The sequence below is a fragment of the Camponotus vicinus genome, unplaced genomic scaffold (assembly GCF_025532165.1).
Source record: "Camponotus vicinus isolate PSW18456_S1 unplaced genomic scaffold, iyCamVici1.0 SCAF_5, whole genome shotgun sequence".
In the NCBI taxonomy this organism is placed as follows: Eukaryota; Metazoa; Arthropoda; class Insecta; order Hymenoptera; family Formicidae; genus Camponotus; species Camponotus vicinus.
Window position 1 is genome coordinate 9,745,173 of NW_028141977.1, and position 1,047,293 is coordinate 10,792,465.

The 1,047,293-nt window shown below is 32.7% G+C and overlaps 33 protein-coding genes, 12 long non-coding RNA genes and 4 pseudogenes across 96 annotated transcripts; 27 read left to right on the forward strand and 22 right to left on the reverse strand.

The window, feature by feature from the left end:
• Positions 1-4,469: 4,469 nt before the first annotated feature.
• LOC145971407 (uncharacterized) lies at positions 4,470-30,549 on the reverse strand. Of its 2 annotated transcripts, none has more exons than XR_014438869.1 (4): positions 30,332-30,549; positions 28,159-28,338; positions 25,484-25,710; positions 4,470-4,897 (listed from the first exon to the last, which is right to left on the reverse strand). It is a non-coding gene; the product is annotated as an uncharacterized LOC145971407 (long non-coding RNA). The 2 variants fall into 2 exon arrangements; XR_014438868.1 differs by lacking the exon at positions 4,470-4,897 and adding an exon at positions 11,264-11,458.
• Cysu (peroxidase homolog) lies at positions 8,361-34,626 on the forward strand. 6 transcript variants are annotated; one of them, XM_083099020.1, is made up of 18 exons: positions 8,376-8,399; positions 8,569-8,779; positions 15,149-15,337; positions 19,670-19,749; positions 19,950-20,043; positions 20,176-20,367; positions 20,442-20,638; positions 22,011-22,263; positions 23,357-23,502; positions 25,450-25,691; positions 25,929-26,061; positions 26,232-26,359; positions 26,430-26,539; positions 27,032-27,124; positions 27,296-27,465; positions 27,591-27,699; positions 28,182-28,275; positions 30,395-31,529. In XM_083099020.1, the coding sequence occupies exons 2-18, from the start codon at positions 8,769-8,771 to the stop codon at positions 30,539-30,541; spliced, it is 2,388 nt and encodes a 795-aa protein (XP_082955146.1). In that variant the 5' UTR covers positions 8,376-8,399; positions 8,569-8,768; the 3' UTR covers positions 30,542-31,529. The 6 variants fall into 6 exon arrangements, 5 of the variants coding, with proteins under 5 accessions (XP_082955145.1, XP_082955146.1, XP_082955147.1 ...); XR_014438867.1 differs by lacking the exons at positions 8,376-8,399; positions 8,569-8,779 and adding exons at positions 13,892-14,181; positions 28,343-30,238 and having other exon boundaries at positions 30,395-30,478; XM_083099019.1 differs by lacking the exon at positions 8,569-8,779 and having other exon boundaries at positions 8,361-8,399.
• Positions 34,627-35,718: 1,092 nt separating this feature from the next.
• Eh (Eclosion hormone) lies at positions 35,719-38,578 on the forward strand. The gene is made up of 3 exons (XM_083099022.1): positions 35,719-35,761; positions 37,897-38,001; positions 38,101-38,578. The coding sequence occupies exons 2-3, from the start codon at positions 37,899-37,901 to the stop codon at positions 38,265-38,267; spliced, it is 270 nt and encodes an 89-aa protein (XP_082955148.1). The 5' UTR covers positions 35,719-35,761; positions 37,897-37,898; the 3' UTR covers positions 38,268-38,578.
• Positions 38,579-40,498: 1,920 nt separating this feature from the next.
• On the reverse strand, positions 40,499-50,452 carry Cep290 (Centrosomal protein 290kDa). Its single transcript, XM_083099015.1, has 23 exons — positions 50,088-50,452; positions 49,865-49,949; positions 49,668-49,714; positions 49,490-49,576; positions 49,272-49,407; positions 48,971-49,107; positions 48,619-48,860; positions 48,404-48,536; positions 47,740-47,930; positions 47,519-47,660; positions 47,035-47,275; positions 46,594-46,759; positions 45,138-46,478; positions 44,763-45,060; positions 43,311-44,485; positions 42,969-43,167; positions 42,677-42,888; positions 42,417-42,564; positions 41,950-42,342; positions 41,715-41,881; positions 41,421-41,625; positions 41,078-41,335; positions 40,499-41,008 (listed from the first exon to the last, which is right to left on the reverse strand). The coding sequence occupies exons 1-23, from the start codon at positions 50,265-50,267 to the stop codon at positions 40,934-40,936; spliced, it is 6,258 nt and encodes a 2,085-aa protein (XP_082955141.1). The 5' UTR covers positions 50,268-50,452; the 3' UTR covers positions 40,499-40,933.
• Positions 50,453-52,097: 1,645 nt separating this feature from the next.
• LOC145971906 (uncharacterized) lies at positions 52,098-54,758 on the forward strand. The gene is made up of 6 exons (XM_083100003.1): positions 52,098-52,417; positions 52,550-52,629; positions 53,403-53,521; positions 53,599-53,720; positions 53,818-53,996; positions 54,115-54,758. Exons 2-6 carry the CDS (start codon positions 52,588-52,590, stop codon positions 54,217-54,219), a joined length of 567 nt encoding a protein of 188 aa, XP_082956129.1. The 5' UTR covers positions 52,098-52,417; positions 52,550-52,587; the 3' UTR covers positions 54,220-54,758.
• On the reverse strand, positions 54,210-57,040 carry LOC145971905 (multiple inositol polyphosphate phosphatase 1). The gene is made up of 8 exons (XM_083100002.1): positions 56,583-57,040; positions 56,183-56,493; positions 55,990-56,115; positions 55,752-55,896; positions 55,525-55,625; positions 55,325-55,434; positions 55,010-55,207; positions 54,210-54,933 (listed from the first exon to the last, which is right to left on the reverse strand). Exons 1-8 carry the CDS (start codon positions 56,749-56,751, stop codon positions 54,768-54,770), a joined length of 1,326 nt encoding a protein of 441 aa, XP_082956128.1. The 5' UTR covers positions 56,752-57,040; the 3' UTR covers positions 54,210-54,767.
• Positions 57,041-80,206: 23,166 nt separating this feature from the next.
• Mip40 (Myb-interacting protein 40) lies at positions 80,207-83,003 on the forward strand. Its single transcript, XM_083099605.1, has 8 exons — positions 80,207-80,509; positions 80,592-80,664; positions 80,949-81,024; positions 81,134-81,272; positions 81,347-81,550; positions 81,983-82,166; positions 82,344-82,492; positions 82,670-83,003. Exons 3-8 carry the CDS (start codon positions 80,949-80,951, stop codon positions 82,689-82,691), a joined length of 774 nt encoding a protein of 257 aa, XP_082955731.1. The 5' UTR covers positions 80,207-80,509; positions 80,592-80,664; the 3' UTR covers positions 82,692-83,003.
• On the reverse strand, positions 82,948-89,363 carry LOC145971680 (ankyrin repeat domain-containing protein 13D). Of its 2 annotated transcripts, XM_083099603.1 has the most exons (14): positions 89,133-89,363; positions 87,682-87,817; positions 87,448-87,572; positions 87,179-87,224; positions 86,869-87,012; positions 86,643-86,714; positions 86,117-86,297; positions 85,807-86,032; positions 85,499-85,627; positions 85,150-85,300; positions 84,880-85,041; positions 84,688-84,788; positions 84,483-84,571; positions 82,948-84,172 (listed from the first exon to the last, which is right to left on the reverse strand). In XM_083099603.1, exons 1-14 carry the CDS (start codon positions 89,229-89,231, stop codon positions 83,938-83,940), a joined length of 1,896 nt encoding a protein of 631 aa, XP_082955729.1. In that variant the 5' UTR covers positions 89,232-89,363; the 3' UTR covers positions 82,948-83,937. The 2 variants fall into 2 exon arrangements, with proteins under 2 accessions (XP_082955729.1, XP_082955730.1); XM_083099604.1 differs by lacking the exon at positions 86,643-86,714.
• An 879-nt stretch (positions 89,364-90,242) lies between these two features.
• Positions 90,243-96,027, forward strand: Ksr (kinase suppressor of ras). Of its 2 annotated transcripts, XM_083099099.1 has the most exons (16): positions 90,244-90,650; positions 91,367-91,498; positions 91,646-91,793; positions 91,879-92,139; positions 92,475-92,643; positions 92,790-92,989; positions 93,061-93,330; positions 93,477-93,601; positions 93,820-93,943; positions 94,010-94,221; positions 94,315-94,491; positions 94,573-94,758; positions 94,995-95,128; positions 95,231-95,368; positions 95,533-95,662; positions 95,765-96,027. In XM_083099099.1, the coding sequence occupies exons 1-16, from the start codon at positions 90,507-90,509 to the stop codon at positions 95,915-95,917; spliced, it is 2,703 nt and encodes a 900-aa protein (XP_082955225.1). In that variant the 5' UTR covers positions 90,244-90,506; the 3' UTR covers positions 95,918-96,027. The 2 variants fall into 2 exon arrangements, with proteins under 2 accessions (XP_082955224.1, XP_082955225.1); XM_083099098.1 differs by having other exon boundaries at positions 90,243-90,650; positions 93,820-94,221.
• Positions 95,522-100,040, reverse strand: LOC145971448 (lys-63-specific deubiquitinase BRCC36). 3 transcript variants are annotated; one of them, XM_083099105.1, is made up of 7 exons: positions 99,123-100,040; positions 98,604-98,739; positions 98,308-98,512; positions 98,120-98,208; positions 97,755-97,859; positions 97,569-97,671; positions 95,522-95,906 (listed from the first exon to the last, which is right to left on the reverse strand). In XM_083099105.1, exons 2-7 carry the CDS (start codon positions 98,715-98,717, stop codon positions 95,875-95,877), a joined length of 648 nt encoding a protein of 215 aa, XP_082955231.1. In that variant the 5' UTR covers positions 98,718-98,739; positions 99,123-100,040; the 3' UTR covers positions 95,522-95,874. The 3 variants fall into 3 exon arrangements, with proteins under 3 accessions (XP_082955231.1, XP_082955230.1, XP_082955229.1); XM_083099104.1 differs by lacking the exons at positions 95,522-95,906; positions 99,123-100,040 and adding exons at positions 96,611-97,325; positions 98,910-98,928; XM_083099103.1 differs by lacking the exon at positions 95,522-95,906 and adding an exon at positions 96,616-97,325 and having other exon boundaries at positions 99,123-100,033.
• Spin (lysolipid transporter protein spinster) lies at positions 99,195-107,091 on the forward strand. 3 transcript variants are annotated; one of them, XM_083099101.1, is made up of 12 exons: positions 99,195-99,791; positions 99,894-100,132; positions 100,240-100,436; positions 100,628-100,779; positions 100,852-101,055; positions 101,304-101,438; positions 101,550-101,811; positions 102,020-102,118; positions 102,189-102,399; positions 102,969-103,026; positions 104,608-104,700; positions 106,632-107,091. In XM_083099101.1, the coding sequence occupies exons 2-11, from the start codon at positions 99,928-99,930 to the stop codon at positions 104,624-104,626; spliced, it is 1,542 nt and encodes a 513-aa protein (XP_082955227.1). In that variant the 5' UTR covers positions 99,195-99,791; positions 99,894-99,927; the 3' UTR covers positions 104,627-104,700; positions 106,632-107,091. The 3 variants fall into 3 exon arrangements, with proteins under 3 accessions (XP_082955227.1, XP_082955228.1, XP_082955226.1); XM_083099102.1 differs by lacking the exon at positions 102,969-103,026 and having other exon boundaries at positions 99,198-99,791; XM_083099100.1 differs by lacking the exons at positions 102,969-103,026; positions 104,608-104,700 and having other exon boundaries at positions 99,202-99,791.
• A 9,172-nt stretch (positions 107,092-116,263) lies between these two features.
• LOC145972019 (uncharacterized) lies at positions 116,264-122,535 on the forward strand. The gene is made up of 3 exons (XR_014439022.1): positions 116,264-116,361; positions 120,596-120,916; positions 122,317-122,535. It is a non-coding gene; the product is annotated as an uncharacterized LOC145972019 (long non-coding RNA).
• Positions 122,536-145,754: 23,219 nt separating this feature from the next.
• Mesr6 (misexpression suppressor of ras 6) lies at positions 145,755-728,526 on the reverse strand. 2 transcript variants are annotated; one of them, XM_083100613.1, is made up of 8 exons: positions 728,306-728,517; positions 727,239-727,384; positions 726,368-726,517; positions 402,698-402,824; positions 359,364-359,558; positions 261,032-261,147; positions 148,481-148,699; positions 145,755-146,193 (listed from the first exon to the last, which is right to left on the reverse strand). In XM_083100613.1, exons 1-8 carry the CDS (start codon positions 728,366-728,368, stop codon positions 146,058-146,060), a joined length of 1,152 nt encoding a protein of 383 aa, XP_082956739.1. In that variant the 5' UTR covers positions 728,369-728,517; the 3' UTR covers positions 145,755-146,057. The 2 variants fall into 2 exon arrangements, with proteins under 2 accessions (XP_082956739.1, XP_082956737.1); XM_083100611.1 differs by lacking the exons at positions 145,755-146,193; positions 148,481-148,699 and adding an exon at positions 241,746-242,327 and having other exon boundaries at positions 728,306-728,526.
• Positions 161,614-170,504, forward strand: LOC145972206 (uncharacterized). The gene is made up of 3 exons (XR_014439093.1): positions 161,614-162,180; positions 166,668-166,796; positions 170,080-170,504. It is a non-coding gene; the product is annotated as an uncharacterized LOC145972206 (long non-coding RNA).
• Positions 298,532-309,652, forward strand: LOC145972205 (uncharacterized). The gene is made up of 2 exons (XR_014439092.1): positions 298,532-301,097; positions 309,514-309,652. It is a non-coding gene; the product is annotated as an uncharacterized LOC145972205 (long non-coding RNA).
• On the forward strand, positions 407,213-514,968 carry LOC145972204 (uncharacterized). Of its 8 annotated transcripts, none has more exons than XR_014439086.1 (4): positions 407,213-407,300; positions 408,555-408,666; positions 442,108-442,268; positions 445,932-446,416. It is a non-coding gene; the product is annotated as an uncharacterized LOC145972204 (long non-coding RNA). The 8 variants fall into 8 exon arrangements; XR_014439084.1 differs by lacking the exon at positions 445,932-446,416 and adding an exon at positions 443,394-443,521; XR_014439088.1 differs by lacking the exons at positions 442,108-442,268; positions 445,932-446,416 and adding exons at positions 422,783-422,923; positions 439,341-439,961.
• On the reverse strand, positions 547,136-614,576 carry LOC145972207 (uncharacterized). Its single transcript, XR_014439094.1, has 3 exons — positions 614,355-614,576; positions 579,370-579,455; positions 547,136-547,152 (listed from the first exon to the last, which is right to left on the reverse strand). It is a non-coding gene; the product is annotated as an uncharacterized LOC145972207 (long non-coding RNA).
• Positions 688,148-738,528, forward strand: LOC145972200 (uncharacterized). 2 transcript variants are annotated; one of them, XM_083100605.1, is made up of 9 exons: positions 688,148-688,282; positions 720,393-720,727; positions 735,817-735,921; positions 736,037-736,162; positions 736,244-736,341; positions 736,450-736,621; positions 736,742-736,995; positions 737,077-737,617; positions 737,783-738,528. In XM_083100605.1, exons 3-9 carry the CDS (start codon positions 735,858-735,860, stop codon positions 738,223-738,225), a joined length of 1,698 nt encoding a protein of 565 aa, XP_082956731.1. In that variant the 5' UTR covers positions 688,148-688,282; positions 720,393-720,727; positions 735,817-735,857; the 3' UTR covers positions 738,226-738,528. The 2 variants fall into 2 exon arrangements, with proteins under 2 accessions (XP_082956731.1, XP_082956730.1); XM_083100604.1 differs by lacking the exons at positions 688,148-688,282; positions 720,393-720,727 and adding an exon at positions 735,552-735,680.
• LOC145972199 (uncharacterized) lies at positions 728,960-735,510 on the reverse strand. 2 transcript variants are annotated; one of them, XM_083100603.1, is made up of 8 exons: positions 735,378-735,510; positions 734,348-734,557; positions 734,045-734,218; positions 733,748-733,946; positions 733,247-733,442; positions 733,075-733,160; positions 729,773-732,980; positions 728,960-729,682 (listed from the first exon to the last, which is right to left on the reverse strand). In XM_083100603.1, the coding sequence occupies exons 2-7, from the start codon at positions 734,532-734,534 to the stop codon at positions 729,803-729,805; spliced, it is 4,020 nt and encodes a 1,339-aa protein (XP_082956729.1). In that variant the 5' UTR covers positions 734,535-734,557; positions 735,378-735,510; the 3' UTR covers positions 728,960-729,682; positions 729,773-729,802. The 2 variants fall into 2 exon arrangements, with proteins under 2 accessions (XP_082956729.1, XP_082956728.1); XM_083100602.1 differs by lacking the exon at positions 735,378-735,510 and adding an exon at positions 734,994-735,099.
• A 625-nt stretch (positions 738,529-739,153) lies between the features above and the next one.
• Positions 739,154-747,310, forward strand: LOC145972201 (double-stranded RNA-specific editase 1). Of its 5 annotated transcripts, none has more exons than XM_083100609.1 (7): positions 739,154-739,441; positions 740,092-740,138; positions 742,441-743,675; positions 744,144-744,313; positions 744,511-745,048; positions 745,130-745,230; positions 746,795-747,310. In XM_083100609.1, exons 3-7 carry the CDS (start codon positions 743,243-743,245, stop codon positions 746,819-746,821), a joined length of 1,269 nt encoding a protein of 422 aa, XP_082956735.1. In that variant the 5' UTR covers positions 739,154-739,441; positions 740,092-740,138; positions 742,441-743,242; the 3' UTR covers positions 746,822-747,310. The 5 variants fall into 5 exon arrangements, with proteins under 5 accessions (XP_082956735.1, XP_082956733.1, XP_082956732.1 ...); XM_083100607.1 differs by having other exon boundaries at positions 743,063-743,675; positions 745,130-745,245; XM_083100606.1 differs by having other exon boundaries at positions 743,063-743,675.
• A 355-nt stretch (positions 747,311-747,665) lies between these two features.
• LOC145972210 (intraflagellar transport protein 22 homolog) lies at positions 747,666-748,811 on the forward strand. Its single transcript, XM_083100615.1, has 4 exons — positions 747,666-747,791; positions 747,921-748,090; positions 748,176-748,375; positions 748,536-748,811. Exons 1-4 carry the CDS (start codon positions 747,753-747,755, stop codon positions 748,697-748,699), a joined length of 573 nt encoding a protein of 190 aa, XP_082956741.1. The 5' UTR covers positions 747,666-747,752; the 3' UTR covers positions 748,700-748,811.
• On the reverse strand, positions 748,536-752,076 carry Ppat-dpck (Bifunctional Phosphopantetheine adenylyltransferase - Dephospho-CoA kinase). Its single transcript, XM_083100614.1, has 7 exons — positions 751,819-752,076; positions 751,336-751,639; positions 750,548-751,236; positions 750,070-750,413; positions 749,693-749,947; positions 749,293-749,475; positions 748,536-749,121 (listed from the first exon to the last, which is right to left on the reverse strand). Exons 3-7 carry the CDS (start codon positions 751,137-751,139, stop codon positions 748,921-748,923), a joined length of 1,575 nt encoding a protein of 524 aa, XP_082956740.1. The 5' UTR covers positions 751,140-751,236; positions 751,336-751,639; positions 751,819-752,076; the 3' UTR covers positions 748,536-748,920.
• Positions 752,077-765,181: 13,105 nt separating this feature from the next.
• On the forward strand, positions 765,182-768,366 carry LOC145972216 ((3R)-3-hydroxyacyl-CoA dehydrogenase-like). The gene is made up of 4 exons (XM_083100630.1): positions 765,182-765,307; positions 765,479-765,595; positions 766,549-766,924; positions 767,003-768,366. Exons 1-4 carry the CDS (start codon positions 765,268-765,270, stop codon positions 767,217-767,219), a joined length of 750 nt encoding a protein of 249 aa, XP_082956756.1. The 5' UTR covers positions 765,182-765,267; the 3' UTR covers positions 767,220-768,366.
• Positions 768,367-768,799: 433 nt separating this feature from the next.
• LOC145972212 (WD repeat-containing protein 36) lies at positions 768,800-772,390 on the forward strand. 2 transcript variants are annotated; one of them, XM_083100619.1, is made up of 4 exons: positions 768,800-768,897; positions 768,988-770,578; positions 770,650-770,927; positions 771,216-772,390. In XM_083100619.1, exons 2-4 carry the CDS (start codon positions 769,045-769,047, stop codon positions 772,062-772,064), a joined length of 2,661 nt encoding a protein of 886 aa, XP_082956745.1. In that variant the 5' UTR covers positions 768,800-768,897; positions 768,988-769,044; the 3' UTR covers positions 772,065-772,390. The 2 variants fall into 2 exon arrangements, with proteins under 2 accessions (XP_082956745.1, XP_082956743.1); XM_083100617.1 differs by having other exon boundaries at positions 768,803-768,897; positions 768,972-770,578.
• Positions 772,101-774,600, reverse strand: Ndc1 (Nuclear division cycle 1). Its single transcript, XM_083100626.1, has one exon. The coding sequence runs from the start codon at positions 774,377-774,379 to the stop codon at positions 772,643-772,645; it is 1,737 nt and encodes a 578-aa protein (XP_082956752.1). The 5' UTR covers positions 774,380-774,600; the 3' UTR covers positions 772,101-772,642.
• A 320-nt stretch (positions 774,601-774,920) lies between these two features.
• Positions 774,921-778,535, forward strand: LOC145972215 (trafficking protein particle complex subunit 12). Of its 2 annotated transcripts, none has more exons than XM_083100628.1 (2): positions 774,921-775,145; positions 775,276-778,535. In XM_083100628.1, exon 2 carries the CDS (start codon positions 775,287-775,289, stop codon positions 776,874-776,876), a length of 1,590 nt encoding a protein of 529 aa, XP_082956754.1. In that variant the 5' UTR covers positions 774,921-775,145; positions 775,276-775,286; the 3' UTR covers positions 776,877-778,535. The 2 variants fall into 2 exon arrangements, with proteins under 2 accessions (XP_082956754.1, XP_082956753.1); XM_083100627.1 differs by having other exon boundaries at positions 774,922-775,145; positions 775,212-778,535.
• On the reverse strand, positions 777,527-804,591 carry Zfh1 (Zn finger homeodomain 1). 5 transcript variants are annotated; one of them, XM_083100622.1, is made up of 10 exons: positions 794,364-794,648; positions 793,773-793,845; positions 789,160-789,473; positions 787,493-787,633; positions 786,891-787,191; positions 785,965-786,323; positions 785,335-785,688; positions 784,288-784,611; positions 784,057-784,219; positions 777,527-783,485 (listed from the first exon to the last, which is right to left on the reverse strand). In XM_083100622.1, exons 2-10 carry the CDS (start codon positions 793,774-793,776, stop codon positions 783,292-783,294), a joined length of 2,154 nt encoding a protein of 717 aa, XP_082956748.1. In that variant the 5' UTR covers positions 793,777-793,845; positions 794,364-794,648; the 3' UTR covers positions 777,527-783,291. The 5 variants fall into 5 exon arrangements, with proteins under 5 accessions (XP_082956748.1, XP_082956746.1, XP_082956747.1 ...); XM_083100620.1 differs by lacking the exons at positions 793,773-793,845; positions 794,364-794,648 and adding an exon at positions 802,880-804,591; XM_083100621.1 differs by lacking the exons at positions 793,773-793,845; positions 794,364-794,648 and adding an exon at positions 790,751-791,073.
• A 4,589-nt stretch (positions 804,592-809,180) lies between these two features.
• LOC145972218 (uncharacterized) lies at positions 809,181-824,035 on the reverse strand. 3 transcript variants are annotated; one of them, XR_014439097.1, is made up of 4 exons: positions 823,848-824,035; positions 822,995-823,422; positions 821,850-822,093; positions 809,181-810,750 (listed from the first exon to the last, which is right to left on the reverse strand). It is a non-coding gene; the product is annotated as an uncharacterized LOC145972218 (long non-coding RNA). The 3 variants fall into 3 exon arrangements; XR_014439098.1 differs by lacking the exon at positions 809,181-810,750 and adding an exon at positions 820,495-820,983; XR_014439096.1 differs by lacking the exon at positions 809,181-810,750 and having other exon boundaries at positions 821,462-822,093.
• On the forward strand, positions 815,159-822,197 carry LOC145972217 (uncharacterized). The gene is made up of 2 exons (XR_014439095.1): positions 815,159-815,790; positions 821,703-822,197. It is a non-coding gene; the product is annotated as an uncharacterized LOC145972217 (long non-coding RNA).
• A 136-nt stretch (positions 824,036-824,171) lies between the features above and the next one.
• Smc1 (structural maintenance of chromosomes 1) lies at positions 824,172-830,424 on the forward strand. Its single transcript, XM_083100616.1, has 20 exons — positions 824,172-824,399; positions 824,656-824,776; positions 824,901-825,000; positions 825,070-825,248; positions 825,322-825,460; positions 825,589-826,053; positions 826,373-826,801; positions 826,878-827,089; positions 827,234-827,402; positions 827,493-827,615; positions 827,679-827,810; positions 827,926-827,991; positions 828,093-828,250; positions 828,331-828,428; positions 828,571-828,875; positions 829,005-829,280; positions 829,403-829,582; positions 829,673-829,851; positions 829,940-830,117; positions 830,200-830,424. Exons 1-20 carry the CDS (start codon positions 824,288-824,290, stop codon positions 830,266-830,268), a joined length of 3,690 nt encoding a protein of 1,229 aa, XP_082956742.1. The 5' UTR covers positions 824,172-824,287; the 3' UTR covers positions 830,269-830,424.
• Positions 830,425-830,791: 367 nt separating this feature from the next.
• Positions 830,792-840,254, forward strand: LOC145972220 (structural maintenance of chromosomes protein 1A-like). 2 transcript variants are annotated; one of them, XM_083100632.1, is made up of 20 exons: positions 830,792-831,449; positions 831,739-831,859; positions 831,933-832,029; positions 832,121-832,302; positions 832,396-832,534; positions 832,636-833,079; positions 833,216-833,623; positions 833,702-833,913; positions 833,976-834,138; positions 834,211-834,327; positions 834,393-834,524; positions 834,655-834,720; positions 834,809-834,963; positions 835,028-835,137; positions 835,231-835,535; positions 835,635-835,877; positions 835,962-836,141; positions 836,250-836,428; positions 836,550-836,724; positions 836,782-837,407. In XM_083100632.1, exons 1-20 carry the CDS (start codon positions 831,338-831,340, stop codon positions 836,827-836,829), a joined length of 3,588 nt encoding a protein of 1,195 aa, XP_082956758.1. In that variant the 5' UTR covers positions 830,792-831,337; the 3' UTR covers positions 836,830-837,407. The 2 variants fall into 2 exon arrangements, with proteins under 2 accessions (XP_082956758.1, XP_082956759.1); XM_083100633.1 differs by lacking the exons at positions 830,792-831,449; positions 831,739-831,859; positions 836,782-837,407 and adding an exon at positions 839,838-840,254 and having other exon boundaries at positions 832,005-832,302.
• A 325-nt stretch (positions 840,255-840,579) lies between these two features.
• Positions 840,580-852,950, forward strand: LOC145972219 (uncharacterized). The gene is made up of 29 exons (XM_083100631.1): positions 840,580-840,666; positions 841,233-841,716; positions 842,760-842,816; positions 842,917-843,027; positions 843,501-843,541; positions 843,627-843,695; positions 843,785-843,898; positions 844,081-844,225; positions 844,423-844,547; positions 844,618-844,824; positions 845,073-845,171; positions 845,357-845,465; positions 845,601-845,788; positions 845,871-846,087; positions 846,530-846,618; positions 846,691-846,852; positions 847,065-847,226; positions 847,322-847,519; positions 847,817-847,961; positions 848,075-848,335; positions 848,536-848,669; positions 848,819-849,088; positions 849,256-849,471; positions 849,579-849,668; positions 849,935-850,316; positions 850,616-850,831; positions 851,333-851,505; positions 851,617-851,838; positions 852,187-852,950. Exons 2-29 carry the CDS (start codon positions 841,524-841,526, stop codon positions 852,331-852,333), a joined length of 4,542 nt encoding a protein of 1,513 aa, XP_082956757.1. The 5' UTR covers positions 840,580-840,666; positions 841,233-841,523; the 3' UTR covers positions 852,334-852,950.
• LOC145972225 (uncharacterized) lies at positions 849,823-851,643 on the reverse strand. The gene is made up of 3 exons (XR_014439099.1): positions 851,455-851,643; positions 850,595-850,684; positions 849,823-850,330 (listed from the first exon to the last, which is right to left on the reverse strand). It is a non-coding gene; the product is annotated as an uncharacterized LOC145972225 (long non-coding RNA).
• Positions 852,951-853,879: 929 nt separating the features above from the next.
• LOC145972224 (sialin) lies at positions 853,880-864,833 on the forward strand. Of its 2 annotated transcripts, XM_083100641.1 has the most exons (11): positions 853,880-854,213; positions 856,273-856,632; positions 860,722-860,909; positions 860,994-861,124; positions 861,200-861,305; positions 861,592-861,676; positions 861,752-861,972; positions 862,057-862,203; positions 862,305-862,437; positions 862,568-862,809; positions 862,885-864,833. In XM_083100641.1, exons 2-11 carry the CDS (start codon positions 856,608-856,610, stop codon positions 863,095-863,097), a joined length of 1,491 nt encoding a protein of 496 aa, XP_082956767.1. In that variant the 5' UTR covers positions 853,880-854,213; positions 856,273-856,607; the 3' UTR covers positions 863,098-864,833. The 2 variants fall into 2 exon arrangements, with proteins under 2 accessions (XP_082956767.1, XP_082956766.1); XM_083100640.1 differs by lacking the exons at positions 853,880-854,213; positions 856,273-856,632 and adding an exon at positions 859,636-859,738.
• On the reverse strand, positions 863,911-868,702 carry LOC145972223 (uncharacterized). 3 transcript variants are annotated; one of them, XM_083100637.1, is made up of 6 exons: positions 868,495-868,702; positions 867,871-868,285; positions 866,567-867,346; positions 865,914-866,381; positions 865,608-865,670; positions 863,911-865,472 (listed from the first exon to the last, which is right to left on the reverse strand). In XM_083100637.1, the coding sequence occupies exons 2-6, from the start codon at positions 868,265-868,267 to the stop codon at positions 865,093-865,095; spliced, it is 2,088 nt and encodes a 695-aa protein (XP_082956763.1). In that variant the 5' UTR covers positions 868,268-868,285; positions 868,495-868,702; the 3' UTR covers positions 863,911-865,092. The 3 variants fall into 3 exon arrangements, with proteins under 3 accessions (XP_082956763.1, XP_082956762.1, XP_082956764.1); XM_083100636.1 differs by having other exon boundaries at positions 867,871-868,267; positions 868,495-868,701; XM_083100638.1 differs by lacking the exon at positions 868,495-868,702 and having other exon boundaries at positions 866,567-867,330; positions 867,871-867,962.
• Positions 868,703-868,911: 209 nt separating this feature from the next.
• On the reverse strand, positions 868,912-878,466 carry Lmanii (Lysosomal alpha-mannosidase II). Of its 2 annotated transcripts, none has more exons than XM_083100635.1 (17): positions 878,302-878,466; positions 877,036-877,138; positions 876,846-876,927; positions 876,412-876,597; positions 875,819-876,024; positions 875,361-875,497; positions 874,300-874,433; positions 873,285-873,498; positions 872,993-873,189; positions 872,602-872,807; positions 871,901-872,100; positions 871,192-871,405; positions 870,984-871,101; positions 870,375-870,651; positions 869,818-870,063; positions 869,454-869,603; positions 868,912-869,221 (listed from the first exon to the last, which is right to left on the reverse strand). In XM_083100635.1, the coding sequence occupies exons 1-17, from the start codon at positions 878,416-878,418 to the stop codon at positions 868,991-868,993; spliced, it is 3,018 nt and encodes a 1,005-aa protein (XP_082956761.1). In that variant the 5' UTR covers positions 878,419-878,466; the 3' UTR covers positions 868,912-868,990. The 2 variants fall into 2 exon arrangements, with proteins under 2 accessions (XP_082956761.1, XP_082956760.1); XM_083100634.1 differs by lacking the exon at positions 874,300-874,433 and adding an exon at positions 874,641-874,774 and having other exon boundaries at positions 878,302-878,465.
• A 2,710-nt stretch (positions 878,467-881,176) lies between these two features.
• Positions 881,177-890,956, reverse strand: LOC145971502 (uncharacterized). 6 transcript variants are annotated; one of them, XM_083099230.1, is made up of 12 exons: positions 890,794-890,956; positions 888,313-888,559; positions 887,616-887,700; positions 887,200-887,379; positions 886,649-886,689; positions 886,385-886,544; positions 885,925-886,043; positions 885,581-885,716; positions 883,573-884,161; positions 882,646-883,238; positions 881,852-882,059; positions 881,177-881,452 (listed from the first exon to the last, which is right to left on the reverse strand). In XM_083099230.1, exons 2-11 carry the CDS (start codon positions 888,313-888,315, stop codon positions 881,896-881,898), a joined length of 2,070 nt encoding a protein of 689 aa, XP_082955356.1. In that variant the 5' UTR covers positions 888,316-888,559; positions 890,794-890,956; the 3' UTR covers positions 881,177-881,452; positions 881,852-881,895. The 6 variants fall into 6 exon arrangements, with proteins under 6 accessions (XP_082955356.1, XP_082955352.1, XP_082955350.1 ...); XM_083099226.1 differs by having other exon boundaries at positions 890,712-890,956; XM_083099224.1 differs by having other exon boundaries at positions 888,313-888,614; positions 890,712-890,956.
• A 118-nt stretch (positions 890,957-891,074) lies between these two features.
• Noc2 (Nucleolar complex protein 2) lies at positions 891,075-895,560 on the reverse strand. Of its 2 annotated transcripts, none has more exons than XM_083099232.1 (12): positions 895,542-895,560; positions 895,027-895,245; positions 894,721-894,947; positions 894,542-894,648; positions 894,369-894,475; positions 894,132-894,286; positions 893,812-894,036; positions 893,540-893,728; positions 893,347-893,466; positions 893,121-893,252; positions 892,819-893,034; positions 891,075-892,728 (listed from the first exon to the last, which is right to left on the reverse strand). In XM_083099232.1, the coding sequence occupies exons 2-12, from the start codon at positions 895,208-895,210 to the stop codon at positions 892,225-892,227; spliced, it is 2,166 nt and encodes a 721-aa protein (XP_082955358.1). In that variant the 5' UTR covers positions 895,211-895,245; positions 895,542-895,560; the 3' UTR covers positions 891,075-892,224. The 2 variants fall into 2 exon arrangements, with proteins under 2 accessions (XP_082955358.1, XP_082955357.1); XM_083099231.1 differs by having other exon boundaries at positions 891,739-892,728; positions 895,530-895,548.
• Positions 895,561-898,236: 2,676 nt separating this feature from the next.
• On the forward strand, positions 898,237-906,328 carry LOC145971687 (uncharacterized). Its single transcript, XR_014438926.1, has 3 exons — positions 898,237-898,363; positions 905,476-905,615; positions 905,759-906,328. It is a non-coding gene; the product is annotated as an uncharacterized LOC145971687 (long non-coding RNA).
• Positions 905,189-908,471, reverse strand: LOC145971686 (uncharacterized). Of its 2 annotated transcripts, XR_014438925.1 has the most exons (8): positions 908,285-908,471; positions 907,663-908,150; positions 907,351-907,481; positions 906,721-907,216; positions 906,416-906,540; positions 906,170-906,277; positions 905,795-905,938; positions 905,189-905,613 (listed from the first exon to the last, which is right to left on the reverse strand). It is a non-coding gene; the product is annotated as an uncharacterized LOC145971686 (long non-coding RNA). The 2 variants fall into 2 exon arrangements; XR_014438924.1 differs by having other exon boundaries at positions 905,795-906,277.
• A 4,275-nt stretch (positions 908,472-912,746) lies between these two features.
• LOC145971685 (uncharacterized) lies at positions 912,747-926,971 on the reverse strand. The gene is made up of 30 exons (XR_014438923.1): positions 926,592-926,971; positions 926,263-926,393; positions 925,634-926,128; positions 925,322-925,452; positions 924,693-925,187; positions 924,381-924,511; positions 923,752-924,246; positions 923,441-923,571; positions 922,819-923,306; positions 922,507-922,637; positions 921,878-922,372; positions 921,567-921,697; positions 920,945-921,432; positions 920,633-920,763; positions 920,004-920,498; positions 919,693-919,823; positions 919,071-919,558; positions 918,759-918,889; positions 918,130-918,624; positions 917,819-917,949; positions 917,197-917,684; positions 916,885-917,015; positions 916,256-916,750; positions 915,945-916,075; positions 915,316-915,810; positions 915,005-915,135; positions 914,376-914,870; positions 914,064-914,194; positions 913,282-913,940; positions 912,747-913,110 (listed from the first exon to the last, which is right to left on the reverse strand). It is a non-coding gene; the product is annotated as an uncharacterized LOC145971685 (long non-coding RNA).
• A 5,614-nt stretch (positions 926,972-932,585) lies between these two features.
• Positions 932,586-934,179, reverse strand: LOC145972390 (uncharacterized; annotated as a pseudogene). Its single transcript, XR_014439145.1, has 3 exons — positions 933,988-934,179; positions 933,632-933,807; positions 932,586-933,276 (listed from the first exon to the last, which is right to left on the reverse strand). The product of XR_014439145.1 is annotated as an uncharacterized LOC145972390 (transcript).
• A 6,260-nt stretch (positions 934,180-940,439) lies between these two features.
• On the reverse strand, positions 940,440-944,597 carry LOC145972391 (uncharacterized; annotated as a pseudogene).
• Positions 944,598-949,021: 4,424 nt separating this feature from the next.
• LOC145972392 (cytochrome P450 4c3-like) lies at positions 949,022-953,040 on the forward strand. Its single transcript, XM_083100953.1, has 3 exons — positions 949,022-949,135; positions 952,255-952,411; positions 952,706-953,040. Exons 1-3 carry the CDS (start codon positions 949,022-949,024, stop codon positions 953,038-953,040), a joined length of 606 nt encoding a protein of 201 aa, XP_082957079.1.
• Positions 953,041-953,429: 389 nt separating this feature from the next.
• LOC145972393 (cytochrome P450 4c3-like) lies at positions 953,430-955,597 on the reverse strand (annotated as a pseudogene).
• Positions 955,598-991,441: 35,844 nt separating this feature from the next.
• LOC145971537 (cytochrome P450 4c3-like) lies at positions 991,442-1,007,938 on the forward strand. Its single transcript, XM_083099286.1, has 8 exons — positions 991,442-992,126; positions 1,002,271-1,002,468; positions 1,002,721-1,002,903; positions 1,005,927-1,005,996; positions 1,006,122-1,006,248; positions 1,006,673-1,006,912; positions 1,007,031-1,007,193; positions 1,007,495-1,007,938. Exons 1-8 carry the CDS (start codon positions 991,943-991,945, stop codon positions 1,007,827-1,007,829), a joined length of 1,500 nt encoding a protein of 499 aa, XP_082955412.1. The 5' UTR covers positions 991,442-991,942; the 3' UTR covers positions 1,007,830-1,007,938.
• Positions 1,007,939-1,009,237: 1,299 nt separating this feature from the next.
• LOC145971703 (superkiller complex protein 2-like) lies at positions 1,009,238-1,014,735 on the forward strand (annotated as a pseudogene). The gene is made up of 6 exons (XR_014438929.1): positions 1,009,238-1,010,032; positions 1,010,119-1,010,705; positions 1,010,777-1,011,133; positions 1,011,293-1,011,295; positions 1,013,689-1,013,866; positions 1,013,979-1,014,735. The product of XR_014438929.1 is annotated as a superkiller complex protein 2-like (transcript).
• LOC145971799 (nucleolar protein 6-like) lies at positions 1,011,519-1,013,653 on the forward strand. The gene is made up of 4 exons (XM_083099857.1): positions 1,011,519-1,011,796; positions 1,012,344-1,012,593; positions 1,012,991-1,013,305; positions 1,013,480-1,013,653. Exons 3-4 carry the CDS (start codon positions 1,013,039-1,013,041, stop codon positions 1,013,651-1,013,653), a joined length of 441 nt encoding a protein of 146 aa, XP_082955983.1. The 5' UTR covers positions 1,011,519-1,011,796; positions 1,012,344-1,012,593; positions 1,012,991-1,013,038.
• A 3,952-nt stretch (positions 1,014,736-1,018,687) lies between the features above and the next one.
• LOC145971955 (uncharacterized) lies at positions 1,018,688-1,022,426 on the forward strand. Of its 4 annotated transcripts, none has more exons than XM_083100075.1 (3): positions 1,018,688-1,019,658; positions 1,019,935-1,020,268; positions 1,020,369-1,022,426. In XM_083100075.1, the coding sequence occupies exons 2-3, from the start codon at positions 1,020,102-1,020,104 to the stop codon at positions 1,020,616-1,020,618; spliced, it is 417 nt and encodes a 138-aa protein (XP_082956201.1). In that variant the 5' UTR covers positions 1,018,688-1,019,658; positions 1,019,935-1,020,101; the 3' UTR covers positions 1,020,619-1,022,426. The 4 variants fall into 4 exon arrangements, with proteins under 4 accessions (XP_082956201.1, XP_082956202.1, XP_082956204.1 ...); XM_083100076.1 differs by having other exon boundaries at positions 1,018,688-1,018,835; XM_083100078.1 differs by lacking the exon at positions 1,018,688-1,019,658 and adding an exon at positions 1,019,676-1,019,721.
• The last annotated feature ends 24,867 nt before the right edge of the window (positions 1,022,427-1,047,293 follow it).

Sequence of the window (1,047,293 nt, forward strand, 5' to 3'; positions counted from 1 at the left end):
TTTATTTTAATTTGTCTCACCAGCGAGTAAAAATATTTTCAAACTAATTTCCATTAGCCTCAAGTGTGCGATATTTTGATATCGCCTTTGTTATTTGCCGATCTACTTCGATTATTGTGTTATATCATTGTCCTGGATTCAAGTATTCTCACCAACAAACATGTTATCATTTACGTATGTAACGATAATGCCTATACCGGTCAAACCTGTTTAAAAAAAATCTCTGGGAAGAATTTCCGGCGCCGCCTTGACTGGGGTATCAAGGATATACATTTCACCCGTAAGTTGGCCCACTGTCGAATGATACGTGATTAACTTCGACAGGTTTGAGAAAAAGATGATGCGATGTATCATGATCGGACACGTAATTCTTAAAATAAGTACAAATATACTTAAGCATAAACCAAAATATTAAAAAGAGAAAAACATTTTAAAATATATCTCTTACATTGAAATAATTTGTTAATAAATTATTTTTTTCTTCGTAATAATATTCATGAGAAGTTAAGCAATAATTATAATAAATTATTATGACATATCATAAAAACTTAATTTCAAAATTATGTCGTAAATATTCGTTAAAACATTTAAATTTAGAGTTCTTATATATTCTTTTTTCTTTATTTTTTTAAGGTTTAATTAATTTACATTTAATTATACAATATTATACTAAAAAACAATTTCTGACTCTAATATCGGCGATGTTATATAGTCTATAATATTCGAGAAAAATTAATATTAAAATTTGTGAAAAATATCTAGATTTACATTAGCTATATTAAAATAATCAATTATAAAATTAGTATGAGAATAAATAAAAAACCAATAATTTTTTATATATCGATTGCAAAATCGAATACTTATTTTGCACAATTCTTGTTCTTTAAGCTAAATTTTAATCTTATATAATCTTTCATCAAAATATTTTATGTTTAAATATTTAGTTAAGAGAGAGAGAGATAGAGAGAGAGAGAGAGGGATTGAGAGAAAGAGATAGAAATCAACAAAAATCCGATGCAAGGACAGCGTGATGTTTTTTTCTTATAGTACGACTACATATAGTATATATGTTTTTTCATATAGTACGACTCACACACATAGAAGGACCTAGTTTTGCAATCTAAATTTTGATAGATACAAATTAATGTGGTGTATTAACTTTAGTAAAATTTTCAAAAGTTTAGAATTTTTTTTCAAAAAAAGACTTTTTATCTAGAAGATTTTCAATAATTTGATTATTAATTTATATATATAAGTCTCTCTCTCTCTCTCTCTCTCTCTCTCTCTCTCTCATAACAGAGTAAACTTCGTGTATTCAGACTATGCATATGTATATATATGTATGTGAAACTTTCGATTCTTTTCGAAGTAATTGATCAAAATCAAATCGGTGAAATATCGCCTCAGGCGGCAATAATGTTACTCAACGATGAATAATGTATCGTTCTATGATCCTCTTTGACGCGAAAATAGGATAAAGTTAGTACCGTTTATAAGAGTCTTCTTTGTCACACAAATTTTGTTGTTTTTTGTTCTATTACACATCTGTATAAATATTATATAAATATAATAATATATAAATATAATCAATTATAAATAATTATTTCAATACAGCTTCTTATCATTTAATATTCACAGATATTTTCAGATAATCTTTATAGTGATATAGTCAATAATTTAAAGAATTTATAATATCAATGATATACCTATATCATATTTCTATGCAGCCATGTCTAGATATTTGAAACAGAGTTTTTTTATATATTTATTTTTCATTACATATATAGATTTATTTTTATTTATTCTCAATGTATACATCAATCAATTGTTCAAATGCGCATAAATCTAATAAAAATCTAATAATTTGTATATTTTCGTGTAATTATGCATATTTTAAATATTTATATTATAAACATTTTTAGTTATGTTTTTTTAATCTGTGTTATTTGATTTTATTAAGTCGTTCAGATAGGAGCAAAAATCTTACATATGCTTTTTAATTTTTTATAATAATCTTTAATTCAATGATTAAATGATAAGCAATTTTTGTACTATTAAAAAATTACGAAAATATGTCCTTGTCATTCAATTTATTTTTCTATAAAAATGTATGTTTAAAAAAATAAACATTTAATTTAAAAAATTGTAATGAAAACCTATTTAAAAAATTTCTAAGATTTGTCATATCATTACATAAAACATTATAAATTTAATAAACTATTTTTTCAAATATGTAGCAATGTATTCAAATAATAAAGACAACAAGGTGTAATAACCTAAAGCACGTTATGAAATGATGAGTGACGTTGAGTGCACTGAAGGCAGACTGCGTTGTCTTATTCATGTGTCATCAGTATTTGTAACGTTTTCTTATTGCCCGCAGATAAAACTGTAAAAATGAAGGCCAGAAAATTGCTCATACGGGCCAAGAGAACACCTGACGTGCCAAGTATCTCAAGTTGCTTGGTAACATGACTGAGAATTGTATGAAGTGTTTAAAGCAATTTTGTTTCGCCTTTATGAGAGCACGAATGAGATGTTTCGTGATCAATGTAGAAATAAATGCGATTAAATGCAGTGATAATAATAAAACTTGACACAATTTTTAAAGATATTATAATACTGATATAATATATACAATGTATTTGTTTTTTACGAAATAATTAAATAAAAAATACCTTTACATGCAACCTTTACATACACCTTTACAAGCAACGATTTTGAAGCAAGATTAAATTAGTTGAAATTTATAATATGTGTACATTTATATAAAATATTATTGATACTTAGAATAATTTGTCATTAAATGTGTGCCAAAGAAGAAAATTTATTGCATTTTCTGTAGTTTTCAATTATAAATTATTATTAATTTATATAATTAGAGTTATATGACTAGAATTCTTTCTTAAAGATATTGTATTTATTATATATTAATTATGCGAAATGTGTGTGTGGTGTGTGTAGAGTGTTAGTTCATAGTACGTAGATTGTCTATTCCTCGCGATGATCTTGTGACATATGAAACCATTTGTTTACTTTCCAGTGTGACAGAGAAAGTATGCTTTTTTAATCGCTGTCAGATGGTAGTAATGACAGTTATATTCCAAGTAAAAAATATTTTAGTGATACTGTTGCGTGTGTTTTTGTAAAACTCCCCATCTAGTTTTCTTGCTATGTATATAAGAAAAAATCTTGCATGCGTATATAAACAGTTACTAGTTCTGAAAACGCAACCATAAAACTATTTTTATTTTGCCAGCAAATTATATATATATATATATATATATATATATATATATATATATTCTTTTATATATTCTTCGTACATTTTAATAAAGTTTTAAAATTCATCGACGTGTGAGCGATGTGTAATTTGCTGGCAAAATAAAAATAGTTTTATGGTTGCTTTTTCAGAACTAGTAACTGTGCATGCAAGATTTTTTCTTATAAGATTTCTTATAAGATTTTTTCTTATATAAAGAAATTTTCTAACAATATCAATATTATATATTCATACTATCTGCAATCTATTCGTTACATTATTCCTTTAATTTCTTCACACACAATTATGTTTTTTAATATGAAAATCTTTTAAAGAAAAACAATCGCATTTAATATTAAATCTATATCGCGCAAATATAAATTCAATTATTTTAAAATAATCTTTAATTCTTAACGTAATTCAAAGCATGATGACATTATTAACAGCTAATGCATTTTATATATATATGTGTGTGTGTGTGTGTGTGTGTGTGTGTGTGTATTAAAGTTCGAAAGTGAAAACCGAGATCTATATAAAATATTGATTGTGTGAAGAGAGGGTAAGACCACTCGAAAGTAACTCGTCACCCTGTGATCATGCAAATTTTTGTACACGCGTCCGCGCATTAAGCGTATAATAAAGTTTTCTGTCATTTAAATTACAGACCACACACATGTCTCAATCCGAAATACATGTGTATAAGTGTTTAAATTTCTGCCATGGTGATGCGGTTAACCTTGTTTTCGTAAAATAAAACATAGCAAAATAAGAAGGATTAAATATATTACTAATAATACAAAAGTACGAAAAAGAAATTACTCGTTATAAAAGACGCGACATTAATTATAATGGCTGATATACACAGATTGCAATAAGAACTTTAATATGTTTCATTTGTATTATCTCTTTATTACAATATTTAAAATAATAAAATCAAATTTATAAAAAAAATATATAAAATAATAAAATGTAGAATAAAATAAAGAAGAAATTTTAGAAGAATTAAATTAAATATTTTAATGTTTAATTTTTAGTATTTATTTATATACATATATTATTTATATATATTATTATCTATAGATATATTTGATTATTATAGTATATCTCAAATATATATTATAACCGAAAGAGATTTGATGCAATATATTTATGTAAAAAGAACGTACAGACTATTATTACATGGAAAACAGTGCAACTTGCTCGTATCCTTGAACTATAAGTGTGATTTTGTCACAAACTTTTCTTGTTCTATTTTTTGATATAAGAGCTCTTAAGCTCACCAGCAAATCTGACATTTTCGCCATGCTTCGACGCATATCGAAATATTGCCAACAATATTACGTAAAAACAAGTTTGTCGAATTAAAGGTAGCACGTTAAACTTTACACCCCGTTCCACATCCATACATTATTCATGCGCGCGAGGGAAGTCAACGCACCGTGTAAATTCTCTCGCGAAGGTGTGCGGCTCTCACTTATTAGCCACGAGAATGCTAGTTGCGTCAATCGTTTAATTGTTTTCTCTGCCTTGTTATAGAAGAATATGAATCTGACATTATGATTTCGTCGCGCGAATAGGCTTGTTCGTTTAGGTACGCATGTTCCTTTTTCTATCAGCAAGCTATTAACTTTGCACCTAGAACATAGCAATTATAGATTAAGTTTTTATATAAATTGAGTTAAGTAATCATGTAAATTTATAATTTATTATTAATGGAAAAATATCATTTATCGTAATCTTGATATAAACACATGAATGTATTTGCGTGCATTAAGTAATTCACATGTATATATAAAATGATTCGTGTGTGTGTGAATAAATTAAAAGAGTGATATTTTTTATTAAATTTGGGGATATATTTTTCTTTTAATTAATATGAGATTGAATTATATAGTAAATAAAAATAAATTGAGGCTTAATTATATAATAAAGATTGGAAATTAAAGATTCTTTAGTCAAATTTAATATAAAATTTAAGAAAAATTTTCAATTAAATTTAAATAAAGTTTTAATTAAACTAAAAGTAATTCCAATTAAGTTTTATAACTGAAACATGTTACATTTTTTTATCAGAATTTACTACATAAAGAGAAAAAAAGGTTATATAATGGTTACATTCTAGTTTTATCTCACAAAATACAATGAACAATTTTTAGGACATTACTCTCTATGAGTAATGTTATATTCGATTTCTTGTTTATTATCATAGATTCATGTGTACATATATGTATGATTGAAAGATCGTTAAGATTTTCATCCAATTATTTATTCGCGGACGAGGTCGCGGAGAAACAAGATATTAAATCGGAAAAAGGAAACTGCAGTTCTCTATACATAATTTTCTCGTGTACCATTAAGATAATTCAATTTCATATCAATTCAGGACTCAATTATATACAATTGGTTCCTTTCCACAATGTACAATTTATCATATAAGTTTAATTAATTAAGCGTTAGAATATAGCATTCATTTCAAAATAAATCGCTTTTATTGTATTATTAGTAAATTGCATAACGTATGTGTGTAATGCATATCTTAAAAATTGATGAATAAAATAGTAATCTATAAATGTAAATTATTTCATTAACTGTAGCTCATGAAAAATTTGAAAGTGAACTTGTCATAACTATATTATGACAATGAATTGTTGTGACAACGAATTGTATGAACTTGTTATAACTATGAATTTTTTTACATTTGCTTATATCGAATTAATTAAATTATAGTATCCATATGCCAAATTATTAATTTTTACATATGTTTATCGTTTTGTTTAGCAAAGCATTGTAAAAATTCAATTAGTATTAAATTCTTTATTTTTATATTTAATTCTCACCTCTTTATTATTACTTTATATTCATATTTATTAAATATTTTTACTTTAAAGTGAATAATACTATTTAAAAATGTTTTCTAACTTTCTTTTTATATCTGCAAATATTAAGATTTGGTGTGCTCTAATATTGATAATAACAGAAAAGTCATGTTTGATAATAATTTTAATCGCAACTGAGAAAAACATAATCCCAAAACTTGTTTGTAATTTTAAATTCTGAAAAATAAAGATTTCATAATCTATATATAAAGTATCATGAACTTCTCGCATCATATATCAAATCGATTTTTTAGCGATGAACGGTGTATCTATAGCAATACATGACGTCTCTTTATTATAGAATGAAGATAGATATGTCGCCTCGGGCAATACGTTCTAAACATCTCTCTTTCGTAAGTCGTTGACTATCGTCCCGGAATGTGCTCTATATACATGATGGCAAAACTTTTGGAAAGAAAAGTGAAAGGCGAAATAAAAATAAAATGGATGAAAAAAATAAATGTATTATTAAATTTTATATTTTATAAGCATTTCATAAAGGAAAAAGAAGGTATTATAAGTTTTGAATTATATTTTGTATTGATTATATTATAAAAAAGGTATTATAAGTTTTGAATTATTTTATATTGATTATATATTTTTATATTACTTATAATTTAACTATTAAAGTACTCATTAATTAAAAATCTTATAATAGATTATTTGTTATTAAGTATAATAATTTAAAAATATAATTATTTAATTAATTAGAGTTGAATATTGTTAAAAATATTTTTATTTATTTAGAATTAATAGACAAATATCTGATAAAAAGCAAAAATTAGCGATTGTTAATAAAAAATAAAATTTGTTTATAATGATGTAACTATTAGAAAAGATTTAATATTTTGTGTAAAAATTCAATACTCATAGAGATAGTACATTTTAATTACTTTTACTCGTAATTAACATTTATATAAGTGCATTTTACAACATTAATTGATTTTATTATCTCTTACTTTTGATTTATTAACAATAAAATGCAATTAAATAACTGCAAGTGGCGTAAATTTTTATCATCAGAGTTATTATCACAATTTTTTGCGATATTTTAATTTCCGCGATTAATCATCGCAAAGTATAATTGATGTCAGGCCAGACGAAATGTGCAATGCACTTTTTCACTGTTGCGTTACCATAGTCTGCTGGTTAACAACCAAATATTATCGACCATCACAATCAGGAATTTATAAAAAATAAACAACCGCAACGAACTAATTACTGCATGATGTCGAATGAATGAAATTGCGAATTATTGATTTCTCGTTCGTGCTCTGTCAATATCGGTCAAGTATGTGTACAACACAAATCAATTATGCAATCAATTATAGTATCTAACAGATTATATCTAGTATGACTTTCGTAACTTGTATAATAGGTCTAAATGCTATGAATAATTTGCGTAATAAATATAAAATGTCTCTCTGATTGAATCTTTCAAGATTTTACACTACGCATCTTGTGTTTACGATTTTGTAAAAGAAATATAGCATAAAGAATGCTGCAGTGCGTATTCATGCGAGCGCTGTAGTACTTGAATTATCTTACTCAAAAAGTTACGCAAGTTGATTTATATAGCTGATAGACAAATTATAGTTTAAGCATAAGAAAACTTTTTTTCTTATTATCGAAATGAGATAATAATATTATATGACTTTTTTTCTCAGCACTGAATGAATTTACAATTTGCTTGTCTTTCGTATCCTACAAATGTCAGTTCTGTACAAAAAGATCTCCGATCGCGTGCTGGAATGGTTTGGTCACGGCGTCGTTCTCTCCGAAAGTGTAAGCGAAAGGTGGAGAAGAGAAAAAAGCATTCATTGTCGGATTTGCCGAGCGGCGAATTTTCGGCGCGTATTTCGGAGACCGGTGGGACACAATCGATGTCTCGAATCGAGGGCAACAAGCGTGCGGCTCGTTTAGAGAAAGGAAAGTAAGACATGGACGCGGGAGCTACGCCTCCTCCTTCTTTGCGTCCGCTGCTAACTCTTCGCGGTTCTCGCTCACCTGGCGAGCATATAACATAAGATAAAATAACTTTCCTCCACTTCTCTCTCTTTCTCTCTCCCTCTCTCTCTCTCTCTTTTTCCTCTCCTCTCCTCTTCTTCCAACTCTCCCTCTCCCAACTCCCTCCCTTTCTCATTTCCTTTCCACAAGTCAGCACGCTTTTAGGGAGCTTTCCACCACCAGGATGATGCACATTCTGCACTTCGATAAGGAACTGTGCGGCACGAAGGCAGGATACGATCACAAGTATCACGGTAGGTTGACGTAGTCGATCAGTGTGAGTCGCTTTAAAACAACCACCCGGGAACTAGTAGTGGCCGACCGCTGCAAGCTGGTCCTATCCAGCAAGTAGAAGTAGCTGATTATATATGTACAAATACGATCGAGGGAATCGTCACGCGCGGTGATTATTTTTCTTTTTAGCGATATCGAAAATCCGCTTGCAACGTTATACAATTTCCGATTATTCCTTCTTTATTTATTATTCCTTATTTGTTGCGTGTCATGAAAAAGTGTATTCCAAGAATTGTGTAAATCAACTTCAATCCAGACGACAATTTCGCCGCCGCTCTTGGTCGCAAATCATTGTGAAACTTCAGCAACGTGGAACGCGTGGCAATAGAATGCACGACGAGTAAGTATAATTTAACGGAATCGCGGATTAAGGAATTCTATACGTATCGTGGGAAGTATCATGGGATTGTTGCCAAGATGCATCGTCCGGAAGAATTTTAAGATTCTCGTTTACATTTTCTTCTCAATTTTATAGTTCATGATAAGAGAAAATTGCAGATGGCAATCCATTGACATCAATCTTGTATATAATTGTGATATTTTGTATAATTGTATTGAAAAAGTATTAAAAATATAATTAAAAAATATAAATATTAAAAATATTAAAAATATTAAAAATATAATTAAAAATATAATTTTGAAATGTGTGAACTCTTGAACGTTTTAATAATGATGTAGAAGCGTAGATAAACTGTATAGATGTATAGATATAAAATATGTAGATAAACTTTTCAATCGTTTCTGTATATCTTTTACAGAAATACAATTATCTATGCATATTTGCATAGATGCAATTCTTACATAATGATACACGATATTCAAGGATGTATCAATTTCTTCGTTGCTATTCGCTTTATATTATTAGCTTATAGATATAGATATTATTTCCTCCCGATATTATGTTCTTATCTCAATTTATTCACATATATAGTATCTTAGTAAATTAATAGCTTTAAAATTAACTGAAATCTAGAGTAAGATTTATCTATATCCATTTATCATACTTCGCTAATAAAAGTTGATTTGTGTCAGAAATATACAGATAGATACTAGATCTCATACTACTCGAGTTAAATAAGGAAACGTCACTTTCCGAATAATAAGGTTTACCGCGTGCAAAACCAAATATATATTTTAATTATATATATATATATATATATATATATATATATATATATATAAATAAGAGATTACACATTATTATATTTGATATTATATATGCATATATATATATAAAATGTACAATGCTTATATCTAATTAGTTTACCATGTTACATAAAAATTATGAAACATATTTTAATTCTATATAGACATGCACATACATGTATTCTACTTTTTTCTCTTAAGATAAGTGGGCCAAGGATATATCGCGACAGTTTCAATATCACGAAAATTATATTACCAAAGTTAAGAATGACTAATTTCTTTTCTTTATCGTATGGAATTAATAATGCGATAAAATATAATGTTTAATGAAATTAATTTTGATTTTTTAAAATTCTAATAGAAGATCTATTTCAACATGTGTATTACGTGATTAAAAGAATACAATCTTGTAATATGTTAACAAATATTTCTGACACTACATCTTTATAGCTTCCCGAGATCAAAAAAGACGTGTTCGCAACGTTAAATCTCTCCAATCATTTTCTATCAGATTTTCCGATCTCTCGAGTCTCTTGAACGTGAGAAAGAAGAGTTTCTTGAGAAAAACCTCAAAAAAATGATCGTGAGTAATTATGAGAACTGGGTCGGAGTGCAAAATAGGTCGATGTCTCGCAGAAGTTGCACGTGATTCTCTTCATGTCTATCATCATCGAGCGGGTTCGTCGCGAATGCTACGAATAGTGAAAGGAGAATCCGCGTGACATGAATCGAGAAAGCAATCCATGCTTTACTTTAATCGACTTAACAGATTTGATCTCATCACGCACGAGATGACACGCGCGATATCGGATAAAACTTTGAACTGCACGATATGAAGATCAGATGAATGTTTCGTAATTCAAAATTGTTCTTCTCGCGCTATACTTTTACTCGCTTTCGAATCCTTTCACCAAGCTAATAAATCATTTGGTTTTTAATTGTCAAATAAAATACCGGTCTGTGTGCGGTGATTCGCAGACATTCGGAACGGTCGATCACTGTCCGCCTACTTAATGGCAATTATTGTACCTAATCGAGATGCTACAGCACGATGTAAAATCGGCGCAATGATGGCAGTCGATTAGCGAAGCGTATCGCGAAAGCTCTCATTATAACCTTTCAATAATTCCAATTTGTTAAGTTAGAGCTAATTGCACAATATACACTATTGTATTATTTGTACAACATAAGAGAGATATCGCTCTTTTTCATTCAAAATTTTATATTCAATCTTAAATTATATTATTTTAGAAAAATTTTAATAAAGTATTTTTTTATAATTTCAATTTTATTTCATTTGCTTTTAAATAAGTTATATTTTTATTTAAAAATGAAGTAATGGTAAAATACCTAAATATATACGGAAATAATAATTAATATATTTTATTCTCTCCATATATTTCTATATTTCCTATATATCCCTATATTTTCTATTCTATAATAATAAACTAATTTAATTCATTTTAATGTGTTGCCATATATAAAACAAATAAAAGTACTGACTTATAATATTGAATAATTTCAAAATACATTTAATTAATCGCGATGACTATAATTTCATTATATATATATATATATATATATAATGAAATTATAGTCATCGCGAATATATATATATATATATATATATATATATATATATATATATTGTATATTGTATTATAATTTATCAGTGTAGAAACAAAGAAGTATTGCACAACAATAGGAAACAACTTTCTCGCAACATTTTATGGTAAATTTTTTGGTGAATTTTCACTTTTCGTGCGCTTCCTGACCACTGTTCCGCACGTTCTCCGATCAGATTTCACGCGATTACGTAGGCGGAATATCAATCCAAATTGATGCAATTCATCCAAGTAAGATCGAACTTTTTCTAAAAAACCAATCAACAATAAATAAATATTTAATCAACGAACCATGATCTATTGAAGGATTACAAAAAAGTAATTTCTTCAATCTTTTGCTTTCATAAGATATTTACTTAGCATCGTAAAATATGAGTAGATTGTTAATTTATATTGAATAACATATGTAAGAATGAAAAATAAATATTTGTTCGTAAAATCTCAGAATGTAACGAGAGTATATAAGCATATGTGAATTTTTTTAGAGAAATAATTCAAAAGAAAATATTTTGCATCTAAATTAAGGCTTTAAATTAAATATTCATTCTATATGTAATTAAGAATTAGAATATCTTTATACATACTTATTTTAAAGTAATATTGGTAATAAATAGATAAATATTTATAGAGACAAAATATCCTTTTATCATATAAATTAGCAAGTCTGTAACAAGTAGACTATTTTACAAGCATTCTATTTTAAATGTATAAATTATATTAATATAATTATACATAACATAAGAAATAATTATGTCGAAAAGTTGTATAAAAAATATTGCCTTTAAAACTGCAATTAATTTCCATTAAAATCGAAATTAGTTCTTACGCTTTTAAAATCGCAATTAATTCCCATTAAAATCGAAATTAGCTGTTACGATTAAGATTACCGAATATATGAGGACCGGTTTCAAGTTGCGTTGCCCACATGAGTGGCATACGAGATGTATCGAAATAATCAGAAAGAATAAAAGAATTCAGATTGTTTTAAATCGTTTCGATGCGATTCTTTATGAGTTTACTCATTATGTGGAACGAAAGGTACTTTCATAGCCATCAAGTCACAAAGCAAACGCGAATATGCGTCAATCATTTCTAACATGTTCAATGTAAACCGCACATTAATGTAACTTTACGACAACCAACGATGAATGGAGCACGGATATACAGACACAGTTATTAATCTTTTATAAAATACACTTTATTAAAAAGTTCAAGGTGGAACCCCATGTGCAAGCCCATATTTTTTTAACCATATACTTATAATATTATATTCTATTATATCTTTTTTACACATGAACATATTTATTAAAAAATTTCGAGAAATACATGTAATTTTGCATAGTATATTTTAGATCAGTGCAAATCATATGCAAGTAAATACTCAATGGCAATTAATATTCAAAATCTAATTTGAAAATCAGCAAAAAATTTTTCTTTGTAAAACTTAGAAAGTAAGGATTACGTTCATCATGATAAAAATATTCATACGAAGTAGTGTTTATAACGATAATTATCAACAACATAACATTTATATTACATACACGAAATATGTATTTATTATCACGCAATTGTATCAAGTGCATGCTTACATATTATGTAAATGTATCGCAGAGCGTGAAATTACAAAATGTAAGACTTTTTATGGGAGGAGTCTGCGATACTTTTCCGTGTTGAAAGAAATAGCGATTATGGAAAAATTTCGATGTTTGTATTCCAGTTTCTCTGCTGCTCAGAATGTACTGAATGCAATATGCTCAAATAAGAACGCACGTACCGTGCAAGAGATATTATCAAGCTATTATGCCAGAGAACGTCCAAAGAGAATTCATCGTCATGAACTACTGAAACATTTTACGTGACTTCACGTATAGACCGATCCTACATTGAGGAAAGAAATTCTTTTATTCTTCTTATTATTGTTGTCAATAACTTTTGTTTACTATATAAAATTATTAAACTTTTTTGATATATTATCAATAAATAATTGTAACAGGGTGTAGTTCCGAAAAGTACTCACTCCAGATTTTTTCGAAACTCAGTATTCCTACGTATTTTGACGCGCTAATTACGAATATCATAGTGAAAATTGGCGACTATTTGATTTTCATGGTGAAAACTATGAAAAACGCATAAAAATTATAGTTTTTTACGTTTATCTCAGTAAATATGGAAAATCATGATAAATGTTTTAGATAAAAGTTTTAGATCTTATAGAGATAAATATTTTAGGTTCTATACATTTTTATCGTACGAATAATAGTTTTCGAGGAAATCGAGTATAAAGACAGTAACAGCGTTGACACTTAAAAAAATAATTCATCCCTTTTGCGGGAATCATGAAAGCGGAAAGCGGAAGAATTAGGGCCCTCATACACGAAATTGTATAGCTGCATATGCATAGCATAAGACCATATGGACCAATGAACATCGAGTATTAAGTCGCCATATTGACTTACATAACATAATACTCGATGCTCATTGGTCCATGTGGTCTTATGTTATGCATATGCAGCTATGCAATTTCGTGTGTGATGGCCCTTATGTGCTATTTCATGCAGGACTGATTTTGTTTCTTTTATTATACAATAAAATAGGACATGCTTTATCCATCCGCAAGCGAGGTTCACGCACCCTACCGGCGGGATGGGTGGGGGAAGGGAGGGCCTTCGGCCCCCTTTGCACCCTTCCCGCGCGTGTGTGTGTACTGATCCATTTCTCGTTCTGCGACATCTTATCAAGCATTTTTACTTTTGCGTAGTTTCTACGTTACTACGTATTACTACGCATGCTTGATCAGCTGCATTGCTGCTATACACTGTCGGCATGACAGTTATTCTAACCCCGAAACTGTCATATTTTAACGTTTTATAAGTTTTGTACTATTGCAGAGCGATGATTTTAACTTTTAGATTCGTTTAGTGTTTTACGGGCCAAAATACACTATTTTGTGAAGTTTCATGAAAAACAGTGAGTAAGAGACTTTCCTTCAGTATTACTCTGTCTTTATACTTGATTTACTCGAAAACTATTATTCGTACGGTGAAAATGTATAGAACCTAAAATATTTATCTCTGTAAGATCTAAAACTTTTGTCTAAAACATTTATCATGATTTTTTGTATTTACTGAGATAAACGTAAAAAAATATAATTTTTATGGGTTTTTCATGGTTTTCATAATGAAAATCAAGTAGTCGCCAATTTTCACTATGATATTCGTAATCAGCGCGTCAAAATACGTAGGAATACTGAATTTCGAAAAAATTGGGGGTGAGTATTTTTCGGAACTTTATCCAGACAACCCAATCAACTGTTTAAGAATCTAAATGCATACATAGTCAAATCATTATTTTAATGAATATCAAGCCCAATCGCTTGCTTATATTGGTACTAATTAATAACATATTTCTAATATTTTTAAAGAGTGTAATTTTTATTTCTACTGTTTTTTTATCTTCTTTCTTTATTAATTTCTATTAAAATATGAAAGAGAATTGCACCTCTATTATAATATACATTTCGTATATATCGCATACTTTAAGGGAATTTATTTTAAAGGAAATGTGAAGAAAAACTATCGCTTAATATGTAATTAATTGCTTCAATTAATGTTTGCATTCAATAAAATATAACTTTGTTCGCCAATTTTATAACTTTGCCTATTATTATGACAATGTTTATAATTTTTTTATATATTATATGTGTTATTTTTTTATATGTTATGCGCAAAATAAAAAAGAAATAAAAAATTATACGTCAAAAAGCATTTCATTATCTCGATATAATAGTGCTGTCACTTTTCAAACAGATGTCAGATTAACAAGATGCAATATCGTATATAAATGATTGTCATGATTTAAGACAACATCGAGGCTAGAGGCCTTTTGCACGATACTCTTTGACGTGAGAGAGATAATTGTTTGTGCGGAAAATGTTGCAGATTCGCGATAACGCGGATGCGATCCGCGATAATCGGATCGCTGCTGCTGTTGGTAACGGCATATTGCAACGGGCTGCAATATCAACCTTTTGACTCTTATGCAAACGGAGAGGAGTGCGCTTTGATCCTGGATGCTCGCAGTAGAACCAGCGTTTACGACTACACCTATAATTTACTTCGCGGGTCGTTGTAAGTATTCCCATTAAAATCGAATATATGAATCTCGATAGCGATCTTAATTTAGCAAAAGCCAATTCGAAGGTAGACGTGTTTCTTCGAAATAACTGGAGTGAACGTTCGTAAAGTAAAATTGCGTTATCTGTGAATTTTCGCGCTCCATTAATATAAGTAAATCATATTTTTATGTTATTCATGGCCGACTAGCAAGCTTTATTTGATGTTTATTTTATAACAAGAAGTCCCGATTTAGTTACGACAGCCTGCATATATTTTTCATTCAATTAACATATATTTAATTATTGTGTATTGTCAAAATTGTACGTGTAATTATTAATCGCTGATTATCGCTTAAGCGCAATATTACTTTCTATTGTGCTGCCGATTACAAAAGTATTATAGAAGTATCACGTCCTATCAGTTAGATCTATCCTAGGATACATTGTAAAAATTAGAAAATATACAATTATTGTCTCATTATAAGTGTTCGTCAACTACATTGAAACTTATTATATAATGGAGTCCTCATCCGACATTCTAAACTTTAAAATTTAAAGGATTAGAGAAAGCAGGAACTTTAACCGTGCAACCAGGACTTTCACCATCATCCTGTTCCCACAGGAGTGATGATTTCTAATGCGTTCTTACCGGTTTTCTATACATACAATTGCACATATGTATATAATATATTTTACGCGGATGTATTCGAGTCGAAGATTATTATTCGCGTATTTATAATATAAGATATAACTAGATAAAGATCGTGCGCTTTTTAGAGTCGAAATTCACTTTATTTTTAATCTATATTTTTTCATGCTTATGAATTCGAAAGGATTTTAATTTATATAAGAAATATTAATAAGAAATATTAAATATTAAATTTGATTTATATAAGAATTATATTGCACTGAGAATTTTTATTTTGTACCTCAAACAGGCAATAAATACAAACTTTCCCTTTTAAAAAAACTTTCGGTAAGACTATTAATTAAATAATTTTAAAATAAAGTGATTTGACTACTGAAAATATCAAATAAATGTTAAAGTGAATATTAAGATCAAAAGTAACAAAAAAATTTCAATTCGATTTACGATCACCGTAAAATACGCTTTCCTTATCGAACTTTTAAAAGCGGTCATTGCCAGGCAGGATCGCGTTTATGATATTGAGTCATAAACGCATCATGTAACAAAAGTGACAGTTACGTGTCGCGGTAAAGCCCGCTCTGTCCCATTCATTGCCCGTGTAGAGAATTGTATTTACCACATCGTATCACAGTAATCTTCGCGTCCAGACGCCTCGTGCAAAGCAATATGAAACCTGTGATTATCTACCGTTTTTCGCGCTCAACAACTGACGAGACGGCCGTATTTATCGTTCCTCTCATGAAATCTTCATAAGAATCGAATTCGACTAAGATACTCATTATGAAGGTTACAGTTGCGGTTATTTGGGCAGTGAAAATTGAAAAAAGGAAAGTTTTTTTAGCGATAATCAAAATCAACTTAACTTGCACTCATCATCTCTTATTCTTCTGAGAAGAAGTCGCGCAAAAACTCACAAAGAAAAAGGATATGATAACTGTTTAAATAAAACTCGTTAACATTCTTTTTCTTTAATAATATATAACTCAATATAATATTCATTATCGTTATCGTAATTATAATTGTAATCGTTCAAGAAATCACTTGTTAATCCCTCGTTCGTGCAACGACGTGCAATGACGTCTCGTGCTTCCTTCCATTCCTTTGCGCCAATTCCTTACATTCTATTTACAGTATACATTCTACAGTACAAATGTATTTATGTATACAGTATATTTGTACTGTAGAAAAATACATTTCGATAAAAAAATGTATCTCTAATTGGCGCATAATTAGTTACAATGTGGCTTTTATAATAACTGCGTTGAGACTCGACACCTTTACATGTACCGGTTTAGATACGCGGATCCGCACAAGTACAAACGGCGGCGATTATCTTATCTATTCATGCATACGATTAAGCTTATATGCACGAGAATCTTACTGCCGTTAATTGAGCTTTCTCAAGACTCGCCACTAATGAAATACAAGAGGTATTATGATAAAATCGCTTTAAACTGAATTGCCAAAGATCGTGATAACCAAAATAACGCGATAACAGCCTTACTACGAAGAAAGACTCGATTAAGATCATATGTCAATGTTTTTAATTATATTATCATTGTTCTTTTAATTCCACGCGTCTTTGTATTTAAATAGTTTGCATAAACTAAATTTATTTTAAAGTTGTAGAACGTGTTTTCATTTGAATATATTGTCTTTTAAATATTATTATTCATAAAAACATTAAAAATAATTAACATTAATTACTATATGCTCCATGTAAAATTATACCTACAGCGAAATATAAGTAGTTTATAATTCTGAACTCTAATTTATCGAAATCTTTAAAGAGATACCCAACTTTTCTGCAGAAAAAAAAGTGATTTTCAATTTTAATTTATTCCTTGAAAGATTTGATAAAAACCGATGCAACTGCTTTTGCTTATCTGACGATAAATACATGAAAATATAGAATTAATAGAATTAATTTTTAATTTTTAAATTTATTTATTTATTTATTTTATTTATATATATATACATATATGATTTCTTTAAAAAAAAAAATATATATATATATATATTGTTACACTGCATAAATATTCAGAAATAGAATTTAATATATGCAGAAAAGACAAAAAATCATGCATTGCAATCATACAACGAATAAATTAATAGCTTGCCAAATAGTTACTCAATAAAATCAGAAGTAAATATAGTCAGGCATTCGCATATGCAAGTCGCGTGATCTGTGTCGACCGTTTAGGTAGCCGATACGACATTGTAACGCCGTCCGATTAGCGATGTCACGCACCTACTTGGTTGAAAGCGCTCGGAATGTCAAACAGGTGCCCGGGGACACGATATAACGAGAGACGCAATTGCACCGCGAAACGATACCGACGATCTAGAGATCGAAATTGCGCGCGCTGTCGGCTGTGAAAGCGAGTCTTGATAATGTTTCGAAAGAATTGCACTAAAGAGTGCAAAAAGGAGAAACAGATTCGATGTGCGAAATGATGCCTTGTAACCGTCAATCTCTGCTCGAGACTGACTTGAGAATATGATCCGCGAAACGATCGCGTGGCGGCAAGAAAGGCGGATTATTCTCGATAGCCGTGGATACCTTCGCATTGCTCGCGACAACGTGATTATTAAACGCATATTAAAGTACAAATGCCGTGAGCTGTAAAATGTAATTTATATATATCGAGAGAAAGAAAAAGGTATCCCTCCCCGGCTTGGCGTAATTCGCATTTATCATCGGACGGGAATGGGTCTACAGCAGTTGCTCGGACCAATTATGGTAAGTGCATCGATGCACGGCATCGTTATAAAATGTTTTCGTTATTATTATCGTCAGTTGCAGCATAATGGCCAAAGCACTCGATCGCAATTAGACGCAGGAAACTGTCTCTCTCTTTCATCTTCTTTCGCTTTTGCATCTTAATTATTTTATGATTGATAATCCGCGTGATTTGAATTAGATTTTTAGAACCTTTCTGTCGATCTTAAAATAAATATTGATGTATTGAGGTTATAAATAAATAAAAAAGTCGAGTTCCCGTTATGCTAAATATGGTGATCGGTGAACGGAATTTAATTGTACGGTTACGTGCCGATATTTCAAAGTACCGTATCAATCATATATGATGTCAAGCATGTGCGATACACGATAAAAATAATACACGCTAATTATTTATTTTACAATCGTTTAATTTCGAATATTTTAAAAAATTTTTAAATTTATGGTAGAGATAAATTTGCATCTTAATATTAATATATAGAATTTTAAATCGGGACTAAAGAGAGATATATATACATATATTGAGATACGACTGCATTAAGCCGGAAGAGTTAAAGATGAGTATATGATGGGGAGAAACGCGTAAAATCGTTTCAATCAACCTTCGTCTGCAACGTGCCACGAATGGCATGTCAATGTCAGTATATTTCGCGTCAGTATATTTGCAAACAGGATATGAAAGTTAATTTAGCCGCACTCATAACAGAGCACGTTTAGAATAGTGTTTCGGGTTACCTTGATATGAAATATTTGCACTTATAAAAACTCTCGTCTGTCTCGAGCAAATCTCGCGCAAGGCTTTCGAGAGTGCCGACTTCTCAAAAGTAGGCTACAAATGTTAAGTAATTAACCCGATGGTGCAAAGGAAAGCAGAAAGAGGGGACGGGCTGCAAATAATACCCGCACTGAAAAAGATCGAGCGTGCGTCAACTTTCATCCTTGTTCTTTCGCAGCCCCACCACGGGAGGAGTTCAAACCTGTATCACGTACGACGCCGTAAATCATGCTTACGTCGAGGCGAGGAAGCGCATTAGTGAGTGTATTAAGTTTCATTTAAAAAATTAATTGCGCACTGTGTCCACATATAATTTATCGTCGATAATGATCAATGTTAAGTTTCGTTCGTATAACCAGTCCGATATATAAATTCATTACGATCGATCGCTATACATCGATCTCTTATATTCAGTCCCTCATCTCGACATGTCATTCATGTGTAATCGTTGCTCGTAGACGTCGCGAGACCAAAGTCGGAGATATGGCGACCGGAGGATCTGGCGACAGTCGGCGAACTGCTTCTCGACATTAGCACGAATCTCGCGCAAACGTAAGTCTCCCTCAAGATAAGTCTATGTAATGCTCACGACAGGATTTCTCCCTCTTCCTCTCCTTTTATACCACGCTATTTTCTTTCTCTTTTTCTCTTATTTCTCTTTGATACTAGTTTTTAATCATCTAGATATGGACTGACCTACGAGGAGATAGAAAAAAGTCTACCACTGATCGACACCTCGAAGACATTGATCCGTGAAGTTTGTCCTGCTTTTTTGAGCAATGTGGAATGCAGGCCGGGCAAGTATCGGCGATACGATGGTCTTTGCACAAATTTGCAGAATCCCACATGGGGATCTACCTTGTCGCCTTTCGCGAGGTAATTATGATCTTTTCGATTTTTTCAATATGAGAAATAAAACGCTACGTCTCTTTTGCTTCTTATTCTTACAGATTGATGAATCCGCAATTCGCGGATGGCTTATCAGCGCCAAGAATATCCGTAACGGGTAACAATCTACCATTGTCTCGAGTTGTATCGCGCACCATGCATCCAGATGATGGTTATCATGATCATGCTGGTACAGTTATGGTTATCGCGTGGGGACAGTTCATGGATCACGATTACACTTTAACTGGCACGCCTCTAGGTACTTTTCATTCATTATTTTCTATATCACAGTTGCTGATTTTAATGCCCGCACTGAAATTATTACACTTCCGTTAGAAGCCTTTCTCCGAGATTGATTTGATTATTAATGAGATACGGAGAACTACATTTAAATAAACAAATAAATAAATGAAAATTCATAATTTCCTGATATTTGATTTGCAATAAAGTGAGGAAAATTAATTAAAATAATTTGATTAATTAATTAATTAAAAAGCCAAGTTTTTTAGATAATGGCATAAATAGATATATCTTTAAAAACAAGAGTTAATGTATTAAAAAAATTAATTTGAAGTTGTGTATATATATATATATGTATATATAAATTAAATAATATATTAATTATTAATTTATTTATACAGTTATGCTCTGAAGAAATAGATAAATGATAAATCATAAAACATTCAGTCACTAATACCACAAAAGTTTTTCAATGAAAGAGAAATTCTAATGTAAAACATTAATACACGAAACTTTAATTTAATACAAAATCGGCAAAATGATTAGATAGAATCGTAGCTTACGTTTCAATGAGTACTATTATTTATTGACTACGAATAAAAAAAAGAATTTATTGAATATGAATAAGAAAATGATTCTTCAATGTATATAACATCATTCGACCGTAATATACATATAACGAATCTTAAAGAAAGCAATAACGAAAAGTTGAAGCGATATTTTCGTTAGCCCACATTCTACAATGATTGAAGTCTGTCGATTTAATCATGCAACTAGAATAGAAATTAGAAAGCGACTCTCAGCGGACTGATTGCTCATATTGCGTCGAAGCAACTGTATCGAGATATTTGATATATGCTCTCGCTCACTCTCGTAGGAGCCCTTCCACATTTACCTTATATCGAAAGGAGGGTAACTACGAGAGAAAGCGAACAATCATTGCTTGGATAAACCAATCACTAACCATTAAGTCTGTCGATGACGATTTCCGAACAACGGTCATCGATTTGAGATTACAACGTTGCAAATCTGTCAATCAGAGTGACAAACCGCTGACTTGTCATCGTTACTGAGAAACAAATGCAATAATTTACGTTAATTATTGAATTGTTCTCGAAAAAGAGAATAATTTGAAATGTAATACTCAATATTATATCACTCCTCAGGGCGATTCTACGCATGTATGCGTTTTCTATAGGAAGATAATTAATCGACAATGTCGATTTTCCCTTCGTTTAATAATAAAACACGTTTGAGATTACGACAGTCGAGGGAGAAATAGTCGACGTAATCCATTCAATCGCAAAAACTCTCAATATATATGAAGCGTGCGTAATAGAAACGCGCTATCGCTCGCTGCTATCATTATGTATTGATCACCGGATTTGCAGATCCCTTGAACCGAAACGACCCGGAAGAATGCTGCGGCCGGCCGCCACACCTGAAGAATCCTTATTGCAATGAGATCCTCATACCAGAAGATGACTATTTCTACAGACTGTTCAACGTGCAATGCATGAACTTCGTTCGCGCTTTTCCCGCCGTTCGACCTGGTTGCCGTCTCGGTTCCCGAGTGCCTTTCAATCTTCTTACAGGTGTGCTGGATGGTAATACTATTTACGGCATCACGGAAGCTTTCGCTAGGTAAATCGCAATGATTTGTTTTCAATTTAAATACTAATAGAAAATTATTCCAAGTATTTATGCAATGAGAAACGCGCACTGTTGATCAAATTTACATAGTTTAAGATAAATATGAAAATTATAATTATGTGAACTTTTAAACAACATATATTTAATTAGATTCGGTTAATTTAAGATTCGATTTTTGCCTTATTAAAAATTTGATCCTTCAAATAAACATTTTAATTCGTCAATTATAATATTATAATATTCACTAAATTTTTTCAATTCATAAATTATAAGTATATATTAGAAGAAAAAGAATAAACATGGAATAGCCGGTATATAAATGCGTTTAAATAATTATAGCAAAAAAAGATTTGAGGAATACATTATACGTATAATACTTTATAATGATATAAAAATGCATGAGAAAATTTATCAATCACTAATTATTCTCTAGAATAAATCAAATATGAATTTTTGCGTATACATATGTTTGGTGAACCGGACTTTATTTTATCTTTAAATATATATATGTAAATCTGTTACGTCATCGAAAATAAATCAGCATTGCGTTGCTTTTTTCCAACACAGACGTGCCTTCAGTTCTTCGCACTTTCTAGTATGTAACGCGGAATGCGATCTACAAATCTCTAGTTGCTCAATCTTTGCTACCCTCACGATCCTTCGTGACATCATAACATGCATACAGACATATACACACATGTATATGATCTGCTATGTATATTTCCTCTTTCTAATAAGTAATATATATCTTTCTTTCTAAATTCATATAAATATAATATTACATTCAAATGCAAAATAAATTTAAGAACGCGCTCGTTAAATTTCTGTAATAATTTCTATAAAAGGTTCTTGTTCTAATCTTTCAAAATATTTCGAAGAAAAAGGGAAATGTTTTAGAAATGTTGAATTGTAATAACTTTTGTGTGACAAACCTTTTAAATTTAAGAATCGTATATACATAATATTCTAAGAAGAGAAAAAGATATATTTGTGTGAAAATAAATTTAAGAATTGCAATACACAATATTCTAAGAAAGAAAAAAATATAATTATGCGATATGTATATTTTTATTTTATTTTTCAGAAAACTCCGAACGGGCTATGGTGGATTATTGCGAATGAATCCAGTTTTTTCAGAATATGGCCTTAAAGATCTATTACCACTAAAGTTAGATATACCGGATGAAGGATGCACTCGACCAAACCGATCGATGTATTGTTTCGAAGCTGGTAACTCACATTTTTTATGAATTAAAATATGCAAAAGTAGAGTAAGAATATTGCAGCGATTAGAATATATTTTTTACCATTAATGTGTGTATTAAAAAAGAGATTTAAAAAATCGAAACTTGAATATTAACACATCTTAAAATTTTATAAAACGTTGAAAATTAAAATGAATGACAATTAATATAATATTTAAAAAAAAGAGAAATATATAACTTGAAACTTATTATTATTAATCACATTAGAGAAATGTTTTTATTATTAAAATTTATCTTCTAAGGAAAAATTACTTTCAAAAATTCTATGATTATTTTTTAAAATCTGTGATGAAAAAAAATATTTAATTGTAGAATATCTTGTCTGTAATATTCTTAGTAATATTTTCTAATATTTTTTTCCGTATCATGTAACACTTATTGCATGTACTTGATATATTATAGATGGTGATCGTGACAAATCAATTGCTTCGTTATTACTTTAGACTGACACTTTCATAAAGCAGTAAGCATAGCTTTAAACTGCAGCATACAAGCGCGCGAGCGCGGACTATTAGGTCAATTGTACTCATTTGAATTTACAATGAGCGATACATGAGTCACCATGAGTCGAGTGCTAATGTAATCGTGCTAGTGTAACTATTCCAATTTCTGCCGATTTTTACGTGTCCGATGATACAGACAATGGAGTAGTAAGTCACGCTCGTTATTGCCTTCTTGCGCGGCGCCGCTTACTACCTATGCTTTCTCGAGATGGCCGTGATCGACGGCCTAGATCGCCCTATAATTTTGCCCAGCACCCACGTCTTTCTCTTTCTCTTTCACTTACTCGCCCAGAAATTATTTTCCCACGTCAATCCGTCAATTATCCGGGAAACCTTACGGCGACATACACTGAATCCGATTGGATATTTGGTGAGACAAGACAATTCGATGGTGGCGATAATTGTATGCACTTATCACGCGTTCATAAATCCTATAAATCATAGGTACCTGAATCCGGAATATAGACAGAAGCAGGCTGAGCTATAAATCTCTCTCGAGTCAATCGTATGCATTCGTGTGGGCATCTCACTCATACCCTGTATTTACATTAATCGCGTGTTACGGAAAAATCAATCGCTGCAAAATTGGCTGTTATTATTTCAGTTTTTGTTTTTTTCGGGCAGTATATGTAATTGAGTTAATGCTCGTTTTAACTATCAACGGTAGGCATCATACCTATATCGTATGATTTACGTCGAACGATACGACGTGGGTGAGAAAGGAAACGGTTGCAATACAAGGACATCAACTTCCATAAAATTGAGAATACTAAGACAAAAAATCGGATAGTCTGCGATATTTCTTATTCTATTTGTTGATATGCAAGGATTTATAATTTATACAACCATACTGTTGTACAATAATTTAAATTCTTATATTTGTTTATATAAATTAAATTTAGTTTATTGCTTGTATATTCCAATTATTATCAAAGTTTATTACCAAAAAAAAATTTAAATTAATTTTTTTCGCTCAATTTAGTTTAATTTTCGTTCGCCACACGGAAAAGATGCATGAAATCAGTAATTTATTATTTCCATCTTTACTATTAACACAAAAATACGACGATGGCTTTGTGATAGCAAAGTTATTATGCTTGGAAACTTTATTATCCAGATATCTCTTCAATTAGATCTGAACTAATTAAAGTTACTCGGCATAATAGTTAATAGATTAGTAAATTGATATGTTATCGGAGCATGTCCGACAGAAATCATAATTTATGTGTTCCTTACAGTATAGAATAGACTGCCGTCACAGTGCAAAATACATTATGCAACAGAACTAAAGAATTACCTGGTTTGTGAAAGTATCGCGAGTTTATTATCTTCGATCGTATGTGAGAATTAATCACCTTTTTAAAATTCCAAACAAGCTTAATATCAGTCATCTCTGTCCTTACTTTCAGGTGAGATTCGTGTGAATGAGCAATTGGTACTTACCTGCATGCACACTTTAATGGCACGGGAACATAACCGGCTCGTCAAAGCGTTGGCCATTGTGAATCCGCATTGGGACGATGAAATTCTCTTCCAGGAAGCCAGACGCATCGTCATCGCGGAAATTCAACATGTCACTTATAACGAGTTCCTCCCGATATTACTCGGCAAAGATGTCATGGAGAAATTTGGACTTCTCCTCGAGAAAGAGGTGAGTGGGATTGACGATCCTGAAATAAACAGAAATACATGCATTTTAGTTATAATAATTATCATAGTTATATATTGTAAAAATAATTTCACTTAGACTAAATAAACATTCATATAATTATTATACAAATAAAAATTTGTAATAATTGATTGAAATGTAACAATATATGTTTATTTTCAAACAGCCATAAATAATTAATAACAGACGCGTTGACATTAAAGTTTTATTTTTTTGCAGAATTACTGGGACGGATACGATCCGAATATAAATCCAGGTGTAATAGACGCTTTCGCTGCTGCTGCTTTTAGATTCGGTCACTCGCTACTGCCCACGGCTGTAGAACGATGGAGTAAAGCTCACAAATTTATTGGTAAACGATATTACACAACAGAATTATATTGCATACAAAATGAATCAAAAATTGTTTTCAGTTCGTAAATATATTATCGATAAAAATGAATAAACAAAATTTAATTTTACAAGAATTTTCTAATTATTTAGAATTTTTCATCAAATCTAATTACAAATATTTATTTTTAGCTTCAAAAAGATTGTCAGATTTGATAAGACGACCTTATGATTTGTATCGCGCTGGTGTGCTCGATGAATATTTCATGGGATTGATGAATCAAGTTGCTCAGGCTATGGATGATTCCATCACGCAAGAAGTAAGATAGACAATGCTAAGTATTAATAAAATATGCAATTATGTTATATTATACAACTTATTTTTTACAGGTAACGAATCATCTATTCAAAAAAGCAGGGGCAAAATTCGGATTGGATCTGGTGTCTTTTAACATGCAACGTGGTCGTGAGTTTGGTATTCCAAGTTATATGGAGTTCAGGTGAGCAAAACTATTACAGATTAACTTTTATTTATACCGATCATCTTGTTTAAATACTAACTGTAATTGCACATCTATGTTTCAATTATAATCTTTTATACTTAAATAAATATAGTAAATATATAATAAATATATAATAAATACAAAGGATAAATGTAACTGAAATATAAGGTGAATGTTAAAATTTACTAAGAGTGCTGGAGAACGTTATAAAATTAATTGCTTCTTAATTGGTAAAAATTAGTACAGCAGTCAAATATATTATTGAAATATATTATTGAACAGTTTTGAAATGTAACTTAGAAAAAAAGAAAAATGTAATAAAATACGCTAGCGCTAATAAATAACATTAGAGAATTAATTTTAAACAAAAATCGATCATAGATTATACTTAATCATAAACAGATTATTCAAGTGCAAATAAATAAGAGATTATTTATTGCACTTGAATAATATATGTACTTTTTTATATATGTGATTTTATAATTCCAGAAAATACTGCGGCCTTCCTGAAGCGAACACTTTCGAGGAATTATTCGGTTCCATGCCGAATGAAACCGTCAGACGGTACAGCACTATCTTCGAGTGAGTATAACATGTCTGCAAAGAGCGCCAGCGGCGAAAACCTTCGGAAAGATCGATCGATCAAGTTTTGCATCTCATTACTCACAATCAGTTAGTGGACCGATCGCGCGGCGATTCTAAATATAGCGTATTCAAAAGTAACGGCTTTATCTCGACCGCGCTCCTTTTCAGACATCCCGCAGACGTCGATTTATGGTCAGGCGGCGTATCCGAAAGACCACTTCCGGGTAGTATGCTCGGGCCAACCTTCGCCTGCCTGATTGCCACGCAGTTCGGCCATTCGCGTCGTGGTGACAGATTTTGGTACGAGTTGCCGAACCAGCCATCGTCCTTCACTCTCGGTGAGAAAGAACCCTTTCGAATCCGTGGGAGTCGCGCGATTCAAGGACTTAATCGATAATCGATCGGAATATAACGAAGCGAGATTGTAAACCTTCTAAAACCGCGCTCGCTTTCACTTTTCTAGAGCAACTGAACGAGATTCGAAAGACAAAGCTGGCCAGATTGATTTGCGATAATACAGATCTTATCGATACGATACAAATCTATCCGATGGTCCTTCCCGATCATGAAATGTAAGTGAATATGATTTATACTGTAATGTGTAATAGAACGATGAGTCAACATAAACTTGTCAAACATGAAATATCGTGAAATTATAAAAAATAAGAAATAATGAAAAATATTCTAATTTATAAATATAAAAAATGTGAATAGAAAATGAAAAAGATATTTCAAATCACGTTAAAAACATTGCAGCTCTACTACATTCACTACAAAAATGAAATTTATAAAAGAATATTATTGTTTATTCTTGTTCATGTATCGCGTTATATTATTGTTATTATTTTTCATTTATATTATATTTTATTTCTATTATTTATTTTATTTTTTTTATTTTTTATTTTATTATTCTATTAACAAATTAAAATCTATTTATTGCATTTATTGTATATTTTGTTTAGTAGCATGACTAATTTTTTTGCTCTAATTTGCTTGATTATAAGAATTGATTTTTAAAAATAATTAAAAACCTTTTACAATTTTGTTGCAACAGAAATCCTCGAGTCCCGTGTCGAAGTGGTATTCTACCCAGCATCGACTTATCGAAATGGGCTGATTTCCCGGCGACGAGTCACGCCGCACAATACGTGAGTAATCTAGCAGGCCAGTACGGGCAGTTGGGGAAATAAAAATGGGTCTGTTCCACCACTCTAGAAATAAACAGAGTGCCTTTAAGCGAACACCACCATGTAATCAACTGAGTCACGAGCCAAGAAGCCCAACCCTTAGGCACTCTAACCCGAGACCATCCCGTAGGCATGCACGTGTTGAAGTAGAGCAAATAATTAAATATATTAAAAGTTCACTTTTAAATCAAAAGAATCAATTAAATCATCTAGAATAATGAAGAAGCAGAGTTGGCCAGTGTCGATCATATTTGATCCACCGTTTCGTAATTTTGATTCATAAATGATTTATGATACTTGATAATAACTCATAAATGCCGATGCAATTGTGTCATTAAGATAGCAAGCTTCGATTTAAATTATATGATACAGGTTGATTAAGTAAAAGTAACGCGTTACATCGTTGTCGACCCTGGACAAATGAAAAAGAATCATTTTAGATTTTTCACAGTAATCCCTTTAAAACAAAATGTACATATTCTTTTCCTCATAGAAACTCATTATATTTCATCTACAAGCCGTACAAGAAACAACAAAAATATCACATATACTCGTATATCAGAAATTTACTTCAGTTCTCAAATCAAATGCTATTTATACGTTATTTTACTTCTTTTTTTATATACGAAAATTTTGTGTGACTATTTAATACTATAGTTTTATTACAGTTTAAATGATACATATAATTACACAGATTTTAATATTATAAAAAATTAGACTTTTTCTTTTGTAATTTTTATATAAAATTTTTCATTATATTATTTTATTTTACTTCAGTGTTATATTTATAATAAATACTTAGTAATTTTTAGCTATGCCAAGATATCTGCAAATATTGCATTTTACTTGTATTGCACTTGGCAGATTACACTTAAATATTTAAATATTTATCATGAAACTTGATCATAGTTTATACACTGTTAAGTCACGTACATTGATCATTGGATTGCGTTTAATTTAGCTTATTATCGAAATTTTTATTAAAATCAACAGGTTTTTAAAATGATATATTTGAACTTTTTTTTTACTCGCCATATAATTCTTTTATTTTTATTAATAATATATCATGTTTGATAATACTGTATAACTACACAATATACATTCTGTATATAGTAAATTACAATCAAATCGAATTATTTTTTGCACATAATTTTTTGCCTATTATATCCTCTTAGCGTCGCGGATCACTGTAATATTTAGCTGTGCTTAATATCTAGTCTCTTCAATATCATTGTGGGATAAATGCATCTTGATTTTTCAATCGAAACAAATTGAAAAAAATAATCTTTTTCATATTTTATAATTTTTTAAATGAATGAAAAATATTTTTTGTGTTTAATATAAAGATTTTCTAAAAAGAACTGGAACTCTTGTTTTTTGAGTTTAATACAAAGCGCGATCATTTGACTATGTACTCGATTACAATTGCGAATAATTTGTGTTGCGAAGTATTTGTGTAAGAAATCTTTTTTAAACTCTTCTTATCCAAAATATATTGCACAATTTATTATATGCAAAATTTGTAAGTGCCATTTTCCTAAATATAATACTTTAAACAATAAAACTTTTCATTATCATTTTATTTTATTTTATATTTGCGTATATGTTTTTTATGTTTTCACATTATCGATTAGGAAGCAACTCGACATATTATATACAGATATTATAATTTGTTAAAAATGCAATTCGATGTGAAGGAATGCAAAAACATTCAATTTTTTAGAAATATTTTTTTCATTCTTCTTAGTGCTATTAAAATGATTTTTTTTATTAATAGATAGTACCTCACGTCCAATTTTCTTTCTCTGTCGCATAAAATTAATATGTCGAATTTAGTTTAGCTTGTTCACGATTATTTTTTTGTTTTTTATTTTACACAACCTGTGCACGTGCACTCGCCCTCAATATCCAACATCGAGACCAGGTAAAGTATATCATATGCGCGGATATATTTTTAAAGATAATCGCATTTGTTCTAAAAAATATGTGACTGTATAGTATGATTCTAATACCACACCCTATTTCCCCGTCAACTGCCACACATGCACATTAGTATCTACAATTGCCTATTGTACTATAGCCATGGGTGAAGGAGCAATTGCTTGACACGTCGGGAGATTCGGTGAAACCAGCGATACGGGAATACTACGACAGAGAGCAAGCTTATCGAATCTTCTTTGAGAATATTAACGGCATTGCTTCGTATCTGGGCTTCACGAGAAAGTAACCGCAGAACACCGCAAGAGATAAACGACTGATCGTAAAATATTCATCGTCTTCATACTTCATTAGCTCTAAGGTGCTATCTAAAGTGCATCACACGAACATGAAAATGCAGTTGATCCGGCATCCATATACACATGTGTATGTATGACAAGATGTATACTGTATAGCAGTAGATATTTACGAAATATCTTTTTTAAGGCATTGAGGAGCTCGATAATAAGAATTTAGATATTTTTTTATTTTTTTATCCGCCTAACAAAAATATAAAGATATAAAAATATAATAAAATATTTATATATTTATAATGTTAACTATAATAATTGAAATAAAATTATCTATATAATAATTCGCGGAATATCTATTGCTTTAATAACAAAGATTGAAGTTGAGTCAATTATCAAACAATAAATTATTATTTCTTATATTATTGCTTTATAATTATATACATATAGTAGTAATATTTTATATTTAATAGTAATAATTTCCACGCACATAATTTATATATACAAAGAGCTCTCTCTCTCTTTCTATTTTTTTCTGTCTTAAACGACAGCTTTCTTTTCATGCAATATTATAAATTATGACCGATAAATTATTACTGCATACACATATGTATTTACTTCATCAATATATCAAAGTGATATAAAATCTAATTTTTATTTGTCAATGATAAGTCTGCGAACAAATAAAAATATGTTAATAAAAAATGTAGAATATTTTATACGATGCTTAATTATTGTTTCAAGCATTATTGTGATGAGCAAGATGTAAATACACGCAGTGACTCGAAATTTGCACAATGTTGATATTTCTTGCTCCATACGTTTAGACGAATTTATGATTGAATCGTGTATTTTCTATGCCACTGTAATGACACACACGTTATCAATTGTATTAGTTATTATTTGTATTTTATACATAATTATAATTAAATAATAAAATCATCTTAATAAGAGTGCCATTTATAAAAATGTATCTATTTTTCTGCATTACCTTTGATCTGTGAAATAGAAATTATATATAAGTTGATAGAATTAAAGTTGATAAAGCACATAAAGCTATTATATGCTTAATGATCAATTAAAATCAATAGCCATAATTGTAATAATGGAATAATATACATAAGCTTGTAATAATATAATTTTATTTTACCTTTAACAAAATTATATAATAAAATGTATAATTAATATTATAAAAATATATTATAAAATAAATAAGAAAAGAAGAAAAATTGATATTTATAGTAAGTTTAAATAGAAATTATTTAAGCGCATTTTTGGTATTTCATTTGATAATATAATGGTTTAGGCAAATAATAATTATTTATACATTTTATTATTTATTATTTAAATATATATTGTATAAAATATGTAACATATAATTAAACTGCACAAATAGTAAACGTAGTATTATTTTTTATTTAAAAAATTTATTATTATATTTTGCTTTTTTACTCGTAACTTATAATGTTAGAGGAGTATATTTATTTATTGCTAATAATTATAACTCGATTATTTTCAGGATGCCATATTAAAAAATTCTGCAAAAACTGCATCAGAAATTAAACCCGTATTACAACAAATATATATTAATAAATTTAATCATAAATCAAAAGATTCCGTCATGAAAAAATATACAGCAAACAACTTAAAAAAGAAACCGAACAAACTTTGGTGGGCATATCCACATAATGCTAAATCAAAAATATTTCAACAAAGTTTAGAAATGCCTCAAAAAATGTTGCGAGTGCAAGAAAAATCTTTAAATGAACAAATTATATTACCCTTCCCTATAAATGATCAAAATAAAAATATAAATCTCTCGCCTGATATGGAGATTATAAAAATTACAACGATTGTTGAGGCTATTCGGCAAAAGAGGAAAAGAGATGCGCAAATATCAGAAACAATACAAAATATACATGAAATAATTGGAAAGAAACGTTTGAAACGTTCGCCTCGCGAATCGGGATATAAATCGATGACTACGAATTCACGGCATGATCAAGAAAAGAAAACTTTCACTTTGAACAAGCGAGCTCGTTATCCAAAATCTCATCGGGATCAACAAAAGGAGTCTTTGCCAACGAGAAAACGTGCAGTTGATCTTAAAGTAGCGAGCAACATTGCGATACCAAGTACTGTATTTTATAAACGAATTTGGGAATACATTAATGGTACTCGTCCTCATTCCGATATTATCAACGACTACAGTTTCTTGATGAATAATTCAGAAAAAAATAATTCAACATGCACTGACAAAGATCAGATTACGGTTTCACAATCGCAAAAGCATAAGTTACAAGTGATAAGTCCTAATATTAAACCGGAACAAGATTTTTATAAACGCATCTGGGATATAATCAATGCAACTCAGTCGACATATGAAAGCACAAAACCTCGTTCTAAACGAAATGCCAATATTCCGAAAAGTAATACTTCATCTCAATTATGCTTACAAGAAAGAAAAGCCAATTATTATCCAGAGGACACGCAGCCGCAAACAATAAACGATGAAGTAACACTTGATATCGCAAAGACGATTAATCCGCGAGAAATATCTGATCCTTACGTATCAGACTTCTGGAACTTTAATCAAACTCAACAGCAACCTAAGACTGCAATTCCCATAGTGAACATGATAAAATCAAATAATGATTTGATCTCGTCGTCCATAAATGCTGCAACCGCTTCCGAAGTGGCCGACTTGAATAAATTTCCTGATAATATCGAAGCTAACATCGATCATTTGTCTTCTGATAATTCAACGGAATATGAAAAACATAACAGATCACAAAAAATCATCACTAAGCCAAGACCATTGTATTCTTCCCAAGAACAAGAAAATTCTACCATTTCGTCATCTTCGCCTATCAAACAAACGATAGATAATACTCCGGAAAAGGAAGATCAAACGAAATATACAAAAGATTATTCAGCCAACACGACTCCGATTTATGATCCTTCAAATATACCTTATGTAGAGGTACCAGATTATACCGATCAACAAGAAGATAGTTTAGATAAAGGTAATCAGAACTTAACTGCAGAAAAGTATAAAGAATATGATAGTGATTATGTTAATTTTGAAACACATGACAATCCTGATGAATTCTCGTCGAAGTCTCCAAGCGGTAAGATTAAAGTATTACAGAATATTCAAACCGAAAATAACGAGCCGGAGATTTCATTGAATAATGCAGATATCTCGGATTCACGTTGCACAGAAGATTCTATTGAATGTACTGATAAGTATGATGTTAAAGATACTAAATTACGCAATAATAATGCCAGTGACGATACTCAACATTCTATAGAAGAATCAGATTTAGAATCTAATAAACATGAAAATTCTACCACAGATTTCGTTGACTTTGATATAAATGAATATAGAAAACCGTTTAATTTGGATGATTTTATTGAAGACGATCCAATATTTGAAACTATACAGACTAATCATAGCAAAGAAAACACGAAATATAATGGTAAGGAAAATCCCGCAGATCGTAACGAAGAATCTGAAGAGTTTGAAATATACGCTACAGTTCCAAAAGAAGAATCAGACAATTATTTCAGAAAGAACGAAGATTACGACGATGGAATCACTTATGATGACAGAGATGAAGCGAAAAAGAATACCCATTCTTCCGCGGAAGAGAAAGCGGAAGACAGTGATGTAATCAGCGAAGATCATTATCATTACGACGATAAAGATTTTCTTAGCCATATTTTCAGAGAGAATAACGATAAAGAACCATCCGAATCAGTTAATAATGAGGACAAATTTTTGTCTCACTACTTCACAAAGGATGTTTTAGATAAATTACGAGAAAACTCAACAGCCGAAGAAGAGAGACAAAGAGAAGAATCGAGGAATAGAGAGGAAATACATAAAACATTGTCAAAAATTTTGGACAAGAAAGATCGTTTCTCTAGATTAGATGAGAATCTCGACAAAATGATTGAAGAAGGTGAAACGATTCCGATCAAATATAATAATTTCTGGAGCTTAGAATATGAATCGCCTCGTAAGAAAAATGAGGAAACAGAAGAAACAGAAACAGAAACTTAAAAAATATAAATTATATTATTTCATATTATCATGTTATATTATGTTAAACTTATATGCTTGTTATTAAATGTTTATGTTTTTCAGAATTAGATTAAATAAGCAATTAATTGTAATTATTAAATCATTATTATGTAATTGGATCAAGTAATATCTATTTTGTTATTATAATAATAAATATTGGTTATAATACATGATGTTATTAGAAATTAAATATGAATAATAATATTCTTGATTAGTATTCATTTCAATTGCCCGATTTACTATAAATTAAATAAATATAATGTATTACAAATATAGAAACAAATATCCTTTTGTAGCAAGTGTATCCTTAAAAACAGTAATAGAAAATATATGAAGACATAATGTCTATTTATATGAAAACTGTGTACGTATATTTAAAAAGTTATAAAATATATATTTTTATATATATTTTAAGTAAAATATACCTATAATATATAATATTATATTCGAAAAAAATTTTACAATACAAATTACATATTTCCCTAGTATTCGTTTTAAAATTGGAATATAACGATATTAAAATATTATAAAACACTTATGCATTGCTTTATTGTTTTTTAATATTATAATTATGCATTTGTTTATGCAACAAAACATTTGAATAATTACAATACTATTTTCTAAAATACAATACATATATAATATTAAATAAAAATATTGTGATTTTTTCTATAAATATGATTCATGATTACAAAAATTATATTGAAATTTTTACTATAATATTTTCTCTGTGAAACCAAATGTTATGTTACCAGTTGTGTCAAAATTTTATATTAAAGTAATAGATTTTATATAAGCTTTAAAAAAATATATAAAAATATAAAATATAAGAAAATATAAAAAAGTTACACATAGAATATCATATTCAATTAGACCAATTACTTTAAAGCTAGACATAATGCATAACTGTTATATAAAAGCGATAGAATAAATAAAATACTTCGATGCATTGAGTGCAGGAAATTAAAGAAATCAAATTAAAGGAAGAAGCAGCGGGGGTTTCCCTAGCGCGAGGGTTGAATCCGGCGTTTGCGGATATATAAGACCGTCGAGTAAGTCTGTTCAGTGTCATTCGTTGGCATTTAACAATTCCAACAGTTTCGCCTTCTCAAGCTGCCGTATCAATCAGGTAAATGTATAAAGAATAGTATTTTCAAAATGTTCATTTCGAGATGACTAAACGTTTTTCTTTCCGCTCCGCGAAAACGCGTGTTTTTCTATCGAAAAATTCATCGATTTGTTTTTTCACTGTGGCTAAAAAGATTCATTCAAGCGTTGATCAATCGATCGCATTAATCGATCAACGTCATTATTTGTGCAACATGCGTTAATGTCGGTATCGAATGCTGTCTGAGCGATCCTTGGTCTTGAATCTTTAAGTGCTTCCTGGACGGCGAGAAAGAGAAGGAGACGGAGAGGGAGAAAGAGAGAGGGAGACAGTAACGACAGCACGGAAGATCAAGATACCTTCCATCCATATTTATTATGTTTATATGTTCACAATGTGGACGAATGCGGAAGCGCGATTAAAAGAGACAGATTCTGGTTATAAACGACCATATTTATATAAAAAAGTAGCAACAAGACGCACCTTTTTTCGGATACGAGGCATGAGGAAAACTCGGCGGAGAACATTCGGCTACGAATCGCGGCAGAAACAGCACGATTACATATCATTTTAATCAAATAAATTGCATTACATATTCGGCATTAGGCTCTCTTCTTCTTCTTTTTCTCTTTTGAATATTTATGTTGTTAGAATGCGGTTTTTTTTATTTAACAATAAGCCAATGACGTGCGGTTTCACAATTACGAATGTGCGAATACGCGTGCTTTTAATGGACATTTTTTATCAATTTTTTAAATCATTTTTTAATATTCTTAATATTTTTTTTATTTTTTTTAATCAAATAAATTGCATTACATATTCGGCATTAGGCTCTTTTCTTCTTCTTTTTCTCTTTTGAATATTCATGTTGTCAGAATGCGGTTTTTTTATTTAACAATAAGCCAATGACGTGCGGTTTCACGATTACGAATGTACGAATACGCGTGCTTTTAATGGACATTTTTTATCAATTTTTTTAATCATTTTTTAATATTCTTAATATTTTTTTTATTTTTTTTCGTAAAGAGAGATACTTTTAACATCCGAGTTATCCCTGAAAGTGCATCGACTGCGTCTTCCTCTCTGTCCTTTCTCTTGAGCGTTAATTGCAAACCGGAAATGCAAACCGGCGCGTGTGTATGGCGGAAAGAACATTTTTCGCGTTACCTTTCTTTTTGAAGTATTTTTTTATAATATGGATATCAGCTTTATAAATTGAGATTGCTATACATGATTAGAAAACTTTTTAACTTTTGTGAAAGGCTCGGTTATAAATCTTTTTTTCTCGATACTTGCAAATAATAAACTTGAATCTTATTGTTAATTATGTATTGTAATATTTCGAAAAAAAAAAATTAATAAAAGACAGATAAATACGTGAAATATTAAAATAAATCATAATCTCTTTAAGAATTATCTTTTTAAAAAATTAGAAATATTTCTCTCGTGTGTCTAACATATGTGTTTACTAACTTTAGTGTCTATCTTTTTTACTATTAGAAACAACAAATATGAATACTATGCGATCCAGTAATACATGATCTAAATCATTAACTAAAGATTTATTTAGATTATATATTAACATTCGGACGATATAAGAATAGCTTGAATAGAATTTAGAATAGTTCTAATTTCACATCGTATAGTGTTACAAGACATCACTTATATATGTTCAGACTATCACTTTCTATTCCATCATCCGTGTGCATGTGTATGTGTGCATGTGTGTGTGCGTAACATATTAGAATTTTTTATATTTTCATAAAACCTATATAATATTTATATTATATATAAACATTAGATAAACTTTGATTACAATTTATATTCAAAATATGAACAATGTACAACAATCTTGTGTAAATTTTTTATAATTTTTATTATAGAGATAGTTTTATAAATAAAACTATATCTCTATAATAAAAATTGTTTTTAAAAAACTTTAATAAGAGATCTTTAATTCTCTTTAGCTGTGATATGTAAAAAATGCCTTCTTGATATAAGCAAAAAAATAGAAATATATCTCATTATGTCTATATTGTCTGGAGATTTTTATTTCTATATTAATCGGTATAAAATTTTATTTGCTTTTACTGTAAAAATTTTTGCCTTTATTGAATATTCATGCCTAAAAAATTATATATTTATTTTTGTTTTAGTTATGAATTCATCAAATCGAATCACAACAATAGTATTGTTCATCGTTGTTTTCGCCGTTTTTTGTTTCACAACACCATCTATGGCAGATGCTGAACGGAATATCGGTAAGTAAATCTCTATAAATTTATACGTTATCAGTTACAAATACTAGTCGACCAAAATATATTTCTATATAAACCGGCTTTGTACATGGTCTTTGGCAGGTGTCTGCATACGGAACTGTGCACAATGTAGAAAAATGTTCGGCTCATTTTTTATCGGACAAAAATGCGCTGACTTTTGCATCAAGTACAAAGGGAAACTTATCCCGGACTGTGAGGACGAGTTTTCGATTCGGCCTTTTCTTCAAGTGCCTGAGAATGATTATTAATCGATCAAAAAGTTCTTCGACTCTCTCATCTTTGCGTAACATTAAAATATGTAATTGCGTTTCGCAGAAAAATGCAAATTTCGATAAAATTTTTGCTATGCATTGCAATTTATTATAACCAATAATATATATGCAAATTTTCATTGTTATTTCGCAAGAAACATATCTTTTGAAAGACGCATTATTGTGAGCATAATTTAAAAATCTGAAAAGATTTTGAGATAAGACCTTTCAACTCTCTCTATCACATCACAAACTATTTGAAAATTGCTTGTAATGATAAAGGAGAATTATATGAAAATATCGGTAAACTAATTTTTTATAAATTTTAATCAATTAATCTTAAATTGTTTGTACTATATTGATAGTTAATATTGTTGTGTACTTTTATGATAATATTATTTATTTATATATATACTAGACATTTATCAATATATATTATATGCAAATATACTTTTTCTCAGAGAGATATATTAAATATCAAAGATATTAACTTAATAAATACGCGACATTTTTTAATATTATCTGAACGAAAGGCTTACTGATTTATAAAACAGGAAAAGCATAAGTTTGTTTAACAAGTTTCAACAATGCCAGTTTTCTACAATGCCAAACAAAATATATAGTTTTTATTTTAAAGAGAAAGAAAAAATAATTATGAATCTGTTGATATTAATATCATCTCTCTGTTCGTCTAACTAGTCAAAGATATTTTCCCTGTGTATACGTTAGATTCTTAAAATTAATGTAAATATATATATATATATCATTTCTAAGTGATTATTTAAGAAAAATGTTTAATTACTTAGAAAGAAAAAATTAACCGCTCGTCTAAAAAATTTCATGCAATACAAAAAAATATATAACTACGATTAATTATGATATTTTTATCTCAAGCAAGCTAGGTATAATTGGAAAATATCTATATATGGACTGGTCATCGTTAACATCGCAGTACTCAGTAATATCGTTTGCATTGGTTCAGATTTATTTTATATATATAAATATATATTAATTGGAATACTCACATGATATATATTATTTCGCGCAATGGCAGTATATTAAAAATAAATAACAAATATTATAATTTGAGAAAGTATTAAAGCTACTTTTAGATAAAGATAAAAAGATAACTGTTCCAGATATAGCAATGCATATATATAAAAGATTTGTACTGCTTGTAAAATTAAATATATATGTATGTGTGTGTAAAAAAAATGGCGATTCAAAAATATTATTTTTAATTCTTTGCATTTTCGTATACTGTCTGCTTTCACTGTCAATTGGCTAAATTGCCATTAGGTTCAAATTATTACGAATGCAAAGGCTTAATAATAAAAATGCAAAAAATATAATAAAACGATATCATAATTTATCGTTAAACAATGCATACGTCACATACCTGGCAATGATTATCAGCAAGTAATCTTTCACTGCAGTTTGGTGGGAAAATAACAGCGCGGGAAATACGAGATTTCTCTTCTATACGATTCTGTCTACTTCAATACACACACACATACACACGCGAATCATGAACCGAACCGAATCATTAACCGAAATCGCGATAGCAGTATAATAAGGATACTTTAGGTAACGATCCGACACTTTATGCGAGATATTCGTAATAGTTTTTCGTGCAATTTGGCGAAAAAATAACAGCGTGAAGTAAATATGAGAAAAGTTTTACCTAATCTAGACACACATACACATACACGTACACAGCGGACCGAATTTTCTCGACTGAAATCGCGCGATAGCGATATAATAACGATTATACGCGATGCTTAATACTTTAGACAAATGTTCGACACTTCATAAAAGATATTCGTAATAGTTTTTCGTGTACAAGGTTCTTTCAAACAGTAAAAATCGTGCGAAAAATACGAAGCGATTGGAATGTGACTTCGCGACCATCACGATACGTTCCGTTTGAAGTTTGCAGAAATTACAATTTATCGAAGGCGATATCGCAAGTGTCAAGTATCGAAAAATAACCTATGGCAGCTATGGCTATGCGGAATAATTATTAAACTAGAAATAAAACTCGAATTTTTTATATGTATTTAAAATAATAAATTAATTGTACTAATTCATTTAATATATAAGGTCTAATATTTTATTCATTTAATATGTAACGTCTAATATTTTAGATAGAATCGAAATGTGCAAAAGAAAATGAAGATGCGGATAGTATAATTTTTGTTTAAATATAGAAGATTGTGAGATCTCTTTAGTTGTATATAATATCGTTTTTGTTAAGGAAATTAAATTCATATTTATCAACGAGATAAAATCTTCGTAATATCTCTTTGTTATATGCGATACGTGCGTAAAATATATCAATCAAAGTATCGGTAAGAAAAGTTTGATTATGAATTATTTTAATTTCTATAAATAAGAAAATGACAATGTTCTTAGAACAATATGTTACACTGATAATTGTGACAAACATTGTGCACCTGCACGTACAAAAATTGATAATATGAGAGCAATTCTATCATAAAACTATTATCTGAAAGAAGTACTGAATGAATACAGAAACAACGCTTTACATAGTTCACAAATTCTTAATTGAAGGACGTATATAAAATAAATGCATATATTTGTCTCAATAAAAGTATTTTTTTTACCATAAACCCATAAATAATTTACTCCCAAGTCGTCCATTATTCTGGTGTAGGTGGAGTCACGTAACATTCTGGAATTGTCGATAGGGTTTGCTTTGATTCTAGTTGTTGCACCTAATAAAATTATATAGATAAGGATTTCTTAATTTTATGTTTTAAATTATATATTGTTTAAATTCTTACACGTTGCCGCAATGTTTTTTCATTGATAGCTGCTCGTGTCAATAACTGTTTCACTTTTTCTAAAAGTTCGGATTTATGTATTAATTGTTGCTTCAAGATACGAAAATCCCCATTATCATCTTCCTTTTGAGCTTTTTCTAACATAATTAATCTCTGTTCAGCTAGTCGTAAATCTGACTCCAAACTTATCACACGTTTCTGAGATTCCTCATATTGTCTTTGAAGTAAAATATTTCCATCGATAGTATTTGTCTTTCCCTGTATTTAAAATATAATAATGTATGTATATAAAAAAAGTAAACATATATATCGTTTATATATATATGTTTAAAAATTAATTTACTTGGCTTATTAAAAAATGATTTTTTTTAGAATTAAATTTCAGCCTTTTATTCTCTGCTTGAAGTTTTTCGATGATTCGCTTCAGTGTAAAGATTGTTTTCTCCATTTCAAAGATAGATTTTTTGTTGTCTGATTCTGGCAATTCTTTATCTGATGATCTAGGAGTAGAATCGGAAGATTTTTCTACTTTTAATAATTTGATGTATCTGTAAAAATAAAAATACGATAATATTAATAATTTGTTTTTATCTATATTTTCACAATAGAGGATAATATGTATTATAACTAAACATACTTTTCTAAATGTTCGACCTTTTCTCGCAATCTCGGAGTATCTGAATTCGTCTTTTCTAATTCAAGTCGTAATTCGAAATTTTCGCTTTCTAATTTGAGATTCATCTTTTCAAGAATATCTTTAGTCGTTTCTAATTTCTCCAATTGACTAATTACACATGTATTACCCTGTAAGATAACATTTAATAACAATAAAAAAGTCACATGTTTATTATAAATCTGCAAAGCATACTAACTTGAGAAACTGCTTCCAGAGCCGCATTATGCCGTTTTAATTCTGCTATCTCTAGTATCAAATGTTCATTACTTTCTTTCTCTAAACGATCAGTTAATTCCTTAACACGTTCTCTTAATATTCGACATTCTTTTTCTAATTCTTTTTCTATTGTATTAAGCTGGATAGTTGAAACGGGTCTTATCGATGAATTACCGGTATCACTCTCAAGTTTGAGTTTGCTTCTCAAATGCCATTTTTCTCTTTCCATACACGAAACAACAGATCGAAGTTTCTCATAATTTGTAAGTAATTTTTCATATTCATTAGTCTTCTCTTTAAGTTTTTCTTTTAACTTTTCTGCTGTTTGCTGCCACTTTTTTTGTTTTTCCCATAATGAAAGTTCTTCTGCAGTCTATTCAAAGAAAAATCAAACAGTATATATTATTTATTAAAATAATGTTTTGTTTTGGCTTATTCTTTTTATACCTTAGCTTTTTTAATTTCCTGTGCCAGATATTCTCGATCTAACTGTGTCTTTGTTTTATGCAATTCTTCTTCTAAAGATGTTACTTTACGCTCGAGTTGCGCTTCACGTTGCGACATTTTTTTCTCCTGAGATTTTGTCGCCATATATCTAAAATAAATCAAATATTTGATTTAATTTACATCTTTGTTGTAATTAATTAAAATCAAATTAAAAAGAAATCAATTTAAAAATTAATTATGCTTATAAATTAGCAATTTACCTGCGACTGAGTTGCTGCTTTAAATCGGTTATTTCAGACTTGTACGTTTTTTCCTTTTCTATTAGAGATTGAAGTTGTCGACGTAAAACATCTATTTGATTTTGTTGTTGCATCTGATCCCGATGACTATGATGTGGCGTTTCATTTACTTTTGTATCTCGTGCTATCATTTGCTGAGATCGATTTACAGATTCTATTAATTCAACTTCATTCTGTACAATAAAAATATATTTTTAAGAAATTAAACAATTATGTACATTATTTGATAATAAATTTAACAAAATTGTGGCACCTGTAATTGTTGACATGCAAGAGTTAGTTCATATATTTTATCATCTTTTTCTTGTAGTTCTTTCATGAGGGAAATATTTCCTTTTGTAAGTAACATACGATTTTCAGACAATTGTTGTCTAAGTGTGTCGGCTTCAGACTGCCATTTATTTGATTCGCTACGATAACTTTCCAATTCATTTTTATGTTGTTGCTCCTGTCTATAAGAATATAAATTATTTTGTAATATATTATACAATCATTTTCTATTCTCTTTTATTTTACAAAATACCATTTATTTTCAATAGTGAGAAATTGATTAAATTTATGACTGAATAACATCTTATATTATTGTAAAACAAACTTTTCTCTCATACGATCCATGTGCTTCAATCTTTCTTCCGCTAATCGATGCCAACGTTCGCTCAGTTCTTTGCTGATATTTAATTCTGCTTCGAGGGTAGACACTTTCTCACGTAGCCTTGCAATTTCTTCTTCTTGCGCGGCACTGTTTCTCGGTACTTTTGCTACAGTTTCATCGGCTGTTGATGTATTCTCAAAAATATTTTTCATACTTATAACAGGTCCTCCATTTTTTTTAATTTCACTTTGCATAGTCAAAATACGATCGTGCAAATTTTTAATCTCATTCTGAAAACAACTCGCTGCCCGACTATGTTCGTCTCTATCTTCTTTCAATAAATTTTGATATCTCAAAATAGTCTCTTCCTTTTGATTAATTAATTTCTGCAAACTGTTTATCGTCGATTTCAGAGCCAATTTGTCAGTACAATCTGTATTCGTAATATGCGATTGGCTTATTAACTCATCGAGTACACTTTGTTTTTGGGCAAGATGCGAATCCTTTTCCTCAATCGCTTTGTTCAGAGAGTCCATTTTTATTTGATATTGTAAATCTTTTTCCTCAATCGCTTTGTTCAGAATGTCCATTTTTGTTTGATACTCTAAATCTTTCTCCTCAATCGCTTTGTTCAGAGTATCCACTATTGCTTGATATTGCGAATCTTTTTCCATTATTGCTTTATTTAAAGCGTCCACTTTCGCTTTATACTCCGCTAATTGTGATTCATATTTGACAAGCATCACGGAGCGTTCCGATGCGAGTTTTAGCGCTTGATCCAACTGCTCATTAAGGATTACCGAACTGCCGTTTTCTTCTGTTTTATTTCCCGCTTCTTTATTATTTTTTATAGTTTCACTCGATTTAATAGATTTTTGAATATCTCTAAACATTACAATTTCTCCAGTTACATCTTGTTCTTTCTTATTTAAACAGCAAGTGTAGGTATCTGTTTGAACACTAACTACTTTAGTTTCTGTTATTGCTTGAATAGATTTTGTTTCAACATTTGGTGCATTAATTAGAAGCTGATTATCTTGTTGCGGATACCAAGCTCTTTGAATATTTAACATATCCTGTTCCATGCTTGTTATTACAGATTCATATTCGTTGAATTTACTATTAGCAATTTGCAGTTCATGCTCTAAATGAGCTATTTTCCGTTTATACTTGAAGTCCTAGTTAAAAAAAATATAAAAACATGTATAATAAAAACTTTTTATAATATAGGAAGAATTCAATTTGAAAGCAATATTAAAAAAGCATTATTAAAATATAAATGTTTAAATAAAATTATAAGATTTATCAATAATTAGAATACATTAAAAGCTGTACAATAAAAAATAAATATATTTTAAGCATGTGCATGTTATAATAATTTAATATTGTTTTGCTAAATTTCATTATTATAATAACAAATTTTTTTATACTTATTTATCATATATAGAAATTTACACTTAGAGTCTGTTGTGATGATTCGGCAAAACGTTCCATTATAATTTGAACGCTGCCAGTACCGATTTGTTGCTCTAATATATCTTTCAAACGTTCGATAATTTCAAGGCGAGCAGATAAGAGTTGCTGTTCGTATTTAACATCTTCATGACATTTTTTAGTTTTTTGCATTTCTATATCGATATTTTGACGATCTATTTTCAATTTTGTAGCAAGTGTAATTACTTTTTCGAAAGTACTTATGGAAGTTGATCCTGCATATTGACATTGTAGAAAATATATAATATCTGCGTAATACCTGTAATACATATATACATACAATGTAATATAATTTCTATATGCAAAATAATATTTAAATATAATTTTTAATCTTACTTGCAACGATTGTCACATTGTTTCCGATAATCTTCTACATAACTGCGCATCTCTTCATATTTTTTTCTTGAACTATCAAGTTCTTGTTGCATACTAGATAGCTCGTTTTGCAAACGCGTTTTCTGTGTAATTAATTCCATTTCTAACATCTTCTTACTTGTAAGTTCGAAATCAAGTTTCGAAATAATGGCTTTATCTTCACTTACAGCCTGTAAATCTAATATTTGGTGCCTAAGACTATCCAACTCTAATGTTTGTAATGAATTCAGCGAATATTGCAAACGAGCCTCGTCTTCAGAAATTTGTAACATTTTTTTCAGACTTTCAATCTCTATAACAAGCTGCATTTTCTCATTTTGCAATTCTTGTACATGATTATCACCTATTTGTGTAACTTCTTGCAATATTACCTCCTTAAATAATTTTTGATGTATCTGAATCATTTTCTCTTGATTTTCTGAATTGACAGTAGAGAGTTGTTTAACATTATCTTCGCACTTTGTTAATTGCATTTGTGATACCTCGTATAATCTAGCCATCCGGTCAGCTCGTTGTCTTTCGATCAATTCTCTGGCCTCTATTTCTTTTAATTTTTGTTGCAAATTGTCATTGTTCTTGCAGTTATCCGTCTTTCGCAAATCTTCTACGAGTTGATATTTTTCTTGTCTTATCATTTCTATTTCAGCTTTCAGGGATGATATTTCATTGGAATCACGACATACCATTGCATTTTCTAACAAAGCGTGATGACGTATATTCAATTCTTCATATTTCTCTTTCAATTCATTGTGCACAGTTATGCTTACAGAATTGCTTAAATTACTCTGCAAGAGTGAAATTTCTGATAGCAACATTTTATTGTATTTATTTGCATCGGTAAGAGATCTATTAAGATCATTCTCCTTTTTAATTACATCTTTTTGGTACTCATATAATCTGCTAGTTTCTTTATTAAGCAATTGTCGAAGACTTGTATTTTTCCTATTCATAATTATTATTTCATTAGCAGCGTCCGCATATTCTCTCGTTTGTATTGCAAATTCTTTTCGAATTTCATCGTCTCCATTTTCTATAATTTGCCAATTTTTCTTATAAACTTCCAATTGCTTTTTTAAACCATCTATTTCATCTTTTAATTCATTACTTTCCTGAATCAACAAATCTTTCTGCTTTTCCCATTCTTCTGCCTCGTTTTTATATGCCGTTTGCAAAGCTTTCATTTCTGCGAGATACGTCATTATTGCTTCATCCTCACTATGTCTCTCAAACAAACTTTCTAAATCTATATTTTTAATTGTTGCTAAGTCTTGTAATATATTATCCTTCTTTTGCAATTCTTTCCTATAAATTATATATTAAAGTATAATTTATTAATTATAAAAATAACAGCAAATAATTGTTTAATTGCCTAATATGTGCTGTATTCATGTAACATTCAATAAATTTTATAAAATACCTCAATAATCTAAGCTGTGACCTTAATTCAGTATTACTGCCTTGAACAACATTAAGATGCTCTTGTAATCTCATAGCTGGATGGTACCAGCCAGCTAAATGTCTAACGTCCAAAGCTTCTAACAATCGCTCCAATGTACTGGATTGTATTTCTACCTCGCTTTTACCTAAGATACACAAAAATATCATTTGGTTATTTTTAAAACAATTATTAATATAATAAAATTAGGAAAAAAAATATAACAATGTTCATTGGTTGCGATAAATAAAAAACAAATAGAAAATGAGAAATTAAGTAGATTTATATAGTACAGAATACTTTTACTAATTTTTATATATTATAGAAAGGAAATAAAAGCAATAAAAGAAAAACCTAGGGTGTCATAGAAATGGAAATGTGTGCAATACTAAAGTACCATTAAAGTTAGCGAAAACCATTCACCATCTTGATTGCGTATACTGTCCATGATTTCATGCATGCCTTTTCTAAGTGCCTCATTTTCTTCTATAATTATCTGAATATTTTGATTAACTTCGAAGATATCATTACTAGAAGATACTTGCATATTTTCTGGTTCCATCAATTTAGTTGAATGTAAAAACTGATTACTAAAATCACCTAAATTATTTGAAATATCTAATATCTTTTCAGACTTGCTCAATTTATACTTCAACATCCTTATCTACAAAAATAAAAATTGTAAAAAACAAAGTAAAAATTTGCAATAAATGTTCCCTTAATATGTATTGCAATATATCTTAAATAAGAAAGATATACAGTTATGTGTGTGATATATATGTATTATATGTATTATGTTCTGTGCGTATTCGTGTGTGTGCATGTGCGCGCGTGTTATGTGTATATACATTATATATGTGTATGTACATATATATTTTATAAATTAATTTTCCATAAATTATCTTACATCTGATTTCAATTCTAAATTTTCTTCTATGAGGCTTTTATTTTGTTGAATAAGCTGTTCCAATTTTCTTGATTCCTCTTTACGTTTTGCCATAACACTTTTAATTGATATTGATTCATCCTCTGGAATCCCTAACTTTTCTCTATTATAATATAAAAAAATAATTATATTTGCTTTCTCATTTCACATATCTTATAAATAAATAATATCAAAAATTTTACCTAAGAGTTAAGATCTCCATTTCTTGATATGAATTTAACATCTCCAATTTATTAACAACATTGACTAAATCTTCGATATGTTCATTCTTGTGATTTATTTTAATTTTTAATTCTTTAATTTCATTTAATGCTTTGGTTAAAGTTTGATTTCCATCTTCATAATTTTTTAAGGTAGATAATACTTCACACAACTATGTAAAAAAATATTGAAAAAAATAAATTTAATATTTTTAACATATAATTCAAAATAAATACAAAATATTTCAGAATTATTACCACTTTTCATTTGCAGATTTATTTTTACATAATTTGTAATTAAATTTCTGAACAGAACTATTGTTATTTTAAAACTATAAAAAATTGATAATTAAAAACATTTCTATCCATTAAATTTTCAAAGAATAGTGTAAATTTACAATTACACTTATTTATCGAATAATGTATAAAATATTCGACATAAAAATAAAATCGAATTACAAAACCAAAATATTTTCAATATTTTATATTATATTTAACAAATTTTTTTCATATTTTTTTTTATCTTAATGAAAAATTAACTCTATAAATTTATAAAATTTGTGATTAAAATTATAAGTGGCAATAGCTCTGCAGTAATCCATATAGAGTTTTTTATAAACCAGATATGAAAATATGAATGTCTAACTTTACTACTTTGTGATTTGGCATCATCCTGTGCTTGGGATAATGCATTTTCCAAATTAGAGATCTTTTCATTGGCAATTTGTATTTTTTTCAGTAAACTTTTTTGCTCTTTCCGTTTATCGCTTTTTACAGACCTATGAAATAAATCAACTTGAAAACGAACAACTAGAAATGATGTATAAAATTACAAATATGTATATAGAAAAGATTACTTACTCTTGGGTTTCCTGTGCCTTTAATTTTTCTATAAGTGCAGCACTCTCATTTATTTCTACAATTGCATCAGAGAGTTTTGTTTGCAATTCGACTATAATCGCATCCCGACGAGTTATTTCATCATTTAAATGAATAATCTGTGATTTATTTTCTTCTTTGACTGATGTAACAGATTGCATTAAAGATTGCGATACACTTTGTTTTAAATGTGCAATTTCCATATCTTTTTCATCTAATATGCCCTTATAACATAAATAACGCAAATATATAAAAATATGTTTTATTTTCTAATAAATATTAATATAAATAAATATATATAATATAAATATTTTATTGAATTTTTATATAATACCTTCCATTCAGATATTCTAGTATCAATAGCTAGTCCAAATTCATCTAACATTTTGTCTCTATCTATTTGTTGTGTGGTTATCTCTTCAATTTGAATAACCAAAGCTTTATTTTCTTGTTCTAATTTCTGAATCTTATCTGTAATGGGATAATGTTTATGTTTATTTATAAAGAAAACAATTATAAAAATTATATGTATATATATATATAATTTTTATAATTGTTTATATTATATATATATATATATATATATATATATATATATATATACATACATAAACATATACTATTCAGGTAAGTACCTTTATATTCTGTAACTTTTATTTGAGTTGAATGAAGTTCTTGTGTCATCTCATTCATTTTTTCTGTTGCATCCTCCATTTCATCTTTCAATGTCATTAATCGTCTTTTAAGAATTTCATTCTCCTTGTCTAAACCCTGGAAAATGAGAAGCGATAATAAAGAAACTCTAATTTTTTATTAAATAATAAAAAAAATTTTAAATTTTTTATTATGTTACCTTTAATTCAACCATAAGTGTCTTAACTTTTTCATTTGTATCTGTATATCTAGTTTGTGTATCTGGATAAGTAGCATATTCTGTATCCTTTAAAATAATTATAAAATAATTATTAATTGTAATATAAAATTAAACAATATTTCACTAATATGGTACAAATAATGAAAAAAAAACTTACTTTAATAAAATCATCACTTTCTTGTTTTATTGCAGATATATCTTGATCTATGAAGAAAATTATATAATATAAATACATGTAGAATAAAAATTCTAGAAATTATCAAAATAACTTTAGATCATACAAATTATAAATTTTATTTGAAAAATAATTTCAAATGAAGACATATAAACACACACATAAATTTTAACAACTACCTTTGATCTTTCGTTTAGCAACCTCTGGACGTAAAGAAGCTATTGTTTCTTTCAATTCACCGCACTCAAGAAGTAAGGCCTCGACCTAACATCAATAAATTTATTTTATATGCAATATATATTATATAACAGAAAAAAGCTTATTATATAAATTTTTTTATTTTTAATAAAAATAAGAAATATTAGAATATTAAATATACATAATAGCTAATAATTTCTTTACTTGATTATCTTTATAAGTCAACATTTCTTGCGATAATCTCATGAGTGTCCGTAAATTATATACATCGGTAATCTCGTTTACATCACATCGAATCACTGTTGGAAAGAGATCCTCGATTTCTTCGTCTGTTAAAGATGAAACATTTACAGATAGTATTCGGTCCCAATCGGTGCGAACCATTTTTCGCAATAATAATTAAACCGTGAGACAGAAAAAAGTGAGCAATATAATTTTTATTTTGCTATAGTTGTATATTACTCCAGATTCCAGATAATTCTTTTGACATCTCCAACGATTTACAAACATCACTGACGAACACATATATAAGAGACCTCATACATGAAAATGCATAGCTACAAGCTCCATAAGCAGTGTGTAAACCACAGCTTCTATGGACTTGTTCTTTTTAGCTACACTGCTGCACTAGTGCAATTAGTTAGAGTGAAAGAAAGTATGTTTGTCTCTTTCTAACTTATTGCACTAGTGTAGCAGTGCAGCTAAAAAGAACAGACCATATAATACACTTATGGGAGATTCACACGGCGTCCGATGTACGACGTCGATATCCAATAACAGAGTTTGTTTTCTAGGAATTCTAGCTAGAGGTATTTTATCGTAGCTTTGTCATTGGATATCGGACGCAGTGTGAATCTCCCATTATAGAAGTCTGTGGTGTAAACAATACAGCTGGATAAGCAGTGTGTAAGCAATACATTAGATAGGCAAAAGGTAGAAATTGGCCGCATTCTCAGCGGACTCAACTAGCTGTGATTGGCCGCATTCAGCGGACTCAACAGTTGGGCAACATTACTAGATTTTCCGATGTAATTCGACGCTGATTGGTCGGACCTGAAAGTAGAAACCAATCATGTTCGATTGCTACTTAGCGGTTGAGTCGGCTGAATGCGGCCATTAGTCAATGGCTGCGTTCAGCAGGAAAAGCTGCTTTGCAACTGTTGTAAAATTCGTGAATCTGATTGGTGTATGCTCTTAGATTCAGTCAAAATTAAGAGCATACACCAATCAGGCTCACGAATTTTACAACAGTTGCAAAGCAGCTTTTTCTGCTGAACGCAGCCATTGAGTGCATCTAGAAGCACAACCGCTCACTCAGCGGCTAAGTAGCAATGGCTGCGTTCAGCAGAAAAAGCTGCTTTGCAACTGTTGTAAAATTCGTGAGTCTGATTGGCGTATGCTCTTAATTTTGACTGAATCTAAGAGCATACACCAATCAGATTCACGAATTTTACAACAGTTGCAAAGCAGCTTTTCCTGCTGAACGCAGCCAATTGAATGTGATTGGTTTCTATCTTCGAATTCACCAATCACATTCGATTGCTACTTAGCCGCTCAGTGAGCGGTTGTGCTTCTGGATGCACCCAATGGCCGCATTCAACAGATCAACCGCTAAATAGCAATCGAACGTGATTGGTTTCTACTTTCAGATCCGGCCAATCAGCGTCGACTTACATCGGAAAATTTAGTAATGTTACCCAACTGTTGAGTCTGCCGGGCTGCGTTCGGAAACATCACCCGAGTGTACCCGGGTATCATTGGCCGCATTCAGCGGACTCAACTGCTAAGTAGCAATCGAACACGATTGGTTTCTACTTTCAGATCCGACCAATCAGCGTCGAATTACATTGGAAAATCTAGTAATGCTACCCAACTGTTGAGTCCGCTGAATGCGGCCATTTTATCCTTGTTTAACATTCGGTGAACAACAAGGATAAAATGATACCCGGGGGCACTCGGGTGATATTTCCGAACGCAGCTCTGAATGCGGCCATTAACATCTAGTAAACTACCCTAGAGCGATAAACCCGACCACTCGAAAATGCCATAGGTTTTCCGATGTGATTTGATGCTGATTGGTCGGATCTGAAAGTAGAAACCAATCATATTCGATATCTTAAGCCCGTAAAGATCGTTACACAAGATAGAGAGCCAATATTCATTGCCAGTACTGAACATCTATAGTTTACGTCACGTATATTATAGATTTTCAGTACTGGCAGTTTATAGTTTATATCTGAACGCAGCCTCAGTGCTCAGTCTTCTCTTTGCTACCGGCACCCGGCATCTTCCTATTTCCCACGATTCTATACATTTCCCGTTATTAACTAATGCATTAGCAGAGAGAAAGCTTCTCTCTGGCATTAGATGCTACCGAACAGCTGATTGTAGTACAACGTACAACGTACAACGTACAACGTACAACATACAACGTACAACGTACAACGTACAACGTACATTTTGAACTCAGATTAGGAGTCACGATATCTTAAGAAATATTTATGAAATAAGAGAAGAGAAAGAATTATACGCACGTATGTAAATTAATTAGAAATTAAGTTGGTTTTATCTAAGTACAGTATTCATTTAATTGTGATGTATTATTGTGAATAGTATAATGCACGGATAAGTTTTTCACGAACTAATTAAAATGTATCTTGTTTCAGATCTTTCCTTTCTATTAGATTATTTTTTAATCTGTAAGATGAAGACGAATACTAGCAGCGAAACGATCATCGCTTTTGAGGTTAGTATCTTTTCTATTTATTTTTTTTCACGCCTAAAATTCTTAAAAAATGCGATGTTAATATAGTTAAAATTATCTCTTTCTGTTCAATTGACAAGAAAAAATTATTTTGTATACATATATTTTCTCTTTTTTCTTCTCAATATGTAAAAGGTAAATATAATTTGAAGGTCATTTTATGTTCAATTTTTTATTGTGAGAAACGATTTTTATAAATATTTATAAGAAGTGAGAGATTATATTTATCAGAAAAAGGGAGAATTCAAAATTTAAATTTCATATATAATCTTGAAAATAAAATTGAAACTAGTCATTTATATATAAAGATGCAATTGTTTTGCTATTATTATTAATTATAAATATCAATTTAACAATTTATAATTCATAATTGATAATTATTAATATAGAAAATTATTTTTTATGTTGTATTATTTCACAAGAATATATTTATATTTAAATATATATATATATATATATATATATATATATATATATATAAACTATATCTATTTAATTATTAATCTCTGTTATACTTTTATACATAAATGTATATACTTTTATATGTAATCTAAATTTTGGTACATCTGTCATATATTGAATAATAATTTATAAATCTATTAAAAATAGTGTGTATGTATATATATATATATGTATTGTTGTGCATAAATAGAAAATGATAGTAAAAATATATTTTAAAAAAATTAAAAGAGTAATATTAATGTAATATCTCTGTAAAAAATAAATGAGTAATTTTTCTCCTTTTATTGGAACAGGATAAAAGTAGGAAATCTTTACATGAATTGCAACCATCAGCTATTGACAAAGAAACTTTAGTTGGTGCTGATAGGATGGTCAATTCTACTGAACAATCGAAAAAAGTAAAACCAAAAAGGTAAAATATTTCAAAAAGTATATTATGAAAATATTGTAATAAGGTTGAGATAAATTTTTATATGTTGTATGCTTTAGGACTATATCTCATGCAACAAAAAATAGTTCTAAACACAAGAATATAAAAACCAAAGACAAGGCTGTCCAAACTGTACAAGAGGAAAAAGTACAGATTGAGGCTGAGGATTTAATATCTACAGGTACATTTAAAAAAATATTTTTTTATATTCTTTGTATTTTTTAAATTAAAATATATGTAAAGAAATTTAATTTTCTCTAAAATTTTCTTTTCAACAGATGCAGCTGGCCCAAGCAAAAACTATTGGCAAGTTATAGCTGAAAAACGACGAGTAGCCCTTAAAAATGCTTTAGAGGAAAATGAGGAACTTGTACAATGTATTGAAAAGTTAGAAGAAGAAAAGCGTATCTATAAAGAGATGTTAGATGAGACAAGAACATATGTTGAAGTGCTGCAGGTAATATTGTTATTTTATGAATAGGTATTATATATTTAACATTGACAAAATTACTATTCTATAACTATCTATTTAACTATCTATATTCTATTACTATTCTATAACTATCTTATTGCAGGAGATGATTGGAAATGATAAAAATGGCATTAATAATTCATTAGAAGATAGTATTGGAGATGATAGAAATGGCATAAATAATTCACTAGAAGATAGTATTCTTTAATATATATTATATAAATGTTTTTTTATAAGAAAATAAAAAAAAGAATAATATAAAAAATTAGTAAACTTTTTGCACACAAATATGTTTTCATAGAACTTCAATTTTCATTTAAATAGTTGCATATGTGAGACTACCTCCTTTGTGAAATAAATATAATTTTAAATATTTATAATATTATTTAGTAATAGAAATAGTTAAAATTTTTTATATTATTCTTTTCTTATGACCTTATTGCTAATGAAATCAGTATCATCTAGCATGTATATATTGCATTATATTATAAAAATCATTAAAAAATATTTTTCAAAACTTGTATCATACACATGATTTATCAAGAAGGCATATAAAAGTTTCAATTAAAATTGTTATTCATGCACGCACATATATATATTTATCGCTTTCGAACAATTGTATCGACAAACACGTAAAAATCAGGGACAAATTAATATAAGTGTACATTGAAGTATAAAAAATAAATATTTACTCCTCAAAATAAATAAGAATGCTTATATGATTTACTATAAAAATATTGCATTTTATCAATTATTTTATGTTGTTATATGACACATAACGTCAAATTGACATTCTTCATCGCGATCTGGATATGCCGCTTTCATAATAGATATCGGACATGGCATATCATTTGGACAACCTAACAAATATATTGGTCGTTCCTGAAGCATAAACAGGATACTAGGACCTTGAGATGCGCAACTAGAAAGAATATAATCAAGGAATTATACTTATGAAAATATATACAATTTTATATAATTTTAAAATAGAAACATACTCATATAAAATAAATGCTATGTTAGATGCAAATGTATCAATAATACTGCTTCTCCAAAGTCTTTTTTCTTCTTGGTGCAGTCTGAAAGAATCATGCATCAAAGGATGTGTATCTTTGGCTACTCCAAGTAAAGCTAATAATTTCAAAATTGTTCCAGAATGTGTAAAATAAGCTGTTGTTGTTGCTTCTTCTTTAGATCTGTAAAATAAATAATGCTCTTCTAATATATTACTTCAATACACATACACAATTAATTTAAAAATATAATTTTAAATTAGATTTATTTTATATTACAGTACGTATAGATTTGCATACCCAAAAAAACTAAACATATCTTTTAAGGCAGGGCATGCTTGTTTATAAGTCAATGGATAACCATATCCATCAATCCAATAGAATTCTAGATCTTCTGCATATTCAAAGATCTACAAAATAGATTTAGAATTTGATATAGGAGTAAATTTTCTTTTATTAGATAATTTAGATAATTAAATAATTTTAATCAAAGATTTTACCCTGAAATCATTTAATGAAAATATTTTACACCAAGGAGATACTGTACTCTGATTCCAAGCAGTTTCAAAAGCACACATAGTATGCATTAAATGTGCAGTTTCTGGAAACAATAGTTCATATTTAATATAGTAAAAATCCATCATATAATAAAAATACAGTGAAATCTTGACAGTATAACATTGAATTTACATGCAATAATAACTAACCGTATTTAATAATAACTAACCATAATCAATATTGTAGCCAATACGTTTTTTAATATTATTTAACATATTTTTAACAATTTTACTATTCAAAAATTTCGTTTTTTCTGATCTTGCATTTGAATTCTTATCAACTTCTTGGCGCCAGCGAGGACAAGCCTTGTAAAACTAAAAAAATATGTCAAAATAATCACTTAAAAAGAGAAAAATAGGGGAGAAGACAAATCATCTAAGAATTGAAAAATAATAAAGTAAAATTACTCTTATAACTGGATCTTGATATATTGGTGCTGGAAACCAAATATTTTTACTATTATGCCAGCCAAATAAACCAACAGCAAAGTGTTTTGCACTCTCCTCTGTACGTTGAGTGGATGTATATCTGAACTAAAATTCACAGTTGATGTTTAAAGACCATGAGAACATGTATAAAATAATCAAATACTTCATATACTTTATAAGTCTGATTGTTGAAAGTTTCTGGCATCAGGGATGGAAATCTTGCTTGATATCTTTCTCCAAGATCAATCATTTCATTTTCCCCTTCTGTTGCCAATTTCATCATGTCTCTTTGAGTAAGTGACAGTTTCCATTTCTTAAACAAAGCTGCATCACCAGCTGACAGATTTGTTGTATTATTCTCATAATTTTTTAATATTATATGTTGCAACTGTGGCAATTCATTTATCATACAAGGTATATACTTCTTGCCTGGATAACGAGTTCCATGACGCAGAATTAACCAAATCTTTTTTTCTATGCAATCTATAAGTTAAATATCAATAAACACATATATCAATACAACTTCAATCATATTAAACATATAAAAAGTAACTGACAATATTATAGGATACCTGCATATTTCAATGATGAATCATCATAATTAGCTACACATCTGTAAGGAGTTTTTGACCCTAATTTACATTCATAAGTGTCATTATGCTTGGAATCGTTAAAAGCATAAGAAAGATCTATAATAATTATACAAAAGATAACAATTTCAATAAATAACTTCCAAAGCATTTTGTGTATCTTATAATCTTGTAACTTTCTATAATCAAAGATATATATAGGAATATATTTGCTTCTCGCGCATAGACATCTCGCGCATATATATACATGTATTAAAATATAAATAAATTTTTATAATGAGGATTTGTTTTCCACATTTTTCACCACAATATTATTGTTCATGTCGAATGTGACATGAACTACAAAGCCAGGTCCATGAATATTCTCAGAGGGTAATATATAATGTGCACAATTTCTGGTTTTGTTCCGTGCTATGTGCACGAAATGCCGGTAGCACCAGTGCTGTACAACAAGATACTTATGTATGTAAATTGATAGTAAATAAATTATTCAATCGCAAAAGATATTGTAATATTCAAAGATGAAATAAATATTTTTCTATACCCAGGTAGAACATGAAACTCATAATGACATCATTATGACGTCACCTAAAAGTCATTTTAGAAAAATCATAATGATCTCATTTGATATACTTTTGGCAATGTTTGGTGACTTATTTATATATATATAAATAAGTATATTACGCAATTACTTGTTTATTTAATTATTCATGTATATTTTAATTATATTAAGCAACAAAATCTTTTTAAAATTATATAATGCGATTATTGAACTTAAAAATTTATGATTCTTTTTTGTCATCATTGTTTAGGTAACTTTTAAGTGATAAATAAAATCATGATGACGTCATAATGATGTCATTATGAGTTTCATGTTCGGGTTTTGTTATGCTAATGATTTGAATTTATTCGATTGTTTTACCGCGCTTTTCCGAAGTCAAATTTTATAATATTTAGTTTTGCATTTTAAAAGACTGACTTAGAGCGAGCTAAATATAAATAAATAAATAAATAAATAAATGATGTTGAAAGAAGAAAAAGAAGACACATAAATAAATAAATAAATAATAGCGTGAAAAGAAAAAACATACTAATATTTTTATATAATAAATTATTATTAAATAAATTATTTATATTTTTATTTATATTATTTATATTATCAGAGAGACATATATGTTACCCTCTGAGAAAATTCGTGGACATTGGCTTTGTAGTTCATGTCCACGTTTTTAATGTCCACAGAGGGAGTATCACTTCCAGGGATCACCTAAAAGCGGGCCATGACATCTCTCAGTCTTCTATCTGATAGAAGTCTGTACAGACCAGAGAGAAGCCTGAGAGCGGCCATGCCCCTGATTTAGGTGGAACCCGTATTTGAAGCGCCTCTATGTCCATAAAACGTGGACATTGAACTACATAGCCATGTCCATGAAACTTTTCAAAGGGTAACATGCTATGTCCACGATTTGTGGTTCTGTTCCGTGCTATATGCACAAAGTGCCGGCAATATGACTGCAAAAATATGAATGCAAGACAAGTTATGTATACATCTTTAATGTAAATAAGATTTGTGGTCTCTCTTTCTCCATATATATATATATATATATATATATATATATATATATATATATATCGAGATTTATACTAAAAATAGCTATATACAAATATATAGAAATTTATTATATATATATATATATATATATATATATATATATGTATATATATATACACACGCGCGCGCGCGCGCGTGTGTGTGTGTGTGTGTGGTATATACGTATGTATGTACGTATGTATGTACGTATGTATGTATAAAAGCAATGCGAAAGTTACGTGAGGAAGCGAGAAGGACAAGTAAAATAACAATAAGAGCGAACGAGATAGAAATAGCACGAGCAACGAGACTCGAGCTCGAGAATCGGATTTTTCTTGCGCGCTATTATTTTCCTCTCGCTCGCACCTATTACTGTCTCGCTCGCTCCTATTACTGTCTCGCTCGCTCCTATTATTGTCTCGCTCGTTCTTGTTACTGTTTCGCTCGCTCTCGATTCTTGGGTCCGCTTATCTTTCCGAGCTATCTATCACGATTGTCAAGTGTGACAAAGAAAGTAAGACCATGAGTAGAGAGCGAGCGAGATGACCTATCATCAAAGAGTTCCGAAGTCTCTTACAATCGGTTTCTTCGCTTCCTCTATCCATTCGCAATTCACGAAAATGTAAACATCTTATAAAATAAAAATTGAAACTTTTATTTTTAATTTTATCGGTTTGAAAGTAATTTTAATGAATTAATGAGATTTTGGCGATTAAAATGATATCAAACATGACGTAAATCGGGTAATTTTTAATTAATCTGATAATAAATATTTCATTATAATTATATATTTAATTAAATTTATGCGATTTATATCGTGTTTGGTATTATTTTAATCGCAAAATTCTCATTATTCTATTAAAATTACTTTCAAATGAATAAAAAATGCATTTTATTTTTTGACATATATTCGTGAATATTATAAATGAAGTCTCGTGTAAGAAATTTCGGAATCTGCGGCATCGGGAATTTTTTCGTTATTTATAATAATATATGACTTTAAATTGCCATAAAATAAAAACTAAAGCTTTTATATTTTGTTTGATCTTTTTTGATTAAAAGGGATTAATGAAATTCTTGCGTTTAAAATGACATCGAACACAATATAATTCGGATAACTTTTACTTATTGTTATATAAGTAAAAGAATGTTTCTAATTGAAAATTATTTGAATAAAAAATGTTGGGTTTAATGTGATTTTACAATTAGTCGTAAAAATCATATTAATTCTAAAATTATGTTCAGTAAGATAAATTAAGTAATATAAAAATTTTAGTTTCTAATACATTTTCAATGTTATCAATTGTGGTGTTCACATGACGTCTCCTGGTCTAAATATGTTCAATATAATTAATATTAAATGGTCTATATATTGTGCAGTGAAACAATTTATTTTAATTTATTATATATATATATGTATATACAGGGTGTCGCAGATCACCCGTTTCAGCCGAATATCTCAAAAACTGAGCGCGGCAGACAAAAATATTTCAAACAAAAGTTGTAAGGTTTCAAGTAACGCATTACATGGTGATATCAGTATGACCTTGAAGAGTGTTGTCAAGATCAGGGCAAAATCACTTTGGATTTTTTAAATGGAACTCGCTATTTTTATTACATATTCTTGTAGCTCATCTCAAGAGCTTTCCAAAATACTATAATTAAGTTAGTTTTAATTAAGTACTTTCCGAGTTATGAGGCTTGAAATCATTTCTTAATTTTACATAAACCGTAAAATATCTTGTAAAATATTCATTTTTCGATTATCTTACCTTAATACTTTTATGTACAAAATAATGAGAGGAATCAATTGGTGTAAAGAAAACATAGTTGTTTCGAAGAAAAAATATGTAATTGTTAATTGCAAATTAAAAGAACAGTTAGAAGGAGACAAAGAGTGAGTTAAGCTAAGATTAAAGTTAAACGACGTTGGTAGAAACAGGCATAAGTCAACGATTAAATTATAAGATAAATCGCGATTTAAAATTCCCGAGAAAATGCGACGAATAAATAAATCGATAATATTCGGAATATCCGATTGTGATATGTACCTTTTATAATATAATAATCGAAGCGTCTCAATAGACATTATAATCGCGCGCGATATAATTATCACATAAATGCGAAGATATTTGGACAGACAATTTGATGTCTGTAATATTTACGAATACAGTACTCATTGTCTGAGTCAATTGCGAATCTTTATAAGATAAATCGCGACTCGAATTCACGGGAAAACGCGACGAATAAATAAGTCCATAATATGCGGAATATTTGATCGCGATACGTAATTTTTATAATATAATAATCGAAGCTCTCAATAGACACGAGCGCGATATAATTGCTATCACGTAAGTATAGAAAATCAAAAATATTTCGACAATCATTTGAGGTCTGTAATGTTTGCGAATATACAATTCACCGACCGATTTACTTGCGAATTTTTATAAGATAAATCGCGATTTAAAATTCGCGATAAAACGCGACGAATAAATAAATCGATAATATTCAAAATATTCAATTGCAGATACGCGAATGATATATCAGTAATATCCGATAAAAAGAGGAGCGATCTTAAAAATGGAGAACGATTAACATCTTGTGTCTACATTAGATTTCGCAACATCAATCTGCGAAGAAAAGTTAAGTAATCCATTGAATGTCGGGAACTTCACTGTAGGAGGGAACGAATCCTGGATCTTCCGGACTATTCCCGATAGCAATGATTTCAGTAATAAATCAACCACAATTATCCCTCGTCATTATCTCCAATTCACGAAATTGATATGCACATTAGAAAACATGTTCTTCCATTATTAAGAAATATATTTCTTTATTGAAAATTAAATGGATATAACGACCTTTTTTATTGAAATGTGATTACGAACGATTATATTTATAAATAATAAAATACATGCATTATTGGAGTTTGTGTTAAATGTGCGAACACATAATTTGGGGTACGGTTCGCGCGCGCGAGACGAATCGAACCCGATATCAGCAAGATTTAAAAAATTTCAATTCGAACAGTGTGCAAAATAAAATAAATCAAATAATTTTAAACAATTAATTCTAGATTAATTCTCTAGATTCTTATTCTTATAACGTTTAAATTAATAATTTCTTTTCTTTTAATCAATATCTTACTGATATAAGTACCCATTCGATTTGTCTCGAAATTTTTAAGTATTCGCACATTTTATATAATATACATGTATAATTTCGCGTATATATAATATATAACATTATTAAAAATTATAAAAATATTTTGGATACGTAAATTTGTGCATATATTTTATTATACATATATATAAAATGGTATATATCTAAAAACTAATATTTCAAAATGCCGATGGATGTCCAATACCTGCAAATAGTTTCTTAAAAGAAACTAAAAATTAATGTTAATATCCCCAGCACCTAAAAATAATTTTTCAAAAGAGACAAATTATATTAATTAAAAATATATTCGTTCGTAATTATTTTTATCAAAAAATTTATACAAATTAATTACAATATGAAATTACTTGAAAACCTAAAATTTATACACAACGCTATATCCATATTTAATCTACTATTAAATCTTTCTAGCATTATATATATAGACAATAATAATACCAATCCTAATAATGATAGAACATTTTTAACGAAGGAAAGAAAAGATACATTTCTCTCATCTAAATATATATTATTTAAATTAATTCGACGTTAAAGAAGCGTATCATCGTTGAATTACTACCGAAATCATTGCTTTCGGAAATTGCCAGGAAAACCTGAGATTAGTTCCTTCAATCTTACAATAAAAATTCCCAATTTTTAACAGGGCACCGAACTAGACGTCGCGAATGGATCTCACAAGAACCGATGAAAAATAATTCTCCATGATGAAAATCGTTTTGACTCCTTGGCGGTACGAGCCACGCAACTTTCATTAAAGTTTATTTAACGGAAGGAACAATGGTAACTCTTTTATTAAAACGACAATCTCGTCTAAGAACGCGAAAAAGAATGCGAAAAAGGACGCGAAAAGAACACGGTGTTTTCGCAACGGTAATTTATTAATTTATTTATGAATATTTTCCGATATGAAAAAAAAAATTCGTAAATACAAATATAACCAAAAAAAATAAATTATTAAATTCATAATAATTAACTCGCGATTCTATAATATCGAAGGTGATCGTTAAATTTTGTGAAGTTAATATTTAATCGTTGACTTATCACAAATCTTATCGAATCTTCACTCTCTTATTCGACATTTCTTTATATTTAATTAGCAATATTTAGGAATATTATCTGACGAGAGGGACAGCGATAAAATTCTTCTGTTAAAATGATAATCTTGTATAAGAACGCGAAGAGAACGCGGAAAGAACACGGTATTTTCGCAATCATAATTTAATAATTTATTTTAAGAATATTCAGTTCCTCTTTGACATGAAAATACAAACAGTTACTCTTTTATGAATATTCCAAAAATATATACTACAGAAACAAATACTTTAATTTAATGAATTACTATTATATGTTAATTACTATTATGTAATCATTATACGTATACTTTCGATAATTTTTCGTGTAATTTACATAAGAATTTACAATCATAAATACAATTTCATATAATATAATTATAGTCATAATTGTATTGTATTTTACAATTAAAATATCAATGTTAGATATTATAATTAAAATACAATTATAACTATTTATAATTTACAATTTACAATTTACAAATTTATGATGCTATCAATATCAAATAATAATTCCATTTATTCAAATATTTAATAACATTGATATAATAATTTGATATTGATAGCATTAACATTTGGATTTAATATTATATTCGATTTAATACACATACATTTTTAAGTTTTAAAATAAAATATAACATGTTAAGATTTCTTAAACGTTAATAATTATGCAATTTCTTTAATATTTCTGAAGATAATTTTGATAATTTAAATTTCCCTTTTAAAACATTTTTATTTTTAAAACATGTTATATTCATTTTTACGTTTTTAAAAATAAATTCAACTTAATTAAAATAATTTTAATTTACCCCTAGGATTATTGGAATATTAAAAGAAAGAATGAATCTTACTTAATAGCCCTAACAACCCTACTATTAAAGGATTCTAATAATTTTAATAGCTCCAACAATCCTACTATAACAGAATTCTAATGATCTTAAGAGCCCTAACAACCCTAATATTAATAGAAGAATTCTAATGATTTTACTTAATAGCCTTAACAACCCTACTTCCTGATTAACTAAAATTATTCGAGATTTGAGGAACCTATCTCTAATCATCACCTCACCTAATCATGTATATATTTTAGTCACGTGCCCTAACCGCGTACCCTAACCGTACTCTTCAGGCCAGTTGAACCTACCTTTCGTTGATCCTGGCCACTTTCTTTCTCGATCTCTAATCAGAGATCGAAGAAGGAGATAATTACTCCTTCTTTTGCCGGATAATTACCGGCAAAAGAGCGTGAAATATTTACGCTCATTTAGTAACGATCGTTCGATTTCACGATCGTTCGTTAAATATTGAATATAACTTTATTTTAACTGAAATAAAGCCAAATTACTACAAATTTCTATAAATTATATTTTATAGTAAAATATAAAATTAATATGTGTATTTATCATATTACAAATTATTTAATTAATTAATCATTTGGCTTTATATTAAGTTAAAGTAAAGTTTAAAAACAATATCTACAAACAAATTCTACGATGGATGAGCTATGAGCAATTAGAAGATAAGTGCGTATTATAAGAATAAATTAGCATCAAAAATTGATAAAATTGGTAATTGTTAATGCGTGTCCTTTATTTAATAAATTAGACAAAATCTTTACAAAAAAATCTTTTCTTAATCTCTTCTTTTTTTAATTAATATTTCAATATATTTTCGCAATAGATGCAAAGCATAAGTTCGAAAGAACTTATTAAAATTATTTAATTTAATTGAATTAATTTAATTTAATTATTTAATTTAATTTATTTAATTTAATCCATCCTAGCTCATCCATTTTAAGGCAACGGATTTATCTACAATCTACAATCTACATCTACATCTACATCTACATCTACATCTGCAATCTCTACGAATCTGTTACCTTAAAGTTAAATAAAAGTTTTTTTCACTCACCGGCACTGATGCGCAACAGCGGAGTTGTTGTTATCGAAGCTAGTTGTCTGTAACATACAAATATAAAATTCATTTATAATAATGCTCACAAAATGCAATTAATATTTAAAAAAATTTTTATCGCGCGGAATTTTATATCCCATGTGTAAAATAATAAGCAGATAAACACGTATGGAAAAATTTTATAAATTTTTGAAACCGTTTTTTAAATAGAAAATTTTATATGACTTTTATAAAAATCTTTCTCTTTAATTCATTTAAATAATAAGATCGAATTATTGTTCGTTTATAACAAGTTAACGATTTATAACAATTAACATATAAATAATAGATATTCACCATCAGGTTGCTCCGCCGATGTAAGATGCCTCTCCCAGGCCTCCTCCTCCTCTCATGTTGTTGGCGCGCGATAACGACACTCCCGCACTCGCGAGCGATATTTTTATATCGCTATTTCCGCTATTTTACGCGCGATACTTAACGGTGTCCGCACTATTTCGGTACAATAAAAAATTTTCTATTTGATCGCGCGATGTATATACTTAATATGTATATACTTTGAACGGCACTCCCGGTTTCGGTACGAGCGAAAATCCCATTTCACTTACGAGAATCAGCTTCGAGTCAACAGGTCGGGAATGCAACGATACAACGAGCAAGGACTAAGCCCAAACCGGAAAGAAGACGAAGCGATTAACGGAAATAGAGGAAAATGAAGTTCACCAACTCTTTTTCGCGCATAATTATCCTATCTCGTATCGAACCTGGACCCGCTAAGCACGATTTCAGGTGCTCCGCCCGGACATATTATGCCTCCCGCGGTTGCTATATGCTACACCAGGCTAGTAGACGGCAAAAGAAGAGGATACCCACATTTTTTAAATGCTAACATTCAGCAATTTAGAAAATGGGGAGGCAACCCCTTTTACCGAGCGAAAATCGTGCCTAGGGGAATCCACTCGACTCCTCGACAGGGTTAACACACGCAGTGCGTATGGCTGTAGACGAGCAAAGAGAAGGGACCCATTGACGACCATTCCGAGCAATCGATCAAGTTCTAACTAATTCGGGCCGAATCACTTGACGAAGCACGAAGCACGAAGCGCGAGTGTACGTTGTATAGTAACGTGTGCAAACTCGAAACATCCCAGTTAGTTGGCATCGGAAGTAGAGACTCGTGACAATAAATGAAATTGGGATTTTATATGAAAAAGTCCAAAAGTTCCGCGAAAACGCGACAACGCGAGAATACTGCAACGCGAAAACGCGGTAACGAAGCGCTTGCCGTCCGCGGCACGTTGACGGCACCGACGACGCGAAAGGGTACTTAGCTTCCCATTCAGGCACCTTAAAATTTATCATAAATAGAAAAATTTAAGATAAACCTCAAGGCACCATCCAAGTACTAAGCCCTCCCACCGCGACAAGGTGTACCCCATGGGAGGGTTATATTATATATAATTTTATATATAATATAATACATAATTTGAAATTTATTTTGTAATATAGTACATAAATTTAAATTCGCAAATATAAATAATAAATAAAAATATAAAAGATAAAAGAAAATCTATTATATAAAGCAATGTTCAAAATAATTGATTTTAAAACTAATTATTTTTAAAACTAATTATTATATTTTAATATTATAAATTTCGTAATTACAAAATAATTTATATTTCTTAGATATAAACTTTTAGAAATATGATAAATAAAAAAATTTCTATTTTTTTTATACATGAAATATTTAAATAAATATATTAATATGAAATGTTTTATAAAATATAAGAAGTAACTGAAAATATTAATTAATAAAAAATTTTATAAATGTTTTATAAATATTTTAAAATAAAATGGAATATTTTTTTCGGCATACGCTGACGTTCGTGCACTCGTAAATAATAACGCGATTTAAGGTGCACAAGAATTTTAATAAACCGCGAGTAACATACAAGAATTCAGAATAATCGTAAAATGGATCACAAATAGACGCGCGTCCGCACAGCTTGACAGCTGGGCTCAGATTCTTTGACAGTCGTTGTTTATAACAATATCTTGACATCGCGCGCGGAAACGACCTTCTTCGAAAGAATTCAACGGGTGACGAATACAGCGGGACGGGACGCGGGGACGCAACAATATAACAAATAATGAATGTGATAAATAATTTATATTAATGACTTACATCATATTTCATTGATCCATCCATTTCCAAAATCTCCTTTTTTTTTGCTTTCTTCGCTTTTTCCTCGTGGCACTTCAATCCTCGTTGCACTCATTTGAATTCCTCGTTGCACTTACATTCATTCACGAAAAGTTCCTCGTTGCACTTGCAATTGTGTTCAGAGAAAGAATTTGATAATATATGATACGTCTCACATCACTACTCAAGATATTCACTGCTCAAGAGCCACTGAGCGAATGATCGTAAGTCAGAAACATTACCGCGGTACTGTTTATATCGCCAAGGTTGACTATGTAAAGAAAGAATTTGATAATATGTGAAACGTCTCTCACGTCACTACTCAAGATCACTGTGCGAATGATAATAAAGCCGTGTAACATATTAACAATAGCGCGATACTGTTTATCAAGGTCGAACACGGTGTTATTGATAATTCTCTCGTTGCCGAAATATTTTCTGTAATATAAAATATTCGTGCGCGGAATATTAAATTATAGAAGCATTTTAATTTATTGATTAAGATTAATTGATTATTTATTAAACTATTCATCATGAAGTCTTTCGTTATACTAATTATTTGCATCTATAATTCGATTGTTTTACTTCGTGTTCTTTCACAATCCCCCCCCAAATTATATTTAGATTGTCAAGTAAAATGATAAAGTAACACGGATGGAATATATTTGTGACTCTAAGTATTAAAATAATAATTATTGTCCGTAAAGATTGCAAACATCGATGTGATTATTTAATATGTTGGATTCCTATCACATTAAATCGATTCTCGATTAAATTGTATATTAATATACAATTTAATCGAGAATCGATAAAATGATAGGAATACAAAATATTAAATAATCACTTCGATCATTGTGATCTTTACGGGCAACAATTATTATTTTAATACTTAGAGTCACAAATATATTCCATCCGTGTTACTTTATCACTCTACTTGACAATCTAAATATAATTTGGGGGGGGGGAGGGATTCTGAGAAAACACGAAGTAAAACAATCGAATTACAGATGCAAATAATTAACGTAACGAAATGCTCCGTGATAAATTGTTTAATTAATAATCAATAAATTAAAGTATTTCTGTTATTTAATATATTTCGCGTTAGTGTATATTTTATAATATATAAAATATTTCAACGAATTGTCGATAACACGGTGTTCGACTTTGGCAATATAAAATATAAACAGTAGCACACTATACGTTACGGCTTTGTCATCATTCGCGCGGTGACTCTCGAGTAGTAAGGTAGTGGTGAGAAACGCTTCGTATATTGTAATTTTTCTACTAAATACGATTACGATTAGTATCGAAACATAATTTGCTATAAATATTAATAATTAAAAATTAATTAACTTTTGATAAACGACATAAAACTGTATCGCAACGATAAATATTTATCGAATCGTAATCAATCATTACTGCGAATAAAAATTGAAATAGGGGATACATGAAAGATGACAAGAGAATTAAATATATTATGATCTTTTGATCATCGATGCTTATTATAATATTTCTTTAACAATATTAGAATTAAATATATTTCTTGTTTAATTAACCAGGATTGAGAAAATTTAAAGCATTGGTCGAAATATATTTAATTCTAATATTGTTAAAGAAATATTATAATAAGCATTGATGATCAAAAGATCATAATATATTTAATTCTCTTGTCCCCTTTCATGTATTCCCTGTTTCAATTTTTATTCGCAGTAATGAATGATTACGATTCGATAAATATTTATCGTTGCGATACAGTTTCATGTTTATCAAAAGTTAATTAATTTTTAATTATTAATATTTATAGCAAATTATGTTTCGATACTAATCATAATCGTGTTTAGTACAAAAATTACAATATACGAAGCGTTTCTCATCACTACTTTATTACTCGAGAGTCACCGTGCGAATGATGACAAAGCCGTGATATGTATAGCGCGCTTGCTATACGTCGCCAAGGCCAAACATGATATTATTGATAATTCTCTGCCGAAATATTTTACGTACTACATAAACACGCGGAATTTTAAATTATAGAGGTATTTTATTTTAAATTAATTATTAAACGATTGATATATCACGGAACCTTTTGTTATGCTAATGATTTGAATTTATTCGATTGTTTTACCGCGTTTTTCCGAAGTCAAATTTTATAATATTTAGTTTTGCATTTTAAAAGACTGACTTAGAGCGAACTAAATAAATAAATAAATGATGTTGAGAAAAAGAAAAAGAAGACACATAAATAAATAAATAAATAATAGCGTGAAAAGAGAGAACATACTAATATTGTTATATAATAAATTATTATTAATTAAATTATTTATATTTTTATTTATATTATTTATATTATCAGAGGGACATATGTGTTACCCTCTGAGAACATTCGTGGACATTGGTTTTGTAGTTCATGTCCACGTTTTTAGTGTCCACAGAGGGAGTATCGCTTCCAGGGATCATCTAAAAACGGGTCATGACATCTCTAGCTATAGATTTTCTGCCAGAGAGAAGACTGAGAGATGTCATGACCCGTTTTTAGATGATCCCTGGAAGCGATACTCCCTCTGTGGACACTAAAAACGTGGACATGAACTACAAAACCAATGTCCACGAATGTTCTCAGAGGGTAACACATATGTCCCTCTGATAATATAAATAATATAAATAAAAATATAAATAATTTAATTAATAATAATTTATTATATAACAATATTAGTATGTTCTCTCTTTTCACGCTATTATTTATTTATTTATTTATGTGTCTTCTTTTTCTTTTTCTCAACATCATTTATTTATTTATTTAGTTCGCTCTAAGTCAGTCTTTTAAAATGCAAAACTAAATATTATAAAATTTGACTTCGGAAAAACGCGGTAAAACAATCGAATAAATTCAAATCATTAGCATAACAAAAGGTTCCGTGATATATCAATCGTTTAATAATTAATTTAAAATAAAATACCTCTATAATTTAAAATTCCGCGTGTTTATGTAGTACGTAAAATATTTCGGCAGAGAATTATCAATAATATCATGTTTGGCCTTGGCGACGTATAGCAAGCGCGCTATACATATCACGGCTTTGTCATCATTCGCACGGTGACTCTCGAGTAATAAAGTAGTGATGAGAAACGCTTCGTATATTGTAATTTTTGTACTAAACACGATTATGATTAGTATCGAAACATAATTTGCTATAAATATTAATAATTAAAAATTAATTAACTTTTGATAAACATGAAACTGTATCGCAACGATAAATATTTATCGAATCGTAATCATTCATTACTGCGAATAAAAATTGAAACAGGGAATACATGAAAGGGGACAAGAGAATTAAATATATTATGATCTTTTGATCATCAATGCTTATTATAATATTTCTTTAACAATATTAGAATTAAATATATTTCGACCAATGCTTTAAATTTTCTCAATCCTGGTTAATTAAACAAGAAATATATTTAATTCTAATATTGTTAAAGAAATATTATAATAAGCATCGATGATCAAAAGATCATAATATATTTAATTCTCTTGTCATCTTTCATGTATCCCCTATTTCAATTTTTATTCGCAGTAATGATTGATTACGATTCGATAAATATTTATCGTTGCGATACAGTTTTATGTCGTTTATCAAAAGTTAATTAATTTTTAATTATTAATATTTATAGCAAATTATGTTTCGATACTAATCGTAATCGTATTTAGTAGAAAAATTACAATATACGAAGCGTTTCTCACCACTACCTTACTACTCGAGAGTCACCGCGCGAATGATGACAAAGCCGTAACGTATAGTGTGCTACTGTTTATATTTTATATTGCCAAAGTCGAACACCGTGTTATCGACAATTCGTTGAAATATTTTATATATTATAAAATATACACTAACGCGAAATATATTAAATAACAGAAATACTTTAATTTATTGATTATTAATTAAACAATTTATCACGGAGCATTTCGTTACGTTAATTATTTGCATCTGTAATTCGATTGTTTTACTTCGTGTTTTCTCAGAATCCCTCCCCCCCCCCAAATTATATTTAGATTGTCAAGTAGAGTGATAAAGTAACACGGATGGAATATATTTGTGACTCTAAGTATTAAAATAATAATTGTTGCCCGTAAAGATCACAATGATCGAAGTGATTATTTAATATTTTGTATTCCTATCATTTTATCGATTCTCGATTAAATTGTATATTAATATACAATTTAATCGAGAATCGATTTAATGTGATAGGAATCCAACATATTAAATAATCACATCGATGTTTGCAATCTTTACGGACAATAATTATTATTTTAATACTTAGAGTCACAAATATATTCCATCCGTGTTACTTTATCATTTTACTTGACAATCTAAATATAATTTGGGGGGGGATTGTGAAAGAACACGAAGTAAAACAATCGAATTATAGATGCAAATAATTAGTATAACGAAAGACTTCATGATGAATAGTTTAATAAATAATCAATTAATCTTAATCAATAAATTAAAATGCTTCTATAATTTAATATTCCGCGCACGAATATTTTATATTACAGAAAATATTTCGGCAACGAGAGAATTATCAATAACACCGTGTTCGACCTTGATAAACAGTATCGCGCTATTGTTAATATGTTACACGGCTTTATTATCATTCGCACAGTGATCTTGAGTAGTGACGTGAGAGACGTTTCACATATTATCAAATTCTTTCTTTACATAGTCAACCTTGGCGATATAAACAGTACCGCGGTAATGTTTCTGACTTACGATCATTCGCTCAGTGGCTCTTGAGCAGTGAATATCTTGAGTAGTGATGTGAGACGTATCATATATTATCAAATTCTTTCTCTGAACACAATTGCAAGTGCAACGAGGAACTTTTCGTGAATGAATGTAAGTGCAACGAGGAATTCAAATGAGTGCAACGAGGATTGAAGTGCCACGAGGAAAAAGCGAAGAAAGCAAAAAAAAAGGAGATTTTGGAAATGGATGGATCAATGAAATATGATGTAAGTCATTAATATAAATTATTTATCACATTCATTATTTGTTATATTGTTGCGTCCCCGCGTCCCGTCCCGCTGTATTCGTCACCCGTTGAATTCTTTCGAAGAAGGTCGTTTCCGCGCGCGATGTCAAGATATTGTTATAAACAACGACTGTCAAAGAATCTGAGCCCAGCTGTCAAGCTGTGCGGACGCGCGTCTATTTGTGATCCATTTTACGATTATTCTGAATTCTTGTATGTTACTCGCGGTTTATTAAAATTCTTGTGCACCTTAAATCGCGTTATTATTTACGAGTGCACGAACGTCAGCGTATGCCGAAAAAAATATTCCATTTTATTTTAAAATATTTATAAAACATTTATAAAATTTTTTATTAATTAATATTTTCAGTTACTTCTTATATTTTATAAAACATTTCATATTAATATATTTATTTAAATATTTCATGTATAAAAAAAATAGAAATTTTTTTATTTATCATATTTCTAAAAGTTTATATCTAAGAAATATAAATTATTTTGTAATTACGAAATTTATAATATTAAAATATAATAATTAGTTTTAAAAATAATTAGTTTTAAAATCAATTATTTTGAACATTGCTTTATATAATAGATTTTCTTTTATCTTTTATATTTTTATTTATTATTTATATTTGCGAATTTAAATTTATGTACTATATTACAAAATAAATTTCAAATTATGTATTATATTATATATAAAATTATATATAATATAACCCTCCCATGGGGTACACCTTGTCGCGGTGGGAGGGCTTAGTACTTGGATGGTGCCTTGAGGTTTATCTTAAATTTTTCTATTTATGATAAATTTTAAGGTGCCTGAATGGGAAGCTAAGTACCCTTTCGCGTCGTCGGTGCCGTCAACGTGCCGCGGACGGCAAGCGCTTCGTTACCGCGTTTTCGCGTTGCAGTATTCTCGCGTTGTCGCGTTTTCGCGGAACTTTTGGACTTTTTCATATAAAATCCCAATTTCATTTATTGTCACGAGTCTCTACTTCCGATGCCAACTAACTGGGATGTTTCGAGTTTGCACACGTTACTATACAACGTACACTCGCGCTTCGTGCTTCGTGCTTCGTCAAGTGATTCGGCCCGAATTAGTTAGAACTTGATCGATTGCTCGGAATGGTCGTCAATGGGTCCCTTCTCTTTGCTCGTCTACAGCCATACGCACTGCGTGTGTTAACCCTGTCGAGGAGTCGAGTGGATTCCCCTAGGCACGATTTTCGCTCGGTAAAAGGGGTTGCCTCCCCATTTTCTAAATTGCTGAATGTTAGCATTTAAAAAATGTGGGTATCCTCTTCTTTTGCCGTCTACTAGCCTGGTGTAGCATATAGCAACCGCGGGAGGCATAATATGTCCGGGCGGAGCACCTGAAATCGTGCTTAGCGGGTCCAGGTTCGATACGAGATAGGATAATTATGCGCGAAAAAGAGTTGGTGAACTTCATTTTCCTCTATTTCCGTTAATCGCTTCGTCTTCTTTCCGGTTTGGGCTTAGTCCTTGCTCGTTGTATCGTTGCATTCCCGACCTGTTGACTCGAAGCTGATTCTCGTAAGTGAAATGGGATTTTCGCTCGTACCGAAACCGGGAGTGCCGTTCAAAGTATATACATATTAAGTATATACATCGCGCGATCAAATAGAAAATTTTTTATTGTACCGAAATAGTGCGGACACCGTTAAGTATCGCGCGTAAAATAGCGGAAATAGCGATATAAAAATATCGCTCGCGAGTGCGGGAGTGTCGTTATCGCGCGCCAACAACATGAGAGGAGGAGGAGGCCTGGGAGAGGCATCTTACATCGGCGGAGCAACCTGATGGTGAATATCTATTATTTATATGTTAATTGTTATAAATCGTTAACTTGTTATAAACGAACAATAATTCGATCTTATTATTTAAATGAATTAAAGAGAAAGATTTTTATAAAAGTCATATAAAATTTTCTATTTAAAAAACGGTTTCAAAAATTTATAAAATTTTTCCATACGTGTTTATCTGCTTATTATTTTACACATGGGATATAAAATTCCGCGCGATAAAAATTTTTTTAAATATTAATTGCATTTTGTGAGCATTATTATAAATGAATTTTATATTTGTATGTTACAGACAACTAGCTTCGATAACAACAACTCCGCTGTTGCGCATCAGTGCCGGTGAGTGAAAAAAACTTTTATTTAACTTTAAGGTAACAGATTCGTAGAGATTGCAGATGTAGATGTAGATGTAGATGTAGATGTAGATTGTAGATTGTAGATAAATCCGTTGCCTTAAAATGGATGAGCTAGGATGGATTAAATTAAATAAATTAAATTAAATAATTAAATTAAATTAATTCAATTAAATTAAATAATTTTAATAAGTTCTTTCGAACTTATGCTTTGCATCTATTGCGAAAATATATTGAAATATTAATTAAAAAAAGAAGAGATTAAGAAAAGATTTTTTTGTAAAGATTTTGTCTAATTTATTAAATAAAGGACACGCATTAACAATTACCAATTTTATCAATTTTTGATGCTAATTTATTCTTATAATACGCACTTATCTTCTAATTGCTCATAGCTCATCCATCGTAGAATTTGTTTGTAGATATTGTTTTTAAACTTTACTTTAACTTAATATAAAGCCAAATGATTAATTAATTAAATAATTTGTAATATGATAAATACACATATTAATTTTATATTTTACTATAAAATATAATTTATAGAAATTTGTAGTAATTTGGCTTTATTTCAGTTAAAATAAAGTTATATTCAATATTTAACGAACGATCGTGAAATCGAACGATCGTTACTAAATGAGCGTAAATATTTCACGCTCTTTTGCCGGTAATTATCCGGCAAAAGAAGGAGTAATTATCTCCTTCTTCGATCTCTGATTAGAGATCGAGAAAGAAAGTGGCCAGGATCAACGAAAGGTAGGTTCAACTGGCCTGAAGAGTACGGTTAGGGTACGCGGTTAGGGCACGTGACTAAAATATATACATGATTAGGTGAGGTGATGATTAGAGATAGGTTCCTCAAATCTCGAATAATTTTAGTTAATCAGGAAGTAGGGTTGTTAAGGCTATTAAGTAAAATCATTAGAATTCTTCTATTAATATTAGGGTTGTTAGGGCTCTTAAGATCATTAGAATTCTGTTATAGTAGGATTGTTGGAGCTATTAAAATTATTAGAATCCTTTAATAGTAGGGTTGTTAGGGCTATTAAGTAAGATTCATTCTTTCTTTTAATATTCCAATAATCCTAGGGGTAAATTAAAATTATTTTAATTAAGTTGAATTTATTTTTAAAAACGTAAAAATGAATATAACATGTTTTAAAAATAAAAATGTTTTAAAAGGGAAATTTAAATTATCAAAATTATCTTCAGAAATATTAAAGAAATTGCATAATTATTAACGTTTAAGAAATCTTAACATGTTATATTTTATTTTAAAACTTAAAAATGTATGTGTATTAAATCGAATATAATATTAAATCCAAATGTTAATGCTATCAATATCAAATTATTATATCAATGTTATTAAATATTTGAATAAATGGAATTATTATTTGATATTGATAGCATCATAAATTTGTAAATTGTAAATTGTAAATTATAAATAGTTATAATTGTATTTTAATTATAATATCTAACATTGATATTTTAATTGTAAAATACAATACAATTATGACTATAATTATATTATATGAAATTGTATTTATGATTGTAAATTCTTATGTAAATTACACGAAAAATTATCGAAAGTATACGTATAATGATTACATAATAGTAATTAACATATAATAGTAATTCATTAAATTAAAGTATTTGTTTCTGTAGTATATATTTTTGGAATATTCATAAAAGAGTAACTGTTTGTATTTTCATGTCAAAGAGGAACTGAATATTCTTAAAATAAATTATTAAATTATGATTGCGAAAATACCGTGTTCTTTCCGCGTTCTCTTCGCGTTCTTATACAAGATTATCATTTTAACAGAAGAATTTTATCGCTGTCCCTCTCGTCAGATAATATTCCTAAATATTGCTAATTAAATATAAAGAAATGTCGAATAAGAGAGTGAAGATTCGATAAGATTTGTGATAAGTCAACGATTAAATATTAACTTCACAAAATTTAACGATCACCTTCGATATTATAGAATCGCGAGTTAATTATTATGAATTTAATAATTTATTTTTTTTGGTTATATTTGTATTTACGAATTTTTTTTTTCATATCGGAAAATATTCATAAATAAATTAATAAATTACCGTTGCGAAAACACCGTGTTCTTTTCGCGTCCTTTTTCGCATTCTTTTTCGCGTTCTTAGACGAGATTGTCGTTTTAATAACCATTGTTAGTGGTTAGAGTTACCATTGTTCCTTCCGTTAAATAAACTTTAATGAAAGTTGCGTGGCTCGTACCGCCAAGGAGTCAAAACGATTTTCATCATGGAGAATTATTTTTCATCGGTTCTTGTGAGATCCATTCGCGACGTCTAGTTCGGTGCCCTGTTAAAAATTGGGAATTTTTATTGTAAGATTGAAGGAACTAATCTCAGGTTTTCCTGGCAATTTCCGAAAGCAATGATTTCGGTAGTAATTCAACGATGATACGCTTCTTTAACGTCGAATTAATTTAAATAATATATATTTAGATGAGAGAAATGTATCTTTTCTTTCCTTCGTTAAAAATGTTCTATCATTATTAGGATTGGTATTATTATTGTCTATATATATAATGCTAGAAAGATTTAATAGTAGATTAAATATGGATATAGCGTTGTGTATAAATTTTAGGTTTTCAAGTAATTTCATATTGTAATTAATTTGTATAAATTTTTTGATAAAAATAATTACGAACGAATATATTTTTAATTAATATAATTTGTCTCTTTTGAAAAATTATTTTTAGGTGCTGGGGATATTAACATTAATTTTTAGTTTCTTTTAAGAAACTATTTGCAGGTATTGGACATCCATCGGCATTTTGAAATATTAGTTTTTAGATATATACCATTTTATATATATGTATAATAAAATATATGCACAAATTTACGTATCCAAAATATTTTTATAATTTTTAATAATGTTATATATTATATATACGCGAAATTATACATGTATATTATATAAAATGTGCGAATACTTAAAAATTTCGAGACAAATCGAATGGGTACTTATATCAGTAAGATATTGATTAAAAGAAAAGAAATTATTAATTTAAACGTTATAAGAATAAGAATCTAGAGAATTAATCTAGAATTAATTGTTTAAAATTATTTGATTTATTTTATTTTGCACACTGTTCGAATTGAAATTTTTTAAATCTTGCTGATATCGGGTTCGATTCGTCTCGCGCGCGCGAACCGTACCCCAAATTATGTGTTCGCACATTTAACACAAACTCCAATAATGCATGTATTTTATTATTTATAAATATAATCGTTCGTAATCACATTTCAATAAAAAAGGTCGTTATATCCATTTAATTTTCAATAAAGAAATATATTTCTTAATAATGGAAGAACATGTTTTCTAATGTGCATATCAATTTCGTGAATTGGAGATAATGACGAGGGATAATTGTGGTTGATTTATTACTGAAATCATTGCTATCGGGAATAGTCCGGAAGATCCAGGATTCGTTCCCTCCTACAGTGAAGTTCCCGACATTCAATGGATTACTTAACTTTTCTTCGCAGATTGATGTTGCGAAATCTAATGTAGACACAAGATGTTAATCGTTCTCCATTTTTAAGATCGCTCCTCTTTTTATCGGATATTACTGATATATCATTCGCGTATCTGCAATTGAATATTTTGAATATTATCGATTTATTTATTCGTCGCGTTTTATCGCGAATTTTAAATCGCGATTTATCTTATAAAAATTCGCAAGTAAATCGGTCGGTGAATTGTATATTCGCAAACATTACAGACCTCAAATGATTGTCGAAATATTTTTGATTTTCTATACTTACGTGATAGCAATTATATCGCGCTCGTGTCTATTGAGAGCTTCGATTATTATATTATAAAAATTACGTATCGCGATCAAATATTCCGCATATTATGGACTTATTTATTCGTCGCGTTTTCCCGTGAATTCGAGTCGCGATTTATCTTATAAAGATTCGCAATTGACTCAGACAATGAGTACTGTATTCGTAAATATTACAGACATCAAATTGTCTGTCCAAATATCTTCGCATTTATGTGATAATTATATCGCGCGCGATTATAATGTCTATTGAGACGCTTCGATTATTATATTATAAAAGGTACATATCACAATCGGATATTCCGAATATTATCGATTTATTTATTCGTCGCATTTTCTCGGGAATTTTAAATCGCGATTTATCTTATAATTTAATCGTTGACTTATGCCTGTTTCTACCAACGTCGTTTAACTTTAATCTTAGCTTAACTCACTCTTTGTCTCCTTCTAACTGTTCTTTTAATTTGCAATTAACAATTACATATTTTTTCTTCGAAACAACTATGTTTTCTTTACACCAATTGATTCCTCTCATTATTTTGTACATAAAAGTATTAAGGTAAGATAATCGAAAAATGAATATTTTACAAGATATTTTACGGTTTATGTAAAATTAAGAAATGATTTCAAGCCTCATAACTCGGAAAGTACTTAATTAAAACTAACTTAATTATAGTATTTTGGAAAGCTCTTGAGATGAGCTACAAGAATATGTAATAAAAATAGCGAGTTCCATTTAAAAAATCCAAAGTGATTTTGCCCTGATCTTGACAACACTCTTCAAGGTCATACTGATATCACCATGTAATGCGTTACTTGAAACCTTACAACTTTTGTTTGAAATATTTTTGTCTGCCGCGCTCAGTTTTTGAGATATTCGGCTGAAACGGGTGATCTGCGACACCCTGTATATACATATATATATATAATAAATTAAAATAAATTGTTTCACTGCACAATATATAGACCATTTAATATTAATTATATTGAACATATTTAGACCAGGAGACGTCATGTGAACACCACAATTGATAACATTGAAAATGTATTAGAAACTAAAATTTTTATATTACTTAATTTATCTTACTGAACATAATTTTAGAATTAATATGATTTTTACGACTAATTGTAAAATCACATTAAACCCAACATTTTTTATTCAAATAATTTTCAATTAGAAACATTCTTTTACTTATATAACAATAAGTAAAAGTTATCCGAATTATATTGTGTTCGATGTCATTTTAAACGCAAGAATTTCATTAATCCCTTTTAATCAAAAAAGATCAAACAAAATATAAAAGCTTTAGTTTTTATTTTATGGCAATTTAAAGTCATATATTATTATAAATAACGAAAAAATTCCCGATGCCGCAGATTCCGAAATTTCTTACACGAGACTTCATTTATAATATTCACGAATATATGTCAAAAAATAAAATGCATTTTTTATTCATTTGAAAGTAATTTTAATAGAATAATGAGAATTTTGCGATTAAAATAATACCAAACACGATATAAATCGCATAAATTTAATTAAATATATAATTATAATGAAATATTTATTATCAGATTAATTAAAAATTACCCGATTTACGTCATGTTTGATATCATTTTAATCGCCAAAATCTCATTAATTCATTAAAATTACTTTCAAACCGATAAAATTAAAAATAAAAGTTTCAATTTTTATTTTATAAGATGTTTACATTTTCGTGAATTGCGAATGGATAGAGGAAGCGAAGAAACCGATTGTAAGAGACTTCGGAACTCTTTGATGATAGGTCATCTCGCTCGCTCTCTACTCATGGTCTTACTTTCTTTGTCACACTTGACAATCGTGATAGATAGCTCGGAAAGATAAGCGGACCCAAGAATCGAGAGCGAGCGAAACAGTAACAAGAACGAGCGAGACAATAATAGGAGCGAGCGAGACAGTAATAGGAGCGAGCGAGACAGTAATAGGTGCGAGCGAGAGGAAAATAATAGCGCGCAAGAAAAATCCGATTCTCGAGCTCGAGTCTCGTTGCTCGTGCTATTTCTATCTCGTTCGCTCTTATTGTTATTTTACTTGTCCTTCTCGCTTCCTCACGTAACTTTCGCATTGCTTTTATACATACATACGTACATACATACGTACATACATACGTATATACCACACACACACACACACACGCGCGCGCGCGCGCGTGTGTATATATATATACATATATATATATATATATATATATATATATATATATATATATATATATATATATATATATATATATATATATATACATCTTTATTATTTAGAACTTTTATTCTTAAGAAATGTGTAGGATCTATATTGAAAATAATATCAAACTTTCTCTCTCTTTAAATATATAAATTATTTATTAATAGTCTGGTAAAAAATATCTTATTTTCAAGTATAGTCATATTATGAATAAATTTCTATATATTGTATATAGCTATTTTTAGTATAAATCTCGATATATATATATATATATATATATATATATATATATATATATATATATATGGAGAAAGAGAGACCACAAATCTTATTTACATTAAAGATGTATACATAACTTGTCTTGCATTCATATTTTTGCAGTCATATTGCCGGCACTTTGTGCATATAGCACGGAACAGAACCACAAATCGTGGACATAGCATGTTACCCTTTGAAAAGTTTCATGGACATGGCTATGTAGTTCAATGTCCACGTTTTATGGACATAGAGGCGCTTCAAATACGGGTTCCACCTAAATCAGGGGCATGGCCGCTCTCAGGCTTCTCTCTGGTACAGACCTAGAATGCATATCTAGATACACTCCAATCATAGGCAGACTTACCATGAATAAACACAATAGTTAGGAACAGGTTGGAGATATTCCAAAAAAAGAAAAAGAGAAAGAAAAAACAGGTAAGGATCAAAAATTAAATTTAGTGCTCTCTTTTTATTTTATATATGTTATTTTAATGATATCTAATATAATTTGTTATAGGTGTATATATGAAAGAAAAATGTATCTCAATATCCGGATGTCTGATTCAAAAAGCTGATTAATTTAATATAATGTATGTATAGTTTAACTGTTTTTAAATAATTAATCTAGTCTATACTTTTTGAATACCTTACAGAGCTTTTTTCTGTTTATAATATGTATATGATATAAATTTTTTACTACATATCTCATGATTAAACTTACTATTGATTAATTAATTGTTAGACTAAATCAATAGTTATACTAGAAATTATTTTAATAGCTCGTATTGCATTATTGTATATTGCATTATATTTAAATAAACTTGTATTAATATTAATATGATAACTTCAAACTTTGATAACATGTGATAATCAGATGGGGAAGAAAAGAAATATTCAACCTCCGCCAATAATGCCAGGGCGGATAAAAGTGGAAATAAAAGATGAAATAGGTAATAATGCTTGAAATGGTAATAACTTTGAAAAAAGTACAAGCTATTAAAAGTGAATAATTGTTTGTGTTATTGAGTTGTAAATATAGCTTGGATTATGTCTATATAGGAGATAGTGATATCTTAGTAGCGAGGGATCGTTTGAAAGGTGCTCTTCGAGAATTATTACAACATAGTGATACAGGTTCATCAGCGGACTCAGGCGAAGAAAGTTCTGCTCAGGATTATAAACATTCAATAAAAAAAATGTAAAGTTTAAAATATTTTATATAAAGTTATCTCTATCCAAAATCATTAATTTTTTGATAATTACAATATGCAGGACAAAATCCATTAATTCTCAACAACCACGAAAAGTCCGACGTCGCCGACAAGTACAAACTGATACAGCATTTCATCATACATATGTAATGAAACTATTTGATCGCAGTGTTGATTTAGCTCAATTTCAAGAAGACACACCACTTTATCCCATATGTCGTGCTTGGATGGCCAATCAACCAAGGAATCCTAATTTGGTCCCTAAGTAAGTAAAATTATATAGATTTATGTTTATGTATTATTTATATTCAGATTTGCTTATATTATATTTAAGTTTTTAGTACTATATTATTTAGGATGTTATTATATGAATTCTCATATATTATGGCAGTTGAATATTATTATATTTTCTTATTATTACAGTATTTTTTTATATATATAATATATGTAATCTCTTATAAAATTCCATATGTATATCTTAGAATTCAAAAAATTATATGTATATAACAAAAATAATATACATTATATACATATAATGTTTGTATACGTGTGTATGTGTAAATATAAAATGTGAATACATGTAATAATGATTTAGTTAAATTATCACAGAGGTATTCTTAGTTTCTCTCTCTTTCTCTATATACACAGTTCTATATTTCTATACAGAACTAAAATAAATATATTAATTTATGTAAAGAATACGTAGCCCAAGTCCAGAAATAGTTAATGAAGTCAATATAACGAATAATTTAATTGATGCTAATGGAGAGCTAAATGATGTCCATTATTTACCAACTCCTTTACCTCGTGAGGAGGCCATACCAAGAAATCGCATTCCATCTCCTATACTCGCAGAAAAGGACGAATTGAACTTAGATTACGTGAGTAAACAATTTTGACAAATATTTCAAGTTTAAATTTATTAATTTTAAAACAGTATATATAAATAAATTGTATTAAACTTTTAAAAATAAGAAAAGTGAATATATGTATATTGTTCATATTTTCTGTTATTTATATATTTTAACAAATAAAAATTGCATGTAACATAATTACAGGAAGGCCAAACTCTTAAATCGCGGGAGCAATTAATGAAGGAGCATACTACACGGTGGAATGCTATTCGCAAAAAATGGCATCAGCAAGCACATAAAAATGAACGACGTTATATACAGAGTGCTACTATACTTAGCACCATTTTTACAAAGTTTGTATACAAATTTGTCTATTAATATAAGAGAAAAATGATTTTTCTTCGATAAAAATTATAGTGATAGAAACTAATCTTATACTATTTACTATAATTATGAGATGTTATATATATAATTTTATTCTATGTATGTATATATATATATATATATATATAAAACTTTAATTGTTTTAGGGCGCAAGCAGAGTTTGAATAGCAGAAATATGGCAGTCCAATGACTGCCAATTCTTGCATAACTGATAATTCCGTTTGTGATAATTTTTATTACGTCATCAAGGAATAATTTCTTATTTGTCTCGTTTTTCAACATAACTTCATTGGTAAGTGAATGCATAAAATGGGGCTATATTTATACACGTCTTATATGAATAAAGTTTTTATTTATAATGCCCATAAGAAAGTTGTAATCATATTTTAACAACATTACAAAATATTGAATTCTGACTTTAATATAAAAGAACATTATAATACTTGTAACTTTATTCTCTTTTAATAAAAGTACACAATATATAATAATTTTTTTCATTGAAACACCATATTTTACTACGAGCTTATGCATACATACACAATCCTCTAATATAGTGTATCAATCAAATAACATGTAAAAATAAAATTTACTTATCTTAAATATAAATATCGTTAATCTGTGCTTATATAAAATTTTGTATGCTCAATTTATTTTTTCGCATTAAACTTTGGAAGGGGATGAACACATATTGATAAATACTTATATGTAATTCCTAATAATTCATTACATATGTCATTGTATTGAAATATTACATACAATTGTTATTGTAGATATGAAAAGGGAGATCTTTGTAAAAATGTTTGATTTAAAATTATGATTATTTTTCTGTATTCTAATTGTAATTATTATTGTGCACTATATAAATGCATAGAAGTAGAGATTAAAACTGAGGACAAAGGACCAGACGAATAATTCTTGAAGGCTTGAGAATTACATGCCTTTTATTGTGGATATTAACAGTCATAACTTACATTATTTACTTTCAGTTAATAGGATTTACACAAACGCTATTTGATTATTTGTCAATTGTGACTGTACTTTTTTCTTAAAGAGCAATTGTAATTTTCAAGACTTCCCTATGTACTTATTAAAATGTCTAGGTTTCATTTCGTTTTATATAAAAATGTAGCTAAGAGAGAGAGAGAAAGAAATAAATAACATAATTTAAATTATTAACTTGATTAACTATTACTATATTATTTTCATTTTTTGACTTGTATCAACTATTATTCTCCAATAACAAATGTTCATTGTAAGCAACATTATTATTCCTTAATGTACTTTGCAATCTATAAATTGTATAGGAAATGATTTTTTCTCATACAGCCTCAAGACGAGACTGGAAGATTTTTTATGTTTTTGGAAGTATACTGTAATCAATTTTTTATCACTATTGCACACACACTTTGGAAGTTTATTTGTCTGTCAAAGATAGTTCTAGCACTTGGCGAAAAGTTTCTTCTTCTAACAATCGTCGTTGCTCCTCTTCTATTTGTTGTTGCTCGGAAAGTTTTAATGCTAATCTCAACTGTTCTGCTGTGCCTTCTAAAGAGTCACTATCTTCATTTTCATTTATGCTCGCTGAATTTGTAGTACCTTCGGCAGATCCAGTTGTTTCTTGATATAACACCAAGCTAGCCTGAATCGCTCTGTATAATAAAAAATTAAATTATTTATACATAATTCCAATTTGATGCAATTTTTTTCAGATTTTTAAAATATATTATAATTTAAAGTCTAATCAATGTAGTTTATATATTTAGGAATAAATTTCCTAAATTTGCTAATAATTTACCTGGAATTAATATTTTTACAATAAAATCACCCACCTGTCTGAACATTAATTGTAGCACAAAAATACATGCACAAAATTAATAATAAAATATATTTTCTCAATGACAACATTTACTAAAAACATAACACATGAATAACATTCTTTTTAATGTGTTTATTGTATACCTCTGAAGTTGCCTTTCTTCTTCAGTAGTCATATTAGGTGTAGTTGGTCTAGATGGCTTTTGCGCTTTTAATGCTTCCCATATATCAACCTATGTAAAATATTTTCCATGTATAAAAATAGAGAGAATCATATCTTATATATCTTATATATATTATAAATGCAAGAAAACTTTGATAATTGTATAAACACACAAAAAAAAGATACCTCATCACGTTCACTGCCAGCTTCTAGAAGACTTTGCTGAATAGCAAACTGCAACAAATCATCCTCCTCTTCAATACTGAATTGTGTTCTGACTTCTGCACCTATGTTCAAAAGTAATGTTCATTAAATACCATTTCGTATTACAATTGATATATGTAAAACATATGCATAAATATTAAACAAAAATTTTACCCAATTTCGTATATCCACTAGGTGCTTCAAAACAAATATCATCGACTAAGCAAGTTATACGATTAGTTTCTTGTAAATGGCCCACATGTGGTACTTCTTGATCCAAACCAAATATATTTCCAAATGTTATCCTTGCATTGAGAATATGAAATAAGGGAATTTCTAGAAAAAGATTATTAATATATTATATATGTGATTGTATTACATGATATCCATCACCTATAAATTAAGATCAACCAATTTTAAAAGATAATATAAATAAGATCTTACCAATTTTAACGGGAAAACCAGCTGGAAGTTGCATTTGAATAAAATCTTTCAATTTTGCAAAATGTGAACTAGATATAGCCATTAAATCTACAATTGGCATAATTTGTTCTTGAAGACTCAATGGATAATCTTCACTTAACCATAAAGTTGCCTAAAAATAAAAAAAAAGTTTAAATTAGTAACAATTATAATAATAACAATATTAATACACATAAATTTACTGAACTAAATTAAATAGTAACTCATTAAATTATAATGTATAATTATAATATATGTATGTCTCTTTATATATATATATATATATATATATATATAATGTATAACAGATTTTTATATCAATTTGTAGTACCTTAAATTTTTGAATTTTTGTATTAATTTCTTTTGGTCGACCTATATCTCTCCCATTTAGATCAACGGTTGGATCAAAGTATTCTTCAATAGTAATGTTAGAGGGATTACCTATGTTATTAAATTCTTCCTAAAATATATAATTTGACTATAATATATTTGTTTATATTTATGTGTATATGTGTGTGCGCGCGCGCGCATACGTGTTCCTGAGTGTGTGTGTGTGTGTGTGTGTGTGCGCGCGCGCGCGCGTGCGTATGTGTATAAAATTACTCTGTGATTAAATATTATTATTGAGAAAAAAATTACACTGGTAGTTATAGCGCTGCAACTCTCCTGTTGTTGCTCTGCAATACCAAGAAATGATTGTAAAGGTGTTCTCGGTGCCCGAGCTCTTGCTTTATCTGCTTCGGATAAGTGCTCCAATCGGGTTTTAGTTATTAATTCCACATTACTCGCGCTAAAAACTTTACATTCGTGACCATTTATTACTTCGCTTTTATCGGAACGCCATCCCCATAGACCTGCTTTATTGCTAATTTAACATATTAATAATATTTAATTAATAAAATAACTAAAATAGAAATATTGTGTCATGAACTATTATAATGATAAATACCGTTCAAAACTAATTTTATCTGTATCTATATACGTCGTAACTATAGGATTAGTAAGTCGAGCTATCACGCCTTCTTCAGATGGTTCCATTAATTGTATATTATCATCTCCTATAAGTTTCATATGTTCAACATAAACTTTCCTTGTTTCATGGTCTACTTCCATCATCGTTGCCCCATCATCTATAAAAATATCATATAAATGTTGTAGATTATATTTATATTGCATATTATATGAATAATTCATATAAATATTGAGTTTTAAGAAAAGAAAAATTCCCCATTTTAATATTGTATTATGTGTGTTACACCAACGTGTTTCATACAAAATGTCGTCTTATATTATTTAATTACTAATTTATTAGATTATAATCAATATAAATGAAATAAAATTAGAAAAAAACGAGAAAGATGAGAAAAATTATATAATGTTTATATAAAAAAAAAGCATCCTCTGTTGATCCATATTAACATCTTTACTAAAATTCTAATATATAATGCCTATATTAAATGTTAGAATCATATCACCTGTATTATGACCACCCACACTGAACACATAACTGCGTTCACATCTAATTGCCAAAGGTGGATTTGATGCAGCTTGCGTTATACACATAGAATTTAGTAACAAACAAATAAAATTGTGGCATTTCCGAAATATAATAATCAATCAATTTAAAAAAAATAAAGTTATAAAACAACCATGCACAGTTAGTAATATTACAGTGTTTATTAAAAATATTTATATGCTTACTCTGTCCTTTGAAGACATAGCTACGATTGCCGCGTTGCCAATTTGTATGATCAAAGCCTAACAAAGTAGTATCTATCCTCACATTACTACCTTGTTTGTAAACTTTATAGGTATCGCTTGGACACATCCGAGATGCAAGAGGAACTGGTCAACAAAAATAATGGCAGTTAATCATATGTGTTATAAAAAAGAATGAAAATATATGTTAAAGTATTAAATTCAAATTATGGATTAGTTAAATTAACTAACAATATAGCAGGTTTTAAAAATTACAGATAAAAATCAATATTATTAAATCATTTATTCTTACCCCAACTTGTAAATTCCCATTTCATTTCTACATAAAAATCAGGTGCCTGAAAAAGATTTTTGTTGTTAGGATTATCAAATTAATAATTAAGAATAAAAGGAAGTCAATATCATCATTTCTTATATAATAATCCACACAAAAAATATAAATTAATTTAATCTTAACAAGTAATTTTTCAATCATCAAAAAAAAGTAAATATTCTTCAGAAATAGCTATATTGAATTTTAATAATATATGTATATTTTATTTAGTTAAATTGATGACTGACCTGTTTAAGTTTGTGAAGTAACTCTGGTATACCAGCAATTCGATTACAATATCTCTGATAATCTCTCCTAGCAAGCACTAATTGTAGCAATTCAGGATTCCCTGTACCCACTGCTTCTTGGACCACTGTTTTAAAGCAAATTAAACTGATTATTTATATATATCCTTTGATGTGGCAGTAAACATAAATTTGTCCAAAATATAAATGTCTTATAAATAGATAAAAGCAAATTACCACTCCATCCCTGAGTATTCTCTGTATTAACATTAGCTTCATGTTGTAATAGAACTACAGCAGAATCTGCGTGACCTAAAGTTACTGCTAACATTAATGGTGTCCTTCCTCGATTGTCATGTTTTTCTATATCGTGCTAGAAAACATTTAAATATTTGTATATAATTAATATTTCATGTTACATCAATATAGTCAACAAAAAGAACAAATTTTGACATGTATCTTAAATATCTTTACCATACTACCTAAAATAATTATTATAGTGATATTATATCTTTATTTTTTGTCAATATTATAAGAAGTAAAAATGATATATTAAGTATTAAAAATATACCATGTTAAAATATAACAAATTGCCTGACTGTATCTCAGTAATACAATATCAAGAGTCACATATGCAAATCTTTACATACGTAAGGTTTCTCTCTTTTTATAAGAGGCTTCAGACACTTCTTTTAACATAAGATACTATAAAAACTTGGACCAATGTGTACGCATGAATTAGAAAAATATAATTATAAATTTAGAATTGTTTAAAGACATGATAATATATTGTTCAAAATATGATACAATACTTTGTCATATATATTGTGTTTATAACTGATAAAGCTATCTCTATAAGTTATTATAAATATTAATGTAACTGTTCCTATCTACCTTATCAATGTATAAATTAATCTTATCCATATCTTATCAATGTATAATTTATCTCAAAGAAAGTATATAGCCACAGTTAATAGAAATTTTTATTTTTATTATCTTTTGATGATACCTTTGTAACATGTAGTCATTATAATATTTAATTTGCATATTTGTCATTCAAACAGAACTATTTTTATTTTGAGAGAGAGAGAGAGAGAGAGAGAGAGAGAGAGAGAGAGTTTATATATATAAAATAAAAATGTTAATTTTGTTAATATATGAAAAAATAAGATGTATAATTATTATACATAAACAAAGTATCACAAACACAGTAAAAAAAAATATCTGCGATAGCCTGACATTTATATTGTATACTTCATAAAGAGCTATAATTATCGTGATCAGCTGATAGATTCACATAGAATCGTTATTTTTAAAGTATTGTAACATCAATCTGGATAAGTAATATATGAAAAGAGCACACTAAATAAAGTACTTTGAAGTGACAAATACATCATTTTAACTGCTAATAGCCGAATATGTATAATAAAATTTATCACTATCGATTTACATCTAACAATTACGCAATTATCTTATTGTAAGATATTAATTACACTGAGACAAACTTATTTTCATTGATAACTAAATTGTTAGTATGGAATACATATAAAGATATAAATCACAATCGGTAAATACGAATTAAACCGCAAATTTCGTATTAATTACGTTTCGTGCAGTCTCATATGGTTCGTGGGGACTCTAATGTCAAATGAAACGAGTTGCAATTAAATGGAAAGTCTGATGCAAACCTGATTTGTGGATAGTTCCTTGTCGAGTTCTACATAGCTGTTATGCCAAACGAGCCAATGTAGTGGATAATTCTTTCGTATAGTATCTATATTCACCATTTCTACGAGATATGATTAACATTAACATGCAATAACGTTTATTGTAACAAATACCACGAGTCGAGCGCGCGATACGAAATTTTGACAGCGGAATACATGACATTAGGCGAAAAAAGTATGGGTCATTGAATACGTGGTGTTTGAAAGAGACACGTCATATGTAAAGATACTGAATTACAATAGTTTTGAGTTGTGTTCAAGAATCTACTTATCAGATAGAATGGCGTTCGACTGACCTATCAGGATAAAGGATTCTTCCTCCTTTTTGATTTGATTCGTCATTTCGATACTACTCTACTCCTATGAATAGATTTTCGAACACAACGCAATAATCGAAGGATGAGCGGGAAAATTTAAATTTAATTTAAAAATTTTTAAATATCATTTAAAAAAAATAATTTAATCGTATAAAGAACCAAAATAATGTTCCCCTATTTTTAATTATTTTACATAATATATAAAATTGATAGCACTATTTCTCAATTGCAACAATTTTTCCTTTTTTTTTATTCGTAATAAATACATATTATGGGTATGTATCTTATAGAAAGACTCGATTTATAAAACGCTAGTTTACATTTAATTACATCTTCCTGTGAAAAAAAAATTGATTTGACAAAATGCATGCATCATATCACAATACATCCATGTATCCGAAATTATTGCGATGAATTTACAAGGAAAATTTGTATAATATTTATATAAATTTGTTTAAAAAAGTAGGATATATTTATGTATTCACGTATGTACATTATTTTGAACTTTTACTTTATTTTAGGGAATACGAAATCATACGTAATTACACAATAATCGTGAGATTAATATATAAAATTAAGTATCACACCGTGTGTGCGGCTATATTTACAGGCACGTGTTACAATGAGAAAAAATATTTTTGCCCTCCTAGACGGGGGAGGATGGCGCGAGAAGGGGGGAGGAGAAGGAGAAGGAGGAGGAGGAGAAGGACGGCAATTTACAACACGAACTGGAAAAGATCGCCTTTACGAACACTTACGAGTGAAGTTACACGAATGAACGCGCCGAGCTCCCGGATCGCCGGGCAGCACCGATTGACGTCACCGATAGAGGCGGCCAAGATGGTTGTCAATGTTGATAAGTGGTTTGGTTACGCGGAGGAGCTGCAGTGACTAACATCGCGTCCTGACTGCGGAGTCGGGCCTGGCGGCCGGCCAGTTATGCCCGTGAAATAAGAGGGTCCCCGTCCTCCCCGGTGAGGATCCGCGCGGTTTTCGGGTCGAGCGTTGCGCGCGAGGAATGGCGGACGGCGAGGAGGAGATACGACGTGCCCTGAAGGACGTGCAGTCTATGATCGACGTCTGCGCCGAACGACTCGAGGGCCTGCGGACCCAATGCTCCACCAGCGCGGAGCTCACCCAGCAGGAGATAAGGACGCTCGAGGTAACGGAGTCTCGATGACAATCGGGCCCCCATTGCCACCTGATGACCCTCGATAAGCGGTTCCTCTCCCGGCGCTCTCTGTTGATGTATCGCGATGTGTTGATTGTCAACAAATTGTCAACAACTTGTACTGTCGTGTCTGTATCGCCGTTTGTATCCGGCGAATTGTTGGATGATGATCTCGACGAGGAGTTCGCGAAAATTTAATTTCACCTCGTTGCGCTCTGGTCATATGCAGTACCTTGATTTTTGAGGATGTTTGCTTCTTATTTCCGTAATCTACGATTGAAAAATTTGATATGATTTCATTGCGATACCATGCCCTTATCATAATTTCTTTTTATGGAAAGGTAGATATTGAGAGATCATCTATAATTTTTCTGGGTTCATAATATGAGATTTATGATATATATAGTTTGGAAGCATAGACTATGAAATTTAATTTACATTGTACCGCATATAGTATAGCACTTTGTTTGAGTATGCTTATCTTGAAGTATCATAATTAACTGATAATTGTAAAAAAAACTAACAAAACTTGGATTTAAAAGAAATAAATATATATATATATATATATATATATATATATATATATATATATAAATAAGTAATATATACTTATAATTTTCTCTGTGAATCAGTAATATTTATATTTTGTATTACAATAATTGCAACGCAAAAAGTAAGATCTATCTATATTTAAATATTATTTGTAGGGGAAATTGATAAAATTATACTCTAAACAACTTGTGACAAAGGCCAAATTAACCGATTTAGCAGAGATGAGACAATATCCGTCGTTACAACAATGGCTACGGGTAGTAGGTCTCACCCAGGAATCGATTCAGGTAATAATGTACAGAAATATGAGCAGATTCTTTACAATTCATTTTTTATACAATTTAGTGTATGTGTGCAAAATTTCACTCCATATCTCAATTTAAAAATTAATTTATAATTTCTCTTCATAATATTTTATTGTATAATAATTTTAGATGGTCTGTAACAAAGCTAGTTCCCTTGAGGCCCTGAAAGAAAAGTCTGAGCATGAATTGAGCAGCATGCTAGGTGAAAATAATGTGCGCCGTGAGGAGGAACATCGTAGGCTCTGCAGAGCATTACATAATTTACGGCGATATACAGGTGAATAAAATCTGTCTTAGGAAAAAAGAATATATTTTTTTTGTCTAAAAAATAATATTATATATTTTGTTCCATGCTTTCTCAGATGTTCTTATAAAAGGAGATATGGAAAATAGTGACATGAATTTATATTGGGATTCTTGGGATAGACATCATTTACGCACGGGAGCCTCTCCTAGGCCCATTCGATCTCGCACTACACGAAGTTCTGTTCCATCAGAAGATAGCATTCCATATCATAATAACAATAATCTCAATAGCGATATCTTGGCACAAGCTTCTTCTGTAATATCTTTGATGTCAACTAGTCCTCCTTGTACCCCTCTATTGCAAAGGCAAAAATATGGTAAATATGAAATTTATTTTATAACTTTTTAGAATTATCTTTTTAATTATTTTTTGTGCTCCACTATGTTTTAAAAATTATATTAGTCAATTTTTAATATAACACTAAAGTGTCACTGAAAATATATATTTGGTATATACTTAGGTATAAAATGTCTATTTCCTATATAAAATTAAGCATTTGGAAATTATATTTGAATCATCCATATATTTTATTTTCAAATATATCTAATTTCTATTAAATGTGAAAAGCATTCCTGAAATCTAGTGTTTTAGCATCTAATTTAGGCAACTTATATTCACTATATGTATACAATAAATTTTTCTTAATTACAGGAACTAAATTTCCAACAACTCCTCCTCCGTGCAAGAAACATCAGATTGGTGTGCAAAGTAGCACATCACAACCTGAAGTGTTTCCTTTAACTAAGTCAAAATCTCATGAATCACAATTAGCAAATCGTCTTGAAAATATACAACTTGATAATGATGATACTTCATCTAGGTAATTTATTATATAATCTTTTAGATATATATCAATTTAATATTATATATTATTCTCATTTTATGATAAATATTACTTTTACAAATCTAGTTTAATATAAAATATTTGTAAATTAAATATTCTAATGTATTATTCTATATTTTTAGTTCTGGAAATGACTCTTCTGTGGGAAGAAAAAGTGATTCCACTATAAAAAGAAGAAATCGTCTACCAACAGAACCAAGTTCATGCTGTAGTACGACAGACTTTATGAAAGCAGAGAGTCTCTTGCCAAACAGTAATAGTCCTATTAAATCCCCACCTTACACTAATCCAGAAAGTGATGATAACTGTTTTAAGGGAACAGGTACATGAAAGAAAAACTATTTTAACATTATCAATAACTTAATGTAATATTTTCTTTTATTTTATTTTTAGTAACAAGTCTCCAAGTGCCAAAATCTCCACGTACTCCGACTATGACTCGGACCATGGGTCATATAATTGCTCATCGCTTTACCAAAACTTTTAACATGATGGCAACTAGATGTGACTACTGTGAAAAGCCGATGTGGGGATGGGGCACTATTTTAAAATGCAAGGAGTGTAAATATAAGTGCCACCGGGAATGTGAATCCAAAGTACCTCCCTCGTGTGGCCTACCTCAGGAACTCTTTAATGAGTTTAAACGAACTCTACAAGGTGATGGTATGTATAAACTTTGCAATTTTAATAGTACTCATAAAAGCGCCTGATTTCTTCTTTCATGTTGCTTTTAAATTTCATTACAATGAGATTTTAAAATAATATGATATAAGATATACATTAAATTGATGAAAAATAAATTTTTTTAGGTATAAATGCTTCCCCAATATTAAGCAAGCCTGGCATAACATCTCCGAATCATCATAATCCAAATTTATTAAAAAAAGACCGAAGACGGTCACATGCACATGCTTCTATGAATATACCTTTTCAGGTATATTATAATCTACAACTATAATATTTCTTTTTATTTTTTTTATTTTTTTTTAATAAACTTTGACAAAGATATAAGCAAATTTTTATATATAATGGTATAAATCTTGACATTTCATATTAGTGGATTATTTTTCATGATTTTCTAAATATAAACGAAATAATAGAGAAAGATTCCAGATATTTTTATATATTTAATAATTATTTATATTTTATTAGAATGCAGATTCTAGTTCAAATACCTCGAGCTGTAACAGCTCAACGCCTTCTAGTCCAGCATTGCTACCTGCCAATACTACCCAGACTCCACAGGCGCCTGTCAAACAACAATTCTATTTTCCAGGTAAAGAAAAAAAGCATTTTTATAGTTGTTTTATCGAACTGAACGCGTTATTTATTTTATTTACAGATGTACAGAATGAAAAGGGAGTGACACATGAAACGCACAGATTTGAAGGTACAACCATGTCAAGTGATAGTGACAGAACAGTAAGTGTTTCTGGATCTGGTAGTGTCAGTACAGATTCAGAAAGGACACCGGTGAGAGTTGATTCTCAAGATTCTCAAGTTTCTGATAGTGAAATACCTGGGGATATAAGTCGTTGGCCTCGACAAAATAGCGTATGTGTTACATTTCATTAAAAAGAGAATCTTGATACAAATGTGAAATGTCTAATAAGAATAAATTTTATGTCTTGTTTTTTTTAATCACAGTTGTCGATGCGAGAATGGGACATTCCATACGATGAATTAAAGATTGGAGAACCAATCGGAACGGGAAGATTTGGTACAGTATATAGAGGCAATTGGCATGGAGATGTTGCAATTAAAGTCATAAATATGGATTATTATTTAGACAATGATAAGATATTAGAAGCATTCAAATTAGAGGTAAAAATATACATATTTACTAGTTAAAATTAAATTCGGAATTTAATAATAATGAGAAATATTTTATCTTGATTATTATAGGTAGGCACATTCCGAAAAACACGACATGAAAATTTAGTTTTATTTATGGGTGCTTGTATGAAACCTCCTCGATTAGCTATAGTGACTAGTATGAGTAAAGGCATGACACTTTATACTCATATTCATTTACGAAAGGACAAATTTAATACGAATAAGACTACTATTATAGCTCAACAGATTTCTCAGGCATGTATGATTTGCATAAATATTTTTCAAGTTATTATATATATTTATATGCATATAATTATACTAGCATTTGAATAAATATCATATTAAAAAGGATATTAAAAATATGTATATATAACATAAATTGTAACATAAGTATAAAAAATGTTATTTATATGTAAAAGCATGCTATAATAATTCTTTCACTGTTATGTAATATGTATTCATGTATTTCAAGTAATAATTTTATCTTATAGGGTATGGGATATCTCCATGCTCGTGGCATAGTACACAAGGATCTTAAAAGCAAAAATATATTTTTAGAAAATGGAAAAGTTGTAATAACAGACTTTGGTCTATTCAGTGTTACAAAGTTGTGCTATGGAAATAGGTAAATTTATATCTTGTAGAATAAAATTTATTCTCATTAGATAAGTTATACTTTTATGTTACTCTATTAAGATACAAACTTACCTCACATATATGTATTTAGGAAAGGAAATGGACTGAATATACCACCTGGTTGGTTATGTTATTTGGCACCTGAGATTGTTCGACGATTGAGACCGCAACAAAATCGAGATCAGGAAGAGTTACCATTTACAGCTGCTTCTGATGTTTATGCATTTGGGTTAGTATATTATCTTTTACAAGATTCACACTTTGAAAATTATATATATTTAAATATTTCTAGTGTTTTATCAAGAAAAATATAATAAATATAGTATAATAAATGCGCGCGTGTAAACACAAAGCAATAAAGATGAGATTGTTTAAAAAGATACTTTTTGATAGGACTGTCTGGTATGAGTTATTATGTGGTGAATGGCCATTTAAAGGTCAACCTCCCGAAGCAATTATTTGGCAAGTTGGAAAAGGAATGAAACAACCTTTAGCAAATTTGCAAGCTTCTCGTGATGTAAAGGTATATACATGTTTAAAATGTGTATATAATTAAGCATCATTATTTTATAAATTCCGTGCACTATTTATAAAAGTTGTAGAAACTTTATAATTTTTTTTTTAGGACATTTTGATGCATTGTTGGTCATACCATGCAGACAAACGTCCTGATTTTACAAAGCTGTTAACTACACTTGAAAAGCTGCCTCGCAAAAGGTTAGCACGTAGTCCTTCTCATCCTATACATCTTTCTCGTTCTGCGGAATCTGTGTTTTGAACATTTAAGTCTATTTAAATACGCTGTTGTTCTTGTAGTGTAAATATAGAACTGTGCAATTATTGCCAGATCTTTGTTCGTGAAGAGTAAAATAAAAGTCACTGAAAGGGTTTGCTCTCGTTTGTATTATTAATTTATTAAAATGTGCAATGAAAGAATATTGATGTTAATAATTGAAATTGTTAATAAATTGTTTCAAATTAAATATGTATCTTTTATTGTGAATAGAGTCATGAGTGAAAAAAAAGGTCTAGGAGTATGCACACTTATATATAATTTATATTTAGATATGTGTAAATCTATACTTCTCTGAAATTTACAAAAAAACTGCAGACTCTTAAACAAATACATAATTGTCAACAAATTTTTTTTATGTATATATTCTATAAATCTGAAATAGTTCTTCAGTGCACGTTTTAAGAAATATAGGTTCAACTCTATTTTTTTTCTCAGGTAATATTGTAAATTATATTTTATCAAGAAAGTGTAGGCAATTGATAATTTATTTTAAATAAATTCTATGTTATAAATATAAAGGAGAGAATTCTCATACAAAAAGACAGGTAAATACCTTTAAATTTAGTAATAATTTTTTTTCAAATATATAAAAAAACAATATATAATTTTGCAAGTTTATATTATTTAAAACATAATACATCGAGATTATTTGTCCCAAATATTTCTTTCACATATTCGATGCATTTCACAAAAATCTCTCTGTAAAAATCTTGGATATATATGTTTTTACAAATTAATCATTAGATATAAAAAAACATCTAAATATTTCTTAAATATTTTATTTGAAATCTTATTATTTGTGTGTATGAATAATTGTGACAAAAATATATTTCTAAATTTTTTCTTATTCTCTGAAAAAAGGCTATCAGTTAGAAGAACTGTTTTACAAAATATACAGATATTTATAGATAGTTTTATTTATGTTACATCAATGTTCTTCATGTAGTATTATATTTTATAAATACTGTTAATAAGATAATTTTTTATTTGATATTTAAAATGAATGAAAAAATAGAAACAACAGAAAGCATATACATCATATATAACAAAATACTTATTGATATGTTATACTGTTTTCAATGAATTATTCAAATAACTATGAGGTTCAATTTATTTAAATATTTATCTTTATTTGAAATCTTATTTTTATTACTCAACATAGTTTCGATGAACAGATTATTCATGCTCACAAATAAATTTTAATTTATATTATGATATAACTATATTTTCTCTTAAAAAAAAATTTATCCATTACACATTTTCTGTAACTCCTGTAATTGTCTTTGAAGATGCATAGCACGCAATTTATTCAATGCTATTCTCTTTTCAAATGTTTGTACCAAAGGCTTTGTAATAATATCTGTTATATGAATCAACGCCCGTGTTCTGACTGAAAGGAAAATTATTTATATTCCTTGAGATTTGTTACTTTGACTTACTTTCGTATTATCAAAAATATTATGTATATATATATATATATATATAAAATTGTTATATTATTTAAAACAGTATGTAGTTATATAAGTTGTTATATTATTTATAAGTTGTTAAATTATTTTATTAATCTAAACACACATTATATTCTTTTTACTATAATAATATTTTAATATAAAATAAACAGAATGATACATACCAGCATTATTATGAATACTGGCAAGGACATCTGGATGATCTTTACAAGCTTCAGCCATATCTTCTTCTTCCTGTACCAAAATTTTTGATAGGTCTGTCATTGTCTGTAACAGTATTTATTTTCAGGTAAAAGACACAATTTTTTTAGCACTAAATTTCCCTATTACAAATAATTTTAAAATCTTACTCTCAAACATCTATCTGAAATATCTGGAGTATGTACTATTTCCAATGGTATTTCTGTAGCTTCACCATTATCTGATTGAAAGCAATTTAAAAAGATTTCATGTTCCTATAAAACAAAAAATCATTATTATATCACTTATCATTATAATTTATCTATGTCAATAACTTAATATTTTATAGACTCATCATTTGTCTCACACACACACACACACACATATATAAATTAAAAAATTCTATAATATTGCTTAATTATTTATAACAACAATTGATTTAATAAAATCAAACAAATTTCCAGCGATATGGGCCATTTCCATGTATTTTATGAATGTTGATGCAAATATTAAGATTAGAAGAGTATATATATACCTTTGATTCTTTTCCCTCTGAAAATACTGAAAATATCAAGCCTACAAAACTGTGATCCATTGTTTGATAAGTAGCCTGAGTTCTGACATCTACATAAAATAAAATAAAAATAATGAATGTAACAAGAATTGTTTATATGGAATTTATATTACTTAAACATTTTGAAAAGAAATAATTTTAATACATACCAACATGTGATGGGCAAACTGTAATATGTGGATGTGAATGATACCAGCCGAGAACACGCATAGGTCGATTTAATTCCACCGTTAATCGTTCGGCTTCAGCAGCAGCTTTCAATAATTGCTCAGAAGAAATTTCTACCCTATCTTTCTTTTTGTCTAAACGCCGTAAAATGATAACAGCTGATATTTTAGCAATTCCACAAGCAAACTAAAACACGAGTGATTAATATTCTACTTGTTTCATTAATTAAAAAAGTATGAGAAAAAAACATTAAAAATGTTAAAATGATCCAACATACATTGCCAATTAATAAACCCATCACTTCAAAGTTTTCGGTTGATAAGGCATGTTGCAAACATACCATATAGACATCTGTTTGCAGCTCTACTTTTTGCAACGGGGAATCATCCATTGTTTATATAAAGATATTAAACCTGTAAAATAACAGATGTAAATTATGGATTTATATCTACAAAATGTAACTATTTTGCATCTGATATATATACATATTGCAAAAATATTTTTTATATTACAGACAGTTTGTTAAGTTCATGAAGCAAAACAAGAATATAATTTTAAAACAACGACGAATTAATAATTCCACCTGAATTCTAAAAATTATTCTTTTTTTACGACAGAAAAAATGTAACAGTACATATTAGTATTACATGTACACACAATTAATTTATTAAGGGAACATAACCTCTCCTTTAAATTAATATTTCCCATACTTTGATATTATTGAATATATATATTTTTTGAGTTATTCTTTTATTTTACTTCTAATTAATATTATTAAAGATACACTAGTACGTACTTTACTACTGTGTAATCAAATGTAAAAATCTTTTCGTCGGTTCAATAAATTTTTAAATCCTTCGTTTTGATCTGACGCTCGTCAAAAATGTCTCATCTGACATTTATTATTGTTGTTATTATTACTTAGCGCAACAGCGTTGGATCACAATTAATCAGCAATTCATAACAAATTGACGAATGAGATAACTCCCTTTCATTGCTCGCTAAAAGCAAACAGCATATTCGAAGAGGAGCGGATCCAAAGGTGAATTCTTCTCCCACGAAGACGAAGAAACTGTGACTTGTTGTTTTATATCTGTCGTCTGGGATAGAGAATGAATAAAAACTTGTTGACAAATCGGCACTTATTGATTTCGATTGACACCGATTTATCTGCCGTTCGTATCTCTATATAACATAATACTTATACGCCGTCGCAATTTGCCGCAGCGACGTGTCCGATGTATGTATATTTTATTACGCACGGAAACACACACGGAGCGAAGGATTATTTAGCTCACGTCTAGCGCGTAGTGTAGTGTATGTACAGGTGCGCACACATATGTGTATATTTATATATGTGTATTTCTGATTGCTTTCCCACTTTGGAGTTCAATTAGAGGTGGTGTGATGCGCGTGGTGTGATGCTCGAAAGATGCCTGCGATCAGTTTTTTGTCTTATAACGAGGTAACGTCAATAAGCCACGCGAGGTTATGTCCCAGGGACAGTCGGCTATCGTTAGAGATAATTTGTTAATTTGCAAACTACATATTATTATTTCCAATGCAGATAAGAACGGGAATGTCAAGCATTTCGTCGCGTCATGGTAGACGATAAAGCATCAATTACGGAAACCAGGTATCGTATGGTAAATGTGGCTCGGGACGACGATTCGAGGGAAACGCAACAACGTGTAAAAACAACAATGCCTTCGGAACTGAGGTCGATCAGCGCGAGCGACTGGATTACAGTCGCCGTTCTCTGTTTCGTAAATCTTATAAATTATATGGACCGTTTTACGATCGCCGGTGAGTCTCGAACACACTGGGATTAAAGACAACATATTTTATAAACATGAATATAACTTTTACTTCTCCAACATACATTTGCGAGCAAAGTTAATTTTCTGCTCTAGGGGTACTGACTGATATTAAAAAGGATTTTAGTATCCGTAATGATATGTCTGGACTACTACAAACTGCATTTATCTTGAGTTATATGATATTCGCACCATTATTTGGATACCTAGGAGATCGCTATAGTAGGAAATTGATTATGAGCGGTGGTGTATTTTTATGGTGCTTAACAACATTTATTGGTTCTTATATGAAGGTAAGTAACTTCTTCTATATAGACAAGTGAATCTAGTATAGAAAGAATAAATCTATGATCAAGAAATAACCAATAATACAAAAATTTTATATTAGAAGTATTGAATGCTCAACAGATTTAATTATATATTACTATGGATAATAATATCATATAAAGCTTATATATAATATAATAGTTTTAATTTATTTTAGAGCTTTGGATGGTTCTTATTCTTTAGAGCACTTGTTGGTATAGGAGAAGCCAGTTACTCCACAATTGCACCAACAATAATTAGTGATTTATTTGTAAAAGATGTACGTTCTAAAATGCTTGCCCTATTTTACTTCGCTATCCCAGTTGGAAGGTATATTGATTATATGCAATTAGAATACATACATTATATAATTATGATGTATACATAATTTTTTTATTCTAGTGGTCTGGGATATATCATAGGAGGTGAAACAGCTCGTATTGCTGGTAACTGGCAATGGGGGTTACGCATTACTCCTATATTAGGTATTATAGCGATTATATTGTTAATCACTGTGGTCAGAGATCCTATCAGAGGTGAGGTAGAAGGTGGCGTTCATTTGACAACTACTACATGGTCATATGATATCAAGCAATTATTGAAAAAGTAATTAGCTGTATACATTTTCATCATTAGAGAAAATAATATATAATTAATTATTATTGGTCTTTTTGTACTAATTCTTTTTTATTAAAAAGCAATTATTTATATTGCATCAGTTGCTTTATCTATTGCTTTATATATTTCTATCATTTGTTGTTCTAATAAAATCTAATAAAATAGAATTAATTTATCATAATTTATAGTAAATAATTAATAAATTTATTATATTTATATTTAATATATATTTTCAGTCCAAGCTTTATGCTGTCTACTGCAGGATTTACTTGTGTGGCATTTGTCACTGGTGCTCTAGCATGGTGGGCGCCAACATATCTACAATACGGTTTTAAATTACTTCCTTATGGAGTAGCTGTCGATCCAGACGAGTACGTTTTTTTAAAATTCGTTATAATAATGCATCTATAAAAGATTGATATGTAACAAGAGAATATCTATATATTTGAAAAATATTATATAAATGCATCTTAATGTTTCAGTGTCGCATATAAGTTTGGATTAATTGGTATGGCATCTGGTCTAATAGGTGTACCATTAGGTTCTACTATAGCACAAAAATTACGAGTCTATTGGCAACAAGCTGATCCTCTAATATGCGCCATAGGTCTTCTAATAAGCGCTCCTTTATTATTCTTTGCTATGATTACTGCCAATACAAATTCTACTCTCTGTTATATATTAATATTCTTTGGTCAATTATCATTAAATTTGAATTGGTCTATTGTAGCAGATATGTTATTGGTAAGAAAAAGAACTTAACTGAAAAAAGATAATTATTTAAAAAATTTTTCTAGGATTATTTATATTTTAATATATAATTTAATAATTCTCTTATTATTTATATTTTAATATATAATTTAATAATTCTCTTATTATTTATATTTTAATATATAATTCATTATTTATATTTTAATATATAATTTAATAATTCTCTTATTATATATTGCAGTATGTAGTAATTCCTACAAGGAGATCTACAGCAGAGGCATTCCAAATACTTATCGCACATGCTCTTGGAGATGCAGGCAGTCCTTATCTTATTGGACTGGTATGTAGACATAATTTCATTACTAATTAAACAATTAGATTTATTAATAATTAATATAATTTAATTTTAGATATCGGAAGGATTAAAGTCCAGTCTCTTACCAGATTTAGCTGTAGGAGGACAATCTGCTGTTCATGACGATCAAAACATCATCGAATTTCGTAGCCTACAATATGCAATGTTTCTTACAATGTTTGTAGAAGTACTTGGTGCTCTCTTTTTCTTCCTGACAGCACTACACATACAAAAAGATAAAGCATTGGTCGATCTTGCTATTGCAGGTAAGTAAAAGACTGTGACTCAACACTAGTTAGAACAAAATTTCTATTTAAATAACGCACTTTGTTTTGCACGTTCACATTGAAATCATTACTAATATAGCTTGATATATGTTTGATGATGTTTCATACACACACATTGTTAAGAATAATGTAAATGTCACTCTAAAACTGTTCTTTATATGCAAAACACACTAGCACAAGTGTAATTTTTCCAAGATTTAATCATTTTTTTTAAATATTTAATACTAACCTGTAAACACATAATCACTATTATTAAATAAAGTATTGGAACAGTATTCACGCATACGATTCACAATATAATTCAGTAAGTGCAATATTCACAGATATATATGTAATTGAAATATCGAAATCGAAAAATTTTTTTTAAGAAGATGTATTACTTGTTGACGTCATTATCACATATAATGATGCTGTATTAATAAATTAACATGTTCACATACATATATAATAAATACATATACATAATGTATATTACCCCTATAGTATATTCTGGTTGGAATGTGAAATAAAAATTTGCAATTCTACTAAAACATTCTATTTTTATACAGTACATGAATTGTTCTCAACTTTGGACTTACAAGCACAAGTTTTGGGATCAAAAAGAAGGTAGTATGCAAATTGTGATATCATTTAACACGTTAAGCGCCAAAAATTCTTATTATATATTAAAATTGTGCAATATATATATATATATAATAAAAAATATAAAATTAGATTTTGAAAAAATACATTTCGAAAATATTTATATATATATAAAAATTAAATATATTTTATATATAAAATATATACAAAGTATATGTATATATGTGAAGTAATTTATAAAATTACAAAGATAATTAAAAGAATATTTTTATTCATTCATATATTTTATTTTCATTTTATTATATTTATATTTATTAATTAACAGAATTAACAAATATTGAGTTACTTAATATTATTAGAAAAACTTTAAATGTATTTATATTAAATGTTATAGATATTTTTGTATTAGGTTTAATTTTTCTAGAAACAATAAGAAACTTTTGAACATGACTCTTTGCATTTTATCATTCTTTTTTTAATTTTCTATAAATTTGATCGTGGCGCTTAACTTGTTAAAATTTAAGATTTCTCACATTAATTTTTTTACTATTATGATCAATTGTATTTTACAAGCAATATTTTATTATCAATTTTGAGATTATCTATTACATACAATTTTATTCTTCTAAATTTAAATCTTTATTTTATATTCCACCAACATTTTTAAACTGGAGTAACACATTTATATATTCATATATTTTAAATTCATTTTAATATTAAAAATATGTAATATTTATCAAGATGATTTGATCATTTTATCATGAATATTTGTCATAAATACTTATTTATATTTGCGATATTGTCCTATTAAAAAATGGTGCTTAACGTGTTAAGGAATGCAAATTAAAAATATTAATATTAATAATAATCTTAGCAAATAATATAATAGCAAATAATTAAATTTGTATGTGTGCGCGCATATGACATTTTGCTGATATTGTTTATAATCCTTTCCATATTTTCTATCATTATTTTCACATACATTTTTTAATATATGGTTCTATACATAAATCATTGCACTTAATCATATCTATAATAAAAATTATTATATTACAATTGTTTTATTACAGAACTAGTAATTATATTTTTTTATTATTTTGGATTTATTTTTATAATTTTTATATAAATTTATATTTATGTGAATAATTAAGATATTCCACATACATTTTTTATAAAGTCTTAAAGTCTTTTATCTATCAATTTTTTTTTAATTTAAAATATACAAGAATATATCTAATATTTACAAAAATAAATTTTATTACATTTATAAAAATACAATTTATATAAAATTTTTTATTCGAAATTTGAAAGTATATATGTTGAATTTTTTAATTTTTATATTATATTTTTCACAATATAAGTTGCAATTTATATTTTAATATTTTAGTAAGTTTAATAATTATTAGATATATAGCGAATAATTGATGAAAAAAGAAAGATTTACCATTTTCGTTGATTTATATATGTCGTTATTCTATACATTTTGTTATTAAATCAATGAAATATTTTTCAGAAATGGGCTTTATTTAATGTAGGCAGTACATGGTCTAGTATGGAATGTGCATGTAATTATTTTTATATAACATACAAACATCTTTCTTGCAGACAAATTTCTAGATACTAAGAATAATGGGCAAGCTGAATCAACGCATTTATAGATCATCACTGGGCCTCACCTGATAGTGTGCTGTGTATCTGGTATATAATTTATTTTCATGATTTCATTATTCTTTTTTCATTATTCTTTTTTAATTTGGTAATCAATTTAATCGAATCTGGCTCTCTGTATAAATGAAATAATTTCTAAAATAACTTTCTATATCTAATTTTATTATATTTGTATACGTATAAATATTTATTTAAACATTTCAAAGGACTTGACATTTAAAAAAAGAATGCTTATATTTTTTATTAAATCATAAATTTATATTCTATAAAGAGATACCGTCACAGTACATGAAAAGTGATGCTTAATATATATGATATAATACACATATAAGTATTTTATCATATGCGATTAATAATATATACATATATATGTATGTATGTGTATGTGTGTGTATATATATATATATATTCAATTGTTGAATCTTCACGAACGTGAAGAGAATTTAATTTATTTTAAAAAAACATTGATTTTATAATAAAATTTGCAATTTATTTAATTAAATAATTAAATTGATTATCAATTATATCACTTCATTATTTTTATTGGTTTACATTTTACAATAGAGTTTATAAATCTTATTTTTAGTTTAATTCTTTCGATATTATTTTTTCATGAATAATATAAAATTGAAGGAATTATTTCTAAAAAATATATTTTCTTCTTTTGTGATTTATTTCACAAGGTAAGGATGCATGAGGATGGTTTTAAATTTAGAAATATAAAGCTTTTTTCTCTACTTACAATATTCTAGTTTTATATTTTGCCCATGGATGTCATAAATGGGGAAAATAATACATTAAGCAATTTTAAAATTGGCTATATTTAAACACTTTCAAGAATTGCAAGAAAAATAATTATATAATAAAGATTATATTATTTTTCAATAAGAAATTTTATAATAAAATAGAGAATATAGGCTTGATATTCCTATCAGACTTGATATTTTTCTATTATTCAGATTGATATTAACATCAAGATTAACATTAAAGTTGGTTCACTTTTACAAATATATATTATGAGTGAAAAAATTAAATATTAAAACAATTGTGACTAAATTTAATATATTGAAGTGATATGGTATCATCCTTTGAACTGATGAAGCTTGCCTACAGATTTCTGTATGTAACATGACTAGGCTTTATGTTGTGAATGTATGTGTGGATACGGTATAATAATGCATGTATATTTTTAAACAATTAGATATATTGCGATCAACATAAAAAACATACAATGGTGAGTGCAATATAATTAGATGATTTGTTCTCTTATATAAATAGTTATATATAATTTTATCTATATATTTGTATTTTTGTATGGTTCTGCTTTAGAAAAGTAACAGTAAATAAATACACCTATATTGATAAAAAAATTGAGTAAATGGAATTTCAAAATACATTCTACATAATTTCTATTTAATGTTGTATAAGATTATTGTCACTAATATTTTTATCACAACAAATAAATTTTAACATTCTTAAAATTGTAATAAATATTTTGAAAAACTTCTAGGGTACTGCTTATATATGTCTTTTTATTAATGAATATATATTTGTTGCATGTGTGTGTTTTATTTTATAATATATTCTATGAAATTTTATACATGTATGCTTGCAGAAACAAAAATTTGTTCCATGTTCAATGTTAAATGTTGTATGTTTAATGTGCTTTTTGAATGTTACTTGTTGATTGAGGAATGTTATAATTGGAATATTGTAATTGGGATAATGTACTCCATATAGAAATCAATTAATTAAGATATTATAGGACAAATTTTTCTAACAATAACGAGATTTTAACAATACTATATGTAGTTAAACATTTGTAAATATATTTATTATATAATATTTATGTATTTATATATACATTAATATACTATTTACACCTGTCGAGATTCTGTATGACTCGATTTATATAATAATGTATAAAAGATATTAAAATAGCTTTTTTATATTATTTTCAGGTGGAAGTATTTCAGACTCAGTGTGTATTTGCAACGATGCAGTTGATAGTGAATTACAAAATGATAGAAATACAATATTAGAATATAATAGGCATTATGAGGAACCCGCGTCACATATATAGATATTATATAGAACTTTAATACTTTAGATAAGTTATAATTATTACGAGTGTACAGTATAGTTCTATCAAACATCAGATTGATTTGATTTTATAAAATAAGATGTGTCATATATTGACATAAAATATATGTTCTGTATACAGAACGTATTTATGAAGAAAATTTGCATATAATCATAAGAGAGAGTATCCTCAGAGAGGTATTTGTAAGTTACCACTGTTAATAGTGTACAAACATCCGATTCATAATGAAATTCTTAGGATGTAGATGGAACACCGCCTTTATAAATTGTACAATATTTTTAAATATTATATTTTTATAATAACTCATTGCAAATTCACATATGTAGTATATTATTGAAATCATCACATAATAAATGCAAATTATAGGAACAATAACACAATGAATAATAAAACTGTATTAGTAAATAATTTGCGTATAAGATGCACAAGTATTTTCAGACTAAATTATCAGTAACATTAACACTGCGTTGGTATTAAATTATGAAAGTAATAATTGCGTGGTTGTTTATAAAAAAAAAACATTATAATGAACTATGCTCTATAAAATTATATATATATATATTACTATTAAGTTTATCAATTTAACTAAGCTAGAGATAAATGTAGATAGATTTCGATAATTATAAATATGAATATGACTGTATTTTAAGTATGAATTTGACTGTATTTTTTCTGGAAACGTTACGATATTTTTTAACTTTCTTTTTGGAAACAATACATCATAATTGCATAACATGCAATGAATTAAATTTAAAAAGTTATTCATAATTGCTGTTATAGATTATCTCAGAATTAATGTTCTCTTCTTCTTTCCAATGACATAAAAACATTAAATAGATATAGATTTTGCATAATAGATTCTTTTACAATATTTATCATTATATACATTAATTTTCTTGCTTTTAATATTTATAATATATATTTTTTTCTCTGTATAGTGTTTACTCGAAATATTTATAACTCAAACAAAAATTTAATATTCTGTTATATGACATGTACTTTATAGAAAAATATTAAAAATTGAATAGATCTCTACCTATAAAATATATCTCTTTTGTATTTCTTTATATAATTAAATCTTTATATTTGTACACTTATATAGAAAATAAATCAACAAAATTATTAACAAAATTGACCAATCAGCGAGTTATTAACTAAATTGATTAGTTTCAAAATAAAAAATTATAAAATCCTTTATCACAAAATAAATGCAGCTAAGAAACTACAATTATATTGTATGAACTTTTATTTAAATCTGTATTTGACAACATTCAGTTAAGTAAAATGCACGAACAACATAACAAATGTATTTGCCCAATGCATTAGCACAATTTGTATAAAAAATAGTATAGTACTTATATGTATAAAATGATAAGTAGAAATTACAGATTATAAAATTACATTTAATTGTTTAATTATAAGAAAGTTTAATTATAATTATAAGTTTAATTATAAGAAAGAAATTTCATTATATTATGTAAATTACATTATGCAAATAAATCTGTTTGTACATAATGACCCACAGTAATATGTTTCTTTTATTTAGAGATGATCTCTTTTTATTGCAGTCATCTTTTTTGTTAAAATCATGATTTTATAGGATAAAAATTTTCTAGTAAATTTCCTTTAATTTAATTTTTTGCAGATTTTTTCATAAAAACATTTTCCATGTTTATTTGCGAATGTTTATTGGCCACATGAATATTTTTATCTTAATTCTGAATATTATATTAAATATTTTCCTTAGATCTCTATCAAATCTCGTTTCCTTAAATCACTTTGTATGTGCACAAAATATGCCACAGCATATAAAACACACAAAATATAACACACATATACAGATCGCGATGCGTCACAAACGGAAACTGGTATTTTTAATGGGCAGTCGAAGACAGGTTGAATAGAATGAGTTATCGGAGAGGGAAGCGACACTCGGTTTCTTTGATCAATAATGAAACTTCTCTTTGCTTTCCTCTCACTGTCTCTCCCCGTTTTCCTCCTCTCTTTCTTTCTCACATTGTGCCTTTTTTTCCACGGGGGTCTGTCGCTTGATCCCCCTGCGCGCTCTTACGCGGTCTCTTGTTCACCCCTTTCCATCTCCATCTTGCCGCTCTGTCTTATCTTATACATTTTTAACCCTTACTTCAGCCCCCGCATAGACGAGGAGAAAAGCTCAAAGCGAGAGCCAAGTTTTAACAACCCTTAAGGTGTACCCCCAAGGCTGGTCCTCTTTCTTCTAGATAATCCACTCGGCGATCCGTTCGCGCGTGAGCTTCTATGCAAAAAGACTTTGGTATCCTTCAAAGAACAGCTTCGAATCCACGAGAAATTTGGATCTTCCGTAAGAGAGTTCCGTGGAAGTCAATAAGATTTCATTTGATGCGAGATACATCGAATGTATCGAAAAGGAGAATAAATTAAATTAGAATGAATTTGATCGAAGGAATGTTATTTGACATTTGTATATATAAAGTCATTCATATTTCATATTAAAAAGCATGATTTTATTTTTTATTAATTTATTTAATTGAAATGTAATCTCTTAAAACTCTCTTCATCTTTTTACATCTCCGTTGTATCTTTGTAATTTCATTAAGAAAAAATTGATTTCAAATTGGTTAAATAAATAAAAAACCCATTAATAAAAAAACCATTTTAATTTTAAAATTTAATGAGATAAAAATAGAAAACACTATATGTATAGGTGTTTAAAAGTTACTTTTATAAGTTTTGATATTTCTTTTGATGTTCTCTTGTCGCAAAAATTTCTATTTATAAGTACTGTAATTTTCTTATTTATAAGTATAATCAATTATAGAATTTTTGCAAACAGTTTTATGTTATATGTACTAACACTTAAATTTAATGGAATATTGACAGATTTATCAATTAATATTTTCTTCAAAAGATAGTGACGAAAGAAAGCGCTAATACAATGATAAATTAATAGAGATATATTAAATAAAATCAATAATAAAATCTCATAAATATATTTATATAGAAAATAAAATAGTTATAAATATAATAACTATTTTATTTTCTATATAAATATATTTATGAGATTTTATTATTGATTATCATGACTATCATAAGTACATTAATATAAAAAATAAAGTATCAATATATATAGATATTTGTAATTATATAATTACAAACATATTGATATTTTATTTTTTACACTGATATACTTATGATATATTTTTATTTTAATATACATTAATTTTATTTATCTCTATTAATTTATAACTTATAATTTATAATAAGGAACGATAAAAAGTTTATCTTGTTTGATGACTTCTCTTGTCATGAACATTTAAGAAATGGAGAATAAAAAAAATTATATATATATATATATAATTTTTTTTATTCTCCATTTCTTAAATGTTCATGACAAGAGAAGTCATCAAACAAGATAAACTTTTTATCGTTCCTTATTATAAATTATAAGTTATAAATTAATAGAGATAAATAAAATTAATGTATATTAAAATAAAAATATATCATAAGTATATCAGTGTAAAAAATAAAATATCAATATGTTTGTAATTATATAATTACAAATATCTATATATATTGATACTTTATTTTTTATATTAATGTACTTATGATATATTTCCATCTCTAATATGTATTAAAGTTTTATTTTATCTATCTCTTATAAATAAAAATAAATAAATAAATATATATATATATTTTTTTTTACTACTCTATTCAAAGGCTTATGACGAGCGAGGTTATCGAACAGGATCGACTTTTCGTCGTCCTTTCGCAGTATTTCCGAACATCCCTGTGTCCAATAACGGGGACAGCGGAATATAAAGCAACGTTGAGAGGAAGCACATCGGGGTGAAGCTGGTACAAAGAAAAGCGCGGAGCGTGGGATGAGGAGAGACCGTCGCGGTGTGGGATAATGCTTAACAAGCCGACTTGAAAGGACGTCCGCCATTTTGAGTCAATACTTGAAAGTCTTTGCTCATTAAGAATATTTTACGTCTACCTTCTGCGCGCTACGCGAACGACGTTGCCGCTGCCCCCCTATAACTCGACGCCATCTCCACTCTTTCTTCCCACCCCCGCGTTCGGACTTTTTTTTCCTCTCGTTCTATCTTACCCCCTTGGCTTCAAGAGTTGTTCCTTGCTTCTCTTCCTCCTCATCCTCCTTCTTTTTCTCATCTTCCTCCTTCGTTTCCACAGAAGCGGGTGCACCCTCGAAGATGGAAGTTATTTACGCGGCACTCGGAGCACGCTCCACCGTCGCGACCCCGTAGCCAACCCTCACCCCCGGCGTTTCGATCTGGTCTCCCCTTTGCCACGCTAACACGGTGCCCCCGCCTCATCGCCCTCGTCCTCGCCCTCATCGGGTACGCAGCATTTACTGGGAGGGTGGCCAACGCCAACCCCGCGTCCTCGTTCTCTCGATGAGGGATGGAGAAATCTCCGACTTTGCCATGGGGCCCACCTTCATGCGCCCTTCCAGCGGCGACGAGTAAACAGCGTCCCATCTCGCGGCGTTTTTCCTAATTCCTACCCAATTTCGCTTTTAGCATTTCAATTTCTATCTCCTCCGCTCACCCCTTCCTCCGATTTTCTCCTGCTCATCGCGTCGGGATGACGGATTATCGTTGGACGAGTGAGAAAAGAATTCCGTGGGTGAAATAGATGAACGAGAATGATAGATAGGTGTATGCGATGGATTTATCACGAAAAAAATAGGTCTATCACTATCTATCAATAAGCCTCTTAGGTCATATGTGATAACAATATTACTTGTTTTGTTGAAAATATAATGTGTATTCTTGGATATGTAATATTCTTGGATGTACAATGCTATTTCTTGTAGAATTGTTGAAAAAATTGTGAAATAATCATGAAAATACGAATAAACGTAAAGTAGATAAATTCTTTTACAGAGTACAAATGTAGCACAAAGGTCTCTTGTAAATTGCTTATAATGTAAGGAATGCATCAAGTAATACTTTGTGCATAGAACAAATCAGTGAGAAAATCTGATAAACACATGTATACATAAGATAGGATCTGTTATTTAACACAAATTTAGAACAAATGATTTAAAATTCATATACAAAAATTATATTATTAACGATCAGTATCCCCATAATATGTATTATGTCGGCTGTCAATGTGTTAATATTTTATAGATATATTATAAATTACAAATTAATTATGGAAATATATATATATGCGCTGGAAAAATAAATATTTATATAGATAAAAAAATATATTACAATATGTAAATTATGCTGCAGATATAATATTTATATATATCTGCAGCATAATTTATATATAAATAAATAAATAAATAAATAAATATATATATATATATATATATATATATATAAATTATATTTTAATAATATTTTAACTTTATTTATATTATATATAAATAAATTAATATTTTAATAATATTTTAACTTGTATAATAGATCATTATTTTATCAAGATCGCCATTGCAATAGTATTAAAATTTATTTATTCTTGAGATATATATATATATATATGTGTGTGTGTGTGTGTGTGTGTGTGTGTGTGTGTGTGTGTCTATATATATAATAAAAAATCATCATACTATTACACATATATACCTCATTGTATTCCATATTCATACGTGTCACCTAATTCACCATGTCCAGGATGAAATAATTTTCCCATCACAAAACGCTTCCGCGCTAGTTACGGGCAATGATTCATATTATGAATCCGTGCCTTGCATTTTTAAATCGTCACGAGGTTTTTTTCGATTTCGTTTCCCCGCGCCGGAAAAACAATGGACCGCGATGTTCCCGCGCGTGAAGACGGGGTTAGAGCGGAGAAACGGGGCGGGCGGAGGCAAAGGGGTGACTGCAAAAATAAATCAGGCGCGTACCGACGCGGCGACGTTTCTCGTTCAATTGTATCAACTTTAACCCCTTCATTGTCTCATTTTTTTCTCGGCTATCGTTCTGCTGCTCTCGCGCCGTTTGACCGGATCCATTCGACCCTCTTCGCTTCTTTCTCCGCAACGCTCGCAGCGAATCGGGTTCGAAGTCTAGCCCGTGCGAACAATCGGCGTGCACAAATGAAACGCTCGAAAGCGCATATAATAAGCCATAAAGAGACAGAGCGAGAGAGGGAGAGAGAAGCAAAGAGGAAGGCAGAATGAAACAAAAACTGGTCTCGCTGTATAAAACAATAGGGGGTTCCTCCGACGGGGATGTGAGAACGAACGGAAGATCGGGAGATCGGGAGAGAGTGACAGGGAAAGGGAATATGCAAGCAACGAGAGCGCAGAGAGGAGCCAGAGCAACCCTATCGCGCGCATTTCGACGTGTGTGAAATTCAAGAACCTGTAACACCACAAGAAGAACAAAACACATCGAGGTACCAGCTGTGCGATGCATACGTTATTAATGTGCATACGCTATGTCCTTTTTAGATTGAGCTGCACTGGCAGTTCGAGTTTACTAACTTTGAGTTGGAGCAACTGGTTGTGTTTTGATAAATATATTCACAATCTTGATTTCCATATTCCTCTTTCCTACGACCACGAATGCAGGCTATCAGTGAGGGAGTAAGTCAAACAACAAGTCACTTGCTCACCCTTTCATTACATTTGATTGATGAAGGTAAATAAGTAATTTGTTACTTGAGACGCTTACTCGCCTACACTAGAGCTTCGTGTAAACTTGACGTAAGGAATGATGAACTATCTCCTTGAAAAATTTCGAAAAATATTGTTAAAAAATACAGATTTAATCAATGATATTATTAAAATTTTCGAGACTGAAAAATGAGCATAATTTTAACGATGAGATTTTTTTATAAATTAAGAAATACAAAGTAATTAAAATTTACACAAATCTTAACGTGAAATTATATTTTAGTTGTATAAGTAAATAATAAAAAATACAAATTTATTTATAAGTTTAGTGTTCAACATAGTTCGTGCTAATCAGTGCCGACATTCGAATCTTTACATACATTGCTTAAGTAATACGTAGTGAGTATAATATACATACACATTGAAAGATCATCATAACCGGTGAGATCTTTGCATATATGAGGTACCAAGCAGAGAAAGAAAAAAAAAGGTCCTTTTTCTCAGCTTTGCATTTTCTCCACCGATGGCTTCTTCCCCTTGTCCCTACCCTCCTGCCTGTCGCTCCGCGAAACAGGTTCCTCTTTATTCGGGCCGCTTGTTATGTAACTTATTGTTTTCATTCGAACGCGAGTGAACTGCCAAAAGTGGTCCTTCGGCAAGAAGAGAGAAACGAGTCCGCGAATGCGTTCTCATAGACGACGTCGTCGCGATTATCATACGGACGTCGGTCTTATTGTGCGTCCGTTTCTTTCGCAGTTTCGTCGCGATGACGAGGATCTCTCCGACGACGTTCTTTCTCCGACGAGAAACGAATTAAACCCTTCATCTCGCGACAGCGTGCGAGAGTTCGCTGATTAGGCTCTTTTTACAGAAAGATAGATACGCGATACCGACAAGTTTTGTCATTATTTTTCATTATTAAGCATTGTAGTTTTTATATTTATGACACGCTTATGATAATCGTGGGTTTTTTGTACATATTTTTAGAGAAAGGTTTTGATTTATTTTTTTTAATATTGCTATTTAATATCTTGTTAATTAATTATTGTTTAATTAATTAATTTTGTTAAATATTTTGTTAATAAATTTTAAATCAAGACTAAAGAATAATTTTGAATTTCTAAATCCACAATAAAATAGGCTTTATTATATTTGACTTTATTTATATTTGTATTTTCCAGAAATTGAACCTAACATCTTTTACTTTCAATCTTTATCTAGAAATTAATGATATATTAATTAAAGAATTAAAATTATCTATTAAAATTCTAATCTTTACAATGCAATATGTCACAAAGCAACATTAAAATCGAGTAGTCTTTTATCGAGTTTAACAAATCCGAACTATACTTTATACATAACTACGTATACGTTACATATCGGAAAGTGATCCATCATCTTCCTGTTTGCGATACGATGGCCATCGATGGCAGATGTCCAAACGCAACGAGAAAGGATTGTTTTTTTACGCAACTTTCCCTGGGCGCCGCCCAGGTGTCCATTGTGGGTCCGAGCAACAATTCTCAACCCTTAATCCTTAACCCTTTGGCCGCGCGTATCCGCCGTTATAAGCGCCCATTTACCGATTCTGAAACAATGGTGACCGGACCGCACCCCGGATGCGCACGTTTATTAAGTAATGTCCCCCTCTGATTTGGCGCCCGGCAGCTGCCCGTGCAAAAAAGCCACTGTAGCTATTGTCTATCGTCTCTCTCCTGGATCGTTTTGTCTGGAAGGTTTCGTAACGACGACTTTGAACAATCATCACCTAGAAAGAACGAAGAGCTTAGGGCGACCTGTCCTTACAGGTACTCTGGAAAGTTACTGTTGTCAAGCATCTAATTCTTTATAGATTTCTAATTTTAAATTGCATACAAGCAACGAAATTGAAAGCTTTCTTTTCCTGTCCTTTAACTGATATAATAGAAGAAGAGAAATTATGAATCTAATAGGAAGGGATTGGGATATTTTTTGGATTTATAGAAATAAAAAACTGAAAAAATACACATTAGCTACAACTTGAGTAATATAAAAATATCTATAAGTCTAAATTATGGATCTTCGTAAATAATCACATAAATTCAATTATGTAAAATGTTATCATATTAATTAAAACTCAATCTTTATTTAATTTTCTAATATTAAATTAATTATGTGATAACTAATATTTTCTTAAATTGCCAGACAAATTTTCACTTTATTAATTTGTAGAGAAATAGTAGAGTAAAATTAATTCATACAAATATTATATCACAAAATTCAATTTCAGTTAACATTTCAAACATCAATTTTTTCTTTACAATATTTATCAATATCCAATGATTAAAAAAACTATTTAAATTCCAAATATTATATATGATTGAAATTGAGATCGAAGATAAACAAACTGTCCACCAATATACATTCTAGTGTTAATTCTATAACATATTTTCATAATAAAAAGAATACTGTCAAGATAATTCTGTTTTTTTATATATAAAATTTTAGAAATATTAACTTCTTTTAATTAAAATTTTATTTTACTCTACACTTACCAAATTATATGTCACGCTATAAAAGAATATAGTTCTTATATGTGCTTTATATAAATTATATTACATATATAACTTTTTTAAAATAAGATAAAAATTTGTCGCACATTAGGCAATCGAAGTAAAAATTAAATAACTCACTGGTGTAATATCCGTTGGCTGAATGACATGAACTGAGTCCAGAAAATATTTGAAAGTCCAGTTCTTCTGTGACGTCCAGGGGGAGTCCCAGTGGTGTTCTTAAGGGATCACGTGAAATGCGAGCAAGTCCACCCCACTACATGGTCGACGAAAGGGTGGCCCTTGGAACGGGTCCTCCATTCACGCAATATGCAAGAGGCCAGTTTGAAAACGGCCGGCCATCAAATCTCCACGTTGCCTACTGCGTCTGAATTATTTTGATAATCGTGCGACTAGTGCGGCAAAATGCAGCAGAAGGAAACACATTGCTATAATCGGTAAGATCGAGAAGAAGATCGATTTTTACAGATAAATCAATCAATTAAACTGTGTCACTTTTTATTTGGCATAACTAAATTAATTAATAAATCTCATTTTCTCTCTTTATGATTTAATCACTAAGAATTCAGTAGTTTGTTATAATGCATGTTGAATTCCTACATATTTTAATTGATTTTATATTAATATTGTGACAATGATAATCGCCAAACGTAATGCATGATTAATTTTAATTATTTTGACAAATATTTTAATAAAGATTGAATTTAAATAATTTAATAAATTCCAAATGAGATCTTCCCAAATGATTTCTGTACATACATAATTGAATATGTGCAGTATTGATATTTAATACATATCTTCGATATTAATATGTTAGACTTGCGCGCGCGCGTTATTATTATATGAAAATGTATATTAATATAAATTAAAAATAATTTATTGAACTTTAAGTACTTTTTTATATTTAAACGCGGATGTTTAATAATTCATTATTAATGAAGAAAATATTTTAATTATTTCTGTATCATAACGACATATAATTGGCTAAATATTAATTATATATATATATATATATATATATATATATATGTGTGTGTTTAAAGATGTAAATATATAAAATATTAATTAAATACAATTTCAATTTTCCTAAATATATATTATCAAATATATAAGGAAAGTTGTTTATTTTTAAATTCTGCAACTATACACATATATATATACATTTAGTTTCAATGTGCAAATATGCTATAGATCATATTCATTAGAAAGATGTGATAAAACAATATTCTTTTATCTAGGTGATAACAATTATTTGAACAAGTTACATATTTTTACAAGAATTCAATTTATTGTCACTTTATTCAGCGCTTTATTCTACTCGATTGAATTAGCTGTAATTTCCAGCAGTCGTTCGTCTGGAAATGATGTCATTAACCTCAGAAAAATCAATCAATTACCAGTTAATTTTTACCAAATATGTCTTTAATGATTTCCGCATCGATTGTTCGTGAAATTATTACGCATAACTCAACTATTGACTTATAATGATCAAGCAGATTTTATAGTATTCGATTTTTATAAAATCGCATTAAAGTTGCATCTGGTTACGTGCAATTAATAAAAAATTTAATAAAAAATTGAAAGTCCCAAGTAATATGAGCTCCTATTAAGGATTTTTCTTCGAAAGAGAGAGAAGAAAGAAGAAGAAAGAAAAAAAAAGAAAAAGAGAAAGGGATTAAAACAATTTTTTTTCAGTTTTTCGAAAATATTATAAAAATGTTACTTAAGAATTATATAATTTATATAATTTAAAAAATACAACATTATATCAATATTTGATATATTATTTATTAACACATTTATATGGAATTGTTTATTGCTGATATAAATATAAAATAAATTATGATTTATTAATATAATTAAAAAATTAATTAAGGTAATTATTTGAAAATAAATTATAATATTTTTAACGGAATTAAAGTTGACCAAAGCGCTTATAATTAAAAATGCCCTAAAAAATTATTCGAATTCTTTTCATGCTACCATCACGAAAATGAAATAAATATCGAAATTTAGTACGTATACAAATGAAAAATTATGTTTATGTGACTATTGTCGCTTACTTATTTTATCGTTACTTAATTTTTCTATTTTATGATTCATCATTTCATAGATCAAATGAAATTTTAAAAATTAATTCTGTTTTGCATTATATAAATTTACATAATTATATATTTCATCGAAATGTTTATACTTGAAATAAAAAATTAATAAAAATTATTAAGTAAAATAAAAAAATAAAAAAATTTTGAAACTTAATACTTTTAAAAGAGTATAAGAAGCAAAGTAAATTATAAGGATAAAAAATTTTAATTACAAAATAATTAATATATTTCATGCAGGATTTCTCCTAGAAACCCTGTTTCGAGTGAATTGTGCCACTCGCAGACAGAATGACTTTGCTCGAAGCTAACATCCCTTAAGATTTAAGAAGAAGGTCGAAATCCCTCGAAATCGCAAGACTTACTATAGAAATAAAAGAGACGTTCAAGAAGGGAATTAATTGGTAACGACAATGTGGTTGCTTAAAATGTCGGCCGCGGAATTTTCCCCGTCCATAGCTCCCATCCACCCTTTTCCCCGATGCACAAACCCGGGGGTCCGATGTGGAAGGAGATAGATCCCACCCACCCACCCCGGTTCGTACGTCGAAGGTACGGAGCCATTGATTTTGAATATGTAATCCGAGGCATTTTATTATTCCATCGTACTTGGCAGGGAGAGGTGGAGGAGGACGGGGAAGAGAAAGCAGTGGAACGGGGCGGTTCGACCTCCACCGCCATCGACCTTCGTCCCCATCGTCGGCAAGGGGGATGGCGGTCGTGAGGGGGCGATTCGATTCTCTTTCTCTCTTTTTCTCCTCTACTACCACCACCGTCATCGGCCAGGTTCTTGACGCGTGATTGAATATTTTTTCGCTATGTGCGATTGGTTCGTCGTAACCGTGGCAGGCAGAATGGACGAGTTTGAAGGAAGTGGGGAGAGTAGAGAGGGTGGCCGGCGGCGGCGGCGGTAGTGGTGGTTGCAGCCACCTGTCAAGCAAAAGAATCGCCATGGTAACCAGGCTCCGCCGCCATCGGCCGAAGGGGCTCGTTTGCCGGGGGTGGCGACCCGGACTCGTAGGGATGCCCGCAAGGCTCATATTGAATTTTAAGAAAGTTTCCATCAGTGGCGGAGAGACGAGAGGCTACACCCGGACACAAAACGAGAAAAGGGGCGCGGAGGTTGCGCTAGCAAGCTTCCCGAGATCCTTGCAGTACGCTTGGCGAAAAAAATTTACTACTTGCGATGAAACATTGAATATAATGTTGGCGATATCTCTTGTACAGCCATAGTGTTATTTTCTAAGCGGTTCTTCTTCTATCGATAGATCCTTTTTAATTCTGGAATGTCACAGAAAAAGAAACAGATTTATCTTGTTTAAATCAGATAAACTATAAAAGATGCGAAAAAATAATTGCAAATTTCTTAAGAAATCTTGGCAGTACGCTAAACAAAAAATATGAAGAATTTATTACTTCTCTCGAAACGTGCTTTACAAAATAATTATTTAAAAGTGCTTCCACTTTACGAAAACGCAGAAATCCAGGAACACTGTTTGTGTATACACATTATAAAAGCATGACGTTGCTTAAATATATTTACGAGATTTCCTTTTTTTCCAAGATATAATTTTTCAAATTATTTCAAAAACATTTTCAAACTTTCTTCGGATACTTACTTTTAAGACTTAGAGATATATAACAATTTAAATAATGATAAATAATGATAAGTATTTAAATAATGATAAGTATTAGCCACATTACAAAATTTATACAAAGTCATTTGAAGAGAAGATGTTATTTTCTCACGATGATTTGCGAAACTGCAAGTTCACCAAAATGTGTTTGTAAGAACAACCAAGTCATGATGCGGCTACAATGATCCGCATTAGTCTGCATAATGAAGGAAATGAATAGGGGTAACTGCGGTCCGCCGTCTAACTTTCTCTCCTCTAGAAATTTTTCAAGAGGTTGAATCAGAGGGATTTACTCATTCAAGAGTGAAAAAACGATAAAACTTATACGCTTTCAAAACTATTTTATTTATTTTTTTTTATCCGCGTTAATGCTACCTTTAATAATGTGTGCATATTGATAATTTTAATCCATTAGGTAATTTGAAATCTTAATAAGTGTCTTTTTCATGATATTCGTGTGTATATGTATTTAAGTATATAGTGCTTCTTTCAATTATTTATTTCGATATTTTAATTTCTATATGAGATGTGAAATCTTTGCAAAGATATTTTTTCATTATTTATGAGTGAATATAAAAGACAAAGCTAATAAGTTCGTTTGGAAACATTAGTTTAATTCTCAAAATATGAATAATTTGATTGGAAATTTTGTGACGCGGATCTGAACATCATAAAATAATTGTACTCCATCAATCAAGAATGGTTGATTAAAACTCAACTGTATGATACATTTTATTTGACATATTTTTGATAAGCATGCTAATATTTTTTGAAACAAAAATTGAACGAGAACATATATCTTTCTTTTTATTCTCTAACTGTATTTGTAATCATATATATTTTTTTATCTGCATAATTTTATATATTTTCTGTCAATTATTTTTATTCTCATTTTTTTCGTTCTCATATCATTATGTAATTTTGTTTTCCAGCAAAGAAATTTATGCATATAAGACAAGTCCGAAAGAAAGTCTATCGAACACGTTACATGAGGAACGATGTCGCAAAACTAATGGAGACAACAAGATAACCAGTCGACTTTCTCCATCTGCGGACTCTTCGCGGGGCTGAAAAACACGACGTCTGAATTCGCCGGGGCAAACCACGCGCGTGGGAAGAGGCTACAACCCCCGAAGAACCGAGAGCAAGCGAACGAGCGACAGTGAGGAGAACGAACCTCGGCCCTCGCAGAGGGCCAGAGGATGGAGAATAGCGGGAGGGATCGGAGGCCCTGTAATGATCTTACGGCCACGGTAACTTTTTTAATCAGCGCCCGGTTTAATTATACGGTCGATGAGGAGGTACTCGCGCACTCACCTTCCCGCCCCTCATCGGCCGCTCTTCTCGGTGCTTCAATCTCCCCGTCCGTCGACTCGTTTCGAGGTTCACCCTCTCTTGTTCCTCTCGCCGAGCCCATCTCCGCGCGTCGAACCCTCGACACGGCAGACCCGGTCAGTCGTCCTAACTAGGTACCGACTCGCAAACAAGATTTGACTTATTGCGCCCGAGCGATTTCTCCGACGTTATCTCCCCGTCGCCGTTCCTCGCAGACAAGGAACGCTGCGAGAGAAATATTTCCCGAGACGAGCCGCCTCGGGAAATTTCGAAATTGCCCTTAATTGGAAGGTCGCGGCTGCAAACCGATATCGCGATGATCGGAGTGCAGGATGGACAGAACCGCGCCTCTCCATGGAATTTTGTGAAGAAAAAATGCATTATCATTAATTAGCGGACGCATCCGAGAGTTCGATTTTTCTTTCTCTTCTTTCTCGTTAAGACATACCTATATTATCAGAATTCATTCTCGATAATCATCCTATTTTATTGCTTTCGATGAGAACATTTATTATTTCTTAATAAAAATTCTGAATTCTCATTTACATAATGATACACATCATGGATCAAGTACATGAATTAATCACATAGAATCTTGAATGAGTAAAATGATTAGTCATTTTTATCATGTATAGTACTACCGACACCAAATATAGTGAATACGTTAGATTAAAAGCAAAAAAAAAATAAATAATTATTTCGATACTTTCTACTCATACAGAATTTTATGATACTTCTTAAGATATAATCAAATACGTTTATTATTATTCTATTAAATAATTATTCAAAATTGATAAGAATTGAATTAAATATTTCTTATATAAATTTTTTTCATTTTTTTCTTTTATTATTGAATGATACACTTTATTTGTGATATGTGATAAAGTTATATAGTCTCACGCTAAGATTTTATGTCTACATAAGAAATAATTCAATCGCGATGAACAATCAAGTTTATAATATTATTTAACGAAACTAAAATCATTTTGTATGTGTTTTTATATTAAACATAATGAATAGAAGATATCTCTAGAGAAAATATAATTAATTTTTTGGGTGGAAAGATAATTGCTCTATTTTCAACACATACACATATTTTAGTAGCTATAGATATTATTTTCAATATATTATTTTGTAAATAATATAATTCTTTCTATCAAACTTTTTTATAAAGAAAGATTTTTTATTTTTTTTTCAAATTAAAAAAAATAAATTCAGAAAAATATATAAATGCAATAATTCTATTGCTAAAATATATCATCCATAAATTTTTGCTGACCTTGAAATAATAAAACATGCATTGTATGACTTGTTATAGATTGACTGAGAGCGGTAAGGGTGGAGTTTAAAAGATGGTTCTTCGATCAGAAATACAATTCGCATCTCCCGTTCGTGCAATGGCGTCTTTTGTATCTCTTTACATTGCTTCTATGCTCGTATTAAATATTTTTACAATTGTTAGAATTTTTATCAGTAGATGTTTAAATTTATAAATGATCGATAATTAAATAAAATCTGAAAAATAATTAGAGATATAATAAATTTTGAAAATACAGTTATGTATAAGTCTCTCTAAAATTTTGTTTCTCGTCTTCATTTATTTCAATATGATGTGTATAACATCACATATTTTGCTTTGACATACATAAAAATGTTTTATATTAAAATTGATTTTATTATCACTTCCATAAAAACTGAAGCATGTGATAAATGATAAGATAAAATTACTAAAAAGATATCGTAATAAAATCATTTTTTTACAATATTAAAATCGCAATTATATTATTTCAAGCAATATTCTTTAAAGACCTACAATTCTTTAGAGGCCTTTTTAAGGCCTAAGAACCGTCTAAAGTTACTGATTGTTGACATTTCAAGTGTAGCACTACAATCACGGTAATCGATGTCTACCTGCAGTGATTTTTACCTGAGCGCGTGTCACGTACCTGCCACGTGAGGGTCAGGTCCAATCGAATCGATGGCGCGAGGATAATAGGGTATCAATACCTGTTGCTGAAAATGCTTTCAGTTACCTGTTTCGGTTGGTCTATTTCATATACCGCAAGGATTGAAAACCCCAAAAGTCACTGCTGACATTTAATTTGGCATTTTAGCTTAAATCCGTATACAATAGCACTTCCAAATAATTAAACATTAATTTTGCTTCCAGAAATGTTTTACATAAATAAGCTATCGTTTTATTAACTACCAATCTTTCCAGTTATAATAAATCAATTTTTTCTAATAACTGATTAAATAGATAAATTAAATTTTATATATGTTGCAGATTTTTTGTAAAATTGATATAAAATCATTTTACGAAAAAGTGTTTAATCTTTAAAGTATATATGTATATGTATATGTATACACACACACACACACACACACACACACACACACACACACACATACACACACACATATATGTTTAGACTTCTATAAAATACTGGCTTTTAGCACTTTAAAAAGGTTAAACTTTTTCGTAAAACGATTTTATATCAATTTTACAGAAAATCTGCAACTTATATAAAATCTAATTTATCTATTTAATTATATATATATATATATATATATATATATATATATATATAAATATTCTCTCTTTATAATATTGGAGATTTTTAAGATATTTTTTTTTAATGAAAGCTTTATATAATTTTTAAGAAAACTACAAATTTAAAATTTATTAAAATAATATCTCTTATTTGTAAAATAAATAAAGAACAAAATTTTATTTGATTTAACATAACATTAACATGTGACATATTTTTACGAAATTAATCATAATAACAAAAAGTTTTCTTTCAGAAATCTGATATCAATTTTCTCTTCGCAAGAACTTTCGACATTTTTAAGTTTCAATCTAAAATCTTAAAAAATAAATTCTTGAGTTTAAGTTTAGCAATGAGTTTTTTTATTATACGCTATAAGAACTTCATTTTCGGAGTTCCTCATTTTCAACAATTCTAAAACAAAGATAAAATAAATATTTTAAATTTAGTGAAAAGATTTATGAGTCAGGCTACACGTTGATAAATTTGTCGAAATTGTTATACATCAAAAACTGATGTGGCCCGCTTATCGGGATCGTTAAAAGTACAGGCGAGTAACAGGCATGAAATTAAGTTTTAATGGCGTCGGGTTGGAACCAGCAACGTCGTATTTTGTTGCGTCTTTTTTGAGGGGATGCAGGGTTGGATGTAGGAGGGTCGATAAACGCCATCATCACTTTTTATTCCACATCGATGGCGGCAATTCGGGTTCGCGGGAGATTCTGCTTTAAGAAAGTAAATCGTGCTCCATCGGCTTTCCATTACTTAGCCTCGCATCTGATGACACCGAGACAAGGACGATGAGAGTTAATTACTCCGTAATTAACGTGTAAGATAATCTGGGACTTGTGTTTCACTCGAACAAGAGAACAAGAACATAATTAGCATCCCATCTGAATATCTTATATCTTTGAGCGTGTCAAAAATATTTAATCAACAATCTCAAAACTAGTTTCAAAAATATATATAAAAGTATATCTTTTTTTATTAATTTATGTCAATTTAATATTGTCTTCAGTGCAGCATTAATTTCTAGTAGTTAAATGTAATGTTAATATAATTTAAAAAATACCTTTAAATTAATGCATAATACAAATAATATTTACAGTAATATTTACAATATTTTATAGTAACTACTCTTTCATAGTAATTACTTTTATAGTAACTATTTTTTGTAATTTCTTTATATATATATATATATATATATATATATATATATATTTTATAGATATGATATATTATTATACAATTAATATCATGAAAAATAAATTTTAAAAATAGAAAGAGAGAGTTCTATAATTTTACATAATTTAATAAATAAAACTTAAAAAAGGAGTAAATGAAAGAAAGAGAAATGAATGAGATTTAATAAACTAATCTTAGATTTAATAAGAGATCCAATTATTTGTAACTTTTAAAACAAAAAATTGCTACAATTAATTATAAATATATGTATAAATCGTAAGAAGTTATACTTTTTAATTGAATTTAGTTTAACCTCGCACGTAAATCTTTCATATGTATAAAACTATAGAAATTATTTGTTTTTCATTTACTTTCTTACATTTGTCTATACTTTTATAAGATTCAAGTAAGATATTTGATTTAATTATATCAAGATTAAAGTTTGTATTTTTCTCGAATTATTTTCAATATAAAAATAAGCTGGTGTATAAATAGTATCCAATATTTTCGTTACACCCTATATATTCTACATATAAGTATTACCGACTACAAAAAATAAATAGGTTTCAAGCACCCCTTAATAGAGGGTACGCACATCGTTCCTCCATGGACTGAATTCTGCAGACAACCCTTAAGTTTACAGCTACCCCTATTATCGACTACAAGGGGGTAATACAGATATCTGTTTTGCCAAACTCAGTGATTCTCAAAGCTAACATAATGTTCACATTAGAAAGTATCTCACGTTCTCGATTACGGTGCGTTAAGCCGCTTCTAAGAGATTTATAAACGCGATAAAATAAGTTTCCGTGTCAATATGTGGTGGTAATGATCAAATTGCTCAGATAAATTAGAATTTAGTATTATGCTGAGCTAATTGCTTTCATATATTTTCCGTGAAAGGCGTTCAGGATATATAAACGGTCTCACTAGCTAGCTAATTGTAAAATACTTAAACATGATTGCAGTTTTAATATAAATTTTCTTTTACGGCTTATCAGATATTAATATAAAATAATTGAAAAATTTATATTATTTATATTTAATATAATTTATATTTAGTACAAGTTAATATAATTTAGTATAATTTATATTTAATATTTAATATTTTTTTATATTATTTCTTTTCCTCTGGCTCTTAGTCACAAGACAATTTGTTTCTTTTCAGATGTAGCATATTACATTCGAAATATTTATTAAAAATATTACATATACTATATGTTTATGCAATTTGAAATAAAAATAATTTTGGTCTCCCACAAAATAACTATAAAATTTTATTCTGATACTGATAAATAATTTGCATATTATAATTACTGTTTCGTCTGTTTGGAGAAAAATAATTATAGGATTTCCATCAATCATTGCGAAACGAGTTCACTTTAGCATAGGACCACAAAGGGTTAACGAACTTTTGACCTCGTCAAAAGTGTTCTCGCAGAGAGCGTACTCGAAACTTGCCGATCGACCTTGCTAGGAGGAGCCGACTCTGACGCCCGGCAATGTATTCTCTCTGCTGTAAAAACAGTTATTATTTTTCCGACGATTGTTCGATGCCGGCAGATGTATAGTGAAAGAATCTCTCCTCTCTCGTTTTTGCCCGGCTCGTTTCGGCCGTCTTTCTTTCTCTCGTATCAACGCGATCCGATTTGCATACGCGGGAACGAATCGGTCCGGGTACGGAAGAACGGCAGGTAGGAGACGACGGCGCGATGCATTCGTCCTGACGCCGCGCCGTGCACCGGCATGCCATAGGCCGTGGGGTGAAAATGAAGTGGCCCCGGCGCATTAATAACTACACAAAGGGGCCTCGAAGATCGAGGTGGGGCGCTCACGCTCGGGCCGCGATGCATAAATTAAGTCAAAACGAGTTTCGCGGGCCAACGGCTTCTCTCTCTCCGTGACGACCGGACACGCCAAACAGCTTGTGCCGTTTTGTTCTCTTCTACGATGACTCCCGCCGTGGAAACTTTTCTTCTGAAGACGTCGAGTCGGTCGCAGATTAGGGTAATGTATATGTGTGTGTGTGTGTGTTTCGATCTAAATATTTATTATAAAAAACTTTTAGCATTTTCTTTGCGTCGAATCGAAACACAATTTGGATTCTTTTAATGTTGATATTTATAAATATATATATATATATATATATATATATATATATATTTTTATAATATTAAAAGTACCTTAATATATTGTTATATTTTAATTTTACAATAAATTGTAAAGGGGAATGTATTTTTAATTAAAATTTGTACTGTAAACTATATATTTTTTCATGTATGATTAATAAATAATAATTCCTTAGAGAATATATAATAAGAAAAATTGATTTATATATTTACCATATTTGCAGAATACATCGACAACCTGTTTTTTAACGATCATGAAATATTATATAATGATAAATATTATATGTTTAAGTAAAATGGTCAGTATTTTTGATTGTTAAACATTTATTAAATTTGGTTAAATGTTTGAATCTTTATAAAAAGTTTACTAAAATGTTGATGAATATGCGAATTAGTCGATAATAATTAGGTGAATGATAATAATTGGTCGATAAATTAGGCGAAGTTATTAATTGATATTTGCGATAATTCATGAATTTTACTTATATTTAATTTTATTTTAGTTACTTTGCTATTTAATCTACTAGTCATAAATAAACATATATTGTATGTTATTTATGACTAGTTTATGACTATTGTATATTATGATAAAAAAAATTAAAATTAAATAAATTAAAAAAATAGTTCTTTGTAAATAAACTCTGTTCTCTGTATTTCTCTTTCTCTCTTTCTCTCTCTCTTTAGATAATTTATAGTTTAATAAGTATTTATGTGTGGAATATTTTAGGATCCAATAATTATAATGTACAGTTTCGAAAAAGAGCATCCTGTTTTTTTGTTCGACGAACAGAGTAACGCTATTGAATTCTTGAGACATCGCGATAGCTCATCTTGTGCTTTTCAGTCGACCTGCCTGCGCCACTCCAGACAGTTTTGTTCCTTTCTGCAGTACAGAAAGCAATTGTTTCATGTTAGCAGTCTGCGAGAGAAAAAGAACGAAGGACGAAGAATGGCCGTGGGGTGGATTGGGGACAGAAATTATAAATGCGCGACTGCCGGCGACACCCCATTACTCGGTTAGGGCCCTTCTTCCTTTCGACGCCATTGCATCTAGAATGCTCGTACGAAAAAATAAAAGGTAACTGTTTTGTGCGAGAAATTTTATTCAGCTGTATGCTGTCATAAATATGTCATATTATAAACGTTGCTTAAATTAATAAACTTTGCAAATATTAATTATATCTCTCTTATTTTAATCAAGTTCTATTAAAAGTGAAATAAGTCCAGCGATATTTACATAAATTTTTATTTTTATTCACATAACTTCTAGTTAGTTTTTTAAATAGAATTATAATAGTCATTAGAACCTGTACGAGAAAATTTTGAAAAAAGAAGAAAAAAAAGAACAGAAAAAATAGAAGAAACAAAACTTTTTTAATTTTACTCCCTTTTTTTTTATTATATTTTTCTATTAGGAAAAATTACTTTTCTTGCAAACAATATTGAAAATTTCTTTAAAACATTCAAAAATATTAATATGTAATTTAAAATTGAATGTTGTTGTATGACTCATAAATTGTTACAAAATATATACATACGCATACAATACGATTTTTATATTTATCTTCTCATATAATAAAATTATTACCCATATTTTACCGGACTGTCTTTAATTTGATTTCTTGTATAGTTATTTAATATGCTTATAAACGGAGCAGTGTTGGATAATAGTAAATGGCGAAATTTTTTCATACAAATTACTTATTCCTTTCATAATATTCACGAGCGAAAAATGTTATTTTGGTAGCGCATGTAAAAGAGAGAACCTGGGGTTTTTCCAGAGTTAATATGGTTCTGTTGAATTTATGCGCGTAGCTGGACATTGGCGTGTTCGCGCATACAAGTTTATAGGGCGAAACTCGTATCCTTTTTTTTGTACTGTGTTCTCGTTTTTTCCACTCAATTCAGCCCCGTAAATCCGGGTCCATGTTGGTCTGGAGTTGAGCGCGCACTCCGATCGATCCAAGGCGTCGCGACGCCTACCTCTCTTTTCGGATTCTCGGCATATGTTTCTCTTCGAATCCGTCGACCAAGCCTACCTATCAATTATCTTTCAAATCGAGAGATATGAACACACATAGTTTCAGGTATAGAAAAATCATAGATAAAATTGAAGAATATATATATGATTATAACATGTGTGAAATTAATTGTGTACGATAAATTTCAATGCAAAACTTGATAATTATTCTGATTACTTAAAAATACTAATTTCTAAAAATAAATTTGTTTCTTTGTAAACAAAAATATGTACTTTTTATGCAGATGCAATATATAATAAATGACATATTGCAAGATATAAAGAATTCTATAAATAAAAAAATAGTATCCTTTTTAATATCTTTTCAAAAAGTAATCCTTTATATTAATAATTTAACTTGCGCTTCAGGGAGGACAAATACGATTTATATTTAACCCTATAAAAGTGTTATTTCCAGAAACAATTTTGCGTAATTTTCGAAAGTGGCACTCTCTTCTCCCCTTATTTGACGGTTCTCCCTACATTTCCCATATCGCGTTTCAAGACGTACGAAGGTGGAGAAGGCTCGCGGAAAAGATATTATTGATGACAGCGTTAATAATGGATCGGGTTCTCAGCCGATAGATATCATTAACGATCATCTGCCTGAGCTACAGCGGCTTCGATCAATCATACGAAATGCCGACGTCGTCGGCAGACACTTCTCCCGTTCTCTTCGGCTTCCATGCACCCCCGACCGCTCGTGTTGTCGTTTCTTCTTTCGGCCCAACCCCCTCACCCCCTGCAACGTCATCGTCTTCGAGTAATTCCTGCATGGGCTGGGATATCTTTTTTCCACCCGCCATCCTGGAGATTCGCCAAGATTCATTCATCACCGGCATCCGAGGGCGCGAACAGAACGCCGCAAAAACCAGCTCTCAGGAAAAGAAAAGAACTCGCGAGAAAGTGAGCTGAAGCGAACCAAGGTAGAGGATGATCGTTATCGCTATAGACATGTGGCGCGAATAATATTTGGAATTATTATAAATATTATGTATAAGAATTTAAGGAAAATGGTACAAGTAAAAACTGAAATTGATTGAAAATATGACAAAATTGCTATCATTTTTTTACTATGATATTATAATTTAGATAATGTAGCGATATCACATATCAGTAATATAAATAATTGACGAGAGATAATGTGATTAAACCAATAAAGCGCAAATTGCAATTTTGTAGGAGAAATTATACGTTAATTGTAGGAACTGGAAAACATTGAATTGCATAAATACGCATAACTATGCATGTGTGCAAAGTAAAAATGCGATTTACATTTTGCGCAAGCTTTCGTCGGCAGAGGGCAAGCGTATAAAAGCTCGAAAGCTGGAAAAAGCTTTCGGTTCGGTGATGCCGGTAGGATAAAAGTTCCCGCTATAGTTCCTTGTCCTCGCTTCTCCTCCATTCGTGTTGATTTTTCCCCCCTTTCGGATTTCCCCCCCCCCTTCTTCACGTACGTCTCGCCCTTTTACTCTTTCGCTTTCTGCTTACGATTGCACGATGATAGGCAAAGACAAAGAATTTCGTTATTCTAATTTTATCCGTATGTATTTTAGTGTTTTTTGTTTACTTTTATGCATAACGCAAACGTTACGTATGCAAAAGTCCAAATACTCCTTACGATGCAGTAAAGAATATATTTTTAAACAATTTATTTTGTTTTATATTTTTTGAAAAAGACCTCTTCTAGAATTCTGTGATATAAAAATATAATTTGTGATATGTTAAGATACGTATATTGAAAACATAGAAACTTCCATTTATTTTTTGTAACTTTTTTCTAGGAAAGAAACAAAAACATGCATACATAATTTAACTATTTATTAAATAATGCACAAATTAATTAACAAATAAATAATGGAAATTGTGAGAAATAATGATATCCAATTAAATTTTGATAGTGACGGGACTTTCAATTATGTAAAACAATTATTCTGTCCGCGCGCATCCAATGTCGTAAATCTTGCGCGTGCAATTATTGTTTTCGTGTCAAAATTAATTTGATATCTTACTTGCGAAATTAGCCATCGGTAAAATCATTACGGTATTTCCAATTTCTGACATAAACATAGTCATATATGCGCGCATACACACATACACACATACGCGCGCGCGTATCTGTATACCTTCTCTTTGGATACAATGTGTGCGCATCAAGAATACACACTATTGATCGTGGGTGGATGTGAGAGAAAGAGAAGAAGGGGAAGGGAAAAAAGAGGGAGAGAAAGGACGTGGAAATGGGGAAGGGAGGGAAAGAGACGAGAGAGAGAGCGCCAAGAAATACAAGGAACCAGACTGAGAATTTTTTTCTTTGTCATATTTTTCATGTAGAGAATTGTATGATATTTTGTAATAAAGTTTGGCTTTGCATCTTATCTTTCTCGCAAATTGAACAAATAATCCTAATTGTGTGAAAGTTAATGACATAATAATATTCATAATAATATTCACACATTATTTTACTCTGACTTAAATTGTTCATAAATGTTTGATTCATAAAATCTTAAAATTTATAATTATTTTTTGTCAATTAATTTAGCAGTTTATAATTTAACAGCAGTTTTTAACATTTATAATTTAAAACGCGAGAAGATACTGACAATGAAACAATACGCTGGCAGAAAAGTTAAAAGCAGAAATGTGCAAAGAGAAATATTTGAATTCTGAAATAGTATGATAAACATTAATTATATACGCTAATTAATACGGAAAGATTTCATTTATATTTTTAAATTTTATATATTTATATTTTTTATATAAATTAACATAAAAATCTATAAGTGAAATTATCTATAAGTGAAATCTATAAGTGAAATTATAATAATAAAGCGTTTGAAAATAATGAATTAATGATATTAGAAGTAAAAAATAATTCCTAAATTAAATATATAAATTAATATATTATATATATTAATAAAGTGTTTTTAGCCACAATTAAAACAATTTTTATTTTAACTTATTTCATCGTTTAAATTTAGGGATTAAATTTAAGGAAGTAAGTGGACGACATCCGGCTATTAGGTAATTTCGTTTAGACTTTATATAAGGTCACTACATGATTATCGCGGTTTTTTCGCATTTCAATGTCATTTTTATTATTATCTTTATGTTATGTTCCATTTGTATATTATTTCTATATTATTTCATTTAATACAATATAATATAAAGTGCACTACATTTAATATAAAATATACTAAATGATAAATTAAATAAAGCACGTCTATTCGCTTGTCTTGATGATTTTATTTTGCGATTATAGTACAATTCTCCCCCTTCCTCGACATATGTGATTATAAAACTATTAAGCTGTAGTGTATAAATGTCGGCGGGATCTGGTTTGTTTACCGATCCTGGACATTGACAAAGTATCAATGATCTATAAATTTGCCTAAAAATCGAGTGCTTTCGCGAGAAGGGGTTGCTATTATTATTATACCGGTGTCCCTTACCGCACACGTCCCCATTGTACGAATATTAATGGCCATCGATACGTGTCACCGTCCGCATCGTTAAACACCTGCCCTACCTTGACGCGGGTAAGGTAGACTTTTCACGTCGATACCGAACGTGGGAAAGCCTCGGGCACCGCGTTTTCTTCGGATGCCCCTTTCGTTTGCGCGCGCGAGGAAGACCGCATAAATCTGCATATATGCATTCGCCGAAGTAAAAACTTTGACGCCCCGCATGCAGACACAAAGGCTGTTTTTCCTTGGGGAACTTTTCGAGAAGCATCGTCGGGGTTGAGACGGGAAGGAGCCGACGACATCCGGCGGCTAGGTAACTTTGTTTAGATTTTATATCGGGGTCACTATAGGATTATCGCGGTTTTTCCACATTTCAACGTCATTCTTATTATCTCTTTACGTTATATTCCATTTATATATTATTTCTACATATTATTCTATTTAGTATAAAATGTATTAGATGATGAATTAAATAAAGTATGTCTACGAATTCGTTTGTGTGTCTTTGTGGCATTGTTTCGGATTGTAGTTATCAATTCGTGACTATAAATGTTGAGAAAAGCGACGATATCTTAATTAGAATTCTAATATTTTCCAAATGTGGATTGAATGTGGTCCAGAGTATCGAATCTCGTTTTCTGTCACGGAAGCTTCTTTTAGGAGAAGGAGAGAGCAACAGAGAAAGCGAGAGCGAGAGCGATAGCGAGAATGAGAGCGAGAGAGAAAGAGAAAGAGAGGACGAGCAACGGGGCAAAGGGAGGAGATTAAAGACGCCTACACCCACCTGTTGAGACGTTCTCATAATTAATTTCATTTCACACCGCCACGCGCTCGCCTTTCTCGGACAACGATGGAAAGAATGAGAGACTGGAGTGGGAAGTAAGGACAGTGAAATTAAAAGAGTGCATATTCTTTCCATGAAATTTCTCTTGAAGAATCGTAATGCTATTATTAGTGTATTAATTTCAAGAAATTTTCTATAATATTTAAATATTTAACTATTGTGTAAATAATAGTTGTTTAGAGAAATATAATTTCAAAATGTATATCACCGCGTTATAAACTTTTATATTAATATTTTTTATCATAATGCATGGAAATATATTATTATGTAGTTTGTATGAAATACTGCATCAAGTCAATATCTAAATAATTTAAAAAAATTTCTCCACTTTGCTTAACAGAAAATTTGGTTACTTTGCTAGTGTTCAATTTGTTGCAAGCAATTGTAAGGAAAGTAACATCAAGAAATAGTCTTATTCTAATTAACATTAACTAATCGATAAAACTGATAGTTCTCCCAAAGTTTCTCAGCCAAAAGAGCGGCTCTGTATTCTTTACATTTATACATGGTCTTTACCTTAAAAACGTATCATCCCAAACTTCGTACGGAAAGCTTTCAGAAATTCTGGAATCGGTACCCCTCCGGTTCGGCCGGCGCATAGTTCGGCAATGCAGGGGAAAGAGAGGTCGCATAGTAAAACTTTCCTTCGCATCCATTCGGTCGCGTTTTAATCTTTCGCCGGGTTCGGAAACCCGCGGGGCCGTCTGTTCCTTCGGGTAGTTCCATTTCAATTTCATCCACTCCCTTCCTCCCCCTCCTCTCAATTCGCCCGCAGACCGTATTCTGGAGCCACCCGCCCTCCGGAACCTCGAAACTCTCGGAAGAAGCAAGGAGTTGGTATCTACATTATGCTGATACGAACCAACTACGTTTCATCCGCCTCCCAATGTGAGGCACCCTCTAGCTCCCCCCTCCCCCTCGCTCACCCCCGAGCCCCCTCCTCGCGTCCAACCCTTCTCGCCACCTTCCGCCACCGTCTTCTCAATGTTCGTGCGTTTCTCCCTCTTGACTTTTCATCCCTCGCATTCGCGTCGCGCTCCATTCTCCTGTTCTTCCCTCTCACTTATGACGTCATGCATTGATGCAGGAGAGACGTGCGAGATAATGGAAGAGATTCTCGCGGAGAACGCGTCGTTGCGAAGAAACGAACACAGTTCGCCGCGGTAAATATTCCCTGGCTTCGCTGTTGCGAACCAAGCGGGAGCTTCCTTTTATGCAGAATATGTTTGTAAAATATTCTCTCTAGAAATGGATGGTTCATACAGAAGATTAATTTTTTTATTGTATATGGAAGATGTCGCGAATGTATGTAAAACCACGAGCGGCCATAGAAATTAGCATGTCGAATGGTAATGAAAAAAGTATATTTATTTTAATAAATAAAACACACATGAGCTCTACCACAAAAATAAAAATACATCTATAATCATCTGGAGTAATAAAATAATAAAATAAAATAAAAATAATATAAATAATAAATTGTGTCTTTAAAATATTGCAGCAAAACATTCATATATATGTTACAAATACTTAATTGTCAGACGTGATACATATAACTGACAATCAATAGATGAATGATGAAAAAATAAATCGAATTATACATGGAAAATTTGTTTACCAACTTACTTTCACGTATTTGAACTTATATTTAGCATTCAAATATTCGAAAATAATACTAACTCGAAAATAATTATCCTCACCTAATTACAATATTTATTTTAACGATATATTGTTAAATAAATTGATTCAATCTAGTCTTCAGATCAAAGGAGATGATCAAAGGAGAGTGATTTGACAATTCGAGTTTTCCGAAAGGTTGTTGTCATATCTTGTTCTTTGCATTTTAATAAGCACCTGAATTTGAAATTATGAAGAAAGGGAGTTATATAGAATAAATAGAATAAATATGTAACAACAAGTACATATCTAACACAATAACATATTAATGTGATGTCCTTATCATTAAATAAAATATAAGTATATATTATAATTTAATATATATAAATATTTGATTTATATAATGAAAACCCGCACTACGGAAGGAACTGAATCACGCAGAAAATTGATACAACGGAAGCCATTGCATGAGGATACCGTCCTTTTTCCACGAGAATTCACACAAAATATCGATTCGCCGTTTCGGCATGAAGCGCATAAATAAACGCGCGTTTTATTGCTTACATTGCTTCTACCTCGCCTCGGCGACACGATTTCACAATTTATGCCACGCTCTTGTAACACGCGGATTTATTCGAGAATGTAATTTACGCAAGCTCTTCTGTAAAACACAACATACGAGAACGAATCAGAGAGTAAACACGCGTATATCTCTCTTTTCTATATTTTTATAAATTAAATATGGTAAGAATGCTTATTTTGTTTTGAAATGTATTCTTTGTTATGTAAAAAATCGTAAATTCTTTATAAGCAATTGCAAGAAATGTTTAAGTTTCTAAAAATTACTATTTTTTTATTTCTTGTATATATGATATATTAATAATATGTGTAATTTGTCTGACAAACACTGTTTATCGAATTAAGATTTTTTTAAAAGATGATTTAAAGTTTGCACATAAAAAATGTAATAATTTTTCTACGTGTTTTATCTAACTCTAAATTAAAATATTAATCAAAATCAAATTCCATATGAGAAATATTTAATATAACGACGTAGGCGCAACATGTCCCTATAAATCATGAAAGATATTTAAGATCCTAATTTCTACCCCAATGGAATTAATGTATGTATGATGATTCGCATTGAGATAATCGAACTAATTCAAACGCAAAAACTTTCTGCATCGTTAAGTGCAACAAAAATTGCAAAGTGTGGCCGTCAACGTTGCCGGGAAAACGCGAAAAAGGGATTCTCCCGATTTTCTCCACCCCCTCGTACGCTCCGCACGTCGGGAGAATTCACGCGATATCGATTCGCCGTGGCAGCATGGAGCATATAAATAAGAAGAGTTTTCCTGCGTGCACACGCGTCACTGCCCACGCCACGTCTTTGCAGCCCCTCCAGCCCATTTTTCTGGCGTTAACGTCACGAGAGGCAGGGCGGAGCGGGGGTTATACGCGGCCGAGCGTACGCGAGGGATGGCGAAGAGGGGTGGACGAGAGCGAACACGAGCGAGTTTCGCGAAGAGAGAGGGGTCGATGCGAGAGAAAGGGAGAGAGAAAGAGAAAGGAAGAGAAAGAGAGAGAGAGAGAGAGAGAAAGAGAGGAGCTAGAGGGATGGAGATTATCCTGCGGGAGTATCTCGCTGGTGGGGGAAAACCTACTGCCAACGAACGAAACATCTCCCTCAAAAAGCGCCCCCTCCCCCTCTTCATCTTCTATCCTCCGTGCACCATCGGCTTGGTCGGGACCCCGTACATCCACCTCTCGTATCGATTCACTCGCGATCTTACCACGAACGGCGCGGATGTGCTCTTTTTTTCCGCGGAAAACGAGGAATTCTAGTAGTAACCGTAGGTGAAGCTACAGTTAAATGTCTCCTTGGTTTACCCGAAATCACTTGTCTTTGAATTCGCGTTTGCCGTGGTGAGTTTAAATAGCAGGAATGTAATTCATTAGAGATTCTCTTGGAGATAATCTCGAGGATCAGTAGAGAGACTCCTTTAAATCACGAAGAATTACAAGAATATTTTGCGATGAGATAATAACTCGCTCGGAATAGCAAAAATACAGTAAACTTTAATAAAAAACTTGTTTTATTGCGTAATTAATACTAAAATAATAAGAAATAAATATGAGATTATATTATCGACTTTTTTAAATGAATATTATTTATATATTAAGCAGTTATGCTTCTTAATAGTTATTTTATTTTAGTTGTTTTTCATACACTTTTATAAAAAACAGAATAAGAATGATATTTTTAATACATCTAATATATCTTTGCACTAGTCAATGATAATAATTTGCAGATAATTTGTAAGCCGCGTTTTTAAACTCCATTTAAAAAGAAGCCCAGATAATTGAAATAATCATCAAATAAATTTCACAGAAAAACCTCCTCGCTCCTTATCGTTTATCAGGAGTAATTACGATCACCCTGTTGAATATTTTATTCTTTAGTAGTTTGATATCCCACTGTTTACTACTCTGATAGCTGCATTATATTGCACTTATGCTACGAAAGTTAAGCACATCTTCGCATTCCAGAATAAGATAACATTGCACCATTAAATTTTTATGTAATAGAAAAAAAAGAACCTGTTTATTAAAAAATAGAAAAAGAAAGATCTCTCACATTTTATGCTTCTAATATTTATATTGCCGTTGATGCTTATGCTATATTAGTAATGATAAATTAATATCAACAATATTATAGCAAATAATATTACTGACTTAATTTTATAAAAATGTGAGAATTATAATAATTTACATACACAAAATTAGCAATCGATATATTTGTTCGCTCGTTGTATAGTTGAAAGAATAATCACCGACAAAAAATGAGCGAGTTTGAAGTTTATTTTACGATTTGATTCGATGATGTAAGAAAAAGGAAACGGAAAGGGAAGAGAGGTATTTGCGTGGCCGAGCAGAAGTTTGCCAGCGGAGGCATAATGTTCCCAATTAATCGGCAAACTCGAATTAAAACTTCGAGATTGCCGACGGTCACCAAATGCGACACTCGATTTCGTAACAATGCAAAGTTCGGCTCGTTCGACGTACTCCATTCGCAAAGAGAGTTCCGAGTAGTCTCGAAGAAATTATCAACTGTTTCCCTCACGGTGGTAAGTCGTGTAGTGTCGATGTTTGCAGGAGAAAGAAGGAGAGATATCGTCTATTTCTACTCCAATTCAAGAACTTTTCGTTTCATCAATTACGTCGGTCGTTAGAATCCAAAAGATTTAATCGAGCGAGATGTATACACATATATATGTATTTTTTTTATTCTGTCTATTCAAAATACGTACATGTTATTCTTATTATTTTAACATAAGAATTTTGTATTTTTTTTTAATATATATAAAACTTTTTAAAACTTTTACACATATATATATTGTCGATATTAATAAAAAATTATAGAATTAAATTATTTATATAAACATATTTGAAAATAACTTTGTGTAAGTGGTAAAACTTTATGATGAATTGATCATTTTGCGTACATCATTTTCCATATATAAAAAAAAAGATATACAAATAATATAACATGCAACTATTATAATAGTTTCTTTTAATGCGAGTTAAGATGCAACAAGACGAGATGCTGTTAGTCAACCCTAGCCAGCTGTACTTAAAAAAAAAGGTAAACGATTACCTTTTAGCGGCAAATCCGCGGTCCGAGTTTGTGTGTAATTTTCCGCAGGAAATTTACCGCGGTACATCATTACCTGCCGCAGTCCCTTCGTCGGTGTCTCCTCTATCACGTGGCGCGGGGCACGAGGGGGATCGCGCGCGCCCGGCTTCTGCCTTTCTCTCTTCCCATTTTTTCCTCCCATTCTCCTGCCACCCCCGTCACCCCTTCCGCACCCTCTTCCTCCTCTCGAGAAGCGAAAGAACGTCGTTAGTTCGCGTACCGTTGCCGGTTCTTGCCATCCTCCATCCCTCTATAGACGACGCGAAAGCTAAAGGAGAAAGGGGTGGCTGACGGTGGGGGTTGGTTGCCGAGGGTCGTCGTCGACCTTCTCTCTCTCTCTTCATCCTCCCTCTCAACTCCTCCGCTCACCCCTCTCGTCCTTCCACCGCCGTTGCTTTCTCCCTTCCTCCCTCGTCCCCTCGCTGTCGCCTCTGCCCTCGCCGCTAATATATGGGTGGATGAGGAAGGGGATGAGAGGCTGAAACGCGAGCGAGAGGGTGGGATTGTATGTTTGAGATAAACCACCCTCCCCGTCGCCGACGCGCTGCCACGTGTGCGCCGACCATTTTGCTGAAACATAATGTAACTCGGAACGATGTTAAAATATGGCGCGGCCTTGGAATTACACGCGCCCCCGCGTGTATTAGAGGCGCGGATCGCTCTCTTTTTTACCCCCGCCTCTCTCCCCTCTCCTTGCCTCCGCGTCTCCTCTTATCGAGAATGAATTCTGGCAGTTTCGCCGGGCACGATTGAATACCACGAGCGGCGTGACGGTTGAAATAAAGAATAAAAAAAAAAAAAGAAAGAAACGACGCGATGGCAGTTCACGACTTTTTTTTTCGCGCTTCGTTGCGCGACACGCGGCGGGATTCGCCAGTGTTTCCGACTTTGTGTCATCGTAAAATGAGCTATACATGCGAGATTCGCGTCTCAACGACAGGCCATGATAAAGCGAACGATTGTGCGCGCGGCATTTTCCCCCTCTCCTCATTCTTGCACACTGTCTTTCTTGTCACATGTTATCCAACAAACACACAAACAGCTTATGAAAAGACATATTGTGTTGACGATCCCAAAGTATAAAAATTATTTTGAATAGATAAGAAACAATATTATCAAATTGATAAAAAAATGGAAAACGTATTAATTCTCGCGTGACATAATATTAAGATATTAAATTTGCATAACAGTTAAAACAAACTTTGAAATTTGATTGGATTATTTCACTTAGGCTAAATTATGATAAAAAGTATAGTATTATGATGATATTATATAAATATAAATTTATAGTAATAATTTAACATAATTTAACATAATTTTATTTGTTAAAAATTACTAACAAATGTTTTTCGTCTTCGGTATATTTCTCTTTTTTTTCAAATATTTTCTTAGCTTTGATTTTCTCTTATTTTGCTATATATATAAAGTAACACACAAGCTCTTTTTCTTATATCTTTAAAAATTTAAATTATTATTAAATTCATTCAATCAACATACACTCAAGAAATTGAGATTATTATCCTTTTTGCTTCAGGTAGCACCATCGCTGGAAAATGCATATTTACAATTGAATATTTATAACAGACCGCGTTATATTCGTCATATCGAATCCCTTAGCCAGGAAACTCGTTGCGGGAAAACTCTATTATAACATCGTCTTTATTTATGTGTTATTAAAACTTATGGCATAACTTCCGCTTCCTTTCTTAATCTGTGTCCACGAAGAGACTGTCACGACGCATTGTTCTGCGCACATCTTGAGAGAGTATCTTCTGCTACAAAAATTAATTTACATACGTATTTGCGTTGTCGTGTTCCTCGGAAAATTTGTAAAACAATATGCAATTTAATCTGCTTACTCCTTATTCTAAAAATATTTGTTTGTATATTTCTTTTATGTTTAATATTCAATTAAAATTTACAAAATTTATTGTTTTAATACATGAAAACAATATAAATTGTAGTATTTGTATTCTTACAACTGACATCTTTTATATTATATAAACATCTATCCCCTTTATTACATACACATTATATGTATGTATGCATATATAGTATATAATAATATATGGTTATCATTATATATATGTTATTATGTATATTTTTAAATTTACTGGGATGAAAAAACTTTTCACAGCATTTCACTTAATTTTTAAATATCAATAAACACGAGACACTTAAATATTTCACATGTTACTTGAGAGATTAAACCCATTGTCCTAATACAATATAATCATATCACATAGTGTCAAATTAATTAATTTTTCCTTGATATCACCGATGTTATATGTTTGACTTTGAATCTATATCATGACACTTCGTTTGCAACTCACGCGTAGACCGATTATTTTCACATCTGTACATTCAAAAGGTCCATCTGTCACTGATGAATTTTTACCCGAGAAACATTTCGAGCAAAATGCAATTAAAAAAGTTTATGATGCGACGCGAGAGCTTACTTTTTTTTTCCTCGCGCGCCACTTTCACACCAGAACACGACGAGAGATGCACGAAGCGGTCACTCGGTTTGCGAGCTACTGACCACTCGCAGTTGCATCCGCTGCACGAGATGCATTCACACACACACGCATCACACATCGGACCATCTCTTTCGCACACTACACCAACGAGCACGCGAAGTTTCCCCACCGACGGGACGAACGCATTTTCGCAATTGGATGTTCGAATCCGGTCGGCCCACCTTCGACCACATGTGAAGTTCGCTCTTGAAACTTCCTCTCGATTGAACGTTATAAAAATTATAGAATATACGGTGCAATTGTACAGTAGAAATGAATTTAAAATGTTATAAAGACGCAAACAAATTCAAAATTTTCGATATAAGATCGAGTCATTAAAACTTGTTCTATTATTGATGTTGGAGAAAGATTATATCGATTGAAAATGTTGCTTTTAACATAAACAATAGTATTATATATACTATTTATTGCTGTTTTACTTTTATACGATTAATCGCTGTTTTACTTTTATCATATTTGCAATTATGTTGCAACAACTTGCGATAATTATAACTTAGTTCTTTGCAAAACAAGTACTTTTTAACTTGGTCTCTACTTGTACTTTTATAACTTCGTGTCACGATGCTTTTTTATATAATGTTTCAAGAAATGTCGCCCGCAATTATCGCTCTTTTTTTTGCACGAAGCTTTGATCTGTCAATTTTTTAAAAGAACTCGTGTGTAAAAATTATATGATAGCCTACATTATTCAGATCATGCAGTGGAAAAATATACGAATATCAAATCACATAATACTACATAAAACTATAGAAAGAAAGAAATAATTTGCTACTTGGTTAGAGTATTGTTCTTCTAGTTTTATATATTTTTCTTCTAGTTCGCGGAATAAATCTATTAATGATACAGACCGAAACTTGCTGCCTCTTCGCGCCGAGTATTTTTTTTCTCAACCGAAACGTAGAATAGTTCCGTAACGACTAGTGGACCTCTCTCACCCTTTGCCTTGTTCTCCGAATAAATTCTCTCATCTCTCTCTCTCGCCCCACCTTCCGCCCCATGAATCTCTCAAGGCTCGAACAAAGGACCCAAATAAATACAAATAGCGCTTTCGAACAATGGCCACCGATGCAGGCCTCCGCCTATGGCGTTGTCTATGCGGCCCTCTTCTCTCGTTCCTTCTCTCATCTCGTTCGCCGTTCACGTTTGTGTCGCAATTGTGTCGAGAGAAACGGAGAAAGAGCGATATTTTTCGGGGACAAGCTATGTGCAAAACGGAGTACCTCTCTCGGGCACGATGGGTCTCCGCGCCATAATTGGCTTTGCCACGGCGAATCGGCCTCGCATTATACCGCCATGCATTAGCATACTCGCTTCAAGATCTCTTTCGTCACGCGCATAATCGCGTAGGTATGTTGAAGGGACGATCGCGCTGCTACTTCTTCAACTTCGCGGGAAAAATCGGATGTCGCCGAGATTTTCTAATCGACATCCGACTGTTGAATATGAGCAGCTTGTTTCATTTCTTGCGGCAAGTAATAATAATGAAATCCTATGATAAGAGGCGCAATTGTAGATTATTTACGTCAATTAAAAGTAATGTGTCAAATGTATAAAATATTTAGAAAATTTCAAATTTCGTTATGAACTTTGGATTTTTTTTGACAATTTAAAAAAACTAACTTTTCATCAATTTCATACTTTTTAAATAATTTAATAAAAAATGCACACATATATGTCATATATGTGTGTGTAGTTTCATTTTATATTATTTTATATTTTACAAAAAGTCTATCAAACAAATTTCATCGCGCTTTTGTTTTTTCCCGCGCAGTGTTTTTTTTTTACTCTTTTATGCAGATCAGATACGGGTATGGGATTACAGTTCCAGGGACGGCTGCACTTTTGCCAGTCAGGGCTGGTTTTGAATAATTCCCTTAGAACCCACTGACACGGTGTCACCTGGATGAATGAAATGCGAACGACCGTGAGAGAGAAAAGAAAATTGCGAATTATAAAGAGTCTGCGCGCTAAAAAACAATATTTACATTTGCGGCACTGTAATTCGGATGACAAAAATATTAATAAAAATTTCAAAAAATTAATTTTCCATTATTCAATTATCACGAGCTTAAAATTTTAACCGTTTGGCAATTAAATTTTGCAATCTACATAAAATATTTAGTCATAATGACTTCTACAATGTTACCATTTAAAACTGTATAATATATATATTCTTTTGTATGTATTCTTTGTATTTTATTTTTCTCATAAATATGCTTAATATAAAGATCTAGATCTTAATTTTCAATACTTGATACGTTCTAAGTAATGTAAGTAATATAAGTGTTATAAAGTGTTATTTAGTTTTTGTTGCTGAAAGATATATCATCTTTTTATATATGTATTATATATTGCATATTGTTATTTTGTATTTTAGTTTATTGTTCTATTTGTATATTGTTATATTGTATTTTATTCATAATAAATTCATTTAATAATTACTGTGCACTTGAGGCAGATTTCCGTTTATTAAATAAAGATTAAATAAATTCACGTATTTATCTCTATATTCTCTTCTCTAAAGAATATATCTTGAGTTTCTCAATCAAGTAAGCATAGTATGATATATATATAACAGAAATTCGTATCCCTTGAAGGGACACATTTCTTAAAGTAGCACATTTGTAAAAGTAACAATTAGCGCCTTTATACCGTATCTTTTCTTCGTAAGATCTACCGTCCGAGATGATCATATGTCGGCGAGAAAAAGTGCAAGATGCAAGAGTAAATAAGTGGAGGTGTTACATTACGAGGAGTCCCGTTGTAAAATTTCCGAGCGAGGCGGATGGTTGCACCCGGTTTTTAATTCGAGGTCAATGGCGCTCGAGGGAGACTTAAAACTCGGGCTAACGACGGGTCTGTTGACCCCCAAGATTTTTTTTGCCTTGGCCGTAGGATGAAATCGGACCACCCTGTCATTAGCATACAAAAGTCTCGACTGCGGGCCGAGTGAGGCCGCACGACGCAGCGGTTAACGACAATCATTACTCGGGAGGTTAGTGACTCGTAAACTCTCTCTTTCTCCTCTCTTCTTGTGGTTATCCCTTAACGTTCGCCCCTTAGTCGCGCGACCACACTTCCGCATTCGCCTTCCTCGTTTATTCCGGCGTTACCGTTCGTCGTGTCGGACAAAAACCGAAAGCTGTCTAAATATGAAGCGTTCGAAATGTTTACAAATTTTTCGTATTGTCGTATCAAAAAAAAAGAATTTTTAATCATCGTTAAGGAAAAAGAACAAAAGGATTTGTACGAATAAATTATAGTCCCTGTAGCTTAACATCTCTATAATTCAAAATCTTTATAATTTAAAGTACCTGAAAAGTTTTTTTCCAGAGTACGTACACAAGCAATTAATTCTATTATTCTAAGACATATTGTATAAAGTCACGGGATATACATATATATGCATTTGGCCGCACAAAATGGGATGCTGCGAATGCTAATAAAATTTCCGCCAATTTGTGGACTGAGACTTTTGTCTAATTTACGACAAAAAGTAATAAAGCAGAACGAATATTAATCGAGAAGTTATTCTAATTTTTTTGTATTAATATTTCTCGATTAATATCTTGATGTGTATCTATGTTATTCTTCATATATGACTATTATAAAAGAAATTAAATAATAAAATAAGAATAGAAAATAAGATAAAATATATCATGCAAAAATAAAAAAATTAACGTTATATTGCATTTTTTATTATATTCGTTATGTTGTATTATTTTTATTTTGCGGAAGGTTTCCATTATTGATTCATTCAAAGAAAAAAATTTTTTTTTATATCTCCATATTTTCTTGAAAAATTATTAAGAATCTTTCCAAAGTTCAACGCATGTTATCAACTTTGTCACTGGTTAAAAAGTTACATATATAGAAAATTATATGATTCTAATGATATTCATTAATACATTTTAAAATCATATGTTTAATAAGGATCCAGATCTGGGGGAGCGAGATATACGTGCTTATGTCTTCCGCTTCCGTCAATCACTTCAAACTGGCGTATACGCAAAAAAAAAAAAAAAAACATCTATTCCGAATTCGTTGTGTCGTGTCCACAATAGACAGGTCTTGCGAGCCGTCTCGCCAGGAAACGTCATCGTCGTGGGAGAAGGAAGATGTTGAGGTTTTTTTGGAGGTACTCCCGCGTTTTTGTCTTCGTCGGCAGTTGAAAGGGTTGCGCGGAAACGTCGAAGAGGTAGGCAGGGACGAGAAGGAGAGCGAGAGATGCAAAGTGAGAGAGGAGGGATCGAGACGAGACGGAAGCTGTTGAGACGTGTGGGAAACTGGCCCAAGGTATGCAAATCCGAGACTGGTGGTACGAGGATCGACAACAAGGGGGTAGGGGGCACTTTCGTTGCAAAAAAGAAGCGACAAGCTTCGCATATCGGTATTGTATTCGCGTTCCACCAGTGGACCAGTGGCACCGATCCTATGTAAATCGCCGCCGCGCGATCAAAGACTCGCCACGTCCCTTCTTCTCGTGTCTGCCTTACGATCTCTTCAGATCTCCGAGAGATTCACGCGACGCGCTTCGAATAATACGAGCCGTCTGAGATGTCGTAGTTACTACGAGGGACATCGAGAATGTGCGATCGCGCGAGAAAAATATAGAATAGTGTCTAAAGAGAAACAGCTATGCTTATTTGATTTTTAGAAATAAGATTTAAGATATCTTCATGTAATAGTATGCTATTATATATTCTGAAGTGATATCTTTATTGTAACTTTTCCTTTTCATACATTCTTTTCATACAACTTTTCTTTTGTATTAAATATAGTATTATATCTTGGAATTTTTTTACTCATTGAATAATGAGCGACAACATCTACCTATCGATTTTTTATTTATAATTAATTGATATAATATTATTATTCCTGTATGCAAAGTGACATACGCTTACATAATTATAATTGTATAAAATGTCCATATTGGTATGAATATACTTTTGTTTGACAAATTATAATTTTAAGATAATAGTATACGAGATACATTCCTTTTTAAGACTTACTGTTGTTCCTCATTTTCTTGATAAATCAATTTAACATCTATTTCCGGTCCCAGTCGTTCGCGAAGTTGATCGAGAACGTCAACTTGAATTTGATCGACGTTTTCGAGAGGAGTATAATCATCCTCGCTAGATCTGTAAGACAAGAAATATTATCAAGTTATTTAAGGCTATATAGCTAAGAAATATAGCTAAGAAAGAAAGAGAGAGAGATAGAGAAAGGAAGAAAGAGGAGAGAGAGAGAGAGAAAAACATCTATACTAATAAATATAGCTCTCTCTCTTTCTTTCTAGAAATAAGATTTAAGATATCTACTCATGTTAATAATATGTCATTATATTCCAAATCACTTTATTTAACTTCTCCTTTTCATACATTTTTCATCAAATTACAATTTTCTTTTATATTAAATATAATAAACTTCGATTTATTGAAAAAAAGAGCTAAAGAAATAAAGGATTTGTATAATAATGTTAAGCAATTAATTGCCAGTGCAGTCAGGATAAAAAAAGGAAAAAAAAAAGAAAAATGTTAATCATAATAAAGTGAGTAGTTAAAAGAATCGCACTCTCATTTATTCTTGGTCTTATTTTTCTTTCCACGACCATTAATTTTTCTACTTTCATCAGTTTCACTTTCCTAGCGATTCAATGTTTCTTTTGTTTTCCATTTCGCCCTCGTCAATTTTTGTCTCTGATCGCTTAATCGCCGTTTGGCAAACTACGAGAGAAACTGCAAACTGTCCAGAGGCGATATCCGGCGGCGTTACCGCGTCTCCCCCGGAAACTAATGTGCTGAAATGAGAGTTGGGGACAGCAAGGGGTGGCAATACGTCGAATGGGGTAGAATCGATTTTTTTAAGTCTCCGCCGGAAGTTTGAGCAGAATCTCCGGACATTTATCACGAGATGGCGCCAAGTTACCACTCACAACATTATTTCAAAAGTTTGTTGCTTCTTTTATATACATATGTAGGATTAATTATGTATGTTGAAATAAAAATATATATTTTTCAAGAAAAATGGAAGATATACAATAACATGATGTAAAGAAGTAATATTTAGTAAAATATATACACATTTTTCTCATTTTTCTCTTGTTGCTGGTCTGAATTTTTTACGATAAATTATTTTTAGCATTTATTTTATTTTAAGAGTAAGATATTTTCGTTAAATTTTATGGAATTCTTAAAAAGCAGTTCAATAAATTTATAAGTACTTATGTTTGTGCTTCTTAATTTATCCAAATGTACAATTTTACGTCAATGTTTACATTTTTGTCGTATGTTGAGACAGTTCTCTCATCATCTATTTATATTTATATATTATCATATAATTACATAATAAATTCATATGTACCTCAACGAATTTTAGTCACAATTTTCTACATGTTTTTTAAATAATACTTGCACATATCAAGGCCTTCATAAACATCAAGAAAATCATTATATTATTATTCTACAAATAAGTTCGCGTTCAGGGATTCTGTTTACAACAAAATTACACGAGATGTTATATTCATTTACTCAATTATTTTGAAATCTCGAGAGAAATATCGTCGTGCTATTCGCTTTAATGTTTAGAAAAGGACGAAATAAAGCTGAGATAGGAAGAAACATGCAACATCTATTTCGGAAATCGGAAGCAGGGACATCTAGCTATGATATGCGAAAGTTGGATGGTTTGATTTTGTGCACCCCTATGTGAAACCCATCTGGAGGGTGGGGCTTAACGGTATATCCACGATCCTAAACCCACCCCTTGGACAGCCCCGCCGTGTCGCTTCTGTAAGCCACCCTTCTTCTCTATTTCGTGTGCCCTCCCAGCATCTTCTTCTACGCCATCTGCGGTATTGCGGGCTTCGGTTTCGCGCGTGTAAAAACGAGACAATATAATTTCAGCCGTTGAAACCGTACATTAAAATCAATTTGTACGAGCCAAGCATTTAATCAGTATATGCATGAAGCCTACTGCGATTGTTAATTTAAACCTTTCACCCCTTTAAGATACCTATACAAACCTTTTACCACAATTTTTACGAGCAATTATATTTAACTCGTATTATTCATACGATATCATTTTACAGTTTTACAGTGTAATATGATGTAACAATTCAAATATTAACACGATTTTATTAATTATAATAATTTCTTAATATAATTAAAAAAGTTATATAATATTGCTCTCAAGAAATATAAAATTTGTTTCACATTTATAAATATATTTATAATTTCAGAATCACGTCATTGTAAATCAATCTATACTTAATCAATAAAGAAGATTATAAAGATTATAAAGATTTATTAAAGAATACATATTATTATCGCGTTCTATATTTTCTTTGGTACATCATATACATTGTTTCATTGGAAAAATAAAAAATAATTTATTTAATACATTTAGTTTTTTGATGAAATGACTTACCTAGCTATGGTGACAATTGTTGGAGGTGTGGGAAGAGCCGTCAGAAACAGTCTAAATGTCCCATTAATCAAGCGATCGAGATCATTGGGCTCTGTCACGTGCTCGGGTAGAATCGTATCATCTATAGTGCAGCCTGCATTGTATACTAGCATCCAATCGATCTCCGAGTCTCTATAGACGCTCGTTACTTCTTGAAAAAGACGATTTACAGCTTCGTACCTGAAATTGCAATGTATTTACATGACTAAGAGTAGAACTATAAGTTATCGCAATTAAATCTTACAAGTAGAAAAAACATGATGTGAAAAGTCTACTTTTTTAAGCAGAATTTAATTAAATAAATACGTGTAATATATATAAAAAAACGTATTAGAAATATTATATTCAATTTTTACACAATATTGCAAATTCAATAAAAATATATTTCTTCAAAAACAATGATATTAAATTTGCATTAAATAACGAGTAAAATTATTCACATATTATTAATTACTTCAATATTGGAATCGTCAAATTGCATATTAATTTTTGTTCAATGACGTATCCTCATTGATATAAAATCACGCATAGTGCATATTGAGATAATCAATCTGCATTGCAAAAAAGAAGCAATAATAAATTTCGATACGTACATTTACAAGATATGTATGTATGTACGTGTGTATATATATGTATAAATTTATCAATCCAATTATAATATTTTTATTAAATATTGATCATATAATAATGCGAGAGCAATTATTGCAGCTAAAATCACTCAAATAAGCTTAATGTTGTGGAATATTAAGCACCTACAAAAAAGAGAAAAAAAATTTCCTCAATGATAAAAAACGTCTTTGAAAAAAGTGATTACACAGATAATTTATAAACTTCATCATAAACGCGCGCGCAAGGAAGGGCTAAGGTAGACGGAGGACAAAGGTGAACGATGGAAAGTTTATAATGCCCCAACGATAGCACGTGGCTGCAAAAGTTGAGGTATTTCCTGAAGGCACGCGACGAAAGTTAACACGGCCACAAGAACGGTTCCGGGTGCTCGTAATTTGTACTTCTCCGTTCCTCTCCACGAGCGCTCTTTATCTCCCTCCCTCCGTGACTCCCTTATACCGCCCTCTGCTTTTACTCTTATCTGATCACAAGTTTTCCTCGTTTTCTGCAGCTGCAATTCCTGGTGCGGCACGATCGAACGATACCTCCGTTGACAAGCAGCGGCCGATCATCTGTTTTTTTTTTGTTTTTTTTATTTAGATTACCGATAATGATATCATTGAGGATGACGATGCGGGAATCGCGATGGCAAGTCACAAACTTGTCCCGTAGTGGGACAGTTTTGATCATACCGCAAAACCTGCGTAGATTATAATTATTATAGTATTTCGTGGACCGGGAATCCTAAATATCGCGATAAATTAAGTTAAAAAAATAGATTATAATAAAATTTCGTGTTTCTTTCAATTTAAAAAAATTTTAACTCAATATTCAAATATTATAGTCTTTAATATTCAATTATTATTGAATACTAGAAATTCAAAAATGTTGTATGAAATATGTATGTAAAATAATGTATATTAAAAATTTTTTTTATGACTATTTATTCTACAAAATTAGCAAAAAAAGGAGAAATTTTCATCGATACTGAATGGAGAAATTAGTAAACGTTTTCGTAAATATAGTCACGTTTATCGATGCAGACTTTGATAAGAGCAGATCGATGTTCTTTACACAAAGTACTATATAAAGCGCTCCGCCATAAATTAGTCGATGCACCAGAAGGCGAGGGGACATCTCCGGTATTAATAACGGAAACGCATGCAGGTCCTCCACGCCGTATCATTTCACCACTGATGCACAGCCGAGCGCATAATTTTCAAATTAAGTTAAGCGGTCTCAGGTTAGGTGATCACGGTAACCGAACGTCCGTCCATAATGGGCGTAATTGCTCTGAGAGAGAAGATGTGTTCTTGCCTTTTTAGTTTCTCTTTATACGAGCCAGTAGAACCAGGTGCGTGGCTAGCAAGCGGCGCGTTTCAGTCGCTAACGCGTCAACTGTTTATAAGAGAAGGCCATCGTCGGCCTTTCTCGCCCACTTTTTCCTCGCTGAATATTAATTATTCTCCTGAAAGTCGCACCTGCCCTAGCCGCCTCCAGGTCAGGCACACGTGAGCCCGCTTCTTCGTATCTATCTATCACAGCTCGTGATTCCCATCGCAGATTATCCTGACAGTTGGGTAATAATACTGGTAACGATCGATCTCGAAAAAGCATGGACGGTCTTGCGTCTTTGCGCGAACAACTATGTAAATAACGTTGCAAATAATACAGTTACAGAGAAGTAACTGTATCTTCTGGCGCCACAAAGTTATTTATTATTAGCATAGTTTGATTATAGCAAACACAGTAGTTAGAAATATGGATATTGTATTAAGAATAATAAAATGTCATTATATGTTATTTCACTATATTTGAAAAATACAATATACATTTTTATAATTATAATAAATTATAATTAATGTATCATATATCTATGTTCATATAGTAATCCAAGAAAAAAGAATCTACAGAAAAAATATATTCTCTAAGTCTAGAGAATTATAAACAGAATGTCATTTTGTTTATTTAATATATTTTCTCGAGAATTGAAAAGATATTCTTTTCTTTTTGTTTTCTTTTTATGTAGTGAATTCAAATGCATTCAATATTTTGAGACAAAGATAAAATCTATTAAAATATAATTTAAAAAATATAATTCACTTAAAGATATATAAATAAAACGTAAAATGGAACCATTGCTTATTATTATGAAATGTAAATGACATATGAAATTGAGTATATTATTGATCATCTTTGTGTTACACATTGTGTTACACAATAGTTTTAGCAAAACATTTTATTAAAACCTTGGGAAAGAGATGAAATATGATTGATAATGTTTAAGCATCGTTGATAGATGTAATTACCAATGATTTATTACACTCATCACAGGAATATATTAAAACGACACAACGAATGTTCGTAAACATTCAATCTCGAAAAGCGATTTTTCAAATCATATCGTTAGTGCAATCCATTAAGGATCTCGAGTTTGAAAGAAATTACTAGGTTCACATATAGACCTATGATTCCCTTCGCGTAATTCAAATTTAATGCCCGTCATTTATATAAGATACTTGAAAGCTGCAGATAATCGTGAATTTTTGATTTTTAAAATGCCAGGTGTATTACATCAGAAGACCTGTTAACATCGATGATTAATTATAAGGTTTATGTAATTATTTATTGTTAGTTTTAGACTATATTTTTATACAACAGTTATCATACTGGTAAATATATTTGTAGTTAATTTTAATGAAGCTCTTTGCACACATATTTATGTAAAAAAATTATTAATAAATTTTTCTTAACACACCAAGAAAATTTTGAAAGAAATCTAATTAAAGTTATTTTATGTAAGAATTTATAATAAATAATCTTTGATAATCGATAGACGACTTATTTTTTACTTAGAGAATTTCAATTAAATTTTATTATAATACAAATTTATTTTAAATTTGTTTTTATCGAAACATTTAACATTAAAACTAAAAAATTATGATAAATAATAACTATAACATTTTAAAGAAATATCTACATTAAATGTAATAATTTATGGTTCATCGAATTTTTGCGTGTTATTATTATATATTTTTTAAGATTTTGCTGAGAATAAAAGCAAAAATAAAAAAATTCGAATGATAGATCATAATTTACTACATGTAGGAAATATTTTTTCTTGCGTCTTTTATTACTAATGATTATTTCTAGACGAAACAATCAAGCGGCAGGATATTATTTGCGTGCTGTCACGGCTACAATTATATACGGCTGCAAAAACGATCGCGAGAACTCTTTGTAGACTCTTTTTTTATACCTATTTCAGGAAGCAGATGTCACGAGAGACTAGCGCCAACGCGTCTGCCTCTATCTCTACGATTCATATTTTTCGACATGTGACCGACCAGTTTTGTTATTTTCCACCACTCCTCCCTTTTTTTTACACAACCTACGTCCTCGTACAATGAGAGCAAAAGGAATACGAGCAAGAAAAAGAGGGAGAAAGGGAGAGACAGAAAGGAGAAGAGAGACAAGAGTAACGAGGAAGAGGAAGTGAGATACTACTGGTCCACACTGTCCCGACGAATGAGTTAACGGACAATGGCGGTCCACGTTGAAAAAATAAAGGAAAGAGGGACGTCGAGAATGAAGGGAAGGGGCCCTCATTACGAAGGGCGCCCCCGGTGTGTTTGTCGATAAGGGGGCCTATATGCAAATGGCCGTCCGTCACCGGGCGCGGCGGGAAGAAAAAGTTTCCCTCTCTCGCCTGCTGCCTCTCTCTCTCTCTTTATCTCTATCTGTCCCGATACTACTTTTCTCGGTGCAGGAATAATGCCCTCCGACAGTACGCTGAAGCAGGAACGAAGTAGGGAGGGTATAATGTATCGTAATCAGATGATCAATTATTAAGAGCGCGGCAAAAAAACAACGAGGGTTGACGTACGAGCGACAGGATAGGAACGTATCCGGATGCAAGGGGCCTTCGTCCTTTTCTGCTTCTGCGATCCATCTCGGGATCTCCCCGAGGCGACTGATACTCGATACGCGTTTTAAGGTTTCATTAAAATACTGCGAGACGCGGGTTCACATGTCGTCTTATCGCGAGATGTGCGTTGTCAGAGTTTAATATGCGCATACGTTATTAAGAGTGTTTTTTAATGTCTGTTTTAAGTGGCCGTTCAATTCACACATATATCTTATGTAACAAATTGAATAAGGTACTTAGTTAATCGTAAAAAACAAATTGTCTTATCCTGCGGCTAATATAATTTTTAAATGAATTCAAATTATTGTTATTTTTAAAAATTAGAGATTTATATTTATATATATTTAAAAAAAGCTGTGTTTTTAAATATATGTTATTTCAGAGATATCGATCAATTGCACTGATTGATTTAAAATATTAATTAACTGTAGCAATTAAAATATTGATTAAATATTGATTATCTATAATTTATCACATATATATGTCTTATTTATACACTATTATATGAGTAAAATAAATTACCAAAAAAAAGTAATATGCTTAAAATTGATCCTCCGTAATAAACGTATCGCTTTCTTCGAGGTCGATCTTTCCTCTGACCTGATGTAACCCAACTTGTTTTACACGAATGTTTGCCGAGCGTTAGGAAAATACATCGATATCGAGTTACCGATCTATAATGGATATAGACCCAGCTGCGTTCACGCGTGTGATCGAAGGTAAACGTTCATTATGCGTGACCCAAAAAATTTCCGTTATCTATTACCATATGCTCTAAGATGATAATGAAGTGAAAAGTGCTTGCAGTTGCGTATTATATATCAGTAATCTATATCATTTTCCCTTTGCCGGAAATAATATTCTGACATATATGTGATAAATTATAGATATCACATTCAATAAATAATTGTTACAGTTAATCAATATTTTAAATTAATCGAGTGCAATTATCTCTGAAATAAGAAAATTTTAAATTAATCGATATCTCTGAAATAAGAAAATTTAAAAACACAACTCTTTTTAAATATATAAATATAAATCTAATTTAACAATAACAATAATAATTTGAATTCATTTAAAAATAATATTAGGTACACGGTAAGACAATTTGATTCTTATTTATTTAATTATACTTAATGGAAATGTATGCATATTTTATTTAATTACATATTAAGATATAATATTGTATTAAATAAATCAAACATAAAAATATTTGTATGTTAAATATTACTTAAATTTTTCAATATATTTTATATAATATTATAGAATATAGAAAAAAATAGAGAGAAATTATATAGTATACCATAATAAAAATATTGCGCGAAAAGTATCTGTTATTAATTTAATAAATTATAAAAATATATATAGATGTATACAATAATGTATTTTGTAAATTAAAAAAAAAAAAGAAAAATAATTTTTCAATTGAAAAACATAGAATATAATATGTAAGTATAAGAAAGTAATCATAATATATAGTTTTAAATTGTTCTCAAGAAAATCAAAATCGAAAGTTATACAAATTGCTAGTCTGCAATTAACAGTACAATTACTGATACTGAAAGCTTTCATCGTGCTGGTGTCAGGATACCTGTCATGTGACACGTGCCATTCGGAACACGATAATTTGGCGCATACTCGCAGGTAGAATGGGATGTGCTTGGAGCCGCAGCAGGTACACATCTACATCGAGAAGCGATCCTAAGGGGCCGTCCCATACCACCAATCAATAGATATTCATCCCCATCGAACGGTTCGGATGTATTGTCGATACTGGATGCATTCAACTGCACTGTGGGATAGGCAGGTTGCACTGTTGCCACCAATGTACCGCGGCAGAAGTTGAAAAGACCATTGACATTGTGTCAAGCACAGGTCAATCTTTTTTACTACGATTTGTCTTGCACGGAATTCATTCGAAAATGTACTCATTTTTTACGGAAAGAGGAAGAGAGAAATATATCTTCTGATAGAGAGCTATACTATATTTTATAAAATAAAAAAAAGATCTCTTTTTATTTACTGAAAAATTAAGGAAACTTTCGAACATGTTTTGTATGATTGTTGATAAATTTTTTGCAATGTAAAAAAAACATGATTTATCTACAAAATATTATTAAGTCATATTTTATATTCTAAATAAAAAAAAAATTAGAAAAAATTGCATAAATATCCATGATTCATAATGCGTTAGTGATTGTATTATATATTTTTTTATGAATCATTGTCCAATTAATTTGTAGATAAATATATAAAAATATCTATATATTCCATGTATATGTATGCATTCAATTCAACTTAAATAACTGTTTCCATCGAAAGATCGCGCACAAAATCTCGAAAGGGTTGGGCTATATAGAAGCTTAATTCCTCCGTGAATTATTGACTCGTTTGTGCGAACGTCCGGGTCTTGTAACGGTATTCCAACCGAACCCCTTCTCCGCAGAGACTTCTAATTAATTAACGGTCGAATTCGCGTACAATTGCGAATGCATACGAAGCCAAAGTCGACGGTATTGTAACACGTTGAGGCAGCGCAACAGTAGAAAGAAGAGAAAGGGAATAAGACGATGGGGGTCGGTTTCAGCGCGCGGCGCGTCACGCTGCGCAAAAAATTTGCATACGCGTTCCGGACTTAATTAGGTTATGCGTCGAAACCGGGTTGAAGTTCACACACTTCATTAGAAATTCCGGTAGTCCGTTTTGTTCTGATGTATCCTATCCGCCGCTTTATTTCCCAGGTTACGCCCTTCTTTCCCTATGTTTTTCTCGTCGTCATATATTTTTCTTCGTACCTATTTTGTATTTTTATTTAGTTTTGCAATTTTCTCTAATCGGTTAAAATAATCATTATTCTCTACATAATATCAATATATAGCTATTAATCATGAAAAAAGTTATTTAATATTTATATTATTTTATATTTTTGCATTTAATTATTATATGAGTGTAATAATTATCATTGTATGAAACTTGCTGATATTGTTAAAAAAAAGAATATTATTGAAAAGAGAAGAGAAAATCAAGGTTGCTAATAGAGAAAAAAAAATGTAAAAAGATTCTTTAATTGCTCTAATTCTTAAATTGTACTTTGTCATCATTGCGAAGAGACCAAATTATTATACATTAATTATTACATAATTACCGATCGCATCTAAATATTCGTGTAGAATACAAACCGAAAAAACATGATATCCCGGATGAAACATCCACGAGACATATTTCAGCTACCATTACAGATTTACATGAAAACAGCCCCTTCTAATTATAAAGCTTGCGTATTACTCGGGCAAGGGGAACGATGTTGCTCTCGGAAAGGTAAAATGATCAAGTTAGTTCACTCTATACGAGACCTTATGCAAATTAAACCCTGCTACTGTATCAGCATCAGCTGTCTTAAAAGAAACTTGCGATGTCGGCTGGAACAGGAAGTCGAAGGTCTCACGCTGTCTGATTAATTCACTTTCGTTAATATTAGAAATATTTATTACTCATCCATGTTTTTCTTGTTGGATTTATAAGTTTCTTGCATTTTAAATCTGTATTATTTTACACAACAAATATATGATTTTTTTTTATTAATAAGTTAACGCATATTTTAATCTCTTTTTTGACTTTTGTATTCGAGTTAATTTTTTTTATCAGAAACGAGAGAGAGAGAGAGAATTTTTCCTATATTATTAATAATTATTCAATAAAAATTATTGAAAACAAATTAAAATTTTTCCATAATTTTTCTCTTTTGTTTAATAGAGAAAAAAGAGATTTAATACTAAAAATTAAAATCAAAGTTGCAGCAATGAGAGCTTTCGAAATAGTTTAAAAGAAGATCAATTTCAAATTACCTTGAAAGAATTAATCATTAAAATCAAGATTGAATAATACTAAAGCATATATGTATATATGATTACTTCATATTTTGCATTATTCAACAAGCTTCAGGGAAATATCCAATTTTTTCAATATCACGAAACGACTAAATAGACAAAAGTTTTAATTGGTCTATCGGGGAGTAAAAGTCTTCATCTCCAAATTAACGATTAGCGCGACGGCGTAGGCTCTTCGATCAGCGGCTCGCCTCGTAATTGCGTACAATCAGCGATTTCTAGAGGAACGAACGGCTTAATGAACCTCTCCTTTGTCGCTCTGCGCGCGGTCGATTCAAGAGTCAGACAGGCTGTAATAACAGTTTTAAAAAACTCTTGAATATTACTCGCCATATCGGCATAAACCTCTACCTACCGGCCGTGATTCGTGCAAATCGCGATTTAATAGTGTCAAGGAGCGACGGTGCGCGGCGGGAGGTCGGGGCGTTTTGCTCCTCCAGGAATTTTATCGGGAACCGTAATCCCACGGGGTAGTGGTACGGGGTGGCAGAGTCCTTTAATAACGTAATTAGCCCGGAGGATCTAGAATTTCTGTGGCGGATCGGGAATAAATTAATGCAATTATCCTTGTGCTTTGCAATGGTCGTGACTTGACGGAAGGGGTGGAAATTTCTTCACTCTTTCGCCTCTTTTCTTTCGCGATACGGTTTTGTCTTCAATCGTCCTGGATATTTATATTCATTCTTATACTCGTCCGTTCTCTTTTCTCAGATCTTTTATGTCCCGTTAAGTATTCGAACTCATGATTATATATTTTTTTATTTATTCTAAACTAAAACGACAATAAAAATTAAAGTTATTTCTTCTATCTATATTCTACATCGTTCCTACGAGTGTGCCTCATCAAATATATTTGAAACAAGAAAGTTAAATTTGTTACTGTTTTTAAAGCAAATCGTACAACTAACAAAGATTTCTTCCTCATGTTTTGAAATCTCGCCCCAGGTGAGCAGTTCCACGGCATTCGATTCTCCGCGGGTGGCTGTTTTAATATGCTAAATATTCTGTCGTTCCCTTCCCTTTCAAGGTAAACGAAGGTTCGCAAATATACGATGAGCAATTACTCATCTTCGGTTCTTATTAAAGGAAATTAATGTCGTGCACGTTAGATCCCATGCGTGGATCATCACAGAGATCGAAAGCTTTATGTCTACCAGCGAATGTCGGTTCGGTGGCGACGTGACTTCGCACGAATTACCGAGCCCGTATATCAAGAAAGAATTCTCGGGCGTGTGTGCATACGTGTCACAGAAAAAAGAAATAAGGAGAGCGACCGGAGGGACCCGGACATTGTCGCTCAAAGGGTCTCATCTTCCATCGTGCTTTCGTAAAAGTATACCGTTTGAATTCTCGGGCACGACCGCGAGTAAGTATGCAAATGAAATAAGAAGCGAACCAGAATCGTAACCGAACTACATCGGAGCCTCCGTATATATGTATATTGCGCTCAATTTTTTTGTATTCTTACTTTATCTATATTTATTAATTATAATAAATATTATAATTATACTTACATATATTTGTTAATAAAATTATAATATAAAAAAATTCCAATATAAAAACTGTATTTTGCACATTTATTATATTTGAAATATTATTAAAATTAATATTGTTACTAGTAATATATATGTAATATGAATGTATAATAAAAAATATTAATTTATCAAAAATATATCATAATTAATATAAAATAGCAACTCTTTCGGTCACAATTTTTTAATACTTCAAAAAATTTTTTAATGATAAATCTCAAAAATAATTTTGTTCTAATAATACTACTACTCACACTGCATGCGATAACGAACATAACATACCGTATAAGTGAATAAGAAATTTTCAGACACATTATCATCTACCCTGTAATCACGGTCCTGAAGGAGACGCGTCCCGATGGTAGTCGTACAAGGGGCCCATTACGTGAGCCAGCCCCGGAACAAGAAAAAACGACACATTGTGATGTGATGTATGCGCGAGGGGTCGCGCCGTAGGATTAGAACAAAGCATCGCGATAAAAACTGGGCATGAATCCAGGCCCTGGGAAGGAGGTAGCAAAGGGGAAGAAGCGGGCCAGTGGGGGCCTCATGCTTTCGAACCTGCTGTACTTTCAGTTTGACACGCGTATTCGAACCGCGTTTCCGCTCGTTCTTTCGCTCTGCTCTTGTACATTAGTCTGCAGATTTTACGATAGTTATTACGATATTCCTTACAAACAGTATTCACAGAAAAACGAGTTATCAAGTGTTAAAGTGTCAAAAATATCAAGATATTTATTTATGTGTGTTATGTGATATTACCTGATAAAAAAAAGATATAAGACATAAGATCCTATAATTTACCGAATAATATCGATAATCCTAAATAACTGTAAAAATTATAAATATAATAACTGTATAAAAATATCTTTAGAAATTTTTTATGATTGATTACACTTAATCGCTTTATTTTAATAATATACATATTGACATTTTTTTTTGTTATTAATATTAAAATAATTTTTTAAATGTGCATTAAGCACACACATTTAAATTTTTTATGATTGATTACTTAATCGCTTTATTTTAATAATATAATATACATATTGACATTTCTTTTTTTTTGTTAATATTAAAATAATTTTTTTAAATGTGCATTAAGCACACATATTTAGAATTCAACATTCTTAATGATATTGCTTAATATTTGATTTATTACAGTTAATAATATTATACATCAATATTATACTAATGACTGTACAATAGCAAATATATAAAATAAAATCTTCTTTGCTACTTCTTCCTTTATTAATAAGGATACATTAATATTAATGTATCCTTATTAATAAAGAAAGAAGTAGCAAAGAAGATTTATAGAATAGATAGATTTTCCAAAATGAATATGCAATATACAATAGAAAAAAACGATTATTTTTATTGAACGCATATTGCGATTAAAAAATATTTCTAAAATAATTATGAAAACATATCTATTACTTTAATATATAAATTTTCTATTATATTCAAATGATGTTGTAATATATATATTCAATTAATCTTTTCTTGAACTTATAAAAATGGACAATAATATGTTATTTATGTGTAGAATTGAAAAAGTAGAAAAAAATTTTAAGATTAACAATTTTGAAAAATATAAAACTAATCATTTTTAAATAAATGTTTTAGAAAATATAAAATACATACAACGTGTTATATTCAAATTTTCGACATGTGAAACTATCCACATTTTGTGAATCTGCATAAACGTGGAAATACTCGTGCATTTTCTTCGCGAAATTATTTCTACGTCTTGTTCACGTTGGATATCGAGCGAACACACAGACTCGTGCGTATGGCGTATCCACCTGGATACGGAAAGAAGAAGGAAATCTCTTACGAGACGGAGGAATGAGACGAGGGTGGTGGTCGCGTATGGATTCGCTCTGGGCTGTTCCGAGGGCGAAGTTAGGACGGTTTGGAAATGATGAAAAAGCTTCTTGCGTCACTGTCAGCCGCCGCCGGTCCGTATTACCTCCCTATCTCCTTCCCCCGTCCCTCACAGCCTCGACTTTCCCCTACGTCGCCGTGTACCGAAGAACTTAGAGCCCCGTTCTCTCTCTCTATCCATCTTAATATTATTATTTCATTCCGCGCGAGCTCGGTTTTTAGGGCATCCTCATCTTGCTTTTCCCTTTTTCTCTCTCGCTCTCTTGCTTCTCGACGACCTAATCGTGCGATCCGCGCACAAGAGTTCGATCTCCCTGTTTCCCCCCTTGTGAAAACCATCTTCCGCCCTTCCCCGCCCCCAGGACCGATCCACCCGCCTCCGTCACTGGCACCCTCCACCTTCCGGAGCACCATCACTTACGGATCAATAGGGTATGGAAGATAAACGCACCTAGAGGGGATCTATGGGGTGGAGAGGACGCGTCAGCGCGGGTGGGACAACGGAAAGGGGAAAAAGAAGGGCAAAATGGTACGCACGCGAAGGTCCCGGTGTCCCATGTCAACGAGATACAGGGAATTTTTTGCCGCGGGTGAGATTCCTTACTTGAAAGCGACGTTGCTTTCGAGAAACCGCTCGATAATAGATGAGATAATGACCAATCAACGGGATTTGTGAAAGAATATAATTATGTAAATACATATAGAATATGCAAAAATTGATAACCTTAGCAACATGTAATACAATTTAATTTTGAAGCAACAATAAAATATAGAATGAGAAGAAGGGTTTTTAGTATTTTTAAAATTGAATATTAGTGTTGATAGAAAAAAAACACGAAAATATATTTGACATCTAAATATATTTTTAAAAAGACTCGAGACACATATAATTTACGAATATCGTAACGTTTCATATTTGTTTAATTATTATTTAGGAAACCAAATACGAGTACATATTTCGATAAATAATGCAATAGAATTTGCAAAACAAATTACATGAAATAATCAAGTATAATAAAATGATACGATATCCTGTAATTTAAAATTTTATTTTTACAGAAATTACGGAATATAGTTAAAGAGAGAACAATTTATATAAATCATAGAATTTAAATCATCCAGAATTCGGCGAGCATAAGCCTGTAAGTAATAACCTGTCGTGTTGCAAATCTTGCAATCTGCCGTGGCATTATTGAAAGTATCTCGCACGGTAACGAAGAGGAGGCGTTATTCAACGTCATTTCTTTTATCGATAAACGAGATGAAGCCCGAGTTCTCTTTTCGAAGGAGGAAATCGTTAGGAGAGCGACATGCAAATTCGTTCGAAACTTTCGCCCACCTCCGGCTCTAGTACCCTCTAGGCAAGAAAAGCGGGACACGGAAGAGGAGGGGGGAATGCAGACGCGACTCTCGAAGAAGACGAAGAACCGGTGGAGAAAGAGGAACAAGAGGTGGAAGAAGGCGGGTGTTTTCTGTTCCTGGCTCGTGGCGATTTATGCGCCCGAAATCGCGCGCCCCCGCTGGAAATGAAACGTCGCGAGGAAAAAGGGTAGAAGGGCGGACGGGGTGGATAGTGGAGCGAGGGGGATACGACGGTCGGATGGGGAGGCACGTGAAGGTGAGCGAGCGGTGGATTTTCTACGTGAGGTGCTTTCGCATGACCTCGTTGTCGCGAGAAAAATCGAGAATACGGCTGAAATCTCCGAGAGAAGGCTGGAATACCGTTCTGGAGAGTTTGGATGAATGCCGTAGCGAAGATCGGAACAAAGATCGTTTTACGGAGCAGGTTCTGAATTCTTTAATCAGGCATAAGCCACAGTATGTATAACATTAATTCGCATATCTTTTCTTTTCATATTGCATGGATATATAAAAAAATGATAATTTTCATGTTAAAAAAATTAGAGATTTATTTATATATATATTTTTAAATTTTGATCAATTTTTTTATCGTCTTTATAATTTCAAATGAGATCATATATAAAAATATTTACAATATATTCTCGAATTTTATATATATATATATATATATTTTTTTTTTACAATTTATATATGATAAAATATATAAAATATTTTATATATGAATAAAAAATATAAAATATAAATTAAAATAAATTAAAAATATAAATTGTCATATTCGTCTCTTATTACTCTTTAATTTCATTAGTTTTGATGAGTTTATTACAAAGACATCACTTAGATCTTATTATATATGTTTCCAATATTCTCTCGGTACACGTGTAACGGCGAATTACGTATAAAGTGTAGCCGCGCCTTTCATTACCTTATCTTCGGGAGGTTATCTCGAAACCGACAAAGGCGAACCCCACGGACCTTTCCATAAACGCGCCAATAACTTCGCTACAATTTCGCCGATAAATGTATCGGGGTGCCGCGTTGCGGTTTCGATCTTCCGATGTGGTGGCTGGCGCGGGTCATTTTTCAAGCCCCATGAATTTTTATCGCGTCGCGACGCATCCGGCCGCACGCCATATTTACCCGGCCACCCGATAGATTCTAAACCGGCGCCAAGAAATATTGTCGTAGAAAAAGAGGCGAAATAAAATTAAAGCGAGGCACGCAACACCGGTTCGCCTGTTTCCCGATCGCCGCGATCGCTATACATCGCGCTACACCTATTGTCTCTCTTCGTATCAACTTCTCTCCTTCTCGTCCTCCTCGCCACCTCCCTTTAATCGGCCGCGTGCCGCTAGCGGAGGGGCGGTATGGCAATATGCGAAGCGAGCCAAGCCCGTTTAATATCGCAGATCGAGGCACAAATGAATATTCATTAAACACATTTTTCCGATTTTAATTACATCCCCTAAGCGGATCTGGCCCAAGCTTACGCAGCACTTCTCTCGTTCTCCTCCGCTAGCTCGCTCTCTCTCTCTTTCTCTTTTTCACTCTCTCTCCTCCTTTCCACCTTTCTCCTGTCACTTTCTCTTTTCCTCACTGTGAGCTCGCTTCGCTGCCCTTCTCCGCAAAACCTTTACCATTCCTTCTCTCTTTCACTCTCCAAGATCCGCACGCTTTTTAATGAAATCCCCACGGTACAGGAGCAACGAATGCCATTATTAATATCACCGGTCTATCTTTGAGCACAATAAAGAATTACTTTGTTATTATTAATTCTAATGTCCGGTCCCCTCGGCCTCTTTTCCACCGCAATATTCGCATCGCTGTCGCACCGTCGCATAAAATTGGCGTATGATGATGTATATCGTGTTGAGATATTCTTGTTTAACTACGACGAGATTCGTTCGATGATACGACGCTGTTAAAATTTAATTTAGGTACACGACGACGTTTTTCCACTCGCGATGTCGCGCACGCGCTCGCATTCGCCGTTTGAAGTTTAATTTCGCTTCAGTTTTAATGCACCATTGTTGGGTGATAAGAATGATATGCGTCAATGTTTGTAATGTTAGTATATACACAGTGTGTAGATTAAAAAATTTGAGATTATTCGCAGCCAAAAAAATATTAAAGTAAAATAATAAAGTATCTATGCAAATAAAATTTATCATTAAATGATGATTTTATTCTGAGATAATATATTATATGTACAAATTTTAAATAAATTTGTATTATATACAAATTATATACAAATTTTAAATAATTCATAAACTTTGGTTTAATCATGTATATGTGTGCATGTATAAAATTAAGATTAGCTTACAATAATACGTAAAATATAAATTTCATTAAAAAAAAGAAAAAAAACAAAGTGATTCTCACATGTAAAAGATTCAAGAGAAACTCAAAACTTAAACTGTTATCAAGCAACTCGCGTCAGTTTTATTTAACAACTACATGTAATACTTAAATCCTCTTTAACATAAAGTCAAATTTTTCGTTTATACATTGTAGCTTTTAAATAAAAGTAAATTTTTTATATATAAATTTATATATGTATGTATATAACTTTATATATTTGTAAGAAAATGAATATCTATACTTACAATTTTATTAAGTGAATTTATGCTTGTTATACGAGTTATATATTTAATTAACTGCAAATTATATTAACTGAAAAATTATCAATATACCTTTTGCATGGTATTTTTTTATTCTTTCAATGTATTTTAATTTTTATTAATTTAATTTCAAATAGGAAAAGAAATTTCTCAGAAATCAGTAAAAAGTTACATAAATTACAAATGTGGTTTTCCAACTATTTCAACTTTAAGCTATATATTAACGGATCAATTATGATAGTCAATTTATTTATTACGATTTGAATTGGAACGTCAGATGCCGGTAAAAAAAATCTGTATTCTTCCAGTTTTTAAAAAGACATTTAAAATTTTCATTTAAAATCATCTAAAAATGTAAATCATAGATATAATGTGTTTATAATTAAAAGGATTCTAATGAGATAACAGAGAGAATTCGTAATTAATTAAAATGTGCGCAATTCGCGACATACATTCTTAAATCTTAACTCTCGCTTTAAGCGAGAGCAGAGTACGGTTCAAAGCGTCTCGTTAAACAGCCATACAGACCTCTTTCATCCCCCGCATGGTTTTTTCGCTCTCTTTTTCTTTCTCTTTCCAGCCCCAGACACCCCCGAATTTTTCTTTGTACCTTGCCTTCCCCCCCGTGTGTCCTCACCCTCGCCGCGAATCGCGCACACATGACGCGATGGCGAACGGCGAACGAACGACGCATGCGTCCATGATATTTTTTTCTTCTTTCATGGCATCCCCACCTCATTCCGCCTCTTGTAAGGCGAGGGGTGGCTTGGTGGTCGAGAGTACGGGTCGGCGAAGTAAGGGTGTTGCTATGGGCAACGCTAACGAGCTCCATGAGCGTCGTCAGATAGAGCAACACACCACCATGGTATTCTCGTGCCACCCCTCGCTTACCCCCGTACGCCCCCGTTGACTCCTATGACGCTACGACAAACCTCATAGAAAGTTGGTTATGCATAAATACGGTCGCTTATGTGATTGTCGACGGTTGTACGATCAGAAATGAGATGTTGAAGATTAATCAAGTACGTATTTTTCTGAAATTTCAAGATTGTTTTCTATCGATATATTTCTGAATTATCAATTTTCCATTTTAATTTCAATAAATTCTTATTAAACTAAAAATTTTCTTATATATATATATATATATATATACTAATTTAGTAATTCTTAAACAATAAATGATATAATCAAAAGTGATATATATGTTTTATTGTAAATTTTTGAAGCATTTATTGCTAACATCAAATTAAAATGATCGAGTAAAACTCTCGATTGTTTATAAATCACTTTATTCCCATTATGTCACCTATTTATAAATAATAAAAATGAAATTAGAATATCTTAATCACACATGTAGATCTTTTCAACAATCTTAAAATTTACACAAGTATTTTTTTGTCTGGATATTCGAAATGTCTCTATTAATTAATATACTTTAATAAAGCTTATTTTTCATAAATTTATAACGTGACATTAAATATAAATTTGTCTAAATTAGATATATTTAAATATATTTATAAATATTGTATATATCGCATATATTGTATACGTATTATTAAAGTAGATATCCGTAGTGTAAAAAAATTAATAAAAATTTTTTATTAAAGATAATAAAAATTTATAGCTATCCCATTTAATTGTTAAGCTGAACATTATAAAATAATAAATGTTTTTTTTTAATTTGTTATTCAATAAGAATATATATAAAAGTTAATTTTAAACATGAAAAACATTTATAAAACATTTTCATAAAGGATTAGGGGAAAATTCTATGCTATTTAAATATATTTTCACTTTTTGTAATGTTCATAAGATAAAGAGGATAAAATTAGAATTGTAAAGATATAAGATAATTCTTCGGAAGATTAATTTGATATTAAGGAAATGACGAATTTTATTTTCGGGAGGATTGTTAGGACGAGGATCACGCGGTTAGGGATGAATCAGTGAGGGTTTGTCGACCACGACGGACCGCGGGAGGGTTGCTGTCAGGGTGGGAAGGCAATTACGTAATCAAGTAATTAGTCCCTGACCTGAGATAACAGGTTTCCTCGTAGTATTCAACCGTCCTGATTTTCTCTATAACCTTCTTCGAGTTCCTTCACCTTTCTATGTACTAATTTATTTAATTCAATCTCAATAAAAAGTATATATTTTTATTTAGCAATTATTTTACAACTTATTTAGTCATTGTAAAATATATTTTAAGTGTATCCTTGAAAGTATTTATATAAAAAATAAAAATTATATTTACACTATCATGTCAATAAATTACTATTATTAAAATGACAATGGAATCTTTTGAAATTTTTGGCATGTTTTCAGGATATATTTTTTTCGTGACATATGCAGGCAACATCGAGGATGTTTTTCGCGCACTGAAAATTTACGAGGGTGAGGGTAGCATTATGAGTGGCGAACCGACATCGATGGAAGGCAGTTAAAGGAGACCGAGTAAATCTTACTTATTGCTATATTTTAATATAACGATGGTATAAGAACGCTCCACCTCCTGCCGTTAACATTTATTTCGAGCCATCCTCTCTCGTTCATCTCCGTAATCCCTTTGCGGTTTCGCATTAATATTCCACGCGCAATGTACAAGCCGCCATATGTATTAGTGCACGCTTGTGATATACGAAACATCTGCGACGAGATTAATTTTATTCGAAGTTTTCTTAAAAATCATTAAACATAGATGAAAAGATCGTATTATTGTTTATTTCATGTGACTTGGATAGGCGACTTTCTCTAGATGTATATTTAATGTATAAATTATTATATAATTTGATGTTATTAAAGTATAAGTCTACTCTACTATATATATGTATATGATGATCTATAATTATAAAAGTGTAAAAAGAGCAAAAGTTACGTGAAATATAAATTAATTAATAAAAACAGAACATTTTTTATAAAGAATATTAACGTTTATATTCATTATTAGATATTAAAGGCTTTTTCTAATGTCATTGTTTCCTATAAAACATATCCGTTCGCGACACAAGAGTCCAAGAGTAAAATCAGAATTTATAAGAACGCGAAGTCGCGAAGAATGATCAACGAAACGTGAAACGAGTCACAGGCATCGAGTTGTTCTTTCACAATTATTGTTCATAGCACAAAGGACGTTCTTTTTTATTTCTTTCTGCTTCTTGCTTTTCTTTCTCTTTTCTATATCAGTCAGTTGCTCTCACCACCTTCATCTTGATAGATAATACCAGCTTGGATATAATGATGACCTCGCGCAAGAAGTACAATGCGATATTTTCTTTTGCTAAATTATCAGCCCGCTACTTTCTCCAGCTTCTGCGCTTCGCTCCACTTAAGAAACTAGTGACTATGTCTCTTTATTTCTTTCCTGCGGCTGTTGTGTCTTTCCTTGCATTTATTGTACAATTTTGTTAAATGTCTGTAATACAGATATTGTTATACATTCTAATCAGCACGGTTAGATTAAATTTATTGAGAAATACTTCAAAATAGTTGAAGCGAGAAAAAGAGAGAGAGATGGATAATTATGTGCTAAACTATTTTATACATCTTTATTTAAGAGACCAAAAATATTTCTCAGCAAATTTATAATCTTTTTACTTTTTCGTATTTTTTTAATATAACTACATACATGGTTTCGCGTAAAAATAAAATATTTGCAAGAAAATATTCGCAAAATTCCGAGCATAAGAAAACGTCTTCACAGAATGTTCAGTAGCGTTCACGATCATGATAGGATCAATGACGGGAATTCTGATGACCGAACGCTAACGCAGTTCGGGATGATAAGAAAATTCCCATCGCCGTAATATTCACCAGATCTCGGTTTATTTTCGCAGGCGGGTGACGGTTGAAGCAATTCGCGCGGAAGCTGGAGACACAAACAATCTGGCGTGCTCGCGGATGATAAATGTTTTCGTTTCGCGGCATCTCACCGAAGTGTAGTGCTTTTAAATCCAATTCCCATAATGCTTACCGTTTCTGTCCCTTCGTCCGAGCTATCCCGATGCTCGTCACACCTTGTCTAACCAATGAGGTGGACTGGGAGGGAGGTGGCTGGGAAGAGGGATGCTGGAGGGCGCGAGGGAGGATGCGAGATTCGCCGCAAGCGCGTCCAAACAAACCCAAACCAAGGGATTTGAGTGCCTCACGTTCTGAGGGATTTCGTAAGCGCGCCCACGACTCGCCGTTGTCTCATTTCCCTAGCGCGCAAAGTCCTTTTCCCGAAAAAAAGACGCTGAGATTGCACGCGTATGCAAAACGAGGGCCCTCTTTCAGTCGCGTCGCCGGCGATTGAAACGCGCCGGAATACTCTTCCGATCTTGCAAAAGCATCGGAGTGATATTGGGGTTCTTCACCTCCAAATGGATGAGTCGTTTTATTATTAAACGAGAGGATCAAAAAGAGGGATATTTACATTTTATATGAGTATTCGATGAATACTTTAAAAGTGCACGTAATTATTTTTAATTTTATATTTTATTAAATAATTAATTAATATTTGACTTTTCTCTAATATAATATCATATTAAATAATATCTATATTTGATTCTTCCCAAGTTTTTGTGTATAGTAAAATTAAATTCTTTATACTCTATAATATATTAATCTATCTTTTACATTCCAAAAAAAAACAAAATATTATAAGGTTTATAAAAATTTTTATTAGTAATTATTATATTTATTGCAATAACATTTTTACTGAATATCCATTGTTTTAGCTGGTTATTATATTACTCTTGTTTTTCGATAGGATTCACAGGATTTTGTTTATACATTAATATAAATCTCTAGTCTGTATATGTACGCATTCGCGAGAGAACGCGCGCGCATATACAAAAAGAGTCATGCCGCGAAATAATCCCCTATGCCGGCTTATTGATCAGATCACAAGTCGTTGGAACACGCTATCCAATTCCGACCACCACACCCACCGCCCTTCAGGAACGAGGCATTTTTATTCGTGCAGTCTCACCCTCATCGCTCCTTCCATCTCGCCTCACCTCGTCGCACCACCCTCCCCCTCGAGGGGACATCAGGGTAGCAAAGTCGCGAAAGCGCCATTTTTTATTTCACTTACGTCGAGGAATAGTAGCATGTGGAGAATCATTAATAACCACGTTGATTCTTACGAGGATTAAAGAGAAAGGGAAAGAGAGAGGAGCATGTTCATTTTATGACGCTGCAGTCATTTTCCTAATAAATGTCAGAAGAAATAAAGATGTATATAAATATATAATCTTTGAAAGAGATTATATATAGTGATCACACGTGGCGATGCGATAAATTTGATAGAAATTAGTTATGTTATGATTAGATTTGTATATTGCTCGATTTTGTCTATTATTAAAATAAAGCCAAGATGAATTTGAGAAAAGACAGTGATACTTAAATATATAATAAAATAAATATAAATTTGGCGTGTTAATATTATATATGTTTAATTCTTTTTTAGTTAGTTTTTTTGTATAATTATATTTCTATACATAAATATATGTGTGCGAAACTTTACATATATAAAAATGTAATTTTCACATTTATTAATATTCTTAAAACATGAAATTTACTAATGGAAAAAATAGTAGAATAATTCTATATTTTTATATTTAATAATTATGTGTTAAGATTTCGCAAATGATGATTTTTATTGCGAGATAAATTGCGAAAATATTTGACATTTTGTTATGTATAGTTACAATATATACATCTTTTTCATGCTTTTCTCTCCTTCCATTTATTCAAGCAGGTCTCGGGTCCCCGCTCGAGGATGGATTCCGCCGCTGCTGCATCGAAGAAAGAGGATTTTCGATGTTTCGTTGAAAGGAGGAGGCTGAAATGAGGAACGAAGGAGGACGGAGAGTGGCTAGTAGGGGCTGGTTAAATAAGGAACAGAAATAAATAGGAAGGGAAGAAAAGAGCTCGTTAGGGGGTCTCCGCGAGTTTCCGAGTACCCAACTACCTAACCAAACCACCCTCCTGTTTTCCGTTCCGCTCTCCTCTTCTCTAGTTCCTTCTTCTGATTCGTCTCTATTCGTTTCATGCACGTATAACGCCATGCTTCTGCATCGCGACTTTCCGATATATCTTACAACATGTCTGCTTGCTCGCGGCAGAATTGATTAAAGCAGTCGCGGAATATGATGATGGATTAATCTCTGCTCTTTCATTATGTAGAATAAATTAGAAGCTGTATTTCTTTAAATTATAGACATAGAGTATAAGCCAATCGTTAACATTGAGACTTTAATATTATAATTATTAGAAACAGAAGAGTTACATTTCTAATATTATATTAGAAATGTAAATAGATAACAAAAATTTTTATTTTTTGATTTACTGATAATAAAATAAAATAATTTAATAAAATTTTATAATTCAAAATTTTTTAGCTGTTATTAATTTAATTATTTAATTTAATTTTGTTATTTTTTGAAAAGTATTACTGTTTTAAAAAAAATTATTACATTTTGAATTACATTTTTTATAACTCTGCGTTATAATATTTAAATAATAATCAAAAAAAAAAAAAGGAAGCTTATAGTGATACAGCTAGTTCGTTTATAAATGTCAATAATGTTTATATTATCATCGACATTGCGTTAAAAATGCAAGTAGACCGCTATTGGGAACAAGATCTCTTTCGTAGTGTCCTTTCTTTTCATAAACTGCCGAAATCACGACACGATGATCACGTACTGACTGTATCAAATATTAACGGGTTAATTTCTCGCAAGATAGTCAGTCCATTTCTGTGGGCGGCCAACCCTTTCATCAAGAAAGGAAGGAAGGAAGGAAGGAAGGAAGGAAGCAAGATCGTCGCTCTCGATGAAGGGTCGACTAGATTCCGTTGAGGGCTTTCGCTGGCGAGTTTAACGGGGTTTTGTTGGTCGCGTTGGTCTCCGGGTTCGGGCCAAGCAGATGGAAGAGGGTGAAGACTGGGGGGGAGGAAGAGGAGGCGTTTTAGCGAGTTACGAGCAATTGCCCACCGCCATTCTGCGCCATCGCTTCGTTCTTTAACCGGCCCTCTCTATGCCCATCACTGGAACCCCTTTCTACCTCCTTGCACGAAGGGTAAAAGCTTGATAGGAACCAGGAAAATTGCGTGATTAACCGAAACCGTCTCCCAAGCTCATCAACACGCTTCTGCGACCGCGAGGATCGGCCTATCTCCGAACTATGTGGCTACCGTTTTAAAAGATCGCGGTAGATCTCTTTTGATATATCTCTCTTTCTTTCCATGCCCCTCGTCCGAAAAGTTGAAGCTTATCTGCTTGATAAGTTCGTAAAATCGTGCAATCGTCGTCGACGGACCGAACATCATGTTCTTAATTTTATTGTCCGTGATATAATTTACAGATAGACCATTAAAGATTGTAGAATTAAGGAATTGATAGATTATTGTAATAATATAAAATGTGAAAGAGAGAGATCAAGAGAGAGAGAGAGAGAGAGAGAGAGAGAGAGAGAGAGAGAGAGAGAGAGAGAGAGAGAGAGAGAGAGAGAGAGAGAGAGAGAGAGAGAGAGAGCGTATAAATAATACATTTTGAATTCATGATTAAATGTATAAAATATTTTAAATACCTTACATATTTTTTCATGATTACATAAAGTTTTTAATGTTTAAAATCCATATTTGAAAAATAAGATTATTCCAATAAATTTATTTGTCACATATAAGGTCTATCCGTTTTTTAAATTGTTTATATGATTCAATAAATATTAGTGCATCAATAATAAAATAAACAGTATAGTTTTTATGATTTTGATATCATTATAAAATGAGATATTTAAAAAAATTATTACGAAAAAAAATTACTACTAAAAACTATTACTAATTAAAAATTATTACTAATACTAAATATCACTAGAAAGATTCATTAGAACTTCCTGCAATTGCATATATATATCGATATATGCGAAGAGAAAAGTGATATATTTTATTGTTTGAATAAAAGATACTTTCTTGTAAAAAACAAAATACATTTTGTTTAAAATTTTGCTTTAATCCCGCAATGATTATCTAAAGACAAAAGTATCGATTGCATTCTTTTTTTGCTTTCTTTCCTCTTTCTGCTTGAGTCTGATGGAGATCGAATTATCTGGCAGTCGAGAAATTACGCGAGCAGAATCAGCGTAAACAGCAAAACGATGGATGAGGCTTAATATGGATAATCCGCGGTTGATTGGGTCAATTAAAGGCGTTCAGGTAAATCTAGACGAATCGAGAACTAATTCTTGCTTCTTTGTTTAAAGAAATGAAAAATTAAAAAAAAGTATATTGTATTGTTTATAGTGCACATATTTTTTTATATTTTTATATTTTGTAATTTTATATTTTTATATTTTCTATGCGTATTTCTATTCTTAAATAAATATAATTACGGAAATAAATGATTGAAATACTAAAATGATAAACGAAAATGGATGTTATAAGACAGTATAATTAATTGTCAGCGAAATAAAGTTATCCATTTTATATGCAGATGTGTCTACAGTATATATCTACATACGTCTATGTATTCAACATTTTTACGAGATTTAATAAAAGTTGATGCAGAATCTCTAATCAAATCTGTTTTACATTTTTAGCGACTGTGAAATGAAAAAATTTTTAGAGAAATGTTATTGTAAAAAATATTCAATAAATAACGAGTATCTTTTATTCAAAATAAGAGGAAAAAATCTAGTAGACTTTGAAAGCTGTTAAAGTGATGAGTAAGCGTGTGTCTCATATAAATAATTATATAAATAATTATATATATAATTATATACATGAGTAGATGTGTGTCTCATATAAATAATTATATATATTATGTATTGCGTATATATAGATAGCAAAAAAGAAGAGACTGCAAATGTAAGATGTAAAAGAAACGAAGAAAATTATAAATTATTTTGTTTTTATTTTTTATATAAATGTAAATGTAATTTAATATATATAATATGTGTGTGTATGTAGATAAATGTGTGTATTTATATATGCATGTATGTATAATTTATATTAAATATTTCAAATATTTCGAAATAAAATGTACATTTTATATACACATTTTTTATATTACATATGTTGTAAAATAGATTATTATAGTAAAGATAAAAAAGGGACAATATTACAAGTAACAAATAATTTATTGATGACTTACGTCATCTCCGCCGATGACTTCCCGAGCCTCTTTCCTCTTCCTTCTCTTTCTCCTCTCTTGTTCGTTCTCTCTATTGCTTCTTCATGACACAAACACAACATTCACGCGCGAAAATACGGTTAAATTCTCGCGCACTGACTAATCGGCAAAATACGACGAACGCGGCACTCCCGTTAATCGTGACGCACATTATATTACATATATTTTGGCGAGAATATAACGCGAAAACTGATAACATTCATGCGAAGTTCAATTCGAAAATTATGTAGCCATATTTACGAACCACACTCGCCGCGCCAATGCTACCAACCTCTATTTTGTTAACAGATAATTTATGTTTACATTTCAAAATACCTTTATTATTATTCCATACTCTCGAAAATATAGGCAAGTTATTTCTAAATTGATAAAAAATTAAAAACGCGAAATGCGTGAGATATATTCCAACTCGTCAATGAAATAATTATCATCGCAAATATTGAAATGTTAATAATTCGTAATTTCTTACCGACAGATTTACGATTAACAGTGAGTCTTCTAGCGAATTCCAATACTGCTAATTGTAATAATCTGTTAACAATAAAGGAACGATTGTCTTTTTAATTCCCGTCACGCACGATCGAGAGATAATACAATACATACGTGTGAATATAGAAACAAATCGCGCTGCTGCCTGCCCGCTAGAGTCGCGACGCGTGAATGTCGTCACATGTAAACAATAAACGCGCTGTACGTACGCCTAACATCGCATATCATACTGATGACGTAACACAGTATTTATTGCCACTACACGAAATATATAACGCGCTATTAAATAGATGTACGTGAAATATTCACGTTATTCCAAATTAACGAATAACGTAATCTTCGTTATTTTAATCATTCAATTTTATGATTCGCGTGTTATATTCGTATATTGTGCTTTCTCAATCAGAAAACAACGAGGAAATTACTTATCGAAATCGGCGGAAAAATTTTACGCGGAAAAGCGCGTAATAAAATATATCTGAATCCACGCATATTTAAAGAACTAATTATCGTCTGTAAATAACGCGATAAAATAATAATTCATAATTACACAGCGCGAATTAATTATCTATTGCAATTGGCGACTCGCAGGCGTACCAACCGTTATTTATCAAAGCAGGTACATACTAGTAATATATTCATAAAGTAGAAACCTAAGCGATAGAAATTATAAATTACCGCGTTTGATTAATATTTGCGCGAGGATAAAATTATATCCATAAATATATGTATATAATTTCGTTTCGCGATTTAAATTTTTCGCCAATGTAAGTGTAATTTAAACGAAAAGTCGTGAAAGATAAAGGTAAACTATTATTATTTACGAAACTACTTATTAATACTCGTTAATTCAAAATTTAAGAAGACAAAATAATTCGTATCAATTTATTTCATAGTACTTTAAATGTTTTGTTATGACAACAAAGTGTGCCGATAGTTCGATGTTTTTTTGCGGCGCATGTTTTTAACACACTGTTGTTTATGCTCGATCGCTTTGTCGTCATTCGCTCGCTGAAAGTCGGACGGGATAGATAACAATGCGACGCGCTCCGTACATCATTGTATTATCTCTTGAAATACGATCGCACAAGAAGTATTAGAATATCAAACATAATCATTCTTGCGAATTAGCGATCTATAAATCTGCGCGATTAAATTTCCGTTAATATCACATTTCGATAAGCCATTAATTCCATTCGTGTAGCACAATAGTATACAATATAAAGATAGTAAATAAAATATAACATGTAGTATAATATATAATATGAATTTTTCAATCGCGTGCAAATGAAGAATAGATTAATTACACTTTCATAATAGATCGTGTTTAACTTTAATATATTGTACTTATTTATCGCAGATAAATCGAAATTTATTGACATTAGCCTGATATCATCCTTAACCTTCATTTTTATTGAAGAATGAAAAGGATGATATGTTGGTAGTATTGTCAGTGAATTTCAAGACGTAGCCTAATGAAATTGCCGCGTAATTTCGGAGCATCGAACGTCATAACCTTGAAATGTTAACAGTTTTCGCATTATTTTCTCGCCACAATATATACGTATAACAAAGTGCGCGTCGGGAGTGCCGTACAAAGTTAATCGTATTTTATTAATTAGTGCGCGCGTGATGGCAATTAACTGTTTTCGCGAGTGAATGTTGTGCAAAGGACGAACTAGAGAGGAGGAGGAGGAGATTCCAGGAGGCATCGAGCGACGGCGGAATAACCGTAAGCATTTTATAACTTATTTAATTTTTTATATTTGTAAATTTTATTTGTTACTTGTAAAATTAATTTCTTGATAATTGCGGTGCAGTAGCCATTTTACATTATTAGAGAATATAGTGCGTAGAAAATATTTGAAATTTTATATTTCGAAATATATGCTTAAAAAATTACTAATAAAATATTTATAATTAATAATTTTATATATATATATATATATATATATATATATATGTAGATAGATAATTTGTGTGTATACATATAAATATATAAATATATTATTATTATATATAACTATATACACAAATTTATAAGATATTTCAACACATTTATTTAAATAATTATTTTTCAATTATTTTTATATAATGAGAATTAGATTTTTTCTATTTGTTATATTTTATAAGAATTTACATTTAAAGAAACTTGCGATTGCTTCTAATAATTTTTTTTTGAAATAATTATTTAGGACATTTTTTATTTATAATCCAAATGTATTTTCAGATCAACGTTGCGGCCTACAACTTTGCTGTTGCGTATCGTATCGGTGAGTCTTATTTTTGATTTTCAAGATAAAAAAATAGCGAAAATTTTATATTAAAAAATATATATAAAAAATATAAAAAATTACATTTGCGATTATAATAAAAATACAAATATGATATAGAATACTCATTAAGACTTCTCATGATATAAAAAATAGTTTATTTGGGATAACAGTTTAAAAGATCTCGCAGTAATTTAAAATTATCGCTTACGTGCACATATATATAATTAAAATTCCTGGCGATTATTTCAGCGATTGTTTTGCGATTATAAAAGTATATTTTACATAAAATATAAAAATATATTATTGTAACATTCGTTAAAATCGTTTATTATTAAAAAAAATTACTTAAAAATGTTGAAAATATACAAGAATTCTGTTCAGTCTGAATATTCAAACGCGAATTTATAAATGCTTGAAAATTCATAATTGTCCTCTTTATTTCGTGCAAAAATACCTATTAAGAAATTTCTTTATATTATTAATTAAAAAGCGCGAATTATTTTATCAAATGTATATATATATTTATTATTTATAGTTTTTTTGTTTTTTTTTATGATTTGATTTTTAATTTTATATAAAAATTTATGCATAAAACATTCATATAAGTTATTAGAGGACAGTATAATGATAAAAATATTTTATATAACATAAAAAAATAAAGCGAATAGCAAAAATGTACATAAATATACTGAACTAAGATTTGGTTGCTTTGACATGGACACAAACGAGATTTATTAATATCTAATATTATTGCTCTTTAATAAAATATGAAGTATAATTTTATAAGCGCAATTCGGAATCGCAAGGTGTAAATAAAAAAAATTATCTTTATTTAATATTTGCAAAATACATGATTTTTCTATATAGTAGTTGGGTAATAATTATGCGGGTATATTAATCAGAAGATACTGTGGGATATCTATATTACGTTCCATTTTAATTGTTTCTCGGGAGTCACAGTGTACATAGGCTAAATTTTTTTTAGATTCATCTCTTTTGAGTACACAAAATTATATTCTGATGTTACTGAAAAAAGTGACACGAGTATTAAATTTCATTGGGAGACAGAATATTATTACAGATGAAAGTATTATTAGGATGTTTTGGATAATAATTCAATAACTTTTCTCTTATAGGAAAATTTTTATTATTGGATAATTTTTTATCAAATTAATTCGCATTTCGCATTAAATACATCTAATTTTTAATATTAGCTTTATAATGATTATAGCATTATTAATAATATCTTTATAATATGATTATAATTATTTTTTATTACATATTTAATTATTCTTCGTTATTTAAAAATGTTAATGCTGAAAGTTTGATTTACTTTTTGCAATTTATATCGGCATTTACATGTACATAATATTAATATAATATGAGATATATGATCTATCGGATCAATGTACGTTAATAATTGATAACTGCCAGATAATATTTAATAGTTAGATTACACGAATAGTACGGATCACATTGTTAATTCGATATTCCTTCTCGATAATTGAGACTGATCCGAGTTTACTCTTAAGCGAACGAGTCACCCGTTTTTTCCAAAATGACGTTAATTAGGTTGTCCCTCATTGTAAAAATTGACTCGATATCTCGGCGGCTGATTATATTCTATCTCTTGAAAGAAAGTGCTTAAAGCTTGTCCCCATTAGTCCCCGTATTAATAATTGAGGTTGATCAAATATATATTCGTTTGCCTGTGTACATTAAATCGAAACGATCATCTGCTGGGTTTTTTCTCTCGATTTTATTATACATTTAGTACATTCAATAGCAAAAAACTTTCCTAATAACTACAAAAAGTAAACCTTGAAATATAATATATCCGTATGATTTTGTTTGATTTTCAAATAAAAAGATAATATAATTATTGAAAAAATTTGTATCAAAATAGATAAATTGTATAAAATTTACACTTTTCACATCATCAAATTTTATTTACAGCTTATAAAACATTTTTTTAGTTTTTAAAAGTGTAGTAAATTAAAAAAAAATATTTGAAAATAAATGAACATATATAATAATCTATGAATTAATCGATTAATGTGTGCAATAATCTATTAATGTTAATATAATATAATTAAAATAAATCTAATATTTTATTTTTCTACGTTTAAAACAAGAATTTTTAAAATAATAAGTAATTAGTATTTAAATAGTAAATAATATTATTTTCTCATTGTTATGATGCCAATTATTATATCATTTTTATTATTGTTTAAAATTTATCCGGAATTTTGGGAAAATGAAATTAAATACATTAAAAGATAAATTTTCACGAACATTAAAGTTGATTCACTGATCAAAGGAATCAATCATGTGGCTACGAAGTAGCGGCATGACCAAGTCTTCATATATCGCCTATTAATATATAAAGAAAGATAAGAGCCAAGAGAAAGGATAGGCAAAGGCTATAGAGAGTATGGGAAAAATAATCAACTCTTCTAACAAGATATGAACCATAAACGAAGCAATCTGCCGGAATCTTGTAGAGCGATTGGCGATGTTTCAAGACCGGCTTGGGAGCAAACCGTCTGGAAGATCGTCTACCAAAAGGGTCAAACGCAAAGACTAACGCTCATATACACACGTTTACACGCGCATTAGATATCCGCCAATCCAACGAGGTTTCAAGTACAAATACATGAATTAGATTCACGCATACACTCGCTGGCAGACGTCGATCAACCGTGAGAACGTCCTTTGATAGAGCCTGAATTCCTCGCGCTTAATTGATCCGGGAGTCAATTTGGGCCTTAGAAAAAGAACAGGAAGTATCCACGGCTCCTTCCGTTCCCAACGATCGAGATCGATCTCTCGTCATCGACAGCAGGTAGAGATGCAAACACGAGTCAAGGTCGTGGATGCACTTAATAGATGTTCTTGGGCAGTTACCGTAATAATTTGCGCTAGCGATTTTTCATTTTAGTATTTTTTTAAAGAAATAGAGTAATATATTAATGTTTTAATCGTAGAAATGAAAAAAATTATAATTTATAAAAGAAACGAAAAATTCAAGAATATAAAGCATGCATAAAATTAATATATTTTTGAAAAATGTGAAAAAAATGTAGGTTTATATTTTTTTGTCGCAAAACTGACAGGAAACAAAATTTTCGAAGGAATGCATACATGTAAAGATCGGCAATATTTTATTAATTCATAAGAAAATTGTACAATTTAAAAATTGTAATTATAAAAATTTTTTTAAATATATTAATATTGAAAAAACAAACAATAGATAATACGAAAATATATCTGAATAATTTGCAAAAATATCAAAGGATAAGAAAATTTCCATCTCCAAAAAATGAGAAAAATCTTTGTTTCTTCAAACAAAACGTTGCACGAAAAAGACAAGATCCACCAGTCGGGATAGGTAAAGTGTCAAGTTTTTTTCCTTGTTGCTCGGTCATAATTTGCGAAGGTATCGCGGGCAGATCGCGGCCCATCACTAAAATTCTCATCTCGAATAACGGAGCGGGAAAGAGATATCCTACCACGGGCACATCGAGAACGGATGGACAAGAGCGAGCCCGGTGTCGGTCGGGCGATGCGCCTGCGGGCAGCATGTGGACAAGGCAGCAGCAACAGCAGCAGGTGATCCCGATATAATGGTACGTGTGCACGGACGCTGCATGTGTGCGATGCACCCACGTGTCGCACCGTGCGCCCGGTGTATCGCCGATAGTCGGTCATCCAGCGCACCACATTGCGACGGACGAGGCCGAGGGAGACGGATAAGAATGAGCGATCTCGTTCTCCGACACGACGTGATCCTTCCGAGACAACGCACGCATTTGCATACGTCTGTTTTCAGAGCGAAATGTATGCGTCTCGAAGTAACGTTATTTATTTATCGCCAAGAGCAGCAATTGTGCGGCTGCGAAAGACGCGTAACGTGACACACACGTGTCAAGTATTAATTTTTTCAATCGTTCAATTCGACTTTTAAATTCTCGATAAACATTTCAATGTATTTCTTATGATATAATACTCTGATGGTTCATTTTGACAAGAGCAAGAGAATCTAAAATGTCAAAATCGAGTACCTGTTATAAAAAGATATATGATGTATAATAATAACTTGAATTAAATTTAATTGTATCGTTTTCGAGAAGCTTTTACGAGAAGCGATACCAAAATTCATACGTGAGATCGATAATTGGCCGTATCGACTTTCGATTTATCAAGGTACGCACAAACATGGATCGCCTTTCTGTCTCGTTTCACGATAGGCCTGGTACACAATCAAGACAAGCGGACAATGTTTACAAAGTGTCGCGACACTGACGAGCTAATGGCTCGAAGACATTAAGTTAATTGCTCGGCACGTCGTACCTATGTACTCGCATTTGCGTGCGCGACGAGCCCATCTTTCTTTCACTATCTGCTTTCCACCCTCTTGTGTTCCCTACTCCTTGTCGCCGTCACGTAATGTTCACCGTAATGGAAGTATCGTAAAGGACACGAGTGCCACCCGCCGAGTGATATTCCCGCGGCAAGGACCTCATCTTTGTCTCCCGGTGTCCGATCCATTAAAATAAAAGTCCGCGGACAAACCAGAGACAGGCTGTTGCATTTTACAAATTTAAATTCGTATTGTAAAGCGTCGAGCAATCAAATTAATTAAATCAGATCTGGAATAATATAATTTCTTTTAAATTGAAATGTCAAATTTAAATTAAATATAATGAATATATAAATAATATAAATAAAAATATTATATATAAAATGGAAATTTCTTTCGAATTGTTACAAATACAGTTGCATTTTATTAAATTATATGATATAAAATATATTGATATTTCAATTATTAGTTTAATAATATTTTAAAAATTGGAAATTATAAAAATACATTTTGCCAAATTTGCGATATAAACTTCTTGTACCTTTATTTTTAAAAAATACGCAGTCTTATTAGTAATCGAATATCTGTCTCGTCATACCTTTCTTCAACGCAATAATATCGTTCGAGCTACATGCCAATAGCAAACATTCTAAACTCGCAAAATAGGAAATATGTAAATAGGATGTCTAGTATAATTTTAGTATGCGCCATCGCGCTTGCCCGCGCTCGCCCCTTTACGTGTAAAAGGAAAAACAACTCCGTAGTTGGAGGGGTATTACGGCACCTCCGTCGCTGATTTTTCCTGCCCGTCGAACCGTCTACGTGTATTTACATAAAATGGCGAGTCGTCGGAATTTTTAAATCAAATTCCTTATCGAACAAGCACGAGCTCGTGCAAAAGGGGAGGACGACGGGGTGGGTCGGCGGTGCGAGAAAGGTGAGTCTCTATCTACCACCGGCGAGATAACGAGCTCGTTCCTTTTCCACGATCCTCTGCACCCCGGGGTACTCGTAACCCCCGCCGGAGCTCACCTCTCTCTCTTTCTCGCTTTCTGTCTGCAGTCAATTCCTTCCTCCTCACTTCCGCTCGCTCTCTATTCCTCTTTTACCTCGCGACTTTCCAAGCCGTGACCCAATGCGGGAAATGAGAAAATGATAAGAAAATATACCCTTGGAAGCTAGACGGACTAAGAGCAGACTCGGAGGTGTGAACGAATAGAGTCACGTGACGATTTAGAAAGATACTGAATATTTTTATATAGGTTTTTAAAAAAAATATACTTTTTTTTCTCGACATATACAATATTAATTATATTTTTCGTTTTTCATTTTTAAACTTTCTCTTAATCATTTTTCGGGTTTCATTTTTGCAAATGGTTATGCTTTTATAATATGTATAAGTCGTAAAAATTTTAAAACTTATTAAAAAAATGAATTGTTTCATTTACTCAGTATTATTAATTTTTTATCACCATATTTGTTAAATATCATCAACAATTAACATGACATTTTATATAGTCTCTCTCAGAAAATAGCTAAGAAAAAGAAAAGGTAATGCTAGATAATCAAACGATGTTTTAGAAGGCGTGTGGGGTTATTGCTTTAGTATATATATGTATATAATTCTCTTATTACAATTCCACTACGTATAAGCTTGCCGCAATATCTTGCGCGATACGCATCAAAGTATTCGTCGAGATGAGTACAAAGGCGGAGCGGAAGATCGTGGACGTGCGCGAGCGAAAGAGACCAAGAAATAGGGAATGGAGGAAGAGGAGGGGCCATCGAGGACATAAATCTTCGAAGCTTCCTTATCAAAGGTACTCCACCGGGAAATGGCGGCAATCTTCTAGGTTCTCTTCTCGTTCTTGAAATAAAGAAGCCAATCGCAAAGCCGATGTGGCTATAGTACTGATCCAGAATACGAAATAAATTTATTTTTTAATTTATCATAGAAGGCAATGTTCTGCGCATATTCTTGTACTTTTATATCGCAAAGTCCTATTCCCTCTCGATCTAGAAACATGTACATAATTCAAACTTTTTAAATAAAAATTGCATTAAACTAATAATTAGATTATATTTTTGTAAAATTTAAACGTCTAGAAATTATATCTAAAATTATGTTAAAATACCTAAGCTTCATTTTACTAAATATTTCTTAAGTGCTAAAAGTAGTGGAATTGAATGATAAAAATTAATATACTAATTTTTTATATTTTGCATAATGATAATTTTTATATTTAATCAATCGTGAGAGAAAATAATAGATCATAGTAGTACAAACAATTTATAAAATTTACGAATATTATTATAAATATTATTACTTCTATTTTACTTTATATATGCTGCATAGCAAATAATTCAAGAGAAATACAATAGCATTTTTAATGGATTGGCGAACACGTTAATCGATTAAACACGGTGAATCTTCTCCCCGCGGCAACAGTCACCATCGCATAATGCATTTCCGCACGTATAGAGCATAGTCGTTATCTTAGTAGTCGGTCTCTCCTTCAAGAGCTGTCAGGCGGGAAGAGAGAGAGAAAGAGAAAGAAAGAGAAGCCCTCAAGCTGAGGAAAATAGGAGTGTTATCGAGAGGAGAGAAAGAGAGAGGAAGAGAAGGGAAAGGTAAATGGGGAGAGACCTGACAAGAGAAGAGAAGAGAAGAGAAGAGAAGAGGACCCTTGGCTTTCGCGAGTATTATCTTGTCAGCGCGGATAACGACACCTCGGCGTCGTACCTACGGCCCTCATCAATTATAAATCCCACCCACCAATCGCGATATCCCGATCCCACGACCGCAACCGCGGATCGAGACGTCTCATTATTTCGCTAGTCGGACATCGCGGTTTCATCGAGCTATCTCAAGGAGGAAAGAAGAGGAACTGGTTCCGAAGAGGGAATATAATATTTCAAATACGAGGCCTTGCAAAGTTCAGTCTCGCACCGAATATTCTGATTTTATAATGGCATGAAAATTTAAATTGTTCGAATTTCTAAATTAGTAATCAATAATAAAGTAGTAAGCATCTATAGTGTATTACACATCGTGTGTATAAAAGAAATATTAAAGTATTTATATGAATATTTTAGAGCATTATGGAATAATAAGAATTTTCTAGAGAGTTGCTGTTTTTTTAAAACTAAAGATTCTTTTAATACAAATTTATATACAAAATTAATAATTGATAAAATGATAAATAATAATTGTAAAATGAGAAATAATTACTAAATATTGAAAACTGATATTAATTCTCAATCAATGAATGCTTATATAGAACAGTTATAAAGCAGTACTAATTGAGCATTTAAACATTGTTTGATAAAATAATAATTAAATTTATAAAAAAATATATATAACTTAATATTATCTAAATCTTCAAATTTAAACGAAATATATGTATATTATTGTACTTTTACAGCTACTAGAATTAGGAGATGACAAAAAACACGCGAGTTAACAGGAGAAGGGGGGAATCAAGTCCTGTTATTAGAATCCCAACAAGTTCATCATTAAAAACTCTAGATGAATGGTTTGTTCGAAGTCTGCGAAACGGGTATGTCCCGTAGAGAAGAATTCTTCGATTTCCTCGATCTTGTTCTTTTCCGAGCAGTTTACCCCCGATGGACAAAAGGTGTTTCGCCTTCTATAATGAAGGGTTCGAAACGGCCTAATAAAAAGCGGATGCCATTACGCCTCTTGTCCTCGGCTTTTTGCTTGCCGGGCCTGATACGTTTTCTTGTTGGGGCCCAGCGGCGGAAGCTACCTTCGTGATGATCGCGGCGATATCTCGATCTTGTCCCTAATGACGCTTAGTAATAATGCCTTGGAATAATATTGTCGACGAAAAAACTGCTCATATTTCAGGATATCGCTGACGTTAAATTATATGTGGGTAGAATAAGATTATCGAGGAGTGTTACACGGAAACAGTATAATGTTTGCTAGAAAGGAAGAAGATGAGTGAATTTCTAGTAACGATAATATACTTGATGACATCTGCACATTTTCATCGTGTATAGATTGTAATAATAAATTATTATATTTTGTAGACCTATAATAATAAGCTTGTGCAGATGTAAAGAAAAATGTGTCTAATAATGTACATTGCATTATTTTAATATTGGGAGATATGCAATATAGGCATTGTTTTTAAATAGGAAGAAAATTTAGAGAAAAAATAATAAATAATAAAAAAATTTATTATTTAATATATTATCTTATTAAAAATATTAAATCAATTTTATCAAAAATATATAAGTACAATTTTTAATAACATGATTCTCTCTATATATATATGATATGTATATATGACATCTATATGTCTATATGTATATATAGATGTGATACCATATATTCTCAAGAACATCATCAAATTACAATCTCAATAAGATTCACAAAAGTTTTAATTTTTTTCGTAGCTTAAGAAACGAAAAATTGAAGGCCTAAGAACAATAAGTTTTATTAGAATAAATTATATCAATAAGGCTCTTGTCAAAAAAAGTTTATTTCAAAAATAACAATATAATAATATAACAATATAATCGTACAATGAGTTTTCTATTACAAGGAACAAGGATTACGATATGATCCGTTTAACCCTTTTACTGATGTAAGTCTGATAGTCGTCAATGAAAATCTGGTTGCATGATCTCAGGCGTTTCTAATTTTCTTAAAAATAGTACTTTTTAAATAATATTATTTATTTTATAACAATATAAACTTATTTAATTCATAAAATATGTACAATTTATCATGCGTAGAAATTAAAATTATGATATAATTTAATTTCTTTCTTTAATTAAGTTTAAAATTTTTTCATGTAGATATATATATTAATAATACAATAATAAAATTTATCTAAGTTGCATTTCTATTTATTTATACATATATTAGTTTTTAAATAATATTTTTTCAATTCCATTCACGTATGTAATTTAAATACAATATAGAATATTATTTCATAGATATTTTTTAACTTTTCTGTTAAAGGATATTGAACTTTTTTAAAAGATGCTAATAACCACAATAAAAATATACTTTGCTCCACATCTTCATATTATAATATCATATCTTTTGGCGAAAGAAACAGAGAAGAATCTTAGAAAGTAGAGTTTCACGTAACAGTACCAACTCTGTCCGAATACGTCGCTGTCTTCGAAAAAAAGTTACCCCTTAGAAAGAATTCTACCACATCGATGCACTAGAGGGTTGAAAAGGGTGGACTGTTTTATCGACTCTTGTGATTCACAATTCGTCCAATTCTTTATGTTTCTATCACTAGATTGTTCTGCAGTCGTCATTATTTTTATAAAGTTCTCTCCATCAAAATTTTTATCAAGCTTTTATGTAATTGCAATATTTTTCATTAACATTGGACGTAAAATAAAATATAAAATATATAAATTGAAAACTGTATAAAGATAGTAAAAAAAGTAATAACAAAGATAGTAGCAAAGAATATTTTATCATGATATTACGAATTAAAATATATATAATATAAATATAAACAGTAAAATATTGAAATGTATATTTCTATTTGATTACGTAATTAAAATAAAATTATAAGTTTATTTGATTTAAAACGATAGATTTTGTTATATCATATTTCAGAAATGTAAGCAGAAAACAAAATTTCATTTTCAAGTTTCATAATCCTCCCAAATTTTTATTTTAACAGAATATTTTTTCTTTATCATCGAATTATATTTATAAATATCGAAAATAAAAAGTTACTGATATAACTCGCATTTAAATTTTCGCTTCAAAGATATCACTCGTATTATACATTTAACATGATATGCTTTTGCAACTTGATGCAAATTTAACATATAAAATTGTATAGGATGTAATTTACTATAACTATTGTTATGACAAAATATTAATATTTACCTTAATAACAAATATTTTTAATCTTAAAAGAAAAGTATAGATCATTGAAATTTGCATTATTATTTTCTCATTATCATTTAACACAAATTATAAAATACATGTCTTATTGCACATGTGTTATTATGTCATATTTTAAAAGGATAAATTAATATTACGGCACGCGAGCCATTCTCTCTCTCCCTTTTTCTCTTTCTCTTTTTTACTCTTTGATATGTATTTTCGGACTGCGCGATACACACATATTAGGGACATACGCATACGCGTTCCCGCGAGCATTCAGAACCGACATATCGCAGTGGAAATATCTCGACCGTGTAATAAAGCACAGAGAAAAATGTCGAAACTCGAAACCGAGACGAAGCGCGAGGTGCATAATGTACGAGTATCATACGTCACAATCAACTGCACGCGGCGCCAAACGCTTATTTCTCCGATGGCGCTGCCACGCTATGAAATTACACCAACTTGACTTACGTTCGTGAACGACAATCTGACGTAGTCTAAACTCGGTTTCGCGCCTGGGAAAAATAATTTTTCCGTATACCTCTAACGGGGTGTGTTGTACCAACGTCAGTTACAGTGCGGAATTTTCGGAATTTATTGGTAATGGCCAAAATCTTGAGCAGAGCTAAAGAGTGTGCTGTATGAGAGGGGGATTTGCTGAATTATTAACTTACTACTTGTTTCGTTTCCAACATTTTATATCGCTACTGTAACAATGCGTGACAATATCTTTCATTAATACGTGTGATATGTGATTTAATTATAAAAATTAGTAACATTTAGTTTAAAATTTTTTTACTGATTTACCTTTGCTAGATGATGTAATCAATAATAAAAAGAAACAAACATTGATTTTATATTTTCTAATTTAATAATCTTTATTTAACCGTATAGAGATTTTGCCTCCAGTAAATTCTAATGAATATTATTATGTTACTCTATTTTTATGAAAATTATATGTATGAACATTTTTCTTCTGGCTATTAATAGATTAAATTTTTATTTTCGCAAAAAATCAATAATACATACATATGTATTATTATGAATTTCATACGTATAATTATTATTATCTAACCCTATCTTTATTTTGAAAAATATTCATTCGTAGAGAATAAATCGCATAATGTTTAGAAATTATTACACGAAGGATTAGTCGATATTTCCCTCTCTCTGATCTTGACGAAATTCGGAATTCGCAATTTTCGGCGAACAGAATTACGCACGCATATACACGCGCGCGTTCCTCTGTAACCACACGCGCAAGCGGACTCGATAATGTCCTTTGATATTGTCCTTGAGAAATCCGGCAGGGAATATCGATATTCCACGGGTGTACCGTACGAAATTTCAAGCATGGCCAGGCCGTTTGATGACAAGCGCACCCTCACACGCAGGGGGAGGAAACCGAAATGCGTCCACCCCGTCCATCAAAGGGGGATGTGAATTCGACCAATTGATGGGTTTGGAGCCGGCGTCGATCAATCGACAAACTCCACGCTCAAAGCTAGTGGCCATTCCTACTCCATTGACCTTATTCGTTCGCTGTTCGTTTCGTTGATAAATTTTATTTTTTTTCCTCTTTTACGTACGCCACTATGAATATGTCAAAATTTATACGTATCTTAATATATAAAAATTGTGTATAAGCACAGTTGTTTTTAAGTTATACATTTTAATTCGCGATAAACGCACACGTTATATATTATCTAGAAATAAATATTATAAATAAAATATTTATTTATCATAATTATTTTTTTTTTTTTTCTCTCTATCGAGAATAAAATAAGTTTTGTATATAACTTAACAAATAATTTTGGAAACGCAAACATTAACACATCAGCAGAAATAAATCAAACTAGAAAAGATTATAAGTTTAAAAAATTGCACAATTTTTTTGATTATTATTTCTTCTATATTTTCACTTTTAAAAGTTTTTGATTCGAAAATCATAAATATATCTCAGTATCTAAAATTAATAAAATTATCATAAATGAATTATTGATAATTCTATTATATTTCGTAGATTTATTCGTTACATTCGTTGAAATGTTTTCCCCTTGAATCGTAATAAAAAAAATTATTCATATCACATCGTACGCTATACATTTCGAGAAAAATAGCCATATCACAAATCGTATTAAAAATAGGAAAAGAAGTTTGTAAAGAAAAGGGTAACCATTCCAATCGGAAATACGCTTGATAACCGGGCGAGACAGATAACACACGCGCGGCTGACGAGGAGGCGCTCGGCGGGACTTGCATGCGGATAAGTTTGCCTTTCCGCATCGAGGAACTGGTGAAACGAGGCGGCCGCAGATCTGATCGGACAGCGGAATCGCAGGTACCAGGCTGGGTTACATCCGCCTGGTCTGCCAAGCGCGGCAACCCTATCCGACCTCAGTTTCGCTCCTGCAACGTTTGAAATCTTACCTGACACACAACATCTCTCTCTCCTCTCCTTTTTCCGCTTCTCTCTTTCTCCCTCGATCTTTCCTAGATATTTCGTGAACATGATCACGTCGTATCACAATGCAAAATCCTGCTTTTATTCCTCCTTCCCAATATAATACGGCGGGTCCGACGTAGATGCGCGGTCAGCTATTTTTTATACCGATTCGTGCGTGAGTTATTAGCATATGGTACAGCATATATATACGATAGGCCTGACAGATAACAACGCTTCAATGATTTTTGAATGCATTAATGCAGCCGCAAATCAGATCAAAGTGTAACGATTCTTTCCTATTCGCGTATTTTCTAATATTTCCTGGTGCTATTTTGTAATAAGATCCTGCTGTATAATTAATAATTGTGAGCAACTATTGCACAGATTATTATATTAATATTTAGTAGAAATATATATATTAAGGAGTGAAAAAGAAAATTTTTTCAATAATATCATTTTTTTTATATTTCCATAATTATTTTATAAAAATCTAAATTTGCATATTCATACTTTTTACACGAATAACGATAACACACAGACACACGTATATACGTATATTATATAAATAAATATAACGATTGCCCATATTCTTCCAAGGAAATAAGGAATATGTGATGTGAACTGAAAAAGACAACGTTGAGTCACGACGAGATTTTCACGAAACTAAAGTCTTCTCCGCGTTGAGAAATGTGTCTTACCGCGGCGCACCTCATTCTCGGTTCGAGAGAATCAGAGCTCGTACCGCACAATGTCCCACCCCCAAGGAAATAAATCTTCGGCCCCGGGCTGTGCATCACCGGTTGGCAAGCAATTTGGGGCCCGGCGATAACTCATACGAGCATCGATAGTATGCTCTTTTATCTACGTATATATAATGTAAGAGGGCTTTCTCACACATGTACATCTAAGAGAGCTCACATATATAAAATATTTAAAAAATATTGCTATGCATATACATATGTATGTGTGTGTGTATATATATATATATATATATATATATATATATATATATATATATATATATATATATATATACATATATTTACATGTTCGGTTATACAAGCGGACACATACCCTTCGATTATGAATAATTAGAAAGCGATCAATTTAAAATAAAAATACTTTTCGTGTATAATTTATTTGTCATAAAGAAATATGGTAATTTCTGATAATTAATATTAATTTTATTTTTTATATAAATATATAAGTTGACAAGTTTCGTAATTTTGTCAACTTTTTCATATAATTTCCATTATTATGGAATATAGAATCTTAGAACAAATATTTTGTATCAGAAATATGCAATACATGCGCATTCTTAATTTATTACTTTTAACGTTTTTTATTTTATGTGACCACATATTTTTATTTGTATAAAAATATATAAAAATATATAATTTTGATAAAAATATATAATAAAAAAGATAGATATTTTTTCGGCCTAATTATGAAAATATAATGTCAATTTTTCAAATGACATAATGTTTACATTTAAATTTAACCACAATATGTATACGGTCAGAAATTCATAATGAAAAAGTCAATGCTCTGTCGGCGATATCCGAATTTAAAAATCACTAAATCTCTCCACCTTTTTAGCAAATTCCATCGTTCTATGAGACTAGATTTGCGTGGCGCTTTACATAAGCGAATCCTTAGGCCGTCTATGTAGCGATAGTATATAGGTAGTCGTACGTCTTTGCATATAATTAGAAGAGCATTGAATCGACCCTCGTCGGACGCCTTTTCACCGTAAAAAAGCAGGATGGGACGAGGGAGGGGTAAGACTGCTCGCATCCGAGTCGAAGGGTCTCCTGTTTTTTTTGTCCTGTCAGTATGAAAAAAGGTCTCCTCCTCTCCAGGAGAGAAAGGGGTTAAGGGCTCCTTCCGCGATCGGCAGGTACATGTCGGTGACGTGTTCCAGAGCATATGCATATGTACCTCACTAGGAAGAGGGTCGATCAAATTAAATCAGTGCCGTATAAAAAATGGGTCAATGTTAGTATTCTTTTAAGACTCGTTTGCTTTCATTTCACATAATTGTAATTTTTTAATGAAAACAGAGAATCATGGACATGCTAAGTACAAATAATAATTTTAATCAAATAATTTGTTTGTGTAAAATATGTGCATGCTGTTTTAAATTTATATAAATAAATATATTAATAAATATAATATAAATATATTAATAAATAAAAACTTATATTAATAAATATAATAAAATAAATTTGCAAATAAGCGCTATTTATATTGCCAAAAGTCATATTATTTAATTCTATATATAATTCAGAATTTTTATATTCTATAATTAGCTGATTAAAACTTAAAAATTACAAAAAAAAGCTCCAAATTTATTAAATTTTATTATACAAGACAAAAAATTGCAGCGTAATTATAATTTTCTAAGAGTCAATATCAGTATATATGAGTTGTAAAAGGCGAAGGCAATATTTATATTACGATCCTGTCGAGGCAACCCTTTTCGACCTTGGGCCCAGTTTCCTTCCTTAAAAATCATTCGCATAAATTATGCATGCAGGTAGTCCGTATTGTACGGTCGCTCACCTCAGCGGGGCCCGATGATAAATTATCGCACATTGAGAATTTCCTAGCTAACGAGGGTTGGAAATTTGAATATCCTTCCGCGCGTCTTTCATTCTCACGGCTCTCACCCTCTCCGTCGTTCTTCTCGCGCCTCTCTGACAGGCTTTCGGCGATCTGTACCTACCTGAGGATTGCGCGTATACAATAAGTCCGTGATTTGATTTATCGAACGATTTCTCTCGCGTATGCAAGAGTCCACGTGAGGCACGTTATTATGCGTCTATTGATTCGCGGGACATCTCTTAGAAGCAAACGATGAATCGGTAACACGCCGTTTACCAATGTCCAATAATTCGAAGCATTTAAATTTAAGCGTAAAAATATTTTCTCGTTGATACGAGTAATTTGCTTATCAAATTTATCGATGAAAGATTTATAAAATTATCTAAGAAAAGATTTATAACTATTTGTAATCAACTTGTAACAAATAGCAATAATTTGAGGCATAGTAATATAAATAAATTTCGACTTTCTATTCTTATTCACATTCGAAATAAATCGATTACGTTATTTTGAAACAACTAATAGGTGATCAATTAAACACCACGAAATATTCGCGTTATAAACATTATTCTTCGTCTGCATATTCCGTTCATCGCAGTCGAATAAGGAGCTAATCGCGCACTTGTTAAGACTACCCGCAATTACCGGCTATTACATTAAGTACAGGGAAACGGCGAATCGCGCAATTTTGCGGCGCTGATAATCGACAGCATTCATTTTTTTATGGCGAGAAAATTACGCGCTCCTGGTTCCCCACACGGCGTGCGCGAGCTTTGAGGGTCACCGAGCCGAACCGCCCATCGGCGAAAAGTGCACCCTTACAAACAATCGCAGGGCCGGGCAGTGCGATTCATGATGGCCGCCAGCGAAAGCCGGGACCCAGTGCCCCTATCGTGGGCGAAAAAAAAATATAATGAGTTCCCCCTCCCTATCAACCGGGCTCTCGTTACGGGACTTTGTAGATAAATGGAGAGTCGAAAAGAGAAACGAGGATAGAGACAAGGCGAACGAGCGAGATGGAAGAGCACCCCACGCGAGTGATTTGCATACACGGTCAGCCGGCTTTACGATGTGACTCAGTTTTCGTCAGCGTGGGGTTAGCTCGAATCGTCTCTCCGCTTTAATGAAACGCCGCGATCGGATCGTCGACCGAAATATTTTTTTTTTGCTATCGCAAAAGCAAAATCCAGTGTTGTGAAAATATACGATACACTACGCATGCACTAGTGATCATTTCATTCTGTGGCGAGAAATCGTTACGGGATTCATCGGGACGATTAATGATGTTCAGTGATGTGTTTGATTACGTTTTTTTTTTACGCTTATTTACGAGAATGATGGCGATTCGTAAACAGTAATCTTGCTTATGTTTGAAAAGAATTTTATACTTTTTTTTTATACACACAAGTATCTTGATATATTTCATAATAGACTTTAAAAAATTTAGATTTACCAAAAGATAAAAAATATATGGATCTCTCTTTTCTACCCGCAACGTAATAGTATAATAGTATAAACATAATAGCATAAAAATGAGTTTTTGCGCAGAACTATTTTTGCAGAGAACTATTTTAAACGTTTAAATTAAAAGTTTGGTTAAAAAGTAAATACAATAAAAACAAAATAAATACAGTAAATACAGTAACAACAATAATTGCATTCATAAATTAATGAATTAATTTGCAAAAACAATTGATTTTAAAATCATAGAAAGAGAAAATTTTTGAAGTAAAAATTATTATATTTGACTAAAATTTGAATAAAATAAATGTAATGAGACAACTGCTTCATTTACAATCAGTTTTTTATATAAAAAATTAGCATTTCTAAGTTAACATTTATTTTTTATTTAAAATTTCTAAACAGAACAGATCATTAAAACTAAAACAAAATTTATCTATTATTTTCACAATCATTTAGATGGTGAAAATAATGAAATAAGAAAATTATTGAAATGTATTATACTTTCTTATTTGTAATAAAAATTCAGCTTTCTCTCTTACTCTCTCTCTCTCTCTCTCTCTTTAATAATAGAAAAGAAAAATAAAATTTCTAAATTCTAAAAATTTTGTAAACTGTATTTGAAATACTTAATGTTTTAAATAATATGAGTATAATAAAAAGTCATATTGATAATCATACATTATGTAATATATCTATAATTTCCACAAATGTGTTGTGAATTTCTTGGAAGAAATAAATAAATCACAGTTTTAGAATCCAAAAAATAAAATAACAACGAATGTGATAAATTACTTCATTCATATTCACATTTTTTAATCCACCAATAAGTTTTCGCATTCGCCATAATTATAAAAACTTTTACTTCCTCTTATATTATTACAAAATGAGTGTTACTTGTTATATTCACAATTGATTATATGAAAAAATATGCCATAATTTAATACATAAAATAATTGATCGACAAAACATATAAAATAAATATGTTATTACATCGTTGTATCCTAACCACTATTGCGAAACTGTTCACTCCTTTGACCGAAATTTTACCTAAAATACCATCTAGCTGCACACCTTCGTTACCAATAATGAACACTTCACAAAAGATATTAATTGAGTCTTGCACGCCTCACAATATGCTCGCGTTAACACTTTCGCCTTTCAAGTCTCGCAATCAAATTCCTTTGTCAGACTTCTCGTTTTACACGATGGGACTTAACGGCGTGTTATTAATTACTGATACGAGTTAAACGAAGGAGAGTCAGCTCGACTGGATGGAGTCGTCGAGAGGTGGCCATGTTGACGCCTGCGTACGGCCACGTCGCGGCACCTATCTAGGGGGTGTGCTTTGCGCTGGGAGGAAAAGTATTGACTGAGAAAAAGTAACGAATCGATTGGGCTTTTGCACAAAAATTTCGTAACATGTGTGAATTCTATAAAATAGTCAAAAAGATGTCATCTTTTTCTTATTCGTTACCTAAGTAATTTTCATATTTAATATTTTTTTGCAAACAATAATATGTTATATTTTTTGAGAATAAAAATATGAAAATATTTTCTTTTCAAATGCAAAATTTTTTAATTGTTAAACGACCAGCAAAAGCAGAATTAAGTAATCTTTTAAGTAATTTTTTTTATATATTAGTGCATATATCTGTATCACACACAAAATTGAATCCAAGTGATAATTACTATTTATAGAATATTAATTTCATTATAATTATTATTATAAATTATATAAAATATTTTTAAAATATTTATTATATTTTTATGAAATAAATAATGTTTAAAAAATAAATGAAAAAATAAATAAATAAGAGATAAAATAAATTAGAGATAATCAGTTCACTTTATAAAAATAAAGTAATATTTATTCCAAAAAAATCATCTTCCTTATTATTTTTATGAGATCTTATATGTGACAAATATTATTTTTCTTTATAATTCTTATAAAATATTATTTTAAAATATTATTTTTTAATTTAAAATAAAACAGAGAGAGATAAAAATATCATCCACTGATCTATAGTTATATAGAGAATAAAAAAATTAATTTAAAAGATTAAAATATTTTTTTGCAGAATACACAGATATATATATGACACTGCCTTATATAGCTATATATTCATATGCGTGTATGGGCATTGTATTATACAATTGCATATATCTAGCTGCGCATATATCTATATATAGGTAGTTGGGACGCAGACGCCGGCGTCGCGACGTTCGACGGTACAGTTCCCGTCGGACGGTCCTTGGAGATGGCAGGATTCGGTCCTGGATCCTCTCCCAGTCCTTTCTGCGCACTCGTCTTCGCACGTAGTCCATCCTTCCTCCCTTTTCGTCTTAAGATCAAAGACAACGAACGAGATAGAGTGAATGCGCAAAAATACTGCAAATATATTTTCGTTTAAGCACGATAAAAATTAAATCGCACATATTAAGAAGTTTTATTCGACATAGAGATCCGCAGTGAAGTGTCCTTTGGTTTTACGAGTGAGCTAACATTAAACACGTTATTTACATTTCAGGAAATAATAAGACTCGAAACTAATTTTACAAAGACGCGCGAAATTTCTTATTTGATCAATATAATTTATTTGATAAATGTACATCGGTTGCATTTTATAAAGACATTTCGTAGTGCAAAAAATATATGTAATCTTATATATTCAACCAAATTTAATAGTTCACAAAATAAATATAACAATTCTAGATTTGTGTGACTTGTAATACCTGAAATTTATCGAAATAAGTTTTGCACATTTTAAGAGGTGACAAATTATCAGTATCTGAATAAAAAACTTAGAAACAACATTCGAATTATTTTGCTTTATATAATTGCAGAAAGAACAAACTGTACTCTTAAAATGAAAGTATTGTATTCTCAAGAAAGATATAAATTTTGACAGCTCTTCTCACAGAAAGAAGTATAATACGAGCGATACAAGTGATGTACTAAATAAAGAATCGTTTAAAATATTTGACACTTTTGCACTCGAAATACATTGCCTCACAAAAACGATTTATTTACGAAACTCAAACTTCTCGTAATGCGGTGTAAACTATTTCTTCGTCGCGAAAAAATCGAGATCGCGAAGCGTCTTCGTAGACAGCTAGCAGCTGATTGTTTCTTCTGGCGATGGCGGGCCTTCGTTTCGATTTAATTACGTCAGCGCCATCCCCTCTCGCGCGCGCGACCCTCTCCACATTCTTAATCACCACCCCACTCGTCTCTCCTCTCCTCTTCCCTATTCTACCTTCATTCATTTTCACTTTCGCTTTCCCTCTTTCGCCTACATTCATGAAATGATTTCCTCCTTCCTTTCTGTCCTGACGGACTGAGTTCGTGTGCGTAATTAAATTATATACATTAAATTGTGAAATTTTATCATAGTTTACGATTAAGCATTTTCACGTCTTTCTCCTGTCGCTTTTCGTCGCGTGAAAAATTCGATATCTTCGTCCAAGAGAAGAAAAGAACACATGCGGCGATTGTAAGTATTTTTCTATATGTGATAAATTTGCATGTACGTATTTCGTGTTAGATTCGCGAATATTAAACAATCTTTTCGATTGTTATACAACTCTTTTACAAATTTTCGTCAGTATATATGTATACACATTTATGTGTCTTTTCTCAGGTACATATGCATATCATTATCATTATTATATCTACATAAATACATTATAAATATATATATAAACATTAAATATAAAAATATATTTTTCTCTTTATTTAAATTGAACTAGAAAATATTAGTTTACATATATGTATATTTAAGCTTTATCTGCGATAACAAAATATCGATAAAAAACAGATATAAATGTTATATTTTTACGTTGCTAATGAATTCGATTTTCTGTGGGCGGAGCGCGAAAGATGAGGTCAAGAAATTGGTAAACGCATTATAGGAAACTCTAGACAGAATATCATTTAGAAATCGTAGAATTAAGTGAGAATGTCGTAAAATAATTGAATCAACGAATCTATTTACTGTATAATTGAATGTACTTTAATGCACAAAAAATTCCGATATATACAAAAATATTAAAAATATACAAAGAACAAATTTAATTTGTTCTAAAACGCTATTTTTTTTTCTTTGAATATTTTGACATGTTCTAGCAAAAAAATTTAAATAGATATATGTTTCTCATAAAATATATATTTATTGTAAAATATATATCTTACGATAAATATATATCTTAGAATTTTTCATGATAAAACATTAAAAAAAATATTCAAAGATATACGAGTATATATATATATATATATATTTAATTTCTACTTAAAACACAATTCATTTCCATCTTCCATTTTCAAATCTAATTTCCTTTCACAATATTGTATTCTAGCGATTGTTTAATCTTTCACGCCAATATAATTGATTTAATTAATATGTTAAAGATCACCAACCAAGTTTTTTTCACTAAAACACCATCGCGTTTTCTCGCTACTTGATTACGCAGACTTTTTTTCGCGCGAATTCTATTTCTTATAGCTTTCGAACTTTCTTCATCGAGATTTCGTGTTAAACTGACACGTTTCCGGTGACAGGAATCCGCGAGGCCGTTTTGCCGTCTGGCGAAGTCAGAGGGTGGGGAGACAGACACCGGTTGCACTCATCAACCCCTCTCTATCGCTCTTTCTTTAACCCTTTCTGCCCTACCAGTCTTTTTCTTTGTGCTTTCTGCATGTGTAATTGCGATCCCATGTCAGACAACGAGTTTGAACAAGGTCATCCTGCCTGGTAATAGAGAAAACTAGATATCCAAAGATGTATTATATTGTCTTTCACATGTTTAGCGTTTTATATAGAGGAATCTGAATATATTATAATACAAAAATTAATTTATTCTATTATTTAGTAATTTTTAAGAAAGATATTTGCATATAATTAAAGCACTTTTATTCATCTTTAAAATAAAATGCAACAAATATAATAAACATATGAGATAACTTATAATTAATTAAGATATAATTTTTTGATGATACAAATATATATAAAATTATCAAGATATTCATAAAGATTTATGTAATCTTTTGCTTAACGTAATTTAATATTTTGTATCCAAGAAATTATTATTTTACTGTATATATATATTAACTAATATATAAAAATACTTAATTTTATATCTTGCAAATGTTAAAATAACGTGAATATTATATTATATACGACACAGAAAGAATCACAAAAGTCCGTCTTAGACCTATACTTGCGAGAAAAGCAGGATAAGATAAAATATAGTTTCTTTCGTCCTCGAATTGGCCGACGGTCCTTGTCTGGCTACGTCGATCTCCCTTCCCTTCGTCATTTTTAACCCTTTTTCCTCTCGGGGAGGCGGGCGGGATTCACCCATGCGGGCACCCCGTTGTCGTCCTCTTTGTATACCCGCCGGAATAATGAATTATATTTTTCTGTTCCAGCCAAGCATAGATTATAATATTTTTTACTATCTATACAAAAAGCGAGAGAGAGAGAAAGAGAGAGAGATCGGCGAATCCGTTGGTACAACCTATAAACCATCATCTCTTTCTCTTTCTTCTTTGCGTGCTCTCTGTCTATCTTCTCACGTTTAAAAAGGGGGACGATGAAAAAAGGGGTAAAAAAAAGGGTTCTGGTGCGATCTTCACATAAATAATCAGGGCGGCTCTTCTTTTTTCTTGCTTGTTCTCTCTTTCTTTCTACCTGGATGAGCTTTGCATACACGCTAACTAACTAACTCCAGCCTGCCAACCGTCATGTAGGCCGAAAAGAAGTACCGCGACATATGCAGTGGGTTGACCCTATTTGTGTTTAATGACCCGCTGATACGCCACTCTTTTTCGTTTGCTTTCTTTTCGTCTCCATATTTTTGTTTGGCGCGCACAATGCTTTATAACTTTGATTTTTCCAACTTTTTTGCGAATAAACATATTGTTGTTAACATATAATTCTCTAAAACACAAGATATTATACTACGAAATTATTTATTCTAAATTTCAAGAGTTTACCATGATAATGAATTATATTGTTACAGATAAAATATTTTATAATTGCACTTTCTTATATTTCACACATATATTAATAATTAAATAATTTTTTATTTACAACTTATGTAAATTATTATAATATACATATTATATAAGTTGTCCTTTTTTATTTTATGAAAATAAAAATATATTCAACTTATTAAACGATTAAAAAAGATTGAAACTTGAGCTTAAGCCATTTATTAATAAAGACTTTACTTTTACACTTAAGTGTGGAGTATAAATAAATCAGCGTATTATATATATATCGCATTCAAGCGGGTTTACCGCAAAATTTAGCGGACGATTCTTAGCAGCCGTGCACCGAGTTCGGCGGCAAGACTAGATAAATGTACGAGGCTGTAAACTCTTTTTTCAAAAGAGGCATTCTGGCTCGCATCCCGTTCCACACATGGCGCCGCCAACCCCTTCCGCCGGTATTTCGGTCTCCGTCTGTGGCAAGTCGGGGCAATGTTTTAGATCTTATCCCCGAAATTATACGTCTGTCTGGCTGTCTGCTCCTGGCCCTCAGGACGTTGGCACGCGGTATCAAACGCTAATCGCATGCCACGCTCATCCCTCCTACATTAGGTACCCACCACCCCCACCTCTTCCTGTCTGGCCCGCTTTACATCCTCTCTGTCCTTCCGTCTTCTATCCCGCAGGATAACGGATGACGACGTTCATTCTTTAAACGAGAAGGGCAATAAACGGTTAACATTTTCTCGATGTGTCTTCAAATTTTAAAAATTATGATGGAGGTCTTAATTTCATACATTTTTCTCAAATAATTCACATAAATTACGCACGGGACAGAACATTGTAAATTTTATAATTTTTAAAAAATAATTTGGATTCAAATTTGTGATTTACTATGTTTATCATTTTATAAATCTGCGTAAGAGTTAAAATTTTAGAGACCATAAAGCTTATATAGAGAGCATCAAAAATTAAATAATACAATTTTTCTTTAATTTATCAAAATTTGATCTGTTACTTTGACAAATTAAATGATTTATTTGTTTAGTAGATTAAAATAGATAAAATCTCAGATTTAACAGAGTTCTCGAGATGCGCAAGCGCGGCTATCGCGCAGGACTAAACTCACAACCCTATCTTCTAGCTATGCTATTATGCAACAAGTTGCTTCGTTCATCTTTTCCATTTCTCCTTCTTTGATCATCCATTAGTTATTAAAGCCGCTTTTATCGGGCAAGTTTTAATCTAACTATACGCATACTCTCTTCTAAAAACGGCCGTTTCACTTCTCTTTATGCTATTCTTCGTTGACGCCGTAGCATTTTTGCCCCGGATGAACGCGCGCGTTTCCTTGCTTTTTCACGAATCATATAACGCTTTTATGAAGCATATAACGCGTGTATCTGCGCGCCGCCATTGTACGATGCGAAAAAGGAATTGTGAAGAGGAGAGGAGAGATCGATAATCGAAATTTATTGCACCGTTATGCGCGCGTCACGGTGCTTAGTTTTGGCAAAATAACGCGATATCCTCTCTCTTGAAAAAGAAGCCCGCGGATGAAACCCCGTAAAATGCATACGATTACCCTCGACTTGCGACGAGAATGTATATCCTGATCCTTGTCGAAAGGGTTAGGCGCGATGTTACGATCACTCATAAATCAAGATTCACCCCTGTCGTATTTTTAATCGAGCGTGCAATTTCAAGTCCAGGTCGAATACCGATCTGACTGGAAATAATGGCTATTCATATTTATTTACAATGCATATGAAAAAATTGATAACTATCTAAAAACAATTTAAATATAATTAATTTAAATATAATAAATATATAAATTTAAATATAATTTAAAAATTAAGTGGACACTTCTTCTTTGGAGACAGAACCTTGTATTAAATATTTTTTTCTACATCACACATATAATAATAATGTATTATTTGCAAATCATGTTATCCAAAGTTGCAGTCAATGAAGAATGCATTCGATCTTGAGATAAATCCGTTCAAAAGAGCAAATAATGAAACAATGTAACAAAAATTTGTCAAAATCCCTCTCGATTATCAAGCGTGCCTAACTACCTGCCAGCTGAAGTGGTGCAAATATTTAAGGGAGAACAACCCTTTCCGTCTACAATGCATGTAAAAAATGTATTTGGTTAGTGACTCGATGACTGCGATCTGAGATCGTCCTATTTTACTCTCGTGATTACATTAATATTTTGCAATAATTGTATTAATATTGTGGAACGAAAATAACTAATACCAAGCAAGAAAATATAAGATATATGTAGAAAGAAATATTCATTCTATTATCTTTAAATTATAGATTAATATTGATTTACCTGCGACACAAGATATTGGTTTAAAAAAAAGATCGCATCAACAAGTGTTTTTATTAATACCTGTCATTTTGCTTCTTTAAGTATAAACAAAGGAAGGCAATTCGATTGTTTCAGTATGATTGCGATATATGGAACCACTCGGTGCAACGTTGCACCTCGTTGCGTTGAAGTTTATACCAGTTAATGACGATTTCATCTGTGCTCACGCAGTCATGTACGCATACCTTATTACAGGTGCACGAGGACTGTAACACGGGGGATTATTATACCGATACATCGCTATTGCGTTGGTGTAACCGAGAGTCACATTCGCGCGTCTTGCGGGGAGAGGGAGGGGGGAAAGGAAAGGAAGACGCGCGGAAGAGGGGTACGTCTCCGTGCACGTATAAAGCTCTCGCAAGTGTATATATTACATACGTTGTTCAATTTCACGACGTCTCGCTTCAATTCAGACACGACGGATTTTCCACCATTACCCAACCATATTTCTCTCTCTCTCTCTCCCCGCGTCCCCCTCACGTTCATTTTACCATCTTCCTTCCTCTCCTTTTTCTCTCTCTTCTTCTCTCTTTTCCGGCTTCAGGGGCGGCGCACCACTTTGTGAACCAAGACAAATTGGAAATATCTTGTCGCGAAATACAGCCGCGGTACTGGATTCGACTCGGCGGAATATATTGGGCGACAACGGTATATCCGGTCGTACCGACTCGTTATTAAATATCCGTTTCTCCGTATACACAGGCTGCCTACATATGCTGCGTCGATATATTCGCCTCTTCGTGTCGGTTATCAAATAGTCTGCGGTAATACACGCAGGATATTGTAACGAAGTAATCATGTACAATGCCTTGCAATTTCCGAAATAATTTGAGTTTATCATGACGATGAAATGGCGAAAACTTTATCCTCTCTTAGCTAATCGTGTGCACTGATTAATGCAAAATTTAAATTAATAACTCAATTCGCATAAATTAGTGTGTCGATTAAATGAGACAAGTTACATATCATTAGCCAGTAAATTTCGCAGTTACCGACTATTAGATAATCGCCTATCACTCTTTTTGACACACATATAGAGCAAATAATAAGTATCATTAGGATAATGCGTCCAGGGGCTTAGAGATCGTTTAGGTGCATATTGGTCGGATTAAAGAGCGAAAGATCGTGACGCTTTTCGATCGCATTAACCGGAAGGGTTTCGTTGAAGCTCCGAGAAAGACAGCAGCCATTAATAATGCGCGTCCAATATAATGCCGCATTAGAGAATAGTGCTGCCTGGGCCGGAATAAGACCCGTGAAAAGATCCCGAGGGGTGCCGCGGGTATCACCACAAAAATACTTGCATCGAGGCAGCAGGTAGACGGATCGTGTGGGTCAACGCATAAAGAGAATATCCGCAGAGTGTTTTTTTTTTCACGCAAACTTTTGCGAAACAGTCTTTTTCATCTAAGACCCTTTAAAGTTCGTAACACGAGTCAGGTGCTACATAACATCAAGTTGTTAATAAGTTGTTAGAAAATCTGCTTTTATTTTTATTTTTACATTTGCAGGATTATGCTGAGTATAGACAATTAAAATTGATAATTTTGGCCTACTTTCTTTGTGTAATTTTATTACGTTAATGTAAAATTTTTTATCATAACGATTTATTAATTTTCTATAAACTTAAACGTAAATGTCAGTTTTCAAATAAACTATTAAAGATAATAGAATACAATACAAATTGTACAAATCTTTATTTTGAGGAAATCGTCACTTTAATAAATAATATAATTTCGAAAACAATATACGACAAAAATTATCATTGCAAACGAGAAAAGCCTGTTTTTGGTAGTTCGTTTCTAGTCGATTTTACAAACCAGATCGTAGATAGCTTGTCCCGGGATGGAGGACCCAGGTAAACGGGCCATCCCGTGGAAGGGGTTACGTAACCCCTTGCGTCAGAATGAATACAATGCATGAGAAATAAGAGAGACGCGCGGGTCAAGAGAAGAGGATGAGAAAGCTACCTACCGAACTGTCGGCACAATGACACCAAATAGGCGGTTGATTGCACAATACTCCGATGTTTATCGACCCATCATCGATATACATGCCTCTTTCGCACGCACGTACAACCGGGGTACGCGTAAGTGTCTACATGTGTGTACGCGTGGAGTCAACAACTGAACGTTACGCCCAATTTAAGACAGCGAATGCAGCACCGTTCGATGCGCATTAGAAGGTGAGAGAATACGATCGAACTATCGAGGATTTTATTCGATCGTCGGGCAACAGGGAGTCGCGCCGATGATAATCCGCAAGCTCGGCAAGATCTCATTGGAATCAATGATGTAGAAGCAAGAACGACTAAAAATATTTGAGACATTTAGTCGAATAAGAGTGAATTTTTATGATTAAATCACTGATGAAAAATTATAACATTACGTGCAATACTTAATAAATTAAAAGATAGAAATAAAAATAGTAATTAATTATATATAATTTATAGTAATAATCATAATAGGTTTCCCTTAATACTGCAGTCACGAATAGAACAATTTAAAATATGGTTTAATTACACCGCAGATGCTTGTTCTAAGTTTTAAGGGATAAAAGAAGTGGTAAATTGAGTTTTAAGCTGTTTGAAGTTTGAAATCAACAATTTAAGCTTCTTTTCGCGAGGCTTTCAAGAGAGTTTATATTTACAATGTATAATATATAATATACAAAATTATATTTAAAGATGTTTTTTTCGTTTTATATAATTGTTTTTAACAGCACATATAATCAGTATGAAATTTGTACATAAGAAAGAGACGGAAGCGTTATAACTTAAAAGTAAAATTATCACGTCAGATTATTGACTTGCATTGAAATACCATTTCAATTATCATGCACTAAGTTATCGGGGATTATTTCGAAAACGATAACATCAATCCACTCGTTCTCGTCAAATTAAAATCAGTGTGGAAATTGGCGAGCAATAGGCCGTGTTCGCTAAACGTCGCGTTGGATAAAAGCTAGGAGAGAACGGGAGCGGGAGGAGGCGAGGAACGAGCGAGAGAGCGACGTAGAACGGAAGAAAGAGTACGCCATGAAGGGAGATCTCACAAGGGGGTTTTGGGGATTGGTTGAGGGTGGTGTGAGTATGTGGGGGCTGAAAGGCGTTGCCTGGCAACCACCCCCGGCTCTGCGTAATGGCCGCCACACACGTCACACACATACTCCCCCCCCTCTCCCTCCTCTTCGTCCTTCGCCGCGTCCTTCTCTCTCCCGTCTTTCCTTCACCTTTCTCGTCCTCCTCCTTCCACTCCTTCTTCTCACCGCGTCGGGGGTGCACCCTCCGCCCTCCCCCTGCGCATAATACATATCCTGCACCCTATACCAGCCGCGTGCGGGGTAAATTCTTAAATTTTGCCCGAATTGAAAATTTCCATATCTTATTCCCGCGGCGGCGCGGAGCCGCTCGCGCTGCTAGATGCAGCAGCCAGTCGTCGTCCTCGTCGTTCGCGTCATGCGACAGCTGCAATCGAATCGAAAAATTTCCCAAAGCGATGCCTTTCCATCCCGCATTCCTCCGCATTGTTAGTCGATCGGAGACAACAAGCGCAACGAGAAATTTGGGCTTCCAGCGAATTAAACGATACACGCGTCGAAAGATTGATACGATTGCGAGAAAAATTGAATTGATTAAAATTGACGGTGTGTTATATTTCTTATGAAAAATTGAAAGAAACGTTGCATTCGACTAGCGTTGCTTAGAAACAAATTTGCATGCGGTATTTTTATTTTTCTTTCTCTTTTTCCTATTGAGAGAATAAATTTCACGCAGTATAAAATATGAGAAGAGAGAAGCTAACGGAATATTAATTCTCCACCGAAAAGCTACTTGTACATATTGCAGTAGAACAGACAATTTCCGACGAGGAATTCCTGCCGATATCACGCGGAGCTGGTAGCGTAACACCCGGAAGCAGGAAGCAGAGGGTCGCGAGTCCTTTAATCGGATGTCGGGGCACGTGTTTCGCGGTGGCAATGCTCGCAGCTGCCAGGACACTTATGCAAATCGTGCCTCGAGCCGGCTGAGCTTTCGGCTTTATGCACTCCATTTTAGTTGGCGAATTTGCATCGGTTGAATCGACTCCCTTTCCCTCCTCCTTCCTCCAACCCATCTTCTCCTTCTCTTTTTACCTCGCGGATATATACCTGGCGAGTATACGCGAGTGCGACTGCACCGTACGTATGTATATCGGGCTGCCACGTAACGCACGACAATATCGGCCAATTTGCATACGAGAGGCGTCCCTATAGGCCGTTTCAAAGCTCCGTATGGAACATTAGCGTCGACGGACTTTCTTTGCATCGCATTTTGAAAGAACGCACAAGTTACTCTTAGAATTTAGTTGTATCGCATATTACATTAATATGGAATTAACATTTTCAAACTGTTGCCAATTAATAATTGTAATATTTTATTTTTATCGGACAATTTATTTTAAGTAAATTATTCATAATTTTATTTTAAATAAAAAAATATTACTACAAAGTTAAGAATCGAATCCAATATTACGAAAGAAAATGACTTGTTATCATATATAAATGCTTCAACATCTGATAGCAAAACGGCGGAATAACGTTACGTTGAGACAATAAAACTGAAAAAGCCGAGACACCACATGGGAGATTTATGAAACATTCTGTAGGATAGTATTGATGACAAAAAAGAATAACCAATCCGCGTATGACTGGAGTGGAAAATATTATTATGCATATACATCTAGTATTATATACGTACTGTATGCACACATGCGCACGGGTTACACGTGCATGACGCATATGTGCCGTATTATTGTATTACTAGATATGGCTGCTGCAGTAATTCACAATTGTACATGCAGGTACATTTATATGCTTATTTATTCGCAAATTTAAATCGCTTCCATATAAAGTTTAGCGCGATTATTTATTTTTTTCAATATTGAATCACGATAAAAATGCACTGGGATATATCGTTCGTGACAATACACGTATCCAAGATAGATACGTATAATATACATGTAAATGTCGTATAAAGAAATTCCAAAATTTTCTACGTTTAGGAAGAGAGCCAAGATAGGATTCCAAGAAGACGACAAAATAACTACTATTCGAAACGAGCACATTGAAATTATGATACCTAAAGCGCATCCTGCCCGTGAGTATCAAGGGAGGAAAAGGGTAACCAATCCACGTATGCCAGGAATGAAATAATATTGTCATGCAAATATATCCGACGGTGTACATACAGCGCACACAGCCGCCGCGCAGTGATTTACATACATGTATGGACAGAAACGGAGATGAGAGGGACACGGAGATATAGGGAAGGAGAGAGAAAGAGAGAGAAATGTGCGCTGCTTTACATCTACCTGATTATTCGTTCGAGGTCCGGGGGAGGGAGATTACCCGATGGCAAGAGGGTGCGCGAGCATGAAGAAACGAGAGAAATAGTAGGTAGAGAGGAGGGGCGAGGGATAAGAGCAGGCATAGATCGCGCGTCGGGGATACGTACATATTTGCAAATACATTTAGCCCGGTTCTACAGGGCTGGAAAGTTAAAAGGGCAAACGATGTGCGCTCGATACCCCGTCCGAATCCGCTGAACCGCAGTCAATTTAATGATTTCGTCCTACTCTTGCCGCGCTCCTTCTTTCTTGTTCGTTCGATCTCCGAAGAAGGTAAGACATGTGGGTAAACCCGCGAGGCAAAGGGGAGAAAATGTTCTTCGCCTCGTGGTCATGTACGAGTATACTTCAAGGACGGACGGTCGAATACTCGGATGAATCTTGCGCGGCGCATGACATTCGCGAAGTTGCATGGAATATTTCATGATGAGATGTATAGGGCGTATATATAACGTTAAATCTCTATAATGTGTTTTAAAGCATTTTATAGACTTTCAAAACAACGAAATCTCTCGTGAAGCTCTAATATAATTCGAATCAATTCAGATTCAGAGTAGAATTATATGAAGAGTTTTAAAATTAAAAACTCTGATCGTGAATTTTAGTGTTATACTGTTATAATAATATATTTGGTATATGATAATATACACTGAATTAAAATTAAAGTGTTTTTTTTTTCGTTTATATTTATATAATAATATCCGCATTATATATACGAGATATAAATACATTGACAAGCAATATATTAAATAAACCGATATTAAAAATGTATTAATGTAAAATATTAAAATACAAAATTTTAGAATTTCAAATATACAAAAAAATCGAATATCTAAATATATTTTTTGCTTATTTAAATATTTCAAGAACATGTTTTCTCTTTCTCTCTTAAATATCTAAGAAAAACATATATTTTATATAATTAAAAAAAATATGTACACTATATACTAGAGTAATTCTTAATAAATAAGATAGTATTAGCAACTGTATGCATATAACATATGTTGTTATTTTATTTATTGAATTATATTTTCGTATATATATTTAAATCTAATATTAAAAATTCGAAAAAGATATTTCCTAGAAATAAAAGAATACAAAATCTTCTTTTGAGAGACATATACATTTTTTTAAGTCTTCTGCTTTTGAATGAAAATATAGCCAATGAGGTACGATGCAGGTAATCGCCACTATAGAAGGGGTTGATCCCGCAGTAGGTTTAGAGTGCTGTGATGAAAATCAGAGGGTTAGTTTCTTATAGGATATCGTACAGAATACATGGAATGTGTAATAGTGAAATGTATCATAGTGATCGTCGATAGCGATCCTGTATTTTACGAGTATACATAATAATTAATAATTAAAATGAATGAATGTATATAAGTGATATATTAGTGATCTCTTACAATAATTATTTTTCGCGATATTTGTGTACACTAAAAATAGTGCGAATCATATTCATATTTATTACAAATTTATTTAAAATTATTCATAAAATTATTTATAAATTTATTTAAAATTATTCTTAAAATTATTCACTCTGTCAATGATATTGATGAAGATGATAATGGTTTCAAATCTTAGAGCTTTTTTCTAATATAATTAAAATTTCACCTTTCCAAATTATATACTGATAAGTTTTGATTAATTTGATTAATTTTTGAATAACAGTCATAGTGCTTGGAGAATTATCCCAATATGCTATATATGTAATTTTCTTCTGTCATTGCATTAAATTAGTTCTCTTCTTTCTTTCGATAATAATTTAATTTCACAACGGGTAGCAATAATACCAGCTATTTTCTTTCTGATATATAATCAAAATTTTACTTCTTCAAATTAGATATTAATAAATTTTGCTTAATTTAATTAATTTTTGGAGGACAATAAACAGTCGCGGTCTCCTGCTTGGAAAATTATTCCAATATACTATACATGTAATGTTCTCCTGTCATTACATCAAATTGGTTCTCTTCTTTCGGTATATATATATATATATAATATATAATAATTTAACTTCGCAACGGACGGCAATGATACTAAAAATAATAATATCTAATCTATATCTGTATCTAATAATGCGTAATTAGGGCGTATTTCTGATCATTACAATCATCCGTATTTAATAAATTTAATATGATATCGAAAATAAATTCAAATATATCTGGCGAAAAAAGAATGTGTCTCTTCCGTCCCGACTAGATACAATAGAGTAATCTATTACCGCTTACGAACCTAAGACAGCTCATCTCCATTTATCCATAGGCGGTGCCTGAAATCTGTCGACGCGCGGGTAAGTGACATGTTCCATTCCCAATCGAAGCCTCGACGTCAGAATCCGCGGAATTCGCGTCGCGTCAGGCGGCGATTTTCGAAGCCGGGCTTAGTAACCGGGCACGTACCGAACACCTCCGCAACTTCTGGCAGATACAAATCCTCCTGACGTTATTTGCAGTGCCGCGCAGCGTTAACCCCGGCCGTGTGCACTCGGCAAATCTCGATATGGAAAATCCGCGAAACGTATAAATGTAGCTGTCAGTCGCAGCCTGCACCCCTAACACCTTTATCCTCCCCCGAAGAGGACGAGAGGGAATGGCGATGTTCTTGACGGTAGTAATGCCGACTTCTCACACACGTATACACATATACATACATGTACGTAACCGAGAGAGCACTTTGTTGTGAAAAAATATACGCGCTTTTGGTTTATTTTATATCGTTCTAATGTATCATCGACAAAGTACATATCGATTGCGGTTATATCCTATCTTGCCACTTAATGTGCAATTTAAGCAATAAAAAACGGCTGTATAAAAAGTTTTATGTGCGACATGTTTTCATATATGACATTATTATATCTTTTAAACTTTGCAGTTATTTTTATGTCTGCATCATAAAGTTAATTTTTAATATTATACGTACACCGATGATAATATTATAGCTTTGTTTTATAATTCCCGAAAGGATTTTATCATTTCTTCCTATAAATTGAATAATTCATATAATTTACTCTTTTACTGTACTGGCTCATATTTATAGCGAGCACGAGTCTCTCTTTTTGGCATAGAGTCTAATGGTCGTAATTTTTCGCTACATTTACTGGTAAACAAATTTACATCGCCTAATTCCAAATTTTCTCCTTCAGTGGTCCAAACGCAAATTACCGTGCTTTTTTATATTTCTTCCATTACATTCATGCTTCATCATTCATAAACTTTAGTCCTTTTGAGCACGATGAAAAATACACTTTTTAATCAACATAAATACTTTCCGTTTTTTTATACAATGTATAGTATGTAATGTACACAGTAAAATATAATCTATGTTCCGGATATATATCTCTCTTTACATGTTTATTTTACATACTTATATATATTTTTCGAAAATTAGCTTTAAAAAATTATATTATTTGGTTTATGAATGTCTTTTAATTTCCTCAACCTTGTATTTTATCATTTGAGCATTTTAAACAAATACTTGCAGAAATGCTTGGAAAATATCATTAATAAGTCGATTAATTATTCTTACAATTAACGAGATGAAAATGTTACATTAAATTTTATGTCAAAAAGAGAAATTGTAATTATATAATGAAATGTATATGGTTAGATCTGTCTAGTCGATAGTACAGCCAATATATTTCATGTAAAGTGGCCAAAAATATACAAATTCTTCCTTATCGAAACACCGAGTAGCGCATAGCGTCTGATGTATTCCGCGCAGCCTCCTGAATCCTTCTTATTGTGCGCGCTTTAACCCCACTTCCGGGCCTGTATCGCGTGTCTATTTCGTCGTGTCGACAGAAGAATTTTCTAGGAAAAGCTTGCGACTTTCCAGGAGCGGCATCGAGATATGAAAATTCCTGACATCCTATATTCGGGCCTTGGTTGGTCGGTCGTTTTCCTCTTTCGCCGTGAGCTTCCACACTCCCCCCCTGGGGCCGTCGCTCTGATAGGGTTGCCACTGGCTTTTCCATATCCGCGTGCGCGCACACACTTACTAACGCACATCCTAGCTACCCTTATCACATATTTTTGCATATCATATCGCTTTTCTCGGGGCCACACCTTCCCGTGAAAAGAGAGGAGGACAGAAATCGCTGATGTGCTAGTGCGCGGACGAACGCGAAAACAAATGCGACGACATGAAGATTCGATACGATGCAGAAACTAACATGAACCGTTGGATTACAAAATTATTGTAAATAATATAACATAAATATTATTTTTTAATACATGTACTAAAAATAATAGGAATAATATTATTCAAAACAAAATTAAATTAACGGATTTTGTTTTCGAAGCACTTCTCTTGAAATAACTGATTTATCATTTCTGTTAATATTTAATTTGATGTTAAAAATGAATAAATAATTATGTAAATTTTTTAAAGAGTAAATTTATTAAAGAGACGTTGATTGGTTTACGAGATTAATAATTGACGTATATTTAACGTTATTATTAAAATTAGTCTTCTTTTTGATTAGCATTCTTAGTTGACGATGCGAATGTTACTTCAGAAAACATGATTTTCAATGCAAGCGTTATACATGCGTGAGACATATATCGTGACAAAATATTTTTCACCATGATCACTTAAGTGATGCAGGCAGCTGTCATAAGACGACATATAAGCTTCTTCCTCACTATATGCTCCATTTTTTAATGAAAGCGAAGCCTGAACAATATTATTGTACATATTATTATTGTACCATTATTATTTATATCTGTCTACCATATATATACGAGAAAAAAATTTTTTAAACAATTATCACATATAAATATTATTTATTTGATATCCTTATTTTTAAAATTTACTGTAAACTATATATTTCATGATGCCATATGCTTTTATTTTTGCAAAAATGTTGCTTATTCACTATCACAGACAAAGATTAAAAAATATGAGATATTTGGACAAGTCTCGAAAGATACGAAAAGGATAAAATTGTCAATTTCATATTCGAATGAGGGACATTCATACTTAGCATATCTGCAGATGTGTATTATCCACCTTGGGCGCATATCATATTTATATTATTAAACATTGCAATGCGCAGTTCATGCATACATACCAATTTTTTTTATTCGTCTTGCCTACCACTTTAGGAGTTCTATATATTCAAAATATTCTGTTACATAACATGTTCTCTATTCGAACACATTCTTTTATAGCCGTAAAACATATAACTTCATTTTAAAAACAATAAATGGCATGCATGAGATGAAGGATGATTTAATGGAAGGAGTAATCTCGCATTTTTATATGTACTAATTTTTCGAAGAAAAGCCTAATTCATAACAATTTTAATTTGTAAAAAATATTATAAAGTTATAAACTAAACTTAACTTACGCTTTTAATCGATATATTTATGTCATTGTACATTTTATGCATGGAAGAAAAAATATTGCAAGTTGAGAAAAGGTATTTATAAATATTTAAATAAAATCTTTTTTTTTATTTAAATCTTATAATATATTCGAAATATCTCTCTTCTCTCGAAATATATCTCAAATAATTCAATTATTTCCTCTTTTTCTGTCAATTATCCGGATTTTCTTATCCTCGATTTCTCGGAAGAAAGCAAAAAGACGACTTGGCGCACTCGAGGTATAATGCATGAGCCTTTGTCGTAAACTGGGACTACTCTAAAACACAAAGTATTGATATTCTTATGAAAACCTTGCGAATGTAGATATTCATTCATACGTTCTCGTATTCACTATTGCCACCCTGTCTACACCACTGCGCTATGAGCCGTGGTTCTTCTCGTTTCTTCTTCCATTTCCCCCTTTCTTTCTTTCTATCTCCTCGTTCTACAGGGCACCATAGGGGGCGAAGATACGAGAGGAGCCTCCCGGTGCAAGAGTAGTTTCCGGAATCCAACGGAGGTAGTTTTTTCCTTTCGTCTCCCCGCAGAAAATGGGAGAGCCGGAGGACGATACGAGAGTGTCTTATATGCGGGTACAACGGCCTCTTATATGAAATACTTATACTCGAGGATATTCAGCAAGCTTATATTTGACTCGCATGCAAATCTTCTCCATACTTGATTTCTCGTGGATGCGAGATATGATGGCTCCGGGGTATGATGGCTCGTTTTATGCTGCAGCCGTTTCTTTATTTTTTTTCCAATTTTCTTCTTTTTTTCCACCGACTTTTATTTGTTAAGTTTGGCCATCGTACCATTCTGAATCCTTTTTGAGTTTATTTTAGAAAATTCTGGACTCACTGTGACTTTGATAATTGATACTTCATCAAGAGTTACTGACAGTGCTGTCTTTCTTATGATAAAACTATTATATTATGTCACGAATATTTTAAAATAAATTATATGCATATATTTTAGTGATATAACACACAATTATAAATTTTCTTTGTAATATGTATATATTTCTTAAAAAGAGTTGAGAAAAATATATAAGACACAAAGAGAGATAGTAGATTGAAGAGTTCGTGAAGGTGGAGAAGCGTTATATTATACATAATGATGTTAGAATAGAAGAAAAATTGGATATTAAGCCAAACATATCGAGCTGATTGGAATATCGGTGTCAAGTCGCGAATCTTGGAACATCGCGAGAACAGAGTGGAACACATCGAAGCCGGGACAATTTTCGCCGAGGAAATACGACAACCTTCTCGACCACGGAAATAATATAATCTCGCTATTTTACTTGAAGCCACTGCGCGCACCGTGGAAACGCGACGCGGTAGAGCGAGGACTATAGGACGAGCTCGTGGAAAAGTATGAAAGTAAGAGGGGTGGTTGCATCTGTAACTTACTACCCGGAGGGTGCACGCAGAGGACGAAGAACGGTGGCGAATGGGACAGGATGGTCTGGCTTAAAGCGCCAAGACACACTGTCTAGCTGCGAAATTGTTTGGCGAAATACGCCGAGACTTTGTCACTTCTTTCGGGGTACATTTTCACCCGGCCCCGCGCGCCGGCAGCGAGCTAACACATCCTTATTTTGCACGCGCATTCGAGCCGGAATAACTCCGTTGGAAAAACAAAGGTTTCATTCACTCCTCGCGTGTGAAAATATTCCGCGGGATATATCCTGAGGGTCGGTAAATAATTTTTATGCTCCGTTCCTTTTCCCTTCGAGGACTGTCTTATCAGCGAGATATTGAATTGAATTATTATGCTGTGTTAGCGAGACTCGGTGAAGAGTGTAACGCTAATAAAGTTGCAAAGACGGAGAGATTTATAACAAACATCTTTAAAAAAATACTGAAAGTGTGGATACAATGCGAATATATATGAATGAATATTTGCTCTAAAAAATATTCAAAGATATTAAAAAGACATTAAAAGTTATTCCAAAGTATAATCGCATTAACAACAATCCGAACGATTCGCGCGCGAAGGATGCAATATAAGGCTGGCATTTTTCTTCGTTGGCGTTCGTTTACTCAACGCTCGTGTACACCCTCGTGTATATACCATATGCGCGATATGGCGAAGGCGGGTGTTACGAGGATAGGATCCCGAGGGAGACACCTCGAAAGATAGGCAGTCCGGTGCTTGCGAAATATGTATGCCTCCAAGGATCCTACCTCGATCCTACCAGAGTCAAAGACGCGGCAGAAAGTCACTCTGCATATCGCGGCAGCTTCCTCTTGCTTCTTTCCCTTTACATTTCTTTCCCCGGACAGGAATAACAAGAAAGCTCACATAGAAGTCTTTAGTTGTGAAACTTTTCACGGTTAAAACGAAATATATAAAGACTACGCCGCTAAGTTGCATCACTACTTGAGCAAATATGCGAATTGTCATTTATTTTATATGACGTATAAAATTCAATCGCATGCAGAATGGATTACATGCCTTTTTAATGTAAAATTTTTATTATGCAAATTTTTTATTATGCAAAAAGTACTCGTGGCTTGCATTAATAATTGATACGTAGTGAATATTAGTTGATAAATTAATGGCAAATTTCTGTAAATAAATATGTAATAATATTCTCAAAATACTGCAGAGAAAGTTTTCTTTATAAAGTGAGCAATAATGCGACACTCCTCAAGTTATTGGATATATAATTCAGCTAATAGCTTAAGCTCATCATTTTCAAATGTAGATACATTTCAAATCAATCGTTTAATTACATGAAATGATTAAATTGCATGAATAAAAAAATGACAAATTAACGTAATCCAATGAGTATCGCATTCATGCACATAACGTGTTCTTTACTTTACCCATTACGACTCGACGAAGTCCCTCTGAAATAACATCGCGCCGAGGAAAATCCTGACCTACCTTAAGAAGTTTCGCAAAGTACTCCGCAGTAACTTTCACTCTCGTTGAATGAACTTACCTGGATCTTAACGCTCGAAGTAACAAGGAACACTTTTCCTTCTCCTGCATACGACGCCAAGAAAAATAAATATGTACGGCAAAGAGAGGAAGAATAACTTTCTTATATAAATTTAACGTAGCAACACAAGATCTCCGCTGATCTCTATAATATAATGTAAACTTTATGTAAAAAAATAGATAAAGATTATTTCCTCTTCAGATAATATTTTATATTTATTATGTATGATTACATAATGACGCTCGTATCCCCCTGCTTTCTTTCTTTCTCTCTCATCCCATGAATAAAAATAAATCTATTTAATTAGCTTATTCGATATAACTTTCTTCTACGTAAAAAAATTCAATTAACAGTGAAATAAAAAAGTAAAAGATGTTTGCTAATTTCTCATTCAAAGTAATTTTATTTTCATTTAGTACAAAAACGGTACATCAAATTAAATCTCTTACTGCTTTTAACAGAGTTTAATGTTTATGCTGCATTAGTAGTGTATGTATCTTTCACTAATTATTTTCTGTGAGGAATCATAGATTATTAATAACTTTGGAATAATTATTGACATATAAACGATAAGTTGTTTACAATTTTCGTAGAAGATTATTGGTTAAGATTTCAACGACACGAAATGGCTAATCTGTGTTCACCTTAGACCCTTGGGACTCCGAGTATCGCATCTATCGATTTTGCGTTTCCAGTAATTTTACGTTTCCAAGGAGAGACGAGGTCGGAGAATACGGGAGGCCGTATATAGCCGTATATATGTATATATGTATATCTACGCATATAAGCATACAACAAGCACATATATGCCTATATGCTCCACATGTCCCCTGTACAAGCACGTGTCCTATTGGGAGTAAAAAGAGGGCGACGTTGCGACGCCATGACGGATGCGTATAACCGTAACGGGAAAAAAGATGGAGGACGTCTATATCGTCACTACTCTTGTTGATATATAATAAAAAATTATATAGAGAAAAATACGTACATGTAATTATAAAACGACTTTTTAACGCATTAAAAAAATTATTTTTGTGACTAATAATTACTTCTGTAAAACAACATGATTACATAAAGAGAGTAACCTTTTTTTTAAGCAAAAGAAACGCGTCCCAAGATTATTTAAAAATGATCATGACAAGAATAGGGGAAAATGATAATGTGGGATCGACGAAAGATATTTAGAAGCGTAGATTGGAACAGTAAATGATGATGCCTGATATTAGGCAGACGCAGGACATGCTATCCTACAAAAGTCGCGGAGCGACGAAAAAGGGGCAAGAACGAGGCGAAACGGGCGGATGGTGGGAGTGGAGGGCGGTTGGTTGGCAAGGATATAAGATAAGGATATACGTGTGCATCGCATCCAGGATCCTTGATCCTTTATCCCAAGAGAGCGCCGTGCTGGAGATGGAGCTTTTCGAGTCCGCCTTTCAAGCGAGACTATGTGTACAGGTCGTTTCAAGATCGGAAAATAACACAGTATCGTATGTATTTCATAATATTTTAATATTTCATCAAAATCAATTATTGCATGTAATATATCAATATATAAAAATATAAAAATAAGAATGGCGTTTTCTGAAAGACACATATGTATACTTAACATTTCTCGTAGTACACGAATCTGATAAAAAATCAAATTTAAAGAACGCGCAAGCCGTGAATATCCTTCGCAAGATATCGAAAATTTCTGAAACGCCTTGTATCCAGTCGGCAATGCAGACTCGCGCTCCAGCATGATGCGAGATAGACCGTAAAAGATTACTGCGACATACAGCGTGCTGCTTTCTCCTTTCCCCGCGCCATCCTATGGAGAGCCACACGGTGCCACCTATCCACCCTCTGCCACCCTCATCCTACGTTTTTCTCTCTCGACGCATCCCAATCTCCCATATCATATTATTCGCAACGAATCCCGTTTTACATTTGCCTTCCCTACCGGAGCCTTCTTTTTGACATCAAACTGATTATTATGCGCGTATTGTGTTGGGATTCTATGGGTGTCGATGTCAGCGAAATGTTGTAGTATGTATCGCGATAGGACATTGGCTGTGCTTTTCGCGTCTTGAATGTCACGGAGAATTTAATGATGTGTGAAAGGTCATAAATGTACGAGCAAACGTACGGCGAGAGTAAGAACTGACAAGTGTAAACTAAAAACTAGATATTATAAAATGCAAATACCAGTTAAATATATGTCTAAAAAAATAATTAAACCGTATATTTTAAGAAAACGACGTATATTTACATATCCACAGTATACATCAGTTCGTATCAGCATCTCATTGAAATTCATAACATGTCAAAATCCAGTTTACATCATTTTTAAAATGAATAGCTCAGTCAACGTAAATATATAAACGGATAATCTTGAAATAATCCATTAAAGAAATCCATTGAAAGTATACATAATATATCACAGTACATAAATATATAATCACTTAAAAGAGCATGATAAAAGAATGCGCAAAGTTGAAAAATATATATCTCTATAAACTTTTTCTAACAAAAGTTTCGTGAAGACTTTCATCATTATAGATGCTTTAGTTCCACATACGATGTTCCTGCAAAATGCAACCTCTCTAGCACGCAAGAAGCTAGCTGGGTGCATCTTCGAGAACTCTTGTTCTCTTGAAACTTGAGGAGAATCAGCCAGAACTTCACATTTCTTTCTCTTTCTCTCTCTTTATCTCTCATCTTATCATTCGTTCCTCCGTTCTCTCTTCTCTCATGTTTCATAGATAAGAAGGAAAGAGGAACTAGTGCCTGCGATGTGGAGAGTCGCAATAGGATTTCGCGTATTTCGTCAGACGTCAGGACCATTACCGAGTACAGAAACAGAAGAGAGGAGAAACCGAAGCGCATCAGACGCCGAAGTGGAAGCCGAAGGAAAGGAAATCAGACGAGGAGAGAAATCGGAAAAAGATGAAGAGATGTAAAAGGGGGGCGAGCGACGCGAGATTGTTATTTTCAAAATTGATACGCGACAGCGTGGAGGGTTAGACGGATGATTTTGCGAGGGTAGCTTCACGAGGGCTACGCGGGAGATGATTGTGTGACAGAAATGGTATCGAGTCCCCGTCATTGGAGCATGTATCGGATATATGTGGATTCCTTCTGCAGAATATAGCCAAAATCACGCTGACTAATAATAAAGAAAGCATTCAAAATTATGTCGACAATCAAAACTAATAATGATGATTATTCGAAGTAAACGATTATTTTTAAATGAGAGGATAAAGAGGAAAAATATGAGATAAAGATAAAAATAAAAATCCTTCATATGAAAATTAATATATCTATTAATATATTTATTAAAAAATTTTAATGTATTGTTTTTTTATTCCAATGCAGAGATTAATATTAACTATTCGTTTTGTAAAGAAATAATATTGTATTAATATTTATTAATAATTTGTGTTTTTTAAATTTTCTTATGGATTGAGACATTCATTTTTACTAAAGTAATGTATAATATATAACCAAAGTCTTGCATAGTTGTTATATATAAGAATGTGTATGTTGTATAGACACCCTTTTCGCTCTACTTGTCATGAAAAGTTCATCCACTGGCGACTAATGGTTCCTTTCTTGAGAATAAGATTAATCTCTTGCACAGTTGGCTGACCGGACAGTTCCATTAAACTTTCTTTTCAAACCATTCAATGTGATGTGTATATTCATCAATATGAAATGAGTAAACTCAGCGCTGAAAGGTCACAGAGCGACCACGCGAATGAGCTTCAACGATTCAAAAGATAGAAAATCTGAGCATAATACGACTTCCTTCTAATGTTTCAAATACGTCGATGTATTCGCCATTAGCTTTAAGTTAATATATTTTATAATAGATCGTTTCGAACGAATATGAATATGAATATCGAATCTTTAAAAAATTAAGAAACCATTAAAATATAATATTTTTCAATATCAATATTTAAAATATACGAATGTTATATAAATTTTTTAAAAAGATTTTATACATATAACGTCCTGAAGAATTATCTTTAATTAATTGCAAATTTGTGACAAGAATTTCGAAAAAAATTTATAAAATTTTTAATATGAGGTTACAAAGATAAAGAAAAAGAATACGTTTCTTCTCTAAATATCGTGGTGGCATAGTTTTTCTTAATTTAAAAATTTCTTATTCAAGAATATACATACAAAGAAAAAGTACTTAAGAGTCCCAGCATATATGTTCGCAGAAAAAAAATTCTTTATAGATTTGTGAAATATTAACTCTTTAAGAAAATATTGCGAATACAAAGCATCGAAGCACGATGAAGCAATATTCACTAAAGCTTAAACTACATCATACTCGGTCCGTCTACGATCCTAAAGTACATCGAGCTTCTAATTGCTATGAATAATGAATTCCGACGTGCGGTTCTCGACGACGATGCCTAGATAGAAAAAGAGAGAAAGATATATAGAGGGAGAGGAAGAGAGAGAAAGAGATAGAGAAAGACGTAGAGGGGCTGGTCGTTTTAGTTGAGGGTAAAGGCGAGGTGGGGGAGGTGTGGGGGCGAGAAGCGCAACAGGTTCCACTTAATTATTGAACACTATAACCGGCTGGCTCAGCCGTCACCGCCGTTTTTACGCCCCTCATGGCGAGCCGTAATCAACCACCTGCCCGCTATTACGAGTAGGTTGAAGTCGATCGTTTCGATGGAAGCGCCGCGATTTTTTTTTGCGCGTCTCGACGAACAGGATTTTTCACTATTCATCGGCATAGTACATCTCAATTTTGGAATATTATTGCGAGCGTTATTCGAACTATCTATCGCATTCTCTTCTGAAACAGTGGATCTACGTGCATCCTTTGTTCGACACACGAGAAATATTTCTTCGTGTAGAATTGTAGAATTTCGGTGGTTTATTTCCGTTCGCAAAATAACAAGCAATGCGCAATAACGTGATACGGCTGCTATATCATGTAAGACACGCGAAACGCGCCGAATTCTTTATCCGACGAGGAATATATTTTGTTTTGGTGCACGTCTCGCATCTCGTTGGCAGCACTGCATGCGGCAGTACGGGAAATGGGCTCAGAGACGCTGAGACGGTATTGATTTTCTATCCGACGTATGAGAGATGCGTGTTTCGGATGGTCTTCTTGCTCTTTGTTTTCCCCATTCTCGTCTATTTAGCGTCAGAGCGCCTGCCGCCTTCGGCAAAACGTACTTTAATAAAAGATTCCGTTCTGTCGCTTTGAAAAAACATTGCGCGCAAGCCTTGTAAAAAACGGAGCGTTAAATGTGTCTGCGCGTGCATCATAGAATGACAATCGGCTATTTTATATTCCGTATTGTAACTTGAATCGGTTATCGCTGTCTTTGTTACAATACATAATATGTATAAAATGTTTAAATTTTCCCAGATTTTTTAAAGAAATTATATCTCAAAAATACCTCTATTCATTTGTAATATAATTTAGACGATTCTAAGTAACTAGTACCTATATCTCATACAGGATACAATACATTGTTAAATTAAAGATAACATAATTTTATACTAAAATTACAAAAAAAAGCTCCATCATATGAGATGTTTAATTTAAAAAAGATGACATAAATTACTCTTAAAAAATTCAAGTTTTTACCGAATCAAGAATTTAACGAATTAAAAAAATGGACTTGATTTTTTAATCGGACGTTTTATACGTTAATTATGTAATTTCGTTAAATAATAGTTATGTATCAAGAAATAAAAATAATCATACACCTTCCGACTCGCAGTTTTGACTCGGTGATTTTATTGAAAGTGCAGTGACTGTAATTTTGCAATGTCAAAGAGAGGGATAACTTATCGCGACGGCGCCTCTCGCGAAGAATGAATTTTTCTCTTCCTTCTCGCGTAGGTTTTTGCTCATCCCCGGGCGGGGGGTGGAAGAAGAGGAGTTTCGCTCTCTTTCCTTCTCTCTCGCAGAAACGTCTGACGTTGACGAAACGCTATTTGGAAACAACAACTATCGAGAAACTCGCGATATGAGTAAATACAGCGGTTGCCGCGGGCAACGTCTCGCGCTAACACATACGCGTCACGCGTTATTCACACGTATATACGTAGAAGTGTGTAATCGCAGGTGCTACTATGTACATACATGCATACATCGTCTACATGCATGAGAACGTCTTCCGGTCTCGCGTTCGATGCAGAGAAGAACGAGGAGGGAAAGAGACGAAAAGAAGGAAATGCAGTTCAACCGCTGACTGAACTTGACAGATTCGAGAAAAGTTGGGAAAGTGCGATGGTGGCCTGCTCGCGAATCGCTTTAGAGCATCAAACAAGAAAGAAGAGATTTGTGCGGAGACACGTCGGCGCGCCTAAGTGCGATGAAGAAGTATATAAAACTATTAGAAGATATGCTGAAAGAGACGGAAAGAAATCGGGATATTGCCAGTCTTTTTCGATTTTATCTAAAATAATATCAATATGATAATTGAAAATATAGCTCTATATAAATTATATAAAAAAATATATACAAATATATAAAAAATATATAAAAATATATAAAAAATAAAGACGATGAGAGAATACATAAATAAAAATTTTTATAAAATAAAGAATCCTTTCTCGCGTTTCGGACTTTGACACGCGTAAGATTTATTTGCTTCCTGCTTCATTAATCTTCGATAATGAATTTTTTCAACGAAAAAAAATACACGTAACGAGAAAAATCTTCCTTCTCATAATTTCTCACTGTATCTTTTGTGCATTATATTATTGTTATCACAATTGTTGTTCAAATTATTGCCATTATAATCGTGGTGATCTTGCCTTTGCGTCGCTCGCGACGATATCGCTTCGCATCGACAGAATAAGTGCATTTTTGGCGATGAAGGAGTCGAAAAACGACGAAAGACCGCGACGATGAGATGCCTTCGGCGATGACCAAAGCTCGCGGAATTAGCGAGATTTACACGGGACGTAAACGCCGCGAGGGTGTCGTAAAAGTTTTCAGATGCAAGTTTCTCATCGTACGTGTGAGAACGTCCGATGAGTTCTTAAACTCGCCCCCGTTGTATGTACGATGGGGGAAAGGGTGGCATTCTTCGAATTCTACGTGTGCCCGATTCGATGTGGCCGCGCACGTCTCTCTTTCTCTCTCCTCACATCCTTCCTATCTATCGTTTTCTCCGCGCGAGCCATAGGTATCACTGCCAGAACGGTAACGGCACCATAAAAATTCCGAATCGCTGCTACGGCCGAAGTTTCGTCGTTCCTTACGGGAGGTTGGGATAAGAAAAGAGCGAGATGGCGGACCATATTCATATCGTCGCGTTGGATCGTTCGATCGGCTATTGATTCCTGTTCGCGCTAGATGTGCTCCGAGAATGCCCGTTATGACAGAAGATAACAGAATTCACCCGAGTGTAAAGAAACACGCATGTGTCTACAACGATAGATTGTCATGTGCTTGTGATTAAAAATGTAGCTTAGAAAAAGCAAGTTTTTCTCAAAGTAAGACATGCCCCCTTCATCTCCTAAATAAAAGAATAAAAAACGTCAATGTAAAAATACTAAGAATCGTCTTTTAAATTTCTCTTTGCACTCTCATATATAATTGTATTAATTCGAGATGATTTTTAAGCGTATTATGCTCATGTTAATATCATCTAATTGCGAAATATTAATTCATATTCTCGACAAAAAATATACAAATAATGAGCCTTCGTAGTCGTGACTTAGGATCGATTATACAAATGTGCATGAATAATAATACGAAGCGAATTAGCAAATTAATTATGTAATGCAAAGAAGGGTGCAATTTCGCAATTTGATAAAGAAGTCAAATTTTTGGGAGAGACGTCGGCGCTCGTTTACGAGACACGGGCGATGATTCGCAACAAGCTGCTCGCGCTATATCGAGCCATTTATTCATGCTCTATCTACATCCACGACGTGCTCGGGGCTGCGCGATGAAACACGGCTGCCTCGTTCCCGAAATGGCACTTCGCGAAAACGAATTTTCTGGCTTCCGCAATCTCCGATCACGCTGCGCGCTCGAGGAACACTGCAGGCGATAGAGACTGCGGCGCAAGACGTTGTTTCGACATAACGAAGGACTCTCGCAACTTTTGCGAAATACAAAGTACGAAGTAAAGCGGTTACAAAAGCCATCCGCGTCGAAACCCTGAAAGAGAGCGGCTGCGCACTCTTTGTCGTCTTATTCGACTTGAGGAGAACTTTTTATTTGCGAGAAGCTACGTATCAAGTAACAGTCTCTTTGCAGAGACGAGATATCACGTTCCGAATTCCGAATATGATAATGGAAAAATATCTAAAAACTTGCATCACTTGATCTTATTTATCTGGGGAAGTCATTTACCTATTTTAGAAATAAGAAGATGTTCACGTTTCTTCCCAAATTTTAGAAAAACTACAAAAGAGAAAATGTATGTAACAAAATATTTTGAAAATTTAATTCGTAAGACCATAAATTTTTTTTTGTAATATTCGATATCACTATTGAAACATATGTGTCATTTATGACAAAATTCTTTCACCCGCACAACGAAAAAATTCTTCCCGCATAATTATCCGATTGATAAAATAATTTTCTTTAATGATCTAAATCTAATGAAAAAAAAGTTAACGCATATTAATCTAAACATTTCCAAAAAGAAAAAAAAAATATTTTAACGGAATTTTATTAAAAATTGTATATCGAGGGGGTAATCTCTAGTTTTGGTAAAAAATATATAAAAGATAAAGATACATCTCTCTCTTTCTCTCTCATACCTTTCGTAGATCACCAATATCTTCCGTCATTTACACTGTGTCGGCTTATCGTTTGTCGACCAGGTCGTCTTTAAAGATCTAACGTGCGGAACGTCATCAGAAAGGATAGGGGAGGCAGAGGTTGATACGGGATGATGCCTCTCCTTTGCGACACGAAGATTATCAATATCCAAACACCGTATCTCTTCAAGCGCGTATACATTTTGTACACGTATGAAAAAGAACGTGTAAACGCTCTGCGCCGGTTCGCACAAACACTTCCTCCCTTTCCCTCCTCCCTATTCCCATGGATTATACGCCCACTGGTCCTATGCACGCTATACAATCCCTCAACCCCTTTTCATGCCTCTCTGTACCAAGCAAAACTATTTCGCGGTTTGGTTTCTGAAAGCGCGTATCATTTCGCGCAGCAAAAGCCATATCTATTAGATATTTAACAAATTATTTCGAATCATTCGTTGTATACAATGTGGTATCAAAAATAATATTGATTTAATTTATTTAAAAAATATTTACATCTTTACATGTAAAAAATCTTATGCTGAGAGAATTTTATCGTGAGTTTTTCATGAGTTATGTGATTTTAAAATTACGTACTTGCGACTTTTATCTAGTAATGAAAATGATTATCTCCTCTAACTTTTCTACGCGCTACAATTCCATTTTTAGAAAGATATGACGTTAGGCTGAGAATGGGATTAAACTATCCGATTATTCTCCAGACCCGTTTCTCCGGGCGAAGAGATAAGACAGCGACTCCGCGAGAAAGGCGGGCAAGTTTGGCGCGGTTAGACTTGGGGAGACCCGGGGTTTGACGGCGGGGGTTGGCTGCGGATGCGAGATGGTCGCTCGAAGACAGCCCCGATAATAAATCATAGGATGATACATTCTATCGTTCCATCGCCGAGCGTTCGTTCCTCCTCAAAACCAGATCCCGGAGAGAAAGCTCGAGCTTTCTCGAAAGAGATCACCTCTGCTGCCGGGAGAGAGCTTGCCTCGTCCTTGCGAAGGAGGCAATCTATCACCCTTGGTACCCCGGCCCGTCCCCCGCGACTCACCTTATCCTCGCGCTCTCTCTCGCTCTCTCTCTCGCATGCTCGACCCTCCATCTCCCTCGCCGCAAACCATCCCACACATCCACTTACACTCCTGAACCAGCCACCGCTTTCATCCTCGTCCGTTCGTTCTTCCTCTTCACGACGTTGCCGCAGATAGCGCCGATCTTGCGCGCGGTAAACTTTATTTTTCCACGACATTTTTCCCTCGACGTTGTGCCGCGCCGCTTCGCATCGACCCCTCGCCGTGCCCTCTCCCCCTCGCCCATGGTTTATCGATATTTGAGAAATTATAGACTGAATTTTACGGTTACCTCGCAACTGTGTTTGTTCTCTTGAATATTTTTAAGAAAGGGGCACGGAAATATTTTTATTACGTAAAAAATTTCCAAAGGAAATAATAGCAAATTTGATTATCGATCTTGTTGCGACAAAAGGATTTTTCATTGTCGAAAGTATTTTATATTTTCAATAAAACGTTACTGTGTAATAAACGCCAATCATGAAAACCTAAATCATTTTTAAATAAAATATTTTATTATAAAAATTGGAGAAATTTTGAAATATTTCATTTGCATCACAAAATTAGAGAAACAGATGCATGATAATTATATATTATCACATTATGTATAGTAAATAATACATAAATACCTAAATATTTCATATTTTTAAAATATTTAAAATATTTATAATATTTACATAAAATTGAAAAATAATATTTTTATACGATTATATATTAAATATATATGTTCCAATTATATATTCACGAAAACTTTTCACGATATGTGCTATAGAGAAACTGATGTGGAAATCTTGAAGAAGAGCAATATCGCGAATGCTTGCAATCATTATGATTGCAACGGGCAATCCTTGTACAAAAGTATCGGTTCGTGAATTCAAGTAATTGGGGCTCAAAATATTTTTACAGCATAATTTGCAACACAAGTATGCAGAGTTTATAAATATGTTGACAAATATTGTGCAAGCAGCTTGATAAAAAATATAAATTTATTTACATACAAATTTTTCGGCAGAATTAAAATATTAATTAACAACTAATCTTTTTCAACAACGAATATTTTCCATATAATGTATAACCATACATATCATTTAAGGTTTAAAAGAAAAATTCAAAAGAAAATTTATATTTGTTAACAATATTTTATATTATATAAAATATTGTTATTATATAAAAATATGTTGGCAATTAATAGAAACAAGTGAGAAAATTGATTCAATATCTCACACGAATAAAAAGTTTTCGAGGAGAAACAAGAAAGCAAAGGAAGAGAGAGGAGGAAAAGAAAAAAACATTAAAAAACGCTGAATCAGGCAGCGAAACTGAGAGTCTAGTTACTGACGAAATTTATGACCGGCTTTTAGCTGCTGAAATTGATTCGTTGAGTAAACTGATACGTAATAGAGTCTTTTACATTTCTCGTTTTGTCGCTTGCTTCTTCTGTTCGAAACTACATCACGTGATACTTTTTTTTAATTCAAATATCTTTTCTATCATTTTAATTCCAATCACATTTATTATAACATTTAATGTATTTGATAAAACAAGATTTTATATATTTGTGCGTGTCACCACATTTCAAACTTCACTCATATGGCATCAAAAAAATAATTTTTAATGATAATTAAAAGTGGCAAACATTTATTTATCAGAAAAATATGAGTTAAAGGATTAATCACGAGAATTTTTTATTAATAAACAATTTCTTAAAAATTTAAATGATATATCAATAAAGAAATGCGTGTCTTCAATATTGATATTTACGACACAGACGTCACAATGCTCTCTGTTTAGAGGCTTAATATTCTTCGGGATATAAAACGATTTCAAGAGCTACATCCAGTACCAAACTCCGTTCGATGCTGCCAATATGGAATCATAAAATCACTCGCTTCAATAAAACTTTTTTTCAAGCTGCGAGCGTTCTCGACGAAGGTGTATAACCAATAATACTCGTTCGAGCGCGTTTTTTTGATTATTGCGAGCGTCGTAACAAACGCGACCTCGCCTTCTTTCTCGGAGGGTTATGGGCTTCTGGTTGGCTGAGTTCAATATTTTTTACTCAGTCAAACCCGAGCTCGCGTCCGCATTTTTCTCTCTTTCTCTTCCTTTCTCTCTGTCGACACGGGGCAAAACAACGGCCGCTCTTTCATATCGTCGATTTTCCGACAGACTGCCCATGAGACCGCGCAGCATATTTTTGCGTCGCCTGATAATTTCATAAAACGCCGCGCTTTCGGAAACGCTATCAACATTCCGGCAGTTTGCTCGCGCGGTTCTTGCGATTGGGACGCAACGTGTCCGAGCCGAGATCGGGGATGGCGGCGATTCTTATGGGGTTGGATTTTGTATCTTGGGGAGGCTGCTCCTTCGTCCTCGCCGTCAACCGTCGCTCTTTTTAAGAGCGTAGCGTCTTTGAAGTATCATCCGACAATTTTAAGCCGCTTCTTCTTGGTCAGATAAAGCCGCGCTTTGAAAGATCTTATGGGTGAATGACTTGAATCTCTTTGGTGCCGAGGAAATACGTTGATCGTAATGACAATGCTGAGGTTGCTAAATCAAATTTTCAATCAATGTGAATTTTCGAATCTGCGTTACGTCCAAACGTTGGAAGAAAAGACTTCGGAAATAATTTCAGTGATGTAATATCAGAAGCCGAGCTGCGTCAAACTAAAAATATATATAGTGCAAAAGAGATTTCCAAGAGAAAAAATATCCATTTTAAAAGTGCAACCTGTTTATCGCCATGTATATAAAAAGAAACTACAAAATTAAATCTTTGTTAATTAAATACGAAAGATATTATTAGAGAAAATAGTCAACAATTACCCTGAATTTGTTAAAAAAAACTTAAATAAAACTTTTAGCTAACTAAAAATTTAAAGTTTGCAACTAGAAAAATCCAAGTCGAATTAAAGGGCCTCGGATAATTCGAGAGACACGATATTGAAGAATCGAAAGATTTTATTAAAGCACAACGTTAATCCCGGGGGAATCCGTCAATATTGCATATTGCAACGGTACTCATCGGACGTATCTCACGGAAGTTGGCCGTCGTGAAATAATAGAGAGTGAGCAATGTTACCGCCAACGTGTCTACGACAGATCGCGAAGTCCCGTCGGGTGCCTCCTCATCCTGCGCACGTTAGGAATAATAGAATTTTGATCGAATACAAACAATCGGGCGAGCGGCAACAGGAAAAAGTCGCTCATGGGAATATGGAAGAGGCTCTCTGTAAACCGCCCGTCCAATCATCGTGTCGTTCTGTTCGCGTATATTCCCTTTTACCTCGGGTCTCTCTCTCTCTCTCCTCTCTCACGATTCTCCTTCGTCTCTTTTTCCCCCGCGAGAGCGTCTCTATTCCTTTCTACCCTCGTGATCCTTCGTTCCTCGGAGGATCTACGACGGTAGGTGTACTCCACCTACGTCGACGATATATCCCGCCCTGTCCTTTACGATGTACACGAATTCTGATGTACATACACATAGACATGTATATACGTACACACGTGCACATCGGCGGGCCGATGTTGCGAGGAGGACACGTACGTTTACTGACTGACGTTTCTCTTATTTGATCGTTGATTGTCATGCTAAAGCCCGCACGTCCTATTGATTGGGGGTCCTTTCACTCCACCCACTCGTCCTCGGCGCGCGCGTGTGTCTTCCCGATCTAGAAACGTCAGGAAAATACGCGCGGGTGGTCGCGTGTGCGGCTGTGTTCGGGTTCGTCGTCGAATCGTAGGGAAAGGGATGAGAAGAATGCCGGGACAAATTTAGGGATCGTTCGAATGGAGATGCCGTGTCGATGTTACTCGCATTTGCATTCCGACTTTCGATACAAAAGCTTTGTTCCTTCAACTCTTGTGTATACATATACATCTCTCTCTTTCTTTCTTTCTTTCTTTCTCCTTTCCTCCCCCTCTCTTTCTCTCTCTTGCTATTCCTTCTCCGTCCCGCTTCCTTCTTGTTTTGAGGGGCTTTTCGTGACGTCCATTTCGATCGACGATTGGAATTCGTTCGTGAAACCTTCCGCAATCATATCTCACGAGCCTCCTCGATCATCGCGAGAATAGCGTGCGCACTATAACGAAGACTGCAAAAAATCGTCTCACCATCGTGTCGCATTACAAGCCACCCGAACAACAATTTCCACAGAATGCATTCAAACACGAATATATGAGAATCCAAAAGATTTCTTCTTGTAATTCTTTATCGACTCTTATATCGCCTTTACACTGTAGTAGCGTAATTTAAATAGTGAAGAAGTTATGTAACACCATAGCAGTTTCGTATAAATTTCATAGCTTTCATTTTCATAGCTTTTTGTTCCATACAAAGAATATAAATTAAAACTCGCGAGCTTTAGTTCAGATCTGTAAACCGGGTCAGCGAGATTAGTCGATGGATCTGAATTGCAAGGTGATCCTCCAGGGTAGCGGGAGCTAGGTAGGAGAGAACGAAGATGGAAGAGAGCGAAAGCGGAGAACGGGTGAACCCGGAGTGATACGTACGGGCGTCGGTATGCGGGGTGAATATTTCACGAGGAAAATTCAGTTAGGACTCGAAGATTCTCAGGACACGTAGAGCCCGACCGTCACGGCAGAGCATTTCGGAGTATTTCAGACTTAGTTAGAACGTTTGCGTTCCTATTTAACGTCTGATGCCTGCGAATCCCGCGGAATCTTCCTTTTTAGTTTTTGTTGGCGCACATACCGCATTCTCATCCAAGACAATCAAAACGGAGCATTCAAAGTTGCACAGAGTGCATGCATCTTTCTAATGATCTTAGTTAAGTAAATAGAATTGCAAATCCCTCACATCAAAATATTTTTTATTATTAATCTATATAATATTATATACAATTCTAAGATTCAATTAGTACTTTCGCTTTCATTAATTTAGCATAAACACGAATTACTATGTGAAATAAAGAAATTTTGTTTAGTAAAATTACGCTGTAAAATTTGGGATTATTCTGAATCTGTCGTGGTGTTGCAGAATGTATGCTTATTTCAGGCTTCCTAGCATAGGTATCGATCAAAAGTTTCTAGCTCAACGTCATCGCTCGCGAGACATCGCTTTCGGAGCGCCAACTGGGATAAAAATTCCTGCTTCTCTCCACACATCCTATGCTAGAAGTCTTCCGAGCCGGTACCACAGAATCGAATTCTTTGCCTCGTACGTAGGGTATGCGAAAGAAGGAGGAATCGGGTGGGCGGTGGGAGAGGCGGGTTTCTGAAGGGTGGAATGGAAAGAGGGTTGGAAGCTGAGTCGACGTCTTTCAGTCGATATAACCGTGGAGAGTGCACGGTACGGAACGAGTAAGAAAGAGAAACAGGGGAAAGGTATGAAAAAAGGCAGGAACACGTGGAAGGCAAGAAAGAGGGGAAAGGGGGAGAAGAAGAGAGGACAGGAATGACTAGAAAGAGGCGCGGGATACGAGATTTCGTATGCCTGCCTGTCCGACCGTCTGAACCTGAGGGCACATCAGCAGCCGCCAACCTCGAAGAAGAACTTGGCAGAAAGACGAATACCTCTGTGGGAGAAACGACGACGGGGAAGGAAGGGGATAGTATCCTACGAATAGTAGGATAGGATAGGTAATCTAATAGAAGGTGGGTGGTTGGGAGGATGGCTGAGTCGACGTCATTGGCAGAAGGCTGTCGACTCGGTTGCGAGCGGTTTAAGGTCGAATACGGGGAAAAAGCGGAATCCTCCAGGGTAGAGCTGGTTACGTCGCACAGACACGCGTAACCTATATACACACAAGAATAAATGCACGTCCTTCCGTCTTAAAATCGCGAATCCTCGATGATTTTTTTCAGAAAGAATTATATTAGCATACGTTATATCATCGTATCTTTTGTGATTCGAACATGATAAAATATAAAAAATAACATTATATCTATATGTAATAAAAGTTTTTAGATGAGATGATCAAATGAAAAATATTGTTACAATGAAAAAGCATTCATATCATCAGGAATGAGATCATATTAATATTGTATTTAATATTTTATTCGTGCTCACACATATGTATGTTATTTATACAATTAACATTATATTACATAAATATAAAAAAATAAATAACGAGATATTTTTTAGTGATTCTATAAATTTTGGAAATAATTCTAAATTTTTAATACGTCACCATAAAGATTTTGGACTAAGAAAGAATTGGATTTTGATCGCGACAAGTAATAAATTGATAGTTATGATTTCCAAGAAGCATCTGAAATATTCCAACCGATATCAAAAATGCAGGCGAGCGTTTTTGAAATTTCCATATTTCCGCTCGTACTTCAAATACCAGTATCTCGGCGTATACACATCGGGGGAGAGTGCGTGCACGTATACGCGCAGAATATAGAAAGCGATTTGTTGGCGGAGGGCGTCAGCGAGAACGAGGAAAAGGGGGGGGGGACGGAAGAGGAACGTACGAGCTTCGCGTCACCGGCGCACCCTTAGACTCCATCCTATTCCGCGATTCTACTCACTCATTCCACTCTGCTCACCCCCCCTGGGAGCCAGGGAGACTTCTATTCCTCCCTTCGCATCTCGACACTGACGTCCCGACATCCACAGCCCTCGCTCCCCCCTCGCGCCCATCTTCCTCCTCCCGCGCTCCCTCTCCTCTCCACGCTTTCGCGCCGTCCCGTTTTCTCCCATTCCTGTTTTCTCTTTCTCTCTTTCCACGCTTGCTCGAACTACCCTCTGGTTCTTCTCTTCAGGTCGTCGCAGCAATACCCTCTCCCGGGCCTCCCCACGCCCGTCATCCGTTCTGTCCCCTCTTCGTCACCCTCTCCGCGACAGCCACGAGAGCCTCGTTCGTATATCCAGTGTTGTAGATACGTACAGTACTGTCTGAAGAACCGCATGTATGCGCTGGCAGATACGCGCAGGTGTATAGACAGGTGCGCATCACTGGATGACGACATCAGATTTTCGCGAGATACATACTTTTCGAGATTCGATTTATAATATTTCAATCAGACAGTGACCTAATTACTAATATAACCAAAGACATATATAATATTGGAGCGTCTTCAAGAAGATTACTAAACTTAAAGTTCTTAGAATTATAAAATAAAATATAATTAAAGAGGTATTGTATATTGAAATTCTTCAAAACTATATCATTGAGTCATTTCTATAATTGTTTCCTTCAATAAATAAAAGATGAATCAGTAGATAGAAATAAATTAATTCAAACAATCTTACTGCAATTCAATTTTAAAATACAAACAATTTAAAAATAAAGACGCTAACAAATTAAAGAAAAATATGTATCAAATGCTATATAGCATTTGAGATTATATTATCTTTTTTTTTTCATTGAAACAATAAAACATTTTTAAATTTTAATATCAAAACTGTTTTGCTATTTTGCAATATATTTTAAACGTATTCTATAAAATATTTTTGATTGACGAAGTCTTTATTAAAGTAAATAGATCACTTCTCTTTCTCTCTCTCGAAGTATAGATATAATTCTGATAAATGTATTCTCTCTTTTAATATTACGTCTATTTTAATTAAACAATTTATTAATATTATTACAGGAAAATTGGTGAAAATCTAATACATAGTGATTATTATAAAATTATTGTATCTATCTTTTCATCATTGATTCGTGTACATCAGTCTTAAGCAAATTCCGCTCCGTGCTCGTGTATATGTATGCTCTATATCCGTAATGTTTACCACCCTCTCTCTCATTTAAGGGTGCACACGGAGTCAAGGTCACGAGAAGATGTGAATGAAGGAGAGACGAAGGTAGGCGTATATAAGCGGAGAGTAAGCGAGTGAAACCGAGCGGGAATGAGATAGAGATGGGAAAAGCGAGAGAGAAAATAGGGCTGAGTAAGGAAGATGAGACCAGAGAAAGAGAGACAGAGAGCGAGAAAAGAGGGAGGTGCTTCCCCCTTATAATTAATGTGTAAGGGTAGGTCGTGGTATGCGCGCTTCTGCCTTGCTTCCAAGGGAATTAAATTACATCAGCTGATTCGAGAGAGAAGGAGAAAGTGAGCAGAGAGCTATTCCCACGACTGTTCTGAACTTCTTTTCAAGCCCTCAACTTCTTTTCTTTCTTTGCTACTTGGATCAGTGATACCCAACCACTTGTTAAGTCACTTTTTAACACGCTATTCGTGAGATTGAACTTGCTGCAAATAATTCAAAAAAACTTTCAATGTTTGTTAAAATCGAAACAAATTTTTTAGAAAATTTGACGATATCATAGTAAATGCGATTAATCGGCATATTAATTACAATTATAATTTTCTAAACTATTATTTACATAATTTCATATCTTTGTCAAATGTTTTTTTTTCCTTGTGATAAAAGTAAAAGTGCAAATTATATAATTAAAATTTTAATTCTAAATCGAATACAAATGCAATGATGTCAAGTGATGTAATAATCATTTCGTAATCAGTAAAATGTCGAACTTTTTAACTCGAGACATCGGCAAATCGCTTCTAATCACGATCAAGGCTTATGTAGATCATTTGCTCGACACCACCCTCGCGCGTATATGCTTCTCTTCAGGGATTTTTCCGCGATCAAGAGGATCTTCTCGCAGACCGAGACTCGTCTCCTAACGTCGGAGGGTGGCTCGGGAGGAAAACGCGCTATGGATAGGACACACGTTGGTAACAATGTCGGATAAGGAATAAAGCTCGAAAGAGCCGCGCAGGAAAGAACGGAGGATGGGTGAGCATAACGTCGGAGAAGAGGCGGTTGAGAGAGTAGCGCGGGTAGCGAGGATGGAGCAAAGGATGGAGAAAAGCCGTTGGAAGAGACATAGGACGCCGGTGGATGGCAGAAGGGTGTGGTAAAGCGAGAGATGTACGGAAAATAGAAAGAATTCAGATCACGGGATGTGTCGAGGGGGGCTGGTAGAGGCGTAGGTTGAACGACGAGGTTGGTTCTGCCCGAAGAGTAACGGAGGCAGGCGAGTAGAAGCGGGGGACGAGGACGGGAAAGAGTGAGAGCGAGAGAGAGAAAGAAAGAGAGAATCTCCAGAACGAGAATAGAATCAATACGTGGAGGCAAGTGTGTGCCTCTGGCCCCACATGCGTGTTTCCATGCCTGGGGAGGCCAAACACGCGAGTTTCTACGGGGCGAGCGAAGGCGGGTGTCCCGCACCCTTCCTTGGTCCAACCCTCGGGGCCACGCGGGTGTGTCCCCCCCTTTGGATGTGTGGCCGTGTACGTAACATCCGGCTATGCGAAACGTTACTGGAATTCTTCGTAGGTGTCTTTGAAGCTATGGCTTTGAAGCTATGGAATCGGCGAAAATGGATTTGTCGCGAAAATCGCGATTCGAACGCTGGAATACAAGCGATGTTGCAGGTCTTGGTGAATCATAAAATGAAAAAATGCTTCTAATATTTTTCAAGGGATTATATAAAGCAAATTATATAAGGCATCTTTTAATTTTTTAATATATTTAGAAGGAAAAAATATATTACAAATGTTAGAATAAATTAATTAATAATTGTTTACAATTTTAAATTATTAAGAATATTACGACGAAGGATATTTGTTTAATATTTATTTCGAAATGAATAATATTTGAATTAAATATTATACACTATACTTAAAATGATATACGTATCTATCTCAAAACATAAATCGAATCCTCAGGCCAAATGGAAAAATCCTCGTGCGAATTCTATCTGGAAATCCACATGGAGCGCGAAAGTGAGTAGACGGAGATTCCGAAAGAAGTGTAACTCAATACGTCGCTAATACCACGAAAATATCTTTGGTGAATATCGAGCTTTCAAATGAACAACATACTTATATGCTATCAAGAGACAAAAAAATTCCATTAAAACAAATGTATTAAATAATATCGAAAAACAACGACAGATGATCATTTAAAGAAAAATTGGACAAATCGAGTAATATTATATTATTATAATTTATATATATATATGATATGATTAAGACGATAAATCTTCGCGACGCAAAGTCTTAATATCATGCAATGAAAAAACAGTCCAAGATGACAAAGCGAGAACAGGTTGCTTTTGGAAGAGAGGAGCAAATTGATTGATGTTGTAAGTCTTAGCGAAGGACAGAGTACTTTAGATGTACAAGGACTATCGAAAGCCCTTTGCCTGTATCCCTCGTCCTGCCAATAAAAATGAAACTCTCATCACGTATGATCGATTTTCGTTTGCCTCGAAAGGGCCGTACCATTATTTTCCTCCTACTACAGCGATCCTACCTATCATACGAAGACGCGATAGAACGCGTACAAGCAGGGTTATCGCGGCAGTCGGGGGTATCAAGGGGGAACGTTCCTCACTTTGTCAATTCTCAACGGAGTTGGGTTGCTACATATCTGCGCATCGCTTTGACGCGGATGATGTCGATTTTATTCGCGTTTTTTCCTTCACAATTTGAACAACATTGATTGCAATTAATTCATACGATTCACCCATCAAGTATTTTATTAAATCAAAAAATTGTCGATAAATAATTTAATAACACAAGAGAGAGATACATCTAATTTCACAAACAAGAATCTCTATAAATCGAAAAAAAGTGAGATAATGCATCGTATCAAGGCGTTATTATTCTAAAATATCGCGGCCAACACATTTTTAATATTAAAATTTATTTTTAAAAAGAATTTTACTCGATTTTTATTCTGTATAATTACTAATCAATACTCCTTCTTGATATTTTATTTTAACATCTTTTATGGAAAAGCTAAATTTTATTTTGCAACCTCGAATATAATACGAGGAAAATTTGTCTATTGACAATTTGTGTGTGTTGTCACTGATAATTTATAGCAATTGGCACTTTGTAAAAAAATACACGATGTTAGATAACGGGAATCGAGTTTAATTTTATTCCAATCGCATCTCACAAAGTCGTGCGGTATTTACGAGTGTACGCGCGGCGCTTCTCGATAATTCCACTTGCCAACTCAGCTTGTACGGGTATAGGATCGATGGAAATGTTCCTGCATTTAAAACAGTGCATCCGCAAATACAATCAAAGTGAAAGTCAACAATGCCTGGAGTAAACTTGACTAATATCAGCGATTTTTTTGTGAACACGAACGTACAAGAAACTTTGCTTTATAACGTATACACTGTATATCACTTTCCCGTTTTAAACTAAAATATTTAATTTAATTATTAATTATTACATAAATCAGATTTTAAATATTTAGTTGAACTAAGTACGATTGATTTTTTAATATACAATATTTTTTATAAATTTTTAGTTATCACTATCTTTTTGATTATAAAGTAAGCCAATTTCTCTCTTTCATATAATGTTAAGATCGTATATAGATTATAAAGGTTTGTCAATTGTTATAAATTATCAATGTGTGTATGTGTGCGTGTATGATTACAAAAATTATCAATAATCAAATTTTATTTGCGTGTATCTGTTATATTCAAAAAATTGCAAAAAATTGCATTATATTCAAAATTTAGCTTTCTCTTTTGTTCAAGGCATTAAAATAAAATAGTAAGAAAAAATATATTTTGATTAGTAATTATATACATACAGAATTCTTATATAAAATTCTTTTTAAAAATAAATTTTACAATATCGAAACTGCCATCCGCGATATCTTATTGTTAGAATAATAACACTTTGATATGACATCTCATTTTTCTTGATTTATAGAGATCCTTTGCAGAAAATTTTATATAATACATTTCCTAACAATAGCAGTGTTGAGAAAATCTTTTCTGGAGAATTTGTGTTATCTCTATTACCTGGGTCACAAGAATAGTTCCCCATCATCTTTCTTTAGCAAATCACGGTCAAGAAAAGATTCGCGCGCGAAAACGCGCGTAGATTTCCGATCGCATTAGACGAAGGATAGAATAGAAGTGGAAGAGACTCCCCCATGAACATCCCTTGGCAAGGAAGCATGGGGTTGCTATGGCGACCGTTTCGAATTCCATAGACACACGTAACTCCCTCCAGCCCCCGCCATATGAGAAGCATTGCACGCGTCCTACGCGATCCTGATTGGGCGTTATTTTTTTCCGATAAGGGGCGCACATGTCTCCTACGAAATATTTTTTGAGCATGGCCGTGTGCGTGGGCGAAAACCGATGTGTGCGTATGGTTGGTGGAGGGCAACTCGAGGGTGGAGAGTCTCCTTCATGTCACATGTAACCACAGTTGGTTTGTGGTCTTCTATGACATTCTAACTTTCGATTTTCAAGGAAAATAAAAATATTTACATGTATGATTTACGCGAGTGCAAGTGTATAATTGTGTGTCAGCAAATATAGATGTAAATATATAATTATTCGTATCTTATTTATTAAATTTTAAAAACTAGTAAATTGTTTGTGTGAGTTAACTATACATTATCATATTTTAATTACCGCAAATTTAATTCAGAAAGTGAGAAATTGCAAAATGTTTACGAATCAATAAGTGGTAAGTGTTCAAATAGAATTAATTTATTGAACTTTCACTGAAATTAAATTTTTAAACAAAGACAAAGATATTTATAGGCAGATAGATATTAATGATTACAATCTGTGATACTACACATATGCGAAATACATGACATTTTAATATAAATGTGAAAATACATTAAATGTATATATGATAAACGAATGAATGACATTTTAAATTACGTTGTGTATTTACGATTGGGTAAATATAATAGATACATGGCGGAATAACTTATCGTTTGGGCTTATGTTAATTTTGTCACTTTCACGGGAAGTGGTACCTTTATGTTTGTAAAACGAGACGCCCTTAAATTCGACAGGAAAGGGCTTCGGCTTGTGTAAACTTGCGGATAAGTATTTCCTAAGGGCTTGGCAGTTACCCAAAATAATCTGATCGGGAAAATAAAATAAAATCCTGTCTCACGCATAAGATACTCATTTTCGATAAACAATAATTAAAATTTTAGTAGCTTGTCTTGTATATATCTTCCAGATATATATTGATTTGTAGAACATCGATCAAAATATAACTTATGAAATCTTGTATATACAATCTTTTAACAAGTTTGTCTCACAAATTTCAATTTAATTATTAATATTATTATTATATTATTTATTATTATTATTATTAATTGATTATCAATTTTATTATCCGATACATTCAAGAAATTATTATTTATCGCCTATGTTAAATACGTTTGTAAATAAAATACAAATATAATTATAAATAAAAATTAAGATTTCTATTTTAGCTTTGAAATAGTTATGGCTATATAACATATTTTTTAAAAGGAAAAAAATTTAAATTTATTTTATTAACGTAAAAAATGCGAGCCGAAACTTCTTGAATATCCGAAGCGCGGCAGACAAATTACGGAAACCAGCCCGCGGCGGAATGGAATTAATTTTGCCAGCCCATCAATGTCGATTGATTGATCGACGGTGCTCACACATTTTTCCCTCCTTGACGATGACAAGGAGCGGGTCGTCAGCTGGAAAGAGCCCGATTCTCGCGCGAAAGGTGGCGACGCCTCCGGTCCATTTCGCATCCTGTCACTCGCGAATTCCGCGAATGCCGAAGGCGCCCTCGTACCCGCGGGGCGTGTTTATTTGGCCGGAAGTCCGTTCATAAATCTGGCTGTTTTCGAGCCTCAAGCTGTGAAATATGATAATAGATGTGAAGCGATGGAGAACCGCCGCGTAAGCGGAGATAAATTCCAGCAGAAGAAAAGAACGCGCGGACACACAGCAATCTCCTTCAGCGAGACTTCTACCTTTTGGCGGTACAAAATTCGCAAAAGTAACCACCGCGATAACATTTCTCCTCCCTATTTTCTGTCCACATCTGGTTAGGTACAATATCCAGTACTCGTGAGTTTTCCCCTGGAAAAGTTTGCGAATTACTCATGCGGAGACTGCAATGCTTCGCGTCGGATAGTGAACTTAGTGAATAAATATGTTTCGCGGTCGCAAATATGTCTCTTCTATCCAACTTTTTCGAACTTTATTTTTTAAATAATTATTGACTTTGATATCCCAGTGATCGGTTCTTCCATGTTTTACATTATAAACTTAGACAAATCCTTCTTTTAACATAATTATTTTTATATATCACATGTTTTTTGTCATCTTGATATTTATTCCATAAATTTTATTATTTTATTATTTTTTTAAATATTAGGTTTAATTGAAAAAATCATTTTATATTAAGCTCCATCACTTTGTGATACTGTCATTTATTTATAGTTTAAAAGAGCCACAATCATTTCTGCTAAAACTGCTATCGTCTCTACTTTTTATTTCGCATAGATGAGAGTTTCGACAAAATCGTCTTTCTTGTTCTCATTTAAGAGAGCCAGGCACTAAGTAGAGGTTGAATCAAGTTAAGGTAGGTCGTTGCTCGTTACCCTTCTCCGTTACCTCGCTTAACCAAGTTCCTTCATTCTCTCCTTCCTTTCCCCGAGCGCTTTCTCTCTTTCACCGAAGTGACGGGCACGTGCTTTTCCTCTCACGTCCTGTCCCGCGCCATTCCTTCCGCAATCTTCTTAAGACTTTAGGGCGAACAAGAGAGGGGAGGTGAAGCCAGCAGATGGGGTAGAGTATTAATAAAAACTCGCATCGCATCTTATCATCCCTCGAGCGAGCCCTCTCGACCGCCGTGTGAGAAACGTTTACCGCGCGCCACTTTCCCTCTTTATCTCTGTCACTCCTTTCCTTAAGCAGAATATTGTTTAACCCCCGAATAACTCTCCCGCTCTTGTGATTTACGCGCGACGTCCTTCATTTATTTACTTATTAAATTCGTGTCATTCCTCGCGTGTCATTCCTTGCTTCTATATAAGATGTATGTAGTAAAAATACGTTTATCTTATTATCTTTGACGCATTGCCACTTAAATATCGTTGATTTAGTAATGATACATCTATATAATTACGAATCACATTTAATAAAAACAACAAGATTAGTGCAATAAATTGTAATATTCTGTTGAGTATTAAAATCTTGCTCTTATCAAAACTGAAAGTTTTTATCTTACATTAAAATAGAAAGAATTAAAACTTATAGAATAATAATTCGTAAAATCAAATTTTTTATTTCGGAGAGAGAGGAAAAGTTAAAGTATTTTCATTATAAATAATTTTTTATGATAATTTTGATGTAAATAGGATCTTTTAGTGATAAAATCATAGTGCTGTGAAATGATAATTAAACTGAAATGACGAAAACCAAAAGAGAGTTGAAAAATCACAATAAAATATAATAATTCATAAAGAATACGCTCTCTTGAAATGTCTGGAATATGCAAAATTCAAAAACAATTCTTTAATTAGTATTCTTGAGAAATATTTTATATATAATATTTTTTTTAACAAACTAATTTCTCTAATTTCACTCTTCTTCTTGAATTCTTCTTAAATATATTTATATATTGACAAATCCGTCAACTAATTACAGCTACCCGTCATCTATTTAACATTTAATTTGTCGAAAGTGTTCATGACGATCGGATTTTTCTGAAAATCAAGTGACAAAATTTCAGTATCGGCCGTTTTATCCTAGAGATAAGATAACGATATCGGTGTAACACTACTAGAGGTCGTAGGGATGGCATTCGCGGCGCACGTGCACCTCGACTTTAACGGACTTCCATTAAGAGAAAATTCTCGCCGGAAGCGGGAGGTGGTTTAAGCCGAGAGGGCTGGATGAAACCGCGCGGGTGACGGCAGTACTAAAGGGGTGGCGATAAAGATGAAGAGTGTACGAGAAAATGAGGGGGAGAGAGAGAGAGAGAGAGAAACATAGGGTGGAGTGGGGTGGTCGGCGGGAACGGAGAAAGTGGATAATGGAATTTCGAGAGCGAGAGTCGAGGACAAAATGGCTGGCACGCTTGCTGCCTCCAGAGCGGGCCGCTTGGAGGGTGGTGCGACTGCACTCGAGGAAGGGTGGTAGGTTAATTAATTCCGGGACATAAACTCACCCTTCCATCTTTTTCCCCGTCTCTCTCTTTCTCTCTCTTAAGCAGACTGCGGGCTGTCGTATTACATAGAGAGAACGGCATGGCTTCATAAACTATTATCAAGAGCAAGGTCGCGCTTAAACTGTGCCATCCTGTACAGTTTAAAGGGACCACGCCAGAAGGATACTTAATAAAGATGCTATGTTGAAAGAAAGATATTAATAAAGTATAAATAATTACACAAAATGAAATATATTAATAAAGTACAAATATATACATGTATTTTTCTACAATTTTAATAATTTTTTCAATAATTTTTCAAATGTATGAAATAAATTCCATAAATCGAAATATTAGAAAGATAACATTAATCTTTTTCTTGTCTTCTAACAAGTGCATATAGCAACAAAATATGATCATATATTTAATTTTTAAAAAATAAAAATTTATGGATGCGTAGAATTGGTATAATATTTTTATAAGTGAGAATTTTTTTTTTCTTTTCTAAAAGAAATTATGCATAGTGTTATAATATAATAAAAATATTTCTTACGTCTAAACATACTAAAGAATGTATTTGACATATAAATATATTAAACACATGTATAGTTACATAAATATCACAACAGCACTATTTCTGTGCCTTAACATTTTGTCTACAAATATATTTATATTTAATAATAATAAGATTGAGTGCATATTATATTCTATGCAATTTATAATTGTTTATTAACACAAATAATTATTTATTTTGCTATTAAAACAACGATGTTTCAAAATAAATAATTTTTTAACAAGTTTCATTCGAATAACATTCCATAGTGAATATATCAGAAAGATAACATTAATCTTTTTTCATCCGTTTAACAAACGCATAGGAATAAAACAATCATATATTTAATTTTTAAAGTGAGAAATTATAAGAGAATCCAGCAATAAAACAATATTGTCGCTAATTATGATTTGTTCTAACAAGCGATAAATTTTCCGCGCTATTCAGGTAAGCCAATTTCTTTCGTGGACCATTACGTCTTTACATACTGCATTTGCTATGTAAATGTATACGGGCATTCATCAGAGGCAATTGTGTGACGCGTCGCCACGGTGCTCGCACGCGAGAAAGTATTTTCCTTTCAGAAACTTGAGAGGTACGCACGCAGTATTATCGTTGCCTGTGCGAAATACTTGCAAATTTCGATGGTGTGGGGCACCATATGCTATCGTCGCGGCACTAGCTCGCCACGGCGATGATTGAATGCGTAATCTGCGAGTGAAATTCTCCGCGTTTTGGCGGGAAAGTTGGCAGCGAAAATTCGTTTCACGCGTGAAAAACGGTAAACTGTATTTGCAGCAAACGTGAAAAAAATGCGATGTATCGTTTATTTTATATCCGATGTAAATATTATAAAACCAATATCTTGCAGGAACGATGCGTCTATAAAAACATAAAATAAAATGAGTCAATTTAGTTTAATTTTTAATTAAAGATTTATAGTTATATGCTTAAATAGTAAATGACATTGCTAAATAAAACTGCAATTAGTGGTAGATTTTGCAAATAACTATGATACTAGTACTGATGATATTGATTTTTAACTTTTTTCCTAATATTTCAGCAGGAAAAATAAAAAAAAATTAAATTAAATATTATAATATATTAATACATTAATATATCAATATCTAAACCTTATTATATTATTAAGTGAATTTTATCTTATTAAATAAACATTATTTAGAATTTTAATGTTAAAATTAAAAAGAGAAAAATTTGTAAGGTGCATTAAAGTTTTGTATTCTATAAAGTGCAAAATTGATCTAATATGTGGCAAAATCAATTATAATATTGTTTAGAAATTAGCTTTTATCAACGTTAAAATATTAGAATAATGATAATGCTTCGATGTTTTTATTACTTTTGTTAATATCGATGCATCTAAACATTAAGAACTCTATAAAAAATATACATATATCAATTATTTTAATTTAGAAATTTTACATTTCGATAAGGACCGATTGCATGAGTCGAAATTTGCGACATTCTCAGCGCCTGTAGCAAAAATTCAGTCTTGATGGAATCTTTTCCGGTTGCCCACAATAACGTCGAGAAGCAAGGAACCGTTACACGCGCGTTAGACTCGCCATAATGGACGCGATTTGCATAGGGGACCTCCGCTCATTATTCAAATTGAATTATGTCGGCCGATTGACACGTTCTCAGGTGGTGGCTTTTCAAATTCCCAAGTCGGTCGCCACAACGGGGGTTCCTAGTGTGCGTGAGATGTCGTGAGAGAGGGACGCATTTGCATACGGAATTGAACTCTTCCATTCTGGCAGTACGACCCCACCGGGAGATTCGCGCGCTTGAAAAACATCGACCGAACGAAAGAGGTGAGGGAGATCGAAAGGCATATCTCGAATTCGGAAATGTCGGGAATTAATTAGTCCCGTGTGGTGGCCCCCTTTACAAAGCAAAGAAAATGAAACGACACGATTCCCTATATAAATATCTATTTGTTATTAAATAATTCTACTTTTCTACTAAATAAAATAATTTTAACGCTACCAGAAAGAAAAAGCAGTTTTTCAAGCTATTTAAAAATAGAACGTACATAGAATAATAATACAGAATAATTTGCACAGTTAAGGTAGTAATAAACTATAAATATAGATTGTAGAATAGACATATAAAAGATAAATTATATCAACAAATAAGAAAAACAGATTTAAAAATTTTAAGAATTTTCGATTTTAAAAATTCCAAGATTATAGAGTTTTTATATATGTGAGCGTTTGAACAAGTCAAATTTGATGCACAAGAGATATAATCGACTCATTCTCTTAATCGTTTTACATATTACGCATCAAGAAATAAACGCGGACGATAGACATGTTGACATATGCATACATTAAAAGCAAAACATCTGCTGGTTCGTTATGCATAGTGGATGGGCTCTAAAAGGGCCATACAATGACCGCGTAATGGCTGGATGGTACCTTGAGAAATTGCGAGCCAAGCTATATACATACCCGGAAGTACTTTAAGAACGGATGAAAGAATGCAAGAGAAATTTATTTTATTGTTGAGAAAATAACATTTTGACATACTTATGGTAATATAATAAAAATTAACGGGATAAACACACACATATTTAATGGCTTATAAAATTTACAAGACAATAGTTGGTTATAATTTGCAACTTTTTAAGAAATAAATGCTGTTGAGAAAAGAGAGAAAGAAAAGAAGAAAAGAAAAAGAATCTTTTGTACTTTTAAAAGAGAATATAAGTACAAATCATATTTATACGAGCACGAAATATTTCATAAAATACTGTGAAAGGTATGTGCACACTATTCGATTCAATGGAAATAATCGAACGTATCGCTTCAATGATTTGTCTAGTAGATATTATTTTCATGTAACATGCAAGAAGGAAATAATCTTCGGTTTTTTATTTTATATAAAATAGATATAATGTATCCTTAACACATACAACATTATAAAATAATATTTACACAATTATTTATTTAAGAGACACATAAAGTACCTCTAAAATAAGATTCAACCTTAACAATCGAAGAAATGTACCAATAAAATGTATAACATTGCAACGTTTTAATGAAACGGAAGTTTGCGGTCGAGTTAAATGTACTTTACATATAATAATAAGTTTCATGTACATAAGGAAAGTAGTTGAACGATGATGTCTATTACATCCAGATGTATATACATATACGTATACACATATACATATACATATACGCTGTATGCATGAAACCTGATTAAATATGCGTCTCTTTAATGTACAAGATATGTCAAGATGGAATAAGAAACGATTGAATAGAACAATAAAAGAGAGAAATTATAATATCCAGTTAAACTCACACACAAGTGACAGCACCAACCATTTCTATCGATTAACTTTATTGAATAACTCTTGGTTGATAATACTTGGACTCGGCGAAAATATCAATGACTTCCCTTGTTGTGATTTCTTTGTCGTTTCACTACTATTTTCCTTATCGAAATGCGAGAAATCAGAGCGCAAGGATTCGAAATAAATTTATTCCTCGTGGAAAATCCTCAAATTTACTGCTTCGATTTTACTGGTCCTCGCGAAATCCCTCGGTAAACGAGATTCGATGCGACCATGTTTCGATGAGATCGATAGTCTTCCCCTTGCTGAAGGTATACGTGCGCCCGTAAGCATGCAACTGGGTCTACATCCGTGTATAAGGATTCTTTACCCCTGAATGTGAATACCATCTTACAAAGCTGCAGAGGTATTACCATGTTACAGGCTCTATCTACATTTGCTTCAAAATAAGCTTACATGTTCGAAGAGTGCTATGAGAGTTTGAGTATTTAATGCCTAAATTTTTACGAAACAAAAACTGTAAAGTTGTCTGACAACACATACTTAAATCATAATATATTCAATAATAATATACATATAATATATTACATTTATATATTAAATTCATATATTAATATACATTTATATATTAAATTCATAAATTTATATATTAAATATTATATATTAAATATATTAAATTAAATAATTTATTTTTTAAATTCGAGAATTTGCAAACTAATGTATTTTAGAGCTTCATTTGTATTAACAATTTTTAATTTTTGGTTAATTATATTATGATTATATATTATAATTATATTAATTGATAATTATATTCATTTTATAAAAAATCGTCACAATATTAATTTTGAATTTATTTGTACTAATAATAGTAACATCTGCATATATATATATATATATATATATATTCGCAGAAAAATGCAATCCGTTTAATCTACGATTCAATAAACCCAGGCATGAGAGCTTACCATAATATCGCTCTCGAGCACACGCGTTGCCTTCGTGTACGCGAAGGGGTTTTCGACGCTGTGTTCCGCTCGATGTCCCCCGCGCGAGCGAGGCGCGATCTCGCTGAAAATTGAAAAACTCGAGAAAAATCAGGCACAATCCCGGACGCGCAAGCCGTTCTCCGGGGACAGCAGGTACAACGGAATCTGGACGAATCCGATTGAATTGCAGGTTGTTGCATACACACGGCTGAAACGCGCACAACAAACTCGGTTAGCCTCGAGTTACGAGGAATTCCAGTTCTCTCTGTATTCACGTCTCCTTCTCGTACCTGTCTGCAGGCTACGCGAGAGAAGGTAGATGAATATACTCGCGTAAGTCGGAGGGGCTGTTAAATCGTGCGGTAAATTCGCTTGCATTTCACTCTCTGGCGAAGGAGTTCCACGAGTAATACGTCGTCGTCGTGGAGGGCGTAAGACGAACTCGAAGCTATTGGAACCGGGTCGAATCGAAGGTCTTGCCGGGGCAAGACTTCTCCACGCCGAGGGGAGAAGGGTGGTTGGAAGTCTGATCAGTTTATAAGCGCACATTGAGTTATTGGTAGCTCATCTGCCTCGTCGATATCCGACTGGATGGCTCCTCCTCTCGCGGAGGAAGCTCCTCTTCTTTTTCCACACGCGGAGAAAACCGTCTGCATGCATTTTAGCGAATTTTGCGAAATATTTCGCTCTTATACTCGTCCGAAGGCAATACGCGCGTGTATGTCGATATATTGAAATAAAAATATACGACTTCTGTAATAAGACTTCTGAATTCAGAAACACAAATTCTTTACACGCGTATTGATGGTGAATTTTGAAAAAAATTCTTCGCATAGTATTGTCGAGCATACAAAAATTCAACTATACTCAATGAAAATTTGATTATATAATTTTGATACTAGACTTAAAATAACAATTAAATATATTTTTAAAAAACTGCCCGTTGGAATTGACATATCTTTTATATGACATGTATATTTGCGACTTTCTTTGATTTAATTGGAGACACTCCGTATGCTTGATTGCATGTATCAATAATTATCGGATAATCCTTAACGCATCGCACACGGGTTGCAATGATAGGTGATGGAAGATAAAAAAGAAAGCGCGTACATGGAAAATAAGACAAAGAACAGTATCAACCTCATCAGCCGTGAACGCAAACTCGACATCCACATTTATAATAATGACTGAAATACAAGTTTTCTCGCATCAAGCGAGTGCACGACTCGTTTGATGATCCGCGTTATTAATAGATCGAGTGGACCTGGATTTTTGCAGACCAGTCCGATCATCGCTTCCAAGAGGCGGACGGGTTTCATCCGCAGAAACTGATGACGATTGCGACTTTAACAGATTAGACAACTTGGTGGAAGATAGACGCGCTATGCATATATATTCGCCGCAATAGAAAGCTCCGATTATAAAGCGCGGGACTTTAGACTGGTCGTGATTGGTGGCTTCAGCGAAAACTCGATGTTCACCGAGAAGTGAAATTATTTGTCGGAGATTACACCAAAGATAAGGGTAAACGTTCGAATTACGATTATGCATAAAAAATAAGTGTGGTAATAGCTAGAATCGAGAGAAGATAAATCTGTTGCTAAAAATATGCAGATAGATATGCAATCTGACTTTCGATATGAATATGCATACGCATTTTATCATTTTACGATAAAACGCGTATGCACAGCAACGTGTAATCCAATCCAGAGAGTAAAGAGTTCAATAAGAATAAAATTTATTGCTTATGGTTGCTATTAACTTTCCTCGTCACGTATGTATACGGTACACGTTCATGGATAACAGCTTCTGCAAAAATTTCGTTCATCTCTATATAAATATATATATTGGGTGAGCTTTTAGTACGAGAGAATTCTATTATGTCTATTGTTGCAAAATGTCTCGCATGACCAAAATGATTTTTATCCAACCGATTTTGCACAAAGGGAAAAAACTATACCGACAATCATTCAATATAATAATCCTTTTTGAACGAGTAGAAGAGAGATTGATGTATCAAATTGAGGATACGACAGTTGATTTATCGCAGCCATGCCACGACAATATCGCGGATAAAGGAATTGCAGCCAAGTCTAAACGTTCGCTCGCGTATTCAATCCCGAAATCGCAGACGACGCGCGAGGGGGATGGACGACTGGAAGACGATCCTTGAAGTACTTCATCGAGATTGCAAGAAAAGTGGAGGAGGGTAAGAGCCGGAGAAATCGGAGGAGCAGGGGAGGCAGAGACAAGAAGAAAGACTTGTCAGTTTGTCGGCTGTTGGAGTTATGTGAGCGCAACGCGACGTAAATACGCGCCTTTGCCGTTTCTCGATGCAACGCTTGCCGAAGGGGGCGGAGAGATTTTCGCAGACAACCGAGAGAAGGCCAGATAAAGAGCACCCGAGATCTGCGTGCGTAGATATACGCGGGTCGGAGGTTCGAGGCACAAAGGGCGAGACGAGGAAGACGACGGCGGTTAGAAGATAGTCGTAAACAACTGTCGAACACAATCTCCTAATGCACGCCTCTCTTTTGGCACACGAGACACCCTTTCGAGCTCGAGCGACCCCGCCGAACCCCCGCGTCGGGCCATCCTCTACGCGGCAACCACCCCCTCCTCCCCCTCTGTTTCATCGCCCGGTAATAGGAAGTTATATCCGCGGGATTCGCGACGACCGGAGGCGCCGAACCTATCATCGTCGCGCTCTCGTGGTTTTTTGCCTGACTACGGACAGAGAATTCTCCTCGTAAATGGGGATTCATCCTTGTGACGTCTATATTGGAATTCATGGCTGTCTAAGTCCGCTGTATCGGCTTGTAACTTCGCATCCAGCGAGCTATTTCCGCGAGCGCGACTCTTCTTCTGAGCTTTTTTCGAACCGATGAATTGTAAGGGGAACGCGATATCAGTTTCGTATTTACAATCGTCTATTTCTTCAGTCACAGTTTTAATCAAACTTAAGTGCGATTAGGATAATTTCCATAAGATGTCTCTTAAAAATGTCCTAGCAATAAGTAAAATTAAATTACGACGAATTGTATGAATGATTTAAATTGGTTTTAGAATATTTCAATCGATTAGAATATCTCGACACATACAAACGGGGAGAGGTATAAAACTATAAAATCAGATTTTGTATCATTTATTAATTTTTTTATCGTGAAAAATATATCCTGTTTCGATAAACCATCGAATTTCCGGTTTTATCGACTAAATTCATTTTCGCGCGTTGTACTAATCGCGTGCGAAATTTATTTCGTGATATTACTCACATAATTTATTGAACGCATATCTAATTATCGTTCTTTGATAATCATCGTATCCGTATGATATGAACTTGTATATTAATTCGCGCGATAAGATAAAACTCGTGCATGGTGTTTCGTACATGTTAAACATTCATAAGCATATCAGATATATTGATGATCCTATTTTTCCATCGCATAATAAATTTCATTTCTCGTGACATTAGTCTTCCGTATCGCTCGAGCCAGCACTCCAGAGTACAACCGTTTCTGCTATTTAAATGGATTTAATTTGTTATAATCGGCTTAGGACTAAATTTTCTTCTATTTTCAAGCACACTTGAAACTACCGTTTCACGAACGTCTGGATACCTAATATCGTTCCTCGCGTTCCGCGTTGTAAGTATGCGATTACGCCAACAAGAAAAATCTGTTGGAATATATATGCAGAAAATAACAAATAATAACGGCACTTCCTTTTCTTATCAGACACATGCAAATTGGATTTATCCTCCTTTTTGTCGAGTAGTTTTAGCAGAGTAGAGGTACTTATTGGTTAACAATGTCGAACATTATTATATAAAGTAGTATTTTATATCGGATGTTTTTAACTAACGTAATTATACTATTAGATACGCAAGATATTAGAAATATTATTATTGATTATTATACATTAATAATTACATATATATTAATTTTTGAAACTCTTGTAAAATTATATGCAAATTGGATATTCTAGAAACAACTTATATATGTGGTTTATAAAAAATTAATTATAGAAAAATTATATAATCGTTAGAAAAATAAATAAAAGAACAGTATATATATGTATGTGTATAAATGCAAAGCGCGGTAAGAGAATTGCATTAATAAATATTGTATGGCTTATCAAATTACACTATATATCAATATCTATATCAAGTCATGTAATCAGTATGTCTTGTCAGATAACCAAGAAAATGTAAAAAGAAATAAACATGCGCATATGTATGAACGAGAATTACACGGAAACACGAGAATAATATTGGATTTGCATCGCGGAGATTTCGAGTGATATTTAATTAATCGAAATCAACTCTGGGTATTCCAATCCGCATTGCACTTACGAATAAGGAGTGCACAGATCGAGCATTCATTAACGCTGCGTTAGCATGCTGTTAGTAATCTAGTATATGTCAACCAGTGGAAAATGTTGAGAAAAATGAATGAAAATACGGAGCCGCATAAAGTACGGAATCAGAATAACAGTAATAAATATAGCAAGGTGTTAATTTCATGTAACGTCTTTAAATTTCTTCGAAATTGGTATATATATTATCCTTGAACAAAGTAATATTTTGCCTCCGCCAACTTGGGAGGTCTTAATGCATAGATTACATGTGTAATGTGTTTACAGACTCTTTCAATTATTACTTGAAAAGCAATCTAAAGTGTCGCATAGAGCAATTAAGTGAATCAAATTAAATGTAGAACACTCGCACACATATATTTTATAAAGTTTCTTCGAGACAAATGAGTTGTAGTTTCTCAATTAGTAAATAAATGATAAAAGTGTCAAACCACAATATATTTTATATATATGTATATCTTTTATATCATACATTATTTTTTTTGCATTTAATGAAGTTTGCTATAAAAAATTATTCATATTTAACATCTACATGATGGATCTCTATAATATATCATGCAGGTAAATGCCTCTAATATAAACATATAGATAATTCTAAAATTTTACTACGTCTAGAACAAAATTTATTGTTAATTCTAAAATTTTAATTTTGTAAAACTAAATTACAAAAATGTGTAAAAAACGTCAATTCATCTCACTGCTAATATAATGAATTACACAGGTTTTGTATTATAAATATTAAATTTAAAAAAGTATCTTTTTATCCGATTTTTGATAAAATTGAATTCAAATTCATGCATTAGATTTATGTTCAATTAGAAACTTATGAAATAATTATTTTCAGTTTTACAAGATAATTATATAATAAGAAAAAATAATATTATACAATAGCTAAGTATGTGCAAAAATATTTAAAGAATAAAGTATTTTTTTATATAATAAAATATAATAAAATATAAAAGAATTAAAATATTCGTTTTTAATCTTGTATAGAATATTGCAATAGAAATAATTTAAAATTAAGATAATTAAATATATTTCTTTCTTTTTTTTTCTCTCTCTTTCACTCTCTCTTTCCAAATTCAATAAGTATAAGAATAGTTCATAGATTAATTTGCCATGAGACGTAAATATTATAATTCAGCCCGACAGTAGATCTCTCATTTCGACATAAATTTTGCAGGGCGCTTAATTGAAATGATGTCGAAAAATATATTTTCATAATTAATACAGTTTTGCTTTGCATTACGTATATGTCAGTGTATATATTAAATATCATTCATAATCTCACATGGCTGGTAAACAGGAAGTATTTACGTAGCGAATTCTGTGTACGAAATAGACTCAATTAAATTGAAGAAGAATTAATTAAAGATAAAATGGATAAGCCAGGACATTGAGCGAGAGAAGGGGAGACAGAAACAGAGTGACGATATAAGAACGATCCAATATCTGCAATTTATCAGATTAAGATGATTTATAATCGGTCTCGGTCGGAAGATCGAGACATTCTTCGATGTCGAACGAAGAGCTGTGCAGATTGAAAACAGTTTTTGTATCGGTATAATGTGAGTTTATACTCAGAGCTGTATGGTTTCATAAATTTTTATCAAGTTTTTTTATAAATTTCGTTACAATTTATTGTCATAAATATTATATTTAATCAAAGTATTAGTATCACTTCTTTTTTTATCTAATATTTTTTCATTCGTATACACATATTATATATATCAAATCATATATAATATTAATCAAATAAAATTGATTAAAAAAATTTTACTTAACAATAATAAAAAAAAAGTGTTATCAAATAATATATAAATAGATACGATAAAAATACAACAAATGCTATACACGCATAGAGATCTGTAAAAATTAATTAAATGATAAACAATTATCATTCTCTGATTATGTTTCTGAAATAATATAAAGAAATAAGAAATAAATTCTCTGCGACAATTTTTATTTAAATGCAAATGCTCGTTTATTTGTTCTTATTTATAAGACTCCTCGTTGCAAATATCATATTATCAATTATCGATTGGCATTTGATTCTTTGACACGAGAAACGAAAGAAAAAAAATTTCTCCCGTTATGTCGATGATGGCCAATCATCCGAAATGACTTTGCATGGTACTGATACTGATCCTATCGTGGATCAATTATTATGGTAACATTGGTATGCGCCTGAATGCATCCTACGAGAAGACAAACACGCCTTGGATCGCTCATGCATTCGAAATCCATTCGTTCCTACTGCACATCTGCCGATCGGCCCGAGTAATGTTTTTGTGTAATTTTAATCGAATGATCGCGGCTAACGGATAAAGGGCCGGCGATTATAATCGATTGAAATTGCGTTACATTTCGATTCCGAGAGTGCAGTCTGTACTTATGCCATTTTCGTATATTAGCGGTAATCGAATCGTTATTTTGTAACGTAATGCAGATGTTGCGATACTCGCGGTTCGTAAATATAGATGTACATATATATTCTTCGCATTTTATGGCTATCATACCACAATCCTTGCGTTATCGTATTCATTTATCCAAATATTGATTCGCGGGGCAAACACATGCCAGGTTAGGATGCGTACTTTCAATGAGGCAAGTTAATAGTTAACGATTTAGACGATGATAAGCTGTTAGAGTTACATGTGTCGATAATAAATATAACAGAAATATGTTTTTAATATGCAAATATTACACACACACGCGCGGTTTTTTCATTAAATACAAAATAATAAATAATTTTTAATTCAATCAATATATAATTTGTATTAAAGTATAATACTTTCAGTGAGTTGAAAATATGTATTCGGAAATGTAATTTGATTTAACAATGTATAGTGATTGGATTTAATATAAGAAACATGCAATTATAATTAAATTAATATGTTAAAATAAGAAATATATATAATTAGTAGTAATATTAGTCTTTATAGAGACTATAAAAGCTCGTTATTGTATTTAAAATTAAAGATATATAAGATATCTGTCATTTAATATTGATTGAAATGAAAAGCAACGTATAATGAATATCATAATTTATATATGTATGTTCACATGCGTAAGAATATAATAATTGAACTGATATTTCAGAAATGGAATTTCCGAAAAAGTCTTCCATCGCGATATTGCGAAATACGTAGGCGTGCACCTGCAACATCGGTATATCTGATTTACGAGCGAAAAAGTTAATTGTTCAAATTGAAAGCGACGTGGAAGTTGGGAGTGAACCGAAACGTATTATTAAATTAATCGCTGTCGTGTAATCGCAAAGCTAATTAATACGGTTGAAACTGATACATCGCGTTGGAGTCGATAAAATCTCTAATTTTTCACCATACGCGAACCATTTGTATTCTGGTTATCAACAATGGAAATCAAACAAATTAATTAAAAACTTTAAATAGATTACATTAGCAATAATATATATTTCTCATACTTGATACATACTCTAATTTCTTCGATTTGAGAAGTTTATAAATTAATAACAGTATGCAAATATTGCTAATATTATAAAATACATATGCAGAAGGAAGCTTTTTTATAATTTTATTTTTTCAGTCAATATTGTTTAATATAACACAAGCAATTTTTGTTAATAATTTTCATAGAAATTTTGGAAAATATAATTCGTAATTTATTATTTAATATTTCAAATATTTAGAAAAATATGTATTAAGGATTGAAGCTATTGCTTTACGAGCTTTCTTAAATAGTTGGATATAATTTATATTCTATTTTATTATCAAAAATTCTTTCGAATTTTTATTCAAGAAGCAATTATAGAAGGTATGATAATTAATTCAAAGCAACTTTTTTATATTGCTGCGAGTAACTTGCTCAATTAACATAAGTCATATCGACGAGAGCGACGTTACGAGCAAATTTACATTTCTGTTGATCACAAGTCGACGGAATTTGGCTCGCAGTCCTTTAACGGAATCTTGGAGGAGCTGGAAGGCACTCTTCGTGCGCGTCCTCCATCTGTCGAAGAAGCAGAAATATCTTGGTGCCTCTCATCCTGGTGCATATAACGCACTAAGGAGAATATAATGTGTTGTTTACGCGGTTGCCACTGCATGCTAACGCAACCCATTCTCATTAGAAACTCGTAAAACCCGGAGACGTTCCTTATGGCGAGGATGGAGAAAGGTCCGACGTAAGATCTAGGAACGAGGAGAAGGCGAAGGTAGAAACCAGTTTCCTGGGCGTTACTCCTTCGAGCAAAGAGTACCTTCTTTCCAATATGAAAACACGTCACGGACAAATAGATACCGCTACAACTTGTGACCCTTTCATACCGGTCGCTTCGTGCACAATCGTAAAAGAAAATGCGTCAGCACACGCAAAATTTCCTATTTCACGAGCATTTTTAGAATAAATCATAGAGTTGTTTACTACTTCTCAGGGCTACTGAGAAAGATCATCGTCGAGATTAACACCTCGCTTCAGCGAAAGCATATTACACGCTAATCACATTTGTGCCTGTTTGCTGAAACGATGAATCTACAGATTAGAAAACATTGAGTAAATTTCCATATATCTTAATTTGTTATTTAAAAATAAAAAACATCAATACAGAATTTATATTTTATGTTATTTTGGATATAAGAAAATAATATGCCATTGGATATATCATAATTTCTTAGAATTTTGATCTCTTTATAACGAAAATCAAAATTAAAAACCTATTTGATTAAACAATAATGTAAATATCTGTAAAATTTAGAAAAAAATACCGTCTAATATATTCTTCGTAATTAATGCAAGACTTTATAAAATGCAACGTAACAATAATTTATGTTTTTCTGCGAATTTGTATTTTATTATTTGTAATTTTAATGTTCAAAGAATATTGAATTTATTAAAAAAAAGTAAGAAAAAATATATTTTTGAAGTTGCATATGATTTGTGGCATTAGGGTCGACAAGCAGCGAGTAATTGCACATGCGAGATGTAGATTTATTAGAAACTGTTGAAAGCCATCGATCTTGCATTCAGCTGCGCATTACGCCATAAGGGGATAAACCGAAGTGTAATAAGGCTCGATGAGGAGAAGGTCAGTTCCTCAAGCGGTGTTTACGGGCCGCTATGCGCGTGTAGTTCTCCTCCAGCGGCCAATCCAATGTCCCTATCTCTCTTCTTCGACGTTTTGCATCGTAAAAGAAACCAGGAACGGGTAGGGACGTAACAGGCGCCAGGTTCATTAACCCGTCGTATGGACATCGTTGCGAGAGATGCAATTCGCCAGCTGACGATACGCTTAACTGCAACGAATTAACCACGATGCAGAGTGTACCGGATAAGAGGATGGAGGAGAATCTCTAATGCCGGAGGAAACACGCCCGATAGAGACGGCTAATGCGAGGGGAAATAGGCGCAGACACCGCGGCGCTTACGATTTTTAATTTCTAATTATTATTGCGTAATGACCCTGCACTCTGACCTCCGACACCGGCGTGCAGACCTTATGTCTCGATAGAGCGCGCATGGCTAAGGTCTTTAGTTATGGGTTGCGATAATTGCCAATTTGGGCTCTCCTTCTAGTTCCGATAGAACTCACATGTGTCGGTCGATTCCGGTAAGCTACATTCACAATAAAAACAATCCGATACATATCTCTTGTAAAAAAATTGTTTCGTTACATATGATATGCGTCAGGCTTTTTCTCTCTCTCGAATTATGTATAATTTATTTTAAAATAAAAATATACAATTAACGAGGGAGAAAAGGATATAAAAAATTATCAGTATTTTTTGAAAGGATTATTTTGAGCTAATAGTCGCGCATTTTCACGTTTAATTTCTGCGACAACTCTAGTTAAAAACGCCGAAGCCGTTGTGGAAATACCCTTAAACCTAGTCCATCTGCGCCACGGCACAGATCATAGAGAATGCAGCTCGTGCAGCCAATATCCACTTTGTAATCTGTGCACAGACGCTTCCTACACGGATGCACGCAGAGAATCGCAGGTAGGATAGGTAGGCGGGCGAGCAGGTACGCGAACAGGATAGGCGGATTCCTAGGTATGCGCATCTCTTTTGGCCGCGTTGCACATGCGAGCTGGGTATCTGATTCCCCGACGGAAGTCCCGTTCTTGCTCAATAACGCAGACGATCTGCCGGGAATAATGATTGTTTCACGGGCAACGGATTTGTACGTACAATACAATACAACAGACGGGTTCTCGTCCTACGAAGCATCCCGGCCGTGTACAACGCTAGTGTAGCGTTCGCTAAAATTAATCTCCCAGGTAAAGAACGGTAACACACACTCATTTCCTCCGCGATGGAAATCGTTTTCATTTAAAGGACTTCGGCGCGAGGAAATGGAAATGATTTTTATCACACCGGCAAACTACGTACCGCTATACATCTAAGCACCTAATGCTAAACCTCGGCGGATGTGAATAAATGCTGCCGAGTACGCGTCTATCGGATCGCTATGTATATTAGAACGATCAATGATAAAGAGCGACATGGATTCTTAATTAGGAGTTAATCGTCAGTTACATTGCAGGTGGAATCCGTTATATTCGCGTCTTACACCTGTGTACTCGCATATCTCCGATGTGTGAGAAAGATGAGGAAATTGCACAATCATATTACGAGAATTGAAAGAGATGGAAGAATGTGAGTAAAAATTGAATAACGGGTGGGAAACATGCGTATGCACATTATTTCACGTTAAGAGACTACATGATATCTAATGATCTCGTTGATTATAATCAACGACATAAAAATTATTAATATAAATACTTTTTTAATAAAGAAAGATATATATTAGGCAATCTTTCTATATCTATTTTCTCTCTACGAATAAATCAGCATTTTCCGTCGCAGATAAAACAATCATCATTTATCGATATATTATGATAATTAATATACATACGTCGGCACAACACGTGTAAGATTTGCGTCACTCGGAATGAAACACTCGGAGTAAAACGATAACGATGATATCTGTAAACATGTAATAAAAAGGAACATCGAACTTTGACGCCAATGTGTATTGCGTCAAGGGTAGTTCATCAAGATCAATTCTAGATTACAAAGGAATGTTTCTGTCGGCAATCACCTGCCCCATGTGCGCAGTTATACCCGACGACAGGTATTGCACCTGTAATACACCTGCATCCGATCGCCCGATTCGGAAGGAATTTATCGCTCCGCGCCGATTATCGGAAGTTTATCTGCGTTGCCGGGAATTGCAATGCAAGATTTATTATCAATTGGGCCGTTAAGATAATCAATTATATTTTTAATAAAATTTTTATTATATCGTTCGCGTCAACTGATATTCTGGAATCTATGATTAATCTTTACATCAATAATAATAATTATTCGATTATTTTATATAGGAGATTAAAATTTATATTTTTTCTGGTAATATTTTTTAGAAAACATCGTGAAATATACAAAATATGCATCGTTCGGAGAAAATATCGGAAAGGAACCAGACGAAATTCTCGTGAACTGATGATTTGTCATTTAATTATCGATCATGTACCGTGAGTAAAGTAAAATTTACGATGATCACGGTTAATTCACCAGTGGCCAAAAGTAAGAATAGTAGATAGGAAATGAGGGCGAGTTCAATTTAATGTACCCGGAGTTTCGTTTAATTGTTATTTACGACAAACGATCACGCGATTGTCGAGAGAAAGGGAAGAGACGCCATTTGTCGGCGATAAGTGCGAAAGGGGCAAACTTGGGTAGAGAACGTAAAGACGTACGCATGATTTAGAGGACTATAATCCGCGACAATTATCACCGCATCGAGATATGGCTTTAAGTCACGCGGGTTTCTAAATTTATCGCCCTGTCTGATATTAAAGCGCATATGTGAAAGAGAAATTTTTATCTTTTTCGCAATATATAATAGAAAATAAACGATAATAATCGATTTGCATTTTAGATTCAATTGCGATAAGTAAAATTGATACACTTTCTAGAGACGAAGAAGCCAAACTTATCTATAATATTCATTTACAGTCATTAATCAGAGAGAAGTTTTATAGTAACTGAATTTTAATTTTCGAGCAATCTTCAGTTCTATGTCTGATTTTATAATCTGCAATTTTTTTCCACTTGCATCGAATTTCTCCCTCCTCGGATTTTCGTTTTACTCGGCTATTAATAAAATTCTGAATGTACGGGGAAAATGACATAAAAAGAGATCGAGACATCCGTAAAGTCATACGTAGCATTCCGTACGGAAACGCGGTATCGACTTTACGGCACGCACTGTAGAGCCGCTCGACCCGTTAAAAGAACACAGTCATGCACTTCGGCAGGCTAAATTCGAAACGGTCTGTACGTTACGGAGATATGCATTTATATCGCATCTATGCGTCTGGCGCGCACGCCGCGCGTTCGACACGCCGTACGTTATGCACCTTGCGCACTCTCGGAGCCTCCCCCCTTCTCCCCTCCCCCCCGCGCATCGGTCCTCCAGACGGAATGCCGGAAGTTTCGATATTTTTATCCAGGCGGCTTTTACGCCGCAATAAAATCGGCGACAAGCCGTGAATTCGTGACACGACGCTCGTAAAGGGATTTATGCGAACGTTCGAGTGACAAAGAGGAAGAGCTGGAAGGGGGAGAGAGACGATACGACGCGCTGACATCGAAAACGTTATCAATGACGAGGGCACGTACGCATTTATAAATTGCATGATCCGGTGGATAATTTTTACCGCACAACCATGTTGCAAAAGTCAACGGTTACCGGGTAAAATAATTTACGAGGAGATATCTACGTTTTTCAAAATAGCCGAGTTAACACGGAGAATCTGTGAATTCCAGTTGTGTTGTATAAGATAGCTATCATTATCGTAATTCTTAGGTTTTTTTAGAGATTTCTAATATGGAATTTCGCATTTAATATTGCACTAACATTTGAGATCAATTTTAAAAATGTAGATAAAACACGCTACAACTATGTGCACGTGTATTAACGTTTTAAAAGTTATGTTGGCAGTAAAGAAGCCACAGAATTATTTTAATATATACGATAAATCAAACAATCTAATATAATTTGCAAAAATGCACTTTTGTATAAATACATTTATTGCGTTATATCTCGTTATAAATTCCGACTTGACAGCTTTATAACTCTATTGTTCTTATCATGCAATCTTGCAGATCATAAGCTGTGCTGTGTCAGTAAAGACATTCCAGATAGTATACAGTAATAAACCTATTTGTAGTTACAACTTTCGCATGACACAGAAATAATCAAGCTAGATTAAACCGACGTATGCTTAAGAGGCATTATCATTATGTTATAGACATACATATAACAAGAATATAATATTTTATCAATTTAAATAAAAAAGTAACAAAAATATAATATATTTTATTCTTTTATTTATATTAAAAGAATCAAACTGCGAAATGTTAAAATTTACTAATTTGAATTTTCATCATCGCTCTTTCTTTTGAATTTTTCGAAACATTCTATCCATCTTAATTTAAATTTTGTATACATGTTATCGAACAGTTTTAATCAAGTGTATGGGAATATGTGAAAATCCATTTTAAAATATCTGCATAGCTACATATTACGAAATATGAGAACGTGGAATATTAAAATTAACACTTATATGAAAATAATTTGGATCGCAATTTTTAATGATTTTTTATAGTCAACAGCTTTATAACAGTTTTATAAATGATCTGTATTTGATGTAAATGTCAGACACGTTTAAATATGCTTTCAATCTCCAGATAATCAATTACATTTCGCGTATAATAGAGATTATACCATTGCTGAAAATACATTTGTGGTATCTTTTATAATGGAGATGAGTCTGCTTCAATAGCGATACACGAGTGCAATTAATTAATTACTTGATTAATTGTTATTAAATAAAGTAGGTGATAACATCAATGATTTTGGATCTAATTTGTCATTGTATAATCTTCTCTTGTATAAATATTATCATTATAGAATAGTTATGTTTTCTCTACTGGGAATTATAATCATAAATCTAATCATTTTGAAATTAGAAATATGTTAATAATTACACTTTTTATATAAATTGTTTATTTTTAATAATAATATTTATAGCATAATAAAAGGGGATTTATTAGCATAATAAAAGATTGTTCTAAAAAGTGTTCAAGCAGATTTAATATAGATTAAATCACATCATAAATTTTAACATTAAAAGATAGAAAAGAAAATAGAAAAAATAGACAAGAAATTATGTGTATGTGAGTGTGTATGAAAAAAAGTATGCGATAAAAGGATGTCTTTTCGATTAATCTTGCGGCGAACTGTATTTAAATGCTCGGTTCGTTTTTTCGTGGAAGATCCGATATCGAAGAAGAAAGAATTGATTCAGGATGCGATAACGATTGAGAGAAATGCAAAGATCTTATTGTTAGTGTGAAGCAAGTACGACAAAGGAATTGCATTACAGCGCTAAATCTCAGACATCCGAGATACATAATCAACCTTCAATCGGTACAATTGATTCATCCCTTTCTTATAGGATGTTGACATTTTGATTCGAATAATCACAAAAGATTTGCAGTTAATAAAAGTTAAATTATATATTATATCTTTTGTGGCAAGAATATGAATGTAATGCAAATTTATTCAATTTTTTTATATACAAGAAACAAGATATACTATAACTTAATCTTCATGTTTGTAACAAAAAATAAATTGTATAATTTATTGTATATAGATAGCATTAAGTAATCAAATTAAATTTGATAGTTTAATACTTTATAATGCTTCTTATTATAATTACCTTATTATATTATTATTTTATCTTATGATAACTTTGACAGTGGCCATTAATATTTTCACCGTCGTATATAAATTGTACACATGGTTTTCTATGTATATCTTATAAAAAGTATTAACAAACTCACCGTGATGTCTTCGGGCCATCGTAACCTTTTAACGAACGATGTTCTTCCAAATGGCCGAAAAGATTCTTCAATTCAGAGAGCTGCTCGTTCCTTTCTATCATCGAGTCTTTCAGAATCTAAAATACATATAAATATTACATGTATTATATATACAATATGTATGTGTATAATGTGTGAAAAAAGCTGCAAGTTGTATGGATACTATAATTTTTATATAGATAAATTTCTTTAAATTTTATCTCTCTTTCTCTCTTTTCTTATACTATTTCTCTAAGAATTTAGCCATATACAGTTGGTTTATCTTGGCATATTTAAAAAACGAATAAAAATTTCTGCTTAGAATATAATATTTTGCGAATAAATAATAAATAATAATAAATAAAGCAAAGACTATTGTACGTTTGTATATGTGCAATATATGCACGAAACTATGAATTTCTTTGTATATAAAGTACATATTAGTTTAAAATTAATATATAATCGCAGTTATTATTATTATTATAAATATTCCGTGCATATTTTTGCTTAAAATACAAAAATATTTCAGATTATTTTTTCAAATACATTATTTCCATCGATAACACTGTATTGCCTAATATTATTATTATATGCATAAAAAATATTATTTTGCTATAATTGTGGAAAAGCACTCAAATACTTTTTGCCCACACATTTAAAGATGAAGATTTAAACTGCGGATTAACTATATACGAATTTAAAGAGTTAGTAAAAAAGAGATACCATGCAGTTTCGTTTAGAAAGAGAATTGCATCATTCAACCTTAATCGTGCCAATTTTGTCTTCCACTGTACACGGCAAGACTAAAAAATAAAAAAGGACCAGAGAGATGGAAAGAGAAGGTGGAGGGAAAGAAGAAGGAGGAGGGTCGAGTAGCGCGGTGAGTAAAAAAAAAAAGAAAGAAAAAATCGGAACCACCGCACTCCTCCTTGAAAATAAAATCGGTTTTCCGATAACTGGTTATTTGCTCGCACAAGTGGCTCGCTGACTGGGCGAGCACGTCGGAAGCGGTTTTCGCGTGTAATATTATCGAGTTATCGGTAGGATAGGAGAGCATTGATCGTGCCGGGTAGAAGTCGGGGGAAATGGACGAACGCGAAGAAAGAGACCGAGGGGGATGCCCGCGGGGGTGAAAGGGGGGAAGGAGGAAAAGATCGGTGGATAGAATAGCACGAGGAGAGAGGTACGTTGAGGGTAGACGAACGTGCATTGCACGAGTACAATATATCCGCGTGATTACAATATGTCGGGGCTCGAGAGACCAATATCAACCTGAAGTCGGCTCAGCCAATGCTGATAATCCCTATTGTTGATGCCTCCACTCGACTGCCTCTCGCGAATGGATACATCTTGTTTCAAAATTTCGAATGGCTCCAGTGTAGCGGATACATCGAGGTGAATGCCGGCATGATAGAAAATTCCTTCTGGAGTACCTCCGTGATTTCGGCAAGGATTTGAAAATTAAAGAAACACACGACGTGAAGTTTCCTCGATTTCGAGTGAGTTGCGAGGAATGCGTTGGAAATTTTAATGAGAGAATCTATCTTTTCCGCTTTTGACCTCAGAGGTTTCCATATAGTTTTCAAGAACATCTCCGAATAAAATTCTCGTTGGAATCTCTCGACTACTAATAAGAAGTATGCCAACTACGCTCGATTCAATTTAATGCTATCAGCTGCCAACCATTTTGAATCTCAAAAACTTGCATCTGCACATTAAATGTAAAATTTTCACAAGAGAAATTAAGACTTCTCTTCTCAACATGAAATATATTTTATTACAAAAAAATCTAATGGACTACTTCATTAGAAAACGAAATAAGCATATATCTTAAATTTCTATAAATTGTCACAAAAATTTTCATAATTTTTCTATAAAACATAATGTGCTTCAAACATAATATTGCAAATTCTAATAAATATATTCGTTTCAATCGCCGTAGAGTCGATTTTAGCTTGAAAATAAATCGAAAATTACGTGCATTAGTTGTTCGAGCATTATCGGCGGTTTCTGTGCTCGAAAGCACGTTAGAAGAGAGGTCGGAATGGCGGATATGTGGACGGCGAAAGAAACGAAACCTGTCCTCATCGTTTATGTTCGGTGTCAGCAGGCTAGGCCGCCTTTCACACATCCCACACGAAAGACGACGAACGAAGTCTCTTTCAAAACAATTACACATTCTTCCATCCCAGATTTCTCCCACGTCCTATCGTCTTGTCGCAATATTATCTGTAGTACGCTTTGCCATTAATGGATTATGGCGAATTACTTGGAGAACTAGCAGGAAAATGTCGCCATAGATGTATTCTCATTTGTCGTGGCTGATTTATAATCCCTCGATCGCTGACGATTACTATATTTGTAAGTCATGGCAAGATAGACTCTTTAAAGGACTGCATTACGTTCACTCTGATTACACGTATAGTCTATCGAATTTCTTGCACAAATGTATTATATTATCCTTCAATTAAAATTGCGTAATTCTTGATATTAATTATATTCTTTTATAATTTCAGATTTGTTGAAGAGAAGTTCGTCCACCTAAAGTCGTAAGTTTTAGTGCATGTTTTTTAGAATTGCGATTAAAAATAATATAATTATACATGATATATATACTTGATATATATACATGATTATATTATACTTTGAGGATAATTATTTTTGTCCATCTGTCGCGCTTTAATTCTATTATTAAAGGATTATCTGAATAATCGCTTGTATAATATACTTTACTAGATTAATTCTACAAAAATACATATGTGATTTGTTGGTTCAGATTAATTTTTTGATAACATTTTTATTGCGATTCTCTTTCAAAATCATACGACAAAATTAAATTCGTAGATTAGCGGAAAACCGAAAACAAGTAGCTTAAGCCATCAAGATTGTTTTTTCGCCATGATTTTTCCTCATGCTATTCTCCTACCGATGCTGTCATATATCTCATTCACCTAGAAGCAGCCATCTCGATTTACAATCCCTCCGCTCTCATCTTCGTGCACAGAAGAGCGCATGACAGGTTTCCCATCTTGCGCCTCCACGGAAAACATTCCACATTCCGATAAAAATGATGGACGATGCAATTTGAGCGTCTTTCTTGCGCTAAAGGAATTAAAAGGCTTCATCGTAACTTGCGACGTGATATTTTGATACGATGGTACATGTATAATAAAGCGGTTAAAAATGGTTTAATGAATTGAGTGGTATTAATGACAGAGACAAAAAAAAATTGATTCATTATTAATAGCAATCGATTAAAGGTAACGATAACGAGAACATGTTTTAAAGCTTACTAAGTTTAAGGACACCCATGTCTTTGCACATCTAAGAAAAATAAAAAATCTATATGCGGTTTATAAGAACGAAAAAGAACGATAAACCTATAATTTTCTGGATTTTAATAATTACATTTACCACAAGTAAGTAAGTAAGCGCTATAAATAGGATTCAAGTAATTATTATTATTATAGACATTGTAATTGAAATGTGAGATTTTGCGCAAAGATAGCTGCGCCTTCCGCATAAACACGCTGTTTACTCCGCAGCTAATGCTTAAATGTACACCCCGATCCTCCGATAAACGATCGATTTAATCGGCTCAGTACGCAACTTGAAAATAAAAAAAATCGTATGGGATACCCGGATACACGCACTTTCGTATCACCAACCTAAATACAACGTATGAAAAATAATTTTGAGGCTGATTTAAAACATCGAGTGCACCGGCGCGTTGCTTACGTCGAACATGATTAATATCGATATTTAATTTTGAGACCTGCCTATCGTTACAACAGCGATTAATTCGATCTTTTTCCAATCCAAATGCGCGATACGCCGATCCCGCGATCGCATATGATACTTATCGGCGAATATACGGCCTGATAAAACGGTGCATTTGACTTTGTAATCGTTTTTTTCCGAAGGAGATTGCCTGCGTCAAGAGGCGTGTTCAATTAATCGCGGTGACAGAGACTACAATATTAATTAACGGGCCGAAGATGCAATACGTGCGCGAACGCAATCGATTTGCAACTTTAATCCTCAACTACTTATTATCTCATTGCCTCACGCATATCTCGTATCATTATTCGGCAAATTGAACACTTTACGCATCTTTTTGAGGAAAAACTATCACGATTCGAAGTAATATTACATCGATAGGCGTAAAAAGGGTTACATTTTCGGAATCTCTCGATGAAGCTTTTCATATTCACTTTATTTTGAATATTATTCGCATCATAGAAAAGTTTATCTTATTTTAAAACGCGGCTGTTATTGATGAAAGATACGACAGTATTTATCAAAGTTCGCGCATTATAGCAATTATTTTTGAAATTTAAAATATAAACATTTGATTTAATATGTCCAGGTAGAATAAACTGCTTATATTTAATGTTTCAAATTTTTAGTATTTTCTTTCATCAAAGAAATGCAAAGATGATTTTATAATAATAATATTGTAGCTCCCACACAATCCCATTGTAAGATAAAATTATCCTTTGACATTTTAATAAATAAAAAAATGGTGAAATATATTACAACAATTAATAAAGTAGGTAGGCAAAAAATAAATATACTAACTCCTTTTTTAAATAAATAAAAATTACTATTGATTAAAGAATTTTCAGAAGCCCAAAGTTTTCTTAATAATTTACTCATTCTTATTCACGATATTCATTCTCATGATTCTTAGCATTCACGAATTTTGAATCATCGAGCCCATTGACCTCATCCACATGCTGTCTTGTTAGTGTCGTTTAAATTTTACAGCAGAATAATATCCACCTGTCCGGACTGCGGCGGAAACTGCCTGAGATTTCCCGAATACGTATTCGTATATTTCTGTCCGTTGTGCCGCAGTATGCACGTAGGCGCCAAAGTGGATGCGCGCATAAATTCGCTCGCGGTACGTTAAAAGATGTGAAGTGATTTCGAGCGTGCGCCGCATAACAGGGCGAGAAAAAGGTACGCGTCTTCGCGAGTTACATCCGAGTAAACGCGCGCACGCGAAACCGCCGTCTCCCCTCGCTCGTGTATATATGCGAAAAATATACTCGGGCAAATATTGAAACTAAATTCACGCGTCGTTCCTTTTTTTTGTTCGCGATCGTGTATCCCACCTCCTCCCTCCACCCCCGGGTTACGCACCGCGAAACGTTAATAACGAGTTGTTGTACGATAATAAGGGTTCCCGATAAGCTATCATATACGTCGCGATATTTATAAACGGTAACTATTGTGCCCGCCTGGACGTTCTATCTTTATGTTCTATGTATCATATACACGCTACGTAAATTACAGCCTGCCGGACGTCCGTGATACAAAAAGTGACACGAAGAAATTGGTGGTATTGTAATGTTTACTTTCACTCTAAGCAGCCGGTTATTTCCAAAAGTATACCCGCGCTCATAGTAATTGCAGAGTTGACGGTCCGTTGCGCAACGAAAACAGCGGTTCGGTTAAATCTTATCGTGTCCATTGTTGAGTTAACAGTAATTGTAGTTTACGGGAACGCAACGGCTCTCCCCGCGTGGCTACCGGCGACGTATAAAGTAATTACCGCGATTCGCTGTTATAATTTTCGTGGGGAACGAATACCTCGAGTATGGCTTCCGAAGCGGCGTGGCACTCGTATATCCGACTTCCGTTGTGGAAGCGTGTTCAAGGTATATCAATCTACCAAATAAATTTTACAATATTGCCACTTAAGCACGTAAGACCTCTCGCGTATCTTTTGTCCCTTTCCGTTACACTTGGTACGTGTATATGTGATTGAAATTTCCTTTCATTCTTATTATTCCAAAGAACTCGAGAGATTCTGACAACAATCAGAGACTGGTTTAAAATATTTTAAAATAATATGCATAATACATATTTTTAATTATTTCGCAAGAAATAGAATAAATTAAATTTGTAAGTAGATATACATATAAATAGAATAGTGTATATATAAGTAATTTTGCACAAATTTTATAAAAATGTAGGAATTTATGAATATAATAATATAATATAATTTATATATAAATAATAATTTATATAATAAATAATTATTTACATTATAATAATTATCTATATTATAATAAATAATAATTTATATTTAATAAATAATTTATATATTTATATTATAAATATAATATAATTTATAAAGGTAAATTTATAAATTCTGATTATATATTTTATTCTATTACAATAAAAAAATAGCATCATACGTAGAATTTTGTACTCGTAGAGAAAAAAAAAAAGAGTCCAAAATTCTACATTATGTCGAAATAATTATGCGCTAATTATACATGTAAGAATATTATTTTTTTTGCTTATTGTAGAAACTTTTAGATTGATAAGAATGAAGCGGATCCGAAAATGTCCGAGTGAAAATCCGTCTGCTGATGATGTACGGGCGCCTCTTAAAGCTGAGTGAGATTGATGGGTCATTTCCGATAATTATTGTCGATCTGCAGTGTGATGTTGGGGATATCCTAATACCGCCTTCCCTCGGCCGTATTGGCCATTAGCATAATCACATTATGTGAGTGCATTCTGAGCGCGTGTAGGTCGATCGCGAGTGGGATAAATAGGCGGATTGCGTGCGAATAAGCCGCCTTGGAATTTCATCTTACGGCATCGGGCGAGGGAGACGGCAGAATGAAACACGGGAAGAACGTGATTATTTCTACCGTTTTCCCATTCCCGTCGTATGGGGCGCCGCCCTAAAATTTGTTATTATAAATTTAAACGCAAACAACCACGCCGAGAATTAATATGCTAATGTAATATTCATTAATTATCACGTGCTTCCGTATAACCGTTAAATCGCTGTCTAAGGCCTCGCACACGGTAGGCTTGAAGATGCAGATGAACTCTTCTTTTGATCCTTTTCGTAATAATAAATTATTTAGTCGTATACTCGGCAAACTTGTCGATCCAGACATCCAGACGGTCGAGACATTGATCCAGAAATAATAAATTATAAGACCTTAATAATAATCGATGTCGTTTCTCATATTATCCAACTCCATAATTATATTCTATAAATACGGGGTATTCGTCGCGCGTACGCGAAACTTTTCTCTAATTCTCAATGCGTGTGTGTGTGTGTGTGTGTGTGTGTGTGTGTGTGTGTGTGAGTCCTTATTACGGTAAATACATTACGATGTATTTACTTTAGTCGACCAATTATGAGAGAACCTCGGGTTATGCGCAACAATTATTATTAGTATGTTCGCCCGTAAACGTGGATGCTCCTCGGGGGCACTAAGAAATTAGGCAAGTCTCCTTCTCTCTCTCTCCTTTTCTCTCTCTCGCGGAGAAAGTCGGCGTTTAACAAGGGCTTTGAAAATCGCGCACGGATAAAGGTTAACTGCGGGGTGGATGGGGGGTGGAGGGAGGGGAATAAAGCGGGGAAAGGATCGTTACAGCTCATTAGTCTTATCGCCCTGTCCATCGTTTAACCTCGCGCCTTTGCGCCGCGGCAAGAGACGGCGAGCGTCCGCGCTTCCCGCGCGGGATATCGCGGAATTTTAATAGAACATCAATTTAACGACATCGACGATTTCGTGACGGCGCCGGATCATATCGCGATGATAAAAGAAAAAGCGGGGAAAAAAATTCAGCCGGTACTCGACGACGCGCGCGCTTGTGCCACGCTCGCTTCTGTGTGACGTAAGACAATAAATTTCGCAAACGAGGGCCCGCGCTTCGATCGAAAGGTCGCCGCGAGAGACGGAACGGCCACACGGATATTCTCCGCGTGATTTATGCACCTACGAAAGATCGCGAAGATCGTCGTGACTGATTCGAAAGACAAGTGGAATAAATGCCAGGATACCAGGATCAAGTTCCACGGAAATCTGTATCGACGTTTCCACGTTTCTCGCGGAGATTTGCCCTCCCCTCCTTCCTTATCCCGCTTCCATTCGTATCGTGGCATGGAGAGATTAATTGCGACTGAATTTCATCATTATTCCAAGAGTCACATCGTACAATTCGTATATTTTCCATGTTTCTTTTTTTTATTCATATTTTTAAAAAATTACGAGACTTATAAAAAGTAATACTGGACGATGATTGTAAAAAGCGATATAATTCATAGAGATTTAACGAATAATGAACTTTATTTTAAGTCATCGTACAATTCGTATATTTTCCACGTTTCTTTTTCTTATTAATATTTAAAAAAAAATTACGAGATTCTTATAAAAAGTAATACTGAACGATGATTGTAAAAAGCGATATAATTCATAGAGATTTAACGAATAATGAACTTTATTTTAAGTCACATCGTACAATTCGTATATTTTCCACGTTTCTTTTTCTTATTAATATTAAAAAAAAAATTACGAGATTCTTATAAAAAGTAATACTGAACGATGATTGTAAAAAGCGATATAATTCATAGAGATTTAATGAATAATGAACTTATAACATGTTAGATTACGCGTAATAATACGTAACCAATCGCGGAATATTCTTCTTATATTATCTCTTTATATGTCACGCATTTTATGGAAGAAATTGAAACCAATAATGTTTCGATGAATTCAGATTTCCACGACATGGCACACGAAAATAATCTCTCTATATTTATTCACGACGATGGAAACGTGACAATCGAGACGTAAGGTACATTTTTTTTATGTCTGTGGCGTGAAAAATTAAATTTATCGAAGTTATATCAAATTCAATTTAGCATAACCTCTGACGAGATACTACGAAACTTCAATATTCATATATTTCGCGCTGTTTTAAGCAATATTAACTACAACTAAGAGACGAAAATAATTTTATTTATTCGGCAAAAAAAATTTTTATTTATTTCACGAAATCAATGGCTAAACAACATTGCATTGATATGAAATTATGATAGACTATGCGTACATTATCTTTCGAGATATTATGAAAATACATGATATTGCATTTATTTTTCAATAATCTTGAGGGAGAGAGAGACTCGTTCACCGGCGTGAATATAAGTGTTTACTCAGCTCTCACAGCTTAAAACGATTCCTCCTCTCTCTAGTCTATCCCTATCTTTCTAATAGTGTCAGTCGAATTCACTCGAAGAGTTTCACACACTTTCAAACATCGTTAAATCTATTTTCGCCCGACGTAGGTGTCGCGGTATTCCGGTACACGTTTTCACGTAGGCTTCGGTTAAGTAATCATCGTCTTTCATACAATTGTCATGATTATTTGATTCCAGTCCCGTACAGCAATCATTTTCAAACGAAAGTCATTTTCTTACATTGTGCTTGGCATAATATTTGTATATATCGCAATCTACTAGTTGAATATTGCTTCGCACAACTCCTATTCCTGTCCTCCCCGTATACCATAAACTCGTTTCTCTTTAATGTTATGTTGTACTCTGGTAAAAACGTTAAGGCGTTATATATAGTGATGTTTGTCGAATATATTTACGCAATTTCGCTAATATTGATCTCTATTTATGACATATAAGTTTTCATAATAATGAACATATGATGATATATTGAGGACATTTCTTATTTTAAACAGTATTTTCTTACAAAAATTACATTTTCGAAAAAAATTTACTGTGAATTTATGTGTGAATTTAAAACTATGAAATATAATTAAATATGAAATATTATTATTGATTAAAAATATGAAATTCTAAACATGAATTTTATTATATATTTCACTATATACTTTATTATATTTTCGTGAGGCTATTTATTCACAGACTTAATTTATCATAATTAATAATATAATTAATAATAATATCATTCGTGTTTCAATTATCAAAGATGTCAAATGTCATCTTCTTTAATTGACGTTATCTTTTCAAAACAAATCGCGAAAATATAATATTAGGATTTTCGTCACTTGTGCATCAAATATTCTCGAATTCGAGGATGCTATATGCGAAGTACGTGCACATATAGAGGACACAAACAGAGAAACGGTCGGCTTACGCCGCTCCCACGGGTTCTCAGGACGAAGATGAAAGAAGAGCGCTGATACCGCGTGCAGGAGAAGGCAATCATCTCTCGCGAAGGAGACTGCAGAAAGAGAGAGCCTTGGCGTGTAGCCTCAAGATGCAGCTACAGCCAGATGATTCGATTTGATGGCATTAATCAGCGACGAGCTGGCGCGGATTAAAGTCGCGCCTTCGAGCGGTATAACGTTTCAATTTGCCGCACGAGCATTCGAAAAGATACGCGGGTCGAACGGCTAATACCGTCGACCATCTATAATTTAGTCACCTTCATTTGTACTCGCGAGAGTTTGACGTGAATAACGCCGGTGTCGTTTGTTACCTGAATTCTGAAAGCGCTTTGCGGATTATTAAAAGTAAGGAATAGCCTTATGGATCTCGGCTTTAATAGTTCACTTCGAAACGAAAAATGATATAACGGTTAACAATCATCACATGTATTAAAGAGAATGAGAAACATACAAATGATAAAACTTGACATAATTAAATAATCAAAAATTATCAACGTATATTTTTTAGATCCTTTAAAAATTATATAATATTATTATATTATAATTATATATTATATATTAAAATAATATATTAATGTGCATGTCAATAAATATAATATTAATTTATGATTTCTAATTTATCGCTTCTAATATTATGTTTGTTTGTAGATGAAAAAAGATAGATTATTTTAACAAAATGCCAAAAATCGAGATGTGCTTCAATGTCACAGTATTAATTTTATTGGTAATTTATTATATATATTATGCTATATTTTTGTTCGTATTACAATTATACAATAACCTCAAGGAAAAAAATTAAGATTAGTTTATCTCGATAATAGATATTTTATATATTTATCACTACTATATATTTTTCCACATGATTAATTTTTACTCGAGTGTCATATCTCTTTTAACACAAAATAAAATTCAATTATATCAACTTTATTTTAAGCGACATTATCGCAATTATTTTTATTAAATCTTTGATATTTGATATCCGACTAGTTTATAGCAGAACGGATTAAGAATGATCGATAAGAATATTGTGAAATGGATCATTCTCCACGTAGATCGCCGATGTTCTATTGATCAACGATGTACTTAAATGTATTCCACTCGTCGTTTTATGCGCTTCATTACGGTGGACATTGCAAGCAATCGCACATGTGATGTGTGGCATAGTATTAAATTGTAAACCGGCTATTGCCTCACTAACATAAATGAGAGTTTTGTATCGGCGGCACGAAAATGACAGCTTTTTCCAATAGAGCTGATGTAATTTCTAATTAATAATTAGTGATCTCGCAATACGAGTAAATAACGAATTGCACAATCATTATTACATACGAGTACTACATCGCGCGAATCGTTGGTTTACTTTCAGTTATTTCGATAAATGCTTTGCTTTCATTATGGAAGATGAATTACTCAATATCGACTTTTACATGAAATAAAAAATTTCTGGCTAATTCTTTTCGTTCTATTAAATATGAATATTTTAAAAATAAAAATAATCAATTTTTTAAAATTATTATAATTATATAATTATTATAATTATATTATTATTTTTTATAATTATTATAATTATATTATTACTCAAGTTAAGATTCAGATAACGCGTACAATTTTCTTGTAATAGATTAAAAATTTTCGTAGACACAATTTGCGCGAGTAACCTATTGATTTCAAAATAATTCTCGTAGCACGCAGAATGTAAATTTTCAAGTTCCGTTTCCTTTGTGACATGACTTTCTTTGCAGGACTTTCCAATTTACGCGTGACAGACTGTTCATGCAGCTGCTAAAGGTGTTAATGAACTTCTTTTGTTCCGAAGTTTCTTATTAACACCTCGATCGTTCTTTGATGACGCTCGATAGAATCGTTACTCATCAAAATTCGGGCGCAGCTGTGGGCCATCGGGTAGCTTCCCCCTCCTCCTTTTCGCCTTTCCCATACTTCTCATTCGCACGCAAATTCATCAGTGCCCATCGATCCATCGATGTCGCGTAATCGCATCGTGCGGCGTAGCAGACGAGGAATAAAAGGAGATGCGTGTTTAATGCACGCAAAACTTTTTACCAAGCGGCTTGTCGATGCACCATCTCCGTCGCGCGCGTCGGACAAAATGAAGAAAAAGGGAGGAAAAACTTTTCTCGACGAAACTTGAACCTGAAGATCCCCCTCTCCTCACTCGATTTCCGTCTTCTGATCTTCAGAAACGCGGTTAATACCCGGATAATCTGTGCGCTTGTTCTCATAACGAGCTCGGCCGAGCGGAGACGCGAGATTATTCAAATTAGAAGCAACGAACCGTTCCTCGTACAACCTTCTAGAAAATTACTTTCGATCACTTTATCGCGAAAGAAGGTAGGATTCCGATATAATTACTGTTCGGAGCGATAAATGGTCGACGATTTCAAAACATGTTGGTACTGATCAGTTTCATTTTAGCACATTATTTTGATGTAACGCAATTACACGTTGATTACGCAATTACGGTACAATCATCATCCACGCTTTCATCTAGTGATCTGAAAGATCAAGATAATATTTGTGTGATCTCTTAAAAAAATATGTACGTGAGAATCAGAGCATGAATTATCGATTCCGAGGATCGAGTTGACTCATATTGTAATTAGAACCTGTCAACGAACTGAACGCGTACCCTTTTAATACTTGCTTTTTTCCGCACTCAGTAATGGGTGCTCTTAATTGCATATTTAGCATCATTCTGCGACAGCAAAGAAAAGGCTTAAGATAGACGAGCAAGAGTTAAAGATGTGTGTTCTCTTTATACGCATTTCTTTTGTTCTGTGCAATAAAATAAAAAGCGATATTAAATATTTAAATATAAAATGTGAATATTTGTGAGTTCGCGATTAATCTCAAGATAAACGAGTCAATAAAAATCCTGCTTGCAAATTATGGATAGAAAATACAAGTCAATAATGTTGTTTTGATATGATTTATGAAAAATTATCTTTATTATCGACACAGTATTATCTAAAAACGACTATTTTATATATTTTGATATCTAATAAAATAGAAAGATAGATAGATAGATAGAGAAAGAGAGAGAGAGGGAGAGAAAAGCCAGCTCTGTAATCAACAAGTTTCTTTATGCCTTGAATTTATTAGCTAGCTGTTTATAGGCAGCATTAGTTCATGATGGATATTGGCGAGCGCCATAATCATAAATTGCATCGTAATTATTCATTAATTGTTTCCTTCAGCTTCCTCCGCAACCATGCATATTTAATGTTGTTATAAAGGAAGATTTATGTTTCAAATTACCTATATGATCAATAGTGCATATTAGAATTTCTTTGACCGATTTGCATCGTTCATACATTAGTATTATTCGCGCATTATCGGTTTTTTCATTGCAAATGTTAATTATATATTATGATCCTATTGTTAGGTTACATTTAGATAATATAGATGGTATTGTTACATTACTTATAAAGTGAGTGAACGTAATAAATGAAAAGCAACACATCAATTATCTTCTATATGCATTCTTGGTATATCTATATATTAAATATATACTAAATATGTACATGCAAATATATACAGCGACATAAATTATTTAATTTCAGACATTCATCAAAATTTTTCTTAAAAAAATTCTATTTATTACTTAACTAACTTATTAACTTTAAAGTATTTTGTTATTATCCGTAATATATATATTTATCTATACATGTATATCTATACAACTTTCATTTTTTAAGCGTGTATACATACGTGATTATTTAAAAAAATATTTAAAAAATTAATAAATTAAAAAATTAATTAAGTAATTACTTAAAAATAATAAAAAATTTGTCCTAATTTTTATTTTTATATTTTTCAAGAGAAAATATAAATCATTTTATATATATATTAGAAATAAATAGTTAATGACATATTAAACTATGATATTGTCCTTATTACACATGTATGTAAAACATGTCAATATAACGTGTATGTGCTTTTGCACATATTGTCAATATTGTCGAGACAACGGTATTAAAGTCTTAAGATACGCTTATAAGGTTTTAACTTTGGTCATCTTATTATACAATACGCCATTGTGTCATTAGTAATTATAAGCATGTTTATTGTTCTCCTGCATGAAAGCCTGGGACTTCTGTGATTATGGTTGTAGCATATAAGCTCTTTCTCATTTCAATTACGAAAATGTGGAGAGAGCAATGTCCGGTGCAGTTTCGATCCTTTTCTTTCGCTCTTATGTACCAGCAATTAATACTTTATAAATCAATTTTGATCCAGTGCACGAACGGCGCGATTCGATTAGGCTTGCCTTTAACCACGATTACGCGGGCCACGACCGCTCCTCCGGGGGTAGAAGCCCCCCTACTTTTGGTGTAATAATAGCCCGAGAACCGAGGATAATTGCTACCCTTCCCGCGTGTAGAAATGGCCATTCTCACTCAAGATAATCGATCACAGTCGCACGATTAATAAGCGATAAAGTTGCTGAACTCTGCCCTTCGCCGCCCATCACTTTCCTCTCTCTTTCTCTCGTCATTCTTTTCTCTCTTTTTTTTCACTCCGTAATCCAGAAAAATTCCAAGAGTGCAAAATACATAATACTTGTGCAGTTTCGCTCGCTATGAAGCGTGCGTATCTGCAACAATGGAAAAATTCGTCGAATGTGTATTTACTGTTAATGAATTATTATATGTGAAAAATATAATAGAATTTTAAAATATACAGGGCATTGTTGTTTGTTTCAAATGTTTCGTGAACCATAGACGAATTAATAACAACAGATTACTTTTTTTACTAGAAAAATTTCAAAATCGACATATCAAAGCAACAATAATTCTCTTGAATAATTATATAAATTTGCACTCATATGTACGTTATTATTTAATTTTTAATTAATAGTCGATTACAAAATTTATCATTTTAATTTATTGTTTTAAGAATTAATATAATCATAAGTTTCTTTTAAGATTACGTTTTTTGTCGTTATTTTTCGATAAAGAATGAATAAAATTTATATTAATGAATAAAATATATTTTCTTTATATTAATATATTGCGCGTTAAAATAAATTGAAAGAATCTTATCCCAATTTACACGATATTCTTTTTTCTTCATATTTAATATTTTTTAAATATTTTAATATTTTTTAGTAAACAAATTTTTTTTATTTTTAGTTGTGTTAGATTTTTCATTTTATAGATATACACGTGATTAAGTACGACACATACACATTAACTTTTAAGTACGTTCACTGTCGCTGCGCGCGCGAATCCAAAAAGTATAATTACACTTATATGAGAACCAGTTTTTCTCAGATGGTTAATCGATCACTGTCGTTCCATTAATAACCGTAATATCGTTAAGTTCTCTGTTTGACGGGAATGCACTCGCGACGTAATCAGTGTTGTATTACGCACCTTCGTTTATGGACGCATACGAACGGTGATCGGTGGTAAGAACTTAGTTGCCGAAAAAATTAACGACGTTGATTTGTAGACTCGCGAGTGTATTTTATAATGCACGATATTGTACATGATGACGAAAACATGTATGGTAGTGACACTCATGTTGGTGAAAACCATGAAAACGTTATCGTTTTTGCACGCTGATCATCGATTACATATAACAGGTAAATAAATAATTAAGCAACATCGATGGTGAAATAATATTATGCTATTTAATCTTATTCGATATATGTATATGACGAGTGATTCATCCGGCTCAGATAAGTATCGTTTATAACTTCTCATGTGGATAATATTTCGTTATGACATAAAAGGATTGCAGTTCAAGTAACAAATCTCATTTGAAAGTTGAGATATTTCAAATAAGATTATACTATTTCATGAAAATTAATGTCATGAAAATACATAGTATGCTACTTATTAATATAATCGATACTTTTGTTAAGTTTGGGAAAATATTCCTAATTTTTAAATAAAATTCATAAAGTTTAAATAAATCTGAAATTTAAATAAACTTTATAAATGTTTATAAAGCGACCAGTACATTACGTATTATGTGCTAATTTTATTAAATTGTATTTGCATATTGTTTAACTTATAATCGTAAAACATATAGATAAAGTATAGTAAATATTCATCTCATTCGCTTCATAATGGATTTATTTACTTGAATATTTTGATATATCATAGGATATAGCGTATAAGATAGCATAGTAATTTAAAAATCTTAGTCCCATTATACACACTATATTCTATGCAAATAAATAGTTGACATTTGTAAAATAAAAAAAGTCGTTGAACTTTATTATCGATTTCTCTCTTAGAACAATCACGAGAAAGTCTTTTGCCATGAAAAGCGCATAATTTATGCACATTGTCACGCTTTGCATACGCAAGTTTTTTTCTTACATGTCCTTCAGTGCGGCAGATTTGAAATAGTATCGAGAAACCTGAAATGTGCGCGTATTACATTTGAAAAGAACATGTTATCTCTGATAACAGTGGATAAAACGATTGCTACTGATGAACGGTAAAAATTATACCAAAGCGCACGTGCAGTAATGCGATACACAAGCGCACCGACAATGTAGCGCTGCGCAATTATACAATGTTATACGAGACGTTATCCTGGGAATTTAATCGGGTGTATATACCAGGTCGACGGTACAGGAATATTAAATTTACCAATGATAATTTGCATTCGCTAAAAACTGGATAAATTATCATATATATATTTTACTAATGTGACAAGAGAATCATCCTGTTTCGGCTAATGCATATTGCAATTGATTGCAATTATCAGTAAAACCTTCATTCAATATTTTTATTTAAAGAAAGAAAAATTGGAGAATATTTTCTCCAAGAAAATATTTATAAACTGTTATTTTTCAAAAAAAAATTTAATTTTGTTACATATTTTTTTCTCTCTTTAGATAAAATTTTGTAAATATACAATTTTTTATAAGATAAATTGAGGAATAATGTGAAAATAAAAATAATAACAAATAATATATATACCTATGGATATATAAATTATTTTAGGAAAAAGATGGAATATTTTTTGGAAAGATTATACAAGGTAATAAGAGATCTGATTAGTAAGAAGAGAATCTTATATGCAACTTAGTGCAAAATTTGAATCTTTGGGTTAATCAACTTTACTATCATATTAATGCTATCATTATCTTATTATCAATAAAAATTATATACTTCCTTTGAGAAATTGTTTCATTATTATATATGAATAAAAATATCCCTTTTTGTATAAAAATATTATAATTTAATTGTTTTCACTGCAAAACAATATTCATACACAGTAAAAATGAGAAATTTTTAGAAAACTTGCGATATATCTTCATTATTCTTTATTTTAACAAATCATTCTTATTTAAACAAGACGTAAGAATTGGTTACAATATCTCTACTTCTTCTTACTTTTATTTTTATATCAAGTCGCAATGTTTATCCATTGATGTTTATCAATGATTCCCAGAAATTTCGCGCGATACGTCGTCATCATTCAGTGTTCATTAGGCTTTAGCGAACGATAAGGCGCGAACGGTAGCGTAAGTCCCAGCTGCGGCGAGTGGATTTGCAACAACGATAACGAGGGGATGCTCGGAAGTGCCGATGCATTCCACGATACCCGCACGAACACGACGAAGAAACAGCGAGGAAGACGAGAGCGAGAGAAGAAAAAAAAAGGAAAGAGAGAAGATAGAGAGGCGTGAAGAAAGAGGAGGAGAGCGAGATGAAAGAGGGCGTCGGGAAAAGGGAGAGAGAAAATCCCTTGTATGCATTCGTGTAACACTTTACCATGAAGCGATTGCACAAGTGGGAACGCGACCCCCATAAACCACCGTCGACCCCGCTTCTTCCATGGCACGGTGCGAGAGGAGAGGACTCCTTATTACCGTCGGCTTGGCGAGAAAATCAAGAAGCCACGGGCATGTCGGCATCGACATACCTTTTCTCGAGCCGGAGATTTGATAAATCTTTGAAAGAAATCATAGGAAAATTGCGATAACTAAGATTTCTAGTTTTTATTATTCTTATATTCTTATGACTTCCTATCTTCATTAATTAATATCTTCATAATTTTTTTTCAATTTTTGATTATTAAAAAAATATATATTCCTTTTTAACAATACAAAATTGAAAAATGAAAATTAATTATATAGCATAGTCCTTTTATAATTTAAAAAATAAAAATACAAAATTTTAAGGGCACAAAATATAAAAAAATAAAAAATACGAGTTATCAAAAATGAAAAATGCAAGTTATCAATAAAAATTGTGAAAATTAAATTAAAATATATATAGTAATATAATTATAATAAATATATATAGTATAAAAACGAAATCGTATCCATAGATATAAAAGAGAACTTGAAAGGCTATGTATCAGGTTTAGATTTTAAAATCGAGATATCAAGCTGTGCAAAACGTGTCTAGATACTATAAAGCGATATCTGAGACGTGAGTGCCGCTCCTAGAGACGATGAATGAGACCATTACATTGGTGTGTCAAATATCTCCCATAACTAAAAACTATGTCAAAATCGTATATCAAATTTAGTTTTAATGACACGTTGTAGTCGATATCGATATTAATCTTTATGTGAACACAGCTAATTTTCTTTATGCGGCGAATAAACATGAAAAACTTGATTTTAAGTGTGTCGATCATGGCACTAGTTTATATCCTAGATTATGATCTCTTCAAATAAGCGACATATTTTTAAAGTTTTCTTTTCTTTGCGATGATATTCTTTTTGTTGTATTTTAAAAGAAAACGAATTTAAAAATCTCACATTTTATTATTAAATTTCATAAAAGATTAAATAATTTTTATTCAATGTTATATATTTCTTAGCGTTAATTAATATAATTATTTTGATTTCTCTTACTATGAGAAATTAATAATATTGTCAAGAGTGTATGCTTTCATATTTAATAGTAAAGAAATTGGAAAGAAATATTTGATTGTTTGTTCTAGTGCCGCGATGAAATGAGGCGTGGCTATGAAAAGATTTATATCGCAACGATATCGATCCGCATTTTCAATAAATCGCGATGCTATCTGTAGATCAACGCTCAAACTTTTAGTACTTAAACGAAACATTCAATACATTCGCATAATGCTATCATTTATCGTCTCACGCCCCACACAATCTCTTCGCTTTCGATTATTTATCAATTCTCGATATTCGACTGTATCGATGTATGGTTGTCAATTGAAATATTTTGATGAAACTTGATATTAAATCAGATTTATATAATTAAAATATAATAACACATGTATAATTAAAAGTGTATATCGCACAAGTTAAACATTTTTAATTATTTTGGAATATTTCTTCTCATTATGGATATAAAGTAAGCGTTCTAAAAATAGAATAATGAAATAGAATAATGGATTCACTGCTTTTTTTGTATGTGTAAAACATATACAACACACGTACATATAGAATGTCTCGAAATTATTTGGAACTTTTTTAAATTACAAATATAAAAGAATATTGATTCTTGCAAATTAAAAATGGGGGACTTTAAAAAAAATTAAGGAAAAACTTTTAATTAGATGCGAAAATATTTGATATTTAAAATAAAAAAATAAAAAAATGTGATATTTAAAAATAAATTAGAATTGAAGTAACGCATGTACACAAAACGCCAAATTTTCAAATATATTTTACATACATATAACAAAATAAAAAGATGCTATAACTAACATAATTAACTAACATAATTAACAGCAGCATAATTACAATACATAATTTTATTCAATGATCAAGTCGATATATAAAAAATAAAATCTCGGATATGTTTTTCGCATACTTCGATCTAATTGAATCAAGATTAATAAATGAGGCGATGAATTCTAATTCTAAAAACAAAAACAAACTTTTCTCTGTACATTTTAAACATTTAGATAATTATAAGCGAAAATCTAATTGCCTAGGTAAAAAGATTACTTCTACGGAATGTTAATTGCGACAGCACGAAGGTTACCGTTACCGTAAAGATTAATTCTTCGCTGTATCCAATAACGGTCAAGCAAATCTATCAACGACCGCGCGCAACATTGGCCTTTGACGACCGCACAAGTATCGCAATTAAATCCGCCTCACGGTCTGCCAAGTTGATGTAGCGCCGCGCGCACGTGCATCAGCCCTACACTACCGTCATTATGATTGTTGCACGCCAGTCATATCAGCACGCGTGAAAAAAGAAAAGAAAAAAAAAACATCTTCCCTCGCGCGAAGACTTTTTCCGAAGGTAAGATCCTTATTTACACGCGCGCGAGCACGTGGACAGCTCTCGGCCTTATGTCAACGAGCGTCTTATGACACTCTGAAATTAAGGCGATTGTACAATGGACGTAATGCATAAGACACGCAGATCGCTGATGCTAAAACCTCTCTTTCAGTCTGATTAGCTGTCGCAAAAAATAAAATTGATTATTTTTTGCGAGTCTGCATTTTACGATCTACGATATGTCATGGTGCGCCATTGTAAACCGCCTTTATGCTGAAGGATCGTCGATTTTCGCATAAACTCGCGCTTTGCGACTTCATCGGCTTTTCCATTACTATTCCATTATTTTCGAGACCTAAGCCGCGACCTACACGCGTGTTTACACGGTAGTGGACGGCAGTGGATACGTATATATTATAGGTATATTCGCGGGCATCGTTAAGCGTCAACCGTGCCAAGATGGAGCGTGCAACGTCGTCCGGGAGACAGATGCGGCCATTGTAATGCAAATCAAGCTTTATCGTAACATTTCGCGCTGCTACCACGCGATATCGTATTGCAACACCGGCGGGACCATTAAATGCTTCTTGGGTAGCGCAACGCGCCTTCGCGCCCGACCTTTCCATGTTCGAGCGTCGTGTGAAACGCGCGCGATCGTTTCCTGAAATTATGTGCGACTTGAATTGGATCCTTCCTCCCTCCCCCCGGTAATGATAATTAAAACGTGCCGCCGGTTCGTCAGAAAAGTGCGTAAGTTTAATGCCTCTCCAGAGGCTTCTTTATCGAATTAAGATTATTGAATTAATTTACAATATATTTGAAGAAATTTAAAATAATTTTATGATACGTATCTTTACATATATATGAATACTTTTGTAATTTTTTATAAAATAATTTTATGTGCAAATTTCTCGTATGTGATATGGATAAACTTTTAATAATAACGTATAAATATTGTAGAAAAAAATTAAATGAATCTGTTACTTCGTATTAGGATCATTGTCTTTATATTCATTATCGTGTGAATTATATTGGCAGTCTGAGTGCATAATAAATGAATCTGCAATAGTGAACATGTTAATTAGTTTCAATACTAAAACAGTTATATAATGTTCATAAGATACGGTTCATTGACACATAAAGCATGCAATTAGCGCCTACATCTGTTATAATCATCGCGCATAAGAAGCGATAATTAACGTTCAGCGGTTGACAAATTGATCATCGCTGTTCGCGATCACTCGCTCGATGATTAATTGTCCACTGATTTTTCAGGGATGCTGGGCGGAAACGAATCGCTTCATTGAACGCTCGCGGCTTTAATCGAGGGCTTTATAATCTTCTTACCGTATGCATCCATTACTTTCATTTTCAACTTCGCCGTGCTAAACGTAACTTCATAATGTATGACAGATATCCATTTATTATATCACACGTATAGCGGAAAGAATTGTATCTAATGAACAGGTAATTTCAAAATCATTTTTTTAGACCAGCATAAAAATTTTAGAAAAAATATAAAAAATATATATTTAGGTTTAAATTTTGAACAGAGTCCGATTAACAATAAAAATAAAAATCTATATCAGTACGATATAAAAGCTTATTATTTGATAATCTGTTTAAGTAGCAATATCCATTTGTAGAAAAATGCAGTTTCTTTATCTCTTATTGAAACAAAAATAAAAGATTGCGACATTACTAAAAAAAAGCATACGGATAATAGAACCGTATTAGAGCTTGGGATTATGTCGCAACCATTTAACGACCATTGTCAACGCGTCATACATCTCTAGTGTTTTAATCAGTCGGCATGACGTCAGATTCGCAACACGCGATTGTTCAAAGATCCACTTATCATCAGATCATCATGTATAAATCTCACGAGCAATTTACGTGTTCCTTGTTGTACCGAGTGTTCTCGTATTATGATACCGGCGCGAGAGAATGCAATAATTTCTATTCGTCAGAATACACATATATACCGTGAGAATTCTGCAAACGATAAATAATTTTTGCCCTTTGCTTCAGTTCGTTGCTAAAGAATTATTTGTATATACTTCTTATAGTATAAAATTGTGCAAAAAATGCATATAAAATTTAAAATTCATATATCGGTTACAGAAAACGCATCATATGTTAAATAAAAAATCAGATATAAATTTTATATATATATATATATATATATATATATATATAATTATATAATAATTATATAATAATTATATATATATTTGCGCAAGAAAAGAGCGATATAGAAAAGAAACAATTTTACGTGCGACCCGAGCAATCGAACGTTAACATATCCATTAAACTCTTCAAAGATATCTCTTCCCTTGAAAAAAAAAATAGAATTTTTATTTGAAAAAAATTTTGCTCAGCCGGCGAAGCGACTGTTTGGTACACACAGTAAAACGCATTCGAGTGCAAAAAGCGTACGATCGAAAATGATTGTCCGACCATTTATTGAATAAAAGGCCGTTATAAAATGCTTGCACCGTGTGCACGTTCGCATTGAACAACAAGTTTTGATGAACATTTCCATGTTTTTCTGCGTTTGATCCTCCCTTTAGGCAGACCGATATATTCCTTTCGCGTGTGTCTCCAATAGTATAAATCCGTTACCTGACCGCTTGCTATAACACGCATTCATCAGGTCTTCGTCGATAAGAAACGCGCGTCTCTCGGAGTCCCAGTCGCTTATTAATATCGACTTGAATCATGCTCGCCATTTTGCGCGCGGGAACAGATGGAGATATTTAAATGTCAATATTTCTGTTGGATACACCGGCTGCTTCTTTACGATCGGTCGTTAGAATCGATGTAACGTAGATACCGCGCGTATATCCGGCGTTTACATTTTACGACTTCTTCTCCTCGAGTGTTTTCTTACCGCGCGCATTGAAACGCTCCATCTTTTTCTTTTTTTTCCGTCGTATTCATGAACACCGATATGTAAGTTCACATATTCATTTGCTCCAAGTGAGATCTCATTTTGCTACGAAAGAGAAGAACCCACGGTTGAGGAAAAGAAAGATCGATGACATATTTTGATTTCGTTGGATGTAACTAGAGATCTGTACATTAATTTCAAGCAACATAAGAAGTTCATCTTAACAATCTCATTGTTTAATTTAAAAAATGCGGTTTCCTCTGGAATAATTATATAATAAATATCTGTACGAATACATCATCACGAATATATATGTACATTTGAAAGAAAAAGAATAGAGGTTTTTCAGGAAAAGAAAACAATAAAATGAGATCGGGAGATAGCTTGAGAATTTCCTAATATCCTGTTTTATATTAGTTAAATATGCATCAATCATTAAAAACAAGCTTATAATTGCTTTAAATACATAAGATTAAATAAGATATATAAAAATTGGAATAATTTTTGTACATATGTGATGAATCTCTCAGAGATTAATAAATTCCCCATAATATAGAATAGATACATTCGCGACTAGAAATTATCACATATGCTTAATAAAAGCATTATCTTTTCTTTCAAGATATTTTTTTAAAAGACAAATATATAATATATTGCCTGATGACAATCAGGAAAAATCATACATCGTAATACTCATTCTGTTAATGTTTATATGAAACTTTTTCAAGCCTTCCTTCTATTTCTACGTATCGTTGGTATCCAGTAGCAGCAAAGTCGACGAGCGAGGTCAGTGGGACTGTAATTTATGGGGCCGCCAGGATATCGGTTATGCCTCTTTGTGGGTTTTATGACTCACGAGATTGCCAGGGGGCCTTCTCTTTTCGAGTCGATGGTCCGCGTGGTTTCTCAATAATCTGCCCTCGGTATAAAAATTCAAAAAATTTTGACGACCCGCATGAAATTCTGACGCCTTCGTAAATACTATTTCTCCCGAACTTTTATCTCGGTTTCTTTCTTTAGACATTATAACATGTGTAAGACTTGACTTTACTAATAACCACTTTCATATTTAAGCATTCAAATATTATTCTGAAAGATGTCCAATAAAATGATATGTCAATAAGCGTTTACAAAAATGCACAAGTACTTTCTCTTGATTATGCATGCGAAATGCGAGATATCTAAAAGATCAACTTTTCTTTAAGAAAAATTAAAAAATGTGCATCTTCACTTCCTTAGAATTTAATAATTAATTTCATAAAAAATTTCATTAAAATCAGAAAACAGCAAAATATTATTCGCGAAGAAAATAAGATTTTAATGTTTATCAATCATGTTTATCAATTTTATCTTTAATTTTTTACTTTGATGTTAAATTGATAAATAACATATTATTAATTTATTTTCTATTTAATATGTATATACGATTTCAAAAGAATTCTGCGGATATTTTATATGTATATATAATGTAATTAATATTAAAAATATTTATATTATATATGTATATATGTAATATAAATATTTTTTAAAAAATATTAATGATTTTTACGCATATAAGCTCTTTCAAATCTTATATCTTCATAGAATGAAATCATATATATATTACGTATAAGCGAATAATCAGTTACATTGAACAAAATATCAATGTGGCATAAAGATAAACATCTATTTGTTACGTAAATAATTACCAAGTGCATAAATTTGCATAAATTTTTTCTGTGTTTTACAACTTCGAAACTGACCATGGTGCGAATTCCTTTCCGTATTCGTGATAAACGCTCGGATAAATTAAGATAGACTGCCTCCGTTCGAACATCTGCGATCGTAACACTTTTATCGACATAAAAGGATTCTTAACGCGGAGTGTACGAATAAGATTACGCCTTTATTGCTCATTACTGGCGGTATTACTCATTAATGCTCTAGTACGCATTATTACACGCCGCATGCTTCTCTTCGGCGCAGCAATGTACGTTATAATGCAACAAGTGATTATACAATCGTAGCTTTGTAATATTTTTCCGTGGCCTAAACATACAATTGCATTCAAGAGAGACTGTAATTCGTCGAATAGGAAAGCAATTTGCAGAAGACCTCGATGCTAATCGGCGAAACTCATCGAGGGGCGTACACTCTTTCGCGCATTTTTTTCAAGGATCGCGTATACTGAAACACTGCGAGTTTTACATGGTTCGCTAATTACAGGAAGGCGATCCCGTCTGTCTTGAAAAGGTCACGAAGTGGTGAGAACTATTATCACCAAGTTTAGTCTGGTCGATTAAAATCGACGAATATATCTGCGTTTCAGGTCTATAAAATCAAGCTTAATAAATATATCAGGTTTAATAAATAAAAAAATCATACAATAAAAAAATCTTTTTAAAAATTGGCAAAAGATAATTCTTTCAAAGTTAAAAAAATTTTTTATCCTATCCTTTAGCCTCAATTATTCTCGAATTTATTAATGTATAAAAATTAACGTACAAAGAGAAATGTTAAACTTCATTAAAAAAACTCTTCAAACATTATTTGCGCATTTAAACAAAAAATACTTTTTTTATTTTTGCCTTACTTAATGCGGCATGAAAAAAGCATGCACTATAACAAGAGCCTTTTGACGCATCGTGTTGCGAATAATAACTGGAATCAATGACTGTACCTGTGTATATTCTTCTCTGAAATTCAATAATTAATCGAATTACATTAAATGAGATGATGAGGAAGCACAATCCCATAAGGCTGACAAATGCGTGTAAGTGCAATGCATCGATATGTATACTAATGTACTGTGACCTCTCGTCCTCCATTATCAAATTGTACACTTTATATCGTTAACATACCTAGCTTTGTTTAATTAATTCCAAATCGCTCAAGAGCCCTTGAGCGTTTGCCTATGGGTGATGCCCTTGATGTTCCATGCTGTGGCATCAGGTTCGCGTACTTGTAGTACCATCAACATGTTCACACGCTAGTTTAATTCACAAGATATGTGCATTCTTTTAAAGGATATTTGAATATTCATACTTCAATGGTAAAAAAGAGAAATTTAAAACTATATTCAAATAAATGATTAATGAATAACATCAATGCTATACATTTATATTTATATTTTAAAATATGATATTAATATATGATACTTTTTGTGTATAATAAACAAAGAATTAAATATTTCAATATGTATTGGTAAAATAATATAGTATTATTTTCCATTATAAATGTTATGATAATACTCAAGTATGCTTTCTTTATTAATACATTATAGGCAAATTAATTTTTAAGTTATTGCTTGAAACTTAAAAAACATAATCTATTTATATAATTAAAATGTTTCAATTTCTAGTTTCTAATTTCGAATTTTATCTAAATGTTAAAAGCTAAAAGTTACTTCGTTAAATTTTGTATGAGCGTGTGTATGTTAATTATTAAAAGTTTTATTTCATGTAACATTTATTTAATGATTGAATAAAATTTCATCCACCATAGATTTTTACGCTCTATAATGTTCCTGTATTTGCGGCTTTTACGATATAACGAGAGTATATTGCATTGTTTAATTTGGTCGGCATTCAGGGCAGAACGTGAAGCACAACTTATATTCCTGTTTTTCAAAACTCGTTTATAAGAGCTGTGAAGAAAACTACACCCGCGCTATCTCAGGATTAGATCTAAATTGTTACAAGGAATCATCGCGCTGGAAATTACTCGCAATTATAACAGCTACAAAAAGTTTCAATTTCTCCCATGCGACGCGATCCAACGATTGCGATGCGATAGAACTTCCTGATAGTTTCTCGGAATAATGTGGTCGTAAGAATTTAATCGGTGTATTAACTATATCAACAGAAATTAACTGCAATTATCGCAATTACGGAAGTATGGTTTCATTATACGAAGTACATAAAAACCCATGTAATTAATGCCTAGTGATCCCAGTATTGTTTACATATAAAACACATCCGCTTTATATAGTAATTAAATACATTTGTAGCATATAAACGTCTCATATAAATGCGAAATACTAAGATAATCCAAAGCTGCTTTATTAAAAGTACGTTAATAATCTCATTATGGTTTACTTCATTAGAGCGTACTAAAATTAGCGCTCACACCAATAACAACAGACGCAGGTTGTCAAAACAAGCCAATATACCAAAGGAAGTATCTCCGAGAATTCTCGCGCTTTAATTTACGAATTACTGAATTCTTCGACGCTTCCATACTTGTTGCGAGAATTGCTCATTCGTTCAGTATCCGTCTGTTTTTTTTAAGAGAAAAAGGGAGGAAAGTGGGGCGTGTGCAAACTCGCAACATCCTTCTTTTTCGCGCCGCAAACTTTCTACAACGGCGCACACACTGAAATGTAATGGAATTTGTTAGGAATTTAATTTCCCACTGCAACATTTCCGGGATGCTCACCAGCGTGATCGCTTCGAGAATAGCAGAAGTCGTTAGTAATATTTCCAAAATAGATATAATAAATCTATAATATTTCCAAATAAATCTAAAATGGTCTATATTACTATAGATGTATTTTATATATATATATATATATATATATATATATATATATGCAGATTAATGGATTTATTTTAATTACAATAAAATAATTTGTTTCTAAATCATTTGTCAAAAAATGTTAATGATTCATTAATATGCAAGACAGCAATTTCTTAATTGCATATTCAATTAAAAGAACGATTCTGCAAACGAAAGAGAAAACAAAAACTAAAAGACACTGTCACTGGGGAAAAGGATCAGCTGGTGCTTGGTTTCCTTAATTTTGGACTTTATATTCTCTTCAAATTTTTTTCGAGTGCCACTGAGATTACTTTGCATTTAAATTGAATTAAAACAAATAAGTCCCAATTCTAGGATGTTTACATATTATATGTGCCAGCTGGTGTTTCTACCGCTCCTGCCTCGCACTCCTCTTCTTTGCTTTTGACTTTATTTTATTTTCTTTTTTCTTCAGTTATTTTTTGTTGATCCACCTGTGTGCGACATATTAGAAGAGACGGCACAATTGAAAGAAATACAGACAGATGAAAGGAGCACAAGAGTGTAGGGTGACGAAGAGTTTTGTTATGTCTGGAATGCATTTCCACCCTCAACTTTTACAGCGCGCGCGTTGCGTCTTAAGAACATATGTGGCATAATATAAGCGCGCGTGACGGATGTGTATATGTTCGTACGTGTGTCTTTCTTCTCATTCCTCTATCTCTCCGCTGTAAAACCGTTCACCGTATGTGGATGACTTCGAGATTCGAGAAAAAAAGAAGGAATAAATTATTTAAACAATGATGGAAGAACGAGAGAGAGTACAGCTAGCTTTAAAACCAGCGGGCGCCCAGCTGGATTTCTGGAATGTTTATCCTCACGATGTTTCCACGATATCTCCACAGCACCCGCACCTTTCTATCGTATACATATATTATTCATTCTTAATATCTAAAAAAATTTGATACATTGGTACATTTGATATATTAACTTTTTCAAAAATTTGCCTTTTAAATATTTATAACATTCTTGGATATATTATTGTTACTTGTGATTAGGTCTTATAATGTACATTTATATTGAACTTTTAGTTTCATGCAAATCTTGATTCTGCCAAATGTCATATGTTATCTAGTTGTAACTGTTAATTGTAAAGTAATGTGGAAATTCACGTAATTAAAAAGAAATACAATAAAAATTATAAAAAAATAAAAAAAATATAAAAATTTGATATATAGTATAATTTTAGTTAATGTATCAGAAATATATCTATAACATACATATAAAAACAGTTAGTTCAAGTTCATATAAAAATTAGAAGAGGATAATACACTCTTAAATCATATCAATTTAATAGTTAAAAAAAATTGAAGAATTGAGGAAAGAAGAGATCAGGCGTTTTTCTCTTTTTTTTCAATGAAACAAAAATAAAGCTGTCGGCATTATATTTTTGACACCCGTTACGTAGCAAGCATCTACGTGTTACAGACGGTTTCCACCTGCCAGACTTGAACCGGTAACCCTATTCCTTTGATATCTGGAATCTACAACCCTCTCCCTAGACAAGGGAATGCTCTCTATTTTTGGGGGCCGGCTCTTAGAGAAGAAGTCTTGTATAAAATAAAGTTTATGCGTCCTACTAGCTACGAATTCTCGGCGAGTTAAGTCTCTTAAATCTTGGGCAGTGTTGGTCGCGCCATATCGTTACTTTTCTCACTCAACTCTCGATTCTCTATAGAAAGATCAAGATTTAAATTTTTTTTACGAAACGAAAGATTCATATCGAGTAACACTGAATTTTAAATAAGTTTAATTTTTATGCGCGTGGAATCATTGTAAATAACAACAATCAATGTCTAAAAAATTATTATAAAAGTTTTGCGATATAATAAGTGTATTATGATAAGTGATATTTCTCTTTTCTTCACATATTTAATGTTGAAGAAATATAAATTATCATATATATTATTTCTTCTAATTTGACCAACATTTATAAGAATAGAGATTTTCCTTAAAAACTAAACATTTACAAAAATTCATTAAAATATTATTTTTTTTAATATAATGTGTATTCTAAAAAAATATTATAAATCATATAAATAGAAATGATACAAATTTTTAATTAAATCTACTTCGCAATCAATACGTACTTTATCTTTGTAATTATATTATCGCAGACGGGCGAGGGAACAAACAGGAAGAGTATGTCTCGAACCGATAAAGTGTCGGATCGTTTTCCGGTCGTTGAGGAGCTCTCTTCCGTCTTCCCGAAATCGCCGATCGTCTGCCAGGCGCTGCTGTTAACCGGGCTTTTACGGTCTTAACCGAAAGTATGAAAGAAAAAAGAAGGGAACAAGAAGGCGTACGTAAGAGGACATTTCCGTGCTGTTGTTTGTATGCCGTTTGCGATAGCGATTCGTATACGGTAACGACTCCTTCGTGTTTCCGGTATGTGTGTTTTGCCATCTTCCTTTCACTCCCATTCGCCGCGATATCGTTCCATGGCAGTAGTGTTTTCCGTGTCTGCATCTTAACTTTTTTCCATTTCATTGGATAGTTAGCTGCTCTTATGATATCGGTTGCTTATTATAGTTTGTTGACAAAGAAAAGTCAGACATCATTCAAAAGTTTTAGTTGTTATGAATTTTGCAAAAATTCCTGAAAAATATCTATTTCTTCAAGTTTTAAATATAATAAATCAAAGTAGGTTATATTTGAAAAGGATTTCAAGAGCAGATCTTATTTTTCTCTTTCTCTCTCTTTGCATATTTTGATAACTTATCAAATGAAAAAAGGCATAGTAATGCCATTTGATTCTATTATACTTCAAACATTGATTCTATTTTAAATTTTTTGATTAGAAGTATATGTTTATTATGATTATTTATCTCAAATATTTATATGTATCATTAATAGACTAGATAAGTTAAAAAATAAAAAAAATAAAAAAAAGTTTACCGAAAAAGTTTTAAGACTACACTTTCAGATCGCGTTTCTAGACAACGGTTTATCTCCAGCATTACATTTACAAGCAGTAAAACTCGGATGTCTCTGTCGGATACCTCGCGTCTCCCTTGATCCTTTCGGAGGTTCTCCGTGCGCGGCATAAAAACCGCCCAGTTCTCCATCTATTTACACTTTATCTGTTGCACCGTGATGCAACGCATTAAAGAGGCCGTAGCGGTAAAACCAACTCTGAAGAGTCTTAGAGGCGAGATAAGTTTCCTAAAGGCCGGTTTTGACGCGCCACTCCATTCCAGAATGGCGTGTATCGGATCGAAAGGGGATTTTTTCCCCCTTACGTGTGGGTGCATCTACACATGTGTATATGAGCGTGTGGGGGCGAGAGAAAAAAACTATACGAGGAAGCCGGTGACTCGGAGTTCAGGTCAGTTTTGTGCCAGCTGCGTTACACTGCTCGTGGAACTACACACGTGTGTGATCAACGTAATATATAATACTATTTATTTTTTTCCCCGGTTGTGCGCAATCTTGGAAAAGCATGATGCTGGAGCAAATAATTTGGTGCGTACATTCATGTATAAACTAATAGATTCGAATTTTTTAATTAAAAATAATTTTTCTGATTTTGTTAAATATATATCTTATTATGGCGATAATATTATTAAAGAATTATGATTTCGTAAAGATTACAAGAGCACGAAGCTGAAGAGAATCATGCCATTTAATTATCTAGAATCATATCTTAATCGTTGCACTTAAGAAGTGCCAATAATAAAATTTTATCTCTTTATATTTCTCATAATAAATATTAATAATAAATAGCATGTGTCTAAAAATATATATATATATATATATATATATATATATATATATTTTGCGTGTTAAATAATAGAGATAAAGATCGTTCAGTCACGTTATTATTCAGTGCTCTAATGACGTTATCTCTATAGAAGTACCTGGGAAACGCTAATGATTAATTCGCGTTTCTGGACCCTAAGATGAATAGATACAACGTATATTCTCAGTGGGCACAATTAAAGCCTCTGTTAGAGCGTAGCCATGCGGCTCTCAGCGATTCATGTGTGGTAATAATCGCCATTATCTACCAATAACATGCAATTAAACAAGTACTTGATTACACGACTCCTTGGCAGGAGACAAATGTACCTACGCACGCTGTCTGTGTTACACACTTTATATACATTCCCGTTGTGCAAGCACATTGTGGGATGAATACAAGATATCGTTGCGTTAAGTGTTTTTTAATTGCAGATTACATTCAAGTAAAAAATATTTCCAATAAATATGCAAACTTTGCAATATATATGACATATACATAAAAGTGCATCATTCGAATATACCACGCATACAATCAAAATATATTTAAATAATTAATATATCAGAATTTGGAGAAATTGTTTTTGTTTGCTTTTTTTAATTTTTACAAATTTAATTTTTGAAAACTTTAAAGCTTAAGAATTATCTTATATAAAATATGTTTCTTTTTCTCTACAAGGATTATTTTTTTAATATTCGAACACTTGAATCTCTCTCTTTATAAAAATTAAATTTATAAAAGTCAAAGTAAAAAAATGTAAAAAAATCTGATGTATTAATTATCTAAATATATTTTAATCGACATATTTGAGTGATGACATTTCACATAAATACATTACGAAACGGACCGAAATTTTTTTTGCACCTGCGAAAGGTCGTTTATTTTGACTCCCGCACAAATCCAACCCTCTAATCAAAATCATTAGAAGCACAATATGCCACGAATGGGATAGTCGGTTCCACAAAGCTGACTTTTCGACAAGGTCTGCCATAAACGGAAAGCAGGTTTCAGGTAGGCAAGTTATCTAAAGAACGGTCCTATGCACACACTTTGAAACTGAACCTGAACTGAAACTGAACTGACATAGAAAGTTTGGGGGAATTCACGCGAACAAGAATACAGGTGTGCAAGAATTCTCGGTAGGAAAAAATACTTTAAATCCCATAACACGAGAGGGTCTCTCCTATAAAAATTAGGCGTCATTGCCTTTAGCGGATTGGTGTTCTCGGAGTAGTCGATTGTATATTGAAAAAAAATCATTTATCGTCAAACAATTGCACTCTTGTTGCTTCGTCAAGTCGTGAGCTCGAAACACAAAATTTATCTTTCATTTATTCTTCTATTATTATCAATTATTCAATAATTTCAATTATTCTTCTATTCCAATATTTTTCAATCATCAAATAATTATGGAGAAAAATGTTTTCGAAAAGAGCTGATAATGTTGTAATCACAATTAATTTTTAGAGATACTTTTCATCATGAAAAATTACAAGAATTGAAAACATTTTACGTTTATATTCGCAGCGGAAATTGTTAATCGTAATGTCGTAATAGTTGAAGACAATCTCACCAAGAGAAAACTACACGACAATTGAATTAACTGACAATTACCTTTGTCTGTGTCTCTTTTAGAGGTATATATGATTTCCGATTGGATACATTGCGTACACGGTGCATTTTTTTTTCTTCCGTGGTGTTAATAGAACCTCATTCTTTCGGTTCGCGTATCCATTAGCGGCCCGACAGCGGATTTTATTGACTTTGTGAAATATTCAGTGAGTGAGCGGAAGATAAAGGAAATCGTAAAATCTGCTTTTGCAACGTGAAACCGCGTCATCTCGATATGAATACCTAACTCACGCTGCTTGTGGGACCCTCGATTGACCTTTCTGTATAACGGCCATTCGTGAAGAAACGTAAGAATCACGGATATACGCCGTAGGTGGCGAAATAGTCGTCGGACATCATACCGGGGATTATTTATCGCTTTGGACGGTCGTAAACTACGTTTCGTTGTCTAACGTCCAGTATACGACTGTCCTATTTCGCGCTACGTAATAACGCCTACGCATGTGCAACGTAATGCAGTTGTGACCAGCGCTGGAAACTGTTAAAATAATTGTTTGGTATAAATTGACTGTTATATATCCTAATAAACACTATTTAAAATAGTGTTACTAACTATACAGTAAAATTAATTATGTTTATCGTTAACGCGTTTGGCACAAATGAATTGATTATCGAGTCAAGAATAGTTCCATATTTTCAGATATTGCGAAAATTATATCTTGCCTATAGTTTATTAAAAATACTTATGTATTTTTCGACAGCGGATTTATATCGGAATAATATCGAGTTGGAACGGATGCCTTTAGAAACGCGATATTATTTTATTCTTGTTGATTATGTTATTTATAATATTTATACTATACGATTTAACTTTATTATGGTGAAAATTTGCGTACTTTGTTGTAGTAATAAATAATATAAATCCTTTGTCGTCGAATGAAATCAAAAATTATTGATCGAGAATTAAATTACAAAATAAATCAGATTAGACGCTGTAAAACGGATCGTCGAGAAAAAAGGGGTTAACTGCCCCTTCCATCTCGCGGCATCTTCATCGCGCAATGACGTAGCTATTAGAGGGATTGATACGCTTAGCTTGTTTAAGCGAAATCAATTACGGCCGTCGACAGGCCTACTAGCATAATCTGTCGGTTGTTAGGTACGCGCCGCCTGTGCGACGTCATCTCGGTAGGGTGCCATCACCCGGTGGGCTTCCAGGTATTGCGAAACGCCGTCGGCGTCCAATCAGAGCCGAGGATCGTACACTTAAGCTCGTGTCATTCGATTGAATTAATCTCCTGGATTCTTGCTTACCACGGAGACGCAATCCGTTATCTTTAATCCGAAGCGTTTAAAAGGAAAAAAAATACCACCGAGTCATTCGCTGATATTGACATTTTCCTCGCTATCCTTTGTGTAAGCGCGCCAGTAAAGTGATTTAAAATACTCTTGCTAAAGATTTTACAGATTGTTTTCGATTAATCGATATTTAAAGTTTAACGAGTTTAATTATGTTATATAATATATTATTAATTATTAATTTGATCTGAATTAATCCGATATTTTAGCATAAATATTTTAATAAAGTATCTACATTCTTAATTATGACACAGAAGAAATCTAAATATGTTATTCGAACTGAAAGATGTAACATCGATTGTTTCAAAATGGATCTATAACATTTCTTTGTAAAAAAAATTATTCTAATGTAGATCGTATAAAATCTCGATTTGACTTGTCGAGAGTGTCCGCGTAATCCTTTATATAAATTTCGATGCTGAAGCATCGTTGATATGTATATTTGAACATACCTATGTGATGCGCAAAGGGTAGCGTCCGGAAGCAGCAAGGGTGTAATAAAAATGCAGATGTGGCTGATATTGTAGAGATCGATCGAGGCAACTCGACCATTCCGCGGCAATTTTGATCGGTTTCCTGTGCACTTAGCTGCACGAGTTTGCACAAATTGCATCGACACGCGCCATCGCGGAGAACCCCCGTTTGCACCTAATTTCAAGTTAATCGGCTGGAAATGTCCGCCATGAAGGTATCTGTTTTACCGACTTCGTGTACGAAGGGGAGGGAGGAAGTACCGACTACGGCTTATCGGCCCCTTCCGGCAAGGTCGGCTTATATCGATCTAATGGCATCGTGTGCTCAAATTGTCACTTTATTTGTTTCTAATAAATAGAAGTTGAAAAATGCAGATGTAAAATAAAAATTTACAGTTGAGATTAGTTGCTATAATAAAATTCACAATAGGAAAACGATAGTTCTGATAGAAAGATTTTATTTGTTAATTCTTTAATATGCATATTATTTTATAATAATTATAAATGATTATTATCATTATCATATTTATTATCATTATTCATAATTTTTTATCATATTTGGAAATGCTTATTATCATATTTATTATTATTATCATATTTATTATTATTATCATATTTATTATCATTATTCATAATTTTTTATCATATTTGGAATGCTTATATATATAATAAATTTTATCTATTTTTGTTTCATTTTACACATAAATTTTAAATCGCTGTTTGAGAAAAATTGTTATTGAAATAATAATATTCTAATTTTTGAATCATTTTCCCTAATTTTTCTTTGCAAAAATTCAAGATTATAAATATTAATATAAAGTATTTTAATTTACTTAATTATATATTAAAAAAGACATGTTTTTCATATATTGAAAAAAATTAAAGAAGATTAGAAATAGGGGTAGTATTTTATCTCTCGATATCCACTACCAGATGTCGCGAGCGTTTAGTCCATGTGACATGATAAAAAGTAGTAAAAGGCGCGTATCGATATCAACGTCTGTTGCAGGAAACTTCTTTAACAACATGTGCAGAAGTATATTTCAATTATCGCGAATTGTTATACGAATAAATAATCAATGAATAAATAAAAACACTTTTTTACAAATATTTAAAACGCGTATCTAACAATTATATTTACATTTTTATTTTTATCTTTATCTATCTATATACATGTATCTTTTCAATTTATGTATATTTTACTTTGTATAAATTTTTGAAATTTTTATGTATAAATCCAGAACCATTTCCGCGCTAAAATATTTTATTAAATCGCAACAGATACGTCTCCTCGATAAACGCATGATAAAATAATAAAAATGTATAGAAATTAGACACGAAATTTATTTAAAAAATCCCTCTTTCCACGTATACACCTACATGTAACGTTGTATACGCGATATCCGCCAGAACCTGTTCTCGTGAAGCGGGTTTAATGCATATTCCGTTAGACGACGCATACGTAGGCTGGCGCCAGCTACCGAGAAGCGTCGCAAGCGCATGCAGCCTCTCACTGGGTGACGAACTTATATTTGGCGGAAAATCTCGCGTGGCGGAGATCGGGGGAAAAAAAGGGGAAGAGAGGGTGGGCTCGAGGGGAAGAGGGGCGACAGGGGAGCGCCGCCGAAAGAGGGTGGAGTTTGGTCGCGCAACGTGTTTGCATCGTCGAAGAAGTAGGAAAAACGGCCCGCGCGTGCTCTTTTTTTTTTTTTTTACGTCCTGTCGCCGTCTCTCGCCCCCGTCGTTCGACGGGGCTGCTAGGCGTGGTTTAAAAAAGATTTAGCAGCTCGCGAGAGGGGGAGGTGGAGCGAGCGTAGCGCGGAATTCCGGAGTATCGCGGACTGCGACGTCGCGCGGGAAGCGTCGGGGCGCCCGGCGTCCCCGGTGGGGATGAGAGGGGAGAATCCGTCGCCGCGACGGCGGTGGCGGGCGACGCGCTTCGCGCGCGCGGGAGGGGGGCGGCGGGGGAGGGAAACGATACGCACCGCTTCGGGCAGACCGATCGAGCTCGACAACAGCCAGTTCAACGCGCGCCAATCTTCTCTCAAGATATTTTCTCGTGCTTGACTTTCATGCGTCATGTTCTAGCTTTCTGTTCGGAAATGTACTCGCGTGCGAAAGACACATGTCAAATGAAGAGACTGTTGCGTTATATAACATTTACATTCTTTCGATTAAGGCTGTCGAGCCTCAGTCGGTTTCTTCAGAGGCGAGATCTACCGAAATGCACTTGACTTGGAAGATAGCACGAGAAATTGTAGAATGATAAGAAGGAAAGGGAAGAAAAATGTGTGCGTGACGATGAAAGTGCTGGAAGTGCCCGTCGGATGGAAATTCAAGTGCTCATGTTGTAGTTATGATTCTGTGCGCAGGAAAGTTTGAATATTCGGCAAGAATGTGTGCACGGTTCCTTGGTTCGTATGTCAATATTCTCTCGCACGATGATAGGTGCTGGGTTAAAACGTATTTGCAACGAGATTTTTACGTCCGATATAAAAATAACTTAATGACAAAATAATAAAATTTATATATACACAATGACGAATGATAAATTAAAAATTATTTTTAAATTAAATACATATAACAGCATGTAAAATTAAAAATTATTAATAATTAAATTAATAAAAATTATTTATAAATTAAAAATTATTTTTAAATTAAATACATATATAACAGCATGTAAAATAATAATTTATATTAAACACATGTGACAGCATCATCCAGCATGATACTTTCTTACGTAGAAATAGTTTTCAGTAGCCAGTATTTAATGCTAGATAGAATCAGACTACATAAGATCTTAAAGGGAAGCGCGTCTAATAAAGTCTTCCATGAAACGAAGCTATTTACTAAAGTGCAAGAGTGTGAATGCTGAAATAAACAAAGCGTATGTATGTAACATTGAAAAATAATTCATTTTCACAACCGTCATTTCTTTCGATTGAGTCATGCCTATTGCAATGGATTATTAACGCATAATTGAAAGCTCGCTGTAATAAGTTACGATAACCGAACTATAAGTAAATTGCGCGGTAAACACTTAGTGCTAATAACAGTGACACGCGATAAGATAGTTTCTCAGCCTTACTTAGCTTAATGCGTCAAATGTCAAAGTTTCCATTCGACAAATCGATCCGTCTTTGTCTCGCACGAGGTGAATAAATGACTCAAAGTGTTTCTCGCAAATATATCGATAAAACAACAAAGACAATTAAAGAAAATATACGCGAGATCGTGCATGTGCGTTATACGTTGCAAAATTTTGCAAAAATTTCTCACAACTCCAAAGTTAAAATGCGCGAAGCTTATCGAAGGTCGATTGTAGAGAAAAAAAGCGGCAAACGGTGCGACACTTTCGGTTATCTTCTATCACTAGCGGATCTGCCTCTATTTACAAAGTCGGTATTTTCGCAGCGTGGATAGCGCGTAACGCATGTTGGCGACGTCGGAGCCTTCTGTCCCCCACTCCTCGAGTTCGATCTATTCCTCCCCACCGCATACGCATTCGATATTCCCTACCGACAGTATTGCAACGTACCGGACGCGACAAAGATGGAAAGATTCGCGTGTAGCCCAGCTCGAGCAAAACGGAACACGTGCCGTCACAGTGGGGGCGGAGGAGGAGCGAGGATAACACCGGGGTAGGGGATATCTATACCGCGACGAGAGGGGTACACTCGCCGGCTACTCTCACCCTCGCACTTACCACACCCCTTCTACCAACCAGTGGTGCGCGTTTTCTCCCACATAGCGGCGCTAACCGACGGGATCTTTGTTGCCTGCCACGCTCGAGCGGTGTTTCGGTCGCGGGTTTGGACGCTGGTGCCGCTCGGCGGCTATCGCGCGAACTTCCAAGGTCGTGGAAGGGTGGTGGAAGGGTTAGACGGTGGGACGGAGCGGAGAGAGGAAGCGAGCCCGAGGGAAGGAAGGGTGGACGAGGGGGAGCCGGTGGTGGGGTGAATCCGGAGAACGTATCCGACGAGGATGGGGACACGCTGCTGCTCTCAGGACGCGCAGAACATCAGAGTGGATCGGAAAGGACGGGTGCCTCTCTCTCTCTCGCTCACTCTCCCTTCTTCTCCTTCTACCACCTATCGCTCCGTCTCTGTTGCTTCCCGTCATTTTTCTCACTTCCACGCTCCTCGTGGAGAGGCAGAGGAACAGAGCCCGATGGCGGGGCGAGAGCCGGCTTACTACGCGGCGAAACGTTACCACGGCGTTCAGTCTTCAGCGATCAAACCGCCAGGTAGTATGGACCTTCCTGAGCACAGTCTCTTCTACTCTCAACGTTGTCCTCTTCCTTATTTCTGGTCACGGTGACAATAAACAGATGAAACGAGAAAGCATCGATCACTCTTGGTTGATTTCAAGCGGATTCGATTTTGAAGATCCTCAGTCATGGATGTCAGAAGAACTCGAGAGAGATTGTTAATAGTTTCGGTGCTTAGTGTAAAGACCAAGTTAAAGTCCAACCGAGTTTTTCGAACGACTTGTAGCTTCTCGTCGGAGTGAAGAAGAAGAGATGAAATTCAAAGCTGATTGAACGAATCGGAGTTAACAGATGTTTGCAAATGTCTATCAGGAGGAAGCTTCGTTTGAAACTTGGGAAAATGAAGTCTCAAGAGTATCTTCGGCCATAGAAAGATTAAGAAGGATTCGAGAAAATTATTCAACGCTTCAAGATGATGTAGAAAAATCTACGAAGCCAAGAAGTCGCGCGAGAAAAAGTAATCGTACTCGCAAAAACAGGTGCGTGCAATGACGCTAAAGTGCAATCGCATATACAGTATAGGCGAATGACACGAGAGTTTGTGCTGCACCGTATTAAGCCACGTGATATGCCAAATCGCGCGAGTCATCTTCTGTCATTTCCATTCACAAGCATTCGCGAAATCCCATTCGCGATCCGGATGGTGCATAAAATCGAGATGAAGGAATCTTCGAGTTTCAAGTATGCTGCCTATGAAGATCGTAAGAACGTTAAAGGTGCAACGTAACAGTGATCACACTGCGTTCATGGTATCGTGTTAACGTTGTCCGATAACGATAACAAGTAAGGAAAGGACCCGCCAAGAAGAGCTGCGAGTGCGGAAAGTGTACAAAAATGTAAAAGTGGTCAAAGTGGAGTAAAACTGCACTACATGCTACTCGAGATGCAAGCATAAGTTCCGAACGTAACATATCCACTAGTCTTATGTTGACCAACTTGTCACTTGGACGTGTAATCCGCCGACGGCACTTATGATCTGAGATATTCAATATGATCAGATAGAGAAGCGAGGTAAGAAAAGTATCCTGAGAATAATTTTTGAATAAATTTCACACTCATTACCGCTATTATTTTATTCCCGAGAATTTAATTGTAAAAAATGACACAAGTTCCGTTTTCCCTATGATTAAAAATGAAGAATTATCGGAGTTATTTGTATCGCGAGAGGATTCAAAGGCTAAAATAATATTTCTTTTCCTATTTATAAACAATGTTCTTTCTGCAATTAAATTAATAAAATTCCAACAGCCACAAGTTAACATATAAATATTTTTCACAATATATCGAATTTTGTAAAGTGAATTAAAGAATTTGAAATTTATTAAAATATTGTTTTACAACTTGATAATTAAATGTTCTTTAAATATATGCAATAATTTAGTCAATATCTTACTTGAATTTTTCTATATGGACATATTTTAGGCAAACATGCCTTTTCAAAAGCGAACCAAATCTTTTTTTTTGAAAAATTTAAAAAAAAAGATTGTTATTTATTTATATGCATATTGATACTGTGCACATAAATGATGCATTTCTTCTCTCAGCGTTTAATATTTCAATGTTCCTGATATTAAAAATCGGTTTTTAAATTGATTTATTGAAACGTTTTTTTTTCTAGCAAAAAAAGAACGCAATCGCATTTATATAAGCGTTCGTGTATTCACATTTCGGGAATGACTATATATGCACTTCGTGTGAAACGTATCGGGGTTTCTTAAAAGACTATGGGATCTCGCCGAGAGTGAGTTCCGCAAACAATTTTCGAGTGAACATCGTTACTGGGATAGATCCACCTGTTAGACAAACAAGTTGACCGCGAATGTCCTTCGCTTTAGTGTGCTTTGAGAGTCCACCTGTGGAATATGTGAAGGTTTTCGTAGATCGGATGTTGACCTGGCAGACCGGAAAATTTGTCAAATCCACGGAAAGAAAGGGCACGTGCCGCGTAGCACAGGTAGCTGCACCCCGGGGTTGCATTGTACGTCGGTCTGCGAATCTTCGTGCCGTTCCTTTGAAGATCTTAATCCCACATTTAAGAGAATCCAAAAGTTAAGTGCTCAGATTGAACTTTGCCAGAGCGAGGCAAAAAGAAGAAGACTCATGCACTCTTTTCGATCAGTTTCGTGCGTCGTATCGACAAAATATTCCAAATATTTTCAGGTTTAATGTTTTAAAAGATTTAATCGAGAGGATAAATAATATTTTCATACAATATCATTTAATTAAGAAAATTTAAATAAAAGTGAATTCGATTAATATTAAAATAATATTTAATTTTTGGATGCTTTATATTTCTTCGATTTTATGAGCGATATCTCTCTCATCTATTTATTTATTTATTTATCTATGAATCTTTAATGAACCTTCCAAAATTTCAAGTTAAAAATTATATAATTCTGTGTGCACTTAGTTCATATTTTCATTTTTATTTTTAAATGTTGCAAAGTGTGATTATTACTTATTGCATATAAAATCTTCGCTGATATGTGTGTTATTTTAATGCAATATAAATTATTCTAGTAATTATTATTTCATGAAAATCTGATTTTATTATAAATATAAGATTTGACTATATACATGTATAATGAAATACTTATAGGAAAAAAGAACAAGAGATAAAAAGAAGAGAGAGATACAGGGAAATCGATCACAAGAAATATATTTTTCGACGTAAAATTATACACATTTTCTGTAGAATAGAAGCGCGCATTTTCTAAGGATAGCCAACAAAGAAACACAGAGATAGAAAACGAGGAAAGATATGGAAGCGATCACGAGATCTCGATTGAATGACGTATCAAGGAGAATACTAATCGCACGCGATCGAGTCGTTAGAGACGGATATTGCGATAATATTTCATAGCGGCTAAGCTCTCTTATTGCGCAAGACTAACTAAACGTACATCTGCGGATATGTGTATTTTTTTTTTATTAACAAAAATCTCGGATCTCTGTAAATCATTGTTAATCCTTTTTGAAATCGCACAGAACAATCATCGACAGATTTTCTAAAGTAAACACAAATATTAAATATTTTTCGACCTTTTGTTGCATCGCGATAAATATATAAAAAATACGCGAAATGCAGCGAAAAGAAATTTTTGATCGAGAGAAATCGCGGAAATGTCAACTCCTCTGAGGTAGAAAGGACCTATCGTGTTACAGAAATCTATAGGAGCGGTTGTCTCATTCTCAGCCGTCGGATACTCGTCGCGCTTAGTCACTTCATTTCTCGAAGGCGCAATTGAAATTATACGGCACTTTACGCGAATCATTTTTTTTTCGAAGCTTCAATTAAGAATTTAGATTTACTCGTTTTGACGAAACGTCACTTTAAGAGGCGAGATGTGACGACTTTTGGGACTCAGTGGCTACATCTCGCATCGGAAGTTTCGTTTAAAAGAGACAATCGTAAGGAGACGAAGTCTCTTTGGTCGCCCGAGAACGAAGCTGTCTGTATAAAGCTGCGGTTTGGTACATACCCTCGGGACCCTCCCTTTTTTGGGCCTTATAGAGGCCATTATCCGATCGTGGAATTTGAGATCTGGCCCTTTCAGCCGCGTGTCAAATTATCCTTGAGCACAATGCGCCCGTTGATTGATATCTTCAGTCGTTGCTCCTGCAACGTGGCTCTTGCCTGCTTCGTTCTTTTTCTCGCGCTTTCTCTTTCCCTCTCTTCCGCCCGCTTCCTCCCTCCCTCTCCCTCCTACCACCCCTTCTTCTCTATCCGACATCCTTTTTCTTCTCTCTCTCTCTCTCAGGACCTTCTCGCGTAGCGGACCTGTACAAAGACGGGCCCAGAAATGCTTCTACTCTCGCAACCCTTCCACTTGATTTATTCTAAACCGCTGTGTGCTCTCTCTCTCTCTCTCCCCGATACCGACTTCAAACTCGTTCTGCCGTCGAGAAAAAATGATGTTACGAAACTGGAGAGCTCCGTAGCATTGTGGTCCCTATATTGTATAAAACTCTGTCTCTCGATGAAGATCTATTGTAAAACGCATTGAATCGTCTTCTTCTCAAATTTATCCAACGCGCTCACTTCGCGTCGCTGTCAAAAATTCCTTCGCGACTGCGTTCCACAAACGATTGCAATTCGTGGCGATGATCGCCATCGATGCGAACCGATTTACTTATCCATTAATACTTTCGCGTTTAAGCGAACCTCCGAATCCTACATATATATAATTCGTCGATTATCGTTATAATAGCGGATGTATATAATTGCGTCTTCTTAATTGCGCTATATTTTCCCTCTCGCGCACGCAGGCGTTTTCCGGGTGATGATAGCGGAAGTCGATATAGCTCGGGAGATAATCGCGCGGTGCCCGTTCGACTACACGATTTTCCTAATCTAAACTTCGTGAGTTAGGAATCAGCGATGGAAGAAACGAGATATCCGTATCGGTTGCAGCTGTCGGTGAAATGTCACGTCGTTCCTGCCGTGCCACGAAAGCGACACTTTAATCACCGGCAATTACGCATGGCCGAATTAGGTAATTACCTTACGTGCTCGCGCGAGCGCGCGCGAGGGGGGAGGGAGCGGGGGGCAGCGGGGGAGGGGGCGGAAGGCGGGAAGGAAACCCGTTTACGTCGTTACTTAGTCCGTTTTAGCTCGAGTTAGTGTAATTAGCGCAAGACAGGGTGTACGCGAGCGCATTATGCGCCGAGTTCGCTTCGGAAACTCGCGTCTTGCCGTTACCCCCCGTTTCGCTTTCCCGCAACCGTTTCGGCTTACATCATGTCGGTCGGTCGTTTTCAAACTTTCCCGTCATTAGCCGCCTCTCTACCGCGCACCTCCGAAAAGCGCGATTTCTCGCCGGCAACGATTTGCGTTACGCGCTCGGGCTGCGTGTTACCGAAAGTTATAGATTGAGCAAGATCGACGATGATGCACGATGCATTTGCATTTTTCGCGCACGAGTTTGACGTCCAAAATGCGATTTCTAATGTGCAGCGATAATTTGTCGTGTAAATTGTATTTTATTCGAAATAAAATCTGATAATAGGGTTATTGCTACGCCTCGTTTCGAAATTTGATAATATAAAGTTGATCTTGAAAATAAATTAGTAAAGATTCTGCACGATTTTTTATTGAATAAGCAACGATTATTTGGGCGACATATAAAAAATGAGAGATGAAGATAAGTTGAGAGAGTAAACGAAATTATATAATTTTCAGCTTAAATTTTTGAAGAATTTAAAAATGTATACCTAATAAATATATAAAATTTAATAGCATTATTTTATTTTTTCTGACATCTAACATCTAATTATTTCTACGAGATTTCTCTCTACTTTTTTATTTCTGTGAAAATAATTTTCTAAGATCACCATCTATAAAGTCACTTTGTGCATAATATATATATCTCAGAAAATCTCGTATAAAAACTTTGTACATACATTAGAAAATATAAATTTGTTCGCAAAGATCGATACAGATACAAACTGATGGGGTTTTGCGAACGATTCGTGAATACGTTCTTTCATGTACCAATCTGTAACCAACGAAGAATTCTCCGCGAAACCTCCCATCCCATATTTTTTCATCCGTATGTGTTCACCCGATGATTCATGTATTCACTTTTACGGGCGCGCATCGACGTATTCCTATTGCATTTCGAACAGTCGAACGAGCGCCGAACGACCGGAAGAGAGTTTTCCGCGTCGTCGCCGCTAAAGGCGGGTTCAGAGAGGATTTTCCTCGCTTTTCCACTGGCTGCTAGGGTAACGAGGTTACGCCTTAAGTATTTGCTCGTCGATTTCACGACGATGGGGTCCTGCCACCACCGACGCCTGTCGTCCACCCCCATCCTACCTCCCTTTCACCTCCCCTCTACTGATTCGTCACGCGACTTCTTTTACCGTAGCATCTATATTTCGAGAGCTCGAAAAATTCATCTTCTTTTAAAATGTCTTACGTGACTTTTCTGTCTTTCGTCAAAATCGATATCCATCTTCCATTAAATTTAACAAGTTTAATATGTCGAAGTGATCTATAATAATCTCTTGAATGCTGGACACACATTCTATGTAATTTATTAACTCATGGTTCTTGTATATTTGTATACTTTTTCTTTGTTATCTCACATATTAATCCGATCGTACGTAAGATATATTTGTTTATTAATCATTATCAGGAAAATATTATTTTGGATTAAATAATTACGCAATAAAATTGTATAGAATAATTAAAATCAAAAATGTTTTCAACTAAAATGCAAGCTTTAATACAACTTGCCTATTTCTTAATATCACAAGTATTTTATTTAATATCGAATTATTGGAACAAAAACAAATATTCGTTAACGTAAAGGTAAAAAAACATTACGCGATTTGAAATTAAACTCTCTATCTCCCATTTTATTTTTGCAATCATAGGATTGAATATTAGAACAAAATCGTTGACGTGCACGATAGTCATTTATCTTGGTTCTTCTGGTATCTATTACAGTTCAACCTCTCCTGTTCCAAGATAGCGACGTCAATTAGCTAGGAGAGCAGTCTTATTCGTTTGTTGATATTTTACATAACCATCTTTACGTTGCATCATCGTTATGTTACATAAAACGAGTCAATATTAGTTATTAAACTTAGTAGTGATGTTGTTCAACGACTAGCATTTCAACATTCGCTTATAATATTCTTCATTTCACTAAAAATAATAAAATAAATTCAGCAGATACGTGTTCCAAGATAAATCATGCTATGACATAAATTAAAAAAACGTACGCATAAGTTTGTAAAATTCATTTGTGTGTCTGTGATAATGAAAATTAAAAAATATCATGCAGTTTTGGCTTATATATTTCGGTTTATATAATCCTCTGAAGGAAAATTTTTCAAATGTTGCACGGCTACGATCACACTGTGCTCCATGGGAGAAAGAATCAATGTCGAAGGTATTGATCCCTTCACAGGTGTGTTAGACGTGTTATCTACTCTACCTTCTCTCTTTCTTTAGTGTTCGATTTTTCAGGTATATATATCTAGCCGATAGCTCGATACCTTTAGAAGGGTGCATACGATCCTGCTTCAGGTCATGCGTAGCGTATAAATATTGTGCACAAATAAGGACGGGCCGCGCTTATTTATAGGAATTTTATGAAAATTGCGTCTCTATACCAAAGGGGGTGACAACGAGCAAAAAGATGCAAAAGAGCTTGGATAACCATCTGGGTTCGCACGGAAAACTTTCCCTGACAGAAACGCACACGTGAAATATTTCACCAAAGCGTTAGTTTGTCATATCATAATTTTTTTGCTATGTTTAATTTTCGCAAATTCTCGTCCTTTATAAATACAAGTATTCTTCTCACGTTTACTTGTAAAGAGAGATTACAAATAAAGATTTGAAGAAAGAAATTCCATAAATAATAAAATAAATATCGCAGTTCCAAGATTTATTTATGCCATATTTTATAAACTTTTTTTTATATTCGCAAGTATATTTTATTAATAATGTGTGAAAATTGTTAAATATAAATGTAAAATATTCTAATCTCTCGAAAATGGAATGCTGCCAAGAATTTCGTGAGAAACTACGCGATGGTCGTTTTATGTTAATACGTGAAAAAAAGTCCCCTCAAAAGTTTTCTCGTAGGGTTCCCAAAGAATATTAATAGGTTCCATATCCCCATCACCCTACTGCGCCGAATTTTCGTGTTAAAGGGTTAAGCACTACCCCGAACCACCACTATGTATCCTGACTTCTGTTCTAGGTAGCAGCAAATCTTCTCGTATAAGCTTATTTGATGTTAATACGTCGCAGAATAATATATGACACAGCAGTCCTAGTAATATTAATTTTAAAGGAAGCGACGACAGGATTGAAACAGATGCAAAGTACGTTAAAAAAAATATCTCGCTCGTCGCGATAAATTTGTAGACATGTAGAATATTTTAGAGACTTCAATTCTTTATCTCAATTTTTGTAATAAATTTTTAGAAATAAAAAGATGTAGACAAACTTATTAAGTTAAATAAAGGTCAAACAAAATTTAGATCATGCAAAATTGAAAGTGGAACAAGAGATTCTCGTGTGCAAGAAGCAAATTAATAAATATCGAAAACCAATGAGACGAGATTTGGATTCCGAAGAAGATATTACACGGAATAATCTGTAGTTGGTGCTCTCCTATGCTTCGTGCTTTTTCTCTTCGTTTTGCCTCCTTCGCTTGATGTGATTTATAATGAACACCCTGTTTGCCATGGTGCTCGATCGCCTAACTTCGAGGACGGTTTGCCAGTTTAAAAATAAAAAAAAAAGATGAAAAATAAAAAGACGCGGTGCACAACAATAATATGAGAAGAGAAGAAGAGGGGGAAGCAGCGGGAATACATAATGTACTAAGGACGAAGGTAGGGCACGTCATGGACCAAGCATGAAATTGAGTTTTGAAATCGACTTTCGACAAAAAAAGTGTTATCAGATAATATCTCGTGGGATAAAAATAGATTTTATGTGCAAACTTTTCAGTCAATATTGCAAACGTGTCAGGCAAGATCGTGTCAGACAAGGCGCTTTCATTTTTGCTTTTAAATAATTCTGAAAAATCTTAAAAGTATAACTTACATTTTTTCATATCAAGTCATATATATATCTGATTTATAGATTAGTTTTTTGTGAAAGATCAAATATCAACATTAAATAGCAGTGAATGCTTGAAAAACATGCAACGCGTGTGGATTTGTAACTGTAACGATACGATACGATACACTTCGTTCCCTTCCTTACTGAATTATTCATTCGTTTGTAGGTACATAAATGTGGTTGTACTCGCATGTCACACAATCTCTCGTGGCTCGTAGAAATAAGTAGCATTAGCAACGCATTCATTATACTAATTACTATTATAAAGTACTGTCATACGTTGAGACCATGCGTATTCCTTTGCCTTAAAAAAGGGTTCGAATTAATATGCCCGGCCGACTGCCAGGAGGTAGGTCGACTCGAAAAGATTGTCATGGAAAGTCACGTATAATAAAAGTTATTGTCAAAATTATATAAACTGATTTCGATGAAAACATATTCCAATTTTACAGAATTAACTTAAAATAAAATATGCAAGCACCACATCATGTTTCTTCAATTATCTTAAATTACAATAATTCTCCTTAGAATCAAATAATTACGTTTTATTTTGCTTTTTTTCCATCAATTAAAATTATCTGATATGCCAGTTAAAATGTTAATCACAAAATTATAGAAAAAATATTACATTTCTCTAAAAAAAAATTGTGATAAATTATATCGGTTATAGTTTGTCAATTATTTCTGACATACAAAAACTATAAGTACACTTGTCGAACTTTTGATATAGTCCAGATGTATTTTATTATTAAACCATGAAAGTTTAAAATCCGTTTCACAGTCGAAATGACATAACTGTCCAGATATTAATCTATTATTCTCTTCTTGTTTTAGATTCAAAGCCCGGAAAGAAGATTGCAGTTACAGCCAGTGCCTTCGACCGGTAAGATGCTTGAAGGACTGTTAAGCCGTAAGCAATAATGCAATATAATCTGTTTTAGGAAAACGTAATAAAAAGTTGATAATAAAAACACCGTTTCATGCAACAGTTAATATTTTTATAAAAACATAGCGCGCGTTCGCGTAGAACATTAGTCGATTATTTTCAAAAGCCTCAGGCTTTAGGCTCTTTCTTCAATGGAAACCCTTCTTCGTTTTAGCGTCTGTCTCTGCAAAATTTTCGGTTTAAATTTTCTGATCCACAAAAATCTCATTGTCATCCCATGACCAAATATCAATATACCGTGAAAAGTCGCACGTTATTGATGGAAATTAGGAAATGGTGCGCGTTACGTCATCGAGAGTAGATCAGGCCGAGTCGAAGAAGCCGGGAAGACGGTACGGCCCTGCCTCGGTGGGCAGATAGGGTATAATCATACCAAGTTTCGTATCTCGAGGGGGCCACGGGAAGATGGTCCAACATCTGCCGCTGCAGGGAATCTCTGCCCACATGCTGGCCGACCCGCGCGCACACGCACACACACACACACGCGCACACGGACACGCGTATGCGCGCGTGTGTGCGACGCACACGCACGTATGTACGCCGGCAAAAAGTGACGTTGGTACACGGTGGGACGTCATGTAAATTCATTCGAAACACATGGCAGGGCTCAGCGCGGCGTTTCTCTCGTGCATAAAGGGTTTCAGAAGAGAAATCTCTGAAGAGAGCGCGCGTGAGAGAGGGCGCGCGGAAAAACAAACGATAACTTCGACTTTAACTTCGCGTGCTTCCCCTTTGTACCGATGTTTCGTCCGTATAACGTCGTTGCGCTTGAGAGTCGGATAAATTCTCAGATTGCTTTTGCCTTCTCGGAGCACTTTCGCTAAGATGTAAAGTGTGATATTTTAGTTGATGGCAAATTGTTTTGCGTGGAACGAAACGTTTCATGAATATCCTGCCAAAATTGATTCTGACAATAATTAATAATGCTATTAATCACGACATTCCACGTGTTTGAACATATTTATTGATCAATGTGACAAACGAAGAAAAATTATTGTAGCTTATTATACAGATGACCAAAAATTATCATAATTAGCTATCACGTGCATAATATGACAGAAAATATTAAAAGATAGTTTGCCATACTTTATCGCGAATAATTCGATACGATGCTATTTTAATAAATGCATACCTCTTGTATAATAAGATATACAAATAACATATGAATTTATGTTCTTTATCGTAAGAAAAAGAGAGAGAATATTTTTTAATTAGATATAATATATAATAATTAAATTTCTCGATAAATATTTATTTCTAATATTATATACACTTATATTACATTCTTCGTTATAAAAAAAAAATAAATTTTATTCCACCAGAATACGCGGATTTTGTTTTTACAGTATTTCTGCAGGGTATATATTAATGATGCTATGTGTATGATTGTTAAGAAAAAAGGAATAAACTGGAAGAAAGAATCATGGAAGTCAGCGGCATTGCAAGAATGCCACTAATTAAAGTCATCAAGCCAGTTGAACAATTATGATTAACTATGTACGTTGCCTAAACGCTTACATCAATCGTCACATTTACGAGCCGCTGAGCTCGCTTTATTTCACTAATCCATTTTTATTAGAGAAAGAAAATAGATATTTGCCATAATCCCAGATACATAGTATATTAAAGAAAATAATATTCTAATGGTTAAAATATTATATTAAAATTAAAATATATAGAAAGAAGTAATTGTTTGAGTAAATGAGAATTAGTTGGAGACATGAGCAAATGCAAAAAGAAGAGAATGCTCTTGATCGAAGTGATTTCCGAGAGAAAGATGAGTCGGTTCACCGTCATTCTCCTCTTTTTTTCGAGAGAAAGAAATGTCTTTGTTATTATATATATTCGGCAAACCGGAAGATAAAGAGTAGCAAGAGTCTTCTAGACGAAAGTCAATTTCGAAACGCTTCCGCGCCATGCGAGAGAGAGATAGAGAAAATAAATACTGTGGTATAATAAAGATAACGATTTAAGTTTGACTTTTTATCGCCGGAAAGCTAGGGCCAATGACTCGATGAACTCATCTCATGTCTCGACGCTACTCAAATTTATAAGCGCTATGCATGGTGCCTTTTGAATACTAAAGTATTATCAGAGTGTTTCTAACGTGAAGCACAATAATTAATTAACGCTTGACGCTTAATTACGTAGATATAAATCGTGCTCGTTACCTTCGACGTTCGGATAATTTTAGGTATTGCATAGATAGTTATATCCATACAAAACAGAGCGCTGTACAAAATAAAATTAGTGTACAATTAATTTATTCGAGAAATAATATGAAATTATTGTAATATTAAAGATAATTTCGATACTTTATACAAATTTATATAATTTTACATAATTATCTAATTTTTTCGAATTATTTAATATAATTATAAGAATTTTCTATCTTCTTTTTTTTCTGCAATTGTTGAGGATAATAATGTCTTTCGTTAGAATATCTCATGAAGATGAAAATTCTGAGATATTATTATATCATTATATTAATTAAATATAATTAATTAAATCCTATCATTTTATCGGGATATTGCGTGAATTATAAATTACATTGCTAACATGTGTTCTGTAATAATGTTTACAACACGATCAATTTTGGTTAGTTTTTAACAAAGAATATAATTAACACAAAGAATAATGATTCCAGCGAAAACAAATATAACAAAAGTAGCACTCCGATAAAAAGTTTTACGGTTTGCATTTTTTAGGAAAAAAAAATTCTAAGGCTTGTATGACTATGTCAGCCGCACAGATGAAACAGACCGTATTTCTCCGTGAAACTTAACGAACTCTCCTGCAATAGGACACCATTAAAAAAAATTCTCGAGCGTCATGTCGCAGGAGGCACGCAATGGTGATGAACGCCACGAGTGGGAGGGAGAAGCTTATAAAGAGAGAAACGAGAAAAGAAAGAGCGACGACATCGCGAGGCGTTTCACGCGAACTTATGCAAATGCAGCGCAACGCGCGCACATTGCGCAGTTAAGTAATGTTTATGGCTAACATACACAGACGCTGTAATTTATAGTTGTTGCATTCCGGCAGAACCGCGAATAACATTTTCAGATAAGGGACAACAATAAGTATTGTGGATTTCAGACAAATATCACCGCGAAGCTTGATATAAACCGGGACCTTTGACTTTTGACAGATATTCCTCGATGATTTATAAATTCATCCGTGAATATGTAATAAAACATCTCTCCAGACATAAAAATTCCAATAAAGAATAATCGAATATCACAAGTCGGAATTTATATTAAGATTTAGGAGAACAGGATTCATATAATGTCATGAATATATTTTTCATAAACATCTTAAATTTCATAGCAACAATATATATAGTAATTTTTTGTAATTACAATCGTGCAATTATTTTTGTAAGATTCTAGTCATTATTACGATCTGGGGTTCATTCTTCGATCTCACGTTTGCGAACATCGAGAATTTGCCGGTTTTTCGACAAAGTGCAAAAGGGCTTATCGCGCACGTACGTAGACTACGTACAGGTAGCTTTAATTATTTAAGCTGACATCGAGTGCACTCTCGCCGAAAAAGTTTGTGCCGCGGTAGAAACTCGAAAGTGCATTTCGTGCACGTAACGAACTTAAATGGTCAGAGCGTGCACACCGGTTGCCCCGCGACCATTATCAGATCAATAATTGCGAAGGAGAACCAAACTTCTCGAACTTTGAACTGTTTCTAGTAAATTCATACTGCCACCCGGACTCCAACGTCTCTCTGTAACCCGATAAAAGATATCCATGATCTTTGAGAGAGTTATTAATGGCCCGATAAAGTTCCCATTAAATGCAAAAATATATAACTTCAGATTCGAGAGAAGTCGATCTTTCTATCTCTGTATTAATTTTTATCTATCAATATTATATAGAAAATTTAAACAAACGATAATAAAACATAAGTAAAAGTTGGAGACGCTGGATTTTAATTAAGAAGAAAATATCTAGTAAATAAGTACATGTGCTTCGGAAATCACTGCACGTGCTTCTAATTTTGCGTGACTATATTCTACGCATAATAATCGTTTAGGTATATTAGGCCAATGCAATCTTGACTGACGCACAACTGTTGCGGTGCATAATTATTATTCGCCACACGTTACGGCATGTTCCAAACCGCAAGACGATATGGTGTCTAGAATCGATATTCTCAGGTTAACCATATATTCACACGTATACGGGATAGAGAGGGGCTCGTGGCGTTGATCGTCACGTCGCCCAATTAAAGTCTCGAGGTCGTTAACGAGCAAAATAATTAGTACAACAACGATGATGGAAGGAGGACGACGAGGACAACGGTTCGTTAGCCTATCTTTCTTCTTTAAAAACCGTGCTGCTATCGCGCTACATCTGGCAAGAAGGCAGACGCAAAAAGCGCCAGACGTATCCTTTAAGCTCGGCGACAGAGAGAGAGAGATGCGTCACGAATTAATACATCTAACGAAAGACTCGCATGCCGTATGCGAAATCATTGCGAGAGACCGAGATGTATTCGTAAAGAGAGTCAATTTTCAAAGTAATTAATTGCCCGGAGTTCTTTTCTGACGGACCAGCCGATACTGGAAGCGCGTCCCGTTCCCTTTGCAAAAAACGCAAGAAGTTTCCGCTGCCGGAATCACTCGACAGACACGTGCACGCTAAACGTCACATTTAACCGATTGTCATCGGATGCTTCGACCATCGTGCGCCCGATTGCTGATAGTAATTGGATTCGATCGGGAATTCCATCCGTCTATGGGAGCTTTGGGAGTTAAAGCGCGGCGTTAACGAAACTTTAACGTCGAGTTAACGACGCGACACGCTGAGCCGGTAACCCATAAATGCGCGGATGCCAGGGGGTTAAAAGCGAGAGGGAGAGAGCCGCGAGAGGGACGAAAATGCGAGAGGGAAGGAAGGGAGAAATCTGCGAGCGCCACCCTTTCGTATGCAAATCCCGGGACACCTGGAGCCAAAGGCCGCATGCAAATCGGCGCTCGGGCCATCTGATCGAAACGGAACCTCCGCCTCTGAACCGGTCCCCGTTTTTTTTTGCGAGCCCCGAAAATCGCGTGTCTCTCTGCCATATTTTTTTTTTTCACCACGGTAGAATCTCGTCGCTAGGAATTTACGCGATCTCGTTGCAGTTTTGCGCGATACTCGCCAATTATTTATACGAGAACAAATATATGTAAATTATTAACGTTCGTTAATTATTTCTCTTTCCCATTGTCTTCATTAGACAAGCATAACGATCAAGATAACGGTCGATAATGTAACAAGATATTCTCTCAATTTCTTCCAATCATTAAAGAGATTTTTTCAAGATAAAATTACCATTTGTCCACGATAACGAGTCGTTCATCAATCAAGCGAGGATCGAATCGGGGCACGATAAGTACATAATAACCGATATATATCTAAAACGACTCGTTATTACGTGGGATGGCCGATCTAAAAAATTGGTACGCTCCATTAACCGCGAAAAAAATTGTTAATGTATGATTGTCCGGCGAGCATGACACCGGCATGGCGATCTCATATAAAGCGCCGATCGCTCCGAGCCATTTGATTAATATCGAGCGATCGAGGCTACCGTGAACGCGCCGTCCGTTGAAAATGATACCGCACGAACGCATCGGCGGCCGTTTTTCCATTGATTTATTCCGCTTGCAAAAAGCAAGCGAGAGGAGCATCGCGTTTATCGCGATGTGATTATCTGCGCCAGTAGCAGCACGCCCGTGGAACACGCCGCGCCCCGTCGTAATCATTAATTATCGCGCAGATAAATCGATCGCGCGCGCGTTCCTGCGCGCGACACGAGTTACGCCGGCTCGATATGCGCAGCCAGGTAAAATCGAGCGGCGGTGTAAGAAGAGGTGTAAACTGGCGGGCAACCGATAACGCGGAAAAAAAATAAATAATCGCGCGCGACGATAACGCCGTCGAAAATATTATTGTTTGCCGACGCCACATTTCTCACATGTGGGTGCGTGTGCATTTCGTCGCTTAAAAAGAGAGCCGATAGTGTTTTATCATCTCGATGAAGTGATTGTTGGAGAAACATATCGCGTAATATTTTTAATATTTTTCGTTATATCATGTCGATATGATATTCCGTCTTACGCGAGTCCGCGCGGAGGATAAATTATTCCATTGGTACGCGATAGCCGGGAATTTTTTTTTCCTAGCACACGCAATCCACATTATTCATTCCGATTTACGCAGGCTGCTCGCCCAAGGATCGTATACGCGTTTTTATTCCTAGTTTATTCCTGGTAGCCGCCAACGAGGAGGCGGTTAAACCCACAGAAACCAGGTTCCCGTTATCGTATGAGAGACGGTTTCAATTATAAGTGCGACTTGGGCCACGCATTATACGACGACAGGCTCGTCGGCGTAATACATGTGGCTATCTTTAATAGCCGACGATACTTTTAACACTATTCCGAGTAACCTGATGTGTAAGGCTTGGTGGCCAGGCTGCGTCGCGATGTGCAAAATAATTGCGGTCTTATCACCGAGCGCTTATCCTTAACTCGTCCTGAAATAGCCGGCAAAGTCGCGATTCGCGAAGCAAGACGAACGCGCGAAACGCGCTTGTATCGGCCAAGTTAGATTATTATCGGGCCGTCGTGTTGTCAGACCTCGCCTCCTTCGTTTTTGCCTCTCTCTCTTCCCATTTGCCTTCCGCGTTACGCCTAATCGCGCGATCTAAAGTCGCGGTGTTTCCAGTTTCCGCGGCTTCTATCGCAAAAACGTCATTTCGATGCCTCCGCGGATATGCATACGCGACACAGCAACATCAAACTTCGACTTCCGCTTTTGCGAGAAGCAAATTTCGCTTATATCGCACACGGACAATCTTCTCTATTAAATTACAAAAAGAAAAAAAATGTGTATATAAATATTTCCTTTTGCACATGTAAAAGATACTTTGATCATTAATAATTTTAAATTATTGATTTATTAAAAACATGAAAAGTGGAGATATAATTTATTTAAGTGAGTAAAGAGAATCATTTCTCGAATCGAAAATAATCCATCTGCGATATTAAAGTATAAATGTAAATTGTTTATCGGAATCATAGAGAATCATAGAGAAATAACAGAGTGTTATAATAGAGAAATTTATAAATATATTTTATTTATACTGAAAAAATATATGTTTAAATGTGCATGCTATTATATTTTTTGTCAAAACTATAACTGATAAAAAAAATTTTTTTTTCTAATATTATCAATATTGCACTTTTATCAATTTTGGATTTATGGACTAAATGAATGGCATTCAATCGTGTTGCCGTTTGTTATACTCATATCTATCGAAACGAATAAAAAATTTGATGAAATTAAGAGATCTCGACATTTGCCATTATTTTATCATAAATTTCTTTATTAAAATAAAGCTTCTTTAAAATGAATTAATCTCATATCAAACGCACATATCTCGACTTCATATTTGTGTGCATTTTTTAATGAAAGAATATATTTTGTGCGAAAGTATAAACCAAATATAAACTATAATTTGAAGCTTGGCCTTCTGCTTATGAATATATCCCATCTAGGATAATCCTATCATTACAGTAAGAAGCACACGATTACGATCATATAATTGAAGCGTAAAAACGGTGTGAGATATAAAGAAATCCCCGTGTGCGACAGAAAAAAAGATGTTACACTGTAGAGATAACAGGGAGAAAAAGAAAGGAGATAATTCAAAACAATCTCTCTCTCTTCTTCGGTCTCGGAGATCTTCCCTTTTCCCATTCTTCGCGTCTCCTCTCCTAATCATTCAATCTGCCCGGTATCCTCTTCGATATCATTGCCTACCGAGAGCGCCCGTGCGTGTCGGACGTACGCATGAACGCTCGGCAACGATGAAGACGGACCGACGCGCCGCGTTGGTCGGCCATCTTGGCTGATGTCATCTCGTGCGCCGAGCACGCAACCGCGAAATGCCGACTTCCTTGTTGCGATATAGCGCTTTACTTCATTTTCTCTCTTTTATTTTTTGTTCTCTCTTCTCATTTTACTCTCTTCTCCCTCGTCTATCGCCCGTCGAGTTCGCTCTCCGCAGCTTCGAGAGAGAAGTCGCTTCTTGTCTTCCTTCCTCTCTCTCCTCATCGTACGTACATCGTACGCATCGTCGACGACAGTCGTGTGCAGACGTCCGCGTCTCGGTTACGAAACGAAGCGAGACACCCTTTACCCGGCACATGTAAAATGGCGGAATTTAATGGAAAGGCGCCCATTCGCGCTGTTCGCTGCTCGGACCACGGTATGAAAAGAGGCGGTCCACTGATTCTTATCGCTCTTATTTCTCTCCCATTATTATAGAGAAACTGTGGGAGAATTTTCCCTCTATATCGACTCCCCGGTTCGAGACGAATTTCAATGCAGCATGGAGGAAAAAATCGCAGGATTTATAGCCTGCGTGGCGCGGATTTTAGTGTCTCGCGATATCGGAAAACGAATATTATCCCGATCGATTGTAAATTTTCTCATAGATCTTGTTCCTGATAAAAATGTACAGCTGATTTATAAAGGAGCCAGTTATTAATTTTTTACGATTCTGCGGTAGATTGGTCTAACAGAATACATCCGGAGTTTTCTGGTTTTACCGAGCGAAATATATCGCGTTCAATTTCGCGACATTCTTTACAGCCACGTAGATAATGTATATTTCTTGTACATTTGTTTTGTAAATTTTTTTGCTAATTTCGATTTCGTTTACATTAAAAATAAAATTACCACATTAAAAGAATTAAAAAACACAACAAGATATTATATTGAAAAAAGATACACATGTCTTACTCTGATATAGCTTGTAATTTATATTTTTTACATAGCATGCAATTTAAAAATTCCTGAAATACCAAACTATGAGACTAGCCGGTTTATTGATTGCTAACTAATGGAGGAACTTATCGATTACCCGGAATGTCAAACTAATGTGGGAATATAAAACCCATGGTGACAGTCATTACGCGCACGACCGCCTCGCGCTCGCATGTATTATTTCTTCAACTATAACATACGTTTCCCTGAAAGCCTATAATAATCGCTGTTAGCCGACGGGCCGTTAAAGACGTTAATCGGCTATCACCGAAGGAAAGTACTAGACACGAGTCCGCCATCTCTTTCAAGCCGAGCTCAAATTGACATCGCGATAGCGCATCACGACAAACGGACGTTTAAATTTTTCAAGACGACAAGTATTCCTGCTAATAATGATCGTTCGACATGTCGAGTAAACATCATGCGACACGACGGAGTCATTTGAATTCGGCTTAATATATTGTTTTACGTTATAGAAAGAAATCTGCCAGAGTCTCCGAATTGCCTAATGTATAGTATGTTTTTTTTATGATCGAGGTGTTAAGTCGAGCTGTCTTTATGGATCCAATGAAACGCGATACTCGTTTCGTCGATCTTTGTACGAAGAAGCTTGTTCGCGGATCGGGGTCAGGTTGTAAAAATAGATTTGATACGAGCACACGATAGGGGACCCGCGAGAAGCCATCGCTTATATATTATTTACAAAAATATGACAATTTATTGCGTCCGGTTCTTTTTACACCTTGTCTCCGATTGACTTCGCTTGAAAACCTGCTCCGTCGAGAAAAAAGACGAAAAACGAGATCGATATCCAGTCGAGTTACTAATCGAATCTGCACGTTTTTATCTATTTATTTGATTTTTTAATCATCTCATACGATTGGCCGCGTTCAACGCACGAAAGAAAAAATAATTTTTGCACAAGTCCCTTTCTCGGATAAGTCTCTAGCATCGTATAATTCCGTTGGAATTTAATTTTCGTTTCAAAACAAATCACGCGTTTTAGATAATGTTGCAAATTTCGAAACATGAACTATAAAATTGCAATTAAGTTCCTCGCGTTTTATCAATCGATAGCTACCTCATTAAAATCATGCGTATCGAGAAATTTTACACAGATTCTTTCGCACGACAAAGTGGATTCAAAGTTTCCAGGCAAGAATTTGCCTCTTTTTCACCCAGCGTCCTCCGTTTACGAGGACGAATTAGGATCGCTCGCAAAGACTCGAGCAAAATTAACGATTTGTATGTGCTATCCCAGTTATGATGATCGTCGTGTCGCGCCCTACACTAGGGGAATTACCCGTTGTGACGGTTACTCTCGTCCGCTTTACTGCCTACCGTGGCACACAGCTCTCACTGTAATATGCTAATAGATAGTTCTCCCCGCGCGCATAACGACCGATCGTCGTATCATGTTTACGAGGTGAGTCGACCCCGAAGTTTCCCCTCGTGTCCCTACGTCGATGAGAGGAGAGAACCTTAGGAGGATCATCGAGAGAGTCATTCCCGCTGGTATTCCTCGCGCTCGCGTAATTGCCGGGCGCATCGGTTAAAGGTTGTCGTGCAAACCGATGCAAAGTTTGACGAAAGGGGAGAAACACGATAACGGGATCGAAAGGATGATAAAATAATCGGTTCTCGACATGCGTGTTTCCCGCAACCGTGAGTTCCCGTCGATTTTACGCTCGCGGACCTTAACTTTTGCGCGAGCGAATGATGCACGTACCAATCATACCAATCGAACTTCCATTAGCGGCGAAGAAGGGTTTATAGATTGTACTGTCGCGTTCTCTTTAACTGCTAGTTTGAGGCCACGTCGGTTATGCGTAACGTGTAATCGCTCGACATGTACGAGGGTTGAAAATATATACCTTTGCGGAAAATACAATGCGATTTAAATTATCAATTTATCATATCCGGAGACATAAACGATAAGCAGGGACGTGTATTACGAACAATGGCGGGAGCTCGCGGATTATGCACCACCGTCAAGCAGCGTATTTCGGGAAACGAAGCGAAAATTAATCAATTCGGGCGCAATGGTCGACTTTTATCTGCAGGCGCATCGGCTGTGGCGATAATTAAAATCAGCGGACGGTTCGAAAAATATTTAATCAGCGACACGACCGGAGTAGCTCGTCGGTCGAGCGATTCGTGTTGATTCGGCGTAGGCAAATTTTGATTCGGCGCCTCGCAAAGAACGGAAAAAAATCTATGGGAGAAAAAATAAAACAAAAAAACCCGCTGTTTGTGCGCGTATTGGGGCTAAACGGGGTTGGCTCGCTTCCGCACCCGATTGTCGGGCCCGGACGATTGACTGAGAGATCGGGGTTGGGGGGTTGTTGTAGCACGCGGGCGTGGTGCGCGCGATAAAAATGGCGCACGCTCGACGCGGCGAGGGTGATCTCCTCCTCCCCTCCCCTGCCCCTCTTTTATTCCCGCATAAATGCCGCGTGTGTGATGCACCCCCAATAGACCGCCCCAGACTACCCTGTCGAAAAAACACTGTTTCCCCCTCCCTACCATCTATCTCTCTCTCTTTCTTTCCTCCTCTTTTCGTCATCCCTTCATTCAACTGCCGCCACCCTCGCGTTTTGAGCCATCTATCCACGATTGGGAGGCATGAGCCTGTTTAACCCTCGAGCGGCTTATTATGCGGCAGTCGTATGAACGGGCGGATGGATAGATGGATGGCACGAGAATGGTTTCGGGATCGGGAGAGGCCGCGACGACGACAGATTGAAGGATTTTGGAGGGTTTCGGCGGTTTCTCGTGTCGTGTCGCGACGCGTAAAAAGAAGAGGTTTCCTTCTTTGTGGGTTCAAGTGGACGAAGCGAGCGTTGTGCTAAAGGCGCGGACGTGAAAGACGTGTTTTATGTTGTAAATTGTCGTGAGTGACAAACGATTCGATTAAAATTCTCAGGCTTGTCGGTGACAGGATTTCTGTGCCAGTGATAGTGGTAGATGCGGTAGCGTGCTAATCACGATAATCGGTCGTTAAAATATTTTACATATTTTAATATTTAAATTCAAAAAAATTTTTAAATTCAATTTAGGTTTTTAGAAAATTTATTATTACTTGTTTGGACAATCTATGATTCGAAAACTGATATCGTGATATATAAATCAATACTAGTATTTTATGCGGAGTTATGAGTGTGTATATGTGCGAGAGAGAAAAAAGCTTATAGTGCTATTCGACGGTTTGTCACAACATTAGTGCCACGATGGTGTCATGAAGTATATACTAAAAGTAATCAATAATTAAGTAAAGTTATCCGGAAGCCCAACTGCTTGTCATATTATGGGCTTAGCGCATGAAAAGCGCTTATGAGGTTTCACTTTTAAAATATAAAATGTTTTTCTTTGAAAAGATTTTTAACAATTATTTACACGTAATTATATTTAATTATTGACAACATATATATGTTGTATATAAAGACTATATACTCAAAATAATGCAAAGAAATCTACAACTACATTAAATCTATTTGGAAAATCACAATCTGTGTTTTTCCCAATTGATAAACATTCGAGCAGCCGGTACGGCATTCCGATAGAGTTGTAAAAAAAAGGAAGAGCGAACAAGAATACATGTATAAAAAACGAGGCCAGGGTGGTGAGGCGATGGATAAAATCATCCCATACAATCCCATTTTGTGTAATAAACCAGACAATTGCTGGAGGACGCTACCGAGCAATAAACCGATACGAATGAACGTTTCGACGTACATAAGCCGATATCGTATCCGAAATCCCATAGAATGTTCGATCGCTTTACGCATCCGTGGTCCATCAGTCGATGCACATACGCATTTTTGAAAAATTTTATTATTTTTGTCGACATAGAATTAATATAATCAATTATTTAGAGAATATTTATATCCGAAATATGTCCAAAAAACTTTTTCATGTATCAAGCATATGTCACATTTAATAATTTTTGATTTATCAATTGAATTAATTTTTATTTATCAATGAAATTTCTTTAAAGAAAATTCTTTATTAAAAGAATTATATATATAATTATAATTCTTTTAATATATCCATAATTTTGTTTAAAGAAATTTTAATTTAAATATATATATTTTACGCATTATGTACATTATTTTATGCAATATTCGCTTCAGATAGATAATTTTTTTCAAGATATAGATGTGTGCATGTACATGAATTATAAATGCATTGATTGGCAGATAGAAAAAGGCTTGCACGAACATATCGCTTTAGCAGAAGGGATATACAGGGTGTAGCTTTAAGTACCGAGACGAAGTGATATTCAGCCGGACTGACCGATGCACAGTACGTGCCTGCAATATAGAAAGGGTCATACTCATGCACGAGAAAACCGATTATCCATTGCACCGCGCAACAGCCCCGTAGATAACTCTATCCTAATGTGCAATAAGGAAACGCAGTACGTGCGTTGCACGCATTAGAAGGGAGAAAGAATGGCGGCCACTAATTGTCGAGATAATAGCGAAAGAGAAAGTTAGAGTGGTTTCTGTTCGTATGTAGTTAATGTTTCTGTTATTGGTTCAAACTCGTTGACATAGTTATTATACAGAGCCATGCAGGACGATTTCTAAACTCCTGAATAACACAAGCCGCAAGTATTTGTTTCATAGCAATCGTTTAAATAAAAAAATAGAAAAGTTCTATCAATTGCGATATATTTTGTGGACACATTTTTTCTGAAACGATACGTCAAAGAAATTCCTTTTACAGATTTCAGAAATATATCTAATAAATTTAGATAAGAATTTTCCTCAGCTGGATCTTTCTCCTGAAATTTATCCAAGATATAATTCCAGTTTTATGTAAACTTTACTAAAAGCTCTATAAAACGTAACTAGTAATCCAATTCAACGCATAATTCGTTGCATCGAATGTTCAATTTTGCGGAGCGATATCGAAGAAATAATTTCTCTCCATTAAAAGCCGTGCTATACTTAAACTTTCCAAACGGTGCGTCGCTCATAAACTCAACCGTCCCGTCAGTCTTGTCCCTGAGAATCTCCGACTATCGCTATACAATATTCATGCTGCCGCGCCAAGTGTCTCGCAATAACTTAGTTATCTCACGATGATTGTGACTCAAATATGCGCATGCGGAATATTAATGACCGTCGGGGACAACGCGTGCGCGCGCGAAGACGCGAGAGACGCCGCTCGACGCGGGAGAAACCGCGAGAGCGCCCGTGCAATTCCGCGTTTACGCAGCTGCCGGTGGTGGATACTGCACGAGGCAGAAAGGGGGGTGGGTGTAATGGCGACGTGCAACAACATTGTCGATAGTTATTGCTTTGTTATTGGGCCGTGCAACGCGACGCGACGCGTCGCGTCCGCCTCGTCGAACGATGCGGCGGCGCCGAATATATTGCGCGGGAGGTCGTTTTATTGGAAATTTCCCGCGGCCCACTTCGGGATTTCCGCAATTTTTCCGTTCGCGTGGCGGACGTGACGACGCGGCGCTTTTGCACATTCGCTTTCTACCGGCGCACACATTTTTGCGCTTTTTTTTTTTAATTCCTTTTTGTATTTTTTTTCGCGCGAGTGACATCGTGTAAAATTCGAGGCTCCCGAGTAAATCCGAGTTTATTATTAAATCAAAGCTCGTAACGCAACGTGCGCGCTGTTTTTTTCCTTTTTTCTTTTTTTTTTTTTTAGGGGAATTTCTGGGTCACTAGAGAAAGATAGAGAGAGAGGGTGAAAGAGAATTTCAAATATATATCATGTCTTTCAGTTTTTTAAAAAGTGAATTAAATAAAGAATTCTCCATGAAATTAGATATTTCGACAAAAATTTAAGATTGTCTTGCAAATAAAATCATGTAATATATCAAATTGTAAATGTCACACAAAATTTTAATATAGTTTATAATTTTATAGTTATATAAAATCAGAATTTGTAACACAATTTCAGTAAAAAGTTTGAACATAGTACAGGCCTATAGACTGACAATTTCCTTCATTTTGGGAACAACGTTCGATCCAGTCGAATCCAATCACGAATGGAACGCGAGCGGGGAGGACGTACGACTGCACGTGACTTAATTGATTTGATTTCGAGGGGTTTTCGTTCCAATTTTGACGCGTACTTCTCTGCAACGTGACATTAAGCATAGAGTGGTGCTCCCTCTTCTATTTTGCTCGCCTTACCCTTATGATTTTCCGAAAAGGTCACCTAGGGTTCTACAAATACACGTCTATATAAGTTACACGCACTTCGTAATTGTATTCGTCCATTGCGAATAGTAGCTAGCTTTCATCTTGTCTCTCTGCGTGCAATTGATTTCGAATAAATTACATGTAATGAAGGAGAATCATTGCTTTATGAACGGCGGTATTTTTCTCTGATTTTTGTGCCGATATATGTAGATACGAGATGATCAAGAGAATTGGCGATTGGAATAATTTTAAGCAAGAAAAAAACTAAAAATATTTATTTTCGATATATGAGAAACTATTTTTTTTCTTTTCTTTTCACTTATTGATACATCGCTAATTAATTTAATTGCATCAATAATAATAAATAGAATTCATAAAAATATACATATGATTATTAAAATTCCAATCAAAGAGAAATGAAATAGATTTTAATATCTAAAATAGATTGTGCAGTGTTTAAAATAAATTATAATGTTAAGAGAAAGATTATTTTGATATATTATTAGAAACTTAATAATTTCATTTGAATGAATTTTTATTTCCGAATATGCGAATTTTATTCGAATTTGACATTTCTATTTCAATAGAACACGATTCGATCTCTATCGGTTAATCATGGTACGTGCAGAAATCGGTTTAATCGCGAAAGGATGAGTTGTCATAGCAGGAAACCGCAGTTGCTCATGATGATTTCACGTTTCGTCATACGTTCGTTGCAAAATTTAATTTAGAGCGCGGATACCCGCACGATAGTCAAGCTGGTGTCCGTACTCGAGGCAAATTGCGAGCGTGCAGCCGATTTCATCAACGTTCGCGCGAGGATATCATCGATCTTTTCGCCTATTACGGAACTAACCAAAGCTAGCTCACCATTGCCGGAAACCACAAGCGCGAACGATGATTCAGTAACTCCGTCATATGCTCGTTACAAAATCTAATTTGAAATTGAGATGATACGCAAAAGATTAGGGCGTGGAAAGCTCTGTCATGTCGCAAGAACGGCTGGCAATTATACCAGCTCCGCAAATTATAGTCGGCGAAATCATAATACTCGATTCTACGCGTTAAATACTTTTACTTACTCATTTCGATGAAATAATGACTGTGTTTATTCATGCTTTTTAATTTTAATGATAGTGCAAATTTATAAATATTATTTTAAAGATATTAATTTTCATATACTTGCCTATTTATGTGTACGTGAGAAGCATATTAAATAATCTAAATAAACTTTATCTAAACAAAAAAGAAGAGAACATAGAAAAAAGAGCATATCGCTTCGTTCCATGATATGTTTTAAATATCCAGTTTATTAGAAACTATAAATATACAACCGCGTGACACATGTTAGAAGTCACATATGCATAACACATGTGTATCTATAATTAGTTTTTCTTATTTGTATTAAATAGTGAGAAATATATTTTTTGTGCTATCTTTTTTTCTACTTTGCTAGCATGTAATGTAAAATTTATATTTGCGATATATCTACAAATATATTTTAAAAGGATAATTCTCTATTCACGTATATAACCATTTGTACGTAAACCATATTGTGATATTTTCACATAAAATTGCTTTTTTTCATAAATTGAATTAAAAACCTGCAGTTAGTTTCTGTCTAAAAAAATCAAGCCAAAAAATGTCAACAATGGATGCTGCGGCATCCAATTTGACAATCGTAGTACGACTTCATTTCTCGCGCGTCCCCGAAGCCCTTCTCTCTCGCGTTCCCTTCAAAGCGATGCCTAACCACCTACGATCACATAGGCGTTTTTTATAGGAACATTTCCGCGCCCTAACTCTCGTCTCCTTTTCGAGCCTGGGTATTAAAGTTCTGTTTTACGTGCCATCGCGGCAATGACGAATCCCGTCCTTCTTTGTGTTCTTCTCTTGGCAGGCAAGTTAATGGCCGAAGGTTCCGTGGACTTTCATAATTTCGAGGGAGAGAAATCCCTTTTCGAGAGTCGCGTTTCGGAATCTCACTTTTCTTTTAGCTTCTCGGAGAAGTTTGATTGCTACAACGCGTCGTGATGTGTCGAGAAGATGCGAGCTTACGCGCGGAAAATAAACGATTCCGGCTGATGAATGATTTATACATATAGCTAGGAAGAGTTTCGTTATACGAGCAGATGTTCTTTCTTATTTATAAGCGTATTTGTATGTAAGATAGCAAATAAATCGGCCATGTATTAAAAATCTAAAAATCTAATAAACACTCCGGATTATCGAAAATAATTAATTCTACAAATAATTAAATAGAGAATTAAATAGAGAATTAAAGAAATAATTAAATCTAGAAATTTATTATAGTGCTATTAATTAAATGTTATTAAATAAAATAGTATTGAAAATTAATTTATTCATTGTTCATATGATCATATTAAATTATATTCAATTTGCTAAGCTTTACTATAGTATAATTACAGAAAAAAAATTATTTTAACAATGAAAAAATCGGAAAGTGTAAGTCTCGATGGACTTTCAAATTTCTCCGCATAATTTAAACAAAGAGATTGCAGTCGACGGTACGAATAACAATCGTAGCATATCATTTGCATCAAATAATTATTACGATTATTTTCAGAGGCAAAAGGATTGACGTACGATAGCGTGTCGTACGTAAGCTATATTACATTCATGTCGATATCTTTTTATTCACGTCGGTCGATTCATGCATCCGGTGTCGATTTATTTTTGCAGGGTCGGCATCTCATCCCTCCTCTCCCCCTTTGTCCCGATAAAGACACATTTTGCGCTAACCGCTTGCCGCGTGGTATTGTAACAACGAGCAATTTCGCTCGTCGGTGAACGGGGCGGGCATCTTGCTATTCACCTTGAAACCGGTCCAACGGTGCTTCACTTCGGTTCGAGCCGATCGAATCGAATCTCCATGTTCGATCTCTCGTTCATCCGCAAACGAGTTCCATCGCGCGCGGGTACGAGAATGATTCGCAAGTACCAGTGTTTACTCGCGTCGTGCAGTTATCTTCTAAATTGCGACGCGTTTACGACTGCGTGTCGATGAGAGATCAATGCGGTGGCAAAAAAAGATTATTGCTTTGCGAGACCTCGCGTTCTAAAGTGCTAGCGAGATATAGAGAAGACGGGAATATCCATCCTTTATGCTCGGTAATTAGATGCATATGGAGCTATAGTGTATATCGAATATACATTGTGTTTTATCTCATATAAGAGAGATGTAACAATTTGTTATTTTGATTTTAACGATCATTGATATGCAACTGTATTAGTGTCTGTAAAAGATTCTTATGTAATTAATTACTCGCAGATGATCTATAGATAATTATTTAAATAATTAATTATTTTTATCCATATCGAAATCAGCAATTACCATTATTTTTATCTATATCGCATTCCCGTAGCCACTTGTTCCAAAGATCGTTGTCATAATTTAAGTGACATCATTAATTACTAGAGATAAAGAATAGGAAACAAATTTCATTCAATTTCATTTGGCTATCGTTTAAGATCCGCTTAATATCTGGTCTTTCAAAATGTGCCACCCTTGCTCTCGATCAAAAATTCGGGCGCATGCTACGGGAATATAAAAGGAGGAAGAATCACCGAGATCAAGAGAGAGAGAGAGAGAGAGAGAAAGATCGCTCGACAGTGATATGTAATGTAACTGGCATGACAAGGCGAGAGCAATTAGATGTCGCCGGATGCAGCTGCAGGCGCGATTGCGTCATCATAGTTACTTTGCAACCTTGATCTCTCTCTCGGAGGGATCTCTTCACCGACTTCTTCCCTCCTCTCTCTTTACACACAGAGCGTCTCGCTACCACCTCCGCTTCTCGTTCCTTTCGAAACTCTTGCGTCGCGCCTTTTTATTCAGTTACGATGACCGGCGTTGGACACCATTTGTATTCTGCACTTGCACTGCGACAACTTCCGCATCTTTTTACGATCTGCGAAAGGCGTAACAACGTTTTACGACCACGCATGTATGCGAAAATGCAAAGTGCCTAGACTGTTTCTACAAAGATTTCCCTGACAGTTTCTCGTCTCTCAAAATTTTATGATATTGTATGTAGCGTTTTATATATATTTGTTGAAGCAAGAATCATGATTGACTTTCGAAGATGCGTCCTATCAAAGAGCTTCATTTCATGATTAGCTTGTGATTATTTTATTTCAATGACGTGATATATCAGTAATTTAATAATCATTGAGAAAGGAGACTAAGAAATTAATACAAGTTGCCGATAGTTTTTATGGTAGTTTCTGCCATTTGCAAACTGAAGCTGTCACGTTGCTCCACGTTTGCGGCAACATTATAAAAACGCGTGACAAAACGGATCTCGTCATTATAATCTTTGAAAGAATCATAGGATTTATGTCCCATAACTTAGGTTTTTTATATTCTTTATATTTACATATCAAGAATAAATTAAGAATAAATTAACAATTTAATAATAATTAGTGGAGTTGACCTTAGAACAGCTTTTGCCGTCCACTCTTTGAAGTCTTTGTGATTCTTACGCAGCAATATTACAAAAACTTATGACGAAACGGGCCATTTTTTACTATTTTAATTAATCGCGACGTAATCCTTGCGAAGAATTGACTTATTGAATCGTATCATAAGTCAAACTCATTAGCATTATTTATGCTAATTGCTTGAGAATTTATGTCTGAATATTAGCAGAATTTATTATTATAACCAAAGAAAGCGTTATCACGTTTACACATTAATTAATATTATATTTTAAGAAACTGTGTATAAAATTATAAGAAAAACACATATTAAAAAATGATAATAATATTGTAAAATTCTTCTAGTATATATTATAATAGATAAAAGAAAAAATATACAAGAAACGTGAGACGTTTTCGAGAAACCTAGCAAGAAGCTAGCTATTTCAATTCAGTCGAAATCGGTTCAAATTAGAGTCAAAGTGGTCACGAACATGGATGCGGGCGCGTAAAATATCTCTTAAGAAGGAAAAAAAGTTCCCACGAATTAAGACAACCGCAGCAGAGAAACCTAGTTTTCACGTGCAACGAAGCTCCGTCCTAAATTCAATTCACACATGGTTAAACAAGCATCACGTTTCTCTTTTTCTTCACGCAGTCGTACTGTCACTACTGTTGTTGACTCAACCATGATGACAAACCCTTTTAGAGACGACACCACTTTTATTGCTCTTTTTTTAAATAACATGCGGGAAAGGAACTACAATAATGAGACAGTATTAGTCTTTAACGATTCCAACAATCTAACATTAACTGACGTTTCATTTTGCTCGCAAAAAAAACTTAGATACTTGCTTGCACATGTGTAAACATTATAAAATTTCTCTGCGCAATAAACTTATCGTTCCAATGAATAAGATAAACAAGTGATAGGTAAAAAATAATAAAAAAAACAAAAAAATAGCGTACTTGTAAAATACTAGCGCAATTTTTCACGATAACAGACCCGATCAATACTGTCAAAATAACTTTAACTGCAAAATTTACTTCTCGTCATATGTCAAACGAATTTCAGGCAGGCGTCAAAGATTGAATATCGACTTTTGTGACTCGGGGTCACACGATCTATTGCCTTCGTACACGTTTGCGCATGTATCGCACACTCTGTTCGGGCCGATTGGTTCAGCTGAAAGCCGATGCCGCCAGCTACTCTGAATAATTAAACTAGCTCCCTGATGCGTGATCTGATTGGTTTCACGCACGGAAATTCCCTGCGTGCTCGCGTTTTGCGACAAAAAAAATACTCCGTGTTTAGTTCAATCTGTATGCGGCGTTTGCGTGACATTCGCGCGATATTAAATTTAATTTTGTTACTATTCTCACATGGGACTGATGAAAAAAACACATTAACAAACACGATATCGCAAAAATTAACTAATACTTTATGCATATTATTTTTTCCAAATATTTAATAATCACCGATTGCAATCGTCTGAAAAAACACGGTGAATCTGTAGATAAATGTTTACATCAGGAAAATAATGATAAAATTGAATCTCTACAGTTTGCCCGGTTGAGAAATAATACTATGACATATGATTAAATAGGAGAGATATTTAAAGATTAACGATGAGGGTTTCGAGAAGAGTAGCAATGCGCGTAGAAGAGAGATTCTTTGATATTCACTGCATCATTATGCTATATTATGCGTTCTAATCAGCAGATCGATCGAGAAAAACACGCTATCCGTGCAAGCGCAACGTGATGATCGAATAAGTGTTTCACGCAAATAAAGACCTCGCAATAATGATATCATTCGACTGACTCAACAGCGGTCACATTGACCAGGCTAACGCATTTAACTACGAGCAAATGGCAATCGATACTATTAATCGGCCGATAATCAAATCAATCACAATTGACTTGGTTCTCCTTTGAACGTCGGATCAATGCTGCGATTAGAGAATACTTTTTCCTTCCACGTTTTGCGTTAATTTGCGCGAAAATTCATCGCAAGTCCGAGCAACCTTTGGCAAACAAAGTCGCAACCTTTGGCAAACAAAGTCGCTACGTAGTTTTGGATCATTTAGCTGTATACTGATTTGCTCCGTCCATCTTTAGACTGTGCGAAATAAATAAACTGCGCGAATAAATTGAGACTATCGGAGTAAAATAGCAGAAAGATGTTTTATCGCTTACAGATTCTCAGAATTAGCGTAGACCTCGACATTTAAAAGCAATTATAAAAGAGTAATATTTTCATTAAAAAATGTAAATTATTAAATTCGCGAAGATTAATATAAACATGTGCTAACTTAATAGTTTTTAATTTTTAGTTAACAGAAAAAGTCCTAATAAATACGACTTAAAGATCATCTGAGGTGTACATGATTAAGAATCTTATTGAATATATTTTATCCAATCATTTAATCATGTCTAGGTTTGCAAGTATCGAATTGATAAAGTCGATTCGCGTTTGCCATTAGATCACGCGAAAAGAAATCCATGTCGCGACTTAGGCGCAATCGTGGCGTAAAGGATACGTGCCGCCCATTCCTCGCCTCTCTTTGTGAGGAACAATCTGTAGGAAAAATCAATCGTAACCAGTTATGCATTACGTGTTCATAATAATTACGTCGCGCGATTCACGGACACGAACGCGGTTGTAATTGGAGCGTTCGAATCCTCTCTCTCTCTCTCACTCTCTTTTGCTCTCTCTGTCTCTCTCCCTTCCAACGCTCCTTTCCACGCGCTGCACAACCCGTCGTCGTCTTCCTCTTCGTCTTCTTCCGCGGCAGCAGCATGGCATCGTGTCATTCCTCACCGCCAGGGGCGTCAGTGTTGCTGGCAGACTTGGGAGGAAGTAGGGGGGAATCACGCAGGGCCGTGTGTGTCCTCGGTGCGTGTGTTTCTCCACTCGCGGTGCCCCTCCGAGACTCTTCAGTTCTTCGCGGGCCTTCATACGGATAGGTTTCACGGGATCGAGCTTTCTATTTCGAGCATCGCCGATCATTCGCGAGAGATCGCACTTCGATTTCGTTTCGATCGACGGGGATCGCGATCGAACGAGGGAGGAGGGGGAAACGTTAATATCGCCAGAAATGACAGGTCTTGTCGATTTCGAGAGAAGAGAGATATTGTCGGATGTAGACTCGGATGACTTGGTGATTAACCGGCAACGTGGCAGTCGTGCTTGTCGCGAATTCACGTGATCACGCGGCCGTCTCGTTGAATTCTTCTTCATAATGTTTTATTTAGCGCGACGCGGAGGAAGCTCCCATGTTCAATTCATTAAATTCGTCTGTTCGCATTGAATACGAAAAGATAATGCATCGATTGTTCGAACGTTGCTATCTCTCGAAATAATACTAGTGAGTGCAATCTTTCGATAGATTGTGATACTAGACAGCTTATCTGCATTTACGTACTATGAACTTTACACACCGACTGTGTAAAAGTTTGCATATTTTATCTGTTTTCTAATTATAATTTATAAATCATAAACATTTTACGTACGTGCATTTTTTCTCGCTTTTATATTTTTTCAATTATTTCGTAATAGTATGTAAATTTTATCATTTTCTTTAATCTAAGCGAATATTTTTTTACATCACGAGTTATTTTAAATTGCTTTTAAATTTAAATAAAGATTATAGCAACTTGTTTTCTTACGAGGGCGTATAAAGGTACGTATTCTCTTTATGAATGTATGAATAAAAGTGTTTGTAAAGTGAACTGAAACATACTTTGAAGCTCATGATGAAGAGCGAGCACTCATTGGCCGAAACACTAACGAAGGACGAAGAAAGAAGAGAGACAGTATCTAAATGAATATGGTAGAGATCCAGCAGCGAGGTATAGAGTTCCTACGTAGTGTTCAGAAAGTAGGAACTTCATACCGTGCTCTTGGACTTGCCGAAAGATCGTCGACCGATACTCCACGTGTTTTACGTCGATTATAAAGTTCGAGGCACATGCAAACGCAATGCAAGGAAAGGAATCTACCGGTGAGAGAAACGAACGTGATTAACGTACGAAGTAGACGTTAGAACAAAATCTGCGTCATAATCGGATGATGAATGCGAAATGCGAACTATGTAAGTCATAGGGTATAATTAAGTTGAAAGAAAAACGAAGAGGACTTTTTTTATACGAACGTAGATAACCCGAAGATATCCAAGAGAGACTAGAAGAGACAACAACAGGCATTGTGCAATATTTTATCACGATTATATCGAGAATTATTTACAAAAATTACTATTTTTATATTGATAAACACAGTATATGAAATTTAAAAAATTCTATTGCTTCTCAATTTCGTGAATACATTAATAATTTTTTTTTTCAAGCTTTTCAAGCTAATGATTTTTTAACTGTCATAATTATTACTGTATTTTTTATAACACGTGTTCAAGTGTTTTCATACATTTAATGAATAATGTATAATGATATATTAATTAATATTATTGCAATGATATATTAATTAATATTACTGTATTAAAAAATATACTGTCATTTTTTACACTAAAAGTGCATATATATATGTACTTTTTTAGTATAAAAATGACTGTATATTTTTTAATTACACACATTAAATGTGTGAGATCTTCATATTAAATAAATATACAAATCACATTTAGCATGAAGAATGTGAATATGGACACATGAAAATCTTTTTTGTTATAATTCACGATTATAAATTTTGCAGGCATCACTTATTAGAAAAAGAAAATATATACGTAAGTTATATGCAAACGTTATTGTGTATATAGCATTTATAAATTGCAAATATCTCTTTTGAGTAATCAATTAGTTTCACAATTAATTTTGGATCAAGAAACGAGCATTTTGCACAATGATACTGTATACATGTATGTGTAACAACTATTTGCTTTAAATTAAATTCGAGATAGATAATCTGCCTTCCTCGCCTCCTTTTAAATTCTATTGCGATAACAAATAATAAATAATAAAAACAAAATAAAGTAATCATTAAGCGAAACTCAACCATTATCAGAACTAAGTGTACTATCAGCGTAAAATCAATATTTAAAATCAATATTTAAAATCAATATCAATATTTAAAATATATTACTATTTCTATTAGAACAGGACGATTGTACCTCTCGATCCCTGAATAGACAGACTAATCGCCGATTCACTCAGGCTCGAATAATGTGCGACTCGTGAAGGAGACGCGTCTCGGAACAGCCAGACTCTCCCCTCGTGATTAATAATTAGCGATTAATTATCGATTCGTCGCGACATGCCGGACGAATCTGCGAGGCCCGTGACCCCGCGTACGGCCTCTGTTTATACGCGGTATAAAAATAAAATCGACGTGGATTCAGCCGAGCTCGCGTCGAACGTTCGGCTCGTTGCGAGGGGCATTTTACATTTTAATTGACGCAATCAACCGGTTATGAAGCACGCCTTTTTTATTTTCACGCAAACAAACCGATGAGCATAGCTGGCACAGCTGGTAAAGTCGCAAGAAGGCGATCGCGTAAACTTGTATTTTGTATCAGCGATTGTAGGAAGTGACGGGGAGGGGAAGGGGAATTTAAAAACGCGCGTTTGTATGGAAATCGGAACGAGTTGCATTCGATCTTGACGTTTATTAACTTGGACAACGCTCGCGATAAAACGTCAACGAGCGCTTTACATAAGTATTCGGCCGCGAATTCCTAACGTCGACCGATCCGAGTTGATTTTCCGCGATGGAGTGTGACGAAAATAGATTTGCCGAGACCGGACTTCGTCTTATGTATTCGCGCGAGAGAATGTTCCTGTATTGTGCCCATATCGAGCTTGTGCCTCGAATTTGTACAAACACGATTGATAGATATCGTGAAATTATTTCTCTCGTACCAAATGTTTAATCGATGTATCGCCTATGTACATTATGATAATGACATCGCTACAAAAATATTGACGATTGCATATGTGTAGTAAATAAGATTATGCACTGTGTATTTCATGATCGTACTTATAAATTGGCGAGAAACCGACTGATAAGACAAATCAAGCTGTAAATTCAAATGGTACTATTGCATTGTGAATTTTTCATCGTCGACGGAGATAGATCGTGTATCTATCAATAAATAAGAAACTGCAGAAATTAATATATTGGAGATTTCAGAAAACAACTAATTAGATATACGAGATGCATAAATTGAAAAAGAATTATCCTCCAGATAATATAAATCGGTATTTGTAAGACTTAAGCGCGAATAGTGCGCAATCTCAATGACATCAAAATGATTTAATAATATTTACCATAATTTATATCTGTTTTGATGAAATGTACTTAAGATGCAAGAGAGCATTATTATGAAAATGTAGATTTAAAAATAAATGTGATAACATGGAAAAAATAAAATATGCATAATTGCCAAGCAAATATATGCATACTAAATATCTAAGTTATTGATGTTTTTGTAGATCATCCACAGAATCCAGAATATCTGCGCGATAAGATATTATAAATGATGTAATTTTAGCGAGAAACGCATGAAAATAATATAGTTCATAGATAATTCACATGAAACTCTCTAGATCATCATTGCTTGAAATCTCGTCCAATATTTTGTGTGACCGCAATTCTTTAATTCTGCATGTTATAAAAAAAGTTTAGTCGACATTTGTAAGCCAGATGCATACTATTATTTAATTATAAGAAAATTTGTCGCGATTCTTTGGCTATCATTTCCACGTCAAATAATATTACGCTAACGAAGCTTTTGACGTAAATAACTTCGAACCATTATTGGAGGTAAATAGGTTCACCAGACCATATGCGGCTAACAGTTCTATAATTAAAGCATACCGTTGGGAATATATACACGTATTGAAACTGTAATATACACATTCCACAGTCCTATACTATCATTATCCATTATTAACACCTAACCGTCTGCAATGCGTACACTTGGGGCATTCAAGAGGTTGAAAAATATAACTAACATTTATATATATGTCGCTTTAATTGCCCCCACCTTTCGTTTTATATATAACAAAATATATCCTTTCTCTCTCTCTTTATACTATATAAAATATTAATTAATATATATCATACTATTTAAGATAAACGCAAAATTTATTAAAATAGAGAAAAAAAATAGTTGCATCGCATTAAAATTTCTCTGATTGATTTTAATTAATGAAATTATTGTATTAAGTTCATCGAATAATATTCTGATAAGATATTTAATACGTCTAGCGAGAAGACAATTCTATCGATTAATTTTCTGTGAGGACGAGATTGTCTCGTCTGTCTCATATATCTTCTTCAGAGGGTTGTTCCATAGGGGTCCTCGCCGACAGGTTCGACCCGATATTGGTCTCGATCGATGTTTGCATGTGGTGACAGGATTATGTTTGAGTCACCGAATCAGTGCCACGGCCATTTGTCACCTCGAGATTAAATAGAGAACCAACTGCCTTCGAGGAACGATGTAGGGCCCGGACACAAGGGTGACTACTAGATAGTTCTCCCTCAAACCCACCCCCCGAAAACGCCTTTACACCCTTCACCGAGATAAGATATTCTATGACAGAAGCTATTTTGCCATCGAATTAGTACCACACTGCGATTGACTATTTTCAAATTAAAATTATATATTAAAATATGCGTTTTTTAATTAACTTTTATGAAAATTCAAGAATATTATAGAATAAAAATTCCGAATTAAATATTAAAAATTAAATAAAATATGTGTACGCATAGCGTTCATTAACCGCTTTATGTTAAAGAAAAATTCTCTCTGAATTGGTTAAGAAATGTGGTAAAAAAAATATCCGATTTCTACGCTATTAAACCTAAAAACAAACACGACAATAAAAATAGAATAATGGCAATATCGTAAACAATATAAATATATAAAAATATTAAAAAATTCCTTAAATATTAACAGGAAATAAAATATATTTGCGAATGAGAAGATTGACGAATTCTTTTTATATTAAAAAATCTTACAGAACAGAATTTTGAATTGAATGAAAACTTTTAGCTTCACATGTACGAAATAATCGCCAACAGAGAGAGATAACAGAGGCATTCGAAAGACCCTAACTTATCTTGAATGATAAAGGGCCAATTAATTCTTGTTCGTTCTTGTCCTCGTTTTTCAATACTTTTTGGTCGGTTAATATCCGAACATAATATATTGTCTGATGCAAGTATGTCTGATCTTTCAAACATGCAGTATCTTTTTTTATCATGTAAAAAGTTGAGATAGCATTTATCTGAATAATACCAGCTTTTGAAATCTAACGCTACACAGATATATTGCGCAATTACTACATCAAAATTATTAATAAACTAATAGCACGCATAGATCTGCATATTTTTATTCCATTGACTTAACGTATTCATTTCTTGTTGCACAATAAAATCTGCTAAATCTTGACTTGTATTAATTAATTTCTAATAAGGTCAAATGTCGAATATAAAGTAATGTCTTTTTTTTATAAAAAATTGTTTACAATTTATATTAATAATTTCCATTAATAAAATTATTTTCTCTATATAAATATTAAAATTATTTTCTCTATAGAAATATTCTCTATATTTTTGTTTTCAGATTATTACATATTTTTTTTTCTAAACTTTAAATGATATCTCTCTGATATCATATTTTTAGCACAATATATTTATATTATACGGCAATCAATATGGTTGCTTTATATATAAATATGTATAATAAAAAATACCGTTGATTTTCTTTTTTCACTAGTAGTATAAACATTTTGTTTGATAAAGCTTGATTTCTCCTCGAAATTTTTCGAAGCAAACGAACGCGCCATTTTTTTAGACGGACTTGTCATTTGAAACGGATCGAGGATCATTTAGAAAGATGCAAAACGCAGCCACGCAGCATCTGCCCGTTTTTCCATGCGACACGTATGCACGTACGTGGACAGCCCTGACAAAAATCACGCACATGAAGGTGGGGTGCATAAATTATGGCGCCCGCCATGTTTGTCCCGTGGCGTGCCGATTGGACGAGCGAAAAAACAGGAATCCATCCCCCGTTTAAGTGCTCCCACACACGCTCGCATTTCACCCCAACGGCGAAACAGCCCGTTCCGAAATACGCCATTTCTCTTGGACGATTTGGAAATCTAGTGATGAAAGTTTTAGGGGGAAAACTTCTTTGCGAGATTCATATCGCTTAGAGCAGACTGCTATAATGTTTCTTTCTAATATGTTACGCATTTATTATTTATAAAAACAAATTCGAGAACCGGATGATCGTTTTAGGCTACATATGTATATATATTCAATTATCGATTATTAATATATTTAATAGTTTAAAACAAACCATGCAAATATATATTATTCAAATAATATGCATTTGTCTTAACTAAAGATTAAGCTTGAGTTTAATCATTATATTATATAAGAAAAAAATAGAATAAAGTATTATAATAATGAGTGTGGTAGAGAATTCATTTAATTGCAATACAATTTATTTTAAGTTATTTGTAATAGACTTTTTTAAGCATAAATACATAAAAAGCTCGTTAAGAGATAGTGACTTGTATGAGATTTGATTCGCAGATGTAGAAAGAGTTAAAAATTAATGGCTTTCGCATAGAATTGAAATATAGGGTTTGACTACAGAAGCTTACACCTGGCGCATTCAGCGCAAATTGCATTTCATTGTACTATACAAAGGCAACACGCTGCTTACAACTTCGGACATTGAACTGTGCTAAACGTATGACGGAAATTTTCATACAAGGTGTTCGTGAATCGACATGTAAGAAAATGCTCATCGACTTTATATTTAAAGTAAAATTATTGTTTTAATGTTTATATAAAAATAAAAAAACTCGTGGATGTTATTAAATAGTATAAAAAATGAAAAAAATTATTATTAATATTCTTGTAATATATCCAATTTTTCCCTTCATCATGTGACGTCAATTAACACATATTTAGCACATACACAAATTTGTAATAATTATTAAAATTTCTAAAAACAATAATATTTAATTTTAGAAAACAATCAAACTATTGTTATATCTATAATCATCACTGCCTCTATCACTAAAATATTGTACTTATTAGTAAAGTATGAGCAGATAGCTTAAACTGATACTGATTGAAATACGCGACTGAAGATTTCTATCTGTGTCATTAGCATATCGCGTAGCTTATCGAGAAGATTTATATCTTAATTGACCAACTAATTATCTAATATCCTTCCATTTGATACTTGCGTGATTCGATCTAGAAAAATCAGGCAAAGTCATTTAAAAGCAAAGCGACTACGTGCATGTAGGTACACGTTTACCGGAATCTTCGTAAAAGTAAATACGTGTCTCTCTTACGCGAAGTCAGCAAAGCGCATTTGCATAAAAGGTACTATAGCGACGTTATCGCCATAGTCAGAGTGTCCATGCCTACGTACGGATAAGCTGCTTCCCCCGCAGGAAGTCGGCGACTGCGGTCGCGTCGCGCTAATGGAAATCGTAAACATTAATTAGCAGAGCACCCGCGATCCACGCAACTAGAGAGAGAAATGGGATTCGATTCTACCGTAGGAACATTCGACAACTGAAAGGTTTCTCTCGCAAGCGGCCGTTCCCTCTTCCTCCCCTTCTACAATATGTAAACCCCGAATTGCCGAACGCGATTATGATATATCAGCAATCAAGTCCCGTTCCAGTGTTGTTTCGCGTATGGTGCATTGATGGATGATTCGGTAGCTTTGATCAACAAGCCTATTATATCGAGCGAAGCCAGTCGTGTGCATAATAATTCGCGGTGCGTTCTATTCCATTGACGATGTAAATATAACTTCTAGTTAATTGGCTTCGAAACTTTATCAATATATAAATTGCGAATTATTAATAACGTCTGAAGCGGTACAATGCAGCCAGTCTTTGTGTTAAAAGTCAATTCAATTTAAAGTAAGCGATGTTTAATTTAATCATACGTGTAAAAAAAGAAAAAAATAAATTTTTTTCCCTAAAAATAATTTTATTTATATGTGTCTTTCCTTTTCTTTCCTTTCCTATATACATATAATAGACGTAAAAATATCTCATTTTCTATAACACGATAAGTTATCTCGATGCAATGAAAGCGACACCGGCCTTGTTTTGTCGCTCGTTTCGACATGTTTCCGGTAACATCCTGCTATCTTCCATGCGTGTTTGCCGGCTTGTCGGCTTGACTATTCGCTTATATTGTCAGCACCTCTTTTTATACGATTGTCTGCGCCGTTACTCGATAAACCTATCGTCGTTTACGCCCTCCGAGCGATTGCTTCCCGTTCAGATTCGATATGAGGCCTAGCCGTGAAACTGTAAAGACTCGGACGAAAAAGCGACTATAAAATTTTGAATAAAAAATTTCATTAATTAATCGCGCAATATAAGATCAACAAATAAATAAATTTATATAAAAATGGAAGAATATTTCTATTTATGTTTTTAAGTAAAACAAAGTGCATATGATATATTTCATATTATTTTACATATATTCCTTTGATTATATAAATTTTTTTTTTATATTTCCTAAAAAGCAAACTAGTGTAAACAATTAGACGAAAAAATAGGATCGATAATATTTTAAATAATTTACTTATATTATAACACTTATATTTCATAATATAATCTAAGCTATCTTTACTCTAATTTTCCTAAATTTCATTATATTTTCATTATATGTATGTAATATATATGGAATATTCAAGCATGTAAATTCAGAAAGTTTCCCGAATGTCTAAATTATTAAATTTGAAGATATTTTTAAGCAAATTTTGCCATTTTTCAATTTACAAATATTTGAATCTTTAGAGATTCTTATAAATTCCTATCATAATATTTTCATAAAAGGTATAGTAATTGTTCTTTATGTGTAATTTCTCTCTCTATCACATTTTCGTCAATTATTTTCATTTTTATGCTTCTTAAAGTACTCGATATACCACGCTTACGCGATCTGCGCTACAGGTGCGGATGGCGGCGTAGCTATGAGAGGCGATCGAGAGGATCGAAAGCGAGCGGAACAAGGTCCCCTCGATTCAGCGATCCATGAAGCCTCCGGACGCGAGAGGCGTTGTAAATCTCTGTCATGCTCCATAAATCCCACCCTCGATATTGCTCTGCCCGAGGTTATACAAGGGTATACGTATACGTGTATGACTCCTTTTCCGGCGTTACCATCACTTGGACATGGATTTCAAAAAAGGGAGAACATCGGCCAAGAAAGGGGAAAGATAAGCAAGTCCAGCGCAATACACTGCTCGGCATTTTCGAGCTCTTGGCAGACATGCTTCATAAATTCGCTCATAGTGCAACTGGTTTTTTATCGTAAACAATCTACACGATCCGCAGATCGATATAAAATTTGACTGATTGCGTGGATGTTTTCTGTGTAACAGAAAACTGGAATAAATCCTATTTCAATAAAAAGACCGGAAATGAGTTTATAAGTCCCTTCAGAGCTGATTATATATTGTAAAAATAATAGGAAGAGAAAACGTTCAATTATGTATTGGCAGACATATTAATTACTAAATTAATTGGATTGTGACAACGTATAATCTTACGTTAACAGAAATATATAATAATATAGAATCTCTCTCTCATATGTATAGATTTCGTTTTATAATTTATCTTTATAAAAAAAACTAAAAAATAATTTGTATTCTAAATATCCTGCAAGCATATATTAAATATATTAAATTAATATCTCTAATCACATGCATAATAAATTCTTCTATTAATGTTATTAAAATATACACATCTTTGAGATAAAAAGAAGAAATTATATAATTATTCGTATGATGAATTTAAATATTATAGAATATGTTACAGAAAACGCAGAATGCACGGCAATCTCCTGGCGAATTACAAAGAATGGGGATAAGCTTGCAAAAGTTGCAGCAAAATTAGACATACGAGATTGAGTTGAGAGGTTGTTTCTTTCTTGCGGTTTAACACGTCCGTCTGTTTATGAATTCTTGAAAGTAATAGTAATATGGTAGACGAAATCCGGTTTTTGACCGCGTGCAGGAAGCTAATTATCTTATGGTTATCCGAACGGACGTTGTTGCAGTCGCCTGTGTTCAACAGAGAATTTAAACAATAATCTTAAAAAATATATATTAACAAGCTAAACAATATTGAAAAAAGGTTTTAATGTCTAAACAGCTATTTTTTAATTTTTTTTTCTAGAAATTATACATGTGAATCTAAAATGTTAACTTTGGGAGGTCAAAATTAAATGTCAAAAAATTTCTATTTCTTCTTAATATATTGTAGGTTCATATTTACTTTATTTTTCATCTATTCAAAGCTTATTTATACAAGTAAGAGACATGTCCAGAAAAACAAAAAGTTCTGACAGAGATCTTCCTCTTCTAATACCACAAGGGCTCAATCCTTTGATATTTGAGTTTGATTGACGCCCACACAGAAAGGCCGCTTACAAACGGAAGCAAACAGGTAAACTACGGAATCGATTACATCCTCTATTTTCCGCTGAAATTCTGGTGGTGTTCTCGAATATTTTTATTGGAAAACATTATCTTGTTAAATATACATGGCCTATCTTTCTCATTATTATCTCCTAAAGCTACTTTTGTATCTTTAGTTTCTTAAATCTTTATGCAATAATTTTTTTTTAATCAATAACTATGATTTTTTAAATTTTTATTTGGAGATATAAAATTTTCAAATTTGATCACTCAAGAGTAACAGCAAAATATTTATATTCTAGAAAGAGACATATTGTGTTATGAATTATATTATAGCATGCGAAATTATAAAGGATTTTTTAATATTTTAATATTCGCGAAAAGTCATCCAAATGAAAATAAAATCCTACGGTTCGTTAGTTTCCATGGCATTTACAATTAATGGGAAAATGGTACCGTTCATAGGTAATGGAAAAAATCCCGCGCACCACCGACAACGCATGTGATTGTAGTTAATGGGAATATCCCGAGGCACTTCGATTTCCAGTATTAATTGGGAAAGCTATAGCCTGCATTTCCACGTATTATCCGGTAAAAAAGCGCCCCTTTTACGGAATTTTTTTCTCACCATTAGCTTGAAGCTAATTACACCTTTAGTCGACGAACAAAATTGCGTTTCGTATAAATTAAAATGGCTGCGCGTGGTCGCGACGGTGAGATATATTTTTCGAACGTAATAAAGAGAAATAATAAAGCGTCGATCCTGGTTTAATAAACGCGTAAAAATAATAGTCGTTAGGCATCGGTGTATTTGTTTCATTAATATGAATAAAAGCGAAAAACCGACTCGCGTCTTCCGCTCGTATAACAAAATAAATTTCCGAAAATGACAATTTTGTACGTAATGACAGCTTTGTCGCTTTAATAAATAAATGGTGTACAAACTAATGCTGCGAATTAACATGTTGAAACGGTATTAATAAATCTGCATGCGCATGCACGCAAGCTTGCTTTCCGGTTTTATCAGTGAAATTAATGATTGTTTGAAAAACGCTAACTTATCATCGTTGCGAACGGTGTACAAATGCATCTCTAAATCATTTATTTATGATCAAAAAACCGGCGATTTAATTATAAAGGATCACATTTTCCAGCGTTATAATATGTATGGTTAATTTATTAATTGTTCATTATGAAAAATCTCTATAAATTGATTTCGGTCGCAATAAAAAAGAAAACTACACAAAGGTAATATTTTTATATTCTTTTTAAACAAAAGTATATTTTCCTGGCGAAATAAATTGCCCAACTATAAAAAAAACTAATCATAAAGTATTTTATTCGGATGTTATTATTCAATTTAAAATTGTATGGCAATTCTAATTTCTAGATGTAAAGTATAACCATACAATACATGACAAACATGTAATAATTTAAATGTAATAATTTATATTACATTAATAATTTATATTCATGTTGTAATAATTCAATCAATTTTTTATTGATAATTAATTAATATAAAAAACAAGAAAGTTATTAAATATGATTATCTCTCTCTTTCCTTCTTTCTCTCAAACAAATCGATATTTCATAAATTATCACATATCTCTATCAACCTGACATTACAAAATACCTGATGATAGAGTCGGTAATCTAAAATAATCAAAATACTAATATTTATATTAAACACTAATATGTTATGCTTTCAAAAACTATTTTTTTACATAACGAGTAATATCCTTTTATTTGTTTTTCTTTCCGTCCATGTTGTTCCAACATATTTGTCGAGCATAAAAATTGACATTAAAAATAAACATCTAATCCGTCTGTTATCTTGTGTGTTAAGTATTTATCTAGTTTCTCTTCTCACGGCAGATTAATCGTGTACATTCACCAACCACTCACTCGTCGGCCACTTACCGGCATCGACTGCGCAATTGCGAACTCGAGATTTCCCGATCTGACTAATATTTATTTTATAAACTCCGAGACTTTACTTGCGCGTCGTTCGATTAACTTCTTTATGCTCGCCCGCCGAAATAATTGCTCATCAACGAGGCCGCTCATCCGGCCGAGATAATTAGCGTTAAATCGCTGATATACCTAACGCACGATTAGTGCGCTCGGACAGATCGGTAGAGAAATGATCGACGAGTCGCATGTAATATCCACCAATCGGAGTAGTCCGAGTGCCATTACAAGGCGAGTATGTGGGTGTGTTTGCGTATCCTTTTTTTCCCTCCTTCCATCCTAAACCAATTAAGATTGAAAATTACATCGAGCAAATGCAACGACACCTGCGCAAAATCTGCATACCGGATCGACGAGTGTCGTGTCCAGATCTGCCTTTGCATCAGGCTAATCCCTAGACACACGCATGTCGGCATGCGATGTACAAGATATCACTTTCAAATCGATCGACCTTGCGTCACTATCGGAGCCTTTTCGAAAGATCTAGGAAGAATCGTATCAAATTTCACGTATAAAGCTGAGGCTGAATGGACATTTTAGGAATGATCTTTCAATCGATTCCTAAAATGTAGCTTGTTATATCAATAAGATGTCACATATTGGTATTATATTTATGTGTGTATTCAAAGATTAATTTTTTTTGTAGAAGAGTCTGTAAATTATGCACAAAATGCAAAAATTATTTATGTAATAGTAAATTTATTGAGACAGAGATTAATTAAAAAAAAAAATCCAGTCTTGCTTAATAATATTTCTTTATCATTATTATTAAACCACGATTAATAATAATATCTAAGATAACCATATATGCGTAAGTCAATAAAAAATAATAATAAATCGAAGATTGAGAAAGAAATGAGCGGCGTTTCCCTTAGAACTGAAACGATACGCGCGGACAAGTTCGTTCGCCCACACGAGCGTCTATCAATAGCTTCTTTCGTCAGGTCCATCTTGTAATGGTAGATGATTACGAGTTGTGAATTATGCGAACACACACATGCATTGAGAAACCGAGTGTCTGCATAAAATCACACTTACGGAATCGACATCGAGGCAAAAGAAATGATATCATCGATGATGAGCGACGTAAAAAATTATGCTCGTTTCTTCTTATGTAATACATGTATACGAAATATACATATACATATATTTATATACATATATTTATATATTTATTTATTTACTTATGTATACACATATATACACACATGGTTTTTTCATGTTTTATTGTATATTATATTGTTTTATTAGCAAACTGTTTTATTCAGCAATTGAAGAAAAAAAAACAATAAAAATAAATTTGCGATAACATTTGCTCAAAAAAATTACATATATATTATTTAAATACATATTTTTTTATCGATATTTCATTAAAGCAACATTTGGTTTGCAAGATTGCATAATTCTTACCGCATAACTTTAATTTGCAATATTTAATATTTATTTCAATACTTAAGTTTTTCCTACTTTTATCCGATTTTTGCAATACTTCAAAGCCGCTATTAAAAATATTTTTCAAAAGAAATAATTATATTATTAGAATTCCGAGGTAATATTTCACTGCACTTTTATGTTTTCCTCAGTCTTTTTAAAGAAATCATTATACACTGCATAACAAGTAAGAATCAATAAAAATTGTTTATAAAAACACCGTGATAATGAATAAATTATTGTGATATGAAATTTATCTCAATGATATACGCGTTTTTTTTAAAACAAGTTACTGACAAAATATTGACATATCGACATATGGACATTTTTTTATATCTAGAACGATGCTAAATAATTGAATTTGTGCATGTAGTATTATCGATTATTGACGATCTGTTCATTGTTGAAATAATTAACCAAAATATACCTAAAATTAACCTAAATATAATCGATCAGTTCGAGAATCTTCACACATCTCCACACAAGTGATATAAATAATCTATATAAGATAATATTTGTATGTTGATAAGATAATATCTGTTATGTTGTATGTGTATGTTATTGTTTTTTTTTTTCAAATCAATATAATAACTGAGCATCATAAATATATAAATAAATAATAGCAGGTTTCGTGAAAAACTACCAAAAAAATGCTAAAGATATATTTTATGTAAAAATATTCGATTTATGTAAAGTAAGATTATTTGAAAAAGTATAATAAGAATTGAAAAAGAGAAAAAGGAAAAGAGCTTAATGATGTTATATAAATTATATATCCTGATAATTAATTATATATAAGGTTTATCTATATTGGATATTTATTTAATAAAATAAAAATAAAGAGAGAGAATATAGAATAGAGAGATATTATACAGGGTTTAGCAAAAGTGTGGAAACCCCTTAATATTTCGAAAAATACGCATTTAAAAAAAAAATGTTTCATACAAAAGTTATAGGGTTTTATGTGGCGCATTACACAGCAACATTATTATGACCTCGAATAGCGTTGTCAAGGTTATGTGAAGGTCACCTCCAACTTTTTAAATGGGACATCCTATATGCTTTTGCATATTCTTGTAGCTTATCTCGAGAGCTTTCCAAAACACTATAATTAAGTTAGTTTTCATTAAGTACTTTCCGAGTTATGAGGCTTGAAATCATTTCTTAATTTTACATAAACCATAAAATATCTAGTAAAATATTCATTTTTCGATTATCTTACCTTAATACTTTTATGTACAAAATAATGAGAGGAATCAATTGGTGTAAAGAAAAAACATAGTTGTTTTTAAGAAAAAATATGTAATTTGCAATTTTTCCATATTTTTTCTTAAAAACAACTGTATGTTTTCTTTACACCAATTGATTCCTCTCATTATTTTGTACATAAAAGTATTAAGGTAAGATAATCGAAAAATAAATATTTTACAAGATATTTTATGGTTTATGTAAAATTAAGAAATGATTTCAAGCCTCATAACTCGGAAAGTACTTAATGAAAACTAACTTAATTATAGTGTTTTGAAAAGCTCTCGAGATAAGCTACAAGAATATGCAAAAGCATATAGGGTGTCCCATTTAAAAAGTTGGAGGTGACCTTCACATAACCTTGACAACGTTATTCGAGATCATAATAATGTTGCTGTGTAATGCGCCACATAAAACCCTATAACTTTTGTATGAAACATTTTTTTTTTAAATGCGTATTTTCCGAAATATTAAGGGGTTTCCACACTTTTGCTAAACCCTGTATAATACTTGACATGTATAATAAATCTCTCTAATATATTTCAGTATTCTCTATTTATACGAAAAATTTATGCAAAAATGTGCTTTATTAATATTGAATAAAAATAATATATTTAAATATATAGATTAAAATATTAAAATATACAGATGTATAAGATAATGTATAGAGATAATAAAATATAAACGAAATATGTGCATCCGCACGCTAATTTACAGAACTTTGAACTGCCTTTAATCTTCATTGTTAGCTCAACGACCTCGTAAAGTGTGTTTTTCTCTCTTTCGAGTCATGCGGTTTAAAAAAAGTAACGGATAAAATACTTTAGCTACGGAGAAAAAATTCGGCGAAACTTCGCATTTCCTTCCTATAAAAGGTCATTGACTGCCATTGTCACGAACAATGCAGTACGCATGGCGTTTTCGTTGCAACGGCGGTGGGTTCATTGCGCTCTTGCATTCTATGTTGCATACCACCTGTAGGGGAGTCATGCGCTTATGCATCGAGCATATCGCGGAACCATGTGCTCTGAAAATTGACGGTGTTTTCGCGGGAGCATCAATTACGCGACTGTATCGGGACTAGACCGGGGGCTGAGAGCGAACGGAAAATGTGACTATATACAATGTGTTTGTACGAGCGCGTGCGTGTACCCGGTGATCGAAATCAACCGTGCTCGAAGCCTACGACATACGGTCCCTCGGAGTCATTGACACCGAGAATCGCCATGGAGTTCAATTGGATGCCCCTGTGATTTTAGACTCACCGCTGATTTATGGATTGCGTCGAGAGAGAGCCGATTCGCGTCGCATTCGCTTTTCGATTCGCAACGGAAGACGCAAACTGTGTCTTCGCGTCTTCGAGATTATTCAAACGTGCCTTAAGCGTCCTGTGACATATCAATTAAACTCTGGTTATTGAAATTATTATGAAAAATGTTTACTATTCCAATAAAATTCTTCCATAACATGATAAAATTTCAAATATCTTGAATCGATGAGTGAAATATTCTCGACATACTACGTTCAAATTTCAATATGATTTTATTATTTTTTAATTTTTTTATTCTACTCCCAGTAGTTATCGATAATATGAAAATAAATACTCTCGCGCATGCATAAAAATGTTTTATTATAATCATTACAATTTTCTAAGTTCCTAAATTTAAGAATTTAGAATCCAATAAGAATTTTTTTGGATCTTATAACTGATGAGATAACTATCAAAATATGCAGTTTAAAAAATTTTATGCTAAATATTCAATAGTAAGTCAAATTAAACGTCAAGAAAAATTTATTAAAAAATGATTTTCTCACAACGAAAATTAAAAGACAAAAATATTCTGTAATATAATTTTTTCATATATATAATTTACCTTCTGTATTAAAATGTTGACAAAATAACCGGAATAAAGTACAGAATAAAGATTACTTGATTTAATCGTGTGTTCTTAAAATAACTTATGCTATCTAGATCTGTTTATTAAGATCATTTTTCTTAGTCAATAACTCAACGTTACGTGCAATCTATAAATGCACGTAATCATTGATTACATAAAATGATTGCACTTACACGATAATCTCATTCATCGCAAAACACTCTTCCGCGCAACATCTGCTATCGATAATGGGTTGACTGTTAAACACAACTATCCGCAATCAGTAAAGAATTTGCATTACGCATTGCGGCAACCAAGATCCCGACGACTTATGCCGCAATCAAGACTCTTTTCATAAATACTTGTCAGTCTTTGAACTGACAAACAGAACGATCTTTTCTATTCCTATCTATGACGTCGCTCAAAGTCATTAGCGATCATTTGACGAAAGTTATTCGTTTAAGCATTTGTTTTTTCCGCGCTTTTTCTCGATTATCAGTTTACGACCTTAAACCGCAAGTTGTCTATATGAATCGTCTTCAGACTCGCGAAAATTTTCTTTCTAAAACAATGCTCGCTTAGGAAATAAATCGTGATAAAATAATGATTACAATATATAAAAAAATAACAGTCATGACACAAGCACATCCTATAAATTGCAGAAATTAAAATAAATTACGCCGACGAAACTTGTCGACGAGACTGTTGAATTGCATCTATTATATAATCGCAAAAATAACCCATACAATTCGCGATACATCCACATCTAAAATACCGAACAATACATCATTCACTTTTGATTTCGACTATCATAGATCCTCGAGAGAGAGAGATTCGTTATTTTGTCAGAGTTTTGGCAAGTGTATCGCTATCGCAAGTAATCACTGTCGTTAAAATGTCGCTCGGTGTCACGACATATCGCTCTAGATCGCTCTAGAACGACAAGATCGATAGCACACAGGGTTATATACATTTTCATCGCGCCTAAGCTTTCCGATGCGCGCCGCAAGTGACTTATTTATAGATAAATGTATAAGCATGTCACATACACAGTTATCATGGAAAACGCGATGTGCAGCTGTGGTGTGTCATATGATGTGTTTTATTTCTTGTAATGCGTGAATTTAATTAACGAGTCATGGAAAATCGTCCCGTGCATGCAAACGATACATGGAAATATTTTTAGAGACATACCGACTGTATGAGAGATACAGATAATGTGCGGAAAAATTGCATTATTATACGTGTTACGAATTTATATTACGTGACAGCCATTCAACAATGCAAACTATCCCGGTTAAACTTTGACAGAATTAAAGAAAAATTATAAAATGATCAATCATTTTTATCTTGCATTGAAAAAATTACATTAATTTCCAAAATATTTATAATTTTTATTTATTAATTTCTTTTATTTTCTACTAATTTTTTTCTATAAACTTTCTCTTTCTCTTTTAATAAGTTAGCTATTAAATATAATTTTATTCATAATTCCTCAATAAAATTAAAATTAAATTTATTAAATGATTATTTATTTTAGATGATTGTGATGATACTTTAGACCAAGTTTATGGGTAATAAATTAAGTCATTTATCAGATATCGCGGACAATCGATATTTTGTCTCGCTAACAACCAGTTGAAATCCACGTGCACATTTTTACGCCTCGCCGCGTAAAAATGCGACGAACTTTCGAAGCATCATATGGTGTCGAATGCGTGACGCGTCAATACATAACATTATCTAACATGTGCGCGACACTATTGCACTCGCTTAATACCGAAATACGCGTGCGCATGTATGTAAGAAACGGATACGGCGCTTCCACGTGGAGGGCAATGAGCTTCACGTTGAAAAGTGCAAACACGCCACGACCGCATGCGTCCATTGCGCGCTTTTTACGCCTTTTTCAAGTAATGATTACTGTCATTTTTGCAATTGTTCGATGAAAGGGCAATAACCTCCGTCATGCTTATGAAGGATCCTAAGTATCGGTCGTTGACGTCCCGAGGAATTTCGCAACCCATCTATTGTATTTTATCGACCGCATATCGTTTTGATATTTGAAATAATCGATAGTCATCGTTTAAGTGAAACTGTTTGTCTACAAGAATTTTATTTCTAAATGGAAATATATACCATATTAATGGTAGCATGTGTTATGTAATATAACTGAAATTAATCTATGTGATTGATATGTTAGCAATTTAAGCAAAAATTAAATATATTTTAGAAACATAAAATAATCAGTTAGTTACTCATAAAATGTCGACTTTCTGAAGTGTAATCAATATATAACTTTTGTTATATAATTTTATTCTTTATCGCAAGAAAATATGAGCAACACAAAGATTGAAAGAAATATCCATGTGTGATGGTAATCTAGCTAAATTTCTAGATTGCTTATCATAAACAATCAAGAATATATTTTTTAATAAAATTTAATAAGGAAGGAAACTATATTTTACATTGAATAATGATAAACAAAATTAACAAATTATAATTTAATTGTGACACTTAGCACACGTTAGACGTCTGATGCCGAATGGAAACGATCTGATAAGTTAGCTGTGACGATCTGAGATCGTAACTGCTGTTCGACCCTATTAAGAAGCAAGACACCCTTAAACCAACCCTCTTTATCCCACTATCCCCCGAGGAGTTTGCGCGTGACCGTTTAACGATCCACGGCCATCTTGGACGCATGGCGTCGGCGTCGCTCGTCACGTCATCCAACGGGATTGCGGTCTCCCCGGAAACTGCAAAGGAAAACCTTCGTTCTTATCACCTACGATAGATGGCGATGTTGGTTCTTATCCGGTTTTAGATATGTGCGCCAAGTGTAAAATAAACCTTCTCAACCCTCCCAAACATTTATAGAATTCTAAGTATATCTTACAGCAAGATAAGTGACGATCAGTCTCTTAGATGCCATGTTTTACATATTTTTCATGTATTTATTTATATGTATTTATGTAAAAAATTATTACATTTTTTCCAAAAACTAGCAAATATGTATGTGTATATATTTGCCTTTATTTTTTCAAAATTTCAAATTCATGTCTCTTCAAATAAATCTTGATAAATCCTCTTTAATAAATTTTTTAAACGCTTGACAACGAAGCAAAAATCTTGTGATCAAACCAAGTGATTCATAATTCATACATTTATAATCTCTGAATAATTTATAAACCAATAAATTAAAACCAAATAATAATAATATAAACCAAATAAATCTGAAACACGCGTATTTATATTAATTTTTCCCTGCAAAATTTAATTAATTCCTGCAAAATCCGTTTAATAAATTCTTATTTTATTTCTATTTAGTCACGATATACGCATAAATAAAATTTCTAGTCTTTGGAAGCTATATAATCGCATATTGAACAACTCTTGATCTCTTTATAGAAAGCATTTCGTTCTTTCGGAACATTACAGATTCAGTTGAATTATGAGGCTGCAATAAACGCTAGGTATTTTGGTTAATCGAAGATTACACGTGGAACGGAGGTAACGTTATTAAAGAGATCTCGGGCCGATCTTAACGGCGTACTATAATTTCAGCGATTCATTATCGTCCGGTAGGATGCGAATGAAAGAAAGAGGGCGGGAGAAAGGAAAAGAGAGTCACGGCTGTTACACGGAGGGCATAAACGCCACGGCACGAGAAACATAAAGGGCGCCTTCTTGCGTTTATCGATCTAATTGTCGGAGAACTTAATTGCGGGGGATGAGAGACGACCTTGAGGAGGGTCGTCGCCGTTAGCACCACCTCTGCCGCCTCCTTCGCCGCAGAGACTGAAGTTCAAGCATCCTGGGACTTCCGTGAGAGGAGGTAATTACGAAAGTGACCTGCCCCAATGAAATTTTCCTCCTTCCATCAGAGACCGAGCGATTTGTTAATGAAGAAATCTACGTTGCACGTGTTTTGGTCCACGTGGAGCGAAAATCTGCATTCTTGTACAACAATTATACGCAGAAATTAGCAAGTTTTTATAATATATTTTAATAAATGTGGATCGAATAAAAAGGAATATTAATTAAAATTGATAACTTTGGAACACAAATATATTTTTTGTCGTTTATTCATTTTAGATATTTTATAATGAAAAGGAGAATATTGAAGAGGTGTATGAAAAAAAATCGATAAAAATTTCATATAATTATTAATTTAATAATTTAATTAAATGCAGCGGTCATTTAATTGTTATTTCACAATATGTTATATTGTAAACTAATTAAATATTGATTAATACGTCTTCATATATAAAATTAAATGGAGAAAACTATGTTTTAATGCACAACATATTGCTACATTATAATATATTTAATAACATACCGTTATAAATATAATTTTGTTAGGATTATTCTGAATTAAATATTAATACATACATCGTCTAATAATATAATAAAATAATATTTTTCTTGTATTCCTTATTGTCCAATACATATTTACATTACAGTAATATTGAAATATATATGTCTTTGTTAATTTAATAATATATTATAAAGTAAACGTATAGAAACTATTAAAAAATATATTTTTAATTATTTCTGTTTTATCATTATTACGATATATCTTCTTTCTTGCATCAAAATTATTAACAAAAATTGGCAAGATTAAAAAAAAAATAATATATTAGCGTTTTAATATGAAATAAATTAAAAAATGTAACCTAACATATATATAAATATATTCAATAATAAGAAGATATATATATGAATACAAAATATCGACGTAGCTGAAAGATGTATATTATGGCGACAGAAAGTACCGAGATTAGTAAGAACGAATAAGAAATAAGGACGGTTTCGATTCAAAAAGTCAGAGCAACTGCAGACGCGTCGAGAAAGAGAAATCTCTCAGCTCGTAACCGGTATGTCTCCTTTGATGGGAAATCCGTGAAAAGTCGAGATTGAATTATCCTACCGTCGTCGCAGGGATAGAAACGAAGATAGAGGGAGAGGGAAGGAGAAAATGAAAGAAAAAGGACTACACGCGGATACGGAAAGGGATGACGCGAGAGTAGGCGGAGAAGAAGTGAGAAAGAACGAGAGATCCGCACGAGAGGGAGGGAAAATGGGAGAAAATAAAATATACCCCGGCCATTGGCGCGACTTCGTTTCGTACATTTTATTTGAGCCAATTGGATTTATTTATGCGGGTGGTCCAGGGGGTTGGGGCCGCGCGAGAGGGTGTACGAGACGGAATAACGCGAGGCTGGTAAAGGAGTTTCCCTCTTTTCCCACCTCGCCCTCTCACCCCCACCACGCCCTTTCGCTGTCCGGGACTCCACACTTTATTGTATATTTAATTCCTCGTTGTTTATCTCCGTCCCGTTCTCGTATCTCGTGCAGGTTTAAACAGATATTTCAACGGCAGAAAGCTGTTGTGAAAGCAAAAGAGACGATGGAAAAACGTGCAAAAAAAAGAGAAAATGAGAGAGAATAAGAGAAAAAGGAGGATGAAATCTTGCCGAAGATGGCATTATTGCTCTAAATTCCGTTTCTGTCGAAGTATTCCCGGCATGTTGCAAAATACGCTGAACAAAATCGATTGATTGATATTTAAAATATTGCAATTATTTAATAAAAGTATGTTTCAAAAAATCTAGAAATATTCTAGACTGTTACTATCTATTATGGATAATAAATAGATGGAAAAATAGTATTGTATTTATAACTTTGGCAATGCATAACAAATTCTTTAGAAATGCAATAGATACGCCATAAAAATGTATGTAGATAAAAAATATTTATATAAATATGAAATTTATATCTTTTAAAATTATATGTATATCGATCTACATTTTAATAGCATTGCTTCTATACCTGTTGGTTACGATAACATAGCATATATGTACATATTGGTAAACTATGTATTATTCTATCAGAGTATTCTGTGGTTACTCTACTCAAACAACAAGATCAATCCAATAAATTCTGTTGAAATTGGTAGAACCAGCTGGATACAAATGCTGGCAGAATAGCTCGCTTCCGCTTTTGAAACCACGAATGCCAATTTAGCTTGAGTCAACCTCACGCGTTGTTAAACAATATACATTTTTATTTGATTATATAACTTGTAACACAAATTGCATGTTATAGCAATTCACAGTCGAAAAATTTAACATAAAAAAACTGCAAATTTCAAAGTATCTTCAAATGGTTTCATACAGAACCGATGCATTTTTAAAGTATTATTATCTTGAAAATGCCGAATTTTTCTCAACAAACGTACAATTTAGATAATATCGCATTTACGAGTTATGTCAAATTTTTAATAGTACTTTGACTATATTGTACTTGCAGTAGTTGGTCTGTGAAGGGCGTTTATGGTAGTAGTTTCTGAGAAAGAATGCGCCGCAAAGGCGGCCAGAAGTTACGAGAAGGGCGGGGGAACTGGCTTACTTCCGGTTCGCCTATTCGCGCCACCATCCGGCACGAGCTGCATTCTCACGCTCATCTACATACTCGGCCGTACATCAATATTCGGAGCGGCCGGGAAACGGGCTCCGCTTTGCATACTGGACCCCCCGCTCGTGTCATTTCATCTTTCGTAGGGATCCCAGTGGGACATCGCGTTCAGCGGATCCTGAGAAAGGAGTCGCGCACAAAATACACCCCGCGGACTGCCGCCCAATCTTCGTACGTGTCGATGAATTAACGAAGGAAACGAATCCAGCATCCGCGCTTTCAAGGATCATAACGCAAAATAATTTTGCCGAAATATAAAATGTCGAAAGGAGAACGCATTTGATCACATTTTTAACTGTTATATTTGCGCCTGAAAATGATTCATATGTTTATAATAATTTATATTCCCTATTATATTTTGTTTTATTTAATTTTTCAATTTTATTTAACTTTATTTAATTGAACAATTTATTAAAAATTCTATAGATTAAGGAGATATAGAATTCTAGAATACAATATCTCTATCACTGTTATAAAGTATTCATACAATTAATAGTTATTTTTTACTTCAAACTGAATCGATATCGATTGCGAGAATAAAATATACATTAATAGATGCAATCGCAGATACAACATGCGATTGGTTACTTTCTCGCAAGGGATCGATTCTTCCATTCTTCCTCGTAATTATCATGTTTCACAAAAGATCGCGGATGGTGGCACGAACGGTGAATGTGTACGAGCCTGGAAGATGGAATGTGGGTTGCGTAATTTAAATAATTCAGAAATGACCCTGACCCCGGATAAGCTACAGGGTGACCTGCAGCCGGCGATTACAATCACAATGCACCGCCGAGTTCTCAGGGTAAGACAGGTAGCACCGTCTGACCCGCATACATTAAATCAAAATCATTGGCTCTGCGGCTGATATACAAACTATATATTATATACATATACACATATATACACACATATGCGTATACATATATGTATATAAGTATATAGAAAAATATAAATACTTGGTAAGATGAAATGCATTTAACAAACTTATTTTAATTATTTTTGATATTTTTAAAAACTGTTACAATTAACTTTATATGTCTGAAAAGGCAAAGAAAAATACATGAAAAAATAGAAAATAACAAAGATATAAAAGAACAATAAAAAAAAGAAATTAAGTGAATATCCAAAAATTCAATTCTAGACGACAATGGTTGCATGACCAGTTGCATCTTTCTCTTGCATCGCATTATCATCGTACTGAAAGCAGTAAACTGGACTTATCCGTCATGGTATATATAAACATCGAATATTTAACCGACATGCATTTAAATGGCCCGATTCGCAACATTAACATAACGGTAGGTATTCCAGATGTCAAAGCTTGACTGCGTCCTACGTTCAAGGGTACGCGTCTCACCGAGATCCCACGGTAAGAAGTTAGACTGTTCGGTCTTGAAATCAGCGATTTCGAATATAGGATAGCCGATGTTTTTAAGATGATATGCAGGATGCAAGGTGCACGAAACTCCGTGAGAAATTGCGGATAATCTGTCCGCTGGATCAAAGCCTTTTCGACAATTGGAGATATGCAAAATAAGATTTATTCAATATATGCAGAAGCCGTTTTACTGTTGCACAGATCAATTGTAAGATGCATTTCGAAAGGTGCGGTGAAAAAATGCTATGCAAATGACATAATGCAAAAAGAAAGCATAAACTTGTATGAAAGACTGTCTGTAAATTCATTCATCTGAGTAAGCATTGTTATTTCAATCAAATATTTGTTACGAATTTTTCATGTAAATTCCCGATTACATATATTATTAAAACAAAACATAGAATTTAAAAAAAAGTGAAAAGCGTACGCGTAAGTATAAAAGAAAATTTGTTGACAAATCATATTATTAAAATATTTTTTACTAAACTTCTCACGACAAGAATTTATAAATAGCTCGCTCTTGTTGCCAATAAGGATTTACTATAAAAGATGTAAATATTTAACACATATTTACTACATATATAGTATGTAAATATATGTACAGCTTGTAATCAAACTTGCTTGTAATTTATTTATGGATTCAAATGACATACTGTTGCACTCTAAATAGTGATGCAATTAACATTTCCATCCCGCCGAGAGAATTTGTTATACATTCAACGCATGATGTTATCATAATCTGGTAATTAAGTAAATATGTAGCTGAATCTGTGTAAGCTATTCACGGAATTCAGCTAATTTATCAATTATAATATATCGCGCAAATCATAATTTGTTTATAAAAATTATTACTAATGTATAATCCTACAGAAAATAATTAATATATTTTTTTAACTTTCGTAAAAGAAATAGAAACAGAAATTTATATATTATTTAACTAAAGAAGCGCGATGTAGTAGTATGGGTGAATCGATGTGATCCTTATACTGAATTTAAGTCAGAAATATTTTAAGAGTAAAGAATACTCACATTTATGAGCAATCTAGGATAATGAAGTAAGAAAGATTAGATACTTTCAATGAATAACCGCCTCTTCATAAATAGCGCTCAAAAATATTCAGAATGATTATCATTTTTTAATAATATATTTTTTTTATAATATTTGTTAATTAATTAATTCTTTTAATAATATATGTAATAAAGTATTATTTAATAATATATGTAATGTTATTTAATAATATATGTAATAAAGAATTATTTTGATTTTAAAATTCAATGCGAATCTCTTGATATAATGATAGATGATATCATGTGTTATGAGGAATATTATATGAAAATTAATTGAAAGCATATTATCATGTCGCTTTCAATTAATCCGGAAACGTCATCTTGTCAAACGAAGCAAGTACAATAACAACACGCGATCGAGATTTATTGACGAATGACGTGGTCGGGGCAAAATTAGCGTTTTCGATGCTCGGGACTAAACGGCCGAAGGGTTGTAAGCTGGTATGCAGATGAGCCGACATGGCCGACCCCGGAGGCGGATGTTGGCAGTCTGCAGCTACGTAGACAATAGGCCAGTACCATTATGTCCATCGAATCCTAAAACCCTATAGAGTCGTTCTTCTCTGTCTATTATCCCGCTGGTGGCAGGCCACATTGTGTAACTGGCCTGCCACGAGACCTCGGGCATTGTCGGTCCACCTAATTATTCGCAAATCTTCCGCTCGTTGCCGGCAACTCCCCCCATCCTCTAATTCGCAAAATTCCATCGCTCCTCTAAAGCTCCTGGATTCGGTCGTGATTTACGCGATTTCTCGACCCCCCATCTCCCTCTCTTTTTCCTATTTCAATCAGATGTTCGCGATATTGAATATTTAATGATTGATATAATACTTTCGCATGCGTTAATTTTGTTTAATTGTAATAGAATTGTTCCTATAAACATATAACACAGGACCCGCATGTAAGAGATGATTTTAGGATCCATAGCGTCGTACGAGAGATGATATTTAGTCAGAATTAATTCAATCGTAAATAATGTATTAATAGCTTCTATCAAATTATAGCCTCTGGGAAGGGAATTGTATTTTCTTCTACAATTTTCTTAAATTATTCTAATTTTGAAAATTATTTAATTCCCTAAATATATTAAAACAAATAAGATAATTAAATTATTAGAATTTATATTACTAAAAAATGTAAGAATAATATAATTTTGACGAATATTATTGTCTTGTGCTTGTGAATAAATTGCAAATTTAATGTTGAAAAGTAAATAGCGGAAATTCAGAATTGTATGTACGTATTAAAATTTTATATATATAACTTGGTAGTTATATATATTAACTTCGTTCGGGAATTTTTTACTTTCAATTGCACTTATTGTTAGATATATATTAGATTCTTTTACCATAGTCACACCATCTTCATACATATTTAAAATAAAAACTCTTACCTCAGGATCATTTGATTCCGCTCTCTTATATGTAAACAATGGAGCCAACTTGTCGTAGAGGTTTACGCGTTCATGAAGATTTTTGAAGGGGTTTTTAGTACTAAAAAAGTCGAGATCAATGTCCAAGATGTACGGAGTATCCTTTTCCGGTAGATATTGACGTAACATCGAGCTGACGGATGTAAAGTCATCTTTCTGTAACATAAATATCAGACAAACTGTATTATATTATATGTCAATTTTTTTATATATATTTTCTTAAATAATAAAACATTTCAACATTAAAAAGATTTCTTTAATATTATATTTTAATTCTTAAAAGAATTTCTAAATAAATAAGATTTTCGTAAATTAATTTTCTAATAATTGTGTCTTTACTTCAATTTTTCTTTAATTTTTAAAAAATTCTTATGTATCAAATACTTTACATAATTAACAATCGTGCGGGAAGAAGAAAAGATACAACAGAGGGATGCAGTTTTACAATATTAATATTTTCTATATTTTTTCATTGTTGACAATCGCACTATTTTGGCAATTTGCCACTGAAAAAGCGAAATTATTCACTGGAAGATATCGCGTGATGAAACATGAGCAGTCAGATCCGCGAATTAGCGACGCTATATTACTCAATCCTTTTTTTTTTTTACGCTGCGCGCTGGCAAAACGTTGACGATAATTACCAATAAAATGATCGATTGCCGACGTTATATCGAATTCACGGCCTGTTCGGTCCAATTTCCAAACGAGATTTCACCAACCATAGGAATACACGAGACGCTCGACGACGTGCGCAACCGTTCGTATGAACCGGATATTGTTCATAGCGGGGCAAAACGTGATGCTGCCCGCGTATAGAGGGTTTTTTGTGACGCACAAAAAACAATGACTGCACTCGAATTAATTCTGTTAGAATTGATACTCGGCCCCGGCACTGGGATCGCAATTTGCATGCGTTCACAACAATGAAATACAACGGCGCGCGCGGGGTGAGCTGTAATACTATCGCGAGCCGGAGAAGGGGGGAGGGAAAGGGGGAGAAAAACGGTAGGAGGAGAAAAGCAAAGCCAACAATCACCCTGAGCAGTGGCTCTCAAAGCTTTTAACGGTTTTGCAACAAGGCAATTTTGAAGAATGTTTTTTAAACTGAGTGAATGCAAAAAGCATCAATTTTTAAAGCATAAAAAAATATGTAATTCTATGAAAAACCGAGATATTTCAACCAAAATTAACAGAACAATTATATTTAATTATACATAACATTTCAGAATCCCAAGTTTTGTTAATTTATCCACAAAATGAAATATCAAAGGATCTTTAATATTTTAGATTTTAGAAAATTAGGAAAATTGCAAAATTCATATACACACAAACTGTTCGAATAAGAAAGAAAGGTTTATCTCTCATTCTGAGAAGAATTTATTACGCTACTGAAGTTTCGATCGGACGTACAGATAAAGATATTTTTTGATTGAATATATTGAGTACAAGCTGCTTGAGTCACGAATAATTACGTAGCTCGAATGCAGCTGCGGAATTTTCTGAAGCGCAGCGATTAATTTTTTATGCTCTCAATCTGCCACGTCGGTTGATAAGAGAGCGTGCGTTTTGCGCAACCTTCGCATCACGCTCTGCAGATGTTCGGTCTTGGGTCTGATTTAATACGATCTCTTAACCAGATTGCTGCGGATCTACAATCCAATGGATGATGATGTCAACAAAAGCAAAAGCTCATTAATGCGTTCTTGATTAGAATCTTCTGCGAGAAAATTTATTGAACAAATTTGCAAAGAATTCGAATTTATTTATTAGGTATTTACCAATCATTTTAAAATTATTAAAATTATTTTACAGAATTATTTATAAAATAATTTCATATATTTAATCTCTATTATATAATATATATGTTAACGTAACTATTATAAAATGTTTACAATTTCTAATATCTCACATGTCTAGTACATATTTATAAATTATGCAAAACATTTTTTTATAATACGAAAAAGAGCTATATTTCATTTCCACAAGAAAAACACATTATATAATAATTATATTTTTGCAAATGTCACGCGTGCGCGAATCTGCTTGAAATATCACAAATAAACGAGTCACAGCAAAATACATAATCGCAGAAAGTTATCTGCGATTTATGCTCGAACAATTTTTTAATTGCATTCTTATCTCGTAACGAGCGAGGCTTATAAAGCGAGACCTATATGAACAAAGACATGCAATATTTGAGTCGAATGATTCATAAGGAAATGTTGAGTAATTCCTCGGACGAATCATCTTGTAAATTATATTTTGTGTGTGAAACAAAAAAAAGCCGAATTGCTGCATAGCAATAATAATTATCAAAGATTTTTCTTGCGTCATATCGTTTTCCAGTAATGTCTAATAGCTTTTCCTTTTCACTTTACTAATGCCTCGCGGGCAAGCATTAACATTTAAAGCTTTCTTCATGCAGTTTTCCATTATTACACGGAGTACGTGGCATGTGAACAAATTGCACGTACATTAGGAACTTTTCACTCGATATTGTGACTAATATTTTCAAACGAAATATACCACGTATATTTTATTCGATATGATAATGTGAACATTTAAATGTGCAATTGAATAAATCATCCCGTCAAGTATTTTCCTTGTCGAACACATTACTCTTTTTTATGATTATCTTCAGATTTGTAAATTGCCGACCCACGATATCATTAATTCATTTTTTTTTCATACGCCTGCGGCATATTTTTTTATTATTATGCGCAAAATAAATAATTATGCGCACAATAATGCGTAAATATTCCACGAACGTATTGTCAATTATAATATATGGAAAACCGTGCAAAGCGAAATGTTATTGCGAGCTAAATTTAAATCGCGAAAGTCGGACGTTGCACTCGGCGTAAGTGCAAACACGATAATCCGTCGACTTCGATTTCGGCAGGTATTTTCGTCCGTGTAAATGCGTCGAAATTAGAACACAATCGCGAAAGTGCGCCACTTTTACAGATAAGCATTAAATCTCAAATAAAAGATAGATGTTGAAATATTTAAGAGTCATCTTTTAATCTTTATATATGTTAGAGAATTTTAATACCATAATATATTAATTCTACAAATCGTCACAAAATATATTATTTTTAATATTAAAATAATTTAAATGAAACTAATTATATTAAACTTTAATGATAAAATAATGTTCTCGTTTTAGTAATTTATATAAGTTATATAAATTAAATATTTAACTACATTTCTTCTCTAAAATATATCAAGAATCTTTCAAATTTTTAATATACGATTGCTTTATAAAATTATAATATAAGAGAAAATTCTGCTTTATTTATTCCATCTATTTTACATGTTAAATCTCGCAGATTTAAAATTAGGAAAAAGCATATATGTGTTTGTAAAATTTTTAGAGTTTCCTAAGAATACAAATTCTAACAAGCGTCTGCGCGCGTTTCAAAGGGTAGTCGTCGTGGGATCTGCATACTAACAAATGAATGTGCTTGAACAACGAGCAAACGAGTCTCGCGAGGAGCACGTGGCAGCTCGCAAAAGGCTTACGTCCCCATGTGTGCGTGCCATGCGGCCAGAGTTCGTCGGTCACACCACCGTCGTGGCCGCAATTAAGGCGAGCAATGCCACATGCAAATGGTCGCATTGTCTTGACCCAAAGTGGCGCGATCTCAGTCAGCTCATTGTGCTTTCACGGACAGCTCGCACAACAGAGAAAGACAGAGAGAGCAGCGTCGCAAAAATCGCAGCTCGCTCATTTGCGCCGGCTGCACAATACACGCGCCGGACGGAAACGCAAACGATTTTCCATTAAATGGATTTCCATTCTCCCTCTGAGAAATTTGGATAATTGCGCCGAATAACTCAAGAATTAATCGAGACTCCGTGCAGATGTAAATCGAGCTCAAGACGATCGGAAAAATGTTCTAATTACGACTATTGACTCGATTTATGGTATTTCCAGAATTAATGAATCTATTATATTTGATCGTTTCCCTAATTAGAGTACTAGTTTTTCGAATGGACTGCATTTATCGAGTTAAAAAGAATAAAAATTTTGTATTTCAGTTTTCTAAATTGGTGATATTAAAATATTTTTATTTAACTTTTTATATTAAATTGCGTTTATTTTTCATTATAAAATTATGAAATTGCACAATATCAACTATGAAATATGTATGATACAAATCTAGAGATATGATAAAATATAATAATATATAAAGACATATAAATAAGAACTTAATAAAACGTTTAATCATGAACATTATATAAAAAGGTAAAATTTGGGAATAGTTTTGAAATGTTTTCTATCTTTAATATGATTATATAACGTACTCAAAAGTGAACCCAATAGTTATTTTCGATAAATAAGATGTGCTGAAGTAGTATCTCGCAATTCCATATAATTATGTCTATTTATCTTTTCTTCAACAACCTCATTAGCAACCTCTTTTAGCATAATCGCAAAAACAGATTGAACTCGATACATCAAGAAAATAGCATTCGTAATGGCACGCTATCTCTGTTCTATTCTTCTATTCTTCAATCCGATATGCAATCACTCGCGATGCGATGCAATGAGTGCGCATATAGCGAGGATTACGCAAGCGACAGAAGTAAATCTCCAAGATTTCATGCAAAAGTCACGTTTCCATGACGTCTCCCGCCCCGCAGCTCGGACTCGTGCGCGCCAATAATTAATTAATACACGTTACGCAACACGCGTGGGCGATGCCTACGCTCGGCGATGCTCGTTCGCGTTGAAATCGTTGTTCGTTTTGATCATCTTCCAATCGCACGCGTAAAAATCCAGCTGCGATACATCCGCGACATATCTCGGCACGAGTTGAAGATACTGTTCGCACGTTCGCTCATTATCGCGATCGGATGTGTCGATCATGATGCATTCTCGTACAAGATGGATCAGTCTCACGGCATCATCCGGGAACGGCAGTCGGATAGCGTTAATTAAAACGATACCTCCCCTCGAGTTGCATCGCGAGAATTCGAATCTTGCACATACTTTGCTCCCTCTTTCATCTACGCCAAATGCCCTCTCGTAGGTCAAGTGCGTTTGCCATTTGACGTGCAAATTAATCTTCAACTACTACGTTTAAATCCCAAAATATAGTTAAATTTGAACTTTATCTCAATCAAGATATGTCAAATGTAGATCATTTGTAAAGTATCAAACAGGACACGCGTTTCTCTCAATATTATTCTATCTATCATTTGTCGATTTCTCCTTTATTAAGTGGATACAACAGCGCATTTTTATATTCAGATGTCTGATTTGAGACAGTTGCGTTAATCATAAAATTTATGAATTAATTGGCACATGTAGAAAACTACTTTTTATCATTCAAGCCGCACAACTTTCTCCAAAACGTAAAAAATCATACCTGTGAAGAATAATTTATGTGATGAATATATATTGTGTTACTTGCTCGCTGTCTTTTATTTAAATGATAAAATGCATTCCAAATAATAATATCGATATTAAAAACTTTCACATGTTATTTTGCAGACGTTAAAGATAATTATCTTTTCCACTTAAAGACATCTACATATATTTACATACACGATCAATCATTTTTAATCATAAATCAATACGTAAGAACTCAATCAATTAATCAAGCCACTCGAGGGCTAAAATACTAAAAATATGATGCAGACGTGGATACGGACACTTCCTCGATTCACTCATCTCTTCGATTATAATTACGACAAGTGGAGAACGGATGTCGATTAAATTTGTAGAACGCACGCGCTTGGAAATAAAACAAAGAGCCGGACGAGGAGAGGACTTAATATAAGTCCGAAAGAGCATTCTCGTTCCGATCAACCTCCTACGTTCCACGTCAGGCGACGATGTATCTTCCTACCTACGTAGATCCATAGAGAAAATCTCGCCGTACGGACGCTGTCGGTGTTCGTAAAGATGTCAAGTCTACCCTCTCTTCGATCAATGTCGCACGGCACGTTCGACCAACGTCGAGAAGCTGGCGAGCGAGTCGTCACGACGAGTCAGCACGTTTTGTAGGAGGGCTTCGTAGAGACGGCCGCCTTAGTGCTCAGTATGCAAGCTCAGTGGTGGCCGCATCCGGTAGGTATGCGCTCGCGCGCGCAAGCTCGGAAACTCACGTTGCATTATGTATCTGTCTGTCGATACCGAGCACCACGCGTGAGCGCGATGATAAGACTAGAATAATAGAATTTTCTATCAACTTCTCTCTCTCCCTCTCTCTCTCTCTCTTCGGTCTCTAACGCCGATAGAGAAGACGCTACTGCAAGAGGAATCAAAAGCCACGATATGCCACGAAGCACTCTTTTTCCTCCTCTATCTCCATCTCTGTCCGCTTCTCTCTGATGAGCGATGGTAAGCCGCGCTTCCCCGCTGCGTCTCTCGTGTGTATCTCATCGGTAGATCTCGCCTCGTATGCCTTTCTTGTCGGTATCGACGCCGAAGTGCCGTTAAAGTGCCACCGCGTCAGGGCCTCGTCGAAAAAAGAGCCTGTCGCGTTCCATCTTCTTGCGGAGATGCAGCGCTTCCTTGGGAAGCGAGCGGGTTCGCGTGCAACGGAGGTCTCTTCTCATGGAAGAGAAGAGTCGAGATATTTCTTGATAAATACAAATATCAATACGATCGTAGGTAATAATAATAATCCTACCGAGTATAACTGCTTTACAAAGGTAATTATATTGGTAAAATTTTTAGAAAAATTAAAGAGAAATGCAAGTGTCGTAAATAAAAATAAACTTCAAATAGGAAATTTTAAAGCATAATGCTGTTAAAATTATGTGAACCATGTGCAATATATGACATAACTGAGTATAAAATTTTTCAAAAAAATTTGCAGCTCTTCATATATTGAGCTTATAAATAGTATAATAGTATAAATAATAAATAATAAAAATAAAAATAAAATAGTATAGGTCATATTTTTTCCTTGATTCTCGAGATTCAACCGCAGAATTATAATTATTCCTCTGCAGGTTTTATATTTTAGGAGATATTTATCGTCTTATTTCACACATTCAATCTTCGTAGTTTCAATTATCAGTTTTTTATAGTTCACATTTTTCTCCTGAGCACATGTATAAAAAAAAATAAATAAATAATTATGGCGGTACAATTTCGGTCCCGCTATCATTTGTCTCATCACATTTCTCTGCTTCCGCAACGATACCGATGTCGACGTCGGCATAACGCGACCTCGTCGAAATAAATTACGCGAGATAAGTTTCGCTCCCATATTTACGTGCTACTGGACTATACTATCTTAATGCCGCCGCGATTCTACGGCTGGTAATTGTCGGCCAATTACCGTGGCGCTGACGTATTTAGTCGCATGCGAAAAGAGCCGTCCATTGTTTGCTCCCTAGTCTCGGTATCCGCGTTCCTAATTATGTATAATGTCCGCCGGGAAAACGCGAGCGATACATCCGCGCGCCTCGTTCTATTGTTCGCGCGAGCAATCAACGCCTTTCCCTACGTGAAACTGTAAAAGCCATCGAAAAATCTAGGAACCAGCAGCCTAAGATTCAATTTTCCACGTAATCATTTAATCGTATAATTACCCATGTCATATACATACATCGATAATGCGAATTTTCCATGCAACCTTCTCTGAAGTTTGATATTTAATAGTTTTTTTTATTTATTCTATCAGTGTACAAATTATATATTTTTTTAAATACCTTGCTTTAATAAAAAAAAGCTTATAAAGCAGAAGCGTATTAATTTTTTTTAAGAATTCGCGTATGTAAATTAAAATGACGTACGTATATATTTTTGTACACGTCCATGACCTACTGCAGCGTGGAACATAATAACTTGTTATTGAAAATCTTCTGCCGAGTAGTAGCAAAAAAAGTGTCAAATTAATTCCACACTCTCGACTCAATTGAAATGTACAAGTCATAGCAGCACAAGTGATAGAGATAGAGAAGAACTGGTGGGAAAAAAAGTGAGCGTTCTAGTGGTTTAATGTAGGTGGAGACGTGTAATCTTTTCTTGTGGGCACGAAGATTTTATTTATTATTTGCACTGCCATCGTATCCCCAATAATAAGCACGTTATAAATTATCTCGCCCGTCAACTCTTCCTCCTCGTCGTATTTTTCACCGTCCATCGTGCTTAACCGTATTCTGCATCGAGACGCGAGGCGCAAGTAAGGCCTGACGTAAATTATGCCGGTCTGACCTTTAATTCTCTAATCAATGACTCGTCGCGCTAAAACACCGTAACACTTTTGCGGACACCTGTAGCGCTTCCAGTTAAGCAAACTTACGACTACCTGTTATTAGCAGGTTGCGCGCATGCAGTAGATAGAGGATAGACAACATTGTCTTGCTCCGTGGCATAATTAACTCTTGTGGTATTAATTAGTGACGGCGGTGCGCCATGATGCGGCTTATCCTGTCCACCCAGTCGCGAGCTATTTCTTCCCCTGTTTTTACGTGACTTGCATCACGAAGAGACACGAGGCAATCATGGTACGCGTTTGTATTATACTAGTTGTATCGCGGTAATTTCGCAAACTTCCACAACCACTGGTCATCTCAACAAACACGAACGACAACTCTAACGGCAATTGAAATCATTTTCGTACTGCTGTGCCGGAAATAAACCGTTATGTGTTCCCATTCTTTAATTATCTGATATTTCAAATTTTAAATATTGCTCCGGAGATCAATTTATTCTTCCAACTTTTATATTTTTTGTTGGTGCTTTATATATAATATGGATACGTTGAAAAATAATAGTAGAAATTAAACCTAATGAGACTATTACCGTGCAACATTTTATTTCTATCGTTCTCATGTTAAAATAACTAAAAAATTTAAAACATAGTATTGTAGCTTGTTCAATAAAATTTATGAAATATATTCAGTTCTCCGGAATTATTGGCCCAAGTAATCTTTTAGATACCTGCAAATTCTTGCTTCTTTTATTCGCAACGTGTGTTTGCTGGAACATTTTTTTTGCGAATGTAAGACTGTCAAAGATAGTCGGCGCAAGAATTCAGTAGTATGTACGAATCTTAGATGCCACGAAATTCTGACCGCAGGCCGCATACCAACAGTCGGCAAAACACACGCCTCGAGAGGGAGAAAAAGAAATGAAGAAAAAGAGAGAGAGAGAAAGAGAAGACAAGAGTTCACAGTGGACCGCGTGGAAGGCGAAGAGAGGAGAAAAGGGAGCAAAAGGCAACTCGATCGCGGGCAGCAAGATGCTGGCGATAGCGCGCATAAAAGATGTATCTACATTTAGTTCGGACAGGCACCACTTTATTCGCTCGCCGAGCGCTAACAAGTGTTTCCCATCGGTCGAAGCGGCAAAGCCTTAAAAATCCGCCGAGTGCAACCGGTCTGCCACGAAGTCGCGCTACTTACTTGGTAGCCCGATATTACGAAATGCGGCAAGTCTTACCGCGTCAACAACACGCGACTGTCAATCCAAGACGAAGTCCAGCCAAGTTTTTGATGTACTTCACACACGCACACATCCGTTGGCAGACCGAATATTCTCTATAATCAATATTATTATGCTTCTTCGTACACTTGCGATACGATTCGATGCGTATGTGTGATGCAGGTATAACAAATTATTTTTATATTAAATATCTCCACATTCTGCATTCAATTTTCATTAGGAAAGTTTCTTATTAAAACACTTAATTTCTAAATATTAAAAATTCATTATAATATTATTTTTAATTGACGCTATTTCTGTGTTAAAAGAATAATGATATGAAATAAGTTTTTTTATTAATTATTCCACAAAATATTAAATAATAATAATCTCATCTCTATTAATTAATACACATAATTTACTGTCGAAAATAATTACTATATGAATGTGAATGTGGGAGGATACCACAATTAAATTTAAATGTTCATACCCACACATGTGAACAATTTAATTACGAGTATTACAGATGTCAGATTTATAAGATATAAATTAAATATAGGTTTATTATGCTTCTGAAAAATATCTTATAATCTCTACGCGCTTAGAGTGTGGTCTTCGGACAAGGAAATGAAAGCAGAATAAGAGACCGCAACGTAGGAACAGTATTTCATCCTTTATAGATGTCGGCTCGCGTGCAAGAAGCGTTCAGCCTCACGAAGTCGAGAACTTCTAACTTTGATGGGGGTTACAACATGGTCTTCGAGCTCTCGAGAATCACGATTCGGTGACGTGTGGCCAGTCGGTTATCCGGATACCGTCGTGGACGGGTGCACATAAACGTAAAGTTTACCGTCAAGAGACTCGATGCCAACTTGAGTATAGAAACGAACATTTATCCGCAAAAGTAGATAACTACTTATAACGAGTAACGAGTTGGCCAAAGAGGTATAATTGCAACGATCTTTTCATTTATTCAGTGTTTTTCAGAAACGCTCGTCTCTCTCTGTTTCTATCATTTGATGCATTATTACTGCTGATAAATTTAAGAACAATCTATTGCAAGCATAGTGGCAAAAAAATAAGATTTTTTTATCATGAATAATTTTATCAATATGATCATTTTATATCAGTATAATCGTTTTTATTGTTTCATCGTTTTTAAGTTGTCAAAATAGTAGGCATTTTTTATTTATATCTAAAGCCAATTATTTTAATTATTAATTATAATTATTTTATTCTAATTGAGATCAACCTTAATTTTTAAAATAATTTATAGCAAAAAAATGTGTGAACTATATTTTGATAATTTATAAATATATCAGTTTGTGATATATTTCTCAGAATTTCTATATATTACAAAATATGGAAGTAAATCCGACATTTTCGATAATGTATATTTAATTCACTGTATCTTGATACTAATGCTCTGCATGAACACATAAAGCTAAAATATACGACAGAGGAGGATCGGGGCGTGCTGGATTAAGGTGGCACGAGCGAATCCATGGAAGTGGTCTACCGCTTCCTGGTAGCCCGATAGCGCTTAATCGGCGGCTTTGTGGGAAGCGGTCTCTCACGAAGAACAACAATACGAGAGTAATTCTTGGGATCGTAAATAACCTTCGAGTATCGGAATCTGGCTCGTTGAATCTCCACGACGAGTTCGCGCACGTGTGAGTCAAAAAGCACGCCTCGCAGCAAATGTCAAATAAAATTGCCGCGATCGCGATCCTATCCCATTTCTCGCGCATATGTAATACTTTTTAATTATTCCAACCACTTTTCATAAATATCTGTGTATCTGTGGTACGTTTCAAACCTTGAGAGCGAGATTTCGCAATAAAATCTTGACGTCACACTCACATGTCTTTTTTTTTTAAGAAAATTATTTATGTCGTTAATAAGATATCCCATTTTATTAAATCCTAATCACACGTATTGAAATACAAAAATATATTAGATGAAAAAAATTACACGCGAGATACTTGAAATAATCACTACTTATATCAAAGATATATGAATGTTATAGGGTTCTTTTACATATGGTTACAATTCGCGCAATAGTTTAAGGAGTGGTCACGCGTCGAGCTCGTTCTAAATCATGCGTACGTTGCATGTGTGTTCGCGTAAAAATTGAAATCGATATAATCATAAGATCGTAAAAGTCCGTATAAACAAACATCACGCCGGACGCGCGTAAAAGTAACTTGGCGCACCAACTCGGAAATCTTTGCAACAAGTAGTATCGTAAATACGATGATTGACTGCATTTATGATGTCGCCGCCTTTATAATTCCGTCGCTAAATAATGGTTTACGCGCCGCGATCTCTTATTCCATATTTATTCCACTTTAATTTACGAGATACCGGAGAGCGAAATCGCCACGTGGATTACTTTCCGCCCTGAACGCAGCCGGCAATTTCCTAAGCAAGAGAGACGACTAATGATCGGTCTCCGATGCATAGCAAGTGGAGAAAGACAGATCCGTCATCTCTTCGATAACGAGTACCGAGCTCTTTGCGATCTTGATGTCGCGATAGCGCCAACGCTATTTAATTAATGATAATAACTTGGCCTAACAAGAGCACCTCACCGGCGTGTTTTCTTCATTGTCTTTTCGTGATGCGACCCGACTCGTTTCCACATCTTTCCTCCGTGAAGCGAATCGTACCAGCTGCGGTTATAGGTCTCTCTGGTTTCTTAATCGTGTTCCGGGTTAAGGATCATACACAGATCCACTCGCGGGTCGATCGAATCGTGAAACGTTTCGGTCGCCCGTGAATCTAACCGATCCCTACTACTACCAGTGCTACCGTGTCTTATCTCGGCGATACAGAGTTGTTTATGAATTTTTTTTTCGTGGGCTTTCTTTGTTGAAGCCTCGATAAAACATCGGTGCGCGAGCTCCGCGAATTTCGCTCGCAAAAATGGCGGTGAAGTCCTTATTATGCTATTTTAAGCCTCGAAACTTGAAAAAGTGGGCACGATTTAAATGACTTAAGAGCGTGTAAAAAGTTTCTCATTTATTTTTAACTCACCTCTAAAGTTTATATATATTCAGTAATATCGAACTCGTTCCTCGTTTTTTCATCCGATTTTAATTTATCTTATTGATTTCTATAACTGTCATGGCAAGAAATTAATTTTATTTCTATAATTGTTATAATTTTTCTGTAATATACATGTCTAATGATGTAACCGATTATTAATATATAATATTAATACATATTCCTTTTATATTGATATTTAAATCCAATTCTTAATTATTTTTATCCTGATATTTCCGATATCGCTCGTTATCCCCTTGAAATATTTCTACATAATTGCTTAATTGAATCGAAATATAATAAATACAAGACAAATAGTACAAGTTTAATGCAGAATGCATAACAAAGATACTAAGGAATTAACGTCATCTGAGAAACGCGACGGATTCGATGCATTTCTCTGGCGCGCGCGAATCTCGCAAGAGGGAAAAAAGCCGCAGACTCGGAGGAATCAAAAAGTTCTACACATGTCGCGTGTCTTCCCCGTATATTTTACTTTGATGCCGCCTTCGTTAGAGAGAACTTGCGCCAAGATGCCGCATTGTAATCGGCCGGATTTCTTAGACTGGCCATTGCAGCGAGATGCTGCGCGCCAGCAAACATAACGCGGCGCAACATCGGCGCGCGCACATATCTTACCCTCTCGCGCGCGTCGCAGATACGATGGTGCTAATTGCAATTTATGTCTCATTGCAGTCGTCGTCGGTGCGCCGCGACAAAGGGAGCCGCGCCGTAGGCGGCCATTTCTGCGTTTTAAAGCGTTTCGAGACGGAACCATCGTGTGCCACCATCGTTCGCGGCCAGAGAAACACCGCCGATACTTCACGTCTCCGCGAATCGCGTCGCATCGCTTTGATTAAATCGCGAGACTTCAGTTTCGAACTATCGAAATAAAATATAAATTAAATTTTAATATATTTAAAATTATAAAATATTATTATAAATTAAATATTATATTAGAAATTAAATATAATATTATAAATTAATAAAATATTATAAATTAATTTCTAATATATTTGAAAATATATATGATCGGCATGTGTACATTATCTAGACATGGAATAAACGACATTAATATTGTATGCATTTTAATGAATTTTAAAAACAAAGTTTTAATAATGTTTTGTTATTCTGTATTCAAAGTGATATATCAAAATATTTTTCCATCTTGAAAATATTTAGAATAAAATATTAAATTAAATTTTAAAATATATATGGGTATATATATTTTCTGGACATATTTTCATGTACATAACAATACTAATATTATATGCATTTTAATGAATTTTAAAACAAGCTTTAATATTATGTTACTTCACCAGATATATCAAGATTTTTGAAAATATTTAAAATGAGGCCCCATGTCGACAGAAAATATTAGATAACGACATATCATTTTTTCAAACTTACTAAATAATAAAACTTACTTAAAAACTTACAAATTGAAAATTTAACTAAAATTAAATGAGCTATAACGTTCCCTTATATATTTTCAGTTTAATTGACGAAATAACGTTTCTTTCTTCATTTTGTAGAAATTATTAGTGCTTCAATATTGAAACAAGCAATATATTTTTTATCTTGTCGTCGAGCATTCATACAACTGAGAGAAATGCTAGAAAATATTTTGCAACACACGTCATGCATAACTAAAAAATCCCTAAATTATACTATTATTTTCCTACCATCAACTATGCAAGTACCGTTGTTTGGCACAAAATTGCCATCATTGCGAAGTAATAGTAACGCCAGGCGCACGGTGCCTCCCTGAAAAATACTTAATCGCTCGACAGTCGTGATTCGGAAAGGTGAGCAGAGGCGTGAACAAGGTGCAAGCACCGATCGTTTAGAATTCAATGATTCCTCGGCACGCTATCGATATACACATTTCATACACGCCTCTCGTCCTATTCCCTTGGATACGTAGACGTACATCGCGATGCACAATGATATATGAAATGTAAAAACGACACGAAAACACACGTGTTACATAAATCGCGGATCATGCATCGTATTTTATGTTTATTATGTGTCCACCAGTAAACAGCCCCATGACGGTGCTATCTTTCCTTTCCAGGTTTCCTTTCGCCCATTGCTATAATTATTATAAACGACACACCATTATATTATTCCAGTATCGTTTTTTATAATTATTCGATATCGTATCTTTTTAAGATTTAAATCGAATCTTAAATGCATTATTCTATAATTTTCTGTAATTTTGCTCAAGTAGTTTACTATATGTAAATTTATTTGAATGATTAATATGTATGTTACAGTCTCTCTATCTTAAAGAGATATTTTCTTTAAGCATATCGCTCTTTTAATAAATTTTTACAAATATTAATAAGAGTGATAAGAGAAATATATGAGATTATAGAAGATATATAATAAAATGTTTTAATGTACAATACATTACTTTTTCTTTGCTGTTAAATAAAAGTTAGTTTATATGTAAGTCTATCCAGAAAAAAGATAAAAATATCATTAATTATATTGCGTCATACATAAAAAATATCGTAGAAAATTATTTTAAAGTATACATATATCTTTCTAACAAGAGAAAGAAATAGAAAACATTATAAACAGATGGAAAACGACAAACCAAAATGTTCTTTAATTTTATCAATAAAGTTTCGCCTCGTAATACAAATCCGATCGTATACTTCTTATTAAATTCGCGACGAATTGAATTTTCCTGTTATCCTCATGTTCCTCGTAGGCGCCGTGGAAAACTTTGTCTTCTATAAAGTCCCTGAGTTTTTCTCCGGAAAAAAAGTTCCGCAACGTCTCGTTTCAGCGTTGAACTTGGTAATAAAATAATTATTTTCAAACGACCTCAAACTTCGATCGCCATGACCTATTCTCTAAGATTTGATAGATAATATTATCAAATATAAAGATAAGGAGAAAAAAAAGAAAGAGAAACGTATTTATCTATTATAATATTTTCTACACAATTTTTCCTAAATATAATATAAATTTTATAAAGAAAATAAAATTTCAAAAAAAATTGATAAAAGTTTCTTTATTGAAAAGAAAATAACATGATTGAATTCGAGAGTCGAAAATGTATAGAAAATGCATTAGCATGTTTTGTCTTGCATTTTTTTTATTGTTATTGATAATTGTTTTATAATTTAATATCGTTATTAATTTTCAACACATTTAAGGAAAGTTAAATATTAACGAAAAGAAGGAACAAAGTAATTTTCAAAAGCAGATGCGATGAATTAATGACGTATCAATATTCATCAATATCGGAAATGTATTCTTACAGAATGTTATGAAATTTTCATTCTTGGCATTCGTCCAGGGACTCGATTGATCGAGAAGAGCCGCACGTGTACGCAGCAGGCACGCATGGCGCAGCTGGTTTGTACGCAAGCTTGCACCGTAATCAGAGCATATTTATGGATTAGCATACAATGGTGGTGTTTATTAAAGATTCTTCGAAGATTTCCCACCTTTTCGACGCCATCTCCGCGCTTCTTCAATGCTCTTGAGAAGCATGATGCTCTCCCCTTCGAAGCTTTGCGTATCTTTTCAAAATAATTTGATCGCGAAAGCCACTTATACTTGATTCCGTTTATCTCAAGACAGATTAATCGAAATCATATGGAGAAATAACATTGTAGAATATATGTTTCCTCGTATTTTCCTCTTGTTACGTAAATATTTCTATCAAAAATATTTTGATTAAACGAATATGAAACGTAAATTTATCTCTGGAAGCGATGTACACACATTAATAAATATTAATAATATACGCAATTTATTTTGCGAAATAATTTAATTATAATTTTAATTATTTTTACAGTTCAGATGCTTTCAATATTATTTGAATATTCAATTTTCGGTGGACTTACTCTTCAAATCTGTATAATACAATATCTCCCTTATTCATTCTTTCTAATAATAATAATAATAATAATTAATAGAGTTAATATATAATGTACATATAAGCATGCGACGTTATGGTTTTATAGCAAAAGCCACTTAGTAGGGTGCAAGAGAAAAAGTATTTTTAGCAAAATTGCTTCGCGCTAGACCGAGAATCCGTTATGCATTATTCGATTTGTAGATTTCCACGAATCGACACTTAACCAGAAGAGCGTGGAGAGCACGAGCCGTCGAGAGGACGGCATAAAGAAGGTCGACTTCATCGGAAGCGGTCTGCAAGAAGGAACGTTACGGTATTCCACGATGAGATCCCGAAGAAAAGGGAACCTATTGGGCCAGCCAGTCGTCTTGAATGCTCGTTTTGGTCAACGGAGGTTCATTCTCATGCAACTTCAGCCGCGGGACTTACTTGGAAACATGATGTACGTGTAACCATATCCTAACCAGTACTAGAAGTCAAGCAAAGGAAGTACTGCAACGCGGTCTTCCTCTCATTACGGCTTTGTCTTTCTTCTGTATTTCTACGGAATCTTTAAATAATTTTTAATACTGATCCAAAAGCTCCTTTAATGGTATGCGTAAAAAAAGCAACTGGTTTTTCTAAAATATAAAATATTTCCTAGTAATTAGTTTTCCTAAAATTAGTTATTTTTCACGTATATTATTAAGAGCTAAAAATTTCTTTCTCTTTTTAAATAATTAATATTATAATTAAGCTATATAAACTGCATATGCGTACGCAAGAAATTTTAAATAGTATGTGTGTAGTAAATTTCTCGTATAATTCTTTTCAGTTAGTGATATAAATGATTTTTAGACTTATCTTCTATTAGAAATTTTATTATTTCAAGTTGTTAATTTTTGGTCTTTTCTGTTTCTTAATCACCTCGATATCGCTGTAGATTTATTGCTGGCTATTAATTTAATGCTTCTATGAAACATGTATTTATAGCTAAACGGTGTAGAAGTAGCATTAATTGATTTTAACTTACAGGGGATTTAATATTGTATCTCATATTTCTATCCTCTCTCTTTTATACGCTTTGAGAATGATGTCTATTAATGACATTTACAAATTTTTTCCTGTACTATTATTTACTGTAATATTTTACGTAGACTCTTTCTCGAGAATAAGTCGATTTTTACTTTGAGTTCTTTAATTTCTAAGTCTCTTAAATTAAAACAAGCACAGCGGAATATAATTAATGGTAGAAAACCAACATTTTCAACAAGAAGAGAGCAAGTCTGTGTATAAGAAGTGATCAAACGATCCTCTCTGCTCGGCTAATAAGGATTGAAATTTTCTTTCCGCGCGATCCACGCCTCTTTCTCATGACATTAGGGTCGCCCGGAACTATAAGAGCAACGCTAAAGTGGGACGTTGATAGATAGCCTCTCCACATTCGTGTTCCGTGTCGATCGCAATCGAATGTACAGTGTCGCGCGCGATTCGCCCATTAATTATTACATAAATACATATAGATAATAATTATACGCATCAATAACAGCATCCCTGTGGATTCGAGACGCCGCGTGGGTAGCCGCCGACTGCGGTGAACGTTGCCGTATAACGGGTGTTCTAAATGTCAACCATGCTCCACGACAAAATTACGTGCTGAGCACTTTTTTCAACTTTCAAAATCGCTCAAAGCCCGTACACGGCGCTTTTAAGGTCATCGGGGCAATTATATCGGCCGGTAATCACAAGCGCGCTAGGCAACAACCATTAAGCCCGATGCGCATCGGTGTTCTTGTTAATAAGTACACGATCTAATTACTCGTGGATGATAATCTTCGATACAGCGATTCTCTTAAGGCGTGATTAATACACGTGTTTACGGAAATGAAAATTTCGTTGAATACGGCGCTACATCGGCATTAATCGAGATTGGTTTTATTCTCTAATATGCTTCAAGATGTAAGTAGATAAGATACATTAGCATCATTTTGAATCATGTTATCGATAATTGCATTATGTTACTCGATACAAAAAAAGCCTTAAAAGCGTTCTCATTTTTATCACAATATTTTATTTTATTATAAAATTTATTTATATATATATAAATAAATAAATTTTATTGCATATTATTTTATTGTATTATATTATAAATTTATTTATTTGTTTATTATAAATAAATAAATATAAATAAATTTATAATATAATATAATAATATATAATATAATAAAATTTTATTTTTTCGCAATTAAAACGCAATGACGCAAAAAATATAAAATTACTATTAGAATCGACTCGTGTTTCGTGTTAAATATGCGTGAGATATAAAATTAGTTCGATTAATTCCGTGCACGATTCCGTGCGCTATTGTTTTCATAAAAATTTTCTATATTTCTATCGTGCAATCTATGCTTTTCCCAGTCACATTCTCTCATTTTTCTTAATATAGCAATAAAAATTCCGTTTCTCGGCGAAACTGCAACCGCTTCAAGACACACCTCGCTCGCACTCGTCAGCAATCTTAAGGTGGCAAACCAACGCGCCGATGGAATGCAGAGGCGAAATTAGTATAGCTATCATCGTAAACATTCTCTTGTCGCTCACAAGCTACGATATTTTTTTATTACTTTGTTTTACGTATCGTTGAAGAGACAATATCAGTACACGCGACTATTTATGCGATCAGAAAAGGCAACACTTAGAATGCTGAATTTAATTAAAGCATTATTTTGTTGTAAAATCTCAATATTTCTTAATTTTTTAATCGTTATATTGTTCATAATTTTTAATAATACGTTTTACATAATTTTGATAATTTCTAATGAGATTAAAGAGCCACAGATTTTCGATCAGAAGTATTTGGGGAAAAAGAAATGTATTGACGAAAATTGCCTGATAAATATTTTCAATATTAAAAAAAATCTTAATCCGGAAGAAATATGAGAGGAGCAAATGAGAAAACACGAAACGAAGTATTTCGAATAGAGCGTTTAAAGGTTAATGCGATAAGTGCATAACCGCCTTTTATAGCTTCCACTGCTTAAATGAAAGCTATTGACGCCCGATCCAGGTTACAAAACCCATCGCAGAGCGTCCGCCGTTGTATTGCTTCAAGTTCCAGAAGTGCAAAACGCATTTGTCGATTTGCACCGAGGATGCGTCAATATTGACGTTGCTCTTGGGAAATATGTTCTCCACGGGCGGCTTGTGTCTCGAATCCTGAAGGACCACCGCTGGCGGTGCGAGCGAGACGACCAGCAAAGAGAAAGAATGAGAGAATGAGGCAAAGAGAGAGAGAGAAGGGGGCGAGAGAGAAAGAGAAAGAGGCAAATACGTATAGAGAAACGCGTTTCTCCACGCGTGTATCCACGTTACGAGGATCGCTGGCGCGCTATTAAAGTGCAGGACAAATAGGAGAACTCTTTGATGACATGGCGAGAGGACACGCGACGTTACGCACCTTCATGGGCGCGTGCACGCTAAACGGTTTCTTTGAGAGTACGCGATCTCGCAATTACATCGTGTTATGTCAATTCGTTATTCGATTGTCGCCGCAAGAGAATAGCTGGTGATAACGAACCCTTCCGTCAACAAGTACTTTGACAGAAGCGCACATATAATCAGAATTAGTGATGCAAATACGTTTTGTATTTTCTCCCCTATGCGTATTAAAAAAAAAGTAAATGTACATATTTTGTAAATCATCCAATACGTATTTAATTGTATGGAATAATTTTACCTGATGTTTATCTTTTAATTAATTTAACATTTTTTCATTAATATTTTTTACTCCATTTTTTGCATTATAATTATTTATTTAATTTTTATTTTTTGTTATATGCTATATGTATTTTATTAAACATATATACAATATAGTGTTAAAGGAAATTCATTTTTAAATAAACATGAAAAGTTATGTCTATGCAAGCGAATGAAAAGATTATTTAAGACACAACTGACCTTTCGCTACCAGATTTCGACATGTAATCAATCACTTAATTAAAACACCGAAATTTATTATTTTACAAATATATATAAATAGATTCTTCATTTTTAATCGGTCTTAAGAGCACAGATTTTATTCATAAAATACCGCATAAGATATTTAGATAAACGGTGACTGTTGTTTATTTTTTCGATCATACACGGGGAAGCTTCTGAAATTTGCAGTATCTGCCGAGTCCCATCGGCGCCGGCGCGTATTTTTCTGATTTTTATCGCAAAATCGGCAGTCTCGCGGATCCTACGAGCATGTAGCAACGTCACGGCGTACCCCGAGAGCCATGGAGAGAAATTTCTCTGCGTCGTTGCCCATTATCGTATCGGGTATCGACCGCACGCCGCAATTTCTGCTCACCGGGTCACGTTCAGCCGCGAAATCGGTATGCGGAAGAGAAAATATCGATGATTATCACGACGGTTGCCGTCGGATGGGCCTCGACGCGAAACTAAGCTCAACGCAGGACATAACGGTGAAGATATTGTCGGGCCGTCCAGCTTCCTACCAACATCCTGTAAAGAGATGACGCCGCAGGAGATCCGACAACTTCGACGGACAACTAAATCCGCGCATCGCACGCGTGATTAATATCCGCTGGTTAGCATCTTACGCTTCTCTCGAACCCTCGAGACGAGAAATCGCTCTGAAGTGCCGTGTGTATGGGTCAAGTTGTTTAAAGACTTTATAATTAAATGTTAAATAAAATATTATAAAATTATCGAGAAAATGTTATCTAGGCAGATATTATCGTTTGCTGCTTCATTTTTGGCAGACAACATCGTCGCATCAAACATATTATGCAAATTAAATCCAAAGGATTACTCAAGCTAATATTTAAATTGAAAAACGTACACCATTATATATTACGTATTTGAATTAATATTATCGTATAAGTGACAAGTAAATCATTATATGGATTTGCTGGTTAGATTTTAATTAATCGAGGAATTTCTAAAGAATTTATATTTAGCTGAACTCTTATTAATGAAAGAAGATATGTAATTTTCTGAATTTCTTTCATAATGTTATTTCTTTATTATTTCTTTCATATTCTTTTTCAATATATTCCAGAAAGATAGAATAAAACTGATTAAACTCTCCGAGTTCGTAGAAAGATATACAAGACATCGGAACGCTAGTGTCTTCGCATATAAACCGTCTTGCCAATTTCCGCTCGACGAAGAAATGTGCAAACGAATTATCGCTGTTCTCGTGAAGATGGTTATGCTTCAACATTCTATCGCGTTCGCTACATCAAGCGAACCCGCGTTCCCGCCACATTCGTTCACGTCCTGTCGTCGTCGCCGCGGACTTTGTCGTCGCGACAAAAAGGATCGAAACAACCTGGCCAGACTCTGATTAAAGAAAGAGCTAATTAATGATTAGCGCGTCGCATTGAAAACCATTTCTTCTTCGAGGTGCCAGCAGAAAAGAAAGAACGAAGCAATGCCATAGAATTATACTCTTGTAATTGACAACTAGATGAAATTTCCTGTTCTAATAATTTTCTCATTCATCGTCGAAGAATGCGTCTTCATAATTTTAGTCATTATAACGGTACGATAATAAATATTTTCATTGAGCGCATCTGATACGGAAATAAAAGTAAATCTAAATTACATATTCAGTTTAATTCGAATATAGTAAGATTACAACTGTATTAATAAGTCAAATATTTTGATTCCAAAATTAAATTTTAAAAGAGATTTAATATTTGATTTTTAATACGAATCGATTTCGAGATATCAAAAAATGTATAGAGAAATAAAATAAATAAAATGAAATAAATGAAATAAAATAAATATAAAGGTAATGTTGGATTTCTCTCTCCCCTAGAAGAAAAAAAATCTCTTCTGGCATTTAAATGTAGCGCAGTACTCAAAGTTTCCTCCTCCTCCTTCACCTCAACATTTTTTATACATACGTTCAAATTTGTACATCTCATGCATTCCATGAGAAAAATTAATGGGCTAATTAATGATTCGTGGATATGCAGGAAGAAGGCGTGGTTTTTGCATGTCCGTACAAATATGTCTCTATATTTGTGGGCCACCCGGATTCACATCGAACGCATCAAGAATCTCGTGGCTCCAGCATTAATTATTGAGCGATCACTGCTGTGTAATTAATTGACCGATCGGCCTCCTTCGTGGCAGCAGATATGAAAAATACGATGCGGTCAGTGCATAACTTCATCGTATGCGACATTTCTTAGAAGGAATAAAAAAATTCAGATGATTTATCTCTGGTTACGTCGATCTAAGACAGTAACTAATTGTGTGTAAAGAGAAGATAATATATATGCAATAACTTTGGTTAATAATATTGAACTTTGGTTAATAATATTGAATATATATTAGAATGCTAATAGCTTTTTTTCTTAGATTAATCTATGTTAATTTAAAATAAATTTAGAGACTCAAATATGCTAATAAAATCTGTTAAAATATACATGATAAAAACCAATACTATCTTAATATTGTTTATATAATTATTAAACATTTATATTAATCTTATATTTACACAATTAAATAGATAATTTAGTTTTAACAAGTTCCGACCGTACAAATAAATATTTGATTTCTCTCGCACTTATATATATTATGTAATATCTCGTGTGATAGTCCCCTAGAATGTCTTCATGCATTTCAGACCGAAATACATACATAAGTAGATCGAATGTATGCCATTTTACCGCAAGTGCAGCTAAAAATACCAGACATCTCACGGATGTACAATATCTGTCGTCCATCGCGCTTAAAAGAGAACGTCCGGTTTTAGAGGAACGAAGGAAACGCCGTATGCCTTTGCTGATATCAGTCCAGGCTATAAAGTCGTTTCACAATTACGGGATACCTGACAAGTGTACAGTGCAACGCGAAACGCTGAAAGGTTTGTCGGTTGCGCGAGGCGAGAAACGGAGAAAAAGAGAGAGAAGAACGGCGGAATAGATGTACGATCGTACAGCCGAAGAAAGACAGAGAGATTGAATGGATAAATGAGAGACGGCGGGTGCGAAGGGAACGAGCGAGCGCGAATAAACGAGCGCGTAGATAGGAAGATGAAGATGGGGGAATAAAATCTCCCGAGAAGGAGGAGAAGGAGGAGGAAAGGACGAAGGGCGAGAAGCAAGGAATAACTTGGAAACGGGGGGGAGGGGAGCGAGAGGAAACGGTGCGAGAGCAAGACGTGGCAAAAGTGAAAGACACAGTAGGAGACAAGGAGTGATGAAGGACGATACGAGCGAGCGAGCGGGACAGAAATCATACAAGAGAGCGATTAGACGGAGACGGAGGAAGGAGAGAGAAGATACACAAAGAAAGGGAGAGAGAGGAACAGAGAGATCGGGTCACCGACCCGTACGGAAATAGGATCGAAACCTTAGGTAAACGTAACTTTTCCTCCGGGGCGAGTTCAGGCCGTTCGGCGCGTTTGGAAATCCGCCAAAGAAATCCAGGAACGCCGTATGCCGTAGCCGTGGCGATTTCCCCCGCGGCTCGCCACGACGTGCCGTGCTTCTCGATCCATTAGCGCGAATTGCGGCGCCGGCTAAGGTAATTGGACAGCTTCGAGGAATAATAATAAGCGATATGTATCACGGGGCGAGCCCCCGCCCTCCCCCCGACGAAGAAAGCGAACGTATGCAACTACGAGCCCGGAGATGAGGATCTGATTGGCGCGGTACGATCAACTTTATGCGCTACATAACGCAACGCTGATTACAAACAGAATCGAATGTGCGTCGGTGTACGCGTGCAAGAAGCGCGGCAAAGGTACCGAGGAAAGGTGGAGTCGCGAGAGCGGTTGCCGATAACTCGGGTTTGTAATGTAGCAGTCCAAGTATAAATCGGGAGGGGGGATAATCATTGGAGATTTTAGTGTACGAGATAGCGTACAAGTAAATGGATTCAATATATTATTTTGAGAAATATATCGCTTAATCGATGTACCCCTAAGCTTATATATGTTTAAGGTGTTTATATAAAATTGCTATAAATTTTGCAATGCGTATATATCTGTAAAATTTATAGCAATTTTATATACAATTAAAAATTAAAAATTCTTTGGTTAAACTTTCTCTCGCAGATACATCCTCATTTTAACTTACTCAAGAGTCCTCTTGTGATTATCATAATAATCGAAATTAAAAATTAATTTTTAATTTTACATCTTATTATTAATGAAAAGATTATTCTAAATTCTTTTATGCAATTCTTTCATTATAATTTTTTCTTAAGCTTTATTAAAATTAATTTTAAATTTAATTCATAACTCACATGTAATTTTACTTATTTACGATTTATATATGCATATTATATTAATAAGAAATATCTGAAGAAAATATACATGTACATTTTTTCCTGAAGAAAAGATTAAAGCGTAAATTTTGTATCTCGACGAAATCTCAAACATCGTCCATTATACACAAAATGCGCACTGAATAAAATATCTCCATATACACCTCTAATTTTCTTTTCTACAAATGCAGAGATAAATACTAAAGCATTATTTTTACGCTTACTTCAAGCGGCACGACTTTCTCAGGTCGTGAAAAAAATTACTCGCGGTACGTGGGTATATAACGGTGCTCTATAAGAATGCGGAAAAACTGTTGGCACGATAGCGGCGAGCTTTGTTAACAGGATTTTCTTGCACGCGTGCATTTGCATAAAGGCATCCGCGGAGAGCGAAATCATGCCGAAAGAGCGCGCGATACCGCGCGGAGCGTGGTAAAGCACCAAGAAAGTTGCGCGGTAGCTTATCGCTTAACTGGTATCTCGTTGTAAGGAGAGATGCTCGCCGGGTAATCTACATCGTGCAGGAAGAGATCGCGCGCCGACCGGGTCTCTCGGTGTGTAGTACAGAAGTAGAAAGTCTTTCTCTCGTACGATGACCCGCCACCTTCGGTCCAGGAAGAGTCTCCGCCGCGAGTCTCTCCCAGGGTAGAAAGAATACCGCCGTTTCCCATGTAATATGGGAATGGAGGAGCAAGTGTGGCGTATGTGATTTTCAGAATAACGTTACTACTCGTAGATGAAACCAAGCTCGAGCCTCTTCCTTCGAAAGGACAAGTTGTGTCAAATTTAAATCTGCAGCTTGAGATTTGATCATTTAAAAAATAATACTGGGTCATTATTATTTCAGAATAACGTTACTACTCGTAGATGAAACCAAGCTCGAGCCTCTTCTTTCGAAAGGACAAGTTGTGTCAAATTTAAACCTGCAGCTTGAGAGAGATTTGATCATTTAAAAAATAATACTGGATCATTATTATTTCAGAATAACCTTACTACTCGTAGATGAAACTAAGCTAGAGCCTCTTCCTTCGAAAGGACAAGTTGTGTCAAATTTAAACCTGCAGCTTGAGAGAGATTTGATCATTTAAAAAATAATACTGGATCATTATTATTTCAGAATAACCTTACTACTCGTAGATGAAACTAAACTAGAGCCTCTTCCTTCGAAAGGACAAGTTGTGTCAAATTTAAACCTGCAGCTTGAGAGAGATTTGATCATTTAAAAAATAATACTGGATCATTATTATTTCAGAATAACGTTACTACTCGTAGATGAAACCAAGCTCGAACCTCTTCCTTCGAAAGGACAAGTTGTGTCAAATTTAAACCTGCAGCTTGAGAGAGATTGGTCATTTAAAAAATAATACTGGGTCATTATTAAATTATAAATGGACACGTATAACTATAAAAATGTTATTTCTGCGTTCGGTGAATAATGATAGCTTCGTCTGTCGATTGCGAAAAATTATCGGCGAGATATAATGGCAGGCCTGTAAGAAGAAGATATTATTTGAGACACGTCCGGTACCTGCGCGTACCTGCCACCGAATACCGGTCAAACGACATCGGCAGTGGGAGAAAAACAAACTCCCCGAGTCAGATGATCAATCGCCGTGGCGTCAATCGGCCGAGCCATCGATCACCCGTGACCCGCGTCATCCTCGTTGCTGTCGGAGAGATCCGCGCATTCACTTCCGGTACCGGTATCGCCGGCGAACGGACGCGTCGCCTTCGCCTTCATCGAAGCGATGTATCGTGCCCGAGAGAAAACGATCGTGAGTTTCGTTAGACTAGACTTAATGTATATATGCGCTATACTTTAATGGAGCCGTTAGTTAAGTTTAACTACCGCCTTCTCTCTCTCGAGGCGCGCCAAACACAGCTGGCTCTTGGATCGGATAAGAACGGAACCTCCTCCGTCTAGTCTCCTAAAACTGGGCGGATCTTCTTCGAACATGCGACATGCACGGGTGCTACTTTTAAACGGTTTCCGCGAGAGACAGCGTTAGGTGTCGCACGAGAATGAACGAGCGGAAAGGGAGATACAAGTTGCGCGTGATTCGCAAGAATGGATGCCCGCTCGATTAACTTGACACGGGTGTTGCGATATCGCGATTAATTTGCAATGAAATAACTCGGTGCGGCGCTTACTCGCCGGGAATAACTAACGCTCGCTCTTTAAGCGAGCTGGAAATAGAAAGCGTTCCGAAGCTGCTAATTGCGCGTTACGCAATTCGACTTAGAAGCGCCGTGAATTCCAGCAGAAACGCGTAATCGGCAAAGATAGCCGTCGGGGATAGCGGGATAAAAAAAATAGCTTCCTCGACAGGAGACAGGAAGTTCGATCAATCAGCCAACGTCGGCGTGCACCGCGCGTTACTAGAATCCCGCGATACGAAACGGGGTTTGATATAGTGGAAGGAAGGTGGTGCAATGTCTTGCGGCTGACCTACTTTGCCGTAGCACGCTGTGTGGTATATATCGGTGAAGAAACGACGGAATGCTACCAATGCTGTACAGGGACTTTCACTCGGAAGGCTCGTTCCTGGAACACAACCGGGACCGCTATGGCGATCGATTGTTTTCGAAAGGTCGCCGCCCGGTCCTCCATTAGCGGAGTTTCCATCAGGTTCCTCTCTTTCATAATAACGAAAAAGGTCATGACGCTACGCCGCCTTTCGTGACAGCATTTCGGGCACAATATGACGAGTGTAAAGTCACACGCAAGCGCGCGATGTTTGGGCTATTTAAATTTAATCAAATGTCTTCGTGTCTCGAGGGGGAATTTAATATTCTCTCTAAGAGAGAGAAATCCACCTATAAATTTGTAAAAATTCACCGCTTACGTAACTTCTTCAACAAGGCATTCTTTCTACTTCACCTGAGATTGAACGTCAACAAACATTTTACTTGTAGTATAATAAAAAATTATTATTGTCAAAAAATTTAATTCCTTTTTTATTCGACGAAATTAAAAAAAATCACTCAATTTATGAATAATGAACAAATTTATTAAATTACTCTTCTTTATAGCTTTTTTAATTAAAGCAAGATTTGTATTATATCAAGGACTACTTCTTTCCAAGATTTTAATTCTAAGATTGACAAGTGCCTTTTCTCTCTTTTTTCTTTTATTATTTTATCAACCGTAAATTTGTTAATTAATCAGCAGTGAAAAAGGAAAGGGGTAATACAAGGTCAGTCAATGTATATCCTTTCTTCCTTATAATTCTGAAATTTTCTTTCGTGCCGGTTATCGGTGCGTCAAATCAAGAAGCAGACGCTATTCTTCTCGATGCGAATATAATTATTTAATAACTCATTGTTACTGGACTAGGAATGATTCGAGCAGGCCTTCTCTCGATGGTGCTCATCGAGCGTGAAGCGATCCGAAGATGAGCCATGGCGGTGCCAGCCATTTTCTGCTTCTCCTACTTATGAGGAATAAAGATTTTATCATGTACGAACGCGGTGGAAAAAAACGATTTTATGCGTACGCCGACAAACGAACAATGAACCGCTTACTAATTATCCGCATGGTGTTGCACGGAGAATAGAAATATTCCAGTGCTAGGAATTTTCCATCTTTTGATATCTGTGCGTGGTATGAATGTAAAGCAGTAGGTATACTAAAGGTATATGTACATATTACGTTAATAAAAAACTATGTGCGCACATGAATCATCTTCAAGATACATGCATAGGATATATTGAAAAAAAATGGCTAAGTATAGTTTCTAAAAGAGACTGAAATTGCAGCAGAAAATGCTAAGATACGTTGAATATTAAAAGATAAATATAAAAAAAATGAATTTTTTAACCATACAAAATTCATAAACAGTTTATAAAGATAAAATATTTTATATAAATTTTCGTGTATTTTTGATTGATATAATTTAAGATGTTTGTATCTTTCTATTAATATATCTTTATGTTTCTCTCTTTCTCTTTCTTCTTGAATTTTAAAATATGAAAAAGATCAAACATACATTTTACTTCTTCTCAATCAAAGAATATATAAGCTTGTATAGTGACTCACTTAAGTAATAAAATCAATATTTAAGCAAAGATATAAAAAAACCAACTACAGTAGATGATTAGCATCGTGTTTGACAATATGCTGAAGTATAAACCGTAGACCGACAAAGAAGCAAAATCCACCGCAATGCTACTTTTCGGGAGATTCGGCCGCTTTATTGATATAGCACATTGGCCTTTTACAAGTTAATGAAATGATTTTCGTGGTATATAATAATTTTTTTTTCGATTATTTTAGATATTCTTTACTGTCAACCGATGGTTCACGTGACAACAATACAAGAGAGATTATGTATTAGAAGCATTCTTCTCGAGGACAATAGAAATCCAATCAAATATAATAGCCTCGATTAAACATTTAATTCTAAAAATCCACAAGAAATTACTTAGCTTTGTATTTCAAATTGAAGTTAATGCCCAACATCCTGCATTATATGACATAAAAAAAAAGATTTAAAAATGGCGAAAGAAGATATATTGTATAAAAGAAACTGAATTTTTTAGAAACTGAATTTTTAAGAAAAATTTTTATTGATAATAATTTTTTTATAGATTTTTATGTGTATATTTTATAAAATTGTTTTTGCAAATTTTAACAAAAAGTTAACTAAATTGCATATTTGATCACGATATATATACTTTAATTTTTTAGTTCGCACAGTATCCAATTGACTACTTTATCAAAATTTATAAAAATATAATTAAAATTATTTAATTAAAAAATATTATTTACGGATTAAAAAATATAATTATTGTTTTATCGAACTCAAAGTAAATTAGTTAGCATTTTGTCTAATAATAAATCATATTCTCAGAATCATTACTTGTGCAAATAGTTATATTTAAATAAATAAACTACATTACGTTATTTGACATTCATTGAGAAGAATCTTTTGCAAGTGTTAATCGAAATAATAATAATGGCTCGTGGAATCGCAAAATTACATTCTTAGTTTCTTTTTGTCAGCGAAAAATTGCTCACCGGCCTGTTTCAGCTGCGAGTTTCGTGTCGTTTAACTGAATTATCATTACTGCTATAGCTACCACTGGCTGTGTAAAATGCAGATATAGGTCGAGGCATAAAGTATAAACCGTAGAAGAGTTTAGACAGTACTGCTGACGTGTGATTGTGGCGGTCTGTACCGTTATCGACACCGCCATATGCACCGTCGGAGGAATTATGTGCAAATCTCGTCGGCCACGGAATGTCATTAAATTCGTCACGTAGTGCCGAATGGCAAAGTTGCTTGCCACATTAACAGAGAATTCAATCGCGGTGACCAGACGTTATTTCCGGGCGCTAGCCTTACGGCCGTTACATCTTCATTATAGTAAATAATGTGTAACCCTTTCCTAATGTGTCTCCCCTCTTTCGTGACACACTATGGAATAATTCAGTATGCTAGTAAGGCACCGTGACTAAATGTCGTGGCTAAAAATCGAACACTATTGCAGAAATATCATTTTCTTTTTCTAATCTAGTAAATATTTTTTACGCTTTTCTCTCTTGAAATATGATCCATGATTTCATATTAAATTTAATCTTCGGTTTTGCATTCAAGCATTGAAATATTGATTAAACATAAGCACCTGTAATATCTGTGATCTGATACAGATTTTTTTTATTTTTAGAAAATTTAATTTAATTTTAAACATGAATCAAGCAATAAGTATTAAATTACTTTTTACTTTGACATTATTAATGCATCGAATAATTTAATAATAATTGCCAAAGATAATTTCAATCTTTCATAAATATTATCGAATATAACTTTTATAAATAACTATCAAACTGTATAATTTTGCCTCTTAGAAATCTGTTCTTATCAGTTGTTTGTTAATAATCTACACTTCCAGAGAGACTCCTCAGTATTGAGTCGCGCAAAAGTTCGAGCCGAAGCGATATCCAATAATATTAACATAACTTTGCAATTAAAATATTAATGAAGATACGTTAAACAAGATATTTCGAAAAATATACGTATAAATGGCGAGAGAAAAAGTACATTACATTGCATTATCGTTCTATATACTATATTAATTCGTGTAAATATTACAGAACGTGTCTTGTTCGTACTAATATATTGATCTTAAATGATAAAATAAATTGACGCATAAACATATCATTTAAATAATGACACTGATTCGAGCATTTTAATCATCATCTCACTCAATTTTTAAAAAGTCGATTTCCCGTCGATTTTATAACTTAATTTCCGATAATCTAATAGATAGAAAATTCATCAAAAATTTGTTTAAATGTAAATTAAAAATATTTACAATTCTTATAATTATTATGTATTTGTTTAATGATATAAATATCAACCTTAAAATATTTATATATCTTATTGATTTTGTTATTATTTTATTTTATATATTTATAAATAATTATAAACGCATGTGTTTTTTATCTTATTAAACTTGTTATATTTTGACTATAGAAAATTTGTCACAATAATTAATAAAATAATAAATAGTCAAAATATATACATATGTATATATGAGTCCTTAATTTCTCAAAATAAAAACATTGTTAGCCATATCGAAATCAGTATAATCTCTGGCTGCAATTTCGCTGATTCAGACTATTTAATCCAATGCATCTGTATGCGTCCATAAGACTCATTAACGCTATCTCATGATAGTAAAATGTCCACATAACGATGTAGCATATTTAAATGAAGTCAACAGTGACTATTTAGACTTATCAGTTACAATAGATATCTTAGCGCGACAGAGTCGATATATAAGCGAAAAATTAAACGGTGCGCAGAAATACATCCCTGCTGACTTTGATCGAGAGTGCCTCGATAAGCATTTATAGACGGTCAAATATTTTCTGTTTATTCTGACATATCAGTGGTTTGGATTTAGTCATGGAAAACTGATATTGCCGTAGCAACAAAGTGGTTAGCATTTTTTCGCTGCGTCGCATCGCGTCACACGCACACACACACACATCGCATCGTCGCGATTATTTACACACACGAGACGTTCACGCGTCCATCTAAGGCGCACGCTTGTCGATGCTAATGCAAAATTTCAACTTATCGCTCGTTCGCTAAAGATAATATTTACGCTTATCGACGGCGCCTTATTCTTTGCATGCGAGCATTTATTTGAAATAATTTGCACATGCCACACGCATAAATCCCTTCGGCTCGGTTTATTAACTGACATCGATGATTTTTCGCATCTCATAACTATAAATTAATGTCAATCCCACAAACAGTAATTAAATATTTTACTAAAATTTATATGTATATAATCGATAAATTTATGGCTCTTTTCCAAAATTTAAAGATTCTTAAAAAAGTTTTGGCCATATTAAATGGTCATGTTTTCAGGATACTAAATTAACAGTAATATTTTATCATGTTTAGTTTCAAATACATCATATGGTCTTACATTTTTAAAAATTTATAAATAATAGAATATTTTTTTATAATTAGTATATAATTTTATATTTTGCCATTAAATTATATTTTGCTAAAGCTATAAATTTTCGAAAATTTCCCCATTTCTTCAATTAAAAATTATTCAAGAACCAAGAAAAATCATGAAAAAATTAAGAGCAATCTTCCAACCGATTAACGTGAGAAAGATTAATTCCTCTCTTCGCTATCACTTAAAGTATAATTTTAAACCAATTAATATTCACGTATAAGTAGGATACGCGCAGCGGGTACTAAATCAGTCGAGCCTGGAAATTGTCTCGACTACTTATTCATACCGATATTCGCGTCGATTAATTCTCACACGCTCGCGGCTGCGGAAAGGCGAGCGCGTCGAACGTTTCTCGGCGCGCAAACTCATCGGGTACCGTAAATTCTCCCGAAAAACGCGCCGGCCGGCGCTCCATAGCCGCGTGTAAATCGCAGACGGGCGACATTAAGTACAAGCACTCGGTAGCGCGATTTTGATTTACGGCTAATTGCTCGGTATTTTTCCAGACTTCCTAACGCGCTTTGCATCTCATGAATGATAAAGTCATTTTCGCGCCGGCCGCCGACACCGGGGAACCGAGAGCGCGTTAAATTCGCGGAGGCGAAAGGGTGGAAAATATGTCACGCCGCTTCCCGCACATCCGCGTTTCTCGCCGCGCTCCACGTCAGTGTGCACGTGGTGACCGCGTATGCGTATGCGTGCGACGCCACGTGTGCGTGCACTCGCGCGCGCGCGCGAGAGCCGCTCGCTCGTTTTCACATTCGCGTGAAAGCCGCATGCCACGCCGCGCCACGAAGAAACGATACTGTTAGCACCCACTTCGGGAAATTTCCGCTCGTTAGAGAGCGTCGAAAGGAACCGATCTTTCATAGGCTTTCCGCGAGAATTACGAGTACACCCGGTATAACTGCCCCACATGATATATTAATTCATTTGCATTCGCTCTCGTAATCCATGAGCGTACCGCATTTGCCGAGTTCCCTTTCTTAAATGTCGGCCTTTCTCTCGCGCTGCGCTGTGATATAAAACCTTTATCAAGAGATTATTAAGAAATCATGTTATGATTAATGAGACTGATTAATAGAAATGCAATAACAAATATAATTCCTTCTTCTTTAGGAAAATATGTATTTTCGTTCACGTAAATGTGTTCTCTTCATTTCTTAAGACACATATTTATTACTATTTCATGGCAATTAAAAAATACTAATATTTTTCATCGTTATTATTTGTTTAATATATTTTTATATATCTCTTTCCTAGAGTTGCTTAAAATAATTCTTAATAGAAAAAGCATCAATATTTCGCGCGAATAAAGAAAACACACAAATATCAGGCAGGAGAAATTAAGAAAAATTACATACAAGACAAATTGTTGCGATATTTTTTCCACGTATGTCATGAACAATGTAAAAATACGTAGAAAAATACAGAAATATTTGTGCTAAAGGAAGAGAAGCAAGATAAACAAGATGGTATGCTATGAAGAAAACGGTAAAACAAGAACGAAACTAAAACCGCGAATGGATCTCTGTGTTGTAACAATATACCGCAGGGCGCCTTTGTTAAGGCATCGTATTTTCATTCATGTGAGTGCCATATGTCGTCGTTTATAGCTCTTTAAGTCCACCAAAGGGTAATAACGATAAAACACCGACTACGTCCGTGAATTTTTACGTACGTTGCTTTCTTTTATGTTGTCTGGTACAATAAAGCATTAACGAAACAAAATCACCAGGATTTGGCGATTGTATTAGAAATTATGAAAACAAGAAGCGTGTATCCGAAAAAAGGATATTATAAACAGCAATATATATACACATGTTTTCTCTTTCTTACTGTCAAATAATTATAATAATAAACGTTAGAATTCAAGAAAAATATTTTAAAATAATCTTTTAAAAATGAAATACTCGAATAATTTATTTGCGATTATGTAATACTAGTATCAATATTGAAAAAAAAAACTAATAATCGCGACCTTCATAAAATATGTAATAAGATTTCATGCGTAACCTCGATTCAGACGACGTCAACATCATTTTACATACAATGTGTTTCGTATAAATCGCTCACCGCAATCGTCTAAATTGCGAGTCTTATTTTCTCGTCTCGGCTTGCATTATCTCGCGAAATCATTATCTCGCAGACCGCAGTTTAAACGAGCGTCTACTAGAGCATAATCGCGTCCGTTTCCCATGAAGCCTTGAAAGGACTTTTGCATCGAAAATAATTTGTTTACCAAATCTGCGGTCTCTGTACGTGCGCGATATCGAGAGAAAGAAAAAACCGGGAGAGAAACACGGAGAGAAGCCACGAGAGGAGGGAACCATGAACGTTTATCGCGGTTCACCGCGGCGATTTATCGACGTCGCCGTTGCTATCTCGTCCGCCTCGATTTGAACTTTGACCCGAGTTGAACGGCGAACACGAAATCGTGAAACGCCTTCTACGAGATGACGAGGACGACGAAGACGACGACGACGACGGTGACGACGACGATGGGCGATGCGTAGTTTCCGAACTCACTCGAATGAAACGGTTACGTTTAATGCACGCGCGTAATGGTTATCGATATGTCTACGTATATCACGTCGATAGCGCGAATTTTAGTTGATACGAGAGAGAGATTTGTAGAAGGTGGAGACAGACTTTATCGATAAGCAACAGAGGACGTAATTCTTGGGAGCATAACCTGTTCATCTCTGCGGAGTCGAGTCAACCTCTAATTTCTAGTTCTAACTATGATCTAGTTTCCGCAGGGACAATATAAACTGAGTCTCTCGAATATCGCCGAAACTATAGTAGATATAATTGGATCGTTTCTCTCTCTTCCCTTAGTTTGCACGGGATCTTATTCATTATAAATTACCTCTTAATTCATGAGAAAACATGATATTGTGTGAAATTTTTACAATTCTTCAAAAATTCAAGAATCATGAAAATTATTTTTAATTAATTATACAATATTTATCAAGAAACAATTACAACAATATCGAAGACAACCTCTAATCTCTAGTCCCAACTATGATCTCTAGTTTCCGCAGGGACAATATAAACTGAATCTCCCGAATATCGCCAAAATTATAGTAGATGTAATTGGGTCGTCTCTCTCTCTTTCCTTAGTTTGCATGGGATCTTATTCATTATAAATTACCTCTAATTCATGAGAAAACATGATATGTGTGAAATTTTTACAATTCTTCAAAAATTCAAGAGTCATGAAAATTATTTTTAATTAATTATACAATATCTATCAAGAAACAATTCAACAATATTGAAGACAATATATAAATTAATTTGCTAACATCGAAAAATATTAAAAATAAAATTAGAAACGATTGCAATATTATTCATGGATATATTATAAAATAACAAGAAATAATTGCTGATTTATACAGTTTTTAGGATGAAAAATATGTGATAATGTAGAGAGATATAATATAAAAATATTACGTCACTTTTAGGATTATTTTTTTAATAAATATTTGTAGTGTTAACAATGTTAATCTCATCTCGTGCAATTTTTTTCGATTTTAAATATGCTTTATCGCGATACTTTTGTTCATATCATTATCACAAAATAACGTATATTACGGATTAACCCCTTATAAATATTCATGAGTCATTACACGGCAGCATTCCTATCGTACAATTAAATAAGACATACGCTTTGATAATGGTCCTTTCATGCTGCCGCTGCGTGTACGCACTTAGATTACTCAGATCGGGCTATCGGTGAGTACGCAGGTAGAGGGTGAAAACAAGATATCGTGTAATTGGAAAATATTTTCTGTATATCTCGGTAAAAAGAAACATATTTTGCCAATGGTGTAAGATATCGCGAATAGGCATTAAAGTCCTAATCGAAATACGGGTGTGTGTGTTTATCTCTTTATATACATACAATGTAAGAGTATTTATTTCTAGAATAATTAGTATCAAATACTCGAATCTAGAAACCTCATAAGAACACCTTAATTTTTAGAATTTAAATCTTGAAAATTCTTTCTAGAATTCTTAAATTTTGAAATCTAAAATATATATTGGACAATTTATCTAACATGCTGATCGTTTGAAACAGATGTCATATGATATATTGAATTGCGATCGCGCGCGAATCCAATCCTCCATTATAGTGACGCTAATTGCAGTTTACGATTGTAAATATAGTGATTACGACACTGCATTTCCGTAAAGATAAATATGAAAAGATCTATAAAATTAAAGCGCGGAATTATTGCGTGACGCTCAACAAACATTAAATTGATCCTTGCGATCGGTCTTGAGTAACGGCCGCGTAACCAACTGCGATCTTTCAACATACCATCGAGATTATCGTCATCAGTGTCGAAAACACGCCTACATCTTGTCATTTATTAGGTCTTCTGCGTCGACGGCAGTTACCGCTGCATGTTGATGTAATCGAACTGGCAGTCGTGATGAATTGCTCGAAATGTCACTGACAAATACGCTGGCAGCGCAAGAACGCAATTCGCATCGCTGTCACGTCCATTGTCGCAGATTGCTTAGCTAAGTTGTGAATAAATTCCAGCGAGAGCTATCTTGCTCTCATCGAGAAAAGGAGTCGATCGCGAATACCACGAAGATGTGCGACGTAACCCATTTGTTATAACAAATATAACAGCCTTTGGTAATTATTGAAAAAAATATTTTATGATTTATAATGGTAGATATTTATATATAAAAGTTTGTTCTTTTATTTTTAAAGTAATATCAGAGAAAAGTCACTGAACAGATCTATCTGACATTTTAATAAAAGATGCAATACATACTTATTCCCTCTCATGCTCACATCAATAATAATATTTTCAAAACAATTATTAATTTTATTTCTTCAATTCTTTTAAATTAAATAAAAAATTAAATAAAAAGCCTAAAACAATAATATACAGAGTAGAAATAATTCAACAATAATTTTATATATAAATATCTACCATTATAAATCATAAAATATTTTTTTCAATAATTAGCATGTTATTATATGTTATTTAAAGATAGACGCAAATACATATGTATTGCGGAACACGATTGCTCTCCTGTCGTATAAATACATGCAAAAAAATTCGGAAATTATAATCTGATATTTTATCAAGCGAGCCAATGTAAAGAAAAGAAAGTTGTCATGTTTCCCGCCGTTATGTTAAAATATTCGCCTTAGAACATATACCCGTATCTCTGAAGAAATATTTTGTACGCATTACGCCACGTTTCGCGTCGAGACGGCCATCGTAAAATATCGAAAATATAGCGGCGTAGCGCGTGTTCTTATTCGCCGACGACTCCCGACTAAAATAATAAATTATGACGTCGTTTATCATCGCGCAATATCTAAATTAGTATGTTAACGTTAAGCAGTTAAACATATGTTAGCGGACTTGAAAGACAAGAACAGGATCGACGTCGATCGCCAAGAGGTATCCCTCGATGTCATTTACTCGTGATGCTTACAGATCAGTTATAATTATAATGAGTTAAATTATAATGAAACCAAAGTACATGCTGCCGTGCACGTAACAATTTACGTTATCGTCAAATCACAGCTTGTTATCTTTATGGTGATTTGAATACTCTAACACATCGCGCGTTTGATTTCATCTTTGAAGGGATACATTAATTTATCAATAAATTATGGAGATTTTATAAAGGTTTTAAATCATCAATTTTAGTTATGTTTACTTATTTAAATTTAACGCGTCAAATCTTGTTTCTTTATATATTTTCGAAAAAAAAAAGGCAAAAACATTTTCAATTATTTTTTCGATGAAGCAGATTTAAGATATATTTTAAGATATCACTTAGACTCTATATGTTGAGCAAGAATATAGAAATAAACGCAAGGAATCTTGACAGTGATCAGTGAAAAGCGCATTGAAAACACGCGGAACTTTAAACGCGGAATTTTATTTACATATTTATTTACTCGACACACCGTCCATCCAGTCAACACTGACTTTTATAAATAGAAACGGGCGGCTCGATAGAAAGTTTCAACCGGTTCTCAGAAAACGGCGCATATTAAGCAGAGAAATTTGTTTTTGCCCGCTAAAAGAAAGACGGGTTATATTGCCGGATGTATATTACGGTCGAAAACATAAGATCCAAATTGATTTATGCGATAGACTGTGTGCATTCGATTTGAATCGCGCTACTCGTGATTCAGCAACGGCATCCGTTCATTCGGTAACTCGGCCTAAAATTTGCTGACGGCGGTGCTGACCTATGATTCCTCGAGGACGAGAATGTAGTAACCCAATACCTGTCCAACGGTCGGCTCATTCATGCTCATTATCCTGACACTCGAAACTTGCGTGGAATCGCGTGATAGATGCAGAGATATCTGTAGCAGGCGCTGTCTGCGTAATGAGAGAGAGAAGAAAAAAAGTAATACGATAGATAACAACAGGTTACACTTCTCTGTCGCCGTATTTGTGACTCTGACACTCGCGATTATGACTTTGGATACAGTAGCCGAACCGCATGTCGCGCGATATGATCTCATTTCACGACTCGTTACGAAAAATACTCGACAAGAATATTAATTTTTTAACTGTTGCTCTAGAAACATATTTCAAGAATATATATATATATTCAAGAAAATGCACTCTAAATATATTAGTGTATTTTCTTGAATAATATTGATACATGAAAAACAAAAAATTAGAAAATCTAACACAAATAAATATTGATGACAATGAAATATTTATCACAACAGATATTATTCATTTTTTAACACATATAAGATTTCATTTTCTAAAAATTTTATTATTAATTATATATATGACTTTAGAATCAATTCGATGACACAATAATTATCAATATTATTGTTATATATAATTCTGATTTCATATTTAAAACTGTTAGTATAGATAAAATGTATTTTAATAAATTTATTACTAACACAAGATTAAAAATTATTTAAATATTTAGAATCTACAAGAGAGTTAATTTTGAATTTTATATAAAATTGTGAATTTTATATAAATGTAAGTAAAGAAATATAAAGAAAGTCTATAAACCTGAATTTTTTAGTAAATAAGATTATTATAAATGTAACTTAAATACAAATTTTGCTCATAACGTATGTTTGGCGGGAAGGAAAACATATGTAAAAGATATATAATATGTATTTTTCTGTTGCGGTTGAACAGCACGCCAAACGTTAGAAACATTGTGTCTCTGTGGAAGTAAATATTTTATTTCACCCAGCACAAAATATCTGTAATGGGATCCGTTTACGGACGAAAGAATCGTGATACGTGCACGCACGCAGGTGTACGCGTAAACGTAAATGCTCAAAGTCTTTTGCCATGAAGTTTCTTTTCTGTACGCGGTTCTCCCATCGTCCAAACATGTCCTGATGTGAGCATCGACCCCGTGGTTACCGGGAAACCATCGAGGTAAACGTCGCTAGAAAGCTATCTATGGTGTGGCCGGCTGAGCGCGCTTTTTAGGAATGGAAAGAATTGACGACGAATCCAGATTGGGAAAGAGAGTCGAGACGTGGTCTTTTTAAAAGCGAAAAACGCAAAGTCCGCACTCGCTGCATCGATGTGTTTCGCTGTTCAAGCACGCTAAGCTACGTAGGCCGTTTCTAAGAATAACTATTACCATCGGATACGAAAGGCAAGTTATCGCGAGTAGCATTTCATTTCAATCTCGTAAACTCGCGATATAAGAAAACTACTCAAGTTGTCGAAAAGGATTTTTTTTTAAATTACCAGAGGTATTTTTTTGCTACTACCAAGATAAATACCTGCTTGACTTGTAAATGACTATGTAAGATGTTAATACCAACATTGTGAATCAACTTTGTGGTGTGTGAACCGTCGATTGAAAGATACAGGATACAAATTAAAGTAGGCCAAGAGAGAGAAATTTAATATCATGGCTTACTATAATAATGGCAATAATACTATTCAATGATACCGTTGTAGATAACGTTTCTTCTCGACTTACTCTCCCTCCAAGTCAACTTAAATTATGTTATTGCAATTACGATCGGCCCGTAATGAAATATTAGGCAATTCTCATGCAGCTCGCTAGAAAAGGTACTTAAATTGTTGCTCATTCCAAGCTAGTTCACGGCAAATTTCACGTCGCATAGAGACCTCGCGGATTAATTTTCAACATGTAAGATAATATTAGACGGTCGCGGCACGGAGAGTAATTTTGCGCAACTTTTCTGCGGCCGGCATTCGCGCAACCACCGTCGTTAATAAGGTGTTAGTCTGCCTGGCACATGATCGAGAAACACGGGGCACAGGATAGGACGTTGCAACAAAGCAACGGTGACGGGTACAGACGAGCCATATCCGGGACGTCGACCAATAAAATTAATCGCTTTTGCCACTGAATAATTTATGCTCGCTGCTATGCTTGAGAGACCGACCGTCTTTCGCGATAAGTGCGAAACGCAATTTGATCGATGGATTGTTTATAAAAATGGATATTTATTCGAAGACGAAGCAATAAAACGCAAATTTAGTAATATTTCTCCAGTGAAATTTCTTTTAATTTACTTCTTGAATATTATAATGGCGAATGTGCATCTTTCTTATCAACATGCGATATTTATTTATATTTATTTAGTAATATATATATGCTTAAAAGCTTATATATTAGCTAATATATATTATATATTTTTTTCAAGGCATATATAAATATTTAATATAGTTTAAAAATATGTAAAGATTTTACTTTCATTAGAATCTTATTTTAAATTATTTTTAAATTATTACAATATATTTAAATTATTATATATATAGTATATATTTAAATTATTATATAATTTTTAATACCATTGCGATATTTTATACGGATTTTTATATTAAAAAACGCACCGAATAAATAGTCATTTCTCGTCCTACCTGAATAATTTCAACTTTTCAATTTACATCGTTTTCAAAATCATCAATTTAATTAAAATGCCACGTAACGATGTGAGACACCGCAACGGCATTTTACGAATTGTATCCACGAATATATGTGACTTTCTTCAATTTCGAAATAAACGATGCATGAAAGTCGTTGGCTCGTAAAACTGTCGACGTGTCAATTGGCAGTTTCTTTCGTGTTGCGTCGTCCCGGCCGCGCAACAATGTTGCTCCCAGATGCGGCATGCATTATTCAATGTACCCGGAAGGCCAGTGCGGGTCTGCCGAAGTCGACTCTCCTCCACTGTGCTACTTGTATTTAGCCGCTACTACTTTCTACATATTTCTCGGTAAAGTTCGCAGAAATGCGCTAATGGCGCTTAAATCGAAAGACCAAATGAATTGAAGAGATATGACTCTCGCACCTTCTAGTTAGTTGTGTTAATAAAACCGAGTATTGATGCCCCGTGTAAAAATATAAATTGCAAATGATGAAAAAGATGAGGAAAAAAAAAGAGGTTGAACATCTTTAACGCGGTTTGCAAAATATTTAATACGCCTGCGCTAACTCGATCTTTAGCCAATTCATTCGAATTATGTAAATTACGCGCTGCAGTGTTACGTAAACAAAATACTACATCGGCCATTAAGGATGCATTGCAAAATTTATGGGAGTAGGAGCCGTAAGCGCGGATTTTTCGCCGTTTATTGGGTGTCGCTGATATAAAACAACACGGTAGCTATTAGGAGCAGGATGTAACCGTTCAAGAGCGAGTGTTTAGTCGGGCCCTCATAAATCACGCAAGGGCGACAAGCAATTATAATAACTGTACCCGGGTATAAACACGTAAATAAAATACCAAGCCCTTCGGCCAGGTAATGAGGCATACGAAGCTGGATGCGAACCAGTTCCAAGACTCGTTATCGCGGCAGAATAAACAACGAGGGAACACTTTCTCGAGGAAGTTTGTCTCGATTATCAATGTTTCAGGTGCCTCGATGCACGCCGCAATAATAACGAGTCCGTACAAACGAAAATAAAATTTATTATTACGATAAATCATTTTCTACGACGATCGTGTCTAAACACCAACGTACTATCGTGTGCGTATATCGCGTATTTTTTTTTTTGGCTACTCTTTCTCTATTATTTTTCCGACTGTTTATATTACTCTTACGTTACGCTACAATACGCTCTGTTATGTAACGCTGTTTATTCATGGAGAATATTAGACGCCTGTTTAAATAGACGTCTGGTTATTAAGCAAGGCACACACTTGAAACGCGGAGAGCTCGATCGCGCCGTTCACATTCGGTCGTCTTCCGCCCAAAAATATTCCGAGAGAAATCTCCAAAGTCTCAAGGTCACGGGGTTTCATCGACCGTGGAATTCGAGTCGGAGTTTCAGATTTCAGCGGAACGAACTTGGAATTGCAGGCGAGGACAGAAAAGCCACGGTGTATTTGCGGACGAGAGAGACCGAAAAGTACACGATGCCATTTGCCATAACCTTTTATCAGTTATCTAATTAGCCGTTGCATTTAATTAGCGATCCGAGGAGAGGACCACGAGATAGCCCTAGCGCGGTGCGAGACCGACGTCGTACGGGTCTGCAATAGCTATACGTAATTTTAATCCGCGCCCACGTCAGATAAGAAAGGTCGACGGATGGACTGGCATCTGCGTGCGCCTCGTAATTAGCTGTGTTTTTATTTATTCAGCTATCTGCCGTTTATTGAACCACGCGAGGGGCCGGCATGAAACCGTTCGATCGCTCGGCAAGAATTTTAAGAGCCTCTAAGCACATAACCTTACGCTGTTTTTAAAAGTACAAGTCGAGGAAAGAAAAGAAAAATAAAGAATGTTACGAGGACAGCCCGTTAAATCGTGATTCCAATAACTGTATAAATTCGATTAAATTAATTAGCGGTTTTAACGCAGAGAGCATCATAAGATATCCTTTATATTTATAAAGGCTTCTTAAGAAGCCTAATTGATTTGAAAGAGAATATTTCATGTATCTCTCTAATCCTTTTTAAATAAAAAATTTAGAAAACAAGAGACATATTGTTTTTATCCACCAAAATAATTTTAAAACATTTTTATTCAGCTCTAAGGATCTTTTTAATTTCAATTAATTTATATATATATAGTTTTGTGCGATAATGTAATTGAATAACCCGTAAATCAACTATCAAAAGGGAACAATAAAAAACATGTATTGCACACTATCGCGTAAAAATTAGTATATTTCCTTTGTAAATTGTGTGACTATAAAAATGAATAATATTTATTTAGTGGAGAAGCTTACCTTTGCTGAATCTTCGATGAAAACTCCGATCGTTATCACATGCAGAGTGACCTCGCGAGTATTTTCAAGTTCTTCTGGAGTTGCGTACAAACCCTCACTAAGAAAGTACGGTTCAGGACAGGTCAATCTGTAAAAAAAAATAATGATACTATATAATTTTTGTTATGTTTATTAAATACGAATATATTTTATGAAACACGAATATATATATTTTATGAAAATTTTATGAAATATATTCAGTTATAGTAAAATATATATATGTGTGTGTTTATGTTTTAAAAATGTCTGTTAGTAGCAAATGATTGCTATCCCATCCTAAAAAATTTGAAAATAAAATATAAATCTACTTGTATGATAATTATTTTTTAAAATATTTTTATTTAAATTTGTCTAAATCAGCATATTGTATGCTTTTAATAATCCTGAATTGAATTTATTTCAAAAATAAACTCTGATGTTTTAATTAATAGCAATTTACATGTGCCTTCAATCTACATAATTATTATAATATTCAATTTTATTTCTAAAATATTTTAAATACATCTCGAGTTGTGCATAATTATGAGAAAGCTATTTAGACAACAAATTAGTATTAATTTTCCGTTAATAAAAGCAAAATTCCGTTAATAAATTTAAAATTAGAATAATAAATTAACACTTAATTATACATCACAATTTACGTAATGCCAGATTAATAGATGAATCACCGAGTGCAAATATCACATTATTTTGTTAATAAACTTCTCGATTACGTTATATTATGCTGATTGCGCTCGTATCTATCAAGATATATTATTGTGTTTGAATTTAAATTAGAAACTCTCTCACACAATATGAAAAATAAAATTATATTAATCAAAATTCACACACATGTATTTGTAAATATTTTTTGTCCTGTACATAAAATAAAATATCTAAAGTATCTCTCCAAACGCGCGTGGCTCGTTTATCCTTCAACAATTTCGCGAATAGAAAATCTACCTCGTGGACATTTTGAATAAATGAACCGCATCGCGGCCTAAACTTTGTTAAACTTTGTCGCATTTTTCTTCTCGCGTCTCTCTTGCAGGATATTAATCTTTACTACTTTCCTCGCCATGTGCTTCGTGGCGACGAACACGCGGATCCCATGAACCGCTCCCGGGGGTCACGGCAAGTATAATAAATATGTTCCCTCTTCGTCTTTCCGCGGTCGGAAAGAAAGAGGAGAGACGTACGAGAGCAGGCGAGAAAAATCGAGCAGTTTGAACGGCCCCGAGATTGCGTGGCCGGGCAACATCAATTTCGAGGGTGATTCCCGGCGCTGTCGGAAGAGACCCGAAAATTTCGAATGCCCGCGTAATCGAGGAGCTTCCTCAAGTCGAGTGTATAAAGGTGCTCTTACTCGAGGATACCACCGCTGCCTCCTTCTCGCCGTCCTCTTCTCTTCCCTTCCGCGTCTCCTTCTCCTTCTCGCTTTCTTGTTCCTCGACGTCCCTCTTTCGATAGTCGTTTTTTCTATCGTCCGCGATAATGATACCCACACGCTCTCGCTCGGTAATAATATTAATGGCTTCGTGTATCCCGGAGACCATTGGAGGCCCGGCAAAAGGAACATTGTGGGGAGATCCGTCGTAAGAAGCGGCCTCGCCGAGTATTATATAGAAAGCGTGGATTTCGCACAAGTAAACTCGCATGAACTCGCCTCTCGTTCATTCATAAGACGTGTATTGCTATTTCCGATAAAGCTGATGAGAATTGATAATTGGATGCGGGTAATCCAAAAATTCCGCAGGTTGCTGCGATATGATCATTAATTATCCGATTATTATTTTGATGTTATCGTATGTTCAGATTTTTATGGAATGTTTATTTTTCACAGGAAACTAATGCGATTTCGCACATGTTTTTTTTGAGCCATAAAACGGAAACGATCAAAGATGAAAGCAATAAAATCGTAAAGATAAATTTATAATCTTGTTATAATTATTGAAAAAAATTGAAGTTTAACGCGTATAAAATTAATGATACATTTTTATCATTTATTATATATATAACTACTTCGATAGAAAATGATTCAGAGAAGCTATATAATTGAGATGTATAATAATAAACCTTTTTTAATTTTTGATATACTTATTTTGTTTTTTAAAATATTTTCTGTTTAATAAAACTTTAATGAAACTTCGATTTAATATACAAAATCTGCTAAAAATGAGATCGTCGAATTAATATTAATATTATATGTAAAATAATAAAGATAACAATATTTTTATGATATAACACTGGAACACGTATTTTAACATAATACCAATCAATTACATCAGCTAATGTTGCAAACATGTTGATTTTTTGGATTATTAAGTAAATGTAATAAAATAAGGAAATAAATCTAACCGATATCGCATCAAAAAACTCAATCGTAATATCAATGATTCTGCATAATTAGCGATTTATTTCAAGTAGTTTGCGACCGGTTGCTTGCGTAATCGGTATACGTATCATACGTCTGTAATTCATAGACCCGTCTCCGAATGAATCGATCGCCCACATATCCTTGTATTAGATAGATAGATTGTAAATATCCTTTCAACTTGCGCTTTCGCGATATTAGAAGGAAAAATCTAAGACTTCGAAGTAAAAATCAGTAAACTTTTCTTTCTCAATAAACACATAATATACGTATATACGTATAAAGAATGAATTATATAGCATTATTAGTATACAAGCATAAAGCAGAATATTTGATCAAATTTAAAAATACATTTTAAACTCTCTTTTTACTATAGCTATATCACTAAAGCGAAGCATTTGAAAAACTTACCTCGTTCTTGCATTAAGCTTCCAATTTGTGTGTTTTCGATTTAATATAATTTAATATAATATTGAATAATATAGTCATTTTGTATAATAAATTATAATATATAATATTTAACGCGTTGAAATTTAGTTTGTTTAATGATGCTGCTTATAAAAATTATCTCCTCAAAATAAGATTCGATCTCGTCGATTATTGAAAATATATGCATACTTTCTCGGTATATTAATGGCTTTACCGCGCGCAAAATAATCACTAAATATTATATTTTCCATGAATTAACTGGCAGAAAATCATGAAACGCCCACAATGTTGTTTCGTTTTCGTAGCCTTCCAGATCTTTTACGCTTCACGAATTTCGAAAGTAAAGTGTGAAGATTGTGCAATATCAATCATAAATATTGTATAATAGAATAATAATAAATTTAATAAATACGATAATAAATAATATTTTTTAACATATTCTGAAATATATAATTATGTAGTGTGTTGCAATCTAAGATCTGTAATACATTTTTATATATTGCGAATTTTAATGTTAAAAAATTGAATATTTTTTTGTATTTATATTCTAGATCTCTCTCTTTTTATGTTTAGAAAAAATTATCTTTATTAAAAGTTATGTAAAATTTATTAAAGATTTTAACTCTATAGGAAGATGTCATAATTGTTATTCGAGAAATGCTGTTACAAAGTAAAATCAATTATTACTAAAAAATTATTTTATTATTAATTTTATTAGTAATTGTACTTAATTTCATTAGTAATTGTACTTAATTTCATTAGTAAATTGTACTTAATTTAATATTTTATTATTAATTTCATTAGTAATTGTACTTAATTTCATTAGTAAATTGTCATTATTAATAAAATTGTTTCTCGAATAATATGCAGACATATGAAAAATTACGCCGTCATTTTTGATTCCGTATATACGCAAAATAAATTGTGATAGTAATGATTAACTCAGAGATTTTATAATTATAAGACATATCACTATTTTAATTTAATTTTGATCTCACTTTGCTATTGAGCGTTACGGGAATACATGTAAACACAGATTTAATTTATATATGTCATTTTATACGTACTCGCCGCAGACGAGATGTCAACATTAGTAAGAGAGGACAAAAAAGCTTTCCTTGTCCTTGTACTTGTCCTCTCCCCATCATTTATACGATTAGACAAGGAGAGCATCTCTCTTTCTCTTTCCTCTCTCTCTCTCTCTCTTTCTTTTACCGTCCTCCCCTCTCCAACTGTGACTTTTGCGATAAGAGTGCGCAGTTTATTCCAATGTATTAAAGTCTATAAGGACACTCGTGTCGTGACAAGAAAAAAAACAAAAGTCACGACCATTCGACTTACCTCTTTATTCGTAAATCCGATGAGCTGACACTGTATTAGCGAGGAAAATCCACTTCACGCGAACGATCCACTCGTGACATGACGCGATCGACACTGCTCGCGGATATAAAAAACGCGTTTAATCGTGTATTATGACGCACTGAAATACGTCATTCGCAGATTCACTCTCGATACGCGTAATACACTCGATTTTTGCGAAAATAAGAACGACACGAAGTCGGCCATGACAAGTAATTATACGCGAATATGGCGGATAAGATTATCTATCACGAATTCTCGATGATTCTTCGATGTTCCTCGATTCTTCCGATGCCAGACAAGCGAACATCGCAAAACACACACACACACACATTCAGTTTTTAAAGATGGACCGTCCAAGGACAACGAACCGCCGAGCAACAACAATGCGTATCGAGGATGCGTGAATCGCGGTATCTCAAGGTGAAATTAATTATTCTGACACCATCGTCCGTTATTAGATTCGACACTCCCGACCCTCGTTCGTCCGCGAATTTCGCCCGGGACGCGAGACGTGAAGTGAACGCACCTCGCGAAGAAGAAAAGCGACATGGCGTCACGTGACGTCACGTGACGTCATAATGGCGACTGAATTTTCGTGAACGATCGCGGGCCGAATTCACCGTGATTCGTCGCGACAAATTCTTCTCGAGGCCCGCTCGATGATCCTCGATATTTTCTACCTTCGGATGAGCCTTCGGGGAGCTCGTCGAGAGAGAGAACATCGCGAATATCCTGTATACGGAAGTAGCTTTGTCCAAGGGCACCACTCGACGAAACACTGAGCTTCGATTTCGAAGATAGCGTCCCGAAAAGACGTAAGTCGCGCTCGCGAGGATCAGCTGATGCGTCCAGACGATCGTCCGTTGTTAAATTCGGTGCACTCGCGACACTCGTTTACTCGTAATTGCGCGGATTTCGGGTAAAAAGACGCGAGGAACGCGAGGAGCGATTGGCCCCGCCGACGTGCACGATCGCGACTGATTTCGGTCTAGAAAATTCGATCACGTGATCACGAAATCTCGCGCCAAACTTCGTACCAAGTGCAAAGCGCCGAGCATGTTTAAGGATGCGAGAGCATCGTATTTACGAGAATAATATTGTTGTAACACACTCGTATTATAAGAAAGTCGTTTGACATTGTCGATTGACACTGTTAATAATAATAGCGTTTTTTTCTGCGATTTGATCGCGAAATAAATAGTGTGAAAATAGATTGAGTGTTTCGAATTGTCGCTACTAATGCTTCGAAGCGTTTGATTGGCCAATCGGGACGAAAGGTGAACAAATGTACTCTTTGCTCTGATTGGTTAGATTAATCAGACGCTTCCGCGCATTTCGAGCGTCAAGTCGAAGTCTTTGTATCCGGTATCTGTCGTGAATCGCGAAATTTATCACTGTCTAATTCGAGTGTGTGTCTGCAGGATCTTCCTTCAAAACGATTTTCGCTATTTATTTTCGATCGTAAGTAATATTGTTTAAGTACACGAGCGGAAAAGAAATGATTTTTTGCTTGAGCAAACATCTTCGTAAAATGCTTTCGCGGGCAACGTACGTAAATAATATTTGTATGTGTGCGAATTATACGCGACAGATATGTATTTAGTACTTATATAATGTTTCTTGTCTTCTTGCTCGAAATAGAAAACAGATAAAAAAGTGTTGGATCATTTACAGGTTAATTTTGTGAAGAAGCTGGAAGAATAAAGGAAAATCTTTTGTTTACTGTGACTTGCGGACGTCCTATATATGTGTGGTTATATGGACTACTCACCAACAGTAATTACAGGTATGTGTTAGATTGTAAGAAATTGTATATTCGATGAATAAAAATTCTGTGTACTTATAAGTTATATAAAAGTTATATAAAAATATTTTCAAGAATCACAATGTTATCTTTTATTTCATGTGTGTAATATATATGTATTCTATTTATATATTTTACTTATTGTAAAATATATAAATAGAATACATTTATCACACACATAAAATAAAAGATAACATTTATATATTTTACTTATTGTAAAATATATAAATAGAATACACTTATCACACACATAAAATAAAAGATAACATTTATATATTTTACTTATTGTAAAATATATAAATAGAATACATTTATCACACACATAAAATAAAAGATAACATTTACTTATTGTAAAATATATAAATACAATACATTTATTACATACATATAGATTTAAAATTTTGAAATAATTCTACGTGTTTATTTGTATGCATAATGTTATTTATTATTTAAACATTATTAAAACATAATAATATAATTGGATTTATTCAATATTAATAGTTTATTAGTAATAATGTATTAAAACTATAGACAATGTCGATATTATTTGCCAAAACACATTCAAAATAATTTACCGCAAATTTTATAGTAAAAAAAAGTTTTTTTAATATAATATACATGTAATGATGATTAATATATAATAATTATAATGTCCATTACTTAATGTCTATATTTCCGCATATCTTTTATCTCATTATTCAAGATTATTTTATTAGAGTATTCAGTCTACTTTACGCTCGCGTGTAAAATCAATTTGCCAAATGGATAGAGGGTCATAATAATAGTGCAAAAACACACCTAATGCGAAAAGAGAGATAAATCTTTTAAAAAAGGATAGAATAAATGGTAAGTGAAAATTGGTCATGCTATGTATATCAAAAAGAAAGAAAGGACGATAAAACAGAGCTGAAACAAAGGGGATCTATTGCCGCACCCCGATTTCATGCATGCAATGAGTCGTTGTAGATGAAAACGAAACGGCGACATTTCTGACTCTAAGCACGCAAATGCTTGAAATCACTTTCTCGATAAGCTGATTGAAACTAATTTATAAATCTTTTTCATGTGTGATTCTAATTAATTTCAACGGGACATTAACGCGAAAGAGTATTATTATCATCATATTCCAATTATTTGTGAATTTGCAAATCACATTTTTATTATGTTGTATAGAAGTTATATACACTTTTCTATTTATGAAAGAATTAAACTTTTTTTATAGATACTCAGTACAAAAGCTGTTTTATTGATTCCTTTAAAAATCATTTGTATATATTTCTACCATAGGAATTGAATCTACTTTAAAAAATTATCTTTCTGTTTCATCTTTCAATAATCATATTTGAACACATGATTTTATGCATGCATCATTGCTGCACTAAATGTATGTTTTTTTTTTCATTTATATTTATATATAAATACTAATTTTTATAATAATATAAATACTATTATTTATATATAAATATAAATGAAAAAAACATACTTATTTATCGCAGTAATCATGTATGCATGAAATCATGTGTTAAAATATGATTATTGTAAGATGAAACAGAAAGATGATTTTTTAAAGTAGATTCAATTTCTATGGTAGAAATATATAAAAATGATTTTTAAAGGAATCAATAAAATAGCTTTTGTACTAAGTATCTATAAAAAAAAAATTAATTCTTTAATAAATAGAAAAGTGTGTGTATATACATATATATATATATATATATTGCAAATTCATAACTGGAATATGATGATAATAATATTCTTTCGCTTTAATGTCCCATTGAAATTAATTAAAATCACACATGAGAAAGATTTATAAATTAGTTTCAATCAGCTTATCGAGAGAGTATAGTAAAATATATATTAGTTTATATGAAAAAATAGTATATATATACACACACTATTTTTTCATATAAGCTAATATATTTTTAGACATTAAAATATAACGCATAATATTATAATATGCTGTTATATATACATGTTATGCGTTTCATTATGTGTAGGGAAATAAGTTATTTATAATTTTGATATTTTTAAAAACTGATTTTTTTATATTATTTCTTAGACAGGCATAAAAAATAATTGTAATAATTATTTTATTGTCATGTATTGCTTTTTAATAATAATTAAAGAGAAATATAAACATTTAGTGCTTTATCAAAATATATTTCAATTATTAGTAAGAAATGAATTTTTTTGTTTGGTGCTTCAGAATTTATAGCAACTTTGCGTATAATCATTGTTTTTTAAATGAGATTATACGAAAACAGGACAGAAGAAACGATTTCTTTCGAGCAAATTTAATTTCTAACTATATCGAAATATATAAAATATATATATATATACAAATTTCAAGGAAATTGATGATCTTTTTATTAAACATCAACATTTTTTTCAGAGAGAGAGAAACACATATCTTTTTTATGTAATTATTATAAAATTTGAAAAATTTTCACAGTTATTTTAGTGAATTAAAAAAATAATAGCGCGATATATTTTTTATGCAGTAAAATCCAATTTCTATTTTCATTCTGTTCGCGTTTATTCTCTCGTATTAAATTTCATCACATTGCACCTCGAGCAAACGTGGCATACAGGCGGATGCTTTCCTTCATGTCTCCCTTATTTCACAAATCACATCTGGTTAAGCTTCTAGGATCGTATATCACAAAATTATTGCGAAAGTTTCCGTATCAATTTCTCGGCGACACACGATTCCCTTGTACAAGTTACTGTTACGTATAAACGACACATCACTGTCACAGGCCGCTCGATAATCCCAGCAATCAACTCAGGTCGGCCTCTATCCGCGAGTAAGGCCAGTTCATTTCGTGTCTGTTAAGCCCATTTAGCAGAACGGGAATAGAACGGGGTTTATACCAGTCGAGTATGAAAATCGTTGAGCTAACTTGAGCGCTTTAACTACGCCCGAGTTACAAACCTGGCTACGTAATCGGCCGCGAATTATAATCAGGTAATACTGATAAATACCCGCGATCGGACAGATCCAGTCGGTGAACCGTACCGCGATGAATATTCAGCTGTGATATTATTTTCCTTCACGCGTTATACGCGATGCATCCTGCTGCACTCGAGAAATGTCCTTGAGAATAAGGGTGTGTACATGTCTGCTGCATAAGAAGCTGGTTACATTAGTTGTGCACGCCTCGAGTATCTACCGGGTGGTCCCCCGAGATGGACGCGTAAAGCGAAATGTCAAGCTCTCGATCTTCCACGAACAATCGATCATTTCAAGTTGCATCATTGGCCGACGATCGCGTACGCATCGTTGGAATGAGCCGAGAAGCAAGCAGCTGAGAACGCAGATAATTTGCCTCCCACCTCCCTGATACGTTCGTTACGCCGTAACCTGATTAATGATAATGCGAGGCTAAGAGAGGAAACCATTTTTCTTGCTCCACGCATTCGTCGATCGGAGATCAAAGGATGCGTAACGGGGATATAATTTTGGGCGCGCACGACGTCGGCAGCAACTGCTGTGGAGATTTTGTATCGCGATAAGCGCTTATTTAGTTCGACTCCGTAGTTCCCGTCATTGCTATCATTAATTGTTATTTAAGAGATCCAAGTCTTTTACTGCACGTTTGATATAATAGTTCGATGCATGATTATTGTATAATTATCAAGATGATTGGAGATTAAGAAACGCTCGTTCGGATCGTTTAGATCGCCTCTATCTTTACAGAAATGTTTCTTATATAGAGATACAATATATTAGACGCAATTATCTACACACAGTTTACAGTAATTTCAGAATTCACTCTATCTGTTGACGTTAATACTGCTACTACTAATTAAATTTTGTCCATAAACACGCGTTATCCTAATGGTCCTTAAAATAGTGCGTTATCATCGTTTCATTGCTATATGTATTAACACACTATCTGTATTAGCAGTGAACATACGATCGCGTTTACTCAGCATTATTTTGTCCGTAATTACGTGTAATGCAATTTCAACGCATCTCACCTTATTTCGCGACACCCTATACACAAGATCGGGATAGAATGCGATATGCTCGTCTCTACGAGATTCCTAGTGGTTTCACATAATAATATAAATTGGTTAATTAAACGAGCGCGTTGCAAGCTCGCATCGGCTCGATAATAGTTAATATTAATAGAGCGATAAAAAAGCGGATCTGATGGCGACTATTTGCCAATATGTGACCAATATTGCGATGTCTTTCTATTCGTAATCGTTTGAGCGCAATCAGGAACTATTTCTCTCGAGTATTTACCCTCTTATGCAATCTAGACGATTTTCCAACGATAGAAAACGATAAGTTCTTGCTTTACCTCAATATGGTTTAAATATTAGAGTTTCACACGATAACCGATACGATTACCGTGTGTCTGACATGTTGAATACAGACATTCGTCTAGTATTTCATATAATTTTCAAGAGTTTGTGAATAAGAGTAATTGTAGATGTAGTATTGTGTTATTACATGAAAAATACAAAAAAATGACCACTTACAATCTTAACTCAAAACTCTATGCCTAACCCACAATTTCGAATATTTGAGTACTTTAGAATGATATGCTTGCCAAACCTACATTTTCATTATTCAAATGAAATATCAGAGAAATTATGTGTTAGATATAATATTTATTCATCGAATTGCGAATTACCTCTAGTATGTTTATCACTATACAATATATTACTAATTTAATATTAAAAAATGCCTTCATCATCTATCAATCAATCAAATCACATCACCTATTATAAGATAGACTTTGCAATATTCAGCTTAATAACATTGTAATTTGAAGGGTATATCAAAGTATAAGGCAACTTATTTTAATAAAATGATTAAGTAAAATTTAATATAGATAGCAATGGTAAAAATGTCACATAAGCAAGAATGAAAATGAACGTACGTCAAAGTAACTCGGTTTAAAAAAAAATGTTTGCGCCGGATAGAGCAAAGGTCGATATATACCTGGGGCATTTATCCAACAGTAATAACGTGGACCGTGTTAATGTCAAAGCTGATCTCGGGCATGGCCATAGTCAGATCGCTGTAGTTTATGGCATATCGCTCGATTGAACAAGAATTATCATTGCACGCCTAATGCTTTTGTCGGCATATTATCTCTAGTCGCCTTTCTTGACATAAGAAATTTATTTTATCATTTTGTTATTCGCATGTATGACAAAATAGGAGATTTCGAATAAGCAAAATTCAAAGAAATCCTAATTTAAATTCGTCAAAACCAGAATTAGAGTAAAAAATTTTGGTTTGTATAGATAAGATATATTTGAGAAGCTTATATAAATATTTATAATTCTCAGTCTATTTTAAAAAGCAGCGCGTATAAATATATATGAAATAATTTTATATCAGTTTTAAAATTTTTTTACACAATTTTTTCGCGACATTAAAGATTTTCGTAAAAAATACTGATCATTCTTTTGCTTAATAAATTTGCTTTTTTTGCAAATATAAAAGATTTTACGTAATGGCTTAAAAATTTATTAAGATAATATTAAAAATTTATTAAGATAATATCAGAGAAACATATTATATCAATATAAATAAAATTTTCATGTTTTATACAATCGCAATATGCCGTTTAATATACGAAGTGTAGATCTGAAATAATGTCGCTATCCACATGGTGACACATTCTGAAAACTATTCCAGCAGGGCGGAGCAAAGGTCGTGGTATCCCTGGGGCATTTATTTAACGATATTGCCGCGGTCTGAGCTAATGTCAAAGTCGATGCCGTGCCCAGGTCTACTTGGAACGTCGTGCGGCACGTATTATGCTGCCTAGCCGAACGTGAATTACCGTTGCACGCGAGAATTATCGCTTCCTTGGCTTTTAACGAGAGAAATTTACACAATCATTATTGTCCTCGAAGAAGGGATGACAAATTCGTGCGATAACTTAGCGGCGTCGTAGCCACGATATACCTATACGTTGTGAAATTGCGATCGCTTGATAAATTTATCGGTACGAATGAAAGCCTCGAATATCGAGTAATACAAATGTTGGTAAAATTTAAAATAAAAGTGCGCATCGCGTTCACAAAAGACGATTTAAATAAATTTTCGAAAATATAATTTTTTTTATTCTATATTATTTAAAAAAAGGAGATAGGAAAATGTGTGTCTTAAGAAAAGAATGATAATAAGTCAATTCAAAACGTCTTAATGATACAAATCGATTGCATTAAAAAATTATTATAATCGCTGATAAATTAAAGTTATGCATTGAAAAAAGGGGCCAGCTATAATTGCATAATAAAAAATAGCATATTTCTATTTTTATAGTTATTACTACTACTATAATGTTGATAATAATAACCTTGTATGTAATAATAACTTTAATTTTATTGTTGGCGCTAAAAATAACTATATTTATAGTAATTACAACTATTTTTTTTATCAGTACGTGCTATTTTATGTCCAAACGTGCAACATCTTGAAATATTATCGTCCTCTTACCGCATAGTATTCTTGATTATGAACGATATGTGCTTCAAAAGTCGCAATCCAACTTCGTGCACCTAATAGGCATCCTATTAGCCGTAGGTGCACTCGAGGCGAGAATTTTTCTAAGACCGTGAGTCTCTAATGCGATTCCGCTCTAATAGAATAATTCCCCAGCGCATTAGTCAGGCCTCGGCTCTAATCGTGATTGCAGAATTTATGCCGGAGCGTGTACTAGAGAAAGAGAGAGAGGCAGGGAAAAGGAGAGAGCAGAGAGCGTGCGGAGAGCGGTATGATAATAATTGAATTAAGTGAATGTCGCTTAATGATACTCATTACATTACCAGGCCGATTACCGAAGCGATCGTGATCACAGAGAGCGCATTACGGAATGCCAGAGAAGTAGATCTCGAGTAATATAGTCTCGCATCGTTAATGTCAGTTTTATCTCGATGTATCGCACGTATCATCGAAGATTACACGTAGCCGATCTAAACTTGCAAGATATAATTCACTCGTTTAGTGATAAGTACGTGGCAGAGATAAGCCGCTCTATTGATGGAACCGACAGCTGGTACCCACATCAAAGAGATCTAAGCGCTACTATAATACCACTGGGAGAGCAATAAAAAAAATTGATTTTATCATGATGCAACGTAATAACTTCTTCTACCTGATGTTTTGCAAACGAGTTCACATTGATTCTCGAATTTTTCACTTTTCATACTTTTAACATCCTCTTCTATGTTACTTTCCGTCTCCCCAGAGTTCATGCAGCACTATATATTTGTTATTAAAGGAGAGAACCGCATAATCGTGAGGATATTTCATCGCAAACGGTGCGCGGAAAATAGAGAATTTACGAAACCAGTACAAACGTCAACGAGAGCAATAGTCAAGCGGTCCATTGTACTTAGAATCCACAAGTCGGCCGTCGTAATTTGCGCAAACGAGACATCATGAACGACAGCGAAAGGTCGAGAGCAGGAGAAGGAGAGAGAACAGAGAAAGTGGACGATCGTTTCGTCTTCATCGGGGAAAAGGGAATAGAGCGAGCACCCGGCAGGAAACGGACGCACGAATTAATAATGGCTACTTGTGTTCCTCCTCCTTCGCCTCGATTCCTCTCCCTCGGCAGCCGTTTTGCGCGGCCCGTACGAGAGGCAGGGTCCGGGCATATGTAGTTTTCTGCATCGCCCCGCAGCGCGGCCGCTTAATGGCCACGGTAATGCAACGTGATTGCCCGTTTCACGGAGCATTACGTGGAAAAACACACGTTGCGACGGGCGAGACTCACGCAAATGACACACGTACGTGCACGAGTTGAGCTACGGACCGCGTCGAGACCGAGGTAGTCTTGCTCGTCTAACGTGGGATCTGGGGACGAGAAGATGGAAACAAGCGAGTATGGAAAAGAACGTTGGAAATGAGTAGGACAGCTGGGAATTAGATCTCGTTTGCGAAAACTACAACCTCAGAAGGAACGATTATACACTTTGAATGTCAACATAAAAACCGTCTTTTAACGGTACGCTCATTTTCTCGTGATCAATCAGTCGGGAGTCATTAATGTGCGATTCGTGGAAAATATCTCGCCGTGCTAGATCACATTCGTAAAGATTTCGTATATCAGATGAAGAGATGTATCAAAATTATCATTCACTTTTTTCGATTTGATTTCATACTCGAATAATTTTTTTAAATATGAACATATAATGATTTCTCGGTGATTTATTAATTTCTAATATATCTTGATAAAATTTTAAAATATATGTGACTAGCAAAAAATTATAAAATATAATTAATATAAAAATTTTAAAAATGAGAGAGAGAATCATATCTGAGATAAAAAAGGTCAATAATAATTAAAAAATCCGTAATTGTAAGATCGAGGAATTCTAGAATTCATTTCCAATTATGACTTGTCATTCGACAATATATAAAATAAATAGAGCGGACTCATACGCACAAGTTATCAATTTTTTTCGGAAAGCGCCAAATATGAATTTTTTTATGAATCCCTCTCTCACAAATCCGCGCCTCCAAAGAATCAAAAAGAAGCAGAGACAGAGTAACGTGACGTAGCGCCGAGAAAATTACGGTAATCACATGGTGGATGTGCGAGATACCTGGAAGAACACCACCAAGAGAAGGAAATATACCTGTTGGGGCCGAGGAAGCAGGAGAGGAAGAAGAAGGTACCGAGGAAGGAAGAAAGAGGGAGAAAGAGGTGAGAGAAAACGAAAGGGAAAGAAACTTTTAGAAAGCATGCCGACATCGAGCGAAGAGGAACGAAGAAAAGTTCGGCCTTGAGGCGAACAATCAAAAGTGGGAGGAAGAGACACGAGGAGATATCATATAAGTGCACGGAAGAGAGGACGGTAAAGGGGGGAGAGAGGGGACGGAAATCATAGGAATTAGCGTGTCGCTGCTATACGAACGGATAATCCCGCGCTAATAGCGAACATTTCCTTCGCCCGTAAACGTCATGATATCGTAAACGTAAACAGAGCAGCTAGTCGTAACTCTCCCGCTCGCTCGTTAGGCGATGGCATGTCATGCCAGAGGCATTCTGCGTATTTAAATGCTGTTAATGATGTTTTCGTACCAGAAGGCACCATATCGTGGTAGCAGTCCTACCATGGTTCATCGCTACAGTCGTTAGTGAGTCGGTCATTCGTTCGCTGTCTGGGCATCAAAATCAACCGATGTATCAGTTGCGTCCGCTCTTTGAAATTAATCTTCGTGAAAGCTCAATAAATGACGATTCATGGCTGATTGTACTCGCAGAAAGATATATTAGATGTATAGATATGCAGTTGTACAGTACTTTTCGATTAATCGGTATTAATTCTGCAAAGCTAACATATGTTTCCGAAATTAATTTCTCCGAAAATAGAAATAATATATAGATTTTTTGCACGGAATTCTCATTTACATATATTGTAATTATGGTGAAAGTAGGTTTAAGGTAATGATAAAGTAATCACATATCCTTTTTGCTCCTTTTAATGAGAAGAAAGACAGTTTGACCGGCTTCATAGACTAGACTTGAAAATATGAAAATAATGATTGCATGATTTGATAAAGAACATATATCGATACGTATGTACTTAAACTCTGAATAATGATGTTCAGTAAAATCCAATATTGGCCTGACTCTTGCACGATGTAATGATAATGTCCCATGTTTAATGATTGCCGATGGCACGGTGGAATATATAGCTTAAAATTCTCAATAATGACGGCGGAACGATTTCATGTTATTTGGTACATACACGGGGATTAGAAATTTATATAATGCCTCGGCACACACGCGAAGCGATCGATGTAATTGAAGTAATTGATCGCGGTCCACGTCTCGTCCACATTCGTACGTACGTGTAAACGGGGCGTGCCCCTTCGGCACTTATATCATTAACTTAAAAATCTGCGTGCCCCGGGGCGATTGCGTACATACGCGTTGCCATGTATAATTCAAAACCGTACACGTGAAGGTATGGGATATTATCATAACTATCTATTTTGAAGAACGAAGAAAATTGCGGCAACCATCTATTACTTAACCAAATTTAAAACTTGCAACTAGTAATGCGATGTCTCTTGCGACATTTTTTATCAATATTTAAAATAAAATTCGAGCGAGATAAATATCAGAAAGATGTGTCTCGAGCAGCCTAAAACTTTCAAAAATCCTGCTCTCTCAAACTTATTTTAAATATCTCTCTAATATTGCGCGCAAAAATATAATTCTCTAGACTTTCTATTGAAGATCGACTCATTGTCGTTTCGCTAATTTCTCAAGATTCGTTTTTTTCGCTTCGCGATTTCTTCGCATGGTCTGTCGATTATAATGTTTTCACGTTTCGTTCCGCTTGACGCAAGACGGCTTGACATGTAGGCTAATATTTTATTTTCAAAGACGATATGCGGTAGATGATTGTATTAACTTGCAAATACTATGACATATGCATAAGAAAGACGTAGGGAAGGGTAGAGAATTCGGAAATACATACAAGAAAATTAAAAAAAATTATTAAAGTCATCGCAATTGCTGACGTATACTTTTACTCACTCAGCCTAGCTCTTCTACCACCGTCTGCACCTTTCGTGCTATATCTGTTTACCTTACATTCTTTCTTCTCTTCCTCCTGTTCCTAGCCTGTTTGTGCCGTTCATCTCACATCTGGCAGGATATTGCGATAAAAGAATTATTTCTTCTTTGCCGCGTGAGAATATCTCTCTCGTTGTATACCCTATATATACGTGAAAGAACAGTCCGTCATATTAAACTGACTTGTCGCGTCAGTTGCGCGGACTTCTTGTTTTGCTTCTGACGTTTACAAGACTGGTATCTCAAGATTTCTCTCATCTCGATCGACATCTGATAATTTAATAATTATTACAGTAATTTGTCTCTCTCACTAATTTGTAAATTAAGTCATTCTATGCAAAATATTTTGCTTAATTACATATCGTGCTTTTACATCATTTATACATCTCGTCAGTTCTAGTTAAAATAATTTTAAAAAATACAAAATTAATAAAACTTGTAATAACTAACATGATGCAACATCCGCAAATCATCGATCGCAAGCGATTTATTTTTCAAACACTATTAATAACGCTTTCGTCATGAAAACCACGGACATAGTATTAAACAAGCCGAGAATCACCAACAGCGTTAAAAATGACGTCAATGCGATTAGCAGCGAGGATACGGAAGAGACGAAAACGGAACTTCGATCATGTACACGCTGCGGAAGAAAGAACGAGCCGGAGGCAAGGAATAAGTAGAAGAGAGGCACAGGATCCACTATTCCGAAGGACTATAAAAGGCTTAATCCTGGTGGTGGGGAGTTATATACGCTCGGGAGGGATGCAGATAGAATTGCGGTGGTTTATAGATGCCGTGCCCTTGGGTATATTGCAATGCGGTTAGCGTCCACATCCTCCTCGCGCGCGTTTCTCCTTCATCCTGTACCGTTGCCATCTCTCTTCAGAATTGATCCTCCTTCTCTTCCTCTTCCTCTTTCGCCTCCTCTGCCTTCTCTTCCTCCTCCTTCTCCTTTTTCTCTCCGTCGTCTCTCTTCTTCGTGGGGCGCGCCGACAATGTGACATGCAATATGGTAATCACCATGGAGCGTTCCGGACCCTACGTGGATGCTGGACGTCGCGTCGTGGCGTAGCCTCTGAATAGACTTCCCGGGGCCTACGGGAAAGGAAGTACGACAGGCCAACGACACGCGTCCCTCGCAACTCCGGGTCTATCGAGGCCCGACGTGTGCATAACCGCGGCGCATGAATCACCGCGATATTTTTTTGCGCTCGACGAATTGCCAGCCTCGAATCTGCGATGACGGGTGCTCCGCCTGGACGCGCAAAAGCGACGAATTCGAATCAGACTTCGATAAGTGTCAGTATGTTTCTTTTATGAGAGCTACGGGGAGATAGCTTATGACGTCTGACGTGTTTATGCACCTTCCGCGAACAGTTGGAGATGAGGCGAAAATCATTACGTCCTTATCGCGACACCTTCTCCTCGTTTAAAACACATTATATTTCGCGATCATGTGCACACAGACCTTACGTAATGATAAGTAGCAATGATTGAGGATTTTTATGATGTTTTAACATACTTCATGTTCATCATTAATATCAAAAACCATTTATTATTTCTAATTGCGAATGATAATGATAGTATTTTAATATACGATGAAGTTGACTTAAGATAAACTAATGAAATATTGATAACGTACTTCAATTTTTAATAGACGATTTTTTTCGTGCGAAACTTGTAAATCTATTGAACAGTGAACAGAAATATAAAATGAATAATTTATAAATTGATTTTCACCATTAATTTACTTGATTTGTTTTCCAACACGAACCTTGGGTAATAAAGAAAGTAACTGTACTGTGCCTTGTAACGCATCGTTGAAGCTACACGTGGCGAAGTTTAAATAAATGACTGAAGTTGGGGATGCATATATTAGCCTAATGCTGAGTGTTTACTTCGAAAAACGAAGTATACAAGAAGAGATTACGCGTGTTCTCTTCTCACATACCAACAGTACTTCACATACATTCTTTATGTACACTCGATGCGTACAAGCTGAATAGATTACAGTACATTTCTACATCGTCGTACGTCACTTATTTATGCTGTTGATTAACTATTAAAAGATAAGTTTCCTAAAAAAAAATCATTAAAATTTTGAACAATGATATATTAGATCGTTCATCTCGAAAATAAAAAAGAAACTTAGATATTTTAAACAATTTTGAAACGTAATATATAACATTGTTTTATTATGTAATTATAAACTGGAGAAAGTATATATGCTGTAGAAAAAATCCCTTAATGACATTATATATCTGATTGATAAAAATAATATTTCATTAAGATAAATGTAAATAAGAATAACATGAGAATGTTGAAGATAATCATTAATTCATGCATAACGAAATTGTAAGTCAAAATAGTGTCTAAAATATCATATAATTCAATATAAAAATTAAATATAAACATTTCTATTATATTCCATATATTTAAATTTACAAAAATTTGATTTAGATCGGTTACACATTTGAATGGTAAAAAGAAAAATTATCAAATTGAATTTTGACAACTTGCCATCACTTAAATAATATCTAGATAGTAAAGAAGCAGTAAAATAAATAATATTAATCTTAATAGTATCATTAAAATTAATATAATTTATTGTACGATTACTCTCTCTTACTTTAAAATATTATGAAATTTTATCAGCAATCATACATAATGAGATTTAATTGTAGGAAATCACTTATTATTTGTAAAACTTCAATAATGTGACACAATACAATGAAAAATTTCTAATTTACCTTTGATATTTTAAGGACTATTCTTTCTACGTTGCAGTACAAATTGCAATAATTTATTTTGCTGCAATTAGCATTTGAAAATATATAATCATTTCAAGATTTTAGATAAGGCATACATATTAACTACATCCTTCGCCTTGAAAACATGCGAGATGATGTTTATGTGTAACTTAAGATGATGTTTATGTGTAAGTCAAGAACGCGACCATTAATCCGATGTAAGTGCTTATAATCTGCTTAGGTGTGAGGAAAACGAGATGCACAACTCCAAATGTGCATATTATTAGTTTCCATGTTGATAGTTAAGACGCACGTGGCTAATGACTCACTGGCATTTTTCCATATCGATGATCGAGTTATCTTGCTCGACTCTCTCGACAAAACTAAAGAACTTCAAGTAAAGATACGTTAGTTTTAAAGAAAATTAATTTTTGAACGAGCCTTTATTTATCTTAATAACCATAAAATAAGAAATATTAAAAAAAAAAATTACGAAAGATAATTTTGTATTATTGTTTTACTTTATTAGTTAACCTACGTTAACTTTCATATGATTATAAAATGTAATACATCTTCAAAGTAATCGAAATCGTACAATATATTTATGTGTTATATTTTTAATAATTTCACTTTGTTAACTTATTTTATAATTGATATATTATCTTAATAAAATATTTACTTGTTATGATAATAAAGTAAAGTTTTGTGAGAAATGACGGAAATTACTAAATGTTTATGAAATTTGTGTTTGCGTGAATTTGCTTTTCTTCTCAGCCCATAGTTTGGATTAGATGTCTCGGATGTACGAAGTTTTCGAGGTCTTCATGTTTCCGGGAGTTATTATTTCCGACAATGGGACAATTCCTGAATAGATGCAAACAAGCACGCAAGCAGCTAACAATATACGATCTTACAGTTCGTAATTCTTTATAACTCTATTATTGTGATATATATATGATACATGATGAACGGATATTGCTCTATAAATTTAGAAACGTAAATTTTATGGAAAACATGTAAACAATATTGCACTTTCTACTTTCTTAATATGTAATATATATTTCCATAATTTATACCAGTTCTTACATACATTTTTGGAACCACAAATATTACCTTTGAATTTATTATTATTACCTTTGAATATTTAAAAAATAATTTAATCTTGAAACACGCATATTGAATTATATTTAATTTTTTTTATATTTGCTTTATAAAACAACACCAATTAATTTTTTTCAAATAAAATTCACTATTCTGCTAGAAAATTTACATATCTTACATATTAAAACTAAACAGTTGACTATAATAAAATTTTTTATAGTAAAATTAAAAAATTTTATAAGCAATTATAACGATCTTTTATTTATACTAAATGTTAATTATTTTATAGTTTGACAAAATAAGAATTGTAATTATGAAAAAAACACATAGAAACAGCAGAGAGATATTATATATATTTTCAGTCTAAATTACATTATAATATTTAAATTATATTTTTTTTGTAAAATATATTGCTAGTGCAAGAAAACAATTTAAACAATAAATAATATATACAATCATGTCACTATATATATATATGTTCAAGTGTGTCTTCTGGATAATTTTTTTCGCGTTTCTTTCTTTCCAATGTATTTTATACGATTATTTATATACTTAGAATATATATGTATATAGACCAGAAATAATTTTCATGATATTGCGCCATAAAATTGCCTTGTCTTGTATGCCATGCCACGGCATTTAGATCGAAAGTCTATCGAGTGATCTCATATCAAAGATTAATTTTACCCATTAGCAGTGAATAATAACCGTTATTAGTTATGCACGATGTATTTGCTTATGTTCAACAAATAGCCGTTAATAATGATGATAATAATAGTACCAGCAATGCATCCCTGGTGTGAGATCTCGCAGAATTATTTACAAAACCTGTTCACTGGAGGAATTCTTTCCTCTCGTTGAGATTTGTTGATAAACAGTTCAGCGAGTGATTTCTAATTCGCAAGAAGAAATATGTGGGAAATTGATCAAATGGATGTTACATTACGTAAATATTATATCGAAACTTTCGTCTGAAATTCACTGCAAATAACGTCAAAAGATTAATAGTTGAATGCAAGCTCATGATTTGTTATCTGCTCTAGAGTTACATAATGTGTACCAGCCCAATAAAGTATTATCAAGAGTCTATTTCTATTACACGCGCAATTCGCACGCATAGTTATGAGAAAAATCAAAGAATTAACGAGTTAATACATTCATTTGGCATTAATATATTATAATATTTTTTTCGAATAAATACAAATGCCCCAAGAGGAAGGAAATGTTGCGGTCATCAACGAAGCGAGTAACCTTCCTTTCACGGAAATTCTTGCAGAATGATTTAATCACATCTTCCACGCAAGCAAAATTAAAAGATGACGCGAAAAGAACAGTAAAGAGTGACTGTGAAATATAAACCGCGATATATAAACTAGAGGAAAAATTACAATATGTAAAAAACCAGAAAAAAATTTCTCAACTTTTGTCAAAAAACTAGATATCATAAGAACGAATAACGAATAACTTTTAGTGGAATTAAATTAAACATATATTCACATATATATATAAAATTGTGGCGATAATTTTGACTTCATAATTTTTTTCACTTCTTTCATCATAACTGCAATCGATCAGTTCCATTAAAATGCAATCAACATTAAGCGGGAAAATGAGTCTTCCATTTGACGCAACTGAAAATTATATATGTATTTTTGAGTCATCAGCTGGGGAGATTCGAGGTCATATTAATGACACGACTGCAACACCGCGAATAGATTTGTCGATATTTGGCATTGCTACAAATGCGCGTGCTATGATTAAAATAAAAATGAAAGTATGTTTTGTTTGGCAAAAATTAATCACGATGTGATTTTGATTATATATCAAGATATCCATTTATGTTAATAGAATGTTTGTTAGGAATGTATCGAGAGATGTTATGTACAATATTTTAAAAAATCTAACGACACGACTAATGTACAAATAGCCTACTTATACGTTTAAATCAGATTAAAAAGAACGTTTCTTGTTAAACATGATATTTGTATCCGGATGAAGCGTTAACCATTCCATTAAAAGGTCTTGCATACCATCACCGAGCAGTCAAGATAATCGTGCTTCAGAACGAACAAGATGGAAGGTGCAAGAATTAATGATTGCTGTGAAGATCGTGATGGAAGATGCAAGAATTAATGGTTGCAGTCATGGCTCTTAGGTTCGATGTTTTCATTATATCTTCGAACAGTGCAACAGATTGCCGATTTAGAAATAGCGAAACACGATAATCTCGAGCTTGCTATTTTTACAGAATCTATTTTCACGCGTGATAGCGTGAGCATGATTAATATCTAATCGCATGATGTCGAGATGATTTAATCAATATTTTTATATGCTAATATATTTTCAATAGTATTGATGAGGCGATATCTGAAGTAATAAAATGAAGGATAAATAGATAGCTTTTCATGCAAATAAAACTGTTTCCCTCTGAAGCGTTCTCATTTTTTTTATCATTTGAATATTCAGAAGTATTAGATTAGTCATATAATTTTAGTAAACTCAAAAACAACTGAACAAAGTTATATTAAAAATATATGTATTTTACTTTATTATTTATCTTAAGATATTGATCAATATTTTTCCCCCACATCATAAGTTATTGCGGCCAACCGTGCATAGCAACATGTCACATGTCTGTGTACATTAATCGAAAACTGATTAATCTTGACAGATATCGATGTTGGAAATGGCCGTTTCCGTAGTAAATACAGATTTGACATGTATGTTTATCTCCTCGAAATTTTCCTCATTTAAATTATTACATAATGATCAAGCTATACATCAAGCGGATATTGAGGATGATATTTCAGCTGATGTTGACAGAAAAACGTTTCAAAAAAGAGAAATATTTTCAAGAGTGACATTGGCATCGTCGCACAAATAACAAATTTTTAAGATTATGGGATATTTTGCGAAGGTCTGGGAGCATCGTGACGGGGAAGCGTGACCATTCTCACGCTGTGGCAAGAGGTTGTGGAACAATGTGCGCGCACATGCGTGTACATGCACATTTATGAAATGTGTGTGTATGTATATGTGTCTGCGTGGTATGGAACTATGCAACGGTTACAGGTTCTGGACTCTCGAGAGTCGACTAATGAACACAAAACATGTCAACAGCCGTGGGAAGTCGGTAGAGTGAGCGCCGAGCTTCTCGTTCGGTCGATGTTTGCGCTCTATCGAGGAAGCCGATGTAGAAGCCAGGGAGTCTCAGACCACTTACCAGAAAGACCGCTCTACACGAATCCACTTCTGTTAATAGTTGTGCGCTACAGTTGGCCCACGAATAAAAGTTGCAGACGAGTAAAAATTGCAAAAAGATGCGTATGCTCCACATTTTTCTTCTGTTTTAGAACTTATGTTTATCTTGCTCTATTGTTGAAAATTCAAAGAACCCGAAATAATTATATATTTATTTTCAATTAATATAATATCGTTTAATATCTATGCAAGTATATGTAAATAAGTATCTTTTTTTATTACATTTAAATATAAAGAAAAGTTGTTATGCTGAAGAGATCTTGTAAAAAGTCAAAGTGAAATATGTATAAATAAATTAACCATACATGCATCTTTCGACAGAATCTTGAAATTCTGAAATATTCGCGAAAGCGATATATGTATCGGGAAAAAACATATTTCGACTTAAAAATATTCCCGATAATTAATCCAGCTCTCTCGCTTTTAGTTAGACACAAGGTATTCCTATGACGCTTGCTGAAAATCCGTATCGACATTTGCGCAACGGTTGATGCAGGAAATGTCTGCCAGTAATTCACAGTCCTTTGTCATGTCGTGCGTTATTGTTGGCTCGAGCCTCACCCGACGACGAGAATCATTCGTGAGCAACCACTATCTAGCCGCGCTGGCCGTGGCTAGCTTTAACAGTGTGTTCACCTCGTGGTTTATTTGCCGATGTAATTGCCATCGGGCGCGCCATTCTCCACACCTGGTGGAGTGGCCCATACCTTTGGTAGTCGCGGTCGGACTCTCGCACACCGAAGCTTCTGCCTATGTGTATACGACAGACAGACAGAAAGAGAGAGAGAGAGAGAGAACACAGCACCACGTATAGTGCATCACGTAAGTGTGTACTCGAGTAGAGCCGTTGTGGTATCTAAGGACTAAGCTGTAGAGAGACCCATGTTCATGTTTCACGTGTGATCGTACACGCACGAATCCGAGAAATGATGACATACCGACTTCTAGCTCATATGTTTAACGGATGCCTGCAGATGCGAAATTATTGCGGATGTGTTGCGGATAGTTCGGAATATGAATCTAGATTAATGAAACGGTAAACTGATCGAGTTGATCGATAGATAAAATGATGCATAGATGCATAAATATAGTTTTTTATATATTTTTAAACTATAATAAAAAAACCTCATATTTAAAGAAAAAATAATATTTGTGATTAGGTCAATGTTTATATATTCTCTATTAATAAATATGAAAGCTTAGGTTTTTTTTTATATATTTGTGAATTTTATATACATATCTGTATTGTGTGTTTTTGGTAATTAATTTTTTATTAATGTCTAGACAGATGACTTAAAGCAAACGTTTTTCTCACGTTTAAAAATTATTGAAATTTATAGTTATTATATTTTAATTATATCTTAAGTGTTTACTAAATAAGATATAATATTTTCAAAATGACTATCAATTAAACAGATTAATTACTATCATTGATTCTTCATTGACTATTCTCCAATATTTTCAAAATATATTATACATTTATTAATATAAAAAAAATATAATTTTCTAAACACGAGAATCAAATACATCTTAAATGTTTATGCTAATGTGTTTACTCATACGTATACTTGACTATACAGATATAGTCGATAAAAGCGAATGTATACGTAAAAGAGGTTCACGCGCCGTGAAATCTCTTCGCACATGAACATACGAGGGCTTCCACGTGTGCATGTTGCCGACTTCCGGGTCGTCGGGCGAAGTAACCTGGACACAGCGAAGAACTCCCTGAAGAAATCGGCGTAAAAAGATTAGGGAATGCGACGAAGGAGGTATGTGGGAAAACATGAACATAATGAGCAACCGGTGACGTACGTCACCGTCCATTGCCGGGTGGAAGAACAATGGCATACACTCGCGGTCTCTCTTCTAAGGAAACAATTTAAGCAACGACCGGGGGGAATCGCGCGGTAATCCCTCCAGCTTCCGCATCCTTGGACTTCCAGTCTCTATCTCCTTCTGATTGTGAAACTGGCTTTTGCAGCGTAGCTTATTTATATAAATAATATTTTTGCGATAAAATGTTTAATTAATAATTCTTTAACTTTTTTCTTGCGAACAATTTCATAAATAATTTTAGCCTACATGCATATATATGTCGAATTTAGCTTTATTTCTTTATTATATGTATATTTGATTTACACGTTTATGCATCTATATATATTTCACTTATTAATTGCTTTTTTAATTAATTATTCTTTATGAAATTTGAAAGTATTTATTTAGAGCCTCCCCCTCATTAGAAAGCGTAAAACTTATATTAGATTTTATCCATTATATCATTCGTTTCTAATTAAATCTCTCGACAGTATTATCGAAAACGCGATAATGTCGATATATTAACGCTAAAGCTATAAAGCTATAATCGTGTGGAGAGATAATCAACTTAAATGCTCAATAAATCTCGAGAATATGTACCTGTACTTTTATAAATATCGGCGAGGATGCCTCCGATCGTCAGGTTAAGCAAAATTCAAAGCAGAGAAAGAGAGGAAGAGAGATAATTTTATATTTCTATGAAATATATCAATAAATTAGTATCACAGAGACTAGATATCACCAATGAAACGACGATCGTCAAGAATGCTTCCACGAACGGTTTAGTCCGAGAAGCTTCATAAAACCTTCCTGATTATCCCGCGAATCAAGATGACCCGAGGTACTTGGAGGATCGTAACGATCGCCTGGATCATGCTCCCTGTGCCTGCAGTAGATGCAAGAATACCCGGCAAAAGGTAACTGATTGCTTTTGCCTCGCGGAAAGGACCTAACGGGAAGAATCATCTGCCCTGCACGTCTAAGAGGCCGAGAGGCAGGAGAGTATATCCTTAACGAGAAAATATACTACATATATTGTACAATACATTGTACAAGAGGGATCCGTACATGTGCGTTATAGTAAAGGATATTAATTTGAAAATTAATTTTCACACACATATAATTCATTATGAAACTACTTGTATTCGTTATTAATTCTAAGAAATTTATTTTTGTAGCCTTAATTCTTTTATTTGTATCGAAGAATGAAGAAAAAATAGAAATAAGGCCATTAGGAAACAAGAATAGTACAGCTTCGCGATCGGTTTGAATCCCTCACGGTCTTAAAGTATGCGATCTCGAATAGGTAGAGTTTTTACACATTGACACTCGACGTTATAATGCCTTAACACGTCTAGTCGCCCACTTTGGAGTCTATTTGCGACGTAGAACTTCGTGTACAACTTGAGGCGCGTTTATGACACCGAGTATACGTGTCCGCCGCTGTTGCAGGTTTACAGAGAGTTACACCCGCATGTGTAGCATGTGGCAAGCCGCGCTTTTGCACATATATGTATACACGATCACGAAGGTACGTGCGTGTCCTGAGTGCAGCCGATGTTATTACGTTGGCCGCGCGGCGCATTGCAACACACACCCAGGTGTGTTTTCCAATGCGCTTCGATAACCGATACGCCGTTTGAGCTCCTATCAGAGTGTCTAAAACCGCATATAGGAGCGCATTCAACGGCCGTGTAAGCACGTGTGAGACTTCTCTCGACGTACCTTCCTCTGGTATCTCCTCTTATCTGCTACTCGACGTCTCGGCCGTATTACGCCGCGAGTATGTTTCTTAATGCGTTGTCTCTCTTTTTCTCTCCTCATGGGAGAGAGAGAGTAGCTTTTTAAATTCATTGATAGATTCATAAGAATGCGAAGATGGAACAACACTTTGCATAAATCGACAGAAAGTCGAGTTTAATTAATAATTTAATTAATTAGCGACTTTATCTAGGAAAGGAAGTAATTGGATTGCGTAGAAATTAAATGGTTAAAGATTAACTTTTCATCAAACTTTTCGCAAATTTTATGTCATGTCACATTCGCTTTAAGTAATTGTTTTATGAGAAAAACGAGGAATTTACATGTGATATGAAACTTAATAATCAAACTTTAATAGCTTTTGTGATCATTATTCTGATAGTAACGTATTCCAAATATTTCATAAAGCTTGATAGGCAGAAATTTCTCAAAATTTGTTACGATTTTATACAAATCGATATTTTGCAACGCGCAAAATATACACGAAATATGCATCGATCGTACCGAATTATGAAAGGAACATAATTTCATTCTATTCCGTTATGAAATGTAAAACTCGTTTTATCACGTTCAATGACGTTTTGCTAACCTATCACGTCAAGTTAAGTTGAAGGATTAATGACGAAAGTCGATGACGAGAGACTGACATCCCATAATTTCATATGAAACACGTTACGTGCGGAAAACAAACAACTCGTTGTTTCGATTAAGCATAACATGTTATCGTGCGATCACGATATCTCCGAGTTCAAGACTTTGCCTCGGAGTATTATATTGTATTAAGTTTAGCCACGGTATACTATTAAATTATGAATTAAAATAATTGCAGCTTTGCGCTCGCCGTTAACGGATATCTTCGCGATACCAAATGTGCGTACACAGCATCGCCGCCGGTTTTAAAGAGCTGGAGGCCGGATTCTACGCGTTTACTCGACGAGGCTGTTTACGTATCTAAAATTAAAGATAAAAATTTCTAATGATAAACTCGACGACGCTGGAGTAATCATACAATATGTTTACATGTCATGTGTATTTCAAACTTTTTCTAACGCGAAGATTTTTCTTCTCATCTTTCACAAAATTAAATTAACGAAGAATTAAATAAAAAAAATTATACGATTTATACATACATGTATATACAAGGTGATACACGTAATATAAATTTTTTTTCGTTTCTTTCTAAGTTAAAGTTAAAGACAAATGCGATATTACCTCATAACTCTATCTTCATTTTTCATATGTGTGTATTAATCTTCTTTATTATTCTATATAAAAGTATTAAGAGATCATGAAAAATGAGTGATTCGTGAAATATTTTATCTATAATAGAGGTAGAGAAAACGAAACATGTAAAAGGGATCGTTAATCAATTGGACTAATTTTCGATTACTATAAATTATATCAATTTTGTTTCTCTTAGACGTTACGGTCGCAATTGAGAGAGCAGCAGCACAACATTTATGTTCTCAATATTAATCAATGCCGGCAACTTCGTTTAAATCGACGCGGTAACTACGGGTTTTATAATGAACGGGACAATAATTTATATTCCTAGACAGCGTACAGAATGCGGCAAGAATATCTTCGGTATAATTAAAGCCTTACTGCGCGGCAATCGAAAGGCACGATAGCAGTAGACGCGGTGCTATCCGTATGCGGGCTAATGAGACCGCGATGTCGCAAATATTTAAGAAAAAGTACCGTGGTTAACCTTTTCGACCGATAAATTGAATTCCCATTAATGCTGATTACACGCGGCCGCAGAGTCGCTGTGTCTTTTAATACTTGGCAACACGCGCGTCCTTCTCTGCATACGCGATACTATCTTTATCAGAAAGGCATAAATTCTCGCAGTTATCTTGATCCGCGTTCATTACACTTGTTGGTGCCGATAAAGTCATTAAGAGACACTTAATAAACAGGCGGAATTGTCCCCGGATAAATTTCATCTGTGTTCCGCAGTTTTTGTACATGAATACACATGTGTTCTCAATGGTACAATTTATTATAGATATCAAAATAACAAGAAAGAATGTGCGTGTAGTTCTTCAAGCCAATGAGAGAATGGTCTTTTATAAATATAATTAAGTTCTTAAAGTTTCTTAAAGAAAATCAATTAATAATTTTGAGCTTAATATTTGTATAGAAGCCAGATATAAGCATTTTTTTATTAATCTTTCACTGCATTTTATTGCATATAGGCAAAAATAAAATATTCCTAATGATAACACTCATGTATCGAATAACACACTTCATATCAATTGATATAGTTTATTTATTATTTTATTTTTACAATTGATCTTTTTGATAACAGTCTGTACGCTGATTGTTTATGCATCGAATAAGATATTCATAGAATATCGTGCTCAATATAAATACCTAACGATTTTATATTTCATTGGCATGATGAGAATTTTATATGCGTATAATAAAAAACCATTAAGAGGGCATCGCGATCTAAATGCGAATCTAATAGTTTTTACATGTTCGATGATCACAATAAAAATTACGATTTTATCATTCGACTTATCACATGTCGCAATTTAATTAAAAATTTTTTTATTTTTTCTGTATTAATCGAAAACATTGATAAGATCACTCAGATTGATTATCGCCTCTTAAAAAGGTAGTATCGCTTTCTTGTCCAGAAATTTATAGATGTTATTTAGTAAGATATAAAATCATGTTGTTTATAATCGTTCAAAATACATGTAGTCATAGTTTCTACTTATAACGAAACTATTTAAGATTCTCCATTAGTCTGACTATCTCTTCCTCTCTCTCTTTCTCTTTCAGTACCATTTCCTGTCTGCTCTGCTGCTTTTTCTCGCTGTTCCAACTCATCTACAGTTGTTATGCATGTGTATTAGATATATGATACATCGAGGGGCAAAGAGAAAAGGAGAGAATCGTATCTCATCTGCCGGTCCTTCTTCTTTTTCTATCATAGATATCATTCTCATACATTTTCATTCGGCTTTAGTGCTCAGAAGAAATGAAAGAGGAAAAAAAAGAGAAAAAGAAACAGACATAGAGGAGATTCGAGAAGAGGAAGTTGAGAAAAAGTCAAGGACAGATGGAGAGATCTTAGCTTTATGATCTTAATAAGTAAGACGTTCTCTTATCATTGGTATTAATCATATTAATTTTATTATGACATAGTCTAGACATATGACCGAAATCAGGTACTTGTTGACGACTTGGTTTATCGTTGTATCATCATATGATCGTATCATTTTAAATACACCAACCAATAGATGCATATACATACATTGAAAAATGAAAGCAAACCACAATAATTATTTCGACATGTTGTAAATCAGAGAATTATAATATAAATAATAAATATCAGAATAAAATTGAACGAAATCTCATCATTATGATATAATACGAAGAAAAAGAAAGAGAATAACGAGAAAAAAAGAGAGAGAGAGAGAGAAAAATAAAGCAAAAAAATTATAAAAAGTTGTAAACCTGAAATATATAAACTGCGTGCATATCCTTGTCCCAACCAAGAAATAATAATAGACGCAATTTTACGTCTTCTCACGCAATAAATGCGAAGTGGCACGCGAAAGGCAAAGATAGACAAGCATGCGCGTCAATTGTACACTCTTCAATGCGATCATATAGGCTCGTTATAACTGATTTATGTTTAATATAATTGCGCCAGCATTCTCCGAACTTGTCCGACGTACCAAAAAGTACCAGATGATGAATGATGGTCGATGTTACCCGCCTGTTTGGCCGCAGAGGACGAAGAGATGACGATAGAGAGTAGAAAGGATGAGAACGAAGAAACCCGTTGAAGCGGATCTTATCTCTTTCGAGCTCAGAATATTTGAGAGAAAGTTCACGTCGTTTTGAAAAAATTTCGAAAAAATTTTTCTTTATGGCGAGAAACGTATTTTCACAAGACTATCGCAAACAAAAATGTAAATCTCAATAAATCAGTCGGTGTGATATATCATACAGTTGAAGTTATCCTGAATTAAACGCATATGCACATTCAAAACATATATATACTTCGAAATACAGCAAAATTGTTGACCAAATCGATTCACGTCGATTTATAAGAATCTTTTATGATTTATTGACATTTATATTTATTACACTATACTCTCTCTTACTGCTCTCTCCTCTCTCTCTCTCCTTTAGATTATACATACTTTAGGTACTTTATTTGAATATACGGAAGCCTTCCAGCTGTTTAATTTTGTTTCTGACGCGATGACATGCTGTGAGATATAATAGTAATAAGTATTCTCTACACCTTGTTCGCTTATTTCATCTTTTTTACATTTTATTTCTTTTTATCTCTTTAAGCTCTTTGTTCTTAAAGGACAATATGACTCGGAATATAATAAATTTGCTTTAGCGCTCTGTTCTTACTGGTATTCACATTTTCTCTGTGCAATCTGTTAAACGTACAGATGCACCTGATAATACTTTATTAAACGAGATACATTGTCACTCGGATGCATTGCAATGGAAATCTAATAACTCAAATGAAGTTGAATTGTATAATACCAGACATATAAAAATATATGTATATGAATGCATCATTTAGCTACAATGCAATTAAGTGACGCAAGTTTTTCAATATATCTCATATTATTTTTCATAAAATAATTACATTTGTTTATATTAAAAAATAATGATATAATAATTTATCTTTCAACAATCGATTAAAAAAAATATGTTATAAAATAATTGACATAATATAATAAGCAATAGTTTTTTACATTTCATTAATTTTTAACAGAAATTCTCTCCATTATGTATTTCCATTTCTGTTCGTGTATACATTCTACGGTCTTCGTCTAGTCGGAGAGATAAGAGTTATCAGAGTTGCGTGATATAAAGGAGTAAAAAATGATACGTCGTTTAATGCAATTGGTCACCGATGCCTTAAATTATTCAGAGATACGCAAACGTGAACAAAATATATAAACGAAAATAGATAAGACAGAAGATGTAGCAAGATGGCGATCTATGCGTTATGCAAAGTGGATATCTATATGTTATCATGTTTGTGAACTTTTTTTTTGTACAGTTTTGAAAAATGCGTCAAGGAATTTTATGCCGTATTATGTAATTTCTCGACTATATAGATTTCTATTTTATAATTCTTCGATAGATTTTGACTTTGCGAGCCACATACGATAGACAGTAATTGGAAATTGACATTGGTCCAGGTTCAGACGATCGCAGTACATCCTGATTAAGCTTATCGTAGGTATTACGACTGATTGTGAGCACAATAGTGGTAATATCTGCTGATTTAGTGACGGGCGCGGCTAGATAGCCAAGGCGAGTGTGTTCCATTACTGGACTCTGTGTCCTCTCCATTCTCCTCTCTCTACTCTCTCTGTCTCCCTCTCTCTATAACTCCCTCGGCCTGTCAGAATCGCAGGCTCCGTTTCCACATAGGTAAAGAGTGAAATGCATCTCGTAATAAAATGCAAACATTACGTGAATATCTCATAAATAACACCGTTCACCAGCAAATTGGAAAAGAATCTGATGTTATCCGTGGCGACAAGGATGTATGTTGTCGCACATTACATCGGTTGAACCGATGCGGTCTATCGGCTAAATCTTGAAATGATCACGGTATCCCTCGCAATTTATCCGATACGTAAGAAAAGTACAAATCAAAGGCGATTTTACAATCGACGATTTCACACGATCGAGTGTCAGCTTTTTTATACCATTAATATACCGTAAATAGAAATCGTAATATGAGAAAAAGGGTCTATTGTTCTGCGATTGCTAATTAAAAGCTGTTAAGTATATTATTGCTAGTGTAGACAAAATTAGTACGAGCTTTACATTATATAATGAATGAAAACGCTTTTTAAATTGTAAAAAAAAATCTTTGTTAGTTTGTCTGAAATTCGCTTAATTATTCATCATAATTAATTATTCTGTTTATATAGTTTCTCTCTATATTCTAGTCTTATGATTTTAAGATAAATTGACATATTACATCAAATCTTTATTTATTAAAGAGAGATAATTTTACATTTTATATTATTCTCTATTGATTATTGTTATAGGAAAATATAAAAGATGGTATCTCAAATAAATAACGAATGCAGAATATTATATAATACTTATAAAAACAATATTATATTTTATATATGTTACATGCAAATTATGTTATAGCCGTCCGTTGTCGGCCTGCACAATCGGTAGAAGATCGAGATCTATCCTACATTTCTTTATATTGCACTTTCAGGTGTTTTATGAACGATGCACGAGTGTTCAATGAATTTTCGGTAGCTCACAGTCTCGCGTACGAATTTGAGCGTCTGCAGAGTCTCGTATAAGCAAAGTAGTTGCCAACCGCGACATAAATAACTTTCGATAAGCTCGGTTGGATAGGCTTCCGCTAACAGACTCTTCTGTATTCTGCATAAGCATTGATATTAATGACATTTCACAGCAATCGAGAACTTTTATATTTTTATTTGCTAATATCAACGAGGAAAAACTAATATTTTTCAATTAAAATCGTATATATATATATATTTGCAATTTATTTTACTAGTTCGTTGATCAATTTGACAGATTATTACACAACATAACAAAGCGCAATATCTGAGATTTTTTTAAATAAAATGAAGTTATCAGAAGGAGAATATTTTTAAAGATATATGATAAGTGCTTATTAGATTTCTCAATTGTTCGACAAAGGTTAACTATCAATAATAAATCATTACATGAGAATCATTAATCTTGTATTGAAAATAAATTAAATGGATAAACATATAGGATAGGTATATTTTTTCAAAGTCTCGAGTTTTTCCTTTGTGTATTATTATTTAAAAAATTTCCATTAAATTGAAAAAATATTTTAGATGATGTCGAAATTTAATTTGGAAAATTGTGATGATAATAGCTTTAATTCGATCAAACATCAAATGTCAAATGTCATACTAATGACAACGCCTTCAGTGTGGTACTTGTAGTTACACTAGTGCATTGTCGTGTTTGTGTGGCGGAATAATTTGCATACGCGCTGACGGTATTCGCCGATACGGCCTCTGAATACAGGCAATACCGTATTTGTAAATGTCAAATTGCAAATTGTTCGCATGCGTATTATACCCGTTCGATCTCCACATCGAAGTATTTACCAGATAGGTAAAGGAATTGACACAGGTAAATCTTACACGCATCTAATCATTTGACACGAGCTCGCAAACTCGAACTTTAACCTGATAAAATACTACCGAGACTTACTGCAACTCAACAATTCTATGTTGCAATTAGACGCGTCTATAAATTTTTTTTTAATTTTTACAATAGTTTCATACAATAATTACAAGTTCTCCAACTGAAATTGTTCTATCAAATTATTGTATGAAACAAATTCAGCTTTTTTTATATAATAAATACTTAATAAATATTTGTATATCTTCTGTATCTATTTATTGCGAGAATACATCTTGTATTTTTTTAAAATTACGTAGTATTTGTGGCAATTCTCTACGTATATTTGTACGCACATAATTTATTCACGTGGGCGCAGACACGAGGGATTGGATGTAAATCCAAGACGTAAATCAGTGTCGAAAGGTCGATCAATTTTCTATGTCAACCTACACGTTCGTTATGAAATATGTACGCTGTAACGATATTTATTTGTATCGAAACGTTTCTGTAGCGTTTACTTCCGCCACTTCGTGGACATTATATGTGAGCCTGAAGAAACAATTGTTTTCCTAAAAGTATTATTGAAATACGATACACACGACATTCGCAGTTAGTATATGACGATAGTTTATGTTCGTAAGACGGACGATTTATAGCATAGTATTGATGCCAGTTAGCGATGTTGAGACACATGATGGGAACGCAGTTAATTTGTGTCACCGGCCAGGAAGAAAAGTCAAATCATCGTTAATTGCTTGTGGAGTTATATCTATGACTATGCTAATAGGAATATATTAATGCTCCATTAACGTCATAGCATCTTTCTTTAGTGGCACTTTATTCACAAATATCATATATATATTGTTAATGTATATTTTCTTTTCACATTTATCAAACGACCGGTTGGTCAGAGTCATTCATTAATACATTTAATGAAAAAAAAGTCTTTTCTCGACCGTTATTTTATATTATTTATCTAACGATAAGTTCTCGTTTTCCAAAACAAAAACCAATCGATATAAAACTTAGCTGATTTTAATTCGTGAGAGAATCAATTCCATAAAAAAATTTTTATTTTTGTTGTACATAAATCTTATATATTTATATATCTTGTCTTTTCTAGCATAACTTGAAAACAAAAGAGTTGGTATATTTTTAATAATAGAATAATTTTGTCATATTTTTTTAAATATTTGTTATATTCTTTTATATTTTATATTTAATAACTATATTTAATATTCATATGTAGCAATTTTTTAAATCAACATAATTATTAATTCTACGAGGAATATATAACAAAAACATCGAAATATAAATTGTACCGATGTCATAAAACATGCCATGTATAATTGATTTAAATTACTGAACGCGCGATTGATAATTTATATTTATCATATAAATATCATATCTCTATTTTGATAACATGATCCGTGGTTTGCGGAAAATGTTTGTAACGTTCCAAAGTTGGAAGGCAAATAAATCATTAATGAATCCTCTTTTCGTTGAACGTTGGTGCGAATGTCCAGGTTTCATGAATGTTTCGTAGTCGAGCTTGCCTCGCATGCAATATTGCCGGTGTAAACGCAATCACGAAATTTGCTTCAATAACAGCTTTCGACAGAGCGAACGCGTATTGGTGCAACGGATGGCTCGTTAATGGCAAAACGTTATTTTATCAGTGACGTTGTTTGTTTAACGTGCATGAATATAGTGATCGTATTATTCCGCTTCACAGAAAACCAATCGCATGTATCTTTACGATATTTTATTTGATTGCATGTGTGTATTCGTTTATTTGTACAATCATATTAAAAAGGAAGATTGAGAGGTAGATGGTAAATAATAAATAATATCACCGCTGCATTATAAAACGCGACAATAACCAGAATATTACAATTATATTTTAAGGGCGTAATGAAACGCAAGAAAAGAAAGAAAAATATGTTTATAAAAATTATGAAAAAAATGAGAAAAAGAAGCGACCATGGATCTTTATAAATCGAATTATTCTTGATAATTCACTGTAGCATTATTTTGCTAATCAACTGCGTTATCAATAACATTAATCGACAAATTCCTTGCGATAGAGCTTTAATGAAGAAACGCAATGTACACATTGTCAATGTATATCACAACATTCAATATATTACCCAAAATGTCGCCATCACTTATAGCTATTAACCACACCCATAATAATGTTGATGGGCAACTCTATTTTTCTCTACAGTTCTGAGGCGATTAATTCGGCACAATACGAAGGATGCAAAAACTCGAAAGCCTGTCATTGTCTGGCGCCGCTCGGTCTTGCACTAATTGACCATATTATGGAAAATAGGAGGGTCAAATACTCATACGACCCATGATGTCATCGTCATGTTGCAGAACTGCGAGTTCCACTGACGGATAATTTGAACGTGGAAAAGAACATCTCTCTCCCTCTCTCTCTCGCTCGTTAAAGTCAGTCCTTTCAAGAATTTATGACATTTGTTTATATAGAGGCTTTACGTCCTGTAAAAATGACGTATACATCATAAAATAAAATTTAATGTATGTCGAAGGCAAGGGTCATCGTTAATGTACTAGGCATGTAACAGACAAACACTAGTCACGAAAGCAATAAACATTTATTGTTCATGACGGAGAAAAATGGATATAAACTTATTAACTGACACAAAAGATCTATATGTATCGTTTTCGCCAAATTAAAAATCTTTACTATTTGTAACACAACATTTAACCAGCCGCAAAAGGATATTTTATTATTCACTAAAAGGTATTAAAAATTATTTTTCGAAAAACTTCAATCATGTGCTGAAAAATTAATTTACACTCGCGAAAAAATTTTATTTAAAAAACCAGCAGGAAATATATCTTCCGTGTAAAATTACCTGATAATTGTACAATGATGAGAGAGCGATGTTCGGAGAAATTTCTATTTCGTGATACATTTCATCTCTCATTAACAACTAAATTGTACAATTGACGGTGAAGTGCTCGTTTATGTATTTCAATTTAATGGTGTTTCACAGAAGGGTCAAATTAGCACCAAATCTCGACAATATCAACATTTCGTGATAGAAATCTATTCCGATGTAACGACAAATCGAGCAGTTGTAGGCACAAATCATAAATCCATAGCGCTAAAACTGACGAAAACCAGGCGAGCCACTTAACTTGCGATCAAACTGTCGGCGACTACCACGTGCGAGTGTACATCCTTTCCGCAATTTCCCTCAATGCCGCAATTTCTTCGTACGACCGGATCAACGCCGATTACACGATCGCCGATGAGGGAAAGGAGACAGGGAGGAGGGATGGGATAATAACGTTCCGTATCCTGATTCCATGGATTTATGGGCACGATTTCAGATTCGAAATAATTGATAGAAGGAAACCGCAATGAAACGAAACGGAATGGAATATCGGACGGGGGCTCGTTCAACTCGGAAAGAGAGAAAGGGAGAAAGGAGGAGGAGGAGGAGGAGGAGAGGAGGGAAAAGGGTGCTCGATTAGTTCCCGCCTTGCCCAATGCTCCGGCTGCGATTTATTGCCTGAAACCGTCAGCCGGACCGTTTATGAGACCGACCCGAATATTTTGAGCGTCGCCGGTTACCGATTTTAAATAAACGATAATTGCCGGTTATGCTTGTGATTATGGTATATCATCTCCATATGTGCGCAGCTTCCGTTTCAACGACTGTTAACGCAATCGTATATAGTTCATTTCCTGTGGGACTTGGTGACCCACAGAATCATATTTTACGCGAATGCATTTTTTTTCTTATAATATTAAAAATATTTATGTCACATAAAAAAATAGTATAATTCGAACTATTAATATAAATTAAGATTGAACATCTCTTTCTCTTTGTCTAAATATTTTATTGCTTTAACGAGAGTAGATTATTTGATGTACGTATAACTATAATAATAATAAAATTATTCTGTTTTATCAGAATATTATTATTATCTCTCTCTTTCTCTCAGCTGTGTATATATCACATAATGTAAAAATATGTTCAAAATTTAACGAAATATATTACTATATATTGCTATAACATTCCTGTCATCGATTGCATTGTTACTTGAAATGACACACGTAGTTGAATGCACTTTATTTATCAGCTGTAGTATCAGCTGTAATATAGTTATATGTAGCTGTAGTAGTAGCTGAGTATAGAATTCGATTTATATTACGATTTATTTTCTCCAACAATTGGCAAGTCGACAGCAGCCAAGTGCGAGCAAATCGTTCCGGAAGGTTTCACTAGGAAGGCTTCGCCAGGAAGATTTGACCGCGAAGCATCCGCAAGCATATACGCGGTAACCATCTTGTTCTCGGCATGTAGCAATCCTAACCCCTAGCAATTTCTTATTGAATAATGAAGAAAAAAGTCTGATCGAACGGATTCACATGGAATCATGTACACGTATATGATGCTGGTTTATACATTTGCCTCGCATAAGAGCATCCGCGCGTACATCTTCGACGCTACGTCCGATGATATGCACTCTCCAGATGTAGGAGAACAGATGGAGATTGCATGCGGTTTCGCGTGGATTGTCGACTGATTGACATGAGCCAAGACCGCAAAAATCAACGCGACCAAACGCAACCTCGGTACACCCAAGAGTTGGACCGCAGCTATTTCATGCGTCTTATTCTGCTAAAAAGAATCACCTTAAAGATACAATATTATCAAGTCAAATCGGAACGCGATTTATGTAATGCTATATTGTTCTCGGTCAAAGTGCAATTCCGCCTTCGTTGTATATGTTATTGTTTATGTATTTATAGACTATATGAAAGTGCATAAAATAGTGCATATCATTTTCAAATTTTTAATTGATTAAACTGTTGGAATCATACGAAAAAAAATTTCGTTCGTATGAAAATTTGAAGCAAATGTTTACGAGATATGTTATTTTGTGATCGAAATCATCGAGAAATAAGCCAACAAGAGCTCTGCCTTCATCACCTATAATCGTTCTAGATGATGTGAATGTACCCTTATCTTCCTCCCGCTACATCGCTTGCGGCCACCCACTCGTGCAATCGGACTGCAGCAGCCTTGAAGTTTGCAGTCTGACGAATCAAGGTCGCTACTTACAGCGGCTTGCACAAGAGAATACAATCACTTTTGAATTAAACACGGTACGTTTGTATATATAAAGTATATAGAAAAAGCTTAAAAAGAGGAAAGTGCAAAAACCCGCCAATAAATCGCTTCGTTGTTCTATCTGTAAGTTGTGTAACTTAATTATGTCGAAAAATGCAATTCTTAAGCTATGATAAATAATCTACCCATTGTGTTATTCCATATGTGACATAAAGTTGTGACGCTCCTCGAGAGCGAAATATATAAAAGATAAAAAAAAAATAATATCTTCCATAAGATATTCTTTAGTTTAAACAATATTTTCGTATAATTAATTAAATTTTATTATTAATTAAATTTTACATTTTTTTGTATTTTTTTCTAGTATTTTTATTATAGAGATATTTTAAGAGAATATTCAATCTGTGTAAAAAGTGATTTTGTATCACATTCTTCTGATGTGCAAGCTTCTGAGAAATAAAATTTGATTTTATCATAAGTTAAACAGAGATAGTCGCACGGTATACAAGTGAACGAGCAATTATATCTTATCATTTGCGCATGTGTCTCGATGATTTAATATCTCATGTGTGAAATTTGTCACTGATATTGTTTACATAGACACTCAAAATACGCGTTTGCATACCGTACCTTTATCCGGCGCTTTCGACAAATTGGCATGATTGAGTCACGATATATCTCTACAATAAAGTCATTTATTTATCTGCATATCTATTTATGCGGCCAATTTGCATAGTTATATACAAAAAATAGATGTGCTTATGCAGGCAGAACGCACGATGAAATCTTTAGTATTATGTATGCATCGTGCATTCGCATTTTTCGTTATGACAGATGCGGGATACCTGTCAAGAATTTCAAATATCGCCGACTCTTTTAGTAATCTTCACATTGACAATATTATTACAATGCCGGTGAAAAATTGATTGAAAAAAAGCCGAATTTGAACCGTTTCTATTCTGATCGGAGAGATAAAATTGTACGGTTTTCCGGTTTTGTCAATCACTTCATTTTTTTCGATCGAAAAAAAAAAAGAAAAGCTATACGATATTGCGCAACTCTTCAATATCACGTTATCAGAAATATAAATAATTAGTCGCGAGATAAAATGCGCTCGTGCACACGTGCGTAAACACGATAATGCCATTCTCGTTTTTCAGAAGATACTTCTGAGCACGCCTTGATTGTTCAACGACATGTCGAGCCTCTCTCGTGCTTTCCCGACGCGGTGCCTGCATGTGCGTGAGCGCACACGCGTCTCTACTCGTGCATTGTGTTAATATCTCGTTGTCAGCAGCGACTAGCAGCGGGGTTAGACTGATATACTGCCGACACACCCGTCACATTGCGATACGAGAGATATGGCCCGGCAAGAACTGTGCCTATAAGCTATGTATGCGCGGGTCGAGTGTACGCGAATTTGCACACACGTGTGCACGCATTTATATATATATAGCATATATAATATATAAATAAAGCGCACAAGCGCTACTGGAAATACGCATATACACATATGTAGCGTAGAACACATATGCATAGACAATCGGTACGAGATGAAACGCACAGACGTTTGTCTGTCATGGAAGGCGATGTTAATTAAAATTTCTCACTATTAGAATATCTCTCAGATATTTATTTAAAAAAAAAGAATAAAATCTCTAATTATGCACGAAAGAGATAAATCGTTGAGATGCATATCGGGATAACGATTTAATTATCTTTCAATTTCTATTCTACACGGCCTGTACGTGATATAGGTAGGATCGTTTTCCCTTTCGTCGGGCGATAAGCTATCGGGGAAATCAGTACGCGACGTGTTTATCGAAGAGCAAATCGCAGCCGTCGCGTCGGAGGAATCGTTTGCCGAGGGTGGGCGCGACAAGCTGTTAATTATTAAGAAAATCAATAGCGCGCCTGTATGTGCGATCCGAAGGTGCGCGATGCCGCGCACGAAAAAGGAAAGGTACATAGAGCGTGCAAAAGGGCCGAGAGTGGATGAACGTGACGTGAGCGCAATCAATCATTCGAGGGATTTACGGGCCGCGAAGAATGAAGAGGCGAGAGTGAGCGTACGTAATATACGTGAGCGCACCGGTCGGGGCTGTTAAGAAATTTTCGATGATGAAACACTCGTGCGAGAGGAAACGGATCACAGAGTAGGCATTTAGATGCTTCAAGGAGATTAGTGGATATATGTATATGTAAAATGTTTGTGTACATGTATGCGTTATAAGTCGGTAAAATCCCGTAAGAGAGGACGCGTATATCTTCGCGCTCGATAGGCTTAACAAAGCCTCTAACGCTGATAAACCGACGCTCAAAGATTAAGATAATTGCGCCCGGCTCGCTATTGGAAACGTGGATATAAATATAGAGATGAATATTTAACAAATTCCAAGTGTGAGCGCGCGTGGGCGAATCGAAAAAGGAAATCTTCGTATCTAGGTTTTTATCGTTTAAAATGTAGTTATCGAAAAGTTTCTGTAGGTTCAATTTATGCGTGTAACAATAACATTGAACACCGCTTTATACATCGCAGTCTATTGTTACATTCCATAGATTATAGATATATATTGTTGCTCGTTGAAATTTATTAGCTGTAATTATATTCCTCGCTATATGTATCTTCTGATCGTAAATATTACATACATCTCCCATTATGAAGTTTTATCAAACGGTTCTTAATCATTCGCACATGTGTGGTGAAATATTCCTATAATAACATCGAAAATTATTTTTTGAAATATTGTGAAATGTGTATGCACGGTAATTGTTAATTGATCAGTAATAAAGTTAGACGCGAACGTTCACTTTCCGCTCCTGTAACAATCTCACGTCCACATGCTGGAAGATGTAGGTAAACGCGACGCAACACCTAACATTGCACGATCTACGCCTAGCCCCGTTCTTATTTTTGAAAGTGTAGGTGGCAGTCACGTTTCATGTGGCGCCGTTTGTTTTTACAAACGAAAGGACGTAATCATAATGGGCGACTTCCACCTTTGGTCAGCTTCTACCTTGGCCGAATTCCATCGAACGCCTACTTCCTGCCGAGCCTCTGAATACAATCTACCGCTGCACTCTGCGTGCCACGATTTCCCCCTGTCCTCTCCCCCTTCGTCCTCTCACGCTTTGTCGCTGCGGGTCCCCTTTTCTCTCATCGTCATCTCTCTCGACATCGTTACGATTTTCTCTTGCGGTTGTAAATTTATAAAGTCGACCGCGTAACCGCCGGTTCTTTTGTAAGCCTTGTCGTGAAGAGTAGCTCTTTTAACATCCTTTCGCGTTTCGAACATGCCCGAAACAAGCTATGTCCGTTTTCTTGTATTTCAGGCAATATTCTTATCACGATAATAACAGACGCGACATTTAAATGAAAGTAATACCGTATATCGAGATTCTTAAATACGACTTCTTTTAAATTCACCTCTTAAATTTTTCAATAATTTTATTAATTAAATTTACATTGTAATCATTGTATATGAATAATTATTTAAATTGTAAATTTATTACGGCAGAAGAAATACAAATTTTCTCAGACCCTTGTAAAATAATTTCATCTCAGATAATTTCCAGCGCATTTTATTCATTATTTATACCTTCAATGATCGCACTTTTCGAGAGTTAATATGTAAAATAAAAATATCCATTGCGCGACGCAAACATGCCTAGGATTAAAGTCGCCCGCTATCGTTTAGAAAAAAAGCCGGGAAGGAAGAAGTCAAGGAAGAAGCAAACTGAAGAGGAAATGGAGGCTGTCGAGAAACGTTTCTTCCCACGACGTGGCCTCAGACATTTGGTCCAATAATAACACTAATTTCGTCTACCGAGGAAACCTATTGTCCAACCGATGCGTCTACAGCGGATGCAGCCCTTTTATATTGTACGTAACATACGAGAAGATGCATGCGTGTGAAGGCGTGGGGATGTGTGAAACGCATCGGTTCCACGGACTTCACCTGTTTCGACAGTAGATTCGTTTCATTATAAAAAGTCGAACTTCCTCCTTGATACTGTAACGTCTGGCCGAGACAGGTCCCAATCAGACAGCTCGTTTAAAAGATTCTTTAATTTCAAGTGTCTGAAATAAAAATCGATTACTTGTCTCATATATTAGATTAGATAATCTTTATATTATTAGAATATATTAGATAACCTTAAAATATATTAGATAATCTTGCCTAATTAGTGGAAAATGATAATTCATATTATTCTCTCATAATTGTTATGTTGGAATTTTATTCAAATTCTAACATAACAATTAAATATTATAAAAGAAATATTATATTAAGAAATGTTATTATTGCATTTATTAACGTATTATTACATTTATTATCATCTTTAATATTCCTATATATGATTTAAATATAAAATATTATATACAATATATTTTTTTATGCACAATAAATGTAATAATTTTAGCAATATAATTAAAAAAATATATATAATATTTTGCACTTTAAAATTTAAATAATAAATATAGTGTTATTAAATGCATTAAAGAAGCTCAACATCTAAGGATTTCAAAACCTGATAATGCTCGAGCTATTGTCAGATTTTATACGTCCACTTTAATTATGCTCGTCGACGAAATTCTGGCGTTGCACGGTGTTCATGCCGGAAGTTATGTGCCTTGTACATATCTATAATAGAAAGCCGGCTAACATTCCACATCGTGTCCGAAACAGTGGAATGCACTTTCAGTTAGTGGCGATGCATTTTCTAGTCCTGACGGTTACATCAATCGCATACAAATGACTTATGTCTGATGTCAGTTTGACAAATGAATAATTAAATATTATAAACCGCCTATACAAATGTAATTTTTATATACGTTGCATTATCAGGAATGCTAATAAATATCAAGAAAATTGCATAAATAATATATATATAATTGATTCTTAGATCCTTGCATAGCTTGTATAAGATTATTGGAGAATTTATATGTTGAAAAGTACAAAAATTAAATTAATAAAACAAAACCGTTATAGAGATAATAAATTTCAAAGTTACAAATATTTAAGATGTTATACATAATATTTTTAACAAGAGATATAATACTAAGAAATAATGAGCGTATGATAGAAAAAATTAATTAATTTATGTGTTTTAATCGCTTGTTATATAAATTCATACAAATCTTTCACCCAATATAAGGATCTTCTTATCACTCGCGGAAATTCGTAAGAATCTTCTTTACGAAATCGTGAAACATTTCTATAAATCGGTCTCGAGACGCTTCCTGTCGCAATAACTCCGCTTTATCTCGTACACGGTGCATTCCCTTCGTTATTGTAGTACCACGAATACCAATGGCAGGGTACGTAAGGACCCTGATAAAATCTCAGCCATTAGTACCTTTTTTCTGTCATTGTGTATCTTCTACTCTAGGCTGCGATACGGCTAGACTCTCCACGGTGTGTATTCCACGTCGTCTTTTCCCTCGCTGTTCATTTACTGCTTCCGGCCGTCACCTTCGTGCCTCTCGTTTTACGACTTCTCGCGAAACGTTCGGCGCACTTTGCCCGTCTGGCATAAAGTATTCCTTTCGGTGGTTACACATCGCGCGCGGGCAGAAACATTCCATTATTATCCGCGTTTTTTTCATACTAACGTGTCCGACCGCGAGATACCAGGTTCTGCGAGGGTTTTGCCCCCGTCGTCGGTTTCAAGAAAGGATCTCTCATATGTCCGTCTTTTCTGCCACTCCTCCATCTCTCGTCGTTTCTTGCCGTGGCGATCTCTCTGCCAACTTATTTGCTGTAACTACCACAGCGAGTAATTGATTCAATTACTATCGCCTGTATCGGCTTTATAGTTTTTCCTGGAAGGCGTATCAACGCTCTCCTTCTTTGAGACGCGAATCAGTAGTCGAGGATGCTTCGCGCCTTCGAGAGATTTCATCTTCCGCTTAAGATTTATCACGCTCTACGGCTTGCTCTCATTGCGAACGATATTCCGTGAACATTATCGCAATCGTATTCTTCGTACGATATGAAACGTGCCAGGCATACAATTTTTATGTACATGTGATTTAAATTGGAGAATCGTGTTTCTTTTAATAACGTAGATGCACTTTAATAACGCGAGGATTTTTCTAGACACAAAGAAATGGATGGGAAATAACCTTTTGCTGGAAAATAAAGTCATGGGAAGGTAAATTGATCGAGTGGAATCGCTATTATAAATCGTGTCATGCAATCATAATCTTATGGGTTTGCCCTCCCCCCTTTGTTTCTTTGTTTATCATTACTTGGTGCAATCTCTACATCGCATTATCTTAGATCTCCGATCCTGATGCAGCTAATAAATACAACTCTGGCGTTCGCTGTCATTCTCGTGAGTAATTTCTTCCTGTTGATGGTAGATAAGGAAGCGATCGGTTCATACGAGACCAACAGGTTGCTAGCCGTGTTTTGACCGGATTGATAATCACAGATAACAAGTTAGAATGAGACGTTACAATGATATTGCTCGAAGCTGTGAATGCGCGTATCATGAAAGTCTTTGTTTCTCTCGCTTTGGACACTCATAATTTGTCGTTTATTGATGCATAATCGACATTATACAGCTATAAAGAGAAAACTTTTTTGCCAATTTTCAGTTTTCAAAATTTTTTTTACAATTATATTCTATATTTTGATTTCTTTATAAATTCGAAAAATAAGTGTATGCAAATGTTCGCAAGAAAAAAATAAAAAATAGATATATATAAATATATAAAATAACGTATTAAAAACTTTGGTATCGTAATGCAAATACAATGAAAAATTATAATAAATTGAACAAAATTTTACTAATATAATATACGCGAAAAATGAGAAAATAAAATGAATAAAATAGATATGTGCGGATATAATTATTTTGATCATTTTGATAAAATATCACAGATCTCTCGCATCTTATTTTCAAATAAAAAAATGTGTTAAAGGGAAAGAAAAAACTGCAAGATAAATTAGACGCGAGGATGCACGCGTACAATCACAAACGAGTATTTTCGTGCACAATGTGCGCTTTCGCACATTCGTCATGCCGTGGTAGTTACGCTCGCGCCTTCGCAGGCCGCATGACGAAAATGAGCGCGACGGTCATAGATCACTCGTACACTTAATAACATTAAGATTCCCGAGGAACTCGGCAAATTTCAATTTCGCGATATACTTTCGCACAGCGGCCGTCAACGTATCTGTCAAGCATCGCGCGTGCGCGTCCCCGCTTTTCGCAGATATCATCAAACGCGGCGTAGCGGCACGTAAATTACAGGTTCATTCCGGGCAGATCAGTCATGCTATCGGAAGTAGAATTGGCTTATGTCGACGTAGCGCACCCTGTCCCGCGATACGGTCCTCTCCTCCAAGAGCGTTCACGCATTAATGTCGCGGCACACGCATGCATACTAGATCCTGGCGGGCGGCTCGTCCATTTCCTGCTAATTAAATTAGCGTATCGGCCGGCCACCGTCCAATGTCGTGAGCGACCCGGGAGCCGTGTTTCTCTCTCTCTCTCCCTCTATCTTTCTATTTCTCTCTCCCTCCGTGAGTTTAACGACCCCGTCCTTCTGCCTCCGCCTCCCTCTTCGTCTTCATCAGTCGACGCCGCCAATTCCCAGGAGTCTCGTATCGGCCACGACCGTTGTTCTCATTAGGATAAAACATACGAGTTGAGGTGGTTAACCGAATTACCGACCACGTTACCGCGAAAACGTCCCAGACTTCCGAAGGCATGCATCGAGAATTCGAATCGTCGAAGAATGAGTCGTTTCTACAAAGATGAAGAAGAAGACGTAACTTTAAATGTTAATAGGCACAAATTTATTCATATTACTCATAAGTTTATATTATTTGAAATAGCTTTAAATTTTCCCGAGAAGAATTAATTGAATATTGCTGTATTGATTTTATGTAAAACGACATTTTTACATATTTTTGTTCATAAAAATTCATAAATTTGTACCGCAAAATAAGAGCTTTATTTAATGTTGTTTCGATAAGTAAGATTGCGGCTAAAATCAATCGCGATCGTACATTCCGTTAATCCGGCCAATACATTCAGCCGTGCATTAAGCCTCCCGCCCAACGCACATTAATGATGTAATGTCGATATCGTCTCTCTCTTTCTTTCTCCGTTGCAGCGGGAGATCGCGAGCAACTCGGAGCATCTGTTGGCAAAATTTCCATCGTGCAATTGCACCGACACGAGGCCCCTCTCGTCGATTTTTCTCCTTCTCCCCGCGCGGTTAAGAATACCGTATAACCGATCGAAGCGCCAAAATCTCCTCGGATCCTCTCTGAGGCCGCTCGCGGAACGTACGCCAAAGTGATCATTAGCGCCGGCATATCGATGAATGTGCGATTATGCGCGATCGGAATCTCGCGCGGCGCGAGTCCCGGAGCGATGGTGAACGTTAACGGCGATCGCTATGTGCCTCTCTCGTCTAATTGCTAATCGGGGTATAAACGAACGGACGTGCCGATGGATAAACGTCGGCAGACGCATCGACATAACCGCCCAAGGGCGAGCAATCCGAATGCGATTGTTTCCAGGAAGGCTCCTCGTGTACGTAATTGCCGCAGCGTGAGCGCGAGACACCGTACGGGAGCGGTTCGGTAATGAGGAAATGATTAAAATAATCGGCAAAGCGATCCATTAAAATATTGCGGGGCTGTATCGCGCGAAATGAACGGGCACCGGGAACGGTATGAAATGCGGAACCGATGCTTCGTGCGGTTTCCCCGTCCGTATGATATGCTAATAACTTCTTCGCGCGGCTCTTCCTCTGTAGATCCAGACGCGTGGTCCAAGCTTGAAAAATAGTCGACGCGCAGCTGATTATTTTTCGACACAAGCCCCACGGATGTTGATTCAGATGCGGCCGTTTTACACGAATCCAGAGCGCCATGAAATTTGATATTCATTGAGAATTCAATATTCATCGAGCGTAAAATGCATAATAAGATAGTTTGTTCATGTTGCAGTATTCCTGTAGAATTATTAATCCTGTAGTATTAATAATTTGACGAAAAGATAGATGTGGTAAAAAATAAATTATATGAATTTGTAATTCGATGAGATGAGCAATCAAGTATCCAAATATTAATTAAAAATACTAGAAAATATTATTAGATGTAGAATATAAAGCTTTTTTCTTTGATTACTTTCTCGTAAATTATTTTCAATGTTCTGACTGAATTATAATTGCGCAATCTTAAGTGGAACGATATTATTCAAAGTCACGATCAGCACTGCATATGCAAAACAATCACCCACTGACGCTGTGTATGTAATGTTATTTTGCCAGTTACACCGGAAGTTACCAATTAGGGAAAGCTCGTCGCATTAGTGGAATATAATGGGACGAGGCAACGATATTTATATGGTAACACAAGGTGAGCGAATACGTATCTCGATTTCGACATAAGGCAGACCGTTTCAACATCTGCATCATCTTTTCCAACCATTACTTTCATAAAGACGTGATTTATTCTGCTCCACATTTTCATAATTAATACACTTCAAAAATAGATTATACGTCATTAGTATATTGCCAGATTTTTAAAAGATATGCAACAGTGGCTGTGCAAATTATCGCTAATTCGTCCATTTTTTCAACGCAGCAATTTATTTCGGAGTCGTCGCGTATGATTGCAACCTACAATTATATAAGTTTTCTGTACGTTTGCTGCCCGTGCAATTAGACACCACTTTAGAAATCTCTCTTGCAGACTCGAAGACATAGATTTATTATTAGATTTATTCGAATTCGTAGTTTGTTAATATTATTCTAATTCACAATCTGTAAATTAATTATGCTCGTGTACACAAATACAATGCGAGCCATAAATTTCCGAATAATTAGCGATGATACATACAAAACACGTGCTCGATAAGACGATGTATACGAGATTGCGCTGTCGAATCGACATTAGTAAAAACCACGAACGAAGTTGTTGCCATGAATCATCCTCGTATTTACCGCGAGATCGTACATGAGCATACGCACGCGTACACACCCGTAATATATGCGTTTCCCTGTAGATTATCAGAAATTTATGAGATCGAAGGCAAGTAAGTCGTCGAAACTCACTGCACGAGATTTATGGATTTTATCTCTTTCTCTTTCTCCCTCTTATTCTCAGCTGCTACAACAGCTCGCGCAACATAATATGCATGCATCTATCGTAAATGACGCACGTCCTTCTCCTTCGCTCGCCTCTTTCACGTTTGTATGCAATGAGGCTTGCGTAAATGTCGATGCCTATTATGCGCCGATAAGATTAGTTAACTACAGCGCGGTACGCGAGTACACTTGTCACAGAGCCCGACATGGACGGGAGATTGAAACGAAAATTCCAAGCTGTGATTGAGCACTCCATATGAATTATAAAAGCGAGAGGTTGGTCGGCGATAATACTCGGCAAAGTTAATCGAGCATTCTTTCCAATGTAAAGCGACAGAAGGCAAGCAACGCATAGGTATACGTGAAAAATGCGACTGATGCAGTACAGAAAATATATTCACGTCAGTCTTGATGGAGCTCCGATCGAAGAGCACCGCGCCAGGATGACGTAATAAATGTCATCTGCTTCTCGCTTTTTCCAGTTCCCGTTGGAATCATTCTTTTCTGCTCATTGTCTCCCGTCACTCCTCTCCCAGCAGGAACGAGAAGCGATAGTTCGCGCCCACAGATGCGGTACAACGCGCATAGATGTAATATATATATTAACCGCAGGCATTGGAGCGCCGATCGTGAATTATTGATGGCTTTATCCAGAGACTCCCGATGGCACCAGGTGGCCAAGTCTCGCCTTGTTCCGAAGGAGAATCGACAGTCGAAGTAAGAATAACTCGCTCGCAGATCGGACGAGGTGACGTGAGGAGAAGGAACAGTGGAGTTTAGTTTACGGCGTGGCGATGTTTGACTAATGCTCCGCGATTTCAGCTTTTGTTGTTGGCCCCAGATCGCCCGCTGCGATTGCAGAAAGGGAGAGATGGTTAACCGACCCTTGAATTTTCGACTCTTCCGATCTAACCGCTCCGATCGACGACCCGCCGAGATTTCGATAGATTTTCGATGTAAACCTGATACCTACCGTAAAGGCCACCGCTGGATATTTCTAGCGTGCGGCTCTGAATCTGATCTTTTCCACGCACGTAACAATAACAAGGTGAAAATGATGGATAATGACAAATATAAATACTATAATATCGCTTATATAGATATAACAATTATACTCTATACGTGTGGTACGAATGATAATAGTTTCTTGTAACGCGCTATTGACATTCAATGCGTTACTTGTTTCGTCCGGTGTTACTGGGGTGGAATAATTACGATGATAATATCGCAGCGTTTTCCCGTGTCGCATCGCCTCTAAAACTCGCGCTTGAAAATGCAACTAAAGTGCATTATTCTCGAATGCGAAATAAATTATTCCATTGTGGCGAAAACTGTCATATCGCAAGTTTTGCCATTGCTGTTATTTATTACCCGTTGCATTGTTAATTGCAAGCGATGTATGATAAATAATACACGCTCTAATGCTTATACATATTACGGAATTAAAATTAAACGTGTCATAGTAATGAGCTGATGTAAATTTCATTTCGCAAAATATTTTTTAGCATTTACAGAGTGCATCGAATATTCACTATTAACAAATCACAATCAATCTCGAGGGAACCATCATTTATTATTACAAGCATATCAACGACACAGATTGCCGCTAAATCACATTGTAGATATTGATATTCGTAAGTCAATTAATGATTCGCATTCGCATTCGTGTTTATGACATGTCATGCACATGGCACTTCCTGATATATGAATATCCACATGTGGCGAGATAAGTTATCATAAAAAAAATGTATAAAATATTATCACTTTGTTCTCTTCTCGAACTTCCGTTAAAATTTTTTTCGCGTTAGTAAAAAATTAAACTGCATTATTAATAATATAATGTACATGTAATATATATAATATAATAGTAATAAGTTGTACGGGATAAAATTCTTTCGTCCAAAACACGAGTAATCGATAACTAAGAATCGAAACTGATGGAATAATAATATCCGAGAAATGTGTGTATAAAATATATGATATATTATAGAGATAAAAAAAACGAATATACACCAGACACGTCGTTACAATAAATTGCGCTTTCGATCATTTTAGCTCTCGTGTCTTTTTTTTACAATTAAGTTGCGACTATAAACATTCTTTGTATCGATACTTCATTGCTCGTAACGAATGTCGAGTGTCTTTATAATGAGGCAAGAAGAATCCGTGGGTCGTAACGCGCGATGTGTAAGCATTATCGAAAAAAGAAGAAAAAAGGTGCGGAGCGAAAGGAAGGAAGAAAAGAGCCTGGACGCACGAGGAGACAGACGGCGACTGGACAATCGCCGGATGCCGAAGCCGCGCGCAAAGGTAGACCGACGGCGGGCGCAGGTGTGCGCGGCTATATACGGCAAGTACCGGCGACACACAGCGGTATTAACGTGCCACCATATCGATATCGTTATAATATGCAAATGTGCCCGCGCGATGGGATACTTACGCAGCAATACGTGTTGTTCTAGATCATGTAAGTGCGCGCTCGTAAAGAGACCTACGATGGTCTACGGGTTACGATACCCGTCATTGCGATAAAAAGATCTATGCGTCATCTCTCTTTTGTAATGAGAGCGGTGTATTTCACGTTTTAGTTTATTTCCCTTTATTGTATAGTATAATAAAAAGAGAGAGAGCATCTTCTCTTAAACTTAAAAATTTTGCCAACTGAATTGTATTTTTTTTAATTATATTGTGAAGTGCGTGAATCTCTTTGTATTGTAAGCACATAGAAAATTATTCAGATACATATTTCGTATGATTTCATATTTTAAAAATACATTTGAATTTTTATTTTGCAACTTTATATATAAATTATATATAATTATTAGCTGCAAAAACAAGGATAAGGAGCGACTTTTCATTTCAAGTCCTTTGATATGATTTGATTTTTATTTTGCACCTCATGATGATAATTAGCTTCTCTCTTTAAGCAGAATCAATGGGAGAGAGATGAGGAGAGACAGCGCGACTAATTACTCGCGGATACATAGCAGGTAGAGAGAAAGGGGAGATGAGGGTAGAGCAAATGGCAACGTTTTCGAATGCGCATTTATGAGATAATACCCTGCGCAGATGTATTGCACGGTAGATTATTAACGTGGAAATTTCGTATATATACCACCACTCATTGCAGCCTATGTCTACAGGTGTATGAGAGGGCTTTCGAGACAACACCTCGGTGCTAATTAGCGCCACCAATTAGCGAACAGCAGACAGGTTCCCTCTCTCTCTCTCTGGCTTCATCCTCATTTATCGATCCGACTACCAAACGACTAGCTGCTCTTTTTAACCCGACGAGAAAAATCGGGAAAAAAAGTTTAGTACTGCACCGATATTACTGTTCATCGCGCACAATATCTTTGTGCGATATAAAAAGAGATGTCATATAGTATAATATTTTAAATTATATCTTCATATATTCATATATGATATAGATACAATAATAAATGACACGAGGGACGAATTAAATTTAATTAAACATCATCTCGCATGTGTAAAACGCAATTCGTTTGCATGATTTGTTATAATGTTCATTATCATCAAATGTGCATGTAGTAATTAACGAAATAAAAATACGCACAATTATGTAGCAGCGCAAGAAATACTGTAATACGCGAACGAGTTTGCAGCTCGATCGATTAAAAACGGCACATTCAATCAACGCGAGGAGCAACGGGGAAGAGGGATGAGGGTAACGTTACGCATAGATGCAGACGGACCGGAATGATGAAAACCCGCGCGAGATTCTTGGGATGCATTTAAAACGTAATTTTCATAAAGCATGCCCGGCATAATTATGCCATTAGGACCTCTTTAGAGCCCGTTTAAAGTCATAATCACTCAACGAGACCGTTCTCCGGTTCGCTTCCTCTTGGCTCGTTCCACCATCGCGTCACTCCTAAAACCCCCGTTCCCCCCGCTCCTCCCCTTCGTTCTCTGCCCACTATCCTTCGTGGGTACCTATTCTTGGATGTGCAGACAGAGATAACTTTGGCAGGAATCTTTGCACGATAATAGAACAAACGTAAATCATTGAACAATAGCGGAGTAGGCAGCGGTCTTTCTCTCCTCGCTCCTTTATCTTTGTCGTGCTGAGCACGAATACAGGGCGTAAATCAAATATGTAGGTATAACCGAAGTATCATGGGATGCCATCAAAAAAAAAAAGATACACTCTCTAAGGACAAACATATTTTTCCACTTTTCACTAAAATCGCTAAACCGATTTCAAAATTACGGGAAAGGATTGGAAAAGTACTCTGAAAGATTGAAAAATATAATCATGGATGAAAAGAGATTAAGAAGAGAAATTTTATTATTTTCTTTGTTTCGCAAAACATGAAAGCATGAAGTTTGCTCTTTCAGCAAACATTTTCCACGTGGGTGATACATGGGTGGTACTCTTCGTACATCATTATTACAGGGATTGAAGAATTATATTTGCCGGAGCCTTTACTTTTCTAATGCATAGTTTCATCTCAGTCATCTTTGTTTTTACAATAAACATATTGTATTATAAGTAAATTAATCGCAAGGAGGATTTTTTTGAGAGAATAATAGCCATAAGATGTCGCCGATTTTCAAAGATCAAAGAATCTTTATATAAAATTAACGGAATGCATCCAAAGTTTAATCAAATTGAAGAGTATATTATGATTGATTTTTAATCGAGCATATATCATATTTTACGAAGAATTTTGTGAGTTCTGCGTATATAGAAATGATCTGACCATGAATCAATAATGAAGAATTGACTCTTCTTGTGACTTCCTCTTCTTGTAAAAGAAGAAAAAAGAGAAAAATGCTATATGTGAAAAGCATGTTTTAATTACGCATTATTTATGTTTCACGTTCTTTCTTTTTCGTATGTAATAAGCTTTATATATCAACACAAAACACCTTCTCTTTAATAAAGTATCATTAATCGTGTAATCATGAATTAATATTTGTATACAATAGTGTTATCGACATTAAAGAATCATTATTAATAAAGTCGTCAAAATTAATAGAAACTTTATGCAAATTCACGTAAAAATTGTGTACATTATTTTCTATGAAATTTCTCGATCTTGATAAAATATCTATCGCGTAAATTCGCAAAGTTAATAATGATATAATCGATATATTCGCTTCTGTAATGTAATCATACGGCGCGGCGCAAATGCGTGCACATATATACATGCTTGATGGTAAACCAAATGTCCTTCACATAACTTCGTGATCATCGTGTAGATTGTGATGGATCACTGGTGATGCAGGAGCGCGAGTTACGGTTCGTTATGATTTCTCGCGGCGTTTCATGTGCTGGCAGAAACATCACGAAGATAATCAGTGGAAGAAAGGGTATAGGGCGCGGGGGGGGGCGTAAGTACGGGCAAATAATAATAAGAGATCAGCGGATCGCAGGATCGTATTCTGCCAAGAAGCTGCTAATGCGAATCGACGACACGATCTACGAATGCCAACGGCGTCGTACATATCCTTAACGATCTTTAAGATCTTATCGCGTGTCTTGTATGTCGCTATCACAAAGATGATGTCATTCGCGCATAGATACGCGTCTTTCTATAAAGAGGAAGGTTTATAAGTAAATAATTCCCAATTTTTTTTATGTAATTAAGCAAGATCTCTATACATTATACTGTTTGTTTATTATACAATCAAATATATTTCCTTATTTATTAACAAATTCTGAAATTTGAAATATTATAAGTTCCAGAATAATGTTTTTTATTACATCAATATTAAAAATTCTCCACAATAAAAAATTATCAAAATTACCTAAAAGAAAATTATTATTACAAAAAATATTTTAATCATACTTTGTTTTTTTTTTTTGATGAGTTATTTTTCTTCAATTTGATGCATTATATTTTATAACTTTAATTTCCAAAGCTCAATGTATAGTATTATTGATTGCTTCGATAACTTTTGTTATTTTTAAATTTCAGATATTTTGGGGTAGTTTGTTTTATTTTAATTAAAAGACAAGAGTTTCTCTCTTTATTTTTTTTCTAGACCGTTCTGTTTTATTGTCGCATATATTTTGTCTTTCTCTTGTTCTACTTTCCTTTGTCGTAGCGCAGTGAATTTTGATGAACCGCAGTGTACTCCGGTATAATCCAGCTTACCTTGCCTGACAAGGATACACATGTAGTTTTTTTTCAGCTTATTTTGTACCTTATTTAGCTCATTTCTACTTTTTCACTCTCTGATATTCCTGTATAAGTAAAAAGCGACATGAGAATATAAAGAATTCACCTTTAATGGATCATCATCATCACTGTTAACATCCATGTGACTTCCTATTCAAATAAATTTAAAATTATTAGCGAATTTCTTCCCCAACGTGTCTGTCCCGCAATGAAGATTGCGAATCTTTAACCGATAATCAAGGATCATACAAAGTGCCTATACTTTAAACGTTATCTAATATCTCGCATTATGTAGCCGTACTCACGATAACCTCGAGAGTACCCCGAATACGAGGCATATCTATCCTGTTGATTTTTACAGGAAACGCGATCTATAATTCTGAGTAATAAAGATCTCGAGCTCTTATCTGATAGTTCGCGTTGCCGCCGAGAGAGACAACCGTCTCTCTTCCGTTCAAATCTCTCCTTTTCTCTCACCGCTCCAGCTTTTTGCAAAGGGAACCAGGTTCCTGCTCCGGGCACCGCTTATATAACAATGTTGCGTGCCACTCTGGTATCAAATACGCGCGGTTTAAACACTAAAAGCTCACGGCAATCGCCAATGAGATCTCTGACAATCGGTGACTTTGCGCACGGCAATTCATTGCGCCTTATCTGAGATCCCGCACGCCCGTCGTACTTAGAGTATCGCGATATTTGCACGTGCGCTCGTACGCAGATAAACTCTCTCTTACCTTCATCTCTTCCGCGCAATACGCGAAGATATTTTTTTGTCATCGGATATATTGTAGCGTGACACCTATGATTATAAAACATATATAGATGCTTATTATATTCTACGACACATAATGTGAGGATTTTCTAATTTAAATTATGAAATATAGAATTATATTTTTATATATTTTGCAGAATAAAAGACACAATTTTTTCGCAGAAAAATAATTAGCAAAAAATAATGATAACCGCCACATTGTGCATAACTTTAATTGTTTATTTTTTACAAATTAGATGAGTAAAAAAATGAAAGATAAAAGTATTCTTATATAAATAAATAAGAATAAATAAATAAATATAAATAAATAAACTCTAAATAAATGATAAAAATATTCTTGTTATTCTTACTTATATATATTATTTTAATTTAAAATTCTTGTAGGATTTTATAGAAGTTTTAATTTATATATATTTCTATAAAATATTATACACACAAATATATATAATACACACATTATTGCATTAATAATTATATACATATATGAAATATATGTGAATATTTTTTTTATTTTTTAGTGTGTGACACTGCAACAAAACGAATGCTCGAACAATTTAATATTTTCCCCACGCTCTTCGAAGCTCTTCAAAGCTCTGTCGAGCGATGTATCAAGCGTTTTACACGAAACATTTTGTGTACATTTCTGCAGACACCTATTTATTACAGTCTTAGATAATATTGACCTAAATATTGCTAAACGGATAATTGCGAAATGTAACGACTTAACGGCGTCGTTAAATAAATCTCTGGTACACGTACACACACATTCGCACGACAATTTGGATCAACGTAATGTGTACTGTGGACCAGCTAGCGCTAATTAGAAACGTACCGTCGCGCTACCATTAAATTCCATTTTCGCAGTAATCTCTTACGGTCTCGTAACCGACGTAATGTTCCGCGTACCGGCCAATTTACCAGGCAGGATATCCTGTCGATTGGCATCCGGCGGTCATTGGATCGGCCGATCGGCCAATCTTCGGCAAAAATCAAATGACGAGGCGAAAGCAGCCTGCCAACCAACCAGCTAATCAGCCAACCAGGTAGCCTCGATGCCATAAAACACGTCGTGCTAATTAACGATTAGCCATGACCAGGATTCCTGGTAGCTGATATAACTAGTAACGACGCGACTCGTATACGCCTCCTACACGTCGGCTTACGAATTAAACTGGGAATCAGTGCGTGGTGATTAGACAGACCGTCGATGAGACCAATGCCGGCGATCGCACGGACCGTAACCGTGGAACAGAGAGAACGGGATATATAATGTTCTTCCCTCTCTTTTCCGATCGTGCTGAGCGACACATTGTCTGAATATTCTGTGAAACAATTGATTGATTCGAGAGTAATTTTTCATTCTATTTTAATCAATAATTACGGATATCGATGGTGTACTTGAACTCGTCTACAACGAGTTAATGATCTTCCATAATGAATACTTTCGCTCGTTTACAATGTGACTTTTGAGGCAAATAAATTCCGCGTGTGTTTGCTTTTTACGAAGCGATTCTTGTAATTCATTACGTTAACACCACGTTTCCTACAATCACTTGATCGTTAATGAACAGCACGATAATACTACTGTCATCGCACCTCCCCAAGAGAGGATTAGACGCGCTCGGGTGAACGATCCTCCGAAGATGCATTTGCATCTTTATTAGGACGTGAGGTACATCGCATTAATTATCTCAAGAGTTCTCTCCCCTCCGTCTCTTTTTCCTTTTGGCGCGTTACAGAATTCGTTAGTTACGGTCGCAAAACGCAGCTCGAGATCTGTCAATAATTATGACTCACCGTACTATTCCATCGTGATTCATAAGCGGCATTCAATTAACGTTGCTCGAAGATTACAGGTCTCGGCGAGTCGTGTGTAAATCCCTCTGGGCTGTTTCTTAACCGGCGGCCGGTGCTGCGTGATTTATCCGACTAGGCGAAATTTTGCGGTCGCCCGTTACTCGCAAAAACGTCCATTAGCGCCCGGTAAATATCACGCACGGCGCGGTCTGATAGATGTCTTTTGGATAATGAAGACGAAAGATGCGATTTTTTTCTTAGCACCAACGCGTGGTATCGCGTGTGTACCGCTTACGCTATATAATTAAGCTGTTTGTATTCACGTAGACGGTTGGTGGGCGTTTAATAATCGACCGCTATCACGTACTACATACGAGTAATTTCGTATCATTGAAAAGTGAACGTTGCTATTGTTTAACATTCTCGACAAGCTGACTCCGACATGGACTTTTGCCGCCATAAGTCGACAAACAGGTACGACGCTCAGTGGCGACAATGTTTAAAAATTTAACATATCATTATAATATATATATTACGCGAATAAGTGTATGTAAATTATATAGATTTAAGAATATTAGATATCTTTATCTATGCAATAGATCTATGCAGTTATTTTAGATTGCGAGGTGAAAAACAAGGAAATGAAACGGAATGCTACGTGAAATTTACTCCTGCACAAATGACTTCTTATCGATAAAACAAATAGATTTACAATTATTTATCATTTACAGTGCGTGATGGATAAAAAATATTAATAATCCCGTTGATATAGATATAAATTGGATTAATATTATCGATAAGATACGCGGAATTTGCATCTCGTGGCTGGCGGCCAATTTGATGTACATTAATAGATAACTTAGAGTATCGAGATCTAAAAAATAGGAAAAAGATTATTAATAAAAAATTAGTTAAAAGGCTACAAGGACCAACGCAATGGTGGAAATATGCAAAAAATAATAAAACGGTTATTACAATAAAATAACCATATGAAAATGTTTATTACATTTGACGGGTATTAAATTAGATATCTTTGCTATGTCAACATTTTATGCCAAAAATATCCACTGCACCCGTGCGAAGCTGATATCAATTGTAAGAACGGACGTAGCTGGTAGTCTTGTTTTGACAGATCATAATTTATCGCGCGCTCGTAAAACTGATTCTACGAGCTCCTCTTCTTCCAAGAGAGTAACTTTAACTCATTGGGCGACGAATATACAAAATGTGTACTCATAATTACAATAGATTGTTTCAACTATTTTTCTTCATATATAAATTTTTAAATCATGAAAATGAACACTAAAAATAAATTATTCTGAGATACATATTATATGATATACACACACAAAGAGCTAAATGAAATTAAAAGCTACGCTTTGAAAACACGTTTATTTTATTCTTTAAAGAAATTAAATTGTACATAATAGATCAGAACGAGCACAAATGAGATTTCTTACAGAGCATGTCATGTCTCATTAATTTAGTTAAATTTTTTAAATTAAAAAATTAATTAGTATAATGGTGACTATTATTTATATATATTAAGTGTATAAAAATCAATCGATGCATAATATCGTTTTCAACAATAAGTTATCTCTCCTTCTCTCTTTTTCTCTTGTATACATCGTCTATAAAACATTCAATTCAAGATACTTGAGAGAAACAAGTTTTTTTCTCCATAGAAAATACATAATTTTTGCAATGATAGATTCAATAAAATGGCGGATTTTTGCAACATTGTTTGCCAATACTATGCATCAGATGCGTCGCATCTGCTGCCCGGCTACTTCGACGGTACCAAAATGCAACTCCCAGAGCTGGGGTCTTGAATTTTTACGACTTGTCCGTCACCATAGGCCGACATTTTTAATGATATATCTGCATTACGTGTGGCCTAAGCGGACAGACGTGGCCGTTCCGGCGCACTAAATTTTTACGTTTCAATTATATGGTCCGGCGCAGACCCCTGAAATCCTTAAGCTGCTTGTCGGAACTCATCGCAGTACCTACCTCTTGTGCACGCGTGTGCGTGTAGCACGAACGAACGAACGAAAAGGTCCGGAGAGTGCGAAACCATTTTTTCCGCCACGCTCTTTCCTCTCCCCGCTACAGGTTCTTCTTCTTCTTCGTCTTCTTCCTTTCTCGTTCTCTCTCTCTTTTTCTCTTTCTCTCTCTGTGGTGCTACTACCATTTTTTAAGAACGCCTCTGCGAGAAGCAGACCCGACTGTGGTCTCGCTGGCGATGTAAATTTTTACGTTGTAATTATACGGCACGTACGTCTCTGGAATTCGTAAGGGCGCTGTCTGGACTTGAGATGGATGGTCTCGGTTTTTGCGCCACGGTGAACGACCAGCACCGATGTGGCGTCTGGAGTGCAAACTAACTCTACCGGACGATGCCTCGTGCATGTCCGCGAAAAATTTTAGTCGACATAACGGATGCTTACATTTAGGTCGACGGGTGTACGTAATAAACTCCATGCCGAGGCGTCATTAGACGTAAAATCTACTTGTTTGTGCGCGCCGCAGTCGAAGAGAAACGAGGTATAATTTTGCCGTTTCGTAGTCGGAAGAAAACTGTTCTCTCACATAAATATCGACATTAATTTTTTGTACAAGCAAATATATATATTTGTGCGCTTTTAGGATAGAATAGATTATCTCGTTTAATAAAGATCAACTGCTTTATCAACGATAGTCTTAGTCTTCAGAAATTATAATGGTATGAGTGATACATACGAAAAAACAGAGCACACGAATTAAAATTTTGAGATCACGTGGACGATTGAACTATAGCGTTACATTTTATCGTCGTTTTATCTGATAGATAAATAGATAAGTAAGAAAAGAGGAGGAGAAGAAATATATGAAAATCCGATATATATCGAAGGCAAGCGATTAAATTTTTTGAAACGTTGGTGGTCCTAGCTTGCAAAGTAACACTTTCACGTCGCAGCGCTAGTTCTTTCGGATTTTCGAGAGATAGTTTCTCCGGCGACGATGGATATTTACGGGCGTTTAGAAATCCTGGGTGTGGTTCACCGCACATATAAACAGCGCGACCAGGCCGAGACGAGCGACCCACAGTGTAAAATACGTGGGATATTACTTACTAGCGAAGTATCGAAGCTGACTTTGTAAGAACCAAATGTCGTCGTAAATGCACATCTCCCGACGGGGATTAAATGTCATTCAAATAAATTTGCACACCAACATATATACATGCATATACACACGGATAAAATTTTATTTCTGTGCATTTTTTTATAGATTAAATATATCTTTAATAAAATTATTTAATGGTGATATATATAAATAATGATATTATGTATCTCTTTTATTTTAATTTATTTTATGTATCACTTTTTTTATATACATTATTTATTTAGTATTTTATTTTATAGATATTAATAGATCGTGACTTTCATGACATCACATACTCTCATAAATGATGTTTAAAGATAACAAATTACAGAATGTTTCATGAATAAATACACCGTCATCAGACATCAGAATAATATTAAAGTCTTTATTGTATAGACATTCATGAATTAAGGAAAAGCTGTTGGTTAGAAAGGGTCGATCTTTCACAGATCGTATATTTAATGATTTATACCTAACTGCCTAAACCATGGATGTTGTATAGAATTATTTACGACAAACTATTCAACATAAAACTACGTTTTATTACATGACATGTTCATAGAGTGAATATAATGGCGCGATATATAATCAAGATTATTATAACATCTTTCAGGAAAAGTATGTAATAATAATTTTAATATTGCTGTACCTGTGTTATCGCGGTATTTGATTATACATTATTGATTCATATAATTTTTTTTCTATTAAAATAGCTGTATACATTCCTCATCGTAAAAAAACTGGAATTTTGTTACAACCAGAATGTATAATTTAGATTCGTTCAACTGTAGAGAGAAACCTACATATAACGACAATCATTAGATCGCTTCATGTCAGTTTGGATTCTCGATCAAATAACAACGAGTCGTTATTGCTCTTCATGAAATTCAATAACCTTTGATAGTAAAGCTTCGATAAGTGATTACATACAGGTTTCTTCTAACAAGAAGGTTTTAGTATTCCACAAACGAGGAAGAAGTTGATCAAGAGGACAAGCTAGTAAATCGAAAGAACTGATTAATTGAGCCATATACATACTTATGGTACAGGTTTTTCTTGAACAATATATATTAGATTCTGGATGCGCGCTTGTTTTTTGTTAAATTATATATTATCATTGATCATTGTATTGGAAATATATGACCTTGAATATAAAATACGACAAAGAGAGAGAGAGAGAGAGAGAGAGATGCTGCATATCCACACTCTCTTCGTGCGTACTCAATTTACATTTCGTCAACGCAGGCTATCGTTAGGCAGATGCGAGCACAAATTGGACGCTCCGTGTCCCCTTCATGCGGATCACCTGCTACTACCTACATGCAATTACGGCCGATTTCATCGGGCCTTGAAAAGTGTCGCGAGATCATGGCAATACGTATACCGTTCACGTGTAGCGTGTAGATCGCGATCAGCGATCAGCGCGCAGATCCTATATCCAGATGTCGGCGATTTATCCAAAACTCCTTCGCCTGCGGTGAAAATTCATACTCAAGATATCGATCTGACTGATCGATACTCTGATAAAAAGACGCACGCGGAACATTTATTCAGACTATACAAGTGTTTGGACACCTTTTTGCGGCTCTATATTTGCTCGTTCTCGGATTCGTATTATCAGATTTTTTTCAATATCTTCTGATAATAATAAGCAATGAATATATGTATTGTAATTTATAATAATATTTGATGTAAGATCAATATTAATATTGAATTGATATTGATTTTACTTTTAAAAAGACATGGCATGGTTATAAATAATACATACTGGGGACAAACAGTTATATTAATTTAGACTTTTAAATCTATGTTAGTAAGCATAAGTGTATGTATGTGTACATAAACAAATTAACTAGAAATTTGATAAAATGTGTAAATAAAATATATTAATTTTTGGCTGAATTCAACGATAAGTGTATTGACATGGATGAAATTAGATTGTGAATTGACATGATAAAATTAGATTTTACCATGTACATCATAAAGCATATTTTTAACCGGAAATCTCGCAAAAGAGAGAATCAGTGAAATGTGCATTGTGTGAAACATGCAACACTAATAAACATTGTTAAACAGAATGGCGATATAAATTGCTCTTTATAACCGATTAGCATCTTAGAACGAAAGTGTTAGAGAAGTACTGTAATTCACTAAAAATTTCGACATCAGCACTGATTAGCATAAAAGAGGTTCAGCGGTCGTGCGTACTCGATTTAACATCAACGATGTCTGAGATAACCCTAAAAGCGGAGCTTAAAAAGTACCGATAATGGCCCATTGGACGGTAAGTAAAACCGCCACGTAAAATAATAATTTACGATATATCGCTTGATATATTGAAAAAACTATGGAATCAGCTTGACCACATTAACATTTACTCATAAATATGCCGAAAAAATCCATTTAAAATAAAAATAATAAAATTATATGTATGTAGTAAAATAATATCATATATTTTTACAGTCATAAAAATATCATATTCATGTTATTTCTCTATTCCTTTTATATTATATGTGAGAGTGCTTGATGTGCAAAATCTTATAGCTATCCTCATATATAATTGACTATAATTACGTGACAGCGATTTTGTATTTCTTAATAATATGATGTCTATTTCGTAATGAAGTTACATTATTACAAGTTGAAAGCCATCGCACATTTCGTCTCATAATATTATAATTAATATTTTACAAGTGCTACTTTGGTAGTTCATTTCCTAATTCATTCGCAAACACTTAAGAATGCGTCAAGTGCGTCGCTTCTACATGACCATTAACTTGGAAGACACTTCAAACTGATATTTTCGCTCGCTAGTTGCTTCTGACAATATAAACATCTAAAAAAAGTGAAAGCAGAAACTGAAGTTAAAAACATCCAGAACTATTATATAAAACGATTAAAATAATTTTTCAGAAAATTTACGACATATATATAATTATATAGATAAAAGAATTGCTATAGGAATTATCTTATACATAATTGATAATTTGTGCGCTCATGATTCTTGACACTTAAGTAATCGTTACGAGCGCATCCTGTGTATCCGGAGTTAATATTGCCTCATATGTAATTAGTGTTAAAATTAAGATCCCCGAGAATTGTCGCAGCATGTAGTACCTTTGCAACTGTAAGCAACATCCTCGAGGATACAGGAACGATGAGTGGATTCTAAAGTGGCTTCCTGGGATTAGTCTCCTTCGTCTCCTAGGTGCTGGATACGAACATCTCATCTATGAGCATCTAAGTATACACCAGGCAACAATGGCGGATTCCAAGTGGCTCTTGAAGCGGCTCTAATAATTTATATGCTTAAAAGGCCCTGACTGCCTACGTGAAACGTTGATGCCATGAGACAAGGAGGGGTTATACGAAGAGCGAGTCGTGCTCAAGGGTGGCTCGGCTCCGAGATCCGTAGACGAGAACTCTTCAACAAGGAGAATTGCTACCGCCGCCGCTGCTATTGCTGGCGCCTAGACTCCTGTCTCCCGTCATTGAACGAACCAAGCAATAATCTACTTTACGATATATGTCGTTTTCTTTCAACGTGTCTTTCTATTTATCGTTTGTCAAATCCGAAGTATACATGATTTTAGGAAATTAATAAATCATCTCTATATATCTTTTTTTTTTAGTATATGTTATGATATGTACTAATGTTAAAAAGTCTCGTCCTTAAATGTTTTATTTGAGAATCATACCGGTCCCTTGAAAAAAAAATAATAGAAAAAATATTCAAATCTAGAAGAACTTAATTTAATTTAGAACGCAATACTTTCAATGATCACGAGCAACCTGATAAGAAATCAGAATATAGAATATAGTATAATAATATAGTATTAAAAAACTAGCAATTTTATTACGAATTAAATACGAATCTATAGAAATGATAAATTTAATAAACACAAGTGCGAAATAATTTCAAAAGATGTATTCAAGTCGTTAAAATATTGATAATCTTCCACATTCAAATTCCTGTGCGGATGATCTCAGTAATATAACATTCTAACACCAACTGACATAAAGCATTAGAGAAGCGCAAAAAACAATCCTTCACCCGCGCAGCAATTTACGCCTTACGACTCGTATTATGTGCGCTGCAGTCAAATCTTCTCTCGTGAGACAAAAACCGGCTGACGTTCACGAAGCTCCTCTCGTTACATCGAACAATCTTCCCGGCTCGTACGTTCATAACGTGATGTTTTGCACGCGGTCCAAATTACATCGGGATTTCTCTCGAGGTTCGAAAAGAAGCAAAATCAACGCATAGTGCAAAGTAATTTCTGCAAAAAAACTATCGTATGATGATAATGTGTCTAAGAACAAAGGATTTTGCTGCGAAACTTTTTGTATGTATTACTAGCTTAATAATAAGTTTATTTATAATCCATTTATTCTCTCTGATAGTAATATATGTTTAAAAAAATATTCTATTTTGTGGCTATCAGTTTTCTTCAATTTTATATATTGGTAATTGATAATTGAATGTCATTGAAGTAGAGAATTTTTATTAATTTATCATAAATATAGGATGAAAATACATATTCAAAAATTAACTCAAATCTTCAATATGTTACGGCGAATCTGTTTGAAATGAGCAGCACTTGCGAGTTGAGAATCACTGAACCACGAGCAATGACCCATTGGAGAACACGACGAAAACATCGGGTTTCCAGCGAGTGGATTAATAATCGGACGGCGCTGGTTCGTTCAAAATATTGCCTGGGCACCCTTCCTTTGCCCTTCGACCCCCTACGTCTCATTTTTTTATTATACCATGAACCATTTGTCTTAATACAGATTCATCTCGTTGCACGGCAAAATATAACTCAGCATATTCGCTAAAACTTGTATATCCACATAATGTGATTTTTTTAAAACAAGATATGCATATCTATATGGAAAAAAACCATATTTTTTTGATTTTGCAATTTTTAAAATTACAGTATTTTAAATATATTATTACCAATAATCAATTTGGATGTTTCAAGTATGCATTAAACAAATATTTGAAATTTTCAATAACGTTATTTTTTTCTTATAAAAATATTCTGTCGAAAATATTTTCTCTAAAATGTTAAATTATAACATTTTCTTTTCAGAGGAAAAAAAAAGTTAATTTTGCTTGCACGCGTTTATTAATTTTTTTTTATTTTGTTTCTCAAATCGTTGTAAAGTACAACAACCGACGAACGTGGCGTGTAAAAAAAAGCGTGCTTACACCGGGTGATAGGGGCTATTGACCAATAATATCAAGAACCGGCGAAAAAGTGGTCAAACAAACAAAAACCACGAATGAAATTCCACACTCGAACGGGAGCAGAAATTTCGCAATTTACCGACGAAACAAAATCGCTCTCCGGATTTCATATAGCTCCGTAATCGTTTTTGACCTCTTTTCATATTCGTTATGTCGCCATCGATTTCACGAATTCCGGCGATTTCGGCGGCCCAACAAGCCATTCACGCCGCCGAGTGCCGGCTGTATGTGGCGGGAATTTAATTCGAACCGTTGTCCGAGGAGGGTTATATAAGCAAACAGAGAATGGTTGTTATTGTTTGCAGGCGGGATGAAAAGGATGGACGGGACGGCCGGGACAGCTGTGAACGCGCGTATACGCGCCCTGCCCGTGACTGACTCCAGAGACCGTATTTCTGGAGCAAAAAACGCGGCTCCCCCGCGCTCCGGACGAGGAGCCGCGTGCTTGGTCTCCGAAAGCGAGTTTCTTAACCCTGACGGTGCGAGGATGTAGCTCCGCTAAGACTCGCAACAGTCGAGAGCAGCCGGTACAATGACAGCTTTCAGAGAACCGACTCGCGGCGATTCTCGCAGGAAGAGACGCGGAGGAGAGATCTCGCGCTCATCAATCGCCCGACGACGCTTCGCAGCACGTTCCTTTTGTTTCGTTCGCGGTAACGCGAATCAATGATGACAAAGCATCTATCATAGCAGCTCGTCTTGCTCTCTTTCTATTGATTAGACAAGAAAATTGATGACATGGTATTAACAACTTCATCCGCGATCGAACGCACGGTGCGTGTCTCTGGTCGTCATGAATCCAGCTATCGGACTTGATATAATAAGACAGGACGTAAATTGCGAATCTAATACTACTGCACAGTGTATGCTACAATTCTCGGTTACGGATTCTCACCCTCTGGCAAAGAAGCATAATTGCAAGATAATGTTTCATTTTATTCGACACGAATACCACTAATTAACTATAAAGATAGGGTATCTATCAATTTCAAAGTGCTAATTCACTTTTTGTATAGTATATATTATATTCTCTTTTGCAAATATGACATGTCTCTTCTTGGCGTGTTCTTATTTCCAATATTAGCGATATTGAAAAGTTGTATGTTATATATTCATTATGTATAGAATAGGAATCGTTATTATAATATACTCCGTGCGGTATAATATACTCTCTTTCTCTTTCTATTTTTTGTAATAAAAATATTTTTATATTGCGGATTTTTTATCAAAAAGAATTGAAAGCAATTTGCAAAAGTACTGCCAATTAATATGCCAAAATATCAATAACATATTTAGAATCGTGGTCTATATTAAAATTAAATTAAATTGTTTTAAAATTCTCTTATGTAACATGTTGCTTCATTTATATTATAAAATTTAAAGTTTAAGAAAATTATTAACAATAAAGTGAAATAATTAAAAAACAACACATCTGGAAACAGAGTATCTAATTATACGCACAGCGGAAAATATTCGAAATTTGAGCACGCATGTCATTTGAGAGATTAATCACTTGCAAGACTGCAGTATATGTTATGCTCGTTTACGGCTACATTAGCGATAGACCATACTAATGAAAAATAGAAAAAAAGGGAACTAGAGAGAGAGCATACATGTGAATAAATAATATGTTAACGCCCACATGGATATTATTAAATATTATACATGGAGCTTATCCTGATAATTTCGATAGGAATGATTATTATTTCACACAATGATTTTGAAAATATGATAAATATATAATAATTAAAATCTTTCTCTTTATATACATATAAAATAATGCATTGTATTTTAAGCTGCAAAATGTAATATAAATATATAAAATATTTTCAAGAGTATTTTCCGAGGAAACACGTTATTTCTCCTAATATTGTAATATTAATTCTTTGTATAATTAATTCTTTTTCATAACAAATATTTTATATAATGTTTTATTCATATGACTGTACATATGATGATTCGCATGCGAAAGCACGATGCATTGTAGGCTGTCATCCATATGAGAATTAAATATCAATGACCTCGCGTATTTATTTTTTACCGTGAGAATGAAGATTATTTCATTATTATTCACCGACGTACCATTTCACTGCCGCGTTCCGCATTACGCTTGATTGATTTAATATCAGAACTGCGCGATGCAATCCTGCGATGCAAGGATGCGCGCAAAAACATAGCACAAAAAGCGGCAGGTAAAGAAAGGGCGTCTCCGCGAAATCTGCATATCACGGGCACGACTGTTTCGGATTAAAAAGTACTGCATTTTTTGTTGTTTTTTTTTTTGTCATCGCGTCGCTATTATTTTCAATCGCTCCGACTATGTCAGGGGTGCATGCATGCATGTATGTATGCGACGGGACATCATAGAACATCCCCTTTCCTCGCTGATGGAAAGGGTGTGTCTTCGTGCTCAGTGATTGTCGAAGAGAGAGAAGGAGAAAGAAAGAGAGAGAAAAAGTCGAGAAAAAAATATACGTATAGGTAGTAGTATATCGAAGTCTCTCGTATTCTCTGTGCTCGCCTGAATGCAAAGCGACGGATGTACTACGTGCGCTCGCACATTTTTTACCCTCTCCTTCGGAGGCCTCCCCCGAAACTTTTTCCTCGATTCTATCTCGCGGCTACCGCGTGACAGGATTGTTGAAATGGCCCGAGCATTGTTCCGCGCGTCTCGTGTCACAAGGACGAGGGTGCCGGCTGCGGCGCAACTACTGTCCGATTCCGACATGTGGCAAATGAAAGGAGCCGAGCAACGGAGAATGAAAAACGAATTGATTTTCATGTGCGAGAGCCGTATTGTTTTCATGCGGAACCCTTCGACGCGTATGCCCGTGCGTGTCGAACGCGTATTAATCTGAATTGCTCTCTATGAGATTCCAGCTATTTTTCTTGTTATCGAGCAAAAAGTGAATATGACAGAATTTATAATATATGTATATAGTACATACATACATATATATTTATATTTTATATTAATTATTATTATCGTTTGCAGCACGTACTTAAAATTTGCAATTCATTTTAAGTAAATTTTTAGTAAATTTCAGACAAAAAATTTATAAATGGAATATATACGAGTACTTTAAAAAATACATACTTTTGATGCAAGCTTTAAGACAAAACAATATTTGGAATTTTCTTTGAATAAACATTTCATGTATAAGTAATATATTATATAAGCTTCAAACAAATGATTCATAAAAATACTTTAGTCACTTTAGTCATATATATTTTCAATTAATTCAATTTAGTTGTATCAAATGCCATACATTATTTATTGATAATAAATATTTTCTTAAATTAAAAATTGGCATAAGAGCCAGTTGGCTCTTATGTCAATTTTTGATTTAATTTTTATTTTATTTGAACAAATGCCTAACTATTAATTTTAAACATTTTCTTTTTTAATTTTCTTCTGACATAGATAATATGAAATTATGAATTTTTTTCCGAGACAGCTGTACAAGTTCTCGTTATTTCATGCAAGTTTCTTCATCTTCTTCGTTCTGCGAGGTCTTTATATTCATTGATCCTTTATGCGAGCATATAGCCTGAAGGTGCCTCACGATGACTAGGTGTCCCATATTCCGATCGAGTGTAATCGAATAAAATTTATGTTATGATCCGCGAGTAGAGCGCGGGAAGTCCTCGCGATTACACTGTTGAGGTATCTCATGCGCAAAGTCTCGCGTTCTTACTTGCGTAGCGAGATAAACGCGAAGGTGATTTTATTCCGACTGCGCGGAACGCCGATAAAAGGCCTTCCTCTCTCGCCTGCAGGTGCAGAAGGATAATAAGCACCGTCGTTCTCGCGGGGATCTCTCACGCCTTGAAGAAAGATTTTTTCGTGCTTTATGCTGTTCCTGACCGACGATTCGAACTTTCTCTCTGATTTGCACGACAACCGAAATGCGGGTATCGCGCCAAATGTATGATGTTATTTGTCCAATTTCTTCGCGATGCACGTATCCTTCTTTCTCTCTGTCTCTCTCTCTCTCTTTCTCTCGATTCTCAGCACGTTCAACGTATGAAGATCGACGTAAGCGGAGCCATATCACACGATATCCAGGCCGTACCTGTATTATAAATCACGGGAGAATGATTTCTGGCGCGTTGCAGAACAATTCTCCTGCCCGAACGTGACATTCATATCCTGATCGTTTAAGGGCGAAGTGAACGGTGAGAAGAATCTGTTCGACAATCTCCGAACAGTTTGCGGTTATACGCTTGCTATGAAATATATATTACTCCTAAAAGTTTGCCTAATAATATTAGTTTGCCTAATAAATATTGTAAAGAGATATTGTACAAACAAAACAAACATAATGAATTTCATTGGTTTCCAATATATTTTTTTTCTTAGAAAAAATGATAGAAATTAATCAGTGAAATCATATATTATCCACTTTCTGTCAAAGATCCAAATTAAACGTATAATTTGCAAAAATTATCAGATATCTTATCCGATTCTTCGATTCACGTATAAGAAAAAGATAAAAAGAATACATATATATAAAGAGAGAGAAAAAGAGAGAAAGAGAAAGATTATATGAAATGAATACGAAATGCGATGATATGTCATCAAGATGCTTTGACGCAAAGAACGCGTCGCAGGCAAGAGACCTCGAGCCCGAACCGGAGAAAAGTCCCGACGTGTCGCGTATTTTCCCCCTAATTATACACGTGGTCACTTTGCGCGAGGATACGCTCGTCTCTACCGAGACGTCCGGATTTTTGCAACGGTTTATCTCGGGACGAGAGAGAGATGCCGCGTATATTTATATACCACGGCCGATGCGTGTATTTATATATGCAGGGTCGTAACGCGCGTGGTATTCCCGGAAAAGTCGTTTCATAGAAGCCTAATGACCGGACTCCGCCCTCCGCGCGCGGGAAGAGTCCCGCGAAAAGTTATTCCGCGTTTCCTTGCAAGGGACGAGGCGCGACGCGCCAAAATGGTGACACTTTGTATAATCGCGCACGCTGTGTCCGCTAAATAGCCGGGCAAGATGTCTCGCCGTAAATCTAAAGGATCGTTAATTCGGATACGTTATTGCCTCCAGCGGTCGCCTCTTTACGGTATCAGACGTAATAATTTCGCGCCGTCAATATTTTAGCGCGGTAAATACGTCACTACGACGTTTATCGCTCTGCCAAATACTCTGGAACGCGCAATGGCGCGGAAACACTTGGAGATTCGTCGAGGAGAGATTTCAGATGCACATGCATGGAGACGAAAACATCTTGAGAATAAATATATCTCAATCTATCTACTTCTCCAAAGCAATCTCGGGGGATTTTAATTTGTTTCTGTAATTTCACGCGTTAAAACGAATCCTTTCATGTTCCTTATCGATGCCTGATTTTGTCGTAATAAGAATGACGTTAAAGATTCAGAATTTATAAGACAACATGCGTACAATAGACATATTATAAGAGGCGCGCATCAGTTTTATCGAACGCACGAGGCTCGATTGCACGCGAGAGCTGTGTGGATGATGATGAAAATAGGATTATAAGAACATAAATCATCGGCTGGATAAATAAAGTTGTACGCTTGGTAAATCCCTCATCAACACGCTCTCTCGCGAACCTTGAGAAATTCAACCTTTTGTTCAATTACGCATAAAAGGTATGTGTTAAAAGGCGGTTAGTATACGGGCGTGAGGCAACGGAATGATATTTTATAGTTGCATTTAGTTGTTGCATTAAATGTCATATGATCTTTAATAATGCATGGGATATATAATTGTGGCGTAATTAAAGAGCGTTTGCTATCTCGACGCTATGCTTATACGTTGTTAAGCATTGGCTTCTCTTTTGCATAAGCCTTCGTGTATAAAAATAATTCGCTTCTAATATAAATTTTTCTGAGAGGGAGAAAGAAAATTTAAGAGTTTCCTCCATCCATTCACGATATGGTTTATAATTTCTGTGATTGCGCGAATAATTTGTATGATTAAATAAGTAAAATGAATCTGATGTGTTTTAAATATATATTAAGCTGCATTTTATTCTTTATCAAGGTTTATCTTTACTATGCATTTCATTAGATTTTATTATATATTTAATTACATTTAATAGAGTGTTGATATTTATTCCCTCATCTTTTAATTACATTTAATAGAGTGTTGATATTTATTCCTTCATGAAGAGACTTGCATAAAAATTGCAATTTAACAAACGTTGCTGTATATTCATTGACAAATTTTATACCCAAGGGAAATTTATTAAACATCTAATCAAAATTACAAATTACTCTAATTAATTTAAAAATACTAGATATATACAGGATGTTTCTTTAATAAATGCGAAAAATTTTAGGAGATGATTCTTTGTCCAAAATTAAGAAGGGGTTTTTCATATAAACATATACTCCTATATCTCTCCCTGTGGAGTTACACTTGTCCAAAAATGGGGATAAAAATTAGGTTTTTATTTTTTTTTCAAATTTGAAACAAGTTAAAGAAATAAAATTAGGTGGATATTTTCTGCTAGTAAAAAGGTTATTTATTAATACCTTTTTCAGCCTTCCGTATTGTTATAAGGGGATGAAACTAGCAACCTCTAATCAATTTTTTATTAGAACTTTTTAATGTTTATTTGAAAAAGCTCCCTTAATTTTCGACAAAGTCATCTCCTAAAATTTTTCGCACTTATTGAGAAACACCCTGTACATACACAATATTATCCAATGTAGAGGTTTGCTTTCCAGATGCATGCTTTTTTTTCCTAGATGGAGGGTTTTCAATATCTGGCATTTAATAACGGGGGATACGTTGCGTTCGCACACTCGGCGAGGCGCATCATCGTCGGTTGCAGCGGCGCGACGCGACGCGGCGGTGTAATAACTGCGAAACGGGCGCCGCGGTGCCGATTACACCGAAATTGCCTGCAAACATTTAATATCGGTCGCGTCGGCACGATCGCGGTGAAAGCACGTCAACCCGCGGCTTACGAAAATTGACGATCCTGGAAGCGACACAGTGACAGAGGATCGACGCGCAACGTTTCCCCCTTCGCCTCTCGCCTCTCCTCCTCTGGGGGGTCCGAGCGCATGCACACGCCTCGAAAACGCGTGTACGTACGCACACGACGACGTTACACCTACACACGTGTACGCGCACGCAGGGCGAGACGCGGGGAGGAGAGGAGGGACGACGAGGGAGGAAGGACGCGGGATGAAGGGGGAAGCGGGGGGATGGGGACGAGGGGAGGGGAGTGCGGCGTAATCACCGATGATTGCCCTTTATTACGCCACGGTCAAAGCACGGCCCGGAATCCGGTCCACTCGGCCGGCTTCACGAGGAACGATGATTCGCCTGGCGGTCCGCGATGCGCGCTGGACCGCGCGCGGTGGTTGCCGCAGCGGAGAGAGGTTGACGCGGGGGGAAAGAGCGAGGTGAAGGGAAGAGAGGAAAGGAAAGGAGAGGAGCGAACGCGCGCCTCGCCGAAATCGGCCGGGGACACGCGAACCACTCGTTCAGCCCGCGATTACGCGGTCGATCGCTTCGAGGAAGCGGGCGTTTCTCGAGGCGCGAGATAAACGACTGTCTCGTTATGCCGCCGGAAACGGCGGGTAATTAGCCCCGTAATGAAGCGTGTCAATGTACGCGACCATCTCCGTTGATTACGTTCCTCGTTCGCGGATGTTGGCGAAAGCGAGTCCTAGGCCGGGGTATTCATAGTCCGTCCTCTTACATTCAAAATCGTCTCGAGCACGATCGTCTTAAGATTTCGTTCAGCTCGTGAAATGGCTACATGACATTTTCAAACCTTACTCAAGGCGATCTTAAATATAAGAGCGGGCCTAAAAGAAGGCACATTCGAAAGAATACTTGTGACACTTATCATATGCGTATTTTTTTTAATCAGTGTAATACACGTATAACACACGAAATGTAAGCGAGATAACAGCGCATTATTTCTTCCTTAGTCTTGCGTACCGCAACATTTGACAACCCTATATTTTCAGAAATGATGCAAGGGCGTAATTTTTCGTGATGCAAATATCCGTGGATTAAGATGGAACTCTCTCATCGAGAGAACTCGAGAGAATATGTACAAGGGAGAGCACGATTTCGTCGGCTAAAACGCGTGCCCGGCGAAATCGACGCGATGCACGCGAATGCCTCGTCGAGTCTTGGGTCATACATTCCTTCGAATCGCAGGAAACGCGAGATTTATCATTTTGCCGAATAACTGTCTTGAACAGTTTATATTACATTACGTTTCCACGATTAAATATGTAGAAATAAATCCTAAAACTTTCATTATATACATATTAATGATTTAAATTCAGAAGATTGATACAGTTGGGATTTGACTCCGTATATGAGTAAAAATAAAATACTAGAAAATCTAGTTTGAGAAATATAGCTTCTTAAAAATTGTTGTCACTTCTTAAAGAGCATCTTGGAATCTGAGTCGGAAAAAATGTATAAACTCCGAGGAAAGTCCTGGATCCGAAAGAGATCTTGAGAGAGTTTCGATTTGTCAAGTGACAGTACATTTTCATCTTGTTTGCATGCTAACGGAATTTTACAAGCGGAAATCACAATTCGCGTAAGAATATCAATGATACTTGAAGTATAGTTGAAACATGAGTGATGGCAATCCACGCTCTTGGAACGACTCTCGTTGTCAGAATGAATCATTCGCGTGCGCAGAGAGAGAGAGACGAAGGTGGAAAATGGCCGAAGTTATGGCAACGATATCACGGTCCTTGCACGAAAACGGCCTGGAGACTTGCCAGCCAGGTCCATCTGTGTACGATTTCACTTGTTGCAATGGTGCCATCGAGAAGCATATCCACATGTACGCGCTCGACTCGGTAGTGCATCTCCAATTCGCGTGCTATTCATTTTCGAGCTCCATTCCAGATACGTCAGAGCAAGGGATCGAGCAATTATTCCGTCATTCGCAATAAGAGGAACTCGAATTTAATTGCAATTTTAACGAGCCACGGTTAGGTTGAATTTGTATTTGTATAAACGCGTGTTCCTTAAAAATATATTTATTTAAACTCGTTTAAATTACTTATCCACATGATGCAGCTTCCATTTATGAAATATCAAGCTCTGATAAATTAAATATTTCCATTTCTTTTCCATAAATGATATTAACAATAATTAAATATTAATCCTAGACATAGCTCAATTAATTATATGGACATATGCTACATCATAAAGGACGTCATGGTAAAAGGCAGATGCAGCAAGAGGGAACTGGTGGTTTATGGTTATAACGATCGGAGATCAAAGAGAAACAGGATTCTGTTATCAGGATTACTTTATCAATCGCTCGTCTGAGATGGGAATGCGCCAGACGTGGACAGGAGCTAGTAATGAGAGAAGAGCGAGAGAGAAAGAGAGAGAACGCCTGCGTTTCTCTCTGACCGGTGCGGAATATAATCGAAAGAGGAAGAGTCACCGGGAAGTCGAATAAAGGGGGAAGAGAAAGAGAGAGAGAAGAGAGAAGAGAAGCGTATCGAGAGGGAGAAGGATTGAGGGCGAGCAAGAGAACAGAGACGAATGGTGAGGCATGCCTAGCCCGCCTTGTGCTCGCTACTCTCCTGAGTCAGGTTCAACGACACGCCTCGCCTTCTTCGTAGTAAACAACCTGGCGTAGACTCGCCCGTTTCCTTCTAGCACAGTGGTTCCCAAACAATTCCTCCCGCTAAAGCCGCGAATGACAGAGAGGCATTTTGGAAGAAAGGCGAACAATTCTTTCGTATCTCTTTTGTTAGATCGAGATGCGGGACGTCTTATAGTCTATGTCACCTCAAGTGATCATTGATGATATGTGTCCAAATTGATTATATTTAATTTCAAAGCACAATGTGAGGAATGTATGAACAAGTGCCTACATTTATATAATTTATAATAATAATATTAAATTGTAAAAATAAGCATTGACAAGAATAATCAAAGTGTGTGAAAATCTTGAATAAGGATAAATGCGAAGAATAAGATGCATATACTTTACGAAATTTCTTAAACGCTCACCTCGTAATAAACGATGAGACGCCTATGTCGGGCAAGACACGGCCTTTGCCTCGATATCGTCGCAAGAAACACCCTTTTCAACTTCTCGCTACTCGGTCATCTCGACATCGTAAGATACAAAGTCAGTTCAATCTTGTCCATGCTAATGACTTCTTCCTCTAATTGGTTACCAAACGCTTGTGACACGATACACCTTATCATGCTCTCGCGAGTTCGCGTTGTATGTGTTCCCTCTGACAAAACTAAACGCGCACGTTGAAAACAGGTATATGCAAAAGACGCCGCTCGATCATCCATCGCTATTTATCGTGAAAATTAAATGGCATCGAGATATTATTGTAATTCTTATCGAAGCTTCATTCGGATTAAGGGGTTCGCACAAAACCAACTTCGCACGGATAGCAACGAGAACGCTCGATGGAATCTGTATAGAGGTGGAAGGGAAGTTATATGTCACAGTAAGAGAGAGGCACCGAGGAGATCGTATAATGACTAAATTGCGAACTTCCAGTGCGCGTGCACTTTTGCGCCGGCGCTTTCATGCGGTCCGGCGTTTTCGAGGCAGGCAAGAGAATGGAACATCGGCGAACCTGCGATGCGGTCCATGTCAAGATCCGTCCGTTTGTTATGCCAACCTGTTAGCGCTGGTCGCCGCTCGTTCCATGTGCGATTCCACGACGGCTTCGCGCGAAAGTCCCTCGCATGGACGAGGATATAATGCATGCCTAGAACAAGCGTATCGCGTGTACGCGCGCAAGATATAATGCTAACGTCTAGCAACGCTAATTGTAACGCTTGTACGCGTCGTGCGAATACAATACGTGCAACGAAATGTTTTAACGAGGCATAGATATCGTGCACAACTCGTATGAGTAGTTAAAAAAGTGAAACTTTAGTGCTCCAAATTGTTTCTTTTTTTCGTGCCGTAGAAGAAATTGTTCTACAATCTATTTTACAAATATTTTCCTTCGAAAAAAGTTTTTTTTCTTATAGAATTATTAAATATTATTACGTAAATATTATTAGGTATGTATATACGTTGCACATTTTTGAAAATGAATCTTTTTATTACTTCTTTTGCTGAGTTTTTTATAGGTCAATATTTCATGAAAAGAGAGATTCTTATAAAAAATTTCTTATAAAAAAATTAAAAATTAATTAAAAATTAATAAATTAAAAATCTTATAAGATTTCTTATAAAAAAATTAAATTTATAAGAATCTTAATATATTAGATATATAAGAATCTTGATATTTATATATACACACACATGATTTTTATTTAGTTTTATTCAAAAAATATAAATTATGATTCTGATGGATGATAACGTATAATTTTTCGAAACCTACGTAAACTAATTTATATGATTTTTCAAAAATGTATAGGGGCAAATATACACTGTGTAGAAAAAAAGAAAAATATATGAATGCAATAATTACCTTAATTAGAATTCTTATATTTCATCAAGTATAATAATGATACTGCTATGATTTATCTATTACGTATATTCGCTAATGTTACTGGAGGAGCGTCAAGCCAGAATTTTAATTGCCACTGTGAATTACCCAAGGAACACAATCAAAGATGCATTTTCTAATTTCAAAAATATCTCACTAAATTAGAGCCTCTAATTGTGAGCGTAATTACAGATCGTGTACAAGCAGCTTTCCTAACAAGGTTCATTCGTGGAATCCATCGCGATGTTGAAAAGTTATTTCTCACAGCGGCGAACTCTTGGTACGAGATGACGAGGAAAGCGCGGTCCGTATGATTCTGGGGGTCGATTGTGTGAACTTAATTAGAATTTATGGAGAGCACGAGCCAGTGACCAACACAACGCGCTACGACAAACACAACGATATCATTTATGCAGGAGCGCGACATACCGCAGAGTGCAATTAATATAAATGATGGATTATTATCCGCGCTCTCTCGAGTATGCCGGATGCGTGCTCGCATATCCTACGGAATATACATATAAATGAACGCGTCTACTTAACCAAAATAATTTTCTGTTAAATTATTTTTATAAATGTGTCGAAAGTCTAGAGAAAATATTAAATATTTGAATTTGCATTAAGCTTTCAGTGACGAAAATGTATATAAAATGTTTTATCCATTGCTTTGTAATGGTATATATCGAATATATCACAAGTAATTATATTAATAATGACAAATTTATTCGCGCAAATATATATGAAATAGATAACACAATAATTAACACGTAAACTATTAAAATTTTAATGATGTGCTTCTCTCATTACATATGTATACTTGAATTGATACAAAAATTTTAAATTTATTAATATTATATTAACAATAATTTTTTATTAATGTTTTTTTCTCAGTAATAGAGAAAACGTTAAATTGATAAAGAGAGAAAATTGGATATTTATAAATTCAGTATTCACGTTTTTTCCAATTCAACTTACATATGCGTTCATTAAAACTGTTCTTTGTTCTCATTTAACATGCAATTTTCAATATAAAATTTTCAATATAAAATTTCTGCAATTTAATATTATCGAAAGATATTCAGAAGACATCCAGTTTTTTTTATAAATAATCGTCATATCAATCAATAAATGAATGTTCCTAATGACATATGAATTCATTGAAATTGAAATGATCCATATAGCCGTCATTCGCATATATTTCCAATTCACATAACGTCATAATACTTAACAAATTACATCCATCATACGAGAATCATGCGGCTATTATCGACAGATCCGAGTTTAATTAACTAAAAAGACGATTGCTACTCCATGATTTGTTGGAATTTATAGAGACTCGCATTGTCGTAATTTACCGCGACGCTAACTTTCTCGGAATCAGGACAATCGATGTCCCTCGATCGACGAGATCCTTCTGTATATATCTGCGGCAAGATGCGCGCGGCATCGGTACACGCGAGATGTATCTTGTATGAGCGGCATCTCTGTGCAAAGATACGTCTACCCTCCGTCTGTCCTTCGTCGTCCATGGTTCTGACTTCAACACGGAGAACTTGCATTCCGGTAAAGCAATTAATAATTGATAACGTGATATGAGTCGGCGTGGGAAACATGCTTCGAACAGTTCTAGACAGACGCTGAGAATAATTCATACCCCGCACACCGTCTCTAACTTCTGCGTCACCCTCCCTCTCTCTCTCTCTCTCTCTCTCTTTCTCTTTCTCTCTCACTGTCTCTGTCTCTTTCTTTTTCTTTCTTTCTTTCTCCTTCTGTTCATCCAACAGACCTTCATTGCTTTTTTTTTCAAATGTTCGAAGAGGTCTACTGGTCGGATGAAGAACTGTGGACGAAGAAACATACTTACAAATTGTGACACATCTAAGAGGAAGCGGCCTTGTCAAGATTATGTCGAGAAAAAAAAGATGCGAGATAAATCGTATCATCTTAAACTCAGACCTAAGAAGAATAATAGATTATAGTTGGATTCGTGTGATATATTAAATAGTCAGACACATCACTACTTTTTATATTTCTTGACAACGTTTCTTGCACGGTGTATTTGTAAATCGGGATTAACAGCTGGCAGAAGCATAAAAGAAATATGAAGTTGAAGATGCTATTTTTCAAATATTTATGGGGACAACTATTCCAAGCACATTAATTTTAACGGATAATGTTTGGTTTAATTTATTATCTTATTATGAAATTTGTTCAGTGAACACAAAAATAAGTAGCACAGTGGCAGAAATGATAATGCAAATGAATGATCGAATCTTTCAAGAATATTTGAGGGCGACGAAGTAGAGTTAATGCGGTCGCGCTCGTCACTGTCTAGAGGAGCGATTTAATTAAGAAAACGTTAATTAATTAATACGAGGAGACAGAGACAAGCACAGAGTTTGCTAAAGCTAAAGTCTACTTGAATATCTTCTGTCTGCAGGAACAAAAAGCAGGAGAATGATATAGTCCGAAAAGATTTTACATATATATAATTTTTTTTATATTACATTACAATTTATAATATGATTGTTTCATTGTTTATAACATCAATAATATTAATAAATCACTACACTTTGTGGATTATAAGTAAATAAGAGAAAAATGTTGTGTTGAGAAAAAAAAGAGAGAAAAAATTATAGGAATTATTGCTAACAATGAAAGATCTACGAAATGTATACATTCCTTTTCCAAAAAAAAAATTAATTTCAAAAAGTTTTCGATAAATTCGAATTGCATATCGCTCGATTAGGGGAGTATGTATCGAGAGAAAAAAAAATTCATTTGGCATGAAGCAAACACAGAGTTGGGTTTCACCTGCAATTACGCGAATTAATTTTAGCAGTTTTAATCCCTCTTCATGAAGTTGCCCACGCGCTTAATCTCCGGCTGGTGGAGCGCGCCGCAACGCGAAGGCCTTTTGCACTTTTTCTGTCTGCGGAAAAATAACACGACCGGAAGAGACTGCGGCAGCCATGAATACGTGACCGCTGCAGTATTCGGCTTAGGAGGGAACGGAAACGAAAGTTTCAGGGACGCACGACGAATTTTTGAGCACACGACTCACACGATTCTATTGATGATGGCGGAATGATAGATGTCTTCAGCATTAATTAATTTCATCATTAATACACATGGTAAAGTATTATTTTTAATATAAATGCACGGTTTATATTATTGTTATTTTTTTTCTAAAATTTAAATATTAGATAAGAAAAGTCTTATTTTATCTTTTAAATATTAAAAAATACATCATATATATAAATATTCATTAATTAAATTAATATTCTTTTTTAATTTATCATTAGTTTATACAATGTTCATTTAAAAAAATATTTTTACCGCTCTATTTTATTTTAAAGAGAGTGATGCATGCAAAGTTTACATTCCCAGTAATAATATTAAAAAATATTATTCATCGATAATCATAAAAAGATTTCAATTAATATTATAAATAGAATTGTATACAATTTCTCATATCTCCTCTTATTATTTCGATGAAATTGAAAAATTCCACTCATCCAAAAGGAATCTTAAAACATGATAAAAGCCCTCGGCCATTAATATGTCCAAGTATCCGTTTTTAATATTGCATGATCACTAAGCATATACACGCGGTACAGCTCTTTTATTAATTAATAATTTTTACATCGAACCCCATTTTACTCATCCTCTCGCATTATCTTTCATCTACCTAGACATTCGTACACTTTTTGCTTCATCAGAAAGGATCTCATTTTCTACATAGATTCTTAATCCTTTCCTATAATTCTCTCGCTCTCTTTCTCTTTCATCATCATTAATTGCAATTAATCCATTTAGCCATTACAGGCTTTTACGCACCGAAATCTTTCCGTCATTTGATTTAAGTATGGAGTTCGGTTGATTTCATAATGTCGAGGGAGCTTTTTGCCGACGAGAGATGAGTCGAGGAAGGAGGATACTGCGTCGAACGAATCGAAATCCTTTTTGCGCCACTTTCCTGCCGTTATTAATTATCGCTGAGTCATTATTAAAAGACCCCCGTCATTTCTATGGAGAGCTTTTTATAGTTCATTAAAAGGTATGTACCCATCGTGTACCTGCGAAAAACTCGACTTATCGCGTCCGCTCGCGTCCCGATCGGCGAAGAAGGCGCAACGCGTTGTGCGATCCTATCTTCTCTCAATCTCCTTCTACCGCCCCTCATTTTCTTCGTTCGGAGTTATTACCGGGACCCGTGCGCGCGTGTCCGTTTAAGCGGCAGAAGGATAACGGTATATCACGCCCAGGCACGTCCTCCCGTCCTTGTACCTCACGCCTACACGTGTACGTACCCTCACTCTCCAATTCGTATCGCCATTTCCGCACGGAGGATGATTGCGCGGATTAGCGATGTGGAAATGCTGTCTAGAAAAGCGCGCCTATAATCGACGATTCAACGAGACTCGATTCTGTGCGTATTAGTGTGGACCAAGTATTTGGTACCGACACATTTAACGCCAATACCATTTAATTCGCTTATCTCTGCCCGAAATTATTACTAAAATTCGCTTTAAATAAATTATTTAATTGAAAAGTATCATGTAAATGCTACAAATTATTTTTTTAATTATAAATATTTATAATGATGTATCATTTTGAGAGATATAAAAAGGCTTTGCTTCAAGAAAGAGAGAAAGAGATCTCTACACATAGAGATTGACTATTCTAGAAAAAAAACAATGTATTTTCTGAAATTTTCCTAATCTAATTAGAAGAAATTTAGTTAATTCAAAAATTAAGCTACTTGATACAGACGTGAAAAAAACAAGAGCTTTATAAAAAAATAATTAATTATATTTTCCTATGATTATAAATGACAGATAATGATTTTTCTTTCGAAATCCAAATTAATAAATTTTCTTTAAGCATGCTAAATAATAATTCAAGTTTCCTATTATTATGTCGTTGAATATACTGAGAGAATTGAATTTCAATCCAACTTGGCATGATGTCTAACAGATACGTTGAGTCTCCAAAAATATACATTTCTTGACAACAGAGTAATTATAAGGAGAGCTTAGCCTGTGCAAAATAAGAAGAGAAGGTGTACGAGAAAGGAAGGCTCTCTCTCTCTCTCTCTCTCTCTCTGTTTATCTATCTCTGTCTCTCTCTCTCTTTGGGTGATTACCATTGGGCGCAAGCAGCTTGCATAGAAAGAGAGGGAAGGCGCAATGATGCCGAGACACGAGAACTGGAATGATGAATTGCAAGGCGCGGCAATGAATCAGAGCCCAGCGACAGGCGGTGCACCTACCAACAATGCGGGCCCGTTCTTAGAGGCCCACCAAGGCTGACGACAAACACCTTTCTCTGTGACCGCGCTAAACACTCTACCCAAACAATTGCACATTTATTTAGTTTTCAAAAATTTACCGGTATAAAAACCCATGTATGATTTAAAACAATTTTTTTTCGATAACGAATATGTAAATTTCTCTCTTTCTTAACACATTTTTCATTTGCATAAAAAATGAATTTATAATAAATTAATTATACAATTATCTTTATTTGTGCTCGCATACAATTACAATAAAATAAGTATATATGTTATTATAGAACAAGTGAGATTTGACTGAGGACTGTATTATATATTATAACTGTCTCTTATGTCAAACATCATCGACAGTATAATTCATTTATACACCGGTATTAACAAAAAGTAAAGGATTTATCAAAATATGTCATCGGTAAGATTAATTTTTTTCTTAATCCTGTGCAGTTACTGTGTCGCAAAAAATCCTCCATGATTGCACTCTTATAAATCATTACCAATCTTCTTTCATCTCTATAAGGTGCTAGGTTACACCAATATTATTTTGAATTTAAGCGATACTTAAATATATGTCTGTCTCTACTTATCTAAAGAAAAAGATAAAGATAGGCATATATTTATATATCACTTAAATCCAAAATAATATTGGTGCAATCTGGCCTAAGTATACTATATTACAGCCTATAAAATAAAAATTTCCTCTAAGTCATCCATGTATATTTTATATGCGTATAGGAAATATCTAATTCCTTTTGACTTATTTCATTTTTGAAGAATATTAAATATTGGAATGCTTATATACGTTGCCCTCGAGGCATATGATAATAATGTCTCGATATAGCTCTATAGAAAATCGGTATCGTTAAGAATTAATATGCAAACTTGTTTCATAATCCGATCGACTCTTCTTATTTAAGAAATAAGTATGTGGATTTTAAATAAATTTAAAATTTGAATTTTGAAAATATCCTAGAATAATGACAAGCAGTCTGTTTCGATATATCGTACGATTTAATAAAAAAATTATTCTAATTTCAAAATATATAAATATTTTGTTAGAAATGATGTTTCTAATCATTAATTTGTTATTGATAGAAAACAAATATATGTCATATAAATTCTTTGTGCATTCTATACTGTTTAAGATTCGCAATTGTAAGTAAATATGTTATTTTTAAGCTTATAGTCGTTTTTAATAGAGAATAAACTTTTAAATTTAAATTTCAATAAACTTTTAAAATGTTTATTTTGAAGAGTATCATTCGCATTTTATTACCAATATGATTAATATTTTCAAATAATTGATTGTTTTTATAGAATCCAGTCAAGTTGTACAATATGTTATTTTATAAGCAAGTTTACAACATACAAATGTAGAATTTTATATTGCAAATATAGTACGGAATTCTCCTGTTTTTTAAAGGTTGCATTCTACTCAACAAAGAATTTAGAACTTCTCAGAAGAGATCAGAAAATTTTTTGCTTGGCATAGTTTTTAAAACCTTTGCCGTCGTCGGTATCCTTAGCCATTGAATAGCGAGTGTCAACAGGATGATGCAGTCGCTTAAAAATGCGGCCTTCGCGCTGCAACTGCGTCATACATCGAACGACTACGCCAACGCAAGCGACGAGGGGCGATATAATCTTGTGTTAGAAACTTGATGATTCCCTTGGTTTCTAAAACACATGTTTTGGTGTACAATTATAATTTATATAATTCAAGAATTTCGATGCTTCCAGGCACAATTTGTGTGGAAGCCATGAGATGATGAATAAGAAGTTGATCATGTGAACCAAGAATCAACAGACCAAACGAAATTATTTAAAATTCTAAAAAATTGATCCGTAGAAAAAATACAAATTTAAATTCGGTATAATAATAAGAATAAAAGAATATTAATATTTATTTATGAATAACGTCGTACGTTAAACATCCTCGTATACGATCGATTTCGAAACTCCAGGAGGCTGACCCGCTCAGGAGGCTCGACCACACTCAAAGTGGTTAGATAGGCCGGCGGGAATCGCGAAAGTCGAAAAAGAGCCAACCGGGCTGGCGTACTGCCACGAGGGAAACGTAAACTGATCGCGCAATCTGCCGGTGCACGCGGCAGAGTCAACTCAGGCCACGAAGAATTTCAATCAGCAATAATACCGCCGCCGCGCGCTCTCTTCTCATCCTCGTCTCCTCTTCGGCTCCTCTCCCGCGGCCGCGTGTCCCATCTCTCTTTGCGCGCGCGATCGTTCCTCTTCTCTCTCTCTCGAGTCCGCTTCTCCTCATCGCCGGTCCTCCTCATGCCGGTTACAAATGGCGTCATTATTCCTTAATAATTCGAGATACCGAGCGCGGCGTATTTATTGTCCGGCGTGGGCGGCAGGCGCGAGTCGCACCGGGCGGTCAACACTTGTCAGACCGCGCGGCCACTTCTTTTTCTTCTCTCTCTCTCTCTCTCTTTCTCTCTCCCTTCTTTCTCGCGATACGCGGTATTCGCCGGTCTATCGGCGCGTATTTATTAGCACCTCGTGGCAACGCGGCGAAGAGTCTCGCGCGCATCCTCGGCACCTCCACCACGGCAGGTAAAGATGAGCGATTTATGCCGCGGTGTTCACCGAGCGCGAGCCGATATAACGGCGATACCATCTTATAACCGCTTCCGTGCCCGGTAATTGAAGTTCGACGTTTTCGGCAGGCGGGGCGGCCGCGCGAACGAGGTTCTTCATACGAGCGGGTCGAGATAAGGAACGACGCATCGCCGATACAAGGCAGGCAAGATTTGTTGGCATGAGAAAGATGCTGCCGCTTCTCGGCTCGGAGCATTATACTCTCTTTTCTTCTCTTCCTTCTTTCCTTTTTGCTCCATTTCGGATTCCGCGCGTCGCTGTTGCAACGATTACGTCAAGGTACACGCAAGTATCGAGTCGGAGGAGATATACGGTTGATCGATCCGCGATGCAAATGAAATGAGATCGATTCTAAAACGCAGAAAGGTTCGTGCCTCAGTTACACGCTAATTAACGCTGTGTTATTAGGAAGATAAAGCCAGATCTCAGAAGAGAAACCGGAATATTCGTTTCGGGGATAATGAATGTATCCATGTTAACCAGTTTCTAGTCTCCGACAGCCATTTCTAAACTATCGATAAATATCGCATAATGATCGACGTCTATTTACGGTCACATCATATTTAGATTTTTACGTTACACGATGGAGATGCGTTATCTTTCTCCTCTGGTCTAAATCACTCCGAGACAGGTTACGAGATCGAAGTGTACGTACAAGAAAACAAGCTGTCGTCATATGGCAAGTATGATAATGACAGATTGGAATAGGCAAAGTCACCGTAAGTCGTAGTAAGGGCGGAAAGATGCGCTAGATAGATCGTGCACCAAGAGAGATCGTGCACCTTCTATACCAGAGGTCACGTGGGCGTATCGAACCAGAGATTAACTGCCTCTCGCCTTTTCCGCGGATTCGCAGCTGTTGCACCACCTGCCGTATCCGCCCTTTTCGCGCCGTTTAATGCCACCTACGTGAAGCACCGCCGTCGTCGAGATGTACCGCCGTCGTAATGTTAATTGCAGGCTGGACGGTAGCCACGTGATATAGCGGCAAACAAGCCGTACATGAACGCAGTAATTCATCGCAGGATGGACGTTGCACAAGGTGCGAAGTATTGTATGGCGAGTTGCGTGGAAATTGCTTCCGTTATGTTGCTCGAGTGAGGCCGCAATACACGTCTTGTAAACACTTAAATCAAGCTTATACAATTTAAATATCGGGCTGCATTTGATAAAAATCAAAATTAATTTTATAAACTTGTTTTATAACAAGTTCCTCACTGAAGAGAGAAATTGTTTATTTGCTCCAAATAGTTAGGCTTGAAAAAAGTTCATCTTTGATCAAAATTTTCAAGTCGTTAGCTTTAATAAAAAGTTTTTTTAATCAACTTAATAATTAAATTGATAAAATTATAAGTAGGTAATTCTCCATTTTTAATTTCTTTTTTATTTTACGCTATTATATTTGATATAAATCGCAAATATAAGAGCGATATGATATTAATATAAAGCGTGTAACATTTTCTCATGTATCTTTTCTATTCTAAATAAATCTAGCGTTCGCCTGGTACATTCAATTATTTATTATTACAGACAGAGGAAATACAAGTAATAACCCAAGATGATATGCGTAACGCATATGATTTCTTGTACGTAATATCGATAGGTCAAGAGAACAAGGAAGAGACGCAAGAAATAATATTGCATGATTTTAGCTTGACAGCTATATACATGTATTTATTCGTTACTTTGAACCAGGAAACTTTAGCGTAGTTTAGAACCGAATGATGCGTGCGATTTCGCCGATGCGTAATGTGGCGAATGATGAAGGGGAGGGAAGAAATGAAAGCAATGGCAAGAAATGCTCTCAAGAAGCAAGCGAAGACGATTGCCATTCAAGCGGTATGCCATGCGCGGCAAGAAAGGCCAGTTCTCACCAAGGATGGAGAAAGATATAAATCCACGATTTTACAACTTTTTAGACTGACGTTTATAGTTATGGGCCCCAGCTGCATCCCGTTGGATCAATGATTAGTATCGATCGGACTGCAACAAGAATCCTTCCCTCTGCCTGGCACCTATTACGCACTTGGCGTCTCGCGTGTAAATTTTACCGGGAATTTATTGATTTTTCATATTATTATTGGGGGGGAATATTCCGCCTTCCAGAAATATGCCGACAATTCTCAATTATCATTAAACGCATGTTCCGAGAGAGTCCAGTGTTAATTTCCATCGTTCCCATCATAAATAATTAAATATAATTAGATTCGGGACAAAAAAGAGACGTAATGTAGATCGTTGCGTATTTAATCCTTTTTTGCCACCGTTACTTGAGGTTTTATATTTTATCGCAATACCTTAATGGCATTCCTAATTAATTAATTAACAGTTAAAATCAAAATAAAATAGTTATAGCCGAAGCTGCAGAGGATATCGCGAGTCCCGATCGAGGATGGCTGGCAAGACCAGCACGATTGTTGAAAACATACATCCGTCGCGATTGCCGACCTGTTATCTACGTTCCTTATCACGAACGGTGCTAGAAGAACGCTCGATCGTTTCCCAACATGCCGCGTCTAAGGCCGCTCGTAATTCCGTCGATATCGTGCGGCTCATAAATTCCAAATTCCCTTTTTTTACCCAGGAATCTTCTCGTTTCGTTCGATCACCTTTTGACCTTCCTCGATTCGATCGATCGATCGATCGAGCCGCGCGACAAGCACCGAGCTGCGAGCGACGACGAATAAAGTCGCTCGTGCGTTTAAGAGCTTCTCTCGGTCTCGTTCGAGCTCGCGCGATTTGCTCGGAGCAAATCGATTGTGCGTTTCTTCGTCCCTTCCTTCTTCCTGCTTTCGCCGCGAACACGATCTCAACGTGGCAGTGACTTAAGAGACGCGTCCACAAAACGACTTCTCGTGTGCGATAGCTTCCAGGAAACTCGGGATGACAGCGCGCGTTATCCCCAGGCGTTGCAACAATATGCTTGAAACCGACATTCGAGTGATTTAAGTTGTCAAGTTGAGTTTCTCAAGTGGATTCACGCGTCAAAACAGATGGACCAACGCAAGTTGACGAGCAAACTTTCCGCAGCAGAAACGGAACAGTGCTGCAACTGTTTGCAACTAGGAAATCATCAAGGAACACGCTAAGACGTTGTGAAGTTACAGGATATCTTTCTGGGTACATCGTTTTATTCTATACATATTTTACCAGAGATAAATAAATTTCTTATAGATAAATTTCTAAACGTATATTTTTAAATATATTTAAATATATTTTTAAATATATTTGTACTGTTATAATTGACATCTTTTATTTCGAAATACAATTTTCTGAAAAGAAGAGAGAAAGAGAAAGTATTTAATACGATACTTATTTTATTAGATTCTTTTATAATTTCCTAGGAAGCTAAAATTCTACGTTATATAAAGAACCATCTAAGAACAAGGTCTCACGTGTGTAAAAATTGTAATTGCATTCACTTTTATCCATGAGTCATACGTCACTCTAACACCCACCGGCTCATTTAACATTAGCGCACATGCCTGCAACGTGCCTTTACGCAACTCCGAGACGTCTAATCGATTCAATCATCTTCGAAGACGCGATCCGTTACGGACAGGGGGAGGCGAAACGCGCGGAGATCAAGCGTAGAGCTGAGGATCGAAAGAAGAGTGGTGAAACACTTCCTTCCTCGATTCCCTCGTAACGACGACGCGGACGCGAATCATTAATCCTCGCATCGCGGTGCCGTGTACCTTGTATCTACCTACCTGTGATTACGATTTTTTTTTAATATCCTATCTATCTCCCCCGTTCCCCCGGCAAAGCGCGCCTTCTCCCCTCGGCGTATCGTTCGCCTGTGCACCTTCGAGAGTAGGGTGCTCGCCAGGTTGAAGGAACACAACGCCTACGCCGGGCGATTCTCGTTCCCACACGCGAGGCGTGAATCGCCGGATATATGTGCGCTTCGACGTACGTTATCTTCTACGTGGTATCCGCTTCGCGATTTGCGGGAGGTACGGAATACCGTATATCGGCGATGCTATCAAAACTGAAAGCTGCGCATGTTTACGCGATCCATCTTGTCTCCGTGACTTTATTTCTTAGTTACCTTAAATTTATGGAAAAATTCTATGAAGAATATTCATGATACATAATATTTTTCACGTGATATTCACGGAAATATTAGATATTTGTGAAAGATATTCGTAATATATAGTTTTCACGGAGACGTAAATGAAAGATTGCTCAGCTGTTTTTTGATTGCTGTCGTTTTGTGACTTTATTTCTTAGTTATCTTAAATTTATAAAAAAATTCTATGAAAAATATTCATGATACATAATATTTTTCGCATGATATTCATGGAAATATTAGATATTTGTGAAAGATATTCGTAATATATAGTTTCCACGGAAACGTAAATGAAAGATTGCTCAGCTGTTATTTTTGAATTGCATAAAAAATAAATAACATCGTAAAACAATTATAAGTTTCAATCAAGTTTTCACCACGGGCTATTAACGTCAAGAGATATTTTAATGATCAATGGAATGATAATTTCTTAGCGTTAATAGCAGTCAAGATATATTAAAGCCGTCGTCGTTTCTTTGCGAATCCTCGTACGAGTCATCGTTGACTCTTCCCGCGCAGGCACGATGGAAAAGTATTCGCCACAAAAGGCGAAATATGTTGCGCAGCGATGCATCATTTTCAATAAACCCATAATTACACGAGTATCGATGTAAACACGTACGTCATTCGCGTCCCCTCTGTTTCTGCCGGCGCGGACGTGAAAGGTGCCAATTTCGCAGCCGACGAGAATCGTGCCCGCGTATTATTTGCGTACGCATTTGCGTCCACCTCGAGTTTACATCGCAGCCGTTACATGTGTACGTACGTGTACGCGCGCTTGAGAGTGACAGCGCAAAGGTTTCCCCTTCGAGCGATCGCAGCTCCGTTTGAGCTTTCGATCGACGAGAGCCCCAAGCCCGTGAATTCCGTCATGACGTGAATCACGTGTTTATTGTGCACGGCTTCGCTTGGCGAGGAACGTAAGTAATATGCTCCCCGCGCGTACATGCGTGACTCGTATGCACATCCGAGTCGCGTATTGACTGAACCTACGTTATGGCGGCAATAACTCCAGACGTGATTGGCGATGGATAAATACCGTCGATACACAGTCTCACGACGTGGAGAAACGTTTCGTGCGATTAGTAAAATCGGAAATATTGCGAGTAATCCGCCTGCAATTGCGACGAAATGGTTTTCCAACTATTGTTTTTCAACTACTCATATATTGCGATATATTTAGGATATACATATGTCTAAAATATCTGAAGAACAACCGAAAAATTAGACCATGCTTTCGTTTGATTAATAAATATTGAATGTTTTTTGATATAATAAATAATAATAATTAATATAATAAATAATTAATATACAATGAATAATTCAAGACAAATTTTCTTTCACAAAAATAGTACGAGAAAAAAGAGAAATTTATAACTCAGGCAAATAAGATAACAAAAAATATATAAAATTAAACAATTATTAATTAATATTATCGGCTGCGTAACAAGAAAAAATTTGCAAACATCAAACAGTTCTTATATGCTGTGCACAGAATGAATCGGCAGAGGGAGAGCTAACGAAGATTGAAGAAGCCTCGCGACGAACGATTTCCCATTTCCATAAATTATGCTGGCGTACGGCATATAACGGATATATAATGCTCTCATTAACAAGTAAGCACGGCATCTCTCGGGATAGATACGCGGGCGCACGAGTTTCTGTGCCGCTGAATAAGCTCGTTTGTTCGATAAACAGCGCGATCCGGCAGCTCCGGGAGCGTTTGATCAACGCCCAGCCGTCCTATTAATTAAAAGCGGCCGAGTATCACTTCGTTAGGGAGTATCTGATGCGTCATAAAGGCGCGCGTACGTACGCGAGGGAAGGAAAAAAGGAAAGATAGTAGGGACGAGGGAGGTGGCAGCCTCGTAAGAAGGACACGATGCAAATAGCCACGGAGGTTGCCGCGGGACTGCCTCGTTAACGCCCGGAGTTATGGCCTGTCTACGCTACGCGAAGCGCAAGGTGCGTAAGGAGCCTTCGGCTTGTGTATAATTTACGAAATACTAATTACGCCGCAACCGCGCGTGCTTCGAATCGCTCGCAGTTTGCGCTAATCCGCGCAAAAATGGACGCGTATACCGTTTCCCTTGTTAAAGCCGGGGAGGTCGTTCGCCAGCGGACGGCGCCGGGCTTCAAGTAACGTGCGTAAAATATCGCTCGTAAAAGCGACGACGGGAAGAAATCGGAAGCGACGTAAAAATAGAGAAAAAAAATACGCCGCGATGAAAAACGACTCGAGAGATTGCACTTGTGCCGTTCGTATGCGAGAATTCGCGACGGTTCGCGATGATTCGCGATCGTTATCCGCCGCGAAGGATGATCGAGAAGCGATCGGTCGGATATGTCGAGTATCGCGCGATAATCTTTACACGGATAAAAGCATCTTGCGGGATTTCCAGCTGTTCGCACGTCAAACCGTTCGAGCGATGGGAGGTTCGGGGGGAGGGAGGAAGCGCGCGCGATGTCGCGATTTACGAGCGAGCTCAAGATCATTTTGTGCTAGAGCGACGACGCATTCGCGGTTGCAACGCGGTCCACTATGGCCGATACCTTCAAGTATGCATATCCACGTTCGGGATATGCATTCTCGCGTAGGCATAACGATGAACGCACGAGCGTACCTTACCTCTTGCTCCTCGTATCGACGCGCAGGACGTGTTACCTTTAATGATAAAGCCGTTGTTATACCTGCTGCGCGGCTGCTAATGCCGCATACGTTAGAGACCGCGGTATATTAGCATATTCGATGTGTACACCGCGGCGCAGCGCTATTCCCGATGCGAATACGTTAAACGTGACTTAAAGGCATGCCGGCCGAGTATGCCCCGCGCTAATAATACAGAATCGAATGTATCGGAAATGTCAAATGGGAGAATGCAGCGATGGCATGCAATAAAATGTAAAATGTAAGGGTATAAAATTAATTGCCATCGGTATTTTTCGTGTCATGCAATCCTGTCAATAAAGTTCATTTTTAATCGTTAATAAAAAATATTGTTTTCTTAGGAAAAATTTATGGATGTTTTTATTTAAAATTATACATGTTTTTAACGTGTTTATACATAATCAGTGAATCTTCGAATATATACATTACACACGTGCAAATGAATATGATGAAGATAGAAATTAATTGTTTTATTAAAATTCACGAACATTCAATCGTGATACTTTTCACATATCTTAATAAGTCGGTTCATAAGATATGTAAAAAAGTACAAAATACCGGAAGATAGAGATATCTCGTTTTGAGATCAAACTTCGATCGAATGCACCTATGCCTTCAATCTTGCTTATGTTAAATCGTACACCAGAATAATTTGCAGCCCATGAAGCCATTTACACAAGTTAATTGCAATATCATGTCTCTCATCCTGTTATAAGCGTAACAATTTAACGTTTGCAGAATATATTACACAAACTTTATGTGATTATGTAATTCTCTTTATATATACGAGACTAATGATATTTTCTACAAACGTACAATTTACATATATTCGAAATACGTGCAGAGTAATTATTTTACGCATCTATCAAAGAGGCTTAAGATAAGACCGATAAGAGAAGTTAGGATAAGTAATCGATAGGTTCGATTTCCGGCGCACGTACCTGTTGCTCTGCTATCCGTAAGATACGTCTCGTGTATGCAGTTGATAGCTAGCATTAGTACGTGACCATTATTTCTGCACGCTCTAGCAATGATTTCCTGTGAGCGGAATGCAAATCTCGCCTGAGCGCGCGATAGCTACGATGAATTAATATTAACGACGATATCGTTTTCGCGCCTCCAGGCACGATTCTACTTGTCATTAGACAATCTAATACAGCGTCGCGCCTCTATAACCTTTTGGGATTACACGTCCGCCGTCGTCCATGTCTCGAAGATGCGGAGAGCGTGTTTCGAGAATAAATTAGCAATTTGTCTGCTAATCCATTAGTATACTATGGTATAGTAACGCTTGCGCGTGTATTATCCTTATCGAATCTAACGTACTCGATGAAATAGCGTAGCGTTTGCAGAATACGAAAAAATCATGGTGTCAAAACATGTAAGTTTTATCGAAACATTTATAAGTCTGATATATATATTTCGCGTAAAGAGTGTCTCTCTCTTTTTCTTATCTCTATTATGTTATGTGTGTCATTTTTTCGTAGTAAACTTTTAAAGAAATTTTTATAGTTTATATTTTTATTGAGAAAATATTAATAGATTTTGTACATTATATATAACATTATTTTTAATTTAATATTAAGTGTTTTTATATAATAAAGATTTATAAATAAAAATTTTATTATATTAAAATTTTATAAAATTAGTGTAAAATATAAAAAGCTTTATTTATTTAAATTAATTTTTTACTTAAGTATCTCAACAAGTTTCCGAGCTAATGTATTTATAATACAATATAAGTAATATTTTTAGCTTATGTTTGTTATTTTGCCATATGAAATATTTCTTTAAAATTATCAAAATTTTGGCGAAATAGTTTTCAACTTTATTTTATATAGTACAAAATATATAAGAAATAATCTTTAAAAATTTTGGAAGAGTATTTTGCAATAATTTTTCCTTATCCAGGAACCGCAATTATAAAACTGCATACTTAAGACTACAAATAACTGAATTAGTTTAAAAGGTGCAAGCTGCAGTTATAAAAGAAAAGACTTGCACTCTCGCGGTTTAGTTAGGCAGATATTTATCACATTTATCTGAATTAAAATCTGCCGAGTCCAAAACTTGTAATCTCAAAATCGTGTAATCTCACCAGCTCTGTTCTGAGGCAGCAACGGAACTTGAAGAATTTATCACGCTTGAACTTGGACGAAATTTTGCTTGTATATTCGATGTGATAGCGGTAAAGAGTAACTGCAACCCTGTCGTGTGAAAAATCGCCACATTCTCAGAGTATTAAAGTCTTCTTGTATACAATGTGATCCATCATCCATGAACGCTATTGTATGTTAATACAATATGTGCATTAGTATGCGCGCAACTGCTTTCTACGTAGATTGTTAATTCACTTTGTAAATAAAAATTTGTTGCTGCTTTGAGAAATATTGTCTTCAGCATAAACGAATTTTTGCGATGATTTCTGCGAATTGATAGTTCAACTCGCGAATTATGTTAACTTAAATTATTAAATATATAAATTGTTCCACATTTTATAAAAATAAGTATAAATAATTAACACACACACAAGCGTAACTTTACAAATTTTATCAAAATGAAAATATACAATAAATAAAATGTTTTTATTTATATCAAGGTACTGTAAAATAAAAATTGAGATAAAACATAAAGTGTTTTATCTAATTACATCAATTGCATTTAACATAATGATTTATCCAACTCAAGTTTTGCGAGATTGTTAAATTTAATTTCTTTTAAAAATTAAAATTAAATTAAAAATCTTAAGAATAATTAATACACATATTATATAATGGGTTCCACAATCCATAGTAATTTATTCAATTTTTACATGTTATGTATTTTTATATTTTCATAAATGTAAAAACTAATGAGCATATATTTTGGGAAACTGCAGAAATTTCCATAATGAAGTAATCTTGCTATAAAATTAAATATATACCGTTTCAAGACATCAATTTGACAAATCATATAAGTCATTTGTGTGCATTATTTAACACAAACACGATAATATTACGTACGTTCTTTATAACAAGTATATGTAAGCATATTATTATCTTGCATAAATCACGGAAAGACGCGTAGACGATGCAACGTATACTGACGCAAGCGCAGCGATATTTCAGCTGTCGCATATAATCCTCATCCGATACGGTTTCTTTCGAAACCTATATTAATTTCGTTCGGCGTGCTATTTTATCCAAGAGTCGAGCGGAAACGAGTCATCGAAGAGCGAGAAACGACACGCTTCAGTATCGGTTGTCGTATAACAAAGCGACACAAATATATCGCGATGGATATCATGATATTTCTCTGCGTAGCATTGATGCAAAGCTACACTATCAGTAACGCGCTAGAAATTTGCATCGCGAGATCTGTGTATTTCAATGTATATCATGCGTATGCAGGCATCTGACTTATGCTACATTTTCGCGAACTCTACGCGTTTATAAAATACTCTGCATCGCGTGTGTTTATTTTAAATCGAAAAATTTCAAATAATATAAATTTTTAATTAAATAATATAAATTTTTAATCAACTGACTTGTTATTTTAGAGATTCCAAACAAGCAAACGGTAAAAAAGTGTCGTTTCGAACAATATACACGTGTCCCAGCAGAGTAATTTAAATTAATTATAAACGATGCAAACCAAAGCAACTATCAGACAGCAAGTATTAAGCAACGAAGATTTCATTATATTAGGGAATCTCCGTATGTTATCTAATAAGTTTGTAACTTTATGTGCAGCATTTTTGTTATATCCTACAACTTGCATGCTTATAAGCCATAAGAACTGCGCGTGTTGCGGAAAAGGAACTAGCGAAAGGAAAAAATCTTCCGTAAATGCAAAACTTAGCTATTGGAGATTTTATTTATAGCGCATATTATATTCTGCAAGCATGCGCGCATTTCTTGTTAAGTTCTTTGACTCTATGAAACACGCGTAAATCGTTGCGTGCACGGGCGGAATTATAATAATCATAGTAGAGGAGAAACTGCTCCAGACACGAATATCATAATCCACGGCCTAGTATCCAATAATTACCATATTATATCTATAATATTCGTTCCTGTATAATATTTGTTAATTGGTAAATTATCTCAAAAGAACCTCGTGTATATTATGAACTTACTAACTAGTCGTGACGTTCCATTTCACTTCATTACCCATATGCAAGTAACGAAAATTAAAATAATCATTTGGAAGTAAAATTTACTTGTCAAATGAAAAACATAAACTTATCATTTTAAATTTAGAAAGAATTATATTAGACTTGCATGATAAATGTTATATATTTAAACAAAGATTCGATTGTCCATCCTATTATTAGTGAACAAACAATGATCGTGTAAATTTGGATTTCAGATGCAAATAAGAGTTTGACGCACATATAAATGTAAGGAGAGCATGTATGAAGAGCAAAAATGTTTTTAACATTTTGCATAACAGTTATTTCTCGTTATTTCCTCGCCGAATAGTTCGAGGAAACGATACGGGCAGAATGCTAATTAGCGACTAAGAATTACAATGAATGGGCGATGTTTGGTGCAATTGCACCAGGCAGTCTAACGTCCACTGACATTAAATCGGGTATAATCGAAAGCGGAAAAAAATATCGTGATTTCTCCGAGAGAAGGAGAGAGTATTCAACACGAATTTCAGCAATTAAATATGGCATTTTACGAGAGAGAAAAGAAACCTTTAACAAATAATGTTAATTGAAATTTTAATAAACATTAACTCTTTGTTAAGACAAGAATTCTTTTTTTCAACGTGTGTCTCTTCTATCGGCAAGAATGAAAATCATGCGTATAAGCATCGTTACGTATGCACTCCAACGATACGAAGTGTGAATATTGAATATAATGTAAGCCACGCTTGGTTTTGCATCTCATGGTTAATGAATAAATGTAAGTAAGTGACAAGTAATCACACACACATTCTTGACAGCTGATTAATACAAGCGCTATAATTTGTGCACAATTATTTTGCATAATAATTCTTGAAAACTGTCCTTTTATAAATTTGATAATAATTTTTGAAAACTTATTTATTGTTCGTGAAAACACAAGTAGAGGAAACGTTAATTATTAATTTAGCTGTCGTATTATTAAAATTTTATTTTTCAATTTTTTATTTTACTTTCTATTTCATCGTCCTATAAGAAGATGTTAACGATTTATTTTACATGCCTGGTTAAGAACGAACTTATTTTATAGCGACTGCGCCATCAAATGACTTTGCGCGACATCCTTTCGATCGGCAGCCGGAAAATGCGCAGATCTGTGGAATCGGACATTAACAGGATCCTCATAAACGAGTCTGAGGTTTTATTTCGATACGCGAGTGGGTTTTACGACTTTACGTCTCTTCAGATTTCTGACATTCCTACGATAGTAGGAATAGGATATTTTCTATACCGCGTCGTTTATATCGATATGATCTTTAAACTAGGAATTTCTCTCATGTTCTTTTATCGGATGCATTGACAGATTATTGCTGATCTATCGATCAGCGCAATACGTGGACAAGGATTTAATGGTCCATAAAAGACCAACTTATGATTGCCTTTAATTCTATACAACAGGAATCGTTTTGTCGACTTGACAAAAATACAAAGTTTATTTATTGGCAGCGAACTCGTCATTTTCTCATAAAAATTCTGGCTTACGGACATACATAACATGTTAATAATTGCAATAATAAAGAATAATAAAGAATTGCGAATTTAAAGAAATAATGCTTTTACAAAAACATTCTTCATTTGTAATTAAGATAGACAATCATATGTATGTGGATGAAAGTATAGAAAGGTAAATTGTCATGATAAGCTATGTTGAATATTTTTTTGTTTTAAATATATGTATATGTCGACTAATGTTGCACTATTATGTTTGCAATAATCATTATTGATGGAAACATAATATAAAGATAATTAATATAAAGATAATATTAAAGCTAATTAATATAAAAATAATTAAAGGATTTTTTAAAATAATATTTTTATCATAAATATTTCAAACTGCTCGATTATGACTTGCTGCTCATGAATTATAGTGTTTGGAGATAAAAAATATAAATAAAAGTATTATTTATATTATTGCATGCATATTAATCGTAATTCGTTTCTCTATTCATTTGGCTATTTTATTTCATTTGCGTACAATTAAACATATATTATTTGTATAAATCCTTTCGTGGATTCTTTATTTCATTTATTTTTAAATACAACGCATGTCTCTCGCATTTCAAAGAGAAATCTTGTGGACGCGGAGACCAGGATGGAGATTCTTAAGCATCAATAATATTATTTCGCGAAGGAGATTCTCGAACATCAATAATATTATTCCGAACTGCTTCGCGCGTTTGCCTCTCTTCGCGGTTGCCAGCGTTAAAGAGTCTAAGATACGCTTGCCCTCTGGCCTCTTGAACGTGAATAGCCTTCCGACATATTTCCAATTAACAAGCAATCAGCAAGCGCTATTTCGAGACACAAACAATTCATTATAAAACATTCCGATATGAGGGTTGGAGCAACAGATGGGCGAGATCGACATAGGTCGACCATCGATTAAATCAAAAAGTTACACGACGAATTTTTGTTTTCCCCAATGAAGGAAATGTTTACTGAGCTATCTAAGAAGCCGTACGTCTCATCAGCGTTTCAAATATCTCGGCTCCTTCGGTATATTTTAGACGTCTTATACCATACATCTTGCACTTTGCCCCTGCTACCGTGTGATTTATTAATATATTTTCAATCAGCAGATTTTAACCGCGCATATTTCTAATGCATCTTCAATTAGTCGGCAAGTAGGTGCATGTAACGAACGCCGGCTAAATTTTATCTTACATGTTATAAAATCTTTCATATAAGACAGAGTGCCGGTGCGTTCGGTAGCGTGTTTTAATTAAAATACCGAGAGTTTTTAAATGCCATCGAATATTATTATCGCGCACAGGAAAAGTGAAAGCTGAATATAATGAGATACTGAAAATGACAGAGGCATATGATCTGTCACGAAATTGATATGCAACTAATATTAAATTCTTTTCGGGGCATATAGTAATTGATTTCACATAATTTAAAATATCTCGTTCCCGGATATGTAACTTGTGCGCGTGATACCGAAAAAAAATATATATACATATATTAATGGTATTAACATTTTACATCGTGGCAACGAGGGCTCGTAACGATCAATCGTGTGATTACCGTGAAACAGTCGACTGTATTACGTTACTTATTCAGTTACGAGCGAGGAATAGAGCGCTTTAACTTGACACAAGGAGGGCACACGTGTCTTCGGCGAAGCGTGGAAGATCGAGCGCGTAGGACGCGCCCACGAAAACAGGAGCAGAAGGTTGAAAGTCGCCGAAGGGTGGAAGGTCGCGCGCTCGGCTTTTTCAGTTTCTGGTGCGGCGAAAATTAGATTTTCTCGCAGTTCTACCGCGGCGGACAGCCGGAGAATGACTAACGTCCGCCAGACACCTTAATCAAGATACCATCGCTCTCTCCGGCTCTCTCTCTTTCTCTTCGGGAACAAACTCCATTAACATATTTCACTCTTTAATTCGTGCTCACCGCTGGTGCACCGCGTGTTTCACGGGGCATTAGCAACAAGACGAAGATTCGTACGCAAGGATGCGCGCATTGGATCTTTGTTTGTTCGGCATCGTTCGGCGAAGTTGGCTAGTTTGTAGGTTCAGCGTCGTTACTTTGAGAAATACTTTGTTTGCAAAATTGCGCAAGCGTCGACACCCGCGCTCTTAGCCGCGATCTAGCATACCGGCTATGTATTTTCGGAGCTGTTTGAAGCGAATAATACTTTCGCAATGTGCGAACGAGCGCCAGAATGTTTCGTGTAAACAAACGGCGAACAGCTATGATGAATTAGTTTATGCCAAGTAAAGAAGGTTTATATGTGCTTCGTATAAAGTAACGAGAAATATCGATTTCATTATGAAATCTTAAGATTAAAATTTTTTGTCATTGCATATCGTTTTAAATTATTAAACTTAATGTTGCATTAATATTCACAAGATAATTTATTAATAGTCACAAGATAATTTATTCATGACAGAATTTTTGATTTTACAGTTGGACATGTAGTTATAAAATAAATGAAATTTAATTATATTTATATTATATAATATTTTATTATATAATATTTTATTATAGTAATATTTATTATATTAAATAAATTTATATTATCAGTTATATTGAGATTTGAATAAGAATAATAGAGAAAACAAAATGTAGAATAACAGAATACCTATCCTCCCACTTATATGAGTTGTTGAATGACTTTTATTATTCCCGTTTTGGAATATCAGTGTCATAGATTGCATATTCAGAATATGTCATTTGATATTATCGCGTCTGACGGATTAGATTTATTCCTAAGCTATCGTGTACGAATGACGGCCTGATATATCAACGGAATTAACATTCAGCGTGTCCACTTTTAATATCGCATATATAGATCCTAAATCAGTCCCCATAAGGCTTGAACAAAAACTGTTAGGAAGGAGGCGGCGATTATCGAGTTACTTTATTCGCCGTGTGATCGTGATAAGGGCACGAAACTTTTATGAAGTTGCTCAACCGCACGAGAATTTCTGGATATCACGCAGGTTGACACGCCGTCTCGAGTACCCGGAGGAGAAAACCCCATCGGAGCTCGACAGGGGACAAGGGGTCGTACCTGAATATGGACTGTAAAAAGTAGATACGCCCACGAAAGCGTATATCGGCGTCGAGGTACGAAAGTAACCCTGCGAACGCGTGCCAAATCGCCGGTTCTTGATAGAGTTACGAGGTCGTCGCGGCCTCTTCCTGGGTTTCTCATCTCACGTGTGGAAAGGTTGGTGTAACGTAAAGCTTGACGTTAACACGCCGTACTTTATTGCTGCCAGTTTCACTGCCGGCAGAGGTAATGGGCGACACAACGTCAGCAGCAACGGTGCGAGCGCGACTAATTGTAAGAAGAAACAACCGTACATTGATGCTCGTCGACTGAGTTTAATTACTTTTCGTGTTCCATGTACCAGTGCGCACGAAGATACCTCGTTCAGCTCTGGTGGTGCTGAAATGTTCGGTAAACAATGTTTACAAATACGGAAAATGTGGAAAACGAATACACATGCAATAAGCGAGTAATGTACTTTTTTTATATCAAAGTGTCATTTGATTAACATTGAATGTTGAATATCAGATGTATCGTTTAATTGGAATTAGATTGAAGTAGTCAATTTTAAAAAGTAAATTTTAAGCATGTAAATTGCACAAAATAAGCAGATAAAATCGATATTACTGTATTATTTATATTTTTTAATGCAAGCTATTAAATTACATTCCGTTATAATTGGATTATCTCTGAATCTACCTCATTATTATCATTATATTTTCCAATTATCTCAGGTACTTTTATTTACAAGTAATAAAAAATAATAGGATAATTAATGAAAAATGAAATTCTTACGATTAAAAATCTTTCTAAATAGTTCTATAATAACTCTAATCATATCTATGTATTAATATAATTTTCTTAGATCATTATAATACGCTATTCTTACATTGGCAGCTCACTCTGATTATCTATGAAGTTCATTATACAATCATACCACTAATGAGAGAGAACCAGCTGGATCATCATTCGTTAGATCTGATATAACATGAAAAAGAGCACATCGATAAATCTGTACAATGTACATGTATTCTTATCTCGGTAATTGCACAGTATAGTTTAGCTTGGTACTGTTAATCATCTTACGTTTCCATTAAAATTCCTCGAGCGCCTTGGTTCGAAATAACGCTACATAGTGCATACCTTAAATTTTCTGGCAGTAGTTGCAGTTATGGAATGTGTCTTCTTTATCGGTCTTATATTCTTGGACGAAAAGGCTTTCGCTACAGCAGTTTATTCGGTAAATGCAGCATGTGATTACAACTGGCACATTGCCAAAAATCTTTTTGGATGCATTATCTACCACAAGATAGTTTATTAATGTGAAAAAATATATATTGAGCATAAAATTTCAATGAGATCCTAAATACAGATTGCTATAGGTAAAAAAAATGAATATAACTCGAAATAAATTTCTTTAGAAAATATAAATGAAAAAAAACTCGAATTGAAAAAGTATATTGAATTGCTTTAATAAAGACGCGAATATAATTAGAAATGCATAACCAAATAGAATCAAAACTGTAAATCATATCTCTCAATCCTGAAAAAGTCGAGGTAGTAGTTAAACCGTGATTTATGAGCAGATATTAAGTACGCATCAAATTAGCTGATGGTGCTGCCAACACATACACACGGCCTGTCATCATCATCTTCGTCAATGTCAAATTTTGTTTCGTTTTACGATGAGTCGGATGTCTTCGACCAAGAAAGTGTTGAAGTTTTCGTAAAGAGAGAAGACTGAAATTCAAAAGGAAATTCTAATACAAACAAAGCGATGACTCAATTTCCTCGAATCTAAGTGTATGTACATACACCGATAATTAGTGAATTTCTTGTGATCTTTTTAACTTGTTACCTTAAAGAGAGAAGAATAAGGCGATAAGAGACATATTGAAGAGGTTTATAACTTCTCGAATAGTCGCTAATTGGCGAGAAGCTATAATCCGGCCTATTATGTTTGCGAATATATCTTATACGATGCATCGTTTTTATGCCAAGGCAAAAAGATTGATTTTTTCTCTCAAACTAATTCTTTCAATTTTAAAAGCTGTATATGCATAAGTAGAGAGAGACAGAGAGATGAATATAATAAAACATTTAAATAAAATTTATCCAAATTATTGTTATGCATATTACAATTCTATAAAAAACCTACAAAGATGAAGTTTAATTGATTAACAGATTAAATTTTACATGGTTAATAGGAATATATACGCAACATATTAAAAATTTATTTTTTAATTCAAATTAATTTCAATCTCGTGAATATTTTTTTTGTTAAATTATCGCTTATTTATACATTTTAAATAACTCATTATTATTTCCTCAATATAACATTTTCACGTGTATCATAATGTGTACTTTCACAGATTTGTCAATATTCTGTCGTTGGATTTCTCTTGTGAAACGAAAATAAATTCAGAGATTCTTACTAATCATACATTCACATAAATACATTCATATTCAATGGTTATTGCGACACGTGACAATTGACAAAGAATCCTATTTATTTTCAATTGATCGCGTGCTCGGAATTTTTGAAATGCGCTAACAGTTTTGTTATCCAAAACTCGTCAATCGTCGACAGATGCTATGGGGTCAATAGCCGCTTCTCTTATCGTTTGATTTGCCATTGTTGATCATTTATACAAAAGCTCTTGTAATTTGCATCTAATTTAAAATACAATTGGATATGTCACGATAATTAAATATTTTTATTTTAATTTTAATGACATGGGACGTTATAACTAATTTTTAATTAATTTTTCTATCTTTTTTTTTAATTACTAGATTAATTTAAAATATAAATTGTGTGTTCTTGATAATCTTTATACACATACATATATATATGTATATATCAAACTGCTTTTTTATTTTTTTGAAAGTTTGTTTTTTAATCACATATTTATCTTTTGAGAGATGAAAATCAGCGTGTCGTAATACGAGCGAAATTAAAAAGAATCATTATTAATTAAGAAATTAATAAGCTACGGTCCCTTGAAAATGCACGAACACCTCTAACCAAATTGCTCGAGGCTAAAATCTCCTTCTATTGCAGGACACGTCTGAGTAGCGTATCTAATGCGAATTAAGTACATTCATTTGTTTGAGATTCTTTTCTGTCTTCATGGTTTGCCGTCTCAGTATATTTTCTTTTGACCCGGATAATCTTCCTAGGAATTCCTAAGGTTTGTTCACACCGTATGATTCTTAAATAATATCTTATACAATATCTAATCTCTATACATAATCTAATATCTTAACACACATACATACACAACTTTTAAATACAAATTTGACATCATCAATCATGTTTGATGCAATCATGAATAAATCGTTTTATTTCAAATACAATTAAACCATTTTTAATATGTTGCAAGGCACATATATTGCATTAAAAATCGCAAAAAATAAATATAATTTCGTATCAAAATAATAATTTGCATAATTATATTAAATGGTAAAAATTTATTTTTTTTATATTTACTGTATTTATAATTTGGGATGGCATGGCATCTCTCGATGATCTAATAGATATCTTAGATAATGTAAGAATAAATACTCTTATAAAAATAATGCACAAGGAAAAGCACCGTTGTATTAATTTTATACTAGTGTGTCATTACTCAGACGGATGTGTAAATGCCTGTCTTAATGATTGTTATGATGCAGACTTCACAATCGTGAACAATCAGATACAGAAAATGAATCACGGAATCGCGATATTATCATAAGAGACTAGCTATAGACAGGAGTTGAATTTGAAAATTAATATGGATATAAAAAAATCTCTACATAATCAAAACCAAAATTATTTGAAAAAGATTACTTGAACAAAAATCAAATTTCCTCCTATTAAGCATGAATACTTTCGAAGAAACATTAAAAAAGCAATTTAGAGTGACATATACGATGATGATTAAAATAATATAACAATAATATGTGTGAATCTTTAAATCATATGCAACTCGTACAATTAGAATGCGTGACATAAATATAAATCTTTCAATCTACGGAAATTTACCAGATAAGTTTGATGTATCAAGAGAATCCTGAAGAGAGCCAAAATTTTATGATGAGCCGCCGTCTGAATAAAACTATCTTTACAAGTTATTTTACACAATGTTTAGCACGGCATTTAGATTTAATGATATCAGATATAAAGTTTAGTTTCTCTTCCATTCTTACATGCATATATATATAGTTATCTTATTCGCTACCGCAGGTAGTCGCGCATTTCTCGACACGCACAGCTTCCAAATCGCGTGACATCAGTTACGCTATATTTCAAATAATATGACTTTCGCGGTTAATTGCGGCTTGCTACACTGGCGCAACGTGCTAATGATCTCTGGTAGCACCTGTACTGCCGCGATCGTTACTCCCAAATACCTCGGATCATTTTTGACATCAAGCACCGAGCCGGGAAAGATCGCGTGATCCGCAAGCATAAGGGATATATGGTCTATTAACGTGTTGTTACATCAGCGCTCGACATGAACGCCCCTCAGCTGTATTCACACGAGCAGCGTCGCGTCGAGATGATGACCGATCGTGTAACTTATGTAGTTCAGAATCGTGCAACTATGAGGCTGAGCGATGCAGACGGAAGTCTTAATCGTTACTTAAGGTTTACAATAGAGCGAATAATTATAAGCGAGGGAAACGATTGTTAGGATAGACACATCGATGCACGATTATGCGATGCTAAATCGTATGCTACTTTTTAAACGGAGTAAATTTTTGGATGCTGCGTATATGTGAGAGATTTTTGGACCTGATACTTTTCGCACTTCAAAAAGAAAATTAATTTTCCATGGAATCAATTATATTATGTGAAATTCTTCTCTTTCTTCTTTTTCTATGTAATTGCATTCTTTATTTTTTATTTGTTTCTATATTTACATTCACTTTGTTGATATTTAAAATAATATATAATTATTAAAATTCTTAAACGAAAAAGAAGATTTAAATTGATAATATTGCAACTATTTCGTGTGGCAGATGAATGCGAGCTAGTCACGCTACGTCCATTATTGCAATCTTCCTGCCATATCAGCAATTGTATTCAGCATTTTCCATACAAAAGAAACGAGTTGTCGATCTTTTATCGATAAAATATGTAAAAAGGACAAGTAAACATCTTTCTCACGGGATCAATGTCGTACAGCGTCAGCGGAGTGGTGAAAATTACTTTTCGAAGCTGCATCAGAATGTTATCTCGATCGAGAGAATGCTGGCGCCGAGTCACTGCCTCTGCTTGTCCTTTTTCTCTTTCATCCGCAGTCCTCTCGTATCCGAATCGAAGGCGCGCGGCCTCTTCCACGACGCCGATCCCATAGTCGTCGTCCACGTCGTTGCCGCGCCGTCATCGTCATCGTCGTGTTGTCATTCGAATGTCACAACGACACGCATTCGTCGCATATAATTGCTCGCACCACGCATTGTTTCGCCTCCCTGCTCCTCGTCCCTCGCGCTTCTCTGTCATCATAGCTGTAGTTGGAGAACGCCTGGCTGCCTGTGTATATTTTCGGATCGCCTATTTATACGCCCAAGAAGACTGCCGGTCCTAGTAGATGCCGCGGGTCAGAGGACACACCCCGTAAAACGTCGGCGGGAAAATAGTATCGCGTGTGACATACGTTCGGTGTGTGGTCCCGATTATAGTAACCTTGTTTATGCCGGGGCGCATTTCATAAGACGCGATGAGAGGCGCGCCAATATCTTCGCGTTAACGATGTCGAGGGCAAAAAAATGATTGCAGCACAGATTTATCCGCTGTGCGTACAATTAAGGAGACACGCGAGAAGAAGAATGTCTACGAAGCCGGAAGACGGTCTCCGCCGAATCTCTCCTCTGGCTCTCTCGTGTCGAAAGATTCCTAACAACCCTGTTTCGCCGGGCAAACATTAACGACTTTGCGGGGGAATTTACGATTATGTAGAAAAGCCGCGCACTGTGTGTGCGGCTTTTCGAGACCGCAGCCCCGGGAAACTGGCTACTGTCGTTTGTCGAAGCCGCTTATTACTCGTTTCGCCAACGCGGCTCTAGGAATAGCCTTAATGGTATAGAGCGTGTATGCGCGTGAAGAATCTCGATATTTTATGGCGGCGATTATCGTTTAGCTTGTCCGTCGCGGTCAAATCGCGCTACCGCGAGCGTCGTCTCTTATTTTCATCATTAGGCTGTGACTAATCTACCATATTACCGTGACGAGACCCGCGCCCGAAAGGCGTTTTACCGAGAACACACACGCATACACGCACCTCGCACCGTGCCAGAATCTCCAAAATCTTCTCGCTACACATGTAACGGTCGGGATGTGAGAAAAGCCATAATGATATTACGTATGTTCTACGCAATCTAAAAGCGTAATCAAATTTATATGACTGACAACGAAAGGTCAAATTTCTTAAAGATCTATCCTTTATGTAATGAATATGAAAACATGTAATTTTACTGTATGACGGTTTGAATAATTAATAATACATTGCACGCAGAAACTTGCATTAATTTCATAATCTCTTCACGATAACATGTCAATATAATTTTCTATACTAAACATATATATATAGAGGTTTTTATAAACTTCTATGCATTAATTTGTTTATAGATATATGTATATTAAAAGATGTGTTAAAAAATGGACTAAGTTTTGCATTAGCTAATCCCTTTAAAATGTAGATATTCTCCACAGCTTTATCTTACAATAATGAATATCTCAATGGATTTGAGTATATTTAATTTGCATCGATATCCAAAAGTATAAAAAGCTGAGTCCTTTTTGGAACTTCGTACAATAATTACATATTCAGTCGCATCATAAAAGAAAAAGTTACGAAAATGAGAATGCCAAGCGCTCATATTTTATATAGCATGAGTTTTGGGGATGTAAAAAAGATAAAAATGGAGGGCAGGACGCTGTGTGTAACTTAATGGATGCCAGATAGAATAATGAGTGTGCGAAGTTCTCCGAATCACCGACGCGTATCTTCAATTCATCACATAAACGAGGGTCTTTATCACGCGGAAGAATGTAAACACGAGATGTCTTGGTACACGGGGACCAATCGTCATTCTCGATTAATTTCACTCTACTCTTCCGTAACTCGTTATCCACTCTGTACCGTGATAATCACGATAATTACCAGAAGCTATTTCTTTGCGACGACCAGATATATTCATCATCTGTCTGTGCATTCTTTTTTTTCAATATCGTTTTAATTACAGCGAAATTATAATGCTATCGGATTGATTTGGTATCTGAATAAACAGATCGTTGACATTATGCAAAACCATTGTATTACCCAAAACAAAAAATACGCTTCTCGACACTTACTTCACACATGACGTAGAGATCTGTAAATGCCAAAAAGTTCTATGAATAACGAGATACATGCCTTTTGGCTTCAATCAACGACAAAAACGAGTCGCGAAATGTCTATCAACGCCACTCGACGGACGCCAGGATCGTGTACAAGCGAAAAAATAATCTGTCCGCTCGTTTGTGTCACTCATTCTACCAGCATTCGCGCGATAAACTGGCATATCAAAAGCGAGGAGAGTCGCGAGAGGATAAACGCGATCGACACGTTCGTTGGTTTATTATCTTATTATGTTTTGCACGATGGTTTGCGTATGTATAGAATATGCTGTCGCGATTACAAAGCACGTGGTGAGGCTAATTGCAGGTCAGCCGTTGGTTCGTACGAGGAACGCAGCGGGAGAGCAGCGTCTCTTTGGGAGCAACGGGACATGGGATATTTCTGATCTATCAGTCAGGCAATCAGTTTGCGTTTTCTCTGTTGGAAAATAGAAAATACCGTTGAAAGACGTTAAGTAATATCGAAGGATGCGGAGATGATGTCGGAATTGCTCAGGTACGACATTACGTTTATTTTGCTGCATCCAACTATTCGGGACAACTATCGAGAAATTAATAAGTGACTCTAGAGCAAGATGCCTGCCAGCGGTATAATTACGATCCGATTACAGCAAGATATGCGCAATAATGCGAATGATTGGCTACCTGCGCGACTGGGCTGATGTTTCCAATTAAAATTTCCTCAACAGCGCTACAATCATGCAATAATTTAATGCTGGGCTTCGCTGAAAAGAATCGGATGCATAGTTTTCAACGGATATTTTGTACGTCAACGAGATAGTTAATTACGTTCGATGGCTATCGCGATAATGCATCATTATCCTGTAAATGTCATTAAGCGTTATCTATCTGATATTGAGATAAATATCCGCCTCATTTGCGCAGAATCCGTATACTTTCTTCTTCACGTTGCTTCCCGGAAACTTAGACTTGAACGTGGCAAACGCAGTGGTGTCACTAGAATTAGCGAGACTTGGGTGCTAAAATAATTCCTTCTCCTTCTCTCCACGCGTCTGACCGCGTGCTCAAACTTGTGCCTCGAATCCATCTGTAAAATTGTATTCTTATCGTCAATCTTGACATATCTCACGATGTCAAGGTTGTAGGATACATTCTGGCCAAAGGAGAGTGTTACGCTTTCGAAAAATATAAATGAATAGCAGGCTTCGTATCTCTCTAAGACGGTTCTTTTTCCCCTGGAAGTATCCGGCCTCTGAAGCTGACAATCGAAGCTATCTAACCACAGTATTACGCGAGAGCGAAAGTAAAACACATGCCGAGCCAATCAACCGAAGCCGGCTGTAACGCGATACCGTGCAGCATTTCTGTGCTTTAACGGCTATTGAAAAGCCTGCCCTGTCTATTTTCTCACTTCTTTGAAGAGTGCCGTAATGGCCGGCCTGTCTTTCCCGGTTGACATTCTAATGCCGCGCAAATAAATTGGATTGGCATCTCAGATAGTTGGGATTGGCTGGGCTCCAGAGTCGAATGCCTTGATTAATACACCGGTAATTAGTTACCGCTGCAACCGCGAGTTACAGATATTATTATGCTAATTACGCCGGCGACGTTGAGTAATAGGCTGCACGTGAAGCAACGGACATGAAGCGAGCGGCCCACGTTCTCGCCATTTGCGGTACCACCGTTCCGTCGAACCTTTGGAGGCGAACAGGCGACCTTGAAAAATATCGAACGTACGCGCAAAAGTGAAAGGATCCGCCGAACGTTTTTTTTCTTTTTCTTATTTTTTGTTTTACGAGCTCCTTGTATGCAAATTGCAGTATTTGCCAAGGAATGTCATGCGCGCGCGCGAGCGCGAATACGCGTTTGTTTAGTGCAATTATATGCGCGATCGCTGATGAGAATGGCTGGGAGATATTACCGGCACAAAGCCTGGTATAAACGCTTTTATTACCCCGCTGTCGCTGTCGGTACAGCATTAACTATTAATAATCTATATATATATTTGCGTCATTGTTCGTAAATTATACAATGAGACATTCCCTGTATTATTCCGATCTCCGAGATATTCATTGCCGTGAAACGACGGTTTTTAAACGCATAACACGTTTAAAACGCACGGCAATCGTTACTTCGGTAACTTTTTAATGAAGCTAAAAATAATTAATGCGCACGCAATCTCATAAAAAAGATAGATGAGCATAAAATAAAGAGATTCTTGTACTCGTTCGCATGACAGGTTTAACTAAAGTTAGACATTTAACTCCTTGTGTCAATGCATATTCACCTGCATTATTCACCTTCCCATCAATGTGTGGATATTCGAATACCCACTGTGTTTTCGACGCATCACGACAATTTTTTCTTTATAGCTGCTGGACATCGAATATTTTTTCCCATTATATTCTAGGGAATGTCCGAATACAAAGGCCTTTTGTATTTTGTTTCGGGCGGAGAACATTAATATAAAAATTTTTAACATTCAAGCCACTTTGGGTATCCGTTGATTGACTGAAAGATTAAAATCTATTTCCTATCTATCTACATTTTGCATTGTGTGTAGAACAATATCAATAAATTAAATTCCATACATGTTCGTGCATTTTATAGATAGCTTTGTTAAGCTATCTATAAAATGCAGACACGTAGCAACTATACGCGTTTCATTTCAACAACATTTCTGCTATGTTGAAAAAAAATATACGAGATCGAGGAAAAGAGAGGAGAAAATATGTTTAAAATAATCATCTAGATCAGATCGAAGAACGATGTTAACTGCTGAAGTACGAAAAGCACGAGCACTCGAAGGGAAGTAAAGAGAAAGAGAAAGAAAAAGAGGGCGGCGAAGGCAACAAAAATGATTCGGCTTCGAGCGACCGGAGGCTCTCGAACTTCTTACACGAGTTCCCGCCAGTATTTACGATCGTGTCGACGAGACGCTCGTTGAGCGGAGATCTGCGCCGATTCGAGAACAAGAGATCTTCGATTCCGTGCAAGCAGCAAGATGCGAGGAGAAGCGATCGTGCGATCGAACCCGCGGACCGTGCACCGAATTTCTCTCGATCGTAACCGCAGAATCGAATTCCGCCATCGAAGCATCGCGACATCGGCTGCCAATCTTTGACCGCAGCTTTGATCGCTTCTTCTCCCGCCGTTTGGCACGTACGTTTATTCACGATTGAATTTCGTGATCGTGAAAGATGTCACACGAGTATTGTAGTTTGCGTTAATTCACGACGAATAAATTTAACAATTGGTATCAGGATAAAATTAATATAATCGTTGCAATTAATATCGCAAAAGTTTATGAAAACTTGTATGAATACATACGAAATGCTATTTAAGAAATTTCAGCTCCAAAATCAATCGAGCAATTTTGGTTGTATTATTATCAAATGTTCTTTTGTAATATTAAATATTAATTAGCTTTAAAATTAACTTATATAAATGTTCTTTTGTAATATCAAATATTAATTAGCTTTAAAATTAACTTATATAACTATTCCAACTTTAAAAAGTGAAAATGTTTAAAAATTTATATTCAAAATAAAGTAAGTAATAAAATTTAATAAAATTTAAATGAATACCTTGTATGAAAAAGACACGGAATTCACAGAAAATCTAATATTTATAATTACAATCTATTTTATTCTCAATTGTTAAAAAGCTGTAATTTATCTAAAATTACTTTATATGCGATATATAATATTTTGAAAATTATATAGTTGTTACTTCTTTTATAATTTTTAATATGAATAATATATATATCACAATATGTTGAAAAATATACACATATACTCTGTATATTTATTTTTTATATAATATACAAATTTTTTGTTTTTTATGTGATCATATTATGCATCAAAATTTTTTATATCTTACACGACAAAAGATGATCGAATATAAATCAAACCCATTCACACAATGAAATTGATCTCGTAAAGTTTTTATAGTGGTAATTGACTTTTAATCGGTTCCAATAAGAGGCTATGAAGGTACGTTCCGCGAGAATGAAGCGATAAAGTGGGCCGACACCCATTCCGGGTCAACATCTTCGTCATTATCATCATCGCCACTACCACACTGCTCGCCATCTCACCATTATTATCATTATTTTCGTCATTATCCTCATTATCATTATTATCGTTATCAATTGATGCATTATCCGCTGTTGCGAGATATCTTTTCTTGTCAATAAATAGCAGTCTGATAATTAAACAACATGATCCAGAAGAATCAATGCTTCGTGACAAGATATTTTGATATTTGATTTCGTCTCGTTGGAAATTGTTACATCTTAGAAAGATTATGCAATATTGACAAGTAACATTTGATTTTTTTTTCTGTTTTAATCTCACATTATAATTAACATGATCCAGCTTCTTGCTATAAACAATGCATATATAAATCTTTGCCAATCTTTGCAATCTTTTAAAAATATGGGAAATAAAATATAATCGCAGTGAACAAGGATGGAATTTGTATAAAACATTTTTTTCTAATCCAAGTTAGAAATTTTATAAATATGTAATTATGCACATACACAATATGTATACATATACGTGCATATGTGTATGTATGTGTATGTAACACCTGATTCTTTCATCTCTGGAAAATCAAAGTTAATTCGCAATCTAAATTTTTTAAATAGATCCCTGAATAATAAGTCCCTGAAATCTTTCTACGAATCAATTGTTTTCTGGCGTCATTGAATTAACAGAAGCAGAAGGAAATCGATGAATGTACGATGATACACGCAGTTATCCAGATCCTCAAGCTCATGTTCCGGGAGTATGGAAGACGGTGCGGATGCCATGTTTCTCTCAACAATCAGAAACCTGTTTCCAGAGTGAAACCTCTCCGGCTCTGAAACCTCTTTACTGTTCATTCCTTCTTTTCTCCCTCGTCGTCGTCTTCCTTTTCCTCTCGCTCTCTCCCTTCGTCCCACCCCTTTCTCCAGATGAGGTTAGATGAGGATCGCCCCGCGTTCATCAATCATCCATTGAAACGTAACCCGTGGCGTTCTATAATTAACGACCTCGCTACAAACTTCGAAGAGGTCCCACGCCCAAACGTAACCCGGTCCGTTGAATGTATCCTCCGCTTTGAGATACGCGCCAGATTGACGCGAAACCGAAGACCAGATTCTCTTACGATCGAATCTTTTTTATCTGTCGCGAGCGCTTCGTCGTGATACGTTTACACATACACTTTGACTCTCAAAAGTTTCGATGCAAACATCAAAAGATTTGTTTGTTGCTCAAGAAACAAAACCCTAAAAAGCGTGGTGCTATTTATAAATTTTAAATAATACACAATTTTAATTGTAACAAAAGCATGAAAATGAAAAACAAGAACATGAAACTGTAAGAATATATTTGCATGTCTTGATTTATTATATAATATTATATAATCAAAATCCATATTAGAAAATTATGGTGTATTTTGATATAAGGAATTATTATGTATTCTAGATATATTCAGTTGTGTAAAATTCATGTAATAATATTCAATAGAAACTTACAATGAGATATATTCAGTAACTGCACACGTTCTCAAACTATCTATCTCGTCCGTGTCATTATGCATCCATGAGGTTCACCGCTAGTTACATTATGCAAATAATATTTCATCAGCTAGACGCAAATGAAATTGCCATTTATAATAGCCGTTTCGCGTAGCAATCCGCCGATGCTACGTAACGCGTCCCCCATACATTCGCTCACGGAGGATATATTGACCGTGATAAACTTTATCGTCTGATGGTTTAATGTTATCTCCTCGGACTTGGCGAAGTGCTATTCATAGCGGATGGATCAAAATGTTATCCGATCGAATTATGTGAAAGATACTCCGGAATTGGATACAGCTCTCCCAACAAATCAAAGCTACTTCCGTACTCGACTGACTGAGAATCGCTAACTTGTAATTTGAAGCGATTTGCTGCGACATTAAAGTGACAAAATATGTGACTGAAGGGTCAGGTGATGTTCTCGATACTGGAATGTGAATTCGTGCTGTGAGAAAATTGAATTCTACTCTTTAGATTGCAGCATCGCCGCTTCTGAAAGTGCTCAAGTCGCTGCGAGGAAATTAAAAACAAGATTCATAAACGTGCTAGTCAACGTGCAGACAGCGAAGCGAAATGCGATAAAATGGCATCGTGTGGCAACCGAATTTTTCGATTACAAAATTGAAATGGCTATAATCGTCAGGATGAATACGAGAAATAGGCACGACGCTTTATACATTGTAATCAAGCAATAGTATAAATTACGATTATGGAGCTTCTTATAAAAATTACGCTTCTCTCATTTATATGAAAATAAATTATTAAATTATACGATTAAATTATACGCACACACACATATATGATTGACTGTGCTTAAAAATTGAAAGAATTTTAATAGAACTCTCGACTTGAAGTCTGTCTGTCGAATTACCAAATCGCAGCGTTGAAACTGATTAACGATCGTGAGCTCATTCCAGATTTAATCGTATTAGTTGGGAAATCCGCAGTAACAGATTGACCACGGGGTCTATGCACTTTCGAAATGCGTTATCCAATCGTCTTCGCGGCCCTTTTCCTATAATCCGTTAATCATTATCATCGTACATGGTACTACGAGACAAGAGGCGGGATATATTATGAAACCGGTAACCGGATAATTTCATGAAAACTGGTCGGACGGGTTAAAAACCGGCCCGGTTGACGATCTCGGATTAAACAGGCGCCAAACTGGATCTTGCTATTCTCGGAAAACAAAATCTCATCAGTGGTGAATTAAAAATTTCGTAACGCTCGCCACACCAAGGTGTAAAGATGTACATATGCATCTTTTTGTTTTTATCGATGTAAATAATGATTCAAACAAGCTCTAATTGTAAATTATTTACAAATTATTTTTATATTTTATGAATGATATAAATAATAATATAAAATATTATATCAAATATATGTGAAATAAGACTTGCATATTAAATCATATAAAATATCATATAAACCATATTAAATCAAATATATGTGAAATAAGACTTGCATATTAAATCAAATATAAATCATATAAAATATCATATAAATCATATTAAATCAAATATATGTGAAGTAAGACTTGCTTTAATCTATAATTATATAAAAAATAAAAATTGATAGTAGAATAATTTCTCATTTAAAAACATTTATAATATATTTTTATACGATCATATACAAAACTCAGATTGAGTGGTTAATTATAAGAATCTGTACTGTGTCATAAAATTTATATGTATTATTCGAATTTACATCCACTATGAATTGCTTACAATTAGTACAAGGCTTTTTTCACACACTTGTGTTGTAAACACAAGAAGAATGTGACGGGTAGAAAAAAGCGAGGAAAAAGACGATTCACTTTGCGTCAAAGAGGTCGTGAAAATCGAGCGGGCGGATAAACGCGGCATTGTGTGCTCGCCTCATTGACTGACCGATATTTGGCCAGAGTCACTCTAAAAGTACGGATTAAGGCTCCGACAGGATGGACCGAAGGGTAGACCGAGAGTAGATTGCTAAGCGGAGAGGGGCTAAGCGTGACGCAGGTAATCGAAGGGGAATCGCCGGAAAGAAAGAACAGAGAAAGGATGGTTCCGTCCCTCCTTCCCACACTTCAGAAACGGACGAAAGCCTGCAATAGTACAGCGGAGAGTTAAGAGGGCCTAGAAAGCATCGATCGTTCTGTTTGAGACTGCCGTTATATCTGGAAGCGGGAGTACATTCTAATTCGATAGGTCTAGCCATAAATCTATAGGGTGTTCTTTTGCTGCAAATATGTGACATTTATCTATAATGTCAATTATTAATAGTTTTAGCATGTGCATTCGTTTATCAATTATATATCTTCTTTTATGATTGTATGCGCACAATTAAACAATTTTTATTGATGCACAATTACATGTTTGAAAAGTTTTCTTGCAATTTTTAACTTCCACTTAAATCTTTTATATTTTATTCTAATTTCAATGGAATATATTTCTATTTCTTTGCAAGAATTTTAGTTGATGAAATTAAAGACTAGACAAAAATTGAAACAAATAAATGTTTCAATATTGCTTATACAATTAGAATAACATTTACAGCGTTATATTATCAGAGAATACAATATATTGGTAATTATAATTTATATTAAAGACATTATTAAATGATTATGGATAACTGTCATGGAATGAAGAGATACACCCTATATGTCATAAGGATATAGGCATCAAAGGAATCAATGCCCCCAGGTATTACGCCATAAATCGGCTATGAGATGTTTGAAGGAACGATTGTTTCGGATCGATTCTTCTTCAGAGCTTCGAGTGTCGAAATGAAACTCTCGATGTCTGATCGACTCCACCATGAAGCATCACCTAACCACTCCTTTCAAACTACTCTACAATAGCATAATAGAAGCTATTCATGTTGAAACGACCGTTCGCTATTCTTGTACGATTTTACCTTAAGTCTTCTTCTTTCAGATTTGAATACTTTATATGTATATTCGATTATTTCTCGCAACAATTACATTTTTTTTTCAACATTTTTTAATAGTGTGCTATAATCATCCCATATATCTAACTTATAAAATAAAATAGAAAACGCAATTCTATTTTATATCTATGAATTATTTAATAAATAAAATATAAGAACAGAGAAATTATATATTTCATTACAAAAATTATATATAATAATTGATTAAATAAATGATAAAATCTTACTGATAAAGTAATAGCTTAAAAACATATATAAATTATAATCAACATTATATTACATTTTTCCAAATAAGCAGTTTCTGTTTCAATTAGCATGATGAGAAAAAATATTCATCGTGAAATATTCATCGTGAAATAAGTAAAAAATAATTAATAATTAATAAAAAAATATATCGTATTAAGCAAAAGGAAAGCAGCATTTACGCAGAAAATTGAAGAACGGACATATAAATCAAAATAGATGAGGAGATGATAAAAATGTCTTGCCGACAATCTTCTCTATTTCCTATAATTTCTTTTTTATTTTTTGAAATTAATAAGATATCGTTCCATTAAAGTTTTAATAATTTTATTTTATTATATAAAGATAAGAATCAATTTTAATCTATTTCAGATAAATGACAGAAACGCGCGATTGTATAATATTGTATTTAATATTTTTGATAACTCTTACAAAGTACTTTCTTACAAAGTTGTTAAATTTATATTGAATACGAATACTAATCATCTATTGTTTTATAAAAACATATGTAATATATATTTTACGATAAATGTAAAAATGTCTAGCGTGAAAAAGAGATAATATAAAAAAAACATCATAATAAAAAAATATCTCTTATTTCCTATGTCTCATAATTCGAGCAAATTATATGGATGTATGAATAAATCCAAATACGAAGGTGGAACAATGGTTGGACAATTATACGAAGAATAGACATATTAATCAAGGCATTATTCTCGTTATACAATAATACCGAACCATCTACGCGCATGAATATCAGAGATAACAAACGGCAATAAAACGTAGATAAAATTAACAAATGCGAATATCTATCGACGTTCCCGATTTCGTTTAATTTTGAACACGCTACAAATGAATAATGCGCGCCGCGAAAATCGTCAATGGATAACGCGGCTTGCAAATCCTCTTAAAATGCATTATATAAATCGAAACCCATTTTCCAGACAAAACATATTTTTCGAGCGCAGCTATTCAAACGATTCTATCTCTTTCTCTCTTTTTCTCTATCTTTATTTCTCTCTCTCTCAGTCATTTATACATATATTCATCGTTCACAAACAATACCGCAGTGCTGTGTATCCCGCAAATATCCCTCTCACATCGAACACGATATAAACAGGTAGACAGGGTTGTAGAAAAAGGGCAGAAGGGGAAAAGGAGAGAACGATCCAACAGTCACCGACCCTTCCTGATCGATTAATATCACTGCAATAAACGTCATTGCGCATCGAAAAAGGGTGGCTCGCCCCATGGCAATCCTCGTGTGTCGAAAAATACGTGTGTCGAAGAATACCTCTCTATTTTACAAAACACGCAATAGCACACGTAACCCTTTAGTCATGCAACTCCGACTGCGCTTTTCTTCCGTAATGGAAAAAGCTAACTCGTAAAAGATTCATCTATTATTCGTCATACGTGAGCAAATCGGCGAATAATATAATCTGGATTATTGCATCTTTTCACGTGATTATAAGAGCGATTAAAATGAAAGGTTTCATATTAGATTAAATTAAAAATGTTAACCTTATAAAAATTAATCATTGTTCTCAGGTTCTAAATGTTCTTACGTATTTCTATTACCAGTATAAATTTTATTTTATGATTATCATTAATCTCGCGAATGCTCTGGCTCGAACAATTATTATGAAATTTTTACATCTCTTGGCTCTTCGATACTTGATCCTGTTGAAAAACATGAAGACTAAAATCTCACCCGCTCTGTTTTCTCGTAAATCGCGCGCACATCACATGCAAACAGGCGCAATAAGAACGTTCACGCACATTGCTCGCATGGATGTAAGTATTCCACGGGTATCGATGGCGTATCAATGGATTTCCATTGTGATCAGCCGGCAACAAAAGGGGGAACTCGACGGTCCAATAGACCTCGCGTAGAGCAGGTAACATGTCGCTGAGGTTGGATTGTGCCTCGACAGCGATTGATACGATTCGAGACGAAATCTCGCGGTCCATTGTCGGTTTTGCTTTTTGCTTTTTGCCGCCTCTTATATGCCGCGACTTCGATTGTATACCTAGCAGCCGCATTCATCCACGAGTGGAGAGGCGATTTCTCATCCACGTAACGGGGTAACGGCGGTGAAGTACAATGCAAAGCATAGAAAAGAGTTGTTATGACTAAAAAAAATATTAAATAGCCTAAGTAACAATTATGCATATTGCTATTGCGACAATCAAATATAAACATGTTTCTAATTCCTAATTTTGTTCCGTTGCGTACTCGTGATATACAGGAAAGAAAAATTTATTATTTTAATAAATGGTAATAATGCAATACTTACTTAGAATGTTTGCGTCAATTCTTCATTTCTTCTCGTCAGATCTCTAGAGGAAGAAAAAAGGCGAAGAATAAAGACTCCGCGAATATAAATCAACAAGGACGTGTTTTTTTCGCATGCATACAACTCTCGCGGGTGACTCTTGTTAAACACAACCGAAGCCACAACGCGTTCGCATCTTCGCGCTGCATCGATTGCAGCTAATATATATGTACAGATTAATGGTGTTAAACATTCGTCGGAGATATTTCTGTTTCTTGCGATAGCTCGAGCTTTTATTTTTTGTAACAACAGTACATAAGAGAGTGAAATTGCAAAATTGATAAATTATTCTACACTAATACGTTTCTGTGAAAATATTGAAAACCGTGAAAAAGAGATATTTTCAAATATGTATAAAACATTAAATTACACTCTTTGATTATACTCTCTACTTTCGCCACGTAAAGAGTAAGATTAATGTTATTAACCTACGACATATTAAATTTTCCTCCGAGTTGTTATAAATTGTCTCTGCAGTTTCGACATAAATAATGCGTTCTATTCGCTCGACATGTGAAAGCATTACGCGAACAGTAATGACATTTTGTAATCGATCAAATTAGCGTATGCTCTTGCTTATAGCGACTTTGGGCATTTGTACCGTGCCAAATTAAAAGTTGATGCGTTAATAACGAGATGTACGATTGCAATATTTCTTATCTTTTGGAATAATCAAGTGGCTTTAGCTAGTTAATGCCAGACTTGATTATTTTTTGCATTTGCTGTAGATGTTATTGACAGTCAATAACGGCATTTCGACATTATTCAAATAGGCTCAGTCTTCGTTGCTTGCTAGTTTGGCGAATTAGAAAGTGATATTAATGATGTCGTTTGACTGCGAGATACTTAATCTTTTCAAAGTGTCACAGAGTCATGCTGTATTAAATATATACTAGAGGAAATAAATAAACTACAAACGTGTTCCATGATCAAAAGTGACACACAATTATGGAAAAATTTAAATTACATTGAAGTAAAACAACTCGTTGAAATATTTCTCAAAAATAAAGATGAGTTATTATTTCATTAATATTCATTGTACATATATAATTTTTTGAAGAACTATACATCTATCGATATATATATGATTCTGATTAAACATATCATATTGTTATTTCTTTTGATTTTTAATAAAAATTGCTTTAAGCATTCAAGAGCACACAGTCTATATAGAAATATTCTAAGAATGCGTATATCCTTTTCAGGAATTTTATGTGTGTGTTACCATTAATTTAAAATTGTTACTTAACTATATTAATTTTAATTGAATATGAATAAGGATATAATACGTGTGTGCAGATCTTTATAAAAGTATAATAATAATTGAATACAAAATCCATTAAAAGAAAAACATGAAACTAAATTCACATATATATGCTATGACACTTAATTACACACTCGTCTTTTTTTCATTTATAGTTCAAATATACAAAAATAACAACCAGAATGTAAAATAAACGAAACGCACAGTAACATATGAATATAATTTTTAGGGCGATATTTTACAACAGGGTAGCATTTCATAGGAATATCGATATCGAACAACCAATATATACGCCATCGAGATGACCTCTGGTCCTCATCATTCCCTTCCTCTCTCAGTCCATCTATCGCTATCTTAGTTTCGCTCTTAATCCATCGTCCAAACGATCGAGGCAATTAATGCGGCTGGCTTTGATTATCCCTACCGCTGATGCAGACAGTGATTTCGCATGGTCGTGCAAATAAAGCAGTTTATTTATACGCCTGCAATTAAGTTGGACATACACCGCACGCATCCGTGTATCTAGATGAAACAGTCAAGTGTATCACACACAAGCGCAATTACTTATACACATCTGCTAGAAATGCAGACCACACTGCGCGATAACGTTAACAACGATACATGCCGGCAGTGCTTCTTTAAATTCGATCTCTCCTCTTTATTCTTATCCTCAATGAATTTGCAAACGGCATGATAAAGTCTTTATGGCCGTTAACAAAACGTGTTACACTGTCTTTGGCAATTTTAATTAATTTTTTAATTAAAATAAATGATAATCAATTTAATCCGCGTGTCATATAACAATGTTTCGTGTTGATATAAAAAATCATTTTACAGAATGGCGTTTTACAAAGTGTTTATCTTGATATTTATCATTGCACGTTCTTGCACAAATAATTATCACAGTTCATAAATTTTACAATTTATTAGAATTTTAATCGCCATTCACACATAAGTACAATCAGCTCTATATATATAATACGAAAGATATAAAAATTAACAGTCTTACTTGGTATCATTTATCAAGATTTAATTTATCATCATAGTTTCTTAATATCTTTTTCATATATAACGGTCAATGATTTTTAACGTAAAATTATTAAATAAAAGTCTTTCATTTATTAGAGGTAATTTTATGCGAAAATAATGTCTAATGAATAGACAATAATGTCTAGTCAAACACAGAATAGCAGAATTCATTGAATTTATCGAGGTAATTATAATTTAATGATTACAGAAGGAATATCACAGCAGATATGTCATCACGAAATTTTATATTACGACTTTCTATTTCTGATTAGCGTTATCTATCATAAATGTGCTGCAAGATTCTCTTAATAATGTTTGCTCATTAGAGGAATATTAATGTGCGGATTTTCCTCGCTAAAGTGTTATACTTATCACGATTTGGCGACACATACGTACACATGTTATGTAGCTCGAGTATACAAAATGTATACGAACTGTCTCGAGATGCTCTCTGGAAATATTCTCGCCATTTAATTATCATAGGCGGCGCCGATATAACTTCATTAGTAAGTCGTGCGAGCCTTAGCACATTCTTATGGGGAATGTCGTTCATAATCACCTTCGTGACTGCGCTAATAAGTGCGCGCGATGGCGTTGATAATCGCCATCACTCGTTAATTAACACGCGAGAGCAAGAACTATCTGTTCGAAACGACAATCTGCCAGCGTATCGTGATAGCGTAACACGGCTGTTTCGTCGTCGGAGAAAAAATCGGGAGAATCTGAAATATCGGCATGAAATCGCAATAGTAGCGGGACAAAGTTCCGATATGGCGTGCTTGATATTCTCTTCTTGCATTTAATGCGTATAATATACGATGCGTTACTACCTCTCTCTTTGAGCCGATGACGCGGAGGCGCCTATAGATTATCACCGAATGTTAAATAGCATTTATAAATACATAATTACTGTGATTAAAGCTGAAAGCTCCATAGACGCCGTCGACATATTTCAATTAACGATCAGGTGTTAATGATTATCATTCTCACCTGCACGACACGCTTGCATGACCTCGACGATCGAATCAAAAGAACCTTTCGACTTTTCGATGAGAACATTAATGAGCACGTGTGTACGTTGCAGTGATACAAGAAATTTAAATTATAAATTTTAATTTTAATTAACTTTTTTTAATTAACTTTAAATTAATTTAAATAAGAATATTAAGGTATTTACTTTATTCTTCGTGAAATTCTATCCTGCACAAGCAATATAAAAAATGCTTTGTTAGCGTTATTTAAGTTACATCATATATCACTTTATGAAAAAAATGAAACTAAATGTGCATAAAGTCTATTAAATAAAACATTTTGTAGTATTTTATAAATTATATTTTTATAGAGAGAAACAGCATGATAATAAAAATTTTATATCTGTCTCTCCCTCTCTTACGTATGAAAATTATTATTATTATTTTTATTATTTTTTGATAAATATTAACAGCCTGTTCTTAAATAAATTTTTAAAAATTTATTAAACAAAATTTTTTGTTCTATTAATTTATGCTAAACTATTAACTATTAACTATATTTATATTTGTACGTCATATATATTATATTATGTTATCTATAATATATATATATATATATATATATATATATATATATATATATATATTATATTCACATTTTCATAAAAATACGAAGATACAAGAGCAAGAGAAAGTTAAAATACAAATTACATTTTACCAAACTTGCCTAGCGATAACAAGTTATCGAAAAATAGCGTGACATGAAAACCTTCCGTTTCAATTTTTTTCGAAAACGTGGTGGACAACCGTAATACGGGGATGGAAGCAAGCTTTCTCGCTTGAAAATGGTATCGATATTAAATTTCGGGTCGCGAGATCAGCGATCGAAGAAGAGCAGCGAATGGGAGGAAGTCGTGCAAAGGCACGCACCACGCGCGCGTGTGGTCCATCAATCATGTTGTTCCCGGCGACAGGTGGACACTGGGGTCGATGGAGACCCCACATAATTGGGAGAATAGTGCCGGTTTGCTGGTCGACCGGGCACATGGTCATTTATCTTGTCGCGATCGAGCGCCTATCGACGGTTCGGCCCGATTCGAGTTAACGCCCGTGAAATCGCGTGTCGCCCGTTTGGGAAAATCAGCCTCGTTCGATCTCTCGAGGCTGCACACAGAGCGTTGGCGCCCGTGATCGATACCGCGCCGCCGTTTTTCTATTCTACAATTACGCCGCTTTGCCCGTGTACCTCGTAATTGGAAACAAATACAGATATCATTGAACTCATGTTCCCACGCGTGGATAGATTCATTCAAAATATTTATATACGGAATAGACCGGGATCTCTATCTCCATTTTATGTTTGTTTTAAGTACAAAATGCTTCTAAATTCCTTCTTTTTCAGGCATTCTCAATTTTCCACAGATTTGCTCCTCGTGATTTGTCGTTGCTTTTAATAAATAAACGTTATTGAGACGAAAAACTATGATGAATAAAGATTATTATGATAATAATCACATGATATTCAGTACTGCACATGTTATATACTTCATATATTTGTTGATATTATAATTAAAAATTCTGTTCGAATAAGCAAGCATAATGCGCAATAATCGAAAGACGAGCAATTTTTACGTTTTATAAATTAAATTAAAATTTGTAACAATACAATTTTTTTCGTAAAAAATAATAAAGTAATTTCCCGATGGACCAATTCAAGGGCTGCAACAGGAAACCATAATAGCGGTTTTCGAGATAGACGAGACCCGTATATCCGTCAAGTAATTCAACACTCAAGATATCGTCCTGTTCTTTACTTCGTCGTATAATCGTTTTTTTTTCGCTCTCGTATGCTCTTGTAGTTCCAATCTTCTTTTACTGTCGTCGTCGCCGACGACAAGGCCTCCCCTAGACAGCATCTAGTGTCACCGGCTAAAAAAAATGCGCCCGACGGATGAATCTCGTCCTACGTTCCTTCGCTACCGTTCCCAAAAATATTTCTCCACTTCGGTCCACCATCCTCTTTTGTGCTTTTTTGGTCAAATCTTGGTTGTTCGCGATACTTGATGCCCGAAACATCGCGGCGTATTTTTACCTCTTACGCAGACATGCGTGCACGATGTAGTATTTGAGTGAAATGATCTTGATTATAAATATAAATGTATTATTTTTTTTCGAAGAAGATTGTCCAACGTTAGGAATTTAAAGTTTACGAAAAAATCAAGTAAGAAGTTTTGTAGAAAGAATGTATCCGAACACTAGAAGCAAAGTTTGGTATACTTGATTAGAATGTATGATAATGAGATTTGATTGAAAGTTAATCAAAAAGTATATGTAGTCACATATCATTTCGATTACACGATATCAAATCAATCTGCTTTCTTCACGCTTGTAATGTATAAGCGGCTACCAGAAACATTTCTTGCTCTAAAACTAACTTAGATATTAATATGTAATCAATTCGTCAATGCAATCGGTCAATAATGATAGGTCCATGTTCTAATTGGTATCAAATTAGCGTGTCTCAAAAGATCGTAGAAAGAAAGACAGCAAGAGAATATGCTAAACTTCAATCGAGCGGCGAGAGCGATGCCGTCAAAGGGAACCGGAACAACTGACATGTAGATACGATCGTTCAACTGGCTGTGTTATCTGCATTTGAATCTCAAATCGCTTCTAGGTATCAGAAATCGTGAAGGAGAAACGTTGAAATCCTTCGGAGCCGGCGCGCTCCAAAGGCTACAACCAACAGGCAAAGCATGTCACGACAAATACAGCTACTTTTCCAGCTCTTCTTTCTCCATCGGTCTTTTCGGTCTCTCTTCTCGCAAGATTGTCTCGATCGCGAGGGTATCAAAGCACCGAGATCATATCTGATCGTATCCTGATGGCACTGGTGGTTCCATCAATGGGGTAACATTTGCAAAACATAAGGTTTTTATGTCTCGATTAATCGGAGAACATCATTATGAGAATTTTCGAGCTCGAGTTTGTCATGTGAATGTCTGTCAATTAGCTGGATAATTGGCTCGTACTGATTTCGCATGCAATAAAATTTGTTCAAAAAAAAAAAATTAATACTCTAAAAAGAAACTTATTCTCTTCGCACACGTGACATGATTTATTAGAAAATTATTGAAGTTTGAGCAATATATTTATATGTGTCAGAGAGAAAATAATTTTCCCTCTCTACAAAATTTTTTTATACTTGGAAATATATTAATCGTATCCAGACATATGATATAAATTATTTTGCCACTTACACGTTGTAAGAGAAGACAAAATTGTGTCCACTAAACGTCGCCAAGAATCGTTTTGCTACAGGATCGTGAACGAGAGAGAACTCTTTCGTTCAGAGTCTTTGAACGCCGATGACCCTCTGTCTCTTACATATTCATATCCCATCGTCAAATCTCGATCGGCAATGGCGATAAAGCAATTTAAGTACTAACGCCGTCCTCCCGTTGCATCCACTCACTGAAGCAATCTTTCTTACCGGTTTTTTAATGGACGTCCGAAAGTCTCGTTGCATCGCAGACCAGTATACAAATTGTGCGCGACATAAAAATTACGAAAGAGAGAGAGAAAAATGTTTCTCTGGCGCAACTCATTTCCATAGATCTCTTTCGACTGTCCAACGATCCCGGACACTTCATGTATCCTCTTCGTTAGAAGAGCTATGTTTATCCACATGTGAAATCTTCAATCGTAGAATAAAATGTTTTTTTTTTAAGTCGAAGAGTTGACCAAAGGAATTCCAGTCGATTCTGACGCAATCCGAATACGGAGTGATTTTTAAAATATGATGTATCTAATGATAAATCTTGTGCGTCGAGGATGAAAAATTTAATTATATCAGGATTTCTGAGTTGTAAAAGTATACGATTACTTTTATCAATTTGAAAATATACACAATCCATTATAAGAAATTAATATTAACATATACATATACATACATAATAAAGAAAACAAAAAAATAAAATAAAGAAAACAATAAAATAAAGAAAACATTTATAAAAATCATATGGATTTAGTCCATTAATCTACTCTGTTGAGTGACCAATAACTATCGTTAATATAGTTTACAGTCATACTTAAATCTTTCACATAATTGTACATCATTTGTATCTTATGCAGTGGTAAGCATCTTAAAAAAAAGATTGATCGATAAAGAAGTTACATCGTCCCATCTTAACGCGATATAAAAAAGCAAATTATATTATAAAAAACTGCCATTATATCCGTAATATAGATATGTACATTTGCGTAAAGAAAAGATATTATTTTTCTTTTGTACGAGATTCTCTTCCGAGACAGCATGCAATAATTTTAATCTTTGTCCATCGTCGTAATAGTGGTGTTCCGAGTTCTCCATCTGTCAGGACGACAAGCACTCCTAATTTCGGCAAGGGGAAAGATTCCCTTCTTCGCATCCATTTCAAAGGACAATGGTCCAGCAGTGTCTTTGTGCGATTCGCAATGGAGTGCTCGGATTGCCGTTGATTACTGACAAATAGCACCGTGGCCGGAGAGCAACGCCAAGAAAGATGGAAACAAATTTGAAGAAAGGCAGAACGAAAAAGATCACTATCAATCACGAAGACAATGAAAAGCATGTGGCAGATTCCATTCACCGATTGTCGTACGAAACTTATATAGATGGTTCGCGTAACAAGTGCTTGCGTTTTTATACATCACCTCTGTGCTATTACCGTAATAAAGTTTCAAGTTACCATTACTATCAATCGATAACGTCCTAAACTTGTTGCTCGATATACTAAGACAAGTTTTACTAAAAGTTAGCGACAAGTTTGCTATTATTTTCAAAAGTGAAATATAATTAATTTCATATAACGAGCCTATTTTAAATTAAAATATTTAAATATAATCATTATTTAATTCAATAAAATATCTTCTCATATAGTATCGAAAATATTTCTTTCATTATTTATATGTCTAAAACTGCATCGAAAGATTTAAATTAGAACAGCAAAAATATACTGCTGCAGGCTGCAGGCCATCTGCTGCGCAAACTTTTTGAACTTATTTGAAATCGCATCATCAGCTAGACAACGAGGAATCTAATATGTTCCACTAGATTTTCATGGTGATGCGATAGGCTCATGTTCACGGCTCATGTTGCTGAATATTATTTTACCTGAAACTGAATGGAAACGAATTTGATGTCCTGAGGCGACTTGGTTTCCGGTTACATTTTGATCTTACCGAGATGTCAAGGATGATGTAACTTTCTGGATTAAGATCGTAAGGAATTAATTTTTACAATATAACAATCTTTTAAAAAATTGATTACAAGAAATTACATACATATGTTACATAAATTATTATTTTATTAAATTATTATTATTACAAAAAAGAGAGAAAATAAAACTCATTATCAAAGTACTTTCTCATTTTACGTTATTTTAAATTAATTATACAAATAGAAAATTAAATTACTTCATTTTTACAATTTGTTATCAATTAAATATAAATTAATTAATATAGATAATATCTCTTAATTAATAATTGCATGATTTAGATGCGAGAAAAAGAGAGAAAAATTTATTATAATTTAAAAATTAAAATATAATATCAATTTTTGTGAAATATTAAACAATTTCTCTTCGCCAAGAATGTATATGAAAATTCATTATACGTTATAATTTCTAAAATGCAACATAATATGTCGCCAGCAAAGAAACGTCGTATTTTATTTCGGGACTTTCACTCTTTTCTTTCGCATGGTCACCTCCTTCACATTTAAATAGCGGTTCACACTGGTCGGAGGAGCCGCAAAAGTCCACTTAGTGGTTCCGTACGAGAACAAGTTCCACACAAAATAAGAGAACCCCGCAATTGTCCACTTTTCGACGTTCGTTCACCATTGCTCGTGATACTTTTTCCATGTAATGAGAATCTCCTTTTCATAATGAGGATCTCCGTTCCATTTTTCTTTTGCTTTTTTTCAGAAATATTTCTGATATCATCAATCATGCTTGAATGTTACAAATTATTTTCGACAAAAACGTGTTTCTCTCAAGAGAAATTAAAGAATAAAAAAAGTTTATTACACGTATCATATTCTTGTTTAAATGTAATTATAAATGTAATTCTTATTTTTGTGTATCGTGAAAAGATATTCATTTTTAAATTTACGTAAAATATAAATTTCTGTGAGTGCTCATAGATACGGCATACTTGTTAGCGCATAAGCAACGCGTTAATGCAAAAGATTTGCATCGCAGCGAAAAGAATAGCCTCGGTATAAATATTAAAAGACGAATTCTTAGAAGAATAATGCGGGGCAAAACATCGCGCTGGATTTACGAGGCATTCCTCTTGTACCGCGGCTGCGTTTATCCGCCTTTTTCGGCTCTATAGTAAAGTACGGTCATTACCACTTGTACTTTTGTTGCTCTTATCGTGCACATTTCAGCCTCTTCGGTAACTTCATCCTCAACAACGGTAGAAGAGAGGCAGAAAAGTCTGCAACAGAGTAGTCTGTGCATTTTAATTGTTTGCTATGCAGACAACTGCCGTTCCAGCCTTACAGTTTACATCCTAAACCTGACCGTTTGGCCCTTTTGGACGATTCCGCCAAGATGCATTTCGGAGCCCTAGAATTAGCGTGGCGTGGGGCCCGCGATAGATTGCAGGGTTGCAAACGCGAAGACGACCGACGGAAGAAACGAAGAAGAAGAATGACTACGAAACACTCAAGTGTGGGAACGGCGAAGATTGGCCCACATGAAGCGCGAATAGTAGTGCCGCAGGAATGAATGATATATACGCATTCTTTAGCATTTTCATAAATAAAATTTATACAAATAATACAAAAATTATACATATGACTCATGAAAGTTTAAAAAGTATTTAAAATATATACAAATTGGACTCGTGAATGTGGAAAAAGCATTTGTCAATTATAATCGACTTGAGTTACCTAGCGTTAAAAACTAAATTTATCATATGTATAGTATTAAAATTGGGTCGATGAAACAGAGAGAAATCAAATGATTATTTCTATGATCTGTATCAACAATAAATACTTAAATTCGATAATTATCTTCGATAATTATTTATCTTCAATATCTTCGATAATTCAATCGGACATTAAGGTCGAAAAATTAGACTGTTTTATGATCCAGTACAAAGTACAAAGAAGATTTGAATTGGCAGACATGAGAGACGTGGTATAGCAGCTGTTTGTTACGTGTTCGCGGCTAAATTACTGCATTTCGGGCTACGTAAATCGATCTTTAAACATTGTGTAATACTGTTGCTGATGCAGCCACCGCTTCCTTGCGGCGTGGAAGTGTACGTGCGCGGCACTTCTGGTTTACATAATGCGAAATTGCTCTAAAAAAAAATGTGACTGGAACGGTCGGTTATTATTTAAATTTCGGTCACAGACTGACCCAGTTCCGGTGGTGGTCGGTGGGAGCTGGTTGAAAGAAGGACTGCGAAAAATTCCCATCGCGAAGGCCGCGACGATGTAAGAATGGCGGTTTCACTTCGTCTCGTGCAATTGCGTGTCGTGTTGGCTGAATGAAAACCTGTCGACGATGAGAGAGGTATCGATGGTCAGCCCACACACTGACAAGCGGCGGCTTCTTCGCAGTTATATAATTTGCGCACATCGCGAGAAACGAACGGTACTTATGCAGCACCGCAGACTGTGGTCGGCATCAAAAGTCGGTCGAAAGCGAAAATTCCGGTTTCAAGTGTAAAATCCTGTTGTAACGTAACATGTAGTCGGAGAGATTTAACCGACGTGAACAATGTGACAATGGTGATCTCTGGTTTTTCCCATTAACATATGGTTGAATGCAAGTATACATGACATCTAAGCTATTCATGCTAGAAATACCACAAAGACTGATAATAGTATTAAGATTATTATTCTTCAAAGAGTCCACATTTTATAGCAAAAATATATTTTCATTGCATCAATGACATCTACAATTTTTTGGAATTCAATAAACATTGATCAATAAACATTGTTCAATAAACATGTTCATACTTTGCTACGATTAAATGCATAGGTATACAATTAATATTCTCCATTTTAAAAATACTCTTTTAAAATTTATGTGAAAACTATTGTATACATTAAAATAATTTACTATCTTTATTGTATATTTACTATCTTTATTACCATTTATAATTTAAAAATGGCATAGTTTTATATTAAATTATATTAATTCAAAACTACATTTAATACAAATATACATGTCAACATGCAATGTTTTTAAAAGAAAAGAAAAGAATTTAATAAAGAATTTTGCATTATTAACAGAAAGATACCGATTATAATATTGTAGTAAATTGAAAGAGAGACTAGTAACAATATTAGTGAAATCATCGATGCTAATCCTTTTGCATCGATATTTATTTGTTCGTGAATCTCATTAGTGTAATTTGAAAATAAAATGCAAAGAAATTATGAAAGCATACCTCAGCACTTAAAATCTTAACGCGTCACGTATGAGCAATAAATTAAAATATGGTCATGATAAGAAATATCGATGAGAATAATATTTTAAGTGTTCACTATCAATTCAACGAGTGAAGTTTAAAAATGGATTAAAAGAGGCGATCGTAAAAATACGCGATGCAAATACATATAATGGAGCGCGGATGCTACAGATTACATCATGTTACAGATTGCGCTGGATTTTCACAGAAAATTGATCGATAATAACGTGTCGATAACGCGAGCGTCGCAATTTCGTGCGCGCGGATTCAAATTTGCACTTGTGACAAATGACCGCGGGTCCCGAGAGCGAGTGATAAATCTCAAGTAGAATCATCGCGGTCGACGTACACGAGCAGGCAACCGGTTCAGGTGAGTCCGGATCATGATGATGTAAGTTTCACCGGTTGCGGAAGATCGATCGATATTGCCTGATAAATCCCATTATTAATGCGAGCGTAGCAAGAACTTGATAAATTGCTGGTACTGGGTATACGTTTAGTAGTGACGATACTACGCCCTTACATAAAACGACCCTCTCGAAGGCTGTAGGGCGATTTATTTGCCGGTTCGCCATCATCTCGTCGTATTTACACGCGTACGTGAGCACGCTGTCCTCTTTCATTATCGAAGAAATCGATAACATAAGCGTAGAAGATCGATAATGGGATAAACTACATTCGCCAAACTGGTTTTTGCAAGCAAATAGAATGGCAATCGTAGAAATTCATTTAAAATATATAGTTAAAAATGTACAGAAAAAAGAGATACTATCGTGCATATTTGAATGAAATGAATTTTATAATAATTAAATGCAATATTATACGAATTAATATTTTTAAAGGCTATATTAGAATTTATTTGAGACTTCAAATTTATGTTAAATTATATACACAGAGCCTATGGAAATTATCAGACTCTTAATCTTTCATCTCACCTTGCATAATAGCATAAGTCATTCTACCTCAAATATCCAACAATCATCGTATTCACACATAATGGGACGGCTGCGCAGCTAATTTCTGTACATCATTGATGATACTCTGAGCGGCATTGCCGCAAATAATTCGTGAGTTGGCAAATAAGAGGGAATAGCCAGACAATCGTCCGATATTTACACGGTTATAATTGACTCTTTCGTGCACGCGACGCTTTGTGGCTCACTTTAAAGCCGTTGAAGACCGCCTTGTTCGTTTCAGAAACAAAGTGGCCTGCATTCTGGAGCGTCTATCGCGACGAGGGATCGCAATGAGACACATATGTATGTATCTCCAATCGCCGCGCTGCGCCATCATTGTGGCGTGGTAGTAGCTGTTATTTTACGGCGCGGAATCCACGCTGCAGCCGGCTGCAGGTGCAGCTACCTCTTCGGTCCTTAGACATTTCGGTGTGCATTGTGATCGAATGATATAATGAAGCCCGTGGGAAACGGATAACGGGGCCACCTGACGCAACGCTGGCGACGATATGCATTTTTAGTCCTTGCATATGTGCGTGTATAAAAAAATATATATATCTATGTGTGTGTGTGTGTGTGTATATATATATATATATATATATATATATATATATATATATATATATATATATATATGTCTTGTATCTGTACGCAAAAAAGATGTGAATCTTGCATGCAAATATGAGAAAGAGAGAGAGAGATAATTGGTTCTGTATGCAGATTGCTACATCAATGACATATGTGATAATATATTACTTTTTTATTTATCTTTTGATGTAGAACATAACATTTCGTAACAATTTAATTATATTAAAATGGAGATTATATTAAGCGAGGAAATATAAATTTCAAGGAATGCTACACGTTTGTAATTGAAAATTAAAAGCATGCGTTAATAATGCTAATATAATCATCATTTGCATTGTTGCAATTATATTTATCAACTCGACAATGGGCGATGCATAGAAATAGATAATACATACCAGATGATAGACAGATTATTAGTTACCAGATGACAGTCTATGAGTCAGTAACAATTAGAGATATCATTAACGTAGAGAAACCTCTATACGATGTGTGGAATTAAAGTATCATAGGGGGCTGACGGTTACCGAAGATTACAGTGTACAACGAAGCATTAAGGCAAGCCCTTTCCATGTATTCAATTCAGTATGCCACTTTTGAACTTGTAAATTAATAGTGCCGTCGTCACTAGACAGACGAAAAAGGAAAAAGCGGAAAATGTTACGAGTGAAAACGACGCAGCTGCAAGTTATCAGTAGGTGAGATGTGTATATAATGGCAAACTATCGTGTATATGTAATCAACACATAAGTATATAATTTGAAATAAGAAAATTATACACATATGTGATATTAAAAAGCTTTTAGAAATTTCTCAGAAATTTTCACGAATTTTTCGGAATAAAATGTTTATAAGAAACTAAGTCCAACTGTGTAAATTATTGATTTTTAAATAAAAAAATAACGAAATTGATACGTTCAGGATATATAAAAAGAAGAACAAATAAATAATAGACACTTGAACAATAATAAATAAAAAAATATCTACATCTATATCTCTCTATTATAATTTCTCTCTCTAAAACTACTTTTCAAAAAATGTCTATTTCTCTTTATCTTATCGAGAGATATAATTACATTTATAATAAAAGTAATATAATTTTGTATTGTTTACATGCATATGATATTATATAACATAACGTCTCCTCTCTTCTATTTTTATAATTTTCTTATAATGGGAATGTTTGACAGTTCTGACACATTTGACAGTTATTATTATTAGTGATCGCTTATTTCTTCTTTTTTAATAATGAAAGAAATAATTGGCGATCTCACACAACGACGATATATGATTTGTGCTAAAAAAGAAGCTGCGAAAGAACGATTGTTGACAGCATGAATTTTTAATCTCACCTACGCTCTTGAATCACGAGACCGTCACGCGTAGACATGCATACACTCTCGGTGAGTGTGTACAACGTTGGAAACCCTACGAGGTATTCGAATTGTCGGTTCTCAACAGGACATCGAGGTGGTACCCTGCAGGGCACGGCGTGGTGCCACGGCACTATCATCCTGAGCTTTCACCGGCGTCATCATCATCGTCATCTGGCGGCTCTTATTCTTCCGGTCTCCGGACTTAATGGACGGATCTGTCATAACCCGTTTCAGCACCTTCGTCAGTGTCGACAATGAGTCGTAATAATGACTTGCAATCTACCACCAAGATCATAGGCGGTGATTTCGCGGAAATAAAATCGCTAATATCGTGGATCATTCGGGGTAGAAATTAAAGTCTCAATCAAAAAAGAGACCAGCAGAGCGGCAAAAGCCAACCGCTTTTTCCCATTTCGATTTCGGTAACTAATTAGATCTCATCGTATTGAAAAGAAACGATAATTCAAGCCTCGTACTCGAGTACATAAATTGTTTATAGTCCAACTTGAAAGAATCCAGAGTGGGTGAAAAAATTGTAATACTTATTATCAAAGTATGCAAAATATTTACTCAATTTATCGTTGGATATCTTTCGTACATGATAACAATAATAATGATATCATGTTTTTCATCCACGGCAGCTTGCATAATTTGCCTCACGTGCTTTCGTACTCGTGCGAATCGATTTCACGACAAATTACAAGCACAAACGAGCGTGCAATAGATTCACGACTGCGACGCGTGTAAGAGCTCGCTAACCGTCCCACGATTTCTTACAATCAAACGATCCTTCCGCTGCTTTCAAAGTGCCCCGACGCACTTTCTTGGATTAAACATCGCCCATCGCCGAGATTAATAGCCGTCACGTTGCGTTTTGCTTAACGCCGCGCATTCACGGGACGCGCGTGTGCGTGAACACGCGTTCACCGGACCCGACGTTGTTTCCCCGTATACCCACCTCTGGAGAAGGGTCCCCGGGTCGGCACAATGCCCGACAATTCCTACAAGTAAACGCGTTTACATATGCATACAAAAGCCGCAGTTTCCGCGCGACACCGCGCGAATGGCGGCCACAAGCCGCGCTTCGACTCGCGAAAAGAAAATATCGTTGCGGAACGACGCCAGAAACGACGACGACGATGACCGCAAAGACGACGACGACCACTACGACTCGCGTTCGCACACGTGCGTCTATAGAAATGTCGTCGGAAAGCAGCGCGACGTCCATTTACGTAGTTGAGTCGGATTAATGGTTCCCTCTCGAACCTCCCCTCCGAGATGCCGACACGCGTAATCGAACTCTCGTTCGATTCCTGAGTGGGCGAGGACAATTTGCGACTGCGCAATACGTTCCTTAACGAGCGCGAGATTTATCCGGTATTTATATCCGCTTTTGCGTACACGAGGAGGCACGAGCGGATGTTCCATCGGATCGACTCGATAAAAATATCAGCTGTAAAAATAAACGCCGTTAAATAGACGTCACTTGCAATGCTTCAGCTCTGTGTGAACAATCTATGATTTGCGATAAAATTCAGGACAGGATTTTATAATTTTATATATACAGAAAATATATTTTTTTAAAGAGAAATAAAATGCATGTCTATTAAATAAATATCATACGTATATATTAAAAAATTTGCGACATAAAAAATTATAAATAGATGTCTGTAGAGATTAATATTTAGTATATAGCTATATATAATATACATGTAGATGAAAATATCCTGATGCTTTTTAAATTAGAGTCGAAAGCTCATAGAATTCGAGCTGATGCATCGATTGCAGAGTAAACAATATTTAAGAATTTTATTCTTCCAACTGAAAGATACATTTCTTGGAATCATTTGTCGTATTTCCTTTAATAACTGTATAACATAATCAATCAATGACTTTTTAACATAAAAATATAAATAATATATTAAGAAGTTATAAATATGCATAAGACTCGATTATGACACTGTCTAGGAAAAATAGTGAAACAATTTAATTTATTATCTTCTCAATCATTGAAGCGATCAAATAATTAACTTGTAACGCTTTAATAGCTACACTAATGATAGATCAATTAATGGCATCTTCCCGAGAAGATTCCTGAATTTTGTATCACTTACTTTCAAGTGAACGGCTCTCTTTAATCTCTCACCACGGGGGGGAAAGTTTTCTTATTACATCCCTTTAAATTCGAAATGAGCATCTTACTTCTAGAACAGACGGATTATTCATACTAACAAACAGCTCGTTGTTCCAATGATCGCGATCATTTCGCATTCGCGCCGCTCAATCAATAATGGTATCGCGACGTTAAACTTATCACGCATAGCGTTCGTATCAAAAATTCCATGTGATTTTTATTATTTTAATGGTGAACAAGCATGTGGTGATTGAATTATCGTTAGATTTATTCGCCAATGACTTCGCGATAATAAGTCATTTAACATCGTTCATTAAATCAAGTGAATGAAAACAGAGATGATATGCTCTTTTATATAATTAAGTATTTAAATTTTAGATGTCACACAATTATAATAATTAATTTAAATTAAATTAATTATTAAAATTATTTTAAGTAAAAATACAATCAATAGCAATGTATGGCATTTTATACGTATATTAAATTAATGGTTCCCGTAAAACTCGCAAGACACTGGTTCCCGGAACCATTTCACATTAATGCGACATTGTATCACGTTGTTAAGGCGATGACGGCGAATAAAGTGCGTTACTTAACGACCCTCGCGTTTATACGATTTCCGTCGGATTTAAGGTCAGAAATTTATATCGTTACGCGTGTTGTACTGTTAAAACAATATAATTTATACCCGCGTGGATTAATAGCTACCATAATTCCGAAGCCGAAATACACCAAGGCTCGTAAGTCACCGCAAGACCACTTCGCACCGCGGTCACTAACGCGGCCCAATCGTGGTAGGAACAGCTCGCTGCACCGAATAAGATACGTTATTTAATGGTCGCTGTATTTGTATTATACGATGTGCACTGAAACGGAGCAAGAAGCTCGCTTACTTCGCTTAGGACGGAACCAGGAGCGAAATGAACGAAGCATCCTTGGCGCGGCGTCTGAATTAATAGCTCTCACAGCTCTCTACGAACCATAAGTAATACTATTAACTCGTAGAATCTTCACGTAATTGTACCGTACGATGTATCGCGTGCGCGCGTCCATGATTACATCAACTTGCTATGTCACATGGGATATATACGTCAGATGTTGCGAGACATAAAGTCACGACGTTCATTTATAGAGCGAGGAACAATCAGTGTTGGTTCGTGTTATTTAATATAACGATGAAATACGGGAGTCTAAGAGAAGGCGCTTAATGGAAATCCTTATTACGCGATAAATATACGTTTATATATCGATACATGGTACGGTAATGTAGTATAATCTCGAAAACCTTCAATGGAACATTCTCTACATTATTATCTGTTATTTTAAGGAGAATCTTATGCGAGAAATTCATTTCTCGTTGTAATATTAAAATTAGCACGTTTCCATTTATTGCTAGACTAGTAATAAAAGACGTATGATTCTTCTTGGATCTCATAAAAATTTTTCAAAAGATGGATAATAAGATAGATTGACAACAATGTGACTCAAGTTGTCACCGAAGAGAATCGATGCTTCGCGATGACATAAATGCACCTCGTGTCCTAGGATATCAATTACACCCTCGCCGTAGCCCTCGGCGCGAAAATGTCATTAGAATCAATAACAGCAACTCCCCCTCTCCCCCTCTTCTTCCCATTCAATTCGCATACGCACAATTCCACCCTCGCTGCTTCCGTTCGACCAACTTTTCCCGATGGCGCTATCATTCTAGGGAGCATTGTGTCCTGTTTCCTTGCGCAACCAAACTTTTCCCACCCTTCCTCGCTTGTCCTTCGCTTCGTTGCCGAAAGGCATGAGGGACGCGTCCGAATATTCACCAATTTCACGAACTTGAACACACGTGCTCGATTAAGGTGTTTGAAAAATTCCACCCACACAGACAACGTTTCCTTATTACTCGACTTGCTTTTCATTCTTAGTCTTTTATCATCTTCTCATCAGCGAAAGAAATTTCGAGAGCTGTCTCTAAATATTAAAAACTTACAAGTGCATAGACAGATAATCCTATAGAAGAATTTTATAAAAAAATCCGATAATTACATAAAAGATCCTGCATAATATGACAAACATTTTAATTAAATTCACAGCAGACTTAATAATAATCATAATATTCTAGATATTTTGAATCTGTCCAATATATCCGGATTTTTATACATCATCACTGCGGTGCTGCGGGCGATATTCCAGCGTGGCTGGCCGTATCGTCAATATCAACGAGCGTTTTCATTTTTCTCCATTTTTCGTCGGAACGAGGTAATATTTTCGCTACGAGCCTCGGGACTTCCTAGTCCTGTCAAGTTACTGGAAGGACACGGCAAATCCCGCGGCATCCCCGCGCCCGGGATCAAGGAGGGTGGTGGAAAGAGGAATTGGAGACGTATATACGGCGGCGGAAATATATACGTGGCCTAGAGGGTTCAAGGATGTGCGACGTTGTCTTCCACGGGGGGTGGATTTGCCTTGGAGGAATCCGCAGTCTTCACAGAGGGAGGGAACCATCCCGTTAAGCCACCATGATTCCACGAGATAAACCCCCATATTATGTCGCGTGGGATTATGCGGAAAACCAGCCACAAGACGCGACGACCCGCTGTCTTTGTGTGCGCGCACGACTCGCGGTATACGTATATATATGTATGCAGTACAATTCTGTAGGTGTGTATAAAGATTTTACGAGCGCGCCACGTCTCACGGAGACGATCGTGTCTTCTCGAGAAAAAAAAAATTCCCCGCGCTACAAGAAGAAAATTAAGAAAGCTTAGGATAAGAAAGGGTGCGTAGCTTGCGCACGTACGCACCCTTTTATTATTTTCTCGCTGACGGCTTCGTGACAAACGAGCTAAGACACATTCGCGCTATGAAAATATAATCTCGTAAAGATTATGTGAAATATTGCGTTCATATTGATATTGTATGAAGTATATCACAGAGTATGTTTGCGTGTTGATTAAGTTAAATATTGCATTTGTATAGATGTAAATAATTAGGCACATCGAATTGCGATTCTCATTGCGAAGAAAAAAAAAATACGCATTTGTGTTTAAAGACTTTTAACTTTTCACAAATTTCCTAAAATGTCCAATTATTGCAGTTTATATTATTCCCAGAATATTTTCGTTAAACGCGATAGAGTTTCAAAAATCTTATAGCCTCGCATCGCGTCAGGTTTTTAATATTCGAAGGCGAGATCGTTACGAAAAAAACGAAAGCATCACTTCCGCTGATGGCCGAGCATGAATGGTCCGTTTATCGTTCGAAAAAAATCCACCAATGATTCCCCATAAAGGAGCTCCGAGTATACGAGCCGGGGGCTCGTATTTAAGGGATTTTAAGGAACCATCGCTTGGACGAGTTTTTCGTTTGGTGTCTTCGGGGCCAGCGCATTTTTAATTAAGCCGTAAATCCAAGTGTCGCGGACCGCCTTTATTGCGGGCCTAAACTATATCGGTCGCACTCTTAAAAAGATACAACACGAGACGAAATCCTTGCCGAACGATTCGCCTCGTGTTTTCGTGTTCACGTCGCGCGCACAGAGCTCTCGCTGGGAGGCGTCTTTTTTATCTCGAACCACCCTTGGAAAGGCGCGCGATGTCCTGCATCCTTCGTCGTAATGATCGGCCCCACTGCCAGGAATGTCGTAAACAGAGTCAAGGTGGTCCGGGGGGATGATTCGTCCTCCTCTCTTCCTTTTTTTTCTTATTTTCTCTCCTATATAAGTCAACGCTCTTAAAACCTTAATGTCCCGGATTTCATTGCCTTTTATTCTCACGTGAACGCGATCGTTAATGTGGACTCGAAGAGACACATGGAATTTGCGTAGTACGCGTGACAGAATGGCTTATATGGTTTCTGGTTATCGGCGAACCAACGTATATCTGGCTTAATCGTGATTCTTTCGAGACTTTTCGTTCTTTTTATCTCTTCTTACTGCTATATCATTTCGAGCTCTTAAATTTTTGCAAAATATGTGGATGAAAACAATAATATGTACAATTTACTGTACTTTTTATTAGGTACTTTACTTTTTATACACGCACACAACAGACAGAATAGAGATGGTTTATCAGATTTTAATTTAAAAAATTTACAAATGATTTATCGAAGAAATAATACACGATAAGGTAGACAACTTTTCATATAATTATAATGCATTAGAAGTGACACGAAGAATTATCTCCAACAATGACAAAAAATATATTGCATTCTTCAATACATAAAAAATTGAAGAAAATATTTAAGAGCTATGAATGAGACGTTTGGAGTCTTGGTGTTTGTTTATGCAACGGAGAATAAAACGGTAACAAAAGACCAATGCCCTATCACTGTTGAGTCATTCTCGCATCTCCGTTAGCCACTTGGGCAAGACAGGAGAGAACAACGCCAACGGAAAACTCAAAGGAGAACGGAACGTCGTATAAATACAGAGAGAAGACGGTGAGAGGCGAGAAGGACGCATAGATACAGGTCGCATCCGTTGCAGCTCGTCGCCTTCCACTTCCATTTGAATAAAAGCAACGATAAGCACATCCTTAGAGTCGCTCGCAGTTTCTGAATTGTTTCCGCTTCTTAAACCCCCGACAAATTTATTATAATAACTACCCTTAGAGCCGGCGGATCTCTCTCGCAGTTCGCTCTCTCTCCGTCTTCCACCGTCGCCAACCTCTTCGGGTTTCGCAGTCGTCTCATCGTCTCTCTTTCTATCCGCGCCGCCACCACTCTTACGCTGCTTCTTGGCCTGCGCACCAGACGCTTCCACCCCACCGTCTACCCTGAATGTGAATGCGCCTCTGTTGTTCATACCCGTCCCTCTCTTCGTTGCCCTCTCCCATGCCACCGCCTTCGGTTTTCTCTCGCGAGGAAGAACTCCCTTTTCTCCGGGTAGTCGCCGGGCGAAAGGAAGGATCGCTCCCGCGAATAATGTGTTTCTCTTTTACCACGTGGCGAGGAAGCTTGGGATAACGGAGACTGAAGAAGAGCATCAGTTGCAATATTCTTAGCGCGCGAACAACGTCAAGTTTTCTGAATATTTCGAGCCGGTTTACGGCCCAGCGTGCGGCAGTTAATCATTTTACGATAATTACACGCTTTAAAGCCACAGAGTCGGATAATTCTCTTCTTATTAATCCAGCAGACTCAATTTGAAACTCGCGGTTTATAGAAATATTGAGACTTGAAAAATAAATATATAATAAAAAAATATTATATTAATAAAATATTATAAATTTCTATTATACATATGTACACATATATAATTAATCTGATTTTTGTTTCTGCAGCTACTCTTTATTATTCAATATTGCACTATATTTTGTGGAATTAATTCATAAATATTTTGCGGATATATCATTCTTATGTACTTTGTTTATTAACTATTATATTATAAAATTTTAGGATTTAGAATAAACTCATATCTTTCTTTAAATCTACACATTTATGTATAAAATTAATAATTTAATTACTTTAATTCATATAATATGTGTGTAAAATTATACATGTATAGAAGTTTGAGTAGTTGCAAAAATCACGATTAATTGCAACGCTATCGGATACTGCAAACTTCCAAAGCGAAAGACATGTGTAGAAACATCTTAACAAAACAAATCTGTATTTTTCATCGAAGGCACCACCATCACATCTCGACGTGACCTAAGCAGACGACCGGTAGGTCGTGTATGTACGCGCGGTTCACTCTTAATATTATCTGCCGTAACCGCCGCGTTATGGTGTCCGTAAATAGGCGCTGGCTCGACGCGTGTATTTTTCCGTCTCGCGGAACCGCGGCCGCTGAAAACAACATCGCGGAAATTATACGCGGCAGGAGGAAGACGACGGACAAAGTGGAAGCCGACGGAGGGGAAAAAGAACGAGAAGAGAGAGAAAGAGAGAGAGAGAAACAAAGCGGAGAGAAGAGACTCTGAAACGGGCGGTTGCCTCGCCTCGGTATGGTATTTACGACGTCATTTCCTCGCTGACTGTCAATAATTTCCCTAGGGGATGCGCGGAAGATACTATGCTTCTCGTGTGCCTCCGCCGCGCGTCTTCGGACGCAGCTAACCGTCGTCTTTCTATCCACCTATCTCTTGCCCGCGTCACTTTTTTTCATCTCTCTTTTTTCATCCCTTTCACTTCGAATTGAAAAGACGTCGAAAGCAAGGCCGGCCGAAAAGTAATATCGTACAGATGAGAAAAATGTGTAAACGGCTCGATGAAGCTCGAGATCGATTATGCGCTTTCGGTAATTTACTTGTACACACGATACATGCTGATTTTCCTCAAGTCGGCTTCGACATTTAAATGTCGAAGCGTACGAGCGAGAATTACAGGCACTTATTACTTCGATCAATCTAACCTTTCGAATTAATGACAGCCTTGTTAATTCCAGATTTAATTATCCACCTCGCGACGGCTACTTTCTATTAAATAATGCGCGTGTAAAAGTGCATAATAAACACTAATAAAAATTACACGCGCTGACAATTATAATTATATACGCACGCACACACAGATTTAAATATGCTACATATAGTTAATAGTTAATATATTTGCTTAGCTATTTCTCTCAATTATTGAATAATTATACCTAGAGTAGTTAATCAAGGCGGAGAGAAAAAAATATCCTCAAGTATATTATTCTGCTTTGAACGTGGAAATTATATAAGATAAGCAAGAATAATATTAGATTAAAGGATAATTATAAAAATATAACTGAAAAAATAAAAAAAATATACATATGTAGCTATATTACATGCGTAATGATATAATAATTGTCGAATGTATGTATCTTTCTATCATCCTATTATCCATATTTTACTTTTCGCCATAAAATTTTAATCTCATAAAGATAAAAATCAATAAATATGAAAATTTATGCTCATGATTTAATATCGTGTTCGACGGCATATAAATCATTTTGTTGATAAAAAAAAAAATACGCGATCGTTCTATTAACTTTTGTATAATTATATGATAAAATTATGTATACTCATTTACATGCATATCGGCCAGTTTGCGCGCGACTAGTTATTATGCCGCCGAGCCCCTTTAAAAACAGTTAAACGCGGGGAAACTGCAGCTTCAAGAAGCAAGACAGCGCGTTGCCTAATGAAGCATCTCCTTTAACTAATTTACAATCAGCGCTTCCTCCCGTGCCGGTCGAGACGTGGACGACGGAGCGAGATACCGCGGAGGGGTGCGCGCGGAGAGGGAAAGAGGGGAGCGGAGAAGAACAAGTACCTAAGTTCTATACTTTCTCTGTCCCGAGATTATCGCCGCCTCCGTGACCCAGAACTCTTTAATTTTCGCCATCGATACCGTAGCATCCTCTTTAACTCATTAGACTCAATCAATTATACGGGCGTACGATTACTGTAGTCGGCTTTCTCCTTCTCATTCTCACTCTTCTCTTCCCCTCTCTGTTCTTCCCCTCCCCATGTTCTACCGTCCCTCCCGTGTCGTCCTGTTCAACAACCCCGTCTTAATCCCTCGACCAAGACCCCGAGTGGTATCCCGAGATACTAGGGTTTACCAAGGTAAACCTCTTAGCGTTCCGATGCCATGGGAAGTCAAGGTCGCGAGACACGTGATCCGTCGAGCTTCGGAGAACTTGGTGAACGATATTGACCGAATCCTGCATGGTTTCAAACACACCTACCTGCAAACAAAAAGGAGGATTACGTTAATAAAGCTCATAAAAAGTAAATTAGAGTACTTATTTTTGATGTCTTATACATAATATTGTAATAATTTACACATTGCTATGTTTGATGTAGTATGGAAACTCTCAGATTCTAAACAAAATATTCTAATATATATATATATATTGTGCATAATGTATTTTTTTAACGTTTTATGCTTTAAAAGTAATGACAAAACATTTAATAATCACATAGCTAGACTATTTTTAGATCTAATATACGTCAATATAGAAATTAATATATATTAATTCATGTACTATTAAAAATAATAATAAAATACATTTGTTTAAAATTATAATCAATGATCAATACTCCAGGTGTAATAGGAATAAAAGAATTAAGCAAAATATCGTTGAGTAAAGACATTGATTTCTTCAGGCGAGGCTAAAACGATGAGAAGCAAAGATATGATTCAGCTAGCTACAATCTCGTTCTAAAACATGCAGCCAGGCTTTGTTATCCCAATTTAATGCATAGACATCTGAAAAGGCGTTACAGCAGGGTGGCCCATTTGTTCTCTACATGTCCAAGGCTATAATGTCATACGATAAGACGCGGGTCGCTTAGTATGTTAGCCAGCAGTTAAAACCTTATCACAGTACATCTCGTGTTATTCGTCAAGGCGTGACGAGTGGGTGGAATTTTTATGTCTTCGAAGTGGCAGCGTTTCTCTTCCCTACCAAAATCGCTTAAATAAAACTCGAGAAGTTAACGTCGAAACGTTGCTATAGCCGACCGACGATTAACTTGATGAATTGGATACTCGAACATTGTTGCGATGAGCACCGACAAGCTACATTTTATGCAAACAAATTAATTTAATGGTTATCGATTTTACATGTGACTATATGTGTAATAACAGCATAATGTATATGCATGCCTTTTGTTCGGCGAATTAGGAGTACTTGCTAATAGAACGAATCACAAAAATGTATACTAACAAACTCGATTTGTGCTTTAAAATAATCACATTTTATATTGTAGATGCGAATAAAAATTAAGAATTAGAAAATGTACCGGGGCATTGTATCAATCAATAGCTAATCATTATTTACTTAATTATTAACGTATTTTGATTGAAGTTAAATAGTCCTAATTCGAATCATAAATTTATCTTAAACAACATTTTCCAATTCAAATTCAAAAAGTAATGCTTAATAAAACCGAAATTTATTAAGATGTTATTATGACGTAAATAATAATTTTTATAATTATTAATTTTTTGCATTTTGATTGAAGTAAATATTTTATAAACAAAAAGATTATTGAGACTGATTTTCATTGCTTTTATCAATATGAGACTTTAAAAATTTAGAAGAAATACAGTGAAGAAATCATACCGAGGAAACGGGTGTGATAGAAGAAACGGTGTCGACACGATTCGTGATATTATGCAGGACAGACTGGCAGGAAACGGTGTAACATCAGCCATAGGCTCCATGTACGAGGGTGGAATATGCTTAACGTTAATTTGTACGATAAAAGAATTATTGATTTTTACTTAGGCAGCCCAGTCAAGGGTGAGACAGAGAAAGAGAGAGAGAATGTACGGATGGGGGAACCTTGCTTTAAAGTGGAGGTACTAATGAGACGCCTTTAACGCATCGTTATGCTATCTCACAGCTGGAACCTTAAGTTGAAGATGCCATTCGTTTATACGAGTAGAGTATTACTTTCTTAATATTCTAAAATATTTTTGACGAATGTGATTACGTCACTACTAAATACTCTATGAAGAAAAAATATAATCGCCATAATATAACATTTTATCCATATATTAATTAAGAAAACCGAGACACATCTATTCTCAATAAAATATTTAGTTGTTTGTTTTTTTAATAAATTTACATTAAAATTAATAATTAGGAATTTGGCTCAAATAAATAAATAAAAATTAAATTTTTAATTTTTAATTTACATTAAATTGCATAAAAAAATATTCTTCTAGTTTGGAAAACATATTCATTGCATATTTTTTTTAATTGTAGATCACTTGAAAACTTTACTTATATAGAACTAGCATGATATTAATTAACGTGATCGGCTCGAACAAGTTCAGCTGTCAAGTTGTACATGCTCATGTAAAAATCGCGTACATTATGTGCATGTGAACCGTTGCGGCTGCGACGGCTTTGCCGCGTCTGAAAATTTGGAGTAATAGGAAAACTCCTGAGCGGAAAAGAAGTTCAATCTAGCCGGGCGAGGGAGAAGCTTGGAAAAGCTCTTTGGGCTCCTTTGATTCCAACTCGGCCCCTACCACCTTCTAAATCTTTTCCCCACCTCCTTTTCCTCACCCTCCTCTCAACCACCGTCGCCTACGACTCCATAACGTTTTTCACGATAGGAAGAAGCTTCCAAAAGTTGCTTTGCCAAGTTGCCCTGCGGCCGTGCATCGGGCCAGTCTCTAAAAATCTGACTTTCTTCTTCGCTTTCTTTAACCACCGTTGCGGATAACCGTCTACGGTCGGGATGGATGTTCTCTCTATATTTACGGTAGGGGAATGATGAAAGAAGAAAGTGATGGAAGGAGACCGCATTCGCATTTTAGCGATCGTCGAAAGGCAGGAGTAAAGAGAAGAGTTGCACATTTAAGGTTTGCAGTAAAATCATGTTTTCCATCTAATAGAAATTTGATTCTTTCTCTCGAATTTGTGTTTATTAATTAGAATGATAATCAGAAAAATGATGATTCATTGAGAACCAAGGCAATGTTTATAGAGAAATATATTCTACTTGTCAACAAATATATAGAATTCTTATAATTTTATATACATATATATGTTTTAAATCATATCTAATCTTGATAAAAAGAACGAAATATATTTTTATTAATTTGCAATAGTTTGATATATGTTAACAAAACATCTTAATAAATTCTTCCATATTTATTTTATTGGAAATCTACCTGTGTTAAATGTACTATTGTTGAGCATTTTGCACACATATACATGTCATTATTGTTTAAAATTTATATGTTACTCTTTTCGAGTTCTTATAAAGATTAAAAATGAATTTTACTCAATTAATAATTGTGTACCGTATTTTCACATATCAATCTTCAAAAAAATTTATAATTTTAAATTAAAATTAAAATTTTGTTAAATTAAAATTAAAATTAAAATTAAAATTAAAATTTAGCTATTTAGAAAACTATTTCACGGTTAGGCTTTTTTATATTTAACTTTCAATTCTGATCCATGGTTAATTATTAAAGAACACATCGCGATCAAATACTTCTATTGCAATTCGAAATGAGCAGCTTGGCGAAAATCGCATATTCCCGACCAGGAAGACATCCGATCATCGCTGGACGGTTGCGGGTAAGGAAAGAAATAATGAAAGTCCATGCCAGAGGAAAGTGCTCTCTCTATATTAACAACAAGGCTTTCGAGAGAGCGACACGAAGGTGCGACGAGGGAAAATATAGTGCTTCCATATCCGTGCGCGGCTGTCTATCGATTCTCGACGAGTATAAAGTACTGCGATTCCGCCTGCCGCCGTCGCCGAGTCGACGGAATAAATTTGCGCTCGCCCGGGTAAAACGGGGTGAGAGCCCGCGGAGTGCAGGCGGGCGAACGAATCGGGTAAAAGAGGGGCGCGGTGAGAGGGTGCGATGTCGGAGTCGCAGGACGGGCGGGGGGGAAAAAAAAGGAGAAGGAAGAGTACACGAGAGGAAATGGAAGAGGCGAACGGGAAGAGGCGTCGGAAAAGCCGGAGCGCGCAACTCCAGACTGCGATGGGAATTTTCGAAACTACCCCGAACTCCTCCGCGCTCGCCATTTCCTCCGTCTCGCACTTTTCCGCCCCTTATTCGTTCCTCCGCCGCTTTGCCCGCCGCGCCGCAGCGATCGAGTATCAACGGCAGTCAGCGAGGGAAACGCGTGGCGTGTACGAGCGTTTGTGTAGGTTTCACGTAATGAGAAATCTGGCATGCACCTCAAAGTTGCTTAGCTCGACGGGCTTTTAAAACGCAGAGTTACAAGTTGCTTGATCTTTATCGCGCGAAAAGTCGTTTCAATCCGCTTTAATACCCATGTCGGATGGGTATAGAGCCGAAAGCCGGATATATTCGACCCACTGATAATAGGCAGCTATTTGAAAAAATTTTCATCACACGCATAATTAAAATGTTAATACAATTACCGGATATTAAAATATTTATATATATCTCTCTTTCTCATATTTTTGGTACATCATAAACAATAGCAAAGAAAGAGAGAAAGAAAAGAGAGAGAGAGAGAGAGAGAGAAAGAGAGAGAGGGAGAAATAATAAGCAGAAAATATCAATCATTATATCAAAAATTATTCAATAAATATGAAGCACAGCGATAGCAGATAATAGTTGTAATGGAAATCCACACAAATTGTCTTAATTCATGTTTTAAAAAACTCTTTTTTTCTTTTTCCAATCGCGGAAAACAAAAGTTATTTGAATTACAATCATTATATAAAAATATATAATTAATATAATTGCAAAATAACTTAATCAAACATTCTTCATAAGGACATAAATTTTTATTACGTTCATCTATATGTAATAAATAATGTAATATGATGTATGCAAATATGAAATAGCTTTCACATAAGCAATCTGTTGCAATCAAAAATCGTTAAAAAATGCATCATGTTTTCCTCGTTATTTTCGTTAGCAAATTATTTTCTTCGTAATTCTCGTTTCATGGTTCTTTCAATATTCATATTCATTTTCAAGCGAAATATCAGAGATTATCGTCTAGAATCATATGCGATGTTATTTCGCAAAAAAGCGCTAAGACCCTTTTATTCTTACCCTTTCCTTAAGCCACCCCACCGTCGCTTTGCGGTAGCGAAAGCAAGTAAGAGAAAGAAGGGAACTTCTCTTTGGCGATTGAGGATCGTTACGGTAGCTGATTGGCGGGAATCTTGTTAAAGGTTTCGTTTGAATAATCGCCGCTCGATTCGCCGATTTTCATGACTCGATCCTCGCGTAATGACGCGTAGAAATCCGCCACCACCGCCGTCGCCCTTCTGCCCTTTCACGGACAATTATTTCAAGAGTCGATTTCTTGCACGCCGTAAGCATCTCCCTCATTCAAGCAACGCGATCGCTCCTCGTTATAACGAAATTCAATTTTATGTTAAATATTCCTGAACGCAATCCACCGATGTTACCGAGATCAATTTATGATCCTGTCCGATCACGCGTCTCGCAAAAGTCGATCCATATCTTTGCATTTACAACAGCCTCATGCACGATTTAGATAACAAACTTTCAGTAAATGACCTAATGATTATGTTAATTTTTTCGAACGTGCAAAAATTATGGAAGGATACAGAAATCGCATAGAAAGGATTTTGCTACACATAAGCAGATCATATTTTTAACATAGATTTTTACTGATGTAAATGTATTTTAAAAAAGAATAAATGTTTTTTTTTCAATTTGACTGCCTTCAGAAATTTTATTCTTACTATTATTTTAATAAACTCGCTCAAAGTCTGCAGTAAAATCTTCAATCTGAAAATTCTGCCGCGCGTAAAGTGTCGGAGACTCGAGCAGAAATTTTCTTTAAAAACCACGATCGCGATGACAAGAGACCATCACGACTGAATCCGTCTTTCTGGATGTCGCGTGAATAATTTAGGGCGTATTCGTGCACCTAAACCCCGGGATTACTTAAATTTTCAGGGGTACCACCGCCGGCGCCGAGTTGTCGCCGACTCTCACCGGCGCGAGAGAGAAGTTACAAATATGTTTACGCGAGCCTCGACCCCGCAGGTGCGGCGGTTTACACGATTATCCGTATCCCTTTTCGGCGCGCCGCGCGACGAAGGGCAATTCCGTGCCCGCCGAGGACGGAAGGGCGGGTGGCACGGGAGAGGGAGAGAACGAATAAAACGCGTATCGGAGGTACACGAGAGCGCGCCGCGGCAGATCAATCTTCCGTTCTCTCCCTCGTCTTCCTCCGCGAGCCCCACTCCCTCGGCGGAGCCTCACCTCCACCTTTCGGCTCCAGCCATCCACCTTCTTTTCCCTACGTAGACATAATCCCCCTCCCCCGCCGACCTTCGCGTCGCTTTTTCGCCCCCGCCGCCTCCGCGTGCACACGTGCGTGATACGCACGCGTGTGCCCGGAGAAGAAAGCGTGTGTATCCGGGGAGTTCCTCCTACCTAGGGGGGCTCGCGATAGAAGCCACCTTCTGGATTTATCGGGCGTGGGCTATGCCATTATTTCAGGGATTACTTCCGACGTTACCTGAAATTTTTCACTGCCTCGTACGTCGCGCCCGTCTTTCCTATTCCGCCTCACCCGCCGTTCTATTTCAAGTCGGTAGGGAAAACGTGGAATTCGCGCGAGGGAGAAACGACGGAATGGAAATTCCAGATCAGCCGAAGGAGGAGGTGAAATTTCGATCTCGAGGTAGGATCCTAATCGGCTTTGCTTCCGAGTCACTCTTCTCCTCTCTCTCTCCCTCTCTCTCTCTTTCTGTCTGTCTATTTCAATGTGCCCTACGAGACACGTCGGCCACCCTTCTCAATCGTTGTCCTTCTGAGCGTGAGCATACGAAATTGAACGAGCATCTTTAACGAGCGGCGTGCACTGGCTCGATAAGGATGTTTGAGCGGCAGGCAATGCGGGACCTCATTTCCCTGTGCAAGCAAGAAATTTTATACTTATTGAAGTCCGCGTTACACGCTCTTGTTCTCATTCCGTCTCTCGTTAAGTTATCCTTCATATCTGTCAAAATCCACATAGCATTGTCATATCATTTGTTGATCGTTTGCAGTTTAAAAGTCAATGATTCTTGAAGAATAGCATTATACTTCTTCCTGAGACAGTCTCACAATTGGTTATATGTCGTTTATTACATACATTAATGTGATATACTTTTTTATACTTTAAATAGAATTTTATAAAAGTGTACATCTCAGTCCACTTGACATCTTGTTTTATTTTGCAAATGTGGTAAGTGATAGTTTACGATTGATATAGTAATTTATGAAAAATACTACAATGTTTTTTGTCTGCATTTAAAACATCGAAATTAATTTTTTGAAAAGCTAAATTATTTATTTTTTATTTAGATATATTCAGTAATTTGATATATATCGTGTGCATTTAAAAACATGTAATTTAGCTTTTTCGATATCCATCTACAAATCTTTCAAATTCATAAATCCTGGCTTAACAATAAATTTTAAACATTGTATTCGATAAAATCTCTCTCTCATTCTTTTCCATTTTTACGAATTCCGGAATTAAATTGCACGATGGATTCTACAGTTGTTTAACTTTGTTTCATTAAGCATTTCCAGAATTGAATTTTCTATATGAGATCTATCCATCGCGAAACGAACAGCGTAAAATGACTTACAGCCTTACGAAAGACGAAACGTTAAGTCTAAGCTACTGGAAACTTCATGAAGCTCCTAAAGGAAAAAAGGAAGGAATATTCTATACTCAGCGTATAAATAGACGGTATTTCGGGCCCGAGGCACGTCGGTGGGTCGGCAGGCGTGGTCGTGAGACTCCTCCGATATTTCTGGAGCCAGCCGAAGGAAAAAGGAGTCACGGGCGTGGAGAAGAGCGGGGTGGTTGGATGTGAAGGAGGGTAGCTCTCGGTGTTACCGGGAAAGGAACGAGAGGAAGGGGAGGGTGAAAGTGGCGCGGCGTTCTAATGCGATTCCGATATCGGCCCGGACATCTCGTGAGCCGACTATACTCTCCCTACCCCTGACGTCCCCCAGGACGATCTCATCCTACGATGTGGACGAGCACGTCAGGATGGGTGGTGGAGAGGGTGGATCGTGGAAGCAAAAGGGGTCCCGCTAAGGGCGGGGTGGCTGGTAGAATGGGCCGATATGTATGCCGTGAGCGCACCACCGACCGGGCCGCCATCTTGGAATCGATGTCGATCAAGCGGAAGGAAGGAACTTCTGCGCAGCTCGGGGGCGGCCGGGGTGTACCCTCCCCTGCTATGTGTGTGCGCGCCTCCACATACACCCCATTCCTCCCCTCTGCTTCCCGTGTGCCATCTCATGCTGCCTCCGCAGTTGACCCACCCTCTGGATGTACTCGTATGCGCGAGAGCAAACGTAAATCGCGGATTTCTTCTTCGCGAAAAATGGCGTCTTTTGTATCACCTGAGGTACAATGATTTTGGTTGTTGCATGAAAATTAAATATGACGTTAGTATTCTTTTAATACTTCCATATTTTTCAATAAAAATTGTTGGAAGACAATAGATAAATTATTATTGCTTTTAAATGGCTCATATAATGTTTACTTTTCATATATCTGCGCACAAATAGAAGCAAAAATTCTACCATGCAATGTTTATATATTGTTTTATCACATCCGTAATAAATATTAAACAGATTAATAGTTATTGATAAAACGCGTTGTATACCGATTATATGTTTGCTAGGATCGACGTCATCCGACCCACTCTAATGATATACAAGCACAGCTTGATGACGTTGACTTTATCGGGATAGATATCGATGCAAAATCTCGTAAGGCGATGTTATTTATAATACACATTCAAGCGTAGCATAAATCAGTGTACTTAGGGAGAAAAGGTGAGGCGAGAGACTTTCGAGATATCCTGCCACGATATTTTCTCCATTTCACTGTAAGAGATATCGCGAAATTATCCTCGCGGAACGCAAAAAGACAGCCCGCATCGGCGCAAGAAGATGCGACATAGTCACCGCGCGAAGAATCGAGAGGATGTGGAGCCAGATAGGACCGGTAGGATGGCTGATTTATGAGATTATAGGTTGCCGGCGAAAATGGCGTCTCTGCAAATCGATCGTAAAAAGGATGTCGCACCGGCGGCCGATGGAAGCTACAATGGCCAGCATCTCGTTCGTTAACTCCGCGGAAATAAATACAAACACGAACCCGGAGGAAGAGGAGAAGGAAGAGAGGGATATCGAACCGGAGTACGAGGAAGGAGGGAAAGCGGTGATATCGATATACGCGAGAGAGGCTCGTACTCTTCCATAATCCATAAAGAATCGAGGCCTCTTCGGTGATTTATGGATTATGGCGCTGGAGCACGCGAGCGTGGCACTCTGCGAAAAAGAGACGAATGCCGAGGCACGCCGTCTTTTCATCGTCCTTGTCAATGAAATGGATAGAAGTGGGCGCTCAAAATGTTGGCCGTGCGAATTTACGACTTATCGATCCGATATTACAAACGATCGCTCGCTCGAGTCTTCTTAAGATAAACGAATGGTTTTGTGGCACCAGGAAAACGTTATCATAAAAATCTAAATCAATCCGCTATGGTTCTGATAAAACAAAGGAATTAAATATGTATTAAGTTAATATATAAATCTTCAAAAAAGTAAAATAATAGAGTACAATAAATATAATAATAAAAACTAATAAAATAAAATGATATAAATTTGAATATTATCCAATTTTTTTTTATCTATTGTAGTTTTACCGCGTAAAAATAGTCATTATGATCGCCGATATTCATTGATTTAGAAGAGAGAAAAGAAGGAGATTAAATCGAGAGAGAATTTCGAATTTGTGTGGAACAATTGACACTTAGAAGCAGAGCTTAAGGGCAAATGCGGTCAGTGTGCCTCTATGGACTGAGAAATACGAGGAGTTGAATGGCTCGTGACCTTGGCCCCGAGGCTGTTAGCCTGGGGTTGGTAAGGTAATTAAATGCCATGGATGGGGTTGGTTGCTATAACCGGTAGGATAGAACGAAGGGTATCCAGGGGGGATGAGACTAATTGCCGATGCAAGGAAAACCATCCCTCGCCGTGCCACTGGAGGATCTTTCAAGGTGCTCATCCTTCCGATTATACCGTCGTTTTATTAACAGTTTCCTCAGTATTATAGCCACGTGTACGTCAGTTGCTTCAAACTTTTCCACATAAATATTATGCGCTTTCGAGATATTATATACTTTCTACATATCTGTACCTCAACTTGTTTATTGTCTGCAAAATTAATTTTGCCGCTATAAATTTTAATTGAACATGTATAAAGTCGACGGTGTTTATATTATATCTTTTAGTTTCTAAAAACAAAAATATTTATTTACCTCTACCACGTTGCATGTCATAAAAATATGTTTTTTCCCCAATTTACACAGGAAATATTACGCTGATATATTTAATATATATTTAAAAATTATTTTAAGTTAAATAAAAAATACTTTTAAAATATATCCAATTAAATCTAGTTTAATAACTTATCACGAAAACTTATTTTATTTTTTATCTTTTGATCTTCAAATTTTACACAAATAAAATGATATACTCTATCGCGTCTTATTATAAAATCACATCTTGTAATATTTTTAATAATTATGCACAATCAACAGCGAATTATTTTCTTTATAATAGCATACATAATCAAATCCAAATTTATCAAATATCATATACGAAAAGTGCCAGTAATAATAATTTGAAAAATTAATAATTCATTGCGCATAAATGATAAGAATAAAAGTTTTTAGGAAGAAAGGTCATTGCATTCGTAGAAAACTTTCCTAATTCTCGTCGTGCCATGTTCAATTCGCATGCAAATAGAGCTCTCGTAATTTGAGAATGATAGTAAGATAAAGTTTTGCGCGCGACGGGGAACCACTGTCCCGGAAGTAGCCCAGTTACAAATTAGCATCCAAGGATTGCCCTTGGCGTTACTCCTGTCTCTCTTCCTCCCGCGTTCGGTCTCCTCCAGTCTTGCTTCCTATATCTCTCTCGCTTCCTAACGCCGTTGTCGGCACCCTTCTTTCTTTCTAGGTTATTAAAGGAAGCCGCCTTCGGGGTCAAGTCGGGTTAGGTCAGGGCGGCAGGGAATAATGAGCGAGGAAAAGTTAAACGAGAGTATTTTTTACCGAGAGGAAAATTACGCTGGCCTTCCCTGGTCGTAGTAAAGATGGTGCAAGAAGGACAAGCCATTGCAGCGGTGAACTTGAGAGAGACGAAGAGATGAAGAGAAAGAGAGAGAGGGAGAGAGAGAGAGAGAACGAGATGATGATGAGGGAAAGAGGAGGAGGCAGGGAGCGAGAAGTGAACGAGAAATTCAGGGGTAGGAGATTCCGGGGTGGCACGAGGGGGTGTCTTCCATTCATTACCGCCGGTTACCCCTTAATGGAATCTTCGTGTCCTCATCTCTCCACTGTCCTTCCTCAGTACCACGCTGCGCCGCGGTAATTTCTGTTTTGCGAACAAGAAGTCGTTTGTACACGCGGCAAAGCGAGACGTCTGCCGTCATTCAGAAACAACACCGACTTGTACGCGCGTTATTGCAAGCTCACATTTATCCTGTTTTTTTTTTCTTAACACGCTGTCATTTTTTAATGTCTCATCTTTTACACATGCAATTCTTATGCGTAATATCTCAATCTCATAAAGATATCAAATTAAAACAATATATCTAACTAAATTTATCTGTAATTAATGTATGCGTATACAGTTTCAAAATTTAAAGATTTTAAAAGATTTCAGCTGCAGATTCATAAAAATATGTTTATTTTTACTTTAAGAAAACTGCGCCGAAAAATAGTTTTTAATTTTCAGATTTTAAGATTAATTTTATTTTTGTAAACAATTAAAAAAAATTGAGACAAAATAATGCATTTTTTACGATAAACTATGATAAAATTTCCAAAATTACAAAACTTAATATGTATTAAAAGATATAATAATAGCTGTTTTCTCTATTTCGTAGCTAATTATCTTCCGTAATAAAATCTTTGAATAGTTTACATCAAATAAACATATGAAATTTCAGATTTATTCTGTGTACATAGTTGGAAATACTATATTTTCTTTCGTTAAATTTGTGATACATAAACTTTGTTTATAAATCAATAATTATATGCAATTAAGAATATCATTTACTATATTAACAGAAATTTAGCTGGTGTGAGCAACGCGGAAAACGGTCGCGCGCTGTTTAAGTCTAATGCCCTTCGATGCCTGGGATATCAAATTATTCTACATAAAGGATGACACAGGTCGACGGTAATAAACTGACTCGAGAAATAATGGCATAACGAGCGTAAAGTGGGGTCCGCTATCGTGCAGCCGGCGGCCAAAGAAGCGGAAGGGGTTGAAGAACCCAGGTAGGCCCATTATCCCCGTAGCGTATCCGTGTACACAACAGGGTGTCTATAAATGTTTCGGGGACTTTCATTTCTCGCGCCGTAATTTATTCAGAAAGTCAGTCACCACCTGAGTAACATGAGAATACTCGGGATGCATCTGCATGCAGATGTCGCGCCCAGTTGGCACCCGAGAGAGCTATCGATCGTGCTCCTCTACTTTTTCTTTTTTTTTTCTTTTTTTTCTGTCCATGTTAACCGTCTACTTCTTTATTCGATTGATTCGTACCGTATTTAATTACATTCGGCTCCTCGAAAATGCAATAGAACCTCGCTGTTAGGTCGATAACCTTCGAGCGACCGGTCAAAATCTGTTCGTAGACAACTTTTAAGAAGACTTGCGTGTGTAAAGATTTCTATTATTACTTAATAAATAAAATATTCTTGGATTATAATTACATTTTACAAAATATGGAGATTATGTGAAAAATTACTAATAAGGCAAAGAATCAATAGCAAAGTGTGTGTGTCAACAATTATATTACTTAAGAAATAAAAATGCTCGTATTATATTTTACAAAATACATATGATATATATTTTACAAAATATATATGAGAGATCACTAGTAATAACCGAGCCATGCACTCAACAATTTCTATATATTTTTACACAGTCGCGTTACATCGGATTTATCTAAAATCTGACGTTCCATTACGTGAATTGCAATTCTTCTTCGTTTTCTGCGACGCGCGTAAAGTAATCTTTTAAAATTTGAATGTGTCACGTGACTAACGTTTTCCAAGAATTTCTCTCGTCTCGAGGGTAAGAAGATTAGGTTTCTTTGGGATGGATAGGTTGCCTCGTGTCCACGAGATAGGGACATGGGAAAGCACTCCTCCTTTTCGTATGTAGATTTCATTGGAATGCCCGGGGGACGCAAGGGATCTCGAGAGCAAAGGGAGCGAAAGGGTTGAGGGAGAGGTTAGATATGGATAAGGGTTAAGATATACGCGTGGGAAGACTGTCGTCTCAAATTCTCGAGTCATGCCACGTGTCTGCCGGTTTTAATCTGAAACAGTTTTTGTTACAAGATTCTTTCTTTTTTATTTGAAAAATGGTAACAGCAGTTTAACTGTCTAGTTGAATGCACAAATTGATGCAAACGTTTCCCTTTTCTCCTGAGAGAATTTTAGTCGTTAAGTCTTCTATATATTTCGTTATATATATATATATATATATATATATATATATATATATGTTTTTTTCTACATATTTCTAATAATGAATAAAGAAAAAAATAAATGTCATGTTCAAAAATAATTTTTTTAACAAGTAGTTTTTTACAAAAAGTATAAGTTATCTATCAAGTTCTATATTAATTCTTTTTTCTATTTCTCTGATCATCATTATCATTTTAATTTGTATCATATTAATGTTTAAATAGTTTCTGTGTGTGTGAATTATAATATATACAGGCTTTTAAAACTATTATGTTTACTTTAAGGTTTTAATTTAAATAAAACTTTACAAATACTATTGTATGTATTTACCAAAAACTAGTCATAAAATAAGATTATATTAAATTATTAAAAATATCTTATATACTTATACGTCTTAAACGATAAAATAAAAAACATGATGTAGAATAAAAAAATTATTTTCTCAAAATATTAATTTTAACGAATAAGAAATTTATTATTATATATTCCTTTTTTTAGTCATGAAGACTCGCTTATTGGCAACTTACCACAGAAAAATAATTTTACATATTTATCAAAAATATTGTATTAAAAAGTATCACAGAGATGGAGAATAAAGAAAATCATATTTATCAATCTAATCGAATACATGAATCTTAAGAGAAGAAAAATAAACAGACACGTAAAACTGATCTTCGACTTGGCCCGATTTATCTCGACCTTATTTAAAGGGATCGTTGAAGAAGAGTCATTATCTTGGGGGAACTCTCACTTCTAACCTCGCGTTGATTCACGTTCAATAAATTGTCGGTGGTGTAACGTAATAGCGGGGGATTAGTGAACGCCCTCTCTGCTCAGCATCTCGTAGGTCAGCCTTTAATAATCACTATTTCTTCCGAACGTCGGTCGCTCAACCCTATCGAAGTTATTGGAATAGTCGGCGCAATGCGAGATTCATTAGGATACTTCATAGCTCTTTAAGATATTAACACACTACAAAACTTATATACTAGGTAAAATTAGCTCTTTTCCTATATAATTGTTCTTTGTTTTCGTATCATATCACATCATATATATATATCTCAAAACAAGTTTTTATACAGAAAATATTTTAGTCTAATAAAGCTTCAGTCTAATAAAAACATGCACATCGCTTAATAACTTCAACGTCCAGTAGCTAGTAAAATTATTTATCGATAAACAAGAGTATAAAATTTAAAAAAGAAAATGTTTAACAAATAATAAATAATCTGTGTAATCAATAATTATGTACAAAATAGAAATAATTTCTATAAATATAATAAACATAATATAATAACATAATATATTTGATTAACATAATATATTTGTACATATCAAAAATTTGGAAAATCTCGCATTTAAATTAAATACTTTTTGTCAAATTAAAACGGGTCAAAAAGAGGTGAATCATCAAGGCAAAGTTGAAGCGTACCAAAATCCGATCTCATCATCGCATGACCATCTCTCCTTACGAGAGTTAGTCGGATTCGATGAGAGCAAGGGCAAGAGGGTTCGCGCACTGCTGACTGCACAGCAGCTCTTCTCATGATCCCTTTCACAGAGGCGGAAGAGGAAACGAAAGAGAAGCGCAAGAGAGAAGGAAGGAAGGAAAGAAAGAAGGAAAGAAAGAAAGGGGGATAGGTGCCCTTGAGAGGTGAGTCCCGGGATCGGCCCTGTGTGCGGGCCAAGCGTGAAGAAAGAAAGAAGCTGGCGTAGAGAAGAGGGAATGATGAAAAGAGCGATGGGAGATTGGAGAGGCGGCTGGCTGACTGGGTGGCTAGCCGGCATAGGTGGTAGTAGTGGTGATAGTAGCTCGGAGGGAAAAAGAAGAAGAGAAAGAGGCGGTGGTGGTGGAGGAGGAGAAGGAGGTTGAGGAGACGGTGGTGGCGGAGGTAGAGGAGGAAGAGGAGGCGACTGTACTAAGAAAAGCCGACACACGGGGTGGCTGGGAGCAGTGCAGATCAATGCCAGCCAGCCAGCCAGCCAGCCAGCCACCCGACCCAACCCTTCCGAGTCTACTGCTCTTCAGTTCCCTAACCCTTTACCCCGTTTTTCCACCCCGACTTCGGCGGACTCACCCGGAGATAAAACACGAACGGCTCCACGAACCACCCCTACATACCCTGCCGCCCATGTCGCCCTGTCCGTTTTCCTTCTCTCTCTTTTCCTGCACCTCCCTCTTTCTGCTCGCCGTTTCTGCCTCGCAGCCACTCTCTCGATTTATCTTTCCCTCTTTCAAAGCTCTCTTTCGTCTCTGGCATATACCTATAGTCACCAACACCGATGAAAAATAATAGCTGTGGCTATACTGAAAAGAGAGAGAGAGAGAGAGAGAGAGAGAGAGAGAGAGAGAGAGAGAGAGAGTGAGAGAGTGAGAGTGAGTACGCATGAGAAAGAAGAAAAGAGAAAGAGAGACAGAGAAAGAGAGATGCACATCGGCGTAAACGCACTCGAGACGGAATTGCTCTGCAGACTTTGCCTTCCCTTTGACGCTTCGAACGCCGTGCATTTCAACGAGCTGCCTTCCTCCCGATTTGTTCCGGGGAAATGATTTTTTTGAGGCAACAGCACAGCCTATATCCAGCGTTATCGCGAAGTCAGACAGAAGCTCTTTTTCAACTGCGAGTCATTGATAGTGGGAGACGTATTTAACAGAAACTAGCGTTGATATTATAAATAAAATTTAAATATTTTAACGTACACATCAAAGTATCGCAATTATTTTGGAATAGTTTGCGAATTTCTTATATAATGGAAAAAGAAAATTGCAAACTATTATAAAATTTTAATTAATAATAAAAATAAAAGTAATGATAAATAATTTTTTAAATTATAATCTTTTCTAATGTATTAAATATTTGAAAATTACTATCAGAATTATATTAATAAAACTTGAAATAAATAAAAATCTTGACATTAATATAACAAATCGTCTTCGATCAAGAAAAAATCTTGGAAAATATCTATTGACGCCGTTGGTAGCATAGACCGATAGAGTTACGTTAATGTCGCGTCAGCATGGTTATAGGAAGATAGTCATCCAGGACTAGCAATTTTTCAAAGGAAGCCTCTCACGACACCGTCAACCAGCTAGCTTATTGCGATCATGGATCAATTTTCAATCTTTTCAGAGATCCTCCTGTTGGTAGGATCATCATGGAAGGGAACCAAGAGAGCTACCGGAGTGAAACGCCTTTCGCAATCTGCCAGGAGTTACTTTCATGTTGCTACAGAGTGGCGGTGGCGCGGTCGCATATAAAACAAATTAATCTCGTTAGGGGGAGCGTCTGCCTTCGTCCTTCCGGCTTTCAGAAGCTCCCACCCCTGCCACCCTCCCGAGCTTGGCTCGCTCGTTCGCTCTCTCGGCTGCTTGGCGGCGAATCCACGCAGGCGACTTTGCTCCTCTTTTATCTTAATTCGTCGTCTAAATGAGAACGAAGTCGCGGTTATCGCGGTTTCAAGAAAAAGGGACTCCTTGAATTGGCGCGCCGGTGCTCTTTATAAATCCTCTTGAGCGTCCAAGTGACTGGCTGAGCGCGATTTTACTCGCGGCCGCGTTCGCGTTTCTTGCTCGTTACTGTCGAAAAGTAAGTTGTACCTCGGATCGCAACTCAGACTTGGCAAGACGAACCAATAGGCTACTTATTTGGTTTTATTAGATGAATGGTAAATTGATAGGACATTTATTTCAAACAAATAAAGTAATGCGATCGATTGATTCGATCATTTGTTCATCATCGCGAGATGAGATTTTTAGTAAATAATAATAACATTACATATGTGCCAGAGAGAAATAATAAAAAAATAATGTATTAATTATTAAAATAATATATTAAATATAAAACAATCATTATTACTCTATATGACAAGTTTGACGTTATTGCTAATAAGGTTTGTCAAGCTCATATTTTAATCGATTAGGCATACAATATCGTATTAATTTATCGATTTAATTGTTCGTGCTTGAAGCGAATACGATGAATACAAAAGCGTGTTTGAGGAAAGAACGCGATCGACACTCACAATTTCCAATGCAACAATATGAAAAGCGATCTTTCGCCAAGAATGGTGGGAGAATCTGAAAGATGCCGGGAACGGAAGTTTCAACTACATTTCTCTATCTCCATCCCTCGACAACGACGCGAGGAGAGGTTGCGTGGAAATGAAAAATAGCAAACGAAATGAAAAACTTGAGAATGCCGGGTAAAGCGCCGTAGGTGGGTGTATACCTGAGTTCAAGGAGAGAAGTACGAAAGACACACACGAGCATGATATTTGATGGCGGGTGTGTGAGTGGTTATCGCGTCGGTGGTGTGTAGGTGTGTGTTCCATAAGGGTGGCAAGCCATTCGACGCGCATGCGCTTACGTGGGCGTCAATACGAGCTGTACACGCTACCCTTTTTCTATCCTTTGTTACACACACACATATACACACATATATCCGCACACATACGTGCGCGCGCGCGCGCTCGCTGCTTCGACATACACGCCTACGTATATTTGCACACGTGTATTTGTACACGTTGGGACGAGAAAGCATTTCGCTTTTGTAATGTTGGTTGGTAGAGATGCGCGTTTTGATGATTGAATAAATGCGCTGCATCCCGGAGATATTTTGCCAAAATTGCACGATATATATGGTACACCATATATTACATAATTTATTCTCCCTCGTATTATTTCGAATGTATGTGCAAGATATATTTTTTAAAAATCTGGACAAAATTAATAAAGGATTAATGTTTTTGTTTGTACAATTGCAAAAGATACGTATAAAATGTGACTTTTATACGCTTTTATAGAGATAATTATGTTTCATATTTATTGGCAATCAAAGCGAGACAATATACTTTATTATACCCATGCCTTCAGGCTGCTATAAAAATAAATAACGTTGTCATAATTACATGTAGTAAAATACAACGATTTCGTATATATTATAAATGATATGGTCATATGTCGATAATAATTAAATCCAATTAATGTCTACTTTTCCAATATCGTTCTTGCCTTTATCAATTTCATCCTTCCGACAAAATATTGAAATAAAAAAAAGGTATAAATTAAAAATATATTTTACCGTTTTAAATTTGATTAAAATAATTGATAAATGTAGAAATATTAGTATGTATTTACATATATATGTATATATTTAATGGGAAAATTTTCTTTGATTTTATCATAATCCAAAAATCTCAGCATAACATCGAATTTCAGAATTTTTAATATAACGTCATCTTTGTCCAAACTTTTTTTCCCAAAATGTTTCCCATCCAAAATATAACACCTTCGTCTTTCTTGGTAGCTCCTCTCCGAGGTAGCGCGCGGGGCACAAACATATTAATGCCATAACCATCCAATCTAGTCGACGTTCCGTCGCCTTAAATATAAATGGGCGACGCGCACAGGCAGGACGCCCCACTTTCGTATTCATGCGAAAGTTTCCTGGTCGCCTCGTTAACTTTACATGGGACTATATGGACGTTTCCAGATTCGGATCTGACGTGTGTACGTGCGCGTGCACGGACATACACACACACACACACACACACACACACGCGCGCGCGCGCGATTACGTCACCAACACCGACAATGATCTGCTCGTGCTCTCACGCATACATCGAACGACCGTCCAACTTCAGAGTAATTCGACCTATTGCACAAACGAATTGTCGGAGTATCGGAGATCGCGTGGAACGATAATCCGATCTGCTTTTCTAATGATAGTAAATTTCGTTTTACAGGTGATCGTGATAAAAAATAGAGAGCGCGATTTATACTTTTGCTTCACATTATAAGTCGATTTTAAGTAGCATCGATATTAAAAGAAAGTTAAATATATTTATGAAGAGAGTATTTAAGATTAGAGTCTCCTCCAAGAATAATCGAAGAGTGATTGAAACGGGATAATAATCCGAGTCTGATAAAAGAGCAACGCGAGAAGACGATCTAGATAAATGAAAGCGATTGAATTTTGTCCGCCAAGTAAATCCCGATGAAGCAATTATTGTCCTGTCCGATAAACATCTTACATTTTCACGTTTTTTTTCAGCATGCACTAAACGCACTCATGACTTTCGATCGTACAACCCGGATGTTTTAAACAAACCCTTCCCGATGACCCTCGATTAGTTGCAGCGACCCTAAGCGATTGGCATCACCTACCATTCGATGTTCAATGAATCGGAACCTTCGTTGCATCCGCGTGACATATGCTCGGCGAGCGTGAAGACGCTTCTATGCACTCGCAACCTTTAATTAAGTGTACGCACAAACGCGCGTATACTATAATGCACAATGTACAATTAATTGGAAATAATATTTTAATATCGTAAATTTTTTTATCGTGTGAAAAAGAAAGATAGAGAAAGAGAATTAAATTAAAAATTAAGTATTATCACACAGATGTTTAATATTGATACAACAATTAATGCAATTATTTCTTATAAGCTAGATCGAATTAATATAATTTTATAACTGCTTTGAAATCACGGTTTCAAAAATCAAAGTATGTGTATATGATTCAACAAGATCTATAATCTTTTAACTTTAGCATTTTTCTTGTAACAATAATTTTCGAAGCAAATCGTATAAGTAACAGATGAGGCAATACATTTTCTATAAATGGAAAAACAAGATAGTACACGCGGTTGTAGATTTCGTTCAACGCGGGTATATATTTTCCTTTCATACGATCTCATTTCACGAACGAGGAAAACGACTATACGACACCATCATTCTCTTTCCGCGTCGTTCTTTTTCCCACTTGTATTTCCATTGGTTTCTCGTCGACGAGAAAAGATCTTACTGGCCGTGGAACAATGGACGGTAGGTGTATTTTTATCCGGACATTAACATAAGCCGATTGTGTCTTTCCTCTTCTATACAGACCGCGCGTGAAGAGATCGAAATAAAGATGGAAAAAAATCGTCTACCTATTATAAAACGTGATACGTCGAAAATAAAGAACGATTTTTATTGACTGAAACAGTTTTTTCTTTTTTAAATTTGCAAACATAACAAAAAACCAAAATCATATAAATTAAAAAAAACTATTATATTATTTTTTAAGTCTTACAATTATCGATAAATATTCCATAGATTATAATATGTATATAAATATGTGCGATTAATTTTATTAAAAAATGTTGATGTAAAACATTAATTAATCTTTCAAATCATAATTCAATCAGAAATAAAAATTTATATTAAAAATATGTAAAAATTTGCAGCAAGTAAATTCTTATCATGTGAAAAAATGTATCATTACATTTCAAGAGAAAAATCATATAAATATGATATGTAAAATAAAATGATATACATACATGTTATACACATAAATCTAATACTGTGTTATTTAAAAATTCAAATTTCTCAGTCACTCAATGATAATTAGAATAAAATGATGACTATATCATTTGAGACTAAATTTATTACATATAGAGACAGAGAGAGAGATCATTATATAAAAAAATTGCTCGAAGATACTTTCCGAGAGAAACGGATGTTCTCTCTCTGATCGTGTAGCAACGTTTATTGTCCACCACTGTATACCTGAAACTAATTTCTGGAATCTTTATCGTCTCGTCATTTTATCGGGTGAGCGTATACAAAAATAAGAGCAAAAGAAGAGCGGATGCGGCGGCGCTACCAGGAACTTTTTAAGCAAATTAATCAATATCAACGAGGACGGAAGTTTACGGCGAGAGCCACGGGACGAGAGATACATAGAGAGAGAGTGAGAGAGAGGGGGGGAGAGAGAGAAAGAAAAAAAAGATTTCACCGGGAAGCATCCGGGCGGACCTCGCTAATTTCTTTAAAGTAGTTTGCCAATTTATTATTTTCCAATTTTCTCCGCGAAAACTTCCGCCCCGCGCGCACGTACAACGCTTACAAGCCTCACTGTTGTTTTGCTTTTCGTTTTTTGTTCTTCACGCTCGCTGCCTCAAAACTGAATTCGGCCAGCAATCAACCCCGACCACATCCGTTAAAAAATTGCTGTTTGTTTCACTTTCGCAAAATTGCTTTCGTCGTGTCAATATGGGCAACACACATTTTAATTTTCAACCATCAATTCTACTTTAATTAACAGAACAGAGTAAAACATATGTCCACGGAAAAAAATTTGCCTTTCTTCTTAAACTTACAAATATTTATATTTTCATTTAACAAGCTTATTTGTTAAATAAATGCATATACACTTTCAACTTGCGAAGAAATATTTTTTATGCAATTTTTTTGAGCATCAATATTGAAACTTTTTCATCATTTAACAATTATGTAATAATCAACACTGAAACCATTAATACAAGAAAGGATTATTTCTAATGTTGTCTCTCTCTTTTATCTTAGAATAGAATATACAAATTTCGAAATGTGTATTATACATTGAACAGAAAAAAACACACAAATCATTGAATTTTTTCACCGGCAAGCAGTCATAATACTCGTATTGGAAACTCGATTTTGAAATTCTGACTCTCTTTGACGTTCGCGATTTCACGAGATACGAAACTTCTCCCGTAGTCCGGTGGGTTTTTGCCCGCTAACGATCGACAATGTTTAAGCACGGCGAAAGCCAACAGGATCGCGCAGACGAAGCAAGTTTAGCCTAACAAGGGGCTCCCCGGAAGAGCAGGAACCGGATGAGGTATGTAAATCTCGTTCCGCCGAGGTCGTGCCGCGCCGATTCTCCCCTCCTCCCTGCACGAACATTCATCCCTGAGTCAGATTCTTTCGCGGTCCATAGAGAGAGAATGGCAGGGTAGATTTTAACCCTTTTCCAGTTATCGATTTTCAGCTCGAGACGGATGAGAGAGCGCCTGGCTAGGTGCCTTCGGCCACTTTACGCCATACTCGATTCCACTCGATTACTCCGACAAGAGAACTATCTCGTCACACTTAGTACACTTTTCGTTTATTTCTTACATCTCCACACCGACAATATTAAATTTATACATATTAATATTGTTTTGAAGACATATAAACGATGAATAATTAAAGAGCTCAGAGAATTACAATATATAAGTTATAATAGTTTTCTGATAAACAAAATAAAAATGAATGTCATATGTATTCCTGATATTTTAAGAGAATTATATATTATATGTTAATTATATAATTATAATTATATTATATTTGAAGAGAATATAATTATAATTATATTCAAAGAGAATTATATATTATATGTAATCATTTTATTGATAATTGAAGATGAATTTGAACACTATGAGAAGCAAGAAAAAAATGAAACTTTTTTACAGATCAGTCTTGTCTAGAAGCTCTTACATTTACGTTGAAGAATCACCTTTAACTAAATTACGCCACAACATATAACATATAACAATACCGAAAACTTTTTGGAGAACATAAAATTTTACGAAGCATCATCGAGTTCCATCCAGTCTCCCTTTCGACGGCATACTTTATCTTTCAGCGATAAAGCGCTGCTTTAGACGGTCGTGCCCGCTTCGGTATCGAGGAGGTTTGATTGATTACCAGGGTGGAGTCTAACACACAAGGGTGGTTGACTTGCGCAGACTACACACTTGGTGTTCGAGACGTATGCGTGCCGATGTCCGCGGATAAAAAGGAGACTGGCTTCTTTCGAACTCGTGCAAGTAAACGAGAGGGGATGATCCCGGGTAAGGGGTAAGATGGCAAGAGAGCGGGACCTGCTGGCAATATTCGGGGGGGGAAGTATGGGTACTGGGAGTGCGTGCGTGTTCGTATGTGCCATTAGATACATATCCGCGCGGAAGCCATACGAATGTGTGTTCATGTGTGTGGGTGCGCGTGTGGGCGCCCTTACACGCGACAGGCAGGCACGTATATATTAGGGGGGTGCGCGAGGGTCCACAGACCAATCGGAAGCAAGCGTTCTTTATCCACCCGAGTATCTTGGACGCATGCCTCACGTACGAGGCGTGGTTTGGGGCCACCCTTGTTCGAATGCTTTTTTTTCCGGTCGTTGCATTTTCTGTGCTCGCGGCATATACGCATATACGTATCGCCATGTCTTGAAAATGCACTACTGATTATCCCGCGCTGTCATATCTTTACTGATTTTCCGATGCGATAATCGAGCTTCTCTGCGAAAGGAGCAATAGCGAGATAAATATAGAAATCTCTCGCGAATTAAAAATCTCCCCCTTTTGTTGAAATGCCGAGCATAATGATACTCTCGATATAGGAGAACCGAAGGAAACAGTTTAGATATGGCGTGTGCAAATTTATCGCGAATAATAATTACATCAGTTATAATAAATGCGATATCGCATTTAAACGAACCTTGGTATTCTAATGACTTTGCACATTTGCACGAATGAAATTCTAATGCAAATTCTAATGTCTTCGTAACGATGGCATTGCAGAAAGAATGAGATAAGTAACTCACTGGTGGACTGACAGTTAACGTACTCCAACACGTACTTCATACCTGCATAGTATTTACTCAGGTGTTCAGTCGATAGCGTACACCGCGTTTTGCAACTTACATCTACGATCTAATGTGTTTCTAGGATTTCAAGGACGCTCATCAGACTTTACAAACGAATGCAAATCTGAATCAGTTATGAAATAGAGATATCATGCATCGATGCAATTAACCGCAAACCATGGCACATTATGCGAGAGAGAACATAAAGATTTATATTTTGCGATCGCTCTAACAAAAAAAAAAAAAAATAGCGATCGCAAATACGAACTAAAATTTATAGCGCAATCAGATTCCACGCAGAGGTCGATCGTCATGAATATTTCTTGCTCGCGGTAATAACGCGGTAGATGATTACGCGGGGCATTCGTGCAAGGTGAGGACGCACGCGTAAGATATATTCCAAAATTTCCATGAAATTTCTCGGCGGTAGCGCGTACACACGACGCACGATAATGCATGCTCGTATGCTGATAGACACGTGGGTGGAGAGGCGCCTCGCGCGGACCCGGTGCACGTCGGGAGAGAGATCTCTCATTATGCATTCCTTTCACAGGCGGCCGTCATTATTTTACATATTGCAGGAGGAGGCGTACCGCGACTGCCTTTGCCAATTTTTCCAGCACGGCAAAAAGGAACGGGCGGCAATTTGGCCGCGCCGGGCATACGTGTGCGCGTGTGTATACGGTCACCTTAACATTGTTGTTGCAATTTAATGCGTTTCATCGGGAAGCGGGGGCCCCGGGCTTTGAAGATACGAGCTCGCGCACACATAGCGCCGATAGAACAACAACGCCCCAAGTTCTTTCGAATTTATGATGCTCGGGAAACATTTATTTTTCCGCGTACAACGGCGCCGCGGAAACGCGTAATAGAATTTGTAAGCGAATATATATCGATGCACGCCCCGTGACAGGCATATCGCGCTGAAATATTTTGTAGCCGAGCGGATGATTAAAAGTTGGAGCGCGCGAGCGAGATTCATGTCTACCGTGTTACAACGAGCAGATGTATGTACGCTCGATAGCGTCTTCTTATTCGAAATACATCCTATTTACGTATCCCAATGAAAAGTTACGGCGATATAGCGTATTATCTGCGAGCATTCCGGGTAATCATAACGCCCAAAAAGACGGCCGAGCAGTGATTTCCATCGGCTTGTCGGATTATTAAATTGTAAGGGGATTGACGTCGTGCGCTGCAACATAGTGATCCCAAGCGCACAATTATCCGCCATGCACATTGAATCGGCGGATACCGGCTTCGCTTTCTCATGATGCGTGATGTTACGGCAAATAAAACATGCGCGCTCGCGGGCAGATATCGCGGGGTTATATTCAGAAATAATGTTACTAGGCATCCGATATGAGAGAAAAAGAACTTATTAAAAAAAAAGAAGAGTAGCAATCACTTTTGTACTATGAGGCCGCGTGTCTGTCTACATTCGAACCGACAGGTGTACATGAAATGGCCACCCAACAGTATCGCATGAGGTTAATGATCTTCATTTGTAAGGGAGAACCGCAGTTCCAGGTAAAGAGCTCGACACGAAACACGCTCGACACGAAAAAGTCGTGTTCCGTAAAGCCAAGGAACATCTAGATGCAGCAGGCTCTCAAGAATTTCACATTTCGTGCGATTCACGCAACGTTTAATTCGGATGTCGCATCTCAATTATGTCCGAGATATATACGTTGGATCTATTAGATCAGAATAATTATGTGCGTGGTATAATAATTGTGTAACGGTACACAATTATTACATATCTCTAATATAATCACAATTTTCAAATTTTAATTTATATTTTCTCAATCTTGACAAGCTTGAAATATCTTGCACAAAGAGAAAAAATTAATTTTTATTTGCATTAGTACAAGTTGAAACATTTCTACAAGTTGAAATAATTCTTTATAATTAATATTTTTTCAACACACACCGAATATTGCGATTGAAAATATTTTTATTCTAAATTATTTTTATTTTATAGAACTAAATTTTCTTGAAACGTTCCATCGACAGTGCATCGGAGGCTAAATCAACGTCGTCTTCTTATTTCCGAATAACCAACTCCGAAGAGTAGCGGCGTAAGTGACGCAGCCACCTGTACGTAAGGCAGATGAATCTCGCGGCGGCTTTCAAGGTAGGAAGAGAAGAGGTAGGTTGTAACAGGCCGGCCTATATGTATGGTAATATCGACAGGGAGGTCTCCGCGATCCAATACCTGGTTTTCTCTCTCTCTCTCTTTCTTTCTCTCTCGTGCGCGTATTATGCAGTGGCAGCGAAAAAAGAAGCGCCACGTAGGAACGAGAGGAGAGGAGAGGAAGACGGAGAACGGATCGGCGCAACATCGCGACGACTATCCGCGCCAGCAAGAAAGAGACAATCGAGAGGGACGCGCACGCCCTGTACCCAACCCGTTTCTTTCCCAGTTCCGTTCTTCTCTCCGACGTCATCGAACTCCGCGGGAAGTTATGCCGCGAGAGAGGGCCACCGAGAGACGCGGACCAGGAAGAAAGAGGGAACGAGAGAGAAAGGAGAGAACATCGTTCCTCTGGAAAAGCATAGAGGAGAGTAGTGAGTCGGCGTCGCCCGGGCAACGGCTCTGCCACCTTATTGGATATGTTGAGCAATTTATTTTATTTTTCCCTATTCCTTGCGGGAGGGGAGGAGCACGGGAAGAGGGAGGAAGAGAGTGAACGAGCGAGAGGAGAGGATGCCGAAGGAGAGGCAGAGGCGCACCCTCCTCCACTTACCTGCTACCCTCCGCACACGTCGACGCCATTTTCCAATATCGCGTCAAGCGAGCGCTCCCGTTCTCTTTCACCCCCTGCCTTTCCTCCCCCCTCCTCCTCTCGTCACCTCTCCCCTCGCCCTCCGTTTCACCCATCTTTCTCTCGTTTCGTCTCGCTCCTTCGTTCTTTTCTCGAGGAAGAAGAGAAAATGGAAGCGAGGCACGAAACGAGAAAAAGGGAAGAAAGGAGTCTGGTGGGCGGCGCGGGAGGTGAAAAAGGTGGAGGAGAACGAAAGCGAGGAGCCACGGTTAGCTTCGGCTGCAACGAGAGAACCGAGTAAGGTTGAGTGAGAACTGTACGTTCTTCCACCCGTAAATTGGCAATATTCATGCCGAGCCGCGTACACGGCTTCCGTACCGGAGAGGAGATGAGAAACGGGGGAGAGGGTTGTTGAAGAACGGGGGGTCGCGCGAGAAAGGATCCGGTTGGGCTGCGGAACCGATTCCCGTAGTTCGAAGGCACCCCCGCGAGAACGCTCACCTAGACAATTCGTTCGTTATTTTTTTACATCGATATCGAAACGAAGATAAAGCCGCGCTAACCGCGCTCCTCTTCTCCGCGATTCTTTGCGGAGCCGTTGCAAGTTGCGTGGATACTGCGGTCGAATAATTTTAGGGTGTGTCGTATACGACGATAGCGATTAAAAGCGAGCTCTTGCTTGGTAAAATCGAACTTATGAGGCTCCTTAGTATTTTTTCCCGATCACTTAAGAATTATGCATTAATCATTATATACGTATATATCATGTATATTATAAGTAATGGCTTCTTTTCTTGATTGGAGATTTCTTGGCAATTTTCGAAATTTGATTGAAGCTATCTTTATCCACAACTGTCAAAACTTGCTAAAACGAAAGTTACACTTCCAAAAATTGATAATTACATGCCAAGTTTCTCATCAATATATACAATATATTATTAAAGTTTTTTTATTAAATAAAAATGTCATTTCTTTAAATTATTTTTTCAATCGCACGTACAGCATCTTATCAATATAATGATATTTAGCAGCGCGCGGATAGCAGCAAATGGCAAGAACAAAGTTTGTTCGTACTTGCTTTGGTAAACCTTCAATTAATGTAAACTTCTGTCGGTAAAAATCGTTTTAAAATTACTTCGCACTCCCGGGCATGGCGCAGCCACGCCATCCCCCTCACGGCATCTTCTATGCCCTCCTTCTTTCAGCTGAGCCCCGAGAGCGAGGAAGCCGGAGCGGGAAAGGGGGAGAGAAGGGAGGGTGGCTTTAGAAGTTTGAGTGATATTCCAACTTTTAAAATATGTCAAATTATTTTCCTTTCAGAAGAGCTGTCGTCTAAATACATTTCCATCTCTTTCGATGTATTTAAATACACGGGACTCAATCTACAATACAAATATATAAGGCTTTCGACGCGTGATTGGTACCTATACGTATGTACAAAAGACGCATTCAGTTACGTTCGAGATGAGACAAATGGAATCCCGAGTTTCAATATCGCCTTCATAACTGTGTTTAAAATATAAAACGACGACAAAATTATATTTTCTATTAATCATAAATCACATCTCTTTATTAGAATGTATTTTAAGATCTTCTCTTGAAATTTTTCTCAAATCATAAAATAACAAAATGCACACCAACGATAAATTAGATTAATACGAGGATGATCATGCAAGAGTCAAATCTCTGCAACTCAAATAAGGGAAATAAGGGAAACATTTTCTAAAATTCAGAGTCCCTTTTTCCAAGCACTTTTTCATTAAAATTCCAGACAGCATATAAGAGCATCTTGCTGGCCGTATCATTTTATTTGTTGTGCGCAACAAAGAGAGACACATAGATCGACGAAAAGCGCAATTTTCGCTTGTAACGCCAATTCACCGGAGGACAGATGGAGGAATTTTCCTTTATTCCGAAAGTCCTTATGCCGGGCGCGTTTATAGACTAGGCGAGTAAAGCACGTCGACTGGCGTCCTGGCGGCGCGAATAAGTAAAGAGGCGGACGATGCACCTATGTAGATAAGTATGTACCTATCCACGCAATTACATTACACACAAAACGTCGACGACAACTCTTTGTGCCGGCTGGATATCAAAGCTCGAATATTGCCAGCTGAGGTCCTTCCCTCCCCCTCTCCCTTTCTCCGCACCCTTCTCGCTATAGCAAAGCAATAGAGTTCTTGCCTTTCCGTCACTCTATATCCGGCACTCCATTTCGCGACGCGGTTCCTCCGTCTCGGGCAAAAGTTGCCTCCTCCTCATTCATCCGACGTTTTCCTTCACCTTCGCGTCCTCCTCCGCGCCTCTTCTTCATCGTCGAGGCGCGACTTCGCCACTCTCTCCCTCCGTCTCGCGCGCGCCTCTCCTTTCGCTCTTCTTCGCCCGGGGAAAATAATTTCTTTCATCGCTATCTCTCTTCTTCGATTCCTCTTTATGTACCAGACAATGGGGTGTTCCTTTTTCGGAGCACACGGGCATGCTGATTCGACGAACGACAATAAATCGTCTGCGAGAGACGACGATTTGGACTGACACGATTATTCCTCGCGTGCTCTTTTCTTTCTCTTCTTCTATTATATATATTTATTAAAGATTCTCTCCTTCATATTATCTACATAATATTGCATTACAAGTATAAAACAAATTAAAGGGCAGCTTAAATGTCCGTCAAGACGCGGTCATCGATCCTAATTCTCGAGTGCTCCGGAATTTAGAAATCTCGTATCCGAATCAATTTGAATTAAGGAGTTCAAGAAAGAAGAACGGAAATGGCAACCCATAACAGCACTGGAACCTATGCATGCGAGAAGTAGTTAGCTTTATTGCAGCGCGCGGGAGTTTTTAATATCGCTTTGGCGCGGACGCGTCTGCCAGCTGACAAAAGGAGAAAAAAGGAGGCGTTAATGGAGAACGTTTTCGCTCTAACGACCATGGAGAAAAGGAAGGGGGTGGAACGGGCCAAGACTATGGGACATCAGCCGGGACTGCGTAAAAGGGTGGACGCTGGCGCCTGTCCGCTGCCCACCAGACATGCTCGCCAGACCGTATGGTTTTTATGCGAAGAGAAACGGAAAAAGAGGATATGGTAAGAATGCAGAAAATTTTCTCGTTGCAGGAAAGTTGGCGAAGACGTGAGCTTTAATCCGCTCAAATCAGTTTTAAGAACATAGCGAATGGCTAGTATGTAATATTCAGGATAAGAAGAAATTCATCCAATGATGGAAATATTCTATCACAATTTTGATAGTATATCTGTAAAAACTCAATTTGGAATTTTAAAATAACATATATATGTTCGCAATTTTCTTTTAAAATTATACAATTAAACAGTCATAATAAGATTAAACAATTCTTCTTGCTTTCAAATAAACAACTTCAATCCATATATATTTTATGGTAGGTATACGTCTTCTGCTATTTACAAGAGATATCATTGAAATATATAAAATAAAATAATAATATAAAATAAAATAATAATAATAATAAAATATATAAAATAAAATAATAAAATAAAATAAAATAAAATAATATATAAAATAAAATAATAATATATAAATATATAAAAGAAAATTTCTATTTAATTATAAAATTTGTTTTTTACTTATAGAAATTAAGAAATTAATCAAAACATGTATATGTAAATTCGATTAAATTATAAGTGTAAAAAATATTTTGAAATATTATATACGTTCACTTCGAATACTAAAAATTGAATGCGTATCATATATGCGAGATCGGAAATATATTTGTTTGATTTTAAAATCCTCCGGTTTGCACCCTCTTAAAGTAAGAACGAGGGAAAGAAATTCTTCGCGAGAGAGAGAAGGGGCTTTGGGTGGCTGGCGGTTTTAGACTCAATCCCGCTATGCAGATTAATAAAAGAATTCATGGAACTTAAGCCGCTCTTGTTACTTCGATTTTCTTGCGCCTGCCAAGAGAACCTGCAAAATCGCTTCTCGGTTTTATCCGTTGATATTGTCAACAAAAATATGTATTGTGTCTAACGTTACTTTTACAGAATGTCCAATCTTGTCGCTCTCAGTGTTTTTTGTGAGGGTCTTTATTATGTTACTCGTTAATTCTTCGAGAAAACATTCGAGCCAGCTAACTTGCAACTTTTTTACAAAGGAATTTTTATCCTCTTATTAATGGCGCTTATATCACACTTCAGTTTTACGTGTGTTGAAAATAAACTTTGTCTCTTTTCATGAGCATAACAGAGTAGAATATATTTAAAGAACGCCTTATGTTAATAGCATCTGAATATGCACAAAACACTTTAAAAAACTCTTTTTATTAACCATTAATATCAGAAATTATAAATAGTTTAAAAACCTGACAATTGATACACAAATGAATTCATATTGTTGTTATTTTTATTTAACAGAAAATTAATTGGTAAATATTAATATATGCTAAAACATGTAAAATCATGAAAAGAGGACGATTAAAGTCTTATCGAAAAATCTTAAGAAAAAAATCTATTGTGAAATTGAATGAAATATTTATTGGTATAAGAAATAGTTTTAGAAAATTTTAAATGTTGACCAAAAATCTTTTAACTTTAGAAACAAGCAAATTGTAGAATACTATTATAAATGTCAATTTCAATTCATAAAAAGAATCCAGTTATGGAAAATTATGCATGATTATATAAATAGATGTGCAAGTCTAGTTCATGGATACCGCGGATCGCGTCACGATTTAATGAAAAAAATTCGCAATCACGTAAATAATTGCAATCGTGCCTACGATTTCCGCGAATCGTTTAGATGTTCGATTAACTATGCGGGAAATACCTGCTGGCAATTAGTCAGTGCGCTAATGTCTTCTGGTTACCCCAACCACGCAAGAAATTGGCAGCAGAATAGCAGCATTGTCGAGGAACAAGTATAGAAGAACGCAGCCGACGCGCGCGTTAATGAGTCTTACGTCTCACTAGCATTATATACGGTAATGAAATATGCTTTTTATACGCGTCACTATTTGTGCGATTGATTTAAAAAGAGTGTACGAAAGCTGAACGCAAAATAACCGATAAATAATAAATTTTAATTAATTTCGATATTGAAGATTTTTTTATACGTACAATATCTGTCATGCTCAGTAATTACTTTTACATGTTCGATATGTTCTAAAAAGAGAGAGGGAAACAAATTCAATAAAATGTTACATAAGCTATAATAAATTAACTGAAAAATTGTTGGCGTTACAAAAAAGAAAAATATTCGAAAATTGAAATCAACGGTATTAAAATTTATATAACAATATACAATATACAATTTCAATTCGCACGCTTAGTTTCATATATTCTCTCGCGTGACATATACATTCAATTAAAACCCCCTAAACACCTAGTACACATTTGCGATAGTCGCCTTGAGTTTACTCGTCAGATATGCTTCGTACTCTTTGCTTCGCTCTTCGTTTACATCTCGTTATACGTGCTAGGGAATATTTATTTACACCCTTCACCCGCCACAGCATCTCTCTCATACTGCAAGTTTCTTGAAATTATCATTGCTAGCTTGTATCTTCGTATACCCAACATTAGGGTCTACCAGAGACGAAAGAGATGCCTCTTACCTTCGTTATCTACATAGACCGCAAAGCATCGAATGAAATTTTCACCTTCGTATGCTGACGTGCAAGAAATAAAGTGCCAAAAAGAATAAAAACTTACTCTACCGTCATTCTGACTTTTACTGCCATTCCTGCGATTGTGATCGGCTGTTTTACAGCAAACAAAATTATTGTCTCATCACGTACCTAGAAAATAAAAAGAAAATATAAACTATAGCTTAATAATTATTATTCTTTCTCTACTTGTAAGTATATTTTTTAATCACTTTATAAATATTTTTATTTTCTCATATAAAATGTATAAACTAATAATAACGTATAAATTTATATAAATTGTGTTCAAATATAAAAAATCTTAATTTCCTGCAGCTATGCGACTATTTGAAAGTATTTACAATATTTTCCTTAAATCTATGAGATCGAGAGACTACTAGAATTGAGTTTGTATATTAATACAGGCATAATGCAATTATGCTAAACTCTTTTTTGTACTCAATTCGATAACTAGAGTTTCATAATTTTTGCAATGAGAATTATTAACAGTATAATATTTAATATTTCACATTTATACATAATATATAAGAAATCAAGCGCAGACAGATTAAAAATTAAAAATGTATGTAATTGAACTTGATATAAAATTTGTTGAAGCAAATTCACGCATTATTAACCAATAGAAGCCATATCGTATCTATTTTTTCAATTTTTAACCCATTCAGACCTGAATTTTTTCTGGTAATGTAAAAAATTATATATTATTATTATTATTATTATTATTTTATTATTATTTATTATTTTTATTATTATTATTATTTTTATTATTATTTAGTCCACCGAGAGATCGCAGGGAAACTAATTCTAAAAAATAACTATTTCACATGATTTTAAAGTTTTTGTGCATAATTATGTACATAGGGTCTGAATGGGTTAAAATTTTCATGGCGCTATTGGAGCTTCAATAATTATGCAAACATATTATTCCAATATAATCTCGATTTCTCACAAGAAAGAATCATCCTGTAGCTAATTTATGCGATACAGTATTTCGTAGAATATTTTGCATACGAAAAGAAATTCTTACTTAGTTCAATATTGTCTGCTACCACCTATCAACCAAAAGTATCAAACGCGTCCCGCTAAGTATTAAAACGTGAACATTATTCGCGTTGCCGCAGAAACTTCCTCTTAACGTTTCGCAGATAAAATGACTACCACGGGCAACTCCTTAAAGGAAACAGTCGAGCTATCCGTTACGGGAAAAAGCATTCGCGACTCCGCTGATACGTACAAGTAGGCGAGTAGAAGGACAGACTTATTTATCGCCGCGGCGCAGAAGAAGAGAGAAAGAGGGCCATTTGTATTCATATGAAAATATTATCTCGCCGCGCGTCGTGCCTCTTCGGGATCGCTATTCGGTTTGCATAGATACTTATGCATGAAGGCAACATCGCTCGGCATTGTTATGCAACTCGATGTAGATCCTCAATATAGATCCACGCTCGAGGTTTCATTCCGATTTGAAGAGCTCCGTACTCCTTCGGAACATTCAGGCACACATACACACACACACACACACACACATACACACATACACAAGATGAAACCACTATACTCGTTCCCTCCTCCCTCTCATCCCCCTCGCGACGTGCGACCATATTACCGGTTGTCAAAACGCTAGATTGCTGCTTCTTCATCATAGATATTGCATTTTAAGTTTCTGGCATACGGAACTGTTAACTGTTGATATTCTTTTTATCTGTTTCGCGCATAAATGTCTACACTATGCGCGTAATTTACAAAGATTCGTGAATAATTATTATAAGAATAATATTGCTTTCGATATATAATTGATCCTAATCAAATAAATGTAATTTTCTACAATTTCTACAATTCATATTCTACACACAAATTGTAAAATATTAAATTTATGTTCTATACAATTATAATTTTACGGTATTACGTTGCCTGAAAAATTATGACAAGTACATGCGTTATGAATTAAGTCCTTGAAAATCTCTACTATGTATTTTTCGTCCTGAAAGATTTATAATATGTGCGGGTAGCACAATTTGCACCAACTTCTGTAGCTAACCAGTTCTTCCTGTTAACTTTATGATCATATATCCTGTTCTCGAGATATAAGAATCCGATTACTATCTCGTGTACTACATAAATAACGTTGAACCTTAAGATTTTTAACATTGGATAATCTTACATCTGAATTTTTAAGTTCAAAGAAATATGAATATATTATATCGAATTTCTAAAGATCGTGTAAAAGAGGAAGAAAGAAGAAAGAGGGAGAATAAAAATAAAAAAAGAATATCACACAAAAAATGTAAAATATTACAAAGTAAAATTTAATTTAAAACTGAAAAATGCTACAGACTTCATCTTAACGATATCAATCAATTCGTATCTTGCCCTTCTCTGCCTAAATTGCATTATAAATTATGAACTTATCTATAAACTTAACCCATTTATAATTAAAGGAATTTTTATTATCCGAAGATATAAAATATATTGTGGAAATAATATTTAATATATTTTGTTATGTACTCGAGAAAGCTTATTCTGACTAAACCTAAGCGTGTCATTGAATAAAATTATTATATACATAAAATTATTATATACGTATATATATCACGTTTCTTTTAACGACACATATGATATTTATGACAAAATAAGCTGAAAACGTAAGATTCTATAATTATCCGTATATAATCTAAAATAAATTGCAATATTCGCGGTAATTAATATGCAACTGTGCCCAAGATGCAGCAGCCGTCGCAGTAAGATTAATCATACATAAAGTTCTCTCGATGCTTTCAATGGGGTTATAACCGGTTTCGCTAACCGAGTTGCACGACGACAAAGCAACCCACGCCGAAGATAAAGTGAATACGGAGTGCATATCATAAACATATACTTACATCTCCGCACACATTACCACTGTTTGCACTTCATCGCCCTACGTTATTATCCAACTTATCTTGTTATAAAGTGCATAATCGGGACACTTCAGGGACGATCGAATTTTATAAGATACTGTGTCGAATATCTATCCAACCGAAAAAACTAATCCGTATAATTTCTAAAAGATTGCACGCAAGAGACAGTGTTAAGAGACGGTTATTTATGCTTATAATAATATTTTGTACATACTTATGATGCGTATGATATATAAACAAAAGGATCAAATATTAAGTATTTACATCCTGAGAAAAAATTTATAAATGCTGTCGCGAAATACATGCGTGACTATTTTTTCTTGCTTAGAAATCAACATCACAATTAATATTGAATCTATAAGAGCGCGAAGTTAGTCGACCTCGGGATATGCCGAAGGGGTATGTCCGGGTACACCGAGACGTACGAGACGAAATTGGATATCAATTATCCCGGGATGATTATAACGTAAGCCGGGTGGGTCTTGGGCGAGCAAACAAACCGTTAGGATCGTCGGTAATTGGGTGGAAATTATTGCGTTCTCTCTCTACGTGTCCGGCTCTCTTTATCGCTCGCACTGTTTCGCGCCATCGTCCTTCTCCGTCCCTCTCGCTTGTTTAGCAAGACGATGACGATGGCGACGGTGCGGCTATAATTTTCTCTAAGGAAGTAAATTTCATTAATGTAGCTGGCCTAACCGCCGAGAGAGGAGATCCCCTACGCGATAACGATGCCGAAACCGGCTAGAGGCGATTGGCCGGCATATCGACCAGTCGTGTTATAAAAACTAGTAGCTATCGACCAATTTTTCTCTTCGCGCAATTTTTTTCTCCCGCGCCTTCTTCTCCCTCTTCCTCTTCGATTTTATTCCTTCCTGACTAGTTCTCTCATTTTTTTGCTCTTTACGTTATCCTTGGTGCAACAACTCGAGCTGATGATACTAGATTCGAATGACGATTAGGATAAGTCTGTCATATTATAAACAATTGGCGAATTTGCTTCTACAAACACATATTTCGATAACAATTCATGTGTGCGTAGATATATAAGCGAACGCACGTGCGAAAGGTGGGGGAGGCACAGGTGTGTGTGAGAGACGGCAACATTTATTGGACCCTCGCATGCCAGTAAGCAATCAATAATTACGCGGAGCTGGATTAATGTACAGACTGCGACGAAAGCATTTGCCGATGACCGCGGATTAACTGGGATTTTCATGCAACAAATAAAAACCCGTCTGATATTCTCCAAGATTGAAGTACCTTTCTCAAGGTTAATCGTACTTTACCAGAGAAATGCATACGCGATAAGCCATATCGTGACCAGAACCATTTTTTTAAACTACCTACAATTCAACTCTAGACCGGCGGTTCAATAATAACCGTTTATTGCGCAGCGCAACAATTTATTTGTCATGGGGTGAACTATGTTCTATTTTTATTGCTTTAATAACGTACACGATTCATGCTTCTACATTAGAATATTATTGCATTATTAAGTACAAGAATGCAAAGAATAAAAATGCCGCACATTATTATTAAAATTTGATTTTCGCAGAAAAGATCGATAATAATTAATATATAATGAAATGGCTACTATAAACTTTGAGATCTTAAGAAATATAGGATATTTTTTTTTAATTCTTGCAAAGAATCTTCTTCTTAATTCATTTTATTTTAAACCGTTTTATTGAATGTCATCAGGGATTTTTTTTAATTATTTGAAATCGCAAAGCTTCTTCAAAAACTATTAATAATCTTATTAGAATTTTCTTTAATCAATTATCAAAAAAAAAATAATTGAAAAGAATAATAAAACAATAAAAAAATAGGGATAAAATATATAACTATTCCGTAGAAACAAAATAATTCTTAATATACGTTCATGATATAAATTTGCGGATTAATTGTGTACTAAGGGAAGCGATATCAGAGAAGAAAAAATATATAAAAACTCACACATGCGATTAGCGTGCGTATGTTTATCGGAAACGCGGCAGAAGTGATTGATTGAACGTCAGAGAGAGAGAAAGAAGCGACGTAATAAAAACGACCACAGTAACAGCATCCGGGACAGGATGTTAAAGAGCTTGCGCGGTACTATTTATTAGGTATTTGCGCCATATTAAATCAGTAATAGCAAGATAAATTGTCTGCTTATATATGTGATTATGCCAATTATCGAATATACCAAATGTCCGTATCCGTTCACATTCAATGACGCTCTGCGTACTTTCCGCACTTTGACGCTGCATCCGATGCCGTTTTAAAACAGTAAACCGCGCAATTCAAGATAATTTGCACGGGATGTACCTGAAAAAGGACGAACTATTGTACACAAGAAAGAAGTCTGGAAAACAGGCGATTATTATTAGACGCGTAATGATTAAGTTGTGTATCCGATCTGTGAGAAAGTTCGCTCACACATGAATTGCACGCTCTTAGCTCGCACTCTCAAAACCGCAAAGCACCGGTAACGAAGCTGTAACAAACTCCTACTGGCGAAATTTCGCCAATCTTGGTTAAACGAGCGCAAACTTTGGTTATACTCGCGAAGAGAACTACGCAGTTACATGTTACTGCAAATTACAGTTAAAGATTAATAGTTTAAGATTGTAGATTGCATGGGCGGAGTAGAATATATCTATTATGTATATCGTTTGACATGTTAATACATACGTATATATAAATGATACAAGAATAATATATAAAATTCGATCAAATCAATAAAATTACATCAAATTATTCAAAATTGTTATAAGAAATTGATATCATAAATAAGTCCATTATTAATTTGTCAAATATATCACATGATATCTGAAATAAAATATATATCAAGTCCTAATTAGTAATATGATGTGCGCTCTATTTAATAATTAATTAAGAATTGAAGAAATAGAATAAAGAAGGAAGCTTGTAATTATTGTAAAATCTCTCTCTAGAAACAATATATTATTTCTTCATTTCCATTAAAATGCATACAATAAACATTCTCCTCTCTACGAATTATATATTATTTGTTAGCTCTAAGATATATCGACATATCAATCTCTTAAAGAAAGACAAGAGAAAAAATTATAATATTTTATCGAAAATTTTTATTTTAATTTCCAATCTTTATATCATTATTTATACATCTTGAAATAAATGAGAAGTATATATGAGCTCGTATTAGCAACTGAGATCCTTCTTCGTCGCCCGATGCAAAGGAACAAGTACAGTTTCATGGCGAAAGGGGAGGACACGCCTTCGTCGCCTTTAATGGAATAGCAAATAGCGGGCAGGAAATTTGCGCTTACGAGGCGCCTTCGAGCGCAAGATACAAAAGCACGCAGGAAATTCTAAGCAAAATGGCCGTGTAAGATCCGTTGATTCAATAGAAACTATTTGCGTTGCCATTAGACTGTCCAATGCCGGCGCTATTGCCTGTATACACAAGAGATGGCGACAAAAAAATGCACATAATGACTTGACACTATCGCGACAGGATCTCGAATTTATCTGTTGCAGCAGATCTTGCATTGCTTAAAAGGAGATAATGCTAATAATGGATATATGTTTATTAAAATATGATTTGTGTTTATTTGTCTTTATTTTCAAAGAAAGCCTTAATAAATCGCGAAAAAACTCAATTGTGTATAACATTCAAGTATGATATATATGTATAATATTCGAGTGTGACAAAGAATTTATATATGTAGAAAATTTTTAAATTAATCAGTCGTAAGATGAAGATATGTCGCACAAAAAGCACGATAATACAATTTATTCCGATTTACTTTATTCAAATGTAAACGCATTCCGTTCAACCGTAATTATACGATTTCCAACGAATTAACGTTCATGGCATCGTTGCATCGCGCGCTGCACCGGATCATCTAATTTCCGGTTTCCATCTTGGTGACGTCTGCGGCATCCAAAATTACGCCCCCTCAAAGACGAGACGGTGTACGCTGGCCGCATCTGTGCGCATATTGTCTTCCACCCACACTATGAGGCACAATTTCCGCTCTACTTCCGGAAATGGATCCATTGTCCGATATAATCGGAAGACAACAATATCGCGGTCGTGTCTCTCTCTCTCTCTCTGTTTCTACACATAGATTTACCAATGCAAACATGCATTTGTGCACATATACGTGATATCGAGCCACCAGCGTGCACGCATATATCTACGCCGAAACATATCACACGAACATAATGTGCTCATTTTACGTTGATCAGAACCCTAAATGACGTATGTTATTCAAAATAGGAAAATCATTTCGAAATAAAGAAATCATTTATTCGATTATCTGACTTTATCTGTATACTTTATTCAGAAATTTACAAATCTCTCTCGTGTCGTTTTTCTTATGTTTTTTGTTATTTATATTTTTAATTTTCATCAAAAATATATCGTCAGTGTAATTGTGCAGTTTATAATTTCCTTTCATTCTGTTCTCACAGATGTTAAAGAAAGCCATATCGCAGAAATATTGCTGTTACTGATATATAGCGTGTGCAATTTTATAGAAAAATGCATATATTATATATTACAGTAATAAAAATAACATTAAAATTAAAAATTTTGTATTTTAGCACACAATAATCAATTTTTTATCCGTTTATAAAAACGAGACATTGATGGTTAATATATAATTCGCATTATTAGAAACACATGTTTCCATCAGACGGCGGCTGGTGTAATCAAAGCTCATAACGATATTAATCATTTAACTGTCGACTATTATGTGATATCATGCGACAAACAATTTATCAGTGGACAATTTGTTCGACCAATTGGAATATCTTTAAACGGAATTCGCTTGCGTTATGGAAGCGTGTAATAGACAATCAAAGCGTAATTTGCGAGCCGTGTCCTCTAAACGCTATGTAATTAATGCTCCCGCTAATGAGGAAAATAATCGAGATCATACATACCAATGAGACACCCATATAAACGCAGACATATTCATGTCTAAGAACGATGGGATCTGAATCCTCCTTATGTAGGATCTGTCTAGAGCGCACACATGTTTAGACATATATGGGGAGGCTGTGCGTATCAAGGCGCACGCATTCATACACAAAACACAGTATCAGTTCACCTGGATACATGTGAACGTGTCGTCGAGCGCGTGTAGCTTGATGCATGCGAATGCACATCCGGATCATGAGTAAATTAGTGTGAGAATTAGTGTGAGAATTAGTGCGCTATACGCATGAGCATACGTGACGGAGAGAGACGTGTACTGCTTGTTGCATAACATTAACCCCCATGTATATTCCCGCCTTGTAAATGCGCTGTAACGATTGCGGTGGATATACGCACTAATGGAGGCACAGAGTACGGTGTAATAGAGGGAATTATACAGATAGGTTAATGAATTAAGGAAGATAAGCGATATTACCCTGTGTACAATGCGCGACTCTGATAGACACTATTGTTTGTTGTATGTAAAATAAGATCCGCCGTGAATTATTCACGGTGTTCAAATGAAAGGGTGGTCAAGAACAAGCGAAATGTGCGGGACGTTTATTACAAGAATTGCAAAACAATCGCTTTTCACATCCATCCGCTCCCGAATTGCGCATGGACCTTAATTATACGCAGCGCATATCGTATACATGTACTGTTAACAGGAGGCAATATCTTAAATTATTGCATTAAATCAAATATACGAATAATGCTAATAAAAATGTTTAATTTAAAATATTTAGATTAATACGAAATTTAAAAAAAATATAGATCAAAATAGGTATGAATTTTTTAAATGTGAAAATAAAGATACCTACTTATAGTCGGAAAATATCACGAATCTAATTTTATTATCCAATTATATACCAATTTTTCTTAAAGTCAGTAAATAATGTCAAAATAAATAATGTTATTAAATAATTTTATCTCCTAGCAGATTCGATCAGATATAATTTTTCGAAAAATATACATATATGCATTTATCATTCGTACCAGCAGTCATTAACATGAAATTTATTGGAGATGCGTATCTAAATATGAAGCCAAGAGACATACATATATTGTAATTAACAATTGTCCTCGATAAAATATTACTGAACTGAGGTTGAAAAGAGACATATATTAATTATTACATACACAGATATATATTAATTAATTGAAAAAAAATTCTAAGCTACTTAAAAATCCGATAAATTATATCTACAAACTATATTCTACGGTTTATTGGATTGTTTTTATAACTATCCTTTTTTTTTTTAATTTCAACCGAGATATTTCTTATAAGAAGATTAATGATTAATTTGATTAAACCTATCACAATCTCGAAAATCGTGTGATTTAAGATGATCACTCCATATATCCATGTAACGCAATGTACCAATGCCTATTGCTATATAAACGCATCCATATATGCACATGAGTCGTAAAGGGATGTACTAGATGAAGCTAGCACGTAATACGTATGTACATACATATCGTGTATGTATGTACGTGCAAGCGTAATTATACATACAGGAATACAGACACATACACGAGGAAGGCAAGTCACGGTCGCACCTGCTTGTCGTACTGACAACAGGCGCGTCCTATTGGACAACGCACCGGTCGAACAGACGGATGGACAGACGAACGGACAGACGCGCATATACCGGTTATTGTCCTGTCCCAGGAAGAAGCAGGGACCGCGCTATCAGCTTCGTTAGCACTCGATTCCTATCGAAAGATGTTTCCTACACGATCTACATCACTTGTCCATCATATTTCCTCCTTCTCGCCCGTTTTGTCTCTATCCCTGTCTTATTCCTCAATGTGCTGTTTGCAAAATGTTGCGTCGCACTCTGTCTGTTCATCACGTTAGGAAATGATCAAAAAAACATGTACTAATCATTATAAAGAATATATTAAAAATTTTCTCTTCAATATATAAAATAATTTATTTTTTTAAATTTATTTTTTTAAATATAATATTTAATATAATATTTAATATATAGATATACATAAACTTCTCTTTCGTTCATTTATATTTCTAAATATTATATCTAAGTGTCAATAAAAACAATCAAATTACACTTTTAATGATGAAATATTTCGAGTACAAGATTAAAATGTAATACAGTAACGCAATCTAAATCCAATTATATGCCTGCTAAGAAATTTAAAATTTTGGAAATTCACAAAATTTAGAAAAAATATAGCATTCCCCGAACACTCTGCACGCATACACTAATATGCCATAATAAAATTTCATTACAGTGAACGTCGATAAAATGTAATTTTCACCGTAATAAAATCTAATTAAATGCCTGGCTAATACCTGTCCCTATATGGATAATCCAATACCGATAACGAAATTTCAATACATCAGTAAACCCAATTTCAAAATTTAAGGTAATCAACTCCAGCGGAGTTGTAATATTTCATTGTATAAAGAAAATTAAACAACTCTCTTTTTATTATGATTCATATTTTTTGAAAAATAAAATTATTGGACAGTCAAAAAAAATCTCCGAGTCTTCGAAAAAAATGTATTGCAACAAAAAAGAATGCAAAAGCCTTATGACTCCTAAACGCGCCCATCAGTGTTCAGATTTAATTAAAATAAAAATAATTTAAAAAAATATAAAATAATCTCTAAATTACAATTGCACTAAAACGCGAAAAAATCAGATGAGTCCGGCAAGTTGCCTTTAGCTGATGGAATCGCGCAATAATAGACAAGAGATTTGTAATTCACGATAATTATCGATATAAAATGCACTCAATTGTGCAAACGCACAATCGTGCGAAAATTACTCTCTGTATGTTGTATGAATCTTTCTTTCTGTATCTAATAGTCTTGCTAGATAAGCAAGCGAGCGATTAAATTGCGATCACGACGATGCCTCTCGTAGCCAAACAAAAAAGGCAAATGGCCGCTCGTAAAGTGTCGTTACGTTGCGGAAGATACTGTGGCAAATGGCCAGTCTGCGACTTACAAATGAACATGAGCAAAGAGTTCATACGCGAATACCAGTTTCAAGTATATGATTAGCATTTTCAAGCTTAGGCGCGCAGTAAGCATCCAAAGATATATTTTATGCCGAAGGGACTGCGGTCGCATGATAAATTATAACTTGATGCCGTACGAGGTGAATTTGCCCATTCTCTGCTTAATTTATCATTTAATCGGCTGCGTGGTATTAAACAAGCTTATTTGCCACGCTTTAATGAAACTGTACGCAAGATTATGATAGCTACGTTTTACTGTTAACAATATATTTACTTCGTGAAACTTATGTTTCCCCTTTACTTCGTAAAGTAAAAGGTCATCCAAGTAAAAGGAACATGGCGATATTCACACTTAATTAATAATTATCGCATCCCTGACATCGTATATAACTTCAACGAGAGATGCGTGAGATATAAAAAAAAAAATAATTTGAAATATTCTAAATATATGATTTTTATCATATAATTTAATTTCCTTTAATTTTCCTTATAATATTATTCCCGGGTTTTAGAAATACTGCACCGTGTTTCGCGTTCATATGTGTTTTCCAGAACGACTTAAGTCGGAATACACACATACTGTGTCCTAGCGAACCATCAAAATGATGGATCTATCCACATTATCTTCTATCTGGCAGATGGAGAATCACTCGTTAGCTGCTCGTTGTTTACAATTAGGGATCCCCCATAAAAAGATTTTGACGTGGTAATTATCACCTCGGCTAAAGCCACCTTGCGCAACCGTTGCGCATAGACGTGATGAGTCCGCGGCTGCACCAAATCAGACGGTATACTTGCCTACTTCATAAGCTGCCAAATTACAGTTTTCGAAATGGTACGGTGGCTCAACTTTGCATAAAAAATTATACGGTCATTCGGACCGAAAAGTGCTTCCATCCTATTTGACTTAAGACCACTACACGCGTGATTCTACGCGCATGAGAACTGAAAAAGAATACGCACAGTCGACCCGAACGATCCATTCGCTCGGGCCGCTCGTTAAGAGATGGAAGAAACGATATATAGCCCACGGTGATGGGCACGACTAATTATTTCTACGGTTGATCTTCCGGCTTTTCTACACCGGCATATAGCCGCATTTTTATTTTGTATCCCGACGCATTCGAATAAATTACTACCCCCCTAGCAACGCCTGCTGTGAGAATTTCACGAATAAATGTATTTTTTTTAATGCGACCATAAATTTAATTTCTAAAATACGACCAACTCTGTAAACATGCATTTTAGAAGTCTTTACAAATTTTATTGTTCAATTTTTTAAAAAACAGAGATTTATAAATATTTATAAATGTTTACAAGAATATTTTTTGCGAATATTTTATTTTAATTCTCTCTTTTCTAAATACGCACGAGATTCTTTCCTTTTATTTTTCTTATTTAATGTAAATTTTTTTAAACTTGAGGAAAAAATTATATACAAGATAATAAGATATTGATCTCATTGATTAATATTACATTAAGATGTCTACACAAAGAGAGAGTTCCATTTATAGAATTATAATTATTTATATTTAGGCGCTCTTTTCAACAAAACTATTACTAAGAAACCAAGCTAATACTACTGAAAGACATATTACGTAATATTTCTATTTCTAAAAATATTACGTTTGCCTCCTGAATAAATATTCGCTTTCTGTAGAAATGTATGTTTATCGAAACTATTTGTAAGATATATGTGTTTTGCGTATCAAGAATTCGAACAAGCTCAAATTAAAATACAATTTTCATATGTCTATTTGAATAAAATCCATTATCTCACGAAATATACGGTGAATAGTCTCGTACAACTGTATTTTGAGAAATGATACTACGACTGGCTTCATACTGAGTGGTCTCCCCGTATAAATCGTCGCTAGTATGACGGATGTTCCCGTTTCCTCGTCTTTCTATCATTTAAACCGAGAGGCGGCGGCAAGTCTACCACGGTGCAATAAATACAGACGAACGATACCGGAGATTATGCGTGCATCTGCGACCAGCAATTTGGTCGCGACGCACCGACTTTGATCTATTCTGAGTGTCGAGCTTCGACCACACCGAAGATTCGAGCGGCCCACCTGCAAAATATGCAGAGACACTTCGGTTCCGCGTAAAAGTCAATTTTTAGTCATATGTATGAGTCATTTGCATTTGCTGCAGCTTCTAATTTCAGTTTAATAACGGAGCATATATATTATTTTATATATGCGTGTATATGTAATCAATAGAGGGAGAAAGTCAATGTTATATTAAATCTAAATTTATATTATTCAAATTTTTATTAATCTTAATTTTTATTAAATCTTATTTATATTTTTCAAATTTTTTAATAAATATAAACAAAAGCTCATAATACAACCGCATGCTTTTATCTTTCGCAGAATTTAAATGTATTCAACAGATTAGCTACAGCATCAATATAAATTCTCCTCGAAAATATTTCGATAAAAAAATTACCACAAATAGTACGTTAATTACTACATTGATTTTATAAGCAAAATATTTTATTATATTATATTTAATTAATTAAATAATTCATTAAAGAATTCATTTTACAATCATACTATCGTATGTAAATTTTATTGAGATAAAATTGCTCATTGCTTGTGTATTTGGATAATTAATTCGAATGTAATTATCACCTTATTCCGCTATCTGCCCTTTTCGAAAGGAGGAAAAGCAGGAACAAATGAGATAAAAATACGTGAACAAATGGCAATGTGCGGATGCAGCTGCTTTATCACCCTACTTCGCGCATAATGTACTTACCATACATGCGTTTCTTTTCTCCGCACTGTAATGGCGTATGTACACGAAACGATTAATGGCAGTGAAACGACTTTATTACAGCAGGCAGCACTTCGAGGTGGCCCACCGGTAAACGACGTCCGCGAATGCCTAATTAATATCTAGGTCACAAGACGGGGAGCGGCTTTAATTATCCGTGGCTACCGGCGGGCCAATGATAAATAGGCGTCTTATTCTGTATGCCAAACCTCATACTTTGAGCTTCAAAACGCGTCCTTTCTTCAAGTCTGCTCAAGTCGAGGCACTTTGCCAAGAAATGTCTCGAAAGACTCGTGGAAAAATAGATAGAATACTGATGTCTTGATAAATGCAGGCTATTTCGCATAAAATGAAACCATTGTGAATACTACTGTTGAGTAAAATCAAGAAATGTAAATTTAAAAAAAATCCGTGTCTTAGAGACAAATTAGAGTTTCATCCCAAAAACTACACGATAATAAATTTTCAAAGCAAATTTTAGCCAATAGAATAAATGTTATTTATATATTTTAGGGATTTATGTGCAAAGAGATTATCGAAAAAATTATATTACACACAAAATCATATTCTACGATGATAGGAAAAGATTTGAAAAATTAATTTTTTTTCTTGAAGTAAATGTAAATATAATTTTGTTTCACAAACATAATGTAATTCAAAATGTGTAGCCTTTTAATAAATTATTGGAGTAAGAAGCTACGTAAGCCAAATTGTTTAAAAGAAAAGAAAACGGCTGAGGAAGAAAAGAAAGTCGGATAAGAAAACCAACCAATCGCAAGATGGTATATTTGGAAATCAAGACTTGATGGATGCGACTTCGGGGATGGATGTGGGAGTGGCATGAGGGTGCGCGGGTAACGCGCCTTAAATCTGACTCGTGGAATTCTCTGATACGTAGCTGTGCGTTCCTGGCGTTCCTATACGCTCACACACGAGAAACCCTCAGCAAAAGATTCCTTCTTTCTCGACCAACCGCCACGTAGCTTCTCAGACATGCGTGCTATCAAACTACATGCGTATCAATACGCTACTGCTTTTAGTGCAGTAAACATATTTCAGCTCGGTACCTCAACAAGACTTGAGAATATCAGCACTTGTATACTATAAATGTATGCTAAATACAATATCTCTGAAATAATGTTTACAATTTTTATTTTATTATATTGCAAAATTGTATTATAAAAGGTATTTTATTATAAAGTGTATTGTTATATTTTTTATAAAACTGCAAAAATATGTATACATGTTGTATGTTAAGATAATGCTTGTTGTATAAAATCAATTGTCCACTTGATGTAATTGATTTTCAGTTCCCCTTTTCATAATTTAAATCGAAATAAAAAATATAGAAAAAAAATTCGAAATATAAAATTACAATATTCTTACACATGAATGTTAGACTTTTGAGACATTCTCTATGAGGCTGTTACCAATGCTGTAGCTATTCCTCGAAACTTTCTAAATAAGATGACGCTCAGGACCCAAGCTTGGAGAGTAAATCGAGGCGTATGCTAAAATGAGACTGTACAAAGTACCATTTCATAAATCTTACCCGGAAAAGCGTGCGTCGCGAGAAAGGGCGAGAAGGGAAAGAAAGCTGTTGATAGATGAGGAATACTCTTGTTAAAAGAGGGACCGGGAAGGAGTGGTGCGAGACAGGGGGTCGAACATTATTTCGGAGCTGCTGCATGATATTATAAACCGACACATTAAAAGTTTACGTTAGCCAGTAGGTACGCTTTGAAGCGTTTAGACCATATTGTTTCTCTTACACAACGAATGCATGAAATATCATCTCATAAATAACTTGATCTTCCTCTACAAATTCTTTTGGGACGCGCGTATAAAACCTTTCCCATCTCATATAACTTTTCCATGAAAATACTATGTGCATTTAATAACTAACAATTATAGAGAGGTTTTTCATTCTTTCAACTCTCTCTTGCTTTTCTTTTTTTTATATTTCTCTTGCTCTTTATTATTTATTTTTAAGTAATTATTGTTTATTAGAATATTTTTCAGACAAGTTTTAATTCTATTATTTATTAAAAGGTGGAAATTAATTTTGTTTTTGTAATGATAATTTGTAATAATAATTTGCAACGTGCAACTTAAATATTTACCTGTTTATATATTTAGGAAAAAATGCCGAAAAAAAGATAAAATTATTTATAAGATAATATATCTCATGCATTCGCTGTGCAAGAGAAACAATATGGTTTAAACGCTTCGTTCGCAGCGTACCTACTGGTTAACATAAACTTTTAATACTCGACTGTGAAGGAATTGCTCGTGTATAAGCAGCGTGCGTTGACTGGGTATTGCGAGGAGGGTAAAACAGCGGAAGAAAAAGGGATAAGGGAACAATATATATCAGGAGAAGTTGGCAGAAGGGCGAAGGCTTCTGCAAGAAAGTGGCGAGCTTCGTCAGCCCCGTTTCTTTTTTACTCCGAAGCCAAGGAGAATCCCGAATAATCCGCCTGCAAGGATTATCCCATCCCTCGTTGATGCCCCTGTTTCATATAACTCCGAATATCGTGAACTCTCCGTCACGTCGAAATAATTCGATCTCGCCTTAAAACAAATTTTTGCTTGTCTTGCCAAGACACATCATTCTCTCGCAATTTTCCGTTTATAAAGAAAACATTTTTATTTAAACAACAGAAAACATCTTTATGATATCATTGCATAAAAGTGTCGAGATATACGATACATGTAATATTCGACAAATAATATTTTAAATGAAGAAGCAAACAAAGAAGAGAAGCCAAACTTTTTCAGTAAAGAAAAATCATTCCGATACACGAGTTATTATTTCTATATCATTATATATATAGTTAAATATGTATTATTTCAATGGGAATATAATTAACACATACATTGTATGCTAGTGCATGCCTAGTCATGTTTCCTTCAAGATCATTCTTTACGAATATTAAAGATAATGGTTGTAAAATAAAAATGTTATAAAAATTTTAATCCAGTTTCCTCTACCATTATTATGTCTCTTAAATCATTGACATTCACAGGCATCAATTAGTCAACGTTGTTCTACAGGAAGTCTCAATGTCGCCACTGCCCGGAAGACTAGCAACTCGTCTTGACCACCGATATTCAACGGATAATCCATTATACGCCGGAGGATGGGAGAAGAAACAGGCATTACGTATCGCGGAAAGTATATGCGCGCCTCGTATACGATAAATTTATCCGCGCGACGTTAACAAATGGCAGGGTAGTTAATGGCGAATAGACGGCACTAACGCGCGGACGCCCGCTGCAATAATATACAGCAATAATCGTGCGGCGAATGTACGGTAATAATTATGAAACCGGCCGCGTTACTAATCTGATACAAGATCTGAAATAATCATTGCGTTAGATCGAAGACGTAGAACGTGGCGCGATGTTGTTTTACGATGAACGTAAATCTTTTGGTTTACTTCATCCTATCTCGTGCCGTTCTTTCATTATTCGCGGATCAGATTCAGGATCATGTTACGATAAATATAAATAGAACGATATATATAAAACAGAATTGTCGTCTTAGGAAGTGATCGTCGTATGATGAAAAAATTATAGATTATTATTACGTGAAATTCTGCGTTACTTATATAAATTATTTACTCCGGAAATAGATAACAAGAATACAAGACAGGGGATGATAGGTTTCCAAGTTATAATTAACTCAATGACTATTTATTATTCTTGGTTGCTGCAAATAATTAATCTTCTTGAACAATTAAAGGCACATTTTTCTCGACGTCAGTAAATTACAAATTTATTTAAATGACTCTCTGTTTCTCTTTATAAATATAATTAGAAATGTTATCGATCAATAGGCGGTGCTAAAGACAAGTACAAGAGATAAAATTAAATCGTTACAATTCTATTGAAAATAGATTTATCTCGATATCTCCCATCGAGTCTTAATCTCGAAATCTTTACGCAGTCGATTTTTCGGCTGCGTTGACCCGCTTAAGATCATCTTTCGAATAGCAAAAGCAACCCTGACGCGTTCCTTCTGTCCCATTCTCATGCCGGCACTCCCTTTATCGATCCCGCTCCAGCCTTTCCCTCACTCCTGTCCCTCTGATCTCGCTCTCATTCTTCTTCTCCCCTTTCTTTCCCCTCGCTCTTTCTCGCACTTCCCTTTTCTTTCTTTCTCTTTCTTCTCCCCACTCTCTCCTTCTCACTCTTTCTTTCCACTCTTTCTCACTTCACCGTCTCCCTTCAGCGCCTAGTTACCCCGGGGAAACCCTAGAGAACCGCTTTTACCCCCCGCTGTCCTCCTCCTTCGACGCCGACCGCTACCACCCGCGTCTACAAACTCGACCAACCAGGAAGCACGTATCTGCCCTTTCGAATTATCCGGCTGGCTTGCCGCCCTTTGTTGCACGCGGAATTTCGTTTAATTAAAATGAGACTATGGAGACTGTTTCGTCTCCGTGGCACGAAGACCTTGGATTTTAATAAGAGCTTCGATCATGAAATGTACTGTCAGAAAGAGCAAACGTTGCTTATTTTTGTGAAATCTTTGAAACATTTTCTAGATTTATACAGCGGAAAATAGGCGACGATTGTGTAATGATTATGAACAAACATCTTAAATGGGAAATTGATGATATGCATAATAATCCATAGTAGCAACGTACCTAATTTCGTGATAAATAAGTATAGTTATTTTTCTTTTTGTATGAAAATATATACGCAGAAAGTCACAGACTTCATTCAAAAAATATTGGATATTGATTTTAAATTATAATTTAATTAATGAATTTATTTCCAATACAGATTTCGCAATGCAGATATATTTAACAGATATTTGCACTATTAATATCGTAAAAGAATGTATGCCTCGATTGATAATAACAATTCATAATACACAAATAGCTTAAGAATGCATCGCACAAATATGGCGGAATAGGATCGCAAGAGATGACGTTTACAGATGTCGGTAGCGGATGATGTTCAAACATGTTTACACAAAACAAAATGCAACATTCACGAAAAATGATACGACAAACGGAACACGATCAATCGATATATATACAAAACTAAACGTCAAAATTAAACCAGAAATAGATCATGAAGTTAAATAATGATAAATTTGCTAATAAATCCTGCATTCACAGTTGACGCGTTTAATTATTTTTGGAAACGTAACCGACACATTAAAATTATCATGCTATTCTTACTGTTCATGGTGAGAGTCTTCGTTCGGTTACACATAAATTACCGTAGATTGCAATCTAGGAAGGCATAAAATGGTAAAAATGGCAGCGCACATGGGAAAAAAATACGTACGAGGCGAAGTTAAGCCATTGGAAAAAAATAGTCTATATTTAATCAAGCTATCGAGATGAAGATTAATTAACACCGTGCTAAACGCTCTCTTCGCTACTACAATTACCTCTGATAAATTGTATTCGCGTGCATTCCTTTTTTCCTCTCACCCTTTCCCTCTCTCTTATAATGTTTTTAAGTTGTACTTCAATATTATTAAACATTTTGAAATAAATAAATGATTAAGAAAAAGATGTTGCGTTGTATAATTAATCCCGACATAACTTTATAATTAAGTAATAAGAAAAAAACATACAATGTATAAAATAACTGTGAATCTCAGTCAAAAAATTATCATAAAAATGAACAGTATTATGACACGCCTTGTAAAATCGAAAATTCCGATATTCCCGAAAATCTATTTTACATTCACGATCAAATTATTAATATTTGAATACTGAACATTTGAAAGAAGAATCGCGCATCATCAACGAACGAGAAAATCGTTACTCTCTTTGCACGATACGTACGTGCACTTTTGTATAGTCGGCCGCGGTATGAAACAAAGACGAAAGAGAATCCCATTCTTCACTGTCATGGCCAGTATCATCGCAAAGATACTTTCACACTTCACCGTCACCGCGAAAGGATCGCGCTGAACGGGAGAACGACACGGATGGAAATATCTCGCTCCGCGAAAGCTAAGCGATTATTGGTCCATCGACTCACGGGCTCACACTGCTCACTCGTTACGTGACCACGTCTCACCCTTAAGCTGATTCAATCGGTTGCGTTATTACTGGGTGGCGAGATTCGAGACGATCCAGACGAGCCACGCTCGTCAAACAACAGAGAGCCCTGTCGTTGGACACGAAGGGCGACAGGACAGAAGAGAAAAGAAGAGACGAGACAGGGAGAGAGAGGATTGCGAGGCGTCGCGGCGCTGGTCGGCACTAGACTTGGCGTCGGTTCGTTCGTTAGCTGGACCCTCTTGCTCGCCCGTATTAATTTGCTTCCTCCTCCCCTCGCGTCTCCCCACCGTCCCCTTGCGGCGGTCCCTTCCTCGACCATCCCCCCCTTGCTCGGGAAAAGGGGGGTTCAGGTCGCCCCTGGTCTCTTAGCTGCCGCCGCTGCTACGAGACGCCAGAGAGACGGCGCATGCGGACTCTGCTAATCACCCTCATCGTCCTCTACGCTTCTACTACGAGAAACCCCCTCCCTCTCGTTGCCGACCGCTGTGGGCGATAAACGCGAGAGCCATCAGGAAATTAATCGACAACTCGCCACGGTATTCCAAACTACTTTGACTTTGTTTCTCACGACCGTGACCTTCTCCGACGCGGAGCACACGAGTATCTTTAAATATCTATATCCACAGTCGCATCATAGTTAAATTTCATTTCACGAAAGAATAGAAATAAGATTTAAGATTCGTGAAAATTTGCAGGAAAGCTGTTAGCACGATGATTTATAGAAGTAATCTATAGAAAAAACGAGTCGAAACCGATTTATGATTCTTGTAATTGTTATTTTCTCCTGCTCTTTCAATTGGAGTAATTAATTTAAATCATCATTTTCATCGAGAAACTGTCTTCTTATTCATAATTACTTTCTTCCTATATTCATAACACATATAATAACATGTTGTTTTAAAAATTGTTTATATAATTTTTAATTGTAAAACTTGTTAAAATATATATTGCTCTCTCTAATAATAATAATTCTTTCTTATATTGATTCGAAAATCTTCATCCTGTCAGTATACAAATTCAAGCAACGTTAACAATTTTATGGCAGTCGATAAACTGCAACAACTCATACTCATACATTTATAATGAGAGTGCGACAAAAATAAAATGCACACATATTCACAAAAAAAAAAATAAAATGAAAAATATTATTTTATTTTACCGGGCGATGTATAGGATCTTTCTCTCTCGTGTCATCGAGCAGAGGATACGTAACAAGACGACTACTCTTGCGAAGGATGGTAATGAGGATGATAGTAAACGAGGTATTGGAAAATCGTGTGAAGGGCTGGAACATCGTAGATAGGTAACCAGCCAATGATGCGGGGTAAGAGGAGGTCAGCAATTTTTCGCCTCATTGCTCATAGAAAGGAAACGCTTTATCGTACGTCGCTCCTCCTTTCCTCCCCCGCGCCCGTCAAAGCATCCGCGAACTTACGGCTGTCGGGTTACTGTGGGGCAGATTTAGCGTCAGCTCGTCGTGGATGTTGATCAGGTAGCACTTTTTTACCGGACCAATTTTCCGGGGCTGAAGCTATCGATATTTCGCCCCGGGTTCGTGTGACACAAATCCTCGTGGAGAAAAAAAGTCGACATTTTTCGTGAGCAAATTATTGAAGCTACAGTATGTGATACTTTCGATTACTTTTCAAAAGATTTCTCTCTCTTAAAAATAAAATTATTCAGATAATACACGAACAATAATGCTTTAATCGTTAGATGTATAATTTCCATAAGCGTAAGAGAAAATCCGTATTTTGTGACATATGAAATCTTTGATTTAATATGATATTTTATTTTACTTTTGAATATTTAATTAGGTTCATTAATGACAGTGAGCTTATACGTCTCAGCAAATTTGATTTCAACAGATATCAAGAGAGTGTCATTATTCACAGTTTAAGAAATGAAGGGAAAAAGAAAGTGAAGAAATCCCATAAGGGAGACCTATCATGATTCAAGCACAAATAGCCTAAGAATCGAGGATATAGCATAATCGCGAGTATAAAACAGCGAAACGCTTAGCATAGTAACATCCTGGCGGGGGCATCATTACCGTATTGATCGCGGAGGTGATTTCTCTCGCTCTTTTCCTCCTGTTATATCCCTCTCCGCATTGGGGAGGATCAGAGTCGAGGGGTGGGAGTGAATCAGGGAGGCGTATTATCATGGAGAGGGTTGAAAGTAGGACAGCGAATTTCTCGATATGATCATTCTCAAATCAAAGAACTTGGCAAAAAAATTGCAAAAATAGAAGCAAGAAACTTTATTGAGATTCTGCATGTTAGAAAATCTAAAATTAAGTAATAGTTCCTGTGATAATTTATCTAACACTCAAAACAATGCAAAATATTATCTGCTTTTTATTCACTACATATTTTTATAAAATTAATTATGTTTTATTTTTTTATAAAATATATTTTTCTGTTTGTACTGTAATATATGATTTCTTAAAAATATTTCATCACTTTTTCTATTTTCTACTGAGATATTTTTTCTACAAACGTAAAATATTTTCATCACAGCTTCATGTATTAGTTCTCTATTTTATTTATTATCAAAGAAAATCATTTAAATTTCTCTCTTAGGCTATAGATCATCGAACTTCAAAAGGAATTCGGTCGTTATCGCACCGACGGTTATGCGAGTTCTTGCACTGATTCAAGGAGATGACATTGACCTCGACGGTGACGTCAGACAAAGTTCGAAGATCCTTCCTTCTCCTCTTACCATTCCTCACTGATGGTCCAGTACCCGTTGCAGGACCGGTTTGGTAAGCGTCAACCGATCGTATAAGCAAAAAACAGCTGAATCACCATGACTCTGATCCTTCAACTCAAAGCTCGAGATACAGGCAACTCTACCGATATGTCGAAAATTCAAAGTCAAACATATTTTTAAAAAATGAACGAAAAAACAAAACGAAAAAATATTGTTTCTAAACTATATGTAGCAGCACTCTTAAAAAGATACCTCAAAGGAACTTCTCCAAATATATCTACTGTCAAATCATTGTAGCTCCTTCAGAATCATAAAATGCCACATCATTATTTACCGGTAAAATAATTTAATTAGTAAATTAAGTTAAATTATTATTATGCTCATTTGCTTCAAATGAGCATAATAATAAAAGTTTAAGAAGTAAAAAAACATATATTTTAATATATTGTAATCGGATTATTTGCAATGACTGTGCAATGTTTCATATTTGATATTTTCTTTAAAACATTTACAATAATTATAGCACATTTGTGATAATTACTGGATGTCTGTGGTAATCAATGTGATATAATGTATGATTTGTGAGTGATACGACTCTTTAACACACGCAATAGCAGCAGTTAAATAAAAGTCTGACAGTAAGAAATATACTCACGCTTAAATGTACAAATATATGTTTCAATATAGATAGAAACAAATTGAACTTGTTGAGTTTATTATAGATGAATATATATAATATATATCTCTGTCAACGCAATTAAAAAAAAAACGTAGAATAATATAACGTAGAATAATATGTTGTTATAAAGAGTTATACACTGTGATAAAAGTTAAATGATGATGGAAATCTAACAGGAGACATACTCTCACACTCGAATGTACAAATATTTGTTTCAATACAGATTAAAACAAATAAAGTTTATATTGAGCCACTCATAGCTCCTCCCCTGACACTAAAATTTTATTCTGCTTATGCATTCAAGATATTGTGATCATGCTGCAAAGACACAACTTATTTATTTATGCAATAATTATTTGGAATTTAATAATTAATGTTGAACAGTTTGTTATTAATATTATTATTGCTTCTGACGGATGAATTTTTAATATCAAAAAGTAAGAAATCGACACAAGAAATTTCAATGAAATTAATGTACCTCGAAGGTGTATTGATTATTATCTCTGTTTCTTTTTCTTTTTTTCCCTAAAAGATGATAAAATATCTTTTCATATTTGATTTTAAAAATGTTTATTTTTGTTATTTTAGAAAGAAAGTTTTCAGAATAATCGATTCGCGATTAGTTTACAATCGCGAATCATAAAATTAATGACTACCACAAAAAGCCATCTTTAAATGCTAAATCACAGAAAATTAATATTTGATAAATTGATATTTAGTCTAAATATATTTATCATACGACGATTGAAAAATATTCTTATTTTGCTATCTTTCCTCCCACTTGATACAATTATCGCGCTTTTTACAGCAATTAGCAATTAGCTTTTAAAAGCAAGAGAAAAGATATAAGAAGAAAAACCTGAAGTTTCCGGTTCTCATACACAGTTCAAACGCATCGATTATGAACATTATTCATATAATCGATAAAACAAACAGCAGGAAATAGTTGAAATGAGATTGGCTATATTTACTTTTTTCTAAATCTCTCTAAAGCTGTAATTAAAATAAATACACATGTATACTTTGTTTTGCCAATATAATTGGCTAACAAATCGTTAAATTACAAATTCCTAAACTCGCAAAACAAGTCGACTTTTCCTTATTTATGAATTTATGAATTTTCCTTATTTATGAATCTTTTATAACACTTGATCATAATTTTTATATAAAATTTCTTGTCCAAAATAAAAATAACAGAAACTGTATTTATATCAAAACTATTTCATTTTAACATTAATAAATGCAATTAATTTTAAAATTAAATAATGGAATTATTCAAATGTAATTCAAAAGTTTTAACACTTTATTAATATTATTTTCAAAAGATATAGAACAAATATTGTTTTTAGCCGCTTTGATATACAGTCGCAGTTTCTAAAATAAAAGAATGACCGCAAAAACAGGCCTAAAATCGCCCGTTTCGTGGATATCGAAGTTTGAGTCGATTTTGGCGGTAAATAATTGTACATCAATAATTGAACATCAATCCTCCGAAAATTTCAGATTGAGCATACCTTTTATTACTGAGATATAAGGGATTAAATTGGTCACTATACATCAATGAAGGGTATGCCATTTTATCCGTTCAACACAAAATACCTCGAGGTTATTTCTCATATCAAAAAATGTTTCAGATAAGATTTGTTTATCTGTTAGAAGACTAATTTATCGTGACCTCAAATCGACAAAATTGTAAAGATCATTTAGAGGTCAACTTGCGATTTTCAGTAAAATGTTTTTTAATTGATGTCGGATATCTATCTCTGCGGTCTCTGAACGAGTACATGTATATACGGGAGTATTTTATTAGGGTTATCTTATGTCAACACGGTTTTATCTTGCCTTATATTTTATAAATCCGATAACCTTATAACAATATTTCAAATATAGGCTTCATTCGTGAATAATACCAACTTCAACCCTTCATATCTCAGCAATAAAAGGTATGCTCAATTCGAAATTTTTAGGGGATGAATGTTTGATGATATACAATCATTTACCACCAAAATCGTATCAAAACTCGAGGTCCATGAAACGGGCGATTTTTGCGGTCATTCTTTTATCTTCGTTTCGCTCTATTATTACGTTCCATCGATTTATTCTATCTGTCTTATGCGACCGCATATTACGCATATGCATTCAACATAAATGTGTGGAAATTTAGATTACATTGTACGCGATACAAACATGATTCACGTAACTTACTGCTTTATAACTCGTTTGGTTTACAATTCTTATGCTGGCATTGTATCTTATCGGCGAGAAATGTAAATATAAGACACACACATAAAAGAGAAGTCATTTTTCTTCTTGATTTTCTTTCACGTTAAACTTATGATGGTTGTACTTTGTGTAAAGCGTTGCCTATAATAAATTTCTCATTTATCACGAGTTTAACAAATTAACAACAGATGAAAAATTTAACTATTTTAATTATTGTCAATTTATTAAGCATTAGAGATAGATTTTTTGTTAAGTATTATGATAAATTCTTATTTTTTAATCATGATTTTTATAATTGATATAATTATTCTACAAGTCTCCTATCAAACAAGAACTCTATTCATCCATATTCAAAGAACTCTATTCATCCATATTCAAAAATCGATCGATATATTAAATAAAAAAATTTGAATGGATAACAAGTATTATTGATAAATTTTATATAGATGATATATATGTGACGAGATATAACCAAATAGGTACCTCAAAATATGTGTTAAGCACTTCTAACGAAGTTCTTCTTATGAAGTAAATAAAGCCATGGGATATAAACCAATCCATGGAGAAAAAAAGGAATATAATGGGTTAGCAAGTATCTACTTTGAAAGATTGTTTTGATATATATGTACTTAGAAGTCTCTCTCTCCCTTTTCCTCTTTTTAAGTATACGGTCAAGTGTCTATACAGAATTTTAACCAACAGAATCTCTATCATATGTACAAAAAAAATGAAAAAGGAATTTCAAGAAATTAAATTTAATCATATTTTAATTATAATATGTATATTTGTTTAGGAGTTATTTTTATATAAAAAGATTGCGTGTGTGCAAAAATCCTATAATTTTTCCAAGCAAATATTTAGAAAAAAACTTTAAGAAAAGTAAGAGATAAATCTTAGTAAATTCTCTAATAAATTCATTATTATCTTTTTTTTAATAAATAATTTATGACTGAAAATTTTGTATTTTCTTATTTAAATGATTATTAACATACCTGTTCTAATAACATAGCCGAGAGATCATCATCTATCCGCACGAAGTACAAAAAGAATCTTATGAAAGAGCATTTTGCTAATAGCATAGTTTGCTTAATGTACGGTCAGAACAGCATCCTCCGGTGTTCCACCACGTGGTGCTCGTGAACGAATGATTGAGACGTACTCCAGCAATGACTCGCGTATGGTGCACACAAGGGGGTTCCTTGTTATCGAGTCGCGCGGTTGTGAGTTGCACACTTTGTAATCTTTCACGACGCAGACAAAAAGCCAGTCGCTGTTTAAGCTAGCTCGAAAAGAAACGCGCGTATATATACATATGACATTTTTTCCTCATATGTCTTACTTATCGGCTCTATGCCTTCACATCCTGCATCTACGGATTGATGCATCTTACGATGAAATATGTACGCAGACGTAATTACATGATGCCATCATAAATATTCGGTCTGACTTCAACCTATTTGCGCGAAGATACGCATTCTCAGCAGGGAGTAACATGGGGAAAGATGTTGAAGAAGTTATGTTTCACTTTCCATTGAACATAAAGTTCCTAAGACATCCTGAATTTGACGTGGTAAAAAATCGTATATTTATAAAAGTACAACAATCAAAACGAAATCACAGTTTCTCGAGTTAAAAAGTCTCTTAATGAAAAAAATATGTTTTAAGCAATATTAGTAAGTGATCGTAATATCGCATAGATATAGATTAAAAGCATGTTCTTTATTTTACATGTTTTTCAATAATTGTATAATAATTGTATAGATATACGGTTGCTATTATATTTCGGTGAAATACAAAGGTGAAAGGTAGTGCATAATGATACTTAAGATTTCCATGAAATGGAGTTCCATGTTATCTTGGATGATGCTGCCTGAGGCCATCGCTCGATCTTGCATGATAAATTACACGCATACGCACGTGTGTATTTACGGCATCGCATTTAATGCGCGTCCCCAATTATATACGTTCACGTAAGAAATCACAGTACTAAGATTTCAACGATTAAGAGAGAACGTATAATGCAACAATTTGTTATTATGTCTGGAATTTACATGTACTTATTTTACATATTTCTATGAAAGTATATCATATGCACGTGTTAAGTGAATAAAAAGTATTATTCTACGTTAATAATTGAACAGACATCCATCATGATAATTGAATACAGATACGTACACAAGTTCTTCTTTTAATAGAAATTAAAGATAAAAGAAAAGTAAAATTGAAAATAATTATTATAAAAATTCTTGTCGTTAATTATCCCAATATATATATTTGCTATATTAACGAAATATTATAATATTTTTCATAAAATCCATGAATTTGCATGTTTCCTTTTGCATAGTCAAAAATATGAAACTAGAACATGCAAACATCAAAGTTTAAAATGCATAATCTTTCTAGATACAAATGCACAGATTGTACTTTTTTTATTGATCATGCCGCTATGAATACCACGTGGATCAGGTTACAAGCGTTACACCCACGCGTTCTACGTTTCGCTTGGTGCGCTTTGCTGTCATGCGTACAAAAGGTTGAAAGCTCGTTGTCTCGAGTTGACACGTACGTAGGCAGTAATGTCGGATGGTAAAAAAAAACTGTAGATCGTGTATCGCATTGCATTCATTCTCAAGACGATATAAATTCTGATATTAAACAGGAATAACTTTCCCCTTTGAAAATTCACGTTTTACCGACGATCAATCAGCTGGATATTGCGCTACCGACTTTACGCGTGCCTCTTATAAATTCAATAGTTGACAGGAGCACAATTTTTATTTTTATTATTTCAAATGTATGTTATTAATAAATGACCTAAAATAATTAATTCGGTTGCAAGTCATCATTTGATAAAACCATATTTTTTTAATTTATTAGAAATAATTGTATAATTATGTGCTTAAAATATTGTCATCCCGATTCTTTTCTCTCCGAGATGCTAAACTAACGGTGAAGATGAAATCTTCTAAAAGGATAACGGCAAATACAACAACTCATATATTCTCATTTCTATCTATGGATTGTCATCTAGACTTGAGATCACGTATGGCGTTTCTATCCAAGAGGTAGGAGTTTCTGATTATGCCGTCGACTTTCAGTCTCGCGTAAGCATGAAAATTAACGATACTCTTCGCGATCTACATCGCGCACTTGTACTTCGCGAATTATATTATATTATTATAATTATTTATATTATATCATTCGAATTATTTATATTAGTTGTGCAAAAGCTCTCGCATTTTCCCTCTCCTTTCTTGCAAAGCCATAAACGCGGCATATTGTCCGATACATCATACGAAGATTGAAAATATTTTCTTGAACTGTGCTATAACTCGAATGGTTTATCACCCAACGACCTATTTCATCTCAACATGACGCAAGAAAGCAGCGCCCCTATTTAACATACGGACCACATTTGGCATGTGGAACTCATAGGAAGTAATAGTGTTCCCGTAGGATGGAAGAATACGCAGAGTTGTCTCCGCGAAAGAATAGACGCGGAGGACGTGAGTTTTGCAACGCTAGAAACCGCAGCATTCTATCACGAGCATAGACGCCAAAGTACGGTCTCTTCAAATAGTCACGTCAATCATGCACTTATTATGTAATGAACTATGCAATAATTTTACTCACTCCTCTCCCTTTCCCTTTCTCCTCGTCGCTCAGATACTCTTGCAGCATTCTCTTGATGATCGCTACGTTGTAAATCCCCATTATATGACTTCGCAGATCTTGCAATTAATTTTCCATTAATTGCTAGTTTTAGTTAAATTTAGTTATAAAAGATATATATATAGATCCATATATATATATATATTCAATTAAGAGACTATTTAATTAAATAACAATTTATATGGAGAATAATTAAATTGTGAATTAAAATAGCAATGCACACATCTCAGATTAATTAAATTAAATTATAATTAAATATCTATCTAAATATATAATAGCTAAAATTAACTGCAAAGAAATGTCTTCAATAATAACCATAAATAATGAAAAGTAAGATAGAATTAAAATAACAATTAATTAATTGATCGAAATATATGAATAATTATTTATCTATTATACGTCACATCGTTGATAATGTGATACATGTAACAGTGTGCATTCTGACAAACATTTCACTACGCAACACTCGCAGAACCGTGCTTTGGCTGTTACCGTTTATTATTTATCTCATTCGCTCCCCTTCTCGTTTTCTCATCCACGAATGCCGCGTTTACATCTTCATAATTCATGCATTCCTTCTAATGAAGATTTAATTTCGTCTGGTTACCACGATTTTACCCTCACGTTTCGCTTTTCGCTGTATATTTTCCGGTTTCCTCTTCTGCCTATCTCCCTCCCAAATGCGGTCTTCCAGAAGGTTAATATACTCCATTATCTCGAATCATTTTACTAATAATTCACTTCCTACCAAAATGCCTGCGCAGCATCTGCGAATTCGGGATTTGCTTAGAAGCACTCTGAGGATAATCCAAGTATATTTACGACGATCGATAAGCGATAAGCCACTATACAATGACTACCAAAATGGATAACACGGGGACATCTTATTCACTGAAGTAGAAACGCGGAGGGCAACAAGAAAGCTTCTCATAATTGTTTCAGTTTCTAATTAAGAGAAGTAAATCTTCTCGAATGTTTTAATGCGATTATACTTATAATTAATGTAACTAGAATAATTATGATAATAAATAAAATGTAGTAATCTATATGTACTTATTACTTCAAATTTTCTTAACAATTGATTCGTGAATGGAAATTAAAATTTATCGATATTATTGTTTTTTCAAGTATATGTTAGTTTTTATAATTTTCCCGCTATTATAGTAATTTTTACCGACTTCTATGGATAAAATAATCTTATTATAAATATGTCAAGAGATGTGTTTGAGAAAATCGTATAATTTTTTTTTCAATTATTCTCGAAATTATAATTTCAATTTTGCTTTGTAAAACTGTTGCTATGCATGATCACTGTTTTCTTATTGCTTCTAGGATGCATGTATATGTTCGTTCACTTTGTACATTCTGTACATCGTACAGGGCAAAACAAATTGCTCAAGAATACGAGCAAACTTCGCGCAACGACGAGCCGGAGAAGACGATGTTCGCGAAGCTCCGAGGAAACTGATCGAGCACTCGATTCTGGCATCCCATTGCGACCCACCTGGGCAATCTGAGAAGGGACCGACGAACCCGCCTTTAGGGTTAACGAGCCCCTGCGAACGCCGCCAGTGGAACCTGCGCCTTTTGTAACCCGAAGTGACGCCGATCCTATTGACGGGGCCCTATATGCTTCCAATCGGTGATCTATGGATCCCTACTCGACCTCTGGTCCTTGTGCGGCTCGTAATCGTATATTTCATTGGCGGCTCAAAGAGTGCCTCTTTCTGTTTGCCCGTAGGCTCGATTGTCGTCCTGATGCGTATTGTGCGCGAACGCGATTTCATTGAAAGAATGAGAGAGAAAGAGGGAGAGAAATAGAAAAAGAAAAAGTCTGAAGAGAGGCGACTTTAAAAGTTAACGCGTCCTCGAAGATGCGATACGTGTCCTCCGGATGTACGTATCTACCTGCACCTAAAAGCATAATTCGGAAGCATAATCGACATTTTAGTTCGGGCTTCCTCGCACGCCCTCATACAAGGTGGATCGAGAGAATGGATTTATGGGCGGTGTTTGCTTTGCGGTGTAAAAAGGGTCTGATTCAATGTTCGATGATCGATCGTACGATATCGAAAGATGAACGGATGGTAGACACGCGCGGTGTAATGTTACATTATGATTTCCCCGAATCGATGACCTTATAAGTATAAAAGAGAGAGCTTCGAAGTGATTAATTATACTCATGATAAGAAATGTTTTTGTTTTAGAATTGTTTTAGAATAAAAAATGAATAAAATTTTGTCGAATTTTGTGTGACGTGTACCTCTCTGTTTAAACTTTGTATCGATAATTTATTATTTTTAATGCAATTAAAAAACATATTTTCTATAATTAAAGATAGCTAAATTTTTAGAAAAATTTCATAACTTTAATTTATTTCTCCCTCTCTCTCTCTTTCTTTCTATCTTCTTTTATTTCTTTTATTAAAAAGTATGCATATTTTCAAGTTTATTTTAAAAATTATGATTTCGTGATAAATTATTCTCTCAATTTCAATAAAGATATTCTATCGAAAGTCAAGAAAGAAAGGGTTATTCGACGTGACAGCGTAGAGTGGACCGTTCGGCCCAAACAGGGGACTAACGAACTGTGACGTCGGCGATATTACTCGACAACCGGAAATAGAATTTTCTACATATCCTAACGCTCGGCATTGTCTGTAACGTCGTTGCGCTTCAGGTAGGCGCAACCCACTTCCCAACATTGTCCCTAACGTGTACCAGGCTGTCACGCGCATAATGCCGCGAGTTTAGCATTTATATCTCATGGACCAGGTACGTATGTTCTCGCATAATTAGCGGCGGTTCTTATGCGCACCGCCGTGACATCGGCGCGGAAAAACGGTCGAAACGCAACCCCCGTGGACCGGGAGACCGGGGGACGGCTGCACAATAATTTTTTTCTACTGTTTCTCGTCACCGCCTTTTAACGTAGCGAGGCTTACGAGGTGCGTCCCGTGAGGTCCCGAAAATTCCCACATACCCCTCCGTACGATTTGCATGCCGACGGAAATATCGATGCATCGCGTCACAGGCAGGTACGCATGCGAGACGCCATCGCCGAGATTTTTTTCTCAGGCTCATCCCGCAGGGTGAAAAAGATGCGTGCATCTGGAATGCGAACGTGACTCGAGACGTCGTTTGCATTTCAGCGCGATTATTTAGTTTCCGAACGCGAATCAGAAAGCCTCACTTCCTGGCTTCGATTAAACGTTATTCTTATCCAATATCGAGAGTATGTGAAAAAAATCAAATGGATCGCAAATTAACGGACGCGCGCTCGTCAACGTGTAAAATGTAGTGACTATATATAACGATTTATCGAGTGCAATCTAGATAAGTACATCCGGAATAAGTATCTCGGTTCCTTGGCTCTTGCATTCAGCAGCAATCGTAAGTATAGCGCTCATACTTTAGCTAATAATATAAAAATATTTCTTTCTTTTGGAATGTTATTATACTAACGAAGGAGAAGACGGGATTATGGCAGAAATTACCCTTCCAAGTATACACTCCATCTTTCAGCATATCTGACGCATCATATATGCGCTGCTATAGAACAAGCCGGCACGAGTGATATTATTTTCTCGTTTCGTAACATAAGTAATATCGAGGTAATGAAGTCACGACATCTGCATATCGTTCGCTGCTCGGTCATTCTCTCTCATCAAATGATTTTTTCGAGATATTTTATGAACCGGTACGACAAACACGCGAGCGCAATGCACAGAATTGAATCGGTATATAATTGCGAAATATAAACACGGCTATTTTCTCAGAGAAATGAATAGTTATCGATGTGCAGTGACTGTTGGATTAAAAAAACTATTTCATATCACGTTTGATGTAAATGTCATCCTCCGTTTTTGCAGTAAAATTTATTTTTTAAAATTTATATTAAAAAAAAAGATATCACAAATAATTATAAATATTAATATACACCCACATATATATATCTTTTAAACAAACAAAAGAACATAAACATATTAAAATATGTATATAAAGAAGTAATAAATATTATTTATATAAATATTTATATAATAATATTTAATAATAATAATTTATAAAAATATTAGTCGCCTAAAAATACAATTTAAAAAATGCCAAATAATATAATATTGCTACTACATATATTAATACATATTATGTGAATCAAAAATCTTCTTTTACATAATATGTATTAATATATAAATATATAAATCTGTAGATAAAATGAGAGATATACAATTACATATCATGAACATGTAAAATATAATTTATATAAACATAAATATCAAAATAATAGGAGATAACTCTTCTTTCTTTTTTAAAATATTATGAAATGTAAAAACAGATTTACGAAACCTTTGACGCTCTTCAAAAAGGCTTATCTCCGTACGCGAGAATGCGATGAGGAATAAAAATTGAAGTTGGCTTCCTGACCGAACGAATTACTGAAAAATCTAGGGTGAAGTGGCGTTTTTAAGGACCTCTTGAGAGGAGTCCTTGCCGGTGGTATGCCTTCCTTTCACATGCTAACTCTCCTCAATAGTCCGGCCGATGGTACGAAAGGACTACTTTTCAGATTTAAATCAAGACCGCGTGTATATATGTATCTCCTACCGCGCAACCTATCCCATTTGCATCACAGTGCGACAAAATGCGTATGCGTAACCGTACAAATCAAAATTCGTATCCGTCAAACGAACATACCTGCAAACTCGAGAGTGAAGCGCGAAAAGACCGCGTGTGAACAAATTAATGCAGGACTTGCACTGGCTGACTGAATATATATGACAATACTTATTCGATAACTTAAGATATTTTTTAATATCATCAAACAATAAACAAATATTAATTATTATAAATAAATATTCAGGAAAATATATATACGACGAATTCGTAAACTCGCAATGCAATATAATTTTAACTTGTCGTTTAGCACCAATTATGTCATTAAGTAACTCTTTTTCGCGACTTAATTACGTAAACTGAGTCGGACATTGCAAATTTAATCATTTTTACTCACATGCGACAAACATATTAGGGTCTGTATACTCGCAGCGAGCACTGTCGCACCTGCCGGTGCAATAATTTGTTCTTACATCCAGGTTGATATCGAATTAAAGAATTCATTAACTGCTGTGTGTATACATGCGACAAAGAAGATTACCGTTATTCAAGACCTCGTAAAAAACTGTAAAATTATGACTGACAGAATTCGAAATAACAGCTTGTCTCATAAATAATGTTCATTTTATTCATGATTATTAAGTACTCGACACCAATATAAAGTTTCTTCGCCAGCTTTTTTGATCTTAGAGCCAATTCTTAATACTCACGAGTAAATTGCATAATAAGTTATCATTTATCTTACAATCAGCTGCAAAAAATGAATAAAATATCTAATGTAATTATAGTTTGTCTTCTTGTCAAAAATATTGCCACTCAAATTGCATAATAACGTCACGCTTTTTGTGAGGCTTCTCGTGAACACGAGGAAAGACATTTTAAATAATATTTAGCCTACTGTATCTTCGCAAGCAAATATGTTTTAGCATTATTAAGATTCAATCATTGCATCTTTGGCAACTTTGTCTATAGTTGAGAGAAACAACAATATCTCTATAAAAAAATTCTTCCCTGGAATATATAAGTAATTAGAAATTAAATAAAATTTTTGAATATAAATCTCAACACTATTAAAAAAATAAAGAGAATATTACATTTATAAAAAATGAAGTTATAAATTACTGTAACAGTCATATACATTGTTCGCTTATTAAGTCAACTTTATACAGAGTCATCAACTAGAAACTATTGTCCGATAGTAAATTAGTCTGTTTCATGTCTCGGAATTATCATATCACACTGTAATTTTATGGGGAAATAAATTACGATTGCAAGTCTCTTGACATTACGCGTCCAGCCGCGCGAAAGACATCGATCAACCGCCTCGATAGCAAACTTGTATCGTATGCGCATCCTGCATAGAGATCACACCCCGCAGCTATTATTCCGAAAACGTCTCGGGATGCATCCATCCAACACGTTCGATCACACTACTCACATAATATGTAGTCGCAGTACGTACATAGTCATCAATCGTCGGCACTCTAATTACGATATCCCGATGCACTTTAGTTGACAATATATTCCTTATTATAGCTCCGGATAAAGCCACAATGACGTATTAACATTTAACGCATTTTTTATGGGATATGATGAGGCAGATGGAGAGAGACATGGCCCGCTACGGGGATGAAGAGGGGTGACGAGGGGAAGGAGAAGCGGGAAGGATGCGGGAGCGTCAAAGATGAGGAGGAGAAGGGAAGAAGAGACGTCGTGAGGAGTGCCAGGCTAAATTACCCGGACGTGCTCGCGCAGATAAGGCTCCCTGTGTACGCGCATAATGCGGTACGTAATGTGCAGTCCACAGGCAACCACCATCCGCCACCTTCTCTCCTGCTCCTTCTTCGTCGCCATAGCCGCCGCTGCCGCTGTCGCGCCCGGAGGAAGAAGAGGTAGAGGAGAAGGAATCGGAACCTATGTATCCCCACGTATGCAGTCTGTGTGTTCAGAGGCTGGGCACATATTGACCGATACGTACCGCCGGTAGCAAGATAAACAGTTCTCTTCTCGTTTACTCTCTCGCGCGCGACCTTTCTTCCGCTCTCACTTGGTTTCTTTCTCCCTTTTCCCCTCTTGACTTTTGTCTCTCTTTCGTTTTCCACTTTTCTAGCTCTCCCTCTCTCTTTTTTTCTGTTTATCCTCTCTGCGCTCCCTTGAGCCTAGCGTTAAGTCGCCGCCCGTGATCCGTGCGCACAAAATTTACGGCGACACGTCGGCTATATGAGACACGCTCGTAAAATTTGATCATAAAAAATACATTCTATAGCGTACGAGTCTAATTAAACTAACAATTTAATAATGATTAATTATGGCGTAAGACAAAAAGAATGAGTTTTCAAAAATGTAAGAAAGCGCTGTGACTTATCTTTTGATATGAAATAGAAATTGTGGTAGAAAATATATGTGAATAGATCCACAACTATATTAAAAATTTATGCAATATTTTCAATTCGCGTAAAATACAATTTGACTTATGATTTGATTACAAATTTCTTTTCAATAATTTGCTATATTTTGTGTAGTCGCGCGGTTAAAGATGATAAATAAAAAGGAATGATTAAATAAAAAAATAATTTTTATATTTACATTGAAAAATGGAAAATTGTTTTACAAAAATAATCACTGCATTTTTAATTCAATATAATCGCAATGTGTTATTCGGAGTACTCGAAAAGATTCGAAATGTTTTTTTATATAACGATTAGAATAAAATTCATATGCATTTCTATCTCAAATTTTTATTTCAACAAAAGAATGTTATTCCGTTTCAATTTCTCTTTTGGTTTTTATCTCAATAATTTTTTTATCATTTTTCCTTAATTCTTTATAATTCATCCTTTCTTTCTTTTGTTATCCTTTCTTTCGTTTTCAACAAAATACACGTATATTTATGCTAACGCTCTTTTCATATTAAGCTTATACATCACAATGTATTATTTTATTTCGAGGTGATAGAAATACGATCTAAGAGAATTTATCCCGGTGCATATCATAAATATACATGTAAATATGTATTTCTGATAAATACAAAAGATTGCCATACATTCTTTGTAAAACCAAGGTGAAGGATAAGAAAACGAGCTCAAATTGCTTGAGGCACGGAAACGAAATCATGCAATTGCTGTCGAACAGACTACGAAATAATAAAGTTTACCATGTCTCCGATGACTTTAATCACCCGCCCGAGGTGACCACCGCGACGAGATCCCTATAATTCTTCACAAAAACTGGACAAACTATCTTCGTCCCCTTTCGTAAAAGCTGCATTTTTCGGCCGTTCGTCGGTGGCAACTCCGATGCAGGCGTATCGAAGATCGATCGTTGCGGAAGCACCCTTAGGGCGGTTAGTACTACCTCACTATCCGCTTAAAAGGCCGAGCTGCCGCTCAAGCCAAGCGCCCTGCAGGCACCGGATGATCTTATTCGCGTGTCATGCGAATTTATATCGAAGCTCACACGCGCGGTGTAATTTTCACAGATTGAGATCGGGCCACTTTATAACAGAGGCCGATTTCGCGATTAATATGTGGCGGTATTCGATTCGAATATTTTAATAAGTAAGAAATAACATTTATTTTTTAACAGCACGCAATCATGGGCACCCCGATGTAATTACGAATAATATCAGTAATTATCCAAATGTCATATTTATTATTAAATTGCTACGCTGTACCACAAATTTTATATGTCTCATTATTTTCGCATAGCGGTTCTGTCAAGTTTTCTTTCTCGTGGTAAACTTTATACAGAAAGATACAACATACAATTAAGGTTACATGCATATGTAAAATAAAAATCATAAATGTTTATTAATAATTGAATCGATCAATTAAAGTCAAACTAAAGAGTGTTTTGAAGATAAAGAACACATCAAGCTGTGCAATAAATTCTTTACAAAAATATGTTTCTTGATACTAACTTTCTGTTTTCAAAACATTTTTATTTTGTCTGTATAATTAATATAAATTTATTCAATTTATTAATTTTATTATCTATTAATTAAAATTATTTCAAATTTATATATAATATTTTATCTGTAATTTCAACTGTTACATCTCTATGAAGTTTATGATCATGAGAAAGAAAATTTAGCAGAATATCGAAAGCTTCGTAAAAAAAGAAATAATTAATATACATACAATTAGACATTTTGTGCATTCATTGATAAAAGCAATGCAACTGTACTATGATAAAGTTTTCTGCTTCATGCGCTTGCATCTTGGAGCACTGAAAGATATCGGAGTCACTCAAAATTGTGATATACTCGCCATAAGCGACCGCTTTAATCACAATATAAACGCAATTCGTCATAGACCGCTCGATTGACCTTTTCATACATGTCCATTACTCGGCTCTATGACACGGTGGCATGAAAGACACGTCGCTTTTTCATCCGGGCGTGAGGGGCGGAGGAAGGAAGAGCGAAAGAGAGAGGACAGGATCGTGCGGTGCCGCAAATTACATTGTGAAGTGCCATTAACGGCGATGTAATAGCCACAATAGACCTGCAGCAGCAGCAGCAGCAGCAGCAGCAGGGTTTACATGCGCGAGCGTTTACATACGTGCGCGCGGTTGTATCCGTATAATAAAATGCGTGAAAAGACTTGCACGCGTATGTGAGATCGCGCGCAAGTATCTCCGACGGATACCAAATGTTGCTGAAGGTTGAAACAAAAAAAAAAAGAAGAAAAGAAAAGAAAAAATCAAAGAACAATTCTCCTATTCACAATAACCGGTAATTTTCTCGTCTATGCGCTACATGCGTCGTGCTATTGTAATTAAATGAAGGGGACACGTTTATAAGAGCGTTATAAGAGCGGAGACATGCGTATTGTAATTAAATGAAGGTATCTGCACGCAAAACCATTGGCATACGGTGTCGTATTAAAGACTCTCGGCCAAAAGGAGACAGGCTCAGCCTTGGCATTCACTTGAACGGAATATATGTTGCGGTAGCATGAAAAGCTCCACACAATGTAATGGCAACGTGTCACATCTCTATTAATGCGATCTCCATCTCCGCCTGCTTACTTGCACTTTTCACGATGACCTTTATGCTTGTGATTCATATTGCGTACATCTGACCGATGATTGTTTCATCGACCGATCGATGACTAAATAAAATAGTAAATGAAAGGGCAAGAGAACAAAGAAAATGTATTACAACCTTGCATTAAAGTAAAATTAAAGTAAAAGTAAAATCTTGCATTATCTATGAATAAAGTTTCGTTTTCATTCTGTGATATGCAATGTATATGTTTAGAGATCTTATCTAAGAATAGTGTGATACATAGAAGTGAAAATCGATGTATCTCTTTATGTAAAATAAATTTTCTTAAAATGATATGATTTTCTCAAAATAAATTATATTTTAAAATGATATCTTTATGCTAACATTAACTCATCTTGAAACTGTATATTTTTAGATTTAATTATGACTTTTTAAATGTGCATATTGCTTTGTGACATATATAATATGATCTTAAATTAATTGTAAATTTTATTTGAATTTTATATATTTTCTTTTGATCTCTTGTTTTTAATTTACATTACCTAAATGTATTAATATAAATCATAAATATATCTCCGATTAAAATATTTTGTTATAAAATTAATATTTAAATATCATGAAAATTTCAATGTGAATTTAAATTATGTACAATTTAAAAATCATGACAAAAGGAAAAAGCACACGGGTGGAAAAGAAGATTCCTGTCAAGGACGTATCCTTTCAATATTAATAATTAAATTTTAAATACAATATATCTATAACAAATCATCAATTAATTTTTAAATAAGTTAAGATTTATCATATATCTGTTTTCTACAAATTTGTGTCAATTAATTATTAATTACAGTTTCAAACAAAGGGTCATCATATCCTGCCAGGACGAAAATGCAGGATGCAGGATAATTATAAGTACGAAATTTTGTCACAGAGGGAACCACTTACTAAGCCATATACGATGGAATCAGCGCCGAATAATAAGAAAGGGAAGCGGTGAAAGCTCGAATTCTCGTCTCTTTAAACCTCTGACGATAAAGTAGTCATTTTCTAAATCAAACTACGATCATGTTATAATATAAAAAAATCCATTTCACATAAAAAATAAGCTTTTTATAATATTTACTTAGGCATACAATTTTATTCACTCTCGCGCTAGTATTCATTACTTCAATAACTTTACGAGACTAATATATGACCAGCTAAATATACTTATTTATAAATAAATCTATAAAGTCTCTAATTTTAAATAATTTAAATATAGAAAATACGACAAGTATATATATATAAGTTGTTATTATTATAAAAATGATATGTGAAATATTTAGCAAACGGAAAAACATGTCCACTAACCCGTATCCTTTAACCCGTATCCATTATTAATACCAATAAATGTAATCAACATTCGAATTATAAATAATTTGATGCGCAACATTGTTTTACAAGATAGAAATATAACGAAAAGTGCATGTACGGAAAGTTCACCGTGCAATGTGCTCTTTCGAACGCATGCGTTCTCGGTAAACTCGCAAGCGTAAAGAGGTCGAGGGGAAGTGCATAATTAGGGCTCGCCGTGGTAAAACTGACAAGTATACGTCAATTAGTGCAACGGTAACCTGACAGCTCGGTCGCCAACCTATCGTGAAGAAACAATTCCGGAAAAAAAATGATTTGTTGCCGACACGCCACTTTATTCTCTTCTTCATGCATTTTTACAATAGTTATTAATGATTTAATATGAAACTGACTGCTCACGAGATGGTAGAAAGTTCAAAGGAAACGCAAGATAGTTGTCTTACGAACATCTGACTGCGACATTCAAAGGCTTCTTATTATTAACAGATATACAAAATATATATATATGTATTGATATATTTCAAGTACTATCGTTAATATAATTTTGCAATTTTACATAAATTTTAATGTAAAAATAATTTTTGTTTTTACATAGTAGCAAAAACAAATTGTCTATAAATGTAATAAAATCGTTTTTTAAAAATATCATGTATAACATACTAATTAAATGTTTGTCTTGTATCGTATTATTATTACGAAACACTTTTTAAAAGATTTCAATTAATAAAAAACTGTGATAATCAGATTATTCTTTCTTATAACACATGCAAGATAGATAAATAATTTGGAAAATAATAGAAAAATATTTTTCACTCACATAAAAACAAGATACATGTTTCTTCTTTTATTCGATTGTCACATGTTGCGAGAAATTTGTAATTTCAAACATTAACGCATCTTATTGAATGATTGTAACAAAACAATGTTATGTAATTGTTCGATCGTACACAGAATCGACATCTCATATGTGTGTAAAATATGTGCAGTACGAGTATAAAATGTTTTTTATAATAGTTTATTGATACTCAACACGTTCCACGAAATTATATGTGCTTTTCCACATAAAAGCACATATAATAAAATTGTAGGCAAATCGAACTCTAATGTCTACGTCAGCACTTAGGATGCGCGATACATATTGCATCATTGCGAATCCAAGAGTAGAAAACAAATTGCAAGATTTTCATCTTTGTCTCAAGACAATGACGACGTTGTAACTTATGACTCACTATTGACACTATGCATTTTCGCCCACCATATCACTACGTATGTAGCATGCAAGAAATACAATATGATTAATGTGTCAATGTGTAAATACAATCGACATAAATCATTGAGCTATCATATCGAAATTAGTTTCTCGCAAGAGGCGGAAGAACGAATCTTGATATAGAAGAGAATAAAATGCACTCACATCACAGAACGACACATAGAGTGAAATTTCATAATCTCATATGTACAATCTCCCTCTCATATCGAGAAAATAATAATACAACGAGAAATAACTTTGATATCGCTATTATATTTTCGCTGAATAAGGATAGTAATTCTGATAGGCAAAAGAACATGATGTATGAAACGTGCTTAGCGTGAAAGTAAAGCAAGACGTAACTTTCGCGTCTTGATCTGACAGCAGTTCAAAGATGATGTAAATTCTCTTTAAGGGAAAACGATAAAATCCAAATAAGCGGCTGGAGTTAAAATGCTAGAAAAAAATACATCGCAAACAAACAAATTAATATACAAGATTATACATATTAAAGAAAATTAGCCTCCACTGTATGCATACGCCTTAAAATATGTCGCAAAATGGTTATAAATGGTTATAAATGATCATATGTCTTTGAAATTCTTGATTACATATAAGTCAGTTACATGTAGTTATGTAAACGTGATAGAGACTTTCATAATATTACAATAAAGATTGATATCTGCAAGGTTTCATGTATCTTTCATGTAATTTTCACACGTAGGAAAATGGCGGTTTACATCACCGACGCACGCACAACGACTCGAGTAACGTTAACGCGCAAGTGTGATTATGAGGGAGAGCAAGATAGATTTTTTTCCACCTGCAAAAGAATACACCGGACAATGTAAATTACACTGCGGTAACAAAAGTGCAGGCAATGGAGGAGCGATTAAGTAATTTTAGCGGGCGGTAACTCTGCGGGACACACACAACGGAACAATCACTATAAGGAACGTGACACAGCTGTCATTTGTATCATTTACATATTTTTACATACATTATGATAGTGTATCGGTCACATTATTGCAATGTGCTTCTTTGTAACGTGAACAAGAGAACTATATTGTTATCGTCATTATCTTGCATTATTTTAGTGTCACTTATCCGTTATTCGTATTTATCATGAAGTACGTAAATGATAACTCGGTAAACAAAGACATATTTATTTGCAGCATGTACTTTAAATAGGTTAACGAAAATATCGCAATTATTACTGCCTTTCCACTACTCTATCAATTATTTAATATTTACATTTGTAAGATATTTCTGTCATCGCGATAGGATGCAACCAGCTTTAATAATTAGACATAATTTTATTATAATAATACACAATTTCAATAATTATTCCAACAGATTGGCAATGAACTGATTTCCAGCCTAACACAATGATGTTTGCGTTTATCGTATTATCAGTCGTTCACCTGGCCAAGTATTCGTGCGTATTATTGCGTACCGTACTTAGGCAGCTTGGCGTAATTGTAATCACGCTAATGCATCTTGTTGTGGCACGTCCGACGCGATGCAACCATAGCATTGCAGCCATATCGTCTACGGTACGTGCATTGGATGACAACGAGACGCTTTCGAGATGGTTTCACGCGATAATGATAGCGTGCTGCACATGCATCCATACAATAGATGGATGTGCAAGAGTGATCAATAGGTCAATGCGCAAGAGAAGATTAACTATTCCCTTTTTTCTAAGCATTTAACGGCGCGTTCACGTCGGCGAATTATTCTTGGACGCATCTGATATATAATGTGCACAATGTAACATATGAGTATTATAGTGCACACTGTGTATAACATTCATCTTACAAAACACAGCGTGGCAGGCAAACGCAAATTTAATATTTATAATCTCTCTTTTTGCAACAATCAAGATTAGGTCTTTATATTACCTTGAGTAGTCGTTCACTCTTCGTGTCAAATATTTCCCCTATGCATCATCATCGTGTGTTATTATAGTAAAATTGCACGGACCAATTATTAAAGATATCGGAATCCTATTTTGATGACGTAACGATAGGAATGCCATATTAAATGTTATGCTACAAATTCAGAATTATGTAATAAATGCATCATACATGATACATTGCGTTTGTTATTCGTGAAAAAAATTATAAACTCCATATAATTCCGCGAATCCATGCGCTCGGTACATATCTTCGGTTAAACGTAATGACTCGGTAACGTTGAACTCCAATCAACATCTGTCAAACGCGACGTGATCGGCAAAGATTTCGAGATAGAACGTATAATTTTACTTTTAATCATTATCGCATGTAACGAGGCGCGTCAATTTTAGGTACGCAATAATAGCGCCGCAATAGCGCGGTTCAAGCGACGTACTACGTAATCATCATCATCATCATCATCATCATCATCATCACCATTACTATCGGCCAACTTATTATTATCGTTATCCTCGCGCTTTCTATACAGCAGGGATAACCAGAAGAAAGATTAAAGCAGAAATACACACAATAAGTGAAGTGTTGCAAAAATCATTTTAAAATACCAGACCCGAGATAGGGTAGGTTTTTGTAGCACGCGTGTGTCTCGGATAGCACATTGCATAGGCGCCATAATCGCTGTCTCGCTAGCTTATGTCTTATTGTCTTTCATTGAACAAAGGCAGAAATTAATAATCACGAGACAGAACAATGCACGTGACCCGTCTTGCGCATCCGCGATGCGTAACGAAACACGCGAGCTAAACCGGGAATAATAATGCTGAATCAGACTTGTATCATCGCGCGTCATCTTCAATCTCTTTGTTATTATTTCTTTATGATACATTTTATATCGAAAAATGTTGCAAATGCTATAAATATAAGATATAAGAAAAAAATAGAAAAAAACATCATTAATATTTCTTCTTCAAATTATGATTATAAAACAAAATTTAACTGATAGCAAAGAATCATTCCAAATATGGAACCCTTTAGAAAAAAAAATATTTTATATCTAGAAAAAGTTAACATATACATTAATATTTATAAATTTATTCTGCAATAATAAAAGAGAGAGAGAGAGAAATATGAACGGCCCATTCGGCTTTTCTCGACTCACTCATGAAACTAAGAGATCACTGTAACATATCATTTTGTTTCTCTTACCGTACTGAAAGGAAGGAGAGAAGTAGGTTCAAAAAACGTAATGCGTTTAACACATCATGCATGCGACATTCATGAAATAATAGACTGAGATATATGCGACTCATATACAATCATCGCGATCAGATCACCTCGCGCGCGTTGACGTTCCCATTATCATTATCATTCTCACGCCCTGCTTGGCGGCAAAAGCCCGAGGAAAAGCGGGAATAGTACGAGCGGGCGCGAATGAAGTCATCTTCGCTAATGCACCGATGCTTATCCCGGCAACAGGCTTCTTTAAGCTACACTCAATCCATTAGGCTGAATTACCTGGCGCGTTCATGGATGACGCTAGACGATGAAAAGCTGGGCGGAAAAACTGAAGAAGAGAGAAATTCAATTGCCATTGTCGACGAGAGATCAAACTCTCGAAATCATCTCGCAAAATATTAAATCACAAAATCTGGATTTGCAACATGTTTGAAATATACACAGATACAGCAATCGAGTGGAATTCTAATAAAAACGCGTGACAAGAAAAGTTGATACTAGAGGCAACACGAGACAAACATGATGCGAGATTACACTCCGATGCTTAACAAGACACCGCGTCCATCGATCGCTAATATTATGAGCGTGTCCGTTGAGGCCAGTATAATATATTACCGTTAATAGGAACATTTGCCACGGTCATTATTATTCATAAACGCGTAGCGTCATTTGCGAAGTTTTTCCACCTACGCAATCAATGAATTTATCACAGGACGTATTCGTCTTATCCGCGCCATTCTCCTATGTAATAACCGCGAGCATATCAGAATCTCGACGCGCATCGATGTTTTTTTTTTTTCCCGACGTCCAGGTCAATGATGCGCACGCATTTTTACCTCTTGCGGCTAGTTATGGCCCCGACCTGGGTATAATAGCAGTTTTAACTACATTCACAAAGTGGCGTAATTTATTGCGCCATTATACTCGGCTAAGGAGCTGCTTGTTGCGAACGACGACGAGCCGCGGTGAGGCGCGTGCATGCGGACATGATTTAAGGTAAGGAGAATGACTACCGTGTCGCTATTATGGCTCATAAGCCCGATCGAGGCGAGTTTCAATCGACGTTCTCCGGATCGCGGACGCCTCGTTTATTCGCGTTCGTTCACAATGAAGAAAAGGCCGCGCCGACATATCGAAGGGGAGGAGACGGGATAGGGGGGGGACTTTGTCGACACGATAAAACTTTCATTACACACAACGCGAGAAAGTAGATATGCCCAAGCATACGAAGCCGACATGATTTAGTGGTTAATAAAATTGTGACGGGGTATAATTTATAACAATATACAGAGTGTTACAAGCAAATCTCTCTCTCCGCTAGACTTTGGATATTACGTATGTTCAAGCGATTCCCAAGCGGAAAACATCATGTGAGCGTAGATCAAAACATACATTGCACTTAATTGTTATAATTTATGATCCTTTGTATTAAAAACGTATTCTGAGAAGATTCGAAAGAAACGCACTAACAATAAGATACAAGACACAATATACAAGATAATTATAATTATATATAATTTTGTTCCTTGTATTTAGAAGACCGTTCATGTGAGGAAAAATTCTCGTGAATTGGGATTGAAATTAATTGAGTGACACATTTACAAATGTTGAGCAAATTTCTCACAGAATCAACTGTGCGCGCACGTGTGTAATATTCATCATCAGCTACCAACACACACATCGCCCCTCATTATGTATCTGTTATTTATGTAGGATTACAAGAGGGACAAGAGAAGCAGATATATTAATTTCGGTCAACGACGGAGCGACGGAATTAGCAAACGTGCAATTTGCGGGAATTTACGACGCTTTATGGATTGCTTTATGGATCGCTTTGTGACGCTGCCAGACTGTGCGTCGCGCCTATATTTAAGATTCAGCCGCTCTCGAAGGGTAAAAATCCCGAAATGGTGTGATTATTTAACACGCTTTCAAAACAACCTGCGCAAAATAATAGCCTGATGTCCGCGAATGAGCGCGATAGGCGCACTCCCGGAAAGATCTCGCGATATTATCATACCTGGAGGTTGTTGGTGCACGACGAATCGTCTCGTCAGCAACGTGCGGCCACTTTTCACATTGAACGGTACTTAAAGGCCTGCGCTTATCGTTAAGTGTGCAGGTTGCTCTCGAGTCTACACTTATCTCACTGTTCTCTCTCTTTCTCTCTTTTTATCTTTTTCTCTCGTCATCCCTTTTACATTCTATCTCTTTCTCTCTCTCTTTCTCTGCATTTTTCTCATTATTTTTTTATCTCATACAGCGTGGTGTACGCACAAGTAATCCGACAAGAGAGCGTGGGAGTCGAGAAAACGCGTTTCCTTGACGCGTTCCATTTGCGTAAGCCCGTAAACCTCACGCTCGGCGACGCTTATTAACTCAGCAGGCTTAGCGTATGCCTGTAATAATGATATCTGTATAAAATAAATCGGTTGTGTCGTAAGCCGGTTGTTTTAAAAATAAATCTCTTCTTCGACCGAGCGCGCATTTCTGTATCTCGACATCTAATGATATCGTGCATCCGCTGCACCACATGAGACTTTATGTACCATAAACCTAATGCAAAGTTAAAAGGAAAAAAAATGTTTATGTAGCCAGAGAGAGAGAGAGAGAGAGCAAAAAAATGCATCTTTTTATTTTATGAAATATAATAAATATTATATGAAATATATTTGACGTTTTAAAACTAATAATAACAAAATAAAAATTTTCAGAGAATAAGATTAATTTTTTTTAGAATTAATTTAAAAGAATCTAATAATATTTCTAAAATTTCAATGCTAATATTTTATAAACATTTATTCAAAAGTTCAACTATTGCTGTTGTATCTAAGATTCTATGCGCGCATGAAATAATAATGCAATTATTAGATAAAAGTTATTAAGATGATAGCTTTGATTTATTGATAATGACAATATGCGGGATAATTGAAAATCTATCGATCAAATATTGAATATTCTTCTTTGCTCAGATAATGAGACATAATAGAGAGACGTAACAGAGAATGTAGTCAAGTATCCATAGATACAGCCATAATAATAGTATCACGATAGACGTGTTATTGTGAAGCAATAGCAGAGAAGGACTCAGCACTTTTCAATGTATTGATTCTGATCAACGCTTTCATAAAGATATGAAAATTTGATACGAATAAACATCACTCACAATCATCAATCATTCATTGAACATCCTCTATTAACCAAATGATTTCAAAGGGAACACATACCATAAACTTCTAAAAGATTATTCATGTGATCATGATTTTTAGCATTCATTCATGATCAATTATAGCATTCGTATCTTTTAATTGATCTCGTCATATTCCATTTGTGAAATATGGATTGCAAGATGGGAAATATGATTTAATTTTATCTCCCTCTTTTTCCCTTTCTTTGATAGATTAATTTTACCTTCAATCAATTTATCAATCGTAATTATATATATGATTAAAAGATGATGCCATTGTGGCGTCGTAACATTACAATAATGGTGTACGATACATGAAAATGGCTGCAATGAGCTTCAGCCAAGGTTATAAACGCGCCGGTGTGAGTTTTCAAGATTGCTTCGATTAGATACATGTGAATAGCAAATAATTATTATTAAGAAATAAATATTTATAGTGAGAAACCACTTCAAAATATGTGCATACTAGAAAAAAAGGAAACTATTTGTTATTATAATTATGAGATAAGAGCCGAAAGAAAGGAATAGGACTTAAACTAGACTGTATATGTATAAGTATTTTTTTTGTATGTAACAGAATTTGTTACACATATCTGTAACAAATATTTATTTCCGATTTGAAGTTCTTATAAAGTAATAAATATATATATTATGTAAATTATTATCATTCTCAAATATCTTATATAGAACAATGAAATTGCAATTGATTTTAATTTTTCTTTATATTTTGATGAAAAACGTTATTCGTCACAATCATCAATTTGTTGATTTGTTTATAAAAATGTGATTATATTTCATAAACTTTCAATTATATTTTGATTATTATATTTAATATTTTCAGAATATTCATAAATAATTTCGATGTGTTCTAAAATGATGATACCAATACAATTCGTTACTTGATCTCATAATTGAATTAAATTTTTTTAAAACTGTATGGAATATAACAAATGATTTCAATAAAATGATATATACATGTTGAATTAACTGAGAGATCATGAATGCATATCAAACTTGATCGCGTCTCTATTCATGAGAATATGAATACAAATTCCTACTATGCTTTACACGAACATTAAGTTAATATATGATGATCATCTGATCTATAAGAGCAATTATTTATAAAACCAGCGTAATACAATAATATTATAAATATTAATACTTGTTATTATACTACATCATGCACTATTTGATGCAAAGAAATTATAAGTCACTGTATATAAGTCATAATATCAAGATGCATATGTATGAAGACTACAATTGCGCTAGAAGCCATCTATTTCTATTGAAATACATAAAAAATACGTGCAAAAACAATTACATCCAACTATTCGATTTTGTACGAGATAATCTTAATCGCAATCAGTGAGGCTGAATATTCAGACGATTATCGCGATTGCTACGGCTCAAAGTTTCAATTACGAACAATTTATCTCCGCTCGTCTGTGTAATCAAAGAAACATCACTCCAAGAGACAGATTTCAGACCTCAGTTACGGTGAGAGAAATTATGGCAAATAAGCAAGGTGGATGCACGGAAGTGACGGGTCTTCCATGCTATATTTTATCAAAGAATTCGTTATGTCAAAAAAAAGCACACACATAAATCTACATTATTTTTTAAACTCATAGCAATATAACGTCAGTATAATTAGATATTTGACACGCACAAGTTGGGGTAATAGTAGTAACTTTTCCATTTTTCTAGATCACTTTAATGATTAAATAGATTAAAATAAACGAGGTGTGTAACACAAGATGTATTTTTTTAATGATTTTCAATGATGCCAAGTTATTTTTTTCAAAGTTATATTAACCGCGAAAACATCTCGATAAAAGAAAAGAAACGAAACCCCGGTTCATTTACATGACACAGTGGTTATTCACGTATAGTCATTAAAATAATGAGCCAAGTCATTTCCTGTAAAATGATATCGATAATAATACCGCCCTGATTTGCATAACGTGTACCATGTCTAAAAAAGAAGGTGTCGATAAAGATCGTTGAATTTTTGAGCGACAAGCTCGAGTACGGCAACTTTGACAATTCTCTGTCAGTCAACAACATCCGTTTGCATTATTTATTAACCACGTTGCTTCCGTTACACTTGCTTTTTAAGAATATTTATTCCACGGTATCTGTATTCTCTCTCTTGCAGCAAAAATTTCGTAATACAGTGACGTTAATCATAAATGCAAATTACTTATGTCATTCGGAGAATGTTTTGGGAGACTCTTGTTTATCGTAAAAATATTTGTACGTTATAACGCAACGAGAATCATCCATACTTTTTTTAATACGCTTAATTCATTCTCTTTACTTTGAAAGTGCGAGAATTGCTGACCGTATCGGCTCATTAATTTCACGAGCTTGTTAAGTGCGGCCGTGTGTCAGGTGCGATACGTATTGATATTGCAAATTTGAGAAAATGCCTACAGAACTACTGTGTCTACAGTTCATTATCGGAGTATCTGAAGCGAAATCGCACGTACTCGGACCGCGGGGCCCGCCGCTTTTTGATGCTTGGAGCCACTTTCGGAAAGCGTGACTGCCATCAACGAGCGGAGACCGACACCGTTATTATCCTTCCTTCCTTCCAATTATCGAGCACCTTCGTGTCAATGTGCACGCTTATTACACCAACTCACGAGTACGCGCAAACGACGCCTTAATCTTCGTGCGACGATCTCGTGGCCGGCGAAACGTCGCGCCCGCTCGATCGCAATTTCCGATTGCGCCTATATGTCGCCATGTGTCGCCCGCGTCTATGTTGAACACGTATAGCGGCATCTGCGAACCCACGACTTCCGAATTTAAAAATCGAATAATAAACAGTAGTTCTTAATAACGTCATTGAGGCGGGTCAAGTGCAAGTTATGCGACATTTGAACCAATTAGCAAGCGGTAGATTACTGTTTCTATGTCCCTGTAGCGTTCGTATTATCAAAATACAGCCATCTTGCTGATATTTTTAAAGCTGCCAGACTAACGAGGAATATCATTGTAGCATCAGATTACTTTTGCATTTCTGCTTCGACAAATGCTTCTCTAATCGCGCGATTAAGTAAACAATGTCAGATAATATGTGTGCGGAGACATAAATACCATAAGATACTAACTTTCGAGTGCATTAAAAATGTTATAGATAGCATCGATGCAATTTTATATCTGCTTTATGTTCACGTCTTCATTTGGGGTATACTCTTCATAATTATCGCATAAATACGATCCATGTGAATTCGCGTATTAACTTATACAACATTACGTTGCACGATTCGCTTATTTTTCTCGCGCGTTGCTTCTACTTTATAAATTAAATGTCATTTTGCCAATCGGAAAGGTACTCTCGTTCCCATAATTATCCTGATCCGCGTAGGATCGATAACATCTCGCTAAAGCGACTCGACAGCGCGACAAGGAGCGAAATCGGTTTGCGCTTTTACGATTGTGCTGCACGTCGAGAAACGTGGCGTCGTAATTAGGTCATCGGCGTTTAGCCAACAGTTATGAATATATCGGGGCTTGCAGATAATTCGCGACGCATTGCGGGTCGGTGCGGGTGATCGGAGACGCGCTCGTAACTTCTCTGGCACGCACCTGTTACCGATCCATCAAGAGTTGCCGATAGTCACGCGATAGGAAACGCTCGGACACGGACGTGCCGCAATAAGTGCCTGCGGGTACATCGGAATTTATTGCTTTAATTACGTCGAAGCAACGATCTGTATCGATACATTATGATGAAACTGGACGGTAGCCCTCATCTGCTTCGATCGACAAAAAGTCCCGCTAACGCAAACTCGGCGCTTCCATAAATATCTCATTAATAATCGAAAAGAGAGAGAGGAATTTTATACTTAATGTTTCGTAAAAACCTAAATTTTTTTATGTTTTATTTTCCATAATTGATACATTTGTCTTTCTATATCGATAATCTTTTATTAATTGGTGGTTTTATTTATTATATTTATATTATATTATATATTATATATTTAATATAATATATTATTTAATATATTTAATATAATATATTATCTATTATATATTTATATTATATTATATAATATATTTAACAAATATTTATATAAAAAATTATATATGATATATATGCATAAATAATATACAGGGTGTCCGATTCCTGAGTGACCAAACGAAAAGTAGTAGTAGATTGGGTCAAACTGAGAAGAAAAGTCTTCTACCATTTTGCAAAATTCGCAATAATTATTAAAAAATAAGCAAAAATGTTTCGGTACATGAGAAGCGGTAAACCGCTTGTAGTGTGATTATTAAGTGATCAAACGAAAAGTGGTGATAGATTGGGTCAAACTGAAAAGAAAATTCCTCTACTATATTAAGTTATAGGCAAAAATGTCTCAGAGTATAAGAAGCGGTAGACAGATCGCTTCTCATGCGCTGAGACATTTTTGCCTATAACTTAATCATTATTGCGAATTTTGCAAAATGGTAGAGGACTTGTCTTTCCAGTTTGACTCAATCTACCACCACTTTTCGTTTGATCACTCATTAATCGGACACTGCGAGCGATCTACCGCTTCTCATGCGCCGAAACATTTTTGCTTATTTCTTAATAATTATTGCGAATTTTGCAAAATAGTAGAGAACTTTTCTTCTCAATTTGATCCAATCTACCACTACTTTTCGTTTGGTCACTCAGGAATCGGACACCCTGTATATGAAATAAAAATTTTCAATATTTTTACATTTTATTTGTGTATTATGTGTACGATTTATATAATCTTTTATAACTTTTATAAAATATTACTATATCATCATTTAAAGTATTAAAAGTGTAAAAAGTTTAGGATAACATAAAAATGTTTGATAAATTAGCATAGTTAGAAATATAGAAAAATTTACACAAATATTTTATTCGCAAACTATTTCAAGATGTATGTATGTAAAATTTGTTTTCGATAAACAGTAAAAGATATAATTAATGATGCGACGTTATTTATTTATGTTTCTTTTCTTTCTTTCTCACTTCCATTAACCGAACTTATTGAATAATTTTTTCAATTTAAGTCACTATCACCATCATCTATTTAATGTACATTAATAAGAGAGTTGCACCTGGAAAATACAAAAGATCTGTATGTATAGTAAACTGCATTAACGTTCGATATTAAACTCTTTTTCGGTTATCTCGAACATTATTCTTGCGCTTGATTCCATGGAGGAACGGGAAATGTTTTCTGAAAAAGAAAAAGTATCCTCTACTTCCTCTCTCTCTCTTTCTTGCGTACAGCCATCTTGCAGCTGCTGTATGTGATCCGCATTTCGTCGTTTTACGCAGTAACACGTCATATTTTAAGCCTTAACGAGACGCATGCCACGACGCACCTTGTATTACCACGCACATTGTAACATCAAAAAAACAATATTATACGAATCGCTCTCGAACTATGCGTGTACACCTGCTTTCTCGGTGTTATCAGATTTTTCAATTAAAGAAAAGTCGAGTTGCAGGACAGTAGGTAATATACATACGAAAAAATTTGACATGAAGAAGCGAATGTGTCTGTGAAGCTGGCACGACAATCTACGAATTATAAAAAAATACTAAGAGTTCTGATAGCACTTTTCATAGTTCTATAGTTCCTGATAAAAATTAAAAAGAGTTCCGCATTCCTTATATTAAAAAATCGAAATCGAAAAAATGTCGTGCTAACTTCGCGAATCTAGCACGACACTCTTTCCTCTAAAGTACCAAAACGCGTTGAATATTATTATTTTTAGCAAGAGTTCCCGATAGTTCTGTTCAAGTTCAGCCTATATATGCAATTTCAGATCGATATTTCAAAAATTAATAATTTTTAAACAATTTTTAAGATTCTCGCCCAGCATGACATTCTCCCTCTAAAGTACTAAACCGCGTTGAAAATTATTATTTCTAATAACTGTTCTCGATAGTTCTGCTATAGTTCAGCCTATATAGGCAAATTTCAGATCGATATTTCAATAATTAATAATTTTTTACGAATTTTTAATGTCCTCGACCAGCACGACACTTAGTAAAAATGTGTCGTGCTGATGATTTTCCGTAGTTTTAACGGCAGTTCTGGACAGTTCTATATAAGTTCTATCTTTTAGAAACATTTTTACGCAGAGTTCCGACCGATTACTATTTTTTAAATAATTTTTTACAATAACCCAGCACGACACTCCCTCTAAAGTACTGAGACACGTTGAATATTATTATTTTTAGCAAGAGTTCCCGATAGTTCTGCTATAGTTCAACCTATATATGCAGTTTTAGGCCGATATTTCAATAATTAATAATTTTTAACGAATTTTTAATGTCCTCGACCAGCACGACACTTAGTAAAAATGTGTCGTGCTGATGATTTTTCGTAGTTTTAACGGCAGTTCTGGACAGTTCTATATAAGTTCTATCTTTTAGAAACGTTTTTACGCAGAGTTCCGACCGTTTAATATTTTTTAAACAATTTTTTATTATTATCCAGCACGACACTCTCCCTCTAAAGTACTGAGACGCGTTGAATATTATTATTTTTAGCAAGAGTTCCCGATAGTTCTGCTATAGTTCAGCCTATATATGCAATTTCTGACCGATATTTCAATAATTAATAATTTTTTACGAATTTTTAATGTCCTCGACCAGCACGACATTTAGTAAAAATGTGTCGTGCTGATGATTTTCCGTAGTTCTAACGGCAGTTCTGGACAGTTCTATATAAATTCTATCTTTTAGAAACGTTTTTACGCAGAGTTCCGACCGTTTAATATTTTTTAAACAATTTTTTATTATTATCCAGCACGACACTCTCCCTCTAAAGTACTGAGACGCGTTGAATATTATTATTTTTAGCAAGAGTTCCCGATAGTTCTGCTATAGTTCAGCCTATATATGCAATTTCTGACCGATATTTCAATAATTAATAATGTTTCAACAATTTTTAAGATTCTCGCCCAGCACGACATTCTCCCTCTAAAGTATTAAACCGCGTTGAAAATTATTATTTCTAATAACAGTTCTCGATAGTTCTGCTATAGTTCAACCTATATATGCAGTTTTAGGTCGATATTCCAAAACTTAATAATTTTTTATGAATTTTTAATGTTCTTAACCAGCACGACACTTAGTGAAAATGTGTCGTGCTGATGATTTTCCGTAGTTTTAACGGCAGTTATCGACAGTTCTATATAAGTTCTATCTTTTAGAAACATTTTTACGCAGAGTTCCGGCCGATTACTATTTCTTAAATAATTTTTTACAATAACCCAGCACGACACTCTCCCTCTAAAGTACTGAGACACGTTGAATATTATTATTTTTAGCAAGAGTTCCCGATAGTTCTGCTATAGTTCAGCCTATATATGCAGTTTTAGGTCGATATTCCAAAAATTAATAATTTTTTATGAATTTTTAATGTTCTTGACCAGCACGAAACTTAGTAAAAATGTGTCGTGCTGATGATTTTCTGTAATTTTAACGGCAGTTCTCGACAGTTCTATAAAAGTTCTATCCTTTAGAAACATTTATACGTAGAGATCCGACCGTTTATTATTTCATAAATAATTTTTTACAATTATATTATTAATTGTTGGAATATCGACCTAAAATTGCATATATAGGCTGAATTATAGCAGAATTATCGAGAACTCTTGCTAAAAATAATCATGTTCAACGCATTTTAATACTTTAGAGGCAGAGTGTCGTGCTGGGTTATTGTAAAAAATTATTTAAAAAATAGTAATCGGTCGGACTCCGTGTAAAAATGTTTCTAAAAGGTAGAACTTATATAGAACTATCCAGAACTGCCGTTAAAACTACGGAAAATCATCAGCACGACACATTTTTACTAAGTGTCGTGCTGGTCAAGAACATTAAAAATTCATAAAAAATTATTAATTTTTGGAATATCGACCTAAAACTGCATATATAGGTTGAACTATAGTAGAACTATCGAGAACTGTTATTAGGAATAATAATTTTCAACGCGGTTTAGTACTTTAGAGGGAGAATGCCGTGCTGGGCGAGAATCTTAAAAATTGCTTAAAAATTATTACTTTTTGGAATATTGACCTAAAACTGCATATATAGGCTGAACTTCAACAAAACTGTCGGGAACTCTTGATAAAAATAATAATATTCAACGTGTCTTAGTACTTTAGAGGGAGAGTGTCGTGCTGGGTTATTGTAAAAAATTATTTAAAAAATAGTAATCGGCCGGAACTCTGCGTAAAAATGTTTCTAAAAGATAGAACTTATATAGAACTGTCGATAACTGCCGTTAAAACTACGGAAAATCATCAGCACGACACATTTTTACTAAGTGTCGTGCTGGTCAAGAACATTAAAAATTCATAAAAATTATTAATTTTTGAAATATCGACCTAAAACTGCATATATAGGCTGAACTATAGCAGAACTATCGGGAACTCTTGCTAAAAATAATAATATTCAACGCGTTTCAGTACTTTAGAGGGAGAGTGTCGTGCTAGGTTATTGTAAAAAATTATTTAAAAAATAGTAATCGGTCGGAACTCTGCGTAAAAATGTTTCTAAAAGATAGAACTTATATAGAACTGTCCAGAACTGCCGTTAAAACTACGGAAAATCATCAGCACGACACATTTTTACTAAGTGTCGTGCTGGTCAAGAACATTAAAAATTCATAAAAAATTATTAATTTTTGGAATATCGACCTAAAACTGCATATATAGGCTGAACTATAGCAGAACTATCGGGAACTCTTGCTAAAAATAATAATATTCAACGTGTCTCAGTACTTTAGAGGGAGTGTCGTGCTGGGTTATTGTAAAAAATTATTTAAAAAATAGTAATCGGTCGGAACTCTGCGTAAAAATGTTTCTAAAAGATAGAACTTATATAGAACTGTCCAGAACTGCCGTTAAAACTACGGAAAATCATCAGCACGACACATTTTTACTAAGTGTCGTGCTGGTCGAGGACATTAAAAATTCGTAAAAAATTATTAATTATTGAAATATCTATCAGAAATTGCATATATAGGCTGAACTATAGCAGAACTATCGGGAACTCTTGCTAAAAATAATAATATTCAACGCGTCTTAGTACTTTAGAGGGAGAGTGTCGTGCTGGATAATAATAAAAAATTGTTTAAAAAATATTAAACGGTCGGAACTCTGCGTAAAAACGTTTTCAAAGAATAGAACTTTTATAGAACTGTCGAGAACTATCGTTAAAACTACGAAAAATCATCAGCACGACACATTTTTACTAAGTGTCGTGCTGGTCGAGGACATTAAAAATTCGTAAAAAATTATTAATTATTGAAATATCGGTCTGAAATTTGCCTATATAGGCTGAACTATAGCAGAACTATCGAGAACTGTTATTAGAAATAATAATTTTCAACGCGGTTTAGTACTTTAGAGGGAGAATGTCATGCTGGGCGAGAATCTTAAAAATTGTTTAAAAATTATTAATTTTTGAAATATCGATCTGAAATTGCATATATAGGCTGAACTTGAACAGAACTATCGGGAACTCTTGCTAAAAATAATAATATTCAACGCGTTTTGGTACTTTAGAGGAAAGAGTGTCGTGCTAGATTCGCGAAGTTAGCACGACATTTTTTCGATTTCGATTTTTTAATATAAGGAATGCGGAACTCTTTTTAATTTTTATCAGGAACTATAGAACTATGAAAAGTGCTATCAGAACTCTTAGTATTTTTTTATAATTCGTAGATTGTCGTGCCAGCTTCACAGACACGAAGCGAATCGTTCAAATAATTAATAATAGCGATCAACGATAATTATCGGTAAATATGGTATTAATTTTATAGAACGCATGTTGCCCGAAAATAAAAAAAATGCTACTCAACTCTAATTATCTTCGCTACAATAAAATAAAAATACAATAGATAGGATAGAATAAAAATAATACAAAAAAAGTACGTGAAACTTATTCTAACAATCAAGACTATCGACTATTTATGCTTAAGAGGATTTCTGTATTTTATTTTTAAATTTTTGCCACTTTTAAATAAATAAATTTGCATCAATCAATACGTTCATAATGTCGGTGGATCTAAAAACGCTTGAATTCTATTAAAATGCAAAATAATGTACTGAAACGTTAATCATGCAATCTACTCAGGTCGTTTTCACGATAACTGTACCGCTGCGAAATCTCGAAACGGAAGTAAAGACTCCTTTGCATTCATACCATCTATTGTCCGGTACTGCATAGAACGATGCATTCTAACGGGCTGATCCCCCATCAATGCATTTCACCACGCATTCTATGCATCGCAATTGAATTTAAAAGACTTGCCGTTACAATAGACGAAGATTGTTAGCGGCGTCATTGTATAATTGAAATCGCCGACGATATCAGAATTAATTTTTGAAACCTGTTTTGCAAAAAAAAGTTCATTATTTATTAGATAATTGTATATAATAATCCATAATATAACATGAATTACCGACGCAAATCTTATGTTTTTCATATTGACATCAATTTATTTTTATTTATATTACTTCCAAGCAATCAAATAAACATTAAATTAATTGCAACACTATACTTATACTATATGTTTTACTAATTCCATGCTTGTATGTGCCCTCAGTTAAGAAAAACAGTATTTTCCATCGCCTAAGTTCATTTTAATCGCATCCAGCAAGAAATGTACTTTACAGCTTTCTGACACATGTTTCACGCATTTTAGTCTCAAAGAATTATCATGAGAAATTGCTACTTGTTCTAGGTAAATGTATAAAATAAAAATTCCTTTATATTTTGTATTAAAATAAAAATTATTATTAATATTTTCATCTATTATAAACAATAATCATATATACATTTTATTTCATCAAAATATCACATATTAAAACGCGCTCAAACAACTAAATTTATTCGCAAAAATTCTTACCTTTACCACAAATTTATAATTGCAAGAGTTATTTACAATTAACAGAGTTTTTTGGAAACTTTAGAATAGAAAAAATTAAGAATTTAAATTCAAAGTATCTGTCCTTAAAAATAATTTTTAGTTAAGTCGCAGCAGTCCACATGTAAATTTGCAATCAAAATTGCTAATTATTTCGTAAACGCGATTAAAATAATTCGATGATTATAAGACTGCGGGCATGCAATTTTTACGGACAAAATTTTTCTGTAGCAATCACCACTTTTTCAATTTCCCTTAAACTTGTGTGTCTCGTTTGCCGTCTTTGTTCGAGGATCAAAACAGCTGTGAAATATTATCTCTTCCGACTTGGAGTTTTTATGGAAATTTTCAATAATAAAACGGACGGTTGTCCGCGTGGCATGACCAACGACAACGACAAAATATGACGAAGCCCTCAATTACAGAAAATTTTATTAACGAACCGATTCCGGAAGACAAAGCCGCGCGAGATGCAACGTGTGCCGTAGTGCATAAATCAACGGCGTTGGCTGGATCATTAAGTCTCTCTTTCTCCGGCACCGGGATTGCATCTCCTCTGCCAGCCAGCAGCATTATAATGCGTCACCTCGTATTCTTTTCTTTGCACGTATGCAAGTTGCACGCGATCAATTTTTATGCACTTTGGATGCTCCTCACGCGTGCTTTGGAACCGCGCGCGCGAGATTAATTCTCCTTGTTCGAGGGATGGAAGTTCCTGAAAGCCCCCTTCATCCTTGACTATATCCCCGGTCATTTTTATTAATCCACTTTAAACAAAGAACTTTCTTCTAAGGACGAGAGCCAACAATGGCATAACGATTGCTAACCGGAAAGAAAAAGAGATTGAGATTATCAGGGAGGGCGTATACAGTTAACCCTTGCTTCGATCCGCAAGTTGTTGCATAAATGTACGAATGTTCGGTTCACAAAGCAAGGCTGCCATTTATTCGAAATCTCTTATACGGCATCTTGAAAATAATTCCGATCGCGATCGTTTGAGAGATTGATTTTCCCTACTCGGTACATGAAATAAAATTCAAATATCTGAATTCAGGCAGATCAAGTAGATTTTTATTGCCGATATATATCTTGATACATGCGAGTTTTTATTGCATACGCTGTCTTGATTACGATACATTATTCGTACACATTAATTCTCTATCGGAACTCGCACTTTCACGCATAATTCCAATTGCGGCCTCTAAATAGAATAACAAACGAGCGAGAGGCATAATTCGCAACAATTTCTCATTCCATTTAATTTCTGATCCCTCCAACCGGCTCAATTTCTTTCACCCCGTTTCTCTCGATTGGCACACGCTAAATATCCATTTGAGTATCGTTCCGCATACACGCATGCCCCTAATTATCTCTCCACGAGGCCGCACGAATTTCCTTACGTCTCTCTGTTGCAGGCGTCGGGCCTTAAGTTCTCATCAGAATTCCAGACGGTAGATCCATTCTGGTTAGGTCGCGATAAAAAAAGCATAATTCAATAGGCGCTATCTGGATAACAATAACCTGTCGGCCAGACAGGGTTCCTGATCGCATTTCGGTAGCGGGCCCCCGTCTTCCATCCCGTCACCCCGTATGTATCTGCTCTTTTCTCGCCGGCGCTCTCTCGCGAGGACCCTCTCGCGAGCCCGGCTCCTCGGCAACGATAATTACGTATAATTAGCGAGGCGGCGTACCTACCCGCGGCGATACGCGGTTTCACGTGTAGTCATTATGCGTTGCACGCTCTTATGCGTACGACTATATTTCTTGCTTACTGACAGCACTGAGACTGCCCACTGCGGCGGCGGGACCCCTGCACCGCTACATCGGGATTCCTAGAAGTACACTAACATTCCTATCGCAGGTCCTCGATTTTCATTCAAGCGTCGCGGATATTTACACAGCGTGAACCATCAGGAGTTTTGACAGTTTATGAACCGCGCAATTTCTCGTAAGAATAAAAAAAACTAAGAAAAAGAGTGTCTATCGAGAAAGAAATACATAAATTCTTTTTTTATGGTGAAAAATGTGTACCGTAACCGTTAAAATTCTCCAAGAGTGTTTTATCCCTCCCATGATAATTGTATAACTTCTTTTTTATTCATTCACCGATTCCAAGTGAAGATCGTGTGAATGAATCTGCTATAAACCTGAAATTAATCTAAATCTAAAATTAATAAATCTAAAACTAAAATTTTATATCAAAGACGAGACCTAAAAATAATTATATTAGTGACAAAATTTATGAAAGCTAGAATGTCTTCCGCATAAAGTGATTGAAACTCTTTATAAATTAAAGGAATCTATATAAACACCCCTTCTCCCTCTGTGAATTCACCTCCGACATCGCACTAACGGGATTGTTATACAAGCTTATTTCTAATCATCTTCGATCTCCGTCTACCTTCCGGCTATACATAGCTCAAAGATCACGTGGTTGCAATTAATTACACATGTCTCTGCGTTGGAAAGATTATTCATGGCTCGACAATATGATCGCGCGTACGTTTATGTCAAGTGAAAGCATCGTATGTAAAAAAAATATACAAGCTACTTGCGTGTTGAGATAATCTTTAACAAGTTTAATTATACTCCCAATACACAAGAAAAGTTCTGTTACCCCCTATATAAATCCTATAAAATATCTTTTACTTACGTATATCACGAGTGTATGTTATATATAATGTATAAGGTTTCTATAAATATAAATATTATTCCATAATAAAAACTACGATATGTGTCGCAGATACTAGATAATAGAATTTAGATGCATAATTGTATGTATTTATGTTCAAAGAAATACTTTCCTCGCAGAAGTGAGTTTTGATCATGCGAGTTACTTAAGAAAATTATCAATGTCGGTCCCCAATCTCAGTTCCCTCTAAAGTATAAATGTCGTATTCTTCACTGCTCGCATTCGCAGGCATATCACTTTGGTCACGACATTATTTATAACTCGACGAGGCATTCTGTATATTCGTATTGCAGAAAATGTACAGAATCTTGACACGCGAAGTTTCGCTCTCTCATCTCGGACACGAGTTCATTCGGGGTTATTGAACAGGCGCACATTTTTTCTTCGTTCGTGAAAACATCAAATTATTTCCGCGACACAACAGACGTTCTCTCTATAAATTTACAACAAGTCGTCATGTTTTTCCGTCAGAAATCATCGCGGTGAAAAGCCCGTCTCTTTCGCATTATCATATGAACGGTCCATCCATCTTGCGGTTTATGTTCACCGAATCATCGAAAGCCGCGAAAACGCGAAATTTTTTACATATTCTCTAGAGTTAAATTACGCATAGGTCTTGCAGGGATAATAGGCAATGTGATTAATGTCACTACCGCGTAAAGTTGAACTTTTTAATGCAACCAAGGCAGCGCAAATTTAATGTATGAAGGAATGATTACTTAAAAAATAATGAATGACTATGCAATATTCGCGATGGCGATTTATTGAGCATGTCAGTATTCAGCTTTTTCTCACAAGATTACGTTATTATTATTGAAATAGCAAAATTATTAGTAAATTGAAAAGTATATAGATATATATCTTTAAATATATTACACGCTTACAAGCAACATAATACACGATTACATATATTTTAAGCAATCATACAATAAAATTTGTTGTAAAATAATTTTAAATATTTTTTTCTCGTTTTATGTAATATATCATTAATTTATATTATTATATAATATTAGAAATTTTATTATAATCCCATCACTAGTCACATGTATGTATGATACACGTACGCTAAATACAATATTGAACAATGACATAGTTTAGTTGAAGTGTATTACTCAAAAATCTCTCTAATATTCCACTAATCTAAAAGCCATTCCGTTTCAAACAAGATTCGCAACCGATTGTGAAAACTCCGAACTGACCTATCAGTCAGCACTGCCTACAAGGCACACAATTCAAGCGAAGTGACATTTCGCAGACTTAAAAGAGGCAGTAATATAGAGACTTTCGCGGCAAGTGAGCGAAACTAAAGAGACGTAAATCTTTGGCGCGAGTCAGCAAATACGTTTATTTTCCTTATTCGTCGGTCCGTCTAAAAGGCTAACAGCAATTATGGCGTTTATTGCATGCCTGTAATCCAGTCGCAGCGTGAGTTCGTTTTAAAATGAAATCTTGTAACACCATAATGCAAACGCGTTAGATCAGCATTCTCAAGAGTATTTTTATCGTGGGTTTTTCACGAAAAATAATCTCTCTTGAGTATTTGTGATATGATAAGAAAAAAATATAAGAAACAATTTCTCATGCTTGTTGTACATGCATATATAATATGAAATATTTATTATTATGGCATATATATTGATTAAAGTTTTTATAACAAATATATATTGATTAAAGTTTTTATAACAAATATTCTTTCTACATATCTTTATTAAAGCTTATTGGTAAAATTTTGTTTGCTCTGCCATAAATTTTATTTAAAAATAAAATAAAAAATAAGAGAAAAAGAAAAATATCATCATAAATGTATCATTTGTAAAAATCTCAATTTATAATAATTTATCAAAATATTCACACTATACAAATAAATTATTTATAATATAAGTAAATTATTTATAAAAATAATTTATTATTTTCACTAAACATAAATACAAATGTAATTGTTATACTAAAATTTTTAATATTTAAAATAGTGACAAAATTTAATATAATTATATTGTATTTGTATCAATTTTGTGATATCCCTTTACAAGAACATTCGTCAGAGTATGAATGTAAAACTATCTAAACTATGATGCATTTTTTCGTTCGATAGACCTTTCGCTTGTACTGCTAATACGTAATATTTCACAATAATAAATCGCAATCAACCGCACTGGGATAATCGCAGTGAGATAATCGATCGTTCACGCAACATAACGTCGATCACCATGTGTCTCATGGAAAGGAGAAATCGAAGTATGTAATCAAGATAAATAACGATGTCATAAATGAGCGGTCAAAAGGCGATCAAATTCAAAAAGCGGTATAAAAGTCGGATTTAAAATAAATCAGAATAAATTTGCAGAGAAAGATATCTAAAAGTAAAAAAACTTTAATTTTTCTCCGAAGAATTTCTAAAGATTTTATGAATATTGTTTAAAAATTTATAGTATTTTTTACAAAAAAGTATACAATTTGCAAAAGATATAATAGAAATATATCTTTATTCGAATATTTTATAAATATTTGTATCTTTTAGGACGAGAAGCATACGTATTTTAAATTTCTCTTGTTCGAAAATTAGCTATCTAAATAGTTTTCGAAACTAAATTTTCTTTAAGAAACGATCCTGAATATAATTAAAATTTTCTTCATCTGATGAAGAATTTCTGATTATCTTCATCGGATGAATTTCTGATGTTAGAGATAAAATTCATCTGCCAATACTAATCACGTTTACGCTAATTGACATTAATCCCACTCTTAATTTGGCTATCTGCGCGTCCAATGTTCGCAATCTACCGTTATTAGACCGCAACGCCTGTCACAGATCGCGACTACGGAATAGAGAATTAACTGACGGATTCCGTATTCGTGGCATGCTTTCTACGCCGTTGATCGCTGGACAGATTCCAATATAAAAACAGGTCGTAGGCGTTTTCAAGTACCTCATAGCTTATAACACATATAACTTGTTGGAATGCAAACATTTCACCGATACAGATCTGGTTATTAGTTGAGCCCCCATCTTCTTTGATTACGGAATAATTGCTTCATTTATAACTTCAACGTTGCATTGATAAATTCAACCTAATCAAATAAACTCCATTGTTAATTTTCATATTATATTTTTTACTCTCCAGTTAATTCTCATCCTAATTGGATGTAATTTTTTATTGGGACAATTGCTAAATACTTTTTAACCATCTACAGCTTTGATAATTAAAATTACCATCTATTACAGGCTAAGTTAAAGACAAATCTTTATTCAGCGTAAATTCTTCCATCGAGTGTGATATCATATTACACGCTGAAGTAAGAAGTAATGATGCAACTTAGGCAAGATAACGCGATATGAAAATGATATATAATTGGTACTGTATAATCATAGATTCTGTCTCTTACCACTAACCGTAAAAAATTGCGTGTTTAAAAGCTACTTTGACGCGTCAGCAATACCTCATAACGATTATTTCTCTTAATCGTCCCACGACGAAGTGTGGTAATTTTAGCATCGGGTTTCAGGATATACGCTGCAGTACGCGTTTCCTTCTTGATTCTCGATTTTCTCCAAAGGATGGAGGCAGCGCAACATCGAAATAGATTCTCCGCCGTGAAACGAAATGACAGCGTGTCCGCGCGCGAATTAATCACCCGGTGATAATTAATTTCGTCCGCGCCGTAACCTACCTATAGCCGATTCCCGGCGTAAAAATTCTGCGTTCTCGTAGAACATAAGTTAACCCGAAGTAACAGGCAACTGCTTCCGCTCTTGTGCCGTCTTTGCATATATCTTTAAGATATAGATACATAAAGGGTCAGGTAGCAAACGCGGACGCAAGAAAAGGTGCGATCAATTCTCTGGAATAAATTATACGAAAAGAGCGCGATTGCCCTTATTTTGATTACACGTACAATGTACTCAATGTGTCGTTAATTAAAAAAATATTTTTTAAGATAGCTCAATGATATTCTTTATGCACAAATAACGGCATTTATATCCTAACCATTTGCATGGATTGCTTTTACCTTGCACATAATATCGAAAAATTGGCATTAATTATAAAGTAATTACAGACTATAAGCATGCATATGAAGAATGATACAGCGTATTGCTAAGATTTTTCGTGTGCCAGTACGCAAATTAATATCGTAAGATTTATGTTTAGAAATAAGATGTTAGACGCGGGGAATGCAATGTAGCAAGTTTATCCTAGTTCAGTTACATTTTTCAATGCTTTATTTTCGTTGCGAGAATGTGAGGGCTATCATGCGCATGATTTATACGATATTGCACTAAACGATACATCGGATATCGTAACCTAAAAGATTACTTTCTTGACAGAAATAACGGCTATTACTGTAAATAACTTTTACCGTTATTGTCATATTTTTTTGGTCGATATAAAACGACGTGCCATGCTAATCGCTAATCCAGTCGTGTTACAACCCTATTACTGCGAGACGGCCAGACATGTATTAAAGATATATCGATTTCGCGAGAAAGCAAATTGTATTGCAGTGTATAATTTACAGCAGACTACGACGATAATAACGACAATCGCTGTTATATTTATATTCATCTGATATGATAATCGCAAATAGCATCGCAGGTGTTTCGTTACTCGTAATAATATTATCTTTGTTGCCGCAGCGATAAAACAAAAAGGAACTTTTATGAGACGATTTAACGCCTTCTCGTAGAACGCCCGTGTATTCCACGTTATAACGGTATAATCAAATCTCCACTAAGTTGATCCACTTCGTCTTTAATAACGTAGCAAGTTCCATGCTATTACAATCATGTATAATAAACGTCGCAGCTGAGCATTGAGGTGATTATGCAATTATTTGGATGCCAATATATTGGTGCAATTTCCCCTTCTCATACATATATCAAACTGAATTCATATATATATATATATATATATATATATATATATATATATATATTTATAATTAATACAGATTAAGCCTATTTTGACCTATTTAAACTCTTTTCTTTCATCTCTAATATTTTTAAAATTGATAAATTTGCTGAATAAAATTTATTAGGACTGTAATTTTCCAATTTTTTAACACTGTGATGTAATTAAAACTTTGTAGAAAAATCTATTTAAGCAATATTCACTTAAAAAAATAATTAAAGAACAAAACAATTTATTTTTTATTACAATTTAAGAACTCATACATTCTTGAAGTCTTTGCATCAATATGTAACAATTTAAGTTTGCGACATTAATTCTATCAAAGAATGAAAGAAATAAATTATTATGTTTAGATGTCATGATCGTATTAAGAAAATGTAAAGTCGCCGAATCAAATTCTATATTGACGTTCGATAAGATTCATTTGATAATCAAGATAATCAAAAACTATTCCCCAGCATTGTCAGTTCAGCGAGAAATTACCAAGATATTTGCTATTTATCCATGTGAAATTCTACATTGCAACTTTCTTAGTTCTACGCATACGAATGAAGACATTAAGGTATATGTTAATAACGGTATCGTCAAATGAAATCACACAATTGTAAAAAATAACTTATTTATTATTACATCACGAAAATGGTAGCACAGATGAATAAATTCCCGTCAGGATTTTAAAAAAATGTTGGAAGTGGTGGCAATCCAAACACCAAGTCGAAAAAAACCATAATGTTTACGCAGCCATGCGTGTAAACTTGCGCACGCATGTATGACGCTCGGAAAAATTGTGTGAAAAGGTAATTTTACAAGATAATTTTACCACGAGACGCAGTAATCGAGGATAACCACTCACATCGACTTATTTTACAAGAGAAAAAAAAAGGCAAGACTATCCATCATATATTCTTATTTTGACAATAAAATAATTCTAAAATATGTAACTTTGAATTTCATAACAATATTAATGTAAAAAACGTCGTGAATAAATTTATTTGTATGATTATCTGTAAGTTTTTGAAAGGTCTAAGTGACTAAATTAAAAAATATAAGAAAGTTATTTGAAATCCATTTTTATTCGTGCAATTTAAGATAATAATGCAACATTTAAGATAATAATGCAACAGCAGAGGAAAGAGGCTTTTTATGTACAATCAATTTTAATTTTGTTGTCAATTGATATTGATCAATCATATACAATTTCTATTACGAAACATATTATGCATCGTTTTCAATTTTTCATACTTCTATAGATCGCAAGAAAATTCAAATTTATGATACATTATAATACGTGCAATCTCAGACATTCGCTGGTATTTGAAATTTACTGCCTTGCATAAAATACGCGAGGTATAACAATAACTGATAACAGAAATAGTTCTCATAGAATTTCCAAGTGTTTGGATGTTAAACGTCTCTACAGACGATTTATGGCACACGCTTACGCTCATGGTTTCTTAAGCAAGTGAAATTAAAATGTGAAAAAATAACCGAGACGAAACGATAACGCTTCGGTTAAAATAACACGCTAAAGAGGTTATTTTAAATTATACACGCTATATTGAAGACTGTAATTACAGTAGTAAACCTCAGAATCACCTATTCAATTCGCATTGCGCTCGAGAAATCGAGACAATTATTCGTTACTAAACATGCATTCGTTACTAGCACGTCTATTAATTTCTCCGTAATGTTGCTGTACATTTCGTTTTTATAAACAAGTGAATATTTAAGAAAAAAAGAGAGACTAAAGAGGAACCAATCAACAAGCATAAATTATAAACTCCATCGCTCGCAGAGATAGAAGCTCGCTTCTTTACAGATTTTTATATTACAACTGTACGAATATATGTGATTTATCTAGTAATCATATGTATATAATTCTTCTTAAATTATATTTATGATACATAATAAATATAATACATTCTTCCTGCAACGGCCGACACGCAATAATGCACCGAACGTTATAAACGCAACGAGAAATAAAATTTGTAATAATGCGTCGCGATAATTTACGCGACTGTAAAATTATCATGTATATCGCTTCTGACTATATTAGTAGCTACATCCGCCATAATCATAGGTAACGAGGCCGATAATTCTTGTTAGAATGGTGATTCATTATGTCCGGCCGATGCGTTACGATATTTTATTTCGTGGAAGTTTTTCCCATCTCGGTTAAATGTTTAATGGCAATTTATGTCCTTGTTTTATGGACATATTATAAACCGGAAATCAATTTCTTCATCCACGAACGATATTCCAACTAACGACTTCTCACGTGAAAGGCATATTTCCCGTTTCTCAAATATTATGACATGTCATATATCTAATGTTTTTAGAAGGAGAATTTACAGCGTAAGTAATAATCGTTTTAGAAATATCCAAGAAAATGTTAAAATGTTCATCTTGTAATAATTCTGTCGTCCAAATGTCATTTATTTAAAATGATTCGTTTGAATGACATTGTGAATCACACACATGCTCTCTATCTATTATCATGCTTATGTATTTTCGTTCACTCAAATGTTTGACAAAATTACACATGATTGAGAACAATAATGTACGAAGATGATATAAATCCACATCACATGAAATGAAAACTTATAAATATTTATTCTACATTTCGGCTTTCACACTTATTTCTAATTATTAATAATTTAAAAATTATTTTTGCATCTCGATTTCTAATAGTTTTCATATTTTATATGTATATTTAATTAATTCTTAAATTTAAATTTATATAATAATATAATAGGGAATACAATTTTTTAACGACATATAATTTATATAATTTAAATGAAATTTTTATTAAGCTCATAACTGTCAAAATTCAAAACAATTCTATAAAAGAGAAATAAAATAAAATAAAAATAGAAAATTGAATTGAAATAAATAGCATTTTTTAATCAATCATAAAAATACATTAATACAATTTCTAGTAATAATCGTAAAAAATTAGTCAAACTTTGAAAACACTCTATCCAAATATCAACGAATCCATGCATACACCACAATGACTACAAATATTTCTGTTATGTTAATCAGCTGGAATATTCATATATTTTCATGGCATATTGACATTATTTCAATCTGACGTACTGACAAAAGTCATACATGTAAGCTACTAATGATTCGTTGGGATATTTTATGTTGGGATATTTATCTATGGACGGAGTGACTGACTGTCTATTCGATAATCATGAACAGCATTAATTAATAAAATAACAATGGAACATAATAATTATATATTGTATAATTATACAAACATAATAATTAATAAAATAACAATGTAACGTAAATCTTCAGCACAAACATATATAATCGACCAGTGCAATCATTTGATATTTCTAAATGCTTTTATTATCGCTTTTAAATGTTTATGAGTTTTAAATCTACGAGACGATTAATCACAATATGCTGATAAAAGTAATACTCCTATATTACCTTAAATTATAATTTTCACGATATCTATGTTAAAATTTAATTTATCGCATTGTGTTATATTAATTATAAATAACGAAAAAGAAAAAGAGAAAATTCTTTGAGTTAATATTTTTAATTGATTCAATAATTAAATTACAATACGTAACAAATACAATACACATACATTAAATATTTTACTTTAATAACTACAATCTCTCTTTTCTGTCTCACTTCTGTTTTAAATTGAATTTAGCTTCTATACATATATAATTTATAATTCATATATGTATTAAATCTTATCTATTCCAAAATTAATTAGTCATTAAAATGCTGACAATTAAAAATTTTAAAATCAATTTTTATTAGATATAAAAATCATCGATTTAAATCATCCTAAAGAAATTAACAGATTTGCAGATTGGATTACTCTCACAACGTCGTGCAATTTCTTTTTTTCCAAAGCTAGTTACCGCCCACGGTAAAACCGGGTATTCGCTGAGATAAAACTCAAAGTCGTAGATGCATTCTACACGTATACATATATATAAGTAACTGCAAGCAAAAATATGCGCACACGTGCGACACGTCATGCTTTGTATGCGCTGTCAATTCGAAGCTTGTTCGATTCATTGCTTAATAAGACATGCCAAAGATTTTTCCTTCAAAAATAATTTATGCAATATCGTGTCATTTTCATACGCAAAAATCATCCTGCAATAAGAGTTGCATTCCAGAGTCATAATTCTTCTTATTAAAATGTACTTTAATCTCGTAAAAAACATTTAGAGGAACAAAAATGCTTAAAGCGATAACATGAAAACTGGAAAAGATTTGAAAATCTCTTTTCCATTTTTAACTAGAAAACTTTTTTTTTAAGTTTTTACAGCATAAAATTTGTTTCAAAAATATAGCATTATTTTTCTCTAATTAAAAATGTCATACAATATAAGTTAAATCATCTGATTTAGCTTGGAATTTATTTTTTATTTTTTATCTTGTAACTTAAACTTTCTGATCAGTATCTCGCCTTTAGCGCTGAATTTGTCATTTTACGAGTCATTTACATAATTGAATCGCTTATCTAATTTAAGAATGTAATAAATTCACAACTACGTTCAATAATAATTGGCAATAAAGTGGCTTAGTGCGCTTCCGCATGCTTTCATAAATATATCAACTCTCTCTTTCTCTTTTCTCTCTTTCTTATTCTGCTATTGAAATTTGCATTCTACTCACGCTACCAAAGCCCTTGGCGAAATTCAAGAATTGTGACTATCTTAACCGAAACTTTACGAAGTCGCAATCTATGTGCATATAATACACTTTACATTGCAAAGAAAGTAATATTGTATCTACCTTATATTACGTAGTAATATCGTCAGAAAAGACATTTATATAATCGTATATCCGCTGAACTAAAATAAGTGTATTTGATTATATAAGGATACACGCGTCATAATATGTTGTAAAAAAATTTTTAAAAATTTAAATATTAAATTATCGTCGATTAAACGTAAATTAGCTCTGAGCATTAACATGCATCCTAAATAGATAATCATTTTTGCATTTTAACATTTCAAGAATGTTTCTTCAAGAAAATTAAACACCACTATCTCAATGATACATTCCGCCGCACATAGCTAATAAAGATTCCTATGATTGTATCTCGGCAACATTAAAATATTCTGCACAACCATTATATAACCATAACTCGTCTAACTCACATAAGCATAGAATTATTACATTCCAACTAAATCTCATTTTCGCTTCAACTCTAAAGCCCATTTTTGTGACAATACTTTTCTTTTTCTATAACATGTGTCTATAATATGTGTTGTATGTGAGTACTTCTACAAATTTATAACGATTTTCGTTCATCGATTTGCATCAATCATTTAAAATCAATCTCAAAGCATTTATTAATAACATTTTTTAAATCCTTTATCTCAAATTGGCATATAAACTCGACTATTTGTGAGGTTCATCTGATGTCTAGCATGGTTTTATATGAGACACGTACTTAAAACGGTAGTAGTATTTACGGCTTCAAATCCCGTCTATTGCCCTGTCGGACGTGGAGTTTGTGTGGCTTCATGTCTCTTCCGCTATGCTCCGTCGCATGTAACGGTTGCACATTTATCTTCTTTTTGCTGTACCGTGAAAAGTGACAGCAACCGCGTTGCAGCAGCATCGCCATCAAAGAGCGAAAACGTTCCACACACCGCTGTCGCTCGATATTTCGGTTATTAATTTTTACAAGTGCCAACAAGTGGCTTGAAAGAGATGCTCCTTTGATCGCGGATGACGGTCAACGATGTCAGTCAGTGAGACAATTCGAATACATAGTATGACATGAGAGGATGAAATAGATCGAATAGATGTAGATTTAATTTCTAGGAGAATTGTAAACACGCGCATATCAAATCTTTTTAAATATCGTTATCTTCGATGAAAAAGAGAAAAAATTTGATATAATCATAAAATTGTATATAAATTTTTATATTTTATGAAAAAAGTGATATGCGATATGTATTTCGTCATCAATAATTTAAATAATTAATTTTCTCAACTTACACATCATATATTTTAACATATTAACGTAATACATTTCTTTAGAGTGCTTATGTTTTATATATTCTACTTTGATGTATATGTTCTGAATTTTTGTGATACGCGAGAATTTATTTTTCTTTTATTTAATAAAAATGATTTTTATTATTAAAGTAATTGAACCGTCATTTTACATCATAATATCCGCACTTATCGCGATAAATATTAAAGGGATATTATGTGATTTATATACTATAGATCCGATTGCCTCGTCGTTGCAACCCAGTTGCATTTCTTGTTACAAGCAGCAATAAAGAGAATATGAACTGCCTAACCATTACGTGCGACAAAGCATAACGTTTACAAGCGTGGCCGTTCGGCAAAAACTCAGTCACTGTGTAAGAACATGAAGGAAAATAAATAAAGATGAATGCGCTGTTTTAACACGTTTCTTGCCACGCACCATCGCGCAATCTTACTACGCTATTAAGTTGTGAAAACTCTATGGCAGACAGAGTTAAAAACAAACTACAATTAATTCTTGCGAAATAATCGGTACATAATTGCACATTTTTCATAAACTTTTTATAAAGAAAAATTCGACAAAATCAAGAATATCAAGAAATTAAGAATAAAAAAATTAATTAATAATAACTGATGAGAAAATCTACAATGTAATGCTATTAAATAATAATATATAGATTTTAAAATAAAATATAAAAATATTTATTAAATTAATGCATTGTATTGATATATAAATGTATATATTTTTTGTAAAAGAATATATTAATCATCTTTCGTGTCACAAAATAAATAAAAAACTAGCCCCAGCTGCGAAACCATTAGCGGTTACACCCGCAATGCGTTTCCTATTTTCGTGATAATTATTCTAAACTAATTATATGTCACATGTACCACACGTTTCTATTCGTGCTAACACGCGATCATGTCTCATCCATCATTAATAATTGTAGAGCTTTCTCATTAAATGCGTCAAAATTTTTATGTATATAAATACTATAATATATTATATTTATTATAATCTTTTAAGTAATTTTAAATTATAGCATAAGATTATATATATTATGTATGCATTTATATGACTGTAATAAGATTATAATTAAAATTATACTAATATCGCTTTAATCCTTGCGATGGAGAATACATTTTCGACAATCTTTTAAGTTCACCCATATTAAGTTTTGCTTTTGCAATATAACATCAGTTCTACTATATCTGTTTCACAGTAAACGTCATATCTTAGCATGTAACGTTCATAGTTAATCTTTTTCGAACTGCAACTGTCAATCTTAAAAGATATGGGTTGGAGCAGCAGGGACTTATAATTTTTACTGTATTGTAAAGAGAAAAAATTTTACTTCTATTTTATGATCTACATAATTTTATGATCTATTTAAATATAAAAAAGAGAGAAAAGTGATCTCTGATTCGAAAATTTTGGACGTAACAATCCTGCACGGAAATACAATTTTCACGAAAAGTTATTTCAATTCAGTGAATAAAATATACAAAATTAAAATTGTTGCAATTCACATATATGAATATGTATGCTGCATCGATATATAGATATTGTGAGATTGCTATCAATGTTAATAAAAACAAAGATTTGGTGCAAGCATATTTGATGAATAAATAATGAATCAACCAACTAAATCATTCACAAGATTTAACAGATTTTATCGGAAACGGCTATTATAAATATATATTCCTTCAGAATAATAAATATTAAAATCAGCGATTTCTCCCTTTTTATTTAAGTAATTTAAAATCCCTTTTAATTTAAAGTAATTAAAAATCTGATTCTCCTGCAACGTTCTTATATTCGTATGATGCATGTTACTAAGAATATACTTAAGATATCAATTCCATTTACACTAATAATAATTATGTTAATTTAATTAATGTAATTAATTAACAGCTTGCCATTAATATTAATGACTAAGACATGCGTACATTAATGAATGTGAAAATAAATGCATATTTATTACTTTATATCATGGCAATGTAAATTAATATAATTATTTTATATGAGAGAGACACTCTCTTTCATATCATAAAATATTCTTAAAAAGTACTATTTATTTAGTTACACCTAAAATAATTCTAAAGGAAAATAATTCTAAGTTGATTTAATTTTATGTATAGCAATGTACGATATTTTTGCTCTAGGTGAAAATGTTCTGTAGAAATTTCAACATCTGATCCAGACTGTTATCTGGAAAAAACTCGGTCCATTAAATCAAGAAGATAGATCAAATGTATCAGCGATCTAAGAACCGAAAGAGTACGTCTGGGGCGTTCCATTATTAATTTTCATGATATCCGTCACGTGAAACGGCCGTAAAAGCGGCCGATCTGGCAGACCCGTTCGATCGTAAGCGGCGCTTTTCGCGAGGAATCGACGCGATCTAATGAATAATACAGCAAAGTCTTCTAACGCGATCCCTTCGCCTCGGTTTTGTGCCCATATTTTTCTACATCGTCTCACAATCTCCTCGCATAAAACGACTACCGGTCTGATCATCAGTCCTCGCGTACCGCCTTGTAATACACCAAGAGACATTTTCGCGGATCGTACCGTGGAGAATTTATAATGCTTTAAACGCACCTGCCCTCTACTTAAACAACTCGATATATTAACGCACTTATGGCAATATATAATTCGCGTCCTCCCCACATTTTCTCGTTTTACATGTGATGAAAAATATATATTATACGAAAGGATTCGCGATTCACTAACGTTTCTTCCTCTCGAGGCAGGTCGGTTCGCAACAACTACTACATCATTCCCGGAACATTCCGCCCTAATCGTTCAGAAAATCACGGAGGGACCGCGCGCGAACGCAGGGCAAGTCGTAAAAGAACAGTTCGCCGAGGCTGTAATTAACTCTACAATCGGAATACCCCGGATAATATCCGATGCGTGCATTTAAGCGCGCAATTAGAATTAATGAAAGCTTCCCGAGCGGAAGAGTCTCGGGAAAGTATAAATTCCACGCACTGAATCGCTAGGCGCGGTGTGTGCGAGTCGCGGCGAGATTTGGCATGCGGCCCACATACCGTGCGGTGCACTATCGGAATTCCAGAGCTGTCTCGGCGATATAACCGACGATAGAGGCCCGGATCCGACTACCGACTGCCGTAGCTTTCAACCCGCTAAAAAGAGCAATCTACTGGCTTGACAAGTTACGCGATTAACGCACGAATCGATTACATGTGAGATTCGCGTACGACTTTTGCATTCCAAAGATACCAAGTAAGAAAATATCACAGTAACCTAAAGTAAAATAACTTGGTCATTTAAAAACATTATTCATTCACAATTGGGATAATATTAATAATGATAAATAATTCTTGCGATAACTAATTTTAATAACATTAAATTAATTAATAATATTAAATTATTGTATAATAAACTAAATGATTTTAAATAAATTATTAGATTGTGTTAATAAAATTTTGAACGCACAAGGAAATACAGATATATATAGAAATATCCCTTCTGATCTTGCATGAGAAAAACAGCACTAGAATGACACTTTATCACATCGCTACCTATAATGTACAATGGCGATTTGATTGCAATTATCGAGAAATTTAGTTTCAATCGAAAATCCATTAATTATGTTTACAAGCAGCAGAACTTTTATTCTTTTTCTTTGTCCGCGTGGTGTTCACCGTCATCCTTATCGCGGTTTGCGTGCAACATTCTTCTGCTTTATAAAGGATCACTACTTATCTCGCAGAATTTCTCACGTTCATGCTTGGCTATCATTTGTCACATTTTTTTCGCAATTATTTAAGCAAAACGTGCATAAATTATTTAATCAAGAAATATCTTTAATGTTAAGTGGCTAAATAAGAATATAATATCTAGTTGTTACAGACTCTTTTGATTTAAAAAATTTAATTTTAATCATGTAAATTAATTACTTTTAATTTAAAAAAAAATGTTAACCATTGCTACAATCTATTTAAATTAACAATATCTTGCACATTTTGTAAATATTTTATTATTATTGTAAAAAAAGATATGTATAATTATAAACACATGTACTAATTATAAATAAAAATTCTTTTATATGGAAAAAAGAAAAATGTATATATGTATTTGTAGGAAGATATAAGCGATATTAAGAGCACATACATATACACATACATAATATATAATATACGTAAGTATATACTATACGATACTTATATAATCAAACGAAATTATGAAAGATTTTTTTGATTAAAGATAAGATAAGAAAAATGTATAACCAATGCGGTAATTATGACAAAAATTGGAACTTAGGTGCCCAATATTTATATACTCAAAAACGAATCTAACGCGATTGGTAAGAAACGGTTATTATCTTGATGATTAGTTAGGGACGCACAAAAATAAAACAAAGAAAGATAATAACTAGTAGTATTTAATGACGTAAATGCAGGTGATCGCATGTTAACTCTGTCCCAAATATGTCATGCTTGATCACAGCTTCGTGATAGAAATAAAAGATTAATCTAGATATGAATATTTGATCCAGCAAAGTATTTTTTATTAATAATCCCGGAACAGTAGTCTGAATATAAATTTAGTTATAACTTATTAAAAGAATAATTCAAAATAACTTTATATGAATTAATTATATTTTTATGTAATTTGTTTTTATTTGTAAAAAATTGAAGTAACGTTCTTATTTACAAAAAAATTCAAATACTTATTTTTTTCACGAAATTGATGTTTTATTATTAGAAAAAGCGACAAACAAATACACATCAATTATTAATCAAACTAATTTTGACAAAAGTTGCATCGGCAAAAATAATCGAATGTAGCAATCGAGGTACTTATAATCAGCCTTTAATCACATGTATTATCCATATTCATTTTTTTTTTATACATGTACATGCAGCGGAAGCTCTTAACAATTCGTATTATCTATCGTCAGCCGGTAGGCTCCCTTACGATTTCATCGTAACTTCGTCATAGCATTTTCCAACGATCAGCTGCCTTATCGAATTGGATATCTTTCAGTCACTCCTACACCTGGCGATCAGCCATGTAGATCATCGTATCGCGAAATGAGAAAACGAGAACAAGGCTTTAAAATTGCATACGCGCGATAAAGTTTATTATTGATCTACTTTTCTTTTTTTTCAGTGATCCAGTGTAATTGCACCTTACAACCCATCAATTCACGAACACAATTTTGTTGCCAAATTTATAATATCAGTCGTAAATTAATCGAAGATTACAGGAGCGCAATTTTAATCAAACATCGATTGCTAGGTATTTTACATAATACAAATACGCGAGTTATCATTAATTATTGAGATTATTAACGAATTCAATATCATCACCTTGATTATCAGATGACAATACTTTTAGAAATATTTCTCATTATAAGAGTCCTTTGACCTAACTTTCCAAATTTTTGGAATAAATTACCTTTTTTCTACAATAAAGATTTTAAAAAGAATTGTTTGACACAAAAGAATACCGCAATATTTAAACTTTTTGGACGACTTTTTTTAGTAGATTATTATAATTGCTTACCTCTTAGTTACTCCGCCGTCGTCTGATGCCTTCTCGAATCTGCTCCTCTCCTCTAGCTCATCCGATTCTATTGCTCCTTTGTGGTACACTCACTCGCGAAAACACAGCTTAATTAATGCGTATGTAAAGTAATAGAAAATAACAATCGCGCGATATTTTGTTCGGCACTCCCGATATTAATTTTACAAAAAATAACAATCGCGCGATACTTTGTTCCGCACTCCCGATTTTAATACATTGTTTACAATCCGTATCTTATATTGAGATAAAAAAACAATTAATGAGTCGTTAACTAGCGTGATAACGATTATTCGTTCAAAAATTCGCGTAAAAATTGCGCGACTAATTTTATGCGCTACTCACGCAAGGGTATCTGTTGCTAATAACTCGTATTTTAAGAAAATTTTGCTATTTCGCATTATAAATATATAGGTAAATGTAAAAATTAAAATTAACAAGTCAAAATTCAAGTTAAAGATAGTTACAAGTTAAAGATAGATATCTGCAAGATGCTAAATTTTGTAGCAAATATTAAATTTGTGCTATGCGTTTAATATTAATATACGTTATATTAAAATACATATAAATAAATATGATTATATTTAATAATTAATTGAATTTAAACTGTTAACTAACTGTTAACGTGAATCGTTTAATTTAACTAATTAACTAATTAACTAATTAACTAATTAACGAGTCGTAATGCGCTTTGATTTGAAGTTGATTCATTTGTCGCCTATTTTATTAATTTGATTAAAATTTAGCATTTTGCAGATATCTATGTTTAACTTGTAACTATCTTTAACTTGAATTTTGACTTGTTAATTTTAAAAAAAATTTTGACATTTATCTATATATAATAATCTACGATGTATTATTAATAACTGATAATTTTAAAAATAAACAAATTATGTGCATTCTAATACTGTGTAGTATTATACACATATTTCACACATTGAAAATATATAATCGTAATTCCATGCGCAATATATTTTTAACATATAAGTGCACGATAAATGCACGTATATTATTAAAAAATAGTCAATGTATTGGATTTTTTGTTTAATCCAAAAATATTAAATCACGGAAAAATTTAGAAAATACAATACGAAAGATATACAATATTTTCAAGCATTAAAAATAATAATTACTATAAATATCATAATAAAAAACAATAATTTATAATAGTAATCTCCTATCGTTTCGATTATTACTTAAATAAATCGTGCGAAACAATTGTTGCTTCGATATGCTTACGAATCATTAATCGTTAATCATAATAACGATCGCGATAAGAAATGATTATAGAAAATAATTGCGTTACTGAAAGATAACGAATACGCGGAGCAGATCGCGCGGAGCGACGCGTCCTTCCTGTTCGAGTCTCGCCGTGTGAATGATAATAACACGGCCGCGTGTAAACAATAACGCGCTAGCTACTGTATCATCAAGGAGGAAGGCTGAATACCGCTGTAACACAATAGTTAATTTATTGTCGCCGCGGAATATTTAACGCGCTACAAAATAAATTCGTGCGCAATATTTTATTCATTGAATTTAGTAATTTCAAATTCTTTATCAATAAGCAAGTTAACTCAACACGATTTTCCTTTATTTGAATTATTTGAGTCTGCGATTGATATGTTATGGCACGCTTTGAACATAAAAATCACCGATAAATCATATTTAAACCGGGAAATAGTTTTTAAAAAGAGCTAAAAGAGATAAAAGATATATATTTCTCGATTTCAAGCATGAAGAAATAAAAGAAATAATAGTTATTGCAAACATTGTAATTACAATTCTTTATTGTTTCAATTACTATTTATATGAGTAAACCGTGCAAATTAATCGTTATTTTGATATGCTTACGAATCATTAATTGCTAATTATAATAACGAGTAGTAAGAAATGATTATAGGAAATAATCGTACGTTTCAGGAAAGACAACGACACACAAATCACAACGCGTCTTTTCTATTCGAATCTCGCCGTGTGAATGATAAGAAGATAGTAAGAAGACCGCTGTATATGTATACACACAATAACACCTTAGCGACTACGTCATCAAGGTCAATGGCTGAATACCGGATAATAGCTGATTTGTAAGAGCCACGAAATATTTAACGCGCTACAAAATAAATTCGTGTACAATATTTTATTCATTAAACTTTAAAGTAATTGTTTATAAGTGATTTATGTTTTACGATTTTCTCTTAAATCACATGATTCTGCAATTCGTATATTATTTCGCGTTCCTAATTTGAAAATAATTAGCAAATTATATTTAACATCAATTAAAAATTCATAGCGCAATAAGAGATGAGAACTAAAATTGATTAAAAACAGTTTTCTTGATTATATTAAAATAAAACAATAATTTATACAATGGTTTCTTATAGCTTCGATTTTTACTTCAAATTAACAATGTGAAATATATTTACTTAAAAAAATAGCAATTTCGATATACTTACACGGAGTTAATATAATGCAAAAAAATTAATTAATTAAATGGTTAGAAATAACAATAACAATAGTAATAAAAATCATAATAATTGTAATAATATTTCGCATGGTTTATCAATTTAAAACAGATATTAAAATAATAAAAAAATAACAATTATAAATTATCGTTTCATATTAAATAAAAGCTTTGATTAAATTTTTCGTCAGTTTAAATGTAATTATTTTCGGATTTAAAACGCGCAGTAACATATCAGTCATAAGCTCAAATAATTCAAATAAAGGAAAATCATGATAAATCACACACACAAACGCTTATTAATAATATGAAATTCAATAAATAAAAATAAATGAATAAAATATTACGTATGAATTCATTTCGTAGTAGATTTAATATATTTCGTGTCAACACAGCAAATCAACTACCACCCGGTATTCAGCCCTCGTCCTTGATGACGTGTATCGATAGCGCGCTATTGTATACATACGGTCTCACTATCATTCACATAGGCAAACAGAAAGGACGCGTCGTGATCTACTCAGTGTGTCGTCGTTATTTTTACGCGATAATTTTCTATGATCATTTCTTATCGCAATTATTATTACAATTAGCAATTAATGATTCATTAGGCGTATCGAAACACTATTAATTCGCAATTATTCATTTAAAATTAGTAATCGAGAATTGTTATTATAAATTATTGTCCCTTATTATTAAGTAACTATTTATTAATCGTTTTTCTATCTCAATATAAGATTGCGTACAATTAATATCGGGAGTGCCGAGCAAAGTATCGCGCGATTATCATTTCCTGTACAATTAATATCGGGAGTGCCGAATAAATTATCGTGCGACTGTCATTTTCTATTAATTAGTACGCACGCATTAATTGTGTTTTCGCGAGTGAGTGCCACAAAAGAGCAATAGAATTAGATGAACTAGAGAGGAGGAGGCCTGGGAAAGCATCGGGCGACGGCGAAGCAACCGTGGGGTAAGTAATTTTTATAATCTATCTATTATTTATTATTAATTTACTATTTATTATATTTGGAAAATTAATGTATCCTCGCACACTGATAAAAAAATAGTTATAATTATCATAAATATATAGTAATTTTTAGCGACAATATTTTAAGTTATTATTACTATGTAAGATTATTATTATCAACATTATAGGAATAATAACTATAAAAATAAAAATCTCAACTATAATTTTTTTATTGTGCAATTATAGTTGGCCCTTTTTTCAATGCAATAATAATTTGCACTTCTTCTGTTTACATTATTGTAATAATAATATAAAATATTCTAGACGTTATTTTAAAGAACTTGAAATATTTGCTAAAATAGTTATATTTTTATATAAATTTGTATATATAAAATATTTCAATATTGTTTAAGATTTTATAACTATTTAGATTATTTATATAAGAATTAAAGACTTTCTTATATTTTATATACAGAAAGTATTCTTTAAAAGCTTTGTTGTTGTTATTAAAGACTTGGTTAAAGAATGTGTGAATGACAAATTTAATCTCACACAATTATTTCTTAAAATATTAATTAATTTAAGTGTAATACATGTATGTATAATTTGAATGTATGTATTTGTGTAATTTACAAATTTCAACATGTGTTTATACACTTACTACTGTAATAAAATTTTTTAAATTAAAACGAATTCAATGAATATTTAAAAGAGGATTATTGCAAGAATATTCAGAGTGTGTACGGATTTATAATGATCGACGAATTACGTCAAATTGATGATAATCGCAATCTCAAATACATACAATCACGATTCATGAAAGAAAGAAATCGGTTCGACCGCAATTACAGCCAGAACCTCAATTACCATTCCTAATTACATCGATTAAAGCAATTATACGCGTTGTGCCGACATCGTCATTCGAAGATTAAAGAAAATGAACAGTCCGGTAGTCCTGATCGCGCGGCCGATCATTTATTGACGTTTCATCGGTTTGATTAATCGTATAGTGCTTCGCGCTACACATTCTTATTTTCTATATAAACAAAACAATCGATATTGCGGCGCGTGATTACTCTTGTTGAAACGTTGGCACTTCCTGTTTAACGTTATTAAAAATAAAAATGCTGATGTTATAAATGTAAAACTGAGCATAAACAATATGATACGACGGGAGTGGTTGCATAGATAATAATCAAAAGTTATCAAACCGGCAAAAAAGCGGTATAATATCCAGAGCCGCGCGATTATTTGTGCGCGGAAAGATAACAAAATTTGCACAAAGGCGAGGATGGAAATAGTGAGAATGCATAAACATATATTCCTGCTTTTTCTTTCGTCTCAGTAATCATAAAATAAAAGTTAACGAGCCACACCGAGAATATATGATATCCATTTTAACCGCCTTCGCAAAAACGTTCCCTTGTAAAAATTCGCGTATAAGAAATTCTTGCAAACTCTGGAGAAATATCACGACTCGACGCGCGGAATTAATAGAAAAAAACTATACGTTAAGACACTACAGACAATTACTTCTAATTAACGAACTCTCTCTCTCTCTCTATGGATGTAACCTACATGTAACAGTTATATACCGTTTTCGCGAGTATTGTTAGGAAATAAGTTCTCCCCGGTAAACTTGTACATGCAAGACGATTAAGACTCAGCGTGACCATAGTTGGTATAAAACTCACGTTACGAAAGGGAACAATAGGACCGGCTAGAAATCACTCATTGTGCCCGCGAACCGGCAAAAGTAATCGTGAAAGACCGCGAGGACGGACGAAAGGACGGACAATGAACGGGCCCGTATTGCCCGACTGCCACTCGTACTTCGTGCAAACGGTTTCCTGGTCTCAAACACTCATCGTCCGTTTTGCATTTGTGCTCTCGTGTGCTATTCTTCCTTCTTGACCCGAGTTTCCGCCAACAACGAACTCAGATTCCGTCGCGAATAAAAAATTATTTCACCGAGTTATATCATTGAAAGAATACGATAGATGTTACTGCATCATTTATAAAAATTTATATATTTATGAAAGAATAAAAAGAAATCTCAAAAATTCAGAAAAATAAGAATAAAATCTTTTTTTTAAGTAAATCATTGTACACGCTCTGTTCTGTGAAATAATTTTATTCTTGTGCGAAAAATTATACTCTCTCGTATAACTCTTAATATTGAAATCATAAATATTGCTTTTTTAAAAAATTATCTATTCTAGAATTAATTTGATAAGTAAAACTTACATTATATATCACAATTGTAGAGCAAATAGATGTACAATAGCAAGGAAAGTTTTGTAGAGAATTTCCGTTATCCAATTAAGGAAGGAATCATAAAGTAGAAAGCAATATGCATGCCTTGCCACATTTATTGTAATAACGATCTGTGTGTGTATGCATGCACTCTTTGTCAGTTAATTTATATCTTCGGTAGAAGAAAGCTGATACGTCGGACTATAAAGACATTACAAAGTAAGACATTATAAACCCCATACACTTCGGAAAAACAAATACAATCTAAGCGTATAACGAGCCGATTATATTTCGCACTTCATAAATTGGACACCTTAATTAACCACCGCTTCATTTAACATTTATTAATTCATATGTATGTATAAAAAGCGAAAAGAGAGGGAAAAATTTATTGTAGTGAGAGAAGAACTGTCATGGTAATACCGGAAATTCCATAAGACGATATCCTTATTCTCAGCCTATTCACGGGACAAATTTTACTGCCATGAAAACATTCTTGTTGACCACATAACAGGTCGAGAAAGAGGGAACGAAACTGGCCGGAATCTATGTGCAAGAAATGTGCGCAAAGAGACATGGTTTGTAAGAAAAAGACCAAGAAAACCTTGCAAAAGAATTTTAATACGCGACAATTCTCTTAACGATAAGCGCCGCTGTGAGCCTCCGCGTAGGATCTAATGAGTTGAAATCAGGCAGTATAATTCATTGAGAACGCTGAATACTAATTATATATATATATATATATATATATATATATATATATATATATGGCCATTATTAAATAATTCTGAGAAGAAACGTTCAGACCGAGGAAGGCTTTTACGACGCTCGTATGTCATTCGAAGCACGTGAATAAACGCAAAGAGGCAAGAGAACATTGGCGAGGAACTGCCAATTTTCGTAGCGTAAAAGGAACGACAGACATGCGCGACTTTAATGTCTCTATGTTTCCCACGAAGTTAATATATCATGTGAATGTGTGTAAATAATATCGGAAGTCTTATATTAGAAAATGCGCGTGTTGCAACGAAACTGCGTTTAGTATTTATTAATAACCGCTAATCAAGGATCAACAAGAGCAAAAATTTTGCATATATGTGAGAAATTTCTGCGTACGTTATTATAAATTAAAATAACAAAAGATACTGATTTTCGTTACTCTTGTTTGGCGTACGATTGTTAATATTTCTCGTATCGATTTCCAATAAAGCTCCTTCTCAACGCAATCTTTTTAACTTTGGATTATATCGGTGAACGGTTGAGGCAAAAGAAATAAGCGTCAAACGAAATGATTTCCCGCGTTTGTACGCCCACTTCACGGCTGTAATATTAACGGCCGTTATCAGATCTTTAGCGCTCGTTTACACCGGTTCAAAGACCTATTTAGCATTTCCCTACGCGATTTAACGACGCCCTGCTATTTTTGCGCAACCATAAGAATAATTCTCTGTCGCGAGGTACTTAACATCGCGATGAAAGAATAAGTACGTAGCTTCGCGTTTAGAATTTATCGATCGTAACAATCGTATTTATCTCCCAATATTGCTCCTAATCCGTTGATCAAAGATTTTCATCTCGGTTGAGCGCGAGAATCTTTCGCGATTATCTCAATTCTCAGCAATGTCACGTAATCTTGATTATAATGATTGCGAATAATGTGGATATATCAATTAGAAGAGAGATAATTGCAGAGCAGAGATAATATCATCAATAAAAATTCCTTTTAAAGATCTTGCAAAATCTAAGCTTTGTCTTACTGTTTCTATTTTGTTAAAAATATATATGCATGGCACACAAGAATTAATTATGTTAAAAAGAAGTTATTCATGAAATTTTTATACATAAAATATCACAATATTCAATATTTTTTATTTAGTTGAATAATATATTATATGAATAAATATATATTAATTCTATATAACTATAATATTTTAATTCATATACAAAAATTTTTCAAAAATAAAAGAATTTATTAAAATTTTTAAAAAATATAAATTTTATATAAACTTTATAATACTTTGCAATAATTTACAAAATTTAATAAAGGAGACGAATAATTACAATAATAATTTTTTATTTATACTCTATTTAGTTTAATATAAAAACTAGGAAAAATAATTTCTATGACTAGGTTAAAAAAAGAACAAAAATGTATTAGTAACTTGAAATTAAAATCAATTTCAAATTTAGATTAACGCGTTAAATAACTATATATTCATATCACGCACGTGAATAAAAATTCGCAAACAATAGACATTCGTTAGTGAAAAAAGAATTTATATATATGTATATCCCCCAAAAAAACGTTTTATATAATAGACATTAATGAACAGACGACCGACTAGAACTGTTCGTGAATTCAGAATTCGATGGTGAAATTAGTAATGATAATTTTCGTCGGACAGAGAGACGGTCATTGTTCGCCTACCAGCGGATAGGTTTCGGTTCTATTTCATCCAATTTGATTTTATTCAAAAACCGGCCACACACGGTCAACCTTTGCGCTAGAAACTCGTTTCCCGTGTTTTATTCTTCGAGCCCGTGAGTTTTAAATCCCGAAAATATTCTCATGAAGAGTTCAATTCACAGTTCATTTTTTCGAACACTGATTTTGCATCGCGTTTTATTTGCTTGATCACGTCGTCGAATATAAAAATACGGAATGCGCTTTTTAAATACATAAATATGTCTCCGTGCTATAATATTCTACCTTCTTTATGATTTCACTTATAAACTCGCGTTACAATACCAGTCGTTTCGTATTTTATGGGGTTTTGAAAATGAATACGCTGCGATGTTATATATTTTTCATGAATGAATTACCAAGATATATATTATCATACTACGCTGATCTCTTATTGCTAGTCGTAAGCCGATAGCTAACAGTTTTTACTATGCATTGGAACTCGGCGTGTGAATGTCGTTACGTACTTCTTAGATCGATTTTTGTTGACGTAAACGACAGTCGTACTTGCATTCGATTCTAATTGACGATTGCGCGACTCGTCGATCACGCTTAGTCGGGGATTAGAAAGTCGCGATTTAAACAATAGACCTCAGCGAAACGTCAGCGAGAACGCAATTCTTGACGCGAGGACAAATCAAGAATATATTTATGTGTCGGGAGTGTGTATGCCAAGTACAGTGGATTGTCTCGTCGATCAAGTTTGATCTCGACAGAGTGTACGAAAAGGCGCATATCTCGTGCCGCGTCCAAGGAATAACTCACGCGGCGAACAGTGAGCGGCAGAGCGAGAAAAAAAAAGATCGACGAGCCTAGAGCGCAATTAGCGAGAAAATGAACGGCCGTCGTGGCGAAAGCGGTTAAATCAGTCTGGACGTTTACGAGCGGCGAGATTACGCACGGTCAGAAAATTCCCGACACTCGGTCACCTGCGGTCGCAACAACCGCGATCGTTAGGTTTCGTAAAAGGTTGAGGGATCTCTCTTTCCCGACGCCGAACGACGTGAATAAGAATGATAATGGCGTGACGTTGGGGGATGGCTTTATATTATAGAAAGACCTGTATACATCGCGAACACACGCATTTTTACATATTTTATGGAAGGCGAAAAGTTATTCTTTTTCCGCGCGTCAAAAATTCTTTTTATATTTTATATATATCGTCTAATACAAGATAAAAAGTATTAATAAAAATTATTGTTACAAGTCATTTTGCTATATACAAGTATTATAGAATATTAAATGAATATTAAAATTATGAAATATGAGGATCTGTATTATCTGTATTATCTGTTTATATAGAATCTTTAGAGATGTGTTACAAATTTTATATACTCTTCAAATAAAATTAATAAAATTAATAATAACTTTAACCACAAAATTTAGAACTTATAATTAAAACTAATAATTAAAAGGAAAAGAGAATAGAAATTATCTGTTAGCTTTGTATATAGTCTACCTACAGATTTAATAGATAACGTTTTAAGACTCGCGTTTTTTCACTTTAAATTACAATATCAAAAGCGAGAAATCATGTCCTTTTTTTCCTTACACTATAATGATTTAAAATAAGTTAGTTTTATTTTACTCTATCATTCTCTCGCGTTCAATAATACAGATTAGCAATATGTATCGAGAACTCTTTTTTTCATTACATTAATATAAAAGCACATAATTTAAATTTATATTCTACAATTTTAGCAAAAATAAATTTTTAACAATTGATCAAAATGTACGGTAATTTATCAATCCATTTTCTGGAAAGAATTCTTTGGGAAAATGTTATTAAACAGTTCTTCGTTCAATAATTGAACATTGACATACATAAACATATAGATAATTTTAGAATTCTGAACATTATTGCAATCGTTTTGCTGAGATCTAGCTAGCACATTTCTAAAGGCTATGACCGCGAGATCCGCCGGTGACTTTTCACTGACGTCGGCGATCTAACCGAAAGAGAGAGATTAGAAATCGCCGACGACCGGCGGCGCGTCCGAGAGGAGGCATAGTCGCGGTCTCTCTACGTTGCAACAAATCTCGAAGAGATTCTCTTATCTCCGCATTGCTCGCAAATCTCCGGCGTTTCCGCTTGCGGGAACACACACATCAGTCAAGATGCGGCGAATCTCAAGCGAGCGGTATCGTATACGTGTTTACGTGCGCTTAAGTACGTCCGCGCGTACAGCTGAAATGTGAAGCCACGTCGATCGTAAAAAGGACCCGCAAGAACCAGAACGAGTTTACAGCCAATAGTAATTTTCTCAGTCGATGCGGAATAATATCATAAACGGCCTTTTCGCGTTTTACGATAATTCTCGAAGCGTTATCCCTCGGCCGACCGCCGTTACGCGTCCTACGTCGTTTACGCACATTCGCGATACGGACGCTGTTACGAGCCGTAATAATAATATATCTTCGCATATATATTTTTCAAGATATTTCCAAGTTCCGGCGATACTTGGACGAAGATTCATGCGACTGAAGAATCGTCCACCAGTAAGCTGTAGCCGCGGTGGCTGTAATATGTAATACAAATCTGGCTACTATTCATAAATTCTGGCCAAATTCTTTCTTAATTACCTATGTAAAGGTTTGTTTCGTTTGTTAAATTAGAAGAAAGAATCACTATAATTTCGTTTTCCAATAAAATAATAAGTAACAGAATTAAAAATAATAACTGTTAATTAAATGTTGATACATATTCGAGGTTCACATAAAATTTTTATTTGTATTATATGCAAAATTAATAAGCATATTTCTTTTTTTTTACTAACTACATTTGTTTTTATTTAAAGTGTATTATTTTATTTTATTTTATTAAAGTTTTATTATTAGTTATATTTTTTAATATTAAAAATTTTATATTTTTTAATTAGAATTTTATATATATGTGAATATGTATAAATATCTTATTTAAAAAATGAAGAATTTTTTATTTTTAAGAAATAAAGGAGGGTAATAATCATCAAGGTAAATAAACTGGTATTCTGCTATAAATCGAAGCTCTATATCACGAGTCAAGTGTAAATTTTGAAATTATCGGATTAGTAATCGCATGAGTTCTCGTATTTTAGCCATTAAAGTTAAAATTTATTTATCTAGCTACTAAATATCGTACTTTACATGTCATGATACGAGATATTTGTTGGATATTCTGCTAATGCGAAATGATAATGCGTATTTAATATATGTTGACACCATTATAATTAAATCAATACTTCTGCAGTTCGTCAACACGTCTTTCAAAATGCAATATCTGATATAAAAACCCGTTCTTCGATAAACCAAGTATCTGTTTTTATCACCTTTAATTATACCATTATAATTTCAAAATAGCAAATGACATAGATAATATTTGTCTTCTGAAAGCTAATCAAGATTTCGCGAAATGTTTACGATACTAATCTTATCATTTGCCAGCATCCCGCATGCCATTATAAGTTTGCTAATTTTATCCATCTAAATTGGAACTTGTTTCTTATCGATGCAATGGACGGAGTAACCGGAATTAATAAAATCGTCAATTGCATTATTGAACTTGCGTTACAGAATATAGAAATTTAATCTAATTCCAATCGGTAATTCTAGCCAAATGACGACTGAGCTACAATTAGCAACTGGAATCAAATTAAATTTCCATGTCGACAGGAAGTAGATTCGCTTAAAAGGAATAAAAAATTTCATATGTAGATACAGATGATATTACATGTATCTGGATGTCGATAAAATGCGATAAAATAAATAAATTATATTAAGAGATATGCTTTTTGCAACGTTATTTAATTAAATTTCTGCAATGCAAATAATATCCTATATAAATATATTCACTTATAATAATATCATTTATAATATGTGCTATTCATAGTTAAGCACACATATTAGAAATTTTATACCAATTAAAAACTATTATTACTATTATATTAATTGATCGAAATTATGAGTCGCATGATATGAACTAAATTACGTGCAATAACTATTTGTTTTAATCGATTATCAATGTGTCCAAAAGAAGAGATAAGAAAATATTCAAAATTATATTTTTATATCATATTCAAAATATATTAATTTATTTAAATCGATTATGTATCCAAAAGAAGAGATAATAAAATATTCAAAATTTTATTTTTATATATTATATTCAAAATATATATAATTAAAATAAATAAATATATATAGAATGCATAGAAATAAACATATATAGAGCCATATAAAAAATAAAAGACACATACATTTGATTAAAATCTATGTATGTACGTAGCATGATCGATGAAATTATTTTACACACTTGCATATGTACACAAACACACACACACACACACACACACTTCGATCTTAGATAATATATATGCGCATGTGCACGGATATAAAATATCTCGTGTGTAATCAAGGATTAGGAGCGATTTTATAGCGGTGCAGCGATTTAATATCGCATTTTGAAAAGAGTTTTTGCGCGCACTAAGCGGGAATATTAGCGCTCATTAGATCGGCCAGGCGTGAGCAAAGCGAAAGCCACGCTCGTAATCACACAGACATTAATCTTTCGTGCGATACGTTAATTATAAAAGGAACGACGCGACGCATGGTTTATCGAGTGACAGATTGCGCGTTATATTCGAAACGCGTAAAAATTTAATCCCGCGAAACCTTTAAAACCATTAACTTGCGTTTAATAAACCTACGTGCTACATCGTTGAGAATAATCCCGCAAAATTGAGGTGTTATATCGACAGTGGGACAATTTATTGCTAATTATTTCTATCCGCAGTTGTGCGGGGGATCGCCGACGTAATAAAGTGATTTATGACTATAATCGGTCATCAGCGCGCCGATTCATACGCATGTAATTGAAGGTATATAAGTGGAATAAAGATGTTGCTGGAACTAATTAATAATAAGGGAGTCTCCATGTTAAATACGTGTCAAGAACAAATTGGTCGTGTACGACCTGTTGGCCCGCGCTAAGGAATCCAATTAGTGGGAAAATCCACGACAAACAACATGCTTTGCTATAATCGCAGAAAAGAAACTGAGATATATAATCGCAATTTAATACTCGAGAAAAGTGCAACGGAGGCAAAAAGGTCGAATAGAGAGATTAACAGAAAATAAATGCAGATGCAATAATGCAGTAATTAAGAATTAATCTTCTGAAGTAATATTCCTTGTATTTCAATCGTCTTCTTTTCACGATTATGTTTTTCATTAGAAAAAAATTACACGTGTACAAATTAATCATTTAAAGTTAATCATTTATCAATAATCGTTTAGTCGTACTTTTATATTTCGAATGTAAATAAAATCCGAAATCATTTTTAGATACTGTTCTCTTGCTTGTAGAAACATGAAAAGACGCTCTGATATCTATATGTGTATTGCGTGTACGTGTATATATATATGTAATTTAATAATTTTTTAAATAATTTTTTAATTTAATAATTTTTTTAAATTTAATAATTTTTATTTTAATAAAACAAAATTATAATAGTTTTGATATATATAATAATTGTAATTTGGCTATATAATTTTAATTTTTTATTAATTTATTATATATATAATAATTGTAACTTGGCAATAATTTTCTAATTTTTGCTGTCTTTCACACACACATTATTGAAAAAGGCAAAAATTGAATCGTATCAGTCTCATCTTGATTGCTTTTTTCACATCACTTCAGTACGGATAATAATATGTTTTCAAATTTTTCTTGTTACATGAGAAATTCTCCCAGACGCATAAACGAAACGGCATTAATCTGGCGTCATATATCACTATGTAGTTGGCGTTTCCCTTCCTACAACCAGATCGTTTATTACATCGAATGAAGCGGATAGAAAAAGTGGAACGAGCGGAAAGAAAGCGGACGGCGTTCCCGTAATAAACTTTAAGCTTGACAAACAAATGAATGGAAAGATGTTTACGCTCTATTTCGCTTATTCGGAAATGAAATTATTTTTTCTGCTTGAAGCAAAGTTACAAAATGCAAAGTATCGATTTTCTTTCATTACGTTAACAAATATTTATTGACTTTTCACTCTGAGTGAAATCCAAAGAGTTAATTGAAAATATTTGAATTTATTCATTCTTTTTTTAAAATCTAGAATTCGTCAAAACTGAGAATGCGAGTTTTAATGAATTCCAACTTATTCAAAGCGTCTGATGTATAATATACTTCATATATTTTGATATCGTTATAAATACAAAATATCTTATGTTTATTATGGCTATTTCGTCTGACAAAGAATATACGCGATTTCAAGGGATTTCAAAATTCAATTTATATGTCAAACAAAACTTCATGACTTACCATAACTCGTCGTTGATGTACATAAATTATTGACATATATAGTCAAGTATTTCATTACGTGGATCACACAATACTAAATAAAAATATGTCAAAAGAAAGAAAAAAGAAAAGGGAAAGATAGATAATAGAAGCGCAAAATATTCGTGAATAGACAAGAATTATAATCATTGGAGTCGAGGTCTGAGACCAAAGGCATTTCTGGGCGATCTTGCGAGGGATTGGTCGCTTCAGGAAGCGATAAATCGGTAGGACGCGATCAGCCGATCCGCTTTCATTTGCCCATTTACTACTATTAGCTTTTACTGCCATGATAATCTGTATTCTTCGACCTATCTTGCCATGAGAAGATCAATTGCTTCCTTCACGCCTAAGCTTTTTATATAATTATAATACGTCATGTGTATAAATGATGAGTGTATCAAAGAGATATCGAAAAGAAATCAAGTACAGATCATTATTCTATCCAAAAAAATCCTGCAATTCTTATGTATCAAGAATTTATCTCGTGTTTCATTATCGTAATTTATCATTTTATGTCATTTACATTTGAAGGAGGAAACGAAAAATTTACATTCATAAAAATATGGAGGAACGGATTAAACAATGACGTTATTAATAACATTTTCCATCTTGGCTTGAACATTACTCGCTATAAAATAATTTACACGGGCATTTATATACATGGCGTGACAAGGTGCGATTGCATAAAATTCCGCGCGTATGTACACCGCACCGCGAGGAATCGTAAACATTCCTCTAAGCCCGACGTTTCATTCTTATCTGCGGGCGTATCGAGAAGGTGACGCGTTACGAATGGCAAACGAGGAAAAGTTTCTCCCAGCGCGTTCGGTTCGCCGCCGCCGGATAACAAGATGACCGAAGATGAAAATTCCTCAAGGTCGACGAATTCCACGGATAGCGATCGTTGAAGCATGCATATCGACGGTGCTAAATATTTAGACCGGATGTCTCCGTGTCGTAGCATGTTGCATATCAGTCTGATCGATACGTGCCAGATTGTATATTGTAATGTTCGCACACAATATTACAAACATCGCGTACGAGACAAACGCGCCAAAATAATTTTATCAGTCATTAGGTCATGATTATTTATCAGTCATTAGGTTCTAATTCTGATAGGCGATGTTATGATATGTCAAAAAGTTGACAATGATATTCCGTTCCTTTAAAATAAAATATTTTTTATCAGTTTGAAAATATATTTCACTTGACTGGTTACGTCTGTTAATATTAAGAAGAATAATGATATTAATAAGTAACAAGCAAATATTTTTAAATTCATTGTATATATACTTTAATCAATAAAACTCGATCATTTTTTAATTAAATATAATTCGAAAAATATTATTATTTTGTCTTTTAAATTTTTACATTCAAGTTTCAATCATTTGATAAGTTGAAATTTTATTAATGCTCTTATAAGATTAAAAAAATGTACATATATTAAAATACTAATAAATAAGTAACTAATATAAAGTACATATATTAAAAAAAGGAACATATATTAAAATAAAAAAAATTAAATTTATCGCATTATTTAAAGATTTGTACATAAAACAAAAGACAGGGATATCATAAATATTTCAGCGAATTAAAAATTAGAACGAATAAACTAAAATATAACATCTAAATATATCTCACGTAATTGTTGTATGGAAAAATAATTCTCGATTTTGGTGCAATAAAATATGGCTCGATGATAGCACGTATATTTATCACCTGACAGAATCCCGTGCAAAGCGTACACAAATCGCGAAACAAAACCCAACGATGGAAAATCGATTCACTCGCGGTAAAACACTCCTTCCGACGTGGGTAACATTCTCATTTATCACACCTGCATTCAACGCGACCGACTGTCGCACGTGTCCGCAATATAAGCGATGATATCCGGGAAAGAAGAAGCGTTCGATTTACATTTTGATTACAGCAACCGAGTCGAATGATTCATTCGCGTCTTTAGTCTGATTGCTTTCGAAGAATCTGTCATATGATTAGATATGCCGACAAAATGATTTAATTAACAAACTAGATTAGAGAGCGGATTCAGCCAATCGCAGTCCCAATAAAAATGGACGCGCTGATAGCCTCGAATTATTTCATTAATTCGGAAAATGCTAATTATGTATGTTGCCCAAGTATTTGTACAGAACATTGTCATGAATATAATTCTGTCTTTATTGTTATTTTCTTTCTTGCATAAATCGTTTAGGATTGAATGAATATCGCGATAATTACGTCTAAAAATAAATGTTTAATTCTTATTGTAATAATGGTATAGATTAACATTTGTAAATTAGTTTATAAGAGAAAGGTAGTAAATTTTGTATATATTAGCATGGAAATAGAATATTCAGACACATATTAGTTGTTCCGTGCACTTGCAGCATATATATATCCATATGAAAAAAATATGAGAAATTATTTTTAAAACAGAATTGACGATGAACAATAATAATGGTCTCCATTTTCTGTTTTTCATTTCAAAAATAATCTCATTTAACGTTACCGCGTTTTCTTTAGCATTTTTATCTTATTTTATTATTAATTCAAGAAATAATAAAATACACAGAACAATGTTAAATGAGAAACATACCATGATAATTGATTTTTCAGTCCGTTGATAACAAGCGAATTCACAATGTGCAAGTTTTGAATCTCGCTTTCCGATCTCCGCCAGTCGTATCATGCGACGTACAAACGATAGATTAAACTCACCTGCAACAGAAAACAGGTTATGAAATAATCATATACTTTGCAATCATACAAGTATGATCAAAATGCTATCTCCCTATATCAAGTAATGGGGTTCGATAAGATTCTTAATTAATCAATCGTCAACTCTTTTCAAGACATTACATATTGATTCGTTTGCTAATGACCACACTGCATATGTATAACTTTCATGAGTAGGTGTTTCTACTCAGTAATTATGCGCTGATTATGAGTATGATAAAGTTGCAGAAATATAAATGTTTGATAAACTCAAGAATCTAAACTCAAAAAATGCATATTCCTATTGCATGCAAGCATTATCATTTTTGCTTAATATTTCACAATTATATGTAAATCAGACAAATTAAATAAAAAATAGTAGTTTGTAATATCATATCTTGCAAATATATATAATGTATCCAAGTATTCCCACAAAGACTGCAACAATAACAGGATATTCCGTTTTTGGCCAGGCAGGAAACACGAGTATAAATACAACACATTTATACATTTATCACGAAACAATACGTAACATACATCGTTCGATCTTCTTGGCCTGTTTACTCTCTTGCGAATCATCTAATTACAATTTATTTCACGTGGATCGTTTCGAGGTTACTTTCAGCTGTTGCAGGTGTATGTCATACGTCCGTGAAAATAAAAAGAAAAATCACGCAAACGCATCATGCAAACGCATCGATGCACTGGATCGGTAAATTTATAAAAAGCTTCCTCCGACAATCGAGGCAATCGAGGGAAGTGCGGCATTAATTAATTGCGAATTCGGTAATTGCAGCAAAAATGGCCGACTGGGCGTGGCCAATCGATGAGGCATCGCCTCGAAAAAAATCCATCCCCGTACATTTCTCCGACACCCCACGCTCCGATTCACGCGACGCGACGCGAATTTCCTGCGTTTCGAAACATGCGCACAAAAAGAGTGCATACTCAGAAGTTGTAATATTATATTACTTGCAAAATAATATTAATATCTTATAAATACAGAATTTTTAACAGCATAAAATTATTTATCGTCGTTGAAAAAGTGCCATGCACCATTTTCATGAATTTCAATTAATGTTAATCGAGATTTAACTTAGATTTTATCTCTTAGAGATGGAATTTATAACATCGCTTAAGAGCCTTTCAAAAAGTTATTTTAAGCTAATTTATTATTTATTCACACTATAAATATACAATGATATAATATTGCGTGCAATTGCGTGCAGTTTTAACTTTGTTATTCGTTACTGAATGTGGAACGCGCATGATATTACGTTATCTGGTTTGCGGATATTCTACATAAGTTTTATGTAAGTGCATTTTGATGTATCAGAATGATGTAAATGCGTGTGATTAGCCTCGTGTAATATACTCGTGATGATATTCATACTAAAATCTTAACTTTCCTTTCAATGCCGTGAACGAGAATCACTAAGTGTAATATTAAAGAAGATAAGATTGGCTGTGCATGTGAAAAATTATGACTTTGTAGTTATATTTGCAAGATCGAGCTTCATTAGTTGATATCTTTCAATATTTAAAACGACTGATAACATGATCTAATTGACATACCAATGATATTATAAATTTTAAGACACCATTTTAGGCGCGCAAGGATAGTAAAGCTAGTATCTCTTGTCAAATGTGAGTTGAGATTTAATTACATAATTAGCTTGCAATTCTCTAGCTCACTTGTTAAAATCCTTGACAAAAAACAATTAGTAGATCAATTATAACAAATATTATTAACCAGTGTACTTTTAGATGTGATTATCTTCCTCAATGATTGGTCCTTCATATATTGAAAATCTTTAAGATTATTTTTTAAATTTGTCAAAATTATGTATTTCTAACCGATGATCAACTGTAGAAATAAAATTTCACTTTCTAATCTTTATTTACTTTATTTTTATCTACATTTTTTATACTTTTAATTATTCCATTCAAAAGTTGTCAAAATTAAAACACATAATAAAAATATAAAAAATACCAGATATATGTAGAATATACTTAAACAATTATTAATTATAGCATATTTCGTACAGTTAAGTTTATATATTGAAATTCTTCAAGATTATTCTTTAAATTTTCCAATTAAAAGTTGTCAAAATTAACACATATAATTTTAAATATAAATATAAAAAATACCAGATATATGTAGAATATATTTAAAAAATTATTAAATAGAGCATATTTCATACAGATTAAGAATTAAGGAGTAAAAAAATGATCTTGCCATAAATGTTGAGTTTCTGTGAAATGGTACAATATTCATATTATGGGAAAATTCATCAGTATCCTCGCTCGCGGGCTATCACACAATTTCGTCGATTTGATCACGATCAGAATCCTCGCACAGACAGTACTTACCCATCGCCTGCGAGGAAAGGCACGCCATGAAATCGCGGATTACCGGTACCGCAGTACCGCATTGCGATATCAGAGAACACGAGTCTAACGATGATTTACAGCCGGCTTAAGTATCAATGCCAATGGTGTGTTTCGGTAAAAACGTTTATTTCCGCAATGCGATCTTGTAGGCTGTCTCGCATCCCGAGAGAAGATCTCTCTTCCTCCTCGCGGAACGCATTCTCGCCGTCTCCTCGCGCGAATGCACGATTTCGCGGAGGTTCCGCGTGTGGCACGCGTATAAATATATTTATACTCCAAAGGTGCGTCTATCCCAGAGCATCTGTGCCTATAACGGGACGCTGCATGCTGCGTCGCGCACGCAATGCGCCTTGCACATGCATCCCGCGCCAACTCAAACCTATGTGGCTCTTCCTCTCTCTCTCTCTTTCTCTCTCTCTAAATTATTTTACAGCTCGTAAAGAGCAAAGAATACATTGGCGCTAACGAGAAGGCCGCGTCTATAAAGGATAATAAGGATTACGATCTCCGTCAAAATTGTAATGCACTCCTTGAGCACACGAAGACGCGACCTGGTAATGAGAGAGCTTAAGGAGGCAGCCATTGGAAAAGATTAGTCTACATTGGTCTCGTTACGGTTTTCCCTTTTTTTCCCGCGATTTGCTGCTATCATAACTAACTAAGCGATTGTTCCGCGCGATGGGAAAGTCTGCGAGTCTTTACATCGCAAGGGGAAGACAATGATTCCTTTTTTCTTTCGCCATTGCTTTCATCTATGGATTCTTTCAGTAACTAACAGTCTAATTGCATCTTCTTAATTTATACTGAATATTCTGCTATAATTTATAGTGAGATGAAGAAATCTCTCTTTTTGAATTCATATTTATTTTACAATCGCTTAAAATACCAAGATTTATAATCGTCTAATGATTTAAAAAATCGTCTCATTTCTTACCAAGATTATATACTTGGCGCGAATTTTTTTTCAACCGCTAAAGTCGCGCGTCCAGACGGTGAACCGGAAGAATTCGCTTATAAATCCCGTCGCAGTTTTAATCAGATAAATTAATACACGCGTCGCTTCCTCTCAAGTACGACGGTGCGTCGTCTCATTATACGCCACAATGTGCCAAACGAGGCGCGCTCGTATCAATCTGATACATCCTAATGCACTTACGTGAAACCTATGATTAAGTCGAGAATTGGGTATCAACGTAGCGCAGGAGGAACAAAGGACACACCGGCACACGGTAGGTGCCGCACACGTACTCGCACGTCCCGACATCGTCATCGATCATTCGACGTCACGGTAGGGTGCGTTTCACCGTAGCTATATCAACGGGGGATCGCATGGTTCTTTCACATTTTTTGCCAGAGCTAACCGTACTCTCCTCGCCCCGTGACTTCTCTCTTCCTCCTCCCGCCCCCCTCCCTCGATTCCTTGTTCGTTCCTCCCTCGTGCAGCTCCCACTCGCTGCCCCCGCAACCCAATTTCCGGTTGCGGCGGCTTCCGGTTGGAGGGTTGAGCGCACAACGCTAGCGACCCTCACTTCCAGCTGGTCGGGACAGAACGAGGTTGTCATGGAGACCTATGGTCCGGGCTACACCCTCGGACACACCCCCGGCAACATGGCCGATCTTACCCTTCTCTCCTTCTATCTTGCCCTCGACAAGGGCGTCGACCATCTCGCTCGAGGATTTCGCAAAGGCTACCCGAGGTGGGCGAGTGGGAAAGAGCTCGCGACACGGAGGGAAACCCCCATGGGCCTCTGGCTGTATATCGTGAAAGGATCCACTCGACCCTCCGAGTGCCACTCATCCTCTACCACAATGCGCCCTGTATGGTGCTCATAACGTATATCGGTGTGCGACATGCGCACACAGACGCGACGCGACTCCCGATACGCGATTCTCTTTGTGATCGACGCGGATTGCACGTGCGGTGCGCGCACAGGATATTGGATTAAACTCCGTGATATCAATTCGAGGACGAATAGTACGCGAGGCGAACATAATCTCGAAACGCGTGACTTTCAACGCGAAAATTCCGTTAATCATGGTGATGAATTCCACCATTGTTCGTTTCTGCCGCTTCTCCTTTGATTAACGCAAGCAATATCGAGGGTTCTCGCTGATTGAATCCTGCCGAGGAATTAATGTTAATTTTATTTATCATTCATTGTTTCACTTCATTAATTGTTGCGTGTAAATAATGTCTTCGTTTAATTTTTATTGCTATTTTTATAGAAGGAAAGAATTAGAACTGAGTTTTTATTGATACGTTGGTAAAATCATGTTGATTTAATAATAATATAAATATTTAATTAGTTTGCCTTTGTTGTTACTTCTTTACATTTTAATTTTAGCTTTAATCTCCTGGACTTTGCACATTTTTGCTTGAAGAATTAAATAACAGAAATGTTATGTATCTCTGCATGTAATAATGAAACCTGTTTTGTTTTATATATGTTAGTAATCACTAAACTTAATAACTCGATTATTTCGGAAAAAACAAATCTGTCTTATCTTGTTTACTTTAAATACATTTTTAAAATATTGATAGCTCTATATCCTATGTTGCAGCCAGCTTGCAATGGTTATGAGAGATTCACTCAGTTTAATTCGCTCATAAAGAAGAGAGAGAGAGAAAAAGAGAGAGAAGCCTGGAAACCTGCATCGATCTGTTCAAATCCCCATAGAAATTAATTCGAGAACACTCGGTTACCCCTTTTGCCGAGCCAACTGTCTCAGACACAAGTAGTCGTTGGAGTATTTATTAGAGCATTAATTAGTGATAATATATCGAGATCGCATTTCTACTGATGCGAAATTCGCTCAGCGTGCAAACTGTGCGAAAACAGAATTTCTTTTTAGGAAGAAAGAGAGAGAAGGAACAAAATGGCGGAAAAAATAAACGCCAAGAGCTCAGTCATTCTGTCAACGAAGCCTTTCTTTCGAGTCGCGTGAGCAGAGAGCAGTGCATATATAATTATCTTTGTAGACTCCACTGAAAATTTCATCATCGCCTCTGCTTACTTTCGCCCGCGCTGGTGTATGAATCTAGAGATTCTCGACATAATTTAAAAAAAAAGAAATGTAACGGAGATTTTATTTGATTGTTACAGGATTTGTACAAATATGAGAATCAATAATTTAAAGTATCTGATAGTGCTTTATAGACTTTATAGATTTTATATTATCAATTTTATATAAATATAAATACACATCTCTTTAATATAATGCAATATTTAGAATCATTAATCATTAAAAAGATTCCAGTCCATTTTTGATAAGTTTGAGATGCACGACTTATGATTCAAGGATAATCAATTGAATAATTTTTTATCGATTATCAAATTTACGTTTTCATGTCATAAATTACTTCTCATATATAATTTAATAACTTGAATATTTATATTCAAGTAAATATAATTACTACAAAAATATTATAGTTGTTGATGAAAAATTTATACTAAGAGTTTAAAATAAAAAATAACGCTAATATTTATGATGTGTATGTATTATTGCTGATAACAAATTATCAATAATGGTAAATTATTAAAAGATGCTAAGAGACAGTTTCAAAACATGCTATTTATGAATTATTATCTTATTTAAAATAGTAACATATGTTTTGTTGCTCTCTTTTTTTCTAGACTAGATACTATAGTATTTATTTTAATTTGGCTTCTATTTTTCTCTCTTTCTTTCTTCAAATATGTATATCGAAAATTACTTTGTTACATATTATATTGATTTAAATTGTATTCATTATATGTGTGCAAAATGTTTGTACATGTGTGAAAATACCTTTCAGAAATAAATGTCTAATTTTTCATAGATACATAAAAGAAGCATATATATAGAATAAAATTATATAGAGTATGTGCAATACACCGTCAATCATTTCCGCTAATTCTGAAAATGTAATTTTCGAATCAGCGAATGTCTCGCAAGAGGTTTAATTTCACACCGCAAGACTTACTTAATTGTAGTTATCATGTCTACTGTTAGAATGACACAAACATTGTTATAGCAAGTAGCAATTATTCGTTATGGTCACGCAAACGATATATTAATTATACAGTAAATTCACATTCGTGATCTACACAATTTTAATTATATTCATCCGCACAGTTGGACATTCCAGTTTCCATCAGTAATTTAATATTTAATTTTATATTTTCCATTTACTTATCAATAATACAGTATTATATAGCATGTTGAATAAATTTAAAAAATATCGTACGCACATTCCGGCTAATAAATTAAATTATTATAATTTAATTTTAATAAAATCTTCAATAATATCTTCAAATATATGCGTTTAATTATTTAAATACATTTAATTAAATTATTATACATGTTTTATAATTTAATTTTCAAACGTAATGTCTATAAACTTATGAAATTACCTTTGTTTTTTATAATTTTTTCATTAATTCTTTTAATTGATTTAACTCGATTTAATTCATCGCAGAAAATATATATGTACGTGTATGATGAAAAATAATATTAAATTCATTTTTGATTATATGGAATAAGATTCGAGAGAAAAATGCTACTAATCTCTGAATAATTAATTAAGTAAAAATTATAAGATATATCTGTTGTTAAAAAAAAATTGTTTAAACGTGTAATAAAAAAAGTTTAAATTATTAAAACTAGAAAAATGTAAATACTGAACAATATAAACAAATAATTTTAAAAGAATTATAATAATCATTTTCAACAGTTCTAATATGTTTATATTTACTTATATATGTTATGTGCCATATATATAAGACATATTTATTTCAAATTGTTCTATACAAACGTTCAGAAAATACTAGAAGGAGCAAAAATGGCATTCTCTCAAAAAATTTTATACATAAACAATATTTTAGATATTTAATTTTTTACTTATAAGAAAATTTCCTAACATTCAAAAGAAAAGTCATTTTCAACTATATGAATATTAACGCACAGGAGAATGACAGTAATGTCAAAATTACAAGTAGTCGGGACAAGAGGGAAAGAGAGTCCGCATCTTCGTCCAACCCCAAAATCCCAGTCGCAATTCCGACTCGCGGCACCCTTCAAGCTCATCAGAGCGCGGCGCGTCGTACGTCCTCGAAGGTCTCGAGTGCTCGAGCGCCGGTAGCATCGTCGCCCGCATCGAGCCAGCTAGCCGTGTCGCACAACGCGCGAGGAAGGCGACAAAAGGTCGTCGCGGCCCAGGCATGCTCGAGAGATCTCCGATATATCTCAAGCCGCGATGGCGAAGAAGAAGAAAAAGAAGGGTGGCTGCGAACAAGAGGGTTGGCGGCGAAAGCAGGATGGTGGGGCCGGGCAAAATTCGGGCGTCGCGCCGCTCTCAAGTGGAGGAGACGCCGGGGGATCAGAGAAAAAAAATCCATATCGACGCTGCCGGCGCCCAGGGGCGGGGCCAGGTGCGAGGCTGTACGGAGGGTGCCGACGGACTCCCTTTTAAAGCGACGCACGAGGGCGCAAATAATAATTCGTCGGCATGGCAACGCCCGTCCTATCGCCCGTCTCGATGTGCTCTGTGGATTCTCGTTCCTTTCTCTCACCCTCTGCCCACTCTTCCCCCCTGTTCCTCACTAAACCCCTTTCAAACGACTCTCGTTGGACCCCACCGCTCTGTTTCTTCCTCTCTCCCCAGCCGAACGAATGGCGCTCATGAAACCGTGTTTTTTTTTCCTTTTGAAGATCTCCGGTGCACTTGCCATCCTCGACGCTGACAGGGAAAACCCGGCAACACAAGGGTAGTTGGATAGGTAGGCGGCGGTAGAATGGAAACGCATTAGGAAAGCTCGGCTTGGTCTGTTGCTACGGTAACAGTCGGAAGCTCGATGAGGAGGACCGGGTCGATCCTGCCCTCGGTGACAAGCAGAGGCAGCCGGATAACCTTGAAATATGCTTGCCTTTCAGATAGCTTTGTTCGCGAGAGATATAAGGAAGAATGACATGATGCGCAATATCGACTTACAAATATACTGGGTAAATCTACTAAGAATGATTGTTAAATAAGTTTTCATGATTAACAGTGTTAAAAATTGCAAAAATTCGCTGAAAAATTGATAATATCCATGTTTCATCCTAAAAAGTATTTTTTTTTCCTGATAATCTTTTTCCTCTTTACTTAATCCTTTATATAATCCTTTTCCTCTTACGATAAAATTTTTAATATCTTTTTTTTTTGAGAGAATAATAAAAATATTTTATAAAAATAATATTTGTTCCTTAAATTTTACTAAAATTTTATAAATTATAACTTATTAAAGATTTGTATTTCAATTGCTCTAAAAAGGTTTTTATCTGAAGTAAAATTTAGACAGCGACCATCATCTATTTTAAATTAAAAAAATCGTAAATAACTGCGAGTGATTGACATACTCAAAATCCGCAAATGGAAGATATTGTCTGTTTTCTAATTAAAAGGAAGAAGAGAATGATTAATTATACAGGTCTGAAAAAAATCATAATTAAAATAAATAAATACTACAATTAAAGGAGAAAAATCGTACAACATAAAATATTAATTTAACTTTTTTTCAATGGTGAAAATACGTGTGAAGAGAAAAGAATTCATTACTATATTAAATAAGATCGATAAATGAAAAAAGAAGATACGTTTACTCATAATCTATGCGAGTGTAAAGAAAAGGTAGATGAGAGTAAATGCGACCGACTGCGTATAAATAAAAAAAAAAAAGAAAGATGATAAAGGAAAAAGGATATCTCAGACGAATAAACATTTTCGCCATACACCATTGAAATCCCCCGTAATAATAACCTTATGAACGGTATAGAGACTGATGCGACATTTTGGTAGCCAATTTGTCACGATCACGGGATTTTGATATTCAAGTTCCGTTGCTCTTACACGGCGACAGGTAATGCAGCTTGCACGCACGACATACACAAGGCATAATTATTTTTAATTAAAAGCGTTTTTCTTTTCCCAGCATCGATAATTTCACGCGATTATATCTGATTTCCTTCTGAATAGCGGGCACATCTTCAGTCCGTTTATATCTTAAATCGCTACTTAACAAACGAATGCAACTTGACGATTGCAACATTTCTCGCCGAATTTATAATTAGCAAATAGAATCAATATTGCTTGTGAATGTATCCATTTTTTCAAGCAACATAAATCTGTTTATTAATTATCGAATATTATGATATAGAATTATACTTCATATTTCTATTGACACTTCGAGAAATTTACATATTGCTAATAATTTAGACAAAACTAATATTTTTTTAGTAAAAAATTGTTTTATATTATATATATTTATTTTATATATAAAATATATATAGATATAATTAAATATATATATATATATATATATATATATATATATACTCTTGATGGGTTAATTGATAGATATACTAAATAGATCAGATGTCAGATAGATAACTAGATAGCTCAATTAAGACATCAACACAATTAGGATATCTCCTCGCAATTAATATAATTAATTTCAACAAGAAATACATATCGATTTATATGAACATGATTAGCCGACATGCAATGCTAAACATTTAATTAATAATTAAGGCAATGAAAATGTCATCTTACTAATACCTGTTTAATAAAAACTAGATTGAGAGAATAAGATTTTATATATTATTAGATATTTTTTTATTGATATATGTACGTATAGGAAGTCATTCTGTTCGATGAATTATATTCGAGCAAAAAAACTCGCTAGCATGTCAGAAAGCAACTTCAAAGTCGAGTTATTGTTATCCCAACGTCGACATAAGTGCTATAAAGTAGGTTGCATATCTTTACTACCGTGTGCAGTGTGCAAATCGCGAAGTTACTTGGGCGTATTTATGGATGGGAACTCTGTTATGATGACTTATCGACCTTATAAGTCTAGACACGTTAATTAACCGATGGTCTGGACGTGTTTTTACTCTTCGATATAAGTCAGCTCGTGAATTCGCCTGCTGCCGACATAAAAAATAATTACGACATAATAATATTCAGAAAATTAAGCACTCATCAATGCAACGAACTAACTAAAACAATCAACTGACATTGTTCTTTGACATTTATGGTTGCAGATTCTTGTCGAAAAATCGATACTTTAAATGCGAATATATCATCGAATATCAAACTAATTACATTCAATAAAATAATAATTAAAATTTATGACTGAAAATTTTTGCAATGAACTTCTATAGTTCTATTTAGCGGTTTAACGGATAATAAAATTAAAAACAATATATTATTTGAATTAATTAAATAATGTTATATAATAAAAATACTAATAAGGAAATCCTTAATGATTACTATCGTCGCTGGCTAGCATATTTGATTTATGCTCGCTATATTTCATTTTCAGTAATGGACCAATTTTTATTTCACGCATAATAGATACCATAAATCGGAAATATTATTGCTTCTTCATCTTTTAAATTATATCATTAATGGATGAATGAATTAATAATAATGTATAAAAAATATAAGAAAATGTACAGATAGCATTTTCATTAATGGTGTATTTTTATTCAAATATATATTATTGTAAACATAAACAGAATGCATTTAAAACTGTAGAATAGATAGTTTTCAGACTCGAACTATATTAATAATATTAATTATATTATGATTGAGAAATTTAACTTTGTTTTTTTGCGCTTTGTGTAGAGATTTTATTCAGAAAATGGCAATATTTGAAGCTAATTTAAAAAAGAAATTCAAAATTATTCAAATCTTTTCTCTTTTCAAATTCGTATATTATAACAAGAATTTGTTTATTGATAAGCTGCGCGTTTATGTCGTTATTTATTAGCATTTAATATTTTCCAAAAAAGTTATTAATTTTTAAAAAAAGTTATTAATTCTTTACTTTCAAATATATATACAAATGTGAGAAAAGACCAACCAAAAGAGATTATATAAGAATGAAAAAATGACATGCGAAAGTGACGCAATATTAAAGTGTACCTTTATGACGCCCACTAATTTCATAACTCGCATAATGAGAAATAATGATCCGATCTTGTAGCATTAACGAATCGCATAAAAAAATTGCACCGCTTTATTATCCTCCGTTCCTACACTGTACTAGTAATATTATTAATTTTGCCGTCATACAACTTGTCTGACAAGTCTTGCCAAAATAGAAATTTAATAATTTCCATTATTAAATTTTCTATTCAGTAATTAATGTAAGTCAATGCGCCTGGCATTCCTCGATAATGATTTTTTTCAAGAAAGAGAGATATATATAAGTAGTATTAATCTTATTCTGATATTTCCGCCATTTCCAACTATATGTCATGCACACGCGTAGAAATGATAGAGATATGGATTCTGTACAAAAGATGAGCGTCTTATCAAAAAGCTCAAAATTTCATTTTCAATCAAAATACAAAGAATAAATAAAAAAGCAGCTAAATTTTATTTTGAGATATAATACCAAACACATAATAGCATATATTCTATTTTGATGTGTATATATATACAGGGTGGGCCATTTTAATCTATGCACCCAAATTTCTTTGTACCTAAGACAGATACGGAAAAATGATTCAGACAAAAGTTTTATGGTTTCGAGGGAGCCATAAGATGGTATCATTGGTTTGACCTTGAAGAGTTATTTGAAGGTCACATGAAGGTCACCTTTAATTTCTTAAATGGAACCTACTATTTGTCATTGCACATTCTTGTAGCTTATCTCGAGAGCTTTCCAAAACACTATAATTAAGTACTTTTTTGTTAAGTACTTTTTGAGTTATGAGGCTTGAAATAATTTCTTAATTTTACATAAACCGTAAAATATCTTGTAAAATATTCATTTTTCGATTATCTTACCTTAATACTTTTATGTACAAAATAATGAGAGGAATCAATTGGTGTAAAGAAAACTCATAGTTGTTTTTAAGAAAAAATATGTAATTTGCAATTAACAATTCCATATTTTTTCTTAAAAACAACTATGTGTTTTCTTTACACCAATTGATTCCTCTCATTATTTTGTACATAAAAGTATTAAGGTAAGATAATCGAAAAATGAATATTTTACAAGATATTTTACGGTTTATGTAAAATTAAGAAATTATTTCAAGCCTCATAACTCAAAAAGTACTTAACAAAAAAGTACTTAATTATAGTGTTTTGGAAAGCTCTCGAGATAAGCTACAAGAATATGCAATGACAAATAGTAGGTTCCATTTAAGAAATTAAAGGTGACCTTCATGTGACTTTCAAATAACTCTTCAAGGTCAAACCAATGATACCATCTTATGGCCCCCTCGAAACCATAAAACTTTTGTCTGAATCATTTTTCCGTATCTGTCTTAGGTACAAAGAAATTTGGGTGCATAGATTAAAATGGCCCACCCTGTATATATAATTTAAGATGTACTTTTTAAAATTTTGTAACTTTTCTGAAATATTTGTAATGTCAAGATTCAAATCTGTACAATATAATATATATTAATAAAGAAAAAATAAAATAGCGATGACTTTTTGAGAGAAGCAGTTTGGAGCAATTTCTAAATTGATATTTCTCTCTGACTGAGAGAAAGAAAAAAGAAATATTTTCCTTTCTCACAGTTTTAGAGAAGATTTGAAATTTTCATTTCATTTCCATGAATGTGAAATTTTACCCTTGAATCCACTCTTCTGAATCGCACGAGCTAGCCAACTCGAATCGTAATCGAATCGAGCAATATCGCGCCACTCCCAGCGGATTACGTGAGCGAGACAGCCACATGCATCTCGAATCCGCTGATGTATTACGTGTACCTGTACGTACACCTACATATGAGCAAGCTCTGGACCAGTCAAGCCGGTCTGCCACTCGGTTCCTGGTTCCTGGTTCCCGGTTCCTGTAGCCTCGCACCCTCCGTGCAAAACTTTCAAGGCAATCCTGTTCCAATCCGAAGCGGTATGCGGCTCCGGTCAATCCACCGCAATTCCACACACAAAAAAAACGGAATTTCCAGTACTAAGATTTTTTTTAAATCAACGAGCTTTTGGAAACATGCGTATTTTAAAGTAACAAAAAAAAGAATATGTATATGCATTATTAATTAAGAGAATCCGATTATTAAAAAGTTACCTAGATATCAATTTGAAGTTTTAAAAAACAACCAGTCTCATTGGCATGTAAAAAATAATCATAGATCCGATTTGCTTATTACGCTTGCATAGACACAGTCGAATAAGATGGTACACTATTTACTTCGATCGACGGATATCTTACGCTGCTCCAAAAAAAGAAAAGAAAAAGTGGAAAAACCTGTCGTGCCACTCGAACCCGGAAAAGGAAAAAGAGAAGCGTGTAGCCGTGCGGCCGATGTCGTTACCAAACGGAAATGAGCAACGATTCGAGAATCGTCCGGGTCAACGTGCCGCGGAATACATCTAACGAGAAGGAGGAGATGATTGCGTGTGTCCGATGATGGATCGCGCGTAACTTCGTCGGCGATTACATGCAAAAGAGGGCGAAGAAAATTCTCTCCCTGTCATTCGGTTTCCGGGATCTAGGCTATACACCGACCTGCACTGCCCACCTACAGTTCTCATAATAATATTGATAACGACGTCGGGTATGCGACTAAAAAGCGCGTCAGCCAGTGCAAAGAACACGTCCACTGCGTGCAGGGCGGAGGCCAGCTGCTGATTACACTCATCGGGCGATGGATCGGTTCTCCCGGGAAGTTATATGGTAAATGAAAGCGGCCAAGGCAGAGAGAGCTCTCAAGGGCCACCTACCGCTCGATGTAATATTATCGACAACGATCGGCAGCAGCGTAAGTAAGCAAACATAAACTACACTTGCCATCTGAAGAACTGTGAAAACTAGAATTGGAGTAAAATGGCTATTATTTAAACCAACGGTGACCACATTAGCGGTGTAGCAGATTTGATCTTAATCGAGGAATATCAGTCGCATTGGATTATCGAAAAAACGAGCATCACTTTCGTAAAATTTGATTTCTTATTGTTTAAGTAAAAATTTTTTATTCTTCAATTATTTCTAAATATCGAGAAAATATATTTTAATACATAATCATAATATATTTTAATACATAATAATGAACATTTCCGATATATTTTAACAGTAGTATAATATAAATAATATTTATTTCTTTTTTTTAATTTTATGTTTACAGTTATATCAGATCAGATTAAGAAAATATTTAGAAATCATATCAAAATGGGAGTATTTAAAGAAATTAATCTTATTAAAAAATAGCTTGACAACAAATTTAATTTTTTAAAGATTTTTAATACGCACAAGCATATATTATACCTTTTTTCTAAAATAATATAATAAAATAATATAAAAATAATATAAAAAAAATTCTTCGAGGTACTGATCATAATCACTGTCAACATTGATTTTTGCATATTAATTATTTAAAGATTAAATGTCAATTGCTAATATATTTTATCATCAAAATTCTATTCCATCAATATAGTTTTCAAATTTGTTGTATCTAGGGTCAATATGAGCAATTAATAATAATAGCATTTAGAAAAGAAACACAAGCAAAATCTGAATTCTCCATTAACGTTTATACATTATATAATTTAATTTGAATTAAAAGATATTTTCAAATAAATCTTATATGTTGTCATATAAATAAATTGTTGATAACATAAAAAAAAATTCCAAAAATAAAAAAAATATTTTAGTATATACATAACTGGAAACGATATTCTTTAACGTACAATTTTATGTATTGTAATTATTATTTATTATGATATCTGAAATATTACTATATTTTTATTTAAAATTTAAGAAAGTGAAAATTTAAGAATAACAAACGTATACTGATTTTGCAAGACTAATAACACAACTAATGACCGACGGACTTGTATATTTTAGGCCTATAGCGTATTCGATGGTTTTTATTAAGAAATATTGCTAATCAAAATATGGTAAATTATTTATTTTTATATTTTCTAGCATTCTCTTTTTTTATTTACTATTTAAAAAATTTGAAATGTTTAACATTTTAATTAAGAATATATAATTTTATATTAATCTCACAATTTTTTTTATATGTGACTTATAAAATAATTCTCTCTTTTTCTTTCTCTTTTTCTATAATTTACAATTTTACATACATATACATATATAATAAATATATATAATTTATATATGTAAACAATAAATATATATTAATAATCGCATCAAATAAAATTCAAATATAGAAAGAATATTATTTATATCATAAAGTGTTAATGGAAAGTTAATCGACATTTTAATTATTAAAAGAAATTAATAATCACGTGCCTTTAATTTAAATATTTGCTATATATAATAGTGAAATATATTCATGAAATAATACTACATATATATTATGAGAATACCTTTAGCAAAGTGCTAAATGCGTTATCAATTTTCAATTACATATATATCGCATTGACATAAATAGTTACATCATGTACACGTTTTGCATCTTTGCATCTTTTGCAGTTTTGCATCAAATATTTAATAAACTGTGAATTGTGTATTTTATATTAAAGAGGAAAAAACAAATAACGTCGGAGATAGATACACGAAATCTCACTTATGTGTAACTTTATTTCAGCAAATTTTAAATCGCGTTTCACTCACTCACATAAACAAGTCAATGATATAACAAATAGTACGCAATTAACTACTGTAATTTATGCTACTAAAGTTAAATTATTGCGACGTGTGTCTGAACGTTATCATTCAGTACCGCATTATCTATTACGTTGTGTAGACTTACATTGTGTAGACTTACTAGCCAGCAGGTTCTTTGCTAAATCGGGTCATTATCCAATATAAGAATTGTTGCGACCGTTGTGCGGTTTTGTGCGAAAACAACTTTGTCGAGAGAATGTAGGAAGTGTTTTCATATACAAGACGCCAAGAACAAGTAACGTAACTGTATTTATTTTTATCGCCTGAAAGCCGACACGCTTTCGCACTTGTAATATATTGTTAAATTCACGCATAATAATCCTCCACTGTTAATTTGCCTTAGGAAATTTACAATCGAATAGTTGTACATTTTAAACTTTTCCAAAAAAACCACGATAATTTATATATAATTATATTTGGGAAAAAATATTCTTTAATTTTCTTTAACGAATACTGGCTCGACATGAATCCTTTCAAACTATAAATATCTGATATGCGATTTGTCTTGAAAGTAAAGGTGGTTTTTGCCGCGATGACAATCTAAACTATCGCGTCTGTGGGAAGTTACACATTGCGAGGGATAGCTTAGTAGCGGAGTTAAATTAATTAGTAAGCTACGATATATCGTTAAATTACATGTTGCATTGGCAATACTGGTGTATCTCTATATTTCACGACAGATAACAGTAGGTGCAACACTTATGGTCGCCGAAGTAAAAAAAAAAAAAATGCGCCCTCTCATTATAAAGTAGCCCCACTTATCTCGACTAACGATTCTTCCTTTTTAATCGGAATCGATCGCATGCACAAATCCAATCAGAGTGCACCTTGTAATTCGAAGAACAGTTTGTAAGCTTTTCGCGCTGATAATATGCTAATCAACGACGTAGATGAATAACCTCTGCTGTTCAATTCCTTTTTTGAGATTATCGATTATATTCATTCTACTGATTTTTTACATATGTATCTTATGTAATACCTTTCAACGAGAAAATAATTTCATATATAATATGAATTGATTTCCATAATATTGAAATTCTTTCACAAAAATAACAATAAATAACAGTCCGTCACATTATGAGTCGCATCGTATTTTTTGCAATTTCGTAAACGCGATATATCCTGGACAAAAATTCTTGTTCTACTTTATGTTGCATCAAACGGATAAAATCACGAGCACGTAGACGATTTCTCTCAACTGGAAATATTCTTTGGCTAAAAGTTCTAAGAGTGCCGAGTCTTCGACAAAATACTCGACGGAGGACTCGGCCAAAGAATGTAACAATGTCGACCGGATGGTTTGCACGTGACAGCAGCCGAGCGATCCGAATAAGGAAGTTTCTTAACGGCACGTACATGTCGACATACGCTCACGTATGGTCTCTGTGCCGTTGGAGCGTTCGCGTATGCGATACCCGACCCGAATATATATTCCAGCCCTCTCGATTCAAATTTCTTGAAATATTCCGTATATGATGCTGATAAGTTTAATTAAAAATCAAGTTATTAATCAAAAAATAAAAAAATAAAATTTTGATTATATTTTTACTTAGACATAAAGCTTTCGCTAGTGTGCTTCTCAATATTTTTTAAATTTATTTTATTTTTTTAATGTATTATATTTTATATAGTTCTTATATTATTGAATATAATAGATATTATTATCAATAATAATATCAACAGAAAAATTTTCATTTTTCAATTTGTCCAATATTTAATCCTGTTTTTTTGCGCATTCATTGCCTTTAACAGACAATTTTTTTATTTTAAAAATTAAGATAACATAATATAATTAAGATAAAAACAGTCTCAGATGATAAAAGTACACAAGTAGAAACAACAATGTAAGAAAAAATTTAAAAGTTTCGAAATTATATAAATTTAAAAAACAAAGATCGCGAAAAATTAAGATTACAATTTACAGTCAACAATTATCTAGCTAGATAATAATTTTTCAAAGAGCGTTTTTTTCATACTATTCTCATGCAGCATACTTAATAATATCGAATAATATAAAGTAGTAATGTAAAGTATAAATAATGAAGAGTTGCGCCGTCTTCCTGTCTATTTGAATCTATCAACATAAAATGAATAACGAGCATATAGGAACATCAGTAGTTTTCATATTCATCATGAACACATTACGCGAGTAAAGTACTCGGCAGTTTCTCAGAATATTCATTTCTATTAGAGATTCTTGTTAGCGTAGAAGAAACACGCGCATCACACGCGAGCGAGCGCGGGACGAGAAAACGATTCGAATGAATTAGGGATTCATCTACAATTACAGTGGAAGGTTGATGAAGCAACAACAGTGCATAAAGCTCATTAAGATCCGCGCAGCGCTGAACTTTGCGCCGCGTTATTATCGACATTGATTGCGAATGTGTAACTCAGTCGCCGCCTGCGGAACCTTAAGAAGTGCGCTTAATTGTAAATGAAGCAAAGCGCAATTTACCATGTTTAATTGAAAACATGCTCAACAAGCAGCACTGATTACTTTCTTAGCCGAATGATTAATGTGAGGATTCTGATCGAAAGAGAGAGAGAGAAAGAGAGAAAGAGAGAGAAGTTCCAACCATAACGGATCGACTTGCAGGGGCTAGAATTATACAGCTAAAACATTCAAATATGCCTCTAGTACTACCTTCCCTGATTGTAATCATATGTTATCACAGATTTTAGAATGGTGGCGTGAAAGTATAGTTATATGTCTATATCTTTAAATTCCTCAAATTAAATATAAGCGAATCTAAACTTGTATTAAAATTAATTATTCATCTTCTTGACATCCTCAAATGTTATTTTCTGTGCTAAATTTCCTGTTGTTGTAAATTGATACATAGATAGTACGCGAATGTAAGAATAATATTTAATGTTAATTAACTTTTATTTACTACGCAAAATCATCTAGTCTAGAATTATCGACATTTTTGTCAAGTACAGTCTCTCTTTTCCTAGCCACTTGTACTCGTTATTTGTAACTGAAAGCTACAATTAATAAAATCATATATTTCAAGATAAATCCTACTCTATTACACAAATCAAGCCTGTTCGTCCGAAGATACGTGACTTTCATATTTCGAAGCGGCTTGTTACATCTAACACGAACGAGCAAAGAAAAACATATAGCCATCCAATCGTATCCTGCAAAGAAACGGAATAATTGAAATGCCCGAGTATGAAGATAATGCGGAAAAATCACTAGTTGCTGTCGTGCGACTATCGCATACCTTCGATGAATCAATAATTAGGCAAAGATGATAGCGCCGCGTTTGATAGCGCCCGAGCATCTATAAAAAGATGTCCGTCGTATCCGAGAAAACTGGTTCCCAGACGGGATCCACAATCCGCGTATCAACGAACGCAAGTATATGTTAGTCGTTTTTTTCGTGAAACAAGGAGCAAAGTCGAACGCCGAGTTCGGTACACGTGTAAAATCGAGCACGACACGAGACGTCCATAATTTGTTCGAACATGATGCCTGTACCACTTAAAGAAATATGATGGCAATTTCGTGAAATGCGAGAGTTGTTGGAAACGAAAACGAGAAGAAAGAAAATGTAATTCGACCAATGTATTTGCGTATGAATTAATGCAAAAGCGTAGGATATAATCTTTGAAAGTCATGTCTTTGCAGCCGTATTAATAAATATCAATATATGATAAATTTTTTTTACAAAAATTAAAAAATAGCCGTCTAAAACTTTTTGAAATTTTTATAAATTTTTATACATTATACATTTTTTTGGTCGACACATTCTTTCATAATGCACATTTATCAAGTATAATTAATTCTTAAATTTAATAAATTCTTAGTTTGTGGTACAGAAGCATTCTCGATTACATTCAATTGAGTTATGTACAATCATAAACTTCGCCATAACACGAGTCGACGGTATAAATTTTCCCTTCGTAAGGTAATAACATTTTATTAATACCAAGCCATAACTTTCAACCGCTACAACTTTGTGATGCTCAAGAAGAATTACATTCTCTTTTGATGTGAGCTACAATAGGAAAATTATTACAAAACAAAACAATAGAATAAAGGAAAAAAAGTATATACAATAAATGTTATGTTACATTATTTAAAAAATGTTAAGTAAAAAGTAAGAAGAGAAGTTTTTAAAAATAATTAGAAAAAATACAATGGCAATAGAGAGCAAGAGAATTAAATTTAACTTAAAGTAAATAATCAGAAAATATAATTCATTTAAGTTGTACAAAAAACCAAAAACACGGTAATAGAAATAAGTACATGAAAAGGCGAACGTTTCTGGCTCTCGTTTGAGCCTTCTTCAGCGCATTAACAAACGGTACAAATTTAAATACGTAATATCTTAAAAATTCAACAAGGTTCGCATTTATCATTTTTAAAAATGATAAATGCGAACCTTGTTGAATTTTATTGGCGTTACTGAACCAGTATATTTGGAATAAGAAGCGTACAATTCCTTTAAAGAGAAGTTTTTAAAAATGATAAATGCGAACCTTGTTGAATTTTATTGGCGTTACTGAACCAGTATATTTGGAATAAGAAGCGTACAATTCCTTTAAAGAGACGAAAGTGCTTCTTTCCTCATCGAACGAAGAAAAAATAATGGCAATGAAAAAAAAAAGTGTAGAAGGAGATGGCTGTACTTTATACTTGTACCAATCCAATTATTTTCAAGCTCCAATTGAATGTTCTCGAAAATATAGGATATATTTGATAATTGGTGACACATTCGAGAAAATATTGATTCCTCATTATCATATATCATGTATAAATCTGTAGCGATATTTTTTCTACCTGCAAATGAATTCATTTTTAATTGATTACAAATAGGTACAAGTTTTTGCAGGCATAAAAATCAACTTAGTACTCGTTTTGAAACAAATATGTGCTTATAAATCGTGTTTATGCAGCAATATATGACAAAAATATATAAAAAAAATATAGTCATATTTCTATGCATACATAATCTATGCAAATCTAAGCATTAATCATAAATTTTATGCAAATATAATTATAATTCTATGCATCTCAATTATAGCAAGAGAAGAATTTTTTATTTTACTTATTTATTTAAAAAAGTAGCATTTATAACATGTAAACATATACAAAATTCACAATATTTACAATTAAGAATGTAATTTAATTGAGTGAAAACATTGAAAACGAAATTATTTTTAGAAAAAGATATTTTTGCAAAAGAGATTTTTTTCTCTGACAGCCACAGCCAGAATTAATTATCATAATTATTAATTTTACATCATCAATAATCAAAGATTCCGTATATCAACGAAGTTGCATAAAAAAGTTAACAGTATAAAATAGATGTAGAGAAAAAAAAATAATAAGATGTATTAAAATAAGCATGGAAAATTTTCGCCTTGTTATAATATGTTTTGTACTATAAATTATCTCAAAAAAAAAAGACAATATATATAAAATAATATTAAATTATATTATGCTTTGTTGAATTTATATCTTTTAAACCGAAGTAATTTTTGGATAAATAGTGTCTACATTATACATATATGTATAATTATATATAATTTCTCGTTCATCTGACCAAAATAAAGTTTAAATATTATACCTTTAAACTTTTGTATAATATTTAATAATATATAATGATTGAATATTATTTTATTAAAAAAGAAATCTCAGAAAAAAAACTCAACTAAGTAAGAACAATAATACTATTTTGAATATTTATGTTGTAAACTGCAGATTTTAGTGGCATGATTTACGGTTCTACTCTGCGAAGTTTGAATTTACGAATTTGATCTTAAGAAAAAATGTATAAAACAAGTATGCGAAACAGCATGTTCGTGGGATGGACCGGATGATGAGGTCATTAAACCGCAATTGGAGGCTTCGTCCTTTATTACACGGAGTCTGATGATTGTCTGATACGTCGACCTGTCCCGTATGATTCACGTATCGCGAAACAAACAGGAAGCAATGTGTCGCAGACTGAAAGTTGGCGCCAACTTGGCGTAGATATCATCTCGACTCTCATCTAAAACTTTATTTGCTTCTTGTGCACTGACGTGCGTCAGTTACACACTGTTTTCACGAATAAGATATACGAATTTATCAACGTCCAAAAATAAACGAATGAATTAAAACGACTGCCAACTTATTTTTCAAAGCGAGAATAAATATACAAAAGATAAAGGACGTATGCGATGAACGAAATTAAAACTCTGATAATTTATGCGCAAAAATCAAACGAATATCGCTTAAATTTAGAAATAATAGATTTGTTATAAAAACATAATTAAATATTTCTAAAAAATTAAAATTTTCTCTAAGAGAATATAATTTGTAAAATCTTCAAGCAATCGTTTATACTTAAGTTAAATCAGAACAAGTTTTTTATATATAAATAAATTGTAAAATTATATAATTGATAAATTATGATAATGACGTATAGATGCCGTGAACAATATACATTAATATTGAACCGTGTAAAACGCTATTGGAAAATCAAAGAAATATTATTGTCTTTTATCGCAGATATATAAATATGTTGCGAAACTATCATTCATCACATTAATTCCCAACCATTATTCGTTAGCAATTTTTGATGCATCTAACTTTGCTAGCATGATTATCATAATAATAATTTACTTTCAATCTTTCAAAAAATTTTCATTAAAAGAAGATTTATTACAAAATCTGCAATTAAATAAAATTACCGTAATTAGAAGACATATCAGTGCGGTATTAATGTTTGAAATACATAAATCATTAATAAATGAATTGCTGCGACGAGAAATGTTTATGACACGCGCGTTATTAACTTTGTACGTAAACGTGACAAAAGCGTCGTCAAGAATTGGAATATTTTGCAAATAAAAAATCACAATGCATAAAAATTGTCGCGTCTCGTAAATTGTCGCACTTTGTACGTTCTACATGTAAAAAGTTAATAAAATCGCGACGTTTTCTGCACGATGTTACATTTATCGCGCGCAGTATTAATTTTCGTGATAAGTCAAAAGCTGTTAATTGGAGACGTTATGACGTCTTTTCTAATTATGATGGAGACACGAGAGAGACGGTTCAGTCTTCCCGCGCCTCTCTCTATCCCTAACTTTTGATTAACCCCTCATTTGTTTTCCGTCTCTCGCTCTCGTCGCGGATCCATCATCATTATTAACATTAACGCGAGCGTTTAACAACCGCGTCGCTTTCCGTTTGTCGCTTTTGTGAGGATATCGCAAGCCCGCCGCGGCTTTAATATCAGAAAAGCTCTCGTAGGAGAAAAGAGAAAGAAAGGAGTAGCGAGCGAGAGAAAAATGTACGCTCAGCGCGTATACGTTGCACCTTTGAAAGCATTGCAAGTGAAGGAAAAAAAGGAAACATACAAGAGACATAGAAAAAAATTCGCCAGCTTTGAACTGCCGGAAGAGAAACGTTAAAAAGTATCGGCATTTTTTCGCCGAACGCCTTCATGGACACTACTGCGTTTCTTTTCTAGCTTAATGCAGTTCGTCTTTTATATACATCTCGCTATTGAAAGACTTAAAATTAAGTATTAAAATTGTGAATAATCATCTGTATCCACGTAGTCATTTTTACGACCTATTAAGAGATTATCTATATAAGCATATTAAATACACTCAACAAAATATTTGAATAAATATTATAACAACGTTTTTTAAGACATATTGATATAAGTCAGTATTGTGTTGCTAAAAATATTCAATAATTCATTATATCAATAATTTATTAAAGTAAAAAATATTTTTTTATTTTATTCTTTATTATTTTTATTTAAATAATTAAATTTAATAATATTATTATCCATTTAACAACTATCGATATGATTAAAAAACATAAATACTCTAGAATATTTATTTATATATTAGAGCAAATGATATATAGAGAGAAATAAGAAAGAGCTGGCTCATGGCATCTTTTTTGACATTGCGCACTCACACTTTAATCGTTAAGGGAGGTTAGTTATACCGGTTGTGAATTCACAAACAAATGAAGACCGGTTTCATCTCATTGAACCAATCTCCAGCATCCGGGGACCGAGTTACGAGAGTACAGGCTCTATAAAAATTCATCACATTAAGATTATATGCAAATTCGCTCTCTATCTAGTTAAATATAAGCAAAACTTCTTATATAATTAGTATACTTAATTATATAAAATATAAAATCAAAAATGTGTAGATATAAAATATCTAATATTCAAATATATAAATAAATTACCAAGCCTCAAATTATAGCAGAAATTATTTCTCAATTTAAAAAATCATTCTCTAAACAATCACGGTTGATTTTTTTAAGCCAATATTACATTTTTCTTGCCACAAAATCAACGCATCGTAATTAAATAAAAATAAAAAACTGTTTCGGCGCGAAATAACGTGTTTCCTTGCACGAGAACACTCAGCTCGAGAGTTCATCAACGAGAGAGTACGAAGGAGCGAAGCGAACACCTGGTATCGTATCAAATATCGCAGTCACGTATGCGGCAACGAAGTTTTCGGCTGTTTGTAGTATAATCGTGAAACTTACGATTATCGCCAGTGTAGAATACTGGGCGATCAGGGAGGAAACGACCGCGCACTAATGGCAACGTACGCTGAATCTGGCCCAAAGACCGACCAGGCACGACCTACGTCGGCCGGTCCGACGAGCGAGCTCGTAAATTCAATTAGTCCGCGAATATCTTCAGGAGACCACAACGGGCAGCCGCGATCATCTTTCTCTACTTCTCCCGCGCGACTCCTTCTTCTCCTTTCAGTCTCGCCCCTCTGCCTTCTCATCTCCTCTTTATCTCGACCGAGCGGGAATTCGCCCACTTTTGTTCTTTGTTTCCTGGCACTTCCTTTTTGGTCGCCTCCACCTCTACCGCGCCTTCTCCTTTTATCCCTATACACTCGGATAGACATCCACCCTTCATTCTCTGCGCTTACCATTCTTCATCGTAGTCGCGAAGAAAAGAGACGAATAATTATTACGCACTTTGTAAGGACATGCCACCTGAACCGTCCGGGAGAGATACGAATGAAAATTTAAAATCATTGTTATGTCGAGACGTTAATAAATTAAATTACACGCGAAATTATACGTGATTTTAGATATATTTTATTGAGATATAAAGTATACGCAGACTGCAATTTCATTCATTGCGACTCCGATGTCGAAATTGTTGAAAGCATTACATTAGAAACATAGAAATCATTCGTTGAAGCGTATCTCGTACTTCCACGTATCTCGTTTGCAACGAAGTGATAGTGAATTGAAGTTATAAAGACAGTTTGAGGCTAGAAATTGTTAGAATTACATACTAGAGAGTATAACGTTCGCGCTAAGCAATTTCGATAATATGAGGCCAGCGGCAAAGCCAAAGCACCGTGATTTCTGGATGCGGAAGCCGGTAGATGCCTCCTAGCTAAAAGAATAAGAAGGTTAAAGTGCCAAAGGAACGCGGTACCGTAGCAAATAGGTAATTCGTACTTAGAGCATACGCGAGATCTCCTCTCGCCACACAGGTCGAACTCGTCGGCGAGGTGTGTTTCGACATCTGTAGAACTCTGTATCTCCCTCTTCTGTATCGCTCTTTGGATGCTCCTGTTAACATTCAACGATGTTTCTATCGCAAATGCGATCGACGGGAGGAGCACAACTGATGAAGGTCAACGACAACTCCCACGCGTCGAGAGTCCACCTTATAAGCCCACGAGATATCATGTTTGTTTCATCGCGGCTTCTGAATCCCCGCGCAACAAGATCGGACAATCGGTCGCGAGAAAGAGAGAGAGAGAGAGAGAATGAACAAAAAATTAATCTATTAGTAGTGCATATTAATTTTAATAAATGAATTAAACAATTTATTTAGGTATATGAGATAAGTTTACTTCAAGTTCGATTTTTTCTCGAAAATTCATGGGAAAAAGATTGAAAATATCCAAGAGAAAATAAACCTCAAATCGAGGAAAATTTAGGATTTTAGGAACTTTAATTTATAAATTTCTTCGCATAAATTTTACAATGACAATGTTATAGTTCTAGAACTTTTTTAGTTATCAAGTATGCAGGGTACTCTCGGCCAAACTTGAAATATAAATTTAGGACGCTAAAAAAAAAGTTTCTCCGAGAATATGCTCATAAACATTTCATTCAAGAGATATTGATTTCTGAAATTACATTCTATAGAAATAAATAATGTTGAATAATATTTTATTTTTTATTTTGAAGATCGAAAGTTATTGACAAGCTTGTGCTCACTGTAAACAAAATGTTGTCTATTTGTATCAAATAATTAGTTCGTTGAATGCTCGAAGAACATTTCAGACACATAATTAATCATTCATTCTTTCATCGATATGCTCGTTTCCAGGCTGAAGGCCATTATTTTAAAGAAAACATTTAATAATTAAATTTTGATTATTATAAACCAATAAAAAGAAGATAAATCTAAATTATTTTGAAATTATTCATTTCTAATAATTCTTATATCCTATAACTCTTCAATAGCTTCATCAATATCTTTAATCAATATCTCTTGATTGAATCATTTACGAGCATACTTTCAGAAGAAATTTTTTTTGTTTTGCTGTAAATTTATATTTCAAGTTTAGCCTAGCACCTTGTATAATTACTACAAATAATTATCAATCATACAGCTAAAAAATATTATAGTGTCGAAATTATTTCGCAATTATATCTCAATAGACGTTATTGCAAATCGAAATTATCATGCATTTTTATATAACTACGTCATTTTACAAATTATTACAAATAAGAATTATTTATCAGAATGCGTTCACATACATACACATACAGTCAACTAATTATTAAAATATAATTATCGATCTTAAAAAAAAACTAAAAAATATCATGATATCATTTACTCCGCCTATAATTACTTTGATCGGTTCTGTACGTGCAAACTGTGCTCGTCCCGAAACGAGTTTGCAGATTGACGTTTTACCTCAGCTACTGACCGGCCCGGGAAAAAAAAACGTGACGAGTAACCAACCGGATGAGTACACGGTGTACTCATCCGGCCGACACTCGGCATCGCGTTGCACAACGAAAAACTTGTACGATATAAGAACGAATGTGCGGATATCAACAACGCGCAAAAACAAGATCAAACTCCTTTGAAAGGTGCGTGCGAAAGCATTATCAGTCATCGCTTCTTCGAGCGGCGGGGAATGATTCTCCGATTGTGTATCGAAATGATTACGCCGATTAGCAATTAAGCACGCGTTTACGAAATTAATTGAGCTCGGCCTGTAATTTTGTAATTTTATTAATCGCAAAAAGAAAGAATCATAGGAATAATCAATCAAAGCGTCTCTTCCATCAAAATCTCTTTCATCTTCCGAAAGGAATAATGATGATTAAAGACGGAGAGTAGAAAAGCGTATCGGCCGAATCCAAAACATATGGATATTTGCAATTAGACGTTTTATCCGTCATCTCACTCCTGATTATTTTTTTCTAAAATCCATTAATCTTCAACTCTTTTTACATAATTACGTACGTCATTTTATTCTTGCACCGGTTTGCATTTAATGGATAGCTTTACAATTAATTGCAGAAGAAACGTTGTCGGGGAGACGCCTAACACGATTGTCGCCATTAAGTCGTATATTCTTTAGTGGCGCATTAAAAATTCAACGATCATTAATGTTTCCTCCGCGTTTTATCCTCCTGCGCTGTCCTTTGAACGATAACACCTCCACCGCCGTAAGCGCCGGCATATAATTATCGTCTGTATACACGGCGCCATTTTCATAATTGAACATTTTTACGTAAGGCTGGAGATGAGGGGAAAAAAAGGTCAGAATGTATAATAAAGCTTCTTGCATTAAACCCACTTGCGCGCGCGACTATTCCGTGCGTCATTCGTGTGTGTGTGTGTGTGTGTGTGTGTATGTGTATATTATTCGAGTTATCTGCATACTACAATAAGCATATCATTTAGCTGCCTACGTCAAGAATTTCGCAACCGTGCGCGAACCTCGAGTTATACGACTTCCTGTTGTTTTCATCGATGTTGAATTCCCGTATTACTACCCTTCCTTGCGGCGCGATAATTTCTGCGGATCTCGATGAAGATCACTGGCGTTTATCAACATGTGACGCGGGATTAAAACTTGGATTGTACGATCCGGCATCGTCGTAAAATTCGATCGAACAGATGCGCCTCGCGGTAATTCTGTCGTGCATGATTGCGATACCCAATAATTACATCTGCTTCCTCAACAGGATACCCTGAAGTTGATAACATCCGGATAACGGTTGCTGTAAATTTCCAGACTCGAAAATAACGTTAAACATAGAAGAGAAAAAATAAACGCGTCGAGAGCAAAATATACATCGCCCACGCATCTGCTAATTTGTCGATTTCGCTGAACAAATGATTATCAAATGATTTGACGTTAAGCGATCGAGAGGCGAATCGCCTCGGCAAGAGAATTGGAGGCATTATTTCGCAGAGCCTTCTATAACGTAAACTCTTGCGAGGACGATAAAATAATCGCAGCCCGGCAAGAATAACGAAGAGCGAGAAGAAAATCGCCGGCCGCGATGCACGATGTTGTTCTCCCGCGATATGAATCTGCCATTTTCTCATGAAGCAGACAAACACATCTCTCTAAAGCCGCGACTCCACCCACGAGTCTCTCGTAACACCGATTGCGAAATTCACGGCGGTGTCTTACGTAACGCGCCTGGTGTCTCTCGTTGGTTGTGTCTATTGTTCTCTCTCGTCGGGCTCCATTGTCGCCTGAGACAGGCCGCATAGGTAAATAGAGATCGCGCGGTTTCGAATTATGCATCGTGTAAAACGCATTTACACGCGGTCGCTCGTAAATACGCGCGCGTCCCACGAGCTTCTAAGCTCGCTCGACGATTAATATCGTCGGCGCGTTTTCTGTTGTACGCACACGCAGGACACGTTTCGTAAACTGTCGCGTAAATGGAACACGCGAGCCGGCTGGGTCATACCACTCGTCGCACCTCCGTGCAAATTAAATCAACGTGCCTATTAAAATGAAGTTTATGGCAAATGTTTAGAAAGTAGCTGTGGGATATACACCGTTGATGAAACGCATGCATTATTAACGATTCCGCCATTGCGCGTCGGGCGCAAAAAACTTGCAACATGTATCAACGACTTTTTGACGAATGCATAAATATGTTCGACCGCATATTCGTGAAATTAGCATATCTCTGAGAGATCGACGGTTATACTTGAATTCTGAAAAGGTCTCTCCGTATTGTATGTATATCCGTACGCTATTTATTGCCGCATTACCAGCTGTTTTTAATCATTTGAAGACTCTTTTCCGTCTCCTAAAAAGAATTAGCAGTCTTCTAATAATTACATGATTTATATAAATCAATCTTCCCCTGAATTAAACTTATAAAATTACTTATTTTCTCCAACATTAGAAGCTTCGCAATCTTATGAATCCTCGCATTCGATTTTCATGTAAATATTATGTTAGTTGTTGACAACTGGTTGCATCTTTTCGATCATCTATGTTGCACTCTTCCGTCTCTCTTTCGTTTTTTTCTGAATACCCTCCCACTTTTGCCCTGAGGCGAAAGGTCGAAGATACTAAGCGAGACAGAAAACCAGTCAGGCGCAATAAAGCTCGTGTTTTAATTCCGCACAGCAACTCTCTGTGGCATAAGTGAATTTAAAAATCGCGGCTTATATACCTGCATTTACTGCGCAATAAAACGGTATGTGCGGCGCGCCGGGCCTCTAATAGCGCGCGTCCGCCGACCAAAGTTCCGAGCTGTAGCATCAGCATTTAGGGTTAGCAACCGTGAAACACCCAATCCAGAGGCTGTAGGAGATCCATTAAGAATATTTAGAGCCACCGGCGATAGATCATCATTTCCCGGAGCATCCTCCGCGTCCTTACACTATAGTTCCTACTTTTTTATTTATAATAATCTACTGCATCATATGGTTAATGAAGTTAAATATTGCCTGTTTAGTATGAAACGAGTGTAAATGTTAAAATTCTATCACCGGATCTAATAAAATACGATATTCTATACATTTTTATATCATAAAACAGACAAAACAGATGCTGAAAATAGATTTCTTTTATATTTAATGCGATGAGATCACGTTGTTAAACTCATTAGGACGATTCTAGGATGTTTAAAAGCTGCAACATTATATTTTCAATTTATATAATATTCCATTAAACGCATACGATTGTTTTTATTATTATACTATCTGTATCTTCAAGAAGTTACATTGTCTTATATTCTGCTGCACTCTTTATATATGTATATAAATAATAGTCTTTATTAAATATATTTTTGATGCAATGTATATAAACGAGGGGTAAACCGCTGAGGGCATTGCGGTGTACAGATTTGAGGCATTACTGGGTATTGCTTGGGCATTACTTGGGCATTATTAGGTTTTATTGAAATATTAATGCGTATTATGGACGTTATTAAAGTATTATTAAGTCTTTTCTTCCAAATAATAATTTTAAATTTATTAAAATTTAAATTATTAAATTTTAAAAATTTAGCAGTAATGCCCAGGAATTGGGCATTAGTAGGCATTAGTGTACATAATTTTGATCAGCGGTTTACCCCTCGTATATAAATATTTAAGTACTTAGAATAGGAAGAACCAACTGATTAAAATTAATCAGTAAAAAAAAGGTAAAAAAGAATCATGACAAAGAATTTGCAAAATTATGATTATAAAGTGAAAAGATTATATTATTATATTTCAAAAAATCAAACTAAAAATCAAATCTTGAAATTATAAGCAAAATTGCAACTTCTAAAAATCCCACTTTTCTACAAAACTATTTTAATGTACAAGTCATATGAACAGTCATATAAACAAGAAATCAATGTATATAATTTTTTATAATGATATATGAAAAAACAATGTAAATCCTTCCTTCCTTCTAATTATCTAATTTCGAGACTTCCTTTTCGAAATTTGCATCCTGCCGACAATAACTGATATAATTAATAGATTCGTGGGCGAAGGATGCATTTTGAAAAGAAAGAAAGGAAGAGAGCGTAAACCTATCCGCTAGTTTAATAAAATGATCGTATATTGTGCATAATATTAGGCTTCTTCTTGGTCGCGCTTCAAAATTCGCCAGCGGTTGAATTTTTATCTCCTTTATCAGTTTCGACATAATGTTTAATCGACGCGACGATGTCGATATGATCATTCGATATATCAGAAAATAGAGACCTGTCAGAGGCAGGTGTACAAAGTAAAGGACATCATAATCTGAGATCTCTCTGTGTCTTATCGTCGTCGACACCGCGACTATGGCCATCGAACCGAGACAACAAGCAACACTTCGCCCGGTCTTGATATGTCGTTCCAGCTTGTGTAGAAAATGAATAGGACGCGAAAAGGTGACCGGTGGATCACGATGAGGACGGATGAAAAATTGTATCGTCGCAATTAATCTCGTATCTTATACGTGTATAATAATGAATCTAGACAGCTACTGTCTGCGAAGATACCATACCAGATTCATTTTGGCGATATTACTATCATGCTAGTTAACGACACGACATAGCTGGAAGAATGATGGGTGATTATAATACGATCTGTGATACCGCATATCGTGCGTCATAAAATTTGTCGGGACCGATAAAGTAATGTAGAAGGATGATACGCAAATTATAAATTTTTCATATTCAAAAGATAAAAAAATTATAATTTTAATCTTATATCCTTCATTATCGTTATCATAATTATTATTTCACTAGATAAATATCTAATACGTGATATGACATACTCTATAACATGATAACCTCATTTTATATAATAAATACTACATAACGATTACATGTATAATTAAATTAATCACATATGGAAGACGCTTATAATTCACAAATATTGCTAAAAATGTACTCTTTGTATGCAAAATAAATCTTACTCCAATATAAATATGTAAATATGTTATATTGTACGATAATCAATGAGATAATATGTTTTTACGTAAAATTTTAGAAAAGAATTAAAGAAAAGAGTAAAAAAGGGGAAACACGGAAAAATAATTTTATTATATTCAGTAACTTTGCATTAAAAAGCAGATATAAAATCTCATTATATTAAAGAATGTATCATTCAAAAATTAGCCTAACATTATAGCACGCACTCTGACAATGAGAAAAGATTGAGAATCAGAGGGGAAGAAAGGCGTGTTGAAATAGCCTAAAAAATGGGAGGAAGCCATAAAATTCTGATATACCATGGATTCTACTAGTCGATACCAGCCGTATCCGGTGCGCAGGAAAATAAAAGAATGCAAATGTCGGTCGCCGAGGATCTATCTGGTCAATGCCATTGTGCCGTCGCATTCACCGGATTCACGACACTTCCGGTCAGCAATACCACGCCGTTTATCGTTTAATTAGGGGCCAGAACACTTGGGTATGTAAGTTATTCCCTTTGTTTTATAAGGTAACACAGCTACGTGCCGTTTCTTTTTCTTCTTTCTCATGGGCCGTACGATCTATTCAACGACCGCGATGATTGTCGGGATTGTCGAAAAATATCGTTTCCTTACGTATCCTGTTATTCTTATTCATTTCAGTTTAGCGGAAAAATAGATTCCTTGGATTACAAACCGTATAATCCCTTTCATTTTACAAGTTACAGATTGAATAATGATTACACAATATCATGGATATATCAGTACATTATGCTATTGCTATAGTAACAGCAATTTCAATATGTTTTCAGATAAATTTTGAAATTTAATTTGTATTCTCATTTCATATAAAAATCATATGTAATCAATTTCTTAAATTGCCGGGTATTAATCAATTGTAATTGTATAATATTCGTTTCATCGTTTATCTGTTGTTTCTAAAGAGAATATTTTCGATTTTTATAATAGTAAATAATATTTTTCCAAGGATGTTTTTTTTATTGTTATGAATAATAAAAATATCTTTTTTTCATAAAAATTTATCCTCTTTCCATGTAAAAATCTTTAATTGAAAAAGAAATATAGTGTATTTTTTTAATTATAAAGAAGCATATGTACAAACATAAAAGAACACGAGAAATAAATAAGTGAGAATAACTTAATTATCTGTTAATTACCTGTTATTATTTGATACTTCATTTAATTTAAAATTTTTTCAAAGAACCTTTAAGCTGAGTATAAACTGATGTCGAACAAATAGTTACACCATTTTTAGTTATATGAAACACGATCTACTTTCATTGATAAAAATGACGAATGCTCTATCTTTCCGGGCAATCTCGAAGATAATTGGCAGACGAAAACATCTAATCGAGATGCTTAATTACAGGGTTCCTCTGACTAACCGTCTTATTCACTATGTTGCCTCTTTTTTTTATCACGTCACGAACCTTTTTTCGTTTCTACACTTTATAGCTACAATCTTCGGTCTTAATTATCTTCGTAGTCAGTTAATTGCAATTAAAGAACATACCCAACAGTAGCGGTATTCTTAAAAAGAATATAATTGAAACATTCCTTTTCATTATGTGTAATTGTAACCATCTTAATTAATTTGCAATCTCAAAATATAATAATCTTTACTATTACTATAATTTTGATATTTTTTTATTTTGCAGAGCATTATTAGCGTTATTTCTAATAAAGCTTGATGGAATAATAAATAAATTTTTATTCTAAATTTATATTTAATGAATATATATGTTAGATTTATTAAAATTTTATACATTTACATTAAACTATTTAAATTATTTTTAATATGAGAACGCGAATGATATGTTGTGAATTTCTTTTTATTGTACGATAATCGATGTAGACTTATGATACGAATGTTAAAACTTAAGATAAATTAACTTACTATTTGTTTTTTTACGAAAAAAAAAATTTAAAAAAATTTAGAATTTAATCATTTCAAGAGATTGATTTATCGATTCTTAAAAGCAAGGATTGTCTCAAACATCGCAAAAGCTACGGCTTGAAGTTGAGCATAATAAATTATGCATTGCTTCTATCTTTCTGACATTAAAAATCGATGGCGAGCATTGTCTCCGATAGCCATTGGAAGCGCATTTACAATCATTGTCGGCAAATGTAACTGTTTATTTTTGATAATAAATAGCTGTTTCTATTTGGTACGAACTAATTTAGATTCTATACATAAATTCTACATCTCTTTTTTTCAGGAATTAAATGCAAATATGAATTTGCATTTAATAAATATGATATATATTTTGATATATATTTTGATATATATTTGATGATATATATTTGATGATATATATTTTGAATAAATATGAATTTTGAAAAGAAACAATAAAATGAAATAAATATAAATAATCTAAAAAATTAGAAAACGAAGAAAATAGTCGTCTAGACAGATCACCCATGTATATCGCATGTTTTTTTCTCTTTAACATGCAATTAATTGGCTTGCATGTAACATCACGTATGCGTGACGATACTCCTTTATAATTAATTCCTTTTATATATAGACAAAAAACTGCGTACACCATATTAAATAATATCACCATTATTATATCAAATTAAAACTGTTCTCTATATATATTAAAAGCATTTAAACAATTTATGATGAAATTAACTTTGTAAATATATGATGATGGAAACATATTAAATAAATCACTGTTTCTAATATGTATCCATTTAGGTATACTCGATTACTTGTCTTATACAAATTAGTACAGTTATACTTGGGCACACCACATTTCGACACAGTTAATTCAGAGAGAACAGGTGTGAAGTCATTGACAGGTGTCAACTATTCATATCCATTCTTTTGTATTCTCTATATTTGCAATATTGTATTTAGATATAATTGTTAGTTATTCTCTCTCTCTAGCCAATTAAATTAATCATAAGATTTAAAAAAACACTATAAATATTTTGACAATATCAAATTAAAATTATGCTAAAGTAAAATTTATTTCTATATAAAATAAATTTAAAAAAATTCATGTTTCATATTTATTTGGCAGAGTTAAATTATTATTAACCGACATATAGAAACTATTAACAATGTTTAACATTAATGATCTCCAAGACAATCAACGATACTATGTATATGTGACAGGTTTTTTCTCAATAATATCACGATAGATAAGAATCGCGATAACTGTTAATTTCGCTCAAAGTCACACGTGTTGTTTGTCCACAGCGTACCATGAATATCTAATTACACTTATTCAACATCTGCCGCTTAGCGAAATGTTATACGGATAGCACTATCCGCCCAACCATATATAAACGCCACCTGTATTAATTTTATTACTTGAGATGTGTATTAATTTGTCATTACGATAAATGTATTCTGATTAAGTGAACATATCAGAATGCATATAATTATGACTCGCTCGCTATCTTTTCTTTAAACATTTGTTGTATATATTTATTATAAATAAATATATTTTTATAAATATATTTTTATAAATTGGATCTATAAAAATTTCTTCGAATTGCTTTTTTTCTACATATATATATTAATATTTCAATACAATCGCATTGCTCCAAAATCATAACTGCCATATAAAATCGAAATATATAACATGATTTAATAAATTTTTAATTTTGTTTTTTTTAATCAATTTTGACGCAAATTTTGATTTGAAAAATTATCAATATGTAATTTTGAATTTAGTTAAACAATTTCTAGAATGAGATTTGTTTGTTGTAAATTAAATATTTATGAGAATTGATTATTGCAACTGTTCAAGATTGCGTAAATATAGAAAAAACAAGTTTAAATTCTTGCAGTTATCTGATAACTAGCAATGGCACAAAAATATATACATGACTGATTGCAATCGGACGTGATAATAAACAAAAAGAGAAAAAAGCGTATTTTTTTCTGGTTTTATCTATGATTTCTTATAAAACAAGCTTTATAAACGACTCAGCCATATTTAGCGCGTCACTTTTATTGCAATGTTTTTTGTTTGCCACCGGTTTGCTTGTTCGACGAGAATAACCGACAGGTGATACCTATCGGCGCAAAGACTCAAAAAAGAAGAATTAAATATCATCATGAAACTCTCTCTTGTCATTATGCCATCCATGGAGACATAAAGACGACTTCGAACGTCCCAAGCGACCAATTATATCTCTTGGAATCCTGAGCTTTCTCACATTCGACGAAATAAAAATGTTGCGCCAAATAGCAGTGATATTCCAATCTTATTATTTTGCATGCCAGCATAATTAATATAATTAATTCGTCGCTGCGTTAAATATATGAATAAATTTTCAGAAAAGAAAAAGAATTTCTCCCCAAGCAAAAGATCATATCTAATGGTCCAATTAATAAATTTAAATTCAAGTAAATTCATTATATTATTGTAACTGTATTGTGTAACATTACTATTGTATGTCTCTCTAGTCGATGAAATATTTATTAATTTATTTCTTATTAATACAGTTAATACAGCTTCACAGAGACATAAACAAAAAAAATGTTGAATCTTACAGATTTAAAAATTTTAATTGCATATGTAATTTAGTCTTTTTATGTCACAAGGTTTACACGAAATAGCAAACAATCATATATATTTAGAAATTCACCTCTATATTCCAGACAATTTTAATTAAAAATATATGTAAAGTTCTACGATTATTTAAATGTGCAGCTTTTCATAAAGATGATCAACATACTGATATAATCGCGAATATTCAATTAATAATTCACAATGTGCTCGTGTATCGCATTTTTCCGGAATCTTAAAGCGGGCAGTATTATATGCTTAGAGAAACTCGGGCGGAATGACGATCAATTACTGTGAATTTTCCTTAATTAATTGCACGCCACGCTGGTCGGGTCGTCGCGTGCTCGAGAGGCATCGCGATAAATACCGGGCGCTCCATGAAAGGCCGTAATCGATTCGTCACCGTCCGTTCGAGAATCATGCAGGTCTTTTTGCTCGATCGTATAATCACATCTCGATGCGGTAGGGCGAAAAAATTACGTCTCCTAATACGACAGAAAAGACTGACGCTCCGAAGACGGCGCTCAAGAAACATATCCTGCATTCAAATGATTATGTGGTCTGACATGAGAAAAAAGGTCTTTTTATTTTTGTTACTTTTAATTGAGCGGTAACTTCGGCCATTTTTGTTTTCGTATAGAAAATGATCCATTTGAAATTATTTTTGAAGAATATGAGAGTAATAAGAAAGCTGGATCCCCTCTTGGATTCAGCTTAATGCTCGCTGATAGTACAATGACAGTAACAAATTTCCCATGTATCTTATTTATCACTACGATAGAAGAAGAAGAATGGCAACACAGAAGGCGTGCAATCGGTGAGCAAAGAATAATTTATTCTCGCGAAACATAGTTCACAAGGTTAATCGAATACTCATGTCGCGGACGGTTTAGCATCCTGGTGCTAACCACCATGGACATTTAGTTGCGCGAGAGAGTGCCGTCCTTCTCTCATCTCACAATACGCACGCAAGTCGCGGGTATATAGGACCAAGTCAACGTGAATAACCAACGATCGCACCTCCGCCTACGAGATAAGGCGGATTGTTTGTCAAAGCCTTGCCGATTCGTCTTGCCGTGCCAACTTCAACAGACGTATATTGTCGCCTCGCCCACGTGCATATGAACGAGATTTCCTCTCTACACCATGTGTCATCGCTTGCTTCCTCACAAGGATGCATTCATTTATTCTGTACAGCTGTTTGAAATGCGAGGAAAGTGTATTCTGCATAATGACAAATGCATAATAATACGATGCGTGTAGAATTTATATGATACATTTTGATTTTATTTTTCAAGCATATAACTTTTTTTTTAAATTAGCTGCAAAATTTTGTTGTAAACATGATGGAAAATTTGAAAGATGAATTTTGTACATATCGTATATATATAAATTAAAAATTAATAAACTATTCTATCATCTTTCTTACATCCATCATGTCTCGTTGCAAAAGTCATATAAACTTGCAATTGGAATTTAAGATATAAAAAATGATATAAAAAAAAAGATTGTGATTCTTTCATCACAATATGTTTACGATAATTTATATATTTAATTATAATTTATATATGTCTCTCTTCATTTCTATATTTTATATATTAAGCTTTTTTCGATCACACACAAGACTGTGACTCAATTTACGCAATTATTATAATCTGTATGATTTATTTCCATTTATGATGAAAAAAACTAGGGCACATATTCACAATTTATTAAGTTTTTACAGAGAACGCCGCTAGTAGCAAAAGTCCTCGCATGCTCTTGTTGGAAAGAAGCCGAACGTAAATCTCTCAAGTAGACTATTATGAAGTTTATTTACGTAACATATGTGTGTTACGAGGAGTGCTATATCCGCGTATTGCAAATTTAATGTGCCGTTTGCGCAAATGCGAGATATTACGACTCTACTGAAATGTTAAAATCTATTTACATCTCCACGTTAATTATCATTCGGGCAAATAATATCAAATAGTTATTAAGCTGACAATTAATATTTTATTTTTTCGATATGCTTAATATTCATGTCTTAATCAGCATTGTTAAAAATATATAATATTATTATTTGATATGTAATATAAAAATTATATTTAGTTTTAAATAAAGATATTTACTATACATTGTACATACTATACATTCAGATACAATTATAAATATCAAAAAAGTATTTATAAATATAAAATAAAATTTACTTATAAAACGCGAAATATAATAATTTATATATAAAATAAGATTATGAGAAAGAAGATAGTGTGGACAGGAAGATAATCCTTTTTCTCCCTTTAAACAGCGATTGTGATAAAAATTATAAATTGCATCAACGTAATGAAACTAATATAATACTAATATGATACTGAATACATAAGCTTTTAATTGAACTGATTATTCATTTTCAATTAATCGCGCGATCTTCATGATCTAACATTTCCAAGTCTAAGTTAGACATCACGACATCGAGAAAGAAACATTTATCGATTCTTTCGTTAACTTTTTGCATAAAATACGAATTTAATACTAGAGAGACAACCGCAAAGTGAATGATGGAGTAAATTCCGGAAGAATAGTGAAGACGTACGGTGTCACTTTCCTTGTTATTATACGCGTTGCTTTAAGTTACAGGAAATTATGCACTAGCCACAGATGCGAGCCGTCAGCTGAGCTGTCAGCCGCTAATGGCAGCATCATACATTCTAAGTGACGTAGCACTGCGCTGTAATTATTATTAATAGTAGCTCGTATATTCTGTAAACAGAAGTAGAGATCACTTTAAAATGCGCATGCCTAGAACTAATTTTATATCACGCATATTGTTAGCCGAGTAATTGTACGGACCAAAGATTGGAATTTATGGACAGGTTTCTAGCAGAAATGCAAATCGTGATATGGTTGCTAAGTTTCATAAGGCTGCTGTGAATCAGAACAGAATGCAAAATTTTTTTAATAGAATATAAAACTATATAGCAAATATCAAATCAATATAATATCAATTTCAATAGTTAATAATTACAACAAATTAAAGCTTAATTTAATAAATTTTTGCAATTTAATTTTATGACAATTATCTTTAAGGAAAATTTTAGAGAAACTCTTAGATGTAAAAAATTTTTAAATAAGAATTTTTTGATAGAAAAAATAAATAATTAAAAATCTAAATAAAAAAGTTTAAATAATTATCTTTTAATATATATATGTTTAGAGATAAATTGCAGATATTTTACGATAAGTATTATATACTCTTATATTATATTTTCGTATTATATTTTAAGACAAACTTGAAGAAGACTTGAGTACTTTCGAGATTCAGGTTTCGAAATTCAGGTCACACATTGCGTTTTTTCTTTCCCTTGAATCATCAAGTTGCACTGGGAAGAATTTGAGATTTACAGTACAATACACAATAAAAGGGTGATTATAAATCATTCAGAGTAACGTAAAATTTATTAGTCGAGTTAGAAAAAAGCAGTAATATCGCTATCATCATTACTGAATGCATATGTGACACGCATAACTCGCGAAACGTCGGAATCTAACTGCATTAAAAATGCTATCATAAATATACTACATATAGTTTTCATGTAAATTATGCTAATATACGATTGCTAAAAGCAATGGCGATGTTTCCAAGCTTATCGTATTCAAAATTTACGAGACATTTAATCCCAATAAATAAGAGAATATACAGTATTTTCAGTATATAATCAAGAAATAAATATTCAGCTAATGATAAAAAAAGGAAATAAAGTTGAAATAATTAAAAATATAAAAATTAATAATATTAAAAATATAAAAAAGGAAATAAAATGCAATAATTATATCGTTATTATAGAAACGCTATTTAAAAAATAAGAATTTTTTTGAAGAAACAAATAATTAAAAAACAAATCTAAACAAAAATAGATAACTTACTATTAAATAGGAAAGATATTTTGATAAGCAATAAGATTATATACGAATATTATAAAAAAATATATTATTAAATTATACATAAAGCAAAATTCATGTACAAAATTATATAAAGCATAATTGATTAGATAGAATATATTGTATAATGTGTATATGTATGTGTGTGCAATCATGCGACATTATCCCATCGAAATAATCGCAGGACTCTTTAATACATAATAAGATGATTAATAGAGGAGGAGAAAGAGAGAAGAGGGGGGAAGAGGGGCGTAACGACGTTACGCGTACACGCGCAAATAAGCTGAGCGCGATATTGCGAAAGCACAATTGCATATTTATCTCGCTCGCTGAATATCATCGCATCCGATCCGCAAAAGTACGATGATCGGGCCTCAGGGCCGATCTTATCTCGCGCCACCGTGGCATCGGCTGCCTACGCACGAACGTCCCCGCGTGACGGACATCTGAATGTGCGTGCGCGCAGCTGCGCGCTTCACGCGCGGGACACCCACCGGCAATTATGCACGCGTTTGTAACATGCGAGAACGAAAAAGAAATCGCTCGCTCGTTCGCTCACGCGCGAGAGAGAAAGATATGCACGGAAACGCAACTCGAGTACGCACGCACGTATGTGAATACGTAAGAGGAACGACTCGAGAACGGAGTCCCCCGACTATTTGTCAACGGCTGAGAGACGGCTGCTGATTCTCGCGACTTCGCTCGTCACCGCGGAAGTAAAAAGAACCAGCGAAACTGCGAGGAAAGCATCCGCGCGCGTTCTCTTCCTCGTTTTCTTCTTCTCCTTCTCTCTTTTTAGTCCGTTTTTTTGCACGTCATGAATTGCGGGTACAAATTGTCGCGGTGAGATCAGAAATTTATGCGCGATGCCGACTAGAGAATCGGTACACGCAGTCAAATAATGCAATTTCGTCGCTGCGGATGCAGTGTCACGGAAACTGCACCAGATATGTCTGGAAATGGACGTCGGGTCTGGAGAGAATCTCTCGTATCATGAAAAGCGTAGGTTTTACGATATGCGCGGGTGGTAGAGAATCAAGATTTTTCGGTGAGAGAGAGAGAGAGAGAGCCATCAGAGCTCGTCAACCCCAAGGGCGAAGTTCGTAAAAGATATTAACCTTCTGCACTTCCGCGATGTTGACACCGCGCGACTACATCTATGAAACACTAACGAGTGATTGTTCTCGTAGATATACGATATTGCCTCGAGAAAGTATTTTACTCCAGGCGTAAATAACAGTTTCTTTAATCCCCCCTAATAATAATGTCAGAGTGAAAAGTTTTCTCTTAGACTTGTTTGTCCCGATGAAGGAATTCAAAGATTGTTTATCGCGGTGCATTGCACCGGGTCCATATACAGAGAGAAAATCCGCCACAACTGACGGTGACTACGCATTTTATCACGCTTCATTGATGAAATAATAGAAACCAAACCGGATATGCGCGAACGGCATCCAATCTGAACTCGCGATCGCGAAAACGGTGATGCATGAACGCGATAATAAGCTTGATAATTCTTCGCGCTGTGACACGACGGGGAAGGTGGCGACAAAAATAGGGTTGTTCGCTCCGTTTATAAAATTCACGTGCCACCGAATGCCGCGCATTCTCGGGTTCTGCCTCTCGCGGTATGCGCGCGGTCTAGTGGGAAGATATTTTTCTGCGGTTGAGGTTCTGCTAAAATAGTATAGGTATGCCGATCCTGCTTGATATCAGCAGCCTTGCAAGGCTGCTGTGACAAAGAGATCACGCTTAAAATCAGGCAATAAACCCGTTGCGACATGACATATTTCTCTCGACGAAACGAGAGAGATCGGTTGTAAACCGGCTTACATTTCCCGATTTTTACCCTCGTGTCTCGGGGCAGAATTTTCACGCGACACCGCGTCTAATAATTCAACGAGAGAAAAAACGGAAGATATATTGCTTGTTAAGATTCGCTAAAGTAGGCAAAAAAACATATATTGGAAACATATTTGAAACTAGAAGCTACTGAATTACGTAAATAAAATAAACTAAAGCAAATTTGCATAATGTGTAAAGCTATTTGAGAGAATGCTCACATTTGTTTTAATAATGATTAAGAATTTTATTATGCACGTACGTATATTAAAACTAAATCTAAAGACTCATGTTTGTTCACGATGTCTAAATAAATGATAACTATATTAGTTTCATGCATTTGCATATAGATAATCCTATATAATATTCTATTATAATATTCTTATAATAAACAGCGAAAATAATAATTTATTGGATATCGCGAAGATGGACGGATGACAAATCGTTTCAAGCAAAGTTAACTCCCACGCTTTCTTCATATTTTTTTCTCGATTTTTATCAATACATATCGATTTTTCAGATTTTAGAGCGGAAAAAAATAAATATATAACTAGTAAAAAAATGGAACAATTTTCTATCATTTATATCATATTGACATAATATATTCAATTTAATATGCAAGGCTCTAAATTTTCATTTGTTATTACACATGTATTAACGAACCATTTTAAAAATAATATACGTATATTTAACAATTTTACATTTGGCGGTTTAACTCGCCATTGGTTTTCGCAATCTTCACAAGCACATCATCTTCTAGATTAATATCAAATATGTGACCAGAAAAGTATTAAACAAGAGAATTTATGATATGGTAAGCTTGTCAGGTGCACGCGATATATGTTTTTTTTCTGACGATAAATCCCGTACTTATAATACGGCCACGACATTATCTGAACGATGTGTACACTGGGTTATAGTACTGCGTACATACGCGAGACAGATGCACGCACTTTCCATCAGTCATGATCACGATCCTCATCGCCATCATCGTCATCATCATAATCCAGATCAAGCCTTTGGGTAACAAACCTATCTTCGTTCAAGAATCTAAAAACGCAGCGGGTGAACGTGTACGCGATACTAAGAATCCATTTCAATGCATATAAGGAGTACGAGTTTTGCATAGCCTTTGGCAGAACACTATATTACAGTTACAATATACTTATGACATAAGCTTCATTTATTCGTATATAGTTTATGTCGCAGAGAAAGTGAATCAAAATTAAAAAAACTTTTATTGAAAAAAAAAATTTTATTGAATATTATATTAAAATTTATTTATCAATATCCGCGCCCATTTATTCCATTAAATCGTGATGGCAAAATTTTTCATTTAGAAATTATGGTAATCATTCAAACGGAAGATAATGTTTTAATATTTTTCTCTCTCTTATACGCATGAAAATTGCAGAAAATTACAGAAAATTAAAAGGAGTATATATACGTATAGAAGTATCCGTAGAAAAATCTGCACGTATATTTTAATAAATTTATTATGCTTTCGCAAGCACATGTCATTTTCTCTTTTTTTATGCAATGCTACAACCAATGATGACCAAGACATCTTGTACGTTACTTTCTATATTAGAGATAATTACTCGGCATATCATGCATATGAGAACTTCGCATGGTAATGGTTAACTGTCAGCATCTACTTTAAATTTAAAAGGATTTCGTGTGATTCTTTAAGCGAGTACATACAATTACGATGTATGTTTTGCTTTTTGCTCACTTCGCATATCTTCGCGTACGTATACTCATCGTCTTCATTATGTATTACTTTCTTTAAACGAACAAAGTTCTGCAAATACTCGCTTGCAAAATATCAATTCTCCTTAGTGTGTGATCATGATATAAAAATAATTATAGAGAAAAAGTTAATTTTCTATATGTTCGCAATTAAGTAGAAAATTTTGTATCAATGAATTGATATGTATAACAAAAATATACGGTTAAATTTTATAGAACATAATAAATAAAAGAAAAATATAATTGTAATTGAACAAATCTCGGTAAAAAAAATAAAAAAAAACGAAGATATACACAATCATTATTGACGCGCGAACAAAAATAGGTCAAAGATAATTTCATTTCGCCATTGCAACAATTATATGCGTATAATTTATAGTACAAAACATGACTAAAAATGTTACAAGATTTACGAGAAAATCTCCGGAGGCTGTATTCAGTGCCATGAGAGAAATGTAGCGTAATAATTAACTTAGATGACAAATAGAGGTGCGAGTATATGTAGTAATGAACTACATAACTTATCGATAGCGTAATGAGTCGACTACTATCCTATATACATATATTACAAAATTATAATTTATAAGCTTTTTGATTAACTGTAAATAAGTGCCTGTTCGGATCCATAATTTAAATTTTTATTGACCTTACTCTAATTGTTATTCTATACCACAGCAATTACAGTAACATTTCAATTTCACTGACAGTCGATTTATTCATGCACAAAATAATTTGTTCATAAAATTGTGAGTTTAAATATATTAATTAATTATCAAAAAACATATAATTTTTTTAAATACATCATCTGTTTAAGATATTTTTATTTTCACGAGATGTTAACTTTAATACACATGCATATAATATTGCAATAAAATATGTTTGTGATATAACTATTACATTAATTACCTGCTTAAAAATTGATATGAATAAAAAAAATTACTGTAGAAAAAATCTAAATTTTTTAGATAATATTACATTGTATTTAAAATTATATATTAGTTCATATAATAATAATAAAATATAATTATTTATATATAAGTTCATATAATAATGAAGTCAATTAATAATAAATGCATTAATTAATGCATTTACTCTTACTGGTATCGCTAATTACATTTTACATAACTGGCTCGTGAGCCGCCAAAGCAATTGACAAATGTTACCTTAGGATATATTTAATGGCTTACTAACATAAGAGGAATAGCCTTAACGAATCAATCGGCAATGGAAAAGAACAAAGAGGTGGAGGTGAACGAAGAGGAAGAGAGTAGGAAGATCGAGATCGAGAACTCGATCTTCGCGGGGTCGATGCTAATTTCTAGGGTCGAGTCGTGCGCCAGCCACGTTCGCGATTGGTCTATACGCGAGTAGCGGCCCCTTTTTGTTCTTTTAGCTGAGAACCGCCGATGTGGATATGTGGAACAATCCGGCGACGATCGTGATATGTCAGCCAGCACCCACGCTCCTGCGACTTATGCCACCCTTCGCCGTTAAATCTTTTCGGCCCTGACCTGTCCTATGGTCGCTTTGAACCCTCTCTAAACTTAGATTCCATTATACCTTCTATTTTATCTCACGACATTCTTGAATCATAAATAAGATTTTCGAGTCTTAATAAAGTTCATCATTTGATGCTAGTAATGATATACTTTTCAGCACTCGATTTTCTATTAAGCAACTTTGCATAATAAATACATGTAAAAATTGTATTTTATTCATAATCACATATTTGAATATAAAATATAAAATAAGAATTTTAATATAAATATAAATTATTAGATAAAATATATGCAAAGTCCAAAACGTCATATCTTTTTTTTTCAAATACTAATTTCAAAAATGAAAAAAATACAAATTTTAAAAATGTCGTTTGCTTCAGAGTATTAATTGCACGAATAGTACTTGATTTACGAGCGGTAAAAAATTTTCAAAGAATTTTTTGACAATTTAACATTTATCAGTATACCATATAAGCAGATGAGAAATCTCATATAAGTATCTAATCACGGTAAAATTATCTAATTTCCTACAGGTAAATATATAAAATACACATGAAATTGAGACCGGATAAAAAAAAAAGGTACAACTAAAACATCTTGAAAAAATTTTATATCGATTATATATCGATTATATACAAAATGATGAGATGATAAAGGATTCTGTTTATCTATAGCATTAGTCGTTTACTATCGTATATATCATTCTTTCAACGTGACGCTATTGTTATTCTAATTGCCCCTTCTCTTTCAGAGAAAAGAAGGCGTGATGGCTGACGATTGCATTCGCCATCCACTACGATTTCTCCCACTATACAACCATACTCTGTCCTCCTACTCTGATGCTAGTTGGGCCTCGTCTTCCTGAAAAGTGTACCATCACCGACCATTGGATGCAATGGAAATCAAGGCTACCGATTGGACAGCCTCTAATGCTCACTTAGGAATATTGTGACCTTATGCAACGAATGCAATACACGTGAGATGCAAATTAATGTAATCTTCATCAGCCACATAACGTTATCGAGCCTGGATCGGCAATGTCACCGCCTTCGAGTTGCTCCACGTGAAGGATTTATGTTAATTGAGGTAACCTTCATTGAAATTAACTATTTTGCGTAACGCTTAAAGATTCTTACTACGAGAGATTCTGCGACAATTAATTATTTTGTTCAGATCTGAAAAAATGCAACTTACTTCTACTAAAATTCCTATGTTACAGTGAAATGTAATAAATATCACAAAAGTCGATCATATTCTAAATAATATTAAAGAATATTTAAAAGAAGAAATTTCTACCAATATTATTTTACAGCATTTTTTAATATTTTCCTTGATAAAAATGTATTTTCATTTCTCTTAAATTTAAAAATATAATACAGTCATTCTTGTAAAGAAATATTTGAAACGGACTTAAAGTATTTAAATATTTTTTAATTTAAATATACTCTCTACAATTTATTATCAATATAGGACATTTTTTAAATCTTTAATGCTATTTTATCAGAATGCATGCAATTAACGTAACAATAGACAGAAATGCTTCATTAATCTAGATTTAGCTAAAACAATTTTTTATTATTAAGAATATAATCAATATTAAGCATTATATATTGACTTAAATTAACTTATTCAAAGATTCGTAGATACTTATTCTTAATTTATAATTTTGAATCTCTTATAAATATAAAAATAAAAAAGAAATCTTTCAATAGGATTGACAAATATTCATATAATTAATCTCTCTCAATAAATCAAATAAATATTATAATATTTGACGTGCAGTGTATCAATAATTATTATTTCCATTCTTTTTTTAAATAAATCAACTTTGACTTGAAATGATTTATTTAATTAAACCGCAGCAATTTGTCAAATGTTTAGTAATAATAAAAATATATTCAATTTACCTTCATATTAATTCATATTAATTTGTATTTGCAGTATAAATGTTGAAATTATAAAAAGCTTCTATCATAAATCAAAATAATTAAATCAAAATAATCTATATAATTAAAATGTGTATCGATCATGAAAAAGATTTTTAACACAGTACATAAGTACTATACTAATGTCTCAATGAGAAAAGAATTTTATTAAGAACTCTAAAATATCTCTATTTGCGCATCATGAAGCAATATTATACCATTACTCTCGTACTCTAAGATAAAACATTCTGTTTGATGATGTTTTATTGCGATTAAATCGGAGTTGTTACGAGAAAGTATTATAACTCGAGCCGACGGACACAGGAATCGATAGAAACGAACAGGATTGATGAAGAGAAAGGTGGATAATCGTTAAATTAACATGAGGAAAGAAATGAATAAGAGACAACCGCGAAAAATATCGGCAAGTGGAATGTTGGTTAATTTATGGGCAAGTCTAGTCTATGACGGAATTTGTACATGCATTATACTTTCCTGCATACCACGACGCATTTAATAATTAATATTTTAAAAACACGAATAGAATTTAAGGTCCATATATCTTATATATATTATATTAGAAATTATCACAAATATTTAAAAAATAATTAATTAATCGCGAATCTGCGATTGATTTTCTACTTGACGTACAACGTAAAATATAAAACTATATTTATAAAATATTAATAAAATATCATTTAAATGTGTCGCTAAATTACATAATTTTGATTTTTAAATATATGTTTTTTAATTTTATATTACACATTATTGCAAAAGAATATATATTATATTATCGTCAGATCTTCTCTTGTATTTTGCGAAATTAAAATTTTATTATGATATATAAAACAAATTTGTAAAGTATATTAAAAATATTGTAATTTATAAGTCAACAATATATTATAAATTTGATGTTATAATATTTTAATAAAAATAATTAAAAATAAGCTTCCACATTAAAAAATATACAATAGCAGATATCTGAATCAATAATTTTTATTTCATGGTTATTGATCAATCGCGCGTTCATAGGTAAAATAAATAGATGATATCTACATATACTACATGTACTACTAATGGACTGTTTGACAGAAAAGAAAAAGGAAAATAGAAATATCGTTGTTGTATATTCCATTGAGTAACTTATATACTCAAGTCATTAGGCGAAAGCTTTTGCAGTATTACCGGTATTCAAGTATACAAGATACACAAATAAGATAATATACAAATTGTATCTTAGCTATGGTATTTATTACTAGACACAGAGATATGTCACAATATTTGTGTATTACAATTTTTATTGCACCATGTTATTGAATTGAAGATCAGAAAATGTGTAAAATAGTTTACTTGCTATGCAATCTAAAATAATAAAATATAATAATAAAAAAAAAAGAGATATATATATATATATATATATATATATATATATATATACTAGATATATGTTTCAAAAAAATAATTACATCTCACTTTTCCATATTTATGTGTGCATTCTAAAGATATTATAATTTATAATGTTGATCTTTACAAAAGAGTGGAATAAAACAATACAAAATATTGACCGAGTGTGACACTCACAATCCTATAATATTTTATCCACAACCATACTATTTTACGTGAAGCTGGACGGTTTCCTTCTCGACACTCTCGCATAAGTAGGCGATTCAGGTGCCGCTTCATGCAAAGAGCCACGAAACGTAAAACAGAGCATAAAAAGAGCAATCCATGAGGTGGATGAGAAGGAAGTCTCCCATAAGGAAGCCGAGTTTACGAGATGATTGTCCTACGGGCCCTATTCATTCAACATGGAATCTGCAGGCGGATCTCTATTGTAGATTATTGCGCCATTGTCCATTGTCGCGCAATTCGCCACAACTGGCTTTCTTAGATCTCTTTGACGTAAGCAAAAAAAAATTCGATAAGAATGAAGACGGCGGCATCAGATTATAGTGTTTCTCAAAATAGTTTCGATTATAAATAGTGCAAAACGCCGTTCCATATTCAGCAATGATATGTGTATATGACATATTATAAAAAGTATGGAGAATCAGTAACATGCTAAAATACGCATATAAATATAAAAAACAAATTTATGTAAAATATTTATTTACTTGTTTCACAGTCATAGTTTATGTTAACACAAGATGTATGCATTTAATAAGAAGATAAGGAAATAATTTCAAGACTTGAAATCAAAATAAAATTATTATAATTTACGGCATTTTCTAAACAATCTATAAAATTTGCATTAATATAATTTAGCATGTTACTATATCAAAGTCAAGTTAATGCTGTTTCTCGCGGTTAAATATTATTTATATTAGATAAAATTTACTTGTATAATAATTAGATGCATGTTTCAAACATGCGAATTTGAAGAAAAACTTTTCCCAAGCGATGATTGTGAGATGAATATCATAATCAATATCTTTCTTTTATGTTACAACAAAAGATATTAAATTCGTAAATTAGTTTAATAAATTTGTAATGCAAAAAATGTTGAAACTAAACATCGTTGCGCAAGTAGTTGAGTAAAAAGCGTTTAATCATTTAATTTCAATTTAAGGATACAAAGTCGACGAGGGTGATAAAATTAACGGCAATTAGCGACAATTAGCGGTATCCTATAACGTGCCTTCTATCTTAGACGATCGAAAGAAGAAAGCGTGCAGCTTGCACGCAATGCGGATACGGGCAAGAAAGTTTTACGTAGCTGCGGGACAAACATCGATGGAAATCGAATGATGCGGAACAGGCACCTGCGTGGGTACAGGCAATTACGTATGAATAACTTCGACGAAAAAGTATCCGATGCGATCGCAAGCCTCTGATCTTATCGGCACGATGTCGCACGCATTTGCCGAAGGTCCTAGGCCCGGTATGACGATGCACAATTATCAATAATTGAGAAATTTTTTTCGCGAGCGTAATTCAATATAACGAGCCGGCGCGCTCATTAATTTGATATTACAAGCGCTGTCCCCGAACTCCCGTTATTATATTACCGCACACACAGGACCATTAACCTCTTTTCGCGACATACAATTTATGGTTTTTTCTTAATCGCTCTGCAAATTTTGGAAATGAGTGTTCGGGCCAGATGTGTTTTTTTTTTTAATGCTGACCCAAATTACTCAATATATATAAATAAGAAAAAATATAATATATAAGAGAATATAATCTCGCATTAATTATTCATAATAATTGAGTAACAATAATTGATAATAAATGAATAAACTATATATGTATTAGATTAATATGTATTAGATAATATATTAGATTAGATTAAAGCAATTATACACAATTATTAAGATTTACATACTAGCTGATAAGACTTGATATTCTCTTATTTTATTACCTCTTATTTTATTTTTTAAATATCGAAAACAAATTCATATTCTATGATTCTGTCAAACCACCTCGTGTAATTAAATCTTTAGACAACTTTCTTCAAAGTTAAATAATTCTTATTTAATAGAAAATAATTTTAATTTTAAATGAATTATTAAATAAAAAATATTAATTTAAGATACTAGTTATAAATAAAATAAAACGTGTACATAGAAAAATTATCATTTAGAAGAGTTTGTAAATAATTATTAACAATTTTTGAATATATGTTGTGATTTTTTTGTTCCATACTATATACAGATAGTCTAATATTAATATCTCATCAAGGATAAAATATCGATTATATATATATATATATATATATATATATATATATATATATATAATCAGCATCAAATATATATATATATATATATATATATATATATATATATATATATATATATATATATATATAAAATGAGGTACTTCAGAATTATCAAAAAAATGGCGTGAGGATAACTAGTATAAGATAAAAATAAAAATATGTAATTTAAAAAACATTATGGCAATGTAAATCATATGCTTCATTTACAACGTACAAACTTATATATCCCTATGGTAATTCGAAAAATATAATTCAGGTCCTGACAGAGAGACTTAAAGTCACGAATGCCGGTTTCTCGCGGCATATATCGCGGCTTCCTTTCTCTGCTACTTTAGTTGTCTTTTTTCTCTTTACCGCTCGTTCTCTCGACTCTCAGGTCGCGTACCATCTCTCAGTCACACATATGAGAAATGACCTTTATGGAATCACCATAGCAAGTGTCGTGATGATTGAACCTTATAACATTTTATCTTTGTTGCCGCACAATAGTGTTACCGATAATTAATTCTCTAATTCTTAATCTGCCAAAAAATTTCATTCCTAAAAAATATCAACAAGGTTTATGTAATTAAGAAAGTGTTAGGAAGTATTATGTAATTTGATAGTTATATGTGTAATATTTAATTTCTTCTGCTAATAATCGATAAAACTATCAATGAATTTTTACATGTGTAATATAAATTCAAATATTTTATCTATATTATATCATTTTATTTATATATCATATTTTTATTGTTCAGAGTCTTGTGAGAGTCACTCAATATTAAAAAATCATTTAATCAAATTCAATTGTATTAAAAGGTAAAAGTTCAATATTTTGATACAAGTGATTTTTATTCCGAAACATTTAAGTTTAATTTGCATTTTTCTCGGCAATATCTCTTCGAGAAAATAAATCTAAATAAAGAAATATAAATAAATAAATAAATAAATAAATACAAAACAATTTCGAGTCATAAAAAATTATATGCTTAGATAATTAAAATATGAAAACGATCGCAAAATCGAGAGAACGAGAGGTTTTAAATTTGAAGTAAATGATTCGCAAAGGACGAATCAGGAGATTAATTACACACTTACCTTATCAAGCCGTTGTCCTTATGCTTGCCGATGAGAAACGTCAGCACGCCATCGGACATCTGATTAGCCCACGGTGGTTTCACCCAAATGAGATTCTTGAGATGACCAGCGTACACGGCAGGCAAAATCCAATTCTCGATGCTGATCTCGCTAAAAAAGTACAGAAAACATAAATATCTAATAATAATAACACTTGAAATTATTTTAAAAAATGTATAAATTAAACAGGGTTTAATTATCTTTTTTCTCTTCGTATTTTTTTTTTCACAGAACAGACTGTATTCGTGAATTTAATACAACGGTTTTTACATTTTTACTTTCCCATAAAACATAATTGAAAAGGTTTTTTCACACCTCATACAATTACATGATATTTACCTGTTGCACCACTATTATATTTATAGAAACAATCAATCTATTTGCACCATAAATTAACGTCGAACGACACAAGTATAAATTGAAACTAAGATACATTCAGTCATAATGTTTTCATTATTACAGTTAAATATATTCGTATGTTGGTATCATTGAATTTGAATTCATATGAACTTCGAAATTAGGGCTTATCCAGATATATTGACTAATTACATGTTCAAGGTTAGAAAACGCTACATAAGAATGCTTCATACTAAATACATAATTGACTGATTTCTTATGCATAAACATAATATACATTTATCTAGATAGGCCTTTAGGCCATCTTTGATAAATATATCTCAATTTTAATATTGATATATGTATATTGTATTCGATTGAGAAATTCAATTTCCTGTTACATGTCTTCGCACATAAATTTTTTACAAAGCTAAATTATACATATATTACACTTAATTATTCCAGATAAAAGGTTAAAATTATTATATGTACGTACTTGAACAATTGATTCTTATCCCAGACCGTATCGGCCGGCATCTCTTTGGGTATCAACATATCGGGATGGGAATCCAGATGTACGAAGGTGTTGTTTTGGAAAGGCAGGTGCTTTGACCCCAGACACCGATATACGAACGGTAAAACCTGATAATATAAATAAAACACATATAGAAAATAAACGTCCGGAAATTTAAAAACTTTCTTGCGTTATCGCGTGCAAATTTGCGGACTCGTTTAGCGCGTAATCGCGTGAAGTTTGCTCGATAATTGAGCCTTGATGAGCCAATGAATTTTTATGTATGGAAAAATTCAATTTCCTGTTACATGTCCTCGCGCATATTATTTTTTACAAGTTAAATTATATATTACACTTGATTATTCCAAACAAACAGATAGAATTATATATACCAAATTCGAAAACTTTAAAAGATTGTGAATTTCTGTTTTATATCTACTATTTACAATATTTGTTTACGAATAAATGTATAAATAAAAGAGCTTGTTTATATAGAAATAAATTAGATTTTTACATAAATCTCATAAAAAACAAAGATTAAATATATTATTTTTATTATTGCAATTATAAAATTTCTCGCATCTTTTGTGAAGAATATAAAATTGTACGAAAATTATGTATTCATGAAATTAACATCAATCAATTTTTTTAGATACATACTAGAAATGCAATTTGTTTCGCTATATTTATTTATTATAATTACGTAGATAATTTTTTTGATTTCTAAGATAGCTTGTATATTACACTTACATGTAATTTAAAATTTCATACACATAATACGATCGCGGGTTTCGGAGCGCACGCTGCGCCACTATCGTCGTGACGTCACTGCGCATGCGCGACACTCGCAGCGGCATCTTGCGACGCATTCCATTCGATTTACAAATGCTACTGCATTATACGCTTCGATAAAGAGCGGGATCCAAGTGGAACCGTTGAAAATCATGCTACAAACCATTCGAAGTACTTGTAGCGTCGATTGGAATGCAATTCGAGATACGTAAACAAACGCGAGAACGGCGTGCGATGCGCCGTTCGAATGTACCCACCTCGTCATGATCCTCGACCACGTAGATCGGCGTCCTCTTAAAGTACTTGCGAACGAACGACATATCTCGCTATCGCGGGATACGCAAATTTGACTCGAACAGATTACGACGGGATTGCGATGACGCTAAACGCGAGACGCGCGGATTAAACTATCGATTTTCTTAATTAACGCCAACGCGACGACAACAAACACGAGCACTCGAATCGCGGACACGCGGAAGACTGCTTCGCGCGAAAGCACGTGGTCACCGACTGAAGTTTGCTCTTAGGCGCGCGGCTCAAACGATCATTTCGCGAATAAAGGGACAGGGGCACCGGACAAGGGTTTACTCTAAATTTCTCACGAGACGAGTTTCGTAAGGTGGTTCTCTTTTTTTTTTTTTTCTCTCTCTCTCTTTCTCGCGTCTAGTCTGATGACCTCCCTTCCTCCTAAGTATGAAGAAACCTGATCCTTTCAACTCACAGCCGGCATGCCGCGAATGAATGTCCTAGAGTATCATTTGACAATTTGACATGGATAAATTTATCCTGGCAGGTCGGAAGATATTTAACTGGATCGCTAATTAATAATTCTAGATTCATGTGTTATTCAAGAAATTACAAACTTATTAATAAATTTTATTTTTAATTTGTACACAGACACGCATACGTTGTATTTTCATATTTTATTTTTTCATATTTTGTTTTTTCATATTTTTCAGAGGAAATATTTACTTTTAAAAAAGAATCAGTAAATATTAAAATCTCTCGGAAATATTTATTTGATATCGAGAATATGCAATTAAAAAATTCTATTCTTGTCCTCATCTTTCTCTTTATGAATGTTATTTTCATATATTTTATATAATTATATACTATAATTATATACTAATAACTACTACTAGGAAAGATGAGCATTCTCGAATATCGCGGAATTGCATTCAGCTATTAATACAATCTTTAAAAAAAAAAATATATAAAAATGATACTTATTTGTACAAGTTAAAAAAAATTAATCGTCTTGTGAATTATTCAATATGCAATTCCAAAAATATGTAGCACACATATGATATTTATATACATGTTAACAAATATCGCTATTGATTATTATAGAAAAATAATGTATGTATTAAATCATTCTTATCGCTAGCAGATTGACATATATTCGATTAATAAGACTATACAAGACTCAATCGCAAAAGATCAATCTAATTGCATAATCGTAGCGTCGTAAATCGGTAGAAGAAAAGATTACTTACGACACATAGTTTACGTTTCACATTATAAGTATTAAGTATCAGCGATGCATGACCTTTCAATCGATTCATATATTATTGTTTGCTGCCGCAACTTGATCATAAACACATCCATGAGAAGAGATAATCCGAAAAATGCACCTATAGTGTAGATCGTATAAATCTTCCTTTCCTTTAATAAGTCACTTAATTCTCCCTATCATATACATATTTTACTTATATTTTACTTACATATTTTAATTAGTTCAATTCTGCGCGCGATCATTGATCATAAGAAACCCAGTTCTCGAACATTTCTGACTTATAAATCTGTAAATGCAACTGATCTGTTTGCATTCGCAATGAAGATAGAAAGCTGTCAATATCAGTTTCATCGGAATATACATTGCTTATTAAATTATCATCTAGCCTATGAATATTCGAATTCTTAGGATAATTATTGGCCTCCTGTCTCCGATACTTTGATACATTAGACTGTATTGGTTTTCTCTCTTGTGTGCGAGAAGGATGAAAACCAGCAGATATATGTTTGCTCTTCTGATAAAGGCGATTAGTTTGATTTGATAAACAGGTTTCCTCTTTTGTATTTAGATTATAGTTTAAATTAGGACATGAGATTCGTGGATAAAAATGTTGCGCAGTTGGATTTAACAAATGTTGAGATTTTCTTATGTCCATAGTGGCATGTGGAGTTGAATATCTTGTAAAAGCAACTGAATTGCCTACATTATTCTTTGGATCATGTTCATGAAATTTTATATGTTTACTAGGTTTGCTATATGAGTTGTTTATACTGTTATAATAGACGCCATTTGTTTGTATAGGTATATTTTGAAAGTTTTTAACTTCTTTGCCATGTGCAGTGTTCTTTTTCATGATTTTTTGGTTACTATTGGATGCCATTTCTTGTTGTTTATTGAATATAATTTTATTAGCGCTTGAATATAAAACATCTTCATTGAATGATACAAATGATGGTGACTTGCTTGCAGTACTGCATATACTTTGATTATTTTCTTCATTCATTGATTTATTTAGTTGACACAACAGTTCCTTATTATTCTTTGAATCTTCTTTATTTGCAATTTCTTCATTTTTATTGGAAATTGTATTAGTAATATTACATTTCTTATCTTGTATTTCATGTTTATTTTGATTGATAGTTATAACTTCATTAGAATGAGCTTCTTGCATCTTCTTTGAACTTCTTTTTGAATTATTCTTCTTTATTATATTTATTTCTGGAGATTCCGTTTCAGCATTCTCCTGAGGTTGAATTGTGTTATTAGTCTCATTTTCTAAAGAAACTGACTTCTGAGACACTTGTGCACACTCTGTCAGTTCATCATTTTGTTCTGAAGAAATCTGTTTTTCAAGCACTTGTACATGTTCTGTTAATTTATCATTTTTTAAATCTTTTTTTGTTGCTTCAATAAGAAATGCTTTCATCTCCGAAAACGATAAATTTTGTTCTTTGATTTTTGTAATCAAATCGTATTTTTCAGTGTTACTCAAAAATGCTATATAATCTATTATTTCTAATAATTTTTTATTGGGATTGCAATATGTACTAAAATACTGTAATGCCTTACGATATTCTTCAATCTCAGAACTTGACATCATTAAATTTGGCATATGTTCATAAATATTTATAGGATAAGGAAAATACGCGTTAAATTCAGTTGTCACTGTACAAAAACGACTTTTAAAGTCTTCTATTTCTTTATACATATCTATCAAATTATTATTTGAATTAGATCCCGAATATATATAAGTATCTTGTACTTCTTCATCATTACGAAGTTCCGGAAAAACACATAAGAAAGCCCGTTTTTGTATATTAAGAAAAGTCTTTAAAGCAGAAAAATGTTCTTCATATATTAGCTTATGGACAGAATCCGTCATATTTTTGTATGTATTATTTAATAAATCAATTTCGAGATTAAGTAATTCTTTCCAATTGGAAGCTCTTTTCAAAAATAATACTTCATCATTCATACAATTGTCTTTGTCATTAATTTCTTCAGCACATATTAATAAGTAATCATTTAATTCTTTCCATATTTGATTATCTTCACTATTATCAAATTCACTTGACGATTGTAAATTGTGCATTAAAGTAGAATCTTTCATAGAACATGTATCCTGATAAACATTTGTAGAAATTTCTTTACTATCATCCATTTTCATTATTATCAATTTTTTATCATTTTCTGTTCCATTTTTTTCCTCTTCATTGTTTGGTGGAGCCTTCATATATTGGATGATATTTTCAATATCAATACTTCCTTGTGTATTTTTATAATCCTTTATATTTGATAAATCTACTTCAAACACGATATCTTCATTTAGTTTTTCCATAAAGGAAGGATTATCTGAATCAGGAGTTATTTTAAATTTATGTATGTTATCTGATCCAGCTGAGACTACAGATCCATAAGAGTCTGATAAATCTTGATCTTCGTGATCAATTTTCTCTTCAGGAATTTTAACTCCATTAGATTTTGTAGTTGACTCTTTATGTTTTTTAGATTGTTGGAGATTGATCTTTTCTTGAACATGATATTGTAATAATGAACTAATTTTTATTTTCTCATTTAAATTCATTTTTTTTGGCTCTATATGTAAATTATTAGATACAGTATCATGTTTTATGTTTTTTTGTGAAATATGGGTATTAGATTTTTCATGTAATTTTATTGTAATAGGATTTGCAATATTATTCTCTGATGATGGTATATCATTGAGTGTTACGTCACATTTCAATGGGATATTTTCACATTTGTCATATTTTGCAATAGCAGTATTTACAACATTACTTTCTGATGATAATTTATTATTGACTACTGTACCCATGGATGAGATGCTTTCACAATTTTCATGTTTCAGACTAGAAATATTTATAATGTCACTTTCTGTTGACGATGTATCATTGATTGCTGAAGATAATGATATAGGTATACCATGTTCAAATTTTAGAAATGTTTGATCAGTATTTATGTTGCTCGTCTCATTGTCAAACTTTGAATAAACTTTTTCAAATACTGTAATATCGTCGGCCCAAACATCTTCTGCATAATTAGAATTGAGTTTGAACAAATAAAAGTTTGGTCCACCAACTGAAGTTAACAATTTTTTAAATGATGGAAGTTCGCTTTCAGAAATAATGGTGATAGAAATTCCATGAGACCCATAGCGACCAGCTCTTCCAATTCTATGTAAATACGTCGCCGGATTTGTAGGTACATCAAAGTTTATAACCATATTAATATTTTCTACATCTATACCTCTTGCAGTTAGATCTGTAGATACTACAATTCTACATTCACAATTTCTTAACTTTTCAATTGTCTCCAATCTATTAGCCATGTCTTGACTTCCAGTAATATATAAAGATGAGAAGCCCATAGAATTAATCGTATTACTTACTGATTGAGCTCTACAAAAATAGTACAAATAGAAGAATAAATAATTATCATATATTAAATATTAAAAAGTTAAATAATTATTAAAACAAATTACTTTATGCATACCTTGATTGATAATTCATAAAAACTAGACTTTGTTTAAATGGAATTTTTGTAAAAATTTTCACTAATTCATTAACTTTTATTTTCACCTGAAAATATAACAGACAGTGTATAGGAAATTCATTTGTTAATAAAATAAAAATTAGTTGTTTAAATTTTATAATAAATCAAAAACCTGCTTCATAGTATTGGGATGTGCAGGAATCACAGTCACAAATTGTTTGACTCCAATTAAAATTGGTGCATGAAGATCTGGCGATGTTATTACTGGAGAAGACATGTATGCTTGCAGAAAAGTTTCTAAATCTTCAGGATAAGTAGCACTCGAGGCTATAACTTGCTTACTGCGTGGTAGTTTAGAAAATATGTAACTATAGAAAAAAATTAATATTATTGTACCTTCAAATTACTAATAATAAATTTAGACTGTATTGATATAAATTAAAACCCAACATGCACCTAAATGTAAAAACAATCACTTTGATTAAAGAAACGTTTAACATATATATTCCACCAACTAATAGTATATAATGATAGTTTATACCAAGTATTACATATCATTTGTTATATATATATCTTTATCTTAATTTGAATACGATAATCCTTAATATGTATAAATGCACAAACTTATAGTACTTGAGGCACAAGTTTATATAAATTTAAATTTTATACTAACTTGATATCTGTTTGAAAATTGAACTCCATTAACTTGTCTACTTCATCAAGAACAAATAATTTGATTTTTGAAACTGTAAGAAATTTCTTTTCGATTAAGTGCTTAATTCTGCCTGGAGCACCAACAGCTATATGGCATTGTAGCTTTTTCTTATCTTCTTCTATTGATATTCCTCCCACAAAATACTCAATCTTTAATCCTAAAACAAAATATATAAATATATAATATATAATTGACCAAGATAGAAATAAATTTCTCTAAAAAAAATTAAGCACCAATTTCAGTAATTAGATATACCTTTTATTTTTGAACCTATTGTTTGAAGAACTTGAGATATTTGAATAGAAATCTCTCTAGTAGGTGTTATTATTAAAACTTGTGGAGATAATATTTCAATATTTAATATTTCAAGAGCTATTATGCCAAATACTATAGTTTTTCCAGTTCCTGATTTTGCATGTATTATCAGATCTGTAAACCAATGCAGTATACATTAATATACATAAGTATCAGTCTTTATATTATTAAACACATGCATATATTGTATATATGTATATATGTGTGTGTGTGTGTGTGTGTGTGTATATATATTATAAGTACCAAATCCACAACGGCCTAATGGAATGGCTTTTAACTGAATGGGAGATGGTCGTTGAAATCCAGCAACTGTTAATCCATCCAAAATATCTTCTGGAAGACCCATTTGAAGAAACATAACATCTTCTTGTATCTTTATATCTTTGGTTCGTGGTACCTTACTTAAATCATGTGCAATATACTGAGCCATTTTTTCCAATTAAATATGTAAATCTACATAAACAAAAATTCATGTATTAAAAATAAAATTCATATATTAAAAGTATATAATTGTATCAAATGTAAACAAATAATTGAAATATGAGCAAGAACATCTTTTTTTACAAACTTGGTTATCCTACTATATAAGTTTAATAATTAAATTCTATAAAGTATTAATAAATTCTCAATAAGTTGTGTCACTTTTACTAGAAATCCATTTAGAAAGAACATTAATAATGCATTAAAAACAAAGACATAATGGAAATCTCATTTTTGTCAAATAAGTAAATAAGAATGAAATGATTCATTGTGTTATACGTTATACTATGTCAATTGTGTTTCTTATTGAAAAACGTGCAATATCAACGATATTTAATATTATAACTAATATTGTAATAACTGTAATATATTCAAAGAGAATATGCAGGCAATTATTAATAATACAAACTTGGTTTGTTTGAATTTCTTTTTTGTATGCTTTTAACTCTCTTGTAAAGTAGAAGCCAACCAAAACTCGCGCTGGTAGTAAACAGTGTGTAAGCAGAGTGTAAGCAGACTGTAATTTAGGCTGTGTTCGGAAAAAGTACTCGTATGCACAGTGATCGCATTCAGCGGATTCAACAGTTGGGCAATATTATTACTAGATTTTCCGATGTAATTCGACGCCGATTGGTCGGTTCTGAAAGTAGGGACCAATCATGTTTGATTGCTACTTAGCGGTTGAGTCCACTGAATGCGGTCAGTGAACATCCGTCCTTGTTCGTTTTTCCATAAATAAAGGGCCTTTTTTGGCAAGACACACAATTGAAATAGTGTAAGGGCGCATTCACACCTTGGCAGAAAAGTTAGAAGCCAATCAGAACTCTCGTTGGTAGTCACAATTTCTACTTTTTGCTCTTCTCACTGCTTATTACCAGCCAAGGCTACCAGATTGCATACGCTGCGTCCAGCGGCGGCACGATTTGTATCCCCACCACTTTCGGACACAAAGGTATCTAGCGCTCAACGAGCGCTTATGCCTTTGTGTCCGAAAATGGTGGGGATACAAATCGTGCCGCCGCTGGACGCAGCGTATGCAATCTGGTAGCCTTGTTACCAGCGCGAGTTCTGATTAGCTTTCTGCTTTTCTGCCAAGGTGTGAATGCGCCCTAAATGCGTCCTTAAAGTCGCTTTTTCTGTCAGTTTTCTGATCAATATATCTTTGAAATGTTGGATGTGTTATACCTTTTCTCAAACAACATAAATAATATTATTGACATAAAATTTTGCAGAATTTTGTCAATAAATTTGTGGTGATAAAAATAACGCAAAAATGGGGCGCCGTTCGATTAATACCACAAAGAGTGGGAAATACATGAATCCCACTGATCAAGCACGTTAGTATTTCAAAATATAACCAATTATCTCTATTTTTAAAAAAACATTTCTCTCTCTTTAACAATTAAGAAAAATGTATAATGGGAAAATATTTAACTATCATTTTTATTACAGGAAAGGAAGCGCGTAAGAAGGAATTAAAAAAGAATAAAAAGCAACGACAATTAGTAAGGGCAGCTGTTTTAAAAGGCAAAGATCCAGCGCAGATTATTGAAGAAATGGAGAAGATTGATCAAATGGGTTAGTGAAAAATTATATTTTGTACAGATTATACTTTAATTTTAGAGCAATATTATATACATAATGTATTTTTTGTTCTAGAATACAATGTAATGCAACCACCTCCTTTGAATGAAAAAGTTTTGAAGGATAAACGAAAAAAACTTAAGGAGACTTTAGACCGTGTCTTAAAAATGTATGTAAGTATGTAAATAGCATGATTATAAATTTTCCTCATTGGTAAGCTTATGGTAAAAATTGACTATTTGATTTGTCAATTACAATATGATTAATATATTGCTTTTCAGGCAAAAGATGATCAAGAAAAATGGTCAGAATTAAAGGAACAATTGATACAATACGAACGTAGAAGGATAGACTTAGTTTCTTATTTTGAAGCTGTACGACATGCGCAACAAGTACAAGTTGATGAAATTCCATTGCCATCAGCTGCTAATGATATATCCAGGATGTATCCAGGTAATGTTACTCTAAAAGATAATTATAAAGCTAAAACAAACTTTTCTATAATACAATTTTAAAATTTCTTTTTGATATAACTAATTCAGTTTGATATAACTAATAAAAATATTTCCATAGGATCTTTGACATCGCAGATCCCATTACCAGATATGCCACAACCACCTGCACATATGTATTCACCTCATCCTCATTATATATCACAACATCATCCTCTAATAAATATCCCGATACCACCAAGCATCTTAAAAAAGACTAGTGCATATGTTACTTCTTCATCTGTACCAACATTGGCACCTAATAAGGAGCCACCTGGTGTACCACCATTTCCACCTCCTGAATTATCAAGTGATGATGAAGATACAGTTGAACATGTATTTAAATTTAATATATAACTTGCAATATTAAACGTAATTATAAGATGTAAGTAATATTAATATTTTTGCAATTGACAGGTTAAAGATCCACCAGCAAAATCAAGAACGATACGATTTGCTGATGACAAAGAGGACAATAAACAAGAGTCAGAAAATAAGGAAAAAGATGTGGAGAAAGAGAAGGAAAAAGACAGAGACATGGCGAAAGTCAAACCGACTACGTTGCAGCAGAAAATGTTAGCTATGGCTGGACAAGATATTGATCAGTTTATGCGAGAGATGGAAGTTGTTCATAAAAAGAGGGAGACTGAGCGTGCCCAAGATCTTAACGCACGATTATCGCTATTGGAAGCAGAAAACGAACCTAATGCTAAATCTAATAATAACAAATCCAATAATAAGGGAGATGACGAAGAGTTGGAACCGCCTGGGGCATCGGATCATCTCTCCGGCCATGGGCAACACGCGTCTCATCCCCATACACAGCATGCGCAACAACATGTGATGCCGCCAATGGGTATACCACCTCCACCCTTACTTTATCGGCCACCTCCACCGCCGTTACATCTCAGAATGCCACCGCCGCCACCGCCTCGTATCGGACTTCGATTACCACCTGGTTAAAATTTTTTCCGACATTTTTTATTTTATATCTTTTTTTGAGATTTATATATTTAATATTCAATATAAATTTAATTTCATAGATTTAATGTAAACCACGTGTTTATTAATGAATATATTTATATACAGAAGAGATTATATAATGTGAATAATTGTTTTACAGGTCCTCCACCTGGAATGCCAAGAATATTGAGACCCGGACCTCCTAGCATTCCTAGAATGCCACCACCTCAAATGCAAATGTCAAATATGTCGAATATGTCGAATATTACAAATCCTCAAATGCAAACGCAATCTGGAACGACTACACAGCCTAAGACGCCCAACGTTCTTTCTGCTGCGCCACAATTAATCAATAGGAAAGACAAAGATGGAAAAAGTAGTACTACTATCGAGGCAAAACCACAAATTAGAAATTTGGCTGCTGATGTTACAAGATTCTTACCAACATCCCTGCGGGTGAAGAGAGATGATAAGAAAAAATCCAGCAGTATTTCTAGAATTACAGAAAGATTACCAGAAACACAACCACTTAGAACAACACAACCTAAGACAAAAGATGATGCATATATGCAGTTTATGCAAGAAATGGAAGGATTACTCTGAAAATTGATGGAAAATATATATTTAATTCAATTTTATTCAATTGGAGTAATCAATATAAACATTTGTATAATATACAAGCATCATTAAAAACATTATTTTTGTTATTACTTAATATCATCTGTGAATATTTTTAAATATATGAACGAAGAAATAAAACATTCAACATAAATTGAAAATCTTGAAATAATATTAATCAGCAGAGATATGTTAATAAGTAATCATGAAAAGTATAATAGAGTAATAAATTTATAAATATATTATAATATAAATATATAATAAATTTTTTAAACTAATTTTCCCGAATTTTTTGAATTTATTTTTAAATAATTTTATATTTAATAAAAATGTAAGAAAGAATATTTAGGATTATATAATCCAACTTGCAAATAAATGTGTGTTAACAACTTCTTTACATAAAGCTTTGGTCTTGTCGATTTAAATTATTATTATTTTTTTCAACTCATTCAATTGATATTGAAGAAAGAATTCTAAATGCAAGAGCATTGCTGCACAAATGCAACAAGAAAATTGTAAAAATGCTCTATTTTACATAAGTTGAAAAATAAATTTATAATAGAAATATGTAAATTTAAGTAAAATATTTTTAATGTTATATTTTTTTAATATTAAATTAATATTTCATATTTATAAATATTGAATTAAATTATATACATATTTACATGAATTTGTAAAATATAAATCATCGCTTTTATTCTGCCATTTGTCTTTCTATACAATATTATAATACTTTATAATATATCTTAATTATACAACAATTTTCATGCAATTTGATTATAAGAAATGTAACTTTGTAACTTTGAATTATTCCTTGCAGTTTCAAAAATCCTCTGAAATATCGTTGAATATACCGCGCATCAGTCAAAAGTAACATGGCGATTTTGCTATTTCCGATATTCAACGAAGAACGTCATTTCCCTTTTCTTCACGCCAAGAGCAAGAGCAAGTAAAGCGGAAATCGGAAATATCGAGCAATATCGAAAAACATCCTTATGCAAGAACAGTGACGAATTCAATTAATTAAGTGTGTTAATTCGCACATCCTCTTGGACTGATCTTTTTTTCACGGAACGAACCGTGTGACAAATCAAACGCTCTTACGCGTTTGTTGGATCGTAGTTTTAACCGAAGACGAAGACTCCGAATCAGAGTCTCAACATGTATACACGAAGCAGACAAAATCAGGGCTATGGCAATGGTAAGATTATATATATGAATATATATTTATATATTATGTGTGTATGTGTGGGTGTGTGTGTGTCATACATCATATATACAAAATTCTCGGTGGCTTGTACATCCTATCATCAATATAACATAAGCAAAATATAATGAATGGAAAATAATTTCTCGTAAGAAAAAAATCAATAACACATACACCGATTAATGAAGAATGGCAGTTTTCTGCAAATACCGCGTCATTCTCTCTCTCTCTCTCTCTCTCTCTCTCTCTCTCTTTCTCTTTCTCTCCCCCCCCTCCTCCCTCTATTCATCATATTGCCCAAGCACGTTGCATGACAGTGCTATTTATAAGCATAATATGTGGTATTTGAACTTCTCAACATATCCATTAGTGTTCTGATATTGAAAGTAAGAAACTTTAAAATGTGAAATTCATAGTCAATTTCTTCAGCTTCTGAGAGTATCATGTATTGAAACACTGAATTGAGAGAGAGATTCATAAATATTCCTCATCAAGATTATATTTAATTGATTTTAATAAAGTTTTTTCTTTTTTTGTTAGAGGACTGAGTAAATAATTTCAGGATTAAGTTTCTTGCTCGCAAAATATTATGCACATGTTATATTTTCTTATAAAGTATTAATAAATATAATTCTGTATTGCAGCGCGGAATCCAAATAATCCCCAAATTCAAGGATCCTATACAATGCCTGTAAGTTTTCTCTTTCTTATATGTATATATATATATATATATATAGTAATATATCCATATTTTATATTTATAATAATATCTATTGTTTTATCTATTATATTAATGATATATTAACATACATTATCATACACAGATAAGTAAAGGTAGACAAAACAGTTATGCAAGGTGCAGTAAAGGTATTATTAAATATATTAAAGGTATTATTAGTATTGAAACATGTACATACATATATAATAATTAAGATTATTGAATGCAATAATTTTAATTTATAAAAGTATTTTATATGAAAATACAGTTACGCACATTGCTCTTGAACAAAGTAGGAATAGTTGCATAGATATTATTCTATTAAGATAATGATTATTTTTCCTTCAAGAGGTAATATAGTCTTTTTGATTATATTTAAATAAGACTATATAAATGTTTTATCTTCTAGGAAAGAGATATAAAAAAGATATAGATTAAGAGCATTATTATAATTAATTCTTATATGTGGCATATTTATATAATATGCTTAATTTATCTCAAGAATTTCCCTAATTTTTCCTATTAACCACCATATAATACAATTTTGTGTGTGTGTGTGTGTGTGTGTGTGTGTGTGTGTGTGTGTGTGTGTGTGTGTGTGTGTGTGTGTGTGTGTGTGAAATTTATGACAATATGTATACATTAAAATTCAAGTAAATTATTAAAGCATCTTTACATCTTTTTTATGTAAAGGAAAGGATGTTACCATAAAATATATTAAAAAGCAATTAAAATAATAATGCTCTCCTTAAAAAACAGATGATTTATACTTAAAGATTAGATAAATACTAAATTTTTTACAAATTTTATTTTAAAGGAAACCGTATATTTATCATTAATCTCGAAAATATATTAACCCTTAAAGGTCATTTTGATCTGTCTATTTTAATAATGTCAATAATTTAATATTTAAATAACAGAACTGAAGCCCTCTCTCAATCTCAATAAAAACAAATGTTCAAAATATACTTTTTAACTGTTATACACAATTATTTTCATAAATATTAAAGAACATGTAAAAATTTTTGTAGATTTTTTTGACAATTAAAATTGTAACAAGAATTGTGACCATGTGTGACCAAAAACAGAGCAAAAAAGTGTATGACCTATAAGGATTAAGGTTGACAAAAAATAAAAGTTAATTATACTTATAAAAGTTAAGAAACAAAGCAATTACTAACTTAAAAACATTTGATTTATTTATTATGTATGTGATTGATGTAAAAATTGAAAAATAAATACACACACATACATATGCATGCATACTTACACATGCATACATATACATATACAAATACATATACAAATGCAAAAGATTTAATAATTCCAATATATTTTATTTTTTAAGGAATTAAAAATATCGATATAAACTTTTCTTAAAATTTTATCAAATTTAGATTAATAAAATCTTCAAAAATATATAAGAAGTTTAATTACTATTTCATTAAAAATTTTGTAATTGCTCCGGCTATATAATTATAACAGCTTTAATATTTACTTTATATCTACATAATTTCTTAGAAAATGGCATATAATGGAGTTAATAAAACTTATTGCACACACACACGCACACACACAGATAATTATATATATATATATATATGTAATTTTTACACCTGTATTTCTTATTGTCTAAAAACAAAGAATTCCACATTATCTAATTTTCTACATAAATAAGTACAAAAAAATTCAATATTAACAATATAAATTTATCAAGTTTGAATTATCAGTTTGAAATTTTGTATTTAAATAATATTAATTTATTTATATCATTTAATTGATATTTATTATATATAAAATTGTTTTCTTTCTTAACTTTTGTGTCAACATAATATTTATTATTATTTTTAAAATATATATGTTTCTAGAAAGATATAACTTTTATATTACAATAATAATTATCTAACCACAAATCTATTTGCTCTAATTATATGAAAATTGTGTTTATTATTAATATAAATTTCAATGCTATTAAGAAATGATTAAATGAAATTAAATTTTAAATCTTATTAATTTAGACACATAAATCTTGTGTTTAAATTAGTATTGGTATTAGTGTTAGTGTTATCATGTGTTACAATTAATATAATGTGCATTTTTAAATGATGATTTAAAATATTGATAATACATGAGATATTAAGCAATGTAATAATGTTAATTATATAAATATGCTAGTTTTCATAATCCAAATATGAATTCCATTTGCTGTCAGCAAGATTGTTTCACTTGCACATACTAATTAGTGGTCCCTACTTCCCCCTCCCCTGCAACGCAGGTACTAGTAGCTATACAACAATACCGAGGAGGTGCATTCGACCAGGGACTAGGTCGTCAGTTACCCACATAGCATACCCTACCGTAGGCCGCTTTCTTGGTAGTTCGTGCTGAACTCGTGTCTAAGCAAATTTTACTATTGTAAAAATGTTATATATCTGCATGATATCTTAATCTCGATTCTTGGACTTTTTACTTAAACCGAATAAGAAATTAAATTTTATTATTTTTATATTTATATTAATTGGTAATATAACTTTATTACTTAATAATATTAACGATTTTATTAATGATAATCTCTTTTCACTATTTTCAAGTATATTTTAATTTGCATATACACATACACGTAAAATAGAAAAGCATTATTTGCATTATCATGCTTTTTTCTATAACAGAACTTCTATCGTATTAAATATTATTTATCAATATATAATACATTTTTAATTCAACAAAAACTTAGCTCAGTCATGAGTAAAGAGACGTTGGCCACAGTAAAGGTAACATGGTTGGTATGAGCTATAGGGGTAGCGTCTAATTGTTCTAGCATACGATGCTAGACCTTGGTGGGGTAGCACAACCGTAGAGGTTCCTTGTGTAGCGGCGACCCACCCTATGTTTTACAGTATAATACACAAGGAAGTTACCAAGCATCGCAATCTACGTCCAATCAACAAAGCAATTACAAACAAGGCAACATACAAAACTCACAAGGCTTCAAATCTCAGCCGCAGCCGCAGTCGCAGCAGCAGCAGCAGCAGCAGCAGCAGCCGCCGCCGCAACAACCACAACCACAACCAACGCAAATGCCAGCAGCCACAGCAACACGGCCTTTATCAACTATAGCACCTACCCAACAATTAAAACCGCAAATTCAACAACAAGGACAGCAGCAAATGTTACAACAGCAGCATCAACAGTCATTGCCGCTGCAACAAATGCAACCACAACCCCAACAACATATGCAACAACAATTACAGCAGCAGCAGCAGACACCAAATCTGCCTCCACTACAGCAACGATTAAAGCCAATTTTAAAGCAAAGCACAGCAAATGTGCAGCCAGCTACAACTGCCGCACAAATTATGCCCGTAACTTCTCAACCTTGTGTGCCTCCTGTACATACTCCGACTTCTACTAATAACAATTCTGATGTTAATGATGATAGTATGAAGACAGAAGATACAGATGTTGAAATGCAAGATGCTCAACCAAGATGGCGAAGAAAGATACCTGGATGTAAATACCTTCAAATTAATTATAAATTAGATACATAATTTTGTATATATTTATCTCTAAAATTGCAATTTGAATATGTAGTTTATATTTATAATGTAAAAACAGGTATAATTTTGTCAAAATATTTGAGATTTTTAAACAAATTTTTAATTATAATTTTTCTGATGATTTTATAAATAATTGCATGAAAAAATCTGCTGAAACTTAAGAGTATAAATAAGTAAAAAAATTAGGATTTTAATGGTATAATTATTGTTTATATTATAATATAAAAGCAATTTTCTTTTTCCTTATGATGACATTTCACTGCGCAAATTTGAAGATTCAGGAATATTGAATGCTCTGACACTGTACCATTGATCATTGATTTTCCTGTAGTCAATGTGAATTTCTATACTGACATACATATAATAAGCCTTCATTAGTCGTATTATTATATTTACATAACTAATATAACTATTTTTGTAGTTAAGGTAAATAAAAAATTGAAACGTCTTCGTATGAACCAGCGTCTAAGGAAAACTTTGCAGCCTAAAAATGCAATCATGGTTTTGAATGAGATGAAAGCCGGAGTTCAATTTACTTTCCCTGAAACCCAAGGACCCATGACAAACTCACTTTATCTTGTTCATGCTGAGGTAATACTAGGAACAATTTTTGCGCATTATGTTATTGTTTTATCACTTTAATTAAAATTAATTAAAATTAATTAAATTCAATTAAAATTCTATTAAATTTTTTTTTAATGAATACTATTTTATGTTTAATATATAATGCTGATATGGGTATAAAAACTCTTTTCTTTCAAATGTGTCATTAATTTATATTATTACAGCTTGATGGTAAAACTTATGTTGGACAAGGATTATCTAAACCACTTGCTCGTCAAAATGCAGCCGAGAATGCATTAAAAGCTTTATTACTTGAAAAGATGACAGCAGCATCTATGAAAGCACGTATAGATGCTGAATCAGATGGACAAGCTAATTCGTCTATAGAGGGACTAAAAGAAGAAATTAATGAGGATAACACTACTATGGACACTAGTACTGAAGATGAAATTCCCTGGAGTTCACTGGCCAGTTTCGCGCTTTATAAACTTTTCCTTGAATGGCATAATCAAGGAACGTCAGTCCCAGTTCCACGACCTGGTTTGCCAGCGACAAAGGGAGCCAAAAAAGATAATCCTAATGCACCTAAAACTCCCGTTCAAAAGGAACTTCCACCTAATCCTGTGAATATACACCCAGTTATGTTACTGAATCAGATGAAGCCTGGACTAACATATGTAGAACTCAGCCGTGTCGGTAATCCACCAAATACAATGTTTACTCTGGCTGTTGAAATTGATGGAGTTGAATATTCAGGGACAGGTATGTATAAGCTTTATGAAGCAATTATTATAAAATGTTTTCATTATTATTAATATATAAATAAAAATTTTTGTTTTACAGCTAAAAATAAAAAAGATGCTAAAAAGGCAGCAGCTAAAGCAGCATTGTTAGCATTATATGACTTAACTTATCCTGAAGATGCGGCAAAACAGGAAAATATGGTAGTTGGTTAAGATGTAAAATTTCATTTAATATAATTTTTCCAAATAAAATTTTTTTTTCAAACAGCATAAAATATAATTTCTATTAACAAAGCATAGATAATTACATTTATAATGTCTATAATGCACATCATTCATTTTATTTTTTCACATTAACAATCTTGTATTTTTAGTATATTTTTTGTAAAATTTACTTTTACATCATATACATATAATTTTTATTGTATGTAAAAATGTGGATATAGATATTAATTGACTAAATCACGCAATTCAAATGATATGATTATTCCTAACATTCTATGAAGTTATTTTCTCTACATGATAGTTTTTTTTACAAGAATAGAGTTTATACCTAAAAAGTATATTAATAGATATATATGTGATTTATAATTAATTATCCAATATTCTATATAAATTATAACGATATAAATCAAATGATATTCAATAATTAATTATCAAGATATATACACATTATTTGTATGATGCTTAATACATCATATTAATGAGAAAAATAATATCATTAAAAGATAGACATTACAAATTTAATTATAGGAAGAATCAGACACGAACGATAATGCGTCAATTTAAAAGAAAATTAATTTTTCATTGAAATTGATTAATTGTGCAAAAAACACCAATTTCTTTTGACACCAAATACTACACACATGACTAATTTCAATTTTTACATATTTTTAGAGAGGAGTTAAGCGATTTACTTACAATAAATTATTATTTAAATTATATATATATATATATATATATATATATATTTTTTTTTTTTTTTCAATTAAAAATTAATCAGTGTTCTTACAAAATTAACTTTTTTTAAACTGATGACATTATCATTCATGTATGGCTTTTATTAGCCAAATAAATTTAAGTTTGTTTCACACATTGAATGCCTTATTAATTTCTTAATTATAAAGATATTAAATCGTTCAGTTATCTTTTTTATCACTTTTTCCTATCATTAACTGCAAGTGATATGGTCCATTTGAATTGCATAACTTATTTTGTATATTAATTATATATATAATATTAAATATATACAATGTAATATATCCACATATTGTGGCTTTATAATTGAGAATTTAGTGAGCAAATCTGTTTAACTCACTTTTGGAATTTAATTATATTCAAGTAAAATCTATGCCATCAACCTCTTAAAATATTAACAATATATATATTTGATATATATTAATATATATATTAAATATATATTAAATATAAATTTCGTGTTATAATAGTTTGATCTGTGAGTTATATGTATGTATTTATTATTTTTCTTTCTACTTGCCAAAATGCAAAAGATGTAATATTGCAATTGTGATATAATCAATGTACAACAGAAATTTAATAACATGTTCTTTTTAATTATACATGTTCACAATATATTTATACTCTAAATAACATTAAATATTTTTATCTATATACTAAATATTTTTATTTATATACTTTTGCATTTTTCAAAATCTTATTCTTTGTTCATAGTTTCTTACTTTTAGTTTGTCAAACAAGTATTTTGGATTTTCTTTATAATTAATTGAAAACTCTTTCATTTTAGTTGGATCTCTCTCAAAACAAGTTTTAAGTATCGAGTCGAACATAAAGTCGAACATAAGCAATGTTTCAACATTTTTGGTATCAAATGTATCTTATATTTAAAATATTATTTATAATGTGCATATCTTGAAAAATCAAATGTATTTTTATTTAACATTGAAGAATTTTCCCACAAATAATGTAGCAAAACAACTGTACTTTACAATATAAGGTGCTTTCCATTTACATCAAAACTCAGGTAAATCTCACTTCTGTCTTTCTTTAACATGAATGTTGAAGAAAGACAGAAGTGAGATTTATCTGAGTTTTGATGTAAATGGAAAGCACCTATAATAACTAACCATAGAAATCGAGTTGAAATTTTTATTATAATCATGTGTTAATTACTATATAATAATGACATTAGGCACATAATTGTGACTATTATACTACATAGTACTAAGTATATTGTTAAAAAGACAGTATTGTAATGAGAATGTAATAAATATATTCAATAAAACCATAAATCTTTGCAAGATGTGTGATGTATTTATTTTGTGTACATATCTTATAATATTATTACTCTTTTAAATATTTTATTATAGCTAGGTAAAGCTCTTTCACAAAATGTTATCACAAAATAAATAGATACAATTTAAATTCAATACAAAATAATTTCTTGTAATGTCTTTATCTCATTATTGTCATTTTATCATTCTTATGTCTTTATCATTGTTTTGTTTATTCTTTGTATACAAGTAAAAATTCTCAAACTATTTAATTAATGAATTTTATAATCGAGATATATTTCAAAAACTATTTTAATCATGTATATCTGTAATTACTATTTATATTGATTGTACTGTATCAAGTAATCGTCACTATAGTAACAATTGCCAAACAATATGTTCTATATTGTTGTGCATGTTCACATCAGATGCATATAATGCAAGTATTTCTGAAACAATCATTGTTAAATAATGTATACTTTAAAATTGATAATGATAGGACCAATTAAGGTAAGACAATTCTCTATTGATTGATATGAAAAGTTTTATTACCGTATTATATCAAAAATTATATAATTGAAACAATATTGTTATTACACATATGTATGTGTGTATATATTCATTCATTTATTTATTTAGAGCGGGAAGACCACAATAGCGAATTTTCTAGCAGATGCTACAGAAATTCCGTATGACTATCGTCCAACTCAAGGTGTTCGAATACTGGAATTTGAAATTAACGACATTGAAATAAATAATGAACGCGCTTCGAGGGACATCGAATTATGGGATTGCAGTGGAGATCACAAGTATAGAGAAAATGACATGTATTTTCACGATGTTAGATTATAAATAGAAGAAAGACGATCCTGATATTTTATATATATTTTATAGATTCAAAAACTGCTGGCCAGCTATACGTAAAGGCGTACATGGTGTGATACTTGTTTATAGTGCAAAAATGCAGGATTCTTCGAAACAGTTGAAAGAATTTTATGATTATTTTGTTAGTGGAGCCAAACTGGGACCAAACAATTGTGTAATATTCTTCTTTGATTCTGATAATGCTACATCAAGTGCATCAAAAATTATTTGTAAGTATATTAATAAATATTGATATTAAGAAATATTGATATAACACATATATATAAATTTTACATTAATATTTCTTTTATATTGTTTCTTTCAAATAGTATAAAACACGAAATATCTATACTTATGTATTATTAATTTCTCAATTTTATATAATTAAAGCATCTAGCTTCCCTAATGTCTCTCATGTCAAATGTAACGTGGATGATGGTGGGGATAAATTAAAAACTGACTTTCAATTGTTTCTAAGTACCTTAATGACAAAACTGCAAGAAAACAAAGAAGAGAAATTGATATTGAGTGACAATATATTATTTGCTAAATAATAAATATTCATCTCTTATGGCAATTATGTAAATAATGAAGACTTTCTCCTTTATGATATTAAGATCTATTTCTGTATTATCATTTACATTTTACCTGATCACCAATATTTCCTTCACATATTTTTTAATTACAAATTGTATCACAGAATAATGATTAAATATTATTTACAAAAAAAAATTAAACTTTTCCATAATTATAGAACAAGAAAATTTATAAAGATTTATTTTTGTTCTTTGGCTAAAGCTGCTGTTAATTCTTTCCATGCTTTTTCTACTTGTTCTAGTGTAATTTCATGAGACCATAAAGTACATATAACAACATTGGCTTCTTTAACTTGCTCTGTATTACTTGGTTGTATTTCAATTCGCAATTTTGCTGCTTCTTCAGATAATTTGTTTCTATTCATTATTCGTTTTATAGCCTGTAAGTACATTTGAAATAGCTAGTATATAATGTTATGTAAATAATTACTAATATTCCATGTAAAAATAATTAGAGAAGATTGAAAAGATATATATGATAAAACAGCAAAAAATTTCTATCATTAAATATAAATAAACGAATATAATTTATCTGAAAGAAAAGGACCAACCTCATTTTGTGGAATGATGCAAGTCCAAATTTCATCACATACATTCTGCCATTTAGCTTGAATCAAAACAGCTGCTTCCATCACAATGATATTATAACCCTTTGAATAAAGAATATTTATTTGTTTTTTAGCTTCTTGTAAAATTAAAGGCCAGATTAATTTATTTAATTTTTCCAATTGCTCCTAAAATATGTATAAATCTACATTAAATTAAATAATAAGTAATAAAAGATTAAAAGTATATTAATATGAATTATTATATATATATATAATAAAATTCATTTTATATATATATATAATATATATATAATCATCATATATATAATCATCAAATCATTTTATATATATATAATATATATATATATAAAATGAAATATATATATGTTACACACACACACACCTTATTATCGAACACTATGTCACCAAGTAACTTTCTATTTATAAATCCATCTGAATTGAGAATGGAAGAACCAAAATGTTCAAGTATTGCATAAAAACCATCTTTTCCAGGTAAATATAGGTCGTGAGCTAGTTTATCACAATTTACAAGGCCAGCACCAAGTTTTTCCAACTTTTCAGCAACTGAAGATTTTCCACTTGCAATACCACCCGTTAAACCAATAATATATGGTTTTAAAGGCTTATCATTTATCCTCTATAATAAAAGAAACAAAAGATTAATTTATACATCCAGATACATAAACTAAATTCGAGATACGAGATTATTATTTTATGATTTATTATTATATTACATTGTATATTTTGTAGAAAACTTACAGGAGCTTGAAGTCTTGTACCAAGTAATCGTATCCTATGATTACTAGAACTAATCTTTGCTTCTTCAATTTCATTATAACATTCATCTGCTGCCAATTCTACTATATAAATGTCTAGTTTGCTTAAATTTTTTTGCAAACGTAATTCATTGATTTTATCACCTCCTCGTTTTGTTTCTTCACTTACAACTATCATTTCTAATGTTGGATCTTCTTTAGTAGGTCCGTATAAATCATTGATAGGAACAATATCATACGTTATTGATGAATCTACATCTTCTAAAAATTCTTTAACTCCACTTATTCTTTGTGTACATGGTTGTATAAGCTCCCATAGTAATTTGCCTAAAAAAATATACTTATTATTTATTTTTAATTTTCAAAGATATTTAATTAAATCATATTTTATAATTTTTTTTATCTAAGTTATTATTATACAGATATTATTTGAGATTAAAAAATACAAGAGAAGTCATTACCAGAAATCATATTAATATCTGTTACACCAACAGTAAGCTTTTCTGTACAACGTAGAGCAGCTTCACTTAATAAGATTTTATGACCATTGTGCAATCGATCAAATGTGCCACCCAACACTACATTTTTGTAAGTTGTTAAATTCTGTACAGCATATTCTGCATCTTTGTTATCATTTTGCTCTTGATCATAGTTACAAGTAACAAAGCTATAATCCATCGATGTATTAGCTAAACAATCTTGTATGAATGTATCTGCCTCTTTCTTACTGCACGTTTGATCGAAGATTACTATCTCTACTGGTTTTTTAGTATTTATGATGGATCTACCAGGATGTTTCATGTTGGTGAGTAAGACACGAATATCAAGTCGAGAGGCAATTGTGGAAGTGTTTACATATATATCTGCAATATTCTTAGAATATTGAGGACCTTTCTTTTGCGATATCGCGCCACTATAGTTTCCTGATGCAAAAATATTCTTCTCTGGGAAATATTGAATGTACAGTGTTTTCAAAACATGTTTCTTGATCACAGGCAGTAATTTCCTCACTTTTGCAGGATTTGTTAATATTAATAAACCAGTATTTGCCATATCAAGATAGGTACATTAAAATTATTTCGACTTCTAGAATGATCCTTTCTAATATTTTAATTTACAATTAAATCTTATTTGACCTTGAACCCAATGCCTAGGAAATTATGCAATTAATCAATTAATTTTTTCGTATTTCTTAAATGAGAAAAACTTCTTAATTAAGCTTAAATCTTAAAGGAAAAATTATTTTTACCTATTATTATTGTCGTACACAGTAGCAAGACGAAAATTGTCTTATTTAAGACAAAAATTATATGGGTTTTTTTTCCATAAAACACTATTTATTGGACTATCAAGCCACTAAAGATTAGAAATCAACATTAAAACTCGTCTTGGACAAGCTTATTATCGCATTTTTTTCGTTTCTTTGTCAGAGAAGAGGTTACATTAGATGAAAAATGTACTTCAATCAATAAATTTTCAAGAAAATATCATTGTTACAGTTAATTAATTGTAAACAAATGCATTCATTTTTCTTATAAATGCTGCGTCATCAGCTATAACAATCATAAATGAGTGTTAATATATGCACGTGTTAATATTTGAGACAATTAGATTTATATATATATATTTCTTCATGTATTTTTTTTATTATGAATATCGTATACATATGTCCAAAATAGCTGAAAATGCTTGATCATGATTGGCTAATTAATTATGTGAATTTCATATCTACCATTCCTTGTCCTACAAAATTTTAGGAAAGGGACGCACGTTCATCTTATCACCACATTATTCATGACTTCAGACAGGAGTTGTTTCTCGAAATAATTTAAAAATTCTATAAAAATTAGTAAAAGAAAATATCGAAATATATATTAATTAATTGCAAACTTTTCTTTAGAGTTGTAATATATGTTGCGCTTTTTATATTAAATATGCCAATAACATTAAAAATATAAAAATTTTCTCGTTTATTCGCTGTATACAGTCTTGAACAGAGAGAAGACTGAGAGATGTCATGGCCCGCTTTTAGGTGATCCCTGGAAGCGATACTCTCTCTGTGGACATTAAAAACGTGAACATGAACTACAAAGCCAATGTGCATGAATGTTCTCAGAGGGTAACATATATGTCTCTCTGATAATATAAATAATATAAATAATTTAATTAATAATAATTTATTATATTATAAAAATATTAGTATGTTATTTATTATATTATAAAAATATTAGTATGTTCTCTCTTTCCACGCTATTATTTATTTATGTGTGTTCTTTTTCTTCTCAACATCATTTATTTATTTTTTATTTATTTATTTATTTATTTATTTATTTATTTATTTATTTAGCTCGCTCTAAGTCAGTCTTCTAAAATGCAAAACTAAATATTATAGAATTTGACTTTGAAAATAAAATAATCGAATAAATTCAAATAATTAGCATAACGAAAGGTTCCGTGATAAGTTATTTAATAAATAATCAATTTTAATCAATAAATTAAAATACTTCATTAATTTAATATTCCGCGTTAATGTACATTTTATAATATATAAAATATTTTGGCAACGAATTATTGATAACACGGTGTTCGACTTTGGCAATATAAAATATAAACAGTAGCGCGCTATGTTTCGGCTTTGTCATCATTCGCACTGTGACTCTCGAGTAATAAGGTAGTGATGAGAAACGTTTCGTATTGTAATTTTTTTACTAAACACACACGATTATGATTAGTATCAAAACATAATTTACTTTAAATATTAATATAAATTAATTAATTAAAAATTAATTCACGACATGAAACTGTATCGCAACTATAAATCTTTATCGAATCGCAATCATTCATTACCGTGATCAAAAATTGAAACAAAATAATTAATATAACACATTAGAGAAAATATTAGACAATAACATATGAAATTATATAAATGAGATACAGATAGCATTGTAATATCTGCATGTCGATTGTGAAACGATTTATATAATTTCATATGTTATTGTCTAATATTTTCTAACGAGTAATATAGTGATACGCCGTTAAATTTCTTTTCTAGATACGATTGCGATTAACATCGGAAAATTATTTATTATAACAATATAATTATAATTAATTATAACAATATAATTAATTAACTTTTATAAATAACACATAATTAATATCTATATACATACCGCGACGAAAATTCTCGAATCGCATATTTTGTAATTTATTCATTTAATTAATTATAATAAGAATTATATATATATATATATATATATATATATATATATATATATATATAGTAACAGAAATCTAAAATAATAAATTATTATTTCGATATGAAATCGATTTTTACGAGCAGAAATTATTTCTTTAATATTTATAGATATTTATAGAGTCGAATATAATATGTCTGCGACGTTTTATTGTTTTATTTTTCAATCATTGAAATATAATTCGGATTATAAGGACGCACAGTAAAATAATTGAATCGTGGATCTAAACAATTAATATAATGTAAGGCTCCATGATACATCATACAATCTTTTAATAAATAATCATATAATTAAAAAATCTATATAATCTAAAGTACTTCTATATACTTTAATATATTCCATATGTATATGTATATATATATATATATATATACATATGTGTGTGTGTGTGTGTGTGTGTGTTAAAGTACGTAAAATATTTCGATGACGAACAAGACAATAACACCGACCTTGGCGGCGTAAACAATAGCGCGCTAATGTTTATATGCCATAGTCTTGAAAAATGTTTCGATAAAAAAATAATAATAACACGGTCTTTCGGACTAATTTTCTCGGCTCTATTATTATTCGCGCGACGACACTCAAAGAGTAAAGTAGTAGTACAAGGCGCTCCGTTAAATCCTTTTCTAGACGCGATCTCGATCAATATCGACAAATTATTTGCTGTATCAAAATACGTAAAATATAATATAATATAATATAATATAATATAATATAATATAATATAATATAAATATGTATTGTTTACGCCAAGGTCGGTATTATTGTCTGTTCGTCATCGAAATATTTTACGTACTTTAACATATTTATATTATATTATATTATAATATAAAATATAATATAATATAATACAATATATTTCGATATGACGAACGGACAATAACACGATGTTCGGCCTTGACGATGTAAACAAGCGCGCTAGTCATACGGTCTTGATATCATTCACACGGCAACACTCGAGCAGTAAAGATCGTAGTGCGAAATACGTCGTATATTCTTAAATTAATTATTAATTAAACAATTATTCTATCATGACTTTCAATTTTATTAAACTTTCGATCCTATAATTCGTATTAATATACATGTATTGCATATATATATCAATAATGAAAACAACATTTGTAATGAATTAGTATTTAATTTGATTTCATAAAAACGTCGAGCGAATCGTACTTCTCTATCCCTTATACACTATATTAAAGTGCGTCTCTCGTAATTATTCCGTGATCGGGAGTGCCGTGCAAAGTGTCTCGCAATCGTTTCTACATATGACTAAATATAATTAATTGTTTGTTCGCGAGTGAACATGAGTGCTGTGAAGGTGCAAGCAAAGGATGAAGAAAGGAGAAGGATATCTGGAAAAGTATCGGACAGCCAGAGAATAGTGAGAGAGCCTGAAGCAGCCAGAGAGATATGCGGTGAGTAATTTATAAAAATTATTTATTATTTATATTGTTGCGTCCCCGCGTCTCGTTCCTGCGGATGTATACGCCATTCGTTATTCTGTCGGGAAGTACGTCGATGGAAGAAGATCGTCTCCGCGCGCGTTGTTAAGAGGTTGTTTAACATCAACGACGGTCAGCTGAGTCTGAGCCCAGCTGTCAAGCTGAGCGGTCGCGCGTTAAAATCTGTGTTTCGTTTTACGAATTATCTGAGTTCTTGTATGTTTCTCGTGGTTCTATGTTTCGTGGTTCTTGTGTTTCAAAGAACCGTATTATTATTTTCGAGTGCGCGAGTGCGAGTGTGTGCCGATTAATTGTGTCGCGCGCGTTCGATACATATCGTTCCGCGGACGCAACAATATATATTAATTTGAAAATAGACATATTGCTTATTATTTTTTCATTTTCTCAATGGTATATATAATTCGCTCTAAAAATCACGTAATATAATGCATGTATAAAATATTCCAGGTTTTATTTTAACACATTTAAAGTATTTATAATAAAGCATTTATAATATTTTTGTTATTAATTAATATTTTTATATATAAATATTTTAATATTTTAATAATTATATTATTTTAAAAAATATTTTTAAAATAATATAATTATTTAAATATTTCATATATGAAAATTAACATACTCTCTTTATATAATTATATTTTTCAAAAATTTATAATAAAGAAACATTTTTTTGCTAGTTTTACATTTAAAGTAATAATATCAGAGATAAATCTCTCTTAAAATATAAAAAAATTGATTGCGCGTAATAATTAGTTTTACAAAATAAATTATTTTGAGTTTTATAAAGAATAGATCTATAAGAATATTAATTGATTATATTTGAATTTAATTTTTGATATATTGATTTAAAAATAGAAGTGTGTGACAAGAATTAAAATTAATAATAATTTGAATTGTATTTAGATTGTTAAAAAGTTGAATGATAAAACATCGAATAAAATACACTTAATCTTTAAGTATCGTTAAAGAAATAATTATTCTTATAAAAATCACAATAAAATAAATTATCGTTTTATTGTTAAGTGTTAACTGTTAAATGCAACAGAAAAATTAATTACTTGATACTTTTTTATTATATAAAACGATAATAATTATATTGCGTGTGCGCACGTTGTGTTGCGATTATTATAAAAATTACACGGATTGTAATTAAATATTACTATTACTGTCAATTTATTTATTTGTCATGTATATTCGTGAAATTTAAATCGCGATTTTTTTTCTCATTTAATCATTGGGTAACATCGAAACTTAGTTTATCTTTTCGCGATAATATTTCTTTTAGAAAACCTTACAAAATACATTAAAATTCCGGGTACTCTTTCTTAATTAAAAGACATAATCGATAAATTTATTAGTGATTCTTTTGATTGCGATAGATTATATCAGCTATATACGCCAATCTAAAAATTTCTAATAAATTTTACATTGTACGCATTTCTGATATTTTCGTGTAATATAATAAAATATTCTATGTATATATTCTATATAACAATTTATTATGTATATCAAGTTATTATGAAAATTATAACAAAACTATGTGTAAAAGTTATTTATAACACTCACAATAGAGAATAAATCTTGAATAAAAGTCTCGAAAAATGGAAAATATATCTTGCAATATCTTCATTTTTCGAAAAATTATCTTACTCTCCGAACTTTTCTTTCTCTTTCTTTCCATATATATAATATTATTGTAAGTCCAAGCGTGTGCGTTATAATGCTCTCATGCAACATCAAATTATCCGTATTATTGAAAATATTTGAATAAATTCGAATATATATTTATTTGATGTTGATAGCATCATCAATTTATAAATTATATTATAATTATACTACATATTTTGCTTCGCATATTGTCGAATATTTTTCTAAACACGATTACGATTAGTATCGAAACATGATTTGATATAATTATTAATAATTAAAAATTAATTAACTTATAATAAACGACATGAAACTGTATCGCAACGATAAATCTTTATCGCATCGCAATCATTAATTACTGCGAATAAAAATTGGAACAGGGGATACATAAAAGGGGATAAAAGAATTAATTTTGTTATGATCTTTCGATTATTAATGCTTATTATAATAATTTCCTTAACGATATCTATTAGAATTAAATAAATTTCAACCAATGCTTTAAATTTTCTTAATCGGCAATAACTCATAGAAGATTTCAACGACGAATTATAACAATAACGTATATAAGTCGAACTTGGCGATATAAACAGTACCGCGACAATGTTTCTGACTTACGGTCATTCGCACAGTACCTTGAGCAATAAAGTAGTGACGTTTCATATATTATCAAATTCTTTCTTTATATAGTCGACCCTGGCGATATAAACAGTACCGCGGTAATGTTCTTGACTTACGATCATTCGCTCAGTGACTCTTGAGCAGTGAAGTAGTGATGTGAGACGTTCCATATATTATCAAATTCTTCCTTTACATAGTCAACCTTGGCGATATAAACAGTACCGCGGTAATGTTTCTGACTTACGATCATTCGCTCAGTGGCTCTTGAGCAGTGAAGTAGTGATGTGAGACGTTCCATATATTAAATTCTTTCTCTAAACACAATTGCAAGTGCAACGAGGAACTTTTCGTGAATAAGTGTAAGTGCAACGAGGATTAAAGTGCCACGAGAAAAGAGCGAAGGAAGCAAAAGAAAAAAGGAGGTTTTGGAAGTGGATGGATCAATAAGATATGATGTAAGTCATTAATATAAATTATTTATCACATTCATTATTTATTATATTGTTGCGTCCCCGCGTCCCGTCCCGCTGAATGTATTCGTCACCCGTTGAATTCTTTCGAAGAAGATCGTTTCCGCGCGCGTTGTCAAGATATTGTTATAAACAACGACTGTCAGAAAGTTTGAGCTCAACTGTCAAGCTGTGCGGACGCGCGTCTATTTTGATCCGTTTTACGATTATTCTGAATTCTTGTATGTTACTCGCGATTTATTAAAATTCTTGTGCACCTTAAATCGCGTTATTATTTACGAGTGCACGAGCGTCAGCGTATGCCGATTGTGTCGCGCGCGTTCGATATATATCGCGTTCGATATATACCGCGTTCCGCGGACGCAACAATATATAAATTGTTTATCAATAATATATATATTCAAAATATACATATTTCTCGTTTCGTTTTATTTCTTTGATTGTGATTTAATAGTGATTTTAAATTGTAACATATATAATACATATACTTATAAAAAATAATCCATTTTATTTTAAAATAATTAACATTTATAAAATTTTTTATTAATTAATATTTTCAGATACTTTTATGTTTTATAAAACATTTCAAATTAATATATTTATTTAAATATTTCATATATAAAAAAATAGAAATTTTTTTATTTATCATATTTTTAAAAGTTTATATCTAAGAAATATAAATTATTTTGTAATTACGCAGTTTATAATATTAAAATATATCTATTTAAAAGTAAAAATGTAAAAATTAATTGCGCGCAATAATTAAATTTAAAATCAATTATTTTGAACATTGCTTTGTATAATAGATGTTCTCTTATCCTTTATATTTTTATTTATCGTTTACATTTGCGAATTTAAATTTATGTACTATATTACAAAATAAATTTCAAATTATGTATTATATTATATATAAAATTATATATAATATAACCCTCCCATGGGGTATACCTTGTCGCGGTGGGAGGGCTTAGTACTTGGATGGTGCCTTGAGGTTTATCTTAAATTTTTCTATTTATGATAAATCTTAAGGTGCCTGAATGGGAAGCTAAGTACCCTTTCGCGTCGTCGGTGCCGTCAACGTGCCGCGGACGGCAAGCACTTCGTTACCGCGTTTTCGCGTTGTAGTATTCTCGCGTCGTCGCGTTTTCGCGGAACTTTTGGACTTTTCATATAAAATCCCAATTTCATTTATTGTCACGAATCTCTACTTCCGATGCCAACTAACTGGGATGTTTCGAGTTTGCACACGTTGCTATGCAACGTACACTCTTGCTTCGTGCTTCGTCAAGTGATTCGGCCCGAATTAGTTAGAACTCGATCGATTGCTCGGAATGGTCGTCAATAGGTCCCTTCTCTTTGCTCGTCTACAGCCACACGCACTGCGTGTGTTAACCCTGTCGAGGAGTCGAGTGGATTCCCCTAGGCACGATTTTCGCTCGGTAAAAGGGGTTGCCTCCCCATTTTCTAAATTGTTGAATGTTAGCATTTAAAAAATGTGGGTATCCTCTTCTTTTGCCGTCTACCAGCCTGGTGTAGCCATGTCCTGCAATCGCGGGAAACTTCGTGTTCCGGGCGAAGCACCTGAAATCGTGCTTAGCGGGTCCAGGTTCAATACGAGATAGGATAATTATGCGCGAAAAAGAGCTGGTGAACTTCATTTTCCTCTATTCCGTCAATCGTTTCGTCTTCTTTCCGGTTCGGGCCTAATCTTTGCTCGTTGTATCGTTGCATTCCCGACCTGTTGGCTCGAAATTGATTCTCGTAAATGAAATGGGATTTTCGCTCGTATCGAAACCGGGAGTGTCGTTGAAAGTATATATATATTAAATATATACATCGCGCGACCAAATTTTTAATCGTACCGAAATAGTGCGGGAGTGTCGTTCAGTATCGCGCGTAAAATAACGAAAATAGCGATATAAAAATATCGCTCGTGAGTGCGGGAGTGTCGTTAAAAGTATCGTGCGTCAACAACATGAGAGGAGGAGGAGGCCTGGGAGAGGCATCTTGCATCGGCGGAACAACCTGATGGTGAATATTTATTATTTGTATATCAATTGTTATAAATCGTACGCAAAATAATTCGATCTTATTATTTAAATGAATTGAAGAGAAAATTAGAGAGAAAGATTTTATAAAAGCCATATAAAATTTTGTAAAAAACTTTCTTAAAAAACAGTTAAAAATTTATAAAATTTTTCCATGTGTTTATCTCTGCTTATTATTTTACACATCGGATATAAAATTCCGTGCGATAAAAATTTTTTGAAATATTGATTGTATTTTGTGAGCATTAATATAAATGAATTTTATATTTGTATGTTACAGACAACGTAGCTACAATAACTACAACTCCGCTGTTGCGCATCAGTGCCGGTGAGTGAGAAAAACTTTTATTTAACTTTAAGATAACGGATTCGTAGTGATTGTAGATATAGATGTAGATGTAGATTGTAGATTGTAGATTGTATATTGTAGATTGTAAATTGTAGATTGTGGATTGTAGTAAATCCGTTGCCTTAAAATGGATGAGCTAGGATAGATTAAATTAAATAACTTTTAATAAATTCTTTCGAAATGCTTTGCCTCTATTGCGAAAATATATTGAAATATTAATTAAAAAAAGAGAATCAAGAAAAGAAAATTTTTTTGTAAAGATTTTGTCTAATTTATTATTAAATAAAGAGCACGCATTAATAATTTTATCAATTTTATCAATTTTTGATGCTACTTTATTCTTATAACGCGCACTTATTTTATTCTAATTTCTTATAGCTCATCCATCGTAGAATTTGTTTGTAGATATTGTTTTTAAACTTTACTTTAACTTAATATAAAGCCAAATGATTAATTAATTAAATAATTTGTAATATGATAAAAGTTATACACACCCATGAATTTTATATTTTATTAGAAAATATAATATACAGAAATTTGTAGTAATTTGGCTTTATTTGAGTTAAAATAAAGTTATATTCAAATATTTAACGAACGATCGTAAAATCGAGCGATCGTTACGATGAGCGTGAAATATTTATGCTCATTTGCCGGTAATTAATCGGCAAAAGAAGGAGTGTTATCTCCTTTTTCGATCTCTGATGAGAGATCGAGCGAGAAAGTGGCCAGGATCAACGAAAGGTAAGTTCAACTGGCCTGAAGAATAGCTTTACGTACAATAGTACGTAATGTCGGACATTTATTCACGCGGTTAGGGCACGCGGTTAGAGAATGTAATTAGGACACGTAATTAAAATATACGTGATTAAAGATAGGCTTTCCTCGAATAATTTCACTTAATCGAGAAATAGGATTGTTAGGGCTATTAGGTGATCATTAAGATTTTTTAATTTTCCTTTCAAGAAGTAGAGGATTGTTAGGGCTATTATGTGATTAATTTAGGTGATTAATATATTATGTATCTTTTAAAGAATCAGAAAATAGGTAGTAGGTTTAAATAATATTAAGGAAAACAGATTAATAAATATTTCAATAATTATATTATTAATATTAATTTTTAAGGGGTCAATATTTGTTGTGTTTTTTTATAGGTATTTTATTTATATAAGGATGAAAATTAAATTGTTAACACTCAATAATTTTTATAGTAATACGAATTTTTTTGCGAAATTTTATGTACTCATGTAATACGAAATTTATGTACTTTTATGTAATACGAAATTTTATGTATATGAAAAATTTAAAATACAAATTTATATATTAAGATATTTTTTTAATTCAATATGGATAATAAATTTAGTATATTTATGAATTTATAAGTCATTTTTAAATGTAGGAATTGAAAGATTTAAAATAGATAAAAAATGAATAGAATTTATAGAAAAGGATTTATTATTAAAATTTACAAAAGGTTTTAATTTAAATAATATTTTTAAATAATAATTTTTAGAAAATTTATATATTTATTTATTTATATATTTAAGGTTTTAATTTAAATAATAATTTTTATAAAATTTATATATTTATATACTTATATATATATTTATGTATTTATGTATATATTTAAGGTTTCAATTTAAATAATAATTTTTATATAAAATTTCTATATTTATATACTTATATATATTTATGTATTTATGTATTTAAGGTTTTAATTTAAATAATAATTTTTATAAAATTTATATATTTATATCTATTATAAGAGTAATTTCATTAATTGTATTTCATTAATTATATTTATATAAATTTATCTAAATAGTTTATATTATTAAAGTTTAATATTGAAGATATTAAGAAAATTATTTTTTTTAGATATTTATGAATATATATTGCATATATGAATAGAAATTTAATTATATGTATTATATATTATTTTTATAATGAAAATCTAATGTTTTATTATTAAACTGTATAAATTAAAGAAATAAAATGAAATAAATCATTAAAATTTTTTTAATATTCCTTTTAAGAAGTAGGATAGTAATTTGTTAGAGAGCTACCCCATATAATGCTTACACGGTTCCGAGGGCCCGAGCGCTGGAAGACTAAGGAAAGGCGCGTGGGGTTTTTAGTTGGTAGGCCCTGCCGTTAGAATAGCGGCGGGGAGAGCCCAACACTACCCCGGCGGGACCGCTAAATAGGTCCCGCCGGGGTGTGCATAAGGAGCATTTTCCCCACGTAAAAAAAAAAAAAAAAAAAAGAAAGAAAGGATTGTTAGGGCTTATTAGGTGATCATTAAAATTCTTTTAATATTTCTTTAATGCTAAGGAAAATATATTAAAATTCCAATAATCTTAGGGATAAATCATTGCTAATCTTGTCTGGACTCTGTAAAAATTTTTTAGTAAATTTTATATTATAAAATATTATACATATATTTCGGACATTTTCGTGTAATAAATTATTCCATGTTATAAATTATTTTGTATTACATTTCAAATTATATTATATTTTACATTAACTTTTATATTAAAGTCTGTATTGAAAGAAAATAAAAAATTTTTCCTCCTCGATGGTATCTCCAACTTAACGAAGGCATTTGTCGAGTGAGGAGGTTTGATCCTTTTTTTTTTTTTTTTACGTGGTACCTATTTAGCGGTCCCGCCGGGGTAGTGTTGGGCTCTTCCCGCCGCCATTCTATCGGCGGGGCTTACCAACTAAAAAACCCACGCGCCTTTCTTTAGTCTTCCAACGCTCGGGAACCGTGTAAGCATTATATGGGATAGCCCTAACAAACTACTACCCTACTTCTTAAAAGGAATATTAAAAAAATTTTAATGATTTATTTCATTTTACTTCTTTGAGTACTCTAATGAACCTGAGAGCTATGCCGGCAGTAACATACGCCGATATTCATATAGGCCCATATTCTGAATCCTCTTTTATCGATAAAAGTGCCTCTAAAAGTGGCATATAAGCCTTCTGATTGGCTACAGGCCGCTTTTAGGAGCACTTTTATCGATAAAAGAGGATTCAGAATATGGGCCATAGACTTTTATATTTAAGATAATTTTAAGTATGATCTTAAATATAAAAGTGAATTATGAATACCGACCGTAGTTACCGATAGGGTCACCCATGCCGGACAGGTCGAAGGGGAAGAGTCAGACTAAAAGAGATACCAAAATTATATAAATATTTGTTATATTAATTATATTAATATTTTTAAATAAAATGAAAGAAAAAGGGATAATAATCGAGAAAATAGAAAAAGGCAACTACAGTGATTTGAATATCTACCTGAGAACAAATGTCCATAGAAAGTATTTCGATGGACTCCATAGGAAGGAATAAGCATGACAAGTGATGGTAATTTTTATGATGTTAACACAAAGGAATACAATAAACCATAATAATCCAAGAACTCGAAGAAGAGAATATATTGAGTAGATATGCATATTAAGTTTTATTATTCATATATATATATATATATATACACACACACACATTAGGCGCACCATATAAATAGGCTATTGATCAAGAATTATACATATATATGTAAAATGCTTGCTTTTTTATAATGATCTATTGAATTCGCGACAAAATTTGAGAATTTTATTTATAATTTTACATTTTACATGTTCTTATCCCAGATAGCACACGTTCGTTTTATATATGTTTCTTAAAAGTATTCAATATTTTTTAACCGTAAAGCATTAATAAGAAACGTTTCTTTAGAAACGTTTTTAAAACCATAGTTAAGGAAACGTATTTTTCACGTTTCTATAGACAAAATAAAAACTAATTTTTAATTTCAAATTAATATGTTTCTTAAAAGTATTCAATATTTTTTAACCGTAAAGCATTAATAAGAAACGTTTCTTTAGAAACGTTTTTAAAACCATAGTTAAGGAAACGTATTTTTCACGTTTCTATAGACAAAATAAAAACTAATTTTTAATTTCAAATTAATTTTAAATTATATATACATATATACATACATATACATATACATACATACATATAAATATAAATATAAATATAAATATAAATATAAATATATATATATATATATATATATATATATATATATATAAAAGATAAAGTAACAAAAAAAATAAGCGTTTCTACTAGAGATCAATGAAATACTGATTCTTAGTGATCTTATTCATATACATATTTTTAAATAGAAATTAATATAGTTTTCGTAATAATTATATATATATATACGGCGAATAAACGAAAATGATCTGTTCATTATACAGGGTGTTCCTAAAAGGTCTCGTCAAACTTTAACCATAGATGCTACGTATCAAAACAAAGCAAAATGTCCATATAAACATGGGTCCGGAAATGCCTCCCTTCTGAGATAACACAGGGTGAAATCACGCCCTTCATAGGCCTATTTGGCTCAATTACTAAATCCTCTGGACTTTTTCGTTTGGGGATACCTCAAGAGTCTTGTTTATGCTACACCAGTTCCTGATCGACAGGCTCTGCGCGATCGTATTGTTGATGGGTGTAACACAGAATTCGGGGTACTCCCGGAATTCTCGAACATGTTCGACAATCCATGGTGCGACGCTGTGAAGCGTGCATTGCTACTCATGGTAGCCATTTTGAACTTCTTATCTGATGCAAATCATTACTACAGTGATTGAGCCAAATAGGCCTATGAAGATACGTGACTTCACCCTGTGTTATCTCAGAAGAGGGGCATTTCCGGACCCATGTTTATATGGACATTTTGCTTTGTTTTGATACGTAGCATCTATGGTTAAAGTTTGACGAGACCTTTTAGGAACACCCTGTATATTAAAGATGTAAAATAAATCATCATCTATTTAACATTCGTGTTCTAATATGCATGTAAATATAAATAAAATTTTTAATTTTATACGAAGTAGGTAAATTAATATTACTGATTAAAACAGTCAATATTATTAATTCTTTCAGTGAAACATTATAGATTTACAGTGCTATAATAACTTATAACTTCTGTATCAGTGACTCTGTTTACTGTTTTCAGTGATAATATACTGATTCATTTTAGAGAGTGTGTATGAATGCACTGTTTTATTAATTCCATAAAAAAACAAACGCTTGACGAATAAAAGAAAAAACGTATTTTAAATGTATTTTAAACGTTTTTTAAACGTTTTTTTATCAGAAAAGAAACGTATCTCTTAATGTTCTTCAAATGGACATTTTATCTAATCAAAAACGTTTTCAAGAGTCGGTTATGAAACGTTTTAAAACATTTGTGAAACGTTTTTGAAACGAATATGTGCTACCTGGGGACCGTTTAAACCGTAGTCTTTGTTTCGAAATGTCGATACTCGTGGCTGGAAAACTGGCACTTGTTACCGGTTCGTGGATACTTTTTTAATTAATTTAATTTAATCAGATTTTCATTCCGAAGAAATAAATAGCAAAATTTGTTCAGAGGAATCGTTATTCAGCAAAAATGTGTTAGATTAGATTATTAAAATGTCTAAGTAACGCGTAATCTTATCAGTTGTTCCTCGATTCTGTGATAGGTGCTGGAAGCGGCATCGGAAGAGAAGTATGTCGAGTTTTAGCTCGTGAAGGCGCAAACGTTGTCGCAGCCGATCAGAATATCAAAACTGCTCAGGAAACTGTTGCCTTTTTAGAAGGTTTATATATATACATGTATATATATATATATATATATATATATATATATATATATATAATATATTTTTGAAACTGATACAGAGTTCATTTTCATATGCTTAACATTGAAATGTTATAGTTTATTGAGATTATATTTGTTTCTCTCAATAATTAATTCTATTTCATGATCATTAATTTGCTATACAGGGTGTTCTAAAAAGGTATGTCAAAAATTTAAGGAGATATTCCTCACACCTGAAGGATGAAAAAATGTTATATGGACATAGGTGCGGAAATGCTTATTTTAGGAGTTATGTTGAAAATACTGTTAGCTGTATTACTTACACAAGGAAAAATTTAGGATTAATTATTGTAGACGACAATCGTTTAATTAGGCTTATTTACATTTGGTTTTAATGTGACCTTGAGTATGTTACAATAAATGTTGAAAATGTTCACCATTTTCCTGAATACAAGCAGTGACACGTCGACGCATCGACTCACGGACACGTTTAAAAATGCCACCAGTGCGTGATATTCAAGATCTTCGTGACCGTATCACTGCAGGTTACGAGACAATCCGCTGTACGCCAGGCATTTTTGAACGTGTCCGTGAATCGATGCGTCTACGTGTCACTGCTTGTATTCAGGAAAATGGTGAACATTTTCAACATTTATTGTAACATACTCAAGGTCACATTAAAACCAAATGTAAATAAGCCTAATTAAACGATTGTCGTCTACAATAATTAATCCTAAATTTTTCCTTGTGTAAGTAATACATCTAAAAGTATTTTCAACATAACTCCTGAAATAAGCATTTCCGCACCTATGTCCATATAACATTTTTTCATCCTTCAGGTGTGAGGAATATCTCCTTAAATTTTTGACATACTTTTTTAGAACACCCTGTATAGCAAATGTTGTAAGCATCTGAAAATGAACTCTGTATCATGTATACTTTTGTTTGCAGGTAATGAACATATTGCATTACATATTAATGTTGAGGATCGAAACAGTGTCGAAACTGCGTTTAAAGATGTCGTGAAGCAATTTTCAAAGCCTCCTACTATCATTGTTAATTCGGCAGGCATCCTGCGGAAAATGTTTTTGATGAAACTCGATGACAGTAATTTTGATGATATCATTAATGTCAATTTAAAAGGTACCTTTTTAGTGACGCAAATTGCTGTTAAAACGTTGATAGAGGGAAATGCAACCACAAATTCCTCAATTATCAACATAAGTTCGATTGCTGCTAGAGGTAGATACGTTGGATATAGTACTTATAGCGCGTCAAAAGCTGGAGTGATAGCTATGACAAAGAGCGCTTCATTGGAGTTTGGACAGTATGTATTAGATATATATCTTGATTAATTTATTTAGAAAGTTTGCTAACATGTAACTGTATTATGTATGTTCTACAGGTTTGGAATTCGAGTAAACGCAGTATTGCCTGGTTCTATAGACACTCCTATGACTCCACATGTATCTGACGAAGCTAGGGAAATGCATATAAAAAATATACCATTACAAAGAATGGGAAAGCCAGAAGAAGTAGCAGAGGTTATCGTGTTTTTAGCTTCTGATAGAAGTTCTTACATAAATGGAGCCTCTATTGAAGTTACTGGAGGATTGAATTAGGATTGAATTAACCCACACAGCACATTTTACTAAAAGATAACGAAAACATGTCTTTTTTAAGTTATCTTTTCGACAAAACGAAAAAATGTCTATAAAGACATCTTTTCGCTTTGTCGAAAAAGATGACATAAAAAAGACATAATAGTATGTGGCACGTGTTTCTTCGCTTGCCGCTATGCAGCGAGCCACTCTTAACTTATCTCGTATTTAATATTTATCACGAAATGTATATAAAGAATTAGTAATTAATATAAGATCTGAACCATATTTTTGCCTTTTACGAGCAGTAATGCCAAAGAAAGAGGATACTGCTCGAACGCATCAATCAGAGAGAGCCACATACATGTGCTACGCAGAATGATTGTATGTGTGTGAGTCGCATCCTTTTCCTGATATTACTGTTTATCAGTTTAATTTCTGACAAATTGAATTTAAAATAATTTATTTAATAATCTGGATTCCTTGTTGGGATTCAGAATATTAAACAGATTATTAGAAATTAGACGGATAAATAGGAGAAATAGCCCATTTATTGCGTGTATTGAAATATTCTTACTACCGAGTGTCGATAATCTATATAGAATGAATCAAGTCATCTTTTAGTCATCATATGGACAAGACTAAAAAGTCACTGAATTCGGGTCGAGACGACTTTTAGCCATCTTTCCGTCAACTTAACGATGTCAGTAAAAGATGTCTGACAAAAAAATGTCCAGTTTTAGTAGTTCTTTTAGACGACTTGGTGCTGTGTGGGATATAAAGTATTAAGCATAAAAGTATTATGCTGGTATGAAAATTATAATAAAAATATATAAATAATGTTATAATAAAAATATATAAATAATGTTAGCTATATTAGAATGGAACATATGAATTCTTTATATTTTATATTTTATATTTTATATAAAGGAAGAGAGAAAATATTTTGCAACATCTATATTTTTCGAGTCTTAATTATAAAAACTTCAGAAGAATTAGTGATTAATTTAACAAATTCTATACATGTGTATTAATAATTAAATGTTTAAATAATTAAGAAAATGATTGATAAATATCAAAGATTAGTTTACTGCTAATTAAAAAGATTTATAGAAATACGGTTAAAAATGTTTTTATCCCACAGCAGGCATTTTGTGTTTTGTAAATAAAAAGATATAAATATGACAATGAATATAGAAAAATATTTATTTCATCTTTGAATATTACAGTATCTTTCGCGATTGAATAATTTATTTACTATCAATTTACATACATAAGTATCTTATTATGCAACACTGGTGCTACCGAAATTTCGTGCACATAGCACGGAACAAAACCAGAAATTGTGCACATTATATATTATCCTCTGAGAACATTCATGGACATTGGCTTTGTAGTTCATGTCCACGTTTTCAATGTTCATAGAGGGAGTATCGCTTTCAGGGATCACCTAAAAGCAGGCCATGACATCTCTCAGGTCGCTAAATGAAAAGCACCCACGGTCGCGCAAGCGCAGAGCCGCACATACGCGCGCACGGAATCCCTAATCGGAACACTGACCCTCTCTAATAGTTTTTATTCAATGGGTATTCTTGAAAGTTCTTCATTCTCGAATATAACCGCCACAGTGATCGTCGCACGTGGAGTACGATAGGTAACCTCAATAACAATATAGCTGCACGATGGTGGAGCACGATTGGTAACCTCATAAACCTAATCTTGTTCAGATAAAAAGAAGCAATTGATCTAATTAAAGATTTATTTAATTAATAGATAAATAACTTTATAGTGTTAAAAATACTTTCGATAAAGTAAAAAATCCGAGGTTTTCTAATCGAAATACACAATGGTGCAAAGTAGGATATTCGCACGAAATCGAGCCCTCGGATATGTAAGTAATCACATACCTCTGGTGACGAGGTACATTCTTAGAAGGAAGGAGCATTTCCTCGTCACTTGCGTGGGCCGAGAATTCCATACTTATGGATGTAAACATTTTACTCTATTGAGCGTATCGGGCATGCACGCCGACGATATCACGTGCCTGGCTACGGATACGTTTCACGTGTACACGGCCAGCGCGAATAATATCTACGCGTGGCGAAGAGGAACGGAGTTAAAACACACGTATAAGGGTCACGATTGCGCGGTACATATTCTTCTACCGTTTGGCGCTCACCTGCTTTCTATCGATGAGAATAGCACGTTGAAAGTCTGGGACATCAAAGACGAGAGTTTAGTACTGGAGTTGAACTTCAGCAATAACGTCTTCAAAATAACCACATTGATACATCCTAATACTTATATAAATAAAATCTTGCTGGGTAGCGAACAGGGTCAGTTGCAGCTATGGAACATCAGATCTATGAAAATGATCTATACGTTTAAGGGCTGGCAGAGCAGCGTAACAGCATTGGAGCAAGCGCCTGCGATAGACGTGGTCGCTATAGGTTTGAATGACGGTCGAATTATTCTGCATAATCTCAAGTATGATGAGACCCTCTTCGAACTGGTGCAAGATTGGGGCCCGGTTATATCCATCAGCTTCCGTACGGATGGCCATCCCATCATGGCAACGGGCAGTTTAGGCGGTCAAATAGTATTTTGGAACTTGGAGCAACGCACGGTGGAGAGTCAATTGTGCCATGCCCATAATGCCGCTGTTACAGGTCTGAGGTACATACCGAACGAACCGCTATTGGTTTCGTCCTCGTCTGACAATTCTCTAAAGCTGTGGATATTCGATATGGCCGATGGAGCGGGTAGACTCTTGAGAATAAGAGAGGGTCACGCTGAACCTCCGACGATCGTTCGATTTTACGGGAATGACGGCAATTATTTATTGACCACAGGCGGTGATTCGTCTCTTCGACTGTTTTCCACTGTTACGGAGATAATGAACAAGAGTTTAGGTAGAGCGTCGTTTAATAGGAAAGCATCTAAGAAGAAAAGTCTCTCGGTCGATGATCCGTTATTAATGCCGCCAATAACCGAGCTCGCGTTTGAAGTAACGCGTGAGAAGGAATGGTGCAACATAGCCGCCACTCATTCCGGCTTGGGTGTAGTCACTACGTGGTCGTCTCATCTGCAGAAGATGGGCGATCTTAAATTGCTTCCCGAGAGATTTAAAAATAATTACAATGCCAACGCGACCAGCTTATGTTTAACGAGATGCGGAAACTTTGTTGTGATCGGTTACAACACGGGTCACATTGATAGATTTAATATTCAATCTGGAATCCATAGAGCATCCTATGGAAACGAGAACGGTGCTCACGAGGGACCTGTTAAAGGCGTCATGGTTGACGATTTGAATCAAACTCTCATCAGTGCTGGCAGAGACGCGAAAATCAAATTTTGGGATTTTAAACCTGGAAAAGGTATCTATATTATTTTAAAAAATTATATTTTTTTCTTTAAATATATTCTAGTAACATTTTTATTATCACAGGTATGACAACGGCAAGGACGATATTAACGTTAGAAGAATCGATCGAATGGATACGATATCACAATGAGAATTCCCTCGTAGCTGTAGCTTTAGAAAATTTTGATATTGTATTAATGGATCTGGATACAAGAAAAATAGTTCGACATTTTCAAGGACACGAGGGACGAGTAACGGATGCGTGTTTCAATCCTGATTCTAGATGGTTAATCACAGCATCCATGGATTGCACAATACGCACTTGGGATATACCATCTTCACATTTAATAGATATTTTTCAGGTTTGATCTCTTAATATTATATTATGAGCTCTTAATCATATATATATTTCAGTATAAATAAAAATATAATACAAACAACGGAAATCCTTAAAGAATTCAAAAGACATCTAAAACATAAAAATTTTGTAAATACCTATATATACACGATTGGTTTTAAAAAGTTTTATTTTGAATTCTTGTATTATTCTTTACAAAAGTTACTTTCGTATCATCTGATTTTTTTATATTAAATTAACAAATAGTGCATCTCAAAAATATGTAAATTACAAACTTTGCATTTTTCTACAGGTTCCTGAAGCTTGTATATCTCTACATTTCTCTCCAACAGCCGAATTTCTTGCGACCGCACATGTACGTAACATGGGGATCTTCTTGTGGTCGAATCGTATGCTTTATTCGCATGTATCGTTGAAAGCCATCAGTAAAGACGATATGATACCCGAAGTATTACTTCCCGGCTCTTCTGTCGAAATCGAGGAGCAAGTTGATGATGTCGTCGCCGCGGAACCAGATTATACATCTCCTGATCAGCTCGATAGTGATCTCATAACTATGTCTGCCGTGGCTCAGTCGAGATGGCAGAATATACTTGACATCGATATTATTAAAAAGCGAAATAAGCCGCAACAGCCGCCAAAAGCTCCCGAAACGGCACCGTTCTTCTTGCCCACGATTCCGTCGTTGCAATTACGTTTCGACTTCTCGGACGTTAAAACTGCCGACGAGACCGAAACTTCACATTCCGCTTTACAAAATCTGACATCATTTAATAAAAGTTTGCAACTGACCAGTACAAGTGACAATTTTTCAGAAGTGATAGAAAAATTGAAAGCGATGAATCCTGGCGATATCGATTTCGAGATTCAATCATTATCTCTGGACGAGAGCTGCGCGGAATTGTTGATATTGCAATTCATGAAGATGCTTTATTACATGATGAAACAACAGACAAACTTCGAATTGTCGCAAGCTTACTTGGCGGTATTCTTAAAGTGGCATGGTACCGCGATATCAGAAAACGAGGCGCTACAAGATCATCTTCGAAAGATCCAAGAGGCGCAAAGGAAAAATTGGCTTATATTACGGGAGAAATTATTTTATAATTTAAGTGTTGTACAAAAATTAAAAAAAATATAATATATATATATATATATATATATAATATATATATATATAATATATGAATTACCCATATATCGTGTAAATATCGTGTAAATATTTTTAGTAACTAGGAATAAACATAATAAGTCGAAATGTTTCATTATACTCACATACATTAGTTTCATATACATTTGTAATTTCTGCATTTTTATGTAACATACAACTTTTAAATTTAAAATTTACAAATGAAATATGATATAAAGGTTCTTTTTTAGAAAAAATATCGATTTATTATGGACATACTTATATTACAAATTAATATTGAAAAAATATCCACATAACAAAAAACAGATTTTTTTGCTGTCCTGCGCATATTTGTATCTCTACACATACACATAGAACTCAATATTTCCCTAGTAAAATGTATTTTAATGCAAATATTTTTTTTTAATATTTTATTCTCTGAATATAAAAAATATAAAAAAGAATTTATGTTGAAGCTGGAGTAACATAATTAAATGAAAAAGAAATTGTTCTTTCAATTATGCAGTTTTTTATAGAAAGACAAGTTTATATAGAAACATGTTCACACTGTTGATATTAATATTTATAAATTATTCCTTATAATTAAGAAAGCTTTGCAATTGTTCAATTGTCAATGATTCAAGGGATAAATCATTGACATATGGTTCAAAGTTTGTAACAATTCTGTATAGACTACGTTTGATCGCACTTCGTAAAGAGGTACAAATTTCTTTAGTTAATTTATCATCAGTTTGAATTTTTCTTGCTAATACAGCTGATTTTTGCAATTTGTCCAAAACCTGCTTCACTGACACCAAAGTATTGATAATGTTTGGCACATCTTTTTGTACAACACCATAAGAATCTTCACTGAGCGAAAACACCGATAATGATGAAATAGCTTCAGCTGCCCAAATCACTAGTTGTCCATTAAGTAATACATAACGAATTTTATTATCGTCTTGTTCACCAAAGATATAATTAATAAGTGGTTTAGAAAGCAAATATGCTACAAAGGCTTCTCGTTTCTGTTTAATAAACTTTTGAATAAACATGCCACTATAAGGAGCTTCTTTTGTATCTGCTTCTGTTGATGGCACTGGTGTTACATCTGGTACTAACTTCCGCATATGATATATATGCTCTTTTTGTGCAGGTCGTACAGGTGCAATTCTTGCTGTCAATATATTTGTACCATAACAGAATTGTTGCTCTTGAGGTTTCATGGATATAGCGTTGAAATCAGAAGAGAATTTCTTAAGAAGATCTATGCACTTTTGCACAATGCAATTCCAATTGTATGGATGACCACCTGGTTGACTGAGTGTAAATAATATTCCTCTTCTCATTTTCTCCTTTTGGGCTAAGGTAACTAAATCTAAATAACCCAAGTGTTGTATTATCGGTATCTTGTCCATTGCTAGTGCCTCAATAAGTGTTAATTCTGAAGCATCACCATTATAGACACCACTTGAACTAAATTTAAATGAAATCCATTCAGTTAGATATATTTCAAACAACAAGTAAGTGCTGCTTATTGTCAGTATGAATATGAATTGATGAAGCCACAAGTGTAATATTAATGTCAGATTTAGCAATCTAGACATATTGTCCAAAGGTTCGACTTCTGTTTGTATGGAAATCATTGACAACAGTGCTGCACGACAGTATGATCCCAGAAAGTAATAAATAGTCATATAATACACAGCCGACCACATGGAGGAAATCATTAGATTTGGAAGCATAGCATAAATTCCTTGTCTCAGCCGGAGAAATTTAAACTGCGCTATAATGGGAAACCGGAAATACTTCATAGAGTCATTAGTCTTTACGGAGAAATATAATCCACTCCATAAACCACTGAATAGCAAAAAGTAATATTCCTCCACCAAACATGTTCCATATATGATGCTACAATCTGCAGTCAAAGAACTGTACATTCCTCCTTTTAATGACAAATGCGACCAGGTTAAAATGCCACCCATGACGATATACGAGGCTTTTAAACTCAAGTTTTGAACTGTAAGAGTTGCACATAATTTGGCAAATCTACTCTTATAATATGGTGGACTGTAGAGATAAATTTTGCTGCAGAAAACACCCTGTAAAAAGATCACTGCGGCGAGAATGACGAGATAAATCCACATTCGTAATGATATTACAGTTCTCCACGTGTTCTGAAGCCAATGTACGTAATCAGTGCTCAGGTTTGTAAACAGGATGAGGCAGCAGACTAGAAAAAATTGCAATGTTATGCTCGAGACGACAGCCAGCAACATTCGCCGCGTCAAGAGTTGTTTGCAATCCTTTTTATCAATTTCGATCATCTTCGAGGGCCGGTTAACCTTCACGAGAACAAATCTCCTCAGTAAATCTTGATTCCACGTTTCCTACAGTGATGCTCCGCGTAGATGAAACTTCTTCGTTGTGGTATAACGTTATACATCACGACTTCCTCGCATTTTGCCGACTATTAGATTAGACATTTTTCGTACAGAAATTTCAAAATGCCATAACCACACTATCTTGAATGGCTGCGTTCAGCAAGAAAAGCTGCTTTGCAATCTGATTGGTGTATGCTCTTAGATTCAGTCAAAATTAAGAGCATACGCCAATCAGGCTCACGAATTTTACAACAGTTGCAAAGCAGTTTTTCCTGCTGAACGCAGCCAATGGCGCAACTCTCTGTCGACGGTATCGACACCTTTGATGTCTGTGAAGTCTCTAAAATGGAGTGAGCAACATTACTAGATTTCCCGATGTAATTCGACGCTGATTGGCCGGATCTGAAAGTGGAAACCAATCATATTCGATTGCTATTTAGCGGTTGAGTCCGCTGAATGCGGCCATAGAGATTCGCAACACTGGTTGTTCTAGCATCTCTATCTGAATTTTAAACCGAGTTTGACATAGGACACCGATAACCTCATTTTGATAATCTTATTTATTTTTCAATTTAGTAATCTTACACTCTCATTAACAATAACTCAGAATTCTAATAGTTCAGATAGAATGAGATGAAATATATCATTGGCAATTTTTAAAATTGAGATAGAAGATAAAAACACTGGAAAAAAGGATACTTATATGCAGGTAAAAACATCTTTTTACTTCTTAAATTTGACAATTATTAAGTTTAACAATAATTTTTTTTTTCAGAAATTAGAATTCTTTAGCTAGTAAATACACGTTGGAATAAAATAATCTTGTCATAATTCAATAGAGAAGAAGGATATGACGGAAGAGAACGCGATGATGTCTAAATCAAAAGACGGAGACACAGAGGGCAGAGATATGGATATGAAATGTTATTTCAACAACGCAATGCCTGCGATCTTTGATAAAGTCGTCCTGCCTAAAAGGTCCGACTTCTTCGATATACAATCAATCCCTGTAGGTCTAGTTTCAGACTATGGTCCTTTTTCCGATGTCGCGTCAACGAGCTCTTTCGATACGGATACTCTGCGAACTTCTACGCCTTTGCTGTTGGACGCGACGATTGATCGAGTAGAGCACAACGCGTTGAGCGATGCGCATCGAGATGCCTGGATACCATCGGATCATACGCGAAAAATACTACGCTCTATCGCGACCTCCGCAGCTGGCACCAATCACTTGGATCGTGAGAATCTCACTATGCCTGGACTGGCCGTACAGGGCGACATGCCGGATTTGATCAAGAACGCATCTATCCACTTTTTGGGCGAGGATGAGAACATCCATCGAAATGTGCTCACGGCGTCCGATGTGACACAAGATGAACGTGGTTTGAGGAATCTGATACAAGCCGGTTGCTACCGAGCGGCGGTCAATCTGTCTGGCAGACTATTAGCTATCTATGCCCAAGGCTACGGCAAGATTAATCAACCTAGCAAGCATACTCCTCATTCTCTACAGCTCTGGTATACGAGACTCTCGCTGTTGGTCAAATTGAGGCAGATGGACGTATTAGAAAACGAATCGAAGCCGTTTGGTAATCTCGATAAACCCGACATGTATTTCACCTTCTATCCAGAATTATACGGCACCAGACCAGGATCTATGGCATCATTTGCTTTCAGATTATTGTTGGCAGAGATTCCCTCGTATTACGACAAAGCGAAACAAGCGTTAGATAATTTGTATAAACTTTTAGCGACCGTCCACCAGATTATAGCCAATTTTCATGCCGGTCTTAGCGGTGAAGGAACACACGTGAAGATCAGTGAATCTGATCAGCGCGAGGCCGTAAAACTGTGGACAGCTAGAAAATCCAGAATCCTTATTTCCATTGTCAATTGTGCCATCGGTATGAGAAATTATATTCTTGCGATAGAGATACTGGAAGACCTGTGCAAGCTACCTGATTGGACTACGGAGCAGCTAGGTATTTTGAAATCGGCCATAGGAAGGGTGCATTTGTTCCTCGGCGACGTCTCAGCGGCGGAAAAGTTTCTCGTTCGCAGTAATAAGGAAGAGAAGACAACGAGTGTCCGAGAATTGGTGGACAGCGGATTAATGGCAGTTGCACAAAATGCCTTTCAAGAAGCCTACAACTACTTCCAATCGGCATCGGCGATGGATCCGTCCAATGTAATGTTGACTAATAACATGGCAGTGTGTTTGTTGTATACTGGCCAGTTGAGAGCAGCTGTGTGGTTGTTTGAGAGCGTCGTCAATAGAAATCCTTTGAAAAGTCTGCAAGAGCCCATTTTATTGAACATGTGCACATCGTACGAGTTACATACGACGCATTGTAAGCAACCGAAATTGCATCTATTGCGGCAGCTAAATAGATACAAGGGTGACGCAGCCGATATTCAGTGTCTAAAATTAGCTATGTAACATTAGTCATGAATATTCTCTGTTAATGTTAATGTTACACCTTGAGACCTGAGCCCGTTATTCTCTTGAAGAGAGAAAATAAATTATAAATTTGGTTATCTAGTTAATTAAAATATGTACAAATATAATAGGATTGTAAGCTTTAGTACAGCAGTAATTTGCGTCTTTATAAGAAAATTGAGAAAATTATTTTAAATTGAATTCTCTTGCCTTCGATTTTAATAACTGACTTTGTTAAATATTTAATTCTCTTATGTCTAAGATTAATTTTCGTAGATTTGAAATAAAGTCCATTGTTGTTTGATTAAAAAAAAGAGAGTTATACATTTTTTAATACTAAATACAATTGTGAATTCGTGCTGTATGTGTGGTATTTGGGCTCGGATGACAAAATGTTAAATCTCAGGAAAAATGTAAATATTGTGATAATAATAATAGTAAAATATATCTAATGTTTAGTTATACTTCTAGATTTTTCAGAGCTTTTAGTCTCACATCACATTGCTGAGATATAACATGCCATACTTATTCATGTTATCCACATATCCTATCCGTATTTTATATTATATGTTTCAGGTGATTATTTAAGAATCGTGCATGCAAGATCATATTCCAGGGTTATTGATCGCATAGAAAACAATAGTGGGACATCAAAGTAAAATAGCCTTTATTACATCGTGAAACGAGGACAATTTAACGAATGTTCAACAATTGCTATAGTTTTCTCTTTTCACACTCTCTTCTTCGCTCTACTTTTTCTCACGCGTGTAAACATATATATTCACGCACGTCTTTTCTTTTCCTTCGCTTCTCGATTTATTCCCCGCGTTTTTATTATTATTACTTTTTTTTTTAATCGAAAGAATACGAGTATCGCAGCACGTTTTCCGAAAATATATATTATGTAATAAAACCAATATGTTTTGCTATTTTTCTTGCGTTTATAACATGCGTTTTCTTTATCTGCACATCGGTTTTCTGCATTCAGTTTCTCGCATTGTTTCCTCGTTTTTTTCTTTTTTTATTTTTCTATCTTATTTTTCTTATTTTTAATCTTTAAAACTGGCATTTTAAACTGGCTAATTTACTCTTTCGCTCTCTTTCTCTCTCTCTCTCTCACACTCTTTCTTATTATCGCGCGATTACATCGTAGCACATATTATTAGATTATTGGATTCCCAAACTGCACTCTTTCTCGCTCTCTCTCCCTGCAGAAAAAAGGCACGAACTGGCGGAAAAGTCGGCCTAACTGTATAATATTTTCATTTATTTATTATGGATGGAACTTCGTGTCTCACATACATTATTTTTCTTTATTTCCTCTCTTTCCCTACCGTCGTCCCATGGGCCTCACGGCGATTTAAGCCCGTTGAATCGTTAGTGCCGCGAAAATTAACGACATAGTGAGCGCAGCGCAAGAATCTCCGCATATATAGATTATAATTTGTAATATATCAATTAATTTATATTAATTAATTAATTTGTGTATGCTATTATATGCGTCCGTCTCGAATGCCCATCGTCAATGATCAAATTCGGTAGGATCGTTCTTCATTAGACTATTTTGAATGTTAATTTTAATTTTTTTTACAGAGGACAATATTTATTTCAACCAGAACAAAAAATAAAACATTTTTCGCATTTTAAACAATAAAAAAATTGTGTATTATTCCATATAAAATTAATATCGAGAATCTCTTACAACAGTTACAATATTATCGTATACAAAAATATCAGAATCAAAGCCGTAACTAAAATTTAGGAAAAGTGAGTTGTTACTCTTATCAAGAATATATATTTAACATAAATATATTTTCGAGACAGATATCATTTTTAATGTATATAATAATTTTTAATTATTTTGAATGTTTTATAAAAGATAACATATAAAAGATATGTATATAAAAGAAACTTTTATAAAGTATATAAAAGAAATTTTTATATACAAACACACTTGTGTTTCACTTTTTAAATTCAAAAAATACTTTGTTACGTATTCTTTTAAATATTATTTTTATAAAATATAAAATAAAGAACACAGAATTATATTAATTCGATTTGTAATAACAAAAATAAAGCTAAATAAAGTTTTAAAATAATTTTTGAGAATAATTTGCTATTGATAATTATTCTTGTATTATGTATAATTAATTTCTCGGAAAAATATCTGGTATAAATGAAATTAAATTATCACTTTATGTGCAAATTTTAGTTACGTATTCCGATTATAATTCCGATTATAACTATTTCATTTCATTTATATGTGAAAGTATGTAAAGCTTTAAAAAATTGTTAATTTAGCGATAGCATATTTTAAAAGTAACGAAATTTATATCCTGGAAATATTACGATAAATTCTATAGAATTAGTTGCGTGACAAGTTTTAAAACCTGTTCGTTTTTTATCATTAAATTACAAATTAATTATAAAATTACATCGTTCGGAGCTTGCGCAACAGGCACTACATCGCCTCAAAAAGAGCCTTTCAAATTATCTCTTTCTCTCTTTTTTCTCTCGTTCGAGTACGTTCACACTTTGTCATATTACATTAATATCCACATCGCTATTCCTGGCAATTAAATGTAATTTTGTGTACATATATATCTAATATATAATATATACACAATTGTGTATATAATATATATATACATATGCCACTTTATAGTAAATTTATCTTCTTTTATATGTCTACAATATTTATATATATTTATGTATACTAGTGTAATATGTGCTTACGCCGTCTAATCTCTAAAAAAGAAACAGTACATTATTGTCTGCAGTATTTTTGTTTTCGAGTATTTATATATATAATATATACAATTCATTTTTGGTATTTATATATAATATATAAGTCAATGAAAAGCTCAATGGCGTGACCATATAGTATTCATTGAGTACAATAAATCTGAAAATTCTCGTACGCTTCACGAAACTCCTATATGCATAATCGATCCACAATTTATTTCGCAGACTATAGAAAAGGAAAAAAAAGGGGAGAAGTGTAATAAAATAGGATCTTTGCTACTTGTCTTCTTAATCGCTATTTGTCAGGAAAATTCGTAATAATTTATTCTTTACGTTATCGATCTCTGGCGAACGAAAATAAAAGCAAAGATAGTGCAATCAAGGAATATCGTGAAGGTAATTCTGTTTTCGACGACGATGTCGCACTAACATTTATGTAATTTTTCGTTTATCTTGGCAACACTAGGCAAGCTCGGTCGTTCACGGAAGGCATCGTATGGTGCTTATTAAATCGTTGCTTCAACAATCATAACAATTTTCATCGCTCTTATCTTTTCCCTTTTCCGCTTATTATCTTTCTAGTTATTATCTTCGCTGTTGCTTTTCTTTTTGTTTTATCTCGTTATTGTTCGTTCGGGAGATAATGTCGATGCACAAAAGCTGGCGCGACTTACATAAGTTTTTTTTTTTTCGTTATTCAGTAGTACGTACATATATTGAGGCAAGCGGGTCGCAAAAGCTCCCGAATCAGAGGAGAGAAATGTAATATAATATAATATATTTTATATATATAATATCTATATACGTATATATATAATATTGTCTTCGTAAGTTTCCTGCCTTTCCCTCTTGATGTCTTAACCCATTGTTGGTCGTGAAATCACTTAAAAAGTTACTCGAAGAGCGAAGATAGAGGATTGTGACAACAATATAATTTTATTGAGTTCGAAATTATGTAACTAAAGTTATCAAAATTATATAGCATCTTCAATTCTTAATATAAATACAAAGTAGAACGAACTCGAACGATTCAATTACGTACTAAACTCAAAAGAACCGAGACACAGAAGTTACAACAGACTAAAAGGAATAAAGAGTTTAAACATTATAATAAAATAAAAAAATATAAAAACATCGAGGAACGAAATGTCATTTAAAATATCCATTGAATTTTTTAACGAATAGATACAATTAGGAACTTGTAACTAGCTTGTCGCTTGTAACTAAATAAAATGCAATTAAGAATCGTTGCTGACCATAAAGGGGAACGAGCGAGAATAGTTTTTTTTCGCGCCGATAAAGAGAAATTACAATAATTCTATGTGTCGGATGTAAGGAAGAGATCCGTTGCAGTCGAATTAGTCGCTGCTCGATCAATTAGTGTACTATCTCGTATCCGTATAATATTACATTATAATTATATAAAAATATATTTCTTATATAATCATATATTAACACTATAATAAATGAGTATTATAAGCATTATATCTGCCCATTTTTCATCTTTCTTTTTTTTTCTTTCGTAGAATGGTAGTGGTACACGATGCCTGTCGCGGATAACCGAAGCTTCTATACACACGAAACGTCAAGGACGTACCGGTTTGCCGTATGCCGCACACAACTGGCACAAAATTTTAATAATACGGTAATATCTGTATCTCATATTTCTTTCTCATCTTCTTTATCAATAACAATATCACTTATCACTTGTAGTACTCGTGTAAATAAAAAGACGCATAAACTGTTATAAAATACATTCTCGAGTATTATCAATCTGTAGAGTATATATATATGTATATATATATAATATACGTTCTTATCTATACGCGTCCGAACGAATAAAATCATATAAACGTCATAATATAATAATTTTAATAGTAAATGTTGGAAGCATTTAATATCATATTTAGGTGTTATGGTTATTCGGGCCTCGGATTTCGGTGAAAAGATTATTGCGAGGTTTTGATGCGCGTTATCCTTCATCGCATCTTTTCGACAAATCTTTGGATTTTCAATACAAAGACTTCTTATACAATAGCATTAAAATACAAGACATCTTTATATTGTCAATACAAAAGACACAAAGACAATCTAATGCTTTGGATACTCTTTTTTTAGAATTTCTTTTATAAACATCTTCGAATTTCTGTATTATTCAGGTCCATCGAAATTATCGATCTACTGGCTTGCCAGATGAAACATATATGCCGCACGCTTCGGGAAGTTGTTTGTGCTATATTGCAGAAACAAAATCGGGATTTCGATGAAAGGTGCCACGCGGTGCTATTCGTTGCAAGAGGAAAAAGTGATAAATAAAACGAAGAGGCCCTGAGAAAACGGATCCTCGCGGAATGTGTAGCGCATTTTACTATGTACTACGTATTTGCATCGTCTCAAATAATCACGTTGTATTATAGGAATAATACATTATCGACTTGCCACCTTGTAAGTACAATAGAATTAAAAAGAATATATCTCGCATGACATCAATCACCGACCCGCATGGCCCTTAAATTTCACGTTTTCTCTCTCTCTCTCTCTCTCCTTATTTCATTCTTTCTTTCTACATATACAATAATGTATAATAATAATAGTAATATAATAATAATATAGCCTTTTCTCATCAAGTGAAGTTATTCATTGTAGAGAGGCGGAACATGAGATTCTAATCTTCGTCTTTACGCCCGACGAAGTCTTTTAATGTTAAGCTCAATTAAGCTGTCAGATATATTTGATTCGGTAAACTCAATATATCTCTTTCTTTACCTGTGTAGAACGAGCATTCGTTTTACACTATGCGCGATTTCCATTCTCATAAATTCGAATTATCTTTGGAATTTAACTTTTAGAAATTACATGTCGAAATACACACATGGCATTATTTCGCAGAAATTGCTTAAAAGATGAACATTCTTTTTTATCTTTCATTTAACGTCGAACCTAGTTTACATATTAACATTAATTTTACGAATGGATATCGCGCTCTACATACGCTCTTCGGACGTGGCTAACAAATTTGTACATTAATTAGTTTTTTATTATTGTCATGATATATATAATATTTTGTTAATAAAAATACTAAAATATTATGTATATTATATAATATATATAATAGATTATTGCATTATGCTTTTTTGGTACCGTTACATGCGTTTGGTTTATTTGTCAACGCCACTTATCGCGAATAGTTTCTTTTCGTTTCTATTTTTTTCACCGGTATTGTTTCTTTTCTTTAAATCTAAAACCGGTTAACACACATGCATACACAGGCGATACAAGAAAGACGTTATGAACGTCTTTCATATTCTCAATCACAAATTCTAATCTTTATTTTCGATTTCTCGCTTAAACCATTTTTCAGGTTCTTTTTTTCGAAGTACGAACCGATCATCAATAAAATGCCATGGTTTTGTAATGTGATGTCGCGCGCAGCATCTTATATATATCTATATATTTATATTATAGCTTCGTATGAAACGTCGCGCGGCTCCCTTTAAAGTTCATGCGAGAGGAAAGTATGAAGGCGTTCTAGCGGTTTCTCATAAGACATAAAAATCTCGGAGGAAAAATTCACATAGAGAAGAGGGGATTCTAAACGTAAGACAAAAAAAGAACTGCATATATTAATCTAGATAAGCGAGCGAACTTTAGATGAGCAGGTGGAGCATTTCTATTCTCTGTAGGGCTTGCAATAAGAGTAACGATGATTCATGTGCTGGCTATAGGAGCCGGAGTGAGAAAAGCGCTTGAGGCACTTGGAGCACTGGAAAGGTTTTTCGCCGCTGTGTAGCCGCTTGTGTTCAGTCAGATGATGCTTGTGCTTGAACGCTCTTGGACACTCCACGCATTTGTACGGCCTTTGCCCTAACATTTGTCAATTTTGTTAATATTCATAACAAAGGGGGCCCCGCACATTTTATATGAAAAAAGGCTTCGGTCAAATTGGCTGAAATTGAAATATGTTAGTTTAGGTGGTGTTGATCAAGTTTCCTCAGGCAAAAAGTCCGAAAATCAAAAGTATAAAAAATACGATGATTTGAAGTCCGAGGAAACTTTTGATTAGCATCACCTAAACTATAACATATTTCAATTCCAGCCAATTTGACTGAAGCCACTTTTTTCATATAAAATGTGTGCAGGGTCCTTTAAAAACACAATAAACTCAAGAAAAATCAAGACTTCTTGCAATAAATTTGAATAAAAAAAGAATAGATAAAAAAATAAATGGAAATATATATATATAATTTTATAATTCCATTTTAAAATAATATATATAATTAATAGAATGTTATTTTTCAATATATCAAATATTCTTAATACAACATTGAAGAGTTGTAAAAAGAAAAATCTGTTTTCGTTAAAGATAAATTATTTTTAAACTGAATAATGACTCTCATTAAAATCACGATAACAATAAAGATAATAATATACCCACCGGAATGTTCATACTTGTGTCTCATAAGAGAACTATGTTTGGAGAATGTTTTGTCGCACCGATCACAGGAATAAAGACCCTGCTCGATTTCTGCTGCTGCAGGGATTGCTTCCAATTGAGGTGCAATTTCACTTTCACCTTTCGTATTTATTTGATTTTGATTCTAACAAATAATACACGAATTATATCATTTATATAAAATTTTGAGATTAATATTTTATTTTTTATTACCTTTGTAATTATCTCTCCATTTGTAGGTGTACGCTTTGGTTCAATAGAATCAGTAGCAGTCTCTTCGTCTATAACGAGAGGCGAATCCTCGAGATCGTCGTTGTCAATATTTGGAGCTGGATTATCATCCTTTTGCTCACAAGGAGACGAGGTATTTCTACTCGATATATCGCTTTCTTTGGTCGTTGATGCAACAAGTGCTTCTTTTTTAGACAGATCCAAAGGCTGCTCGATAACAGTTTGATTTCCCAGAGTTAAAGGTACCAAAGCCGGTGGCATTTTTGATTCTCTTCGATCCCGGGCTCGAGAATTTTGAAACCAAACCTACAAAATAAAAATACATATAATGTACAGAGTTTTCTTTAAAATCAAACTGACCAATTTTGAAAAGAAATAGAAGAAAATAAATATTTTTTGTTAGAGATATTTCTATCTGCGACGTTTCGTTTTTTATTATATTCAAACTCTCAATAGAATAAAGGTTTTTTAATGTTCTTAATAAGTACGTGATGTATTTATCATTATGGAGTGATATACTTGGATAAAATTAAGTGATATGCATCTTATAGAGCAGTTAATTGTAATAAACAGCACAGAGACACTCAATGTTTCGATGATGTCATATTTGTATTGAAGTTAATAGAGGAATATCTGAGCATTTACTATAAAAAGAATGAATCACTCTTGTGTGATTTGTTCCATTTTTTGTTCAACATTACACAATATAATTTAATTTTTCCATGTCTTCCATTTATATGCTTGTTAAAGTCATGAAATTTTATATCAAGTAATATCTAAACAAAAGAGAAAGTGTAGAAAAAAGTATTAAAAAATGTTTGATTTATCTCTCTACTTCAGTCATCTACTTTACTCTATATTTGTTAATCTAATTTTTTAATCTTTTATATATATATTGTAAATGTAGTGTACCAATTGCTCTGATCAACTGTTATAGATTTATTAAATATTAACTATTAATATTACATAAAAAAATATCAGAATAAGTTTTAATTTAATATAATTAATCAATATTTTTAATCTACACACCTGCACCACACGAGTGGGGAAATTTATACAGTTAGCGATCATGATGATCTCCTCCTTTTTAGGTCGCGGATTGATAGAGTAGTAACCTTTCAAAATGGCCAATTGTTCATCATCTATGAGCGACCTAGCTCTAACCCTTCTACCGTTGTCGTTGTGAGTGTGGTTGCCCTCATCTTCGTCCTCCGAATCTGGCTCAGAACTGTCCTCCATCTTTCTCTTACTGACTGATCTCGATGTCGGATGATTGATATTTTCTAATTTCGCAGCTAAACCCTCGCTCTGCGAGTCGTATTGGTCTGATGCGGTCCAATCTGGATAATGCGTCATCTCACTGGACATTTCACTATCTTGATCCTGTATACACATGTAAGATTTTAATGTTCAAATCAATTTCATTACAAAAGCAAAAATTTATAAAACATAGATATTAAAGTTCTATAGATTCATAAATTAATTTATATAATTGTGCTTTTTTTTACCAAGTTTATTAAGAATTGATCTTCTGTTTCTTACAGTTTTCATTGTTTAACTTTTAGAATTATAAATTATTATTATTTTAATATTTATTAAATTTGTTGCAAATATGTAGATAGATTGTAAATAAGAAATATTTTTGTTGAATTTCATTACCTGATAATCTTCCTCAAGTTCTCGCTTCATTGTAGCTGGAGACGTGGAGAGTTTCCGCACATTCGCTTCAAGTAGCTGTTTCGTCACGGAAGTATTTACGGTCTCTAGAATTCGCCGAACAGCATCGAGACTCTGCATTGGATCCGCTGGCGCGGGAGACTCTTTACCCTCAGTGCCCTCGGTTCCCTCGGAATCCGCTGTTGATGGACTCATCACTTCCCGATGCGTCTCAAACTGTTCAGCGATTTCATCGAGCCGCTTAGAGTGCAATTGATTCAGTAACTTTCCTATCGAAGACTGCAGGATATAATTTCCGTATCCCATCATTTGAGGCAGCAAGGTTGGCACATCATAAATACCTAAATATTAAACAAATTAGACTTAGGAAACTAGAGAATGAGACATGTTTTATTAAACTTTTGTTTATAAATTTCTCGACAAATATTTGTCTATAAAAAATATCAAGAAACATTATTTATTATAATTATTCGATTTTCAATTCATCTTGAAATATTCAAAATCAGAGTGGATAAAATTGATAATTTATTATATAACGCGTGCTTTTTAAATATAATCTTAAGTATCTAAAATGGAATTTGTATCACACATTTGCTTAATTCTGAACTCCTTAAATATTTTTATAACCAAGATTTACTCTAAAATTTTATGTAAAGTCCACTAAAAGTCAATTAAAAAATTGCACTTTGCTATCTATTCTTAGTAGAACAGAAAGAGTTCTTTAATTTTTTATTTGATAAATAAAATTATTATCTCCATACTTTTTCTTAAATCTTCCAAATTGCCTACTAAATTCACAAGAAATAAAAGATCAATGAAGAGTATGTAAATGTAGTAACATATTCATGCACACAAATATAAATATAGAGAAATACATTTTAAAAAATATTGATCATTAATAGAATTACCTGCTGCAGCTTCCCTTTGTATTTCCTGATAATCCGAAGGTGACAATTTCGGCAAAATCGGCAGGAATGTGTTATTATTAGCTGTCAACAGATCAACTTCACGTCGTCCCGATAACGGTTGATGCGTTTTTTTCGGTCCCCGATCGACATTACTTATAGTATTTTGTCTTGACTTTTTTAGATTCATTATCAAACACTTCTTTGCCGTCATATGGCTCGAATACGAACCAGAGTGAGAGAAACGTTTGCCGCAATTGTTACATTGGAATGGCTTCTCACCGCTGTGAATGCGCAGGTGTTCCTGCAAGAAGAAAGTCGAATTTTAAGTTAAAAGCAAACGTTATTAAGATTATATATTTTCTTTGTGATAATATACGAAAAAATTAATTTACGTAAAAAATAAAAATTAATATTAAATAAATATTAAATTATCAAAAATAGTTACTTACTTTATGATGTAATATATAATGATATAAAATAAATACAATTAATTGTTAAAATAAATAAAACAGTGTATATAAAAAAATAATATAATAGAATAAAAAATAGTGAAATAATATTATATATTATAATATATCATTATACATATAATAATAAAGTACCTTAAGGTGATGTTTGAATTTGAAGGCCTTTTCACAATGGGGACACTTGAACTTTCGTAAAACGGCACTTTCGTCATGACTAATCATGTGCCTTTGTAACCGGTAGACGTTGGCAAAGGTTTTGCTACACACCTTGCAAGACTGTTGAATTATTAAAAAAATTAATTGTAATATATGTATACATATAACAATATAATAGACGAGCTCGAGGAACAAATAACAGATATATTTGTGCAATATATATTAAAATGAAACACAAATGAAACAATTCACGAAAATCTTAAAAAATTAAAGTTTACAAAAATAACATTTATGATTAAAAAACAAATATGTCGCGAATGGCAAAATAATAACACAAAATACAATAATGATTTGTTGACACAAATTTCCGTTTTAGACTGGGCTCTCTTCTTTGATAGAGTTTATGTTGTTATTGTTCATGGACTCCAAAGGTCAGCCAAGATCAAAATTCATCATCTACCACAAGTTTCATCCAGAACTTGCGGAAAAAAAAAATAAAATTGAAATCAAATAACCATCTGAAAATTTAAAAAGTATTGAAATAATGTAATGCAATTAAGTGCAAATTCAAAATTCAACAAAAACATGACTCATCAATGGAGAAACCATAACAGACACAAAATCAAAACCAAATATGAAACCGCAGAACTGTGATATTCGCGATAAGATTGAAATTACTTATATATAATTGATTGCATATTTTTTTATGAGAAGCTTTCTTTTTATTAAGCGTCAATTATTTTTTTGACATGTTATATTAATTTCTTACATGAATATCTTTTTGATGTTTATTCATTTGGAAAATGAATTAAAAGTTACTTGGTAAATTTTATTGCCTAATGACTTGAATCGAAGGCTTGTCATGCTTGTTATTTATTGGGAATCATTAAGAATCTTTGAAGATGGAACAAAAGCACGATTTTTTTGAATATATAGATGTATATAGTTTTTTATGCGTATATAGAATTGCATCCTATTATGACATGTGTTATTTTGTCATTCTGACAGTTTAAAATGATCCGAAACAGAAGCAAAACGTTCAAATGTATAATAACATTTCTTTAAAGACAATTCTTTGCGTTTGTTTTCTAAGCCCTAGTTTCTTATTTTGTTCATTATGATATTTGTTTTTTATTATTAGAGTCATATCTAATAATATATCACTTCGTTCTTGTCAAATATTTTATTGCTGAAAAGGCATAAATGAAAAATCAATATGTATGGATATACCTAATATTATTTTCATACTAAAAATGACTTATAATTTAGATTGAAGATAGTTTACCTTGAGAAAATATCGACAAATAAGTGCATATGTCGAAATGAAATTTATATAATTTAGCTAATAATTCGAAATAATAAATTAGTTTCATCACAATTATAAAATATGATTTACATTACTGTAAAAAAGCGATCGGTTAGAAAAGAAAGTACACCAAGAAGGTACCTCCTATCACCTTACTTAAAGACATTCCTATTCCCTTCTCCGCGAAAATTGTGTGCGAAAAGCAGACAAGCGGCGCCTTTCAATGGAAAGCTGGCTCCTACTTTTGGAGGGGTATAATCGATAAGTTCCCGCGCAGGACGCGAACAACCAAGCCCCCGAGCAGCGAGTGTGTCCTTGACGGGTCATCGCGATCACTCACCACTTGGGAAAACTGGGCGTTGAGATCGTGCTTATCGATGGTATAGGACGTTTTGTGCGTGTCCTCGAGGTGAAGCTGCAGGACATGGGCGTCCCGACAGAGGATGCCGCACTGAGGGCACCTTTCGCCACCCTGATGCTGCTGCTGCTTCGCGGATGATCCGCCCTCGCTGTCGCCACCACCATCCCCGCGCGTTCCACCGCTACCACCACCTCCATCGCCGGCAACATCGCCACCTCCTGCGGTTGGCGCTTCACCCGCGCAACCTCCGCCCACCTTTGTATCCACGACACCTGCGTCGTCCTCGCTGCAGCCTGTAACACGCGGACACGTAGTACGACTTTTATATTTCGTCTCGATAGCGCGCCATTGCGAGAAATACACAGAATGATGTGCGTTAAAATCGATCTCGAGATCCTACGATGTGATTTTTTTTAATTCCTCTTTTTTTCTATTTTAAAAGAAATCAATTCTTTAAATAATTACAATTATTTTATAGAAGTTGTATCATTATTTTATAGAAGAGAGTTGTATGTTATATAATATAAAAATTGAAAATTTTGAGAGCGACATAATCAGCTGTTTTTATAAAATTAATAAAATTGAGGGGGAGTTTAATTTATTTCTTTCAGATTTAAATTAATTTTTCTTTCAGATTTAGGGTTTTTTATTTTTCTTATTAAGTTCTTAAAAAATGTAGATTATATTGCATTGTTATGTATTATTGTATTACTATTGTGCTGAACTCGCCGCATTGAAAACACGCGTACGCGAAAGGAAGTGACTTTGATAACACAGTTTCATGACATAATAAAGATAAAAACCGATATTCGGTAAATTCGGATATTGGCGTATAAACACAGGATGCTGTAATAATAAACATAGAATTATCTCTATGTTTACAATGTTTAAGACCAAAATTTGATCTTATTATTTAATCTTCCTAATTTTAATTTTATTAAATTTTAATTTTATTAAGTCAGATAAAAATATGATTTATCGTTTATATTCGCGAGTATTGCTAAAAATAATTCTCTATATTTATCTGTAATAAGTAAAGTGTAATTAACAAATTCCTATTTTTATACATATATATCTACAATCTCGAAAATTAAATACATTCAAGTCATATATCTTGGCTACAGACGACACTTGAATTTAATAACGATCTTAGACGAACAATCTTCACTCTACCAATAAAAATAAATATCTAATATACATAATTAAAAGTTTATATATAATAATATATAATTAAATATTCTATGTAAAATTGAGAAGAAATTATATTCAAACAATAAATTCATCTTTTAATCATAAAATTATTATATTTATTATTTATATTTTTATATTATAGTACTCAATTATCTACTGAAAAATCAAATGTCTGTGTAGTCAAATAATTCAACGCAAGATTAAAAGCATGACTGATTTTTTTCTATAAAAAAAACTTGCTTCACTAAATATTTGTATTATGTTACGTATTCTAAAATATCTGAAAATGATAACATCTAATCCAGTTATTAATTGATAATTTATAAATTAATAATAATTTCAATAACAATCAATTAGAGATACTTATAAAACTGCATACTCCTCATATTCCTCTGTCATAACACGAGATATTAATGTTTCAGCTCCAATGGAAAACTGTACACTCGAGACGAGATAGGAAAGTCGACTATCCGAGATTCTCCGAGTTGGACCGCACGTGCAAGATTGGCCGCGATCAATCAACAACGCGTATCTGGCAGCGAGTATCAGTTTACACGTGCGATGCGTGGAGCTAATCTCGACTACCTTCGTCAATTACCAATATGCATGGCGGGTCATCGTATCAGTCACATAATCCCCGGCGTGGCGCACGTGTACGCGATGCGGAACGAATCCACGTATCTGACGTACTGAAAGAATAAAAGGAAAACAGAGAAAGAGAAAGAGAGAGAGAGAGGGGGGAGAGAGAGGGGGGGGGAGAGAGAGAGAGAGAGAGAGAGACGCGTGCGCGATAGACACAATCGAACTACATAGATAGATAGGGCGTAACGCCAGAGGAAGAAATATCCATGAGCATTGCCAAATGTTTCGCGGCATCGCTATTAAGTACAAGTGCATCCGCAAGCACCACAGTATACACATTCACCGACGCCCACTTTGATGATCGAGCAATGATGCGTCGTTTTGAAGGAGTAAAGAAATTTCTACAATACCAGACAGTTTCTATTATATGGATGTTTCACGAAAGATAAATAATACACAGTACATACATATATCTTGAAAATTGAAGGTAAGTCGTTCAGAGAATTCAAAGAACGTTCTAACTTAGCAGTTTGTTTATTTTGGATGACGCTGAAAGCGTTCTATATATTTCATTGAACAAATAAATTTTAATATGATATATATATATATATATATATATCATATTAAAATTTATTTTAATAAAATTTATTTATTAAAAAAAATTATATATATATATATATATATATATATATATATATATATAATTTTTTTTATACATAATGTGTTTTATATAGGCGTAAATATTTTTATAATTCTACCTATTTTATTTATAATTTATAGAATCTTAAAACTAAGCACATATTTAATATACAGCGTGTTTCTTAATAAGTGCGAAAAATTTTAGGAGATGATTCTTTGTCGGAAATTAAGGGGGGTTTTTCATATAAACATTAAAAAGTTCTAATAAAAAATTGAATAGAGGTTGCTAGTTTCATCCCCTTATAACAATACGGGAGACTGAAAAAGATATTAATAAGTAACATTTTTACTAGTAGAAAATATTCACCTAATTTCATTTCTTTAACTTGTTCCAAATTTAAGAAAAAAATAAAAATTTCATTTTTACTCCCATTTTTGGAGGAGTGTAACTCCACAGGGAGGAATGTAGGAGTATATGTTTATATGAAAAACCCCTCCTTAATTTTCGACAAAGAATCATATCCTAAAATTTTTCGCACTGATTAAGAAACACCCTATATATCGTAGATTTCATATAATCAAATATTAATATTATTGACAGTATACTGCAAACGACAAGTCCAATAAAATATATAGGATGCCGTTCTTTATGTATATGTTCCGAGAAAAAATTGTAGACTAACGTCTACAATATTATTCCAAGTAACATTCTAATCAGATTGATTGTGGAACATGGAAAATCGATTCCGATGAAATTACATCACTTATTATTAACGAGTCATTAAAATCACATTGGATAAAAATGATCGGATAAATTAGACGACGGGAAGATCGAATTTTCGTCGCTCGCTACCCGCAATCCACTCGTCCGCGTCGTTGCCTCCACTCTGCCATTATACGTGCGTGGCACATGTGTCATGCACGTGGAATGGAAAGAGATCGACGACGGCGACGAACGTTGGAGGAAAGCGTGTCGGACGAGCAGCATTGTTCGCCGTCCTCGTATGTAGGTGTGTTTTATGTAGGGAAGGGGCGGAAAAGCGGGACGGGGTGCGCGTTCGTTCGCACGAGCGATCTGTATGGAACGCTATGTGTGAAGAGAAAAAGTGGCACATGTCGGTGCCGCTCGAGCCCGGGTAACTTTTCGGGTGTGCCATTGTCAACGAGACCGGATTTAAATGCCCCCGACGTACAATTTCCCATCGATAATCGCACACGCTCGCGCTAATCCTGATGCCGATCCACAAAGCGACGCATTTAACCACTTGGCAGCCATGTCCGAGTTCAATTCAGTCGCGAGACATTAATTTATAATTATTTAATTCGCAATTAATTCTACGCTTTTAAAGTGTCATGCGTACGCAACGATTAATAGTATATTATATACGAATATTTAATATATCATATATATGGACGAATTATTTTTCCAAATTGGTCCTTTATCTTTTGAATTTTAAAATTCGCCAAAAAAAAAATTTTGAGATTAATAAATTAAATCTTTCTAATATGCAATTTATAAAATTTTCTAACTTTAGAAACGTAATAATTGTACATACACAAAAAAAAATATAAACTCAATTTAGTTTTAATATTAATTTTTTCGAAAGACGGGATTTAATTCATGCGAAAATTAGTATTATGTATTTCGAAATGACTTGATAACATTCGAAAAATGGTTTAAAGTTTAATTTTCTAGATTTTCGATATAAATTTAAATAAATTTTACTATTTATGATTTATTTTTTGGCGAATGGATAACTCATTTATCGATAACGAATTTATCGAGACGATTTCTTTGGCATCGCGGCTTATCGTATCGTTTTACACTCCAGTAAAGATACGACGTCCGGATATACTCGAATATGTCAGATGGTTAGGCATGCGAGATCCTATGGAAACGTCTGGAAATGCGCAGAATTTCTCGTAGCTATGCTTGCGATCGTGCACGACGTGAATCTCGCACCAGGCACCGCATATTAATCTCGCGCAGATAGGTAGATACGTATAGATCGCGAGCCGGTTGCTGCGAAAACGCCGGCCGTAATGAGTCGATGCGTATAAGTTCGTGCCTTGTTGTAATTAACATGCTGTTACGCTAACTTGGCGCAGGAAACGACATAGGATACAGACACATCAAGAAAATCTTCTCCATTTTATAAGCGTGTATAAAATAAACTTACACATGTGTTTTTCAATTAAAAATTAGGCTGTAATGATCGAAGTCACTCCTCGTCACTACTCGTTTCAATCTCACTAAAAATAATAAACATATTATTATAAATAATGAAATAAATAAAAAATAAATAAAAAGAAAAAGAAAAAATAAAAATTCTACAATTATTTTAATAATGATATATATGAAATTATATATATATATAATTATTTTTTTTAGATTTATATATACATATTTCCCAACTATACGAGAATAGGATGTTACTATTTTCTTTTTCGCTCATTTGTGTTTTATTATTGTGTGTTTTATTATTATAATTAATTATTGTTACAAATTAAAGTAAAAATCTAGATATTGATCAACGACCTCATCATTTAGAAATATTTATTTAAAATATTGTGGGTAACTGTATCAATATTCAATGGATTTTTGAAAATTAAAATATATTAATAATTATGATACATATAATATATATTAATAATTATGATAATATTTAATAATTATGATACATTGCTCAAAAAGTAAGTATATGCGACATAATATTTTCATATGGAAACTGAAGAGATTCGGATTATAAATTGAAAAAAAGAGCACATACCGGTGATGCCATTTTGAAGTATATTAATCGAGCTACGAGGCAAAGCTACGGGAAGTCGGCTGTATCTCTCCGGATCACGTCTGTTCGCTCGCGTCTTCCACGAAGCGAACTTTGCTCGCCGTGAGGCCGATAAGACGTCGAAACGGGTCAGAGCCGTGACCTTTCTCTTGCCTTCCTATGTACGCGATTCACGAAGCTCGCCATCGTCGTAGAGCTACTATGTCGCGTACGCGCTGTAACATTTTTTTACCGCGACTCGAAACGCCATATCGAGCGTGTCGAAACGATAATCTATTTATATGTTTTTTTACGTTAAAATGATAAAAAAATCGTCCTTTGTCCGTAAACATAGAGAGCTTTCGATAACGTATTATTTCCCAACGCGATAAATTTTAATGTTGCATCGGGTTAACGCTCGATGTATCGTAAATAATAACGCGAGCTTAAGACAGAAATTTGCACATCGAAAAAGGAATAACGGTGGAGAAGGATCGTCCTATAAATCGCAGATAAAAATGAAGGACTGCGAAGGCTCGTAGCCTCAAACGTCAAACTTTGACAGTTGGAAGTTACGATATTGCATCTCGGTACTCGTAAAAAAGAGTAAATATCTTATGGAAAGCATAAACACTTTTTCGAGCCGCGTGACTTAACGTCACGGATGCAATTTCGCCATCTTCGCGCTTCTCCTGGACAGGGCAAGGGTTAACTTCGCCGCGAGCGTTAATGCGAACGAATCGCCGGGAACGAGCGAAGACGCGCGCGTCCTCCCCGCGGCTCTTCTTCTCGCGTACAAATGACGTCAGCGGAATGTGGAAACCGAGTATAGCAAATTGCGAGCAATACCGTGCAATCTCGGATAGCACCGAGAGAGCACTTACGGCGACACGATGCCGGGCGTGCGTCGTTGAATCGCGACAAAAAAGGACGATTAATAGAGCCACCTTGTATTTCGCGTCGCGATGCAGCATCGCGAGGGCGCGACGTTAAAATATACGTTTCTAAATTAATGCCGAATACTAGCTATCTCGATGAAAGTAGTTGCGTCTCCGGAAACACTTTTCTATATTCCTCTCCTCGGGAAAATTTTTCTCGCCAACTTAGAATAATTATTTAAAAAAACATTTAAATATCTTGTAGTACTTAATAACAACAATCTTGTATACAATTTTTAAATGATTTATTTAACTCGTAATTTAATTACTCAAGCTTTTATTTATCGCAGTTTTATGGAGAATTTTATAAAAATCTTTCAATATATATTTGTCAGTAAATATTTATATTATATATATAATTTTATGTACAAGAATCTCTTATGTACATAAAATTGTTTAGATGATTATTAATTCTTTCTCATTGAAAAATATCACTGAATCATATTATGACATCACCATAATCTTGATTGATCGTTTACATTATTTTTTTTTCTTATTGAGAGAAACGACGCGTAACCCAATTTCGTAAAGTCTCGCGAAGGCACGCGCGAATCTATTCGTGGATGAATTTGCAAGACGACATTTCCTGGGATTATCTCCGCAGATGACAGTATCAATTGTTCCTCGAGAGTGGGTAGTTCGCGACACGCGATTCTCGCGGAAGTCCCTGACATTTCGCGCCAGAAATGACCAAAGAAGACGTAATGAAATTTAAGATAAGAAAACACGGACGACTGTTAAAAGTAATATTTTGTAAAAATTTATGAATAGTTATGTTATCGGATATTGAGAAAATTATTAAATATTTAGCAGAATAATTATTAAATATAATTATTAAATATTTAGCAGAATAAATATAATTTTACGATAATAATAAAATCTAAAAAAAGTAAATAAAAACAAACCAAAAAATAAATAAAATCAAATAAAACAAAAAGTATTATTATATTTATATCCATAATTTTATAGTTTTTATCACAAATGAATGTCTCTCTTTTCACTATAATCATTTTTATCAATATCTGTCAATTTGAATTGAAGTAAAAAAATCAAATTTCAAATTTTACTATTTTTATAAATAATAGTTTCTAAGCTTGCTGATTAATTTTTAGTCATTACTCTTTTTTTTCTGCCTGTTTGTCGGTTTAAATATGTTGAAACAAAGCTCTTTTGAGACAAAAATAGCAATAGTTTCATGTCGTCGCGGCATCGTGGAATAAATTGCGAATTATCGCGTAATAATCATACGATTCTCGTGAATAATACGGTCGTTCACATTGTCATTATTCGCACGCTTGGTATGCGAAGTATCGAGGTATTTTCTTGCACTCTCTCGTCTCGTGTCATCATGCAAAACCGCAATTTCCGGTCTTTTTATATTAACTGATACATTTATGATTCGACGCCATCGATTCCGCGTAAGCTTCCAGTTACTCGTTTAAATGCGCATTCCAACGCGTGATACATACATACGTATATGACATCATTAGAACTATATACTAATCGCAATAAACAGTTATCTTTAGATATTGCTCTATTTGTTTGTTTTATATAAATGTCTCATTTGCTTATACGTTGCATACGTCTTTCATATCATCTGACTAATTATTCCCATACATTATTAATATTACTTGCACAATTAATTATTCTTGTTCGATCAGTATCTTTATATAATAATTATTGAAGTGTAATTAAATAAAAAATAATTAATTCATATCATCATATCTTTCATATCATCTGACTAATTATTCCCATACATTATTATTATTTGCACAATTAATTATTCTTGTTCGATCAGTATCTTTATATAATAATTATTTAAGTGTAATTAAATAAAAAATAATTTATTCCAATTTATACATATAAAAATATCATGATTTAACCAATTCTTTGAAAAAGCGGAGAAAGATAACGATGTAGCCCGATCAATTTTTATAAGCGGTTCTTCGCTGACGACTGCCCATACCCCATACCTCCGTTATATGCCGATAAAAAAGAAACGATCGGTAGGCAGGGCCTTAAAGAGCCGGCGGAGGATAGGCGCGCGCTTACGTCACCCGGCAACGTGGATTAAGCCGTAAAGGCGCGTTCGCACGGCGCCGAAGATACGGACGGGCGGACGGACGAGATCCCTGGGTCGCGTGTGCGTCGCTGCCACGGTGCGAAGTAAACGATTTCTCGGAGAGGTCATTGAGCTTGATAGGGCGCGGGCGGCCGCCATCTTCCAGAACGTTAAAACCACTTCGACGCGCTCTCATAAACGAGCGAGCGAGCGGCTCGGCTCGGCTCGGCGCGGTATAATCCGCGCTGTCCTACCAATCAAAATTATTGAGCAACCGCACGACGAACAGGCTGGTCCTGTGTGCGAGGAACGGTGGAAATAAAACATGCCTCAACGATCCCGCACTATCGTAACATCGATGAAGGAGAAGAAGGCAAGATGGCGGATCGCCCAAAGAAGAGCTACGTTTATACATAAATCTATGAGGAGTCCCGATTTCACGATCCGCGATCTCATTCTTTTTAATGATAGAGTGAATCCGCCTGAATCTGGAATTTATTTTTTTCTTCTTAACGAAGAAGAAAATTTTTATCAATTCTTAATCTTCTCTTTTATATAATTTTTATTAATTTGTATTAATATTATTCTTAATCTTCTCTTTTATTAATTTTTTATTAATATTATTCTTAATCTTCTTTTTTATTAATTCTTAACGAAGATTTTTTTCTTTTTATCGAGAAGACGTTCTTTTTAGGTACCGCGCACGACTTTGACATTTGCGATATTGTATATTTATATAACAAAGTTGCGCAAATTTCCTATCGTCATATTTCAAATCTCCACTCGAATTTAAACGAGGGACTTTATTTGTTTTATAAAAAAAATCTTGCCTTTTCCAATCGTTTAATAATTTGAAAACTGTTGGTACTTGAACACATTAATTACTTTTGCAACGCGTTAATATGAATATTTTACAATATATTTTGATAATAACGCTGGAATAAGTAAACAGATTCGTTGCAAAACAAGATACGCATTACGAAAATAGGTGAAGTTAAACTATTCGCTTATCGCGTATACACGTAATACATCGTCTGAGAAATGTTATCTGCGAGAGAAATATTTATACGTCCTCAATTATGTATAACTAGAGAAATGTATAGATAATATCGAGCTGGAAGATTTTATCTGTTTGAAATCATGTGAACCGTTTTAACTCATGTATCCGAAACAAAAAAGAATGTTTATTACAATATCTAAATGTTGACAATATTTGTATTTATAAGAATTTTTACACAAGAAAAGAATGAACAAAATATGCGTAATAGAGGAATTTGCGTTGCATATCATTTCTTCTTGCGTTGTAAACAATTATTAATTTTTTTATGCCATACTGAGAAAAAAAATTGTAAAGTTGACTAAATAGTTCCAATTAATTATTATTTTTTTACTTGAAATGTTTAAGTATTTAAGTTAAATAGACGTCATGTTAGATTAATATGATATATTTAATTTAAATACTTAAATATTTCAATTAAAAAAATAATAATTGAAAATATTTAGTCAAATTTACAATTTTTTTTCCAATGTAGATTATTAACTGCAATAAAATTAACGAAAAAAAATCTGAATTGCAATAGGGATATATTATATAAGGACAATAAGCTAAAAAAATACAAGATTGTAAAACAGGTATGTTCCAGCTTAGACCATTCCTCTCCCGCCCTAAAACATATGGTTAATCTTTTGACGAGAACAATGCATTTTTTTTAGCAAATACATATGTTACATAAGCAAAGTCGAGATCGAATCTTCTTTTCGGAAAATGAATCAATAAAGTAACGTCAAGAAAATCGGTTCCCGATCAAGTTTCTCGCAAGATGTGACATCTAATGTTAATTGATCGTTTTTTAATCGCTTTTATATTTCAATTTTCTTGAGTACAGTTTTCATAGATATATAAATAAATACGCGAAAATTTCTCTGTACTATGATAATGAAAGAGCAGATATAAAATTTTACTTGTATCATCGGAAATCAAATTCTATAAATCTATAACGTGCTTTAATTCTTAATTAAATCGCAAATACTTTTATTTTTAAATATTATATATATATATATATATATATATATATATATATATATATAATTTCTTTCATTATACATAAATTTATAACAAAATTTAATTGCTTTATTTTTCCATATTTTACTTTACATCTTACTTCTTATCTAGAAAAGATTCTCCGCGTTTCTCTGTTATTATTTCCTTTTCTGAACAAATCCAAATATTTTATATAGACACCAGATCCACAGGAAATTTGCTCCAATATATTTTTTAATGCGTACGGACGATCTATGCATAGGAAACTGTTTAAACTTGGCCGAGTTGGGCGCAAGCAACAGAAACAACGGTGCTTTTCTATAACTTTTGTTTGGCGATTGTAGCCGTAGAGACGAAAATAAAAGCCGGCGCGTATTCGAGCCAATATTAGGAATAGTTAAATATTTTCGTGCGGGGCACGACTTCGTTGCTACCTGACTCGCGCGATGTGTAATCGCCGGTCACACATCCGCCATATCACACGCGCCTTCTCCGCTGTCGTTTGCCACACGAGAGAAACACGTCGAGTTGATTTTTGGCTTTCCGCGGGTTTCGAATTACGTGCCTTGCTGTTCTCACGAGACCGAAGCGATCGCCGATGCCGATTCGTCTAGGAAATTTCTCACACCTTGCTTTTTTCTTATCCTCAAAGATAAAAAATTCTAGCCTCCCCTTATCAGGATAATCTTCCTAGCTCTAAATAATCATATCGTTTCCATATGTAATTATACATTTATTCATTATTTTTAGATAAATCACGTTCCTCGAAAGTATTTTTTATAAAATATAATTAAAATATAATTATAAAATCTCGTAATATTTTGGAGATTTATTAAGTATAAAGTAATTAAAATATTATTTTTGAAGAGTCTTTTTTTCATGTCCTTAATGTGAAAATAAATCTCTACTAAAAGAGACAATTTTTTGTGGGATAAAAACACTAAGAGATTACGATAGCATTTCCTCTAATCAAAACAATCTTCTATAAAGAAAACCAAGCTTCTCTTGATTACAATCGACCCATTTGGAAGATTGTTTCACAATATTCCGTAACTCTGTTATCGCTACAAGTGGAAATTAGAGAAGATTATTTATACAGAGATTACAGAGTTATTCTTTTAAGAAAAAGGATCTTCTGAATGTGTGGAAAGGATGCTTTTAACTATTCTACTTATATATACATCCTTTAATTTCATAAAAATCGTGAAAGTTTTTATTCGCTTGTCAGTATCTTTTTAATGAAAATAATATTCAGAAATTATATTATTAATAATATTAAGAAATTTTGTCGCAGTATATTTATAAGATTAACTAGTGTTGATTTAGAGTAAAGTCAACACATTGAACTTTGGAGATTCCGATAATTTATCAAGGCGTAATTAAACATTATTATGTTCAATGTAAATGCAAATTACAAATGTGATCGTTATTTCGTCCAAGTTTCTCTCTTTGACAATACACATAATTCTTTAAATTGTCTAAGAAATTGTTCTTAATACTTTGTATATACATATATCATGCGAGACAAAATATATCAGTATCATAGCACTAATCTACAGTAATCGTTCAATGCCAATAAGAGAGAATAAGAGTATTTTCTTTCAGTATATAATCCACTGAAGCGATATGCGACTAATCGCGCGTTTACGAATGGCGAGCAATGCGATGAGCCGACGACCAAGGTCCAGATAAACTGACGTGACGTATGGTGACGAGAATGGTAAGATTCATTAACGACTAAATCGGCCAAGGTGGATCTTGCGCCTTCCATCTACATGCACATATACGTACGACTGCATGTGTACAAGGTAAAATGAATAAAGCCAATAAGTTGGACGATATTGTGCAAATATGAGTTATAAGTCAGAAAGCCAGAAAAAATTATGTCATACGTGCAGTAGTCGGCGAGTTGAAAATTGTAATCTTAATTTGGAACGCTCGGTGCGATAATTATTCAATCCGCAAAAATCTAATAATGTCTCGAATCAATTTCTCATTTTATCGATATACATGGTGTACTATATTTGTATGCATTGGAAGATGACTTAATTATTTTACAGTTTAATTATTTTTATTTTCAAAAACAAATGCTAATAAAAGTGATTAATGTGATATAAATTAAATAAAATAGCATAATAAGAAATCACAAATGTAAAAATTAGTGCGTGAATTAATACTTAATTTTGCAGTTTCTGTCTTATTATGTGATTTTATTTCATTTATTGTTATTTTTTACAAATAAGAATATATATTGAAGACAACGTATCAAAAGCTTGTTTAAGTTACATTTTAATTAATTTAATACGTATTAACATTATAGAAAAATATATATTGAAAGTTGTATAAAAATTAAATTTTACTCAAAACAAGTTTATACATATACGTTGAATTTTATCGCTTATTTAAAATTATAAAGTAGATGAAACAGTTCATTTTTATACTTGAATCTTTTAATTTAATAATTCTTATACTTTTGTACTTTTGCGCGAACGTAATTCGTGAACGATACGAGATATAAAAGGAGAATTTTTCTCCGTAGGGAGATAAAATCCGGGGATAATATTACGTCGGTATCGATTTTCACGAAACGCTAGACAGTGGACAGTTGACAGTAGAGTCAATCGCAGATGCTGCCCCGTCCATTAAATGCCGCCTTATATCACACAGGCGATATAGGTCGCGCACGTGCAGCGGCACGCGTTCTGCGAATTTTCCGAGGCTCGTCGAGTCGAAAACCAGATGACGAAGTCATCCGCGACGTTTCGCGTCGTCCGCCTACGCGAAGATACGTCGAATTTCTCGGCAAAGTGTCTCGCGGCGCGCGTTTCATTGCAAACTTTCTGATTCATTTCAGATTGATTGATAAAATAGTCAAATCGCGTGATGCAATTTGGACGTTCGTCAACGTGTACAGGATATGTCACATTTATCAAGCTTTTATCACAGAATCTTCGATTGATCTTTTCAAGTTATAACAATTTTATAACCTAAAAATATTTAAATTAAGATTTAAGAATTTTTTTCGGACATCAAGTTTGTTTTGGAGCAACAATTAAAATTTCTCATGTTCCTCATTTAATTTCAAATAAATTCAAGCTATTTATTATTGATGTTTAATATTAAAATATCACTCGCTAGTATTAATATTTTTTTATTGATATCTTGATCGATTTGATATTTTTTGATATTTTTTCTTGACATTTTGTTAAAGAAAATTTAATTAATTTGTGTGGCTCGTCTGTATACACCTATTTTATATATATTTTCGTCTAATGAGACGAGAGACAGTGCATATTTCAGTGTATTTTATTATTTTATTTTATGTATTTTATTATTTTATATATTTATCACGGTAAAAAATTATGATATTCCATTTCCTTACATATTTTCTCAATCACTAAATTAAAGAAAAAACAACAATAAATTTGGCCGATTGCCTCGTCGATTCAGCGCAATTCTCGACGACTAATACACTCACCCTTGAACGAATTTCGGACGAGAGTCATGCTCATATTCGTGCGAGCCGGTGCCTCGGGGGTTACGTCCGGCGGCTCCTCTTCCTCCTCTTCCTCCTCCTCCTCCTCCTCCAGTTCCGGCTTCGGCTCGTCGACGTCGCGGCCAGGTTCCGTTCTCCGGCGTGACACGTCAGCTCGATCCTCGCCTCACGACGACGAGTTCGTTGTCCAACGGCATTCTAAGGCACAGCGGCGCATCGTCATCGCTGCAACTTCTCTTTCTCTTTCTCCCTTCGCTCCTCTCGCGTACTTTGAACCGCTGCGGATCAAATCCACCTTAGCTATCGCTCCTTTGTTATTCGCTCATCTGTCCTCCCTTCGCCACCTCGGTCCTACGATCTGGCGCTTCAAGTACGCACCGAGATGAACCGCTCATCTCATCATCGCGACGCGACTGCCGCAACCTGATCGACGGCTACGTCGGCCACGAGGTGGAGAACGAGGTGGAGGCACTACGAGGCGACGACGCGCGACCGATACCGGCTACGGACATCGAAGACACGTGCGTCGCGAAGCGCAAACAATCGTCGTCCGCGGGGAGAATTCCAGGCCGTCCTCAGGTCGAGGTGAAGATGTACTCTTGCGGAGAAGGCTCGATGTGGAGGCGCGAAACTGACGGGACGGAGAAGTTCCAGACGTCGTCGCGAAAAGCGTCTCGTTTCCGCTCCGTTCCTCTTGTTCAAAGATTCGAGAATGCGACCGATGTACCAGGACAAGACGCCAAGAGACGATGAACGAGACGTAGTTTTGTACGGTGAGTTATCTCGGAGATACCAGGTGACTTTTGTGATTCACGAGAGGGAGTCGGTCGAAACGTCAGTCTCGATTGCGTGTCATTCGTGCTTACACGAGTGATATCTCTCGGGCTCTTTCTCCCCTCGGCGTCTCTTCTTCGTGTCTCGTCGAGACGGTGGACGGTTGAAACGCGACGATCGCAGCCAACTACGCTTTGTAAATAATCATTGCACTCCCGCGCGCGTATGTCGCGGAAACGTCGAAAAGAGAGAGAGAGAGAGAGAGAGGAGGCGAGTGTGCGAAAGGGAGCGAGAAACGCAACAAGGTAGAGAGGGAGAAAGAGAGAAAAGGGAGAGGCAGCTCGGGTATATATTCACGGGAGTATCGCGCACAAAAAAATGCTCCTTTTTCTTACTCTTCTCGCGTCGTTTCTTCCTTCTTCTCCTCTTCCATCTTCTTCTCTCTTATCCCCTCCTCCACTCCTCTCCACCTTCTTTATCACCTTCACCTTCTCGATTAAGACTCCCGTCTTCGCACCACGGCTGCGGCAGGAAAGGAGAAAAGGGAACTTCACTCCCGACTCGGCGATCTCTCGATACGACAGAAGACGGACAATGAGAGACGGCGAGCGATTACGCGCGCGAGACGGACAGAGAAAAGGGGGGGAGGGAAGGGGGCGCGGATACGATATACGATACGGTAGCGCGAGGCCAGAAACGGGAGATAAGAGAAGCGAAAGAGTGCGAGATGCGGGATGGCGGTGTCAAGACATAGTAGATAGATAGCGAGAGCGCAGAGGCCAGGTAACAAGGCGAGAAACGATTCGGTGCGTTACTAGCAGCCTCGCGCCGAGTAGAGAAGCTAGAAGCACCGGTAAAACACGATTCCCTAACTAACACACACGGAGACAGATCGGGGACTGCTTTGGAGTTTACTATAGGATGGGACGGATGGTGATGGCGGCCGTGTAGCTTCAGCCAGCCACCGCCCCCATGCTTCTCTCTCTCTCTCTCTCGCCCGCTTCATCTCTCGCGTGCGCGCGCGCGCGCGCCGCCACCGTCCACCTTCCCCCTCCACCCTCGAGCGAAACCTCCTTCTCCTCGATACTGAGATCAGTCTCTTTCCCCTCTTCTTGTCCGATATACGACGATGGACACGCTGGAATCCCTCTTCGCCTCTCTTTCTTCCCCCTCCCTCTCTGTCTCTTTCTCTCTCTCTCTCTCTCCTCCCTCTCCTCTCCTACACGCTGTTAACCCTCGTGGCTACCGGCCGATGAGATCGCTCCCCTGCGTCCTCCACCTACGGTGTGCCACCTCTCTCTTCCCCGACCCTCCCGCCACCCCTCCCAATCGCGCGATCCCCGCTCCTGGGGCAGCGAGATGTTATCCTCGAGCGATCCGTGCGTGTGCTATGTATCCGTCTGTCCGCTGTGCCGTGCCGTCGCCGTCGCCGTCGCCACATCCCCTACCTGCGTCGCGTCGGTCGCGATATCAAAGCTAGGAGCGTAACAGTCGTCCGCGCGCGCCCCGCTCCCTCCGCGTTTATTCCGGTCAAGCGATCTGACATCGCCCGATCGTACTTTTCATCTGGCTACTTGTACGTTATCTTCGCGCGCTTCACCGTCACCAAATGTCCAATTACCACAAATATGATACACGCGGATGTATTTATAATCGAATAAAAAATCAAAGGATTTCCACTCGCATCCTCTTCAGAATTTTTGCATACGACTTCTCTATAAGATATATCGATTAATAATTTATATTGCATGATACTTTGAATATCCTCGCTGAAGAAAGTCGTAGGTTAAATATATCATGTAAGAAATAATTTTCGTTCTATTCAAATATTAAAATTTCTCTGACAGAATCTATAGAATCGAGAGGAGAGCTTTCAATAAAATTGGCGAAAGTAAATTTATCATTTCCCCGATCGTATCCAGTATCGGGGTTAAAATATCGATTCTCCGTTATGACTTGGATAATATCTGACTCATTGCCGTTTCTTTTCCGATGCTTTCCAAAAATACCGCCGTGAAATGACGCGACGCGGCTGCGAATCTCCCACAATGATCGCAATTTGGAGTGAAAGTAAATTTGCGCGCAGATTCCCGTAGCTCGTTGATGGATTTATCGACGAAGTAGCTTCTTATCGCGATGCGCTCATTAACCGGAAACCACGGTATCTTTGGCTCGACCGACACGCGGCCGTTGTTGCTCCACTCTTTATCTGACAAGTGAAAGGATGCGCGTGCCGGTATGGTTGCTTCCTACGAAGCGCGATATAGATCCTCCCTCTTTCTTTCTTTCTCTCCCTCTCTCTTCTGAGGGTCGGCTCCATATTGGGAGAAAATGGTGAACCGTGTGTTGAGAGAGAGAGAACATTGATACGGGCTGACCTGTGAGCTATCGTAATGTGAGAATTGAACAGAAGCTGCCTTCTTCAACTCTTTTGAGATCAAAGTTCCACTGTGAATCGAGTTGTTTGCTATTTAGAGGTTTCTAACGTGCAAAATATTTTTCACTTGGTATTACGCGTCTCGCAGTTTTTAAAAGATAGACTTAAAATGCGTTCTTTCGCGCACGAGCTAAAGTTGATAAGAGCTGTTAATTATCAAAATAATTTTTTACAGTGGTAAAAACACAAAGAATATCTCTATACAGAAAAAATACGTATTTGATAATGAATGCGTTCAGCGAATGTTTCTTATAGATAATTAAAGAGAGTTTTTCTTCAGAAGAAAGTCAACGCGCGAATAAAGTTTGTAGATTATATAAAATAAAAGTTCCGAATTCTTAAAATTGAAAAAAACCACTCGCGTAAGATTAAAAGATTTGAATTCCTTAATTAAAATGTAAATAATAAAGTTAAGAGAAAATCAGAGCACACAGATAAATCATTGCTTTAATTATTAAGGACTTGATAAATTTAACGCTTTAAATAATCAATATATAAATAAATAAATATTAATCAAATCTCTTTAATCTCATCAATCTCTGGTGTTTGTAGCATATATCTGTTGTTCAGATGCGTCACAGAATTCAGAATCGATTTTTCCTAAATGCGTGTGCGTTGCGCATGGCACGTTTAACGAGGTTAAACGCATAACGCTAATTATGCGGTGAGAAGTGGCTTACGATAACATCCGTGGTTATCTACGTTTAATTCCCTTGACTTTTCACCGTTGTAAAGTCCGCATGGAAGGATTGCTTATGCTATATAACTCATGCGTAAACGCATATCTCAACGAAATCTTTTACTTATTCTTTCTTCTCGATGAAACAATAATAGCTATTCTGATCAGATGTTGATGACATTTTTTTTCGTACATACACAGACAACAATATCATATGTATATAAATTTTATTCGAAATTTTAATTGTAAAATCTTATATTTTATATGACATTTGTGTGTGCTATTATTTTGTTTCCTCAAGTTTCTTTAGATTATATAAGATGTTTTGAAATCATTTATATTATACATTTTTTAATATTGGTTTGTACTTTAATGTTATGAAAATATCTCTCTTTTTAATCATAGACTTAGCATTATTTTATAAAAGCTCTCATTATTTCAAACTCTAAAGTAACTGCGGGTCTTGAAAACAGAAGTTATATTGGCTTTTATTGTAAACAATGTATTACTAGAACCAGTCTATTATAATATTGTGTTCTCTTCCTTGAATTATCAACTTTCTGAGAAAGGAACGCAAACACACTTTGCTCTATAAAGAAATCATTCGTCTTACAGATGAAACCGAGCATAAATAAGATAACGATGCGAATTACATTATCGCCTCTTGTCAATAGGTGAAGTTGCTATTGCCTTATTGAAGTCTTATCTGCGTTGCCATTAACATATACGATTATAATTTACGCTTTTTCATATGCAAAAAATATCTTAATTCCGCATTCGTATTTCTTTCAAATGTTGCACTTTTTCAATATTAACAATAAAATAACATGTCAAAAGAAACATAAATCTTTTTTTTCTCTCGCAATGAATTAAATATATTTTCTATAAAATATTCGCACACACAGAATAAGACAGTTTCTTTTCTCTAACGCGTAAACATTCGATTGTCTCAAGCACTCGTACTCTTATCTCGCCCAAGATGACGTAGTGGATCAATCGGTGGAGTGTTTCTTAGTCACGGGTTCTTCCAAATTCAGCAATTGGAATCAGTGTAACGATTCCGTCTTCCTCTCGACGCCTCTCTCTCTTTCTTCTCACATCGCGATCCTCCTCTCTCGCATCTTCTCCGAACACGACGCTTGCTCCACGTTACGTCGAACGTGGTGAGAACGTGGTAGCGACGCACTGTCCGTTACTATTATTAGTGTGCAGCTGCCTGCGAATTACTGAATGAAAACGGAGGACCGCCTCGGAACAATGTCCGAGAGAAAGAGAAAGAGAAAGAGACAAGTGGGCTCTCTTCGCGCGCGGGAGCGAATGGCATTGTTAAACAACAGGCAATGATCATAATCGAAGCCGAATTGCTTGCGTCTCGCGCGTGATATGTATATATTACAGTACATATTACAGATTAATTGGTCCTCGTTGCGTAGCTTCTTTTCCCGATGGACCCTTTTTGCATATCATCAAATGTAAAGAGCTCATTTTTATCGTGAAGAAAAAAAAATAATATTCGATTAATTCTAGTAAATTCCGAATTTATTTTCATCCGACATTTTTTTCACAAAACTGACGTGGCAAGTTAATCCGTTTCAATATATCTATATTCTTTCCGAAATTTTTCTCAGATGTGTCAAGGTAACTTTCAAAAAAATAATCTATTTATAATCTATTAATAATCTATTTATATGCACCACAGAATGCAAATCACTATCTGTGATGGGATTGTCTATTATTTATAATAGTTAGACAAATATTGTTATATTTTTTATTTTTAACAAACTACTAAAAAGTGTTTTTTTTTCTCAAATATTTAAAAGTAGTTTTTACTATTATACAGGGTGTCCCATTTAACTTGAGACATCGAAGTAACTCGAAACCATGGCTGTTTCGGTGAAAATGTTTTAAACAAAAGTTGTATGGTTTTAAGGGGGCCATAAGATGGTGTCATTGGTTTTACCTTGAAAAGTCGTTTGAAGATCACGTGAAGATCACCTCCAACTTTTTAAATGGGACACCCTATATACTTTTGCATATTCTTATAGCTTGCCTCGAGAGCTTTCCAAAACACTATAATAAAGTATTTCTTCATTGAGTACTTTTCGAGTTATGAGGCTTGAAATAAATTCTTAATTTTACATAAACCATAAAATATCTAGTAAAATATTCATTTTTCGATTACCTTACCTTAATACTTGTATGTACAAAATAATGAGAGGAATCAATTGGTGTAAAGAAAACACATAGTTGTTTTGAAGAAAAAATATGTAATTTGCAATTAACAATTCCATATTTTTTCTTAAAAACAACTGTATGTTTTCTTTACACCAATTGATTATTCTCATTATTTTGTACATAAAAGTATTAAGGTAAGATAATCGAAAAATGAATATTTTACTAGATATTTTATGGTTTATGTAAAATTAAGAAATTATTTCAAGCCTCATAACTCGAAAAGTACTCAATGAAGAAATACTTTATTATAGTGTTTTGGAAAGCTCTCGAGGCAAGCTATAAGAATATGCAAAAGTATATAGGGTGTCCCATTTAAAAAGTTGGAGGTGATCTTCACGTGACCTTCAAACGACTTTTCAAGGTAAAACCAATGACACCATCTTATGGCCCCCTTAAAACCATACAACTTTTGTTTAAAACATTCTCACCGAAACCGCCATGGTTTCGAGTTACTTCGATGTCTCAAGTTAAATGGGACACCCTGTATATTTCAATATATCAAGAGAGCCACTAGTGCATAATCAATTTTGAAGAGAAAATATGGATATACAATGGACCAATATAATACAATATAAACACGAATTTATAATATCAATATTACTATTATAAAAATCATTATTTTTCCTATATAATTTATTTCCTAATATCTTTGAAAAGATACGTCTAAAGGCTTACGTTATATCCTACATTTCAATGTTTGTTCAGGCTTCCCTTAACTACGAGCTGAGATACGCAAAGTATTATCTATTTTCTTTTCGTTGGCCCAAAAAGATCGACTTCGAAAAAAAGATTATTACTTCTTACTTTTCACAGAAGGCATCACACATATCTTATCAAGGAAATTAATAAATTTTTTCCCTTAAGTCCTTACAGATTATTTCTTTCGGATGGACATACGCACTCCCTGAAAATCGAAAATATTCCAAAATACAAAGCTGGAATAAACAGCAACTTAGAGGATATAAATATATTCATCGTCCATAACAGGATTACAAATTTTTCACATTTTTGGAGCTTCATATTTCCAGCTATTTTCTATCTTTCTCCTTAACATACGCAACATCGCGCAAACAATTACTCATTCTCTGCGTGCGTATGTCGATCTATACTTGCGGGGGCATCGCTTTGGGGGCAGGGCGGCCTGCGGAAGATCAACGAGGCGCGTTGCCGCGCGGACAAGCACGACGGCTGAGGCAACGGCCGAACGAAAATGTATGACACTTCCTCTTGCGTATATTTTTTTGTGTCGGTATGTTAAACGAGAGGCGTCGAGCAAAGCAGCGATCGTGCACGATTACGAGTGGTGGCAAGCCGAGCCGAGCCGAGAGCATCATCTTCTATTCGGTCAGTACTGGCAATTAGAGCCAATAGCGCCTCCCCCACCTCCCCCGCCTCTCCTCTCTCTCTTTCTTCCTCTCTCCCTTTCTCCTCTCTCTTGCTTCTCGATTCGTCTCGTCTTTAATCACGCTGCTCTCGAGGTGTTGAATTTCTTGGTACGATGTTAATCTTCCCCTTTCTGTTAACGATGCCCGTCATCGTCGAGAGACGTCTTGATGAATAACATCGACTAACTACTCGCTTGAATAAATGCGTGATTTAAGCGCGATGCGATCGATAATGCTGCCGAGAGAGAAGCGATCGTGTATAAATTTCCTCCTGCGACGTATCAGATGTGTATCTCAATGTTTGGAGAGAAGAGAGAGAGATCAATAATTGTAGAAATTATTCCTGAAATTAAAATAATTTAGATTCAATTGGAAGCTAATTAGGTATATTTAGTTAGGTATATTTTTATGACATATAATTAATATAGTTGTCAGGGAACCTTTCGAAACATCAGTAGAAATTCATTGAGATGTAACATTTATCCTTCGTCCTTTTCCAAGATTAAAAATAGAAACACTAATGTATAAATTAAATTACAAACTATATTATTAATTATATAAAAATGTTTTTATTATTTTTAAAATTACTTTTTATTATTTTTAAAATTACTTTTTATTATTTTTAAAATTACTTTTTATTATTTTTATTAATATTAATTATATAAAAAAGGAGTCAATTAAAATTAACATCAACATTACTGCAACAAAACTATCAAGCAGAAGTTTGCGAGCCTGATCTTCATAATTTGTCATGATTAATGTCAATAAGTCAGTCTTAGTAATAGAGCAACTAGTAATATTTTTTCTACACAAACTCATAGCATATTTTTGATATTTATCTCATATCGACCTCGGAGTATCCTCGAATGCTACAGCACTGTCCTGATCTTCGGCACGTCGTGGTCCAGACGCGACGCGGAGATCACCGAGCGCTCTCGGAGCGAACCGAGCTTGGTAGGAGAAGTAGGTGCGGCATGAAGTGGGGGGTGATCTCCCTCTTCGCCGGCAGCCGGTGTCATGCGGCAGAGGGAAATTCCCCCCGATCGGTGCCGCGGTGGCCACTCTGTGTCCCTTTTTGTTGCCGCCCATTAGGCGCCACCGCAGCGTGATTCGCAACTGTGTTTCTTTATCTTTGCCGTGTGGAGAATCGAGACTCCGAGACTGCACGAACGATTGCACGCATTTCTCTGCGTATTTCTTTTCCTTTCACTAGCCCGTTCTCACCTCCTTCTCTCTCTTTTTCTTCACTATTTCTTACTCCAGCTTCATTATTGTCTATTCTCTCTTTGTTTATCTTTGATTCCAAAGTCCTCTTTTCCTCTTTTTGTGTTTTTTCAGTTTTCTTCCGTTTTTCCTTTTTTTTACAACAGTCATACATGAATCAGCAGTTGTAGGGATGATAATCTCCCTGTGATTTCACCTAGAGATGAATCGTCCTGCGACATATACTGGTTTAAAGTTCTTCAAAGATTAAAATATATTTCCACATAATTTAAAATCCTTTAAAATCTCTCAAGTATATTCCGCCACGAATTTTCCGCGCACTTTATACAAGTGTACGGAATATCGTATTGTTGACTCTGACAGCGCGCGATGTCTTTGTGTCGACTTCGTCTTTTCATCTCAAACTCGAGCATTCTCTTTTCTTCGTCTCGGTTGATATCTCGTAACACATGTCGCGTGGATGCTTGTGGGAATCACCAACAAAGAAAGATCAATGATTCACAGAACTAAATCTGAAGATTCGTGATACCTTTCTCTCGCAAATATTCGTCCGAGATTTGTATTATTTATATTCTATTAGATTTATATATTTTATTTTATTTTATATTTATATTCTATTATCTCAGTATGCCTATAATTGTGTAGAATAGAACACTCGGTTTTTTTCTGAATAAAATGCTAATATAATAGTTTAACCCGTTCATTACCTGTGATACATATGTGACTATTCTTATGTACACATTCACAAGGCTTATGATTAATCAACGGAACACTGTACCTGGGACTATTGTGTGTATATATATACATACAATGCAAAAATCTTGAAATAATACTATCAACGCAAGATTATTTTTTCTATACTAATGATAATGGTTATTTTTTCTATGAAAAGAGATTCTAAATAATGCAAAAAATACTATTTATATGATTTTTGCATTGTTTCATACAATTTACCTGCGCGTTGACATATTGTTTATTAGAGAAAAGTCATCTTCATGTATTTTCTTTAATCTTCAATGGTCAAGGTATTATTTTTGCTGTGACTATTATCATCCTTGCGTTTTCTCAAGGGCGGTTCAAATTTCATCGTATCTTCTGAGCTTTGACCTCCAGTTCCGGTTATACACGTGAACATAAAATTTGACATTTGACAATTGATCATTTGTCCGTAGCAAATAGGCAGTGCGCATGTGTGAGATAAAGCGATTGTACGCGGCAGGTCACCGTGTAGAAAATTCCTTACCGGATCCAGTGTGAATGAACAAAAACCTGACCTCTTGAGCAACTGTGCACCATGTGTGCACCACTTGCGCTCTCCTCTCCAATTCTCCTTTTCTCCTTGCATCATCATCATATCCTCTTTTTCTTTTCTGTTTCTCGCAGTTTCTTTCTTTCACAGTGTTTCCATAGTCTTTCGATGGTGCTTTTCACCCTCGGTAGAATTTTTATCTCTCAAGAGTAACACACTATTGTTTTATTATATACTATATTTATTATCACTAGTCAAACATTTATGAAATATGCAAGAAAAGCGAAATTTTTTTTATTAAATTTTCTTCCAATTTTTTTAACGCATTAAGTTATATAAATGCAGCATTATTTTATAGCATACTAAACGTTACTTTCAAATAAAAAATATATGAAAATTATTGGAATATATAGGCAAAATTATTCCTCCATTTCTCAAGATTCATGATAGAATTGGTTACACGAAATTAAAAATGTGTCAATTTTCATTTTATTTTAAAAATAAATTAAGAATATATTAAATATTTTTATATATTTTACGCGTAAGGGAGTAGAGAATAAAGCACACTTGTAAGTCAATATCAAATAAATTAAAAGCAGAAAAAAATTGAAATATTTGCACACATTCTGCATACTTTTTACAACTAATATTTCATTCAAAAAGATTGAAGAATTCTCAAAATTGAAATTTTTGTTCCTCATAAATGATTAGTCCATTATATCAAACAATATATAATATAATCTTCTCAAGCTACAAAACGTTCGATATTAAATCGTATAAAAAATCGTTATTATTCACTGTTATAATTTTATTATATGAGTAATTGCGCGACAGGAGGAACACGTGGATCGGTCATATAGGTTTCCTGCATTCTCTTATCTGTGCCAAAGGTTTAGATTACGCGCCATACATTACTCATTACTCGGCCAAGCGTGTGGCTATGAAAATAAGCGGTAGTCAAAGCCAATATCTCGCACTATAGGACAACACTCGAAAGACAAATAGAAATCCGAATATCGCGATGCACGCGCACGCGCGTTTTCTCGTAGCAAATATTTGTCTTCTGACTCCGAGACAGAGGGAGAGAAAGAGAGAGAAAGAGAAAGATAAAGAAATGGAACGAAAGAGAAAGAAAAATACATTATATTTAATGCTTAACTTGAGCCGTGTGTGGCCATAACTTGCTAAACTTATCTAGCGAATATACGAGAAATACCCAAGATACTATCATCGGTATCTCTTCTCTAGTGTGATGCACATATTATATATGTTTTATTATTATTACTCTATATATCAGGGGGTGACTCACATAATCGAAAAATCCAAATTATTTTGCAGAATATTTATTCCTTCAAAGCAGAAGTTATATTTCTTATTGTATATAATTCTACAAAGTGTGATAAGACTTTTATACGTTAATTATAAAATATAAATCTATATAATTTCATTCTTGAAAACTCTTTTAACTACTTTGAGAAATATTAAGATGCTTGAATTGAAAAAGTCAATTATGTGAAAACTTTTTACTGATTATCGATGTTAATAGGACATATCATTTGTTTTATTAATGATGACACAATGATTCTTTAACAAATTTGCGATTTTGTAATGATTTAACATGGATTATTACTTGATATTAGAGATTTTGTTAAATTTTATTGAATTACAAATAAACAGCAAGATTATAACTCATATTAATATAGATAATTAATATAAATATGTTAAAACATAATTATTGATAAAAGTAAATCATTTTGTATATCGATCTCTATTGGTGATGAGAATAATTTTAACTTTATGTAGATAGTATAAAAGTTTTTCTTTGTGTGTGTTGTATACGAGATCCTAATATTTTCTCATTTCTGTTTCTTTTTTTTCTGCTATTCTTACGTGATGACGTTTTATCCTACGAAAGAGAGATAAACTCGTTGATATCACGCAGTCGCATGATTTTTTACTGTCAAAGGTAACGCTTGGAGAAATATTTCTGTGCTTGCTTACTTTGAAAATGTCGCGTCGTTTATTTTAATGTTGAATGTGAAAAGAATTAATAGTATTTTTTTTAAAAGAAAAATTTGTTTTTTCAAATCGGACAAAGAAAAAGAAAAGAAACGTTTATAAAACATTATCATGAGATATGTATGGAAGATATAATTAATATTTTTTCTTAATTATTCTGTACTACTATTATTTTATTTTATTTTTTAAATTCTTTTTTAATTTGTATCTTACGTGATTATCAATTTCAAATTTAACTAAGAATTAAAAATATAATTAAAAATATAATTTCAAATGTAAATGTCAATTTTATTTAATTTTTTTTCTCGTATCTCGAGACTATTAAAATTTAAGTTCGTTCTTGAACAATTCTTTAGTTTTGCGTCAAACCGAGCAGGGGTCTAATAGCGCAAGTTTGTGTGTAAAAAAAGTGAACAGATTGAATATACATCGAGAGAGACAAAGGGAGTACGTGGAAGATCAATCGGAACAGTTTACCTACGGGTTCTATGTATCACGGATCGCCATATGGGTGACAGCCCGAAGGCTCACGTTCGTTTCTAGTACCTGGGTACTCTCCGCATGCGAACTGCATTCGACAAGGTACGCCATGAATGAATACCCTACGCACCCGTAACCTTCCAATCATCCCCCACCACCTTCCTCCCCCCCGGGAAAACGATTCTGCAAAAACGAGATCGCGCACGTGAGTCATCGATATATTCGCCGCGTTTTGTGACTGTCGTTCCCACGATGCACTGTGGAAGAAATGGTATCCTTTCCCGTATGTAAACCAGCATTAACTTTACGTCACTCGGACAAAAAGGTCGTATCACGCTGGTGGTGCGTATCAAAACGGACATCTGCATCTAAATGGACAGTAGTATCAGAGATGATGATAACCGTCATAAGGTGATTGTGTGACTATTTTTTAAAATACTTGATATGATAAATTTATTAGAATTTTTAATAGAATAAGAGATTCTATTCTTTTTTATATTAATAGATTTATTATATTTTTATTTTAATAGAATAACAGATTCTATTCTTTTTTAAGAATAAGAGATTTAGTGAAAAAGAGAGGAAGGAGAGCGAATATCTTGCGAAATTGAAAAATTGACACATACTTCTATTCCGAAATTATGTCACGTCAATTACAAAGAATGCTTGATAAATGTTGCACGTAAATACGACCTGATAGCCATAAATTTGTCGGGAAATGCGTACGAATTGTGGACATAGGGCGTGTTTTATCGCGAGCGACAGGCATCGCGGAGATCTTCCATTAATACGTGACGAATCGCGGGCACGTGCATCGCGATAAATTTCGATTTTGCCGACACGTGACATTCGCGACGACTATGGTAGTGCATTATTTGAGAAATAATCACGATGAATTTGTTGCAACAACCATAACGCAACATAAACAGTGATTGTATAATTCTTGAATTTTATATCAAATTACATTAAACTCTTATCAAAAGACAATATTTTTAATATTTTTCGTAAAATTTCAAATTTTCAAGTATTCTTTTTATTTTTCAAATATTTTTTTTATTTTTATCTTATGGATAGATATCAATCTAGGGTGTAAGAAAATATTATACAGTTTTAAAAGTATCAATGTGTTAAAATATAGTGAAATCTACGTGATAATTTCAATCATTTTTGTATTGCTAAATTGATTGAATTACACTTTAATAAATTTAATTATGATATCAGGTCACACACATATATATACACAGAATTTTGGTAATTATACTTCGAGAAAATCTTCGTTTGCTGTATTAATGTAATTAATGTAATTATGAGATACTTTGAAAGATATTTCGCGTTTGCTGTGTTAATAGGATTCCTATAATTACATTAAATCAATTTAACTAATCAGTCTTCCTGAATTTCGCAATCTCTGCAATGTATGTTGATGTCTTATTTTTTTTTGCTACCAATCAACACTGACAATTTATCATGACAAAGTACCTTTCGATGAGCGGACTCGTTTGACATATTCCAGATAATGAGATTGGCAAACATTATGTGATTGTATTATTGCAAATGCCAGGATATGTTATAATTGTAATAAAAAATATAAGAACAGCTGATAATTTTTTAGATTTACTTTTAATATAAAGCCGCATTTAGATCTTGATTGCATTGTAAATATTATATATATATATATATATATATATATATATATATATATATATATAATATTTACAATGCAATCAAGATCTAAATGCGGCTTTATATTAAAAGTAAATCTAAAAAATTATCAGCTGTTCTTATATTTTATATATATATATATATATATATATATATATATATATATATATATACACATATATATATATATTCTTTTTTATTAAATATAATTTAGGAGACAGAGATTAGCATGTCGTATAAGTGATCATCTCTACAATGTATGCTAATTTCTATGGAATTAATTATACATATATTGATAAAAGAAATATTTTTAATAATTTTCAAGATATGTATATTTTTGCAATTTTTAATTATTATAATTATTAAATGTGCAAAATAAAAATAAATATTTCTGTAAGAGTAAATATAGACAATGATTATTGTGTTTATAATTTTTTAAAAATGTATCTATAATATTTGGAATAATTACTCGTTTAGATATAAACAGATAGTCTTTAACTCTAAAAATCCCACACACACATAGATACGCCGGCAGTATAAGAGATGGAATTTAAAGGGATTCAGCGGTTATGCATTCTGGGAAGGTGTGCACTGCGAAATGCAGCCGCGATGGATATTGGATGTGGATGATGGGGTAGCCGCGTCGTTCCGCGCACGGGGGGGAAGGGGGCGGCAGCTATGGGGTAGCAAAGCTAAGCCAGTAATGCAATAACTTGAATAGAGGGGCACGCAGGCGGAAAGAACATAACGTACCCCTCCGAGCATCCCTTTCCCCATCTCTCCCTCTTTCTCTCTCTTGCACTCTCTATCTTTATTTTCGGAGTACATGGGGTACATACGAATCTGCACACGTATAACCACTGGCACGGTGCACGACGAAACGTAGCTCGAGGGTGGTTGCGGGGTTCTTCACCCCCCCTGACTGGGAAGGTACCCCACGTACAGTCGGTCACGTTAAAAGGCTTTTAGTACTCACTCGTTCGCCGTTATTGAATCTCGAACCGCTCGCTTGGGGTTGAGTAGTAACTGGAGGAATCGCATTCGTACGTTCACTAGATGCATCTCTTCATGTTATAGTCTTATCGCGTGAAAAAGTCGCTATCAATTTCTCATAAAAGATTTAATTTTCTCATAAAGGAATCGAAAATCGATATGATAGCGATAGGTTCAATTTTGGATATTAAATTTGATATCGCATACCAATTTTCGATCCCTTTATGAGAGAAAATCTTTTATGAGAAATTTGATAGCGTCAATAGTTTGTAAAATATCTCATGAATATTAAAATAAGAATGATATAAAGTTGATATAATATCAATGAATCCAGACTTCCATATTGTAGATTTTGGAAATAACATATATATATTACGTCGACCTTATAATTTTTATTTTAATATTTGTGAAATATGTCATGAAATCATTTTTGGGGTACAAAATATAATAATTCTCAAATTCTTTTTATATCATATCATAACCGATATTCAATATCAAATATCTTTATAATTCTTATAAATTAAAGTTATGTTAATGTAAAATCAATTGAAGAAATTATATGAAGATTAAAGTCTTCTTATTTCCTTGTCGAAAAATTGTATTCATACGTCTTTCACGCTAGTTTACATATAAAATCGATTAAAAATTATAACTGACTATACTGATCTGCAAATTACATTTTTTATGAAATTAATGTTTTAGAAATGGGAGATAAACGGTATATTATAATGGTGAAAATTGCCACGAGAAGTCGTTTCGCACCCAATATGAGACTTCATCGCTCATCGTAATCGTCGTACGGTGTTACAAAGACTCCCTAATGAAACTTAGAATTAGTGACGCGATTGACTGTACCTGTACCACAGGAGGGTGATCCCGAGAGTTAAACCCCGCGACTCAGGAACGAATGAGGGGGTGAGGGGATTGAGACGGGAGATGGTCGATGCTCTCCCAGTCAAATATGGAGAAAAAAGACAGAACGAGCGAGTGAATGAATGGCTACCAATCTGTTCCATCCCTTTGTTGGAGCGGCTCGTGCCGCGTGTGCAAATCTACCCCCGTTTCGCCCCTCTGCCTCCTTTCTCCTGATTCCCTGGTCACCCCTGCGAATCCTACCACTGCGCACACGCCTCACACCTGAGCACAATGGGCGGCCGATTTCGTTTCTCCCTCGGTTCTACCTTCTCGTGTTTTAAATACTGATATACCGAGTCTGTACGTCCGCACGTATTTCGTGTCTTTATTCCTTGATTTTCTCTCAGTTTTCCACTCCGCGGAAACATCATGCGTGTGTTTCAATATGTATGTTATGACAGTAAAATCATCAAATGAAAACAGAGGGAGCGAATTCACCGAAATATATAATTATATCTAACGATAAAATTCTTAAGAGCTATAATTTGCTCACCGTCGAATTATATAATTTTGACTTCGAGTCTATTGATTTTTTAGTCTTTTTATATGAAGCCTATTAAATTAAAATTCAAAATGTGTGATATGTAATTTTTAAAATCAAATAAATAACATTTGTATGTGCGTGTAGCTAATATGTTTTAAAAATGTTTCTCATGGTATATCTATTAAATAAAAATTAATAATAGATAGAATGCTTTTTAAATAGATTTAAAAAAAGATATGAAATAAAAATAGATTATATTTTTTTTTCTAAAAAGATATTTTTTCTCTATTTTTCAATATTCTAAATTTTTCTCTTAAAAGATTTATAGAAATCAAGAGAATTGAAGAAATGCACTTAATTTAAAGTAATTTTTTAAAATAATTAAATATATTAAACAATATTTTATCATATCCTTTTAGTAAGAATTAGATAAATATTGCATTTCTCATTACATAAAGTCATGATTTCTATGGATTCTATGAATTGAAAATTATTACAGGCTTTCGTATGAATAATAATGTATACAATGTATAATTAATGCTGTCAAGTTTTTGTTACAAAACGTTTTGAATATAGGAGAATTGGCACAGAGGATGTTGCGGCCAACGAGGAAAATAAAACGGAGCGATTTATCGCTATCAACGTGTGTAGGAACGAGTAAAAATGAGAGTATAGAAGCTGTAAATAAAAATTATACTGCGCATATTCACGTAAAAAATATTCATATACATAGATATTCAATTTTCCAATAAAAAGAAATGCGCGGTATTAATTCGTTCTTCTATAAAAAAGATCTTTGCTTGATCTACAATTCTACATTGGAAACAATACGAGAAAGAAAGAAAAAGATAGTATAAATTAATAAAAAAATCAACAAAATTTAACATCAGAGCGTAATTGAAGATTTTTTTATGCAGCGATATCTAATTTATTAAAATGTAAAGAAATAAATTTGAATTTGACATTATTTAATTCTAATAGATTAATCTTCTCAAGTTTTTGAAAAGCGGATTAAACTATTGTTGCATTAAATTATTTTACTTTTTCTTGATCGCATTATATCCAAACTTGCTTTATTCATCTCTATATTTCTTCTTTTTTCTCTCTTTATGTTTTTTAATAAAAAAATGTTTCATATGTCATTCTTTTTTCCGACTTCTGATTGATATGAATATTCGCTTATGTCAACGCATATTTCAGACGGTCGAATATTTTTGTGCGAAATACTATAACAGCGCCCATATACTCTCATCCACCATATAATCGTAAACTTATCGTCAATCTCAATTTCAGTAGCGCGCTCATCTTACGATTCATAAATTTCAATACATGTGGGTCCACGTGTACCTGATCAAAGGCTATTTAGCTCAGTGTATATCTTAACAGTTCGTAGGTGCGTACGAATGATGATCGTTAACGAACATGCGGGCACCGCGGTGGGAATTCCACTCAATTTAAGTATAATTGTTTAATTGAGGATCTCCTCGCCGAAGAGCTCGCCGCATAAATTGGTCGTTTACGGTTCTATTTTCTCATCGCATTTTCGAGAGCTTTACAAAATAACATAAAAATTACTATAGAAATTTCATATTATTCTTCTTGTCGCAATTTCTCTTATTTTTATTTTTATAACAAGAGGCATATTAATAGAATATTAATAATTAATCAACTTTCTGACTTCTCTTATTATGTATGTATCTATGGATATCGTATTTTTATCAGAAAAAAATATAAATATAATAAAAATATTATAAAAAATAAAGATAAAGAAGCGATATTTTTAATTCTACAGTATATGTACGTATAAAATATATACATTTTATTTTAATTCTGTTATTAAACATAAGAGAATTAATTATTCTGATATATTATAACATAAAAGTACATATATATATGTAACAATATTCTGTCAAATATACTTTTATGTATATTTAGTATTTTATATTATAAGAAATCTAAGAAAACAATAAAATGGATTTTTTATATCTGTTGTTAAAAAATAAGCTCTTACTCGCTATAAAAATATATTTATATTGATATAATTGATGCAAAGTAAAAAGTTACGATGTATTATCTCTAACATAACTCTTGTCTGCTATTATAATTGATATAATTTTATAAAATGACTGCTAGATATCATCTTTGTATTTGAATATAAATATCACGCAGAAGAAGATACAGAAGAGAAATAAAGAGAAATGCGATAAGACATAAATGGCACAAGCGAGATCTCCGCAATCGTGGAAAAACGATATAATTTGTATTTTAGTAGAAGAGATCGTTTCCACGATCGTTACTGGAAGGATATAGCGACGGGGATGAAAATCATGCCACGTGGCCCGCGGGTACTTCAGGAAGAACAAGGGGAGAACTTGGACTAGTATTACCGGCCCCGGCTCTGGCGAACGTGAGTTACCTTTACTGCGTTTGCTATTCTCCATTGTGCATGACTACGATACGGGACCGTGTAGGGGAGGCTGCGAGAGAGATCGCATGAGTCATACGGAGGCGAGCTTCGTCCGCATTGGCGTAGCATGTACGTCTTTCCGAAGGGTAAATCTTATCTTCCAAAATATATCACGACATTTCGTTCACAACTTGTTTTTTCATTATTGATTAATGTTGCGTCTTGTTCTCGGCATGCATTTAGTATATTTAATCTGCAAAATAGTCAACTAAAATAATATGGTTTTTTAGCTTAATATACAAGTTGAAAATTGTTTTCATTAAATAAATTTAAGATGTATGTTCCTCACGTGCGTAAAAAAAGTATTTAAGAATAGAAAATTAAGAAGATGAAAAGGAAAATATTAAAAGACTTTTAAGTTGCATAAAATATAAAATAAAAATCGTAAGAATAAATTGGAGAAATATTATTATATTTAAAAATCAAACAAAATTTAATAACATAATTTTATATTTAATAATAATATTATTTTATCTCTATATTATCAACGTTTTATAGTTATTGTATTATACTTTAAAAGATGATATAGAAACTCTTTCTCTCTCTTTCTCTCTTTGTCGAATATAAAAATTGTCAAATATTTTTTATTAAAAGATAAAAGAAATATATATATATATATATATATATATATATATATATATATATAAATTCTATATGGTTTTCATCTATTTTAAATATAATTATTTTTAATATTTTAATATAAATAGTATTTCTCTATCTTTATCTGTCTTTCTCTGCTTCTTTTTCTGCTTTTCTTCTGCTCTGTTTTTTTTAGTATATATAGGAGGCAATTTTTTGCATGGAAAGAATAGGTAAAATGTCTTAATTAACTTGGAAAAACTTATTTTCAGACAATAATATAACTTGAATATAAATTAAATATATTCGTGCAAATCAGAGAAATAATTAAATGAATCAATTAATCAACTGTAAAAACTGCAAAAAGATTTATAGCAATATATACGGACGCGCGGAAATGATTTCTAATTTTACTCGTGAGAATTTACGTAAGATACATTCCTAATTAATCGAAATGACAGCAATCGCGAAATCATCGATCCACGAGTAATCGTGAAAAAGAATACGTCGCATACCTACGTCATTGCGCCGGTCAATGCATCAATCCGGTCTGCATCTGTATGTATTTACGCTTGAGAGGGGCGGAGGGGGTGGACAGGGGGGGAAACCCCTATGTGACATCATCCCCCACGCGGGCGCGCGCCCGCTTCGTTTCGCTGGCTGACTTCTGTCGCCTAACTCCAAAACACCCCTGGACCCTGCCACCTCCCTTTACCTTTAATCTTTATCAATCCATCCAGCCGAGTCGACGAATCGAACGCACGAACATGCACGAGACGGGACGCATGAGATGCGGACGCCACCGCGTATTATTCACGGCCGATAGCGCCTTCATCCTCCTCTCCCCCTTCTCCGCTTGATCCGTCCATCTCTTTCACCGAGTTTCACCCTCTCTTCATTCTCATTCCATTTCGCCCATGTGTACCCTTCGTAGCCTCGTATCCTAAACAGTTCGACGAATGAGAATGCACGAATCGTTAATTACGAGATATCAGTTTTTTTTCTTATTTCCCTATTCTCTCCCTCCCCCCCCCCCCCTCTCTCCGCATTTTCCCTGTATAAATGTTACGATTTATATTCTATCTATTAATGATATTAATAATAATAATTAAGCATTTTTGTATCTTTTCTCAGTGTTTTTCTTCATTATTTTTGTAATTTAATAGTGTTTTATCAATTATATTATATACATGTTATATTCGCTCCGTATACATCATATATATTCCTAATTAAAAACGAGTTCGTCGTTGTTTTATTAAATTTAATTTAAATTTAATTTGAACTAAACCCAATCTATGTGTCAAATATATACACGTAATATGATATGTATAAGATATTTTTATTCGTATATATGATATTTATACTCACCATCTGCGAGAAACAAATATCTTTCTTTTCATTTCGTGTGTTTTTTCAATATAGTACACAACTATTATAATATTTTATTTGTCACATGACATGTGTCGAACTGAAACTGATTATTATCGCCCTGATAACCACGATTATTGTAAAATAGAAGAAGAAATTAGAAAAGAAATTAGAAACTTCTTTTTACCGGTAATCCATATGTTACATTATTACAATAGATATAATATCGTCCTAAAATTTTAGACGATTGTTTACGAAGAATTACCTATAGATGGCAGTATCATCGCTCTCGTGTTTCTAACCGAACTTTCCGCTCTTCTCGTTTTTATTCATTGTTAAAAGGAGACAGTTAAACGGTGATGTTCGTTTGTGTTGAAAATTTTGTGGCGCCAATCCCGCTACCTTCTGATTTTATGCAGTTTTTTTAATTATTCTCGAAGATGCCGGCGTTTTTGAAACATATCGAAGTCGAGAATTTCAAATCTTACAAAGGAAAGCTCATTATCGGCCCGTTGAAGTCATTTACGGCAGTTGTTGGCCCCAATGGATCTGGTAGGTTATCAGTCTGTGTATCAACAATGGGCGTTCAGCGAATGTAACAGTTACGGAATCGTTAAACAATAATTGTTTATGATTGCCGGATACCTGTAGATGTTTATTGATGAGACCTGTAGATCAGATCAGCATTTTTCAAAATCCAATAACAGTTGCATTCGCTAAAATCATGATGTGATGTTTTAGCCTGCGTGAAATTTGATAAGCTCTACATATATGTATTGTTACGCATTCTTATTACATATTATTACAGGAAAGTCTAACTTTATGGATGCTATAAGTTTCGTCATGGGCGAGAAAACTAGTAGCTTGCGAGTCAAGAGATTCAGTGAACTCATCCATGGTGCATCTATTGGAATGCCAGTAGCACGAAGGTATATAATTTCACATACATCTATACAATACTAATATGCTAATTTAAAGATACATGAATTGATATTAATCTAAACATTTCTTTGAATTGTATGTAACAATCCATAAATTTCTCGTTGAATGTAGCGCCTCAGTGACAGCTGTATTTGAATTGGAAGATGGAACTGAAAAAAGTTTTATGCGTTCTGTGCAAGGATCTTCTTCTGAGCACAGGATAAATAATACTGTAAGTTTTTGCACTTGAATATTCTTATATACATATAATTAAAGATGTTCAAAATATTTTTTGTTGCAGCTTGTCAGCAGCCAAGGATATCTTAGCGAATTGGAGCAGCTTGGTATTAATGTTAAAGCAAAGAATTTTCTAGTATTCCAAGGTGCGGTTGAATCTATAGCTATGAAAAATCCAAAGGAACGCACTGCTTTGTTTGAAGAGATCAGTAATTCTGGTGCATTGAAAGCAGAATATGAAAGGTAAATTTCTAAATATCGTTATGGAAAATTATAATATGATAATATAATTGTAAATAATAAAAGAAAAATGTAGATTAAGAACAGAAATGTTGAAAGCTGAAGAAGAAACTCAATTTTCATATCAGAAAAAGAAAGGAATTGCTGCTGAAAGGAAAGAAGCAAAGTTAGAAAAAGAGGAAGCTGAAAAATATCAACGTCTTAAAGAAGAATATGTACGTTCTTTAATTTTAATATAATATTTAATATATATTCTAAAGTAAGAGAGGAAATAAAATTATTTATTCTCTTCATGTATTTATATAATTATCAACAATGAAATTAAATTATCTTTTGTTTTTAGGTGGAAAAACAAGTAGAATTGCAGTTATTTCGATTATTTCATAATGAGAAAAGCACTGAAAATTTTGAAGTTTCTCAAAAGAAGAAACAACACGAGATTGAGAAAATTGAAAAAAAGAAAGAGAAAGCTGAGGAATTGCTGAAAGAGAAGAAAAAGGATGCTGGTAAATTGGGGAGAGATCTTGCTAAGATAGAACAGGATATTAGAGAAGTGGAAGTGGAAATTACGAAAAAGAGACCGACTTTTATCAAAGCCAAAGAACGTGTTGCACATATGCAAAAGAAAGTGGAATCTGCGCGTAAATCTTTGGCTCAAGCGCGTATCGCAGACGAGGCTCATAAGAAAGACATACATGAACTGCAGGAGGAATTACGACAAGTAGAAGAAGCTAAAGCCGCTTACGAAGCGAGCATAGCAGGACAATCACAATTACAAGGAAGGGACGTGCAGTTAGAAGATGAACAGGTATACAACATGAATTGTGCGATTCTTACATATTTGAAATTTTGAAACATATAATTTATATTATTTATATTATTTTTATATTATTTTTATTATTTATACTATTTATATTATATTTATATTACTATTAATAAGATATTATTATTAATATTATTAATATTAATATTATTAATAATATTATATGTCATTAATAATATTATTTAATAATAATTATTAATAATGCATTTTTTTCTAAACTTATATATACAATTATGTATATAATATATATAATTAAGAATTTGCATGATAATATAAATTTAATTAACTAATAAAATAATTTAAGGTGAACGAATATAATCGCTTAAAAGAAGAAGCTGGTAAACAATCTGCGAGATATCTTCAACTTCTTGATTCAATCAATCGCGAACAAAAGTCGGACCAAGATAGACTCGACAACGAAGGAAGAAAGAAGACCGAGATAGAGAATAAGCATAAACAAAAGGGTCATATGCGAGATGAGGCTCTTAAACGAGTAGAGAAATTGGAGGAGCACATAAGAACGTCGGAGGCTGCGTTAGAAGATCAGAAAAAACTTAGAGCCGATTTGCAATCTGACGTAGGCACATCGAAAGATAAGATCCAAAATTTACAGCGAGAGTTGGAGAGCATCTCGGAGCAACTTGGTGATGCTAAGGTCGATAAGCATGAAGTATCTAGAACTAAGAAAAAGACGGAAATTGTGGAGAATTTCAAGCGTCTATTTCCAGGAGTGGTACATATATCTCTCTCTTAATATCTCAATATTTAGTAGAAATAAAAACATTTATATTTTTCTCTTTTTTTTTCAGTATGATCGCATGTATAATATGTGCGAACCAATACACAAGCGATACAATGTTGCAATTACAAAAGTACTTGGCAAGTACATGGAGGCTATTGTAGTAGATACCGAGAAAACGGCCAGACAATGTATCCAATATTTAAAAGAGCAATATCTTGAACCGGAAACGTTTCTTCCGCTCGATTATATCCAAGCTAAGCCACTAAAAGAACGTCTTCGGTAAATAATTTAAATAAATCTTTACACAAAGCTTTAACAAAAATATTAATACTACAAAAGATACTAATTTTTTATCTTCTAATTATTTTACATAAATCTTGTAGCGACAATTATACTATTATGCTCTTATATTATACTTTGCAGTAATATACAAGAACCAAAGAATGTGAAATTGCTGTATGATGTATTGCATTTTTCTCCAAAGGATATTGATAGAGCAGTTCTCTTTGCAACTAATAATGCTCTTGTATGTGAGACACCAGAAGATGCAAATAAAGTAGCATATGAGATGGACAAGAAAACTAGATATGATGTAAATATATCTATAATTTTAACTTGTGAATAAAATAATAATAATGTAAAAAATATTTAATGTATAACAAATGTGATAAAACATTTATAGTGCGTCGCATTAGATGGTACGTTTTATCAAAAAGCGGGTATCATATCTGGTGGCAGTTTGGATCTTGCAAAGAAAGCAAAAAGATGGGATGAAAAACAAATGTCTCAATTGAAGGCACAAAAGGTAATATATGCATATTTTTTTTTATGTTATAGAGATGCAAATATTTCTGACTTTAATTTACAGGAAAAATTAACAGAAGAACTTAGAGAATCTTTGAAGAAATCGCGCAAGGAATCTGAATTGAATACAGTTGAATCTCAAATACGTGGTTTAGAGACTCGTCTAAAATACAACAAAAGTGACTTATCTGCAACAGTAAGTGTTATACATTATATTGTGTATGAAAAATATATTTATTTAAAAATATGTCAATGAAAAATAAAAAATATTGTTGAAATTAAAAAATGCATTGATAAAATTTTTATTGTAGCAAAAACAAATCACGGATCTTGAGGTGGAGTTAGATGGTTTGCAAAACGAATTAAATATGTTTGGTGTAAGTTATGACATACTTTTATATATATGTATATATATGTTTAATTGCATATTAAAAATACTTCAGTATTTTTTAAATCTCTTATCTCTTATGTCTTATAGCCTGCAATAGCTGCTATTGAAAAGACCATGGCTGAAAGAGACCAAGAAATACAAAACATTAAAGAAAAAATGAATAATGTTGAAGATGATGTGTTTGCTAGTTTTTGTGAACAGATAGGAGTTTCTAATATTCGTCAATATGAAGAAAGAGAATTGAGGTAACAAAAAAAAGTATATATCAAATATGAAAAATTATGTTATTTTATATTTGTATGCTAAGAGATTGAATATACTCCAGATCACAACAAGAAAGAGCAAAGAAGCGATTAGAGTTCGATAATCAATGCAATCGCATCTATAATCAATTAGATTTTGAAAAACAACGCGATACAGAAAGTATGTATTATACAAATATTTTATGTAAATTATTTATTATAAGTTTATTCTTTTTCACACATTATCTGAAAAATCTTTTTATTTTATATAATCTTTATATGTTAACTAGGTTATTAATTTTTACATTATTTTTATAATGTAGGTAATGTTTTGCGATGGGAACGGGCGGTCCAAGATGCAGAAGATAAGCTTGAATCTGCAAAACAAACAGAACTTAATCAAAAAGCGGAGATCGATCACGACGAGCAGCAAATGGAGCAGTTGAAATCATCTCGTAATGCTAAGAAAATGGAAGTTGATCAGAAAGAAGATGAAATCGGTAAAGCTAGACGTGAAGTAGGAGCAATCGCTAAGGATATTCAAGCAGCTCAGAAACAGCTTAACGCGATTGAAACGAAAATTGAACAAAAAAAAGCCGAACGACATGCTATCCTGATGCAATGCAAGGTTTGTGTCCATATATGATGATTATTTTACTATATATTATATAGATTGTATATTATTTTGAATTATTAAATATAATTTTTATATGTATAATTATAAGTATAATTTTTAACAATATATTTAATAATTCAGATGGAAGATATTGCGATACCTATGTTGCACGGAAATATGGAAGATATAGCAGGTGAAACTAGCACGACGAACGGCAACGAAACAAATTCTGATGTGTCATTTAGCACACAGCAACAATACGAACGTGAAAGGAGGATTACTATAGATTATGCACTTTTACCAGAAAATTTGAAAGATATTGAGGAAGAAGATATTAAAAAGACAACTGATAAGTTAACAAAAATAATCAACGATTTGCAAAATACAATACAGCGCATACAAGCTCCAAATATGAAGGTTTGTAAAATATCATATATTAAATGTGACATCAATAAATATAAAAAATTTAGAAACAAGAGAATTAAGAAAAAAGAAAGTTTAAAATTTAAAAATATAGAAATATTTTTCGTTTTTTATAGGCAATTCAAAAATTATATTTGGCAAAAGAGAAGTTACAAGAAACCAATGAAGAGTTTGAACAATCTCGCAAGAAGGCAAAGAAAGCAAAGACACAATTCGAAAAAATAAAAAAAGAACGACACGATAGATTCATGGCATGTTTTGAACATGTAGCGAACGAGATCGATCCTATTTATAAGGTTTGTAAATTAATAGATTTTTATAAAAGTATTTATACGTTTTTTTCTGCACTTATGTATATATTATGTATGTATTAATGATTGTTTCAGAGTTTAGCAAAAAATCAATCCGCACAGGCATTTCTTGGACCAGAAAATCCTGAGGAACCTTACTTAGATGGCATTAATTATAATTGCGTGGCTCCAGGCAAACGTTTTCAACCTATGTCCAATCTATCTGGTGGAGAAAAAACAGTCGCGGCATTAGCTCTGCTATTTGCAATTCACAGGTTATATATATATTCAAAAATAAATTAAATTTATATTATAATGCAATTTGAATAAATAATTAATATTTATTCTTGTCTCCATATTTAGTTTTCAACCTGCGCCATTTTTTGTTTTGGACGAAATCGATGCAGCTCTCGATAATACTAATATAGGAAAAGTGGCGAGTTATATTCGTGACAAAACAACTTCACTGCAGACAATCGTTATATCATTGAAAGAGGAATTTTATTCACACGCAGATGCGCTTATTGGAATTTGCCCAGACGTAAGTAAATTATTCAATTATGTGAATTGTATTACATATATTTTCATTTATAGTTGATTATAACATTTTTCTTGTGTTTCAGGTAGGCGAATGTTTGGAAAGCAAAGTGTTAACACTCGATTTAACTACATATCCTACGCATATTAATTAACTCATAAACATGTTATTAGTGTAAGAAAGATTATTGTTGTCTTTTTTTATATCTTTACAATGATGATCTTTAATTATTTTGGAAAAAAGAAATATTAGTGCGTGACATGCTATTATTATTATTTAATTTCTAGATACATTTTATTTACATTCTTGATATTGTTTTGAGATTACTGCAAAACCTTAATATCACACTTTTAATAAATTATATATGTTTTGCTGAACATAAATCAGGATAAGAGTGAGAGTAATTGCAATGTGAAAATTATAAGTTATGTTGTGATTAATGTAAATAACTTTTAAAACTTGACTTTAATAAAATCTTGTGAATGAAGTTATAAATTTGTATATAAGATTTGTTTCAATTAGACGCGCATTTTTAAATGCATAATTAATCATAACATACGTTTTATAATAAATAATAAGAGAGTAATCTCAAGTAATGTTTTAATATTGTTAATATTTTAATTAGTAATTTGTCTGGTACAATATTATGTTGTAACTCGTTTATTTATGACATGATATGTGCTTGTGTATATGTGTATATATATGAAATTTTATTATGGAATTGTTATACAGAATCCAAACTAAGTAAACGAGTACAAGTAAATTGGATACATACAGATATCAATGTAAAACAAGTAACTTATTAATTTTTTTAATGTTCTTTTTTTTTAAATTTTAAAATTAAGTTTTTTTAAAATTTGGGCTGTTTCTTTAAAAGAATCATTCTTTTATATTTAAATAATAGCGCGACAATTATGATATAAAGTACTTCATTTGTCAATTGTTTGATAACCAATGACTGCGTTCAACAGAAAAAGCTACTTTGCAATTGTAAAATTCGTGAATCTGATTGGCGTATGTTGGCTAGATTAAGCCAAAATTAAAAGTACGCCAATCATATTCACGATTTTACAACAGTTGCATAGCTTTATCTGCTAGACGCAACCAATCAAAATAGTAAATTCAAAGTCATTGTTGTTCAATCAAATATTTCAAATTTAGACGTTAAAAGGCAACCGTCGTCCACTGTCCACTTTCATCTACTGTGTTTTTCGTGATCGAAAATGTCGATTTCTTTGAAAGCTATTACGCTTTTCAATTTCAAGTCATTTAGAGGCAAAGTAGTAATCGATAATATCCATTCTTTTACAGCTATTATTGGTCCGAATGGATCCGGTAAGATTTTTGACGATATTCTACAATCTTCCAACTTATTTAATTGAGAAGAATAATATTTCTCTCTTCAATTCTTTTCCTTTATTTTTTTATTTCTGTAAAATAAATAAAATTAATACAATCTAAATTTAACTAAAATTTTTAAAATGAATTTAAATCCTAATTTTTCCATATATAGAATATATGGATATATATGGAATATCTTTTTGCTTTTTTAACTTTTATTATTTTTATATTTCAATCCAAATATATAAATAAGTATTTTATATATTTTACATGTGTATTTTAGGAAAATCAAATGTTATGGATGCTATAAGTTTTGTATTAGGGGAAACGTTAAGTACTTTGCGTGTTAAACATCTCAATGAATTTTTATATGGAGCTTTCATTGGAGAGCCAGCAGCAGAAGGGTATTAAAAATGTATTTTCTTTATACTTTAATTTATTTTTTATCATGTTTAACATTTAATATTTATACTACAGTGCTTATGTAACCATAGTTTTAATGAAAGATCAAATAGAAAAAAGTTATACAAGAACAATACAAGGAAAAGGCAGTCAGTACAAAATAGATAACAAGGTAGAATTCTATGTTTTTCACAATTTTTAAAAATTATTTTTCTTGTTTAATGTACTTATTAATTTTTTTCATGATTGATCTTATTACATAGATTGTTACCAGAGACATTTATATGTCTGAATTGAAAGAATTCGGTTTAGATATAAAAGTAGGAAACTTCTTGATGCCGCAAGGCTATATTCAATATTTTGCAACAACAAATATGTCAAAAGAACTGACTATGATGTTTGAAGAAATTAGTGGGTCTAATGTATACAAAGCAGAGTATAATCGGTATATACTTTTATTTTAATAAATTATACAAATTTTTTGTATTATAAGTTTGAAAATTTATTAAACTTTAAAAAACTTTGAATGTTATTATAGATTACGATTAGAGTTGTTGAAAGAAAATCAGGAAGTACAGTTTGCATATCAGATAAAAAAGACACAATTACGACAGAAGAAATCTGCTATGATAGAAAAAACAGAAGCAGAAAAATATTTGCAGCTGCAAAAACAATATGTATATCTCACATTTATTTCTTATCTCTATAATGATCTTTTCAAAAGTTATTATTTATATCTTTTTTCATTTGATTATAAAATAATTTTTAAATGTTATAGATGAAAGAAAAATTAAAATTTCAATTAATTCAGTTGATTTTCATAAAAAAAATAGTTGAATCTTTACAAAACGAGCAAAAGGAAATTAAACTGCATATGGCAGAGTATTTGCAGAATAAGCAAATTAAAATAACTTTGTTAAACCGTACTAAATTAGAAGTTAAGTCATTATTTGAATTATTGAATAAAACTGAAGAAAGCATCTTAGAACTTGAAGATGATATTCAAAGAGAAAAAGTAAAATATGTTGATATTGAGAGTAATACTGTGTATTGGCAAAAAAAACTTGACAATGCTCGTGCATCTTTGAACAGTGTGAATAATGCGCATAACATTCATAAAAATACTGTTGAAGAATTAAAAAATGAATTAGAAATAATAACCAAGAAATTAACAGAGTTATCATCATCCGAAGATGACATTGTAGAACTTCACAATTCTCAGGTACTATATTATTACAATAAAATATTTATAAAATATATATAAAATATTTCACAAGTACACATAAAATTTAAATCTTATATTTTTTAATACTGCTCTATAATAAACTGCTGACTGATATGAAAACAATTTATTTAAGGTTAATGATTATATGATTTTAAAGACTGAAGCTGAGAGTCAAGCAAAAGACTTTATAAACAGTATAAATGATTTAATGCATGATCAACAAGTTGATCAATATGAACTCGATAATCAAAATAGATCCAAAATGGAATTGGAAAGTAAAATAAAGATTGAAACATTAGGAAAAGAACAACTCGAAACGCAAGTTCAAAAACTACAAACTCTAAATGATCTCTTTAAATTAAGATTAGTGGAAAAAAAAGAGGAAAGACAAAAAATAGAGAGAGAAATTAGGGAAACAGAAGAGAAATCTTTAAAATTAATAAGCGATATTGCAAAAATTTCGCATGAAAGTGCCGAAGTTTTACAACAAGAGAAAAAAGCTAAAATAATAACAAATTTAAAAGAATGTTTTCCTGGCGTGGTATTATTCAATTAGAATTTAGATAGTATTATTATAATAATGATTATTTAGAAACAGTCAATATATTTTATTTTTTAGCACGATCGCTTATTTAATCTTTGCAAGCCTAAGGATTCTCGTTATAATGTTGCAATAACTAAAGTTTTTGGTAAAAATATGGATGCCATTGTAGTTGATACTGAATATACAGCAAAACAATGCATTTATTTTTTAAAGAGGCATGCAATAGGTGTTGAAACATTTTTACCGCTTGATTCAATAAAAACGGAACCTATAAACGATAGATTACGGTAATTATTTATAAATAAAATATATTTTGTTAATGATAATATAATGTAATATTATTTTATAGTATTAAATTACAACAGACAAATTGTAATTTATTATATGACGTACTGGAGTTATCATCTATGCAAATAGAGAAGGCAGTTTTATATGCCACTAAAAATACTATAGTTTGTGAGACTGCTGAAGATGCAAGGAAAAACGCATTCCAAAGTGATGGCAATTATGATGTAATAATAATTATGCCTGAAATATTCTATATTTATTGTATATTGATATTTATCTATACAATATTGTTTTAGTGTGTATCATTAGATGGATGTTATTTTCAAAGAAATGGTTTTATATCTGGAGGATTAACTGATCTTATTGCAAAAGCAAAACAATGGGAAAATTCATCTGTATTGAACAAACGAAAGGTTGCAGATTTTTTTACAGAATTTGTATAAAAAATAATTTGTGTATTATATATATGTGATTTTAGGGACAATTAAAGCAAGAATTAAAAAATCTACCTCAAATTTCTTGTCTGCAATCTAATTTTGATGCAATTAATAAGGATATAAATCGACTTACTGCTAAAAATGAAGTTATTGAGAAAGATATAAAAGACATTGTAAGTAGTTTTGTGTATATGCTTGTGATGTATGCATGTGTATGTAAGATACAGAAAATAATTTATATTTTGTAGTTTTTTAAATTTCGACATCTTATTTAAATAATGTGCAAAGTTTATATTTTTATAGACTGAAGAAATTAAGATACATAAAGTAAATTTAAACGGTCTTCAAGAGGAACTAAGTTTACAAGATGTATGTACTTTGCATATATAATGTATTTAAGCTTTTTATTATGAGCTATAACAGAAAGATATTTTTACTATTTACATACAATCTTTAGACGGCAATATTGATAATTCAACATGAGATGCAGGAAAGAGATAAAAAAATTAAAACCATAGAGAATAATATTAATGAAATTAAAAACAAAATTTTCGTTGATTTTTGTAAAAAAGTAAATGTGCCGGATATTACCTATTATGAGAAGAATTTATGGTATGTTTAATCTTGAAATTTTATATGTGTATGTATAGATATAAAAATTACATTAACTTTTTAGCACATATAAAGAGCGATTAACCAAGCAAATGGAAATTGTAAATCAAAGAAATTATATTAACAATCAATTGCATTTCGAAAGTGAATTCAATAGAAATGCTGAATTTGAAGGTAAATTTCCACAAATCATATTTGTTAATGTATCATATTTAATTATTTCTATTTTTATATTTTTTATATTAAGTATAAATTTTGCATGAATAGATAAAATTTTAAGATGGAAGCACGCTGTAGAGGAAGCTAATGTAAAATATAAAAAGGCATGCAAACAAGAACAAGATATAAAAACTACTATAGGACAGATTGAAATAAGACTATTGAAATTAAAGGACGATTATAAAACTAAAATAGAAAAATTGGAAAATATAAAAGCAAAATTGGATGAATGTAGATCACAAATTGGCATTGTTTCAAAATTATATTTAGAAAATCAGAAGGCATACATGCTTATGCGTACGAAAATAAAACAACAGAAACAAAAATGTGAAGATATACTTAGAGAATGCAAGGTTAACGAATTACTAAAAGATATATCTACTTTAAAATATTTGTAAATGTTAAATGGTGAACATTGATTTAATCAATGCTTTTCACAAATTTTTTCACAGTTGGAAGGCATTATTATTCCAATGTTATCAGAGATATCGTACGACAGAGATGTAAGCAGTTCAAGCTCGAATATAAGCACAGAGTCGAATGTTTGGGAAGTAATGATGAACATTGATTTCTCGCAAATTTCCAATCACATCCATAGTAGTACAACAGACTTGCAAAATATTATTGAACAATCTAAGATAAAGCTTACAGAGATCCAAAATGAATTTAAGGCCATGCAAAAACCTGATCTTAAGGTATAAAGCTTTACTTAATGTATACTATATTTGATATAATTTTATGAATCAATTACTCTCATATATGAATTTGATAATGTATAGGCTGATACAAAAGTCGACTTGATAAAACAACAGATAAAAGAAACAAATGAAAAACGTCAAGAGCTGCGTATAAAATTTAATAATACAAGCAAACAATTTGAGATAGTTAAAACAAAAAGACTTAAATTATTTTCAAATTGTCTGGAATACATTACTGAAGACATAGATTCTATATACAAAGTCAGTATTTATAATTATGCTTATCATGATTCCATTTGTTAAATAAAGTGTTTGCACACACACGCATATATGTATATATTACAAATATATTATTTATTTTCTATGCAGAACTTGACTAATGATAAGTCGGCTCAAGCATTAATCATATTAGAAAATCCTGAAGAGCCGTACATGGGCGGTATAAATTACAGCTGCATACCGCCATCTAAACGTTGTCAACCATTACAGTATTTATCTGATGGGGAAAAAACAATCGCTAATTTGGCGTTTCGATTTGCAATGCTGCGGTATATCTTAACATTATATTAATATGTTTTATGTCCATATATTATATGCTTTTTTGCGATATGAATAACAAAAAAATCAAAAGCTATTTTGAGAAAAGTAATTGCAAACTTTCATTTACAGTTATAAACCAACATTTTTTATTATGGATGAAGGTGATGCAGCATTAGATAAGGCAAATATTAAAAAGCTTATTAACTACATGCGATCCCAAATGAAGAATATGCAAGCTATCATGATAACTTTAAACACAAATCTATCTTCTCATGCCAACATACTTATAGGAGTTACCACTCAAGTAAGTTGACAATTATGTTATTTTTAATTTTCTATGATTGTCTATTGTTAATTTTAGCCTAAGAGGGTGTGCACTGAGAGCATGATATTCACTGTGTCATTATGAAGCATATTGAGACAACATTGAAAATACAACAAAATATGAAAAAAAATGATAATTTTATTATCTGTGATAATATAATTTAAAGGAGATCTTTCTGATACATAATTTTATAATTAATTTTTGCAGATCATATTTTCTTTTAAATTATCATATGTATTTCTATAAATATGTGTGCACACACATAATCATTTCATTTATTATTTTTTGATATTCGTTGCTAATGTACAGATTTGATATCATAAATCAATGTAATACTTTTTTTTAATTATATGTATTATTTCTTTTATCATTATTTTAATAACCACTAATTTAGATATTAAAAATTAGATATTAAAAAGAGAGTGAAGTTTTATTAATTAATAAATTTCAATTTCTCTCAACAATTTTATTAAATACAGAGACTTTATAACAATGCTATTCTCTTTTAAACAAATCTCTGTATTGAAGTTTTAATGTACATGAATCATATCATCAAGTCGGGTTTAATTTATGTGTTATTTACAGAGTCCGGATCTTGGTGCTGTTTTCCCCACTCTAAGTGCATGCTAGCGGCCGAGCGCCGCGAAAAGCAGTATCGTCTATGTCGGTCTAGTGAGGGTAGGAAAGAGGGCACCGTCGCGTTAAAAAAAATATATATATATACATATATATTATATAAAATATAAAATAATATAATAAATTAATAATTATTATATTTTCTTTTTTTACGCGATGATGCCCTCTTTGCTACTATCACTAGACCGGCATAGACGGTACTGCTTTTCGCGGCGCTCGGCCGCTAGCATGCACTTGGAGTGGGGAAAACGGCACCAAGATCCGGACTCTGGTTATTTGTCTTTAATCTACAGAAAATATGTGCATGCATGCATGCACATATATAGGGTGCCTTCCGTTTCACGGATGAAACGCATAAGCTGCAGAGAAAACTTCCGTTTCACTTAATGCGTATTGATAGCGCATGGAATTTCTTAGAATCCCCCCACTTCCAGCGCATTAACAATGCATCATCTACTACAGGTTGGATCCAAAGAAGTTAATGCGAGCATGCGCAGAGAGTCAACAACCTCGTGTATGTACACGTGTGATACATGTGTGCGTCATTTATTTCGATAGCAGCCATACTGTTTCACATTAAACGCATCAAAAGTCATTCCGTTTCCAAGACTATATTTGTGCATTAATAAAAACGGAACGATATTAATGCGCGCATCACACTGATTGCGAGCTATGCGCTCAATGCGTGAAACGGAAGGCACCCATAATCATTTCACTTATTTTTTGATATTCGTTGAAATGCTAATATGTAGATTTGATATCACAAATCAATGTAATGCTTTTTTTATTATATGTATTATTTCTTTTATAATTATTTTAATCTAATTTAATAACCACTAATTAGATATTAAAAAGAGAGAAGCGTTTGATTAATAAATTTCAATTTCTTTCAATTTTATTAAATACAGAGATTTTACAACAATGCTATTTCTCTTTTAAACAAGACTCTGTATTGAAGTTATGTACAAGAAGTAATGTACAAGAATCATGAATCATTTAAGTAAGCCAGGTTTAATTTATGTGTTATCTACCTTTGATGTACAGAAAACGTGTGTGTGTGCACACAATCATTTTATTTATTATTTTTTGATATTCGTTGAAATGTACAGATTGATATCACAAATGTAGTACTTTTTTTTATTATATGTATTATTTCTTCTATAATTATTTTAATCTAATTTAATAACCACTAATTAGATATTAAAAAGAGAGAAACGTTTTATTAATTAATAAATTCCAATTTCTCTCAATAACTTTATTAAATACAGAGATTTTATAACAATGCTTTCTTTTAAATAAATCTCTGTGTTGAAATTATAATGTACAAGAATCATTTAAGCAAGTCAGGTTTAATTTATGTGTTATTTATCTTTGATCTACAGAATCTGTATACGAAGTTAATTCATAAAGTTTTTTTTATTTTATTAAATTCAATTGTAAATGTTAAATTTAATCTTATTAAATTTGTATTTCATAAAAATTAAATAATATAACACACATTGTTATATTGTAATATGAAATAAAGTATTGTTAAGTGTTGTGTGAAAGATACTTTTATTTATTCTATACTGTAGATAATATTATTTGTATACATAATATTATTTGCATTTATCTCTTTCTAAAATATTTTTTTATAACATGAAAGATTATTACAAAATTTAAAGTAATTATTATTATGGCACTATGCTTGCATTAATATAATATAAGTGTACTTCCACTTCAACTCTAGTACCCATTAATGCATATATGACGAACACACTTATAACAATCAAAGATAAAAATGATAACGTAAATGCACTGATTAAAATATTATATTGACTGAAACTAAAATCGATATAAATGTACTAATTATTTTTTTAATAATTATGTTAATAAATATAATTAATAATGATTGATTTAAATACGCATTTATATATTTTGAACGTTAAAAACATTCGATATATTTTTGAAATTGAAGAAATATGTTTATTTTATCATGAAACGTAAAAAAAATTTAATAATACAATGATAAACGATTATTCATGCGATAAACCGTTTTATATAATTATTATATTTGATATTATCAGTACAATACATTAAAACATACGGTAATTTTATTCAGATTTTTATTTAAAGGCTTCAACGTATTTTGATATCGAAATTGTATAGATTAAAAAAAGTCATGCATACAAATGTTATTATTTTATAATCGTCTTTCTAGATTAAATTGTCTAATATAGAAGAAAAGAAAAATTCAGATTTTTTACTGTTAAAAAAAATATAATAGAATTGAGTTATACAGATTCATTATGTGTGTTCTCTCTCAAAATATAAAATTATTATCATATTTAATATGTATATAGGTATATGTGTGTAAAATTTCCAATTGGATGTCAATGCGAATTCTACATCGAAAGTGTGCCGATTGCATTGTCCTGGTTGCTTATATTAAACATAGTAGCAATTCTGATTTACAGCTGCTAGCAAAGAGGCGGTGCGGGTCAATGCAGTTTATTACGGTTAACGCCTTGTAAAGTAAGACACGCTCAGAGAATGCGGCCAAAATGATGATTGTCGTTTAATAAACTTATTAAGGAAACGGCCGCATCTTGGTATCGAGTACTTCTGACGCTCAGTGATAAACACGAAACGGAATATTTATCGCAAAGTAGGTCGTTACAACTAGAATCTTAATGGATTGGATGCGTATTTGATGCAAGGATGCGTACGAGACAGTCGAAGCAAAATAACTAAAAATCACTTTGTATTAAAAGTTCCACAAGATTATAAGTTTTAATACATATATATCTCTGATTTAGTATATGAGAAAAAATCTCAAAGGAATTAAATATATTTTAATATATTTTGCTTATAGATAAAAAATCCTTTATTTCTGGATAAGGTAATTTTCAAGTTAATTTTTACAAATTAAAAAAAATTTTTTTCACATAACTTTGCTTTTATAATATTCAGTAATTATACTATTCAATTGTACTTAAAATGATTGCAGCAATTAATCGGCAATTAGTCATATCCATTTAGAATCATTAATTATTCATTGAGGGCAAATTAAGAATAAGAAATTAGAAATTTAACACTTATAAGAGAATATTTACTGCAAAAATAAATAGCGAATAAATTCTGTTTGTATCATTTTCTATGTCAGATACAAATTATGTTGCGTGATTAAGCATCAAGATGTTTCGATCTGACACTACGCAGAAAATTTAAATTTAATTAAAAACGTGACTATAATAAAAGTGATGACATCCTGATGCATGTCGCGTGCAGGTAATGGTCCTTAAGGTAATGATCTTTATTGTGACACCTTTAACGATACGCGGAATAATAAGTCTATATTGACAATATTGATATAAGGTTTTTCATAGAATTCCATAAATTGCTTGCTATGACATTATTTAATGGTAATTTTAAAGATAAATGTTAGAAAACATTTTTTAATCTTAGAATAATTTTAAATTAATCTTGAGTTTTAATTAATAATAGTTTATTATATACTCGCGCTTTCTCTTTATATTAATAACATCGAAAAACGTTTGAAGTTATCATAGATATTGATTTGTATTTCTCACTAAATTTTGTTACGATATCTCTTTTGTCGAGATTAAATTAATAAAATTAATAAAGAATGAATAAATTTAAAAAATAAAATTTATTCCTGTAAAATTAAATATTTTTTAAGAGAAAGGAATGTTTTAAAAGGATTATCAAATTATTTAACGATATAATGAAAACAAGAGATATATATTTCTTTGTATAATAAGGGTTTTATCTCTTGAAATCCTACCTTTATCATATTTTCTATCAGACGATTAAATTTCCCTTGCTTTTCTTCCCTTTTATAAAATAAGAAGTATCATTCATTAACGTGAATGAACAAGGAAGGAAACATAAGTATATAGGCTCAGGAAAAGGGAACGAGGGGGTTGCGGAATAAAGCAATGGCGCCTAGTAGAATAGAGAATGATGACCTCCCTTACATCATGCAGAGCATCTGCTAAATAAATGATACGTCGGTTACCACGAGTCTAGTTGCCCTCAGCCTCTCGATAGAAGCGAATCGGGAGATTAGGATCTGCATTTTCTTCGTTCTCCAGTAGAGTTTACTATTCCATCCCTGCTGGATAGAAAGACGCACCTCGATGAGGCAGCAGATCCTAGAGCTGGTCACGGGGTTCCTCGTAGTCCAGCTGCTGCTGCTATCAAATCAAGTAAACGCTGTGAAAAATCGACCAAGAAAGCAACGGTCCAGGTCAGAAAAACCGCAAGCGCAACAACCCAATAGCGATTACAATTACGATTATTACGAAACCTATGACTCTGAAGAAGAAAACGGTGAGTATGGAAAATTAGATCACACGACAATTAAAAGGGAAAGAAAGAGAGTTGACATTTTTCGTCTTATTTTATTTAACTAATTTCTGTACTATTATTGCACACATATATGTATGGTTAATATACCTTCAAGTATTTTTTTATGATCATGATTACTATTACTATAAAGAATATAATAATTGATGGTATAATGAGATATTAAATTGTATGATATTCATATAATATATAATGTTAGAGGAATATTTTAATTTATTTTATAATTGAAATTAACAAAAACTAGAGAAATGTTTTAATTTTTTTTTTTAAATAATTTATATTGAATAATATTATTTAACATGTAATATTAATTTACATTGTAATTAGTTCACATTATATTATAACATAAAAATATGATAATTGATTGTAATAAAATAATTTTCTGACATTATTTATCAATTTCTCTATGTATTTTCTATGTATTGCTATACAGCCTCTTATTAAGAGATTGAAAATCATAAGACTATGAAATCTAATCCTTGTAGATCTTATAAGAGTGATGTAGATTTCTTTTCTCGTTATCTAATATGATAAATATATAAAGTCATTATTTCACGTAATTATTGCATAGTAGTAATATAATTTTCCTTATAAATTGTATGTAATAAAAATTAAATATAATTTTATTTATAAATTATATAGGAAGCATTTTGAGCGATGTAAACAGGGAAGACAGAATAGTAGTTTCGAAACGCGACGGAAGTCTTGTGCCAAAGATCAATCTCATTAAGCCGTATAAAACAATTAATCACTCGTGTTTTAATCAGAGCGATGCAATTAATATCATTTATTTCAATTTAACTTATAGCTAAGTATCTGGCTTAGCTTCCTTGCGGATAATAAAGACGCTAAATATGTTCCGCTAATATGTTCCGTACTTACAAATAACTTTCGCACGATGATTATTGCTACAATAATAAGTCATCATTAATATTAGCAATTTTATATTTTTTTCTATTAAGTAATAATAAAAATAATAATAATAACAATATTATTTAATTGTTCAGAGACCACAACAACATTGTCACCTCCTGTAGTACCATCATCTAGCATACGAATTTCGGGTAAGCGTGCGATTCGTCTTATATATATTACTTTAATATAAGAAAAATTATTATAAAAATTAAAAAAACTTTTGATGGCATATGTAATTATTGAATGTAGGATGGTCTCCGATAGAAAGTGCAGCTCCGATAGAAAGTACAGCATCCTCATACAGACCAGAAAAACCTACAGATTTGCCAGCTCCAACAACAACTTTATTTTATGATCGTGGTGACAAATTATTTATTATTATTATTATTGTGTTAGGAAAGCAAAAATACATGTATAATGTAATAAATAAAAACTTAACTTTATTTTTGATAAAAACAACTTTATTTTTGATATTAAAGGATGAAAATTTATTAATCAAATCTCTATTTCTTTTCAATACTTATTTCTTTTAATCTTTAAAATACAAATCTTTTAAATACATATTGTAATATTTTTATATATTTGTATATTTTCGCGTATATTGTAAAATTATATCGTGAATTAGTTATGTTACGCTTTATTTTATGAAAATAGAACTTTAATTAAGAAATAATGTTTGGGATAAAAACGCTGTATTTTGTACAAATAGAGCTTTAATTAAAAAATAACGTTTGGGATAAAAACAAAGAAAATATTAAAGTAAAGAAGTAAATAGATAATTAAAATAAAATATTTTTAATCCCATATTTTCTGAGATCTGTTTGATATTTTAGATTTAGAACAGACTAATGTCACATCTGAGCAGGATCATTTAGTAAGTATAGTAAAATAATTAATAATTGAAAATTCAAGTTGAGTTTTGCAAGAATAGTAAGAAATAGGTTTTTTTTCATATATAGGTTTCGTCCACGGAAATTTTACCGGGTGAAAGTAATTTATACAATTCTGTGGCTATACCTGGTCCACGAGTAAGTGATTCTAAAATTGATTAACAAACGATTCTTCGGAAAGTATTCACAAAGATTTAACAAAGAAAAACCATTTATAAAAAAATAAGGGTGAACCTGGTCGACCTGGAGATGCTGGTCGTCCAGGAAATGTAGGATATCCTGGACAACCTGGAAGTCCTGGAATTCCAGGACCACCTGGTCCTCCAGGAAATGTACCTGATGTAAGAAATTATTTTTATAATTTAAAATCGTTTTTAATTTAAATTCTTTTTTTTAATATCATAAGAGAATTAATGTGAGTTATTAATTATTTATTCGATATATTTTATAATTTATATATTTCTTTTATTTATATTTCGTATATTATTTTTCGTATATTAATATAATATCGATGATATAATAGGTGTCTCTATATTATCAACAATTGGCTTTGTCTCAAGCGGATCAAGATAAAGGCCCAACAGGTGCAGCTGCTCCATTGTATGGACCAGAAGCATATCCTTATATTCAAGCACAAGTAGGTCCCATAGGCCCGCGAGGTCATCCAGGTAAGTTTTAATTATTTCAATCGTTTTATTTAAATAAATTGTTTAATAAATGATTATTGATCTTACATAAATTTTAATGCTTTATCTAAACATATGTTTTTACTTATACTTTTTATTTATATGTTTTTTCTGTTATATTTTATTTGTTTTCCCTGATATATATTTTATTATATCTTTTCTCTGTTATATATTTATAGGTCCACCTGGTGCTCCAGGTCCTCAAGGTTTCCAAGGTACACGCGGTGAAGCTGGTGAGCCGGGATCACCAGGTTCTCCTGGTGCGCCAGGTCCTCGAGGTTTACCAGGACTACCCGGAAAAGATGTAAGAGATTATAATAAAAATTCTTTATGTACAAAAAATACTAAAAATGCTGTAAAATATTTAACAATAGGGTATCAATGGAGAAGATGGTGAAATCGGTTCACCAGGATCATCTGGTCCCGCGGGACTACGTGGTCTTCCCGGAATGCCTGGGCTTCCAGGAATAAAAGGTCATCGTGGTTTCCCGGGTTTAGACGGAGCAAAAGGTGAGCAAGGAGTTTCTGGTGAAAAAGGATCTACAGGCGCACCAGGACCAATGGGCCCGATAGGTCCAATGGTATGTAAATAATGTTCTCGGAATGTACAAGAGAAAGAAGAAATTTAAAACAAAAAGGAATTTTTTATAATCTTGAAATAAGTTTTCATGTTTAAAACTTATTTAATATACATGTACTAAATATTTAGTATACATTTATATTTAGTATAGTTATACATAATATTGAAGAGAGAAAAAAGAGGAAAAAGGATAGAAAGAGGGAACATATTATTTTGCATAAATGTTATTGTTGATTATTATTAATGTAGGGCCCAGCAGGACCGCGTGGTGAGAGAGGCAGAGAAGGTTCATCTGGCCCTCCTGGTTTGAGAGGTCCTGATGGAATTATTGGACCATCCGGGCAACCCGTAAGCTAGTTATTGAATTCATACATGAATTTATATCTTGAAGAGACTTATCATAAGATACACTTAAAACAAGTTTATAATACTTTTTGCTTTATTTTATTATTATAAATAAAATATACAATTTGCATAATACTTTATTAAATAATATTTTATTAAAATACAATATTAATATCGTTTACATGTAGGGTGCTGTGGGTAAACCTGGCCCACCAGGATTTCCAGGTATTCCTGGATCTAAAGGTGATCAAGGATCACAAGGACCGAAAGGAAGTCAAGGCTTACAAGGCCCGCGAGGTAAGATATTTTTATTATCATCCAAATAAAGACAGACGCATCCTTTTCCATAAATATATTTATACTCTGAATATATCCATTATTCTAAAAGAAAGCGATATTTATTTTGCTGATCTCTTAATATTTCCAACGAAGGCGAAAGTGGCCGCCCAGGACAGCCTGGCGAGACAGGTCCGCAGGGTGCTCAAGGCAAAGATGGGAGTCCCGGCGAAAAAGGAGCTACGGGAGCGATAGGACCTGTTGGTTTACCTGGATTTCCGGGTCCTCGAGGTCAACCCGGAGAATCAGGCAACCCTGGTATTCCTGGAGCCAAAGGAGCACCTGTATGTATAATTAACATGCTGTTTATAAATTATATCAGTCATGTCTTAAACAATATATAAAATCTTGATTATATTTCTACAGGGCCTTCCTGGGGAAAGAGGTTTTAAAGGTGACTCCGGCGTGAAAGGTGATACAGGAATGCCTGGTCCACGTGGACTTCCGGGAGCTCCTGGGAACGAAGGCAAGAGAGGCAAAAGAGGAATGCGTGGAGCGATTGGCGCCACAGGACCTCCTGGAGAACGCGGTGCGCCTGGAATGCGTGGACTTCCTGGTCCAGATGGTCCTGTTGGACCTCAAGGTATCTCTTATGTTGATTAGAAATTAGAAAATATCATTAAATACATGAAAACATTATCGTTATAAAGATTTTTAATTAATTAATATAAACTATAAATATAATTATATTTTGTTACATATTATACTTAGAAAAGAATATTATAATTAGAAAAATATTAATTTCTTGAAAATAATACGAGAAAAATAGAAATCCGATTAGATTTACAAAATCATAAATAAAATTTCAATTTATGTATATCATATATAGTTCTAATTTTACGTGAATAAGAAATTAAATATAAATTTATAATTTTAGTTTCAATGGTAAAACTTTTTTGTTTTATTACAGTCTTTCCAAAAATTCTGTATTGATTTATTCTCACATTTGCTTTTTTTTACACATACGTAACAAATGCAATATAATAAATATAATATTTTTAAGTAATCGTGATTATAATTTTCAGGGCAAATTGGTGATCGTGGTCCAGTAGGAGCTATTGGGCCGAAAGGAGCCATTGGAGATCCTGGGCGACCTGGGCCACCAGGATTACAAGTTTGTAGAAATATTTTAACATTATATTTGTGAAAAGTATTATAATGTATAAATGTTGATTAAAAATTCCAGGGTTTGCGCGGTCTGATGGGTAGACCAGGAGCTTCTGGAAAACCAGGCAATCCTGGCGAACGTGGAATTCAAGGTGCAGATGGCAAACCCGGAGAACAAGGTCCACCTGGATCGCAAGGTCTGCCAGGGCCATTAGGGGCGCCAGGAGAGAGAGGATATCCCGTAATTAATATTATTGATTTCTCGTAAATTAACGTGTGCGCGAAATTTTCTACGGAAAATATATTTTTAAATAAATGCAAATATATGTTTTCGCTTGCGATACATATATTTATATAATGCACAAGTATTGCATTCAAAGGATTAAATTATAGAAGTTAATATTGTAATCTAATTTTATTTAATTATCTTTTTAATCTTTTATATTGTGTTAGGGAGAACCTGGAAAAGATGGTGAGCCTGGTAACCCGGGATCGCCCGGTCCAAGAGGAGATACTGGTAAAGAAGGGCCTCCGGGAGTACAAGGTTCACCAGGTCCAGCAGGAAACGACGGTGCGCGTGGTTCTCCAGGATCAGTTGGACCCAGAGGTTTTCAAGTACGCAGCGTAGAAATGTATTTACATTCTCATGATGTAAAATATAAGTGAGATGTAAGATTTAACGTGTTAATAAAATTTATGCTTATGCACAGGGTGTCCCAGGTGCCACCGGTAATCCAGGTGTTCCAGGTAAGGACGGAGAAGCAGGAATACAAGGACCTCCTGGTCCACCAGGACCAGTCGGCAACAGAGGCGAGCGAGGAATTCCGGGAGAAAGAGGATTCATGGGATCTCCAGGACCTATGGGTCCGAAAGGAGAAACTGGAACTCAAGGCGCTGATGGTTTAACTGTAGGTTATTATCTTATATCTTGTATATTTCAATCGTTCAAAGTTAGAATAGTTCCGTTATTTCTATTTTTTATCTTTCAATATGGAGAGATTTAAAATTATATTTAGAAATAAGCTTTTTAATTTAACTGCAAAATTTTATATTTAAAATAAATTTATAAATTATCGACTTGATTTTATCTCTAAATGCCTTGTATGATAGCATATGATAGATCCAGAGTAAATTTTATATGTCGTTATATATAATATGAACGCGTTGTGACATTTATATATATTCACATTATTCATTTTGTTTAGGGCTTACCAGGACTTAAAGGAGAAAGAGGAAGTACCGGTGCACCGGGATTGTTAGGACTTCCTGGTGCGAGAGGATTATCTGGAGAACTTGGACAAAAAGGAGAAAGAGGAGCGCTCGGACCAGTGGGCCCTGAAGGTCCACCAGGTAACATCCTATATTTTATTTATATGTAAAATCTGTAATGCTTAAATTAATTTGTAAAATATTAATGTATACAATTTATTAAAAGATTATTGATTTTTTTATTTATATTGTAGGACATATTGGAGAACGCGGTTTACAAGGAGAAATTGGACCTCCTGGCCCTCCTGGAGAACCAGCGGAACGAGGTGATCCGGGTCCACCTGGTCTTATTGGCGAGCCAGGAGCACCTGGCAAGCCAGGAGATACAGGTCCTCAAGGATTGCAAGGCTTACCGGGTTTCCCAGGCCAACAAGGATTAATCGGACTTCCTGGTTTAAAGGGTGATCGTGGATATTCGGGTTTAAAGGGAGAGCAAGGAAATCCGGGGCTATCTGGTAATGAACAAATAGTTCTAAATTATTTTATAATTAATAAGTTGGTTATTCGTGAAATTATTGTATGTTTACAATAACATATTAATATATGTATATTAATATATTATTTATTATATATGTTTTTATATTATATATTTTATAATGTGTAGATTAGAATTTTTGTTTTTACAAGCAAGTATATGAATTATATTTGTTAACAGGCAGTCCTGGCGAAGCTGGATCACCTGGACCTATTGGACTTACCGGTGCTAAAGGAATTAGAGGTGAATCGGGTGCGCGAGGTGAACCTGGCTTGATGGGACCACCTGGTATTCCGGGACATGTTGGTCCAGCGGTAAATTATTAATTTCTACAAATTTTAACGAAGAAATGCGAATAATATGCATCGTATAATAATAAATAATAGAATATTAGAGATTTATATTTTATATATAGAGTATATAATATATATGTATAATTGAAAAAAAAAATATATATATATAGGGTTCACCAGGGAATATAGGATCACCTGGTGCTCCAGGATTGCCTGGTGCCAAGGGCGACGCGGGCGATCTTGGACGTCCTGGAAATCCAGGTCCGATTGGCAATCCTGGTCTACCCGGAATGGATGGAAATAAAGGTGAAAGTGGATCTCCAGGTCCACAAGGACTGGACGGTCCTCAGGGACCTCAAGGTTTACCCGGTGAGAGAGGCTTACCAGGCCTACCCGGCTCTCCTGGTTCTATAGGAAATAGAGGATTACGTGGAGCTCCCGTAAATATATAAAGATATATTTAAACAATACTCTATATTTAGTTTTATTTCTTGTATTTTTAGTTAAAAAAATATAAATTTTTAATGTATTTTTTGTTTATAATCATTATAATTACTATTTTTTCTGCTTACAAATAATTTGATGAAATAATTTGTTACTATTGCAGGGTGAAACAGGACAACCCGGAAAACCAGGTACAGAAGGTCCACCTGGATCTCCCGGATTAGTAGGCCCTCCTGGCTCGCCTGGTCATGTAGGAGAGATAGGACCGGAAGGACCAGTTGGAAAACCAGGACCACCAGGAATAGGTGGTCGACCTGGTGATAAGGGACCACCCGGAGTACCTGGTGCAGCAGGTCCATCTGGTCCACCCGGACTACCAGTGATTATAATTTCTATTTTTCAAATGAATATACTGACAAAGTAATAAAATAAAAATATATCAATATACATGTATCAATAAAAATTTATTCGCTTTTCTTTTAATAGGGATCACTTGGACCTACAGGACCTACTGGATTAGCTGGAGAACGTGGCCCGAAAGGCGAAGCGGGACCGCAAGGAGTAGAAGGTCCACAGGTAGTATAATTAAGATATAGACGTATAATTAAGATCCATTAATTAAATAATAAATTAAATTTAAATTAAATAACAATATTTAAATTAATATAAAAATTGAAGAAATTAAATTCGATTTAATTTATAATATTAAACCTATGAGTCTTAAAAGAAACATAAAAAATGTTTTAAATGATATAATGTATATCTAATGTGTATCTAATTTTATATCAAATTATATTAAATAAATAAATTCTACATGCGTGTATTATAATAAACATTTTTAGGGTCCCCGAGGAAAATCCGGTCCGATAGGTCTCGAGGGTGCAAAGGGCGATCGCGGAGAAGAGGGACCGAAAGGAGCGAAAGGACATCGCGGATTCAACGGTTTGCAAGGATTGCCCGGATCTCCTGGTTTACCAGGTGAGAAAGGTATGCCTGGTCTACCAGGACTCTCCGGCAAAGACGGGGAGCCAGGTATTAGAGGTAGTCCTGGACGAGAAGGTAACCCAGGACCTATTGGGCCTGCGGGAAATCCTGGACCAAGGGGTCCATCTGGAGAAGAAGGTCGTCATGGCTCTCCGGGTCTTCCAGGACCTCCCGGACCGCCCGGTCCTCCTGGAGAAGTTGGTTTTGGTTACGATACCGCAGCTCTAGCAGCATTTATAGGTATGATTGGTTGACTGAAAAATCATAAGATATATATTAATATAAAATATATGTTTGCATAAATATAATAAATTATATATAATTTATTAAATATAATTTAATATAAATTATATATAATTTATTATAACTGATCTTTAGATTTTTACATAAATATATCTAAGATTTAAAAAATTTTTTAAATATTGCTTAGACTTTTTCTTGAAACTCTTATTTGAGCTTTAATATTTTATTTAAATCTTTAAAGCTGTTATAAACGATATTAGCTTTAAAAAACTTACACAATTGTATTTATGATATAGGACAAGGTCAAACTAAAGGACCAGATCCACTCGGTGATGAACCATCGAGAATATTTAGTAAAGATATTACTGAAAAAGAACGAAGAGAATTGCTTATAAAAGCATATGAAAATTTAAAGTCATCATTCCACAAATTGATGAAGCCAGATGGTGAAAAAAATTCGCCAGCCAAAACCTGTCGAGATCTATTCGTTGCTTACCCGGATAAATTATCTGGTGAGAGAGAGAGAGAGAGAGAGAGAGAGAGAGAGAGAGAGAGAGAGAGAGAGAGAGAGAGAGAGAGAGAGAGAGAGAGAGAGAGAGAGAGAGTCTTGAGGTCACTATATACATATAACTTGCACCATAATTACTGTACTTTTAATCAATTTCCAATTCTTCCAATTTGGATTTCATTTTTTTAATGACAGATACATCAAATATATAAAAATAGCGGCAATATTTCTCCTGAAAAAAAAACCAAGTTAAAGAATCTTTAATCCAAAGATAATGTAAAGCGCGATAAAGGTATTATTACATTCTGTATAAATGTGTGAACACTTGTATAAGTGACTTAGAAAAGTATTCAAATAATGATATACTTATAAATTAAATGAAATCGTTTAAATATTATCTCGAATCTTCCTGTACGTGTGTGTATAATAAGATTATTACATATAAATATATAGATATAAATATTTAATTAATATAAATTTACATATATATAATGTATATTAATAGGCAAATATTGGATCGATCCAAACGAAGGAGATGTCCGAGATGCAATTTTAGTATACTGTGATGCTGAGAAACATGCAACTTGCATTTTACCGAGTCCCGTCCGTTCACCAGAAATTACTCACATCACTGATCAACAGGAGACCTGGTTGAGTGAGATAGACGGTGGCATGAAGGTTGTTTTATATTCTACATATTTGCTGATTCCCGCTGCGTTATCATGATGAACATAAGAAAGAACGCATTTCTGAAAAATAAATGTTTATAAAATGTGCGTAAATTTGCAGATTACATACAAAGCGGATAACAATCAAATCAATTTCTTGCAATTGCTCTCGAAACATGCGCAACAGAATATTACGTATCATTGTAAAAACAGCGTCGCTTACTTTGATTACGAGCGAAAAACATATAGAAGAGGTTTAAAGCTTTTAGCTTGGAACGATGTTGAATTGACACCACGTGGCAATCAGCGTCTTACATACGAGATGATAACGGACGAATGCAGGGTAAGTTAAATTTCTTTGTACAATACTTTTACTTCCATTCAGGTCTATAGTCCATTTTTATTTTTAACGAGATATAGAGAATTTTATAGACAATTTTCGATCAACTAACATTTTTAAATTTCACGATTTTATTTAATTTTTTATTTTTATATAAATATTTATATAATATAAACAAAAAGAATATATTCATGTGATTAAAATCATTTAAAACATAGAAAGAGACATCTGTTTTAATTCAAACGTATTAAATGTATAAATAGAATATTAGACGTTTTCTCATATTTTTATAAGGTCAATTTTATATTGTGTTATATTATATAATTTATTTGAATATTCATCAATTTGTAGCTTTATCAAAACCATTGGGGTAAAACTGTGATTTCATATGAGACGGACAAGCCTATAAGACTCCCTATCTTAGATGTGGCTTTGCGAGATATCGGAAAATCTGAACAAAGCTTCTCCGTTGAGATCGGTGCGGCTTGTTATCAATAATATAAAGTAGAGATATGATGCAATATCACGACTGTTATTTTACTGCCTACGTACGAACTATTCGTCATTTTCCATTGTATAAGGAAATGATGTCTTCCAATATACCTTAAGGAAATGAGATGACTATACATTAAAATTAGATTCTTTACAATAAAATTAGCAATTAAACATTATATTTAACTTAATCTGTTTAGTGATGGCCTATATATGGCCTGTATATCGTTATTTCTCACACAAGTTCTCGAATAGCGGAAATAATTTAAAAATACTTAACAGAATTATGTCTAATTATAAGTGAACTATATTACACCTCTTATATTCTAAGTGCGATTAATTGAAAAAAAATTGTGATATCTAAAGATCAATATTACTCAAACAAAAACGTTATCGAAGTACTTATACTATCCATGACAAACATCAAATATCTGAATCTATCCAGGTATAAAAAAATTACGCATTACGGATTTAATACTATATATGCGCATTATGCCAAGATATTATTGTATACGTAATAATAGATAAGTTTTATTTACCCGTCACATACATATATTTTATTATTGTCACGACCTATATATACTGGATAGCTATTAAAAAAAAATAAAATTGTACGTGCATAATCAAAATTATTGATTCAGTATATATTTTGCGTAATATTGAAATGTTTTGAAACGTGTAATTCTTTCGAAAAAAAATTGTAACATTTCGTATTTATTTTTCTTCTTAATTCATTAATAAGACGCGCGTAACGCAATTCATGCAAAGAAAAGGAAAAAGAATCTCATTATTGCAAAAGCATTCTCCTTAGCTATGCCTCTGCAATAATAGGATTCTTTTTCTTTTTTTTAATTATTTGTTTTTTATCATTTCTTAAAACAAACAGCAGAAATAATTATTTTCTTTATTAAGTCTTGTTTCATCTTTAATACAGACAATATAAAAAAAGAAGAAAAGAAGAGGTAAGAAATATAAATCAAACTAGGTAAAAAAAAGGATCAATTTTATCTATAAGTGCACCTATTTATGTACATATTTTTATACGTATGAATTGCATTGCTCATCGAAATTTCTTTTGATCGTTGATCTCGATACGTTCGTAGTTACTGTTGGCGCGTGCGTAATGGACTTTCCTCGGTCATCGATGTCAAACATGCCGACCAGTGCTGTATTAAAACAGTAGCACTTGGTGTGCAAGAGAGTGAAATTTATATCACAATAATATCTATATATAATTAATATATTTAATTATATATATATATATATATATATATATATATATATATTTATTTATTTATTAACAATCATTTTTTATTTCAAATTATTTATATTAAATGCTATAACACACACATATAAAAAATATATAAACAGCTGTGAGCAAAAGTTATTACATATATTATTATATATAATATTATATATAATATAGTATAATATATTTGAAAAGTATGTAAGAGGAATTTCTGTGCTATTACGTCATCTTGCACCGCATCTGTGTCGACCAATAGTGTCAAAGCATTGAGTCACCATGGTACTCGCGGCAAAAGGGAACAGGTCGGAAGCTTTGGGACTCGTGGTAACCAAATTCCGGTCAGTCAGTTGTGCTCTAGCGTTCCGTTCACGTTGTCGGTTGTTCGCGCACCGAGGTTGCGAGCTCTTATAACGAAACGTTTCTCGCCACAAAATCCAACAGACACTTGCGATCGATTAAATCGAATTCGTATAAAATACACGTGTCAGTGTTTATTATCCCGATCGCTCCAATTCTGGCGGCCAATTTCTGTTCCCTTTCGGTTCATCGATCGACCGGGGGCAAGCCGTTTTCGCGCGCATTTTTTCCACGAGCAACAAGCTATAGAAGGAAGATTTCTTTGGACGGAAAGATTGAGGTTAGTCTCACACTTGCTGTGCGTGTCGAGTCATTACTGGTCGTGAACGAAGCCCTTTTATTGCTCTTAATGGTCTCAGCATTAACGGCAGAATCGTACATTCTATTACATTTAATTTCTATTATTGCCTGTTGAAGCAGAGTCCAACAAACGACAAAGAGTTTTGGGACAGCATTACTTAAGCGAAAATTTTCTATTTTTAAGTTGCAAGTTTTGAATAATTATATAAATAAATAACATTCAAGGCAACAAATTATAAATCAAATTTTATAGTTAATTCTCTATTATTTATAATTATGAAAACTCGCGCGATAAGTCACTATATCTTTGTGAAAAAAAGGAATACAATTGAAAAGAAGATGATTTTTCTCGTGTCTTGAGTAAGTCGTTTCAAGAAGTAATAATTAACGTTAATATAAACAGAGTCCGTTTTACATTCATAAATCACACTTTGTTATGTCTCGAGGCAAAATTAGACAGATGACTTTGCCAAGTTTAACGAGTACATGTCAGAACAAACATGTTGATATATTTTGCCCGACATTCATAAATGCTATGACGAAAATGTACATTAGAATAGAAATAGATATAATTTATAATTTATGTCGTACATTATCAAGTATAATTATTTCGCGCGTCATATCATTCTTGACGTAACAAAGGACAAGGCCATTGATAGCCATACCATATGACTTATCAGAATTTTACATAGTATGTAAGTCGCAAGTGTAAAGTTTTCGCAGTGAGATAAATCTTTTAAAAGGAAAAAAAAGATAAATCTTGAAAAATTGAAGATATTTTGAAAACGAAAAAAAATTTGATAACGAAAAATTATAAGATCGAATAATGCTTGAAAATTTATTACAACAAATTTATTTTCAACAAATTCCATCGTTCGATTCTCGTGCTTCTATAATTTTATTTATAGCTTCTATTGCGTGTAATTTTTTTGCGATTATATCATCACGTGAATTGCACGAGATCATTGGCTTCCACGTAAACTCGGATGATCACATTCCGGAAATTTAACACGATTGTAATAAATGTTAAAAGATTACCGCAAATTGCGAGATTACATCTCGAAAAATCTATGTAATTCCGATGAAAGTCGAAAAAATATTACATTCGCAAGATTATGCAATACTGATAACTTCTCTTTTATGATTGAGATAATTGTCTCGCGAAAATATTTCGGAATGTAGACAGCTGTGCGCGCAAATGTCATAACGTGCTATCAGCGGATTACGATTTCATCGGTCATCTATAAATATATGTATAATTCAAGTGTAGTGACACGTCACATGTCGAATATTTACGAGCGTAAAATTTCTACACCCCGGAAGCATACTTTCTCAAGATGTCTCGAAATCAAATGTCTTATCATCTTATCATCTTATTAAAATAAAAAGACCAGTGAATTAATAACGATTAGTGTCGAGGAATGTTAGATATTTGAGAGCTTTAATATCATTAAAATCAGCTGATTCAAGTTTTATTATTTCATACATTTACTACGTGATATGTAGTACAGTTCCTTTTCTACAAAAAGAAAGTAGAGAATCAGCACGATTTTCTTATATGCTTTTCTTATCTTGATCAGTAAACTACAATCGGTAAACAAAAGATTAAAACTGTAATGAAAAGATTCAGCGTTAAGTCAACGAAAAGCAAATTCTAAAATATCTTGATAAAATATCTTGAGAAAATCATTCACTCGTAATTCAAGCCCGTTGGTGAATGAATTAAAATCTGCCAAATACATCATGTCATTTTCGTCAATATTAGTTAACGTGACATTCTTTGATTTCTTCCGAGATACCTATCAAATCGCAATTTATTTCATATAGACGAGGTAACTTTTTTATCAAATCGATAACTTTCCGTTCCATTAATTCAACCAAAAAGAACAAACTCATTATCATACTTAGGTTTAGCGTGCCAAAAAATATGACTTGTTACGCAAGGTCAATTCTAATAATGACGGCAATTTAAATATAGAATTTTCGCGTTGTGGCGTACGTGCTGCGAGCGTAACAGGCAAATGTTGCGTGTTTTTCAGGCGTCCTCGCGATCATCCCGGAGGACGCTGCATCGAGCACGTCAACTTGCGTGGAAGAGGCAAAATAGAAGAGGAGATTGCGTCGATCAACTTCAAGTTTACGAGGTGGCATGACGCGATCGAGCCAATAGTCGACGAATCGATTAAATACCGAAATAATAAACCCAGCAGACGAAGCGAAGTCGATTTTCATCGATTGACGAAGTATTCGCGCTTGGTGACGAAGATCGAACACCGAAGGAATCTCTCTTCTTCACATCACAAGCGTGACATCACGACGTGCATCTCGCTCTCACGCTGATAATATAGTTTAATAGTGAGAGCAAGCAGTGAGAATGGCTCTCTTCCGGAAGTTCAATGGTAAGTACTTATTTGTCAATTAACGATTATTGGCTGTACGATATCGTGTGTCTCTATTTGCTCGGTTTATATTTTTATTGTAGATTTTTTTTAGTATAATTCATCGATTTTTTTTTATTCTTGTTAAATTGTCTATTTTACTTCGTTTTAGATATTTATAATCTATTATATTTTTAAATTAAGTCTCTTTAAAATATTGATTGAAATCTGCTTAGTATTTATAACTAGAACGTAATATGATTTCATAAATTTATTTTATATATAATGCACATATGTAGATGCGAAAATATTAATTACATAATATTAAAGAATAATAATAATAAATATAGGTACAAAAATGTTAATTATAATATTAAAAATATCAAAATATTTAAAAAATAATAAATATTAATAAAATAATGAAAATAATTAATAAAATATAATAAAAGTAATAAAATATCAAAAATAAGAAATATTAAATTTCTAATAGTCATATCTCTATTTTCGCATAACGATTATTTTTGCACATATAAATATCATATATAAAACATTGAAATATCAATAGTTCAATGTCCAATATCTTTGCCAATGTATGTATATCGGCAGCTCTTTAGACTTTGGTAAACAAATTCCAAAGTTCTCGAATATGTATGTGTTAGCAGTTAAACAGAACATATGAATAATGATAAATAATCGAATATTATAAATAACTGAGTTGTTACCAAATAAAAATTTCAATTGCATATAATTAAAAAAAATCAATACGCATTATAAATCAATATTTTTTCAATTCGAAAGAATATTAAAATTTTCACTTAAGTCTTACTTTTATATGTACAAAAAAATTATTTTTCTCGAAATTATTTTTGGGGAAACTTTGTGACATGATTTTTGCGAATATCACATCATCACATTGACATAGTGAATAATTCTTCTTACGAAAATTTCTAAATGATAAGCATCATCTTAAATATGATAAGTATTATATAACTGCTTGCGTGTAGATTGAACAAAAATCAGAAGAGATAGCTACAGCACGACATCAAGTTCATATGACTTTGCGACGCGTCATTTGCGATGTAAACGGAAATTCAAATAAGCAAATGTTGCGCATTACATTACGCAGTTGCATATTCGTCGCACACATCGCGTATTTTTTATCGCACGAGTGACGTACAAGCATGTCTCAACTTCGTACAAGGTGTTCGTAACACGAGCTTCTACTTCCCGTTGTTCACTTTGTAGAAATAGATACGGAACAGATATATTCTGGCACATTTTCCGTTCTTAACTTGAAAAAAAAAAAAACGTAAATGGAGGATTTATCGATCGCGTACAAGGTCTGCCAGAAGCATTGATTTTAATCTTGACGACGTATTCTAAACGTATCTTAAATCAAACCGTTCAACGAGACATTTTTATTATTAGAGATAATTTTTTATGGGAAAAAAACTGTTACAACTGTATTTCTTATATTTTCCAGCATTACATTTGGTACAAATAAATTTTTAATTAAATTTTTTAAAAATCAGATTTCTTTTATCAGATATATTAGAGAAATATCAGATTTATTTAAAATATTAAGAAAATTTCAATTTTAAAAATCTGGAAATTTTGGCTCAAATTTATTATAATAAAATGAAAGATTACAGCAGAAGATCTTGAACACGATATAATATACAGCCGTAAAACTACTTGTTAATGAAGTGAATGACTTGTATTTAAATGTGTACACGAAATTACTGGAAACACTGCATCATAAATGTGTGAATTTACTGTACTCGAGTCAAGATATTTTCTACGGTATAAATATTATCATGATTAATATTCTCGATCTACCGGCATGTAATTATCATACGTGATAAAAAAAGTTAAAAAAAAATATTACGCAACTCAAAGAGCGTATTGGTTTTGGATATTTGCTTCGATGTTTTGAATAATAATTTTACATGTGTAATTAATTTTTTCTAAGTTGTGTTGACTATTTTTTTTTAGATTATGCTTATCATGACATTGTTATAGTAAATATTTTTGTGTCATAATATTATATTAAATACATTTTGTTTTCTTTATACACACACACACACATAGTTAATCAAAATTAATAACATGAAGAAAATTATTCAATCCGAAAAATATGTAATACTAAAGCAAAAAAATTGATACACAAAGAATATATTAATATATAGATATAATATTGCATTAAATTATTTTCACTAAACAATTGACAATTTATGTAAAAAATGTAATTTATATTTATAAAAATAATCGTGTTAAATGTTGTAAATTACAGTTTCTCTCAGAATTATCACATACTTTATAATCAATAACCTTTATCAATTTAGAAAAATAATATAGCTGTATATTTCCATGCTAAGGATTTTAGAAAATTATATAAAAAGATAAAGAGATGTAGGAAATTGTGTATAATTTTTTTTAAATTTTATTTTCCTTATCCATCGCTATTTGAGTCTTTTATAATTTCATTCTTTTATAATTTCATTAAAATATCATTTAATGCTGCTTATTTATTTTTAAGTAAGATTGCACTATCTTCCGATAATATAAAAGAAAGTCTTTAATTAATTTCAAGATAATATAAAAGAGAGTTAAAAATTAATGATCAATAAATAATAAAATAATATTTTGTGTAGACAATTTTAATAAAAATTTAATTTGTCCACTAAACTATTTATATATTGAAGTTTAAAAAATTGTAACAAAATTATATTTACCCATCAAACATGTAGAGAATATTTAGAGTTTTATTTGTTAATAAAAAATGTAGGTATGATTATTCCGCAACGATTCACATATCAATGATATATTGCTTGTATCAGAATATGGAATTGGAATTAATTTAATCTTTTCATAACAGTTAAAGTAAAGATCAAAGTATATTGTATCGTGCGATATGGAAAGGATGAAAACGTGTTACGAAAGTAATCTGCTATCGATTCGATTTTCTTTCTCTCTCGTCGTGTACTGTAATTATCATCAATTCAATAACGCAACACATAATCGTTAATACGAAAGAGAATGATTGTTCGATCACGTATAACTTCATGGTCTTCTAGAATTTATAACCTGCTTCAATGTTTTTCCTTGAACGGAATTCTTTTGAATGGTCAGGGTTGACTGCAAGCATTAATAAAATAGTTATAATAAATAAGTTATAACTTTAAAATACATTTATAATTAATCTTAGAATTTGATAGACGCAATATATTATCAACTATATATTTGTAGTGATATGTATTATTTATTAATATGTGTCCTATTAAAATTAAATATTAATATTAATAAATTAAGATTAAAATTAAATATTAATATTACTAAATAAAAATTATAAATAATATATAATATATAGAAATATAATATAAAATAATAACATATTAGTATTAATAATTCATTATTTCTTGAAGTGCTTGTTTTTTATAGCAACATAGAATGTCGCAAGCTGGACACGCAATCGTAGTTATTTTCGTGCATATTACATATAATAGAAGGCGAGATGTTTACTGTAAAATACGTCATTCATTCTTGATTTGAAATTATTAGGTTTCATATACTGAAAGGTTCAAAGTCTCAATTTTGCGTTATAGTGAGACAAGCAGAAATATATTTATGTTCGTGTATTATTTTGATGTGAATATACACGATTATTTCAATAATGAATATTAATAGAAAGTTTGCAATAGGTTTTTAATAACTCTGATATTAAGAACATAGTAATAAAATAACAGTAATTAACATAGGAATAATGCTAATTATAATATAGTTTAAAATCGATTAAGTGTAAATAAAAGAGAGAAAGAACTCCTATAAATTATTAATTTGAATAAACATGTTTTTCATATGTATTTTAATATTATATATTTAAAATTAAATTTTAATATTATATATTTATTATGTTTAAAATCATTAAAAATAAACATTATTTGTTTAATTAAAAAATTATTAATATAGATCATTAATACAGATAAAAAATTATTAATAGATTATAGATTATGATTATTATTGTATCATTGAAAAATATATCGCATTTAATAAATTATCGCAATTTATCTCAATTGACTCTTTAACAATAGGCATTTGTATGCATTACAGAGAAGATTCCCCGGAGAGGAATTCTGGGGGCGATGATGTTTCTGGCTTGCATGTTCTCGTATGTTATTCGTACTAATTTATCCATAACTATTGTTGCCATGGTAAATGCTACGAGCAAAGACGGTGGAGTAGGTCCAGCGTGCTCTATAGCAGACATAAAAAACAATAAGACAATCGTGCTCAAAGATGTAAGTTGATGATCACTAAAAATTTATATAGAAACTTTCACAAAATTATACTATAAATATATCTTTCTTATACTTTTCTTTTAGTTTGGAGAACGTTTTGAATGGAATCAACACATCCAAGGGCTGTTACTATCAGGATATTTTTATGGCGTTTTACCAGCTAGTGTACCAGCTGGACTTTTAGCCGAAAAATATGGAGGTTCTAAAGTAGTAGCGTAAGTATAATTGAAAATAAATTAATAATTATTAATTTGTCTCCAGGGAGTTATTTTTGACTTTTTGTTATATAGATTTGCCACATTAATACCCGCAGTATTAAATCTTTTGATGCCATGGGCTGCTTCTGTTCACTACGGTTTCGTCTTCGCACTTCGTTTTATAATGGGATTTTTTGGAGTAAGTTGTTCATCTTGTATGTCTTTCAAGTATATTGTGAATTTGTTATATTTAATAAAATTGTATGAATTCTCTGCATTCAAATACTATACTTAATTGTGTTTTGGGACTTTTATATCTAGTTTTAATATATCTAATTTCATTACACACATACACATAGAGTATATTTTTTTTACTTAATTTTGTAAATTTTTTAATAGAGATATTTTTTATGCTCCTTTTTGTATGTATATTTTCAAATCAGATGTATGTAAATCCTTAATAAAAATAAATCTTTAATTTTTAGGGCGCCGTTTATCCTGCTCTCCATGCGATGATTGCTAGATGGGTGCCTCCTGGTGAAAAGGGCATGTTTGTGTGGACTATGCAAGGTAATTAGTCTTTTTTTTTAATGTTTCCAAGATATAATAATATGTAATATTTATATGTTTTTGGTTTTTTTTAAGGTGGTCCATTCGGAACTGTTGTGACATTCGCTTTATGTGGTGCGGTAATCAGCGCTTATGGATGGAAAACTGCATTTTACGTTACAAGTGCACTTATGTTAGTTTTTTATGCTTTATGGGTATACCTAATATACGATACACCGGAATTGCATCCCGGGATCACGGATAAAGAGAAAACGTATATAAAAGAACAAATCGGCACTACTGTCTCAAAGCAAGAGGTTTGAAATATATTTTCATAAACTACAAAATAATGAAAAATAAAAAAAGAAATTATTAATATTAATATTAATAATCTTACATAGGTCCAATTACCAGTAAAGGCAGTCGCTACATCTTGTCCGTTTCTAGTATTATTGTGGGCTCATTTTGCAAACATGTGGGGTATATATTTCATCGCTACAAACGGCCCGAAATACACGTTAGAAGTCCTCGGTTTCAACATGAAATCGGTATTATTTTCGTAATGAATTTATTTCACGAAAAAAAGTCTCGATTATAATATTATACTTTTATCTCGTCATTACTAGAGATGTTTCTATTTTGTTTATAGGGTGGCGCAATAACTGGATTGCCTTACATAGCTAGATTAGGCGCCGGAGTATTATTTGCAGCAGCGGGCGATTACGTGCGAAGGAAGAACTTTTTGACTCTAGGCTGGTTAAGAAAGATATTTATGCTTTTCTGTAAGTAACAATCTATTGTTTCTTTGTTTGAAACAATCTATTATTAAAAGTTGAGATATTGTAATGTATGCGTGTATATATGTATAAACAATGTTATCTAATTAATGATTGTTGCATGTTATATGAACAGCTCACTTGGGACCTGCAGCTTGTTTAATAGTGATGACATATGCCGGTTGTGATGCTACAACTGCGATGATAATGTTAATATTTGCGTTAACCTTCAACGGAGCTGCGTGTCAGACCAATTTACAAAATCATCAGGATTTAGCACCAAACTATGCTGGTTCTTTATACGGAATTATGAATACATTCGGTAGTTTTCCCGGATTCATCATTCCACCCATTATTGGTGCTTTAACCAATGAGAGAGTACGTTACATTTTTACATTAAAATTATGTCAAATATATATACTCTAATTTGTTTAACATGTTTTCATATTACAGAACGGAGTTGAGGAATGGCGTATAATGTTCTGGATATCGGCGATAGTATTTATATCGGCAACGGTACTCTTTTGGCTATTCGGATCGGCGGAAATTCAATCGTGGAACGATTCGACTCACACTAAAGTACCTACTGTCGCTGAAGAGGAGAAGCAGATAACGATAAAAGATACAGCGATTGATACGGAAACCGAAGAAAACGAACGTCTCTAGTGATTTAGAAAATTAAACGAAGGTAATATGTGTCCATGTCTGTACAAAAATTAATAGTTTATTGTCGAAAAAAGAATGCATTTGAGGATAATGCAAATTTTGACTTTTCTGTCAAAAAATGTTATTATGTCATATTTTATATACCAATTACAATCAATTTGTACAGCTTCCAATTGTTAATGGATACGAAAATAATTATCTCCTTATTAACGTATATCATAAACTTGAAGTGAAACAGAGAGAATTAAAATGTACAGAATATTCAATATAGAATATTCACAATTATGTTGTAATACGTTTAGAATATTCATGCTCCCAATTACAGATACACATTGCTGGAATATCACGACATCTTTTGTATTTAATCTGATTTATATCTTCTAAGATAAAGTTATTTTCTCTTTTTTATCATATAAGACTGTAGAATATTTCAGAAGATAAAACGTTTTAGATTTTATACATTTTTCACAACTTTCATGCATTTGTATCATCTCAAATATTTAATTATAAGTATTTATATATTTGATATTGTATCACGTGTACTACTTACATCACAAAACGTCACGATCGTATCATCAGATATCTAAAAGAATTATAGACGTGGTATTCAAACAATGTTTCGAAACGTAAGAATACTCTATAGTGCATTTTTTGATTTCGTGCCAAAGTACATATATGTTATTCTCATTGAAGGACAAAATTATGGTCGATGAATCTAATAGATTCTCTGTGAGATAGATACGAGGAACCTTGGCACTGTCTTCGGGCTAATAGCCGAGGCTAAGTTAGATATTATAAATACTTTACGCTAGGTACATTAAATCGTCACGTCTGTATATTTCTCATTATACACAATGTTAAACTTTCTTTGCGCGAGTCGATTTTACATGTAACTGTGATATACATATTCGCAGTAATTTACGCATACTGATCTCCGATTTAATCGCGGCCAGTGATCTACAGATTGTCTAATATTCCAATTTATTTATGAACATTAGACAAAATAAATTAGGCGAATAAATTAAATGACAAAATCACAAAATATTCGGATCATGAAACAGAATTGCGGTGATAAAAGTAGCTTTTCTCTAATTTTTACTTGTGTCTTTGCATCCAGAGAATGACTGAAAATTTTAAGATCTAATCACTCACATCTGAAATTGATTGCACTCGTGAATAGGCGAAGAAGAAACACATCACGTTCATAGATTATGAAAAGATATAAGCAACTGTACTGAAATGTACATATGTGTTTGCTACATATAGAAAATATAGAAAATAATAAATGTGTTGTTCCTATATTTGAAAAAGGCGATCATTGTTTAAATCGAATTATTTTTACGCAATGTTTGTTGTTTCACCAATAATAATATTACTACACATGTAATTATATTAAAATCTATGTAAAGGAAGTGTTTAGCAATAATATTTTTTGCGCGCGTAATAACCATAAAGAAAAAGTATACATGAAGATACAACTCGTTTACTTGTTTTAAAGTAAATAAGTTATGCGCATATATAGATGTGTCATAATATTATTAATTGAGTTGTATATTTTATTTTTAAACACATATTTTAAATATATGTCTTTTATTTAATTAAATCTCGACAGCATTTGTTTTGTGAAATTCGTATACGAATCGTAATAGATTGTATGTACATGTATAACGAACGATTGAATATTGTGCGACTTCTCATTATATAATAATAAAGAAATTCATGTGTGTCTCTACAAATGTGGTCAAATTTATTATAGGTAGATCAACAATCTTTTTTTTTACTTCTAGATGATTAATAAATAAAGAGAAATGGATGAACTTTTTTATCAATTTGACAAAATTGCACGCACATTCTTATATATATTTGCATTTTCAGTAAAAATCATTACATATGATTTCTATGTATTAAAATTTTTGTTTTTATTATTTTAAAATCAACAAAAAAGTGTTAATGTGTTCAACGCAAAAAGATTAATTCGCTTTTCGATTTTCACTATTATATCCATCTTCGAGATTCCGATAAAGGACGAATAGAAACGACTCTAAATTTATCTACTCGTGGCCTAGCGCAAATCTGGTTATTAATAGATCGCCTACAATATTGATCTAGGTTCAGTAATGTGCAATCATCTACATTGCAAGATATATGTTCCTCGTTTATGTCATCATCGGGCAAATTACGTTCTTGTGTAGCTAGAAAAGTAATTGTGGGACAAGTATCGCGGGTGCAAAATGTGCTCTTCAATATCTGCAATGCTTTTGTTGCTTGCAAACTTGGAACGCTCTCAGATTGTGATGATTTCTTACAGTAGGACTTAGGGACCGATCTCGATCTCATAGTGCTAACACTAGTTGTATTACTAGCAGAATTATCTCCTAATATTAAAATATAATTTTTTATAATTATAAATTATAAGAATTAATCACAAAAATAAATAGAAAGCACAGTAAAAAATAAAAGGTTTTTTTTTAAAGAATTTTTACAATCTTTGAAGGAAAATATACAGATACCTTTTAATGACCATGATTTCGCTAATGTACTATCGATGATACGAGCCCATCCACTGATAGAATCTGTGAAATATTATATACAATAGCAAATTATAGAGAAATATGAAGAAGAAGAGTCACACATATGTAATAATAAAAAATTGCGTAATATATATAATGTATATTTCTATATACATATTTTAATATATAAGCATATATTATAATTTATTTATTGCAATATATATATATATATATATATATATTTTTTTTTTTACTTATAATTAATCATTCATGAAAAGATGTTTTCGATTTAATATATTAATGTACCTGGAGTCTGGATGCCTTTCTTCGAAGTCATGAGAATGTTAATAGTCTTATTAGCAACATCGCCTGTTTCCTCAGATGTTACACTACACGGTGTAGACAACTGATCGGTGGTCAATTTTTCAATCTTCTTCTTCATTAAGTCGGTCGGTTGGAGATGCGGATTTTTCGCTTTCTCCGAAGCTGTCGCGACAACGTAACACGGATTATATGCCAATAATATATCCCGTGTACGCAGCAATTTCGTACTTTGGAGCGGCAAATCTTTTTCTTCTTGAGCTGCTACGCACCAATGACATATCGATTGCCTGGCACAAACTGAGCACAGAACCTCTTTAGATTCCTTGATTCTCGCAACTACAGGAACTCCAGCGAGTCCTGTTTGAGTAGCAGCGATCTCCGTTTCCTTCTTCAGCATAGACTCGACCATCTTCCTTCTTCTTCGGTCGAGTGTTTGCTCAATGGATTCGGCTGTACAGAAGTAAGTTGTAAATTTTGTTAGCAAATTATAAATAAATAATTTGATAAAATATGGCTTGTGTATGCTTTTTATATATAATTATTTCGTTTATAAATAATCGATTTGATTATAAAAATTAAAAAAAGTTTATTTTTCTGTATATATAAAAAGTATTTTATATAATAAATTCGCTAACGTTGTGATTGTTTTCGAATTTGCGCGAACTTGGATCCAATCAAAACTGTCTGCTGTATCAATGAATTCAGGATATTCTTAACAACGCTTCGTGCACCACGAGATATCTCGTCGCAAGTAGAACGCAATAGATCCTTTATCAGTGGCAGAGTGACAATTGATGCTTCGAAGGGATCGACCACCACGGGTATCTTTAATTTCCGTAGCACGTCTTCTTCCTTGATATCAGGAGACTTATAACTGGCTACAGTTTGGATCAATCGATCTGTCGGTGGATATTTGAGTCTATTCGCTCCTTTCACGATTATTTCATCCATCAGATCGTCGATTATAATTCGAGATTCGACTCCTCTGAGGCATTCCTGAAGACAGCTTTGCACGAAACTCTTTGTTTCTTCATACTCGGCCAATAGTTTGCTATTTGAGTGTCTCGGCTTGCAAGTCAGCTTAGTTTGAGTTTCATTGTCTAACACGATACTATTGGTATTGCGATTGTATCGTATTAAGGTTTGCGTTTCCTGACACTTCACTTCGACGGAGGTTCGATCATGGATGGGATCAGATATCCAAAACGCGCGTGACAGCAGGAAATTTAGAACCTCGAGTATTATTGTCTCTTTATCTATAATATCTTCTGTCAGATTTTCTTGATGGTTTTCATGCGTATAACGTGATAAATAATTTATTGCTTCATCCTGCGATGTTCTAGGAACAATCGTAATTATAGTCTGACTCGAATGATTGCTCTTGAATACGGGCATCGGACTGACATTCATTAAAGCTGAAAATGTCTGAATTCTGAGGTCTATCTAATGATTTACTTTTTTAATATTTTAAATTTATCTCTCACGTTTTATAAATGTAATTGAATAGAGATTTAAAAAAATAGTTTATATATTATGGCGTAAATATTAAAATATATTAGAAATTAATATACAGAATTATTTCTATTATCCAGCATTACATAACATTTAATTTACATTAAAGAATTACAGAAAAAAATAAAAATGCTTCTGCAAATTTTTTCTGTCATTTTATAATAATTAATGTAAATATAATGTATAAAAATATAAGATATCTTATATATAAATTTATATATAAATTTCTAAATTATTTAAATATAAATTTGACTTATATTTTAAAATTAAATATAACTTTGACTATTTATTTAATTAAGATTTAATTTACCAAAGTTCTTCAATTTAAATCTCTCTAAATTATTTAATAAATATTAAAAAAGAAAAGAATTTAAAATATCTTAATCAATCTTATGGATTTTTTTTCATTACTATTGCTATTGCTTACTTATGATATGTTCAGAATATTTCTCAGGCGGACAAGGGCTACTCATGTACATCGTTTGTGATGCTTCATGCTTATATTCGATCGGTATACCCACTGTAGGGACACCCTGTAGAAACGTTTGATTCTCTGCATCTTTGGTAGATTCCTGTTCTAATTCTCTGAAATTGATCAAATACTTAATAAGAAGAGGTACACGGGAAATAAAATCCTCCTCGCTTATGTCGAAAAAATCCTTGACGTTTGCTGAAATTCTGCTCGTGCTCTTAATTTCTCGAAGTTCGACATCTTTGTGCTTTAATATAACATTCTCGACATCTTCCTTTGGCGTAACCGCAATTAAAGTTTGAGTCCATGATGTTGGCAAAAAACATTTCCCTTTTTTATCTTCTTCTTCCATCTATAAGAGTGAGTGAGTCTGTGAGATTATAAATTATATATCTCTATATTCTCTACTTTTTGTGTGTAATAAAATGTGTATATAAAAATATCTGAATGTATGTATGAAAGAATAGATATTTTGTGCTATTATTAATCAATTCATTATTTTAAACATTGCATACTTTGTAATGTTACACATAATAATACCATAAACATTAATTAACATCATAATTAAAAATCAATTACTTCTATTGAATGTAATAATTATTCGATCACACGTCTTTTGCGTGTTACTGTGATCCCACATCGATGCAAAACGTGTTGTACTGTAGTGTGATGACATTGCAAATTTCGTACAATTATTTTATGTATTAAATTACATTTTTTATTGTGAAAATTTTTTTATAAAAATTTAATCATTTTACAAGTTACAGACATTAGAATTAAACTGACATCTCACGACTAGATGTTTCTTATTTTTAGGTTTTCATACCTTATACACTTTTTGGCAATTTCAGTCGCTTATTACATATTATAGTTTGTAATATATATTATAGGAAAAAAAATAAATACAGTTTATCTTTTATATACATATTTTATAATTATTTTTATAATGATAATTAAAATGATAATTATATTTTTATAATGATAATACATATATAGTAATGTAGAAAAGATAACTTTATTTTTAAAACATTTTTTATGAGAGAAAAGAATTTATTTTTATTTTTTCGTTGAAAAATTAAAGAGATCTTTGATTCACTTTAAGAATGAATGTTCTTATTTCCATCGGTTTTAAGAGAACATTGACTACATTGTCATGAATCTCCACAGGTTGTATGTTGTCTTCCTCATTTAAAATAATTTCGTTTGTCTCTGGTTCCCATTCCATACGATTATTTTCGCTTAATAGCTGATTAGCGCCTAACGTAGTTTCTTTGATCGACTCAATCAAGAATGTTGAAAATAGATCCTGTCGGGACATAATAAAATATTACACTCTTTTCTTTTTTTTCTAGAAAAATTCTTTTAAAACTATATAAGTTTTCAAAATGTTGTAATTATATATATATATATATATATATATATATATATATATATATATATATATATATATATATAATCAACTGAGTATATTATATTATATTAGTTGTAATAAAAAAAATGCAATTAAATATATTCGTAAAGAATATAAAAAAACATACTTGGATGTTAACTTCCACTGGTTGAGACAACTGTTGCGCTTCACCGACTTCAAAGATATGCTCCAATCTCAGCAAAATCGTGTCATCTTTCCATGGTTCCAAAGTAAGAATATGCACGTTTGGCGGCAATGCTTTAGTAAGACCCGAGACCTATAAAATAAATGTTAATTAATAAAAATCACAATCAAAATTGCATTTGCTTATAAAATAACTTATAACTTGTAATATATCTTTGGAAATTACTTATTAAATTGTTTTTAGTGAAAAAAATATCTCTGAATCTTAGAAATCATTGATCAAGCTTTGATAATGTTGCACAAATTATATTTTTTATAAAGATGTAAATTAAAACGTAAGAATATACCAAGGTTTTGACTTTAGACGATATATTTGTGTATTGTTCAGAGGTAATGGGGCTGCCTATGATCCAGGGATGTAGAGCCAATTTGAGAGCCAGTTCCTTTTCTTTCAATACGAATTCATCCACATTTTTCAGTTTACCTCCAAAAAGATAATGCGTGCCTCTTGCTACTAAGCCTTCGCCAAACGCAGTTTCGTTCAATGCTTCACCCACACCAAACGCATCATCTTTGAGAAGTCTTCGATGAAGCTAAAAGCCATTTCATTTATTATATATGCATTCTTGCTTGATTTCAATATGTTACATATTTTAAAATATTTATCACAAACACACAGATACACATGTTATACAGTGGATCAGTAAGTTCATAATTTGTTTACTTTAAAAATAAAGTTTTATTTAGAATCTAGAATTTGTGTAAGATTTATATTTTAAATCCAAAGTTATGTCTATTAAATATAATTATAGATATTTTATATTAATTGAATCTTATATTAATGTTTAATAAATTAAATTTTATCAATTACAAAGATTGATTAGTCAATTTTAGATAAATTTACCATCAATTCAACGGCGCCGTCTTGCAAGCTACTTCCTCCCTGGGCACGATCATTCAGAACACTTAATTTTAATTGTTTCTCCTCGTCTTTAATTGCGATTTTACTAGTCACCGGATAATAATTTCCAGATATCGGTTCTTTCAATTCTAAATCCCATGTTGGCCGATAATTTCTTATACGCTTTAACATCTCTCTTCCATTACTATCTGTATAAAATACATTGTCCGTTTTTAAATTGCTTGAATATCTCGTAATAATTTCTTTGCCAATTTTATCTCTGAAATAAGATAATATACGATTTTATTTAATCAACTCTTCGACATTTATTCATGCAAAATATATTTCTTTTTTAAATAGCATTTATATATAAAAATATGAAAATGTATAATACAAGCTATATGATTATAATATTTAATTTAATATTAGCATTTAATACTATATATATATATATATATATATATATATATATATATGAAAATTATATAGAAAAAAATTATGATATATTAGGAAAGCAATTTAATTTAAATTTTATGAGAAACCTGAGAAAAAAATTTGCATTACACGTATATAATATAAATTAAGTATAACAATAATAGAAATTAATAATACTTGGCAGGTATCGGTCCAATGAGCCAATCGAATTCAACGTGTTCTTCTCCTTGATAAATTCGAATTACTTGACTGACCCATTCGTTTATTATGTGATGGAGTTCTTGTACGACAGGACCTGTGAGAAAAAAATTTTAAATAATATGAAATAATACATTTAATGAAAAGTGCATTTTTACGCAAAATGAATGAATTCTATATGTAATACCTTTGTAAATTTTGTACGATCCGGTGTATGCAAAATTTTTGGCTGATGTTTCTTTAGGTCTGAAGATATACGCGCCGGATGATCTATTTTCGAAGACCTCATTATTACCTTCCGCTCCTTCGTAGAAATGGAAAGACTGTACGAGGTTCATGTCTTTTTCTTTGTTCCAATGTACCATTAAGTTACCGTCTTTATTGACTGATATATTATACAACTGAAATTTGTACGAGAAATAAATTCTATCTCATGCGAATTAGTTTCGAAAAATAATTCTATTATTATTCTTATATTTTTCTTCCTCAAGATTAACTTTGCATCATCAGTAAAAACAACTGACTTGATTCTGGGACCAATTAATGATTAAATATATGTTTATTTATCATAATATATAATGTTTATTCTAATTTTTTCTACCATAAAATATTTATTTAGACACACTTATCAATTGTGAGATTATCAATATCCAATATTATGTAATTATGTTAGAATAATTTTTATCAGAGACTTAATATATTTTAAATGTGTTATTACACACACACATATCATATTAACCAGTTCAAACCATTAGATTAATCAGTTCACTAAAGCATTTAGTAAAACAAATTTCGAAAGCAATTTTAAATTTATATTTTGATTTTGAATTTATTATTTTGATTGATATTTAATGGTTTACACACACAAATTTAAATATTTATATGTATTTATTTACCTCGTTATTTATGAATTCTGTTGGTTCAGGTTTTATTATTTTTTTCTGCGGTTCTTTATTAACACTATAAAAGCGCAGACCGAAGGCAGGAATATCTGCCGCGTGGAAAACAATTTCATTTACTGCATCGCTCAGTCTTCCTGGGATCTTTTGTACGCTTTCGGGAATCGGAACTATCTGCGAGGCCAAAGATCTTCCTCCTGTTCAATTCCACAAAAGTTATGTATCGTGCAAAAGTTATTAAAAAATATTATTATTTTATACATATATTCTTTTATATACTTTTATATTCTTTACACACGTTTCACATAGTTTATTAATTTTATATATTTTTACACAATTTATCTATTATTAAAAATAATCTTCTATAAAAGATTATCACAAAATCATTAATATATTTCATTTATCTTTCAGAACATACTATTAATTTTTCATATACATAACTGCTCTTTCATTTCTAAATAATCTAATTAATGAAACTTTATATAAAATTAAATTATTGAAAATAAAAATGAAATCTACTTTTTATATTTAGGTCAAAACATATTTTATATATTATTTTATATATTATTTTATATATTATATATTATTTTATATATATTATATATTATTTCGTGATTATATTAATATGCAAATATATGTAATTCATAATTATATATATTAATATCATTTTGAAGTATTTCTCTCAACATTTTACATACCGTCACTCAATGATGTAACTACATAAGAATTTCCGTTAACGGGAAGACGAATATAAGTAGAGACAGGCCTGCTCAGGGGGTTGTACACCACTACTACTATGAGCGTGTCATTTTTTTCGGAAAATGCACACGAGCTAATATTTAGGTCCAAACATGTGAAAGTCTTGAAGGATGGTTCCAATATATTTGTCATTCCTGACCATTTTCTGTTTCACGAATATTAACCAAATTAACTTCCATATGAGATATAATGCGATGGAAACAATATATATATGCGTGTGTATGTGTTTCTTTATGTGTGTACATAATATTGTATATAATGCATCTAAAAATTCATCATTCGTTTAATTAAAATTAAAATTACGACAAGAAGAATATTTCCTTTACTTACCCTATGGCCTCCGAAATTATTTCTTCGGCGTGAGATATACTCTCATACAATAAACGCGCATAATCATCCGCGACTAATTGCTTCTCAGTGCCGGTAACGGCATCGTGATGCTGCATCACTCCCATCGCTTCACGGAAATGTTCCAATTCCTCATCGTGATTCTTCAAGTTTGTCAGAGCGACGAGCTGTTTGCTTGCCTAAAATAATAGAAACAAATAATCTATCTTGCGAACGCAACCCGGTAGAGGTAGAGTCTGGATATTGGATAGAATTACAATTCTGATCATTTTACCTGCAAAAAATTATTTCCCATACGCTCAAAGTACTTCGAGGTTGGTCTCGATGAAAAGTACCCAGTCCAGTAAGAGTGAGGATCACTCGCATACGGGAAGAAATCATCGTTCTTAGTAGGCCATTGAAGTTTTTTGTCATTCACGGCTTTTAAGTAGCATGAGGGTGTCGAATAAATCACATTGACTGCGGAACCATTACGCTGATTTGTGTATCTGAAAAAGTTATACAAGAAATCATGTAAATTATATGTTGGCATAATCGGGACACATTATTTTTATTATTTTTATTCATGCAATGATAATAATTGCAATTGCATTCTCTCGTAAATTTTCTATCAAAAATCTAGTGTCAACAAAATTGAAATTACAAATCATTAATATGGTTGATTTAATAAATTGACGAAGAAAACAAAATTTAGATTGTGATATTAAGATGGCGATAATATAATTTTATCCTTATATAATATAATTTTATTTATGAGAGAATATAATTTATGAGGATATAATTTTATCTTTTATTTTAATTCTCATAAATTTTATTAATTATTTAGAATTAGGAATGTCTGTAAGATAATATAAAAAAATTGATTAAGATTGAAATTTTTATACTACGAGGAATTTTTCAAAAAATCCTACAGTACTTTCTGAGAGTTAAAATTAAATGTCTGTTAAAGCTTTACAGAAAACATTAACAAAGAGATTTCTCATATCTCACCTGTTACATGATGAATTTTTTTAACTTCAGGAGGGATTTCTACTGATCCCATATTTTGATATTTATATTCTTTTTCAGTTATAAATTGCTATATATATTTCTATAGAAACTTTAATTATAAAAATGATTTAATTTTAATAATAAATTCTAGTTATAAACGGTATTATTTTTTCCATTTAATCCCTCAATGGATAACTATAAATTTACTTGATTAAAAAATGATTGTAATAAAATCTATGCTCGATAAAGATGTGTTCTCAGAAATCAAAATCAATCTTTGTAAATTAATCGCGACTTACTTAATCAGCTTGTCCAAGTTATCGAACCACATATCAGCCTGTTGGTAGTTAAAATCATCCCCCATAGTAAGGATAATATGATTAGTTTTATAGGCACGTGCTTGAGTATGTGCATACGTCAGGAATAGGTCCACCTGCCAATAGCACACAAATTTTACTTACCGTGAAGACGATGTTTCACACTCGCGGAGTCATATAAAAATCCTTTTGTTTCTCCCTATTAGCGATATCGTCCTTGCGAAGCAATAATACTTTTTTATGCGAGTTTGCAAACGTCACATTTCGAAAAGACGTATACGAATTATGTGTATATAAAAATTATAAATTTTTATCGTTAATACCTTATCAGCTTATCCAGATTCATGAAGTACATTTCCGCGTGCTGATAAGTGAAATCTCCTCCCATCGTCAATATGATATGATTCGTGCGGTAATAATTAGCTTGCGTAACCGCGTATTTAAGAAAATCATCGATCTGGCAAAGAAACATATCGCGTAGATTATGATTCTCCTACAGAGCGAATGTCCTGAACTACCCTTTAAAAAATCATCATTGTTAACTACCCCTGTTAGTTAACAATTACGATTTTTGAAAGTCTTTATACATATTGTTTCTAGTCTTTGCTACCAAGAAAATCTCGCCAAACGAAAAATTCTGATTTTAATAAACTTTGCTCCTGAACTAAATGATATAATGGACAAGTTTAAAAATATACAGTCACAAAAATATTACAGATGCTGTTGTTAGAAAGATTTTGAGAATTAATAATAATCGCTTCTCTCGGACAAATAGAATGGAATCGCATTTTTTTCTTGTAAATACTTATTGTTAAAGTTTTATTACTAAAATCAAATTTTTATCAAGTTGTAAACTAATATTTTTTACTATGTATTTGTATCATTATCTTTTTGTGAATAACATTATTTTTTTTAGAAATTATTATATTATTTGTCGAGAATTAATTGTCGTAAAGCATCGTGTTAGCCTTATTATCATTAATGTTTAAAGCAACTTCATTAGTTTATCGTTAGGGATGTTGATAACTATTACTATTACATACCCTTCTCTCGATGTTATAATCCGGGCTATCGGGGTCATCGATCATTGGTTCGTCAGCGCATAGAACATCGAAGCAAAATCCTGGTGGGGGACTGTAAGTGTTGTACATTGCGGTCGTGAACAGATTCGCTCGCTTGCCTGAAAACAATAGTATTTTAATTATATATTATGTATATTATAATTTTAGAGCATGCAAAATTTAAATTCAATTTTTTCTTAATGAAAATGTCGAGAAAAATCATCGTTTATTTTTATACATGTATATGTTTCTTTGTAAGTTACTCTTAAATTACGATTCAATTGAGAGATAAATTTTGCGCGAAATTATTTGATTATAATATTTTACTATTGAATTATTAGATAATACTCCAGTTTTACGTTAATTATTAAGCCAATATTAATATTAATGTCATTTATTTATTAAAAATTTTATTTTTAAAGTTTGAATTTCTATTTTACCTAAACTCGGACTGCTCTTCCAAATGAATTCCATCGACTGATCATTCAGTCTTTTGCTTTTATCCTGATAATCAATGCGACCGAATAACATCCCATCGAATCCCATCTGCGCAAAGAGAGAAGCCTGTTCTCTGGAATGGCCGAACGGATCTATCTGCCATCCTATATGCGGTCTAGCACAGCTTCCGAACGTGTCATTGAGTCGCCTAGAAATAAATGATTAGGCACTTATTTTAATACATTAATAATAACTCTACATAAGATAAAATATATCTATGTAGAAGACAAAAATATACATATTATGTAAATACTACATCAATTAATTAAAAATAAAAATTAATAGAATAAAAATTTAATAAAAGTAAATTAAATAATTATTAAACTAAAATTAAAATAAAAATTTTATATAATGAATACTAATATATTCATATTAATGCGTTTTATAAATCATATACATATATTGACAAGTGAGAAAAATATTAATACACATGTGGTATAGTGATAAAAATAGTTTCAAAAGAAAGAGCCGAATTCGATTTAATCATTTACATTCAGAATCTGTCTCATTCATGTCTATAATCCAAAACACACACCTGAATCCCCATGTGAATTGATCGACCAACGAATGATAATGAGTACAAGCCTCATCATTCATGCTCCATGCTCCTCCGATGATTTCCAATCGTCCTTCGTTGATCAACATCTTGACATCGGCCCGTACCTTTTCGTTTTGACGTAACCACCATTTCCAGAGATAAAAGGTCTCCACGTAAATAAATCTGCAGACATAATTGATGTGAAATTTATGTGCTCTTTGAAATGTTTTTAATAAGACAAGGAAAAAATTCTCGTAAAAATATTGCAAATGTTATAAACATCTTATCGTAGAAATAACAGGTCTGATAATATGATTATCTACGTCATACTTATCTATAATTAACATGTATCGGATATTACGTGAATTTTTATCGCGTCAAAATTTATACTTGTGTTGTCTATTATCAAAGATATTATTTAAGATAATTACCTTCTGTTAGGATCAGCCAGCAAAGCCTTAATAACGCTATCAAGAATATATTGCACGCCGGCCTTTTGAATCGTAGACCGACCTTAAAGGATAAAAAAATTATTAGTTTTAATCACGTTCAAAAATATAGATAAAAATTTGTTTTTATATTATTTACATTTTTTCGTTCCAATTTTTATTATTTACTCACTTCCAAAGTAATACTGATCCACAGTTTTTAGCCAACCGACATCGTCATGAGTATGTGAGACTATATGAATATTAAGTTTAGTTGGATCCACGGCATGACACGCCTGAGATTGATAAAATATGTTTAGTCTATATGTGTATTTGTAATTGCTAAAAATTTTAAATAAACATTATACAAGTTCTATTATTTCTATCATTCGAATATGTATAATTTTTTTTCTAAAAATAGAATATTTTTAATAATTTTTTAAAATTTAATTTGTTTTATTGCTATTTTTATTTGCAATTCTCATTACTCTAATCATCAATCCATTATACGTGAAAGGCTTGTGTATCTACCATTTATTAATTCAAGAGTTTATTATAGCAATAATTTAATTCAATTTTTCAGAACTTGAAAAAGATAAAATATCTATATTTAATTTTTTTAATCTAAAATTAACATTTTGAAATTCACATTAAAATGAATTAGACTATTATTCCACTTTAATATCAAGGCTTCTATTTATATTGTACTTTGTTACAATCAACAAGGACATATTGTGATTCTACCAAAAATACAGAATTTTAAAAATAAAATTGATTGCGTATGGCTCTGTTTATAATTTCCTCGAATTTTTGTTTGGTAATTAATGATAGCATTTAACATACAATTATTTTATCATACAATTTATATAAACAAATAATTATAAATTTGTAAGCACTAATTAGCGATAACTCATGCCCTGGCGAAAATAAGAAACTTTATAAAGCGTTAACAACCGTTGAGTGAGGGTTTTCTGAGAGTTTATATGCTTTTCAAACTTTGTAAGAGCACTTACATAACGCTGTTGGGTTTTGAATGCTTATCAAACGCTGCAGTGTTGCAATTTTTGTTCTACAAACTCTTTATATAATGTTACATGAAAGTTTTGCAATGCTGAGGTAACATTTTTCAGAGTACGTTCAGTAAACGTTGATACATCTTCGTGTACAGAGTTTACTCAGACTTTTCAAACGTTTACGATTACGCTATAACGTACAAACGTCTTTTAAACGCTGCAGTGTTGCAATTTTTGTTCTACAAACTCTTTACTAATCGTTTTTAAACTCTCGACGAACTTCCACAAACGTTCATGTAAACGCCAAACAAACGTCTCATTTTTGCCAGGGTGGTCGCAGAATAGCAGATATTAATGCAAAATCGGCATGAATCCTTGAAAGTAAAATTATGATTCATATCGCATGTTCCTCGTTGTTTTGATTAGCAGAAATAATTTGCTTGTACCTTGTAGCCGCAATTCTCGGTGACCGTCGGTTTTAATGTGGCTCGTGGTGCCGCATCGACAAAGTGTTGTGTGAACAGAAGCGACAGAAGTAGAAGCGGTAATTCGTACCACAACATAGCTGAAGTCTTTCCTCCGCAACGTACGTAACTAACTAATGAGATAACTGATGCTGCTGCTTTATATTATACCGTTGACTAAACGTATGTCTGCCTTTATCCGTCACGGCGTACTATCGCAATGACTAAACGTATGTCATGACGGATAAAGACAGAGATACAGACCGATGAATACGAATACAAAGGCGTAAACATATTCAAGTTCTATTTCTTTTAAAGCACGAAGGAGAGTTCTCTTTTTTTTTAGAAATATCACTGCGTGCTTATGTTGTGTGCAAAATTTCTGTAATATTTATAATAAGGGTTTGTGAAGAAATCCATAACTATCCAGACAACATTAAAATTTCAATATTAAATCAAGCAATTAATTATATTGTTTCGCAAAAGTCATTTTAGATTATTTTGTTTAGAAAATTAAATTACGACAAAATTAAAGATAGAATTTTATTATTTTTATTAAATAGAAAACACTTAAAGAATAATCATATAAGAAACACTTGTATTTTATAAGTTGCGTAAAAAATAAACAGAATTTTTAAATTATATATTGTGTAAAAAGTTTTATAAATTCAGAAAGAAAGATTATCTTAGATATGACAAAGATTATTTTAGATATAACTGTATTATCAATGAGAAAATATTGCTAATATATTATAAATGTGCAAAATATCATACAAAAATGAAAATAAATATAATATTTATTTTCTTTGAAAACATAAATATATTAAAATATTTATATAAAATTTAAATATAAATACAATAATAACAGAAATACATTGTACATCTCTCTAGCTAATCAGAAATTGAAATAAAAATTAAATATATTACGTACCAAAAATAAAAAAATTTAATATTATGTATTTATTGTAGTTATTATCAGAGGACAAGTTGAAGAGCATATATATTTGGAACATACAATTCTGTGATAATTGGTATCATGAAGTACAGGATAGGACAAATTGGAGAATTTAAGGGGAGGTCTACATTCAGGAGTGGATGAGGAGAGATTGTTGAAGAAGAATTCATTCCATTTTCTTGTTTAAAGTAAAATAATACCAAATTGCTCTTCCTAATATTTAATATTATTTATTTTTAATATTTTTTATTTCTATTGTATCTAAGAATATTTGTCGGCGCATCGATTTTTGTAAAAATTATATCATGTAGATAAATATTTTTAATATCCAAAATTAAATTAAATTTTATTATTATATTATTATAATTTTTATCGGTCATAAATTTATATTATATTTATTATTGATAATAATAAAAAAATCACTTACACACAATCAATTTAGATAATTTTAGATACTACGAAACATTTAAAAATAATAAGATATTGTAAAATTTCGACCTTTAATTCGGCTTAATCGCTCAAGCATCGAATTAACAGCGAGCTCTCAACTTAGAGCTTAAATGTCGAATCAACGTTTAATTGACGTTATATTTCTGCCTGGGTCTGGGTAGTCCCTTTTTAGGATATATGTCCTGCTAATTGTTCCTTGTTAATTTGCCACTGAAAAATACCTAAAACTAATAGACATTTATATATCTATTATATATCTACATATATAGAACTTATATATGTATATATGATTTGATATTTATTAAACCTTATCTAATTTTTCTATGTCATAGGTTTAATGTCAAAGAATAATTTTATAATTTTATAATTTTCCCTTATTAATTTTATTTTATTTGTATCATTATTTTTTTGTATTGAGAATATGACAAATTAATAAATATGATACACGTAAAATGTGTGTGTATGAGATAAGATATATTGTATAAAACTACTAAAATAAAAAAATAAATTTTTATTTATAATAGTTATTTATCTCGCAAAATCTAAAAATATATTTATATTTTTTTATAATATAAGTAATATAAATAATATAAATATAAAATAAAAGATTCTCAAGTTAAAAATAATTTTAAAAATATAGTTTACTCTCAGCAACATGTTTCTTATATCATCGATTACTGTAATATGAATATGAATAAGTAATACTATATGAGTAACTGCTAATGATGGCATCAATAATATAAAATATAATAAGATCTATTTATTAATTTTTTTCTAATTTCTTTCAAATAATAAAAAAATTGTTTTTAACAAAAAATGAGAACAAGGTGAAATTTATCAAAAATTAATGATATTTGAGTGATATCTTGTTTATGTTTGAAAAGATAATTATCAATAGATTGGATTGTTAGCGTATTATTGACAGATATTTATCGTTTTCAATAGTTTAATCTAGAAAAATTAACTTGTTTTGAAATTGTTATATTGTAATGTGTTGTTTTTTTTACAAGAAACAATACGCATGCAGATAATTCCATAAATAATATTTATATTGATAAATACACATTAATGATAAATATACATGAATATATATTAAAAGTGCAGATAATAAAATAGATCTTATCTTCCTTAAAAAAATCTTAGATCTTTCTATTAATAATTGATTAATATAAGAAATTTTATGCTGTAATAGGTATTATTATAAAAAGCGGTATGTATAGACTAATAGTGTGAAAATTATAAAATGATTGAATAAAATTGCAAGATCAAGAGGCAGTTAATTGTGAAACATATCACATTCTGAAATCGATATATAAATTTAATTATTGTCTATAATATTTCTGAACGCTTATTGCCATCGCTATCAAGAAGATAGATTAAATCTTATCTATCTAAAATCTGAAAGTGTGTGCAAAGATAAGGTATAAAGATTGTAGACTAATCACGGCGATAATTAGGAAAACAACATATATTTATTTGCATAATATAATAAAGTAAAATGCAATAAAATGTAACACTGTCAAAACATAAACAATACTAAATATTTTCATGAGGGATAGAAGTGGTAGAGATATACCAAACAAAACGAAATTCCAAACATGTCGTGCTTTGAGTGATCAGGGCAGATCACTGGTTTAAAGTTATGACGTTGATGGCGAATGAATGCAGCAGTGCGAAAAACACATTCCGATAATTCTCGAAGGAATTAGACTTGCGATCTTTTAATTCCTAGAAAAAAAAGATTCGTTTAATTTAATAAAAATTTATTTAATTGAAAAATATTAAAAATCTTGCTTACTTTAGGTTAATTACTTAATTATTAATAACATCAAAATATGTAGTACAATACTATGCAAAAAAGTTAAATTAATAAATATATAATCATTATGTTTAAAGAAATAAAAGTTTACATGCTAGCATTATATAAATACAAATTTTTATTTTTATCTTATGAATTAATTCATTGTTGCATAAACATATATATATGTGTGTGTTTATGCAACATATATATATATATATATATATATATATATATATATATATATAGATATAGATATAGATAAAAATCTGATAATATATATATGAAAAAAATTAATTCGTTATGAAAGATAAATTCAAGATACGTACTGATGTGTAAAAGGATTTTAATTACAAGATTTAAAATGGTACTCCTAAAAATCAGAGTACATAATCTCCTGTGGTTTTTCGAATTTAATAGGCCGATAGAATGTGAGTGATTGATTCCATCCACGCGGTGCCGTATTATAATTCGTCAGATTATGAAGGCTGGTCAATTTCGGTCCAGTATAATTGTCATTTTCGTATAGTTTGTTTCCTGGAAATTGAAAAACAATATAAATCTGTGTGGATATAAATATCGTAAAGAAATAATTGAGTATTAATAATAGTAATTAAAATCGATATAATTTTGAGAATACAACTTTCAATCAGTGACGAGAACAAAAAATAAATCTTATGTTAATAATTGCGTTTTCGTAATAAATATATAAATATATAAATATATGTAAGTAGAATAAATATATGAAAATCCATATCTTCCTAATAAAATTATATCGATCTCACTCTTTAAATTATAAGAAAAAAAACTCGTATTAACGTCATATATAAATAAGAAAAAAATAATTCTTATTATCTTATACAAAAATTATATTTTGAAAATTACATCTTGAAAATTATTTTAAAAATTATTCTATTTTTTTGAAATAATTTTGTATTTTCTTAATACACGAGAGATTTTGTATTTCTTCACATAATTTAGCAATATGAGTAGTCTTAATTAAAATACATTTTCTATCTACTGTAAAAGTAATGTTGATACAAGACTGTTATAAATCGTTTTGCATGTTTAACAGCAATAGCAATAACATCAGAATTATGAAAGCGCATGCGTGTTAACTTGCCTAATTCTGGGTTAACATCACTGAGTTTGCACTCTGGAGTAGCGGTGCCTAAGAGATTATCCAAGACTGGCGTACTACGCAGGTGTTTCTTGGTCTCGACTATATTCTCTTGCGAAGTGACCATCGATAGCATCAGCGATTTTGCTTCGGGTGGTATGTCAACCTCAGTGTTAACGAATCTTGCCTCGGTGCCGTTGGCATAAAGAGTTTCCAACTCCTGCGAGGCAATCGAGTGACGCCGAGTATCCGAATATTCGTCCTCGAACGCGAATGAGTACTCGCTGCTGTCGCAGCAATTTAACAAAGTGGATGGCGCGGAATGATTGCAATCAATAGATCCGGCCGCGTTCGGGTAGTCGTTGATCTCTTCCTCGGAATCGGTGTCATCCGTCGTGTATTCGCTCTCGTCGATGGAAACGTAGCCGTTGCAGCGGGACTGGAGTTTCGCTGATCCTTCGTAATTCTCGTGTGCACAACATAATTGCTCGTTGCATTGGGATTGCAGCTTCCTCTCGTAATTTCCACGCGAATCATATAATCGGCTGTTATATCGGGATTTTAGTTGGGCAGATCCTTCGTAGTTTTCGCGTGTGCTGTGCAATTTATTATTGAGATAGTTTCTAGATAGATTTGAGATTTTTTTCGCATCTAATTCTTAGACTTCATTTGAACGCACGTAATATAATGTGAATAGTATCTGTTAGGTTTATAATTAAATTAAAAAAATATATATTGCTAAAAAAAAATATAATACTATAATGTTGCTCGAACAAATCAAGCTTCCTTGAGAAGTTTTCAAAATATATTAATGAGTCATTTAAATAATTTTGTTGATTGCAAAAAGATGGAATGTTATATCGATATTAAAAAATAAAATATCACAAATACAAATTATTTAAATTACGCGAAGAATTCTCAAATTCTCACCGTGTATATTCCTCCTCTCCATTATTATACTTGGTAGGATTTCTCGTCTCGAAAAAACGCGCTATGTCATTGTCCAATGGACACTGTTGTACGATTGGAATGATCTTCGGACTGATCTGCTTGTACTGCAGAATCGGTCTACAGGTCTTCTCGAATTCTTGTATCAGTTGCTTTACTGGTACAGGTGTGTATTCGTTTTCTTCATTATCATTCTGCATCTGACTTTGTTGCTTATTTCCAATTTTATTGGCGATCACGTTATCGTCGTACTTGTTACTGAAACGTTGTTGAATTCCCATGTCTTTGTTATTATTGCTCTGCACGTTGCAAAAATTGGATTTCCTTGATGACTGATAATTGTTAATGTATCTGTTATTGTTATTGGCGACAGTGCGATAATTGATGATATTAGAGCGTCGATCGTTAGTAGGTTCGTAAGCGATACGATGTGATTTCTCAACAATGGATGATCGAGATTGGTCCAGAGGGAAATCAGAGTCTGTGCCGACTGCAATTTCTCGCAGATAAATCTTTTTTACCTCGCTCGAATGACCGCATCGGTTAGTATTACAGCGCGATCGATGCCTGTCTGCAATTCGCAAATTAAAATTGAAGCAGCAAAACATGGTGATTAGAAAAAGCTCTGCTGTGAGATCTTGTATGAGCAGCATCTTTTCAAAGAATTAAAAAAATTACATATTTGAAGCATTACACACAAAAGGATAAAAATAAAAAATATATTAATAATTATTAATTAAAATGTATATATAAAAATAGAAAGAAATAATGTTTAAGTAACTGTAAAAATAAAAATAGATGTTTTTATTTTTATAATTAAATATTAGTTTACATATGTCTCTGCCTACTTTTTTCTGTATATTATATATATTCTATATATATATATATATATATATATATATATATATATATATATATATATAATCACAGAATATGCAATATTTCAGATTTATATATCTGTTTTTTCTTAAAAATATTATGATATGTCCATTTTAGTATGAAATGAATGTTTTCAAGTTATATTATCAGGAAATCTCTTTAATATCTTTAATAATCTTGTATGCTTGTCAATATGAGCTCTTTAATGTATTAGTTTATCGCGAGATTTAACGTTTACTTTAAAATGTTGACTTAATCTATAATGAATCAATCGTTATAAAAAAAGTAATTGGCATCGAAAGATATAAAGTTATTGTTTGTTTTAGATATACCGTTAAGATATTCACTTTCACGTTAATTAAATAACATCGATAACGCTTGCCAATTAGAACTTCAAAGATCGTTCAACTTAAGTTTCAAAACTGGCTCATCCAACATTGATCTCTATTTCGGAAACGTGTCAAGTATCTTTGACATTCTAGAACACTTCCCTGTTGACGTACGTCCGATGCAAAAAAGAGAGCGAATTTCTTTTAAAAAATTTTATATTTAATTAATACAAAATTGCATAATTGTTTTTTCTCTTTTAAAAATTATTTATAATTATTTTATAATATAAATATATATAAATTATATTATTATATGAATATTAATTATATTCTGTAACAAATATATTTTTATTTTATATTATATGCAACCTTTTGAAAAACAATAAAAAGAGTTCAAGATAAAATATAAAGTAAGTTGTATAATAAAAGAGATATAAAAATTCTTATGAAAGATGTCAGATTAATTGAAAATTTCTACATTGCATTCTAAATAATTGTACCTCGGAATATCTCCATCATATTCTCAATGGAAGATTTATGAAATAACATTGTTCGAGAAAATAAGTGACTATATTAGATTAATGTCAAAACATGGAATGTAATACTATTAAATTCTGAATTCGAATTTAAAAAAACCTTGACGACATTGATATAAGGGCTCGTAATTTAAAAATGTCGTGAATAAAATAGAGAAATCGATTTCCAGCGCGATTAAATCTGCCAAACGAGAGATTATCTTACATTATTTTGTTGATTTCACTACGTTTATATTAAGTACGTACCTGTTATCGGTATATTCGAGTTCTCAACGGAAATATCCACTGTAAAGGGATTATAAAATGGTTTATCAATGTTCGAGATCGGCGTATGAGGTGTCAACGATGGTGGCGTCACGAATTTCGCGTTACCGTTAATTTCCTGAAATCATACAAGTATCTTTATTATAACGAAGAGATCGTTAATTTTCTGAAATTCCAATGCAACTTTTTAAATCTTTCTTTATAAGACAAAACATAAATTTTCTTTTTAATCATAGTAAAATTATTTCTAATCCTTTAAAAATTAATAAAAAATAAAAAGGATTAAAGTTAATATGCGCACGCAGAGATAATTTTGCGTAACTTACTAATTTTTCCGGGTACGTTGGCGTTTTCGGTGTGATAGGAGTATTGGGTGTCTGCGGCTGTTCTTGATCCACCACCCATTTTTCTGATCTTTTCCTACGTTTCGCAAATATTTCAGCACCTGCGAATTGTTTTGGCAACGTCATACATGTAGTAGTAATGCGTATATTTAGAATTGGAAATATCATATCTCTTCCAACAAAAGATTGCATACACATGCATATTGTTATTCTCATATATACATTGTCATATTATAGATATTAAAATTAAATAAAAACTGATAAAATTATATTATAGATATTAAAATTAAATAAATATAAAAAGATTAAAATTTAAACATATACATGTATATGTATATATAATGTTTAATGTTATGTAATATTATGTAATATTATGTAATATTATGTAATATTAATTCTACTCCATAGCTTGTGTGTCACTTAAACTATACACGGAACTTACCGCGTCCTCTTTGATTGTTCAAATCGCGAACAATATCGAAGAGTTTCTCAGGATTTTTTGGTACCGATGCGATATTGACCTCTTCACCTAATGCCTGAATACCCTGAATGTCTAGCACTTTTCCGCATGGATTCATCACGCATTTGAGAGGTAGTTTGTCCTGTTGAGAGAGAAATTTTACTCAATCGTATGTGGAGACATAATCTCATCGCAAAAGATTTAAAGATATAAGATACATGATATATATTATTGTACATTCTTTACCTTATGAACAGTTGTAATCAATTCTTCTTCGTCCTCGACACCTGCAAAATACTATCTATTATGAACATATTATATTGTATAAAGTGAAGAAAAAAAATGAGAAGATGATTAATATATATTAATTAATTTTTTACTTGTTTTTTTTTTATAAAATAAGCAGATGAACCAATATTAATGTAAACAATCACATTACCAGACCTTTCAATATGTTAAAATATGTCTTTGAATTTTTTAAACGTTTATTAACGATAACGATAGACAAGAATATAAAATAATAGATCTAAACTTAAACGTAATATCTAAAAAAGAATCGATACATATATCAAAAATAGATGTATTATTTAATTATTCATTAATTATTAATTATTAGAATTCATAAAATTAATCGATTTAATTATTATAACAGTAAATTTTAATGAATTATTATCAGTGAAATTTGATAATTTCGTATAACACCAACATTAAACTTATCATAAACGCATGATGAGAATATGATAAGCAATGTTTTTAATTGTAGGAACAAATCATAAACCAAATTTCGCGTTGCATACCATTTCCATCATGGATCCATTTGACAGACCGCTTTTTTCTATTCACATACATCGTTTGCCCTTTACTCTTGACGTTTTTCACATCGCTGAGCGAATGCGAGATTCGACGTGCAAGCTCAACCTGATCCTCGACCGTAGGATGAGTCGGTGCGTAAAAGTACGAGGACGCAAACATTTTTTCTAAAAATTAATTTTTTACTTTATTCTTAAAATTTTAACGGACGCAACTTTTTTCTTTTGAAAGAGAAAATAATATTCTATAAGATCTCATAAATCATATTTTTTAACATATAAATTGATTGATATTTTTGTCGTCCAGAGAAGATTCCTTTTAAAATATATTCTTTTATATTATACATTTTATATTTTATTATATTTTTTTACTATTATATAATTCTATCAATAAGGGAACCTACTATTTTTTGATTGGAGTAGCTCATGAGAGTCCGATGCCGGAGTAAGTAACTTTTGCAAGTTAATCGGAGTAGTCTCACTCCCTTCCTGTAGTTAAAAAATAACCAAATTTTTTCTTTCAAATTTATATCGATCAAATGAAATCAATAATATTATAAAATATTTCAGAAATATATTATTCTTTCTCCGTTATCTCTGAATTTTCTGAACAATCTTCATTTAATTATCTTTTAATAAAATTGCTGAGGATTCGACAACTTTTTTAATTATATTTAATTATCAATAAAATATATTTTCATAATAAAAATTTTCTCTTCAAAAATCAAAATTTTAAAATTTAATTTAACATAAATTTAAGTTCAAAGTTTATCGAATATCTAATCTTAAAAAAAGTTACAGAAGTATAAATGTCTAATCAAGTTGAATAAAGAAATATCGTCTAAAAATTCCTACTTATTCACATAAATGAAAGAGTTAGCTTATTATTATAAGTGATAATTCTAGAATTCACATGTATGAAAAGAATCGTGTAAAATTAAATTTTAAGATACACTGAGAATTTAATATATTTTTTTCTTTTTACAAAACTTCAAAAGAATGAAGTAAAATTAAACTTTAAAATACACTGAGAATTTAATATATTTTTTCTCTTTTTACAAAACTTCAAAAACATCAAATATTTTGCCATTTAATGCTCACCATGCCGAAGTGCAATATTCTTGAAGTGAGATTCTCAAGGAAGTTTCTTTTGACTGGATCGTGTCTGTCGGATGGTTTGTAACCGCGCGAACGAATTACAACATTGTCCGCGGATACACTACGTTGCAAATAATTCTCCTGCAGGGAAGCTCCACTGTATTTCACGCTGCACTTGTACTCGGCATCCTTGGTACAGGTGAAGCCGTGCGACGTGTTGCTCAGAATGTTGCGCTTGGCGTTAACGTGTCTGCGGACATTCGAAACGTTCGCAACGCGATAGGGATCCTCCATTTACGCAAACTCTACGAGATTCCGCGATGATCGTACAAATGTTGAGAATTAAAGCCGTACAAATATAATAGAACATTTTGTAGTTATTATAAAAAATAACAATATCTTTTTGGAAAGATTATTTTGGATAAAAAATATTAGAAACATATAATTCTTATTCTGAGTAATTAAAAGCTTTCGATTACATCAAAATTTTAGGCAATTCATTCAAAAAATATCCGCTGGAAATTTCTTAAGTCTTAATATTCAAATAGAGTTGAAAGGAAAAGCAGAAAATGATTTAATCTAAATATTGCTCGTTTAATGCATATTAATTTGATGACATTTATTCGAATTATTGAAATTTATGGAGAATTAATTTTCTTTGCATTAATTATTCCATTTTAATCGACAATAACATTAATATTAATCTAACAATTATTACCAATAATATTGGCTATAATATTATTGGCAACCGGTCTGAAGATCACGAAAGCAAAGTTTATAAAACATATTTAAAAAAATAAAATAAATAAAATAAAACATATATTTTATATTTTTATATTTTGATGGAAAATAAATTAATATTAATTAAGAAATACCTTAATGTTACTATTATATTAATTAAATTAAATTAATATAATAGTAATATATATTGAATTATGTATTGTATTATTTTAAATTATTAAATTATTATAATTGATTTAAATAAAAGAGAATATCGTGTTACTTGTAAAATGGTGAACGTCAGAATTTTCGAAACGAAATTTGACGCAGCTGTATCTCTCATGCATCCAATCCTATATAATCCTTTGAAAATCTTTTTTATATTGTTTTAATGCCTACTTGCGAGCGATAATAGTTTAAATCCATAAAACATATGTTTAGCGTGCAAAAACGTGGCTGAAGTTCACCGACCTTGAGTTTTCAAGTTTTATTCAGATAACTGACTGATCGTACGAGATGTGCGAGAGAAAAACGCGAGATTCTGCCCCGGCCCGATGTGCCGTGGAACCTGGCAGAGCTTTTTCGACGACGAGAATTGGTTCCCTTCCAAGCGGCCAATTAATTCCGCGTCGCGGTATTGGCAGTGGTACAACGAGCTCTGTGTAAAAGAAACGCTAAATTTATCTGTTGTAACGTAATACGTAGTAACAGTTCGAGCGGTTATCCTGGTGATCAGCAACCGTACTTATTCGATGTGTCGTACAGAAAAAATCGGCGATACGTAATAATATAACGCTATATTCGATAGACGAAGAACTGATCTTGTTCCTCGATCCTCGAGAGAGTACAAATTATTACAAAGACACGACGTCTGTAATAATTATATTTAATAAACACGACGAAATTCTCTTTCTTCAGTTTTATAAATTGTTACATTAATTTAATATTTAAATTAAACGCGGATAATATATATAAATATTAATTAAATTTATATAATATTTATTTAACCAATTCTCTCTCAAATTTTTATATTAATATATAAATCTACATTATTTATTTGTTTTTTTCCTCTCTTTCAATTGCATTAATTCGTATTAGGAAAAGTAATATGACGCGGTTCAATTCTAGCTACGCAATGGAATCGATACTTCGCTTTAAATAGATTGTTTGGTGAAGTTTGAGAGTTTCAAAGTCGGTCAAGCTGTTCGCGGCACTATAGGCTCTTTGGCAGATCAAGATTTCGAGAAAGTTTGATCAGATTTAGAGAAAAAAGGGACTGTCAATTTGAATCATTACTCTTATAATTTTAATATGAAGAAAAAAAAAATCATTATTATATAAACATTTCCTATGCATTTCTTTAGAGATTCGCAAAGATTCTTTTCCTCATATTTCACACCACACATCATTATTAAACCCTCTTCGCGATTACATGATATTACATTTGATATATCATTTATCAATCATGAAATAATAGCACATTAGTAAACACGATTGACGTTTCTTATTTCACGCGCTCTCAAAAAAGATTCTCTCTCGCACACAAAACGATAAGGAGATTAAATAGAAGAAAAAAAAGAGGAAAAAACCACACACGACTCAGTAAAGAGCTCGCTTTCTCCCTCTTTCTCACGGTCCTATTTTTTTCAAATAGATAGAGATGTTACAAACAGAGATTTTACTTATCAAACGATGATCTCCTCATCGCGACGTGTACACACACACACAAGGAGAGGGTTAATCGTGTCCCTTCTTCGCCCACACTTTGTTTTCCTTCCTTCCTCGCGATTTATTTTTCCTGTAGCTTTACGTAATGCGTGGCACCTCGGCCAACACACTTTGCCGAAGGTGGTCCGCCTAAATTCACGACGAGGGCTCCCTCGCTACGAGAAGCGAATCTTGCATCTTGCAAAATATTCACTGGCACACTGACCATTTAAACACAAGAGGCAGTGGACCAGAAGTCATCACCACCGCCGCCACCGCGACTCTCAAGAGCCAACGGATTCATTGATAGAACAGAGAAGAAAAGCGAGAAAGAGAGATAGAAAGAGAAACAAAATTTATTTTTATATCGAGCAAACTGCAACGCGAATCATTGGATTTTCTACAGATATATTTCGCATCTTCAACAGAGAGACTTTTGCCAGAGAAAATATATTGGCCGACAGGTGTGGTATTGATTCATTTATCGCTCGCTTCGCCTACATACGTGAATGGATATCTTCCGGAACGGATCGACCGGTTGGCGAGAGAAGTGTCACTTCCGTGGTGGCGAAGGTTCGTGTCTCTTTACAGCTCTACACCGATGTTAGTATCGACAGTGTATACCTCGCGACTTCTCTCTTTGCTGCGAAGATCCGTCCGAGATGGTCGAGCTCGTCGGTCGGATTCGCACTTACATGCGGTGAATTACAAATACACAGCCGGCACACACGATGCTTTATAATAGCGCCCAAACGGTCGCTATACAGCGCCTTCTTGTCGACTGGCTTGAGACGCCTTTCGGTAAAAATAGACCATCAGAAAGCGACACCTCAAGACTCGGGTCGAGCCAACGACGGTTGTCTGTTACGATACGTCGTTACAGCGTACACGATAATGCATCAAACAGCGATTGTTCCTAAAGATTAAAAATGCTTATTGCGTTTTTCATTCATTCGGGCGACAATATCACATATCTCCTCATTTGCAGATTAATTCTTCATACTGGCTTATTTTGTTTATATTTCTCACAAAGGTTGAAGGTATTCTCCCACAAATTTCAAAAGAAAATGATTTCTAACAGAATCAGAAATCGAATCCAGGCTTATTAACTAATCGCTCTACCCTATCTAACAAAACTCAGCTTTTCATACATAAATGTTGTTATTGCTTTGCAATTACTACAAAATATTGAATTGTAAATGTTTTAAATACAATATTTATTTTGCTTTCGGATGTTTTCGAGTTAATAATTATATGTTTTCTTTGCAATATCCGTCTCCGAAGATCAAAAATAAAATTAGAACAAAACCAGACAAGCATGCATAGATTATTTCAAAATTGCTATAATAATTATTAAATGTAAGATATCAGCAAGATAGAGCAAGAAATTAAAAAAACTTATAATGCATTTAAGAATAAACGAATACGTATTATGTATTGTTTGTTTATACATACAATTATTAACTCGAAGTAATCTTACACCTACTTTTAATCCCAATCACTTATATCTTGAACAATATCTGTGTTTTCCTTCGGCAAATCATCATTGATATTACTAATTATCTTCTTCTTCTTTATGAGCTTTTTCGTCTTATTAGATGACATTTCTGTCTCCGTTTCAGTTTCCGTTCCTTTTATCCGAAATTCAAGTTCGCTCTCTTCTTCACTATCCTCTGCGTTCTGTTCATCAAGTGTCCGTTTCTTCAATTTTCTCACAACAGGTATGTTAAATTCTTCTTCGGTCTTATTGAGAAGTTTAAGTTGTTGTGATTCGTGAAGTTTAATCCAAGAAGCATAGAATTTAGCTATTGCTGTGCCATCAGTTTTCATCCTATTTTCCCAATTTGTTATTTCCACTGTGTTTTTTAAATCAATCGTTAGTTTAGCGCGCTCATTTTCAATGTATTTTCTATTTTCTTCGATCATAGTTAAAAGCTGTTTCATCTTTTTGCAATAAGCTGCCACATGGCATTTCTTTAGAAACGCCTTTAACTAAAAAGCAAAGAATACATCAATTTAATACTCTCTCGAATATCTACAATAAAAATTATATTCTTCAACTTTTTTGTTTTGTTTACGTACTTGTATTATGCAGGGTATACACATATCAGGGAAATATACTTTATAACTTTCATTTGCAGCATATTGCAGTATAAGTTGATAAACGGTTTCCATAACACTATCCTTGAAACCATTTTCCATCAATTGTGATTTAGACATCCTCAATATACAGATAAGAGGTATCGGTTTCATAGAAACTGCCTTATGCTTTTTATTAAAATCATAAGAATCTAGGATCTAAGGAGAACAAATTAAATATATTTAAAATTTTTACATATTGTTGTAGTCATAATTATTATTTAAGAATTCATAATAACGGATACCTCAAGAAGGAATGGCAAGATGGGTATAAAAGTTCCTGTCTCCTTGGAGATTGTTATTAACATATTTATACAATGGAATCGCAATGGATAATATTGTACAGTTGGACAGACTTTTATTGTTCCAATAATAATCTGTTAATAAATAATTATTTATAATATTAATGCACTGTTCTGAGAAATTTTTATACTATTTTTATATTACTAATTTTATTATTTATTTAAATACCTGGACTAATGGATATAATAAAGATCGTAATATTGAATTATTTTTCAACTTTGTTATTAATTCTGTCCAAAAGTGCAAGGAATTAATATACTGCCAGTTATATACAGCTTGAAAATTTTCCTAGAAAAAAATAATATTTTAAGTATTGATAGTAAAATTTACAAAGTATACAAGTATCTCTTTTAATGATTACCTTTTTCTTTAATGTTATAGCATTCCTTAAATGAATTGCTAATTGTCTGATATACAAAAAGGCATGGCTATATGAAAGATTATGATCAAATAAATAAATTTCAACCAAAGAATGCCTCATAAAATTTATTCCTGGTAATGTGTTGGGTGACACGAATTTTGTATTTTGAACATATTTTATATACATGGTCTGAAACAGAAAAACATCAATAGAATCAACTATAGATATTTTTTTATGTACCATATAATCTTTTTATAACATGCTGATCTCACTTTTAGTAACTTCTCAAGTGTAGATTCTTTGTAACTTGTTGCAATACGTAAAATATTTATAAAAGCTACAACACGAACAGTTTCTTCTCCAGTTGACCAGAATTTCAACAAAATTCTTAACAGTGGTTTAGTCAAAGACGAGAATGATTGCATGTAAGGTAACATTTGGCGAAGGTGCTTTAGAAGCACTTGCAGAATACTGGGTGATGTTACACTTTGTAATAACTGTGAAAAGAATATGCTTAAAAGTATATACTTATGTAACATATTTATTGAAAAATTATATTGTGTATGATAAATAAAAATTTATAAATACGTACTCTAAGTAAATCTGATAAATACAATTTTAAGATTCCACGTATTTTTCCAAATCTTTTAGATTTACATGCTTCCTGCGATTTTGGATCCAACTTTAAAAAGCGCTTAAATGCATCAGGTAAGTGCAATATACACAGTTGCATCACACCATTAAATACTAAACATAATTTTTGAAAAAAATTAAAATTAAAATTATTTAAAAAAATAATAAGTGATTTAGTATGAAAATTAAAACTTACTTGCGCTTCCTTCTACTTTATATTGTGTATTTGTATCAGATGATACTGCAACACTATTCAAAGCTGCATGGAAGGCTTCCACAGCATGTTTAATACTAATTAATGATCTATAAATTAAAAATAATGTAATTACACTTTATTACTAATTCAATAACAAAAGAATAAGAATTTACTTGTCTGTTTGTATTTCTTGTTGCCAAGTTTTTAGTAATTGCATGGTGATCTTCTTTGAATCATTTTCAACTTCTTCTGGCTGGAAATCACTGTCATCGCTAGCAATCTACAAATTCAACAATATTGTTAAAACTAAGTATAAAGATAATTAAAATTATATCTAAAAAAATATATGTACTTCTAAATTTTCATCAGGGATGTGTCTATTATCATTGTCACTTATTGAAAAATTATCATCATCTTCATCTGATATATTAAAATCCAATAAATTTTTGTCATTCTCTTTCAAATATTTATAAAATTCAGGGTCAGTATCTTTTAGTTTCATCAATGCTTTTTTATGTTCTACAGGATCCAAGTTACTTTCACCACTATCACTCTCAACCTGCTCATAGTTTTTATCACCTGGATAAAAAGACAATAAAAACATATAATTTAAAATATGAAAGAAATCCAAATAATTTATAAAATAATAAGTGATTACCTATATTTTTATTATTTTTATCATTATCATAATCACTGTCTGTATCACTATCACCTTCAAAATTTTGTTCAAGAAACTCTTCTGTAGTTATTTTGCTTAAATCTCTTTTCTTTCTCTTAGAACTTGCTAATTTTCTTCCTTTAGATAATTTAAGAGACACTTGATTTATTTTCTTCACCTTCATTCTTATAATGGACTTTTATGATGAATTTTAATCACCTAGAAATTATACAGAGAAATTATTTATGTGAATATAGAAAATTCGAGAAATTTCTTTTTTAAAAGCGCTTCCAATCCCTAACGATCATCTCGCATTAAATACAATACATATATGAGTAAAATGAGGTTAGGATACATATAATATTCTTTGTCTTTTTATTTTGAAATAGTAAATAATAATTATATACGATAGTTAGTAATATAGTGAAAATTTTTTTTCTCATATTATTTTGTTATCTTTATTTTGCTGATTTATTAATTATCGACACTAAATATATATTTACAAATATAAATACACTTAGAAGAAAGAGTATCTCCAATATCTCCACGTGCTTTCGCGCTCCACACTGGGTCTGTTCTTTTTAGCTGCACTGTTGCACTAGTGCAATAAGTTGGAAAGAGACAAAGGGTCTGTTCTTTTCAGCTGCACTGCTGCACTAGTGTAATTAGTTAGAGTGAAAGAAAGTATGTTTGTCTCTTTCTAACTTATTGCACTAGTGCAGCTGAAAAGAACAGACCCAAAGGCCGCATTCAGCAGACTTATGCTCGATTTCACCAACCGCGTTTAACTTTAATCTTAGTTTAACTCACTCTTTATCTCTTTTTAATTCTTCCTTTAGAAAGAGACAAAGGCCCATATTCTGAATCCTCTTTTATCGATAAAAGTGCTCCTAAAAGCGGCCTGTAGCCAATCAGAAGGCTTATATGCCACTTTTAGAGGCACTTTTATCGATAAAAGAGGTTTCAGAATATGGGCCAAAGAGTGAGTTGAACTAAGATTAAAGTTAAACGCGGTTGATGAAATCGGGCATCAACTGTTAAGCAGCAATCGAACGTGATTGGTTTCTACTTTCAGGTCCGACCAATCAGCGTCGAATTACATCGGAAAATCTAGTAATGTTGCCCAACTGTTGAGTCCGCTGAATGCGGCCAAACATACTTTCTTTCACTCTAACTAATTGCACTAGTGCAGCAGTGCAGCTAAAAAGAACAGGCCCACTGACTCGTCTTTTTACCATATATGTTGGCTGTGTTCGCTTTGCACGCTCACGCGCTGTGAGCATCATTTTGTCTTTATTGCACATCGAATATCAAACAAAGATAGAACGATGCTTTCAGCACTGAAAGCGTCAAAACGAACGCAGCCATAGTACTCACAGACATCTATACTATATACTAGACCGCTAACTTGCGTCAAATACATGTCCACGAAATTTATGTACTAAATTCTCACGCATGCGTAACGTTGGTGGACAGCAGTCACGTTTGTGATTGGTTGATGTTATGTACAATGTACATAAGTATGTAATTTGTGTATAAACTTACAGTTGAATATAAGTTATTTTTAAATAATATATAATGTTCTTCATTTTTAATTAAAATTTATTACAGCCTTTAAAGATAAAATATATCAAAATATATTTAAAAGGTATATGATATAATTAAAATCAAGATTAAAAATATATATAGAAGATTAAAAATATATAAAGATTAAAAATATATGTATATAACATTTATATATATTTATATTTATTTTATTACAAAATTAAAAGTTTATAATGTAAAAAGTACAAGTTTTAAGGTGAAAACTTAAATATTAGCTGGCTACAAGTGTCCACCATATTAGTTTTCCACCAATATTACGCATGCGCAACCGCCATATTACATGATTTTCGGGGACACATTTTATGTACAAAATCAATGGCCGCATTCAGCGGACTCAACCGCTAAGTAGCAATCGAATATGATTGGTTTCTACTTTCAGGTCCGATCAATCAGCGTCGAATTACATCAGAAAATCTAGTAATGTTGCCCCCAACTGTTGAGTCTGCTGAATGCGGCCAATGGGAGTTAGCGATCTAGTTATAGTATAGATATCTGTGGCCATGACACCTCTCAGGCCGGTATTCATAGTCCGATCTTATATTTAAGATTGTCTAATGCGGCGTCTACAATGAGATTTTAAGGAGACTTAAGGCGTAAGATTTAAGAAATTGACCAATTACAGTCGAGTATTCTCTTAATACTTGACTGTGATTGGTCAATTTCTTAAGTCTTACGCCTTAAGGGCCCTGGCACACAAAAATACGTAAGCAGTAAAACGTAGTCAGTAAGGAAATCGACCAATCGGAATTCTTATGCGTCGTCTACAATGGCCGTAGCATAAGGTTGTAAGGCCGTAGTCGTAAGAAATTGACCAATCACAGTTGATTATTCTCCTGAACTTCAACTGGGATTGGTCAATTTCTTACGACTACGGCCTTACAACCTTATGCTACGGCCATTGTAGACGACGCTTTGTTTTCTTACGTTTTAATATGGCTGCTTACTGCTCAATCATGATTGGTCAATTTGCTTACTGACTACGTTTTACTGCTTACGTTTTTTTGTGTGCCATGGCCTTAAAGCCGACGGCACACGGTACGATTTTTCGTACTGGATTTGATAAGATTTAGTAAAATACTAAAAATGCACCAATCAGAATGCAGCATTTCTAATATTTTACTAAATCTTATCAAATCCAGTACGAAAAATTGTACCGTGTGCCGTAGGCTTTAGTCTCCTTAAAATCTCATTGTAGACGACGCTTTAAGTCTGGTCCGAGGTTGACTTAAGACCTCATTCAACCAATCAAATGGCTGCGTAGCATTTCAAGCTCGAACTTAAAGCGTCGTCTACAATGGCCGTAGCATAAGGTTGTAAGGCCGTAGTCGTAAGAAATTGACCAATCCCAGTTGAAGTTCAGGAGAATAATCAACTGGGATTGGTCAATTTCTTACGACTACGGCCTTACAACCTTATGCTACGGCCATTGTAGACGACGCTTAAGACGATCTCAAATATAAGATCGGACTATGAATACCAGCCTCAGTCTTCTCTCTGTACATATGTGGTAACAGCTGACGTCAGCTATGACGTAACTTACGCATACGCATAGAGGCTCTCTGGTGGGAAAAAATCACATGATAGCGCATCATTGTCAGAACATAATCCAGTTGTGCTAGAGACACGTGAGTGCTCGGTCGTATAATCGTTCTCTCGTTTTAATGTTGGATTAGTGCGAAGAAGAAGATGAAGACCATGGGAGGTATGGAGTACGGGACGAAGGAGTATACCGGTGAGGTCCACTTAATTAATCCTTAGACTACCATTTTTTTTCTTTTTAATTTAAGATTTTTTTCATTGTTTACACATTAGGTAGGCTTTGTAGAATTTAATCATGCATGGTGCCTTCTCTTTCATGGGACACATGTGTCCCGTTGGTAGTCTAAGGGTTAATGAATTGTTTATAAGCCACGTTTGAAATGTGGTTCGAGACGCGGCTGTTCTGGCATTATTGCTCTTTTTGGTCAGTTTTTACGGGGACCAAGCCCACTAGTTTATGGCACGTCATTTTACTATTTATTAATAAGATTTTCTTAACCTAAAATAAAAATTCAATAATTGATTTAAACTGAACCCAGGTAGCAAGCACACGTCATTTTGACGTTCCAAACTGGTCATTTTTGGTCATATGTCGTCAAAATGACTGATTTGTTACATGACTTTATATTGACGTCTTGATATAACATTATTTTGACGTCATTTTTCAGTCATGAAGTGATGATTATTTTATTATTAATGTCATTAGTTAGTACATCGATCCCATAAAAAAATCTTTTAAAATTTTTTATATAACATGACTTTCGCGATCAGACTTTAACAATTGTTAAAGTAAAATTCACTGTAAAACCAGCAAATTTCACTGTAAAACCAGTAATCGCCAGTTCGTTCGTTTACCTATGATCGCTATCTCTCTCGTATTTAGTTTTAGTCAGAAGAATTATATAAAGAATATTATAAGAATATTATAAGAATTATATAAAGTTTGCAAAGAGTGACAGATAAAATTAGAAATATTACTTCGATTTAATTTCTGATACAATCTCAATAGAGAGGCTTCAGATATTAAATCGATCTTATAAGTCGGACAAATAAATGTTTGGCTACTTAAGGATGTTTTGTACCTATTTTCAAAATATTGAGAATTTAATGAAAATTATACAGAATGTCCTTACATATGTTTAGAATCTTCAGTACAATTTTTAAATCGATTCACTAAAGCGTTCACAAGTTATAAGGATTTTAATTTGCACCGAATTAACATGTGTTCTTATGGGAAACGTATAACCACGTCGATTCAAATGACAAAAACACATGGAAATAATATTCAGAATTTGTTTAAAATTTGCAAAAGTGTAGTTTAGATACAGAGGAAATATTTGGTCAAATAATATTATACAAGTACTAACTGGTTAAAAAGATATTAAATATAATTCAATGAAATTAGCACGTCTTATAAGTTAGCGGAACAAAATGGGCGGAATCAATTATAATTTATATTTTTATTTGTTGCTCATTTGTTGCTAAAAAGTTGCCAAAGAAAAAAATTTGTTGCTCTGTAATTTTTTTTAAAAAATCATGTTCCGCTAAAGGAAGATTACGTTAGCGGAACAATATATATAACAATAAAATTATACGTAATAATAATATAAAAATTTGTTGCTAATTTGTTGCTCTTAAAATATTCAATTTGTTGCTTGCAAAATAAATTTAAACAATAGCGGAAAACTTTTCACAGCGAGCAAAGTTACAAGAGTAAACTATCAGAAAAAAATTTATTGCTCGCTTAAATTTGGTATTGAGACATAGTTTGAATTTGTTGCTTTCGAAATATCCAAGTTCCGAATTTGTTGCTTGCAAAATAAATTTAAATAATGATGAAAAACCTTTCACAGCGTGCAGAGTTACAAGAGTAAACTACTAGAAAAAAATTTGTTGCTCGCTTAAATTTGGTACTGAGATATAGTTTGAATTTGTTGCTTGCAAAATATCCAAGTTCCGAATTTGTTGCTTGCAAAATAAATTTAAATAATGATGAAAAACATTTCACAGCGTGCAGAGCTACAAAAGTAAACTGTCAAAAATAAATTTGTTGCTCACTTAAATTTTATATTGGAATATAGGTTGAATTTGTTGCTTTCGAAATATGTAAGTTCCGAATTTGTTGCTTGCAAAATAAATTTAAATAATGATGAAAAACCTTTCACAGCGTGCAGAGTTACAAGAGTAAACTACTAGAAAAAAATTTGTTGCTCGCTTAAATTTGGTATTGAGATATAGTTTGAATTTGTTGCTTGCAAAATATCCAAGTTCCGAATTTGTTGCTTGCAAAATAAATTTAAATAATGATGAAAAACCTTTCACAGCGTGCAGAGTTACAAGAGTAAACTACTAGAAAAAAATTTGTTGCTCACTTAAATTTTATATTGGAATATAGGTTGAATTTGTTGCTTTCGAAATATGTAAGTTCCGAATTTGTTGCTTGCAAAATAAATTTAAATAATGATGAAAAACCTTTCACAGCGTGCAGAGCTACAAGAGTAAACTATCAAAAATAAATTTGTTGCTCCCTTAAATTTGGTATTGGAATATAGGTTGAATTTGTTGCTCTCGAAATATCCAAGTTTCGAATTTGTTGCAATAAGTTTAAATAATAAACAATTTAAATTACAAGAATATGTATATGACGATACAATAACAATTAATAAGACAATTTATATGGCCTTGAATACTTGTGCCAAATATATTAAGTAAAAATTCAGTCAATATGTTTTCGATGTAATTTAAACTTTGCACGCTGTGAAAGGTTTTTCGTTATTGTTTAAATTTATTTTGCAACCAACAAATTCGGAACTTGGATATTTCGAAAGCAACAAATTCAACCTATATTCCAATATCAAATTTAAGTGAGCAATAAATTTTTTTCTGATAGTTTACTCTTGTAGCTTTGCACGCTGTGAAAGGTTTTTTATCATTATTTAAATTTATTTTGCAAGTAACAAATTCGGAACTTGGATATTTCGAAAGCAACAAATTCAACCTATATTCCAATACCAAATTTAAGCGAGCAACAAATTTTTTTCTGATAGTTTACTCTTGTAACTTTGCACGCTGTGAAAGGTTTTCAGCTATTGTTTAAATTTATTTTGCAAGCAACAAATTCGAAACTTGGATATTTCGAAAGCAACAAATTCAACCTATATTCCAATATCAAATTTAAGTGAGCAACAAATTTTATTTTGATAGTTTACTCTTGTAGCTCTGCACGCTAAAAGATTTTTCATCATTATTTAAATTTATTTGCAAGCAACAAATTCGGAACTTACATATTTCGAAAGCAACAAATTCAACCTATATTCCAATATAAAATTTAAGTGAGCAACAAATTTATTTTTGACAGTTTATTCTTGTAGCTCTGCACGCTGTGAAAGGTTTTTCATCATTATTTAAATTTATTTTGCAAGCAACAAATTCGGAACTTGGATATTTTGAAAGCAACAAATTCAAACTATATCTCAATACCAAATTTAAGCGAGCAACAAATTTTTTTCTAGTAGTTTACTCTTGTAACTCTGCACGCTGTGAAAATTTTTTCATCATTATTTAAATTTATTTTGCAAGCAACAAATTCGGAACTTGGATATTTCGAAAGCAACAAATTCAAACTATATCTCAATACCAAATTTAAGCGAGCAACAAATTTTTTTCTAGTAGTTTACTCTTGTAGCTTTGCACGCTGTGAAAGGTTTCTCATCATTATTTAAACTTATGGCGCGAGTAACAAATTCGAAACTTGGATATTTCGAGAGCAACAAATTCAAATAATATCTCAATACCAAATTTAAGCGAGCAACAAATTTTTTTCTAGTAGTTTACTACATTCAGTTTCTTTACTTCAGTTTTTTTATGGAAGATAAATGATTACATTTCATATTAAAATAAAAATTGTTTCTTTATCTCTCTTTGTTTATTTTTTATTTTTTAAGGCACCTAGAAAAAAGATATCCCCATTGTATCCCACTCTCCCCTACTCCTTTGTTCATTACATTCTAAAGATGACACGACTAATAAGAAAATGACAAAGAGCTCAAATAACAAAATAGCTTGTATCTTTGAAGATATTAGTCTTAGGACCCATGTTGATTAGACCTTTTCTTCTTGTTTTGATCAATACTACCTGCTATCAAAATATGTGACCCTTTTTTTTCAACACCCTGTATATATATGTGTGTGTGTGTATATATATGTACACACATAATATTATATTATCTATAAAATATTCTATATAATCAAGATATGTTTTAAACATTTATTTAGATATTAGATAAATATACATAAATATAGATTTTTAATGTCTTAAAAATGTTGAATACGTTTAAACATTATAATATTAACAGTAATTTGAGAATATTATTATGATATTAACAATTACATATATATATGTATATATATATGTATATATATATATATATATATATATATTTTATGTAAATAAAAATGAATTACTTATTGATTCTTAATAATTGTAAAAAGTTGCCTAATACAAAAAATTTGTAATGAGGATAAAATATCAATCGAAAATATTACATAAAAACATAATCATGACTGTTTGGACACAAATTATAAATAATATTTTAAATAAGATAATTGTCCGCGTTCCGGTTACAAAGTAACCGATGTGCAGGATAAGCAAGTGCAAGTAACAAAAAATAATGGAAAATGCATTAGTTATTAAAAAAACTAATCATTAATTGAAATCTTTTCATAGTTTGTCACGGGCGACTTCCGCGCGTTTTGCCGTCGGATAGTCGGAGTCGGGATCAGAGTTCGGTAGGCGAGCGGGAATAAACGAGAGCGTTATATGGAGAGAAAAACAAAAGTTTATTGCGTGTTACAGTGTGGGTGTGTGTGGGTGTGTCGCGTGAGCGCAACGAGTCGCAAGCGTGTGTGTGATTGTGTCGCGTGAGCGCAACGAGTGATCGCGATAATATGCGGGCGCGAAACGCATACAATGCAGTCCGTCTGCAAGCGGAATTTCGTACGGTGCGCTAGATGTTACAGAATTAGGCCGCGCTTCGATATATCTCGAAGGGGCTCGCACGTTGGAATGCGCGTATACTGCGTGTGTTTACAATTGTACGCGGTTAATGACCGTTTGATGTAGCGCGTGTCGCGTTTTTGTCGCGCGTCTAGCCCCTTTAATACGCGGATCGTATGGTTCTCGGAAACGTGCTTATAATTCCCGGTTCTAGGCAGGATGTTTCCGGGAACGCCGTGCCGACGAGAACGGCTCGTCCGGGATAGCTCTCCTCTCTACCTGTTTTTTATGCAACGGCGTTAGGCGGTCGGATGTTCTGACCGATATCGAGATCACTCGATTGAATCAGAGTTCGCTCTGGTTCTTCCTTTCGGTCGGAGAGTGATTAGAAGAAATTAGCCGTGTCAAGAACCGAGAGCGCTCGGCTGAGGAGGAGTTCTCTCCACCTTCTGTCTTGAGTACTGGCTATTTGCTAGGAGCGGCCTAGGTCTCGGAGTCTGTTCACTATCGTGAGCAGAATCGGAAAATGGGTGATTAGGTGCCGAAATGTGGCCTTTTTATACCGGCTAATTGTCCGCGTCGGCGCGCGGCGGTATCACTCCTTCCGAACAGATTTTCGGAAACGGTGCGGTCGGGCCCGTTCGGAGGGGCTCGGGTGATGTGCCGAACGCGGGCTTTCACCGGTCTGCGGTTCGGGCCACATCGGCTACGGTCGGCGGTGTTTGGCTGATTTTAGCCTAACGGCTTAGGGCCGTATGTGTGGTTGTTTAAAAAAAGGTGGGCACACCGCGCCCCTGCCTATGCCCGGCGGGTGTTCTGCCGGGCGGCAGCTTCCAGCGGATCGCATTGCCGGGAAAACGATGCTTTCAGGGGGTGCAAGGGGTGCATCGTTATAAGTTTAATAATTTTTTTGTAATAAAATTCTTTTTTTAGATTTGCTCAGTGTTTATCACTTAATAACTCATATTATAGATAATATTAACTCATATTACAGATAACAAAATATCAGCAAACCAGAATTTTCTTTTGATATTATGAAACGTATATACATATATTCTGCCACAATTTATTTTGTAAAATTATAAAAAGATTTATATCTTTTAGACTAAAATATTTTTATAAAAAAGAAAATTAATTTAAAGAAAGTATACGATAGCAAATCTATGGCTATGCATTTTGCATTTAAATAATAATAAGTGAAAGTTATGAAATTATTATGTATTTTTATTTAAATGCAAAATGATTAAGGTGTTATGCCTAGTCATAAACATAAAAAAAAAAGAACAATTTTTATGTTTTTAGATTTCCTTGAAGATATTGAAAATATTTCCTAAAAATTTCAAATTAATCGGATGCAAATTGACGAAGTTATAAATATATGTTTCATGAAGCTCCAGAATGTATAACTTCGTTTAAACACGACTATAAAGCTTCAGCTTTGATGTTTTGAGGGCTATGAAGCCAATATATTTAGATTTAAATGAACTAAAATTATATGGGCCCGGAATAAATGATTCTGTGTAAATTAAATATCTGCATTTTATTTAAATGTAAACTTGATACAAATCTTAAAGGCGTTTTTCTCGAAATCACTTTTTCAAAGACGGTGAGCAGGTTGTTTCGAAAACCGTTACATCGATTTGCTTGAAATTTTACAGGCTTCTTCTACATATAAGAACCTAATAGATGGACAAAGGATTTTGTTTTTTAATGAATACTACTCCTTTTTTTACTTAATAAAAAATAAGCAATTTTTAAGTTGAAAAAAAATATCTTAGTATCAAATGACTGCCATTTTGTCCTAACACAATTTTTCGATTAATCCTTCGTTCATCTACTAGACAATTTCATACATTAACTACAGTTTACCGAATTTTTGATATCAGATGAATCAGTTTCCAATAGCACTGCTCACCGCGCAGCAGTTTTTAAAAAACAATATCCGGGAGAATAATTTCAACTTTTACATTTTTCAATATTTTATTAAAAAAATATATAATAACATTTTTAATATTTGTACATTTGAATAAAAATTTATTTGTAAAAAAAAATTATTACACTTTTCAAAAAAAAATTCCCAAACATCATACTTTTTTCGGTCTGCTCACTAGGCATAACCCCTTAATAATAAATAATAACAGTTATAATAATAAACTTATAATATTATAATATTATTTTATTTATAATAATAAACTAATAATTATTTATAATAATAATCAATAAAGTATATATAGTATAATAATCAATAAAGTAAATATTGCACAAAAGTATTAAAATTGTATTCGATTTTATTAAATTTCTTTTAATAGCCCTAAAAATCAGCAGAAAATAACAGAAAAATAGCAGACCAATCAAAAATGGATAATTCGTTTGCAGTCTCTAAATCCAGTGTCTCCAATACCAAATTTTCCCATAAGAATTGATTGAATCTGCTATAACCTATAAAACTGTAAGCAAAAGAATACACCAATCGTAAATACTTTAATCATAATTTATTAAATGTGTAAAAAGAAGTAAAAAATATGTCTGAACATATTTTCAGAAATTGTTTTACTATATTATTTTAATTTTATTATATTGTTATATTATTAGAAAGTTAAATAAGTAACCTGTTAAGAACATAATTACCTGAACCGGAAGAATTTCTTCTCCAGGAGTCAAAGAAAGACGTCTGGATTCTTCATACATCAACAGAGCGGATTTCTCAACTAATACCACACATTTGAGCTCTTATATTCCGTGGCCAGTTTAATAAACAGCACTGTATACGTACTGTAAGCGTTCCGATTTTAAATAAAATAATCACTCCGAATTATTCGTGGAACTTAACTCTTTAGCAGACTTTTATTTAGAATAATCTCTCGAAATTATAATCAAACTCTCTCGCTTATAATCGCTCCAAATGATCTTGTATCTCGCTAGCTTCGCACTTTTTGCTTTCGCTACGTGTTTGCCTACGTCTGTCGACGTGCATTCTCTGCCTATAATTATATATATCCCTACCTCTTCAGTAACAGCGCGGCTAACGAAATTTCTAGATTTCATCCAAATTTGTTATCGTCCTGATATCCCTTATTTTCTTACTGTATTATTGCCCTCGTTCTTCACACCCTTTAAATTTTCAATAAAATATGTAATATTTATTATATTTTATTTAGTAAATGTTCTGAAGGTCATTGGGGTTGTGATCCCTTATTCAACACATTTACCTTTTATTTTGTTATCTTTGAAACTTGTTTTATTTGTTACCTGTGAGGTTTGGTGACGAAACTTAATTTCCTGTCTTCGAAATTGTCAATGTAATAAATCGTATAAGAGCGTACCAGATTGCTCCTCTCATAATTTATTTATTCACTTCTATATAATCTGTAAAACTGTAACAAAAGGAATACACCAATCGTAAATACTTTAATCATAATTTATTAAATGTGTAAAAAAAGTAAAAAATATGTCTGAACATATTTTCAGAAATTGTTTTACTATATTATTTTAATTTTATTATATTGTTATATTATTAGAAAGTTAAATAAGTAACCTGTTAAGATAATAATTACCTGGAATCAGAAGAATTTCTTCTCCAGGAGTCAAAGAAACACGTACGACGTCTGGGTTCTTCATACATCAACAGAGCTGATTTCTCAACTAATACCACACATTTGAGCTCTTATATTCCGTGGCCAGTTTAATAAACAGCAAGTGACTATACGTACTCTAAGAGCTCCGATTTTAAATAAAATAATCACTCCGAAATATTCGTTGAACTTAACTCTTTAGCAGACTTTTATTTAGAATAATCTCTCGAAATTATAATCAAACTCTCTCGCCTATAATCGCTCCAAATTATCTTGTATCTTGCTAGCTTCGCACTTCTCGCTTTCGCTACGTGTTTGTCTACGTCTGTCGACGTGTATTCTCTGCCTGTATTTATATATATATCCCTACCTCTTCAATAACAGTGTGGCTAACGAAATTTCTAGATTTCATCCAAATTTGTTATCGTCCTGATATCCCTTATTTTCTTACTGTATTATTGCCCGCGTTCTTCTCACCCTTTAAATTTTCAATAAAATATGTAATATTTATTATATTTTATTTAGTAAATGTATTGAAGGTCATTGGGGTTGCAATCCCTTATTCAGCACATTTATCTTTTATTTTATTATCATTGAAACTTGTTTTATTACCTGTGAGATTTGGTGACGAAACTTGACTTCACGTGCCAGTCTTCGAAATTGTCAATGTAATAAATCGTATAATAGTGTATTAGATTGCTTCTCTCACCATTTATTCATTCACTTCTATATAATCTGTAAAACTGTAACAAAAGGAATACACCAATCGTAAATATTTTAATCATAATTTATTAAATGTGTAAAAAGAAGTAAAAAATATGTCGAAACATATTTTCAGAAATTGTTTTACTATATTATTTTAATTTTATTATATTGTTATATTATTAGAAAGTTATATAAGTAGCCTGTTAAGAAAATAATTACCTGAATCGGAAGAATTTCTTCTGCAGGAATCAAAGAAAGACGTACGACGTCTGGATTCTTCATACATCAACAAAGCTGATCTCTCAACTAATACCACACATTTGAGCTCTTATATTCCGTGGCCAGTTTAATAAACAGCAAGTGACTAAACGTACTGTAAGAGCTCCGATTTTAAATAAAATAATCACTCCGAATTATCCGTGGAATTTAACTCTTTAGCAGACTTTTATTTAGAATAATCTCTTGAAATTATAATCAAACTCTCTCGCCTATAATCGCTCCAAATTATCTTGTATCTCGCTCGCTTCTCGCTTTCGCTACGTGTTTTCCTACGTCTGTCGACGTGTATTCTCTGCCTATATTTATATATATGTCCCTACCTCTTCAATAACAGCGCGGCTAACGAAATTTCTAGATTTCATCCAAATTTGTTATCGTCCCGATGTCCCTTATTTTCTTACTGTATTATTGCCCGCGTCCTTTTCGCCCTTTAAATTTTTAATAAAATATGTAATATTTATTATATTTTATTTTGTAAATGTTCTGAAGGTCATTGGGCTTGCGATCCCTTATTCAGCAAATTAACCTTTTATTTTGTTATCTTTGAAACTTGTTTTATTACCTGTGAGATTTGGCGACGAAACTTGTTTTGACGTGCCTGTCTTCGAAATTTTCAATGCAATAAATCGTATTAGAGTGTATCAGATTTCACGTGCTCTTTTCACCACTCGTTCACTTCTCATTTTCTTTTACACAGATTATCCATATGACATGACTGACGCCATATCGAATTTGGCTACTTGGGGTGCGTTCCCAGTTACGCATGAAGCGTGTAGACTGCATAGAAAATCGTTCCGATTTAACCAATGCGCGCATTGGTAGCGCTTTAGTAGCGTTGAGAATTCTCTAGATTGTACTAACCGTACTAAATTCTTAGTACTCCTTCCAGCGCATTGGCTGCCTCTACTCTCTACTTGAGGCAGTTGATGCGTTGATGCGTTTGAGGGGGATCCGTTAGCACACGGTGCGATAGCGCACCAACCCGATAGCCCACGAAAAATTGAACACAATTCCCGATAGCCCACGTCCCTTTAGCACACATCCCGATAGCACACAAAGTAAATCGCGCACAATCCCGATAGCACACCAATGAGAAAGTACACGCATAGACTGCACCCCCGCCCCCCACCCCGTTGCAAACCCATGTGGAACCTTGTGTGCTATCGGGATGTGTGCTAAAGGGACGTGGGCTATCGGGAATTGTGTTCAATTTTTCGTGTGCTATTGGGTTGGTGCGGTAACGGGACCCTCCCGATGCGTTTATGCGATCTATGCGTTTCATGCGTAACACAACAACGGATAACGGATTCTTTGCAATTCTTTATGACGATGGAAAAATAACAATTATATGAATTTTCAGTTTTAATTGAAGTGACTAATGAGAAATGATAACTTTGTTTTTAAATTAAAATGATATGGAGAAAGCAAGCCAAAGTAATATTAATATATTATTTTACCTTGATTTATTATTTTATTGTTTTATTTTATTTATATTTATTATTTATTTATATTTATATTTATTACTATTTATATATTTATTATATATATTATTATTTGTATTTATTATTATTTATTTATTTATATTTATTACTTATTTTATTTATATTAATTATTTTATTTTAATTTTACTTTTTTATTTTATGATTTTATTTTTTTTATTATTTTACCATTTTTAAATCATATTAGCACACAGAATGCGCAGACAATCGTTTCAAATGAAAATATTCGTTCCAAATTTCAATATTCGTTGTGCTTTTTGATGTTTGTTAAAATAATGGTTGTTTTGATTCTTATTATTTCTTTGAAAGAGAGTATTCGTATTCTCGCATTTGGAGAATTATAATGGTTAAGCAATCCTCGAAGAATTTTGGGAGGGACTCCCAAATTATTTTGATTAGGGAATGGTTCTACATCCGAGGCCCGAAAAGAAAGATATGGATGAAAAAGGTTAGTGCTTGTTACTTGTTATATTGTTTTTATTTTAAGGAAAAAAAATTATGAAGACGCGTTGGAGTGATCTGACCATGGCCAACCTTGGAAAAAAAGAGATCTTAATAGAAGACTGCCTCGTCCACGGTTTTTGAGCCGTGGTTTTCCCGTGGGACGGAGGGCAAATGCCGAGGCAGGGACTTGAGGAGTCCTTTGTGGATGTTGGGTCCACGGTAGATACCCCCCCTCTTTTCCGAAGATCGCACATCGGGATATATATTTTGAAAAGCGCTTCATGCGGAGGGTACTCGATTGACCACGTCGCCAATTGGCCATTTCAAAATAGAACTCTCTGATTGGTTAATCGTTGCTGGTTACCCTAGGCACAGGTCGATATAATTGGCTGTAGTCAATCGCAACGTGGTCAAACGGGATACTCCCGCTTCATGCGCATTGATGAAACGGAACGATTTCGAAGCGCTGCGCAGCAGTAATGCAGTCTATGCTTTACATGCGTAAAGTCGAGAGCACAGGCTTTTGCATAGGCGCATAATCATAAGCATAAAACTCAATTATAATCGTTAATTGCAAATTACATATTTTTTCTTCGAACAATTATGTGTTTTCTTTACACCAATTGATTCCTCATTATTTTGTATACAAAAGTATTAAGATAAGGTAATCGAAAAATGAATATTTTACTAGATATTTTAGATGGTTTATGTAAAATTAAGAGATTATCTCAAGCCTTATAACTCAAAAAATACTCAATGAAAAGACTATTATAATGTTTTGAAAAGCTCTCAAAATGAGCTACAAAAATATGCAATAAAAAATAGGGGTTTCCATTAAAAAATTTCAAGATGATCTTACGACCTTGACAAAGCTCTTCAAGGTCATACCGGTATTGTTGCGTAAAGCGTGGTAATTCTATACAATTCGGGCTTCCCCGTGAAATCCATTGGGAAGAAGTGAATCTTATGTATTTTTGACCCCCTGAATCTGAATCTGTTTATAAAATTTGGGGGTCACTTGCATTTTCCAAGATATAGCTATAAAACTGAGAAAAATTGAAATTTTCAGTAAAACTTTCGAAGTTGGGCCTATACGCCGATGACCTTGACCTTGACATATGTTGTCAAGCAAATCAACACGAATTATTAATTCTCTTCTAAGGCCCAGTTCAACAGTGGCCAGTTAGCTTAACTAGTAGTTAAGTAGTGATGCCAACCACTGAAACAAAATTCGGTAAGCTATTTACAAGATTAGATTTTGACAACTTTACTCGTCCAATATCTTCAGCCAAGCCTCTTCTTTGTCTCTAACTCTCACAGCATCAGTCCGCTTATTTTCTATTATCAATTTGTATTTTTTTATTAATGATACAAGTACCAGTTTTTCCTCATGACAAAAATTTGGTGTTCGTATACGATTTGTTTTGATATCCATTTTCGTTTTGCGATGAGGTATCGTAATGAGAACGAAGCTAAATATTAATTAAAATAACTTGTAAATAGCTTACCGAATTTTGTTTCAGTGGTTGGCATCACTACTTAACTACTAGTTAAGCTAACTGGCCACTGTTGAACTGGGCCTAAATGTCATAATACTAGTGCATGTAAGAATAAAATCGAAACCTAATTTCCACTTAAAATCGGAAATAGTGACCTTGGTCGTTGTTTATTAAAAAGTTTAACGAATTTCACGTAATCTTCAAACTTCTTGTACACTTAATGGTACGTGACATTGCGTTCAACATACTATAAAAAAAGGTAAACAATTTAAATTTATATAGAATTTAATACAATTTAATTCAATTAAAAAATATCACAAATGTATGTGTCCACACACACACACGCGCGGGGGGTGCAAGGGGGGCCTTTAGCCCCCCTCCCGCAACCACCCCGCCGGTGGTCGGTAGGCAAGGTAGACCTCGCTTTACAACTTACAGCTTACAGGATATATCCATTGTAATTGAATTCTTCGCAATGCGTCTCCTACCGGCGGGGTGGTTGCGGGAGAGGGGGCCGAAGGCCCTCCTTGCACCCCCGCGTGTGTGTGTGTGTGTGTAGGTCGTCCGTAAAGTGCATAATTACCATGTCATCTTGAAACTTTGTGTGTTTATAACTTTTTAATAAGCAGCGACCCCCAATTATTTTATAAGTAAAAGTTACTCAGAATGATGCCCTTGACAACATATATGAAAGTCATCAGGGCGGAGGCCCGAATTGTATAGAAATACCCAAAATGAATAACTTAAGGTGTTATGCCTAGTCATAAACATAAAAAAAAAAAACGATTTTTATGTTTTTACATTTCCTTGAAGATATTGAAAATATTTCCTAAAAATTTCAAAAATTAATCGGATGCAAATTGACGAAGTTATAAATATATGTTTCATGAAGCTCCAGAATGTATAACTTCGTTTAAACACGACTATAAAGTTTCAGCTTTGATGTTTTGAGGGCTATCAAGCCAATATATTTAGATTTAAATGAACTAAAATTATATGGGCCCGGAATAGATGATTCTGTAAATTAAAATATCTGCATTTTATTTAAATGTAAACTTGATACAAATCTTAAAGGCGTTTTTCTCGAAATCACTTTTTCAAAGTCGGTGAGCAAGTTGTTTCGAAAACCGTTACATCGATTTGCTTGAAATTTTACAGGCTTCTTCTACATATAAAAACCTAATAGAGACAAAGGATTTTGTTTTTTAATGAATACTACTCCTTTTTTTACTTAATAAAATATGAACAATTTTTAAGTTGAAAAAGAATATCTTAGTATCAAATGGCTTCCATTTTGTCTCACAACGATTTTTTGATTAATCCTTCGTTCATCTACTAGACAATTTCGTACATTAACTACAGTTTACCGGATTTTTGATATCAGATGAATCAGTTTTCAATAGCACTGCTCACCGCGCAGCGTTTCTTAAAAAACAATATCCGGGAGAATAATTCCAACTTTTACATTTTTCAATATTTTATCAAAAAAATATATAATAACATCCTTAATATTTGTACTTTTGAATAAAAATTTATTTGTAAAAAAAAATTATTACACTTTTCAAAAAAAAATTCCCAAACATCATACTTTTTTCGGTCTGCTCACTAGGCATAAACCCTTAATAATAAATAATAACAGTTATAATAATAAACTTATAATATTATAATATTATTTTATTTATAATAATGAGCTAATAATTATTTATAATAATAATCAATAAAGTATATATATAGTATAATAATCAATAAAGTAAATATTGCACAAAAAGTATTAAAATTGTATTCGATTTTATTAAATTTCTTTTAAGCCCTAAAAATCAGCAGAAATTAACAGAAAAATGGCGGACCAATCAAAAATGGATAATTCGTTTGCAGTCTCTAAGTCCAGTGTCTCCAATACCAAATTTTCCCATATGAATTTATTGAATCTGCTATAATTTATAAAACTGTAAGCAAAAGAATACACCAATCGTAAATACTTTTATTATAAATTATTAAATGTGCAAAAAGAAGCAAAAAGTATGTCTAAACATTTTCAGAAATTGTGAAACAATTTTTTACTATATTATTATTTTATTAGAGAGTTAAATAAGTAGAAATGTTAAGAAAATAATTACCCGAATCGAAAGAATTTCTACGAAGAATTTCTTCTCCAGGTATCAAAGAAAAACGTACAACGTCTATGTTTTTTCATAACAGAGCTGATTTTTCAACTAATACACACAATTGTTCTTCTATATTCCGTGGTCAGTCAAAGAAAGACGTACAACGTCTAAATTTCTTCATAACAGTGCTGATTTCTCAACTAATGCACATAATTGTTCTTCTATATTCCGTGGCCAGACAAAGAAAGACGTACAACGTCTATGTTTTTTCATAACAGAGCTGATTTCTCAACTAATACACACAATTGTTCTTCTATATTCCGTGGTCAGTCAAAGAAAGACGTACAACGTCTAAATTTCTTCATAACAGTGCTGATTTCTCAACTAATGCACATAATTGTTCTTCTATATTCCGTGGCCAGACAAAGAAAGACGTACAACGTCTACATTTCTTCATAATAGAGCTGATTTCTCAAATTATACACTCAATTGTTCTTCTATATTCCTTGACCAGTCAAAAAAAAACGTACAATGTCTAGATTTCTTCATAACAGAGCTGATTTCTCAACTAATACCACACAACTGTGCTTTTATATTCCGTGTTTCCAGTTTAATAAAAAGCAAGTAACTATACATACTATTGCCCGCGCTCTTCTCACCCTTTAAATTTCCTATAAAATATGTAATATTTATTATATTTTATTTCGTAAATGTGCTGAAGGTCATTGGGGTTGCGATCCCTTATTCAACACATTTACCTTTTATTTTATTATCTTTGAAACTTGTTTTATTACCTGTAAGATTCGGTGACGTAAGTTAATTTCACGTGCCTGTCTTCGAAATTGTCAATGTAATAAATCGTATAATAGCGTACCAGATTGCTCCTCTCACCATTTATTCATTCACTTCTATATAATCTGTAAAACTGTAACAAAAGGAATACACCAATCGTAAATACTTTAATCATAATTTATTAAATGTGTAAAAAGAAGTAAAAAATTTGTCTAAACATATTTTCAGAAATTGTTTTACTATATTATTTTAATTTTATTATATTGTTATATTATTAGAAAGTTATATAAGTAGCCTGTTAAGAAAATAATTACCTGAATCGGAAGAATTTCTTCTCCAGGTGTCAAAGAAAGACGTACGACGTCTAGGTTCTTCATACATCAACAGAGCTGATTTTTCAACTAATACCACACATTTGAGCTCTTATATTCCGTGGCCAGTTTAATAAACAGCAAGTGACTATACGTACTGTAAAAGCTCCGATTTTAAATAAAATAATCACTCCGAATTACTCGTGGAATTTAACTCTTTAGCAGACTTTTATTTAGAATAATCTCTCGAAATTATAATCAAACTCTTTCGCCTATAATCGCTCCAAATGATCTAGTATCTCGCTAGCTTCGCACTTCTCGCTTTCGCTACGTGTTTGCCTACGTCTGTCGACGTGTATTCTCTGCCTATATTTATATATATATCTTTACCTCTTCAATAACAGCGCGGCTAACGAAATTTCTAGATTTCATCCAAATTTGTTATCGTCCTGATACCCCTTATTTTCTTACTGTATTATTGTCCGCGTTCTTCTCATCCTTTACATTTTCAATAAAATATGTAATATTTATTATATTTTATTTAGTAAATGAGTTGATGGTCATTGGGGTTGCGAACCCTTATTCAGCACATTTACCTTTTATTTTATTATCTTTGAAACTTGTTTTATTACCTGTGAGATTTGGTGACGAAACTTGATTTCACGTGCCAGTCTTCGAAATTGTCAATGTAATAAATCGTATAATAGCGTACCAGATTGCTCCTCTCACTATTTATTCATTCACTTCTATATAATCTGTAAAACTGTAACAAAAGGAATACACCAATCGTAAATACTTTAATCATAATTTATTAAATGTGTAAAAAAAGTAAAAAATATGTCTGAACATATTTTCAGAAATTGTTTTACTATATTATTTTAATTTTATTATATTGTTATATTATTAGAAAGTTATATGAGTAGCCTGTTAAGAAAATAATTACCTGAATCGGAAGAATTTCTTCTCCAGGTGTCAAAGAAAGACGTACGACGTCTAGGTTCTTCATACATCAACAGAGCTGATTTTTCAACTAATACCACACATTTGAGCTCTTATATTCCGTGGCCAGTTTAATAAACAGCAAGTGACTATACGTACTGTAAAAGCTCCGATTTTAAATAAAATAATCACTCCGAATTACTCGTGGAATTTAACTCTTTAGCAGACTTTTATTTAGAATAATCTCTCGAAATTATAATCAAACTCTTTCGCCTATAATCGCTCCAAATGATCTAGTATCTCGCTAGCTTCGCACTTCTCGCTTTCGCTACGTGTTTGCCTACGTCTGTCGACGTGTATTCTCTGCCTATATTTATATATATATCTTTACCTCTTCAATAACAGCGCGGCTAACGAAATTTCTAGATTTCATCCAAATTTGTTATCGTCCTGATACCCCTTATTTTCTTACTGTATTATTGTCCGCGTTCTTCTCATCCTTTACATTTTCAATAAAATATGTAATATTTATTATATTTTATTTAGTAAATGAGTTGATGGTCATTGGGGTTGCGAACTCTTATTCAGCACATTTACCTTTTATTTTATTATCTTTGAAACTTGTTTTATTACCTGTGAGATTTGGTGACGAAACTTGATTTCACGTGCCAGTCTTCGAAATTGTCAATGTAATAAATCGTATAATAGCGTACCAGATTGCTCCTCTCACCATTTATTCATTCACTTCTATATAATCTGTAAAACTGTAACAAAAGGAATACACCAATCGTAAATACTTTAATCATAATTTATTAAATGTGTAAAAAAAGTAAAAAATATGTCTGAACATATTTTCAGAAATTGTTTTACTATATTATTTTAATTTTATTATATTGTTATATTATTAGAAAGTTATATGAGTAGCCTGTTAAGAAAATAATTACCTGAATCGGAAGAATTTCTTCTCCAGGTGTCAAAGAAGGACGTACGACGTCTAGGTTCTTCATACATCAACAGAACTGATTTTTCAACTAATACCACACATTTGAGCTCTTATATTCCGTGGCCAGTTTAATAAACAGCAAGTGACTATACGTACTGTAAAAGCTCCGATTTTAAATAAAATAATCACTCCGAATTACTCGTGGAATTTAACTGTTTAGCAGACTTTTATTTAGAATAATCTCTCGAAATTATAATCAAACTCTCTCGCCTATAATCGCTCCAAATGATCTTGTATCTCGCTAGCTTCGCACTTCTCGCTTTCGCTACGTGTTTGCCTACGTCTGTCGACGTTTATTCTCTGCCTATATTTATATATATATCTTTACCTCTTCAATAACAGCGCGGCTAACGAAATTTCTAGATTTCATCCAAATTTGTTATCGTCCTGATATCCCCTATTTTCTTACTGTATTATTGTCCGCGTTCTTCTCACCCTTTACATTTTCAATAAAATATATAATATTTATTACATTTTATTTAGTAAATGTGTTGAAGGTCATTGGGGTTGCGATCCCTTATTCAGCACATTTACCTTTTATTTTATTATCTTTGAAACTTGTTTTATTACCTGTGAGATTTGGTGACGAAACTTGATTTCACGTGCCAGTCTTTGAAATTGTCAATGTAATAAATCGTATAATAGCGTACCAGATTGCTCCTCTCAGCATTTATTCATTCACTTCTATATAATCTGTAAAACTGTAACAAAAGGAATACACCAATCGTAAATACTTTAATCATAATTTATTAAATGTGTAAAAAGAAGTAAAAAATATGTCCGAACATATTTTCAGAAATTGTTTTACTATATTATTTTAATTTTATTATATTGTTATATTATTAGAAAGTTATATAAGTAGCCTGTTAAGAAAATAATTACCTGAATTGGAAGAATTTCTTCTCCAGGTGTCAAAGAAAGACGTACGACGTCTAGGTTCTTCATACAGAACTGATTTTTCAACTAATACCACACATTTGAGCTCTTATATTCCGTGGCCAGTTTAATAAACAGCAAGTGACTATACGTACTGTAAAAGCTCCGATTTTAAATAAAATAATCACTCCGAATTACTCGTGGAATTTAACTCTTTAGCAGACTTTTATTTAGAATAATCTCTCGAAATTATAATCAAACTCTCTCGCCTATAATCGCTCCAAATGATCTTGTATCTCGCTAGCTTCGCACTTCTCGCTTTCGCTACGTGTTTGCCTACGTCTGTCGACGTGTATTCTCTGCCTATATTTATATATATATATCTGTACCTCAATAAAAGCGCGGCTAACGAAATTTCTAGATTTCTTTCAAATTTGTTATCGTCCTGATATCCCTTATTTTCTTACTGTATTATTGTCCGCGTTCTTCTCACCCTTTACATTTTCAATAAAATATGTAATATTTATTATATTTTATTTAGTAAATGTGTTGAAGGACATTGGGGTTGCGATCCCTTATTCAGCACATTTACCTTTTATTTTATTATCTTTGAAACTTGTTTTATTACCTGTGAGATTTGGTGACGAAACTTGATTTCACGTGCCAGTCTTTGAAATTGTCAATGTAATAAATCGTATAATAGCGTACTAGATTGCTCCTCTCACCATTTATTCATTCACTTCTATATGATCTGTAAAACTGTAACAAAAGGAATACACCAATCGTAAATACTTTAATCATATTTATTAAATGTATAAAAAGAAGTAAAAAATATGTCTGAACATATTTGCAGAAATTGTTTTACTATATTATTTTAATTTTATTATGTTGTTATATTATTAGAAATTTATATGAGTAGCTTGTTTAGAAAATAATTACCTGAATCGGAAGAATTTCTTCTCCAGGTGTCAAAGAAGGACGTACGACGTCTAGGTTCTTCATACATCAACAGAGCTGATTTTTCAACTAATACCACACATTTGAGCTTTTATATTCCGTGGCCAGTTTAATAAACAGCAAGTGATTATACGTACTGTAAAAGCTCCGATTTTAAATAAAATAATCACTCCGAATTACTCGTGGAATTTAACTGTTTAGCAGACTTTTATTTAGAATAATCTCTCGAAATTATAATCAAACTCTCTCGCCTATAATCGCTCCAAATGATCTTGTATCTCGCTAGCTTCGCACTTCTCGCTTTCGCTACGTGTTTGCCTACGTCTGTCGACGTTTATTCTCTGCCTATATTTATATATATATCTTTACCTCTTCAATAACAGCGCGGCTAACGAAATTTCTAGATTTCATCCAAATTTGTTATCGTCCTGATATCCCCTATTTTCTTACTGTATTATTGTCCGCGTTCTTCTCACCCTTTACATTTTCAATAAAATATATAATATTTATTACATTTTATTTAGTAAATGTGTTGAAGGTCATTGGGGTTGCGATCCCTTATTCAGCACATTTACCTTTTATTTTATTATCTTTGAAACTTGTTTTATTACCTGTGAGATTTGGTGACGAAACTTGATTTCACGTGCCAGTCTTTGAAATTGTCAATGTAATAAATCGTATAATAGCGTACCAGATTGCTCCTCTCAGCATTTATTCATTCACTTCTATATAATCTGTAAAACTGTAACAAAAGGAATACACCAATCGTAAATACTTTAATCATAATTTATTAAATGTGTAAAAAGAAGTAAAAAATATGTCCGAACATATTTTCAGAAATTGTTTTACTATATTATTTTAATTTTATTATATTGTTATATTATTAGAAAGTTATATAAGTAGCCTGTTAAGAAAATAATTACCTGAATTGGAAGAATTTCTTCTCCAGGTGTCAAAGAAAGACGTACGACGTCTAGGTTCTTCATACAGAACTGATTTTTCAACTAATACCACACATTTGAGCTCTTATATTCCGTGGCCAGTTTAATAAACAGCAAGTGACTATACGTACTGTAAAAGCTCCGATTTTAAATAAAATAATCACTCCGAATTACTCGTGGAATTTAACTCTTTAGCAGACTTTTATTTAGAATAATCTCTCGAAATTATAATCAAACTCTCTCGCCTATAATCGCTCCAAATGATCTTGTATCTCGCTAGCTTCGCACTTCTCGCTTTCGCTACGTGTTTGCCTACGTCTGTCGACGTGTATTCTCTGCCTATATTTATATATATATATCTGTACCTCAATAAAAGCGCGGCTAACGAAATTTCTAGATTTCTTTCAAATTTGTTATCGTCCTGATATCCCTTATTTTCTTACTGTATTATTGTCCGCGTTCTTCTCACCCTTTACATTTTCAATAAAATATGTAATATTTATTATATTTTATTTAGTAAATGTGTTGAAGGACATTGGGGTTGCGATCCCTTATTCAGCACATTTACCTTTTATTTTATTATCTTTGAAACTTGTTTTATTACCTGTGAGATTTGGTGACGAAACTTGATTTCACGTGCCAGTCTTTGAAATTGTCAATGTAATAAATCGTATAATAGCGTACTAGATTGCTCCTCTCACCATTTATTCATTCACTTCTATATGATCTGTAAAACTGTAACAAAAGGAATACACCAATCGTAAATACTTTAATCATATTTATTAAATGTATAAAAAGAAGTAAAAAATATGTCTGAACATATTTGCAGAAATTGTTTTACTATATTATTTTAATTTTATTATGTTGTTATATTATTAGAAATTTATATGAGTAGCTTGTTTAGAAAATAATTACCTGAATCGGAAGAATTTCTTCTCCAGGTGTCAAAGAAGGACGTACGACGTCTAGGTTCTTCATACATCAACAGAGCTGATTTTTCAACTAATACCACACATTTGAGCTTTTATATTCCGTGGCCAGTTTAATAAACAGCAAGTGATTATACGTACTGTAAAAGCTCCGATTTTAAATAAAATAATCACTCCGAATTACTCGTGGAATTTAACTGTTTAGCAGACTTTTATTTAGAATAATCTCTCGAAATTATAATCAAACTCTCTCGCCTATAATCGCTCCAAATGATCTTGTATCTCGCTAGCTTCGCACTTCTCGCTTTCGCTACGTGTTTGCCTACGTCTGTCGACGTTTATTCTCTGCCTATATTTATATATATATCTTTACCTCTTCAATAACAGCGCGGCTAACGAAATTTCTAGATTTCATCCAAATTTGTTATCGTCCTGATATCCCCTATTTTCTTACTGTATTATTGTCCGCGTTCTTCTCACCCTTTACATTTTCAATAAAATATATAATATTTATTACATTTTATTTAGTAAATGTGTTGAAGGTCATTGGGGTTGCGATCCCTTATTCAGCACATTTACCTTTTATTTTATTATCTTTGAAACTTGTTTTATTACCTGTGAGATTTGGTGACGAAACTTGATTTCACGTGCCAGTCTTTGAAATTGTCAATGTAATAAATCGTATAATAGCGTACCAGATTGCTCCTCTCAGCATTTATTCATTCACTTCTATATAATCTGTAAAACTGTAACAAAAGGAATACACCAATCGTAAATACTTTAATCATAATTTATTAAATGTGTAAAAAGAAGTAAAAAATATGTCCGAACATATTTTCAGAAATTGTTTTACTATATTATTTTAATTTTATTATATTGTTATATTATTAGAAAGTTATATAAGTAGCCTGTTAAGAAAATAATTACCTGAATTGGAAGAATTTCTTCTCCAGGTGTCAAAGAAAGACGTACGACGTCTAGGTTCTTCATACAGAACTGATTTTTCAACTAATACCACACATTTGAGCTCTTATATTCCGTGGCCAGTTTAATAAACAGCAAGTGACTATACGTACTGTAAAAGCTCCGATTTTAAATAAAATAATCACTCCGAATTACTCGTGGAATTTAACTCTTTAGCAGACTTTTATTTAGAATAATCTCTCGAAATTATAATCAAACTCTCTCGCCTATAATCGCTCCAAATGATCTTGTATCTCGCTAGCTTCGCACTTCTCGCTTTCGCTACGTGTTTGCCTACGTCTGTCGACGTGTATTCTCTGCCTATATTTATATATATATATCTGTACCTCAATAAAAGCGCGGCTAACGAAATTTCTAGATTTCTTTCAAATTTGTTATCGTCCTGATATCCCTTATTTTCTTACTGTATTATTGTCCGCGTTCTTCTCACCCTTTACATTTTCAATAAAATATGTAATATTTATTATATTTTATTTAGTAAATGTGTTGAAGGACATTGGGGTTGCGATCCCTTATTCAGCACATTTACCTTTTATTTTATTATCTTTGAAACTTGTTTTATTACCTGTGAGATTTGGTGACGAAACTTGATTTCACGTGCCAGTCTTTGAAATTGTCAATGTAATAAATCGTATAATAGCGTACTAGATTGCTCCTCTCACCATTTATTCATTCACTTCTATATGATCTGTAAAACTGTAACAAAAGGAATACACCAATCGTAAATACTTTAATCATATTTATTAAATGTATAAAAAGAAGTAAAAAATATGTCTGAACATATTTGCAGAAATTGTTTTACTATATTATTTTAATTTTATTATGTTGTTATATTATTAGAAATTTATATGAGTAGCTTGTTTAGAAAATAATTACCTGAATCGGAAGAATTTCTTCTCCAGGTGTCAAAGAAGGACGTACGACGTCTAGGTTCTTCATACATCAACAGAGCTGATTTTTCAACTAATACCACACATTTGAGCTTTTATATTCCGTGGCCAGTTTAATAAACAGCAAGTGATTATACGTACTGTAAAAGCTCCGATTTTAAATAAAATAATCACTCCGAATTACTCGTGGAATTTAACTGTTTAGCAGACTTTTATTTAGAATAATCTCTCGAAATTATAATCAAACTCTCTCGCCTATAATCGCTCCAAATGATCTTGTATCTCGCTAGCTTCGCACTTCTCGCTTTCGCTACGTGTTTGCCTACGTCTGTCGACGTTTATTCTCTGCCTATATTTATATATATATCTTTACCTCTTCAATAACAGCGCGGCTAACGAAATTTCTAGATTTCATCCAAATTTGTTATCGTCCTGATATCCCCTATTTTCTTACTGTATTATTGTCCGCGTTCTTCTCACCCTTTACATTTTCAATAAAATATATAATATTTATTACATTTTATTTAGTAAATGTGTTGAAGGTCATTGGGGTTGCGATCCCTTATTCAGCACATTTACCTTTTATTTTATTATCTTTGAAACTTGTTTTATTACCTGTGAGATTTGGTGACGAAACTTGATTTCACGTGCCAGTCTTTGAAATTGTCAATGTAATAAATCGTATAATAGCGTACCAGATTGCTCCTCTCAGCATTTATTCATTCACTTCTATATAATCTGTAAAACTGTAACAAAAGGAATACACCAATCGTAAATACTTTAATCATAATTTATTAAATGTGTAAAAAGAAGTAAAAAATATGTCCGAACATATTTTCAGAAATTGTTTTACTATATTATTTTAATTTTATTATATTGTTATATTATTAGAAAGTTATATAAGTAGCCTGTTAAGAAAATAATTACCTGAATTGGAAGAATTTCTTCTCCAGGTGTCAAAGAAAGACGTACGACGTCTAGGTTCTTCATACAGAACTGATTTTTCAACTAATACCACACATTTGAGCTCTTATATTCCGTGGCCAGTTTAATAAACAGCAAGTGACTATACGTACTGTAAAAGCTCCGATTTTAAATAAAATAATCACTCCGAATTACTCGTGGAATTTAACTCTTTAGCAGACTTTTATTTAGAATAATCTCTCGAAATTATAATCAAACTCTCTCGCCTATAATCGCTCCAAATGATCTTGTATCTCGCTAGCTTCGCACTTCTCGCTTTCGCTACGTGTTTGCCTACGTCTGTCGACGTGTATTCTCTGCCTATATTTATATATATATATCTGTACCTCAATAAAAGCGCGGCTAACGAAATTTCTAGATTTCTTTCAAATTTGTTATCGTCCTGATATCCCTTATTTTCTTACTGTATTATTGTCCGCGTTCTTCTCACCCTTTACATTTTCAATAAAATATGTAATATTTATTATATTTTATTTAGTAAATGTGTTGAAGGACATTGGGGTTGCGATCCCTTATTCAGCACATTTACCTTTTATTTTATTATCTTTGAAACTTGTTTTATTACCTGTGAGATTTGGTGACGAAACTTGATTTCACGTGCCAGTCTTTGAAATTGTCAATGTAATAAATCGTATAATAGCGTACTAGATTGCTCCTCTCACCATTTATTCATTCACTTCTATATGATCTGTAAAACTGTAACAAAAGGAATACACCAATCGTAAATACTTTAATCATATTTATTAAATGTATAAAAAGAAGTAAAAAATATGTCTGAACATATTTGCAGAAATTGTTTTACTATATTATTTTAATTTTATTATGTTGTTATATTATTAGAAATTTATATGAGTAGCTTGTTTAGAAAATAATTACCTGAATCGGAAGAATTTCTTCTCCAGGTGTCAAAGAAGGACGTACGACGTCTAGGTTCTTCATACATCAACAGAGCTGATTTTTCAACTAATACCACACATTTGAGCTTTTATATTCCGTGGCCAGTTTAATAAACAGCAAGTGATTATACGTACTGTAAAAGCTCCGATTTTAAATAAAATAATCACTCCGAATTACTCGTGGAATTTAACTGTTTAGCAGACTTTTATTTAGAATAATCTCTCGAAATTATAATCAAACTCTCTCGCCTATAATCGCTCCAAATGATCTTGTATCTCGCTAGCTTCGCACTTCTCGCTTTCGCTACGTGTTTGCCTACGTCTGTCGACGTTTATTCTCTGCCTATATTTATATATATATCTTTACCTCTTCAATAACAGCGCGGCTAACGAAATTTCTAGATTTCATCCAAATTTGTTATCGTCCTGATATCCCCTATTTTCTTACTGTATTATTGTCCGCGTTCTTCTCACCCTTTACATTTTCAATAAAATTTGAAATATTTATTATATTTTATTTAATAAATGTGTTGAAGGTCATTGGGGTTGCGATCCCTTATTCAGCACATTTACCTTTTATTTTATTATCTTTGAAACTTGTTTTATTACCTGTGAGATTTGGTGACGAAACTTGATTTCACGTGCCAGTCTTCGAAATTGTCAATGTAATAAATCGTATAATAGCGTACCAGATTGCTCCTCTCAGCATTTATTCATTCACTTCTATATAATCTGTAAAACTGTAACAAGAGGAATACACCAATCGTAAATACTTTAATCATAATTTATTAAATGTGTAAAAAGAAGTAAAAAATATGTCTGAACATATTTTGAGAAATTGTTTTACTATATTATATTAATTTTATTATATTGTTATATTATTAGAAAGTTATATAAGTAGCCTGTTAAGAAAATAATTACCTGATTCGGAAGAATTTCTTCTCCAGGTGTCAAAGAAAGACGTACGACGTCTAGGTTCTTCATACATCAACAGAGCTGATTTTTCAACTAATACCACACATTTGAGCTCTTATATTCCGTGGCCAGTTTAATAAACATCAAGTGATTATACGTACTGTAAAAGCTCCGATTTTAAATAAAATAATCACTCCGAATTACTCGTGGAATTTAACTCTTTAGCAGACTTTTATTTAGAATAACCTCTCGAAATTATAATCAAACTCTCTCGCCTATAATCGCTCCAAATGATCTTGTATCTCGCTAGCTTCGCACTTCTCGCTTTCGCTACGTGTTTGCCTACGTCTGTCGACGTTTATTCTCTGCCTATATTTATATATATATCTTTACCTCTTCAATAACAGCGCGGCTAACGAAATTTCTAGATTTCATCCAAATTTGTTATCGTCCTGATATCCCCTATTTTCTTACTGTATTATTGTCCGCGTTCTTCTCACCCTTTACATTTTCAATAAAATTTGAAATATTTATTATATTTTATTTAATAAATGTGTTGAAGGTCATTGGGGTTGCGATCCCTTATTCAGCACATTTACCTTTTATTTTATTATCTTTGAAACTTGTTTTATTACCTGTGAGATTTGGTGACGAAACTTGATTTCACGTGCCAGTCTTCGAAATTGTCAATGTAATAAATCGTATAATAGCGTACCAGATTGCTCCTCTCAGCATTTATTCATTCACTTCTATATAATCTGTAAAACTGTAACAAGAGGAATACACCAATCGTAAATACTTTAATCATAATTTATTAAATGTGTAAAAAGAAGTAAAAAATATGTCTGAACATATTTTGAGAAATTGTTTTACTATATTATATTAATTTTATTATATTGTTATATTATTAGAAAGTTATATAAGTAGCCTGTTAAGAAAATAATTACCTGAATCGGAAGAATTTCTTCTCCAGGTGTCAAAGAAAGACGTACGACGTCTAGGTTCTTCATACATCAACAGAGCTGATTTTTCAACTAATACCACACATTTGAGCTCTTATATTCCGTGGCCAGTTTAATAAACATCAAGTGATTATACGTACTGTAAAAGCTCCGATTTTAAATAAAATAATCACTCCGAATTACTCGTGGAATTTAACTCTTTAGCAGACTTTTATTTAGAATAACCTCTCGAAATTATAATCAAACTCTCTCGCCTATAATCGCTCCAAATGATCTTGTATCTCGCTAGCTTCGCACTTCTCGCTTTCGCTACGTGTTTGCCTACGTCTGTCGACGTTTATTCTCTGCCTATATTTATATATATATCTTTACCTCTTCAATAACAGCGCGGCTAACGAAATTTCTAGATTTCATCCAAATTTGTTATCGTCCTGATATCCCCTATTTTCTTACTGTATTATTGTCCGCGTTCTTCTCACCCTTTACATTTTCAATAAAATTTGAAATATTTATTATATTTTATTTAATAAATGTGTTGAAGGTCATTGGGGTTGCGATCCCTTATTCAGCACATTTACCTTTTATTTTATTATCTTTGAAACTTGTTTTATTACCTGTGAGATTTGGTGACGAAACTTGATTTCACGTGCCAGTCTTCGAAATTGTCAATGTAATAAATCGTATAATAGCGTACCAGATTGCTCCTCTCACTATTTATTCATTCACTTCTATATAATCTGTAAAACTGTAACAAAAGGAATACACCAATCGTATATACTTTAATCATAATTTATTAAATGTGTAAAAAGAAGTAAAGAATATGTCTGAACATATTTTCAAAAATTGTTTTACTATTAAAATTGTTTTACTATATTATTTTAATTTTATTATATTGTTATATTATTAGAAAGTTATTTAAGTAGCCTGTTAAGAAAATAATTACCTGAATCGGAAGAATTTCTTCTCCAGGTGTCAAAGAAAGACGTACGACGTCTAGGTTCTTCATACATCAACAGAGCTGATTTTTCAACTAATACCACACATTTGAGCTCTTATATTCCGTGGCCAGTTTAATAAACAGCAAGTGACTATACGTACTGTAAAAGCTCCGATTTTAAATAAAATAATCACTCCGAATTACTCGTGGAGTTTAACTCTTTAGCAGACTTTTATTTAGAATAATCTCTCGAAATTATAATCAAACTCTCTCGCCTATAATCGACGAAACTTGTTTTCACGTGCCTGTCTTCGAAATTTTCAATGCAATAGTTCGTATTAGAGTGTATCAGATTTCCTGTGCTCTTCTCACCACTCATTCACTTCTCATTTTCTTCTGCACAGATTATGCATATGACATGACTGACGCCATATCGAATTTGGCTATTTATTTCCGATTTCTTGAGGGTACGCTATTATATGGCGCTGGAATACAATACCAAATAGGATGCGTTTCGAGTTACGCATGAAGCGCGTAGACTGTTTAGAAAATTGTTCCGATTTAACCAATGCGCGCATTGCCTGCATTAAGCGGACTTAATCGCTAAGTAGCAATCGAACATGATTGGTTTCTATTTTCAGATCCGACCAATCAGTCGAATTATCGGAAAATCTAGTAATGTTGTCCAACTGTTGAGTCCATTGAATGCGGCCATTGGTAAAGGCCATCACACACAAAATATTAAGTCGCCATATAATACATTACATAACATAATACTCGATGCTCATTGGTCCATATGGTCTTATGTTATGCATATGCAGCTATGCAATTTTGTGTGTGATGGCCTTAACACTTTGGTAGCGCTGAGAATTCTAGATTGTACGAACCGTACTGAATTGTTATGCCTGGTCCACAATCTTGCTTTAAGGGTCGGCTAAAGTGACGAGCAAACTCTGAATTGATATTGGAGACCTCAGGCGGTGACAATGCGAAACTTCATTTTCAGGATTACCAACCTGAGAAATAAATTCTCGGTCTCTATGTAGAGGTGTATATCCGTATACATACAAACACCATTGCATTGCTCACGCGGACGCACCACAGAGAAGAAAGACAGAAAAGGATCGACAATTATGCTATCCTTGTTCCTCTAACATATCGTTTTACGGGCAAGATACGGCCTGAAAATGCTTTCTGGCCTCTCGTGGCAGAAAGCAGTAATGCAACAAGACTAACGGGCGCCCATTTTTTGTGAATTTTATATTTGCATATATACATATGTGTATATATATGTTTAAATTATAGTTAAAATTATATATACGATTAAATATTATATGTTGATAAATAATAACAGTAGGATCATAAATAATAGAGAACAAATATACATAAATGTAAGACAGGGGTGCCTATTAGACTTGGTAACTTGTTGCTTTCTCATATACACATATATGTATACATGCAAATATAAAATTCACAAAAACTGGGCGCCCGTTAATCTTGTTACATTATTGCTTTCTGCCATGAGAGGCCAGAAAGCATTTTCAGTCTATGAAACTATGATTATGAACTATGATTGCTAAAAAATAATATATTCAAAAAATAAAATTTTTTATATACATAATATATATATATATATTTTTTTTTTGTTTATTTTAATTTATTTATTTTAATATATTTATACACATATCTTAGAATTTTCGATAATTCCGTAATGTGATTTTTAGTATGCGAATGCGATCAATGACGTACATAACATTATATATGACGTATATGACATATATACATCATTGAATACGATGATCAGGCAATAACTATCGTTATCCTTGTTCCTTCATCATTATCTTTCAATAATCATCTGTGTGCGTAGTATATTGGTGTTTGTATCAATACAGACATTACATACATATAAAATACAAGAGAGACAAAGACAGAGCAATAATCTCTCCTTGTCAAACCGCCAGCACAGTATAGGAAAGAACAGTAGGCTCACTCGATGTCGGCACCTTTGATCTAAATAACTAAAAGACCGCCATATTGCTGGTTGTGCGCGGGCTTCAATTCAAAAGACGTAATCGATACAATCAAGAAAAGATATATATCTAATATAACAATATTAAATATATATTTATATAATTACCAATTAATACATATATACACATTATTTCTTATTAAGAAATAAATTTATTAAAATGTTTTTTTAAATTCAAATATACTTTTTTATTGAAATCTCTGTGTAATACAATAATTATACAATACAATAATTATCCAATTAATAAAGTCTTAATAAATTGTAATAAATGTATATAAAAAACCATATATTAACAAATAACCTACAAAGAGATAAAAAAATTCAAGAAACATATGTAGTATATATAGTAATAATAACATTCTAATCACAATGATATTGATAGTATTTTTTATATCAAGATAATATTTTTAATTATAAATTATTATGATGTATATAATTTATTCTATCTTCTATATACAAGTAATTGTATTAATGTGTGTATAAGTATTAATGTATATATATTTGTATTGTATATTTTTACTTGTATAAATGTATATAGTAACATTGTATTTTGTGTTTGTATATATGTATAATATATATGTGTCTCTTTATATATGTATATATGTATATATATATATGTATGTATATATACAGGGTTTAGCAAAAGTGTGGAAACCCCTTAATATTTCGAAAAATACGCATTTAAAAAAAAATGTTTCATACAAAAGTTATAGGGTTTTATGTGGCGCATTACACAGCAACATTATTATGAACTCGAATAGCGTTGTCAAGGTTATGTGAAGGTCACCTCCAACTTTTTAAATGGGACACCCTATATGCTTTTGCATATTCTTGTAGCTTATCTCGAGAGCTTTCCAAAACACTATAATTAAGTTAGTTTTCATTAAATACTTTCCGAGTTATGAGGCTTGAAATCATTTCTTAATTTTACATAAACCATAAAATATCTAGTAAAATATTCATTTTTCGATTATCTTACCTTAATACTTTTATGTACAAAATAATGAGAGGAATCAATTGGTGTAAAGAAAACACATAGTTGTTTAAAAAAAAAAGATATGTAATTGTTAATTGCAAATTACATATTTTTTCTTAAAAACAACTATGTTTTTTCTTTACACCAATTGATTCCTCTCATTATTTTGTACATAAAAGTATTAAGATAAGATAATCGAAAAATAAATATTTTACTAGATATTTTATGGTTTATGTAAAATTAAGAAATTATTTCAAGCCTCATAACTCGGAAAGTACTTAATGAAAACTAACTTAATTATAGTGTTTTGGAAAGCTCTCGAGATAAGCTACAAGAATATGCAAAAGCATATAGGGTGTCCCATTTAGAAAATTGGAGGTGACCTTCACATAACCTTGACAACGCTATTCGCGATCATAATAATGTTGCTGTGTAATGCGCCACATAAAACCCTATAACTTTTGTATGGAAACATTTTTTTTTAAAATGCGTATTTTTCGAAATATTAAGGGGTTTCCACACTTTTGCTAAACCCTGTATATAACAAGAAAAATATAATCCGATAGATATATACAAATGTGTATCTATTCTTGATTAAAGTCAATGCAAATACTATGTCCAATTCTGTTCTTCTTCTTTTCTGTCATTTGAATTTATGATGCATGTTGTGCACAACCTGAAAAATATTTAGAAATAATGAATAATTAGCATAATAAATTAATAATAAATTGTATAAGACTAAATGCGAAGCAAGTTTTGATGTTGAGTTTATTTGAAGAATTATAAATACATATGGATATATGTAACGATGGAAACGGAAATGGATTATGGAAACGATTTATATTAAGTATTAAAAGAATATGTGAATACTATACATACTATAGTCTTAGAAGACTATAGTATGTATAGTATTACTCAACATATAGATAATATATTAAGAACATTAAACAATATATAAAGAATTATATAAATATCACACACAAAAGAATTATATAAATATTACACAACATCATAGGGTATCACAATTTTGAAATATTAAATATATATAATATATGTTAAATATATATTAAATATAATATGTATGTGCTGCGTTGTATGTATATCTCTAAACAAAGAAGTAAAATATTGCATAACACAAATAGAATATAAAGTTTCAATCATTATTTATGACATAAAATAATAGCTTTTCTACTACTCCTTTTTTTTGTTTTCAAGTCTCTGTTAATAAATTTTAATATGTAATATAATCTTATTCTAATAAATAATTTTAGTAAATACATTTTTGGAAAGTCACGGCAAGGATGAGAGAACGAAACAGTGCACAAAATTTGCATAAACTTTTGCATAACATTTGTTTGAGTGATAATATTAATATTTTCAAAAAATTTCGTATGCAATTCTGTGATATAATTAATAAATATTGCATTTGGTACATATAAACTGCCAAAAATATCATTGTTATTATCATACGTTCTAAAATAAGTGTATAAACGAGTTTCATCTAAATTACAGTCTCTTTTAGCTAGTAACGCACATATCTCACAAAAATGTTTTGTAAAAAGGCGACGCAATAAGTATCCACAAATGTAAATTAAAACATTTTCTTCAGTTACTGGTAAATTATGAAAATCATATTTATCTATATCTGAATTAATAAATTCTGTTGCTTCTGAAGCTGTTTGAAAAACATTTTGTGTTTCTTTAATGTCTTGACATCGGATTAATATTGATTCCTCATCAGTCGCGCAATTCCCACTCTCTACTTTAATGTAATCAATAGAAAATAGTTTTTTAAAACTATGATAAAATTGTATTGGCGTTGGATTAAATGCGTTTCCACTTTGTTTACGTATGGCTCCAAAAAAGTTTTCCAAACTGTCTTGGTTCAACCGTCTAGTAAATAAAAACTGAATAGAAACTGATGCCTGGTGCAAATGATTCCATAATTGTAGTACTGAATTAATTGAAATAATAAAACATTTTATTGACTTAAAAGAATTTGTTATATCTTTTCCATCTTTTCTAATTATTTTAATGCGTTGTAAAAACTGTATTGTGTCATTTAGAAAAGTTACTTGCTTGTTTGTATGTGTGAATGCTTGCTTATTACAATTACTGCTGTGAAGTTTGGAAGAATTTAAAATATCGAATAATTTGTCAAATCTCTCTACAAACTCTGCTGTGTAAATAGCTTCCGTAGGTAAAGATCCTAAACTAACAAATGTATTTATACCAGCTGAAACAGAATGACTTAATACCTGTGCTGCATATTTAACTTTCATTTTTTCGAAATTATTTGGGTAAATATGACTATCTGTCAATCTAGGAGCCGCTCTAAATTGAGCTTTTTTATCTATTGCATAAAAATTTTCTATATGTTTCCATGAAGCTATTTTATCTCCATCATGTACATAATACTGTAGTAATAAGTTGGGAGCGTCCCGTTTGACCACGTTGAGATTGACCACAGCCAATTATATCGACTTATGCCTAGGGTAACCAGCAACATTAACCGACAGAGATGGCTGTGGTCAATCGCAACGTGGTCAAAAAAGGCACACCCAATAAGTTCCTAATTGCTTTTATCAAATGAGGCACATCAAAAAAGTAAAATATTTTCTCTTCATCTATTTTGAAATATGGTGTTTTATCATTAATATCTAGTAATCGGGTTAATTGATAAAAGTTAGAGCCCATATCTGAAATAAGACCAACAATTTGCAAACCAATGTTCTTTATCTTTCTTACTGCTTCTGGTATAATTTTCAGTAAGTCATATGCCTTCATCGAGGAGTTTAAAAAAAAATAACATAATGGTTGCTTCCATGATTGACAGATGCCTTTAATCATAATCACTGCTACATTACATGCTAGTAACTGTGAAGTATTTTGTGAATATTCTATGTCTTCAAAGCCTATGACTTTGTCTGTTGTTATATTGTAAAATAAGTGTGATTTCAAAGACATTTCGTCTATACAAAATATGCAGTATTTACTAATTTTGTACTGGCAAATGATCAATTTTAAGTTTTAATATTTTAAATACGTTCTCTTGTAATCCTGGACATATATAACAATTTTGTGTAAATCTTTTTAGAGTTGCACAGCTAGGCAAACAAAACAACTTAGATTTATTTGTTAAATCTTTGTATACTTTGGGACTTAAAAAATATATAGATAAACAATGTTGTTTGAATGAAGCGTTATCGTATCTTCTACCTTTTGGATCTTGTTGAAACAAACGTGCTTGCATTTTTAAAAATTCGGATGTCTGTTTTGGAAAATACTTCTTCAGTAGCATATCTAATGTATGAATATCTTCCTTTTTCATTTTCTTTGCTTTATGTAATTCTAATTCGAAATTAGCTATCTTTCTTTTATAGCCTCTTATCTGTTGATAAAGATGTACTTTTCGTGGAGATATAGAAGATAATGACAAAGGCGTTTGTGTCCCTGATTCTGATAGTTTTGCTTTTGTTTTTTCTATATGTATTACATCTAGGTTCTTTTCATTGAATATATCCAGTGCAGTGCCTTTGTCTTGTGTATTTTCAATATTTTCACTCGATGGATGCAATGCCGATTTTCAGTATTTTCTTCTTGTGCATTTACGACATTTAAAGTATTTATACAATGTGTTTCTACATTTGAATTATTTGAACTCGTTTCTTCATCTGTAAGAGGATCTATAATATTTTATATTATATATCCTATAATTCTAATAGAGACTATGGTCCATATTCTGAATCCTCTTTTATCGATAAAAGTGCCTCTAAAAGTGGCTTACAGCCAATCAGAAGGCTTATAAGCCACTTTTAAAGGCACTTTTATCAATAAAAGAGGATTCAGAATATGAACCTAAAGCAAACAGAAACATAAATATAATTTCTCACTCAACAATATACCTGCACTGTATATCAACATACTTTGTACGTAACAGTTACATTGTTAAGTAAGAAATTATTACTGATATTACTATTCACTAGTATTTACTAGAATGTTAATATTCTAATGCTATTGTATTGTTGGAAAATAACTTACCATTATTTCTTACAATATAATTTGGAATGGCATGTGGTTGTAATCTCGTTCTCTCATAATTTAAAAACATATTAGATGCAAAATGAAGTTTGCATACTCTATAACTATTATAAAGTTGTGTGGCTGTCTTTGAAAACAAGTCTTCTCGATCACAGGCTGATACCCACAATTTTGACCTTCAAGCAATAAGTAGGAAAATATTATTTTTTTTCTATTTGTTTAACAATTAATTATAGAATATAGTTTAAAAATTAAATTCAGCTCAACTTTAAATGCAAAGGTTATGAAATCGGCTTTAAAAGTAAAACAAGTAACACAATAATATATAATATAATAGTAACATAATAATAATTAACTTTTCTATATCTTTTGGGAATCGAAACAAAGTTTCTTTTATGCCTCGTTTCTCACTACTTGCACTTTGGCATCCTTTAAAGGCACAACGATATCCACCTCTTTCATTCATATCAAATTCTGGTTTTAAAAGAATAAATATCACGTTTTGTTGATTTAAGAATAACGGATAGAGGTTATAAATACAATCTTATAGCTATTACATATGTTTACATCCGCCATATTGTTGGTTGTGCGATTCGGTCATGCGCGAGAGTATTAGTACCATAGACATATAATAATAGACTGCGCGTTCCGTGAGAAGAGCTGAAGCACAAACTGAAGGACAGAGATAGTCCGTAAGTCGTGCTGTCTCTCTCGCACACCATAGAGAGTGGGGAGGAGTACGGAGAGGAGACGCATAGCAGGCGAGGGGAAAAAAGTGAAAATAATCACTTTACACTTGCATAATCCGGAATGTTTTATGTAATTCAATAATTATGTAATTATGTGTTGACACTGAGCTGAACCTATGCAGCGTTAACCATTTTTCTACATCACGAACCGTCACCATAGGTTAGAACGTTTCTCCAGTTCTCCCTCTCTTTACATCCCCACCAACTCGCGTGTTAGAGAAAGACACAACGACTTACGCTATTGCTCTCTCTTTTTAGTTTCTGCTTCAGCTCCTCTCACGGAACGTGCAGTCTATTGTTATATGTCTATGATTAGTACGCTTTTTGACAGAGTGAGCCTACTATTCTTTCCTATACTGTGCCGCCAGTATGTTATCACGGAAATTTCCCCATAAGCTGTTTCTTAGATAAATCTAGTAATATTCGTAATAACATTTTTTCTCCTCGAAGAAATAAGATTTTTCCATGAATTTTTTTTTTAAATATTCTTTATAGAATTATCTAGCTCGCCACAGAGTCGGATTTTGCATTTTGGCTCTTAAAAATTTATAATAAATAAAATACACGAACGATACCTAACTGCACCTGACCTGCGAGTAGTTGCATAGTTCTGCATGCAACTTGAAAATTTTTTAAAATCTTTTTTTCAAAAAATGGCTCTGTGGCGAGCTAGAAATGATTCTACTGATTATAAATATCATAATTTTAATACGATTCTCTTTGTATTTTGGCTAAAATAATGTTATTACGAATTGGTAGTTCCCGACTCTCCGCGGGAGGTCTCCACCGTGCCTTTAGCCGACCCTTAAGGGTGCCGTCATATGCGGCGTAATGCGTCGTCTACAATGAGATTTTAAAGAGACTTAAGGCGTAAGATTTAAGAAATTGACCAATCACAGTCGAGTATTCTCTTAATACTTGACTGTGATTGGTCAATTTCTTAAGTCTTACGCCTTAAGTCTCCTTAAAATCTCATTGTAGACGACGCTTAAGGGTGCAGTCTCACGTAAAAGAAAAAGCGGAACGGAAAAGCGGAACGGAAAAGAAGTATAGTGGGGGTAACCAATCAGAACGTTTCTCCAAAAGACATATCTGTTCCGATTTTAAATAACCGAGTTCCCCATGTACCGGAAAAAGCGGAAATAAGTAAGAGTAAAAAATTATTTTTTATGAATTATAGTTAACAAAAATAATCAATTTTGTAAAAAAATATCTTTTTATAATAAATGGAAAATTCCAATGGAATATAATTTACGAAAAAACAAAGCTAATTCAGAATTATTGTAAATTTTAGGTTAGAATTTTTTCCGTTTTTGCGTAAAATATATTCCATGGGGAACCAGTCATATAAAAGCGGAATGGAATAAAGAACTTTATAATAATATAAATTTAACAAGAGAAATATATTATTTTAGTGTAATTTTGTTATGTTTTTATATTTTGTGAAAATATAAAATTAAACTAAACTATTTATATGAAACAATGATAAAATTACATTTTATATTGTAACAAATATTTTATTCAGAATAATATATTCACCTAATTTAATGTTAAGTGTAATAAATTGTTACAAAATTTAATATATATATCTGAAAATAAAACACACACACACACATATTTTATATTATAATAAAAAAATTTACCGATGACATTATTTTATATAAAAATAAATTTATAAATTTTATTTATGAATAAGAAAGACTAGATATGCTAGGTATGTACATAAATACGAAAACGCTAGGTATGATGTCTTTTGGAGAAACGTTCTGATTAGTTACCCCCACTATACTTCTTTTCCGTTCCGCTTTTCCGTTCCGCTTTTTCTTCTACGTGGGACTGCACCCTAACTTGCGTAAGCGTAACTTGCGCCGACCAATCACATCGGGTGCTTTCCAATTACAATATCCCTAGACACTTTCGTGCACACAGTGACACAAAGTGGGTGCTTTCCATTTAGCGACACAAGTCGACACAAGCATTATTCTATCTTTTTTCAGTGAATAACACAAACAAAGATAGAATGACACTTGTGTCGATTTGTGTCGCTAAATGGAAAGCACCCAGTGCGTTCCAATTGCCATAATTGTTGACACAACATTACACATGCCTACTCAGCTCGAGGGCTACTAGTCGGATGTGTAAGCTTGTGTTTTCTAGTGACAAATAATAGTTACAAATTACAGGCATTGACCGATTTCCATAAAGTGCATATGGGCGCATATAGCATACGTGACACAACTGTAAATATGCATATATGCTCTTTACGGAATTCCAAGAAGTAATAGATTTATTTTTAATATTTTCTTTTATTTAACAAATAAATGTAACATGGATTGCGAAAATATTAAAACTATCTAAATAAATTATTTATTTATTTATTTAAGCCAAAAATTCCTAATTATTAATATTAAAAGTATCATTAAGGTAATAAGTAATTCAAATTATCTTGTATAATGAATTTTTGTTAAAGGCCCATGTTCCGAGTTTTCTTTTATCGATAAAAGTGCTCCTAAAAGTGACTTAAATCCTCTGATTGGCAACAAATCACTTTTAGAAATACTTTTATTCGATAAAAGAAGACTCAGAATATGGACCAAATAGAATTTAAATATATTTAATGAATAAAGCAATATTTATTTTTTGTCTTCCATTTCTACATATTGACATAACATGCATGTGTTATTGTTATCAAAAACAGTTTCTATCACTCTCCACCATAGACTAAAAAATTCCAAGGCATGAACACAGTATAGATACTATTAAAGTCACTAGATATACAAAGTACCGCAATCATTCGCCATTTTGGCTCCAATAAGCGGTTCATTCAAATTATATATTTACATGACCCCTTAATGATAATTTTGGCAATTAATTTCAGCCATTTTTTGCATTTTTTGTTGTTATTTTCGCTTTTTGGGATGCGAAATAAACGAAAACCTTTTTCGCTTTGATTTTTATAGCTTTTTACGCAACAACCTAGTCACGAATGCTTCTCAGATTTCACATACAGGTTAGAAAATTGCACTTAAAGTGTACATACATACGTAACAAAAGTGTGCACTTGTACTTTTTGGCGTCATTTTGGCTCCAAATCCTTATACATTGAGTCTTATGGATTGCGGTACTTTGTATACCTAGTGACTTTAGATACTATGATACACATTTTGTTCCAATTGAATCGTGCACATCGCTACACTTTGTCCTTTCCTGTGCACATTTGTGCACATATGTGTTAAACAATTGGAAAGCACCTATTGTTTCATTTAAGTATCAGCTTCCGCCTAGTTATTTTACGTTCTTTACGCTATTATCGTTACGCCGAATCCAATTTTTGGCGGAAGAAACGCTGATGTATGTGTATTAGTAAGCGTATCGTTCAGTGTTGTTCAAGACATAAGATAGTGTAGGTTGTAGAGACATCAAAAAGTTTTAATAAAATATGAATAACGAAATCTTCTTCCACTTTTGCCATCGTTTCCAAATAATTATTAATATTAAGTTAGGATCCATTATTATACTTTTCTGTGGGTTAAAACCTCTGAATTACTTTCTAAATATGTAAATACTAATATTCAAATTTTAACTTTAAATTTTAATTTTAACTAAATTATTATAACATAATTATGATTAAAACAAAATTAATAGATTTAATTAATATTTTTTTGAATAGTGGGTCTACTGGTATCACCGATCGTCCTTAACATAGCCTCAAGAATACATGTACTGTTTTAAAGTTAAAAAGATTGAAGTAAATATATACTTCAATCTTTTTAACTTTATAAATATTGCACACATTCCGCTTCACACATACTTGTATGCAGAGCATCGGTTCCCCATGATGCGTATTTTTCGAGACGCGTAGGTTACGAAGACCAATCGCAAATCTTTTTAGCATTTCCATTAAAGTGTACAACGGAAAATCTAATCTACAATTGGTTGTATTTGTTACGCATTCCGCACAATACGCTCCATGTGAAAGCCAACTTTCAAAATGACGTAACTTCAATTAAAAGTTTCTAGAATACGCAAGTTACGCTTACGCAAGTTACGCCGCATGTGACGGCACCCTTAATGCAGTAATCAACATGGCGCGTTTGATATTTTATATATATATATATATATATATATACAGGGTGTCCGATTCCTGAGTGACCAAACGAAAAGTAGTGGTAGATTGGATCAAATTGAGAAGAAAAGTTCTCTACTATTTTGCAAAATTCGCAATAATTATTAAGAAATAAGCAAAAATGTTTCGGCGCATGAGAAGCGGTAGATCGCTCGCAGTGTCCGATTCCTGAGTGACCAAACAAAAAGTGGTGGTAGATTGGGTCAAACTGGAAAGACAAGTCCTCTACCATTTTGCAAAATTCGCAATAATTATTAAGTTATAGGCAAAAATGTCTCAGAGTATAAGAAGCGGTAGACAGATCGCTTTTCATGCGCTTGGTATGGTAGAGGAATTTTCTTTTCAGTTTGACCCAATCTATCACCACTTTTCGTTTGATCACTTAATAATCACACACTACAAGCGGTTTATCGCTTCTCATGTACCGAGACATTTTTGCTTATTTTTTAATAATTATTGCGAATTTTGCAAAATGGTAAAGGACTTTTCTTCTCAGTTGGACCCAATCTACTACTACTTTTCGTTTGGTGACTCAGGAATCGGACACCCTGTATATATATACAGGGTGTCGCAGACCACCCGTATCGGCCGAATATCTCAAAAACTGAGCGCGGCAGACAAAAATATTTCAGACAAAAGTTGTAAGGTTTCAAGTAACGCATTACATAGCGATATCAGTATGACCTTGAAGAGTGTTGTCAAGGTCACGTAAAGTCACCTTGAATTCTGTAAACAGAAACCCCAATTTTTTATTACATATTCTTGTAACTTATCTCGAGAGCTTTCCAAAACACTATAATTAAGTTAAAGATTCATTAATGCCAAGCAACATAGCTTTAGCTAAATTATCACAAGATAAAGATATTAATGTACCTTTCACATAAATGTTCAAAGACTCAATAAATATTCCTTGCTCTTCTAGAATTTTAATATCATTTACAATTACTTCTAATACAGGATTCAAGCCAAATTCTTTGATATTAATATTATAACTTAAAGCTACTAAAAAAATATTTTGTAACATTGCATTAATATGAATAGGAAAGTTATTAATTGTAAAATAAAACGCTCCGATTTTATGAATTCCAGCTTTGCTTCCTAAAGGACTACATACTTCAAATTCATCGAAATAAAGTTGAATCTGAATTGCATTCTTATTTATTGGAAAAAAAGGATTAATTTTATAAACTGTATAAGCATTATTATTTTCAAAAATATTATTTGTAAAGAATTGTTGAACAGCTTCATTATTTAATACAAATTGAAGAGTTTCTAATAAAGGTATATACGTAAAAGTACGTGTAACTGGAACTTGTCTATAGCATTGCGCTGTACTATCGTATTTTTTTTTTCATTTTGATACTATGAGCTTTCTGAATAGGCAGCACAAAATTTTTTGGCAAATTTTTATTTCGTTTATATATAGTCATGTGATTTTCAAATGCATATCTAAAGTTGAGAGCAAGATTTTGACGTTCATCTAAATGTGAAAGTGATATAATATCGTCAATGAGTGGAAAAATTAAGTTTGATGTTGTTTCTAAAATATTTGTTATAACAAAATCAGGCAAACCTAGAGAATATAAGTATATTACGTAATTGGATATATTTTCTTGCATTAGTTGCTTTTTCTCAGTATCTGACTTATCTGATGTTACAATTTCATTTTCAATCGAATTACAATTATCATTAATATTAATCTCTTCAAAAATCTCAACATTTTTATCGCTTGTTTTTTCACAATCGTTACTGGAAAGTATATTTTCTTTTTGGAGAATACATTTTTTCAAGTGCTTTGTAAAGCCATAATATGTTCTGAAAACAGCAGGACAATCCTGCTGTATGACCTGTACATTTTAAAATAAGATTAGAGCTCTCGAACAACATATGTACATTACGTAAGTGATGGCTTATATCTTTAATCTGTAAAGTTTTATACTTGCATAAGTAACACTGAAAAGACATTTTTAATTACAATTACGTAGGGAAAAGCGTACAAAAGAAAAATATGAAATTTATAATTACTATATTATTATATTATAATCTTATTTTTTTGAATAAACAAAAAAATGATAAATATGTATGTATATATATATATATATATATATATATATATATATATATATATTTCTTTTAATATTCACGTTTTTACTAACAAAAATAATTGTAACAAAATGATAATATCAATAACTGTTTGTTATTACAATGCGTTCATAAACATTTGCATGAATGTCAACTTTCAATATTTTAATATTTTTTTTATTTAATATAATTATTTGGATAGTACCTTTAATTTGACGATAATTTGTTTTTGTAACCTCAAGTTTCGTGTGTACTTCAATCAGTTTGCTCGTACATTTACTTGGAATTGTGTAAAAATAATGTTGTAGAAAAACCCTAAAATTTTTAAGATCGTTCTCAAATTCCACATGAAAAGCGTAGTGAGCCTTGAAAAGGTAATCAATTGATTTAATAATGTCGTTCGTTGGTAATAAAATAAATTTCTTGTCCACTTCAAGAAAATATTGTTCGGGTGCTACTTTATTAGGACCAACAACAATAATTCTTGGTTGATTAACGTTTTAATTTGAACGCAATGGTGTTCCATTCTGTATAATAAAATAATTATTAATATTATATTATGATTATTGTAAATAAAACTAAAGAAAATAATTTTAATCTTTACCTGTACAAAAGCAATCAATTTTCTAATTATATTATTCGTTTTATCTCTTGTAGCTAATTCTTTTCCTCTTGCTGTTGGTGGTAGTAATAGTGCTAGGGCAATAAATGAGTTGGTAGTACGATTCCAGTCTTAAACATAAAATGTTAAAACATGTTAAAAATGATTAACAACATTAACATATGTAATTTCAATATAAAGAAATAAACATACCAAGAAAAATTTTATTTTTTTCAGTTTCAAAAACTGACAAAATGGCATTAACATATTCTGAATATATTTTACAAAATCTATCTTGATCAGTTTCAGGGAAAAGTAGATTAAATTCTACATCAATCTATATAAAAAAATTTTTATTAAAAATCTTGTAACTTTAAGAATAAAAAGAATACGCAGAAAAAATTTTTCTATAAAATATTGCTATTTGTAAATTAAACAAATTTTATACACTCCAACCTGGCTAGAATATAGTTATAATATGAAATAATTATGTAAAATATGGGGAATTTTATTATGATAATAAATTACGTGAAAATAAAATAAAATAAATTACGTGGAAAAAACTAGTAATTAAGCATTACATTGTAAAGTTTAGCTTTTGAGTTAAAAACGCGCAAGATAATTATAATTATAATTAAGTAGTATCTTTGTAATTAAGTAATGATGTTTACCAGTTCAGGCATATCTAAAAATCTTGGAAATACGTTAAGAAAATGCTCATTTAGATATAAATATCGACGAACTTTAAAAGTTTCTTTAGTTTTTTCTATAATCTGATCTTTCTGTTCTAATGTTGCATGTTTCATAAAATTTATTGAATCTTTAATGATGTCTGATTCATCAACATGCTCAGTAATTATATTATTATCAATATTTTCTTTTTATTGATTATCCACACTTTTGAGATGCTTCCTTTTCGTTGTACGTTTGATAAACGTGAAGCAATATATCCAGTCCCAGTTTTAGGATTATAAAATTGTTCCTAAATTATGAAATTATGTTAGTAAACAATTATGCAACATAGATTATGCTATACAGAAGTATAAAATGCTCTCTTTGACATATACACAGATATTTGTATATTTCTAATAGCACTCATGTTAGTCAGTTTACAGAAATTAAAAATAGCTTTCCATTTGTAACATATGTAAGCAAAATTAAGTTATTATTTTTTTATTATTTTTATTAGTTATTATTTTTTTCTAATACTGTTGATAAATAGAAGGAACATTGTAAATGTCTAAGATTTCTGCAAAAAAATGTTGTCAATTGTTTTTTTTAATATTTTACATGTATATAATAATGGAATCCCGAAATATATATTTATAGATGATATTTATAGGTGATACTGACAAAAAAATAGAGAAAGATTTCAATATAATTTTATATCATAAATATTTTTAAATTAAATTTGGAAGTAATATGGATGCAGTCTATAAAGTGATAAAAGAACAAGTAAAATATATATGACTAGAAAGTTAAAAATTTTTTTTATGGCTCAATTGTGTTTATAGTGCTTTTTTTTAGATATACAAATGTCATATAAATTTTATAAAATACAGGGATGTAATAGTCTTAAAATATATATATATAAGAAATTAATATAATGACAATTGAAATATAAAAATTTACATAGCCAACATCACCTTCAGAATTTTTTAAATTTGGGAAGAGTTCAATAACTGCTTCTGCATATTTACATTTTTCCCAAAAATGAATTTGTCTATTTATTTTTTTCTTATATTCTAATAAATTTTGCACAACAATTTTTACTAGAAGTTTTCTGTATTTTTCTGATAAATTTATTTTTTTCATAATTGTCAAGTATTTCCTGTCCGCACGCAGAATCTTTTATTATTTTATACAACTTCTAGAATAGAAATACAATATAAAATTTTTCATTTTAAATTCTCTATTTTATAATTTATAAAAAAAGAGAACTTTATCATATCTCTTTTGATATAATCTCATTACTTTCGAAAACAGTAGTATTTAATTTATATTTTTTAGGAGACGAGTTTGTTTATGAGTTTATGAGCACAAGTTTGAACTATTGTTCAAACAATATAAGGTCAAAAAGATTTCAATCTGCGTAAAACTTTGTAGATATTTAAATATCTTCGAAGAGCACGGGTTAGTAACATTGAAAAAACACTTGATTCGGATAATCTTTAAGATAGATCCTGATTCCGCTTATTTCTTTGGCCCATCCTAAATTTGATTCAAACGCAAATTTTATTCAACATTGCAACATCAATAGCTTAAAATAACACTAATCAAAAGACAAATAAAAACCACTGGTGTTGAAAAACGACGCAAAATTCAAATATAGATTAATTATTGTATAATAAAATAAACATATAATTTTGTCAAAAAAGAAAGAACATATAGGCGCTTAATTTAAAATTCAATACAGAAGAAATGCAAACATTTCGATCTTCTCTGGATCCTTTTCAATGCCAACCGTAGAAAACACAGTATACAAAAACATAATCAGCACAATGTCAAATATAGAATCATCGAATCTCTGTCGCACAAAGTTAAAAATTGGTGTAGAGGTCAGACATAAATGTACAAAATGAATTACGCTTCGCAATTGAATAATATATAACGGCATGGCTTGAGGGGCCGCATGCTACTCACTTGTGCTCCAAAACGCAGATCGGAGCCGTGCGGAAAAAAGGCGATAAAAAACAATCGTTGTAGTCTGTTGGAAAAATCCAAGCAAAGAAAGTTCAAATAGGCTGCCCAGTCACAAAAATGCAAATGCATGTACTTCTTAACTTTGAAATATTAATATGCCCCAAAGCAAAAAAAGCCGAGATAGACAAGAGATGCAATGAATTATACAGAAAAGGCGTCACAAATAAGAGAAGGCACGTATCGCCGAAAATTCAATCGAAGAATTGCGAATGATGTATCGCCGGTGAAATGTCGCAACAGACTCAATTAGTCTGTTCGTAGTATTGGCTATCTATCTAGGATTTCATTCCTTAAGGTGAGTACTCTTCCTGTGTCGTCCTTAATTGGCAGGTGTCTAGTGTTGAAGTTTCTTGCTAGGAATTTTATTTTCCGAAACAAATCTGTAGGTTCGTTTTGATTCTTATGAGCTTCTATCTCTTGGCAAATCGATGCAATATATGCATTTTTGTTCCTAACCAGGGCTCTGTTAATTTCCTCTGTGATCTGCCTGTATCTCTACAATGTGTGGCTATCATTTATTCCATTCGCCTTAATCCTTTGGCGTTCATTAATGATTATCCATGTAGAGTGGGATATCCATGATTTCCTTGGACCTGTTTTCTTTGGTTCCAGACTTACGGCTGCTTTTTCAATTATGGTTTTTATGTTGCACCAAAGCTGATTCGCAGTCGAGTTTTGTATGTGTTCTTGCGTGATTTTAGCCATGGAGGCCCTATCATCATATGTATCGTTAGTTCCCAGTTCCCATCTGTTAATTATTCGTAGGTTTTTTTCAGTTTACTTAATTCTGCTATTAAAGCGTTGTGGTCGCTTCCGCAATCCATTCCAGGGTAGGTTTTTCAGGGTAACATCCTTTATTGCAGTTTTCCATCTTCTTTTAATGAGAATTAGTCTATTTGGTTTTTTGTGTGGCCGTCGGGAGATCGCCATGTGAAGAGGCGATATTCGGTTTACATAATATTTAATTGCATTTGATTACACGGAATATTCAACAATAAAAAGATACATGATTTGATTTGATAAATGTGAATCAAGATATTGTTATGGTCCGAAAAAGAATGGGTCGAAGAAAGGATGTAATGATATTTTCCCGAAGTCGCACAGTAGGAGGTGGAATGACTCGGGTCGAACAAACTTTAAAGCCCGAAAACAGGTAAAACAACTCTCTTTGAGTCCCTACTCTGTTTCGAACGTTCGTTCAATGGTCTCTTTTTCGATAAGGGAATTTAATCCCTTTTACTTGGGGCGGAATCAAGTGCGATCCTTAACAACTAGGAATGACAGCAGGGTAATGAATCAATAGAAAAAATTAATCACAAAAATTTTAATTTATTCATAAAAATGATTGATTAAGTTAAACATAAAAAGATGATGATATAATCTTTTTTTTTAATAATTAATAGCGCTGTATCAAGTGTAATGAGAGTGTGTGTGTTTTTTCGCGGGTATTACACAAGTCCGGAGGTTATCAGTCAAACAGAATAAGGGCTGTCGCTATTTTTATTTTTATGCTCGACGGGAGATTACAATGATTTTTTCTCTTTTAAATAACAAATCAAAAGCGGCGCGTTTTAAATAGGGTACCACGTCGAACCATTTGTTACTTTCTTTTTCGAGACAAGAAATTAAAACATTTGTCTCTTCTTTTGTAATCTTAAAATATGTTGCGAGAAGACCGCTGTGGAACGTCGGTGTCAGCAATTTCCTGCGGAACTGCCATGTTTCACCTGAAAAGAGAATATAATTTTAGTTTATTTTACATTTCAATGATATTCAACATAATATATATTATTACATATTAAAAAATACGATTGTGCAAGAACATACGTGCGATATATTAGCAAAATTCAAAAGTGTCTATTGAAATTTAAATAGAAGAAGATATCTTAAAAACACATCGTGCATGATATCGTTTGTGATATCCGACAAAAAAATATTCGTCGTCGCAATATGACCTTAACGAATCGTTAATCACTTACCAGTGCTGGTCACTAGGCCGGTACCAAGCCATGGCTTCAAGTATGCATATTCTAAACTTTTATCAATGTGCACACTGCTACTAAGCAGAGGTTGTATTGCTTCAACTTTGTAAAGGAAGATAAAAGGTCTATTAGGTTTGTCGGTTTGTCGGTTTCTTGATCGTTTAGGTCTCGTTATTGATTTTTTTTTCTTTTTTAGCGATATTTGTTCAGGTGTTTGTAATGAAATTTGTATCATCGATTTCCTATCTCTCATAATCTTCAAAATAGATTATAGAGTATAGTTATATTTTCCGAATTTTCTCATAACGGGTATTTGCGGATTATTAGGCTCGAGATAAAAAATATTTTATATTGGTATAGATTCGCGGAAGGAAGGATACGTGGAGTCGGCTGGATGTAAAAATATATATACGAATTAATTTATTGCACATTATTTATATTTCTAATAATATTATGTATACAAATAATAATGTGATTACAAACTTCCATAAATAACAGAATATTTAGATTTGATGTTTTCGATGCGCACAGAATTATTGCCGTCACAATATGACCTTAATGAATCCTTAATCACTTACCAGTACTGGTCACTAGGCCGGTACCAAGCCATGGCTTCAAGTATTCATATTCCAAACTTTTATCAATGTGCACACTGCTACTAAGCAGAGGTTGTATTGCTTCAACTTTGCAAAGGAAGATAAAAGGTCTATTAGGTTTGTCGGTTTGTCGGTTTCTTGATAGTTTAGGTCTCGTTATTGATTCTTTTTTTCTTTTTTAGCGATATTTGTTCAGATGTTTGTAATAAAATTTGTATCGTCGATTTCCTATCTCTCGTGAGTTTCAAAATAGGTTATAGTGTTTAGTTAGAGATTTTCTGAATTTTCTCATAGCGGGTATTTGCGGATTATTAGGCTCAAGATAAAAAATATTTTATATTGGTATAGATTCGCGGAAGGAAGGATACGTGGAGTCGGCTGGATGTAAAAATATATATACGAATTAATTTATTGCACATTATTTATATTTCTAATAATATTATGTATACAAATAATAATGTGATTACAAACTTCCATAAATAACAGGATATTTAGATTTGATGTTTTCGATGCGCACAGAATTAATTCTTATTGCCGTCACAATATGACCTTAATGTAAAATTCGTAATTTATTATGTTCTAACAAATTAATTAACTGGTTAAGATTTACGTATTTATTTTTTACGTATTTTATGTTAACAACAAATATCTGCATACAGTAATATTTCTTACCATTATCATTTTCTTCAATTAATGGTTCTAAAGGTGTAATTATATTTATGCATTCATCTTCATCGGATGAATCTAGTAATTCCATAGGCAGAATCGTATTGGACGCCATGTTTTTCTTGCACTTAGAGCGTTTTTTATTCCTGCCAATACTCTCAATTATTTGCTTGCACGATTCAATGCAAGTTCAGTTCTAGTTCAGTCTAGTGCAGGAATAAAAAACATACCTATTGTAGATTGAAATGAGATAGTAAAATATTGATTTATTATCCGGTAGCCAGCGGGCCAGTGTTCGAGCGAGCACAATGATATCGACGCACGGCTGTAAAAAGCATGAGAAAAAGTCCGGGAATTTCTCGCGGTTCGAGGCTTATTAAAGCTTCGACAGCTAAGAATTTATTAGATTTCAAATCAATAATTAGCACTCGATCTCGGTGTTGCAATTTATCAGAAATACAGCGTAAAATGTGTTATGGTGTCGTACTAAAAAATTAACCCGCGATAATAATTTTAATATAATAATAATCAGTATAATTTTGGATAATTTAATCTATAATCTATAATATCTCGCAAATAGGAATCAACTGATAGAATCATTAATTCATTACTGACTTGTATCCATAGATGTATAATATATAGACCGCGAGTTCCCACTCTCTCCTTTGTTTCAGAAACGTCAAATTTTAGAAAGAGAGAGCTCATTTTTATGGTAGTTTGTTCTTTGTCTAATGACGCGTGGTGGGGGAAAGAAATCGATCAAGACATACGTCAAATGCAGTGACCATATTAAATTTTTGCCCCACTCTTGTTATTGATAGACAGAGAAACTAACATCACGAAAGCATGTTGTCTCCTTCTAAAATTTGTTCAACTTTTTAGCCAAACGCGAAGTCTATGTATTCTACGTCTATGCTTGTATCTCAAAATCTCGTGAGTTCAATTCGAATAAGTCCATGAAGTTTACAGCGATAAAATAAATGGCACAATACAATCAAAGAATGCCAGTTTTGAAACGTTGCCCCCTACCAACATATGTAGAGGAAGTATTTTACAGAAAGAAAGAGCCGTGTCCGCTCGGCTAGTTTCAGGTAGTAGAAGAGCACAGATATATTTGCCGTCTCTTTTTTTCCCGAGCTATTCGTCATCAAGCAGAAGAACGAAATCTCATGAATTATTGTATATAATATATTGGAGGCTTGCCACGGCCGAAAAGTGTGTGAATGCTTTCTACACAGGATATGCGACGATGCCGTTGCCACGGATGGATTCTGTCGCCGGTTGACCAAATGCTATCGATTAAAATTTTTCTCGGAGAGTACGTTTTTGGAACGTAGCCCAAAATTATATATCTTTTTAATTAGATCTCGCGTGCTCCTATCCTAGCTTAATTATTCCCAATTAATATTTAAATAAGTATTTAAATATATAAAAAATTGAAACATTATTATTGAAATTAATATTTAAATTCTATATTTAAATTCTATAAATTCTAATTATATTTATTATGCATATACAAAATATAAGTCAAAAAATAAAAAATGGAAGAAACGTAAATAATAGAAATCTACTCTTAGACAATGTGTACGCCTTTCTCTCAAAAAAACCATCTTATTAATTTAAAAAAATGAGTTGATGTTAACTAAATTAAAAACTAAATTCTAAACAGTATACACAATATATAACATAAAAATTAAATTATATATAATATTTTAAACAAATTATTCCAATAACTTTTTGCTAATAACAAATATATGTAATAAAATAAAAAAAAATATATTATTTTTGCATAATATGAATTATTCTTTTTTGTAAATAAGCAACGTAGTTAGTTGTTCGTGTCGGATGCTCAAATGTTCATGCGAAACTGGGCGCCCGAGCAGCCATGTCCTGGGGCCAAAATCGGTTCTGTGAGCTAGGAGCCAAGGTGAGCAGGTGGGGGCAGACCCTTTGGAGGGTACTGCCAAGCCTGGCACCTCAGCAGCGTCCACGGGTGAAGGTTGGGTGTCTGACTCGGTTAGGAGCCAGTCCCCCTCCCGGAAAAGGGCGCACTCGAAGTTAACGAGTCCAGTGAGGTCACCCTGATGGGGGCCTCTAAAATGGACACTGAAGCCTTGCCGCCTTTTGTGCGGTGACCTGCAGGCGGACGGCTCTCCCTTCGACTGTAGTCGAGAAGGGCAGGAGCCCTCCGTCTAAGAAGACAAAGGGATGGCTCTCGAAGGACACTGGGGAAACCCAGTTCTTCCCCGGAGCCCTTTCCCCAAGAGATGGAGTTCTCCGAGAAAGGAGAAGGAGATCACAAAGGGGGAACTCGATTTACATTAATATTAACAATGTTGCTTATTTACAAAAAAAAAATTATATATATATATATATATATATATATATATATATTTATTTATTTTATTACATATATTTATTATTAGCAAAAAGTTATTAGAATAACTTGTTTAAAATATTGTACGTAATAATAATTTAACTTTTACGTTATATATTGCGTATTATGTTACATATATTGTGTATATTGTTTATAAATTTAGTTTTTATTTTAACAATAAATATTTTTCTTTAAATTAATAAGGTGATTTTTTTTGAAAGAAAGGCGTACGTATTGGCGAAGAGAGGATTTCTATCATTTATGCTTTTTCCATTCTTTATTTCTTTAATTGATTATGTCTTTTACATGTATAATAAATATAATTTATTGAATTTATAGAGTTTATTTAAATATTAATTTTAATGTTTTATTTGTGACAATTAAGCTAGGAGAAAAGGTATACGCGAGATCTAATTGATAAGATTGATATATAATTCTCGACATCTCGATCCTGTGCTTGGTGACGTCAGCTCGGGAAAAGAAAGAAATCTGCTTCTCTAACGGATATATCTTCTATTACCTGATGCTAGCCGAGCGCAAGGCGGCGTCGACTTGACTCTTCTTTTGTGTGCTCTACCTCCTCTACATGTGTTGGTAGGGGCAGCGTCTCGAAACTGGCCGATACAACATAATTCATCGATAGCCGAAAATCGTGCGATTACGCTTGTGAGATCGTTTAGACAATTAAGCACGATTAAACTTACGGTACAAAATAGTAATAAATGATACAATGAAATGACTATCGGCGGCGGTTACTCAAGGAGAAAGGGTTCATATGCGATAAATAGCTTGGATGAGATTATTGGTCGGTCGCTATTTCGATCTCAATCTTGCGACGCACGTTTTCTAATTTTGATCGCAGAGTGAAAGGGAATTTTGACGAAAGCTAACGACCCTGAGGTTGCTCATCCGAATTGAGCAATACCTGACTCAATTGACGACTTTACAGAAGGGTTGACGCTTGTCTCACCGGTGTGTCGCAGCTCGCAATTTTCTAGGTACACGTTGTTGGGATATTTGCGATCGATTGATAAGGATTCGAATTGAATCGAAACGTTAATGTTTGTCCTTTAATCATTTATTATTTCCAACATGTACCTTGTTAAAGTTTTTTGTAAATGTTATTTTTAGCACAATAAAATCGCTTTTACGTACTCAACACCTAACGTCTGGTCCTTAGCCTTTTATTCTATTAATTTTATGATTTAACAAAATTTGTTCGGGTCTCTATTTGTCGTTAGTTTCTAAGGTTTCGAATTTTTGTAAGATTTATCTTGCAGTTATTGATTAGGTTTATCGGTTTTTATAGGGTTTTTTTTTTAGGTTTTTTTTAGGTCTTTAGGTTTCGTTATAGATTCTTTAGGTTTCGTTATTAATCCTTTAGATTTCGTTATTGATCCTTTTTTTTCTTTAGCGACATTTGTTCAGGTATTTGTAGTAAAATTCGTATCGTCGATTTCTTATTCCTCATAAATTCTAAAATAGATTATAGGGTTTAGATTATAGAGAGAGTTTTTTTGACTTTTCTCATGTTATCATTTATATCAGGTCTATATTCAGGTATATATTTACTTTATTTATAAAAGGTGATTTTTAAATATATATAAACTTTATTGTTCACTTCAACTTAGAGCGGGACTTGATTACAATTTGCTTATCTTCATTCATACTGCGCTTCCTCGTTCACTCTTTATCTCATACGCTTATCCACCCCTATCCTTATCTAATTAACTTATATAAACACAGCCTACATCACATTATTATTTATTATTAAAACTTTTATAACTATCCCTGCGAAAAACAAATTTTTATTACATATCGAATATATTCCGAAAGTCTGTAAGGAAACGCTTCGATCCCGACCATTTACAAGTACTAATTCCGATATGAAGCGCAATTGATCTTCTGTATCGAAGGCCTCCACGCGAAAGCTTTTAGCACGGATAAAACAGCCACTTTGATGACCGATGTGGCAAATCTCGAGCCAATACAGTTTCGTGAGCCAGCGCTGAAAGGGATGAAAGTATAAAGCGGTAATTCCGGCAAGAAACGCTCCGGACGATAAATATGCGGATCGGGAAAGTGACGAGGATCACGATGCAGCAGATAAGAATTGATGAGAACTGTTGAACCTGGTGGAATTTCGTTACCCACTAGAAACATATAAACATAGATAAAAGAAAAGTCCTCGTTTATATTACACAATTCTCAATTACATTTGTAATATTAGGAAATACATCTTAAAATCTGTTGCTTAACAATTGTTCAACAAATATATATTCTATAAATGTTTATTATTTATATCAACTGATAATGTTATATATCTATGATATATAACATTAAGAGATATGAATTAATAATGCAGTAATATTATCAAGTAAATAATATTTTGTTGGAAGTCTCGTGAAGAGGGATATATCGATTTTCCGAAAAATAGAATTGAAAGATATTTACTTAAATTGATTGGTTTGTAAATCTGTCTTGCTATGAGCGGTGTTACTGGATATATTCTCCATTGCTCTTTAATACAGGCGTCCAGCCATGTTAATTTGTGGATATTGTGTAATGTGACTTCTGTTGTGCCTAATAGATTATAATATTCGTCCAAGATCTTTTCCTAAGAGAAAGCAAGAGAGGACGCAGATGTTAAGTTAATGTTAAAAATATGAGAGAAAAGTACATGTATCTATTAATTCTAAATAAATCTTCTGAAAATATAATACAATAGGACATAGGAATAGATCTTGGACGAATATTACAATCTATTAGGCACAACAGAAGTCACATTACATAATATCCACAAATTAACATGGCTGGACGCCTGTATTAAAGAGCAATGGAGAATATATCCAGTAGCACCGCTCATAGCAAGACAGATTTACAAACCAATCAATTTAAGTAAATATCTTTCAATTCTATTTTTCGGAAAATCGATATATCCCTCTTCACGAGATTTCCAACAAAATATTATTTACTTGATAATATTACTGCATTATTATTTCATATCTCTTAATGTTATATATCATAGATATATAACATTATCAGTTGATATAAACATTTGTAGAATATATTTTTGTTGAACAATTGTTAAGCAACATATTTTAAAATGTATTTCCTAATATTACAAATATAATTGAGAATTGTGTAATGTAAACGAGGACTTTTCTCTTATCTACATTATTATGATTCTAGTAGATTACCAAATTCCACCTGGTTCGACAGTTCTCATCAATTCCTATCTGCTGCATCGTGATCCTCGTCACTTTTCCGATCCGCATATTTATCGTCCAAAGCGTTTCTTGCCGGATAGCCCGAAAGTACCGCTATATACTTTCATCCCTTTCAGCGCTGGCTCACGAAACTGCATCGGCTCGAGATTTGCCATATCGGTCATCAAAGTGGCTGTTTTATCCGTGCTAAAAGCTTTCCGCGTGGAGGCCTTCGATACAGAAGATCAATTGCGCTTCATATCGGAATTGGTACTGGTAAATGCGAACGGACTTCGTCTAAAAATAACACCACGCTAGATAAAAGTAAAACATTCTATTTTTAAAATATATATCCTATTTAGTCTATATATATATATATATATATATATATATATATATATATATTCTATATATTTTTCTTGCTTGATAGAATACATATCCTATATATTAGAAAAGGAAATTATAGAAAAGAAGAAAGAGATAGACTTTTGTTACTAGATTAACACTAACATTTTATGTTAATTTTAATCTTGTAACAGAAGTCTATTTCTCTCTCCTTTTCTATAATTTCCTTTTCTAATATATAGGATATGTATTCTATAAAGCAAGAAAAATATATAGAATATATATATATATATATATATATATATATATATATATAGACTAAATAGGATATATATTTTAAAAATAGAATGTTTTACTTTTATCTAGCGTGGTGTTATTTTTAGGCGAAGTCCGTTCGCATTTACAAGTACCAATTCCGATATGAAGCGCTATTGATCTTCTGTATCGAAGGCCTCCACGCGGAAAGCTTTTAGCACGGATAAAACAGCCACTTTGATGACCGATGTGGCAAATCTCGAGCCGATGCAGTTTCGTGAGCCAGCGCTGAATGGGATGAAAGTATATAGCGGTACTTTCGGGCTATCCGGCAAGAAACGCTCCGGACGATAAATATGCGGATCGGGAAAGTGACGAGGATCACGATGCAGCAGATAAGAATTGATGAGAACTGTTGAACCTGGTGGAATTTCGTTACCCCAGAAACATAAAAACATAGATAAAAGAAAAGTCCTCGTTTACATTACACAATTCTCAATTACATTTGTAATATTAGGAAATACATCTTAAAATTTGTTGCTTAACAATTGTTCAACAAATATATATTCTATAAATGTTTATTATTTATATCAATTAATAATGTTATATATCTATGATATGTAACATTAAGAGATATGAAATAATAATGCAGTAATATTATCAAGTAAATAATATTTCGTTGGAAATCTCGTGAAGAGGGATATATCGATTTTCCGAAAAATAGAATTGAAAGATACTTACTTAAATTGATTGGTTTGTAAATCTGTCTTGCTATGAGCGGTGTTACTGGATATATTCTCCATTGCTCTTTAATACAGGCGTCCAGCCATGTTAATTTGTGGATATTATGTAATGTGACTTCTGTTGTGCCTAATAGATTATAATATTCGTCCAAGATCTTTTCCTAAGAGAAAGCAAGAGAGGACGCAGATGTTAAGTTAATGTTAAAAATATGAGAGAAAAGTACATGTATCTATTAATTATAAATAAATCTTCTGAAAATATAATACAATAGGACATACCTGATATTCGGGATGTCGCCCCAACGCGTAAAGCGTCCAGGATATGCTGGTAGCCGTCGTGTCATGTCCGGCAAACATAAAAGTATTTACCTCATCACGAATATCCGCATCGGAAAGATGTACAGTTCCGCTCTTAGATATATCGAGCAGTAAGTCCAGTAGGGCCTGTCTCTTATTCGGCGGTTCGTTGAAGTCCCCATCATGTTTCAGCTGCCATTCCATTTTTTTCTGCGTGATTACCTATAAATGAAACATCTCATATATACGTCGAAAACGAAAATATTACATATTAATTTTTTAACTTTTTATCTCTATAATTATGCCCGAAAAGTCTTGATATCAAATTGCACTAAAAAGAGAAAAAGATTCTTTTTTTTCTTAGATAGTGTTGTCAATTATAGTGTTATCTGAATTTGAAATTGAAACCGTAATTTAATTTTCGAAATTTAGTGTTCGATTTCATTCCAAAATTTTATTAAAATTGCAATAATAATAAAAAAATGGTTAGTTCGATGAAATTTGAATATGAAAATCGCAATATTATGCTAACTAAATCATCCCGATTCGTAGTTTTGGTTTGAACTTCGCTCCGTGAAGTCTCGTGAAATTGTCACACTAGGAAATGACTATAAAAACTCTAATCATTCAAATTTATTTAACTTAGGATTTTCATTACTTTGTCAACAAGGTCTTGAATGATACGGAGCGCTTGATCATGCTCCTTTCCTGCTTTGGTTAACTTGAAAATTTTATCATTTGATATCCACACGTTTGTGAAACGCATTTGTACAATAGATGCAATTCTGAAAATTAAAAATTGTTTTAACGTAACTTCATTATATGACTTCAACATTGTATGTTGTATGAAATACGAAAAGAAATCGATGGAAAAATTTATGTAAACATATTTCAAGCAAAAGACACTTACTTGTCCATACCTTCTACATATTCGTTTTTGGAATTTATTTGAGCATTTAGTTCATAGCCCTAACTTATTGCAGATTTTGCAATAAGTTTATATTGAAAGTAACATATAACTCGAGTAGAAATTTCGTTCGATTTACATCGGGCAAGCAATGGGCAAACCCGACCTGAACATCGGGACATGATAATGTTCAACCAATGATGACCTTATCTTAGCGTCACGCAGCTTCCCGATCAAAAACTTAACAGGTTTACCTGACTAAGACTTCACCGGGATAGGGATCAGGTCCGAGTCGGGTAAGCGTGGACTTCTTGCAGGAGTTATGCATTTTCTCCGCAATTAAATAAAAATATTTATTCTTAACGTTGTCAACTTAAGGAGTAAAATGATTTATTTTCAATATTTTTTCTTATTAAACCTTACAAAATGTTATAGATATACTTATTATATAGTATTTTGCACTAAAAATGAAAGAATTCTCACAATATTGTAACAAAAATGATTTGTTTTTTAGATAATGCTTATTACATTTTTCTAGACTTGTTAAATATAAATCAATGAAAAATTAATGGAAACTTTTAAATCTAAATAACATTTTTTTAGACTTTTTTTAAATTTAGAAATTTTTAATTATTATTTAATTATTATTAATATTATTATTATTCTTATTTTTTATATTTTTTAAAACATATTTTTGTTATAAGAACAGAAAAATTTAATAATAAAGTATATTGTATCTTGCAAATAAAAATAAAATAATTTCTTTATAAAATAAAAATGCAAATAAAAATAAAATAATTTCTTTATAAGATAAAAAAACTTTTCTTAATTATAATCATAATAATCAATTCAACATCAGGAAGACAACTGAAACATAAAATTAAAAAATAATTTTTTCTAACTGAAATTTTGGCAACGTTCATTGTTAATCTCCTTCGCTTTCTTGGAAATCAGTATTGCTCTCCTCTGCCAGTTTCTTCTTCTTCGCTTTTTTCATTTGTTTCTTTGATCTTACGACCACCATTCCAATCTTTGGCATTATGTAGGACACCTTGCACAGCTTTTATGAACTATTGAGTTGATATTGGTTTATTATTAGACCCGAAAGAATGGGTATAAATTCCTAGTATATATAACAAAATAACGTATAAAATATATCAAGTCAGTATGTACAATTCTATAAATTGAAAAAAATAAATACCTTCTAATAAATTATAAATTGTCATATTTTTAAAAACTTTTTTACCAGGTGTTGCTTTCACCGGTACTAATAATTTTCCTACATTTGGTGATACAAATTGTCGAATAATATCACCCAGACATCGAGTCATAGATCGTCTTTTATTTACTGACTTTAGAATCTTGATTTTCTTGAAATAAAAAGAAATAAAAATATAATTCATTGCTTTAATTTCATACAATAATTTCGAGATTAAACTGAATAAGCAACTACTCACTATTTTATTGCGATATTCCGTGTTTAATCGAATCAAGTCATTGAATTCTTCGAAATCGTTCATTGTTGCGCAAGGTAACTGAATAGGTCCTGAATCTTCATCGTCGACTATATTTAATGCTTCCATTGCTTGGAAAGGAGTATTTTCCATCTTAGAGTGAAGATTTTTTAATTTAATTTTACAATCAACGACGAGGCCTTTAAGATCAGATATTTGCTTGGACACAGAATCATAACATTTTAACACAGTTTCCTTTAATGAACCTAAAAAATAATTAATTAAGAATTCAATTTTCATTCTCGATAAATTCTGAATGATTTATATATAAAGAACAAAATTAATGAAATTACTCTGTTCAACTCCATCTCATGTTCATAAATTGTACACAAGGAAGACTTCTTTTGTGAGGATTGTAATGAGCGAGAATCTGTCTTTCCTGTCGATTGTGATGTAATGGTGTTTTGAGAATTTTTCCTGGGCAAGCCAATTTTATGTGATTTTTTAGAAATATTGTCTCTACTTTCATTTCTTCTCGGTGAATATCCTTGAGATCTATACGAATGTAATGAACTTGATGAAGACATTGAATCTGTTAATGTTTTATTACAACTCAAACTTGGTGACGAAAATTTTCTTGAATTTATGCTAGATTGGACATTTTTCAAGTTCTGTTTTTTCATATATTGTTTTCTAGAGAACGAAGAATAATTTCCATCTACACTTTCTTTGTCATTTGTTTGGTAAGAATTCGATAGCTGACGGCTATCAGAAAATTTAGAATTGTATATATGACGTGAAGAGTTAAAAGGATGACTTATATCATTTTTATTTATATCGTGTAGTGGCGAATATGAATGTTTCTTGACGTTAGGTTTGTTTGTTTCATTTTTTTCATTCTCCCGCTTAGATTCTGTTACATCACAAAAAGATAGTGAAGAGAGATATCGTTCTAAATGTGTATCTCTGTTCTTATCAGAGAGATTTCTTTCTTCAGAAGAAAATGTGAGCGATTTTGAGATAAATGAACGTCGATTATTTTCTTTTAATTTTAGTGAGCTTTTATTACCATTTGTAGTCCCATTTTCATCTGGACTCGATAAGTGCTCGGTAGAAGATGATCGTCGTGACTCTCTTCTTGATTTCGACGAATGATTAGGCAGTTTTTGAGAGGAGGAATGCTTTGATCCTTTTCTAGTTGTTTTAATTTTGTGTTGAGTTATAGATTTAATAGATTCATCACTGCTATTATTAGAATTACATGAACCGTCGAAGGGCAAAGAATGTTGGATCGACATTTTATTTTTTTCACTCCGTTGAGACAGGCATTTCCTTTTCTTTTCATATTTTTCGTCATAAAGACTCTTAGTCGAGTTTTTATCAAGTCCTAAAATCAATTCTACATTTGGGAATTTTTTTTTTTAAAGCAATGCAAAAAACAGAAAACGAAAAAAAATTACCTTTTTTGTAAATACCGACATTCTCAATAGCATTTTCTTTTTCATTTTCTATTAGATCAACGTGGAAATTTAAAGATTCTTCAATAATTGGTATATCAATCAAAGACTTTTTCATTTGATAAAACTTCTTTTCTTGCAGCATTTTCTTTTGATGCAATTCGTGACATGCAATTTCGTCGTCTGTAGAATATGCATATTGTTTGGTTTCCAGCTTTTCTAGTCCAATTTCAGCATCTTTGTAGGATTTTGCTCTACCTCTAATTTCTACTTCGTATTTTGGCCATTGAGTGTCTGGTGGTGCTCCTTGTTTTACCAAAGACTGCAGGTCTTTTCTTTTCTTACTCAACAGTGAACCTGACATGTAATAACATTCCAGAATCTTTTCAACTTCATTCCATACGATCCAATGTGAAGGAACGATCTCGATACTAATTAATTGAGTCTTGTCCTCTGGGAAAACCACTAATTTATACGGATATTCGTCCATCTAAACAGGGAGAGAAAGAGAAAACCATGTGACACTATGAAAAGAAAAATATTTCACGAAATTCAAGTCAAATAATTGTCAAGTTATTTTTAAAAAACGAAGTTACATACTTGTATAATTGAAAACAACAATAAAGATTAGAATCGATTCGTCACACATTGCAGACATAAGTAAATATTCATAAACTGAGAGCTGCAGCTAATTTTTTCTAAAACTATGCACTTTTAGTATTTAATGACATAAATATATATGTACCTTTTTGAGTAATTAATACACTTTTGTTGAAATCAGTTGTGTTCTTAATCTCACTGCTGCCGGTGCACGAACGATTAGTGAGAAATACAGTTTGACGCATTACTCTCAAGGACTAATATTTTTTTCTCACATACAGTCTCACAGCATCTTTTCAATTCCTTGCGTATTTTTGCTCTTGAAATGATTTCTTTGTGTGTTTTAAGAATTATATATTATTAAATCTAAATTTTAAGAACTTGTTTTATATTTTTTCGAGTAATTTTCTCCAATTAATCTTTGATTAATTTCAATCAACTTTTAATTAACATTGACAAGTCTCAAAAAAATATATATATGACAACTCTATGTGATCATCAGTACAGAGATGGAAATCTTCTTCTATTTAAATTTCAATAGGCATTTCTGAATTTTGCTAATATATCGCGCGTGTGTTCTTGCTAAATAATATATGATACGATTAATACGATTAATACTGATATGCTAATACATTTTTAATTTATTCCGTATTATTTTACCAAAAATGACATTCTATGATTTAAATTTCGTATACTTCGGGAATCAAAGGTCCCGATCTGTCCCGATATTATCGAAAGATCTCGGTTGCCGTCATAACAGGTAGTTATCTCATATATATAGTAATCTAGAAATAACATTGCTTAAACAAAATTTATCAGTTATCAGTTGTTACCAAATGATGGACCATCGATATAATATATTTGTTCAATGTGATATCCGACAAAAATATTCGTGATCGGGTACATACGGACGATTTCCAAATAAAAATTACGCATTTAATTCGGTATTTATTTAAATCTAAAAATTTAATACTATATACTTTAGTTTTATAAAACAATAATTTAGAGATTAAATTTGAATTTAAACTTCCAAATTTTAAATAAAACTTTTTTCTTTAGTTTTTATTTAAATAATTTATTTCCAACAGATATGCTAAGTAATTTATTCGTCCAATTAATCTACTTCAGGAAGCAGATATGTTTAGCATTTAGAGACCATACCTTATCGATGATTATTTTAAAAAGATACTTTATATTTAATCCATCCGATAGAGTTACTATAGAAGAAAATAATTCTGTACATAATTTAAAGACGATATTTAGAAATTAATTTAGAGATCGGTGATCTTGATGAATTGACTTCTGCTTACTTTTATTCATGCATTTTAATAAAATTCTTAGTTTTTAAATACTACAGATAATTGATATGTGTATTTATGTCATTAATCTGATCACAAATATTGTGAAGTCTAAATTATTTTTAATGTTGTCACAATACATTCACAAACAGTAATATTCCTAAGTTAAAAATCTTGCATATGATGTTTCTTCGCATCTTGCGTATGCAATCCTTTCAGTAAAATTTAACATCTTTTAAAAAAAAAATAATGTGCAATAATAATATAATAAAGAATAAATTAATTCGTATATATACCTTGATTTACATTTATCAAATCAAACCACGTATTTTTTTATTGCTGAATATTCCGTGTAATCAAATGCAATTAAATATTATGTGAACCAAATAGTTATATGAATAAGTATAAATATACTTGGTGAGATTGCATGAAACATTTCTGCAATATATTCTCTAATAATATTGCTATGTAAATAACAATGTGATTACAAGCTTCCATAAATAACAGGATATTTAGATTTGATGTTTTCGATGCTCATAGAATTAATTTTTATTGCCGTCGCAATATAACCTTAATGAATCGGCATAAGCACTCGGATCGGCATAAGAATCGGATTAAGCACTTACCAGTGTTGGTGACCAAGCCGGTCAGACCAGTAACATGTTTATTCAATGTGATATCCGACAAAAATATTCGTCGTCGGATACATGCGGACGATTTCCAAATAAAAATTCCGCATTTAATTCGGTATTTATTAAAATCTAAAAATTTAATACTATATACTTTAGTTTTATAAAACATTAATTTAGAAATTAAATTCGAATTTAAATTTCCAAATTTTAAATAAATCTTTTTTCTTTAGTTTTTGTTTAAATAATTTATTTCCAACAGATATGCTAAGATGTAATTTATTCGTCCAATTAATCTACTTTAGGAAGCAGATATGCTTAGCGTTTAGGGACCATATCTTATCGATGGTTATTTTAAAAAGATATTTTATATTTGATCCATTCGACAGAGTTACTATAGAAGAAAACAATTCTGTATGTAGTTTAAAGACGATATTTAGAAATTAATTTAGATATCGATGATCTTGATGAATTGACTTCTGCTTACTCTTATTCATGCAAATTTGAATAAAATTCTTAGTTCTTAAAATTCTTTCTAAAATTTTTAGATAACTATAGATAATCAACACTGTTTATTTATTTTATTAATCTAATCACAAATACTGTGAAGTTAAAATTATATTTAAAGTTGCCACAATACATTCACAAACAATAATATTCCTAAAAGTTAAAAATCTTACATATGATATTTCTTCGGATCTTGCATATTCAATCCTTTCAGTAAAATTTAACATTATCATGTATCAATAAGAGCAATCTTTTTTTACATTGCAGAAATGTTTCATGCAATCTCATCAAGTGTTTATACTTATTTCTATAGCTATTTAGTTCACATAATATTTAATTGCATTTGATTACACGAAATATTCAGCAATAAAAAGATACGTGGTTTGAATCGATAAATGTGAATCAATATATATATATATATATGAATTAATTTATTCGTTATTGCACATTATTTATATCTCTAATAATATTATTATGTATGCAAATAATAATGTGATTACAAACTTCCATAAATAACAGGATATTTAGATTTGATGTTTTCGATGCGCATAGAATTAATTCTTATTGCCGTCACAATATGACCTTAATGTAAAATTTGTAATTCATTATGTTTTAACAAATAAATTAACAGGTTAAGATTTATGTATTTATTTTTTTACGTATTTAATGTTAACAAGAAATATCTGCATACAGTAGTATTTCATTATCATTTTCTTCAATTAATGGTTCTAAAGGTGCAATTATATTTATGCATTCATCTTCATCGGAGGAATCTAGTAATTCCATAGGCAGAATCATATTGGACGCCATATTTCTCTTGCACTTAGAGCGTTTTTTATTCCTGCCAATACTCTCAATTATTTGCTTGCACGATTCAATGCAAGTTCAGTCTAGTGCAGGAATAAAAAACAAACCTATTGTAGATTGAAATGAGATAGTAAAATATCGATTTATGATCCGGTAGCAAGCGGGCCAGTGTTCGAGCGAGCACAATGATATTGACGCGCGGCTGTAAAAAGCGCGAGAAAAAATCCGGGAATTCCTGGCGGTTCGAGGCTTATTAAAGCTTCGACAGCTAAGAATTTATTAGATTTTAAATCAATAATTAGCACTCGATCTCGGTGTTGCAATTTATCAGAAATACAGTGTAAAATTTGTTATGGTGTCGTACTAAAAAATTAACCCGCGATAATAATTTTAACGTAATAATAATCAGTATAATTTTGGATAATTTAATCTATAATCTATAATATCTCGCTAAATAAGAATCAACTGATAGAATCATTAATTCATTACTGACTTGTATCCATAGATGTATAATATATAGACCGCGAGTTCTCACTCTCTCCTTTGTTTCAGAAACGTCAAATTTTAGAAAGAGAGAGCTTATTTTCATGGTAGTTTCTTCTTTATCTAATGACGCGTGGTGGGGGAAAGAAATCGATCAAGACATACGTCAAATGCAGTGACCATATTAAATTTTTGCCCCACTCTTGTTATTGATAGACAGAGAAACTAACACCACGAAAGCATGATGTCTCCTTCTAAAATTTGTTCAACTTTTTAGCCAAATGCGAAGTCTATGTATTCTACGTCTATGCTTGTATCTCAAAATCTCGTGAGTTCAATTCGAATAAGTCCATGAAGTTTACAGCGATAAAATAAATGGCACAATACAATCAAAGAATGCCAGTTTTGAAATGTTGCTCCCTACCAACATATGTAGAGGAAGTAGTGCACAGAAAGAAAGAGCCGTGTCCGCTCGGCTAGCTTCAGGTAGTAGAAGAGCACAGATATATTTGCTGTCTCTTTTTTTCCCGAGCTATACGTCGCCAAGCAGAAGAACGAAATCTCGAGAATTATATAATGTATATAGTATATTGGAGGCTTGCCACGGTCGAAAAGTGTGTCAATGCTTTCTCCATAGGATATGCGGCGATGCCGTTGCCACGGATGGCAACGACCTTCTGTCGCCCGTTGACCAAATGCTATCGATTAAAATTTTCCACGGAGAGTACGTTTTTGGAACGTAGCCCAAAATTATATATCTTTTCAATTAGATCTCGCGTGCTCCTTCTATCCTAGCTTAATTATTCACAATTAATATTTAAATAAGTATTTAAATATATAAAAAATTGAAACATTATTATTTAAATTAATATTTAGATTCTATATTTAAATTCTATAAATTCTAATTATATTTATTATGCATATACAAAATATAAGTCAAAAAATAAAAAATGGAAGAAACGTAAATAATAGAAATCTACTCTTAGACAATGTGTACGCCTTTCTCTCAAAAAAACCATCTTATTAATTAAAAAAAATGAGTTGATGTTAACTAAATTAAAAACTAAATTCTAAACAGTATACACAATATATAACATAAAAATTAAATTATATATAATATTTTAAACAAATTATTCTAATAACTTTTTGCTAATAACAAATATATGTAATAAAATAAAAAAAAATATATTATTTTTGCATAATATGAATTATTCTTTTTTGTAAATAAGTAATGTAGTTAGTTGTTCGTGTCGGGTGCTCAAATGTTTATGCGGACCCTGGGCGTCCGAGCAGCCAGTTGTTTGTCCTGGGGCCAAAATCGATTCCGCGAGCTAGGAGCCAAGGTGGGCAGATGGGGCAGACCTTTTGGAGGGTTCTGCCAAGCCTGGCACCTCAGCAGCGTCCACGGATGAAGGTTGGGTGTCTGACTCGGTTAGGAGCCAGTCCCCCTCCCGGAAAAGGGCGCACTCGAAGTTAACGAGTCCAATGAGGTCACCCTGATAGGGGCCTCTAAAATGGACACTGAAGCCTTGTCGCCTTCTGTGCGGTCAACGACCTGCAGGCGGACGGCTCTCCCTTCGACTGTAGTCGAGAAGGGCAGGAGCCCTCCGTCCAAGAAGACAAAGGGAAGGCCCTCGAAGGACACTGGGGAAACCCAGTTCTTCCCCGGAGCCCTTTTCCCACGAGATGGAGTTCTCCGAGAAAGGAGAAGGAGATCACGAAGGGGAACTCGATTTACATTATTATTAACAATGTTGCTTATTTACAAAAAAAATAATATTATATTATACAAAAATTATATATACATATATATATATATATATATATATATATATATATATTTATTTATTTATTTATTTTATTACATATATTTATTATTAGCAAAAAGTTATTAGAATAACTTGTTTAAAATATTGTACGTAATAATAATTTAACTTTTATATTATATATTGCTTATTATGTTACATATATTGTGTATATTGTTTAAATTTAGTTTTTATTTTAACAATAAGTTTTTTTTTTTTAATTAATAAGGTGATTTTTTTTAAAGAAAGGCGTACATATTGATCAAGAGTGGATTTCTATTATTTATGCTTTTTCCATTCTTTATTTCTTTAATTGATTATGTCTTTTACATGTATAATAAATATAATTTATTGAATTTATAGAGTTTATTTAAATATTAATTTTAATGTTTTATTTGTGACAATTAAGCTAGGAGGGAAGGGATATGCGAAATCTAATTGATAAGATTGATATATAATTTTCGACATTTCGATCCTGTGCTTGGTGACGTCAGCTCGGGAAAAGAAAGAAATCTGCTTCTCTAACGGATATATCTTCTATTACCTGATGCTAGCCGAGCGCAAGGCGGCGTCGACTTGACTCTTCTTTTGTGTGCGCTACCTCCTCTACATGTGTTGGTAGGGGCAGCGTCTCGAAACTGGCCGATACAACATAATTCATCGATAGCCGAAAATCGTGCGATTACGCTTGTGAGATCGTTTAGACAATTAAGCACGATTAAACTTACGGTACAAAATAGTAATAAATGATACAATGAAATGACTATCGGCGGCGGTTACTCAAGGAGAAAGGGTTCATATGCGATAAATAGCTTGGATGAGATTATTGGTCGGTCGCTATTTCGATCTCAATCTCGCGACGCACGTTTTCTAATTTTGATCGCAGAGTGAAAGGGAATTTTGACGAAAGCTAACGACCGTGAGATTGCTCATCCGAATTGAGCAATACCTGACTCAATTGACGACTTTACAGAAGGATTGACGCTTGTCTCACCGGTGTGTCGCAGCTCGCAATTTTCTAGGTACATGTTGTTGGGATATTTGCGATCGATTGATAAGGATTGATATTCGAATTGAATCGAAACGTTAATGTTTGTCCTTTAATCATTTATTATTTCCAACATGTACCTTGTTAAAGTTTTTTGTAAATGTTATTTTTAGCACAATAAAATCGCTTTTACGTACTCAACACCTAACGTCTGGTCTTTAGCCTTTTATTCTATTAATTTTATGATTTAACAAAATTTGTTCGGGTCTCTATTTGTCGTTAGTTTCTAAGGTTTCGAATTTTTGTAAGATTTATTTTGCAGATGTTGATTAGGTTTATCAGTTTCTTGATAGAGTTTTTTTTTAAGTTTTTTTAGGTCTTTAAGTTTCGTTATTGATCCTTTAGATTTCGTTATTAATCCTTTAGATTTCGTTATTGATCCTTTAGGTTTCGTTATTGATTCTTTTTTTTCTTTAGCGACATTTGTTCAGGTATTTGTAGTAAAATTTGTATCGTTGATTTCTTATTCCTCATAAATTCTAAAATAGATTATAGAGTTTAGTTAGAATTTTTTTGACTTTTCTCATGTTATCATTTATATCAGGTCTATATTTAGGTATATATTTACTTTATTTATAAAAGATGATTTTTAAATATATATAAACTTTATTCGCTTTAACTTAGAGCGGGACTTGATTACAATTTGCTTATCTTCATTTATACTGCGTTTCCTCATTCCCTTTTTATCTCATATATGAGAGGCATACCGTCTTGTTCTTAGACCCCATCTTATTTTTAATTTATCAATCGCTAATTCTCTTGTTACTATGTATCTTGGAATGTAAAAGTCTAATTTAAATAACCATCTCACATAATACAACATAATTTTTTCCAGTTCTTTTTTCTCTTTTTATCTTCATATCTCTACACCGTATGCCAGGTGATTTTTAAATAAAAGACAATATATTCAAAAAAAATTATTTTAATAAAAATTATTTAATAAAAATTATTTAATAAAAATTATTTAATAAAAATTATTTAGCATCTTAAATTTTTTTTACATAAATCAGGCCTGTGTCTAACTCGCTGTTCGTGGGCCACTCGAACCTCTTTCCCCTACCACAGAACTTGGCTTCCCCACTTGCAGCGTTCGATGCTTGGCCCGCGTCACGTTTAATTATACATTCATGGTTTTTTCCAACCAACTTGTTTTTTAGTTTGTCAAGGACTTTAGTAGCAGTTTGATAAATATCGCTTATTATTGCGACAAATCTTATCACATGCTTATGCGTAAATAAAATCATATGATGCAACACGTTGAGATTGTGAGCGTAATGGTGGAGAAAGTCTGTAGCAGTAAGAGTGAGATCGGTGACTCTTTTGCTACTGTCTATATAGATTTACTTTATTTATAAAAGGTGATTTTTAAATAAAAGATTTTTAAATATTCTAAAAATTATTTTAATAAAAAATATTTAGCATCTTAAATTTTTTTTACATAAATCAGGCCTGTGTCTAACTCGCTGTTCGTGGGCCACTCGAACCTCTTTCCCCTACCACAGAACTTGGCTTCCCCACTTGCAGCGTTCGATGCTTGGCCCGCGTCACGTTTAATTATTCATTCACGGTTTTTTCCAACCAACTTGTTTTTTAGTTTGTCAAGGACTTTAGTAGCATTGTGATAAATATCTTATTATTGCGACAAATCTTATCACATGCTTATGCGTAAATAAAATCATATGATGCAACACGTTGAGATTGTGAGCGTAATGGTGGAGAAAGTCTGTAGCAGTAAGAGTGAAATCGGTGACTCTTTTGCTACTGTCTATATAGATTTACTTTATTTATAAAAGGTGATTTCTAAATAAAAGATTTTTAAATATTCTAAAAATTATTTTAATTAAAAATATTTAGCATCTTAAATTTTTTTTAACATAAATCAACTCTGTCTAACCCGCTGTCCGTGGGCCACTCGAACCTCTTTCCCCTACCACAGAACTTGGCTTCCCCGCTTGCAATGTTCGATGCTTGGCCCGCGTTAATTATCCATTCATGGTTTTTTCCAACGCTTGTTTTTTAGTATGTCAAGGACTTTAGTAGCATCGTGCGTTTCGACAAATATCATTTATTTTATATATATATATATATATATATATATATATATATTACATATATACCCAGATAGCAATGCCTGACGATCAGATTTTATCACATCATAAGCATCTGATATTTATCGAAGTGTGATGTGCGTCTTGTAATCATATTATGATGATACATATCATGAGGATAAGTGAATATGCACATGAGAAAAAATGTGAGTTCATGTTGCTTGCGAGCCGTAAAAATTTTTACATTTAAAATGAGATAAATATATGTATATTTTGATGTTAAAGAAAGAGAAAAAGAGAAAAGTCTAGATGTAGAAAGTACGAGCAACACGAACAGACTTCTAAGTTATTCAGATATTACATATGTATAATATGCAAAAAAGATGAATAGCGCCGGAATATAAAATGTTTGCTTTTTCTGGAATTACCGGCCTTGGCCTTTTCTCTACTGTAACCGCTAAGAAATCAGCATAATTTTAATCGCAGGTAATCTTTTTTTCTGTTAAATTATTGATGTTACTTTGTCAACTCATGATAATCACATGTTGATTGCAATAATTAATTATTATGTGTCATAAGTTTTGTACGTTTATCATTTTCGTCATTATTATATATTACAGAGCTCAAGCGCATGATCTTCATTTTGCATAATGTAAAATGTGTTTGCTGTTAAAGAAATTAAAAAGGAGAAAATATTTGAAATATTTTTAAACATAAAATAATATTTTAATAAATGTTACAAAATTTTCAATAATTAATATGCATTAATAATATTTAATAAAATATTGATAAAATATTAAATATATATTTCTTTTTGTATATTTTCCAAAGAATACATATCTTATTCAAATATCTATATATATTGAATGTACTGTCGATACTTCATATACATATAATGAAAATATTCCTAAAACATTTTTTTGTAGTGTATTATTTTTCATATATCCTTATTTTCAGTTGAACGCAGAATGTATAATAAGATCTGTTCATGTTGTTTGAGGTCCCTAAAAATTTTTGCATTGAAAACGAAATAAATATATATATTTAAATGTTAAAGAAAGAGAAAAAGAGAAAAATCTAAATGCAGAAAGTGCGAGCAATACGAAGAGCAGACTTCTAAACTATTTACATATTACATAATATGAAAAGATGAGTAGCGCCGGAATGTAAAATTGATGTTCGCTTTTTCTGGAATTACCAGGCTTGGCCTTTTCTCTACTGTGATCGCTAATAAGTCAGCATAGTTTTAATCGCAGATAATCTTTTTTTCTGTTAAATTATATTTTTTTCTATTATATTATTAAATATGAGAATATTAAAGATATTTTTGCATACAAGGTATTTTTTTATAATATTGTTTATACATTTTAAACATTATATATTTTTATAATTAAACATTATATTTTTATAATTAAACATTATATTTTTTAATTTTATAATTTAAACATTATATTTTTTTATAATATTTTTTATAATATTTTTTATTTTGTATTTTTCGAAAAAACACAAATAACATTAACTTCTAAAACGGATATTTCAAACTTTTGATATTTTATCATGAGTTTGTAAATGACTGTTGTATTTAATACGAATGCTGTTTTCTGAAATTCTTATTATATTGTAGCTATCGTAGCTAACGATATTTTTACTTTTTATTTTATTATACGAGTTCTCTGCATTTCGCACTATAAAATTACATATACACATGCGCGTGTGTGTGATTATATTTTAAATCTGGTGCACGATTATTTTTAAATTTATTGATATTTATTGTTCCTTTTTTATTGCGTCAACACAAGAAAACTTGACTGATATTCGTATATTATTTCATTGCATAAAGTAAAGCGCAGAGATACAGTGTACTTCGCACATAAAAGTATTATAAAGCGTGGAATGAAAAACAAAAAGTAAGTAAAACAATCAATTACACTCTTAAATTTCATCACACATATCGAATCCTTCTCAGTTCACTCAAGTCACATGTACGATCTCTTTTTCATGGCGATACTTGAGGCCATAGGTCACGACACATTTTAATCGTAAGATTTATTTAATAGAAAATGACACATGACTCGTCGCCATGTTGAGGATAGGCGCTTATATTTGAGTTTTTATTAAGTTGTAAAATGATTTATTCCCTAGTAAATAGTTTATTATTCGATCGTATCGCAAAAATTATTTACACGGTAAATTTTATTTTTCAGAGTTAGCATTAATAATATAATAATATTAACGGCCACTATATTCCTGATAGGTATATTGTATACTGATGCTTATAGTTTGTAATGTGTATAATATATAATTTCTATATATCTATTTTAATACGTAATTATTAAAAGAAATATATAGAAATATGATGATAATATGATGAGTTTTTCAGCAAAAAGTTCGTTTGATACGAATAAATAATTTAAAACTTAATTTTGATCACGAAATAATATCTTGAAATGATATTGATGATTGAATAATATCTTTAATTTTGATCACGAGATAATAATTAAATACTACGAAGTCGGAAGTCCGTCGTGTTGAAAATAAATGTATTCATTAATAAAATACATCGCTCGCACGCATGCACGTTGTTATTCCTTACACGTGCCAGGGACGAATTCTTCAGCATCCGTTTTCGTTCCGGTTAATCCAGACACTATAAATACATATCATGCTTCCCGCGTGATCACAAAAAGCGAGCACGTTCTGCGTAAGGAGAAACTGCTGCGTGTATTATCATATTCATTTGACATTTCCTCACGATTTTCATATATGCGCATGATAAATCAGTCGCTTTTCATCGTTCCAGACATGTCTGGTAGCGCGCGCAACGAATAGTTTGCATGAATCCCACGTTCAAATGAATACATGATGTATAAGTCGATATTATGTCATCGTTGTTACGTCGCCGCCGACGCATCCAAATGTATCAAGGCTAAATATCTCCCTTCTTATTTAGTTAGCCAAGCTGTTTTCTTTGAAAGATGAGGTGTCGAAAGCGCAGCTCGTGAAAGAATTAAATTTACATGAGATTTTATTCGTCACACGTAGTACATTCGTGCGAATATGTTTCTCGAACATACAGATTTTTATTTTAATATAATATAACATATATTATTTCAAAAGTCTTACTTTTTAGGCTTCTATCTTAATTTGTATCTTACTTTAATTGTTTATTGCGGAATAGATATTGTGTCCTTCTATGTTTTTTTCATTATATACAGGGTGTAACTGAAAAAGCGCCCACGGAGCAAATAGCGTTATTTCTGATTAAAAATCGAATCGAAAAGTCCTGAACTATTTTTTTCTATAATGCTTAATAAAGCGGTAATTATTGAGTAAAGTTGCGCGAGTAAAGATCATGATTGTATCTTCATTTGGTCCCGTCCGATGATCTTTGACAAAATATTTTAATACATTCATAACTTCCTATGTGATCGAGTGATATGGAAATGATGTACGTGATGCCTTGTTGACACTATTCGAACGCGCTGACACGTGTATAACCTTGATTTGACCCCATTGTATTTTATTGTATTATATCACATTATTCATATGATAATTTTATTTATTGGCATAAATGCGCATATCCGACACGCATTTATCATTCATTTAACGCTGTTCGCCGAAATGCAAGCAACCGAATTATCACCCGATTTCGTCAATGACCTCATTGGTCGCGATTTAACAATGAGATACTGATATTATATAACAAAGAGAGCTTCCTGAAAAAAATTATAACAGATTTTTTATTCATATTAAAGCTTGACTTTAGATTCTTATCTTTAATTTCAGAAAATCGTATTCAATGTTATCATAAATTACATGCAATCGCATATAATGTTGAATACATACAAATATATGCATATATAAAAGTGCAAGGCATGAAAATAAAAAAGTTATTTAACTTTTTTCATCAAATATACGGTTTCAAAGAAGCAATTATTCTCATATAATAGAAGATTTAATATAACACTAAATTTTGTTTATAACAAAAAATCTTTTTTTTGTGTTAAATATACAATTTTACATAATACAAGTCTCTAAGGCCTTTTTTTCCTCATTGAAAATGAGGTTTATGGCATTTATGGCATTTAATAGTGTTTAGACATAGCGATCGATTACGAGGGCACTCGAATCTACTTATCTAGCCGTTGAAAGCGTGAGAAATGGGTTGCGTGTGGACACAAGGATTCGACACATGTACGATCTTTTAACTTCGACACGTGTATGACCTGAAGGCATTGACCTCCGTGAACCGACCTCCCGCTCCGTCGAAGGTCAATGGATTCCGATCAATCATAACTTATCCCTTCATACATTTTTCTCTCGATCAATCATAACTTATCCCTTCATACATTTTTCCTCTGAACCTTCTATCAAGGAAAACGAATCTCGAATCACTTTCGCCGAAAGTTTCTTCTGATCGAGATTATATTTTTGTGGCCCAAGTGTGTTAGTATGCTTTTAGAGTTGTGAATGCTATGTGACCTGTGTCTAAATGATCGAATACTTAATTTCTTTCGTTCGTTTCTTTCGATCCTAGATTTGCAGGAATTTGTTAATCCTATCTAAGAACTATTAAAAACAAATAAAAATTTTATTTATGAGCAATAAAATTATAGTTATAGATTTTGATAATTTTTTTATATGTTATTATTTTTAAATATTCAAAAGTAATTTATAATATTATTTTCCCCCTTTCCTTTCTGCTGCGTTGTCGGGTGCGAGCTTGTCCATTTTGGCATCACTGTACTTAGTGGCATTTTCTGTACGGATGAAAAAGAAAAAGTGTGGAATCTGGTGAGTCATGCTTCCATTTAGCCCTTTTCCCTCTGCTGCGTTGTCGGGTGCGAGCGTGTCCATTTTGGCATCACTGTATTTAGTGACATTTTTTGTACGGATGAAAAAGATAATATTATATTTTTTCTCGAATAACAAATATTCTACAATGATATTGTTATTATTTCTTTCTTATTACTTTAGAGAAAGATATTCTAAATGTTTTACTCAATTTTACTTCATAATAAATCATTTTATTTCACAATAATTATAAATATTCTTCTCATTATAATCGCATTTTTTCTATTTTTTAGTTCTCTATTTATTGTATTAACTTCTCTTATTTTCTATTATTTTTTCTATCATTTTTTATTTTTTATTAATAATTAATTATTTAATTTCTAGTACAAATATGAAACATGAAATTATATATTGCACATTTTATTTGTTCTCCCAAATTACTCAATTATAGTTTTTGCCACGGATGATAAATATGTATTGTATAATAAATTTATCTTTGTGCGAAACTTTTTAAGACAGCTCGATAATCGTCGCTACAGCAACAATTGGAGATCAATCTGTGTTTCCTACAATTATTGGCATGCAGAAATCGGCAGTCCGCTAATCTACATTGATAAGGCAAATCATGAGAATCGACACAACAGCAGGCATCATGTAACAGTTTCTCGCCACAATAAGGATATACGAACTATCACACAAAGGACATCTGAAGCAGAAATGTGTAAGTATTATTATTCGTAATATATATACATACATATATATATATATATATATATATATATATATATATATATATATACGTATTTTTAACTCTCATTTTAATTTATATATATTTATTAATTTAAAATTTGGTGATATAATTACTGATATTTATTAAATACTTCGATCTTTTAATTTTGACATTAATGGTTAAAATTTGGTGATATAATTACTGATATTTATTAAATACTTCGATCTTTTAATTTTGACATTAATGGTACTAATAATGTGAAAGAATTGTTTAAAAATTCAGATTAACAATATCTTTCATATACAATATAGTAAATCAACAAATTAATGTCAGTTAATTAAATTAAATTAGTATAAATTTTCAATATATACATATTTTCAACGTATAAGTGTCATCAACATTTATCTAAATGTTGCATATAATAATAGTCAGAAAGCATATCTTTCGATCTGCCAAAATTTATTCAGTTGTTTCTTATCTTAAAATGTTTCCGCCATTTAAAAACAATTGTTTGAGCTTATAGTTTCTAAATTTTTTTTAACTAGTGCTGGGATTTACTTGCAACTTTCGGCCAGATTTCTTAGCTTACGCCTACTGTCCCCCTCTTACCGCTCGCGTCGCTCGTAACTACGGAGCGCTCAGGAACGTGCGCGTCACAAATGTAATGTGGCAATCTATCTATCTAAGTTCTCTTTATTATTTATTAATAATAAAAATAATTATTCTATTATTAATTACGTTTCAAAACACAAATATTTTTAATTGTTACAGAACTTATACGTAATTAATAATAGAATAATTATTTTTATTATTAATAAACAATAAAGAGAATTTAGATAGATTGTCACATTACATTTATGACGTGCACGTTGCCGAGCGCTCCTTAGTTACGAGCGTTCGATGGCGCGGTCGCTAAGGCGCGAGTGGTAAGGGGAGCAATAGGCGTAAGCTAAGAAATCTGGCCGAAAGTTGCAAGTAAATCCCCAGTGGCTAAAGCAGGCCTGGCCATGCAGAGCACGTGGGGAGGAGAACGTGCCTCTCCGCGCGGCTGCCTCTTCCCGTCTCTACTCTCTGGTCGATCAATATAGGGCTCGAAGGGCCAGAGAGGAAAGATGGGGAGAGACAGCGACGTGGAGAGGTGGCACGTTCTTCTCTCCGCGTGCTCTGCGTGGCCTGGACTAAAGCATACTCATTATTTTAAGTTTTTGTCTAACAACTTGAGACAAACAATTTTTTACTATTATAGTATCACTTTAAATAATTGTTAATGATACATAATGACATTAAAATATAGAATATCCCATTTTAAACAGAGTAATTTTGAAGATTAGTGTTATTTGCAATTTATCATCATGCTGAGTAATATTAAAAATATATGTAATTTCTGAATAACCTTAGTATTTTATAATATGTAATAATAAGTTATGATATGTGAAAAGAAATATAAAAAAAGGATATTAATTACTTAACATTAAATATCTCATATTTGATTACGTATTGTTGTAAGTCGCAATACAGAAATGTTGTTATAATAAAATGTTATTATATAAAAAATATTGTCATAATAAATATTAAAATATAAATATATATATAAATATACATAAACATATATAAATATAAATATATATATATAAAATATTGTTATATATGAAGTATTGTAATAAATATAAAAATATAATATATATAGAAATTTATGATAAATTCACTTTTGCGGTTCAGATGTAAATGGAGGAAAAAGATAATTTCCTTGAAATTGTCGTACTTTATTTTTTGGCAAAGGCGTTAATGGTGCATTCATTGTATTTGTTGCATTTAATGCATGATTGCTCATTAAATTTCTATCTTCATCTGAAACAAATAGATCGTAAGAATATATTTTTTTTGTCAAATAATAATATTTAAGACAATATTTAAGGCAATAAATTTGTATAATAAAAAAATTTTTTAAAAATAACAGTTTTCGATTAATATTATTGTTAAACTAAAAGACTTTATTTTTTTCAGAGTTCATATATTTTCGATTGTTATAAATTGTACACAAGTTTATTTGAAATATCTGTCAAACATATATATATATATATATATATATATATATATATATGTTTAAAATATTATATTTTATCGTCTTAATGTTTAATAGAATAATTGTTTAGATTTTATTCTTAATATGTCTAATGCTGTTTTTAATGGATTTACAATCTGAAATAATTGTTATTATTGTTACAAACGGAAAATATGTTAAATATTTATTTTATCTTAGCATGCACATGGGAATGATATGTACAATATTATATCTATTATAATATTATAATGTTTTTTCATCTTATGTATCGATGAATATGTGGGAAAAAAAAAGAAAAAGACACAGTGATGAGGATGCTAGCCTGAAATTCACAACATAAAAATAAAATGTTTTTCACAAATAATTCAATTATTGCAGTCATGTGTTTAACAAGAGGGAAAATTTTTTAGGGATAAGAAAAAGAGCAATAATTATTTTTTACGAAATATATCGCTTTATGAAAACTGTTACTAATTAAATATAAATCTAAATATTTTTTACAATTATGTATTTTTAAACTGTAATATATAAAAAATAATTAATTAATTAAAATAATTAATTTTTTAAATAAAAAATATTTACATGATATCAGTTTTCTCTTTTTTATGTTCTTTTTTTAATTACTACATGTAAATATATCTTTTAAATTTTAATATAAATAATATCTCTAATCATAATATTTTACATTATATGATTTAATTTTGCTATCGAATACGATCTATCAACTTTAAGTTAAATTAAAACATTAATTAACATAAATTAAAACATTAATTTGAGATTAGATCAGAACGAAACGAATAATTTAAAAAGAAAGTCGACACATTAGAATTATTTTGTATATGTATATATATTTTGTGTACACACACACACACACACACACACACACACACACACACACACACACACATATATATATATATATATAACATTAAATCAGACCAAATTTTGAATACATATGAATTAGAATTAAATAAGATCTCTCTCATTTTATCGATGTATCATATATATATATATATATATATATATATATATATATATATATATATATATATATATATGATACTATGTATATATACTATGTATATATATATATATATATATATATATATATATATATATATAGTTTTATAACAAATAGTAGCACTTTTTAAATATTATCATTGTTATAATGTTTAATGAATAGATAAATTTTTTCTGCTTGCAAAAAAACAGAACATACATCGATAAAATAAGAGAGATTTTATATAATACTAATTCATATGTATTTAAAAATTGGTAATATGTATCTGGTTTAATCTTATTAAAATCTAAATAAAACAGGGTTGTCTAATCGGCGGGCCGCGCGCTGCGTGATTCATTCGTGATTTTTCGACGCTTCCCGACGCCTGCTTTTTAGTTTATTAAAAATACTTTAGAAGCATCGTGCGTTTTGAGAACTCGCTTATTATTGCGACACATCTGCTTCTGTATAAATAGAATCATATATGTCGCGCGTTGAGATTGTGAGCGTAATGGTGGGGAAAATCCGTATCGATAAGAATAGGATCGCTGGCTCTTTTGCTACTAGCAGTTAGACAGGTTTGAATTCAAATAAAGAAATAAGAACAATAGAAATTGATATAATGTCGAAACAAGTATTTCAAAACATTTATTCAATTAGATACTATTTATTTGTTTACACAAACTATTATTATTAAAATTTACTAATTACTTTTAAACTTATGCATTAAAGTTTAATTTAATTAATATTGTTTTTAATATGTCGTAATATGGTAAAAAAAGGAAACATAATATTTCGCATATATATAATTAATACCTAGTAAACACTGTTATATTAATATTATATTAGTATAAAGTAAATATGTTATATGTATGTATCTTAATGCTAAAAACTTTAATTACTCGATTATTAATTCTATTTACACCGTGATGCTGTTGTGTTTATGAATCATTATGACGTATAATGGAATACAAAATAAATATTTCATAAAAATGATCTCTGTTGTATGGTGAAAAAGTGAATTTTAAGAAAACATTAATCTTGTCGATAGACACATTATGATAAAACGTAAAAAGATCAAAAACAAAACGAGAAAAAAGTTTAGCAGCCTTGTAATTATCTCATATATGCGACCGATTCATAATTAGGACATTCCTACAATCGATGTGTTTGCGTTACGTTATCACTTACACGCGCTTCTCAACATATCGCTCTAGTTACAAAATTCTTCAAAAGATAAAAAGACATTGCGATTACTACATATAAGACATAAAATAAAATAAATATACTTCAAATGAAAAAATTAAATATTTATTAAAATAAATAAAATACTTAAAAGAGAGAGAGAGATAAATTAAAATTATTCGATATGATTGGTTATTTGTTCATTTATGCTTTTTCGATATCCAAAAGAGAAAGAAAGAACGAAGTATAACAGCGAAATATAACAGATGAGAAAAAAAATAGCGAACGAGATATAATCGATTATAAAATATTAAAATATCAAAATTTAAAATATGCTATCGCGATCAATATATCGATTTACTTCATTTTTATAGTCCAATCACAATTTCTTATCAATATTAATATGTGACAACAATGCAGGAGTTTTGCGCTTCTAAAATTTTTTATTGGAGGTTATTGATTTTTTTATATCTTAAATCTTTTAATTTTTAAATTTTTATATCTTAAATCTTTCACGAGCATGCGTCATCTTTGGAATTGTACACTTTATCCCCTTTACCTCTTATCGAATCAGATACTTAACACGTGTCTTTTTTGTGACATCTACATTAGAATTTTTTCGTTCGTCTTCAATTCGCTCAATAGTATTTTAGAATCGCGTTGAAAAGAGAAGTTAGTATAGAAAGAGCGTCAGAAAAGCTGGAATAATGAAAATCAACAAGCTAGATGCTGAAGATATACGAGCATGTATTGACGACAATGTTTTGCAAAAAATATTCAACGAACATTCAGATGCTAATAAACATATCTTGTTGCTAACTAGATCGCGTTTACATTATTGATGTGCGCGCACGTGTAGATATGCCGAGTCAAATTTCTCATCGTGAAATCTGTTTTTGACTCGCAGTGTTCTCAGTTTTTTCTCAGATTTTTCTTTTTCCTACAGGAACATAAGTGCCTTCATAATTACTAACGTTCTTTTTAAAGATAGATTTTTTAATAAATTTAAGATCAATTTTTTCTTAGTAAAAATATTTACTCTTTTCGCAATTTAAAATTAAAAGAAACAAGTAGACAACAAAATCACATATTCTCCATTAATTTCAAGATTTTACTTTGATAGAATTTTTACTTTTGAGAAGCTTTTGTTAGAAAATATATACTGTAATATTAAGTTGACAAATTACGGTAAATCACAGTCCTCCTCGGTATTTTCATTTAAAACGAAATCATTTCAACTTGAGTCCAAAGAATCTATTACAATCTATTACAATTACGTGAATTGTAAAAATATCATGTATAGAATGTATGTAAAATAGTATATTTTATTGTATAATTTGTTATGTATCTTTTGAATTTATCTAGGAAGTATTACTGCAAAGTCATCTCGCAACATAAAATAGCTTTGCGATTTTAACATACATATATGTATTTACGTAGGATAAACCTATGAATTATGAATAGGTAATTATTTACTTTAAGGGAGTAAATAATTACCTATTCAAAAAAAAATTCATAGGATCTCTCTTTCTATCTCCCTTTCTTTTTCTCTCTCTTTCTGTCTTTTCTCTTTTTCTTTTTCTCTTTATAAATCTTATCGAATCGATCTCAATCAAATATCGATTGTTTTACTGTTACTGTGCAATGTATTCTTGTTATTAGTCACGAAAAAGATCGCAATTTAATTTTAATTATCTATAAATCGATATCGATCAAATGGATTATCTTAGTATTATCTTACTGTGCAATGTATTCTTGTTCATCATAATACTGATTAATTCCACGGCGATAAGTATAACTCGCATATTCAAAATACATACATACCAATATAATGATGTCTGCGAATTTAAATTCATTATTATTCCTTTTCAGACTACTAAGTTTGATGCAAGAGAGAAAGAGAGAGAAAGAAAATATCAACTATATTTAAATATATTTAAATATATTTAGGTATGACGAAGTTAGATTCGATAATAATATGATAATTAATTTGCAAATAAAATTAACTTACAAACATCCGGTTTAAAATTTTTTATTATTTTTTTTATTTATCAAGTATTTTTCAAAACTTTAACAGGTAAAAGATCAACAATTGCTTCAAAGATGATTTAAAATATATATAGCTCAGTAAATTGTAATCTAGAATAAGATTCAGGGAAAAACTGTATGAAAAATTATTATAAATTTAATATAAGTAAGAATTCTTTTTAATTTGATTTTAAAAAAATGATGAAAAATAGAATATTACAAAACGGAAGAATAAATGGAACTTAATGAGTTCTTAAATTGTAATAGTATGTACTATCTTATTCTTATGTATTCTCTTATACATATATACTCTTATATCCTCCGTTCATTCGCACTCGTGTGGTGCAAAGACCTTGTTGCGTTCACATGGCACGTGGCGATAAGGCAATCATCGTCGATGACATCATATATGATGCTATCCGATGTATTTACCGAGCGAAGGAGAACGTTATCTGGAATCTTGGTGGGGTTGTCGATTTATTGTCTGGCAAGTTGATCTGCATGAAAGTGAATAAGATGGAACGAAGACATAGTCGGGAGATAATCGCGCGTGTCGATAAGGAATATCTTTATCAAATAAAGTTTTGAGAATTGATTTGAATGAGAATTGTTGACAGAGATGCCGCACAATGTCAAGAAGTTTTCGTAAATATAAAAAAAAAGTAAAAAAAAACACAAATATAAACGGAGGACACGTATGGAAAGATAAGAAGCTCTATATATGCGAAATATAAATTTAGAATTAAAGATTAAAAGATGGCCTCATTTAGTGATAAATTTAATTGACATGTATAATGTACATATTTTAATTATATGTGTTCCAATGTGAATATAAAAATCGTTGTAGAAATAATGTTGTACTCTTGTATTTTAATGGAAATCGAATTCGAAGATAAGAGAGAAGATAAGTGAAAAAACATGTCCAGATCGTTAAATTGAAGTTATTTATAACGCAGAAGAATCAGTACTAAGTAACGTTACTGATAAATATATATAGTATTAAACAAGGACACTTATTTTTTCACCAAGTAGATAATTAAACGATTGCATAAATATAACAAGTGAGATCGTTGTTTAAAATGTCGAGTACAAAATGCAAAAGAATAATTTCAAGATACAAATCTCCCCACATTTAATCTTTATATTAAAATATTTAGAAACACTTCTTATTTTAAAAAATTTTACTATAAAATCTCATAATATTAATTTTTTATATCACTGTATACTTCATAAATTGATATTTTATTGTATTTAGATTATTGGACTAATAAGGATATAATGGACTAATAAGGTTTTGGGATTTTTCATCCTCATTCAGTTCAAAACAATGTGTCGTCGTAATTTTCAATAATTCGAATTGATGCATTGCTATAATTTTTCTAATTAGATTCTTCAAATGCTACACACTGCATACATACATAAGCGATGATATAAAAAAAGATATAAAAGCAATAATGTTAGGTAACATTGACAACTCCATCTTGTACTTTGTTATAACAAATATTTCAAGCTACATAGTTGCAATGATATCGCCAATGAAAATAAAAATGATAGAATTATTTTATTATATTTTTCATATACGCGTGGCGGAGTTGATAAAAAGTATACCAAAACATATTTACATCGAACTCCAAGTTGTAGGATGCGAGATGTATTGTTTTTATTTTAAATTGATAGCGCGATATTTGTATCGAGGGAAGCAGGAAAAATTCTATATGCGCAGATGTCATGTATTATTAATTACCGTATTATATTCATGTTCTTCTGAAAAAAAGTAAAGACTCTAGTGCCCGATGAACAAGTCAAAGTATAAACAACGGAACTTTCATTGACATGATAAAATTTGTGAATTTTGTAGAAAAATTTTACCATTAAATCGCGTATTATGAAATTCTATTACTTGATTAAAATTATATATATATATATATATATATATATATATATATATATGTGTGTGTGTCTCTTGCTGAATTAGCGAAAAAAAGCAATTTCGCATTTTTTGTATTTTGTATATTCACCTCTATAGAGACTCTATATTTACAGCTAGACAATATTAGAGATACAATATTAGAAAATAAGAGATTAAAAATATGTGGGAATTTAAGATATTAATGGAATGACTCATTTAATTGATATAACAGGAAAATATGATTTTTACGTAACTTTATTGCGATGAACGGATGCTTATATGAAAAGATCTGCGATTTCGCAGAATGGATAAAATAATCGAATCAAGGGAATAATCTCTCTATTTCTTTTTTTTTATTGTCGATGTTTTAATAAAAACGTTGCCAAACAATTCATTATTATTATTTTGTTTATATCATGCATAATTATTCAATCTAATTCAAAAACCAGTTTATCAAAATCAATTTTTTAATCTTTCTTTTATGTCTGATTATTTAAATTTGTGCTCAAATGCTTTGCTGTTAGGCAAATCATAATGAATCAGAAAGAAAATAACAAAATAATAATCCACGTGCAAGAATACTTACTATTTATATGTGATAAAACAAACATATGTGTATCATTAAATAATTATTTATTAATTTGTCGCAATGATAAAAGGATTAAGATAAGTCAACAAATAAATATTCGAGACATGATGAAATAATACCGCACGTGGAGAACGTCTTCTGTCTCGGGTTATAATAGCAATTCTATTGTTTTTTTACTTCTAATTATCTTGTAATGAATAAATATAAAAACTAATAAAATACTAATTAAAGATTAATTAGAATATGTATCTTGTTTTCCTCTTCCCAGTAAAATTATAACGCATATAAACTTTTTTTCACGTAAAGTAAAAAAAATATTATATTGACCTAAATTTTATAAATAGCACGTGTATACAACACAACGCAAATGTGACATGGAAACATTCACTTTCGAGTTTCGCAATCGTTACGTGTCTTCGTAACTCCGTGAACATGCTTGTGTGCCAAATATACCAAATTATTTTGGTCTCTGATTGATAACTTTTTTATTTTAGTAAGAAAAGTCTTCAGAAAAAGGTGCAAGTATTATTTTCAAACATTATATAAGAGATGTAGTGTTTCAAACATTATAAAAAATGCATAATGCGTGGTAAATATCAAGTCTAACAGAAATTTAATAATTTTATCTTTCTCAATATAATTTTCTACATTTTTGAGTAAAAATACAGTTATTGTTTTTGTTGCATTTCATGGTGCTATTAAAAACTGTATACACTACTGATGGTCTGTTTCGTGAGACAGACATCTCTATATGATAAAAAGAGAAAATCATGTCGCACACGAGAGCTGCAATATTTGCGAATAACAGATTTACAGATGTACAAACTTATATACGTGTTACTATTACAAAAGAATTTCATTTCAATAAACATTTCATTATCACTAATCATTACATATTTAATGTAAATTTATCTTTTTCAAAATAGGACAAAAGAAATCTCTTTTCCTCCGTTACGTTACCTATCATCTCCGATGTATCGATACGGAATGCGAGACTCTCTCTTCGCGAAATCTCTGACAGTGCATGTCGCATATAATGCAAATTATCACACTGTTATCGATGGTAACGTTGGCGGGAGTCGCTTCTCCTCTGTGAAAATAAAAATAAAAAAAGGATATTAATTACTTAATAACATTAAATATTTTATATTTGATTATTGTTGTAAATCGCAATACAGAAATGTTGTTATAATAAAATGTTATTATATAAAAAATATTGTTATAATAAATATTATAACATATAAATATATATAAAAATATAAATATATATAAATATATATAAATATATATATAAAATATTGTTATATATAAAGTATTGTAATAAATATAAAAATATAATATATATAGAAATTTATGATAAATTCACTTTTGCGGTCCAGATGTAAATGGAGGAAAAAGATAATTTCCTTGAAATTGTCGTACTTTATTTTTTGGCAAAGGCGTTAATGGTGCATTCATTGTATTTGTTGCATTTAATGCATGATTGCTCATTAAATTTCTAACTTCATCTGAAACAAATAGATCGTAAGAATATATTTTTTTTGTCAAATAATAATATTTAATACAATATTTAAGGCAATAAATTTGTATAATAAAATAATTTAAAAAAATAACAGTTTTCGATAATATTATTGTTAAAATAAAAGACTTTATTTTTTTCAGAGTTCATATATTTTCGATTGTTATAAATTGTACACAAGTTTATTTGAAATATCTGTCAAACATATTTCTATATATATATATATATATATATATATATATATATATATATATAAATGTTTAAAATATTATATTTTATCGTCTTAATGTTTAATAGAATAATTGTTTAGATTTTATTCTTAATATGTCTAATGCTGTTTTTAATGGATTTACAATCTGAAATAATTGTTATAATTGTTACAAACGGAAAATATGTTAAATATTTATTTTATCTTAGCATGCACATGGGAATGATATGTACAATATTATATCTATTATAATATTATAATGTTTTTTCATCTTATGTATCGATGAATATGTGGGAAAGAAAAAGAAAAAGACACAGTGATGAGGATGCTAGCCTGAAATTCACAACATAAAAATAAAATGTTTTTCACAAATAATTCAATTATTGCAGTCATGTGTTTAACAAGAGGGAAAATTTTTTAGGGATAAGAAAAAGAGCAATAATTATTTTTTACGAAATATATCGCTTTATGAAAACTGTTGCTAATTAAATATAAATCTAAATATTTTTTACAATTATGTATTTTTAAACTGTAATATATAAAAAATAATTAATTAATTAAAATAATTAATTTTTCAAATAACCAAAAATATTTACATGATATCAATTTTCTCTTTTTTATGTTCTTTTTCTAATTACTACATGTAAATATATTTTTTAAATTTTACTATAAATAATATCTCTAATCATAATATTTTACATTATATGATTTAATTTTGCTATCGAATATAATCTATGAACTTTAAGTTAAATTAAAACATTAATTTGAGATTAGATCAGAACGAGACGAATAATTTAAAGAGAAAGTCGACACATAGAATTATTTTGTATATGTATATATATATATATATATATATATATATATATATGTATATGTTTATGTATATATATTTTGACACACACACACAGACACACACAGACATACACATATATATAATATTAAATCAGACATATATTACCAAATTTTGAATACATATGAATTAGAATTAAATAAGATCTCTCTCATTTTATCGATGTATCATATATATATATATATATATGATACTATGTATATATACTATGTATATATATATATATATATATATATATATATATATATATATATATAGTTTTATAACAAATAGTAGCACTTTTTAAATATTATCATTGTTATAATGTTTAATGAATAGATAAATTTTTTCTGCTTGCAAAAAAACAGAACATACATCGATAAAATAAGAGAAATTTTATTTAATTCTAATTCATATGTATTTAAAAATTGGTAATATGTATCTGGTTTAATCTGATTAAAATCTAAATAAAACAGGCTTGACTAATCGGCGGGCCGCGCGCTGCGTGATTCATTCGTGATTTTTCGACGCTTCCCGACGCCTGCTTTTTAGTTTATTAAAAATACTTTAGAAGCATCGTGCGTTTTGAGAACTCGCTTATTATTGCGACACATCTGCTTCTGTATAAATAGAATCATATGATGTCGCGCGTTGAGCTTGTGAGCGTAATGGTGGGGAAAATCCGTATCGATAAGAATAGGATCGCTGGCTCTTTTGCTACTAGCAGTTAGACAGGCTTGAAAAAAAATAAAGAAATAAGAACAATAGAAATTGATATAATGTCGAAACAAGTATTTCAAAACATTTATTCAATTAGATACTATTTATTTGTTTACACAAACTATTATTATTAAAATTTACTAATTATTTTTAAACTTATGCATTAAAGTTTAATTTAATTAATATTGTTTTTAATGTGTCGTAATATGGTAAAGAAGGAGACATAATATTTCGCATATATATAATTAATACCTAGTAAACACTGTTATATTAATATTATATTAGTATAAAGTAAATATGTTATATGTATGTATCTTAATGCTAAAAACTTTAATTACTCGATTATTAATTCTATTTACACCGTGACGCTCTTGTGTTTATGATTCATTATGACGTATAATGGAATACGAAACAAATATTTCATAAAAATGATCTCTGTTGTATGGTGACAAAAGTGAATTTTAAGAAAACATTAATCTTGTCGATATACACATTATGATAAAACATAAAAAGATCAAAAATAAAACGAGAAAAAAGTTTAGCGGCCTTGTAATTATCTCATATATGCGACCGATTCATAATTAGGACATTCCTATAATCGATGTGTTTGCGTTACGTTATCACTTACACGCGCTTCTCAATATCTCGCTTTAGTTACAAAATTCTTCAAAAGATAAAAAGACATTGCGGTTACTACATATAAGACATAAAATAAAATACATTACATCAAATGAATAAATTAAATATTTATTAAAATAAATAAAATACTGAAAAGAGAGATAAATTAAAATTATTCGATATGATTGGTTATTTGTTCATTTATGCTTTTTCGATATCCAAAAGAGAAAGAAAGAGCGAAGTATAACAGCGAAATATAACAGATGAGAAAAAAAATAGCGAACGAGATATAACAGATTATAAAATATTAAAATATTTAAAATACGCTATAGCGATCAATATATCGATTTACTTCATTTTTATAGTCCAATCACAATTTCTTATCAATATTAATATGTGACAACAATGCAGGAGTTTTGCGCTTCTAAAATTCTTTATTTTGGAGGTTACTGATTTTTTTATATCTTAAATCTTTTAATTCCTAAATTTTTATATCTTAAATCTTTTACGAGCATGCGTCATCTTTGGAATTGTACACTTTATCCCCTTTACCTCTTATCGGATCAAATACTTAACACGTGTCTTTTTTGTGACATCTACTCTCTAAAAGTGAATCAGCGTATTATCACTGAAAAACAATAAATAGTCACTTATTACAGCAGTTATAAGTACAGCACTGTAAATCAGTGATATTTTATTGAAAGAATCAGTTAATAATTTTGACTGTTTCAATCAGTAATATTTCTCAATATTAGTAATATTTCTTTCGTTATTGTCAGTAATATTAAACTACAATTCATCTCTCTATCTGTTTTATAGAAACTTAAAAATTTTATTTATATTTACTAAATATTTATTATATTAAAAATTTTATTTTATTTATATATATTACATGCATATTGAACTTGTTATTTTAAATAGATAACGAACGAATAATTTTCATTAAGTCGCCAGCCAGACATTTATTTGTCCGACTTATAAAGATCGATTTAATATCTGAAGCCTCTCTATTGAGATTGTATCAGAAATTAAATCGAAGTAATACTTCTAATTTTAAATGTCGCTCTTTGCAAACTTTATATAATTCTTATGACTAAAATTAAATACGAGAGAGATAGCGATCGTAGCAGTAAACGAACGAACTAGCGATTACTGGTTTTACAGTAAAATTTACTGGTTTTACAGTGAATTTTATTTTAACTGACCATAATCAGTGAGATATAAGATAAAATAACAAAAAAGTAAGTGTTTCCACTGAAGATCAGTAAAATACTCACTGATTCTCAGTGAAATCTTATTTTACTGTTTAAATTAGTGATATTTTCACTGATTCACTTTTAGAGAGTGCAGAGTCATAGTTTGATTGATTACGTGTATCTTTTGACTTACTGAGAATCAGTAAGTATTTTACTGATCTTCAATGGAAACGCTTATTTTTTTGTTATTTTATCTTATATCTCACTGATTATGGTCAGTTAAAATAAAATTCACTATAAAACCAGTAATCGCTAGTTCGTTTGTTTACCGTTACGATCTCTATCTCTCTCGTATTTAGTTTTAGTCATAAGAATTATATAAAGTTTGCAAAGAGCGACAGATAAAATTAAAAATATTACTTCGATTTAATTTCAGATATTAAATCGATCTTATGAGTCGGACAAATAAATGTCTGGCGACTTAATGAAAATTATTCGTTCGTTATCTATTTAAAATAGCAAGTTCAATATGCATGTAATATATATAAATAAAATAAAATTTTTAATATAGTAAATATTCAGTAAATATAAATAAAATTTTTAATTTTATATGAAATAGATAGAGAGATGATTGTAGTTTAATATTACTGATAATAACGAAAGAAATATTACTGATTGAAACAGTCAAAATCATTAACTAATTCTTTCAATAAAATATCACTGATTTACAGTGCTGTACTTATAACTGCTGTAATTAGTGACTATTTACTGTTTTTCAGTGATAATACACTGATTCACTTTTAGAGAGCAGAAAATTAAATAAGTGATTTGATCGTGCACGTGGCCATTATCAGCGAGTGCAGATAGATAAATCATGTGTAAATCGATTGCTACTAATTAATAGTTGAAATTTAGGGAGGGACAAGAACAAGACTTGAAACAGAAGAATAAATGGAACTTAATGAGTGCGTTCTTAAATTGTAATATTATGTACTATCTTATTCTTATGTATTCTCTTATACATATATACTCTTATATCCTCCGATCATTCGCACTCGTGTGGTGCAAAGACCTTGTTGCGTTCACATGGCACGTGGCGATAAGGCAATCATCGTCGATGACATCATATATGATGCTATCCGATGTACTTACCGAGCGAAGGAGAACGTCATCGGGAATCTTGGTGGCGTTGTCGATTTATTGTCTGGCAAGTTGATCTGCATGAAAGTGAATAAGATGGAACGAAGACATAGTCGGGAGATAATCGCAAGTGTCGATAAGGAGTATCTTTATTAAATAAAGATTTGAGAATTGATTTGAATAAGAATTGTTGACAGAGATGCCGCACAATGTCAAGAAGCTTTCATAAATATAACAAAAAAAAATAAAAATAGACACAAATGTAAACGGAGGACACGTATGGAAAGATAAGAAGCTCTATATATGCGAAATGTAAATTTAGAATTAAAGATTAAAAGATGGCCTCATTTAGTGATAAATTTAATTGACATGTATAATGTACATATTTTAATTATGTGTTCCAATGTGAATATAAAAATCGTTGTAGAAATAATGTTGTACTCTTGTATTTTAATGGAAATCGAATTCGAAGATAAGAGAGAAGATAAGTGAAAAAACATGTCCAGATCGTTAAATTGAAGTTATTTATAACGCAGAAGAATCAGTACTAAGTAACGTTACTGATAAATATATATAGTATTAAACAAGGACACTTATTTTTTCACCAAGTAGATAATTAAACGATTGCATAAATATAACAAGTGAGATCGTTGTTTAAAATGTCGAGTACAAAATGCAAAAGAATAATTTCAAGATACAAATCTCCCCACATTTAATCTTTATATTAAAATATTTAGAAACACTTCTTATTTTAAAAAATTTTACTATAAAATCTCATAATATTAATTTTTTATATCACTGTATACTTCATAAATTGATATTTTATTGCATTTAGATTATTGGACTAATAAGGATATAATGGACTAATAAGGTTTTGGGATTTTTCATCCTCATTCAGTTCAAAACAATGTGTCGTCGTAATTTTCAATAATTCGAATTGACGCATTGCTATAATTTTTCTAATTAGATTCTTCAAATGCTACACACTGCATACATACATAAGCGATGATATAAAAAAAGATATAAAAGCAATAATGTTAGGTAACATTGACAACTCCATCTTGTACTTTGTTATAACAAATATTTCAAGCTACATAGTTGCAATGATATCGCCAATGAAAATAAAAATGATAGAATTATTTTATTATATTTTTCATATACGCGTGGCGGAGTTGATAAAAAGTATACCAAAACATATTTACATCGAACTCCAAGTTGTAGGATGCGAGATGTACTGTTTTTATTTTAAATTGATAGCGCGATATTTGTATCGAGGGAAGCAGGAAAAATTCTATATGCGCAGATGTCATGTATTATTAATTACCGTATTATATTCATGTTCTTCTGAAAAAAAGTAAAGACTCTAGTGCCCGATGAACAAGTCAAAGTATAAACAACGGAACTTTCATTGACATGATAAAATTTGTGAATTTTGTAGAAAAATTTTACCATTAAATCGCGTATTATGAAATTCTATTACTTGATTAAAATTATATATATATATATATATATATATGTGTGTGTGTCTCTTGCTGAATTAGCGAAAAAAAGCAATTTCGCATTTTTTGTATTTTGTATATTCACCTCTATAGAGACTCTATATTTACAGCTAGACAATATTAGAGATACAATATTAGAAAATAAGAGATTAAAAATATGTGGGAATTTAAGATATTAATGGAATGACTCACTTAATTGATATAACAGGAAAATATGATTTTTACGTAACTTTATTGCGATGAACGGATGCTTATATGAAAAGATCTGCGATTTCGCAGAATGGATAAAATAATCGAATCAAGGGAATAATCTCTCTATTTCTTTTTTTTTATTGTCGATGTTTTAATAAAAACGTTGCCAAACAATTCATTATTATTATTTTGTTTATATCATGCATAATTATTCAATCTAATTCAAAAACCAGTTTATCAAAATCAATTTTTTAATCTTTCTTTTATGTCTGATTATTTAAATTTGTGCCCAAATGCTTTGCTGTTAGGCAAATCATAATGAATCAGAAAGAAAATAACAAAATAATAATCCACGTGCAAGAATACTTACTATTTATATGTGATAAAACAAACATATGTGTATCATTAAATAATTATTTATTAATTTGTCGCAATGATAAAAGGATTAAGATAAGTCAACAAATAAATATTCGAGACATGATGAAATAATACCGCACGTGGAGAACGTTTTCTGTTTCGGATTATAATAGCAATTCTATTGTTTTTTTACTTCTAATTATCTTGTAATGAATAAATATAAAAACTAATAAAATACTAATTAAAGATTAATTAGAATATGTATCTTGTTTTCCTCTTCCCAGTAAAATTATAACGCATATAAATTTTTTTTCACGTAAAGTAAAAAAAATATTATATTGATCTAAATTTTATAAATAGCACGTGTATACAACACAACGCAAATGTGATATGGAAACATTCACTTTCGAGTTTCGCAATCGTTACGTGTCTTCGTAACTCCGTGAACATGCTTGTGTGCCAAATATACCAAATTATTTTGGTCTCTGATTGATAACTTTTTTATTTTAGTAAGAAAAGTCTTCAGAAAAAGGTGCAAGTATTATTTTCAAACATTATATAAGAGATGTAGTGTTTCAAACATTATAAAAAATGCATAATGCGTGGTAAATATCAAGTCTAACAGAAATTTAATAATTTTATCTTTCTCAATATAATTTTCTACATTTTTGAGTAAAAATACAGTTATTGTTTTTGTTGCATTTCATGGTGCTAGTAAAAACTGTATACACTACTGATGGTCTGTTTCGTGAGACAGACATCTCTATATGATAAAAAGAGAAAATCATGTCGCACACGAGAGCTGCAATATTTGCGAATAACAGATTTACAGATGTACAAACTTATATACGTGTTACTATTACAAAAGAATTTCATTTCACTAAACATTTCATTATCACTAAACATTACATATTTGATGTAAATTTATCTTTTTCAAAATAGGACAAAAGAAATCTCTTTTCCTCCGTCACGTTACCCATCATCTCCGATGTATCGATACGGAATGCGAGACTCTCTCTTCCCGAAATCTTTGACGGTACAGGTCGCATATAATGCAAATTATCACACTGTTATCGACGGTAACGTTGGCGGGAGTCGCTTCTCCTCTTTCTATCATGTGAAAATTTTTGTCTTGAGAGGTGAACCTGACTGAGGCTGCGGGCGGTGTCGATGAGCGATAGGGTGGGCGAGCGGTGATCTCGGAGGGGTATTCGCTTCTGTATTTCTGCGACTCCATTTACACACGCGCGCACACATATATAAACGTATACAATCGGAAATATATATGTGTATGAATATATGTCTTTCTCTCACATGTATACACAAACAGACACACATATATATGTCCCACGTGTTCGCTACTCTATTGGTGAGGAAGCTAGCCACTGCCCATCTGGTGTAGTACACCGGACATTCCAGTAGTATATAAGGGCAGTTCTTTCGTAGGATCATGTATTATAACCGCAGAGAGTAGCCACCGAGTGACACGTCTTTATAACGCGGTAATATTAGTCTTGGTGATCTATTCGATTCACTCGCAATTGAGAAATCGGCGATTCTTTTTATTTTTTGAAGCTCTTGTGACGCTTCTCTCTTTTTCTCTCTTTTCTTCTCGACTTTGCGCGAGATCGTCACCTTTCGTTTCCTCCAAGTATATTTACACATAAAATCGCATTTTTCCCGCAGAATACTAGTGTTCGTATTAAAATCGAATCTCTCGACTCGATCTCCGCAATCGCTCGCGACGGAAAAGATCTTCAATCTTACTGCAAAAATTAAGAGTCCAGAATTGATTTCCTCGACATAATTCTTATCTTTTCTAAAGAGATCTCGGAAAGAAAGAGTGTTAGATCTTTCTTAAAATCTAACGAAGAGATTTGAAATATTTTGCTTCGCCTCTTCCTGAAAAAAGAAGCTATATCGAGGAAGCACTGCCAGAAGATAATCGATCACAGCACAAACATGATTGTAGAGTCAATTTTTATGGCAGGAGGATCTTGGATGATCCTCTCTGTCTGCCTGCTGTCACTTTTGGTAGCTTTATTGATAAAGCGGGGAAGATTTTTGTACGCCTTGAGGAAGGTGCCCTATCCCACAGCATTGCCCATCATCGGTAATGCTTATCAGCTCAACTGTTCGCCAGAAGGTAAGCCCTTGTGATTTCGGCATATTAAAAAACATAGCAATATCGCAGTGACAATTATGTATATCTTACATTTTTCATGCATGATAACATCATAATTCGTTAATATATGGCTATTATTACTGATGAGTCGGACGAATTATATTAACAACTTTGCTAAAAATGAATGTAAATGCGATATTCATATTGAATATAATATATAATCTTTTTTTCGGTCATTAATGTGTCGCATAAAAAAGATATTGTTACGAAAAGCCTATATAATTAGAATAATATTTATATTATTCGTCGAAGGAAGAGAAAAGATAACTATTGCATGTAAATTTTATTGAGATCGCAGATTGTATATATATATGTGTGTGTGTTTGTGTGTGTGTGTGTGTATTTGCCCAATGTTTTGCCTAAATTATCCAACATAATTTTATAAAAATTGTGTTATTTAGACAATATTATATAAAACATTACATTACATTACAATTTTAAAACATTACAGTGAATATGTAAAACATTTTTTGCACGATAATTAAAAGCATTGTATGTAAAATGATTGGTAAAATCTGTTTTATAAACTAAACTAAATTCTTATTCTCTTTCTCTTTGTTCACATTTTGATTTAAATCATACTGGCAACTTTCACTAATAAATATTTGTGTAGAAAGATAAGATTAAAATAAAATGGTTTGTGTTGCTAAGTTATTTGATCATTTACAAATATGTTACAAAGTGTCTAAATATTTCAACATATATACAATTCATTAGATTCTTTTTTTATGTTAAACAGGATAAGCGTTACTTTTGAAAAGCAATGAATCTCTATTGAACTTGACTTAATATACATTTGCTCTTTTTTTATGTAAAGAATTTTTTATCATTTATATCATCGTGATATATTTTACAAAATATTAAAGTCAGGAGACTAAGATGAACGCAAATATTATTTTACTATTTATCTAATTTTAACACAATTAACATAAGTGATGTCAAACATTTTAAATGATGATAAACTTATTCTATGTTTGAGATATTTTTATAAAGAGGTAAAGAGATATATATGTAAAAGATATGGGAATATAATTTTCTATCCATTTTTTTAGACTTTTCTCAATTATATTTTTGATAGTTTACCTCTTTCTATCTCTTTTTCTTTTTTATCTCTTTTGAGAATGCAATAGAAAAATTTCTAGCTGAAGTTAATCAAACAAAAATTGTGCAGAGAAAAAAATTTATTTTTTATTTGAAATGAAAAATCTGAAAATCATACATATATTCTATATACCTATATACGTATATGTTCATATAAGTATAAATCATTATGCCATTGCGCTTAAAATAAAATAATTTTTATCTTTAATACTTTTTTATATCATTATGACATAACGCGTTTAATAACCGCACAACTGATTATGATTAAATGCAAATAATCATATTTGTCTTGTCATTGAGACGAAATACGTTACATATTGAATCACACTTTATATTTTTATCTACTGTTTATCGTACTTATTAATGCGCTGATTAATTGATAGCAATTAGCGGTCAAAGGCAACTTGATGAAACATCATCACGTATAACATATCATGCAATTCTAATTTATAATTTTAAAAATCATTTTAAAATGTGCTCTTTCTTCCTCTCTCTGTCTCTCTGTCTCTCTCTCTCCTTCTCTCTCTTTCCCCCCTCTCCCTCCCCCCCCCTCTCTCTCTCTCTAATAAAGTAGACTTGGAAAAAAAATTTATGGAAGATGTAACAGTGTTTACTCGAGAATATTATAGAAATTCCTTATATCGTAATAAGAATTAAATGAGACTTCTCATACGTTTTGATTTTATTTCAATTAGTATTGCTTATGCAAAATGAAATAATTTTCTTCCATAATGAACCATGAAGACCGTTCCTTTCATAACAGACCGTGAAAAAATCAACCGAGTATATAAAGTATAGTGCAGTTTTGTTTAAATTATTATATAACAGTTTGATATTGACTGTAAAACAGTATTCGTTCTTTTTGAACAGTATCTGATCTCTGAACGTTTAATTCTTAAAAAATTCAGATCTTATTATATTTATTCTGTTAATCACACAAATTGATTATTATAATAAGAGACAAATAATCTCGCATAACTTTCGCGCGTAGAGACACCCACGCGACGGGAGAAAATAATAAAGAAAAAAAGAACGATTCGCGCCATCCACTAATCGTCGGCCACCCTGCACGTGTCAAGAAACGAAATTGTGAGGAAGAGAAAAAATAAAAAGAACCGGGTCGAGGTCGTTTGGGCGGTCTGACTATTATTAAACGCGATTTTATACGGGCAACAGTGTTATGTATTCTCCTCTCGTTTCGGGGAGAGAATAAAAAAAGAAAGCATCCACGCAGGCAGGATAAAGTTTCATAAAAAAAAGCCTCCTGCATCTGAGATTCTTCGCGATCGGAGAACAACTCCGGATCAGACTTCAGCCAGACGTCGTTGGTCGTGAGAAGAGAATAGAATTTAATTTGATGCTACGTACGCGTTATGACACATATGTCAATTAATCAGACCGACCAGCACAAAAGGCGAGACGTGTAATTAACGTGTATAGTGGCAACACGAATATGCATTGCTAAAACCGTCATTGATTCCTATTGTTTCGCAAAACAAGAAAAAGGATGTATATCGATGTATTTAAAGCGATAAAATCTTAGGTTACAACGATACTCTATTGCAAATATTGTTAATCGATATTTTTTTCTTTTTGATTTTATTTTCGCTTATTATGTGCTTTCAAAAAATTTCGGCTTCAATCAAAATTTATGGCCGCTCTTCTTCTTCCTTATTTTATAAGCAATATCCAGGAAAATTTACATCAGACTGATGAAAAAATTGTCAAGAGTCGAACTCTTTAGTCTCTACATGCTAATGTCTAATACAAAATAGTTTTATATAGGCAAAATAAGACATAATAATAAAAGACAGAAAGAAAGAGTAGAATAAAAAATCTTTAATAAAATAAAATAAATAAGAAATAATGAAAAGATTAAAAAAGATTTTGCCATTTATTGTTTTCCATTTGAAAACTTTTACAAATAAATTCAATTTTTTAACTAACACGAAAATTCTTTTTTAGAACAAATCTCAGTTTGCAATATATTGGATATTCATTAAAGTAAATGTCGACAATAAACAAAATATAAATACGATTCTATATGTTCCTTCGTATCAAAAAGAAATACCGTTTCGAATTGTCACGCAGAACCGGTCCCTCTTTTATGCATAATACATTTCGAGCGTTATGTCAAATTTATTCATTATTCAAACTTATGACGCATCCTTTATGGGAAAGCGGGGAAGAAGCTGACATAGGCCAGCTTCCGGCCTAAAATAGGTCGTCGAAGGCCCACTACTGTCCGAAGGACGCTTAGCGTCTCGTTGCACACCTGTCAAGGTCTCTGACAGCGCCACCCATTCTTTTCAGAGCGGTATCTCTTTTTTTTTCTCTCTCTATCTCTCATTCTTTCTCTTCCTTCCTCTTGATTTCTGTCTCTTTCTCTCTTGTTCTCTACATTCACCCATCATCCATGTGCACTGCAAATATATATGCTGTTTATGTTCGACCGGTCAATGTCCAGTCAGTCTCGGCACCGTCAACTCACTGCACGTGCGATTTCTCTCTTTCTCCGTTGAGCCGTACTCTTTCTTAATTCCCCATCTCTCTTTTTCTCTCTTTCTTTTTTTCTGTTTATCTATTTCTACATCGATCTTTTTTTCAATGTATCATTCAAAAAATATAAATAATTTCTTATTTCTCTTCATTTCGTTGAAATAAACTACATATAAATTTTAATCAAAAAATGAAATTTTCATATGCAATGTTAAAAAATTTTATAATTGAATTGTTTAAAATATAAAGAGAAATTAAAAGAAAGAATTTTAAATATTTTTCTATTTTTAAGCTATCTATTTTATAATAGCTCTCTATCGTATCTTAAATTATTTATACGTATTGTTTTTAACAAACAATATTTATTTTTTTCTTTCTCCCTTCTTAGTTTAGAAATAATTTAAATCATATCTGCTTCAGATAGTAAAATTATATCCGTTCCATATTATCATCGTATTATATCTCTATACATTCATATTTTGTAATTAAACTTTTCTCTTTTAAAAAATATATTTGATAAAATTAAATTATTTTTTACTATTCTTCTATCATATTACGTTACATTTAGTTTCGTTCTTTTATTTCATTATTAACAGTTTTATTCTAGCTCTGATAGAGATCGTAATTTGCATCAGCAAATTTCGTGTGCAATCAATGATTTGCATCATATAGAGTGGATCTAGAGCTACGATAACGATAATTGGTTGCATACGAAATTGCAGGTCTATTTCTGAATTCGCGACGCGGGTTAGTGACCGCGAGAATAATTGATTGTAAATAACTGAAGCTAATCTCTTCGTAAAAACGTCGTAGATTCGGATACGAATGACATACACATCATAGACTTATTCTCGTGAAATATAACGTCGTAAAATTATCTACGAAAATTCTCAAGTATTTTCAACTATTCATTTTCGAAAATATGCATCTTAAAAATAATCATGTTTTGAAAGGTAACTTTTTGAAACACAAAAAATGCAAAAAAGTCTTTTTGTCTTATTCTACGTAATATACATAATGTTCTGTTAAAAAATAATAATTCAAATTTTTTATTAAAATGCTTGATTATTTAAAAGAAATTTAAAAAATCGTTACAGGATTAATCCATGAATGTATCTTACATATTTTCGTAAGTTTCTTCGAACAATCATATATCAATACTTTTTGTCTTAAAAATGACATATAAAACTTTTTGTCTAAAAATTATATATAATGTAATTTAGAAATAATAAGTATACTTTTCTATTATCTGTAACATAATTTAAGGATCTGACCTAGCATAAAGGTCTAGAAATAAAATAAAAGCCTTGATAAGCCGACATTCTGAAGTTATACGTACAATTCAAAATTACAAAAGTATACGAGATCATATCCTCTGATCTGTGTAAAATATATTAGACAGTAATAAAAATTCTCCGTTATACCAATATAAAATTAACGTGTTGTTGTGTGTGATTAATCTTACTAATTTAATATATAATTTCTTTATATTTTTACGCGTGTATTGAAAGTAATAACTTGAATGTGCAAAAAATATAAAAAAAAACTGTATTTGTGTTTTTTTTTACATTAAGAATAAATTTAAAGTGCATTGATGGAAACAGAGGAAAGTCGTAAACAATGATTATTTTAATTATAATCGCAAAAGATCTATGCCTAGTAATAGTTCGTGCGAGATCGATAACTACATATATATATATATATATATATATATATATATATATATATATATATATATATTAATAATTACACAACGGAATGTCGATATTTTTGCTTAACTCTATGTAAATAAATATTATTTCTTTCTCTTATATATATATATATATATATAAACGTAATATATAAACGTATATATATATATATATATATATATATATATATATATATATGACTTTCCTCTGTTTCCATCAATGCACTTTATACTCAATGTAAAAAAAACACGAATACAGTTTTTTTATATTTTTTGCACATTCAAGTTATTATTATTTTCGATACACGCGCAAAAATATAAAAAATTATATATTGAATTAGTAAGATTAATCACACACAACAACACGTTAATTTTATATTGATATAACAGCATAGTAAAAAATTTTGTATTAAATTTAACATATTTCACATGTCCCAATTTATCCACTCTAATTTTAATGTTAATTTAACAGAAGGCAAGTATGTAAATAAATAACACAACTAATATGTGAAAAATTAACACAAAAGTGTAACACTTAAACGTTATCTGGAAATAAAGTTTATGTTAAATTAACATATTTATAATGTTAAATTTAATTTTAAAAAAATGTTATTCTTACATTTTTTAAAAGTAGATATTTAAATATGTTGATAAAATTAAAATGTTAAATTTACATAATCGGTGTGTTAAAAATTCTATATTTTAACGCAAAAAAAATGTTAACGTTACATTTTTAAAATGTTAATTAGTATATTATTAATTTTATATTATTATTATATGTATTATTATTATCATTGTAGTAATACTATAATATTATTTATTATTAAAAAAGAAATAACACATTTTTTTGCACAAATTATTTTATTAAATGTAATATGTTCAAAGGTACATTACAAAAAAAAAAAAATTCATATCATACATAACCTTTGTTACATAATCATATACATAAACTTTTTGTATACGTTTTTATACTTTATGTTATAATTATTTTAATTGTAAAATTTGTATAACTTTTATACATTATATTTTTATAATCTGTTTATAATCTATATCTGCTTATAATCTATTTTTATAATTCCTTATCTGACTAATTGAAAAATTCTTAAAAATCTAGTTTTATTTTTTTTATGCATAAAATTACAAATTACAAAAAATACTCGGTTATAATAACTATATCATTTTTTAATGTTGTATACATTTCCCAAGCTTTGGTAAATTGAAAATTGACCATTTCCATTATAAATAAAGAAGAATTATTTTTTATGATATATCCTAGATTTAGTGGAGAAATATCAATACTCCAACTTTCATATAAAACAAATATTGTAGAACTTACAGAAAAAAATAATTTTGTTTTACCAAAATTTGGAAACTTTTCAGAAAAAGATGTACAATACATATAAACTTATTTAATCTTAAATTTGTACCTCTAAATTGAACGCTTTTTCCAACGTAAATAAATGTCTCAAGTGCAATATTGAAATGCTTTGCAATTATTGCTGCATAGTTTGTAGATTTCAAACGTTCCTTTTTAAAATTTTGGAGGATTGGCTGTTCCTCCAAAAAATTACATTTATTTTTCCACTCGGAGATAATATATTTTTGATGACGTAATAATAAGGTAAATGCAATATCTTTAAAATTTTTTAATTTATGAGCTAAATCTTTAAAATAACCGTTTTTGCCTTCAAATCGCATAGTCTAGTAAGCTCTTGGGGGGCCCATTTTTTTTATTATAGCAGGATAATGCGTAATGATATGATCTTTTGGTGTTAATGGAACAGAAAATTCTTTGATTAAAAGTTCATGATGTTTTTTTATCGTTATTTGTAAATCATCTAACATATTAGGCGTAATTTTTGGTGATAAAGTAATCTTTAACATTTTTATAAGTAATAAAATTATTTTCCATTTATTAAAATTTTCACTAATTGTAAGTTTTGGAACTATATCTTCTAGAATTAAAGGCAAAAAGGTTATTAAACAAAGAGTTTGTGCTGCACGTTGTCCAATTGAATTTGAATTTTTATTAAAATGTATAATGCTTGGAAGGTTTTTTCTATTACATAAGCCATAATCAAACGCTTGTACTTTATCATTCAAATCATTTAAAGTAATAAGTCCAGATTTATTACAAAAATTTATAAATAATTTTAAGTCTCTGTGGCAAATGCCCTCCAAAAAATTATGCATTACATCAATGTTGAGATTTTCGGAAACTTTAAAATGAGTTAATTTTAACAGAGCACTTTTATGTTTTATTCCAAAAAAATTAATTGTATCGCTGTTCGCATAGTTTCGTTGATATGATAAATGACAAAAACTTTTTGTTGTTCGTAATAAACTTGAATCTGCAACACATGCTTTTTGGGCGTGTCCTTTATGCATTGTACAAATTTTACAATAGTGATGAGAATTGAAAGATTCATTCATGCCAAGCAACATAGCTCCAGCTAAATTATCACAAGATAAAGATATTAATGTACCTTTCACATAAGTGTTCAAAGACTCAATAAATATTCCTTGCTCTTCTAGAATTTTAATATCATTTACAATTACTTCTAATACAGGATTCAAGCCAAATTCTTTGATATTAATATTATAACTTAAAGCTACTAAAAAAATATTTTGTAACATTGCATTAATATGAATAGGAAAGTTATTAATTGTAAAATAAAACGCTTCGATTTTATGAATTCCAGCTTTGCTTCCTAAAGAACTGCATACTTCAAATTCATCGAAATAAAGTTGAATCTGAATTGCATTCTTATTTATTTGAAAAAAAGGATTAGTTTTATAAACTGTACCATCAATGAAATTAGTATAAGCATTATTATTTTCAAAAATATTATTTGTAAAGAATTGTTGAACAGCTTCATTATTTAATACAAATTGAAGAGTTTCTAATAGAGGTATATACGTAAAAGTACATGTAACTGGAACTTGTCTATAGCATTGTGCTGTACTATCGTATTTTTTTTTCATTTTGATACCATGAGCTTTCTGAATAGGCAGCACAAAATTTTTTGGCAAATTTTTATTTCGTTTATATATAGTCATGTGATTTTCAAATGCATATCTAAAGTTGAGAGCAAGATTTTGACGTTCATCTAAATGTGAAAGCGATATAATATCGTCAATGAGTGGAAAAATTAAGTTTGATGTTGTTTCTAAAATATTTGTCATAACAAAATCAGGCAAACCTAAAGAATATAAGTGTATTACGTAATTCGATATATTTTCTTGCATTAGTTGCTTTTTCTCAGTATCTGACTTATCTGATGTTACAATTTCATTTTCAATCGAATTACAACTATCATTAATATTAATCTCTTCAAAAATCGCAACATTTTTGTCGCTTGTTTTTTCACAATCGTTACTTGTGGAAAGTATATTTTCTTTTTGGAGAATACATTTTTTCAAGTGCTTTGTAAAGCCACAATATGTTCTAAAAACAGCAGGACAATCTGTATGACCTGTACATTTTAAAATAAGATGACGATTGCATCGTTGTTAGTTACTCCAAAAATAGAGAACTAACTGAAGACGATGTAGCAAAGCAAAGAGAATTTTTAGATAATTCAGTTGCTCCTTTATATGTAGTAAAGGATAATGTTTTATCTATAGGTAGCAAAATAAATGACGAATCATTAGACCTACTATTACGCGTTATAAGAGATGATTCTCATTTTGAAACACAAAGTGTGCTATATTTGGAATATCCTCATATAATTGTAGCAAGTCGTAGCGACAAAAGCTTACAAATTATTGGAGGAAATTGTAGTGATCATTGGCGATGTATTTTTTGTGACGGCATCAAACTTCGAGTGTACGATAGTTTACCTGTTGTACATACGATAAATTGGTGCCTAAAGAAAAAAATTATATTCATCGCCGTTATCCACAAATAAATAAAAATAATATTATATTTGAAAAGGTTCAAGCACAACCTGATGGTATATCCTGTGGAATTTATGCTGCAGCTTTCGCTACAACTATAGCCTTAGGAGGAAATCCTTGTAAGGAGAAATATTCCACTAATGTGAAATATATGAGGCAACATTTTTTTAAAATTGTAGCAGAAAATAGACTGTCGCCTTTTCCAAAATGAATATCGTTGGAAAAAGACGTCAATGCAAATATCTCGTTTGCATATATCGGAGAGACGAAAAAAATACATATATAATGGTTGCGTCTCACAGGAATGGGCGATGGAGGGGCCCATTCTATTCTCGATATAAATATATTATTTCGAGGCAACAAATGTATTGTGAATATTTGTAAATATTATTTGTAAATTTTACAAATATACAATATTACTTCAAATAACTTGCACAATACATTTAATATTATTAGCTTTTGATTATATCGATTAGTAAACGAGTCGTGCATAATTTGTAATTTGTTAAAAAAGTTATACGCAAATATCCTTTTTATTGTATATACAGAATGTCGCAGCGCATTATAAATAAGCGCTTGTAGAGCGCAGTAAATTGAACAACAGTCCCATATCATTTTGCGCGATTGTCGCAATAATAACAGAAATATTGAATAAAATCGGACGAATGTGTGTGTGTATGAGAGAGAGAGAGAAAAAGAGAGAAACGTTCGGCCGCTCGTGCTACAGCATGGGCCAGACATTTTGTCGGCACGCGGCAAGGGGAGGGTCAGCGCGGTGCGGCGATAGCGGTGTAAGCAATGGCAGCGGAGTTCGGCTGCGACTCCGGCATCCTCTTAAGAAATTGACAAAATAATTTCTTAGAAATTTTAGCGATTTTACGTCTAAAATTCAATTCGTTTTCTCTTTTTTTCCAGAATTTTTTCTAAACTTAATCAAGTGGGCTGAAGAGTTCGGCAACATTTATTTGCTCTGGGTTGGTCTGCGGCCTTTTATCTTCCTTTATAAAGTTGAAGCGATACAACCCCTGCTTAGCAGCAGTGTGCATATTGACAAAAGTTTAGAATATGCATACTTGAAGCCATGGCTTGGTACCGGCCTAGTGACCAGCACTGGTAAGTGATTAACGATTCGTTAAGGTCATATTGCGACGACGAATATTTTTTTGTCGGATATCACAAACGATATCATACACGATGTGTTTTTAAGATATCTTCTTCTATTTAAATTTCAATAGACACTTTTGAATTTTGCTAATATATCGCACGTATGTTCTTGCACAATCGTATTTTTTAATATGTAATAATATATATTATGTTGAATATCATCGAAATGTAAAATAAACTAAAATTATATTCTCTTTTCAGGTGAAACATGGCAGTTCCGCAGGAAATTGCTGACACCGACGTTCCACAGCGGTCTTCTCGCAACATATTTTAAGATTGCAAAAGAAGAGACAAATGTTTTAATTTCTTGTCTCGAAAAAGAAAGTAATAAATGGTTCGACGTGGTACCCTATTTAAAACGCGCCGCTCTCGACATTATATGCGGTGAGTTAATATATCTGCTATTTTGATCCAATAGTTTAATAAATTTATTTTTAAAGTTGTTTTAATTACACATTTATAATTAATTTGCGATTTACGAATAAACAATTATTTCTAATAAAAATATCATTTTTTGTATTAAATTGATATATTTCGTTGTTTTACATATTTTATATATTTCATATGTTCTTTTTTTTATTATTATTTATTATTTTATTATTATTATTATTTATTATTATTTTTTTATATATATTTATTGTTAGTTTTATTAAAGAAAAATATATTAATTTTTTTCAATGCAACAACGTAATACAAATCAACTTAATCAACAAACTCTGGTAGAAATAGATATCGCGGAACTAATAAATAAAATATATTTTTATCTTACACGAGAATAAAAGTTCAATCATCAGCTAATTGATATTCTTCGTCATCTTTGATGATTTATAATATCGAAATCTATGATTTACGAATAGCGAATTTCTTCTTCTAGCTTAAATTGATTATAACGACGCTTCTATCCGAGTTCGTATTACTAAGACAATACAATGATTTTTGTTTTCTCGTTTTCTTCGATAGTTCAGATTTATTTCATTCTAATCTCTTTTACATACTTCTTGCATTACGATCACTATCTGAAGTCAATCTGAAGTCAAATCACACGTTATTAACAATGCTCGTAGTTAAATTTTAAGAAGGGAAGATTTCTACGTATCAGCTGAGTATATTGATGGTGATTAATGAGGCTGAACATTTTTCTCACTCGGCACTCGGAATTTATCTGATATTCTTGTCATATAAATGATACTTAGGAAAATATAATACGCATGTGGTGAGAAAAATATGAGATATTAACGATCAAAGGAGATTGACGCAAAATGTTAAAAGATTTCTACAACCTTCAGCATTGTAGCAGGCCTTCAGCTGCTCTAATATTAGAATCGAACGTTGTTTGCGACAATATATTCAAAGCGATTCGCAGAAAATTCTTCCGCATTTCTTTTTTCATTTTGATTTTGATATCACAAACTGTAATTACAAATCTGTAATTTGTGATATATATATAGCAAAAATAATTACGTTATAAAAATTTAGAAAATCAGTGAAATATTACCGTAAAAATCTTTGAATTAATTTCGTCATTTCCGATTTATGTTTCCTCGATAAAGCAAATCGTTTCTATTTGACATTGTGATTTACTTCCTTTGACGTAGATAAATCGCGTATTTTTAAATTGCACGATCAATATATTCGCGTCTTATGTGTCAGCGACTTAAAATGTCGATCTTTTCGCGGCTGCGATAACTCGATTAGCCGCTGCGTAGCTATAATCCGTAATACAAGTTTAAATTCATAAATTTTGTTTCTTTTTTTTGAATCATATCATTATAATAATAATTTTAACTAAAAAAATTTATTAAAAATATTGACTGCTTAAAACATTGCTAATTGCAACGGAAATTACTAACCTATCGCTTTAAACGCACTTGGTAAGATACAATTAACAGATTTTGTTGATGAATCATGGATCATCTTTGGACATGCAAGCTTCAATATACAAGACATCGGCTTTGAAATTCCGCATTTCAAGAGCTTTTGAAAAGTTTCTGTTACGCGAGATCGAGATTGTGTCAATTGATTTGTTCGTTCTATTATGTCATAAAGCAAGGCAAATATTTTTTTACATAAACAAATTTATGTATAAATATGATTATATGATGTAAATCTATCGCAATTAAATTTTGTAAATTTTTATTAAAGTTTTTATTAAAATTATTTTTTATTAAAAATTTCAATCTCTATGCTGATGATCGCATATAGTTGTCATATATATATTTGTGAGATCTCTCAATGTTAATTAAAAGTTGATTGAAATTAATTAAAGATTGATTGAAGAAAATTACTCGAAAACGCATAAGACAAGTTCTTAAAACTTAATACTTTCAACTTAATAAACTTTAATAATATATAATTCTTGAAACACACACAATGAAATCTTTTCAAGAGCAAAAATACGCAAGGATTTGAGAAGATGCTATTATTTAATTAAACAATTCTATTTATATTTTACATTCTTTTCACAATTTTATTAAAAAATGTGATTTAAAATTCTATGTAATTCAATCGAAGCAAAAATGCGCTAGCATATTTTCTCAGAATGTAAATTTTAATTAGAAAGAATCACGTACTTTAGATAAATCTGTCAGATTAGCGTAGGACTTATGACTTTGAGAAATAGATAATCGTGAGATTGATGACACAGAGATAAACTCCTTTCGCTTGGATTTAGAAACAGAGATAAACTTCTTTTGCTTGGACTTAGAAATAAAATTTTTAAAAATTGGCAAATCATTACTATCGCAAGAATTCGAATCCTCGTTGTGCAAAGAGATGTTTTCTTTGTTCGTTTCCTCTGCTCTAAATAGTAAATCTTCATCAAGTAGATTAAACTTCGTTTTGCGAGCTTGTTCGAATCCGGATGAGATGTTTTAATTAAATTCGCCATTTATTTTCATATTTGTAAGATAATGTTTATTCAACAAACAAATTTATATATTCGAAATGCACTTTTGTATGACAATTTTTCTACATCTTATTGCGAAGTTCTTGTTGGATTGTCCTAATCATAATACTCAGAATTTTGAATTGTCAATTAAAAAAAAATAAATGATCGATTATCACCCACTTTGATTGTCTATTATTCTAAAATATTTTGACGAAGTTGTCTTGAAATATACGATAATTGTTTTATATGTAATTCATAATATTATTACAGTTAATTATTAGTTAGTATTATTATTAATTTTCAATGAAATTACATCACACAATATTGTTTTAAACATTGTTGCAAATAAATAACTCACAAACTTCATAATAATTTTTTTTAAATTTACATATAATTATTGTATAATATACTAGTTAAGACAAAATATTAAATTGTTAAATTGTTTATCAATTATCTTATTACAGTCATAGATAACAAAATTTTTTATTTAAAATAAAATAAACTTATAAATTTATTGCAGAATCTGCAATGGGCTATAAACTAAATGCTCAAATAAATTCCAAAAATGAATATGTAGAAGCTGTGAACAAGTAAGTGTCTTTTGCTTGAAATATGTATACATAGATTTTTACATCGATTTCTTTTCGCATTTCATACAACATACAATGTTGAAGTCATATAATGAAGTTACGTTAAAACAATTTTTAATTTTCAGAATTGCATCTATTGTACAAATGCGTTTCACAAACGTGTGGGTATCAAATGACAAAATTTTCAAGTTAACCAAAGCAGGAAAGGAGCATGATCACGCACTTCGTATCATTCAAGACCTTGTTGACAAAGTAATGAAAATCCTAAGTTAAATAAATTCGAATAATTAGAGTTTTTATAGTCATTTGCTAGTGTGACAATTTCACGAGACTTCACGGAGCGAAGTTCAAACCAAAACTACTAATCGGGATAATTTAGTTAGCATAATATTGCGATTTTCATGTTTAAATTTCATCGAACCAACTATTTTTTTTATTATTATTGCAATTTTAATACAATTTTGGAATGAAATCGAACACTAAATTTCGAAAATTAAATTACTGTTTCAATTTCAAATTCAGATAACACTATATCTAAGAAAAAAAAGAATCTTTTTCTCTTTTTAGTGCAATTTGATATCAAGACTTTTCGGGCATAATTATAGAGATAAAAAGTTAAAAAATTAATATGTAATATTTTCGTTTTCGACATATATATGAGATGTTTCATTTATAGGTAATCACGCAGAAAAAAATGGAATGGCAGCTGAAACATGATGGGGACTTCAACGAACCGCCGAATAAGAGACAGGCCCTACTGGACTTACTGCTCGATATATCTAAGAGCGGAACTGTACATCTTTCCGATGCGGATATTCGTGATGAGGTAAATACTTTTATGTTTGCCGGACATGACACGACGGCTACCAGCATATCCTGGACGCTTTACGCGTTGGGGCGACATCCCGAATATCAGGTATGTCCTATTGTATTATATTTTCAGAAGATTTATTTATAATTAATAGATACATGTACTTTTCTCTCATATTTTTAACATTAACTTAACATCTGCGTCCTCTCTTGCTTTCTCTTAGGAAAAGATCTTGGACGAATATTATAATCTATTGGGCACAACAGAAGTCACATTACATAATATCCACAAATTAACATGGCTGGACGCCTGTATTAAAGAGCAATGGAGAATATATCCAGTAACACCGCTCATAGCAAGACAGATTTACAAACCAATCAATTTAAGTAAGTATCTTTCAATTCTATTTTTCGGAAAATCGATATATCCCTCTTTACGAGATTTCCAACGAAATATTATTTACTTGATAATATTACTGCATTATTATTTCATATCTCTTAATGTTATATATCATAGATATATAACATTATTAATTGATATAAATAATAAACATTTATAGAATATATATTTGTTGAACAATTGTTAAGCAACAAATTTTAAGATGTATTTCCTAATATTACAAATGTAATTGAGAATTGTGTAATGTAAACGAGGACTTTTCTTTTATCTATGTTTTTATGTTTCTAGTGGGTAACGAAATTCCACCAGGTTCAACAGTTCTCATCAATTCTTATCTGCTGCATCGTGATCCTCGTCACTTTCCCGATCCGCATATTTATCGTCCGGAGCGTTTCTTGCCGGATAGCCCGAAAGTACCGCTATATACTTTCATCCCATTCAGCGCTGGCTCACGAAACTGCATCGGCTCAAGATTTGCCACATCGGTCATCAAAGTGGCTGTTTTATCTGTGCTAAAAGCTTTCCGCGTGGAGGCCTTCGATACAGAAGATCAATTGCGCTTCATATCGGAATTGGTACTTGTAAATGCGAACGGGCTTCGTCTAAAAATAACACCACGTTAGCAAGACAAAATATTCTATTTTTAAAATATATGTCCTATTTACGAAATATTCTATTTTTAAAATATATGTCCTATTTACTCTATATATTCTATATATTTTTGTTGCTTGATAGAATACATATCCTATATGTTAGAAAAGGAAATTATAGAAAAAGAGAAAGAGATAGACTTTTTTGTTATTGTTCCTGTGAAAAACAAATTTTCTTATCACATCGAATATATTTCAAAAGTCACTATAAGGAAATGCTTCGATCCCGACTAATAGTGACTTTACATTATTTCGTAACACTAAAGCATCTAAATGATTTGCTAGAATTTGTTGCATTGTCAGTTATTATTATATATGAGTAACTTTAGATACATTTATATTAAATTCTATCATTATATTATGCATAATCAAATTATATTATGCATAATCAAAACAATATCTTTATATGTGATGATAAAGTATTCTTTTACAAGCTAACATATAAGATTGTCTCTCAAACGTATCTAGGATAAAGTGAACCGTCATATCTAAATAACTTTTGTTACGACATGACCAAATATCAGTAGTTAAACAAATATAGGTTTGCTTTTCCAATAACTTTTTTAGTTTAAGCGTTTTCATTTGGTAGGAATTATTAATCTCAGTATATAAAGCACGCCTCCTAGGCAAAAATTTTTCCGGTTCATTGATAGATAATAATCCATAAATTAAATTTCGAAATGATGGACGAAAGAGAGGAGTTTTTAGTGGGTAGGGGCCGTTAAATAGGCCGAGTCCCACACTATCCTGACCTACGGGGGTCAGGATGTGCGTAAAAAGCATTTTCTCCTCTCTCGTAAAAAAAAAAAAAAAAAAAAAAAAATTAAAAAATAAAAGCACCTTAGGAAGTAGTTTTAGATAAATGGCATTAAGATATCTTTAACATATCTGTAACAGATATATTAAAGATATCTAAATGATTTCTCTCGAAAGATGTCTTCAAGACCATTTTAAGGGGATCCCTCAAGCATACTTTTTTACCGACAAAAACACCGTAATTTTCGGAAGTGTGCCATTTTTTATTGCCTGTATAGAATTAAAAATCCTTCTCCAGAATTGAAGTATACACGCAAACGGACACGTGAAAACTCTGTACAGTATGAGATTTTATATTGAGAAAGAAAATAAATATAAAATTACATTTTTATTTATCGACTTCTTAAATCAACATGGCGTCAGAGCTGTCAATTTGTACAAATATTAGCTTCTTATAAAAGTTTTATAGCTTTTATGCATAAAACAGCAGCTTTCACAATTGTGTACTGCACCGTAGAACATTGTCGAACTATAAAAACTGAATTTAATTGCCTAATTAATAAATGACATTCTTCTGAAAATTTTAGTCCGTATATACCTGAAATATCGGTAAAGTAGAGTGGAAAAAGCAGTGCATCTTCTTTATAAATAACGTGATAGAGAGAGATACGGAATGAGGATTAGATGAGGGCGCTGTAATCGTGTAAAAGTTCGCCGTTCAATGAGGGATCCCCTTAAAAGATATTTATTATACATGTTAAAGATATTTCAAAACTGTAGTCGAGAAGACGCTCTGGATGTTTTGAAGTGTTTGATTGACCATTCAGATTAAAGAAATCTTTCCTCCTTTTACCTGATTGGTCAATCAAACGCTTCAGAGCATCTAAAGCGTCTTCCCGATCGCATCTTATATATATATATGTATAATGGTAGCGGTGCCAGGCCTTGGACGGGATCGGAGATCGGATGTGATAATCGTGCTAATCGAAGTGCTCTCTTGCTTTGCTTATAGAGTGTCTTATAACCTACTCTGCTTTTCGAGGAGTGCTTTTCTCTTTTTTTTTCATTGTTGTGTGACGGTTTTTGGTATTTTCGGCCTTTCAAGCGACTCGGCTACCATACGTGAGCCGTACAAATTTTCTGCGCATCACAGCGCCACGTCATCCTCGGCCATCATGGATGGCATAAAGAAATAAAAGATAAAAGTGGATATTATGAAACATATTACTCTTGTTATTTTTGAGATTCTTGAGCGAGTTTGAGTTGTATATAGTGTTTCGATAGATATGAAAATAAATTTTGGTGTGGATTCAGATGATGCAATTTTAGTTGCTGATATATTATTGATAATGATTCCTGGAGACTGTGGACTTCTGGAGATAAGAAACTGATGAAAGACAAGAAGGTAAAAATCTTTTTAGTGAGCAATTTATGTTTTTTGTTATTATGTTTCAATGTTACACTTTTTTATTTAAGAATATTTAAGAATGTTTTATCTGTTATCAGGTGTACAGAGATTTATCCTATGTAATACAACAATTGAGAAACAGTAAAACAGCGACATATAACAGCGAGTTACGAAAAGTCGAGCGAGAATTATCAAATCTACCTACTTTGACTGAGATACAAAAGAGGCTCTCTGTGTTTTATCAAGTTGCAGTTGAATATCTGGAAGACGTTAAATTTTTAAATCCCTATTTGTTCGAATCTAAAAAATCAGCAAAAGCTTTGACCGAAGGCAGAGTCTTGTCAATATCATATGCGAATCATTACAACAAATTAGGTTTATTACTGCAAGTCTTGCATCATAAAAGTTCTACTCAATACTTGCTGTCAACTTGAGTGTTGATACTCAAGAATATGGATGCATCCAATTCCGAAGCTGCTGAATTCAAGAGTCCTCAGATATGTGAAAAATGATGCGAAATTATTGGCTTAACGAAGAAAAGGTTTTTTGTTCCGAGCATTAATGCATTGCATAAGTTCGTAACTTTATACTCATGGCATATATTGAAAATAACCAAGTGCCAGATAAAAGTCGATCGCTCTTTAGTGCTGAATGATTGGGAAAAGCGGCAAATCTCATGATTTAAGTAAGAAGTAATATAACAAAGCAGCAAAAATTTTTATAATATCTTATTCATTTGCTATTTCCTTTCTCTAGAAACGATCCACCAGGGCAGACTTGTCAAATGGTGGTTCAAGAATTAACTTCTTTATCATTTAATGCTGCTGCCAATGCTCAAATTTTATGTCTTTATGTCGAAGCTGTATCGAAAAGCGATTTTCAATTAAGAATAAAGCATAGAGACAAGTTTAAAGCCAAGCTTAACGACATGAGATGTATAGAAATACCAAATTTCGAAGAACAGTTTAGACCTGTATTCGAGCGAAATCAACTCGAAGATAAAAAACGGCAGCTCCGGCTTAAACTTAACGATGAAGGAATGACACTGTATCTAGATTATCTGAATATGGTGGCACTGCTTAAACAATTGAAATATATAGATAGCAATGAGAGGTTTATTATGATAAAAGTATTTCTATATATGTAATAGCGTTGCATGTGAATAATATTTCTTTCTAACACAATTAATATTGATTTGCAATTACTTTAAAAGGAAGAGTCGCGTTGCAAATGGGTAGTAACGAATTGCTGATAACGGAGCTGGTTCTCAAGAATGTGTTAATAGTTTTACAACCAGCAGAAATAGTAGCGCTGCTATCAACACTGATCTTTCAACGCACAGATTCAGAACCTACACTCACACCGAATCTCGCTAATGTACATGTCATCAATTGTCTTTTTTTTGAATAATTAATAAGGTTTAAAGAAAATTACATATCGAATAATTAAGAGCATCGGAAAGTTAAAACAATGTTCTTTTTTTCCAGGGTTGTGAAATAATGAACAAGGTACATGCGGAATTGGAACGTTTAGAGCAGCAATATCAATTGTCGACTATACCGCTATTGAATTTCGGTTTAGTGGAAGTTGTCTACGAATGGGCGCAAGCTAAATCGTTCGCGGAGATCATGAAAATCACGAATGAACAAATTTATCGTTCGATGCATGCAGCAACTCGGCGAAACCTTGAGAGATGTTAAAAATGCGGCTGCGACTATAAGTGATCCGATTTTGAAAGAAAAAATGGAAGAAGCCTCGACTGCAATCAAACGCGAAGTATAAAATAATTTAAATGTCTAAAAGACATTTTAAAAAATTCTTTCTTTTTAATAATTTTTTATTTTCACATCGTAAATAGTTGGCAAGCCAAGTGTCTTATATGTTTAAAATATATTATAATTATATATTTTTGTTTATATATTTAATGTCTTAACAAGATATATTGTGTGTGTTAATATGCAATACATATTCTATCTTATAATTTGTAGTGAAAAAGGTAAAAATTTTATGAATGTGAAAAATGCTTATTTTACAAAAGTTGTTCAATTTTTTTCGGTATATTTACAAATCTAACACTTAAAACTTATAATTTGCTGTTTTTCCTTCGTACAAATTGAAAAACATATACAAATATAGAAAATATGTACAATAATAAACTTATTTTAGAAAATTGTACTTAAAAGATCTTTAGGATAATTTCTCTTTTTACCTAAAATTTTTAACAAAAATATCTAAAAAATCAGAGAGAGACTGTTCAGCAAATTTTTTATAAGATTCGAAATAGACATTCTGTGATATATATCTTCAATTTTCATTTTCATAGATTGCATTCTCAACAACCGTCATTCGGTCCTGCTTGCCGTTTGGCAAAACGGTGGTTATCAGCATAATTGTTAGATGATACGTATCGGAAGTTGTAATTGAATTGCTTATGGCCTTGATATATTTGATGCCAGAACCTTATAAACCAGCTCAGATGCCGCAAGTGGCGTTTCTATGATTTCTAGAAGTTGTTGCAAGATCTCATTGGAATACTGATCCTGTCATCATTAATTTCAATGGTGAAATGACTAGTAAGTTTTGATATATTTCCAATTTTTCATTACTGTAAAAATTTTTGCAAATGAATCATAAAATAATTATTTAAATAATTAATTAAATTTTACTGAAATAATTGATAAATTTTTTTCTTTTTCTTTTTTTACCCGGAAAATTTATATATTCTATTTATTATTCTATTATTTATTATATATATTCATATATATAAAAAGATAAACAGAAATGCAATCTCTTTTATTTCAAATTTACCTATGTGTAATTGCTTTTGAGCTTATTTACATAATATATATATATTAATATATTACATTAAATTTTTTTCCGGATGAAGAAATCTCCGCCGTAGAAACATTATTTAATACAACTCGCGCTTCGTTACCACCCTTATTCATATCTACCTCTTATGATCAACAGAAATCCTTGTGGACAAGGAGAGCGCCATCTCAGTTGATTTTAAATCGTATGAGTGCACTCGCGAAGGAATCATTAAGATTATTTGACATTCTATTGTTCGATAATCTGGATATAAAACCTATATTTCACCCTTCACTACAAGAATATGACTGTTTGTTATATCTGAAGTCAAATATGAATCCTAGAAAACTGCAGGAGGTCGATGTATCCAATAATGTGGAAATCGTTGATCTGCATCTGTATAAAGCGCATTCACTTCAAAAAATTCCAGTCATAGACTTTGATCCTGTGCAATGTTTCCTGAAAGATCTAAGAGTTAGTATTTGAAATAATTAACAAGCGATTGTATTGTTAAATTGTATGAATGGATTTATGCATGCTTTAAAAACAAAGAAAAAAAATTATATATTTGTATTATCATGATTGACGCCACTGCTATATCTAAATCTTTTTTTGTATTCTACATCTATTTTTCTTTTATTTCTTGAGGATGGTTACGATGATTATGCCTTATTCTTCCATGACACTTATAGTGATATAGTGATTGGGGTTCTGTTGAAACCCGCTGTTTTCGAGCGCAAGGATTTTAAAGTGGCAGATGTTAATTGTAGAAAACTCGACAGCAATGGTAAACTTCTTTTAAATATATCGGCATGTGAATAATATTTCTTTCTAACACAATTAATATTGATTTGCAGTTGCTTTAAAAGGAGAGTCGCGTTGCAAATGGGTAGTAACGAATTGCTGATAACGGAGCTGGTTCTCAAGAATATGTTAACAGTTTTACAACCAGCAGAAATAGTAGCGCTGCTATCAGCACTGATCTTTCAACAACGCACAGATTCAGAACCTACACTCACACCGAATCTCGCTAATGTACGTGTCATCAATTGTCTTTTTTTTAAATAATTAATAAAGTTTAAAGAAAAGTACATATCGAATAATTAAGAGCATCGGAAAACTAAAACAATGTTCTTTTTTTTTCCAGGGTTGTGAGATAATGAACAAGGTGCATGCGGAATTGGAACGTTTAGAGCAGCAATATCAATTGTCGACTATACCGTCATTGAATTTCGGTTTGGTGGAAGTTGTCTACGAATGGACGCAAGCTAAATCGTTCGCGGAGATCATGAAAATAACGTTCAAGAGAGAATTATCGTTCGATGCATACAGCAACTCGGCGAAATCTTGAGAGATGTTAAAAATGCGGCTGTGACTATAAGTCCGATTTTGAAAGAAAAAATGGAAGAAGCCTCGACTGCGATCAAACGCGAAGTATAAAATAATTTAACTTTTTGAAATAGAAAAATGCATTTCTTCTTTCAAAAATAATGAACTGAATACACGCACATATTGTTGAAAACGTAATCTATTTGTAAAAAATATCTTGTCTACAAGCATGTACAATACTTCAAAATATTAATAATTTTTTGATAATAATTGTATAATAAAATGTAACTTTATAATTATAACTAAACGACATTATATTATATTTTGTATATGTTTGCAAATGTTCAAATGCTAGCAGTAAATAACTCGTAGTAATTCTATAGTTTTTTAAGATATACTTAATTTTTTCAAACAAATTATATTAATTTATAATACTTATTTGTACAAATATTATTTTATTTCGACATTACATTATTAGCGACATTACAATGCACGTTGATAGAAATAAAATAATATTTTTCTGAATTGTTAAGATTCCCTTGATCTTTATTCAATAAAACAATAATTGTTTGCAACACATTGTTATGCTATACATATCATTTATTTTCCCAATATCGATTTGTCTATTCAGATATCTTTAAGACATCTAGAAGATATTTTCCAAGACATCTAAAAGATATCTTTAAAACTTCTTTTCTTATGTCTAAAAGATTACTTTAAGACTTCTTTAAAATTTCTGCAAGATATCTTTAAGACATCTATAGATATCTGAAAGATATCTAAAACTGTTGCATAAGACATCTTTTAGATCTCGAAAAGATACCTTTTCGTAAAAAATACAAGACATCTTAAGATATAACAAGAAATCTTTTAGAAATCTAAAAGATATCTTTTTGTCTATCTGGGTAGTGTTCCCATATTAGATGAGGTTTACTCCAATTTTAATGTCATAAGATTTTATTTTCTTAAGGTTTCATTACATGTATTTAGCTTATTATAAACGTTTATATCGTTGAAAGCACCAGCTTTCAAGGTGGGCGGAATGTATGCGTTGTGTATGTATGCATTTTATTGTACATGTTTCATAAATGCATTCTATGACATCTATTGACTGCTTGATGAAAGATTATATTACTACACCCGTTACTATTTTGTTCTTGCGTTGCTTAGTAAAAAAAGTTTGATTGATATATCAGATTAATAACTAATTTTTGCAAGATGGCTCTTTCAATCTTAAAATGTATAAAAAGTAATAAAGAGTGTCCACATACACAAAGAATTTCCCTGCGGTTATTCTCAACATAAAGTATAGCTTTTAGTATAACATTGTTCTCTATGGTTTTTCAGTTTAACGAGATCAAATTTATTTTCAATTATAAATGAGTATTGAACCATTTAATTTTATTTATAAATATATATCATCAAGTGTAATAGATATAATTCAATATTGAATTTAAAAGATTATTTCATATCGTGTAAAGATTATTTAGTACATATTCTATACAATTTCAAATTAGCATTGTGCAATAGATAAAATAAGAAAAATATTATTTTTGATTTCTTTAAATAATTAACAGTTATATATCTTACCATGCTAAATATTATTTATTTTTAATTAACATTGTTTAGTAATCTTTTATATCTCGTCAATATTGAATTATATTGACATTTAATGGTAATAAATTTATAATTACTTAGAAAAGGATATTTTATTAAAATGTTGAGTAATTCATTACTATGCAAAATACGTTATTACTAGGCTAAATGCTTAATAGTTTCAAGTCAGTACAATTCCGTTTGATTTTTTAGTGGAAAATACTTATGAAATATAAACCTGAAAAATATAAACCTAAAAAAAATATAGTTATACTTTTATAAATAGAAATAAAATTTAAAAAATTAAAATTAAACAAATACGTTCGTAATATAATTACCAGTTCATTTTAGTCTTTTTCCTTGCACTGTTCCGCGATTTGCCATGTTCTCATTATTTTTATTATTAAATGAGCAATATTTATATCACTATCCCAGATCTTGTAAGTCTGTCTTTTATACTGAATTAGCTGCTCTCTCTTCTAATTCGAAACTTATTTTTTTACTCCACATTAAAAGAAAAATGACAAATGACTTTGATTTTAATTTTATGATATAGTTCATAACTTTAGATATAGTTCATAACTTACTTTTATTTATGTGATTTATATAATATATGACATACATGCAATTCATAAATTTAATACAAATTAGCATTTCTCAAAAAAAATTTATTTTCTGCCAAAACTAAATATTAAAAATATATACATCATTAATATCATAATTACTTTTATCCAAAATGTTTAATTGTATGGTTTGTAATTAGATGTTCTCTTATTTCACATATTTCAAATGCCACATTAAACTTAAACGTGTTGATCAATTATATTCAGAAACTAAATGTAACATTTCGAATTGCACGAAATCATATAGTACTGTTTATTCACTACTTCATCATATATACAGCCCATGATATTAAATCAGATAAAGGATGTTAACAATCCAATTAAAATAATAAATTTTTAAATAAAAAGAATAAATCTATTGTAATAACAAGACAATAATTTTTTTCAAAAAGAATTCTCTGATTTTGGATTTAAAGAAAATTTTTTATATTTAAAATATATATATTGTAATAGGAAATAAATTTTTTTTTAAATATAAATAGTTTTAATTGATTTCAAGAAAACTAATCTAAATGTCAGAAATGTTTTTAATTTTTAACGGAATGTTAGAATACATTAAGATGAAATTATTTAAATTTTAGAACATATTGCTTATATATAACAGGAATAAATCTAATCTTCAATTTACATTTTCTTCGTTATATTTTAAATCACTATTTTTTACAAAAGAAGACCTTTAGTGTAACATATATTTACTACAAACAACTGCCTGCAAGTTATGAACGATTTACGTAATATAAAAAAGTCAATTTTTAAAATTAAATTAATATTATTTGAAAATTTGGTTTTAAAAAATATTTCGAAGAAAATAATATTAATATTTTAATAAATATTTACTATATTTAACAAAATATTAGTTATAATTAATGAATTATTTATCTTATAGAAATATCATTTTCTTTACACGAACAAATTTAATTGGAAAAATAGAGAATAAACATTATCATTCAATAAACATTGACTGCATTGTATGAAATAGCTTTAATATTTAGTAAATGATTTACTTATTGAAAGAATTATGTTCTACAAATAAATAAATACGATTACTTATTTTAAAAAAAATGCGTTCACAGTTGTATGCAAACACATCCCAATGAGAAATGACAAGTCGGATAGACGTTTGTTAGACGTCTAAGATATCTAATAAACGTCTATTGGACATCTATTAAACGTCTTAGACATCTATTCGACTTATCATTTCTCACTGGGATGGTTTACTAAAATTAAGGAATTTTTTTTTTCTTTTTAGTATATTTTTTTCTCAATGTAATAAAGTGAATCCAATAGATTAATAGAATCCAATAGATTAATAGAATCCAATAGATTAATAGATCTATCAGTTTCGGAAGGTTAAAACTGTAACGTCAAATATTTCTTTACGTTAAATCGGGATAATTGGGACAATCGATTATATTGATGAAAAATAAGATAAAATAAATTTTCTTTTCGCAAATAAGAAGATGACAATAAGAGCATAATTTTATCTTCATTTGGCCCCGTCCGATGATCTTTGACAAAATCTTTTAATATTCATAACTTCCTATGTCGAGTAATATTGAAATGATGTACGTGGTGCCTTGTTGAAACTATTCGAACGCGCTGACACGTGCATAACCTTGACTTGAACCTATAGTATTTTATTGTGTTATATCACATTATTCATATGATAATTTTATTTATTGGCATAAATACGCATATCCGATATATCCCTCTTTACGACTTCCAAAATATTATTTAAAATATTATTTATTTGTTAATATTATTATTATTTAAAATATTATTTAAAATATTATTTATTTAATATATTATTTATTTAAAAATTAAATGGCATAATTCTTATAAACAAATGTATATATATATATATATATATATATATATATATATATATATATATATATATATATATATATATACATTTGTTTATAAGAATTATGCCATTTAACTTTTCACATGAAAAAATATATCGATATTTTCTTACAACTGATAAATGTATAATATATTTATCAGTTAAAAAATATATTAAATACATTAATATTTATCAGATGAAAAATATATCAGTTAAAAAATATGTGTATAATATAAAAAGCTATAAGGGAAAAACATTTAACGTTGTCGCATTGAGATATCGAGAAGCGTCGCTCGTCGCCCGTCTTTCGTTGCCAGCTTGGTAGGAAGGAGACAGGAGACTGTATTCTGTCCTCTTCTACTATCCGAAACCGAAGCTAGCCGAAACGCCGAGCTCACACGTACGCTTACGCTCACATCCTCGTTACCCCCTCCACTACGCGTTGCATGTTGCTTGCGGAGAAAATCTGGCAGACACTCTGGTGCGGACGCTCTTAGCGAACAGTCATTACTTTGTGATAGACGTTGTCGTTTTCGTGTCGTGTGTCGCAGCCGAGATTAACCAAAGGACGGAGCCGAGGATCATCCCCTGGCCACAGGAGCGAGTATCGGTGAGGTTGTCCATCGCTAATTTGTGAGCCACGTACGCGATTCCGTCCGTAGACCGGCCGCTCTGTCGCCGTCGCCATTTTCGTGTCTCGTTGTCGCTCGGGCTTTGTACCGAGCTTTCGATTTTCGTGCATTTCGGGCGACCGAAGACAAGCGACCGAGACATCAAGGACGATCGTAACGTCGGTCGTAGTTGATAAGGAACTGTTCGTCTCTCTCCGGGATTCGGGGTGTCGCGAAACGCGTAGCGACCGGCTCTCGTATATCGACCACGTGCGCGGTAAATCGCGGGGAATGCGTTCGCTATTCGTGCTGTCGAAAAGAGTTGTCGAAGCCGCGTAAGACATCCCCGCAATCGATCTTCGCGTGCGACTTTTGTATATTAATTAGCGTGTGTGTGTGTGTGTGACCGTTGTGCGCATAGATGCCAGTTTTGGCCCGCTGCACGCTATACACACAAAGAAAGAACCGTGTATGTGTGGCGCTCGGCCCGAGCGAATGAATCAAATATTGGGTGCGTTCAGAAGGCACATTGATCACACAACCGTTGAGTGAACGTTCTCTGAACGCACTCTGATCATTAAAAGCCTTCACATACGAATCTACTTAACACGTAATACGTAAACTGTAAGCCGTAGTACGTAAGCGCCATCACACACGACTGCCATAAACCGTAAGCAAAGAAAATAGACGAGTATATTTTCTTTGCCGTAAGCTTTGACCACAGTCCACAGTCATCATTTTCATTGAAGAAAGATCGCAAAGTGTGAAGTGCTGCTTACTGTATCTTCGTTTTTGTATTCTATTTACGTTCTATTGTGAAAAGTAAGTAAAACATTGATAACAATATATTTACAATATATGTTTTGACATTTCATAATTTACAATGTAAACTATTTGTATTTATATATTTTTACTATAAAATCATTTTTATATTCATTTTTTTTTAATGCGAAAGCCGCTTTGAATGAGAAAATCTGAGTAAAATAATATTTATTTATTATTACAAAAAAATTTCTGAAAAGAAAAGGCATTTGATATCGGTTTTTAGGTTATGCAAAATTCTATGCAGGATAATCAAGAAAAAAAATATTTTTGTAGAATACTTTTCCTGAATTATGGATGATGGAGAGAAAATGTTGCTGGGACTTTTAGTTTTGGGTGCTGGTCTCATATTGCTGTGTCGCCGAGAGAAATAAAAAAAGTGGGCTAAGAGAAGGTGGTGGGTCCGTCCCATCAACTGTCAACGTAACGAGCAAGGAGATTATATGAACTTGCTGCAAGAAATGAAATTAGATCCAGTTATGTTTTTTCATAACCGTTACACCCGAATGACATTACCGCTTTTTAACAATTTACTCGAAAAAATGAGAGCACATTTGAAAAAAAATTGGAGAGCTTTACAACCGGAGCAGAGACTTGCTATTACTCTCAGGTACGTGCAATATTTTATTTATAAATAAATGGACACACATTAAATGGATAGTTTTTATGCTTATCTAATAATCAACCTTTTCAATATTATTATTGTACAGGTATCTTGCAACTGGAGATTTGCCACTGTCAATTGCATTAGTCTACCGTGTTGATGAATCTACGATTTATAAGGTGGTGAAAGAAACTTGCAATGTATTAATAAATGTACCTTTATATCTGCGAAAGCCAATCAGAGAAGAGTGGATAAAAATTTGCAATGGCTTTTGGAGAAACTGGAACTTCCCGAATTGTGTGGGAGCCATAGATGGCAAACATGTGCAAATTAAGAACAGATCTATACATATATAGATTAAGAACCGGAAAAAGAACCGAAAAAAACTGTTAATCGTAAATAATATTATTGGTTCGGTTACGATTTCGGTGTTATAAACTTTGTAAAATTTGGTTTCGGTTCCGGTATCGGTTCATCTAAAAAAAAGATTACGGAACGGTTTTCGGTTTTAATTCCGGTTCGGTCCGGATCCCTGATATATATATATATATATATATATATTATATTTATATTTATATTTATATAAATAATTATTTCACTGTGCTGTGCAATATAGAAAGTAGCATTTATTTAAGGGAGAAAGAACGAAAGATTTGAAACCAAAGAGTTATCTTTTCTTTAATTTTATTTTCATATGCATTATTTATTAATATCATTTATTTAAAAGAGAGAGATTGAAAGATGTGAAAAGATTGAAAGATTTAAAATTGAAAAATTATCTTTTCTGTAATTTTATGTTCCTATTTCATGTGATTATATATATATTTTGTCTAAATAAAAATATATATAAAATAAGTTTTTTATGTATGTTTATTTCACTTAAATAAATACATTATATTATTTCTTTTTAATGTTCCATTTCTATCATCTATTTCATGAATGTCGTCAGCATTATTTAATATAATTTCATTATCAACTATTTCATTTTCTTCTACATCTATCTCGCCTCTATTTATCATAAAATTATGCAGTATACATGTAGCAGCAATCATGTTTTGTCCGAGTTCAAAATCACTTATATCTAAAAAATATAATCTACGAAATTTACATTTCAAAAGACCAAAAGCTCTTTCTATAATACTACGAATTTTAGCTAATTTTGTATTATAAATAATTTGTTCCCTTGTCAAGTGACCTGTATCTCTAAATGGCGTCATTAAATTTGGCAGCAAAGGATACGCTGCATCTTCAATCAAATGCAAATCCACTGGTAATAATGGATTTTCCACATTTGATAATTGTCTATATAAATTACTACGTCTAAATACATGAGCATCATGCATGCGTCCTGGCAATCCAACATATATATTTGTGAAACATCCCTTGTGATCACACACACCTAATGATACACAAATGTTATATATTTTAAAAAATATTGCATTATATTACTTCAAAATAAATATATAAACTAAAAAATGTATGACAAATATGTTCAATGATTACCTTGTAAAATAATTGAATGAGATCCTTTTCTATTGTAATAGTCATTTGCGTTATGTGGTGGTGCCTTACATGTTATATGGCATCCATCAATTGCACCCACAACGCCTGGGAAGCCATGTGAACGTTCTTCAAAAATCTGAAAATATTGTATATATAAAAATTGTTAGTCTACATTGTGAATATAAGATATTTTGCAATATTATAAACTTACAACAGATGAAATCCTGCAGCTTTGTCTATTGGGCCATACAATGTAATTGGGCATTAATTGTGTCAATATATTTACAATGTCTTTTATTATATTATGACCCGTACTTTTAGCTAAGCCAAATCTATCTCCAGCTGCGAGATAACTTTCCTGCTTAGCTAGGATCCAAATAGTAAATAGAATTTTTTTTCTTAATGGCGCTAAATGATTTGGATTTGCCATGGCATTACCAATAACAAATTCTAGCTCCTATAACAATATTTATAGTATTAAAATACATTATAACTAAATTTAACTCTTCATTTTAATAATTTTATTCTTTCTAGCAAATAAATTTACGTACCTGTATCGCTCTTGCAGACATTCTAAAATGTTCCTTAAATACGACGTCATTGTATAATGGAATTATCTCTTCATAATAATTTCTATTTTTTACACGTATACCACGTCTTTGTATATCAAAATCATATGGTAACTGTTCTTGCAATTCTTCTACTAAATGGCCTACAATATTTCCAATTAAATCATCGTCATTGTATAATGCAAGAATTATTAGATTATTATTATTCATTATTAAATATCAGTATTTTGTTGTACAATTGTAAAACTGTAGAACTATAGAAGGTTATGTTTTTGCTCTATCACGCATGCACAGATCGCACTAGCGAATTAGTCGTTCAGGAGACATATTTCTGCTCAATCAGCGCTCACTAAACAGTTGAGTGATCAGTGGTATCTTCTGAACGCCCATTAAAAGATTAAAAGATTAAAAGAACTTACTTTTCTCTTGGCTAAGTTCTCTATCTTCATCTTGCTTTTTGTTAATATCGGATTTCTCAGGTTTTTTTATTTTATAACTTGATGGAGGATGTGGTATGGTTTTCTCTGTAAATATAAAAATATACATTTTAAAAATGTATTAAGAGCTGTACACATAAGCTTTACCAATTAACAATATACTAACTTTGTTTTGTAACTGTAATGTGCTTCTTTTGTCGCGTGTTACTGATCGTTTCTTCTTCTGAAAAAAATATAATTATTAGTATTATAAAACCATTAAATTAACAAAAAAAGAATTTAAAAATATGTATAGTTGTAAAAAAAATATTTAAGTATATAGTATAAACTTTGTAAAAAAATATGGGTACAATTTATTAATATTAATTACAATAAACATATCAGAAAGCGTTTCACTCGATTTTTCTTCCGTTGAGTTAATCTCGAAACTATCATACTTTTTCGGTTTGTTCCTATTTCTCTTAGGGGGAAGATCCATCTTATTTTGCAGCGCAGAGATTTTTGCATCGTCCGAGGAAACGAATTCCGCCTCCTTTTCTTTACTTTTCGCTGTTTCGAATGAATCTAAAGAAATAGATTTAAAATTATAAATAAAGAAAATTATTAACAATTATTTTATATATGTTATTCTTACCAAATGGCCCCATCAAATATTTATACGAAATGGTGTCCCATCATGTTTCTGGAGGTACACACTTTTTTATCAGTTTTGAAACATTTGTGCCTTGTGGAGGCCACACACATAATTTGTCTTTAATATTAAGCCACGATTGTGGCACAACTGAACACCATTTATCTCCAATTGCTATAGAAAACATCTATAGAAATAAAACAATGTACAATTACAATTACAAAAAATTATCATACAAAAAATAAAATTGTATACCTGTTACATCTGAATGAAGAAGTGGAAAAACACATAATTTATCTTTTCTATACGAAAGCACCACAGCTTTCCTTAAAATTTCGTTAATAGAAACACATTTTAATTCAGTTAAATCGTTCTTATTTACAACAAAAACATTCATACATCGCGAATCACATGGATAAAATTCAAAAGAAAAATAATTTTTAAATTCTTGACCAATTATGACAGGATTCCCATTTTGCAATCCAATATGCTGTATCATAAAAACTTTATTATTTTTTAAAAAACAAGCACTATTTGCTTGTGAAGAACTGGATAATTTAAAATCACGGAATTCCAATGATTCGAAAAAATCAGAACAACCAAAGGAGATATCTTTTTCCTTTTGTGCAACTAATATTGGATATTTCACTACATTTTTACACTGCTTGTATTCATTTGCTGTATTTTTTTCTACGATTCTACGATGTATTTGAGACAAAGGTTTTTCACATTTTCTTAACATTTTTTTTAAACTATGTAAATAGTTTTCGAAAGGAAAAGTACTAAAGCTATCCAATGGCCCCAACTGATTTGCGTCGTCACTTAGGTGTATCAAACTATGAACTGTATAAATTATATTTTCTTTTCCATATAATACTTCATAATATTGAAGAAAATAAAGTAAAAGATTTTTTGCGAACTGATTATTTTGTAAATAATCTGTAGGATGACATAATATCCTAATTGCGCAATGAAATGCAAGAAAATGTTTAAAATAGTCGTTTGGTAAGTATTTATACAATAAAACAGGACTTAAATATAAGAGAAAAATCCGATATTCGGTCGCTTTCCACCTATCCAGTTCTTCAACAGTAGTTGGTACTCTGGCAAATTCGGAGCAAACGTATTTTTTTAAAGCAGACATATCAGAATTTAAATTTTTTATTTTTTGCCAGAAAATCGACATTCTAGACAACCAGATCCTCGTAACTATAACATTAGCAATTTTTTTATTTGACCAAGACATACCAAATGCATGTAATCGAGCGGAAAAGTAGTGACCATTGGTAACAGAATTTTTTCGAAAGGAGATATTCCAGTATGATATTCTGGGTTTTTTCGGAGATGAAACGATTCATCCGTTCGCAAAGAACAATCTTTATCAAGAAAAAGCATTCGGTGGTTTTCATAATCACCTTCAACAATACATTTGCTACACCCAAAATAACCATTATGTCCTTTTGTGCAAGTTACAAATGATCGTGCTGGACTATCACATATAATTGCTCTAATTTTAACATAATATACATTATTTTCATGTGTAAACCCAGAGGTACTTAATTGTTTATACTCTTTCACAAAGTGTCGTAAAAAATGACTAGATGTACTTGGTTTATTGTATCCATGAAATGCGCCGACAAGAAAAGGTATAGAATTTTCAAACACGACTTGAACTAGGATAGGCCACAATTGGTTTTAAAACTTTTTGATATGGGAAGACTATCAATGTTAACATTGATGTAAATAATATTATTGTTAATGAAAACATTAAATTGTTTTAATTGATCGATTATTCCATTTTGTAGACCATAATGGTAATAATACCCTCCCGACCTATTGTAAATAATTGTGGAACGTGGAGTTTTCATTAATGATCTACTATCGTTAGGAAGATTATCGTTACCTTCACATTTTAGTATGTGAAGTAAAGATGTTAAACTTCTGTGCCCAATTTTATATCTGTCAGTCCAAAAAATTAATTTTTCACGAAGTGAGATTTGCTTTTTACTATGTAAAAGATGTTCTCTTTGGGGAGAAATAGAAAATGTAGAAACAGATATTACATTTGACTGCTCGATTACAGCATTGGTACCTATATTTCTTACGCAATTTGAATTATTATTATTCTCAAAATGGGAAACGTCAAAGTTTTCTTTATCAAGTAAAGAATTATTCGCAATTAGTTTCACTTTCTGATTTAAACTATTTTTACTCTCAATGGTAACGATATTTTGCGAAATCTGTAGTTGCTTTAAGCGACGATTTCTCTATCGCCGAGATAAATTACGGAATCTTTTTACTTGTCGCATTTTCTGATGGCCGTTCAGCCTGCCTGCATTACACAAATCAAATTTGCATACTTTTAGTAGTCTTCCTTAATTACATTTAATTGATTTAATTACTAATACTCTTTTTCATATATATATATATATATATATATATACATATACATATGTATATACAGGGTATTTATAAAGTTAATTATCACTTTCATTATTTCGAAAAGTACGAAAAACAAAAATATTTTAAATAAGCGTTGTAGAGTTTTAAAGGGAACATAAATTGGCTTGATTGGAAATAGTAATTTAAAGATTACGTAAAGGTCATCCTTAATTCCTAAAATAAAATGTCATATTTTTAATTACACATTCTTGTAGTTTTTCTCTACAGCTTTCCAAAACGCTATTATAAATTATTTTTTCATTTTTAATTTAATAAGTTATAAAACTTAGTTTTACCATTTCGAGATAAAATACCAAATTCTGCGAAAGTACTAGATGTTCGATAACTTTTCTTAACACTTTTATATGCAGAGTAATGAAATAAATAAACTAATGTAAAGAAAACAGTTGTTTAAAGAAAATAATTTACTTGCAATATGGAGTTATGTATATTTTTTTACATTAGCTCTGTCATTATTCTGCGCGTAAAAAGTATAGAAGTACAATTATCGAAAATATATTTGCAGATAAATGGCATTTTATATCAACATGCTGAACTCTTCAAGTCTCATAACTAAAAAAGTTCTTAAATAAAAAATATTTTATTAGTGTTTTGGAAGCTTTCTAGATAAATTACAAGAATGTGCAATTAAAAATAAAGTATTATTCAAGATTAAACCAATGGTACAATTTTATATCCTCTTTAGAATCTTCAACTTTTATCTTATAATTAAGATGAAAACTGACTTTATAAACACTCCGTGTGTGTGTGTGTGTGTGTGTGTGTATACATATATATAAACAAGATACGTTACTGGAAAACTTGTAAACCCAGTTCCATAAATTACTGTAACTAGGTTTAACGCTTTAAACACTATATACTTTTGCAAGGTATCAATCGTAGTAAACCAGCTTTTAGAAGAATTGAACTGAAGTTAAAGTGAATTTTGAAAGTATAGACCTTAATATTCGAAATATGTAAAAAAAAGGAGAAACGATAAAATTTCTAAAATTCTAAAATTTCTATTGTCGCAAAAAAAGCTATAAATTAAGTTAGTTACTGAAATGCTCAACAATAAAATTCTTTTCTTATAGCATCACAACAATAAAAAATAAGAATCACAATTTTTAACATATTGTAGTACATTATTGCGCGAGACGTATCTGCACTTGAAAAATCTTTACTTAAATTCAATGCACTGTTTCCATTTTGCATATAATTCTAAATTGTAAAAATATTTCGTGATAAATATAAAATACATAATTGAAAAACTATTAAAATGTAAAACTAGAAATTGTAATACTTGCACTCCAAAGTATATACATGCAAAACATTACCGTCATACAAATAGTTCCGGCTTGAAAGGTATAAAATTATATAACAAGAAAAAAGGAGAATAAAGAATTACCTTACAATTACTGCGTCGCTGCATCAAAATAGAAGAAACAATGGGAAACCAAAATAAACCAAAATGTGCAATCGAGTGACAATTCCTTGAGGAATAATTATCAATATCGAGAACCCAACGCAATAGATAAAAACAAGAAAATAGCTTAATATCTTGTTCGATGAACACCTTCGCAATGATAATAGTATATCATGCATAGAGCTTAATCAAAAGGAAGATTTATTAAAAATATACTGCTAAAGGTATACTGCTAAATAAAAAAAATTGCAGCAAATATGAATAAAATATGATTAAAAAGCAAGTGTGATTAAAGAGAATTTAAATAATTATAAATCTAATTAATTAAAATTAATTAAATTTTCATGCAATGCTTATCTGTTCTAATAGGCTTTCTCACCTGACATCCATTTTTTGCAGAAGGTATTGCAAAATATTATCACACACACAATAATTTTTCATATTTTTGTCATTACAGAATTCCATCTTATTGACTCTTTAAATAAAGTAAAATATTTAAATTATAGTTAATATAATTCAATTTACAGTTACAATTAAAATTTTTTCATGTGCAATGACTTTTAAGAACAAGCAAAATGAGTAAATTTAATTCAATTTTACCTGTTAACGTTTTCGAGATCACATGCGTCGAGTTCACGCTTGTTTTTACTTCATTAAATCGCTTCTAGATATAAGGTTTGCGCAAATTCGGAACATTATAAAAAATACTTTTCAATTTCGTTATAATTTACTAATAGTACACAAATATCGACACAACAATAATAGTCCTTTTTATTTTTCATATTTGTATAATGTCCATATCAAAAAACCTTTCTTTATTTGTCGATACGTGCGAATAGCTGTGTACACACAAGTTTGTAATTAAATAGTTCAGCATTTTATAAAATTCGTGAAAATATGAAATTCAATATTGCTATTTTACCATATTCGATAGTTAAATTTCCAATAGCATTTTGCTCCACACATAATTTTAGTTACATATTTTTTCATTTTATGTATTTTTTTCATTTAATTTCTCACACCTATTGAATCTTGTTGCGTCGCGTTTAGCGACTGTTTATGTTCTTTAAATAAGAACAGACAATCAAAAATTACGTATCAAAGATTTCTTTGTCTTATCAACCTTAAAATAATATTGAAATTATATTAATTTTTTTAAAACTTTGTAACTCATAAACATATTATTTTAATTATAAAATTTATAGACATGAAAAAGCAACATACTTTTTCTTAATACTACGTTCGCTTGCATGTCTTAGCCAAGATTTGATGGGCTCTGAAATATTTCAGTAGCTTCCGGAAAGTAAATTCTTACCGCACCTAAAAATAAAATATACATTAATATATAATAAATATTTACAAAAAAGTAAGATATTAAGTTGAAAAGAATAAAATTATTGAGTTAAAAATAGAAACTTAAATATAGCAATTAGAAAAAGTCACGTAATTAAATAAAACTAAAAAATAATTCGAAACTTAAAAAAAAATAATTGAATTTGTTGTAGATTTCTTATATTTAAAAATATTACATAAATAATATTTATTTTACTAGTTTTTAGTTTTAAATAATTATAAATTAATATTTTAAATTTATATTTACCACATATAATTTTTCGAAGATGTAAATCAAAGAATGGATATTTTTTTTTCCACCGACATAACTAAACATGCTTCCGACTGAATCGCTCATAATGCGTCGTAATATGTTAAATGTTATTGATTTAATGTCTGTTCCACCAATTTGTGCCAGTTGTATCATCTAAAAAAATAAATAAAATTAAGTATTTTTAATTTTTATATGGTTATAAAAGTTTATTTTTTAAAATATACATACTAATGCTTTACGATTAATCTTATTATTAATTAATAGTTGTTCCAATTCTTGTAATTTTTCTAATGTTTCTACAGGAAAAAGTTCCATATAATCTGATTTAACATCTTTTTTTTATTTTATCATCTAATCCAAATGTCTGAATTTGATTTTTAATATTATCTATTTTTATATTCATATTTCTTTGTTGTTCGTGTATTGCTGAAACTTTGAAATCTACATCTAATAGTTTTCGAATAATATATCGTTCAAAATTTGTCATTGCTGTTGTTATGTCCAGGCCCGAGGAAGGATGGGCCGAAGGAAGGACGTGACACTTGTATCGCGAGAACAGGTGCCTTAAGGGCAGATGTCTCGGGTCGAGCGAGCGGGAGAGCCAAAGATAGGTCAACGACCGCAAGGGTCGATCTTACGCTATTTCTGGTCCAAATGACCGCTCGATGGTCCTTTTTGGTAAAGGAATTTAATCCTTTTTACCCGGGACGGGACCAAGTGCGATTCAGGAGCGTGGGAGAGATGAGGGGTCGATTAAGTTGAACGCGGAAGAATAAATTTAAATGAATTTATTGTACATTATAAAGAGAGATTTTAATCATAAATCGATACGATCTAGTACATGATTCTGTAACAATATTAAGTGAGTATGTGTATGTACGTGAGTGTGTGTGTGTGTATGCGAGACGAAGAGGATCTAATCAAAATCAGGAGGATACCTTTCCCGGAAGTATACTATGGGAAAGGCTATGGGCTTATCGGTAAAAGGGGTGAAACAGGGGATGGAAATATCGGGAGGAGCGGTGCTGAGAAAAGCCTTAAGGCTAGGAATGTGTATGGGGCCAGGTCCCAAGGTGAAATAACCTGGCAGAATGGGATCTGTGTATTCAGGGTAGGTTAAGGAGAGAATTGTTGCGACAGTTCGATCGCTAAGATCGATCCAGGAGAAAATAGGGGGAGGAAGAGCAGGAGGAGAGAAGAGATAAGAATCGGGAGCTGCTTCGTGGGGTGGAGACGGAAAGGACGACAATGGCGGAAATTCGGGCGGATGGTCGGGTTCCGTGTCGTACACAGGAGAGTAACTAGGAGCAAGGGTTCCAGGAGACAGATACGGGGAGTAATTGGGAGGAGAAGTTTGAGGGAACAGATACGAGGAGTCTCGCGTATTTTCTTGAATGTTACTCAAGAAGATTCGGGTGATAGGAAGATTCGTATTTATTTCGTTTAAATCTAATGTAAAAGAAGGGTCAGCCACAGCCCGAGCCAGTAGTCTGCGGATTCGGCGATTGCGACGGTATCGGAGTCGCTTTGCTTTGGCTCTAGTGGATTTCCTCGAAGCGGATTCCACTAGGGAAGCGATTATAATAAGTAAAGAGAAGAAAACGGAGGGAGTGCGTAAATAAAAGAAAAGACTTACTATTTGTTTCAGAGAACGCGATTGCGGTTAGCGCTAGCTGGTGGTGTTTGTTGCTGGGCCTCTTGGCATCGAGAATGACAGGATACTTGCACTGTTATTTAGTTGCAAACGCGCACAGACTCGATGGGGTTACTGACTGTTTTTTTTTAATACAATTAATCCCGAGATTTTCGAGAATAGTGATTTAGTAATGCAAAGAATGCTGAGATACTGAATGAATAGCCGATTAACTGAATAACTGATTAATGAAGACTTAAGAATGAAAAATACTTAAGAATGCTGATTTGTTCGAAGTTCGCTTATATATCGTTTTTGGATTACCCTCTCCTAAAGTGAGGAGCTAGGGAAGTTAACGAATAGAAACTCTCATTAGATTTCCATCGTCTCTTCCCTGCCCCCTCTTATGAGATGATTATTTACAAGATCAAGATTTGGAATGTTTTCAATAATTGATGTTCCAATATGAAAATTTTCATCTGTCTTTGTTCTAAATTCTAAATCTGTTCTTAATGGAGCATCTATTTGAGGGAAGCAAACTTTATTACGAAAAGTGCCTTCAGTTTTACATTTGGTACAGCTAGAATAACCAGTATGTCCTTTAACTTGTAATATGAATGACTTTGCAGGAGTATCACATATTATAGAATCTATATTGCAATTAACATGTTTATTATTAATAATAATTCCGTCACGACACAATAGTTGTGTTTCTTCTATAAATTCTCTTAAAAAATCTTCTGAATTAGAAGGTTTCTGTGTACCATAGTATGTTCCAATAATAAAAATTTGCTTGCCCTATAGATCCCAAAATTGGCCATAGTTGTTGATGCGATGACTTTGATAAGGGTAACCCATCTATATTTATATTTATTTTTATATTAGTAACATTTTCTGAGACAGATACAAAATTTTTTATTGACTTTAATAAACTAAAGTGGCAATATTCCCCATCAGCACAATTTCTAATATTAACACTTCTCGGAGTATGCAAAAGTGCCCTAGGATCAGACGGTATATTACAATGACATTTATTACATGTATACTGTTTTATGCCTTTTATAAGAGTACGTAAAGATGCTTGTGAAATATTTTCCTCAACTGCCCAATTAGCCAGAAATGTTTTAAAATCAATTTTTTCATTATCTTTATTATTATCTTCAATTTCATCATTACTCGAAAATTCTTGTTGCTCAAATAAGGGTAAAACTTCATTATTTTCTTCTTCACTATTTAAAGTGGGATTTGTTTGATTAGATGAATCACTTATTTCATTTAATAAATCTGCTGCATCTATCTCATCTCGATTAAAAGTTGATGTATGCGAATCGTTTTCAATTATTTCAAATGTTGATATGTTAGATGGCACATTAGATACATTACATGTTGATAGTTCATTTAAAGCTTTATTAATCATATCAGTTTCTACCCAGTGAGAAATGATAAGTCGAATAGACGTCTAAGACGTTTAATAGATGTCCAATAGACGTTTATTAAACATCTTAGACGTCTAACAAACGTCTATCCGACTTGTCATTTCTCACTGGGTAATTTACGAAATTTACGTTGTGTCGGAGAATTAATCATATCAAAGGTTCTTTTTATAATTACCACGCGGCATCTTAACCTCAAAAGTTATTTTTGCGTAAAAAATTTGTATAAATGATATAATTTTACCTTTCGATTCTTCCTGGTATTATCTTGGAAATAAAATTTGTTGCGAATATTGTTATTGCTGGAAAACTGTTATTATACACTGTTAAAATCACACACAAAGACATAGTGGATGCGAAGAAGCCGGGAAAGCTAAACACAGACACCTTCTGTAATCGCGCGCGTAATCGTAAGGATTCGACCAATTGCGTTGCTTGATTTGGCAATCCATACGCATGTGCCCTGACTGCTCTCGAGTCCCTAGACTCTAATGTGATCGGCTTTAATACCGTTCGCTAAAAGGCGCACGGTAGCCAATTAACGTGTCATCATTTTTTTAACAAAATTTGTTATATACATTTAATGCATATATAATTTTTTAATTTGTCTTAAAATAATCTTGAAAAAAATATGCTGGATATAACCTGAATTAATCCTTGAAATAGCATATATAGTACCTCAATTACATTTTCTGAATTAATTTGGGATGCATGGTAAACGTTTCAAGGATTACAAAAGGTTTTCTATTGACATCCTTAAGAGATCCAAAAAATATCCTCAGTTGTTTGGATTTGTATCATATCCTAAATATATCCCACATATATTCGAGGATATTTAGGATATATTCAGGATCATCCTGAGCATATCTTGTGCTGTTTGGGTATAATGCGCGCGCATTATATATATATATATATATATATATATATATATGAAGCCATTGAATATATATACATATTTATATTTTATTACTTTATATTTTATATATATATATATATATATATATATATATATATATAAAATATAAAGTCATTAATTTTCATAAAACTAAATTTACTACATAAAATTTTTTTATTTTGATTTTATCATAAAAAATAAAATTAGAGTGCTTATTTCAAAATCGAATCTATTTAAATAATAATTCAAAATATAAGAATTAATGTAAAATAGATAAATATGTGAATATGACGACAAAATGACGAGTTTGAGAACTGTGATTAATTGGTGATTGAAATGACGTCATATAATGGTACCTTTTTGGTCACATGACGTCAACAGACTAAAAATGACTAATTTTCGACGTCAAAATGACGAGGGTATGCTAGCTAGGTTATCTATAGATTAGTTTTCAGAAATGCAAGGTGTATCATATTACGGATTTTAAACCAAGGTATACTTATATTACTTTTATTTTGAGATATATTAGCATCTAGTATAGTTAAATCGTCTCATTTCATTTTTCAATTCTTTAAATCCTTGCATTACGATTTATTCTGATATTTCTTGTTTTAATTCTTCTTTAATAATTATGCCGAAAGTTCTTTTATTAGATTTGTTTGCGGTAAATATATGTCCTGGAGTACCTTTAAAGTTTTTAGGTATTTGTTTTATATAGATTATTATATTTTGTATAGATTTTTTTACATATTAATTCTTTTTCAATCTCGTCTACTGGATTGTGCCCCCCTTTTGTATTTATAAAATATATATGATCTTTTTTCATCCAAATGTGATCTCGTGTATATAAGATATTAGAAATTTTTTTGCTTCTTCAATCCTTGGCATTTGTGAAGATGAATTACTCCTTTTCATTAATCTTTCAATTTGTTTAGTAAATTTGAGAGATTTAGATCTTACGTTTGTTTGTTTTCTAGGTTTCCGTTTTTTATTAATAAGTGGAGTTTTGAGTTTTAATTTTACTTTTAATCATTTCTATTAGTTTATGCTTCATTTCATGAAGAAGTGAAGAAGCAGTTTCGGTGGTACTTTCGATTGAGGTAATTTCGGGTGTTTTTTTGTCACGATATTTTGGCGGGTTGTAATTTATTTAATCAATTTTATCTTCTTCATCTATTTCCATTACCTCCATCTCTTCATTTTTTAATGGAATATCCTTTTCGATTATTTGAATTGCATCCACATTATCAAGAGTTTTTTGCATATCTTTTAAATTTTGCGGTGTTTTCACATTTCACCATGATAAACTGAAGTTAGCAATGTAATATTATTTTGACATTCATTCACATATTCTACAATATTAGTAAAAACATTAGGCAATTCTAAAAACTTTTTTAAAACAAGTTTTATATAGGAATTTTATATATAAGAGTTTTATATAGGAATTAGAGCAATTTTTTTATGATGTACAACCAATTGTTTTTTCAATCTTTTCTTTCTTGGAGCTAAAAAAGAATAAATTGTTATTGCTGACGGTTTTATTAAACAATAAATGTCAGTTAAATATTGTAAAGTATAATGCTCAATTTTAAATTTTTTCAAATTGTTTTTTATAAATCTGAAATAATTACATATATCATTTGTATCGCCATATTTTTTTTCTAATATCTCAAAATTTTCAGATAAATAAATATATAAAATTTCATTAATAATTTTATGGGCATCTTTCTTACTTAAATTTTCAAAAGAATATAATCTTGTAATTAAAGATAACGTTAGATTTAATATTTTAGATTTAAAGTTTTCAAGAGAAAAGTTATAAGTTAGTCTTCTTTTTTATTTAATATAGGTTCTAAACTTGCAGGATAAACGTTTATTGGCTCTTCCTTTTCAATTAAATTCACATTCTGAGAACTTGTTGCTTTAATTATCGATTCATTTAACGACTTGGATTCTTTATTATTTGTTTTACCTCTCTTATCTGATTTAATATCATAAGCTATACATATGTGACGAAGTAATGAATAAACAGTACTATATGATTTCGTGCAATTCGAAATGTTACATTTAGTTTCTGAATATAATTGATCAACATGTTTAAGTTTAATGTGGCATTTGAGATATGTGAAATAAGAGAAGAACATCTCATTACAAAACATACAATTAAACATTTTGGATATAAAAGTAATTATTATATTAATGATGTATATATTTTTAATATTTAGTTTTGGCAGAAAATAAATTTTTTTTGAGAAATGCTAATTTGTATTAAATTTATGAATTGCATGTATGTCATATATTATATAAATCACATAAATAAAAGTAAGTTATGAACTGTATCATAAAAAAATTATAAACTTATATAGCTATATAAAATTATATACTATAATTATATACAGAAAAGAAAATTATTATTTATTTTAACTCTATATATATATATATATATATATATATATATATATATGTATATATATATAAAAGTTGTAAATTTAAATATAAAATATAATTATATAAAACTGATAAAATAAAATATTCACATCAAATTTTTTTTCATTAAAAACAAGAAAATTTCTAAAGGAAAAACAATAACTCACATCAATTATCCACTGCACATATGATCATTTTAGACTGCATTTGTCGTAAGTTTTTACAATACATGGTCTGTCTTTGAAAATGACACATCCCACTGTGTGCATAAATTGTACAATCCTTTTTGTATAAGCATCCATAAATGCTTACTAGCATCTGGATAACTTAGGTTCAATACGTGATCAAGTATTGTGCTGTAATGTAGCAAATCTGAATTAGATTTAAATACATTTCTCAATAAAAAATAATTTTTTAATTTTTATGCTTCAGTTTGTTATAATAAAGAAAATGAATTATAAACTTTAAGCATTATTTATTCAAATTAAGTGAATTAAATTTTAATAAATAAAATTACTAAAATATTACTATTAATTACTAAATTAAAAAAATTTTTTTCTCAATGTTCTTCAATCCTTGGCATTTGTGAAGATGAATTACTCCTCTTCATTAATCTTTCAGTTTGTTTAGTAAATATGGGAGATTTAGATCTTACGATAGAAATAAATTTCTATCTTAGCGGGACTTGAACCCGAGAACCTCATATGGCAGTTAAGTACCTTGCCGTCTCAGGCACCTCAGACTTTCATACCCGTAATACGTCGTAAACGATCAGCCTATAAAACTAACTAAAAAGCATTTACTTTTGTTCGATAAAATATGTTAAGCACTGTTTTAACGAGAAAATATCGTCAATCTAAAGATTAACTTATGCCGGAACCGGTAAAGTTCAATACATACTGGAATTTCAGTGCTTTCGTTTATAATAAAACGTTCTCAGTGTTCTTCAATCCTTGGCATTTGTGAAGATGAATTATTCCTCTTCATTAATCTTTCAGTTTGTTTAGTAAATTTGGGAGATTTAGATCTTACGATAGAAATAAATTTCTATCTTAGCGGGACTTAAACTCGAAAACCTCATACGGCAGTTAAGTACCTTGCCGTCTCAGCCACCTCAGACTTTCATACCCGTAGTACGTCGTAAATGATCAGCCTATAAAACCAACTAAAAAACATTTACTTTTGTTCGATAAAATATGTTCAGCATTATTTTAACGAGAAAATATCATCAATCTAAAGATTAACTTATGCCGGAACCGGTAAAGTTCAATACATACTGGAATTTCAGTGCTTTCGTTTATAATGAAACGTTTTTTTCTCAGTGTTCTTCAATCCTTGGCATTTGTGAAGATGAATTACTCCTCTTCATTAATCTTCCAGTTTGTTTAGTAAATTTGGGAGATTTAGATCTTACGATAGAAATAAATTTCTATCTTAGCGGGACTTGAACTCGAAAACCTCATATGGCAGTTAAGTACCTTGCCGCCTCAGCCACCTCAGACTTTCATACCCGTAGTACGTCGTAAATGATCAGCCTATAAAACCAACTAAAAAACATTTACTTTTGTTCGATAAAATATGTTCAGCACTATTTTAACGAGAAAATATCGTTAATCTAAAGATTAACTTATGCCGGAACCGGTAAAGTTCAATACATACTGGAATTTCAGTGCTTTTGTTTATAATGAAACGTTTTTTTCTCAGTGTTCTTCAATCCTTGGCATTTGTGAAGATGAATTACTCCTTTTCATTAATCTTTCAGTTTGTTTAGTAAATTTGGGAGATTTAGATCTTACGTTTGTTTGTTTTCTAGGTTTCCGTTTTTTATTAATAAGTGGAGTTTTGAGTTTTAATTTTACTTTTAATCATTTCTATTAGATTAGGCTTCATTTCATGAAAAGGTGAAAAAGCAGTTTCGGTGGTACTTTCGATTGAGGTACTTTCGGTGTTTTTTTGTTCACGATATTTTGGCGGGTTGTAATTTATTTAATCAATTTTATCTTCTTCATCTATTTCCATTGCCTCCATCTCTTCATTTTTTAATGGAATATCCTTTTTGATTATTTGAATTGCATCCACATTATCAGGGGTTTTTTGCATATCTTTTAAATTTTACGATGTTTTCACAGAGTCATGAGGTGTGTGGATTTGCGCTTTTACATTAGTATTAGTTTCAAAAACTATCGTCAGATAAATCTATTTCCATTGGTTTCTGTTCTATATTATGTAATTCTGTATGCTGATATTTTCGTTCACTCTCTAAATCTTTATTAGCCATTCTTTTATGTAGATGTATAATAGGAGATGCTATTTCTATAGGTGATATCCCAGGCGTTATCAAGGCTAATGTATTCTTTGATTACTCAGCAAACACAGTTATATCAGTGTTATGTCCGCTCGCTGGCGGATTATAATCGATTAATTGATATTATATTATCGCATTTCAATCTACAATAATTAATTGATATTATATTATCGTATTTCAATCTACAATAATTTCTAAAGTGCTCTTACATTTTTTCTATTGTTTTCAAATATATTCTATTTTTATCATGGTAATGATCTTTTTTTCTTTCCAGCTACCTTGCATTCTCGATCCTTTTCTCTCAATTCTTTTAAATAAACGGCCTTCTTTACTATTTCTGTAAAGGGTTAAACGAGCGTATTCTGTCGCGATTAATTAATATTTACAGTTTTTTTCGTAGAATCTTTTGTTTTGACTTCCGCACCTGGCGCCCAAAAATTTTAGTATCGTTCCGATTTTGAGAAACTTTCGTGAAAATTAAAGAATCGCGGCGAAGATGTGCTGCAAAAACACCGACCAATACTTAATATTTTCATGCCCTCAGATAAAATAGCAGTCACAAAAGTTATATCTTTTGTATGAAAGTTATATATCTGACATATAAACAGATATATTAAAAGTTATTAAATATCCTAATTGACACGTGTTTTAGTTAAAAACCTAATCTAACCTAACTACATTTTATATACAGGGTGAGCCATTTTAATTAACGCACGCAATTATTTCGGAAACAAAGCATTTTAGAGAAAAATGTTTCAGACAAAAGTTTTATGGTATCGAGGGGGCCATAAGATGGTATCATTGGTTTGACCTTGAAGAGTTATTTGAAGGTCACATGAAGGTCACCTTCAATTTCTTAAATGGAACCTACTATTTGTCATTGCATATTCTTGTAGCTTATCTCGAGAGCTTTCCAAAACACTATAATTAAGTACCTTTTCGTTAAGTACTTTTTGAGTTATGAGGCTTGAAATAATTTCTTAATTTTACATAAACCATAAAATATCTTGTAAAATATTCATTTTTCGATTATCTTACCTTAATACTTTTACGTACAAAATAATGAGAGGAATCAATTGGTCTAAAGAAAACATAGTTGTTTTGAAGAAAAAATATGTAATTTGCAATTAACAATTCCATATTTTTTCTTAAAAACAACTATGTGTTTTCTTTACACCAATTGATTCCTCTCATTATTTTGTACGTAAAAGTATTAAGGTAAGATAATCGAAAAATGAATATTTTACAAGATATTTTACGGTTTATGTAAAATTAAGAAATTATTTCAAGCCTCATAACTCAAAAAGTACTTAACGAAAAGGTACTTAATTATAGTGTTTTGGAAAGCTCTTGAGATAAGCTACAAGAGTGTGCAAAAATATATAGGGTGTTCCATTTAAAAAAATTGAAGTGACCTTCACGTGACCTTCAAATAACTCTTCAAGGTCAAACCAATGATACCATCTTATGGCCCCCTCGAAACCATAAAACTTTTGTCTGAAACATTTTTCTCTAAAATGCTTTGTTTCCGAAATAATTGCGTGCGTTAATTAAAATGGCTCACCCTGTATATATATATAATAGATAATATTACATGAAAGTTACTTGTACGTTACTAGTATGTTACTATTTCTCACTCATAGATGTAATATGTAATATAACATGTTATATTATTGTTACATATGAGAATCAATTCTTGTTATGTAACTGCAAAATAATTGTATAATATATATATAACTATAATTAATTACACACACATATATATGTATACATATACATATATATATATGTGTGTGTGTGTGTGTGTGTGTGTGTGTGTGTGTGTGTGTGTGTGTGTGTGTGTGTGTGTGTGTGTGTGTGTGTGTGTGTGTAATTAATTATAGTTATATATATATTATACAATTATTTTGCAGTTACATAACAAGAATTGATTCTCATATGTAACAATAATATAACATGTTATATTACATATTACATCTATGAGTGAGAAATAGTAACATACTAGTAACGTACAAGTAACTTTCATGTAATATTATCTATTATAATAATTTCCATTCTAGTTACATAACACTGATATAACTGTGTTTGCTGGGCAATCAAAGAATGCCAGTTTCGAAACGTTGCCCTCTACCAACACATGTAGAGGAAGTAATGCACAGAAAGAGTGTGCAAAGAAAGTGCCGCTCGGCTAACTTCAAGTAGTAGAAGAGCACAGATATATTTGCTGTCTCTTTTTTTCCCGAGCTATACGTCACCAAGCAGAACGTGATCTAGAGAATTATTGTATATAATATATTGGAGGCTTGTCACGGCCCTATTAGGGTCCATCTGGCACTGTTATTGGCATAGTGGGGATATTAGTATTTACTAGAGGGATCTTGAGGAATGTGGTCACTCTACGGCGTTGTGCTCGTCGGTGCCGTTTCTTAGGGAAGGCCAGTCGGAAACCAGCAGTGCACGCGAATACCTTCACCGGCACTTATTTAGTCAACGAGCGACCTTTCAAAGATCCTCCATGGCAATCGGCATTACATCCATCGAGCAAGATACCAACATCGCATATCACTGTGTTAAAAAAAACAGCATTAGGTGTGAGACCTGGATAACTCAGTGGTCTAGAGCAGTTGCTCGGAAAGCGAAAGACTCGGGTTCGATTCCCGATCCAGCCACTTGCACCTCACATATTTTTCTAGTCTACAAATATTGTTTTGTAGCAATTATTCCTTGGGCTGAAAAGTGTGTGAATGCTTTCTCCATAGGATATGCCGTTGCCACGGATGAATTCTGTCGCCCGTTGACCAAATGCTATCGATTAAAATTTTCCTCGGAGAGTACGTTTTTGGAACGTAGCCAAAAATTATATATCTTTTCAATTAGAACTCGCGTGCTCCTTCTATCCTAGCTTAATTGTTCACAATTAATATTTAAATAAGTATTTAAATATATAAAAAATTGAAACATTATTATTCAAATTAAATTTATTATTTAAATTAATATTTAAATTCTATATTTAAATTCTATAAATTCTAATTATATTTATTATGCATATACAAAATATAAGTCAAAAAATAAAAAATGGAAGAAACGTAAATAATAGAAATCTACTCTTAGCAATATGTACGCCTTTATCTCAAAAGAATCATCTTATTAATTTAAAAAAATGAGTTGATATAGTAGTAGAGTTTAACATAAAAACTAAATTCTAAACAGTATACACAATATATAACATAAAAATTAAATTATATATAATATTTTAAACAAATTATTCTAATAACTTTTTGCTAATAACAAATAAATGTAATAAAATAAAAAATATATATTATTTTTGCATAATATGAATTATTCTTTTTTGTAAATAAGCAACGTAGTCAGTTGTTCGTGTTGAGTGCTCAAATGTTCATGCGGACCTTGGGCACCCGAGCAACCATGTCCTGGGGCCAAAATCAGTTCCGCGAGCTAGGAGCCAAGGTGGGCAGGTGGGGGCAGACCCTTTGGAGGGTTCTGCCAAGCCTGGCACCTCAGCAGCGTCCACGGGTGAAGGTTGGGTGTCTGATTCGGTTAGAAGCCAGTCCCCCTCCCGGAAAAGGGCGCACTCGAAGTTAGCGAGTCTAGTGAGGTCACCCTGAAATGGACACTGAAGCCTTGCCGCCTTTTGTGCGGTCAAAGACCTGCGGGCGGACGGCTCTCCCTTCGACTGTAGTCGAGAAGGGCAGGAGCCCTCCGTTCAAGAAGACAAAGGGAGGGCCCTCGGAGGATACTGGGGAAACCCAGTTCTTCCCCGGAGCTCTTTCCCCAAGAGATGGAGTTCTCCGAGAAAGGAGAAGGAGATCACGAAGGGGGAACTCGATTTACATTAATATTAACAATGTTGCTTATTTACAAAAAAAGTAATATTATATTATACAAAAATTATATATATACATTTATTTATTTACTTTATTACATGTATTTATTAGCAAAAAGTTATTAGAATAACTTGTTTAAAATATTGTACGTAATAATAATTTAACTTTTATGTTATATATTGCTTGGTATGCTATATATTGTGTATATTGTTTAAATTTAGTTTTTATTTTAACAAGTACTTTTTTTTTAATTAATAACGTGATTTTTTTTAAAGAAAGGCGTACATATTGGCCAAGAGTGGATTTCTATTATTTATGCTTTTTCCATTCATTATTTCTTTAATTGATTATATCTTTTACATGCATAATAAATATAATTTATAGTATTTATAGTATTTATTTAAATATTAATTTTAATGTTTTATTAGTGACAATTAAGCTAGAAAAGAAGGGATACGCGAGATCTAATTGATAAAATTGATATATAATTCTCGAAATCTCGATTCTGTGCTTGGTGACGTCAGTTCGGGAACAAAAAGAAATCTGCTTGTCGGATATATCTTCTATTACTTGAAGCTAGCCGAGCACAAGGCGGCGTCGACTTGACTCTTTTTTTGTGTGCGCTACCTCCTCTACATGTGTTGGTAGGGGCAGCGTCTCGATACTGGCCGATACGACATAATTCATCGATAGCCGAAAATCGTGCGATTACGCTTATGAGCTCGTTTGGACAATTAAGCACGATTAAACTTACGGTACAAAATAGTAATAAATGATACAATGAAATGACTATCAGCGGCGGTTACTCAAGGAGAAAGGGTTCATATGCGATAAATAGCTTGGATGAGATTATAGGTCGGTCGCCATTTCGATCTTAATCTCGCGATGCACGTTTTCTAATTTTGATCGCAGAATGAAAGGGAATTTTGACGAAAGCTAACGACCGTGAGGTTGCTCATCCGAATTGAGCAATACCTGACTCAATTGACGACTTTACAGAAGGGTTGACGCTTGTCTCACCGGTGTGTCGCAGCTCGCATTTTTCTAGGTATACGTTGTTGGGATATTTGCGATCGATTGATATTCTTCGTCATCTTTGATGATTTATAATATCGAAATCTATGATTTACGAATGGCAAATTTCTTCTTCTAGCCTAAATTGAGCCTAATAACGCTTCTATCCGAATTCGTATTACTGAGATAATACAATTCTTCTTTTCTCGTTTTTTTCGATAGTTCAGATTTATTTCATTCTAATCTCTTTTGCATACTTTTTGCGTTAACGATCACTATCTGAAATCAACCCGAAGTCAAATCAACACGTTATTAATAATGCTCGTAGTTAAATTTTAAGAAGGAAAGATTTCTGCGTATCAGCTGAGTATATTGATGGTGACTAATAAGTATGAACATTTTTCTCACTCGACACTCGAAATTTATATATGTCTGATATTCTTGTCATATAAATGATACTTTGGAAAATATAATACGCATGTGATGAGAAAAATATGAGATAAATATTGGATCTTTATAATAATTATTTTAACTAAAAAAATTTAATAAAATTTTGGCTACCTAAAATATTGCTAATTAGGACGTAAATTACTAACCGCTCGCTTTAAGCGCACTTGGTAAAACACAATTAATAGGTTTTGTTGATGAATCATGGATCACCTTTGACATGCTAGCTTCAATATACGGGATGTCGGCTTTAAAATTCCGCATTTCAAAGGCTTTTGAAAAGTTTCTGTTATGCGAGATCGAGATTGTGCCAATTGATTTGTTTGTTCTGTTATGTAAAGCAAGGCAAATATTTTTTACCTAAACAAATTTATGTATAAATATTTTGGTAAATATGCATAATAACGAACATCCAACCCCAATGACCTTGACCTTCACATATGTTGTCAAGCTCACTGTTGTGAGTATCCTCCGAAAACTTTTAAGCATCGCTCGTCGTTTATCAAAAAGTTATTAACAAAAAAAGTTTACTGCTGATGATCATATACATATAATTGTCATACATATATTTATAAGACCTGTCAACTTCAATGTTAATTAAAAGTTGATTGAAATTAATTAAAGATTGATTGAAGAAAATTACTCAAAAACGTATGAGACAAGTTCTTAAAACTTAGATTTAATAATATATAATTCTTGAAACACAATAAAATCCTTTCAAGAGCAAAAATACGCATTAAAAGTATGCTATTATTTAATTAAACAATTCTATTTCTATTTTACATTCTCTTCACAATTTCACCAAAAAGTGTGAATTAAAATTCTATGTAATTCAATCGAAGCAAAAATGCGCTGGCATTTTTTTCAGAATGTAAATTTTAATTAGAAAGAATCACGTACTTTAGACAAATCTGTTCGATTAACGTTGGATTTATGACTTTGAGAAATAGATCGTGAGATTGATGACACAAAGATAACCTTCTTTTGCTTGGACTTAGAAGTAGAATTTTTAAAAATTGGCGAATCATTGCATTACTGTTTTATGAATTCAAATCCTCGTTGTTCAAAGAGATACTTTCTTTGTTCGTTTCTTCTGCTCCAAATAGTAAATTTTCATCAAGCAGATTAAACTTCGTAAATTTTGCGAACTTGTCCGAATCCTGATGAGATGTTTTAAATAAATTCATTATTTATTTTCATATTTGTAAGATAATGTCCATTTAGTAAAAAAATTTATATATTCGAAATTCACTTTTGACAACAATTTTTCTACATCTTGAAAAAGGTTGAATGGTAGTTAAAACACTTCAATCAATCTTTAATTAATTTCAATCAACTTTTAATTAACATTGAAGTTGACAGGTAGTTAAAACATGATGGGAACTTCAACGAACCGATGAATAAGGGAAAGGCTCTACTGGATTTACTGCTCGAGATATCTCAGAATGAAACTGTGCATTTTTTAGATGCGAATATTCATGATGAGGTAAATACTTTTATGTATGCCGGATATCACACGATGGCTACCAGCATATCCTGGTCGCTTTACGCGTTGGGCATCCCGAGTATCAGGTACATCCTATTACATTATCATTTAATTCTAGCAATTCTCATTGGAATTTAATGAATTTTCGACATTTACAATATTTCTTTGAGAGAGAGAAAGAAAGAGAGGATTTTCATCTAAATAAACTTAAAAAAATTGATATTTGATATATCTTCAGGAGATTAATTTATAATTAATAAAAATATATTCTACAAATGTTTATTATTTATATCAACTCATAATGTTATATATCATAGATATATAATATTATGAGTTGATATAAATAATAAACATTTGTAGAATATATTTTTATTGAACAATTGTTAACAGATCTTAAGATGTATTTCCTAATATTACAAATTTAATTGAGAATTGTGTAATGTAAACGAGGTGTTTCGTATTATTTTCAATTCGCTTAACTTCCATATATTTCCACATACTTCATTATGTATTTATCATCATTGTAAGTCTCTAGAACGAGCTATTTACTATTCTTATCGATCTTATATTCTTATATCTATTGTTGGAAGTTATTATAATGTATAATCTCCGGCTTCGAGTCAATTGTTGTAAAACGTGGCCCCTACAGAAACAATGTATGTATTATCATGAAGAGAAGAGGAAAGGCAATATAAGTTCCTTTTCCATTTCCGGGCAATAACGTGTTTTTATATTTCACTGATGAAAAAGGAAATTCTTTTATATTAGATGATATGTGAGACACTTTAAAAATGTTCAATAATTTGGACGACCATGGATAATCATAAAACTCAGAAACTTTTAGGAATCGACGACAAATTAAAGAATAAAATTAATCTTTCAAGTACAGAATGTTTACTATCTGAACAATGATATCTCCTTCCATTGAAACACAATTATCAGGTGAAAAAACTGTCAAAATATATGTCGGCGTTTTCAATTTCTTGTATTGTAAAATCAAATCAGTTGTACCTCTAAGTGTAGGTCCTTCAAAATGTTTTTGCTTAGGCTCTAATTTAGTTATTGATAATTCAGTTTTTGAACAATTAAATAATTCGAATATACGTCTACAAAGTTGTGCATGAGGATTTGCGGGTGATCTCACAAGTGTTTTTAATTTTCCTAAATAATTTTCGAAGGGAAAGCAACTAATTATATTTAAATTACCAAAATTCCTCACATCTGTTACTAAATGAACATGAAATGAATTAAACTGTGAACATTATATGTTACTTCTTTTTCATAAGATTTTTCAAAATACTTCACAAAATTATACAAAACTTCTTCTCATATTGTCTATGTTAAGACAAATAGGATTTGCGGTTCAACTAACGTTTAATAATTTTACTGACTGGCGTACCTAGATTTTGTAGAATTTCAGCTTGTTCAGTGTTCAATAGGCGGTTCTTCTTCAATTCATCCAATGCGTCAGTCAATGTTTTAATATAATTGGATTTACGACGTATAGATCGATGTAACGTCCGCATCTTGGCTTGATATTAATGAGTTAAATATTTTATCCGACTTCGTAGTCTAGTTTCTTCAGGTGAATTATAAATGAACGCAAGATCATGGTTCCCTTTTCTTGCGTAAGTGATGAATGTGCTTCTAAAGCTACAGAGATATGTGTTTAATTAAATATTTTTAATCAGAATAAAATAAAAAAAGTTTTAAGAGATTACCTACATATGGAACCATCCATTGGTGTTTCTGTTACTTCTTGAATGTTAGTTACGAGATTTTTTTCACTTTTTATATGTGGGATAGCAACTCCATCAACATTAATCATTTGTGTATCATTTTCTTCTTGAAATTCTAAAGAAGTGACAGTTTCGCTACTCACATATTTCTAAAATATTAATATAGATTATCAGATTCTATATATTAACAGAAATATTGTTAATGTAAATTTATTTATTACAGTTGGCAATGCATTAGGTTTAAACCTGGCTGTGGAAGATACTCTATAAATATCTTCTTTTTTAAAATGTTCCGAACAGATAAGTGCATGTTGTGAAATTTTTGATGAATCCAAATTCAAAATATTTATCCACAGAGTTCGTCTCTTGGAATCCCTTGGAAATCTGAAGAAAAAACCATTGTCTTTATAACATTAAAAGTAAAAAAAATCTATAAAAATCTAATCTAAAAAAAATAAATCTAATCTAATTTAATAATAAACTTACTCTATATATGATTTAAATAAAATTGTCATCTACCTGTGAAATGAAATTTTAGCTTTTGATTTTCTTCTATCTGTTCGATTATTACACGTAGGCACAGCACACACACCCATTTTCATCCAGTGAATTATATTTTCTAATTGATTTGATTTATCTATATATGACCAAATTAAGCAATACGGCTGCGTTCCACTTAACGACCGCAACATCCACGACCACGACCGCAAAATTTTCCGTTCCACTAAGTTGCGAGCGTCGCGGGCTCTAACTGTAGTGGAACGGAGTGTGGACGACGCAAACATGGACTTATAAATCTGAAATAAATGTGAAATGTATTAAATATATTATGTATTTATAATGATTTCGAAATAATGGGTTTTATTCATAATGATAAATTTTATGCTAAAGTATCATTAAAAACTTTGTTGCAAATAATATTTATAATTAATACTATTGTCGATATAATATACAGAACGTAAAAAGTAGATGTGCTCAACAGCAAAATGGAACAAAAATTTATATAAATTTTTCACAGAAGAATTACAATGTACCATCGGAATTACAAATAAACAATCCTTAACAAAAGTAAATATATCAATTCAATTAAATTAAAGAAATACATCTCATAATTTAATTAAATTAAACAAATTAAATGAAATACTTAATAATTGGCATATTTATCACAGTTACTCTCCATAATTGCTCTTGAA

What these genes read in the sequence shown, in the direction of transcription:
- LOC145972201 (XM_083100606.1), top strand. Translation starts at nt 739,402, where the DNA reads ATGTATACACGAAGCAGACAAAATCAGGGCTATGGCAATG. An exon ending in AAGGATCCTATACAATGCCT is followed by an intron (nt 740,139 to 743,062) that starts GTAAGTTTTCTC and finishes TATGTTTTACAG; the next exon opens with TATAATACACAAGGAAGTTA. An exon ending in GCGAAGAAAGATACCTGGAT is followed by an intron (nt 743,676 to 744,143) that starts GTAAATACCTTC and finishes CTATTTTTGTAG; the next exon opens with TTAAGGTAAATAAAAAATTG.
- LOC145972216 (XM_083100630.1), top strand. Translation starts at nt 765,268, where the DNA reads ATGTCGATACTCGTGGCTGGAAAACTGGCACTTGTTACCG. An exon ending in AACTGTTGCCTTTTTAGAAG is followed by an intron (nt 765,596 to 766,548) that starts GTTTATATATAT and finishes TTTTGTTTGCAG; the next exon opens with GTAATGAACATATTGCATTA. An exon ending in GCTTCATTGGAGTTTGGACA is followed by an intron (nt 766,925 to 767,002) that starts GTATGTATTAGA and finishes TATGTTCTACAG; the next exon opens with GTTTGGAATTCGAGTAAACG.
- LOC145972200 (XM_083100605.1), top strand. Translation starts at nt 735,858, where the DNA reads ATGGGGCGCCGTTCGATTAATACCACAAAGAGTGGGAAATACATGAAT. An exon ending in ACCGTGTCTTAAAAATGTAT is followed by an intron (nt 736,342 to 736,449) that starts GTAAGTATGTAA and finishes ATTGCTTTTCAG; the next exon opens with GCAAAAGATGATCAAGAAAA. An exon ending in TATATCCAGGATGTATCCAG is followed by an intron (nt 736,622 to 736,741) that starts GTAATGTTACTC and finishes ATATTTCCATAG; the next exon opens with GATCTTTGACATCGCAGATC.
- LOC145971502 (XM_083099224.1), bottom strand. Translation starts at nt 888,603, where the DNA reads ATGGAGGATCCCTATCGCGTTGCGAACGTTTCGAATGTCCGCAGACAC. An exon ending in TGATTACAACTGTTCATAAG is followed by an intron (nt 886,545 to 886,648) that starts GTAAAGAATGTA and finishes CTCTCTCAACAG; the next exon opens with GACAAACTACCTCTCAAATG. An exon ending in GGAGAGGAGGAATATACACG is followed by an intron (nt 883,239 to 883,572) that starts GTGAGAATTTGA and finishes TAAATTGCACAG; the next exon opens with CACACGCGAAAACTACGAAG.
- LOC145971448 (XM_083099104.1), bottom strand. Translation starts at nt 98,717, where the DNA reads ATGGATGATTCCCCGTTGCAAAAAGTAGAGCTGCAAACAGATGTCTAT. An exon ending in AGTTTGCCCATCACATGTTG is followed by an intron (nt 98,209 to 98,307) that starts GTATGTATTAAA and finishes TATTTTATGTAG; the next exon opens with ATGTCAGAACTCAGGCTACT. An exon ending in CAGTATTCATAATAATGCTG is followed by an intron (nt 97,326 to 97,568) that starts GTATGTATCATT and finishes TTTTCCTTTCAG; the next exon opens with TCAGAACACGGGCGTTGATT.
- LOC145971906 (XM_083100003.1), top strand. Translation starts at nt 52,588, where the DNA reads ATGAAGACGAATACTAGCAGCGAAACGATCATCGCTTTTGAG. An exon ending in TGAGGATTTAATATCTACAG is followed by an intron (nt 53,721 to 53,817) that starts GTACATTTAAAA and finishes TCTTTTCAACAG; the next exon opens with ATGCAGCTGGCCCAAGCAAA. An exon ending in CATATGTTGAAGTGCTGCAG is followed by an intron (nt 53,997 to 54,114) that starts GTAATATTGTTA and finishes ATCTTATTGCAG; the next exon opens with GAGATGATTGGAAATGATAA.
- Ndc1 (XM_083100626.1), bottom strand. Translation starts at nt 774,379, where the DNA reads ATGATCGAAATTGATAAAAAGGATTGCAAACAACTCTTGACGCGGCGA.
- LOC145971955 (XM_083100075.1), top strand. Translation starts at nt 1,020,102, where the DNA reads ATGAACTTGCTGCAAGAAATGAAATTAGATCCAGTTATGTTTTTTCAT. An exon ending in AGACTTGCTATTACTCTCAG is followed by an intron (nt 1,020,269 to 1,020,368) that starts GTACGTGCAATA and finishes ATTATTGTACAG; the next exon opens with GTATCTTGCAACTGGAGATT.
- LOC145972199 (XM_083100603.1), bottom strand. Translation starts at nt 734,534, where the DNA reads ATGGCTCAGTATATTGCACATGATTTAAGTAAGGTACCACGAACCAAA. An exon ending in ATTAGGCCGTTGTGGATTTG is followed by an intron (nt 734,219 to 734,347) that starts GTACTTATAATA and finishes ATTGGTTTACAG; the next exon opens with ATCTGATAATACATGCAAAA. An exon ending in AATTTTCAAACAGATATCAA is followed by an intron (nt 733,443 to 733,747) that starts GTTAGTATAAAA and finishes TTTTTTCTATAG; the next exon opens with TTACATATTTTCTAAACTAC.
- LOC145972220 (XM_083100632.1), top strand. Translation starts at nt 831,338, where the DNA reads ATGTCGATTTCTTTGAAAGCTATTACGCTTTTCAATTTCAAGTCATTT. An exon ending in AGGAACTAAGTTTACAAGAT is followed by an intron (nt 834,721 to 834,808) that starts GTATGTACTTTG and finishes TACAATCTTTAG; the next exon opens with ACGGCAATATTGATAATTCA. An exon ending in ACATAGATTCTATATACAAA is followed by an intron (nt 836,142 to 836,249) that starts GTCAGTATTTAT and finishes TTTTCTATGCAG; the next exon opens with AACTTGACTAATGATAAGTC.
- LOC145972224 (XM_083100640.1), top strand. Translation starts at nt 859,651, where the DNA reads ATGATTGTTCGATCACGTATAACTTCATGGTCTTCTAGAATTTATAAC. An exon ending in TTATAATGGGATTTTTTGGA is followed by an intron (nt 861,306 to 861,591) that starts GTAAGTTGTTCA and finishes TTTAATTTTTAG; the next exon opens with GGCGCCGTTTATCCTGCTCT. An exon ending in CTACTGTCTCAAAGCAAGAG is followed by an intron (nt 861,973 to 862,056) that starts GTTTGAAATATA and finishes AATCTTACATAG; the next exon opens with GTCCAATTACCAGTAAAGGC.
- LOC145972392 (XM_083100953.1), top strand. Translation starts at nt 949,022, where the DNA reads ATGTCCTGGGGCCAAAATCGGTTCTGTGAGCTAGGAGCCAAGGTGAGC. An exon ending in AGCAGCGTCCACGGGTGAAG is followed by an intron (nt 949,136 to 952,254) that starts GTTGGGTGTCTG and finishes ACATAGGAATAG; the next exon opens with ATCTTGGACGAATATTACAA. An exon ending in TTACAAACCAATCAATTTAA is followed by an intron (nt 952,412 to 952,705) that starts GTAAATATCTTT and finishes TTATGATTCTAG; the next exon opens with TAGATTACCAAATTCCACCT.
- Cep290 (XM_083099015.1), bottom strand. Translation starts at nt 50,267, where the DNA reads ATGGTTCGCACCGATTGGGACCGAATACTATCTGTAAATGTTTCATCT. An exon ending in CACTTATGGTTGAATTAAAG is followed by an intron (nt 49,408 to 49,489) that starts GTAACATAATAA and finishes CTCATTTTCCAG; the next exon opens with GGTTTAGACAAGGAGAATGA. An exon ending in CTCTGGAAGCAGTTTCTCAA is followed by an intron (nt 41,882 to 41,949) that starts GTTAGTATGCTT and finishes GTTATCTTACAG; the next exon opens with GGTAATACATGTGTAATTAG.
- Smc1 (XM_083100616.1), top strand. Translation starts at nt 824,288, where the DNA reads ATGCCGGCGTTTTTGAAACATATCGAAGTCGAGAATTTCAAATCTTAC. An exon ending in CCACTAAAAGAACGTCTTCG is followed by an intron (nt 827,090 to 827,233) that starts GTAAATAATTTA and finishes TATACTTTGCAG; the next exon opens with TAATATACAAGAACCAAAGA. An exon ending in CTATCCTGATGCAATGCAAG is followed by an intron (nt 828,876 to 829,004) that starts GTTTGTGTCCAT and finishes TTAATAATTCAG; the next exon opens with ATGGAAGATATTGCGATACC.
- LOC145971537 (XM_083099286.1), top strand. Translation starts at nt 991,943, where the DNA reads ATGATTGTAGAGTCAATTTTTATGGCAGGAGGATCTTGGATGATCCTC. An exon ending in TTCAAGACCTTGTTGACAAA is followed by an intron (nt 1,006,249 to 1,006,672) that starts GTAATGAAAATC and finishes TTTCATTTATAG; the next exon opens with GTAATCACGCAGAAAAAAAT. An exon ending in GGCGACATCCCGAATATCAG is followed by an intron (nt 1,006,913 to 1,007,030) that starts GTATGTCCTATT and finishes GCTTTCTCTTAG; the next exon opens with GAAAAGATCTTGGACGAATA.
- LOC145971905 (XM_083100002.1), bottom strand. Translation starts at nt 56,751, where the DNA reads ATGCTTTGGAAGTTATTTATTGAAATTGTTATCTTTTGTATAATTATT. An exon ending in TCAACAATCAGACTTATAAA is followed by an intron (nt 56,116 to 56,182) that starts GTATATGAAGTA and finishes TGTGAATTTTAG; the next exon opens with TTCAGATATACATCCACTCA. An exon ending in ATAGCATTTATTTTATATGA is followed by an intron (nt 54,934 to 55,009) that starts GTATGTTTCTAT and finishes TATTCTTTCTAG; the next exon opens with TTGCGCATCTCAAGGTCCTA.
- Lmanii (XM_083100635.1), bottom strand. Translation starts at nt 878,418, where the DNA reads ATGTTGTGGTACGAATTACCGCTTCTACTTCTGTCGCTTCTGTTCACA. An exon ending in GGATCAGTATTACTTTGGAA is followed by an intron (nt 876,928 to 877,035) that starts GTGAGTAAATAA and finishes TTATCCTTTAAG; the next exon opens with GTCGGTCTACGATTCAAAAG. An exon ending in CAGTGGAAGTTAACATCCAA is followed by an intron (nt 869,222 to 869,453) that starts GTATGTTTTTTT and finishes ATGTCCCGACAG; the next exon opens with GATCTATTTTCAACATTCTT.
- Ppat-dpck (XM_083100614.1), bottom strand. Translation starts at nt 751,139, where the DNA reads ATGGCAAATACTGGTTTATTAATATTAACAAATCCTGCAAAAGTGAGG. An exon ending in GTACAAGACTTCAAGCTCCT is followed by an intron (nt 749,948 to 750,069) that starts GTAAGTTTTCTA and finishes CTTTTATTATAG; the next exon opens with AGGATAAATGATAAGCCTTT. An exon ending in GCATCATTCCACAAAATGAG is followed by an intron (nt 749,122 to 749,292) that starts GTTGGTCCTTTT and finishes ATGTACTTACAG; the next exon opens with GCTATAAAACGAATAATGAA.
- LOC145972219 (XM_083100631.1), top strand. Translation starts at nt 841,524, where the DNA reads ATGAGGCAGCAGATCCTAGAGCTGGTCACGGGGTTCCTCGTAGTCCAG. An exon ending in AGGCCCGCGAGGTCATCCAG is followed by an intron (nt 844,226 to 844,422) that starts GTAAGTTTTAAT and finishes ATATATTTATAG; the next exon opens with GTCCACCTGGTGCTCCAGGT. An exon ending in AAGGAGTAGAAGGTCCACAG is followed by an intron (nt 849,669 to 849,934) that starts GTAGTATAATTA and finishes AAACATTTTTAG; the next exon opens with GGTCCCCGAGGAAAATCCGG.
- Spin (XM_083099100.1), top strand. Translation starts at nt 99,928, where the DNA reads ATGGTAGACGATAAAGCATCAATTACGGAAACCAGGTATCGTATGGTA. An exon ending in GTCCTTATCTTATTGGACTG is followed by an intron (nt 102,119 to 102,188) that starts GTATGTAGACAT and finishes ATTTAATTTTAG; the next exon opens with ATATCGGAAGGATTAAAGTC. An exon ending in GGTCGATCTTGCTATTGCAG is followed by an intron (nt 102,400 to 106,631) that starts GTAAGTAAAAGA and finishes TATTATTTTCAG; the next exon opens with GTGGAAGTATTTCAGACTCA.
- LOC145972212 (XM_083100619.1), top strand. Translation starts at nt 769,045, where the DNA reads ATGGTGCAAAGTAGGATATTCGCACGAAATCGAGCCCTCGGATATGTA. An exon ending in GGATTTTAAACCTGGAAAAG is followed by an intron (nt 770,579 to 770,649) that starts GTATCTATATTA and finishes TTATTATCACAG; the next exon opens with GTATGACAACGGCAAGGACG. An exon ending in ATTTAATAGATATTTTTCAG is followed by an intron (nt 770,928 to 771,215) that starts GTTTGATCTCTT and finishes ATTTTTCTACAG; the next exon opens with GTTCCTGAAGCTTGTATATC.
- Ksr (XM_083099098.1), top strand. Translation starts at nt 90,507, where the DNA reads ATGGCGGACGGCGAGGAGGAGATACGACGTGCCCTGAAGGACGTGCAG. An exon ending in TAGAAGCATTCAAATTAGAG is followed by an intron (nt 94,492 to 94,572) that starts GTAAAAATATAC and finishes TGATTATTATAG; the next exon opens with GTAGGCACATTCCGAAAAAC. An exon ending in AAGCTTCTCGTGATGTAAAG is followed by an intron (nt 95,663 to 95,764) that starts GTATATACATGT and finishes TTTTTTTTTTAG; the next exon opens with GACATTTTGATGCATTGTTG.
- LOC145972210 (XM_083100615.1), top strand. Translation starts at nt 747,753, where the DNA reads ATGTATACTTTAAAATTGATAATGATAGGACCAATTAAG. An exon ending in TAATGATAGGACCAATTAAG is followed by an intron (nt 747,792 to 747,920) that starts GTAAGACAATTC and finishes TTATTTATTTAG; the next exon opens with AGCGGGAAGACCACAATAGC. An exon ending in GATTGCAGTGGAGATCACAA is followed by an intron (nt 748,091 to 748,175) that starts GTATAGAGAAAA and finishes TATATTTTATAG; the next exon opens with ATTCAAAAACTGCTGGCCAG.
- Cysu (XM_083099021.1), top strand. An exon ending in ACCTTGTCGCCTTTCGCGAG is followed by an intron (nt 20,368 to 20,441) that starts GTAATTATGATC and finishes TTATTCTTACAG; the next exon opens with ATTGATGAATCCGCAATTCG. An exon ending in GTCCTTCCCGATCATGAAAT is followed by an intron (nt 27,700 to 28,181) that starts GTAAGTGAATAT and finishes TTGTTGCAACAG; the next exon opens with AAATCCTCGAGTCCCGTGTC.
- LOC145971680 (XM_083099603.1), bottom strand. Translation starts at nt 89,231, where the DNA reads ATGGTGAATATAGATACTATACGAAAGAATTATCCACTACATTGGCTC. An exon ending in GAATACTCAGGGATGGAGTG is followed by an intron (nt 87,573 to 87,681) that starts GTAATTTGCTTT and finishes GCTTTAAAACAG; the next exon opens with TGGTCCAAGAAGCAGTGGGT. An exon ending in GCAGCGCTATAACTACCAGT is followed by an intron (nt 85,628 to 85,806) that starts GTAATTTTTTTC and finishes TATATATTTTAG; the next exon opens with GAAGAATTTAATAACATAGG.
- Mip40 (XM_083099605.1), top strand. Translation starts at nt 80,949, where the DNA reads ATGGGGAAGAAAAGAAATATTCAACCTCCGCCAATAATGCCAGGGCGG. An exon ending in AATCCTAATTTGGTCCCTAA is followed by an intron (nt 81,551 to 81,982) that starts GTAAGTAAAATT and finishes ATTTATGTAAAG; the next exon opens with AATACGTAGCCCAAGTCCAG. An exon ending in CTTAGCACCATTTTTACAAA is followed by an intron (nt 82,493 to 82,669) that starts GTTTGTATACAA and finishes TAATTGTTTTAG; the next exon opens with GGCGCAAGCAGAGTTTGAAT.
- LOC145971799 (XM_083099857.1), top strand. Translation starts at nt 1,013,039, where the DNA reads ATGAGTGCACTCGCGAAGGAATCATTAAGATTATTTGACATTCTATTG. An exon ending in GTTTCCTGAAAGATCTAAGA is followed by an intron (nt 1,013,306 to 1,013,479) that starts GTTAGTATTTGA and finishes TTATTTCTTGAG; the next exon opens with GATGGTTACGATGATTATGC.
- LOC145972223 (XM_083100637.1), bottom strand. Translation starts at nt 868,267, where the DNA reads ATGGAAGAAGAAGATAAAAAAGGGAAATGTTTTTTGCCAACATCATGG. An exon ending in AATTCGAAAACAATCACAAC is followed by an intron (nt 866,382 to 866,566) that starts GTTAGCGAATTT and finishes ACTTCTGTACAG; the next exon opens with CCGAATCCATTGAGCAAACA. An exon ending in GAAAGGCATCCAGACTCCAG is followed by an intron (nt 865,671 to 865,913) that starts GTACATTAATAT and finishes AATATTTCACAG; the next exon opens with ATTCTATCAGTGGATGGGCT.
- Noc2 (XM_083099232.1), bottom strand. Translation starts at nt 895,210, where the DNA reads ATGAAGGTGAAGAAAATAAATCAAGTGTCTCTTAAATTATCTAAAGGA. An exon ending in CACTTGAGAAGTTACTAAAA is followed by an intron (nt 893,729 to 893,811) that starts GTGAGATCAGCA and finishes TTTCTGTTTCAG; the next exon opens with ACCATGTATATAAAATATGT. An exon ending in GTATACCCTGCATAATACAA is followed by an intron (nt 892,729 to 892,818) that starts GTACGTAAACAA and finishes TTTGCTTTTTAG; the next exon opens with TTAAAGGCGTTTCTAAAGAA.
- LOC145972215 (XM_083100628.1), top strand. Translation starts at nt 775,287, where the DNA reads ATGACGGAAGAGAACGCGATGATGTCTAAATCAAAAGACGGAGACACA.
- Mesr6 (XM_083100611.1), bottom strand. Translation starts at nt 728,368, where the DNA reads ATGTCGTTCGTTCGCAAGTACTTTAAGAGGACGCCGATCTACGTGGTC. An exon ending in CGGAATCAAATGATCCTGAG is followed by an intron (nt 261,148 to 359,363) that starts GTAAGAGTTTTT and finishes TATGTATTTTAG; the next exon opens with ATTCTGAAAGACTCGATGAT. An exon ending in GATGGCCCGAAGACATCACG is followed by an intron (nt 242,328 to 261,031) that starts GTGAGTTTGTTA and finishes ATGTTTTTATAG; the next exon opens with ACGCATCGTTCCTGCAAGAT.
- Eh (XM_083099022.1), top strand. Translation starts at nt 37,899, where the DNA reads ATGAATTCATCAAATCGAATCACAACAATAGTATTGTTCATCGTTGTT. An exon ending in AGATGCTGAACGGAATATCG is followed by an intron (nt 38,002 to 38,100) that starts GTAAGTAAATCT and finishes GGTCTTTGGCAG; the next exon opens with GTGTCTGCATACGGAACTGT.
- Zfh1 (XM_083100620.1), bottom strand. Translation starts at nt 802,913, where the DNA reads ATGAGCATGACTCTCGTCCGAAATTCGTTCAAGG. An exon ending in AATTCAAACATCACCTTAAG is followed by an intron (nt 787,192 to 787,492) that starts GTACTTTATTAT and finishes TTCTTCTTGCAG; the next exon opens with GAACACCTGCGCATTCACAG. An exon ending in TCCCCACTCGTGTGGTGCAG is followed by an intron (nt 784,612 to 785,334) that starts GTGTGTAGATTA and finishes TTTATTTTGTAG; the next exon opens with GTTTGGTTTCAAAATTCTCG.